Source organism: Carettochelys insculpta, chromosome 3 (genome assembly GCF_033958435.1).
Source record: "Carettochelys insculpta isolate YL-2023 chromosome 3, ASM3395843v1, whole genome shotgun sequence".
In the NCBI taxonomy this organism is placed as follows: Eukaryota; Metazoa; Chordata; order Testudines; family Carettochelyidae; genus Carettochelys; species Carettochelys insculpta.
This window is the reverse complement of record NC_134139.1, coordinates 51,418,724-52,572,156: the sequence shown is the minus strand read 5'-3', so window position 1 is coordinate 52,572,156 and position 1,153,433 is coordinate 51,418,724. Positions and strand designations below refer to the sequence as shown.

The following is a 1,153,433-nucleotide window of genomic DNA, read 5'->3' as shown; positions in this document are numbered from 1 at the left end:
CCAACTGGATCAGAGGTGAATAAACTTCTATTTCTTGCTCTTGCCTTTAGTATAATAGAGTCTGCTGATTATATAAAAAGCTGCTCTACTTTTGGAATTCATGGCCATAATGCAGAAATCTCCCAATCTTTCTGGTGAAAACATTCAAAATATGTATGTAGAAACAGAAATATTGGTTTCATAGTTAGGGGAATTTTTATTGTTCCAGGTAAATATTGCCTGGAGTCAGTGTTTATCTCTTAGGGCAACAAGAAAGGAAATTAAAATAATCTTATGTCTGTAGTACAGGAATTTCTATGTATGCTGAAAAATTAAAGTTGCGTGCATTGCTTTAGATATGGCTTTCTGTATGCGGAAGTGGTCTTTACTAGAGGGGCTCAAAAATATGTAATACATTTTTCAGGGTTTTTTACATTTTTTAGCGATTGACGAAATTTTGCAATTTTGATTTTTTCTAAAAATGTTAACAAGTCTTTTCAATTCTTAAAAAAACTTCAACCAGCTATATAGCTTCTTGAACTCCACCTCTCCCAAAATATGATATAAATTCAAACTTTATAACATTTTGACTAGCTGTTGTGTTTTCCTCGGAACAATTCAGGCAATGTGGTCCCAACAACCATCTAGTCTCAACATTAGGCAGTGTGTATGTGTGTGTCTGTCTGAGCGCACATGCACCGGGGTGGGGGAAGGGACGGCATATGTAATCTATGTAGTGTGTATGTATGTATATATTTCCATCCATGCACATAGATATATTTAACTGAACTGGGCCCATATTCAAGTGTGTATGTGACCCTACACACACATCTATACAATAATACTCACAGGGCTCGTCTACACTACTACCCACCTTCGAAGGAAGGATGGTAATTAGAGTCTTGGGAGTTTACTGACGAAGTGTTGTGCTGCATACGCACCACTTCATTAAGCAAATTCTCCGCCCTGCCCCCCCCCTCCCCCGTGGCAACTTGGACGTTTTAAACTTCGACGTACTGGCACTCATCTTGCCAGGGCAACTTCAAAGTCCCTTTATGCCTCAAAATTTTAAGGAGTTTAAAACTTCGAAGTTGCTGGGCGGGAGTGGGGGGGGGTGTTGGTGATTTGCTTAATGAAGTGCTGCCTATGCACAGCAGCACTTCATTAGTAAACTCCCAACACCCTCATTACCACCCTCCCTTCGAAGGAGGACGGTAATGTAGACAAGCCCACAGGGCTTTTTGTGTTTATGCCACACTTTATAATGTCTTTTAACTAATGATCTCAAAGTGTTTGACATGCGTTTAATATTATAAATATAATCTATCATACACATTTTCTTTTCTCATTTGGAGTTTCACATTTTAACAGGTTTTTATTGCTAATTTGAGCACTTTAACACAATTCTGTAACCACCATAGGGATCTGCAGTACAGCTTAGACCCACGGTGTACAATACGGTCACCACTCGCCACATGTGGCGAACAGGCGCCACGGTGTGGCGAATATGGTTCTTGAGCCTCATGAGGCCCTTGAAGCCTTTTAACACAGCTCCTCCTGACAGCCACACACGGGGGGGCTGTGTCTACACTACAGAATAACTTCGATGTAAGCAACTTCCATGTAGAGCATCTGCACGCAACAGGCACCCTCTGTTACTTCGAAGTAGGCTTCCCCCTACTTTGAGGTTAAGCGTCTACACATAATTAGCCCCTACTTCAAAGTAAGGGGCCAGGAAATGATGCAGGCATGGGTTCACATGGCCAACAAGCCCTTCCAGGCTCGCAGCCAGCCAACCCCTTAAAGGGCCCCCTCCCTTCATCCCCACCCTGCATGTGCTCAAGGCTGCCAAGATGCAGACAGCAGCGGAGCATGTGCTGGGGAGAACAGCTGAGCAACATGCCCCCCCAGCCTCCCGAAGGACAAGGTCCTCTCCACACTGGCCAGCCTGCTGGCCATGCTGGTCACCCTGATCTTCCAGTGTCACGGCTGGGTCACCCACATGGGAACCAGCCTGCAGGCCCTGGCCATAGCACTGCTGCCCATCCTCTGGGCCTCCCCAGTCCAGCGCCGGTGGGCCTTCACCACCACCACCACGCGGTGGGACTGCCTGGTGCTGGAGGACTGAGACAATGAGTGGTGGCTAGGGAACTTCAGAATGACCTGCCAGACATTCCGAGACCTCTGCCACTGGCTTGCCCCAGTCCTCCAGCACTGGGACACACGAATATGGCCAGCACTCCTGCTATGGAAGAGGGTGGCCATCGCACTGTGGAGGCTTGCCACCTGAGACAGTTTCTGGTCCATCAGCCACCTATTCAGCATTGACAGGGCCATCGTCAGAGTGGTGATGGTTGAGGTAAGTCCAGCCCCCACCACGGACCCACCCTTGGGAGAGGACTACTGGGCAAGGGGCAGGGGGTCCCTGGTGGAGAGGGGACAGAGGACAGGGGTCCCTGGTGATGAGGAGGTAGGGGGCCTCCTGGCCAGGTGTTCATGGACATGTCTTCCTTCCCCCCTTGCAGGTCATCCGAGCCATCAACAGGGTGCTCCTGCCACAAGTCGTGACCCTGGGGGACCTGGATGCTGCCTTCACCAGGCTCTCAGACCTGGGCTTCCTCAATTCTTTTAGAGCTTTGGACAGGACGCATGTGGCGATCTGGGCTCCAGACTACAGCGGGGGGCCTACATTAACAGGAAGAGGTACCACTCGGTGGTACTCCAGGCCTTGGTGAACACAAGGGGCCGTTTCCTGGACATGTGAATGGGGTGGCCGAGCAGGGCCCATGGCGCTTTGGGAATAGAGTAGTGATTTCGAAGTTAGCCTCCCTTACTTCAAAGTTAACTGTGAAGTAAGGGAAAGTGTGTGTAGATGCTCTGCATGCTACTTCAAAGTAGCAGCTTACTTCAAGGTAAGTTTGTAGGGTAGATGCAGCCGGGGAGTGCCACCCTCCTTCTCCATGCACGCACCCCACGGCTTGGTGGGAGAAGCATGTGGCTGTCCCAGTGGTGGTCTCAGCAGCAGCACCACCAGAGGCAGCTCTCATGAGTCAGTGGCATTAAATTAGAAGGGGGAGGGCTGGGGGAACCTGGTTCTGGGGAAGGGCATTTATTCAGAGGCAAAGTGGGCGAATATGGAAAAACAACAACCACAAGTGTGGCAATCTTTGAATTCGTATTGGCTTAGACTATGTAACCAGCTTCTCAGCATGGCAGAAAGCTGTGCTAGTGGCCAGTTACACTTGCAGTATGGATGGGCTCAATTAATTTAGCCCCTCAAAGACCCTATCAAATAGTTCAGTATTGTTGTGCCCATGTTACAGGAGGGATAAGAAGGTTATTTTTCCAAGGCCACATTGTTGTGGCAAAGCTAAGACTAAATATAAAGATTTTTACCTTCTAGAATCCCTGCTTCAGTTATTAGAATGTAGTCCCCTGCTATGGGCTTGATCATGTAAGCCCCTGCTAAGGGCTTGATCTGGAGCACAAGACCTATGAGGATAGGCTGAGGGATTTGGGCTTGTTTAGTTTACAGAAGAGAAGACTTAAAGGTGATTTAATAGCAGCCTTCAACTTCCTGAAGGGGAGCTCTAAAAAAGGAGGGTGAGAAACTGTTCTCAGTGGTGTCAGATGGCAGAACAAGGAGTAATGGTCTGAAGTTGAAGAGGCAGAGGTATAGGTTAGATATTAGGAAAAACTACTTCACCAGGCGGGTGGTGAAGCATTGGAATGCGTTGCCTAGAGAGGTGGTGGATTCTCCATCCCTTGAGGATTTTAAGTCCTGATTGGACAATGTCCTGGCTGGGATGACTTAGTCGGGGTTGATCCTGCTTGAAGCAGGGGGCTGGACTAGATGACCTCCTGAGGTCCCTTCCAGCCCTGTGATTCTGTATGTAATGTGCTACTGATCTAGATGTTCATACTGTACTCATTACCCTAGTCTATAGGCTGGTGCTGAGCATCTTCAGTTTCTGGACTTCTACTTAGCACCTTTCAGGAAATGGCCCAATATTCTTAGAAATAAAAGACATGCAATGTTTGCAGAAGTGGGCAAATCTCCCTTGAGAGAAGACAGGAATAAATCCTGGGCACTGCTATTGGTTGGCAAAAGCCACCACTTTTTGTGGTCCATTCAGATCCTACCACAGACAAATAAATAAATAAATAAATGTTTTTAACCAAAAATAAATCCTCATCCATTTTAATTTTTTGAAAGCTGGAGTCCAGCTGGATCCCTGCTTCTGGGTGCTAATTATTAGTGCTTATGCCATAAGATAGCATAATAAAACCTCGCCACAATTGTGTTCAGTTGTGTTTGTTTGCTATTAGCACAATTAATCCATTGTGACCAGGAGACATAGAGCGACAGGGGGTTCCCTTAAACACACACACCATTTAAATCAGGAATAATCTCCTCTACTGAATCACCAATCTTAAGAACTAATAAATGATGTTGAAGGCTCATATGCTGGAGGAGCTCATGACAATGAAGCATTTGACTTCATAACTAGCTTAGGCCACTGCAATAAAGTCTTTCTGATCATGAGATGGATTCAGATGAAAGGGCAGATTCTAGTCATCTTCTGGCTGCAAAAGGCACTCTTTTCTTGGTGTTTTTGAGGTAGGCACAAATTTCTAAACAAAGACTCCACTGAAAGCCCTAAAAAGCAAGCTGGATCAATAGTCATTTCCACAAACTTTATTTTTTACACAACACCTCCTGCCCAGTTCCCTGTGGGATAAACAACTGGACAGAATTATGACATTTTGCAGATGTTGGAAGCTTAAACAGTCCTGGGAGTAGTGATGGGGGGAGAGGGAGAAGGAGGCGCAAAGGGGGCGAAGCCACTAAATGTATTACTTGAAGGAGTTTGTGTGACTAAGTGACAGCAGTACTGAATGGCTTTTTCCAGCCATTTCAAGATGAGATTTGTGCTCTGTAATCTAAATGCTTTTATCTGTTTCTGAAAATAGACAGGAATTTTTTCCACAGGCTGCTCCAATCTGGCCATAGAGATGCAAGGAAGGATTACAGGGGTAAATTCAGGTTTTGTCAGGCGAGCAACTAAACATAGGCAGCTTCTTCACAACCCACTGACAGACAGACACCCACCCTAAAAGGAAAGACACCTCCACTCAAGATACAGGTGAAAGGGGTAAGAACTCTAAGGACTGTTCATGACATCTAACTTCATTTTGGTGTTTTGTTTCTCTTTCAAGATAAGATATTCTACAGGATCACTAACTGGCTGAGAACTAGTACACTCACAGAGATAGCTAATTATGCTTTCTATGTTGTGCTCTTTATGTAATAGGTTTCATTGAAAGGATTTCTAATTCTAGAAGTGTGCTAATATAGATACACTGTGAAGGGTATATTGTGACGTTCCAGCGATAGCAGTCTGATATCCAGAGTATCAGAGAGGTAGCTGAGTTAGTCTGTCTTCAAAAACAACAAGAAGTCCTGTGGCACCTTACAGACTAACAGATATTTTGGAGCATAAGCTTTCATGGGCAAAGACCCCCTTCATCTGGGTCTTTGCCCATGAAAGCTTGTGCTCCAAAATATCTTTTAGTCTATAAGGTGCCACAAGACTTCTGATATCCAAAGTTTATCCCAATCTATTTGGAGTAGAACTGGAACAAGAAAATGGAGTTAGGAGCTGGCTTAGGTTTAAATTAGAAGTTTGGGCTTGGAACCAAGGCATGGGCTGGTATTCTCATTTAGTAGTTCCAATTTCTCATGAGATTTCAGCCCAAAATGTTGGTATTCTCCCAGTATCAGGTTTTCTCAAAAGATTTTGCTATCTTTGGTTCAGTGTAGAAAATAGGCTCCACTCCTGCTTTACACTCAACCTGCCTCATCTTGAATCAGAACTTCCATAGTTGGAGAATCAATCTGGACACCTGAGAAAATTGTCTTTTATAATGCTTACACGGCTACATAGCTTTATGTCTAACAGCCATGCCCTGGAACAGCCCTCCTTACCACATTTCAGTTCTTCCTCTTCAGCTGCACAGTGGAGGACTGCAAAATACATGGGGCTTCACCCAAATCCTGAATATAATAGTGTAATCTAACCATGATTCCATCTGCAAAACAGCTATTTGCACGGCTTCCGAGCATGACCAAGTTGAGGGTTTAATTTCAAGTCACCAAAGAAGACCCACCAGGTCAGCCAGATGCATTCAAACCTTATTGCGCTGAACAATGGAAGAAGACCTATTAAATTTCTGCGGTAAATATGTGCTGTGTGGCATATGGCAGCTATATAAAGAATCAGTGGTCCATGATAATAGAAGGGACATTTTGAATGGTGTGACAACACTTCTGTGGAAATGAATTGTTTGTCTTTAAGTAGGTGGAGCTCTGCTACTAGTTGCTAAGCTTAAGAAAACAGCGCTGGTGAGGCAAGAGTACGTAGAGTGTGGGGGTCAGAAGAATGGTTATAAATGCAGGCTAGCTCTTCCATCTTGTGGAGGACAGATCACGAATGGAGCCTGAAGACCAGGCTAGAGGAATGTGTGTATGCAACGTCCATGAAAGGAATAGGTAGTTGGTGCAAAGCAGGGGTGAGCAACTCCTGACATGGGTGCCAAGAGTGGCATGCAAGCCGATTTTCATTAGCACACAAGACGGGAGCCCAGTCCTGCCCCCTCCAACCCATGCAGCTGGGCACTTGCTCAAAGCCAGGCTGCCTGTGGATTAACAAAAGACCAGCTAATGCTACCAGCCACCACCTAAATGGTAAAGCTCTGCATCTTAATTTATTTATTAATGAAGTTGTTGTAAGTAGGACTATTAGCGATTTTAAAAAGTATCACCAGCACTCAGACTGTACATAGAGATCAAAAGGTCAAATTTCAGCACATTGCCTCAGAAAGGTTGCTGACCCCTGATGTGAAGCCTTCTGCTACCACAAGCAGCCAACACCATTATAGCCTAGAGCAGGAGCAGCCAATGAGGTTTTTGATGATGAAATACTTGTAACTTGAACCTTCCTCCCGGAAAGATTTGGGGGTGGGTTTCTAGGGAATGAAACAGAACTTGAATTCTTCTTCACTGGCTTGCATTTAAGACAAATACAGCTAAATTCATCACTTTGAAATAAAGCCACTTAACCCTCTAATTGATCTCTGTACCTTTAGATGTGTTTGCTTCCAATGCAACAGGGACAAACAGCATCTGTAAGTTTGACACATTACAATCCTATCTATCTTACAGAAAGGAAGGGTCTTTAAAAGAAAAAAACCAAACAGTGACAATTCAGTGGCATTAACTTTGTTGGGCCAGAAGTCCCCATTGAGGACAATTGATTTCAAAGGCTCTCAGACTGTATGCAGTATAAGAAAAAATACTCTTTCTTCCTCTTGCCCTCAAATGCCTTCCTCTGGCTTCATGTTTGCAAGGAACTGCTCTGGCGAAGTCAAGCCTCTCTGTTTCCCTAACTCCTGAATTTCTCCCTCTTGTAGAATTTCCTTTGTGGTATTAGACTTCCACCTTGCATGCCTCCTCCACAACAGCTAAATGAACACTGGGAGGCTCCTGTTCACCCCTTGTCTGGTTGGGATCTCCAAGAGTTCTACTGATAGTCACTGAACTGAATATTTATGCTGATAGTTCGCTGCTGGCTCATAGTTTCTGGAGATAATAACAGCACTATTTGATACTCAGAAAGTGCTGATGATCTCTAAATATAGAAGCAGAGTAATTATTGCTGACATTATTGATTAGAATTCAAAAACAGATATGAAAAATATCCATTTCTCCATTGATTTGTAGCAGTTTTTCCATGGTAATATGAGGAGAAGCCCTCGTTAGAGGATCAGAGCCACACAATACCAGGGTTCACAATACTTACTTGACTTAAACTCCTGTACTCCGAGTGGAGCATAGGTCACCTACAAGTCTCCTCCACTTCACTCTGTCTCAGGACAAATCTTCTAGTTGACTCCAGGAGTACCCCAGTTATTGTCCTTCAGTCTCAGTAGATCTTTGCCACATTGTCCAAGGTCTTCCTCTTCTGAACTTTTCCTTCCATGTGAGAGCTTGATGGACTGCGCTGGATCATGAGGAGTGAAAAAACACAGAAGCTAGAGAAAAGTATGTTCATTGGTCCACTGCACCTTGTGACTTCCAAATGTCAGATGTCTCCCGTGTCAGGGCCTGTATGTGGAGCAAGACAGCAAGAAATCACACCCAGTCAGACTTTATACTGTAGGATTTTGTTGGCTTTCCTAGGAAAACAATGTTGACATTACGCTAGAGCGGCTACAGAAACTCACTATACAAATCCCAGCTGCTGAGGAAGTGCAATAGTCTTGTGCCTCAACATGCAGGCCTGCCACTGCATGAGGAGGGTCAGGGCTTACTAACAACTTACCACACACAAACAGTTGCTGTCCACATGAAACAGACTGAGGCCCTTGAATGCCATCAACCCACATGGGTCACAGTTTCCTCAAGAGTTTCTAAAATACCACATGATAGAGTATGATCATACCCCTTGCTTCTGAGGGTGGGGTACAGATTCACTGTCAAATACGGCAGGACATGCACACCATGTGTGAGAGCAGAGTGTGTGTTGGGGAATAGTATTTCCAACCTGGGATGCAGTCTTAAATCCTGAGAAGTGACCTGTCCTACGGAGTTAGTTTGTCTGATGAACACTGAATTGTTGTTGCCCTGTTTTGTCTTTTAGAGACCCGCCTTCCTGTAAGACAGATGGAATTTGAATGCTACACCTTGTGCATGCTGCTTGCCTGGCTGTGTTGGAAGCCAACACATTTAAAGGTACAGAGATTAATTAGAGGGAAAAGTGGCTTTATTTGGAAGAGATGAATTTCGCTTCTCTTACCATTGTCTAAACTCAGTGGCAGACCCACCAACAGCGGGAGGGGTGAAACCGCTGCTTCAAAGGCGCCCAGAGCTTCTGGCCCTTTTTGCTGCTCTGTGGCAGCCAGAGCCTCAGCCTGCTTTGAATCAGTGCCTAAGTGGCACTCCGCATGCCTCTGAAGGCTGGGGCAGAGGCTGTGCCGCAGCGTGGGTGGTGCTAAGAGCCAACTGTCCTTAGCCCCGCCCCTTCTGCCCTACTGGGGGCACAGAGTCGGCCCTCCCTCCCTTGCCCCAGGGCGCTGTTGGTCACACAGCTCAGTGGCAGAACTTATGTTTTATAAAAAAGTGACCCAGAGCTCTTTCCTGCATAACGTTAGCCATGGGAGAATATGGTCCTGTGATTTATCAATGGGCATAAGACAAGGAAGCCCTACAGCACTGGAGAGCATAGAATTGTAGGACAGGAGGGCATGTTGAGAAGTCTCTTAGTACAGGTCCCTGCACTCACGGCATGATTAAATATTACCTAGAGCATCCCTGCCAGGCATTTGTCTAACCTGCTCTTAAAAATCTCCAGTGATGGAGAGTCCACAACGCCTTCTTCAGGTTCAGTACATAACTACATTGATAGTTAGAAAATTGTTCCTGGTGTCCAGCCTAAATTAACCTTGCTGCAGTTCAAGCCCATTGCATCTTGTCCTATTCTTACAGGTTACGGAGACAATTTTTCTCCCTCCTTCTTGTGACAACTTTTTATGCACTTGAAAACTGTTGTCACATGTCCTCTCAATTTTCTCTTTTCTAGGCTAAACAAACCTCTTCTTTTCCATCTTCCCACTCAGATCTTGTTTTCTAAACCTTTAATCACATTTGTTGCTCTTCTCTGGCTTTTTTCCAATTTGTCCACATCTTTCCTGAAATGGGGCACACAAGTCTGGATGCAATACTTTAGTTGAGGGCTAATCAGCGTGGAGTAGAGCAAAAGAATTATTTCTCATATCTTGTTTTCGACTCTCCTTCATGTGGCTGAGAGCCCAAGTTCCAGCAGAGAGGGTGGCCAGCTCAAATACAGAGCCGATACTTAATGTGAGGAACGTATTTTTCATTCTCCTTTTCTGATTAATATGCTGATTAATTTTATGCTTAACACCCAACAGGTATCAATCACACACAGTACCTATTGAAATCAATGGAATTGTGGGTGTGCATTGTGACAGGGTATTCCATAGGCTTTTTGAAAATATGCTTATGAATATGACATAACTGGACTGTGCTTTATGCAAAATAGTTCATGAGAGGTATCATTGGAAATGTGTCAGAGAGGTAGCCGTGTTAGCCTGTATTTTCAAACACAACAAGAAGTCCTGTGGCACCTTATAGACTAACAGATATTTTGGAGCATAAGCTTTTGTGAGGAAAGATTGCCCACGAAATCTTATGCTCCAAAATATCTGTTAATCTATAATGTGCCACAGGACTTCTTGTTGTATTGGAAAAGTAGTAATCAGCTGAAAATTATTTTCCCATTGGTATGCATGTATTATTTCGTAGCTCAAGTGAAGAATATGGAACTCTGTATATGCAACTGCATATTCACTATTTTGCGTCACTCCCACTGATTACACTTCAGGGCTATACTAGCCCATTAGCAAAGAGACAATGGCACTTACCCTTTCTGCAGAAGTGTGAGTCAGTCTGTGAAATATGGCGACAGGGCCCTTGCTGAGATATGTGACCATGTCATCTGATACTGGAATCCATTTTAAATCCTGTGCTTTTCTGTGAGCAGCTTGGGGGGTGACGGGTGGGGAGGGGTGTCAAACTGAAACAAAGGACTCCCGCCTTAGAGAAAACCTCTTTAAGGTTGGAAACTGAGGTAATCCTGGTCTTCAGTCCTCTCCTGGCAACAGCACCCAAGATGACTGCTGGAAACATCTAAGACTGAACTGGGGAAAGGATCTGACCCTGGCTGGAAGGCTTTCTGGCCTGTAAAAGCTGCTTATTAGAATACCTTTGAGGTTACATCAGGTAACAGTCCCAAGGGGGTACTGGCCTGTCACACTCATCACCTCTGACAGTCAGATTGTTGCTTTAGGTCCATAAATGTACACTATGCAAGTAATTTCCTCACTTCCAGGCCTGAACACATTGACCTTAACTTCTCTGTGACTGAATTTCCCATTTGGTAAGATGGGGACAATATTCACTTCTCCAGCACAAAAACCTGTGGTGAGGCTTAATTAGATAATAGTTATGAAACTGGGAATCTCTGCTTATTCACCTGTCAAGGTGTGTGCACATTTGTAACTAACTACAAATGCTTATTAAACTAAAAGGGAGAGAGTTGTAATGATCAATGTAGACAGCACACTGATTGATAGGTAGTGCTGTATCTTTTTATCAGATTAAGTGGTCTTGTTTTGGCATGATTTTTATTTTTGGTTGGGGCTGGAGGAGAAAAGGTAGTCAATTCTTGCCTACACGTGCTTGCATTGTTACATGCACTGCTCCAATAAAGCCCCCAATTTCTGTAATTGTGCATTATAGTATCTCTGCTGCAATGACCTCTAAAGAGCAAAAATATCTATGCTATCCCGAATGCTGTTTGAAATCCTAAATAACAGTGCTGTCCAGGATCTAAAATGTGGTGTTGTATTTCTCCCACGCCCTGTTAGGAATCCTAGTCCCACACCTACTCCTGCTTCCACAATTGACAAGGTTGAAAACACTCTGACCTTGACCTTCACTCCCACAATGGTGTACTAATGCAGCCTGACAAAGAAGCGGCCAGTTTCTGTCACTGTAGAAAAACCACATGGACTGTGGGCAAAATCAGCTGAGAAAAATGAAGCTTTTAGGCTAGATATAAAGAATGGCAGTAATTGCAGATTTACCTCTGGTTTTGTGACCAGAATGACTTTTTGACACTCTCTGAATACGACAAGGGGAAGAAGGAAAACCTGCACTAATGCCACATTCTACCAGGCTTTGGCCTGTCAATTGCTAACTCAGAGCATGTGTCTTAGAACTGTAATTTGCAAGTCAATTTCTTTATTATGCAGTTTTTTAGCTAAGTAGCATGCTAAGTAGTGAACTGGACTCCAAATTGGCAAAGGCTGACAGCTTGCAAATGAAGCTCCATTTGAATAACTACCATTCACAAAGAATGTAATTTCAGAATACTCTTTGTTATTGGGATCTTTTCTGACCAGAATTCTCGTATAACCGGAAAACTTCATGAATGGCAGCATATGTTTTTTTTTTTCTTTACTAATCAGAGAAAAATATGAACATTATCTTGAGAGCATTCCCAGTTGCAGTGTTTTGTGTATAAAGGTTAGCTTATAGAGTGATCTAGACCATGTTTAACTAGGGACAAGGGAAAACATCATGTGCAGTTCATATAGAGGTCAGAGGAGATCAAAGGAGTCTTTGTACATCTGGGATTGGTCATTGATTCTGTGTGTGTGAAAGTAGAATAAAGTTACATGTACACGTAGCTAGAGTTAAACATTCCACGTGTTTGGTTTCACATATTACAAAAGCTTCTCAGAGCCATTGTTATTATGTTTGCAAAAAACATTTAATTTCTGTGATGTAGCTTATCCATCCTGCAATTATGGCATCCACTAGTACACAAAAACATAAAGGACTAAAGTATAAGTGAGTTTTGTTGAGCATCTGAGCAAATAGTGACTTCAGAAGCTGAGGGGCAGCAACAGTAAAGTACAGAAGTTTACATGTACATGTTCACTGTCTGTATAAGTATATATAATGCCTTAAATAAAGTGTTAAATTCCAGTGTCACACACATATAATGATTGTTGTCTTTATATAGTAAGTGAAAATTTAGTGTTCTGTGGTTTGTTCAAATTCCAAACTACTTATAATGTGTCAAAATTTCTGACAAATACCTCTCTGTTAACCAGCTGGAATCCCCCATTCCCTGACAGTTCCAGGTAACAAAGAGTACACTCTATAAAGAAGCTCCATTCTTGTGATCCCCTCTTTGTAGAACTGCTGTGTGGGTTTTACTATACAAGAGAGGAGAGCATGAGAAAGAAAAGAGGGAAGGAAGAAACAATAATGACAATAGGGAAGAGGAAAAGATTGTTCTTAGAATTCATAGTGCGTAACATTTTCAAGGTGTTATGCAAACAAATACTGATCCTCACAGCAAAAATGTACCAAGGCTACTTAAATGGGTTGTGGTGCATATGCTGAACCAGAAATTACCAAAATTTCTACAGCAATGTTCTAGCTCTTCCATAGGCAACTTTCTGGATCATTAATTATGGTTATGCTACTTTAACAAATGGGAAAACTGAAGCATGAAGGGGTGACTTGCTCAACGTGACTCAGTAGATCACCGACAGGCCCAGGATGAGAATATGGAGGACCTAGCTGTTTCTGCAGGCTATGTCTACACTACAAGATAAATCTGAATTTATTAACATTGATTTTATAACGCCGGTTTTTCTAAATTCAATTTTGAGTAGCCTCACTTCTCACAGGCCCCCAACAAATTCAACACACTGCTTCCACATTGCAATCACCAAACATCAACTGCTGCAGCAGTGCATTGTGGGAACCTATCCCACAGTTCCCTCAGCCCTGCATTCTGAACCAGGAGCAGCAGTGCTGTCAGTTTCCCAGGTCCAGCAGCTTGAGGGACCCAGGAAACTGACAGTGTAGCAGCCCTGGTCAATTTCCCAGCTCCTGCTAGTGTAGTATAGATGCAGCCTCAGTTCATTGTTTCCAGAAAGGATGGATTTCTTGGTTCCATTAGGCTGCATCTACTCTATGAGATAAATTTGAATTTAAGGCAGTTAGCTTGGTATTACCAGGTGACTGTCTTCACTGAAAATACCATTAGCTTGATTTAGGGTGCACTAATATCCAGATTACAAAATCGCAGTTACCTGATGGGTACAGCATCAAGCTTGAATTCAGAAGTTCGATTAAAGGCCAGTGTGGAAGTGCCACATCCTAAAATCGAATTTATTAGCCTTCAGAGGCATCCCCTATCTATCCCACAAAGCTATGCATGCTGCACCTGGCTCCCAGCTCCCCACTATTAGCTGAAGCTGGAAAACTGACCAGGCTGCTACACTCCTGTGGCAGGGGCCAGGCACCCCGCTGCCGGGCAGCTGAAGCCATGAGTGGGGCTAGGCACGTCACGGCCAGGCTGCTCAAGCCAGCATGGGGCCAGGCACCCCACCGCCAGACAGCAAAAGCTGCGCATGGGGCCAGGCACCCCGCCGCCAGATTGTTTGAGCTGGTGTGGGGCTAGGCACCTCACAGCCAGGCAGCTCAAGCCATGCGCAGGCCCAGGCACCCAGCCACTGGGCTGCTTGGGCTGCACAGGGCCAGATGCCCATGGGCAGGCACCCACCCCACATGCACTCTTGTGACCAGGTGCCCCCAGCCAGTGGGCTCCAGCAGCTTTTCCACCATAGCCAGTGAGTGGCAGGGGCTTGGCTTTTTTTTGGAGAGGGTTTTTGGGTGGAGGGGGAGAATTTTTGGGTGGTTTTTTGGTGAGATTGTTTTTGGGAGGTTGTTGTTGGGGTGGGACTGGAGCTGGGGGAAGCCTGCGGGGAGGGGGAATAAGCCCTCACATTTAAGGGATTATGGGGAAGAATGGACACCCTTATTAGTCCATTAAATGGAGGGTTTACTGTAAGAGTAGGAACCAGGAAACTGACCAGGGCTGCTGTGCTGTCAGTTTCCTGGATCCCCCAAGTTGCTGGACCCAGGAAACTGACAGTGCTGCTGCGCATAGCTCAGAATGTGGGGCTGAGGGAACTGTGCGATAGGTTCCCACAATGCACTGCTGCAACAATCAATGTTTGGTGGTTTCAGCGTGGAATTTGTTGGGAGCCTGTGGAAAGCGAGGATACTCAAAATCGAATTTAGAAAAAACAGCATTATAAAATTGATTTTAATAATTTGAATTTATCTTGTAGTGTAGACATAGCCCTAGTTTTCATGTTTCACAGTATTTTTATCCAGCTGTATTAACTTGCATTTTCCCCAAGATGAAGTTTATTTGCTTTGTCTTGGCTTTGCATCAACAAAGCAGAAAAAGCCAAGTTACTGTGATCATCCTGGCATGACTATCTAATGGTCATAGTGACCTTATGTACATGGCCATATCCCTTGATGCAGTTTCAGACTCAATTAGACCAGGTCAGCTCTGACAGCTTAGGATGCTTTAGATAATTTGCTTAAACAAATAAAGCTCCCCCCCGCATTCTTCAACATGTTTTAAAGCAGGATGGAAACTGGTCCAGGATCCCTGAACTGGCCATAGATCTCATTTCAAACATAGTTCACACTCTAAAAGGGCAAAAACATTTTGCACACTTGGAGCTTTCAGGATGCTGAGCTGAAAATACAGCTGTTCCTTCCTCAGCTTTTGCTCTTGGTCAATGTCAAGGTCCTGCATGCAGGAGATGAGGGAGTTCAAGAGGCACTTTAGCCAATAAAGGGTGAAACCCAAAAAGATCTCTTTGGTTTACAGAAGTCACCTAAAGCTTGAAAGCTCTTTTACCCTTTTGGGATCTGCCAACACATAGCTTTGTGTGGCACAAATGAAAACATTCTCCTGGGGCAGTATTTTGCATTCAGCTAAATGACTTTCCCTCCTCCCTTCCAACATCAAAATTCAAGATTTTGCTTTTCACATTTAGATTTTCCCACAAAAAAAAAACCACAACAGGTTTTTTTTGTACCACTTAGATCAACGTTGGGATCGCTTTTTCAGGAGGCTGATTAGCCATGGATGGCCCTATATTCAGGATAAAACATCTAGACTACTACATCTGTGGGGTCACCAGAGTCATGTTGGGACAGCTATATGGTTCTCCCCAAAACCATTTCTGCACATCTCAGATCTTAATTCACCACAGTGCCCATCCACTTACAGAAAATCAGAGGAATACTGGAGTGACACAGCCTGCTGCGAATCAGGCCTGTTATTTTCTAGCTATAGTGCCCTTGTTCATCTGGTCATCTCTTCCTACAAAATGTGTTATCTTTGTTTCTGCAGTGCCAAGAATAGCAGCAGCCTCTGAGCCTTAGACTTTGTCTACACTGGCAATTGAGTATGGGAGCTTTTGTCATTCACAGATGCTCAACCCTACCGCGCACCCTCTCCAAATGACAAAAGCTTTGCCAGCAAGTACTAGTGTAAACAGTGCTTTATGGGCAGGAGTGCTCTCCTGACAACAAAGCAAATGTTGCTTATAGAGGGTGTGCCAAAACCAGTGTTTACAATGCCTGACTTTTAGTGACATAGCTGTTTCCCTACTGCCACGTTGCTAGCAAGCTATGCAGTGTAGACATCTGAAAGTTTGCGTCTTACTGAGAGGAATTTTCACAACAGTTTGGAAAGAGAGGCTGCTGAACTCTCCTTTATATTCAAATTTGACACATTAACACGTGGTTTGAACCGGGATGGGAATTTTCTAGGTCATTATAGGGGCTCTTATGCATATTTGGCTTTAGCTAACTCTTGACTCCCCCTCCTCCTTCTTCCCCTCTACTCTCTGATTTGCTCACCTTGATAATATTTTTCTGATTTGTCAACCTTGATTACTATTTTTGGTTCTCTGTGCCTTAAATATTGAGTCTGGTCTGGTATGGCTATGGTCTGAAGAAATGGGTCTGTCCCACAAAAGCTCATCACCTAATAAATTATTTTGTTAGTCTTTAAAGTGCTGCTGGACTGCTTTTTTTGCTTTAATCACCAGGGTGTCTGCAAAGATGCTTTCTTTTGATGCACAACACCAAAGAGCTTAGATGCATTTTGGAGACAGAAATAAGAAAGAGACTGGGTGGATTGGTGAGTGGGAAAGAATAGGGACAAGCAGAGAACACCAGTTCCCCTTGTCACTAAGTCTATGTCTAGACTGCAGGCTTCTGTCGACAAAACTTCTGTTGATAGGAGTTTTATCGACAGAGCATGTGTCCAGACTGCAGATCTGTCAGCAGAGATCTGCCACTGGAATGTTCTGTCAGCATCCCTGTACACCTCATTCGACAAGGAAGAAGGGATGTCTTGACAGATGGGAGTTTTCTGCCATTTGGCCATGTGTGGACAGGCCAAATGTCAGAAAAGCCTCTCCTGACAGAGCTGTCAGCAAAAGGCAAGCAAATGCATTGCGCAATTTATGTATTGTTAGCTGACGGTTCTCGGCAATCTAGACACAACCTGAGAGTACCTAGGATGGGACCTAGCTTTTGTTATGCACATTAAAGGGAAGAACTAGATCCAGGACATAACTTAGAATTTAATTGAGGGATCCACTTGCTGTTTGGAGCAGAGAGAGTGGGAAGTGGAAATCATCATTGTTTTTAACTCAAACCAGTGTGTCCAAACCAAACCTTTGCAGCTATCTCCCTTGAAAACTTTTTCCACTTCCTCTACCTTCAGCACTCCCTCTGGGATGAGGGGTGGAAACAATCTTTGTAGGTCATGAGAAAGTATCAAACCTCTAAACATGTTGTTATTCCTGTTTCCCAGCTTTGAGAACTCAAAAAAGCAGAGAATTTAATAAAGCAGGTTGCAGACAACTAATCCAGCTTTCCTGGCAGACTTTCAGCAGGTTCAAAGAATTCTCGACAGAGGCTGAAAACTGCTGCATAGACATTTTTCCCAGCTGAGAATATCTTGTTGCACATACTTGCTATGCCTCCACTGCAGGTGCTGCAAATGGTCGTCACCAGCTCATCAGAAAAAATCCTTTATTGCATTTTTGTCCAGACTGATTACTCGGCTGTATTCTGCCTGCATTGCCCTTAGGCAGATTTATAGGCAATTTATAATCTCTCATACATTATATAGACAACTCTTTGAGGCAGGGATCATGTAAACCTCTGTGTTCGTACAGAGCTGAGCACAACTGACTGTGATCCTGATCAGGGCCTTGGTGCTCTGATAGTAAGATGATAATGTGCACATACTCCATACAGGACCTGGCTTAGTGAATATATGAAGTCATAGGCACTATCTTGCCCTCTAAATTCAAGGGAACAGGGGTTTTGTTCTCCATATTACACGAGTGGAAATAGGACACTTCAGACCTTTTCATTTACAGCCTCAAGTCTATGAAATTACAGATGTAAGAGAGACAAAAGACTTATTGAGTCATCCAGCATACGCCCTGCCAATGGAAAATTATTCGCTTCTGTATGCTTGCTAGTAGTTTTCCTACTTCTCAAACATTTAGGGTCATTATGGCTTTATTATTTTCACAATACTTACTAGTTTTGGAACACATTTTAAAAACATAAAATTGCTATAAAAGATGAAATTTTAAACGTTCCACCATTTTTTGCTCACTGTGTAATGCATCAGAGAGAAGCCTGTGAAATACAAATAGGACTGAGCAATTCATTGCACCATGGCCGTGTCTATGTTTGCAGCAGTATGTAGGATACGGTTAGCTATAAGCCATAGCAAAAGGCAAACTGTGTCCACACTGGAGTAGGCAGCTGCATGCAGCAGGGAAAGGCTCTGGTAGTGGGAAAACCACACTGCTAAAATAGCAGTGTAAACAGGGATGGCATGGCTTGGGTGTGAAGAGAGTTATTTATGGTGTTGCCAAGCACCTGGTTTTCAACTGGAATATCTGGTCAAAAGGGGACCTTGGCAGCCCTGGTTGGCACTGCTGACTGGGCCATTAAAAGCCCGGTCAGCAGTGCAGAAGGGGCCTGCAGATAAGGCTGACTCCTTACCTATCCTGGCTCCATATGGCTCCCAGAAACACCCATCAAATTGCTGAAGCCCCCACGCACAGAGGAGCTCCATGTGCCATTCTGTGTGCCACTGCCCTCCAAGCACCAGCTCCGCAGCTCTTATTGGTTGGAAACTGCAACCAATGGGTGCTGTGGGGGCAGCATGTGTGGCCACAAGGGCAGTGCGTGGAACCTTCTTGAATCTAGTGCTGCCAGGACCCTGCACTCTAACCCCTTGCTCTAGCCTGAAGTTCTCTCTTGCACTGAAACGCCCTTGCGGAGCCTGCACCCCATCCACATGAACCCAGTGCCCCAGCCCTGAGCCTCCTCCTGCACCCCAAAACCCCAGTCGGAGCCCTCCCCCTTCCTCACTGCAAACCCTTGCCCCAACCAGCTGAAAGCGAGTGAGGGTTGGGGAAAAGAGGGACCAGCGGGGTGATGAGGTGCGTGGGGCTGGGGCCTTGGAGAAGGGATGGAGCAGGGGCAGGGCCTCAGGAAAGGGGTGTTCAGTTTTGTGCAGTTAGAAAGTTGGAAAATGTCATTGTGTGGGTTAAGTACCCTAAGGTGTGTGACAGTGTAATAATGTGCTCTTTTTCTATAACCATATTGAAAGTCCTTCCTCCCCAGCCAGAATGAACAACAGCAGCCATTAACTCTGCAAAGCGAGGAGTCACATACGTTCCATCTAAATTTCAGTACAACAGCATCACATCAAGCTGTTAGAAGGAGACCTGTCTTAATAGCAACCCCCATCACCAGACAGAGAAACCAACCTCAAGATGGGTAGGGGAAACTTAGCTAACAGCATCTTGTCTGGCATAAAACTACTTCTCAACAGCTGAGGTTGCGAAATCCTCACTCTATGATGATTGCTCTCGCTTGCCTGTTGGTTGCCTATATGTTCGCTGTCTGGTTTGTAATTGTTTCTGTCTGCCATATAATTCATTTTGCGAGGTGTAAATCAACTCAGGTGGTGGGGTGTGATTGGTTAGGTAATTCTGTTACAGTAGGCTATGAATGGTTTGGAAAACTTTACTAAATAATTGGTCAAGGTATGGCTTAACAGGACTCAAAACAGCGAAAAGACAGGAATAAGACACAGAAGAACTCACCTCCAAAACACAGCCTAAGACCAGAGCTGCCATGATTCCCCTGCCTAAGCAGGAGGTGCAACAACCAGCATCCAGAGAGACTGACTTTGCCTGGCCAACATGGGAATTCTGCCTGCCTCGATCAGAGCTGGGGAGCATGACACTGTGTGCTTAGCATGTATCCTGTTTGTTGGGTAATCAATAAATAGAGAATCAGAATATTACCACGTAAGGCCTTTTCAGTGACAAAGATCCTGCAAACCTGCAGGAAGTTACGGCGTGAGCCCTAGGAACTGGGTCAGGGTGGGTGTGTCCCTAAAAGTGGAAGGGATAAAGGAATTTTGCAGGTAACAGGTACAGGTATTTCTGTACTCAGCTTGCCCAAGCAGTCCCTCCCTGCCCAAAATACTGTTAAGACACATGCAAGTTGGACATGCAGTGTCTGTACTGTACATGCTGCCATAAGTGTAGACATAACTTGAAATGGAGAGGGCCAGGAGGAGAGTAGGCAGATGGAAGAAGGGTTTCAACTGAAGTTTGCTGGGCCTGCCCTTGAATTATTTCATGCTTGGCCTTACAGGCCACATTCTGAGCACAGTCTGGGAAACACAAGAATGTCGGAGAAAGGAGAACAGCCTTTCCGAAAGCAATAGCATTCTTTGCTTGGAGGAGAGATGGTCTCTTTCTTCTAGACTTCTATATTTTCTTTAACTTCTTTCCCATTCTGCCATAGGTATTTTAATCTGCAGGGTGGATTCTTCCTTTCAGTTGTTTGCTGGAGATTAGACCACTTAAAAGGACAGGAAATTTAATGGGGAAAAATTATTTGGTCCTTTCTCCCCTACTTCTGAATGATTAAGTTCTCTTGTAAATCAAGCAGATTCCGAGTGCCCTTCGGTACCAAGAGGAATACTCTCTGGAGACAAACCTGACAGTCTCTAGAGTATTTCAGGATAAAGAACTGTCCAAGAGTGAATGAAAACTCCTGGGGCCAGATTTACCATTGCCCTGGAGATGCCTTGTACTCAGGTAGATTGGCTTTATAGCAGACATAATCCTTCCTCCCGCAGTCCCCTGTTTTGGGGAATTGTCCCATATTGAAAGGCTCATACTGTGTATGAATTGCAGGGGCAGCTCTGGGCCATTTCCACAGCAACCTGAGGCACAGAGGTCATTCTGGAATGGGGGCAGAGCAGAAAACAATGTGGGTAAATCAGCGTAGAAGAGCAGGGGTCTCAAAGGCAAACTTGCACTTCACTGATTCTGCACCCTGTCAATGTCCCTTCAGGGGCAGTGGAGCAAGGACACAAGTTCCAGCAGCCCTGAGAGCTGCACTCACCTGTGGCAGGCACTGTACATGCCTCCATTAGCCCCTGAACACAGGAGGCACCATCCATTTCCCTTCTGTCCCTCTGCCACTGCATCGATGCCAGGACTATACCACCAGGGCTTTCCTTTCACCATTCTACAACGAAGCATTTCAGATTTGGCTGATACTGGCCGTGAAAATAAGTGATTATGATGGCCCCGTTGCAGCGGTTATTTTGCTCTGTGAGTACTGGTGCGATTTTCCATGGGAAGAAAAAATCACCTTAGGCCCAGATCCTACAATATGAGCCACTGGCAAAGTAGCCCTGCACCCTTAGGGATCTGCATGAGGACAGGGTTGGCAGCATCAGACCAAATGGCAGGGGCAGGGGCCAGATGATGAACACAGAGCTTGAGGAGAAACCAGAATAACAGTAACAAGTTGTAGACCAGTTGGCGGTGTGCGGCTCCACTTCCACCGGGTCTTTGGGTGGCCACTCTGCCTCACTGCACACCTGGCTCAGTAGCAGACAGGGAGTCAGGCAGGAAACCAATGTTGCAAGTGCCGCCCTGTGGCAAGGGGCCACTTGCCCAATACAGTCAGTGAGCGGGGCCCTAACTCAGGCCGCAGAGTGATAGTTCAGGGGCTTGGGCCTATGCTCAGGCTGAGCAAACAGTCAATATGCCCAAGCCCTAGTTGAGGGTAGGGCAGGGCAGCAAGCAGACAAGTCCCCAAGCTCTGCAGAGAGCTGACAAGTGCAGGCGTGTTACCCAGAGAAACAGGAGAAGGCTACCACCCATGTGCAAGGGTGGCAGGAGGTATGCAGGCTTACCTGCTCCACTGCATCCCAGCCCGGAGTCCTAAGAGTGGCAGCCTGATCTGCCACTGGGTCCGTGGGGATCCTGACTGCAACACGTGGACTCACTCACAGACCAGAGTCAGCTATCCATGGGCCACTTCCTAACCCCGCCTTGGGGCATACCTGGCTCAGTAGCAGCTCCTCTGCATCAGGGTTCATCCATGGTCCTAGGGGTCCTGGCCAGTCTTTGGCTTCCTTCAGGTCTAGTAGTAGCCTCCTGCCTTGGGAAAGGCATCTGGCCCCTCTGGCAGCTAGGCTTCACCTGGTGCTCCTGGGGATGCCTTTTATACTTCCTGTCCTGCCTCCTGATTTCCAGCAGGATGGTGGGGTGGGGCAGGGCTCCACCCTTGAAGGCTCAGGGAAGAGTTCCTTCTCCTCTGGGTGGTGGTCAGCCATGCTGCCTCACTGCACAAAAATACCAGCACATGTGCAATGGGTGAGAATTGTGCTGGATTTTATTATAAAGGTTGAGTTTTTCTAACACCTTCTTGTTGTTTATTTTCCTATGGTGAGAGAGAAGGATGCAAGTTTTACATTGGACAAACAGTAAAAAAATATTTTAAATAATTGGTGGTGCCTACAACATGTGACAAAAGTCAATCCTGATTAATCAAGGTCTTCAAATAAAGGTTACCCAGGGGGTATTGGTACTTTGAGATTGTAGCTAACTCCCTAGTGAGAGTTATATAGAATATTACAAGGACACCTGAAAATCCTTCATTGGAGTCTGCCAAATTATTCAGAAAATATTCAGGGAGTTGAGCCAACCCACGTATCTGCTGGTTTATGAGAATGATGGACCCTGAGGCATGTGCTTTGCTGCTATATACTGCAATAGATTGAGACTGAGTCTCTGCTATCTATATTTATCATTATTCCCCCAGGAAGTGCTTTGGCAGGATTTTGTAATGAAAACCCTGCCCAGAGCTCTCTTTGGCATGCAGTGAGCAGCCTTTAAATAGCACAGTGACATACTGTAATAATTACTCATATTAGCATTTTTCTTTTTATTGTACTCTATGTCATGTTGTTTTCGGCACCTAATTTATTCCACTGCATTTTGCATGTCATGAATTCAAGAAAGAAATGGCTCTATTCAAAAGGCAAAGGTTCAGATCTGAATTCAGAGCCAAACTTTCCCATGATTTAGTGACAGAGAGGTAGCTGTGTTAGTCTGTATTCTATCAAAACAAAAAGCAGTCATGTAGCACTTTAAAGACTGACAAAATAATTTATTGGGTGATGAGCTTTCGTGGGACAGACCCACTTCTGAAGAAGTGGGTCTGTCCCACGAAAGCTCATCACCCAATAAATTATTTTGTCAGTCTTTAAAGTGCTACATGACTGCTTTTTTCCCATGATTTGGGAGATTCTGGATCCAGGTTTTGGTTTCATTCATTATCAAAATACAGGCCAGTGTCAGTGTTAACATTCATTTCCAGATCTGAAATTCACCAACGTTTGGGGACATTTGGATACGACAATTTGTTTTAGACCCATATCTAGGTAAGGGGTATTGATTGATGTGGAAAAGAAATCAGATATTAAAAAGCCCAAACACAGACTAATTGCAGCAAGACTCTGTATGTAATTTGTTTTAAGACTACATGAGAGTTTCCATTCAAAACCCCTGTCATTGTTCAAAGCTTTCTGAAACTTTTTCCAATTGGACTAAAACTTTCTGGTCTCTGACAAAGGTGCCTTTCATATATTATATTTTATTTTAAAAATTAAGGAAAATAGGTCAGCTATTTTTCAGTGACAAGAATCTGGGGGAAACTGCTAAAATTGCTGGGAGTTGAAACCCTAAGTTTGAACTGGAAATAGGTACAACTGAGGAGTGGTATTTTTCCTTACTCTAGGAAACACTGGTTTTGATTTGACTGCAGACTTGCCCTTGAAAACTGCAAACTGGGCAAGTGCTATACACTTTTCCCGTTAACCCACATGCCTAAACAAGGCCACTCTACTCATTGCTGCATATCTATCTATTATAGCTATGTGTAAAGGGCTTGATCCAAAGTCTGCCGAAATCAGAAGAAAGATTCTTATCGACTTCAGTGGACTTTGAAACAAGTCACAAATCCATCTATCCCTTGGATTGCTTCAAAATGACCAGTGTCAGGGTGCAAACATTTCAGGGAAACACAGACATATATTTGTGCTGGTCAGGAACTTGAACAGATATTAGTAACCACTTAACTAAACTACAGCTTCATAGGGTAAAGACAATATTATAATCTTTTATACATATTGTTAGAAAGAGACAGACAGGTTACATAATCATGGCAATTGCTCATTTAGATTCAAATTTTAAGAGTGTTCTTGAAAGAGCAATTAGAGACTAATAATTTGCAATCCTTGATTTTACAGTGTATAGTTTGATTATTACATAACAATGTCTGAAATACAATTTTTGCTTATACTAATACTTCACATGTCCCTAGTGTCATCTCTCTGTGGTACTCAAAGCACTTTCCCATCATTAATTTAGCCTTCAAATGCCCTTGTGAAGTAGGTTGGTATTACTCCAATTTCACCTCTCTTGTAGAGATAAGGAAACTCAGAAGGATAGTTGTCCAACATTGTACGGGAAGACCATAGCAGTGGTTTGAAGCAGAATGCAAAAGTGTGGCTTGAACGCAGGATGTTCCCTTGCTTAATTGACATACTTCTGATCTTTATGCTAGGACATAACTGCACAATAAACAATCAAATCCAAAAGTGAGATGAAAAAAAAGTCTTATTCAGCATGGTATGACTCAATCCCACACAAACTTGGTGCAATCTAACATGGTTAGCTCTCATTCAACTTTTGCTTCAGTGTGTGCTATTCAGTGACCACTGGGTTCATTGTTGGCTCACGAGTCATTCTCACCACTGCAGTCATAGTCAGTGCAAACATGTTCCATATCTGGCCATATCTGCTAAAGAGTAGAGACAAATAATACTGAGGTTACAGTATTTACTGTATATTAAAAGTCACAGGATATTGTTCTGCTCTCTGATTGGATAAATAACTTTATTTACTTTTAAAGAACAGAGACTATCAACTGGTCACTAGTTAGCAAAGTATATTGTATAAGGAATGAATAAGCCATCTGGTGGTTGGTTTTCAATAGTCTTGACACCTTTGTGAAGATTCACAAAGAACAAAGAGTATGATTCCCCATAAATAGCAGCTAACAAAATCTGAGCAGTTTAATTGTAAATCTATTGAAGATTTTTTGTTTCATTTTGTTTCTTGTTTTACATTACACAGCTAGTTGGATCATGTGAATTAGTAAGCAGGCTCAGAAACACTTTAACATGTTATGATTCTATAGAAAAAATTCTGTTCCAAGAAAACGTCTGATGAAGCATGGCAGACCTCCCTTAAGTTGATCCTATTCTTTTGTAGAGCCACAAAACATCAGTCACCATATGCCAACATACATTTTCCAAGCATCATTCTCTGCCGAGCTTTTCATCAAAGCCATCCTCAGAGTACTGCTTTGCCACAGAGCAATGCGCTCCAAGAGCAGTATCTGAATTGGTAATAGGACAGGAATCTACCAAATATACCCTCACTAGCAAACAATGGCTATGTCAACACTGCGTTCCACTTTTGGAATCGCAGCGCAAATGTGAGAGATCAAAAATGCAAACAAAGCACAAATTTACATAGCTCATGCCTCATTTGCATATTCTTCCATGATTGCACTTCCAGAAGAGGATTTTTCAGAAGCCAAAAACAGCCATGTAGATGAGTTCCTTCGACAACAAATACCTTTTTGGAAAGAACCCTTCTTCCTATTTTGTTTCCAGAAGAAGGGTTCTTTTGAAAACAGGGTTTGTTTTCCAAGAAGCCCCATCTACACAGCTGGTTTTACTTCCAGACAAGCTTCTTCCAGAAGCATGATCACATGAGAATATGCAAATTGTGTGTGGATTTTTTTCCCCACCCACTCTCTTTTAAACTAATTCCATGGCTTCCCTGACACTGGGACAAGGGTATTCATGTCTGAAACTGCTGCTCACTAGAACCATGAACACTAATTTCTTATGGGATTTTTTTGCACATGATAATTAAGCATGATTTTCCATTAAGTGCCTGCACTTACTTGGTGCATTAGAACTAACCAGTCTTGATATAAATATCCAAAGGCAATTGAGTGAGGCACGACTTAAATATTGTCACCATTTTGCATGATGACCTGTGGAATACAGTTTGGCATTGTCAGCAAACGTGGTGATATTTTTTTGTTGGGCCAAATCATGAAGTCCTTACGTGGGAGGGTTATATCTTGATTCCAGTGCTTGGCGTTGATCCCACTGAACTAAGAGGCATGCTGTCTGAAGAGGCTCAGTAATGGGAACTATACAGTTGTGCTTTTATCATGGTAACTGTATGCTGAAGTCTCCTGGTTGAAAACTTTCTTTCTTGCCTTTGATTTGCAAGGCTCCTTTGCTTGTCTGCTGATCAGGGTAACCACTTTTGTAAGTGAGTGCTATTCTGTTGAATTCAATGAGACCTGTTTACACTAGAGATGAATGTGGTCCGGTTTTTCTATTTGTAACGGTTGTTATTCAGGATCAAACACATCTGCCAGCTATACTGACTGACTGACTGTACTGAAGAATTTCCAGATCTGAAGAAGTGGGTCTGTCCCACGAAAGTTCATCACCTAATAAAATATTTTGTTAATCTTTAAAGTGCTACATGACTGCTTTTATTGTTTTATGAAGATACAGCCTAACATGGTTACCTCTGAACTGAAGTGGTCACTGGACAAACTGAGGATTGAAATAGGACTCTGTCAGCTATCTAGCAAGGACTTTTCCAAGCATAAGCTCAAGGCAAGTATGTAGTGAGGTGGGATTAGTGGCACAGATCCTAAGTCAGACACCTGCGTTTAAATTAAATACCAATTTAGGAAACCATTTGTTGAACTCATCCTCGTCCTAATCTGACCCAAAAAAAACTCGCATAATTCAGCAGGGCTGGTGCTCCCTGCTGAAAACAAGGGTTGCCAGAGTTCAAGACTCAAGGTATTAGCACAGCTAAATAGGAATTCTGGAGAGATCTGTTTCCCGGAGAGACCCTCAATCCTGACCCATCAATTGTCACAGTTAGGCCTTAAAGTCTGCAGAGCACCTGCCTGCGTGGTGCCTGGCCTTTTCCAGAGTGACTAATTCTCTGTTCTCATAACAGACTTTCAGATCACAGGCATCTAATTCCCATTTCCCCTATCCCAACACTTCATCCCTGGTTAGGACTGGAGTATGGGGCAGCCTTCTCGTGTGTCATGTACAAAGACTGGCTCTTTAAGCAGCTGGTGCATGTTTTTATTTTTTCGTAAGAATGGATAGAAGCATCAAATGACAGCCAGATGGAAGAAATTGGTGTTCGCCATTTGTGCCAACACTGACGTGAGAAAGATGCAATAAATAAATAGATACGTTCCTCCAAGGACTCAGGGAGGTAACTCCCAGTTCTACTCAGGAAAAGCAATGCTAGGGGCTGAGATTCCCTTGGCAGAGATCTAGTGGCAATACCCTGCAGGACCTTTACGAACTGTAGCATCTCCTTTTCTGGTCAGTCCTATTTATGAACTTCGCTTCCTTTGGTTGAGTTAGTGGCACATAAAGTGAATTTCTAGACCTGGACTCCCTCAGCTGCTGCAAAAGTCATTCCAGCTCAGGTACAGCATGTACGTTGGTAGGGAAGGCTGATCAGATCAGGATCATGGAGAGGTGCTAAGCAGATCTATATACATAGCAACCTATTCTGTTTGTGTTTGTTTTATAATCCTTTGTGTTTCTTAGGTTAACTGGGTTTTCTAGCTATGCTACATTTCAAAATACATTGTTTTTCCATCACTGGTTTCAAATTATACTGCTGCTCCTTAGAAGTTCATTTAGTTCCTTTTAAAAGCTCATAAAATGTTACCTGTATACGTTTATTGCCCTTAGCATTTGTCCTAAACTCATTTGGTTCCACTGTATTTACTGTTGCTGAACTTTACTCTTTCACTGTACAACCTTTTAAAAAACAAATAAATAAAAGAACACACTCTCGGTTCACTTGCCTTATTGACCTCTGCCTTATCATGGAAACCAGAAAAATAACCAGAACTTTTTCCTGTCCCTGAAAGTCTGGCCTGGATGGTAGAAATATGGCTCACAAGCAGCAATGGGACAGTCTCAAAAGATTCTGAGAGTGGTTTTTGATGTCAGAGTACATCCAAAAATGGGGACTCCACTGAAATTGGTTCTGAAAAGCAGGACCGGAGTTCCTAAGACTTTGTTTAGATTAGGAAAAGAGGTCTGACACCGTGTTAGTGAAAGGTCAGACATGATATTGCTGCTACAGCAGGCAGAAGTTAACCTGCTCATGATAATATTTGTTACAACCTCAGAAATTGTATTCCACTAAGGGGATTCTTTTCTCTGAATCTAGACAAGACTGGTAAAAACTTTTCAGATTGCTAGCATTTTTGTTCCCTTTTGTGGCTGTAACTTGAAGTGAAGCAACAATCCAGAAGCTCCAAAAATATTTGGATTCATACTTATAAAGATTACTGGGTTTTTTTTTCAAACTGGTGGAAGATGGATTTTAACTTAAGGGTGTACAGCTCTAATGCATCGATTCCCAACCATTGCTGTATCAACCAGTGTTGGCTCTTCAAGTTTTGTGACTCATTACCTTCTGTTTTAATGATGAGTCTTTGTGCTAGAGTGGCTGTGATGAGCTAATGCGATGTGATACCTTGCATTTAATTGGGTGTAACTGAACTGGTCACGGATGCTCTTGTGAGTTTGTAAAAAAACTCACCCTGGGTTAGAGGACAAATGGTTGAATTGGAAAAAGCAAGTTCTGCCTGACATAAAAATAGAATTGGGCTTCAACCAAACAAGCAGATCTGAACATCTCTGAAGGGCTCAGATGTGGGTATGGATTGAAATCTAAACTCAGCCGAGATTCTAATTTTGCAAAATTTATATAGGATCAAAAAAAAAACACCCCAGATTGCAGCCACCCCTAAAACATGGGAAGTCATAAATCCAGACTGAGATCTGATTTTGCTACCAGGTTCTCCCTTCCAGGTCTTTCAAATTCCATCTTCAAAGTGTGATGGCTCTTGAAAGCTTCGAAGCACTAACCTACTGAACATATTTTAAAGCAGAAGGGGGATAAAACACACTTGTGAAACCTTCTTTTTCATTTTCTCCATTGTTTTATGTAGCAGAGCAGACCATGCAGGATATAGGGTGTAGTGTTGTCCTTGAGGTAGTTTCTTATCACGTCTCGTGAGTGACTGTTGCACACATCCCCTGATTCTCTTCAGCAATTGAATTAACCCCTGTGCCTGTGCTAACAGTATCCCCAGAAGATTTTGTGCAACTCCACTATGAACACAGCAGGTCAAGTATCATTTCACAGCAGTGCCAGCACTCGCTCAAGATAGGATAACTTGAGAGATGTAATCTGAGGGCAGATAGCGTGAATTAATTCCGCAGTGAAGATATATCCTATGACCTGTACTTATGATGTCTCCTAGTACTACAGACTGCAAAGCAAGCAAGCAAGCAAGCAAGCACACACCAGTGCTCTACAGTTGCATCACTGTTATTCTTGCCTTGTAAAGCACACTAGGATCCCTTGAGTAGGAAAGATATAAAAAGTCAGAGTTTAGTCTCTGCATTCACTTTCTGTTCCAGTTCTCTTTATTCTCAGCTATTTTCCAGTTGTGAATCATGATTATATCACAGTGGTGGAGCAGTTTCTTTGATGACCACAGATGCTTAGGCTTTGGCTACACTTCTACGTTTAAAGCCTCATCACAGCAGCACTTGAACATTGCAGTGTAGTCCCAGAAGGAGCTCTGAGAGAGAGCTCTCCTATCCAGCACTGTAGGCAAACCACCAGCTTGAGGGGAATAGCTAACAGCGCTGGGAGTATGGCTCACAGCCCTGGGTGCCAGTTCACACTGGTGTGGTACAGCAGTATAACTTGCTGTGCTCAGGGGGGTGTTTTTTCACACCCCTGAGCAAGACGATTACAGGGCAGTAAAGCATCAGCGTAGACAAGCTCTTAGATACACAAGTGCTCTTCTTTTTACTGTCTGAAATCACCTTTGGGTAAGGAAAGCCTTCTTCCTTCTCCTCTCAGTGGAAACTTCTTTGGCAAATTTAGGTTAATGAAGTTCATGTGATAGATCACATTCCTGTTTCCTATGCACTTCCCTGTCTTAAGACTGATGAGAGCCTCTAATAGTTTCTAATGCTGCTGCAACTCAAGCATTCTGCTTGGAGCATATGCATAAAGTTGCCAGTAATTAGGGCTGGGATTCTGTATTTTTCGTCTGAGGGAGAGGCCAGGGCATATGCTTACATGCAGGCAGCTCACTTACATGGCAATATAGAAACAGAACTTAGAATCATAACATCAGAGAAATGTAAGGCTGGAAGGAATCTCAAAAGGTCATGTAGTCCAACCCCCAGGATTAAGTATACCTGTCCTACCCATCCTGCAGAGATGTTTGGCATTCATTCCTCTCGCTTAGAACTCAGGCACAGGAGCAAGAAAAACCTTTAAAATAGTGCTTCACTGGAAGTGATTGGAGGACCATTTCAAACTAAGAATAGTCTTGTATTTGTAGAACACTGCTGCTGGAAGGGCTCAAAGAACTTCACAGACTGTATTCAAACAGTGCCACTAAAACACAGCCCTCTCTGGGTTACAGGGTGGAAAGGAGATTGCAGAAGAGTACGGGCAAGCAATGGGCAATCTAGGCTAGTAAATGGGCTGCAGTCATGGCCTTCCTTCATCTGAGTGGGCTACAAGATTGTCATAATTAAGACAATCTCCCGGGATAGAGTAGTTTTGCTCACTGCACTTTCACACCTTCAGTTTGCAGGGTGTGGAGACTGAACTGTAACAGCATTTTGACTGGCTGCAAAGAGAACACATGGCTATCACAGTCCATGCGTGAAATCAGTTTTCAGCGCACCACATGTGCCATAGCTTTATGTGTGTGTCACTTTAGTAATACCAGTAGGAAAAAATATGCAGACAGAAGCCAGCAGCATCTGTCACCCATGTAGGCAACAGTAAACAAAATGTCTCAAGGGCCGCTCACAGAACTCCAGTGAGCTGCGTGTGGTCTGCAGGCCACAGGTTCTCCACCACTGGTGTGGGCTGTAGCAGGAAGAATGCCTCCTGTTATAAAACATGGGCTTTATAAATCTATAAAGTAAGATTTTTGTTAGCTGGACAGCCACTTATCATGGCTGTGGCCAACTGTCCTGTAGTCCCATAGAGTTTGCTTCCAGCCACCAGTCCTGGCTCTCAGTGTTCTGTGCTGTTATTTAGCTGTAATTTACCCCTAAGTGTCTTTTAAGAGCCCAGTGGAAGCGTCGGAATGCTGCTAGACAATAGTGACCTTTTGTGTCCTGCGAATTTTCCTGCCCGGCACTGATGTGCCAGACCATTGAGTTTCCACCTGTTTTGGTGTAAACTTTGCTGCAGGCAGCATTAGATGAGAAGGGTGATGTGGCTAGAGTAAGTCAAAATGTTTGGAGAAAATTGTCCCCATTTTTCATAGCAATAGTTCAAAATGCAGCATCAAATCATCTGGTGTAATGCCACACATGATTTCTACCTCCACAAGGCCCCTAGTCTAAAAGAGGCAATTTGTATCAAGGAGAATCATAGGACCAGAAGGAATCTCAAGAGGCCGTCAAACCCAGTCACTTGCACTCATGGCAAGATCAAGCACCTTTTGGATCATCCGTGACAGATGTTTGTCTAAAGCGCTCTTTAAAAAAATCTCCAGCGATGGAAACTTCACAATCTTGCTCGGCAATTTATTCTGGTGTTTAACCACCATGACAGTTAGGAAGATTTTCCTAGGGTAATGCTGCTACAGACAAAAAGGCATTTTGAAATAGCACTTAGCTATTTCAAAATATAGCGTCTGCACACATAGAGCCTATTTTGAAATAGTGCCATTGGATGCACTATGGCTTATTTGAATTAAGAGAGGGAATAGCACCTAACAGCACCTATTTCAAAATGGGTACTATTTCTCATGAAATGAGGTTTATCAATTTCAAAATAAGATGGCTGCTTCTCTGGATTTCTCTTATTTCTCCACATCTTTCCTGAAATGCAGCATCTACAGCCAGACACAATACTCCATTTGAGGCCTAATCAGCAGCAAGTAGAGCTGTGTCCTGCTTATAAGTTAACACAGCCCAGAAAGATGTTTGCCTTTTTTGCAAGAGTGTCACACTGTTGATTCATATTTAAACTGTGGTCCACTATGACCCCTAGATCACTCTTCACAGTGCTCCTGCTAGTTGGCGATTTTCCATTTTGTATGTGTGGAATTAGGTATTTCTTTCTAATTGAAGTAATTTTCATTTGTTCTTACTGAATTTCATCCTAATTACCTCAAACCATTTTTCTAGTTTGTCCAGATCATTTTGAACTATAATCCTATCATCCAAAGCACTTGCAACCCCTTCAAGCTTGATATCATCTGCAAAGTTTATGTGTATCCTCGGTGCCATTGTCTAAATAATTGATGAAGAGGTGAACATAACCAGACCCAGAAAGGATTACTGCAGATCCCATTCATTATGCCCTTTCAGCATGTGAACCTTTGATAACTACTCTCCAGGAACTGTTATCCAATCAGTTATGCACTCATCTAATAGTAGCTCCATAGAGGTTGCATTTCCCTAGTCTATTATTGAGAAGGTCGTGTGAAACTGTACCAAATGCCTTACTAAACTCTAGATATGTCACATCTGCCCCTTCCCCCTTATCCACAAGGTTTGTTATCCTGTCAAAGAAAGCTATTAGTTAGGTTTGACAAGATTTGTTCTTTACAAAGCCATGCTGTTACTTAGCACCTTATTATCTTCTAGACATTTGCAAAGGATTTCTTAATTATTTGCTCCATTATCTCTCCCCATACAGAAGGTAAGCTGACCGGTCTGTAGTTCCCTGGGTTGTCCTTATTTCCCATTTTATAGATGGGCACAACATTTGCCATTTTCCAGTCTTCTGGAATCTCTCCTGCTGTTCATGACTTTTCAAAAATAATAGCTAACTAGAGGACCCATTGCAGTTCTGCTTGCTAGTGGAATTTGGGCTGGAAGAAAGTTGTAGACAGAATTTTTTTGTAATACACATCCAAAGTTTATTTATCATCATGATGCAAAGAAACTAATGCTTGGAGAAGTTAGAAAGTAATGTTCACAAAATTTCATGATAGAATACATTCCGAGTGTTATTGACCATGCTCTGAGGCAGTGCAAAGTGGACGTTGTCTGGGTTGCCAACACACGAGGAAGCAATGTAGAATTGTCCATGCCTGAAGACAGGGTCCTGTAGGTAAACACCAACTCTCTGCAGTGTCTGCTCCTGAGCTTTGTTGATGGTCATGGCAAGTGTGAACTGGACTGGGAATTGACGTCTTTGCCACACAAAAGGAAACATATTGTCAGTAGGTTGGAGTGTGATCTGTGGTTTAAGTGCAATATGGTTTGTTCCTGCAATAGTTGCCTCCAGGAGCTGTTCATTCACCACCCAATTCATCAAGAGATGGGTGCCATTCCAAAGATCATCAACTGGTGCCAAGTTCCATAACAGCATGATCATCATCCCTGGTTTGAGACATAGGTTGTTCTAGAACACTGATGAATTTGATAGAATCCTGTGGAACTTTGTTAAATGCTGCAGAATTTTCCAGAATATGGTAGGGAGAATGTGGTAGAACCTTGCCAGGACAGATAGACAGATGGACATAGCAAAAATAATACAGTACAGTCTCATGATTCGCAAACTTAATAGGCGCAAATTCAATTATTCATTATTCATGTCCATTTATTCTTTTACGTAGAGACTGTCCAGTTTGGCCAATGTAAATGTAAACCTCAGCCTGGACTAGTCCACACTAAAGATCTACTTCCTGGACACTACTGTGCAAATAAGTGATGGTCACATAAATACCACCCTATACCAGAAACCCACGGACCACTACGCTTATCTACACGCCTCCAGCTTCCATCCAGGGCACTCTACACGATCCATTGCGTACAGCCAGGCGCTAAGGTACAGCCGCATTTGCTCCAATCCCTCAGACAGAGACAAACATCTACATGACCTTTACCAAGCTCTCCTGAAACTACAATACCCACCTAAGGCAGTGAAGAAACAGATTGACAGAGCCAGACGTGTACCCAGAAGCCACTTGCTACAAGACAGGCTCAACAAGGAAACAAGAGAAAACCACTGGCTAACGCATACAGCCCCCAGCTAAAGCCTCCTCAGTGATCTACAACCCATCCTGGACAACGATCCTTCACTCTCACAGACCTTGGGAGGCAGGCCTGTCCTCGCCTACAGACAGGCTGCCAACCTCAAACAAATTCTCACCAGCAACTATAGACCACACCACAGTAACTCTAAACCTGGAACCAATCCCTGCAACAAACCTTGGTGCCAGCTCTGCTCACATCACTACATATCATCACAGGACCTAACCACACCACCCATAATGTCAGAGGCTCTTTCATTTGCACATCTACCAATATAATATATGCCATCATGTGCCAGCAATGCCCCACTGCAATTTACATTGGCCAAACTGGACAGTCTCTATGTAAAAGAATAAATAGACATAAATCAAACATCAGGAACAGTAACATACAAAAACCCGTAGGAGAACACTTCAATCTCCCTGGACACTCAGCAAAAACAGATTTAAAAAGTAACAGTTGTACAACAAAAGAACTTCAAAAATAAACTCCAAAGAGAAACTTCAGAGCTGCAATTAATTTGCAAATGTGACTCCAGCAGCCAAGGATTGAACAGAGACTGGGAGTGGTTGGCCCATTACAAAAGAAGTTTCTCCGCTCTTGATGTTCACACCTCCACATTAGCTACTGATAATGGGCCACATCCTCCCTGGCTGAACAGACTTGATTTCTCCTCTCTTGATGTTCACAGCTCCACATTAACTGCTGATAATGGGCCACATCCTCAATGACTGAACAGACCTTGTCAGCTCTGGCCCTCCCCTGGACTGAGACTCCCTCTTTAAACCCCCCTCTGAAACCTCCCCACTCATGCCTCTGATGGAGCGGGTCTTTGCCCATGAACACTTATGCTCCAGAATGTCTGTTAGTCGATAAGGTTCCACAGGACTTCTGGTTGTTTTTGAAGATACAGACTAACTCGGCTACCGCTCTGATACAAAAATAATATAGAATCTGAAGAAGAATCTGAATTTTGGGAAAACTGAGATCTAGCTAGTTTGGCAGCTTCCTGGCTGTGAAAGCTGCAGAAGAGAAAGAAGGCAGAGATACCATTGCTGACCGCTGCTGGAAGTGTCAGATGCACATGAACAGCAGCCACATACACATCAACTCAGCACCGAAGGAGGTCATGTGGAACAGATCACTCCTGGTAGGGACAGAAGCAGGGAACGGCGCCATAAGGAACATCAGCCTTCATCCAGGAGGTGTATTTACTACAAGTGAATACAGTAACACTTCCACGCCTCTTCCCACCCCCTCTCTGTGACACTGAACCCAGATCCCCTTCTCCCTCCCTGTGACAACCAACCCCAGCTCTGCTCTCCCACTCACCTCACTACAACACTGATATACCTCCTGTCATTAGCCTTCTCTTTACAACCAGTTTGCACCTTTCCTGCTTTTACACCTCCTCTCCCTCTTTTATTCCCTCCCTATTTCCACTGTGTCTTTCCCACTCAGCCTGCAGTAATACGTGCTCCATTGCATTGAGCTCAGCCGTGCCTTCTCCCTCAGATGCTGTGTATAGATAAACCGTATTGCATTATAGCTTCCTAGGGTCGAGCTGCTGAAGGCCAATTTGAATTCTGCACATGTCTAATGCAGACAGCCTGTTTTGTTTTTTTGCAGTGCTCACTTTATTGGTGATAGAGGCTTTTCATTTCAAGCATTTAACATGTTGTTAAACACACCCTGATATCAAAGGAGATCTATTATAATTCTGGGTCCTGAAAGCTGGCAGGGGAGGGGTGAGGTACTGCTTCACAATTACATCTTATTTTGGCTACTTTTATTTTTCTTTCCCCTTCCACTCCTTTTGTTGTCAGTCCCAAAGGGGGAAATAGGAGAAATGACCAAGAATGAATTCTGAGAAACGGGAAGTCATTTTCCAACACGTGCTGTCATTGTGACACATCAAACTTTAAAATAAACAGGCTAATAGAAGGAAGCATGTACCTTTCCTGAGCCTCTTTCTAAAGCAGAGATGGGCCTAAACCAAAACCCCAGATCTCAGCATGACAAAATGCTTGAAATTCAAACTCAGATCTGGATTTTTCAAATGTCTTCTATCATCCCAGAGAGGCTGAACCAAAACCCCATGTCTAAACTTCGCAATTTTCAAAATCTGGATTCAAATTCAGTTGCTTGGGCCCATGTCTGTTTATAGTAAAGGATAAAGCCCTTCTCATTTGGTTCTCTTTTTTCTTGTTATCACACCATCCCACACTTGCAACCATAGATCAAGATAAAGAATAGCAGCTCATGCAGAAAAATCTCTCCTTTTACCTTAACGTGGTCTATTTAGTTTGAAAATGGGTTAGTGTTTTCAGATTGCTAAACAAGAACAAGATAATAGAATCAGCCACATGTGAACAGAAAGATTCTTTGTCATTCTCTCCTCTTATTTAAAATCACATGGCCCAACCCCTATCTACTTCTTTTCATTTGCATAAACTGCTTTCCTTGATATTAGTAATTGCATAACCTGTCTGTGGGAAATTCAGCAATTGCTTATGTGGAAAAGTAACAATGGAAAAATGTTTTAGGTATTTTTATGGGTTTAGTATTTGGGTGTTGTCAATTTTTGGTTACCCAGCTTAAGCGATCTGGAAGGGACATGGTTTTCAGTGGATCAGTCTCTCGCACTTTCTGAAAATTGTCCCTTTAATATGTTTGAACTTAAACCTCCAAAAATCGAAGAACTCAGAATTACTAATTCCCTTTGAAAATTAGGCTGTTCATTTTACACGGCAAACAGTGTTTGATATGTCTCAGTTTTTTTGTCTCCCATAAGAGTAGATTGGTAAAGAATGATTATTTTTAAAAACCAATATACGGTAATTGTTAGCAAATGTTGACTTTTGAAAGGTGACCTGTAAAGAGGGAAAAATATATTGGCCTTGTACCCGTCCACCCCAGTCCCTTAAAAATTATTTACAACGAAGGTCTACAAGTTTATTTTCTATTTTTTCCCACTTTTAAAAAAACCATCAGACATTCTGATGTTATCTGTGTGCTCTGAAAGATTCTATGCCTTGCGGAATCATGACATGAGAGACCTAACCTAAGAAATTAGGAGGGGAAGTGATTTTAGTCAAGGTTTTAAAACGCTTTGGTCATGTCTACAATACAGAGATCTTTCAAAAGATTCTCTTCCGGAAGATCTCTTCCAGCAGATCTTCTTTTGAAAGAGCACATCCTCACACAAAAAACAGATCAAAGGATCGATCCATTCTTTCAATAGAGAACATCCACATAACCCCCCCTCTTCCAAAAGAACAGACAAGGATGAAAAAAACGTGTCACCATGAGGATTGCTCTACACACACTTTTTTTCAAAAGAAGCTTTCAAAAGGAGGCAGCCTTCCTGACCCAGAAGCAGAAGAGGGCTTCCAGAAGAAGAGCCAAACTCATTCAATGTTAGGACTGAAATAACGTATTTTGTGTGTGGATGTTCCATGCGTTCTTTCAAAAAAGGGCCTGATTTTCCAAAAGAACTTGCTAGAGTACATGTAGCCTTTGAGGTTTTTTTGACTTTGGCAACAACTTTTTACCTGAATGCCCAATGAACATTTGGGAGAAATAATACCTTTGGTAAAGGTTCAACTTACCTGCCCTTCTACTGAAGTGCACCAATTCACAATAAACTTACAACATCTCCACACAGGTAAAAGTTGACCAGCATAATTGTCCTCATATTTCTTAGGCTAAAAACAGGCAGGAAAGGAAAACACAAGAATGTTCAGACATTCTTTATACAGTAAAGTTTCTCTTAACTGGCATTCTATCATCTGGAACTCTCAAATAACCAGCATTTTAAACTCAAGTAAATTTTAGTTATGTCTTCCATAAGTAAAGTATTGTGAAAGTAATTACAAATAAATACAGCAAATACAGTGTAAATTTACAGGGTACAATACTACGATTGGTGGTAAATAAAGTACTCTGCATACATTTTTGTTTATTTCTTAGTATCTAATCTTGTTTTTCTTTAGTGTTATGCGTTGCTAGATATACTTCTCTGTTATCCACAATATTTGAATATCGAGCAACCTCCCTGTCCTGGGGCTCTTGGATATGAAAGAGTTTTCTCTAAATAATAAACACAAAAGGCCACACAAATCCAGCCATTTAAAAAAATCTTTTGCATGTCATTTTTAGTGACAGCACTTAGATTTTGGCTAGTTTTACTGCTTTGGCTGCAAATGCAACACCTTTTTTTTCTTGTTTCCCGAGCTAACTAACTTTTGAAGCCTCTTCCTTTTCAGCAGACAGGTATTAATGATCATGGGTTGGAGAGGAGAAGGGAAATCAAATATGTGGTGCATCACAGCAGCATTCACTTCTGTTCCTGTGCACACTGCTGGGGTTATCATGCACACATTCACTCACTGAACATTGCCATGCTGCTGACATCATATTGCCTCTATTAGTAATGGCTGTTGCCATGGCCACCGGGTGATGAATCACTTTTTGAGTCTGGCTTATGAATCTCTCCCAAAGTTGGGCTCCGACCTGTAATGCTGGCTATTTTTAGTCCCATGATGCATAATGTAGGCACTGATGAGCATTCACAGGTCTCCATTAGTCAGCCATTTCCAGCTGAAAGAAGGTGGCGTTAATTCAGACCACAGCTGAATGAGCACCAGATGGGAGAGTGAAGCTCTCAGTAAGGCCGTAGACAGGAGCGCACAGAGGGTGCCATCTTGCTGCACCTACACTTGAAAGGCTCAAGCTTGGTTCTGCTGAAATCAGTGAGAGTTTTGTCACTGACTTCAAGCAGGTCAGAATTCAGCCTGGTGCAAAGGAAAGAAATCAGCCTCTTCAAAGCATAGCACCAAGTCCTATTAGGGTCAGCCCCACTCTTTGGAGACAGAGAAACTAAGCCCCATGTAGGGGGTTTTAGTTTTTGTTGGAGGGGGTCTCTCTCTGTCTGCTGCGTCCTTACAAAACCAAGGTATTTAAATCACCCAGACACAACTTTTAAGAGTAGGAGTTCTGTCCAAGGGTTCCCCTCTCTGCCTTTCTCTGCACTTAAGAGGTGGCCGCATTTCAACTCCCTAGCATGGTTGGGGAAGTGTTTAGGGTTTTGCTCTTATCCACAAAGTTACATAAACTCAATGACTTTCTCCCTGTACTTCCCCCTTCTCCTGCCCAGCTTCCTGCCAATTATGTCCCAGAGTGCAAGCTGTTTTGGGAGCAGCTGTTCTTTTTCTTATGTGGCATTACATACACATCAGGTCACAGCTTGATATCACAAAGCCAGACATGAACATGAGGTTCTGGGGGTTGGCTGAGGAAGCTCCACTGTGCTGGCTTTGAGCTGGGGGAAGGAGGATAGGATCTCCCTGCTCTCATGGGTCTTTCTCCCCATCCTCTTATAATACTAGTGTCATACCTATTGCGCAAAATTCTGATCCAGGCAGGCAGGCAGATCTTCAGCCAGGGCGAATGACCATAGGTTCTTTTAACAGTAACAGAGAGTTTGTGTCTTAACAAAACAAAAAAGCAGTCCTGTAGCACTTTGAAGACTAACAAAATAATTTATGAGGTGATGAGATTTCATGGGGCAGATCCACTTCTTCAGACTTCATCATGTAAAAAATTATTTTGTTAGTCTTGTAAGTGCTCCATGGCTGCTTTTTTGTTTTGATAGGTTCATTTAAATCAATGGTGCACTGGTCGGTTTACACAAGCTTAAGATCTGGGTCCTGAAATCTAAAACACTCCTGGTTTCGGGGTTTGTATTGCCCACAAGCAACTCACTACAAAATTGTGATACAGACCTAGATTCTGAACACGTCCCAAAGTTCAGGGCTGGCTGGTTTGGAGGCTATAGTTCAGGTTCATTTCCTATTTATTTGTTGACCCTGCGAGATGGGAAATTTTCACTATGGAGGATGGGAGCTGGTTTCTGGTTTCCCCCCCTGAAGCTGCCTCCTCCACCTTCCAGAAGAGTAAGGTGCTGGTTCAGAAAGCACAGAAACCTCAAATGTAATTTAAAAACATCCAGCAGCTTTGTTTCTTGTAAATTTCAGTCTCAGTTTCTGCATCCGGGCACCTAAGCCAGAGTGTGAGCACCTGTCTGTCTCTCTCATTTCAGCACAGAGTATAAAGGCAACACAATATGTTAGTGTGGCCATTTCAGGTGATACTTCAGATCTGGATGATCTGACCTAGCAAGGCTGCATTTACCATTTAGGTAACTACTATAAGTCTACACACACAAAGGTTCCTGAAAGCAATGCTGGCTCTAGGTCACTCGATACAAAAGTGATGGCTCATCCTAGCCCAGAGGAATAGGAGGACTTCAATTTTCTGCTGACTTTTCCCATAAACATACATTCCAGTTTGTGCACTGTATATATTCCTGCCCTCTTCCCTGTCACCACAGGCAAATAATCAGACCAACTCATTTTGGCTTCATGTTCCCAACTGGCAATCTAATGCCTAGGAAAGAGCATAAAGACAAAGGCCATCCAAGCAACTTAATCTCCACAGTGCATCCTGGCCATCATGCAGTATAAATACAGCAACGTGACGTACATCTGTGTGACCCTGAGACAGAGGTGGTATGTCCTGCTTTCCTCCTGCTTCACCTTCGCTGTGGAAAACAAGCTTAGCAAGGAGTCTGGGAAGACAGGGCATAAGGCACCTGTGGTACTAATTATCTGGAGCGAGATCATTTCACAAGTTCTGTGTTTAAAGGCCCACATGGCAGGCTTTCTTGTGATGGATTAGAGACCAGCTGGTGACCACGAGCGTGCTCCATTGAAGCCAAAGGATCTTTACCATTTTATGCCAGCTGCAGATGCAGCCCTAGAAGTGATGATGTCAGAGGCATTTTGTTTTAGTCTGTCTTTTGCCAGTGGCTAAATCAAACCCAGGTGAGGCTTTAAATTAAGACATTCTTGTTTAGACTGAAGGGAGCTTGTGTGTAGGAATAAAGGAACCAGCATGCCTGATTCCACCAGGGATTAATTTCATCTAGGCTACATCTACACGAGAAGCCTCTGTCAACAGAAGTGACTGTTGGAAGGGATTTCCCAGCAAAACTTCTGTCGACAGGTTGCATCTACACATAAAAGCAAATCGAAAGATCAATCCACTCCGTCGACAGACAGCAGCCATACTGCCCTGCCTTCTCTCAACAAAATGGCTGACTGGAAGCTCTGCAAACAAGGCCGCACGGCGGACTGGAAGCTCTATCTGTCGACAGCAGGGCCCTGAAGCATCTACACAGCTGTTTTGTTGACAGAGCACTGTTGAGAGAGGTGTTATACCTGAACGGGGAGAGGGATAATGCTGCCAGAGGATGTGCTGGGTTTTGTTGACAAACTGTCAACAAAGCACATTTTTGCGTAGACGCTCCATGGTTTTTCCTGACGAAAGCCCAGTTTTGCCAGGAAAAGCCTCTCATGCAGATGTAACCCCAGTGTCCCATCTCTAGCAGTGGCAAACCAGCCCTGAATGTTTTAAAAGAGGGTACAAGAAACTATACAACAGACAATTAAGGAATAACTTGCCTGTAGGAGACCTTTCCTCTTTATTTCAACTTTTAGCAGTTAGTTTATGTTCTGAAGGATGTGAATTTATAATCCTCAATGTTTTTGCACTAAATAATGTTGCTGAACCTGTAAACCTTCCTTACACTCCTGCTTAGTAAGCCAAACTCAGGCTGTGTGTTTGTGTGTGTAAATTACATATTGGTGAATTGAGTGTGAATTTCAAGGGAGTACATCAGTCTAGCCTAAAGGCATCTAAGGACGCATTTGTACTTGAAATGTTACAACAGCCTGGGTGCACTGCTTAAGTGTAGACACAACGTACACTGATGAGAGAGGTCTAGTTAATCCATTGCCCCCAGAGGCAATAGATAGGCTGATGGAAGATTTCTTTCATTGACCTATGTCTACATGGGGGATTAGGTCTTTTTAAGTCTGTAGACTTTTCATACCCCTACATTTTACCAACATAATTTTCTAGTGTAGGTAGACCAGGCCTGAGTTTAACAGGCATCTGCACTAGAATAACACACTTTCTTCCAGTCCTCTGAATATGTGTAAATCACGCACCAGTGCAGACACCCCCTAGCTCCTCTTTAGGCATTGCAGTCCCCACAACCAGCTCAGTCCTTGGCCTCTCTGCTGAGGTTATCATGAATGGCTGCAATTAAATGGTCATTCTTGTGTGGCAGCCATTTGTCCAGTAGGAACCACAAAGAGCCTTGAGATGATTTCATATGAATCATGAACCAGCCATCATCAGATGGTTCTGACTCCCAGCCATTACCAGCCGAACCAGATTCCAGTGATCTTTGCTAGAAATTAGATTTTCTGTCTATGAAAGGGGTGGGCAAGATATGGCTCATGGGTCAGATTTGGCTTGCCAAGCCTTTTAATCAGGCCAGCAGCCCACCCCTGTGGCATGGAGCAGCCCCACTCAAAGCAGCTGGCAGCTCCCGGTGGCTCTCTGTACCAGAATTCTCTGATGCACCCATAACCCCTCCCATATGCTGCATCCCGATCCCCTGCCTCAGGTCACAACTCCTTCCTTCTCCCAAACTTCCTCTCTGATCCCACTCACCCTCCAGTACCCCAGACCCCTACCCTGACCTCCCTTCTGCACCCAACCCTCATCCCAGACCCTACACACCCTCCATAGAAAAGTGTGCCCGTTGGCCACATACCAAAATCTTTGTGTGTCCCTCCCATCAAAAGTTATTTGTCCACAGCTGGTCTATGATAATGTCCAGCTTCTATAGAATGCACCTCCTCAGCCAGGACTCTGGTCTAGCAGCACCACTGATGTTCCTGAACTAGCAAGCCCCAGGGCCACAAGCCCGGTTGCAGCAGGGCTGGACTCCAGAAGCAGGGCTAGGGCTGGGGATGGTGTCTGGCAGGAGGGTAGGTGTCTGGCATCAGGGCATTCAGCCATGGGGACAGAGACGGAGCTGGTGTTCAGCAGGAGGGTTGGTGTCTAGCAGCCTGGCAGTAGGCAGGGCAGATCAGTGGTCGGGGAGCTAGCATCTGGCAAGCCTGGACAGGACCAGCAGCCCAGCTGGGCTAGAGGCAGGGTAGCTGGCTGGGCGAAAAGTGGAGCAGGGAGATGCGGTGGGCTGGAAGGCTGCTGGCAGGGGACCTCGCCTGGTCTGTCAAATTCTCTCATTCAAGACTGGTCATGTCCCGAGGGTGCAGGACCAGGGATGTCCAACCTTTACTGCCACGGACTAAGTGTAAATCAGTGGCCCACAAGTCAACACTGCTAGGATATGTTGCACTCCCATGCCTGATGGTCCCCAGCTGAACCAGTGACCTTGAGGTAAAAGGCATAACAGCCAATAGCAATTCCTTGAACCACCTAGGCTACGTCTACACGTGCACCCAACTTCGAAATAGCTTATTTCGATGTTGCGACATCGAAATAGGCTATTTCGATGAATAACGTCTACACGTCCTCCAGGGCTGGCAACGTCGATGTTCAACTTCGACGTTGCTCAGCCCAACATCGAAATAGGCACAGCGAGGGAACGTCTACACGGCAAAGTAGCACACATCGAAATAAGGGAGCCAGGCACAGCTGCAGACAGGGTCACGGGGCGGACTCAACAGCAAGTCGCTCCCTTAAAGGGCCCCTCCCAGACACACTTTCATTAAACAGTGCAAGATACACAGAGCCAACAACTAGTTGCAGACCCTGTATATGCAGCACGGACCCCCAGCTGCAGCAGCAGCAGCCAGAAGCCCTGGGCTAAGGGCTGCTGCCCACGGTGACCACAGAGCCCCGCAAGGGCTGGAGAGAGAGTATCTCTCAACCCCCCAGCTGATGGCCGCCATGGAGGACCCCGCTATTTCGATGTTGCGGGACGCGGATCGTCTACACGTCCCTACTTCGATGTTGAACGTCGAAGTAGGGCGCTATTCCCATCCGCTCATGGGGTTAGCGACTTCGACGTCTCGCCGCCTAACGTCGATTTCAACTTCGAAATAGCGCCCAACACGTGTAGACGTGACGGGCGCTATTTCGAAGTTACTGCCGCTACTTCGAAGTAGCGTGCACGTGTAGACGCAGCCCTACTGTATTCCCCTTCAGCACTCTATGCATGTGTAGGTGTCTACTTGCAGAAATCCAGCTCTGTCTTGCATTTAAAGGCACCGCATCTCAATTCCTGGACACTCACCCTCTCCCCAGCCACTCATTCTGATCTCCAGCTTGGAATATGCACACAGGAAAGGAAGGTCCCAATAGCTGTATTCAGGGGCTGACAAATTTGGAATGGAGTCTTTGCTATTGCTTGTTGGAAATGTTTATCTTCCTGCTTTGTCTCCAAAACTACTCATTCCAGCTGGGTTCTAAATAAAGGATGGCCAGAGTCAATAGGGTGCCCTTCTGTGCTGCTTATTTTTAGGATCCATCTGTGAACCATTGACCAGTTTTTCCATTTTGTCTCCCCAATCCTTTCTTGTAAAGAGATTTTGTTTTGCGTGGTGATGAGGGAGTTGATTGTTTTCCAGAAAGAGATGCTGTACAGCAGTTTATGCTAAAACATGCGTTGCTTAAAAGGTGTCTTAGCAATTAAGTAACAAAATGAGTCTATTTGCCAGAAGTCAGGAGGACTTTTCAGAACTTCAGATGCAGTTGACGGGACCCCTGTGCACTCAGTACCTCTGTCAGTTCTGACTGGAGTTTTAAATTGTGTTGTAGCCACAGCATGCACCTCTGGATTTTAAGTGTCTCATCATGCCGGGACCATAGACGTTTGGATGTGGGGGAAGGAGTCCAGGCTAAAGATATGGGGAATCCAGGCTGTGACTTCTACTACCCAAAGCCTGTGTGGTGAGTGGATGTAGAATCCTATCCAACACCTCGTCCGCTGGCTAAAGTGCAAGCTGGAATGTGCCTTGCCCTGGTTCTCTCTCCCTCTCTGGATCCAATTTTTTTTTTCATTATTTCTTTTTTTTTTTTTTAATGTCAAATGGATTTTTGACAGCTGTGTGTTCTCTTCCAGCGCAGTATTCTCCAGCACATCACACAGAGAAATTCAAGGGCTGTCAGAACCATATGGTAAGTAAATATTGGGTGCAACAAGGGAGCTTTATGCTCACTAAGGCCCACAGACTGCTGATGCAAATCTGTAACCTAAATATAGTGCGCAGCAAAAAGTCCCTTTTCGAGCATGCAGCAAGAGACCTCAGGGGATGTCAGATGCAGTTACAACAGAACCACAGCACAGACACACAGGGACACAATCCAGGGCAAATAGCAAGAGTGCAAATGAGCTTTTGAGCCTAAATCTGTTCTATTCAGGCCTATATCTCCCACCTGCAGCCCTGTGAGATTTGAGCATCTTCATTGAAACCAAAAAGTCTCTAGCAAGAGATGACTGGAATAGAGCTAATAAATACAGCCGGCCTTTCGCATCGTATCCATAGAGAGATCCCAAACAGAAGACACAGCCCAGAGGAGTGAGACAAAGGGTGTTTCAAGCCCCAGTTTCACACCTATTTGTATTTGAGCTAAGCAAGCAGGGATATGCTTACAGTTGCTGCAGTCACACCTCTGAGTGCAGTGCAGACCTACCCTCAGATTCCAGGCTGCTATGTAGGCCAAAACAATCCTTGACATAACTTAGAGCAGCCCCAGGGATGAGTATAGCTTAGAATAGCCTCCCCAGGTCTTCATCTTGCATCCTATTCCCCCGCAAAGCACAGCATGCTATGGCTCCTGCCTCTCTCGCCCCGATAGATCCTGACAAGTGGGGCTTGCAGAGGGGAGGGCAGTGTAAGGTCAGTGATCCTGGCTTCGAGGCATTCTTCTCTGGCCCTTTGCAGCAAAAGTGCAGCCCTTACACACTTAGCAGGGACTAGCAGCCAGAACAGGGACCAAAATTGGCCCCATCACTTTCTTAGACATGAAGAGTAACGGCATAGAAGCTCACAACCTCAGACTCAAAGAATACTTTCAACACAACACTGACCAGCACACCATTACACAGACACCCTCCCAGCAGCACAAGAAGAATAACTCCACGTGGACTCCTCCTGAGGGTAGAAATAACAGTCTGGACCTATATATAGAATGCTTCCGCCAACGCACACAGGCAGAAATTGTGGAGAGACAGCATCGTTTGCCTCACAACCTCAGTCTTGCGGAACGCAATGCCATCCACAGCCTCAGAAACAATCCTGACATTATAATCAAAGAGGCAGATAAAGCAGGAGCTACTGTCATCATGAACAGGTCTGACTACCAGAAGGAGGCTTCCAGACAACTCTCTAATACCAAATTCTACAGGCTACTTTCCTCAGATCCCACCAAAGAATACACCAAGAAACTACACCATCTGCTCAGGACACTCCCTACACATGCACAAGAACAGATTTATACCAACACACCTCTAGAGCCCTGTCCGGGGCTATTCTACCTACTACCCAAGATCTGCAAACCTGGAAATCCTGGACACCCCATCATCTCGGGCATTGGCACTCTCACTGAAGGACTGTCTGGTTATGTGGACTCTGTCCTCAGACCCTATGCCACCAGCACTCCCAGCTATCTCCGAGACACCACTGACTTCCTGAGAAAACTGCAATACATTGATGACCTACCAGAGAACACTATCCTAGCCACCATGGATGTAGAGGCTCTCTATACCAGCATCCCACACAAAGATGGAATAAATGATGTCCAGAACAGTATCCCTGATGATGCTGCAGCACATCTGATGGCTGAGATCTGTAACTTTATCCTCACACACAACTATTTCAGATTTGGCGACGATATATACCTTCAAATCAGCGGCACAGCTATGGGTACCCGCATGGCCCCTCAATATGCCAATATTTTCATGGCTGACCTGGAACAGCACTTCCTTAGCTCTCGTCCACTAACACCCTGTCTCTACTTACGCTACATTGATGACATCTTCATCATCTGGACCCATGGGAAGGAGACTCTGGAGGAATTCCACCGAGACTTCAACAACTTTCACCCCAACATCAACCTCAGCCTGGAACAGTCCACACACGAGATGCACTTCCTGGACACCACGGTGCTAATACACGATGGCCACATCAATACCACGCTGTACCATAAACCCACTGACCCCTACGCCTACCTTCATGCCTACTGCTTCCACCCCAGACACACCACATGATCCATTGTCTACAGCCAAGCACTAAGATATAACCGCATTTGCTCCAACTCCTCCGACAGAGACAAAACACCTACAGAATCTCTACCGAGCATTCTTGAAACTGCAATACCCACCTGAGGAAGTTAAAAAACAGATCAACAGAGCCAGATGTGTGCCACGAAGCCTCTTACTACAGGACAAGCCCAAGACAGAAACCAACAGAACACCACCAGCCATCACCTACAGTCCTCAGCTAAAACCACTACAGCACATCATCAGGGATTTACAACCCATCCTGGACAATGATCCCCCACTTTCACAGGCCTTGGGAGGCAGACCAGTCCTTGCCCACAGACAACCTGCCAACCTGAAGCAAATCCTAACCAGCAACTATACAGCGTACCACAGTCACTCTAACCCAGGGACCCATCCGTGCAACAAACCTTGTTGCCAGCTCTGCCCACATATCTACACCAGCAACACCATTACAGGACCTAACCAGATCAGCCACACCATCATGGGTTCATTCAGCTGCACACCTACCAATATAATTTATGCCATCATGTGCCAGCAATGCCCCTCTGCTATATACATCGGAGAAACTGGACAGTCTCTATGTAAAAGAATAAATGCACACAAATCAGATATCAGAAATGACAATATACAAAAACCCGTAGGAGAGCACTTCAATCTCACGGGCCACACAGTAGCAGACTTAAAAGTAGCTATCCTACAGCAAAGAAATTTCAGGACCAGACTCCAAAGAGAAATTTCTGAGCTACAATTCATCTGCAAATTCGATGCCCTCAGCTCAGGCTTAAACAAAGACTGCGAATGGCTGGCTAAATACAAAAGCAGCTTCCCCTCCCTTGGTATTCACACCTCCAGATCAACTGCTGGTAGTAAGCCTCACCCTTGCTGACTGAGCTAACCTTGTTATCCCCACCCTTGGTCTGGTTTATTTATACCTGGCCCTGCAGATTTCCAAGACTAGCATCTGATGAAGTGAGTCTGTGCTCACGAAAGCTCATGCTCAAAACTTTTCTGTTAGTCTATAAGGTGCCACAGGACCCTTCGTTGCTGGCATAGAAGCTGACCTAGATAAGTTGGCCCTTGGACTAGGGCTATGTGGTCAGGGCGTCCTTCTGCATGTTTGAATCTATGGAGCATGATCCTATGGGAAAGCCTGTCCAGACCACTAGGCTCACAAATTCTCAGCAACAAAATCAGTTCAGGTCCTGAACCTCTTGAGAACCAAATCCCATAAGGGCACGTCTACACTGCAAATAAGCACATGTGGGTGGACTGTGCCAGCTGACATGGGTCTAGGACATCAGGCAAAGGGGCTCTTTATTTGCAGTAAAGACGTTTGGGCTTAGGCACAAGCCAAAGCTCTAGGACCTTGCAAGGTGGTGGAATGGTGCCAGACCCAGGAATCCAGCCTGTGCCCAAAACAGCAACACAGCAAGTAACCGGCCCCTCAGCCCCAGAGCCACGTGCTGGCAGAGAACAGCCATGTGTTTCTCGCTGCAATGTGACATATCCTAAGAGTCTAGAAATGTTAATTGTGCCGCTGGTGCCATCTGACACCATAGCTCCACCTTTGACGTACTTGAAAAGACTAAGGGTGGGACTGACAGGAGTCACAAATGGAAGGAGCAACGAGGGGTCCTGTGGCACCTTATAGACTAACAGAAATGAAGAAGCATAAGCTTTCGTGGGCAAAGACCCACTTCGGCAGATGCAGGAGTTGTCCCCAGTGTACAGTAAGCAGACGTGCATCTGTTTTGTTTCGTGAGAGTAAAGCTCTGTGTACCCAGAATTGTTAACCTTCAGTAGGAATCGGTCAGGCTGCCTAAAGAGCAGAGCTTTGAACTCATGACGCCGACAGCTACGTTAGCGTCTTATACTCTTGTTCATTCTGCAGCTTACCTGAATCATAAATGTTCTCTTCTCTTCACATTTAATTTTTAAAAAAGGTTTACTCCTTTTGTGCCTAGATCAGAAGCTCAGTCATCCTGTCCTGAGTTTTTCATAGGCTTTGTCTCCATTTTAAAGCTTTGCTAGTTTAACTGCCCCACCCGTCTAGTTAAAGCAGCAGAACACATCTAATGCTGATGCAGTTAGGTTAGTTTTCATGGCAGTATAGTTTGAAACCAGCACAATCTATATTAACCACTTATATAGATATATAAGTGTGATTTGTACTAGAGTTCTTAGCTCTGTAGTGATATTAGCAAACCCCTTTTCCCCCAACCAACAGAGCTATGCCAATAAAACTTTGAAATGGAGACCAAGTGTCGTACTTCTGTGCGTGATCATATAACACCTTGTGGCAGCTGCTTGCATTGAGAAGTAACACCCGGGGAGGATTTAGAGTGGGATTGTCAAAAGGACTTGTGCTGCCAAGTCACTGAGACCTATCAGCCTCCATGAGGTATTTGCCATGTTTAAAAGGCAAGGGGTTCTGTTCTTCCTTAAAAAGACAGCTCGACTGCTTCTCTCAGCTCACCTCATCTTCCACTCCCTTCTGTCTGCTTCTGTATTGCCCTTCTTCTTAGGCTTCCTTGCTGCTGGGCTGGGCAGTCCTTTCCCTCTCAGTGATGGCTCGCAGCTCAACTCACCTAAGTGGCAACTACTCATGAATACGAATGTGTTCAGCCTCACACTGAGTCTTGTAGGAAAGTATGATTGGTGTCATTTTATGTAGGGAAAGCTGAGGCACAGAGTGGTTAAAACTCGTCCCCCAGCTTGCACAGGAAGTCAGTAGAAGAGATAGGAGTGGAAACCAGCTCTTGTGGCTGCTCGCCCTTGATCTTACCCCTCTCACAAATCTTGCTTGCCTCCAGGCTGACTTTCTTTCAAGCACTCCTTATTCTCCAGCTTGCGTTCTTCCTGAGTCTATCGCTCACTCTTCAGTACTTTCGATGAATACATGTGCCCACTGAAAGATTCATGCTTTATCATCATTTCCTCTCCCACAGACAGGGACTGCTGGGCTCCGTTTCGCATGTCTCCCCCTCGTTCAACCCTCCTCCCGCAGTTTTCTGGCACATTCATATTTAACATGAATCATTCCCCTTTCAGGCACCCACAGATAGGATTTTTGTGGAAAGATTTCTTCTATTAGCCCACAACAGGCTTCATTACTCATGCCTGTCCCATATTATCTAGCGTGTTTCTCTAAGGAAGTCATTCAGCAGCGCTTCCTCGGATCACATTTGCATGATCTTCAGAATGCAGTGCAGGGTGGGAGGGAAGGGATACAGGGGAAATAATTTGGCCAGAACATAGAGTAGACTTGATGCTCTGATTTCCCAGAGTGTCCGATCCAGGAATTAACATTTTTAAAACAAATGCACAGAGATGGCCATGGATGAGTAAAGTGGGTGGGGAAGGTTGTGAGGGTGTATCTATAGGCAGATAGGTTTAGGAATACATGTATGTGCAAGTAACGAGTGTGGGTGTTCATGCCACATCTCTTTCTGGCCACGGTCCCTATCCCTCCTAGGGTTTCTAACCCCCGGACATATCACCCAATGGAGAGTGTGTGTGCGTGTGCGTGTGCTTGTGCACGCATGCACATACATGCACGCATACATCCCCCTCCCTCAGATCTGTGCCTTTGTGAGCAATACCAGCCCATGTTAGTGCCTATTAGTTAATGGGAAAATATTGCTCCCACATAAGTCCATTTTCACGGGTTCAGAGCTTTCTGAAACGTTCAGCCTTAAGGCTGAAATTTTCCATTTTTGTTCTTTGCCTGGAGGTGAATATGTGGTTTTGAAAAGTTTGTGCAAATTCTCTGCTGCTGTTTCTGAGTAACTAGAAGGTTGGGGAATTACATTTTTCTTGTTACCAAAAATATAAAATTCCACCTTGAAGTATATTTAAAAATATGGTTACAGAAAAAATGAGAAAATGTGAAACCTGGCCTGGAACTAGTCCTCATTAAGGATAAGTGCTTCGCATGACCCTAAGAGGAAAATATTATTAAAAAAATAAAACCAAATTTCATTGGAAAAGTCACTTCAGAGCAGAATTGGGTTAAATTTTCCCAACAGAAACTTTTTGGGAAAAGAAGAAAGGGGAAAATGTAGGTTGAGGGTGGTATCTCCAAACTGTTTCAATTAATTAAAAATGTTCTGAAAAAAACTGAAAATCTTTTCATTTTGGCGTTTTCAAAAAACGTTTCATTTAGAAATGTTCTTTTAATTGCATGCTTTAAAAATTAAAAATGCTGAAAATTTAAACGTAATGTTTTAAAATTCATCAGACATTTTGGAGAAAATTAAAAAAAAAATCATTTTCAGAATGACGAACAAACTAAACAAACCTACTTGTTTGCAGAGGTCTGTTTCTGAGTGTAATTCATATTCATGTGTCCCTTAGTACCTGGACACAGCAATTATAATAGTTGTCTATTTGTTCTCACCTAAGGAGCTCAGCTTTGATTCAGATGATCCAAGCCTGCTGTTTTCATGTGGAAGGTCCCCAGTTCAATTCCTCCAGACAACTATGAGTTTAAGTATACATCGGGGTGGTCAACCCATGGCTCTTTGAGCCATTAAATGCAGCTTCTCCTCAGAGCTGTACACTGGGGCTGTGTCTACACGTGCACGCTACTTCGAAGTAGCGGCACTAACTTCGAAATAGCGCCCGTCGCGGCTACACGCGTCGGGCGCTATTTCGAAGTTAACTTCGACGTTAGGCGGCGAGACGTCGAAGTCGCTAACCTCATGAGGGGATCGGAATAGCGCCCTACTTCGACGTTCAACGTCGAAGTAGGGACCGTGTAGACGATCCGCATCCCGCAACGTCGAAATTGTGGGGTCCTCCATGGCAGCCATCAGCTGGGGGGTTGAGAGACGCTGTCTCTCCAGCCCGTGCGGGGCTCTATGGTCACCGTGTGCAGCAGCCTTTAGCCCAGGGCTTCTGGCTGCTGCTGCTGCAGCGGGGGATTCATGCTGCATGCACAGGGTCTGCAACTCGTTGTCGGCTCTGTGGATCTTGTGCTGTTTAGTGCAAGTGTGTCTGGGAGGGGCCCTTTAAGGGAGCGGCTTGCTGTTGAGTCCGCCCTGTGACCCTGTCTGCAGCTGTGCCTGGCACCCTTATTTTGATGTGTGCTACTGTGGCGTGTAGACGTTCCCTCGCAGCGCCTATTTCGATGTGGTGCTGCGCAACGTCGATGTTGAACATCGACGTTGCCAGCCCTGGAGGACGTGTAGACGTTATTCATCGAAATAGCCTATTTCGATGTCACCACATCGAAATAGGCTACTTCGATGTAGGCTTCACGTGTAGACGTAGCCTGGGAGTGTCATCTGCTACTCTGCACATGTACCCCACTGCTTGGTGGGAGAAGCACATGGCAGCCGCAGCTCTGGGGTGGCAGCAGCGGTGGTGGCAACTCTGGTAAGTCACCAGCATTGAGTTAGAGGGGGAGGCTGGGGGTGCCTGGCTGTAGGGGAGGAGGGGTGTTGGGTTAGAGCGTGAGGCTGGGAGTGCCTGGTTCTAGGGGAGGGCATTGAGCCACATATTACGTTATTATTTATACATAATACGCAGCTCTTTACGCGCCATTCTTGGCTCTTCGGCCCTACCTGGTTGGCCATGCCTGGTGTCCATGAACAAGGTCTGTTGTGTAAGCATGCGCAGTGAGCATCTGCTAAAGTTTCTGTAACTGAACAAAGCCTGCCCTTGGCAACATCATTGAGTATGCTTTCTGCCAGACCTGATTAAGGGGCAGAGAGGCTGCTGGGACAGTTTGCCCGGAGATTTTAAAGGGAGTCTTCCTACAACACAGCCAGATCCTCAAAGGGAAGGGGACGAAGATACTGTTGTGTCAAGAGCAGGCGGAAATTGGGACAGAGAGGAAAATGAGAGCTCCCAGGATTTTAGCCTCTCTACGCATCTTTTTCTGCATTTTGTAGTAGTCTGCAACGTCTTGACTCCCAGTTTGAAGAGCACCACAGGCCTTTCCAGACGCCCATAGAGAACAGGGAGTTGAATGCCAGGAAATTTGATTCATACTCCAAATCCTCCCACAGCTTTGGGAGTACAACTGAGCAGGAAATGGTCCATTCCGCTCTGGACTAAACTAAAACTTTTCAGTAAAAACAACCACCTCCTCCCCCGCAACCCCTACAAAACCCTAGTGAGAGACTCCAGCATAGCTAATAGTCATGAGATTTGGGCACTCAGCTGGGATCCACAAGGCCTAGGTTTTGGTACTGCTCCAGGTCAGGGAGCTGGCTAGAGCAGAATGTCTCTCTGTCATTCCTAGGGTTGAGCTCAGCTCTCTCTGAAACTGGTACATTGACTGTCTCAAGGAATCACCATTGCCCTGTGAAGGACACTTTTGTTGGAAAATTCATGTCCAGCTCAATTCAGGGGTATTCAGCGCTGGGCTTTGGTTTGGGGTGCCCTTTGTAATATGGGGGTATGCGCAAACACAACACCCACATGTTCAGTCCTCACAGAGCCATGCCATCCCTTCCGTTAGCATCTCTCTGAAATGGGTCCTGGTTAGGCTGCGGGTTTTGTGGCTGAGCAGTGCAAATCTCACCCTCGTCTTCTACCCAAAGTGCCCCAGGACCTGAGAGCATTCTGCCTCTTGTGCCGAGCTCTCAGACCTGACTGGAAAAGCAAGAGCCAGAGTCCGCTCCCTCCTCAGTGACATCCCATAAAGTCCTTCTTCCTTCTGCAGCTGCAGCAGCTGAGCCAGGCTTGTAGCATCCCCTCCTCCGGGAAAGCTCACCTTAGGGAATCTCTTTGTTAAGTTTAGATTCACTGGTGCCTCTTTTATATTCCACCCCACCCCAACTCTTTGGCTTCTTGTTAAAGTCATAGTGGGTTATAAATTAATAAGGGTTATAAATAGTGGGTTACAAATTAATAGTGGGTTACAAATTAATAAGGCATGATTATTTGAAAGAAGTTATTTTTAAGGACACGTCACCTACATATTATCTTGTACACACAGCACCTTAGTGGACATCTGGACCTCTACCTGCTATCTTTTGGCGCTTGACATTTACACAGCAGAGCCACAGCCCCAGGGTCCTTTTTATGGTCTCTTTTCTCGGGACATGTTTCATTCATTTCTGACTTTAAAAGGACAACAGGGTTTGCCCATTTTAAATTGCATCTAGTCTTCCCCCACATTCAGTTTAGAAATTCAGCACGTTGATCTGATTTGAACCTTTGGGAGCCCTATTTTCAAAGCTGGGCACACAAACACAACTGCACAATTGTGTGCTTCACGGATAGGTGCAATTACTGAGATTGCATGTCCAAACTGGCTGTTTCCACATGCAAATGGACAACTATGAGGTTGATCTTGTTCACTGTTACACCTGAGAAAATCCAACCCGTTCACTGATGGGACTTTGGCCTCTAGTAATGTTACCAGATTAATACTGGTGAAATTTGAGCTGTTAGACCAGAAGGTGCATTGGCCTTAGTTATGTTACTCTGACTTACAGCTCTTGGTTTGTGCATGTGAACATGTGATTTGCTTTTCTATCCCCTTCAGGAACCTTCCTAAGCAGCCCAACAAATAGCAGTAATGCACAAAGAATAAATAAGCATGGGACATGATTACCCTGTTTTGTGTTGATGTCAGTGATCTTTAGCTCACATCATGCTCTTTTACACTGATGCTAGCTTCAGAGCAATTTATAGTCTACAAGGACGGTGGATTTAATTACGTCTAGAAATCAAGAGTTCATTTTCACACGCCAAGTGATGCTCATACATTTGTAAAAGAAAAAAAAAATCAGACCTGGTGCATGAGGGGGAAAGCCAGTGACAAGAGAGCACCTAATTTGGAGGTGCAGTGGCCACCAGTGTACACACGAACAAATCACTCAACGTAGCAGCAGGATAAAAAGCAGCATGACAGAGGCAAGAGATCATGGACAATCATCTGTGTTCATTATTGCAGTTTGGTGGGTTTCTTACTTGAGCACCTGAAGGCGAAGCAAGGAAAATATTTACACCCTGAAAAGGCCTGTTAGCCCCATAGGGCCAAATTCCACCCTCAGGTGCAGTATCATTCCAGGGTATATATAGTGAAGTCATTCTGTATATAACTGAGCATTACCGAGAGCAGAACTTATTTGTTTCTACTGTGTTTTGTGTGAATTTCCAAAATTATTTAAGAAACAACCTACGATATGGCTGTCATTAGGATGTACAGTTTGCACGTCCAAAAACCGACATTCTCTGGTCTGGCCACATCCCTGGTCTGGCAAGACGAGGGATGCTCCTGGATCAGAGGGCTGGGGCCGGAGGACATCCAAGCTGGCCTCCCGGCAGCCCCACAGGAGGCAGCAAAGCAGGGGCTGGGGTGCTGGCGTTCTCCAGCAGCCCCACAGGAAGCAGAGGTCAGGTCACCAGTGTCCTCTGGCAGCCTGGCAGGGAGCCAGGGTCAGGAAGCCCACTGCCATGGACAAGAGGCGGCAGCCAAGGACCAGGCAGCATTCACCTCCCCTGGTCCAGGAAAATCTTTGTCCAGGACCACTGAGGTCCTGAGGGTGTTGGAACAGGGAGGTGCAACCCATCTCACTAAATTTTCTCCTCAGTGTTTCAACCTCAAAATGCATTGTCTGCAATTACAGGAACAAGAAGAACATTTTCTTCCTGACCCCAGCAGGTGACTGGTTTACACCCTGAAGCGTGGAATTTGGTTACCCTCACCTTAGCAGCGTAATTACAAGAGTGTTTTAACCTCAAAATGCATTGTCTGCAATTACAGGAACAAGAAGAACATTTGTGATTACACTGCTTAGGTGAGGGTAACCAAATTCCATGCTTCAGGGTGTAACCAGTCACCCGCTGGGGTCAGGAGGAAAATTCATCCCAGTTCTTTCTTCTCACGTTCAGCCTGTCCAATATACTGTAATGGGCGAAGTGTACCTGGGAGGCCAACAGATGTGCCAGGCCTTTGGGCAAGAATATGGGGGGGCACCACCTCTGTACTTTCAGAATGGGCAAAGCCTCAGGCCCTGCTGCTCCCCACCCTTAGCACTGCTTGAGCCGTGGCGTCCCATACAGTCCCTGTTCGCCGCATGTGGCAAACGGGGCAGTGGAGTGTGGTGAAATGCAGCTCAGGAGAGCCACACGCATGGGGTGCCCCTCTGTGCATGCGCACGTTGTGAGACAAGCTCATGGAGGCAGTGGCAGAGGTTAGTCCTCTGGCCCCAGAAGGCTACAGCCACAAGGCAGCCAGCACAGTGTGGCTGCAGCCAGGGGCGCCTCGCATGGCTCCAGTGAGTAATCTTGTGTTGGGGGGTGCTCCTGGCTCAGAGGGGGTGCACCTGGTTGGGGGTGCCTAGCTCTGGGGGAGGGTGTCTCCTGGCTGAGAGGGGAAGTGACTGGCTGGTAAGGGGAGTCCTGTGACAATTGGTTAAGTTTCTTTTGGACACCACTGAGTGCACCATCCAGGGCTCTGCTGGCGATTTAAAGGGCCTGGGGCTCCAAGGTGGTGGCAGCTGGAAGCCCTGGGCCCTTTCAAATAGCAGTGCCCCGGGGCAGCTGCCTCTTTGCCCTCTCCCCCATCAGCAGGCCTGGATGCATCAGGGGTTCTTCTGTTTTGTTGCCTCCCTTTGTAATATCTGTCTGCAGTAATATTTCTCCCCTGCCCTCATAGGCGGGCTGACGTAATTGATAATGAGAAAGAGCTTTAAATTCTCACAGCCCCTGTGTCCTAGTCAGGCCCCTAATCTGTGGTCCTCAGGAGGTCTCTCTGTTCCTGCTTCCTCCATTCCCTGCCCTATTCATGATCTCTCTAGTAAGTCTGATTAAATCCAAAGGAGCAAACATGAAATGTATTCAGGCCCCAAACATCTCATAGCCCCAGAAGCTGCCTGGCATTCTGATCAGATAGGGATTATTCCATTTAGAATGTAGGCATTAAAGACCAAATCTTGAAGTCTCTATTCAGGCAAAACCCTTGTGGAGCCGGTTCTCTAACACGCAACCTTAATGGATCTGCTTAAGGTTAACGAGACCAGCTGTCCTGTCTGTGTCAACAAAGCATCCTCATCCTCCTGTTCCAGCCTGATCTCCAAGGCAAAAGGAAGCAACTCTCATCTACTAGCAGGGATTCATAAGACTTGACTAAGCTTCAGCTTAAATATAATCCTTACCCATCACCTAGGAACAGTGCTGGGCTAATTGTGGCTCTTCTATAGTAGCTGCCTGTAAAACAACCTCAGCACTTGTTTAAGGGGCGTGGTGTTTTGCCCAGCATTAAAACCAGGTGAGCTGCTTCTACAGACTCCTAAAAGAGCTTGTACAGTCCCCTCCCTATGCACACAGGGATGCTCCTCAGCAAATAAAAGGGTCAGTTTCCAATATTGGCTGCTATGGGCTGTAAGTCAGTTCTAAGATCCCATTATGAATATATCTTGAGTGGCCATGATTGTGTCTGAGCCTGGGAAGGGCAGAGGAAAGTGGCGTGAAATTCTTTCCAAAGTACAGCCATTTCTGACCCATCACAGCCTTCTCCTGTGAACTCTTGAAAATGCAATTACCATTTAAAAAATGTTCAGTCTGAAGTCTCTGATTCAGCCAGTCTCGCTGTCTATAAAACATTCATTAATAAAACCAGCCTTGTAGGACACTGATTCAATAGAGGCAACTGTCTGCCTCTATCCCAGTTCATCAAAAGTTCATTAGGTTCCTTTTCAAAGAGAGCTCAGCTCAGAATTAACACTGCCCTCCCAGAAGCCAGGAGGACAGCTCATGGCACGGTTTGATGGCCTTGATGTTGCCATTTGCTAAGCTGACAATGCAGTTCAGCCGCCCTCCATGCTCATTCTGCTCTTCTATAGCAGAGATGTAGGCCAGATTCCCTGCTGCTGTAAACTGGCATCACGCTGCTACAGCTGATGGAGCTCCTGCCAGCTCAAGAGCTGGTCCTTTGCCTTATTTCTGTAAGCTAATCCAATGTGTAAAGTTTCCTTTTACATTGCCATAGTGTCCTGGATTGCAGTGAGTACCTTGAGCAGACATTTCAGCTTGGATAGCTGAGCGCACCTGCCCAAATCTGAAATTGGTACTCACTATCCCATACCTAAAATATACCCACAGTGAGTCATGAGTGGGCTCACAGCTTCAGTAGGGGGTTGATATTCTTCTACACACATGGACAGCACTATGTCATCTAGGGCCTTATCCAAAGGGACTCTTTCCATTGACAGGAAGGGGGCTTTGGATGAGGCCTGCCTTAAGCTGCTGCTACATTCCCCCTCAGAAGTTGATACCTTTTATAATACACGCCCCCATGGGAACAAATATGTAGCCAGGCTGGAAATTTGTGACTGCCCCTAGAACTATTTAGGCATCAGCAGTGGCACAACATAGGTTCCATGTGACATGTTGCCAAAGTCTTTTTTCAGGCTACTCCCACCAGCACTGACATCATTCCTTTCCAATCCCGTTCACAAGCATTTCCCTGAGCCCAGGGATTGCTTCACTGAAAGAACTGAAATCAACCACTTCTCAGTAGCCTTATATGCTTATCCAGGGGCCAGCAAGATCCAGCCCACAGGCCAGACCCAGACCTCCAAACTTTCCGTCCATCCCACAGCCCACCCTGCCGGGACCCACAGGTGGGGAGCAGCCAGCCCCATGCTGCTTTAAGCAGATGACTGCACCATGTGGGTGTCAGGTGCTGGACAGTGGACGGGGTGGCTTTGTGCACTGCTTCCACCCCCAGCACAATCTCTCAACTCCTATTGTTCGGTTTCCAGCCAATAGGAGCCAAATCATCCAGTGCATTCTGTGACATGCCTCCTCCTGCCCACATTCTACATCATTCCATGGCCCACAGCTGTATTTCTGCATGTCTAGTACGTTAAAAGCTAGGATCAGCCCTAGGGCCTTTTAAGCAGGGAAACTGCCCAGAGCCCCATGCCACAGGGAACCTTGAGAAGTTAAGTTGCTCTGTCTTCAGCTTTCAGCCTGGGCCCCAGCCAGTCTAACGCTGGTTGTATTCTCTGGCTTATTTTGGCAGACTCCCTGAAACATTTTCATGCCGTGGATTTCTTGCTGAGAAACCGATCTAGAAACTATTTAGTCCTGGTTCAGTGTGAGGGACTGGACTAGATGACCTCTCGAGGCCCATTCCAATTCTACATTTCTATGAGTGACAGTACAGAGTCTTGACTGAAGATTCATAGTGGTAAGTTGTGATATGGATGACCTAAGTTCTGCAGTGCTGCTTCCGTAACATGTAGGGGCAGGAGCTGGGGAAGGAGGGAGGGAGGGAGGGGCAGGACCAGAAGATTTATAATCACTAAAGAGCAACAGTCTTTAGAATCTGGAATTCAACCAAGGGTCCCTGAGCTTCAACTGTCTTATGTTGTCTGCAAATATATAGTTGAAACTCACTAGCAAAATGTGTCCCCAACCGCTCTCGTAGCAGGTTCAAGCAGATGATAATAGCTTTCTCCTACTACCATTTAGTGTTATCTGAAATAATAGGGACTGTGTTGTGTATCTGAAGATCCCTTCTCTGCTGGTAGAATTTATGTTTTTTTCAATATGTAAGCTCTTAGAAAACCTGGGAAAATAAATGATAAAAGGCTACATTAAAAGAACATTAAAGTTGAAAATTCAAAACACCCAGAAGATAGGAAATGCCAGAATAAAAGTTGCCCATGTAGCCTCCCAAAACTGCAACTTGCAGGCCTGTTTCACAAGTCACACCGAAAGGAACTGAATTTATCATATCTATGCATATTATACTCATATATACACTTTCCTAAAAAGTTAAAAAATTAGCCTTGCTGGCTTCTTTACCCACTCACTTCTTGGATCAGAAGTGGAAGCCTATCCTTCACCTTCTACAAATAACACTAAGTCCTGTGGCATCTTAAAAATAGTCCTTAGGAGAGTTTGGTATTTGTGAAGGTACAGACTAACATGGCTACCCCTCTGACACTCTTTACCAGGGCTGTCCTGAGGGATGTCAGATGGTAAACAAAGTATCTTGCGGGCCAGACATAGAAACCCAAAGGGTCGCATAGGGCCCATGGACCGCAGGTTGCCCATCATTGGCTTAGGCTGAAACAATAGGAGGGTGGGTTAAAGTCTGACGAGAAACTCAACAGAGAGTTTTTAATTTTAAATGTTCCATTCACCCGTCTTCTGAGTTCTTAACCTTCCTCCCTTGTAAATTTCTTGCATGCCAGACAAGTCCATACATCATCATCCTACTTGAAATGCCGCATGAGGCCTGACGTTAGGGAGTCCTACTGCTCAGGCCACCTAGTACGAAGACCACAATGTGATTCTTAGAGTAACATTCTCATCTTCCATTTAACACCATTAAGCAAAACTCCTTGTGTTTGTTCACTTAAGTAACCAGAGACCACATTCTGGCAAAGGCACGGGGTATTCTATTACAGCGAGGCTCTGTTTAGACAGTCGGGTAACCAGCCCCCATGAAACAATCCACGCACACAAAACCAGTGCGGCTGTACCAGTGCAGACTGAATTTTCTACGATTGTTAACGTAGCACAATTGGGCTTGATTGGCACTTGGATGAGAGACTGTGTAGGGCCTGTAAGAAGCATCACTAGTGACCCAGCAGACGGCATCTATCCCACTGAACCAACGTGGTAAAGGGGAGGGCCGTCATGCTTCACTGCTGCAGGAGTGGCCTTTGGAAGGGGACACAAAACCAAATGCCGCTCGTCAGATTCTGCCCAGGCCTTTGGGTTTCTGCAGCAACACCGGACCTTCACAGAGCTCTACTGAGTCAGCAGAGAAGCACTTACATGCGGCTGCATTCTGGCGCACAAAGCATACAGTGGAGGACAGAGGGTGGAGAGGACAGAGCTAAGCACCAAATGGTAGGTGTTGTCTTGGTGGCTTGCAGCTCTGAGAAGGGGAACTGAGCACCAAACTGAATGGATTGCTCTTACCTGCAGTACTCATGGAGCACGAGCAGAGGGCATGCAGACAGAAGCTTTTCAAAAACAAAAAGGGCCACATTTTCCCCAGATGGAAGGCAGGGGTGCAGTGAGGGGGTCAACTTTTTGACAGATTATTTTTAGTAGCAGCAGCAACAGCACTTGCCATATGCGATATAGTACAGGCATATGGTAAGAGACGGCCCTGCCTTATAGACCTGGTAATCTAAACAGACAAGACAGAAGAGAGGAGAGTGGAATCATTAGTATCCCCATTTTTCAGGTGGACAACTAAGGCACCGAGCGATTAAGTACCTTGAGGATCTGGGCCGTTAGTGACCTGCCAACGTTCACTCAATAAATGTGTGTGAAAACTGGGAATTCACTCATGAGCACCAGTTTGGTGCCTCCATCACAAGACAATCCATCTGAAGAAGAATTTTGTGTTAAAGTTACTCCTTTTCTAAGAATACTAGGATCCCAGGTAGATATCATCAATAGCCTTTTAAGTAGCTTAGGGCCCAACTCCCATTTCTGACAGTGATGGAGGCATGCAGGAGCCTAGATCTCTATGAAAGTTGTGGGAAAGCCTACACATGGTGTGGCTGTTTATTTGTGTGTATTAATTAACATGTAGTTTTTTTAGAAGCCCCATTGAAGCAAAGGGAATCCTTCTCCACAGCTTAGGTAATACCACCTACAACTGAAAGGTTACTTGGCAATTGCTGTGACACACGGAGAAAAGTGATGAATCATAGAAATGTAGGGCTGGAGGGGACACAGGAAGTATTCATCTTCCTCCCCCTGTACTGTGGTAGGCCCAAGTAAACCTAGATCCTCCCTGACAGGTGTTTGTCCAATTTGTTTTAAACAGCCTCCACTGACAGAGGACTCTGAGAAGCCTGTTCCAGAGCTCAACTGCTAGTGTAGCTAGCAAGTTTTTCCTAATATCTAACCTAAATGGTAGGGTAAGATTTCTAAAGACATTTAGACTCCTACAAATGCAATTAGGTGCCTAGTTTTCACAACTCTTCTAGGCAGCTAACTGCATCTTTAGGCACCTAAATTCCTTTAAATGTCTGCCCCTGAATGACTTAATAGGCACAGCAATGCATTTAAAAAACAATTCATCAAACCGACAAATCAACGGTTGGTTTGGCAGCAGTGGTTTGAGCCGAGACTGAATCCAATTAAGGGTAGTAAGTTGTCAGCACCAGAAATTCTTGTTCTAATTAGTTAGCCGGGCCCTGTGAAAACAGAAGCAGCAGCTGAAATTTACTTCTAAAGGAACAGGCACTCTGTCTTTGATTCAGAGGTTTTGTGACTTGTCCAGCACCATGCTTCAAAATTTCTTGTGTACCCAGACAGGTGATATTATATCCAGTTAACTTTTACTAGTAAAGGATTAGACTGGCTTCAAAAGATCTGACAGCAGTGAAGTAGTGGGGAAAGCATTCACAAATGCCTTTGTTGTTCGTTCATGACCAAGGTCATGCACTCTCTTGCTCTCTTTGCCGTGGACATTCACACACGTGTATTGTGCTTTCACGACCTTTTGGGGAGGAGCTTCAGAGAGAGATCGTCAGCTAGTAAATCAACAAAATGCCAACGGATGAATGATGCTACTTGATTTACATCAGCTGAGTACCTGTCCCTTTGTTCACAGGAGCATGGGTCCCTGCTCACAAAAGGAGACTATTCATGTCTACTTTAGATCATTCAATTAGGGAACAGAAGGCTTCCCATGGGACTTAGCTAGCCAGTCACCACGCTCCCATACTGAATAATGCCTGTGTCCCTTGCTAAGAACACTTATTGAAAAAATCCAATCAGATGAAACCTGTTTGTAAAAATTACAGCAACAAGGAAATTGTGGTCATCTTGTGTACGGTAGCAATACAAAAGAGGGTGGATCCAAGGCCTTTGGGCGGGAGTGGAATGGGAAGGCTTATCCAACCAGCTCTCATTCTGGCAATGCTCTTTCCCTACTCTTACATTTTTCAGTCCAAACATGCAGCTTCTATCTAAACCAGAGGTCTGCAGCCTGCAGCTCTGGAGCCACATGCGGCTCTTTAAGGACTCCTTTATGGTTCCCGATAATATGATTGTAAAGTGTAAACAAAACAAAACAAAAAAAACCAAAAAAACAACTCCTGATTATTTTGGATAAACAGAGAATGTCTAAAAACCCAGCAATGAACAACTCATCTCTAAATAGCAGGCTATATGTGATCTTGACACATTGGATAATGCCCCCTTTAGTATGTACAGTACATTGTGGGATATGATACCGTATCTGTGTTTTGCTCATGTTGCTAATAAAGTCTTGATTTTGAAAAAAAAAAAAAAAGGAAGCTTGTGGCATTCCTACTGTGAAGGGCAACACGCATTTTAAGAAAGAAACCTGAAAACAAATGTGAAGTAAAATTGACATAATTAAAGTAGGTTTGGGACTGAAAGTCAGGAAGGCAGGGGTACAAACACATGCCAGTAAATTGAGTGGATACAGAGTATGTCAAAAAGTTTGTGAACATCCTACAGTAAACATATATTGCATTACAAATTATTGTGTGTGCGCAATACAGGTGCAAATAGGGGTTACAAATACATGGTTTGACGTTATTTATTAAGGACTGTCTTGTACTCACATGCATTGCAGCATTTGAATTATTGAGTTTTTACCAAATTTGAAAAAGAAAGTCTCTTCTTGCTATTTTGGTTGCCAACCCTTGATCTAGACAATCTGCAGTTGTGGTTAAAAAATACCAGCAAGGAACACATGCAGAGGAGAATGAAAATATAAGAAAACAATCTTTAGAAAAGGAGTCTTTTGAACCCCTACAAACAACACTAAATATATTCACACTTTGGGGTGATTATTCATGTTGGTTCTGATTTTGGCACAGTCTTTTAGTCCTTACTGTGGCAAAAATCCTATTGATTTCAAGGGGAGTCTTACCTGTGAAAGGACTGCAGAATCAGGCCCTTTATTGTATACCATCATAATCAATAAATGATGCCTGTCAAATATTGCTCATGCATCTCAATAGCCACCTCCATCACCATCTGAAATTTCTGGTGTATTACAGTCAAGTTATCAACATCTAGTACAAAGCCTCAGGAACCTTTGAGATTTAAAGGGGTGGCTTGGCACAACAGGGAAAGCGGTCTGAAAAAGACACATCTCTATATGAAGGCAACAATGATCAGTTCAGGAAGTCATCACATGAATAATATTCCCTTTATAAGGTAACAAGGTAGTGCTGGATGAATGATAGAAGATTAGGGTTGGAAGACACCTCATGAAGTTTGAAACTTGGAACTCAGTTCAACAAGAAGAAGTGTAGAGTCCTGCACCTGGGGAGGAAGAATCCCAAGCATTGTTGTAGGCTGGGGACTGACTGGCTCAGCAGGAGTATGACGGGAAGGGACCGAGGGGTTATGGTGGATGAAAGGCTGGATATGAGTAAACAATGTACCCTTGTAGCCAAGAAAGCTAACGGCATATTGGGGTGCATTAGGAGGAGCATTTTGAGCAGATCTAGAGGAGTAGTTATTCCCCTCTATTCGGCACTGGCGAGGCCACACCTGGAATATTGTGTCCAGTTTTGGGCCCCCCAGTATAAAAAGGATGTGGATGTACTGGAGCAGGTTCAGAGGAGGGCAACAAAATAATTCAGGAGCTGGAGCACAAGACCTATGAGGATAGGCTGAGGGATTTGGGCTTGTTTAGTTTACAGAAGAGAAGACTTAGAGGTGATTTAATAGCAGCCTTCAACTTCCTGAAGGGGAGCTCTAAAGAGGAGGGTGAGAAACAGTTCTCAGTGGTGTCAGATGGCAGAACAAGGATCAATGGTCTGAAGTTGAAGAGGGAGAGGTGTAGGTTAGATATTAGGAAAAACTACTTCACCAGGAGGGTGGTGAAGCACTGGAATGTGTTGCCTAGAGAAGTGGTGGATTCTCCATCCCTCGAGGTTTTTAAGTCCCGGCTTGACAAGGTCCTGTCTGGGATGACGTAGTGGGGGTTGATCCTGCTTGAAGCAGGGAGCTGGACTAGATGACCTCCTGAGGTCCCTTCCAGCCCTATGATTCTACGATTCTAGGAGTGAACCGTAAAATGCTTATTCCCATCTCTTGAAACTCGACAAGTGTCCTGGAAGTCACACCAGAAAGAGCTTCTCTTGGGGCACTGCTGCCCCTTCCTCCTTCCATTCTACCACAGGGCACCATCTCTCTCACGGTGTGTTAGAACTACCTCAGCCGGCTCCCACACAGCTGGCATTATTTAATGCATTCCCTTGTTGATCCAAGGGTCATGGATGATCTCTGGTGTAGTCTGACACTGTTGTGCCATGGAGAATGGGGAAACTTCCACTACTAAGGCCCCTGCTGTACCTGATTCACCAACAGAGGATTTCAGACCCTGGTGAGTACAGTCTAGTACCTCTCACAAGCGCTACATCCATTTAACACAGACAGCTGATAACCTAACAGAGGCTATGGGCTCAGATCCCAGCAACAAAACAACTTGGAAATTCCACTCCCACTCTCTGGAACAATACTTGTGAGTTTTCCATGGCAAACCTGGTGTAACATATATAAAATTAGGCACATTGAATCCATCAAAAGTGTTCTCTGGTTAAAAAGCAGTCAATCACATCGTATCTTATGGCATTGTGCCTTTGGCATTTCTCTTCTTCAGAGCCAGTAGCCCTGTTTAACATGCAACCTGACCCCTTAGCATTTACAATAATGTTCTCTCCCCACTTCCTTCTAACTAAACAAGTTAGATTTGTCGTTTGTTCAACCTCTAAATCCTCTTGTGCAAAGATCAGAAACATGCAGGTAGCGTATCAAACACAGCAGCCACAACTGGAAAACACAGTCCTATCTTTTTCTCTTCAAGCACCTGATGCATCAATTCAACATCACGTCGGGCAGCTCTTGCGCATGGGTGCTCATGGAAGTTATGTTATCCTTAATCTTCCCTGCTGTGCTATTAAGTGACTCAGCAGTCACTACATAAATTCAGAAAGATGGGAATTTTCTTTTGTTCATTTTCAGATCGATAGCAAATTTAGGGAGCGGAAAATGGTGCCACACTGACAGCCTAGGAGGCAGAAGTCCTCCGACCACTGGCTAGATAGCAGGCCAATGCAAGTTTACTTCATGCTGCCACAGTGTTCTTCTGTAGGGATTCGCTCTGGGGTTGAAAGAGTAATTCAGTCCCTCTGTCCATTTCTGTCTTTGAATTCTCTGCTATCCTTGAATTCTGCCTGACAAAGACATGGACTGGTGCCAACAACTTGGATCCTTGTCGAGAAGAAAGTGGACTTTAAAGATTAACTCATTTCCCTGTCAGTTAAAGACCGTTGGTCCCATTCCAGCCTCATTTGGTTCTGAGCTAGCAACTTCAAGAGATAATTATCCTTAGCCTCCAGGCTGTCCTCTCTAAACTATCCTATCCTAAGCTTTTCTTTGGATCTGTGTAAATTTAACATTATTCCAATTGCAATTTTTTCACACTACAGTAACAAAAGGTGTGATTTCTTATAGTAGTTTTACTACTTTTCAGTTCTATAATCCATTTTCATCAGAGTCTGGAAGCATCTTGGAAACAAACAATTGATGTTGCCGTTGGAAGAAGGTATAAGCTCTATGGTACACAATGAGAAAGTGAGGTACAGAAGATGTCACCCACATGGAAGTAGAACCCAGGAGTCTCAGCTCCCTGTGTCCTTTGTAAGCTCTAGCTATCACTGTATCCTGAGCTGCTTTTTTGAGGCTTGCCTGTTTCATCCATTGTTGCTTTGTTACACATGCCAGGTGATGGGTGTAATCAATAGTAAGCAGGCAGCATGTTAATTACCATTTCCACAATGCAAACGTGAGTGTATTAATAATCGGTACCAATCAGGCTATGGTATTGTGTAACCTTCAATTACTCACACTACTCATCCCACTCCTTTTGGCTAGCGTTTGCTTTACTTTTTATTACCTTGCTGGGCTGTCAGTCCCTGGATCCTTGCAAAGTAAAATGCTCAGTGCAACTCTGAATGAACGAAGCCTACCTCAAAGCCTGGCACCTATTCAAAAGCTATTATATTTCTCCCTCCCCATTGTACCACTCAGCCGAGGAAGCAAGTGCACAACTCAAAAGCACGTGGAAGGAGGTCAGCATCAATGTGTGTATGTGTTGAGTGGCTTCTCAGAAAACACGCTGCATTCACAGCGCCATTTCTGTGGACCCATCTCTATTATAATGATGACAGAAGAGACTAACAGCTGTTAGTCACATTGCATGCAGCCAGACTCAGCAAAGCGGCTAAGTGCATTGCTTATAGCACTTAAGAAGAGCTGGTTGAAAAGTTTCAATAGGAATGATTTTCCAGTGGCGGGGGGGAAGAAAGCCCATCTGCGAAAGCAAAATTTTCTGTGAGCAAATTTCAGTTTTACAAAGAAAGCACAATTGATTTTCAGTTGAGAAATACCAAAATGACAGCTCTTGGCTGCCTGCATCAAAGAGGTGGCTTCATGACCAGGGGAGATCTGTCTAAGTTATGCAACTTCAGCTACATGAATAATGCAGCTGAAGTCGCCATACTTAGCATACACACTTTCTGCAGTGTCTTCGCTGTGGTATGTCAACAGGAGATGCTCTCCCTTGGACTCTCCTTGCACTTTTCATTGAGGTGCAGTATGGCTGTACACATCGGAGTTCACACGGAGAGCGCTCAGCAGTCCGTTTATCAGATCCGACCCCTACTGGATTGATGGTGGCCTGTCAATCCAGGCAGCAGTATGGACATACCCTCGGACAGTAAACAGAGAAAAGTTTGTCTGGAGGGCCATTCAGGCTGAGCACCCCGACTCTGGGGCTCTCAGTACTGTACCTTAGCTCCAAGGTTGGGGAAACAGAGCCCAGACATTCAGCCTTCCTGATCCCCACGCCAGCTTCCAAGCCAAAGAGGCAGAGCACCCTGGAGCTAGAGAGGAAGCTAAGGCCAAGTCTATACTAGACCTTAAAGTCAATTGTAGATATACAATTCCAGCTATGGCAGTAACGTAGCTGGAATCAATTTATCTACAATTGACTCACTGAGGCAGCTCAATGGGATAAACCCTCACAAGGAGTAAGGTAGGTTGACCCCTGGTAGTTGGATTTTGTGCGTCTCCATGAGGCATGTGACAAGAAGCCCTGGAAGACTGATCCTGGCTGGGTTGATATTCCAGGTAGTGAAGACATATTCTAAGTGGCCTGGTGCTTTCCAGGCCTTGCAGCTAGAAAACTGGGAAAAAAATCTGTTTAGGTATTCAGGAAATGGGATTTTATTTGAAAACCATCCCATGAAATATTTCAGGTTTTTGACTTTTCATTGTGGATCAAGACAAAGTTTTCTTCAAAATAGTAAAAATTATCACAGGAAAGGATTTCAGTTTTCCAGCAAGCTTCACATGTAATTCAATTCAATGGAAAATTGTGCTTAAGCATTTACTTAAAGCATGTCCTTAATTGCTTTGCTGTAATGGTGTCTTAGGATCTAGTCCAACACCAGTGAAATTAATCAAAGTCCTGCCTCTGACACCAGTAAGTGCAGGACAAAGCCTTTAAAACAGATTTTTAAAGCTATCTGGGTATTGACAGGCAAGGGTATTTAGGCTCATAAGTGCCTAAATCTCATTAGAAAATGAGACTCAGGCATTGCAATGCTGAAAGCAGCAATGAATTCCTCGATATTTTTTAAAATATAGGCCTTAGCATTTTCTTGAAAAGTGATCTGTTCCCACAGGGGCAGATTTTTTTGTAAGAACCTCAGTAGTTGATAATGAGGGGAAAGAGTTGTGTGTTTCTTTCCATCTGTATATTGGCAACAGCATTGTCAGTGAAACACACCACGCTCCATAAGGTTTTTGCCTGCATCTCCAAAAGATACTAAAAAACACTGTGAACAGCAAGAAGTCTTTTGGCACCTTATAGACGAACAGATATTTTGGAGCATAAGCTTTCGTGGGCAAAGACATGCTTCATCAGATACCTGAGTTCGGGGGTGATTTCAGAGAGGTATTTAAAGAATGGGGTCCCAGAAAAGGGAAGGCCAGAGCTGACAAAGTCTATTCAGCAAGGTGGAAATGGCCCATTATCAATAGTAGGTATCAAAAGAGGAAAAAGCAAGTCAGATCAGACAAGGGGATGTGAGCCATTGTCAGAGTCTAATGGAGAGATCTTAACACCCAGGACAAAGAAGCTGCCTTTGTGAACTGCAAGCCACTCCCAGTCTCTGTTTAATCCTTGGTTAATGGAGTCAAATTTGCAAATAAATTGCGGCTCAAAGATTTCTCTGTCCATTTCATTTCTGAAATTTCTTTGTTTCAGGACTGCCGCCCTTAAATTTGCTAATGAGTATGCAGGGAGATTGACGTGTTCACCCACAGCCTTCTGTACATGACCGTTCCTGATGTCTGATTTATGTCCATTTATTCCTTTACGTAGAGACTGTCCAGTTTAGCAAATGTCAGTTGCAGTGGGGCATTGCTGGCACATGATGGCATATATTATATCAGTAGACGTGTAGGTAAAGGAGCCCCTGATGGTATTGTTGATGTTAGGTCCTGTGATGATGTCACTGGTGTGGATATGTGAGCCAAGCTGGCAGTGGGGTTTGTTGCAGGGGCTGGTTCCAGGCCTAGAGCCACTGGTTTGTGATTTGTAGTGGCTGGTGAGGATTTGTTTAAGGCTGGCAGGCTGTCTGTCGACAATGACAGGCCTGCCTCCCAAGATCTGTGAGAGTGAAAGATCATTGGTTCAGGATGGGTTGCAGATCACTGATGATATGTTGGAGAGGCCTTAGGTAGGGGCTGTATGTGATGGTCAGTGGTGTTCTCTTGTTTTCCTTACAAGGCCTGTCTTGTTGCAAAGAAACAAAGACATTTCAGAAAGCAAATGGAGAGAGAAATCTCTGAGCTGCAATTTATTTGCAAATTTGACTCCATTAACCAAGGATTAAACAGAGACTGGGAGTGGCTCGCAGCTTACAAAGGCAGCTTCTTTGTCCTGGGTGTTAAGATCTCCCCATTAGACTCTGACAAAGGCTCATATCCCCCTGTCTGATCTGACTTGTTTTTTCCCTCTTTTGATACCTACTATTGATAATAGGCCATTTCCACTTTGCTGAATACACCTTGTCAGCTCTGGCCCTCCCTTTTCTGGGACCCCACTCTTTAAATATCCCTCTGAAACCCCCCTCCCCCAACTCATGCATCTGATGAAGCGGGTCTTTGCCCACAAAGCTTATGCTCCAAAATATCTGTTAGTCTATAAGGTGCCACAAGACTTCTTGTTGTTCTCAAAGCTACAGACTAACACGGCTACCTCTCTGATACTTGAAAAAGATTGTGTACCTGACCTTCATCAAATGTTCACCTCATGCAAAATCTTAACAGTGATCTCATAGGAGTTTATGTCAATTATACCAACAAATCAGCGTATCTGGCACATATTCCACACGTACAGGATATTTGGGCTTGTCTACACTACAGTCTCAATTCAGCCTCTGTTAGATCAACTTACAGCCATGGCATTCTCACCGGGAGAGCTTCCACTGACAGAATAGGGGCAGTGGAGGGAGAGGACTGAGAGCCAGGGCCCTCCATTTGGCATAGCTCTCAACCAGAACCCAGCCGTCCCCCCGCCCCAGGGGTTTCTCGCCTGCAGCAGGGACTTCCACACCTGGAGTCCAGTTGACTGCTGTGCTTCTAGTAAGGAGCTGGGACCCTGAGGGGCATCTAGGCTCTCTACAGGTAGTGGGGAGTCCAGGTGGCCACCTGACTTGGAGCAGTGACCAGGAAATAGTGCAGTGGGGGAACCAGGAGCCAGTTTCCTTGTCAGTTTAGGTCAATGTCCATAAAGAACAGTGAGTCTACACTAGGAACTAACTTTGAAGTTAGGCACTACGTCAAAGTAGCCAGCTGAGTGTCTACACGTATTTTCCCTTACTTTGAAGCTAACTTCGAAGTAGGGAGCCCAAATTCCAAGTCCTTACTCCATTCCCAGGAATGGAGTAGTGCCCTGCTTCGAAGTTTAACTTCAAAGTAGGGTGTGTGTAGACGATCTACTTCAAAGTAAGCAACTTTGTAGTTATTTGTGTAGTGTAGACACAGCCACAGCGTCTACAGAGACACTGCATTAACTTAACTACACCAACATAATCTCTATGCCTCTGGAGGAGTTATTGTATCAGTGTAGCAGGGCATTTATGCCCACAGGAGCAAATCTGTAGCATGGGCCCTGACATAGGTAGGTCGACATGACAGCCCTTATGTTAAGCTAACTTTGTAGCATAGATCAAGCTCTATTTTGCCTTAATGTTGCTATGTGACTGTCACACTTTCACATTTTATTTTCTCTGTACCAATGTGTGTGTTTTTTAAATCAAATCATCATGCAAAACTCAAATGGTGCTCACAGTTGGTGTTCTCCATTAAAGTTTCTGCCATCTCAGTGAGATTTCCACAAAAAAACCCTGTGAAAACAGAACTCTGTAATGTACCATAACTACACTACAGCCACAGAACAGAACAGTTCCATGAAGATATTAAAAATCAGATTATGCCTGGGTATTGCCTGGATCTATAAGCAGAACAGGACAAGAATTCTTCCTCTGTCACAACAGTCACACCTCCTTACACAAAGGTCAGGCATAAGACATTTCTTGAATGTCTGCCTTCCATCTGCCAGTCTAGCATCCTTTTGGGTATTTCTTTAGTACATATGCAAGACTATACAGAAAAAGAAAAGTTGGTGAATAGTTATATGGTATTTTAAAAATGCTGTGTCAGTGGCTGTCAGTTTGTTGATTATATACCCGTGATTTCAACAGAATTACTTCTGGTTTACACCTAGGCTATGTCTACACTGGAGCATTTAGTTGACAAAACTGGGGTTTTGTTGACAAAATTCACAGAGCGTCTACACACAAAATGCGTTTTGTTGACAGCTGGTCAACAAAACTCAGCACTTCTGCCAACAGCGTTCTGCCTCTCCAGGATGAGGAGCAACGCCTTTGTTGACAGTTTAAGTCAACAAAAGGGCTGTGTAGATGCTCCAGGAGAGGCCTTCTGTTGACAGAGAGGGCTTCTGGTTCACTGCGCAGCCCTGTTTGCTGAGCTTCCAGTTGGTTGCTCGGTTGAGAGAGCAGCTAGGCAGTTTGGCCTCTCTTTATCAATAGACTGAATTGCCCTTTTGTGTGTGGATGTAATCTGACGACAGAAATTTTGCCAGAAGATATCTTCTGACAGCAACTTCTGTCAACAGATCGCTGTCGTGTTGACCTAGCCCTACTGAGCAAGATCAGAATAAGGCTTATTACTTTGCTTTTTTTTAAAACATTTGTGAGGTTACCTGTAGTTTGTTTTTTCCGAGCTTTTTAACCCCACCGAGTTTGGCCAAAATCCCTCCTGGGGATTGTTTAGTTGAATAATATCTTACCATTACTTTGCTTCGCAAGAGTATATATTCATTTCTGTATGTCAAATTAATGCTTCAAAGTACATGAGGTCACCAGCAGAATAAAGATTCCTACTGTCTAAAGGGTCAGCAAGATTATGATTTATGGGAACAGATCACCAAATCTGGAAGCGTAGGAATTGCCCCGCCGGCTCAGATGAGTGGTCCACCTATTCCGGTATCACATCTCTGACAATGACCAGTTCCAGATGCTTCAGAGGTATGCGACTGAAGGCAAGTCTGGATAACTTGCCCCACAGGGCATTTCCTCCAAATTGCCAGTAATTAAGCTTTGGTGATGCCCCAAAGTTTGTGGATTTATACCCTTTTGGGAGCACTGGCTCTTCTTCTGACTCATAAATACTTAATTGTTTTTCGGAATCTGCATGGCCTCACTCTTGGAAGCAATGCCAGGGGCAAGGTGGGAGGGAGGCCTGGCTCCACATCCCTGGAAAGGGCAGGGCCAAAAGCAGGTGCTTAGGGCAGTCACCCTGGCTCCCCTCCGCATTGTGCTTGGACCAGTGGTACAGCACTCTGCAGCATCTGAAAGGGGCCCAGAGCTCAGGCTGCTGCTGCTACTGCAGCAATGGCTGAAGCTCCAGGCTCCTTTGAAATACCAGGCATGGGGGCAACAAACCCCTTTGTCCCCTCTCCTCATCAGTGGGCCTGCTCATGTGGCAGTGAATTCCACAGTGTTACCATGTGTGGGGTGAAAAGATATTTCCTTTAAATGGTTTGAATTTGACACCTTTCAATTTCCTTGTGAGCCAGCCTGTTCTTGCAAGAGGGAGAACAAATGCACCCAATCTGCTTTCTCTCTATACCACAGTATATTCTGTACAGCTTTATCATGGCCCCTCTTATTTATCACCTCTGTAAAGGTAAACAGCCCCAAGTGTCTATTCATATGAGTTTTACCATATCCCTCATCATTCTTGTCAGACTCCTCTCTTTTTGCTATGTCTTTTTTGAACAGGAATAAATGAAGTACTGACGTCAAGGCCACAGGCAAGGAAAGAGGAATATAGAAAGTGCATCGTTCCCCTCTGGAGACTGTCAGAATGCTTAGTGCAGTCCTGAAAGATGCTTTCCTACTACATTGATAAGTATGGTGTAAGTATCTGAATCACAGATGATTACGACTGGAAGTCGTCTCCTCCAAACCCCTGCTCAGAGCAAAACTAACCCCAGCTAAATTATCCCAGCCAGGGCTTTGTCAAGCCTCTAAGGATGGAGAAAAAGAAATAGCATCTCACAGAAAGAAGAATGGTAAAAAGTAAAGCGAGTAACTTAAAATTAGTCTGGAGAGAGCGGGAATGTAGCCCGGGAAACAACCCTGCATGGGCCCCTGGGGACCACCATGATTCAAGGGGACAGTGTCAGATTAATAGGTTTTAATACAAAATATAGAAACAAAGTTTGCTTAATATGTTACAGGCAACACCTCAGATACTTACAGCTGAAGATCTTTAAAACTTATTAGTCGATTACTTAAAATGCCCAAACCTGAGCCATTCTTTTTAGGTGACAAATCTGAGGCACTGTCAGATTGAGGTTTCAGCAGACGGTTTAGAACAAATTGATAAACTAAACAGAGAGACGTCCTGAGGACCAGATGGCATTCACCCAACTGTTCTGAAGGAACTCAAATGTGAAATTGCAGAACTACTAACCATGATTAGTAAACTGTCCTTTAAACCAGCTTCTATACCAAATGCCTGGAAGATAATTAATGTGACGCCAATTGTTACAAAGGGCCCCAGAGCTGATCCTGGTAATTACAGGGCGGTAAGTCTAACTTCAGTACCTGGCAAACTGGTTGAAAATATAATAAAGAAGGGAGTTGTCAGACACACAGGTGAAGGTAATGTGTTTGAGAAAGAAAGTAAAGGGAAATCAAGCCTCATCAATCTGCTAGAATTCTTTGAGGGGGTCAACAAGCACGTGAACAAGGGAAATCCAGTGGATACAGTGTACTTAGATTTCCAGAAAGCCATTGACATAGTCCTTCACCAAAGGCTCTTAAGTAAAGTAAGCTGCCATGGGATGAGTGAGAAAGTCCTCTCATAGACTGGTAACTGGTTAAAATAGGAAACATAGGGCAGACATAAATGTTCAGTTTTGAGAATGGAAACTAGTGATGTCTCCAAGAGTCAGTAATGGGACCAGTCCTATTCAACATGTTCATATATGATCTGGAGAAAAGGGTAATCAATGAGATGGCAAAACAGGAAGATGATACAAAACTATTCAAGACAGTTAAGTCTACAGCAGACTGCAAAGAGCTTCAAAAGGATCTCACAAAACTGGGTAGCTGGGTAACAAAATGGCAGATGAAATTCAGTGCTGATAAATGCAAAGTAATGTATGTTGGAAAACGTAATCCCAACCCTACATATAAAATTATAGGGTCAAAATTACCAATCAAGAGAGAGATCTCAGGGTCATTGTGGATAGTTCTCTGAAAACATCCAGGCCATGTGTCACAGCAGTCAAAAAAGCAAACAGAATGTTAGCAATCATTAAAAAAGTTGATATATAATAAGACAGAGTATATCTTATTGCTGCTGTATAAATCCATGGTATGCCTGCATCTTGAATACTGCATGCAGATTCTGCCGCATCTCAAAATATATATATATACTGCAATTGGAAAGGATTCACAAAGGGGCAACAAAAATGATTAGGGATATATGGCTATATGAGGAGAGATTAATAAGGCTGGACTTTTCATCTTGGAAAAGGGCATAAGGGAGATATGACAGGAGGTCTATGAAGTCAGGACTGGTGTGGAAAAAGGTAAATAAGAAAAAGTTATTTACTCCTTCCCATAATACAAGAATTAGGGGGCATCACGAAATGAAGTTAAGAGGTGGCAGGATTAGAACAAATACAAGGAAGTATTTCTTCATAGTCAACCTCCCTGTCAGAAGGTGTTGTGAAGGCCAAGACTACAGCAGGGCTCAAAAGAGAATATAGCTCAGTAGCTGTTACTCAGCATGGGCACGGAATGGACAACTGGGAATGGATCTCTTGATGACATCCTGTTCTGTTTGTTCCCTCTGAGGCACCTGACACTGGCAACTGTTGGAAGACAGGATACTGGGCTAGATGGACTTTTGGTCTGACCCAGTGTGGCATCTCTTATGTAAAACGTGCATGGGGGGAGTTGGCTTTGTTTGCTATTTAAGGAGAGAGCCAGCTCTGAATGATTGCTTTGTCCTCCTAATCATTATTTTCCACTGCACCAGTCTTTGTGATATTGGAAGATTTTATCAGCAGCTATTTTGTATTTACTTCCAGTCCCCTGATGAAAATGCTGACCAGTGTCGGGCCTACTGCTGAACACTGCAAAACTCCACTAATACACCAGTTAACGATAATTCTCTTTTTTTTTTTTTTTTGGGGGGGGGGGGGCGAGGAGCTGTCAGTTAAACAGCTCTTAACCCATTGAACATGGGCAGTCCATTGATATGATTAAAAATTAGCAGTATACAATAATGACAGGATTCAAGTTCTTACACACAACTCATAGACACTGGAGGTGGAAAGGGTTTTTTATAAGGACATGTTAATTTTGGGCAAAATAAAAAATTTGTATAAATAAAATTTTCTCAGACTTACTACAACAGAAATGTTTCCATGATGGCCCTTTCAAGTGGCTTTTTAGATAACTAAATAATCCCTTAACAAGTTTTCTCATCCCCAGTGTGCGGACTTTCTGACAAGGTCTGATCCTGCTCCCATTTAAGTCTGTGGCAAGAGTCCCATTCACTTAAGTAGGAGCAGGATCAAGTCTGTAATGTACAAGAGCTGGAATTTTACTATGGAGAAGAGTGGTGGTTTCTGCCTTTTAAATGTCTTCCAATGGAGACAGGACGTTTTTCTAGCAATAAATTATACATTAGTCAAATACATTTCAGATTTACCCAGTGTTGCACAGGTCCTTAACTCCACCAAGGATTTCTTTGTTTTGAAATACAAGAAAAATGTACGTGCTTTAATTAAGAGACTATATTTTTCCACAATCCAGTGTTATTTTTATTAAGTTGATTTTTATTTAGGATTTCTTTTAAAAAGTGATTGTTAAAATTCATCCATATAATTTTAAATGGGTATTACATCCCAGTGTATTTTTTCCTCCATCCCTATAAACTTATATCATTTTCTCTGTTTTAACAAACAAGAGCTATACAGTAGACCCCGACTTACACCAAGGTTGCATTCTTGCACAACCCCATATAAGTCAAATTTCACATAATTCGGGGAGCCAGGGAACTGACCAGCACAACAGCACTGGTCAGTTTCCCAGCTCCTGTCAGTGGCAGGCAGCCAAGTATCTGACTCTGGGCTGCCTGCTACTTACAGGACAGGGGAAATTGACCAGCACTACTGCACTAGTCAGTTTCCTTGCTACCGTCAGGGATGGCAGCCTGATTCTTGCTGCCCCTGCCAGGATCCGGGACACTGGCCAGCACAGCAGTGCTGGTTTCCCCACTCCTCTGAGTGGTGGGAAGCTGGCACCTGCTCTGGGCTGCCCACCATTCATGGGAGCCAGGAAACTGATCAGAGCTGCTGCGCTGGTCAGTTTCCCAGCTCCCCTGAGTGGCAGGCAGCCTGGAGCCACCTGCCAAGTCCTCGCCACTCAGAGTCATATTAACCTGAAATATGCACAACTCGAGTGCATGTGTCTTAGGGTTGTACTGTAGCCAATTTGGTTTTCAATAACATTTTCTTCTAGTTTTCAGACCTTAAGCATTAATTCAGATGTGCCGAAACAGCACTACTCCACATTTCTCTGTTTTATTGCTTTTCTGCAAGGTTTATTGAGAAGCAGTTCTATTTCAGGTTCATCCTATTATTCTGGCTCATCTTGGTTCACTCTCTTTCAACATTCACTACATCATGTTAATTTTGAGGACTGTATTTGTTTTGAGGATTCTGTTTCTTTTCTTTTCTGTTTTGTTTTAATCCCATTCCAGGCTCATCCCATTTTCCTGGCATAACCAAACCCTTGTGTTGTTTTAATTTATGATAACAGGAAGCTGTATAGTGAATTTGGTGGTCCTAGCTCTTTCCATGTAGGAGGAGTTCTTGATTAAACAGACAAACCCTCTAGAATATATAGTAGATAAGTTATTAGGCCCAGTTCAAGAGTGTTTGGGTGAAATGCAATGGCCAAAGATATGCAGGTGATACTGAATGACCTAATTACCCCTTCAGATCTATGAAACCACAGATAATTCTAGTTACATACAAAATTAAAATTACATATTTAAGCTTTTATTATAGGCCAAACCCCTTTTAGAAAGATGAAACAATTCCTTCAGAACTGTAAAACTAAAAACTACTGACCTGACTAAAGGAGATCAGTCTTTGAAAGGAAAGGATCATTTAAAATGTTTGAGAAACTAAGAAATGCCTAAAATATGGGGGAGGGAGCTGTAGGTAGTTTCTTTTCATTAATCTGAACCAGTGTGTATAAAGATGCCTCCCAACCAAAAATCTGGGTCTAAACATGTCTGAACAGTGAGGGTAGAAGTTGCACTCCAGTCTTGAAGATTGAAACTCTCTGACTATTAGACCCCATGGAAGTATCCAACTATAGTGACACTACATAAAACATAATAATCAAACTACAGTGAGCCCTCATACAAGATAGATGGTTTCCTATTCAAAGACTGCCATTGTATGCTCCACAGGTGAAGCAAACAAACCAAGTCAGAGCCTAGGCCTACAAATCAGACCTGAGTGAACTACAGGTTATTAGCATGAGCTATAGATCAAAGGATGTAACCAAAACCAAAAAGACTGAATTCCGGAGACAGGAGGATTGTTTCTGCCAGACTTGTAGTGACCCTTTGGAATAGCAGTGTTATCATATGTGAGAAATAAAGAGTGTGGTTAATTAGTCACCAGGTTCAGTATGTAATTGGTTAGCAATGCTTAGTCCCGTCTTTGGGGAAAAAAATATGGCTAACTAAGCAGAGTGTAGTCCTAAACTGCTTCTGCTGACTGTAGTGACTCATCGGGAATGACATCACTTGTTATAGTACATAAAAAAGCAAGGTTTTCCATGGTTCTTTATCAGAGATTTTCCTTACTTCTCTGGAGTCACGCCATGATGGGGAGACATCTCCCAGGCCTGAACCTGTATTTAGACAGTGCTTATAACTGCATTGTTGCTAGGCTACAAAATAAAAAGGTATAATAAGTGCTTATATTGATATTTTGGATGTAACCAACACCACATGGCATTTTGGAATAATAAAAGAATGCCTGTGTGGAAACTGAGTCATTGTGGTAAATCGTAACTTATTAGAAAAATTATTCCCAACAAACGGTCCATTTAAAGAAGATTTTCTTTACCAAAGAATAAGGAGTTGTCCAGGGTTTACAGCCAGGGATGAAGAGCCCAGGTTTGTACGTTCAGCTGCTGGCCGCCTGGCTGTGCATCCTTAGAAAAGCTCATTTAAACTTTCTGTGCTTCAAATTTATTTATTTGTAACATTGTAACACTACTTGGCTAGGACACAGGATGCTGAAAGATTCAATTAAGGTATTATTCAAGTTCTGTGAGACCCTCGGATTAACACAGTGATTATTTAGGTTTCTGTTTTGTATAATCATCATAGTTAACTTCCACAAACTAGCTGATAAGATCACAATGATGAGTTTAGGCCTGCATGTAAATGAGCTTTGAAGGATGAAATCCCATGCATCATCTTGCCCTTGATTCACTTAGCAAGAGGAATCTAATCACATCACCTTTCATCATGCACGTAACTTCAGTGGCACTGTAAACGTGGGTATTAAGTATTCTGTAGTGTTGCTCTGTGCTGTTAAATAGCTCCTGGGTTGGAACCCAGAGGTAGCCGCAATTCAGAAGCAAATAAAGTGATCTCCCTGTACTGTTTGTTTATTAGTCCAAAAGGTCTTTATAGATTCAAAATACCTATTCTTATTTTAACTTGAGGAAGTGCGACAAAACAGGGTAGAAAATTGACCGCACAATTCCAGCTGCTGTAGAGAACAAAGCACAGCTCCAAACCAGAGGAGACGAACTTTTCCTCCTTTTCAACATACCTTCTGGACATCAAAACTAACTTTGTTTCTTTTTAACAGCTCCTGCCATAGTATTTAATGCAGCTTCCCTCAGAAGAACTACCAGTTCAGAGGTGAAGTTACTACCTCTCAAGAGACGTGCTTCAAAGGTAGTTCTAATTAGTCCCTGTTTAAGAAATCTGGTTAAAGCAAGTGAGTAGGTGTCACTGAAAATTGGAAATAATCTGTACAAACATGTTCTTTTCCTGGGTGATGGCTACACTAATTACACCTTGCTGGGTCATCATTTCATTTTACATAATATCTCTCGCCTGAGAACGCACACTGCTTCACATAAGCATCATCAGTGGAAACACTTTCGCAATTGGAGGTAGCAATGGATTAATTCCTTACTGTTGCCATGGGATGAGATCTAGCCTGTTCCACCTCAGGGCAGAAAAGAAAGTTTCCATTACCCTTTTTGTCAGCATAGGATATTGGCAACAAAGAGCTGAAATCACGTACATTCAAAAAAAAGCCTGGATACTGAACTCAAAACTAGGGCGCATCTCTGAAATACACAACCGGGTCAAAACAAATAAAACAAACTAGCAAAAAAAAATCTTTTCTATTAAACTATTCAGTTCTTTTTTTCTCTTTCAACCAGTGTTGGCCTCATCTTTTTACATCACTGCTTGGAGGCCAGTGCCACAGTCCCTAAGCAATGCAGGTAAAGAAACGACAACGTGAATAATGCTTTCTGCTCGATTCCATGTTATAACCTCTCTGCCTAACTGTGGTTCAGCCCGGTGTCGGTGCAGCAATGGTTTATTAATGTGATAGTCTATATTCAACTTACATTGCATCTAATCAAAGCTTTGCGACCTCTCAGAAAACAAAGGATTCTCTCATGTGAATATGTTATTAGCATATTAAAAGGGATTGATTCCACCCAGGTATAAAAGGTAGTTCCATGGGCTTGTTATTTTTTATGCAAGGTGTTTGTGTGCAGAGCTTGACAGTTAAAATGAACTCATGCCTTTGACTTGATCAAAGCCTTAATTTTAAGGATGAACACAAAGGAGTACAAGTTGGGCAAGTGGAAAGACATTATTTAGTATAAGCTAATGAAAGAGGGAATGAGATGAATGTTTATTTGGATGTAACAGCCAGAAGTGAGGATGTACTCAAAATAGGATTGGTTCGCCTCACCACACACATTTTATTTAAGCATAACTCTTGATTTATGTCCACAAAAGCATAAAAAGCAGCAAGCACAATATTTCTGACAGGAATATGTGATGGCAAATCTGGACAGAGAGATGAAGTTGCCACCCAGGATACGTACTGCACGAGGATTACACCCAGGGTGCGTCTGCACTAGGAACTAACGTCGAAGTTAACTTTGAAGTTTGGCTATACATCAAAGTAGCCAGCAGAGAGTCTACACACATTTTCCCTTACTTCCAAGTTGACTTCGAAGTAGGGAGCCCAACTTCAAAGTCCTTACTCCATTGCCGGTGTGTGTAGACACTTTACTTCAAAGTAAGAAACTTCATAGTTATTTTTGTAGTGTAGACACAGAGCTAGAGACACAAACCTCAGAATCATGTCAGGAAGAAGAGGTTTCTATACTCTGAAGCAGATTTATATTCACACACATATTGTGGCAGGTTTAGAGGTGAAATAAAGCAAGAGGACATAAGTCTGGGGCTAGAGGAGTCTAAGCAGTTGCAACATGCATACATAGTGACCCAGAAGAGTGCCATCAAATTAGAGAACTTCAAATTTGGCCCACCCTCTCAGGAGCTATTCACTTTGCCTTTACTCTGCTGGAGTCAGAATCAGGTGGTTTGGATAAAGATGAAAACCTTTGGGTGGTCATCTAAACTAACTGCATCTAGGCCAACCCATTGCTAACTGCTACATGTCATGTTAATTTAAAACAAATGCCAGCAGACCATAAAGCATTTGTAAACTTTGGCAGCAGTCACTGGGTGTTTGTAAATGCAGCAAAAATGTATATGGCATAAGTGTAAAATTAAAGGGAAAATATCAATGTCAGTTCAAAGATACACAAAGAGGATGCCTTCCCCAATCCAAAAGTCCTAGGATCACAGGCCTATAGCAACCGTTTGGGACATGGTGCCACACAAAGTTTGGATGGTGTCTAGAAGTCTTTTCTTCTGTGACTAATTGGGAAGGTTTTGTCTTCTGTGTGTTAGCCCAGAACTATAGAACATCTCATGAAGCTGAAACAAAACATCTATGTAGAGTAGCTTTGATGAAACCAACCCCTGATGTGTCTTGACCTTGGATCTGCAAGCACAACCAGACTCCAGTCCTTTGGCTGGCAGCCTACAGAGACCCACAACTCCCAGTCACAGTCTGCAACCTTATTGGCAGAATCCCAGAGCAGCTGATTGGTTGGCTGGCCCTACTTAAACAAGTATCAGGACCAGGAATCTGGCTGAATGACTAGGCACCACCCTGTTCTGGACTGCATGTCTTGTTCATCCTGCTCCTTGATTTTCTAGCACCTGTAGGTTTATGATTCTGACCTCCAGTTTGTCCCCGGACTCTGACTTGGCATGACTCTCACTCTGAGTCCCAAGTTGTCTATTTCTTCTGACTGCCTGCTATCCTCACCCAGTAGAGTCCTAAACACCTGTCTTGTGATTGTGGACTCTGGCTCTGACTGTTAGGTTTGGCCACCCACAACTTGGCCATGACACTGAGGAGGGTAACAACTATCTTTTGCATATTCTCAACTCTGCTCTTTACAAAAGATTTTTTTGTTATTATTAGAGTTACATTAGCCCATAGGGGCTTCAGCTGAGATCCTTGTGCCAGCCACTGAATACCAACAGAGCAAAAGGTTACCCATCCTGGAACACTAATAATCTAAATACATAGACAAGGAGAGGGAAAGAGAACAGATACACTGAGAAGTGAAGGAAACTCTGCTGTCCTGATCTTCAGTCCAGTGTATGCGTCTCCCTTCTAGGGAGATTTACTTTGCTAATCGTAACAATTCATTTAGGTTGGCTAGCTTGAAATAAGTTATGCAATTTGCATTGTGCCAGCTACATAACTTATTTTGAGGCTTCTTATTTCAAAGCCGGTACAGGTTACACTGAACCGGAGTTCGAAATAAGTACTTATTTTGAGCTTCCCAGTAACCTGGGTATGACGAGGGTTAATGGGAACAAAACCTCGCACTCGGTGTTTGGACACCCTCACGGTTTCTATTTTGGAATACACCTTTTGGGATACAAATAGTGTAGCCTTAGCTGAAGAGTTTTCATCTCCTCCACAACCTCATTAGCAGCAGGTGCCTTCTTGGCATGACTAGTAGGAACATCATGTTGTAGTTTGATGGAGACTTACATTGTCAAGGATTTTTACCACCAGAAGTGGGGAGCACGCACAGGTTCCTTTCTGCATATTTAGCTATGTGCCAAGTGGTAAGCTTCGTAGCTTACGCACTCAGCTCCCTCTCTGAGTCACTGTGTGACTGAGCAACTGCACACTTCTGTGCCTCAGGTTACTCATTTTAAGGCAGAGATAATAGTCTCCCTGAGATAGCTGAGTCTTTCAAGGAATCAAGGAAGCTTTTTAAAAAGTTGTGGGGGGGGAGGGTGTTTTAGGAATGCCAAGTGCTGTTGTTAAACATGGGGGGTGGAATTAACAAGTATACATTTCTAGAATCTCTAATATTTTCCTTTTCCAGGTCCAAATAGCAATGGTTCCATTTCTGGCTATCTAGAATTCCCCCAGTTCAACCCATGCGGTGTACCTCTTGGTGTACTCTTCTCAAGTGGCAAAAGAATGCTGGAATGTACCACAAAATTTCTGCTTTTCTGATACATGTGTCTAACCTTTTTTTTTTAAAAAAAAAATTCAGGACAGAAATGCACCTGTGGCCTAGAATGCATTCTTGCTAGGGAGACATTCTGGTAGTTCCATCTGGTTATATATAGGATAATAAATGGGGACAGATGCAATGCTGAAGTTATGATAAATCAATTGAGGGAGCTAAATAGTCTAATGACACCCACAGCAGCAAAGTTGGACTGGGTAGAATTCAGCCCAAAGGTGAAACATAAACTAAGGCAGCCTGCAGCACTAGGAAATTTGGGAAACCTAGACACATTTCTTACTGTACCGATGACAGAATTTAAGAAGATCTGTCCTGACGGCAGCTTTAGTACGGTGGCACCTCGACAGGTTTCCTACAGCTATCGTTAAGACACCACTAGCTTTGCCGACAGAGAGAGGCAAAGGGACAACTGCCCCGGGGCCTTGTGAGGGCCAGGGGCTCAGAACCACTAGTGCCTCTACTGCTACAGTGTGGTGGCCAGAGCCCCCAGCCTTTTAAATCACCACTGGAACCCCAGGCAGCCCGGAAGAACAGTCTGAGTATGGCTAGCCCCAAGTCCCACCCGTTCCTGAGTGTGGAACCACCACACCCCAGATTGCTCTGGGGTCAGCATGTCTGTCAACCCATCCGCATTATTGGCCTTGTTTGTTTTCTGGGGGCTACCGAGAGGTGAACAGAGGACAACGCAGTTCAAGGTGTCACCCTTAAGTACAGGGCTTTTGGCTAGTGAGACCACCCTCTAAGCTGTGGCATCAAGAGGTGCCGTGGGACTGAGGGCAAGATGGGAGGGTAACCAGGCTCTCTGACGCTAGAAGGGGCGGGGCTTATAGCAGTCAGTTCCAAATCCCCATGCTCCCTCTGAAACGCCCACAGAGCAAGTGCACAGTGCTCCGTGATGTTTCAAAGGGGCCCAGAGCTTCAGCTACAGGGATGGCCAGAGCCCTTGGCCTCTCTGAAATGCTAGGCCCAGGGCAATTGCCCCCTTTGCACCACCTGGTGGACCAGCCTCTGCATTTACAGCATATGCTATAGTGCATGTGACCCTGTGCACTCACAAGAGACTTGAACCTACAGTCTTCTAGCCCCAAATGGGGGATTTGTCCTATAAGCTATAGACACTGTATGCACAGCAGTCACCGCATTTGCATATTAGTAATAAAAGTGAACACTGGTGTCTTACTTGAAATTCAAGATCAGAGGAGGCCTCACAAAGCCCTCCCCTGAATGATCAAAACGGCAGCTCTGTGTTGCTGTTTGCCTTCCTAGAGCAGCCCTTAAATGCCCTGTTTGAAAGCACTCAGCAAGTGTGCTTGCTCCCTGGTGCAGCTGTGCCCTTGCAGTTGGTCTGAGCTTTCAGTGTCCCAGCAGCTGTTGGGAGTCACGCTGAAGCGTGGGCTGCAAATATGGGGAAGAAAGAAAATCCACATGCAAACAGAACCCTTTCGTAGAACTGAGTCCACACATACTGTCCTGCAAACTCACCTTGTGTAAAAGTCAGTTACAGCTCATATGGCTGGAACTATTACGAGGGGAGAATCAGGCTGTTAATTTAGTGGCAGAGACATAAGTTGCGCTAATATTTAAGCGGCTGCCATGAATTACATCCATGTCTGAAGCTTGTACCAAATCATATTTTCCTACTCTGTGAGCTAGTCACCTGTTGACCAATTGCTCTGAGGCAGTTGTTCATTGTTGTCCCGAGAGAGAAATAACTGAAGCTGACACACCATTTCCCTCCCTCGCTAATATAGGAAAGAGCTCACACTGTGACCGACTCCTGTTAGAGATCACACTAAGACCTGACATTGAATCCATCAGGGTCTGTCCAGATAGACCTTTCAAGTGGTTGGGTGCCCCTGTTACCATGGTATCTGACCTGAGCACCTCATGATCTTTAATGTATGTGAGGCTAGTCCCATTTTAAGGAGAGCGAGCTGAGGGACAGAGGGTGTGAGGTACACAGGTGCCTAAACATCAACTACAGAACCAGTTTTAGGCTCCGGTACAATCCATGAAACCCACACCTAATGCTGTAGATGCCCAAACTCCCTTGGTGACTACGTTTCTGCCTCTGTGCATGCAGGTTTCTGCCACCCTTTAAGCGTCCAGCTGCCTATCTCCCGCCGAAGCCCCAGCAACCATCCACCAACTGGGGGGAATCAGACATTCTTCTGCCTAAACTGCATCCAGGACCTAGTCTACACCTACCTAATTGGGGCCCATCCCCAATCCAGCTGGAGCAGGAGGTGGGTGGCCACCATGTAACAACTCCAGGAGTCGGGGCTTTATAGAACACACCAGTTAAGGCAGGACGCTCTCTATAAAATCATGTGAGTTGGCAGCCCTGCGAAGGCCAGTCCAAGGCCTAGTCACCATGTAAATCCTGCTTAATCTCTGAGGGCTTAGACAGGGCCTAGGCCTTGTGCCACAGGAAAATTTCAGCCTGGGGAATTAAGAGAACCCACTCTCTCTACCAGGCAATGATTCTGACATCATATAACATACTTTTCCCAAGACATTTTCCCTTGTAAAATGGGGTGCTGCTATTAACTGTGAGGACTTATTAGCTCATCTTCACTCAAGACCGTCTAAGTAGAGTGTCCAGTTCAGAGTCAGCAAGACTTCCATGAACAGTTGGGTTCTGCTTGGGAAAACCAAACTCTGGTTTTGCTGGTGCAGCAGGAAAGCGTGTGTAACTATGCATATACTTTCCGGCCTAAACTCTACCTAGCCATTGCATCCTTGCAGCTACTTAACAGCTCTGGAGAATGGGTAGAGACCTGTGTTGGATTTATGCTAGGTCCACTTGCATTAAACCACAGCAAGCAAAGCAGACCCACTACCTCCTCTGACAGGAGAGGCAAATAAAAGAAAAAGCAGGATGCGCACATCCACTCCTGTTCTGACAGCCACATTCCAGCTGTGAAGAAGTGTGCTTTCTGCCAACAAATCAGGAATCTGCAGGTCTCTGATGCCATTCCCACATGCAGACGAGTGTTGCTAATGTATTCACTGTTGACAGAAAAGGCTTGTTGGGTAGTTTATGGCACTTTCTGTACTTTCCTCTCAGAGTTGTAAAACAACCTCTGCTCTAGTTACTAAGAAACTTTTTGGCTAGTATGGCTACATCCAGAAGTATCCAGAAGAACTAAAAAGCTATTGAAAGACACACAGAGATAACCGGTAGCATATTATAGATCTTGCTTTGAGGAAGGAAAATTAAATAGCCAGCTGTATATGTCCCATATTTATTTGTCTGATCCTTTTGTTACCTGAATTCAATGTAATTTTCACTCGGACATGCTCTGGTCTTCAACATGAAAAAGCCACACAAGACTCCATTGCTAATTTATTGCTCGGTTTCTCTGATTTGGCAGCAGTACAAATGTTTAATCAGACTGGATGAGGTGGTGTACAGTAAGCTTAGCCTTTTGCTGTATTTATAGTATCCTGCTGTCAGAAGGGAGGCAATTCATTCACAGGCTGATCTTCACGATGATGGCACAGAGAATGCACTGTTTGGAACGGGCTGCCTTTACTGAAGGTATGTGTCATGTGTGCACTTTCCAGGCACTCTGTTTTATTTCTCAAAGTATTTCAAAGCAGCTGGGGGAATGACACACCATACATGGAAAGACAGACGTGAAAGGGAAAACATCACAACGTTCCAGAGCTGATTAGGGACATTTCTCTGGGACGCCCACATCCCAAGAGGGTCTGGATTCTTAGCCTATCATACAGCTGCAGAGGGTTTGGAACCATTTTTACAGTGGGGGTGCTAAGAGCCCGTGATCCCAACTGTAAACCATAAAGGAAACTACTTCAAGCCACGCCCCCACACCCCTAGTTCCAGTGCCTACGTACAGCAGCTTTGTACTGCTCAGGCCGTGTTGAGCTGGAGCAGAAGGATCCATAAGCAATGCACAGTGTGATTCATGTTACTCGCACACAGCCATGCACTGGGGGCAAGTCAAGGGGGGAAGGAACATGTCTCTGCACTCCAGCAATCCCTATGGAACTATTCCGGCCAATGAAACTTTGGCAGCTCTAAGTTATACCGGGGCCCAAAATGGCCTTTAGTTGATCCCGGGATCAGGAAAGCAGGAGACCTTTTACTGTGCAGGTCTGCTCAGCTGCAGATGGGTTTCAAACCCAAATCACAGGAGCTTTTTTAAAAAAAAATATGTTTAAGGCCTGCCCAAACTGGGACCAGAACAATGCTGGTTTTAAGCTGGGTTGAACCCTGTTGATGCTGGCAAGACTCCTCCCTCCCCTAGGGTGGCATTGTGCTATTAAAACATGGCATTAAACATTGCCCACAGAGGTTATTATAGCCCACTGGGGCTAGCACAGATATGGACAAAATGGCCTGGCTCCACACTGGTTAGGGATATCATACTAATAGCCAGCAAACACACACGAGAATGACTCCACTCTCTTGCTCTGCTTTCCCTCACAAGTAAAAAGCCCCAAACCCCAAATCTCTCAATACCTAGCTGAGGTCAGCACTTTGGCAACTGGCTAAAGCTTACAGCTGGAAAATCTGAGGGGTTACAAGAGGAGGCACAGACTTGAAGGAAACTTGTCTCCTTAATAGCCTCCCCATTATCAAAGGGCATCTGTCTCCGGCTTTAAAAATCAATCTGCAGCCTTGCAGTTCTTTGGGATTCAGTCCTATTGGATGCAAACAAAGCCACGCTGGAGGGAAAAAGCTTGGTAATCACTGCCGTGATTTTAATAGATGTTAACACCAAATGGAGGAACACCTTATGCTTATGCAATACATCGAATTCAAACTGTGGGACTTTTGTAGAACAAGCTTTTATTAATAGCCTGCATATCCCAAGCTTTCCCCACCCCTTGTTCTCACGAGTTATTTTTTCTGCACAGCTTTCCATAATCAGTCAAGTTTGGGAGCAGATTAGGCCAACTGGTGGGATAAATCCCCCACAGATGAAAAAATGAGAAACAACAACAACTCAAGAGCATTTCTATAAAAAGTTTAGAACATGTGCAGTGCATTGTGGGAAGAAATGTGACCAGGCACGTAGATCTTTCCCTTGCTGAGAAAAGCTGAATAATGTGGGGCTTTCTCAAACTTGTGCCAAGTGGTTCCTCGGCAGTTGCCTACAGAGCAGAATGAGATGAACATATTGCTTAAATCACCCTCATTGAAGAGAATGTAACCACCTGAGGGGTAAGGTGCTATTCAGCTGAAGCAAAGTAATCAAGCCAGACCTTTAGTTCATTTGCTATTTACCTGTGAAGTTCTGGATACCGTCAAGGAGACCTATTTGTTGGTGACAGTTGCCCGACTATGATATTGCATAGCAACATCAGCACAGCTACCCCAGCACAAATGCTTGCAATGGTATCCTGGTCCCTCTGAAGTCAATGGCAAGACTCCCAGAGAGCCAGAATTTCACCACGAGTGGGTAAGCCACAATGTGTGCTTGCGCATCACTTATGCCCTGATGCACACAGTTACGCTGGTGTGCAAAAAGCCACAAATGAATGTTGCCTGAGACCATTAGGGCTTGAAAAGGCCCTTCAGCCCATTTACTCCAAAACCAAAACACATGGCTCACACATCAAAGCCAGAGAAGAATGCACATAGCGGGGCAGGGGTAAGGGTTCTCAGACTGAGCAGAGCTCTTTTTCTGCCCAGCAATCCCAGAACTTTCTTCCAGCCCAGCCTTTTTGTGGAGGTTTCTGGTAATTGAGTGCATCTGTGTAGCTTTCTTCCCCTGGAGCCCCTGAGGGAATTATTCCTCAGTCTCCTAGGCCAGGTCTACACTAGGAAGTAAAATCAATTTTAAATACGCAAATCCAGCTCATAAAATTGCATAGCTGGAGTCAACATAGCTAAGATCAATTTTGCCACTGCCTACATAGCGGGAGCTCGACGAGAGAAACTCTCCCATCAACTTCCCTGACTCCTCACTACTGCCAGAAGTACTCAGGTCGACAGCGGCACCATGACAGTTCAATTTAGGGCATCCCCAATAGCCGCACTAAACCAAACCCCAGGAGACCGACTGCCTGCGAGTCCATCTTCCTCTAAGTGTAAACATACCCTTAGTGCCTTCTGTTACCAATACTTACCCTAGGGTTGTGGGGGAGGGAACATGGCTATGATAGCCTCCCTGTGAATCCCATCTCACAGCCCTACAGTCCAAACATTCTCCTTTACCTACCAAACTGATACAGCATTAGTGGGAGCAGAAGAGGATTCTCCCACTCCACTCATGTGCCTTGGTTCGAAGCTGGCAAGAGCTGAGAGGATAGGCCCATTTGTAGGCATGTCTTATCCATGATTCAGATGCTGAGATTTCCAGTAGAGGTTGGCACCAACTATCAACTACCGCAAGCTGGAGCAACTGCATGCTGAAAGGAACTGGACTGAGACCAGGCAATTCACTGTATGTAGGAGGTCATTGCATATTTGCTTGATGACACTGTCTGCTGCTTTTCCAACCCATGTTCTCAGAGGACATATCTACCTTCAGCGTGAAAAGCAATACATCCACCATCACCCCTTCTCTTCAGTACTGTACGGCCATGTGTTCAGAGACCATTTAATGCTCTCTCTTCACAAGCTTCTTCTGGGGAGCCAAGGGCTTTGCATATAAACAGGGTAGCATGAAGAGGCACATTTACTCTTACAGCCCCCGCACTGCACCTTGTGTCTATGTTACTGCTATCATCGGCTCCAGAGTCTTCCCTACATCTCTCGCTGTGTCTTCCCTGACCCAGTCCTCCCAGCCTGCTAATCAAGTTCAAACACCTTCCAGGGTAACCAACAGAGCCAAATGAAAACCCAGCAAAACTAAATAATTCTCCCGACCCCTTGGGCTACTGGCATCTTCTTCAACTTACAAATACTGTCTCTGGGCTCCCTCCCACAGGAGCCTCATCTGCTTCCAGTGGGTCTGGTCCACCTCCTGTTGGCCCAAACTCAGCCCTCTCAACAGGGGGTTTCTCTTCATAGGAGAATCCTACCTCCTCTGCAGTTTCTCCCTGGGCCCTCCTCCTTTCTGGGGTCCACCATATGGCTCCATTCCACCCTTACAGACTGCCTACCCCCAGGACTCTCCCAGACAGCACAGAAAGTCCTTCTGGGCTCTCTCACCTCAGCAGCATTCAGCTCTGTTTAAGTGGCCTTCTGCATCTGAGCCCTATCGCTAACTCCAGTACACCCAAGTGGGATCACTAATTGCCCCTTGATGGCTACATGAGTGCAAGGTTGAGAGGTAACTGCTAAGCCCCAGGCCGACCTAAGCCCAGCTTATTTTAAAGACCCAGTCAGGCTATACTTTCAGTCTGCAGTGTAGAGAGGGATTGGTTTTGAGCATCAGCAATATGATCAATGCTATGCACACAAGATTACAATCTAATTCAAAAGACAGATATGTATGTATGTCAACAGTGTGATGCTGTTGCAAAAAAGAAAAAAAATACCAAAAAACCAAACATGATTCTGGGATGCATTAACAGGAGCATGGTGAGCAAGACATAAGAAGTCATTCTTCTGCTCTACTCTGCGCTGGTTAGGCCTCAGTTGGAGTATTGTGTCCAGTTCCAAGCACCACATATTAAGAAAGATACAGAAAAAAATTGGAGAAGGCCCAGAAAAGAGCAACAAGAATGATTAAAGGTCTAGGGAACATGAGCTATGAGGGAAAAATTGAACTTGTTTAGTTTAGAAAAGAGAAGACAGAGGGGACATAACAGTTTTCAAGTACTTAAAAGGTTGTTACAAGGAGGAGGGAGAAAAATTGTTCTCTTTGGCCTCTGAGAACAGGACAAGCATCAGTGAGTTTAAACTGCGCCAGGGATGTTTAGGTTGGACATTAGGAAAGCAGTCCTAATGGTCAGGGTGGTTAAACACTGGAATAAATTGCCTAGGGGGATTATGGTATCTCCAACACTGGAGATATTTAAGAGCAGGTTAGATGGACACATATCAGGGATAGTCTAGAGACTCTAGACAGTGCTTAGTCCTGCCTTTAGGGCAGTGGGCTAGACTCGATGACCTCTTGAGGTCCCTTCCCGTCTTAGTGTTCAATGATTCTATGTACTGAGTGACTGTGTAAGCTTAAAGAAGTAGAGATATCTGGGAGAGATCACCAATGAAAAACTTTACAGAAGATTTGTCTTTCTTTACTCTTTGGCTTGCTTCCTTGCAATCAGTGCTTAAAAACATGTCCAGTGATGCATGGAAGAGCATGAAATTTTGAGCATATACCCTGAACTTCCTGGAAGGTACAGATCCTGGTGAATTAAGCAACGTATATGCATGCACACAGTGTGAAGATACACTTCAAAAATGCATTCATCTATATTATTTATGCATGAACACGTACATAAACTCTACACATCCAAAGAGAAAAATGCCATCCATGAACATAATTATACACACACATATGTAATGCATATAGTCAAAATTCTTTGTGAGGTATCATGCTATAATAATTTCACATATCTTATTTTTACACCCAAAAACAAAATTAAAGTATATTAAGGTTAGGAAGTCAAGCACTGTAAAAAGTAGGATATGCAAGAATTAAGTTAACCTGCGCATCCTCTCTCTTTCTCCAGTCCTCCTACCTCATTCACTAAAACAATACAACATCCAAGTTTTGCAACTAATGTGGAAAGAGTACTACAGGTTAAACTACTCCCATCTGACACCCTCGGGATCCGATCAGTGCTAGACGAGAGAATTTGCCAGACCATGGGAGGTCATATTGTCTAGAGGATTACCACCGTTTCCACTTCTTACTGGGCTCTTAGAAGACATATGCAGCACTTCATTAGACTAAATCTCCCCCGTGGCAACTTCGAAGTGTCAAACTTCAAAGTGCCAGCTTGCGTGTAGCCACGCGTCAGCGAGGGGGACTTCGAAGTGCCCCTGATACTTTGAAGTCCCTTTACTCCTGGCCAGAGACATGAAAGATGCGTGTGAGTATGTGAAAGAGAGGCTTATGATCATGCACAAAGATGATGTACTGAAGTGATAGATAACCTGAACATTTTCCATTAATTTATTGTCTTTTATGTCTCTAGCTGAATGGGTGTTCCAGCCATGGCCAGGCATGTTGTCCTCCGCATTGCTAAGATAAAAATAAATCTTTCCATAAACACACTGCTGTATTCTCCTGTGGCCAAAGATGACTCCTAATAGAATCACTCATAGGATTTTGGAATACAATAGCTCATTTATCTGATGGTGGAAATTCAGTTCCAGACGGTTGTCTTTTCTCTCTGAGGCATCTAAGTTTCCAGAGGTTAGCTGTTTGAAAGAATTGCTTAATGAATAAATTTTGAAGACAGGGTTCACCACCACAAAGGCATTGTGAAGCTGCTCCTTTCCATGAGTTATTCAGAGACAAGAGAGCTAGGACTGACTTCCTCAGAATTAATCAGCATCTCAATAGAACATTTGTTCCCAGGTACCCTGGTGGGTGTGCCCACACCCACCCACCCACCCACCATTGCATGTTTCATTGACTTGCTGATTAGCATGTATTCCCTCCAAGCTGACATTGCCCCTGTCACCAGAGGACAAAGAAAGAGGTGGAATGAAGAAAGAATAGAATGCGTTCCACGATGGGTCTGAACTTTGAACTCCTTCAGTAACTACTGCGTCTGGTGACCAACTCCATGAATAAACTTGTAGGCATGGCTTTATTGGTGAGTATTCGTTATTTGTAATGTGGTCCTATTCCACCTCACATTGTATTGTGAAAACAAAGGTTGTCAGTTAAGGTGACCATATTTCCCTAGGCCAAATACAGGACACCCTGGAGGAGGGGATGCAGCTCCTCAGCTGTGGCTGCCAAGCAAGTGCAGCTCCGTGCTGCCCCATGCCACAGGGTGCCGGAACAGGAGTGGGAGCTCCCTGGTTGCAGGGGCGGTTGCCCTACAGAAGGTGTGGGGGGGGGGGTCACCAGGTGTCCCACACGGCTGGGTTCTCGGAATGCTGCAGAGATGCTCCCTGGATCCAGTGCAGGCTGCCCTGTGGGGGCTGCCTTCTGGTGGATGGGGGGCACTCCCTAGCAGCAGGGGGAGGCTGTGGCTCCCGGCTGCCCCATGTCTCTGGGCACCAGGAATGGAGCCACCACCCCACAGGGGACCTTCATGGCTGTTCCATGCCTCAGGATGGTGGCAATGGGGCTGCTGCCCTGCAGGAGAGCTCCCCAGCTGTGGGGGCTCCCTAGCTATGGAGGCAGCTGCCCTGCAGGGGTGAAGGGACAGCTACACAGGAAGCTGTCCTGTGGCTGGTATTGGGCTACCTCCCCGCAGTGGTCTCCCCAACTGCTGGGGCAGCTGCCCCACAGAGGGGCTGCCCAGCACTGCTGGCACACCAGGTCCCCCTTAAAATCTCAGAGGGGGGACAAAAACCACTGCCCTACCCCACCTCTATGGCAGGGCCCCTGGCTCCCTCTCCTTTTGCTGCCTGTACTGGCAGTCAGTACATGCTACACATGCTCCAGCCAGCTACTGATTGATTTTACCTGCAGCTGCACTGACCTGGGGAAAGGGCGGCTCAGTGGGGGAGTGAATATGTGGGACAATTAGCGCTTTCGTTAAAAAAAAAAAAAAGTGGGATGCCTGCCTGTAATATAGGTCTCTCCTGGTAAAACAGGATGGATGGTCACCCTATAGGCAGTGGACCAGGTCCAATCAGAGCAAACCTGTGCTACTGCAAGCCAGTGTTACCTTTGGCAAATAAGCTGGTCTTGCCTACCTACCCAGGCTCGTTCTCAACTATGCACAGCTTTGCTGCCAAGAGAGTGAAGATGGCACAGCATTAATCTCGACCTGCTAGTTCTCACAGGGCAAAGGGGAAAAATGGAAACCATTCAACCCCACGTTCCCCATTTCTATACAAAACAAATCCAGCACAGGTTGTGGCAGTGCAAACTGTGATCAGCGGGGGGAGAAGTAGGCCTCAGTCCTACCTATCCAGCTGGGAAAGGATTTGAAGTTCTGCAACCATTCAGCTCCTGGGATTCTTGGCAGGGACTGGTAATAACACTGGTGATGCAGATAAGGCCTTGCTTAGGAACTGGGCTTCATGAGATGGCCAGCAACGCAGGCTGCAGAGGAACAGGGATTGGAGTTTTGTATATTTGGGCACCAGTCCTGGTTGGTGGAGATCCAACCATAATAATCTATAGCACCCTGCCCTTAAGTCATGGATAAATGGGAAGGGCAACATTTGCTCTGCCCCACTTTGTTTGCTTGTGTGTGACCCAGATGGACTGTCCCAGACCTATTCATATTGTTTTGACTGTCAACTCTTTGGAGCTAGGATGCTGGCCTGCAGTTAGCACCATTCACCAACCACAGCAAGTTCTGCATAAACAAAAAATAAACTTGTTTCATGTGAGCAGTGACTGATCTGATTGACAGCCGTGTGCTCCAGAGGAGCCCAGAGAGTTTAAAATGTGGGAGTGTGGTAAGCTGGGCTGCTAAGAAAGTGGATTGCTATTTTTGTCTAAGGTTTAGTGCTGTGTTATATAAAACTAAAAATACAAGACTAAAAAGTTTTAAAAAAATGTTATTTTTCTAAAACCCTATTAAACTGTCATGTTTTTCCTCTGTGTTTCTTTTCCCATCATTGGCAGTTGCCAAGATTTTTATGTACACTAAAGAGAACAAGGCTGCTCCTTTATATCTAGCCGACTCCTTTCTCTCTCTCTCTTTAACCATCGTGAGACCCTGAAGTCCAATGTTTGTGGCATCACTATTAAGTCCATCATGATGAAATGCAACATTGCCAGTCTTAGAGGCAGCTAGGGAGGTGAAAGAATTAACCAGAAATTAGGAGAAATATTAGAGGGGTAGTCATGTTAATCTGGTATCCACAAAAATCAGAAGTCCTATGGCACCTTGTAGACCAGCAAATTTTTTGGAGCATAAACTTTAACGGGCAAAGACCCACTTGATCAGATGCATGTAGTGGAGATTATTCAGGAGTCAGGTCTAAATATACAGGCTTCTGAAAAAAAGGTAGTACCAACCAAGAGGAAGGCCAGAGGAAGTTGTTTGAAGAACATGATCTTTTCTGTGAGTCTTTAACATTGTCTCATAGCAGCAATTACAGACTCCTAACCAAATTCTAGATGACAAATTTATGCCCATCACATCCATGAGTAGATCACCATTTCTTCAAAATAATGTGTTGCATAGATCAGGTGGGGAAGATGTGTTTGAATTTCATACTTTACGGACTGACTGTTCTAGAGTTAAGCCACGCCCCTTTGTTCTGGTTGGCCAGATAAATCACATGGTTTTGTCTCGCTTCCTTCCATCTATAAATATACTAGTACCATAGCTGCCCTAATGGGCCACACCGTGGAAGCGAAACAGGGAAAAGCATGAGCTACAATAGCTTGAGCTAAAGCAGCAACATGTCCTAGTGGCATCTGTACCACCCACTTTCCACTTGGCTACACAAGCACATCCGGTAAGAATACTGAAATGAGTTTCTATTTTCGCTTTCCACCAGCATTTATGGTAGTAAACCCCAGAGGCAGGGCTGCTAGGCATGGCCTTAGTCAATTCCCCTGAGGATTTATCCCAATGCTTGCAAATAAATATTGTCAGTGCTATGTAGGCATCATGGCAGGGGTGAATCTTACTGGCAAGGCTCTACCAACATGAACTAACCAGTCCTCACCACACGATTGTGAGGATGGTAAATATCGTCATGCCCATTGTGAGAGAGTTGCAAGGGGGGTGAAGTGATTTGCACTGGGCCAAAGAGCAAAAAAGGGAAATCCAGGACTGGAACAGAGGGTGGAGGTGTCAGTTTTACAAGCCCTTTCTATGCCCTGTGAAACCAAAGTAATCCCCAACACATGTGGGTCTCAGAACTGGGTCCTGTTTGCCCCAGCAGCCCACCTGCCTCTCCCCAGGGGCCAGAAGAACTTGTGGGGAATCTTTGTCCAAAATTCCAACTGAACCTCTAAGACATAATCCTCTCCATGCTTCCCACCTCCTGCCAGTCTTCACTGCTGGGTCCCGTTCCCCACCATTTTCTGGTGACCTTTTCTGGGAGGAGAGTAGAGGGCCATGCAGTACAGGCTCCTGGCACTTGGACAAGCTCCATAAGAACAGTAGAACGGCCATTACTGGGTCAGACCAAAGGCCCATCTAGCCCAGCATTCAGTCTGCCGACAATGGCCAGTGCCATGTGCCCAGGTGGGGTGGACTGAAGACAATATCAAGCTACTTGTCTCCTGCCGTCCATCTCCAGCCTCGGACAAACAGGAGCCAGGGACACCATTCCTACCCCCTGGCTAATAGCCTTTTATGGACCTAACTTCCGTGAATTTGTTTGTTTATTTATTTTTGAACTCTCTTATAGTCCTGGCCTTCACAGCCACCTCTGGCAAGGAGTTCCACAGGTTGACTGTGCGCTGTGTGAAAAAGAACTTTCTGTTACTAGTTTTAAATCTGCTACCCATTAATTTAATTTGGTGTCCTCTAGTTCTTGTATTATGGGAACAAGTAAATAACTTTTCTTTATTCACCCTCTGCACACCACTCATGATTTTATATACCTCCATCATATTCCCCCTGTCTCCTTTCTTCTAAACTGAGAAGTCCCAGTCTCTTTAACCTCTCCTCCTACGGGACCCGTTCCAAACCCCTAATCATTTTAGCTGCCCCAAAAGCCTGCACAGGAGTGTAAGCTCTTCCTTTCTCTTATGTCTCCATGTGGGTACACAGTCCAAGTCCAAGAGAGGGACAATGCTCCCTGGTTCGAGTGCAACCCAAAGACAAGTGTACCATTTCCTGCCCCACTGCAGACTATGCCTCAACCCTCCAGCAAGGCACTTGGCCTCTCCATGCCACAGTTCTCCATGTAAAACATAAGGGTAACAGTATGTCCTACCTCACCAGTGTATTGGGCAAATAGATGCATTAAACATTGTGAGGTGACCAGAGGGTACGGCAAGATGGCCTCTTCATAAGGTAAAGCTGCAACCCCATGTAGCCTTGTGAGTCTACATGGCTCAAAGAGACTGCCTAAGGACAATGAGCCCTTTGTCTTTTGGGGGCTTGGAAGTTAGCCTCTACGTTTTTTGTGGCTTGCCCAGCGTGAGTGAAAAACTTTACTAAGTGAACTGACTCCTGCAAATTCTGGGGCTCTCTTTGGTCTAGACGTCTATCCACAGGGGCAAGTGTGATGGTTATTCCAGCCTGCACATGCAGCACTTATTCATCAGCTCTATAAATAAAATGGATGTGGCTATTTTTGGAAAAAAATAAACAAACGTGTGTGCGCGTGTGCATGTGTGTAAACATGAGTTATCTTTCACATTTATTTTGGCTTCTCTAGTCTCTGCAATAAATCCCAAAGCTCTTTTATTGCCTAATCATTTCAACCAGTCACTCCCAAGGGCTCTGTAAAGGTCACGTTCTGCCTTCCTTCCTCACCTGTTGCCAGATTTTCAAAGCACCTCAGAAAGTCCTCATTGTAAGGACCCATAAGAGCAGAGTGCATCTGAAAAATCTGGCCCTGGAAATAACCAATTCCTTAGGCCCTGGTAAAAACTGATGCACGTGTTCAATTTCATGCACTGGTGGGAATCCCAGTGAAGTCAGTCAATGGTGCTACATACCATGGGTAATGATAAGGACGTGCATCAAACCTGGGAGTTCTTGGTGCCTTACTGTGTGAAAAGACCCACTGACTATTCTTGGAGTGTGAGATTACTCACTGTGAGTGAAGTTGGCAGGGTTTCCCTAAATGTGGAGGAATAAATTACACCACTAAAAGCCCCTTTATATCTGTATAATTGCCTGGGCCACTTTATGTCTATTTGTATGTAGCTATAGTTAAAGTGGTGTAACTCCCCCTCATCTCCAAGGATGGCAGTGCCTCCTCTGAAGCACCTCCTCCTATCAACCTCAAGGTGAGCTTCCCTGGCCAGCTGGAAAGTAATACCCATTCTGTGTGGCTCTCTGTCACCCTCTTATGGTGGCTGGACTATAGCTCCAAGTCCATGAGCTGGGTACAGCTTTGCCAAAGGGAACTGGGGCCTTTAGTTCAAACACTAGCGGTTCATATAATTCCAAGTTCTGGCCTCACCTTTGAGGAGGAGTAACCAGCCAGAGTTCTCCAAAGAGTTGGGGTGATGAGAAGTGGCACAATCTATTCCCTACAGCAAGCACTGCCCCTGAAACAACAAATCCTAGAAGCCTTTGCACCATTCAGACAGAGCACTCCACTTCAGGAATGTTATTAGACAGTGAGGAGAATCCCTCCCTCGCCCCCCAAAGAGGTGGACTACCTTAGGCAAGGGAAAGGACTTTAGAATGCAATAGCTGCTCCTAGGAAGAGTTCTAAAGAAAGGAAAGTGAAGCATATGTAACTGCAGACGGAGGAAGAAAGCAGATGGTATGTAATCAAGGGGGTGGTCTCAGGAGCAGAGACAAGCAGCTAATGGCAGCAGAACAGCCTTGCAAGACAAGCTGTAGCCCACATCTTACTGTCCAGACTGATAACCGATAGGGAAGTCAGATACCAGGGTTGTTCACATCTCGAGGCGGGTCCATTAGCAACACCCTCTGGAAGCTGATAATGGAGGAATATCAATGCTGAGCTAAAACCTCCTGGTGTATGCTGCTTTATGTACTCCCAAGCCCTCAGAGGTCAATTTATGTAGATCAGGCCCAAAGCCAAAGGAGGTATCTTTGTTCTAATTCATGCAACGCCAAGGCTGGTGTGCTATCTAAAAAGGCATGTTGAAGAGAGAGGTCCCTGGGATTTTTTTGGTGCATGTCAAGCCATTTTCATTAGGAACAGAGAGATACACCAGAAAAGGAGTGTCAGGAGGAGGCAGAGATGAGAGCTGGGTTTACTAAGGAGGCCTCCTGTGCATGCTCGGAAGGAGTTTCCAGTGGAAATCACAGAAAGTGAGAAAACACAGGAAAAAAAAATAATGTAAGTTTGGACTTTGTGCCTGGGGAAGGGTCCTGAGGCTCTGTCCTATGGCGGCCAACCGGGTGGCAGCTCTGGCTTGGGCCCTGCTGCCTTAGAGCGAGCTCCTGCCCCTTGGCTGGTGAGCCCCCAGTTGGGTTGTCTTCCCTCCCTTTTTACCCCTCCAGGCCTGACACTGGCTGCACGTGAACCGGGGTGGGGCTGATTGGGCCAACAGGCCCTGTTTAACCCCTGCCCTTCCTGGCCTTGCTCTCACCCTCTTACAGTGACCAATGGATGAGCATCACCACCTCAATTTCTCCGTGCATAAGCTACATGCGTTCTTTTCAATTGCTGCCTCCTGTCATAATCTGTTCTCATCAGAAAATTAGAGACTCTGAAGGGATCTAGTAAGCTGCAAGTAATCAAAGGGATGGCTGGCTGGTTTTATTGTTACTCTGGTGTCACTGGTGCAGAAGACAAAGTCTAATGCAGTGGGAATATTTTCAAAGTTGATGACAGAACTTTGCAATAATGGCTGTACTGTTACTACCCTGGTAGGTGGCTTGGGTTTCACAGTAATCCTAAGACATCTAGTGCGGTAGGTTAAAACACGAGAAATGATTACTCTCATTTTGTATTTCTTTGTTTTGGTAAGCGATCTTCCAACAAAAGGAATTCTTATCACTGGGGGCCAGAAGTCACTGCTCAATGACCAATAGGCAATGAGTTAGCTGTTTCAGTCCAGCTGGGAATGAACAGATGCTCAAATGACAAGTCCATTGACTTTACCAGTGGCAGACTCAATAGGAAAGCCAGGGACTGAATGCAATTATCTCTCATTATTGTTTGGGAAAAACGCCACTGCTATGCCTGGAGATGAAGTTTTCTACGCAGCCCAGGGCATGTCATCACCTGAATTTACTCCATAATGATCTAAAGGGGTTACTTCTAAGAGACAGGAGCATTCAGCTACTATGCCCATTCTACCTTTGGCATCCTTGAGGATGTGGAATTGAAGATATGCAAGTGGTTGCTGGGATAAGAACATCTTTCCAATAGAAACTGGATTGATATCAGCAGACAATTCCACAAACAGTTTTTACATGGTGCCAACTTTCCCTCTTTTTACACCGCTGGTGGATTCTAACTAGCAATTTAGAGGTGAAAGTGTCTGGCTCCATATCAAACTCCTTAGCTGCTTGGTTCCTTCGAGCTGATCAAGATGAAGAGCAAGATGAAGGACTAAGGTATCCTGTACCTCTATAGTCATGACTCTCTTGATAAAGAGAATATTTCAGAGGTTACGCAACTATGCACATACTCTATAAATATACCTCGGGCAATTCTCCAAAGACATCACTTCAGGGAATGGTTCTGAGCCTGTGTATTTTCTTTGAATGCAGCATTAGTAAATGTTGGAACCAGTGTCTAAGAAGAGTAAAGGACAACAAAGAACACTATACTTCTAATAATTGGCCTGCACTCTACTAGGCCAGGTGCCCCCAGAACTATCAGTGCACTGAGCGGTTGACTGACTGACGGAAGGTTATGGACACAATTCCAAAAGCACCAAGAGTTGTACCTACTCTGAGGTAGCGAAGTGCTTGTGCTGGCATCCCACCCTGTGACTTTCACCATTTCAAGAGTCAAATGATGTTTATACTTTGTTACACAAACAAGACTGCCACTGCCACCAGATCATGGTACCATGGACGATGAAGGCCTGATCTAACAACTTCCACTCTGTAGCTACAGTTTAAAGGGCCAGATATAAATCAATCTTCCGTGCCTTTTTCTTTCATCAGCTAGGTGGAAGTGATATAGAAAGATCGGAGCACTCCCCAGTGTCTCTTCAGATAATTATATTCCCTTTATCCACAAACTCTAAACCAAGAAACCTCACAAAAGGTTCAGGACTTCCAAAGACCAACTGATCCCTTCCCAGATTCTATATTTATTACATGGATTTTAAATCCAGATTCACTTTTGTGTTAAACGGGCAAGCTAAAATATTTGCTCCTTCGTACCTGCACGCAGCAATTCACCCTGTTAATTTCCGCTTGGCAAGGAAAGAATGTACTCTGCTGGATAGACCATGATTCAGAGATTTACAAAGCTTATTTATTAAGTTTTTATTAAGGCGAAATAAAATTGTTGACAGTACATTTTTACCTAAGTATTGAAAGGGAAAGTAACAAATACAAAGGGTAAAGGAATACTGCAGACTTGACACAGTATAGGGTTATAAATAGATTTTATTTAATATTGATGCCACTCCGCTGGATGCTCTTATTTCAGCTAAGAGTGTCAGATTAAATTGCTCTAAAATTGGTTTCTTAACAAGTAAGTCAATAGCGTACCATTTTCTAAAACAGACAGGCCTCTCCTTTCCGAGGCCATGTCTACACACAAAATTTATACCGCTTCAACTGAACTGGAATAGTATAGACATAGATGTTAGAATTGCCCACACTCCAGGAATGTAAGATGAATCTTTAATTAAAAGATTCGGTCACATGATGAAACCATCAAGAATACAGCCAATCAAAATGGGCAGCCCAAATAGTTATAGATGCATGAATGGGCTTATACAGGTACTACTAGTCCCATAGATAAAGGGGATGAAGAGGTGCTAGTATTTAAAGCACCTTTAAACATATAAACTGTGCACATGCTAGAGACTACACCGATACAACTATTTTAAGAAAGTATCACACCAGAAACCAAAACATTTGTGTTGGTACAAAATCTGTGTACGGATTAGCCCTAAAATCTTGTCTTGCCCTTGCCTCCCCCATGGTGATCACTGATTAGCTCAGTTCTTGGTCTGCAGAGATAGTGAGGCAAGTAGAACTGGTCTTAATGGTGATTTCCACACAGGCTTAAAACAAACTACTGAGCATGCTCAGCAGATGCTGCTGCCATGTATCTTCTGAATTTTTCTGGGTCCTTGTAGTTGTGTCCCCTGCTCAGCTCTTTGCTTGTAATTGGGAATACAGAAGGTTCAAGCAAATCCCTTCCTCCAGCCTGCTTTCTATGGCTGTGTCTACACTAGCCCCAAACTTCAAAATGGCCATTCAAATGACCATTTCAAAGTTTACTTATGAAGCACTGAAATACATATTCAGTGCTTCATTAGCATGCGGGTGGCCGCGGCACTTCGAAATTGATGCACCTCGCTGCCGCGTGGCTTATCCCAACGGGGCTCCTTTTAGAAAGGACCCCGGCTACTTTGAAGTCCCCTTATTCCCATCTGCTCATGGGAATAAGGGGACTTCGAAGTAGGCAGGGTCCTTTCGAAAAGGAGCCCCGTCTGGACGAGCAGCGCGGCGGTGAGCCGCGTCAATTTCGAAGCACCGCGGCCGCCCACATGCTAATGAAGTGCTGAATATGTATTTCAGCTCTTCATTAGTAAACTTCAAAATGGCCATTTGAATGGCCATTTCAAAGTTTGAAGCTAGTGTAGACGTAGCCTTTCTGATATAAAAGTCAACATATTGCAACTTAAAAACAAATGGTTTAGGCTTGTCTAAATTATTCCAGAATAGTTATTCCTCATTCACTTGTCCTTCTGATCAACTTCACACATGGATGCTTTTATTTTGGGATAAGAGGGAATTCATCAAGAATACCCATTCCACTTTACCTTAGCACCTTCCCTTAAGCCAGCTTCATTTTTCTCAATGTATTCAAGCCCTTGCATTTGTACGCAGTAGCATCAAACAGAGGTTTTGCCAACCCTCTGCACAGATCCACATAGAATTTAGAACCAGAAAAGACCTACTGGCATGATGTTGCAGCCCAGTTCCCTGACAATGTTGAATTTTCCCTACAGAACCCATTGTGTCCATCCCAAGCCAGAGTAAACCAGCATAGGGGATTCAGCCATTACCATGTTTCAGAGTCTAAGTGACCTTATTGTTAAAAATGTTTTCCAGGTATTCAGCCTCCATTTCCCCAGCTCAGTTTTATCCCATTGTTCCTTGTTATCCCTTCATGAAGGGCTGTGCTCTCTTGCAAAGCTGATATATATTTGCTAAAATAATTCAGAATCAAAGGTGCTATGATTTATACAGTACACCCTCAAGATATGCAGGGGTTGTGTTCCTACAGCCTCCGGTTAACTCAAATTTTCACACAAGTCGGGGAAAGTTGGTTCCCAGCTCCCCTTTGCTTGCGGACCTGGGAAACTGATCAGCCCACCAGAGCTGGTCAGTTTCCTGGCTGCTTCTCCCTGCCTTCCCCCAGCAGCGTGGCTGTCAGACTGGCAGGGGGAAGGGGCAGCAGAGCAGCATCAACTTGTGTTTAACTCGCATTACAGTAAGTTATGTGCAGCTTGAAGCCGTGTATGTCCAGGGTTTACTGAAGAGCACTATTAGTGCACAGAATGGTAACTCACATCCCACTCAAGTGTCCCTCATATCTTCGTATTTGTCTATGCTAGAAATACTCCAGTAGCTGCTGCACTTTAGCTCTGTAGCACAGACGCTTGGTACAGTGATGGCAAGGGTACGTCTGTTGTTATAGTAAACCCACTTCTCTGCTAGCTAGGCTAATGGAATTCTTCAGGGGCCCTGAAGCAATCTACACTGGGGCTTCAGCTACCTTAACTACCTCTCACAGGGATGTGAATTTTTCATACCCAAGAGCACCATACGTAAGTCTACCTATATTTTAAGTGCAGAAGAGGCCCCAGTCCCAAAGTTACCTATGTGCCATACAAATCTGGCATCTTCCCACTTTTATTGTTGAAAATTAATTACCTCAGAAATGCAAAATCATATGATTGAGGATCGCAGAAGAGCCACTTATGCTAAAGGAGTGACTCACACAACATTTTAAATGTGCTGCTTGAATCTGGGACTTTTAGAAAGTTTACAATCCTGAGAAAAACTTCGTTGGGAACAGAAACAAAAAGTAAGGGAGTTCCAGGGTTCCTCACAAACATCATGCAATGGCTTTGAGTACTTCCATATGAAGGTGGTGTCTGTTTTCTAATGAGCTTGTATGCCTAGTGCATGTTACACCATCCCAGAGAAGACAAGGAAGCAGCAGAATAAAGATGTGTAACTGACCAGAAGTCCTGGTCATGCCTCCTGGCTCTGCTGGTGACCTTGAACAAAATAACAACTTGTGATATTGCGAGGCTCCATTAATTAGTGTTTTCCCTCTGCTTTGAGATCTGCAGATAAAAGGTACTGCTGAAATGTTAATATTCTGCAAATAAAAAAAAGGAGTTTTGCTGCAGCTACAGAGGCGGTTTGTTTCCCCCTCTTTGCTTTCTGGCTCTTTTCTGAGCAGGTCTTTACTATGTAACAGAGAAATGCTTAGCTGATGGGCCTGCCCATCCTTCTGACTGCTTGGGGCTATGGTGGACACAGTCAGAATATATCTTTTATCGTAAGAAAATCTTCCTTCCAGGACAGAGGAAGACATCGCCAGGGGCTTTCTATATTCTTAACCTTTTCTATTGCTGGCTCTCCCTTTTCACAAGGCTGCTTGCTAAACCCTGCTCTTTCCCCTCCAGGGATATTGTGAGTCTAATATCTCAGAAGCAGAGTATGGTGGCAGAACAGGCACTCCTTATATAGCTAATCCCTCACTTAGCCCTGGAGAAATGGAGCACTGAGTCTCACCTTTCTCCCTGTCTTATTTTAAGGAAATCTACTGGAAAGGCTGCAGCTACTGGACCTGGGAGATGGTTCACACTCTCATTAGCTGCCACTTGCATATCAGGGTAGGAAGCAAGATGAGGAAGGTAAAAGTCTTTTATTGAACCAGCTTCTGTGCTTCATATTTGGAGTTGTATGCAATGCTCAGGGGGTTACACTCCGTGAGATCTCTGGGGATGATATGTTTTCTTTCTTGCATGTGCTCCACAGAAGTCGGTCCAGTTACAGATATTACCTAACCCACCTTGTCTCTCTAATGTCCTGGGACCAGCATGGTTACAACTATCCTGCTTACAAGGTAGAAAGCAATAAATGAGCTGCTTCTCCCAGGGCCTACTTTGCAGTGATGATATTGCTGAGCCCTCCAGCAATTCAAGAACAGAGCTCTGGTGCTTGTCATGATGATGAGGGGCCAGAGGGAATAACAGCTTTTGTAGGTCACAAAGGAGCACGTGGAACCTCTTGATGGGCTGTGAAGCTAAACTGAACTGGCCCTTTGCTGATGAGTTCTATTGATGCTATTAGCAGAGCAACTACAGACCGACATTGACCCCATTACTGAGGGCAGATGTCAGAGGTCACACTGTTGGCTGCTCCAGTACGTCAGGTCTGGGATCATAAAACACCGGTCTGCACTCCAAAGCGCTTGTCTCTGCTCAGAGTCCTGACCCTGCAAGTCTTTCTGAAGTAGCTCCTCATCATGAAACTGGAGCCTTTGACCATCTGTAGAACTGGGCCCTGCATCCTTTGGTCAAGCTGCTCAATCTGCACCAAAGGATGAATGGATGTAAATCCCACATCAGGCATTAGAATCCACATAAACCTACAGGGGAACACGTTAACTTCCCTGGACATTCACTAAAGAATTGAAAAGTAGCCATCCTTCTACAAAAGGATTTTACCAGATTACCAGGGAGACATCTTAATTGGAATTCATTTCCAAATTTGACACATTTAAATTAGGCCTTAACAGAGATCTCAACTATCTGATGCATTACAAGGGTAATTCTCCCACCTTTGATGGTCTCAGGAATGGGACACATCCTACTGAATTTGCTTCAGAAGGGCAGCTGTGTTAGTCCGGAGCATCACAAAAAGTAAGCTGTCCTGTAGCTAGCACCTTAAAGACTAACAAATTATTCAAAAGCTCATTACCTAATAAATAAATGTGTTATTCTTTAAGGTGCTACAGAACTGCTTGTTGATTTGCTTTATCTGCTGGTCCTGATAGTGACAGGTAATCCCCCCTTTTTAACTTCTTCCTTTGCTCCTCCCCACCACTATATGAACCCTGGATTCTAAGTGTCTGCTCAAGTCATCTGGGGAAGTAGGTCATACCCACAAAAGCTCATGACCTAACACATTTGTTAGTCTTTAAGGTGCTACAAAACTGCTTGTTATTTGCCAACAAGGGCATCAATGTAAGGCTGGGCTTTTTTGTGAGACTGTCACCTGCTTGCTAGAAGCCGGTGTGAAACCCCCTCTATTTCACAGAGGCTGCGTCTACACGTGCACGCTACTTCGAAGTAGCGGCAGTAACTTCGAAATAGTGCCCGTCACGTCTACACGTGTTGGGCGCTATTTCGAAGTTGAAATCGACGTTAGGCGGCGAGACGTCGAAGTCGCTAACCCCATGAGCGGATGGGAATAGCGCCCTACTTCGACGTTCAACATCGAAGTAGGGACGTGTAGACGATCCGCGTCCCGCAACATCGAAATAGCGGGGTCCTCCATGGCGGCCATCAGCTGGGGGGTTGAGAGATACTCTCTCTCCAGCCCTTGCGGGGCTCTGTGGTCACCGTGGGCAGCAGCCCTTAGCCCAGGGCTTCTGGCTGCTGCTGCTGCAGCTGGGGGTCCGTGCTGCATATACAGGGTCTGCAACTAGTTGTTGGCTCTGTGTATCTTGCACTGTTTAATGAAAGTGTGTCTGGGAGGGGCCCTTTAAGGGAGCGGCTTGCTGTTGAGTCCGCCCCGTGACCCTGTCTGCAGCTGTGCCTGGCTCCCTTATTTCGATGTGTGCTACTTTGCCGTGTAGACGTTCCCTCGTTGTGCCTATTTCGATGTTGGGCTAAGCAACGTCGAAGTTGAACATCGACGTTGCCAGCCCTGGAGGACGTGTAGACGTTATTCATCGAAATAGCCTATTTCGATGTCGCAACATCGAAATAAGCTATTTCGAAGTTGGGTGCACGTGTAGACGTAGCCAGAGACTGCAAGATGACTCCCATATGGTAACAAGGGTGTGTCACTGCTGACCTGAGCTGGAAGCATATGAGTGACCTGGAGGTGAAAGATTTTATAGCTCATTGCTCAGTCCCAGTTAGTCTCTAGCTGCCACTCTCCTTGATAAATTACCACATTAGGAAGACTCTGTATCTGTGATCATTTCCTGATGCTTCATTTCCAGACTGGAAACAAAGCATGGAAAACAGAATTCCTGTTTTCTAAACATTTCATTTGCCTTCTCCCTTGCACAGCAGGTTTGCTGGCAGATGCTCACTTCTGGAGGGCACCCTTAGGTTTCTGGGAGGAGCAGCTGTCCTGTTGCAGCCTGGCGCCCAATGGAAGCTGTAACACTTTCTCTAACACAGTGGGGAGGGAGCTGAGAACAGAAGGAAGATAGGTTTATTTTCATTACGCGTCATGGTAACTTCCAGAGGTAAACCTGGAGGAAGTCAGAGATGTAGGCTATGTCTGAACTATAGGGATCTTTCAAAAGAAGATTTTTTCCAGAAGAGATCTTCTGAAAAAGAGAACAAAACTTCTTTTGAGAGAGTGTGTCCACACACAAGAAAGCGGATCAAAAGATCAACCTGCTTTCAGTAAAAAGCACACGCGCACACACACACACCACCTCTTTTGAAAGAACGGGCCGGAACGGGCCACGGATTGAAAAACACTGCACTACGAGGACTGCTCTTTTCAAAAAAAGGGCCCCAGGGCATCTACACACATTCTTTTTTTCAGATAGAATCTCTTGGAAAAAGGCACTCTTCCTGATCCGGGCGCAGAAGATGGCTTCCTGAAGAACAGCCACATTCTTTCCATTTTGAATCGAAAGAGCGCATTTTGTGTGTAGACACCAGGTGTGTTCTTTTGAAACAGGGCCTTCTTTTCCAAAAGAAATTGCTAGTGTAGACCCAGCCGTAGTGTTGCCACCCAACCTGATTCTGGTGGGGTTCATGTTCTACAAGCCGTTGGCAGGGGATGGAGAATGTCATTGTGGCTGTCAACCCACTGTAATAATGCAACAGTTATTCTATCCTGTCTAGGTTCTCATACCTCATTAATCATTGTGCTGTCCAGCGCATGGCAGCACCACAACACTGTCATATGCTGAAACAAGATCGCTTCACCCAGGAGCAGGCGCCCGGCATCTTTTCATGCTGAGCCTGTCTTTGCTGTTCTTCTTTACAAGAGAGCAAAAGAGCTTGAATTGAACAACTACCTTAAGGCAACGGACCCAGGTGTCCACTGCAGACTGCAAGTCTCTAATCTGTCCAAAGCGTTGCCTTCCCACATGGATAAGGACCTTTGATTTCTGCAGTCACACCCACACAAGAAATGTTCTGCCCAGCCAGAAGCTCAGTCTTGAAAAAAGTGGCACTCAGTGCTGCTCCTGTATCTCCATGTAAAGCAAGAATTTCAGGGATGCAGCTTCCATGAAGCTTTGCCGCTGCTCAGATGATGCTAACTGGTTCCATACCAAAGCCAGGTTTTTCAGGAATGAGCTAATATCAAGTGCATAGCAGGGAAAAGAACCTGACATGACCAGAAGTACAATAAAAGTAGTCACAGTCCTTCACTCTGATATAGTGGTTGCCATCAGTTGTTCCCAAAGTGCTTTACAAAAGGAAGGAAAGCATCACAACCCCAACTTCACAGATGGAGAAAACGAGGCACAGAATGGCACCACCACATACTTGAAGGCCACAGAGCAATGGCAGAAACGGAAATAGAATCCAAATCTCCAACTCCCTGTTCAGTGGCCTGTCCTCCAGACCACACAGCCTTCCCCTATGACTCTTCTGAAAATAAGCCTCAATTTCCAGGGACAAACACAAAGCATAGTTTCTCCGTTGACAGAGTGTGCTTGGCGGATCAGCTTGTAGGGTTTGTCTAGGCTAGGAAAGAAGGCTGAGGGTTGTTCTAACGTGTTTAATTAACCTCAGACTATGAGAAGTCCTGAGGCACCTTATAGACTAATGGATATACCGGAGCGTAAGCTTTCATGGGCAAAGACCTGCTCCGTCAGATGCATATGAATGCAGGTCTTTACCCACAAGAGCTCGAATATACCTGTTGGTCTATAAGGTGCCACAGGACTTCCCATTGTTTTTGCAGATACAGACTAACACAGCTACCCCTCCGATGTTAAATACGTTAGCTAAGCCTAACCTTTTCTACCAGTGTCGCGAACCACATCTCACTGCTACTCAGCGGGTCCAAGTCAACACTAGGAGAAGTCAGTTGTATCAAGCTACACAAGGCTGATCGCTGCACACTCTGACCTCATTGCCTAACTGAGGCAAACCCAGAGAGCGGCTGCCTCACATCCTCCCTGGAAGCCAGTCATGCCTGGCAGGTATGTGCACGTAACACTGCAGCCCATCCGTAGAGTGGGGGGCCTTGGTTTCACATCACAGTCTCTGCGGAAACGATGCAGCTACTTGGCTCTCGGTGCCTGAAAGATGAGCTGCCTGCTCTGGGAAGCCACACAGAGAGGAACGCACTGTTCTGACGGCATTATCGCTGTTGTCTTTGCCCTGTCTAGGGGCTGTCAAGCTCCCTCCCTCAGCACCTCTGCGTCAGAACCCAGCAGGCAGCAGCAGCATCGCCTGAGCTGTCTTTCCTTTCACCACCTCATAAGTGCCCTCATCTGCCCTCCTTAGAAACATCTTTCCAACCCCTACGCTCTCCACACGGGAGCAGATTTCAGCAACAGCGAGCTTCAGTTTCGGACGCAGACCCTGCCTACCACTGCGGCTCTCAGTTGAGCATCAGGGACTGGCTCACGATTTATTATGTGATCCATTATTATTGCACGGCACACATCAAGAGACAGTATCTTCTCTAAGCAGCTTACATTCTAATACAGGGGTGAGCAAACATTTTACATTGGGCCCCACTTTTTTCCCTGCAATTAGCAGTGCCCCCAAACTTATCTAATGTAATCCAAACCGACAGAAATTTCTGTTATGCTCATATAGAAAAGAAAAACCCACCTTTCAGCGTAAAAAGAAGTGTGCAGAATGTACAAACTTTATTATCGGTACATTCATGTGAATACACAGACATAAAAACAGGAACATATTTCAACATTTTTAACGAGATGCATAAGCCTGAGACCCAGCAGCCGACCGTGCTGTGCCCCCGCCTTCAGAAATTTCACGCCGTCCCCCCGAAGGGGCCAGCTCCTCACTTTGCACATCCCTGCTCTAATAGATAAGACAGACAAGTATGAGAGACATTCCATGCTATTGTCCCCCTGCAACAGATGGGGAACTCAGGTTCAGAGAAATGAAGTGACCCACAGGAAGTTTGTGGCAGGGCCAGGAATTAAACCCAGCTGTCCAGACTCCTAGATCCACGCCAAACCACAAGCTCACCCTTCCTCTCTGCAGCACTGGTTTTCAGACACTCAGCAATGTCCCTTCACTGCCCCTCTGGCTGATGCAGAATCAACTGTCTGAGGCATTGATGGCCAAAATTCAAACCCTAAAACTTCACCGCTGGATTGAAAGAGAAACAGCAGGTGGTCCTTGAGGAACAAAGCGTTTCTTTAAACACCAACAGGTTCGACACTCAGCAGCTGCAGCGGGAGAAAGTATGAAAAACAGGCGACAAAAGGATTTCCCTGCGTGAGCAAGGGGAAACACAAAGCTTAAATCCAGACTGAAAAGCCGCTTTAAGACAAGGCCCATTCCAATCAGTGCGGCCCTGAGATCTCTGGCACATCTACACGTGCCTCAGAGGCCTACTCCACCGGGACTGAGCAGTAGCTAGGAAAAGCACTGTGCTAACTTGCTGGGGCTTCTAATCTAATGCCCTGTTGACTCCAAGTGTTGCTCTATTACAGTCTTCCCCAGGCAATCTGTCTCCACGGGAATGAAGCGTTCACACGACAATTTCCCACTGTTCAGGTGCAAAAGAAAAGGTGGGTTTAGTTTTGGTTTCTTTTGGGGCGGGGGGTGTCTTCAGGTTAATGTAACACTCATGAAAGTGGGAAGGAAGAGCTACTGCTAGAGCTAGGTACAGTGCAGGCAGGCCCTGTCAGTGTCCATGTTTCCTGTAAGTTGAGTGTTTGGGCAGCCACCCCGGCGAGATTCAGCTGCTGCCAAACTGATTAGCAAAGCATCCACAGCCTCCCATCATGGGCAGCGTGTGTTCGCATTGCTGATGCCCATCCACAGATGCCTTGGTGCACTAATATTTATTCCACCCCGTGTCCCATGATACGTCCATCTGCTTTCATCCCACACAGCCCTGCTGAGACGCCTCGGTCTCTACGCTGCTGTTCTAGGTCTCCTCTCTTCTTCTCTAGCTCTGCCCACACCCCTCCAGCCCACCTCACAAACCTGGCTGCTTTGCCAGCCCTTAGCCCAGCCAGCTCTGTCAAGACCCCTGTCCCACGCTACCCCTTGCTCTCTGGCAATGCTCCTTCATTCCCGCGCTCCCTTGTTGCCTCTTGCAGCTGTGCGTGTATATGGGACGCTCATTTAAAACAGCACCAATAACAAGCACACACTAGGGGAAGTGTTAAGCCAGGCCATTTGGGCTTTAAAGATTCAAGTTGTTCCTTAGCAATCTCCCTTTAGGAAGGGAGTGAGAATGGCATATCTATTCTGAGGTGGTTCCCACCTGCCTTTCAGTGTGCATCAAAGAGGAATTATTATTTTTCTCGTGGCAGCTTTTATCACCGTATTGCATTGTTCTAATCCATTCGGGGAGAGGTGACGAGACAGCAAAGCATCCCAGCCGGCCACATTGCCTCAGGCCCTGTGCCGGAAGGCAAAGTCAAAGTGATGATAGTCACTCACTGTCTCGTCTGTTTCCACCCACTCCCTTCCAACCAGTCATAGAGCCATCGAGCCCTTAGCCAATGCTCCAAGGGCTGTTCCTTACTCCCTGGGCAGGAAGCAGAAGTGGAGCTTTCCACTGGGGGGCTCTTGGAAGCACAGACCACATTCCACGCCATTTACAGAGCTGGTGCAGAAAGCTGAAAGAGATGCTCACCTTCTCTACTCATCCTAAGGACAAACAGGGCAGGGACAGCTCCCATGATCCCCCACCCACAGCAGCCCAACTCACATCACACCAGAGTGCAATGCTTTGCCATAAAAAGGCATCCCTTCTCCAAGGAGCTGAAAGCTATGGCCAGGAAGGAGGCCAAGGAGGTGTGAGGGTAGGTACAAAAGGACAGGCCCATGATAATCAGGGTTTTGTGGCACGCACACCTTTCTGGTTATATATCTGTTTGATGGAGTCCCAAAGGGGACAGAAATTGTGTCAGAGGCCAGGGCTGAGATGCTAAGTGTCTTGGGAAGGGATTTTGTGGTAGATCTGAAGTCTGGGAGCACATACCAGACTGACGAAAGGTAAGGAGTCACTTCTGAGAGAAGGAGTCCTCTCCCCTTTAAACCCATAAAGAGTCACCATAGCTGTGATGAGATGTTTATCCCACACGTTACAAAAGGGTTAATATGGGCCCAAGAGGACAAGTAACCCGCGTGGGTGTACGTGGAGGATGGACCAGACCTAATTAGACATAAAGCCCAGCTAGGGGCAAGTCGGGTTTTGTCTCTAAATAGTTGGGTGAGCCCAGATGAGGGAAGAGAGACCAGAAGAGAAGAGATGGGAAAAGACCTGACAAGATGGCTGAGAACGAGGAAGTAGTGAGAAAGATCAGACAGGGCTCCGTAGGGGTAAACTGGACAGAAACCCTGCATGCTGGTTCTGGGATTGGGCAATTGACTGAACCAGGGAGGAAGAGGATGGGAGCAGCAGTATATCCATGTGCAGGTGACTGCCTGATGTGCCCAGTGGGGCTGAGAAATATTGTTTGTATACATTTTTGCTGGATTTTGATAAAGGACACTGTAGCCACCAAAAGGGCAGGACATTATAGTGTGGCCTGGCCAAAGGAGAAGGCTCTCTCAACAGCTAGAGTAGGCCAAAAGAAGGGGGAAACTGAGGCAAAAACATTACTGCTGTTGATTTGGAGGGGGAATATTGGGGTGGCAACGTTGCCATAGTAACCTAAATAAATGTCACGCCTGGAGTCACCTCATGCTCTCCCCGGATGCAGCTGGTGATGTGTTACAGATCATCTCTAATAAGCATTTAGGAGTGACCAAGGTGCAATAGGTTGAGGGAGGAAAAACTAAAATGGAGGCCTCCATGAAGCAGGTTTGATCCTGTACACTAGGATAGAGAGGAAGGCGAACCCAGTGGGTAAATCCCAGTCTTGAATCTGGGGGTCCTGTATGATCAAAGGCAAGTCATTTAGCCTCTCTGTGCCTCAGTTCTCCACCTGTATCTTGGGGATAATAGCACTTCCCTACCTTCTGTGGTGTATACGGGATATATACATTAAAGACCATGAGCCTCTAAGATACCATGGTAATAGAGGCCACAGAAGTGCCTTCAGTGGATAAGACAGAACAGCATGGCTCTTCTGCAGTCCTGGGTCCAGCTGCTTACTAGCAGGAGAGATTATCTTTCTGGCGAGTTTATTCTGATAATGGATTTTGAAATCCCTTCCAGTTTTTGCTTTAGCTCTTGTCTCCAATGCATGTGCCGTAGTGGCTGCCAGCACCGCTTTCCCCTGGATGAAACCTAAGCCTCTGCCAGACAAAGGGGTGCACACCATTAGGCTCCAAGTCTAGGAAACGAGCCACACGAAAAGGGTGGCTGTATGAGGAGCTAGACGGAGGGGGAAATCTTGACCCCATCAGAGACAATATGAGTTTTGCCATGGACTCAAATGACTTTTGAGGATTAGTAGGTACTTTGGAACTGTGAGGCTTCTATCCTCTGCTGCTCCATTAAATGCTAAGAGCCCTGGCTGTAAGCAGAGCCAGCAGTCACCTTGCTCTTACCACATTAGTTTTACGAAGAAGACAAAAGCCCTGTGCTCTGTCTTGGAAATGCAACTATTGTCCTTTTTTGCATTTTTTAAATCTAATATTAACGTTTTGCTCTTTGTACATAGAACAAATGTATGCAATGCAAACAAACAATAAAACCTTTCTGATGTTCTAACACAACCACATCACACAAGTGCATGAGAGCCAGAAAGGGAAACGAGCCATTTAGTTCCAATGAAAAGCAAAACAAACGGAGTCAGCTGATTATTTTTTGCTCATATTACAAGAGCCCCTCAGTGGGGCTCTTTTGTGCTCGGGGCTGTGTACCCAAAACAAAGACTGCCTTTGCCTACCACAGAGCTTACAAACTGAGGACCAGATTGTAATACCCTTATGTACACTGACTGAACCGTACCTTGCATCACCATGATAATTGTTTAGTATTTCTACCAATGTATTGCTACACTTGATTTTCCAAGTATGAAAGCTGACCTGGCCAAACAAAAAACTATTAGAACTGCTGGCCTTTCAGCATGGTACCAATCCAACCATGTTGTGTTTCCCTATACAAAGAGCAAAACATATTCTTCCAGTCTAAATGTACTTTTGATTAACAAAATAAAGATGTCTCCAGGATGGGGCACACTATGTGCATCTTTACTGCCATATGCTGCAGCCACTCAGAGAAACAAAATGGCTATCCTCTGCTGTATGAATGAGGCAGGTGCTTAGGTATTTAAAAAGGCATTGTCCAAGAAACACCAAGGCTTTATAATTTCACAGCCATAAAACTAAAGCAAGGAGGACAAGAAGCTTTGCAGCTAGGCTTATTCTTCCTCTGGAAATAAGCTTTTCGAAGCTTTGGTTAAAGCAAAGTAAGCTTTAAATAAACAGTGTAACTTTTAGAGCCTTATCCAATTCTAAACCAAACCTAAACTCTCCAAAGTTTACCCATCCTTAGACAAAATTATCTTCAGTCCTTAGATGTCAATAGCCCTAGGAGAGCTGTAGCACTGAGAAATGAGAGAACTGATACAATTACTCCATTCGTGTGATTGAACGCAGGCTAACCGGACGCCATAGAAAATCCACAGGATACAGGCTTGTTGATATGTCAGCCCAACCCTACCAGCCATTGTGAAGATTTATGGTCCTTATAAAACCCTGTGACATTTGGTAAGAGTCAAAGGGGTCTTTATTTATAGAATAGCTGACTCCTGACTGAGTTATGGGACTGTACTCCCATCTAGGGGCCTTGATGGAGCTTGAGTCACTCGCACGCAGGAGGTGGGATTGTCGTTAATAGTATAAAATGCCGGAGAGGGGTTGTTTTGTTTTTCCTGTGTTAAATGGTACAGCCAGATCCACATCTTGGTCAGGCTTGAGTGGTTGGCCATGGTCACACAGCAGGCCAATGATGGAACTGGGATTAGAACACAGGTCCACCACACATCAGCCAAATCAGTGCACCTCTCTGTGCCTCAGAACTCCTCTGTAAAAGCCACTGGAGACCTATGAAGTAAAACATTCCACGAGAGCTTTTTTTGAGGAGTAGCCTCTCTCTGTCCCATCCCTGCTCCTCTCCTACCTTTCGCCTCTCTACTAAACAAGAAGACAGGTCTCAGGGCATCCGTTCCTTGCTGCCTCCACATACCACCCTTACTCACATGAGGAATTTTTATACAAACAGCCTCATTCATCTCAGTAGAATTATTCACGTGAGTAAAGTCCTAACTATTTTACTAGCAGACCTGTTTGTTTGTAACCAGACTGTGGTGGTCTTGTCTGACCCAATGTGACCCAGGAACTTCCTAGTGCCAACTGACAGAAGAGGTTCCCAGGGGCTACAGGAATCTCATGCATCTGGTATGTATATTTGAGTTTACCAAACAATATCATGTGCCATCTCAGACAAAAGCCACTGTGTCACAGGTCATCAGTATCACTGTGAAACGGGTGTGTGTATGTATACACTGAGAATGTTCTTAAAGTCTGTGTCTAGGTACTAGCCTCCAGCATGGGTGAAACATGGGTTTTCTGCCAGCTGAGATGCTTTGCCATTAGGCTGTTTGTGTGTAAACTCTTGTTGCGTTTCCTAGCACCAGTCTGAATGGAATACAAGTGGAGGATTGTCTGAACTACAGAAAGAAACTGGGGAGAGAACTTAATCTTGAGGTGCAATTTAATGGCTTGCTCTGGTATAGTTAGGGGAAAAGAAGACACCCACATTCCTTACTGAGGAAATAAACAGCACATTTGCTTTGTGAAAAAAGTCAGATTCAGGCTTGACTGAAAACACTAGAGAGACCTTTGGGTGAGAAACGTCTGTAGACCCCAAGGTTAACCTGTTAGTTGAGTAGCATCTCTAGGAAATATGTTAAAAGGCTTTTGTAGGTAACCATTGGTTTCCAATAGTCTTACTTCCCTTTACTTGAATCTGTGCTTTCTGGGGCCTGGTAATTCTGGGACTTTTCCATGGATAAGGGGCTGGGCACTGCAGGGAATGCTCCCAGGCCTGGGTAGGGGGAGGTGCCCGCTGCTATCAGTACAGCAAGTGCAGGGGCTTGAAAAATAATGCTTGTGCTGCCAGGGGCAGGTGGTTTCAGGGAGCTGAGCCACAGTAGGATCAGACAAGACTGCTGCATGCTAAGGACAGGTGGTGGCCAAGTACAGCACCAACTTGGACAGAGTCAGGTGCAGTTATTACCAGCATGGTGGAGGTGTGTCCACAATGCAGCCTTTCACAACATTGCCATCTCACTGCATGTGCGCATCTCAGTCTACCGTACTGCTGGGCCATGATTCTACGGGAAATCTCTGGCAAGCACCCTACAGTTTTTCCCCCCCCCCAAGAGGGGTAAGATGCAATATGGATGGAGATTCAGGTAGTATCTTCAGTCTTCTGTAGGCTTGCCAGTTTACTGCTCAGCGTATGTGCCGAATGCGGAAGTCCTCCAGCATTAACTATTTGTATATTAATAGATGCCATAATCGAGGCTGGTTCCCTGTGAACCGGTCACTGTCCACAGACAGTGGTGCTCAGTGCTACTGAGGCACTTAACCCCAACTGAAACAAAGAACCTATGGTGACAAGTATCAGAGAGGTAGCTGAGTTAGTCTGTATCTTCAAAAACAAGAAGTCCGGTGGCACCTTACAGACTAACAGAAATTTTGGAGCATAAGCTTTCATGGGCAAAGACCTGCTTTGAAGGTCTTCTTTTTGTTTATAATGAACCTAAATACTTTTTGAGGATTTGGGCCCTACAGTTCTAGCAGACAAAGAGTGACAAAGGATAACAAATCTGACATCAGCAATGTAGGAACACATATAAACCTGTAGGGAAGCATTTTAACTTCCCTGGACAGCCAGTGGTGGATTTAAAAGTAACCATTCTTCTTTAAAGGAATTTTTATCACCCCATTTACAGAGGGAGACATCTGAATTGGAATTCATTTACAAATTTGACATCATTAATCTAGGCTTGAACAAAGATCTTAAGTGGCTATCCCATTACAAGGGCACAAGATGCGTCTGATGAAGCAGGTCTTTGCCCATGAAAGCTCATGCTCCAAAATATCTGTTAGTCTAAAAGGTGCCACAGGACTTCTTGTTGTTCTTGAAGATACAGACTAACACAGCTACCTCTCTGATACTCATTACAAGGGCAGTTTATCAACCTTTGTTATTCACACTGCTACTTCACCTGCCATGAAAGACACATTCAGCTTAATTTGCTTCAATAACTGGCCCTACTAACGATGGGTAACTTTCTCTCCCCCACTTCGAGTCTGTTATTTCCACCTATCTGAGGAAGTGGGGTTTACCCACAAAAGCTCATGACCTAATAAATGTGTTAGTTTCAGAGGTGCCACAGGACTGCTTATTGTTTTTGAAGCTACAGACTAACATGGTTACCCCTCTAACACTGTGATGTTGTCCAAACAGGGTACCAGCTCTGTTTGCGTTGGTCTGTGTCCTGTACTTACATTTCGCTCTATGGCTAATTGCGTTAGGGCTCAGATGTGAATTAAGTCCATGTGTGATGCTGCAGAGGAGCATGAGCGATGGGTTGGTGGAAGGGAATGCGGAGGGAAGCTGGACCAGGGACAGGAAGAGGAACCAGGTGGGTGGGGTCAAGAGGGAAGAATGGGACACAGGAGCCCGGCTACAAGGTGAGCGGCTGACGTGCTCCAAAGGTAGCAGGCTGGCAGGGTGCCTGCAAAGTGTGGAGTGCTGTATCCTGTCTGAGGAGGCTTCACTTCTCCTGGCCTACTATATCCACCCGCAGTGGCCCCTGTAAGCTGTGCACTTGTGTGGAGGCTCAGGAGAGGCTCAAATGCTGCCCAGCTGATTAGCTGAGCACCCACAGCAAAGCTTTGTGTGTCTATTGGTGGTGCACATTAAGACATGCCTTGGGACACATAAAAATTTATTCCACACATGGATGGACGAGCTGAACAGGCCCACTGCCCACCACCCAGGCCTTTATTGGTCCAAGAGCCCTAGGTGAGAGAGGCAGAGTTCTCCTTAGGGAAGCTTGGGACTTTCCCCTGGTCAACAGGAAGTCTCTAGCAGAACCAGAAAAGGAACCCAGATCTCCCGCATACCAGTCCAGTGTCTTAACCACCTGAGCAAGGTCTTCAGAACCTATGATCTTGTGAACTCCCATTGATTTCAACAAGGATTTTCCTTCTTCGGAATGGAATAGGATGTAAATAAAGGGCTCGCTCCCAATTACCTTGTTACTAAACACTTCGAAGGAAAAGCAACAGCAGCAGAAACAATCAGGCAAGCATAAACCGTCATAATAATAATAATAATAATATTGGATTTATCTCAGAGCCTTTCATCTGATGTTCTCCATGTGTTCTATGAGGATGATTCATTGTCTCCATTCTGCATATGGGGAAACTGAGTCAGAGAAAAAGAAAGCAGCTTGCCTAAGGTCACTCAGTAAGTCAATGGCAGAGCCAGGAATAGCATCTACATGTACTGCCTATTGGTTTCCTGGTCTAATCACTAGATGTGCTACCTCCTCACCCCTGCTGCACAGCTACCTGGAGCAGAAATCAGCTATTTGGTGGAGGGGGAGGGAATCATTTTGCTCGCATCTGGATTTGTCCTCTTGCCTTTGATAGCAGGATACAGCTAACAAGCAGCAAGAAGGAAAGTGGGTGGGGAACCTGGCAGAGAAGGAGAACTGGAAGGACTGGCAGAAGTGAGGAAATTCAAGCAGCCCTGGGCAGGTCTTTGTTGCATTGAAGGCGAGCTGAGTGGGAGCCACCCCTACAAACTTGATATAGTTCTGTGTTGATCTGGAAGCCTTCTTTCGCTGTCTATGACTCAAGGAATACTTCCAACATGACACTGAACAGCGCACTGACCCACAGGTACCCTCCCACCTATGGTACAAGAAAAAGAATTCCTCATGGACTCCCCTGATGGTCAAAATGACAAACCGGACCTATACATAGAATGCTTCCGCTGGTGTGTACAGGCAGAAGTTGTGGAAAAGCAGCATCGCTTACCCCATAACCTCAGCTGTGCAGAACGCAATGCCACCACCAGCCTCAGAAACAACTCTGACATTGTCATCCAAGAGGCTGACAAGGGAGGCACTGTTGTCATCAAGAATAGGACAGACTACCAAAAGGAGGCTGCCAGGCAACTCTCCAGTACCACATTCTATGGGCCTCTGTCCAAGGATCCCACTGAGGAATACACAAAGCAAGTACAGAATCTGCTCAAGACCATCCCTATAAAAACACAGGAACAGATTTACACAGTTACACTCCTTGATCCATAAACCTGGAAATCCTGGACACCCCGTCATCTCAGGCATCGGCACCCTCATCACAGGATTGTCTGGATATGTGGACTCTCTGCTTAGACCCTATGCTATCAGCACCCCCAGCTTTCTCTGAGATACCACCAACTTTCTCAGGAAACTACAATCCATTGGTGACCTTCCTGAAAACACCATCCTGGTCACCATGGATATAGAGGCCCTTTACACCAATATGCCACATGAAGATGGACTTCAAGCTGTTAGGAACATTATTCCTGATGAGACCAAGGCACAAATGGTGGCAGAGCTTTGTGACTTCATACTCAGCCACAACTATTTCAGATTTGGGGACAAATTATACCTTCAAATCAGTGGCATTGCTATGGGCACCCGCATGGCCCCACAGTGTGCCAACATTTTTATGGCTGACCTGGAACAACGCTTTCTCAGTTCTTGTCCCCTAGCGCCCCCCTCTACCTGTGCTACATTGCTGACATCATCATCATCTGGACCCATGGGAAGGAGGCTCTTGAAGAGTTCCACCTTGATTTCATCAGTTTCCACCCCACCATCAACCTTAGCCTGGACCAGTCCACACAAGAGATTCACTTCCTGGACACTACTGTGCAGATAAGCGACGGTCACATAAATACCACCCTATACCGAAAACCCACAGACCGCTATGCTTATCTACACACCTCCAGCTTCCATCCAGGGCATGCTACACAATCCATTGCGTACAGCCAGCCACTAAAGTACAACCGCATTTGCTCTGATCCATCAGACAGAGACAAACATCTACAAGACCTTTGCCAAGCTTTTCTCAAACTACAATACGCACCTAAGGAAGTGAGGAAACAGATTGATAGAGCCAGACATGTACCCAGAAGCCACCTGCTACAAGACAGGCCTTGTAAGGAAAACAAGAGAACACCACTGACCATCACATACAGCCCCCACCTAAGGCCTCCCCAGAGCATCATCAGTGATCTGCAACCCATCCTGAACAATGATCTTTTATTCTCACAGACCTTGGGAGGCAGGCCTCTCCTTGCCTACAGACAGCCTGCCAACCTTAAACAAATCCTCACCAGCCACTACAAATCACAAACCAGTGACTCTAGGCCTGGAACCAGTCCCTGCAACAGTCCTCGCTGCCAACTCTGCTCACATATCTACACCAGTGACATCATCACAGGACCTAACATCAACCATACCATCAACCATACCACGGCTCCTTTACCTGCACATCTACTAATATTATATATGCCATCATGTGCCAGCAATGCCCCACTGCAATTTACATTGGCCAAACTGGACAGTCTCTACATAAAAGAATAAATGGACATAAATCAGACATCAGGAACGGTAACGTACAGAAGTCTGTGGGGGAACACTTCAATCTCCCTGGACACTCAGTGGCAGATTTAAGGGTGACAGTCCTGAAACAAAAAAAATTCAAAAATCAAATGGAGAGAGAAATCTCTGGGCTGCAATTTATTTGCAAATTTGACTCCATTAACCATGGATTAAACAGAGACTGGGACTGGCTTGCAGCTTACAAAGGCAGTTTCTCTGCTCTGGGTGCTAATATCTCCCCATTAGACTCTGACAAAGGCTCACACCCCCCTGTCTGATCTCATTTGTTTTTTCCTCTTTTGATAAGTACTGTTGATACTGGGCCATTTCCACCTTGATGAATAGACCTTGTCAGCTCTGGCCCTCCCTCTTACTGGGACCCCACTCTTTAAATACCTCTCTGAACCCCCGCCCCCACTCATGCATCTGAGAAGCGGGTCTTTGCCCACGAAAGCTTATGCTCCAAAATATCTGTTAGTCTATAAGTTTCCACAAGACTTCTTGTTCTCTGAGTGGGAAAAGTTCCACAAAGATATGCTACATAAGCATTAAGGATTAGAGGGAGAGGTATTTACTAGGGACTAGGGTCCAAAGGGAGGACCTGATGTGGCCAACATGGACCAAGCATGCCCAGATCTTTTTGGCGTAAGTTTGGGGTGGACACATGATATAGGTGAAGTTCCAGCAACCACTGTGCCTATGAGAGTGATCTTATGTGCCACCACCACTACTGTGCCAGAACACAGAATCCAAGCAGGGCATGCGTTGCTCTGGGGGACATGAGCACAGCTATTTAAGACAGCCTGTTACACCCTTTATTTGCTATACAAATCTGAGTGTCACTTCAGCTTCCTGCCTGAATTTTCCCAGCTGGGGTCACTTGACCTTAAATGTTCTCTTCCAATATGTACTAACTTCTTAAGCGGAACCACTTGTTCCAGGTTGTATTCTGCTGGGGTACATTGCCCATGTCTGAAGAAGAACTCACTGTGACTCGAAAGCTCGTCCCTCTCATCAACAGAAGTTGGTGAAATAAAAGACATTACCTCACCTACTAGCATGGCTACCACAAGTAAGCTGCCTCTCTCCCTCCCTAACATTGCAAACACTGATTAACGTCTGCGCAGCACTCAGAACACAATGCACGCAAATGTATTAATACACAGAAATCACAGCGGCTACGTCTACACGAGAGCATCCAGATTAAAAATGCATTCTGTCCACATACTGACGACAGAACTTGGCACTTTTGTCAACAGCCTTGTGCCTCTCCCCTGTGACGCAGAACGCCTTCCTTGACAGACTTTGTCGATAAAAAAAAATGTGGCCACTCCAGAGGGACCTCTGGCGACAAACAGGGCTTCCAGGTGACCAGGCAGTCCTGTCTGCTGTACTTCCAGTTGGCCATTCTGTGGAGAGCACAGCCAGGCAGCCTGGCCACTCTCTGTTGACAAAGTGGATGGGCAGCGCGATCTGCTTTCGTGTGTGGCTGCACTCCGTTGACAGAGGTTTTGTTGGAAGATCTCTTCCAAGAGTAACTTCTGTCGACAGATCGCTGTAGTGTAGACAGAGCCAGCGAGGTACACCGCAGCTGGCCCACAAAGAAGGCCAGATTGTGCTAAGTAGCTGGAAGTTGTGGTGCAAAATCAACGGGTAGGTACAGTCCTTGAGCACAAGGATGTGCAGCCTAATCTCGCTCTGCTGTGTCTATGAGAACTTTGCCGTAGACTTCAGAGGGAACAGGCTCAGGCCTTAAGTGAGGCTAGTGGCCTCAACAGTGTTAGTTCCTCCAAAGGAGCCCGGGAGTTGGCCAGATTCAGGGGAAGCACACGCTGCATTCTGAAGCAGGATCAAGAAGCCTACGCCACATAATCTGCCCTAAGAAGCACTTAGATGAGTTGGCGGCGAACCTGACTAATGTTTACACAACAGTATAGTTCAGCATAATGTGTGCTGCACAGGGGGGTGAATAAAACACTCCTCCCTCCCCCTGTCAAGTGGCATAAGTTATACTGACATAAGCACATGTGGGACAGCTTCTCTCTGTTGCTGGTGGGTGCTGAAGTAGTTAAGCTGGTGGGAGTGCTCTCTATCCTATTGCTTTAGAGCAGCTCAGCTGCTGTTGTAAACTTTCTAATGTAGCCATGCCCAGCCTCTCCAGAGCTCCAGTGGGGTGATTTCTTTTGGCACAGCATTCAACACAGGGCTGTGCCTTAAAGACATAAATATATATGTGCACATCATTCTAGACATGACCTAGTTCAGTGCACAGGTTGGACCTGCACTGGTGGTGACTCAGGGCTGTATAGAGAAGGAGGGTATTGTCTGTAAGGCCTCGGCTTTCTTCGCTGCAGAGGCTGGAAGGTGCGTAGCAAATGAATTCCGGAAGAGAAGGGCTGGTTTCATGCTTAAGGCAGGTGAACGCTGCCCTGGAAAATTGGATTTTATCGCAATCTCTGCCACAGGATTTCTGCGTAAGGCTGAGCATGTCACTAACCAACTTCTTCCCAGGTGACCACTTTATTTTCTGGGTTCCCAGCTTGAAAGCCTGGCGTATGGTTTGCAAAAGTACTGGTGAGACACCCCTGTCAGCCAGAGTGCTTGCCCCTCACTCACATGTGCCTTTGCACGGCGTTGCTGGGTAGAGAGCCAGCCATGAGAAATGGGCAGGAGCGCCCGAGTCGCAAAATTCAGCCCCCATATCAGTTCAGAGGTATCTGGAGCTGATTTTCTCCCTCAGGGCTGCCTCTAATGCATGCACGTACCCAAACAACAGCCAGCTTCCCTGCTGCTCGCTGAGCCAGAACTGAAACCTGGCTGGACAGAAAGCGGAGGCCTTATGTTACCTTTGTCCTGATTCGGTCTGATCAGAGTTTAAATGCAGGTGTCTTGCTGACACTGAATGACAAGTGGAGACATATTTTCCAGTGGAAAGAATCTTGAGAATTTCTGAGTTCTTTTCATTCCTTTTTCCTGCCACCTCTTTTCAACAAGCCCTTTGCTGGGGGTGTGTGGAAGGGGCGGTGCTGAGGCAGAGGAGCCCTTAAGCGTTGTTACAGAATAAGGTTTGCCTTCTGGAGGCATTTCAAGGGCCCTCAGCTCCTTCTCCTCCCCTCTCCCTCCCTTTTATCATCCACTTACTGCCTCTCCTCCTTCCACACTCCCAGGCTAGTCCCTTAGGCTGTTCCCCTGATTTCACCCCCAGTTCTTGATGGCTCAAACATCCCCCCACTCCACAGCCACCAGGTCGTGTGGGCAGACAACAAACGGGACCAGGTTTGCAGCCTGCAGCTCTCCTGTTACTGCAGCATGTGCTGGCACCCAGGAACTGCAGTGGGACAGATGCAGAGTGAGAAAATGAGGGGTTTGCTAGTCAGGAGAGCCTGCAGCCTTTGGTGCCTGAATCTGTCTCCTGCAATAGAAGTGGCTGACTGCTGCAGAGTGCCCTGGACTGTGGCAGCTCATGCACAACAGGAGCAGGCGCTACACCTGTACACTGAAGACTAATTTCATGGTTCAGCCCGCACCCTCCCTTCCTGAGCAGAATAAATTTTCTTATGTGTGCCAAGGCATCTGGGGATGTGCACCACCAATAGAAACACATGCTCCCCACTATGGGTGGCCTTGGGTGCTCTGCTAATCAGCTGGGTGGCACCTGACTCTCTGTTGGGTGGCCACCCACGCACTCAGCTTACAGGGAACACTGCTCCCCGCAGTAAGGTCTGTTTCCTTGGCTCCTGGGCAGGGGAGCTGAGAGAGAGTGATACAGGCAGACTCGAGGATGGGTGAGTAAGAGGGCATCACAAATAGATATAAAATGCTACTTCCTAAGAGAAAATGCACACAGGGGGAAAGAGACCAGCCTGCCTCTTGCTCACATCACAGAACTGCCACCCAAACCACCACAAATCGGCAACTAAACCATAGACGGCTCACCAAGCTCATCAGGGGAATAAGCAGAAGGAGGTACAAGGTGTCAGAGACACATCCCCAGGTTTGTTGCGGGAGAGAATGAACTACCCAAAGGAGGCTGGGTCACTCTCAGAGCCCAAGTACATTTGCAGAGCTGGGGGCTGACGAGCCCAGGAGTGGGAGTGGAGAACTGAGGTGGGTTGACAGAGCTGGCAGAGGGGTTTTTGGAGAAGGACTTGACTAACGGGGGTTGCTGCAGGCTTGAATTGAAATCCATCCATCCATTTTACCAACCTGGGTGGTAAGGACTGCAATGCTGGGGGAGGCGTAGATTAGAAGTGACGTGTGTTGGCAAGGCGCTGGGCGGAAGTGCCTGAGCGAGGCCAGGAACAACTCTGTCCTCATCTTGGGTCTGACACTGAAGCAGCATGTGGCCTCTGGCAAATCACGGCTCTTGGTCTCTTTTTCCACCCATAAAGCTGGGATTATGCTGCCGTAATTTCCAGAGATGTTGTGTGGATCACTTAGAATATTATGGCTTCCAAGCATGCCACACCCAGCAGCTAACTACTATTATTTCTCTCCCCCACCAGCAAACTGAACAGTGTTTGGTTACCAGGTGGTTACTAAGGGCCTAGGTCTCTGGCTGATCCCTCTGCTCTACCTCCTCAGGGCTAGCTGGCAGAGGGGACCAAACACACAAGTTTCTGGAAATACAAAGCACCTCTGAGGGACCTGAAAGGTGGAGCAGGACAATGGAGACTTCAAGCAACAGTCTTAGGAAAGCCTCACTGCTTGTGCTGGGTGAGGAGCTGTCAGCCTCTCTGGGTTGGGAACCCCAGAGCTGCACAGCAGGGCTGGGTTTCCCAGGGAATTCCAAAGGCTTCTATTCTAAACCCAGCATCCAAGAGGTGACCAACCTCATTCTTGGACCATAAATGAGGTCCAAGTTGGAGCACAGGGTGAAAGTTCAGGTCAGGTCTCATATTAGCCCAATGGTTTGTCAATCTCTACCAGAACCCACACACCACTCTACCATTCTCCCAAGGACGTTTGGAAACCCTGAGGCAGGCACATGCACAACACACATGTACACAAAGAAATGCACACACACACACCTGAATATGCATGTAAACACATGTCAAAGTGGAGACCCTGAGGAATCGAACACACTTGCACAAACTAAACATGCCTTCATGCCCTCACCTGGCACCCAGGCCCTGATCCTCCAAGGTAGTAAGGCACTTAACTCCCAGTAGGATGGGATCACCTAAATACCCTTCCAGTCTGAGCCCTACATACTGTGGGGAAGAGCACTTTAGAAACACTTAGGTTCATAAACACACATGAATACACACGAACATGTGCCTGTAAACCCACATGCTCAGATACGCACATCAGTGCTTAATTTGTCCCAGGGCTTACTGCTTCAGTTAAGAATGTAAAAAATGGCTTAGGCACCTCTTTCAGGATACATTAAGCGCTGCTGCACACAGAAAGGCAAGCATACGCCTCTGCCCCCAGTTGCTTTTCTAGGACTTTGCTGGAAAGCAGAAATGTTGATGACTCACCTATAGCCTTCTTGTCTCTGGTCATGCCTGAGTGCCTCTCTCTCTCTCAGAGTGATAATGATGCGGCTCAGGAAAGCAGAGCAAATAAGGAACTTCCTGCCTTGCCATATGATGGAAAATATGAAGGATTGAAAAATAAAAAGCACCACTCCATAGAAAGTCAAGCAGAAGGTGACTGTGCTAAGGGCCCAGGGGATGGGGAAATGGAATGTGAGGGATAGACAGATGCACACACACACACAGAACAAATTCAATAGTCCTTAGTCACAAGGCAGTTACTAACTGGCTGTGTCTTCAGCTCCCATCAGTAATTATCAGCCTCTATCATCATCAGAGCGCCATTCACCCGCTCCCAGACAGTAGAACAACATGACAGCACTGTGAGAGAGGAACCAGCTCCATCCATAGAACCTGCATAACACATGCGTTACACAACCCTGTAAACCTGTATCCTGTTGTCATGGGAACCTTGTCCAACCCCTGCCCCCGGGGCTGATTATTTTAGACACTCAGCTTGATTTGGAGGCTCCCACAGGGAAAGTACCTCTCCGAGGCTCAGGGTATCATATGCGTGGATTAAAGGAAGAGTAACAGTAGCAGCCTGTCCCCATCCAAAACACAGGGAAAGTCAAGCCCAAGCCATACCTTATCCTGTTTTCTCTCTTCCTTTCCTAGGTCATAGAGAGGGGCCAGCCCTGGGAGGTGCTTAGCACTCCCCTACCTGCCTCATGGCCAGTTTTAATGGGGCCAGAATTGGGCCCACAGACTCAGGGGACTTGTTCCATAGGCTGTCCTCCCTCAGCCTAACCACCAATAAACCCTCCATTCGCATACTCATTCATAGTGTTTTCGGCCTCTAATCTTGCCAGGTCAGGAACTCGGGATTTTCCTTCAGGGCAGCAGCTGAACGTGCTTAGCATGATACGCACAGACATCTGCTCCCCGCACCCTGACCTCCTCACACCTCTCCCTCATTATGCACACATGGCAGGCTTCTCTGAGGTCACTGCAGCGTGCAGAAATGACAGGTCAGCTCCAGATCCTGGTACCTTCAGGGCATCCCCGCCATCTTCAATCAGAACAATACATGCGCACACCAGGTCTACACAGCCTGACAGGCACACACCAGAGGTCGCTCTGGACAGCACAATGTTAGGGCCAGGAGAGTGTTCTTGGTACCTGCCTGTGCACGACACTGGGGGCGGGGTGTGGGGGGAAGGAGGTGGTGAGAACACTGCAAGGACGGCTAGGCCTGAATGCCCAGAGCCACCCCACCACAGTACAATAATCACCGTAAGCATTTTGGGCAGAAACCATCTTTTTGTCAGGTGCCTATAGCGTCCAGAACAAGAGGCCGAAAACCTGACTGGGACCGCCTATCTCTGTTGCAATGCAAATTATAAGCAACAACCATTCTGCCCTTCAGGGAAGCCCAGCTGAGTCCCACTGACCAAGGAAGATATACACACCCAGCCTGCCCTTCATTCACACCCGGCCTCGCCTGTTATGGCATTGCCAACCCCAAGCGTCCAAAAATCATGAGAGTCTTTAACAAAAGAACCCTCACGATTTTTAAACCAACCATTTGTGAATTCTTTTTGTTTGCCCTTTTTTCAGGGGCCATGTGTCAAGCTTTTCTCTGCAAATACAGCAGCGAGAAGTGCTTTTATTTTTCAATGAAAACAGAGAGTTTCATGGAGTCCAATGACTTCTAGAGGGAAGGCTTGCAGAAAAAGGAAAAAAACAAAAAGAAAACCACACTACTCCAGATAAGATTATGAGAGCTGGCCACACTGCGCATGCCAATCAGATCCAGCCAGAGGTGGCACTGAACATCTGCAGCCCTGCTGTCCTGTACCTTCAGATCCATTGATTCTCCCAGAGCACCGCCCTCTCTCCTGCAGTCACACAGGCTCAGCAGAAGTCAGCACAACACACAGAAATCATGGCTCAGTGGGGAGAGGAGTTGTGTTTCTCATGCCTTTCTTCGGAAATTTAAAAAAAAGAGAGAGAGAGAGTTTTTCTACAGGATTATGGAGTGAGGCTACTGGCCCAGCTAGTTTTCTGTTCCTCCACTTCTGACCCATGTCTGGCATCAGTTAAGACACACAGCCCCATGGACAGATGGTATTAGTCATGCAAATTATCCCCTCCCCCACCTCACCACTCTCACATGAAAGATCTTTGATGTGAGTTCATCGGTTCAGCATACTTGACATCTGTATCATGATGGCCATGTTATTTTTTTCTCTCTGACATCAAAAAAAGCCACTATTCAAAGAGTCTTTCCTAGGTTCCTGCCCACTTCAGAATGGCCTCACTGACGTCTGGTCAGCACAGCCAACCTATGGCAGTAATGGCACCTGCAAATTCTCTCGCTTTCAAGGCCAACATCTGCTCTCTGTCACTCCAGATTTGCACCAGTGTAACCCCCTGAACGCAAGTCTGGTTCCTCTTGTCAGTAGCAGTACACGTGTGGCAATAAAGGGTCAATCCAGTGTCCTTACACCAAGTTTACAGTGGCATCATAGAGGGCAGAATCCAGTCTGCCAAACAGCTATCATTTTACTAGGAAACTAAACCAAAAAAAAAAAAAATACTATTAGGATGCGTCATTCTCCTTCCCCTGCATGTTTTATGCGGCTGGAGGAATTTTTGCTGGTCTGGTTTCCATGGCTCATCCATTGCCTTGCCCCAGTAGGCAGATTTCAGTGGCTTTTTTCTCCTACAGAGCTTGTAACTTCCTATCCATCAGTGGTGGATGGGCAAATAATAGAGCTATGTGGCTAAAACCTACCTGGAATGTATAAGCTACTTATTCTGGCTATCAGAGCTTTTCATCCAGCTGTGTCAGGTCCTTCAGAGGTTCCCAGTAACTTGGGGGAACAGCTTTACACCAAAGCCTCCTGTCTCGAATAATCAAATACAAGCTCTGTTGAGCCTGCCAGCCCTGTGCACAGATACTACATGCAACATTGGTTACGGGGATAAAGCCCTGTCCCAACATCTACTGGGCTCTGTATAGCACCTGAGTGGAGTCTGTGGGGCAGTCTTTTCAGTGGGTGTTCCAACACGCTGACCAGGAATCCAGAATGGGTGTCTGTAGGATGTCAGGTGCAGCACCTAACACTGAGCCACCAAGTATGTCAGCAGCAAATTGACTCAGGGTGTGTCTTCACGACACAGAAGTGCCTACCGGTGTTCCATTTCATGTATCAAATTTTATTTCACACATCCCTACCATCTGGGGTTGTCAGTGGATCCCTGTACTCCTCGATATAGTGAGGCGTATGGGAGGTTTTCCCCATCGACATCCCTCTGTGAGGACGGCCAGGTAAGTCAACTGTAGATAAGTCGATTCTAGCTACGCAATTGTCATAACTAGAATTGCCTGTCTACAAATCGACTTTAATGTCTAGTGTAGACCTGCCCCCAGTTTGAACGTTCCCCTGCTAATGATATTGTCAGACGTGCAGGGTGGCTGACCTGAGGGAGTAATGAGAAGAAGACAACTAAAAAGTCCCCCTAGCATGCAGCGGAGGAGGCCTTACCTCATCAGGACCTTGAACCACAGACTCTTAGATTAAGGGTCTGATGCTCTACCAACTGAGCTAATCAGGTTTGAGGAAGAAAGTAGGATTGTGCATAGTCATAATCTCAGCAGGCCATGCAGACAGCAAGACTCATTTACAGACTTGGTTCTGGAAGGAATAGGCAACAGACACAGTGTGGTCTTGGGCAAATCACTTCACTGCCCCATACCTCAGTTTCACCAACTGTAAAGCTAGGATAATAATGCTGCTTCTCTAAGGTGCTGGGAGGTTTAAATAATTCATTTAGGAGCATGGAGTGCCTTCTAGGAGGCTCTCAAATCTTTGTTGCTATTAACCTGCTCACTCCCCATTCGCAGCGTTATCGGTTACTCCCTCTGTAGTCTGCAGCCTTCAGATTTTGTTCTCATGCCTCAGAAACAGGAAAATAAAACGACCGGAGCCCGAGCAGCTGTCAGACATTCCAGCAGCTGGGATTGGATAAGGACCCAGTCCTTTGTTTGCTTCCCTAAATCCACTCCAAATAATCTGAATCTTGGGATTGCTGAAAGGGGCTGGAAATCGCACAAGCTTCAAAAGGTATACAGAACTAAGCACTGCCAGGTCGCTCTTGCAGGGGCTGGATTACACAGGAAATCCATGAGAAAGTTAGTGCAAAACAGCTAGGGTGTGACTTCAAAGTGCAATAATTCTTCCATGGTAAAAATGAGGAGTCTGGTTTTTAAGGTGCCACAGGACGTTTTGCTGAAACAGACTAACAAGTTTCCTCCCTCTGAAACTTATTTCACAGTAGTTTCCCCCTGTGGCCCCTCTTCTACTCCAGGGAGGCTATGTGCAGCTGGGAGCATAGCTTGCCTTGTGCTAGCTCTGCTCTAGCTGCCATCAGTAACAACAGCAGTGTAGATGTGTAAGATAGCCATCAGAGTACATACCCAGTGTCCTTAGCTGGCATGAACTTGGGCTGCCGGCCCCTGCCACCCTGCCTGTACAACTACAATTACCTGAGGTAACTAAATTAAAACCAGTGTGGGTTTGCCCACCTGTGTGACAGTAATACCGCCCCTTGCTATACCATCCTTCGCAGTGGAGGCAGAATCTCAGAGTGCCTATGTGTGGACCATGTCCATTCCCCTCAAAAAGCGAAGTAAACTAAAGTGCAGAAGGACAGTTTGAACGCGGACTAAAGCTGGGGTCTCTCCCTGGGCGCTAGTGAGGAGCGGGTATTCAGCAACAGCTATACCAGTTTCTTTCCCCCTCCCTTGCCTTCACGTTGACAAGCCCTTAGTTGCAAGATTTGGGACCAGTACCAGAAGTAACACAGGTATGTTTTGAAAAGGCCATCGTTCTGGAAAAGCTTCTGTTCGACACCAGCTTGGCCACTCAGAAACAGGGCCCCCTGAAACCCAACATTTCTCCAGCCCCCTAGCCCCAGCATCAGGCAGCCGGAACCAGGCAGGCAGGCAGGGTGCTCCTGCCATTGCCTGCTTTGCAGAACAGCCTGGGAGGCTTGGCTCAGGGTAGGTGGAAGCCAGCATCTCTAATCAGGACAGGGAGGGGTGGGTAGAACAAAGGAAGAGCAAAGAGGTCAAACCACAAAAACAAACAAAAAAAAAAAACACCCCACACACCACACTGAGGGGGGTGGGGCGGGAAGGGAATATGCAAAAAGCAGGTACAGTAATTAAGTTAGTCACCCAGCAGTGAATTGCAGCCCCAGTCCTGCTTCATTCTGACTAAGGAATCTTCCCTCCTCCCCCTCCCTCCAGCGCCTGCTGTTTATGATATGGCCTATGACAAAACAACGCCTTAAAGGAATTATGCAATTGAGTTCCTAACCCTTTCTGTGCTGGAGTTTTCCACCCTCTTGTGCCTCGCAGCTGCGCTCCTGCTCCTAGTGACATTATGCTGCCCACACAGCGCTTTTCCTAACCGGGGCCTCAACATCTTTATTGCTTTCCCCTTTATTGTCAGAGCTCTGCCACAGTGCTGCAGAAATAACCCAGCAAGGACAGGAACAGAAAAGGGACCAGTTACGTGGGGGCTAGTGATCAACTGGCTAATTGCCTCCAGCCGCCATCTCCAGACTCTAAGTTCTGCTGGTGAAAGGATTCAGCTCCCTGTATCACTTCACTGATAAGCATCAGGCGCATGCCCTGGTGTTTGAGTGCTTTACCTTGGAAGCAGGGAAGAGGCATGGATGGAGGGGGTGGTGTCATCCATGGCACTATAGGAAATGTGTAAGGGCTCTCATTCTTCCTAGCATGCTTTGGAAATTGGATGCACTGTGCAAATCCTAAATATCACAGGTGCACCCCTGCAGCAAAGTGGCTTGTAAGTTGTCTTCAGTGGAACGACATCGATTTTCACCCATGCAGGATCGGGCCCTATTATTTTATATCATATCAATGTGCCAGAGGCTTTCAAGACAAGGGCATGTCAACTCTGGGAAACTGGCGGAACTTATACACAGGTAGAATTTATGCTGTGCAGCTCCCCTTCTAAGACTGGTCCACACTGGACATCTCACATCAGCATAGCTGTGTTGTAGGGTCAAGCTAACCCTCAGCATAGCTAACGAAACGTTGATGGAAGAATTCTTCCTTTGACCTAGCTTCTACCTCTCCTGGAGGTAAAATTACCTGCAATGAGAAACCCCTCCCGTTGGAGCAGGTAGTGTCAAACACTAAAGTGTGGCAGCTCTGCCATTGTAGCAATATAGGGTGTGTTACACAGCAAAGCTATTCTGGAATAGCTTATTCCAGAGTTATTGTTCCAAAATAAGGTGTCTACCCTACACGGAAGCCCTAGAATAAGCAAACCTTATTCCAAAATAGTGTGTCTATTTCAAAATAGAGCCTTTTGAGGTTCTGTAGCTTATTTTGAAATAGCCCCAATTCCCGGTCTATACAGCCCCTATTTCAAAATAGGCGCTCTTCCTCCTGGAATGAGGTTTATTGATTTCAAACTAAGCCGTCCGCTATTTCCAAGTAGCAGTTGCGTTGTATAGACACTTGCAAAGTTATGTCAGAATTGCGGCCATTATGCTGAAATAACTTTGCTGTGTAGACATACCCTCAGCCTTACCTAGATGCTTGTATGCCAGTAAAAAGGATCCTGTTGCTTGTTTAGATTATTTCCCTTTCAAAAATAGTGCATGCTATGTAACAGAGAGGGAGCCATGCTAGTCTATATACTATCAAAACAAAAAAGCAGTCAAGTAGCACTTTAAAGACAAACACAATAATTTATTAGTTGAGCTTTTGTGGCACAGACCCACTTCTTCAGAACATAGCCATACCAGAACAGACTCAATATTTAAGGCACAGAGAACCAAAAATAGTAATCAAGGTTGACGAATCAGAAAAAAAGTATCAAGGTGGGCAAATCAAAAAGCAGGGGGAGGGAGTCAAGAATTAGATTAAGCCAAGTACGCAAAACAGCCCTTATAGGCTACGTCTACACGTGCACGCTACATCGAAATAAGCTATTTCGATGAATAACGTCTACACGTCCTCCAGGGCTGGCAACGTCGATGTTCAACTTCGACATTGGGCAGCACCACATCGAAATAGGCGCAGCGAGGGAACGTCTACACGCCAAAGTAGCACACATCGAAATAAGGGTGCCAGGAACAGCTGCAGACAGGGTCACAGGGCGGACTCAACAACAAACCGCTCCCTTAAAGGGCCCCTCCCAGACACAGTTGCACTAAACAACACAAGATCCACAGAGCCGACAACTGGTTGCAGACCCTGTGCATGCAGCATGGATCCCCAGCTGCCGCAGCAGCAGCCAGAAGCCCTGGACTAAAGGCTGCTGCACACGGTGACCATAGAGCCCCGCAGGGGCTGGAGAGAGAGCGTCTCTCAACCCATCAGCTGATGGCCGCCATGGCAGACCCCGCTATTTCGACGTTGCGGGACGCGGATCGGCTACACGTGCCCTACTTCGACGTTCAACTTCGAAGTAGGGCGCTATTCCCATCCCCTCATGGGGTTAGCGACTTCGACGTCTCGCCGCCTAACGTCGATTTCAACTTCGAAATAGCACCCAACACGTGTAGCCGTGACGGACGCTATTTCAAAGTTGGCGCCACTACTTCGAAGTAGCGTGCACGTGTAGACGCGGCCATAATGTCCCAGAAAGTTTGCATCCCAGGACGCAAATTTTCTGGGACATTATAGGGGCTCTTTTGCATACTTGGCTTAATCTAATTCTTGACACCTCCCCCCCCTCCAGTCCCTCTGCTCTTTGATTAGCTCACCTTGATCATTTTTTTCTGTTTTGTCAACCTTGGTTACTGTTTTTGGTTCTCTATGCTTTAAATATTGAGTCTGTTCTGGTCTGGCTATGGTCTGAAGAAGTGGGTCTGTCCCACAAAAGCTCACCTAATAAATTATTTTGTTAGTCTTTAAAGTGCTACTTGACTGCTTTTTTGTGTTGATAGTATATGCTATATTTAAATAAGAATATCCATACTGAACAGTGTAGCAATGTCGTTAGAATGGTTTAACTATCTCAGTATAGCTGTGCCATACAGGCAAGCCCTAAGGCCAAGTGTACTCTACGGTGAAAAAACAGTTTAAGACAGTGTTTTCAGCTGGTGTGTGGCGACACACTGCTGTGCCATGAGAACTGTCTACGTGTGCCATGAAATTTTGTCGTTCCCTCTTAACACAAGTCTTTGCAGAGCCCCTGCAGGCAGAAACTGATGATCGCGCACCAGCTGGGGCTCAAGTAACAAAGCTGCCTGAGTCCCATATGGCACAGAGTTGGTCAATTTCTCCCCCACTGTGACTGTATGCAGAGCCACCTTGAGGGGAAATGCCGACCTCATAGGAGCCCATTTGTGCCAGGAGGCAGCTGAAATGCTGCTTCCTAGCCTGAATGGGCTGGCATGGAGCCCACCCCCTGCTATGGCAAGGGGGAAAGGTGGAAGCCTGTTGGAGCTCGGATGTGGTTTAAATGCCAACAGGCTGGCAGGGAGCGGAGCCTGCTCTCTGGAGCTACCTCCTCCCCACCTCTTCAGCGGTTACTTAATTATTCAACATCCTTAGTAAATCCCTAGAGTATTTTGCTCTGATCCTTTGAATTTCAATAATTTAGCACTTCAATTATTTAATAAAAATGATACTTTAAAAATATTGTTGCAAATATGAAATTCAGGCACCTAACAGAATGCTGCGGGTGGAACAGATTTAAGGCTATGAATAGCTGGAAATACTGGAGGTGAGCAGAGTCTGAAAGTGTGTCTGTACCCGCTGCTAAAGATGGTGTATTCTGCGGCGGATCTGAAACATGAATGCATTTGATCTTTGTTTAGCTTGTTGTATGCTCTCCTCTGCGATGCAAACCTCTCTAGCAAGATCATAACCAGAGTAATTGTGATGTTTAGGAGCAATCAGTTCAGCTGAAAGAAGTGGGTGTTCCGTGGAATTGTCTCATAGAAGTGTGCTGTGTTACTGAAAAGGTTGGGAACCACTGAAGTAAGATACGCAACTCCAGCTACATGAATTTCATAGCTGGAGCTGACATATCAGAAACTGATTTTTCCCGCTGTCCCCACAGAGGGAGGCCAACCGGAGAAACTCACTCCTCCTGAAAGCAAGGTGTACCAGAGTCCTAGGGTCAACAGTGGAACCCTAAGGGTTCTATTTAACATGGTCTCATTAGGCATGCTAAATCGAACCCCCGAACATTAACCACCACCATGCAAATGTTCTGATAAGTGTAAATGTACTCTAAGAAATCAAGATCTCTGCCCCGAAGAAGTTATCATCTAAAGTGCAGTCCTGCAAATGCTCCCACCTCAGCTTCAGTCAGACATGTATATGAACAAAGTTACTCACATGTGTTTGCAGGATCAGGCCCTTAATAGGGAAAAAAGGAAGCAGAGGGTCTGAATACTCCAACTAACTTTTCTGTTAAATTTTTGCTTTTTGCTATTGTGCATTGGCTAGTTTGTGCATGTTTCTTTGCAGTGGAGGAACTAGGGTTTATAGATTTAGCTTCAGCTTCCTCAGGAGGCCATCTAGTCCAGCCCTGGCCTAAAGCAGGATCAATCCCAACTACTATCGATTCAAACATTTTAGTAGCTGCTATTCATGCTTAAGGACGGTAAGCCTCACGGTATACTAGCAACAGCACTTTTATTCCAGTGCAATGATTTTTTATTCTATTTTGTTGCTGTGAGAATGTTGCTGAAAAATTACACTCCTCACCAACATTACTATGCTGGCAAAACTTTCTACTGTACTGTAGATCTGGCTTTAGTCCCACCTAGCCCCAGATTTGGAGCACAGGCCTTATACTGGTCCCCTGCACAGAAGCAATTTTCAGCCAGTTAGAACACACACAATCTCCACACACTGACTTGGACCCCACTGTGATAGGCGTAGTACAAATGCTGAACAAAGAGACAATCTGTGTGAGGTGGCTGAGTCAGACAGACTGAGTGACCCCAGGCTCCTCACTGAGCTCTGAGACAGCCCAGCCAGAAAGAGTCACACTCAGCGTTCAGACTGCTCATTTGAAGTTGTTTCAATTTACACAGTACCACCTCAGAACACAACCACCACCACCACATCAGTTCAGCCATTTCAGTAAAGCTGGAGTCAGCTGGCTCCATAATAAAGAATTGTTATGCTACCCAAAGGATCTATGTACATTCATAATAAGTAATATATTGTATAAATATGCAACTCTATATAATTAAGAGTGCTTGGAATGATGACTCAGACATTCCAGTAAGCTCTTCTGTTGTTGTTAACGTGCGAAAAGTAATTTTAGTCAGTTTTTCCGATGACTTTGGACTTTAAAAACAGTAATTATCAAAGTCAGCTTATCAGCTCTTGTCAGTAACCCCTCATCGTGCCAGGCCTTTGCTCTGTTTTGGTCACAGACAAAAACTCGGCAGTCAGTTCTCCAGGTTTGCTTTTGTCTGCATGAATGTGACAGCTGAAACAAATAGGTCCCAATCCTTCATACAAACACAGATGGCCTTTAATAACGTAAGTAGTTTCAGTGAAGCATCTACAGGATCAGATACTTGGGAAACAAGCTAAAAAATAAGAGGCAAAAGAAAATTTCAGAGCATTGTTTATAACTCTCTTTTCAGTTTCTGATATGCTAAGTATCCTTCCCGTTGATTATGGTTCTGCCTTGTTATAGCACTTTGAACATCGTATGAATGCAAAAACTTTACACACCATACAGAAAGTGAATGAAAATGTTGTTTCTTATTTATTTGTACAGGCTGAACCTCTTAGTCCAGCATCCTCAGGACCTGGCCAGTGCTGAACAAAAGAATTTGGACCACAGGAGGTCAATATTGTCTAGTAGCATTACTGACACTTCCACGGCTTAGTGGGATCTTAGAAAACATTTGATTACAGCCAAACAACAGCACAGAACGCTGAGATCCAGGACTGCTGGCTGTAAACAAACTTTATGGGACCACAGAAACTTGGCCACACCCATGAGAAGTGTTCTTCTCACTAACTAAAATCATGCTGGATTACAGATGTTGCTAGACAAGAGTGCCAGGCTAGAGAGGGTTACCAGTATCCCATTTGCACCTAGGGGCCCATGTTATAGAAAAGGGCCCCCTCTACTGTGTACAAACACAGATAATTGACCAGTTCTTTATCTACCTCCAGGTGGTACTGCAAAGCCTATGTTAACTAAGGGCTAAATCCTGCTATCATTAAGATAATGGCTGTACTTCTGTTGTCTTCATTGGTGAAGGATTTTGCTCCAAATGCTTGAAGGGCATCTGGCATCAGGCTCTGTGAGAATGATCCAAGACCTGCTGCAAAGGAAAAGCTCTGAGTGACCTCATGTGGGCCTGACCCAAACCCACTGTCAGTGGAGGGTCTGATTAATAATAAAGAGTGAAATCTATTACTGGTGGAATAATACTAAAAAGAAATATTTACTTAAGACTGCAGCATTTCCATATTAAAGAAGAGAGAATAATCCCTAGTGAATAATTTACTCAGTGAATTTCCTTTCAGGAGATTTTGCCATTCTACCATTTGTTTGAGCAAAACACCCCTGTGGGGAGTGTCAACCAAATAAGTTAGCACCGCTCAAAGCCCCCCGCCCCACCCCCCCATGCACCCATAGGCCTCAATGGAGGTATGCAGGTTGTGTGTGCACATATGCAAGGGATTGCAAGGTTGTGTCCTTCAAATATATTGTATCTGGAAGGAGGGGAATATTTTAATCTTCAAGGATTTAACTGATCTTCACAGCTCCAGATGGGTGAACCTTGCAAAGTTCAAAGTTTCGCTAAACCTTCTCCAGCTCCTGCTTGGGATCAGTGTGTTCACGAATCTTTTCTGTACATTAAACTAGGTTTTCCTCAGGGGTCATTACATTTAAAACGTGTTTTCTGAGCTAAAGGCAGGCCTCTGCTACATGGGCCTGTTCAGGAAAGCATACCTATTCAGGACACCCTTCAAACACAAGGTTTAATCCCACTGAAATTAACACGATCTAGCACTATGCTTTAGGATGTGTGGGGCAGGGGAAGAGAGAAACTACATGTTTTCCTGAATCAGGCCTGTATGAGTGTATATGAGATTCCCTCTCCCCACCAATCTGCAATGGCATGAGAAGATACATGCCATATGTATTTTGTCATCAGATTTTCACTCATCTCCCCTACCCCCCCGCAGGGTCTTTATTTCACACTTGCCAGAGTTTTCTCATTTTTCCCATTCCATTCTCCATTTTTTCCAACCCCACACTGTTTAACTCTGCCTCTTTTTCCACAGTGGAAAATAAATCTGACAGCTTTCGCGTACAAGTTGAGCTTTTAGACCCAAAGCGTGGGAATGTATTCTAGTTTAGGCTAGAGATGGATTTGCCCAGCACTATGCTGACAGCATCGATCCCCATCTGCAAGACAAGGCAAAGGCACCAGCTCAGTGAAGCACAAGTGATCTGATGGATTGAGCTTTAAGTGACTAGTTTAAGACCCAAAAGAGAATCTGTGTCAGAATGTTGACCAGACCTTGTTGGCTCTGGTCCACCATTCTGTCCAGTAAATTGCCCCTCTCTCTGTTAGATAAACCTTTGTGTGTATTTGACCACAGCTCATTAAAATCACTGACTAATAGTTCATTGTGATGGGGCACCCTCCCTCAGCACATTTGATTATCTATGGCTGAGTGGGGGTTAGGTGAATGAGTGTTCACATATAGCTCTTTTCTATAAAGTACTGGACAAAACTATGTTGCACAAGCATCCTTCAAGTGAGTGGTAGCAAAAACGCTTTCGAATGAATTAACGGTTGCCAAAGAGATTGAGCTGAGCAGTCAGTGAGGCCAAGAGACACAGGCAGGTTGAGCCCAAGGGAACCAACTACAGCACAAAAGCTCTCCAGCAATAGCAGCAAGCTTGTGAGGAGATCAGCAGGGAACACTCTTGCTTGAGAAATCGCAAAAGGCCTGGACTAAGTCCACAGAGGGTTCTTCTTAAAGGGGTTTGGAACCAGTCAATGGGGTCACCCCCTGTGATTAAGATGGCCTCTAGTTGTGCTGCTGGTATATCCAAAGGTACCCACCACCTCCTTCAGAAAGCGTCATCCTCTGCGTGGTTAGTTTGGAAGGGGGGCATGGCCTGTACAACTCCCACCAATCTTACCTGCTTTGCATACCAGGTACACAGGTCCAAATTCCCCTCTTCACCGTGTACCCCCTAATTTAGCAGCCAGCCCTAACAAACCCCAGGAATCTCTGTCAAGACTTCCGAATTGTTTGGCAAACTCAAACTTAATTCAGATAAACAAGATGCAGGGCAGGGCAGACTGGTCACAAGATGGGTAAGTATTTAAATTCCTTCATACGCAGACATAGGGATAATAAACCAGGGCTAGGCTGGGGAGACAAGCCTCAGCGTGTCTGATGAGAAGAGCTGCACTATTTGGAACATATAGCTCACAGTGTTCCACCACCCACCCTGCCTTCCCTTTCCACTCAACCACATCTACAGTCTAAATCCTGCTCTAATTCTGTCATTAATTCCCCGCCTCACAGGAGTGTCACAAACAGCGTCGGCTGGAGCATTAATGGATTAAACTGACCAATTAAAAATAAGAGCACGTCCAACTACTTAAGAGGCCGGGAAAGGGGAAAGAGCTGCCTCAGAGTTGGAATGTGAGGGAGGGCATGAGAGCCAGTCCCTCTGCAGAGTGGGGCTAGACACCCTGTTTGAAAGGGGTTCCAAGAAAGCATGTTTTGAACACAGTTCGCATCTACAAGGCACACTGATATAGGACAAATGAGACCCTGTCTGCATGGTAACTACAACACTACCAAGGAACCGGGTGCAACATCATTCAGTTTTACAACATGCTCCCCATGCTGACTGCAAAAAGGATGGAACTGGCCCCCTTGAAGTGGGGATGGGGTCTTGCATACCTGTAGCAGGTCCAGAATTGATATGGGAGTATGATTGTGCTGGCATCACCCAGGAGGGAAAACAGTGGCCAGTCCTGGTCCTGAAAGAACTACGCTAGGCAAACATATTTGGACTCAACTGCAGCCGGCCCAGTTCAAGCCCCAGTGTGGAGGGCACTAAAGAAAGCAAAGTTTTGAAAAATGCCTCTGGTCCAAACACATGTGTTTTTCTTCTTGCATGGAAAATAAAATAAAAGAGCTACAGTCACAAGAGAGCAGGTGATTCCGATACAGTTGTCCCCAGTCCAGCTGCAACACACGTGCAGTTTGAAGCATAAACTGGGTGGCAAGTGTGTTTGATAACCAGATTCCATCCTTCCCACGTGTCTGCACCTCTCTAGCATGGAGACGCCCAGAATGGAACATCTGGGAGGGGCAGAATCTCAGCTGGCATCAGCTGTGCCGCCTCACCTCAGCTGAGGATCTGCCCCTGGGGTTTCTCTTCCTTCAAGCAAGCATGCTGCAGCCCTTGTGTTGGTGCTGGTGCTCGGGAAATTCCCACAATTCCAAGAAGGCATGCTGCATGATCACCTGGCGTCAGGAAAGCACGTGGGTCGTGCCCATCTTTGTGAGAGGGAGAACGACAGAATTGCTCATAAACTGATTCCACAGGAACTACTGAGCTTCATAAACAAGTTGAGTGCAGAGGAAAGGGGGAAGTATTAAAAAGAAAACCAAAGCTGCTGTGACATTTTCATGCTTGGTTTATGACATCCTCTCCCGCTTGTGCTCTTTACTTCCTTGGTTATATTTATCAGATGAAGCTGGTGGTCGCTGCTACGGTAACACTATGTGGTTACAGCTCTGGTAGAGAGCAAATGCTCAGCATGCACTTCCTTTGTGGCTTTCCCCTCCCCATGTCCCTTACACTGCCCCAACTCCAATGTCACAAAAAAGGGTTTGTGTAATGTGCATCTTCTTATGATTTGTTTCTGCCTTCTGAACTTCTTTTTGGGATGAGAGGATCCTTTCTCCATGCTGCGATTTTGTATTCAGAGTCTGCCTTCTACTGAGGAGGCACACAAACTGTGCTCTCTCTCACACACACACGCAAGGACCTGAGTTTTCATCCTCTTTTGTTGCTTTCTTATTGTAAAATAAAGGTAACTCTGACCCAAAGATTATGGCTTCTTTTTGTACTTGGAAAAGCCACATCAGAACAAAAGCTAGCAAAGTACTTATGACAATGAGGTGGAAGAGAATATTTATACTAATGGTATATAGCCTGATTCAGAATGGTAAAAACAATGCCCACCCCTTCCCCTTTGTAGATTTGTTGTTCTGTTTATCGAGTAGATGAAATTTCATGCCAGTTAGAAGTGCTGACTGAGAGAATGAGGTCCGATGTGTATGGAAAACTGGCAAAATCATCCCCGGTAATCAAACAGCCATCAGGCAGTAAAGTCACCTGATTATTACTGCCCTGCCCTGCCGTGAAACTGGTGACCAAAAGGACATGAGGCTTATCACCTTCCTTAAACCCCTCTGGTATGGACCCTCCCAATTTTTCAGCAAACAGCTATTTTACTTCACTCTAGGCGTCTCCACCAAAGTGCAACACTGTAGCAAACAGGAGAAAAATCAAGGGCTCAGCACCTAGACCTCACAGTGCCCCTATTCCAACCACTTCATTTACTCCGAGGGCATTTCACCTAGGATGCACTTGGCCCATTATGGTCTTTCAGTTTCTATCTCAAATAACACCCCCTCCCACACCTAGGTGGTCAGCGTTCTGGTTTTGAGCTTTCTAACCACATCAGACGCTTACAAACAGCTGTTAGTCTTTTCTGAATTGTTTCAAGAATCACCATAATTGACCATGCAGCATTATGCACTGTGCTTGCATCTGAAGCCAAGGTTAATTCACCCCAGCAGCCAGCTCCACCTCCACATAAACTAAAGTAACACTGGAAAGACTAAATAAATTGTCCCAAACAATACTTTGCAGTCTCTGCCTGTGCTGGAGCACTGACATGACATGCACCTGATTTGGGCTGGATGAATCTGATCAGATAAAATGAGAACCAGTCTGGACCTTCACTCACATTTGCACTGACTCAAAGTTAGACCTTCATGAGGAGGGTTCACAACATTAATGCTGCAAGGACTTTTTTTTAGCTTTTCCATGTGCTAAGAATACCACAAACACCATAAATAGGACAATACTTTTGTGTCACTTCCAATACATCTTCCATCCCACGCCCCATGTGCTTTTCCTCCAGCTCCATTAATCTCATTACTTGCCAGCTCCATTCCCAAAGCAAAAGATACAAGAAAGTTTAAAGAAGCAAACAAACCAAACCTCCATATTTTTTGATATTCACTCCTCCTGATGTGCATGCATAAAAGTCACTCCCCACTTCATTGTTCCAGGACAGCTCCCAGCTTCACAGTGAATCTGGACACAGCTGTCTTCATTATGCACTCAAGACAAATTACATTAATATGAATTCTAGATGTGTCAATGTAACCCATACAACTAGGGTATGGTTCATTGACCCATGTACTGACACTGACACTGCTTACAGAGTTAAAGAAGTGTCATCTACAGCATTAGCTCAGAGCCAGCTGGCTTTTAGCTTAAACAGTAGAGACTCACGCACTAAGCTCCAGATGTCCCAGGTTTGAGTCTGCCTGTGGGCAGTTACATTAACTAACAGACTCTAGCCACCATTTGCAAAACTAGCTTGTGCTCAGCCTCCGCCCCGCAGCTGTTCTCTATTCTGCAGGCTGGGCTCAAATTATTTATCCACTCAAGGGAATACTTACAAACTTCTACTTTTGTTATGACAAATTTGCACTTCCTCCATAGTGTCCCTGTCATGCCAGGATCTCAAACTCCCTTACAAGATAGGTATTATCCATAACTTTGTGAAGCCCAGACAGATTAGAAAGACTTGTGTGGAGCTGCAGGCAAGGACAATGAGCACTGAAAGGCCCAGGAATAGCAACACTAGATAAATGTTTTACCAGCAGTGACCTGGAAGTGCACCGGAGAGTCCACAGTACTTCTGAGGGGAACCTTCAATGTCAACTCTTTGAGTACCTTCCTTCCAGCAGAGTGACTGACCCATGTTCACAGCAAGGCTGTGGCCCATCGGGGAGAATAACCCAGATCACCTATTTCCCCATCTATAGCTATTAGCAGGGCATGATGCCACCCAAAGTTCTTCATCTGGGGCTCAAGCACCCATTATTCATGATACACCATCATACTTGATGCATGACTGGCAGCTTCCACTCCAGCAGCTCAATGCCTTTTACAGTTATTCATTCATTTAGCCTAACAACTGCTCTGAGCTTGGCACCGAGCAATGGAAGGTAAGGCTGAGACCCACAAAGCAGTCAGGTTCATCGCTTCCACTGTAGTCACTGAAAGCCAAACTGGTGATGAAGGGGTGGGGAAGTTAGCTCCAGGGCCTCCTGGAAGGGGCAGGACTTGGAGCAGTCAGCCATCAGTGCAACCTGGACCATGCTGCATGGGGCTTTGGCAGCAGTTTAGAGGGCCCCGGCTTTTGGTCACTGCTGCTGCCATGGTAGCAGTGGTGATCGCCTAGAGCACCATGCCCTTTTAAATCACTGAGCCCCAGGGTAGATCCCCACCCTTGAAGCTTCCCCCCCCGCACCTATTGCTAACCCTCACTGGTCATTAGGAGCTTAAATACCTTTTGTGAATCTTGGCCTAAGCTCTAAAGAAGATGGAACCATGCTGTTCTCAGCGATGGCAGAAGACAGAGCAGCAGGTTGCAGTGAGGGAGGTTGGTTATTAGGAAGAACTATTTCATTAGGAGACTGGTGAAGCACTGGAATAGGTTGCCTATGGAGGTGGTGGACCTTCCATCCATAGAGGTTTTTAAGGCCAGGCTTGACAAAGCCCTGGCTGGGGTGATTTATTTGGAATTAGTCCTGCTTTGAGCAGAGGATTGGACTAGATGACCTCCTGAGTTCTTTTCCAGCACTAATCTTCTGTGCTGCTTCTATGGATTGCTGAAGATCACACAGGAACAGCTGTCATCTCCTCCTCCCATAGTCCTGGGGTGGCTCTACATAGCAATTAAACACCAGTGGCTGCCCCACATCAGCAGACTCAGGCTGAGAAGTTTGTCTGTGGGGCTCTAAAATTGCTGTGGACCTGAGCTCCTCCTTTCTTACAGGGTCCCAGAACTCAGCCTCCAACCTGAGCTAAAATTTCTACACAGCCATTTTGCAGTCACATGGCCCAAGTTGGATGAACCAGGTCAGCCCCACGTGTTTCACAGATGTGTAAATCTACCCTGCATGGCTACCATTTTCACTTAAATTAGTTCTCCTTAAGACAGTGCATTTAATTATAAGGCAACACAAGCAAATTGCTATACACCACTGTGTACCTTAGTTAACCAATCCCTTTCTTCGTCCCAGGGTGCCAGTCTTGCCCTTTGCTATGTATTAATTTTGCCTCATCTTTGGCATTAGTGACATGTGCTTCCAGTTGTGGTAAGCAGCACAACCTTCACTGGTTTTCTCCCTTTTTTGTGTCTCCCTGGCCCCGATGCAGTCCAAGTTTATATACAAGCTTTTGAGTAGCACATACCCTGTAGCTGGTTTCAACCAGACAGTCTTGACATAGTTTCAAGAAATCTTGAAGCACAATTTAAACTACACATACACACAGTTTAGCCCAATAAGTTGCAACTAAATGAAAGCTCAGGAGAAATGCATTTTAATACCCCTGCTCCAATCCCTCTAAAGAAATCAAACAAACCCAACCTACCTATGTAAGCTTGAGCCATTGCTCTACCCTCAATCCTTGCCAGGGTAGAAGATAAGAGTTCTGAAGTGTTTCAGGTTTGCACTGAGCAATTGCTTTGCTCTTTCTTTCCCAGCTGATCGAACAGTGGGGAAGTTTAAAAGATGAAACTGGCTCCCTTAACTGAAGTTTAATTTTGCACAAATCTGATCCAAACCATCCCAGCACTACTGCGTATGATATTTTGGAGTAATGTTGTGTCCAAAGGCAAATCTTAACAGACATTCACATAATATTTATCACTAGTGTTCCCTGTGAGCTGAGTGCTCGGGCAGCCACCCAGAAGTCAGGTGTCATGCATCTGATTAGCAAAGTGCCCATGGCCAGCATCATATTTTTCTACTTGTGGTGCACATCTGTACATGCCTTGGTGCACAGAACAAGATTTATTATGCCCATGAATGGCAAAAAAGTTGAGGGAACACTGCTTGTCACCCCTCCTAATTTAGGGATAGGTTTCTGTATTTTACACTTTCAAGCACAAGCAGACCTGCCTTGCTGTGCTCTCATGAAGCTAGGCATATAGTGAGATCGATACCCGTTTCTATAACGTTGTCAACAGAGTGGCCGTGTCTACACTAGCGCCAAACTTTGAAACGGCCATTTTGAAGTTTACTAATGAAGTGCTGAAATGCATATTCAGCGCTTCATTAGCATGCAGGCAGCCGCAGCACTTTGAAATTGACACGCCTTGCAGCTCATCCTGACAGGGCTCCTTTTTGAAAGGACCCTGCCTACTTCGAAGTCCCCTTATTCCCATTGGCTCATGGGAATAAGGGGACTTCAAAGTAGCAGGGGTTCCTTTCAAAAAGGAGCCCTCTCAGGACAAGCTGCGCAGCCACGAGGCGCGTCAATTTCAAAGTGCCGCAGCTGCCCACATGCTAATGAAGTGCTGAATATGTATTCCAGCACTCCATTAGTAAACTTCAAAATGGCCATTTTGAAGTTTGGGGCTAGTGTAGACGTGGCCAGGGTGCGGGAAATTCTCCTAGTTAAAGATAGACTACATCAACATTAGAACTAACATGTTATTTTGGAATAACTTTGCTAGTTTCTCCACCCAAAATTTGAAGTAGCAGGTGCATTACTTTGAAACCAGTAACTGCTATGTCTGGGGGAGTAACACCCAGGTTATGTCTACACTTAAAACACTCTGAAATGGCCAAATCAAAAAATCCTAATGAGGTACTGAAATGAATATTCAGCACTTTATTAGCATGCCACCAGGCACAGCAGTTTGAAATTGCCACAGTTCACTTGCCCACAACTCATTTACATAGGGTGGGGGGGTGGTCTTTTTTGAAGGGACCCTGCCTACATCAAAATGCCCTTTTTCCTATCAGCTGGTAGGCAAGGACGATGACAGCTGATAGGATTAAGGGGATTTCAATGCTGGGAGGGCCCTTTCAAAAAGCACCCCCATGTAGATGAGCTGTGGGCAAGCAAGCTGTGACACTTTCAAAGTGCTGTGGCTGGTGGCATGTTAATGAGGTACTGAATATTTATTTCAGCACCTCATTAGTAGTCTTCAGTCTGGCCATTAGCATGGCCAAATCACAGTTTTGTAAGTGTCGAGACAGCCCGATTTAGAAACAGGTCTTTCTAAATAAGTATTATTAGATACAGAACAGCACTATTTCTAAACAAGCCATAATAGCATCCAATGGCTCTATTTCACAATAGCAGCATGTCCAGAAATGCCATTCAAAATAGCACCCAGCCATTTGAAAAATGCATTGTGTGAACTGTTTTATTTTGAATACCTCTGTAGTGTAGCCACAGACTAGCAGAGCTGCTCATCTTCCTCCATATCCATTGCTGAGGAGGGGGAAGGCTTAGCAGGTAGGCCTCTCCCATTGGCTAGCTGAGGCAAGAAGATGCCTAGCATGCTGGCTTCTAGCCTGGATCATGTTCCCAGGCACAGTCTCTCTCTCTCTCCCCATTTGTTGGATAGGGAGCTTAGGTAGCCAACTCAGTTAAGTCGTCACAGGAACATCACTATGTAACCCAGCTGCCTAATTTGCAATGCCCAAGTCCCTTTGCAGATTCCTTACTCCTTAGTAGTTTGCACAAGTGCAAAGCAATGGGGAAATCAAGCCCTTTGACTTGATCCCTTCAAGTGATTTAGGCCCTAGCTTAGCAAGCCACTTAAGGACATAAATATAATCGTATGCTTAAAATACCTCAGCTTTACTGCGACACTTGCAAGTGCTTTGCATAATAATGAGGCCTCATGTCCGAGGCGTAAGGTTACTTCCAAGAGAGATTTGAGCTCTGAGAAATCTGAAATCCCAACCTCTTTCTGTAGGCAGAATTTTTAAAAGAAGCACCCAAATTGGAAAGCATTTTCAAACTTTATTTACAACTGTCACAGTGACAAAAAGAGTAGTTTGGAAAAAAAAATGCTAGCTTCTCCCTGAGGCTCAAAAAAGAATTACAGAAATAGAATGTACAGACCAACAGGAGTTTTACTGGAGTGCTTTGTTCTTCAAATACATTTGACAATAGAAATATTATACAATACTTTAAAAAAAAAAAATAAGGATGGAGACAGGAATACACCAGTCTTTAGAGCAGACATTTCTCCTCAGTGTTGGAGTTTAAATATTTCTGTCCTTTTGCTAACCATATAGTAACCTCTTAGTTTATATGCCTCAGCACAGTGGCACAGGTTGAAGACCAGTAAGAGCTGACAAAAGGTAAGAGGCTGGCTGATAACCAGGTGTACAAGCTCAGTCCACTGGACATGACTAGAACAGATGTTCAGACAAACAGTTGGATTCATCAGTTGAAAAATGATATCACTAGATCATAAGGGGGTCAGCGATGACAGAGCATTCCCCATACCTAGGGGTGGGAGATCTGGTGCTAAAAAAGGAGGAGGAAGAGACAAGCTGCATTCTACATTGCTTCTAGTCTGAACAATGCAAAAGTCAGTCTCCAATCCCTCAAATCTGACTGAAATAGTAACAGAGCTGATAAATTATTGCCATTATGTTTAGACACAAGCAAGACGAGACAAACAATCCTGCTGTTATGTTAAAGCAATCCCCCCAGCATTTAAACTACTCATGAGGTATTAGATACAAATATATATATACACATACACACACACAAAGTCCAAACAGATTTTTAATTGAACCAGTTATAAGCACAGGGGATGCACTGAGTTCATGGTAATGTCTGGTTAAGGCCTTAACATTTGTCTTTATTCCTTAGTGTCTCCACACTTGTTTTAAGATGGAAACAGCCAGCTCTCCATTCTTAGCCCCATCACCTTCTCAGATGCTTTGAGGATCCCTCGGGCTTTTCCATAAAGTTGCTGGATTGCCACTTTCCAAGAAAGCAGCAAGTCATCCTGCCTTGCAACCTGCTCCCCTTCTAGACAAAGGTCAAATAGGTAGGACAGAGAACTCAGCATTGAGCAAGTTGCATGAAAAAAACCTTAAAAACCAATTTGTCTTATTAAATCTTGCTAATACTTTGTTAAAATCAGAAGTACATCTTTCCAGAACGCTCAAAAGCCACAAAATACTTTTCAAAAGAGGAATCATTTCCCTAACCCTTATTATCCTTCCAAGTCAGCAGTTTGCTTTAGGACTGCCTCTGACTTGTTTTGGCAACATTCTTCTCCGATGGGGTTGCACATGGGAATTTCCAACTTTATTCAATCTTAAGTGGATTATTTGCACAAGCATCTTGGTCTGCCAGCATTGCTAAGTCTCAGAACTCTGGCAAAACAGCGCTGCTCAAAAAAAAAAAAAAAAAAGAAACCCGAATCAAACCACTACCTGCAGAGTCTCCCCTGCCCTTCTACTGAGCCAATTTTCATCAGACTGTTGGCCCAGCACATTTGATACCAGAAACCTTGCAGCCCCAGAGTCATCCAGAAGGCGGGTGCCCCCTTCACCTTTCAAGCTCTGTGCAGTTTTGTCTTACTATGCGTCTCTGTGAGCAGCTGAGTAACATCTTAACCACTTCTACAGCAAGACTTCGACAGTATGTGAAATTTCCTTGTTACCTCATGCTAGCCATCCACAAGATATGAGGACCCTGCAGAACAGATGGAGCAACAGCAGCAGAATACCAGCTCTGAACTGGGCTATTTAGCACTACAAGGTTTAAATGCAGAGACAGCAAAGGAGAGAAACACCTTCTGGGCAAAGACTGGGAACAGGTCAGATAGTTGAAACAAGAAACCCATTACTCCTACACATGCTTGTGTAACTCTAGGAGACACTGCATTGTGGGGGGGGGGGGGGAATGTTGGTGGAAAAGACTGCAAGTCCTTATGCCTCTACTTCACACCATGCGTGTCAGCTGAGCTTCCATTTCTACCATGTTTTCCCTCAACACACACACACACACACACACACACACACACACCAGAAACTTACTAAGAAAGGAAAATCTGAGAGATGAAGACTTTCTCATGCTTTTAGCCAGAGGCAGTTCTTTCCTCAACACTGCTGTTCTCTTTATTCTCACCCTCCCTGAAACTCATTAAACAGCCCTGCTTGCTCGCCCTCCACCAAGGAGCTTCAAATTTCACTGCTGCATCTCAGGCTTTAGAAAAAATTAAAAAAAAAAAAAAAAAATAGAAAAAAAGATAGTGATCTTGAGAACAGCAAACACTTCTCTGCATGACTTCCTTCCTCAGAAGGTCTGGAGAGTCTGTCACATCAAGGGCTTCAGTTCTCGATACAGAGAATACAAAACTCCTGTAATCTTGCAGGTGCAAAATTGAATTTGTCTGCCTTTTAAGAAAAGAGACCTTCAGAACAGGCATGTATCTTCCCTCAAGACAAAATAGTCCCTTTTGTTTCTTCAGGTGCCATTTACTGCTCTTTGTTCTCTTTCTTTGCTTCTTCACAGGTTTCTTCTTCCTCCTCCTCTTCCTCCTCCTCCTGGACAAGGAATTCCTCAGGTGGCCATCTCAGCTCACCACTCTCCACGTCCCCCTCTGTTGGCTCCACCACAATAGAAGGCAAGCGGTCCTTCAGTTTGCAGTAACGGTCAAAGTCGGAGGGATCAGGGAAAATCTGCAAACAAAAAGAAGTTCCTCATTATAAAAAAATAACTTAGTATTTTCAGAGTGGCTAGCAGCTTACAGAGCCTCACGTTTATCAAGATGTTTGGTTCTGAGGGACAGTCACATGTAAATGAAGCTCTGCAAGTTCAAGAGTTCTCAAGTTAGTTTTCCTAAGAAGCTATCTTTGCACTCACTCATGAGGTAAGCTGGGACTGGAAGATCCAGAATGCTTTAACACAAACAACTACCCACTGTTGGAAGGTTTCCCAATCTGACAGCTTGAATAAGCTCAAGACTGAAAGCATAGAGATTTCAAACACTTCTCAACTAAGCCTCCTGAAGAGTCACTGGTTAGCACTAATGCTCATGAGTTTGCAGACAGCTAAAAAGCTTTGTTATGAGAACCTTTGAGAGGTATTTTCCTGCTTTTGGAGAGCCAGAAATATTGTAAAAAACAACTTGCTATTTTAGCTCTTCTGCTTCTTGGACTTTGCATCAAGAGTTTGGGCCTGCTGTCTAAGACAGGTTGCTTGCTTGTTCCAAGTCAAGATGGAGAAAGTGTCTCTGTATGCTTTCAGATATATTGTACATTTGAACCAGAGAACATTTTCAGGATTAGGAAAATCTGTCTGAGTAATGGGCTAGAGTGCAGCAACAGGTGAAGTTGTAATTAAGCTATCCCTCAAAATGGTTACAGCCTTTTTAAGATTAGCCTATAATCAGTGTTCCTTGTAAGCAGAGCGCTCAGGCAGCTGCCCAAGAGAGATTCAGGTGCCACCTACCTGATTAGCAGAGTGCTCACAGTGGGCATCATGTGTTTCTAGTGGTGATGCCCATCCACACATGCCTTGGTGCACAGAACAAAATTTGTTCTTCCCATGGATAAAAAAAAGTTAGGGGGAAACACTGCCTGGAATGTCAGTACTTTCTTTTGCACTGAATGCCCTGGTGACCCTGTTGTAAAGCTGATTTGGGCCTCCTACCTTCTGATCATGCCAGCAGACCACTCACACCCAAGTACTAGTGCCTTTTTGGTAGGCTAATGCTGGATATGGGAGAGCACCTGGGTAGCCTTCAAGGGCAGAACATGCTGTCAGTGCTACCTGTCAAGGTAGAAGCTCAATCCAGGAAAAGCAACTTACTTTGCAGAGGGGTGTTGACTTGTACTTGCATGTCCTGGAGTTCAAGTACTCATGCAGAAGAGAACAAGTTTAGTGACCCTTCAAAGCACGAAAGAGGCAAGAATGTACACTGCATTGCTCACGAGCAGTTATTGTAGGTTACCTCCGGACAGCTTTAATAAAGCCCAGACAATTTGTAAAGGACCAAAAAAAATCTGCCAACTCCAATTATCCCATGGTAAATTAAACCATTGCCAGCTATTATCCCAAATTCTTATCCTATTTACAGAACTAAATATTTACCTGGGCATCATTAATATAAAGTCTTCAAAAATTCTAAGGGCAGTACCACACTATTCTTAGACCAGTCTTGAGCATTAAAAGAACGCTTGCCTTGTTTTGACAGTAGCCCGTATGTTTTTCAAAAGCAGACTACTTTGGAAAGCCTTATTTTTGAGAGACAAGGACAGATTAAAAAGGGACGGGGGGGGGTACAAGCCTTTGCAATTCCAGTTGTGGTGGGAGATGCTCAGGTCAGAAGCCCTAGGTGTTTTCATGCAAGTCTGGGAACAAGCTAACGGGAGCAGCGAAATCAAACTCACTAGTTTTAAATACCGCTTGCTAAGTTTGTGATGGTGTTGCTCCTGCAATGGCAGGGAACTGGACTCAGTGAATCAAGAAGTCCTCTTCTAGCCTTATGCTGGACATCAGCAGCCCCCCAGTAGAGTCTTGAGAAAATTCAGCTTAAGTTCAACCTAAGTAGTAGATATGCTGTAACATGGCAATCGGTCAACTCACCCACTACACAGATTAGCTTCCCCTAAGTGTTCTGAGATTCACTGCCAAGCCTCAATGGCCAAAGGAAAGCTTAGTTCAGCTGTAACTGTGAATACTCCAGGTTTCATCGGATTTAGCGCTACTCCCTTTAAATAATAGGCAGCCTGTTGGAACTAAATCCTGAGCAACTGCCCATTTAGTAACAGTTGTTAGAAAAAAAACAGATGGCCACTACAGAAGGGAGACAGAAGTACGAATTTTGGGAGAAGATTCTGCAGAAAAAAGCCTCCATATGGCTGCTGGAGACTCCCAGTCATGGGTGGGCTTTTTGTTTTCATCCACATTTCAGACTGGGCTAGTGGTAGGGAGGTGTCTAATTCCAGTTCTCCCCCACAGCTCCAAGGCACCTGAGCCAGGTCCTTCAGCTGCACTGCTACAGAGTTAAGACTGTTGGACAGACAAGGCCTATGAATGTGAGGACATCAAGATGGATGCTGCAGTTTGTGCTACGTAGTACTACTCATTCCAGGAACTGACCACGGTGCCTGGGTCTCACAATTTAGTTTCATCAAGCCCAATCCCTGACAGCCTGGCCATTGCTTAAGAGCTGTGGACAGAACTGAACTTTCACTAGTAGTTCCCCAGACTCCAAACACTGAGAACTTGGCCAATATTGTTTAGAGAGGTTCAATGGAAAGAAAACTTTGTATTATAGTAGGTTACATATGTTGAAAATGCTATTAGAATAGCCTGCGCTGTAAGGAAAAAGGAGCAGGGTAATAGTTAAAGCTAATCTTTGGTTACTATCATTTTGGGTGCATTAGGTCGAATGAAACTGTTTTCAAAACACATTGGCTTCTGAGAGAGCCAAGGAGCTAGTCATTTCCTCACAATGGAAATCTCCCCAAAGGTGGTGGTCAGCTTTATTTATTATGAGTACAGTCTTATCTTGAGCAGCTGCATGAGAAGCTGAATCCAAAAAGGTCAAGCTTTTTTGTGCTGCCCGGCCCACAGTCATGCTTTGTAATCAGAGGCAGCATAAGAGAAAGGAGATGTTGCAATTACCCTTTGAGAGGGTGTGGACAGTCAATGGAAAAAAGTATACAAAGCCAGATTTCTTAGCATGACAGATTGCTGCCATTATTTTGGCAACTAGGGAAGCCGAGAGCTTGTCATAATAAGACTGCCTTATACTTTGCATGGGGTAGTTCACCTAAGCTGCTCCTGGAGTCTGACCACTAGCTGCTTCAGAATAAGAGGTGGATTCCCAGTCACCGTAAAGACAAGAATCAGAGACATTTATTCACCCTCCTTAGATGGAGTTCTCTGCATCATCTGAGATTTACAATAGACTGAAACAGCCCAAGGGACGTCATCCTCCACAGCAGGAATTAGCAACAAATGTGAAATCCATACCCGCATAACCCATTGCTTCAGGTTTTACACTGAGTGCTCAAAATCCTGTCCCAAAATGCAGTGTGAATGCAACAGACAGGGGACATCTTAAAGCCTGTAGTTATCTGCTTCTAGACAGTCTTGGAGTTTGCAAGAAGAGCAGCAAGAGACATGAGCTCTTGGCACCTTCCAACAGCCAAGAACAATACAGATGAGGTTTTGATGGGCTAACTTTCTCCCCCACCACCTACATACGGCAGCATGCAATTTCAAGTGTGCCAGCAGAGCAACTGCTGTCACTGGACTGCAGCTTTAGCTATTGGCATCCGCATCAAAGCTTCACACAAAGTGCTACATGATGCATCTTTGCCAGCTGCAGAGGGCAAGTAATAGCACTGGGTCCCTAGCTCAGGTGTGTGGGGGCGGTATTTAGGCCAGATTTGAGAAGGCAGCATTTGATGAGCTCTGAGCTTTGTTTGGAGGTTTTTGGCAACTGCATTCTGTTCCTCAGTGGACAGGTCCAGCTCAGGCACACAAACCTGAGGTCTTGCCTTTCACCTAGAAGGGGCACTGAAAGGCAATACCAGAAATCGGAGCCCCCAACTTAAGGTCATCCATGTATATTTCCACACCAGGTCACCCAAAAGTGACTTCCTTCTAGATTGAGACCTTGGCAATGAGAATGGAAAGGTTGACTGTGACAGAACCCTTTCCCAGCACCCCAGAGTAGAAGAGCTTTGCCATAATTAAACTACCCTTTGTCTGCTAGCATCATGCAGGACAGCAAGCTGAGACATGCTAATAAGGAAACCAGATACCACTGGACAGGGAGATGCAGCGTAGTTAGCCATATGCAATAGGCTAATTACTGTTGGTACGAAACAGGACAAAGGCAGCTTGAGCACCTGGCTTTGGGGGGGGGGATGGGAAACTTGAAGGATCACATTAGCTGCAGAAGACCCATGGCACTAAGACTTGCCTACACCCAGGGCAAGGGTCAGTAGGGCAAGTCTTGGGCAGAAGAGGCAAGGGTAGGGCTAGGTTCCCCCAGGCAGACCTCAGCTCTGCCTGGAATGTGACCCTGGGGGACCTCACCAGCAATTTAAAGGGCCCACAGCCAACACTAGGGCAGCAGCAGCCATAGTCCCAGGCCCTTTTGAATTGCCAGGGCCTGGGGTAGTTCTCTCTCTCCTCCTCGTCAGCAGGCTTGACGAGGACCATATTCCAGTCCAAGTTACAAACAGCAACTTCCATTACCTTGGGAGAGGAAGCTGTGCTAGTCTATACACTATCAAAACAAAAAGCAGTCAAGTAGCACTTTAAAGACTAGCAAAATAGTTTATTAGGTGAGCCTTTGTGGGACAGACCCATTGTCCCACGAACGCTCACCTAATAAACTATTTTGCTAGTCTTTAAAGTGCTACTTGACTGCTTTTTGTTTTGATACCTTGAGAGCTATTCCAGGTTGCCACTAGTTGAGAGACCAGTATCCAGCCCTGGGCCTTTTCTTCCCCAGACTCTTTGAAAATGGTTGTAAATAAAGTGGAAAACGCAACTCTGTCCAGATACAAGAGAAGTTCCCAAATAAAGCTAGTTGCTGCCTCGGACAGAGCGCTACATATCTAATCACCTAGATCACAGTATGGTGAAAGTGCTAGGAGTGGGTTACACCCTGGCATAGGCACTACAGGCTGCATCCATAGCAGAAGAACCAGCCTAATGTAATGCAAAGGTGCTTTAACCTCTTAGGATTCAAAGTTTGCCTGTATGCACACAGCATACAGATACTAACATACTTAGAAGTAGGAGGCAAGCTATTAAAAGCTAAAAGTTCTTGAAGAAGCTTTAAAAAAAAATCAGGTACAGGGTGGCCTACAGAGGTTCACCACTCTCTCATCCAACATGACTTTAGTTAGCTTGATTGTAGGCATGGCCAAGTTTCCTTATGAGCCCATAAAACCTCACTCACAGCCCTCAGTCCTGGTTCTCCAGGGTCTAGGCTGCTATTTAGCTCTAATTTACTCCCAAAATGTTTTAAGAGTGCAGTAAGCAGTGCAAGTGTTGGTAATGCTGCTAGACGACATTGCCCTCCCATGGCCTGCAAACTCTCATTCACCATTGGTCAGGTCCCCAGGGTGCCAGACTAGAGAGGTTCACCTGTACTATTTAATTTCAAACTGAAAGGAGGGTGGTTAAAGAGTGAGTTAGCAGCCTCCCTTCCCACCTCCCTAGAAGCAGATTACAGGATACCCTTCCAGAAGGCAGGAAAAGTCAATATTTGATTACCCTTCTCAAGAAGGGCATGTCAGTGGTAACACATGCTTAGGCACTGGTTCATACCATGCCCACTCAGGAGAGCCAAGACTCATATCCTGACTGATTGAAAAAAGTGTTAAGGAAAACAATTTACAGGTGAGGTGTCCAATCAGGACAAACAGATTTTTCCCTTCTAAAAGTTGCAGAGAGGAAGGTGAGAAATTCTATATGGAAGGCTTGAGACCAGAAGGTCCCTTTATCATCCTGGGTTCCAGTTTAACATGCTCCTTGGTTTACACTAACACATGATCTATAGTTGCAGCTCTCTCCTTTTTATTTCACATAGGAGTGTGAAGCACTCTTATGCTCACAGATTTGTGCTTAGCCTCATCTACGCCCTAGATACCCATCAGCATAGGCCAGTGCAACTTCATGAGCAACAGCATGCACAGCTGATTTGAACAGCAGAAGTGGTTTTGTCCAGCGGAATCACATCAGAGGCTGTTCAGGAGAACTTAACAGCACGTGGATATCAGATCTGACAGGACTGCCTCAGTATAAACATGACTCTCCTGAAAATAGTGTAAGGCATCTGACAAGACAAAAAAGGTGATCATAAAAGATGTGCTAAATTCTCCATTACCCAATAGGTTGGCAACACATGTCTTTGTCCAGGAGTTAAACCTCTCCCTCCTGAATCCTTACACATCTGGTTTCAATCTGATGAAGCAGGTCTTATGCTCCAATATATCTGTTAGGTTATAAGCTGCAACAGGACTTGTTTTATAGGGGTTTAGTTAGGCAGAGATCATGAGCGTTTGCTATAAAAAATAAACTTTGTTCCAACAGAACAAAGTGGCATTGGCTTCCACAGGTAGGTAGTGCTGTGAAAAGCCTAAGAGATCCTCCTCTCACTGAGACTAGGTTTCTGCCATGTGCTTTGCTGTAATGTTCACCTACATCAGATCCCTCAGCAGCCGTATTCTGTGAGCCGAGCACTTGGGCAGCAACCCAGAGAGTAAGGTGCCCCCCAGCTGGCTAACAGAGCCCACAGCACCCAGCATGTGTTTTATTGGTAGTGCACATCCCCCTATGCCTTGGTGCACATAGAATTTATTCCACCCATAGCAGAAGAAATTAGAAGGAACCCTGCTCACCAGTGCTAGTGTAATGTACACACTAAGGGGGTGTGTCTCACTGCCCCAGTGTGGCACCTAGACCACCCACAGAGAAAGAGGGAGTGTCCTCTACAACCTTCACTGAGAGCCAGCTGATTCTCAGCTCACACTGTAGAGCCTTTACACCAAGCTCCAGCAGCCTCAGGGTGGAGCTGCCTGTGGGCAGTTACATTAAGACCCCAATGTGAACATACTATGACATAAGGCAATGCTTCCCCCTGCATAGTATGCTTACTACTAGTGGCATGTGAATGGATTTCAAGGGGTATGTGTTAAAAAAAATCACTAAAAATTGCAGACAAGCAGTGGGAGAGGGGGACACCAATAAGGCTAAGAAAAGGTACATGAATGTTTTGAGTCTGGGAAACACTGGTTTAAGGGACTGAAGGAGCAGGGTTGACCAAACTAAACTGGCTCAGTCACTGCATACCTGCCACATTTAAGAAATAAATCAGTCACTTATACAGGGCAGCAAGTCCACCTGAAAGAAGAACTCTTGGCTCCAAGTCTGGTGTACATTGCTTGCACAGTATAGCAGCCTCAGGCATCTAGATGCTTTCTTTGTGTTCAACCCCAGCTACCATGCCAAGAAATGGAGAGCAATTCAGGTCATGGCACCATTTTGACAGTGTAGCAAAATGATTAATTTAGTCTTGAGCGCATCTTGTTCTCAGCCACCTCATTTGTGTGACTGCAGAAGGCCATTAGAAGGTGAACCAGCAGGGAAGTAGCTAGCCTTTTTCAGATCAGCTTCTCCTGGGGCTGAGGAAAAGAATAAAGGGTCACCATACATTAGCACCAACTAGCTGGAAAAAAAACGCACACGGCACATTTGTCTGCCTAGGAAGTGCAAGATGCCCCATCAGCTGTATCTAAATGAGTATTCGCATTCCCACAGGAATTGTGGAACAGCCATTAAGCTCCAGAAATAGCTCCTCTAGATCTTATGACTACAATCTGTCTTCATTCTGCACCCGCCCTCCCCAAGATGAGTCTTGTCCAGCTCCCCACAGGATTTGCTTGTTTTGAGCGGACTCCTGCTCTGCTTTCACCACCTGCTTCTGTTCTGGCCCTAAAAACCCAGGGGGTGATCTACCTTGCTGGGGGACAGAACAGCCTCTCTTGTTGGTACTGTATTAATAAAACAGTTTCCTTGTAGCACCACGCAAGTGAATTAAGAAAGAAAGATGTAACCAACAGCACTTGAGAGCTTACGTATAGTTCCAGGCAAGTTATCAAGGTCACATGAACAGAATGTTAACAGCAGACATATGCACACAAACATGCCCATTGAGAGTTTGCCAATATGAGTACCAACAACAACATGTACAAACTGGGCATATTGACTTCTGTAAAGAATGCTTGCCTCAACCTTCTGGGATGCTGCTCTTCAGGTAGCCTTCTGAATGCTTAACTTCAGATATTTTCGTTTGACCTATACTGGACTCAGGCAAAACAAGTTCAGTTGTGTAGCTAGACAGCAGTTTTCTATTGCCAGGAGTATAGAAGGAAATCAGTGTTTTAAGCTGAAAGACTAACAGGTGGCAGGGGACAGAGGCAGGAATCTAACTAGTGATTTAAACTTGACTGTAAACCTGATTTTTTTCACCTGTTAACATTTTATCAGCCTTGTATAGCTGGATAACCACTTGTTTTCCACTGATCATGGAAGTATTGCAAAACAGAGCCAACCACCAAAAGTCTGTAGCATATACTAATTTATTTTAGTATGGCTGTTCTGATTTCAGGACATGAAAAAGTCAGTTTCAGAAAGCTCAAACTGTGTCCTTGTAGGATCTGAATCCATCTGGAGACCTCTTTGGAGGACTAAGGATCTGAAGATTGACCTAGAGTTTTAAACCTAATTTCTCTCATCTCAAGCACAATTCAAAGTTAAGAGACTCTTCTGTACCAGGGTTGAGCATGTCCAGATTAAGTGACTGCCTGTTTGCTGTCCAGGATGACACTAAAAGCAACAGATCTCCAATTCTGGTTTTTAGAAGTCCTTGCCTCTTATATTCAAGTACTGTGGTTCTTACAACTGGACTTCAGCTCTGCTACTGGGTAAAAAGTTTTTTTAATCTTAGAACAACGTTTCTCAACCCAGGGTACAAGTAACTTTCAGGGTACACTGGAGGTCTTCCAGAGGTAGATCAACGCATCCAGCTATTTACCCAGTTTAACACCAGGCTACGTAAAAAACAGCAGTAGTCAATACAAGCTAAAAGGTCAATGACTTGTTTCTACTGCTCCATATAACTTACCCTGAAAAGTACAGTCTTTTTATCCCAATTCATTTACTAATATGATAGCAACACATCAGCAAGTTTTCAGTAGCAGTCTGATTTTTTGCAAATGAGATGTAACTGTATGCAAAACAAATCTGACTCCTGAGAGGAGTACAGTAATCTGGAAAGGTTGAATGGCACTTGCTTCAAGACCTCATATTACCTTGGGACCATGTTTCTCAACCAGTTGTATGCTTACTGTTAGCAGTAGGTGAAAGAAGTCTGAGGGTAATTTAAAAAAAAGTGATACTTCATGGAATAAGCTTGAGGAAACAACACTGGTTTAGAACAATGTGGCTTGTGTTTCAGGAGTATTCCTACTCCAGTCTCTTGTACAGGTACTCAGACTAACACAAGTTTCCCATATAGAAAAAAAGTCGGTTAGCAGGAGTGTATGGGTGTGTGAGGAATGCCACACTTACAGAAAGCAGAGTAGTCATGTCTGCTTCCTGTTTGAGTGGGGTGGGGTCTCATTCTTAGAAAATGAAATTACTTTAAACCGCACTAGGCTGTTTAACTTTCTAAACACTCTTCATAGTTAGTAATCCAAACCACAACATGACAAAGTTTCCATCCCAAGGAATCAGTGGGAAGACAACCTAGACCTTCATTCCCCTTTGAAACTTGGTTTACAGGCAATGTAAACACAAGTGTCCTGCATTAGGCATTGATCCAGACAAAGCCCTCTGCTGATTTCACAATTTGCTTCCGGAGACTGCCAGCACATGACTGTCCTACTAAAAAGGCCAGACCCATTTCTTCACTCTATGCAGCTATCCAATGGCTGTCCAGGCTAACATTGGAAGGAAGGTAGCTTTTTCAGTCACTAGATTGTCAGTTGACCAAGCAAGTGCAGACATACCAGTAAGAAGCTTGCAGACATTGGAAGGAGGACCAGACCACTACAGAGAAGCAGGAGCCAGTAACACTTTGCAGATCCAGTGATTTGCAGTGCTCTGTGTTAAATGCACTTTGTAAGTGGTCATGGGACTCCCCCCCTTAATGCCACAGCCACCAAGGTTTCTACCCCAATTTTAGTCTACATCAGGGTGGGCAAGACATGACCTGCATACTACAGCCAGCCACCAAACCACCTGATCCAGCCCACACATCATCTCAGACAGAGCACCCAGCTGCTGCTTTAAGCCATGCCATTTCCTGCTCCATGTAGCTCTATTCCCAACACCAGGATGGAAGGGCAGGCTTGTGTGCTGCTCCTGCCCTCTTGTAAGATCTGTTCCTGTTGACTGGTTCATGCTTACAGGCCAATAGGAGCTAAGACTTTTGCTAGGGGGCAGGGCTCTTGATCACTAAGTTCTTGAAGTGGTAGCCACCCCTTCTGCCCCACCAAAGGTTATTGCCCACCTCTAGTCTACAGGGACCCCTTTTCCTTGGGAAGGTCTTCACTAGGGACCTTGAAGCAACACAGCTGTACCAATGTAGCACTTCTGATGAAGACACTCCAAGTTGGCAGGGGATTGCTCCCCTGTTTTAATGCCAACTCCATAAGAGGTGGTAGCTATGTAGATGGGAGAAGTGCCCCTGCTGACGAAATGTCCATATACAGGTTAGGTCACCATAACTACATAGAAGCTTAGAATCCTAGGGCTGGACAGGACCTCTGAAGGGCCCTGAGTCACTCAGAATGTATCTAGTGTAGACAAATCCACACCTTTTATCACAGTAAGTTTGGAGAGCAGATTTGGTCCTTGTGTCATGAGCATTGCTTGAGAGGCGTTCTGCTCATGTGACAAGGACAAACAGGGCACCTAGGTCTTGCCTAGACTGAGTGGAAAACCCTCCTTTTTCTGGAAAAACCCTTGTGTCCACACTGTAAAGCTTGTTGTTCTGGAAGAATAGGGTATTTACCTCAAAATAGTAACTCCACCAAAAAAAACTCTTGCTAACCCCTTTTCAATTTCAAAATTGATTGAGTATGTATCAGACAGCAGTGTGCTAATTATGACTTAAATTGGCCTCCAGGGAAGCATCCCATCATTGCTCTTATTTTGAAATTGGGCATCCACACTAGACAGCTGAATTTCAAAATACTTCGCAGCACGAACACCTGTCAGAAATAAGTTGTTTCCATGTTAGAATGTCAAGTTATTTCTGAAAAAACCCTGTAGTGTAGGCATAACCCTAGAGCCTGATTCATTTTCCAAAACCTCCAGACTGGCTTACAGAGTTGAAGAGTTGCCTAGAGGAGGGGAGTGATTGGATCACATTTGGTTTCTAGTGGCAACCAATTAGCATCATTATTGAAGTGGCTGGTTGTGCTCCATTATGGAGGCAGTGTTAAAGCACTCTCCTTGTCGAGGTGTGCTGCATCTTAAAACCTCACCCACTCCTGTGCCACAAGCAACCTTTAGGGCCACACAACAGCTGTTTCAGTTTGCTGAACCAGAGCTTTGGCTCATATACACTTTGCTTGTGCAGGAGGTGGGGAGTGGATTAGTCAGTTATGGATATTGATGGCATGACTTGGATGGGGTTGACTAACACGTTGATGCCCTCTTTAGACTATCATATTTAAAGCCCCTTTTTGAGAGCTAGGGTGCACTGTTGTACCTATTTGCATACACATTTGAAACCTGCATGTGCAGTTGCTGTAATAGCATCTGCAAGTGGAAAGTTTTTATATATAACTGTCCTGTTATGCACAGATCAGGCACACATAAGCCAGCCACTTATATGCACAACCTCACCAATCCAAATTATTAAAGTCTCACAGGGTAGTAAAAGGGTGGAACTCTATTTGAGAGGGCTGGGAAGGTATGATTATTCAAGTGTTTATACTTGGCACACGTCAAGTCATGTAGAAAGTAGACTGAGAAGCATTAACAAAGTTATGTCAAGCCAATGTCATCAAGAGAAGACCTACAAGAGCTTGCTACCCCAATAACATTGTTTTGGTGGCCCATGTATCACTGTTACTAGAGCGGACTGACAGTTTTGTTAAATGCAGCAGTTTTGAAGATGCTGCTTCAGCTGAAGCTAAAGGTTTTGCAAGATTACATCAATGAAGCTCTGTTTGGAAAGCAATTGAGAAGTTCTCAGAAGCACAACGTGGTTTTTTTGTAACAAGCTTGGATTTTCCTTTAGTTTAATATGAAAATTATTGTTTGTACAAACCAGCTAACCCCCAAGTAGCTGACTTTAGTATTTTGGCTCTTGTCCCAGTTTGTAAGGAATTGGAAGCCTTGAAACTTAAGGGATAAACCCCAATTCCAAGGGATATCCTCCTAACATTAAAGTGTCAGGAGCTAGCCAGTCTCCTAAGGCTATTCTAAATGGATTGCTGTGCACCATATCTGCTCAGGTTAACTAAACAGGCATCTTAAAAGACTGAAGTGACAACTCCCCACCTGCTTTGGGCAGACTGCTTTGTGCCAAGTTGCAGCTTTGTCAACAGAAGCCACCCAATTAGATTGTCCTAATGGACAATCTAAGTTCTTGATTAGGGAGGTTCTCCCTGGCATAAGACACCCTCCAAAGAATGCCACATGCTCAAGATAATCAAATACCTTTAATATTATCTAAAGTTTCATTCTTAACTGTAGTAAGTTGTTCCTGCCAAGCAAACATTCCAGCTTTTTGGCTTGTTCTCTGGCAAGATTTGAGCTCAGACTACAGAAAGTTACATTAGGCTACAAATTTGCAACTTAGTCATCACTGACTATTACTGAACCAGCCAACAATGCTGTCTGGTCAATGGAGAGCTTACCTGATATGATAGGCCATCCTTGCGGGGGCTTAGCCCGATTTCATCCATAGAGGTAGTATTCATCATCACCTCAGTCATTTCAGCTGATCTCAGATAATCAGGGCTGGAAACAAAGATAATTTTCAGCTCTTATGGAACCTTATATACTACAATCTAAAAACTAGAGTTTTACACTGCTGCAGATAGTGGGCTTTAGCAATTCAGTTATAAACCCTGTTTTTGCTCTCCCTTCATAAGGTCAGCTAAAATTATTTAGCTAGTGAAACAGTACTGTATCATACACCTAAAGATTAGTTCACAGGATCTCTCACTGATCCATTTCACCAAGAGTGATTAGAGTTTTAACTTCACTTGACTGTAGAGTTGGAAGTGAAGGTAGAAGAAAAGAAAAACAGTAAATAAGCACTTGGTGTGGGTGTTAGTTTTTAAGGTCTAACACAAGTTAGATGCTTGACTCCTCCCCACACCCTCAAAAAAGCTACCTCAGGGGTTTACACATCAGCTGAGTAAGAGATATCAGTTCCAGGTCTGCTTTTGCAGCCATAATGAAGTTTCCAGCTCAACAGTTTAAGAAAGTGAAGTGAATTTTCAGAGGTTGTAGTTCCTCTATTTTACATTATGCGACTAGTACTTAAGCCTATTTATAAACCACAATACTTTGAGATGACCTGTGTGCAAATACATTAGTCAAAAAGACTATAGGTCCTGCTGCACCTTGCTCTTAAGTAGTTACTTCAAACTAGTTTACATTACCCTCCCAATGGCAGTCCTGCTTACTGTGCTGGAACCAGCACAACTAAGGCTTTCAAAAGTATCCCAAAGCACCCATAACATATCCAACATGCACAGATGTGGGCTTTGTTTACAGTATCTGAATGGAGACTGTATTATGCACCAGCTCTTTTAAGTTGCAGCATTAGAGTTCATGCATGTTTCAAAAAGTCATACACCACCACCAGTCACAACTTCTGGCATTACTATATAGGTGGCATCTAGCGGAGTGTAACAGCTCTTCCTTTCAAGCTCTCATTGAACAGTGCATAAAGATCTGGTGGGAGATCTCTGCAAGCACACTGCAGTTCAGTATACAGCCTCCCTTATCTAAGCTAGTAGTAGCTTGCATACTTCCTATCCTCTGCAGCAAGGCACAAGGACCGGGAATGAAAAAAGTTGCAGACATTTGTTCCATGAGTGGGAACTCTGTTTACCAATTCTAGGTGGGTTCGAAGGAAACTAGCAGGTCAGCATAGCATTGGTAAGAACCACAGTTTTTGCTAAAGCCCCTATGTGCAGGCACAGTTTTAAATCATCTTGAATGGCACTTTCTGCCACATGTTTCTTTAAAGTCTACATTCACAAAGAATCAAAAGAATGGAAATGAGCAGGACAGAGTGAAGTGTAGCCAGATGCTTTGAATGCTCAGCTCTGATCACTCAAGTTATGACCATGGGAAGAAGTCTGCCTAACTCAGTGTCCTTTTACATTGCCCTGAATTAACACTGAGGCTATTAAGGAAGATGATTTTTAATGTGAAAAAAGGTTGGCGGCACAGCACAAGTGCCAGGGTTACACCTGGAGCAATCCATCCATCACTCAACCCAAGTGGATTATAAAACAGTCCCCATCTGAAAAGATGGGGTTTAGGACCTGGACTTTCCCATCCCCACGGCTACCTGCTCACTGAAGTTCCCAGGCAACCAGCTTCACCATGTAACTCTAGCCCAGACTATTCTGATTTCAGCCCGTTGATGAGCTCCTGCACAAGCTGTCCAAAGGCTGCGCTGGAAAAGGGAATAAGGGAGGCGGGCCCAGGCTGAGCCCTCTTGTACAGAGGCGACAATCGAGAGCTGCTGCTGAGTTCGGGGCTTCCAGTTCGACAGAGGAGGGCGCAGTCCTGCCCGGGGGGGCGGAGGCTGGTTAAGTGGGGCTGGGGAGAGCACCACGCTCGCCTTGTCAGTGTCTCCCGCTGACCACCTCCGCCCAGCCTCAGGCGCTGCGCAGAGTTCCTCGGGCTGAGCTTGGGAGTGCGCGCCCGGGTGCGGGACTGCCAGCACCTAGAGTTACCAACCCCCCCGCAACCCACACACACACTGCCGTCCGCCCCTCCCCAGGCGGGAAGCCGAGCCCGAGGACCTAGCGAGAGGCGGGGTGAAAGGACGGGGCCCAGCAGCAGCGCGATCCGATCTCTTCTGCAGCGCCCCTTCCCCGGGGCAGTCTCAGAACCGGCCCCCCCCCTCCCCCCGCGGTGAGCGAACCTCCTCTCCGGTACAAGGCTAAGCGGCCGCGCCGCCCTGGCTGCAGCTCCCGGGGTCTTCGTGCCAAGGGCGGGGAAAGAGAGCCGGGCGCGTTCCCTCGCCTGCCTCCCCCAGCCCTCGCCGCACGCGTTACTGCAGCCTCCCAGCTCACTTCCTTTGTTCCCGTTCCCCCCACGCCTCCCCTCCGCCCGCTCCCTTCACAACCTTGAAGGTGTCTCCTGCCTGCAAGCCCGCACAGGCGCCCCCCGCAACCCCCAAGTCACCCCGGGCACAGCCGCAGCCTCGGCCGCCCCGCCCGGGAAGCGCGCGAGGGGTACTCACCAGTGAATGGGGAAAAATACAGACATGAAGTCCTACCACAGAGGCTGACAAGCGCCCTGGGCAGCAAAAAGAGGGAGCGCGTAGTAACAGGCTCAGCGGCTCCCCCGAAGAGCTGCACGAAGTAGCCCGATGGTGGGGAGGGGGTGGGGAACAGTCTATGCGGGGAGCGGCTTTTCAGCACCGAAAGGGGACAGCTACGCACACCAGCTACCACTACAGCGCTGAGCCCTAGCCGCCCGGGACGGCGCTTTTATAGGGGAAGGGGCGTGGCCAAGCCCAGCGCGCCCGCCCCCTCCCTTGAATGATGTCACCAAAATCATGAATGGTTTCGTGCTCCCAGCCCGCGGCGAGCCAGCGTGCTGGGAGCCGGGCTGGCGAGCGCCGATTGGCCACAGCTGGGCACGGCCTGCTTGTCGCTGCATGCGGGTGCCCAGCCCAGCGCCCGCCGGGCCGCCGGATCCCTGCCCCGCGCCCCAGCCCCATCTCCGAGCGGGCGGCGGGGTTTGCAAGCGGTAGGGGCTCGGCCCGGCAGTGGAGAAACGGCAGATCCGGCGGGGTGGCAGCGCGGCGTGGCTCTGTGGGGCGCATTTGCTGCGTGCTTGGGTCGTGAGCCGTTTACACGTTCACTCCCTTTTTAAAAACAACCCCATTCATTGCTGCTGAGACCGGGAACGCAGGCCGGCTCCCGCAGCTCTTGTCACAGCCAGCCGCCTGGCTCTCCAGACTCCTCCCTTCAGATTTCTGCCCCTCTCTACCTCGCTGTCTCAAAGTGTACCGCTGAAGAGAAGAGAGCACTATTGCTTTCTATTTTGGGCTGCCTAATCTGGATAGAAGCAAGGTTGAAAATATCCACGGGGAGGTGGGAAGAGGAAGAGCTGCAAGAGCAGACTCTGCTGGGCTGAGTTAGGATTTTTTTTTTCACCCGTGCCGTTCATGCTAGATCTTATTTTTAATGTGTTTTGCTTCTTTGTGGGAGGAGGGAATGGTTTCTGGTGCTGTTTTTCTCCCGCGTGTATGCATCAAAGCTACTCCCTCGCTCTCACACACCAGGGGTCCTGCTAATTTTTTCCATTCACGGGCAGAATACATTTTATTTTGGGCACCAAGGCATGAGCAAATGTGTGCCACCAGTACAGACACATGCTGCTGGCTGTGGGTGCTCTGCTAATCAGCTGGGCAGAACCTGAATCTCTCCAGGGCAGCTGCCCCACTGCTCAGCTATCAGGGAACATTGATGCAAACCCAAAGGCAAAGGTTGGGCCAGACTCTGCTCTCGCTTACTTGGGTATAAATCCACAGATGCTCATGGAGCTACTTTGCCATTACACCTGTGCTGGGGGTACTACGTGCCTGCTAGTTTCCAGTACTAAAATGGCTGTTTAGGTAAACAAAAAAATCTGAGCTAGGGCAGACACTCTGTCCTAAACACATGATCTCACCTTAAGTGAAATTCACTCCTAAAAGAGAGTGCGATCATGTTGTCTAAGCATTACTTCAATCTCCCTTCAACCATAATTGGAGGAATTAGATTGAAGTGGCTTTGCACAAGGGTGAGTTTTATCCCAAGTGCCTTCTGTAAAATTGCACATTGCTGCAGATCTCTGGGGTGCGTGGGGTAACAGAGATGAGAGGAGCGTGGGAGCCCTGATTCTGCTGCTTTCACGTGAAGTCAGAGAGTTACTGACAGTGATCCTGAAAATAAAGTAATTACCTTGAAAGAGCATGGGGTTTCTCCCAGCCCTGACTGATACTGCCTTCCCCTCCCCCCACCTCTCAAAAGACAGAGAAAAGATCTCCAAGTGATGTCTACAATCCTTCTGGGGAGATTCTGTTGTTGGCAGATTACCTACAAGATATTCAGGGTATGCTTAAGTGTCTGCTGCAGGCAAAGATTGATTTGTGAAAGTTTTAGCAGGAGGGGACTGAGCAGGAAGCCACATAATAGTCTCAAAGCTCCAAAATGAGGGAAATAATGCCAAGCCATATTTAGCAAACAATACAACCACAGCAAAATACAGAAGTGGGGGGGGAAGAGAAATATACTGCCTTCCTGGGGAAATGATAGAACCATTAGAACAAGGTAACAGATAGTTTAGGCAAATGGGTAAATTTCCCCAGCTTTCCTGCTAAAATTAATGAATGAAAGTCGTCTCTGGGCAGAGGGTCCCCAAAGGCCTCTGCTCATTCAAATCTAATTTAAACACTGGGATGTGGGCATAAATTAATCCCATGCACAAACAATCCTCAGGAAATACCCGAGTGAAAAGAAATCACAAAGCTGTTCGCATGCGGGTCACATCATCAGATAGATATGCCTGCAAAGCACAACCATCAGACATTGCTCAGGCTGGGCCTTCCGAGACTCCTGACTTATGCAACATGTTTTTTTCCGTTACTATCCCTTCCTACCCTCTATCTCCCTGTCCATCTGTTTCAGGCTCTTTTAGTGTCTTCTGGTAATTGTGGAGCTCGTGTGTGTGGGGGGGGTGTCTTTATTTTACTTGCTTTTACAATACCTAAGGCTAGATTCTCACCCTTGAGTTGGTGCATTAGCTGTTTCCGTAATAAGAGAAAGAAAAGAAAAAGAGAAAGATCCTACGTAGCACTCTAAAATATCACCTATAAAACTGTTTTGCCTGCAACAGGCACCCAGATACTGCACTAGGAACCCAAGCATGGTATACATCCTCAGACACACGTACAGGTTTGTGCCAGCAAAGTGGGTTACTGCCCACATGAATACGAATGATGCTTATAGTAGTTATCTATATTGTTGCTCCTTCAGATGCATGGCAGCAAGAGAAAAGAGGTGTTCACACTAAAGTTGAAGTAGGTACGTGTTAAACTCTAATCTTTGCGTAGGCCTTTATTTATGGGGGTGAAGGTTGACGTACCACGATCGATCTTCCTGAAATCAATTTTGCTATATGTGTGACGATACAGCAAAATCGATCTCCCTGGGCTTAGCCATTGACCCTGGTACTCCTCGCTGTCACGTGGAGTACAGAAAATTGGCACTAGCCTGAAGAGCCCCAGTCTACACCAGGGAACAAAGTCAATCTTGAATAGATCAATTCTAGCTACGCTAATGGCATGGCTAGAATTGTGCATCTGGATTGGGCTTTGAACCCTAGTGGAGACCAGGCCTTTGAAAGCTTGATTTAAAAAACAAACTTGGCCCTGGATTATAACCATTCAGCTTAGGGTTGCCAACACTGAGTAAAGCTACTCTGGGTGATTTTGTTTACTCCAGCATGATGTAATATCTTTTTACTTAAAATATCCAATTCAAATCTATCAGGTTGCTTTCAATAGTCACCAGGTCTATGCTTAAGGAGAAAGTTGACTTAAGATATGCAACCCCAGCTACCTGAATAGCATAGCTGGAGCTGATGCACCATAACCGAATTTCTGCAGCATCCCCCATCGTGGGAAGTCGACCTGAGATACTCTCCCATTGACTTCCCTTGCTCCTCATGACTCTGGGGAGTATAGGGGTCAATGGTACGCCGATGAGCAGTTGATTTAGCACTTCCCTACTGGACCTGCTACATTGACCTGCAGGAGATCTATCTACGGGGTGTTGTTCTCTGGTTAAGTGTAGACGAGAGATTGATGCCAATTCCAAGACAATCCCGGAGGGCTGGCAACCATCACTCAACCCCAAAACCATGCATGTATGGAATGGATAGTGAAATCGCCTGCTTTAATATTATATACTGCAAAGGTGATCTTGTCTCATTAAGAGCCAGCAGTCTCCCCTTTGTGCCAGGTTAAAATAAATCTGTTCAACAGATTTAAGTTAGGGGGTGGGGGGAAGAATCAACCTTGTACAAAAGAGGTAGCCCAATCCTTAACTTGATTAATGGCACTTAAACAGTGCCTAGACCTTGCACCATACGTGCTGGAAGTAGGATTACAGGTTGGGGGCAGGGGGAGGGATGGGATTCTGCAGCACCCCCAGCTTGAAGTGGTTTCCATTATGTACAGGGTTTCCAGTCTGGTTCAGTTGTCCTCAGCATCTCCCAGTCGAGAAATTGTCCAGTGCCCCTGCCTCGTGCTACCTGTTTCCACAGATGTGAATTTCACCCTGAAGTGAATATACTCAGCTGAACTTCCACACCCAGAACAGATGAGCACCTGTGAAGGGCAGAAATAGGAATCAACTGATTTCATAGGCAATAAATAAGACTTGGAGCCTTGTTTGGTTTTGAAATGTTAGAGCCAAAGAGTTGAGCCGGTAAGTAAAATGGCAGCTACTTCTCTTCAGCAGATCTAAACCAATCAAAAGATCTGATTATGCAAGCAGCACTGGAAAGCAATTCCCATCCAAAACAATGGTGCTCAAATTCAGGCCCGAGCTGCAATTGTTGCTAACTAAATAATCCAAAAGACATGCAATTCCATAGCCACTGACTTTGCTCCTCCAGGACCCTGGGAAATGGTAAGGGCCAGATTTTTGAAGACTATTAGGTAAATGGAGATTTAGGTAGATGCCCCAATGAGATTTTCAAAATTAATGAGGTGTGATGTTACCTAGGTGCTTTAGAAAATCCCATTGGGGGCCTGCCTCTTTAGGCATCTAAATACCTTTAAAAATTGGGTCCTAAATGCCCTCATCTTCCCCTTACCTTCAGCAGGAATTGAGGACTCTCTGTATCTGGCCAGATGGGGCCTCTCTCAGTGGCCTCAAATGGAGCATCAGAAATTTCATCCAGCCTCTCTACGGCACACACACATAGAGTCTGCTCTTGTCCATTTGTATGGCACTGTCCATACATAACAAAAGAAAAAAGGGGGGAAGAAAAGAAACAGCATCCCATTTAAACCAGGCACACTGAGCTTTCTGTATCAAAAATACTTTTTCAGTGAGCAGCACTTCAATTCTGTGGCTTCCTCTGAATCCTTCTGGGCCTAGCTCCCAAGGCAGCACCTGATTGGCACCTTTTGTTCTTGATTTCTCAAGTACCAAGTTGTCTGAGGTGTGTTCTGTGATTAATCTGACTGATTGACTCCAGACAGAGGCCAAGAATGGAACACACAATTCAATTCAGCCCTGACTTTTTTCGAAAGCAGTTGCTCTCCTCACTGTCTGGGTTGGTTTTCTTTAACAAAAAAAAAAAAAAGAATAGATGAGGCCTGCTTCACCCCACCGATATGAGGATTTTTTGGGAGCTTTTGGTCCTATGGGAGACACCAGAGGCTGGGTCTAAGAAAGCAATACATACCACTAAAAATATTTGTGTTGCTTGAGGAAAGGATTTCTAAAAGCTCATGTCTGCACATGAAGTTATTCACGAATAGCCACTGCACCTTCAAGTCACACTTTATCTTAATCTGTGTTAATTTCCAATTGTAAACAAATCCCTGCACTGACACCAACAGGCATTTTGTCCGATTATCGAGTAAATGAATGCTGAGTACTGACTTCAGGATTTGGCCCCATATACTTAGTAGGTAGCAAAATCCCGCACAGATTTTAAAAACATATAGGGATGGCTCTACCTGGAATCTCTCAGGAAAATGTTTCTAATTAAATACAGGTTTAACTGCAAAGCAAATTCAGTTATACACATTGTGTGGACACTCATTTTGCATTAAAATTGCCTTCCTTCAGTTTAATTTTAATTCACTTGAATTAAACTAAGCCATATGAAAGCCACCATAATTCTGAATGAAAGTTAAAGTGAATTACACTAATTCCGTAATAACTCCCTGTGTAGACAAGCCCTAACATCATCAGTTAAAAAGGGCTTTTAACCATTCCACTGTTCAGTAATTTCCTCACTTTTTCTTACATCTTTGAATGTGATTCTCCTCTCACTTACACTAGTATAGAACAGGAGTAACTTCTGGGAACCCCAGGCATTTGCAAAGATGCAAAATAGTATTCAGACAGAAAAACCAGGCTCAAAGAATTTTAATTTACATGAAAATGAGAATTAAACACATTCCGCCTCCCATGTTCCCATGATAAACACAGAATATACCGTGATTTGACTTGGTAGACAGGCAGTTCAAGTAAAGTGATCCTGAGATAGAAACATTTTCAGTTCTTTATTCTTTGTCTCCTCGAGCTTCCCAGATCCCTTCATCTCATTGTTGCATTTCGTTAACTCTGTGGGGCTAGATCCCTAGACAGTGTTGGTCAGAGCTGCTCAGATCCTTAGTTGATTTAAAATGATTTTTAATGTCACTCTGTTGACTCCCTGTTGCTGCTTTTATGATTACATTTTATTTTATAAATCTTAGCAATATTTTGTGTTTCAGGAGAATATAAGGCAACAAAACACAAGCGAATAGAAATAGGAATTCCCTGTGATGTTACATATCAGTAACAATTGACCAATAAAAAGAGCACAAGAACCATGTCAGTAAACAAATGGCCAATAGGATTCCTGCCTCGAGGCTTTCTGGATAACTAGTGCTCAAAAATGAGAAGGAAGTGGTCAGAAAGCTTAGTCAGACTTCAAATTTAGGATTAGTTAAAAGAAAACCATACCAAACCTGATAGTAATCCAAAGGTTTGCATGACATCTACTGTTAAAATGTCAATGAAACCAGATTGTTTTGATTTAACAATTCTCTGCAGGTTGAAGCAATATGCTAGCTCATGGCAGCCAGAAAGTGCATTGTCCAGGAAATGACTAGCTATATGATCATAACTACTATCTTACTGGGAACTCCAGCTGCATTCTCTAGGCTGCAAACGCTTTGATGACCGTGTGCTTTACAAGCTCCATTTTAGAGATGGGGTAAACAGAGCCTGAAGGCTCCTTAAGCTGGGAGTAGAACTTGGTCTTCCTATCTCTCAGGCAGAGCTGCAAATACTGCAGGGAAAATTTCTTTCTGAAAAAAACCAAATCCTTCAGTCAAGTTTAGGTTTTGTACAAAGTTATTTGGACATATTTAAATTTGGAGCCAGATTTGACCTGCCAGGATCCTTCTTGACGATGTGCCGACCTACTCCGGGTCCCGTGGGTGCACATGGGGTGTGATACAGCGGGGGGAGTCGGGTGGCCCAGGACCAACCACCCCACCTTTATAGCAGCCTGATATAGTGTAGCAGCAATATGTGATTCAGTGTATTTACTTTAAAACCTAGGTTTCCACAGTATTATGAGCACCAGGAACAATAACACTCCGATTGTGAACACCACAATGCCCTGTGGCTGTTCTAAGTCCCAATAATTCTCTATACAGACCCAGCTAGACCAGCTAGTGGTATTTACCAATAGTGATTTATTCATTTATTCGTAACTACAATTACTTAACACTTGTTATATATATATATATATAGATAGATAGATAGATAGTTATTTATTTGGCATAAGCTAAATACTAGGTTACATATAACTATATATAATTACATGTGACTTACCAATAACATCCAATGCTCCCACATCTCACCAATAACTACGTTACAGCGGCCCTTCAAGTCAGAGATACGGCTTGGTTGGGACCTTTCATGGTGGTGACGTCCGGGTGATCAGGCCGGGGTCTGCTGTCTGGACTGGAAGTTGCTAGCCTCCGCCTTGTGTCCGGGAGCCCACCCCCTTATTCCTGCTAAATCACCTTTTATACTGTTTCTTACTTGGGGGTTCGATACCTGGCCAATTAAAGCATTTGTTACCTAATTTGGGTTTTCTATCCTCCCGGCCTGTCAGAACATGTTACAAGATTTCCTCTGTCCTTGGTCTTTTTCTGAACCTCCCCTGGGACCCTCTGATGTTGTACAACCAAGATGTTCTCTTTGGGGGGCTTCCAGCTACTAGCCCCAGCTGTTCTCTTTGGGGGCTTGCTATCTGCTTGTCAGGATGTTCTCTTTGGGGACTCTCCAACTACTTGTCAACTTTCTGATTTCTTTCTCCTGGCCTGACTTCAGACCTTCCCGCCGTTGTATGATAGCGTTCCAAGATGGAGTGTATGGTCATTCTGCCTTGCGAGTGAGGCCCGGCCACCAGGTGCTCGTGCTCCCACACTTCTAAATAGTTGAATTGAGGCCACAGAAAGAGGCTGCATCAGGGCTAGGGTTATAACTCAAGGGCTGTGTCTACGCTACAGTGATCTTTTGAAAGATGATCTTCTGAAAGATCTTCTTTCAAGAGAGCGTGTCCGCCCACACAGAAGCAGATCGAAAGAGCAACCTCCTCTTTTGAAAGAGAGCGTCCACGCTGCCCCCGTTCATTCAAAAGAACGGGCCAGGGCTCAAAAAATCTGGCACCATGAGGACTGTTCTTTCCATAAAAGGGCTTCTGAGCAGCTACACATGCTTCTTTCTGAAAGCATCTTTCGGAAAAAGGCACTCTTCCTCAGCTGGGAGAGAAAGAAGGTCCTGTGAAAGAAGTGCCACGTTCTTTCTAATTCCTTTTGAAAGAATGCATTTTGCATGTATATGCTCTGCAGAATCTTTTGAAAGAGCATTTGCTAGTCCGACAGATCTTGCTAGTGTAGGCACGGCCAAGAGGAATTCCTATCTCCCACTCTTGTGTTCAGACTAATATCCTTTCCGATTACACCAAGGATCATCTCGCTTCTCTTTTCTTTCTTCTTGGGAGAATATGCCAATTGCAACCAGGCCCTTTGAAAAAGGCCTCTGTCTTGATTACTGCCTCAGCACACCAGATTATTTATGGTTTGTCCTACCTGAGTTTGTCCCAAGGCAAACATTCCCCTTTTTGTAAAGCTCCTCAGCTGCAGAGTGCATATATTTTCTGGGAAAAGGGGTCTCGTGGTGTCATACATTCCATAGAGCCGCTTGGAGTGCATCCTGTTTCACAGTGACTTCCAGATGCTGCTTGCCTTTCATGGGAGCCTGCAGAGTTTTAAAACAAGATCAGTGTTTGGACAGCCTGCCCTAAGTGCCTTGTTATGTGTCAGCTGGAGATCAGCTAGGAAAAGAATCGAAAGCCAGATAGAAAGTTATGTCATGGCTCAGGTGACGAAGAAGGCAAGGTGTGTAATTCTGGCAAACCAGAGTGCCTAGGGGCTCTTCGGTGGCAGCAGTTGTAGTACCTAGAGGGGACAGAAATCAGATCCTCTTTTGTAACCTAGCCCATTTCTTGGTTTTACACTAAAAAGTGAATAATACAAGGCTGGAGGCTGATTCGTTAGCATTTGCACATGTGATTAGTACCGCTGGCTGTACAGACCAATAAAGTATGACAGAGTAAACCCTTGACCTAGCAAAGCACCAAAGCACATGTTGAAGACTAGATGTACAGAATAGATGCTATACATGCCACAGCAATAGCTGCTCTATAAAACCCGAGAGAGCTGACGGATAGGTGTACATGCAGGATCATGGCCCCTCATCTTGAACTCTAAAATAAGCTCCAATATTCCATGTTTTTAATTGATATTTCAGTTATTGAAATTGATTTTCCTTTTGTTCCATAAGGATTGCCAGGCAAGTTTATACATTAGTTTTGCTCCCAGGAGAAGCTCTATCCCCTCCAGCATTTTAAACACAACTCTTTTGATTTGTTCTTTTGCACATACCAGAGCATTAACTGAGGAAGTCAGCAGCATGGATCCCTGCAAGGGTCCGTGTTACTTACCTGCTGCTTTAAAACTCAGCAAAGGGGACATAAGACCAACACACATATTTATTTGCTACACTATAAAATAGCTGCTGTTTAAGGGTTTATTGATTTCTTAGACGCCAGTGTGTAGTGGATTGAAACTTAGGGAGCCCAGTTCCAGGTTGCCAGGAAAACACTGTAGACATTTGCACAAGCATATGGGGAAGGCACAGTGTCAGATCAGAATGGCAGCATTTCACACTCACTTTGCACAAGTGCAAATAATGACACAGTGCAAGAATCAAGCCTGGAGCCCAAGCAATATTACACACTCTTTGATGAGGCCTTTATACACTCATATTTACAGTTAGCTCACTGTATACTGTCTGCCTACATTTGGGTATGTGTGTGTGTATCATCCCTCAATGGGTATGTGTCACCAGGCTTGCTCAAGTATGCATCACATTACTTTGCAATGTGTGCAAGGATGTCTGCGCAAGCCACACTCCTGACATACCAAGACAATGTTGGACTGCATCATTCTCCAGTATGGCTGCAACTTCCAGAAGGTTGAAGCCCCCAAAGAGCTGCAGAAACGTGTGGGTCACATCTAGTGTCTATCTATTCATTTTATTTCAGTAACTATATTATCATAAGTGTGCAAACTGCTCTATACTGGAGCAAACCCCTTGCACAGATCACTACATGCCACTCAGAGGGTAGAAAGGGAAAAAAAATCTCTCTCACTGGGGAGTACCTGACATGGAGGAGTCTCCAGCAGGGTTCAGAGCCTGCATAGCATGCTGCTATGGCACACCTCCTGTGCTGCTGCTAGGGGAAAGAGCATCTGCTGGTAGAGATGCATGAAATCAAACCATGTGGGGTTGGCCATCGACTCCTGTACTCCTCAATATTTCAAGGAGTAAGGGAGGTTGATGGGAGATTTTCTCTGGTCAACCTCCCTCCGTGTAGACAGACAGCTAAGTTGATTGCAGATAAGTCTATTCTAGCAATGCAGTTGCTGTAGCTAGAATTGTGTATCTGCAATCAGCTTAACTCCCAAGTGTAGCCCAAACCTCACAGTTGCACCCAAGCAACCCGCAGCTGCAGTCCTGTGGGTAAACTGCCAAGGGCCAAAGCATCATGGAAGCTAGTGCTGGAGCGGGCCTGAGCAGGGAATTCATCACAGAGCTTCTGAGGTTTGGGCCAGAATGGACCTCTGGGATCTTCTAGTCTGAGCCCCTGCACAGCACAGTCCAGAGAACTGCCCCAGAATAATTTCTAGAGCAGATCCTTTAGAGAAGCATCCTGTTTTGATGGAACCTATCAGTGATGGAGAACCCACCATGACCTTGGTAAATTCTTCTAGTCGGTATAACTGGCTCCCTAAGCCTCCCTCCCAGCCCCTCCTCTGGTACCCCCAACAGACTCAGCAGGCTTCTGGGCAAGGCGGGAGTGGTTGACTCCTTGCCCACAGCAGGGGCAGAGCTAGGGCTCGCTTTGTCCAGACAATCTCAGTGCTGCATAGCACTCCATAAGCAATTTAAAGGGCCTGGAGCTCTGGCTGTTGCCACTACAATTCCAGCAGCTACTAGGAGCTCCAGGTCCTTTTGAATCACCAGGCCACAGAGCACATGCCCCCTGTACACTTCCCTTCTCCTCAGTCCCCTGGCCAGAGGCATAGGTGCCCCAATAAGATCCTGACCAGAGCAGATAACCTGCTGTGTAACAGAGAATGGGCCAAGGAGCAGCATCTCCATTGCATAAAGTTTAAAGGCCCAGTCCTGCTGCCATTGAAATCAATGGAAGTTTTGCCATTGATTTCAGTGGGAGCAGAACTGGTTTTTAATGGTCTGCTCTTGAGGTTTACTCAGCACCCAACCTTCCCAGTAAAGTCAACGGGAGATACAGATCCTCAACTAGGGTATCCAGACAGCTAGTATGAAAAACTGGGAAAAAGGTTGGGGGCTGTATGTAAGACAAAGCCCCTAATATCAAGATTGTCCCAATAAATCAGGACATCCTCAACTCAGTTCAGGCTCAGGCCCTAACCACAAAAGTCCATCCAAGACAGAAGGGCACCCTAAGAACAAACACTGTGTCTGCGTTAAAATTTGCATTCTATTACTGTAAGCAAAATGCCTTTGGGCTGGCAGCTATACATGGATAATGTTTTCATTTAACAGATTGACTCCTTTATTGGATCATTGCATTTCACCTTTTTACTGCACTGGGATTTTATTTATGAGCGAGTTTATTCCTTTAGCAGGAGGTTGATGTGAAAGGGTGTCACAGGGTTTTTCATTTTCCTCTCGTGAGAGAAGTGATTCACTGAAAACAGGCCTGTTAGCCATACGGGCAACATCAGTCTTTAACATTTGCCTGTAGGTCACATAATACTTAGGACTTGGATAGCAACAATAGTATGGGGCGAGCCTGAGAGATCATAAGGAAAGAGCCCAATTTCTGAGCTAGCCAGAGGCCAGTGCTACTCAGGCTGGGCGCTAAATGAGACACAAAATACAAGGTGAGATGACAACCAGCCACAGAGGAAGGCAAACTTGGGGAAAGGTGAAGTGGCTCTGTGGGGGATATTGGCATACCAAGAATTCAGACCGGTGAGTGGTTCTCTATCTCCTGGTCTCTGTAGTTCAGTCGTTATTATTAATTAGGAGGCGAAAGGAAGAGCGAGCGAGCCCTGGAGCTGAGCTGAGAGCAGGGGTTGGGGGATGGTGCAGAAAGAAATGAATCTCAAGGAGGGAGCTGAAGAAGGAGACAGAGATTAGCTCATGGAGGAGACTGGAAGGAAGAGGCTCTGCCAGTCGTAGGGACCAGTGAAAATGAAGTGCCCAGTTGCCAGGAGCAGCAGAAGCCGAAGGAGGCGACGCAGAGGGGGACAAGGCAGAGCGTAGAGCCCAAGAGGGAAGTTTTCATGGGTGGTGGGTGGAGCCCACCTTCAGGGAGGCTAACACCTGGTTCCGCCCCTTCTGCCTGTGTCCCCACCCTCACGGCCAGAACCTCAAAACCTCTGTCCCCCGTCTGCAGTCAAAGCTGCCCCCCACCACATTGGAGCCACGATCCCCTCTTGCCCAGAGGAGCCATGAGCACAGCCCTCTCAGCTGGAGGAGCCCCAGGCCAGCTGAGGCCCTGAGGGTCCCCCATTCTCCATGTGCCCAGAGGTACCTCAAATCCAGGAAACACAGTAGCACATACTGGCTACGTCTACACGTGCAGCCAACATCGAAATAGCTTATTTCGATGTTGCGACATCGAAATAGTCTATTTCGATGAATAACGTCTACACGTCCTCCAGGGCCGGCAACGTCGATGTTCAACTTCGACGTTGCTCAGCCCAACATCGAAATAGGCGCAGCGAGGGAACGTCTACACGTCAAAGTAGCACACATCGAAATAGGGATGCCAGGCACAGCTGCAGACAGGGTCACAGGGCGGACTCAACAGCAAGCCGCTCCCTTAAAGGGCCCCTCCCAGACACACTTGCACTAAACAACACAAGATACACAGAGCTGACAACTGGTTGCAGACCCTGTGCCTGCAGCATAGATCCCCAGCTGCCGCAGAAGCAGCCAGAAGCCCTGGGCTAAGGGCTGCTGCCCACAGTGACCATAGAGCCCTGCAGGGGCTGGAGAGAGAGCATCTCTCAACCCCCCAGCTGATGGCCGCCATGGAGGACCCAGCAATTTCGACGTTGCGGGACGCGGATCGTCTACACGGTCCCTATATCGACGTTGAAAGTCAAAGTAGGGCGCTATTCCCATCCCCTCATGGGGTTAGCGACTTCGACGTCTCGCCGCCTAACGTCGAAGTTAACTTCGAAATAGCACCCGACGCGTGTAGACGCGACGGGCGCTATTTCGAAGTTGGTGCCGCTACTTCGAAGTAGCGTGCACATGTAGACGCAGCTACTGTGTCCTCGGCTGCCTGGGAAGCTGTTTGGGTCATAATAAAGCAAAAGCTTCTCCTGTTAAACTCCGCAAATGGGGGTTGATGTGAACGGGTGGCAGTGGCAGGGGCAGCACCAAATAGGGTTGCCAATTCCTAACCTTTGCAGACAACTGAACACCTAGCCAGGCCTCCTCCCAAGGCCCCACCCACTCCCAACCCCTTCCCTGAGGCCCTGCCCCCTATTTGCTCCACCCCCCAGCACTTGCTGTTTCCTACCCTCACTACCTTTCCCCAGGCTGGGGAGGCCACTGAGGACTCTGGATGCAGGTTCAAGCTCCAGGTGGGGCTGTAAATAAGGGGTTCAGCATGTGTGAGAGGGCTCCAGGCTGGGGTAGGAGGGTGATGTGTGGGGAGGTGAGGCTCTGGCTCAGGGTGAGAGCTCTGGGATGGGGCTGGCAATGAGGGGCTTGGGGTGCAAGAAGAGGCTCCAGGCTGGGGCCAAGGGGTTCAGATTGCTGGAGGGGGCGTGGGCTCTGACGTAGGGCCAGAGGTTTGGGAGGGTTCTGGGGCGTGGCAGGGAGCTGGGGCATGGGGGCTATGGGGTAGAACCGGAAATGAGGCATTTGAGGGATAGGGACTAGGAAGTTCAGATTGTGGAATGGGGCAGGATCTCAGGGGTGGGGGCAGGGATGACAGACTTGAGCCTTGTCTACACGTGCACACTACTTCGAAGTAGTGGCACTAACTTCGAAATAGCGCCCATCACGGCTACACGCGCCGGGCGCTATTTCGAAGTTAACTTCGACGTTAGGCGGCGAGATGTCAAAGTCGCTAACCCCATGAGGGGATAGGAATAGCGCCCTACTTCGACGTTCAACGTCGAAGTAGGGACCGTGTAGTCGTTGCGCGTCCCGCAACTTCGAAATAGCGGGGTCCGCCATGGCGACCATCAGCTGGGGGTTGAGAGATGCTCTCTCTCCAGCCCCTGCGGGGCTCTATGGTCACCGTGGGCAGCAGCCCTTAGCCCAGGGCTTCTGGCTGCTGCTGCGGCAGCTGGGGATCCATGCTGCAGGCACAGGGTCTGCAACCAGTTGTCGGCTCTGTGTATTTTGTGTTGTTTAGTGCAACTGTGTCTGGGAGGGGCCCTTTAAGGGAGCGGCTTGCTGTTGAGTCCGCCCTGTGACCCTGTCTGCAGCTGTGCCTGGCACCCTTATTTCGATGTGTGCTACTTTGGCATGTAGACGTTCCCTCGCAGCGCCTATTTCGATGTGGTGCCACGCAACGTCGATGTTGAACCTCGACGTTGCCAGCCCTGGAGGACGTGTAGACGTTACTCATCGAAATAGTAAGCTATTTCGATGTAGGCTTCACGTGTAGACATAGCCTTGGAGTGCAGAAGGGGACTCCAGGCTGGCACAGGGTATTGGGGTGCAGAAGGGGTATAGGCTCCGGATTTGGGACAGGGGTGACAGATTAGGAGGACTAGAGGGGTATGGACTAGGGCAGGTGATTGGGGTTCAGGAGGGACATGGGCTCTGGGCTGGGGTCAGGGATGATGGATTTGGAGGTCTGGAGGGCTGTGGGGTTCTGGTGGCATTTAACACGTATCCCAGGGAGCAGCTTCCGGGCCCTACAGCTGGAGGGGCCAGCGAGGCTCCATGTGCTGCCCTCATACCTGCAAGTGCTGCCCCTGCAGCTCCCATTGGTCGGGATTCCCCACACTCAGGGTGGAGCCAGCTTGAGGAGCTTCCCAGTTTCTAGCCTCCCCAGTGCCTAGGGGCAGCAGGACCTGGCGTCCGCTTTCAGCAGCACTGCTGAGCTGGAGCAGGAAGGGAGCCTGCCAGCCCCTACGGGTGCATTTGCATTGCAATGAACCGCCCACAGCAGCTGCCTTAGGTTCATGGAACTCAGGCTTTGAGGCGAGAGAACTGCAGTGTAGACATTAGGGCTCAGGCTGGAGACCTGGCTCTAAGGCCACACACCCCTCCCCACCCACCCCATGGGATCTCAGAGCCAGGGCTCCAGTCCAAGCTCAAATGTCTGCACTGCAGTTGTTGTTCAGCCCCACAACCAACCATTGTGAGGCCCAGTCAGCTGACCTGAGCCACCCACAGGGGTTTGATTGCGGAGTAGAGGTAACCTGCGTGGATTATACGAGCACCAAACTGCTCTATAAAGATGTTACCCAATGGTGCCTTCTTGCAAAACCTGCAAGGCTGCAGACCGTGAAGCAGGGCACAGCTCTCCTCGAGCTTGGGCAGAAGTGGAGAACCTGGAGAGCTGCCTGGCATGTTCTTTGTGCTGTGTGCAGAGCTCTTTTTCTGGGTTTCATGTGGAGGGAGTTTTGCTGAGGTCAGAGGAGAAAGTACAGGGCAAAAAAGTGCTGCTCTTGTCAGCACCCTCTCGTGCAAAGTCTGGGGATTTCCCAGCTGGGAGCTGTGATAATTCCCTCCAGTTCTTCTCTGTGGCTGCTGCAGGCCTAGGGCATGCAGGCCCTGTTGTACTGGAGCTGTAGGGACAAGCAGTGTGACAGCTATTATAGCAGGAGGGTTCCCAGGGCCAGGCAGAAAGGGGTTCTTTTCTCTAGGGATGCAGATCACTAGCATCTGTGGACTTGGGATGGAGGCCGGTCAGACATCTCCAGGTGGCTCACTCCAGTAATTTTCCTGTGCAACAAGCCCCACTGACAAGTAGCTATGCAGGAGGAGTGACCTGGCTTCTGGCTACCATTGCAAGTCTCATTGGTTGGTCAGGGGTGTGTGGAAGAACAGTGAGTGAGAAGGGGAAAACTAAGAAAACAGGCTTGTGGTTAGACAATCACAGAGCAAGGCCTAGCTCACTAAACGGGGTTATTTATCATCACGATATGCAGGGTAAAGGAACAGCAACCAAACCAAATGCTAAACAATTCTTCCAGATGGGGGAAATTCACCCTAGGGCTGAGGTTCACTGAAATCCCAATTCAGCTATGTTTTGAGTGGCACAAAGGCCATGCGCTGGATCCCTGCCCAGAGGAACTGTTGCCCCCGTGTGATTAGAGTATGGATCTAGAGCAATCAGTGGACTGCTTTTGTTTACAGAGCTCACTGAAAGGGGGCAAAAAAACAAGTTAGTTAAACAAACTCATTGCTTTGTTATCCTTCTATTTCACAGGTAGACTGTATGGACCTTTAAAAACGAGCTGATCTGTAGCTCATGCTCTGTTCTGTGTTCAGCTCCTGATTAATATATAGTCAGATCATCCTCTGCTTCACGACTGAAGGGAACTGCATATTTGCTTTGTTCATTTCTCTCTTAGGAAGGTCACAACAATCTGCCTGCCGGCGATAAAGGTGCTTGCAGCATACAGGGATTCAAACATAAACAACCTGGGTCGGGGAAGTAACCCATGATTTTGCCCTAAAAATGCGCCTGGGGTGGGTGAGGGTGGGGGGAGCTGCCTCCCATCCCACTTACACTAATTGGACATCAAATTAATGTTGCTGAAGTCAACAGTTTTTCCTTTGTTTGATTAGTGTCAGTGAGGTTAGAATCAGGCCCTTAGATATGTAACTGCTGTTGAGACATTCTGTTTAGTAGACCAATCAGGCTTTTCCCCATACATATAATGGGACCAATTCTCTACTAACAACTCCACTTACTCCAGTGGAATTATGCCAGCATAAATTTTGACCCTTGTATCAGCTCATCTGCTCTCCCCAGACATTGGTGCAGGGTTTCCCAAACTTTGTATAGTTAGAACCTGTTATTTTTTAGTACCTTCTTTTGTGGCCCAAAAATATAAACGCATATAAAAAATGAATGAAAAATTAATACATTTTCACTGCTTATTATTTATTCACAATAATAATAGCACATAATGCTATAAATCTTGATATAAAATACTTAAGTGCCTAACTTATTGTTATGACCTTAATTACGCGGGAAAATACAAAATGTACCAAATTAAGAGGATTGTGTGTGATAATGTGTATATTTTCTAATGACCGTTTCCCCCCTCCCCAAGGACCGGTACTGCGCCGTGGAGGACCACGCTTTGGGAAGCGCTACGTGGATGCACCCTAACCTTTTGCTGCAGTAGCCTTAGATGGCAAGCGCGCGCCCCCTGCTGGGGTAGATATGGATTTGCAAGAACTAGGATACTTGGTTTGCGTATTAGAATCTTTCTGCACAATCCATTCTCCAGGCCTCCTGCCGATTTGTTTGTTTTTTGTTTTTAATCTATAGGACAAACTGGCAGAGGAGGTTGGCCATTTCAGAGCCCTGGATAGTTTGCAAAAAAGCCACGTTTCTTGTTTGAACACATGGGGAAAAGAAGGCCTCGGGGGGTATGGGAAGGTGGTGTTAGCTGTGGTTCAATGTCCATTTTCAGTTCTGCCTGAGAACTGAAGTACATGATTTCAGGCTAAAAGGAAACACCCCTGCACTCTTTGCCTCCTGGAGAGGGTGTCTGGGGAAGGAAGGTGAGGAAATGGGCTGTGAACATAGTGAGGCAGAGCCAGCCTCACCTCTAGGCCCCCGCCCCTTGTTCTGCTCACACTCCCACGGGTAGCTCAGTCCCCCGTCCTTTAGTCATGACCTGTCCCTATGTCCTTGAGCTGAAGAGGGCTGTGGTGAGGGGAGTCCAAGCATTCCCTGTGGGAACTCTTCACCTGCCCCACTCTCTCTGGCAACACCGGTGTTCACTCTAACACAGTCCCACCTCACTCCAACTTCCTTTTAAACTGTTCTGTGGTGCCCTCACGTGAGCTCCTCTGGCCCTAATTGGAGGACACATCCTCTCAGTTACAAGGGCCTTTATCATCTTCCTCACAGCGTCCCGCTACGTTCCCCATCCTACGGATGGGGCATCTTATCCAGAGAGCGCTTCAGGCGTACCCCTCTTGCCCACTGCCTCTCCTCCACCACCTGTTTGTTAGGTACGACTCTGACTGGGTCCATGTCCCAATTACAGAAGTGGGGAGTGAGAGAGAGGAAGGAAGAGAGGACAGGAGCCTGATGTGTGAGGAAACACGACAAGGACCTGCTTCTGACGTCAGAAAGGGCCCTGCCAAGCCTAATACCAGCCTTGCCAGTGAGGTCACGCAAAGCCCTTGTACACTGAGAGACAGCGTTGGTCAGTGGTTAAAGCCCATCCCTGGAAGACAGTGCTTTGCGGCTGTATTCCTTGCCTTTCTCACTGTGACAAATCACTTGTCTCCCTCTCTCGAAAGTGGGTGTGATAATACTCTACGCTCTGGTGTAAAATGAGGCTGAGATCTTCAGCCGGACAGGGCAAAGCTCCCTGTTGTGAGACAGGGAGAACAGCTCATGGCTAAACATTCACTGTCACAGCGTTGCAAACTGCCCAGCAGCAAGCAGGTTCCAACAAGTATGGGTTATGCAACCCTCCCTTCCCTCCAGCCAAGAGGGCAGTGCTTTGGAGATGTGCATGAGTGTGTGTGCTCTAAGCTAGCCTGTGCAGAAACCAGTGGTCCTTTGGGAACCTGAGGGTTAATGAGCAGTTTGAGTAGCACTCTGCTTTGGTGCACAGCTTTTTACTGAGTCTAGCGCTAATTAATAAGTAGGGACCTGACGTGTTTCCAAAGCAGTTGCTCATCTCTGTATGTATGTGAGGGGAACTTCATTAAAGTGACACTGTCCTGATTTGCAGGGATACCAATGGACCTACCTCCTGTCCCTTGGAGGCCATATGGACAGTTTCCTCCCTCGGGGATCAGAGAGGACCTCTGCGCTCATTATGAGGGCTGTTGCTAGCAGGATGCTGGCACGCTTTCCCCTGGTCAGTTTGGGCAGGGGACGTTGTTTGGGGAACCATGTTGTAAAACAGTCTTACATAGGGGGACCTATGCAAAACTGTCTACCTAGCCTGGGTGTGACTAGAGAAGAGAAACATGTGGGATAATAATGCATAGCACTTCATCTTCTCAAACCACTAAGCCATCTAAACTAGTGACTCCCTCACAGGCGTCGGCCAAGTGAAAGTAAGCAAGTTGCACAAGAACACAGAGCATGTCAGTGTTGGAGTTGATTAACTCTGAAAACGGGTCTAAACTACAAGGACAGGGTCAAGCTAAGCGATGTAATTTGAGTTACATTACTAGTGTAGCTCAAATTGATGTAGCTTAGATCTACCTACCCAGGGGCCAACACTACAGGGGGTTGACAGAAACAACTCTCTTGTAGACTCCCCTCACTCATCTCATTCTGCTGGAGTATGAGAGTCGAAAGGAGAGTGATCAGCAGTCAATTTAGTGGGTCTTTACTAGACTCTATGAATTGGCTGCTGGTGGATTGATTGGTGCAGTGTTGATCCACCCCACAGGGCAGACAAGCTCTGAGAGGTCCAGACCACATTGCCTCTTGGGTATCAGTTAAATCCTGTCTGTAATACAAACAGGACAGTACCTAGCAGGGTTGTGTTGCCCATATGGACATGGTCAAATTGCTCCTCTGCCCTGCAACACCAGCCATCTTTAAGCATGGTTGCAGGCTTAGCGCTTTATTAAAACAAGAATGTGTTTTGTTCTTGTCTGTGTGTGCAAGAACAGTGATTGACCCTGGTAAGAAATTTAGACTAAAATGTGCATCTTTAATATGGTTATTACAGAGGCTTTTCTGGCTGCAGAATTAAAAAGGGGCCCTGTTTATAACACAGTTAGGCTGTGAGCATGTTTCACAACCATGTTCAAGCATAGTTCATTTTGTAGTGTAGACAGGGCCCTTAGCTCCTAGCGAGAAATCAGAAGCACATGTTGAAGGAGTGGAAGCTCCTTTGCCAGATCTGGTGTGTCCCCCTTTGACAACCCAAGCAAGAACTCCTGGATAGTAAATTCCAATACATTGTGCAGATAGTTCAGAAGAGAGACAGTAGACATAGTCTCTGGGCAATAGCAAGAGACCTTTCAGATTATCTGCTGCCCCCAGAGGTGGAGATGAGCCTATTATGTCCAGGATATCCCACAAGGGCTGCTTCCATACACGATAACGAACAGGACAATTAACTGATTCTTAGTCATAGGGTTTCCCATATGACAGTATCTGGCCTTGTTAGAGGCAACCTCTCTCCTAAATCCAACCAGCAGTGGCATGAGCTCACTTTACCTTCTTTGTGGGCATGGCTTAGGTAGAGTACAGCTTTCTCTGGGCTGTTTAAAGGTAAAATCCTTCCAGTGATGTAAGGCTCATGACAAGCTATTCAACAAACAAAGTAAGAATCCAGACCTCAAACGCAACAGACATTTCGGGTGTTTTGGAAGTTGCATGTCACTTTGGAACAATGGGCCAAGCTCCTCCCTAGCATAATGATCTTGACTTAAGTGGTTACATGCAGAGATGAATTTGGCTGTGTCTTAGTGACACATCTGGGGAGACTTAGACTAATCCAGGCTTGCAGAAGTGTAATTGTTGCTGGATTTAACACACTTACCTGGCAGCCAGCATTCTGTGTGTTGTCAGCCAGAGTCCAGTCACACAACATGAGCTCATTATCACAGGGGTTTGATTTGGCTGGAGTCAACTCAACAGAATGCACAGAGAGAGAAAGAAAAGAGAGACCTTATTTTATCACACCTTTACCTTTGCAGAGCCCTTTGTGACCAGATTGGACTGTATTCAAAAAGCTGGGGGCGGGGGGGACAGATCCTGCCTGCACTGAAGTCAATGGTAAATTTCCCATTGATTTCAGCAGGAAAAGGGTTTTGCCCAAAGATCTTTCATATCATAGGCTTTGTCTGTGCTGGCAACTCCTCCAAATGACAAAAGCTTTGCCACAGCAAGTAAACAGTGTAAAAGGTGCTTTGCTGGCACTAGTGTAAAAAGTGCTCTGTCACAAATGGTGTTGGCTCGCCTACCAACAAATCGGCTGTTGCTAAGCAGGGGGGGAGGAGTTTTGTCAACAAAAGTGCCAAAACCAGTGTTTACACGGCCTGACTTTTAGCAGCTGGGCAGTGAGGACACAGCCATGTCCCTCAAAGCTGTGTAGTGGAGACATACACACAGCCTTCACCCAAAGGTTGGAACAGAAGAGGTCTTTTCAATGTCTGTAACTGTACTAGTTCAGGAGTAGGTAGAACCAACCCATGACCTGTCAGTGCTGGCAGTACGAGACATTATTGGTGATTAGCTGAGTCACTAGAACATTATTAGGACCATGGGGACCATCTAATTTGTGCTAATAATGATAATTCATGCCCAAAGCCTTGTAGGCTCCAATTAGATTTATTTTACATATGCCAAAAATGATACCCGGACATTGCTACTTGCGCAGGATTACATGGGAAGTTAGGGGCAAAGCTGGGGCTAGACCCCAAAGCAGAGTTCCCGCCCCCCCCCACCCATGCCAGCCACTACAGAATTCTAAAGTGAGCTCTGAAATTGAACTAAATAAGTAGCCCCACAATTTCTTTCAGCAGCAAGATTTGCATCCACTGAGGCTTAAGATAAAGGCACAGAGCTGACTTCAGAGACTGCGTTTCGCTGCAATCACAGTTAAAACAAGGGCATTATGAACTGCACCATAACCTCACACCAACTAATCATTACCAGTAGTAACTTACTCAAAACCACCACATTCCAGGAAGATTTAAGGACTTTACAATATCTGCAAGTCCGTGATTTCCCCCCTACCCGCCACCAGTGTTTAAGTAACTGGAAATAATCCTGTTTAGCTAAAAACACTTGACTTAGATCTGGGCTCTTCAGTGCCTCTCAGGGAACACCAATGCTTGCAAAGTACTAGTGGAAGATTGAGGAGTAATGTGGTTTGGAATGTCCAGTGTTCAAACATTATTGGTTCCAGAAGGGAGAGAATGGTGCTGTTGACAGAAGATGTGTTGAAGCACTAAGGTGACATGGAAAGTAAATATTTGCAAGGGAGAGGAAGGAAGGATTCAGCTTTCAAAGTCAAATTCTCTACATATTATAGGGAAGAAGTGATGGGTAACTAAGAGGAAAACACACAAATATCCAACTTACTTCCTAATTCTTATTCATTTGTTTTATGGCTATTGCAAAACCTCTGGGATCCATTATAAGTGCTGTGTTAATTTAAATAAATAAATTAAATGGACCCAGCATGTCAAAGATGTTAACATGACCCTGTCACTGTGCAACACTGAACAGGGAAACAGGGTTTCCAATCCAAAGCTCTTAGCCTGCTTATTCCCATGGCAACAACCACCATTACATTTCTGATAACCTTTTATTAAAGATACAGAAAAAGAAGGGAAACCAGCTCTAGAGTTTGAAATGGAAAGTGTTAATTAAGGCTTTTATTTAAACAGTATCACTTTCCCTTTAATTGGAGAGATCTTTTTACAAGGAAAAACAGTCATTTAGATGAGTATCAGAGGGTTAGCCAGGTTAGTCTGTATTCACAAAAACAATGAGAAGTCCTGTGGCGCCTGAAAGGCTAACAGATTTATTTGGGTATAAGCTTTCATGGAGAAAACCCGCTTTGTCAGATGCAAGTCTTTTAGAGGGTAAAGATGACAATATGACTCTGCTCTTCAAAGGTATTTAGGCTCTTAACTTCCTTCTTTGGAGAAAAATGTAGTTACAAGCGACAGTTACAAGTCTGAGCTCATGGCCTTGAAAAAAACGAGACAAACATATACTAAAGGGAAGAGAACAGAACAGCAAAGACGTACAATGCAGCTTGTGTCTCTGCATTGACACTCACTTACAGCCTCACTGCTGGAGAAACACAGGGTTTTTCGTATCAGGATTCTGAGACCTGCCAAACCTTCCTCAGTTTCAGGCTGCCTCCTCCTTCTGGTCACAGGCTCTCAGCAGTGTTGTGAGAGAGACAGTGTTGGCAGGTATGAGAAGAGTAGCCATGTTAATCTGTATCTTCGAGAACAACAAGAAGTCCTGTGGCACTTTATAGACTAACAGATATTTTGGAGCATAAGCTTTTGTGGGCAAAGACCTGCTTCTTCAGATGCATGAGTGTGGGGGAGGGGGTCAAGACACCCCCTTTTACTGGGACCCCACTCTTTAAATACCCCACTGCAAACCATTCCCGCCCCCACTCATGCATCTGATGAAGCGGGTCTTTGCCTACAAAAGCTTATGCTCCAATATATTTGTTAGTCTGTAAGGTGCCACTGGACTTCTTGTTGTTCTCGAAGATACAATATTAACAGTGTTGGCAGGCTAACGCAGAGACTTATTTTCTAAAAGGGGGAAAAATGCGAATTTTGAACACCCCCTCCTCCTGTAGTTGGGAAACTACCGCTGAGCCCACTGTTATCCTTACTCTTAAGCATTAACTGCCAAGCCCTGGGGCTCCCAAGGAGTTAAATTTGCTAGCATGAAGGGATTTGTCAGGTGTTGCTATCATTCTTGTTAGAATGACATTATCCACAAGTGGCTATTTTTTTTTCTAATTTACTTTATTCCAGAATTTATTTCCTATGTGTTATAAACGGTAGTGAGACAGCTGCATTTAAAAGGCACGTAGATGAAAAGAGACCCATTTCAAGCCAGATATGTTGCACAGAATAAAACCCTGCTATGACTCCATGAGACAGTCAGTCTGAACAACAGAGGGAGCAGTTGGGCTTCTTACGCCCAGCTTTGCTTTTGGTGTGACGTTGCCATGCTGTCACCGCTGTGAGCTGTTCACCTCAAGAGTCTCACTCTGCTGCACAAAGGCCTCCATTCCCCCTTATTTGAAGACCTCGCTGCCATTGCTCCCCTCTGGACTCTACACCACATGTCCCTGGAGCTAGAAAAGTCTCACACAGGGGAGCTGAGGTTGCTGCAGAAACCACCAGGTAGCAGTGCACGTGGGCTCATTCTCATCGCCCTTGGGTCCATGTCATCACGGGGTGTAACTAACAGACCTCCTTGGAGGCTCCATGTGGACAGCCCAGGGTTTCCTAGATGAAGATGAGCTGTGATGCCCTCCCAAAAATCAGTCACTCCCTGCAACTAACCCGGTCCAGCCTTAGTGTTACTTCCTCTTTTTTAAAGAGTTCCCCTCACCTTTTGGTGCTTGATATATCTGATGCTTTTAACTCCCAGAGTCCTTTGTACAGGCTGCAGTGGTCCTCAAAAGAGTTGCTATAGCAGTTAAAGCCAAAGGATTGTGCACTGCATGTAATACTCAAAGGCATCTGTCACAGAGGACAAGGGGCATGTCTACACTTACGTGAAGATTGATTCTGTGGAGGTTAATCTTCCAGAATTTGATTTAATGCCTCTAGTAGGGACTCACTAAATCAAACGTTGCAGGCACTTTCATTTACTCCACTACTTCTCACAACTGTGAGATGTAAGGGAAGTCGATGGGAGAGTTTCTCCTGTCAACCTCCTACAGTGGGGCTGAAGTGGAAATTTGACTTATGGTACATCAACTCCAACTACCCAGTTCTCATAGATGAAGTTGCGTATCATAAGCTGAATTTCTTTTGTAGTGTAGACCTGGCCTAGGCTGCCTATATTGGCACATGGTACATCCACATCTACTATTGCCAAATTTCTCCAAAGGCTGGAAATGAAACTCTGGGCTATTGAAATTCTTTCCCAGGTGTCTGGCTGAGGGTTCTCGCCCACAGGCCCAGGGTCCAATCACCATATTTGGGGTAGGATAAGAATTTTCCCTGCAGTCAGACTGGCAGAGACGCTGGGAGGTTTTCACATTACTCTGCAGCCGGCAGCACGGGTCACTTGCAGGTTTGAACTAAAGTAAATTGTAGATTCTCTGTAATCTGAAGTCTTTAAACCATGTTCAGAGGACTTCAGTAACTCTAGGTTCGGGGTCTCTCTGAGGAGTGGCTGAGGGAGGTTCTGCGACATATGATATGCAGGGAGTCAAACTAGCTGATCATGACGGTCCCTTTGGCTTTAAGTTTATGAACCTAACAACAGAAACAAGGGAACTCCAGGTGGGCAGAAACTCCAGGGACCAGTTTAAGCACCATGTACTTTGTTGGCAGGTGAGTAACACACTCAGTCAAGTGCCCTAGATGATACGATGTTCTAGACTGCTGCCTGCTTACTGCAACTATGCCAGAGGTCAGCCCTATCAACCCTCTTCCTCATTTTTTGCCTCAAGCAAAATCTAAAATTTGGGGCCTAAGCTACACTGACAATATCCCTTTAAAAGAACCACTGTGGCCAGCTGCTTTCCCCTGACACTTTCCCCTCCCTCCATCCTGCTCAGCACAGCCCAGGTCCCAAAGATGTGGCCAGAAACACAGTGTGCTAACCACAACCACTGCTGGTAGCCCTGATCCTGTTCTTGTCACATTGCTGTAATTGTGGAGTCGCTCCATTGCTTGATCCACTCATTTAACGTCAGTCACTCCAGAACCATTCCACTTACGCCAGTCTCGCTGGGAGCCAAACTTGACCTTTGTGCAACTCGTTGTCTTTAATGACACTAAGTAAGCTTTGTCTAGAGGCCAGGGACCCTGGGAAGAACACCCTCTTTGCCCTGCTGGTTACTGGGAGGAGAGAAGACACTGCGTTGTTTAAACCCTTGCACTCCAGGAGCAGGAGGGTTTCTCTTGACAGCGGTTACTCACATCACAGCAAATAGCTCCCAAGAGAGACTCTTCTCTCTGTTTGATTTAATGCCGAGTGATGTGAGCATGATGAGCAAGTACAGACTGTTAGCCAGGGTAAGTCAATTAGGCACTACGGCTCTCCACACAGAGGGAATCTCTGTGCATGGGTCACCTTTCCTGTGTTCACACTATCCCAGTCCCCACAGAGAACCCTTCATAGTGCTGAGGATCTGTATGCAGTATGAAGGTAGGAGAGGCTGAGGTAGTGGAGGGCTGGGGAGCGGGGAGCCCACACACATAATTCATCCCCCAGCCTTGTGGGAACTTTGCTCTGAACAGGACACAGCTAGGACAACATTCCTGTCTGGACAGGAGGCCCCCCGGTCAGGGTGTGAGGGGGCCTGGAGACAGCACAGAGGAAGAGATTGTAGCAGTGGCCCTTAATTCTGCTGATTGTCAGGGTAGTTGCTGTTCCTGGGGTGAGGGGGAGGGGAGCTGGAACCCTAGGGGATGGAAACCCAGGCTGGAGCACTTTGACTGAAAACACTCTGAGAGAACCCTTGCTGAGAACTCCGCCCAGCTGGTTTTCCTGCAGCAGGGGAGGAGGTCATCCTATTATTGTCACAGAGTCACATTCATTTGATGGTGTCTCTCACACAGTACCTCAGGTCCCATACTGCTCTCATTAGAAGTCAATGGCAATATACCCATTAACCTCACTGGAGGCAGAACTGGGCCTCTTGCCTGAGCATTACTCCTAAGAGAGGAGGAAGGTCTTTCTCCAGGATGGAGCATGGTGGTCTCAGCATCAGAACTGGAATCCCTCTACTCAGTGGAACCCCAGGCTCCAATTGAAGCATGGAGACTCAGGCTGTTCTTGGCCTGAAGTAGGTACAGTGAGTTGAATGACATCATGGGGATTTTTAAGATGGGATATTTAAAAATATCTCTACGCAGCCAGCAAAGGCCCGATTTTCAGAGTTTATACACCTTGAAACATATGCAACCGCAGCCCCACTTCTTTCAAATCCCCACATATAAGCAGGTAATCACAGTACTTACACACAGATTAGGTCTTTGCTTGTTGCTCTCCATGCCAGGAAGATCTCAGTACATTATTTGGAACGGGGCTTCCCCGGTTCACTGTGGTCACAACTTTCTTTCTCTGCACTGTTGTGCAATGTTCTGTGTGTGTCTGATACTCTGCCATGCCCACTGCCCCAAGAGCGGTCTCAGTTCCGTGGTGCTGGGCTAACATCTGTTTAAGTGGATGGAATTCCCACCCTGCTGCTCAGCACAGCAATCACCCTGCAATGTACCCCTTCGCTGTTGTCCATTTAACTGACAATATCATCTCGAGATGTGTTTGGTTGCTGCTCTCTCTGCAGGACCCAACCACTATTCTTAGTTCTCTTCTGTCTCAGATATACTCTAGACCTACAGTATTTATGTTCCTTAATTGGAGTGCATAGGACCCTACCTGGTCTGGTTGCCAGTACCAGTCAGCAAACAACCCTGAATCTTTAAGTTGGGTTCTAGAACAGGACACCAGAGCAAGTCAGCTGACCACCTTACATCTGTATGCCTGTCCCAGCACGCCATCCAGTTTCACAACCTCTACTCACATGACTAGTTCCTTTGGAGGCAAGTGGAACTAATGGGAAGAGGAGCATAAGCAGGGCTGTGGTGCCATATTTGTAATTGGTTTGACATCCGTGGTTGGCCTATGAACATGAATTATTCTTAATGGCATATACTTGAGATTATTTGCTGACAATAATCACAACTATTACGCTGAACAGCAGATGTGAATACTGCTAGAGAGCTGTGTGACAAGACTATTTATTTATTGATCACTGTCTCTCTGACACTCAAATATCTGTGCCTGCTGTTGAATGGTTTTTCCACTAACACTATTTCTGCCCTGCATGGTTTGCATTTTTTTGTTGTTATAAAATTTAATAGCAGGATAAAATAGACAGAAATACTTTTAAAGACCAAAGAAATCAATTTCATTTGTGAACCATGTCCAGAAACCCTGGCTAAAAACGAAGATCTGATTTAAAAAAACAAATAAAAAATAAACAGGAATCCAACTCAAAATTAAATTGATCTTGACTTTAAACAAACAAAAACCTCTTCTTGTTTCAGAAATGCCTTTTTAGTAATTTTCAAGCTCCAACAGCATAGGGTAGGTGCTTCATAACAGGATTATGTTTCTGAGATGAAGTTTTTTAATAATTAATATATATATATATATAAAATATAAATGTGAGATATTAATAAATGAAATTATATGAAGGCTGCTGAAAGCCAATTGTCTTGTGAAAGATCTGGCATAGCTAAGCTAATAAGATGCATAAAGATTAATTTAGATCCCTCTTAGAGGAGGTGATTATAAATTGTTGAAATGTCACACCAGGTTACTAGGTTGTTATTGAAACTTGTGAAATACACTTATAAGAGTCTATAAATATTACTAGTGAATGAAAAATTAGCTGTCTTGGTACATTTTAGTCCTAATCCCTTTACATGTTACAATATAAAAGGCATTGGATGTCTCATGCTGTATTAATCTGCAAAAGCTATAGGCTATGCTGTTTTATGAGCCATGATAGTTACAGTCAAAAGCAAAAAATTAAGGAGTTTATTTTTATTGTAAATATTCTCGGGTTTGTTTCTTCATAGGATTATCTTTGCTGCAGGAATCACTGGGTGAAATTCCATGGCCTATGTTATATGTGAGGTCAGACTAAATCAGTGTATCTTAAACTTTTTGAGACCATGGAACACCAAACAATAATATTTTTAGTGAGGAACACCTCTACAAATTTTCTTCAAAAAAATTGTTGTCAGACCAAAACACAAAAAATCCCCCCAAAACTCCCACCAAATAGCAACATATACAGCAAAACAAAACAAAGTAATTTAATCAGGTATCATAGTTATGAAGAAGTAACATGGTATCTGGTTTTACAAACAGAAAATATATACCATCAGTGTATGATATCAAAAAAGTGTCCAACCAAAGACATAAAAAGCAGAAATAAATCACCACATGCCACACACGGGCATTGGCCGACATCAAGCACCTGAATGACGGCATAGCCACCCTACCAGTGTAGTGCACGCACCACATGTAATTGCTAGTTGCTACGCTGCCGTACAGACAGAAGATTAGAGGAGATGAGAGGCTAGCACAATGTTGTGTAGCCAGACTACTACTGCTCTCTCAAGATGTAGAAATAAAATTATGCTGCAGTATTTTCCATTACTATTATCATCGTAAAATGGTTATTTATTGTAAAACTGAATTGTTTTTTTCCAAACAATCATGGCACACCTGTGCGTTGGTCATGGAACACCAGTGTCCCGCAGAACATAGTTTAAGAAACACCGGACTTGATGATCACAGTGGTTCTTCTGGCCTTGGAATTTATAATTCTTATTGTTGCAATGTGCATGGAGGGATGAGCATTTGTTGCAGGACAGTATAGTTTAGAGGAGAACAGGGAAGTCAGTGTATGTGCACATGACTAGAAATGTTAAGTTATGGCTGGAGCAGTTCTATAAACAGTTGCGTTAAAGAAGAGCCAGTTTAGTTTAATAGGCATGGAATTTTTCATGTTATCATGAAGCACGTGGTCCATGAAATGCTCACACAAAATAGATACTCAGAGAATCTAAAAGTTACCTAAAATACCAATTTTCAAGGCATTTTTTTCAGCCTCCATAACTGTCAAAAATTTTGCAACTGTTCATATTACACTGTTCTTCTGTCCAGAATTATGCATGAACCAGGAAACATTTACTCACAAGCAAGAGTTATTTCCCCTTAATTTCTTTTAGTGTAATGAACAACCACTTGTTGCAGCTCTCAGATGACAGCAGTTTGCAAAGTTTCCTTCTGGAAATGTGAGAACTCTTGATAGGGTCATTTCTGATATTCAGATTTCAATTTTGGGCCTCGTATCAGAGAGGTAGCCATGTTAGTCTGTATCCACAAAAACAACAAGAAGTCCTGTGGCACCTTATAGACTAACAGATATTTCTGAGCATAAGCTTTCATGGGTAAAGACCCGCTTCATCAGATGCATACCTAGCAAGATGAAGCAGGTCTTTGCCCACGAAAGCTTACGCTCCAAAATATCTGTTAGTCTATAAGGAGCCACAGGACTTCTTGTTAATTATGGGACTGTGTGGTTGTGTTTCCTCTTGCCCCATCATCTTTATGCCATTCACATCAGAGAAGTCAAGGGCTGGGTGAACACAGAAACTGTAACTCTCACATCCTTAAAGGTGCTCCGTTGAGGCTCGTGGGCAGAGAAGTATAGGGAGCAGTTGCACTGCTGCAGCCGGTGTTGCACCTTGTTGAGTGTGTAGGGAATTTACTGTAAACATCCCAGTGGTTTCATTCTGTCCCCTTCCTTAGCACCGTGTTCATGTAACATACGGAAGTTCCCGCACTCTGCATGTACCTTTACAGCTGAGAATGGAGTATTCAGTGCAGCACCTGAAATTCAGAAGTCAGTGTTCCGCCACCTCCTCCTCCTCCTCCTTATGATACTTTTCCCATGCGCTATAGATGCGGGCTTTGGCGGAGGAGGAGAAATTATTATTATCCAAGCACAGGTATTTCAGAGATGCTGTAGTTTTAATGAGTTGGATGAGCTCCTGCTCACTGTTGTTAGTGATGTCATTGTTTTCAAGGCTACATAACAGGGAGAAAGAAGAAAACTTTCCAAACTCTCTGATTCTAACTGCTGCCTGAAATCCCTGAAACCATCATGAAAATGAAGAATTACAGGGTGCATTACGGTTTTGTAAACAATGCACCCAGGACTCTTTGTGGCAGGGCTGGGGATTTTACGGCCCATGGGCTGGATTCAGCCTCTGGCTTACTTTGATTTGGCCCATGGCAAGTCTATGCACTGGAGTGCGAGGGCTGGCTGGCCAGACTTTGGGGCTAAGCCCTGAGCTTTGGTTCGTCCAGCTCCCCTGACTTGGACTACCAATGTAGCAGGCCCCATTGTGAGGAGAATCTCCAAGCCTCAGCAGGCTCCCCACCCCCACGAGCAGGAGTGCAAGTGGAACTCCGACACCCCAAGTTGAGTGTGAGTGAGATGACTGGGGTTTGGAGTTTTTTGCTTTTCACTTGGGGACCAGGCCAGTGAGTTTGATGGGGATGTTTGTTTAGTTGCTTCTCACTTGTTTATGGCCCCCATCTGATCTTAGTGTGGGTCAATGTCCCTGACCCAGAAAAGGTTCCCCTCCTCTACTTTATGGCACAAGAAAGTGAAAAAGAGAAGGAATGGAGAGTGCACGTACATTAGCTTCTCAAGATGTCTTTCCTTATCTTTCAGGGCACAGCACAAGACTTTCACTCCACCATCTCCAAGGTCATTAAAGCTCAGATCAAGACATATCAGGGTGTTCTTCTTGGAGAAAAGAGAGATGATGGCAGGGACGCAGCCTTCTGTGAGGGCAGCACTTGATAAACTGAAATAACCATGAAAGAAAAGTTGGACTGATGTGTGTCTTCTACTCGGGTCATGGAGGAGAGAATAGAGAAACGTTCCACTCTACGTTGCCTCCCACAGCCTATCCTGACCAGGCCCGATCCCAAGAACTCTTTTGCCAGCATGTGGGAGGTAGTCCTGGCCAGCAGACAGCTCCCTGGGAACACACTGCATTCTGTGTTGCCCATCCATCTGGTCCTCTATTCCTCAGAGTTCAACCCCAGTCCAGCAAACATTCAGTGTAAACACTACCTAACCCACAGCAGGGACTCTCCCATGGCTGTAGTTAATCCACAGCCCTGCTAGGTGATAGTGAGGTTGATGGAAAAATCCTTCCATTGACCACATACTCTCTACACTTGGGTGTGGTGGGCTTAGCTACACTGCTCAGGAGGGTTGATTTTCAGACCCTGGAGACATATAGTTAAGCTGACAATTTTCTAGTGTAGACCAGCCTACAAATACCTGATGTGATGGAGTGGGGGATACCTGTGTGTATGTGAGTGGCTCACAGAGGGTGTGGGTCTTCTGCTGAGGGTAACCTTGATGACCAGGTAACACCTTTGTACTGCAGACAAAGGAGGAGGTGGAGCCTGAGGGGTTTGAATTGGAACTGGGAGTTGGGAAGCAGTTAGTCTGGGCTGAGGGAGAGAGAGACAAGGGAGGGGGCAAGGCCCCGGTTCTGGGGGCCCCTCGGGGCCTCCTCTCCCCAACATGGATTGGACTGGCTGTCTCTGCCTGCTGTACTGACTCCTCTGTACGATGCTGTGTCCTGTCGGCTAATAAACCTGCTGTTTTCCTGCTGAGTGAGAGACTCTCCTGCCTGCGGACAGGGTGCAGAGCTTGGGGGACCCCAGAACCCCATCACACCTGCCTAACTTGACCATCAACAGCCGTCTCATGTAAATGTTGTTAAAGTTAAGCACATGAGTAAATGTCTGCAAGACCAGTGCCTATGTTAGTAACTGTGCTGTGACACCAGTGGATTCCACCATAAGCATAAGTTTCAGTGCCCTGTTTTCCATATCAATAGTTATACCAGAGCATCTCTTTCCGACTGTACCTCAGTTTTTCTAGGCTGCAGGCTTTACTCTTCAAGCATGCTGCAAGTATTTTGACGCTTTCATCCCCCACGGGATTGCCCTGCAAGTCCAAGGAGATGGCCACGTTGCAGAAGAACAGTGAGCAGATGTTAGCAATGCTCTCTTGGGTTATGTTGTTAGAGCGAAGGCTTTAAAAACAAAGATACCAATAGAAAAAATTAAACAAGGCCTGGACTGAAAGGGCTACAACCAGCCACATAGTCCAGATTCCCAACTGTAGAGAGATGACTGATGTAGCAGATATTTTGTATTTACGTGGACTTGTAGCTTTTAGACCCCCATAACCAACTCCCTGGATTTCTCTTTGGCTACAGATACACTAGAAGCATCTGTAGACAGATGTTTCTGTTGGAAGAGATTTTCTGACAAAACATCTGTCGACAGAGTGCTGCCAAACAACGAAGTGAATCAAAAGAGCGATACACTGTTGACAGAATGGCTGGACTGCCCAGCTGCTCTCTTGACAAAACAGCCAACTGGAAGCACAGCAGACAGGGCTGCCCAATATCCTGGAAGCCCTGTCCGTTGACAGAAGGCCCTCCAGAGCCTCCACACAGCTCTTTTGTTGACAGAATCTGTCAACAAAGGTGCTCTTCCTCATCTAGAAGAGGCACAAGGTTGTCAATTGAAGTGCCAGTGCCAAGTTTTGTCAACAGACTGTCAACAAAATGCATTTTGTGTGTGGGTGTGAGGCAAGTTTTGTTGACAAAACTCTGGTTTTGTCAAGAAAACTTGCTAGGGTAGCCATGGCCCTTGTGAACAATTCAGAGTAATTCCCACTGGCCAGTATTATTGTGTAAGACTTCCCTGAAAGTCAAATAGTGGGGCTAAAACCTTGGCTAGTGTGAAATTCAGCCTTCAGAAGCATCTAGTAGAGGCCACTGTCACAGACAGGATAATGAACCAGAGAACTGGTCTGGTCCTGGCAATTCTGGCTGACTCCTATGTTCCCAACCAGGAAGACACCTTAGATAAGTTTCTGCTGACCTCAGTGACTGAAGCTGATATTGCGCACTGTTCAGATTTTCACATAGTGTTTTCATCCGCTCATCATCAATGGAATTTTCATCCAGGTACAGGGCTAGAGGAGTGAATGTGGAGGTGACCCACATGGTCAGGTTAAGAAAATGCTCTTCAGGGAGACAGGTGAGGACAGCACTAGTGGAAAAAGCAGATGTTAACAATAAAAGCTGTAACACAAAATAAAAATGACACTTTTCCTACTGGTAGCACTTCCCACTTGATTTCTAAGCACTCTGCCTAAGTGCCTACCAGCTGGGGAAACAAAGGCACAAAGCAGGGAAGGCCAAAATATTCAAAAGTGGCCACTTCTTTTGGGTATCAAACTCGGAACACTTAGAGCTGGATTTTCAGAGCAGCTAAGTGTCTGCAGCTCTCATTCACATCAGCTGGAGTTATATACCTGAAAAGCAAACATGATTCTGGGATGCATCAATAGAAGTGCTGTGAGCAAGATGTGAGAAGTAATAATTTCACACTACTCTGTATGGATTAGGCCTCAGATGGAGAAGTATGTCCAATTCTGGGCACTACATTTAAAGAAAGGTGTGGAGAAACCAAGAGGATCCAGACAAGAGCAACTGAAATGATTAAAGAATTAGAAAATATGACCTATGAGGGAAGATTAAAAGAATTGGATTTGTTTACTTTAAAACAGAAAAGCCTTAGAGGAGACATGATTGCAGCTGTCAAGTACCTAATAGGGTGTTACAAGGAGAAGGGAGGAAAATCATTGTCCTTAGCCTCTGATGACAGGAGAAGAAGCAAGGAGCTTAAATTACAGCAAGAGAGGTTTAGGCTGGACATTAGGAAAAATTTCCTGTCAGGGTGGCTGAGCACTAGAATAAATTGCCTACAGTGGTTGTAGAATCTCCATCATTGGAGATATTTAAGATAAATGTCTAACGGGGATGATCTAGAACAGGATGGTGCTTGTTCCTGCCATGAGGGCAAGGGACTTGACTTGATGACCTCTCCAGGTCCCTTCCAGTTCTAGTATACTATGATTCTATGATTCTATGCATTTGACAAAGCGGGTCTTTGCCCATGAAAGCTTATGCTCCAAAATATCTGTTAGTCTACAAGGTGCCACAGGACTTCTTATGATTCTACAGGCATTCAGCTCCTCTGAAAAACAGGCTCATAAGGATCTCAATCTAAGCACCCAAAACCTGAGCATCCAATAATTATAGGACTCTTCTGAATATCTTGGCATAAGTGAAAGTCCACAGTCACACAGAAAGTAGCAGAGTCAGGAAGAGAAACCTCAGAGGAACAGCCAACAAGATGCATTATCCTCCTTCAAGGTTGTGTACAGATTGGCCTTCCCTTGTCTCCTTTCCCTCCACCTTAACCAATTAAACTACTTTTGTTCACCCACCTCAGTCACCTCCATGTCGTTCACCTTCCCTGAGCTCATGCTAGGCCCTTGCCCTTTCTCCACTTTCAAGTCCCTTTTAAAACACACCAGCTACGCTGCTCTTAGCCAGAGGTGGGAAAAGTACTCAAGAGTTACTTGAGTAAACATGCAGCTGCCCTCACGGGGTGGTGGAGGTATGTACATAAGTACATGTCCCGGTGTCCCTCTAGAAAACTGCTTGAGTAAAAGAGTACACACACACACACATCCCATCTTGATTGTACTCAAGTACCCAGAAGTGAAAGCAGCTGCACTTTTACTCAAGTAACTTTTTGGGTACTTTTTTCACCTCTGCTTTTGGCAAATCTTAATTATTTGTATAGAAAATCCATTTTGTTGTCCCCATGGTCTGATCTCTAAGGACTTGTCTGCCCTAAGGCTGTGAGTGATTTGGGACAGGAGCTGTCCCTGCTTGTATGTCCAGAAAGCACCTAGCTCAAGAGCTAGAGAATAATGTATTTTTTGGTTCATTGGCATTTCCAAAAAAACTGAAAAAAAAAAACCAGTTTCAGATAGAGACAAAAATAAAAGTTTTAGAAAACAGAAAAGGCAAAAAAAAATTCAGGTTCAACAATTATTTCTAATTTCATTCAGCCCCAAAGGAAACCTTTTGTTTTGTGTTTGAGCATTCAACATATTTTGAAAAATTGTATTAAAGGGAAATCTGAATTGAAAAAGTTGTTTTAAACCAAAAAAATTACACATTTTGCTTAGAAACTGGAGAAACAAAAGATGTCAAAATGAACTGGTGAAATGTTTGTGTCCCAGATCTGTATTTTATGCCACACAGAAAAAGTTTTGTTCAAACAGTTTTTCCCAGCTCTACCCAGAACAGCGCGGGCACTGCCACAAACATAAAAACAGTAACAAAATCTGACCATGAAAATAACAGTACAAACACTTTTGATTTCTTTTCAGCCATTCTTTTAGTTATGGGATTGAACCGCAAAATTTGGATCTAGATATTCCCAAAGCTTGTGGAACTGAAGATCCTGGGTTTAGGTTTGATTTAACATAGCGATGGGGACAAACCATGAAGTTTGCCACAAGGTCTGAAATTCCTTGAAGTTCATACCTTAGTTTTGATTTGAGTCCTCCTATAGTTTATTTTTTCCCTTTACAACAGCATATCATTTATTATACTGCACTAACAAAAATATTTAAAAGAGCCATGAAAAGGGGAATGGCATATTTACATGCTGTCTTCCTTCTGTTTTTCTCTCATTTTCCTTATTAAAAATGGCCATGGAAACCACTTGTTCTGTGCCTCATTCTCTCTCTTCTCATTCTTCTTTTTCTTTTGGAATCTGGATAAAAAAAATGAAAAAGTTTACACCTTTAGAAAGGAGGTGTTATAAGAGTTACTCCATGACTTCTCAATTTATTCTTCCACAGTGATTTCCATATCAATTAACCACTCTGAGAAAACTTGGTGAAAAGGGCAGTAACGATGCCATAAGTTTATCAACTATTCCTAATAATTACACCGTTACATTGACTTAAGTTACAAATCTAAGCAAGCTCAGTGTCTGAAAATCCCAGGATATGTTTGTTGCCTCTGTGTATACAACTCCCAAAATCTCATTGCCCCTTTCCATCAGACGACATTGCAAACTCATGTCTAAATTGCTCTCCTTTCCCTTGCAAGTCGTTTTTAGCATTATAATATTTCTCTCTCATTGAAGGTCAGTTTTAGGTTACTGCCACCCCGCCCAATGTATTAATTTACATTTATTCAAAAAACCACCTTGACAAGAGACACAGAGCATTTTGTGGCAAAGCCAGAGACAAAGCATCAGTGAAGAGACTGCATTTGTTGAGTCACTGTTAACGCATCTCCAGAAGCTATCCACAATGCTTGTAATGACCACTCTGCTCCCTGTTTTGATCTCTGTGCTCTGAATCCAGCTACACAGGCTTTCAAAACTCCATGAGTGCTGACGTGCCTCAGCATGGAGAGTTCACATGGCCACTGCCCAGTGGAGCATGCTGGCTCCTGACTGCAAACCCACTCATTTCTGGACTACAGGGGAGCGGTAGACTATCTTGGTCTGTGGGAAGAGGAAGCTGTGAGAGCATTCATAGGGAATCACAGAATCATTAATATGGAGGCCTGCTCTCTCCAGCTCTAGGAATACTGTGGACGGCAGGCATGCGTGTGTACGGAGATCTCTGTGCAGAGCCAGAGGGGAGTGGGAAGGGGATGCAAAAGCAAACCCTTTCCAAAGCTCCCTGTAGCCAGCTGCACAGCGGAATGGCTGCCCACAATACACTGCTCTCTGTGTCGATGCAAGAGCTGCTAGTGTAGATGCACTCTGCCGACCCGAGGACGTACAATAGCAGTTTAATTAAAGCAGTGGCTTTATGTTGGCATATCTTGTGCTGACAAAACTGTGCAGCATAGACACGGCCTGAGCAAATGGATACAAATGGAGTATGAGAGACACTCGTCTCCTCTTCCCGCACCTCCTGTTCTTTCTATTTATTCTGTAGCATTTTCCCGTGCCAGTTCCTTTTTTTCCTTTCTTTGGGAATTAAATGAGTTCCAGAGTCTCACAGAGCATGGAGATCTGGAACTTAATGGGGATGGCCATGGCAAAGTTGGCCAAGACAAAGCAGAAATTTATTGCCCTGATTTGACTCTGAAAAAATAGGCAAGGGTGGGTGAGGACAGTAGAGGTTGGGCTGATCAGGGCAGGAGTACGTTGTATTGTGAAAAGAGGGATATGTATGTTGAACCTTGTGAATTGGCACTGCTACCGGTAGTGGGGTGGCTGCCCCACTCCAGCAAGGAAAGGTTTAAAAGCAGGTCAGAGGGAGCCTGTGCAAACTTGGCCAATTAGAGGAAGGGAGAAGTCAACCAATCAGGGCCAGGCTGGATTTTATAAAAAGTTGCAGGGCTGACAGGTGCTCAGGCTTGCCCTGGCCAAGGACAGGCTCTCAGAGAGCTATGGAGGGCCGCACATGGGACAAAGCATTGCTGAGCATATAACAGGGCAGTGAGTGCACTGGCTAACCACTGCCAGACTGCAGGTCTTGAGATAAGATCTGAGTGGGTGCAAGGGTCATGGACAAGTGGCCCAGGGTGTGTCAGCATTAAGAGAGGAGAGAAGGAGAACAGGATATGGGTACCACCAGTGTGTCCTTGGCTTGGAACCCAGAATACTGGGGCCTGGATTCTTCCCCAGCCTTGCACTGCACTTGGCAATGAAGGAGTGTAGCTCCTATGCAGGCTGAGACCTGCCCCTGAGGCAAGAGGCTAGACTTTGGGGCCATAGTTGGCCACAGCAGTAGATGCATGGACTGAGGATTGCAATATCCTTGGAAGCAGGGAGAACAGAGTGGTGGGATGAGAACACATAAATCCTCTATAAAGAAAATCCCTATGACATTGCTTTATTAAAGCTAGACTCACTTCTGGAGGTCCCAGTGACACTTCCCCATACTACATATTATTACAGTAAGAGACAATGAAGAAGAATCAATTAAAACATACCTGTTGCCACTCTTCTCCTCATCCTTTGCCAAATATCCGAAGTGTATTTCATCCCCATCATACCTTCGGAATAAGAGGAATCGTCTCGGCCTATGGTGAGTAGCCAGATGTTGGCAGATGTCCTGGAATGCCTTCAGTCTTGGGTTTTCAATGTTGAAGCTTGGTAGAAAATAAAATTGAATCAAATCTTCTGTAAATACCTTCCAGACCCTCACTAGATGATCCGTCTCTGTCCCAAAATATGAAATTGATATAAACGAATGCATATAATCAGGAAGGACCTGGCTTACCTTCTGTGAAAGGAAGGATATGGCAAGTCACCTGAGAAATGGTGAGTCTGTCTGATAACTTGAAATGATAAATATCCATTTACCCCACTGATTCCAGTCTGCAGGCTGAGTCCAGAAGACTGTTCTTCAGGCCATTTACGAATGCTTCCCCTCCCTTAATCCCATTCACATCAAGGGTGACTATGCCGGGGTGAACTGGAATGATACGGTCACAAATTGCAACAGCAGCATCTTCAGGAAGATTATCTAAAGTTATTCTGTAAACAGAATGAGATCGCCTTACTTAGACATTCTGAAAGAGTTGAAAAATGAGAAATGTTCAGAGGAAACCCAGCATGGTCTCCATCTGGATAGCAAGAAATGGAACAGTTTTACAGCTCAGAGGTGGCCTTGTAAAGAAATAGGAAGGAGAAAAGAATTGGGCTAGTAGTCTTTTCTAAAAAATATATTTGATACAGAGAAGAAGCCCATGTTAGCTGTGTCTACATATGCCCCCCTCCATTCAGAGGCAGCATGTTAATGAGGCACTTTGAAAGATGCTAATGAGGTGCTGACATGAATATGCAGAGCCTCATTAGCATAATGGCAGCCACACGCTACTTGCAAGTGCCACTTTCGGAATGCATGCTGCCCATGTAGACGGGGGTCTTTCGAAAGGACCCCCTGACTTTGAAAGCTCCTTCTTCCTAAAACCAAATAGGCTAGGCTAGGTCCTACTGTCCACTACTGACCTGGATAGTACCCTGCTGCCAGCTTCTCTTTCAACACTCTTTTCATCATATATCAAAAGGAGCACAACTGTCCTGCTCTGGCTGCCTTTTACATAAATATTATATTATTCTACAGTCACTGTTCAAAGCCATACAGTGTATATGAGCCATACTGCAGTGTTTGTCACTACCATGCTCGTTCTAGATTGTCTCACGGAGTGAGCAAGACAAATAGTTCTATTTACGTGCAAGGGTCCCCTTCACAGCTTGCTTCCACTGCAAAGTAGATTCCATCTTCTTCTTCATATGCCACATGCAGTTTGGTCATTGTAAGCCTTTGTAAAAGATGAGCATACACCTCGTGTAGCGTACACAGTGAGATCCCAGAGGCACTCAAACTATAGGGAGAAGAACATATTTAGATGTATTAATATCTGTACAGAAGTCAACAGGAGTAGATGCACTACTAATCAGAAACACCTTTTGGCAGAGGGACAAACGTTACTGTAGAAATGACTGCAATGGACTTCAATGGAGTATTGGTCTATGGTACAATATATAGTAAATGCAGAAAACATCACAATGCAGGAGCACTGCAGAGTATGTAGTTTATTATGTAACAACTGGATCTGGTCTAAGCTGAGAGACTGAGGAGCTGGTGATACCCCATGATGAGACTGGAAGAGTTAGGAGTCCTGATTGGGGTAATGGATTGTGTGGGGAAGGAAATGGAACTTGGGGGTTACCGAGAAGGAGCAGGAGGCCAGGCACGGGAGCTGCAGTGCTTGTTGGGATTTGGGAAGAGAGAAAGGTAAGGCAAAGAAGGAAAGAAGGAGGATTTGGTTGTGTTGGACTAGGATGAAGGATGAGCAGTGAAGACATGAAAGAGAAGAAGAGGCAGATACCTGAATATACTTGGATAAGGGTCTCAGTATGAAGCTCTTTGAAGAGTGACTGAAAGTAATAGGCAGGCTTTAAATGAGTATGTCTGCAGTGCAGCTGGGAGTGCCCCCAGGTCAACAGGCACGTACTCACTCTCCACCAGCTGGCATGCCAAAAGTCACAAGATGGGCATTGGGACATGGGCACTGGCATGGGCTAGTCCTGAAAGGATGGACCAGCGGAGCAGTGGCTGGGATGCCTAGTGCACACCACCACAGCAATGTCGACCTGGCTAATGTTAGCACAGGAGCTCGAGTGGAGCTAGCGTCTTGTCTCAATAGTCCTAGCTCCAAGGTGGACATACCCCAGGAGTCCGAATGCGGTCAGTGCTGCTTAACTGCCAGCCATGAAAAATCACCTTATGCTGTGGGGTTCCTTGCTGGCTCCTGTGTGACACCAAGTAACAAGAAATTTTCATGCCAAATTTTTCCCTAAGTTTCACCTTTTTTATGTTATTGCGCCTGATTCTGACAGCCATGTAACTCCACTAGCTTCTGTGAAGTTTATTCTGGCTCACACTGAGACAAGTGAGATCAGAATTTCATGGACTCGGCTGAAGTTGAGTCATATTGATGGTACTCACTTTATCTGTCTGCATTTCCTTAGCAATGGAAGCAGTTTGCTCATGTGTCTCTCTTTCAGACTGCTCAGTTTCACCCGCCTGAATTCCCTGGCATGCTGCATGCAGTACAGTATCACTTGTTGGTCATCCTGCCCTAAATTGTTCTCCTGGAAGACCAATTCCTTGACCTCCTCCAAAGCACTTATGACAAACTTCTCATCCTGAATTTCAAACAAACAATGCAACAGCTCCAAGAGGAAACGGCTCTGCTTTTCCTGCTCCTGGCAAATAAGGAGCGCCTTCTTAGTCCATTTCAGCAGCTCATCCTTTGAGATGCCCATGTCAGTTTCATAGTATTTTTTCAAGGGCTTTAATGACTTATCATTGTTCAGTCCAAACAGAAAGCGAACGGTTATGATCAAATGGCTTTTCTTCTCCATCAAGGCTTCTTCCAAGAGCTCCAAAGCTGCCTTCTTGTTCCAGAAAGTGAACAAAGCAGCAAAGAGCTCCTGCACAGTCAAATGGACGAAGCTATAGATGGTTTCCACAAAAATGTCGCCCTGCAGTAATTCTGTAAGAAAAGTTGATGGACCTTTGGACACCTCCAAGTTACACTTTCTCAGGGTGCTTTCATCAAACAACACTTTCTGGCCCCTCACACCGTCATACGCCAATGATCCAAGATTATGAAAAAGGTTTTGTGTGGAGGTCTGTGAGCGACCATGGGACTGCAGTAAAGTGACCACAAAATAGGTAAATATTTGGGTGGTTGTGTTCACATTCTGAACTACTTCTTCACTATCCCTCAGCTGAAGGCTCAAGGTTGTACAGACTATCCAGCAGATGAGGGGGATGAAACACATGGTGAACACGACATCATTTTCTTGGATTTGACTGTAGGCAATGGCTGCTTTCTCTTCATCTTTGAAGAACTTCTTGAAAAACTCCTTTCTGTCTTCCTCCAAGAAGCCCATGATCTCCACCCACAGGTCAGCTTTCATTTGGGCCTCCAACATTTCTACAGCCAAGGGCCTGGTTGTGATAAGAAGGCACGCTTCTGAAAGGCTCTTGCTGCTGAGAAGGCTTTCTATCAAAGCGGCTGATGTTGAGTGAAGCGTGTCCAAATCACAGAATAAGCTTTTACTTTTATCACAATCCTCAGGAAACCTGAGTTCATCAAAGCCATCGATGATGAACAAGACTTTGTGTGGGCACGACAAAATTTCCCCTAACTCTGGTTTTGGATGTCCCCAGTTTTGTAAAATCAACTGAGCTAGGCTCAGTTTTCCTGTTATTTGGTTCAGTTCCCTGCAGCTCCAATGAAAAATATAATCAAATCTGTCCTGGTAAAGCCTCCCAGATGACCAGTCATACATAATTTTGCCCACAGTAGCAGTTTTCCCAATCCCTGCGATTCCTTGTAAGATCACTTTTCTGGTTATTGTGCCATCCAACAATGTGTCAAAAAGATTTTCCACATTAACATGGTGGTCCTCAAAGCTGTTTGGCTTCCTCATGATCTCCATATGTCTTTTCCCTCTAGACAGGAGCTCATGCTCTTTATCTTCTACCTGATGCTGTTTTTTCACTATAAAGAGCTTTGTGTAGCGATCTTCCAAAGACACCCATTCTCCAGGCCTGGAATTATAATCCTTCACTCGTCGAAATTTTTCCTTCACAAAAGCCACATAGTTTGCTCGGTGGTCTGAAAAAAAAAAAAAAAAAAAAAACCGAAGAGAACAATTTACCAGTCTTCTAGTCTATGTAAATAACTATCCTTAACTATATCAATATGACAGGAACAGTCCTTTTTAGAGAATCTTTTATAGCAAAGATGGCCTGAGCTGCAAAGTTCAGATCTGGATCATATCTCCTTGCAGTTCAAAGATCTTCACAAAATCCATTTCAGGTTTACACCTAGACAAACTGTACTGTACAGACTGAACCCCTCTCGTCTGGCACTCTCAGGACCTGACCGTTGCCAAACAAGAGAATTTGTCGGACTGTGGGAGGTCAATATTGTCTAGCGCACCACCAACACTTTCACTGCTTACTGGGCTCTTAGGAGACATTTGGGGTAAATTACAGCTAAATAACAGCACAAAACAGTGAGAGCCAGGATTGGTGGCTGTAAACAAACTTTATGGGACCATGAGAAACTTGGCCACATCCATGATAACTGGTCAACCAGCTAACTAAAATCACGCCAGATTATGGATGTTGCCGGACGAAAGAATTCTGGATTAGAGAGGTTCAACCTGTACTAGTACCTGGCATGTTGGGCCCAGGGGAGTTCTCTTAGAAAAGAGCCATTTTGTTTCCACTGAACAACTGCACTCTAGGAGGAAATTTCAGTTTAAGCAGACTTGGGATCTGCATACTTTTAGGCATTTTGACCTTCCATTTTACTTTATTGTAAATGGAGTTGCACTCAATTCAAGTACATTTCAAGCATGTTCCATTGTATTTCGTAGCAATCTTTTCGCCCTTTATCATCAAAACAAAACTAGAATTTTTAGAAGATTGCTACTCAAGTAACTTTTCAAGAATATGAGCTAGTGCACAAACTGCTGGAGCAAAGACTTACCCACATCAGGGGGGCTTACAGCAACACATCTTGTTTTCCACACTGAAAGAAAAGACACATTTCATCCCATCTTGATTCCTGGAGGATGTGCTGTCAGCAGCATATATGACAGGTATCTATGATGTCTATAATGATACAGATATATGGGCCCAGAGCCTCAGCTGTGTTTAACAAATACACAGTGCAATCTAGCAAGGAGTTTGAAGGTGGCCTTAAGGGCCAGTATGACAACTGGGAGCTGTCAGGGTACAAAGAAGCCCCATCCCCTTCTTTCGCTAGCAGCCAGGAGCAGAAGTTGCCTTGGAGCCACTACTGAATTCTCTCTAGGTTCTGGTACCTCCCTCTTCACCACAGAACTTTCTGGTGGTGCACTGAGATTCCTAAAATCTCCTGACTGTGGTTTGTTCCACCTCTCATCCTCCCTCCAGGGGATGGAGGGGGGAGTGTGTGAGGGTGTGGGCAGTACTGGATGTGCAATGGATCATTCTGCTTTGGGGGATTTGTTTATTAAACACAGACACTGCTATGTGTTTCTATTGGAGAAAGCAAGGCTCTGTGCCCCTGGAGGATCGCCCTACACCAGGACAAGCTTGTGTGCTTTAGGGCCTTTTTGCACCAGGATTGTAATGCCAAGGGGCTGGGCTAAAACACAGAATCCAGCTCATGCCTTTCATCTCTATTTATATCTGCAGACAGGGGCTCTATACCCATCCTCATCACCACTCACCTTCAGCTGACTTTCTTCGCAACTTTTCAGCCAGATCCTTATCATTGATTTGATTCAAAACGTTTATCACCACCTCCACAGCATACTCCTCTTGGTAGTAACTCACCAGCAGACCAACCATGTCGGTGGCATCGGCTTTCTCCAGCTGTCCCCTGGGAATGTTTGCATAGCCCTTCTTTAGTTCAATGTCATTAAGTTTCCATTTAAACTTCTTTTGCTGCCCCTCTACCAGCTCCTCCAAGATCGTCAGCAGGATGTCTTGGCACGTTTCTGTCATTGCCCCCAAGGCAAGTCAGTTGCCTTTAAGAAAATAAAGTAATTGAAAACTCCCCAAGGCACAATGTTTGACCTAGCAAGGCTACAGCCATTCTGATGACTCATATTAGAAATCAACAAGCACTAGCACAGATAAACTTGATATTTGAGGCCAGATCTTGAGTTGGCATAAATCTCTGCAGCACTGTGGCAGGACCAGACCCACCTATTATCCTATAGATGACTCATTTTTAGATTCATACATACAGTGAAGAGGGTATTATGGGTCACCTGTGGAACCAGAGGATCAGTTGCCATGAGGATAGGTCTTTAAAGTTAGAACTAGAATGGGAAATTTGAGGATTACTTGAAGGGACTTCTCAATACACAGAGTTGCTTCTTGTAGGAGGGGCCCTTAATGCAGGCTTCTCTGTGTTAAAAATTGGGGGGTAGTAGGTCTGGCAGTCTTTCTGCTGGTCCTATGTAGTGCACATCTCCAGAGGGAAAAAAACAAAACAAAACAAAACCAAACCAAAACCCCAAAGATCCACAGCAGCTAATCTCTGAGCCTGGCTCAACTGGTTTAAGGGATTTGGGATTCACGTAGCAGGGTTGAAAATCAGGTTGAAAATAGCAGTGCAGATGCCTGAAGTCACTGTGGAGCCTGGGCTCCAACACCCGGAAAGGGGCTTGAAGGCCAGGCTCCAACACAAGTATACACAACTTTTTTTTTCTGCACAGAAATACTTTTACTTGCTGCCAAACAATGAACCACCAAGTCAAGTACACCCAGACCTCAGATGGTGCCATCAGAAATGGGAAACCTGAGTGGTTCAGGAATCTCTGTAGTATGCCATTTATGTGAGATACAAAAAAATTGGGAAGCCCAGGAACATTAGAAATGAGCATGATCCAACCAGATCTGCTAGGCCCCAGCCCGCAAAGGAGGTCAAGCCCAAGGGGGACTCTTTCAAAAGGAGAACTAATTTATAGCACCAGGTTGACATGCTATCTGAATCAATTGTCTTATACAGGTTGAACCTCTGTAATTTTTTTAAGTGGGAGATGCACATCTCCTGGGGTTGGAAAGGGACCTCAGGAGGTCATCTAGTCCCCTGCCCTCTTAGCAGCACCAAGCACCCTCCCTAACATCTATTTTCCCCAATGCCTAAATGGCCTCCACAAGGATTGAACTCAACCCTAGGTTTAGTAGGCCAATGCTCAAACCACAGAGCTATCCCTCCCCCCCAGCTAATGTTCTCTAGTCCTGCAACATCTGTAATCCAGCATAATTTTAGCTAGCTGGATGACCACTTATCACGGGTGTGGCCACGTGTCCCATGGTCCATAAAGTTTGCTCCCAGCCACCAGACCTGGCTCTCAGTGTTCTGTGCTGTTATTTAGCTGCACTTTACCCTTAATTGCCTTCTAAGAGCTAATTAAGCTGTGGAAATGCTGGCAATGTGCTAGAAAATATTGACCCTTTTCTGGTAAATTCTCTCATTTGGCACCGGTCAAGTCTTAAGGGTGCTGGATGAGAGAACTTCAACCTTTCCATCCTTATGGGGAGAACAGTGTGATCTAGTGTTACTGCCTGAGTCTGCGAGTCAGGAGACCTGACCTTTAGTCGAGATTCTCCTATTGGCTGACAGGGGGCCCTGGGCCAGTCAGACGAATGCTCTGCACTGACATCTATAAAATGGAGATACTAACCCTCCCCTACCTTTGTAAAGTGCTTTGAGAATTTTGGTTGAGAAGCTCTGTGTATAAGTGCAAGTGTGGGGACTAAAGATACGATTCTGTCACAGAGGTCACAGATTCTGTGACTGTCCAGGACCTCCAGGATACTTTTCAGGGTAGTGCTGGCGCAGCTGTCAGCCCTGGCCCTGCTGCAGCAGTGAGCAGCTGGGATTGGGTCAGGCCCAGGGCGCTGGAGCAGCAGCCAGGCTGGAGCCGCTGGCCAATGGTCAGCCCCAGGGCCACCAAGGCAGAGACCCACCAGGCTGCTGTAGCAGTGGGACAGCCCAGGGTCCTTCGGGTAAGTCAAATTGAGATGAGCCAACTGCTCCTAGCCCTGTGCTAGTGTGTGTATGTGGTCAAGTGAGGCACCCATGGAAAAAAAAGTGGGTGCTCCACAACGATCAAGCAGCCCCCTATCAATGCCCCTCCTCCCCCTGGGCCTCCTGCTGACAGGTGGGCCCCACGGATCAACACCTCCTCCCCGCTTCCAGCCCCTACCACCTGAAGCAGATCAGCTGTTTTGCAGCACCAGGAGTTGCTGGGAGAGAGTGGGGACAAGCCAGGGAAGGGCATGCTTGAGGGTGGGGGTGGAACTGGATGGGAAGAGCCAGGACAGAGATAGGGCTTTGGGGAAAGGACGGATATAGAAGTGGGAGCTGGGCAGAGCCAGAGGGGAGAACCCCTGGCAGATGAAAAACACAGGCTGGTTTGCCCCGGGCCTGGCATCCACTCAGGACGACCCTGCCTCTGGAGTTGTGACCCCAGGGCTGAAGCAGGAGCTGGAGTGGGTGACCCATCCCCTTCACCCACCACCTTTGGGCTGGAGTAGCAATGGGACAAGGGAGAGTTAGGTTGGTGACTAGGAAGAACTTTCTTCCAAGCAGGATAGTTAGCACTGGAGTGCACTTCCAAGGGACAGTGTGGAATCCTCTTCCTTGGAGATTTTTAGGAACATGCTGGACTGCTATCTGTCAGATATGGTCCTGGTTTATTTGATCCTGCCTCAGCCCAGCGGGCTGGACTTGCAGGCCTCTTGAGGTTTCGCTCAGCCCTCCATTTCTATGACTCTGATCAGAGAAGCCTGGTTTCACTTTGGGTTGTATGCCCCAAGATAAATCACCAGTACTTTGGGCTCAGGGTTTATTTTATCTGAACCACCAGTCCTGTGGCCTCAGACCAAGTTCTGATTTTGCCCTGTCTCTGTAAGAAAGAAACGAGGCAGTGCTGAATTCTTACTATCCAGGGGGAGCCTTGATCTTTCTTTTAAAAATATGTTGGGGATTGGAGGAGGAAAAAATCACTGCTGAGCTATACAGAGAGTTTCATATACAATTGACTGGAGAGAACCAGTAAGTGCATCCAAGAAGTGTGTTCTCAGCCCTGGAAACAGTTCCAGATGCAAGTGAAACTTGCCAGCATAGCAACAGTAGGGCTCTATTTCCTCAAAGTGATGACACTGAAGACACATTTGCCTCTCATGCTGCTGGTAATCAGGTGTAACTCCACTGAAGTTAATGAGTTACCTCAGTGTAAAACCCCTAGGGCACAGATAGAAGAGTCAGGTCCAGTGTGTTTCAGACCCTAAGTTTTTGGCAGATAGTTCAGTGGTGGGAAAGGCCAAAAGTGAAATATCTATTAATCTCCAAGGCAAACCCTTACTTTTAGAGTGTTGTTAAGATGAATAAATGTGACCGTTTCCTAAATTTCAAACAACTAGCAGATTTAAAGCAGGTAACAGTAAAAATAATTATTCATTGAAATAGAAGAGGGATCTTAAAGTGGGTGAAAGAGTTAAAAACCTTAAGGAACCCACTTTATTTTCCATCTGTGCCCCTCAGCAGCCAAGCTGTATCTTTGTCCTCGTAGTCTAGAAAAGAATGCTGCGCGTGCAATATTAGAGGGCCGAGAAGCTAGAGCACAGCTATGCACAGGCCTCCGAAGCAGGTCTGAGGGGAGGGATCTATGTCCTCTCCATAGAAGGGGGTGGCTTTTGGGGACTCCATGGTGGCCACCCAAGTCCTCCTACGGACAGGAGGAGGATTACCTGGCACAGGGTGTGGCAGCAGGCAGCTGTAGCAGCAGTGGGGGGGTCACCTCCCCTCACCCTGCCCTCCACTCACCCCACGATGTGAGTGGCAGCCTGCTCTGCTGCATGCTCCCAGCCTGCTGAGCCCTGCTTCTCTGCAAGCAGCTAGGAGCACAGGCCATTTCCTGCTACTGCAAAGGAGTGGGGGGCTCAGAGAGCCGGGAGGATGTAGCAGAGCAGAACAGGCTGCTGCTCACATTGTGTGGTGAGTGCAGGGGTTCAAGGTGAAGCACTTCTCTACTGCTGCAGCCACCTACTGTGGCTGGGCTCTGCCCCATGTAATCTTCAGCCAGGCTGGTCTGGGAAGGGTAAGGGGCAGGGTGGGGGTCAGGGCAGGCTCCAGGCACACCTCCACCCCCACAATGGCCATGGGAAGGACAGGAGGTTGGAGAAGGATATATTGGCCAAAATCCACCTAGAAACAGCATAACAGGATGAGGGTTACAGCACCCTCAAGGCCATACCTCTGAGTTGGAGGCGATTTGGTTACCCAACTCACCCTGCATGGCTCACAATCCCATTTGTTTGAGCTGGGCTCAGGGACCAAAAAAAATCCATGAAATACAACAATCTTCTTCCCTGCCTTCTCTCTGCACTCTGTCCCAAAGATTCTGAGTGAAATAAATTCTTCAGACTTTCGACAGAATTAACCTAATTCATCCCCAAACTGTTTTCAGAATAATTGCTACAGTCACTGTCACCAGATATATTACCTCTTGCTGTTGTGCTGTATATCCTCCACCTAGGAAAGAAGCAGCCCTGTTCTGTTTTACACACCTGCTGCAGCATTTGTCATGAGACCAGAAGAACAGTGACATCCAGCCAGTTTAGAGAAGGCCTAGAAAATGGATATTTACCACATCAGAGATTTAAAAAGAAACCAAAAACAAACAAAAAAAAACATTTACAATCTTTAATGCAGAAGGTAGAGCTGGTCTCAAAGCAAAACCTCAGATCCAAACAATCCCTAAGTGTTTAGAGGCCTAGCTGAATGTAACCACAGGCCGCAGGTCTCTGTAGTAATGAGAGGGCCTGACAATCAGGCTTGGCATAAGGCTGGACTGAATCAAAACCCTGGATCTGAACACCCACATAAGCTGAAGAGGTTTGGATCTGCAGCTGAACTTTGTAGCTCGAACCCATCTTCAATTTTAACCTCCTGTACAAGTTACTGGTGCTGTTAAACACAGAAAGCCCAGCACCTATTCAAGGACACATGTGCTACAGCTTGGGAAAGTCCCTAACTTCACCAAAATATCTGGACTTGTTGTTTTTGCAGACACAGACTAACACTGCTACCCCTCTGATAACTTCAATAAGTGCACCAAAGCTAGAAACTTAATTCTGCTTCTGCATTTCTCACCTTCTCAAGGGAACGAGGAGTCTAGCCAGGCCTAGAAAAGCTCAAACTCTGCTTCTCTAAAGGACCTTCAGGATGTAAGGAGCATTGGAAGAAAAATATGAGCTTTCAGCCTCTCTTCTCTACTTGGTTCTCATCTCCTGTCTGTACCTTTAGAACTTCTTCAGCATTGAGGTGCAGGTGAAATCCTCTCTCGGCCCAAACAAAGCTTTCTCTGTAAGCCTCCGTCCAACATCAGTAAGTTTATTTTAATGTTTTAACCCCACCCCTCGCTCCGAGTCTGTTTTCCTTTTCCTTCCAGTTCAGTTTCACTTTCAAGCCCTGCACCGCCTGCTGGCTGCTTTCTGAACTCTGAAAAGCCTTTTGTCAGCTGCACATCAGACTCTGTTTATTGCAAATGTAGTTTGTGGCTGGTTACAAATGTTAGCAATTTTGAGCCAAGGGGCAGCTTCATACTGGGGATTTTGCTTAGTTTCCTTCCCTGAAGATCCTATAGTTAATAGACTGGGGGCCAGAAGACCTCCTCCTGAAGAGCCCTGGGAGAGAAGGTGCTGTCAGGAGACTGCACACTCTTACCCACAGATTGCAAAAGGTAGGTAGGCATGGTTAGGATAGGTGTAGTCTACCTCTGAGGTACCCTGTGTGACACAGTGAGGGAGAGGGATGAGGTCATGAACAGCTTTTCCCTGAGGGTGTGGTGAAAGCTAGCCCAGCCAGCAAGAAAAAGGATTAGGGGGCCAAAGCACCTGACCTGTGAGGAGAGGGTGAGAGATTTGGGTTTATTTAATTTGCAGAAAAGAAGACTGAGGGGTGATTTGATAGCAGCCTTCAACTTCCTAAAAGGGGGCTCAAAAGGGATGGAGAGAGGCTGTTCTCAATGGTGACTGATGGCATAACAATGGTCTGTAGTTACAGAGGGAGAGGTGTAGGTTAGATATTAGGAAAAACTATTTCACCAGGAAGGTGGTGAAGCACTGGAATGTGTTACCTAGAGAGTTGGTGGAATCTCCATCCCTAGAGGTTTTTAAGTCCCATCTTGACATAGTCATGACTGGGATGATTTAGATGGGATTGATCCTGCTTTAGGCAGGGGGCTGGACTAGATGACATCCTGAGGTTCCTTCCAGCCCTAGAATTCTATATTACATAGTTTCCCTAGCTAACAACCATACTTGTTAGAATTATAAATAATACAGTCCCAAACGACCATGGCACCTGGAACCGAGGAGGGATTTGGAGCGTGTTTATGGACTGCTGTTACAGGGCAGCTGTGCATAAGAGTAGCAGACTGAACAAACATAGTTTGTCTTCATGCTGAGATTTTTATTTATGTTTTTCTTTTTGGTAAATGAGAACAAGACACAATAGCTCCTCTCTCTTCTCACCTTCGCAGGGTGCCATTAGAAAAACACCGGCTTGTGTTTTTCTGTCCAGGAGAACTGACTGACCAGTCAGTGTACCGGTCAAAGCCATCCTCTAGCCCAGTAGTTGGCAACCTGTCAAAGAAGAAGAGACTTTTTTCTTTCCCCTCACTTTTTTTGGGAGGGTGGGGGGTGAAGTGGGGTGGAGGGATTAGTCTTTGACCAAAATACTTTGAGATCTGCACCACATGCAAAACTCTGGGTTGGTGCAGTAGATTGGGGTGCAGGAGGGAGTAAGGGGTATGAGCTCTGGGGGTAAATATGGTGGAGAAGGGCTCCAGGCCAGGGAAAAGATTGGAAAGCAGGTGGGGGTAACAAACCTGGGAGGAAGTTTAGTGCAGGAGGGGGCTCTGGAACAGGGGCGGGATTAGGGTGTTGAAGGGAATGTTAGATGTAGGCTCTGACTGGGAGATGCTTACCACAGGCAGCTCCCAGCTACCATTTCAGGAAGTCTGCCTGTATGCCAGGGCCCCATGCTACTCCCAGTAGTGGTCAGCTGCTGGCACATTTCTGTGCACCTGTTGCTGGGGACAGCAGGTCTCTGTGCCTGCAAGCACCACACACACAGCAGTGAGGCTGCTGCTAGAGAAGTGCATGGAGCAGCTTCCTCCCCAACCTTGCCAGGGATGTGCCAGCAGCCAGCTGCTTCTGGGAGCGGTGTGGGGCCAATGCACGTAGGCAGCCTTCCCAAGCCCCGCAGGACTTGGGTTGTTTTTAGAAATTAAATGTGTCAGAAAACCTCTGCTGACAAGGGAGCAGCCCAAGAGCTACAGTTTGCCACGCGTGACTCGAGTTGCAGTGTGCCCACCCCTGCTCCACCCAATTACACTTACACTCATTCTTCTTCCTCCTCCCCCATCTTGCAACTGCGTCCTGAAACTAAAATGAACGCTCCCTGCATCAATTCTGCAGTTGTTTCGTCCATGCTGCTCTCTCATCTTGGTTTGCTCAGTAGCACTCAACAAGTTCATCTTAGATTAAAGAGCAAGGCCCTTTTTCAACAACAGCTTCTAACCCCTCTCTCAGGTCCCCTTTTCTGCTGGGGAATTCGCCATACTCCTCATGCTAACTTCAGGCCACCTGGCCAGAACCAGCTTCTGAGAGCTTGGCCAGTTTCTTGCTCATATACATTGTTCTGCCATGGCAGTGTCACCAAGGAAAATGAGACAAAGAAGCACACAAGTGGTTACTCACCTTGTACATTAACTAAGGTTCTTTGACATGTCTCTCACACGGATGCACCATGCTAGGTGTGCTTGTGTGACTTGAGCCTTTGATCAGAAATTTCTCATGGCAGTGCCTGTTCAGCCCTGGTATTTGAGAGACTAAAGCAAGGCCTTCTTTAGAATCCCTTTTCTCCAATTCACTGTGAAATGGTGGAGAACTAGGATAAAATTGAGATGAAGCTGTCAGTACTGGGAGAATTTCCTTAATGTTCCCCATACTGAAAATATGTTGGAGACAAGGTGAGCCAGGCACCTGAGATACAGCCAGGTCTCAGGGAGAACAAAGCTTGCAATACCGAGCATGCTGTTGGTACCAAGTCCACACCCTGCACCAAAGTGATAGGGAGTGAGGGAGTGGATAGTACTGAATTTCAACCATCTCAGGGGAAATGGAAGTGTGGTAGGAACCCAAGTGGAGTTCTTCACTTCTGACTGAACAGAAAAGAAAGTGTTCTTGTCTGTTCAGTCCACTAATGGTACCAATCAGGGTTTCCCAAACTTTATACAGTTGGGACCTGGGTTTTTTTCCAGTACCTTTTTTGTGGCCCAAAAATATAAACACATAAAAAATGAAAAATGAATAACTTTTCACTGTTTATTATTTATTCCCAATAATAGTACATAGAGATAATTTGTATATTTTCTAAGGACCGGTATATTCCACCCCCCGCCCAAGGACTGGTACTGGGCCACAGACCACACTTTGGGAAACACTGGTACCGCTGATCCACCAGGTGCAAGACTTTGCAGTCTTCGGCCATGTCTACACTAGCCAAAAACTTTGAAATGGCCATTTCGAAGTTTACTAATGAAGCACTGAAATACATATCAGTGCCTCATTAGCATGCGGGCGGCCACGGCACTTCGAAATTGACGCGGCTTGGTGCCGCGTGGCTCGTGCAGACGGGGCTCCTTTTCGAAAGGACCCCAGCTACTTCGAAGTCCCCTTATTCCCATCTGCTCATAGGAATAAGGAGACTTCGAAGTAGGCGGGGTCCTTTCGAAAAGGAGCCCCGTCTGGACGAGCCGTGAGGGGGTGAGCCGCGTCAATTTCGAACTGCCACGGCTGCCTACATGCTAATGAGGCGCTGAATATGTATTTCAGCACTTCATTAGTAAACTTCAAAATGGCCATTTGCATTTGCATGGGCTAGTGTAGATATGGCCTTTCAGTTTAATTATGCTATCAGTAACTGCCAAGTGAGCAGCCTTGTGGGTACCAGATTAGAGAAAAGGTTTCTGATGTTGCTGGGTGCGGCGGAGGTCGTGTGCGCGCGTGTAGGTATATGTTCTCCCTTGAATGCCTAAGAGAACATCTTTGGAGATTTTATGGGTGGCAGCTTGGATCATCCTCAAGCCTTCAATAAGTGCATCTTGGAGACAGTGGAAGCAGCTGACTTGCCAGACTGGATCAGAAGCTGGGTGCAGCAAACTATCGTGAATAGTCAAAGATTTACCTGCCTGTTTTTTCTGGCTCTAGATGTCTACAGATAGAAGTTACGCTTCTGGGCAATGGCAGACTCCCTAAAGCAGTGGATGTATTGACAATATCCGTTGCTCACCAGGCTTGCCTTCCAGCACTACAGCCATTTCAAACCAGGAAAACAGATCATAACCTCCCAATGAACTGGAACCATCTATAGCTATATGCAACCCCCACACCACCTGTGTGTGGTGTTCTGTCCTAGCTAGAGGCACTGAGAGCACTTAGAGCAATTAATGAGTCTGTTACAGCCTTAAGTAGGGCACACACAGCTTTTAGCTCATGCAGTAGAACCTCATTGCATTGAGGTCCCATGTTCAATCCCACATGCCATTGACCAGGATGTGTCAGTATTTCAAGCCAGGTCTTGTCCAGGATTTCCTCAGCCAGAAGTATGTAATCCACACACCTCCTGGGTGTGGTTTTCTGTTCCACAAATTGGCACAGAGCTAAAGCTAGGGCAGTTTCATTAGTATCTAAGGAAGCAGGTAACTTTTAGCACACAGTTTTACGCATTTGGCTCCAGAGATCCCAAGGTTGATGCCACTACTGATGACTACAGTCTGTCAGTGTTATGTACATACAATTTTTTTCACAAAACTAGAAATCTAAAGACCACCATTACTTACTAATTACTAGCTAATGCTAATAACTACTATACAAAGTAGTAGAATAAAATAGTTGAGGTAAAATTCCACATGATCAAGTGCCAAAGGTCCACCTCAGGCTGAGGCAGCTGAAAAGCAACTCAGGCCAATTTGACCATGCAGACCTATGTAACAGTGGCACAGGGCATGAGACCAAGTAGCACATGGGCACAGAATGAAATCCCCAATCAAAGGCAGAGGTGGATCAAGCATGCCTAGAAGTGGAGCACTCTAGGGATCCCACTTGAGGAAGAAAATAAACTAATCACTTGCCTCACGGTAACTGCTTCTCGTTCAGAGCTGAAGCAGCACACTTTATGTTTGAGAAGCAAAGATCAGCTGCTGAGAGGTTCAGAGCAGGAAACATTCACGTCTTGGTATCCCTGAGCAACAGAAAAGTTGTGGTAAATCACCCAACAGAAGGAAAAAAAAAAAGGAGACCCAGTAGATTAGTGCTCAAATGAGAGAGCCTACACTGGACTAGAAGCCAGTCCAGTACATGAACCATCAGGCTAAGATAGTCTCAAGTTTCCCTGTCAGGAGTGAATGCCTCTGACGTCAACCCTACTACAGAACATTCCAACCATCAGTGCCTGCACATAACAAATATACATGTACTTTCTCAAAAGGACATTCTAAATTCCATTGGCCCAGAAAATTAAGAGCCAACTGATTTTAACTGCATGAATTTCCTCCTGCAAGCAATACAGAGAGAAGCAAAAGCTCAGTTTTAAAGCAGCATTGTAGTCTGATTTAATATTGCAGTTCCACATACAAGAGGAACCCCTCTCATCGAGCACCCTTGGGACCTGACCAGTGCTGGACAAGAGAATTTTCTGGATTACAGGAGGTCAATATTGTCCAGTACATTACCAACCCTTTCATTGCTTACAGGGCTCTTAGAACACACGTTGTACTTGGGGCTGGGAACAAACTTTGGCTACGTCTGCACTAGCCCCAAACTTCGAAATGGCCATGCAAATGGCCATTTCGAAGTTTACTAATGAAGCACTGAAATGCATATTCAGCGCTTCATTAGTGGGCAGACAGCCACGGCACTTCGAAATTGACGCGCCTCGCGGCCACACGGCTCATCCCGATGGGGCTCCTTTTCGAAAGGACCCCGCCTACTTCGAAGTCCCCTTATTCCTATGAGCAGATGGGAATAAGGGGGCTTTGAAGTAGGCAGGGTCCTTTTGAAAAGGAGCTGCGCAGCGGCGAGGCGCGTCAATTTCGAAGTGCCGCGGCCGCCCACACGCTAATGAAGTGCTGAATATGCATTTCAGTGCTTCATTTGTAAACTTCGAAATGGCCATTTGCGTGGCCATTTCGAAGTTTGGGGCTAGTGTGGACACGGCCTTTATGGGACTATAGGAAAGTTGACCACATTCATAAGTGGACATCCAGTTAACTAAAATCATGCCAGATTACGGATGTTTTTGGATGAGAGCTTTCCAGGTTAGAGAGGTTCAACTGTATGCAGGTAGCATAAATTTACTGGGAGTTCTGTCATAGGAGAGAAAGGCTGTTATGTGGGATTATGAATATTGTGTAAAGCACCTGCTCCAATTCTTGCCCTTAAAGAAGTCACATGTATATGAACCTCTTTCCTTTCTATGTTTATTTTCAAAGCCTAGACACAGGAACAAAAACATTGTCTTTCAAGAAATTCTTGAGGAGCGATATACTTCTTAATTATTTTTTGAGCACCCATTGAAAGGTCTGTTGAATTAAAATGCATGCTATAGATCTAGGGATTGAAAATCATGGCTAGTTTCTAACTCTCCCAGACTAGATAGCCAAGTTTGAGAAAGATTAAGCCTTGGGACGTGTCTATGATAGCCAAAAACTTCAAAATGGCCACGCAAATGGCCATTTCACAGTTTACTAACGAAGCACTGAAATACATATTCAGAGCTTCATTAGCATGTGGGCAGCTGCAGCACTTCGAAATTGATGCGGCTCCTTTTCGAAAGGACCCCGCCTACTTCAAAGTCCCCTTATTCCTATGAGCAGATGAGAATAAGGGGACTTTGAAGTAGGCGGGGTCCTTTCGAAAAGGAGCCCTGTCTGGATGAGCCGTATCAATTTCGAAGTGCCGCGGCCGCCCACATGCTAACGAAGCGGTGAATATGTATTTCAGCGCTTCATTAGTAAACTTCAAAATGGCCATTTGCATGGCAATTTCAAAGTTTTTGGCTAGTGTAGACATAGCCTTGTAGTTGTCGTCCCAACCTGAAGAGCTCTCTGTAAGTTTGTCTCTCTCTCACCAACAGAAGTTGGACTAGTAAAAGAACCTCCCCCCCCTCCAACTTTTTCCTCTAAAGATGAGTCTTAGTAATTCTAATTAAGATATATGAAGTCCCCAACTCACCTCAACCTTGGGAGCACTGGATCTGGAGCAGACACTCCTCCCACTCCATCCTAATTATGGCCCCAAGGGCTGTTACACAGGCCACAGATGTATGCTGATTGGGCTGCCAGCGGTTTGTACATTGAGAACCACTGTTCTAAACCGTGAGTAGTCCTCAGCTTTGCTCTTACTGCCACCTGTTCAGACAACATGTGATGATGAACCATCTCGTTATGTTATATTATGGAACCTCTGTTATTTGTTCAACCAAGTGACCCTATCAAGCACTGAATTTGGAAATAATCAATGGTAAAAAGCAGACTGGTGGAACACAATTCAGGACAAAAAACATTTTATTGTTCTATAACACCAAAAAGACACAAAGTACTGCAGAGTACTCCAATGGTGATGAAGAGCTGACTCACTTGAGGCAAAAGTAATACTACTGTTTATGTACCTTGATTCAAAATAGCTCTGGTATGTGAATCTACATCGTGTTCCCTCTAAGTGACATAGTTCTATAGTAAAGATACTTTTAAATAGATGACAGATTTAAGACAGAGTGGCCAAAGCACAACCCAATGGCCAAAGGACCCCTCCGAAATATTACCTCCTATCTTCCCTGTCTGCTATTTCAGCTAGAGAGATAGGGCCTGTGGATGTCTTGTATTGTACAATGCTTGTGAGTGGAGTTAAAAGTATCAGTTGCTGTTTATTGAAAAAATCTTAAATTCACGCAGAAGCTATATCTATGCATATTTATTTCTGATAGGGAACAGTACATAACATTCAGATTAGGAGCAGCCACTGGGCTCTCAGCAAGTTGTCAGCATAGCCCTAAGTCACAATGTTTGGTATCCTTAAGAAAGGGTAATGAAGAACATTTTTGCTAAGAGGTAAGAAAGATTTTGATTTCTTACAATAGTTGACTTCTACAGGAAGGAAGCAGGAATCAAGTCACTTACAACAAGGCAAGCCTGTTCTGATGGTCAGAAAGACAGAAGGTATAACATCACAACAGAAAGATGCAACAAAATTTTGAGACAAGTAAGAGATTCAATACCAGAAGCAGCATTTGAAAACAAGCAGTTTAAAAGTTGCAGACTGTATGCTGTACGCATGAATGCACATGCTAGCATTCTCTTCCTCCGCCTTAGTAGCTGTGTTTTAAACACAAAATCTCAGGTTAAAAAAAGCCATTTGAACAAGAATTAAGAGTTACAGTAGATTTGTCTACTTGATGTTCATAAGAGATGAAAAATTAAAAAACCAAAACATTCACTACTGCATCAGTAGCTACTAAGAAAACCCCATCATTACAAACAGCTTCTGATTTTTACAGCAACACAAGACTAAACAGATAATTATTAGATTACTCCTATACTTATAAAGTTACATTAGTTAAAAGAAAAAAAGCCAAGCAGTTTTGCCCTATTTCAAAAATAGCTTCCAATCAACAGTTATATGGTGAAAGGGACTTTACAAATAAATGAGGACTGTTGACATCTTTGGGTCAAGAATGACAAGAAAGAATGGGCTCCGTACTACCGATCAACCTCAACAAGAATATGGCACAACGGCCAGCACAAGCCATACCAACACTGAACCTTTTGCACTCATCACAATTCAGATCTCTTTTCTTAAGCTAGTATATCTGGTGAAAGGACTGGGTAAAAAGAAGTTTAAAAACTTAGGCCAAAAATTGGAAAGTAAATTAAAACACACCTTTAGGACATAAAATTTTCTGCTGATGTCTCAGAGTTTAGAAATACTAAAACCCAATGATTTCTCTCTAACAAAAGATATAACTGAATAATTTTCCTTTCAGCCCACTATTAGCTGCAGATACAATCTCAGATCTAAGAGATGTTTACACAAAAGAGAAAAAATTACAGCATCTGGACAACATTCTCTACAAACAGCTGTTGAGAGAAAAGTAAAAATAAAAGGAATAAAGAAAGGAAGTTTCCATCTGAAATTCTCTCACAATCTTTCCCAGTCCATAGTTCAATGAATCCAACTCTGATGCTAAGGTGACAGTGTGTAAGTAGATTTGTTGATTTTTTTATTTTTTTTTTTAATTTTTTTGAGTTTCACTGAAGAGAACCACCAAAGAGGCTGAAATCTCTTCAGGAATTATCGGACGGAACATGCTCCTCAAATCCCTCACTCTCTCGGACCAAGGCTCTTTCCAGGATAACACGGCCTTCCTTGTAGCGCTGGCTGTCTTCAGTGGCAAATTCATAGATCCAACCCAGTTTGCTGTTGCAGTTCTTGCAGCTCACATCTCGAACCATGTGGCGACCAGTGAGCATGACCCGATCTTGAACTTCGCTGTATTGCAGATTTACCACCTAATAAAAATACAAAGGGAGAGATGAGAAGGGTTAAGCCTACAGGAGGCAAGAGTCAAAGCCATTTTCTACTTACCAGGAAATCCAAGGCACATCCTTGAAAAGTACAAAATATCTTAGTGAAGGACCTATGCACTGTGCATATTAGGGGCTGAAATGTAACATGGTGCAACTATTAAAGTTCTGCTGCCTGAGTGTGCAGAGCTTTCAAATATCTTCCTCACAATGGTGTTGTGAGCCTATACAATTTGTCAAGCACAGTAAGATCATGCTACAAACCTTGAAAGTGCAAAACGTTATTTGGTTTGCCCAATTAAAGCATAAAAATTACATAAAGCTACTCATTAGGTGATGTCTTAGCAATCTTTTGATGTCATTTCTTCATGCCAAAATATTGTTAGCAAGGGAATTATCATAGGAATGGATCAGTCAGTTTATTCACTGGAATATTAAGAGTTAAAATTTTTTTCCCCAAAAAACATTTAAGATGAGGTTTAAAAGCAATGGGACTTGTGCTCTTAAATCCCTTTGGCATTTGTAAAAATCCCACTTCTTAAGATAAACAGAGTAGGCTGACAATAGCATGCCTTTTGGGGCTGGTACAAAAGCACTCCTTCCCTTCCTTAAACTAAGAATTGAAATAAAACCCAACTTTAACTTGATTACGTCACTGAACATGAGGAACTGGTGTAAATTTGCTGCAAAGTAAACAAGGTATATGACAATTTAAAGGGAGATTCCATTTAAGGAATCTTATATTCAGAGGCTGGGGTTGCAGAGATCAACAATCAAAGCCTTGGCCAAAACTCAGGATTTCTTACAGAGTTTGAATCCAAATGTCTACTACTTTGAGGACTAGTAAGAAGTCCGATTTACTTCTGTCCTTCCATTACTGCATGTGTGTAAGGAAAGAACTGCATACAAGGACTAATGACAGAAGTCAGCAACACTTCAGCAGTGGTCTCAGAAACCATGCACGATTAACTGAAGACACGTCTTGCATGTATCTGGGAGGACAACGCAAACAAGAAAGTTTAAACAGTCAGCATGACGACAGATTCTTAGTCCCTCACACAGACTTGATTTGCAAAAGCAAAGGTTTGCTCTCGGAGGCTAATTTCTTACCAACCTTATTAAAAAGGAAGGCCCTCCCTGTGGCTCCTGTAAAGCGAGTTGATATGAGCTCAGAGCGGTTGGTAAGGATTGTATCACAGTTTGCACAGGAAAACAGGCGAGTTCCACCAATATGGTCCAGGAAAATTCTGCCCATCTTTACTGGTTCTTAAATTTAGACACTCAGCCTGAAAGCAAACAGACATATTACAGCTATAGACCAAATTCACATAAGACTTCCTCAGATGTATGACCCAAACATATCACAAGGCAGTTCAGCTGATGACTATATAAACTCTATATTATCTGTTTTAGAGTGGATCCATCTGTGACTGTTTCTGTGAGTCCACTTGTTCAAGAACTCCTCCTAAACATAAGAGCTAGGACCAAATGATTTAGTGTGCTGCTTTCTCTTATCCTAATTTAAAGCAAGATCAAGGTTTGGATGCACCAGGAAAATGTGAAGTGCCTGGAATGTAAAGGTCTTCCAGAACTTGGAAAGGTAAGGAGAGAGAAGATTCACCACTGCATACAACTTGCTCTGGCAACAGTGATACTGTGGAGTGACTGGTGAGGGCCTCGGGACAGGGTTCTCGATGCTTCTGGCAACTGGAGATGGGATTCTCAACTCCATCAGCAACTGGACAGTGGAAATGACTCCATTCCCCAAGCCCACCCTTCCTCCTAGCCCTTGGTCACAGTTTCAGACAGGGAGGCCCTGCCAGCGCCGGACAAACCCTGGGGCCAGGAATCCTGGTCTGTTCCCAGCCCCACAGCTCAGCCTGGGGAATGCATCCTGCCCCTGTCTTACCCCCAGTCTCAGGGGAAGGGGACCAGGAAGTATGGCATGGCCCAACCTATCCCATCCCAAAGCTCAGGCCAGGACTGGGAAACATCCCATATCTGTTCTGTGTCTCCCTTCCCCACTCCTCTCCAGCAAGCAACACCAGGTAAATCTGCTAGTGATCTATCAAGTGTTGACTTGACAGTTGGTATTCATCCTTCATTCCATAACCCTGATGGAAATAGCAACTAAGTACCTAACCAAAATCAGGAAGCTCTCTCCTAATATTTTTTGCTTTGTCCATCAGAGTATCAAAGTTTTCAGGAATGCATTATGAAGAATTCAGTAAATACATAGCTGGCAGATCACAGCTCTAAAATTTCCAAGTGGCAGGCCTCGTTTAACTGAATCTCTCTCTTTGGCTTAGATCAACATTGTGCAGCTTATACCACCACATATTTGAATTGGGGGGTGTCAGAGCACAGAAGCCAAGAGCAATTTAAGCTCTTATTTTCCTTGCTTGTGTGTGTTCAAGTTGAATCCTTAATTCTTAAATTTTAAACCAAGATTTTTTTAAGTCTCATTTCCTTCAGATTATAGTAAAATAAGAGTTTTTACAAAGATGACCACAGTTACTACACTAACGCTTGCGTTTGTCACAGCTACGCCATCATGCGAGTACAGGTATTTGATACTCCCATTATGGAAAAGCATTGAATTTGATCAGACTTTATAAATGGCCAATTCAATTGAATTGTCTGTACAATTGTTTGAAGTCAGGCAAGACTAAGGCCATGCTGGAAGAGAGAGACAGACATTTGACAGGTTTTGCCACACCTATATCATCCTCCTCCAGCAAAGGAACCACCCCTCCAATCATTAAGACAATTTTTAGTCTTGGGGTCCTTCTGAACTCCTTGATATTTCAGATAACCAAATTGCTGAAAGTGTTGTCTATTTATGACTAACCTGCACACTTGTCTACTAGACTGATTTGGCTCCTTTAAATTCATCTCCTGATTATTTTAATTTATCATACCTATAAAAGGAGCTTTAACAGATTCAGTCAGCTGAACACACAGCAGCTACTCAGCAACAGTAGTGGACAACATGTCAAACTCAGCTCTCTACTTTTGCTACGCATGCTGGTGGGCGAGGTGGGATAGGGAGGGAAAAATCAAATTCAAGGCCTTGATCTGGATATCCCAAGTCCTTCACAAACTGGCTCCAATTATCTGAAGAACTGCTTTCCCTGTATGCAAACATGATTTCACACATCTAGTCAGGAAATAAAAAGGCAAGTGTGATTCGTGAACATGGGAGCACACGCACGCGCACACGCACACACACACACACACACACACACTTTGCTCAACTCTCAACAGCAGGTCTACAATGGTTTAAGTCTCTCAAGCTCATCAGAACTACAAATATCATTAGCTTCAAAATAACATCAACTTTATTGAACTGAATGTGTATCTTATTCATTTAGTATGGAAATGTTATATGGCTGCACCATTTCAGATCTCAAAATAATTGGAAAAATGTTAAACTTGTAAGATACTCCAATAATATGATATTGGAACTTAGAGGTTTTCAATCTAATCACTGAGCAGTACAATGATCTATACTGGGAGAAGAGGGATGGAGTGGAAAAAAAAAAAAAATCACACAAAGGTTTGTGTTTTAATTTAGAGAAATTATCAGTACTTCAACTCTACATAAGGCATATATTTGACTTTAATTTTCTTGTCTGGTACATATACCTTCAATATATTATACCATAATGTAAATAGTGTATCAAAGGGTATTGACCTCATACATAGACCACTATCATGCTGACTAATATTGTACCATTATTTCTCTACAACCCCATAGGTCTGTCTGTATCCATTTGTTGTTTCTCATTTCATACTAGTGGCAGGGACTGTTTTTTAATTCTGTTTGTATGGCACAATGCGGTCCTGTTTCATGACTAGAGTTTCTAGGTACTATGATAATATAAATAAATAATAGCAAGCCAAGATACTTATAATACTGAAGTTACTTTCTCACTGAACTTTTTGGAAGCTCATGATGAATCTGTTTATTGAAAAAATCTCTCCACTGCACACGTATAGCGATTTGTTATTGACACTGTTTTGTTGTATTTTGATCAACAATGTTATGTTTTTAAAACAAATACCCTTTCTTCCTTAAAAATAAACAATCGATAGGAAAGTTAGCATTAAATATGAAAAGTATCATGACTATCTAACCATACATGTTTACTAAGTTAAAAATAATAAAATCACGTGTCTGGTTAGCTAACTAAACTGGAAAGAAAATGTCATGGGTTCTTAAACTGGTTTCATTGAATGAAAGATAATTTAAGTGTCTCAGACACCTCCTCACCTCCCATTCAGTAAAAGATTGGCATTAAGAGTGGTGGAGAAAGTGGTCAGTCCACAAATACTATAGAACCATCTACAGCATTTATATAGAACATTAAATATTAGGGAAGCAATGTATTTTAACTGTATTTTAATACAGTTTAGCATCAGAAGAACTAGCACTATGTGACAGGACTATGCAGCCTACCAGTGCTTCAGACACCACTGTTTCAGAACCTCTTCAATAAATGTGCTTGTAGTGCGAAGAATGAGCCCTGTTTGTTTCAACATTTGCTTACGTCTGTCACATGCAAGTTTCAAAACTGCTTCTGAAAATGGGATCAGTGCATTTATATAGATCTTTAAATTTGTTTCCAGACTCTCAATCCAGATCAGCCAATATTATATGGCAGAGTACTCTGGATAGTACATGTAAGGGCCCAATTCAACTTCCACTGAAGTTATCAAAACCTCCATGGTCTTCAGTATGAGTTGGATGGAGCTCTAAACTCAATTTTACAATAAACGTGTTTTGCTTTTAGGAATCCTATATCCAATATTGCTGCAATTACTGTCCTTTCAAACTGAACAGCCTCTAACCAAGTCAGATCAAAATATGGGAGCATATGATCAATTCCACACCAAACCAACGGGATAACTACTGTGACCGTAAGAACCCTCGTATTCCTACCTTACAAACTACTAGAATAACCTTTGCACAAAATATGCCTTGTAGGGTATCATTTCAATACTAATAGCTCACTGATTATTAATAATCATTTTGTGATGCATGAATAAGGTGTGTATTAAGAGTTAGAGATATTCTAGGAGTATGACTAAAGTGTGGTTAAACCTGGCATGTTTAAAATATGTTTAAATCAAGGAGCTGGTAAACAGGTCTGCCTTAGACAAAGTAAGAGAAACTATTACAGGGAAGGGACTGTCCTTTCACTGGGTGTTTATGCAACACCTTATACAAAGAAGCCTCAATCTGATTACAGAAGGGCCTCACTGTAATCGAAAGTTACAAGAGTCATGATGTGGCCTGCCAACAATTTTAATAGGCATTTCCATAGCAGCAATCTTCTGCTAAAGTTATTCTGCATAGCCCCTCTACATATAATTGCCTGTGGGCTTTTTCTTTTGTTGCCATATGTTAGTAGGGTAGGGCAGAAGATGAGCACAGCAAGACTGAACCAGTAGGGAACAGAAGTACAAGTGGACATCAGAAGTGATCCTGCAGCAACTCACATCTGCAAACCACAGCCTCAGGCCATGATGATAATGGTTCTTATATTTAAAACTCTCTGGTCCCTCCCTATTTAAGCATTTAGTCTATTAAAACCTTGAAATGTCATTCAAATAAAACCCATCCATCTTAGTCAACAATTGGATAAGTCACTTAGTATTACCACAGAGGTAATACTGTGAATCAGCAGGATGGTTACAGATTAATTTTTCTGAGTCACTTTAATATCATGCCCGAAGCTTGTCACATACAACTACATAGTAATGATTCACTATTATACACAATGCCAAAAAATGTTCCCAGATGCTTTAGTTCCTCTAGTAAAGCATATTGGGATGCAATGTAGCAGTCTGTTGCAGAACTTGGCAAGACTACTTCACATACATAACAACATAGTTAAGGTTCAGATGCTATTTCATATAACACCCCACCATCCAGAGGCTTTACAAGGAGACAGCTTGTATATACAACAGTTTCCATTTAAAAAGAATTGATAGCATAAGATATTTCTCTCTCTACTCTGGGTATTTCTAGGCACCATCAGTGAAGCAGCTAAGCAATTCTTGCAACCTGCAAAAAGGAGCCAGAGAAAGTTATTTGTGTTGAAGGCGCCAAGAAACTGAAGATTAGCCATTAACAACAGCAGAAGCAGATGAATAGCACTGTACCAAACAGAAATGTGTTTTAGAAGTGGACTGTTACTGAATCATATATCTCATTTCCATTTTTCTCTTCAAAAGAAGCTTTACAACTAAACCCCTTTTATTTATACAAGCTCAGTTAACATACAGCTCTCCTTACATGTCAAGTCAAGAACCAGTTACCAAGAGGAATCAGAAAAAAACTACCTTCCTTTTCCTCCCCACCTACTGCCTCACACGAGTTTGGTGCAATGTATGTGTGAGGTAGGATGTTTGGTTTAATTCTGAACATCAGATATCGGACAATCAGAGACAGGATACTCAACTTGGATACTGTATGTGGTCTCACCCAGTGAATCTTAAAATATTCATCCACTCCAGGTTTGTTTCTAGAGGATCTGTCTCAAACTGAATCATTTGCTTCACAGGCATTACACACACCAATTACCACAAAAAGAGACTTCCATTCTCACCTAAAATATACTTTTCAAGTAGAAGGCAATGATTTCTTGCGGCTTTGCATTGCCACTTTGTATGGTAACGTGGTTTGTTTGGTAATAAGCAGTCTGGTATTGAACAGAAGTATTTTAACCCAGGTTTTATGTATTAAACTTGTTTGAATTATGTTTCTCAAAAACCTTGTTCACTACATTTAAGTGTATATAACCTCAAAGTTAAAAGATTTAGCAAAATAACTTCTGAGCCTTATTTTGCTGAATCTTTTAACTTCTACAGTTCAGACAAAATGCTGGCTATCATGCACCAATTACTGGGAGAGCTTCTGTGGCCAGTTATGCGAGAGGTCAGATTAGATAACCAAAGGTTCCCTAAAATTTATGACCTGCAATTAGTGTAATCCTTACTAAAAATTTGACTAACATTTTAAAGATCCATACATATCTTCCCCATTGCAAATTGCAGCCTTGTTGCAAAGATGAAGATCTGGAACACTTATTTGGGCTCCGGACTGTATTACTAAACGATAAAAAACTTATACATTTAACAAGTAAATGTGGGCCTAGTTTAACTGCCCTGAAGCTTACTTTCCACCCAGTTCTTTACGTATTCTTTTTATATTTTTAGAGACAGATAAAAATATTACATACATATAAAGAGGTGGCAGCACTTGTCACCTGGCCCCATGTAGCTGCAGTAGTCCTCTCTCTCCCTGGCCTATCCTGCATACCGAATCCCTTATCTTCAGCTCCATACCAGAGGAATTTTTTAAATGATTAAATTATTTTCATTTTATTTTTCAAAAAAACCTGCAGCGCTATTTAATCTGGCCCACAAGGGGCAGGGAGGAAGAAGTTCAGAGGCTGTCCAGCCCCACATCCTGCATGCACAGGTGAGGTGGCTGGAATGGGCAGCCACACCAAGCAAGTCCCTTGAACCTCTTCTCTGGCAGGGGTGGTCAAAACAGTTATTTTTCTAATAGCATTTTTAAGTACATGTTGGCTATCCTCATTGCAGATGTGTTGACAATGCAGGTGGATGCTGAAGGTAAAGTGTTAAAACCCTTTTTAAATTTAAAAGGGCCTTCTGAAAGAAAAAAAATACTGTTTGTAATGAAAAAAAATGGACAAATTACTTTTTTGTGGAGACAAATGCAAGCTATTTTCCTGATTTGTGGTGAAGCAATTAGTCTGTGGGGGGGATCAAACTTAGAAACACACTAATACAAAGCTCATCAAATGTGAACTGTATCAAGGACAGCTGCACACAGACAAAATTAAAGAATTTAAACAATCTGAACAAACTATTTTCACAAAAACATGAAAGGAGATGGACAGTGATATGCAAGCAAGTTATGTAGTGAGTGAAAAAAAAACCCAAAAAAAAAAAAAACACATGGCCTCATTCAAAAGGAGCCTTTGTAAGGAGTGCAGTGTTGCAATGTCAGTTTTACTGGCACCAGAGAAACTTGGTTACTTGAGATTGTGAGCTTGTCTCACAGGACAATGTCACATAGAATTAAGAATATGGCTCAGGATATTGAAATGTCTCTGAAAGATTCTGCAGCAGGTTGAATCCTACTATGGCTGTTGTTGAAAGAACAGACAGAAGTACAGCCCAGCTGGCTATTTTCCTGTATGGAATCATACCAGTTTGGGGTTCGAGATGACTTGCTTTTAGTATCAGTGCATGACATCAGAGGTGAAGGCATTTCTGACATATTGGCAGTGTGTGGGCTTCAGTTATTTGAATAAGTATTACACTCATCCCTCACTATATGAGCACAATTGGTTCCCAAATTTCTGCTCCTAGGTGAAAACTCTTAAGAACGACACTAAATTCCCATTAAAATACATGTAAGTGTCTCCAGTTCATTCCAAGTGCTTCTAACTTGACATAAACCAGTTGAGTTAAGGTACTTTTTGATGTATTTGAATAGTTTGGCACCAGAAATAGGATGTAGTGTATGTCTGTACATAGAGCAGGGATTCCCAACATATGGGTCCCATCAGATTTGTTAAAGGTTGCCAGCTGGGCAGTTCACAGCTGCATGTGGCTGTTAAAGAAACCATTTGCAGTTTCTTAACACTGCTGCCTCAGGCAGATACCTATAAACAGCAATAGCTGCTGGAGAGGGCAGCTCTCTCTATCACTAGGAAGAGCAATTACCTTATGCCTAAGTACTGAAACCTTAACACTTGAGTTAATTGCTGGGGGAGCCACCCAGACTAGCAGCCCTGGTGAAGATGCTGCCAGAGAAGGAGGAGTGTCTAAGACCGGGGCTGTTGAGGGGTGCGGGGGGGGGGTGTAAGGCTGGTCTCCCCCCCCACCAGGACCCTGCTTATATAAGCGGGGGAAGTTCGCTCATTTAATTAATAAAAGGTACATATATATGTTCCTCGTTTAAGCAAGTACTTGTTAGTAAAGTACTCATTAAATGAGGGATGAGTGTACTACCAATGGTGCTCCAGCCATGAATCCCAGAATAGATTAGTTGCTTTAGTCAGACAAGATATGGATTGCCTTGGTCTGGTTCCAAGTAAGTTGACTGCATGTCACTGCATCATTCAAGAGAATTTGTGCGCACAGTCCATGTGATTGAACCACAATGTCAGTAGCATATTAAGCATTAACTTTTTGCAATAGTAAAGCATTAACAGCTACCGGTTTTAAAAAGCTATTGAAAGACCTTGAAGCAAAGCATGGTGATTTAATTTATTATTGCGAAGTGTGACGGCTGAACTGAGGGAATATGCTGATGTGGTTGAATAATTGAGGAATGAAATGAAACTTCTCTCGTGGAGATGAAATCAAAACCTGCAGTTGAGCTGAGCCATCCCAAGTGGCTGTGTGATCTTGCATTTGTGGTTGACATTATGGGTCAGAGCTCAAGGTCAAATCGCAAGGGCCTAATCATCAACTTCTTACTTCCCTGTGCTCAAATGTCAAATCATTCAAAGCCAAATTAAAAAGTTGTGGCAAATGCAACTGGAAAAGGGCAATATGGTGGACTTCTCAACCCTCCAGGGACAAAAACTTGCATCAACAGTAGAGTATGCCAGGGAGCACACACTTACTTCCAAAATTTTAGGACTGATTTCATGACCCAAGAGCAAAAGAACTGGAATTAATCATCTTCCTCCCCCCTGCCACCGTCTCTCCCCCCACAAACACCATTCTATGCAGAAGTACTTGGTGTACCTGAAGACTTGCAACATGAACTTATTGAAATGCAAGGCAACCATTAACTTACGTCTAAATACAACAACCTGCCTGTGCAGAATTCTAGTCTAAGTAGGTGCCAATAAATTTCCAACCTTGAAGGAAGACTCACAGAAAAAAAAATCTCATCTCTAATTGGCACTACATACTGTTGTGACCAGTTCTTTTAGATATTCTCTATTGCAAAGAATCACCTGCATACCAGATAAACAAATGCCAGCTTTGAAAGCCAACTGCAAACAGCAACATACTCAGTTCCAGCAGGCATAAATGAGGCTCATCAAATAAAAACAACTTTAGACATCACACAAAAAGGCGAGTGGTGGGTACGTGTGTGTGCACGCGTATATGTGCTTCTTACTTTGGGGCCGCTTCTCTTTTCCATTTTGGATCCCCCCCCGCCATTTGAGTAATAGAGTAGTACACAAAGTGCAAAATAAGAAGGCATTAAAAAGTTCATTTGTAAGACACTGATAATCTATGACTATCTGCCAATCACTTTTGCAAATATAAAATTTTGTACTTAGAAACCCGCAAATTTGCGGATATCCGAGTAATCTCCATTTGTAGATGTGGACAGACAGATCATTTCTGCAGATACCAATTTTGTATTTGCACAAGAATATGAATTTATCTTGAGAATCTTGGATCAGCTATGTTGCTAAAAAAGTAGGAAAATGCTAGGAAAATTCTGCATTTGGCCATGAGAGTCTTCCCTGAATTCCCCCCCGCCCCAAAAGAGCGCTAAGCTGGCATTAATCTGTCTGTAAAATACACAAACTGAGGGGGTATTTTGCTGTCAACAAAGGTTGCCTGCCCTTCCATACATACTGATTCCGAGTTGTGCAGAGGAATTTGTTTGGAGTACGATAGTCCCTAAAGTTATGCAAGGGTTGTGTTCCCATGCATCCTCTCAGAACTCGAATTTTGCGTCAGTTGGGGGTGGGTGGGGGCTTTTTCCCCTGGCCAAATGCATATTCTGCAGCCAGGGAAGCAGCAGGAGCTCCTTTTGAAAGGTAAGTCCTGGGATGCGGGGGCGGGAAGTTGGGGAGGGTTAAGTCTGGCAGTGGTTGGGGCCTTGGGCGGGGAGGGGGGGGGTTAAGCCTGGGGTGGGTTATGGCTGCAGGGAGGGCAGAGGGTGGAGCTGAGCTGGAACTGTGCTTGGGCGGTGAGCTGGGCTTTGCAGGGGGTTGAAACAGGACGGAAGTGGTGTGCCAGGTTTGCAAGCTGGGGCTGTGGGAGGGTCAGGGGGGTTGAGCCAGTGGGAGCAGGATTTTGAGTTGCACTTAACTCGCATTAATGTGAGTTAAGTGCAACTTGAAATCGTGCATTTTGAGGGTTTACTGTATAGTTGAGTGTGTCTCAAAACAGTACAGCAGAGGCAAAAAGCTGCCTTTATGACTTCCAGGTTAGTATCCAGCATCCCTAAATGGGATCACCCAAGATACAGCTTAAAAAAAAAAAAAAGTTAGACCAATTAACTTTCCATGGAAGAGGTATCTAATTGGTGCTGGAAGCCCCTCTCCAGTGCGCAGAACAAAGCAGCAGAAATGTAGCACTTCAAAGACTAACAAAATGATTTATTCTGTGATGAGCTTTTGTAGAAGAGACCCACTTCATCGGATGCAGTGAACAGGAGAGATTAAGGCTTTCATCCTGCAGAAACTAATTCCTTCATTGAAAATTTTAGAACTCCAGTTACAAAAACTAGATTCCAGTGAAAGAACAGCGCAAAGTTACAATGGACTTGTCAAAGTAATTCAAGTTCTCTGCTCATATTCATAACCCTAGAAGCAGCAATGGAGCTCTTAATAATCATGCTACTTCCATGCCGTTCTTGAGGAAGCTACAGATAGCACCAGAAACATTCAAAGAGAACAGACCAAAATAAAGAGGTTGAGAGACAGCTATAGATTTGTTGTCTCCCAGCTTTTCCTTAATGCAGCTATACAGCCACCAGTTATTCTTTGCTGTCTAATAAATGTGTGCAAGATGTGCAGTCTTTATAGAAAATTCACGAATTTTAACAGAACAAACTAGTTGACCAATATTCAAGTGAATATCATCAATATTCTGAATAGACTGATTCAGAATCAGGAATAGACAAGTGAATTGCAGGTGTGTCAACTCAGGGCAAATAGCTGTCATTCATCAAGCTAGTCATTTACTGGAGACATACCAACTCACTAGTACTATACCTTTACTGATGTTCGCTCTATCCATTTCATCCACACAAACAAATGACAGAAAAAGAATGCAAAAATAAACTTTATTAACTTTTTAAAAAGCATGCTAACCATTCAGCGATTTCTGGACACACAGAGAATCACCTGAAAATCCACCCACTGTTGATGTGTTTTGACAAAAGACACCTGAACATAAAATCTCACTTCACTTTAGAATTGTTCCATCACTCTGGATACCATCTCAGCACCACCTCCCACCACCCCTGAAATTTGAGAGAGAAAACTGAAAGATTGCTAATGAAAGGAAAAGCAGCAAGAACAGACCTTCTGTCTTCATATTACCAAGTAAGTTCTTTTACCTTCTCATGGTCCTCCAGCACTCAATGCCATTCCCTTGAAGGGAACGTGGTGCATACCATCAGTACAGGAGAAACTCACTGAGCCACTCAGAAAGAAGCTCGAAAGATGTACTCACACTGGAACCAAGCCTAGATCATTTCATCGCTGTACCTTAACAGAATACAAGTGAGAATGAAACTAATGGTTAAGCTATAACACAAAACACAACAGAGTACAATGAAAGACAAGAATTATCAAATCAATGAATGAAAATAAAGTCAATTTTTTTTACCTTAGCACTGCCACCCAAAGGTGTCTATGCTCATCAAAATACACTCCAGGCCTCCAGGTACAGGAAGAGCTGATAATCCAACATAACACTTGAGAGTGACAGCTCTATGTAACTTTATTTAATGCTAGTTTTAGCACTGTTACACTAGAGTGAGGTCACTGAGTTATAGCTTCAAGTTCAGTTATCTGTTTGTTCTAGGTCTAGAATGCATAGGACACATACAGAAAACAAGATCCCCTACCTTTTAGCAGTTTTAAAAACTGCCAAAGTTAGTTATCACTGCATATACAATTCCTAAATGTATCTCTGTTATTAAAAATTGTAGACCTATCCTCCTCGATGGCATTAAAAGTGTGATGGCTCACTCATAGATTGATTGTCAATTCAGTGGTTGTCCTACTAGAGCTCTCCCATGAAAAGTGCAATTTACCCTTCTCTGCACATGCTTTTTATAATGTCATTGTTGATCTCTACATTCTGCATACATACAGAAAAGTGTCAATACTCTCATTTAAAAAAAAAAAAAAAAGGTCTTTATCCCCTAGAACCATAAGAGTCCCAGAATTCTATAGGCTGTGGGGGGGGTCTCTATTTTCATTAATAACACTGAAACATGATGCAGATACTGTGATTAAGACACATGATGGAAACAAGATGAGCTTTTACAGAATTTTTATAATTCATGATTAATCTTCCAGCTAGATTTTTACAATATTACCATTTGGTGCCTCTTTTCCCATAATTTGAAGTCATTAGATTATTTCTTGATTTACTTATGTCAGCATTTATTTTAACCTTCAAGGCCTAAAACAGCTAAGCTAAAATCTTGCAGGCCTCAGATTACAGGTTCTTGCTTTTCAGTCTCTCTTACCTCTATTCAGTACGAGTCCCTCTAAACATTGATCAGTCTTAGACTTCTATTATCCTACAATTAACTCGTTTCCAAAATATTTATTGTATGCTAAATAGAAATAACTAATGGGGGTATGATTGAGAGCTATACAATCATGACTGCTATGGAGAAAGTAGATAAGGAAATGTCATTTTTCTCCTTCTCAAAACACAAGAACTAGGGGTCACCAAATGATACTAATACGCAGCAGGTTTAAAATAAGCAAACAGTAGTACAGGTTGAAACACTCAGTCCAGCACTCTCTTGCCTGGAAACATCCACAATCCATTGTGATTTTAGTTAGTCAGATAACCACTTATCATGGGTGTGGCCAAGTTTCCCGTGGTCCCAGAAAGTTTGATTACAGCCGTCAGTCCTGGTTCTCAGTTTTTTGTGCTGTTATTTAGCTTTAATCTACCCCTAAATGTGTTCTAAGAGCTCAGTAAGTAGTGGAAGTTTTGGTAATGCTGCTAGACAATACTGACCTCCCACAGTCCAGCAGATTCTCTTATTCAGCACCAGTCAGGTCCCAAGGGCACTGGCCTAGAGAGGTTCAACCTGTATGTTTTCCCTGCACACAACGCAGTCAACTTATGGGAGTCCTTGCCAGAAAGCACTGTAAAGGCCAAGACTACAACCGGTTCCAAAAACAGAACTAGGTAAGTTCATGGACAATAGGGATGTTAACCACTAACCAGTTAACTGTTACGGGCTGGAGCAGCCACCCCCCTGCACCACTCCCTATGTTGGAGTGCCCTCCACCCATGGCCAGGCCGGAGCAATCCTGGGCCTTGGCACGTCATGGGTGGGGGCACTCCAGCACAACCAGAGAAGCTCCCAACTTCTAAGCCCTTTGCCCCATCCCCCATTTAATGCTTAATCAGTTAAGCTTAGTGTTTAACCAGTTAACTCATTAAACCTGATTTTACATCCTTAATGGACAATAGGTCTACCAATGGGTATAAGCCAGGAGGAGCAAGAATGGTTATGCCTAGCCTGTTCACAAGAAGCTAAGAATGGGTAACAGGGAAAGGATAACCTGAAGATTGCCTCATCTGTTCATTCCTTGTGGAACACCAGGCACTGGTCAGAAGACAGGATACTGGGCTAGATGGACTTTGGTTTAACACAGGATGGCTGTCCTTATGACACATGGATTAGTTATAACATTGTACAATATATAATTAATAAACAAGTCATTGGCTACAGCTAGCAGAGTATTAATTCTGCTCCTCATGAAGCATGCATCCTTTTGCAGGCTAGAATAAACAAGCAGGCAGTGGAACAAAAGTGTAAGCATGTATAATACATGATACCACACTTAGATATTACGCACATGTTCTAGAAAGCTATGCCAGGAATTTTAGAGGCCATGATCCAAATGCCCTTCAGCATCTGCAGAGAGCTCTGTGTCCAGATGCACTTCAGTGTAACCCCTGGAATAGGATAAACAAGATGTATGCTCTGTACTATTGTAATTTGCACTCATTCAGTTGCATTGATGAAAATTTCAATAGTACAATTCCATACTCCAGATAGACCTAACAGGTGATTTCTCCAGTTATTCTGACATAGTAGCACAGGGATTCTTGCGCTTTTGTCTGAGGGTTGGCCTACACTCCCACAGCACGCCGACAAAAATTATGATACTGGCATTATGTGAATGATGTAACTGAAGTTGACATAGCTTACCTCTACTTACCTGAGTATATACAGTGTTTTAAAATAGACCCTTTAAGAAAAAGAAACAAGAATGCCATATATTACTCAAAACTACAGCAGTTCTCTCATGCTAGTTAGGCATTATACATTCTGTGTTTATATACAGATGTTACTTAGGAATTCCTCTTCGCTTCAGTTAAAGCCTTTTCCAGAATTAAAACGCTTGGAATAAGTAATTTTCTGAGAATCCAAGTCCAACAATAGAGATCCAAACCCCAAATCTGTTAGACAAAACTGGTTAATATAACTGCAGTGAAACTCCTAATAATCAAACGTAGAAGTTCATTCTATCACCGAAGAACCTGAAAGCATCAGCTGTCAATTAAGGACATAGGGTTTACTTAAGGCTGATTCAACATCTCACGACAGATGGAATGATGCTTCAGAAAGTCATAACAGAAAAGATACTTTAAACAAACAACAGTTTTTATAAACTGGAGGGGTGAGGGGCAGGAGAAGCAGAAACCAAAGCCCACACATCATCAAGGCCCTTATCTTGGAAATGGCTCCGTGTAGGCAAATTTTACATCCATGAAGAGCGGTACTGACTTCAGTATTGCTCTGTGTAGACAACTGGGTCTAGCCATGCCTGAGCAATATGCAGGAGTGGGGACTTATTTGGATTGTATGAGACCTGATATAGCCACAGGACATTTTACCTAAGTTTGAAAGGTCAGGAAACAGGTTTGCTTGCAAGACAGTACTTTATTTCAATATCATTCGTAACACCCTTCCACTACTTCCTCCATGCCATATGCCAGCTATAGATGGTCACATGGTAGAAGGACAAGAAACACGGGAAGAAAGAAGAGGAGAAAAATCAGCAAATATATATCCATGTTAGCCAATACATGAGGTTACTACTACCAAAGAAAATAACAGTTAATGGTTAAACAGTTAGGAGTTATCAACTGAAGCTACAGAAGTGTTAATATTCATGATACGCCATGCTGGATGCTATAAATATTTTTTCTGTCTGCATGAAGGTTGTTATTGACTGTCTTCTTAACTAAGTTTCCTTAATTGTGGTAGTAACAGAGAGGTAGCCGTTTTAGTCTGTATTCTGACAAATACACCAAAATAAAACCAGCAGTCATGTAGCACTTTAAAGACTAACAAAATGCACTTTGTTAGTCTTTAAAGTGCTACATGACTGCTCGTTTAATTGTGGTATTGATACATAACTCATCTCAAAAAAAGTTAGATGTAATTTATTCTTCAACTTTCTTGCCTTTTAATATTTTCACTTCATTGGTTTTGATAGTGAAAAATCACAACAATTTCTGTACTGTTTTTAGTCAGTACTACTATCAGGGTCCCACCGTAGCTTGCAAAGAATGAGGGTATTGTATAAGTCTTGCCCCCCCATGTATTTTACAGGAGAGAATTTAAACTGCCACTTTGTTTCTGAAAGCTGTATTTGCAAATAAAGTTTAACAATATAAGTCATTAAAAATAATATAATTTCAAGGAAACCTAAACTGTAGATGTAAACTACCTCAGAATTTCAACCAATGATAGATATATATATATAATTTGAAGATTATTCTAAAATAAAGCATGTTACATAAGAAAGGTGCACTTGCCACAATAATTTTCACAAGTTAGTTATGATGTTTCTGTTTTTGTTATTCCTGTTTCACATACTGTTTCATGAATGTGGACTGTCTGAATGAAGTCTTTTAGAGAACCAAACCCTAGAAGTCCAGAAATAAAATAAATAAATGGCACAGTACCTATTCCGCTCTGCTAAATGTTTTTAGTCACTCCGGCTGTTGCTATATTTGGCAGCAAGCTGGGCTCTGGCTAGACTAGAGCAACAGCATCACTACTGCAGCACTAGAATCCTCCTCACAGAGCAGCCACTGCAGATGACTGCAAGAGCATGCGCTACTGCCTACTTCGTTCAAAGCCACAGGACCCAGAATATACAGAGCAGCTTCTATTATTGAAACTGTACACAAAGAAAACCAAAGGGGGCGGGGAAGAAGGGAGAGCTAGAGAGCAGTCCAGCAGCTGATACTGGTCATGTGGGCTGGTGAAAACCAATCAGTTAAGACCCAGCCTATGTCTGGTTTGAGAATGAGGCTCTACCAGAAGCACAGGCAATTTGACAACAAATAAGAGGAAACAGCTGACACGAAACACAGAAGTACCGTGGGCCTGAGGCACAGGTAGCACACATCCAAGGAGAAGGCAGCAGGAACAACCCTCTCAGTAACCACCCCATAGGCAGTGGCTCTCTTCCCCAACCACCTTTCAAACGCTCAGCAGTATTATCCTGTTTGCAGGCTACTGATACCCCGGTATTCCCCATATTTACCTTAGGGAAGGACTGGACAGGAACAGAGGCGGTTGCTGCTGGATGGAAAGGAGATTATTAAACCGAGGGAACCTGTAGCTGAAACTATTTACAATGGCGAGGATGTGTTGATCCAAACAGAGCTCGTTCTGTTCCACTTGTTTAAAACTGAAAGGTGTATTAGAAGAGGAAATGTGTTGCTGCTGAGCTGGAGGAACAAAGGGATAATTGACCCGAGAGAGTTCTCTCCGCACCGCTTCAGTCTGGGGCCAGGGAATGACGAGTCCAAGGGCTGATCCTCCGGGTGCTGTTTCTCTCGCGGGATGGAGGCGGGGGTAGGGGTGATAACTACCGATCGGGTAGTTCCTTTGTATATCGGTGCCTCGGAGGAGAGTGCGTGTGCAAATGTGATCAAGTTAAGCCACAACAGGAAATGAAACTACCCCCGTGGCGCAAGTCAGCTCTCCAAATCGCCCCCGCCAGCCCGGCTCTGTGCGAGATGGCCTGTGCTGTGGGGCAGCGTCCGGGAAGGGCGGGGACGGGGGGGAACTAGCTATTATGGCTGGAGCAGGCGAAGGAGACTCTTGCTGGGGGGGCGGTGCTGAGGTGGAGGGTTGCTGCGGCGCCGGATGGGGGTAGGGGAGGAAGTTGTGCTGCGCTTTGTGGTGCTGGGGTGGTTGTTGGGCCGCGGGGAGGGGACACACAGGCGTCGGGAACAGTCAGGCGGCGGGGCTGAGCGGGGGCACAGGAGGACAACAGCGGCGAGCGGCGGTTGTTGGCGGGGGCGGCCGCGAGGACGGGGGTTGCATTGCCGGTACCGGGGTGGTCTGGGGATGCGGGAAGCTCGGGGTGACGGCGCCGCCGGGATGCGGGAAGGCAGAGGGTTGTCGCTGCGGGGCCCGGGGCCCTGCGGTGCCTGACTGAGAGCGCCGCTGCATGAGGGAAGCGGGGCCCCACACCCAGACTGTCGGACCCGGAGCCCGCAGTGCTCTCAGGGAGTCAGCCGGGCCCCGCTGCCGCCCCTGCTCTCCAGCCTAGTCTCGCTCCCGCGGGGCCGTTACCTGGCAAACGGCGAACAAAGCGAGTCAGCGTCCAGAGTCTCCCCTCAGCTGGGCTCCGCGGCTAGCTCTAGGCTCTCTCGGGCCGTCTGACTCCGCCTCCCGCAAGCCCTGCCCCTGCCCTGTCAGTCACTGCCAGAGACGCGCCCCCGCCGCTCGGACTGAGGCCTAGGGCCCCGCCCCTGGAGCGCAGGCCCCGCCCCTGCCCTGTCAGTCACCGCCAGAGACGCGGCCCCGCCCCTGGAACACAGGCCACGCCCCCTTCAGTCCCTCTCGAGGGGTTCCCAAGGCGGGTGAGGCCGCGTTCCCGAGAGGGCGGTTGGCGACCGTCGCGTGCCGCTGTCGTGGTCCCCGAAACGGGTGGGGGGGCGGAAGACGGAGGCGAGTCCAGCCCGGTGAGGTCACAGGGGCGTCGCTCCTCGCACAAGGTGCACAAAGGCGCGTAAACCACGGGGCAAGTCAGTGGGTCTGAATTGCGTCACCCAGGTGTCACCCTCACCCCTCTGAGCCCAGCACTGCCCGGACACCCCTTGTCACCCACACCCCTCTGACCCTCAGAGCCCGGATACCCCTTGTTACCCTCACCTGTCTGAGCCCAGCACTGCCCGGACACCCCGTGTCACCCACACCCCTCAGAGCCTGGACACCCCTTGTCACCCACACCCCTCTGACCCTCAGAGCCCGGATACCCCTTGTCACCCTCACCTGTCTGAGCCCAGCACTGCCCGGACACCCCGTGTCACCCACACTCCTCTGACCCCCCAGAGCCTGGACACCCCTTGTCACCCACACCCCTCTGACCCTCAGAGCCCGGATACCCCTTGTCACCCTCACCTGTCTGAGCCCAGCACTGCCCGGACACCCCGTGTCACCCACACCCCTCTGACCCCCCAGAGCCTGGACACCCCTTGTCACCCTCACCCCTCTGACCCTCAGAGCCCGGACACCCTTTGTCACCCACATCCCTCTGACCCTCAGAGCCTGGACACCCCTTGTCACCCACACCCCTCTGACCCTCAGAGCCCGGATACCCCTTGTCATCCTCACCTGTCTGAGCCCAGCACTGCCTGGACACCCCGTGTCATCCACACCCCTTGTCACCCGCACCCCTCTGAATCCCAGAGCCCGGACACCCCTTGTCACCCTCATCCCTCTGAATCCCAGAGCCCGGATACCCCTTGTCACCCTCACCCCTCTGAGCCTAGCACTGCCTGGACACCCCTTGTCACCCACACCCCTCTGAGTCCCAGAGCCTGGACACCCCTTGTCACCCACACCCCTCTGAGTCCCAGAGCCTGGACACCCCGTGTCACCCACACCCCTCTGAGCACCAGAGTCCTGACACCCCATGTCACCCACACCCCTCTAAGCCCAGCACTGCTCAAACATCCCTTGTCACCCACACCCTTGTCACCCCTGGAGCGTGGACACCACTTGTCACCCACACCCCTGTGAGCCCAGCACTGCTTAAACACCTTCTTGTCACCCACACCCCTCTTTTACTCCTCAGTGCACTGACACTCCTTGTTATCTACACCCCTCTTACTCCTGGCACCCATACGCCTTTTTACCTCAACACTGCCTGAACAACCCCTTGTCATTCGTATCCCTCTTATCTCCTCAGTGCCAGAACACCCGTTGTCATTCACAACCCTCACACTTCTGGCACCAACACCCGTCTTACCTCTAACACTGCCTGAACATCCCCTTGTCACCCACACCCCTCTTACTCCCAGTGCCTGCACCATTTTACTTCCAACACTCCCTGAATACTCCCCTTGTCACCCATACCACTCTAAACCCCAACAATGCATGAATGCCCCCTTGTTACCCACATCTCTCTTACCTCTAACACTGCCTAGGCAATCCCTTGTCACCCACATCCTTCTTTTATGTGAAACCCTGTCAGTGGGTGAACACCTTCCCATTACCCACATCCCTTTTACTTCCAGCCTCCCATCACTTCCTGACCCCTCCCTGTCACCTTCAGCTCCCTTGCCCTCAACACCACCCAAACACCCCCTTGTCACCCACACCCCTCTTAGCCCCAATGCTGCTGGAACACCCTCTCATCATTCACACCCTTTTGTCCCAATGCTACCGACACACTCCTTGTCACCTACACCTTTCTTACACCAAACAACCCATCACTGCATGAACACCTCCCCATCACCCATACCTCTTTTATCTCTAACCATCTATCACTGCCTGAGCCCCTTTTTCTAACCCACAGCTGTCCTATCCTCAATGCCATTCAAACACCCCTTTGTCATCCACACACTTCTTACACCTGACTTTCCATGTCCATATGAACATTACCCACATCGTTGTTATTCCCAATCACCATCCCCTCTTTGCTGCAGTCCCTCGTTGTTCAATATCAGAGGGGCGGCCATGTTTGTCTGTATCTTCAAAAACAACAAGAAGTCCTGTGGCATGTTATAAACTAACAGAAATTTTGGAGCATAAGCTTTCGTGGGAAAAGACCTGCTTTTTGTGCATCTGACAAAGCAGGTCTTTGCCCACAAAAGCTTATGCTCCGAAATTTCTGTTAGTCTATAATGTGCCACAGGACTTCTTGTTGTCATTGTTCAATATCTCCCATCATGTAAGCATTGATATCTAAAGTCTCTGATCAACCAGGTTTTATCTGGAAACCCTAAACATCCAAAAATAGGGACAGTTTCCTCTTTCTCTAGTGGTATCAGTCAACCTACACACTGATTGCCCAAATATATTGCATGCTTTCCACACCTGATTCTTTCTCTTCAGATACATGTGTGTCTATTATAATACAAAATCTATTTCTGGTGGTTTTAGGGTCAAAGCCATGTTTTTAAAATTGAAACATTTTGACTGTAATCTTTGGAACAAATAGAAATAATTTGTCTTGATTGCAGTTGTGAGGGCAGCATGGTCTGCTGGCAGCACTTAAAGCAGTGGTTCCCAAACTTTTCAGCATCACCCCCCACCCCTTTTGACTTTTGAGAAACCCTCACGTCCCCCACCTCTTCTTTACCCCCTTTTAACCAAAAATTCAATTAGTAATTTAAAATAAACACAAAAACTTGATATAATAATGTTATTTAAAATGAAAAAAGAAACACAAATAGTTTTCCTTGGCCCCTTGTGGATGCCTAGTGCAGCCCTGGCTGGCCAGCTGCCTGTGCCAGCTGCCAGAGCTGTCCGCTTTCCCACTGCCTGCTTGCCTGAGCCCTGTGCTGCCAGAGCCGCCTGACTGAGCCCCACGCTGCCGTGGCCAGCCACCCACCTGCTCATCTACCAGCCACTGGGGCTCCACACTGCTGGGGCCAGCCTCCCGCCTGAGCCCCATGCTGCCAGGGCCAGCCGCACGCCTTCTAGCCTGAGCTGGCTGAGCCCTGAGCTGATGGGCCAGCTGCCCACCCACCAGCTGCCCAAGCCCCGCGTTCTGGCCGGCCAGCCACCCACCAGCCCAAGCGTCCCGAGCCCCACAATGCGGGGACCAGCCACCCAAGCCCCATGAGCCCCACAAGCCAGCCGCCCAAGCCCTGCGAGCCCCCTGCTCTTGCCCCACCCCCCTCCCAAAGCCAGGCACCACAAGCCACCCCCCTCACCCCATCCCCTTCCCCTGAGCCAGGCACCCCTAGCCCCACATCTAACCCCATCTTCCTTCCCTTCCCTTCCCCAACCCACACTCACTCACCTTTGTAGGAGGCAGCTAACTTCATGTGGGTCTTCACTGGCTGCCTGCTTTTTATTGAGGCTGCGCCGGGTGACCCATGTAAAATGGCAGGGGCTGAGAGCCAGAAGCAAAGTCCGGCTTTTTCTTTGGATGGGTGGAATGATCGGGGGGCTGGTTGGCCTCATGCCCCCCTGAAATTTCGTAATGTCCCCCAGGAAGGCACACACCCCAGTTTGGGAAATCATGACTTAAAGAGTCAGACAATACGGGTTCGACTTCCAGCTTTGATTTCCCTTGTTGCTTTCAGGAAGTGACTTAAACTGCAAATACCTATATCTCAGTGCCCTATCTGTAAAGTGAAGATAATATTCTTTCCTACTTCACTGTGGAATGGAGCGTTTGGAGTCTAGATTAATTCATTAATGTTTGTAAAGTACTATGAAATCCTCTAATGGAAAGCAATGTAGAAAGACATATGAAAATATGTTAAAATAACTTTGCATTTGTTTAGCTATGTTGCTTATTCTTGTGAACACAAATCAGCAATGACATAATCAGTACAAGAAAGAAAATATGGTAAATATTGCATTTTAAATAAAGGAATGGAAGTTGGTAACATTGCCAAGTGAAAGGTATATCACTTCATTTGGCATAAACATGGCTCATATCAGTGTTATAAAAACACACATTACTTTTAAACTAAACTAACAAAGAGTTTTTACTAGGGTGAAAGCGTTGATATAAATGTATTGATCTTCCAAACAATTATTGAAACATGAAAGAGTGATAAATACCCTACTGTATATTTGTTTGGGAAGACAGCTTGCAAGGTTAAGTGCAGAGATATGGCTACAGCCAGTGTTTCAATGAGTTGTATGCTATTCAGAAAGGATGTACAATTTAGGTGTGAAATTTCAATTATTTTCAAAGATGAAGTAAGTTTTTTTTTAAAGCAGTAAATTCGGCAGTAGTTCAATTACTAAATTAAAAACAAATTTATTTTAGTTTCCTAAGGAATGTGCATTGTATTGTGAAATGTGTTTCCTGTGTGCTTCTGAACAGGGTATCTCCTATCTGCAAAATGGCTGATGCTCAGAGCTCACCATCCTGCCAGGCACAGGTGAAGAGTGTGCACATAAATTCAATGTCTGTGAAACACAAGGCATCCATATTTATGAAAGCATTGATGACTAGTTTACTCCTGCTGAATAGCAGGAATGAAGCCTAGAAGGACAGCCTATTCCAGGGCTTCTTGCAACAAATATTTTGTGGCCACCAATTCTTGCTTGTCACTGCTCTGGCAAGTTTTCCTAATATATTTAATTAACTTTAGAATAACAAATAAATATTCACATATACATGTCCAAATCATGGTAATTTATTTATGGAGCATTTTTTCAGACTGAATAATAAAACAAATGCACAGTTGTCTCTATTTTTCACTGGAGTGGTTCTCAACTTATGTACCTTAAATTCCATCTGACTTAAAAACTGGTTGCTTAAAAAATCAGATTTTAAAATATAAATGTCACAGCACTCTATTATTGAAAAATTGCTGACTTTCTTATTCTGTCTGAGTTTGTTCTGACTTTGCTACCACTTTTATGTAGCTTTCTGGAAAACTAGGCAAATATCTAGATGTATTGGTGTGCTCACTGGAAAATCTCTGTATATCTCTAGAGGTATGCATACCCCTGTTTGAGAATTACTGCTCTACTGGACCCTGGCAGAATACAAACACAACTAATGGGGTTTGCATGTTCTTGTATTTTTTTCTTGTCTTCCCCCCCCACCCCTTTTTGGTTGTTCTTTTTGTTTTATTTTGGACTTGCAAAACCTGCTGTGAAAAGTGATATTAACAAAGATATAAATAACACTTTTCATCGCAGACTTACTCAGCCTTAGCAATCCCAGGGACAAATTAAGTCCTAGCTGGGGAGGTGGATAGAGAGGCAGTGGGGTTAGGGTGAAGAGTGACTTGAGAAGGGGTAGGTTTTGGGGGTGATGGGGATTTGCAATCAGCTTGTGGGCATAGCCCACCACCACACAGCCAAGGAACAGAGCCTGAAACTCCATGGCTGGAGTCTGCCATGCCAGGGCTGAGGCATGATACTACCACCTCTGAGAAGGCTGCCAGCTCCTCCAACTTTTGTGTCTCCAGAAGGGGGCAGGGCCCAAGCACTCCTGGCAGATCCAGAGGAGGGTCCTCTGCTTTGCTGCCGCCCACCCACATCAGTGTCCAGGAAGCTATGGCTGAAAGAAAAGCTCCTGGTGCCTGCATTTGAGAAATGCTGGCCTATACAGTGTGTCCGTATAGACAAAACTGATGTTTAATTCCTTGTCTACTTTTCTTCTCTCCTGCAAAACAAAACAGCAGATATGTAGCACTTTAAAGGCTAACAAAATGATTTATTCAGTGATGAGCTTTTGTGGGACAGAGATGAAGTGGGTCTGTCCCATGGAAGCTCATCACCTAATAAATCATTTTGTTAGTATTAAAGTGCTACATTTCTGCTGTTTTGTTTTGTGGGAGTAGAGACTAACATGGCTACCTCTCTGTTACCATTCTCCTTCTCTCTCAGTTTGTTGTGGAGGAGAAAATTTAGTGATGTACTGTATTTTTTGCCCCACCATAGCCTCTACTCACAGTTCTGCTGGAGCACTGTAACTTTGTGCTCCTGTCTTTGTGCTGTGCAGGCACTTGTAGATAAATGACAGTGAGATGGGGACACCAGCTTCATTCACCACATAAGGAGAGATTGTAACAATGACAGATCTTTGTAGTAATGTTTGAGATAATACAAACTGATGTCTAACCATGTGGGAAGGGGGCTAAAGAGGGTTTTTTTGCAGGTAGCTGTCTTCAGAATCCTGGGATGCTCTGGGGATGATGTGGCATCTGGTTTAAATTAGGACAGCCTGCAGAGAGCTGCTTTATGGGTTGTTCCAGATTTAGGTAACAGAATTTCTTGCAGTGGTCCATTCTTCAGCATTATCAACTCCCATCCCTGACTCTGCCCATAGTGCAGAGAAGGAAGGAAGTGTAACATAGCAGCCTATAGAGGCTAGAGAAGGGAACACTGTTTTATAAATGTGGAAATAAATTGGATGTCTACCATTACCCTTTGCTGGATAGAATCAGAATATGGTACACAGGGAGGCTGACTGGCATTGAGGAAAGAGACTGATTGCATGCCAGAGCAGGGCTGTCTCAGGGAGGCTCCGAAGCAGTTAGAAGGGGAGCTTCTAAAGCCAGTGACTTACTGGGAAAGGAAGGAAATACAAAAAATGGAATTAGCCTTTTGAAAAAGAATTGTGCAACCCCTAAATTTGAGGGGTGAGTTATAGGTCAGGGAAGACAGACCTTGAAACCACAGTCCTAGCAAGGGGGATTGGGACACCATAATTTGAAGGGTGAGGTATATGCTGGGGAGGCTAAGACAAAACCTGGAGCAAACAGACCGCCAGGAGGAATGGCTGTGAAACGGCTGGAACCTATGGGACGTTCTGCAGGCCTGAGAGGCTGACATGGGCCAAAAAAGACCCAGGAGGAAGAGCTGTGCAACATTTGATGTTAAAAGGGAACCCGAACAATCTGAATAAATTAGACACACCCCTTCTACCACCACCCTCCTCTTGGGGGAGGAACATTCTTTTAAAGATTCTAGGTGTATGTGAATTATTTGGGGACTTGGAGGGGAACTGAGGCATGCAGGGCTATCTCAGGCCATGAGAAAGCATGCTGAGGTTGCACCTGTCTCCAGTGCTTCTGTTTTAATATACTCCCTCAATCATTTTATCTTAACTCAGACTATTATATGATCAGCTCAAGAATTACTAAAGTGTTGAGCTGTGTGAGCACTGGATGGGTGGGTGTCTTTGGAAAATTACATTTTAAAGCAGTTAAAACATAAATCAATTATGTTAAGGCTAGTAGTCAGGAGGATTCACAAAGGAAGTAAGCTAACTCAACAGAGCTAACTTGTCTGAAAATAGCCCTTTTTTACCCATGCAGACAAGACTTTTAGCCTTGTGCTCCCCTCCTGAGCTAAAACATGGTCAGCCAACAGGGCTTCAGATGTGCTTCCTGGCACCTTAATGACTTACAAAATATTTTCATAATGTTAAGTTAATGTAATACAATAGGTGAATTTTCCATGTTCACATAGAAAGCTTGTAGTACAAACCAAGAATAGAACATAAGAGCCTTCACTGCAGTGCTTTAAGCCCCTGGAGTATGCTGTTTTATTTAGAATAATGTTTTTATCACAGTAGTTCTGAGACCTTTCCCTTCCCAGCTCTGCTGTGAATTTGGCCAAACCATTGCAGCATTCATTTTATCTCTGCCAGCTCTAAGGCTTTATCTACACAAAGATTTTGTGCAGGTGCAGGTATAATTATTATTATTTTTTTGTCTATGGGTGTGATTATTTTATTAACAGAAATCACTATGTATACTAGTACAGTTTCTACCATGGACACTTATAAAGGAGACTTACAGTTATTGCTCATTCTTCTTTCTACAAGGGAAGAAATTGTATCAATACAAGCCCTCTAACGCTGTTATAACTTCATCCATACATACAAGCCCTCTTATACTGTTGTAACTGCATCCATACTAAGACTCCTTAGTATGGATGCAGTTTTATATCACTTTAACTATATCGATATAAATAAAGCAGTACAACTTTTTTGTGTAGATAAGCCCTAGGTCTCCAACATTTCCAGGATACTTATCAGGGAAAGATAATTTTAAATCTTGTGAACTACATTCATTGACTTTGCCCTGTGCTCTGTTGCATACTTTTTGTTATGTTTGGCTCAACAAGAGTAGGTATTAAACATAGCTTCTCTGCATGTAACTAGTTAGGTCTGCTGCCCATGTTGTGGCTTCAGCTCTTAGGTATCAGCAGTGGAAAGAAGGAAATTACTCAGGATTCTTCCTTCATTTCATATAAATTTGGTTTAAATAATTGTGACTGTACATTGTGCAATTGTCAGATCAGCTGGTTTTCCAATTGCCTCTTCTTGCATGGTCTTTATCTTCTATTACTAAACATGACTCTGTGGTGAGTATACACCCTGCATATGTTTGTAGATAGAAGAGTAAACAAGCAGTGATGAAAGAACATCAGCATGTTTGAGTCAGACAGCCAGTCATAAGTGCATATGCTTATTCAAATCTTTTGAGTCTGGATAACTTCACACTCATGCTGAAGGGCACTGAGCACATGTATCTCTGTTCACTTGTTGCACCTTATAGACTAACAGAAAAGTTTTGAGCATGAGCTTTCGTGAGCACAGACTCACTTCATCAGATGGGCATCTGATGAAGTGAGTCTGTGCTCACGAAAGCTCATGCTCAAAACTTTTCTGTTAGTCTATAAGGTGCCACAGGACCCTTCATTGCTGTTACAGATCCAGACTAACACGGCTACCCCTCCGATACTTGTTCACTTGTTGGTCTTTGTGCTATTTAGATTATATGAGCAGCGCAAGGAAGTGGAGAAAGCCCTCAAAACCAGCCAGTTTGTGGCACAGGGGCAACAAAAATGCTAATACAGTTGATCCTTTATAAAATTTTCTCCCGTTAGTGTCCCTTTTTAAGAGGCTGTAAGGGTTCCCATTTACCTCTTGTGTTTGGAGAAAATAACAGGTCTAAGCTTCCTTGTTAATTAGCAAACTGGTCTGATACTTCTCTGTAGCTGTGTCTACACGTGCACGCTACTTCGAAGTAGCGGCACTAACTTCGAAATAGCGCCCGTCGCGGCTACACGCGTCGGGCGCTATTTCAAAGTTAACTTCGACGTTAGGCGGCGAGACGTCGAAGTCGCTAACCTCATGAGGGGATCGGAATAGCGCCCTACTTCGACGTTCAACGTTGAAGTAGGGACCGTGTAGACGTCCCGCAACCTCGAAATTGCTGGGTCCTCCATGGCGGCCATCAGCTGTGGGGTTGAGAGATGCTCTCTCTGCAGCCCCTGCGGGGCTCTATGGTCACCGTGGGCAGCAGCCCTTAGCCCAGGGCTTCTGGCTGCTTCTGCAGCAGCTGGGGATCCATGCTGCAGGCACAGGGTCTGCAACCAGTTGTCAGCTCTGTGTATCTTGTGTTGTTTAGTGCAACTGTGTCTGGGAGGGGCCCTTTAAGGGAGCGGCTTGCTGTTGAGTCCGCTCTGTGACCCTGTCTGCAGCTGTGCCTGGCACCCTTATTTCGATGTGTGCTACTTTGGTGTGTAGACGTACCCTCGCAGCGCCTATTTCGATGTGGTGCCGCGCAACGTCGAAGTTGAACATCGACGTTGCCAGCCCTGGAGGACGTGTATACGTTATTCATCAAAATAGCCTATTTCGATGTTGCTACATCGAAATAAGCTATTTCGATGTTGGCTTCACGTGTAGACGTAGTCTTTATGTCCCACAGAATGGATGTGAGCTTTGCATTTGGGGTTTTGTTCCAGATTCTCACAGGATGAAAATGGAAGCTATATTAAGTCCAATGCCTTAATCCTCAAAAAAAAAGCGCCTCTCCTTTCTCTGACAAAAGTCTTAGCTGGTGCTGCACGGTCTTGGAAAGCTGCCTTGGAAATCAGTGTAAACAAAGACAAAGTAAGAGCTGACATGGCAAAGTGCGAGGCTGTGTGATATATTGTTTTAGAGCAGATGGCTAAGTTTTATCCCCAGACTCCTGGGCTCTGTTCCTAGCTGTGCTACTGACTCACTGTATGTTCTTGGGTAAAGCGTTTAATATTACTCTGTCTCATTACTCATCATTTACATTAGGAGAGTGCCTTACAGTTATGTTATAGGGTTTAATTAATTAATACTCAGTACAAATCTTTGATATCTGCAGATGAAAAGCATCTCTGGGAGCAATGCTATATTTATAATTATTTGATGAAAATCAAAGTAGCAACCTATAATTGGTACCGTAAGTAAATGCCTTGTTTCCAGTAACATAAGAGCTAGTTGCATCAATCAGAGATGAGCCAAACTGACCATGAGATGAGCAGAGGACAGATTAGCGTAGCTTGACAGATGGCATCAGGGATGTGGTGGGGGTTACATTTCCTTGGAAAGGAGCTTAGAAACAGAGTTGATATGGGGAGGGTGAAGGAAGGGAGCATTTATTAGGATGAAATTGCATGCTGCAGTGTCTCGTCTGTAAAAGCCATGATATAAAAAGTGCCTCCTGATAATGAGTGTCAGATTAATCAAACACATAGCTATATATATTTGCTACATTGTAGCTACAGGGAGATAAATAGGAATAATTTTAGATATATGACCATCCGTCTAATTCAGTGGCAGTATAATACCATTGCATCTGACGAAGCAGGTCTTTGCCCATGAAAGCTTATGTTCCAAAATATCTGTTAGTCTATAAGGTGACACAGGACTTCTCATTGTTTTAATATAATACCACATGACACTTGAAAGCTCAGAGAACTTTCCAAACATTAATTAATCCTCCTTCAGATGTAAGGAAGTGCAGTTTAGTCAGCAGTCCATTCCAAGACTTCAGAGTCAGGCAAAGACTCAGGAAGATCCTGGGTCAAGTCCTCAGCTGCTGTTAGCATAGTTCTAGTCCCCTGGGTGAGACTAGGCAGCACAGACATGTCAAATTTGGGGATATGTTTATGATACAGGTGTGATTGTAGCACAGGTAGGCCTATCTGGGCTGGCTTTAATCTAGTCAGGGTGGGCTATAATAGTAAAGTTGGTGTGGTGGTGTGGGATTCAGTATGTTCATGTGCATACCCAGGGTATGTGGTAGGCTTGTGTTCTGTTTGCTAGTTTGTGCTGAAGCCAGTGCCATCACATCCACCTTATTATAATTGAGGCTAGCTAAATTAAAATAGCACAGGACCGCTTGGAAATAGTGACCACAATATAATAACTTTTAATATTCCTGTGTTGGGAAGAACACCGCAGCGGTCAAACACTCTGGCATTTAATTTCAAAAAGGGGAATTACACTAAAATGAGGAAGCTAGTTAAACAGAAACTAAAAGGTAGAGTAATTAAACTAAAATCCCTGGAAGCTGCATGGAAACTGTTTAAAGACACCATACTAGAGGCCCAACTTAAATGTATACCCCAAATAAAAAAACACAGTAAGAGACCTAACAAAGAACCACCATGGCTAAACAGCCATGTTAAAAAGGCAGTGAGAGAGAAAAGGGCAGCTTTTAAAAAGTGGAAGTCAAATCCTAGTGAGGAAAATAGAAAGGAACATAAACACTCCCAAATTAAGTGTCATAATGTAGTAAGAAAAGCCAAAAAAGAGTTTGAGGAACAGCTAGCCAAAAATTCAAAAAACGATAGTAAAATGTTTTTTAAATACATTAGAAGCAGGAAGCCTGCTAAAAAAGCAGTGGGGCCCTTGGACGATAAAGATATAAAAGGAGCGATCAAGGAAGACAGTGCCATTGCGGAGCGATTAAATGATTTCTTTGCTTCAGTCTTCACGGCTGAAGATGTTACAGAGGTTCCTAAATCTGAGCCAGCCTTTTTAGGTGACAAATCTGAGGAACTCACTCAGATTGAAGTGACATTAGAGGAGGTTTTGGAATTAATTGATAAGCTGAATAGTAACAAGTCTCCAGGACCAGACGGCATTCACCCAAGGGTTCTGAAAGAACTCAAATGTGAAATTGCGGAGTTAACAACAGTGGTTTGTAACCTATCCTTTAAATCCACTTTGGTACCAAATGACTGGAAGACGGCCAATATAACACCAGTATTTAAAAAAGGCTCTAGAGGAGATCCTGGCAATTATAGACCGATAAGTTTAACATCAGTACCAGGCAAATTAGTAGAAACACTAGTAAAGAGTAAAATTGCAAGGCACATAGAAGAGCACGAATTGTTGGGCAAAAGTCAGCATGGTTTCTGCAGAGGGAAGTCGTGTCTAACTAATCTATTAGAATTCTTTGAAGGGGTTAATAAACATGCGGACAAGGGGCACCCAGTGGACATAATATACCTAGATTTCCAGAAAGCTTTTGACACGGTCCCACACCAAAGGCTTTTATGTAAATTAGGTGGTCATGGGATAGGAGGAAAGGTCCTTTCATGGATCGGGAATTGGTTAAAAGACAGAAAACAAAGGGTGGGAATAAATGGTAAATTTTCACAATGGAGGAGGGTAACTAGTGGTGTTCCCCAGGGGTCAGTCCTGGGACCGATCCTGTTCAACTTGTTCATCAATGATCTAGAAAATGAGGTAAGCAGTGAGGTGGCAAAGTTTGCAGATGACACCAAGTTGTTCAGGACAGTCAAAAGCAAAAGGGATTGTGAAGAACTACAAAAAGATCTCAGCAAACTGAGTGATTGGGCAGCAAAATGGCAAATGAAATTTAATGTGGGTAAGTGTAAGGTAATACATGTTGGAAAAAATAACCCAAATTACACGTACTACATGATGGGGTCAAATTTAGCTACGACAGATCAGGAAAGGGATCTTGGAGTTATAGTGGATAGTTCTCTGAAGACATCCACGCAGTGTGCAGCGGCAGTTAGTAAGGCAAATAGGATGTTAGGAATTATTAAAAAAGGGATCGATAATAAGACAAAAGATATCATACTTCCCCTATATAAAACTATGGTACGCCCACATCTCGAGTACTGCGTGCAGATGTGGTCTCCTCACCTCAAAAAAGATATATTGGCATTAGAAAAGGTTCAGAAAAGGGCGACTAAGATGATTAGGGGCTTGGAAAGGGTCCCATATGGGGAGAGGCTAGAGAGACTGGGACTTTTCAGTTTGGAAAAAAGGCGATTGAGGGGCGATATGATAGAGGTATATAAAATCATGAATGGTGTGGAGAAAGTGAATATAGAAAAATTATTTACCTTTTCCCATAATACAAGAACTAGGGGACACCAAATGAAATTGATGGGTAGTAGGTTCAAAACTAATAAAAGGAAATTTTTCTTCACACAGCGCACAGTCAACCTGTGGAACTCCTTGCCCGAGAAGGCTGTGAAGGCCAGGACTCTATTAGGGTTTAAAAAAGAGCTTGATAAATTTTTGCAGGTTAGGTCCATAAATGGCTATTAGCCAGGGATAAAGTATGGTGCCCTAGCCTTCATAACAAGGGCAGGAGATGGATGGCAGGAGATAAATCACTTGATCATTGTCTTCTGTTCTCCTTCTCTGGGGCACCTGGCATTGGCCACCGTCGGCAGATGGGATGCTGGGCTCGATGGACCTTTGGTCTGACCCAGTATGGCCATTCTTATGTTCTTATGTTCTTATGTAGGTATGCCTACCTGTACTATATTCACACATTCACTTGCCAGGTACCATACCTTAGCAGCTTGTGAGATAGAGGCAGAGAATCTATTACCAGCAGCCTCAGTAGAGAATTCCTTCTATATGTATGTTGTTTACTTCAGTCTCCTTAATACAGTGAAAGTACAGCAAACATTGATAATGAGTGAGAGGAGGCAAGGGGCCGCAGTCCCGCCACAAATGCCATGGGCAGGAGGGTCCAGGTGCCAGAGTCTCTTGGTGGCCTAGGGAACTAGCAGGGAGGAGGGAATCTGGTGCTTGCACCAGGGGCTGGAGCAATGTGGCCAGCAGCTCCACTTCCACATGCCTGCTGCTGGTGCCAGGCCTCCCATTAGTTCCTTGGGCTGCATCACTCCAGTGATGGGGCTTGTGAAGAGAGGCTGGGAGGGGGCTGGAAGAGGTGTGGTAGGTCTTGGGGTGGAGGAGGCATTGTCCTGGCCCTTTCCCTGGTGGCCCGGGGAAGAGTCATGTGGGAGGGTAGTCACGGGGCTAGTCTTTCTTAAGCACTCCCTCCCGACAGCAGGTATTTCACTGGTGGGGAAGGTGAGTGGTTAAATACACACAGAAGCAGATGAAGTGATTTGCTCAGGGAGACAGAGAAGCCAAAATTGGTGCAGATGAAGTAATTGGCAAAAGTTCCATAGATTTGGATTTGGCCCACTGAATCAGTATTAGAACTCAGGTGCTACCTATTCTGATCTCACCTCTTTAAATCTGGATGTCTTAGCTGTAATTGAAAACTCATGTGAACCTAGACACAGTTTATATTTAGGGCTGTGTATAACTTTCAGTTGGAGTAAAAAAATTAGGGGGGGAAATATATATTTTATGTTGACCCAAAGAACTTTTTTTCCAAAATTTTCATTATATTCAAAAACTCAGTTTTTAAATTTCAGAGCAAACTAAACTAGTCAGCCCTGAGGGGGAGTACTGTGTCCAATTCTAGCACTACATTTGAAGGAAAGATACGGACAATTGGACAGAATCCAGGTGAGAGCAACAAAAAATAAGTGGATTAGAAAATCTGACCTGAGGAAAAAAGGTTGAAAGATTTGGATATATATAGTTTATATAATAGTTTATATATAGTTTATCTAATTTTATCATATCATATCATAGTTTATCTAATTTTATCATATAAAACAAAAAGTTTTTCTGATCCGAAAGGATGAGACACACATCCAGGTCAATATATATATTAGATCTTACCCAAAATACACACTTATACCCAATTCTTATTAACTAAATTGAAATTTATTAAAAAAAGAGAGATTATGGGTTAACAGACTGATATACATATAGACATGAGTTCAGTTCTGGAAGTTAAAAAACATAGGGTATGTCTAAACTACAAAGTTAGGTTGATTTTATTTAATTTGACTGAACATCTAATTTAACAAATGCACTTTTGCATGTCCCCTCTGGCTGTAGTTGACAGAGCACATACTGCCAAGAGTTTCATGGACTCAAGGAGTGATGCACTATGGGTAGCTATCCCACAGTCCCTGCAACAGATTGAAATTCTAAGCTTGGGTCCCAATATTTCATTTCATGAAAACGTTGTGGGTGGTACTGGGTGTCTGTCATCACCCTCTCAAATCTGTAGCTGAGAACCAGAGAAGTGGTTCACTCCCCTTGTCCTGTGGTCTACTTGTCTAAGTTCCTTTATTTTCACATGGCATTGCTGTGTGTTCCTGAAGTAGCCCTTCTGCACCATGTCTTGTGCAATTTGGGCATAGCTGTGTGTTTCTTTTGCTGGTTCAAAGCTCAGCCTACACGGACGCCTCCCCCTTCCTCTGAGTGATCAGATGCAGCATGTCTCCTGAAGGATCCCTGCTGAAGTGAGTTTGCACTTTTGGGTATGCATTCTCAGCTGTGCTGCTGAGCCCTCCATGCTGCTCCAACAGGGAATGACCATTCAAACGTTCCCCAAGGGCTTTTCCTGCTCACCTGGCTGAAGAGCATTGAAGTTCAAAGTGCTCATCAGATCATCACCCTGGAAGCACTTGGGTCATCACCTGGAGGACAGTAACTTCAAATTAGAAAACACAATGTTTACACTGCCCTTAATTTCAGGCATGAATGATGGCTCTGGCTTTACTCCACTCACTCAGGTTGAGCACAGAGGTTGATTTTAAAAACCCTTTAGGATGTTCAGCTATGTAAACACACCCTTTACATATTTGACCTAATGTTGAATACATTGACCTAAGCTCATAATGCAGACCAGCCCATAGAGTTGTTGAGCTCTCTAGTTGCACATGGATCTTTACAGATCACTCCTGATTTGTTAAGTCTACATCCCTTAAAGGGTTGCAGGATATCCAGTGGGATTTCATCCTTTATGGATTGCAGCTTCCTCCATCAGCATGCAAGCAGATATGAGATGAAAAAGGATTCAACTGCATACATTTCCAGCAGCCTTTAGGCCTGGGAGAACAATAGACTTTTTGTTGTAACCATCTATCTCCAAAACATGGTGGGAATTAGCATAAGGTAATTTCTCCATTAAACAGTTTACCACATTTTTCATAGAGGTATATAGACAGTAATACTACTACAATCAAGTTACATCATAAATATTAATATTCCATTTTGATCTTGAGTCAAAGCTTTAGTAACACGAAAAGGATTGTTCACATCACAAAATCTGAGCAAACACCTACCACTCTAATGCTGTAAGAAAGCAAGTTTGTATTTGAAAGTTCTATTCTAACCCTAATGTATCTAACCTAACGTCCAAGTAATACATATCTTCCCAACAAATCTTTAAAGGCTGACCCTGGGTCACTCATCCTATGAGATGGTTAGCCCTTTCTGGACATGTGCCATGTTTCAATCAGATGTCTAATATCTCAATCAGATTATGCTACACTAGTCTAAAGAAAAGGCTGAGTAGGGGAGAGGCCTGATAATACAGAGCTGGGGATGCTGTGATGTGCTGGTTGCATGCAGTTTGTCAGGGTTAGCGACTGGTAGGCCACCAGACTGTCTACCTGAGCATCCTAGGTACAGCTGCTTGCAGCTCCCAGCAGCCACAGTTTGTCATTCCAGGCCAATGGGAGCTGTGGGGAGCAGCGTGGGCAGGGCCACCTTTTCCCACAGCTTATATTGGCTGGAAACAGTGAACTGTGGCCACTGGGAGCTGCAGGGCTCCAAGCCTGTGTATCCATCAGGTAAACAAATTGCCTGGCAGTCCGCCAGCAGCTAACCCTGATGAACTCTGTGTCGCTCATTGATTGGAGGTTCCCCACCCCTGCAATAAGAGTTTACAAATTTGTGGAAGATTGGTACAAAGAGCACAATGATCACTATTTCTCTGTGTCCACAGAGGGTAGGACAAGGAGTAATTGGCTTAGTTTGCTGCAGGGCAGTTTCAAATTACATGTTATGAAAAACTTTCTACCTTTTCTAAGGCAATTGTGCAGCTAAACTCGATAGATCAGAAAACGACTTACCTGACTCTCCTCACTGAGGATGGTTGACGGGAGCCTTTCTTCTGTCAACCTTCCTTACTGCTTGATAGCAAGGAGTACAGAGGTCAACTGCTGACCCAAGACAGATAAATTTTGTTCATCTTTATCAGGTGTGCAAACTGGAACTGCAGAAGGTGGAGGATCAGCCCCCCGCCCCCGCAAGAGCCTGGCCCCTCCCCCACAGCCTGTAGCCACTAGAGGGCAAGGGCAGCTCCTGGAGCCTGGCCAGCTCTCAGAGCATACCCCGCCCCACAGGCAGCAGGATGAAGGGGACTGCTGGAGGCTGGGGTAGCCCCAAAAGTGCTGCCCTCACAGACCAGTTGCACAGTGCTCGGGCATCTGGAGGCCAGGGTCAGCCTGCAGAGCACTGTTTTCCAAAAGGTGCAGGTTGGGGGGAGGGGAACTGTTCCAAGAAAGGGCACCGCAGAGCATCTGGAGGCCAGGAAGGCAGAGAGGCTGTCCCCAGAGCGCTGCCTTCCTAGACAGGCTGCAGGCCAGGGGTGGTAGGGTACACAGCTGGGGGGATAGGCCAGCCTGCAGAGCTTTCACCCACACCAAGTAAGGGCAGCCTGGCTTCTCCCATCTCAGGAGGAGCCACTGTCAGGGGAGCACAATCCTGGCTCCCTGGGAGGAGCCAGTGCCAGAGCAGTGCCCCCCTTGCTGCCATGAGTAGCCCCATTAAACATCTCACCTTACCCACCTTCCTGTCCTGAGCTCGCCATTCTGAGTCTTGTCTATCCCATGTGCCTTGACTTTTGCACCTCCACCCTGTGACCTGAGGCTATCCACCTGCCTTCTCCTGGCTTGAGGTCCCCACATCTCCCAACCGTCTGTTATAAGCCACCCTCCTGTCCTGCCTCACCCCTGAACCCTTACTCCAGCCGTACTTTTCCATAATTTTTGAAAAACACATTCATTGCAATAAAGCCTGTACAGTTTTCACTTATTTAAAAATACTTATCTCAGCTAAAGACCAGAGCAACACCGGGTACATCTGCTAGTTAAACCATATTTAAAGTTTCCCTTTTTGTTTTGCATATGGAACCCCCCCCCACCATCTCATAGAACTCTGTAGCATTCTGGGGTGCTACTAAACTGCTGCTAATTTCCAGCTCTGAAGAGGTTGGTTCTCAGTAATGTGTGAGGAGATTTCTCTCTCTTTCTCTCTCTCTCATTTCTAAATTGCTTTGGGAACCGCATAAAATATTTTATGGTCATTCACAGTGCAGTACTGATCCAGTTATTATGGAAAATATTCTGGTAGTAATTTAGAATGATGCTATTAATAGATACCAAGGCCAGCAGGAATCATTATAGTCATCTAATATCACCTCCTATATAATACAAGCCATAGAATTTCCCCAAAGTAATTCCTAGAGCAGAGCTTTTAGAAAGGTATCCAATCTCAATTTTAAAATTGCTAGTGATGGAGAATCCATCATGACCCTTAGTAAACTGTTCCTATGAGTAATTACTCATCATTAAAAATGTAAGACTTATTGCCAGTCTGAATATTTCTATCTTCAGTTTCCAGTCATTGGGTTGTTTTATACCTTTCTCTGATGGATTTAAGAGCCCATTTTTAAATAGCTGTTCCTTTTGTAGGTGTTACAGACTGCAATCAAATCACCAATTAGCTTATTCTTTGAGCGAAATACATTCCACTTCTTGAGTCTAGCCTGTTTTCCTTTTTTTGTTCTTGTGGCTGTTCCCTGGACCTTATCCAATTTATCAACATCCTTGTTTTTCAGAGTTACTGCTTCACAGGATAGAAATCCCTGTCATGTGAGTATAGCCCACATTCTTTGTACATAGATGTAAAACACATTTTGTTTGCTTGCTCCCAATTTACCAAACAGTCCAGCTCACTATGTCTCGGTGATCTGTCCTCTTACCATTCCCCCAATTTTATATGAAAACTTTATCAGTGATTTTTGGTTTATTCCAGATCATTAATAAAAATGCTAAATAGAATAGAGCCAAAAACTAGTCCTTGTGGGCCCCAATGGAAACACACCAGTGTGATTATGATTCCTCATTTACAATTACAAATTAAGATTTATCAGTTAGTTTTAGTTCATCCACTAGTGTGTGCCATGTTAATTGTATACCATTCTAGTCTACTGTAGTGTCCACCTACTCACTCCCTCAGCCTCCAATAGGCTGCTGTGACAGGGTCAGGCCAGCAAGCTACAGAAGAGTAATCAAAGAGAAATATATTAGCCCCAGATTAAATAGGTTCCTGTTCCCAGAGTAAACTAGCAAAAGCTAATCTACTAGCTCTGGAGCACTGTCCCAGCACCACACCTACACCCTCCCAGGCTGCATAATCTTTGACAATCCTTAGTTGGTCTGGTACCTTCTAGAGCTAGGGTGTAGGGATGATCTGTTGTTTGCCCTCCTGTCCTTGGATTGGGAGAAGGTGTTTGTATTTCCTGGGCACTTTGCAGGCCTTCGGCTTTGGACCCTGCTTTGTGGGGTTTCTTCGGGTGCGGTACACTGCCTCAGAGTGTTTGGTCAATTTCAACTGGACCCTGACCGCTTTGGTCAGCTTCAGGAGAGGAGTAGGTCAGGGCTGCCTGCTGTCAGGCCATCTGTACACTCTGGCCATCGAGCTCTTCCTCCATCTCCTTCGCCGAAGGTTGACGGGGTTGGTACTATTTAGAAATTGTTTTGAATTAGGGGATGTTTAAAGTGCTGGATAAAAAGGATGGACAAATTGCTGTATGACACTATCTGGACAACAGGTTAACAATTCTGATAGCAATGGGAGAAAGACAAAAAATGGTGGAGATGTAATGTTTTCTACTGACTGAACAGAGTGGATGTGATCTATGCTAGAAATACTGTCCTTCAGAGGAGTACAATGAAAAGAGAGGCTTGTCTTATTAAATATTGATTGTGATTATTTCATTAACACTTAACATGTCTATCGTGCTTATCCTCCACCAATCTGAAAGCATTTTATAAATAAAGGTAAGTATCTCTTTTATCTATGGGTGAAACTGAGGCAGAAGGCAGCACACACGAACATTTTGAAAAGTCTCATCTAAGTCTGGTGCCTCCAGTTTGTGGGGTGGAAGCTGACACTCTGGCCCCAATTTTCAGAAGTGCTGAGTGCCTATGATTCCTGAGTAAGTCTGCTGCTAACTGAAGGTAGTTAAGACCACTGAAAATCCTGGAGGTGCTGAGTTAAAAGCTTGTCAAAGGTGACCGTACCCAGCAAGGACAGGATTGCTTGGTACATTCTGTAGCCAGATGCAGGGTCAGCTAGCCCTTTAAGGGAATCTTGGGTTTTCAGGCTCACCTGTAACTTGTTTACCTTTCAGCCCAGAGGTCATGTGGAAGAAACCCATGACTAGGAACCAAGTCTACAGGGGAACATAAGGGGGCCTGAGCTCAGTCAAGGGATAGAGCTGCAAAGAATGGGTGACTGTAGGAAAGAAGCCTGAATGGGGGAAGGAGCTTGTCACACTAGCCAGATGGAATGGCCTGAGTGGATCTACGTGCTGTGAAGTCCTGCACTCTTTAGGAAGAAATGAACAATCACCATGCAAAAGTGCATGCTTGGGAACTCTGAACCACTGCATTAAGATGAATTCACTATTGTCTTGTCTGATTATTAATGTCCTCACAGCACTTTTTCCAGCATTATAGTTATGGCTGGGAAGGCATGGGAACACCAGTGTCCAATAGAATGAAAAAGCTTGACAGACTGAACCTCCAATTCCCCAGCCACATTCAAATCCCAGTGGGACCATTGTTCTTAAATAATTTTCAAAATGGAGGCTCCAGAAATCCATGAGAATTCTTGAGCTAGTGATAGAAAATAGTTAACGCACTTGGTTGCTGCGGTCTTTAAACCTCTTTGCAGGAGGCTGTCAGCCCAGAGGATGGCTGGATGACTGTATAAGGCAGCACTAATGTTCCTCAGCCTACGTGATGAGGTAATAGTGGCAATAACCAGCAAAGAACTGATGACTGAATAGATCTGGAAGCATTTTTTCCAAGTACAATCAGCTGAAACCTGACAAACTTCCTCCATCTGAAATAATTTATAACAACACTTTTTTCATCTGAAGATCTTAAAGCACTTTGCCCAGTGAGGTCAGCATCATTATCCTCACTTTCAGGAGGAAATCAGGCAAGTCACAATGCTTCTTTTGCACTTATGAGTCAACCACTGAGCCAGTGGAAGAGTTAGGGTCAGTGGGTTGATGGTTCCCTTTTTGTTTATGGAGATCTCCAGGCTCAAATTTGGCAGATGTGCTAATGGAAATGTGTATGGTGGCTTCAGTTTAACTTCCAGAGTGTTCAGGTCTTTGTTTCACAAAGGATAGGACACAGCCTCATTCAGCAACCAGCACAGTGACTGGCTGTATTCAGGACAGGCCCAGAGCAGGATTAGCAGGGATGTAGAAGTCCAGGTTTGAGTAACAAGATGTGTCTTCCGATTTCAAGCTGGCAGCATTACAAGTTTAAACTGAGATGACCTGGTGCAGAGCTTTCACAGCACGGGTTCACACTAGGGCCCATTGACTTCCCTTATTTCACTTTGGCTCTGTGCACAGAATGTGCGCTTGTGTAGTGATGTGTTCTTACTTCTTAGGTGCTTTCAGAGGATACTTGCCTTCACAGCTGTGTGTGTACGGTGACACAATGAGCTGAATTTCAGTAATGACTTGGGGGCAGGGAGTGAGAGGGTCAGTATAGTGCCAGGATACTTCCCAGTGTGATAGATGATATGGAAGTGGCACTTAATCAATGCAAAAGTGGCACTTGAAGAAACGGTTGGACACTAGGTCATGTCTCTGAGGTGCAGGCTAAGAAGGAGGGTGTAAACGTTTTAAAAAGAAAAATCTAGCACCAGAATTCCTTTGCTTGATATAGTCCGTCAGCTAATCCATTACTATTAATATTACATCAGTGTTAGTCACTTTCCTGGACATCTGTTGTAACACTCTTAATAAATTGCTAGTTATTTAATAGTTATATAGGTATCAACATAATACGATTTGTCCCATTCAGTCAGGGCCCCATTGTGCCTAGGCATTCTATACATGGGCCTTATCCAGACTAGGATATAAACATGTATATAAACATGTGGTGTTAGAGCTAGCTAGGTAACTCTATCTATTTAACACCTTCCATACCTCTTGTCAGAATAAAGCAATTCTACATCAGTATGTACTGAGCTGGTCCATTTTAAATCTAGAGTTGTCTGGAGAGAGTAAATTAGATGAAGCTGGATCGAAAGACTCAAATTCAAAATTAGAAAACCCAGTGTTACAAAATCAAATTTAATAAATTTGAATTTCTCTTAGTGTGTACATAGCCTAAGATCCCCCTCCTCCTTAAATCCTCCTCTGGACGTTGCCATACAGAAGATGAGGAGATCTTTATACCAAAGGATGTACAATCTGAACAAACTGTTATATATTGACAAAGTTATGCTGCATCCCTCATGCTTCCTGTTGTAACATTGATTGTGTATTGCTTCAAGAAAAGAGAATACCCATAAACATCTATAGGCATTTGTTCTATTGGAACACTATAACTGCATTGACAGAGTACCTTGAACACACTTCTGAGTATTGGAGAAAGTTCTAATCCTTCATTAGCATGAGAGCTACTGACTGTAGTGGGTGGAGAAAGTCAATGAGTCAGGCAGTTGCTCTGCGTCTCTCATAACCAGACCCATAATAAATAGGCACAGTACAGATTTGCAAAGGTTACCATGAGCAGTGCCTTCTGGGATTAGTGGGCAAGGACCTGTATGATCTAGGGTAAGGTTTCCCATGCAGGGAGTGGATGTCTTCCCTGAACCACCTTTGATTGCCAGCTTGTGGATGGACACTGGACAGGATAAGGCTGTTCAGTAGCCTGCTTTATTAGCGATTCCTTTCTAGAGGAGAGAGAAGTTGTTGGGTTTTTTTTTCCTCCTTTTAAAACTATAGCTACCTAGTTGCATTGTTAAATTAGTAAGGTACTGTGAAGTACATGCAGTATGAAAGACATGCAAAGGAAAGGTATTTTGTTAACAGCATTGATCATTAGAATCTCTGTTTCAGAGGCATTGTACAAGGCATGATTAGGAAGCTGCTACACCTGCACATTACAGGACAAATACAGCTGCTGCCTATCTGCAGCAGGGCCAGGATGATTTCACTGCATAGGGTGGAGGGATAACGTGGGGATCCTGCCTTTGTGGGGTGTGTGCTCCTGGAAGATCAGAGCCCAGTGCTGAGGGGAACCCCTGGGCACCACTGCATAGCACATCATTGGTGGCAGGGCAGAGCTAGATTTGCTAGGAGATTTGCTACTGCACAGGTCAGTCTCTCCTCCTGAAGCAGCACAGGATGTGCAGGCTTGGCAGAAGCTATTCAAGCTACTCCCCTATCCTTGCCCCTGGTTTCTGAATAATTTATCAGTGCATGGCACTGGAGGAACCTGTGAGTGCTTGTGTTATGCCCTGCATGCACTATTAGGAGTACAGTGTATCAATGAACTAGCCGCCTGTTATTAGCTGTCATTGCACATCACCAAAGAGGGAGAGCATGCTATTACTTAGCACATCTGTGGTGCTTACACATTCAAAGTGCTGTTCAAATTTAGCCCAACCTAACTTGGCAGCAACTTAAAGCAAACACCATCAGGACCGATACCATTTGTACCTGGAAAGGTTCTGCAGAAACCTTTGTCAACAAAGGACGAACAAATCTCACTCAGCTCTGAACATAATGCACAAACTGACTCCTCCGTTGGAGCCATTTCCCAAGGTCAGGGGAAATAGCCATATGTAGGCAAATATGGGAACAGCTAGCACTTGTGCTGGGTGCTAACCAGAGCTATTTCTGTGGACGTAGATCTTCTTGAACATCAGACTGGCATGGCGAAAAACAAGGTGAAGTTATTGGGTGTTCAAGGAGACTGGCACTGTACTTCAGAAGGGATGAGCAATGGAACCTAATTCATTGGAAATCTGACTGGACTCTAGAAGTTGATTTACCAACAGCAGGGATTTAGAGCAAAATAAGGTCAGATCCTACTTGTGCATAAATTAATGTCAAAGCAAATGTCCAGGACTGAATCAAGCTTTGGGAAAGAATGTAATTTAAAATAGCATCACTATGCTCATAAGTAGATGAGCTTGGATTGAATGTTCCCCAGTGAAGTACTTAAAGAATTGAATATGGCTTTAAAATGAGATTCAGTACTTGCCTAATTCCATTTTAATAAGAGTTCTGTGAGGGGGAGCAAATGGATTGCCATTCATCTGTAGGAACCTCAGTTCATATTCTAGTTGACTAACAAGTGAGTTTTGTTTGATCTCATTAAAATCCTTTGCCCCTAAAAGAGCAAGTATGAAGATCTAGATGTGCGCAGGAGTGTCAGGAACAGGTAGAACGTATCCTGGTATGTTGGAACCAACAGATGGCATGGATTTAAAAAAAATGCTTCCAAACCTATCTGAAACCATGTCAAAAAGCAGTGCTAGTGTGTACCATCCAGCACCACATGTGACAATGCAAGTAAAGACTGACTATATATTAAGCTAGAGAGTTCCAGAGTCCTTAACTAGTTCTCATTTATTAAGGGTGCCATTAAAGTCTTTTGTAACATACAAGGCATCGTATTTCTTCCTACGTAACTAACTTTGAGGACAGTGATGCATACATAAGTCACGGAAACTTGCCATACAATCCTCCACAAGCAACCCACATCCACAGATCCCTCTTACTAATAGTTGTCATCAGTCTAATTGCTGATTGATTAGGGTAGATCTCAGGAGGGGGTTGTATGCAGTGACTCATGTATGTATTTATGAGGAAAATTCAGCAAATATGATTTGTTATAGCCTGTATGTCTTGCTAGACCAATTTAGTTACAGGGCTTCTTGAGTTATGGCCTCTTATTCCTATTTTTTCCTTGGACTAGCATAACCCTTTCCATCTTGATTATTACACTTTTGAATAAATTATCCCTAGCCCCTTATTTTTTGGCCCTGGGCTAATCCTACACAACTTTTTTTTTAAAGTACTATCTCTTCCTCAGTTCTTTGACTTAATGTATGATTCTACCTTTGAATGCCAACAATCTTGTGTTCCAAGCTTTCATTAGTTTGGTGTGTGTGGTATGTTCCTTTTTGTTTAAAAACAGAACAAATCCAGATACTGCAGGATATAACTTGGAAATAAGCAATACACTCTGTGTGTGTGTGTGTGTGTGTGTGCGTGCACCTTCGTTGGCACAAAAAACAATGCAAATATATACTTCAGTAAATTAAAAAAACTTCTTACAAAAATGCTCAACAGATTGGTAATGGATTGCTCAGTGAAGGTAGTCTCCTACTAAAGAAGAAGCAGAACTGTACTGTATTTGAGGATAATGTGGGACACTTTTTTTAAGATAGGAAGTTGTGCAATAAGAAAGATGTCTTTGCAGATTTTACTGTAAAATAGCATCCTCGTCCTGTTGACAAGTATCAGAGGGGTAGCCATCATAGTCTGTATCCGCAAAAACCAACAACAAGTCCTGTGACACCTTTATAGACTGACTTTTTTTGGCACGTGAGCTCCTAAAAGCATGAGCTTGCATGGGCAAAGACCCGCTTCATCAGATGCATCTGATGAAGTAGGTCTTTGACATTTTTCTGGAGCATAAGCTTTTGTGGGCAGTCTATAAGGTGTCACAAGACTTCCTGTTTGTTTTCATCATAGCCCTGTGGTTTTGTTCCCTCAGACAAGGTGTGGGAAGTTTTTATGCAGGGTGAACCCTCACTGTGTATATTGGTTCTCAAGTGCTTTGCACTTTGTGTAATCAGTCTGATCTATTAGCATCTCACACTCATTTTTCCTGGGCTAAATGACTGAGTGTTCAGGATGCAGAATAGTACAGAATCATGCAGCAGCATCTGGCTTACAAGAGTGACTTCCACCTTACAACCCCTTGACCATCAGTAATCTCTTGTTGGTGCTTCAGAGTGTTGCTGGCTTACACACTTGAAGGAGATTTGTTTTCTGTTTGCTGGAAAGCAAATCATTCCAGTTTGTTTTAGTCTCTTGTAGTTCTCCTTCCACTGTGGGTTTGGTACTGAGTTCAGGGATTAATAAACCAGGTGCCGTAGAAGGATTCACATTTCCCTGGCTTTTATGTTCTGCAGTAATGGCAGCCACATCTTCCCCATGTGTGTTATGCTTTCTGTATAAACTCACTAGGAGATTTACCCATCATTGCTGAGGTCCTTAACTCTAATTTTTGTTTAGAAAATAAAATGAAAATGTACATATGTCATTTAAATCATTGCTCTGGGGTGTTGCTGGGGGTGAGGGGTTCAGTATGCACACTGCCCTGGGGAGAGAGAGGACTACCCCAGCCCTCTGTCACTGCAGCAGCTTGGAGCCAGGTGAGAAACCTCTCCATGGCCACTACACATGCAGCTTGCACAGCCACGCAAGTGCTGCATGTCCCTCAGCTGGGGCAGGTCCTGTTTCGTCTGCCCCTGGCCCTCCCCAGCGTGAGTGAGGAATGAAGTAAACTGTGCACTTCCCCTTGCTCTCTGAAGGTCAACAGCCAGCAATGTTCCCATACAAATTGGCAGGGTGGGGCGTTGGGGGGGGAAATAGGGGGAGCTTCAGTCCCCCTTCACTTTCCCCAAAGGGCTCCTTGGGGGCAGGAGACGTGGGGCTGGGGCAATCTTGGATGGGGGGCTACATCCCCAATCACCTGCCTAGTGATTCTCTCTCTTCTGTATGGTTTGGTATTAACCCCATGGTACAGGACAGGGCATCCCACGGCTGGGAGCCAGCTAGGGGCACAGCCTCGCTCGCAGCCTCAGCTGTAGGAACCCCAGCTAGGGTGCTCGGGGATCTTGCAGCTCTGAGGTACCCCACAGCATGCAAGTGCAGCTGGAGGGGCCCTATGGTGTTAAAATAACAGGGGAAAAAAGGTGGCAGAATGCTGTTCCAGTGTGTTCTGGCTTTATGAGAAGCAATCCCATTCCATGGTGTCTTGGCAGACTCCTTCATCAGTGTACTTTCAGGAGTACAACAAAGGTGTCAATTGTCACTTTTCCTGTTCTTGATCACAATGGACTGGATAATGAACAGGACAACAGATGGCCATCAACAGGGCATTCAGTGGACACTTTCTTCCAAACAGCTAGAAGACACTTATTTTGCTGACTGTCGCCCTCCTTTCACACTTTCATGAAGCATGGAAGAAATGGTTGCAACACTAAACAAAACTGCCTCAATGACTGGACTGAGCATTAATGAGAGAGACCAAGAGAATGAGGATCAAAAATCCAATAATACCATTACACTGGGAGGCGTGACCTGGAAGATGTGGAGTAGCTCACCTACTTGGGGAGTATTCTGGGCAGACAGAGGAACAGACAAGGATATCGATGCCAGGCTAGGAAAAGCCACAGCTGCAATCTAGACTCTCCATCCCATATGGAGTTCACAAATATCTGCAAAGACACAACTGTGGATCTTCAACACAAATGTAAAGAGTGTGCTCTTGTATGGAGGCGAGACCTGGCATATTAAAAAGTCTTCAAATCACAAGCTATGGACCTTCATAAACAGATGCATGAGGTACAGCCTTAACATGAAATGGTAAGACTTCCTCACAAAGGAGGAGTTTTGAAACAGAGCAGGACAAGAACCACTTAACATTCAAATCAAGACAAAGTAGACCTAGCTAGGCCACACTCTCAGAAAACCATCATCCAGCATAGTCTGTCAAGCTCTGAAACGGAGCCCTTGAGGAAAATGCAAAAGAGGAAGGACTTGGACAATGTTGTCCTTCAATCTCAGTATATCTTCTCCACAACAGGGTTAGTCTGGGGTGAGCTAGAATCTTTCCTCCCAAGACAGTGGAGGAGACTTGTTGATGACCTATGCTCCACCCAGAGTACAAGGGTTTAAGTCAATACCATTCCAAGTACATCCCATTTTCCTGACATGACTAACCCTTTGTTTTAAATTAGTATACAGCTTCCTCTTATAATGAATTTGGTTCTAGCTCTTTTTCACGTGTAGGAGGCATTCTTGAATGTATAGTAGATAAAGTAGTGAGGCAGATAAGATAGAAGCAGGTTGCATAGGACTCTTTTTTTAATATGCTAGATGTATAATGAATTGGAGATTTCCTATCAAAGAAATGCTGTGTACGGATAAACCCCAGCTTTGTAAAAACATCAGGTTTGGTGATATTCATTCTGGACTCCTCTTCCCACCAACCCTGTCTCTTGTTTCTAGGCCTATTGTCTGCACTCCAATGCTGAACCATGAAACTGCAGATATGTAGATATGGAGGAGACAACTTCCAAATCTCATCCTTAAGGATTTTCCAGTCTTTGTACTCCAGAGCCTTCACTTCCCAAGACTAACTGTACAATAGATTTCCTTGCCAAGAGTTACAGATGACCTTTACAAAGGCATTGGAATTAGTTTTGGGCAGGTGAAGTATACAGTTCCTGTTAAGAGATTAACCCCTTCCCTACCAATCCTTTCTCTCTAGCTAGGGAATGAATACTCTATAGCCATCTTCAGTGAGCATTCAGGCTGGGCCAGTTGTGAACCATTAGTTACTTCAAGACCAGGTAGCCTTTAAGAGAGGGAAGTACTGAGTTGTACTGGTAGCTCGGTGAGGACTGAGAGCTTTAGAGAGAGGACTACAGCCATGTGCTGTAAAGCTTCCCTATGAGGTTGTTTAAAGTGATCAGTGCATCAGATCTTTTCTTTGCTGAGATGAACCATGTTCTACCAAAGCCTCAGAGCACAGTTGTATATATTCACCTTATAAAGAAACCGGACAATCCCCTTTAGCACTCCCACCTCCACTTCTTAGAGTACTGGAGCTTGGTCTCCATTGCAGCTCTACATTACAAACTTACATCTTCACAGACCAAGCCCCACCAGCCCAAGTCAGCTGACACTATAGGTGTACAAGGGAATTCAATGCCTGTATCATCTAGCCACAGGCCTGGTCTCAGGGTCCTGGACACCAATTGACCATATCATCCACAGCCCCATCTGCTGGCCCTGGTGGTTGTACCCTGCTTAGCCACCAGTGGGAGTAGGAAGTAAGTGTGTAATGCCAACAGACCCGAGTTGCTGGCCCCAGGGATAGGACCTGTGAGCATAGGGTCTGGCCTTTAGCTCACGTGGTAGCGTGCAGGACTTTAGACCCTATGCTTGCAGGTTCTATTGCTGGGGCTGGCAACCTGGGTCTGTTGGTGTTACAAGTACATAAAACTTCTTTGAGCAAAAAAAGCCTAGGGTGTAGACTAGTCCCTATAGTGATGGGATTTCAGTTTTACCACAAGAGAATGTTGGGCAGTTCCACCTGACAGGCATGATTTCTTGCTAAATGCTATAATTTGGGCTATGGCTGGTCTGAAAAAGTAGCCACCAATAGTCTTGTCTCTCTGAGGAATTAAATATGTGCTCTGTGAAAACCACGCAGTGATAATTGTTTAGAAGGGGAAAGGGAAGAGAAAAAGCCATTTAGGATGGACACGGAGGTCTGGTCTATACAAGTAGTTGGTTTACCTAGATCTGTTGAAATGTGAGAAATCCAAACCCTTGAGCAGATTTGTTCAGCTGATCTAATTCCCTGTGTAGACAGCTGTGTTACTGTAGCATGTAAAGTGTAGATAAGCCCTGCGTGAGAGCGTTCTGCCAACTTTACAAATAGGTTACAATCACAATGCTCCCTTAGGAATGCTGGTTATTAAAGACTCAGTCTTACACATAATTACTTCAGTGTATGAGCCATGCTCTGCCCCTGGCAGGATTTTAATTGTTACCCCTGATAAGAGATTGGATTGTCCCTACTTGGCAGAACAGCCTGAGTTAAGAGGTGGAGTGAGTTGTGAGAGAGAATGCAGTGTTCCATAGGAGTATGCAGAAGCAGTCTTGCTAACAATAGTTTTTTAGCCCTTTCAGCCAGAGACAAAAGATTGAAAATGTGACCAGAGTGCACCAGAAGAGAAATAAAAAACCCAACAACTATTTTTAAAAATCTCAATTTCTTAAAAAGCGTGACTAATGTGTTTTTTTTTTTTGAACCTGTGGGGGGTTGCCAGTACCGCAGATGCCTCAATGGTATGGAGGTTCCTAATCATTCTGTTTCTGTGCTAAGCCCAGAGGTCACGTGCCAGGGCAGTGCTGCCCCTAGCTGAGTTCTCTCACAGTTGGATGGCCACCAAGGAGACTTGGCAGAAGTCTAGCAGCCTCTAGTAGTCATGACTCGCCGTCAGATTCCCATATTGTCTGGTATGTGGGGAGGCCTAAGGGAGTGACTCAGATTGGGTATGGCTGGTCAAAGAGTCTTGGGACACTTTAGCAGATCCCCAGATGGTGGGGTGGGCTAATCTAGTAGGAAGAAAGCATAAGCTGCTGGGCAGTCAATCTTCACTTTTGTGATAAAAGCAGATTCCTGCCCCATTGGACACCCAGGATAACATCAAACTCAATATGCATGGTCTGTTCCACTGTGGATGGGCTGGCATCCAAGAAAAAGCATTTAAAGCTACTGCTCTGCCATTTTGCTACTCTCTCATGTTAGCCTACCCATCCCCACAATAAAGCCTGAGGAAGGGGACCTTCCTATACCCAGAGTTCTCAGGGGGAAAGGCCTTCCCTTTGGAATATTGCTGTTGGAGTGGCTAGAGGGAGGGACAGAGCATGTATACTCCATGCATCCACTTTTCCTGGGGAGGACTTGTCACCTCCTCCCCCAAGGTCCCACCGCCAGGTCAGGCCAACTGGGAAGCCACACAGACCCTCCACCTGCTGCCCCACACAGGGCAGGTGATGGGTGCACTGTGGCCCCCCACAGCTGCCTGCATGGCTTGTGGTATGGCCATACTTCATCATTGAGCTTTCCGGCCCCTCTGGGCCACAGCTGGGTTGGAGAGAGATTCACAGGCGGCCTGTGGGGGAGCCTGCCTGAGGTGGGTGGGGACACACACACTCCAGCAACTTGCTTGGTCCTGATGGGAATGAGGGCAGGTCCTGGGGGAGGTAGCTGCTGCCCCCCTGACACATTAAGAAGTCTTCAGTGCCCTTGAAAATGCATCTTCTTCTGTCCCCCTACTCGCTATTTTGTGTGGTATTGGCAGTTGCTGATTGGGACCCATGCGTAATGTAGGAGGTAGAACACTTATCTTCCTCTGCCTTGTACTCGCAAGCAAATATACGTACCTCTGTGCAGCTTGGACTTAATGGGGGGACACCGGACACACCTTGTCACTAGCTTCTCCAACGGGCTAATTTAGGTGGCAGTCTGACTCCATCTCTCCCCATTCATTGTTGAGGGATCCTAGATGCCTAATGCAGGCTTTGTGACTTAGCAATATTCTTGTGATTTCCTGCCCCACCCCCAGCATCTAAAGGTTAAGTGCTATAATGCTGAGCATCACAACAGCTAAGTCCATTTGGTGAGTCTGGGCCCAATGGGAAATGTACCCAGTCAGGTTAGAGAGCCCCTGCTCAAAATGCCTTCAAAACCGAGGCGTCTGTGGGTTATAGTTAAGAGCTGGGGGTGGAGCTTAGAAGCCTCAAGCACAGTATAACAAAGTGCACTCCCTCCCATCTTGCTCGTGCCATTGCTGCAGAAGACAAGTATGTAATTAATGCCTGCGCTTCTCTTGCTAGCAGGAGAGCAGATGGCTATTGCCTGCACACATTGCATGCAGGGTCTCATGAATAATAAAAAACCTGGTGAATCTTGTTAGCTGGCTACTTGCTGTAAAAGTGCCGTGTCTGCTGACATACAACTCAACACCCTCCATCACCTCTGCTCAGCATGGTGGACTAAAGGTTAAACCATATCTTGTAAGCTAGGGAAGAAAGAGAAGCCTGGCTAAAGATTTAAAGCAGAGAGCAGCACAAATTGGAAGTGAATATAGCCGGGGTGGGGGTGGGGATCTCCAGTCCCAGCAGGTAGTGTTTTTTGTTTTAATGCTATGAACCCTGCCTTTCAGAACAGATAATAAACACTTTTCATGGTTGTATGGGAGTCTGCACAATGCTTTGAGAACCAGCCAGATTAGTTTCTGGCCCCTATTCACACCCATCCGGTGGGTTATTTAGCTCTCCAAAGCTCTACAGGATACCTCCAAAGACTCTGGGCTTTACTGTTGTAGTTCAGAAGTCACCAGTGTGGTGTACTGACAGGTCTCCTGCTCCATCAATGATGATAATCATTCAGCTGCATATTTGGCCCCTTTGCATGTTGTGTTGACTTGCAAAAGTAGGTAACACAGCAGACTCCAATAGAGCCCTCCAAAGACTATCAGATCTGAAAAGGATTGAAAGCACCAGGCCAGGTTTGAGGTAAATGAAGTACAGTAACAGCTTAACTAACATCTGATCTGGGGAAGCTAAGAATTTGCAATCGATGCAACTCAGTCAGTGATGTGGGATCCATCACTAGGTCGGACAAAGAGTTAAGTCAAGGTACCCTGACATTTATAAACTGAAACAATCTGTGATATGGTGCCTGGCATCATTTTACACATTAATGGTGTTTGTTACCTGCTGTTGTACTGTCCTCTTGACATTTGAGAGAAAGCATTACTATTCATCATTGTGCCTTCGCTCCTGATGTTTCACACAAAAATCCCTTTAATCACTTTGTCAGACTGGTTTATCATGTGCTGGGTTGGGGTGTACTTCTACAGTCCTGGTGGAATGTGTTTACATGTTCCGTGCATTTTATCAGTGCTGGACACAGACTTGCAGGCAATATCAGCTTTCAACAGGGTCTGCCTGTTACTCATAGTATATTTCCTGCTTGCTTTGGTGCAGGCCTCAGGCCTAACACCAGTCCCATGCTTCAGATGCTTTGTTTCTTCTGCATATGGGTGTTAAAGGAAGACAGAAGTGGAAAAGGGAAACACTTTGAGGAATTGGCTGATATATTAATCCCACCATCTGGTGAGGATCAGTGAAATAGTCTATCTTATGAATGTAATGAATAGAGCTCTACCAAATTTATGGCCATGAAAAATGCGTCAGAATGTGAAATCTGGTTTCCATGTGAAATCTGTTCTTTTGTGTTCATGTACTACATAGATTTCATGGGGCAGACCAGCATTTCTCAAACAGGGGGTCCATGGCCAAGAGAGAGTTGGGAGGGGGGAATTTCAAGATTATTTCAGGAAGTCCATGGTATTGCTATCTTTACTTCTGCACTACTTTCAGAGCTGTGTGGCTGGAAAGCAGCAGCTATTGGCTGGGCACTCAGCTCTGAAGAGAGCACCCTGTCAGCACCAATGCAGAAATAAAGGTGGCAATATGATAATAACCTTGTTTCTGTGATACTGCCTCCAGATCTGGGCAGCTGGCGAATGGCAACTCCTGACTGAGGACCCTTCTCTGCATGCAGCTGTGCAGAAGGAAGGGTGGCAATAGCATACTATGCCATCCTGATTTCTGTGCTGCTGCTGGTGGCAGCTCTGCCTTAGGAGCCAGCCTCCTGGCCAGCAGCACTTCTCTCTAGGGCTACGTCTACACGTGAACGCTACATCGAAATAGCTTATTTCGATGTAGCGACATCGAAATAAGCTATTTCGATGAATAGTGTCTACATGTCCTCCAGGGCTGGCAACGTCAACGTTGGGCAGCACCACATCGAAATAGGCGCTGCGAGGGAACGTCTACACGCCAGAGTAGCACACATCGAAATAAAGGTGCCAGGAACAGCTGCAGACAGTGTCACAGGGCAGACTCAACAGCAAGCCGCTCCCTTAAAGGGCCCCTCCCAGACACACTTGTGCTAAACAGCACAAGATACACAGAGCCGACAACTAGTTGCAGACCCTGTGCATGCAGCATGGATCCCCAGCTGCAGCAGCAGCAGCCAGAAGCCCTGGGCTAAGGGCTGCTGCACACGGTGACCATAGAGCCCCGCAGGGGCTGGAGAGAGAGCGTCTCTCAACCCCTCAGCTGATGGCCGCCATGGAGGACCCCGCAATTTCGATGTTGCGGGACGCACAACGACTACATGGTCCCTACTTCAACGTTGAACGTCGAAGTAGGGCGCTATTCCTATCCCCTCATGGGGTTAGCGGCTTCGACGTCTCGCCACTTAACGTCGATGTTAACATCGAAATAGCGCCCAACACGTGTAGCCGTGACGGGCGCTATTTCGAAGTTAGTGCCGCTATTTCGAAGTAGCGTGCACTTGTAGACACGGCTTAGGTGCCCAGCTCTGAAAGCAGTGCTGCTGCCAGCAGCTGCCCAGAAATAAGGGTAGAAAAACTGCAAACCCAAAAAAACTTCTTTTTTGGACCAGGATGCCTACAGTTACAACACTGTAACATTTCAGATTTAAATAGCTGAAAAAATGAAAATTATGATTTTAAAAATCCCATGACCATGAAATTGACAAAAATGGGCCACGAATTGGATAGGACTCTAGTTATGGACTCTACATTGCTGTAATATACAAATAAACTGTAGTGAATAATTTCCATTTTCAGCTGGTTGAGACCTGTTCTCATTTTAGAGGCGGACATAGCCGGGCATTATCTAGAGATTATCATCTCCAGTTATACTACTGCAATTCACTCTGAGGCTAAATGTGAACCCCGCGCAGTTGAGGTGCCTTTACCTGGAAGGTACCTGTGTTACTACTGGTATATCTGTTCTAGAAATGTCAAATTTCTTGTAGTGACTAGTCCACATGAAGTGCATTGATAATCTCTATAGCACTCAAGTACTTTCTGCTCACCTAAATGACCCTGCATTGTATGGAGCCAAGAAAGCAGTTGCTCTGAATGGCTATTGACAAAGAGATTGTTTCATGGTACAATGCTGCTGCAACTGTCAATGTGGTTAAGCACAGGAGCTATGAATACATTAAAGCTTAGATCTTGCTGCTCAAATGAAACTACTCAGGATATCTCTGCTGCTTGATGACCGGAAGCAGTTGCCTGATCTGCTATGCTACTTCTGAGTCACTGATCAGTGTGGACTCCTCTTGGGGCCAGGATCCTATTGATACAAGATTCCTCCTGTAATCTGCAAAGGAGGGCTGACCAAATTCTCTAATTATTCTCCTTGCTCTGTTTTACAGTTGGAAATCATCAGAAGGGGGCTTCAGAATGCAACAGGATTTAGCTCAGTCAATACAATAGAGAAACAAAAGTCAGACCCATTTTGGGATCTTAAAAATCCTGGCCTGGATCCAAATGTTATAGCTTGGACCATCCCCCACACCATGTGCAGTAAGGTAAGAGCAGTGAGTGAATGGGCCATTCGTTTACTCTTCTCTGTCGACCACGGTTTTGCAGAGACCTCAGCGTTAGTGTGCCTCACTTTGACAGCCTTGGTTGCTGCTCTGTGCGTGCTGCGCACCATGGCATAACTAACACGCTTGAACCTAGTGCTGCTGTATATTCTTGCTGCATTTATTCACTCTGTTTGCTTTGGCAGCACAGTGGCTTGGCTGGCTATTCATGGAGGCGGTCAGCTTAGCACCACAGCTGGCGCTGAGTAGTTAGTGCCATGGTTCCTTAGAGCCCAGGACTTGACTCAATGCCTTCATGCATCTTGAGGCAACAATGTAGAGAGCCATTGATATTACACGAGTCCAGAGTCCCACAATACAGAAATTTATTAAAAATTAAAGATGTTAGAAGATGATGATTTTTACCAGGGGGGTCCAGGTTGTCTCTCTAGAAAGAAAGAGCCAAGCAAGTATTTTTCGTAACTTCATAAAATGTTCCTGCCTGCACACCACCCCCACCGGTGCACCTCTGCACCTCAGATGCTCCCAGCTAGCCCTGCCATGTGACTCAAGCTTGCAGGGCTCAGGCTAAGAGGCTGTTTAATTGCAGCACTGGCATTTGGGTTCTGACTGGAGCCCAGAATCTGGGATTCTCCTCCTTCACTGGGTCCTAGAACTCAGGCTCCAGGCTGAGCCTGAACATTTAACAGCAATTATATAGTCCCTTGGCCCAAGCCCTGTGAGCCCGTCAGTTGGCATGGCCAACTGCAGGTTTTCACCTGAAGCGTAAGACATACCTTAAGAAATTCTGTAACTCAAAAGGAAGTGATGGGATTGATGCATAAATCACTGGGTGAGAGTCCATGGCTCTCAGGCCATGTTGCTCCAGGGACCATCCTGATGCTCCCTGGAAGTGTCGGGCAGGGGAAGGGGGCGGGGGCGATGAGGTTGGGAGGGATGTAGTGTGGGTCAGGGCACTGGGGCCTTTGTTTCCAGAATCTGGGCCTTCTGGCTCTGGGATCTGGGCCTTTGGGTCTTGTGGCATCTGGGCTTTTCGGACCAGGGAGCAGGACCTTGGGGTTGGGGGCCAGGCTTTGGAGCATTGGGGCTGTGACTTGGCGGCCGGATCAATGACTTGGGACCTTGGGGTGCAGGATCTGGGCCTTGAGGCCTTTGGAGCCAGGCCTTTTGTTCTTGTGATCTGGGCCTTGTGACTCCTTTTGAGACCAGGACTTAGGGAAAGAGGAAACATCTTTCTTCAGAAGAACATATTCATAGAAAATTGATAAAGAGAATACTTCTTAACTTTCAAGTCCATTATTGTTTCTGCCTCTACTGAGGCAGGATTGTTACCTATGGTATATCTTACAGTGCTTTTGCGAGTCAGATTTTACATAACAAATAGTTTAATGTCTCATTTCCCTTTTGAGATTATTCCATGTTCTCAGATCATGCTGGGAGGAAATTTTTCCTTTGTTCCATTTCATCACCTCATTTCCAGCTGTTAATCCAGATGTGCCCTGTCCATGTCTGAGCCTGAAATTTGAACAGCTCAGTTCGACGGTTTCTGGCTATGAAGCTTTCATTTGATTCTAATGACAGTGACCATGGTGAATTTCATATCTGGACCCGCATTTGAATTCAGATATCGCATATGCTCAGTGACATTCCCATCTGGGGTCTTTTGGTTTGAGTCTGTCTCTAATATGAATTTGCCACTGCTGCTTTTTCTGACTCTTTCATGCTAGCACTGAAAACATTAATAAAAGAGACAGGCTTCCACTTTCAATCCTAACACTGCTGCCTGGCAAGGGATTAATCAGACACTGCAGGGACATCACGTTCCATATGCTGGATGGGCACACGCTTCAGAATCTCTTCCAAGAGAAATCATCTGCGGACTTCTGGAAAAAAAATCAAATTCTGCCCTGTTAGCCAACAGCTTATAAACTGCTCAGTAGAAAATTCAGCTTTAAAGCACCCCCGCACCCCAGTGCTTAGCCATTTCATTTGTATATTTGACAAACGGATGCTTTAAATGGGAAGGACTGACCCCTTTAACCTTCCTGGATGTAGTTTCCAGATAACATACCAAATAGATTCATGTTATAAGATCATAATACAGATTAAACCTCTCTAGTCTGACACCCTTGGGACCTGACTGGTGCTGAATGAGAGAAGTTATCAAACCATGGGAGGTCAATATTGTCTAGCTGCATTACCAACATTTTTACTGCTTACTGGGCTCTTAAAAGACAGTTAAGGGTAAATTACAGCTAAATAACAGCACAGAACATTGAGAGTGAGGATTGGGACCCTGGGAGACTTTGCCACTTCCCATGATAAGTGGTTACCTGGCCTATTAAAATCATGCCAGGTCACGGATGTTGCCGGACAAGAAAGCTCTGGACTAGAGAGGTTCAATTTGTGATATAAGAGATGGGTGAGAGAGGAGAATCTAGTAGGGGCCTTGGTCGAATCAGAATTGTTCCACACAAATAATACTGAGGTTATACTAACATCTTCAAACAATTTTTAATTCCTTTTCCCTCTCCACTTTTCTCAAGCCACCGTACTCAGCCTTGTTTCCATTTTTATACAATTCTTTTTTTATTTTGAGATTGTGCAAGATCTCCTGGTTAAGACAAGGTGGTCTTTTTCCATATTTTCTATCTTTCCTACACACCGGCTTGCTTCCTTTGGGGCCCTTAATGTCCCTTTGAAAAACTGCCAACTCTCCTCAGCTGTTTTTCCCCTCAGCTTTGCTTCCCATGGGACCTTACCTGTAATGGCAGGAAACTCCATTTGTAGACTGGGTATCTAAGACAGATATAGATCCTATTATGGTAGCTGCAGTACAAACACAGAAGAACGCTGTTCTTTACCCAAAGAACTGGCGAGCAAGTATAAACCCGGAGATCAGAAGGTGGATACAGATTGACAGGGAGTATTAGGAAAGAACGTAATAAAAATGGTCAGCAAGACTGGCATTGGTCTCAGCACACCAGCAGTCCAACTGATGTTTGCAGGCACGACAGCAGAGGGACCTGAAGAAGGCCAAGGAGATGACTTTGCAGATGTTTGAGATGCTATTTACATTTGTAAGAGACAGAATGAGGGGAAAAAAAGTGAAGGTACTTCTTGATAAAGTTAAATAACAAGCAGTGGAGGCTAGCATCATTTTCAGACCAAAGACAGGAGTTCATGTCCTCTCACAAGAAGCTGGTTGATTTAGTGCTTAACAAAGCTGTGCCTATTATTACTTGGACTATATGGGCAACTCTATTGCCATGGCAAATGATACTTAGTAATGTAGTGCCACATCACAGTCACCATGAGAAGACCTTCACCCATGCTGCTGGCCAAAGCCTGTGAGAATAGCAACCTTCCTTTGAACACACACATCTTCAACTGCCCACCAACACATCTGTCCTTTAGACACCCTTTATGATCATTGTATGGCACCAGCAAACACGACCATAGAATGTGCCTGGTGCAATGAGTAGTCACTGATGACGATCATTTATCACTCTCTTGTCACTTACCCCAACCATCTGTCTGTCAGGTAATAGTCGACCAAGGTACCTGTGGTCGTGTCTAAACCAACATCAAACAGGACAGGAAAGCTGTGACCCATTTCTTAAAATAGTGGTTTTTGAAATGATCCACAATGCAGTGAAGGTCAGCCTCCAACTGTTGCAAATTCTTGAGGGTTCACTTACTTTTTTTTTTTTTTCATATTTGGCGAATGGCTCTCTGTCTAGCTGGGCACATTGCACATTTGCTGATAATATCTTGATAGCACATGAAAAGTTATGCAAAGCCTTAAAAGTGAAAAAGGTAGTTTGTGCCTGATGTAGTGGAGAGCCATTGGGGCTACAAGGAAGGAGATCAAAGTGTTGAGCCAGAAAATTGGAGACCCCATTTGTCTTCCTCAGCATTCTGGTCTTGGCTCTTTCTGCATGGCCCTACCATGCCTGACCTCCCAGAGGTGCTGGAACTAGGGATGCAGGGAGTGCTGTAGCGTCCCCTCACTTGAAGTGGTTTCCATTATATGTCGGGGTTTCAGTTTGGTGGACTGGCTTTCAGTATCTCCTCTGTACACATTGTTCCAGCACCACTGTGAGCTCCCCTCAGATGACATGCCTCCCTCTTCACCTCCTTTAAGGAGAGACTAGGGGGAGGCTTTTCCCGCCAGGCTGATAATGGTCTTTCTCTCATACACACTTTAATAAAGAGATGACAACGAATGAGAAACAAGAGTCGCTCCACTGTTGTCACTCTGCTGTAGCCCGATCCCCATTCTTCATCAGAATGTTGACCATTGGTCTTGCAAGCTGTTCTGCACAAGAGGACTCCCAAACCTGTGCAGAGACTTAGTAAAGCCACAGGGAACTGTGCATGATTGTGCATGGACACAAGGATCTGTCTCTACTTTAATGCTGTAATCTTGAGGCAGTTGACTTTCTTCTTCTTGTTTGTCTTTCCTATGATATTGCTGGCACTCCATCAGTGGATAATAATTAGTAATAAATAGGCCTATAAATGTCTATCTGCAGGCTTATTTAGCAGTTTTGTGTATGCAATTGCCTGTTGGCCAGTTTCTGATTTACAGTTACAATTTAGACACTGACATTTGCAGATTAAGCCCACTGTATCCAAACGATAGGTTAACACAATTTTTTTTCCCTCATTCCTCCAGGCCACATGGTCAGGAACTGCCAATGGCTCAGGTGCTATTAAGTCTTTCAGCTGGATCATTCTATGAATTTCATTAGAATTATGAACAGTGCCCCAGATAGCATTGCCTAAGAAGAAAAACATATTCTAATAAAAGAACTTTAATTCTGCCTGATGACTTTGACTCCTTGCTCAGCTGAGCTGCAGTTTCTTTCAAGAGTACAGCATGCATCTTTACTTAATGTTGCAAATATCTTGTTGACACAAAGTATTTGCATGATTTAGGAGTCACTGGTCTCACATATGGTCTGGTATTCAATAGAAATTCTGTAGCATGACCCTTAGTCATAGAACCTAAAAAAAAAAAAAAAAGGGGAAGATTCTGGAGATTGGTTATGGGCCATCAGCCCAACAGAACTCTGGCAAGACTTTCACTGATATTAGTCAGCGCTTTGCCAGAGTGAGCTGTTCATGTTATCTTGTGAGGTGAGTCAGTAGTCTTGGTTCTAGTGGGACAATTAAAAGGGAATGCAACCAATGAAGTCTTGCCAATATTTGAAGCAGGGGCTCCCACAAAAATTCCACCCCCTCCTGCTCTGTAAAATGTGTGTTCAAAGATTGACTTTCCTGGTGGTGGGTGGTGCTAACATCCAAGCTGGGTCTGTCATGGCTGGAGGTGAGGTTCCCCTGCAAAGCTGGGCTGTGAATGGGTGATGGGGTGGGCTGAGCCCCCTTTAGCCCCATCTACAAAATAACCATGCCCCTCAGATCCTCCTGCCCACAATCTCCTAGGGCAGCCTATCAACTCACACTTCAGAGAAGAGCATTCACCTTGGACGAAGCTAGTGAACTCAGCCAGGGGGAAATTCTGAAGTGTTTGAACACCATTGTTCTGGATTTCAGATGCTGGAATCTCTTTCAACCTCTCCAGCCTCACAGCCTCCCTGCTAGTGAGCTGGTTCATTTGTTTAACCCAGGAAACAGTTAAACAAATTAAGCGTGTTTGCTGGAAATGTTTGAATGGCCTTAACAGCATCACGAGTTTTTTTTTTTTTTTGATACATAGCACAGTGATCAACTTGCATATGAAATTGGAGTTGGGAGCAAGCAGGAGAGGTATTCTTGACAGAAAACCACTTTGTTAAATCTCTGCTGCTTGATGCAGTCTGGTCCATTCCACAATAAACAAAGAAGCTTTGGGGATGCCTTCTATAAGTCCCAGAGCTAAAAGCTGCCTCTAATGAATATAAGTTAGCAATATCCCGATAGCAGGTGACTCATTAGACCAAGATCTGTTAAATTGTGGAATCTAATCCTAAAGAAAATAGTAGAAGCCCTATGGTTTGGGATTTTCAGTAAGGAACAAGCTTTTCATTAGCTAGGACACTGGACCAGAGTCTTTTCCAACTCTGAGTGAGATTGAATCGCTCCAGGCTGCTGGAGGAGTAATTCCCATAAGAAAAACAATGTACTAGTTTTGTAAGGCTATTCAGTTATTTGGTTTAGGAAAACAAAGACTGAAAAGTGAGGTTGGAGCACAGCTGTCTTGCTGACCTTCCTCAACGATTCTAGGAGCCTCTGTTCTTAAACTTTATGGCATAGCCCCACCTTGTGGCTATTGGAGGGAGTGACAGCTTTCCTACATTGTTCTACAAAAAAGCTCCCAACATTTGAATGGAGAGGTAATTTGTGTGTCGGGGGGTGGTGGTGAAGAGAGAGAAAGTTGGTCCATTGGTTTTCTTAGCCACGGATAGTGTGATCCTCAAGACTTGGAGACTGGCCTTCTTTGTGCCTCTTCATCAATTGGTCAGCAGATTTCCTGGCTTTTGTATGTGCGTGTGCGTGTGAGTGTAAAACCTTATACACAGATTTAATGTGCAAATAGTTCAAGGTTATAGATAACCGAAAATGTATCTTCCTCATATGTGAAAGAAAAAGGCAACTTCACTTTAGGAAAGTTTTCTGTTCTTTTTAGATAATCTCTTAGTGTCTTGAAGTCACCAGATGCTGATAAAATACAACCTAGAATATTTAAGGAGGTGACTGAGGAGATGTCATTGGCCATTATCATTTAAAAGTCATGGGAGAGATTCTCGAAGACTGGAAAAAGACCCTGTATGGTGCAGTAGCTCATTCCAGCAGTGGGGAGAGTTACAAGCAATTCATAGGGGGACTGGGCCTGGACCCAGAGTAGTGGGTGAGCCTAGGTCCCCCTTTTTCCCCTTGCACTGACTCTAGCCACTCTGAGTGTGGGCTTTATGGACTGTTGCTTGCTCCTGAGGTGAGGGGCTAGATCTTGTCTGCAGTTGGCCACCATGCCAGAGGCTGAGACTGAGGACTGCTGGTCCTGCCCCTGGAAGGGAGGAAGAGTCCAGAGCAGTGGGCATTGCCAGAGGGCAGTGTCCTGAAGAGGACAAAGTGGTCTTAAGAGTGACACAGGTCTAAAGAAAGTGGAGCAGAGAGAGGTGCACTGAGCAAGACACCAACCTGAGGAGGGCGCCCTTCTGGGGGGTCAGAGCTAATGCGCAGTGTGCCCAGCAGGAAGTGCCATGCTGGTGCATGCGTGATCTGCTACAGGCACATATAGTGCCCATCTATACATAGGGAAGTAAGGGCAACCCAGGGAATAAGATACCAGTCATACCAGGAAAGATAATAGAGCAAATAATTAAGAAATCAGTTTGCGAACATCTAGAAGATAAATGGGTAAGTAACAATAACCATGGATTGTCAAACAAATCACATCAAACTAACTTGATAGTGTCTTTGCACTGGATAGCAAATCTTGTGGATGTGGGCAGGGGGAAGTGGTAGATGCAGTACAGCTAGACTTTACTAAGGCATTTGATATAGTCTTGTATGGCCTTCTAAATACCATACTAGGGAAGTAATCTCAAATGAGGTTATCAGCATTAGTCTGTAGCTTCATAAAAACAAGCACTTCTATAGCATCTTAGAGTCTAACAGTTTCATTTATTAGTTAATGAGCTTTTGTGGGTAAGACCCACTTCATGAAATTTGGAGCAGACTAGGGAAATACAACCAGATGGAGCTGCTATTAGGTGGGTGCATAACTAGTTGGATAACCATTCCCAGAAAGTAGTTATCAATGCTTCAGTAATGCTGGAAGGGCATGAGGAGTGGGATTCTGAAGGGATCAGTTCTGAGACTGGTTCTGTTTGGTATCGTCTTTGATTTAGATTGGAGTCAACAGTGTTTCCAAGGCAGAGAACTGAAATTTGATCTTTTTGACATCTGTGTACAGTCTGAGTGCTGGCAATACTGTTTCAAGTCACTAATAGTCCTACAGGTTGAACCTTTCTAATCTGGCACCGTTGGGACCTGACTGGTGATGGATGAGAGAATTTGCTGGACCCCGGGAAGTCAATATTGTCTAGCAGCATTAGCAATTTTTCTTTGCTTACTGGTCTCTTGGACACTTAAGGGTAAATTTACAGCTAAACAGCAGTAGGAGGAGGTTGGAAGCGGGAAGGCCGAGCGGTGAACAGGGGAGGTTGGGGGTGGGTGGGTAATGGGTGGAAGGGGGACAGTGGTGGGGGTGGGAGGGGTGGCTGCGGGAGTGGGTGGTGATGGAGCGGCGGTTGGGGCCAGGCGGCTGGCCATGGCCTGGGTCAGGGTGTCAAGGTTAGCCACCACCCAGTCCCAGGCCCACTGCTCCATCTTCAGCCACTCCCACAGCACACTGGAAAGGTCCCACAGTGCTGCAGTGTGGGCAGCCTCCCACATGCCTTCCTCCCCAACCAGGTGGAGCTGGCAGACAGCCCAGCGGTGGGCTCGCGCAGGGACAGCATGGGGTCTGGGTAGCTCCCCCTAGCCCTTGGAGGTGGGGCTAGTCCAGCCGCTGGCTACAGGAGCTGTGGAGACAAAAGGAGAGAGCGGGGGGGGATGAGTCCCAAGCACTGAACCTTGTGCCCCCCAGCCCCACTGGGTGCCCTGTGATGCCCATGTCCCAAGGTTCCCTGTGTGGGTGCCAAGGGCACGGGCTGCCCCACGCTGCCCATCCCCAGTCCCTCCACAGCCCCCGGTCTGTGGCACTGTCCCACCCACATGGTGCTGAGCGCTGCAAGTCAGTCCCCCGTCCAGGCTTGGGGAACGCGGCTGCCTAGGGTCCACACTCCCCAGGGTCGCGGGCACATGGGGGGCTGCGGCAACACTGGGCAAGACTGGATGCCCCCTTCATTCCTGGGGTGGCAGGTGGGCAGACCACCTACCTGTGGGTCCCTCCAGGAAGTCGGGTGAGGTATGGACAGATGGGGCCCAGCTGGACGGCCCAGATGGGATGTCAATGACGAGGGCCCTCTCACTTGAGCCCTTGTCATCACTGGTGGTGTCCAGCCTCCGTGGGCGCCTGGTGCCAGGCACGGGTCTGAGACGGTTCTCTCCCTCTGTCCCCGTCTCGGGCTCCTGCTCTGATGCCAGGACTGTCATGTTCAGCAGCACGACCGGGGGTCCCGCCTCTTTGGGCCCAACGAGGCGGTCCATGTCTTTATAGTAGGGGCAAATGATGGGCGCTGTCTCTGACTGCCTGGCTGTGTCCCAGGCCCTGCAGTATCCCTGGCGCAGCTCTTTCACCTTAGACCTCACCTGGTGTGGTGAGGCCCATGGCGAGGCACTGGAACGCCACCACGTTCCTGCGCCGGACCCCTGTCTGGTGCAGGACGTCTTCGTCTGCCCAGAGGGCAAGGAGGTCCCACACCTCAGTGTCAGTCCAGGAGGGGGCCCGGCGCTTGGGGTCTGGTTCCCCTCCTGGGAGGACTCCCTGATTTCTTTGGGGGGCCCCTGGGGTGGGCGGGGGTTGAGGGCGCTGGCCATGGTGCCGAGGAGGGCTCAGGGCTGGCTGGAGCGTCGTGACGGGGAGCAGGCTGTGCAGCAGTGGGGGCTCCCTGCTGCCTTCATGCTTTCAGCTTCCTGCCTGAGGGCTTCTGGGAGCCTGCGTCCTGAAATGCAGCTGGATGCTGGAGCCATAGAGCTCCGCTTGTGCTGGGAGCGGTGCAGCTGCCTGCCAGCTGATCGCAGCCACGGAGGATCTGCTCTTTCGAAAGAGCAGGCTGCGGAGCATCTACACTTGTGCTCTTTCAAAATAATCTTCTGAAGGAGGGCGCTCTTCCCATCCCGGGATGGGAGCACTGACTTCGAAAGACCAGGGCAGGGGAGTTCTTTTGAAGTTAATTTTGGAAAAGCACCATATGTACGTAGACACTCCGCGGGTCCTTTCAAATGAACTTGCTCTTTCGATCTGGATTTCGAATGTACTTGCTAGTTTAGACGCACCTTTGGTGTCTAAGAATTTAGCTGCTGTGGCACAGAGTGCTGCAATACATAAGTTGCTTAGTGAATCCTGGCCACTGTGCCTCTGCTCCCTGTCTGTAAAATGTAGCTCATGGTATTGCCATACCTCAGGATGGTTTTGTGTGGGATAATCAATGAATGTCTGTGAAATGCTAATATGTAACCAGCTTGCCATGTAAGTTCCTAAAAAGAATTTGGCTCAAAATATTGTTGCATTCCATGTTTGTATAGTTAGTACATCCTGTAATAGCACTTATACAGCTGGACTGATGTACCCTAGCAGAACTGTGGGGGAAGAAGACATGGCACAGGGCACCAAATCTATCCTTTTGGAAGAGCACTGAATTGTGGAAAGAAAGTGTGTCTTTGTCCTTTGTGAAGAGGAATCCATGTTTTACAGATGAATAAGATAAACATATGGGCCACTTGCAATAGCTTAACACTCTGAATTTTGTGAAGCAGCAGCATATTAAATATTTCTACCTATTTATGTAATGATTTTCAGGCTGTATTTAACAGGCTTTAATGTAAACGTGGTTGTATTCTAGCACACAGATGGCACATTTTTGGCACAGCTTTTACAGTGTTTTTCCACAAAGCATGGAGATGGGTGAGTCATGTAGATTCAGATTTTACTGATAACAGATGCAATAGCTCTAAGTCTTCTGAGAACAAATGGAGGGTTTTCAGGTGTTGGATAAAACTGCCAATATCAGCGATTTCAAATCTGAGTCCAAAATTCTCAGTGCCTAAATTCATGATAAGAGATGTTGTTTTCAGTGGACCTGAAGACAGACAATCCCAACCGACTCTTGTCAGAGACGAATCAGACCAATACTGAACACTTATGAAAATCCCACTCTAAATCTTCAGCAAAGAGAACCTTGAAAGCATGAAGGAAGGCAACGATCCAGTGCAGAGCTGAACAATAGATGGAGTGACCTATCATTCTGATATTCTGAGAGGATGGAATAGCGGCCGCGGATGAAGAGCAGGGAATGCACCGATACTTTGATTGCTTGCCCATGTCCATTCCACACTTGTGTGCGTGCTCACCACATGCACTAGTGCTGGAAGTTATTTCCCTAGCAGTAAACACAGGGAAGCACCTGGAGAAACCCCTTGTGTGGTGTCTCCATGGCATGATATAAGGAGCACTGTACACTCCCTCCACCCTCAGTTCTGTCTTGCTTCCACTGACTGTATTAGAACTGCTCTGCTTCAGCCTAGGCAGTAGTCTTCTCTCCAGTAGTAGTTGGAGTAGCTGGTCCCCTTTGGGACTTTGGCCCAGACTGGGACCTGTCCCCGTCCTCTGGGTTTAAGCTTTGCAATTCTTGCAAAGGGTCTATGCCAGTCAGCAACCCCTATAGAAGCTGCCTGTGTTAAGCACACATCAGTGACAGGCACAAGATTTTCAAATTCTTCACACCTAATAACCTGAGGTCTTGGTGCATAGTGCCCAGGCACTAGTGTTTGCCAGTCAGCACCACTCCCCCACCCCAGTCCCTCACAAAGAAACCAAGGAGAGCAACAAGCGGCCACTCACCCTCATCCCAGAAAAAAGGAGACAAGGTGGTGGATGAACACAGACCTATGTTGGGTGGCTCCCAGTCTCTGTCAAGCTCGCAGGCCCTGACTCAGGCAGAGCAACCCAGTCCACTCCCACTCCCTCCCTGGACTAGAGCAGAACTGTACATCACATTCAGGTGTCCTGTACACCAGAGGCCCTAGGCCTGCTGGTGACTGATAAAAGTCCATGTTAATGCTAGTAAAGAGGACAGAGGTCATTGGAGCCCCTGTCCCAACTCCTGCATCTCCTAACCTCTGCCGTGAGCCCCTACACACTACACTTACATTTCTGATACGTTCTCTTGTATTGCAGCCACCCCAATCCCTCAGACTTGAGCCCCCCTAAAGGGAGTGCTTATGATATGACAGTACCTGTAAGAAAGTCCAATTACTTTAATCCCTAAAGCCTGCAGTGCCCCCATGCCACTTTAGGGGCAACTAGAGGTGCTCCCCTACTGATACTGCTAGGGAGAAAACTTCCAGCGCCGGTGCACTTGGCGGGTGCACATACACACACCTATTGTGGAATGGACATAAGCAATGCATCTTGTTGAACACCAGTTATGGAAACAGGTAGCTGCCTTTTTTTGTACAGTCTGTTCCCTGAGTGTCCCTTAACTCTCATTTTTAGAAGAGTAGCCACTTTACTGGTCACTACTTCCTGCACACAAGATGGAAAGGTTAAAAATGAAGGAGAACATAGGGAAGGAAGAATTTGGAACCGTTAATGGCAAGACAACAAGCAGGAAGGGTCTGAATGCACAGTCTTCCTCCCCAGTAAAATAACCATTTCTTGTTACACTTTCAAGCCATCCTGCAGACTCAGAGAAGACTGGAGCATGTGCTAATGGAAGAAGGGAGTGCTTTTCAATTTGGCATATTAATGCAGGGCAAGTCCCTTCATTTGTCTGCATTACAGCTGGCATGGAAAAATTATGCCTAATGAATTTCTTCTGTCAGAACTGTATCTGTCCCACTGTGGATTCTCTAATGGCCCATTAAGGAACACAGTCCATACTGATGTTTTGGACTGGTTTCAGCCCCTTGCGGTAAGGTTCAGTAACTCACTGTGCTTGGAATGTTTATTAAATAAAGCTGTGAGACACTGCGAGGGCCATGCTCAAAACAGTAATTGCCAAATGAATTCCATGTTTTGATTTTCTTCTTGGTTTCCATTTTTCTCATTTCAGAAGACCAGGCTAAACCTCTAAATGAAGGCATTTACGCTTAGAAAAGTTTTACTAGCTGCGGGCTCTGTAAACGCTAAGGGCTCCTCAACACTACCAGTGCTGTAGATTTGCCAGTGTAGTGCCATAGTGCTTCCTACAGTGACAGAAGGTTGGGGTTTTTTTTCCCCCCAGTCAGTGTAAGAACTCCATCTCACTGAATGATGGCAGCTACTTCGGCTGAAGCAGTCCACTTAGCTGCCTCTGTACTGGGCATTGGGTTGGCATAGTTACTAGAGTGGACAACAGGCCCATATTATAAGACACAGCTCTTATTTAAGTAGAAAATTGCCTCTCTCACATTAAATCAATATGAGATGCCTTTATCCCATATTTCAATATATTAACAGTATTATGCAAAACCAGTTTTATTAGTACCTCACCTTCCAAGGCAATGAAGTTTGTAAAATTAGACAATGTAGTAACTCAGACCTGGTCCCCAAATCAATGCACCTGTATCTCAGAGGTTCCCAGACTGTTGGATGCAGCCCCTCCAGAGCATCCATAAAGTTATTGAGGGGCACAAAGATCTGATGAGGCCATGCTGACAGGCTGGAATCAAGCATGCACTCTGTCCAGCAGGAGCATTGAACAGGGCTCTCTGCAGGTGGCCTCAGATACCAGATTAGGGTCCTTGCCTGTTTTGCTCCCCAGCTGCTGCTGCCACCAACCAGGAATTAAACTCCTCTGCTGGGGAGGTTGGCAGACACTCTGCAAGGGGGGAATAGAAGCCTACAACCCAGAAGTACTGACCCTGACCCTCTTACCAGCCTGAGTCCCTCCCTGACTGTTACCTTTGAGCACAATTCTAGGGCTTGTGCCCCAGGTACTTGCTGTGCCAGACAGAGCCTGTGCAGGGATGGTAGATGGGGCTGTGCTCAAGTATTGGAGTCAGAAGGGGGCCTGTATCCAGGGGTTCATCTTTCCACTCCCAACCCTGACCCTTTAGTACTGCCTTGTTCATTGCCAGAGCTGGGTCCCTGCAGCCAAGTCTCCCTCACTGCTGCACAGAGAGAGAGGTTTCATCAACTGCCACATGGTTCACACCCCCAGCTCCTTGTGGCATGGGGAATCCCACCTCTAGCCCCTGTAGGTGCAGGGTACTTAGCAGTCTTATGGGAGAGGAGAAAACAGTCTTGTATTTTTGAAATACAAGGTTAGCAACCCTAATGGCTGCAGTGTTTGGGGTGGATTTTTATTGCTAACCCCTTTTCTTTCCTCCCTGTGTTACTTGGGAGTATGCAGCGCTCACTTGTGTGCCTGTGCACCTGATGGGTTTAATAGTCAGGCTCTCCTTTAGTGTCCCAGTGGTGATGTTGGTTGGTTAGTTGGGAATCCCCCTTTTCATCCCTGATTTGTAAAATGGTGGGGCCTTAACCTAGGTGGTCCCTGTGTACACTTTATGGTGTGCCTTTAGAAACCGCCAGGAAACTTATTCCAGTTATAATCTTGGTTCAGCTCCCAAGTAGCAATTACAAATAGTATATATCTACTAGATGAAATTAGAATACACACATTTACTTAAGAACTTAAGGAAACAAGGTTACAGACTAAACATGAATATAATCAAATAATGTGCACAGAAATAAATTAAACATACACCTGGCATGTACACCAGTTATTCCACCCAAGAGTGTACACTCTAGTTACCAAAGTTCCAGTTACTTGCTTGCATTGGCATGTGGCTGTTGTTCTACTGGCTTGCAGACTGCTTGGTGAGGGTTGTGTGTGTAGAACTCAGACGCACTGAGACCTCATGCTAGGGTGATTGAAGTCTCTGCTCTTCAGCCTTGGCCTGAAAAGCACCTGGCCTTTAGCTCATGTGGTAGATTACAGGGCTTTAGCCCCTGTAATCACAGGGTTCAATCTCTGGTGCCAGCAACCTGGGTCTGTCAGTGTTATATGTGTATCAATCCAGGGAAGGTAAGGCAACAAACTGACCACCCCTTCTGATGCAGAGGCTAGCTCAAGGTCACTTTAAACAGACTTAGAAAGTTCCTTCCCTGGAGGGTCTCTTGTTAACAGACTGTAGCTCCCCAAAGCAGTTCCTGTCTGGGAGAAAATTCCACACCTGCCCTGAAATAGACTGTTTGATCAGCCTTAGCTCTCCAAAAATAGGGAGGCCACCATCTTCTGCTCCCAGCCTAGTTGAGCAATCCCCACTTTTTCCTTTCCTTTCTTCCCAAAGTCTCATGGGAGTTGTAGTCTCTAGAGCCAGATTGCAGCACACAGAATCCTCCCAGTAACAGTCAAAGGCTCCTATATACCAAGGGACCTACATTGATATCACCTGAGATGTAACTCAGTCTTAATTGTTGGCATAAATGAGGCTTAAGATCCGACTCAAACTGCATCCTTTGTTTGTTTTACATCGTTCACTAGTGGAAAGAGTTCTGATGAAGCATGTTGTGGAACAGATGCTTTTTTATAGGATGGAAAATGCTATTTTATCCAAACTGAAACTTCTAGGGGAACATGTTACTTCTGACGAAAGTTAGAGAAGAAAAATTTAAAAAGCATGTGGGCAAGGTTGAAATGTTCCTTTTTTACTGTTTTTGGCAACATGATGCTTCATGTTTGCATTTTAAAAAAAAACTTGTCACTTTGAAACTTTTTTATTCTAGATTATAAATTGGTTTAAAAGGTCTTAAACCAGAAAAAAAAATTGAAAACCTAATTTTGCAGCCAGAGGTTAGGGGCTTATTACAGGAATTCTATGACCTGCAATGCAGGGGAGGGATAGCTCTGTGGTTTGAGCATTAGCCTATTAAGCCCAGCATTCTGAGTTTAGCCCTTGAGGGGGATCTCCCATAAATAGGTTCCTGCCCCACAAAAAAACACAATCTGCCAGGGATGGTAATAGGTCCTTTTGTGAGTACAGGGGACTGCAGTCAATGACCTTGGAAGGACCCTTCCAGTTCTATGAAATAAGTATATCTTCATATATTAGATGATCATAGTAGTCATCATGGCTGTCAGTAACAGGCTCCCAGTTTCCTATCTGCCAGGCCACACACTAGACTGAGTGAAAATAACCTACCAACACTCAGATCTTTAGCATTCCTGAAGCTTCTACAGGCTTCTCTCAAACACATTTATTTTTCAGCTGCATTTTGAATTTCTTGCTGTTGCATAAGCTGATTCTGCCACTAATCCCCCTATTGAGTGAGTTTAAATGCCTAGCTGTACATATACACAAAACCATAGATAAGGAGGAACCGGAGATGATCAGCTGCCTGCTAGCAGGCTCCCAGCCTATTAAATATTAAATTTGCAGCTGGTGGTAGCAGCAGCAATTTGTCCTTGTCACTGGCTAAGGAAATATGAGTGCTATGCTCAGGGAATCAATTATTATTCCAGCACAGCTCTTTTGGCCCAGTGCTGGAGATAACAAATTCAATCACTTCCAGATGGATCTTGGACATGCTTAATTTCTATGCTTTTCTGTCATTCTTATTGCTGCCTGTGATGTACGCAGACAATTTTCTGTGACAATTTTGTAATGGAATTTTTTGCTTTCAGGAACCACCTATGGGTCTTAAATAGGACAAGGTTCAAAGTGAAGCATAGAAAACTAGGAATTACTCTTCTGGTTCAGTCTAATGGTTCACAACTCCTCAGCCTTGTATCCTGTCTCTGAAGTGGCCACCATCTAGGCTACATCTACACTTATCAGAAACTTTGAAATGACCATGCTAACAGCCAAATCGGAGAATACTTGTGAGGCGCTACAATGCATATTCAGTGCCTCATTAGCATGCTGCTGGCCGTGGCACTTCGAAACTGCGCTGTTTCGCTCCCACGTGGCTTGTCTACACGGGGGTCCTTTTCAAAAGGACCCCAATGTAGATGAGCTGCACGGGAGTGAAACGCGGCAATTTCAAAGTGCTATGACCAGTGGCATGCTAATGAGGCACTGAATATGCATTTTAGCGCCTCATAAGTGTTCTTTGATTTGGCTGTTAGCACGGCCATTTTCAAGTTTTTGGTAAGCGTAGACACAGCCCTAGTGTTTGAGACAGACGCAGGGTTTCTTAATGGATAATGGTAAAAGCTGGCTGTGTTTTCTAACCCTCAGCAAGTGGTGGTTGCTCAGCAAAGAGTTTTGATTAAGTCTCTAAATTGTGGTAGCACTAATAAGTTTCAGTGAGACAGGGCCCAGTTATGCTAGGAACAGTATACAAAAATAGTTTATTATTGTTACTTTAAATTCTATGGTAATACAAATAACAGCCCTAGTCCTGGATCAGGACCTTTAGGTGTTGTACAAACACAAAATACAAATAGTCTTTGCCCCAAAGAACATGAAATAGAAAAGCATTTAAGTATTTTGAGTCCTACTAAGCTTCTTTCCTTGATAACTTGTAGAACTCACTGCCACATGATAACTATGTGTTGTGAAAAGCATTTCCTTTGTATCAGTATTGAAGACAAAATGAGTTTGCATCCCTCTGGATTCTGCTTTCAGGCTTGGAAGTATCATGCAGAGATAGTAGGGCAAGAGATCTGGACCAGTGGTCACCATGTTTTAACTTTTTAGATGGGGAGGATCCCGCATCAAAGTGGAGCTGCAGCATGGTCCCTTCCCTTCATCGGGGAATGAGCTACCACGTGACTTAGTTTACTGACAAACTATCAAAGTATTTCAGGCTCCTGGAGTGTTGCCACAACTTAAGTCAGGGTTTTAGGGTCCTGGGTTGAGTAGGGAGTTTTGGACATTTTATGCCTCATTTGTAGGAAAAGCATCTCCTAAATAAGTTAGGTAAACTGTGCTTGTGTGGGTGCTCAGGAGAGATTCAAAGGCTGTCCAACTGATTAGGAGAGTTTTTTGGTGCTCCAAAGGAGCCCATACAAATATAAGTCCTGATCTCACAATGGGCTCTACATAGGAAGTCCCTTACACCTCTGCCTAATTCCGCAGCGCTGGGGAGTCGCTGTCTTTAGCTGAAATGCAGAAGGACCTTTTCATCCACCAAACTTGTCTGAAATGCAGCAACCTTGCGGCCGGGGAAGCGGCAGTCAGTGAACAGCACTGATGCCCACAGTTTGGTTCTCCTGGTGGTGCACTTACCCACGCACCAAGGAGTGTGTGAGTGTTTAGTATATTGCAATTGGATGGAAAAGTTTGGAGGGAACATTGGTTGGGTACCAGGACTGTAAGTAAGCAGGCACCTTTGAAGTGGGAGAAGAGTCACGTGATCATCTGGGGACGTCACTGTGCTAATCAGGTCTTAAAAGCATTTGAAAAGTCTGTGATAAAATCAGCCTTTTTTTTTTTTTTTTAAAGATGACTGATTCAAGCCAACATCTTAGTCTCTCCAGATATGGACTGTGAGTTGTCTAGATTGTATCTGATGAATTCATGTTATGAACATGACATGAATTCATTCAGTTTTAATTAGCAATGCCGTCAACTTTCCCTTAGGGGTTATTTTAGATATATATTGGGTGGGTGCCTGTAACATTGGGCCCTCTCATTGCAGCACTAGATAAGATACGTTTAACTCATACTCCTGATAAACAGTTGGGAGAGAAGAGCTCTTTGTGGGAAAAATTCATCTCCACCTTGCTTCTTTTGAAGGCCGCAGACACTACCAGAAGGGGTCAGCCCTTTATGATGTCATTCACCTTGTCTAATTCTCTGACCATCACACAATACAGGAAATTATTTGACAGTGAAAGATAAATGGAGGGAAAAACTCTCTGAGAAAGTGGCAGGGGTTGGGGGCCACCATTACATACCACAGTGCGGAGGAACTGTGGTTAAAGCAGTTGAAACAGGAGGATGATATCTGGGTATACTAAGGAGGAAGGAGAGCTGTGGGGAAGCACCATTTATCCAAGCCTTGCGTAAATAGCTGCTTTGAACAGCTGAGATGGAGTTGTGCCCTGCCCTGAAATTGAATTCTGTGTGACATGAAACAGGCTGCAACAACATCAAAAATCCTACGCAGCTCATATGCAAAAATCCTATGCAACTGGAGGGCAATTTGACTGCTTTTTGTTGAATTCTGAAGCAATGATCCTGATCACTTGTGGTCCTTAAAGGCATTACAACCTTTTAATCAGAGTGTGGGTAATGGCCCCTGTATCCTGGCCAGATTCCAAATGTTGGCAATCACGTTCTTGCTTCTTAAATTCCCCTCTGTGGTTACAAGTGTTTAGAAGATTCTTCTTCACCCACTGTCTTACACTGTTGGTAATCATTGCTGCTCCCTCGGTCCCAAGGTTGCTGCATTTCAGACATGTTTGGGGGATGAAAGGGTCTCTCTGTGTTTCAGTGAAAGACACTGATTCTCCAGCACCACAAAGTTCGAGGGAGATGTAAGGGACTTCCTATGTAGAGCCTATTGTGAGATCAGGACTCATATTTGTGTGGGCTCCTTTAGAGCACTGTATGTACATGCTTAAGATTGTTATTAATTTACAGCAAGAAAGTCAGCATCATGTTAATTTTGGAAATGCCAACATACCTGAATGACATTGAACGCTTGAATCATCAACCATAGAGGAGAACTGTGGTCATGTGGTTTGTATCACTGCCACTGCAGAGCGTCTGGCAACTCTGCTGTACTAATAACACGCAGTCAAACATGGAAACTAGAGCACAGCCTGTCAGAAGACAGAAAAATTGAAGAGTAGTGGTTCCAAGTGACATGGAAATCCACCATAATGGATGACAATTAACTGCAGGTAACAAAATTTAACACTGAGAGCTTCAGCGTTAAGTCCCCTAGTTGTAAACCTTTACTATGGCTGGTGCAATTTATGGACCTCAACATTCAGCCCATAATCTCCCAGGTTCACTATCCTTCAAAAAGTCATGGTTTTATGAACATGCAAGGCTTCTTTACATTGGATAGAGAGAGGCTCAGAAAGTCATACGTACACATTTATAATATGCTATATGCACACACACACACGTGCTGAAACCAGTGGTGCTGCCACTGCCCTGGATGGGATTAGTGTTTACAACCAAATACATGGTTTCTGCCTTCATTACCCCCATTATAACAAATGTTCCAGCATGCCATATACACGGTCAAGAAAGGACAGGAATGGCCTGGCAGTTCTTTCCTTACCTCCAGTACAAACATAGCGATCTGTACTGCATTTTGTGCTAATTAGACCTTAAGGTTTAAGGACTAATCAATGTAAAGAGAGTCTCCTGGACCGATCACTTGACTAGGCCACAGGAAACTTCGTTCAGTTCAGCTATTCTTTGTATTGGGTCGGGGTCATCTTTTCGGCCTGTGCTTTGCCAGCTAAATTTCTCAGCCATCCTCTGCCAAATAATGCAGGACACAACACAGAAGTTTCACATATGCCGGTCAGTTCCTATAATAACAACCAAGGCAACAAGCATTTCCCTGTATTGTGTATTTTTTTACCAAGATAGCAATTTTCTGTGACTTCACCTACTTACACCTGCTATGAAATTGTAGAAAGAGCAGCAGACCTTATATGTTCATTTCTTCTCCTCGTGAAGAAATCCAGATAATGTTGTGTTTATACAGAATAGTGGTAAAGAGATTACAACGTTCTCAGTGCACTCCCATGTTGTCACCTGCAAGATGATGACTATGCTGTTGTCCTTGCACAGTGGTGGTTGTGTTTTCTTTCACTGACATGCACATATTCTGTATGCACCCCAACATTTTGAAGTTCGTATAGGACTTGTTATTAAACCAACCACTGTCATCATTGTCAGACTGCCTCCCATAGTGAGTCTCTGGATCGTGCTTTCTGTGTGACCCTCAGTTTGTGTTTGTCATAGGTTGCACCATGCTGTTGGAGCTCCCTGATGTTGCCCAATGCTTCAGCCAGGCCTGGCGGGGGGGTCAGGGACTAGGTCTGCTTGCCTGGTACCAGCTTGCAAGCCCCCGCACCCTGATCCTGCTGTCTGGTAGGAGCACCTGACAGGCAGGGCAGGGCAGGGCAAGTCCCTGTGTCTGACTGGCTCTCTCATGGGAGCACCCAGTGGGTGGGACAGGGTAAGCCCCACTCCCTCGCCCCAGCAGGCAAAGCAGGGCAAGCCCATAGCACCTACTGGGGGGAGCAGAGCATGTGGGGGGGCACAAGGTCCATATCTTATGCCCCACCCCATTTTTACATGGTCCCCTGACCTGATCATATATCTTTCCCACGCTTAATGCCAGCTGGGTCTGTCCCCATGCTCCTTGCACAACCACCTAGAGTGGAGGCCCACCCTTCCTGGCTATACTGTTCCACCCTCTCCCCCTGTAGCACCCAGGCCATAGTTCTGCCTTCTCAGCCTCACCTCTGGTCCTTAGGGTTCTTCAGCCTCCTCTGGCTTGAGGGGTTTGGCATTGGGGGTCCCTCTCCCACTTCCCAAGCTGGCAGCAGGAGCTCTGGCCGCTTGGGGCTGTTTGAAGGCAGCCACCACGGTCCCCCCAGCAATTTCAAAGTAAAATTAAGCCTGCCTCATGATCTTGCAATAGAATTCTCAGCTGTCTCGAGTTAGGCTTAAATTTACTTAGCAATCACATTTCTCACAGTTAAGTCATGAGAATTGGCATGTCTGCACCGTGAAAGGCAAAACCCATCCAGACAGAATCAATGTACTAGCAGGAGACACTTTACTCCCATTGACCCTGTGAATCAGTATACACATGAGCAACTCCCCTGGCCAAATGCACAGGTTAATCATGCTCCCAACATCTGAGGACAGCTTTCACTTGGCCTCTTCAGTCCCTCTCTGTACCATTGCATTGCTGGATTCAGGAATCCTCATTGCCTGCTGTGTCATTTTGGCCTTTACCCAATAAGAGCAGCATGAAGAAACCACAGAAGCATGGTGTGTCTACTAACCATGCATAGAAATTATATATAACTTGCAAGGCTTGGTTACAGACACACACTATGGCTCTGGCTGGTTTTTAAAACAGACAAAGCAACTTAAAGGCTACGTCTACACGTGCAGCCAACATCGAAATAGCTTATTTCGATGAATAACGTCTACACGTCCTCCAGGGCCGGCAACGTCGATGTTCAACTTCGACGTTGCTCAGCCCAACATCGAAATAGGCGCAGCAAGGGAACGTCTACACGTCAAAGTAGCACACATCGAAATAGGGATGCCAGGCACAGCTGCAGACAGGGTCACAGGGCGGACTCAACAGCCAGCCGCTCCCTTAAAGGGCCCCTCCCAGACACAGTTGCACTAAACAACACAAGATACACAGAGCTGACAACTGGTTGCAGACCCTGTGCCTGCAGCATAGATCCCCAGCTGCCGCAGCAGCAGCCAGAAGCCCTGGGCTAAGGGCTGCTGCCCACAGTGACCATAGAGCCCCGCAGGGGCTGGAGAGAGAGCATCTCTCAACCCCCCAGCTGATGGCCGCCATGGAGGACCCAGCAATTTCGACGTTGCGGGGTGCGGATCGTCTACACGGTCCCTACTTCGACGTTGAACGTCGAAGTAGGGCGCTATTCCTATCTCCTCATGAGGTTAGTGACTTCGACGTCTCACCGCCTAACGTCGAAGTTAACTTCGAAATAGCGCCCGACGCGTGTAGACGCGACGGGCGCTATTTCGAAGTTGGTGCCGCTACTTCGAAGTAGTGTGCACGTGTAGACGCAGCTAAAAGGTAACAGAGAGGGAGGTGTGCTAGTCTATACACTATCAAAACAAAAAGCAGTCAAGTAGCACTTTAAAGACTAGCAAAATGGTTTATTAGGTGAGCTTTCGTGGGACAGACCCACTTCTTCAGACCACAGCCATACCAGAACAGACTCAATATTTAAGGCACAGAGAACCAAAAACAGTAATTAAGGAGGACAAATCATAAAAAAATGATCAAGGTGAGCAAATCAGAGAGTGGAGGGGTGAGGGGGGAAGGTCAAGAATTAGATTAAACCAAGTATGCAGACAAGCCCCTACAGTGACTCAGAAAGTTCCCATCCCAGTTTAAACCACGTGTTAATGTGCCAAATTTGAATATAAAAGCCAGCTCGGCTGTTTCTCTTTGAAGAGCGGTGTGAAAGTTTTTTTTCAGTAACACACATACCTTTAGGTCATTAATAGAATGCCCCATTCCATTAAAATGTTGACTAACTGGTCTGTGGATCTGGAGTGTTTTGATGTCTGTTTTGTTCCCATTAACCCTTTGTCTAAGGGAGTTAGAAGTCTGTCCAACTTAAAAGGGTACTGCCAATTCCTGCACAGTGCAGTATCCACATATCTCTATGCCTCTTGGCTTTAATTGGAAGACCATTCTTCGGAGCTCTCAGAGATGATTGCCCCGTTCTATCTGAAATCTTAGGTGGTCTTTAGGATGCTAGGATAATAAGTGTTTGACTATGCTCTTCATCACACAGGCTACGTCTACACGTGAAGCCAACATCGAAATAGCTTATTTCGATGAACAATGTCTACACGTCCTCCAGGGCTGGCAACGTCGATGTTCAACTTCGACGTTGCGCGGCACCACATCGAAATAGGCGCTGCGAGGGTATGTCTACACGCCAAAGTAGCACACATCGAAATAAGAGTGCCAGGCACAGCTGCAGACAGGGTCACAGGGCGGACTCAACAGCAAGCCGCTCCCTTAAAGGGCCCCTCCCAGACACAGTTGCACTAAACAACACAAGATACACAGAGCCGACAACTGGTTGCAGACCCTGTGCCTGCAGCATGGATCCCCAGCTGCCGCAGCAGCAGCCAGAAGCCCTGGGCTAAGGGCTGCTGCCCACGGTGACCATAGAGCCCCGCAGGGGCTGGAGAGAGAGCATCTCTCAACCCCCCAGCTGATGGCCGCCATGGAGGACCCGGCAATTTCGACGTTGCGGGACGCGGATCGTCTACACGGTCCCTACTTCGACTTTGAATGTCAAAGTAGGGTGCTATTCCGATCCCCTCATGAGGTTAGCGACTTCGATGTCTCACCGCCTAATGTCGAAGTTAACTTCGAAATAGCGCCCGACGCGTGTAGCCGCGACGGGCGCTATTTCGAAGTTAGTGCCACTACTTCGAAGTAGCGTGCATGTGTAGACACAGCTACAGAGATGCATAAAGTTGCTCCTTTCTCTCTGATGCTGTCTGTGAAAATAGATTCACAGAGGTAGCTGTATTAGTCTGTTATCCTCACAAAACAAAACAAAAAAGCAGTCCTGTAGCACCTTTAAAAATATGGATATTATTTCTTAGCTGATGAGCTTTCATGGGACAGACCCACTTCTACAGACAGACACCCAACCTCAGGAAAATTCTCACTAGCAACCATATACCACACCACAGAAATACTAATCCTGGAACTTTTCCTTGCAACAAACCCTGCAGATGACTCTGTACACATACTTACACTGGAGACACCATCACTGGATCTAACCGTGTCAGATACATGATCAGAGGCTCATATTCCTGCACTTCTACTATCACGATATATGCCATCATGTGCCAGGAATGCCCCTCTGCCATCTATATTGGATAAACTGAGCAATCACTTTGCTAAAGAAAGAATGGACACAAATCAGACATTAGGAATCTGAATACAGTAAACCCTTTATGCATGATTTCGAGTTGTGCTTAATTCTCCTTAACGTGAGTTAATAGCAACTCAAAGTCCTGCTCCCCCTGGCCCTGGCTCAACCCCCCGACCCTGGTTCAAAACCCCAAGCGTGGCTCCAGCTGAACCCCCTGACTCCAGCTCACCCTCACACCCTGCGTGGCCCTGGTTCACCCCCACCCCACGCAGCTCCTGCTCACACCCCCTGGCACGACCCTGACTCTGGCTCACCCCCCCTCACTTTGTGGCCCTGGCTCCAGCTCACTGCCTGCCCCCGCTGCAGCCCTAACCCACCCCAGGCTTAATCCCCCTGCCCCCCTCCTATGGCCCCAACCCACCACCAGACTAAAACCTCCCTAACTGCCCCCGCAACCCCAGGATTTACCTTTCAAAAGGAGCTCCAGGTGCTCCTGCTGCTTCCCCAGCTGCAGAGCATGCATTCTGCTGGGGAAAAAGTTGTGCCCCATGACTTATGTGAAGTTTGAGTTACGCAAGGGTGTGTGGGAATACAATCCTCTCCTACTTTGAGGGGCTACTGTATGCATAAACTGGTAAGTGAGCATTTCAGTCTAGCAGGACACAGTATCCAACACTTCCTGGTGTGCATTGTCAAACTAAGAGACTTTAAGACCAGATTAGAAATGGAGACATCTGAATTGAAATTTATTTTTAAGTTTGATACCTATCATCCTGGACTCAATAAAGATGTCGGTTACCTCAGGCATTACAAGGACAATTTCTCCACCTTTGATATTTTCAGTGACTGCAAGCATCCCACTTATCTTAACAGACATTCGTGGAGGCTTTTTTTCTTCTTACTCTTCCTTCTGCCTTATCTAGCTGATTCATCAGTTTTTATTTAATTTTTTCTATCTTTCTTTTAAATTCTTTGTCTTGGTTCTTGGTATACTCCAGATCGGAAGAAGTGGGTCTGTCCCACAAAAGTGCGTCACCTAATAAGTGATATTGTTAGTCTTTAAGGGGCTATGGGTCTGCTTTATTTGTTTTGTGAAAATTGAGTCAGAAATGGCCTGGTGTTCTGCTCAGGCTATGGAATACACAACTCATCCAGTCAAGAAATCAGAACCAACACCATGTGACTCATGACACATCTTGCTTGACCAACCAATCCCAGCTCAAAAGGTAAAAAAGAACTCCCACCCCCACCAACTCCCTTTAATTTTGTGGTTGGTTTTGATTTGCACTCATGCAATAAGCTAACAGCCCCCTCCCCAACCACCACCCACCCACACAATTTGTGTGAAAACCTTGAATGTTTTTGTTTGAGATTTACTTATGTTTTACAAATATTTTATTTTGTAACCACAAAATGGATGTGCTGTTGAATAGTCTACCCAGCTCTAGCTTGCGCTGATTATTGGCTGAGACAGGAGACTGTGGCATGTGGAGTGGTTGCCTAAAGCAGACAACAGCATGACCTGGGGAAACCAAATGAGCATGTTAAGGAAGTGCAGAAGGGGGTCTGATGTATAATCTCTCTGCTACAGATTTGGCCCCATTTCTCCCCAATGATCCTGTCCATTGGGCATCTTGTCCCTCACTTTAATGGCTGAATAGTGTGTCTTCATAAACCATGGAGTTTAGAGATTAATTATTCTGTCTCCTGGTGCTTTATACTGGAAATAATACTGTTTGCACCCAGTGAACACACTTAACATGCTATAATTACCCACCTGTTAGATAAGACTACAAGCTTGGAAGTTTTCCTTTAGCGCCAAACTTCTGATGGCCATTTGAGAGAGGGTTGTTTAGTGGTCAGAACATGGAGCAAGGCCCCAGGAATTTATGGCTCCGTCCCCAGTTCTGCTACTGATTTACTACAGAATATAAACTTGGGTAAATCATAACACATCCGTGTACATGCTGCTATAAAATGGGACTAGCAATACTTGTCTCACTGGGATATTGTAGATGTAAAGAATTAATGTTTGCAAAAGTTATTTCAGACTGTTCGCTGACAGATGCTATAAACTTGTAATGCTTTGACTTTTAATCGGCCAGTTTATTGCACAGGGTAATATGCTAGTAGCCAGAATTTTCAGACTGTTAGGGTGAACTGCTGGACACACAAAATATGTATTGCCCATCGTGCACCTCAGTCTGGATTTAGAACACATGGACATTATTATAACTTTGCATTGTGTATTGGGGCAGCTGTCCCACTTCACCTGGGAGAGATTAAAGCATGCTGGAGAGATCCTGCTCAGAGCCCCAGCCAATCAGGAAAGGGTTTATAGTAAGACAACTGGAAAACAGGTTGTTGTAGGGGGCAGCCTTGATAGACAGGGTGGCTCATCAGAGCAAAGAGAAGTTTGTCCCCTGCTAGCATGGGAGAAGGATTGGCTCATGGTGGAGGGAGCAGCCTCCAGGACAGAGCAGTGCTGAACGGGGTAGCAGAGCAGCCGTAGTTCTGGCTGACCACTGCTAGACTGCAGGCTTCATACAAGAGCTATGGGGAGAGAGGGGAGTGGAGGAGGGCAGCGAGAGGCAGCCCCTTGAGGGTCCCTGGGCTGGGGTCCAGAGTAGTTGGTAGGCCTGCCCCCACTTGCCTCATTGACCACTGGGGAGACTGGTCAAGTAAAGGACTGCAGCTTGGCCCTGGGGGACAGGTCAGATTTGGGTCTGCAGCCTGCCACTGAGGACTGACAGTACCCCTAAAATGGCAGAGAATGGAGTAGTGGGAACTGACTGAGGGGGGTGTCCTGAAGAGGACACCATGAAGACACCATGGTCCAGGAAGCGATGCGGGTCCAGGGACACAGAGTCTAACCCGCACTAGATATCTGTGTGTGCAAATTGCTAATTAGAAGTATTTGCATGCACAGTTGTATAAATCATGAACACAAACTGGGTATGCAATTGCTTACTGAAAATGTGTAAACCTGCCCCTAAATGTTAAATGTATGCACAGTTCAGGAGATGGCTTTGAACCAAAACTCAGAATCTAAATGTCCCTGAACTTTGAAGCCTGGGAGGTTGCAAACTGCACTGTGATCCAGATCCAGACTTTGCAAATGGACCTAATTTTATCCTGGCATCTTCTAAACCCCAGGACTTGTATGCCTTCAGCTTTGGTCTATTCAAAATCCATATGTGGATGCTGTATGTTGAGTCTCTCAATATGAGCACAGTGTAGATTGGTGCCCCTTTGCCAGATTATAGCAGATTACGGGCTCTTGCAGGAGGTCAGGTCCTGTTCGAAGGAGAAATCAGTGGAACAGAGTCAGGTATTTTCTAAGGGCATATCTCTACTTACCGGAAGATCGTCGTGCTGGCAGTCAATCTTTCTGGGGTTCGATTTAGCATGCGCCTAGTGGGGTCACACTAAATCAAATGAGCAGGGTGCCACCCTTGACCAGGGTACCCCTGGCAGTTGTGAGGAGTAAGGGGAATCAGCTGGAGGGCTCCACCAGCCAACCTTCAGCTGTGGGGACAGCAGCAATATTGACTTAAAATACATTGACTCCAGCTATTTAAGTCTCATAGCTGGTTCTGTGTATCTTAAATTGGTTTCCCCCACAGTGTAGACCTGGCTTCAGTATAATTTGTTTGTTTGCCACATGTATGCAGATCTTGTTTCCTCAAATACAGGTGGTAACAAACAGCACACAGTCACACCATCCTGCAGAAACCTCAGGTCAGGTACATCTACCTGCCCCAGAAGCAGCTTTCTTGGGCCTCTGTCTCTTCCCACGCCCCACATCACACGTCTCACAGACATAAACTCCACTGCTCAGCTAGTCCCTGTGTTAGTCAGCAGGGAAACCCCTACTGCAAGGATCCCCCTCAGACTAGCTGGTCTAGACAGAGAAATGATTTAGACATTAATCCTTTGGTTATGCAGCCACTTTGCAATACAGAACAACCACAAAGCTTTAACTGGTAGACAAAGAGAAGTGCTTGAACTATACAATATCCTTTATGATCCTGGATGTGGTTACTAGGTGGTGTCATCAACTCATTCTGTGTGGACTTCCGGCCTGAGAGATTATACAGCAATGACCTCTAAAAGACAAACTGTTGTCAGTGGTTTGGACCTAGTAGACCAGCCATAATAGAATTTGTTAAATAGAAATCACTTTAAAATCATATAGATAGCAATTAATATATAGAAGTTATATACAGGACTCAATATTAGTTATATGCTAATATAGAGTTATTATATAATGCATTTTACATGTATGTGTGGAAGAGAGAGATGAATAAATGCATGTTGTGCTTACTGCAATATACCAGCTGATCTGAGTAAGCATCAAACACAGACAGAAAATCACCTCACCGCTGAAGCTAATTTTAGTCTCTCCTATGTAGCTCTACATATGTAAAATCACTGCTAGTCTGAGAGTGATCCAGTAACCTGTGTCATGCACAGAGCAGGACTCACTGATGAACCATCTATTGCATATCAGGGGTTAACAGAGCCTGTGGGATTGTGCTTACCTAAACAAAACCACTGCAATGAGGGGGAAAAACAATGAATGGGTGGAGATGTTCAGCCTGTCAAAGCCCCCGCTAGAGCAGTCTGGGCTGCAATGACAGGCTGAAGGTTGCAGCAGGCAGCTTCGGGATCTGCATTCAAACTGAGCAAATCTTACATTCTGGAGACAGCTTGCCGGCAGGTCTTGTTTTTTGCTGAGACATGGCCAGTAACCAGGCCAGCCTGCAGGATGAGCAGAGCAGGCACTGTAAGTTTTTATCCTATATGTTCTACCAGGCTGTGAGAGACCACAAACCTGTGTGGATGTTGGAAGATATGAGAACTATGGAGTATTTTTACTGGGAGGAAAATGCCAGCCTGAGAACATACTCACCTTCAGAAGCCCTTCTCTATGCAGTGGTGCATAATCATCTGCCTTATGCTCAGTATTTGCTGTCTCATTTTCCAGAGGATGCTCTCAAGGTGCCTGGAGAGCATTTCTGCTATTGCCCGTCCTCTGCCCCTCACTTGGCCATGGCAGTCACATACGACAGGAGGGACATTTTGGGGCTGATAATCAAGATTGCACACAAGCTACCCAGCCTCAACTCCTACATCAACAGGACCGGCTGCTTTCATCTGGAAGATGGCAAGACCCCGCTGCACCTTGCCTGTGAATTGCTGAGGTCAGAGACTGTCCTCATCCTCCTAGGGAATGGGGCTTCTCCCAGGATCAAGGACAGCAAGGGGCTTACTCCGTTGGATGTCATCTTGGAGCAGATGTGGGACTCCAAAGTTAACGTGGCATCAAAAAAGCTCTGCCTCGATTACCTCTTGCTCTTCATGCCTAACCCACAGTTTAAGATGCGGAAAGTTCTGCAGGATCATCCAGATCACTGGACAGCTTTGCTAGGGGAAGACAAATTCAACAGCCTGGTGGGGAATTCACCTGCTTCCTTATACCTGCAAGCTATGCAAACTATTCTCCAGTCTCTCCCACCTTCCCACTTTCCTAAAAGCATCCAGGAACTACCTATACCTCAGGCACTAAAGCCCCTTCCTTCCTATGGCAAAAAGCTACAGACAAAAAATGTGGTAAATGTTTTTCCTTGACTGTCTTGGGGGGTTGAATTTTCAAAGGCACCTAAGAGAATTAGGTACTGACCTCCCCTAGAATTTCAGTGGGATTTTTGTTCCTATCTTTTGTAGGCTTCCTTTGAAAATTCAATATTTTATGACAAGATTTTGGGTGTTTTTTCTAATCAATTGCAGGCACGGCACTTTTAAAAGCAAAATCCTTCCTTTTTTGTGGTGCATGTGAAGGGTTAAATATAATTGAAGCAATTTTTTAAAAACTTTTGGCTGAAATCAGTGTATCAGAATTCCCAATATATTAACATCATTCTGAGTAAATTATGCTGGTAAGCAAGAATTACTTATCCATTGGGATCTGCAACTACTGTAACTATGGAATTGTGTTCTACCAGCCCTATAAAAAGCACTAACGGGGTGGAGATGTCAGGTTTCCTTTCTACTGTAGCAATGAGGAATCCTCACAGTGCTCTTATTGCAGTGGTACTGAGTCAGTGCTGCAGAATAATACTGCATTTCAACAGAGTCAGAGGCTAGTGTTCTTGCTCAGAGGTTAAAAACAGGCAGCACATTGATGAGAAGGCACACTTCTTCATTTGGGACTATAGGGGTTAAAGGCTATCCCAATGCTGAAGCTTATGTAGAATCATGCAGTGGGGAGGGGAGTCGTCTTTCATTCCCCTCAGTGATGGGAGTGTCAGTATAAATCCACCTTTAATGTGTGACATTATTTCCCCTTGACTTTTAGTTTAAGGGGTGATGAGGACCCCAAGAGTTACAGCTGTGCCTTGATTTTAGAGATTTATGTCAAAGCCACCTGCCTTTGCTAAATGCTTTAAGATGGTATGTGTTGTTTTGCTGCTGTAAATCATCAGTGTGGCAGATTAGGTCATTCCTCCTCAAGCTGCAGTTATAGAGCCCAATCCTGCAGTGGGAGCTGAGGGCAGAAGGTAATGTTCACAGGGTTTAAGCCCATAAGGCAATGCAGACTACCTTGAATTCCCAAAAGAACTGAGGGGACTCCCTCATTAATCAGTCAGTACCTTGTCAGCATGGAATACCACTCCCCATGCCCCAGCCACAATCAAAGCAGCCTCGTGAAATTCTGGCGCAGGTGCAGTAGCAAACCACTCCAATGCCCTTCTCAGGGCTGTCTTTATTTAGCTATTCAATGACGTTATGTTAGACAAAGGGGTCTCATTTTCTGTTTAATCCTTTGCTCTGCTCCCCAGCCTCAGAAAGAGCACCTTCTCAGCTATTTGCAAGGTGTGATAGAAACGGGGAGGTTGGTCTCTCTAAAATATATGCAGTGATAGGCAAAGGGCAGGATTACATTTCCCGGTGCTTGTGAGAAATGATGTGCAAGAGAATGGTGTGCTATACAGTTCACTGAACTGGCCAGCTGTTACATTTATTGATGTTCTCAGTTGGTGTAAATGGGTGAAGCTTTACTGAAATCAATGGGTGCAGCCCCACTGACACCAGCAAGAAAGGTACTGAGAGTACCACTGCTATATTGTTTTGTGTGCCCAGGTGGCCCAATGCTGAATGACTGGATATGTCCAGGTGAGATGCGCCGATGGGCTGCTGATTGTAAAGGGTATGTTTGCTTGGAGAGGTACTAGGTACATCTGGGTAGCATGCTCCACTTCTGCTATGTACCATTCCAGTCCATGGCATCATCTTCTGCACTGCTGAATGTCATGAGTGCCATTTAGCACCTCTCTATCATCACTGGTACATGTAAAAACATGCCAGCACAGGCTTTTAATGAAAGAGCAATGAAAGGGTTAATCAGTTTCCCAGCTGATCCCTTTTTGTTGCACTGTACCCCTAGTGGCATCTCCAAGGACAAACAGTTCCTTTCTGATGTATTCCTTTCTGGGTGGGGTGGCTGGTGGGTGTGGGAATTCTGTGAAACCCCAAAGCCCATTTTTTGCAGAGACACTGCCTCTGCAGTGCGTGCTGGCAGAGCTGAAGGCTGTCGCAGCTCAGAGGCATTTTTCCCATGAAGCAGAGCCAAGGAGAAGGCAGATTAGCATGCTAAGCACTCACCCAGCCAATCCTGCCAGTCTGCAGAGAGTGTGCAGGTTTCTCCAGCTATAAGCCACCATCAACTCCCAGCGTCAGAGGGAGGGAGAAGACAGAGCACGTGTTCCACGCCCAAGTCTGCTGAACTGATGGAACAATAGCACTGCTGCTAAGAGCAGCCACTGGAGTCAGAGGGAGCTGGATTAATCTCATCCACACTGGAGCTGCTGCTGCTGACTTGGATGTCACTGAGGGAGAGGTGGAGGCAGTGGGTGGGAATATTAAGATGCTAATTAAGCTCTGGCAACAGAAATTCCATATTAAGAACAGAGGACGGGAATTCATTAGCTGTGTTCATGCTCTCTGATAGCGTTAGACCTTCAGTGCAGAACAGTTTCAGAAAATGCGCTCCAGCTGGTGTGGGTGGTGGGTTGTTTCTACACAAAGCACAGACTGTAGAGCTTGAGCATGTGAGCAATTTTCCAGTAACACAGAGGGAAATTTGCCCCTCAGCAGAAGACTAGAACTAACACGTGGGGCACAAGCGGGCCTTAGTGATGCACAGGCCCTGTGAACAGGTGTCAGCTTCAGCCACTGCAGGAGTCAGAGCCTAGGTTCCGCATTGCTCCAGTCTACAAAACTCTCTTCATTTTGCCAAGCTGTGGCAGTTCAAGGGCACCGTGATGCTTGTGTGGATGTGGGTGGGTGTCCTCTCCCAGCTGGTGTGCAGCAAGGAGAAACCTCTTAGCAGCAGCAAAAGGAACTCTCCTATAGCTCAAACTATGGTGTTACAGCAGCATAGGACGGTACTGGTTGAAAACTGCTACTATCTGATATGTGTTCATTGCTCTGTGTACAATGAGTTTGGCGTCCTCAGCTCAATTCTCAATGGATGGATATCCACATCAAAGATATCACTACAGTTGCGTCCAATGTGCCCCTCTGTTGGTACTCTTAGCAGAGTGACCGAGGGCCAAATAGGCCATGAAGACAGATCTGTCATTTGACATCTAGAGGAGGTCTTTTTGGGTCAGAGTTTATGGAGACTGGCAGATCAGGGGAAAGAGGCTTGTACTGTTACTACAGAATATGAGGAGGGAAAACCCTGCCCTGGGTGGAGCTTGTTCTTGATGAAAGGGAGAGAATTTTTTCTCCATCTTTGTTCACGTATACTTTGCATTGATGTGTTTATTTGTATGATCTCCTGTGTGTCTTCCTTGTGTGTAAGAACCTTACATGGCCAAATCTACCTCAGCCTCATTACAATTTTCATTGACTAAGGCAAACTGATTTTTTTTCCTATTCACTGTTCTACTTAAGCCTGCTCATGAGCAAAACTAAATTCTAGCTCTGCTAAACAAGCTCTCTAGCCTGTAAGCCCATCATCTTGAATCTTCCCAGAATAAAAAAATCCCTGCACTTGCATGACAAATATTAGCGATTAAGTAATTATATTTTTTTAACAATAAAAGGGTGCTAGGTGTCATATATTAATGTTTACATTTGGTATTAAAAATTGATTGAGCCTAATTTCTGATCTTTATTTTTAAACTTTACAAAAAAGAATAAAAAACAGAAAAGTAAGGTGGGGGGAGGTCTGTACCAGTCATTAGATTATGAGGCTCAGCAGGATTTGATTTTTAACTTTCTTTAGTTTCTATGAATATTCTTGGAAAGGCCCAGCTTGTCTTTGTGTGCATGTGTCTATACCACTGGCCTTTCATGTCCAGACCTGCTCTTGACAGAAGAGTTTCTGAGAAGAATTCATCAATGTTTGTGAGATATTTGGATCCTAGAGAGATCGATGCCTTAAAGCCTATAAATTAAATCAAGAAAACTGTGTCTCATAAACTCAGCTAAGTTACTGCTTGTACTTAAGGAAGTTTTTTTCATCATCTAAAGTGGTAGTGGCCTGTGTTTTTGAAACAGGAGCTCTGCCCGTAAATACAAGTGGCAATGGATTAGAGCAGTAGTTTTCAAACTGTGGGTTGGAACCCCAAAGTAGGTCATGGCGCCACTGTGATGGGGTCACCAGGGCTGGTATTAGACTTGCTGGGGGCCAAAGCCTGAGCCCCACTGCCTGGGGCCCAAGCCCATAGCTTCAGCCCTGGATGATGGGGTGTGGGCTTTGGCCCCCTGTCTGGATTGTAAAGCAATTTATTTTATTATTTGTGTCAGAAGGGGGTTGTGGTGCTATGAAGTTTGAGAAACCCTGGGTTGGAGCACAGTGACAGGTGTAACTGAGCACCCATTGATTTGTTATGTCAGCATCTATTTCTGAATCCCTTCCTCCCCTTTTTATTTACTGAAATAAAATCTTTGAAACTGACAACCTCAGCTTCCATTTCTATTGCTCTGTAGCTGAACAAGCAGGCTTCTGCATCTGTGCTGTCTGAGAACGCCTTCATCTAGGTACCATTGTACAATCACTAAGAACAAAGGGCCAAAACCCCCGAGAACTCTTCATGCTTTTCATCTAGAAAAATATTTTTCATCTCTCTACATGTTCATTAGCATTGATGACCATCTGTTTTTCTATGTCTGTTTTGGGGTTCAGAGTGAAACTAGCAAATGCTGCTGTTTACTGATTAAACTCAATCCAGCCAAACCTGAGTACAAATGAATGTTCATTGTATGACACGAATTTCTTCTAGATTAAAGCCATACTTTGTAATTTAGGTTTTTCTCTTTTTGTTTAATTTTATTCCATATGGTTGTTTGTACGTTACTCTCTGCATGTTAAAGATGAAGTAATTGCTTGTATTGAAACTAAAATATTTATATTCTCTGATATAATTATATCAACAATGATGATTACTTAATCAATTACAGTAATAAACTTGCAGAACAAATCTGATATGTCTTTTATTGTCTGTTGGGTCAGGAACACCTGGCAGTAGCTGTTCCTATTGTTTTCGCTAGTTTTGGTCTTTATCTTATGCTAAGTATTAGTTCCCCTTGAATATGATCTAAGGAGCAAAGTCCTTTCTACATGACCTCAGCATCTGGAGGTGTCATGGGAGGATGATCCTGTCACAGTATTGCCAGCAGCTGAACACACGGCTAAGTACAAAATGAATGCAGAGGGAAGGTAAGTGGCTGACTAAGGGATTGGCAATGCAATGTGAAGTCTTTCACCTTTAGATCACTGGTTTGAGTTTAACTCAGCTTGATTATGACTGTTGTTCCCTCTCGTAGGAATAGAATGGTGCAGACAAGCTGTTTTCCCAATCTGCTGTGTGCATGTAATCCACAAATTTATCCCCTTCCTGGGATCTGGCTTCATTAGGAAAACCATCAACAATAAGGCAACAAAATTCAGCTCACATCTCTCCCATAGGCTTTACTGCTGCTGGGAGTTCCTCCTTCAGGACTGCTCAGCCCCCAGCCATGTCTTCTCTCCCCAAAGTCAGTCCCTCCTTCTGTTTAAGGGATTTAACAAGTATGAGTCAACAAAACCCACTCAACCCTTTCCCAGCAGGACATCCAGTGTTGACTGGAGTGTTTTAGGCAAACTATGCTGGACTTCTACAGGATTGCATCCTGTTGGTTTGTGGTCATCTCAGGTGGCCTTGCAAAACCTTGTGGTCCCTGGTTCAATGAATAGGGGAAGGCAAAATTTAAAGGGGAAATTCAGCTTCTGACTTGCAAATAAAGTTCCTGGTCCTGTTCCCTCTGAAACTGCAAACTGTTTTCAGAATGGAAAGAGTCGAGGACAAGAGTTGTATATCTTCACCAGGAGGTACCTGAAGAGCCCTTGCCCACACAATGGTTATATTTGAGATGTATCTCAGATAAGCATTTCCTCAGATAGCCCTGTGCATAATATGTGAGAAGAACTATTTGTGTAGGGGAGGCTTGGGGGAAAAAAAAAGCTGCTTTACTGGACTCAAGGCTAAGATCAGCTCTCCAGAAATGGCAAGAACCATTGTGGAGGTTCTGAGCAATACTGACCAAGGCTAGACTTGAACTTGTGACCTACAACTGAAAAGCTGTATGCTGCTAACCAGTGCACCTTCTTGATTGCATTAGTTGCATGAATGGTATTTCTACCAGGATAAAGAAATGGATGTCAAGGGGAACAGAAACTAGAGAAGCAGGTGAAATGAAATCATTGTATCACCTTCACTAAGGGCTGTCAAAAGGCAGCCCCAAGGGGAGTGACTTCTGCAGCCAACTGTGATGTAATGGATGTGCCTGCTTCAGTTTCCCCTCAGGCAACCCAAGGACTCTATGCCAGGCTCAGTAGTACCCCTCCTGAGGACTGGGTTATTACAAAAATATTGATCAAATATTCCTAAACATAACCTATATCACATCCAATGCATGCAGTCCTCAATACCCTGCTCTTCCCAGGGTGATCCACTTATCCCCTCCTAGTCTCTCCATTGGGACTTCTTCTTTACCTTGTTTTGGTGACTTCCACCACATCTAGACTCCTCATTCATCCTCTCATTAACCTCCTGGATCCAGCCGTCTGATGTGGAGCACTCAGCAGGTAAGTTCCTCCTTCAGTGGTTGTTAGCTTCAGCCCTCTAGCTTGGCGACAGCCAGTGTTTCCCTATGCTGCTGCTACTCTTCCCGCTGCTATCTGAAGCCCTCTGGTTTGGGGAGGTCAGCCAGCAAACCCTTCTTGTTGCTTTCTGTTCCCTCTGCCTCCCCTGCCCCAGAACCACTTCCTAGCTGTAACAGCTTTCTCCCCTCCCAAGCTACTGCTCTCTGGCTGCCCAGGTCCCAGACTCACCAAGCCTCCTTCCTTCTCTTGCTGATTCTCCTTGGTCCTTTATAGCCTCAGAAGCTGTTTGCTCTCTTAATTGTCCAAACTGGAGTACCAGTTCTGGCACAGGCGCTTTGGAACGGCTTTATTTCAGGGGTCATACACCCTCTGATAGGGACTTCTATAACTTGGTGAATATTACCACACAGGCCAGGGTTGATCTGAGACACTTTCGTCATCGTAGGCAGGTCTGGCAACATTCTTGCACAGTCACCCAGTTCCAGCTTCTGACAAACATAAACTAAGAACATTGTCCCTGCCCCTCCTGACTAATACCCATTGATGGATGTATCCTTTATGAATTTGTTTTGAACCCTGCTATAGCCTAGGCCTTCACAACATCCTCTGGCAGAGAGTTCACATGCTGACCATGCATTATGTGAAGAAACACTTTCTTGCCTTCATTTCAAACCTGCTGTCTATTCATGCCATTTGGTGACCCCTTTGCACTTGTCTATACTGAATTTCATCTTGTCAGTATTCAACCAATTCTACAGTTTCTCAAGATCACTTTTGAATTCTGTTTTCCACCTCTAATGTGCTTGAAGCATCTCTCAGTTTGATGTCATCCACCAGCTTTGTAAGCTCCTCTCCATTATCCAATTTGTTAATGAATGTATTGAACTGTACTGGAACTTGAACAGATCTCAGAAGGATGGTATTTAATAATTTTTTCATTGTAATAGTGAATTGTTGCCAACTACTATTGCAGTACAAGTTTTCAGGACTTGTGCATCTACGTTATAGAATTTAATATAGATTGGAAGTTCCCACCCCTTTTTTTTTTTTAATGAGCTCCCCTCTTCTCCACTGGAGTCACACAACTCCGTTCACTTTTGGCCAACTCCCACCTATCTGGGGCAGAAAGTGACTCATGGAAAGAGTGGGCTGGCTCAGTCCTCAACAGAGCCTAGAGCAGGACAGTGTGAAACAGGACTCGTCACCTTCCCTACCCTGCTACTCACAGGCTCCCACTACCATGAGCTCTGGAGAGTTTAAAATCTGGGGGCCTGCAGCCAGCCTGGTGTCCAGGCCAGAGCTTGGCAGTGGGGAGGGGAGAAGGACAGTACACACACAGACAAGAGGGAAAAGAGTAGGCTGTGGATGGGGCTAGGCGGGCTGCCCTACACTAGTGAGGACTCCTGACACTTTCTCCCCATTACTGCTATGGCCCAGACACCAACCAGCTACAGTCCCTCCATCCCACCTTGTCCTGGTACCCTTGTTGTGCTCCCTCCAGGGGACCACATCCCCCATGAAAAAACAAGATCTAGTTGATATGCCTATCATATGCTTATGAGAATGTTCTGGAGGACTGTTAAAAGCCATAGAAATAAAATCAAGATCTACCCATCTTCCCTGCTGTTCACGAGTCTGCTGACCCTGGCAGAACAGGAGAGTTAGACTATCAAAACAAAAATAGCAGTCCAGTACCACTTTAAAGACTAACAAAATAATTTATTTTATTTTGTTAGTCTTTAAAGTGCTACTGGACTGCTTTTTGGTTTTGACAGTATATAGACTAGCGCAGCTATCTCTCTGTTACTATTCAACATGCAGAGTTAGACTAGTTTGGCAAGCCCCTGCTGGCTACTCCTTATCATCTTATCTCCTTGGTGGTCACAAGTGGATTGTATAATAATAATGTGTTGCAATGTGTGAGTATCAAAGTTAGGCTGATGCGTAAATAATGCCCTGGGACTGCTAATTAATGTCCTGATTCAGCAAAGGATTTAAGGCTATGCTTTGTCTGATGCTTCTGTACAAGCCCATTCATATTCAGCAAAGCGTTTAAGCACATGCTTAAATTCCATTGATATCCATGGAAAGCTGCAAATTTCAATGGCGTTTAAGCATGTACTTAACAGTAAATAAGTTATTAAATACTTTGCAGAAATGAGCTCTCTGATCAGACCAGAAAAGGTTGTGCATCCCTTATGCATTTGCACTGAGTAGAGAACAAGGTCACTACACAAGTAAAATGCAAAATTTCCTCACCAAAACAACCCTGTGCATAGATATCAGAGGGGTAGCCGTGTTAGTCTGTATCTGCAAAAATGACGAGAAGTCCTGTGACACCTTATAGACCAATACATTTTTTTGTGGGGGGAACATAAGCTTTCTTAGGCAAAGCTTATGCATCTGACGAAGTAGGTCTTTTCCTACAAAAGCTTATGCTCCAAAAAAATCTTAGTCTATAAGGTGCCACAGGACTTCTTGTTGCTTCTGTGTGTAGCGTTACAGATTCCTGTTGGTAGAGCACATCCAGAGGTGCAACAAAAAAAGAATTAGAATTTCACATTTGAATTAAAAATGGAAATAATTTTGATGAATTCATGTGGGTTTTTGTAATCTCTGCAAAATCATTCCTGTTACCCACCCAACTCCCCTGCCCCTACCATCTGGGGCAGGAAGCAGCTCCCTTCCCCTCCCTCTTGCACAATGCCAAAAGGATGCTGCTGGCCATTCTGATGTGAACCTCACAGAAATCTGGAGAAGGGCCTTGTAACCTTGTCTTTCTTCTCACCCCCCACCACCAGAACTGTATAGAGAAGATGTGGTACCAGAAGAGACTGGTCTTTCCCAGGCGCCCGGCAAGGCATGGAGGATGGAGAGCACTGAATAGTGAGGGTTGAGTCAAGTTGGTCAGCCAGCCACATCCTCATGTAAGAGAGGTATATGGGAGAGAAGAGTGTATATGTGTCACCTCTCCCCATGTAAACCTTCAAGATGGTAAATACAAAAGGCTCCAGCTGTGCAATATTTCTTTTTAACAGGAGCTCAGTCAGCTCAATGTTAATTTGAATGTTTGTTCTGCATAGTGCTGATTGATTGCCATTAAACTCTCTTGAATACAAGTCATTTTACCAGGTGTCCTGTATTGACCATAGGGCCATATGATCAGCCTAATTCTAGTTAGAATCAGAGGTGGAAATAAAACAGTGTTCCCTGGTGTGCTGCTCTGGTAAGAAGCAGGAGGGGCACTGTTAGCCGGTGGCCAGGTAATGTGCGGTGAGGTACTCCCCTGGGTCCTAAACAACCCAGTTTTCTACTGTTAGAGCACGGATCTGCTAGCACTCTTACCTACGGCCAGGCTGTAGTAACCAAACGGTTAAAGTTCTTTTGTTGTGCTGGCTGTGTTGTAGTGACAAAAGGACTAACAGGGTCAGGCTTGGATCTTAACTAGTTACAAGTTTATTAAGCTACAGTTATAAGCATGTGGTTACAAAAGGCTATTGTCTACTTCTTATATGCTAGCAAAGTACAGGTGTTAACAAGTTACGTTACAATCCAATACAAAGATATCTGTTACCATCTAACACAATGATATCTTGACACAACGACGTCTAGTTACAGAGCTCTAATTCTTTAGCTGTGCACAAAAACGTCGGAGACCTAGCATGGGTATATCTTACCCTCTCTGCGTCTCTCGATACCAGCGTAGCCAAGCCGGATCGGTCACTCAATCCCGCGGAAAGACGAATACAAGGTTGGGCGTCCCCAGTTGTGGACCTCGGGAGGCAATCACCTGACCCGATCAGCAGGTAGTTGGTGGAATGCACTCAAAGTTAGAGTTCTGCTGGACCCATCTTTTATACCCCTTTTTGGGTTACGTATTCGTTTTCTTATCTAAGGTGCCAGATCACACTCGTCTGTCTTTGTGACGCCAGTTAGTTACAAGGGCAATTCTTACTTAATTTGCACTTGTAAGACAGGAGATAAGCAATTTGAGAGTACAGGACATTCTTTTTGTGTGGGTGGAGATTTCCCCTTCTGGGATGGCTGTGTGGTCATCAAATTCATCAGTGCCAGCTGGGGTGATTTCCTGAGGGTCCCCCCCTCTCTCTTGTTGACAGTTTGGCCTGTTAGCCTTTTAGCTGTACTTTCTGTTTCTCAGGGTCACGATAAGCTAGCACATCTGGGCCTCAATGAGGGCATCAAACACTGTGCTGTCAGCAGCCGTTTCCGTGCCCTGTGTGCTTCTCAGTGCGGGGGGGGGCAGTGAGCAAACTGGTTTGTAAGGGGGAGACTTTGTCTGGCTACATTCCACCCCCTGATGCACCACACTACATCCCAGAACGCAAGGTGGTGGTGATGCCAGCACCTCTTGCCCTCCTTGGAGGAAATCTAAAAGTACCCAATGATCCAATCAGTATGTGGGGAGTCGCGGAACTGGCTAGGGTCACTTGTCAGCTCCATGTATCGGATTTGCGTGGAGGAGATAGCCACATCAATTAGTCCTCTAACGATGCACAGTGTTATGCAAAACACAACTACTATGATAAGAACAATCAAAATAGTGGTTACAATAGAATGCAGGAAAGGAGTAAGAGAAAATTCTAATTGTTGAGCTAGCCATTTTAACCATGAGATCTTTCCATTCTTAGTTACAGCATGTAAGATTTTAACTGCATCTTTGATGGCAGATACATCCTGTTTAATCTGTTCTGAGTGTTTACCTAAAAGCAGCAAGATTGGTTAATTACAGCACAAAATCCTCCTTGTTGGGCCAGGACTGCATACTTTGAGACCCACCCATCCCTTGCTGACACTCAGACAGAGAACAATTAGACAGGAAGGCAGATGGGAATTATGGTCTGATCCAGAAAGTTCAAACCGGTTGCCTCTACCCACACCAGCTTGGCTGGGAGGACGGGACAGAAGGGCCCAGCTTAACCTTGGAGCTTCCTCGCACGCGATGGCTTCCACTCCAAGGAATTACAAGCAAGACACTCAGTTCCACGAAAGTTTAAACCGGTTACCTCTACCCACACCAGCTTGGCTAGGAGGACGGGACAGAAGGGCCCAGCCTAACCTTGGAGCTTCCTCGCACGCGATGGCTTCCGCTCCAAGGAATTACAAGCAAGACACTCAGTTCCACCCTCCCAGCACCTGGGATGACAAGGTTGTCAGGGACTCAAATCCCAGCAAGCCTCATCCCGTTACAGGTTACGATGACAAAACCAGAACCAGAACCAGAACTTCCAGATTCCTTATCCAAGTAGGAGTTCACCTTATCACAGCATGAACCCCAGGGGCTGCGGCGAAGGTAGGAGTGGATGTCGCTGTCATCAAAACAGACTGGTACCCACCAGAAGATGTTGCTCTTGTCCCACCAATTATTCAGGTTTAGAGGGACAAACTCAATTCCCAATCTGGTAGAGGAGTTCAGCAGGGTGCACATCCAGCAATCCGTGGCACCAGCGGTGGAGATGATGGACTGGATGGCATTCCTGAGGGGATGCTTAGGTGTGGCAGAGGTCAGCGAAGTAGTCAGGAAGATGACGAGAAGTTGAGGTGCCATGCTGTCATCTGGGTCGAAGGTAGCTACAACACAACTAGGTCTATAGCAATTACTAAAAGTCTATTAGTATTAATATGGCATATAGCAGCACACATGTATTATGTACATTAAAGTTCTTTGGTGTGTACTGATGTTACAGGTGGCCATTGCCTTGCTTCCTCTCAGGGAGGTGTGTATTCCAGGTGGTTCCTTCTTTACTGGAGAGAAAACACAAGGTCAGCCGGTCTTGGATGTGATCCAAGCCTCGGTAATGGTTATTGGTTCCCTTTCAGAGTCTAAAGCAGTCCACACCCCCACCTTTGTATGAGTGCAGTACATGAGTCTGTGTTCCCAGGCTAGGGTGTTTAATTACAACAGTATCTCCAGGATTAGATTTGGAGTCCTTGAGCGGCGCAGCTGAAGTTTGAGGAATTTTTCCCTGTAGGGAAGAATCCTCTGCTGATTGGACTGCCTGTAGGGGTTTGCTGGTTGTTTAGTCGCTGCACCACCTCATCCAGCCTGTTTTCCAAGTGCCATCCGTGGGCTTCAAGTGGCTTTTTAACAGCCCATTCCAGTGCTCGACTATGCCGTTGGACTGGGATCAGTAAGAGCGGTGGTAAGTCCATTGAATTCCATGCTTAGTAGCCCACTCTTGTACTCCTTTGTTTTTAAAGTGTGAGCTGTTGTCAGACTGAATTTCTTGGGGTGCTGGGACAATTGCTGTTAAGCAGTTTAGTCCCATAATTGTGGACAGTCCTGTTGCCAACCGGGCAGGGTATGCAAAACCAATTCCTGAAACAACTTCAATTCCAGTCAAGAGGTACTTACACCTTTGCCTGGTAGTAGGAAGTGGGCCAATGTAATCAACCTGCCAGGCTGCCCATAGTGTTTTTCCATCTCTTAGTCTAGCAAAGCACTGTCCTTCAACTATGTGTTTTCGGGTTTTAGCACAGATAGTACAGGCTTGCAACAGGTCTCTGGCCTGTTGGTGGGTGATAGGCCACCCCCTGATATGTGCTTGCCGTACCAGCTCATCACTCCCTCTGTGCCCCAGAGTCTCTTGTAGCCATAGGTACAAACGTTCCCAATCTACTTGGGTGGCAGAGATCTGGGCTGCTGCATCTGCCAGGTTATTTAGCTGTGCAGCTGGGGTGTTATTCTTTTGATGGGCTGACGCATGTCCTATACTTAGGGGTTGCTGGGTGGCATGGTGGTACTCACTAGGAATTCCCACCTTCCATAGGGATTCCTTAATTAAGGTGGAGTTCTGTGCAGTATCAGCTTTCCGGCATGGACATTCCTCTACCCACCCCGAGAACAAACAAACAATAACCAGCACCTTTTTAAAAGATTTACATTTGGGTAGCTGAATGACGTTCATTTATAACTTCAGGAACAGTCCTAGAGGCAGAGATCTGGTTGCCAGAACTGTCTTTACAGGTTTGCCCACGTCATGGGCTTGGCAGACAGGGCAAGCCAGACAGTAGTTTGGGCCACTTAGGAGAATTTGGAAGCAAACCAATTTGCTTGAACAGCAGTAATCATCCCCCTGCTTCGCTTACATGAGTCAGGCTGTGGTGCATGCAAGCAAGATAAGGGAGAAGGACCTTGGGTGCAACCAGGCGGCCGTCTGGGGAGCGCCAAACGTGTTCAGGGTGCAAAAGGCATTCATCCAGTCTCCAGATAGTTTCTTCTGAATTTAGGGCCTGATCTTGGAATAGTGCAGTATCAATAAGGGTTGCAATAGGAGACTGGGAATCTGCAAAAATGGGAAACAGTGAAGTGGCCCAAGAGAGGAAAGGTCTGCAGCTTTAGCTGCTGTGGCAGCCAAGGCATTTAATAAGGCAGCAATATACAGACCATTTTGTTTTAATGAGCCCATGTATATTTTAACTTACCAACATAGACAATTTGATAATGCTATTAATAAGATAAGCACAAACATAAAATACAAAACCACATTCTTCATTTTAAAAGGAGATTCATGATGTTTAGATTGTTCTTCAGTAATTACCAGGTTTCCTGTGTTTCTGAAAGACAAAAGAATACTTTTCTACCCCCTTTGGGGTGGCAGGTTACATATTGGAATACTCCATTTACAAATATGCTCAGTTCTTTGTAAACTCTGCAGGCTACTCAATCTGAATTTTCTCCAGACCCTTTAGAGTTAAGGACTTACTCACTTACGCTTTCCCTCAAATCACATGCTTATTTTCCAAAATGACATTTTATTGGATATTACCATTTTAAGTATTACTAGAGGGATTTAGATCTTTTATACCTAAACTTACTGTTTTTCCTATATTGGAAGGTGTCCATATCGGAAGGCGTCCCCTCCTTATGGATGCACCAGCAGGACAAACAGACAGACAGACAAACAAACAACATTGAACAAAACTCCATGACATGACACAAATATGTGTTAGCAAAACAATTAATGTAAACAAAACTCCATGACATATACACATACACCACAACATAAATGTTTACATAACTACACTTTGTACCACAAAGAGTTAAGAACTTGAACTAAAGCTTTCAGAGTTGGGCAGTTTCTTCAAGGTCTTATAATCTGGGCTTTTGTCCAAGAAGCTGTTTCTCACAGCCAGATACAACTGCTCCAATATTCCTTTTTCCCTTTTAGTTTACAAGCAGTTCTCTGCTTACAGAACTGCAACCGTAATTCCTCTGATTGTCCCCAGTTCTTTTCCAACATTTCCTCGTCCCACTTAGGGTCACCCCATCCTTCCCGGGTGAATTCCTTCTCTATGTTGGGGAAATCCATGTTGTTTATCATGACTGGTTTCATTTTGTCATTGTGGTACAGCCTGTGTCACAACCCTGCTCGCTGCGCCAATTCTGTTAGCCGGTGGCCAGGTAATGTGCGGTGAGGTACTCCCCTGGGTCCTAAACAACGCAGTTTTTTACTGTTAGAGCACGGATCTGCTAGCACTCTTACCTACGGCCAGGCTGTAGTAACCAAATGGTTAAAGTTCTTTTGTTGTGCCGGCTGTGTTGTAGTGACAAAAGGATAACAGGGTCAGGCTTGGATCTTAACTAGTTACAAGTTTATTAAGCTACAGTTATAAGTGTGTGGTTACAAAAGGCTATTGTCTACTTCTTATATGCTAGCAAAGTACAGGTGTTAACAAGTTACGTTACAATCCAATACAAAGATATCTGTTACCATCTAACACAATGATATCTTGACACAACGACGTCTAGTCACAGAGCTCTAATTCTTTAGCTGTGCACAAAATGATCGGAGACCTAGCATGGGTATATCTTACCCTCTCTGCGTCTCTCGATACCAGCGTAGCCAAGCCGGATCGGTCACTCAATTCCGCGGAAAGACGAATACGAGGTTGGGCGTCCCCAGTTGTGGACCTTGGGAGGCAATCACCTGACCCGATCAGCAGGTAGTTGGTGGAATGCACTCAAAGTTAGAGTTCTGCTGGACCCATCTTTTATACCCCTTTTTGGGTTACGTATTCGTTTTCTTATCTAAGGTGCCAGATCACACTCGTCTGTCTTTGTGACGCCAGTTTGTTACAAGGGCAATTCTTACTTAATTTGCACTTGTAAGACAGGAGATAAGCAATTTGAGAGTACAGGACATTCTTTTTGTGTGGGCGGAGATTTCCCCTTCTGGGATGGCTGTGTGGTCATCAAATTCATCAATGCCAGCTGGGGTGATTTCCTGAGGGTCCCCCCCTCTCTCTTGTTGACAGTTTGGCCTGTTAGCCTTTTAGCTGTACTTTCTGTTTCTCAGGGTCACGATAAGCTAGCACATCTGAGCCTCAATGAGGGCATCAAAGGCTGTGCTGTCAGCAGCCGTTTCCGTGCCCTGTGTGCTTCTCAGTGGAGGCGGGGTCAGCGAGCAAGCTGGCTTGTAAGGGGGAGACTTTGTCTGGCTACAGGCACTCAGCTGCAGGAGACCTCGCATGCTCTGGAGGGCTCTCCTGCTGGTTGCCATGTTAAGCATCAGGCAGGTTAAAAAAGGCAGCTGGAGGCACACTCCACATCAGTCTGGGACTGCCCCAGCCTGTGCCCGCTGCAGGACACCCTTTAGGGAGGAAGGGTTGTGGGCCTGAATCTCCTCCTTCCAAGTGACATTACTTGTTGCTTGCTGTTGCCCTGTCAGGGAGCAAGAGGGCAGCACACAGCGTGAGTCACTCACTCCTCTGTCCCCTCTCTGTACCAGCCAGGAGGGAGAGGAATTCAGGGATGCTGGGTGCTGTCCTCTCTGCCTGACAGAGATGGAAGGGGAAGAGTAAGCAATGAGCAGTGTTGGTGAGAATAAGGGGGACTTCAGCCCTCTGCCCTTCCTAAAGGGTGCCCTCCCCCCACTCTCAACGCACATCTCAACCCCCTGGCTGCAGAGGCCCCTCCTGCTGTGATTCTTGCACCCTCACACCCCAACCCTCTGCCCTGAGCCTTCCCATGCCGATAGCCCTGATTTCTGCACTCTTCCACACACCCTCAAACCTTCAGCCCTGAGCCTCTCCTCACAGCCCCAACCCTGGCAACTGCATCTCACCATATACACTCAGTCACTTGCCCTGACTCCTGCACCGCTACCTCCCCACACCCTGCCCTGAACCACCCACTCTCTCTCATGCCCCAGACCACTGCCTTAAGTCCCCTGCACCCCACTCCACACTTAAATTTCTTACAAGTACTGTCATATTACACACCCCTAACGCCCAGCCCCGAGCCTCTCCTCAGGGGGCAAAACAACAGTTCTCCTAAGAAATTTAAGTTTCGGTCACCCCTGGTTATATTACCACCAGTATAATGGTTATTTCTGTAAATTTCAGGGAGCAAACTATAGTGGTGCAAAGCAGCTTTACCCCGTATAACTGTATCCAAACTCAGTGTTGTATAGCTCAAGCCTTGGAGAGGCAGACCAGCTTGCAACACACCACCACTATAATCGCCAGCTGGCACCCTCAGGTTGAAAGACTGAAGTCTTCTGAATAGCAGCAAAGCAGCCGGCAGTGGACCAAGGGATGAAAACAAAACCGCCCTGTAGCATGCCAGTGAAACCAGATTTGCAAACTGAAATTTCAGGGGAAAACCAACATTGTATTTTCACGCATGGTGAACAACATGCCACCCTATATACTGAGCAGAATAACTTAATCAAGGGAGAGCCGATAACTAGAACTGATCTTAGCTGTTTGTTTGTGGGTTGTTTTCATTGGTAGGCCTTCAAAACTTTTTGCCAACAATTAAATCCTCCCCACTCCACTGCCCAAAAATGAGTCTCATTTTCCAGCCACCACAAGGTTGCTCCTGTACCCTGGATCACACCTCAGTGGGCATTCCTGTGAATGAATAACACCATCTCAGATTTTGGGTAATAACCATGTATCTCTGAAAGTCATGGCAAGTCCCCATCAGTGTTTTGCCCTTGTTTTTGCAAATCCCTGCAGTGTGGCTCCCTGAAGGATGTGCCAACCAGCTGAGCTGATGAAATTCACAGCAGATTGAGGGAACCTATGTCCACCTCCAAATCTGCCAAGTAAATCATAGAAATATGGGTCTGAAAGGACTTCATGAAGTCACCTAGTCTAGACTCTTGTAGTGAGGCAGAACCATGTATACCTACCTCATTCCTAGCAGGGGATTGTCTAGCTTATACTTAAAAAGCTCCAAAGAGGAAGATTCCACAGCCTCCCTTGACAGCTTAACTATCCTTACATTTCGAAAGTTTTTTCTTAATATCTACCCTAAATCACTGTTGCTGTAGATTAAGTACATGGCTACTTTTTCCATCATCAGTGGACAAGGTGAACAATTGGTCATGATTTTCTTTATAATAGCCCTTGAGAGGACTGAAATTTGTTATCAGGTTCCTCCCTTCCTCTTGTGTTCTTTTCTCAACACTAAGTATGCCTAGGTTTTTATTTTAATTTTTTCTAAGCCTTCCCTCATCAGTTGGGTTTTCTGCATCTTGTCCTTTTTTTCGCTTTCCTTTAGACCCATTCCAATTTGTGTCCATCTTTTCTTAAGTGTCATAACAAAAATTGTACTTGTTGTACCTAGTACTCCAGCAGAGGCCTCACTGATGCTGAATAGACAAGTACCCCCCAGATTTCATGTACAACAAACTTGTTAATGCACCTCCATATGACATTAATCTTTTTCAAAACTGCAGCACAGTGTTGGCTGATACTCTGTTTGTGATCCACTATAATCCTCAGATCCTTTTCAGCAGGACTACCACCTAAACACTTAACCTCTGTTTTGTACCTGTACATTTGATTTTTCTAAGTGTAGTATTTTACACTTTATTTAATTTAATCTAGTTGTTTTCAGACCAGTTCTTCAATTTGTCCAAGCTATTTTGAATTCTAGTCCTATTCTACACAGTTCTTTTAACTCTTCTCAGTTTGATTTCATCTATAAATCATTCAAACATAACTGTCACCCTATTTTCCAAGTTATTAGTAAAAATATTGACTAGTTCCAGACTAGGATGGAGGCTGTGAGATATGATAACTACTGAGTACAGTGTTTCAATAAGTTGTGTACCCACCTTATAGTATTTTCATCTAAAGCACATTTCACTAGTTTACTTATGTCATGTGGAATTGTGCCAAAAGCCTTATTAAAATCAAGTTACATAATGTCTACAGCTTCCCTGATACTCACCTGGCCAGTATGGTTTGACATGATTTGTTCTTGACAAATCTCTATTACAAATGGATTTGTAGAGCTATAGCTAGAACAGCATCCCCTAGCCTAGTGGACCTTTGGGAAGCCCAAGCATGGCTGAGGTCTTCCTGGCAGGAAAGAAGCCTATATCATTGATGTCCTCTAAGGCAGGCTGTAGTCCACAAGCTAATTGTCTGTTCAGTCTCATTCTCTTTCTGGGAAGTCTCAGCCCCAAACTATTATATAACCAAAATAAGTAAATAAAATAACTCAATACCAGGTCATCACCCAGTACCATCCCTGCTCTTTCCTTCAGTTTGTTTCAGCAACCAGCCTCTGATCCAAGTATTGCTTGCTTCCTGGTTTCTGCTTGTTCTTCCCTAATAGCTGCTGAGGTGGACAGGCCTGTCTCCATGTATGTGCTAGAGAAGCTCCCTTCAGGCAAAGAGGCAGGACTCCATCTTCCTTCTTGGCCGGTGGGCCCAGAGCTGCTAAGCCTGACTTTCTCCTTTTATCTCTTCTCCAGACTTGGCATTGGCTTCAGGCATAGTAAGTCAGGGCTAGCTTGGCCCAAAGGCCCTATCTGATACCTTCCCTGCAAGTACATTACATCTCAGCTCCATCATAGGCTTGTTTAGAAATGTATTCCTATATCTTTCCACGTGTGGAAATTAGGCATGCTGGTCTATAATTCCCTGGATCCTCTTTATTCCCCTTTTTAGGACAGGTACTATTTTTGCCTTCCTCCACAGTTCTGAGATTGCTTCAGGTAGTTCCTTGTGTATCCTAGGATGCATTTCATCATGGCTGACCACTTTGAATACATCTAATTAACTGAATATTCTTTATCCTGCTCATCCCTATTTTGGTTTGTGAGCCTTCTCGCCATTAATAATTGTGTTAAGTATCTGGTCACAATTTACCTTTATTATGAAGACTGAAGCAAAATAGGTATTAAGCATCTCAGCCTGCTTGAAGTCCTCAGTTATTTGCTCTGATTCCTTACTAAGTAAAGAATCTACACTTTCCTTGGTCTTCCTCTTGCTCCTAATTGTATTTAGAGAACTTCTTACTGTCTTTTATGTCCCTTGGCAAGTATAACTCATTTTGTGCCTTAGCCTTTCTGATTTTGTCCCCACATGCATGTGCTATTCTTCTGCATTCATCTGTAGCATTTCATCCATGTTTTTGCTTTCTGTAGGATTCTTTTTGATTTTCAGTTAATTAAAAAGCTCCTGATAGATCCATATGGGCCTCTGATCATTCTTCCTGCCTTTCTTCAGCATCAGGACTGTTGCTTTTGGTAGTGTCTCCTGAAATCCTTTACTACTAAGATTTTTTTTCCCAATGCGTCCTTACTGACCAGTTCTAATAGTTTGATGAAGTCTGCTTTTTTGAAGTCTGCTGTCATGTCTTTTATTCCCTACAGTCTGTCATTATGTGGTCACTTTCATCCAAATTCCTCTCCATCTTCAAATTCACCACCATTTGTTGCATACCATAACCATGTCCTCACTTTGCCCTCCCTGTCTTCTCCAAGCAAGCACCCTGCCCTCAGTATCAAGGCTGGAACTGGTCAGAAAACAGAATTTCCATTTCCTGACAAATTCCAACATTGCCAAATCAAAATGAATCAGGACCGAAGGTTGACATTTCAAAATGTGCACCAGAATGAAAATGACAAGAAAATTTACATTAAGAATGATAAAAACATTTCAGGATGCATGTTTGAATTTACTAACAATAATATGAAATTGTCAAAAATAATAGGCTCGGATGGAATCCTCTAATTAAAGATTGTGAGACAAAAAATAATGCAAAAGTATACAGAGTGCAGCAAATATATTAGCTTCTTCTTTGCAAAAAGTGAAAGGATGGCAACCAATTCTCCTCTTTGTTGTCTGTATTCATCCCCAGCTAATTTCTCAAACCGTTTATCTTCAATAGGGTGAGACAAAAATTCCTTTTTGGAGAGAAATATTATCCCACAACTAATTACACTATGGCTGTGTATACACTACAAAAAATAACTTTGAAGTTGTTTACTTCGAAGTACAACTTAGAAGTAAGCAACTTCAAAGATGAGTATCTACACACACCCTACTTCGAAGTTAAACTTCAAAGTAGGGCACTACTCCATTTCTGGGAATGGAGTAAGGACTTCGAAGTTGGGCTCCCTACTTTGAAGTAAGGCAAAAATGTGTGTAGACCCTCTGTTGGCTACTTCAATGTAGTGCCTAACTTTGAAGTTAACTTTGAAGTTTTTTCCTAGTGCAGATGCAACCTTTGTGTTCTGTTTTCAATACTTCATTTTTTACCGGATTACTTATGGAATTTCTTTTGTGGTTATCTTAGATTACATGACTGATAAGCTAATGAGATTTCTTACCTGGTTATTAAGAACACCTGTTGCAACAAGCACTAGTGAGCTAAAAACATCTTTCCAGGGGTCATTTTTTCATTCATCAGACAAAACATCTGCAACAAATACCCTTTACCAATAATGGAACATAACTGGGTAAGCATAGTTATCAATCATACAGTCTTGTTTGGTGTAACATACTTCTGCAGACACCTTTCATTAGTTTAGATAGGTCGTTTTCCCTGGGCATCTGGATTCAGTGATGGGCAATAATTAGCTGTGGCCATTATTTAATTAAATTCCTCAGTGTTGATCATATATTGAGTTCAAGTTAAGGACAGATCTTTCAGATACAGAGGACTAAATACATAGTATAAGGAAGATTTTGGTTAGCATATAAAAGAATAATGAAACGTTACTATCCAAAATCATAAAAAGTTAGTATTTACTAATATGTGGCTAGGTAAGTAGGACTGTACTGGACTCCTAGACTCTGTGGATTCAGAACAGAATGGATTTGTAACACACATTCACCAATGGGTTCCATAATCACCAGGAAGATACAAGCAATTCCAATCACCCTAGTCAGTGCTGAGACATGCTGTCAAAAGAAGCAGTGAGGAAGCTTGACCTAAAAATGCCTGGGGATAATACATAGGCCTTAAGGCCCTAAGGAGCTTAATTGGTCATGTTTCATGTGTTCCCCTAAGTTACTTAACGTTTTAGGGAAAAAATAACCAAACTTTTCAATATGACTAGGGCCCTCCCAAATTCACAATCCAGTTTGGTCAATGTCATGGTCAGAGGATTTTTAAAATGGAAAATTACATGATTTCAGCTATTTAAATCTGAAATTTCACAGTGTTGCAACTGTAGGGGTCTTGACCCAAAAAGGAGGGTTGTTTGTGGGGGATGTTTACAAGGTTATTAAAAGGGATTGAAGTACTGCTACCCCTATTTTTGTGCTACTGCTTGTGGTGTCGCCACTGCCTTCAGAGCTGGAGAGTGGCAGCTGCCAGCTAGGAGCCCAGCTCTGAAGGAAATGTCCCAGCTAGCAGCGGTGCAGAAATAAGGGTGGAATGGATGGAATTGCTACCATTAGTTCTGTGTTGCCCTGCAGAAATGGGTCACTGTAAGTCATCAGCTGCCACTAATTGGCAGCCCATCTCTGAAGGCAGCAGCACAGAAGTAAGGGTGGACTGGTATGATATTTTTTGTTTTTGTGCTAACGCTGGCAGAATGATGCCTTCAGAGCTGGGCACGCAGCCAACAGCTGCTGGTTGGTCTCTGGCCACTCAGCTCTTAGGGCAGTGCAGAAGGAAGGGTGGTGAATACCTCCTCCTCACCAACAACCTTGCGACCACACTGTAATTCCCATTTTTTTGTCAGGACCCAGAGTTTGAGACATACTAGTCTCCGCCATGAAATCAGTATAGTGTAGGGTAGGGGTCAGCAGTCAAAAGAGCATGAAGAGCCATTTTTTTGAATTTGGTAAAAAACTTAATAATTCAAGATTTGCAATGCATGTGAATGTGAGATGGTTCTTAAGAAATAACATCAGCCATACTTTCTGTAACCACTATTTTAAGAACAGCCTACACACATATCCCACAATTCACTGCACATATTAAAGAGAGATGTCCAATGTTTTGCATCACATATCATTTGCTATTTATATATGAGTTGTTCATTGTTGGGCTTTTAGGTGTTCACTGAAATATCAAAAATAATCAGGTGGCTTATTTTGTATTTTTTTACTTTGCAATTATAGTGTGAAGAGTCACAAAGAAGTCCTTAAAGAGCTGCATGTTGCAGACCACTGTTGCAAGGTAAAAACAGACGAAAGACCAGTTTTCAGAGTTGGGAGACTTCATGGCCCATGATGCATTTTTTCATGGCCATTAATTTGGTAGCACCCTAAAGATGACAGAAAGAGAACTGCAGATTCAGGAGCTCAGCCTAGAGCATGTAGTGGGACAAACCAAGAAATCAGCATTGTGCAACTGTTGTTTTCTTCAGCACGATGGGAAATATCTATCTAATTTTAAAGATGCTGTGGATTTGATGCAGTTAATGATGACCTATGAAGAAAGGCTGAAAGACTTGGGCTTGTTTAGTTTGTAAAAGAGAAGATTGAGGGGGGACATGATAGCAGTTTTCAGGTATCTAAAAGGGTGTCATAAGGCAGAGGGAGGGAACTTGTTCTTCCTTGCCTCTGAGGATAGAACAAGAGGCAATGGACTTAAATTGCAGCAGGGGAGGTTCAGGTTGGACATTAGGAAAAAGTTCCTAACTGTCAGGGTGATCAAACACTGGAACGAATTGCCAAGGGAGGTGGTAGAATCTCCATCACTGGAGATATTTAAGAAGAGGTTAGATAGATGGCTTTCAGGGATGGTCTAGAAAGTGCTTGGTCCTGCCATGAAGGCAGGGGGCTGGACTCGATGGCCTCTCGAGGTCCTTTCCAGTCCTACTCTTCTAAGATTCTATGATTCTAATTCCAGATAAAAGTATTTTTTCAAGATGCAGTAGAATGGTAGCTCAGACATATTGCCACTGGGTGTCACCCTTTCCTTTCTATAAACATAATAAGGCAAGAAGTCTAGCAACCTGAGCAGTTCCTAAGTGTAGCGTGTTTCCTTCTGTTCTTCACTTTCATTCTGTGAGCCCTTCCTCATGGTGTAGGACTCACAGTGTACTCCAGCAGCTAAGTGCACCACCTGTTTCTTACCAGAGTAGTGCACCAGGGCACACTTTCTTACTTCACCCTCTGATTCTGAATGGAAATAGGCTGACCTTTGCCAATGACTGTGCCCTTATGGCTCACACTGAAAACGATCTTCAGCACATTGTCAACAAGTTTGCTGAAGCCTCGCAACTTTTCAGACTAACTATCAGCCTTGGAAAGACAGAAGTTCTCCATCAACCTGCACCTGGATCAAATGCTCCTGTCCCACATACCTCCGTTGATGGCACTCAGCTTAAAGTAGTGGAGAACTTTAAATACCTGGGTAGTGTCATATGCAGTGATGGATCACTGGATAATGAGATCAACGTGCAAATATCCAAAGCGAGCCAGGCACTTGGCTGTCTGCATGTCAAAGTTCTAAACCAACATAACATCCAGATGTCAACAAAACTGCTTGTGTACAGAGCTGTTGTTCTCTCATCTCTTTTGCACGGATGCAAAACATGGACACAATATAGGCATCACATCAAGCAGCTCGAAGCATTCCACATGCGCTGCCTCCGTAACATCATGAAGATCCGCTGGCAAGACAAAGTGCCCAATCTTGAGGTCCTCGAGAGAGCCCAGATGACAAGCATTGAAATGATGATTATGAAGTCACAACTGCGTTGGACTGGTCATGTCAGCTGCATGGATACCAACAGAATCCCTCTCCAGCTTCTGTATGGTGAACTCTCCCAGGGCATCCGGCGTATTGGTCATCCATGGAAACACTACAAGGATACCATCAAAGCCAATCTGCAGTACAGCAGTATCAAACCTAGGGACCTTGAGGACGCCGCCGGTGACAGAACACAGTGGCGTGCAACAGTCAGAAATACCTGCATTGCCTTTGAGGAAGACCACTGCCGGCATCTACAAGAGGCATGCGAACGATGTCACAGAGCATCAGCAATGCACAACCCACAGATTGCAAACTTCCCATTCACCACCTGCGGCAAAATGTTCACCTCTAGAATTGGCTTATACAGTCACCAGAGGGCACACGAGGGCTGTGTCTACACGTGCCCCAAACTTCGAAATGGCCATGCAAATGGCCATTTCGAAGTTTACTAATGAAGCACTGAAATGCATATTCAGCGCTTCATTAGCAAGCGGGCGGCAGCCGCGCTTCGAAATTGACGCTCCTTGCCGCTGCGCGGCGCGTCTAGATGGGGCTCCTTTTCGAAAGGACGCCGCCTACTTCGAAGTCCCCTTATTCCCTTGAGCTCATGGGAATAAGGGGACTTCGAAGTAGGCAGCATCCTTTCGAAAAGGAGCCCCGTCTGGACGCGCCGCGCGGCGGCAAGGAGCATCAATTTCGAAGCGCGGCTGCCGCCCGCATGCTAATGAAGCGCTGAATATGCATTTCAGCGCTTCATTAGGAAACTTCGAAATGGCCATTTGCATGGCCATTTCGAAGTTTGGGGCACGTGTAGACACAGCCCATGAGACCAATAACAGATGATCTGCACAGATTTGTCATCATTGGATCGATGGACTACCATTATTTCCTTATGCTGAATACAGAACACCTGGTAGAATTACTTGTAGTCAAGTGAGTTCAATGGCAGTCAGTCAGAACTATGCCGTACAAACATTCAAATTAACATTGAATTGATTGAGCCTTTGTTAAAAAGAAATAATGCAAAGTCTTTTCATTTACCTTCTTTTCCTTAGGATGTGCACAGGGAGACACACACACATTCACATATTCCTCTCTCATATGAGGATGGGGTTGACTGACCAGTCTGACCCAACTCTCCCTGCCCAGTGCTCTCCACCCTCCAGGCCTGGCTGGGCCCCCAGGAAAGACCCTCTCTCCTGGTACTTGGTGCCACATCTTCTTGAGACAGTTATGGAGGGGGCACATAGTGTCACAGGCTTCCTTCCCAGATTCCTGTGAGGGTTCACACCAGAACTTGGCCAGCAGCACCCTTTAGGCACTATGCAAGAAGGAAGGGAGGAAAGCTACTTCCTGCCCAGGGGCTGGGTGTGGAGATGGGGGTAGGGTTGACTTGGTCTATGTCTTTGCAGAAATTATGTCTTTCTGCACGCCCCCCCCCACCTATGCTCCACTGTGGCTAGAAGCAGCTTGTCCCTTCCTGCCTGTAGAACCAGCTGGGGCACTCAGCTAACACCTCCCAGCTGCTGCTGGCGTCTGGCATAACCAAACTACCTCCTGTCATCTGGCCACCCGGTGTAGACCACTGTCAGAAAACAGGCTGCTGTGCTAGACAGACCATTGGTCTAACCCTGTGTGGTCATTCTTTCATTCTTAAAGCTAAATGAACTTAAGGCAGTTAGTTGTTAAGGGCTGCTGTGGGAGCTATGACAATGTATATCATGGTATTGTCTTTGATTCTGCAAAACCCAGACACTATGCTACATATATCTGAATGGCAGAGCCATCTCCTGACCTCTTATCTGTTACCTATTTGTGTATATACATTAGAGAGTGCACACACACACTCCTGTTACTGCTGGCACCCAAATCCTAGCCTAAGTTTTCAACAATGTCCCGCTGCCCAGCACCCTGAAAAGTCAGGCCTTGGGCATCTCAGTGTTGGCACCCAAAATCAGTGGACGGTGTTGGCAACTGCAGTCTAAATGACTTGCCCAGGGTTCCACAGGAAATCTGTGGCAAAGCTGTATCACTTGCAGCCTAGTTCAGTGGCTTGTCTACCAGACCATCCCTCCCTTACTGACTCTTCTCTTTCTTCTCTTTTGAAGTGGGCTGGAGGTGAGGAGGGGATGAGCATCTTAGTATTTATCATTCTGCTTCATTGCCAGGAATGCACTTTATTTATGTTGTTGCCCTTCTCCCTTCAGTCAGCCTGGCTGTTTCCCTGGTGTTATCACAGTAATGGTTCTCTTGCATCTCCTGGAATGTATTAAAAACTATTCTCAAAATAGAAAAAGAAAGTGACAACTCGTATTCCAATCTCAGTTCTAGTTATCTTGCAGCTGGACTTGTGAACTATTCCTGAAGTCTGTGGATGTGAGCTGGACAGAAGGGTGATTTGGGTCAGAAAACAAGTAGCCAGCAAATCACTTGATGAACCTAATGGTTCACACCAATACTTGAATTCTCAAACTTCTGTCAATTGCGTTATGATGATTTCCTGTGGCCATCAATATGGCAGAAAACTAAACCAGAAGGATAGAGTAATTCAGTCTGCATGATAAAGGAAAATTTTTCTGCTTGTTATGACAATGGATTGGTGTCATTGACGGTGGCGATGTTACCTGGACATTTGGACTTAGGTTGAAAAAACACAAACTCTCATGCCACTGCCCATTAGACTGCTAAGGCAGAAGGAGAACCCAAAACATATGCATCACAGTGGAGGATGGTCCATGAGTGGCCATCTTAGGCACTGCTGTAACCTGCTGTGTAACTGAGAAACTTGTATGTCCATCTGTCCATCTGTGAGTCCATTTGTTTAAGAACGCCTCCTAAACAGTGAGATCTAGGACCATCAAATTTGGTATGCAGCTTCTTATCATAACTTAAAACAAGGTAAGGGTTTGGTTGTGCCAGGACAATAGGATGTCCCTGGAATTCGATTTTCCCATAAAATGGAAAGGGAGGAATCTGGTTGGAGGAACAGTTATTCTGCAGAATGACCGCAGGGAGGCAGCAAGGGGCCAGAGTTGGGGACTGGGACAGCTATTGGGACATTGGGACAGCAGGGAGGAGGCATTGAGAAAGGGATAGCTATCTGTTATATATTTCAGAGCCAGTTTGTGTGTGTGTCTGTCTGCCAGCTGGCAGACAGGCACCCTCCACTGGCTGTGCCTGCTGCAGTAGTAATGGGCAGGCACTACTCACCTGCGTGCTCCAAGTTGCTGTGGTGAGAGAGGGCTGGGGTTGTCCTCGCTCCCCAGGGCAGCCTGTGTACAGAATTTCTGCTGGCCAGCCCCACTCCCGAACAAGGATTTAAATGAAGACCAACAAAACTTATTTGAGTTATGGACCCAAGCAATGCCAGGTAAATCTGGTAATTTGATAAAGCAACTAATCAATCAAATTCTTTTTAGCTTACACTCAACTCCAGGCAGCTGTCAAGTAAGATATATAATTCCAGTGCCCAGCATAATTTTGAATTTACGATGCTGAATGACTACTTTCAAGACAGACTACTAAATAATAATAGTAACAACAGCACAGGACATGCTTGACATGCTTAAAACTAAGCTCAGACTTAGAGGTTTTTCTGACCACCGCATTGGTGGCCTTCAGGAGAATGTATAATGTGGCTGAAAATCTGCTGAGGGTTCGGATCACTGTTCTCTGTAAGATGACCACTTGGGCAGCCACTCAGAAGATATTGAAATTCCCTCCAGCTGATTAGCAGAGTTCCCACAGCCAACAGCATGTGTCCCTGTTGGTGGTGCACATCCACAGATGCTTTGCTGCACATAACAATTTTTATTCTGCACATGGATGGAAAGAATTATAGGGAACATTGGTTAGGACAGATACATTGTATTTGCATTTATGTCTTAAAGTTATCAGGGGTTCTGGAATGGTTGTTTTGTTTTAAGGCTGGAAAGCTTTTGTGATGAAGAGCTTTTTAAGTGAGCATTTAACACAACTGATTGAGTTTTAAAATAACTCTCTGTAACAAAAGCCAACACACACCAGAAATTTACAACATGCCGGGGCCTCAGTTTCTGGTAATGGATATTGTTCTCCCAAGTTACATTGTTTTACACCACCTGAGGATCTGTCCCTTTCTTTGCCTCAACACTAATCAACACACCTTCGAAGCCAATAATAAAACAAGTGTAAAAATTAACAGCATAAAACCTTACACACAAACATCATATCTCCAGCCCTGGCAAAGTCCCATTTTATTTGTGTGCATAGCATAACTTTTCTTTCCAGCCCTGCAAAAAGCTGTTTTTAAGCACAAATATTTCTTCCTTGGCCATAAAAATTCCATTTGGTGGCATTGTGTCTGAAAACCCTGTGTGCCCTCTCCACATATGCTCTAAGTCACAAACTGTGTAGATGTGGGTCAGTAATTTTGTAGCCTGGCTAAGAGCAAGATGGTGGTTGAGTCAGCCTGCTGGGGAGTAGGAGTTTTGTTATTATGTTTTTTTAAAGAGAAATGAAAATCAAAACAAAGTGACACTTATTTCCAAACAAATGCATTTGCCAAAGGCAGCCCATGCGATCATTGGTCCTTCTGGACCTGGGCTGAATCATGAGGCGCTGCTGTACAGAAAATGAAGACAGCTAAGAGAAAAAATATCCTCACTCATGGCCAACTAATGACTAGAGGCACCAATTGCTTTGTTGTTTTCCAAGCAACAGATCGCCTTAATTAGATGAGTCAGGGATCATTAAGGGTGGAAGATGCAAGCCAAGGAGCCCATTGGTCATCTGATTCAATCTTTTAAACTAATGGGATTAGCCATCTCTGTGGTACAACAGTGCTGTGGTCAGGTGCACTGTGATGTTTTCACCTTCCTTTGGAGCAGTATTAGCCATGGCTACAGACATGCTGGGCGTGCCAGACCAGTGCTCTGATTCAGTCCTGCATACCCTATTTTCCTTTCCAAAATCAAAGTAGCAAGACCGTGCTCATGGCAATGTTCTAAGTCACAATCAATGCGGGGAGTGTCAGGGAAAGAAGGTTGGGAGGGAAGAGTAGGAGATATCATGAAGACAATGTCACCAAGACAGGCTGAGGCGAGAGAAGGTAGGTTGAGTGAGACAAGTAAAGAGCAGCTAGGTAGACTGGCAAGCCATTGTTGTAAGGCCAGTAGCTGGAGCCATGTGAGCAACTGAGATGACCTAAGAAAAGGCTTCAAAAAGGCAAATTCTCCTGATTTTTGTTTCTGTCTGGACCCTGGAATTTCATCAAAATGTAAAAAAAAATTAACCTCAGTCTCCCACGTGTGCCATTTAGAGACCTATATGAAAGCAACATCGTTGCAGTGGAGAGAGCAGAAGCCTGGCTGGAGGGGATCTGGTATGGAGCTGGAGGGAGAAGGGGTACCTGAGGAAGTTGTTCTTTATGGCACTTCCTATAAGATTGGACCAGAAGGGGGCTGGGCAAGAGGCCAGTGGGATCAAGAGTTGGAGGGAGGGGGACAGCTTTTTGAGAATGGAGGAAAGCAGATTACTGATAAAGAAGTGCAAAGTAATAATGAACTTGAATGACAGAAGCATTTTTATGTTCCCATGGACACTAATGAGGTCTGCAGAGGTGGGCACAAGTCATTCTATTTCATGGCCAGGATAACGTTTGCCTCCTGGTTAAGTTATTTAGACATGGTTCTGATGTCTTCAGGAAAGATTAGATTTTGAGCATGCTTTTCCGTGGCTGCATTTCTTTTTCTATTACTGTGAGAAGGGCCCATGGAAACCACACAGAATCACAAAGCCGTCCCTTTTGTGGCATTGCAGAATGCAGGGGCAGTTCATACAGGTGCATTTGAGGGAGATGCCAGTTGCATATGCATCTTGCTCTATTTTTTGCTTGTTTTCTTGGGCTCAAACATGGGGTTTGGGAGCAGGCCTCAGAGGCCGGTGCTTTCCCTGTTATTTTAGTCACAGGAAGGAAACTCTCCTCAGAAGCCTTTTTGCAGTGCTTTGTGACCGGCCATTGCAAAAGCTGTGCGGCAAAGATGTTTCTTGACTGCATGTAAGAGAGAAAGAAGGGGAAGAGCCGATGAAAGCAGGTACATATGACTCTGTGAAACAGATCGCTTCTCACACACCTCCCTTAGTGGCTGTGATGACAACATGCTCCTTTGCTGCTCTGAAAGCTTGCCTAGCACACGCATTATTTCATATTCTCTTACATTCTTCCTCTGGGACACTAAATCTGGACTAATCTGAAATCCGGGGATAATAACTCGATGCACTGCGGAACATTAACCAAGTGTTAAGACAGCAATTTGCTGTATATTAAGAATGCGTCTGTATTTCGTTTCCTCTCTGGATTTGATGATTCACAGATGGAGTGATGTTTCTCCATGCTGGGATAGATTAACTGGAGACAACAGACTCAGATATAATAAACAAGATGGTGCAACAAAAACACCTGATTTATTATTTGTTAAATGGTGTGTAATCATGTCATTAAGAGTGGCATCAACACACACATACACACGCACACCAGGGGCAGAGTTAAGGTTGCATCTGCATCCTTAATTTTGTCATTTCCTGATTTTTAGAGATTAAATATGTAAATTTAGTATCAGACAGATGTCGGGGTTTTGTGGGAGAGTCATGAGATTCTTTACTCACTGCTAGAACACCTCTTCTGACTGTCTGGTGATGCCCTGTCTGGCGGTTTCTCTCTGTTGCTTTCTCCTTTTTGTCCTGGAACTTAAAATGCTTCCCTGCGCTGGTTTGGCCCTCTGGCCAGGTCGCTGTAGTTTCTCCTGCTGGTGCGTGTGAATTCTCAAAGTCTGTTAGGCCCCACTTTGCCAGGCAGTCTTCTCATTAACTGACACTTCCCCAGTTGCTGGAAGGAGACCCAAGGCACAACACCCTCTCCTCCAGGTTTAGACATAACAAATCCTGCATTGTTGATATTATATATATTCAACATAACTTTCCCAACTCTGACCTGTATGAGTCATTTACTCAAAAATTGTCTATGCCACCCTCACATTCTCCCCATTACCTAATGCATCTACTTTGTGCACTAAGCCTTCCCCCTCAGGCATCTCAATACATCTTTTTTTCACTATCTAGAAAGGCAGCTATCATGAAACATTGTGTCACACTTTTTGTGTTTCTGTTTCTCTCTCAGCAATATGATCAATGGTGCATTTTTCTTTCTTGAAACAATTCAGCACTTTGTCTGTAATACCATTGTTTTCTAAATAGACAACCAATCTTTCAGGCATCCTGAATTTTACAGAAAAGATGTAAGAACAATTGGTCTATAGATATCCACTTTTGTGGATCTTTTGCCTGGTTTTTATATTGGAATAAATACTTCATATTCCCATTTATCTGTATCATTCCTTTTCCCCATATAGTGATAAATAATTCCAAGATAACCCTCAAAATGCTTGCAGAGATATTTAAACATGTTACATATATTTTCTCTACCTGGGGGTGCATTATTATTTATATCAATGGGTTTCTCAAATTCCCACATACATAATCATTATTCAATATAGTATATTCATGTTTACTCCAATAATATAATAGATCATGAGTCTCTTGGATGCATCATCTTTTAATCTGGTGGAAATCTTACTTAGGTGTTTCAGCTAAACTTCTACTTTCTCATAATCAGAATTTATAGGTATGTGGTCAGTCTCAATAGGACCAGGGATGTGGCTATTTTTATTCTGAATTCAAATCTTTCTTATTTGCTTTTATATTTCTGATGTCTTTGTAATTGTTGATCTGTCCACAGTACTTTGGCTACTTTTTTCCTTTGTTCCTTTTCCAATTCTTTATACTATTGTCTTACTCCTTTATGTTATTAGGTCTTCACTATTCTTTGTATTTTTGTGTTGTATAGACTATGTTTCTTTAACTTCTATTTTGCACTCCTCATTCCACCATGGCAGTGAGCTTTTATTTTGGAAGTACTTGCATATCACAGGTATGTCTACGGTAACTTGTACTATTAATCATGTTACATTCTGTGTATCATCATCATCACTCTTAAAATATTTGCTAACAAAATGCAAGTACATTTACTTGTAAGTATCTCCCAATTAAAATTCCAAGTGAGTAACTTTCTTTTATCTTCATCTTTACCTGGCTTTTGGAAAGTAATAAACACAGAGAAATGGTCACTTCCCATTCTTTCTTCATTATATATTTCCTAGTTGCATTTGCTTGCAGTATCATCTATTATAATTCCCAGGTCTAAGATGGAAAAATTACCATCTGTTGTATTCAATCTAGCTGAAATGCTACTGTTTAAAACCGCTAGATTGTTTTCATCAATAAACTTTTCAAAGAATGTATCATTTTTATCCATTGTCTTACTTCCTCACAATTTATTATGACTATTTAGGTCACCACATATAATAAATATATGGTCCTTCCATTCTTTGCTATTTCTTGTAGCTCTGAGCTGCCTTCTAATTTCCCACATGGGTTATATATATTATAAATCCTTAAAAATATTGCTCCTCTGCATCTGGATTTCAACAACATTATATTCTATGCATCTTCCTCATTCTCAGATAGTTTAATCTTTTTCCTGATGTAAGTACAATCTCCTCCTCTCTCTAGCTTTTGGTTTTGCCTAACAATGAGCTATCCTGGAAATTTGAAAGCAAGCCTTTCAAACAGCTATGTTTCTTGGATACCTGTGACATCTGGTTTAGTTTTCCTCTTCAAGATATTTTATTTTAGTTCTTATTCTAAGACTGAGATTCCTGTACAATCATATTTCACCGTTAGTTTAATTCTAAATTGCACAAATATAGTCCATTGACAGGTTGGTAATATAAAAATATTTTTCACTACACTGTTATTCATTTTTTTTATTTTCCCCAGTTTGTGAAGTACAATTTATCACTTCATAAATATATCATATATGCAGGAAGCTTTTCTTTTTTCATTACTAGTATGTTGTCACTTATTCCTTCCAGTGTGCTTTATAGAGTAAGACTGGCTGTGACTACACGTGGCCCAAACTTCGAAATGGCCATGCAAATGGCCATTTCGAAGTTTACTAATGAAGCGCTGAAATGCATATTCAGCGCTTCATTAGCATGCGGGCGGCAGCGGCGCTTCGAAATTGACAAGCCTTGCCACCGCGCGGCGTGTCCAGACGGGGCTCCTTTTCGAAAGGGCCCCGCCTACTTCGAAGTCCCCTTATTCTCATGAGCTCATGGGAATTTGCATGGCCATTTCGAAGTTTGGGGCACGTGTAGACACAGCCACTGTGTCTGCAGTTCACTTTTCCTACGCTCAGTGTCTGTTCCCTCTCCATTCGATGCTTTGAGAATCTTCTTACAGCTTCTGCATATAAGTTATTCACCTTATTTCCCTTTACAAATATCTGCTACATGTCCATACGGTTGGCATTTACAGTGCCCCAAGGGAGGGGCAGGAGGGATATGCAGCTTGGTTCTGAGTGTCTGAAACCCTAGTGTTAGTCTCTCAAGCCACGTTTGCCCTAGGGGATATAAGTTTGAATTAAGATACACAACTCCTGCTATGTTAATTGTGTAGCTGGAGTTGACTGATCTTGATTCAAATTGTAGCTCTGTCCCCACAGGGGAAGATTGAAGGGAGAAATGCTCCCTTAGACTTCCCTTACTTCTTTCAACTGCAAGGAATAGCAGAGTCACCAGGAGCATCTTCAATGTTTGATTTAGAGTGACCCTAGTAGAAATGTTCTTCTTCGAGTGGTCCCTGTGGGTGCTCCACAATAGGTGTCGGGCTCGCCCGGCGCCGCAGATTGGAAATCTTCCAGCAGTTTCTCCTGGATCGCGCATGCACTGGCGCGCACCACTCCCCCGCACACCCCCGGCCACGTGCGCAATCCGGTACCCGCCAGTTCCTTCTCAACCGCCATCGGCTGCAGACGGAATCCTCTCAGGCTAAGGCCAGAGTCAGATTAGATAGTTGTTTTCTACGTGTAATTTGTTGTTTTTGGTTACTAAAAAAAAAAAAAAGATAGAAAGCAAAGACAAAGAGAATATCAGCAAAAGAGAAAAAGAGAGGCGCGGAGAAGAGAAGAGCGGACGTGAAGGCCATTTAGGCCGCCTGCTGCCCCGCAGGCCGGTGATCAGTATTTGGGGTGGAAAGGCATGGATTAAGTGGTAAGTACCCTATTAACAGTAAAGGACTCACCGCAATGGCCTCTTCAGGTTTTAAAAAGTGTGAGTCATGCCGCGAAGCTATGCCGACCTCCGATGGGCATAGCGAATGCATCCGCTGCCTGGGGGAATCACACGTTACCCAGAAGTGTTCTCACTGTGCTAAGCTCACAGCCAGGGCCAGGAAGGACAGAGAGATGAGGCTTAAAATGCTCTTGTCTGATAAGGCCCTTCAGCCGGACTTGCCGGAAAAGCCTCACCCAGAAGGGCCCTCTGGGTTGCATAAGAGGAAGGCAGCTTCTCTGACCCCGTCGGTGCAGAAACGGAGGAAACTCTCCCCAGCTCATTCCTTGCCGGCGGGTTCAGCGAGCAGGACGAGCGGTGCACGCAGCCCCCAGCCGCATACTCAGGCAAGCGGCAGCCCGGCAGCGCATGTGGCAGAGGCTGAGCCTCCGGTTACACAACAGCTGGCACGCGTGGCGCCCAGAGCGTCAGCGAGGCAAGCACCGGACCTGGCGGCACCAGCCCCCGCGGCACCAACGGTGCAGGGGCACCAGGCACGGAGCCTGCAGGCACCAGAGGAAGCTACCCGCGCGGCACCACAGCTGATTGTGCCGAGCGCTGCGCCGACAGCGGGGCCGAGATCCCCGGCACAGGAGGGGGCAGTGCCAGCCCCGCAGGGGAGGGGCAAGGTGAAATCAAGAACCCGGCACCGCAGCCCATCTCCGGACAGGGCTGCGCTGCTGTTAGCACCAAGCCCTCCCCCTGTGATACACACGCCGCACCGAAGGCCTGTGTCTCCACCGCCTTATCCAGAACCTCCTTCTCCGTTCCTCCAACCAATGTCACCATGGCTTGGGCCACCTTCACCATTTCTGGGAGTGGATCCCCTAGAGTACTATCACAAGCCAGTTTCCCCTCTATCTGTGTCGTCGCAGAGGTCTCGCTCTCCCAGACATCAGGAGTACACACTCCGTGGGTTGTCCAGGTCTCCACCAGACCCTTGCCCATGCTGCTATGGTCGTCCTCATCATGCTGGACACAGACACTGCAGGCCTACATCCGGGGGCAGGTCCCCCTCCCCCGGCCGCTCAGTACCCCTGTGGACGCTCTCAATTTGGGACGGAAACACAGCTGTCTCAAGGGGAGTTAGTTTTAGAACCCCGAGACTTTCCTTCACAATCCTCCAAGGAGCAAGTGTATCATCGACCACAGGAGCCTGAGGGCTCGAGGGAGGTTTACCCCAGTGGTTCCTCCTCATCCTCCCCAGATGAGGCCATGGCCCCCGGGGATGTCTCCCCCCAGCATGACCTTAAACAATTTCAGGAGCTATTTAAAAGGGTAGCTTTTATGCAAGACATTCAAATGGCAGAGGTGCAGGAGAAACATCACAAACTCCTGAAAAATTTGAGACCCCCAGCTTCATCCAAAATTGCTGTTCCGCTGGACGAAGCCATTATGGAGTCAGCCATTACCATATGGCAGACTCCGGCCTCTATCCCGCCTACGAACAAGAGAGCAGATAAGAAGTACTTCGTCCGGGCAAAGAGCATGGAGTTCCTCTTTAGTCACCCACAACCAAATGCTTTGGTGGTCGAATCATCCCAGCAGAGGTCGAAGGCTTCTCAGTACAAATCGGGGGGATCGGACAAAGATGCTAAGAAGCTAGAGCTGTTTGGCAGGAAGGTATATTCCTCTTCTACCCTGCTATTGAGAATGGCAAATTATGCGGCACACCTAGCAAACCATAATTTTGATAATTACTCCAGACTTACTCCCCTCATGGATTCACTTACAGAAGACAAAAAGCCGGTGTTAAAGGCGATTGTTCAAGAGGGCTACGCAGCATCGCGGACGGGAGCCCAGATTGCCCTGGACGTGGCAGACACGGCGGCACGTTCAACGGCTACAGCAGTGGTCATGAGTAGAGAATCCTGGCTCCAGACGTTTGGTATCCCTAGGGACCTACAGGCAAAGATCGTGGATCTTCCCTTTGATACACAAAGCTGTTTGCAGACTCAACCGACTTGGTCCTCCACTCCAGTAAGGACTCGAGAGCTACACTTAGAACCTTGGGCATTTATACTCCCCCATACAGGAAAAAAAAAATTATCCTCAGCAAAGACGCTACGCTTACCAACCACAGCATGCTCAATATCAACGGGGCTATGACCAAGGGCACCAGGGTGCTGGAGATCATAGCCATGGGTTACACGATCCCCTTCCAGTCGCTCCCACTGACGAAGCCTCCCGCCAGGTCTCACCTCAGGGACGCTGCCCACAAGGCGAGGCTCAAGCAGGAGGTGGACCACCTGCTACTCCCTAACAGAGAAGAAAACAGGAGGCTGGAGGCCCATCTTAGATTTTCGGGGCCTCAACCGTTACTTGCGCAAGCAACGTTTTCAGATGATCACAGTTGCCTCAATACTCACGGCACTGGACAATGGAGACTGGTTTGCAGCCCTCAACTTACAAGATGCTTACTTTCATATAACAATCCACCCGGCACACAGACGCTTCCTCCGCTTCACGGTCGGCAAGGAACACTTCCAGTACAGGGTTCTTCCGTTCGGCCTCTCCTTGGCTCCTAGAGTCTTTACCAAAGGCCTGGCAGTGGTGTCAGCCTACCTGCACAGACAGGGGGTGTTTATTTTTCCATATCTGGACAACTGCCTGCTGAAAGGGGCCTCGAAGGCAGAGGTCTTACGCATGATATGCGTCACAGCGGACATGTTTTCTTCGCTGGGCCTAGTTATCAACCTCGCAAAGTCAAAGAGCAAACCCACAGAAGATATAGAGTTCATAGGGGCACGCATAAACTCTATCACAGCAAGGGTGTACCTACCCGACGCCCGCTTCCGCGCCATCAGTTCGCTGGTGCAAGTCATCACATACAGCCCCACGGTGCCAGTCTTAACGTGCTTACAGCTGCTGGGCCACATGGTGGCAGCGACGTTTGTGGTACAGAATGCCAGGTTACACATGTGAAGCCTGAAGCATTGGCTGGCGAGCGTTTACAAACCGGCATCCCACACTGTCCACAGGGTGGTGTCACCCATGACAGAGGTGCGCAGATCCCTGGCATGGTGGGAAAACCCCAAGAATCTGCTAGTGGGGTGCCCTTTCACCAACCACGAATTTCTATTTTTCTTACTACCAACACCTCCCACATAGGATGGGGAGCGCACATCGGCGACAAGGTGACGCAAGGGCTATGGTCCCCTGCGGAACAGACATTGCACATAAACATACTGGAGCTCAGAGCAGTGTTCAACGCCTGCAAACATTTTTGAGATTACCTACATGGGAAAGTAGTCGGGATCAATACCGCCAATACCTCCACTATGTTTTACATCAGTCAACAAGGAAGAGCTCGATCCCGTGCCCTATGTGCGGAAGCAGTCCGATTGTGGAACTGGTGCATCGCCAACAACATAATGTTGAAAGCCTCGTATTTGCTGGGCGCTCACAACGTGAAAGCAGATCAGCTGAGCAGGCGCTTCGCACTCACGCACGAATGGCAGATCTGCTCCGATCTGCTACGGCGCATTTTTCGTACATGGGGGTTTCCCCAGATCGATCTGTTTGCCACCCAGTACAACAAGAAGTGTCCCCCGTACTGCTCCAGAGCAGGAGTGGAGTGGGGGTCCCTTGGGGATACATTCATGATTTCATGGAGGGACCCCCTACTTTACGCGTTTCCCCCCACAGCGCTTATCCACAAGGTTCTGTAGAAAGCCAGAAGGGAGAGAGCTCGCATGATACTCGTAGTCCCAACTTGGGATCGGCAGCAATGGTTTCCCTTGCTTCTGCGCATGTTGGACCGCCCACCGCTTCCTCTACCGGTGGCGCCGGACTTACCCACGCAGGCTCAGGGGTCCATAGTGCACCCGCACCCTCAGGGTCTGCATCTACAAGCATGGCTAATCCATGGCTCAGCTCCTTAGAGAGCATGTGTACGGAGGGAGTACAACAAGTCCTGGAATGTAGCCGAAGGACCTCCACCACTTACAAGCAGAAATGGACTCGATTTACAGCCTGGTGTTCCGCCAAGCAGTTAGCTCCCCTTGACGTTCCTATACCTGTAATACTAGAATACTTATTGTACCTCAAAAGAGGCGGGCTTTCTCTATCCTTGCTAAAGGTCCACCTCGCTGCTATATCAGCCTTTTGGCATACAGAGGAAGGGCCCACTGTATTCGCCCATCCTATCGTTACAAGGTTCTTGAAGGGGCTGGTAAACCTGTACCCTCCTCAAAAACCACTTCCACCATCGTGGAATTTGGACTTGGTGCTCAGCATGCTATTGGGTCCACCTTTTGAACCATTAGCCACAGTTCCCCTACGTCTCCTTACGATGAAAACAACCTTCCTCCTTGCAATTACGTCAGCCCGCAGGGTGAGTGAGCTCGCAGCAGTGATGCCAATGCCGCCCTGCACAGTATTCTCAAAGGAGGCAGTAACCTTAAGGCTGCACCCAAGCCTTTGTTCCAAAAGTTTCTTCGGAGTTCCATCTTAACGAACCAATAGTTTTACCCTCGTTTCACCCAAAGCCTCACAGCTCCAGCAAGGAGGCACGCCTGCATCTCCTGGATGTGAGGAGGGCGTTGGCCTTCTACATAGACAGAACTAAGTCCTTCCGGAAAATGGACAGGCTTCTAGTCTCTCTTGCTCCCAGGTCAAAGGAGAAGGTCTCTCTTCACAGAGAATCTCAAAGCACATTGTGTCCTGTATAAAAATGTGCTACGAGCTTCGAAAGACTCCTTTGCTGGCCCCGCCCAGGGCTCACTCCACCGGGGCAGTGGTGGCGTCAACAGCCTTCTTCAAGGGCATCACGTTAAAAGACATCTGTAGAGCGGCAACCTGGTCATCCTACGACACCTTCGCCAAGCATTATGCCCTACATCGGGTATTTGAAGAGGATACCCGTCTGTCGACAGCAGTCCTCTCGGGGGCAAGCTGCACATAAACCGATTACCCACCTCCTTACTTGGGTTACTGCTGGGTAGTCACCTATTGTGGAGCACCCACGGGGACCACTCGAAGAAGAAAGAGAAGTTACTCACCTGTAGTAACAATGGTTCTTCGAGATGTGTCCCCGTGGGTGCTCCACCACCCGCCCATCCTCCCTGCTTCGGATCTCTGTCTAGTGTTTTTCAGGAGCATTCGAGGCGGTTGGTCAAGGAACTGGCAGGGACTGGATCGCGCACGTGGCTGGGGGCGCGCGGGGGAGAGGCGCGCGACGGTGCATGCGCGATCCAGGAGAAACTGCTGGAAGATTTCCGATCTGCAGCGCCAGGCGAGCCCGACACCTATTGAGGAGCACCCACGGGGACACATCTCGAAGAACCATCGTTACTACAGGTGAGTAACTTCTCTTTATATCAAATGCCAGAAGACTGACATCCAGAACATTGATCTGCATGTAAATAGAGATGGTTCTTAGGTGGAGTCCCTCCCTTACATGTAATCAGGGCAGCTGTTGTAGGCTTGTTTTCTACTCCTCCTTTACTAATTAGTTGCCACTTACTTCTTCATCTTCTTGTATGCTATGGATCATCACCTCCAATAACACCCTTTTTTATTCCCATCAAATTCTTTGGGAGCTAACACCTTATTTTAAATTTTTAGTTTTTAGGAGTTTATCAACTTGCTTTTTGTTTTTACATTCAATTAAAAGATCTCTTAACTCTTACAATATCCCTTATGCTTTTTCAAAAACATTCAGTCAGCTATTTCCACAGGGTTAATACAATCAAAGATTATTTCTTTGGCTAGGAATATTACACTTATAAGAGTTCCTTCCTCAGCTTTGCTTTCTTGCTGAGCTCATCATCAGCTGAATCTGCTCTTACTCCTTTTCCTTCCTCCACCCCCTTTTTATCCATTTTCCTTCTATGATAGATACTTCTTCAGAAATTTGCTAGAGGAGAAAGTGGGGATGTATGTGAGAGAGAATTCTCCCTCTGCTTCCTGGCTTTATATTAGGCCAGATGACATCTGTTCAGGTGAGCTTCATCCCCAGTCAGAGGCTTCTGCTCCAGTCTAGTCCATTCATGTGAGGCCTATCATGTTAACTGGCTCTTTCTGAGCTTCCTTAACCCTTCCAACGCTGGTGTGGGGGGTGAACTCCCCACCACAGGCAGGCATGTATTTATTTATCTACAGAAGAAAATGTTCCTCTTGTTCCTTACTTAATCTATAGAGCTCTAAGTGTTCAGCAAAAATAGATATGCACTGTTGTCCCATTTTACAGATAGGGAAACTGAGCCAAAGAGGACCTAAATGACCTACCCAGGAAGAAGAGCTGGTAAAATAATTCTGGTTTCCTATTCCTATTCTCTGCCCACAGGCCTCATTGCCTCCCTACTGCCCTCCCTCCCTCCCTACGGCCCACTGCAGTCAATAAGCTTGCATGGGTGGAATCAGGAGGTTAATTTGGCTCATGAATTACAGCAGGGCTGTCCCAATATAGACTACCGACAAATAACCTCCAGAACTCTATGTTCAATAAGGTAGTACAGCAGCCAGATCAGGCTCTGCTGACACTCCTTTTGGTGTTGGAAGCTCCCAGCAGGTGCATTGCCAGCATACCGAGTCTCTGTTCCACTTTCTTCTAGGTCCTAGCACAGGAAAATGTCAGGGCCGGGTGGATCAAGAGAGGGAGTAGGCAGGGCTTGGTTCACTGTGTAATAAGCTTTGCTCCTCGAGATCCGAGCTCCCCAAAATCAGCTCGGCAATAATCTGTTCCTAGCTGGTGCTCAGTCCATTAGGGACTGTTTCAAACAGGCCTTGGTTTGGCTGCTGTAATCTACACAAGGACCAAAGATTCCCAGATGAAACTTGACCAACCAGTTTCCTGACTGCCCACACTCTCTCCTTTGCTTAGTGGGTCTGGGTACAGGAAAGAATCTGGCCCTGCTAATTCATTGCAAGAAAAATGTAACCAACATGCCACATGTATCAGAGAATACAAAGTAATGGCCAAAAGAATGCTTATGCTGTGATGGAGTGTGTAAATCTCACATTGGTAGACATGGGTTAGCAAGAGCCTGAGAGCTCGTTTAGCTCACATGTTGCATCTGGAAAGTTCCCAGTTCACTTCTTTATTAAACCTATATGGGGTGCTTCACAAAGGAAGGAGTCATGTCCTACAACTATAAGGAAATGGGGGAGAGACCTAGCAGAAAAAGAAGGCTAGGGTTCCCTCTCTGTGAAAAAATCCATGGGATGGGCACAAATGACCATTTAGGCATTTTGGTTGGGTGTATTCTTGGAGGTTTCATCACATGACATAATCTTTAATTCCGATCTCGAGCCTGGACAAAATCTATGGGTATTTGAGCAGGGGTAGACAGCAGCCCCCAGCCTAGGTCTCTGAGCCCAGGCAGGAGCCATAGGAGGTGGAAGTCCTGAGTCCAGGCTGGTACTAGGCAGGACACCCCTAGATCTGGCAAGAGCCAGGCGGGTGTGGGAGGAGAGGAAGTGGAAACCCTGGGACTCAGGCATCCTGAGCCCCAACAGGAGCCATGTGCAGATATGTTTGGAAGCCCTGGAACTTGGGAACTCTGAGTCTGTCAAGAAGCTGGAGGGAAAGACAACCTGGGTATCTCAAGCCCAGGCAAGAACTGCATGTGACAGCAGCCTGAAGCCCAGCTGGAGCCCAGCTCTGGGTCTGCTGCAGCACAGAAATGAAGGCGTAACATGCTCACTCCTGCACTGCCTGTGGAGGAGGGTCTGATCTTTCCCCATAGCATCTGGCTATTTTTACAGTTTGCTTTCAAGTTTCACCCAAAACTTGCTTACTAAGAACTTCTGTATAATTGCTCCTCAGGATTTGGATTTCAACATACTATCAGCTCTTCCACTCATCTGTAGACTCTTTTCACCTCAAATATTGTCAACCCATTGAACCAACTTAATTGGATGATCTGTATCATTTGAATGGGCTTTGCCTTTTAGCCTAATAATGATTACAAAGCTAGATCATTACCATTTTATTTTAATTTGATTAACTCTGTCTCTTTGATAATTTGTCTCCAGAGGCTCCTTCTTAATTGAAGCCATACTTGAGCTGTAGATCTAGCAAAGAGTTTTCTTTCCCATCCCTTACATCGTATCTGAGTGCACATCAGATCTCCAAGTAAGTGGTGTGGGCTTGCAGATCCCCAAGAAATAGCTCAGTGTTGCATGAAGTGCTGATGGTGGTCACTAAGAGGTGCTTTTCCCTTTGAGTCAGTACTAATTCAACCACCCCAACACAGTGAGGTGCTGGAGAGCAACAGTTGGATGAGTTGTATGACTGAGGTCTTGTAGGTTTACAACAATGGTGGCTGATGTCTAAAATATGTAATGATCCTCCTTCCTCAGACACATTCATTTCTTATCTCCCATATAAAATTAACCAACCAGCTGAGCAACTGAGGCTCTTCCTGCTCCAGGATATAAATTCTTATCTCCACGATAACTTATGTGCTGTCATTCCCACCACCGATCCAGTTTCTGAAAATAATCAGGAAGTTCTTTCACTCTGCTTTCTATGCCCCTCGCCCTTCCATCTTATTGTCAGGGAATAGCTCCTGATCTCAGACTTCCACTAGAAATATTTTTACACTGCTAATATAGAGTTGTTCTCTAGTTTTTCTACTAATGTCTTCAGTTTGGTACATCAGACTGAGCAACTGCCTGGGACAGATGCTGTAGCCTAGAATGGGAAACATATATAGGGAAATGAATCATGCAATGGTTGTCTCTTGGGGAAATGGCTCAACAATCTAATGTGCCTCCCTGTTTTCATCATCTTTTTTTGAGATTCTGCTGAAATCTTCTCTTTGCTTAAGTGCACTCTTGTGGGAGTTCACTGGATATATAATCCAACTTCCTCCCACTTTGATGTTCAGACCCTTTTAAGAGCTCTTTGTCCATACTCTGTAAATTGTCATTTGGCTGACTTCCTCACTAAGGCTGTGGCCGCACTTGGCCAAAATTTTGAACAGGCCATGCTAATGGCCAAATTGGAGGATACTAATGAGGTGCTGAAATAAATACTCAGCGCCTCATTAACATGCTGCCAGCCACGGCACTTCAAAAGTGCTGCGTTTTGATCGCACGCGGCTTGGCCACATGGGGGTCCTTTTTGAAAGGACCCCGCAGAGTCCCTCCACTGATAGGAATAAGGGGCTTTAGAAGCCTGAGGGGTCCTTTTGAAAAGGACCCCCCCATCGCTGAGCTGCGAGTGATTGAAACGCTGCACTTTCGAAGTGCTGTGGCCAGCAGAATACTAATAAGGCACGGAATATTCATTTCAACCCCTCGTTAGTATCCTCCAATTGGCCCTTTCGAAATTTTGGCCAAGTGTGGCCACAGCCTGCGTGTGCCTTGTATTTTCTCAAGTCAATCTCTCCAGCTCACAATTTCTGTGGACCAGTTGGTCAATTATATTCATCAGACTCAAGCTCTTTGTGAGGAAGTATTCACTGCACTAGGACCCTGATAGGGAAAATGTAGGCTAAGCAGAGGCCCAATTAATGAAACAGGCCACGGCTGAGGTGACTGAGGTGTTTTAAATAATCCTGGACTAAGGGAAGGACCCCATATGAGGAGGAAAGAGATGGGTTAGGTTTATAAAGACAGGCTGTTGCCTGAAGAGGGATGGTCTTTGGGAGAAATAGTTTGGGGTTGTGAGGTGTTGAGCAGTGTGTCCTACAGTAACTCCTTGGAGGAGTGGAAGAGCTGAAATATAGGGTAAGACTCCTGGAAAAAGTAACAAGGTTCAGGATGGTGCAGATCTTGGCTGCTCACCAATGAGTTCCTGAGCTGGAACAAAGTGTAGAAGGTGAGCCAGGGTTCTACTACCAGCCCCTGAGGTATTGGGTAATAAAGAGCAACTGCCTGGCACAGACCCTGTAGCATAGGGTGGGGAATATAGTGGCTGGGCTAGAGAGCCAAGTCACAAAGGAGTACCCAGAGACATTACTACGGTAAGGTGTCTGGTGCGCAGCAGCTGGGTGCCCTGAACCTTGAATGTGCTAATCTACAGAGTACCCAGCAGGAGTCACTCTTACATTCACTTGTGCCCTTCACTCCCAGTCTCACAGCCCTGGTATTATAACTGTTTCTCAAAACTTGCCAAGATGTCTTGAGAGAGAGCTAAATGGAAAACATAAAGATGCAAAACTAACCCTGCATTCCTCAGGTTTGTTCTTTGGCAAAAGATCCTGCTTCATGCCTTGTACTTCCTGGTCTCTACAACAGTAAGCTCTAGAAAGAGGTACCTATGTCCTCCCTTGCCACCTCTTTAGGAATGGTTTTAAAGCTGCTTTTCTTAGAGGGGCAGTTTGACTTTCACAGCTTGCTCTGTTGGGGGAGAACACTATCACTTGAGAATGGCTCTCAGTCAAAGGGGGCCCAATGAACCCATCTGATCATGAGCTGGCTCCTTTTTGTAGCCTCGGGGTGGAATGCATGTGGTCTTCTGCTTCTTGTCATCCAGTTCTCAGATGGCAGGGCACCCATTAGATTTCCACAGGGTGGGTCCTGGAATCTCTTTTGAAGAACTAGGTGAAAGCCACACTGGAGCTATGCAGTTGCTACAGGTGCCCACAACTAAAAAGTATTTTGCTTGACATACCTGGCAAATAGGGCATCAACCAAGTGGTTGGCTCACATCTGCTAAAGCTCAAATTAAAAATGGAGAGACACTAGTAAACTCCATGTATGTACAAATGAGGTGGCCATGGAGAGATCCCAAACAGGGGACCAAGGGATATTAGATGTCCAATGTTTCTCAGGCATGACTGGGAGAATTTAGAAAGAACAGCTTAAGGTGACATCTCTCCACATCATGCTCTCAGCCTGATTCAATGCCCATCAACGTCAAAGGGCATCCTTCAGTTACGCTCAAGCCCTGTATGCAAAATCTCTAGGACAGCGATGCCTATAAGTTAAATTTGCATAACACTTTCTATTTTAAGATCTTTTTAGATTGTTTATAATTTGGCCAAATTATGACTGCTTGGGCTGAAATGGACCAAGCTGGATATGTGCTTCAGGCTGATATGTTTTGGAGTGACCCTGTCTACACTCTGTCTCCAGCAAACTGCAAATGTGCTCTCCTCCAGAGGGGCTGACAGAATTGCTGGGCCCAGGATGAGGGTGGGGTGGCTCTGTGCTCCCGGAAGGGTGGGACTGCTGGTAAAAGTGGCAGGGCTGGGGCAGCAAATTGTCAGTGCCGAAGGTGTTGTGCCCTCCTGGCCCTGCTGCTCTGCCAGGTCTTAGTGCCTCACAGAGCACACTGGTTGGGACTATGGCTACTGCTGCAGTGCAGCTGGGAGCCCTGGACCCTTTTGAATTTCTGGGCCCCAGGGCAGTCGCCTCCTTCTGCCAATCCTCTTCCTCCTCCGCCATCAGGAAACCTGCCTTCCTCACAGTGACTGAGCGTGCGTCGTCCCGACAGAGCTCCTACATCTAGTGCTGCCAGACTGCACAAGAGCTGTCACAGTTCTGACAGGGTAGTGCTTTATTCTGGGCTGACTGCTTCTCCTGTGCCCTCCCAGTCTCTCCCTGCTGGTGGCCAGCAGGTAATGTGTGTGCTCCTCATCTCTGACTGGAATTCGGTGGAGTAGGAGGTGGGGAGCAGTTCGATGATGTCCTGGAGAACTGTATTATCATCCTGCCTCTGCTAGAATCCCTGTGTTGTGCTAGGAAAGTCAGTTTAATCAAAATGTTCAGCTGGCCACTAACTGTTCCTCATTTTCTGGGTGCTCAATGTGACACCCCCAGGTTGCAATGTGTAGGAGTGCAAGCACCCCCAGCTGGAGCTGACATCATCTGGTTCTGGGAAAACGATTGTGAAAATACTAATTCCTGAAAAAATATGGCCGTAGGCACCTCAAACTGGGCACCCAAGCTCCGTGGATATTTTTCATAGTGTTAGCCTGAATCTCTGCCTTAGCTTGCACACCTGTTTATAAAATGGGGTTTGAGGGTAAAATCAAGGTTTCAATCACTTGCCTACTCTAGTGATGGGTGCCATGTAAAAGCCCACAAGGAAATCAATGATTCTGCATTCAGAGCAGGGTTGAGAGGTGTGGTAAACAGTCCTATGGCCACACGCTGAATAAGGATAAAAAGTATTGGGCACATTTGTTGAGCCCCGTCCATCCTGTGACCTGCCTGAAGAAGGAGACTTGTGGAAAACAGAGCTCTATCAATGTAAGTAAATACGATGTGCATGTGGATTATAACAAGGAGCCTGAATTCAGGTTGCAAAGGCAACTTTAATGCTGGTGTTTTCTAATATTTGAGTGCTTTTCTTTGTAGCCTTAATGTTCTCTTAATGTAGCTAGTATGGATGTAGTAGTACATAAAATGCACTGATTTGAAAGCTTTCAATTATTATTGTTAATGGTGAGGTTGCAGAGTTGAGTCTTGAGAGGTTACTTAAACTTTTCAGGGTAGCAGGTCTCATATTAGAGTGATGTGAGGCTGATATTAGCCAGAGATCTAAGTCCTAAAATGTATCCACCTCCCTAATTCAGTTTACAAAGGAGCTAGGCACTGTAGGCAAAATGTGAAAAAGTCAAGTGGATGGAAGAAAGGAGGTTGCAGAATATCAAAAAACCAGGTGAATCATTAGCTTAAACTGCTGGGAAAAAAATTAGGTCTACACAAAACCTCCTTGAAAAGAGGCTAACTCCTTCCTCCTCCCCCCGGCCTCATGTTCTTGTTCTGCTAGGCAGCAGCAGGTTGGGTTTTTTCCTTAAACGCTCTATTTTTTCTCTTTTGTCACAAACAGCAAAGAAACAAACTCAAGCTTGGCATCCCCAAGCTTCACACGCCAGGTGTTTGTCTGAGTTGTCTACCCCTATATCGAGCTCTGCCTGGAAGGAGATGGGGGTAGGTATTGTAAGTGATGTGACTGGGGAGCTGAGTGACTTGAAGCAGCGGAGGAACGAAGTGACTGTGGACAAGGGGTATTAGATAAGGGGAGCCTGCTGTGCAATACCCAGCCATAAGGGGACGAATCAGTGGCAAGCCAAATCGTCTGCAATCAGAGTGACTTTGTTGTAGTGGAGGAACTTAAACCAATAATTATATTAAGATTTATTAAAATGGCAAACCTCATGGTCATTTTTATATTCTACCATAGTTGATGCCTGTGGGACCACGCATCTTGCTTATACATGTTGTTTTTGATCCCAAGCCCTTTGTCACCAGACATGCTCCAAATAATGCCAACAGACTGAATCAGGCCATAACCAATATAGGCAGAAAACAGCGAATGATTTTGCATTGAGAACACTGGATTCTGTGTCTCAGAAGTACAGTGGCAAGCAAGTCAGAAGATGGCAGTGTGAGTCAAGTTTATAGCAGGTGACGTTTAACTTACTCAAATATGTTCTTTCCCCTGGACTGGTGAGCTGCCATTCTCTTCTCCCATACGGCCATTTAACTGCATCTGACCGCAAATTGTGGCACCTGGAAAACCATTAGGAAGAGCCCATCAAATCTGCAAAGCCCTCTAGCAAATACTTCCGGTTCTCCTATCTCTGCTGTTGACTTAAGTACTTTGTAGTTCCATTATAAAGAATGCACCAGCTGTTTTATCTCAAATGCTAACCTACCCCTTATGAGACATTCATGACTGTGTGTCACTGTTGCACGCTGCAATCAGATGATGTAGGTTTTCACCCCCAAAAACAAATGAAGGAAAGTGCATCACTGCAAATGCATTTAAATCTGTGGCACACTGGGATTTTTCAAATACCGTTTTCCATCCACAAGGTATTTGCTGCTTGACTCTCTTGGAAGGAATGCATTCCTTTAGGAAAAAGTGTACACAGGAATAGCTGCTCTGTGGTTGATGACTACTCAGTGCTCATCCCCACTAGGGTTGCTGAATGGTATGAAGATTTCCAGTCAACGTCACTAGCTAAGCTTATGAAAGCCATAAACAGCACCGTGGTCTGTGAGGCAATAGCCTTCAGAACCCTGCATTTCATAAACTGCAAAATGAAAAGGAATTTTCTAGGTAACGGGGACAAAATATTACGAGTGTTAGAGAAGAGCTGGAAAAACAAAGGGAAAAAGCACGAGGCGTGTGGAGCCTCTGCCATCTGATTCACATACCACAGATTCAAACACCTGAGCGATTGTAGACTAAAAAAATCCCACAAATGTGGTCGATATCTCCCATTAACACCTTTCAGCACAACCGTGCCCCATCTCATCTCTCCCCAGCCTCACAATAGCACATGAAGTGTGCCAGCGTATTCACTTCTCTCCGAGGCAGAAAAGTAATGGTGGGAATAGAGTTAAAATGGAGACACACACACAACCCAAGCATGGGGGAAAAAGCAAGCCCCTGGCATGGGAGTAAATTGGGGTGGTCAGTGAGCCATGGGGAATCAATAGCAATTGGATACCTACATATCTTTGAGGAGCTGGGCAGATTGTAGTATTAAAAAGTTTCTTTACACAGAAAATACTGCAGTTATGCTGAATCCTGCATTTTTTTGCATACTCATTATCTACAGACTTCAAGAGACAAAGGCTACGTCTACACTTGCCCTCTTCTTCAAGCGGGGCGTGTTAATCAGCCTGATCGGAGAATACTAATGAAGTGCTGAGCTGAATATGCAGCCCTTCATTTGGCTAATCTTCCCTGCAGCTTCTTAGAAGTGTTGAACTTCAAAGTGCTGGCATGCTGTGTAGCTACAGGCACTTCAAAGTGCCCGTGCTACCTCCAAGTGCCTTTACGCCCCAAAATTGTGGGGCGTAAAGGCACTTAGAAGTGCCCATGGCTACACGGCATGCCGGCACTGATTTCACACTTCGAAGTTGCCACGGGGAAGAATTAGCCTAACAAAGTGCTGCATATTCATCGCAGCACTTCATTAGTATTCTCCGATCAGGCTGATTACCATGCCCCCTTCAAAGAAGAGTGCTAGTGTAGACATAGCCAAAGTGGGTGAGATATTTTTTTACTGCACCCACTATTGCTCAAAAGCTTGTCTCCATAAAGGATATTACCTCACTCACTTTGTCTGGTTTGTATCCTGGGACCAACACAACTACAATGACACTGTGCATAGCCTTCCAGGCAGGACTGCAGGTTCAGAGCCAATCCTAATTGGGGAAAAAAAGCATTGAAACCAAGAATGAGAGTGACTGCTGAGATGTAAAATCTCTTCTTGGCAAACTTGTCTCTGGAGAAAGGTGTTTTCCCAAACTTGTCTCTGGAGAAAGGTGAAAATTGCACTCCCCACTTCCCTCCAATGTTTCCAAATAATTTAACCAGTTCTACTAGCAACAGAAACATTGGGGAAACAAATCACAAAAATCTACAGAACTTTTTTCAGATTTTTTTTCCAGCACAGCATCCCTGAAAGGTAATGTGTTCCATTTAGCCTTGTTCCATAGTACTAGGGTGACCATTCTCCTATGGCCACATACAGGATGGGGTGGTGCTCCCCCGCTTCCCTGAGTCTCAGTGAAGCAGCACAGAAGGATCAGCCACGGTGCTCAACCTCCCCACCTTCCCTGAGCCTTGGGGAGCAGCAGGGGCAAAGCAGCTGGGCGCTGGCCCTGCCCTGAGCCTCAGGCAAGGGGAAAATACCTCACCTGCTGTCTCCCTCTGTTGCGGAGAGCACATACTGATGTACAGTATGTGCCCTCTGGCAGGTGGCTGCACCTGCATAGTAAATACAGGACAATTAGTCCCTTTTATAAAATAAGTCAGGATGCCTTTTTGGTGTCCCAAATCCAGGACTGTCCTGCTGAAAATGGGAGGGATGGTCACCTTGTGTGGCATAGGCTGACCCAGAACCAAACATGGCCCTGCTGACAGACCTAAGCTTTGCTCTGGATACAGTTTGTGGAGATTGTTATGCCACCAGAGCAAGCCCAGTTGATGGTGTCACAGCAGGTGGTGTGTAGCGAAGTTCCCAGAACTGGCTTAGTCCTAGGAATCTGCAAATCTCTGAAGTGGGTTCAAGGAAGTGTAGGGCATGTGCCCCTCCACATGTTGTTTGAAAGAGCAGCATGCTGGAGGGTTTTTATGCAGCCTGGCAATGCAGCTAAAGAACACTCTGGTTTTGAATGAATATAATAAATAACTGAAGGAAGGCTAGATCTTGGCAAGGCTAACATTTTGCACAAAGTCAAACCACTTTATGCTCAGGCACTGATAGGGCATATGGAATGCCTCCAGCCCCTCCAAGTCTGCCTATAAAAGAGTCCAGGTTTGTGACCCACAGAGAAATTCTGTACACAGTCTATCAACTAATGTCAAATACAGAGACAGCTTCTGGGGCTGTAGATTCTTTTTCTGGAATAAGACCAGCAAATCAACTAGCCTAGGATACCACACAGCCTTTCAACTTTCTAATACTGCTGATCCAGCTGCGCTTTGAACCAGCAACCTACAAGTCAAAAGTAGCATAGCTGATAGTCAATCCTCTGAGCCATCCAATCCAGTTTTATAAAAACCTTTCTAAAAAGGCCAGACAAATTTGTTACAGAACTCCATGTTGGCTAGAACTACTAAGAGGTCATGAACTGCTCTGAACATCCTACTCCAAACCTCTCACCTAAACAATGGAGCTAAGATCAGAAAATAATGAAATCCTCTTTTCAATTTTCCTGTTCTTTCAATTGTCACAGCTTCAAGGATGATGGTTTGCAGTAAGTGGAATATTTAAAAAGCCCAGCCAAGCGCTACTTGCTGGCAAAATAGCAATTTGTATGTGCTCAGTGCTCCTGGCTGTCCTGATGCAGTCTTCACATGCTAAATGAATGCCTTTTCTTTCATCATTCAGCATATTAACTTGAGGTCATGCTCCACAGACATTTGAAAGCAGTACCAATCTTCTGTCAGTCACAGCTATGCACAGAAGGGGCATGGAAAGAATTAGCCAGCCTGCATGTATGTCCCCATAAGACGGGAATGATGGCATTGGGGACTAACATGATCTCTGGGCGCTTTTAGCATAATTGAAAGGAAATCTTCCTGTCATCTCAGGCCCAATATTTACAGAGCAATTGGTAAAACCTACTGATAATGCAGATGTGTTCATAACATTGTAAAAAATATTTTTTTTTTTAAAAAGACAGGGACCATTCCTTGCAGTACTTTGAGCCCAAACCTCAATGACATTGAGCCACATCAATGCAAAGGAAAACTGATGGAGCTACTTTGAAGAACAAAGCTGTGTTGAAGGGCAGGAGGTATCAATGGTGATAGGAATCTGATTACTGAAAAATTCTTTCAGCAGCAATAATGGAAGATGTAATAGCAGAAGGGATTTTATATTTGACTAGAAATAAGCAGCCTATGCTAAGAGAATGCTACTGAAGTTGCAAAGTTGAGCCCTTAATAAGTAGGAAAGGCCAGCAGCAGCGTTGCTCCTGCAACCTCAAAATTTCGGCTGTTAGCTCCCCTGGCTATAGTATGTATGCAGTGTGTGATAGCATGCAATCTTGTAATTAGACTGTTTTTACTTAGAGCACCTGACTCATTCAATGCACATGAACGAAAAATGGGAGAAAGTTGATTCTAGCATAAGCCATTGTAATGATCGCCAGATTCCCAAGAGACTCGAAATTGAGCTTCTTAGATCTGCAGCCCAGACCTTAACCACTTAAGCTAAGGGACTAACTTTGTTACGGATGTTATCCTCATTGGGCCAACATATAACACTTTTAACCGGTATCTTGCATATGCTTCCTGTTAGGAGGATTCATTCCCAGCCACTGAGGCCTACTGACAGCATTTATGTCTCTTGTAACACCCCCATGAATGAGTCTTTAGATGTGATTGAAAGCAGGACTTCTAGCACTGTTGCAGAGACCTCTATCACTTGAACTAAAATATGGGCTTGCAGTGAGTGTACTTCTCATGCATTATGCAGTTCCTTGCAGACAAATGATGATAAAACCTTTATACCATACCACTTCCACACCATCTCATCTCTTGTTTATGACACTTATATTTCTGAAACAATATTTTACAAATGCCTGAGAATTTAAAGGAACTTTTTGCTCCTGTTTTTGTGTCCCTCCCTTTCTGATACTGGGCTCTGATAAGGACTGACATGGTGCATTCAGGACTAGAGATAGAAAGCAACTTTTCGACAAACATTTTTTAATTGAAAGGTGCTGAGTTTTTGAATCCAGACCTTTTCCCAGGGCAGGGTGACACATTTCTTGTATTGAAAGAAATGTGAAATGGTTTGAAAATGTTCAGTGGTTTATTTTTTGCAGTGTTTGTTGCTGCTGGGATGGTCCAAGAAATATGCTAATCTTTAAGGCTTTTGTTAATCAAAGGTAAGTGTGGTGGGTTTTTTCCCCTGTAGGCTAGTAAATAGATTATTAGCCCTTAGAGAACTGTTTTTGTGTACAGGAAGATAGAAATATTGAATTATTTTAAAATAACTGTTGTGTGCCAACTATCCAGTGGTCACTAGACAATGATTCAGGCACATTGAGTGTTTGCCAGAAGCTAGGAATGGGTAACAGGGAATGGAGCACCTGATGATTGCCTATTCTTGTCATTCCCACTGGGGCATTTGGCATTAGTTCCTACTGGAAGACAGTATGCTGAGCTAGATGGATCTTTGGTCTGACCTGATATGACTGTTCTTATGTTCTTAAGTTCTGAGCTGGAGTCATTCTCATGGGACCAGTCAGGAGTACAGTCAGATGGTAACTTGACATGCCAGATACATGAAGTTAAGAGGGTCACCATACTGGTTAAAGAGCAGAAGCGTTATTCTGTAATCTTTATGGAAAGGAGTTACATCAGCATCTCACCTGGTGCTTTTTGGCAAGACCTTTGGAGAATCAAGGTTGTATTGTGTTCTACTGTCTTACCGAGTTGACCTGAGCCTGTGTGGGACCCCAGATGAAAAGGGGATTCTAAGTGTGAGGGAGAGGGCTATCTCCCTCTGAGATTCTGCTGCCTCACCATGCTATTCCACATTTATTAGAGAGAAACACAGTGTAAGTGGAACTGGAGGAAGAGGGTCAATACAGGAGGGGCTGAGTGTGGTGTGAAGCAAAATGGGCCAGTGGGCTACTAGGAAAATACAGGCCTGTTAGTACATAAGACACATGCTTAGTGAAGATCTATTTCCAACAATTTGCCTGCTGAATTGATTATTGTAATTGTAGAACTGTATGGCTGGAAGGGATCTTGAGAGGTCATCTAGTCCACTCTCCCTGCACCAAGGCAGAACTAAATGTATGTAGGCCATGTCTGGCAGACCTTTCTCTAAACTATTCATTAAAAATGTCCATTCATGGGGATTCCATCTCCTTTGGAAGCCTGTTCCACAATTTAACTATGTTTGTAGTTAGAAAGTACCCTAATATCTAACATGTATCTCCTTTGCTGTAGGTAAATTTGTGTCCTATCTTCAAGAGATATGGAGAACAGTTGATTACCCATCCTTTTTGTAACAGATCTTGGCCTACTTGAAGACTTGTCAGGACCCCCTCCCCATCTTAATAATCTTTTCTCGATTCTGAGACAGACTAGCCCAGACTGTGAGCCGAGGCTTTGCTGGTCCTTCCCAAACAAGGAGCTGCATCAGATAACTCTTGCCAGGCCTGCCAATGTGAGTAAGTGTGTGTGTGGTGGTGGTGGGGAAGCAGTGGGTGTTAGGTAATGGTGAGGGGGAAGGAAGAGGGTAGTTGTCCCAGGACCCAGTGATTCCAAGGGTTCAGGGCAGTTTTTCCTCTAATTTTTTCCATCCATGGTGGAATAAATTTTATGTGCACCAAGGCATGTGCAGATGTACACCACCAGTGGAAACCCATGCAGCCAGCTATGGGTGACTGTGGTCGCTCTGCTAATTAGGTGGGTGACACCTGAATCTCTCCAGGGCATCTGCCTATGTGCTTGCCTTGCAGGAAATGCTGGGCCCAGGGCTCACAACTGCCACTGCTGCTACTGTGGCAGCAGTGATGGCTGGAGCCCCAGGCCCTTTAAATTGTCACTGGAGCACCACAGCAAGTGCTCCAGATGGCTCTGAGGATGGGGGAAGGGCACCACACTAGACTGGCACTTGAGGCTGCCTGGGGGCTGGGATGTTGCGCTCCAGGCAGCCTGAGGGCTGGCTGCCCCTGGTCTCACCTCTTCTGCTTGAAGCTCCATCCCTTCAGGGAGTGTGGAGCTGCCTCCTGCCCCTTGCCTAGGGGCTGGGGAGCTGTCAGCTCCCCGGCTATTGCATGAATAATTCTGAAAGCTGGCCCTGTTTCCTTATGATCTGTGCTATGAGGACTCTGCCTGCACCTCATCTAAATCCATATAATTGTCTTGGCAGCTATAGAGCAGATGACAAGAGGACCTACTGCTTTAATTTATATACATATAGTATCAATAGTTACCTATTTGTCTTTTTAAGTAGCCTAAAACTTCTCAAAGCATAATAAAAACTGCTCAAACAGCTTTTTGGATGAAAACAGTCATTTATGCAGACAGCTCGCTCTTCAAAAATTTTTGCATTTTGATGCTGGGCATTAAAAGTATGTCAGTGGGAGTGTTTGCTAGTGGTAAACCCATGGCTGGGTCTGCACAGAGTGGTACTGCTGGCAGCTTCGTGCTAATAAGCAGTCTTGCAAATGCAAATGGCCACTCATTAGCATAATCACATGGCTAATTAGCATAGCCGTGCAAGATCTCGCTGCCATCAGAAGCTGCTGGTGGCAGTAACAGGCCGTGTAGATGTGCCTCTGCCAGTAAATATCCCCTATGTTGCCAGGCCTTTATGTCTGAAATAAGGAGCTGGTGACCAAGGGGGCTTTTGTCAGCAAAGGCACGTCTACATGGCCTGTTTACTACCGGCAGCAGCTTCTGCCAGCAGTGAGATCTTCCGCAGCTATGCTAATTATCCATTTCATTATGCTAATGATCAGCCATTTGCAATTGCAAGACTGCTCATTAGCACGAAGCTGCCACCAATACCCCTCCGTGTAGACCCAGCCCATGTGTGCCACTACAACCACTTGCATTGATGGGACTAATTTTGGAAACATGTTGAAATGCTAAAAGTTTGTCACTAGAAAGGATCTATAGACTGTTTTGATGCAAAGCAGATTATAGGAAGATGATAGGGTTGTATGATTAAGAGAACACAGAGGTAGGAATTCTTCTGAAATTTCAGCTGATCTGAATTAATGTTGGTCCATTGAAAGTGATGGAATCACTTTGATTTACACCAGCAGAGGACCCAGTCCTATAAATTCTCCCTACAAAAAAGTATGCAAGAATTGTACTAGACAAGCTTTTAACTTGAATAAGTAGAGATGGGCCAGTAAACAAAGCCTCAGATCTGAATAGGGAGGTGAGGGACGTGCTTGAATGTGTACTTTGATCCAGGTCAGATTTGCATATAACCTTTATTATAATGGGTGAAAACAAAATCTGTCTGAACTTTGAGGTTCTCAGAATCCAGATCCAAGCTTTGCAGCTTAGTCTCACCCATAAATGAAAGTGGTGCTGCTTGTGAGCCAAAAGCACTGTCTCATTCTTAGTGTATAGGGCCCCACTCTCCTTGTATTTCACTGTGACCACACCAGGCTCTAGTGTATGCATAAAATGCCACACTTTGAATGGGTGTCCAAAAATTCTCCTACAAGGTGTGTGGGTAAAGCCATGTATATGAGTGTTTATCTTGCTATTCTGGATGCAAAGGGGCCCCAGCAGACTGCCATCTAAAAGCACAACAGAAGGCTTTTGGGTGTGTCAAAAGCCTATTGACAAGTTGTTTCTGGGTCCCTAGCTCCGCACTAAATTTTACTATTTTACACTGACGCCTTTTTTGCTGTAGACCAACTGCTAAAGTGCAAGGGCCAGATTCCCAGCTAGTCTAAATCCCAGCTTCATCAAATATACTGCTGCTGTCAGCCTCTCTGGTTCTTCTCCAGAACTGTGCTACCAGAATTGCTGTGCTCTATCCCCTTGCAAGACTGGCATTCATATGCATCTGGGTGCTGTAAAGCTACCTAAATTAATGCAAGTTTATTAAGAGCCTCTTTCAAATCCCAGTGAACTCAGTCAACCTTTGGATCAGGCCCTAGGAGCCTTGGGAGAGTCATAGTTAAGATGTTATACAATTCCAGTGCTGTATTATTATTGGGCTGGTGGGCTGCATAACCAACCATCCTGAGAATCTGCAAATAGAGTAAGGACTTGACTGTTATTAGCTATGAGCCTAAGGAAAAGCTATTCCATGGAGCAGACCCTTAGCACTGCAAATCCCATGCAGGTGGGTATTCACCATATATACTTAATGTAGCAAACGAAGATATGTCACCTCTCCACTTGTTTGCAGGGCCTGTGGACCACAAGAGTCATTTTTTCCACCCAGACAATGTGCTGCCAGAATAGTTATTTTTTTTGCAGTAGCTATTTATGTCTGTGCCAGGGAAAAGACACCCGAATTTTCAGACCACTCAAGACTTGTGAAAGCCTTAACAGGCAGCAATAGCTTGAGTCAGCTGCTTTGCTACACAAGCAGCAGTATAACAAATGGGATATATGATTTGATGCATGGGCCATTGTGTCAGTCAATGTCTAATTCAGTGCTTCCATTTCTGATCATGACCTTGCTTCAGAAATGTTTCTGTTGTTGGCAAAAGGACTTTAATTGGCTTAAACTGAATGACGCACAATGAGGTGAAACTTGTTTCTGCGTGCACCCAACAACTGTATTAGTTCATTTTGAATGTATTAATGTAATTACATAATGTGCTGGTCTTAAGGCTGTGCTCAGGAGAAGCAAGTCCAGTGAAGTTAAACTGGTTTCCTTCTGTGATGATTTAGAAGTGTTTATCCTACAGCAAAGCAGAGGCACATTTAGCCTTGTGGGCCTGATTCTGCCTCTGCACCACACTAGTGTAAAACTGTCATAACAGGTTGGTGAGCCAAGTTTCTGCTATTAATGCAACCTCAGAGGGCCAGCACAAGGTATGCACATGTAACACTTAGGACCTGATTGAAGCCATCAAAATAGAACACTTGGAATATTTTGATGGCTTAAGAAGGGCTTAAATAATATATCACATAACCCCTGTGCTGAATCTTTGCCCAGGAGAGATTTTCACTGCTTGCGCTGGTACAATGTGACTCAGTAACAGCCCTGGAGACTGAAGTCTTCTCTTTATTTTTAGAGCAGGTACAACATGAACAGAAGTCTAGGAAAATTCTCCAGAACAATGCTTATCCTGATCCCAGATATGGAAGGATTCCCTCAAGCACAGAGAAGGTAAACTAAGTGGTGATTAGACCACATGGGCAAAATTTTCTATTGAAACTGCTAGTAAATATCAATGGTGATTTTTTGTGTGTGTGTGTGCGCATTTGTGAGATTTGGACATGGATCCATTGGGAATTGGACAGAAACGTACCAGTTCAGTTCACATGACAATCATCTGGTAACATCTATGTGACCCAGACAGAAAATATCTGAAGATTCTCACATATACATAAGGAAACTATTTTTCCAGGGAGCATATTCCTTTAAAACCTATTTATATATTCCCAAAGTTGGTGACTGATTCCTTTGATCCCACATGGATTCTTTAACAACCATTAATTTGACAGTTTGTCCCAACGAAATACCTTCAGCAAGCCTGGCATATTCCACAGTTTTGAGTGTGGCAGACAAAAGTGCCATCTATCAAGTCACTTCTTTGGAAGGTGTCCCAACCACATGCCAAGCAAACAATTCCAGCCCTGCTGAGCAGGTAAGATCTGACAGTATCACAGCACATAGTGGGTACAGCTTTGGCAAGATAACCTAGAAATAAGTGTGATCTGTGCTTCTGGAGAGAACACCACCATACAGGCCAGTCTGTTGGAATGCTTCCAGAAAATGTTTCCATTCTAAACACAGTCTCTAAAAAAGTCTTTCTTCTATACCACATGAGATGTAGTACATCAAACTCATGCTTGGAATGTCTGAGAAGTTTTGCATTACTTTTTACTCATTAAGATATTTATGGAGAGGTAGGATCTGCACTTGAGCCTACCTTTGAGGGTGTAATTGTGTGTTGCTAATGTATTGGTTGGAGCTGGTGATCCAAATGATGGCATATGAAAAGTCAGTATGAAAAAGCCACAAAGTTGCATAGCAAAACTGGAGGAAACATAGAGCCCAGTTTGAAAGCATCAGATGGCAAAAGAAGGTCAACGACACTGAATGAGAGAGCAACTCAAGAATAGGGCTTTAAAAGTGGGCTTATATGGCCCATCCATTGTCTGTTGCTACTAACTTACACATGAAAACAAATGATACAACAAAGAAACAAATTACAGCTGTGGGGCCAGATGGTTTGCTGCTGTAAATGGATACTGATTTCAACAGAGCTGTATCCATTTACATCACTTGAGGATGAGGCCCACAAATCAGGATAGAGAGATATGTAAGAAGACAAAATATATTATAGAATTCTTAACATACACAATCAGACTCTGCTCCTATTTATGCTAGTGAAAATCCAGAATGAGACAACTTATGTCACTTGAAGTATTCCCAGTTTACAATTTGTAAATGAGAGCAGAACTGGGCCCATGACCTTGATGTAAGAATTTATCTATTGACATTTTACTCTGATGTTTTGTGTGTGATATGAATGTGACTCTGGATTCTGCTGCCAGGAAAATTCATGCTAAGCCCAGTAGAGCATTGTTACCAGAATTAATTTATTTCCTGAGATAATTGTAAAGCAATATTGTTTCTTCACAAAAATAAATCAGTTCAGATTTTTGTACTTTGCAGTTGTGTCCTCTGATGCAGTTCAGACATTTGTACCACAATGTCAGGAGTGCTCCTTTGACTTCCATGGAAGCAGACACTTTGATCCTATAATGACATGGGTCTGATGTAGCTATTTATTTATGATCCTCATACCCACAAATTCTGAGTATCTAGATCAAAAGATCAGGCCTAATACTGCATAGCGGTGATAATATGAATAGAAATCTTGCTTTAACTGTCGGAAGAGGAAAATCTGACTATCTGCCTTGTGTGACCATCCATCCAGTTTTGGGCAGGACAGCCCCATATTACAAATGCCAGGAAGGTATCCCGATTTATTTTATCAAAGGGGCTAATTGCCCCACATTTCACCTTTTCCCCAAGCACAGGTGGCTACTGCCAGGTTCTGGCTTCCCACAGCTGGAGGAGCCGGGAGCTGGACCAGTGCGTCTGCTTCCCAGCTGCCCATGGCTGAGGAAGCCAGAAACTGGACTGGTGTGGTAGCGTGGCTGCCGCCCAGCTTCCAACAGCTGGGGGAGCCAGGCTGGCATGGTGGCATGGCTGCCATCCAGCTTCCCACAGCTGGGAGTTGGACCAGCGCAGTTGTGCAGCTGCTGCCTGGCTTTCCACTCTGTCAACAGAGTGTTATGCCTCAAATTTTCGAGGGATAACACTGTCAAGGCAAATGCAGAGTTCCATCGAGACTCTGTCAACAGAATGCTTTAGGTGTGTAGATGCTCCTGAGTTATGTCAACAGACGGCCCCTTCCATCAACAGAATTCTCTAGTGTAGACACAGCCAATGGTAATAACCCCAAATATCATGTAATTCAGCCTCAGCAGTAGTTATTCCTGAATTTACAGTGACCAACAAGTTTGCTACTATTTCACCAAGTATCTCCTATATTAATATATAAACAACCACTTGGACAATGATCTTTAAGACAAAAATAGGAAGTTTAAGTGCAACCACTGTGCTGTGGGCAGTCTGTACACCGTGTTCTCAGTGCTGGAGTCCTGTTTTAGAGAGGAATCAGGGCTAGAGGCTCTGGCTAGCGTGGTGATGTGTGTGGCATAGAATACCTGTGGCTGGGATTTCCAAAGGAGATCAGGAGTTTGATGCCCAATTCCTGTGGGATCTCAATGAGATGTGAGCACTTGCTCCCTTGTGGATCTTTAAAACTCCCAATCTAGATTGACAGAGGTAGGATCCTGCCTGCTATAGCAGGTTTGCAGGGGCCCAGCATACAAAGCTTCTGTAAACACAGTAAAGATCCCACTCAAAGAAACCATCTAGTGTTGTTAAGCTGCTGCAATTGCTCTCAGGCTGCCTTCTTCCCAGTTGTTTGTGTTTGGGGGATATATAAGCAAAGGTGGCACATCTCTGGTGTGATCCCGTGCTTCTGTACAGGTGCCTGGGGGCATTGGCAGCCAGCCACACCTGCAGACATGCCAGGCCCCATGGCAGACTAGACAATGGTCTCCCTACAGCGTGGTACACCTGACATTGGAGCGGTGCTGTGTTCATGCTGTTGGCATGCTCATTCTTACTTTTTCATCCATGTGAGCAATTCATTTTATGTGCAGTGACAGTGAGAGTCTATGCCACACACACTCTAAGAAATTGAGGAACCACTTGATCAAAATCCTTTACAGTGAACAAAAGATGATTAAGAAGGAACTTTCTGAACTAGAAATTCTCATCAATAATCAGGCATCCATGCAAGATCCCACAGACAAGACTTTACCTATACTAGACAAGAAATCTATGAAACACACTTCCACTCCCTACAAAAAAGAAAGGACAATAAACTATCTAATTGCCTCATGCCTCAGGATACTACAACTACAACAACCATAGCTCAATGAACAATATTGTTAACTTTTCCAGCTATAAACTCAGTCCAGCAGAAGAGTCTCTCTTATCCTATGAGTCTTTCTTTCTGCCCCACTTCCTCCACAAACTTAATACAATTCTGAGGTGACCTCAAAGCCTTCTTTCACTGTCTCTGTCAAAAGGAATTCTTCCAACACACCTATGAACAACAGTCTGACTCACTCAACGCCCCCCCACCACCAACACCAAAAAAAAGAAGAACTCTGTGTGGACTCCCCAGAACAGCTGTAGTGAAAGTCTAGATTTCTACATTTAATGCTTCTGCAACCTTGCACAGACTGACACTATATGCAAACACCACCAAATGAGACACAATCTCAACTGTGTTGAACGCTATGCTTTCCAGAGTTTCAAAAATAACCCAGACATTATAATCAAACCAGCTAACAAAGAGGTTGCTGTTGTCATCGTGAATGAGTCAGACTATGAATAGGAGGCAGCCAGACAACTCTCCAACACCGTATTTTACAGACCTCTCTCTTCTGATCCCACTTTGGAATTCCAAAAGAAAGTACACCATCTACTTAAGGAACTACCTGCTTCTGCTCAGGACCTTATTCACTCAGACACACCATCTGAACCCCACCCTGGATTATTCTATTTACTTCCCAAAATCCACAAACCTGGAAACCCCAGATGCCCTATCATTTCAGGTATTGGTACCCTTACTACTGGATTATCCAGCTATGTAGACTCCCTCCTCAAACCCTATACCACCAACACTCCCAGCTATCTCTGAGATACCACTGACTGACTTCCTGAGGAAATTACAAAACATCAGAAAACTTCCTGACAATGCCATCCTTGCCACCAGGGATGTAGAAGCTCTCTACACTAATATTCCATGTGAAGATGGACTACAAGAAATCAGGAATATCATCGCTGACGTTGCCACCTTTAATCTGGTGTCCGACCTCTGTAACTTTATTCTCACCCACAATTATTTCCAATTTGGAGATAATTTATACCTGCAGATTAGTGGCATTGCTATGGGCACTCACATGGTCCCAGAATATGCTAATATATTTATGGCTGACTTGAACAATGATTCCTCAGCTCTCATCCCCTATTACCCCTCCTTTACTTACAATATATCAATGACATTTTTATCATTTGGACTCATGGTAAAGAGACTCTAGAAGAATTCCACTGAGACTTGAACAATCTGCACCCCACTATCAACTTAAGCCTTGACCACTCCATACAAGGGATACATTTCCTGGACACTACAGTACAAATTACTGATGGCCTGATGAATACCACTCTCTGCTGGAAACCCACTGACCACTACACTTACCTACATGCTTCTAGCTTCCATCCTGCACACACGACGATACATCGTTTACAGTCAAGCCCTGAGATACAATTGCATCTGCTCTAATCCTACTGACAGAGACCAAAAACTACAACATTTTTACCAAATATTCATAAACCTCAATTACCCACCAGGAGAAGTAAAAAACAAATTGACAGGGCCAGATGAATACCCAGAAACCAACTACTCCAGATAGGCCCAAAAAAGCCAATAACAGAACACCACTTGTCATTACCTACAGCCCCCAACTCAAACCACTGCAACGCATCATTAAAGACCTACAACCTATCCTAAATCTTGATACCACATTCCTGAAGGCCCTAGGTGACAGGCCTGTTCTTTCCTATTGACAACCTCCAAACCTTATGAGGATTCTCACTAGCAACCACAGGCTATACCACAATAATACTAATCCTGGAACTTTTCCTTGCAGCAAACCCCATTGCCAACTTTGTCCACATATCTGTTCTGGAGAGACCATCACTGGACCTAACCAGGTTAATTACAGAATCATGGGCACATTCTTCTGTTCCTCAGCAAACATCATATATGCTATCATGTGCCAAAACAATGCCCACACACCATGTATATAGGACAGACTGTAAGCACTCTTTGACAAAGAATGAATGGACATAGAACAGACATCAAAAAACTCCATATACACAAACCTGTCACCCAGCACTTTAATGGAGTGAGCCGTTCTGTTAAAGATCTGAAAGTTTGTGTTCTACTGAAAAGAGACTTTAACAACCATCTACAGAGGGAATGCTCAGAACTAACATTCATATTCAAATTCGACACATTAACACATGGTTGGACAGGGACAGCAATTACCTGATCCATTAAAAGGGCTCTTTACATGCTTTGATGTTTTATCTAACTCTTAACTTCCCCACCTCACCCCCACCCCCATCGTCTTTCTGCTCTTCTGATTTGCCAACCTTGACAACATTTTTTCTGATTTGTCAACCTTGCTAACAATTTTTGGACCTCAATGCTTTATATATTGAGTCTATTCTGAGTAAGGCTATGATCTAAAGAAGTGGGTCTGTCCCACGGAAGCTCATCACCTAATAAATTATTTTGTTAGTCTTGAAATTGCTTTTTTGTTTTGATTTTATGTGCACTGAGGCACTACCAGTAGAAACAAAAAACCTAGATACAAATTCCTATAGGGATAAATGCTCTAGCCACATAAGTTAGCCATTTTAGAACTCACCAAGACTTGTTCAGCAGCAAGGTGCAGACCAAGAATAACTGATAGAAGGTTTTCAGAGGGTAATTCTGAATAACAATCTGAGGAAATAATGACTGACTCAGTGACTAACAAATGGAACAGGAAGCAGTTTGCTGAATAAGTTATTCACTGGGATTTACTCAGTCTGCTTTAGTCCATCTTAGAAAGTAAATGTAGTGCTGGTGAAAATTGTCAGTCTGGCAGCTCTAGGGGTTGAAGGCGATGATCTCAGAGCACAAGTGGCATCAGCAGAGCCACTGAAATCTGCCCCATGTACCCCATCCAAAGGGGTTCTCTCTTCTTCTAGAGGCCAGTGCATTCTCCATGTGGTCTGTGGCCTTTCTGCTGACAGACAACCAATCAACAGATGAATAGCAGCTGTGATGGTGGGCTTGGTGATGTGGATGCTTAGGGCCAGGCTGCCACTTCAGTGCCTTTGTGTCACTCTGCCAATGCAAGGGAGGTTGCAGGCTGCCCTAAGTCGGCAGCTGAAGAGTCCCCTGTGACAAAGATGACTCTAAGACAGCCCACCCAGTGCTGGGAGTCATGCCAGACAGGAGCAGAAACATGGCTGGAGTGAGCTGGCACTTTTCCATTGGCCTAATGGCCCCTTATGGGTTGTTACAAGCTTTCATAACTTAGAGCAGCCCTGAAGCCTGGGATGGGAATAGCAAAAAATTGCTCCAGACTGAAAGTCACACACATCTCTTTTGTAGCTCCTCTTCCTTGTCTGCTCCCAGTGGTTTCTCTGCATGTACTCAGCTCCACCCCAATGCCGCTCATTCATTCTGCAACAGTTAGGCTGCGTAAGAGCCATCAACACTGAACTGCACAGATTCAAAATGGTGACCTCTCCTGAAGAGGTTCTGTTTCTCCATGAACTATCCTTAGGATAAGGAGTGTATTTGGTCACGCTGTGATAGTGTTTTGAACTTAATTAAACTCAGTGTCTGTTGACTATAGAATTCTTCATTTCCCAGATGAATCCATTCTGCAGAGTGGTTGTACAGCTGCCATATACTACTCCAGAAGTGGCTGCATTTCAGTAGCAGGTGAAGCATCTGGCTGTGTCTCTGCATTGCAAAGCACTTCAGATGAAGGGTGTTATGCAAGTGTAGGATGAGATTAGTATATTGTTACCCAGTCACAAAGTCATATTGTTTCATGACTTGTTCAACAGGCATCAACATGTCAAAAATACCAGACAAATGTCTTTATTTGACCTGTTTAATGTGATGTTCTAGATAATTTGCATGTTTAACAGGTCTCAGAACATCAGTGTGTGTGTGTACTTGCGAAACAGATATCCTCTGATGCTTTTTCTCCCCTCCCCTTGAATACCATGAGAAATTATTTAAAGAAGTTTTAATGAAATGCATCTGTCACTTATGAAGATAAATAAGTGGAGTATGGCTTTCCATTACTGGAAATGGCAGAATTAAATTAGAAAATTACAATCCTCAGCATCTTTCCTGACTTGTTTTTGCATAATGTGTTAGAAAATATGCCCACATCGGCAGAATGCTGCACTACCAATGGAGCATATCGTAAAACAAGGCTTCGTTTTATAGTAGTTTTGTCACTTTGCATGGGGAAATTTTCTTCCATGGACAGTTTTGAGCCCATTAGTGGCTTCATGGAGGCCCACTTAATAGGGGATTGTGCACTTGTTTGGATGAAATTCAGAGCAAGCCCAAACTCAGATTTTTGGAAACCAGAACTTCACTTACCTCTCCCTACCTCCTTAGCTTCCGCCTTTACCAGAGGTTTTAGTCTCATGGAGGGGATTCTTGGCTAACATTTTTTTTAATCAAGAGCTAATAGGTGTCCCTAAGACTTTATCCATTTTCTTTCAAAAAGTGAGCTGTCAAGTCATGTAAACAGATTGAAAGGCACAAGGTGGTGGTGGAGCCATTGTTGCTGGGATTCGTGGTGCTGGGGGTGCTGCGGACCTCTGGGATGGAAGTGAATTCCATTACACACAGGCTTATAGTTTGGATCGATGGCTCTCAGCCCCTCTCCTGACAAAATGTGTCCCAGCACGCACACACAATTTGTATCTAAAATGAGTCAGTGCAATTTGATGTGTATCCCAAAGAGGAGTGTCTCTGGCACATCCCAGTGTCTTTAGGGTGGCCTTTTGCATAGTGTCGTGATCATCGTGGTCAGCATTGGTTCCAAGCAGAGGGAAAGAGCAAAATTTTGCCCTACAGTTTGCACCAAAGTTGTTACAACTAGGTCAAATATTATCAGAATAGGCGAGAGAGAAAAAAGGCTCTTTGTTGGCCCTGTTTCATAGATGTGGTAATTGAGATGTTAGGGTTTGTCAACAACGTTTGATTTGAGGTGAGCTGGAGGTGGTTAGACCGCTAGCCAGCTGTGGTCTAACCAAACTTGCTGACATGCTTTTGTGATTCATTTCTTCATTTTAATCCTTTTTGAAACAGGATTAGATCAAAGCACATTAACAAACTGGTAACGCCTGTCAGCCTGGTGCACACAACCTAGTGCTAGCTAGTTTACCCGCCTCCACACACACACACACACACACACACCTTGTCACAAACTGTTCATGTGGACAAGTCCTAAGTGACTTTCCCAAGGCCAGGTACAGAATCTATGGCACAGCCAAAAAACTCGTCCTCTTTCTTGAGTTCCCAATCCAGTGTGTCTGCCATCAGTCTAGCTTTGTAAATCTGGATGCTTGGAGAGGGGGATCAGCAAGTGGAAGTTTCACTATAATCTGAGGAATGCAATGAATTCATGGAAGAGCAGAGAGAGACAATCGATCTCTCTTGTTCCTTCATGGGAAAATTTTAATTTGTTTCTTTTAAATTTTTTAATGCAATTGACGATTTCAAATGGGTCTGCTGGCAAGTGCCTGTGATGGGACCTAAGTACCCTGCCATATGCCAGGTAAACAGAGTTAAATTTTGGGGCCTGGTCTACACGCAGAAGGTGTCCCAGCATAACTGTGTTTGTTACAATGTATTGCCCTAAATCTACTCTAATAAGCTGTATTAGCATTAGAACCTTTATTACTGTATGATGTCTGCCATGGTAGGATGTTGCACTACTTTGCATTAGTTTCGAGCAGTAGTTTGAAACAAATATAATTATAACAGTACAAGAATAGTGTGCATCATTGTCGTTCTTGTTTGTATTATCAGAGCCTAGCATCCCATGATGGACCAGGACCTCACCGTGTGAGGCTCTGTACAAACACAGAACAAAAAGACTGCCCAAGAAAGTAACGCAGCTGCTGCAGGGCTCAAGCCATAACCCTGATGTTCACATGCAGTGTTGTTATAGCCATGTTTGTCCCAGAACATTAGAGAGACTAAACCTGTGATGGGGATGAGTGAGTATCTTTTACTGGATTAACATCTGTAACCCTGAGGTTAGGCATCTCAAGGGTTAGCCATTGACCTGTCCAAGTATGGGGCCACCAGTCCTTGGAAAGGAAGAAGCATCACCCTCAGCCTCCCTCCACTCCCCAAAATACTGAATGAGTTGTTAGTCCTATAGGGTGTGTCTACACTTGCATTCCTCTTTTGAAAGAGGTATGCAAATAAGGAGAATCAAAAATGCAAGTGAGGTATAAATTTGCATATTGGCACCTCATTTGCATATTCTAATTTCAAAAGAGCTTGTTTCGAAAGAAGAAAGCCAGTGTAGATGCTGCTCTTTCAAAAGTAAACCCCATCTTCGAAAGAATCCTTCTTCCCACTAAAGAAAGGGAAGACGGATCCTTCTTCCCATTAAACAAAGGGAAGGATTCTTTTGAAGATGGGATTTAGTTTCAAAACAGCAGTATCTACACTGGCTTTCCTCTTTCGAAAGCAGCTCTTTTGAAATAAGAATATGCAAGTGAGATGTCAGATATGCAAATTTGTGCATCATTTACATTTTTGATTCACCTTATTTGCATACATCTTTCAAAAGAGGAATGCAAGTGTCGACGCACCCATAGAGAGGTATTGATAAGTGTGCCACCCACCCTTTTAAATGTGGGCCCCTTTAAGGTGTTGCAAGTTGGGTCTGAGACACTCTTTATCACTACAGGTTAAATCTCTCTAGTCCAGCACTCTCTCATCCAGCAACATGCATTATCCAACATGATTTTAGTTAGCTGGAGAACAACTTATCATGGGTGTGGCCAAGTTTCCCATGGTCCCATAAAGTTTGTTTCCAGCCACCAGCCCTGGCTCTTGGTGTTCTGTGCTGTTATTTAACTGTAATTTACCCCCAAATGTCTTCTAAGTGCCCAGAAAGCAATGGACTTGTTGGTAGTGTTTCTAGACAATATTGACCTCCCGTGGTACAGCAAATTCTCTCTCCCTGAGGGTGCCAGACTACAGAGAGTCAACCTGTAGCCACTTTTGAAAATGCAGGCCATTATGATAACATTACTCACTAGAAAAAGCTTTTTTTTAAAATCCTTTGGTTTATAATCTCCCATTTTATATTTTTGTTTTCCTGCCTTCATGTTGAGAATGCAGCACTCCAACAGCATGTCAGACAACTAATGAGCTATCTTCCCTACTGTCTCAAGCATGAAGGTTGTGAACTCGTTAGTAAGCATCTAAATGTTTATACTTGCTATAAGTAGGATGTGCCATTAATATGCACCACAAAGCAGAGTTATCACTAGAGGAGAATAGGCAGTAACTATTTTAATCTCCAGACAGGCAAAAAAAATACCTGATAGAAATCGTGTTATATTTTATCATAGTATCAAGAAATATTGAAAATATTTGATTACATCACTAACAGAAGTTTGTGCTAACAGATTCAGAGATTCCAAGGCCAGAAGGGATAGTCTAGTCTTATCTCCTGTACAACAGAGGTTACATAGAACTTTCTCAAAATAATTCCTAGATCAAAGAGCTTAGAAAACAATCCCATCTGGATTTTAAAATGGTGAGTGAGGAAGAATCCAGCATGACCGTTGGCAAATTGCTTCAATCATTAGTTACCCTCCGCCTTTAAAATATAGGGCTTATGTCTCTTTGTCTAGCTTCAACCTCCAGCCATTGCATCATGTTACACATTTCTCTGCTAGGCTGAAAAGCCTGTTAAATAGTCCCCATGTGAGTACTTATAGGCTATAGCCAAGCCACCCCTTAATGTTCTCTTTGTTAAGCTAAATAGATTGAGTTCCTTGAATCTATCACTATAAGGCAGGTTTTCTAATCCACTAATAATGCTCAGGGCTCTTCTCTGAACCATCTCCAATTTAATATCCTTCTTGAATTAGGAACATCAGAACTTCACATATTATTCCAGCAGCAGTCACACCAGTGTCAAAGACAGGGATAAAATAAGCTTTCTAGTTCTGCTGAAGATCCCTTTGTTTATGTATCCAAGGAAGATTTTCCCCTCTTGGTGTTATGAGCTAGTAGTACAGAAACAGTATAGGTACAACACTTGTTCATCAAAAGGATCTTTCAGTCAATGTCTGGTCCAAGCTAGGGCCTTGTGAATCACTTGCATCTTTCCTGGGTCAGAGCTGAAGACAGGTGCGAAGTCCAGTATGAGTACAGGATGTTTATGAAGCTGGTATTTAAAAAATGGGAAATTTCCTGAACTTAAAAAAAAATTCCTTCAATTTTTTTCCAAACATTCTAAGTAAAAATTAAAGAAAAGCCAATTGACTCCATCCTAAGTTTGTGAAACTCATGAGATACCTGCAAGGAAAGAGTAAGAACTGAGGGCCACCACCAGGATCCCTTAAGATATTAATGACAGTTAGAATGGCTCTTAGGGCTGTTAGGTAAATGCCGCACTCAGCTGCTTTCCCCATTGGTGCTTACCACAGCTCCTCTTTTCTCTCAAACACCAGACTGCAAGGCCTGCCTTCCTCCCAGCTCCATACACACTGACCTGCAGGGCTCAGTTTTCAAAACCCTGCATGAAATGAACCTTGAATGGTATGGTATGCCCAGCTCTTGGCTCTAGCAGCCACATCATTGAGAAGTGTAGCTTTTCCAGCAGGGACTCAGTAACTTCCCTTTCTGACTGCCTACAGATTTGATCAGGGAGGTGAACATTTGTTAAAGAGGAATAGCATCCAAAATGTAATAGAATACAGTAGGGTCTCAACATTCATGAACCTAAGGTTCGCAAATTCAAGTATTCACGAGTGGCCACCTTCCCAGGGCTCCAGGGCATGCAGCTGCCACTGGGGCAGACAGTGGCAGTGGCTACTGCTTCCCAGGGCAATGCAGCTGCAGCTTTCCTGGGGCTGCAGGCAGGGAGCGCTGGTAGCTGTTGTTTCCCCCAGGGCTCTGGGCAGGGAGCGCCAGCAGATGCGGCTATCCCCGTAGCTGGGAGCCCAGCAGCCACAGCTTCCCCAGGGCTCCAGGCCTGGAATGCCAGCAGCCGCAGCTTCACCGGGGCTCTGAGACCCCATATTTGAAAATCTCAACATTCACAAGGGTTCTCAACGTGGAACACTTGCGAATGTTGAGACCCTACTGTATTTGACACTCTGGATTAGGCCAGTGGCCAGTCTATTCTGGGATCCTGCCTCCAGCAGGGGTCAATAGTCAGTTCTTCAGAAGAAGGTGACTAAGCCCCATAATGGTCCTAGCTAATTATGGAATCCAGTCAGCACATTTATTTCATGGGGCGGACATTCCTTGCTGACATCAGCAGATGATAGCTTAATGCTCTGAAGACTTGAGATTTGATAACCCTTACTTTAGCTGGCACAGCGCTACACGTTATTAGGAGTCATAAAATTATCCAAAAATCCCTTATCAGATTTCAGCATTAGTGTTTAAGTCCATGACCTTCTCTTCGACATATTCCACAGATTGACATCATGATGTGCACTTAATATTTTTCTAAATCTATTGCCCTTTAGTTTCATCAGAAGACTGCCTTCTCTGTCCCACCACACAGTCTAGGATGAGAGCCTTCTCCTCCATGGCTCTTGCCACCTGGATCAGCCTTTCTAGTATCTCTGCTTAGTTATCAGTGGTGGCAATGCTCTGCTTGGTGTGTCTCTCCAGGTAGGTGGATGCAGGCTCCATTCCAGGCACAGAGTTGATCACCTGAACACACACTTCTCCATACTGGGGCTGGAATCTAATTTCACTCTTCATGGTCTATGGAACTCTCAAGTGCTTTGGACCTGAGGGGACTATTTAAAATTAAGAATGCTATAGTGAAAGTGACTGCTCTTCATTTTAGTGTCTTCCATAAGAAAGCACAGTAGATCTGGTGACCCTTGTTCGCACAAGTAATCCCACAGACTTGATAGAGATGCTTGCATGAGTAAGGACTAAAAGAGCCTACCTCTATTTTGTATTCCAACTGTCACACAAATTTCATTTCCAAAATTCTTGGTAGTACCCAGTGGAGCAACTGCAGAATAAATAAGAGCAAAGAAAAAGAGGAAGGGATGGAGGTAAAAGTGGGAGGAGAAGCTTGCAGATGAGTTTTTTGAAATGAGATGAGAACCAGTGAAGCAGAGATACCAGAAAGGCTGCCCAAGGTGGCAGGAGACATAGAGGAGAAGGCTCTCATCCCAGACTGTGTGATGGGACACAGAGAGCAAGCAGTCACTTGATGAAACTAGAGGGCAGTACTGTAGATCTAGGAAAAAATAAAATGAAATACTTGTCTGCATAGCGTGAAGTCAGTCTGTAGACTATGTTGAAGAGAAGGTCATGAAGTTAAGTATCCAGACTGGAATGTGATAACTTTTTTTTTATAATGTTATGACCACCCTTGCTCCTTTCCCTGACACCTCCTGAAACCCTTCCTCTAGGGTCCAGGTTCAGATTTGAGTGTGGGAGATGGGGAAGCAAGTTGTACTTGGCAGCACATGCAAAAGCCTGCAAGGCCACAAGAGTAAATTACTCCTGGATAAGTCTGATTCTCCCTTTTATGCTGTGAATATCCACCCTGAGAGGCATTCTTGGTGCAGTAGAGGCAGTGTGCTGGCTTCACAATTCCCACTGTCAAGATACCACCGCCTAGTTGCTGAGGAAACCGGGCAGTAACACAGAGGCACATATCCATGAGGTGGCCCATGAATCCACCATGATCTGCAAGATTTTCAGGTGATCTGTGGTTACAGGAACTGAAGGCCTGGCCTATTCCATGGTAAAGAGTATTATGGATATGGCAAACTTCCTTCAATATTGCAGACAAACCTTATTGATTTAAGTTGGGCTCATTGTTTTAGAAATACAAAGTTTATGGATTGCTGAGGGATTGTATTTTACATACCTAGGTGGGAAATATGGCCAATTGAGATCTTGGGCAATGTTATGAGCTCCCCAGAACTATTTTAAACAATGTGCCAGACAAATAAAGATAAGTGGCATCCCCAGGAAAAACCTGAGGTGAACTGAAAGTAAACTACTCCCTCTGCCTATGCAGAGACTTGACCTTTTGAAGCTTTGCTTTGGGGTCGGTACAACTGGCTGGCTGGTTACGCGTTCATAGTCTGTGCAGGTCAGGGGCCCAAACTGCATAAAGAAATGATTCTCTGATTAATAAGTAAACTATTACTATGAACCGAAAACCTCCTTGGTGAGGTCTTGTGAGGAGGGTGTCTGCCACACACTAGCCTTGCAAGAGTTAAACACATCCACAGGGAGGCAGCCAATAGGGGGCAGGCTTGAGGAACAGCCAATCAGAGCTGAGCAAACCCAATATAAAAGAAGCTTCAGGGCAAGGGAGGTCACTTCCCTCAAGAGACCCCAGGGATGAGCGGGGCCCCAGTAGCGCAGAGAACCATCAGCACCATGGAGAGTGCAATGCTGGGCAGCTAGGGACTGATAGACCAGGGCCCTGAAGCAAGGCAAGGGGAAGTGCTAGTGACTAACAAGGAAGTGGCCAGGGAAGCAGGAAGGAAGGGAGGGGAAAGCAGAGACGACCATTAGAGTGGTCAGAGTGGTGAGTGGACCTGCCCTCCCTTTCTCCCCACACTTTCCCAGGATGAGAATGGCCAGGTGAGAGAGCACTTTGCCCCTTGAGCAAGAGGCTTGGCTGAAGACTGCAATGGGCCACCGAGGCAAGTGATAGGACAGTGCAGCAGTTTTCAACCCATGTGCCAGGGCACAGTGGTATGCCATGAGAACTATACAAGTGTGCTGTGAAATTTCACCAATTTCCCCTCACCACGGCTTTTTGCAGAGGCACATCGAGGGGAAATGTTGACCCCCACAGGAGACAGTTCACATTGGGAAGCAGCTGAAATGCTGCTTTATTGCACTAAAGGTTTGGCAGGGATTTTCCCCCACCCACTGTAGTAAGGGGAAAGAGAGGGAAGGAGAGAGCCTGTTGAAGCTGGAATGCAGTTGAAATGCTGCATCCCAGCTCCAAGGGGCAGGCAGGAAGGGGAGCCTGCTCGCTGGATCCACCTCCTCCCCCACCCCAAGAGTAATTAAGCTTTTCAATGGTTACTTGATTACTCAATATCCCATTTGATCCTTGTTTAGCTTGTTGTACACACTATTATGTTGCAAACCTCTCAAGTAAGACCGTAACCACAGTAAATGTAAGCAAATGTGACATTTATGAGTAATCAATTCAGCTGAAAAAGTGGGTGTGCCATGGAATTGTTTCACTCATTGAAGTGTGCCGTGTCACTGGAAAGGTTGGGAACCACTGGGATAGTGGGAAGCTATTCCTGTGGAAGAGGGGAGAGACAACAGGGCATAGCACAGTCAGTGGGCAGTGCCCAGAAAGTGGGTGCTATGATCCAGAGAGATGTGGACCCAGAAGTGAGTGATGGTGGAGATGGTGAGACACAACAAAAGGACGTTGCCCCACATGAGGATGGAGTTAATTTCAAGGATGTCCTGGGAGAGGTGCCATGGGCGGGGGTGAAGTCCACCCTGTCTCAGGTCTGAAGACAGTTTACTAGTAGGAACCTTTTTCAGAGTTGGGAGTGATCTCTGGTAAGCTTATTAGCATCTGAATAGGCTCTTTTATTGTTAGCTGTTTTCTCTGTTATGCTTTTATCTTAAGCTTAAACACACTTGCTCAGAAAGAGCAGTGTGCTACCTTATTCCTAGGGCCAGCTACAGTGTTTATAAACTCTGATGAAAAAGAAGAGCAGGCAAGTTTAGGCTGTCAGACATGCTGGGGAACTGCCAGTGTAGTGAGAGAACTGTGCATCCTGGAAAAACTCTGTTCAGGAGGAAGAGACGTTCTCTGTCCAAAAGAGATGGTAGCTAGGGAGCCGGAAGCTGGAGAGTAGAGCTGCGTCTACACGTGCACGCTACTTCGGAGTAGCGGCAGTAACTTCGAAATAGCGCCCGTCACGTCTACACGTGTTGGGCGCTATTTCGAAGTTGAAATCGACGTTAGGCGGCGAGACGTCGAAGTCGCTAACCCCATGAGGGGATGGGAATAGCGCCCTACTTCGACGTTCAACATCGAAGTAGGGACGTGTAGACGATCCGCGTCCCGCAACATCGAAATAGCGGGGTCCTCCATGGCGGCCATCAGCTGGGGGGTTGAGAGATACTCTCTCTCCAGCCCTTGCGGGGCTCTGTGGTCACCGTGGGCAGCAGCCCTTAGCCCAGGGCTTCTGGCTGCTGCTGCTGCAGCTGGGGGTCCGTGCTGCATATACAGGGTCTGCAACTAGTTGTTGGCTCTGTGTATCTTGCACTGTTTAATGAAAGTGTGTCTGGGAGGGGCCCTTTAAGGGAGCGACTTGCTGTTGAGTCCGCCCCGTGACCCTGTCTGCAGCTGTGCCTGGCTCCCTTATTTCGATGTGTGCTACTTTGGCGTGTAGACGTTCCCTCGCTGTGCCTATTTCGATGTTGGGCTGAGCAACGTCGAAGTTGAACATCGACGTTGCCAGCCCTGGAGGACGTGTAGACGTTATTCATCGAAATAGCCTATTTCGAAGTTGGGTGCACGTGTAGACGTAGCCTAGATGTCCTTGCTACACCATAGAGAGGGAATATCGCTGCCATCAGAGGTACAGACCCTGTGGGTGCTCCAGGGCTGAAGCACCCACAAGAAAAGAGGGGATTCTTGATACCACTGGTTGTTTCACTCATCAGCTCCTGCCCTCCGCCACTCCTGCCTGCCCCAATAAGCTGTTCAGTGCTACACAGAGGCACTGTGGAGTGAGGAGGGCAAGCAAGGGTGGGTCACACCCAGGGAGGGGGCAGAATGGGGTGGAGCAAGGTGGAGAAGAGGAGGGATGTGGTGGGGCTTTGGGGGAAGGTATGGAGTTAGGTCAGGTCTTGGGGAAGAGGGGTGCGGGGGGGTGGGGGGGTTGAGCATCCTCTGGGAAATGAAAGAGCCAGCAATTGGCTGCAGCTGGCTTGTACTATGACAAAGTGGAAACCCTGCCCTAGCAGAATTCCAGGGACATTCTCAGAGTGGAAGCTTCCATTTCCTGTATTGATGTGACCCCTCTTTGCTTTGGATACTGAACTCCCAAGGGCACCCAGTAACTCAAATGCAAAAGGATAAGATGGGCAGCAGGGTGATTCTTGCTTTGTTTTAAATGTGCTGGTGGGGGTGTTAACAATTATTTCAGAAAAAAACAATGAAACGAAAAGCCTTGTCTGTCTGAAGTCAAGGAAAACAGAAACTGTGTCACAACAGTCAATCTCCAGGGCCCTTCCTGCCTTCATGGGAGCAGAATTTTCTCAGCATCTCATAGGATTAGGCTTTGAGCAAACAGCATTGATGTTTTGCTGATTAGGTCAGTGATGGGAGAGGAGAAAGGGAGTGAGATGGATGGAAAATGGGGAAGGGAGGTTATTTTTACCAAAGCATTGAAGGCAACAGCATCTTAATTTGTTTTTAAATTGGGGAATATAAGAAGTTTGAGAGCATTTCTGCTGCATATTAAGGGAGATAAGAATCTATTGCTGATGGTGCCTTTTGTTAAGGTCTTTTGTTAAGTTTGTAAAGCAAGCAACAAAGGAAACACTGGAGTGAAGCAGTTCAACTGCAGTTTGAAACAATATTCCCCTTCATTTTTTTCAACTGTCTAAGAGCAAACCAAACAGTTGAATCCTGCTAACTACTGCGGGTGGGAATTAATAAGCCCTCTGAGAAGATCCAGCACTTGTTAATTGAATGAACATCCAGTTCAATCTCCAGCTGCACAGGGTTCTGAGAATACTTTCCTTCACAGTAAATTTAGGCTTCATGTGGACACTAACTTAGCTGCTTCCACACTAGGAACTCAGTAACTGTCCGTATCTTGTGTTGTAACAGAGAGGTACCTGTGTTAGTCTGTACTCTAACCAAACAAACCAGCAGTCGTATAGCACTTTAAAGACTAACAAAATAATTTATTAGGTGATGAGCTTTCATGGGACAGACCCACCTCCAGATCTGAGGAAGTGGGTCTGCCCCATGAAAGCTCATCACCTAATACATTATTTTGTTAGTCTTTAAAGTGCTACATGACTGCTTGTCTTAGCTTGTGTGTTTGGGAAAAGGAGAACAGGCTCGATTTGCAGTTCACTTGTTCACAGACTTTTGCCAGAGACGAGTGGTTTGGTGCTTCCAGCTGCTTTTCACTCCTTATAATCTGGGGTCATGCAGACATCCTCACTGTAAATTGGAGGAGCTTCAGAGTGGTTTTAGGCTATGTCTACACTATGGACCTGACAGCAGCACAAGTCTATGGCTGCAGCTGTGCCTCTGCAAGGTCTTTTCATTGGTGGAAGAGAGCTCTCCTTCCCAACACATCAAACCATCCCCTACAACAGCAGTGGCAGTGTGCCTCTGACTGACAGTACTGTGCATAGTGATTTTTTGGCAGTGAAACTTTGGTCCAGTACTGGATTCTTTCACACCTCTGACCAACAAAAATGTTACTGACAAAGGTGCCAGGATAGGCAGAGCATCAGCCTTTGCTTTCCAGAATTCCTCAGGAGCCTTGGAGATCAACCTAACCATAGCACAGTAGTATCACAGATTGGGATGTGAGTGGTCATTACTACTGCTTGGAGCAGGAGTCATCCCTAATGGTTAGACCAGGAATCCATGGCCAGAAATCAGAGCCTTGAGCTAGAACCAGATTACCTAGGGGGAGGTCAATCTGGGAAAAAGCGGGCACGAGAGATATCCCAGCCGTGGGCAAAAGCTTTGTGCAGCTATTGAACTAATGCTGTGATTGGGCACGAGAGTCCGTCTGCTGACTCTTCCAACCAGTCACCCAACACAGCCAATCAGGCAACCTATTACTGGCCAGCTGCACTGGTTAGGTTGCCTGGAAACAGCCTGTGCTGCAGGTCCTGATTCCTGACAGTGCACTCCAGCCAAATACCTGGGTCACCCCTGCAGAAAGCCCCAGGAGCCAGGCTGGGATCAGCTACACCTCCTCCTGTAGCTGGGCCTCCAGATGGCTAGCTGCTTCTTGCTTTCTTTCACCTCTGGTTTAGAGCACAATCTAGGTTCTTAGTGGTGTGCAGGGGCTGGACAATCAACAAAACTATCCATTTGGAGGCTAATCCTTTACTGATGTTTTGCTTGGCACAGGCTTTACTGATGCTCAGGGATACAGTGCAAGAAGAGGGCTCCAAGGAGATTAACTGTCTTCTAGCCTATTTTGAAATACAGGTCAGCCTTGCCATCCCTTTTTTAATGCCATAAGCATTCCTAGTTCCTCACCATCCTAAAAAGCCCTAATAAACAATCAAAGGAGTTATTTTGTGATATACAGCATCTTTCAGCCCCCATCAGATTACACACCAAAGTGTGTAATTTACAGAAAATAATCCTATTATGCAGGGTTTGCAGGCAGAGCCTTTGATTAGTGGCTGGACTCACATTTTAACCTAGAGATCTCATGGGTACATTGACATTAATGAAAGAAATAACATTACCTGGTTAGGAGATATTTGAATATGTTCCCTCTTGAAAAAGAACCTTTCAAATTCAGAGATTTCTGCACTCTTTGGTCATGCCAAATGCTGCCTAAGAACAAGTTGCAGGTCCTCTTAAAAAGGTGTATGGAGCAGAGGCCCCGTACTTTGGGGGCCCTGAAGCAGCTGCCCTAGCCATCCTATTAATGGGAGGGAGGGAAAATTACCTGGAGGGAGGGTGCATGCAGCAAGGGCAGGTAGCAGCAGCAGAAGCAGGGGGTTGCCTCTCCTTTCATCCCCTTTCCCCCTCTGCCCGCACTCACCACACAGCGTGAGTGGCAGCCTACTTTGCTCCACTATGGCCTTCTGGCCCACTGAGCCCCATTTCTTTCAGCCTCTGTTCCCAGCAGCCTGTGGGAATGCAAGAAAGGGAGAGGGGAAGGGGACGGTCAGCCCCTGCTGCTGCCACCATCCACCACCCATGCCCTGCCAGAGGTAATCCCTGGGCAGTCTGGTTGGGGAGAGGCCAGGGTAAGGGTGGGGCAGAGGTGTCTGTGTACCTGTGCGTAGTGTGCGGGGGAGGTTGGCACTACCCTTCAGGACAGCCCTGGTACTAGATTTCTGCACACACAGGAAAATGAGATTAAAAGGTGGAAATTTTGAAACTGAAACAAAAAAAGCATTTCCCCCCCAACATTAGTTTCACCACCTAGATCTATATTGCTACAGGAAGTCACCTAGGCTAAGAATTTCACAAATTCAAAAACTGGTTTGGGCATATAGATGAAAAAGAAGACTATCTGGAGTCGTTATCAATAATGCTAACATAAATTTTGGAAGGGATTTTTAAACCTCATACTTCAGAGCTTATACCAGGCTCTGTTAGGCTATGCCTACGCAGCAGCCCTATTTTGAAATAAGACTTTCTGGTGTAGCTATTCTTAAACAGCTTTTTGAAATAGAGCTGTTGCACATAAAAATGTATTTCAAAATAGCACTTAGCTGTTTTGAAATATATTGTCTGAACAGATTGGCCGCATCTACACTAGAAAGTACATTCAAAATTGAGGTTGAAAGATGGCCTTCTTTCGAAATTCCCCATGGACCATCTACACACATGGAGATCTTTTGAAATTAACGTTGAAACAATGGGGTCGTTCTGGTGAAGCCGGTCCTCCGTTCCCGCGGTGGGAAGAGCGACCCCCTTTGAAAGACTATTTTGAAAGAAAACAAGTGTAGACACTCCGCGGACAGCTATTTTGAAAGAGGGAGTCCTCCATGGCGCTGATCAACTGGCAGGCAGTGGCACCACTCACAGCACAAGCAGAGCTCTATGGCTTTGGCGTCCAGCCATGTTTAAAGATGCAGGCTCCCACAAACTCCCGGCAGGAAGCTGAGACAGCCTGCTCCCTGCCATGATAACCCAGCCAGCCCATCACCATCCCTGGACCCATGGCTGGCCAGCCAGCCAGCCAGCCAGCCAGCCCCCTGCCTACCCCAGGAGCCCCCAAAGGATACTGGGAAGTCCTTCCAGGCAAGGAGCCAGGCCCCAGAGTGCTGGGCCCCCACCTGGACGGAGACCGAGCTGTGGGATGTCCTCTCCCTTTGGCAGGATGAGGAGATCCTCCACCAGACAGGGTCTGGCACCACAACACTGGGGCATTTGAGCACCTGTCTCAAGGCCTGGTCAGCTGGGGCCGCCTCACCCACACCCAGGATCAGGTCAGGTCCAAAAGTAAAGAACTCCAGCAGGGCTATTGCAAGGCCTGGGATGCAGCCGAGCAGTCGGGAGCAACACTCACCAGCTGCCCCTACTATAAAGAATTAGACTACCTAAAGGGGCCCAAGGAGGTGGGACCCCCAGTCGTTGTCCTAGCCACAGAGCCTGAGACTGAGCCAGAGACTGTAACAAAGGGTGAGGACCACCTGGGACTGGCAGCCAGTACCAGGCGCCCATGGATGGTCGGGTGCCTGGACCCCACTGGCAATGACAAGGGCTCAAGAGAGGTGGGGGGCCTCATGATCGACATTGTGCCTGGGCTGTCCAGCCAGGCGCCATCTGCCTGTGTGTCTCATGTTATTGAAAAATAGGAGCTATTTCTCATGAAATGAGGTTTACTAATTTCAAAATAATGCACCCTCTATTTTGAATTTATTTCTAAATTGTGTGTGTGTAGTGTAGATGACAGCAAAGTTATTTTGAAATACCTTGGCTGTGTAGACATAGCTTTAGAGATCAGGTGGCGGTGTCTACACTTGCATTCCTCTTTTGAAAGAGGAATGCAAATGAGGGAAATTGAAAATGCAAATAAGGCAATAATTTACATATCTTGTGCTTCATTTGCATAATCTCTTCTCAGAAGAGATTCTTTCAAAAGAAAACAACAGTGTAGATGGGGCTCTTTTGAAAATAAACCCCATCTTCTAAAGAACCTGCCTTATTTTGTTTCAGTGACAGGCAATCGTCTCACTCAGCTTGAGTTGGAAAGTGATCACCAGATGGTATTTTGTTATGGTTACATGAATAATGTTTGGGTTCAAGAGCCTTACAAAAAATATGATTGAACTTAATGGGTTGATACCAATATACTTTAATAGAAATTGCTCTCCAAGCCTGTCTTCAGTGTTTTCCGAGTTGAATAGGATAAATCTCCCTATGCTAGATTTAGCTTGTTTTGAAAATTCCATAGAGCGGTAACAAACATCCTTTTAAATTCTGTAGGGCATTTCTGTAAGTGTTTTAATATATTATGGTGAAAAGAGCAAGACAGATAGCTCTGGACACTATAGACTACATACAGACAATGATGCCGCAAACCTTGCCACATCATTCCCTGGATGTTGTGCCTCAACAGCGCATAGGAGAAAACCTGCCATGGCAACGTATGGTTAATAAGTTTACCTAAGGCTTTGAAGACAAAAAGCACAAAGTACAGTAACTAATCCTCTCACCACTCCTGTGAGTCAGTCTGATTGTTTATGTTTTACAAAAGGGAAAACTGAGGCAGAAAGTTTAAATGAATTGTTCAAGAAGAGGGTTGGGATTAGAATGCAAGAATCGTAAACTCTTGCTCCTGTATTCAGATTGCTATATTACTCATCCCTGTAATAATTAAACCATCATTTGATGTTTGGCCACTGCTGACTTGGTCAGGATTCAAACAAATGGCTTGTTCAAAGGCTTTGCATTTCATTACCCACCCCTCAGTTCATCTAGTCCTCTTTGCACTTTAAGGCTTAAGGGCTCAGTGAGGATTCAGATCCTTCCTCCTCTGTCTTCCTAGTTGAAATTCAACACAGGTTGGCAGCCAGTAGCCCAAAAGTTATAACCTAATGACCGCTGTTTCACAGCCACGGTGAATAATATATGTGTGTATAGGTGCATGCACATTGAGGGTAGAGGTGGTTCTGTCCAATTCCCAGTAGACTTGCCTCTTCTAAAACATTCATCATGATATTGGAGAACCAGTCAATTAACCTCTCTCATTTATAACCTTACCCCACTGCCAGATTAGCTGATCCTCTGCCTTCTTGATGTGAGTTCAGGTACCAGAGCCAGAAATGAGGATCATCAACATGCATTTCATCTCCCAGATGACTTGAGGAATGTCAAGAGTGACTGCACTTATTTTAGGTAACATTTCTCACTGCTCTCAAGCTTCCCCATTGTCTTAGCATCAACTGCTATTTGAATGCACTATATAAGCTTTCAATATCTTTCCTAGCTCAGTGTAAGCAAATATTGATCATGACAGAGATAGTAATTGCATTCATGATAATAGATGGTCTGTTGGCTGCACCCATTAAGATTGGTTTAATGACAGAAAAATGGTTGTAATTGCCAATTTGGAGAGACAAGGTTGATGTTGCAGTAGATTGGACCCTATTAATAATAGTAAAGTCAGTGGTTACATTGGCACATTTATATTTGTGTATATGCCTTGCATGGAGCCTGAAAGATGTTGGCGAAAGCTGCATTGCAGACTATGGCCTGGGGTAGAATCTTCTTGCATATCAATAAGATTAAAATGATGAATTGGTGGTTAACATACCAGAGGTATCAGGAGGCTGGGTTCTATATCTAGCTCTGTCACCAGTTTTCTGTGGGGCCATAGATAAATCATTGATAATCAAAAGTGGCTTTTAATTGTGGTGCTTCAGTTTTTAGGTGCCCTCTTTTCAGCTCAGGTCACCTGATTTTTCAGAAATGCCGAGCACTCATTGTAGCTCCCTTCAGTGTTGACCAGGAAAGCAGAAGGATCCAGGGGATATGATTGGCCTGAAAATCCGGAGATGGAGGTATTGCTCCATGGCCGCCCATCCTTCCAGTCACCACATCCAGCAGAAGTAGTGGCCATAGACCCCAAGGGCTTAAGCAATATATATCTGAGCTTAAAAAGGGATCTCAGCCCAGCAAAAATACTGTCTTACTGGAGTTCCATATGACAACATTGACAATGTGCTGCCTAAATAGATGTTTATATTGTGATAATCTGTATGTAATGTCCATAAGAGGTAATGCCCTATGTTGTATAGAACAGGTTTTTAGTGTGGAGACTCAGAATTGCTCAAATAGGGATCAGACATTAAGTTGTTTGGGACTGAAACTGAAAGTTCTTACCCTGGAGAAGAAGCATGTCAGTTCTCTGCCTCCTGTTGCCATGTAGTTCTGAGTGCCTCAGATCTACAGCACAATAATAAAGATAAAGGTCTAAAATGCATGTGGTTTCCTTATGGTGCCATTGGTCCCTTTGTAAAAATGCTGATATGGAGACGTTTGTGAGCAGTTTCATACAAATAAAAAGGAAAACCTTTAAAATGGCTAAGGTTTGATATTAGCTCTGTATTCCTAAGGGAGAGTTGTGTTCACTTCATAAATTATGCATTTCCAATATTATTCACTATTCTGCTATTAAACACTTTGGGGGAGCAGGAAATTATGAGAAAATAAAATTTTAGGCACCAATTTTTTTAGGTAGCCTAACAAAGAAGGAACAAGACTTGGTCTCGTAGTCAAGAAGTGCTCTCTGTGGTAACTTTTAAGCCTCACAACCCTTAGGCTATGTCTACATTAGCCCAAATCTTCATTTGCACGGCCATTTCGAAGATTGCTAATGAGACGCTGAAATACATATTCAGCGCCTCATGAGCATTCTGCTGGCCGCAGCTCTTCGAAATTGCCCATCTCGCTGCAGCGCGTCTCGTCCAGATGGGGCTCCTTTTCGAAAGAACCCTGGGAACTTCGAAATCCCCTTATTCCAATCAGCAGATAGGAGTATGGGGATTTCAAAGTTCCTGGGGTCCTTTTGAAAAGGAGCCCCATCTAGATGAGCCATGCAGCAGCAAGATGGGGCAATTTCGAAGAGCTGCGGCTGGTGGCATGCTAATAAGGTGCTCAATACATATTTCACTGCCTCATTAGTAAGCTGGCCATTTTGAAGATTTGGACTACTGTAGACATGGCTTTAGAGTGTCTACACAGCAAAGTTATTTCAGAATAACAGCCGCTATTCCAAAATAACTTTGTGAAGCTGTGGCCACACTTGGCCAATACTTCGAAATGGCCATGCAAATGGCCATTTCGAAGATTACTAATGAGGCGCTGAATTGAATATTCAGCACCTCATTAGCATTAGGACACTTCCGGCCATGATGCTTCGAAAGCTCTGCTTTCGAAAGCGCGCAGCTCAGTGCAGCTGCACAGGTGTCCTTTTCAAAAGGACCCAGCACCTTTCGAAATCCCCTTAATCCCCTCTGCCAAGAGAAATAAGGCAATTTCGAAAGGGGTGTGTCCTTTCGAAAAGGACCCCTGTGTAGCTGCACCAAGCTGCGCGCTTTCGAAAGTGGCACTTTCGAAGCGCTGCAGCCGGAAGTGTCCTAATGCTAATGAGGTGCTGAATATTCAATACAGCGCCTCATTAGTAATCTTCGAAATGGCCATGCAAATGGCCATTTTGAAGTATTGGCCAAGTGTGGCCACAGCCTGAGTGTCCACACAACCAAGCCTCTGTTTCAAAATAGTGGATGGCTTATTTAGAATTTGGTAAACCTCATATTGGCTCTCTACATATGCCTTCTTCCTATTTGGTTTTCGGAAGAAGGGGCTTCCAAAGTCGGGGGGGGGGTCCTTTTGAAAGGCCCCTGTCTACATGGGCAGTGTGCATTCCAAAAGTGGTGCTTTTGAATCATGCCTGGCCACCATTATACTAATGAGGCTCTGCATGTTCATGTCAGTGCCTCATTAGCATTTTCTGAACTGCCTCCTTAACATACCCCTTCCTAAAACAGGGGGCTAGTGTAGACGTAGCCTTTATGGCTGTGTCTGTACTTGTGTTCCTCTTTCAAAAGAGGCATGCAAATGAAGGAAATCAGAAATGCAAATGAGGTGCAGATTTACATATCTGGCATCTCATTTGCATATTCTTTCAAAAGAAGTAAAGTAGTGTAGACGCAGCTCTTTTGACAGTAAAACCCATCTTCGAAAAAGCTCTTCGTCCCTTTCTTTATGGGAAGAAGGATTCTTTCAAAGATGGGGTTTACTTTTGAAAGAGCCGCATCTACACTGGTTTTCGTCTTTTGAAATAAGAATATGCAAATGAGTTGCTAGATATGTAAATCTGCATCTCATTTGCATTTTCAATTTCCCCTCATTTGCAAGCCTTTTTCAAAAGAGGAATGCAAATGTAGATGTAGCCTTCTGGAATAGCTTATTCTGAATAATGTTGCTGTGTAGACATAACCACAGAAAGGTATTTATGAGGACTTGTGGGTGTACATTTGTGTGTGGGGGACTATATGTGTGTGTGTGTGTATATGCAAATTATAAAATGTGACCATAGAAGTTGGTTGTTTTGTTTCTCATGGGGCAAATATGAAGGAGGTGTGTAATCATGACCTTTTCATGGAGACAACTTATAAAAATCATAACACTTTATTTTAAAATATTTTTCATTTACAGAAACTAAATCTTCACTTCGAAAAATCAGAGAATTTATACTGTTTCTTTAAAACTGTTGTGAGAATCCAGACTGAAGGTGTCTGGAAAAGTTCTCTAATGAAAGAGAGATAAGCAGTAGCTTTAGGCGTAATGCTGTGTTTATTATTTAAATGAAGTTCCTTTTTTAGATTCTGTGACCCTTTTACATAATTCTTTATCATCACATGGTACCGTACTTTTTTAAAAAGTTATTTTATTAATTGAAAGCAACACATAACACTAAATACAATATTTTTCAATAAAACATAACATCCAGTGTCTAGTTTGTTATACTTTGCCTAATTACATACTTACAGAACTTTCCTGTCATCTCTACGAACAGCTTCATACAAAGCAAAAGCCCACACTGTAGTAGTACAGTTGGCTAGTAAAGAGGTATTTCTATTCAGTAGATGAAAGATCTGGAAGTCTAAAGTTCAATTCATACCTCATCAGCATTGGACTAATGTGAGTTAGTTTTGATAAAGTATGTACTTGGGCTGAAAACTCTCCCTGTGCCGGTCTGTTGTCTTCAAACACTGGAAATGATTCAAAAATCTCTCTTCCCCAACATACAAGTTTTGGCTTGCTGTGGATCAAAGCCTCCCTGAAACGTTGGAGGTAAAAGAAATAAGCGATTGCAAGGCTGGTTAAAACTGTCTGGCAGATTCTTCCATGGCATCATTCGCAATCTTTAAGGAACTTTTGCTTAATTTATTTTGTATACGTTTGTATGGATTGTTTTCAGTTCTGTGGGTGTACAGGAAGCAAAGTCTTGAAGATAATCAAAGCATGGTGTGATTCGCATTCTAAGGACTTTGTTAAGGTGTGCATAACTTTTATAACATACCGTACTAGAGCTTTACAGTCTTAAGTCTTTGGTCCTGGAGTGGATTAGTGGATCAGCCTCTATGCTGACTTCAAAGTATTGTCTGTGATGGTCAGGAATATTGCCTGAAACCATCTGTTCTACCACATATGGCAAGTATAGGGGGTCTGTCTGAGGGCACTTCACTTCCAAGTACACCCAGAAATATTCAGAACCCTTTTTTAATGCTTACTCCAGATCACTTCCTTTTGATTTTTTTTTCTCCATTGGTCACCAGCAAAGAGAGGATGTGCTGTGTATTTGGCACAGACACAATTTGGGAGCATGCAACTCTGATTTCCCCAGCTGCTGAGCAATCAAATCTCTAATTGAAGTCAATGGAAGTAGTGGCACACGTTCAGCATCTCTGACAGGCCCTTGGCCAATAAAATTATACACCTAAATAAATGTGGCCTGATTGACAATGGGGTGGTCATTCACAGCTCCCACTGAAGTCAGAGGAAATTTGTTGGTGAGAAATCTCAGAAAAATCAGACCATTAACGTAAGTGTCTAACTTTAGGCATCTAAGCCTGACAGTGTTGATCACAGGTTTCAAGAATCCTTGGCATGCTTTAAACAGGTATATAGCACTATCAGGGTAATGTCTCAGGTTTCTACTACTGATTATCTGACCATGCCAAGGACTTTTATTACACCTTTACTTACAGTCTCAAAATGAGCAGATTCAAGCATGACAATTTTATGTAATTTGGACTTCAGGTAGTTAACAGTCATCAGTGCAATCAAGAGTAAGTAGCTCAAGGACATTCCACATACATCTGTCCACAGCATCTGTTGTTTTATCACATACAAAAGAAAGGCCTCTGCACTCTATTGGCCTGTCGTTATTGTCTGACTTGAAGGGTCTCAACAAGTGCTGGCAAATCCAGGATTGGCATTTGACAAGGTATGGGACAAACCTGACATTCTTTTAGATTGCTTTCTGAATGGTTGGCTGAACTGTCAAGTGAAGAGTCATTGTCACTGCTGCTCTCCATCAAAGTGCTTGGGGGTGAATGCAGGTAAGAGGCTGCAGGCACCTGGTCCTGTGGAGTCATTGAGCTAGAAAGGGGGCAGGCATAGGCAGTCCAACTGAGAAAAACTAAAGGTGCCCCCTAAATTCAGTGGAGCCAGGTTCAATAGTCAACCTGCTGATTCTGTGCATGCCTCCATAGTGTGCCTCCTGGAGACAGGTTGCAGACCCAGTGTGCAACACCTCTGCAAAGGGTTGCCAGGGTGCTGTGACCCCTACAGCGTCAGCCCTGCTTGGGGGAAAAAAAGCTCTCTGACTGGCTGCTTTTGCCTACTGCCCCACCAATAAAAAGCTGCTGCAGGAAGCAGGCACCATTTCTCATCCCCTCAGGAGTCAACACCATCTGAGTAAGAGTGAAAAGACTCCAGTTGGTCAGGGCCCCTCCACTCCCTTCTGCAAGCAAAAGAGTCTTTCCTGTGCTCCTCCCACGTGACTTGCTACAGAACCTACCTAGTCTGCAAAGGGGAAGAGGGCATCTCAAGCCTGGATGGGGGAGAAGAGCTGCAGGCGAAACAGAAGCAAGGCTGGGTGGGCTGAATGTATATGGGGTGTCCTGCCTTTTTCAGCCCCCTTTGAGCATGAATGCCCCAGCCTCTGCAACCCACTCACCAATGGTTTCTAAAGTCCCCTCCCAGCTCCTGCAGTCATATGTGTGTGTGTGTAGAGGCTTGAGGCTCATCCATGCCACAGTAAGTGATCTCTGTGGACAGAAGGTGAGTCCCTGTGACTATATTTTGGGTGGAAAGTAAGGAAAACTCATGGGTCTGTGGTTGTGATCTGGGACCAACACATAGCAGCAGGACAGTCAGATGTGAGTACCGGCTTGAGTAGCTGCTTGTAGAACCTGAACATGATCTGCACTCAACATTCACTAAGAGGAGACTTGAACCTATGGCCCGCATGTGGGCATAGTTTGAGCCTTCTCAGAGCACTTGTTCCTCTCTTAAGCTGCGTCTACACGTGCACGCTACTTCGAAGTAGCGGCACCAACTTTGAAATAGCGCCCGTCGCGTCTACACACGTTGGGCGCTATTTCGAAGTTAACTTCGACGTTAGGCGGCGAGACGTCGAAGTCGCTAACCTCATGAGGAGATAGGAATAGAGCCCTACTTCGACGTTCAACGTCGAAGTAGGGACCGTGTAGACGATCCGCGTCCCACAACGTCGAAATTGCTGGGTCCTCCATGGCGGCCATCAGCTGGGGGATTGAGAGATGCTCTTTCTCCAGCCCCTGCGGGGCTCTATGGTCACTGTGGGCAGCAGCCCTTAGCCCAGGGCTTCTGGCTGCTTCTGCGGCAGCTGGGGATCTATGCTGCAGGCACAGGGTCTGCAACCAGTTGTCAGCTCTGTGTATCTTGTGTTGTTTAGTGCAACTGTGTCTGGGAGGGGCCCTTTAAGGGAGCGGCTGGCTGTTGAGTCCGCCCTGTGACCCTGTCTGCAGCTGTGCCTGGCATCCCTATTTCGATGTGTGCTACTTTGACGTGTAGACGTTCCCTCGCTGCACCTATTTCGATGTTGGGCTGAGCAACGTTGAAGTTGAACATCGACGTTGCTGGCCCTGGAGGACGTGTAGACGTTATTCATCGAAATAGACTATTTCGATGTTGGCTGCACGTGTAGACGTAGCCTTAGAGAGAGAGAAGTTTGAGTATGTAACACAGCTTGTACAGAATTCAGAAATCCTTTTATCAGCTGCTGATGTGCTTCAGTCTGGGAAAAGAAGAACTGACTGACTTGATTTTATTTATCAGAAATCATTGTTCTTGAATATTCACTGTGCTGCTTTAATGTAGGGCAGAAAAATTGTCCAACATCTTGCTTCTCAGGAAAGGCTGCAGTTTTTTAAGCCAGTGTTCACATCAGTAAGAATATGCTGAGACCATATCATTGCTGGTGTAACTTTTGATTTTTCTGGTATAATTGACTGTAGATTACTGAGTGCTCTTTAAGAAACAATATTCCTCCGGTGGATACCTCTGTAGTATCTGTGGAGTTGGAACATTCCTAATTTGATTTACCTAGGGGGCTTGATATTTTGACCATCTCTGAAAATGCCATAAAATGGCCATTTCCTCTCTCATGAACATCTCATTATAGGTCAATAGGGCAGGGCAAGTAAATCATCTATGATCATCTATGCAGAGGCAGGGAAGCTATCATCCTGGTGATGCTTTTCCTTATTGGTGATGTGACCGAAATTACAAGAACAGATTACAGCACAGGCAAGTGCAGTTTCAATGTGCCTGTAGTTGGGCTATAGAATTAGTCATCCACAGCAATTTGTCCCCTAAACTCACTTCATATCCATATCCTCTCTGAGCTGTTTTTGAGCACTTTCTGCCTCCAAATAGATCTGTATGCCAGCTGTGACTTTAAATCCAACCCACTGAATGATGGTCTGGTGAAAGGAGATATAAGGGCAATTCTACACTTAAAATGCCACTGTAGGACTTTAAGGAAGATGCACAAAGCTCACGGGGGAGATCGCTCCCATCAGTATAGATAATTCACCTTTCCAAGAGGTGGAAGTTATGTTGGTGGGAGGAACTCTCCTGTGTACAAAGTACTATCTATATGGGGAGGTAGTTTTATCAAAATATCACTCCAGAAGTAACTATATCAAAAGTCTGTAGTGTCCGTTACAGAAGAAATGAGATAAAATTAAATGTTCCTATCCTATTTTACATCATGCTGAAGATAAAACAAAGGAAGTTTTGAAACAAAACCAGTGGCATTTTTCCATTCTGAATGGGCGAGTCTATCCTACTCAAATTTTTGTCCCAGATCCTGCTTCCAGGCCAGTGTGTCTTGTGTAACAGTCTGAGACATGTTCATGCTTTATTTGTTTTTCCTTAATGAGCAAACTATTGTGCTGATGCACCCTGCTGCTAGGTGATATTAACAATCAATGGTTTACTGCTGACACTTGAAAATCTGGGCATTAAGTGGTAGATTAAAATTGTCAATCAAAGGTGCCTGCTCACATCTCTGACTTGCTCTGTCCTTGGCAAAGATGCCAAACACACAACAAAAGAATGTTTGGGTCATTTGGGAGGAAATGGGATGAGTCAGGATGAAGGTGGAGCAATCTTTCGTACAAAGGATGATCAATCCATTCTCATATTCTTTGAACTAAGTATAAAAAGCAGCGATTAAATGCAACATCAGACAACAGAGCAGCAGCTTGGCTGGAACTGAGCCCCTGGCTTGCAGTCATGCTCTTAATTAGAACACAAATGTTGTCAAATAGTAACATTATCACCTATAATTGGTCCAACAGAAAGAAACAGTAATTGTAACATTAGCAGCCAGATTGCTCTCAGGCAGGATCTTTGTTCAAAATGGAAATACGCTAATTGCCATAATGAGATAGATGAAAGAATGAATGTAGTGAGAGATGCTATTATACTTTATCCCAGTGCATGGAAATCTACTGTAGATCCAAGGAAAAGACAGGTGTTTTGTGCAAAGCAGCAGTGAAAGAAATAAGGCACATTGTTAATTCACTGTCTCTTTTCTCTGTGAGGTAGAATAGCTACATAAAGGACAACAAAGCCAGATTCTGCCTTCTGTTAGATCAATGTACATTCAGAGTACTTCCACTGCAGTCAATGGAGGTGCATCAGTGTAAATTTCACCCCCAAAGTACAAGATCTGGATAACCAATCTTCTCTGACTTGTCTTCAGAAGTCTTGCTCTTCTGAACACTGAGAAGGTAACGAATAAAAAATGAGCTATGTGTGTTATAAATCAAATTTTAGGAGACAGCAAATGCTTTGGTAAGGCCCAAGGATGAGAGTTGCCTGAATAAGAAAATGTACGATTTGGTCCTTCAGTTATTCCTTCTCAGTCCAGCTCATCTGAATAGGCATTTCACCATCAGCAGCCATTAAGAACTGAACGCATGTGGTATTGTACATGCCACTTACAGAGGGTCTGTTTGCTATATGCTCCAAGAGGTTGTATCTTTGCTTCTCTAGCCCCTAGGACAATTCATAAGGCCATATCCCGGAGGCTGTCAAACTTGGGGTTGGGACCCTATCTTCAGGGATGGCTTTGATTGACAGGGGACAAAGCCCGAGCCCAAGGATCAGAGCCATGGGCGGCAGGGCTATGGTTACAAGCCAGGGGCTGAAGCACTTGGCCTACTCTCGTCCCTGCCATGTGGAGTGGTGGGGCTCAAAGGAGCTCAAGCTTGGGTCCCCTCTCGCCTGGAGCTCAGTAGTAATTTTTATTGTCAGAAGAGGATCATGGTGCCATGAAGTTTGAGAACCTCTGTCATATCCCATTGTGCGTACCTGTCCAGTTTGTTGGGTGCTGTTCTCTGCCTAGTTGTGCCCCATGCTCAGTGGTAAAAAAGGTAATTGCTATGCTGCTTTGAAATGTGCACATTCTCTGATTATGTGTATGTGTAGGCAGGGGAATCCATGAAGCATCCACCTTATCCTCCTTCAGATTCCTCCTTAAGCTTTACTTCTCCTGTGATGCCTACAGAAAACTGCCATTCCAAATGGCTAGATTAACACTTACTATGCAAAACCAAGCTCAGTTTGCTTTGTCTCATGGGCTCATCTTTTCACCCACCTTTTGCATCTTATCATGGACTTTGGACTTATGCATGCTACACAGTAGCTACGTTTACACGGGGACGCTACATCGAAATAGCTTATTTCTATGTAGCGAAATCAAAATAAGCTATTTTGATGAATAGCGTCTACACGTCCTCCAGGGCTCGTGCCATCGACGTTCAACATCGACGTTGGGCAGCACTACATTGAAGTAGGCGCTGCAGGGGAGCGTCTACATGCAAAAGCGGCCCACATCGAAATAAGGGTGCCAGGAACAGCTGCAGACAGGGTCACAGGGCGGACTAGCACTTCCGGGGCAACAGCAAACCGCTCCCTTAAAGGGCCCCTCCCAGACACACACAGCCTGCACAGCATGCGGTCTGCAGAGCCACAGGCACGCACATCTCGTCGAAGCAGTATGGACCCCCAGCAGCAGCAGCAGCAGCCAGAGGTCCACACACCCGCCCCTGCAGGAGCAGTGCTTGCCCTGCTCAATGCTGTGCAGTAGGCAGCTGACCACCTTTTATTTGCAGAAGAGGAGCTGCCCCCAGGGGATGAGGAAGCAGCCCCAGACCTTGCTGCCCTCCGCCCCCGCCCCCGCTGCACATGCCGCCGGCTGTGGAGCTACCCCACGAGCACCGACTGGTGGGAGCGGATGGTGCTCGGCGAGTGGGACAATGACCTCTGGCTCCAGAATTTCCGCATAAGCCGGCACACAGACATTCCTGAAGCTCTGCCAGTGGCTCACCCCTGCCTTATGGCACCAGGACAACTCCATGCGACGTGCCCTCACGGTCGAGAAATGGGTCGGCATCGCCATCTGGAAGCTGGCCGCTCCAGACACCTATCGATCCGTAGGGCAGCAGTTTGGCGTGGGCAAGGCCACCGTTGGGGCTGTCCTCATGGAGGTAACAGGACACGGCGGGGGGAGCCCTGGGAGCGGGGAGCCCTGGGGTGGAGGGCCAGACACACCCTGCACACCCCTCACTGGTGCTCTCTCATGTCCTTCCCCTGCAGGTCGTCCGCGCTATCAACGCCCTGCTCCTCCACAGGCTCGTGCGGCTTGGGGACCCGGATGCTGCCATTGCGGGGTTTGCCAGCCTGGGCTTCCCAAATTGCTTTGGGGCTCTGGATGGGACCCATATCCCCATCTGTGCCCGGAGCACAGCGGAGGACGCTTCCTCAACAGGAAGGGGTACCATTCGGTGGTCCTCCAGGCCTTTGTGGACAGCCGGGGCCGCTTCCTGGACATTTATGTTGGCTGGTCTGGCAGCACCCACAATGCCCGGGTATTCAGAAATTCGGGCCTGTGCCGCCGGCTGGAGGTGCGGACCTACATCCCCCAGTGGGAGATCCCTGTGGGGGACACCACCATGACCCTCTGCGTCGTCGCAGACGCAACTTACCCCCTCTGGCCCTGGCTCATGCACCCTTACACAGGCCATCTCACAGCCAGCCAGGAGCGGTTCAACACGTGCTTGAACCCTGCGCGCCAGGTGGTCAAGCGCACTTTCGGCTGCCTCAAAGGGCGCTGGAGGTGTCTCCTCACCCGCCTGGATGCAGGCCTCCCAACATCCCCCAGGTTGTGGGCGCATGCAGCGCACTCCACAACCTGGTGGTGAGCAAGGGAGAGGCATTCTTCCAGGGCTGGGCTGTGGAGGCTGGCAGGGCCAACGTGCAGCCACCCGCTGCCCCCAGTCGCCAGGTGGACCCCGAGGGGCTCAGGGTCCAGGAGGCCCTGCGGGCCCATTTTGATGAGGCTGCAGGGTGAATGCTGGCAGGCCACCCACTGCACCCCCCCATCCTCCACAACACTCCCTGCCCCCACGCCCACACCACAGAGCACCCAAGAACAACCCCCCCCCGACTTTTCTTGCAAATAAATGGACCTGTTTTTTGAAACCAAACAGTGAAATGTCTTGTTAATACTATATATATATATATATCTATATATATCTATATATCTATAGGCTATGTCTACACGTGCAGCCAACATCGAAATAGTCTATTTCGATGAATAACGTCTACACGTCCTCCAGGGCCGGCAACGTCGATGTTCAACTTTGACGTTGCTCAGCCCAACATCGAAATAGGCGCAGCGAGGGAACGTCTACACGTCAAAGTAGCACACATCAAAATAGGGATGCCAGGCACAGCTGCAGACAGGGTCACAGGGCGGACTCAACAGCAAGCCGCTTCCTTAAAGGGCCCCCTCCCAGACACAGTTGCACTAAACAACACAAGATACACAGAGCTGACAACTGGTTGCAGACCCTGTGCCTGCAGCATAGATCCCCAGCTGCCGCAGAAGCAGCCAGAAGCCCTGGGCTAAGGGCTGCTGCCCACGGTGACCATAGAGCCCCGCAGGGGCTGGAGAGAGAGCATCTCTCAACCCCCCAGCTGATGGCCGCCATGGAGGACCCAGCAATTTCGACGTTGCGGGACGCGGATCGTCTACACGGTCCCTACTTCGACGTTGAACGTCGAAGTAGGGTGCTATTCCTATCTCCTCATGAGGTTAGCGACTTCGACGTCTCGCCGCCTAACTTCGAAGTTAACTTCGAAATAGCGCCCGACGCGTGTAGACGCGACGGGCGCTATTTCGAAGTTGGTGCCGCTACTTCGAAGTAGCGTGCACGTGTAGACGCAGCTATATATATATATATATATATAAAAAAAGGGGGGAACTATTTACATGGGGGGCAGGTACCATAACAGATCAGGGGTCCAACACAAACTATATACAAATAATGGGGGATATGTACAAAGGGGGAGGGGGGGGCCATGTCCTCGGCCCTGGACCCCTACTGTCTGGTGCCCAGGGTTGGAGGGCGCGACCCTCGCCTCAGCCGGAGCCCTGGCCGAGGCTGGGTGGGGGCCGGGCAAACCGGCAGATACGGCCGGCGGGTGTCTGCAGGCCCCAGGTCCCCCTCGGCGGCAGGCCCCAGGGTGGCGGACAGCGGTGGGACGGCAGTTGCAGCGGCGGGCGGCGCGGCATGGGGGGCCAGGTGTTCCGCTATGCACTTGAATGTGCGCATGAAGGCCCCCCATGCCTCCTGGCGCCAGGGCAGTGCTCACTCTTGGAGCTCCAGCTGCCGCTCCTCCACCCGCAGGCACCGCTCCAACACCTCCAGCTGACGCCGGAGGGTCGCGAGCAGCTGGGGGTCCGTGGCCATCCTCTGCTGGTGGCTCCACCGTCAGCCTCGTCCTGGGGCTGGCCAGTGCTCCGCCGAGGGGCTGGCCTGCTGGGATGGCCCTGGTGGGCTCTCCGGGACCACTGACACCTCGCCGGCGCTCTCCAGGCCCTCCGATGGTGCAGCTGTGGAACACAGGGGGGAAGAAGAATGGAGACAGCCGCTAGTGTGGGCCCTGGTCCGTGGCCCTTGTCTCGCCACCCCTCTGCTGCTGGTTCCCCATTCCCATCCCCGAGAGACCCTAGGTTCCGCTCCCTCCATCCCCAGGGATGGGGCATGGTGCTGTCCTGCTGGGGGGCAGGGGTTGATGCACTTTTCGTGGGACATGACACTGCTGTCCTTGGGGCCATGGTCATCTGGGCATGTGGAGGGCGCTGGTCATGTCTCTCGTCCCTGCCCCTTAACCTCGGGGGTGTGCACCGGGGGGGTACATACCTGACGGTCCGCTCCCACAGTCGGGGGACACCCACTGGGTGGATGCCCTGCTGGAGCTCTGGGACAGGATGGCGATCCAGAGCCCCACCGTCGTTGGAGAAGTCCCCCTCCTCCTCCTTCAGCATCCCAGGGGTGGGCTCCTGGGGGGGGCCCTGGTGTGCAGGGCTTGCCTCCGGGGTAGACTCCGTCTCTGGGGCCTGCTGGGGCTCGTCGGCCGAGGTGTCAAGAGTGGCCAGGGGGGAGGAGGTGTACCGGGGGCCCAGGATGGACCTGAGCTCCCTGTAAAAGGGGCAAGTGGCGGGGGCGGCCCCAGATCGGCTGGCTGCATCCCGGGCCCATGTGTAACCCTGCCGCAGCTCCTTAACCTTACTTCTGACGTGGTCAGGAGTGCGGACAGGGTGACCCCGGGCAGCCAGGCCCTCAGCCAGCCGAGCAAAAGCATCCACGTTCTGCCTCTTGCTCCCCATTACCTGGAGCACCTCCTCCTCGCCCCAGAGCCCCAGCAGGTCCCGGATCTCGGCCTCCGTCCAGGAGGGGCCCCGCTGCCTCTTCCCTGGCTGGCTGGCTGGTTGGGAGCCCTGGCTTCCCTTGCGGGGGGTGCCCTGGGGGCGCTTGGGGAGCTGGCAAGCAGCCATCGCTGTGGGGGTGGTGGGTTGGGGCTGCTACGGGCGTGCAGGCTGGCCGCGTGGCTGTGCTGCCACCTGCACGCGCTCTCAGCTTCCTGCACAGGAAGGCAGGGGGCAAGAAGCTTTAAGGGGCTGCTGCACTCGGCGACCATAGAGCTCAGGGGCTGGAGAGAGCGTCTCTCAACCCCTCAGCTGATGGCCACCATGGCGGACCCCACTCTTTCGATGTTGTGGGACGCGGATCGCCTACACGTGCCCTACTTCGACGTTCAACGTCGAAGTAGGGCGCTATTCCCATCTCCTGATGGGGATAGCGACTTCGATGTCTCGCTGCCTTATGTCGATTTCAACTTTGAAATAGCGCTCACCACGTGTAGACGTGGCGGGCGGTATTTTGAAGTTGGCGTGGCTACTTCAAAGTAGCCGGCTCGTGTAGATGAGGCTAGTGTGTCAGTACAGGTTGAACCTCTCTAGTTCTGCAGTTTCTGCTCTGGCAACAACCATTGTCTGACATGGTTTTAGTTAGCTGGATATCCAATTATCATGGGTGTGGCGGGGACTATTTTCATATTTTGTTAACTGGGGCCCTGAGGTACAACTGTGGTACAAATATTCACCTGTCTAAACTGAGTTGTGAGCTCCTGGGGAAGGGGGGAAAACCTGTTTCTTCCTTTTTTATGTACAGCACCAAGCACAGTAATAGCACTCAAGGTAAAGCAATTTCTTCCCTAAACCTATGTCTCAATTACTGCTCTTCAAATACCTCCTTCCATTCTCAGGTCTGGTTTATTTCCCCGGAATTTTCTATCACTTTCCAAAGCTGATTGTCATTTTATTACTTCCTGACCATATTATATATTGGCTTTGACTCACTGTTGATGCTTACCTCAGGCAACCTCATTCAACCTTGACTTCTACTTACTGTGAAGGTCACTGAATACTTTGAATAATTTCTGGAGTAAACCACATGATATTTCTTAGCAGATCCAATAGGAATAAAATTCATCAGAATTTTTCTGAAAATACTTAGTGGTTGAGTTGAAAACCTGAACTGCAGCCCTGGGCTTGCACAATTAAAGTAAAAGGGAGCTTTGCTATTGACTTAGCACAGAATCAAAACCTAGATGATCAACAAATATTGCAGAACCAAAGCTTTAAACTCTCCTAGTGGAAACTTTATTTGATGGGATCTCATTTACACACTAAAGGAAACAGACAAAAATAAATTACTTAAAGAGACTTTTTAGAACATTTTCTACTTGTACTGAGTTTCATTTTTCCCAATAACAGACATTTTTGTGGGTGGCAGGTAAAAGGCTTGCTAGAATGTAGAGCTTAGCAGGAGTGTGATGATAGTCCAAATTAATTTGCTGGAACAAGTTTGAGGAAATACAGACATCAAGGTGATTCTACTTGCTAGAGAATAAAGAGATATTTACTGAATGTAAGGACCAGCAATAAGGATTCTTGGCATAAACAAGAGCATATAAACCAGTGTTAACACTTTTTATCTGACATTTTATATTATGGAATAGCTTATGTATTGGCATCTTTTTGAGTGTAATGAATTTTCAGAAAAAATGTATGTTATGGTAAAAGCCTGATAACATAGGGAATGGGCCTCTTTCTGATTGATATCAAAGAGAAATTTTTTTGTAGTTGTCTCTGCCTTGGACCCAGAAGTGGATCATGAGTGGAATGCACATATGCGGAGCAAGAATTGCATGCCTCTTCCTATTCTGTGCAAAACATTTTGCACAAAACATAGCAAACTGTGTAGTTTGGAGTGCACAGGAAAGCACATAGTAGAAACTTGTTGGTTCCTTGACCCAGCTGCGAAGGAACAGGCAGAGTTGGTGTACAATCAGGAAGTTAGCAGTAGAAAGGGGGAAGCAGTTTGCAGGAACTCTCTGTGGCTACGTCTACATGTTTCCCTAAGTCCAAATAATTTATGCAATTTGCACAGTGCAAGTTACATAAATTATTTCGAGTTAACTTATTTTGAACTTGGTGCTGTCCAAATGGCACCGAAGTTCAAAACAAGTGCCTTTTTTGAGGTTTCCATGACTCCTCTCACAATGAGGGGTAGCGGAAACAGAATACAGTGCTCAAAATAGTGCTGCTATTTTTGAGTGTGGTGAGTAGCCGTGGAGTTGCAATTTCAGGATGCACTTATAGTCTAACCATAGCCTGGGAGAAGGAAGGTGTGTTTGGGGATACAGAGGTGAGTAGTCTGTAGTTACTCTGTTAGAAGAGGAAGTCTGGACAAGTAAACCTAAATCGTGGGAAGCCAGAAGCGGGAGGAACTGAAGGGAGTCCAGGGAAGGAGCAAGACGGGTTGGGAGAAAGTCAGCTATGGCTGGTAGACATAAGGTTTCTGGACTGGAACCTGGAGTAATGGGTGCAGCTGGGTTTCCCTCAGCCATAGGGGAAGTGGTACAGAACAGGCAGTGGAGCAGAATACTGTTTGGGACAGTCATCCAGTACCTTTGCAACAATCTAGCTTTGCTGCTTTTGAAGGGAAGGAGTATAGTGACCTGAATGGAGGGACAAGCCATGGGGAAGAAGCATCCTGAGTCACAGAAAGATGCTGTAGGTACACATGAACAAATGACAGAAGGGAGTATCAGACCTGAAAGGAACTCTTTCCCAGAAGAGCCAAAAGGAGGTGAGCGGACCCTATGCAAAGGTATGTGTCTGTACTGTAGCTCTTTGTTGGATGGAATCAGTACTGCTTTGTTCTGTGTCATGGCCTCACTACTGCTGTACTAACACTTAATAAAGATCTTCCTTCAGCTTTAAGAGTCAGGAACATGTTTTTTCCAATAGAAATATCTTAGTTTTATTTTTTGCTAGCAATGTGAAATTACAGTTGTCCACGACAATGTGCACCATAATGCTAACCCTGAAATCTTACATGTCCAAGAATTTGTTGCAATATTTTATTTTATTTCAAAATGCCAATTCATTTATTAGAAGTACTTGATTGTGTGGCATGCATTTTTCTTCCTTCACTTTGTACAGAAACCTTACATTCTCTGACCCAGCAAATACTGTGAATTCACTGGGTTACCCAATTTTTTTAAAGTAGATACTTTAGTAGTTAGGCAGCATTTAACTTTTAACTTGCTGAGGTGTTAGTGAAATAGCTCTGTTGAAAGGTAGACTTTCCAAAGTGCTGGTAAGATAAAATGGGTAGCTGATTGTTTTCTTTCAAAAATAAAAAATATGAACAGATGGGTTCATTGAGAGCAAAACTCTTTTGTGTATCAACATTTTAATTTTGGCATTTTTGCCTAATTATTGCCAGAATATTTGACTTATTGGCTACGTCTACACGTGTATGCTACATCGAAATAGCTTATTTCGATGTAGCGATATCGAAATAAGCTATTTCGATGAATAAAGTCTACACGTCCTCCAGGGCTGGCGCCGTTGACGTTCAACGTCGACGTTGGGCAGCACCACATCGAAGTAGGTGCTGCAGGGGAGAGTCTACACACCAAAGCGGCCTACATTGAAATAAGGGTGCCAGGAACAGCTGCAGACAGGGTCACAGGGCGGACTAGCACTTCCGGGGCAACAGCTAGCCGCTCCCTTAAAGGGCCCCTCCCAGACACACTCAGCCTGCACAGCACGCGGCTTGCAGAGCCATAGGCACTCACACCTCAGCGAAGCAGTTATGGACCCACAGCAGCAGCAGCAGCAGCAGCAGCAGCAGCCAGAGGTCCACCCAGCCGCCCCTGCAGCAGTGCTCGCCCTGCTCAATGCCATGCAGAAGGCAGCTGATCACCTTTTATTCGTGGAAGAGGAGCTGCCCCCAGGGGAGGAGTAAGCAACCCCAGACCCTGCTGCCCCCCGCCCCTCCCCCTGCCGCACACGCCGCCGGTTGTGGAGCTACCCCACGAACACCGACTGGTGGGAGCAGCTGGTGCTCGGCGAGTGGGACGACGACCGCTGGCTCCAGAACTTTGGTATGAGCCGGCAGACATTTCTGGAGCTCTGCCAGTGGCTCACCCCCACACTGAGGCACCAGGACACCACCATGTGGCGTGCCCTCAGCATGGAGAAAAGGGTCGGCATCGCTGTCTGTAAGCTGGCCACTCCAGACAGCTACCGATCCATGGGGCAGCAGTTTGGCATCGGCAAGGCCACCGTCGGGGCTGTCCTCATGGAGGTAAGAGGACCCACGGGGAGGGGGAGGCAGCCCTGGGAGGGGAGGGGAAGGGAGCCTGGGAGGGGAAGGCCAGACACACCCTGCACACCCCTCGTTGGTGCTCTCCCATGTCCTTCCCCTGCAGGTCGTCCACGCCATCAACGCCCTGCTCCTCCACAGGCTCGTGCAGCTTGGGGACCCAGATGCCGCCATTGCGGGGTTTGCCACCCTGGGCTTCCCAGATTGCTTCGGGGCTCTGAATGGGACCCATATCCCCATCTGAGCTCCAGAGCACAGCGGAGGATGCTTCCTGAACAGGAAGGGCTACCGTTCAGTGGTCCTCCAGGCCTTGGTGGACAGCCGGGGCCGCTTCCTGGACATTTATGTTGGCTGGCCTGGCAGCACCCACGACACCCGGATATTCCAGAATTTGGGCCTGTGCCGCCGGCTGGAGGTGGGGACCTACATCCCCCAGTGGGAGATCCCTGTGGGGGACACCACGATGCCCCTCTGCGTCGTCGCAGATGCGGCATACCCCCTCCGGCCCTGGCTCATGCACCCTTACACGGGCCATATCATAGCCAGCCAGGAGCGCTTCAACACACGCCTGAACCACGCGCGCCAGGTTGTTGAGCGCACATTTGGCCGCCTCAAAGGGCGCTGGAGGTGTCTCCTCACCCGCCTTGATGCAGGCCCCACCAACATCCCCCAGATTGTGGGCACGTGCAGCGCCCTCCACAACCTGGTGGAGAGCAAGGGGGAGGCATTCTTTCAGGGCTGGGCTGTGGAGGCTGGCAGGGCTGACGTACAGCCACCCGCTGCCCCCAGTCGCCAGGTGGACCCCGAGGGGATCCGGGTCCGGGAGGCCCTGCGGGCCCATTACGACCAGGCCGCAGAGTGAACGCTGGCAGGCCCCCCACTGCACCCCCCCATCCTCCACAACACTCCCTGCCCCTACGCCCACACCACAGAGCACCCAAGAGCACACCCCCCCACTTTTCTTGCAAATAAAAATAGACCTGTTGTTCGTGAAACTACAAAATGGTGAATTCTTATTATATTATTACTAGATATATAAACATTATATATTATATGATAAACAAACAGTGGAACACAAGGAAGGGGAGAACTATTTACATGGGGGGCAGGTATCATAAAATAGCAGGGGTCTAATACAAACTATATACAACATAAATTAAGGGGATATGTACAAAGGGGGGGGGGCTACGTCCTGGGCCCCACACCCCCTACTGTCCAGCACTGGGGGTTGGCGGGCGCGACACTCGCCTCGGCCTCAGCCCTGGCCGGGGCTGTCTGGGGGACGGGCGAACTGGCAGATACGGCCGGCGGGTGTCAACAGGCCCCAGGTCCCCCTCGGCGGAAGGCCCCTCGGTGGTGGACAGCGGTGGGACGGCGGGTGGAGCAGCGGGTGAAGCAGGCAGGGCGGGCAGAGTGGCGGCTGGTGCGGCATGGGGGGCCAGGTAGTCCGCGATGCACTCAAACGTGCGCATAAAGGCCCCCCATGCCTCCTGGCACCAGGCCAGCGCCCGCTCCTGCAGATGGAGGCGCTGCTCGTCCACCCTCAGGCACTGCTCCGAGACCTCCAGCTGCCACCGGAGGATCACCAACAGCTGGGGGTCCGTCACCGTCCGGTGGTGGTGCTGGGTCCGCCGTTGTCCCCGCCCTGGGGCTGGTCGGTGCTCCGCCGAGGGGCTGGCCTGTAGTGATGGCCCCGGTGGGCTCTCCGGGACCACTGACACCTCGCCGGTGCTCTCCGGTCCCTCCGATGGTGCAGCTGCAGAACACGGGGGGGGCGGGGAAGAAGAGTGGAGACAGCCGTTAACATGGGCCCCAAGCTGTGGCCCTTGTCACCCCACCCCTCTGCTGCTGATTCCCCATCCCCGTCCCCGGGAGATGCTGCTGCTGCTGATGGGTGTCCCAAGCCCTCCCCCCGGGGGACCCTAGAGGTTCCGCTCCCCCCATCCCCAGGGATGGGGCATGGCACTGTCCTGCTGGGGGGGCAGGGGCTGATGCACTCTTCTGAGGGACATGCCACTGCTGTCCTTGGGGCCATGGTCATCTGGGCATGTGGAGGGCCCTGGTCATGTCTGTTGTCCCCACCCCTCAACCCCAGGGGTGTGCACCGGGGGGGTACATACCTGACGGTCTGCTCCCACGGTCGGGGGACACCCTGTGGGCAGATGCCCTGCTGGAGCTCTGGGACGGCAGCGCGATGTGGAGCCCCCCGTCTCTGGAGGAGGATTCCCCCTCCTCCTCCTCCGGCATCCCAGGGGTGGGCTCCTGGGGGGGCCCCTGGGGTGCAGGGCTTGCCTCCGGGACGGACTCCGCCTTTGGGGCCTGCTGGGGCTCGTCGGCCGAGGTGTCAAAGGTGGCTGGCAGGGAGGAGGTGTGCTGGGGGCCCAGGATTTCCCTGAGCTCCCTGTAAAAGGGGCAAGTGACGGGGGCGGCCCAGATCGGCTGGCCGCATCCCGGGCCCGTGCGTAACCCTGCCGCAGCTCCTTGACCTTACTCCTGACATGGTCAGGAGTGCGGGCAGGGTGACCCCGGGCAGCCAGGCCCTCAGCCAGCCGAGCGAACGTATCCACGTTCCGCCTCTTGCTCCCCATTACCTGGAGCACCTCCTCCTCGCCCCAGAGCCCCAGCAGGTCCCGGATCTTGGCCTCCGTCCAGGAGGGGCCCCACTGCCTCTTCCCCAGCTGGCTGCCAGCCTGGGAGCCCTGGCTCCCCTTGGGGGGGGTGCCCTGGGGGCGCTTGGGGGGCTGGCGGGCGGCCATTGCAGTGGGGGGCGTGTCTCTGGGCTGCAGGGAGGCGTGCAGGCAGGCTGTGTGGCTGTGCTGCTGCCTGCACGCTCTCTCAGCTTCCTGCACAGGAAGGCAGGGGGCGGGGAGCTTTAAGGGGCCGCTGCACGCAGCAACCATAGAGCTCAGGGGCTGGAGAGAGCGTCTCTCAACCCCTCAGCTGATGGCCGCCATGGCGGACCCCGCTATTTCGATGTTGTGGGACGCGGATCGGCTACACGTGCCCTACTTCGACGTTCAACGTTGAAGTAGGGCGCTATTCCCATCTCCTCATGAGGATAGCGACTTCGACGTCTCGCCGCCTTACGTCGATGTCATCTTCGAAATAGCGCTCACCACGTGTAGACGTGGCGGGCGCTATTTGGAAGTTGGCGTGGCTACTTCGAAGTAGCCGGCACGTGTAGACGCAGCTATTGTGGGAAATTCCGCCTCTTCTTTCATAGGTGCAGAAGGGCCTAAGAGTGACAGAACTAGTCTTTTTTTTTTTTTTTTTCACTGCTGGGAGGAGGTGGAACTGGCAGGCTGGACTGTGCACCAAGATTGGCAAGAAACTCCCAGTCACACACATCCAGGCCAGCTCCCTGTGAAGCAGGAACCTGCAGTGATAGTAAATAAAGACACTCCAGAACAGTCTTACATTGTTTGAATTGTTTCTGCCAGGAGTTATTTTGGAGAAGTTCTATGGCCTGTGTTATGCAGATCACATTAGATCAGAGTTTCCCAAATTGTGTTCTGCATAATGTGAATAAGTGTCCTGTGAAAAAGGTTCGATGCTACCAATATTTTTCCTTCTAAAATATTAAATAAGAAATTGTGTGTGTCCAAAATAATAAGGTATTTGAATAGTATTTAGATGGTATAAAAGTATAATTGTTATTATGTGACTTGTGTTGAAACAGATGCAAAAACACACTTCCCATTAAAAAAAGATCAAATCTTACTTTTTTATTTTCCATGAGTCTTCTGCAAAAATAACAAATTTATAAAACACAAAATTTAAAAATATATTTCCATATCTAATTTCTTTTGTGTTTCTTTTCCAGAAAAGGTTTTTAAGTTTTGAGGAAGGACAGCCCTTTTTCGAGCAATATTGTCCTTTCTATTTTTGTACAAAAGAATAAAACTAACCAGCCTTCTTTTGGCAGTTATATTGTGGTTTTGTTTGTTTTTGATGTTTTATACTCTATTTTTAATTTTTGTACTCAATTATAGGGTTGTTAACTGTCCCCCATCATAAGGACATTCAGATGATTTTCTCTTGTTATTATTTCTTCTTTGTAAAACAAAATACATCTAAAAATAACTCTTTTAAATCAATTTTTGAGCATTACATTCAGCAATTTTTGGTATGAAACTCTCCACACTTCTCACCCCACTGCAGGCCAGCATGTATATGTTCTGTTAGTATATTCCAAGCCCAAACATGTTCTGTGGCCCAATTAGTTTGGGAAACACTCAGCTAGGTGATCCCAGTCTTCTTGCCTTAGAACTTATGAGCTCTTTGCTTCCATGTAGAAACTGCCCCCTCTGAGGAGTGCTGAGAATTACGGTCTTGATTTGAAATAGGTTGAAATCTCTCTAGAATCATTGAAAATTAGGGTTGGAAGAGGCCTCAGGAAGTCATCTAGTCCAATCCCATGCTCAGAGTAGGACCAGCACCAACTAAATCTAACTTTAAATCTTGGCAATTCTCAGTGAATCCTCAGATTATGAGTACCCCCATTGTGGGGAGCCAGTGGTTGTTGGCACAGCACCTGGCTGTCTGCTGTACTGTTCTTCTGGCCTCTCTAAGTGCTTGCTGGGTACTCTGGCTCGGTGAGCGTTTGTACTCCAGGAGTGCAGCACGCTTCTTTTCAATGACTGGAATCATCTCATCGGAGTTAGCTTCGAACCAGTCGTTCGTGTTTCTAGCTCTTCTTCCAAACACCGACAAGGCCGTGTTGTAAACTGTACCCTCAGATGTTGCCATTTGGATGTCGCATCGGCGCCCCCAGGGCCGCTGCGCAGATTTTCCTGGAGGGTCTCTCTGAACTTTTCAGCTTTCTCCGAGTTTGCCGTCTTTTTGGCGTCAATGCAGGGCCTTCCAGCAGGTTTAGAGCAGTACAGCTTCTTGGGTCTCAGCTTGAGCTTGGAGCAAACTAGCGAGTGATCTGTATCACAGTTAGCACTATGATAGCTGCGTGTCAGAAGGACGTTTTTGAGGTTATTACGCCTAGTGATGACCACATCTAGTTGATGCCAGTGCTTCGAGCGTGGGTGTCTCCACGACACAGTGTGCTGTGGCTTTGTTCGGAAGAATGTGTTTGTGATGCACAGATTGTGGTACGTGCACAGTTCAAGGAGACGCTGTCCATTGTCATTCATTTTTCCCACACCGAAGTGTCCTAAGCAGGAAGGCCATGAGGCCCAATCAGCTCCAACTCTTGCACTGAAGTCACCCAAGATGTACAGTTGTTCACGAGCAGGTATTTGCGCTACTGCAGCACTAAGCACGTCATAGAACTTGTCTTTTACTTCTGGTGTGGCGTACAGGGTTGGAGCATAAGCGCTGATCAGGTGGACAGGACCGGCACAAGTTTGAAGCGTGATCCAAACAAGTTTTTCTCATCTGCCCATGACTAAATCCACCATTTGTAGAAGGGTGTTTCTGACAGCAAAGCCAACACCATGCTGTCTGGGTTCTTCTTGGGCTTTACCCTGCCAGAAAAAGGTGTAGTCCTTTTCCTTGACAGATCCCGAATCTGCGAGTCACGTCTCTTGCAGTGCAGCGATATCAACTCTGAGCTTCTTCAGTTCCTCGAAGACAGTGGTCTTTCGGGTGTCACTGATGGCCTGAGGATCTTCAGTCAAGCCAGTCAGCATGGTTCGCACATTCCAGCAAGCAAGCTTAAAATGTTGAAGTACAGCAGACAGCCAGGCGCTGTGCCAACAACCACTGGCTCCAGCTATGCAGCAGCATCCAGACCTGTGCCGACTTTGGTAATCTCAGAGGAATGTACAAGGGTATGAGGAAGGCATTAGGACCCACCCAGAACAAGATGGCACCTCTGAAATCCAAATCTGGTGAAGTCATTGCTGACAAAGCCAAACAGATGGAGCGCTGGGTTGAGCACTACTCCGAGCTGTACTCACGCAAGAACGTTGTGGTTGATGCAGCCCTCAATGCCGTCGAGCTCCTACCAGTAATGGATGAACTGGATCAAGAACCGACTGTGGATGAACTGAAGAGAGCCATCAACAGCATTGCAGCAGGAAAGGCCCCTGGTCAAGATGGTATACCACCAGAGGTAATCAAATGTGCCATGGACACACTCCTGGAACCCCTACATGAGCTACTGTGCCTGTGCTGGAAAGAGGGTGAGGTTCCACAGGGTATGCGCGATGCTAACATTGTAACGTTGTATAAGAACAAAGGAGACAGAAGCGACTGCAACAACTACTGTGGAATCTCCCTCCTAAGCGTCACTGGTAAACTGTTCGCTTGCATCATCCTTGGCAGACTCCAGAAGATTGCTGAGAGGGTGTACCCCGAATCGCAGTGCGGATTCCGTGCAGAGAGGTCTACCATTGACATGGTCTTCTCTCTAAGGCAGCTGCAGGAGAAGTGCAGGGAGCAGAGGAAGCCACTCTACATAGCCTTCATCGACCTGACCAAGGCCTTTGACTTGGTCAGCAGGGATGGTCTGTTCAAACTGCTCCACACGATAGGCTGTCCTCCACAGTTACTCAAGATGATCCAGTTGTTCCACGAAGACATGAGAGGAACCATCCAATATGACGGCGCATTATCGGATGCTTTCAGAATCAGGAGCGGCATCAAACAAGGATGCGTGCTTGCTCCGACATTGTTTGGATCTTCTTCGCACTCCTCCTGAAGCATGCCTTTGGATCTTCAACAGACAGCATCTTGCTGCACACAAGATCTGATGGGAAACTGTTTAACCTTGCAAGGCTGAAAGCTAAGTCTAAGGTGTGAGAAGTCCTCATTAGAGACATGCTGTTCTCAGACGATGCTGCTGTAGTGTCTCACACAGAAGACCAGCTTCAAAAACTGCTGGATCAGTTCTCCAAAGCGTGCAAGGACTTTGGGCTTACCATCAGCCTAAAGAAGACAAATGTACTCGGTCAGGATCCCCATCAATCAGCATTGACAACTATACGTTAGAGGTTGTCCATGAGTTCGTTTACCTCAGGTCCACCATCACTGAAACCCTGTCGTTGGACACTAAGCTAAACAGGAGGATCGGAAAAGCGGCCACAACTCTGTCTGGACTCAGCAAGAGAGTGTGGAACAACAACAAGCTGTACACTCACACCAAAATGCAAGTCTACAGAGCCTGCATCCTCAGCACCCTCCTTGATGGCAGCGAGACTTGGACGCTGTATGGCCGCCAGGAAAAGAGGCTGAACATCTTCCACTTGCGCTGCCTCAGGCGCATCCTTGGAATATCATGGAAGGATAGAGTGACCAACACAGCCGTCCTCGAGCAAGCTGGAATCCCAACCATGCACACCCTCCTCAGGCAGTGTCGGCTCCGCTGGCTTGGCCATGTCCACAGGATGAATGATGGAAGGATTCCAAAAGACATCCTGTATGGTGAGCTAGCCTCTGGCAAAAGACCTCCTGGACGCCCCCAGTTGCGCTACAAAGAAATCTGCAAGAGAGACCTCAGAGAGGTAGACATCGAGCTGGACAACTGGGAAGAACTAGCAGACTACCGCAGCAGATGGAGGCAGGGGTTACACAAGGGCCTTCAGAAGGGCAAGATGAAGATCAGACAGCTAGCAGAGGAGGAGCGAGCGCACAGAAAGCACAATAAGGACTTGCCAGACACCCACTACATCTGCAAGAGATGCAGCAAGGACTGTCACTCTCGTGTGGGTCTTCATAGTCACAATAGACGCTGTAAATGAAGTCCTCAATTGAAACTTTAAAGGGCACGATCCATAGTCTATGCAGACTGAAGGATGCCTACTACTACTATTGTGGGGAGAAAATGAAGGCTCAATGGCTCAGTGAGAGATCCAGAAGACAAGTTCAAATATAGCCCAGGATGGTGTTGACCAGAAGTTCAGTGGCCTTGTGTGAAATAAGTTGCTGTTGTCAGCCAAGGTCAAAAAGATAATAAATGGCTGCTGTAAACAGCTACTCCATGGTAGCTGTTGTAACAAAGAAGTCAGAGACTGAGTACAGTGCAGGAGGGGTGAAAGTCTCCTAAAAGTGTGGCGAGGGCACTGGTACTTGAACCACAGCCCTGCCCTTCCCCCATGCTGGTCCCTCCCTTGAGGCCCTGCTCCCATGACACCTCTCTCTCACAAGACCCCACTCCCTTCTTTCTCCACTCTCCCTTTGTCCCCCATTACTTGGCCTTAAGGACAAGAAAAAATGCTGGTGCTTTGGACCTCTTACCCCATGCCCCACCTTCTTGTGGTCTGGTTTGGTGTCTGAGCTAGCCTCTGAACTCTCGGTGTCATGCCCATGGAATGAGAAGGGGGCAAGCGCCCACTGTCATATGCTATACCTCTTCTGTGGATAAATACACTGCTGTTTCCAATGAGGGGAAGGGGATACCTTTCACACAACTTTGATTTGCTTGTTGTTGTGGAGATCATTGAATAGTTTAAATATTTATCAGATAGCCTGGCTTGCCCTGTAGACTGGCGAGCTTAGGCTAAGCCAACCTGGTAACATACTGAGCCCCATCTGAGGGGAATCAAGAAATTCCCCATAGAAGGTGGCTGTAGTAAAGAGCGGGGACCAGCAGGCTTAGGTGGTGACAAAGCCTGTCTGGAATGGGAGGCAGATGGAAAGTGGCAAATGGGGGAAAGTAAGAAAGCAGAGAAGTGAATCGGTCTCCTTCCTGACTGGGATTTTTTCAGGCTGCGCAATTCTGAACACACAAACATTGCTTAAGCAAAGTTAACACCATAAAAGAAGGTACACATTTGCTAATAATCCCACCAGCAATTATCCCCAGCTGCAACACGGGGTCTGGTAGGAGACAGTCCTTCAGAGCCTATACAGGATTTTTTTCAGTGGGTTTGAGTTTCGCAGAGCAAGAACCCTTGTGAACTTTTGAGTACGTCCTTTATATGGTTTGGGTCTTTTCATCTCCTCATGTAACAGGCAATCAGTAGACAAAACTCTTTTCCTCAGGTTAACACTTGTAAGGCTTGTAAGCCTTGCATAACATGAAGAAAACAAACCAGCGGTCATATAGCACTTTAGAGACTAACGAAATTATTTATTAGGTGATGAGCTTTCATGGGACAGACAGACCCACTTCTTCATATTATTAGTCTTTAAAGTGCTGCATAACCACTGGTGTGTTTTGTTAGAATACAGACTAACATGGCTATCTCTCTGTTATTAAAACAGGAGGAGGTATATTTGCCCATTCATCATCCCAGAGATTTCCTGGGAAACCCATTTCACTATAAATGTTCATTCTTGACTGGCCCATTGTTTCAAAATAGTCTGTTACAGCTCATATTGCTTCCCATGATTTACATGGGCATGGTCACCTCTTTAGAAATGCTACGAAATATGCCCCTGCCCAATAATGCATTAACATTTCCTTGTTTTAAATACTGAATTAAGTTAATCGTAAGAGTTGATCATAAGGCTTGTGCAGGACATGTCTGGAAATTGCCATATCCTTCACATGAGGTATAAAGGCTATAGAAGTCCCTAGTGGAATCTTTATATGATGGAAATCTGATTCACGCAAGCAGGAAAACAGCCTGTAATAAAATAGTCAAAGAGACTTTTAGAACATTTTCTTCCAGTGCACTGTATTTCATTTTCTCCAATTGCCATTTTTGTAAGAAACTTGCTAGTGCATAGCACTCAGCATGACTAAGATGACAGGCCAAAATAATTTGTTGGAACAGGGTAAATTTGAGGATCTATTTCTCAAGTCTCCTAATGCAGACATTAAGGTGATTCTAGCTGCTACAGTTTGAGAGGATGCTGAACAGTGAAGAACAACCAGACCATGATTTATTCATTCATTCATATATAATTTCTAATAAGGATCCTTGGTTTAAATAAGAGCATAAAGTCAAATTTTATTTCTCGTATTTTGCATTTTATAGTAAAGAATAGTTTTATGTACTTTCATCTTTTTGAATGTACTAAGTTAAAATTTAAAAACAAAACAGAACAAAACCTGTTATGGTAGAAGGTTGATGCTGAAGGGCATGGGATCTTCTAACTGGCATTAAAGGGAACTTTGCTAACCAGCCTAATGGTTGCAGAATCAGGCCTTAAAACACTACGGGCCAACTTCAGAAATGATGGGTTGAGTAAGCATTCTTAAGTCACACGTTGCTTAACTGAGTATAAAGCAATCTAAAATAGTGAAGGTTACAAGCTGCTGGGACTGAAGAACCCACTGAATACAATGGAAGGACTGCCATTGTCTTTGGTGGGCTTTGGTTAAGAGAGATTAAAGGCCTGAGGCTGATAATGGCCCCATATGTTTTTTTGTGTTAAAAATATTATATAATCAAGTGTGATTAGTGTTTCAGCTTGTGTGTAAAAATCCTTATAATAGTTTTATAATATCGTGGCTGTCATTGCAGCCTCTATGTGAGCTACAGTTGCAGCAGTTACTCTGTGATTATGCTTCACGGTACCTGTAACCAACCCTATTTTTTGCCAAAAGAAGAAGCGATAAGGCAAAATAATTACACTGTAACTACTATGTAATACCTGGATAATAAGAACACATATATTAAGTATGAAACACAGGGTAATAAATAATTCATGCAGGCAAATTCCAGTAATACTTGGTTAACGAGAACCAGTCTAACAATTAGAGCTGGTCATAAAAAGATAACATAGCTTCATTGCTTCTCATTGGAAGGAGCACTATAATGAGCTTTTGAACTGCCCCTCAACCATGATCCTAAAATCCCTCAGCAACCACCTATGGGCGATCTTGCAACACTTCCTACCCTGAATGAAGTCCAAGCTGCCATCAAAGCAATGAAGTGCAACAAGGCCACTGGACTAGATGGAATCCCCACCAAAATCTTCAAAGAAGGTGGGTAGGAGCTCCACAAACAGCCCCACCTCCTGATCGTCAAGATCTGGGATAGGTAGTAGATGCTGTGGGAGTTCAGAGACACACTGATAGTCAGTCTCTTCAAGCAGAGAGAGAAGTTGGACTGTGGAAACTATCGTGGCATCTCCCTCCTGGCAACAGCAGGGAAAATCTTAGCTTGAATCCCTGCAAACTGACTCCTGCCACTCTCAGAAGAAATTCTCCCATTCTGAGGAAGAGCGGACGTGATCTTCACCACCCAGCAACTGCAAGAAAAATGTCATGAACAAAACCAAGCATTACACATGGGTTTAACTGACCTAACCAAAGCATTTGACACGATCAATCATAGCGCCCTCTGAAACATCCTCTCAAAGATCAGCTGCCCCAAAAAATCCTTAGCATCTTGAGGCTGCTTCACAACAACATGACTGCCAGAGTATTGAGCAACAACAGATCCCAAAATGTCAAAATGTGAGTCAAACAAGGTTGCATGATTGCCCCCATCACTGTTCTGCATCTTCATCACCATGACTTTCACCTCATTGATGGCAAGCTCCCAGATGATGTGAAGACTGTCTATAGAACTAACAGGAAGCTTTTCAATCTCAGGAGACTGAAGACTAAAAACAAGACTTCCACGACCTCAATCATGGAGTTCTAATATGCGGATCAAAACATGGTTGCTGCTGTTTTTCCTGTAGCCCTTCTGACCACCTTAAGCAACTTTGCCAAAGCCTATGAGAATCTCAGCCTCATACTGAACATCAAAAAGACCAAGGTGCTCCACCAACCCTTTCCGACGGGACAATTCTCTGTGCCCACTATTGAAGTCAATGGAGAATTGCTGGCAAATGTGGAGCATTTCCTGTACCTTGGACATCATCTTTCTGTTAAAGTCAACATTGATGGGGAAATCCAGCATCGTCTGAGCTGTGCAAGCTTTGTTTTAGCCCTCCTGAGCATCTTGAAAAACCATGACATCTATGCCAAGACAAAGCTCATTAACATAATAGCAGCCACAGGTGATTCAAAGCCATCAATGATCTAGAAAATGAGGTAAGCAGTGAGGTGGCAAAGTTTGCAGATGACACCAAGTTGTTCAGGACAGTCAAAAGCAAAAGGGATTGTGAAGAACTACAAAAAGATCTCAGCAAACTGAGTGATTGGGCAGCAAAATGGCAAATGAAATTTAATGTGGGTAAGTGTAAGGTAATGCATGTTGGAAAAAATAACCCAAATTACACGTACTACATGATGGTGTCAAATTTAGCTACGACAGATCAGGAAAGGGATCTTGGAGTTATAGTGGATAGTTCTCTGAAGACATCCACGCAGTGTGCAGCGGCAGTTAGTAAGGCAAATAGGATGTTAGGAATTATTAAAAAAGGGATCGATAATAAGACAAAAGATATCATACTTCCCCTATATAAAACTATGGTACGCCCACATCTCGAGTACTGCGTGCAGATGTGGTCTCCTCACCTCAAAAAAGATATATTGGCATTAGAAAAGGTTCAGAAAAGGGCGACTAAGATGATTAGGGGCTTGGAAAGGGTCCCATATGGGGAGAGGCTAGAGAGACTGGGACTTTTCAGTTTGGAAAAAAGGCGATTGAGGGGCGATATGATAGAGGTATATAAAATCATGAATGGTGTGGAGAAAGTGAATATAGAAAAATTATTTACCTTTTCCCATAATACAAGAACTAGGGGACACCAAATGAAATTGATGGGTAGTAGGTTCAAAACTAATAAAAGGAAATTTTTCTTCACACAGCGCACAGTCAACCTGTGGAACTCCTTGCCCGAGGAGGCTGTGAAGGCCAGGACTCTATTAGGGTTTAAAAAAGAGCTTGATAAATTTTTGCAGGTCAGGTCCATAAATGGCTATTAGCCAGGGATAAAGTATGGTGCCCTAGCCTTCATAACAAGGGCAGGAGATGGATGGCAGGAGATAAATCACTTGTCTTCTGTTCTCCTTCTCTGGGGCACCTGGCATTGGCCACCGTCGGCAGATGGGATGCTGGGCTTGATGGACCTTTGGTCTGACCCAGTATGGCCATTCTTATGTTCTTATGTTCTTATGTAAACGGGGGCCTTTCAAAAGGACCCTTGGACTTTGAAAGCCCCTTCTTCCTAAAACCAAATAACTATTGTGCTAATGAGGCACTGCATATTCATGGCAGCGCCTCATTAGCATCTTCCCATCTTGCTCATTACCATGACCCTTGCGAAAGTGTAGACGTAGCCCATGTCTGTGAAACGCCCTCATTATTTCAAAATATTTTTTGAAATAACAGGCTATTTCTGCATCCCTGTGCGCCTCGCTGCAGGAGGAGTAAGGGATACATTGAAATAGTGCATTATTTTGACATCCGGCATGGTTTAGACAGCGCCAAATGCTGAACTACCCTCAAAATAAGCTACAAAATTTGCATAGCCCAAATTTTGTAGCTTATTTCGAGTTCAGGCTGCCGCGGATGTAGCCCAACTGAGCTTGATGCTGTGAGATACATCTTGTCTAAAAATAGGGTGAAATTCTCGGGATTACTGCTATAAGGGAGTACTTAAACCCACATACAACAACTACTTAGCATCTGAGTAACTTTTTTGACTCTTACTTTAGGCGGTCACCATGTAAAACAAGGCCCATAGCCTCTTCCCAACGGTTAACTCTTCCCAGGTTCTGCAAGTGAATCACAAATAATCCCTCTCTCTAGTTTATATAAAACAATTCACCTCTTACCGAGGCTAATCTTTGTCACAGGACACACCCGGGGTCCCGCTCAGACACACAGCTGTGGCTTCTTTGCAGAACACGTGCTTTGAGGGTGAGGCACCTGACCCTCTCGGCCTGAGCCTTCCTAACGCCACCCGGGCGAGCCCAGAACTCAGCTGTCCCTGGAGCCCAGGCCACGCTCGCGTTCCGGGGCCTCGCTACTCGTTCACCAGGCGCGTCTCGTTGCAGCTCCGCCCCGCAGCCGCCTTCGCTGCGGCCGGGCCTGCTTCACCCTCGGAGGTACGTGCAGGGAGAGGTTCCTGCCGCCCCCCTCCGGAGGCTCGCACGCCGCTCCCCGCACCCAGCAGGGCCCCGCACGGGGGAGGGGAGGCTTGTCGCGCTTTTCTCAATGAAGGCGCCCCCTGGAGTATTTGAATAATATCCCCAGCTGGAAAGGCCATTGGCTGGGGGCGGCGTGACGTCAGCGGGGGCAGGGTGACGCCTGGCGTGTGGCGGGCAGTTGGAGCCCGTAGAAAAGCCTCGCCCCAGCCGAGCTGCGGCGAGTGGTGAGCGGGCCGGGCAGCGGCCAACCGCGCAGATTGGGAGCCGCGGCTGCAGCTTCGCCCAGCTGCGTGCGGCTGCGGCGCCCCTCGCCCAGTCTCTCGCCTGCTCCGCGGACGCACCGCGGCTCCGCAAGCCTGGGGGGCCGGGAGGAGCCGGCCCAGGGACCCGCGAACCTAGCTCCGCCGCCGCCAGCTGTGCCCCTGGACACCAGCCGGAGCTGCCCCGGGGATCTAAGCGCGGGCAGCGGGGAGCCGGGCGTGGGGACCCTTCCTGAGCGCCCTTCTCAGCCACCCTCGGGGGCTCCAGGCGCAGCCGGCTGGGCCAGGAGAGGGGACGGGACCGGGACCGGGGAGCGGGAGTGCACCGCGGGGCTCGCTCCTGCAGCGGGTCGGGCAAAGCGAAGCGCCGCAGCCAGCGGCCGAGGGGAGAGAGAGGCTCGGCCGCCAGCCCTGCCTTGCTGGGAGCCGCTGGGGAAGGTGCGAGCTGCCGCGAGGGGCGGAGAGCCGCGCCGGGAGGGGAGACTTGCCAGCCCGCCCGGCCGCACTTGTGAATGGGCGTCGTGGCGCGGAGCGTGGGAAGACACACGCGTCCCCTCGGGTGCGCGCGGCGGGTCCAGCGAGCGAGCACAGCGGCTCCCCTGCAGCCGGGCCGGGCCCGCCTAGGAGGGGCTGCCCGAAATCCGCGGGGTCCCAGTCCAGCACCTCCTGTCTCCCCCGAGGGCGACGGAGCTCGAGGGATCGCCGGCTCCCTGCCGCTCCTGGAGCCGCTGGCTCCTCTGAGCTCCTGCAAGTGAGGGAGGAGGACCCCCGGGGATCCAGCCGGGAATCCCCTCGCAGCCCCGCGCTTCCCCGCGTTAACATGCCCTCCGCCGGCCTGTCCGCCTGCCTTGCGGCCGCCTTGCTCCTCTGCTTCGCCCCAGCCCTGGGCTCGGAAGAGCGGAGCCCTGTCCCCGGCTCCCGGGCTGGGCAGCGAGACCCGCCCAGCTTCTCCCGGCTGCAGAGGAAGAGCCTGGCGGTAGATTTCATCGTCCCTTCCCTGTTCCGGACCTACCTGCGGGACCTGCTGCTGGGCGGAGGGGAAGCGGGGGGCCGGCTCCGGGCGCGCTGCGCTCTGGTGCTGGAGTGCTCGCCCCTGCTTCGGGCGGCCGACGCCTGGTTCCCCGGGGCCGCGACCCCGCAGCCGCCGGCCCGGCCGCGAGCGCTGTCCAGGGTGCTGAAAGGCGGCTCCGTGCGGAAGGTCCGCAGGGCCAAGCAGCTGGTGCTGGAGGTGGGAGAGGGAAGCCTGCGGGAGCGCTGCGCCTGGAAGCCGGCCCGGGCGGCGGGCGAAGAAGTAGAGCCGGCTGCGGGGGAGCTGGAGTTTAACCTCACCGAGCTGTTCGGCTGGTGGATCCGCTCCGGAGAAGGACGGCTGAGGGTCCGGCTGATGCCCGAGAGGAAGGCGGCCGCCCTGGGCAGGGAGAGCAGCTTGTCCGCCGCGATCAGAGCCTCCCGGCCCCGCCTGCTCTTCCAGCTCTCCGGGACAGGTGAGCAGGGGCTTGGCCTGACCCGCCCCGGACAGGCTCCGTGTTCCCGCAGGGGCGGGGGCTGGGCGGGCGGGGCCTCCTCGCCCCGGGGCTAGGGAAAGTTGGGGAAACCCCCCGGGATCCAAGGCCTTGTTTGCCCCCCCCCCAGCCCGACTCCCCCCTCCTGAGCACGTGGGGGCTCCCTTAAGGGCCCCGGAGTCCGGCACCAGCGCTGCGGGCACCGCCACCCGAGCCCTGCACGGGGACTCCTCAGAGGTTGGGTTTGGCCCGCGCCAGGCTACATCGAACGGCCCGGGTCAAAATCCCCTGGCGGGGAGCGGGGAGAGATCTCCTGGTTCTGCGGACTGCCCGCTGTGACTCGCCCGCCCAGCGGCGGGGCGCCCCGCGGACCCCACGCACGGAAGGGGCGTGTGAGCCAGAGAGCAAGGGACGTTGGGAAGGGGGTTTGTCTCCTCTTCCCCTTATGCCCGCCCGCCCGGCTCCCTTCCCCAGCCGCGGCGGTGCAGGGTTCTTTACAGGGGGCTCCCGCAGCGCTGTCTTCTCTCCTCTGCCCGGAACTAGCAGCTGCTTCAGTCCCATAGGGTCGGTCTAATACCTCGGGTCCGGATTCCCCTGCTCGCCTGTCTCCCCGCAGTCCCAGAGGGACTCGTGGCCAGGAGCATGCCGCCTCCCACTGAGTCAGAAGGGAAAGGAGAGCTTGCTGTGGGTCTGCTCTGGGTTCTGGTGAATAGGGCGTCCCCCTGAGAAGCAGTAGGGGGCAAAGCCAATGCCCTGCCTCATCCCCCCCACCCGACTGATTTTGCTTTGAAATCTCCCCGAATTGAGGCTTTCCCCCTCCTGTCTGGTCTCTGCTAAGCTTCAGTAGAGCAGTGTCAGAGAATGGTCCCAGTGGGAAAGCACCCAGCTGTTAAGTCGGTGGAGTTTGGTCCGTCTACACTCACCCTGAAGGTCGCTGGCTGATAAGCAGTTGTAGGTATGCCAGATGCTTACCAAAAGCCAACTTTTCAGCTGTTGACTTTTGTCCCCATCTTCACGGCAGAGGTCTGTGGGAACGCTCTTTCTGTCAACCTTCCTTAAACCTGCCAGCTTGTGAGGCGTTCTGGGGTCGACCTTGGCCCTGGAATGCACCGTTTCATGCACGCATGAAGCTGCACCCCAGAGGATCAAACCTGAGTGGTCGATCATCCTGTGGTCACTGTAGGTGTAGCCTAAGACCAGGGGACTTGAAGTCAAGCTACTCATCCATAGTGTAGTCCTGCTCTCCTGGGAGCCAGTGACCATATAGTCACTGCCCTAAGTTGTGCAGGGCCCATAAAGGGGAGAAATAGGGGGTTAATCTGTCAATAAAGGTAGCAAAACTCACCATAGTACAACATGTGATTTCCAGATGCTCCTCTATCACCAGCCACAAGGCAGCCAAGCCTTGGTGCCTTGGAATGTCAACACAGTGAGGCATTAATATGCTGAAAAGATACAGCCTGATAGGAAATGTTTAGAACAAATATAAGGCACGAGCATACAGCTGATTCCCCTCCAGTTGGATATGAACTGAAGCTTAATGATCCTCATCCTTTTGAATCCAAGGAGTCTCAGGTGAACTGGCATTGGAAGGGTTAAAGTGGTGGAAAGAACAATGGCTGTGTTAGCACTGATACTTCTCTAAGGCAAGAATTTAAGCTATGTTGTTCCTTTCATCTTCCAGTTCTCTGAAATCAAGCTGTGTAAGGACAGCTCCACTGCCTCTGATAAAAAGGTCTTTGTTCTGGGCTAATAATGGAGATTTCTTCTCCTTATCCACCGTTATTTAAGCTCTAATGCTAGCTTGCTTTCATTGTCTCCTGTGGAAAGAACCTAAGCCGTAATGGACAGCATAGCCAAATACTTTGTGGCAGGGAGAAAGCAGCTGGGTAGCTTACTTAATGGACCACAGAATATATTTAAAGTTTTAAGAGACAAGTCGCTGCTGGGGCTTGAAGCAAAATAATGAAGCAGCCAGCTTTTGGATCATAAATAAAAAAAAATGGGCCAGCCATTGTTAAATTTATTGACACTAACTTTGGGGTCCACTTCAGGTTTCCATTAGTGTAACTGAAATCAGCTTGGGCTTTCAAAGCTGGGTTGTAAGGACTTGTCTAAAAAGGTGTGTTTTTACAGCAAGACGACTAAAATAGGGCTTTGATCAGGCTGTAAATTCCTAATGGAGAGCAAACATAGGTACCTTTTTATAATGATATAGTGAGGTAGGACTCTCTCCCCATCCCACAATGGCTGACCTAATATAGTTACATCATAGTAAAACTCCCTGCTGTCTCCATGAAGATCCCACAATGTTGCAACTATCCCAGGTCTGTTATCTTGCTGTTTCCATTCATTTTTCATCTCCAGTGAAGCCATTGCCAAAGGGATTGCCTTCACTGCAGACTTGAGAAGAAAAGCCATGGTTGAGCCTGACCTAAAGTGCTCCACCTTGGTGCAACATCGTGACTTTCTGTGACATGGTGAGGTAGCCACTATAGCCTGAGCTGGAAGGCAGATCCTGAGATATCTATCTAAGGATATTTACCCTGAGGTAACTGCAGTGAAGAATTGTTGCCACAGGTGGTCTCACCAAGTAAGGTTTGTTGGTCCATCAATCCATTCCCACAGCCCACTTGAACAGAGAGCTTGTTGGTCTGCTCTACTCAGCTCCCTCCTCCCCTCTGTCCAACTTCAGTTTGCAGTTTCTTACAGAGCTCCGTGTTGCTGTGGCAAAGATTGCAGCTGGAACAGGGGATATTGAAGCACAAGTCAATGACACAGGGGCTAAGATCTTAGTGGAAAGTAGGGACACAGTTTCTCAAACCACTTTAGCTCCACAAGTTTGAGCAACCATGGGAGCTGTAGTGTATCGGCTGATTGTCAGTCGGAATAAAGTTATCTTTAGCTTGTGTTAAGTTAACCCATATTAGCAAACTGGTGTTATGATCCTAGGGCTTGTTTATACTAAGTGGAAGATCAACCCAGTCAGGGTGGATCTTCTGGAGTTCAATTTTGCTAATCTGGTGAAGATGTGGCAGCACTGACCTCTCTGCGGACGGCAATCGAACCCTGTACTCCATGCTATCATGTGGAGGAAGGAAGATGGATGTGAGAGTACAGAAGCTAGGTTTTCACTAGGAAAATAAGTAGATTGCAATATGTCAATTCTAGCTACACAAATGCCCTACCTAAACTAGCCTCTCAGAAATTGACTTATTTCCCTAGTATAGACATAGCCTGAGGCTAGGGCTACACTGTAGACCTAGCTCAAAATAAGTTACACAAGTTGCATGTTGCAAATTGCATAACTTATTCTGAAGCATTTTATTTCAAACCTGGTGCTGGCTACACTGCACAGTAGTTCAAAAAAGTGCTTATTTCAAACTTCCTGGTAATCTTCATAGTATGAGGGTTACCAGGAACGGAACATCACACTTGAAATAGCTCTGCTATTTTGAGAGTAGTGTTTGGCCATGTGGTTTCTATTTTGGGATACAAATGTATCCCAAAATAGAAACAATATTGCAGCCTTAGGCCCAGTGAAGAAAGAGCAGCTGTAGTTTTAGCCGGTGTTGGATGGTAAATCCTAATCTGTTTTACAATGCAAGAGGTCATAGACCAAATAAAAGTGTGGGTTTTATTTTATTTTTTGTTTTGTTGTGTACAGGAGATCATTCATGTGCATTAGTGATCTCAGTATAAACCCAAAGCAGGGACAGGGCTCTGTAGGTTTTACTGGGACGTGGTTGGGTAGGGTCCCGCAACAGATGATGATGTAGCTTTGACTATGATTGAAAATTACAGAGCCTTGGCTTTGCTAGTATTTTATAGCCAGATAGCTCACATACTTTCATTATCCTCTTGTAACATGGAGATGCCAGGTATAGTAGGTCATACAGGTATATCAACACTGCAATTCGACACCCAGCTGACTCAGGCTTGTGGGGCTTGGGCTAAAGCCAGTGGTGCTGGAACATAAGGCGGGCAAGAGGCCAAAACCCTCCAAATTTTTGTCCTGGACCTAGCCCTCTGCCCCTTCTCCTGCCCTCTGTAGCTCTACCCCAGGCCAGGCAGGAAGCTGGAGTCCGTCTCAGGTAAGAGCAGTCTAGGGAACCCAAACAATTGTGAGCAGACCTTCCATCTGCCCAGGGTGAAAGGTCCAAGAGCAATTCCCAGCCAATGTCCCCAACCTCCTGGTTCCCTGGCAAGGACAGATGCAGGGTCTGTCACTCTCCACAGCTGTCTGTGGCTTTTCTGCGGCCAAGCTGTGGCTCTTTGGCTCTCCAGGCTCCAGGTCAGGGTAAGAGCCATGCAGACAGCTTTGGGGAGTCACATACGTCTTCCATCTATCTTGGGAGAGGCACTCAGGTGTGGGAGGGTGGGCTGGGGGCTGATCCTGAACCCTCTCAAACCCAGGTCTTTCAGTTTGGCTGGGGTGTCATGGCTGTGTGTGGCGGTGGGGGGGAAGGGAAAGGGCAGGGCCATGGCCATATCGGTGTGGTCTTCATGCCACCACACTTTTCAGAAAGAGTCCATCAGCCCTGGCTAAAGAGCTGTTGAACTGTGGTGCCAGCATTTGGCCTTGGGCTTCAGTCTGAGCTCTGGGAACTTCCCATCTCACAGGGTCCTGTAGCCTAAGCTCAAACATCTACCCTGCAGTTATACAGCCCCCTAGCCAAAACCCTGAAGGCTTGAGTCATCTGGCCTGGGCCAGCCAGTTTAATTGCAGTGTAGACATACCTGTACAGACGTAATTAAATATTTTTGCCAAATGGTTGGAGATTAAATTAGCTTTCAGATGGGGAGGGAGTCGGCAGTGGCTGAACTGTGTTTGTCTTCACTTGTTCTTTAACTGTCCCACTCACTCAAGGATATGTAGTGACTTTAGCTCTGTCCCTTCTTAATGACTCATGCTACCAGAGGTTTTCATATGGTTTTGTGACTGTGTGGTGAGAAGTGTGTGTGTATGTGGGGAGGAGGTTGGAGAGAAAAAAAAATATGGCCCTGTGAAAACCATTGCTGTTCAGGAGACAAACTATAAAGGGGTTACAGGAACTTTCAGCAAATAAGCCTACAAAAAATGTTATGGTTAATTTATGCTCCACTCCCACAGACATGAAATACTCTCGGGTGAAATATCACCCTTAGCAGAAAGCCTACTAATCACCTATGCACCACTAAAGACCTGCTTATACCTTCTGGAGTCATGATAGGGAATGTGGTCTGGATGCTAGAATGGATCTGTGTGGCTGGGAACTTGCTGGCCATGCTATTAAACCTTCCTAGAATCAACTCTAAATCATCTGCTCTGTGGTGCCACAGTGACTGGCCACAAACTATTTATGCAAGTTGTGTGGAGGGAGGATCCCTTCATGTCAATTTTGCTGCACTTGGGGTGGATTCAGCCCACGATTTCAGAGGGGTATGAGCAGTGCATAGGCTTTGGGCAGGCGCTGTTTGAAAGGAGTGACTGTCTGCCTACAGGCAATGGAACAGACACGAAGATGACATTGTGGCAATGTGGAGCAGGGTAGCTTAGAGGCATGGCATGACCAATGACTCTACAGCTACCCAGATAAGCCACTATGCTCTAATTACTAGACCAGACACCCTCTGAGATGTTAACATTGCAGGTAGTTAGCAGGCTTCCAGTAGGTCACCTGAGCTATAAATGTAAAGCCGGTTTCTTGTGGGTGTAGTCAGGTGATTTATTAAGCTATGCTACTTGTAAAATAACTTCCTTTGATTCATAACTACTTACAGATGTTAAGGTGGGAAATGTTCATTTAAAAAGGGGGCACAGTGGGATGAAAATGACTCATGCCTTCCTCAAAAGGCCAAAGTACTTCAATTCATGAAATGGATTTAAAATTCCAATTCTGTTTTTAAATAGCAATGCATAACTTCTCCCTCCCTGGCTGGGGGACACATTTCTCCTGTCCGGTGTCTTCCCATGGAATTGTACTTATATGCCACTTGTGTCATGTCAGAAAGCAACTCTGGTTTCACGCACTCAGGGAGTGGCGTCTCTATTGGAGCTATTGCAACGCTGATGCTTTGCAAGTGTTGGAACAAAGTCTGGACACCTTGGGTGAATCAAGCAGGAGGGTTAGAAGGAAGGAATATGGCCAATAGTTGCCTCGAGCTGGCAAACAGGGTCAATGGGGTCTATTCCTAACCTTGCTACCTACTTTCTCTGATTCTGATTCTCTGATTCATTTAATGCAAGTTAAGAGTAACTCAGAATCTTGCTCCCCTGGCTCAAACCCCTCCCCCAGCTCACGTGGCCCCTTTCAACTTTCTCCCCAGTCCCACTCACCACCAGTGCAGGGCTCCAGCTCAACCCCACCTCTGCGCCTGGCTCTGGTGCACCACTCCTCACTTGTGGCTCCAACTTGACTTCCTCACCTGTGGCTCTGGTTCAACCCCCCAGCCTGGTTCAGTCCCACCAGCACACAGCCCCAGTTCAAAGCTCCTGTAGCCTGGCTCACCACATGAGCACAGCTCCGGCTCGCCACCCCCTCACATGGCTCTAGCTCGACCCCCACCATCATGGTTCAACCCCCACCCCTGGGTTCAAACCCTCACAGCCTGGCTCACCACCCTCACGAGAGGCTCTAGCTGTTGAACGCCTCCCCAGTTCAACAGCCCTGCTCCCCCCTGCATGGCTGTGCCTCAACTCCACCCCCCTCCCACAGCCCCAGTCTACTGTCGGGCTTAGTCCTACCCAACTGCACCCCCAATCCCAGGACTTACCTTTCAGAAGGAGCTCCAGTGCTCCTGTTGCCTCCCTGGCTGCAGAACGTGTGTTCCACAGGGGGAAAAAAGCCGTCCCCGACTTGTGCAAAATTCAGGCTCTGCGAGGGTGGGTGGAAATGGATCCCTCCAATAAATCGAGGCACTACTGTAATGTAGTGTCTGTTAGCGCGAGCAAACTTACATCAGATATCTTGTTTGACAAATGCAGCCTTGTTTAGTGTCTGTAAGATCACTTCAGCAGTGTTTCTCGGTGGATAGTGGGTGTGGCCAAATCACAGCTCGCAAGCCACCTGTGGCTCTTTTTACAGTGAAAATGTGGTTTGCAGAGCCCCTGTCTCCCATCCTCTGCTTAGGAGACAGGGCACGGGGAGCAGTTCAGGCAGGTGGGGGGGGGGGCTTTGAGGTGTTTCTGACAAGTGACTGGTGCCTGTCGCGGGGGGAGCACAATTTAAAGGTTTGGCCCATCCCAACAATTAGTTTTGCCTGTCTGCACTTTGAGACAGTATAGACAGCTGAGAGTTGCAGGGAGGGGTTGGTGCTTTAGCTCCATGGGGAAAGACAGCAGCCAAAGCAGCATCTTCCCTGTGTCTTCCAGCTGTTGTATGCTGCCTTTCCCCATGGTCACAAGCAGCTGTTGTGCGGAGAGAGTACCCAGCAGCACCATGGGACCAGACAGGGCCAGCGAACACTGACAATGGTTTGGAGGGAGCACTTGACCCCTTGCCTTCCCCCACAAGTCATTTCCGTGGGGAGAGGGTCCTAGGGCTTCAACTCAATGGAGAGAGCCTGCCAGAGCTTAAGACTTCAGTTATCCTCTGGTTGAAGCCCTGTATCCAGATGGGTGCCTTCCAAGGTGCTGAAGCTCTGAGATCTCCATCCCCCTCTGCCAGGATGAAACCCTGAGCTCCACTAGAAATGCCCCAGCTCTCAGACTTATCAAAGTTGTCAGCCGAGGCTCAGAGGGTCAGTAAGTTTGGCCACCTCTGCCTTGTAGCTTGTGCTCAAGAACACTAGATTCAATATTTGAGATATTTTTGGTTGGACACTGGTGATATGTATCCGAGAGGTAGGTGAGTTAGTCTGTATCTTCAAAAACAACAGGAAGTCCCGTGGCACCTTATAGACTCACAGATATTTTTAAGAAAACTTCCATGGGTGAAGACCCACTTCATCAGATGTCTGACGAAGTGAGTCTTTGCCCACAAAAGCTTATGCTCCAAAATATCTGTTAGTTTAAGGAGCCACAGGACTTCTTGTTGTTACTGGCGATATGGTATTTTCTGCTCCCTTATCAGAACTCTTTAAAATCAGATTTATAGTCAAATGTACGTATTTGAGTTCAGTTTTGCTGTCTGCAAATTTCATTCTACTAGAGTTTAAACTCATAGCTCCCAAGATCATTCCTGTGAATGAACTCACATACTGAAATATTAATGGCAAGCAAACACAAAAGGTGCGCAAATACAGATAAAGCACACCTTGTTAGTGTAGACATTCACAACATGTACTTACAGTATTTTTTTCTGCTCTTCTTGCTGTGGCTTTATTTCTTCCATCTGTAATGGAAGAAATCTCTCCTTCACCAGCCCCAGTGGGAGACTTGAACACTTTATTCTACAGACACAGAGAGAGTGCTGAAAATCAAAGACAGTTGATAAATCTGTTTTGCACTGCGTGGTTGAATTGTATCCTGACTGAGTCAGGTCACTTAGTTCACAGTGCATCTTGCATGAACATTATCTGAGAAATCACAAGCTGCCTGTGAGACTGTAGGCATGTGAGTTGGCTGTAGAAGGAAAAGGTGAGAAAATAATATTGGTATTTTGCACTCATCCATAGAACTCGCAGAAGGATCAGCATCCTTATCTCCACGTTATCTTTATTCTGGTACAGATAGCAACTGGAGCAAACAGAGGCTAACACCAATATTTTCAAACTGTTGACTAATGTTGGGTGCCTCTGTTATTGCATGCCTCACTTAAGACACCTTGGGCTTAATTTTGTTCCAGAATTTCTGAACTGCAACCACTCCAATTAAAGCAAAGAGGAGTTTTGGATGCTCAGCGCCTCTGAGTTTCAGGTTCTGCTTCATCCAGGCATGTCACTCAACATAAGACACCTGAGCTTAGGTACTTTATTTAAAAAAAAAAAAAAGTCTTCAGTGACCAATGTGAAGGCACAGGCAATTCGATGGTGGAGTTGGGTCTCCTGACGTCCAAATCCCTCTCTACGCTCTGGATCACAGTACAGTTGTTCAGAATCACCTTCAGAGATAAGTGCAGCTGTATAGATAGAAGTGGGTAGCTCAGAAAGGTCCTTTCTGAAATGTGCCACATTTGTCTTGCTTCTCTAATTCAGAGAAAATTGGTTGGAGAAAAATGTCATGGAAGCATAAATGAAGATTTGATAAGTCTGACCTTTCTTCTTTTCCAAACAATAAATGTCGGGAAGCTTAAAATGACAAGTTGGAATGGCTGGAGGTTATTTATGTGTTTAAATATTTAGGCAAGAAACACATTTTTGAGAATAAAGTCTAATTTACATAAAGATTTTGATTTATGACTGTGTCTGCCTTGAAATTTCATGGCTGTCACTAAACGGCACACCAAGGTTCCACAGAAATTGGTTGTGACTGCATAGCCAGAACTTAGATCTTCCTGAAGCTGTAACCTTTGTCAGTGGTGAAAACCCCCTTAAACTGTTAGCAGTATAGGGCTTCTGACACACTAGTACTTCTGATTGCTTCCAGTAATGGGAGGGGTGTACAGAAATTTGTTAACTTTTTTACCCTAGAATCAGAATTTTATTTCTTTAAAGTATTGCACAGAGATGGTGACAAACTTGGGAAAGTCTTTTTCTATTAAAGGTAAAACTGGCCCTTTATTTGCAAGAACAGACTATTGAATAATACTTGCATTTCCATAGCACCTATTTGTCAGAGCCTCTCAGGATGCCTCCTCTGGGGAAAGCTTAGAATCAAATTCTTTGCTAACTTACTCTACAAGCAGCTTTATTAAACTGGGGGTGCAGGCCACCCTGGAGAGTGTGGCCAAGACAGATCATGCAGGAGGTAGTATTGTTTTATGGTAAAGCACTTGGAAGAGATGGGTTTCCTATATGAAGTTGTGCTATCAACTTGCTGCGTGACACCAGGCAAATCTGTAACATCCAGGAGCTGTAGGTATGTGCCGTTGCCCATAAGTATAAATTAGGAATAATTTAATTAGCTTTTGAATTCCTTACAGGAAAGCCACCATCATGTTAGCAAAAAGCCTTATTGTTCAAGAGGCTGTTGCAGAAAGTGTATGAATCTTTGTAATTTTAAACCTGTAGAGTTTTGTAAATCATAAGAAGAAACAAGCAGTCAGATATACAGTCTTCCAATGCTAATCGGAATACATCTTCCCACACCTACCTTTTTTCATAGGAAACTCGAGAAACAGTGTAATCTCAGTATTTTGTGTATCATGCCTGCTCAGGTATAACTGATTCACACTTTCGCTTTTCTGGGGGAAAAAACCAATCCCCTTTTCTGAAATTTTACTCTGGTTTAGGACCAAAATCAAGTGTTCAATCCTGCTCCAGAAGTATTTCAACATGGCTCTCTTCTCACAGTTTCAGGCACCACTGCAATCCTTAAAACTCCCACTGAGCTGCTTCCCCACCCTGTAAGCACACATTTTTGCTCCATGACTAAGTTTTTGCAGTAAAAGTTCCCGAGGCATCTGTATTTCTGCTACCTCAATCTACATGTCTGTCTCCCACCTAACTCCTAGCACAATCCATGAAGCCGAGAAATGTAAACACTGTGCCTAACTCATGGCTAGTCCAGTGAGCATGATCAAAGGCCACCTTGCTCTCCACAAACTGTTGAGGTAGAGTGTGCTGTGATTTTTCTGGACACCTAGCAGTTTGGCTTTCCAACGGCCATTATTCTGTAACATCCCAGAAGCTTTTATGGAGCTACGCCTCATCTGACTTACATTTGTGGGACTTTGGCAAATATTTGGTTTTCAACCCCATGGTTAGAGTGCTCACCTGCAATATGGGAGACAACTAGTTTATGATTTCCTCTGTTTGCTCAGGAGAAGGTCTTGAACAGGGGTCTACCATGACCACAACTCAGTGAGTAGGTCACCTGAATGTCATCTTTTCTGTGGGCCAAGTAATACTTAACTGAATTAAAATTGAGTGACTTCAGTAAAAGAGATTGAAAGAGAGAATGCCATGTCATCTTATTCCATAGTCCACCTGGGAAGTGGCAAATGAAGGCTTCAAACCATCTGAACCACTTCAGGGCAAAACAGCTGGCAACCTGCAGAAAATAGACTTTTTACATGAAGCTTCTGATTACTGCTGGAAACAACATGAGAATAGGTTCCTTCCTGATATTTCCAGTTATACTCCCAGGAAAATCAAACAACTATGAACAAGGCAGAGTGGGCTGAAACTCCATAATGTTCCAAGAGGAAGAGGTGTGTTAAGTCTGTTTCAGACTTGAATTTCCCATGTGGCAACATATTGCAGTCAAGTGACTAGCTATAGCCTCCTCCTGCACACATCTTCTCAGTAACCAGAATCTCTCAAATGTCACACATGCAAATTATGCAACTGGACAAAACTCCTATTCCATTTTCAGTTAGTGGGTGAGGCTTAGAGGAAGTGTGTAACTCTACAGCAGGTGAGCAGGAAGCAGACTATGGGTAGAGAGATCCTAAAAACAGTGAGTAGATGAGGCTTGTCTCCTGCTATGGTGATGTGTCATGTGAGAACCTATGTGGAATATAAGTTGTCATTGCTGTGTTCTTTAATGGAGCCCCCTGCACTTATTACTTTGCTTTAATTGGAGAGAGAGAAATCTATTCTTCATATATTTTGCAAAGTAGAAGGGAAGGTTCCTGCTGAGCTGTACATGCCATGTTTATTGGGAAAAATTGATTTCCCCCACCCACACACGTCTTCACAGTATTTTAGTGCTGTGGTATCTTCAAATTATTTCCATCACTTCTTTTTCCATATCTTAGTTGTAAGCAGTATGAGGCCTATGCCACATTTGAATATGTGGAAGTTCTGACTTCTTTTAAGAACTTAGGCTTGGTCCACACTAGGGACTTAAGTTGATTGCAGATACACAACTCTAGCTATGCCAATTGCATAGCTAGCATCAGCTTACCTGTAATCATGTTAGCTGTCTGTCTGAAACTCTACCATTATTCTCCCTTTCTCCTCGTGATATTGAGGAATACAGAGGCCAACTGCCAATAATTTGATTTTTGCGTGTGTCTACCAAGCACAGGTAAATCTTCCTGGTAGTGTAAATGCAGTCATAGGCTACGTCTACACTAGGGAGCTGATACATGATTTTAGCTATGCTAATTGTATAGCTAAAATTGACATTTCAGCTGTCAACTTCCGGGGCTGTCTCCACGGAGGAAGGTTGACAGGCGTGCTCCTCCCGTTGATCTTCCTTAATCCTCACAGCTCACAAGGAGTTATGGGGTTGACACTGACCCCAGAATATGCTGTTTTTCTGGTCAGTCTTCTGAGGTAATAGAGACATAGCCCTAGAGTAGAATCCATGCACTTGGGTTCTCTCACTTCTACCAACTCTCATTACATAAAGGCATAATTGCATGGATACGGGTTACTGGCTTTTGACAATGCCCTTCCTTTGAGAATCTCAAAGTGCTTTGCAGGTGCTATTTAAGCCTCAGCAGTTCTGGGACGATACTGAGCATTTATACCCATTTTACAGACAGCTCATAAAATGTAGAGGTAGAGAAAACCTTGCTAGATAAGTAAATCAGCCTGCAAGTGCATGATAGTCTTCCTGTAGCGGAAGTGAAACACTCTGGTCTCACCAAACAACCAAAAAGCAAGAATTAAGGCACAGAAAGTCTGTGTAATTTGCCCATGATGATACAGCAAGTCAACAAGAAAATCAGGAATAGAATACAAAAGTCTTGCTCTCTAAATAGCAAACTTTGCCTATCTAGATATTACACTGTCAAAAAAAATCAAGAGGAACTAAAATAATTTTGCTCTGTTGTACGCCTCAAGTTCCATCTTCAGAACCTGCCCTATGACCTTTGTCAGTAGCACTGTATATTAAAGTATGTAGTCATTAGGGAGCATGACGGTATGGTTATTCCTGAGGGAGGTTTCATTATTGATGCTAATTAAACTTGAAGCTAATGAGAAAGGATTACTTTTCAGGGCTTAAGAGGAGACCAGAATAGTTATTATAGGTTAATTATTCTTCTAGAAGACTCAATTTCAGCAACAAATCATTTTATCAACTTTTTTTCTTTCATGCTGAAAGAGATTTGTTTGAAGGGGATTTGAAATGTAATTACTGCACTGACCTCATCTAGCTCTTGATCAGCAATCTCTTTCCATCAGCAAAAGGTTAATACAATGTTTAAGGAAAGAAATTCCATATATCCTCTACATATGGGCAGTTCAAAATAAGTCTCCTGGCAAATATTTCCTGCCAATCTTCTGCCTGATTTCCTTGGTGTACTTTTTAACTTTGAAAAGTGTAGAAGTCCTCAAAGCCCAAAGATGTAATGGTTGCTCTTCAAATTGCTACATCACGAGGAGTCCTGCGGCACCTTAGAGACTAACACGTTTATTAGGGCATAAACTTAATCAGTTAGTTTTTAAGGTGCCTTGTTGTTTTTGCGGATGCAGACTAAAATGGCTGCCCCTCTGTGACGTCTTTCAGCATGGAGGGTCTGATAAGTCCACAGGTAAGATTTCTTGGAGACTTGCACCTCAAGCTGGTCTCAGCTCCTTCTGTTTTACATAGAGACTGAGCTTATCCTTAACATTTGGCTTGGCTCCCTCTGATATTTATCAGCTTGTAGGGAAGACCCACACATGCTGCTGCATATGGGTTTTCACATGAGACATGTTACTCTGACAAACTAAAAGTGGCTTGTTAGGGTGCAGCTCTTTTCCTCCTATCAGGAACCTCACTTCTTTCCCACATTGCCACCCCGACCTCTTAATTGTTCCTCATCCTTCCCTGGTGGACCACATAACAAGAGACCTTCTGTATCATAGCAGGCTTTCATGCCTTGCGCCATAAGCCATGGTGGTGTACCACAGGAGGAGGCGTGGCAGCAATAGCTTGCCTGTGAGAGTAGGGCAAGTCTGAGGAAACCCTCTTAAGGTAACTCTAGGTTCCTGCTCTTCTACAGGCAGAAGAGAGGTGGGGGACCATAGCTGACTTTAAGCATCAGATAGGACAGGTGGCTGGTTTCCTCACAGGAGGAGAGGGCTTTTCGCAGGTTGGGGGGTTTTACTCCTTTCTTTTGTGGAAGATGTGCTGGCTCTCCCTACTCCCTCTAACTGTGCCCCCACTTCAGGAAAACTTCTTTTGGCTTCCTCAGTGTTCCTCGAAGAGACAAGCGGGGCCCTAGGACAGCAGCCATGGAGCCCTGTGGAGAGGTAGGAGTGGGCCTTCATTCTCTGGGGGAGCAGTGACTTAAGTAGCTGTATGGGTTGCGAGAGAACTGAATTAAATAAGCAGGGGAGAATATCAGTTATAACTGAGATGGAGGCAACCGGGACCTCAAATATCTTCTCTTTGGTACCCCATGAAAATGTCTGGTGAGGCCGGGGGGGACCTTTTGTGATTTCTCCAACTTGGGCGGAGCATCTGCTGTTGTCTTGTTAAAATTAGGGATCTGGTGTGGAAGCCAAAAGCTATTGTCTCTGCTGGCAGGTGGTGCTCTGGACTGTAGAGAGCTAATCAGTGGTAGGGAACACTGCAGCAGTTTACACTAGGGGCTAATTATGGTGTCAAATATAATTTAAATTAAAACAAATTAATGATTGACAATAAGTGTTGCATGCCTTAATAGGAACACATCGCCCAGAACCCTGAGCAGGAGCATCCTTCCTACTCTGCTGTCCTCTCGGTAGCAGATCACAAAACTGGCCTTTTTCACATTATGAAGAAAAACACTTAAAACAAGTTTTAGGTTTCAAAAAATAATCCCATTAGCTGTTAATTTTGATGTGAGGAACAAAGTAGGTATCCTACATTCAGCCATTTCTCATACTTTGAAGGCATCATCATCAATAACCATGGGCTCAGCACCCATTGGTGTCTGATGCCTCTCTCACTGTTCCTTTCTGTCTTTTCCTGTTCAGTGCAGAGTGGCTTAGTTTCTGTAGACTAGCTCTGCACCAATCTACTATATAATCTATCCATCCTCTGGGGAGTCTGCTTCTCCTAGTCGAACCGTCCATTATGCTGAATACCAGGGTCTTGATTTTTCATTTGTCGTTCATTCTGCAGATATGCCCAAATAGTTGTAGCTTCTGTTTATAACCTTTTGCAGCAGGTTCCCTTTTGGCTGTACCTTGCTATATAATTCCTCGTTGGTGACCTTCTGCATCCATCCTATTCTCAGAATCTTTCTATAACAACTCCTTTTGAACGCCAATATTCTTCTCTTCAAATCTTTCATTATCACCTATGTCTCACATCCATACACCATGCTGCTGAATACACAGGTTTTCAAGATGCTCAGCTTTGTTCCTAAGCTACCTGTTGTGCTTTTCCAGATCTTTGGCTCACAATGGTCCCAAAACATACCATAGCTCCAGCCGCAAAGACCTCCCCTGCTACCCTAGCCCTCTTTTCCATCCCCATTCACTGCCAACATGTCTGTTTGCTCCTTTCCTTCCCTGCCAGATATTCCGTAATTTTACTGGAGGACTTGTTTTAGACTTCACATGTGTATTCTTAGTCCTTTCAGCCCTTAACAGAGAGGCAGGAGTGTTCATGTCTTGAGAAAATCCAACTCTTCTCCCAGCTGTTTCTCGAGGTGTCTGTTACACAAGTATTAAAGCCAAATAGGCAACGAGTTTTCAACAGTCTGGAAATTTTTTCTTGCCTTTCCTATTAATGAAGTTTAATTTCCAGGTACATCTAAGGTCAAAAGAAAACTCCTTCAGCTGTTTGTACCGTCTCTTGGGAGAAGTTAAGATAACCAAGACCCTGCTCTTATGCAGCAGAAAAGGCAAGCAAAACTTAATCAGATGTTCATTAGAATACACAAAGGAGCAAACAAATGAAGGCCTCAAACTATGAACCCAAATTTTATTTTCTTTTTAAAGGCCACTTTCAAGGATTTATATATATATATATATATATATATATATGTGGCAGAGTTTAATTAGGCCTAGGGCTTACCAGGGCTGAGCCTCAGCACGCCTAGGCTTGGCAGTTCATAACCACAGCATCTCTGAATTTGCTGCATCAGTTTTAAAGTCCAAATATTCTTTGAGCCCTGACGTCTCTTTCATTACCAATTAAGCACAACCTACTGCTAAGTTTGCTGCTGAGCTCGTTATTGACTGCAGTGGTCAATACCATGTTTGGATCCATTGACTAGAGATGATTCTTGCAACACTTGTAAGGTTGTAAACCTCCTTGGAGTTTTCTCCCTGCTTTGGGATGAGAAGGCGTGGCTTGTTTTAGGTGTGAGGCTATGGGACCATTGAACTAGGCAGTGGGATCAGGAGCTGTGTTACCCGCAGGATAAGCACCTGGCTGGTCACCCGGGAGAGATTCAAATGCTGCCTAGCTCATTAGTAGAGTGCCCTCAGCGAACAGAATGTGTTTCCACTGGTGGTGCGCAGCCACACATGCAATAGTCTGTATAACAAAATTTATTCTGCACATGGATGGAAAATGTTACAGGAACACTGATCAGGAGGCAGAGAGAGATGTGGTGGTCTGTGCAATAAAGCAAAAAGAGTTTGTATGAATGTGCCTTCTCCTCTTTCCCATCTATGTGCAGAATACATTTTTATATGCACTGAGAAATATGCAACACCCACAGGAAAAAAAAATAGCTGTGGGTGACATTTTAATCTCTCCTGAGTGGCTGAATGAACACGCAGCTTACAATAACCCTTGGTTATTTGTACTGAAAGAACACATAATCTGAACACAGCAGAAGACACTGCCTGTTGTTAACTATAAACCGCAGCTCGTTCTCTGTCCTTTTCAGGACAGAACCTCACCTTCTATTCCCGTGTGGAAAGTGACCCCTTCTTTGATCTCTGCAGCCAAAACCTGGCATCAACAGTTGCTCCACATAAGCCTCAGGCTTTAGAGCATCCTGGAGGCCAATGTTTTGCCCTCTGGAACAAGCACGCATGCAATATGTAGGTAGATAGTTGTTAATTAATATAAGTCCTGTCTTACAGAGGGGCAGTCTGCTGCCAAACCTACTGAGATTGGAAGGGCTGTACCTGTGAAAAGCCCTGTTCCAGTCTTGAGTGTAAGAGGAAGCAAAGCTTTTCTTTGCTGTTGTTGTCAAGGACCTGCAATTTTTTGCAGGACTTTGTCCTTTATTAGTGCCTAAAGAATACCTAGGGCATCAATTTGAGCAAGCCTCTCCTATTTCCTTTAGAGAAGTGGTTTCATTTGTGAGCGGGGAAGGTGGCATCTTTTGTGGTGTGCATTGTACTACGTTCTTGGAAGCCCCCGAGCATGCGATGAGCATTGTGCAAGGTTGCACTGCGGATGAGCCTCATTAATAGTATGCTGTGAGACAGGTTGCGATACTGTACCTGTTACGTAGCCAGAATTTCAGTTTCTGGCTCCATCAATAGGACGCCTTTCACCAGCACTGAATTCACTTGAAATGTAACATCCTGTGTCTGACACTCTGCCTAATGGTGTTCTCTTTCGGAGGGAAAAAAAAAAGGGCCTCTGAGTTTATAACCGAATCCCCATTCATTCCATTCTGTTGAGTTCAAAGTGAAGTGCGAATGATAACATTTGAAGTGCTAACTTTCCAGGAGTAATTAAGGTTTTAAATCATCTGAGTATTTTTTTGATCAGGCACAAGACATGCCTTTTCCTCCCCTGCCTTGCCAGTCTAAAATCCTTTCTTATTTCCACGCACAAAAGCCACATAATGTTTTAAGACTGGATTCAGTAACACTTTATGGATAATGAGAAAGGATGATAGCAAGTCTTCAAAACAGCATGTGCAGAAGGTTTAATGTATTGAGGTTTATCACCAGCGTAACCTGTTTGGAGTGGCATTTTTTTTATCTTGGCTATAAAACAATATAAAATTAATGGACTTGAAGAAAAAAGGAAGTTAAAGGAACTGGTCTCCTCTAGTTTCCTGTAGCGTATTTAGGTGCTAGTCATTCCATACAGATAAGTTGTGTCTATAGCACGGAGTTCTGGCCCCAGAAGTCCCTATTGACTGATATTTCCTGACACACCCTCTGTCTACAGAACATGTCCACACTGCCCAGCCCTCTGTCGATGGAACAGCCAATCGGAAGCTCTGCAAACAGGGCAGCCTGGTGAACCGGAAGCCCTCTCTGTTGACAGAGGGCTCCCTGGAGCTTCTACACTATTTTTTTGTTGACAGAATCTGTTTGACTGAGGCGCTATGTTTCATACACTCAGGGCAGAACTCTGCCAGGAAAACTGCTGGGTTCTGTCGACAGATTCTCAATGGGCTGCATTTGCAGTGTGGATGCGCCATAGTTTTGTTGACAGAAGGCCTCTTCCGTTGACTGAACTCTGTAGTGTAAAGCCAGCTATAGTGTTTTAGGCATGTGCCAATTTCTCCTGCGAGAGACTGAGGGGTTGTTTCATTTAAGTGGGGTGGAACAAAGCAGTGTGTAAGTGAATATGCTACTAGGACCATTCCTGTCCTGGCAAAGATGATGCACTAAATTACCTAATAGGCCAAGGGGATAGTCCTTGAAGTTAACTTAGTCGTATATGTCCCTTCTGATGATGGGTGGATTCAGAGATTTTCTAGGTTCCATTTAAAGAAAAAATTCCACACTTGAATCTAAAGCTTATCCAAATTACAGTAAATTGCTGAATCTACAAAACTCATCAGGATATGCCGTGTGCACAAACTTTCCTCAGAGCTTTTCAGTATGGCCTGAATCTGGTGCAGCTGGAAATAAAGGAAGCATGTTGATTGTGGGATTTTGTGGACACATGCCAGAATAAAAAGCCTGGCTTCAAGTTCTCTACTCTTTGTTTTTAGCAGTTTGGCATGTTTGGTCTCATCTTGGGACACAGAAGAGCATGTAAATGTGTTTGTGAGAAGCTGGAAAGGTGACTTTCTCTAACTTCAGAAAAAAGCCAGTTCTAATTCTGGGCAAAGCTTCAGGTGGTTTAGTTCTTATGTTATTGAAGCCCTACAGCTTAAAGGTAAATTTTCTAATATCAATTATGGTGGCTGTTGGGAGCAAACTTAGATTCCATACGTGGGCAATAAACAAAGTTCTCCTCTCATCATCATCATCATCATCATCATCATCATCATCAAATCCCCAGATAAAGGATCCAGTCCTAAACCTGACAGTTTATTCAAGTTGAACTCGTTGATGATCACTCAGCTTTAAATTTAGCAGATCTTATAGTCTTTAAATTTAGCACGTTTTTTTCCCTTACTGTGTTGGCCCTGTCTATAGCATTCTGGGTTAGGCCTATCTAAGTGGTAACTGTTGCCTTTTTGGTGTGAACACAGAGTTCTGAAATGCACTGGGAATTGTGTGGTGGCCCTGCTTTGACATCCCTAAATAAGTGAGTAATGGGAGCACCTAAAACTTATTTTCCGTGTGAATGATACTCAGGAATGAGGAATCCCAAATTGTGTGCACTGGAGCTTGGAGAAGAGAGCTGTTCAGCAAGATTAAAGAGAAGGGAGATTCTCATCTAATGAAATACACAACACTAACTAGGAAATAGACAATGAAACACTGAATTAAGGGATTCATAGTAGAATCATCTGTGGGTGACAGTGGATACTGGGAAGTTCTGGAGGGCCTTAAAGTGCTTGGAAGACAAAACCCAGATTCTTGATTACATATTATAACAGAGTGAGTATGGGAAAGGAAACCATTTGGAAGAACTAGAATCAAATAGGAACACAACTGATATCAGACAGTGGAGGGCATGAGAAAGTTAGATGAGAAGAGCAAATAGGAAAGAAAATAGAGATGGATTTTATACTGAAGCTACAGAGGGATTGTAGTGGCTTGCTGTGGCCAGGCCTTTGGCTCAAGTAACAGATTCTCTGTTCAGCATCCATCCCCAATATATAGCCTGCTCAATTCCTGTACTGTAAAGAAGGCAGGAATGTCTGATTTTATATTGGCAATTAAAGGGTGGAATCCTGGTCTCATGGAAGTCAATATTAAAAATGCAGTTGACATCAGGGAAGCCAGGATGTCACTGAAGGCCTTGTCTAGCCAGTTTTATCCTTTGGAAGTCTCCATGAACAACCAGAGAGCTATATGCTAATTACATTGGAGAAATTATACAAGTAAAATTTGATTAAGTAACAATTCTTTTCTCAATTAGCGGGCGACTGCCTTTTGTTAACACTGTCCCTAGCCTCCTTATGTCAGAGGGTGGAAATGGATGACAGGAGGGGGATGGCTTGATGATTACCTGTTCTGTTCACTCCCTCGGGGGCATCTGTCATTGGCCTGTTGGAAGACAGAATACTGGCCTAGATGGACACTGTATGGCCGGTTTTATGTCAGCTTGAAGATTAAAGAAACAGCCAAAAAACAAACCCCGGAATAACTAGTAGATTGATGGGGAATTAAAAAGATAGGTCTTTATATAGCATAACAAAGCAAATAAAAGATACAATCCAATTTTGCTCCTTACAAATAATTTTGAAGATTGTGTGTGCACTTGGGGGTGGGAAGGGGGAAGTGGAGGATTGACTCTGAAAGGTTTCACTGAAGTATGGGCAGAGGTATTGGTGACATCTAAATGGCTCAGGGTTCACCGTCAGGATTCTGATTTTTCTTTTTAATTCTCTACCGGTGGCTCGGGTACTGGTGTTGTGAGAGTGAAGTCTGCAGGCAGGTAAAAGAACCTTGGCTTTAGAGGGGAAAACAGCAAGTAAAAGGCAGCCGAGCAGTAATCAAACGCAGGGGGACTTATCCTGAAGTGCAATGATTTGAATGATGGCTGATAAACATAAAGAGGGACATGAAGTGGAGACTAAACGGAGCAATATCCTCTAAACTGTAAAGAGCTGTGGCACAGCACCTGACAAGAAATTCAGGAGTTATTACTTGAGAAAGTTCCCTGAAGATGTCCGGCAGATAACTCTCACTGGAATCTGGACTGAGCTGAGAAAGTGAAATCAAAGGTGGTGGCATCATTTCCTCTGCAAGGCCCTATTTTACTTCAATATGAAGTGTTGAGTCCTGTGAATAAAGTAGTGGTCGTGGTACCATACGACTGATGGAAGAATCAGCTGAGACCCAGGTCCCAGATTTAACCTGTATTTATGTAAATTAAATTTCTGTTCCTTACTTCATCTTTGAAGTAAACCTGAGAATCAGGATTCCTAAATATTTTGCATTTATATGGAGGAGCACGCTAGATGCCTGGTCCAAAGCCCACTTAAATCAGTGGAAATTTGTCAATTTACATTAACAGGTCTTAGATGATGAAGGATCTACAAAGCCTTTTTATCTTCCAATCACCTGTTAGCATGTGAACAGTGTTTTCTGTCTCATGGTTGCTTGGAAGAATGTCTGAAGTGAATTGATCAGGTTGAGCCCAGTTCTCAGGGAATACATATTTGCATAAAATATTTGTCTCCGCAGAGGGAGGTGGATGCTTCTTGGAGGAGACAAGACAGACAAGTCTATATTTTCTGTCAGACAATAATAGTCTTCTCCTGTGAACTGGTCTTGTCAACACTTCTGCAGCTGTTTTGCCCACCCGTTTTCAGATGCACCAGACAAAAGATTGATGGGAATCCTTTTCTGAGCTCTACCCACAGCCCCCAATGAATGAAGGTTTGGGCACACTGTGTGTAACTTTTGCATGGATAAACTGAATATCAAGGTGTCACATTCAGCACCTTTCACCAGCACTTATTCCACTTTTAATAACAGAGGAAACATGGGTGCTGGGTTTGTTTTGGAACCCATATTGTCCTCATGTTCGTCAAATGTGTACGTGGGATAATGAAAGCTCTGGCTTTTGAATGCTTGTCACTGACTGGTGGGAAAGGCTTGGTCTTTGTCTGGCTTGTAGCAGGCTAGAGGCTTATCTTGGGCTCTTCTGCTAAGCTGGTCTTTTGATGGATCTTAGGTCTCATGGCTGGAATTTGGGTTATATGTGGGAAGAGCTGTACTCGCGTAAATGGTTCCCTAAGGAAACAGGAAGATGATCCTCATGCAGGTAGAGAGAGAAGTGCTGGAGGTGTGGCGTGTGGTGTTGGGAGGAAAGTAGTTATTTAGCAAGGTTGTGGGGTAGGTGATGGGGCTCAAACGGCAATAGTAATAAAAAGGAAATGTAGGGACATTGATATTCACGTACTCCTGCCAACATTCTAGACTCCACTTGAGCTTTATACCTCTGAAGACAAAGGTTCAGCTTCTGTCTTCTGATACAATAAAAAGATGGAGGCTAACTGTATCACTGCAAAGTTCCTTTTGAGCGTGCAGTACGTGCAACCTAGAGGAATCTATTGCATATTGCTGTTCTAAGGAAAGACTCAAACTTACTGGAACTATCTGTTAAGGCTGCAATAGTTTACAGGCAATTTGTTCTGGTGGCTAGAAAAAGGAAAACCTTTTACTGAGATCTTAAACTTCTCTCATTTTCATCCCATTACTCCTCTTGACCCGCTTCAAAGCAGAATTTTCAGCAATATCAATATCTTCCATTCAATGTACATTACAGAATCCTGTGGCTTACTGGCAGTGTGATATTCATATATGACTGTAAGCAGTATTCCTCTTTGCACACTCCTTGAACTTTGCAAGTCCAATCCTCTGAGTAAGCGGAGAGACTGTGGCTTGTCTATGTCTACAGTGCTGAAGCTGCATGGCTATAGTGCTTAGTGAAGTTGCTGCAACTCGTGCTGATAGGAGAATTGCTCCCATAGGTGTAACTATTTGACCTCCCTGAGAAGTGGTAGCTATGCTGATGGTAGAAGCCAACCAATTTACAGGTCTGTCTACATTGGGAGTTAAGTTGGTAGAACTGTGTCACTCTGAGTTGTGGGTTTTTCCACATCCTCGAGTGACAAAGTTATTATCAGCCTAAGTTTGTAGTATATAGCCCAGGACTAAGTCACAGGATCTCTAAGCTATCTGTTTGCTTTCTTTGCAAAGCAACTAAAGTCTAGTTTGCATTTTAATTTGCAAGTGAATGTGGTGCTCCGACTTCAGCCTGCAACCTAAGTCCCGTTCCTGAGCAAGAGAATTGGCAAGCTCACTATAGGATATCTCGAATCCCACATAGCAACTGCCAATATCCTGGAATTATTCCAATCCAGCTCCAAGACAGGATATAGGACAGATGGAACTGGTGGCATTGATGAATGATTTCCTCTTGTTTGTGGACAATAGCCATCCATCCACTGCCTCTCCGTAGCATCAACAAAATTTGGATTTTTGCTATCACAAGTTACAGGGTTTGGGGTGTCGCATCCCACCAAATGTTTCCCTTAAACTGTCCTCAGAGAGTCATGACTGGAATAGAGCTTGCTAGTGATGCTAAGAGCTCACTAGGATTCAGAATGCTTTGAAAATTGCTGCTACATCATCCTTTTCTGAACTGAATTCAGAAAACCAGCATCCTTCCAGTAAATTGACCTGTGACCAGCCCCCTAAGAACACATTTGGCCTGAGTTATAAAAATCCAAAATGTGATACGTTTATCCTCAGTAGCTGGGAATTTAGACTAAAAATAGATCCATTGAGTACAAGGTGACTTTAACAGAGCCATTCAGGTGTAAGATACTCCTCAGTGTGAATAGAAGTGTCAGATTCTTGCCCTAAGCCCATCTACTGTGACAGGAGGCCTATGTGGCTTAACTAAGGGCTGTTTCTGTAAGTCTGTAACTCCTCTTTAAGAGATACTGAAGCAAAAGTTGCCATGTTATAGCTACTTTGACTAGATCTAGATCTACGTGAAGGTGGCTAACTACTAGATGAGCAACTTGATGGCAACACAAGGAAGTGGCTTCTAATTTTAGGAGGAAGAAAGTAAGACTGTTTTCAGCGCTTGAAAAAATTGACCTTGCATACAATAGTACAAAAAAGCCTATTTTCTAACTGACATCCAGAAGAAAATGTGCCCCCAACTAAAAAACAAGAAGAAAAACTCATTTTCTGGTTTGGGTTTGCTGGTTTAAACAGTACTGTCCATATATTTTTCAGCAAATGGAGAGTGGCACCAATATATCTATCTGCCACCATTCCATCTCACTGAATTTAGGTTGCAATGTCATTTTATTTGGCTTAGTATTGTGTGTAACCAGACCCACTGAAGCCAAAATGAGAAGGACATAAACCCCAAATGAGGGACCATTGAAAATGACTAATGCCAGGAGCTCAGTTTTGGAAGGTGATACTGTTTTTGCAGCACTAGCATTTCCATACTCTTGTAAATCCTGCATTTTTGTGTGCAATATTCACACTAACCATCGTACGATCACTTGACATTTGTATGGGATGGAGGTAAAGGTGGGTCTAAACTGTGGTGCTATGGATGAACTGAATGAGTCATTTCATCTGCATAGCTGGGGAATATCTGTGTGGTGTTACCTGATGTTAGGTAACGAGATCTGCCCTACTAACATAGACATTAATCCTACCATTCTACCATGTCTTACCACTTTACACAGTTTATTTTGTTTCCTTTCCCTCATTTTGTGTACATGCTGTGATGCATTCGCTAGTATGAATTAATGCACCTGCTGCCTTCTGTGGGATAGCATCAGCTGCGCGTGATAGGTCCTACCCCCCCGCAAGAGCTTCAACTTTTAGAACAGTTTTGGTGGGGGGCTTTTCTGATCTCTTGAAGAAGACTCTGCTGAGTCCAGTCTGGCTATCATGTGACGTTCCAAATGGCCATCACCTGCCTCATGACAGGTATGAAGTTCTGAGGTATCCATAGAGCCTGACCCATCCCCTCTCAAACTGGAACAAATGCCACATGTGTATTTAAGAAATCACTTCTGCCTACATTTGGGGGATTTAATTTAAAGAGGCCACAACCCAATTTCCAGCTCCACTGAAGACAGTAATGAACATTGCCTTTGCACTTCCAATAAATTCTTTGGGCTGCTCTTCTGGGGCAGACAAAGTTGTGCTCTGTTTCCCTTCATGGTCTACACATTCTTAATATCCTTCTTTTTTTTTATTTGAATAGACCAGCTATTTGGAAATCTCTGTACCTTGGAATGTCATGCTCAGATTTATTGTGCTCCCACACACCCGGCTGCTCGCCATGTGGGTCAGCAGAATAAAGCAATGTTGAGAGCAAGGGACACATTAGGATAGTCTCTGAAGACTTTTGAGAAGATCATTGAGTCCTGAGTCACACATGAGTTCTCTAAATGCTTTAAAGAAGAGCCCAGATGTTCGGGAGCAAAACAAGACTAGCTTAGCACTTGCAGGGCCAGCATGTTAACCCATTAACACTTTGCTGTCGTCCTTTGTCAACAGCCCAGGGAAATTGTTTAATACTTTCATTGCAGTAGCATCTAGAAACCCTAGTTAAGGCTTAGAGCTGCATGGTATTAGGCACTTTACATAACTGAAACCTGAACGTGATGGCACTCCCATGGAATTTACAATACAAGAATAAAATGCTGCAAAGGGGGAATATAAAGTGAGGGATTAGAGAGATGGTTAGGCTGTTCACAGGACATATTGCGGTTGCAGCCTTCTTAGACATCCCTGGAGTAAGCAGTGGCAGCCCAACAATTAACAATATGATGGATCTTTAGAAAAGTTTTTATTAAGAAAGCTGAAAAGTGTAAGGTTTGTAAAAAGAGATCAATGGTGGATCTAACCCAGTGGCTGGTAACCTGTGGCTCATGGGCTGCAGGCAGCCCATTGGGACATCACCTGTGGCCCATGTACCCCCGTCTTCCCTCCTCCTGCTCATGGCTCTCATGCACTGGAGCCCCTGCACGTCCTTCTCCTCCCTCCTAGTGCTTTTGGAGTGCTGCAGATTGTCTGATTTGTGCTCGATCCCCACTCCTCCTCCCTCACAGAGCTGGAATGGTGCGAATCAGCTGTTCGCAGCTGTTCAAGCTCTGGGAGGGAGAGAGGAGGAAGAGCAGGGACGGAGCTCAAATCAGGCGATTTTCAGTGCCCCGAAAGTGCTGGGAGGAAGGAGGAGGAGTATGAAGTGCAGGGCTCCAGTGCCCCAGGGCGTGAGAAGTGTGTTGGGGATGGGGGCAGACAGGTGGTTTGTGGATCACAGGTGGAATCCCCATGGGCTGTAGCCTGCTGCTGCCCACTCACTGTTCCTGGTTGCTCATCACTGATTTAACCCATTCTATTTTCTACTCCAGTGCTTCGCAACCAAGAGCACATGCATGCGTATGAGTGAGCAGAGGATTTTCCCTGGGGTGTATCATCTCCAGCTGTGTGCTTTTGCGGTTGTTCAAGAGAGATTCAAATGCTGCCCAGCTGATTTGCAGAGCACCTGCAACTAGCTTTTTTGTTTCTAATGCGGGTGCACATTTGCATATCCCTGATTTTTCATGTAATTATTCTACACTTGGATGGAAAAGGTTAGAGGGAATGTTGATCAACTCATTTACCAATTAGTCTCATTTCACAGTAGGCTACATTGAAAAGCTAAAGTCAGGAAAAACAAAAATTTCACACACTAGTCCCTCAAGTTACACGAAGGTGGCGTTCCCATGCATCCGCGCATAACTTGAACTTTGCATTAGTTGGGGAGATGGCTTTTTCCCCAGTGGAACACATGTTCTGCAACCGGGGAAGCAGCAGGAGCACCTGGAGCTCCTTTTGAAAGGTAAGTCCTGGGGTTGTGGGAGCAGTTGGGGAGGGTTAAGTCTGGATGTTTGGGGCCATGGGAGGGAGGTCTGGGGGCGGGGGTTGAGCCTGGGGTGGCTTAGGGCTGTGGAAGGGTGTGGGGTGGGGAGTGAGCTGGGGCCATGTGGCCCTGCAGGGCGTGTGTGTTGAACCAGGGCTGTGTAGGGTGGGATTTTGAGTTGTGCTTAACTCGTGTTAATGCGGGTTAAGTACAACTTGAAATCGCGCATTTTGAGGGATTGCTGTGGAGATAGTGCCTTGTTTATACTGCCTTCTATACTATACCCTGAAATGGAAGTACAATATTTATATTCCAGTTGATTAATTTTTTTAATTATATGGCAAAAATCAGGAAGTACATAACTTCTCAGCAAGTGAGCTGTGACACCTCTTTTGTATTTTTATTCTTGTAAGCAAGTAGTTTATAACTGAGATAAAACCTGGGGGTATGCGAGAGAATCGGACTCCTGCAAGGGGTGCAATAGTTCGAAAAGGTTGAAGACCCTGGTTCTGCTGTACTCTTTATAAAGACACTTAGCCAACCTGAGGTTGCATTTCCTGGGTGAATTTTTCAGAAATTCTTCCACCAGCTAAAATCAGTGGTTTTAGCCAGCTTGAACTAGCTGATTAAAAAATATTGTTCCTACTGGGAAGGAGGAGAAAATAATTCTGTCATCTTCTTTGATGCCAGAAAACTTATCCTAAAATAATAGTGAGTTTTGAAAAACATAAACTACAGGGACATAAGAAAAGAGCCCATTGGGGCGTATTGATATTTGAAAAGTAAATCTTTTGTTTCTGCTTCTGTTGGTGGGGAAGGGGAGAAGGGAGGGTGCGTCAGAGAAAGATGAAGCAGACTAGGATGCAGCTTGTCTGAAGTGGTTTTTGGTTAAGATTAGCCTAAAGAAACACACTAAGATGGGTTTTTGAGATTTAGACATTGTCAGATTTAGAGCAGGACCCTTGTTTAGGCTCAGCTTAGTAACATTGGGAACCCTAATGTGAATGGCTCTCCGGCTGTGGCATAGACCTAGCACTCTCAGGTTATGACTGTGCTTTCATCAGTAAAACGTTTGTTGGTCAGCTGTGTGGCTGTGAAGTGCACAGTGCAGACATAGCCTCTGCTACATTAGGGATCTAGGTTGGTACACTGTCTGCCCAGGATGGTGGAAGTACAAAGAGGTTAGTACTTGTCCTTCTGCTCTGCGTTGTGTGCTCCTTTAATGCATCCAAGGGTCTGGGTCATAATGGCCATGTCTACACTAGTCCCAAACTTCGAAATGGCCATGCAAATGGCCATTTCGAAGTTTACTAATGAAGAGCTGAAATACATATTCAGCCCCTCATTAGCATGCGGGCTGCTGCGGCACTTCGAAGTAGGCGGGGTCCTTCCGAAAGGACCCCCATCTGGACGAGCCACGCAGCGGTGAGCCACGTCAATTTCGAAGTCCCCTTATTCCCATCTGCTCATAGGAATAAGGGGACTTCGAAGTAGGTGGCGTCCTTTCGAAAAGGAGCCCCGTCTGGACGAGCCGCGCGGCAGTGAGCCGCGTCAATTTTGAAGTGCCGCGGCCACCCACATGCTAATGAGGCACTGAATATGTATTTCAGCGCTTCTTTAGTAAACTTCGAAATGGCCATTTGCATGGCCATTTTGAAGTTTGGGCCTAGTGTAGACATAGCCAATATGTGTTAGACAGAATTGGCTCCAACTAAGAAGCTAAAAATTTAGCCAAGCCCCGCTCCAAATTTCTGCCGGGAGGGTTTGTATTTGCCTAACCCTGGCTTAAAAAGCAGCTTGTAGGCTGGATCCAGTCCACCAGGTTAGTCCCTGGTGGGCCTGCACCAATTTATCCATCAGTCTGCAACAGGTATCAGGAGATCATAGCTCTCATTGGCCACGGATCATTGGCTGTGGCCATTAGGAATATTGGGAAGTGATGTCCCAGTCCATCCCACTTCTCACTGCTCTGATTGGCTGTGAATGGCAATCCACAGTCAACGAGTGCTGCAATCACCCAAAACTGGAGGAGGTGTAAATAAATATAGTGGTTTGAGCATTGGCCTGCTAAACCCAGGGTTGTTAGTTCAATCCTTGAGGGGGCCATTTAGAGATCTGGGGCAAACAGGTGATGGGGGGAAAAATATGTTGCTTGGTCCTGCCAAGAGGACAGGGGACTGGACTTGATGAACTTCCAAGGTCCCTTCCAGCTCTATGAGATGTGTGTATCTCCATAATATAGTGGCAGCAGCCTGCCCAGGACTAACCCTTGCATGCTGCCATTTTTTTATTCCCACACCCTTTGAGATCTAGAATCGAATTAGGTGCTTAATAGGCATACTTAAAATTTATTTTTAAAACCTGCAGGATTGTATTTTCTGCTTCAGATGTGGCAATAATCTTGTCAATGGCCTTTTACATAAATTTGCAAGTCAGATCTTAAAGAGAGAAATGAACCTCACAAAATATTCACCACTTTATGGTGCTGTCAGGAAAAGATTTTACAGTATTTCTATGCCAAACAACCTGTCTCCTGGTTCTGCTTTGAGATCTAGCCTCATCCTTTTCAGATGACTTCATGGATATGTTTAACTTTTGTATCAATGCCAATCATTGCTAGAATAACATCTCAAATCCTGCTTTCCATTATTTATTAACTCTACTTTAATGAAACTGTCACTGAATTCCAAAGTGTCTATTGACACTGAAATTAATATTGAGCAACTTTCAGAGTCCCTTGATGCACAGAAAGATACCTGGAGAGCAAGGAGTAGTATTTCAAAGTCTTACATCCATCATTTAAGATGAGTAGTGTTTAAAAAAATAGATTCTTCCTCCTGTCATTAGCAGAAGGAAATGACTTTGAATTGTCACTGATACACTTTGAAGTATTAGCGGTGTTATGGGCTAAGGAGCCAGCCATCTGAGTCTTCCATCTGTCTGTGTTACTATGAGTTCTCGAGAGGACTAGGGGAATATGTCTTGAGCATTGAATAAATCTCATTGCTGTGAGTGAACTGATTTTTGGATGGTTTTGTGACCATCTAAACTCTAATTGTCTATGCTCTTGTCTCCAAAACAATTGTTGGAATGCTATGTTTTATCTCAGTATATTGCTTTTCCATAACCTCAGACCCACTTTTAGATCCCATAATGGCATGCTGTAATCGATGCTACAACAAGCGTGGTTCTATATGGCACTTATATGGTTCTAATAACTTATTGGATGATGTAAATTAATTTATTCTAGAGGGGTGTAATATCCAATTCGTCTAAAATTTCACTCTAAGATTTGAGCACAAAATGCGTATAGGGCATCTTGCACACAATCGTCCCAGAGTAGAGGAAATTCAAAAGTAAATTAAATCTTGGCATTCAACCAAAGGAAAGATTTTTTTTTTTCTTCAGGATAACGTACCATGCCCATTACTATGGTGTCTGAACATGCGATAGGGCTGCAATTTCAGCTCTGATGTAAAAACAAAGAGGAAATAAGATTTACAAACCTACATAGTTAAGATTTGCAAATTCCAGAACAGATGAAACACAGTTTCAATTATATTTCACCTTAAAAGAGGGGGAAGCAGAACCGAGACACAGGAGAGCAGGGAGGGAAGTAGTTCCGTTTGTGGTGTCCACACATTCAAAGTACTATGCCCGCCATTTCCAACTGAGTCTAATGGGAGCTCAAAATGCTTTGAAAATCTGCCCCATAAAGTGCAATGTGACCAGTACAATTTTACCACTAATAAGAGATTAATATACAGCCAGTTAAGGTAGAAATAGTGTCTTTTGTTAAAAATAAATCCTCTGGGATAATCTTTGGATCTGACTCTCATTTCACATTTGTACTGGTGTTAATCTGACTGAATTCAATTGGGCTCTTTTCCCCTCTAGATCCTCAGTCTGCTTCTGATCCTAATGTACATTTGAGTTATGCTGCCAGTATCAAAATAATTACTTTTATGGCTACAAGGTGAGAAGTTGGACCCACTGCATCTTAAAAATATATTATCACAATTTTGTGTGCCCATGTTGCGCTTTGGGGCTATGGGAGAATTTCCTTAGCACAAGAGAGATTTTGGGATGCTGCTCGTATAATGAGACTAGTTTTCAGGGCAATGTACACCTCCATAAAAATCAGAGTGGGTGTCATGTGAACTAAAGTCAGTGACACTAATCCAATATGAGCGAGGTTTGAATCAAGCCCAGAGAATTTAGGGCTTGTCTTACACAAAATATCCCACTTCTGTCAAAGTTTGAATTTGGAACCTAATATCAGGACTAACTCTTCTTCCCAGAATGGTGCAGAATTTCAGGTTTATGTCCTGTCGTTGAAGTTCATGCCTGTCTCTGGCAATATCGTGCAAACAGGTGATGGAATAGACCTGCTAAGTCCCCTTGGCGAGCTCACCCACTACTGGCCAATGAAGGATGGCTGCCTATGGATATCAAAGAGCAAATGTTTCAGAGCAGAATGATGTATCCCTGCTTGGCATCACTGAGTAGTGCCAGAAAGCTGTGAATCAGCAGCATAACTGGGACTAACTCAATTTATTTCATATGTAAGAGAAATATTCATGTTACATTCCTGAGGGAGTCCGAGCCAAACCAGAACAAGGTCAGCAGACTGAACACAGTGTGCAGGTAACTAACTGGCACAGCAGACTTCAGTGAGAAGCAGCATTCTGTCAGGCCCTGAGAGGTACCGAGCAGTGCTAAGTCCAGGAGAATAAAAGAAAACCACTGTTGTCTGTTTGGAAGCCAAAGTATGTTATGGGCCTTCGCAGAGGGTAAAATCAGTTTTGATGAGTTATTTCTACACAGAAAATAGGATATGTCTCTGCAAGAGTATGTGCTGAAATCATTCACTGCATCAAGACAGACTATTTCAATGGCTGAGGCAGGACAGGACATTGGTTTATGAATGTTGTTAAGTCAGCAATAGGGGTGGAGAACAAGCAATGCAAATGGCCTCATTGCATTTCTGGACTTTCTGACCCCAGAGTGGTTTAAGGGAGGCTTTAGAATGGCTGTGAGGTGGTTAGTACAGGTTGAACCTCTCTAATCTGGAACCTTGGGGACCTGTCCAGAGCCAAATGAGAGAACTTGCAGTACCATGAGAGGTCAATGTTGTTTAGAAGCATTACCAACACTTCCACTGCTTATTCGGATCTTAGAAGACATTTGGGGCAAATGACAGCTAAATAACAGCACAGAACAATGAGAGCCAGGACCAGTGGCTGGAAACAAACTTCATAGGACCATGGGAAAATTGGCAACAACTGTGATAAGTGGTTGTCCGGCTAACTAAAATTATGCCGGATCATGGATGTTGCCAGGTGAGAGCACTGGATGAGAGAAGTTCCACCTGCATATTGTCCCAACATACATACTTTGCATGATCTCCCTTTGTTTACCTACTTCCCTGTCTAGCAACCTGCCACGGGCTACTTCCTTCACTTTCCGGTGTTTGAATACGTGTATCAAGAGATGAGTTTTCTGCACTTTGGGGGTTGGTCCTGATACAACTGCAGCCTGTATTGCTGTGCTCAATTCCGGCTCTTCCCATCACAGAGGAGTACTAAACTGAAGTCAGCAAGGCTTGCTACTTATGGTTGACTCCTAAAGAGTCCATCAACAAACACCTGAGGCTCACTGCAAGCTCAGGAGACTGCAGAATCTGTGGCTGGGATTGAAGGGTCCAATAAGGTAGGAATGAGAACTGCAGAGCTAAATACAGATGATGCCCGTCATTGAGGACAGTTGTAGGGATTGTGGAGAGAATACGGTGGACATGCATTCCCAAAGGAAGCCAGTTCACAAGCAGTGTGAAAGTACTTGGAGCCAAAAATAGGAAGCCTAATTTTGTGGCTGGTAGTATCTCAGAATTGCCTAAACAAAGCCAGGAACTGTAGCAAGACTGAACCCCACACTAGCTACACACAGACACAGACACAGACACACACACACCTGGATAGCTCCATTGAACTGAATGGTGTTAGACTCTGTAAGAAAGTCTACATTGCACAGCACTTTGTACATGCTGCAAACCTCATTTCAGCATGTGGAACCTGGCTTTTTAGAACATCTTAAAAGGAGGCAAATTCACTGTCTTAGTCAGGATTCTAATATCTATGTACTGGGAGACAGTTTGGCCCTGTGAAGGGGGCACTGGATTGAGAGTCAAGAGACCAGAACATTGGGAAACCTTCCCAGCTCTGTTATATCCTGTATGACCGTAGGTGAATCACTTTCCCCTTTTGCTTTGTTTCTCTGTCAGTAAAATGGTACCAACCTCCTTTATAAAGCTTCTGAGATTGATGGCTGGAAAGCATTCTGAAAGAGCTGTGGATTTCTTAAGCACACTACTAAACCTAGAGCAGGACTCTTTCCAGGCACTGGATGAATCTAAAGGGGGATGTTTTTAGGGCATGACATTATGGATATTAAGATGCATATTTTCATAGAGGAGGGTGAGGGTGCTGGGGGTGGGTTGGAGAATTGAAAACAATCTCTTTAGGTGTATCAGCCTTGAACATGTTTGTGACTGAAAAGGTTTTCTGCATTTATAATGGGTAAGGACAGTGTGGCTGAACTGCTATAGGGCAAACTGAGCCAGATGTTTGGTCACTCTACTGGATGGGTACACTGTAAATCAGCTTGTTAAAAAGTTGGACTTCTGGTCACCCTAATAACAATCTTTTGCCTCCATAAAATTGATCTCTTTTCTCTACCACGTGAAAGAGCTCAAACAGCTTTGTGGATATTGTTTCCATGAAAGAGTCTCTTGTATGGGTGGAGGTTAAACCTTTTCTTCATCAACTCAAGATGTATGAAAATAAACGTGGCATAAACCAAAACAAGCATATAAGCCACAAAGGTTTTTGCATCAGTTTAAGTAAATTGGCTTAGAATCACAGCCAAAGTGTAAATTGATAATACTCTGCATGTAGAGAAGTCTTTATTGACTATGCTATTCAGTGTTGTAGGGAATGAGTGATGCTTCTGGAATACCTTAATGGATTGCTAATTAACTTGTGATTTTTTTTAAATATACAGTAAAACAAAAGATATTATGGGGAGGAGGGAGCATGAAAGTAGATAAATAGCAATTTGGAAAATGGTAAGAGATGAAGGCCCTGCATATTCTTCTGTCTGGTAAGGTTGCCTCCTCTCCTGCTCACAGCTGGACTGATGGGAATATTACAAGTCTGACACTTAAGTGACAGGTACCCAGAGCACTTGCGTTTGGAACATGATGGCATCTTTCAAAACAGTGACAGGTGTATACATAATTAAAAAGGCATAATTGCAGCAGATTTATGCAAGCTCTCCTGTTTTTTTATACATTCCATTTGGCAAAAACTGCGAGTCAAAGACTCACCTGATCAGTGAAAAATATTAGCATTATATTTTAAATCAAAAATAGCTGTAATCTGTCTGAGAATGAGTGGAGCATGACTTAGGATAAAAAGTTGCTGTTCAGGATACAGAATCTGTGCTGTCAATCCAGGACCTTTGTGTGAACTAAAACTCATAGATGAATATATATTGTCATTATTCTTAGTCCCTACATTATCTCTAGATAAAAAGATATGTAAATGAGGGGCTTCTGCAAGGCACTGGGCTGTCGTGCCAATTGATTAGTGTTGGTGGAATTACTCATTGTGAATTTAGCCCCTATTTCTGTCTGTGAATGGAGCTCGTGAACTGACCCTCGTTTGGGCAGTTTCTTTTTATGAAGGGAGAAGAACAAAATTATTATTTCACCCATCATTGCCTTATGTGCTTCCAGGCTATTTTTGTGGACTTGTCTGAACTATTGTATTAGCCAAGTGTTCAGCTGTTTGAAATAGGGGTCACTCTGCAATAAATACTTACAAGTTGGATGGGGTTGTTCAACCAGGCTTGCTCTGAAAGGGTTAAGATGGACTGAGGAGGAGGCTAATTAATCCAACAAGCTGTGGTTGAGGTGGCTAAGCAAACCTCTCTCTGAAGGAGAGGAGGAATGAGCTGGGCTGGACAGGAAGTTGGCACCTGAGGGGTTTTGGAAAAGTCTGTAGCCACTGCCTGGGAGAGGGTCCGAGACTTTGGAGAATCCAGGAACCAGGGGGAGGGAAATTAAGGGACTGGCAAACCTCAGAGACCAGGGAATGCCAGAGGGTGGGAAAGCGCTCAGGAAAAGGCAGTGAGGTGTAAAAGGGAACAGACCTTGACAGCTGGCCAAAGGGTCCCTGAGCCAGAACCCAGAGTAGAGGCATAAGCAGCGGGTGACCCCAGGGCTTGGGGAAGTAAGCACTTCCAGCCTGCCCCACTGCTGTGGCCAGTGGCTTCTTCCCAGGCTTCTCTTTTCTCCCCAACACACAATGGGGCTGCTGGCCCTCAGCCCATAATAGTGTGGCCCCGGAGCTCTGGGAAGCTGTTGAGTGGTATGTCAGCAGCCGCCTGGACTAGATTTCCAGAGAGTCATTGGGCAGCGCGGCTGCATTTCCCAACAGTCTGGGTAGTGACAGATGAGGCAGCTGGGGAAGACATTGGTTTTCCCTGCCTCTGATACCCACCACCCCTGAGTAGAGAGCTGGCCTATGTTTCCCTGCCAGCCACTGAGGCATTGGCATTACATGGTGGTGAATGGGAAGACTGCCAAGGACCACTGGCATCTAGAAGGGAAAATTACTTGCCCTGACCTGGCTGGATGGCTGAGTCACAAAGGGGCAGCAGCAGTTCAAGGAATGACAAGGGACTGCAGGCTGAGGCAGCATGTAACCCTGGGAAAGGAGTGTTGACCTGGTGAGCGATTCCTTTGACCAGAGAGAAGGAAGTTCCAGTTTAGTGGTGAGTGAAGCACCCTGTTGCACATGGTCATTGTCATTTGTTGCTAATAGAGGCTTTAATTCATTTCATTTCAGTCTGTGGCTTATTTGAGAACTGTTTGCATTAGCTATTGGATGCGTGGTTGGTCATCTATGTCACAAAGGCTAAGTCTACACTACTAGATAATATTGATTTTTTTAAGTCGTTTAGCTTGATTTTTCCAAGAGCCTGTCTTCACTGTAAATTCCATTAGCACAGTTTATGGTACACTAAAATCAACATAATATCAATATCGTAGCGTAGTAACCTGAGGGCTGTAGCGTTCAGTTCGAATTTAAAATTCCGAATGAAGCCTATTGAGGAAGCACTGTGTTTTAAATTGAATTCATTAGCCTGCAGAGATGTCCTGTATGTGCCCAACAGTGCCCCACACTTCTCCGCTCTGGCCTCTTCCATCTCCACTGCTGTCAGGTGTGGAGGAATTGGGCAACAGGAAGACGGTTTCAATTCGGCACCTGGAAGCCTGTGGCTGTAGGGTCATGAGAGTCCAGCCACTGCCCCCGCCCCCGCATCACACACCAACTAGGCTGTGGGTGGGGGTCATGCTCATATGATAGGATGAGAAACTCCTTTTCATCCATTTACATTTTGTCCTGCCCTCCACATCCCCACCCTTCCCTCCCTGAGAGGCACCACACATTCTGAAACTTTCCCTTGCCTGCATCATGTGGCAGCTAGTCTATGGGTGGTGGTCATGCTTGGTCAAGAAACTTCTTTTCAGCCTTTTACATTTTGTCCTGACAAGCACATCCTCTCCCTTCCTCCTCCCTGGAGGCACCAGGCAGTCTGGAGCTTTCCCGTGCCCAGCTGCTTCACGTGGCTTGATCCCGAACCAATAAAAGGACATGCTGTGCAAGGTGCCAGGCAGTTTGCGTGTAATGAGGGTCCTGTAGCTGGCTGGGGAAAGTCTCCTTCAGTGGACATGATTTTCAGGGCTTGCTATAGTTAGGGGTCTTTTAGCCACCTAGAGGAAGCGTCCCTCAGCAGTCATGATTTTTGGGGCTGGCTATAATCGGAGGTCTTTTATCCGTCTGGGGGAAGTCTCCCTTTGCGGACACAAGTCACAAGAGTGGCTGTCCCTTCAGAGCAAATTTTTATATGGGGTTTATCCAAAAGCCATTGACGACTATGTAGTTGTTCTACAGTTACCACCGTTCTCCAAGTAAGGCTTGCAGCGACTGACCAAGCCATAACTGATTTTACGATATATTGCATTTTCAGTGTTGTGCTTGTGACTACTACTTGCATGTGCATTTCCAGCTTTTGCAGTGGTTTCAAGGATGACAAATCTTATTCTGTGGGTCTCATTTGGCAGGTCTAAACCTAGATCCAAGCCTGAGCCTGCTGGTAATAGGGCAGTTTGTGGGACCTGCCCTGGAGTGTTGGTGAGCAACCAACGCAGCTGTAACTGATTCAGTGATCCATTGCATTTTCAAAGTCACGCATGTGTCTGCTTAAACATAAATTTCAGTTGCAAATTCTTGCTCTGAGGGTCTTCTTTGCCAGGTCTAAACCTAGATCCAAGCCTGGGCCTGCTGGTAATAGGGGCAGGCAGTGGGTCCTGCCCAGGAATGACGAACAGCACACTGGGCTCAGATGTAGCCCTGCTGGTGTTCCTCCACCTTCACCTGAACTTCCCTTCCTCCATGCTGCAGTGGGGGGTGACCTCATTCTGCCAGGGTGGTGGCCATCCGGCTTAGGCTTGGGTATTACAGGAGCTTCATCTTGGCCCACAGGTTTAGTTGAATAATCATGTGTCAGATTTCCTGAAGTTTTTATGATGCATGTATAGGCTTACAACTACCCAGCAGCAATCAATTTCCTGAGACCAAAGTCATGTGATCCTACTTTGGGAACCCATAATAGGAGCTAAAGTTTTGCTTTTATTGGTGAATCCTTTCCAACAAAAAGTGGGAGCTACATGCTGATTGTTGTGTATCAGTTTACTTTTTGAGGAACTATCCTCTGTGGGGCTGCGTTTACACTGTGGGATAAAGTTGAATTTAAAGCAGTTAGCTCGACACTAAAATGTCTCTGTCTTCACTGTAAATACCATTAGCTTGAATTAGTGAGCCCTAATACTGGTAACAAAATGCCAATATTACTGGATAGGTATAGCTTCAGTTACAAATAAAGGCTACTGTGGAAGCACCATGTCTCCAATTCAAATTTATTAGCCTTCAGAAATGTCCCATATGTATCCCACAAAGCTACGTGGTGACTGTCCAGGTATGCTACTTCCTTCTCTGCTGCTTTCCATCCAGATGTGCAGAAAGAAGCTTGCAGGAAGCCTGCAAAATTTTTGATTGAATTAGGATTTGAATTTGAATTCTGCGGCATCCTGCAAATATAAAAGTCTGGACGCATGGCTGACAGAACCAGGCTGGGGTGGACAAGGCTGATAGCACAGCTGCCCGCCACCACACCAACGTCTGCAGAGGACGTGTGGCACAGGGAACCAAGGCAGGTCTGAGGAGGTCTGAATCTGTTACTGGGTGCTCTGAATTCTGGGGCAGTGCTTTTGCATTCTGGGGTTCCAACATGAAACACCCACAAACAACCAGGGCTAAAGCACTCTAGGATAGGTACCCACAATACACCGCTCACATTGTTGAACTTGCATAGGGCAATGGGGATGTGGGAACTCGACATGGAAAAATGATGATGGGTCGAATTTCATGAAGGTTAGTGGACACTTAAATTCGAATTCATAATAATGAGGTTTAAAACATCAAATGTATTAAAAATTAAATTTATCGCATAGTTTAGATGTAGCCTGAGTACGCAGAAAATTCATTCCCTTTATCTAATGCACTCTTTTTCCTCTGCTCAGTAGCAGTGCTAGAGTTGTGGTATAAACCCTTGTCTATATAGCATTTGACTGAACCCACCATTAAATATTATACAGCCCACTGAACAGCCATCAGAGGTCAATTGCCTATAGGTGGTATTGACCTCTGTTAGCTTCAAGCGTGTGGTCTGTGTTGCATTTCCTGTCCACTTATCCTTTAAAGACAGAGAGGCTCATACAGCGTCACTTTCCAACAAAAGCTTGTCATACTGCTATTATACCACCCGCTGTTCAGCTTCCATGCAGTTTTTGCCCCAGAATGTCTCGGAACAAAGAAAGGTGGAGGGCAAGAAAATAGGAGCAAAATATTATGAAGCACAACATGCAATGATTGAGCCAATGTGCTACATTTTATAGTCAAAGCCCTGAAAAAAGGTAAAATGCCAAGTACTATAAAGCATGACCATTGATTTTTATTTCACTGTCTCCTACCCTGTCTTGCACAGGGGCAATTGCATTCCAAATACAGTATTTACAGTTGGCTGAGCAGCTCATTATGGTATTAGACTTCAGTAATACACTTTTCTCCTCACTTCCTTCATGCTGTAGTGTCCTGAAATACAGGGCTCCTGAAATTTCAAGGAATATTGGACTGAGATAAAATGGAAGTCTTGATTTAAAGACAAGCAATTGTGTGTTTGTATGAAACCCAGAGATGAAAGAGTTACTTTTCATGCACAGCTTACGGAGGAAAGCAGGACAGTGGTCCTTGGACTTAAGTGAAAGAATGCCAGGTGTGCTTGGAGTGCTTTTTGGTGATCTCCAGAGAGAACCACTTCTGAGTGGTGGTTAGAGAGAATCTTATTCTTTGCACATTGATCCATAAAATAAAAGAATTGAGCCATTGGTTTAGTGCAGTATGTCTTGAATACCAAGTATGCGACAGACCAAATTTCAAGTACTAATACAGTACAAGTTGCAAAACTTGGCGGAAGAAAACCAATTTTGTTCATTTAAATGTATTATATGGGACAAGCCTGGTGTAGTGCCTTAATATATATTATAGGAAATTCTGGCAGCATTGTTGCAGTTATACTTTAAGACCCTGGATTTTAGTTTCTTATACTTTGCTCAACTTCGGGCTTGAATTTCCTATGCTAGGTATCTGCTGAGGGTGCCCTCTGGAAAGTTTCAGCTAAAATGATTCAAACTTCCAGGAAAGTATTTAGGAAAAAATTCAGTGTCTTGCCAATATGTACATATATTTTTAATTCTAACTTCCATTTCACAAGCATGCCCACACACAGGTGAATACCACCTTGTAACCAGCAAGCAAACATGGGGAGAGCTGAAGAACAGAATATACTGAGAAATCTGTTGTAATAACTTTGTCTTTTTCAGTACCCAGAGGCTGATTACAGGAAATGACCTTACAGGACTGCTCTGAGAAATACATGAGATTCAGATGGAATTTAATGTTTATATTTCAAAGTATTCAAAACATGATGGATTTTCCACCATACAGTACGCTCAAGCTCCATGCCTGTTTTTAATGGGAAGTGATTCATGATAATGTGCTTCTCTTTTTCCTTTGGAGAGACTAATTCTAGACAAGCTGAATAACCAGTTCTCTGCACTTTTCTTTTTTTAAAAACAAAAGATGAGTACTACAAGGTTCTGATGGAAGGATTAATGAGCACTGTCAATTACAGCTGAGTGTCCCTGTAATAACAAAGAGCTAAGGCCGACACGATGGATGTTGAGTGTGTAAATAAATATTTGGCAGTGTTTGCAGAGCTGTGATTGAGATTTCTGACCAGTGATCATGGATTCTAAATCAAACCATTGATTGGTTTATTGAACAAACTGTTGTTTCCAGAACTATAAAACTGAGCTATAAACAACATGTCAGATTTCTTCTTCAGCCAGTGATTGCTAAATCATTACATGCTAGTGATTTGTATGTGTTTGTGGAGCGCTGTGATACGGACAAAGCCAATAAGTTAGACAGCATCAATTTAATCAATCAGTGGAACATGCCTGGCTTTTAGATGGTTGGAAATAAAGGGAATTGAGAGAACCTCTTAATCAAGGCCATATTTAGTTTACTAAAGTTATTGAGAATCAAATATACAGGTACGTTTGCTTTGGGAAGTGGGTTGGATTTCATTCTGAAACGGCGTTCAGTTCCTATCATGAAGTGCGTTGTGTTAATGGAATGCAGCAGCCATTTATCTGTGCATATAAAAGCCAGCGGTGGATGCTTTTCACTGGTAGAACTGATTAGTGTCTTTCTCTGTGTGTGGATTATGTGTGTATGGGCAGAGTGTCTTTTTTTTTTTTTCCTCTAAAAATCTCAAAAGCCTAGGCCAGTGGTTCCCAATCTTTTCATGAATGCAGATCCCCACTCACCACTCCAAACCATTTTAAAACCTCCATCGGAGCCCATTCTATTTTCTATGATCATTTTGATTTATTTTTCATTTTTTTGCGGACCTCAGGCTGTGAATGATTGGTCTAGGCAATTATATATGTTTCCACTTCTGCTGCTGCTAAGGTTGCAAAATGTTTTTTTCCTCCCAACTGCTTAGTTTGAGAAAGTTGAGCCTCTGGGCAGCGACCTAAGCTGGGAAGTGATTTAAAATAATTTGCAGAAGAATGAGTTGATTGTTTAGAAATATGAAAGGTGTGGCTCTATAACCAAAACATTCAAAAGGTGGTGGCCATGTAAGGGAATTAATTTTGGCCCTGATTCTTGAACATATTTTGAAACTAGTAAACTAACCCGGTTTCCACTGTTCTCACGTGCTTTTTAATAATTAATGACTCCAAAAGCTGCTCAGGCCTCAAAGTATAATTTATTAATTTCCAGATGAATAATTTCTGAACAGGCAACAGAAATACAGCAAGTCTCAAGGGATGAGTGTTGCTATGCATATGGATACTGTGGTATTACAAAATTGCCACTGAAATATATTATGGTGGTATGTATACTTTTGTGCAAATGTTGCAGTTCACAAACTACTTTTTCACTCTCTTTTGCTCCCCTTTTCTTTGTATGTTGAAAAGCTTAAACATGTCCTAAAACAGACTACAGTCTCCTGAGAGAGGGGTAGAGAAACAGCATAACTTAACATTTACAGAGCTTCTGTAAAAAGAAGGCTGACATTTATGTCCTGATTATCTTCTAGCCTGTCTTTAAGTTTCTTGTCTAGCTGATCTACACATCCATGATGGCTCTCTTCTGGATCTGTAGAGGTTTCACTGCTGCACAAAAACCAATAGCATTTCTGACAAGCAGGACATTTTCTGCTGAAACTTCCTCACTTGCCAAAAAAGAGTGGGCCATCCACTGCGGCAGCATTCCATTGTCAATCTAGGCTTTAGCAGTACATCTCTACGCATATGTCTGTCCATTTATTCCTCTCTTTCAGGGCTGAAGGGTAAATGCTGCCAGTCAGAGTGATAAAAAACTGACTTTTTAAAAATTGTACTGTCTGGATAAGGCTGTGTCTAGACTAGCCCCCAGCTTCGAAGGGGGCGTGGTAATTAGGGTGTTGGGAGATTACTAATGAAGTGCTGCAGTTAGGCTAAATCTCCCCTGCGGCAACTTCGAAGTGCCAGCTTGCCTTTAGCCGTGGGTACTTCAATGTGAGTGTGCTACTTCGAAGTCCCTTTACTCCTCAAAATTTTGAGGAGTAAAGGGACTTCGAAGTACCACGAGCACTTCAAAGTACCTGCAGGCGACCCGCGGCTACGCGTGAGCCAGCACTTTGAAGTTTCACACTTCGAAATTGCTGCGGGGAAGATTTAGCCTAATGAAGTGCTGCATAAGCACCACAACACTTCATTATCAGTCTCCCAACACTCTAATTACCACGCTTGCTTTGCAGATGGGGGCTAGTCTCGACACAGCCTTAATGAAGTAAAGGCCGTGCTTTTTTTGTGCCGATATCGGAACCTTAGGATTAGTTGAAGAGTGGGAATGGGGAGCTGGCCGAGTACCGGTTCCTCTTTTACAAAAGAAGCACTGAGTAAAGGTTTTCCACTTAAAACTAAATTTGAAATTATGACAGCCTATTTTTAAGCATGAAGTTACCATCAGATTAGTTTTAAAGGCCACTGAATAAAAAGAAGTCTCTGTGGCTTAACACCGTAACTAGAGTTTGCTGAAATCCTAAATCAGCTTTTCAAATCAGTAGCACCTTCAATTTATTTAATTTGTTCATAGTTAAGAAACCGTCTGAAAGTTGAAAAAACAGGACAGCTTGTTTTTCTTCTCCCAGTATTTGAACAAAAGCTATGTGTGAGAGAATGAGAGGTACTAGTTCCAAAATCATGAAGGACACGGTGACCAGAAACAATCAGATTGTTTCATTAACTGGCAAAACTTTTGCTGTTTGTTTAATTTAGTTTTAAATGCAAAGCATGTTTAGATAAACTGCTCTTATGTATCAGCACATTTTAAGATATTTTATTTAATAAAAATAAATTGTTGGTCCATTTTTAAATGAATTTCAGTTTCCATCCAAATAGAGCTCGACATAAATCACAACACAAATTATCAATACGAGTCTTAATTTAACATTTTCTAACATGATCTAAATATTAAGAATCCCAATAAGTACAAAACATGCATAGATATTGTATTTCCTCTTGGTAAGCAAAAAGAAATGCTAAATATAATATAAAGTATTCTCAATTGTAAATCAACATGTTTTTAATGGTTACCAACCAGTAAGAAATGTTTTCTTTTGGAAAATATGTAAAAAGGCAACACAGAACCTGTTTCAAATCAGTGATTTTAAGGTTGCTTGTTTGTTGTGTTTTTTTTAAATCATGGTTAAAATAACTACTTAAATTGCTTTGATTTAAGTTGTTCACTTTTCTGTCAATCATAAGCCTTAATCCTGGAAAGGGAAGTGCACAGGCAGACCTCTTTGCCTGACTGGAGTCCCGCTGACTTTGCACCTTTTGTAGGGTTGGGGCCACAGGAAGTGACTCCGGATTTTGTGTTTCTTAGTCAGCCACTATAGATCAAGCTGCTGTCTCATTGGGTGATATGTCTAAAATGCTTTTTGTCAAGCACCTGTCCAGGGAACCTTAGAAATGAAACAGGCGTATTGGATCATGCGATACATCCCCCTGCCTGATAGAGGTATTCTTGAGCCACATCCTAAAGGCTGGGTCTACACGTGCCCCTTCCTTTCGAAAGGGGCATGTTAATGAGCGGGTTCGAAAGATGCTAATGAGGTTCTGCAATGAATATGCAGAGCCTCATTAGCATAACGGCGGCCGTGGTGATTCGAAAGTGCGGCTTTTTGAATCGCGTGCCGCCCGAGGAGACGGGACCTTCTGAAAGGACCCCCCAGTTTTCAAAAGCCCTTCTTCCTATCTGGTGATCAGAAGAAGGGCTTTTGAAAACTGGGGGGTGCTTTCGGAAGGTCCCATCTCCTCGGGCGGCACGTGATTCAAAAAGCCGCACTTTCGAATCGCCGGGGCCGCCGTTATGCTAATGAGGCTCTGTATATTCATTGCAGCACCTTATTAGCATCTTTCGAACCCGCTCATTAACGTGCCCCTTTCGAAAGGAAGGGGCATGTGTAGACACAGGGAAAGTGTCTTTGTCTCTGTGGGAGAACATTTGCCTGGGGTATAGGAACTGATTAAAATAATTCAGAGACTTGACCTCTTGGTAAAGTCATTCGGGGCTGAGTTGTCTGTAAAAAGCAGGGCAATGGGAATCATGACCCTCTGCTTCAGAGTGTGACTCTGTGCCTCCTTTAAGAAATAGGTACAGTACAATAACTGTCACACATTAACCACAACACCCTAGTAAATCATCTTCTGGAGAAAGGAGCTAGGCCACAGTAGTAGAAGTGTCCACTACAATATTCATTCAGTATAGTGTGTGATATGCATTATTACTTTTATTTAGAGTTGGTCAGAAAAAGACTTATTACTATGGGAAATTCCACAACAAATGAGAAAACAATCTTGTTCACTAGTCTTTTCCATAGGAAACGTCAAATTGTTGGGGGAGGGAGAGAAAATAAAAGTGGAAATAACTCTAAGACTGTGGCCACACTACCCATCTCTTTCAGAGGGGGCATGTTAATGAGGCAGCTCAGAAGATGCTAATGAGGCACTGACATGAATATGCAGCACCTCATTAGCGTAATGGTGGCCGCGCACAATTTGAAAGTGCCACTTTTGGAATTCACTCTGTCCATGTAGCCAGGGGCCTTTCAAAGGACCCCCTGACTTCGAAAACCCCTTCTTCCTAAAACCAAATGGGAAGAAGGAGCTTTTGAAATAAGGGGGTCCTTTCGAAAGCCCCCTGGCTACATGGGTGGCATTCATTCCAAAAGCGGCACTTTTGAATTGCGCGCGGCTGCCATTATGCTAAGGAGGTGCTGCATATTTATGTCAGCGCCTCATTAGCATCTTCTGAACTGCCTCATTAACATGCCCTCTCCAAAAGGGAGGGGTAGTATGGCCACAGCCTAATGGGAATTACAGTTTATTTAGATGTTTCATGTTCCCATTCTCCTCTGCTGGGTGTCTAGTGACGTTGCATGACTGGTGAAATTGTCTTGCCACTTCCTTAGTTTTTAACACTTTTTTGCCACATAGTTTTATTTTCAGGTAACTGTTCAGTGTGGCATTTAAGGGTGCAGTATAGATCCATCTGTTCATAAACTCCTGTACTTAGCATTTACATATTTATTGTGCCCCAAGCATTATTGAGCTCTTGCTTCAAGATAATGAGCTATATTTTATTAGCTACTATCATAGCTGCTGTAACTGGCTTGAAGTGGTTTCCATCCGATACAGGGTTTGCAGTTTGGTTCAATGGCTCTCAACATCCCCAGTGAAGACGAGAGTAAACTATTCAAATACCTGTTATTACTTCTAGCTGCTTCTCTGCAGGAAAACTAGTACCCACTGTGCACATTTTTCTTCCATACTATGCTAAAGTAACTTATAACTAACGCTATGTCTACATCTTGTATGGACTTGCGAAATTGACCTCTCAGGAGTCATAGTCAATCCCTTTACTCCTTGTGAGGAGTAAGGGAGGTCAACAGGAGGACCTCTCCTTTTGACCTACTTCAGTGAGGATGGCCAGGTAAATTGATTGCAGATATATCGATTCTAGCTATACAATTGCCATAGCTAGAATTGTGTATCTATCTGTGGCTGACTTACTTTGCCTAGTGTAGGCATGAGGAAAGAAATGTTACCCAAGAAAAAAGCTTCTCTTGTTCAGTTTTGGGAGTTTGCACCAGTAGCTTTTTTCCACAGATATCTTTCCAGACCGTTTTTATTTTCAGCATTATTTTCATGGATAAACACACACGAAGAATTCTGGTCATCATGTGAAAATGCATCTGAGGTCTCTACCTAAATTTGTGCATGAAAATGTTTAACTTAGGGTGGATGTGTTCAAAAATGTGGCGGCAAATGTAAATGTGCAATTGCCCAGGCATGTTTTTGTATGTAGATTACCGATTTTAATATTTGAAAATGAGGTTTAAAAGGCATTTCTTTGGGAATATACTATTCTAGACCCACTGAAGCTTGTGAGAAACTCACGCTTTTTTCTGAAAGATTAGGATTCCTTTTTTTCTATTTTAGATGCTGTCTGAATGTCTAAATAGATACCTAATGGAGCAAATACAGACTGGGCTTTTGAAAAATATATGCTAGATTCCTGCTCTGAAGAGTCTAGTATCTAAATTAAAATAACATGGAAGAAATGGAGTTTTAAAACGCATTTTAAGCAGCTTAGGTGGTGGTTTTCCACAAAGTGAGTGTACAGTTTTTCCATAAATCATGGCAAAAGACAATGAGAGAAAGAAATGATCAAGGCACAATGAACGGAAACCATTGCAATTTTTGACAAGGTCAAATGACTGCACATTGGCTAGACCAACTTCTAGTCAATGAACAAATACACTAGGTTATTTGAAGCTAGGTCAGGCTTTGACCAAAGAGCATTCTTTGAACATGACAGAATCTGGTGCCACAGGCAAATTGTGAATCTAAAATTAGAAAGGAGATTTTTTTCTCTATCTTCCCCCAGAACATCAAGAAATAAGATTTCTAATTATTGATTCCTTTGATTTTCGTTTAGGTTTCCACCCTTAAGTATGGCCTTAATTTGATTAAAAATGGTATATTTGTTGCTCAACTTCTGAACTATTTTCAGGAGCACCAAATGATACAAAGAATATAATTCCTTCCCTTGTATACATTCATTATTTCATCTACACTAAACTCATACGGTGTTTGACATTTTTAAGCTTTTTATGCCTCTGTCTGTCCTAATTTTGATCCACACTAGAATTGGAAATGCAAAGATTACAAGGAAGTCATACTTCACTTTTTTAATCTGAGGACCTCAAAATGCTTTATAGAGTCATGAAACCCCATAATATGCCCATGAAATAAGTAGGTTGCATAGATGTGGAATATGGAGCTAAGTAACTTGAACTACAGAACAAGTCAATCAGAGGATTCTGTCATCCTGGCTAAGCCAAAACTCAGACTAATGGGAAACTTGCAAGATGGCTCACACTGCAAGATTTACTTGGCTGATTTACAGGACAAAAAAGTATAGGGTAAGATTCTTTCAGAACAAAAGTGAACTGTGTTCAGTGGAGATCCGCATGTCTCATATTTTGGCTATTGACCTGAAACCTGAAGGTTAAACTATTTTTACATCGTAGACTTTTGCATGGAGCCAACATTTATGCCTGTTTCCTTTTAGAGTGACACATTTTTCATTCACTTACTCTTGTCTCGTCTGATTTGATATATAATAATTAATTTCTAGGAGCTCTTACACTAATTCATCTTAAAGTTCAAGGATGTTATACTGTATCTGCTAATTAATGAAAGGTTACATGTTGGCCACTAATCAAGGATTTCTTGTGAAATCCAGAGAGCAAATATGTAAGCTCTCTATATATAATATATATGTCAGTGACATGCAGTATGATATTAGCGCATTTTAAAAAGATCTTAGTGCTTTCGTTAACAGTCAAAGCCTAACATAATGTGCATACTGTTTATTTGGTCTTCACTATCAATTGGGAGGCAGAGTGCCCTCTGAGACTTGTGGGGAAATGTAGGATTAAAATAATCCAGTGCTCTTGTGCTAATTTTCCTTTGCTGCTAAATCTCCTTTCCTGCTGTGGAATCAGAGAGAATAGCTCTATGCAGAAGGACCTAGAGAATAACCTAACAAGTCAGGAGCCTTTCACTTTATTCAATCTGCTTTACAACACATTGGCTGGGTCTAGATTTGTATTCATCTTTTGAAAGAGGTATGCAAATGAGGGAAATTGAAAATGCAAATGAGGTGCAGATTTATATATCTGGCACCTTATTTGCATATCCTTATTTTGAAATAGCTTCCTTCAAAAGAAGAAAATCAGTGTAGACACTGCTCTTTCGAAAGTAAACCTCTCTTTGAAAGAATCCTTCTTCCCTTTTTGTATGGGGACGAAGCTTTTGTGCGTAAAACCCCACTTTGTCAGGTGGATTTGGAGGGGATTCATCGGACCATAGGTAAACGCACGTGGCATAAGCTAAAATGTGGCTATGGCATTGTAAATGCTGATGATATAATAACACAGAGGTAGCTGTGTTAGTCTGCACTCTAAGAAAACAAAACAGCAGAAAGGTAATACTTTAAAGACTAACAAAATGATTTATTCAGAGACAGACTGACATTTATAAGTAAAAATTGATAGGGCCAGATGAATACTCAGAAACCAGCTACTTAAGATAGGCCCCAGAAGAGCAATAACAGAATACCACTTGTCATCACCTGTAGCCCCCAACTCAAACCCCTGCAACGCATCATTAAAAACCTACAACATATTCTAGATCATGATACTACACTCCAGAAGGCCCTGGGTGACAGACCTGTCCCTTCCTATAGACATCCTCCTAACCTGTGAAAGATTCTCACCAGCAATCATGGGCTACTGCACAGCAATAGTAATCCTGGAAGTTTTCCTTGCTACAAACCCCGCTGCCAATTTTGTTCATAAATTTATTCTGGGGATACCATCACGGGACCTAACCATGTTAGTTACAAGATCAAAGACACATTCTTGTGCACTTGCAGCAACATCATATATGCCATTATGTTCCAACAATGCCCCGTCGTTATGTACATTGGACAGACTGGGCAAAACCTTCACCAAAGAATAAATGGACTCAGAGCAGACATCAAGAAACTCAATACACATGAGCTGATCAGTGAACACTTCAATGGAGTGGGCCATTCTGTTAAAGACCTGAGAATTTGTGTCCTAGAGCAAAAATAATTTTAAAACAGATTAGAGCGAGAAATTGGTGAGTTGGAATTCATATTCAAATTTGACACATTAACACATGGTGTGAACAGAGACATCAATTACTTCACATATTACAAGGACTGCTTCACTTCCTTTGATGCTCTTAATTATCTCAGGCAGGACAATTAACATCCCCCTGCCCCCATTCCCCCTCCTTCAGTCCTATGTATTTGATTTGTCACTTTTTATTGCAATTTTTTTTTTTGGTCCTCCGTACTTATAAATGTCAGTCTGTATTGGAAATTAGATTGATCTGATGAAGTGCGTCTGTCCCACAAAAGCTCATCACCGAATAAATCATTTTTTAGTCTTTAAAGTGCTACATTTCTGCTGTTTTGTCCTGATGCTATAAGGAGATTTCAGTTTACTTGGCATACCCTAAGAGTAAGATTTTCTTACCTTGTCAGTATTATGTTTCAGATTATTCTCCAGGTGCTCCTTAAATCAAAGCACTGAGATACAACACTGAAATATTTAACTAGGAGCTGTATTGATTCAGCCTCCACTGCATAAATGTTCACATAGCGAGAAAATGAGCCAACAGGAAGCAGATGTGATTGGCTAGTGCTGTTTTGACGTTTGGTACTGTTCTTTCAGTGTCCCTTCCCGCTGGCTGCTAGGCTCTGTGATACAGCTTCTGAGAGCAAGCAGTGTTGTGTCCTTTCGAAGGGAGTGCTTGGCATAAAATACGTTTAGATAATTAGGAGCTTTGTGCTGTTTTCAGTATTTTTTCCTCATATAGATATAGAACTTCCTTTTAAAACATTCAAGTTTCATGGTGATGATTTAGCAGTTTTGAGCACCCAGAATTTTGCTTGGCACTTCACAGAAACTAGTAAACACACCATCCCTCCCCTAAAGCACCCACAGTTTAAGGCCTTATCTCCACTTAGAAAGATTTACCAGCAGAATTTTGTCTGTAAGTGGGGGAGGTGTTTTTGTTGTAGTGGGTGGTCAATTTATTTTTTAATTCCTGATATAACTTTGCCAATAGAACGTCTAGTGTAGTTGCAGGTATATCCATATATGGCACTTGATATCAGTATAACTTACTTCTTTTTGCCAAGAGCTTCAGTGAAACATAATTAGAAAAAGCCCCGAACATGATATCAAAAGCCCAATCCAGTGTCACTGAAATCAGTGGATGTTATTTCACTGACTTTAGTGGGAGCAGAAGCACCCCTCAAGTGAGGACAGGGAAGAGGTGAGGAGGGACAATGTTTACAATAAGATCATTTTAGATACTCAGGAGGCACCTGGCAAAGCAAAACAGCAAAGCATGTGCTTAAAATCAACCCATTTGGTAGTTTGGATCTTATGCTTTCTATGTATTTTTCTTGCTTCTTATCAAGCTCTGTTTTGAGAGATGTATGGGAGGTCTAACCAAACCATTTTAGCAGAATCACCCTTCCCTTTCTCTCAAAAAAGAATGAAGACCAAAGTGCATGCATACCTGAACCATTCCTCAGCAAGTCCTTTGGAGGCTTGGCTTTGCCAGAAATCCTAACCTCACCTCCTTAGCTCACCTCTACTTATTTTATAGTAGCCCAAAGTGAAGATTATGTGCACAGAATTTGGCTTGTGGGCAGTTTTTATATATATTTTCTATTTGTGTGTCAAGCTCTGTATGGAATAACACTTGTCTCTACTCCTTCAGAAAGGTCAATATTTCACTTAAATAAGATGAATCCCAAGGGGAATCTCATGTACCATAAGAAAAGTTACATACCAGTAGCCTTTACCTGTTTGCCCAGTCCTAGTTCCCTCTGAGTAGAAGCTGACTGATGTATAGAAAGTCATATGGTGTAAGATATGTTAGTGATGAGGTCAGTTTCCCCACAGGGAGTCTATGCTGAGGGCAAGGATGCAAACTCCATTTCCAGAGACTAGGTCCGCATTGTACTTGTAATTTGAAGCCAGGCTGTGGAAAAACTTCAGCGTGTGGGCACTGAGCTTATAGCAACAGAGCTTTGTGTATCCTTTAGATTGATTTATTTGTAATAGGGGGACTAGTCTGTTGTGATCTCCATTTCCTTATTCCTTGGAATCAAAAAGCTCAAGTCTCTTTAACGTGCAATGGAAAAATTAACCAACCTTTCAAATTGCTTGGTCAGTGCTTCTTAGTTTCTCATATTTTACCCTGCTGTCATTGTGTAATTAGGACATTAAAACAAGCACCTGGTTTGATAGATGCATCTAATTATCTAGGTTTTGCTTTCTAGCAATCTGAATATGCTGTGGTGGTTTTGTGTGTGTTCTGGGAGGTGCTGGGCTCTTCATAGTGACTCAATATTTACTAGCCAAGCTGCATACATACAGCAGTAAGGCGAGAATTTGGGTTTGTCCCCTATTCAATTTTGTGTTCTAGGGCACACATTACTTCACCTTAGAGTACAGAGAAACAGGCTCACCTCACAAAACTAGCTCCCCAAGGTTATGTTCACCATGATGTCACGGAGTGGTCCTCCTGGCTCTTTTGGAAATCATGAGGGATGATTTTGGAAAAACTACAAGAACGAATCCTGCAACATTTGGGATAGAAAATATCTAGAAAGAAGACCACAACACTCCAGTCTCAGAACACAGGCTTCTCCCACTTGAGTCATCTTCTTTTGTAGTCTCAGTAGTAGTAGGGTTTATACGTACTCCATAGCTGAGTCATTAGATAGCAAGATAATCACATAGGAGCAGGTCTGAAGACACCTTGTAGGCTCAGGCATAGTGTGACTTCTCTCTTTGGGGATGAGGACTTCATGTCAGGACAATAGGGCTGTGTATGTGGAGGACATATTCTGTTCTTGCCTGAGTCTTACAGTTTGGAGGGCAATGGCCCTGTCCCCAAAACAATGCCCAAGCCAATAGGGGGCAGCACCTCAGATGCAAGTCAGTACTTTCCAGCTTCACAAAATGAAGAACTGCTAGCAAGTTTAGTTGCCAACTCTTGCAATTTTATTGCAAGTCTTGCATTACTTGGTGAGCTTTATTTTTCTTCGTGTCCCTAGTGCTGGAATCAAGGAATCGTATCAGACTCTTAGCTTTTATTTTAAAACTACTTTTGTGGCTGCATTGGAAAAACTTGAAAATGCGAAATGAGTGCATCAAAGAGCTCAGGAAGCAGGTGTTTTAGAGGAGCCCAATATCTATCATTTAAAAACAATCTCATGATTTTTCGGATCCCTGACTCTTTCATTTTATATATAATCAGTTGTGGTTGGCAGTGCTGGGGAGAGGTCTCAGCAAATGACTTCAGATTCAGTTGTGGATCTGGCATGCATTCAGCAGGGCTGACCACCTCACTAGGCCCTAGGGCAAGGAGGGGGGTGGGGAAGCTGACAGAAGGAGTGAGGCTGGGTAGCCAGCCCTCCGCACCCCTAGTCTGTGGTGCCCCTTGAGCCCCCAACCCTCAGTACTGCCTGGACAGACACCATGTGGTGCCCTAGCAGTGATTTAAAGGGCCTGTGGCTCTGGGCCGTTTTTGTATCTCCAGACCCTGAGGCAATTGACCCCTTCCCTCCACCATTGGCAGGCCTGCATCCATTTGATGTTTTGGGGGTTGGGTCAGGAAACCACATGTATGATTAACACAAACTTATGTTATCACTAAACAAAGGACAGCCCGCACAACTATTCATCTCAGATTAAGGCGCCAAAGTCAAAATATTGAGTCTCTGTTCCTCATAAAGTGAGAAAGAAACCTGCCTCTTCGTGGTTTAATTTCCAAGTATCTTGGTCTGTAACTTGACATAGTTGTGGATGTCAATGTGTCTAATATTCCAGAGAACCCAAGTTTGTTTTTACTGTTGTATCACCTTAATGCTGGATGTTGGTGTTGTCAGGCAACAGTAATGGACGCTACGTTATTACATACTTGAAGAGCCATCTAGAGTCTAAATGATTTCTAATTTTAAATTATCAAGAAACCATGAAATGACGGGGGAGGGGGGGCGGGAATCAGCAAAAGGGCACAATGTCTCTGTTATCTGTCTGCCATGCTGTAGCAACTCTGCGAACAAAATGTCACCACTACAGTCAACATTCTGAGAAACATAAAGGTATGGCACTTGGGGATCAAAATTTCAATAATCACACACTGCACTGTGAAACCTTATGCTTATGTGACATCACCATATGAAAGGATTAAACTTCCCAGGGTGACTCATGGGTTGGTTTTGCTCAGTATAGGGCTGATCCAAAATTTTCCATTGCAACTCTTTGTTTGTCAATGCAAGTTTTCACAGCATTGTCTGCTTTCTGTAGAAAATATCATTGTTTTCCAAAGAAAACCCTAATGCTCCTAAACAAGGTGCCTCATGGATATGGTGACAGTTGTTCCCCTTACTCTCTGTGGGCTGTGCTGCCAGCTTGGCTACATCTCTTAGGAGGTGCACTGCCTTTCTTGATTAAAGGGGTGTGATGCATAATGGGAAATGTAGTCAGATCATGGAGCTCACTTTACAGACCATGGGAACATGACTCATCTGAACTACAAGTCCTACAAGGCACCACAGTAGCATTTTCAAATTTGAAATATTTTGATGAGGGGTGTAAATATATGAATTTCTTCCAAAAACTAAAAAATTGGAGTGGAGGAGGAGGATTTCGAAGTGCCATGGCCGCCCACATGCTAATGAGGCACTGAATATGTATTTCAGTGCTTCATTAGTAAACTTTGAAATGGCCATTTGCATGGCCATTTTGAAGTTTTTGGCTAGTGTAGACACGGCCAAAGAAACCTTTTAATTGGGTATTTGCTTGTGCAGAATTTCTGGATATCTTCAAAAACTGTGGATGTCTGGTAAATTTCATCATCATCCACACAATGGACTGCTTATAGTTCATATTGCATTTGTTCTGTTTTTGTCAGCTGCCCCAGCATCTTAGAGCTTAGCTAGCATAATGCTGACAAACAGCTCTGTTTGTATGAAGGTTGCATATATTCTTTTACATGTATATATTTAAAAGTGAAATAAAAAATACTGCTTTTCAAAGAAAATTGGACAAATTTACCAGTGGAACATGCTTTATTTTCTAGCATCTAAAAAAGCAAAATATTTATATCTTACAGTACTTAAAAGGGTTTGAAAATAAAATATCTTCCAATGCTAAATTTGTCCTATTTGATTTGGAATACACTTATTAATAATTGTCTTGTGTTTTGAAGATCAGTTAAAATTCACACATTCATGCTTCTTACTTTCTTGCTCTAATGCAGATACCATCAGTATCCATAGAATAGCTTCGGGTATCTGTAAGGATATAGATGCTGTTTTAAAAAAATTGTAGCAGAAATCCAAGCCCTGTGTGTTTCTGGGGAAGGTTCTGAGAAAGCCCTTTTGAGAGAAGAAGGGAAGCTGAGTGCTGATAGAGATTACACGGCATTTCTATAATATTGTCTCAGTAGTGAGACCATAGTGTTGTGGGTTGCACTGGAATTTAGCTTTAGAGGATCTACAACTTTAGTTTCTCACCTTTTTATTTTTCCTGGCAAGGAGGGTGTGAACCAAATTTTAGCTACTAATCATTTATGTGGAATGGTCTCCAATGTGCATTTTTTGCTTGTGAGTTGTTGGGGTTTTTTTTAGAGAACTTGAGGAAACCACAATGCCAGATCCTCTCACCCCTTGGTCCCCTGACACAATTATTACTTCTTGCTGCTGCCTGAGCAGTAATTTTGTGACATCACAGATAAGCAGCCCACTCAGTCTATCCCTCAGTTGATTTGCAGGCCTGGGAAAAGTCACTGTCACGCTGGCTGTCATGGCAACAGCTGCCTTTGATAACTGAATTTTTCCCACCAGCTGATAAGTATTATTACAGAGAAGGCTCCCCGGAGGATTTGTAATGAAAGTAAACTGGATTTGGGTATGATCCTGTTGTGCTTCTCTGGATTTGTACTGGGGTAAATCACAAAGCTTCCTTCCAAAAGGTAATTATTTATGACTTTTCTTAAAGTTTATATGAAACTAAGATAAACAATATCTAGGAAAAGGAGCTGGAATCTTGTATTTGATTCTTAGAAGGGGAAGGGGCAGCTCTGACTTTCTGAATATTTACCTTTTTACAAGAAGTGGGACATTATGGCTGATTTCCTGCTCGCTTTTCTGTTATGCTTCTCTGAAAGTTTTTAAAATTGCTTTATTTTAAATGATGGATGTATTTCCCCCATACTCTTGTCAAATACTTTTCAAGTGCTTCTTAATTTTCATAACATTAAAACTCTCTTCCCCTCCAGCTCCTACACTGACCATTCTTTTTCTTTTGAGCTCATGCTGACTTGTTTATGTGATATAAGTGTGTCAGCATGCAATGAATATTCTGCTGTAGTTTACAATGTCATATAAAACATATTTATGTTCATAAACAAAATATATATTTAAGATTGGTTCAGGTTGTTTTCATCAGCAAACTCAACAATAAAAATTACGAAATACAAAGTTAAGGATTAAAAGGTTGCAAAGCCAATAAATTGCACTTTAGGCAGTGAAGATGCAACCTTAATTTGACCCCTTGTGCATATGCATTATGATAGTCATTAATTACAGTTACCCTAGGGACTTGGCATTATCCCTGTTTCTGGCATAGTGTTCATATGTGATTTTAGGTAAGTCAGTTAAACTTTGTGTGGGCAGTCATTTCTATGTGTAATTGAAAAGTTTTATTATAATACATACTCCAAGGGAGTTTAATTAGGGTCACATGGGCCACATTCATTCTACCATTTTCTAACTTTCATGCTTGACTTTACAGCCTTTTAATCCTTAACTTTTTATTCTTAATGGATTAGTTCATTGACAAGAACAACCTTAATTAAGGTTCCAGAGAGTCCTAAGAATCTAAGGCCTAGAAGGGACCATTATGATGATCTAGTCTGATCACCTATATAACACAGGCCATTGAATGTCCCCTGAAATAATTCCTAGAGCAGAGATTTTCAAAATATATCCAATTTTAATTTTAAAATGGTCAGTGATGGAGAATCCATGGTCACTCTTGGCAAATTATTCAAATGGTTAATCACAATGGTTAAAAAAGTGTGCCTTCATTTCCAGTTTGAATTGCTTAATTTCAGCTTCTAGTTTAAACCGTTTAAACAAATTTTTCTTTTATCTGTTTGAACTCTAAAAGCTGTTCATCTGGTGTTAAATAAAAGAAAACATGAGACTTTCTCTACCATTTTCACTTTTTTTTTGTTTGCTGCTGGGAGATGGAGTGCAAGATTAGAAAACATAAGTGTGTGTGTGTGTTTTCTACACTAAAATTAAGTAGTAAATATTGGGGTTTTATATTAATGAGTCAGTGGTAGTACCTGGATATTCTGAATTTGCAGGATTTTATAACGTTTTATTGTGAGTTTACAGGCCTAAATCACATGACTTGCAAAAGCACTTACCCTTTAAAATATGGGACAAAGTGGAGTAAATCCCTTACTGAGGCAATATAAATGTATGGATACTTTAGTTAGAAGTATTACAGCACTTTCCTAGGGTTAACTTCAGAGAGAAGATATGGCCTGCATAATACTATCTTAGTGACGCTGCATCAAATGCTATGAGTTTTTAGGAACCCACGTTCACAGAATGTCATGGGTTGCATCTGTCAACAGTTGACCAAAAGTTTTAGAGTGGATTTGGCTCTAGGTAGGCTCACAAGCATCATGAATTTATTATGGTTCTTCCAATATTTACTCTTAGAATCCCAGGCCCCTGGAGTGGCATGACCATATAAGAATCCTGTCTTTGATTAAAAATAAAAATAGGGTTACTTGCAGAGCAAGGTCTGATGACATAGTCCCTGAGGAATCGGAACCCAGAAGATGCCCAAAACCATCCCAAACTGTATTAGTTTTAAACTGCATGGACTGACTTTTAAATCAGATCAATTTAAATGACTGATTTTATTCATGAAACACATTTGGAAACAGGAAATCATGATTTAAATAATTATATTTAACATTATATTTGCCATTTTTAGTTTTTTCCTAAGAGAAATAAATTGTTGGTAATCATTAAAACATGTTGGTTTGCAATAAAATATAGCCTTTATGCTATATTTTAACTAGTCAGGTGTACAACTATTTTAAGTAGTTTTAACTTACCTTAAATTTATTCAAATTCTTTATTTTTATGTATTTCATTATATTATGAAATGATGACTAATACATTTTCTGCTTAATTGACAACATAATTTTTACTTGTGATTTGTGTCAAGTTCTATTTGGATAGAATTGAATTAAAAATCCAAGAACAGCATTTCATATTTTTTATTTAGTTAAATATCTTTTAAATATGCTAGATACATAAGGGGGGAAATAATTCATCAAAACATGATTTCACATTTAAAACTGATGTATGAAACAAAGGAGTTAGACCTCATCCTCTCACACCTAATTTTTATTCATAGAATCAAAGAGGAAGATGAGTTTTCCTGTTGTTTCAACTCCCAGTTGGTTCCTTAACTTTGAATGAACTCGAGTAAAGAACTGAATAGCTAAACAAACTTATGGAAAATATTTTCTGTTCACTTATAGAAGAAGCTACTGCTGTCAAAAAATGGTTTTGCCCCTTGACTAAAATCTAGTTCCACATCCTTAACCAGTGACTTCCACCAGTTCAGTGGCTGGACTTTCTTTAAAACTTGGTAGCAAACAAGTCCTGCTTAATGTATTTAAATTTCTTTTCCCTTGTTGTATCAGATTACAGTAAGACTGTTTTTTTTTTTAAAATAATTTCAAAGTTAATTTTATTAGATGTATTAAAAGCAAGCTGTGTATGTTTTGGATGGGGAGGTCTTCACAGTGTGTGTGTGAGAGAGAGAGAGAGAGAGAGAGAGAGAGAGATGCACTTCAGTTTTAAAATCTCCATGATGTTTGGGAACCTGACTGATTCTTGTCAATGGTGTAACAAGCCAGTGTGAGGGGATAAATGCCTATTAGCACCCTCTCAGACAGATTCTCTTTACCATACCCCATCTCTGATGGTGTGAAGATTTGCTCTCTGCAAATGTGCACAGGCTGCCCCCTCACTGGTGTATATCCCCTGGGATTTGCATGAGGTCAGAACGATTTGCACTAGTTTATGGGCTAGGTGATCTCCCTGCAGCATGATACCAATAGAAATGTGAATTTCAAGTCTTCATTTACATTCTGTTAATGATCTGGGGACTGTAAAAGGTGCTTTTAGATAGAAGCATTCTCATTTAATCAAACCCCTCCTGGAACTCAAGGTGCCTGGGATTAAAAGGCATTTTTTTCACAGCTGGATTAATAGAGTGAGTTTGTATCTCTTTTTTGTGGCTCTGGGTTTGCTTTCTTACCAGCCTGCTTTATCTTTTAGTACCCTTCAGGCCCAGTGTCAGAGGGGCTTTATAGAATAAAGAGTATCTTCCATGTGCTGCCTGAGAAGAATAATTTTGGACTGTGTATATCTTCAAAAACAACAAGAAGTCCTGTGGCACCTTATAGAATAACAGATATTTTGGATAGTAACAGAGAAGGAGCTGTGTTAGTCTATATACTATCTAAACAAAAAAGCAGTCAAGTTGCACTTTAAAGACTAACAAAAGAATTTATTGGATGAGCTTTTGTGGGACAGACTCGCTTCTTCAGACCAGAACAGACTCAATGTTTAGGGGCATAGAGAACCAAAACAGTAATCAAAGTTGACAAATCAGAAAAAAAAATAGCAAAGTGAGCAAATCAGAGAGCAGAGGGGCGGGGTGGGGGGAGTCAAGAATTAGATTAAGCCAAGTATGCCAAAGAGCCCCTATAATGTCCCAGAAAATTTGCATCCCGGTTCAAACCACATGTTAATGTGTCGAATTTGAATATGAAAGAGAGTTCAGCAGTTTCTCTTTGCAAAGCAGACTGAAAATTCTTCTTCAATAAGATGCAAACTCTTAAATCATTAACAGAATGGTCCACTCCATTCAAATGTAGACTAACTGGTTTGTGGATCAGGAATGTTTTGATGTCTGTTTTGTGCCCATTAACTCTTTGTCTGAGACAGTTTGAAGTCTGTCTAATATACAAAGCATCTGGGCATTGTTGGCTCATGATGGCATATATGATGTTAGTTGAGGAGCATGAGAATGTGCCCGTGATTTTGTGAATAACCTGGTTAGGTCCAGTGATGTTATCGCCAGAATAGATATGTGGACAAAGCTGGCAGCGGGCTTTGTTGCAAGGAAAAGTTCCAGGACTGGTATTCCTGCGGTATAGACTGTGGCTATTGGTTAGAATCCTCATAAGGTTGGGAGGTTGTCTATAGGACAGAACAGGCCTGTCACCTAGGGCCTTCTGGAGTGTGGCATCCTGATTAAGGATAGGTTGTAGGTCTTTAATAATTTGTTGCAATGGTTTGAGTTGGGGGCTGTAAGTGATGACCAGTGGTGTTCTGTGCTTGGCTTTTTTGGGCCTATCTTGGAGTAGTTGGTTTCTGGGTATTCGTCTGGCCCTGTCAATTTGTTTTCTTATTTCTCCTGGTGGGTAATTCAAGTTTATGAATATTTGGTAGAGATCTTGTAGTTTTTGGTCTCTGTCAGTTGGATCAGAGCAAATGCGATTGTACCTAAGGGCTTGACTGTAAACAATGGATCTAGTTATGTGTGCAGGATGGAAACTAGAAGGGTGCAGGTAAGTATAGCATTGAGCAGGTTTCCGGTACAGTGTGGTACCGATCAGGCCATCCTTCATTTGTACTGTAGTGTCCGGGAAATGTATCTCTTGCATGGAGTAATCGAGGCATAAGTTGATGGTGGGGTGCAGATTGTTAAAGTCTCTGTGGAATTCTTCTAGAGTCTCTATACCATGGGTCCAAATCATAAAGATGTCATCGATGTATCTTAAGTAGAGAAGGGGTAATAAGGGACAAGAGCTGAGGAATCGTTGTTCCAGGTCAGCCATAAATATATTAGCATATTGTGGGGCCATGTGGGTGCCATAGCAGTTCCACTAATCTGGAGGTATAAATTGTCTCCAAATGGGAAATAATTGTGGGTGAAAACAAAGTTTTATAGAGGTCAGACACCAGATTGTCTGTGTTGACATCAGGGATGGTATTCCTGATTGCTTGTAATCCGTCTTTGTGTGGAATATTAGTGTACAGAGCCTCTACATCCATAGTGGCAAGGATGGCGTTGTCAGGAACTTTTCCAACGTTTTGCAATTTCCTCAGGAAGTCGGTGGTACAGGTTTGTGGATTTTGGGAAGTAACTAGAATAATCCAGGCTGGGGCTCAGATGGTGTGCCTGATTGAATAAAGTCCTGGGTAGCAGCAGGGAGTTCCTTAAGTAGTAGTTGTAATTTCCTTTTGAATTCCAAAGTGGAATCAGCGGAGAGAGGTCTGTAAAATGTGGTGTTGGAGAGTTTTCTGGCTGCCTCCTGTTCATAGTCTGACTTATTCAGATGCATCTGATGAAGCGGGTCTTTGTCCATGAAAGTTTTTGCTCCAAAATATCTGTTAATCTATAAGGTGCCACAGGACTTCTTGTTAATGTTGAACTGTTAATTTGTGGATGCTGAATAAGGCTGAGTTGAACAGGACTACTCAAATACAGAGAAACAGAAAAGTAAACAACAAGTTCTGAAAACAACATGGCACTTTTAATCATTTCTGGGAAATTAAGTTTGCAATACATCTCGAACCAGGGGAAAAGCAACAAGAGCTGGAAGAATGATTTCTCAGTTTGCAGTGAGGTGGATTGTCGTATTTTTTTGGGTCAAACTCAATCCAAAAATTTCTCCAAAAATGAGAACTTGAGTGAATCGAAACACCTGTCTGGTTGTTCATTCTGGTGTGCCACTGTGAACGGCTATTTGTTGTCACTGGGCAAGGGAAAGAGTGTGATTGATGTGGTAGTCTGGTAATTAGGGAACACTCTTACATGACAAACCCACAATCAGGTGCCTGCTCCACTGATTATTTATACATGTGAAACAGTTTCAACAAAAGAGACCGAGTCCTGCCCCCAAAATATCTTTGAGCCTCCCTGTTAGGATACTCTCCTGTATCATGGGAAACCCAAATCCCTTTGCCACATCAGGCAAAGGGGGAACTCAATCTCTGTATTCTACACACCAGATGCAGAAAGAAGTAGCATAAACATTTTAATATTGCATGAGGTTTGTGTAAGCCTGAGTGATCATGTGAATGCTAAAACTGTAACCTACCAGCACATGTGAGAGCAAGCAACTAAGACTGGCTTATCCAGCAGACAAAACTGGACAATGTGTGTGGTTTCTTAGTGTAACATTTTGTTTCCATTTCACACCCAAACATTAAAAACAAATGCCCTGCTTTCCGTTTTTAATGTCGCCTAATAACTTACCATTCCCAGTTGGATGTAACAATCACTTATTCCATCAATGGGAATGATCTCTGATTCTATGATCTGGTTAAATTTGTAGCGCACCTACCAGAGTTTACAAATAATGCTAAAGAGTCACTTCACCTGTCACTGCTGCTATGGTTCTGATATCAGACAGTAGTCTCAATTAAGGAACATAAAAGAGCCACACATTAGAAACTTCTGAAGAGCAAAGCAAGAAAAATTGAGACTATGAATAAGGTGCAAATTTTCAACTGTGAGGGTAAGTTTTACCCATTTGAATAATTTATTTAGGGACATGGTGGACACTCCGCCACTGGCAAACTTTAAATCAGGATAGGATGTCTTAAGTTGCTGTTGCTCAAACAAAATTTCTTGGGTGAGTTTTTTTTTTTTTTTCCTGTCCTGTCCTGTCCTGTGCAGGACAGATCAGATTAGATGATCCTAACAGTCTTTCCTGGCCTTCAAGAATCTATGAAAGCATTTACCTAATGTGATCAAAAGGTCTGAAATGAGAACTGCGAAATCTTTCAAACTTTATCTTACTTCCTAAAAAGTTTCATATTTGATGACTGAGAGATGACCTAATGGAATCATTCTGCGTTTGTCTCATGCCTGTCCATGATACACCGTACTCCCATCACCATAGCACCTGGGTGCTTCGGTCTTGATCCCTCCCCATGTAACCTCCTGTAGTCTGCTGCAGCTGCAATAGAGACACATTTAGAAATTGTGTAGATGGGCAATCTTGTCTGTCATCGGAAGCTACAGCTTGTTTGGTTAGAGATGGTTTGTGTTGGGAGGAGTTAAGGATTACAAATAACTGGGGAACCTTAGTATGGTTCAGTTAGGTAGGTATTTTCAAATTAGTTTCACCTTCATTCGCAAATGAAGTGGGTCTTCTGTAAACTATTCTTGAGCTGCTTACAGATAATCAAGACCATGGGGGAGAAAATAAGCAATTTCTATATCCCAGCTACTTACATAGTTTCCCATTCCCATGGCATCTAAGTGCATCATAATGTATTTAATTTACATAAGTACTGTGAGGATAAGGAAGTGCTATTATCCTTATGTAAGAGAGAGTTCCATACTCTGTCTTGCTTCAGTTCCCTATCATCTGGGCCTTTCTGATGGGGATACCCGACTCATTCAAGGACAGGACTGCGACCTCCCCCCCAATTCATTTTACATGGGGCACTGAACAGTTTATTCTCTGATGGCATCAGTTTTCAATCATTGCTGTCCTGCATTGGTTTCAAGCTGGTGATTTGCAAGTGAAAAGGCTCCATTGCCCATTAGTAGTTTCCTGGTCTAAGTGACTGATTTGGTTCTTTTTTGTATACAGCTCCTTAGACCCTTCTCACACTGGAGCCAACAGCCACCGGGGGCAAGGAGGGATGGGGGCATGGCTCCCCAACCCCAGAAGAGGTGGGCTCAAGAGCAGAAGGTGGGGGTGCTTAGGGTAGTCAGCCTTGGGGCCTTCCCGTGCTTCCTCAGACCCACATGCAGAGATGCAACACAACACAGCTGCAGCATTTTAGAAGGGCCAAGCCCCTCCTCCCCCATTGTGGTCAGGCCTACGTGTTCATCGCCATAGTATGACAGTTTTCCAGTTTCTAAACCATGCAACAGCATATTTCACATTTGTTCTCTCGTCCTCTCCCCAGTTGCAGAAGTGTATGTGCAGTCAGGTGACTTGTTATAGGTATTGTTTTCACTTCTTTTTAACTCTCCAGGTTGCTGTGTGCCTTAAAGTCCAGGTCAATTAAATGTTTCCTGTTCATAGGGCAGAAGGTGGTAGGGTTTATGAGTGCTCTTAGGTCTTGTGTGAGTTTATTCCATAGGCTCAGGCCAGTCCTCAAGATAGCTCTGTCTCCCACACACACGAGGTTTACCCTTTATAGTAGAGAGTTCCATTGTGCCTGAGGAGCAAAGCTGTCCGCTGCAGTCTTGACCATATTTGTAACCTTTTATTGGAGAAAAATGTTTGTGTGCAGACAGTGATGGGCTAAGCAGCCATGCAGAGATGCCCCTTTGCTCTTGGCATGCTATGAACATTAACTCTGAGCTGACTCTCAAGTGGAATTTCTCTGGATTTACAAGTGTAACTAAGATTTAGAACGTGGCTTATGGTGCATCAAACAATTTCTGTATTTGCTCAGTGAAAATGTTTTTCCACTTAGGTCAAAAGAAGTCTCTTGCCACGTAATGAGAAGAATAAGAAAGGAAATAAGACATTGAATCTTCTAGATTGGTTAGTGTGGGGGGGTGTTTTTTTTTTTTCCTCTCACTTTTTTTGGTCTCCTAGCTAACAGTGGGCTCAGCAGCAGTTACTGCTGCAAAAGTGTCCAAATACCAAAGTCCAGAGTTGTATCACTTTATCAGTAACATCTCTTTCTGTGAATATCTCCTGGGTTGTTGCATTGCAGGCTGGATGGATTTTTTTGCACTGCCCTAAAAGCTATAAAGCACAGTTAAGCCTTTTGCACAGGAGGGAAATGAAGAAAAGTTGCCATTGATAGTACTGTTTTGAGCAGCTCTGTGTTCTTCAGGTGTTAATGATGCAGGTTGTTGAATTTGTTTGAAAGACACACGCCGCATAGGGCACTGTGCTTATTATATCTTAAAGTGCTGAATGACCCCATGCCCTTTGATTTCAATATGAATTGAGATTGTTGAGCATGTCACAAGATTAGGCACACTTGTTGTGATTTGTTTTATGAACAGTATCGTCTCAGCCCGTCACAACCTTGTGTGACAGAATCAGGCCAGAAGACTGCCAGAGAGGAATCCTATTGGGGTCTGGGGAGTGAATGGGTGTAAACCCACTACAGAAGAGTAGTCAGAGGAAAGTATATTAGCCCCAGATTAAATAGGTCCCTGTTCCCATGGTAAACTAATAGAGGCTAATCTAGAGCTAGCAGGAATCAATCAGGGCAATCAAGCCAATTAAAGCACCTGGTGCCAATTAGGTGCTTTCCAGAGGCAAGTGAGTCTGACTAATCAGAACACCTGGGACCACTTAAGAACCAGTTTTGACTGGTTAAAAAAGGCTCCTCTTCTGTGTATTCAAACTGGTGAGGAGAGAAGGTGTGGTGCAGGATTTTGGAGGAGCAAGCACAAGCAGGTACAGTAAAAGCTCAGTTAGCTGGCACCTGGATAACCAGCACATTGGGTTAACCAGCATGCTGTGGGTCTGGTGGAACAAGCCCAGTGGCCCTATTCTACCATCCAGCATCTTTGATTAACTGGCACCCCCTGTTCCCCAGGGGTGCTGGATAATAGAGATTTTACTGTACCAGAAAGAAGAGTGTGTGGGTAAGGAAGGTGCTGAGCAGAGCCATGGAGAAGTGGCCCAGGGAATGATCGTTCTCAGGTGGCTGTTGTTTTCACAAGGTTCCTGAGCTGAAAGCCAGAGAAGAGGGTGTGTCTGGGTTCTGCCCAGCACAGTCTCTCCATTACAACAGGAACAGGACTGGATTTAGTAAAGGGACTGTCCTGCCCTGTACCACTTGGAGGGGCCACAAAGACTAAGGAATTTGGTTTCCCCACTTTCCCCAGGCTGGCCAACCATAAGAGTAGCTCAACAAACAGCAAGCTGGTGCCCTAGAGAAAGTGCCTATGCTTAGATCTGCTGTGAGCTGCTTCGGCAAATAATCCTCCTAAAAGTGTGGGACCCACCGAGAATGAGGAGGAGCTTTGTCACAGTTGCTGCCATCACTGTCACTGGTAGTCATAACTTCTATTGCCCTCGTGGCAGAGACAAGACATTTATAGGCTGTAATGAACACAGAGGGGGCTCTTTAGTGAGGTTCCTAGAGACAAACTCTCATTTTCCCTCAGACCAACAGTGAAGCAGCCTGCTCTGCCTAATGTATTCAGAGTCATAGCTGTGTTTGTCACAGATCCAGGGTATTAGAGGGATGCGGTGCATGAGGTAATACCTTTTTACTAAACCTGGGCCAATAAAAGATACTGCCTGACCATGTGCTCTGCCTAAGGTCATCAGTAGAGCTGTTATCAAAATGGTCTCTCAGAAAACTGCAGTGAAAGCGACAATATATTAATTTTAATCAACAATTGGGTTGAAAATCTTGGGGGTTATTTGATAAAAAGCTTATTGCTTTCTGCCAAAAAAATGTTTTCTTTAGATCCTGGCTTGGACTGAACATGGTAGGAAGGGATTGCTGGCTACCTTACACTTTCCCATTAATCTCACTTTGCACAACATTTCTTTACATGTGTTCTGCGTAATTACAATGCACTTGGGAAATGTGGTTAAAATGGATTCATTATTCTAATTGCATTCCACGAAAAGACAGGTAAATCTGTCCAGCTCTGTTTTGTTCTTCTCCCTAACACCATTGCATTAGTATCTGTCAAATTAGATATATATTTAAATACTGTAAAATGTAACTTAATTACAAGAAGTTATTTTTAAAATGGTAGTGACGATTAAATACCAACATTTACCATAATCGCCACATTTTCTTTCTGTACTATATATAGAGAGGAGAAATCTGCTCTTTCACATACAGGCTGAGTAGTGTAGTCACTTGCAAATGTTATAATGCCAACATCAATACATGGACCTTTTAAACTGGATTCTTGAATATTAAAAAGTATAGCAGCTATTTTGTGAATGTAAATATTCAGAGATGAGCCTGCCTGGTATCTGTGGAAAGTGGTGCTCAACATCCTGAAAATTAGGTCATTGTTTTAGATATCTAAATGCAAACCCAGGGTTCTAAACGTTAGGTGCCCACTTTTGAAGATCTAGTCCCATGCTTTAATTCTGTATTAACAGGGTAACAACTGGTTATGGACATAGCACCTTTCATCCTGCAAGATCATAAATGAAGCACTTTGTAAAATTCACAAACTTTAGAGGCTCTCCTGTTGTTGAAGCTGGTTTGTAGGAGAGGATGTCTGGTGCCAGCTATTTCTCTACAGCCACATACTACAGAGGGAGAGGAAAGGGTGTGTGTATGTTTGTTTTACTAGTAACACTTTTTTCACAAAACTTTGGGCAAGATCAAAAATACAGATTTGGCCCAAATTCATGTATATATTTCGCTGAATAGTTCAGTCAAATAAATTAAGTCCCTGCCAAACCCCTGAAAAATCAGAACAGTTAATGTTCATATTTTTGAAACTGATATTTTTTTTTCTTATTTTTCATTGAGTGGTTAGTTATAGAGGTCAGAAAGGGATTTCTTCCTTCCCAATGTATTTTGAGGAGGGTTGTGAGGGTCCAGATGAATACCCAGAAACCAGCTACTTCAAGATAGGTCCAAGAAGATCAATAACAGAACACCACTTGTCATCACCTATGGCCCCCAAATCAAACCCCCTGCAATACATCATTAAGAACCTACAACCTATTCTATATCACAATGCTACACTCCAGAAGGCCCTGGGTGACAGGCCTGTCCTTTCCTATACACAACCTCCTAACCTGAGAGAGATTCTCACCAGCAATCAAGGGCTACCCCACAGTAATACTAATCCTGAAACTTTTCCTTGCAACCAACCCCTCTGCCAACTTTGTTCACATATTTATTCTGGAGATACCATCACTGGACCCAACTGTGTTAGTTACAAGATCAAAGGCACATTCTCGTGCACTTCCAGCAACATTATATATGCCATTATGTGCCAACAATGACCTGCCACTATGTACATTGGACAGACTGGGCAAAACCTTCATCAAAGAATAAATGGACTCAGAGCAAACATCAAGAAACTCAGTACACATAAGCTGGTCAGGGAACACTTCAACTGAGTAGGCCATTCAAAGACCTGAGAATATGTGTCCTAGAGCATAAAGAATTTAAAAACAGATTAGAGCGAGAAATTGGTGAGTTGGAATTCATATTCAAATCTGACACATTAACGTGGTATGAACAGAGACATCAGTTACCTCACGCATTACAAGGACTTCTTCCTTTCCTTTGGTGCTCATAATTATCTCGGACAGGACAATTAACATACCCTCACCCTCCTCTTTCAATCCTATTTGATTTGTCACTTTTTATTGCGATTTTTTTTTTTTTTTTTTTGTCTTCTGTACTTATAAATGTCAGTCTGTATTGAAAATGAGATTGATCTGATGAAGTGAGTCTGTCCCATGAAAGCTCGCCACCGAATAAATAATTTTGTTAGCCTTTAAAGTGCTACATTTCTGCTGCTTTGTTTTATCCACATTTGAGACAAGCTTCCTCTGATCTGGGAATTTGATGGCAGTCAAATAATATGCTTGCCTGTTCCTTAGGGCTTGTCTGCACAAATGTTCGATTTGTGGTTTTCTGGGATAGGAAATTGCTGTATTGTAACTGTCCATATTGCTCCAACTTTCAGACGTTCGCAGTTTGTGTTCTAAACTCTACTCCCAAAAATCATAGAGCCCTAAAGAACAGCTAGCACCAGTTACCATAGTCCATACAGTTAACAACAGGCTGATGTGATGTAGATTTATATCCCATGCTTCTTCAAACTAAATATGTGTGTAGAAAAGCTTTAAAATCCATTGAACTTTATTGCAGTAAATACTGGGTTTCAGGGACTGTCTTGATTTGCTATAGCCTCTAGTGAGATTTGCAACCTTGTTTGCATCTTTCAAACAAGAGTTATACAGTAAACTCTTGAAATACAGGGCTTCAAGTTGCACATAACTCATTTTAACATGAATTGAGCACAACTTGAAGCTGCTCTGTGGCTGTCTGCAACCGCAGGCAGCTAGGCAAGCTAAGGGCCCCTTGTTCCTGCCTGCAGCTGGGGGAAGGCTGGGAGAAGCAGCCAGTTTCCCAGGTCCCACAATCGACAGGGAGCTGGGAATCAAGCAGCAGCCTGGCTCCCAGCTCCCCTCTGCTTGCAGAGCTGGGAAACTGAACAAGGCAGCAGCTGGTCAGTGTCCCGGGTACCGCATGTGCTGGTCAGTTTTCTGGGTCCTGCAAACAGCAGGGAGATGGGAACCTGGGTGCTCCCTGGTTTCTGGCTCCCTGCCACTCTGGGAGACAGGAGGCTGACCAGCCCTGGTGGGCTGGTCAGTTTCCTGGCTCCTGCAAGCCCAGGGAAGCAGGGAACCATCTCCCCCCGAACTTGCACAAAACATTGTTACGTGGGGGTTACAGGAACGCAACCCCTGTGTAACTTGAGGATTTCTGTATTCAGCTATAGCTTTCCAGGAAGATGCTAACATGGTTTCAAATACCCAGTGCAGCTAAGGCAGCATCCAAATGTTTGAAGCACTAAAGACCTGTTGAAGTCTGTTCATATGCAATTAGCTTATAGTAGTTAGACGTGCTTCTAACAATAGATGAGGTGTTAGCTGCATTCAGATGATGCATTGATGGAATGGGAAGTAATATCACATTTTATCAATGATTGAAAAAGGGTGTTTTACACCCTGCCTAATTAGGAATGGATTATACCAGCAGAAGTGGATGTACTAACGTGCTTTAATGAACAATTAGGGGAAATTTTAAATTCCATGTTTTCTTTGGTTTGCAGCGATTCATTTAATAATTGCATCCCTCAGTGATAGGTACAGAAAAAATTGATATTTACAGGAGGAAAAAAGAATATGGAATGTAAGAAAAGAAGAGGTGATTACAGCTTTAGAAAGAAAAATCATGTCCTCAAAAATATTCATGTTTCTAGCTATCCCTTTATCCGTCAGATAATTTAATCTGGTCCGTGGACACTTTATCCAGTTTATACATTCCCGGCTATTAACTAATCTCTGAGTGACGATATCTGTGGAGCTGCTGCTGAAACGTTTGCTCTTTGAAGGCTTTGGCCACCATGCCAATGTATTTTGATGGGAGTCTGTAATTCTTTCATCATTCCTGTTTCCTTGTGAGGTTATCACCGAAGTTTGAACTCGTGAAGGTGCTCTCATCCCTGAGTACATCTCATGGACTTTTAATACAGGGCCTACTGCCAGTAATCAATCACTGGGGGCAGAGGGGGCGTGGCTGAGTGAAATGGTCCACAGTCAAGGCATGGCTAATTCGTACCAGGAATTAGGGGATTTATGACTGTAGCACAAAGCACAACAAACAAAACCCCATGGCAGCGAGTCTTGCGCTTGGTCTATACTAGGAAAGTAAGTTGATTTCAGATATGCAATTCTAGCTACTGCAATTCTGTAACTAGAATCAGAGTACAGTAATCTTGAAATGCACGATTTCAAGCTGAGCTGAACTGGCATTAATATGAGGTAAGCTCAACTCAAAATACCACTCCTCCACAAGCCCTGGTTCAAATCCACGCGCCCCTTCCCCCCTGCCTCCCGCACTCACGGCCCTGGTTCAACACCCACTGCCATGTGCATGGTCCCAGTTCAACACCCACTCCCACGCACAGCTCTGGCTCAGCCCCCACCCTGCTCAGCCCTGGTTCAAACATCCCCTGGTCCCAGTTCACCCCCGATGCCTGGCTCTGGATCACCATCCCCTGCATCCAGGTCCAGCTCTGGTTCACCTCCATTTGGTGGGGCTCTGGCTCACCCCGTCCGCCCAAGGGCTGCATGGCTCCGGCTCACCATCCCCTGCCTCCTCCCAACAGCCCTAACCCACCCCAGGATTAACTCTCCTGTCCGCCTCCCATGGCCCTTTCAAAAGGAGTTTCAAGTGCTCCTGCTACTTCCCTGGCTGCAGAACTGGCGTTCTGCCAGGGGAAAAAAGCTGCCCCCTGACTTACATGAAATTCGAGTTACGTGAGGGTGTGTGGGAATGCAGCCCTCATATAACTCGAGGGACTACTGTGTCAGAAATCAACTTACATGACTATCCTCACAAAGGAAGGTTGTTGGGATCATTTTTTTTTCCCATTGACTTCCCTTATTTTTCATGAAAGCACAGAGTACAGGGGTCAACTGCCGGCCCCAGACAGATTGATGATTTTTTTTTGTGTGTGTTTGACTGCAACTGGTTGATCTTCCCAGAAGTATAGACCTGCCCTTAGGGACCATGATCTACAGATCTGGGCTCATGCTGGTGTACAAGAGCCATGTAAACAAGAACCAAGCTACGTATTTTCACTTCTAATATATGTTTGGAGATGTGGCGTGTTGTCCTGAGCAACATTAAGAAAATTCAGATGTTTGTCAATAAATGGCTTAGACATATTCTCCAGCTAAAGTGGTACAACAGACTACCAGACAAAACCTTGTGGACCATAACAAACCAGAAGCCAATGCAGGTCCAAATCAGAAAGAGAAAATAGTCATGGGTAGGCCATATCCTGCATAAGGACTGCAAGGAATGTGTCACAAGACAAATGTTAGAATGGAATCCGAAGAGGACACGTCCCAAACAAACACGGCGACAAGGTGCTTGGGCTAAGTAAGAGCAGCTGGTGTAACATGGGATCAAATCAAAACTATATGCAAGCATCACAAGAGATGGAGAGTGACTGTAGAGGCCCTAGGCACCATAGCAGCCCAAAAGATTCATTATCAACAGCCATGGACTCTGCGCTCTTTGGTGTCTGATGCCTCTCTAACTATTTCCTTCCATCTTTCTCTGTCCAGTGCAGAGTGGCTTAGTTTGGTGCAGGGCTAGTCTACAGAATCTACTATATCATCTACCCATTCACTGTGAGGTCTGCCTCTCCTATGCGAACAGTCCATTATGCCGAACACCAAGTCTTTATTTTTTGTTTGTCATTCATTCTGCAAATATGCCCGAATAGCTGTAACTTGCATTGTATAACCTTCTGTGGTAGGTTCTCTTTCAGCTGTACCTTCCTATATAATTCCTCGTTAGTGACTGTCTGCATCCATCCTATTCTCAGGATCTTTCTATAACAACTTTTCTTGCATGCCAATATTTTTCTCTTCCAATCTTTCATTATCACCCATGTCTCACACCCGTACAATGTGCTGCTGAATACACATGTTTTCAAGACTCTCAGCTTTGTTTGCTTTTCCAGATCTTATTAATTATCATCATGTCACTAAAACTATCTGGGTAGGTGTTCCAGCTCAGGCTGGATCTCTGGCTTTGAACAACAAGGAGGCAGATGGCTGAGTTTCAGGTCCTGGACTTCAGAGTTGGAACATCTAAAAAGCTATTTTTAGCAGTCTAGCACCTGCTCCATGAGCCTGTAGAGCTTGACTGTAGGACACGGCCACAGGTTTCGATGATGATGATTATTTTGCTTGCAAGACATACCCAGAGTGTGCTCATGTTTACAATAACACCATAACAAAGTGTCTACCAAGTTTATGTACCTTATCACAGCTCACATGTCTTTATTCAACAGGTTTGCAACAAAGAAAACCATTTGACCCGATAGCTCCATAATTTTATACAGTTTTGTTTTGTCCATATTTACTGGGGCTTTAATTTATTTATGCAAGTCAAGCCTTGATGGATGGAATTCAATTCACTAAAATTCTATTAGCTCAAGCTTTGAATTATAGAGGTGAATTTAAGATTAAGTGACTTGTGAGGTCTGACAGGATAAAAGCTATTAAAACAGACTATTTTAGATTAAATTGCAGCAAAAGGAAAAAAGTAGACTTTTAAATGCTTGGGAAAAGACACTGTATGTGAATCTGACACTGATCCCAATTAACAATGCTGTGGCCCTGTACATTGTATGAAAATATAGCTTTCTTTCTCCTTAAGGCTCCTTCTACTGTTAGAGTGATCTGAAGTGGCTTTTGTGTAAATTAAAATCATTCCATGAGTTAGAATAGTGTGTGTAGGTTTTCATACATGGATTCAAGTTTTTGGTTTTTTTTTTCTTTAATTGAAAATGTCTTCTTTCATAGGACCCATATTTGGCATCTGATTTTTTTGTAGGCATTAAAGGGCCAGTTCATCTTGAATAGCTCTGGAAATGTGTGTTGAAATAACTGCTTATGCTAAATAGTCATTTCCACCTTGGGTTTAGCTGTGACACCGAGTGCATTTCCCAGACCCGAAGAGCAGCTTTGTGTAAGCTCCAAAACCTCTCTCTCTTTCCTTATCAGAAAGTGGTGCAATGAAAGATATTACCTCGCCCAACTTGTTTCTCCTGGGACCAGCATGCCTGCAACAAAAAGACCTGTGATGATCTTCCCCATGTAGAAAAAGCTGCTGAAATACCCAGTGGCATGTCCCCTCTGAAGTGATCCATCGGAAAGGCATGGGTTCAGGAAGGGACAGAGAAGTGTCCAAATAAGACTGCAGTGATGCTTCTACTAATTCTTATGTGTAATTCCTGGGTACTTAAGTGAATGGGCACATCAGAAGCAGATTGACTTTCATTTGGCAGGACAGGCAAGTTTCCTGTCAGGAATATTAGTGTTATGTTCAAAAGACTATTCTGTAATAATAACATCGTGCTCTGCATCAATTCTCAGTCAGTGACTTACCAAATGTATTCAGCAAGGCATGTCAAAACAAGACTTTCCTAACAGCCAGTAGGGTGACCTTGAGCTGCTCTTGGAAAAATCAAGTTTGTTTTTTGTTTTCTGTTTCACACACCATCATTGCCCATGGAAAAGAACTTAAATTGTGAACTTGTCATTTTTATTAGTGTTGCGTGAGGCAAAAGAGCACTTAACTCACTCTTCCATATCTATGCTGAGTTTGAAAGCTTGAAAGTCCCTCTACACTTTTTGTTAAATGTAGTCAGACTGGTAGAATGACCCAGAAGATGTACAGGGGTCTAATAAAGTTCCACAGGTTGCTTCACAGTTGGTTTTGTTTTGTTTTCCTGGCAATGGCTGCTGCAAACAATAGACAAAACTCAGAAGCTGTCAAAAGTCACTGGTATGTTTTGATGCTCATCTGAACTATTTCCATATAGCCAGGATTAAATTTGACTTTAACTGTTTACAGCTCTAAGTTTATTCATGGAATCTAATCTCTTTTGATGTCCTCTAATGTCCTCAAGCAGTTGGAACTGCATAAACTTGTTCTTTCAAAATGACTTGTTGAAGGTATTATGCAAATGTATTTCAAACTGAGCTCTTCACGGAGTGTACACAGATGAAATATTTGAGGGTGGCAATGTACAGTTCTGTTTTGACTGTGAATACAGGTCACATAGTATATTTCCTTCAGAGTGAGTGTAACTTTGAAGTTCAGGTTTCCTGTGTCTAAATATTAGAATTAAATTGGAATTTTACTTTTATTTTCTTTCCCGCTATTCATTACACATTTATTGTTCAAGTGAACATTCCTCCCAGTAAATTTGTGTGTTACAACAGTCACAGAAAGAGAAGTAAATCTGCAGTTGCACATGATTTTTGAAGCATTTTCCCAGCACTAATCAAATGCTCAGTTCTGCCAAATCAGGCTTAAAAAAAATCTCAGGAGGAAAAAGCTTTGTGTGAGGCTTGTTAGTTTCTGCTTCTGTGCAGGCCAGAACTACAGCAATTTTCATAGGGCTATTTCACCACTTTGTTTTGATCAAGCTCCCTTCTGAGGCCAGGATGTATGGAGGCTTAAGAAACTGGGGGGAAAAAAAACAACTAACAATTTCTTATCCTCAATATCTATTTGTTTCATGTTTGAAGGAACGGATGGGCACAATTTTGCATCGGATACTGTGTGCCATTAAAACGTCTGTATTCGCCATTGCAGATAGGGTACCTGCCTGCATAACCTGCAGTATCTTCCTATCTTTAGAAAATGAGATCTTGTTATATTTCAGTCAGTGCTGCTGAGCAGCAAATACTGAGTTTTCACGGGCACCTTCTGAATTTAGTCCATCCTTCATAGCCTCACTTTAAAAATGTGCAGTAGAAAAAAAAAACTGCTTATTTTACAATTTTATGGCCATTAAAAAGCAATTCCACCCTGTAGAAATAGCACCATGGGGCTCTGGATTTATAGTGTCTCACTATTTGTTTTTTTTCCATCTTAAGTAAGCTCACTTTGTAAATATGATGACAGTTCTCCTTCCTTTCCCGTCTACCAGCTCCACATATTTAACCCAGGGCTCCAGCACTCAAACTGGTGTATTTTCCTTTGCATGGATCAGCTCCCATTTTAGAAGCACTGCAGGTCACATTAGGCACTCTGTGGAGTTGCAGAGGTATCACTGTCTTCTGTGTCCTCAGTGACACCTGCACACATGTGCCTAAGGCAAATGGAGGTGCAGTTATGCTGAGGGCATAATTGGAAGAAAAATATTCAACCCTGTGAACCATGAATTAACTGTGTCACTTTAGGTTACAGAGGTACGCATGAGGGCCTAATAGGGCATCAGGACTCCAGTTAATAGTTGTGGTATGCAAGATGGAAAGAGTCCTGAATTAGTTTGTGGAGCTCACAAGTAGGGCTAAATCACCCTGCAGCATTTATCTGCACGTTGAGCAAACAGGACCTGGAAATAAATGATGCACAATGATTATAAACCCCCAGTATGTTACTTTTTCAGAGTTACTTTTTTGGCATAGAAAAATCACACTGTAAATAGTTTTGAAAAATGTTTGAATTTTCAGACAAACAATTTTTTAATTGCTTGAAGAGGAACTATTATCCACCCTTCCCTTCTGGGACACTGACTTCATTCAGGTTGGAGTCTGTTCAGTTTCAGAGTAGTAGGAACATTTCCTTTTGAAAGCCATGTCCTAATATCCAGTCCGGCTGCATCACTGAGTGGCCCCGTAATGATGCTTGTCTGTCTTTTGAATTGATACTTAGCATCTTTGGAGTGGACAGGTAGGAAGATTAAGTTGGATGAGGTGGGGCAGAATGCCTGTGATATGACTGTTGTAGCTACAAGATTTTGAGGCAGGGATGGGATAGTGTTTGTAACTTTGTCCAGTGATACTCAGACCGCAGTAGTTCAGGAGCCAAATTAGCGATCAGCATTATGCTAAAGAGTGACAGTAGTGTGAATTCCTTTCCATTACTGTATAAAAGATGTGACACAAGAAATACTGAAATATTTAGTGATATGTCATAATATCTGACCACATATTTTATCAAGCTCAGTTGATAACAACATACTAAAATCATCCTGATTGTGTGATTATTAAGCAATGTTTTAATATCCATGTGCTTCAAAGAGCCACCAAACATGTATTTAAAAAGCTACTTATGGCTCAGGAGCCTCAGTCTGAGTATCACTGCACCCGATTAATTTGTTCTTGGCTGAGGAAGGGCTCCTCAAAGTGCACACTCTTCAGTGACTGAATCCTTAGTTTCTAATCCTGTGTGTCAGACAGAGGCAATGCTCCTTTGAGCCTGCCTTATTAGCTTGTATTTGTTCTTCTGACAAACTGCAGAAGGTGGTTCATCAAGATCACCTCAGATATCGGAGGGGTAAAGGTGTGAATCTCCACAGAGAGGAGTCTATAATCTAGAATGAGCAACCCTAGGAGATCCTCATATAAATGTTGTTGCCTTTGGGGGGAAAAAAGCTAACTAAGTGTAAGAAAGGAGGTAAATTTAAACTAAATTCAGTATGGGGGTCATGTTGTACAGAAGGTTGGGAAAGACATTTTCTTAACTGTTGTGAAGTATTTCCTAGTCTGAGGTGGTGAAAGTAATCTGTCGCTGACCTCCAGTATAGCATCCTTTCTTGGCCTTATTTGAAGTTGATATTACTATCAATTCTTCAGACATGCTCACTCTTTTGGGTAATGTTTGCTGTCTAGTATGTTAACCTCAGAACCGATGAGACAATCTAGGTTATCTAAAGCATGGCTCTATAGCAAGAAGGCATAGTTAATATCCTCTTTGACAATGCATTTGAATAGTGCTGCATATATTTCACAGATTTTATTTCCATCCTGTAATATTCTAACTGCTTTCTGTGTTTGATATACTACCTCTAGGTACAGTTCTGTAGTACTGGACAAAATGCTGTGTTTTTTTTCTGGTCTTCCTCTTCTAATTCTCCTTCCCCTCAAACTATGATCCACTTTACTTCAACTTCTGCAACAAGCTTATTATGCATCTTGATCTATTTATGTATTTGCCATTACTGCTTATTACTTAACCCAGGCTAATTTCACTTCCCTGGATTACCTCTCATTGTTTGTGCATAGCTCATTTGCAGCACTAATGAGAGACTGTCAAGCCAGAAGTAATATATTTGAAACATTTTCAGTTTCAGTAATTTACTTTATTATTTTAGTAAGTGAAAGCACTCTAAGAAATTTATTTTGATTTTAAAAAAAAAAAGACGGAATGCTATATAAATAGTCACTTGTATTCTCATTTTCTCTGTATACTTTTTGGTATTACCTTCCACGTACAATGAAAATAAACTGATCAGTTTTACTTCGTGATTCTTGTGCACCAAGAGCTTTGACTACACGTCTGAATCTCAAATGCTGCTGAATTTGAATTACTTGCATTTCCTGCCCCTCCCCTGCCCCACTGGAAGAAAGAGCAAATTCTTAAACAGGAGAAACTGCAAGTTTGGGAAACAGTCTGTTACAATACAGACTAGTTCAAGGAAAGGCAACCACGAGTAGTGGATAGGCTGCATGAGTGGTCTTCCTTCTACGGCAGCCTGTGGCCCAAAGGGGTTCCGCCTGTGGCCCTGTGCCCCCGCGACTTACCTGCACTCTCCTATATGCCTCTTGTACTTTGGGGCACCGGAGCCCCCCACACTTACTTGCTCCTCTGCCTCCTTGCTTGCACTTTTGGAGCACACAAATGCTCCATTCCCTCTCCTCCTCTCCCTCCCAGAGTTGCAACATTGCAGACAAGAAGCAATGGGCTTAAATTGCAGCAAGGGAGGTTTAGATTGGACAGTAGTGAAAAGTTCCTACCTGCCAGGTTGGTTAAGTACTGGAGTCAATTGCCTCTGGAGGTTGTGTAATCTCCATCATTGGAGATTTTTAAGAACAGGTTAGATAAACATCCGTTGGGGTGGTCTGGATGGAGCTTGGTCCTGCTATGAGTGCAGGGCACTGGACGAGAAGACCTCTTGAGGTGCTTTCCACTTCATCTATTCTATGAAACATCCTTCTTGGGAGTATACTCCGTAGCTTGACTGTACTCTCAAGGAAGTCTTTTACCATAAGAGTAGCTGTAATGGGTCTTCCAACAGTGCCAGAAGCTTAGGAAGGAATGAACAAAAGAGGGGAATTTACTGTGTAACCCATTCCTTGTGTCCACATGCTTGCTGATACCCTCAAAGAATTGCAATAGATTGCTTAGGCATGATTTCCCTTTACAAAAGCTATATTGGCTCATCCCTAGCATACCTGTTCATTTAGTTATCTGGTAATTCTATTCCTTACTATTGTTTTAACCAGTTTGCCTCATACTGAAGTTGAGTTTTCTGGCCTGTAATTGCCAAGATCACGTGTGGAACCTTTTTAAAGAAATCAGTATTACATTAGCTAGCCTTCAGTCATCTGATACAGAGTCGGATATAAGCAATAGATTTTTGTAGTAGGATAAGGCACTCAAGTCCTGCATCTTTTTCCCATTTCTGTGAGCCTCAGTTTTCCTTTGCGTAAAATGGTAAGGATATTGACCCATCTTTCTAAACAATTGTGATCTCTATTGTTTAGAAGCAGGATCATCTTCCAACTTTTGTGTGGTTCAATAGATAATTTCTAATTTCAGAGATGTAAATCCATCACCAACCATTTATGTCTTTTGGGTTTTTTAATTGTCAGGAAAATTATCAGTGACATGTTAGATTCATTTGAAAGTATATTTTTGGCCTGAGTTTGCAGTGTTGGTATTGAAGTATTTCACTAACTTCAACATAGGTGAAATTTTAAACTTAAGTGCTGGCTGGTTCGGCCAAGCTGTTACTCTGATGACCTAGTACAATTGCTTGAAAATGCTGAGAATCACTTTTGCGGACTATATTCTAAATATGATTGGCCTTTTATGAAAGATTATAGTATTGTGCTTGGGATACGTTGTATTTGCTATATTTTTCATCAAAAATTTTGTCATCTTTTTCCAATCTTTGATACAGAGTTCTCCCTGTATTGTTACATCTGATGAGTTATGCCGGCTGTGATCCAATATCCTGACTTTATTTGCAATTTGAAAACAGCATGATAACTTCCCAATAGCAAATGGACAGAGAAGATGGATATAAAACAATACAATTTGCTGAATAAATCAAGAAGAATATTGGAATACAAAGTAGAAATATGCATTTAGGAAGGTTGGATGGCTTACTTTATTGGTAATAAGATCCAGAGCCTTTTCACTTCTAAGTTGTTAGTACAGTAAGAAACCACGCCAGGCCAATAGTGATTGAAAATCAGTACAGTCTGGTGGCTGTTCAGTAGCCTGTGTAAAAAGAACTGCCACTCATTTTAGTGGCTACTGGACATACCACACCTAAAATATTAGGCATTCAAGCACAATGTGATCAGGCTTAGTAGAAGAACATTTACAAAATGAAACTGCTTTTCTTTAGACCGTCCATCCAGAGATCTCAAAGCACTTTCCAGTATATATGAAAAGTATGTGCCCAGTCCTGAAATTTAAATTCTTATGACAGATCTCAAAGAAATTAATCTTACAGGACCACTGAAAGATTTATGTTCCTATTTTTACAGGTGGGGGCCAAAGAAACAGGAAACGCAAAGAAGTTACAGGCTCAGTCCAACTTCTGCTTAAGTTAATGAGTAGTTTTTCTGCCTGTTTTAATAGAAAAATCAGTTATTAAGGCCATGACCATACTATAACTGATTCAATGGAAAAGCCATCACACTGCAGCTGTAATACTGCTGCAGAAGGTGTTTTTCCATCAGTGTAGTTGTTCCACTGCCCTTAAGAGGCAGTAGTTGGGATGACGGAAGACTTCCTGCATTGACCTAGCCTCACCTGTTCCAGGGGTTGTGGTGCTCGGGCTGCAGAATTGTTCGCAGTCCTGAGTGATCTATCATGGTGAATCTAATCTTTAAGTGTAGATCAGGCATATGATCCTGATCCAAAGCCCATTGAAGTGTATGAAAAGATTCCCATTAACTTCAATGGATTTTGGCAGATCTTGGGTAAGTTTTTCCATGCCTAGTTTGTGTCTTAACCATCCCATAAGCTATCACAACAGCTGGTGCTATGATACTCTACTCAGCAGTCTCACAAAGGAGAGGAAAAAATGTAGCATGCAAAGAGGGAATGGTGAGTTCCATCAGAGGGCAACTGCCGCAACAAAGAGGAATTAGATCACTTGTATTAGAAAGCGCTCAATCCTGTTGTCAGTACAGTACCTGCTCTGTGGATAAATGGTGCATTTAAACCTCTAGATCTGCCAGTTGGTATGTTGTAAGAGTGCTCAAGGCCTGAATTTGCTGGTGTTGATGTCAACAGAGTGCTCATTGAACTTCTCTAGGACTGGGACTGAGTCCTAAACATGCCTAAAGTGTGTGTGTGTAGTTATATCATCATCAGTTTGTAGGGGTTTCATCCTGCAACCATTACTCAAGTGGCGACCTCGGTGAGTCAGCTTATATGAGCAAGGACTACTTGTACGGAACCACAACACTACCCATTCCTATGGAATCTCAACCAATATCACTTCATTATCTCTCACCAAGGCACAGAACATCACTCACTTTTTACAGTGCCTCCCAGTACCACTTTCCGTAGTAGCTGCTTCCTTTCTCTGCCTACAACCTGACTGAAGTGTGAAAAGAGAGAGGTGAATGGCTATGAATAATGAAAATCAGAGTCTGCACCTTAGGTTTCTTCACACACTGTTGAGGCAATACATGTGAAAAGTACGTGTCCACTCCTGAAACTTAAATTCTTATGACAAAAGAAAAATTCTGTATGGGCAAAAAGAAAATGGTTGTAAATGAACCCATTCTTTTCTTATAGGTGAGAGTGAAATCCAAGGGGCAGCACAATGAAGTCATTCTTACCATAATTTTAAGACTGCAATCATGTCATTTGCTTGGCTGATGGGCTCTAAATTGGCTCTTGGTACATTCAGTGAGGTTTTTGCTTAATATTGGCTTGTCTATTCTAGAAATTTTTTTCCACCTTGAATTAAATTAGCTGCTGTAATTGATGAAATTTGCACTGCTTGAGAGGCTGTTCTTAGCTTTGCTTGATCATTTCCTAGTAGATGGTGGTAAATTTTTGTCCCACGATCCTGTAAGGAAAGGGCCTAGGATACAGAGTCATTCATCCTTATGAGAATGCCAGTTTGTCATGAGAACAGATACACATTGTTACTTAGTTGATATAGAATTGCTTGAATACTGTGTTTTTAAATCAGATTTCCCTAGTTGATTGAGTGGATTAAATAAGAGTGGGAATTTTTTTTCAAAAGACCCTGGAGTGATTTGGAAATGTAAGTGCCATTGAAAATCCATTCAACTTCCACTTCAAAATCCATTAGGAACCTCTGGAAATCTCACACTGTGCTACCAACAGGGGGTCAGTTCCGCAAACAGATTGGTAAATACTGATGGTGATGTAGTAAATGCCATGGTTTTATAGGAAGTAGATCTTTTCAGTCAAACTTGATAACATTTTTGCTCACGAGTTTAGACTTCTGAACGGCGTTTGGCCTAGTCCAACAAGCCATTCTGCATGTATATCTACCTAAAATTAACACTTCACAAAATCAGCGTAACTCATATGAAATAAATTGAAAGTTGGGAACTGATAAATGTGTATTCGTCCCTGGGGACTGGTCATCTTTTGGGAGTGTTTCCAGTGGGCTTCCAAGCAGATATTTTTTCAGCCTAATGCTATTTAATATTTCTGTTAATGATTTGGAAGAAAATATAAAACCAGCTTCTGGTTAAAATTTACAGATAACACAACCTTTTGTGGAGTGGGAAATAACAGTTGGAGCTGGTCAATTACACAGATAAACCTGGATTGCTTGGTAGGGAAGATTCCTTTGAACAATCTGCATTTTAATGCTGTCAAATATGAGACCATGCATTTTAGGAACAATGAATGTTGGTCATGTTAAAATAATGGGAGACAGTATCCTGAAATTCAGTGACATTAAAAAGACTTGGGGATCATGGCAGATAATTCAACAGTTCATATTCCAATGGCTAATGCTTCAGCTAAAAGTGTGGATCATGTGATCCTTGGATGCATAAAGATAGGACTATCAAGAAAGAATAAAGGGGGGTGCAATTAACCCCTACATAAAGTATAATGAGGCTGTTACTGGAACAATGTGTGTGGTTTTGGCATCCACAGTTCAAGAAGAATGTAGAAAAGTAGGAAAGCATTCAGAAAACTTCTGAAAGAAAGATAAGATCTCTGAAAAGGAGATCTAGTGACAGAAGTAAGAAGCTCAAAAATTAATCCAGGAGGGGAGTTTAGAAGTAACTTGATCCCATTTCCATGAGACAAAGATTTCTGATAATAGCTGTCTCTCTTAAACCTGCTGGCTACGTTTACACTAGAAGCATCCGTCTGCAGAGGTTCCTGTTGGAAGAGCTGTTTTGACAAAACTTTTGTTGATAGATCGCGTCTACACATAAGAGCGGGTTGATCTTTTGACCTGCTCTGTTGACAAAAGGGCCCCCGAAGCATCCACATGGGTAATGCATTTTGTGTGTAGATGCTCCGAGTCTTGTTGTCAAATCCCCAGTTTTGTCTATAATGCTCTCTAGTGTAGGTGCAGCCAGTGAGAAAAGGCATGATGAGATCCCAGCTTTTGGAAAATGAACCTAGACATATTTAGACTAGAAAAAAGTACACATTTTTAACAGAGTAATTAGATAAATTGCTCCCAAGAGTTAGGGAGATGTGAGATTTTCACACTTACCCCGTAAATCAAGACTGGCTGTCTTTCTAAAATATACACTGTAGCTTAAAGAAGTTTATGGGCTTGATGCTGAAATGACTCAATAATGTTCTCTGTCCTGTGTTTTGAAGGAATTAAACTGGATAGCCATCATGGTACCACTAAGCATTAAAATAAAGATGTCTGATTCCTGGCTTCTGTATGGAATTCCATTGAGTTCAGTGGGATTCTACAAGACAGCTGGGATTCTTGTGCACTCACCTGTAGCTGAATCTTTGTCTTTTTGCTTTCTGACTTGCCGGTGTTTACTTGGTCAGATAATATACATGCAAACAGTCCTGTTTAGGTCCCCATAACCATGAGATGAAAACAAAAATGGTGGTTATTTGTATTCCCCTATGATTTCTGAACCTTTAGTGTGGAATTGGATGATGCAGACTTGCAAGATTTTTTTTTTTATCTACAGTTATGAGCTAGAAACCTTTTTTTTTTAAAGTGAAAGCTGAGAGTTTCATGTAATCACGGGACTCTAGGAGCAGGAAGGGTTAATTAAACAAGAAACTCAAGCTGAAGCAAGAACTGGCAACAGTGAACATGGCGACACTGCAAGTGTAAACTCTTTGAGTAGGACACAACCTTTTCATTGTGTGTATACAGTGTCTAACATAAGTCCCTGACTGTAGGCCTATAGGCCCTGTCACCTGTGTGTGTGTGTGTGTTTTTTTATGTAAGAATGAGATAAGGTTGACAGGTCTCCAATTTTTGATGGGAACGTCCAGTCAAAAGTAGACCCTGGCAGCTCTGGTTAGCACTATTGACTGGGTTGCTGATATCTGGTCCATGGTACAGTGCAGCTAAGGCAGGATCTGTATGTGGCTCCCAGAGACATGTCCCTGCATCTCAGCTCTATGGCTCCCATTGGCTGGGAACCGCACCCAAGTGGAGCTGCAGGGATAGGGTATGGATAGCGCACACTGTGCAGAGTTCTCGGTCCCTCTGTCTAGGAGCCCCAGGAACATGTCACTGCTTCTGGGAGCCATGTGGAGCCAGGCTTAGCTCTGCTATATTGCATATTGGAAGCTGCCTGAGATAAGCGCTGACTAGCTGGAGCCCACACCACATATGCTCTCCCACACGCCAACTCCCTGCCCATGTTGGGGAAGAGTCAGTGATGGAGGGAGCAGGGGGATGGAGTGAGTGGGAGAGAGCAGGGCCTCAGGGGAAGGGTGTTTAAATTTTGTGCAATAAGAAAGTTGGCAACTGTAATAAGGAGAGAAGTTTGGAAGAGAAGTGTGAAGAGGAAAACCTCTTGTCCTGTACCTCAACTGTAACAGTAATTGCTTACTGTTACATTGGTAGACTTCACCATGTCTCATAGGCACAGACAAGCAGTAATTGTGACTCTGGACTTAGGTTTTTTTTCCTTGTATTTATTTTCACGTGCGAGGAGACTGCAAATTGGGAGTCATGCGGACTTGGAAGGTTCAGACAGTAGTCAGACTGATGATCTACTCTGCTGATTGTTGGGTAGTTTGTGGCACTTGAGCCATGTCAGTTGTACACTTACCACTGCATAGTACTATTATTGTGATACTGTGCCCAACATTTTCAAACTTGGGTGCCCAGCCTTTGATACCTAATAAGGCTGGATGCTGCAATGCTTATGGATATGCTTAATTTTACAGCTGTGAGTGCTTCCACTGAACTTAATGAGATTAACAGTAGTTCCAGAGAGCTAATGAAAGCTTATGCCATAATATGCCACTGGATTTACAGTAGTAAGAGTTAAGCATATACCTGTATGTTTGCAGGGCTGGGATCAAAGTGGCCTGATTTGCCAAGACACTGAGTACCCCCAACTCCAACTGATATTAATGAAAGCTATGAGTGCTTTGTAATTCTGGAAAAAATATTGGATACTTAGTACCCACTATCAACCAGCACTTCCTTCCTGCCAGTAGCCTGCTGATCAAGTCCACCCCCAACCTCCCAGCACCTCTTGCCTGCCACAAACAGCAGTTCTGAAGTGTTGGGGAGGTGGAGTAAAAGGGATGGGGTGCACTTGGGAGAGGGGGCAGAACTGGATGGGAAGAGGCAGGGAGGGTTGAGTACTTCCAAGTCAAGAAGGAAGACTTGTGACAATGTCATTTATTTAGGCATCTAAAAATGGACTTTGTTGCCTAATTTTAAGCACCCAGTTGTTAACCTCATGGTCTGTCTTTCCAAGAACAACAAATCACTGCATTCAACCGAATCTAAGAAATGCTTCTTGCTGGCATTGCTCCTGTAGACAATAGGAATCTGGCAGAGTATGGGTTACATATTATTTTCACTTGTTTAAAAATGCAGCAATTACTTTAAATACGTTCTAAGGAGTCCACTTTAATGGCAAATCAATGAATGACTAAAGGCCAATAGAATTTCCTATGCATATTTTATTTATATTAATGCCATATTAAATTATCTGAGTTTTATTGTGATCTATGTTAAAATAACTAACTAAACACGAGAGCTAGTGCTTGAGCATGCACTTAAATCTTTTGAGTAGTCATGAGTTTAACATATGCTAAAGGACTTTTCAGGATGGGATCCAAGAAACTGTAGAAAGTGGTAAAACTGAATCCCTGGAATCTTTTAGAAATGTCCACTGTTTTATTTGGGGGCGATTCCATGGAATGGCTAGCTTTATATTGACAGTCTATGGAAATTCCAGTTTCAAAAATGGAAGTTGCCATTTACTCATAAGATTGTTTCAACTGGAAAATGTAGATTATTGTATAAGAAATAAGTCCATTTCAAGTTTGTATATAACTATTGAGAGAAAAAACATCCCTCTTGTGCGATCTAATATTTTTGCATCTGAATGGGGACTCTTTGTGGCCTTCTGCTCAGTCTAAAGAAAGTAAGCTTGGTTTTTGTTTTGTTTTTGTTTTTTTTTTGTGTGTGTGTTTCCTGATGGTTGAAATTTTTTCACAGAAAAATGTTCCCACCAGAAAAGATGGCTTAATTGAAATCAACATTTCCAAACCTGTAAGATCCAGACCCTACTACAAAGAGAATGTGTCATCCTGATTACATGTTTTGGTTGAAGTTATATTTCATTTGTAACACATCATGCCGTGACTTCTAGTCCATGTTTGCCAGTGAGGCTTGAGGCCAAGATCACCAAAAAGACAGGATGGTACCTCTTGAGCTAAAAGGAGACCTATTTTAGTTATCAGTAAGTTGTTACAGTTGCTAGTACAAGTCACTTGTGAAAACCGTGTGTGATGTAGTGGGGCTGGATGTGTGTGAGTCTGACTGGATGTGTATGTGACAGGCTGAACAGGTCACAATGGCTAAGGATGATGCCCTGATGTCTGTAACCTAAGATGGAAGATGATACCTCTGTCCCTGAACAAACAGCGGGGAGGAGCCAAGCTAGGTCTTGAATCAGAGGCAGCAGTTGGAAGCTGCAGGGAGAGTGGGAAGGCAGCTAACCTTGCTGGGGGGAGGCTAGACCCCAGATGGGGCACCCCTCGGCTTCCTCTTCCCAAGATGGATTGGAATGACTGACTCTGCCTGCTGTACTGACACCTCTGCACTGTGCTGTGCCTCTGTCAACTAATAAACTTCTTGTTCTTCCTGCTGAGTGAGAGTCACTTCTGGCTGCAGACAAGGTGCCATGCTTGGGGACCCCTGAATCCCATTACGCCATGGTCATCTGTATTAAACTGTGCTATTAGCCATACAAAACTGACTCTTATGACTATTTGGCTATGTCTACACTAGCCCATGCAAATGGCCATTTCAGAGTTTATTAATGAAGTGCTGAAATACATATTCAGCGCCTCATTAGAATGCCGGCAGCCACGGCACTTCACAATTGACGTGGCTCGCCGCTGCATGGCTTGTCCAGACAGAGGTCCTATTCTAAAGGATCCTGGCAACTTTGAAGTCCCCTTAGTCCTAACAGCAGATAGCATGGCCACTTCAAAGTTTTGGGCTACTATAGAGGAGGCTTTTATGTTTAAGGACTTGGCAATGAACATGTTGTTGCATGCCTGCGTAGATTAAATACTTGTCAACAACTAACTATGTATTTAACAGCCTTGGCTGGACAGAAAACAGTGAAGTAAAGGGAGGAAATCATTATAAGGCCCCTACATCATTTAGTTCCCCTCACCAAGACCCTGAATCGAAGCCTGCTGAAGTAGATACACTTGTTAACCATGATTTCCATGAAGTTTGGTTAGCCCATATGTCCGTTTAAGTGTTGGATTATTTTTTTCTTTTAATAAAACACTTTATCACAGATCTTGGCTAAATAAGAAAATACAGCTGCTTGGGACAGCTGAACTGAACTTAAATTAAGAGAATTTCCTTGGGTTATTGCTATGTATGTAACATTATAAGGACACTTGCCTGCATGAAGAATCCTAAGTGAAACAGTTCAATGCAGATAGTTGAACACAGACTAATGAAGACTCAATTCTGTATGTCAGGCTCCTTAAAGACAGATGTATTTCTAGCGCAAAAGAGGCTGATCTTTGTTGATCTTCCTTTTGATTTCAGTGTAGCCTCTTGTCGCTAAATGATTTTCAGTCTTTTCTCAGTATTTCAGTTAATGCTATGATTTTCATGAGCAATTGAAGAGCATAGCTCAGGACCCTGAAAAAATCAGACATAATTGTTTTTTTTTTTAAATCTCCTACTTTGTATGTTTCAAAGGTAAAACACGCTCCAGGCTCAGAAGCTTCTGGCTTTCTGAGACAAATGGAAAACTCTGAGCATCTTCGCTGATGAATCCCTGACCTTGGATTGAAATATTCATGTTGGTTGAACTGAAGAACTCTCTGATACATAACTTACTTTCGAGTGAGATTTGCCATCATTAGAATTGTTCTTGTACTACAGGCTGGAGAACAAAGGGCGTGAGTTAGCATGAACATGAAGATTCCTTATTTATCTGTCCACCTTAAAATAGACTTCTTTACGTGAGAGGGGCTAGATTGCAGAGGGGACTGATATTGCTACATAAATTTTTTTTTTATCCTCAAGACAGTGTTCAAATCTAGTTTTCATGAGTGTCATGGCCCTTGTCCCTTCTCTATGGGCCATCAACAACTAGTATGGAATGCTGGATGTTCAGCTCCAAAATATGTCTCTAGCACTTGAAAGAAAGGAATAATTAAATTAGATGATAATGGTACATGGCTTTTATCCTCTACACAGATAGTACTGGTGAAGGGCACAACATATTTATTCAGTCTGTTACAGTAGAAGTGTTCAAAAGTCTTTGACTTTTCCTGTCAATGTAAAATGAATTATCGGTCTCTGCCTAGTTCCTATTACCATGAAATAGACATCCTTGCCCTCTTAAATCTCTGTGTAGAGGCCAAGGACTTGAAGGATTGATCCAGAAGTCAATAAGACTCTTTTCATTGATTTCACTGGGTTTTGGATCAAGGCCTGAATGAACCATGAAGATTGAACTTCCCTCAACATCTCTCAGCTCTTGTAGGAGGCCCCTAAGAAGAGTTGAAGTTTTTTATTTTCTGTTTCTTCGTTTTTGTGTTTTTTTTTTTGCAGAGCAGACAGTGATATTTGCACAGATGCTGATTGTATCAACAATCGGAGTTCAGAAACTAGCCCAATAAAATTATCACTCAGCTGTTAAAAGTTACAGGAAATACATTTCTTCAGTGTTTCACTAAATGATTGGTCATTTTCATTTACAGTTAGGACTGTTTCCCCCAAGTTTATTTGGCCATGGAATCCTTTTCAACTCAAAGAATTTTGTGGAGCTCTGTTCCCAGGCTCTACCCCCTCAACCCCCAAACCCACCCCACATCTCCAGACAACCTGCCCCAGCCCCCAAATTTGCCCCCCATCCCCAAGCGTTACCCCCCCATTCTGCAAACCTACCCCCCATTCTGCAAACCTGCCCTCCATCCCCAGGATTAACTCTCCTCAGCCCCAAAATCTGCCCCAGGAGTTACGTATCTCTGGTGCTGGCTGCGGAGCCAATGCTGGGTGGCCAAGTGTGCCCACTGGAAGGAAGGCTGGTGTGGAGGTGTTCAACTGGTGGGGGTAAGCTGAGCCATGCACATCAAAGGGGTGTGGCCGCTCGGGTAGCGGGGTGAGTGAGGGCTTCTCTGTAACTCCCTTCCCTGCCTCCACTGAGATAATGGAACTAAATTCAGTTGCGTTAATGGCCGGATCCCTCCCATTGCCCTGCTGGATGTTAAACCAATTAAATTTAGTTCTACTGTTTCCGTGGTGGCAGGGCAGGGAGCCACAGAGGAATCAGCTGTTGTAATGGAATTTTCTTGTGGAACCCTTATTTTCACTTTGCAGAACACCAGGGTTCTGTGGAACACCCTTTGGGAAATTTAGAAAATGCCTGATTCAAAAATTAGTGTTTCTACGCCAATATAGAGTCCCAAGTTTACACCAAAACAAGCTAGGGTTTACTTATGGGTGAATTAGAGTTATTCCTTCATATAGTCCCTAAGAATCGGATGAGACTGCATGCAGTGCTATGGTGTTGGGATTTCTAGTAAAGCAAGGTTATCTGAAGTGGTTGTATATCCATGCTGGTGCCCGGATGTTAGAGATCCAAGGTAGATGAGGTAATGTTTTGAATGGATCAACTTCTGCTGGTGAAAGAGACAAGATTCCGAGCTACAGAGAGCTAAAGAAGAATTCTTTCTTGCTTTTTGCTTGTCTTTCGCTAGCAGAAGTTGACCTAATAAAACAAGGGAAATTTTAACTTGTCACCATCCCAAAAAAGTGTGCATTTAAAACAAATATGTAAGCTCATATTCTGTATAGTGTCATGTAAGTCATAGCACTATATAAATGCTCTGAAAGGGCTCCCTGTTAGATCTGATAAACCCCTGCATTTGAGCTTGAACAAAGTTGATGTTTCTTGAAGTCACTAGTAAACGCATCTATAGTTTCATCATCTTTTTTGTTTGTTTTTTTCAGATTTTAGTTTTATGCACCTGCAGGATGAGTAAGCCAGATTCTCTTAAGAGATGCTAAATTATCATAAATCTTATATGGTTTGCTGTTAAATTATTGTGAGTTGTACTACATGGCACTAAAGACTGCACCTGGCAAATGTGTCATATTTTCTGTCGCAAATTTAAATTATATTAAGGTGTTTTCCTCTCCCCTGTTGTTCATTAGTTCTCTGTGGATATCCATAGACTGGAGCTGCTAGTAGCCAAGGGTGGTCAGTTTCCCCCACACTGTCATGAATTTTGAGATTTATTTAGTTTTGCATTCAAATAAAAAGTCATGGCTGTTACACAACCCTCTACAAAACACCCTTAGCTTTTATGGGTGCAGAGAAGCAGCAGGTAGGGATTGGAATTAAGTTTTTATAACCATGAGAGCTGGAAACCTTCCAACCATGACTCAAGTGCAACAGATTCAGGACTGTCTTCCTAAGTCGTACCAACATATAGAATGCAGGGCATTGCTTTTCTTTTATATATAGGTATGATTTAAAAATGACAAGAAAGATCTAAAATCACGTAATTAGGAAATGAAAAACAAGCTTGAGCAAAACACAACATACTAGTTTTACAATTTAATAACTTCACATATCTGATGTTTCCTATTAGAGTTTCATAATAATTTTAAAACCACTAAAATAAACGGATGTGTGTGTGTGTGTAAAGAGAGAGAGAAACTTCATAATATGTGCCTTTGAGGAGTCGCATTTTTGGCAAGTATAAACCTCTTTTTTAATATAACTTTTGTGACATTTTCTCCTATGACAAACCACCAGTCTGAACAGCAATACAGCTGGCATTACTAAGCAAAACTAGGCTACTTACAAATTATGCATATACAATACTTTCACCTGCTACATGCCACTACCATTAAATGCAGCCACCTGTGGAGTAGAATGTTACCACTGGTTAGGCTTTGTCTACATTGCAGGTTGGTTTGACATTAAATAGGGGTATGAATAAGCCATTTCCCTAGAGCGGTGAGAATTAGCCATAAGAGCTGGTATGGACTATGTCATCAGAACAGCCTGTGTTGGAGGAGAGTCAGTATAGATCCTATGGACCTTATGGCAGCAATGCAGCACTGCTTTAGCTGCGGCACTGTGAGGTCTCCTGTGCAGCTTCTGTATGCTGGTGGGACAGAGCTCTCCTGCGGTCATAATTCACCCCTGCCCCCTCCCCAAGTGGCAATAACTACTTTGGAGGGAGATGCTCTCCCACCTACATAGCCACTGTCCACGCCGGCACTGGTCAGTGTCACTTGCAATTGGGCAGGAGGCATTACACTCCTGACTTACAGAAGTTTTGCTAACAAAAATGTTAGTTTAGGCAGACACACTCATGGGAAAGGGAATAACTAAACTGGCAGAAGAGCTGTCCTATCAGTGTAGTGCATTTCTCCAGTGTAGCCATAACCTAACAGTACATGGCCATGATACACAATGGTCGGGGCATAAAGGGACTGGATATGTTTGAAGCCAATGGGGATCCAGCATAGGCAGTACAAAATTTGTGCAGAGTAGAATTTAGGTAGGGGTCCAGGATTAATAGTCTGAATTTTTTCTTGGGGGGGGGGGGGGGCGCAGAAAAAGGTGCTCTGGGATTTCTTTTATGATCATATGTAGTCAGAAGGTTCCTTTTAACATCTTCTCTGAAAGGTGACATTTCCTACGTGACAGTACCCATTTACGCCATGCTGGGATTATAGGTGGGTGGCAATTCAGAGGAAAAATGCCGCTTTGAGAATCTTGACTATTAGTACTGCCTGTGGTACTTAGGTATTCATTGGTTGTATCCCTTCCAACCCCTCCCACTCCTTGTGTGTTGCTTTTTAGATTGTAAAGCATTTAGGGCAGGGGGCCATGTGACCTAGATGTGCGTTTATTGCTTGGCACCATGGAACCCCAGTCCTTGTAGCAGCACCCTTGATAGGTCAATCTCTTAATAGAAATAATACATAATTACAACAAGTTATCTGATTTTTTTCCTCCAAGGTTGTAGGACATCATAGAAACAGTACAACTTCCCTGCAACTCTGTCTGATTAGGACTCTAATAACTTGTGTGCAAGCTCAGCAGTCTTAGCACTCTCATATATACGTTTCCTTCTGGCTCTTATTTTATACAAAATGAATCTCCTTCAGGAGAGTGGCTGCTAATAGCAGAGTTGGGGAAAAGCTGAACTGGTAGACCTGGCAGACTGCTGAGCTTCGGTACTAAGCTAAATCTGGAGAAGGCTGCACTGTTTTTTCATTTCTGTAATAGGATTTCTAAGCTTGCTATGAAATCTGTTGTTGTTGAATGGAGGTAGAAACAATGATGCCCCTCTCCACCGTGTGTGGCTGATCATATATTGGAATAAGGATGCACACAGAATTCCTCAGGGTTGATTTGCGACCCTTTTACAACCAGCTTTCACATGCACTCTAAATTGACTGGGTGATTTTTAGGGGACACTATGCACAAGTGGCAGAAATGTTAGTATTGACATGGAAAGCAGCCAGTGCTTTCATAATTGGCATTAAGAAAAGCAAAGTAAAATCTTTTGGAGAGAGTGTCTGTCTGACGGTGCTTCTCCAGATTTGCATTATGAGCACACAATGTCACAGTCAATTCTGGCCTTCTGTTAGATATGGGAAACCTGATAAATGGAAGACCTGATTTATTTCAGAGTGTAATGATTTCATTGGCTTCATCCTGTTTAATATGTCGGTAGGCAGAAGCTCTTTTCTACAATCTATGAGACTTAAAACCCTTCTTGGCTTTATTGTAGTGAAGTCACATGGTTAAGACTTTTGGTTTTTATGTGTCCCTCTGCTCTGGACTTTCATGTGACCTTGGGCAAACCATGTTATCCATCAGGAAAACTGGGATAATGATACTTACTTGTCTTGCAAGAGCATCATGAGGATCAGCTAATGTAATGTCTCTAAAGTGTTTTGAGCCCCTTGGGTGGGAAGAGCTATGGAATTTCAAAAATATGATCAATAATTAGAGTTAATGGCATAAATCATAATGTCAAAAGATCAGACCAGGGTCATTTATTTAATGTTCTTAACATCTGGTACAACTGACAGGTAGAGAATGGAGCATTGGTGTTACACCATTATCCCAAGCAGGGCCCCCTTCAGTGTCTGCTCCACAGTGCTGCAACTGTTTGGATGCAGCAAGAAAGAGCAGCTGTAACCAATCCTTTCAAGCTTTCTGTTCGCTAGAAAAGGGCAATTCACAGATGGTGGCTTAGTATCCATCAAAACTGCTGGTCCTGCATTGTCTGGGGAGCCTTACTTTGAATTAAGGTCTTGGGCATGAGGTTTTTCAGAGGAATTATGCACATACAGCTCCCATGAACTTTGACTGGTTTGTAGGTATTCAGCAGCTCTGAAAAATGGAGGCAGCCTGCGTGTTCAGGACCATGTGGGTGGAGGTGATGGTGGCCAATGATACAACATCACACTGCCTGTAGTTTCTGTCTAGATGTAATCAACAGGGAACATTCATTTTCGAAGATAACAGCAGAAAGGGATGAGCTCCGTAACACAAAACAAAATGTTTCCACCAAATGGTTTATTTTCAGAGGTGACTAAGAACAGCGAGGGACTAATCCTAACATTGTCTTGTGCAAATATTCCATTCATAAATTTAAGAGGAAAGCAAATGAACCTCCCAGGTTCAAGAGTCTATCTTATACTTCATATTTTCAAAATCCTTTACCCCATTGCCGTACTTTACCTTGATGGACAGTGCACATACACTGCTTTCTCATATGCTCCTTTCTTTTTCATCTGCAAGGCTCCTGCTACAACCACCTTTCCCCATTTACTAAATGTTGTGTAGTATCCTCCTGTTAAAAAACAATGAAACTCTTTAGTGACATTCCCCTCCCATTTTTGCTTGCACATTCTGGACTCTGTGTGGATTTCCCTGCATGCTCTGAGGTGCCCGGTAGACATAAATTATTTGTTTCTATGTTTATATTAGAATGGGGGAGCTGTATGCTTTTTCAGGGGAACTGGAGTAAGGGAGTTTGTCTGGAAGCAACTCAGTCAAATGGATAAAGCACTGCACAGGGAACTTTCCTCCCCCACCAAAAACCCTAGAACCCCTCCCTATGCGCCAGTGGAGCTGAGTTGCCATGGAGACAGATTGGGGTTTTCGTTGGGGGCCAGAGCTGATTATGGAGGCAAGGGACCACCATGTAGATCCCTGGGGACCTGCAAAGTTCAGGGGGTTTGACTCTGCAGCCTCTTCTATGTTGGGTGAGTTTTTGGAGAGCAAACGTTGCCCCTAGCTGGAATCCTGCACAGGTTTTGTCCTATAGATACTGCCCCTCCCCACCCCACCTGTCATCAGAGAGGACATTGTGGGATAATAGGACTGTAGAGTGTTTTTTTTTTTTTTTTTTTTATAGGAGGTGTCAATCCTCCAGGAAAATATTGGCTCTGACTCTTACGCTGAAATCATAAGCCCCCTACTTCCGTTTTCTTGAGGGTACGTTCACTCACCGAGTTCCTCACTAAATTAAAATAGCATGAAATAAAAGATAAGGAGCAACAGCATCTTTCCTTTAAGTCTCCATGCTGTCTTTAATGTGAGCCAGAAGGATAACACTGTGCTGCAATTTATTTTCCTTAAACCAGCGTTTGATCTGTATTGAAGCGGTTAATCCCTCCATTCCACACACACGCACCCCCACCCCCACCTCTTTGGAGCACAGTTTTCAATTTTCTGACAACTCTGAGCAAATTGAAAACCTGGCTGCCAAGGTGAGAGTAGGATGGTGTATCATCAGGGATTTCTTCCAGCCTGGCGAAGCTGATGTAGTAATGGTTTCAGGACTTTGCTGATTAAAAGGCCAACTGGCGTTCTCTAGTATGGCTGCAACATTTGTTTGTAAAACTGGGTACAAACCTCTGCCGTTGCATGCAGACCAGGGACCACACACTGCTGTAATAATATAAAGGGGATTCTTTATTTGGGTTGTGATGCAGTTAAGCTTGATAGTTTTTTCTCTCATTCTGCTTGCGGACTCTGAGTGTGTCTTAACAGCAAAATTCATTTGAGTGCTTCCCTTGTCCACGTACATCCCCTTAAATGAGTGTGGTGGTGATTTTAACTACAGTTGCTGGCACAGCAGGAGGGCCTAGGCTAAAGCTCATTTAGTACAACTTGTCAGCTGCTGACACGACTGCTCTGAAGTGCAGAGACAAGCTTGCTCCCCTGACATGCTGCTAGTCCTCCAGTGCCTTCCCACAGTTGCAATATCACCAGCTTCAGCAGATCAAAGCTCAGGAGTAAGACCTCCCAAACAGAAGATTTAAAAAAAAGATTATATTGTAAGTTTTGGGCTGTCTTGTTTTTTTGCACTCCTCATGCCCATTGCATGTGTGTAGGTGTCTGAGTGACTGGGAAAAGGAGAGGTACAAATAGTGCTCTGCAGATTCCTGTTTACTGGGTAAGGGGTTTGGTCCTACATGTGCCCATCTCTTGCCAAGCAGTTAATTCAGCGTCACAACCTCTAAACCTGTCTTATGCCCCCTTCAGTTCAGTTCACTCCCCCTCCAGCCTCACCTCTGCTCCTTCTGGGGCTCTTTCCTTCTTGCCTAGGAGATGGGAGTGAGGGCTTCAGAGAGTTCCTCACCCTGTTTGAGGCTGGGGAAAGGCAGGTCTGGTGTCTGTTCTCTCTCTCCTTTCCCTCCCAAGTGCTTTAGGAAGGCAATCTGGGGGAAGGGAGTGGAGTCATTTTTTCCGCAGTTCCTTGTGGGAGAGGAAGAGGAGCTGCCTTGGTTGCTGAGGGGAGCGGAAAGAGCTCCTGAAGCAGCATTGGGTGGTTGCACTGCCCTAGAAGGTGGGCAAATAGGGCAGGCCTCTGGTGTCATTGAAAGTCCACATCAGATGTGGAAAAATATCATGAGTTGGTAACACTGAAATTCCCCTCCCTACATGTGCCCACAAAGGAGAGAGAAGTCATCCCCAAATTCACTGGGACAGAATCGGAGAGCAGCTTACTTTAATAAAGCGTTAAGAACTAGGGGCCTGCCACCAGAATTTGTAGACTCTCATGTGTAAGTTTTAGCATCAAGGTGGACAGAACAACTTGGGAAAGATTTGGTAGTGTCATTGCTTTCGCTCAAATGAGGCTAATGCAGACAGTAACTCAAGCTACCCATGCTGAAGTCATACCCTGACACTCTCATCTGTGCTGTGCACAGGGCTTCTCTAAATCCTGACCCAAACTATCCAGTCACAGAAGGGCTGCTTACCATACTTGAGTGAGTAACTTTTAGTGTTGAGCTGAAGATCAGCATACTGTATTGCTCAGCTCTTTATCACCTTCCTTTACACTGTGTTTTCCTCTTTGACAAGGTACATGAGCCATTCCCAACTTCTCTATTCCCACAACTTTCAAAAATAAGTGGTGAAACTCGGCTCTTCACTCCACAGAAGAGCCAGCTAGTAAAGTCAGTGGGCTTAGCTCCTAAAATGAGATTCCAGGAAAGTTTCTATGAAGACTGAATGTCTGTACGCTGAGTGTGAAATCATGGAAATAGCTGCAAGCATGGATGGGGACTTTCCTTGGAGATTGAAGCTGGAAACATGAACAATGGTTTTCTGTCTGTTACCATCCAATTTTTAAGTTCTTCAGCATTTTGGCTCTGCATATTCCACCCAGGCAGTGCACACCTACACTAAGGCATGCATCTGTGTCATGCCAAATGCATTCAACTGTTGTGTTATCATCCATAACTCATCCAATTGCCATTCTCACTGTACAGATAACTTATGTGCAACAGTTTCATTTCATGTATGCGGGAAGCTGCACTGATGATGGGTTGCTTGGCTCAGTTATCACACCTGTGTACCCAACTGCCATCTGCACAAATCGCACAGCTCCCTCCCCAGCACAAACCTCCAGGAAACAAATCAACACAGCCATGCATATGACTGCACAGCCAGCATACACAAAAGCCCCAAGTGTATTTTGCCCTTCACCACAATATACTCCCCGCCCATTTGCCACTACCACAAATCAGTGCACATCTTACAATATTTTCATTCTGTCTGTCTGTCTCACTAAGGAGCCTAGAATATCTGAGTCAGTGTGAAGTGCTGGAAACAGGTTGGAGCCTGGCTGAGAGCTCCCTCTGTTCAGAACATCACCTGGTTCAACATTACTGGGTGCTGTGGCACACAAAGGTTCCATAGCTGTTTGAATGTGACAGCTGATCAGAGGAGTTGGAAGTGGTGTAGTGGGAAGCAGTGGTTGTTCCTATAGCGAGGGGTAATTCTGTGCACAAACCATGGGGGATATGTTAACATAGCAGGATGGCTCAGGACAACACAATGGATGGAAATAAAAGCCCTGATTTCTGGCTCTTGAAACACATGACTTTAAGTATTACACCACTGTGACAGCACAGAACAGGCTTTCAATTACTGATAACTTCATAACCCCATAAAGTCTTTTAATTTGTAAAGGTTTGTAGCCTATACTGGAAATATGCATGAAGTAGGGAGGGTTGGCCTCTGTTTCAGGAGAATAATGATGGATGGAGTTGTTGTATATGAAATCTGACATTAGAAAGCTAATTTGCAAGAATGTTTAAAACGTGAGATTTCAATATTTTTCTTCCCTTCGTGGTGCCCATTTGTTTTTAAATGCATAGAGTTTTTGTTTGTTTTATGCAAGACAAAGTTTGCTTTAAGCAGCCTCTTAACTTGAAGTTAACAAGGTAATTTATTTGTTAATTTAAATTGTTTCAGTGGGTGTCTTAATGTGTGCTTGAAGGTGAGTGCCAAATGCAAATCACTTATTAGTACATGGCTTCTCTTCAAATCCCATTCAGTAGGAATGAGACACGGTTCCTGAGTCATTCCACAGTGCCCTCATGCAATAAACAGAAAAGAAATCCCTGTACCGTGCTGTTAAACTAAACTTGCGGTTGATGAATTAGTTGTTTCAGGAGCAAAGCCGATTGAAGGGAGATAAGAAGATAAAGGACTGTCAAACAGTTGAGCAATGTTAAGGTCAATTGTTGCTGAGGTCAGGTTTATTGAACAATGGGTCTATTTCTGGAGGGTCACATTATGCTAATAATAATTTTTGCTTGGTGGGGAAGAATTCACTTGTAAATGTTAGATTTTAAATTTTTTTAAGCTGAAGATTTTCAGACAATCTGATTAATTTTATTCTAATGAACGTAAAATATGGAGAAAATATGCTTTGGAAAAATAATTTGACCGACTGCCAAAAGCCATTGACTTACTTTTTACCAATTGATTTTGAACTACTGGCATGTATAGAGCGTACAGCTAAGGATTCAAATTTGTCTGGGTTTGAAAAACCAACTGAATGAAGCAAGCAGAAATTTTTCCAGGCAAGTATGATGCATGGGGAAACCGTGTGTGTGTGTGTGTGTGTGTGTGTGTGTGTGTGTGTGAGCGAGTCAGAGAGAGATGGAACACCTTTTAGGAAAGGCAGGGGCCCAAAGAGAGGATAGGATAGGCTCCACCTAAATCAAACTGGAACTAGATTGCTGGCATGTAAAATGAAGATGGTCAGAAGAGTTTTTAAACTAACAGCTGGAGGGAACTTGTCAGGAGCAGCAGAGCACTCAATTTGGAGAGAGAGAGATCTCTTGAGGAGGATTTATTATTGGTGATACTTTTTATACTGGTAAAGCAAGGATAGGAGCTGGTAAAGTACAGGGAGGAACTGAAGAGAAACTGTCAAACAAGAATCCCCATCCATCCTTTTAGCAGGAAGAGCAAAGTAATGAGAATAGCTGTCCTCATAAGGCGCTAGTTAGTGCCTTCAGGGTAGGCTTTGGTGGTGGGCATGCCTACACTGCTTCAGGAGGTGAAAATGCATCTTGTATAGACTAGCCTGAACTTGTGATCTAGAGTGCAGTGTGGACATACTCATTTTGTGCTCGGAAGATCTAATGTTTCCGTCCTGTGTCATCACTGAATTTGGTGCTAGCGGAGCCATTCAGGTAGAGCTCTGGAATCAGCTTGTGTTCCTTGCTTCAGCATTCCTGCTCGTGTCATTGAATTTAACTCCCACTAAAAGCCCTTAATTATTGTGTTTCATCTCTAGGCTCTTAACTACATGTGTGCCAAACACAGTGAGAAGCAAAAATACTTTGATTTAACTTGTCTGTCCATGGTGGCCTCTAACCACCCACATTATGCACACATAATTGACTGTACTGTAGAAAGTGGAAGAAAATAGTCATACTTTTTAATTGTGTACTCCACAGCTGACCTTTTAAATTTCATGATGATTTGACTTTTTTCAGGTCTTGAATCAAGGAGATTATTAGTAAATATACCAATTTCTCAGGCTGCTTAATCCTCTCCACCTCTGTGTGCCTCCCAGAGTCTCTTCCTATTTCTCCCTGCTCCCCTTTGTTTCTTCTTGACTTTGGACCTTTGAAGGCATTAGAGCAATGACATTCAGCCCTCACTGGCTCAGGAGCCAAATTAGCAATCAGCGTTGCTCCAAAGAGACACATTACTGTGAATTTATTCATGTATATTCATTTAATACATATTAATTCTCACAGCACAGTGACTGAACCAGTATTTTATGAGCTAGTATTGGTTAATAACCTAATAAAAGAATCCTGATTGATAATTAAATCACCTGAGGTTTTAATATTATGTTCTGCAAAGAGCCATAGGAGATACATTTAAGAGCTACTTGCAGTTCTTGAGCCTCAGTCTGAGTATCACTGCATTAGAAAGAATTCAGAACCCTGCTGTTTTGGACAGCTACCTCCCAATGCCTCAAATGTTCGGGAGCATTTGTCTGACGTTTAGAAGTGCTGCATCCCCACTGCTCTCTTGGGCTCCAGTGGGAGTTTGCGGAGGGGTGGGGGTGCTGTGCTGTACCTCAAGAACAGCAGGCCATTGATTTTTCTCTCTGGTTCCTTTTGGAGTGTCTATGTGCATGGATGTGTGTGCACGTGGTTGAGTATTTCACAGAAGCCTAATCTACTCGAGGAAGGCAGCTCAGAGAACTGCATTTTTTCTCTCCAGACTTACCTATTTTCAGTTCCTTGTCTTGCCCTCTCTTGCACACATCCCTCCTACATTATTGGTATATTTTGTTGAGGGGCTTGGATGGCTGCTCCACAGATCTGACATGCGCTCCATGGAGTGCCAACAACAGGATATTCCGTGGCCGTGTGCGGGCAGCCATAGACCATGTTAAGGATGCCAAATGTTCTTTTCATGGTGGCTGAGGGTTCTTAGTCAACACAATCCTTTGTCTGCTTGAGCTATAGACAGAACCTCGTGAAAAAAGATTAGGCACTAAAATACTATGAAAAATCAGCAATCGCCTTTCTCATTCTTTAATCGATCAATCATTCTCAATCACCTATAAAGCCTTTCTCATTCTTTAATTTCCACTCCTGTTGCAGATGAAGCTGGAAATACAGTGAAAGCTTTAATATGTTTCAAGACAGGGTCTGTGATCTCTGTGACTGGCACTGAAAAGTACAAGAGATGGGATCCCTTCAATGGATCTTGTTAGGTTAAAAATAATGGGTTTAACGAAGGGGCCTTGTATGATCCTTTTGTACCTGCTGGGTACAAAGGGGCTGTAGGGCAGATGTAAAGCCCCCTTCTAATGAATGTCATCATTGCAAGGGATCCTATTCTGCCTCCTCAAGCACCCCCTGCACCCATGCAGCGGGCGCAGCAGGGATGGAAGGAATATGGCCTGGGCAATGCTACCATCTGGTGAGTCCGTACCTGTGCAATGGTCCATACGATTTATCTACATTGCAACCTTACGTGAGCCTCCCAGCCCAAACAGACAGGCTTGGTCTAGCTCTGCTCCAGCTCTCGCACTGAAAACAGCAGTGTGGGCCTGGCCATCTGGTCTTGAACTCGTGGCCTCATGTGGGTTCAGACTTGTATGTCTCTAGCCTGCGTCACTGCCTGTGCCACTACACCCACAATGTTATCTTTAACATGGTAACTCAAGTGGATCTATCAGGCGTGTCAAACTCAAAGCCTACTGAAGACCACACAACTGAAAACTGCTAGATTTCAGGGCTACCGAAGAAAATGTACTTGTGTTGGAAAGTCGTAATTTATTATAGACTCTATTTTGGGTATATTTTATAACATTTTTTTTTTCAGGTGTTGTTTGAATATAGTACAAGCATTTTAATTTAGAGTTTAATACTTAATATGAATTTTGTTTTATAGGTTTATTAATAGCTCGTAAAGCTTGAGGAAAAGACACATCTAGCAGTGAGGGAAGAAAGAGAAAACTCTGATGATAAATGCAGACCAGGGAGAAAAGCCAAAGCAGCTCGAAGAAAGGAGGGACAGGTGGCTTTGCCGTGAACATGCAAAGCCAGGTGTCAGGACACCTGCATTCTATGGCTAACTCTGCACTGTGCTGTCAGTTTCATCATCTCTAAAAATGAGGATAATGTATTACCCAGGAAAGTCATGAGTTACCAACCCTGAATGAATGGGCGTTGAGTTTTGGCGCTGAAGGGAACAGCAAAAGTTAATTTAAAGAAACAGTATCTGAGGGAAATGGAGCTGTACAGACTTGGAGAATGAAGATTAGGTCTGAGAGAAACTGATCACCCCTAGCACGCTGGTGAAATGCTCCTGATGTTATGTCGCTAGGAGTGTACTTAAGTCAGAACACTTCCATTGTACAGGATTTGCTTTGTCAACCATTATGACCAAGACGAATTATGCTTTGGCTGATTTTATATATTTCCCTCTCGCCTTTGTATGGAGTGGGGTGGGGGGTACACAGTGAAACCCCTCCCCTAATAGAGATTCCCATTTCCCCCACCTGCTTTCAGTGGGCCAGAGAAGACATCACAATCCAACATTTTTCCTGCATCGAGGCAGCAGGGGGAGAGGCCCCTTGAGGCTTGCTCTGTCCCCGGCTCAATGCAGTATCCCCCGGCCACTTGAGGCTTGCACTCTAACCCCTCATCCTCCCACCTATCTAACTCTGCCTCACCCTCCTCTGCCCCTCAGTCTGCCCCCTGTGGCTCCCTGGCTGTAGCTGCAACTGGTAGGTGTCCCTCTCCACCTTGGCCCATGTGGGTTTCAAGCTGGGCTTCTTAGAGTGGTTACACACCCTTCTCAGGCAGGCATGAGCAGCAGAGGGGAGCTGAGCAGTCAGTGCTGCGGGGAAGGAAAAGAAGCCCACCCCTGCCCTCCCCCTAGAAGTGCCCAGGTACTGGCCCCAGGCTGCTCCCAGGAAAAGAATGAAAGACACAAAAAGAAATCAGCACAAGACCTGCTCTTCCCTTTCATGGGGTGGGTTGGGGGCCATGGGTGGGGCTCAGCCTGGAGGGAAAAACACACACACAACTGTTTTTCATTGACTACCCCTGCCCACTGTAAATTCTGCTGCCTGCCTGGGGAAAACCTGCTGGTGGGGAGGGAAGGAAGGGTGGCTGCTCTCCAGGAGCCTTCTTCAAAACCTGCTCTTTTCTGACTGGCCATGGAAAGAAAGACAGACACCTGTGCACCATGGCAGGTGGAGGTGGTGGGGAGAGGGTGAGAGAGACTGGAAATGCCCTTGACCCAAAAGGCAGCAGCCTGAGAGAACTGCCGGGCAGTCCCATTAAACCCCTGAGTTCTTACAGGACGCACCCTTTCACAAGCCCAGAAGGAGAAAGAGAAACTCGTCCCGATCCTCCCCTCCCCCAGTGCTGGCAGCAGGCAGAGCAAGCCCCTGCTTTTCTACTGGCTGGGCTGAATGGGTTTTCTTTTACACAGCTTCTTTCCTGGTGGTTTTTCCTGCTCAAAACTCTCCCCCCCCCCCCCCCCCACACACCCCTTCCTTTCCCTTCTCTCCCTTTTCTATTTGCGGGGCTGAGGGCGGGGAGCAGAGCACATCACAAGTACCAGCAAGGACTTGCTTTCCCCTGTAGAACCAGATGGCTGCCCTCCTCCCCCTTCTACCAACCTCTCTCACGTAGCAGCTCGCTCTCGGGGTTAGCCTTTCCAGTCTCTACAGTCTCTGGGCTGCTTCTCTGGAAAATCATTAGCGATGGTCAAGTCCCCAGAGGGCTCCATAGCATCTCTGACACAAACACACCAGCCAAACAAGGGGCTTGCAGCCTCCAGCAGCAGGGAGAAGGGAACTGGGCTGGTGGCCTCAGGGGCCAGGATAGGTGTTTTTGTCCAACTCCCTGCCTCCTCGGGCCGCCCATGTCTGGCCCATGCATATTAAAACCCCAGGGAGCCTGTTTCTCCACACATGGGCAGCACAGGGTCCTAGGGCTGCCCTGAGATGTTTCATTAGCATCTAATTGGGGCCCTCAAAAAAAAAAAAAAAAAAAAGCCCTAGGGATGCATGCAGCCCCATGACTGGCTGTTTGGCACATTCTCAAATATGTATAAATAACTGATTTGGGAGCCATACTCCCAGCTACAGGGGTAGACTTATCCATAAAGGCCATTGAAACAGGGATTCAAGTAAAGGCAGCTTTTAGGGCTGTCTGAGCCTGCGCTGGGCCCTGAGTCAATTCCCAATATCATGTTACTAGATGAAGTCCAACCTGCTTATCCTCTCTCTCTGCACATGATGGATCCACCTAATTCCTTACCTGAAGAACACATCACAATTTAGATGACTCCATCTGAAGCATGTCTTAATATCTTTCTTACTTTTCACTCTTTATGCTTTTACTTTTTGCACTTTATTTAGCTTGGACTGTGGCACTGCACAGGTTTCACTTTGGTGCTCTCATGCACTAGCATAATGCTGCAGTGTTTGGGTTGCACGCAACGTAAGGTAAACTTTACTCACTGGGCCAGTTGTATTTTGCCAAAGGAGGGGGACAACAATGGGAAATCAGTTGCAGTTACTAATCTATAAATAATGCCTCTTTGGAGGCATTGTTGATGGCTTGGTTTAGTCCTTATCTCTAATTAATCTATCCCTGCTGCCATTAGTAGTAGTGCTGTTTAAAAATGAATTTTACAAAATGCCTTTCATTTCATGATAGTAAACACTTATAAGTGCCCCTGTGAACTTGGGTATTTAAATTTTACAGCTAGATAAATTAAGGCATTGTGGGTCCACACATTATTGGTTACATACACCTGTGCAAAGCTAGTGAAGACAGGGTATAAAATGCTCCCCAGATAGCATTTTACGTCTCATGTATTTAGGTTGCACCAGTTTCAATATTTACAGGAGGTGTGGGCAACAAAGAATTAAGTTAAATGATTGTAAACATCACACAGGTGGGGTCAGAAATGTTGGGCGGCAAAACTGGGAGTAAAGTAGGACCCAGGAGTCCTGCATCCTAGTCAACTTTTAGTTATGCCTTAAGTACAGTCAAGTCACATATCTTGCAATATATAATATTTTCATTTTTCTTGCTTTTTGTATAGAAGGAAATGCTGTTGATAACAGCTGTAACAATTTTTTATTAGTTTGACAAACTTTTTTATTTGCACCTTTGGGAGCAAAGGAACATCTTGTGTAGAAAGACAAACGCATGGAAGGAACAAAGATTTCTTAGTCACAAAGCAGTAAAATATTATGAGCTTCATTTGTAGTGGTGTTATATAAATATATAGGCCTGTTCGTCATGTTATCCAACTCTGTTTATTCAACTACAGATTCCACTGCCTTGTGCAATCAGAGTGAGAGCTTTGCCAAACAAGAGAGTGATCCCAGAAGACTCTCATTGGGAATTGAATCCAAAACCAAGAAGGGTTTACCTTTTAAAGAAGAAAAGATGCAGGGCATACGTTTGTCATTTGGTCAGAGAGGAATTTTTGCTTTATATGCAGCATGCTGTAGTTTGGCCTGGTGATTTTTGTTTTTATTTTCTTCCGACTCCTCTGGAGTATCTGCTAGTGGCCTCTGTTGGGGGAATGGGATATCAAACTTGATGAATCACAAATGCAGTAGTTCAGAATGTTAACTGATTGGCTGAACCAGATTTAAAAAATAAAAGAATATTAACAAAAAAACAATCCGGTGAAACGCAGGAGTATTTTCTGTTCGATACTAAAACAGGACAAGGTTTTCTGTTTTGTGGGCTATGGATTTGAGGGCATAGTTTACTGGAATTTAAAATTAAAGATGGCACCAATATGGCAACAGAAGATGTGATAGTGAAATTGGAGTCCTCAAGTATCTAATTGTGTGGTTGTTTCAGAAACTTTCAAAAATAGGAGGGTGTATATTCATTGCTTTTCAACTTTTATAGGGTCAAATTCTTAGTTATGTTCAGTATCTGTTGGGTGCAGCTGACAAATGGGTTTCAAATATGCTTATAACAGCATCCTCATACTAATGAGCACTTCTGTGTGCAGATGCAAAATTTGTATCTGCATCCAATTCATTATCTGTCCACATGGGCTGCAGATATCGCATGCCTGCGGAAGAGGCTACCTGCAGATTTGCAGGGGGTCTGCTAATGTAAAATTGGTTGTGTACTGTGTGTAGTACATGTTTAGAAAAAAACCTCTGGGCTGCTCTAAACTGCACTGGTTGGCTATAGCTCTACAGGGGTGGGCCACCCACTAAGCATCAATGAAAGTACTGTAATACTCAGGCCATGCCCTCTCCTGCCCTCAACACCAGTGATTGTGACAGAACCATCTTTGTCGGTTATCCACCTGGAGATTCCCTTTCCAACATGCTAGGGATTCCACCAGCTTGGGAGATCTGGCTATTTCTGGTCTCTGTGCACCACTGAAGTGGCACAGAAGGACAGGAACACAGATAAGAATCATCTTCTTAGGTGACATTTTCAAATCATCTAAGTGATTTACGAGCTGAGGTACAAATGTATTTAGGAACCTGAAGATGCAGATAGGTATGTAGCAGAAATTTCAAAAGGACTTAAGCACATAAGCCCCTAATTCACTTAGGCACCAGTAGTGGGGTTTTCTCAAGGGACTTTGTGCATCGTTAGGTCGTCGTCGTCGTCGTCGTCGTCGTCGTCATCATCATCATCATCATCATCATCATCATCATCATCATCAATAACCGTGGGCTCAGCACCCATTGGTGTCTAATTCCTCTCTCACTATTTCCTTCCATCTTTTCCTATCCAGTGCAGAGTGCCTTAGTTTCTGTAGACTAGCTCTGCACCAATCTACTCCATCATCTATCCATTCTCTGTGGGGTCTGACTCTTCTGTTCGAACCATCCATTATGCTGAATAATAGGGTCTTGATTTTTTGTTTGTCGTTCATTCTGCAAATATGTCCAAATAGTTGTAGCTTCCATTTTATAGCCTTCTGCAGCAGATTCTCTTCCTGCTGTATCATCTTATATAATTCCTCATTGATGACCTTCTGCATCCATCCTATTCTCAGAATCTTTCTATAACAACTCCTTTTGAATGCCAATATTCTTCTTTTCGAACTTTTTTCATTATCGCCCATGTCTCACATCCATACAACATGCTGCTGAATACACATTTTCAAGATGCCCAGCTTCGTTCTTAAGCTAATTGTTTTGCTTTTCCAGTTCTTATCGATCACCTTCAAATTCATTCTTGCTTTCGCTAGTCTAGTCGCTATTTCCTTCTTTCAGTCTAGATCACGTTATGTCACTCCCCAGATGTGAACTTTTCTACATTTTCTAGTTCCCTACCATCGACACTGATCTTCCTTCCCATTTCCTTATCTCCAAATACCATTGTCCTTGTTTTATCTATGTTCATAATGAGTCCATACCGCTTCCCTTCTTCGTTTAACACCCACACCGTTTTCGCTAGCTTCTCCTCATCTTCCTCAATGATAACTATATCATCTGCGAACCTCAAGTTAATTCTTTTCCCATGCACCGATATCCCTTCTACCTCTTCCTTGATCTTGTCCATCACTCTCTCCAGATGTGTGATGAAGATACTTGGCGATATTGGATCTCCTTGTCTCATACCTCTACTTGTTTTAAACCAACTTCCCAACTCCCTGCAAGTTCTCACCGTTGCCTCCGCATTATCATTGATATCTTTCAACAACTGTATCAGTCTGCTACCCACTCCGTATGACTCCAACACCGTCCAAGTCACTAGGTGCCTAAATACTTTTGCAAATCTGAACTTTAGGAGCTTGTCCCGTTGGCTTTCAATGTTACTGATTCTAAGAATCTAAATCCCTTTTGAAAATGAGGTATAGGCTCCTGTGCCACTTAAGCACTTTAAAAAATATCCCTTTTTCCTAAACTAAGTTCCAGCTTTGTCAGAATGTAATTTTGGCTTTGTAAGCTCTTTTTATTTTCACAGTCGGTAACACTGAGGCCTTGAAAGAGGCTCAGAAGTGAAGGATAATCAAGCAACTCATTGATCCAAACTTAATCTGCTGCAACAACCTCAGCAAATGCTAAAAGTGGTCCTTTTTCCCCCTTCTTTCTATAATTCAGGTAACAGCCTCAGCCAATATCTCAATAATGCTTGAGGCCTTGATGCTTTCATCGAACACACTTCAAGCTTGCACGGATCAAATGAAACTCATTTGTTGTTGTTGTTGTTTGTTGTTTGAATTTAAGCTCCAGGTGTAGAACTACTTTTGATTTTTGGGACCAACCTAATAAGGCCAAAGTAAGAAAAATAAACAAAAGAAATTCACCTTATTAGGGTTTTCAGGTTGTTTTAGGATTCAGGTTTTGCTGCTGTCAGAAAAGAATATGGATTATTGTATTTCTCCAAGGTAAACTGCTTGCTTAAAAATAACAGTACCTTTGACTTGTAACACCCAAAGATCTCAAAATGTTTTCCCAATGCTGTGAGCGGTCTGATTCAGGCACAGTGCTGAGAAACAAGATATCCTGGATTCTAGAGCTGGCTCTGATACTTACTCCATTGGAACTTGGTCTCATCATTTTAAACTATTGTTCTCACCTCTAAAGTGGAAAAATTGTGGAACTCAAATTACCCATCCAAGCAGAGATTCTCCTAGATATGCTAACATTGCAGATACATACATTCATTCCTGAGATTATCATCATTGCACAATATTACAAGTTATTCACTCCATTAAATGCAAGCTTATCTAGACTGTTCAGATTGGTCATTGTAACTCTATTTAACAGCTGAGACTGGGGTTTTTGCTATTGAGTTTAAAATTTTGGTTTTATTTGTTTAATACCTCACACTTTTCACAATGAGCTGATGGAAATAAGGGGACTTCGAAGTACGCGGGTCCTTTCGAAAAGGAGCCCCATCGGGACGAGCCAGGTGGCGGCGAGGCGCGTCAATTTCGAAGTGCCGTGGCTGCCCGCATGCTAATGAAGAGCTGAATATGCATTTCAGCGCTTCATTAGTAAACTTCGAAATGGTCATTTGTGTGGCCATTTCAAAGTTTTGGGGCTAATGTAGACACGGCCTAAGAGGCATATGAGCTCTACTGCATGACGTAGAATTCCATCTGCCAACAAGTGGCATAATGATCAGTTACAGATAAACTTGTCCTAGCCTGCAGCGTAGAAGAGATGCATCAGTTTTTTTTAGAGATTATTATGCTGGACCGTGAGAAAAGAGCTTGATATGGGACTCCTGCACTGAGTTCAAGGAACTACAGATTGAACATCTCTGATCCAGAACGCTCTTGTCCGGCAACATCCATAATTCAGCATGATTTTAGTTAGCTGGACGACCACTTATGGGTGTGGCCATGTTTCCCATGGTCCCATAACATTTGTTTCCAGCCACCCGTCCTGGCTCAGTGTTCTGTGCTGTTGTTTAGCTGTAATTTACCCCTAAATGTCTTCTAAGAGCCCAGTAAGATGTGGAAGTGTTGGTAATGAGCTAGACAATATTGACTTCTCATGGCCCATCAAATTCTTTTGCCTGGCACAAGAAAGGTCCCGAAGGTACCGGATGAAAGAGGTTCAATCTGCAGGTTACTAAGGAGGATAATCCCCGGTTAGATAGTGGAATTACTACTATGAATTTGTAGATCTGGGCTCCAAGATAAAATATTTAAATACAATTTTAACTTTAAGCGTGCAAGCAATTTTCTGAGGGACCACTAATGGGTTTAATGTTAAGCATGTTCTTAAACACTTTTCTAGGTCAGGGCTTAAGTGACAGCATTCTTATTGGGTAAGCCAATGTTAAAAAAATCATATGAGTGAATGTACTCGGAAAAAGGCTCTGTGGCCAAGCTGATGCTTACTTGGCCTTGTAGCCTTTAGATAGATGTTGGCTGTAAGGAGACCAAAATCCTAGCTCCCACATGTTTCTAAGCACCCTGGTCTTGGTGGTAGATGATCACTGTTTCTAGCTTTAGGTTTCTTAGGTAAGCTATAGGTGCAAACTCCATAGCTAGTACTCCTCCTGTACAGTGGGATGTTAGTCTGTCAGCCTTCCTGAGCCCTCTAGGTTTTTAAAACACATTTCACCAGAGTTCCATATGGCTCTGGGAGCTCTGGGCTCCCAATTATTCCCTTTCAGGGACAATGCATCGGGAGGCAAGGAACATACAGGAATTTAGCAACATGAATTGCTTAATTACAAATGCCTTTGTTCTTAAGCTGCATTGATTTATTAAAGAACTTTGTAAAACACAGCAATTCTGAACATAACTCCCCTGGTCTGAGTTCAACACTCATTTAAGTCCATGGTTTGATCAAGGTACTTTAGTCAGGCAGTCCATGCTATTCTCTGGTGCTCGTTGTCTTGCATGGATTAGACCTATTTTGCAAAATGCAGCCCTTGAAGAGGATGCATTTCTCTACACCACAGGTTAGATTTGCCCCAGTCCCTAAATGGCCTCCTCAAGGATTGAGCTCACAATCCTGTATTTAGCAGGCCAGTGCCCCAACCACTGAGCTATCCCTCCCCACTAACATAATTGGAGATACACATCTCCTAGAATGCCACTCAGAGTTGCCACATCTCACTCCATGCAGGCTTCACCTTTGGAGACCCTTTGCACCATACAGGGTGGGCCAGTAATTAAGTCATTCTGAAGTTAGTGGTGCTCCATCTTTGTGTCATTTTTTTCCTATAGATCTCAAGGAGTGTTCAATACTCCTCCTAGGTAGGGAAGGTTTTCCTGTTGTCTGTACATATACAAGATCAACCTGGTTTTCAGTACAGGATACCAAAATGGACATACACATACAAAATGGAGGACCGGCCTGTCCCACTCAGTCATGTTCACCCCAGGTGTATTTTATTTGATTCCATAGCACTCAGAATAAAGAATGGCACCATGTCTCTATGACTGAGACATTGGACTGGGAGTCAAAAGACTAGATTATTGTTCTTCACAAAGCAGGTCAGAAGCAGGGAGAAGATGAAGTCACTTAATCTCTGTACATCCCTCCCCAGCTTGTATAATAGGGCTGATGACACTTGACTGTCTTTATAACACATTTTTTAAGATGAGAGGATGACTACTTATTATAATCTTTGTCCTTGGTCTGACTGCATGAGTTTTTCATCAATTCCTTGTATGAGTAATTGCCATTTAATTTGCCATTACTTTGGGCACTAAAGTTTTCCTGTAAATAAGGTCAAATCAGAAATTAATGAGCAAATAGTATTGATTGTAGAAAATAAATTACACTTTGCAGTTGTTGGCAGTACAAGGACAGAATGCAGGGTTTGCACCACATGAGTATAGCTTTGAGTCCCAAATAGCTTTGTTTTATATTAAAGCAGTAAAAATCACATTTTTACATGCAAGAACATAATTCCTTCCATATCGTCCTGGAAATGGGCCAGGGTTCGGTCAAAGTTAGCAAATAGCGTGAGTTGATAGAGTAGATCCAAGTTCACTAACTGTGTAACTTTTTGGATTTGGTAGAGTCACTGAGAATGTAACTATAGCCTGGTATATCCTTGTAAGCATTTCACATTTATTGTTGTGCTTGACATTAGGGAAATCCACCACTGTGACTGTCCTTATAATTGTCAATGGATACGGGTAGATAACATCTGGAGATCTTACATTCATTCTATATTGCATCTAGTTTCAATTTAAAGAAAAGAAAAAAAGGAATATTAGATTAAATATGAAGGTGAGTAATTTTAAGGTGCATAGATTTTTTGACATTTTAGTCAGGAAAGTTATAGTGTCAGGGAATAAAAAAAAGTTAACATGGTGGGGTTTTGTTTGTGTATTTTTGTTGTTGAAGTATGTCTTATAATGAGATCTACTCCAAAACCCAGTTCTGGAAAAATCAATATGTGGAATAGGGAAAATGTTTTTTTTTTTCTTTTTTCTGAATCCGTTGGAGAGTGCAAACGTTGGATTATGTCCCAGTAGCATTGGGTTTTATACTAAATCTATAATGCCTGGAGCTGAGCCATTAGTGTGATACTGGCAGAGATACTGTTTATATTACAAAGAGGATTTTTTTTTATTTAGTAAAGTATCTCCTTGATGTTTTGCCAACACATAAAGGTCTATATTCATTAGAAAAATCTCTGGCTTTCTGCCCCAGGGTAGCTATAGACAGCAGTGAATTCACCTTCTGCTCCAAGCTAGTCTAACGTTGCTCGAATGTGGATGCTTTATTTTTGCTGTACAATGGGCATGGCATTTTTGTTTCCCTGGTTTACATGCCAACAAATCCTGATTTTTTTTTTTTTTAACTCCCAAGCTGGATATAGTTTACTAGTGATGTTAAAATGCTGTTCAGCTCTTGAGTGATTATCCAAAAACGGTACTTTCTTTGCCAATACATCTGCTCTGTATGTGGAATCAGACTAACTTCTGCTCATATATTTTATTGCTTTTTTGCTCCAACTGGCATTTCAGTGTATTCAGGTATGTTGGAGCGAGCTGGATGCTTTTCCTTCTTACACAACCTTAATAGAATTTTTACCAAGTTCTAGTCAGTTATGCATCTGTGTGACCTCAAGGCTTCATGGAAAGCATAATTTGGCCTGCAAAACTTTTGTTACTGGGTATGGTGCACAAGATGGAAAGAGCCTAGCTTGACTTTAGGATCCAGGTTGAATTTGCAGGGCTGACAGTTTAAAAAAAATTGATTTTTGAATTATGCACATCTGGAAATAGAGTATAAATAACCCTATCATACCCTGTATTTTTGAGGTCCTTTTCAAAGTGGAACTGCTTTTAAAAGGTTTGGAGAGATCACGAATTTGCCTAAGGAGAAGGTTGCTTGGATTCTGCTCTGAACTGCTAATGTCTGCAACACTGGACTATAATATATGTTATTTCTTTCCTTGTTTTTGGCGTTTTTTCTTTTGTTACTGATCAAAAACCTGAATATGCATCAGTTTGGCACAAAACAAAAAGCAATGTCATAAGGGAGAAGAAAATGGGAATAAATTGAATAGGCTTTTTTCAGGTCTCATCAAAAGTTAAGAATGTTTCCTATTTTATTCCAAGTAGACCTGATCGTCCATTCAGAAAATCTTACGAAAATAGACTTGAAAATTACAGAATGAGTTTTGGTAATGCATTGCAAATGACCTGCCAACAGTAATAGATTTGTGACAAAACCATTTCAGACTGAAATAAGAATGACATCATGCCATATAACAATTGACTCTCAAATACTACAGGAGCCATGCAAGCTGCATGCTACCAGTCTGGATTTTCATTTTATATGCCTGAAAGGTCAAGAGTATTCCAATTCAGAGTTGTGGCTCAGACCCTTCTCTCGTAAACATAGAAGGTTCCAAACTCCAGTTGCTTTTGACAACAAGTTAAATCAGATTGGAGACTATAAAGAAACCAAGACACTAATGGGTTATTTACACTTACAAACTTACAGTGGCCCAGGTGTACTGCTGTAAGTTGATGTCTACAACACAGCAATCTGTCGACTGAAGTTCCTGTCGGAAGATATCTCCTGACAAAACTTCTGTTGACAGATCACAGCCACAAACAAAAGTGGATCGCTCTGTCTTCAGAGAGCAGCCATACTGCCTGGCTGCTCCCTCAACAGATCAGCCAACTGGAAGCACAGCAGCTGGGTGCCTGGTGACCCTGGAAGCCCTGTCTGTCAACAAAGGGGTGCTTGGAGCACCCACACAGCTTTTTTGTCAATATATTCTGTCCAGAAAGGTGTTCTGCCTCATGGGGGAGAGGCAGAAGGCTGTTGACAAAAGTGCCAAGGTTCTCCGAATGTTAACAGAATGCATTGGTATGGTGGACACTCTGAATTTTGTTGACAAAACTCTCTAGTGTAAATGCTTCTTAATAGTCCTTGTAAAACTGCATTATGCCAGTGGGAAAGTGCTCTCCCACTGACATTAAAAGAACTGGCTCAATGAGTGGAAGGAGCTAAGTTGGCAGGAAAGTGTCTTGTACCGATACTGTTACCTGCAGAAAATTCTATTATGCACTTTAGGGCAGAGGTTTTCAAACTTTGATCCGTGGGTTTTAAGAGTAAATCACTGGATGGCCATGAGACAGTTGGTTTAACTGAGCTTCTGCAAGCATGGCTGTTCCCAGCTCCCAATGGCTGCAGGTCACCATTCCCAGCCAATGGGAGCTGAAAGAAACTGTGTGGTCTGGGCTATCCCTTTGTGCAGTTCTGGCTGGGAATGGCAAACCACAGTTAGGGGGATCTGTGAGCTGCCATATCTGCAAACAGTCAAGTAAAGTATCTTGTTGCTGGCCAGCAATGTATTCTTACAAGCTGTGGCACAGAGTCTGAAAATCCCTGCTGTAGGAGCAACCTGCCCTTTAACTGGTTCCTTGGGTTCCATGAAAAATTTCATTCCTCCCTGGGCTCTGAGCAAACACCCTTTCCCCATGGACCCAGGATTCAGTCTTCTGTGGATTTAGGGGGTCTTTTACCAGTGAAAGACCCTTACACAGTAATATCCTCCCTTATCTTTATTTAACAATCACCAAAACAGAATGTGTGTGCTGCACAGACAGTGCTCACCATTCCAAATAAAACAGATAAACTTTTCTTGATGATCAGTCAGAATCAGTTCCCTTGGGGTGGGAGTTTTGGGTGTGTGTGTGTGTGTGTGCGCCAGTTTCTGTTCATTATCGTTGACGGAGTGGTGAGATCTGGCCGCTCTGATCTTGGTGGTGTTCCCTGGAGCTGAGTCTCAAAGAACCTCATTTTGGACACCAGTTTATATAGTGAAACTCAGGTCCTTGCATATTGTAACACAATTTTCTAACCAATCACTTAATGGATTTACACCTATCAATTACTTGTGCATCAGACAGAAACAATCAAGCTGTGTCTACACTAGTGTTCCTCTTTCAAAAGGGGAATGCAAATGACGGAAATTGAAAATGCAGATGAGGCACTGCTTTACATATCATGCACTTAATTTGCATAATCTCTTTTCAGAAGAGATTCTTTCAAAAGAAGAAAAGCACTGTAGATGGGGCTCTTTTGAAAATAAACCCCATCTTCCAAAGAACCCTTCTTTCAATTTTGATTCATGGAAGAAGGGTTCTTTCAAAGATAAGGTTTATTTTCAAAAGAGCCCCATCTACACTGCTTGCTTGCTTGCTTGCTTGCTTGCTTTCACAAGAATCTCTTCCACAAAGATATCATGCAAATGAAGTCAAAATATGTAAATCACCTTATTTGCATTTTCAGTTCCCCTCATTTGCATTCCTCCTTCGAAAGAGGAATGCAAGTGTAGACAAAGCTTCAAAGAAGCAGACTGAGATCATACAGCCAAACAATGAGGGCCATAATGACCGAGCAATAAGGAAACAAAGATTTCACAACCGTAACTATTGCTAAGCGATTTCTTTCCAGACAGAATGCTGTAATTAAGGTTTTCTTCAGCCATCTTAAGATCTGTTTCTCTATTTGGTGACATTGGTTGCCATTAGGGTGGGGCCATCTTAATAGCCTGATATTACATTATTTTAATGTAATTTAGATGCCATGAGAAGGTGGTACTTCCTGCTTTGCAGCTAACTGAGGAGGAGGGCTTTCTCAGGGGTTAGAATGTTGACCTCATAAACCCAGGGTTGGGAGTTCAACCCTTACAGGGGCCTTCTAAGGGTCGGGGGAAGGTTAGATTTGAAGTAATAATAATCTGTCGGGGTGATGATGGGTCTTGCTGTGAGTGCAGGGGACTGGACTCTAACTTTCACAGTCTGCTCTAGCTGTAGTAGATACATGTATATGTCTCCCTCTTTGCTATTGGCAGCTGCTGCCCTATTTTATTCTGGCAGCTAACAGGGCCAGGTTATGAAATGGATTTAGGGGCTACAGCCACAGCCTGAGAGCCCAGGGCTCTGGGATGCAGCCACTAAAGCCCTTACGTGCTACAGCTCTGCCTGGTGGGAGGAGAGAGGGAAGCAGTTCTGCATGTTGCCAGTCCCCTACCCCCTTGGGCTGGAGCTACATGCATCACAAAATCTACTGCAGGTTGGACTTCCCTGGTCTGGCACCCTTGAGGACCTGAGCAGTCCCACACTAGGGAACTGCTGGATGGGGGAGTTCCCTCCAGCCACCCAGCCCACTGTCAGCTGTACTTCCTATTCCAGCTGGCCACCCTGCCACCGGGCCCCAGCTTCAGACTGGCTATGGGGCTGACACTGTCCCAGTGCAGGCTCAGCTGGCTGCCAGGCTGCCACAGCTCCAGATTGGCCACTGGGTTTGCACAGTTGCAGCCCCACTTCTGGGTGGTCCTGTCTCCCAGCCCTGCCTTGTTTGCTGGGCTCTGGGCTGCCAGTCCTCCTCTGTCCTGAGCCCCAGTCACCAGGGCTTCACCAGAGAGTCCCAGTTTTTGGAGGTGCAATCTGTAGCATGGCCCCCCAGAAGGCAGGCAAACACCTTAGGCTTTTTAGGCTTTACAATATGGCTACAGAAAAAAGATTTTGCTGCTGTAAGTGTTCCTGTCAGTCAGGGTCACTTTTTTCACCTCTCTGAGTGACAGAAATTTTGCAAGCATAAGTGTCAGTGTAGACATGGTCTGAGAAGCAAGGCCAGTTGCATTTCAGAGTAATAGAGAGTAGAATCCTTGGAGGGTAAATTGCTGACCTTCTTTAATAAACAGCCTTGACTCTAATGGTTGGAAAGCAAAAGAACTGCTGAAATCTTAAATCTCAAAGCACAGAAGCTTGAATTTGTGATCCATGCAGTCTGCACTAGAAGATGTTGTGAATTCCTGACAGCTGGATTTCTGATCAACCTATGTATAAACAGGTGTGCTACTGAGATAGTAAGAAAGAGAATACCGAGTCAACTTCTGTCTTTGTTAGCGACTTAATGACATTGGAGATTTGGAGAGCATACACTATTTCTCTTGATAATGATATTGTGGGTGTTTGAAACATGGAGACATACATATCTCATAGAACTGGAATGGACGTTGAGAGTCCAGTCCCCTGCACTTACAGCTGGACCTACCATCATCCCTGACAGATTTTTTTTTTTTTTTAAATCTAACCTGCCCCAGACCCTTGAAAGGGTATTGTGGGAGACAATAGGGAGATTCTTATCATCAAGGACAGAGTGTGCTTTTTTTTTTTTCTTTCATGTGCTTCCAGTTGTGCTTGCTCAGCATTATAGAACTTCAGATTAGTATTTCTCATCTTTGATGTTCACCCTTCTCAAAATCAGTCGTTTCCCTGACACGTTCTAAAGTAAATTTAGTTCTTGTGAAGGGTACGTGGTTGATTAAACTTTAAAGAATGAAATCCTTTCTTCCTTCCTGAAGGACCTCATCTCAAGGGGAAAGAGAGTAGGCCGTTCTCCATGGCTCATTCAATCATTGGCCCCTGTCTCTCTCTCTCTCTCTCTCTCTGACTAATGACATATCTGCCTGTTGTGAAAGTGGTGTATGTGACTAGCAATTTCAGTGGGCCGTAACCCAACACTATTAAATGGCAGTCTGTTCTGGCCCTTCCCTTGTGAAGCTACATTAAATAAGAGACCTGGAGGTGAAAAGCCCCAGCACCTGTTACATTCCCTTGAGCCATAAGATCTCCCTATAGCTGTGTGATTTAAAACCTTTCCCAAATTTACTCAGTTTTCTCTTTCTAAGCCATGATGCATCAGTGTGACTATTATATGCTTCAATTTTTATCAAAGGCTTTTGTAAGACACATTGGCTGAAAAACATATTTTCTTTTCTTGCTCTTTCCTGGATCTCATTTTTATCAATGTCGTTATAAATGTCCAAGTTACTTGTTTGCAGTGAAGTACTTTTGTTGAGTGGGAGTCTGGGGGTGGAGCTGTTTCTAGGAATGGCAATACTTTATATTGGTGCTTTTAAGTGCAGGTGGGGATTTTTGTGCAAAACCAACACCTGGAAAATGTGTCTGGGAGCGAATAGGATTTTCTCCATCACCGGTGTAGATTAGGGTGGGAAAGGATCCTATAATACTGTTTTGTAGGAGTGGGAGGGGGCATTACCGTGCTGTAAGTCAGTATAGAAGATTTGAATTAATGGGTTTCTTAAAATAAATTCTTATTCAAATAAACAATTGGAAGAACAGAGGGTAATTCAGATGCTCTAAAGCTGTAGTCCATGACGTTCCACTGAATACTTACTGTTGAATTGTGACAAGCTAATGATTATATGGATTTTGGTAAATTTATACATGGAATTATAAGATGGAGTAACTTGCAGTGGCAGGATACTGGCTTTATGGACCCAATAGGTCCCTTCTAGCCCGGTGTTGCTATGTTGATGGTACCAGTTCCTCTTTATTTCTGCTTATGATGCTGCATAAAAAGAAGCTTAAAAATGCACTGAATGCTTTCTTAATATTAGGTTTATATGTATGCAAATGCTGCAGGAGGAAGGGAGAGGCAAGGAGACATTTGAATTGAGATCTAAAAATATGCCGAGGTAAAATGAGTCCCGGAAATGAAGATGGACTGCAAGGAATTGTATGATTACTTTGCAAAGGAAAATAGGGATAAATGATAAAATAATAGTGTTCCCTGATTGCCTTTTATTCAGAATTATCAAGGGATTCTAGAGGAATGGGAGCTAGTAGTACCCACTATGGATTAGGTAAAGACTTTCCAGTATAAATCCCTGTTTTTATTAGTACTACTAGAAACTAAATATTTTAAAATTATGGTAGTGTTAGATATATTATGGATGGTTCTTGTCATCCTCTAAAATAATCAAAGCTATAATTTCCACTTCAATTTTTTCATGTGCAGTCTGTAGCTAATAGTGTAGTCTTTGTCTGAATTTTTAGGTGAATTCTCTGGCTGTTTTTGCTTGCCTCTTGATGCTCACTTTTGCTAATAACTTTGGGGGATCAAGATTATTAGTAGGGATGTGATCCAAAACAACTAATGCTAAGTGACTGTTTGGGAAATGCTAGTTGTGAATATTGACACTGGAAATCCAGTCCCAAGAGTTGTGGCTTAGGTAATTGTAGAACATGGAAATCCTATTAGAGATGGTCAAAAGTGTTCTGATGGTATCTTTAATCAAGATGGACGTTTTCTACAGGAATGTGCCAATTGTAACAAAATTTAACTTTGGAAAATGACACATGCAGATCTTTACACTAATGCAATGTTTACAGCATTATGAAATTCATTTTGTATTACATATTAAAATATATACAAGTTTTAAAAGTCAAAATCCCAATGAAATGTTTTAATATTTTTTTAAACAATGTTTCAGTTGGCTCATGAAGTTTTTGTTGAAAATCTTGTTTTGCAGGAAATTTTAATATCTGTTTTCTTTTTGATTCCCAACTGTAAGGGAGTGAGAGGAAGGCTGGACAAGGGAGGGGTTAAACAGGGCCTGTTTGCCTAATTAGCCCCACCCCAGTTCACCTGCAGACAGTGTCAGGCTTGGAGGCAGTATAAAAGATGAGAAGCTAGCCCAGTTCAGGGCTGACCAAACAAGGGGCAGTAGCTGGCTGTGGCACATGCAGGCCCTTAGTCAGAGCTGCTACCAAGTCATTGGAGGAAGGAGCCTCCGAACCCTTCCCGAGGCAGAGAGTGGGAAGAGCTCCAGAGAACACCCCCACTGGGGAGGGAAAGCTAGACTGAGGGTCACACCCCAAACTAAGACCACAGCACTTAGGGATGGGCTGCAGACCTACACCCCAGGACCCTAGGCGCCGCAAAGGGCCTGGCCAATAGGCAGCCCTGCCATCAGGGGAAACCACTTACACCAACAGAAGCAAATTTAGAAACCACAGAATTTCCCACAAAATGGAACTTCTGGTTCCTACACAGCTGTCCAAATAGCATGCATTTCAAAGAGTAGGAGGTGGTCAATAATAGATGCACAGCTGCAGTCAGATCTATAGTAGAAGAGACATAGATGTTTGCTACATTAAAATAAAGGAGTTTTTTGTTGATTTGTGTAATCTACTTCCCCGAGTGGTGGTAGCTAGGTCAACTTCCATTGATGTCGATGTGTTGGATTAGCTTAACTAGAGCAATCAAGGATGTGACTTTTAATACCCTCCTGAGTAATATAGTGAGTTCAACCTAAACTTTAAGTGTAAACAAGGGACAAAATGTAAAGTCCCTCCACTCCAAGGTTATACTTATGTAAAATGTGTTCAGTAATTTCAAAGAATTAGGTACTGGGCTTTTTTTTCATATTGCTGAAAACAGTGCAGGAAAGATCAGAATAGATAGCTTAGTGTAGTGAGATCTTAGAATATTCTACAAACAAACGTTTATATCTTTTCATCTTAGGCTCTCAATGTACAGTAAATATCATCCCCATTTTACCAATAGGGAAAATGGGAAATGGAGTGATGGTATAACTTGTCCAAGATCCCACTGGAGAAAAGTAGGAGAGCTGAGGATAGAACTTAAGTATCCTAAGTCCTGGTCATTTGCCCTACCAATTGAACTATAAACAAGTTAGCAATTATTTTATTAATAGACATGTCTCTGGTGCTCATGATTATAGTCTGTGAACTCACAGTGACTTTTACTCATAACTTGAATTAATGAATTAATCTTAGGCTATGTTTACATTGCCCCAGAAGATTGACCCTCTGAGGACTGAACTTCCAGGGTTAAATTTTGCCTGTTGGGTAGGGACACATGAAATTGACCTCTCAGGTGTCGCAGTCACCCCTGTACTCCTCATAAGATGTGAGGAGTAAGAGAGATGGATGGAAAAAAATTTTCCATCAACCTTCTTCAGTGAGGATGGGCAGGTAAGTCGATTGCAGATACATTGATTCTAGCTACGCAGCTGCCATAGCTAGAATTGCATATCTGCAGATGACTTTCTTTCCATAGTGTAGACATAGCCTTGAAAGGAAAAAAACAAAAAACTTTACTTTGCCGGACATGCATGTAAATAAAAATCTCCAAGAGGCAGAAATAGGGTACCACAAAAGAAAACAATTAGCTAACTCACTCTTGACAGCTGACCATGATTCCGCTCTAATCATTTTCTTAAGGGTCTTTATTTGCAAGCACCTTATGGCTAGAGAGTTTGCTAGATGGGAAAAGCAAGGGAGGAAGTCTCCTAAAGAGGTGTCATCTGTCATGACAAGTTGCTGGTCCTGATGAGACTTGTGCTGAGACCGCGTTATGATGACTGATGAGGCCGTCTGGAGCAGTTAACTGAGCCATTTGTAATCATTTCTCTTTCAGAACTTTAGGTAATCACTTTGGGAAATTCTTTTTGAACAGCGCAGGGTCTGAGGGGAAAAGGGAGCTAAGTTACTTCACTTATGCAGGAAAGGATTTAGGCCGTCATAAACTCAGGAAAAAGAAACGGCTCAGAATAAAATGTCATTGCCATTCTGAATATTCCTTCAAGGCCATTTATTTTTTTGACTAGTGAAGGCAGTTTCCGTCTTCTGTCTCTATTGTGGAGTAACAGGATTTTCTTCTCTGTAAGGCACATTAAAGCCACCTGACAGGTATGGATGGATGACCAGAGAAGGAAATTGGAGGAACAGGGGCGGGGCAAGAATACTTGCATCTATTCTCAGCTGTCTTACTGACTTGCCATGGGAACTTGGGCAAACCTCCCATCTTTTTATGGCGTAGTTCCCCTATCCTATGTAAAATGTATTTAATACTATAATAATTCCTCCTCACAAACTGTCACCCAGCTCTACCCCGCTTTACTTATATGCCCTTGTTGCATAAGTTCTCCACCACCTCTCTCTTCCTACCAATGCTGTTACAATTGTGACTCAACTATAAAAAGTTCGTCCAAGTCAGAGGCAGTCGCTGAAGCATACACCCTTTGCCCCATGTCTAGAACGTATACATTGTGACCACCACCCTCTCACATCTTTTTTGTGGTATGTCATCTTGGATTATGAGGGACTGTCTTCTTGGGCGGTTGTGGACAACTTCCAGCACATTATGGGCTCTACAGATGATGATGATGATGATTGGCAACACAGGAGTTCACCATTGACACTGTGTTGCACGCTGTAATCACTCAGATCATTTAATCAGACGTGGGGAGATCTTCTCTCCTGCTTCAAAACACAGCCCCCTGCTGCTTGAACTAAAGCACAACCTCCATCAGCTAGCAGCAACATAGCAGCAGATCACAGAAGTGAGCAATTCTGATTCCATGCAGTAGAGGGCAGCGGTATCTTTACATTATACTGCTGGCTTTGCAGAAGTATTGAGGATTAGTTAGAGCTTGAAATCTTGTGACAAAAGTTGTTGAACAGAGCAGAACTATATCATGTTATGAAAAGGTGTATCTCCAATATATCTGACAATACCTCACTGTCTTCTTTTTCAACTGAAAAACAACATGACAATGTACTGTAATTTTTCCTTCTACAACTTCCCTTTGTAGTCAGTTTGGAGGTGCCTGTCTGAGTAAAGATAAGAACTTTTCATATTTTGCTCCAGTGTTTTATGGCCTTCATTTCAGTACACTGGCAAAACTTTTTTCTCCTGAAAAGCTTCCACATATTTAAATACCCCACAGATGTAGTTAGAGATTATATCCTTTACCTTAAGAAAAAATAAAATATTGCAGTACAGATACACAATATAAGTATATTGGCATCCATCCTGGTAAATGGGATATGAATGAATTTTTATTGTTACTGCCAAGACAGCTGGATTTTAGATTGAAATAGTCTTCTCATCCTTTTGCTGTTTCTAGAAATAATGCAACTTGCCTACCTATAACAAATGGCTTGTGTTCTCTCTGCTGCAGAAACATCTTGTGAGTTCATTATCTTTTTGCAATGGTACTTCTCAACAGAAAAGTCTAATACTTCAAATAAATTATATTAAATACACAAAAGGCAAGAAATTCATAACTGTGGTTTCTTCCAGCAATCATAATTTGTTTCTGTTGTGCGTATGTAGTGCTTCATATAATTCTATAGAGCATTACCATTACTGCCTTCACACAACACAATAGGTATATTTTAAAAATGCATTCCAATTTTGGGTAGATGACAAGGTTCAGAGATATTCCCTGTACTACAAATGTGCACCATTTCTAGAGCCAGAATGCCTTCTAAAGTATATGGATTGTGACTTCACTATTCTGTATATAGTATCTCTTGGAGACATTTCAAGTTTTGTAGCTTTTGTGTATTTGACATCTTCACCTTAATGCAGCTTTTTGTATGTTATTTCACTACTCTGTGTGTGTGCGTGTGTGTGTTTGTTTAGGTTTAGGGTTTATTTTAGAAAATGAAGAATTTCAAATGTGTGCTTAAAAAGAAACTGAAGTCATCTGTATGGGTAGGACTAAAAAATACCATATTAAGATTTTGCAGGTCAGATGTTCTCCCTATGTAATCTGTAGCTTGCGCATGTGTTTTAAGCAGTTTCTGCTGTCTGTCTCCATGATGGTGGTAGTAATAATAAAGAATAATAAAGGATGGCGTATAGAATTAGGAGGTTTTAAAAAAATACTATGCACCTAGCCACCTTTAGCAACCATGATTAGTAGAGCACAGTGGTAAATAAATACCTGATGCCTCATGCATTGCTGTTCTGATTATTATCCTGTGCTCTGCACACAAGACGGATTGCGTGCATTGTGGAAAAGTATGTTTCTCGCATAAAGTAGGTGAAGAAAAGAGTGGAGGAAAGAATGCTCTTACACTGAAGAGAGAAAAATGCATAGCAGTAACATGAAACCTGCTGAAAATGAGTTCAGGAAGGAAAATAATGAAGGAAAGTAATCTTTCTGTCTGTATTTGCCTAGGTACTGAATGAATCATCTGGGATGAAGACTCTTCCCATAGGCTATATTTACACTATTATTCCTTTTTTTGAAAGAAGCATGCAAATGAGGGAAATCAAAAATGCAAATGAGGCACAGATTTACCTATCTGGCACCTCATTTGCATATTCTTCTTTAGAAAGAGCTTCTTTCAAAAGAAGAAAAGCTGTGTAGACGTGGCTCTTTTGGAAGTAATCCCCATCTTCGAAAGAACCCTTCTTCCTCTATATATTTTTTTTTTTTTTTTTTTTTTTTTTTTTTTTTTGAGGAAGAAGGGTTCTTTCGAAGATGGGGATTACTTCCAAAAGAACCACGTCTACACAGCTTTTCTTCTTTAGAAAGAAGCTCTTTCTAAAGAAGAATATGCAAATGAGGTGCCAGATAGGTAAATCTGTGCCTCATTTGCATTTTTGATTTCCCTCATTTGCATGCCTCTTTCAAAAGAGGAATGCTAGTGTAGACGTAGCCATACATTCATTCTGACCAAATCTGTACCTTCTGCAGTTTCTCTGAAGTTCTGTATTAGAACTAAGTAAGAAAAAAAATTACAAAACACGTATAGGAAAATGACATCTTTTCTTTTTCCCCTCACTGTAATATTGCACTAAGCCTAAATTAAAAGAAACTTTTAAAAGGTCAGGTTTGGTTCAAATGAAGGTAGATGTACGAGGGGTGAAAGATGGGGGTGGGATAAGTGTATTTGGGGGGGAGAGAAAGTCCATCCATATCAGTTACGGTGGATATAGGATAATATGGGATTTTAGAAACTGTTTTTGTGATTCAACCCTTCCCTGCTGAGACCAAAGAAGTGATGAAATGTCATGGGAAAGGCAATATTTGCTTTCCTATGTTTCTATCTTGATCAGCAACAAGAAATACTAAAAAAGTCCCATAAGAATTTGCTTGCAACAGATGCTGAACTCTTCTTGGTTCCCAGAAAGATTCAGATCAGCATCTGCTTTTGTGGGTTCTGAACCTTTGCAACTTTGAAATTCTCTGAGATTTCTCAGCTTCTCAGAAAATGTCCATCAAAACCATTTTTGACCAAAAAAACAATGTGAGGAAGTAATTTTTCTATAATTTTTACTGAAAATATTTGATTTTTTTTGTTTTAAATAGCTGCGTTCTCATATCGGTCACTTTCAGGTGATCTGCTTTAAGTTCTTTGTTTTGAGGAAAATTCAAAATTGAGGAAGAGGAGCAGTAGGGATTGGTATGCTAGCAAAAAGGAGTTGCATTACCTTTGGAAAGAAATCACTTGAACACTCTGCCCTCTTGCACCCCACCCCTCGGCCCTGGTCCAAGTATATAAATATGTGTGCAACTATGCATTTTTATTTGCTCCGTCAGAAACTGCATAGAAATTCTATTAACCCATCTGTTCATTTCAGTGTACAAACACCTCATGTGCTTAGACTCAGCAGTGGTGGTAGTCTGTAGCTTCACAAATAGCAAACAGTCCTGTAGCACCTTTAAAAACAAACAAATCTCTTTACTATGTAAAGAGATTCTGAGGGTAAGTAGGTCTAACCCATGAAAGGTCATTATCTAATAAATAAATCTGTTAGCCTTTAACATGCTACAGGACTGCTTGTTACTCATGTGCATAGACACTGGTGGTAACTGTGCTCACAAGTGTGGCCTGTTTGTCTTTTCACTAGATATACCAGGTTAAGCCAATTTTTAGGAAAAGACAAAACAAGGGTAAAAGACTTTTTTGAGAGGGATTCCAGAAAGGAATAAGCTTTAATCTTGGAAGTAGCTATGCTTGCTTCAATGATGCAGACACTGTGAGGTTTGAAGTCAGCTAACATGACGACTTACTAAGCCTCTGTCAGGATGCCTATTTTGTTTCCTTGCAAGTCCAGCCTAGTAAAATGGGTAGGATTTTTTTTTAATTTGATCTTCCTAGAGGTTATGTGCCTGCGTCTCCATGCAGTAAATATCCACATCCATGAGTAACTTTATGCGTGTAGGTAGTCAAGTGAGTAGACATGAGTAAATGAAAGATTGGGGCCCTAGACTGTGTGACTGAGGCTACGTCTACACATGCACGCTACATCGAAATAGCTTATTTTGATGTAGCGACATCGAAATAGTCTATTTCGATGAATAACGTCTACGCGTCCTCCAGGGCTGGCAATGTCGACGTTCAGCTTCGACGTTGGGCAGCACCACATCGAAATAGGCGCTGCGAGGGAACGTCTACACGCCAAAGTAGCACACATCGAAATAAGGGTGCCAGGAACAGCTGCAGACAGGGTCACAGGGCGGACTCAAAAGCAAGCCGCTCCCTTAAAGGGCCCCTCCCAGACACAGTTGCACTAAACAACACAAGATCCACAGAGCCGACAACTGGTTGCAGACCCTATACATGCAGCACGGATCCCCAGCTGCAGCAGCAGCAGCCAGAAGCCCTGGGCTAAGGGCTGCTGCACACAGTGGCCATAGAGCCCCACAGGGACTGGAGAGAGAGCATCTCTCAACCCCTCAGCTGATGGCCGCCATGGCGGACCCCGCTATTTCGATGTTGCGGGACGCGGATCGTCTACACGTGCCCTACTTCGACGTTCAACTTCGAAGTAGGGCGCTATTCCCATCCCCTCATGGTGTTAGCGACTTCGTCTCGCCGCCTAACGTCGATTTCAACTTCGAAATGGCGCCCAACACGTGTAGCCGTGATGGGCGCTATTTTGAAGTTGGCGCCTCTACTTTGAAGTAGCCGGCACGTGTAGACGCAGCCAGAGAGAACAGTTCACTTGGCTAACATGGGAAGTGTTTTGAGATTGCCAATGAAAAGCTTTATAAATGCCAAATCCAAGAGCATCTTACCCAGTGCCCGCTCTGAAATCAACTGGAACAGGCCCGTTGACTGGAGGTGGTGTGTCAGGGAGACACTTATATTGTAGCAGCCATGCCTGGAGCTCTGGGCTCCTTTTGAAGTGCCATGGCAGTGCTGCTTCAGCTGCGAGCCGTTGTGAGGGAGTGTGGGGGGCGCCCAGTGCTGTGGTCCAGGTGAGACTGAGAACTGACTGCTCTTGGCCCCTCCCCTTCCAGGGGCATGGAGCCGGGTCCCCCTCCCACCTTGCCTCAAAGCCCGTGGTGGCTGTTGGCACTACTGAGTTAGAAGAACTCCCATTGGTATCAGTGGGTTGTACATTAAGCTGTTAATGGATGACAGTGTAGATGGGGATAAAATATTAGTCTGCATTGAGAAGCTTATACATGTCCAACGGGATATGGGGTCTTGGCAAGAGATTTGTTTAATTCTCCATTATATTAATGTACTTAAGCCTGCCTTGAGTGTCCTTGATGACCTATGGGGGTCTCTTCCAGTCCTACACTTCTGTGATTCTATCATTATCCCACCTTGTGGGTGACAGCAGTTGTTAGGGAGTATGCACAATGATTTATTTGCAAGGTACAGTACAGAACTTCCTTTCCATCAGACTACCTGGAGTCCTCTCTCCCTATGCTGGCAGAATGGTTCCAGAACCCTCAAAGCTGCCAGACTATTTTATTCTGTGCATTTTTCCCCAACAGATATAGTATAGTAAATTTCATGCCCAGAATACGTAACTGATCCCAAGAAAATCAAGTATACAAGTCAAACCAAAATTTCTCTGTGCTAATTGTAACCCAAACACTGTTGTTTCATTCAGCTACTTGAGACCTGAGGGTGAAGCTGATTGCAAACAAAAGTAAATGAACAGTATAAGTAATGAAGCTTTAAATTTTTTTCCAGTACTTTCCTTCAACAATATTAGCAACAGAGTAAAGAAAGTATAGTTGTATGGTTAAAACACTGAACTGGCATTCAGAAAATTTGGTTTTATTCCCAACTCAGCTGCAGATTTCCTGTGTGATCGGTTAATCTCCAGTCTGTTTCCCCATCTGCAAAACTGATACATTAACACTATCTTTATTCTTAGTGATTCGTTTTGTGCTCAGTTTAGATAACGATGGGTAACACAGTAACAGATTAAGTGTAATAAAGTCTCCTTTTAAAAAAAAGGGGTTGGTGACATTAGTACAGTATTTATTTATTTATTTTTTAATCATGTAAAACAATGAATGTGCTTAAGTTCCTTCGGCATGGCATGGTGTAAGAATCCCAAGATGCTGGGCAGTTCCTGTAAGAAACCAAAACCACAGGTGCTCATGGAAAACTTAATGTTTCTTTGACCTCTGTATCAGACTACAAATTTATGGGTGAAAAAACCTGGCTCCATTGAAGTCGGGTAAAGCTCCCTTTGAATGCAATGAAGCCAAGATTTCCCCTTATGTGTTTTAAAGGTTGGGCTTGCATCATTTTCAGTTAATAAGGCAATTCCCTTTTTCTTTTTTTAAACCAATCACCACTTTGCCCATGTAGAGTAACAGCCCAACATCAGAACTACTTTTGCATATCATCTAAAAACTAGTGCAAAGGGTTTAGGGGTGAGCAAAATTTTTACATCAGGCCCAAATTTTCACCCCTGCAATTAACCAGGACCACGCCCCAACTTGTATGATGTAATCCAGCCTGATGGAAATTTTAGTTATGGTCATATGAAAAACCAAAACCCATTTGTCACATGTAAGAAAATAAGTAGAATATAAAAACGTTATTAATGGTATATAAATGTGAATACACATTCATAGAAAGAGTAACATATTTCAACATTTTTAATGAGATGGAGGAGCCAGAGACTCAGCAGCCAATCCTACTCATATCCCACTTATGAAATTTCACTCCTCCCTGAGGGGGCCAACCCCGCACTTCGCACACCCCTGGGTTACTTCTTCCTAATTTAGAAACTTTAAGCTTGGCTTTCATGGGATTTCTCCCCACAAGAGTTGTCAAAAATCAACAAATATGCATATTGAGCAGGTACAAAGTAGTCAACAGGGGTGCAAGTTTCCAACATTGCCCTGTCAGTGTATTTCAATATCCAACCGGAGGATAAATTTCAGTTAGCAGAGGTCTTCAGTCTTCATCATTCAGTGCTTGGCCTTTCTCCTGAGATCATCAAAAAAGGTGTTAGATATGAACCTTTCTCCAGCAGCAAATGCATAGAGGTGATCATTTTATTTAAAAAGACCAGCTGACAAATGTGAAATGGGAACTATTTTCAGCAACTGCTACCCTAGTGGATATGACTCACTGTTGTAAGTATCTATATTCCATGACCACTTCCCAGACGTGTTATGAAAAAAATTCACAGTTAGCAAAAACCAATGAACATCATTGGAGCTATGTCGATTTGGACCAACTCAGAATATGGTATTATATTCTAAGTCATTCTTAGAGAGAGCTGGGTAGGATGCATGTCCACTAGTTTATTTTTGGTAGCACCTAACAATGCACAAGTTGTTTTCCACTTGGAAGAAGACAGACTCCATTCCAAATAATTCTTAAGCTAGAGGCTATCAAGCAGAGCTGTTTGAGAACAAAATAATCCTCCAAAACTCAAAGAAACAAAACGAATTTCTGAAATTTTAGATGGAGATATTCTTTGTGGACATGGGAGGCAGAAATTGGAAAAAAAAAAAAAATCAGACAATTCTCAAAACATTTTGATTTGGAAACATTGCCACAATTCTTCTTGAGAATTGTAATTCAGCTGCCTTGTGCTCACATTCTCTTCTGTAGCCCAAGCTTCTTGATTGGACTCCACCCACCCACAATGCACTATGGCCTCCGTTGGAAATGCATCAGGAGACCCTGGGCCATACCAGATAATGAGGATCTGAGACGACAAAAGCTACAAAGCCCATGAGGGAGGGTGACCGTCTGTCCCATTTTTACCAGGACAGTCCCTTTATTTAAGCTGACTTTTATTTTTAAAGAAAATGGGCAAATTGTCCAATATTGTGCAGGGCACCTGTTCCCCAGCACCCAGTATCTTGGGGTGGCAGCTTTCCCCGTTAGGGAAGTTTCTCCTCAGGTAGCTGCCTTGTTTCCCACTCCCACTGCCAGGAGGCTGCAGAGCCCCTATTCTTGGCATCCCCTACCCAAAGGATGTGGAGCCCCCATCCCCTGCTCCCCCTATTGGGAGGCTGTGGAGCCCCCATTCCTGGTGCCTCACTCTGGGGCAGCAGCCTCCCATTCCCAGAGGCCAGTGTCCCATATTTGCCATAGAGCGATGTGGTCATCGTACCAGGAGGTGTCATGGCAGTATTTGCAAAATAAAATATTTCAGTTTTGGGGTGTTTTGGTTTTTCAATGAAAAACAAATGCTTGTATGAAAAGTGGCACTTTTTGTCAAAACCTTGTGTTATCAAAATCTAAATTTTCTGTTAAAATTTCTTTTCGATACAAAAGTTTTTCATCAGCCCTCCTGAGAAGTGAAAAAAACAACAACAAAAAATCAACATTTAAGGGATGAGAGGTATGATATCTTTGTAGTGTTACAAGCAGTTAATTTAACAATCTATCCTTAATAAGATGTATCAACTATTCCCAGGTTTCTCATCAGTTTATGGTTGTCAGTCAATATTGTCTCATTGCGTGTGCTTCATTCAGTATGTTCTAGTGAACTCCCAAAATCTGCAGGCATCTGCTGCCACCCACTAAATGCTCCTTGCACATTCCTTCTTTTCAACACCAATCAAGCACATATTATTTGACATGCAACGTGCTGTTTGTTTGTGCATGTCACTCTTGTAGAGTGTGACACAAAATCATTATAACATAATCCATTATTAAACATGTTTTCCAATTGAAAAAGATGAACTGACAGGCTGTCACTGTACATTTTTTTTCCACTTTAAAGAGGCTTGTGAAATTAAGGAATAAATCTTTCCTAACTGGTGTTACACCCATCCGTGGGTGGAAGTAGTGCTGGCCAACTGTTCAGAGCAAATCATTTATCTTAAGGGTTGTGTACTTTTTCTTGTTTGGTGATTTAACTACAAACAAATCGTGAGTTTAATTATTTTGTTTGCCATGCAGAATGGTTTGACGGATGACTTGTATGAATATATTTCAATCTACAGGTTGTTCTTGCTCTTCTCATTTTGACTATATATTACTGTTCATAGTGTCAAAACAAAAAGCAGTCAAGTAGCACTTTAAAGACTCGCAAAATAGTTTATTAGGTGAGCTTTCGTGGGACAGACCCACTTCTTCAGACCATAGCCAGACCAGAACAGACTCAATATTTAAGGCACAGAGAACCAAAAACGGTAAGCAAGGAGGACAAATCACAAAAAGATAATCAAGGTGAGCAAATCAGAGCGTGGAGGGGTGGGGGGGAGGGTCAAGAATTAGATCGAGTCACTATAGGGGCTCGTCTGCATACTTGGCTCAATCTAATTCTTGACCTTCCCTCCCACCCCTCCACTCTCTGATTTGCTCACCTTGATTATCTTTTTGTGATTTGTCCTCCTTGCTTACCGTTTTTGGTTCTCTGTGCCTTAAATATTGAGTCTGTTCTGATCTGGCTATGGTCTGAAGAAGTGGGTCTGTCCCACGAAAGCTCACCTAATAAACTATTTTGCTAGTCTTTAAAGTGCTACTTGACTGCTTTTTGTTTTGATAGTGTATAGACTTGCACGGCTTCCTCTCTGTTACTGTTTACAGCGTGTGATTCGTCACCTTGATCTCATGATATTCTCAACTTTTATGGATGACTGAAAAGTTTATCAAGAGAGGGAGGAAAATTAGATTTCAAGGTGACAATGTGATAATTAGGAAGAACTATGTAGATAAAAATAAATCTCTTTGCAAGTGTACAATTGTAAGACTTTCACTTTCTGCAAACGTTATTGTGATAAATCACGTGGAAAACAGAATTGTGTAGACAACCAAAGTCATCTTCTCTTTTCATGCTAATGTGAATAATTTTGTTGTATTCCCAAAGGGCGTATTTTGGGAAACTAAGGGAATTAGTTAAAGAAGTAATCTTGGACAGGAAAACTCAAGAATTTAAATGTGGACAAAGCTTGGAATTTCTTGCAATCATCAATATAAAAACTGTCTGAAATTTACATCCCAAGAGAAGAGAAAAACATGGGGAAACCCAGACCCAACTGTATGAATAACCCTGACCTCAGAAGGATTATTAGGAATAAGCACAGAACCTGTGGTGACTGGAAAAAGGCTTCATGAGCAAAGAAAGCTATTCCTTGAAAACTAGAAAATGTGAGGATAAAGTGAGAATTTGCAAAATCAAGTGGAATTAGCTCTTCCCAAGGAAATTAAAATTATAGGCTTTTCAGTTTAAATTAATACAGAGTGAATAAGGAAGGATGAGCATGGGCTGCTATGTAGGATAAATGGCAAGGAGATTAAAAATAATCTAGTTAAAGCTCATATCCCAAATTTAATACTTTTAGTTTTCTAAGGATGATAGTATGGAACATGGGCACAAAGTCAGAAAGACTGAGGCCGTGTCCACACTAGCACAAAACTTCGTAATGGCCATGCAAAATGGCCATTTTGAAGATTACTAATGAGGTGCTGAATGCATATTCAGCGCCTCATTAGCATGCCACCAGCTGCAGCTCTTCAAAATTTCTGCATTTTGCTCCCTCATGGCTTGTCTAGATGGGGGTCCTTTTGAAAAGGATCCCACCAACTTTGAAATTCCCTTATTCCTATCAGCTGATTTCGAAGTTGGTGGAGTCCTCTCAAAAAGGACCCCCGTGGGAATGAAACACGGCAATTTCGAAGAGCTGCGGCTGGCGGCATGCTAATCAGGCACTGAATACGCATTTCAGCTCCTCATTAGTAATCTTTGAAATGTCCATTTGCATGACTATTTTGAAGATTTTTCTTAGTGTAGATGTAGTCTGATTGAACAGAGTGTATAAAAACAGAAATCGCCACATCTAAAATGGTGGGCACGGGGAAAGAGTTTAATGCACTCAAACTGGGGGAAAGGGAATAATTTCCTTCCCAGAATATTGAAATAACTGCCTCATGAGATTGCTAATCTGGCAGTAATGATTTCTAATCTATTTGTTAAGGAGTAGTTCCATATAACTGGAGAAAAGCTAATGTTGGGGGCCTTGGTGGGGCTGATCAAGCAATGATTAGGGACCAGCTGCTCTGACTTTAGTAGTATGCAAGGCTTTAGAATGTATTGTGAAAGAAAGGAGGATTAAATTCATGGAAGTAAATGGTAAAAGGGAATTAATGTGACCTGGGTTTACTGAAAGTAGATCATGTCAGATTATCTTGATTACCATTTTTGAGAAAATTGATTTGAAATCAGCAAAACACATTAAATTTCATGTACTTAGACTTCCATAAAACATTTGAAGTGGGAAATAATTAGTTAAATTAGAGAAGTGGGGACTAGTACAAGAATTGTAAGGTAGGAAGGGAACTGGCTAAATGGGAGAAAGCAATGGGTTGTAGGGGAAAATGAAAAGGTGGTTGTGACTGTAGTCTCTCTAAGTATCAATCTTAACATCAAACTTATTGAATATATTTATTAAGCGCCTTGGCAAGAATAAGTAGAACTGTGCTAATGAAATTTGCTGATGGTACAAAATGGGGAGGTACCATCAGTACGGAGGAAGATGGAAGTATTATATAGAAAGTCTGGATGACCCGAAGACTGGAGTGAGAAACTGAATGTAACTTTGTGGTACGAAGTGCAATGTGCATGCATTCGGTGTGATCATTTGTTCTACAGATTGGGGAATCATTAGTTGTAAATGACACAGGACACGGGGTCAATCACAGGGTAACCGAGCCACCAGTGTGACTGCGAAAAAGGCAGATGTGATCTCAGGAGATACTTGGTGAGGTATTTCCAGGAAAGACAGAGAAGTACTAATGCCATTGTAGAAGGTCACTTCCAGTCTGGCCAGGGCAGAAAAATTCCTTTACAACCATTGTAAAAGACACTGGTGGAACCACATTTGGAATATGGTGTACAGCGCTGAGACTTCTACTAAGAGTGTGTGTAAAAGAGTGCACTGATCAAAAATTAGCACAGATGTTTTCATAAACATTCAAGAGTTTTGTGTCTTTAAACATTAAAGAAACATTACACTTTTCTGGCTTTGATAACTCACCCCCTCCCCTTTGTTACAATGCATTTACTTGTTTTATACCACCATCTCCTTTCTAAAATGGGGGGCAGTAGGGAGGAAGGGAGAGAACAAGTATGTTTGTTAGAGGGGGAAGAAAAACAAAAATGAAATATGAAGTTTTAATTTTTTTATTGAAGTAGAAAATTAGAAACCATATGTTAAAAGCCATTTTCATTTAAAAAAAAAAATAGGGTAATTTTGATCAGCAATCTCCCATCCTGTATGTGTGTGTGTTCCACATATAGTGTATGTATCATTGCATATGGCTGTATATGATCATGTCTCGACTTCAATACCCGTGAACTGCAACCCTTTTTAATCCAGACATCATTTGCTGAATGAAATTCAAGTTTCCTCAAAATCATAGAACACTAGAACTGGAAGGGACCTGCAGAGGTCCTCAAGTACAGTCCCCTGACCTCACAGAAGGACCAAGCACTGTTTAGAGTCTCTAGACCATCCCTGATCGGTGTCCGTCTAACCTGCTCTTAAATATCTCCAGTGACGGAGATTCCATAACCTCTTTATGCAATTTATTCCAATATTTAACAACCCTTACAGTTAAGAAGATTTTTCTAGTGTCCAACCTAAACTTCCCCTGCTGCAATTTAAATGCGTTGCTTTTTGTCCTATCCTCCAAGGTCAACAAGAACAATTTTACTCCCTCCTCCTTGTAACACTCTTTTAGATACTTGAAAACCACTATCATGTCCCCTCTAGTCTTCCCTTTTCTAAACTAAACAAGCCCAATTCTTTGAGTTTTCCCTCATAGCTCATGTTCTATAGACTTTTAATCATTCTTGTGGCTCTTCTCTGGACCTTCTCCAGTTTCTCCACATCTTTCTTGAAATGTGGTGCCCAGAACTGGACACAGTTCTCCACTGGAGACCTAATAAGCGCAGAGTAGAGCAGAAGAATGACTTCTCATGTCTTGCTCACAACACTCCTGTTAATGCATCCCAGAATCATGTTTGCTTTCTTTGCTACAGTGTCATACTGACTCATATTTAGCTTATGGTCCTTCAAGTGTCCAAAGTTAGAATTTGGTCCTGAAAGATCATTTAGGTAAAAACGTTAGATGGCCAAAATGCAAATGAAGTATCTGAATGTTTAAATCTCTGTACTGACATGTGCCTCCTCTCCATAGTTTATTATATCCTACTAAATTTCTGGTTATTAAAAATGGAGCTGTCAGCTTCTGGTTGCTAATTCATTTATTTAATTAGAAGGTTAGTCTTGCTGGACAAAAGTGATAAAGCACCATGGGACAAGGAACCAGAAAGAATAGTTCACATACTCTGTAAGAATTAGAGGAAGAGTCCTGGATGCATTTTGGCTCAGATTCTGCTCCCTTAGGAAGCAAAAATATTTTGTTCTGTAAAATGACAGGAACATAATTTATCTTTGGAACATTCTCAAGAGACTCGTAAAAGTGTGAGGAATTTATTTGATTTGTAGGTCCTATTGTAATTATCTTTCAGAACATGAAATATCTTGGTAGTGCAATAAAGTGGAAGAGCAAAGGCCTTTCTTTCTCCTGACCCATGATTCTTACGTGAAATAAAATAATTAATTCCTCATTGAGGAGCATGACCTCTTGTCTATACACAGTCCTTATGACCATCATCTTTGAAAATGACTTAATTGGGAAGGATTCATAACTTCTGATAGTGCCGAGGCAAGAAGATTCTATGGCAAATAATTCAAATAAAGACCTTGTGATCAAATTACAGGATTATAAAGAGAACAGGGAAGTAAAACCATAATTAGAGTAAGATCAGTTAACTGAATCTCAAGGCTGCATGTACATTACGATTTTTTGGAAAATCTCAGCCTGTACTACCTTTGTAACTCTCCTCAACGTTAGCAATAGTAGAAGAGCTAGTGTAGGCAGGGCTGAGTTACATTTACTACAAAGTGTCATCTAGCCCTGCCCAGCTACAGCTTTAATTCTGACTCTAAAATATGGAGAGAAGAAACTCCATTGAACACTTTTTGTACTAAAAGCACATTAGAAAGATTTATTTCACGCTAAGTGAGGTTGGAGTTAGTGTGACATGAATCTGAAGAAGGGGATATATGCAACGATGGGTTATAAGTGACAGGGAGGTTGTTGTGAATGTGGGAGTCTGGGAAAGTGGGCAGGGCAATTTTGGATTCCTCAGGTATGGTATGGCAAGTGAGGTAGGTCAGGATGATAACAGTGATTTAACTCTGCCTTTTTTTTTTTAACTGAATCTGCTGGTAGCAAATGCATTTGAGTGATCTTCATGTTAAAAGGATTGTGTGGGGGGAGGGGATAGAGAGAGAGAGAGAGAGAGAGAGAGAGAGAGAGAGAAATGGAGGCCAGCTACAAATTTCGGATCTACATAGGAGCATTCTGAGAGTTTAAAGACATTAACAGACAGTGTTCTGTTTGTCTACATATTTCATATATATGAAAATTATGTTTATTCAGGGCTTTTAGATATTGAGGTCTCAAGAGTCTGTCCTTAAGAAGCAGACTGTTTGGAATTGGAATGTCGAATCTTTTCACATTCTGTAGAGTCGATGTATGCTTATCCCTTTATGCAACAGGAGTATTGCCACTGGTCACCCATCCCAGATTAAGTGACACATGCTTTATTATACTTATATTTTGGCTGTTTGTATAGTGGAATCAGCAACTTCAAGAACTTCATTTGATCAGTTTATTACTTTTTCTTTTAAACCCAGCAATACTAGTCCAATGACAGTAAAATTGTTGAATAGTCAGACTTCACAACAGATAGACTTGTGATGAAATCCCTAAAATCTGAGATTACCACCATGATCAAGTCAATGAAGGGCATAAATCAAACTACTGTGTACTGGTATGACCTATTTCCACTACATTCATACTGTAGACCTAACCCGAGACACACTCTCCACCCAGCTAAGTCATTGCAGAGTTGACTATTATGCTGAGAATATTACTCCTTTATTTGCAATTTAAGGTGGGTTACTAGACTTCATGGTACATAGACATTGCCAGAGTGGATCAGACCTATGTTGCTAAATTTTGTCCAATAATATACTATCTAGTTATGTTATCCTAAACTGGCAAAGGGTCAAATACATAGTTAAGGTATCAAGGAAACTAAACTTCATTTACAATTCTGGAATGAGTGATACAATACTGTATTAGAGCCAATTTATAGCCTGAATGTAATTGTGTTGCAATCACTAGGGTTAAATTTACCAAGGAAGATTAGTACTTGATTCTCCTCTTGCATATGCTCCCATTTTGTACCAGTGTCAGTGAGATCAAGTCACTGCAATTTTCAGAAAACTTATGAATTTGACTAGGAAACTGAATTCCTAGAATTGACACATCTCCATGTACCAGGAACTCTAGTATACCTGTCACATTATAATTCAGGCACTATTTCTCATAGCCCATTCTTGTTTGTTGTGACCAGACTATATTACTGAAGGCTCATTTCAAACATTTTAATTTATGCAACAGAAACTTGGCAGAGCATCAGTTTGCCTGCCTTTATGTGCTGTATTTCAGGTGCCAAAATAAAAACATACCAGTTTAAAGCACACTCAGGTCAAAGCAAAGCTTGGAAACACAGAGAGCGTTGGTGTTGACAATTCTGTTGAATAACGATACTAATTTTTCATTTATGGAACAGTTTATTCTCATTCTCCTTGTGCACATTCATGGGTAAGGGACACTCAGCTGTTAAATCCTACTGTGAACCTGCCAGGGATTGAAACATAACTGTATCTAATTGAATTTTCAGTTTCAATTGGCTATGTCCTGTCATAAACAGCGGATTAGTGCTGTAGTTTTACTATTAAACTGTTTCTGTGCTGTACCCAAAAAGTAGCTGCATTTCAGTATCTATTACATTAAGGCTACATCTATACTAGAAGCACCTATCTACAGAAGTTCCTGTTGGAAGAGATGTTCCGACAAAATTTCTGTTGACAGATCGCGTCTGCATATAAAAATGGATTGATCTTTTGATCTGCTCTGTTGACAGAAGGGCCCCTGGGAGCATCTACACAGTTTTTTTTGTTGACAGCTTCTGTCCGCAAAACACATTTTCCATGTAGATGCTCTGTGAATTTTGTTGACAAAACCCAATTTTGTCTACAAAACTCCTAGTGTAGACGTAGCCATAGTCTATAAAACACTTTAGGATCCTTCAGCCCATCATTTATATTTATTTGCATTTATTCTTTTCTTTTATTTAAAGGTGTGAACACTTTGGCATCTCCCACAAATATTCCTTCTCTCCCTGATTTTTCTGTATGGAATTTAACTTGGATCATGAAAGACTCTTCCCCTTTCTTCCCACACAGAGGACACCATGGTAAGTAGGCTTATTCTTTATTCCAACGTGACTTTATGTAAATACTCTATCAATTTATTAGTAGTTCAAAACATTTAAGGTAAGATTGTTCATGTTAAAATAGTCATGGTCCCCCTGCAATCAGGGAGGCTCTGAATGGACTGCATGGATTTCGTACATCACCTTCACTGGCATAGGATGAGGGTGGGACAGATTTGGGGTTCTGGTTTAGACTGTTCGCTGATATGATCTATTTGTATAAAACTACACTCATACTGTAGAATGATTATGCTGGTCAGAATAGGACTGAATAAAGATATCCATACCCAGCATGCAATGCAGTGACATCCACCACCAGTTTCTCATGAGAAAAGATAAGGTGGAAAGAGGCTAATAAGATTTACTCACCCTAAGTATGTAATTATCTGCTTGAAGGAAAAGTTTGACCTACCTATAAGAGAGAGTCCCATATATCTTCAAATTTATGTTGCAGCCTTTTATGCTGTGCAATATATATTATTTGTGCTGACGTACAACAGCTTGGAGCATACATTTCATCTGCTTGACTGGTGAGAGAGCACCAATTTCATTTTAGAAGCAACACTGGCAAGTTTTTCCCACTTGCTTTCTCAGAGACTTCAAAGAAAATTTCTCATTTAGCCTTTATTATTTCATCCCAACCTCTTTACATTTCTCAGAAATTTCATGTCAAGAGAAGTGTTTGTTCTAAAAACCTAAAATTATGTGGATTGGGTCCATCTGATGGAATTACACACACACACACACGTACTACATCTAAGTTTAAAATTACAATCTATGGCTTGTGCCTGATTTATATAATCTGAGGTTGAAGATCTGCCAATGTCCAATTTATCATTCTGCAATGATTGGTAGGAAATTGATTTATTGGTTAGACAAAGATTATCTCTGCACAGTTGTCCAGAATTGGTGGAGAACAATATGTCTGTATAATGCTTTATACAGTAGACCCCCAAAATAACACGTAGGTTGCGTTCCCAGACAACCATGTAAGTCACATTTTGCATAAGTCAGGATGGGCTGCACCTGGCTCCCTAATCCTGTGAGTGTCAGGGAGCCCAGAGCCAGGCACAGCAGCGCTGGGCAGTTTTCCAGCTCCTGCAAATGGCGGGGAGCCAGAAATTGGCTGCCGCTGCTACACCCAGCTCCCAGCCACTCACGGGAGTCAGAAAACTGACTGGTGCGGCAGCACTGGTCAGTTTTTCAGCTCCTGCAAGCAAGGGGGAGCCAGGCACTGTTGCTGGGAGCTGAGAGTGCAAGGGCTGGGCTGCCGCCTGGTTCCCAGCTCCCCGACACTTGCTGGTTGATTTTGACACTCATTAGTCCAAGAAATGTGCAAGTCAAAATCATGTAAGTTGGGGGTCTACTGTATTTTCAAAGCTGTTAAAAACTTCAACTACTTTCCTGATGGATGTCAAAGATCTGAAAATGGATCAAGGGTATCATATCACTTTCAGGATGTGCAGAAGAGTCAGGGGAGTATTGAAAAGGGCTGTTTGCTCTTTTTTTAATTTTTTTAAATCATCATTGCACTTTAGGAGGTTCTGGGATTTCCAGAGTTGATCTGGCTTGTGGGTCTGCAGTGGACCCCAAGGTACCATATAGCAACCCGGAATACCTACAGAAGTGTGTGCTTCGGTCATATTCCCGTATCGATACCCTATGTCTCAGGAACTGGGTGTTGAATCTTTCCCTGTGAAGCAGAACTACTATACTAGCTCCCAGGGAACAAAACAAGAGAAATTCAAGTGTAAAGGGTCTGAAAGCAGTTTAGTCAGGATCCTCTTTATTGATCATCTTACTTTCCCAGGCTGGAGACATTGGCATATTTCCTCCCCGGCTAGAGGGAGAGGGAGCCTTTGGTGTTCTGAAGTATGACATCCCCCTCTCTATTTATGTCAAGAGCCCTGAGTCTCAAAGGAAATAATTGTCTGAGATAGAAACAGAAACCAGCTCTTCATAGTCCTAATTCCTTTGCTCTCTGAAATGGCAGATGGTCACTTAGGCCAGAGATGAGGTGTTCTCAGCTAGATCTCCATTTTGACAAAGAGCCAATCCGTCCATCTCGCCAATCGCAAAAGTGTGTTTTGATTTTCTTTTTTGTTTGTTTTTTGGTTTTGTTTTTTTGGAGTTTCTTTTAGGGAAAAAAAAAAGTTTGAGTACTACAAGGTCCCTTTTGTTTTCAGTTTCATGATCTACTTTGGAAGTTACTCTGCCTCCTCAGTATGCTATTGTTCTTCAGTGGCTCCCTTTGGTTAGCTGTCCCCTGGGTTTGCACTATAACACCTAGTGGTTTATACCTAGTGCATTTAAAGGGACAACAGCTTTGCAGTTCTGTGATTTCAAACCACTTTGCAAATCATTTTCTCTCCTCGCTGCTATGAAATGAGTAAGCATCTCCTCCTTTAGGGGAGAAAACTGAGGGACTGAGCACTCAATCTGTTTCATACACCCTGCATCGCTCTGCATCGCTGAGATACTACAATCTTTTCTTGGTTACCCTGGGATGCGGGGTATGACATCTAAAGGAATTTTTCAGACCATAGAATGGGGGAGGGGAAGGGTGCTTACTTGACATCCCACTCCCTGAGGCACATGTGTTCTGCACTAGCCTCACTCTCTCTGCTGCTCCTAGGCACCACTCCTGGCCACTATGGGAATAGTTGGGGGAAAAGCCTCCAGAGCAGGGTGTTTTGCTGTTTGGCTGACAAAACCCTCTAGTGTAGACATAGCCCTGGACAGGAAGACAGTCTTGCTCTTCTTGTCCTTTTGTTTTCCTTTGCCTGCAGACAATATTCCCATGACAGTGTGCAATTTATGCAATCACTGGTACAACTATGAAATATTATACAGAAAGACAACAGATTGCTTTTTCTCTTCTTCTGGTATAGATTTTCCCTGAAGACCGCCCTCTTTTCTTTTTCTGCAGTGCGTCCCCTATTAAGGCTTGTCAAAACACGATTGTTCTTATCTTGCTACTGTGTTGTCAACTGGAGTATGAGTTTCCCAACAATCCTCTTTAGAGTTTGTTCTTTAGACATTTGTACAGTACTTGCCTTAGAAATTCACTTTCATCGAGATGTTTGTCATGCATACATGGGAGATTTGGTGGACAAATATTTTCAGCTCTGAGCATATGCACCATTGCTGGACCAATCTAATCTGTCACTTTCTTATGTCTGGAGGAATGGAAATGAGATGTGTGCTGCCTGTTTTATTCACCCATGAGATGTCTTGAGAGACTGTGCTTATAATTGATTGATGAAGGACTCCTGGTACGTTTTCTTTGTAGCCTGATTTTAAATGAACAAAGTAACTGCCACAGATTTTGGTAACTGAGTTGCCAATGCACATAAAAGATTAAGGAAGACGTAAAGAGAATACTGTCAGTGTAGAGATCCTCATAAGAAACAGACGAGTGGCTGTATTGTTTAAATTAATCCACTACTGCCAAATAACATCTAAGTCCCCACTTCTTAAATTAAAGACTTTTGGCACAGTTGAGTTCTCTATCTTTACTTCTCAGAAAGCAGAGGCAGCATCTTCTAGTGGTTACTGCAAGGCTCAACATGAGGAATGTTGAATTTTATTGCTAGCAATTTACATTCTTTGTAGGACAGATGGATCTTTTTAATCTAATATCATATGGCATTTTAGATCTAGTACTTAACATGTTAAGTGTGTTTGCTAATCATTAAGTTAGGGAATAAGTGTTTCTCCCAGTTTTAAAAATGGGTGAAGGGAGACAGAGAGTGAATGATGTTACGGAGTAGCTGGCCATTTATAGAGAGCTGGGCCCAGCCTCAACTGTGACTGGCTATGTCTACACGAGCCCCAAACTTCGAAATGGCCATGCAAATGGCCATTTCGAAGTTTACTAATGAAGTGCTGAAATGCATATTCAGCGCTTCATTAGCATGCGGGCGGCCGTGGCACTTCGAAATTGACGCGCCTCGCCGCCGCGCGGCTCATCCCGACAGGGCTCCTTTTCGAAAGGACCCCGCCTACTTCGAAGTCCCCTTATTCCCATGAGCAAATGGGAATAAGGGGACTTCGAAGTAGGCGGGGTCCTTTCGAAAAGGAGCCTTGCGGCGGCGAGGCGCGTCAATTTCAAAGTGCCGCGGCCGCCCGCATGCTAATGGAGCGCTGAATATGCATTTCAGCGCTTCATTAGTAAACTTCGAAATGGCCATTTGCGTGGCCATTTCGAAGTTTGGGGCTAGTGTAGACACGGCCACTGAGGCTATATTATGGTGACACAGCTGTGGTACTGCAGGTTAGGAAAGAGAAGGGAGTAAAGAAGCTCATCTTGTCACCAGGGCCAGATTAAGAAAGGGGCTTTATGGGGCTGCAGCCGCTAAAGCCCCTGTATGCTGCTGACTCTACTTGGCTGTGGAGGTAGATGGGAGTAGGAAGTGGCTCTGTGTACTGCATCTCCTCATCCTTCCAGAGCCATGTTACTCCAACTAGCACCATAGTGGGAAGCTCTGTCTTGGCACCGCCCTTGCTTGCAGACTCTGCCCTCCCCCAGACCTTTTGTTGGTGGACAGTCATAGCTGCAGAAGGCAGAGCCTGAAAATGAGTGTGGGCCACAAGGGGCCACCTGTTTCCTTCCTGCACCAAACAGGAGCTACCTCAGGTAAGTGCCTCCACCGTAACCACTTTCCCCAGAATCCTCCTGCATCCTAACTCCCTCCCAGACCTCATATCCCATCCCCTAACCTGGGGACCCCTCCCACACAGACCCCCATTCCAACCGCCTGCACTAAGTCCCCTCCCATGCTCCAAAACCCTTCACCACAGCCAGAACTCCATACTCTAACCCCAAGGCCCACCCCAGAATCTGCACCCCCTCCTGCACTGCACCCACCCTCTTGCTTCCATCCACAGACCCCTCCTGCACACGGATCCCCTAATTTTGGCCTTCCTCTTATAGTCTAGCAGGCCCCACAAAATCTGGGAGCCCCAGCACCCCTCCTCCCTAAAGAATTTAATCCTGCCACGCTTGACTTTTCTGTCTGAGTATCCTTCATTTATGGAGTGGTCTTTTCAAGACACATCCTTAGTTTCTACCCTGGAGTTAGACACCCACAGGCCATCCCATTCCAACTCACTCAGGGTCATGGGGCTGGAGCTAGAAGACTAATTGCTGTGTAGATGCTTAGGCTCACGCTGAAGTCCAAGTTCTGAGATCTTCCCCATCACAGGTTTCTGGAGTCCAGGCTCCAGGTTTAGTGGAAGTTGGTCTAATGGAAGAGAATTAAATACCACTCAGCTGATGAGCAGAGCTCCCACAATTAGCTTTTTGTTCCTGCTGGTGGTGCCCATTCACACATTCCTCCAGTCTATGTAAAAATTATTCTGCATACAAATGGAAAAAAATAGCTGGAACATTGCTTGGGGTATTTGACTTTACACATTTTCCATACTAGACTTCCTCAGAATGTGAAGAGGGGACTTTGACTGGAGGAGATTAACCATCACATGGGTTGTCTTAATTTCCATGGGTCTGTTCTACAACCAATGCTGCCTTTTCCTGTGTGGAGTTAATTCTGAGTACATCTGGAGCTCCTTAAGCTCTCAAATGGAAAGCAATGAAGAACAAAGTCTACTATTTTCCCAGAAAAATGGACTATAACCATGCAAGTTCCTTCATCCTAATGCATTACCCAGCCTACTGCCACCCACCACTATCTTAACATGACAGCTGCCTGCACTGTGTGAACATGAATGAAGAATCGTTGGATGATGATTCTTCTTGTAGATAGGATTAGAATGGAATTCAAGGCTAACCTTATCAAGAGTTCCCAAAACTCCTAGAACTGACAGTCCCATGTCATCTGTGCCTAGAGAAACTGGGAAAGCTTTAGGAACGAGCTTTTTTCTCTGAGATTAGTAACTGAAAACTCAGGCATTCATCTTCCTATCATGAATTAAAAGCATATATGCCTTTCTATATTGCGTATAAATAGATTTGTGGGTGTTAATGGATGTCTCGAATCTCTCCCAGCAAAGCATTTTTCTACTATACAATTTAAATTATTCTCTTCCCCAATGAATAAATATCATTACAGTATTTATTATAAAACAAACCTACTGTCTGATGTCTGATCCTTCACCTCTTCGTCTTTTGCTTCACCTCCTAGAGCCACACTTTTGGGTATTGGACATGGATTAGTCATATTTTTGCAAGCACAGGCAACATCCTTGGTTTAGGTGTCTATATCTGAAATACGAGCTATGGGACAGCTGTTGAAATACCCAGTTGGCATGTTTGTGCATAAGGTGATATGGCTGAGTGTGGATGGAATTCACGCTTATTGATTATCTTAATCAGAGAAGGCATAAACCTACCATTGATAATACCATTCCAAAACCCAAGGGGGCTAAGATCCTGAAAGTCACAAAGAAAAGAGATGGGAAAAGACCTTTCTTGGCAGGAGCTGGAACATGTAATTTTTTTATATGTATAAATAAAATTCCTTGCTCTTTCAAAAGAGTCAACTCTGTGTTCCCTTGCACCACTGCCCCATAGTATATGTGTGTGTGTGTGTGTGTAGTGGATAGTGAAGGAAGGGAAGCTGAACTAGTTAAAGCATCTCCCTTCCATTGCTAACCTGTGTGTGTAATTATGTATGTCAGTTGGCAGCAGGAGTAGGAGATGCCAAAGCTGGCTCTTTGGAAAGAACAATGAATTAGATGTCTTTAAAAAAAAAAAAGATGTTTTCTATTGAGAGACAATTCATATGCATTGCTTATACACATTGGCTGGGCAAATAACCACATATGACAAAGAATAGACTTGGAAAAGACAAAAATACAACTGAGTGGAAACCTGTGTTTGAACCAGTGTGTTGTACTGAAGGATGTTTTCCAGTAGATCTCATTATTAAGATGTTCTTTTGGAGATCAGGATTATATTTTTACAGTGCTTTTAATAATGGAAAACTTTTACCAGCATAGCTAAAATGGATGTAGTTACCATTTATATTAGAAAATTTACACCAACACAGATAACATAGCTATGGCAAATCTCTAATTATTTTTATTATTTATATCTCTTCATCACACCTAGTTAAGAGGTGCTCCAGATGCTATTATATTATAGCATACAACATGTTGTTTGTGGGTCTGTCCCATGAAAGCTCACCTAATAAACTATTTTGCTAGTCTTTAAATTGCTACTTGACTGCTTTTTGTTTTGATAGTGTGTAGACGAGCGCGGCTTACTCTGTTACTATTCAACATGTTGATTGTGCCAGAAGTTTTAATAGTTGGCAATATACCACAAGTTATGCACCTGTTCTGTTTTAAATCAACTATATTGTTTAACCTATGTCTAGGTGAAAAGCTTAATGCTTACTTCAGAAAGGCAGCCATCATATTGAGTCAGTTGACGAAGCACCTGTCAATAACAGGAAACTGACACTAGACATGAAAAATATGAGTTTACTTCATGTGTCCTGAGCATACTGCTGTACAGCAGGTATGAGAGAGAGCTAAAAACCTTCTACAGCAGCTGTTTTCTTCTAATTTTAAATATCGAGTGATTAACCAATGCTCCTGATACCTTAGTATCTGACAAAGCAGAACTGCCAGTCTCATTACTCTTCTTAAACTACAGATGTCATCATTGGTTTAGTTATTTGTACTGAATGGATGATAGACACATTCTAAGGACCTATTGCAAGGAACTTATGTGGCTGCTTTAAAGCCACGAGGCCATTGTAAGCTCAGGTTCAATCAGGTTGCAACTTCCTTTGTCTGTCTTCTAGCACATTTAGTATGCTGGCGTTTTCTTATATAGCCAGAAAATTGTGATACGCTCTGTTGGCTACAGCCAAATTCTTAATAAGGTTTTTTTACTTTTATTTGTTTGTAAGCCGTCAAGGTTAATTTATGTTCCATTTAAAAGTATGATGATGTCACAGATTATAAACTGTCTGGGCATTTAAGAAACTGGGAGATATAATGAGCCTTCAACTTCTACAATATATTTTAAAAGTTGGCTTTGTGATTTACTGGACTTAGTGTCTCCTTTAGAGCCTTCATAATTCGTAGTGTCCATGTACCTACTGCATAAATACATACATATGGGTATTAATCTCTGAAAATGTCGTTGGGGGGGAAAAAAACTTGCTCACTAATGTACAACTGCCACCTAGTCTTCTTTGGGAAGTGGCTGGGGGAGGAGGTGGAAGGCAGGGGGAGGGCTGGAAAAATATGTCTGCAAATTCTGCTAAATTTAAAGACTTTTCCTGCAGAGTGTGATTTTTATTTGAAATGGGAAATGATGGCTTGTGTGATAGAATAAACTACAAAAGCAATCCTTTTTTTCTACATTGCTAAACATGCAAAGAACTTTGTTCAGGATTTGAACATAAGGCAACTATATCAGAAAAAAAGGTGAAAGACCAGTTGTGGGTGCATTAAAAATTGACCAATAATTTGTATTTGTGGGAATAAGCAATTTGTGGAAGGCATAAGTTTCAGATGTTACAAAGAATACTATGCTTTGCATATGTGGTGTCACACTGCAGCAGTTACCAAAGAAATTTCCTTACAACTCAAGAGCAGTTTGTAAGTGAGCTTACACAGAGTATATAGGAAAAGCATTTACTCTGCACTGTGGACTGATCATTAACATTGTTTCAGAGGAGGAATGGTCCTGTGATTAGGTTGTTGGCCTGGGACTTGGAAGTCTTTGGTTTCAATTTCCTCAGGTCCCTTGGTTTCAATTTCAATACCATTGGCTTCCTGTGGAACCTTTAGCAAATCACTTAACCCTTGTGTGCCTCATTTCCTAACCTGCAAAATTTCCCTAGGACACGAGGGGGTTTTGAAAATAAATTTATTAAAATTTGTGCAGTGTTTGGATTCTGTTGTGATAATGCATGTACAAGTCTGGGAAATAGATATGAGTGGTTGATCAAGTCGCCACTTTTTAAAGGTGTATGACTCAAATACAGCATCTTGCTGTGGAAAATGATCTATATTACATGTTGTCCTGGGTTGCATTCAGCCAAGGAGGTATATGTTCTCCACCTCCCTGCACACCAAGGGGATTCAACACAAGAGAAGACAGATGTCATAGTCATCACCAGCCCTTCCTCTGGGTTCTCATTGCAGCCAGGCAGCTTTAATTGCCATGGGGAGGCAAAGGGAAGCACACCGCTGAGACGAGATTTGTTAATGTTTTTAATTTGCTGAGTTGCCTTACTGGGATGCTTGGATATTCTGGATATAGATCAAGACTTCACTGTTTTAGGTGCTGCACAAACACAGAACAAAGGCAGTTTTTGTCCTGAAGTGCTTGCAGTCTAAGGATAAAACCAAAGACAGCAGGTGATTAGACAGGTGTGGAGCATAAACAATGAGACAAAACAGGACAACTAGCAGCTTAGTTGCTGTCAAGTCTCTGTCAGCATCTCAGTCGGGGAGGGTTTTAATGAGGACAATGAGGAGGCTTTGCAGATGTTTCCAGGAGAGTGGCTGCTGAGCCTGAGGGGTGGCACTGGTGAGAACACAAAGGTGCTTGTTTGAAAATTGTAACAAATGAGAGATGAGGGATGGTATCACTAGCACAGTGGAGGCAAGTGATTAATGTCTTGACAGTGTGAAACAGAAGACTGATAGTGGGGCATGAACCAGCTAGTTTAATGGCTGGACTTTCCATTCATCCCTTCTGACCTGGGCCACCCATGGGGGACAGTTCTGACACTTTAACTATGGAATGCCAAAGTTTTTCATTTTCTGATGAGTTTCAGTCATGGGTCAGTTCTTCATAGTTTGGCCAACAACCGTACATACTTATGGGGGAGATTGATTATATAAATGTTGGGAAGCAGGGAATAGAAAAGGCAGATGTTATACAAGACATAAAAAATGTGTAAGAGTGGCATGATTGTAATAGTGTCGTCCACGTCCTCCTATGGTTTCCTATGCTTATACCTTGTCTCAAATTAGGCACTGAGCCTTGGAACATTTAGACAGGAGGTTCCCCTTCACACATTTGAGAAGCCCCATTAACATTCAATGGGCTATTCACAACTACAGTTAATATTTTTGCTTGTGCCTTTCATAAGTGGCGCCTTAGACTGTAAACTCTAAAGAGCAGGAAGCTTGGAATGTTTTCTTTATACAGCATTTAGCACAATGGGGCCCTGATTCTGCTTGGGGCTTTGGGAGATACCCAAATACAAATAATAAATATTAATAGTGTCCCAAATCAATAGTATTTCAGTGACCTGAAGAACTCTGGTGGTGGGTGGCATGCAAATGTGGATCATGAGAAACAGCTTAGATTGATGCAAAAAGCAAAAGGGTTCAGAACCAGCTCACCGAAAATTTCACATGCTTTTAAATCACTCCACTTTCATTAGTGTCTCTGGTATAGACGGGAATATTAAATTAAAGTTGTATGGCTCTTCTGAGGTCGTCTTGTGTCTTGGTGCAAAGCTGAAGAGACATTGGCACTTTTTAGATTTTTAGTAATCCCTGAAGAATGGAAAAAAGTCAGGAAATTTAAGAAAGATTGATAAGTGTTGTAAAAACTAGGTAGCATACATGTGCTACAGTGTCACTTCATAGTAGAACCACATCTGCCCTGCTGTAGCATCAAGTTACCAACCCTCTCAGTTTTCCAGGAGTCTGCCAGAATCAGGCTTAATCTTCTGGAGGCTACTGCAGCCAAAGCAGAATATTTTAAACTGCTAGAAGTCCAGTGGCACAGCAGGGCTAAGGCTGGCTCCCTGCACTGCTCCAAGAAATGGCCGGCATGTCCCTGTGCCCCTGAAAGGAAGCAGAGAGGCTAAGTACACTGCCTCTGGCATATGCTTTGATTCTGCAGCTCCCATTGTCTGGGCATTGTGGCCAGTGGGAGCTGTGCCTGTCGGGGAGGGCAGCATATGGAATCACGTGTCCCTCCCACCACGTATCTCTGGAGCCCTGCCTTAATCCCCATGTTCCACTGACTACAAACTGCATGAGGTAAGCACCACGGGGCCAGGGCCCACACTCAACCTCCTGCCCCAGCCCTGAGTCCCTGCCTGCACCCAAACTCGCTTCCAGAACTCTCAGCCTCTTCTGCACCCTAACTCCTGCCCCCAGCTTTAGCCTGGAGCCCCATCCAGGTCCTGTGCTCCAGCCCCCTTGCCCCATCACGGTGAATGTGAGTGAGGATGTGGGGGGAGAGCAAAAGAAGGAGGGAAGTGGAAGGGGCAAGAAAGGATCAGGGCCAGGGTGGAGCAAAGGTATTTTATTTTGTGAGAGTAGACGGTGAAGGTATTGTTGAAATGCTATTCTCTAGCTCTGGAGGTAGAGGTGTATGCATTTGGAATAAGAAGATCTGAGTTCTATCTCTGCTGCTGCTGCTGTGCATGGCCATGGATTTGTACATTTATACACTCCGTGTACATTTGTACTCTCCAGGGTGTGACAAAATTGACAAAATAGATGATTCAAAAAAGTAAAATGTTAACCCCCCTACCAAGCACTAGACTTCATTGATTCTAGTCTGTCATTAAAAAGGTGAATTATCTGAAAGTATATGGAAAAGGCAACAATATTACATGTAGGATTAAAAGACGTTACAACAGCAGGAGAATTGTCTGAACTGCATAAGTATGTGGAGACTGGGAAGAAAAGTGATACTTAATAGAGCATATACTTGAAATTTAAAGAAGTCTTAGTGAGACTAGTGTCCATTTAAGTGATTTTTTTTTTTAATTTCACAGTAGTGATATGAGAGGTTACTAAAGAAAATCTCCAGGGAACAACGTTTGCTTGTAAAAAGGCCTTAAGAGTAGTCTTTTCAAAATATTCAAGGGCCAGCTTTTAAAGGTATTTAGGCACCTAAAGAGGCAGATAGTTGCCCTGGGGGACTTTTCAAGGGGGGATTAAGTGCCTAGATGCTTAGAAGATCCCATTAGGTGCCTGCTTCCATCTTTAGGCACATACACATCTTTAGAAATTTGGCCCTGTGTTATTCAGAAGCACAAAGCTCACCCTAAATTTGTGGACTCTTAACTGTATACTTATGCTGGGGAAGTCAACATACCAGGGCTTTCAAAAAAAAAAAAAAAAAAAAAAGGGAGAAATCAGTGGATGTAATACTTGGAGATGTATTCCACATATGTTACTATAGGTTGTTGTGTGCTACTTTACTAATAATGTGAGGGTGAACTACTGTATTCAGAGAAGGGACTCTTATTTGCACTAACAGTTCTAAGTGGCTTTAGAAACATCTGTTCTGGTAAAAGGTGTGGGTAGAGAGCCTTGGTGGCTGAAATCTCACAGTCCACAGGTCTGTCAGCAGCAGATCAAGCTTCCGTGGCTGCACCAAGGTGCCTGAACCTTGAAGCACCACTTCTGTGAGTGTAAGGCCACTTCAGCCACCCACAAGTCATTTGACCACAAGTCTCCCTGTTGAGACTGATGTACAATATAGCACACGGTTCGTGTGTTGCAAACCCCTGTCTTCTAAAGCTGGTCTGAGACCCACAATTCATAGGCCACTGAACAACCTTCAGGCTGTAATGTGTTTCTGTTGACATAGGTGGAATTGGAATTGCTATACTATGTTAGAAAAGCTCTATATCTCATTTTTCTCAATCTCTCAGCTATCCAGGCAACATTCTCTAGATAAAGTTAGTCAATATTTCTTTTACTTTTTTTTTTTTGTTTGTTTTGGTCAAAGTCCATATTTCTTGGTGAAGGTACAATTAAGGTCTACATGCTAGAGAAAATGCATAAACAAACAGTGATGATGATGATGATGTAAATAAAATATTTTGGGATCTGTTCAAAAGTGTCTGCTGGTCTGGATATGGCCTGCACTCTGTCTGTTGACTACTCCTATTCTAGCTAATTTTTCTTTCATGCTTGAAAATCTTTGGTGGTCCTCTTTCCCTTGAAGTGATTTGGTGGCCTCTCACCTTTTCCTCTTGATGACAAGACAGCTTAATAGTTTGGTCCATTCTGAACTCCTTTCCCGGCTGTCATCTGATCTGATCTGACCTTTCCCTTGTCCTTTTTCACTTGGAGAGGGAGATAAGGGAAGGAGAAACATGGATTAAAAATAAATCCTAACTGATTTAAGCAATATTACTGATTAGAAGGAGTGAGTTGAATTTTTATTAAACTTATTTGTACTCTCTGTTTTCCTGTAACAGTATTTGACTGCAATTTTGAATTACCTTGTGAGCTGGAATATTCTCCTCCACTGAGGGACAAAGAAAACCACAATAGGACATGGCACAGAGTGAGTGCAGAGGAACTAAATCTTTTGGATGGACCAGAGAGAGATCACTCAGAAAATCCTCCAAAAGGTAGGATGAACAAACGTATCTAGTCATCTCAGCATAAGAGTGGTGTGCTTGTAGATGCCACTTCCTATAAAATTTGTAGTGCTGTTCTGTTTCTTTCTCTGTGGAAAGCAACATGTCAGTGGAAGCGAATTGCAAAATAAGAATTCATTGAAATCAGATTTGGGATTGTAAAAATCTGAACCAGACTGGACACTGGAAATTGCAGTTGGGATTGATTGATTAACACTCCACACATGTATTGTACCTTTGAGGTTACTGGTGGGGGTGGGAGAGAGACGATGAATTCTTCACATCATCTTGGGTTTACTGAGGTGCACAGAGTATGTGACATGCTCAAAGCTATTTTGTGAGTCAGTGGAAGTGCAGAGAATAAAATCCACGTGTTCTGGTTTAGTGTCTGTCTCTAACCACTAGGCACAACTCTCTGTCTAGCAAGCTAGTGCAGACAATTTTCTTGTGTCCTGGATTTGAAATTTTTTTCCATCAAAGCTAGTTAGAGAAAGTAAATACTAAACATTTGATATTATCAATAAAGTGATGTATGTTCATATAAAGAGGTTTAGAAGTAGGAAATATAAGAAATTCTCTTCACACTCTGTAAAATCAAAGATTGTTTCTTTGCTCTTCTTGAATATTTTTTTAATTCTGCTTTTAATCAAGCCTGAAAACAGCAGCATTTTTTTATTTATATATAATGAAAGGATAAGGATCAGCAAGATACACCTTTGCTTTCTAATCCTCAAAGAACAGAAGAAAATCCCAATCCTCTTCTACCTGTTGTTGATAGAAACTGCCTCTGCTGAAAATCAGAGTGTCTTTTACATGTCAGGAACCGCAAATGTAAAGGAAAGCAGGGACAAATCCAAACAAATGTTGGGGAAAGTTTCTTCTGCAACCTCCTGCTGTATTAGTTTCAAAAAGATAACTTTTATTTCTTCTGTCTTCACTATGTCTATCCATGGGCTTTCCCATGTGCTTCCCCAAAAGAATTCTTTATGCATCAGCCTTTAGTATCAGCTCCTTCAACTTTACTTTTTCTGAGTTATCCCATTGATTTAAGAGATATATCATGGATGGGTAGAAAGATTGGGCTGATGAAAATATTGTGAGGATCAAGGCTCCGTTGTGCTAGGGACTGTACAAACCTACGGGATGACTAAGCTGATGTTCATTGCATGTTCTCTTAAATTGGATTGTAATAAACAGGAAGGAAGTGGTGAGAAGGAGTAATAGCAATAATGAGAGCAGTTGACGGAGGTTAGGTAACTCTACTGCACAAAATAAAGTCTCTGCTTCAAAGAGGTATCCATAGAAGACCAGGATTTGTTGCGTAAATCAGCAATGGAATGCTTTAAATGAAGGAGTTAAATATTTAACTTGTCTTTTTCTTTCACTTCTTATGGAAATGCTGTCAGAATGGGACTTTAAGAAGGATTAGAATGAGACGGGTGACTGCTTTGAGAGGCAGTTCCATACAAAAAGGGGCAGAGAGGCAGGGGAATGCATGGAGAAATAAATAGGAGGTGTGGTGAGGCTGGAAGAGTGGTAGGGTAGAGAGAGAATGAAGGAATTCCATAGAATAAGTCCATGATATGGTGACAACTTTGAAGGTGTGGCAAGAGAGTATGTCGTCTTGGCAATTAAAATCTCATGGCTGGCCTGTGCCATCTGACTTGGACTAAGTGTCTGTTTAATTGCAGTGTAAACATTCAGGCTTGGACTGCAGACTGGGCCGTAGGAACATGTGAGGAGGGAGGATCCCAGAGCTCTGGCTGTAGTCAAACAATATTACCATACTTGAGCCACCTCTTAGCGCAAGCCTCAGGAACCCAAGCCAACTGGCACAGGCCAAACACAGGTTTCTAATTGCAGTGTAGGTGTACCCATAGAAGTCTCTGGGAAGTTTTTCTTGGATAAAACCCTGACCCCATTGTCGTCAACTTCAAGGGAATAAATTCTTTATATCCGTGAATGTGTTCTGGTTCCTGCTTCTGTGATCATTGATCTTTGAAGGATTTGGTTCATGCTGGTGTAAATGTTTCTCTTGGATTGAGGTGTAAAAGTCCACGCCATGCTAGAGGGGGAATGGTGTCATTGTGGCTGACTTGGGGAGGGGACTATAGTCAGAGCCTGTGCAGTTGATGGAGTCATACTTGGATTTTTTCAGGGCTTTTAAACAAATAGGCACAACAGCTACATCTATATGAGAAGTCTCTGTCGACAGATGTGTCTGTCAGAGGGATTTTCTGGCAAAATTTTTGTCAACAGATTGCTCTTTCGACCTGCTTTTATGAGTAGGCACAATCTGGTGTGTCGACAGAGCAGCTGGACTGCCCAGACCTCTCTTGACAGAACAGCTGACTGGAAGCTCTGCAAACAGGGCTGCCTAATGGACTGGAAGCCTTGTCTGTCAACAAAAGGGCTCTGGACCATCTAAATGGCTAGTTTGTCACCAGGAAACCGTTGAGGAAGATGTTATACTTGAACACAGGCAGGGTGTAACGCTGCTGACGAACCTGCTGGGTTTTGTCAACAAAGCACATTTTTGGGTGTAGATGCTCTGCGGGTTTTTCTGACAAAGCACAGTTTTGCCAGGAAAACTGTCTCGTGTAGATGTAGCCATTGAGGGTAGCTGACAGTTCATTTTGTGATGACTCAAATCTTTGCAGAATCTCCTCAGAAGCCTTGCAATTCCCAAATGAGTAACGTCTTCTGCACATGAAGATGGATTTGACAATTTTGCACTGGCAGTTTTCTATTTTACATCACTTTAATTACAGCTGCTTGCCATAGAGACACTTTATGTGGTCTGCTTCAATCTGAAATAACTAGGCACAGTAATTCCAACCCCCACTGTTTTGTTTCCTGCACAGTGTACTACTTCCAATTATCTGAGTCCCATTTCATCTGCCTTCAAGAGCTGTAACGAGCAGAAGTAAACAAGCAGGTACTATAACCAGATTTTGAGTCATTTTAACTCCTCCTTGTCACTTGACTATGTCATATCAAGTGAATTTCCTATTAATCAAGACAAATACCCCAAGCCTGCATCCATTATCCTTTATCCTCCCTTTATGGGTAAAGATTTGTAGAAAATTAGTGATATGTTTAACTCTGAGAAGCAGTATTCCCAACTGTGACTTAGGTACGGTGTCTGACTTCAGGCAAACATCTCACACACCTAGTATCATCTCCATTTGAAAAATAGAGATAATATAATTTATATGCATGTTTAAAACTCTTTGAGATTAATTTTGTCTTATTAGTACATTATTAAAATCTTTTTAATGGTATACTCTTGCTTACGGAAAGCTAGTGGTTATGGTAAATGAGTGTATGTATTAAAGAATATCAGTGATGTTTTGCTTTGTATTTACAGTTACAGTAAACTCTTTCATATTCAGCATTCTATCATCCTAACTCTCAAATAACTGGCATTTTGACCATAAGTAAATTTTAGTTATGTTTTCCATAAGTACAGTATAGTGAAAGTAAATACAAATAAATACAGCAAATAGAGTATAAGTTTACATTGTACAATATGACTGTTGTTGGTAAATAAAGTACATACGTATATTTTTGTTCCTTAATATCTATTCTTGTTTTGGTTTAGTGTTTTACATTGCAAAGTATACCTCTCATTCAAACATTCTGGATAATAATCCAACAACCTCCTGGTCCCAGAGCTGCTGGATATGAAAGAGTTTACTCTATAAAGTAAGCTTTTCACTAAAAGTCACCCACTACGGTTTGTGGATCAAGCAACCATATCCAAGATAGCCCAGTAGTGAATCTAAAAACTTAGGCCCTGCAACTGCAAAGATGCACGTGTATGCTTAATTTCACCCAAGGGAATAGCTCCATTAATGTGAATGGGCTGTTCATGTTGTTTAAAGCTTATGTGCAAGTCTTTTGCAGATTCAGAGCCTTATTGTATTTAAATTTCACTAGAAGCCTGAGTCAAGGTCCACTGAAGGCAATGGGAAGGATTTTCATTCACTTTTTTGGGTTCAGGATCAGTCCCATATGCATGTTAGTGATTAGGCAACCCATTGTGGGTTATGTGTTTTATTTGCTTATTGAAGAATTAAAAAAAAAAAATGCGGTAAGAGATTCAGAGAGAGATCACAGAAAGTGTTTATTTTTCACAAATGATTATTTTTAATAATTTGATACTTCATAATATACTCTACTAGCAAATATACAGCATATATATGTTGTACCAAAATATTAGTAATAGATCTTGCTGCAGTGCTGTCCCTGCTATTAAATCGCTGCTTAAAAGGTAGATGAGACAACTAGATTTTTGGTTAAAATGGATGGATCTGCTGATCAGTGAAGTTCTTCTGTACCTGTTTCTTACTCCATCAAAAATCCTGATGTGGACAAACCAGGATCTCTGAATCTGAACTGTAGATCCAGATCCAAGTTTTATATGCATGCAGGTGACATTTAGACACAGTCCTGAGGTGTGTGTTTGCGGGGGAGGTGCTTAATATGGAGTGGGGCTTGGAACTGCATCATCACATCAAGAACTCCAGGAAGCACTGTGACTTGGGGATGTACAGTGCCTCCCAGAAAGGCACAATATGCCTGTCTGCCCTTGGTTGCACCCCATAAGAAGATGCTGCACGTGCTCTCAAAGATCCAGAAGGGATCAGGTCCTTTTCTTTTCCATTACCTTTTGAAGGGAGGAAGGGCATGTATCCTGGGATGCTCGTGTGGAGTTCAACTGTGTGCTGAGTTCAAAGACTGTGCTCATGATTGAACTATGAGTCAGGTGTACAAGGAGACAGCAAAAATTCCTTGCACACCTGGCTGACACCTCCCCTGAGCCTTCCCTCCTGCTGATGTACCTCTGGATTAAGAAGCAACATTTTTAGATACAGAACAGACAGAATGCAAATTGTATCCAAATTTTTACTTCCGCAAATCTCAAGGTTTTCAGATTCAGATCTGTAGGTGGTTTAAGCCACAAATTCAGAGATCTGCTTTGGAGCTGAATAGATTTGGGCGGACAACCCCATTTAGAAAACTAAGTTTCATATAAAAATTATACCATATTGTAAAACTCAGCAATACCTGAAAAAGTTCCTGCATGGAAATATGATTACATTTCTATCAGAGAAAGGCAAATGAGGATAATATCCTAACTTGTGACTAATAGCATGAAACTACCTCAAAGTAAACACACACTCACTCACTCACACTCAAACACGCATTTTTTGTTAGATGAATAATCTTCCATGTCTGCAAAAATCGTGAGCAAAGGATATAGAACACGAATGAGACCCAGGCAGTGAGAATGTTAGCAATCTAAAATAATGAATTACTGGAGTATAAATGCCTACTGCCTTTATTTTATTGTCCCTAAGACAGAGAAGAATGATACACATACTGTAAGATAATAAAGTGATAATCTGGAACAAAATATATATTAACCAAATGACATGGTATAAATCAAAGCATGAGCTTTGAAGAAATTAGTTTTTTTCCCCGTGTTCTCAAGATTTTTAAGTTGTAAAACATTTTTCCAGTGTAAATGCAATCAGAAATAACACATATATCAATAAATAATACAGTATGAATATCTAAGAAACCAGGTGGAGTTGAGCCAGACAGACAAATGAAGATGAGGTATTTGTTGGTGAAATAGAAGGGATTTTACAATTTAATTTATACCATTTATACTTCTTGCATTTTAATAATCAGATGCATATATATTTGTTTTTCCATCACACTTCAAGTTTCCAGTTCTAATGCACTAGCACATGACTACAAGGACCCTTAGCACAGGGAGTACTTATAAATCCAAACAAAAGAAAAAAATTATAGGCTTTCAAACAAACAAAAACAACTTCATGGCAACATTTCTATCAGTCCTACATACAGTAAAACTTCGTTTATACAAAGCCTAATTTCAGGCACTAAGTCAACCTGAGGTCAGCCTTGTTTAGTTGGACTTAATCCTGATGGTCAGACAGTTTATAAAAAGATTTATGAACGTTTTTGTGAATAAATGACATTTGGTCTGTGGGGTTAGTGTTTAGTTATGAATATCAGGATGGCATCAGGTATTCATGAAATTGCATGCAGATCCTCATATTTTTAACATATTTGAGCCCAAATGGTTATCCAGCCAGGAGTGAATGTCTCGCTATTAAATATTCTCTTGTTTAAACCATTTAGTCAGCCAGGGAGCAAAAATATCATCATACATGACAAAAAATGAATGAAAGAGGCAACCTGTTTGAAAACAACCCATAGTTTTGTAAATTATTCATCCATGGTATTGCAAAGAAAAGATAGTCACAGGGTTGATGCACAAGCTCTTCATAAACAGAGGAGGTGAGACTTTTATAATGGATATTGCATGTAGTGGGTAGCTCCACCACCATTACATCAGATCACACTTTGTTTTGAGACTGAATATGACAGCATAGACGTATCAAATGCTACCATGCAGCTCATAGCAACATAAGTGATTTTTAACTGCTAAAATGCCTCTGATATTTTTTAAAGACAAACTCCTGATGCCAAAGCCCCAATGTGCCATGCAGTAAAGTTGCTGCTTTTCATAATGGTCAGATTCCACCTCATGCTGCTCCTCTTCTCTGACAAAATGCACCTATCTCTTAGTCGATAAGGTGCCACACGACTTCTTGTTGTTCTTGAAGATACAGGCTAACACAGCTACCTCTCTGATACTGTTATTCTTGGCATTCTACAGCCTGTTCTTCTAAGTGGTGATACACTTGTGTTTTGTTATTGCAATATTATTTCACTTTAATGAGCCTGATCTAAAGAGGCTAAATTATTATTCTCATTGTAGGGCTGTGTATTTATTTTTAATGATGGAGTATTATATAGTTATGCTGAATATGAATGGGTGTGTGGGTTTGTTGCTTTGGAAATCCTATTTGCTTGTTCGTTTATTCCTTAATTTACTCAAAACTTACCTGGAATTCATCTGAAGTGAAACATCTACTGCTACCCAAACTGAAAGAGAAAAATTACAGGATATATTAATTTCTGATGTACAGTGAAATTAATGACTCTGCTCATTACTTGTGACTACACAGTAATTTACAAAGTAGCTACAGAAATTACTCTGCAATTCTGAATTGTGTAAAGAGTACTTGACCACTGCTGGACTTGGCACTGTTGTGGGCAATCTCAGAAGAGGATGAGGGTTGAATGGACATGAAAAATTAACTCTTCTTCCGCCCTCCCTCCCTCTTATGGACTCTCATGGCCAACTTTGAGAGAGATACTGGAGGGACAGCATAGCACAAGCTTGCCTTACTGCAGTCTGTATTTTATTTTTTTCTAAGTAGTGATTAGGCGCTTGATCTCACACCACTAAGTGAATAGTAACAAAGAGGAAGCCGTGCTAGTCTATACACTATCAAAACAAAAAGCAGTCAAGTAGCACTTTAAAGATTAGCAAAATGGTTTACTTTATTATTATTATTTATTATAATGGTTTATTATTAAACCATTTTGCTAGTCTTTAAAGTGCTACTTGACTGCTTTTTGTTTTCACTAAGTGAATGTGATTTTAGCCATTAGCTTCTGTTGTGTAGAGTCAGTGCCCCTAATTCTGCAGAGCTTTCCTTTCTACTAGCACTGTGTTTACTAGCACTGTGTTTGTACACATGCACGCTTTTTTTTTAAACTTTTATGGTGTGTTACTTAGAGAGAATGTCCACACACCACATAAGGCCACAGAACACTGAGTAAATAACTTAGATCACTTAATTATTAACAATTGTTTTACTACTAATCCAAGTACATATTTTAAATTATTTTGCTGTGCTGGCACCAACTGTTACAAATCACATGTCAACAAATATGTAATATTTAACAAAATTTAAATACATACTTTATTTAACATACACATACTTAGATATGACAAATTTGACATAGAACTTGCAGCTCCAATGCCTTAATTATAAAATCATGAAGGATTTAACACCCAGAACTACTGTGGTCCTGGAATATTTCTGCCTCAGGTTGCTTCGTTGGCAGTCTTAGCATATAGATAATATCAAAAGGATTTTTCTCCAGCCCTATTTTGACAGTCTGTTGAAAGCCTTGGTAAATTGGCAAGGGCAATTATATTCAAATCTATTAATTATTGCTTTGAAGGTCAAATGAAAACAGACTCTCTCTTTTGTTGTGTTATAGCAAGTGCATTTAAGCGTTCACACAGGCATAGGCACAAGGAAAAAGCAAAATCCCCAAACTCCAAAGATAAGATGCATATATAAGCAGGCCAGACTGCCTTCTTGGGTGGACTTTGATCGGGATGTAAACATGAATCTACACTAGGGAAAAGGTAGTAATTAGGTGAGTTTATGTTAACTAACCTCAATTTAATCTCTCTCTCTTTCTACCACCTGGAAATAGGATGCACCAGATGCACTCTTTCTACCACCAGAAATAGGATGCATTTCACACATTCTGGATGTTTCTACATATCGCATTGTACCAGATGCTCTTTGGGCAAATTATTGCTCTTTCCATTAATGTATCTATTAAGCAAAAGCCAGCACTGATACTTCATAATATATCTTTTCAATTAGAGTTTACGTATTTCAGTGCTTCTGGGAAGCAGTGCATCACCAAAATATTACCCAAGACAAAACAGAAATTCCTTTTGAGGTTACATCTTCCTTGGGAAATTGTTAATGTGGTTATAGCTGATATCACCAGTTTTGTATATCTCTAATTTAAGCAAAGGGCAGGGGGATGGGAGACCACCAAAGTAATTATTTGGTTCTAGTTTTTATCCTTAAAATATATATTCATTTTATACTGTAGAGGAATTGTGTGTATTTTAATCCTGCTAAAGTGACTACTGAAGGCTTCAGTATAAAGCCAAGATGCTGAGGTTAGTGTCAGAGATCTATATTCTGTTTTTTAGATGCCTTTTTATTTTCCGTCTGTTAGCCGATGGCCAAGGATATTTGGTGAGGTGCCAGCTATGCCCGTTTTATACCATCCGTGACTTTAACCGCTAGGATGCACTGTCCCTTCGCAGCGGGCAGCCCGGGCTAGGCTGACGGATGCCCCAAGGTCCTAACCACCCATGACTTTAACTGCTAGAGCTCAGAGCTCCTTCGCAGTGGGCAGTCAACACTGACTGACAGGTGCCCCAATGGCAGCACTAAGAGCCTTTCCACACCCGTGACTTTAACTGCTAGAGCTCAGAGCTCCTTCGCAGTGGGCAGTCAGGATTGACTGACAGGCGCCCCAAGAGTTTGCCCCGTGGAGGCAGCACAACTCAACGCTAGGCTCTTAGTACTCTCACCTAATGGCCAGGCTTTATAGCCAAAATGGCTGAGGTTCTTTAATTGTGTTGGCTGCTTTACAGTAAACCAGAGAAACAAGTCAGGCTTATGCACAAATGGTTACCAAAATTTATTAAACTAGATTCTAATCATGTGGTTACAAAATTGGTAGTGCCTACTTATTTAAATGTATAGATGTTAAACACACAAACAAGTTACAAAGCTGAAGCCACAATCCCAAAGAAAGAAAACAAAGTACAGAGCTCTATTTCAAAATATGTGTACACTAAAGATAGGAGATCAGGTGTGGGTGCTTCTTACCCTCCTTGCATCTCTCGATTCCAGCGGTGCCAAGCCAGGATCGGTCACTCAGTTCCGCGGAAAGACGAATAAGGGACAAGGCTTAGGGACCCTTTTAGCTGCAGAAGCCTTGGGAGGCTGTCACTTATCTGACCAGCAGATAGATAGTGAAAAGCACTCAAAAATCATGGTGCTGTAGGTCCCATACTTATACCTCTGTACTCCTTTATTCTCTTTCTCCTTTCTTATGCCAAATTGGGGCTGGTCTGTCTGGGCGACGCCAGCTCTCGCAAGAGTAGTTTACACTTGCAAGGGAGAGGAACAATAAGTTTCGACTACTGGACATTCTTTTATTAGGGTAAATATTTTCCCACCTAGGATGTGGGTGTGTGTGCATCACGTTATTTAGTAGGGGCTAAGAGCCATGTCTGTCACAGCTTCTCTGTCTGCTGTGAGCCTAATCGTTGTATATGTTCCCAGAGGCACATTGTAGCAGCACACCTGTGCTTTCTCACAGCTTCAAAGGCTGTGCTGGAATTTATGTTAAGTGCCCTGTTGTTTTGGCTCCCTTGTGTTCCCAGCAATGCTGGTCTGAGAGGGGGCTGGCTGTCTGGCTACACCGTCATATCTTGAGTTGCATGCACTGCATCACTCTGAGCCACTTCCAGGGGCTCTCAAGAATAATTACATTGTAAGATATGATTTATTAACTATTCCTAAAGTTCGGTCTCATCTTGTTATATAAAATTCTAGCTGACTGGAGAATATATAGGCATTAGGCCAAAGCCTATTTATTTTATTTGTGAGAGTAATCCCATCCTTTGAATTGATTTGTTACTAATGGACCAAATTCATCTAGAATGTTAAGTCCACTGAAGTCAAACAATGAATCTGGCCACTTGGAAGTAGGATTTGATCCATCAGATGAATCTTTCTTCTTTTAATTATTTCTTTTGAGAGTATCTGTGATAGAATAAGATCCACTGACTAATTTTTTCCCAACAGCAGCTGTACCAGTGAGTCCAGTATATTCCAAGGTTTCCATTTTCCTTTTGGTACATCCAGAGTGGATTAAGGGTGGTGTTTGGGTTGAGATGTAGGGAGAGGATCTTGGTGGTATGCAGTGTTGTCCTTCCAAGTCATGGCACAACTGTTGCAAAGTCCTGTTATTGATCATGGGTATTTAAAGGCTTATGCCATCCTTGGACTGGGTCAAGTTGCACTTTTTTTAGCATATTGTGCTTGGCACCCAGCTCTTCATAAAGAATCAAAAACTTGTTTGGCCTCTACGTTCCATTGTCACCAGCCCTATTCCTTACTCCAACAGCTGCTCTAACTAGAGATCCTCCATTCTCTTCTCTCTCCCTTACCCTTACCTTTTGGACAGGATCAATGAGAGGTGAGTCAGGAACCATCAGGAAAACAATTGTACACCTCTCAAAATAAAACCTCAACTCCACCTTTCCCTATAACATGGGGAGTTGATCAGTTCTTTCTGTTCTAGCTCTCTGCCCATCACCACCTATTTGTAGGACTTCTCTGGAGTCTCTGATATGCTGAGGTGCACCACACTTAGCTCTGGAATGCCAACCACTGCCAAGAAGGGTTGTTAATTACAGTGGATCCTTGAGTTACATGGGGGTTGCGTTCCTCGCAACCGTCGTGTAACTCAAATTTCGTGAAAGTTGGGGGAGACAAGAACCTGGTGGCAGTCTGGTTCCCAGCTCCCCTGGGTTTGCAGGAGCCAGGAAACTGACCAACCCACCAGGGCTGGCCAGTTTCCTGGCTCCCAGAGTGGCAGCGAGTGGGAACCAGGCTGCCACCTGGTTCCCATCTCCCGACTGCTTGTGGGACCCAGGAAATTGACCAACATGTGGTGGGGTGGTCAGTTTCCCAACTCCTGCAAGCCCAGGGGAGACAGGAACCAGGTACCACTCTGGGAGCCAGGCACCACTTCTTCCTGGCTTTTCCCAGTGGCAGCAGCTGTCTACCCACCTGGCTTCTCCCAGCTGGGGGAGCCTGGTGGGCAGGCAGCCTCAGAGTGGTTTTGAGTTGCACTTAACTTGCACTAATGCAAGTTGTGCAAGTTAAGCACAACTTGAAGTTGCACATTTCGAGGGTTTACTGTAGTCCTATCCAATCCGGCCCATACAGGCTCAAACAACCAGAATACCAGGACCTCATTTGTCTGCTGCTCAGTGCAAAATCTGTTGCTATTAAGATCTTTCTGATTGTTCTATTGCAAGTGAGTTCTGTTCTGACAGAAAGGTAGGTCAAAATGGACATCGTAGAGTTGGAGTTGACACATCTTGTCTTCAAGTCTCCTCTCTGAACCACAGACCCAGAGAATAAATCTCTAGGCTATGCTGTCATTCCATCTGACTGAAATAAAGAAAGTACCCAAAACAAAATCCTTTGAATTAACCAGAATGGGTTTGTATCACTTTAATCCAGAAACAGTCATTTGTTCTGGTTTGCAAAGATTCAGGCTTCAAAGGAAGGGTGAATAAGCCCAGTCCTCAGGAACTCAAACTGTACTCAAAATGACATTTCTCTTGGTTACCTTTTTGTTCTCGTTTCATATTTTTGTTATTTCCACTTCTTGTTGGAAGCAAAATTTTCCAACATCCTGCATAAGGCTGTTTCAAAACTCCTCATCTGTGACAGTCTTGCCATTTGTTGTGAAGGGTGAACCTCAGGTATCTGTTTTTGAATGTCTGTAGCTTGTGATTTGAAGACTTTTTAGTACACCAGGTCTCTCATCCATACAAGAGCACACTCTTCACATTTTTGATGAAGATCTACAGTGTTGTCTTTGCAGATATTATTTGTAAACTCCATATAAGATGGAGAGTCTTGAATGCAGCTGTTGCTTTCCCTATCCTGGCACTGATGTCCTTCTCTGTTCCTCCATCTCTGCCAATAATACTCCCCACGTAGGTGAACTTGCTCCATATCTTCCAGGTCATCCCCTCCTTTTTGACTCAGTCTTGAGCAAGAGAGCTAGCCCAACTTTTGAAGATACAGATGTATCCAAATAGACCCTCTGAAACCTTTAGTATTTGCCATTGGTTGTGACGAACAAGAGTCAGACAAGCAGCTAGAAATAACTTCCTTTTTATGTTGCTTGTGGCAGAGGCCAACTTGTTTCCTTGTAATTCCAGCCTGCAAATGAAAACATCAGGAAGACGAAGAAATGGGTTTTGCTATATACCACAGAGTCTAGTCTCTTGAAATGTGCAGCCTTGCAAAGTGCGTTCACACTATAATAGAGGTCAGTTTGCAAACCCTTTTCACCTGTGTGTCTCGGTAATATCAAGTATCAGAGGGGTAGCCATGTTAGTCTGGACCTGTAACAGCAACGAAGGGTCCTGTGGCACCTTATAGACTAACAGAAAAGTTTTGAGCATGAGCTTTCGTGAGCAAAGACTCACTTCATCAGATGCTGGTCATGGAAATCTGCAGGGCCAGGTATAAAAAAGCCAGAGCAAGGGTGGGGATAACAAGGTTAGCTCAGTCAGCGAGGGTGAGGCTTACTACCAGCAGTTGATCTGGAGGTGTAAACACCAAGGAAGGGGAAGCTGCTTTTGTATTTAGCCAGCCATTTAGTCTTTGTTTAATCCTGAGCTGAGGGTTTTGAATTTGCAGATGAAAAGTAGCTCAGCAATTTCTCTTTGGAGTCTGGTCTTAAAATTTTTTTGCTGTAGGATAGCTACTTTTAAGTCTGCTACTGTGTGGCCCAGGAGATTGAAGTGCTCTCCTAAAGGGTTTTTGTATATTGCCATTTCTGATATCTGATTTGTGTGTGTTTATTCTTTTATGTAGAGACTGTCCAGTTTGTCCGATGTATATAGCAGAGGGGCATTGCTGGCACATGATGGCATAAATTATGTTGGCAGATGTGCAGCTGAATGAACCCATGATGGTGTGGCTGATCTGGTTAGGTCCTGTAATGGTGTTGCTGGTGTAGATATGTGGGCAGAGCTGGCAACAAGGTTTGTTGCATGGATGGGTCCCTGAGTTAGTGACTGTGGTGCCACCATGTGCCAGCAATGCCCCTCTGCTATATACATCGGACAAACTGGACAGTCTCTACGTAAAAGAATAAACGCACACAAATCAGATATTAGAAATGGCAATATACAAAAACCCGTAGGAGAGCACTTCAGTCTCCTGGGCCACACAGTAGCAGACTTAAAAGTAGCTATCCTATGGCAAAAAAATTTTAAGACCAGACTCCAAAGAGAAATTTCTGAGCTACAATTCATCTGCAACTTTGAAACCCTCAGCTCAGGCTTAAACAAAGACTGTGAATGGTTGGCTAAATACAAAAGCAGCTTCCCCTCCCTTGGTGTTCACACCTCCAGATCAACTGCTGGTAGTAAGCCTCACCCTTGCTGACTGAGCTAACCTTGTTATCCCCACCCTTGCTCTGGTTTATTTATACCAGGCCCTGCAGATTTCCATGACCAGCATCTGATGAAGTGAGTCTGTGCTCACGAAAGCTCATGCTCAGTAATATCATTTACCAAAGAGTGGAGCCCAAGCTGATCTTGAATTCTGATCTGGATTTTAAACAGCCCAGAGTTCAAGTATATTCTAAGTTCAACAAGAAGTTTTGTGGCACCTTATAGACTAACGGATATTCTGGAGCATAAGCTTTCGTGGGCAAAGACACGCTTAATCAGATGCGTGAGTGGGAGGGGGATGGCTTCAGAGGGGTATTTAAAGAATGGGGTCCCAGAAAAAGGGAGGGCCAGAGCTGACAAGGCTATTCAGCAAGGTGGAAATGGCCCACTATCAATAGTAAGTATCAAGAGAGAGAAAAAACAAGTCAGATCAGACGGGGGGATATGAGCCATTGTCAGAGTCTAATGGGGAGATCTTAACACCCAGGACAGAGAAGCTGCCTTTGTAAGCTGTGAGCCACTGCCAGTCTCTATTTAATGCTTGGTTAATGGAGTCATATATGCAAATAAATTGCAGCTCAGAGATTTCTCTTTCCATTTGATTTTTGAAATTTCTTGGTTTCAGGAGTGCCACCCTTAAATCTGCTACTGAGTGTCCAGGGAGATTGAAGTGTTCCCCCACAGGCTTCTGTACATTACCGTTCCTGAAGTCTGATTTATGTCCATTTATTCTTTTACATAGAGACTGTCCAGTTTGGCCAAAGTAAATTGCAGTGGGGCATTGCTGGCACATAATGGCGCATATTCCAAGTTGAGATTTTGGTTCAGTTCATTATGAAGATCATTGCCCCCCACCCCCCGCTTTTTTTAAAGGGGATTCAGATCCAATTCCAAATATATAGGCTGCTCAAAGTTTAACTGTTCACAGAACTATGAATTTTATTTTCTGACTTCTCTGAGAGATGTCAGCTTTTGATACTACTGACGATGGATAGATCAGACTTTGCCTGGTCAAGTTCATGTGTGACTGTAAGGTCATTTAATCAGAGATGGAAGTTGCTCTGGCATACACCATTTGGAATTTTCAATACTGAACTCTGTACACTTGGGAACATCAGACCAGGTTGTCAGATTCCGGTATCTAACTACAAAATAAAACAGAACCACTTTAACCCTAAAAACACTGTTTTTTTTCACATAGGGGCTATGTCTACACGTGCACGCTACATTGAAATAGCTTATTTCGATTAATAACGTCTACACGTCCTCCAGGGCTGGCAATGTCGACGTTGAACGTCGACGTTGGGCAGCACCACATCAAAATAGGTGCAGCGAGGGAACGTCTACACGCCAAAGTAGCACACATCGAAATAAGGGTGCCAGGAACAGCTGCAGACAGGGTCACAGGGCGGACTAGCGCTTCCGGGGCAACAGCTAGCTGCTCCCTTAAAGGGCCCCTCCCAGACACACGCAGCCTGCAGAGCCATAGGCATGCACACCTTGAGCGACACAGGCATGGACCCCCAGCAGCAGCAGCAGCAGCCAGAGGTCCACCCAGCCGCCCCTGTAGGAGCAGTGCTCGCCCTGCTCCATGCCATGCAGGAGGCAGCTGAGCACATCCTTGCCACAGAGGAGGAGCTGCCCACAGGCGAGGAGGATGCAACCCCCAACCCTGCAGCACCCCGCCCTCCCCCCGCCTCATACGCCGCCGGCTGTGGAGCTACCCCACCAGCACCGACTGGTGGGAGCGGCTGGTGCTCAGAGAGTGGGATGATGACCGCTGGCTCCAGAACTTTTGCATGAGCCGGCAGACATTTCTGGAGCTATGCCAGTGGCTCACCCCCGCACTGAGGCACCAGGAGACCTTCATGCGGCGTGCCCTCACTGTGGAGAAATGGGTCGGCATCGCTGTCTGGAAGCTGGCCACTCCAGACAGCTACCGATCCATGGGCCAGCAGTTTGGCGTGGGCAAGGCCACCGTCGGGGCGGTCCTCATGGAGGTAAGAGGACCCACGGGGGGAGGGGGAGGCAGCCCTGGCAGGGGAGGGCCACACACACCCTGCACACACCTCATTGGTGCTCTCCCATGTGCTTCCCCTGCAGGTCATCCGTGCCATCAACACCCTGCTCCTCCACAGGCTCGTGAGGCTCCAGGACCCAGATGCCGCCATCGCGGGCTTTGCCACCCTGGGCTTCCCCAATTGCTTCGGGGCTCTGGATGGGACCCATATCCCCATCCGCCCCCCGGAGCACAGTGGAGGACGCTACTTAAACAGGAAGGGCTACCACTCAGTGGCCCTCCAGGCCTTGGTGGACAGCCGGGGCCGTTTCCTGGACATTTATGTGGGCTGGCCTGGCAGCACCCACGACGCCCGGGTATTCCAGAACTCGGTCCTGTGCTGCCGGCTGGAGGCGGGGACCTACATCCCCCAGCGGGAGATCTCTGTGGGGGACACCACCATGCCTCTCTGCGTCATCACAGATGCAGCATACCCCCTCCGGCCCTGGCTCATGCACCCTTACATGGGCCATCCGTCAGCCAGCCAGGAGCGCTTCAACCTGCGCCTGAACCACGCGCGCCAGGTGGTAGAGCGCACATTTGGGCACCTCAAAGGGTGCTGGAGGTGTCTCCTCACCCGCCTTGATGCGGGCCTCACCAACATCCCCCAGATTGTGGGCACGTGCAGCGCCCTATACAACCTCGTGGAGAGCAAGGGGGAGGCCTTCTTTCAGGGCTGGGCTGTGGAGGCTAGCAGGGCCAACGTGCAGCCACCCGCTGCCCCCAGTCGCCAAGTGGACCCCGAAGGGACCTGGGTCCAGGAGGCCCTGCGGGCACAGTTTGACGAGGCCGCGGGGTGAATGCTGGCAGGCCCCCACTGCACTTCCCCATCCTCCACAACACTCCCTGCCCCTACGCCCGCACCACAGAGCACCCTAGAGCACACCCCCCTACTTTTCTTGTAAATAAAAGCAGACATTTGTTCGTCAAATCAAATATCTGTAGAACTCATTATTATTATTATTATCAAAACTAACTATTTGCAGGCAAAATCAAACTTTTATATTTATTATAAATAAGGATAAGATGAAAGGGGAAGTCAAAGAAGGGGAGAACTATGTACATGGCGGGGCAAGGATCAGCATAGCAACAGGGGTCTAATATAAAAACTATTTACAAAATAACATTAAACTGGGGGGAATATATACAAGGGGGGGGCACGTCCTGGGCCCCACACCCCCTAATGTCCAGCGCTGGGGGTGGGCGGCTGCGACCCACGCCTCAGTCTCAGCCCTGGCTGGGGGCCAGGTGGACTGGTAGATATGGCTGGCAGGTGTCAGCTGGCCCCAGGTCCCCCTCGGCGGAAGGGCCCTCGGCGGCAGTGCGATGGCGGACGGCGCAGTGGGTGGAGCAGGCAGGGCGGGTGCAGCAGCGGCCGGCGCGGCATGGGGGGCCAGGTAGTCGGCGATATGGTCGAAGGTCCGCATGAAGGCCCCCCATGCCTCCTGGTGCCAGGCCAGTGCCCGCTCCTACAGCTGGAGGTGGTGCTCCTCCACCCACAGCTGCTGCTCGGCAACCTCCAGCTGCTGATGGTGGATGGCCAGCAGCTGGGGGTCTGTTGCTGTTGGGTGGTGGTGCTGGGTCTGCCGTCTTCCCCGCCGTGGGGCTGGTCGGTCCTCCACCGAGGGTCTGGCCTGGAGTGATGGCCCTGGTGGGCTGTCCGGGACCACTGACACCTCGCCGGTGCTCTCCAGGCCCTCCTATGGCGCAGCTGCAGAACACGGTGGGAAGAAGAGTGGAGACAGCCATTAGTGTGGGCCCCGAGCCATGGCCCTTGTCCCCCCATCCCTCTGCTGCTGGTTCCCCATCCCCGTCCCCGGGAGATGCTGCTGCTGCTGCTGCTGCTGATGGGTGTCCCCCCCCCCCTCCCCCCGGGGGACCCTAGAGGTTCCGCTTCCCCCAGCCCCGGGGATGGGGCATGGCACTGTCATGCTGGGGGGGCAGGGGCTGATGCACTCTTCTGAGGGACATGCCACTGCTGTCCTTGGGGCCATGGTCATCTGGGCATGTGGAGGGCCCTGGTCATATCTATTACCCCCGCCCCTCAACCCCAGGGGTGTGCACCGGGGTGTACATACCTGATGGTCCACTCCCACGGTCGGGGGACACCTGATGGGCAGACGCCCAGCTGGAGCTCCGTGATGGGATGGCGATCCGCAGGCCAGCGTCGCTGGAGGAGGACTCCCCTTCCTCCTCCGCCGGTGCCCCGGGGTGTGGGCCTTGCCTCCAGGGCGGACTCCGCCTCCGGGGCCTGCTGGGGCTCGTCAGCCGAGGTATCAAGTGTGGCTGGAGGCGAGGAGGTGTGCCGGGGGCCCAGGATGTCCCTGAGCTCCCTGTAAAAGGGGCAAGTGACGGGGCCGGCCCCAGATCGGCCGGCCACATCCCGGGCCCGGGCGTAACCCTGCTGCAGCTCCTTCACTTTACTCCAGACATGATCCGGAGTGCGGGCAGGGTGACCCCAGGCAGCCAGGCCCTCAGCCAGCCGAGCAAATGCATCCGCGTTCCACCTCTTGCTCCCCATTACCTGGAGCACCTCCTCCTCACTCCAGAGCCCCAGCAGGTCCCGAAGCTCAGCCTCCATCCAGGAGGGGCCCTGCTGCCGCTTCCCCGCTTGGCTGCTGGGGTGTGAGCCCTGGCTCCCCTTGGGGGGGGGTCCCCTGGGGGCACTTGGGGAGCTGGGGGGCGGCCATTGCGGCGGGTGGGGGTGTCTGGGCGTGGAGGAGCGTGCAGGCTAGCCGCGTGGCAATGCTGCTGCCTGCACGCGCGCTCAGCTTCCTGCACAGGAAAGCAGGGGACGGGGAGCTTTAAGGGGCCACTGCACGCGGCCACCATCGAGCTCAGGGGCTGGGCAGAGCATCTCTCAACCCCTCAGCTGATGGCCGCCATGGAGGACCCTGCTATTTCGATGTTGCGGGACGCGCAATGACTACACGTTCCCTACTTCGACGTTGAACATCGAAGTAGGGTGCTTTTCCCATCCCCTCATGGGGTTAGCAACTTCGACGTCTCGCCGCCTAACGTCTGTTAACTTCGAAATAGCACCCAACACGTGTAGCCGTGACGGGCGCTATTTCGAAGTTGGCGCCGCTACTTCAAAGTAGCCGGCATGTGTAGACGCGGCCAGACAGACCCATGCATCCCCATAAACTAAGCTCTCAGATTCCAAAGAGGTAATAATTTAGGTAATTTCCTTCCTCTTCAGTTGATTCTGTGACAAAATAACAATTAAAGGAGCGAGTCTTGGAACAAATACTAAGAGGTGCCATATGTCTTTATTTAGAAACCATAGATTTTATTACATTTATTGGCTTTCTCCATTGATTTGTGTGGTAAAAGTAGTATCAATTAAACAAAAGCAGATCCCTTTAAATACTGCTACTACCAGTGTGTGATAAATGAAGCTCTTTATCAAGGGCAGCATCTGAATAAATGGGAATAGATTCCAAAATGCCTGGCTCCCTGTCGTCTGCTTGAACCACATCCTACTCATTAATATGTACAGTACTTTAAAGTGCAGAATCAAGGTGAGACCAAAGAATAAGCCAGAGCGTTACTGTGTCTCACAAAGCCCAAAAACGCATCTTACATCTAGCATGCCTCCCTCAGCCAGAGTGTAATAGTACAAATCTGGTTAACAGTTGTTTTTTGTGCACAAAAAAAAAAAATCAAGTAATTTCTACATCAAGTTGAGATGAATCTGACTCAATGTGGAATTTGAATCTAAACTTCCTCAGAACTCAGAATTGCTCGAATCCAGCCTCCCTCCCACCAACAAACAAACAAACAAACAGAATCTTCATTTTCCTTTACTTTCCAAAAAAGTGCGGTCCCCTCTGGAACACTGAACTCTAAGAAGCTCTGTCCTCTCTCTCCTTTGAGACCCACCATTTTGAGCATGCTGGGTGGTGTAAGCAAACTGAGCCGTGTCTACACGTGCACGCTACTTCGAAGTAGCAGCACTAACTTTGAAATAGCGCCCGTCACGGCTACACGTGTTGGGCGCTATTTCAACGTTAACATCGACGTTAGGCGGCGGGACGTCAAAGTCGCTAACCCCATGAGGGGATGGGAATAGCGCCCTACTTCGAAGTTGAACGTCGAAGTAGGGCACGTGTAGACGATCCGCGTCCTGCAACATCGAAATAGCGGGGTCCGCCATGGTGGCCATCAGCTGAGGGGTTGAGAGACGCTCTCTCTCCAGCCCCTGCGGGGCTCTATAGTCACCGTGTGCAGCAGCCCTTAGCCCAGGACCTCTGGCTGCTGCTTCTGCAGCTGGGGTCCATGCTGCATGCGCAGGGTCTGCAACCAGTTGTCGGCTCTGTGGATCTTGTGGTGTTTAGTGCAACTGTGTCTGGGAGGGGCCCTTTAAGGGAGCGGCTTGCTGTTGAGTCCGCCCTATGACCCTGTCTGCAGCTGTGCCTGGCACCCTTATTTCGATGTGTGCTACTTTGGTGTGTAGACGTTCCCTCGCAGCGCCTATTTCGATGTGGTGCTGCGCAACGTCGATGTTGAACGTCGACGTTGCCAGCCCTGGAGGACGTGTAGATGTTATTCATCGAAATAGCCTATTTCGATGTCGCTACATCGAAATAAGCTACTTTGATGTAGGCTCCACGTGTAGACGTAGCCCTGGTGGGCAGGAAGCCATTCTGCTAATCACACTGAAGTAATCTGCTTGAAGCAGGGGGCTGGACCAGATGACCTCCTGAGGTCCCTTCTAGACCTATGATTCTATCATACTCCCTCCAAAATGAGCCTGTTAGCTTAGTTCACTATTTACAACCTTTTTTTGTGGGGGGTGGGTAGCAGCTGCTTCAAGTCATCTGAATAAAGTGGATTAGATTATACCTTTCAGGCTGGTCATATGGTGGGATACTGTAAAGGGTCACAGCCCCACAGGAAGCTTCACTGTACCTGTCTTTCTGGGTTAGTAACACTAGTGGTCTTTGCTTCATCTTTCTATAGCAATGGTGGCAACCTGCGATCTACTGGTGTTCTTTGTGGGGTCTGTGAGACATTTTTGTTTACTGTTGCTCATGTGTAGGGTTGCCAGATTTTTTTCCCCTTACCAGTATTAAGTGAAATGAACATAAAGCTAGGGCACGTGCAGTGAGGTGCATGCTGATTTGTGCACACAATTGACTCAGAGTTATATGCTTCTGCTACATCCGATCAAAGTGCTGCTATGGTGCAGCCGTCATGCCCCACAAATTCTAGATCCACAAGGACAGTTAGCAAAACTACCCAATCCTGGGAGATTATCTTGGTTACAACAATCTTGAGGCCCCTGAGCTGGAGGGCTACTCATGCAGCCCACTTGCAAAGTTGCCCATTACTATTCTGCTGGATGTGACCGACGCTTCTCCTTCCACAGAGCAGAGCCAGTTCAGCTGCCTGGTGCAAAGGCAAAGGAGTTTTTGTGATATCTTGGTCTGGCTTCTCTACAGTGTGGGGAGATTAACTCCACTGTGTGTGCAAGCATGAATCAGCCATTTGCATGGTGGGGCACAGAAAACACTGGACTATATCTGATGCCTGCAAAGAGACTCACTGAATGTTAGCCTCTTATATCTTCTCTGATTCCCTTGTTCAACAACAGTGGGTTAGGCTGTATGTGGGGAAAAGGCTACAGTTGTCTGCCACCTCTCATTTAGATGTGCTCACTCCTATCACAGTAAACCATTGGCTGATCTAAATCCCAGCCTCCTATTTGAAGCATTATGGAGATTCAGAGTGTGTCCGAGTAAACAGAAGGCAGGCAGAACAGAGCACCTCTTATTGACTATGTAAAGCAAAATGCTTGACTATAACAAGCACTTTGATATTAAAAATACCTGAGACAAAAAGGACCAATTGAAGTCAGTTTTATTTAAGGAATAGGAGCACAGCATGAAAAGGAGATACCTGTCAGGAAAACCATCTCTCAATATTCACCTTATATAATTGTGAGTGCACATTTGGGAAGTGGACCTTCTGTGCGTGTGTATCCTGTAGTTATTTACAAGCTAAGCTTTCTCTGTCATCCTAGACTCAACCTGCCAGTTGGTAATAGGTTCAAATCTTGTTTTTGTGTACCTTTCTTATCTTTTGTTTTCCATACCACATTACAGGTGCCAGGGAGCTTTGCAGGTACCTCTTCACAAAACCAGGACATGCATTAATGTGCTTAGTTTCTGATATGTTTTTGTTTTGGCCCGTGCCGAGGAACATAACACAATTCACAGTTATATTTCTTGTGTTAACTAGTTAACCTTCTTATATGATATGTACAGTATTAATGTTGTGCATGTAATAAAGAGTGTGGTATAACAGATATATCCTGTATATTGGCTAACACTGCAACAAGCACTCATCATTGAAGAAGAGCTGCAAAGGAAGGTGGGGACAACAGGTATATGTCCTGTTTGCTTCTTTACATTGTGTGAAGGTGGCCTGAAAGGCTGCTTGCTCTTATGTGCCTCCTATGTTCATGACATGCAAATGAGGAAGTTGGACAAATGTAAAATTGTCTTGAAGGCTGCACTGTGACGAAAGTTTTTCCTCAGAATTCAGAACAACACACAGTACCCAAAACAAAGAGAGAGAGAGAGAGAGAGAGAGAGAGAGAGCGAGAGAGCAGTCTGTTCCGTAAATCAAAGACACAGTTCACCTTACCTTATTCTGAGCTGCCTGCCTACAAATCATGCTTTTCTCTGCAGAGCTCCCTGCCTGCAAGGATGGTTAGGAAAGCCCCCGAAGAATTTAAGGTGATCAAAATTTTAATATAGGTTTTAATACACCACAATTATATTAGATACTCAGGCTTGGTCTAAACATTTTTGACTAGGAGAGGATTCTGTGAGTCACTGGAGATCTTGCAGGCATATGAAATCCTAAATACCAAGCAGGTAATTGAAAACAAAATTACCAGGAGTAATCAAAAAGGAAAGTATTGTGTACAGACTGCCTAAAATTCTGGTTAGCATTGGTTTGCTTGTTTGTAAATAACTATTCAACTCAAAGCCAGACAAGGGGTTGGGAGGAAATTTTTTCCACTTAAAAGAAAACAATATCAGTTTTCCTTCCCATGACAGCTGAAAGAGCTCCTACTCTGCAGGTCTGAGCCTTCAGAGAAACCTCAACAAAACAGGGGAGTTGAGAAATTTCTTCATGAAGTTTTAAAAACAAATAAAAAGACCAGCAGAAACATGGATACTTTGTTTTTAGATCACACAAATTCAAAAAAGGGCCAAAGCCCATTTGTTTTTCCATTATGTCTTCAGATAGGCCACATTTAAGCATATCTTTAAACCTTAAGTATGCAAGAAGGCCCACTGAATGCCGTGGCTACGGCTACCCTAGAGGCATCTGTCAACAGATGTTTGTTGGAAGAGATTTGCTGACAAAACATCTGTCGACAGAGTGTCACCATACACTAAGGAGGACTGAAAGAGCAATCCGCTCTTTTAGCAGAGTGGCTGGACTGCCCAGTCATTCTGTCAACAAAACAGCCAACCAGAAGCGCAGCAGACAGGGCTCCCCGGTGTCCTGGAAGCCCTGTCTGTCGACTGAAGGCCCCTCTCCCCCAGAGCATCTACACAGCTTTGTCGTCAACAGAAGCAGTCAACAAAGGTCCTCTTTCTCATCTGGGAGAGGCAGAAGGTTGTCGACGGACGTGCTGAGGCTTATCAACAGACTGTTGACAAAGTACATTTTGTGTGTGGATGTGGGGTGTCTTGTCGACAAAACTCACTCATGTCACCATAGCCAGTGGGACTATCATTTGCCTATCATTTAAGAATGTGTTTAAGAATTTTGGAGCTGAGAGCTCAGCAGCTTGAATGGTCAAGCCCTAAAGCACATTTCATCTGTTAGATTGTGTCTTTCTAGTTGCAGACAACTGCTCTTTGAATCTTTTCTTTCTGTGGACACTGTTCCTGGAGGTTAGTGATTTCTTCCCAGACATCACACAGGATGGAGTTTGCTTGAAAAGAGACAAAAGACCCTGTATAGATTTTTTTTTTTTCCCCCTTTTCACTGACTTAAAGGCTAGTGCTGAGAGATGTGAGCAGTTTGTCATCTTTCTCTCACCAGATGTCACTTTAACTGGTTATTTTTACCACCAGTTTTTAAAAAATAAAGTAAAATTGAACAATGCCCTTTTTTGCCGATTGACAGCAGCTTAATGAGGGGTTGTGACTTTGTAATCAATTTTCATTATCATTGTGTTGCTAATAGTGCCAAAAATAACTCCAGATTTGCAATTGGGTGATTTGATTAGTGAAACCGTTTAAGAATAATAGATGTTTTATTGCCTGAAGATATTTTTATTAACACTTTATTTTAAAAGGAACAAAATGAAGACAGAGGGGCTTCCCAGCATTGCCAGGGCACCAGGTTCCCCCTTAAAATCTTAAGAGGGGAGGGAAAAAGCGCACTACCCTACCCCCCACCATACCCTGCTTATCCTCTGTAGCAGGGCTCATGTCTCCCTCTCCTGTTGCTGCCTGTACTGGCAGTCAGTACGTGCAACATGTGCTGTCCAGACAGCTACTGACTGATCTTACCTGAAGCTGCACTGTCTTTGGGAAAGGGCAGCTCAGCAGGGAGAGTGAATATATGGGACAATTAGGTGCTTTATTAAAAAAAGGCAGGGCGCCTGCCTAAAATACAGGACTGTCCTGGTACAAATGGGACAGATGGTCACCTGGCTAAACATTGGACTAGATTGCCTAGGGAGGTTATGGAATCTCCATCACTGGAGATATTTAAGGGCAGACTAGATAGACACCTGTCAGGGATGGTCTAGACCATGGGCGTCCAACCTTTTGGCTTGCCTGGGCCGCATCGAGTGAAGAGGAATTGTCTTGGCCCGCATATAAAATATATAATACAGTTAATGTATATAAATCACATAATAATGTTAAAAGTTTACGATCTTGTGGGGCTGCATTACTAGCTGTCCAGGGCTGCATGTGGCCCGTGAGCCGCGGGTTGGCCACGCCTAGTCTAGACAGTGCTTGGTCCTGCTGTGAGGTCAGGGAACTGGACTCGGTGACTTCTCAAGCTCCCTTCCGGTTCTAGTGCTCTATGATTCTATGATCATTCATGGACATATTAACTATTACTAAGTTAGTACATCTTATGGTTAGAGCTAGAGACTGAAGGTTTCCTACCTCTGCCACTGATTCAGGGCAATTGTGGACATGTCAGCCTTTCAGTGTGTGTTTACCCCTGAGGAAATCTGTGGTAATGCTTAGCAAGCTTAGTGCCTGTGTACACTTAAAAGGCTGCAGTGGTGCAGCTGCAGTATTTCAGTGACAACACTCCCTGTGCTGACTGGAGGGCTTCTCTCCTCTGAGTGCAGGCACTCTACCTGCCGAGCAGGTTTTCGTGGGAGAAGCTGTCCTGGTGACACAGTGCTGTTTACATGATGCATAAGGTTGGTGTAACTGTTGCTCAGGGGTGTGCATATTTCGCACCATTGAGCAGCATAGTTTATACTGGCATAAGTTGATAACATAGACCAAGCCTCAGTCAGATATTGTGAGACTAAAAGGCTTGGCTTACATGTTTGCCTTGTCTCAATAATTCAACTTAAAAAATGAAAAGATGGGTTTAACTGCTAGCACTGCAAGCTTAACCTGGAATCTGAAAGCCAAATCAAGTTCCTTCTGGTTTTTGCATCATCAACAACAAATGAAGACTGTGTGACTGGAACTTCCACAGTCATCAATCCTTTTGCTAATTGTAACTTAACAATTCTACTGGTGATGCATGAGTAAAATAGAATCTAGTTATCTTCAGAAAGCTAGGAGTTGACAACTTTTTAATTAGCAAAGCAAAAGGGCTTCAGTGGATGCACACATGGTTGCAGTCAGTTGGCAAAAAGAGATCATTTTTACATTACTTTTACAGCAGAGCCTTGCTTGAATGTTTACAAAGTGCTTTGAGTTCCTAATGTATGCTAGTGGGAAGGAGGTAGGTTTAGAGGATAAAATAAAGAACGAACAAGTTAAAAATTACTTTAAAAAGTTAGATGTGTGCAAGTTACCAGGGCCTGATGAAATGGATCCTTGAATACTTAAGGAGCTGATAGAGGAGGTTTCTGAGCCTTCAGCTATCATCTTTCAAAAGTCCTGGAAGTTGGGAGAGATTCCAGAAGACTGGAAAAGAGCAATTATAGTGCCCATCTGTAAAAAGGGAAATAACAACCCAGGAAACTATAGACCAGGAAAGGTAATGGAGCAAATAATTAAAGAATTCATCTGCAAACATCTGGAAGAAAATAAGGCAATAGGTAACAGCCAGCATGCCTTTGTAAAAGAACAAATCATGCCAGACCAATATGATAGCTTTTTTTGACAGGTTAACAAGCCTTGTGGATAAGGGAATAGGTGTGCATGTGGTATACCAAGATTTTAGTAAGGCATTTGACATGGTCTTGCCTGATCTTCTTACCAATAAACTAAGCAAATACAACTTAGATGGGGCCACTATAAGGTGGGTGCATAACTGGCCAGATAACTATTCTCAGAGTAGTTATTCATGGTTGCAGTCATGCTAGAAGGGCATAACAAGTGGGGTTCCGCAGGGGGTCTGTTTTGGGACCGGTTCTCTTCAATATCTTCATAAACGATTTAGATACTGGCATAGAGAGTATGCTTATTAAGTTTGCAGATGATACCAAGCTGGGAGGGGTTGCAACTGCTTTGAAGGATAGGGTCATAATTCAAAACGATCTGGACAAACTGGAGAAATGGTCTGAGGTAAACAGGATGAAGTTTAATAAGGACAAATGCAAGTACTCTACTTAGGAAGGAACAATCATCTTCATACATATAGAATGTGAAATGACCATCTAGGAAGGAGTACTGTGGAAAGGGATTTAGGGGTCATAGTGGACCACAAGCTAAATATGAGTCAAGAGTGTGATGCTGTTGCAGAAAAAAGCAAACATGATTCTGGGAAGCATTAAGAGGAGTGTAGTGAGCAAGACATGAAAAGTCATTCTTCTGCTCCACTCTGTGCTGATTAGGCCTCAGTTGGAGTACTGTGTCCAGTTCTGGGCACCACATTCCAAGGAAGATGTGGAGAAAGTGGAGAAGGTCCAGAGAAGAGCAACAAGAATGACTGAAGGTCTAGAGAACATGAGCTATCAGGGCAGACAAAGAATTGGCTTCTTTAGTTTAGAAAAGCGAAGACTTAGAGGGAGCATGATAACAGTTTTCAAGTACCTTAAAGAGGGTTACAAGGAGAAGGGAGAAAAATTGTTCTCTTTGGCCTCTGAGGATCGGACAAGGAGCAATGGTCTTAAACTGCAGCAAAGGAGGTTTAGGTTGGACGTTAGGAAAAACTTTCTGACTGTCAGGGTGATTAAACACTGAAATAAATTACCTAGGGAGGTTGTGGAATCTCCATCACTGGAGATTTTTAAGAACAGGTTAGATAGATATCTATCAGGGATGGTCTAGAAAGTGCTTGGTCCTGCTGAGAGGGCAGGAGACTGGCCTCAGATGATCTCTCGAGGTCCCTTCCAGTTCTAGTGTTCTGTGATTCTATGATTCTAAAATGGAAGGTGCTATAAGTGAATAGTAGGAATATCCATCTGCAAATGATACTGGATCATTCTGTTCCTTGCCTGAAACTGAGTAGCGAGGATAGGTTTACATTAATGTCATCAAATACATTTTTAACAATGTTAAAACCATGTCTTTATGAAACTAAATGAGATTTCCCCAAACATACCTACCTTGTCACATGCAGTATGTACTGTGCAGACCACCTCGCTATTTTTAAAGTAACTACCAATCAGCACAAGGATTTTAGGAGTCTCTGCATTCTCCATAATTACACCCAATTTTCCAATTGAATTATCTCATGATTTAATTCCTTTGCCTGCATCTGGAGAGCATCAGCAACATGCAGCTGTGTTGGGGCTTTGAGAGCTAATTGTTGCTAAATGCATTAGAGTAGCCCTGTTGCAATGATTTCAGAAAGTAATTAAAACCCAGCTCACTTCTGGACTAAACTTTTGCTTCTCATTTCCATGTCTCTTGAATCTTGTTGTGAATGAGCCTGGGGGCTAGTTGTATTTGGCACCTGCTGTTGAAGACAAATTTCATCATAGTAAATACATTTACAGTAATAGAGCTGAAAGAAAGTTAGGCATGCTTAAATACAAAGATTAGCACAGACATGTCAGGGTCTGTTAAGCCTGATGTTTGTGGCTTGGAGGCTGATGAAAAATAGGGTTAGTTGTGTTATAATTATGATTGCAAGCTACAAGCTTGTTTGTAGCTATATGAGCAATGGAAATGATACAGATGCTGCTGTTTTGTCAGACAAAATGCAAAATAGGTATGGGCATTAGGCATGATTATTTAAATGAAAGGTCTTGTGTTCCAAGCAAATCCTAGGTTCATGTGAATGTGGCGTGGATGGGGGTTGCCAAGCATTGCCTGTGAACAGTTTTGTTTTGTTTTTTCCTCTTTGCAATAGAAGATGGAAGGGGTAAGAACATAGGGTTACCTGGGGGGTTTGCATTAGTAGGGCCCTCCTGGCAGAGGGGGAAACTGAAGAAACCAAAGCTACAAATTTCCTCGTATCAGCAAGCAGCTGAGGTCTGTGGCTGCCAGAAAGTTCACACTGGTAGTGGGCAGGGGCAGGCTAGGAGGTTAGAAGTCTGGCATAGATGACAGAATACGGCTTATACACAATTTTGAATTCAGCTCAGCATCTTCATGTGTTACCGAAGAGCTGTTCTCCAAAGTTAATATACTATTAATGTGTGCGAGGGACTTTTTTCTCTGATTTTTTGATCCTGTTTAGAGATGATTTAGTACCAAAATTCTGGAGCTGAATCCTCTAGAGCTTTTAGGAGATCTGAATTGGAAGTACTTGGTACTATCTAAAGTTTTTTGGTCTCAGCAGAAATTGATTAGCCTGTCATAAGGGTATGGGTTTACATCATCAAAGCTATGTACGTGAGCTGCTGGGGAGAGAAATTTTAGGTTTCCTTTTCTTTTTAAATGGCTGATTAGATTCTAATGAGAACAGTATAGTCTGTGCAGAGACCACAGTTCTCCTTTTTTCCATGAAGGCAGAGGATCATGACCAGAGATGCCAACGTGCTATCCATGATATTCTAAAATGCATTCCCTGGCAGCCCTTTCTCTGTAACGATAGCTGATCAGCTTTGTTTGCATTCTGAGAGGCACTTTTAGACTGTGATATAGAGGAAGGAGTAAGAAACAAGTCTCACAAAGCATGGATTTGATTGCCAGTGATTCGCTGTGTAACCTTTGTTCTTGTAACCTAACCTCTCTGACCTTCAATTACTCCATCTGTAGACTGGGGACAATACAGTAAACCACTGATTTAACGGACCCCACTATAATGGACTTCAGACATAACGGACGCTATCTGCCAGTCCTCCCGTCTCCCCAGATAAATGCCGAAGGTTCACCAGAGCTGCCACGGGGGCTGGAGGAGCTGCCAAAGCAGCTGGGGTCGCCAGAGGGGCTGGGGGCCAGGTTATGGTGGGGCACAGGAGCTCTGCTCCCCCACTCCCGTGTGCATGGAACATGTCGGCGCCCAGCAGCTTCTGCCTGCAATGGCTCTGAGCAGCAGCCATGTTGTCCAAGGCTGCTGCCTGCTGGCAGGCTGGGGGCAGTCATGCGCTACCTTTGCACCAGTGACTCAGAGCTGGGAGCTAGAGGAGCTCCAGTGCTGAGAGGTGCAGGAGGTGGAAGGAGCCAGGCCACCATTCAGCTCCTCTCCTGGTAATTGGGAGAGGGAGATGGAGCTGTGAGGGGAAGACTGGGGCAGGAGGCGGAAAGGAAGAGGGGAGGGTCGGAGGACAGGAGCGAGTGATGGGCTGGGAAGGTCAGTGTATCATCCTACAGTCCCACCCTTCGGATATAACATACTTTTGGCATTAACAGATGCCCTTTTGCCCCATTAGTCTGTTAAATCAAGGGTTTACTGTCATATCGTCCTTTTGTAAAATGCTTTGAGGCGTCTTTAGATGTGAAGTGTTAATCCTTATTTCATGGCTTTCCATGAAATGTTTCTTCACGTCAAGCAATTTCTGCATCTCTACCAAGGAGAGTACAAGCAAATGTTACAGTTTTGTTTCTTTCAAAACTGCCCCACATAACATTGGTGCATAGTGGCAGGGCCTCTATTTTGAACACAGCTATACTTTTTACTTACACAAGATCCCCTGTCAACAAGCTCCACAGGTGGTCTGTGCCTGGTGTGATAAACCACTTCCTTGGGGTTTTTAAAGCTGATATCCATTAATTTCTTTGAGTGATCCGTAGTTCTTGTGTTGCGCAAAGGAGTAAATAACACTTCTTTGCTCACTTTCTCGACACTATTCATGATTTTATAGACCTCTCTCATCTTCTCTTTTTTTCTAAGCTGAATAGCCCCTGTTTTGTAAATCTCTCCTCATATAGAAGCTGTTTTTTATATGCCCCTCATAATTTTTGTTGGCCTTTTCTGCATCTTAATTACAATACATATATATATATTGAGCTGAGGTGATGAGAACAGCACGTAGTATGCAATATGTGAGTATACGATGGATTTATACTGAGAATACAATATTTCTGGCGTATTATCTATCCCTTTCCTAATGTAATTTTTTTTTTAACTTTTAGACTGCTGCTTCACATTGTTATATAAATCTCCTTAGTGTTTTGGTTTTTTTATTTAAAAAAAGAGAGGAGCCGGTACTCAGCCGGTTGCCTGCTTCCCTGCCCCACAGCCAATCCCGCAGCTGGGGCTGCCAACATGCCAGTACTCAGTACCAGCAAGTACCAGCACAGAAATCTCCTCAGAATTTCTAGTGTATCCATCATTGTCGCATGTAAACTGATGAGCTGGAAGGCACCTACTCAAGCAGGCTCATTCCTTGCTTTTTTAACATGGAGTGCTTTCATCTGGATAACTTTTGATTATTATTTTAAATTTGAGTTCTCCTCAAGCCTGGGGTACTACTCTCAACTTAACATTGATTCCCAAGTGGACCTTGATAGGCCAAAGCTTCAGCTTTCTCTAAATCTGTGCAGCTCCATTGACTTTAGTGGGGCACTGCTGATTGACACCAGTTGAGGATCTGGTTTTCTGTGGGGCTGACAAGCTACTGGGGTCTTTTCACTTTTCAAAATCTTTTTACCCAGTTGGCTTCTTTTTAAATGAATTTTCGTGCCTTGGAGCCTGTGCAGTTATCCAAAATATATTTTTACAAAATAAAATGAAGGGGGCTATGGTTTATGTTCAATAATCTAACAGCAGAACACAGTGGCAGCAAGCCACTTGTAATATTTGTTTAAATATGTTGCGATGAGGGGAATACAGGCACTCAGTGGCCTAGCTGGTTCCCACTGATCCTCCCACCACTCTTGTGTTGTCAGCAATGAGGTTTACTTTTGCACAATTAAGGGTGTGTGATCTTAATTACCTGGGCAATTGCATGAAGTGAGGAATTCCCTGTCCATGCTGCCACAGTTGTCTGAACTACAGACTCTCATGATTAAGACTGTCCCTTGATGGCTAAGTTAGTAACTAATAAAATGGTTTTATTACATTGTACAGCAAATGGAAGGGCAAACAGACTTGGGTTCTATGTTTATTTCTGTTAGGAGAGTACTTTCTAACCATGATCTTGTTTGATAAGGGTGACCCTATATCCCCATGCTAAATATGGGACACCTGGTAAAATTACTCATATTCAAGCATGTTCGGTGGCAATCAGTTGTACAGAGGTTCAAATTAACATCAAGTTGACTAAGTCCCTGTTAAAAATAAATATGGTGTAGCTGGATTGTTTTTATTTACCTCCTTATGTTTAAGGCTTTGGTGTTCGTGTGGGGAATCATGACACAGGCGCACACATTCTCCTATGCCTCTCTCACATCTGGGCATGTGCGTGTTGCTTACCAACCCCAAAGCTGTTGCGCAGCACTTTGTCCTGCATGCCTGGCTGGGCCCCTGAGACAGACCCACCTTGCATGGTACCAGCCACTGCATCTCCCCAAGCAACATTTTCTGTGGGGGTGCGGGGGGGAGGAGCATGCAGGCTCACCTACCCAACTGCCCAGACTTCTGTCAGAGTTCACACCAAAATATAGCTGGCAGCAGTTTTTGGTACTGTGTGTGAGGGAAGAGATGGGAGCTGCTGGGTGAGGGAAATGATGACTTGCCCTGTGTCTTTGCAGAGCTCATCTCTTCTCCTGCCTCCCCTACACCCATGGGGCTGGAAGCAGCTAGTCCCTTCCTTCCCAAGCAGAGTCAAAATATAGCTAACACCTCCAGACTGCTGCTGGTACCCTGCACCATGGGCAGAAAGGTGTTAAGCCGTAAGGATAGGTTGTACGCCAGGGCCCAAGGAAGCTGGCTCCAGGGGCTTCAGCAAACCTGGCCAGAGAGGTGGCTAATCAAGGGGCAACACAATCCAGTTCTTCCTGGTGCAGGACCCAGTGGGGTGGGTGTGTGCGTGTAAAGGGGGCTAAGACCTTGCCTGGGTGACTGCTATGCAGCTTTACAGGCTGGAAATTGCTTCCCCCACTCCCAGAGCTTAGCTGAGGGACAGAGGTGCTTCCACATGCCAGTTATGTGTGGGGCTTTGGCACATGCAGGGCTTAGATTTTCCTGGCCAGCTCCCCAGACCAGAGCCCCTTGGGTTCTCCTGAGGTGCTGGCCGAGCCACAGGAAGTGGGAAGGAAGGAATCTGCCAACCAGGCTGCTGGTGAGCTCAGTGCTCTGGCCAGGGGCTGATTCTCTGCACAATGCTGGGAGCAGGACACACTCTGTAGTGGGACTGGAGGAGAACATGGAAGAGCAGTGGCAGACAGAAGACAGTAAGGGGGGGAAGCATGTAAAGGGCTAGGGGGAGGGCAGCAAAAGTGACATGTAACTGGTTGCATGTGGTGTCTGCTTACACTCAGCAACTGCAGCAGCTTGCAGCCCATGCCAGCAGGAAACGGGATGGGGAGGCAGGACCCTGCTGGCCAGGAGATGGCATGCAGCGGGGACTGAATGTGTGGACCACCAGGGGGAGTTGCCATTCGCACGTGCTGCACCTTCATCTTGACACCAGCCTTGCTCACCCATCCACATCATTGGCCACTGGACTCTGCTGGTGGGCAGGCAGCTGGTGATCAGAGATCTGGCCAGTAGCAGGACCCACCAGTACTGATGCAGGGGAGACAGAAAATACAGGGAACATTCCAGGGACAGATGTAGTCGGGACACCTACAGGAGGGCTTAAATATGGGATTGTCCCTTTAAAAATGAGATGTCTGATCACCCTGTCTTGGGTGGTTAACAGTCTGAGAGGAAAGCTGACTTTTTCTACTTTTTTTTTCTAAAAGCATGTCTACATATGTCATTTAAAGTGGAAAAAGTCCATTTTTACGCAAAAAACCCATGCAAGCCTTTATACTTGCTAATGACTTTGTAATGAAATTCAGAAGTTTCTTTGCAAAAAGAATCACCTCCTTGAGAAATAAATAGCTCTTACTGGTGATGCTTTTGCAGTGATGTGCAAGTGAAGACACATTCTTGGCATATACTGAGCTTTTAGCTTCCTTGGGTTACCTCACAGTGCATAGCTGACCACTCTAGCCAGCACCTCTGCTGCTTTAATGCCAGGTAAACAGATGTCCACTCCTCCCCTATAACACCCTGGAAATTTAGAAACTTCCCTTCTTTTTTTATTTGGCAAGTGCTCATTTGTCTGGCCAGGGGATAGTGTCTGTGGCATGGAGCAAAGAGTCCCCATTTACAACAATGCTGAGCTACTGGAGTTGACCAGTGTTTGGGGAGAAGGGACTGTGCAGGAGACCCAGGATGCCCTCTGATCACCCACCCCTTCCTATGAGAGCTACACTGTAGGATAGTTGCCTTTAAGGGACTGCTCACAACATTGATGGAAGTGCTGCAGATGTGAGTATTCTCGACTGCTTGCAAACCTAAGTGAGAGCACAAAGCAGCACTTTTCTTTTACTAGTTCTTTATCACTGGTGAAGCTGACAGTGCAAAAACTCTACAAGTGTCGATATAGCCCTAAGTACAACAAAATTTTCTTATATTTGTGTGGCAGCTATTTCCTGGGCTTTCCTTTCCAGTGCAAAACTGAAGTTATAACAGAACAAAGCTCTCCCACAACGAATTCTCAAACCTAGCCACTGGGCTATATAGTATTCTGAGGGCCATATTCAACCCACAAGCCATCTTCCCCCGGTCTGTATTTTATGTAGGTTAAGTGTGCTGAGTTGGCTTCCCAGATTTGATCCCATAGGGGAAATGGGCAGGACAAGGCCTACTCTAAGAATCTCTCTGGGGCTTAGCTCTTCAGCATCAGAGTGTTGGCTGCTTTGCACATGTCTACTGAGGAGAAACTTAGATGAAATGGGGATTTTTACTAGCAGAAACTCATGTGTTTATGGGGTTAGGCAGCAGCTGAGCTATTGGTTTTGTAAATGCCAGTAGTGTCTAACTCTCTCTGGGAGTCTAGACTTAGCCCCTTTCACATAAAATCAATGGCAATAGCAAAGTTCTCAGTGGTGGCAATGGTTATATGCTCAGACGTTCTGCTGCATGTTAATTAGACGCAAATGATTATTATTCCCTCATTACTGCCTCTAAAGGTCTGGTGTTTTGTACATATCTGACCGTGACACATTTCCTAACTTTCCGTCCTTGAGGTTTTGAATTGGGCTGAAAATCTTTCAGACAAGGTGGTTGAAAATATCTGAGCTGGAATTCATATGCAAATTTGACACCCTTAACCATGGACTAAACAGACTCCTAGAGCAGTTCTCATGTTACAATAGGTAACTTCCCATGTGGGTTCTCCCACCTTCTCATCTGTTAGAGAGGAGCCACATTCACTCTTGTTTTATTAGTGCTGATGTCACACTCCCATCTCCGTATCCCTTCCTTTTCTGGTTTCTCTTCAGCATCTGAGGAAGTGTTCTATCTCACAAAAGCTTATGCCCTAACACCTTAATAAGTTTTAGTGTTGAAAATGCCACCAAACTCCTTGCATTTTTATTAGAATCAGAGGGGTAACCATGTTAGTCTGTATCCACAAAACCAACAAGAAGTCCTGTGGTACCTTATAGACTAACATATTTTTTGGAGCATAAGCTTTCATGGGCAAAGACCCGCTTCGTGACAAAGCGTCTTTGCCCATGAAAGCTTATGCTCCAAAATATCTGTTAGTCTGCAAGGTGTCATAGGACTTCTCATTGCTCTTTTATTAGAGCAACTTCTGTGGCTAGAAGGCACAAGGTTGTGAGTTACACTGAGCTCTTCAGGTCAGGGAAAGGAAGCAGACTGAGCTAAATATAAGTTGGGACAAACTGTTAAGCAAAAAGGAGTAAGGAGCATTGGAGGTGACCAGACACCTGACAAGAAGCAAGCACTTGTTATGCATGAAGGGTTTGAAGCTAGCAATTAAGGGTAGCAGGCAATGTGGTGTGTTACAAATTGTTGTAACAAGCCATGAAGTCAGTGTCCCTGCTAGATTCTAACAGATGTAAGAGTTGCTTGTGTGAGGCTTTGTCTAAGCTGGTAATTGGGTGACAAAGCTTTTTTGTTCACAGGTGTTTCATCCTCTTGCCCAACCATCCCCAATGACAAAATATTTGCCATCGGCAAGTACTGGTGTAAACAATGCTGCTTGTGAGGGGCGAAAGATTTTTGTCAGCAAAAATGCAGGCAAGCAGCGTTTACATAGCCACATTGCTAAAAGCTTTGTAGTGTAGACAAAGTTATATTCCTAGGTTTGCCTTTTGAATGGCTGTGTCTACACTACAAAATAAGTTCAAAGTTGCTGACTTTGAAGTTGAATGTCTGCACGTGCCCTACTTCAAAGTTAAACTTCAAAGTAGGGCACTACTCCATTCCCGGGAATGGAGTAACGACTTCAAAGTTGGGCTTCCTTACTTCAAAGTTAACTTCAAAGTAAGGAAAATGTGTGTAGATGCTCCCCAGGCTACTTTGAAGTAGCCCCTTACTTCGAAGTTAACTTTGAAGTGGGACCCTAGTGTAGACACACCAAGGTGTGGTGGTTTCCTTTGAGTAAAACCACTGAAAGATCCAATGTGAGTGATTTGTTTTTTGAAAAGTGTCTTTCATTGTTTTTCTTTGTGGCTTCAATCAGGAGCGTAATGGTTGTCTGATTTTGCCCACACAGTTGTTTGTGACATTTTCTCCACTGTACGAGGTATAGAACATCTTGTGACAAGCATATGGAGGACCCATGAATCTTGAAAGGGGTATTGTTGAGAATATCAATAATTTCAAAGGTAGTCACTTGCAGACAGGTTGCAAATACCATGAGGATCTTTTCTTTTGGTATGGTATGTCAATGCTTACTACTTTACCCTGAAGGTGAGAGTGGAACTTTATGAGAATACTAAGAAATGCATTAATAAAACTCTCTCAAACTTTAGTTGTAAGTCAGGCTTTCATTTAACACATGGGTAGGTTTCAGAGAATGTTATATGTCCTTTCTTGTGCATTGGTGTTACAATGCTACAAGTGTCTGTAGGCTGACGATGTGCTGACCTACTCTGGGTCCCGTGGGTGCGCGTGGGGTGTGATACAGTGGGGGGAGTCAGGTGGCCTGGGACCGACCACCCCACCTTTATAGCAGCCTTATATAGTGTGGCAGCAATATGTGATTCAGCGTATCTACTTTAAAACCTAGGTTTCCACAGTATTATGAGTACCAGGAACAATAACACTCCGATTGTGAACACCACAATGCCCTGTGGCTGTTCTAAGTCCCAATAATTCTCTATACAGCCCCAGCTAGACCATCTAGTGGTATTTAGCGACAGTGATTGATTCATTTATTCGTAACTACAATTACTTAACACTTGTTATATATATATGGTTAGTTATTTGGCATAGGCTAAACACTAGGTTACATATAGCTGTATATAATTACATGTGACTTACCAATAATATCCAGTGCTCCCACATCTCACCAACAACTACGTTACAGCGGCCCTTCAAGTCAGAGATACGGCTTGGTTGGGACCTTTCGTAGTGGTGACGTCCGGGTGATCAGGCTGGGGTCTGCTGTCTGGACTGGAAGTTGCTAGCCTCCACCTTGTGTCCGGGAGCCCACCCCCTTATTCCTGCTAAATCACCTTTTATACTGTTTCTTACTTGAGGGTTCGACACCTGGCCAGTTAAAGCGTTTGTTACCTAATTTGGGCTTTCTATCCTCCTGGCCTGTCAGAACATGTTACAAGATTTCCTCTGTCCTTGGTCTTTTTCTGAACCTCCCCTGGGACCCTCTGATGTTGTACAACCAAGATGTTCTCTTTGGGGGGCTTCCAGCTACTAGCCCCAGCTGTTCTCTTTGGGGGCTTGCTATCTGCTTGTCAGGATGTTCACTTTGGGGACTCTCCAACTACTTGTCAACTTTCTGATTTCTTTCTCCTGGCCTGATTTCAGACCTTCCCGCCGTTGTATGATAGCGTTCCAAGATGGAGTGTATGGTCATTCTGCCTTGCGAGTGAGGCCCGGCCACCAGGTGCTCGTGCTGCCACATAGGTGCTCATAATCGTGTGCTGTGCTGTGGACTTTGAGCAGTATTCTAAGTACATGTGTGTTGCATTTGTAGCCACGGTTTGTAAAAGGGCTAGCATTCACCAGGAAATCACTTAGGTGTGAAACCAGAGATTTTCACTACTATTGATTAATTTGATGTGCATTAGTTTTAAGTTCATCATATTTGCCAATGAATATAACTCTTCACTCAGCCCCAGATTGAAAACAGCACTCTGAGTTCACCTTTCTAATTTTGTTTGTCAGTCAGTTGTTATAGGATGGCAGGGAATTTTTATATTAAATTAAACTAATGGTCTAGCTATCCCAATATACAGACAAGGTGGGTTAAGTACTTTTTTTTAATTGGGTCAAATTCTGTTGATGAAAGAGTCAAGCTTTCAAACTGCACAGCTCTTCTTCAGGTCTTGGAAAGGTCATTATATCATAGCTAAATGCGATATGATGCAAAAGATTGTTTAGCATAACCGGTGAATGCATTCTAAAGCAGAACACATTTTTCAGAGGGTGGGTGGCCACCTCCATATTTTTTCCTAAAATACTGGGGGGCTGGAACCTGAAGTCATGTATGCAGACCCTGAAGCTGCCAGGAAGGGGACGAGGCCTGGAAATGGAGCCTGAAGCTGTGTGTCTGGGGCCTGCTGCTGCACAGCAAGAGCCCAGAGCGAGAGCCTGACGCCCCATTCTGTGGGCCTGCCGCTTTGTTTCCCTGGGGCTGAAGCCCCAAACCTGAGCCCTACCATCCCTGGGAAGGTGGAGAGCTCACTGAATGCCTTCTCCTCTAATATTGTGCCCCAGGTGTGGCAAGAGGGTGGTACATCTAGGAACAGCAGGGTGGGGCTGCTACTTTGTTACTCCCCACCACTCCCAACCACAGCCCAGGAGGCTGGCCTTGAGAAAAGCCCCTGGTGGCCACATCTGAAAAACACTGTTCAAGGGACCATTCAGTGTGAAATGTTTCATGAACGCCCCCACCATCATGGGACATTAGAGGGGTAGAGGTTAGCGTGTTGCAGATTGTTGCAATAAATCATAGATCCAATTTTGTTCTTTAAAACCACAATGCTTAGGGTCCAGCAAAATTATGAGTTCAAGACCTCAGGCTTGTCTCTTGAAAGTGTAAAGATTTCCTTTGAGCTCAAGGTCAGACATGGAGTGATCATCTTAGCTACGTCTACACGTGTATGCTACATCGAAATAGCTTATTTCGATGAATAGCGTCTACATGTCCTCCAGGGCTGGTGCTGTCGACAGTCAACGTCGACGTTGGGCAGCACCACATCGAAGTAGGCGCTGCAGGGGAGTGTCTACACGCCAAAGTGGCCCCCATCGAAATAAGGGTGCCAGGAACAGCTGCAGACAGGGTCACAGGGCGGACTAGCACTTCCAGGGCAACAGCTAGCCGCTCCCTTAAAGAGCCCCTCCCAGACACACTCAGCCTGCACAGCACACGGTCTGCAGAGCCACAGGCACGCACACCCCGTCGAGGCAGTATGGACCCCCAGCAGCAGCAGCAGCCAGAGGTCCACCCACCCGCCCCTGCAGGAGCAGTGCTTGCCCTGCTCAATGCTATGCAGGAGGCAGCTGACCACCTTTTATTCACGGAAGAGGAGCTGCCCCCACGGGAGGAGGAAGCAGCCCCAGACCTTGCTGCCCTCCGACCCCCCCCACCACCGCACATGCCACCAGCTGTGGAGCTACCGCACGAGCACCGACTGGTGGGAGCAGCTGGTGCTCGGCGAGTGGGACAACGAGCGCTGGCTCCAGAACTTTTCATGAGCCGACAGACATTCCTGGAGCTCTGCCTGTGGCTCACCCTCGCACTGAGGCACCAGGACGCCTCCATGCGGCGTGCCCTCACGGTCGAGAAATGGGTTGGCATCTCTGTCTGGAAGCTGTACACTCCAGACAGCTACGGATCCATGGGGCAGCAGTTTGGCATGGGTGAGGCCACCGTCAGGGCTGTCCTCATGGAGGTAAGAGGACCCAGGGAGGGGAGCCTGGGGTGGAGGGCAGCACTGTGGTGGAGGGCCAGACACACCCTGCACACCCCTCACTGGTGCTCTCCCATGTCCTTCCCCTGCAGGTCGTCCGTGCCATCAATGCCCTGCTCCTCCACAGGCTCGTGTCGCTTGGGGACCCGGATGCTGCCATCACGGGGTTTGCCAGCCTGGGCTTCCCAAATTGCTTTGGGGCTCTGGATGGGACCCATATCCCCATCCGTGCCCCAGAGCACAGCGGAGGATGCTTCCTCAACAGGAAGGGCTACCATTTGGTGGTCCTCCAGGCCTTGGTGGACAGCCGGGGCCACTTCCTGGACATTTATGTTAGGTGGCCTGGCAGCACCTACGACGCCTGGGTGTTCAGGAATTCGGGCCTGTGCCGCCGGCTGGAGGCGGGGACCTACATACCCCAGCGGGAGATCCCTGTGGGGGACACTACCATGCCCCTCTGCGTTGTCACAGATGTGGCATACCCCTTCCGGCCCTGGCTCATGCACCCTTACACGGGCCATCTCTCAGCCAGCCGGGAGCGCTTCAACATGTGCTTGAACCATGTGCGCCAGGTGGTTGACCGCACTTCTGGCCGCCTCAAAGGGTGCTGGAGGTGTCTCCTCACCCGATTGGATGCAGGCCCCACCAACATCCCCCAGGTTGTGGGCACGTGCAGCACACTCCACAACCTGGTGGAGAGCAAGGGGGAGGCATTCTTCCAGGGCTGGGCTGTGGAGGCTGGCAGGGCTGACGTGCAGCCACCCGCTGCCCCCAGTCACCTGGTGGACCCCGAGGAGATCTGGGTCCGGGAGGCCCTGCGGGCCCATTTTGACCAGGCCGTGGGGTGAACGCTGGCAGGCCCCCCACTGCACCCCCCCATCCTCCACAACACTCCCTGCCCCCACGCCCACACCACAGAGCACCCAAGAGCGCGCACACCACCACTTTTCTTGCAAATAAAAATGGACCTGTTGTTTTTGAAACCATAAAAGAACAGGGGTCTAACACAAACTATATACACAAAAATATTATGGGGGATATGTACAAAGGGGGAGGGGGAGGGGGAGGGGGAGGGGGAGGGGGAGGGGGGGGCCATGTCCTGGGCCCCACACCCCTCTACTGTCCGGTGCCCGGGGTTGGAGGGCACGGCCCTGGCCGAGGCTGGGTGGGGGCCAGGCGAACTGGCAGGTATGGCTGGTGGGTGTCAGCAGGCCCCAGGTCCCCCTCGGCGGAAGGCCCCAGGGTGGTGGACGGTGGTTGGAGCGGTGGGCAGAGCGGCGGGAGGCGCGGCATGGGGGGCCAGGTATTCTGCTATGTGCTCGAATGTGCACGTGAAGGCCCCCCATGCCTCCTGGCGCCAGGCCATCGCTCGCTCCTGGAGCTCCAGCTGCCGCTGCTCCACCCGCAGGCACCACTCCGACTCCTCCAGCTGACGCCAGAGGGTCGCGAGCAGCTGGGGGTCCATGGCCATCCTCGGGTGGTGGCTCCGCCGTCAGCCCGTCCTGGGTCTGGTCAGTGCTCTGCCGAGGGGCTGGCCTGCAGCGATGGCCCCGTTGGGCTCTCCGGGACCACAGAGACCTCGTCGGCACTCTCCGGGCCCTCCGATGGCGCAGCTGCAGAACACAGGGGGAAGAAGAGTGGAGACAGCCGTTAGTGTGGGCCCCAAGCCATGGCCCTTGTCCTCCCCCACCCCTCTGCTGCTGGTTCCCCATCCCTGTCCCCGGGAGATGCTGCTGCCGATGCTGGGTGTCCCACCCCTTCCCCTGGGGGACCCTAGGTTCCGCTCCCCCCATCCCCAGGGATGGGGCATGTTGCTGTCCTGCTGGGGGGCAGGGGCTGATGCACTCTTCTGAGGGACATGCCACTGCTGTCCTTGGGGCAATGGTCATCTGGGCATGTGGAGGGCCCTGGTCATGTCTGTTGTCCCTGCCCCTTAACCCCCGGGGGTGTGCACCGGGCGGGTACATACCTGACGGTCCGCTCCCACGGTCAGGGGATACCCGTTGGGCGGACGCCCTGCTGGAGCTCCGGGATGGCATGGTGATGGGGAGCACCCCGTCAGTGGAGGAGGATTTCCCCCTCCTCCTCCTCCTCCGGCATCCCATGGGGGGACTCCTGGGGGGGCCCCTGGGGTGCGGGGCTTGCCTCCGGGGCAGACTCCGTCTCCAGGGCCTGCTGGGGCTCGTTGGCTGAGGTGTCAAGAGTGGCCGGCGGGGAGGAGGTGTACTGGGGGCCCAAGATGGGCCTGAGCTCCCTGTAAAAGTGTCAAGTGGCGGGGGCGGCCCCAGATCAGCTGGCCGCATCCCGGGCCCAGGCATAACCCTGCTGCAGCTCCTTAACCTTACTCCTGACATAGTCAGGAGTGCGGGCGGAGTGACCCTGGGCAGCCAGGCCCTCAGCCAGCCGAGCGAACGTATCCACGTTCCACCTCTTGCTCCCCATTACCTGGAGCACCTCCTCCTCGCCCCAGAGCCCCACCAGGTCCCGGATCTCGGCCTCCATCCAGGAGGGGCCCCGCTGCCTTTTCCCAGGCTGGCTGGCTGCCTGGGAGCCCTGGCTCCCCTTGGGGGGGTGCCCTGGGGGCGCTTCAGGGGTTGACGGGTGGCCATCGCAGCGGGGGTGGTGGCTTGGGGCTGCAGGGAGGCGTGCAGGCTGGCTGCATGTCAGTGCTGCCGCCTGCACACGCTCTCAGCTTCCTGCAGAGGAACGCAGGGGGCAGGGAGCGTTAAGGGGCTGCTGCACGCGGCGACCATAGAGCTCAGGGGCTGGAGAGAACGTCTCTCAACCCCTCAGCTGATGGCCGCCATGGCGGACCCCACTCTTTCGATGTTGCGGGACGCGGATCAGCTACATGTGCCCTACTTCGACGTTCAACATCAAAGTAGGGCGCTATTCCCATCTCCTGATGGGGATAGCGACTTCGACTTCTCGCCGCCTTACGTCCATTTCAACTTTGAAACAGCGTCGCCACGTGAAGACGTGGCAGGCGCTATTTCGAAGTTGGAGTGGCTACTTTGAAGTAGCCGGCACCTGTAGACGCGGCTCTTGTGAACTGTGTTCATCCACAGCTGATATGGTATCTTCCTTTTTTTTTTTTTCTGTGTGACTAGTCTGTCACTGACAGTGGCCAATATCAGCTTCAAAGAAAAAGTGCAAGAAATTGTGTAGTAGCCTGTAAAAGGGTAAATATTTGTTAATATAAAGTAGAGTAGCATTGGTTTAAGTATTATTTCCAATGTTAATGCTGTCTTTTTAGCTCTTGGGCCAGATTTTTAGTGATTTGAAGGTGCCCTTGAGAACCCCATTGTCCAGTTATCTATATATGTAAGTGCCTAAATATTATAAAATGTCTGGTCCCTGGTCAATGACAGAAGTCTGTGCTAAAACTTGGCCTTGAGCTTGTTTTTAAACCTACCAGACTTCAGTATAGAACACTCTGCTAACATTCTTAAAAGATTAAAGCTCAAATTTTTCTCAAAGCTGAATGGAGTGTTACAACAATTGCAGTATGTACTGTACTTCTCTTCTGAGGCAAGATTAACTGAGATGATGTAACTCAGTGTTACTCAGGTACAGAGAGAGGTGTTTTGTAGCATAAATTATGTATCTATTTATGAAAGTTTGATGTATGGGAAGGGCTGAAATTCACTTTACAGTTGAAATAATGCACTGCTCCTGTTTGATGTTATTTACCTGTGTTCCCAGCAGCCGGGGTAATACACCTCTTTAACTATGACGTTCTCCAGAAACCTTATAGCTTGTCTACTCCTACAGCTCTGCAGCTGCCACATGTCTGGTGAAGATGCTCTATGCCGACGGGAGAGAACTCTCCCATCGACCTTACAGAACCACCTCTGCAAGCCACCGTAGCAATGTTGGCTGAAGAACTTCTACCCCTGACAAAGCATCATTCACAACACATACATAAGTAGGGTTTATTTTCAAAAGAGCCCCGTCTACACTGCTTTTTTTTTCTTTTGCAAGAATCTGTCCCAAAAGATTATGCAAATGAAGCACGAGTATGTAAGTCAGTGCCTCATTTGCATTTCCAATTTCCCACATTTGCATTCCTCTTTCGAAGGAGGAGTGCATGTGTAGACTCAGCTCCCATGTTTAAAGGAAACAAGTAACTGAATTACTAGGGAAGGAGTGTCAGAGGGATAGCTGTGTTAGCCTGTGTCCACAAAAATAATGAGTAGTCCTGTGGCACCTTTATAGACTAACAAAAAATCTGTTAGTCTGTAAGGTGCCACAGGATTTCTTGTTTTTGGAGAAGGAGTGAAATCACATCTGATATTTTTGTTTTTAGTAACTGTAGACTGCTAAAGCAAAACCATTTGTTTTCCTGACACAGATGCTGTAGTTGGCAATATATAAAGTTGATAAGAAACCAAAGTCATTGCTGATTGAACTTTATTTTGGCAGTGGGGGAACCATGCCAGTAAACAGCAGCCCAGTTCCCGGAAAGCTCATTTTCTGTGGTGCAGAGGTTTCTTTGTCTTTATTTCAACATGCAAACAGAACTGTGCAGAAAAAAAAATAAGTTTGGGAGGAGAAATAATGGGGCTCAGTTCCAAGCCCTGATAGAGGAGCAGATATTTCTCGGAGGTCTCTGCATCCAGGGGCTAGAGAAGTGAGTGGGCCGGGGTGGAGGTTGAGGGATGTGCATCACCTCACATGCTATCCCAATGGATTCAGGCTGCCAGGGAGCTGGGAAAGGGAGACTTGTGACAAGAGAAAGCACAGAGGCACTAAATTTTCATGTGGCACCCAGAGGTGAGAGTAACTTAATTTTTTTTTACAGGCACTGTCCTGTTGCAACCTGGGTCCCTGTCAGCTCTTTAAATAGCTCTCCATTGGCTTTTGCTACAACTCAACCAGCTCTTGCCAGCCAGAGCTGCACACCAGGATGCTCTTTCACTTCTGGTGGCTTCCCTCAGATACCTGTGGATTTGCCACTTTTTAGGGGCATTATTTGGCTACCAGCAGCAAGCCCTTTCCCCAGTAGGATGAAATGAGGGGGACTTAGTACATCATACAGCAGGCTGATGTAGGTCACATGTAGGTATGGGGCACGTTTTATAAATACGTGCACACATTACAAACAGAATATAAAATAATTTTAATTTGATGAAATTTTTTTAATAATTGAAACATGACAGGGCTTGGGAACCCATGTACAGTGCCATTTTACTAGGGTAAAAGAACTAAAAGATGAAACACATTATAAATGGAAAAGTGAAATTGATTAGTCTACATTCACTGACTCCGGGGAAAGAGATGCAAAGATTAAATGGCATAAATGATGAAAAGTTGTCTAGTTATCTATCAACTAATAAAATACTGGGTGAAAAATCTGCGCCTGGGTAAATATTAACATGCAGTTTTGGTCTTGTCAGCATCATTTAAAAAAAAGTTTGATTCCTCCTTGTTTGGCATTTTTATCCCTTACTGAATATAGCAAGGTAGAGATTCTAAATGGCTTTATATATAATCAATATAGAGTGTCAGCAATGTCTAATAAATTCTTCAGTGGAGTCACAAAAACAGTACTGTCAGCAAGTCTGAGTTATTTTTGGAACAAGTGAAATATATTGAAGTAGCACTGTGTACATGTGGCCAGCTTTATTCTTTAAACAGAATCTTCTTTTATTTATTTTCCTTATGAAAAAGTCCTCTAGTGTTTTAATAAAGGATGATAATTTGTCTTCTCTGTGGCATTGTATGCAATTCCACAGCAGGGATGTCATTCTCTGCTAATCCCACAGGACTAGGTGGCAAGATAGCAATTTTCCTTGAGCAAAGGGTAGGGCAACAGTTGCACTGTCACACGAGCAGAGCAAGACCTCGCTCACTGGTCTAGACTTGAGAAGATTTCTGCAAAACTTTTGAGTTTTGACCAACTGGCATTTTGCCACGGAAAATGGTTTTATCAGTCAGCTCTAGTACTAACCCAGAAAACCTATGCTTTGAAATCACATTCCTGGACTGTTGCGAGCTAGACAAAAGTAACCAAAAAGATCCTCCAAACCAATCACTGCTGTAGAGCAAGAGGGCTGCCCGTGTCTCTATTGAGCCAGCCCTCATCTATCAGCAGCACCCTGGGGCTGTGTGTACACTAGAGAGTTTTGTCAACAAAACTCACGGAGCGTCCACACGCAAAATGCATTTTGTCGAGTTTGTTGACAAAACTCAGCACTTCCTCCGACAGTGTTCTGCCTCTCAACAATGAGGAATAACACCTTTTTCCACTGTTTCTGTCAATAAAAAAGCCATATCGATGCTCTGGGGGGCGCTCTGTCGACAGACACAGCTTCTGGTTCACCAGGCAGCTCTGTTTGCTGAGCATCCAGTTGGCTGTTCTGTTGAGGGAAGGCTGGGCAGTCTGGGCACTCTCTGTGGACAGAGTGGATTGCTCTTTCAATTCACTTTTATGTGCGGATGTAATCGGTCTACGGAAGTTTTGCCTGAAGATCTCTTCCGACAGAAACTTCTTTCAACAGATCGCTGTAGTGTAGATGTAGCCTTAGATTAATATTTTAATGGGCAGCCATCTGTGTAAGAGAGAGTCACATTTTGCATCTCATCTGCAAAGTACAATCTTTCATTCTCCCTCACCAATACTATGGAAGATGGAAGGATGTTTCCTTCCCCTGTGAACTGTGCCCTTATTTATTCTTTTATTATAATTTTCCCCTAAGAACAATAAGTTCAAAAACTTAAATGCTCATAAAGTAGGTATAAAGAAACTCTCAATTATTTGTAACACATGCACAATGCAATTTTATGTTTACAATAGTAGAATTATTTGTTTGCTGTAAGCAAGGCAGGGTAGTTCCCAAACCAACAAACATGATTGTAAAGATATTGCACTACTTTAAAATTTGATCAACCATATTCAACAGTTCTCTTTATTTAGCACCCTATTTATGATCCAACTATTGTACACAGAAAGCAATATGGCAGAGGAGGGCTAGTCAGAAATGTCTAAATTCTAATCCTGGCTCTGCTCGGGGTGCCACAGACTGAAATTTGGCAATATGGTAATTTCAATTTATCTCTGCCTCAGTTTCCTCATAGATTATTATTCCATTTTAACTATCAGGAGTCAGCAACCTTTCTGGGACAGAGTGCTCGAATTTGACCTTTTGACCTCTACGTATGGCTTGAGTGCCTGTGATATATTTTAAAGCCAGTAATAGTCCTACTTATAACAGCTTCATTAATAAATAAATTAAGATACAAAGCTTTACTGTTTAGATGGTGGTTGGTAGCATTAGCTGGTGCTTTGTTAATCCACAGGCGGCCTGGCTTTGAGCAAGCTCCCGGCTGCATGGGGGAGTAGGGGGGTGGGGCTGAGCTCCCACCTCACGTGCCAATGAAAATCGGCTCAAGTGCCATTCTTGGCACCTGTGCTGGGGATTGTTGATCCCTGCTCTATATGGCTACAACTACACTGTGGTTTCCATTTTGGGATATATTTGTATCCCTAAATAGAAATCTTGAGGACAAACACAACTCTCGAAATAACAAGGTTATTTTGAGCACAGCATTTAGTTCCCGCTGTCCCTTGTCATGAGGGGGATAGCAGGAAGTTCAAAACAGAAACTTATTTTGTTGGACAGCACTGAGTTAAAAACAAGTTCTCAAAATAACTTACGCAATTTGCATTGCGCAAATTATTTTAGGTTACAGCAACAGTGGAGTCCTAGCCTGTGAATGCTCCCTGTCATTTTTCCATCCATGTGCAGAACAAATCTTATTCACACTGAGACGTGTAAATGTACACCATCAGTAGAAAAACATGCTGCTTCTCTGGGTGCTCTTCTTCTCAGATGGGTGACATGTGATGTCATCTCCTTGGTGACTGTCCAAGTGTTTGGTTTAGCTTCACAGCATACGTAGGCCGCGTCTACATGTGCACGCTACTTCGAAGTAGCGGCGCCAACTTCGAAATAGCGCCCGTCACGGCTACACGTGTTGGGTGCTATTTCGAAGTTGAAATCGACGTTAGGTGGCAAGATGTTGAAGTCGCTAACCCCATGAGGGGATGGGAATAGTGCCCTACTTCGAAGTTGAACGTCGAAGTAGGGCACGTGTAGACGATCCGCGTCCTGCAACATCGAAATAGCGGGGTCCTCCATGGCGGCCATCAGCTGAGGGGTTGAGAGACGCTCTCTCTCCAGCCCCTGCGGGGCTCTATGGTCACCGTGTGTAGCAGCCCTTAGCCCAGGGCTTCTGGCTGCTGCTGCTGCAGCTGGGGATCCATGCTGCATGCACAGGGTCTGCAACCAGTTGTCGGCTCTGTGGATCTTGTGTTGTTTAGTGCAACTGTGTTTGGGAGGGGCCCTTTAAGGGAGCGGCTTGCTGTTGAGTCCGCCTTGTGAGCCTGTCTGCAGCTGTTCCTGGCACCCTTATTTCGATGTGTGCTACTTTGGTGTGTAGACGTTCCCTCGCAGCGCCTATTTCGATGTGGTGCTGCCCAACGTCGAAGTTGAACGTCGACGTTGCCAGCCCTGGAGGACGTGTAGACGTTATTCATCGAAATAGACTATTTCGATGTCGCTACATCGAAATAAGCTATTTCGATGTAGCCTGCATGTGTAGATGTAGACGTAGAGTGTAAAGTAAATGCTTGTAAAGAACAATGAGGTTCTCAAACAGAAAGTATTTGTATGTCAGCACACAGCAGTAGGATTTGTGCACCCTTAATTTAGCCCCTTTTACATATAATCTGTGTCTACATGGCCACTCCCCTTCAGAAGAGACATGCAAATATGGCTGATCAGAAATGCAAATGAGGTGCAGATTTAAATATTTTGTGCTACATTTGCATATTCCGGCTTGATCTGGCTTCCAGAAGCATCATTTCTGGAAGTCAAAGCAGCTGTGTGGATGGGGTTCCTTTGAGAGGAAACCCCATTTTCAGAAGCACCCTTCTTCCTATTTTGTTTCAGGAAGAAGGGTGCTTTCAAAAATGGGGTTTCCTTTCAAAGGAACCCCATCCACATGGGTGCTTTGATTTCTGGAAATGGCTCTTCCAGAAGCCAGATCATGTGGGAATATGCAAATGAGACAGAATATGTTTAAATCTGTGCCTCATTTGCATTTCTGATTGGCCACATTTGCATTCCCCTTCCGAAAGTGAGAGCCTGTGTAGACACAGCTATACGGAATGATACAGTCTTAAATTATATAATCCCATGCTATTTTTCCCACCATTTTTTCCTCTTCAGGTTAGATCATTGCTGTCTTCTTCACCTTCAAAAATATCTTGTAATTGCTGCTCACGCAGAATTTGCTGGAGTATTCATAAAATGTGGGTTCACCCAGAGCGCACATTGCACTAATGCTCTGGTTGCCAGTTGATTCCATGTGAACTTTCTGAGATCATTGACCTGTAAACCCTTAAAGGATTCAGTTTCTGATTATTGAAGAGCTGGTCTCTTCTCCCCATGAAACTGCAGCAGCCGTGACATGAAGGCACTGCGCTAACAACCCTGGCTTTGAAAGGAAGGGGGTATTTTGGCAGGGTGTTCTGAGAACAGTGTCCTTCACTTTGACACTCTCTGCATTTCTCAGTTCACTGACCACATAGGCATATTGTACCAGCTTCCTGTTCTCCAGAGGCCGGGAGCTTGATGCATATTCATCTAGGCTGGATGTTCTAGAGGAGATGTTCTATAGCTGAGTAGAGAAATTATAGTATGTTTTTGACATATTATAACTATTTCATTTTGTTGGCTTGGTTTATGGCAGGGAACACCTGTGAGTGAGATCATTCTAAGTATCTTGATATGTTTGGCTTAATGTATAAGGTTTTAGAGCTGAAAGATTGGTAGGCACAATAAATCTCAATAAACACCTTTTATGTATAGCAGCAGGAGGGTGGTTTGTGCAGTGACTAAATGCAATGAATCCATGAACTCCCTCAGATACAGGAGTAGATCTTGCCTATGCCTTACTCATCAAAATTCCCACTGGGTTCAGTGGGTGTTTTGCTGAGTAAGAAATCCAGGATAAGATCCAACATGCAAGTTTCAGACACGTAGCCATATCAGTCTATATCTTCGAGAACATCAAGAAGTCCTCTGGCACCTTGTAGACTAACAGATAGTTTGGAGCATAAGCTTTTGTGGGCAAAGACCCGCTTCATCAGATGCGTGAGTCGGGTCTCTGCCCATGAAAGAATATGCAAGTTGACTTTTTTGCAGGGAGGCAGTAATATAAGGGCAAGTCAGTATCAAACTATGCACCAATGGCTGTTCATTAGGGTCAGAAAAGAATTCTTTCCCCATGGTCAATATTCTGTTGCTGAGTTATATGTGATGTTGGTGTCTTGCCTTCCTGTGAAATATATTGTGGCTACTATCTAAGCTGAGACTCCAGAAGTGCTGGGCCTGTGATCAAATTGTGAATTGTAACTTCACATTCCTGTGTTAACCACTTTTGGTTGGTTCCCCTCCACCCCCAACTTTTAACACATTTTTGTTCTTTTGGATTCCAGAGAGCACCACAAGTGCAAGTCCTGAAGTGCATAGAGCATTTCTGAGTATTTCTGACCCAGTATTGTAGATTATGAAAAGTGAGATGGTTTATAGAAGTATCACACCTTTTGAATGCATGTCTCAAATGTTCTGATCTTCAGTGTAAAATGGATCATGGAAGTTCATACGGTTATCTTTTCATTGAGCCCAATAACTTGTTTTTGATTAAAGCATGTTTTCAAAAAGGGCCTCACTCTTTGGTCTCTTTCCAATGGTATGTCATTGGTGGTGTCTAAAACAGCTAAACCATCGCCATGATTGCTGTTTGCAATTTTTTAGCCAGCAACTTGAGTGAGGTCAAGTAATTGATTGGGCAAGAAGAATTAAATTCCACTTCTGTCCCCAGAAAATGTCCAAGATCAGTGTTGAGACACATTGACATAACAAACTTAGCTGGCAATGGTGCTGCCCAGTGCCAACACTAGATCCTATCTGTCCATCCAAAACCTTACACCAGCGCTAATCTTTATTTTTAATGGGGAAATGGAGTATTTTCTATTACTTGAAAAGCCCTCTCTATGAAATGAACAATGACTGAGATCCAAAATTGCTTGAGCATTTTCAAGAAAGATGGGACTAAAATGTATGACAATTACAGTGCTTACAAATGCTTTGCACGTAAACTTGTTATATTTCATCCAAGGCTCAAAGCATGAAGTAAAAGGTATGGAAAGTTCCTAAAGCCTACCCATCAGTTATTCTGGAAAAAAATGAGGTACATAAATGAAAGAAAACCAGCTCAATTCTCAGAGAGTATTTGTCAACGGTTCATGGTCATGCTAGAACCATGTTGTCCAATAGGCTTGCCATTCCTCAAATGTGTGCTGTGGTGATTTTGAAATTTCTTTTGGACATGACCATGCTAGAAGGGCATAACAAGTGAGGTGGTACAGGAGTCAGTTTCAGGATGAGTTTTGTTCAATATTTTCATCAATGATTTAAATAATGGCATGGAGAGTACACTTGTAAAATTTTCAGATGACACTAAGTTGGGTGGGGTTGCAAGTGATTTGGTCCATAGGATTATAATGAATGATCTGGACAAACAGGAGAAATGGTCTGAGGTAAATAGGATGAAATTCACAAAGGACAAATGCAAAGTACTGTACTCTAGAAAGAAATAGTCAGTTACACACATACAAAATGGGAAATGACTGTCTAAGAAGGAGTACTGCAAAATGGGATCTAGAGATTCCAGTAGACCACAAGCTAAATGCAAAAAAAAAAAAAAAAGGCAAATATTATTCTGGGATGTATTAACAGGAATGTTGTAAGCAAGTCACAAAAAGTAATTTTTTCCATTCTAGTTTGTCCTAATTAGGTCCCAACTGAAGTACTATGTCCAGTTCTGAGGGCCATGTTTCAGGAATGATGTGCACAAATTGGAGAAGGTACAGAGAAGAGCAACAAAAATGTGTAAAGGTCTAGGAAACATGAGCTCTGAGGGAATATTGAAAGAAATGGGTTTGTTTAGTCTAGAAAATAGAAGGCTGAGAGGGAACATGATACCTAAAACGTTGTTACAAAGAGGTGGGAGAAGCAATGGGCTTAAATTGCAGCAAGGGAGGTTTAGACTGAACATTAGAAAAAACTTCCCAAACTCAGGCTGGTTAAGCACTGGAATAAATTGCCTGGGGAGGTTGTGGAATCTCCATCATTGGAGATATTTAAGAGCAGTTTAGACAAACACCTGTCAGGGATGGTCTAGATGGTGCTTAGTCCTGCTGTGAGTTCTGTGGAACTGGATTTGATGACTTCTTGAGTTCCTTCTAGCTCTGATTCTGTGATCATAGAGTTCACTTTTAGCACATCACCAAGTTTCAGAATTATCGGTGCTTCGTGTTTCAAGAAGCAGATAGATAGTTAGCTGCATTCCTGTGTCTCTTTATGAGAGATTTGCAGCACTTCATTATCGGAGAGGCTGGTGTCTGCCACCTTGTGTAATCTTGAAAGGGCAACAGAAAAAGTCATTTGACCCACAGATCTCTTGATACAGAGGACATAAGGGATTTTCAAGGTTTAAGGAGAATCCCTTGGTTCTGGGGCAGGGGAGTGTTACATCAGTGCTAATTCAATCAGGGATGATGTGGCCCACTTCCAATGGTGATAAGAAAAAGAATGTGAGGACACTTAAAGGGGAAAATGACTTAGCCATTAGCCCTCTCTATTCAGACACATTCTGATGGTGTCCAATTGTTGTAGTAATCCCAGCTCAGCAGTTTCAGGTTTCAGTCTATTTTTGAAGTGTTATTTTGCTTAAGAATGGCAACTTTTAAGTCTGTAACCATATGTCCAGGGAGGTTAAAGTGCTGCCTTACTCTTTTTTTGCATGTTGTTTTTCCTGATGTCTGATTAGTTCCCATTTGTTCTTTTTCATAGGGATAGTCTGGTTTGTTCTATGTACACAGCACAGAGGCATTGCGAGCTGTGATGACTGATTGTATTGGAAGTGGGGGGGCAGTGGGTGAAGTCGATGCTGCACTCCAATCCCCTACTCCACATTACCACCCAAACCTTTTACACTTCCCACCCCTGCTCCAGGTCACAAGTTCCACTCAGGTGCTGCACACCCCCACCCTTTTATGTCTTTCACCCAGGTCAGAATCCCCTCTTGTACCCAGACACCCTTCCAGACCCTGTACCCCAATCTCCTGCTGTAGAGCGCAATCCCTTTCACCCAAACTTCCTCTCAGATCCCCTCACCTCTTCTGCACCCCAGTCCCCTAAACTCAGATCTCTTTTGCACCCAACCTCTGTCGCAGACCCCACACACGCTCAATAGATAAGTGCAGCACTTGACTACTTTTCAAAATCTTGGTGTACCCCCCATCAAAAATTCTTGCCCACCACTGCACTAGCAGAAAGCTCCCTTCTGTAGGGGAAATCCTTTGGCCGTTTCTGTCCCATTTCCATCAACTGGACATGACTTAAATGTCACAAAGTGGATATAGAGGACTGAGGAAACTAATCCTTAATGTTTTAGTTAGAGATGTGTATAATCTTAGATTTCTGTTCAGTTTGTGCAGAAAATAGAATTAACCCTATTTTAATGAAGTTAATATTGATGTGCCCCAAATTGTACCCCTGTTGACTAACTACCTCACCCTCCTGTTAATAAAATCCATGTGCTGTTAGCGCTGTGATCTTAATATTGCCCGCAGTTACTAAGCTGTGATTTGTGTGATCATTTTACTTTCCTTTAGTGTAAGAAAATTAGTGCAGTATCTCAGGCTAGATCTACACTAGAGGGTTTTGTTGGTAAAACGGACGTTTTGCTAACAAAACCCAGGCAGTGTCCAGAATCCCAAGGCATTCTGTTGACAGTAAGTTGTCAGAATGCAGCACTTTTGTCAACAGCTGTATCCCACTCCTCACGAGGAATAGCACCTCTGTTGGCAGATCTCTGGAAGTTCCAGGGGGCCGTCTGGCAGGACACCACCTAGCCCTGTCTGCTGTGCTCCCAGTTGGCCATTTTGCTGATAGAGCTGCGGCGCAGTCCAGCTGCTCTCTGTCTACCGGGGCAGGTCGCTCTTGTAACCTGCTTGTCAGTTTGGTTGCGATTTGTCGACAGAAGTTTTGTCAGAAGGTGTCTTCCAACAAAAGCTTCTGTCAACAAATCCCTGTAATCTAGACAGCCTCAGATACCAGTGTGCAGTTCCTGTTTGTAGCAGTAACACAGTCATGGCATGTTTCAGAATGCACTGACTGTCCTGTCAGCATCAAGTAAGTCAGAAGAATTTGGCAAGTGGCTTTCATTGTCAATTTGTGCAGGAGGTTATGAGTGAGTTTAATTAAAATAGATTTTCTAATTATGCTACAATAAATTTTATGATGGCTTGCGTTGTATCCCCTTACGTAAGGAATTTACTGAGTGCTAGCTGAATTTGTCGTTAGTGGCTATTTTTATTGTATTGCTCCTGTGTATTGTTTGGTCAGATACCAAGAAAGGAGATTCTTCACTTTGTTGATTTAGAATTGAAGATGTTAAAGTACATTTTGTAATAAATATACACAGAATAACAGTTACATTAAGTTTACACTGGTCTGTCTCTGTTACATGGAATGCAATTACTGTGGATTTACACCTGTTTAGCTGTATTTGGCCTTCAAGATTTATGTAACCAGAAAGATACCAAAGCAATTTTAAAATCTGTGTTTTGTATAATGTACCTTAGATCATGCATTAATAAAACACCTATATTGCAAAATACTAGTATTAAAAATCCTGGTAATCTACTTACTTGTCTAGAGGTTTTATGCTCCATATTTAATAGTTGTCTGGTTTAAGACAGGTGCTATTTCTATATTTAGTACCATAACATTCTACCTTTTTGTCTTCCTCTGGCTGCAGCCAGAACCCTAGTATGCATTAGACAGTTCAGTATTTCATGTGGTGAAGTGAAAGGAACACTCCCTGGGCACTTTCAGAGTTTTAATTAAACATGTAGATTGCTGCAGAGCAGTATATATTAAAACTTTTATTAAAAACAGGGATAAGATACGACGTTAATCAGCAAGAGAGATCTTGGCCTTGCTTTCCCTAATGGATGGTATTAGTCATTAGATCATTAGAACCAGTTCAGAGCCCTCTCTCATGCTGTCATTTTGTTAACGCCACTCTTATGAGTCACCTTCCCTTTTAGGCAGTAATAAATTTTGTCCCCACTCTCTGAAGACACACACTTATTTGATTTGTTGTGTAACTTTCAAGGAAAGGCCATGTTACCTGGTTGAGGAGATTGAGAAAGACACAACTGAAATGAAATAGCTAGTCATTGAATTAGCTTTGTCTGTTCATATTCTGTTTTGATTTATATTCTTTCAAGTGCTTCTGGAGCACAAAAGATGTGCTGGGCTTTGGGAATGAACATTTAATCTTGTATCCCCTCCTTCACTCCCCCTCCCCACACCTCCTGCATATCTAATGTTAACTACTTAAGTGAAGTCAGATTTATATGATCAGCCAATGCTTTCATGTGATACCTCTATCATTCCCCAACTAGGATTTCTAAAAAAAAAACAAAGCCGGCTTAGAGAACTCACTCCTCTTGCTCTCTCCCCATTCAGAAAGCAGTAGGAGTGCTTGAGAATGGTTTGACAAAATTATCAGAGAAGTATGCTGTATTCCTAGCAGCATTTGCAAGAGACAAGATAAATAAAGGTATCTGGAACCTTTCAACTCCAGGTCACAGGTTCAGATCCAGTGCTCATTACCAGTGCCTTTTTTGTGCTGGTATTTGCTGGTATACCGATACATCAGCAGTTCCAGCTGTGGGATCCCCAGCTGGGTGGCAGGGGGACTCCAGTAGCCTCAGGGCTGGGAGCTGGTGAGTGAGTGGCAGGGGAGAGGCTGTGGGGATCTGGCTAAGTACCAGCTCCTTTTTTTTTTTTTTTTTTTTTTTTTAAAAACAAAAAACCACTAGTCATTACCATTTGTAGAATGTTTGTTTGATAGCCACCATGGAATTAGTTGGAGGGCTCAGCCTAGTGGACAGGTGTCCATTGGAAACATCCTAAATTGGTATGAATTGGTTGCCATATTGGCATGCTGAGTGGAGAAGCCAAGGGTTGAATGGGCTTTATACTTTGAGCTACCCTGTCATCTCTCTAGCAAGACTCAATTTGTAATGACTTCCAGAGCAGTGAGAGGAAAGGCTTTGTTAAGCTACCTGTGCTGTGTATGTGTTTTGAAGAACAGGAATGAATTTCAGGGCTGGCAATCTCATCATCATCATCATCATCATCATCAACAACAACAATAACCATGGGCTCAACACCTGTTAGTTTCTGATGCCTTTCTCACTATTCCCTTCCATCTTTCCCTGTCAAGTTCAGTGTGGCTTAGTTTCTATAGACTAGCTCCATACCAGTATACTATATCATCTACCCATTCTCTGTGAGGTCTGCCTCTCCTATTCGAACTGTCCATTATGCCGAATAACAGGGTCTTGATTTTTTGTTCGCTGTTCATTCTGCAGATATGCCCAAAGAGATGTAACTTGTGGTGTTTAACCTTCTGCAGTAGGTTCTCTTTTGGCTGTATCTTCCCATATAATTCCTCACTGGTGACCTTTTGGATCCATCCTATTCTTGGGATCTTTCTATAACAACTCTTCTCGAATGCCAATATTCTTCTCTTTGAATCTTTCGTTATCACCCATGTCTTGCATACGTACAACATGCTTCTGAAGACACAGGTTTTCAAGAAGCTCAGCTTTGTTTCTAAGCTAATTGCTTAGCTTTTCCAGATCTTATGCATCACCTTCAACCTCACTCTTGCTTTCGCTATTCTAGTTGCCATTTCCTTCTTACAGTCTAGATCATGCATTATGTTGCTCCCCAGATATGTGAACTTCTCTACAATTTCTAGTTCAACCCCATCTACACTGATCTGCCTTATCTCTAAATATCATGGGCTTTGTTTTATCAATGTTCATAATCAGTCCATACCTCTTTCCTTCCTTTTTTAGCACCTGCACCATTTTTCCTAGCTTCTCCTCATCTTCCTCAGTGATAACGCTATCATCTGCAAACCTCGAGGAGTTGTTATTCTTTTCCCATGCACAGATATCCCTTCTACCTCTTCCTTGATCTTGTCCATCACGCTCTGTCTCGATGCATGATGAGGATACCCAGTGATACTGGCAATCTGGCATCTTTCATGTATGCCACACTTACTTCAGAACACTCCCTAGAGGCTGAGTATAAGGGGCTGCCCTTCAAAATTCTCAGTCCTTTTCAGAAAATTTTAAAACTACTGGGAGAGTTGAGTCTTCCTTCCTCTCTTCTGCTCACAGCTACTGTTGTTTAATGAAATTAAATCATTTACTACTTATGCCGTGTTGTTAACTAAGGACACAGTAAAGATGGGATTTAAAAGGAACCGTTACTATCTTAGTTCAGATTGAGTGTAAGGGTGTCTGGGCAAAGGCAAAGAAAAAGAGAGCCACACCTAATAAATTGAAGTCCTCATGTACAGGCAAAGTGCTCTGCCTTGAACATGGGCTGTCTCATCAGGGTGTTGCTGCAAAATGTACCATCAGAGTTCTGACTGCTCACTTACTTATTTCTATCAACGAAAATTGTTGAGCAAAATTTCTCCTATTGTTGCAACCTCCTGCTGTTCATCTGCAACTCCTATATAGCATTGTTCAGCAGAAAACAGTGTTGACTTCCTTTGTTTGCTATTGGCACACAAATGCCTCCTTCTAAGAGTTAATGCTCTCTCCAGTTGTGTTACAGTTATGCAGCAAAGTTCTATAACAGGAGTCAGCAACCCCTGACATGGGTGCCAAGAGTGGCTCCTCCCCGATGCAGCTGGGAGCTTGCTCAAAGCTATACCACCTGTGGATTAACAAAAGACCAGTTAATGCTGTCAACCACCACCTAACGGTAAAGCTCGGCATCTTGGTTTGTTTTTTAATACAGCTGTTATAAATAGGGCAGTTAGTGACTTTTAAAGTATCACCAGTACTCAGACTATCAAAACAAAAACCAGTCAAGTAGCACTTTAAAGACAAGCAAAATAGTTTATTAGGTTGACAGCTTTTTGTTTTGATAGTGTATAGACTAGCACGGCTCCCTCTCTGTTACAGTACTCAGACTGTGTATAGAGGTCAAAAGATCAGATTTTGGTCCCTGTTCTAAAATAACTGCCCAAACAGTGAATTCAGAATACTGATTTCTCTAAGCCATAATCTATCCAAACAATTGAGGAGTAATCTGTATGTTCATACAAAGCACTATTCAAATAATTTCCTACCCTGACTATGCTTGTAAAGCCTTCCATTTGCAAATAATTCATGGCTAAATGTTGCACATTGTTTATTCAGTTCCAGTGATGTGTACCTGAGAGCTATGTTTAAAAAAAAGAGAGAGAGAGAGAGATGGAGCAGGTCACTGCCAGAACCAGAAATATGTATTCATATTTGTATTTGAGTAGTATCTAGGTGGCACAGTCAGGGTCTGAGGACCCATAATATTGAGTACTCTACAAGCACATTGAGCCAGTCTGTTAATGTCACGCAGAGATACTAATGGAAGGACATAGTCCAAACCATCTCAACTCCAGTATTAGATCCCAGGAGAGAACAGTTTTGAATTTACTTTGAAATGAGTGAGTTTTTAACAGGCCTCCATGGGGGAACAGAGAGGTCAGTTGCAGCAGAGTAATTTCTGGAAATGAGGGGGTGCATATATTAGAGACTTACCGACTTCACGGGACTTTGGAGCAGGCCCTGAACCTAATTTTAAACATTAGGACATGTTTCTTCTATCACAAATATTTTAAATGATCCTCCTTGTGTCCTGTAGTGATGACTGCTGTAAAGAAAGGAATCCAGCACAAGGCCCCAGAGCACAGAAATTTAAACTTTTCCAACATGCTGTATATCTTAGGATGGGGAGAAATTTCTTTAACATTTTTATTACCCCTGTGTGTGAGCTATCATGAAAAGTGCTTTATAGCTGAGTTTAAGGGTTGGCTTTCTGGAGTGATTTTTTTTACTTCTTTTTCATCTCTGCACACTTTTCCCTTGAATCTCTGTTTGTTAAGTGCTCCTTTATATTCCTGTTTTTACATCCCTTGTGCATTAGTGTTTCATGATTCTGAGGTGTTACTGAAGGAACTTTCATTTCCCAACTTGTCTGACTCTAATAATCTGTTTATTATCAAGTTGTTTTTTGTCTCAAATGTAATGTCTGTACGTTTTGTTCATGAGGACTGGGAGTTCACTTGTAACTCTAACCCTGTGCTGGAATTGATTGCTTCAATTTAATGAGACTTCTCTCTGGAAATGTAATTGCCAGCTTTAGCTATATTTTACCGGGCATGGTTTTTTTTTTGTTTTTTTTTTAAACCAAGCATGTTTTTTTTTTTAAATTGCTGAAGGGGTTTACAATAATTTATATATAATTTCAACACACGGTGGTGTGATGACAGGGGGTGAGTCCATTTCTGTAGAAGGAACTAATTTTACCTGAAATTAGAGTTATTTTTAGGAACCATCATTTCCAAATTGCTTCCTCTTGGTTTTGCTTCCACCATCCTCCAACATTCCTTTTTAAGAAAAAAATTGAAAATGCCTGCAAAAATATGTAAACTAACAAAATTGCATTGAGAGGATAATTTTTGTTTCAAAATAGAGCTGTTTTAGCATGTGAAGAGAATAGTTGTGATGTCACAACAAAATGTGGGGAAATGCCCAGATTTTGAGCATTTTTGGTGTGGTTGTAAGCACTGTATGTCTCCATCTCTGCTGTCATCTTCTGCAGAAAAACTGTTCCCTCTTTCTTGTTGTTTCACTATGTAAGTTATTTGCAGACATCTGGCAACCACACCCTCAACTACTGTAATCAATGAAGCTTTACAGATTTACTCCAGGTGAACATTTGCTCCCCAAATTTCAAGAGTCCCACACAAACTAAGGAGAGTTTCTTCCTCTTCATTTTAGAGGCCAGGTCTATGCTACAGAAGACAGTTGACATAAGGTACGAAACTTGAGCTATAAGAAAAGCATAACTGGAGTTGACATACCTTAGGTCAAAATTCTCCCCTATCCCCACTAGGAGAGGTTGATGGGAGAAACTCTCTCATCGACTTCACTTACTCCTCATGACTGCCATGAGTACCAGCATCTGTGGGGGCACCCTCTGCATTTTATTTAGTGGGTCCATACTAGACCCACTTAATCAAACCCCAAAAGATTGACCTCTGATGCGTTGACCCAGTGCTAAGTGTAGACAAGCCTAGAGCAGTGGGGTCAACAGCCATTGTGGGCCCTGGGGTAATGTGGGAGGAGGGGCCCAGTTCTGCACCAGGGAAGAGGTGGGACCAAGGGCAGTGAGCCCTTGCATTACTCGGACTGTGGTGCGCTCTCTTCCTCCCACCCCAGAGCCACATAGAACTGCATAGGAGCACTACCACAGTACTTCAAAGGGACCTGGGGCTCTGGCCATGGATGCTGTTGAAGTAGCAGCAGCAGCTGGAGCACCCGGCCCTTAAGCAACTGCCCCCTTTGCCCCACCTGTTGGCCCAGAATAAAAGCTCTTTGTGGGACCTAGTGACTAGGAATATATATTTACATAGGAATGACCATGCAGGGTCAAACCAAGGGTCCATCTAGCCTAGTATCTTGTCTTCCAACAGTGAGTATTGTCAGATAATCAATGAGTGATCCATGTCTAGTTCTCCTATTCCCAGCTTCGAGCAAACAGAAGCTAGGGACACTTCAGAAGTGAAGTACAATGTACAATCTTTGCCCTAAGTCAGGGATTCCCAACCGATAGGTGGTGACCCAAACTTGGGTCGCAATTAAATTTGGTAAGGATCACTGGCTGGGTGGCTCTGAGCCTCATGTGGCTCTTAAAGGAGCCATTTGCTGTTCACTCCTCCAGCTCCCAGTCCCTGCCCTGTGTTGGAAACTCAATGTGATTGGTTTAACAGCCATCAGAAGGGATCTGGCCATTAAACCAATTAAACAGAGTTCTGTTTCAGCACAGCATGGCAGGGACCTGCCCATGCTGCAAGTGGGGAAGGCAATAGGAAGGCTGGGGAGAGCTGTGCAGAGGAGAAAGTGGCAGCGTCCCACTGAAGGGGTAGCGAGGGGCAGCAGTGGCAGTGTGTGGAACTCATATGAGGTAGGTGGGGGGCAGGGGGCACTGAGAGTGGTTTAAGCCTGGGGGCGGAGAGGGGAGCCGGAGAGTCTGAGAGCCAGTCAGAGCTGGCTGGGATCCCATGGGTGGAGCTGCCTATCCTGCATAAGTTTTCCAGAAATATTACAACCTTAACTGAGAAGGGTTCAGGGGAGAAACACTCCCGCACCCTGTTTTGAATTGTTTGGGTCACAAAGTCATCCTGGGTTGTCAAAGTGGGGTCCCTGTTTTGAAAAGCTTGGGAACCGCTGCTAAGCAGTTTTCTCAATTACATCATTACTAGCATCTTTAGTTCTCCATGATGGGGATCCAACTTTCACAGGAATCAAAGGATGCTGTCTCTGGTCCTAAGGGACAGCTAATTAGAATGCCTTTTTGCTCTCCTTTATATTTTCCAAAATCTGTTATGTTTGCTCAGGAGCCAGGAAGTCTTCCAGGGCTTCAGAAATTGTTGCCTCGTCTGCTCAATGAATTGTTTCCTCCAGGGCTTGCTAACTTGAGTGATTTGTATGATTTGTATGTAAATATACTTTTATTGTCCTCTGAACTTGAAGCTTGACCCGAAAAGGTAAATGCATATTCTTTTGTCTAAGGTGGGCTTCTTTACCGACTGTCTCTGAAATCTATTTAAGACCATGTTTGCAGCATACATACATATGTAAATCTTTACACATCAACTGTATCTACATCATGCAGTAATAATAACTAATGTGTCACCAGTTTTTATAAGGTACCTCAGCTGCTGTTTGGCTAAGTACACTGACAACAGTATAGCTGTGCCCTTTGCTATTAGTGTCACTGAAGGACAGAATGCAGCAATGAAACGAGAGGATAGGCTAGCTGGAGAAATTAGTAACAAGAGGGAGATTGGATGCATGAAGGAATTTGAGGCAGTTAGATGAAATGAGGAAATAACAGCATCATTAGGTAAGTAGCAGTAGTGAAGCCAGGTAAGATGGAGGGTAGAAAAAAATCTGATGGAGGTAGAGGAATTGTAAAAAGGCAGATGAGTGAAGCGGCGTAGTGCAGAGTTAGTAAGAGAAGATGTCAAGTAATAGATAGAGTAGAGGGTGAAATCCATGTAGGAATGACATCCACTATAAGAATTCACAAAGCCATATCTGCACGGTTCATCCATTACCCCTGCTACTTCTCACTGGAGTACATGTGCCTTTGTAACTGATTACACTGATGAACATGGACTAAGTAGGTTGGTCCTTGGCTTATTTATTTAATGTATAAATGTAATTAATCTCATTTATTTGGTAAACAGAATTCAGAAGGATAATGAAATTTTTACTGCTGGCAGTACAGTGCCCTAGAGGCACGCTGCTGTTTACCTGTTAATAATTTCAGTTTTGCTCCATAAAGATTCATTTCAGCTTAGTTATTTGTTTAAGCTTCTTTAAACAATTAGGCTAAACAAAGCACAAAGAGGGGTTTGCTGTCTGGGAAACTCAGCAACAGAGAAAGTTAATGTTCTGTCATTAGGTTCAGATTCTATTTAACATTTATTGGGTTTCATTCTCCTCCTTACTGCGTAGGTACTTACATTGCACTTGACCACCATAATGCCTGAGCTTCTTCTGAAGCTAAACAACACAAAGTGGCAAGTATCTGTTGTGTGGCTTGTATGGTAATGCTGTTGATAGTGGGGAAGGGCACAGGTATGTAAGTGTAATGTATGCTGTTGTCTGGGGGGGCACATTACAAGAGATGGGCTTTGCATTTGGAGTGTAAATGAGTGAGATGTGATGTCATTCTTAGCTCGTGAGAGTTCCAGTTCATCATGGCCCAGCCTCCAAGAAGGCTCTGTCTCTCCCACAAAGAGTTTTCTCTATGTCGTAGAAGAGTGGCTCTCAGACTGTGGAGTGGGACCTCCAAAGAAGGTCCTGATCTATTCCATTTTAATGGTTTTGTGAGGGCTTGTGTTAGACTTGCTGGAACCAAGGGCCAAAGCCAAAGAAGCAGAATGACTTCAGTCCTCAATGGTAGTGGGGAGCAGTTCCCCCTGCTCCCCCACACTACCCCAGGGTGAAGTCCTTGGGCTTTGCCCCTGCCCCCAGGGTGGTAGAGATTGAGTGGGCTCACGCTTTCTTCCCCAACCTCCTGTCCCTTAGGGTCATGTAGTAATTTTGTTGTTAGAAGCGGGTTTTGGTGCAATCAAATTTGGGAATGCCTGCAGGAGACTAGTCCGTTCTGCCAGAAGCAAGGAGTTATTAAGGTTCTGGAATGGGGGGCGAGGGAGTTACATTCCTCTCTTTCCAGTAAATTCTCTAGTTCAGCTGAAGACAAAATTCTTCACTTTATATCCTAAACTATTGTGTAATGTTAAGTGCGCACTATTAAACAGTACTGCTTTCCACTTGAAAGATGGTTGCTCTTTACTTCTAAGTCACTTGCCTGCATCATAGAACTCTTGAGGAATTGATGGTTTGAGAGAGTTCTTGGCTGTATGGTGCTAGGGAAATGCAAAATGTTAATTGTTATGTATTACCCAATTTTCTCGGGTTTATGCTGTCATTGGTCCAAATGACGTGTTCTTGCTTGGTCGTGCGCGACCAAATCCAGTCCATTAGATAAATTTCACAGTCTTAGGATTTTTAATATCTTAAATTTCACAGTTTCAGATACTTAAATCTGAAAGTCCATGGTGCTTCCTGCCAGCAGCCCTGGAGCTTTTTGCAGCTGGGAAAGATTCCCAGAGGTGGGTCTGACCAGTCCCAGGAGCAGCTCATAGAGAGAAAAATGAAATACCCTCTGTCTTTAGGCCAGCCAGGACTAGCGGCTGAAGCCCAGTACAAGGTAGGGGCCTCTAGCTACAGTGCCCCCCAGCCTTGCCCCAACTCGATTCTGGGCCCAGAATTTGGGGATTGTGGGCTGGTTGTGTATGTTCCCCATGTCACCTACCCGAAGGCCATCCCTGCCTCCCCCTGCAAAAATGACTATTCCACTTCCATATCATGCTACCATTTCCTCTGTATTACTGCTGCACTGCCTTTGGGGCTGGACACCCATCGCTCTCCACTTTCTGGCTGCCCAGAAGTATGGGTGACAATCCCGCAGTTCCCCCGGCTTTAATAAACACATTTCACTGAAGACCTGATTTCATGGTTCATGATGTATTTTTCGGTGCTCTGAACAGATCCAACTGCTGAATCCTCAAATGTTTTAAACCTCGAGAATCTGAACAGAGCCTGTTCACTGTTCCTTTGGGGCCTAGAAACCTAGTCTCAGGGTGCAAATTCTCTGTCTAGCAGCTCCTCCTGAAAGCTGCAACCACACAGCCCTTGTTCAGACCTGAGAGCTAGTAGAGTTTCCTTAGACTTCCTCACACCCCGCATAGCATAAACTCACTCTGTCCTCGCCACGAGCTACAAGGTTTTTCTGGGTCCACAGTTTACTTCTTCCAGGGCACATGAAGAGCGCAATGCATAACACAGAGAAAGAGAGATGTTCCACAGGATTCTAAACCCACTGGTCTTTACTGAATCACATGATATATATTTTATATTTAATTTTATTTATATAAAATATAAACCTTACATGCACATTGCTGCCTATAGCATCTTTTGAACTGGTTCAGAATAATCTGCACTGTGTAATTTGTGTTCTGTTACATGGAAGTGTCTATCCCTTAGCATCTCAGACTTTGGCTGATCACACCTTTCCCCGCTTGTTACCCAAAAACATCCTGTGTATCCTTGTCTTTTGCCTGTAATTTTTCTTAAAAGCTAGCAAGGCTGTCAACAGAATTTTGGAGCCCATGGGCAAGGTGGTGGGGGGGCTGGCTGGCTATGGGCCCCTGGAGTGGGTAGGTCTGGTAGCTAGTTTACCCCAGACAGCCCTTCAGTACTCCTCAGCCTGAGTTAAAGGACCGTGGGCTCAAGCTACTGTTGCCACCATAATAATACCAGCTGGGTGTATGGGCCTTTTTAAATCACTGGACCCTGGGTTCCTCTCCCATCAGCTGCCCTGAAGGGCAGCATCAGCACACTGATGTCTTCATTTTGTTAATACTTTCCTCTTTTCAGTGCCCTCCTAGTCCTGCTGAGGGAGGTTGGAAAGAAGAGTTTTCCCCCAGGCTGCTGCTGCTGTTTGTTCTCTCCAGGTAGAAGCTGCTAAGGGGTTCATAGACCTTAACAATGGGCTGGTGTTGCTGATCTGGGGGAGAGATCCTTAGTCTTGTTAGCAATGGTGAATACATGCAGCAGCATTGGCTTTCTGTGAAACAGCAATTTCATAATAGCTTCACAGTTAGGGTGACCAACCCCCTTGTATTGGGCCAGACAGTCCCATATTTGGGACTCCAAAAAGACAACCCGACTTATTTTTTAAAAGGGATGAATTGTCCTATATTTAGGCCTTCAGGGGCTAGGGGTGGGGGTGGGAGCATCCATGGACGCCGCATCCCCGGGACGCTGGGCCCGGAGCTCCTGTGGCTGCTGCTTCCCTGGGGGTTCCGGCCCAGAGCGCCTGCAGGTGCTGCTTTCCCAGGGCACCAGGTGAGGAGCTCCCGTGGCCGCCACTTCCCACAGGTGCTGGGCCAGGAGCTCCCATGGCTGCCCCTTCCCTGGGGCTGGGTGTGTGTGTGGGAGCACTGGCTCCCCAAGGCTTGGAGCAGCCAGGAGGAGCCGCCCTTCCCCCTTAAAGCTCCCTGTCCCTTATTTGGGGCAGGGAGATATGGTCGCGCTATTCACAATGCTAACCAGAATTCCTAAACTGTACAGATTCCCCAGATCATCACACATCCTTGCATTAATAATGGCTGTTGTTCAAAATCATAGACTCGAGTTTAGTTTAGTCTAAATTGGAAAACATTTTGTTTGCGTTGGCCAGAATACCCAAGTACTGGCAATGACTTCATCTGCGTTTTCCCCTCCCATATAATTTAATTTACACATTACAAAGTCCTTGCACCTACACAAACAGCCATATGTTATTCCTCTTTCTTATTATCCCCAATTTGAGTTTTGTCTGGTACTTGTTTTTTGTATTGTTTCCTGCAGTGATTAAAGTAAGAGTTATAATCTCAGTTAAAATCAAACTTCGAGGGAAGTTTATTGGATTTTAGGTGACTTCTTTGTGTGTAATTTCCCAACACCCAAAGTAGACACTCAAAATTTCTGGGACTTCAATCTTTTTAATTTCTCAGTGCTAGCCAGATACCAGTGCATGCCTGATCGCTAGGTTTCTGTATTTTTTTCTTTAAGGGATGCATCTGCGCTTCATTAGCTGCAGTGTAATTTTATGGAAGGCCATTTTTTCAGATGTTTAGATAATTAGCTTGTTATTGAGGTAGCACAAAGTAATGGCCTGTCAACATGAGTGTACCAAGCACAGTAAGATAATAAGATCTGACCAACAAGAGAGTAGCTTGCCTTGAAAACCTGAGGGTTTTTTAGAATTTTTTAATATAAGCCATCTCTGTATGCTTGATAGTCTGGTAAAGTCATGCCTTTGCCTAAGGCCTAAAATGCAGTGCTTGTGTAAAATCCAGAGATTAGAAGAGACCTAAGTGAAGATGCACATGACTGAGAAATTTCAATCCTGAGAAAACTGGCTAGTTTTCACAACGTTACCTGGGAAATATTTTATTTAAGGGTTTGTGAGTTAGGCCACAAGAGGTGCTATTCTGGAAGTGGGAGGGTCAGGTGCCTTGTCAAGAAGGCCTTGCGGGGGAAGGGATAGCTCAGTGGTTTGAGCATTAGCCTGCTAATTCCAGAGTTATGATCTCAGTCCTTGAGGAGGCTGTTTAGGGGTTTGAAGCTAATAGCTTAAAAAAATAAAAGAAAATCCATCAGGGATGGTGGCTGGTCCTGCCAAAAGGGCCAGGGACTGGATCCAATGACCTCCCAAGGTCCCTTCCAGCTCTATGAAAGGCATATCGCTACACTTACTTTATTTGTCTGTGTGCTGCTGAAATCTCTCCACTTTCCCAGACCCACGCTCTCCATCTGAACTTCCTTCAGCTTGTCTTTTGCTTCTGAGAGAGAGGGAGCAGTTGTGAGTTAGACAGGGAAGGAGTCACGTGGGTAGTTCTTTTGCTAACAGGAAAGAAGGGAAGGGATCCATTTTCAGGCTGGAGGGAGAGTGATGTATTCATTGTAGTGAGTGAGAACAGGGGAATGATGGGTACTGAAAGTGTCTTTATTTTCTCATTTGCGTGAGGGATTTCCATGTAGAAGCCTGGGTAAATGACCTTTTAAGGAAGAGAGGTCAAATGGTTATGGCAATCTTCCATTTAAATTTTAATGGTACTTTGTGATTGTTCTGTGCCTGACAACATTTGAGACGTGTCCACTGGGACCTGGCTATACAAGGACATTTCCTGCTGATTGTGATAATGAAGCAGCAGTATCAAGCTGAAAGTCAATACCCTGGGGTTTTGCAGCCTGACTATAATGGAAAGATGGGTATGATCTGAAGCCACAGGAGAGAAAGAGGCAGATTAAATGAAGAGTACCTGAATTACAAGTATCAAAATCTACCCACTTGATATCTTTAAAATGATATGAGAAATAAATTGAGGTTGTCATCCAGTTGCCAGCATGACAAAAAACTCACTACCATAATTGACATCCTTAACAGAAATATCAAGAAGCTGGTAAGGAGTGAATTGTCATTATAGTTTGTGTAGGACATAACTAAGCAGGTGAGCCATTGCTAGAGCTATTCCACATTTTCTGCCATAGAAAATATGAACTCTTGAACAGAAAGTCTAAATGCAAATGTTGTGGCCAAAACACACAATATTTTTATTCCCAAATGCACTGTGGTGTTTCATGGGATGTGTAACTCAGGTGCTTCTTGCTTCCATTCTCCCCTGTAGGTGGGCTCCCTAGTCAAATTACAGCTACAGCTACACCACCATGGAAGGTCAACCCTCACAGGGTCGATCTTCTGGGATTGGATTTTGCGCATGTGCAAAATGATGCTTTTAGGGGTCAAAGTCCATGCCTGTGCTCCTTGCAAGAGGTGAGGAATAAGGAAGGTCAAAGGCAGACTGTGTAGACAGAAATGGAAGTCGTCCACAGCTAACTTGATTTTAGCTATGGAATTAGCATACCTAAATTGAGTATCTACAGTTGATTTATGTTTAGTGTGACATAGCCCTCATCTCTTCTCAATTCCATGGCCTCCTCTCTTGGCGAGGAAAGGTGTTACATCATGGGAATTGCACTATCCTCACTCCCAATGTTTTGTTTTTGGTGTTCAGTTTCTTTAAAAAAAATTTAATGTCCTATAGCAAGCAGACACATTTCAGAAAAAAAATAAACATCTCATCTATGTTTTTAATGGAAAGTTTTGACAGTTTTTGACCAGCCCCACCCATTTTACTATTATACTGCCGGTTGTCATCTTCTCTCATTAACACCATTTCACAGTGGTGCTTTAGTTTCAGAAGCCACAGAGAGGGAGACACTGGGGGTCAGAATTGGAGTATATGTGTTACACGGAAAGATATTTTAACTGTGGTTAATAGAAAGAAAAAGTCTGAGCACCATAGGCTGAATGCAAACCTCAGTGCAGTGACCAGATCCTACTTTTACTGAAGACAATTGGAAGTTTGCCATTGGCACCTCAGCAGGTGTTGGAGTGTGCCCTTGAATGCTGAGAAATGCTTACCTTGGGCAAAGAATCAGAGACAGAATCTATCTGCAGCTTCTCTTATGTAGGAAGGCAGCAGAGAAAATAAATGATCAAAAGAAGACGTCTGTTATGGACTTCGTATTTTAGTTATAAACAATGATGCAGAGAACTGTTAGGTTTTAATTTATTAGATTTTCATTAACTTGATACGTTTTTGACAGAATAGAATATAGACTGTTTAAATGAATTTTGCTTGATGATAACTCTGAAGGAATTTACCACACTTTCACTTCCTGTCATCTTTGTGGTTCATTTTACATTTCACCTTTTCCCTGCCCCAATTTTACAAACTTTGTGTTCCACAACAACTTAGTCAAACTGGGGTTCCACTGCATTTTTCACTTTGTGTGTGTGTGTGGATGAGCACACAAATACTTGTCCCTGCACAATGTATGGTAGTGTAACACGAGAGTTTTACTTTTTGTTGAACTACTCAATCTTGACAAATTTCTCAGAGCTTTACATTTCTACAGTTCCAACCCCACCCATTAACTGGGTAGTTATTACTTACCCATATTTGCCTTCACTGGTGAGATATAATTTTGCATTATAAAGCAAACAAAATATTTAGTCCCTCTTGGTTCTGCTGGTGAATCCCTCTTCACCTCCCCCATGTTCTCACTCTTGTCTGAGCCCAGACATTTTCACCAGTCACTCAGATCCTTCCTGAAATTAATTTCTCACCCCCCACCCTCCACCTCAGAAAGGACCTCCCAGATCAGCTTGTTTTCCTATGGGTTTCCTGGTGTACTTTGCATTGGGTATCTACATTATAAGCACTTCAGGACAAGGTTCTCATCTTCTGTCTGTCTTTGGCTTTTTCTTTCATGCAACCCCATTACATATCAAACCCTCTGTGCTTTGTACAATGCCAAGCAGGCAATTGATGCTTATAAAGAATAGTCTTTGTGGTCTGCCAGTGCTTCTATTTGAAAAGAGAGCTGTGCCATCATCAGATTTCCATCCAACTGTATGTGGTTGGCTTACATTGTTTCCTTGGAGAACAAGGAACACAGTTTTCTTGGCCGGTCACATGTATAGTGGTGATAAACAATTACCACATTCTGGCTGTTTGTTGTTCCAAACTAACAGAATTCATTCACTCATTTCAGCTTTCCATGGCTTGTGTGATTCAGTTACTAAGGACCAGGAAATTCTGTTTTTGTGATTAAAATGCACTCCTATGGGGAAAAAATAACATATATAGGATGCACTTCTGAAAACTGGCATTTTCTGGTCCAGTAACATCCCTCATCTGGCAGGACGAGAGTTGCGCCTGGACCAGAGGTCTAGGGCAGGAGGGCAGCCAAGCTGGCCTCCTGGCAGCTCTGAAGGGGGCAGCGGGGCCAGCGGCAGTGTCCCCTGGCAGCCCTATGGGGTGCCAGGGCCAGGGTGCCGGCATCCCACAGCAGCTCCTTGGGGGACAGGATGCAGCATCCCCTGGCAGCCCTGCATGGAGCAGGGGCTGGGGATCTAGCGGCCCAGCACAGAGCTGGGGCTGGAGTTGCTGTGCTGGCTCCCCCCAGCAATCCAGCATGGATATGGGGTGAGGGAGCCAATGTCCCCTGGAAGCCCCACATGGAGCTGGGGTGGGGAGCCCACTGCAACAGGCCATCGATCTGGCAAATCTGCTCTAGTCTGGCAAAATCCCTTGTTTGGAACCACGGAGGTCCCGAGAGTGCCAGATCAGGGAAATGCAACCTGCACAATACTGCCTTAGTTTCTGGAACAGGAGGAAAAAGTTTGGTGGTTTTATTCCATTGGTGTGTGCATGGACATCCAAACTGACGTTGCATCAAACCTGATCAGGAGTTCACACCCCTAGGAGTGATATTCTCATTCTGTCTCTATAATACAGTCAGTCATCGGCTGGGTCTACACTTAACAGAAATGTCGACAGCTGCTACGCAATTTTAGGTATGCCAATTGCATACCAAAAATCAATTTTGCAGCCATTGATATTCATCCCTGTCCTCAGAGCAGAATGCCGATGGGAGCACTCCTCCTGTTGGCATTCCTTTATCCTTGCAGCTTGCAAGGAGTTCCAGGGTCGACACTGACCCTGGAACATGCCGTTTTGTGAAGGTGCAAATCAGCACCCTGGAAGATCAAACCTAAGCATTTGATCTTCCACAGCCAGTGTAGACCCAGCCTTAGTCTTTCTACTGACACTGCCAACGAGGCTTCCCATTAGTGAAGAGAACTCTGCAAACTTTATTCATTTTAAACAATATTCCCATGCCCCCTCAGAGTATTTGGTTAAAAGCTCTTGCTGCTCTAAATACAGTCTCGTGTGCATGCTTATTAAAATGACTGTAGATATATAAAACAACAAATAAAAACCTACTTCTAAGTGTTTATTTTGCCAGCAGACTGGGAAATCCCACTGTTGTAACTATAGGATATAAAGAGTTGGTCCCTTTGCATCAGGGCCAGCATCTTTGGCTTGTTATTCAGGAGTGCTTGGATTTTTGCCTCAGTCATTTTTTCAGAGGGGGTCAGTAGAATCTCAGTCAGATTTCTCCATCCTCTATGGCACCTATAAAACTCCTGGTCTCACTTCCCGTTCCAAGCATGATTCTGAAGACACAGAAACCATCTAATAGAAACTATCATATGCCTTTTATGTTCTGTCAGTGCTTGATTGTCTTCATCTGCCATGATCCCTTCTCTGTTGCTCATTTAGCTGATTCTGTTGTAAGAATGCCAGGCACCAAGGTTAACTATGTTGTTCTATTTGTGAGAATTGTATCCATTCTAGCTGTTCAGTGCCTAATGCTGGTATAAGAGGAAGGATGTTTCCCTTCAAGGCAAGCATTCTATGAAAAACTGCCAGAGCTGTGGAACTGGAATGAAGTCTATCAACTATCCAAAACAAGAGATGCAGCAATATTTAGATCCCAGCTGTATGGGTTGAGCAAATGTGTTGGTCTGGAAGTTCCTTCTGATTTTTGGAGGTGGAAGAGGTTTCAAGGTATTCCTTATTTTTAAGAACTCGTGAGGGGGTGAAATGTAAAAATAATTCTGCAGTGTAACTACCAAACTGGAAAAATGTACATCGCCCCTGCCCTGCTTTCAGTGACCCCCCTAAAGACCAAGAGTCAGCATGGCAAATACTTGCTTGTATGTTTCATGCAGGATATACTTATTACAAGGAAGGAAAGAGACCCTGAGCTTTGCTGCTAATAATCCACCATTTATCTAGAACTCCTTTTGCCCATTATGGATTCTATATTGGTCAAATTGGTTGTTCCTGTTTTGTTGTATTACTAATAACACATAAATAACCATGGCAGGCACTTGAGAGGTAAGTGCGCCTATTTCTGCACCGTAAACTACACGAATAGTAATTCAGCAGCTGCAGTTAATTAGCAAGGTCTGTCCTCATGGTTTTAAAAAAGGACTCATAGAGAATTTGCAAAATATAACAGTTGCCATAAAAATGTTGCCCACTGTGGTATGGCTAACCTCATTCCTGGGCTCCAGGCCTCTGTACAGTCCACTAGCCCTATGGCCAGGACGCCATTGCTCTTCTTGAGATGCGGGGGAGGGGATGGTGGGCTGGGGGGAACTTGGGCCCCACCCACTCATTCCAGGTTCCAGCGCAGGGAGCCTGTGCGACTACTGGTGGGGAAGGGCTCCCTGCGCCACGGACACCACAGCTCTTTTCCTTGGGCCTCTTCCCCAGATGATCCACCCCGTACCTCTGCCAGGTAGTGGCAGCAGCAGCAGCACGTTCCCCCTGCTGAATGGGCTCTCCCTATGTGATCAGTCCATTTAGGCCTCGCGCTGAATCTCAGGGCCATCTGGATAGGGGGCTTAGCCCCTGAAGGGCTGCTGAGTACTCCTTCCCTCCTCTGCTGTTTCTAGAAAACTTCCCTTGCTTCCCTCCACTCACCTCCTATGCTCTCCTCAATCACCCTCCTCTCCCACTGGGCAAAGGGTTTTTTTAAAGGCAGTCTTAAGTGGGAGCAGCTGGCCCCAATTGACCCAGGGCAGCTTCCTACCTGGCTGCTTCTGCCTGTTTGCCAGCCCTGCTTTTCCCTCCTGTACTCACCTGCTCACCCCCTCTTCCCGCCCCCTGGCCTTACCCTATCACACCACTCAGATTTAAAAAAAAACAGGCATGATATATGGGCATGGATACAGACTGGTTCATAGATCCCAAAGCCAGAAAACGCAATTGTGATCATCTAGTCGGACCTCCTCTATAACGCAGACCGTAAACTTCCCCAAAATAATTCACATTTATGAACATCTTTCTTGGCTTTTCATGAAACTTAGGTTCCAGGAGACCTTCTTTCTGGAGAATCACTGTCAGTAACTCAATAAGAAACTATACTGTACGTTACTGTGTAGAATAGAGTCTCTAGTGGGGCAGCTGTGATAAATCCCATGGGATTAGATATTGCATTAAATAGGAAAACGCAATATTTACTCTTCATTGCTGCATTACAGTTTACATCACTGCTGCCACCATTAACTTAGTCCTATGACAATTTATTTTTCCACCATCAAAGAGAGACTGTCGGATTGATTTAGCTCTAGAAATGAGACTTTGTATAAGCCAGATTTTACTGAATGTAAGATGGATAGAAATGTTGCCATGGATTTTTTGTTGTCCTCTCTGTGCCCCAGGTTTTTGTAGTTGTGCATCAGAACAGGAAAGTGAAATGGGCTGGGAAGACTAAGGAAATGCATCTACTGAATGAAATGCAAAAAGTAAACAAACAGCACAAATGGTGTAGAAATAACTTAGATTGTAGAATCCCGTCTATTTTCACAATTTATCATATACGTCATAAGTAATTTTTAAAAAATAAAGACATTAGGTGACATTTACAAAAAGCTCCTAAGTGATTTAGGAACTGAATACCCATTGTTGCCCTGAGAGATGTACGCTCCTTAGGCACTACAACTCAGTAGGATTTAGCTTCCTAAGTAATTTTGCTTTTGAAAATGTTACCCTGTATTTCTTTAAATTTATAAGAGATCACTCATTAGGTATGTGTTCCCCATGCATAGGAATAGGAGTCTGCAACTTTAATACTGGTAAAAGGTGCTAAGTCTGGCAGTGAAGTTCTGTGTGTATCTGAAGAACAAGGTCAGCACAGCAGAAGTAGTGCAAGGTTCACTTCTGCTGCCTTGCCAATGCATCTCGCTCCTGTATCAGAAGCAGGCTGGGACCACTAACTGAAAGTAACTGTCAGATAGAAACAACTTTCTAACTCTACCAAGTATTAGTCCGTATTTAAACCAGTAGCAAAAGGATTCATTTCCTATGTTTATGCCACTCTGCCATCCAGGCCCTTTGTGTCAGTCTTATTATCTGCTAGTTAATATTACCAAATTAAAGTGTAGAAATAGCATTTGTTATGAATCTGTTGGTGGAGATGGCAGGGGGGCAGTCAGAGGTCCATCCCACCCATGAACAGACTTCACTGAAGGGAATAAGCCAATCAGGTCCACCTGGGGATAGTCAACTGACTACACAGATGGAAGACAGTTAAAGAGCCCAATAAAAGGATTACAAAGTTAGCTGAAAAAAGCTCTTGAAGAAAAGAGAAAGTTTAGAGAGGAGAGTTTTTAGGGAGCTGCCTGCACAAAGTAAAAGACCTGAGCAAGACCCTGAACAAGCAATGGAGGGTTTGCAAAACTCTCCAGGCAAGCGGGGAACCCTGAGACCTTAGAGCTGAAGGTGCTGCTGCTGAAACTTAAGACTTTTAGTTCTGGGACTTTTTTCTCTGGGCTCTGAGGTAAGGATCTTTAAACCCTGTACAAGTGCTCCATTCAGAAAGTTTTATTAAAAGAAGAGATTCCCCTGCCACATAGTGTTCTGAGCTTTCTGACTGGGATACCAAGTGACATCACTGTTACCTGCTTGGGGAAGATGAACTGAGCAAAGCCATGGTAGACCCACACTTCAATGTAAGAGGGTGCTTGGGAGGGAACCTTTGAAGAAGTCAGCAGTTCTTGTTATCTTAAATCATTTGAGGCAAAATTTAGAATATCCATGAGCTAAAGATAAGTTAGCACAATGAAGAGCCTTAACATGTGATTGTATCACCTTAGGTAATTTCGGTAAGAATGAAAAATGTCTAAGTATAATTAGAAGAGTCATTATCTTTAAAACATGCAATGTCCACAGGTTTCCACTTTTGACTTTCAGTAGTCTTTTGTGCTTTGGATTGGGGACATTTCTTGCGTGTCATTTTTCATATTCGTTTTATGGATTTAAAGAAAAAAGGGGAGGAAAAAAGTTTTGACTGACTACAATCAATTCTGCTTAATTGAATTCTAGGGAATGTTGTCCCTGCATTCACGGCTGCATGACCCTAGGTTCATTAATAAAAAAAGAAAAAAATCACTTTGTGAGAGTGGAATTGATTTAAAGAGCATCCTAAAGGTAGGATTATAGCAGATGTAAATGAATGGCCTTTCCCGTTTGGTGGGCAAATCTCCCCAAGGCTGAATTTTCATGTTTCAGAGTCAGACATACCATCTTTAATCTAGAACGTTTATCAAAGGTCTGAGCTTCTGCAGTCTTTACTCATGCAAAACCTACATTGAACCCCATGGGGTCTGCTGTGCCAAGAGTGCAGAATATGGTTTCTTGTGTTGGAAACAGCAGTGGCATTGATATTTTAGTGAGGTTATTAGTTTGTTTTATGAAAACTCAAAAGTGTGCTAAGAATTTTACAGTGTAACTAAAGAAGAAATGGTCCCTTCCCCAAATATCTTACCCTTATTTGGGTTATGTCATGACTAAATTAAACAGTAACAAACAGTGACAACATAGATTGAGGGTTGCAAGTCTGATGGGCTGGAAGTAGGGCTTTACATTACAGGCTAACATTTTGATTTGTGGAACTGATTCCTTTTCCTTTAAAATTCAGTACCGATATGGCCAGTATTGTCTCAGTCTGTCCCTGTACTCCCTCAGCTGTCTGTATCACCCATCATCATCTACTTAGGTTGCGAGCTCTTTGCAACATGGACTCCTCTTGTTCTGTTTGTACAGTGCCTATCACAAGGAGGTCTTGGCTATGCTGGTTTCCACTTCCCATAGCTCCCATTGGCCGGAAATGGCAGATCCCAGCCACTAGGATTGGGTGAAGAAGGAGGACTCTGACTATGGACAATTAACATAAACAAAATGACTTGTGGTCCGTCAGAGGATTACCCCCAAGGGTCCACATGCCAAAGACTGCTGACGTCCAATTTAGTCTGATTAATTAAATAGACAACCAGAACCATGTGAAACCGAAGTGAGTTTTGCCCATGAAAGCTAATTCGCCCTAATACATTTGTTAGTCTCTAAGGTGCCACAGGATGTCTTGTTGGTTTTTGAAATTACAGACTAACGTGGATGCTCCGCTGAAACTTAAGTGATGTACATTTACGTTGCTTGACTGCGTAATCTCAGCATTGGGAGCCAGGTTTGGATACTAATCCTGGTTGTGCCACTGTTTTACTGCGTGACTTTGGACGGTCCAAACTGCACCTTTGTGTGTCAGTGTTCCCCTTTGTAAAATGGATTTGGAGTGCTCTGAGGATTAATCAGTAAATGACTGATGGATGTTTAGACCACACAAAATGGTGGCGCCTCAGTGAGGTAGGCACCTAAGCTTTCTGAAAGTCTGTTATTAGGCTCCTCTGACGCTTGGAGGGTTTTGAAAATTTTGCTTAATCAGTTGTTCTTCCTGCGGCTGCCACCCTCTTTCTCCACACTCCTCCCTTCAGCAATGCACCATGATCATTTTGTTCTTTTTGTTGTTTTGATCTAATTTCGTTCCTTACAAGTATATGTTGATGACTTAAGTGGAACTGAAAAGCTTTCCCCTGTGCACCTGCCCAGTGTGTCATGCTTAGTTGAAACAGGTTCTCGGAGAAATTAAGTTGAAAATCCTAAGAGAACTTGCTGTCATGTGAGATTTGGTATGTCCAAATTCTGCTAGACTAGAGGCTAGAAAACATTCAAAGGGCAAGGTCTTTCATTTCCAGCATTGGCAAGGGCCACTGCAATAATCTGTTTCCCTGCAGTTATTCATAAATTTAAAGCCAGGGTGTTCTATTATGATAATCTAATCCAGAGCTCAGCAGCCTTTGGACTGAGACACTCTGTCCCTGTGAACAATGGGCCAGTCCTCTCCCTCCCTGAAACACTAGGCCTGGAGAAGAGTGTGATGCACCCCCTGGAACTGTCCGCATCAGGCCTTGCAAGGGCGAGTAGGGGATGCTGCAATGGCTGCATTCTGGGGCTAGAAGAGAATAGTCAAGTGTGTGCAATGAGGGACAGAATGTCCTCACTGTACACATGTGGGGGAACCGGTATTTCTAACAGAGAGAGAAACAGGCACACTCTCCGGAGATTGATGTTGGAGTTCACAAATAAATTAAGAAAAAGCCAAAACAAGAGACTTAATTTTAGGACAAGCTGATGACTTTTGAGGCAGTCTGACTCATGGTTTTTGAACTGCCGGTGTTGACGATACTGCAGCCCAGTATACGGCGCTGATTGTTACTCCTCTCCTCCTTTGTGTCCCACTCGCTCTCCACAGGAATAACTCACTTTATCGTCGTCACCTAACAAGGAACAGACAGTGATGTTCTTCACAGGCTGGCCTGTTGGAATGCCAGGTTTGTTTCAGCAGAGTCTGTTCAGAAATTGTGCACAGGTTTGTTGTTAGCCTCTGTAGATTTGTAGCTCTTAATCACCTGAGCGTGCTGAAATAACCATACCCAAAGGAGAAGTGATAACTACAGACTTCCTTTTTTATTTTGTCACCAACATGCATACAGGGACATTGACGCTTTTAGAAAGAGTATGTGCTGCCTCTTTGGCAGTGTTCACAGAATAAGCATCCTGTTGAGCTTTCTCTGTTGCCTCTTCTTTCCAATGCAAGATGAGGCAACCTCCTCCTCTCATCTGTTCTTTGAAAGGTGGACCTCAGAGTGACTTGCTATTTGCCTTTGTCAGTAACAAAGGAGAAAACACATGATGGCTGATCTGCTGTGCAAGACTGAATTATTTAATTCTTTTTGTCAGTCACTGGGAAGGTTTAATTTTGATGCTGAATTTTAAGTTTTTAATTAAATACTTTTTCAGTTGAGTGATTCCGAGCTGGAAGCAAACTCACTGCTGAATTATTTAGGAATTGGGCCACAACAGCATCTGGCTGTATCTCCCATTACTGAAAGCAGTGTCTGGAAATTTAAACTGTTTCCCTTTTTCTGTTTTTCTCTGCTATGGAAATCTTCATTACAAAGTCAGTTTTTCAGACGGTCAGCTACTTGCAACACAGGGGGACTTTCTATTATATATGTACAGCACCTAACATGCTGAGATGCCATCTGATGTACGTAGAGTCAAATTGTAGTACAAACTGTAACTAGTAAGGATGGAAAACCAGATTTTATACTGTTCATAAACAGTTCATACATTATTTATTAATTGTACATCAACACAGGAAAGCTGAGAATGGGGCTATGTGTGTGTCTTGAGTTCTGATGCTTTTCACTGATGTTTACATGCTTGAGGCTACCTTTCAGGCCATAGGTGGGAGCCTTAACAGGGATTCGAGTGTATATATGGAGTATTATTTTTCCTCTCATAGTCTCAACCTGACATTCCTTAAGCTCTGCTTAACTTTGCAGAGGTTATAGCAAATAGGTTGTCAAAGGCATGGAGGGGTTTACATGAGTAGTTACCTTTATGCGTCTTGGATGTTGCTGAATCCCCATCAATCAGCATTGACAACTATACGTTAGAGGTCATCCACGAGTTCGTTTACCTTGGGTCCGCCATCACTGACACCCTGTCGTTGGACACTGAGCTAAATAGGAGGATTGGAAAAGCGGCCACAACTCCGTCCAGACTCAGCAAGAGAGTGTGGAATAACAACAAACTGTACACTCACACCAAAATGCAAGTCTAGAGAGCCTGCATCCTCAGCACCCTCCTTTATGGCAGCGAGACTTGGACCCTGTATGCCCGCCAGGAAAAGAGGCTGAACGTCTTCCACTTCCACCTCCTCAGGCGCATCCTTGGAATATCATGGAAGGACAGAGTGACCAACACTGCCGTCCTTGAGCAAGCTGGAATCCCAACCATGCACACCCTCCTCAGGCAGCGTTGGCTCCGCTGCCTTGGCCACGTCCTGTATGGTGAGCTAGCCTCTGGCAAAAGACCTCCCGGATGCCCCCAGTTGCACTACAAAGATGTCTGCAAGAGAGACCTCAGAGAGGTACACATCGAGCCGGACAACTGGGAAGAACTAGCAGACGACCGCAGCAGATGCAGGCAGGGGTTACACAAGGGCCTTCAGAAGGCGAGATGAGGATCAGACAGCTAGCAGAGGAGAAGCGAGCGCGCAGAAAGCACACTAAGGACTTGCCAGACACCCACCACATCTGCAAGAGATGCAGCAAGGACTGTCACTCTCGTGTGGGTCTTCATAGTCACAGTAGATGCTGTAAATGAAGTCCTCAATTGAAACTATAAAGGGCGCGATCCATAATCTATGCAGACTGAAGGATGCCTACTACTACTACTACCTTATACACAAAAGGAGTATAACCTGGGAAAGCTTCCCTGAAAGGTGAATGGGAAAAGCCCTCCTGGATTTTATTTTTGCTTTGATTTGTTGCTGCATCTTTATCTTAAGATAATTAGAAATGACTAACTGGAAGTCTGGTGAGAGATGTAGTTCAAACAAGGAACTAAAATCTGTGGCTTTGATAGTTCATTTCCACTATTGGTCACAGGTTCATTTGAAATCTGACAACACCTTACTGAACCTCTGTGCCTCACAATACCTATATACAGTCCTTTTTTTGTTCCAATACTTGCCAGTACTGAATAGTGGCACCTTGGCGGCCCCAGCCATTGGATTGGCTGGAGGAAGGTGGCAGGGAGCCAACTGAGTACTGGTACCTCTCTCCCCCACCACACACACACAAAAGAGGCACTGGCTGTATGTAAATGGGTCTAATACTACACCTGGTATGAATCTGTGATGGTTGGTTGATTAGCATTTACTAATTGCTCTGATTATAATTTGAAACACGTTACATGCCTGCAAAGTATTATGGATGACATCATGGCCTCATTGACTTCATTAGTTTAGGAATTCACCATGATTCCAAAAGAATAGGAATAGCTCTGCTCAGTGGTTTATAATAATTCATAGCAAGCTTTCGTCATATGTTCTAGGCCAGGAGTCAGCAACCTTACTGAGACGGAGTGCCAAAATTAAACCTTTAGACCTCTATGTATGGTTGGAGTGCCAGTGATACTTTTTAAAGTTTCTAATAGTCTTACTTACAACAGTTTCATTAATAAATGAAGTAAAAGGAAGAGCTTTACTGTTTAGGTGGTGATTGGTAATATTAGTGGGTCTTTCATTAATCCACAGCTGGCATGGCTTAGAGCAAAAGCCCAGATGCAAGAGGTGGAGTGGTGGGGCTGAGCTCCTGCCTTTGTGCTGATGAAAATCAACTTGTGAACCACTCTTGGCGTGCCTGCTGGGGGTTGCTGACCCCTGTTCTAGGCCCTAATTCAGCAAAACATGTGGACAAATGAATATATTTTGGTTTCGGTGCTGTCCTATTAATATTGATGGAGATATTCACATACTTAGCCATATTTCAGTGGCTTCCTTTAATGACTGTACTATCTGTTAGCATCTCAGACAATCTGGAATTAGAGATCCGCACTAGTACCTTTCTTCAATGCTGCAGCAACAAAGATTACCTTTTTTGTCTCTGCTTCTTCCATGTCTCTTGCCTGCTTCCATCTCCCTGCTTTTCAAAGCTTTTCGGTTTATAGAGCTCCATTTGTTAGCCTGACATTTTTCTGTACAGCCCCAATAGACATTGACTGTTAATAGTTTTTAAAGCGCTAATTTAATCTGGTGCAGTATTGAACAAGTATGAGAGAGGTGATAAAATCTTTTTTTGTAGTAAGATGGAATTTATGTTCAGAATAAAAATCTATCAGTTTTTGAAGGATTATAAAACTGCTGCTCTATAAGAATGATCAGATTAACTTAATCTGTCTTTGTTTTGAGTGTTGCTTTACCAGGTAAATTAAACTAACAAAATTATGGCTTTTGGTAATTAGAGAGAAAATCTCTCTGAGTTGCTATTTGGGAACTTGAATTCAACTTAAGTCTAGGGAGACCCACTCGATGTATATGTAATTTGGCTTTGGTGAATTGTTTGGTTCTGCAGATATCTTGATCCACTGACTTTGTTATAAATCCTCACGCTTGCCATTAATTTTTATTTTCATTTTTCCTTTAACCACTAAACAGGACCGTGAGCTCACCACCATATGGTAATGGACTCAGACTTTAAGGCCACAAGGAACCACTGTGATCATGTAGTCTGACCTCTTGCACATTGCTGGCTGCAGAACCCCATCCACGTACTCATGTAATAGATTCATAACCCCTGGGCTGTGTTAGTGAATTGCTCAAATCTTGAAGACATAAACAGAGAAGTGGCAGTTTACTCTAGTTCATTGTGCATCTAACAAAGTGGGTCTTTGACCATGAAAATTTATGCTTCAATAAATCTGTTAGGCTATAAGGTACCACCAAACTTCTCATTGTTTCTCTGGGTCAGTGGCCCATAACACAAAAAAGGTTTGCCACCCCTGCCTTATGTTAATACTTCCCATAATAACCTCCTTTTTTCCACTGTAAGTTTGTCTGTAATGGTGGAAACCTTCCAAGCTTTAAGTCTGCCCTTTGGAAAAAAGTTGTTTTTCTGAGTAAAATTGCACTATAAATGAGGTGAGATTAATGTCTCTAGTGCAAATAAAGTCGTCTGCAACCTTGGCTTCCTCGATGCAGCCTCTCTGAATGGCAAAGATAAAGCAATGTGAAATTGCTGAAGGTTAGCATGGGGTTGAGATAAATTTGGTTATATAATGAATGATGCACCTTCAAAAAAATAACAGACAATTGAGACTGAGTTCAGAATACATTTCAGCTATAACACAGAAATTTAGTTTGGAAGAGGTATTTCACATAAGGATCAGAAAAGGCAAATTCTGGTTTGCAACACTCACAGAGTGAGTTTGCTCTGCTCTTTTAAACTTATGCACATTCATGCATTAAAAATGAATTTACCTCTCTGGCTACATCTACACTACAGAGTTGTTTTGAAAAAGCTATTTTGAAATAACATAGCTACACACAACATGCATTTTGAAGTAGCACCCAGCTATTTTGAAATAGCATTTTGGACATGCTGCCTATTTCAAAATAGTGCCATTGGATGCCATTATGGCTTATTTTGAAATAGTGTTATTCCTATTTTCTTAATAGCACCTATGTCAAAATAGGTGTTGTTCTTCCTGCAGGGAGGCTTACTGATTTTGAAATAATGCACCTGCTATTTTGAATTTATTACAAAATAGTGTGTGTATAGTGTAGATACTCACAAAGTCATAACTGCTGTTGTTTTGAAATAACTCTGAAGTGTAGATGTAGCCTTAAAGATTCCTGGTGTCTAGTACATGCCTATGTCTGTGTGAACACTCTCTTTATCTGTCCCATATTTACAGCTTTACTAGAAAAATCTCACACTGCATGCATCTCTATACCAGTGTGACTCAATCTTGCACTGGAGAGATACGTTTTGAGAAATAAATTCACACTCCATGTGCAATCACTCATTGGCATCTTTAACAGAAAAGTGGAATTTCTGTCCAGTAGCTTAGGTTTGTTCTACCAGCTCAGTTCACACAAACAAACAAACAGCTGCCAGATGGTAATGATTTGGTCAGTGTCTTCCAATGCATTCTTGTCTAATCAGTGTAAGTCTTTTCATTTCTAAGCTCCTGGGGACACACACTGTGGTTTCTACAATATTTATGTCCTGCACTGCACTGAACGCACTGACAGTGATGATTCTTAACAAATAAATATTACACCTTCAATCCTAAATAATCCTGTCTGAGTTTGTACTAGTGAAGATGACAGTATGTCATTAATCATGGCTTCAGCCGTCTCTGTCTCCCTTCTCACAGCTTGAATTCTAAAATGCTGGAAACAAGCCTTCTAACCATTAGACAGTAATTCTTCATGCAAGATTTATTTATCTATTGAATATTGCAATGATTAGGCTGTAGTAAATGCACTTTAATGTAAATTGCAATGTTGTTAAATATCTTTTTCTTTCAAGGTGTGGAATGACAGCCAATGAATACAGACACTCTAAAAGAAAATAATCAACAAACACGGAGAAGCCCATTATATGTTAACTGCAAATGTTAGGTGGAGAAATGGTGCAAATACAGGTTGAACCTCTGACATCTTGGACTCTCTGGTCTGGCAACATCCATGGTCTGGCAGATCATGGAAGCTGCTGGACCAGAGAAACCTCACAGAGAGGAGATTGAGCCAGGTCAGAGTCTGGCAGCAGGGAGCCCTAGCTTGGCCAGGCAACCACAGCTACAGGGGTACTAGCAGCAGTTGGGGAGCTGCCAGTGGTAAACTGGGGAGGAGAAGCCAGCGAGGCCCTGCAGTAACTGGTGCTGGGAGCTAATGAGACCGGGGAGCCATGGGCTGGAAGCTGAGTGTGGAGTCGGGCCAGGGAGCAGGAGACTGTGGAGTGGAAGACCAAGGAAGCTAGCCAGATACCAGCAAAGTCGAGGAGCAGCAGGGAGAGGGGAGGCCGCAGCAGACAGGATGAGCAATCACAGCTGGGCTGGAGATCAGGGGCCAGAACAGGAAGCTGGCTGCCAGGGCCAGGAAGCTGGCAGTCCTGTGGCCAGGTCTAGCCAGGAATGGGGGGCAAGAGACCTGCATTCCAGTGGCTGGTGCCAGGAATTGGAAACCAGCATCCCAGACCTGGGAGTCGCAGGTGATGTCAGGGAAGTGGCCAGGGCTGACTGCCGGGAGGGGAGCCACAAGGGCGTTGACATCTCCTAGTCGGCGTCTACACGTGCACGCGACTTCGAAGTAGCGGCGCCGACTTCGAAGTAGCGCCCGTCATGGCTACACATGTTGGGCGCTATTTCAAAGTTGAAATTGACGTTAGGCGGCGAGACATCGAAGTCGCTAACTCCATGAGGGGATGGGAATAGCGCCCTACTTCGAAGTTGAACGTTGAAGTAGGGCACATGTAGATGATCCCTGTCCCGCAACATCGAAATAGCGGGGTCTGCCATGGCAGCCATCAGCTGAGGGGTTGAGAGATGCTCTCTCTCCAGCCCCTGCGGGGCTCTATGGTCACCGTGTGCAGCAGCCCTTAGCCCAGGGCTTCTGGCTGCTGCTGCTGCAGCTGGGGATCCATGCTGCATGCACAGGGTCTGCAACCAGTTGTCGGCTCTGTGGATCTTGTGTTGTTTAGTGCAACTGTGTCTGGGAGGGGCCCTTTAAGGGAGCAGCTTGCTTTTGAGTCCGCCCTGTGACCCTGTCTGCAGCTGTTCCTGGCACCCTTATTTCGATGTGTACTACTTTGGCGTGTAGACGTTCCCTCGCACCGCCTATTTCGATGTGGTGCTGCCCAACGTCGAAGTTGAACATCGACATTCCCAGCCCTGGAGGACGTGTAGACATTATTCATCGAAATAGACTATTTCGATGTCGCTACATCGAAATAAGCTATTTCAGTGTAGCGTGCACGTGTAGACGTAGCCCTACTGAGTCAAAATCCCTGGTCTAGGACTGCTCAGGTCCAGACCAGGGAGGTGAAACCTGTACAAATCAGAAACCTAAACAGTAAGCCTATGGGGAAATCCAAATTATCAGTCTTGGAGAGAAGGGCAGGCTGGCAGAAGAGGGAAAGTTTGGGAACTGACATTACAGTGCAGATCCTTCCTTATTTAAAGCTAAATGAACCTGGCTGAGTAATGTTGTTAGCATATAATCACTCTAACTCAAAACTTGCAGTGTTTCAGAGGTGGGTGTGCAATTACAGGATATAGAGTCTGCAAAGTACTTTGACTCTGTCTGGTTGAGAGGCACAATTACATTGGAAGGTATTGCAGTGAAAGTGTGTGCGCTAGAGCCCTTTACTGGATAAAATTAGAATGACTCAACCAAATGTCATAATCCTTAAACTGTAACAACCAGAGGAGATTTACTGTTAGCACAAGTGGTTGTAACTTATTTTTTGGAGTAGGAGACTTTGTCCCTGCTGCCCCCATATAGTTCTGAGTCATTTTGATGACTGAGCAGCACGGTGCAGATCTGAGTGGTTCTGGATTTGGCATGCTGTCTGTTTTATACTTGTTTAGGTGATTACATCTATGGCATGAGAACTAATGTCCACGCTAGTTTAAGTGGCTTCTGCAGTGTCTCTCTAGTGAGTAGACTGTATCCTATAATGAAGCATTAGTGTTTTAATCAGCTTCACCAGCTGCAAACTCTTCACCTCACCCCTGAGCATTAAATTTGGGTTACTGCAACATACCAGTGCTTTATTAATTTTTAAAAATTCTCTAAGTAGTAGAACATGATACTGACAACTTGTTCTATGAAGGGACCTTTCATCTCAGTTTATATTCCCTAGGTGTCCAACTAGCAGTAGATGTTTGTTTGAAGCTGCAGTGCTCGCTCTTAGTTATTCACCCTGCAAGATCCCCAAGAGCCTCATTAGAGCTGTAAGCTGCTAAAGGAAAATAGCAGTTCAAGAAAATTACTGGAGAAGCCTTATGACCCTAAAGACCTACACAGTGATCTGAGATACAGCTTGCCACATAGACTTTCTCTTGCTGGAGGAATATTGAAAACTGATAAACAGATTAGGACCCAGTTTTGCCTGGGAATCCACCAGGTGGAAAACAGTATATTTTCTTCTCATTGCCAATGAAAAGGAATATATCACTGCTTTGTAATGGCTACTTTTAAAAGTTACAGTTCATAACTTAAATATTTTTAGACACATTCCTGTTGAATTTACCTGGAGTTGTACAGGTCTGAAATTTTGGTCTCATAATCTGTATAAATCTGTCTGCGAAGATGATCTGCATAATATTAATCATATAGTCCAAAGGCTATTATACACTGCATACTAAGGGCTGTGAAATTTCCTTCCCTGGTGGTGTAATTAAGTCAACCTAAGCCCTGGTGTAGCCTCAGCTAGGTTTATGGAAGAATTCTCCAGTTGACTTAGTGCCTCTCAGGGAACTGGGATGAAAGATCCTCGTCTTTCACTGCAGTAAGTGCGTACCCAATTGTACTACTTTTGCATTTCTAGTGTAAACATACCCCAAGTAAGGGGCAGACTTAATTGGTTATTTCTTCTGAGGCATCAGGTATTAATCACTGCAGGAAGTGGGAACTGATAGAACAATGGCTTTCTTTTGAAATGGAGAAATCTTATGTACAATCTGTTCTCGGGGATCTTTAAAAAGCCATAGTGGGACACATGTTCTGCTTCCAGATCAGCTGTGTTTCCAACGAATTCATCATGTGTCTCTTTCTGGAAATTCCAAAAGCACCACAGCCAAGCAGAATTCTGAGAATACCTCTCTGAAGGGCTGTCTATACTAGGAGACTAGGTCAAATTTCTTAAGGTCAATTTTTTTTTTTTCTAACGCACCTGATTTTGTAAAGTTGTGGGCACATGTCCACACTGGCACATGAAGTTGATGGAGTGAGTCCCCATTAGGGCTGACAGCTTCAAATGTGTCAGCAATGCACTGTGCATACCTATCCCACAGTTCCTGCTGTTCCCTTGCATTGTGGGTTAAGCTCATCAGGTCTTGACAGGACAAAAAAAAACCCAAACCTGTCCCCCATCCCCAGGTTTAACCCCTTCATCCCCAATCTGCCCCTCCATCTCCAGGATTTACCACCCTCAACCAACAAGCTCCACATGCCGCTGCTGCTCCCTCCCTCACCTCCTTCTCCGCGTGGTTGTGCAGCTCCGGTGGGGCAGACTTGGCCACCCCTCCCCACCAGCTCTCCTGCAGGCTGACCTCCCCCACATGGAGCCCTGCCAGCTTCCTCTTCCAGGAAGCCCTGCCCTGCCAGCTCTCCCCACCCCCACCCTCCACTACTGCAGCAACTGCTCCGCTGCCAGAGCTGCATGTGGCTCCAGAGCAGCAGGTTGCCGACCCCTGTCTTGGGAGGTATCTACTGACTGTTTGGGAACAGTGGTTGTCTCTCTCTCTTCCCCTCCCCCACCCCCCCACTGCCTCAGAATCTCGTGGAGCTGCTCAAAGAAGCAGCATGTTTGTGGTGATGATCCAGAATGGCCATTTGCTTCTTTTGTCATCTGGTAGGCCTGCCTGAGTGCCTTTATTTAAATGAAGCACTGCTGGGCATCCCTGGTGTATCCTTTTTCTACTGTGCCCTGTGAGATCTTGGCATAGATATCTGTGTTTCTTTTGCTGCTTCTTAGTTCTACCAATACAGGTTCATCTCCCCCCACAGCAAGAAGGTCCTGGATCTCCTGCACGCTCCATGCTGGAGCACATCTGGAACCCTGGGAATTCATGGCCAGGTGTGCTGCCTGCTCTGCTCACCATTCTGGCTGAATAAGAAATGAAATTCAAACTTTCCTGGGATGTTTTCTGCACGCCTGGAGAGCAGCAGAGCTGAAAGTGGTGGCCAAAGTGGTCACAGTCAAGCTCTGTGAGACACCTCCAGGAGGCCAAGAAAGTCTAATTTCACAGTGTTCCATCTGCACTACCCTAAAGTTGGGCACTCAGGGTCGAATTTGGTGTCACGCCTTGTGAAAAGCAGGAGCACCAGAGTGGACTCTGAAGATCAGTGATGTTGACTGGCTTGCTTAGAAAATTGACCTAAGTCAGCTAAGTTCATCCTCGCATCCTAGTATAGACCAGGCCTAAGAGTTCATGGAGTATAATCGCAGAAGGAACAACACTAGGGCAAGTGCAGCAGACAGTGGAGTTTCCCTTGAGGAAATTGCTTTCAGAAATCAAGGTATGATTGCATCCTCTGAAAATGGTACAGCCACAAAACCACATTAAGAAGTTTTCCCTAATGTGGTTCTGTATTGGTCACAAGAACACTACTGTAGGGTGGATGGAAAGGTCCCCCAACATAACCCTCTAGCCCTCACTTTGAAACAGAGTGACAGATGGGGTTGTTCAGTGAAGCTGCCACATAGCTCTGTGTGGGGACTGCTCCCTCAGTAGGGCTCTGTAATCTTGATGGCAACAGAACTGCACATTTCAGTTCATAGATAGAATTGAGCATGAGCAAAAAAATAGGCTAGTGTTTTTTGGAGAGCAAACCCTGTAACGATAACCCAAACTAAGGAGAGTAGTGGCAGCCTAGCATCTACCTCAGAGCAACCAGTAGTATCTTTTCCTGTATTTGAGTCTCATTGGCATTCAAAGTCTGCTTGCTTGGTAGCACTTTTCCCATCCCTGCTGCAAGTAAGCAATGAAGAAATCAAAACTGCTTTCTGATATGTTATAGCTTTAAAGTTCTACTCCCCTTCACAAAGCAATAACACGAGTAAATGATCCCCCAAAACTGGAAATTATCAGCAATTATTGCAGGGTTTAGTGTCTTTTCTGCCACCAGTAGAAATCTTTGCTCTTTCCTGCCACTGTGACTCCAATGTTCTTGTGGGGGTGGCACAATAAAACTCTGCAATCTAATGCTGTAATTCTTGTTTTCAGCTATAGAGAGAGATGGGAAAACACGGGGGATTCAGTTACCATCTCTGCTTATGATCAGCCAGATAAGATCCCTTAAACTTTAGGAACTGTATTTGGTCCAGGTAATAAGTAGACTCTTATATGTGCACCTTCATATTGGATACTAAAGGAACTAATATTGTATCACTCTCTCTCAGCTTGCTAACCATGGTATCTGATGCCGGTGGGTGGGGGGGGACGGGTATTTTTTACCCTTTACTGCTTCATGTTGTTTTTAGGACAAATATTTGCTAGCTAAAATTGATGTCAGGCTAACATGTCTCTGGAGACTGTGTTGTTTAGTTATCAAGGCAGTGAACTGGCAATCAGGACACCTGGGTTCTAGTCCCAACTCTTCCACTGATGTACTTTGTGACTTTAGTCAAGTTGTTCAGTCAGGAATTTTCAGAAGTGCTCACTGATATTAGGTGCCTCACATGAGAAGTGCAGTTCCCTGTGTTATGGGTGGTTAGCATTTTGAAAATCATGCCTTTGTCACACACTGGGTATGTGAGAGAGCAAAGCGCTGAACGTTAGTGAAAATAATTTAAAATGTAGACCTGACCTTCTTTGTGCCTCAGATGGGAATACAGACTGTCAAGAGTTGTGACCATTAATGCCTACTTTGGAAAGCTTTCTGGTGTCTGTGCTGTAAAGCCTTATGAGAGTGCAAAGCAAGGGAGACACAGAAGGGGTGTGTATGTGGGAGATCATATTCCGGCTTCCCTGGATTTGTTGCTTGGAGTACACTGAGTATGTTCACATGGATTGAGTATGTTCAGTGGCATGTGTTGAAGCTGTTGGCTTTGCTCTGCCTAGGGTTGCAAACACTCTTGGTTTCACCAGGAGTTATCCAGAATTTGGCTCTGTTTCCCTGGGGCTACTGAAATCAAACCAGGAAATTTTAGGCCGCTAAAATTCTGGTGCAGCAGAGCTAAAAGAGGCTCCCTGCCTGCTCCAGCTCTGTAACATTCCTGGAAGTGGCCAGCACATCCTTGTGGCCGTGGGGGACAGCGGATCTCTGTGCACTGCCCCCACCCCAAGCACTGACCCCTTAGCTTCTGTTGGCAAGGAACTGTAACCAAGGGGAAGTGTGAGGGAGGCACCTGCAGGCAGAGATAGCATGTGGTACCCTATACCTCTCTCCCTGGGGCCCCAGGACATTCTAGATGTTCCCAGGAGTTGTGTGAGGCCAGGGCAGGTGAGGAACCTGCCTTAATCATGCTGTGCAGTTGACTGGGAGCTGTCTGAGGTAAGCGCCACCTAGCCAGAGGCCACATCCTTCACCCTCTTTTGCACTTCAACCTCCTGCCCAAGCCTCGTGAAAGTGAGTGAGGGTGTAGGAGAGCAAGCGACAGGGTGGGGGGAATATGGAGTTATGGGCAGGGTCTCCAAGCAGGGGTCAGGCAAAGGTGTTTGGGTTTGTGTGATTAGACACTTGGCATCTGGAGCTCTGCCCTGCTGCTGTCAGGAGTTAGGGGTCATTTCTAGTTCAAAGTGGTATTGCCGTGTTATTTCACAGGATAATCAGTGCATGTGGTAAATCAGAATATCCTGTACCAGAGACTGGCTCACTTCTGCCTGACAAGTACTTGTTTGTTCGATGGAATATTTGATAAATTGGTTTCTGCCAAGAGGGTAACTTCAGTTACTCAAGGTGAGCTTTAATCTGTAGAGAGTTCATTAGCTCTGTCCCCCTGGATAAATTGGAGATGCTATTGGAATAGGATTAAACAAGGGTAGTTGATGTACCAGATAATAATGAAACCTTTCATGTGGATTAAGTGCATATAAAATTAATATGTCAGAATGAATGGCTGAAGCAATAAAACGGTATCAAGCATTTATCCTGACACTAATAGCTCCCATTCTGCTTTCTATTTGTACAGGAGTAGTAATCACTGCAAACTTTGTTTAGGGTGTGAATACAAATGGGGCTGCGAATAGAGCTCCAATATAACCCAATTTATCAAATTGGGATCCTATTCGAGGGCGATTAGAGCCATGAACTTTGGATCTAAATCACACGAGACATTTGAAGGGGAGATGTCTACAAGTGATTCTCTCTGTTAGAAACACTCTCAAATGTTTGATAAATTATAATCTAGGACTGCAAATGTAGTATTTTCCCTACACAATATTGCTGTGACATAAGCCACTCTACGTAAGTTTTCAAACATCAAGCAATGAGTCAGTCATTGCATAAATTCACTACTGATTCTCAGAGGAAGCGTTTTGTAAAATACTGTTGACGATCTTGGAGCATGAAAGGTGTTGTTCGTTTTGTAAACGTTGCTTCTCCAGAAAAGTCCTGAAAGAATAAATGGATAAATTCTTTACAAATCCAAATTTAAAGGCAATCTTAAAGATACAGCATGGCCACACCAGGAGACCTGCCATGAAAACTGAACCTGCCACCTTGCTATATTTAGGGTTTGGGTTTTTTTTTGTTAAACTCTTGTTCCCCCTTCCATCCTAGGTTCATTCCTGTTCCTCAATACATCAGAAAGCAAGATCCCTATCATCTTGAGCCCCTGGCTGAGGAGCAGTAGTGAGCAATGCACTGTGCAGTTGTCTGTGTACAGGCACTTCCAGCAAAGTGGGGACTATATTGCCCGGCTCCTGCCTGCTGACGAAAGTAGCAGTGAAATCCTGTTGGCTCCAAGTCAAGAGAAACATGGGTAAGTTACTTTTCTAAACAAGAATATTACGTATAGTGGTTTTGATACTTCATTATCAAAAGTGTTCAAGGCCTGTGCGCTTAAGTGATACATGTCACACCATGCCCCAAAGTGGATTTTGAAAACATCCATGCACTTTGATTTACTCCTGTTTCAAAAAGGACTAAAGCACCTTCAGCAGCATCCGCAGAGCCAGCTGGTCCATGGAAGCCTACTTCAGGGTAGCTTCATGCCCTAGCTTGTGGCAAACTGAATTTCCTGTGGACAAGCCCTACGTTTTCTTCAGTACAAAGTCTCCATGATTGTTCCAATTAAATGGGTATTTATTGTAACATTCAGTTATTACACATTTTGTTACGACAGCAGGCTGAAATGTACCTAATGTTGTCATGACTTATACATGATTTTGCCATGACACAGTCATATCCATGCATATTTTCTCATCAGATGGCTCAACCACCACTAGAGGGGCACAAAGTACCACACTCAGTGGTTGCAGCCCACAGGAAGACCTAATTGCGTATGAGGTGTATTTCATTCTTCCGCCCCAGTTCTAGATAATAGTAGGCCAATGAAGTGACACACAGATTCTCACTAAAGGTCAAAACTGCCTAAATTATCCCATACCTGTTCCTTCCTTTCCCCATTCTCTCTACTACTGGGCTAATAGTTTTCAGAGGGCCTTCCATACCCTGTTTTTACCTTTGACCCCTTGATAGTATTCAAGTGCATGTAGTTAATACACATTAATTGTCTCTCTTGAGTTAAAAATAAGAAGTCTTGTGTCACCAGGGATTTTGGCTTTTGATCTTTCTGAGCTACAACTGGCTGAATTATTTCCTCCTGGTGTAATTAAGATTGAGTGTCAGTGATGCCTCAATTTGTCAGACTTTCTATGTATATTTGCAGGTTGTGGTTATCAGCAAAACAGCAGGACCATAGCTGAACAAATGTATTTTGAATAGTTCAATGTGCTGGAGTATGTTTAATTTAGAATTTAATCTGAATATAGGTGAAGCTAACATCTCCTCTGCTCTAGTTACTGATTTTACATCTGTGCCTCCGGAGTATGCATTAAGAGGCATAATTTGTACCAAGCTTCTTAAACTATCTTTGTTTAATGTACTAGATTAGAGAGGGTGATTATAATATCAAGTCATGCTGGTTTATGCCAGTAATAAGATGTGGTGTTTGCGTGATTATTGTGTAAAACAAACTCAGTGTTTTCCAGTAACAAAAGGAGAATGTGCAATAAAAAAATCTGATAGGCGACAACCTGACTCAGAGGAGTGGGCTGAATGGTTGTATTTCTCCTATTATTCATGGTCTATAAAACTGACGAGAAGAGCTAGTGTGTGGGTCCATCTAGATCATGCTTAGTTCCAGCAATATTATCCAACTTTTAAATTACTCTTGATGTCTGGAGAATCATAATTATGGGAGCTGCAGCAGCTGTCGTCTTTGCTGGCTGTCTGAAAATGCTTTTATTCTGTGTTGTGGTTAATAAACATGCTTTGTGCACAAGTACAGCCTTTGTTGGCAATGAAACCACTGGTTCCCATTGTAGGATATACTATTATGATAAGGTGCTTTCTTGTACTGCACATAGGCTCTTTAACTTTCAGTTTTCTCCATTAAACTGATAATGTTGAGAATAGTTAAATTTGGGGTTGGGGGGAAACACATCTAAACAGTTGGAAGAAATTTAGCATGTGTGTGCATCACTGCCATCTACATGAGACCATCAGAGCTGCTCAGCTAGATGCCCTAGTTTCTATACTGCTAACAGCTAACATAGAATCCTCTTAAAGCAATGGGGGGGCAGTATCTTTTAGAACAGGAGAATATGAGTAGTATCTTGGCTGTTGCTGCAATTACTGAGTTGACAAGTTATGCATACTAGGTGGCTACCAATTTCTTAAAATATATTAGCATACATACCTGTATGTGAAGGAATAGTGCTGGCCCTATAGCAATTTTCCACTCAGACCTCTGGACATGAGCTAGAGACAGCCCTGCATGAGCTTGTAGATGCTTCCCAAGGCACCTACATCTGATGCTCCGTCCACTTGATTTTTTCTGAGTATCAGGAAGTGCAAATTCTTCAAGAGATGTCCCGGGAGCTCCACTCTTGGTCTTGGTGCCGCCTTGGAACCTTTGATTGGAGAGTTTCATAGCAGTCCCTGTGAAGACCGTGAATTCATGATGTCTGCCTCATGCTCTGTTGTGAGTTGAGGTGTCAGGTGCATGGCCTGAAACTCTCATTTCCTTCTCAAATGTCCCTGCTCTGAGAACCAAACCAAACCAAAATATATTAGCTAGTTTACCTTAAGTTTAGTTAGTTAGATACTTTATAGGTATTTACAGTTTAGAGTTGAATTAGATAGTTGTTCATTTAAAAAAAAAAAAAATTTGTCAGCCATTTCACTGTGCTGGGCTCGCCAGGCTTCAAACGCTGTTCTTCATGTAGAGACACTATGCCTGTATCACGGACATAGTGAATGTGTCCGCTGCCTAGGGGAGTCACATGTACCCCAAATAAGTCCTCACTGCAGCAAGCTCAAAGTTAGGGCTTGATGGGACAGGGACCGGAGGCTCAAGCTAACGCTTATGGAAAAATCCCTGAGGCCAGCTTCAGGTCCTGGCTACTAAACCATGTCAGCACCTTCACCCTCATGGTCCCCATAAACTAAGCCCTCTTCAAAAAAAGAGGAGTTCATCGGTGCCTCATGATGAACAGACTGCAAAAAAAATTGGTCTCCTGCTAGAGCCACTTCACCTATGCCTAAAACACCTCATCTCAGCACCTGTGATGCCCCTGGCACCTCCAGCACCAATCCTAAGACTGCTATATCCTGCACCTATCACCTTGGAACCAAGGCTACAGGATCTAAGGTGCCAGCCTCTACTCTGGCACTACCTAAGAAAGCAGCACCGACCTCTATCCTGGCACTCACCACCAGCCCTGAACCATGACACCTGTTCCACCTAGTGTGCTCACCCAACATGGGACACCAATCACATTGGCACTGACATCATTGGCATTGCATCCATTTCTACTCCATATGTACTTCACAGTCTCATCCACGCCAGTGTCCTTTGTCTGGCACCGAGGTCTTCCCTCGGAAACTTCTGCACTATATGCCGTATCTCTGACACCATCACAGTTCTCCATCAATGAGGAGGATGGGATTTAGTCTACATTCTCTCCACACCATCTCTCCCCAGCAGACATTGCTTGCCACCATCAAGATCCACACCACATACTCCCTTTCCCCATGATATGCCCCCAAGGTTTGGGCAACCATGGATGCCACCTCCCAGGCCCTACCTGGCACAGTGCCCCTACTGGAGCCCAGGGGGACAGGGAGGAGGGTACTACAAGTGGTGGTCTAGCAGACATGCCAGCCTTCGTAGGCCTCCGTCACAGATCCCTCTCCTTGAGGGTAGCAGCTCTACCATATACCAGGAAGAGAACAGCCAAGAGCCTTTCACAGATGTCACAGAGGAAATAGGCATGGATGTATTGCCTCTGACCAGCTCCTAATCCTCCCCAGATGAGGCAATAATGCACCCATCCCCAACAGACATTTTCGCACTTTCAGGACTTCTTTAAAAGGGCTGCTGCAGAACTCAAAATAGTTCTCAAGGAGGTGTCAGAATTACAACATGAGCTGATGGACATCCTACAAACTTCTTCTTCCTCTAAGATATCAATCTATGTTTAAATCTCTGTTTAAATAATGGAATAAGTGACCTGCATGACCTCCATCAATCCCGCTATCATGGATGCAGCAAAAGCAGTATGTCAGGTGCCTGCCTCTATTTCTACCTGTAGGAGAGCTGACCATAAATATTATGTCCCTTCCAGGCATCGGAATTTTTATTTACACATCCAGTGCTGAATTCCTTGGTTATCAAAGCTGCACAACCACACGGGAGAAAGCAGCACTTCAGATCTAACTCTTTCTGTGGGGTAGCAAAAGATTAGACCTAGTCAAGTGCAAAGTTTGCGTCTCTCCTACCCTTCAGTTTAGGGTTTCCAATTACTATGCCTTGCTCACAAAAGATGACCACTGGAATTAAATCAAATTCCTCAACTTTGTCTATGATGTCTTGGAGGCCAAAACACCTCCATTTTGGTCATTAGTTTCAGAAGGCCAAACCATTGTCCACACAGCCCTGCTTGCAGAAAGAAGTTTATGCGACCAATACAGCAGTGCAATCTTTGGCTCCAGTGGTAGCTGCTCTTTGCTCCCTTGGAATAAACATCCTGGTGAGTAGGAGGCAACAATACCAGTGCCAACTTGTATCAACACCCTAGGCACACTCTCCTTTACTCGGCACAAACCATACAAACAGCCTCAACAGCAAAGAGAATTACAAAAACCAAAATGTCAGCACCAGAAACTCCTTTTTCCGGTATCTGGAGACTTCAGCTCACAGCCTGACTTCTCCATGGCTCTCGCATGTAGCGATTCAGTGCTCGGGACAGGTGCAACATGTTCTCCTGAACAGCAGAAAATCCTCCGCTTCCTCCATCTAAATGCATAAATGGAGGTGATTCACCACTTGGTGCACCTTGAAACAAACAGATGCAGAAAAAGCCCCACTGCCACTTTTTCCAGACTACTTTCTCCAACTCAAGCAGTCGGGTCTCTATAAGTTCTCCAAGAGGACATCTCACCACAATCACAGCATTTCACCATAAGATCAACAACCTCTCCCTTTTCACTCATCCCACCACAGAGTGATGTCTCAAGGTTCTAAAAATTCTTTATCCCAGTGTGAGACCTCCAGTGATGCTGTGGGACCTAAACCTTGTTCTCTGATCCCGCAGAGAGAAATGCTTTGAGTCACTCCCATCCTGCTCCTTATTACATCTCTCCATGAAGATGGCATTCCTTATTGCCATCACTTCTGCCAGTCGCGTGGGAGAGTTAGGGGCATTATGGCCGATCTCACACACACATACCTCATTCTTTAAAGACAAGGTTATCCTCCAGACTCATCCCAGGTTCTTGCCAAGAGTACCCTTGTTTTTCAGTACTAATGAGCCTTCACCTCCCAATTTTCTTAACCAGCTCTCACTAATTCCTTTTGAAAGAGCTGTCTGAGCTCCACCTACTTCTGAGGGGAGGGGGCTGAAGTGGCAGTCAGCGGTCTGCTTAAATTATGGAATAAGTGACCTGCATGACTAAACGCTATAATTATTCAGCACTATAGTATGTCAGCACTTGATTTTTGCCTCTGCTTATTATAAGGGTAGAAAGGAACCTCCCAGCACCAGTTGGAGAAGCTTTCCAGTCAGTAGTGTCTCCATATTTTTTCATCCACAGGTAAACTGTACACCCAATAATAGTAATTAGGTGCCTAGCTACCTGATTGCATTCCCAGATTACCTGAAAATCATGCCCGAAAACATGTTCTATTGAAATTTAATGCACTTGAAGTACAGTCTGATGGATTAATTACAGGTCAGATTTTTCTCTTCCCTCAAGCAGCTCATAGTTTCGGCTACTATTTTTATTTTTTTTAACCCCACATAGCCTGAATCACATACATTAATGTCGGATAAGGTCTTCACAGTTCATATACATTTACAGGAGGAAGAAGAAAGTACTGTCAGACAGATCTCTTTGATTAAGGCTCGAGCCAACCAAGCAAAGCTGCTTGTTGGCAGCTTGTGGAGCTGCATTAAATAGTAGCCATAGAAGCATTTAAACCATGAAATGTTTAACACTAAACATCCAATGTGCAGTTTGTGATCAAGCTTCTAGCCTTTGAAATTGTTATGCACAGTGGTCCCATTAAGTTTGATGGGTTTTCTGTGCAAATAAAGATTTCTCGGGAGGGTAAACAGTACTCTGTTCACCTGGTTTCCCTGCATCTAGAGAGGATTATGTACTTCCATGAATGATGCAGTCCTACAAACTGCTGGATCCCACAACAAGAGTCACAATATTACACTGCTTATGTCGCATGAAACTTTTGCCTGTTGCATTTTTTGTTTATCTGTTTTATTTGGCTGAAGTTGTCACTCTCTTTTCATAGGAAAGAATTAAATAAGTTTAAGCAGATTTGTATAGTAATGCATTTTAACGTTAGGAGGAGGATGGAAGAGCCCACCCATTGGGGGAGAGGTTCAAGAATGATAGATACTATGAACAGTCCCTGGATAATGGAGTCTCTGAGACTGGGTGTGGGCTGTGAGAATATGGAAGCACCTTCACTGTTTCTGCAGAATCCCTATGCGGTGTAATAGTAAATAACTTCACTATAGGTTTCTAATACCCCATGGAAATCAATGGAGATTACATCTCTGCTATGTAACTTTATAAGATATAGGTGGTTTTCAGTCATATGGTAGAAGGCTCCTTCTCTATTAAATTCTGCGGGTTTATGAAGTAACATTAGTAGGGCAGTATTGGCTGAATTCCATGGGAGTGGTACATTACTGTACGCTGTTGGAATTGGATTCGCTGTGCAATAAGAGAGCTGGTTGATTTGACTTTGTGGATTCATTTTTGACATCAGTCTATTCTCTCGTATTGTACTGCTCTCTTCTCTCAGCTGGTAAAGAAGCAACTTCAAAACGTAAGGGAAAGAGAATCTCTGTGCAGAAATTATTGATCCTTCATAATACATCAATTATTCTATCTTGCTGCTACAATTCCTCCCCAGGATAGCTTCTGATTGTTCCAGATGCCATTAGCCATGTTGTTCCTTTTCTGCTTGCGTCATGCTATTGGTAATCCTTTCTCAGCATTAATTTTTTTAAGAGGAATTTCATTTCTTCAATATTATAGGTGGGGAGATGGCATTTGTGTTTTCAAAACATATTAGCTTATTTGGCAAAGCAGCATATTCTAGCAAGTTGAGACTCTACTGCGAGTGAGGAACTTCTGGGTTCTAATTCTGGCTTTCTTTGCTGACTCATTCAACTCATTTCACCTCTCTTTATCTGTGTTACCCTGATGAGGGGCACATAAAATTAATAAAATAGATTAAGCAGACACGCATAAATCCACATAATCTTCACCATGGCTGCCTCCCATCTCTCACTTGACTTCATTTAACCATCTTCTTCCCCTCCCCACTTCTCATTCTGCCTGAAAAAGCAGATGGGTCTTGATTTCTCCAGATAATCTAAATCTGAGCTATGGTGACACTGGGCAAGAAGTGAGCTCCTCAGACCAGGGATAATTCTTCACCCAGAGCACCATGTTGCTGTCTCACATTATACAGAATCAAAAAAGATTGTCTGTGGTAAAATTAATGGACTGGAGTCAGGGTTTCAGTTTCTCATTTTTGCCACAGACATTGTGTATAACATTGAAGAAATTGCCTATCCTCTGTGTGCCACAGTTTCCATCTGCAAATTGGGAGCTAATGATTTGCCATTCATTCATCTCATGTCTGTTTTGACTGTAAGCTCTTCAGAGTGTGAGGATTGCCTTCTACCAATCATATATGCAGCATAAAATTTAATGACCTTGCTACACATATGCATCACAATGTTTAGAGCCTCAGTTAGGCTACATCTACACTACCAGAGAAATTCAATTTTATTAAATTTGATTTTATTACTCTGGGTTTTATAAATTTTATTTTGAGTATCCTCACTTTCCACAAAGTCGAGTTAGTGCTGCTGCACTAGAGTGGCCAAACATTGACTGTTGCAGCAGTGCATTGTGGGAACCTATCCCACAATTCCCTCAGCCCCACATTCTACACCCACTGTTTGTGCTGCACCCCCATCACTGGCAGTGCCCACCCTGTTGCCTGGTTCCCAGGTCCCAGCAGCTTCAGGGATACAGGAAACTGACCAGTGTTGCCGTGCGTGACTTGTTGGAGCTGGGAGCCAGGTGCAGCAGGGAGCCAGGTGCTGCGCTGGTCAGTTTCCTAGCTCCAGTGAGTGACGGACAGCTTAAAGCCAGGTATAGCAGCACTGTGAGTTTCCCAGCTCCCCTCCATTTGCCAAATGCAGCAGTGCCAGTCAGCCTCTGGAGGCTAATGAGGCGATTCACAGACATGGCACTTCCACGCTAGCCTTCATTTGAACTGTTAAACTCGAATCTGATCCTGCACCCACCTGATTCTGACGACGATATTGTATCGATATTAGTGCTCCCTAAATCAAGGAAATGATGTTTATGGTGAAGACAGTCGCTTGGTACAATCGAGCTAACCTGCCTTAAATTCAAATTTATCTTGTAGTTTAGACATAACCTTAGTCTTGGGAATCATCTAAGATTCTCATGTAAAACAAGAAAAAGTCTTTTCTTTAAACAAACTATTTGATGTCTAAGCATAAATATATGAACAGAGGCTGCAGGAAGCACTGTTAGTTGCATATGTAATCTTACTCAGGACATGCAAAGGAACATCTCTATTTCTAAGGTTATTACAAAATATAATACTGCTTCCTTTCTGACGTGTATAACTTTACTTGAGTTGTGCATTCTTGAAGCCCTTCAACTTAAAAGAATTGCCCCCTTTCCAGCTCGTTTATTATTGGTGGTATTATGAACCCATTTGGTATCTCCCTTTCTCTCCTTCCAGAAAGAGTTCAAATGACTTCACAGACACATTAAAACTGAGTCTACACTAGGAAGTTTTTTTTGGAAAAAAAATGGGCCTTTTCTTAAAGAACCCATTGAGCATCCACACACAAAATTTTCTCTTTCAATCTGAATTGAAAAAAGAGATTCTTTTAGGAAAAAAGTGTGGAGATGTCCTTGGGACCCTTTTTTTTGAAAGAGCAGTCCAAATGGCACCAGATTTTTCAATCCCTGGTTTGTTCTTCCTAAAGAACAGAGCCTGTGTGGACACTCTCTATTGAAAGAAAAGGCCTTTTCTTTTGTGCTCTTTCAAAATTAAGTTTTTTTTCGGAAGAGATCTTCCAAAAGAACTTTTGAAAGATTGTTGTTGAAGGCTTGTCTATGCTATTATGTTGTGTTTATTAGTCCACACAGACTGTGCATTAGAAATGATACTCCTGAAGTTTACATTACAGATAAGCACTGAGCCTTACAGAAGCCTTTGAAGAAGAAAGATAGCATTTTCTCCATTTTGCCAATAAGTAAGCTGAACCACAGAGAAGTTAATATCAAACTTTTCATTCTCAAGTGCCTAGTTTAGCACCAAATCGATGTATTTGGCCCCAATATAAGTGGCCTGACTTTCAGAGACCTCAATCAAATCTGTTCTGAATTCTGATTTTTTTAAAGCTCAGCTGATTTTTGGTAAACCGAGTGATTCACATTGTTCAGATAAGAATCCAGTTGAGGGGGGAGGGGTGTAATTTAGTCTGTGCAGCCTTTGAAGATCACCCGCTATTAGTTTGCAATTTAAAACAGGATGGTTGAACTCCACTCAGTTGCAGACAGAAAACGGAGTCCTGAAACCTTCCCTGTTTGTCTCCTCTCATATGAACTATTCAGAGATTCAGTCAGTCATTCAGAAATGAAGTGCAAAGGAATATCATGAGACTTTGCTCTCTTTCCAAGAGAGACAGTCCTTGGCATTGTTGGGAAATCCACCCTCTTTGTAACATTCTTTGATCGTCATTTAACAACATGTTTATCAAAATCTCTGCCATAGTAAAGGGAAATACGTGAATTTATGTCTGACGCACCTGGAAGACTTACCTGCTTGCTTATTTTCAAAGGCTAAGACAATGGTCATGAAATAATTAAATTCCAATGAAACACAAGCACTAGATTATGTAGATTAAGTTGTCACTTGAGTGTTGGAATGTGATTGATACCTATCTTTTTAAAATGTTTTAGTGAATTTACTTCTAGTGAAGTAAAGTGCTGCATTGCCCTTACTTCCCAGAGAATCCCTGTTTATTTACAGAACTGGTACTGCCTGTGACTTCTCATAAGGTACTGCAACTTGCACTTGGTCAATAAGCTTTAACTAGAGCTAAGCATATACTTCAAAGTGTTCTATGATAATTTGCTTGCATATAAAGGAATTTCCACTAGTGACTCTAAGAGACTATTTGCATAGGTATAGAATTTATTGCTACACTATCCTGTCCAATGAGACAATTGAAACTGTATCTGTATCGTGTGATTTATTTGTCCATTCAAAACCAAACAAAATCACTTCAGTGATGTATCAATGACTGTCAGTCATTATTTGGTTAGATCCAAACCTGTGGCCTGGAAGTGAAAGATTCCATAGCACTTTACTAAATCCTGAGCCGTTCAGTCTTCTATCTTCAACAAATTAAAACTGAAAAGTGACTACTAGACACTCTCTCCAATTGTCCAGAACCAAAATCCATCTATTAAAGAGACTTGTATCCCTTCTGTGACTTACACATCTGAATACCTAATACTCATTCTTTAATTTATTTCTGTAGCCATGCTTTGAGGTAGAGAAGTATTCTCCTCATTTGTGAGGGGAACCAAATCAGAGAGCAACTAAGGGATTCATCCAAGGCAAAGGGTATGGCTACACAGCCAAAAAAAAGTGCTCTTAATTCAAGTTAGTTAACTTGTGTTAGCTAACACAGCTTAAAAGAACCTGTGGTGCCCTGTCTTCATTGCTAGCAGCTCACGCCAAGCTGCAGGATCCCTTCTATGTTTGAACTGATGATGCTAACCCAATATAAAACCTGAGTTGCTGCATCTCCACTAGTATTTTAATCCAAGTTTAGTTAATTTTAATTATGAAAAGTATTTTTATTTTTCACGATAGGTTTGCCCAAAGACCTTGGAAAAGAGAAAATTTGAACAGGAGTCTCTGAATCCTAAAACAGTACAGGAGCCACTAAGAGACAAGACCATCTTTGTCTCTCTCTGGCTAGGGCCTCATTAGAAGATATGTGTCTCTTGTCTCGTCCAAACAACTCCATCTGTAAAAAGCAATAAGCAAAGTCTTTTAAAGAAATCTATCTCCACACATCTAGCGTCCAATGCCATAACTGCTCTTGTTTTCTCTAAAGAATCAGTTTTCACAGAAATTACTTCCCAAGCCTTTGAAGAGTAGACCATACTGGAATCTATGAAACATTGTACTCTATATTCGCTATTGCTCAGTTCACTCCAATTTTAAATGATACCAGGTATGGAGCTTCACTGGATGGCAAAAACAAAAATAAGTTGGTTTTTTTTTTTTTCCATAACATCCTGTGACAGACTTTTTTTTGTACTTTTAGGTCTGATTTTGTAAGCAAGTAGCTTTTAAGTGAGATGACGCTTGCGGGGTATACAACCCAAATCAGACTCCTGAAAGTCTGAAAGCCACTGTGTTATAGCATATTCTAATGCAGGGTCAACAACTCCTGGCACGGGTGCCAAGAGTGACATGCGAGCTGATTTTTTCATTGGCATGCAAGGTGGGAGCTCAGCCTTGCCTCTCACCCCCATGCCTCTGGGAGCTTGCTCAAAGCCATGCCGCCTGTGGATTAACAAAAGACCAACTAGTGCTACCAACCACCACCTAAACAGTAAAGCTCTGCATCGTAATTTATTAATGAAGCTGTTATAAGTAGGACACTTTACAAAGTGTCACCAGCACGTGGACCATATATAGAAGTCAAAATGTCAAATTTTGGCACTCTGCCTCAGAAAGGTTGCTGACTCTGCTGTGCTAGGTAATGGAAGCTACTCATTCCTGAACATAAGAACGGCCATACTGGGTCAGACCAAAGGTCCATCTAGCCCAGTATTCTGTCTGCCAACAGTAGCCAATGCCAGGTGCCCCAGAGGAGGTGAGTCGAAGACAATGATCAAGCAATTTGTCTCCTGCCATCCATCTCCCGCTTTCGACAAAAGGCTGGGCACCATACCTTACCCCTTGCTAATAGCCATCTATGAACCTACCCTCCAAACATTTATCGAGCTCTTTTTAAAACTCTGTTAGTCCTGGCCTTCACAGCATCCTCTGGCAATTCCTGGCTATGGCTGGTGTTCCTTGAGAGAGCTCACAATACAGTTCGGTATTTTGAACACCAATGGAGAATTTATTACTAAAATTGGTCCGATAATTACCAGTCTGGGTGTGGGCCAGACGTTGGTTTACTAGCATCTGAAGCAAAGATTTCCCACCAGGCAGTGCTCCCTGTTTTCTGTATCCCTGAACTCAGCACAGTTAGTGCTTTTCTCCGTATTATATGCTAAAGGAAGTGTCTATCTGTCCGATCTACAGTGCAGATGAGTCTATGGGTGGTTCTTTAATCCAGTCATCCTTTCTGGTAGCATTTAGGTGTGTCAAACCAGTAAAACCCACAGGGGTAGTCTTTTGTTCAGGTTGGGGTGGTGGAGTGTCTTCCATTAGTGTTATGCCCTGGTTCCCCAAAAAACACAGTTGGTAGGTAACAGAAGGTCCAAGCATTTAAAGCTAAAGCTGAGTACTCAGATTGTGCATCTAAACCTCCTATGCAAGGATTGTTTTAGTGATGTGATTTTATAGGATTCAGACACAAACTAATGAAATACTTTAAAACAAATTTTAAGCTACGATCTTGTAGACACAGTAACGCACAACTGGTTTCGTCAGTAAATTCAGGGTTGGCACGTGCCTGCTTAAAGGCTATAATTAATACTTCATGGCTTTCACTGGTTCAATGCTATGCTAATAGGGCTGGCAAGCTGAAAGGTTTTTCACTGTTAACTTGGATGAAGAGGCACCTGTCTGCAAGCGTAACTGCCCACAGACAGACTGGAAACTGGGATGTCTGGAGCTTAGTGCAGGTGCCTCTACAGCTTGAGCTAAAGGCCAGGTGGCTGTCAGCCTAAGCTGTAGGGGACACTTATTCTTTGTCTGTGGTCTAGGTACTTCTACATGGGACAGTGAACCACATATACATGTGGGGTTACACAAGCTCCAAGAGCCCTATTGTAGGAGCCTTCGGAAACAGTCAGAATAGAGATGGGGGGAGGTTGAGGGCTAAAACCCAGGGAAGACATTGCCTCACTTTGCCTCTTATGCCTGCCACTTGTGGAGGGCAGTAGTGATTCCTGAGCATATACTTTTCAAATAGGCTTTGAGATCTTCTTGGATGAAAGCACCAAATACACTTGAGGGTCAGAATTCACTAATTTCTCTCTTTAATGAAAAATAAAGCAGGGAATCTCTAAGTCCTGACCTGGAATAGGAACAACTTAAATGCTTGGATCCAGCATTTTGATTTATCCTAGTATGAAGGCAACCTGGAGCTCCATTTCAGATTCTGTCACTGGCTTGTTTTATGATGGGCAAGTTATTAACTGTTGTGCCTCAGTTTGCACGCCAATAGGTGACCATATTTCCCTTGGCCAATACGGGACACCTGTGGGAAAGGGAGTGGCTCCCCAAGTGTGACTGCCAAGCAAGTGCAGCTCCCTGGCTGCCCCATGCCTTGGGGCACCGGAATGGGGCCGCTGCCCCCGGGCGAGCTTGCTAGTTGCAAGGGCAGTTGCCCCAGGAGGAGCGGATTTGCCAGATGACCCATGCCACTGGGAATGGGGCTGCAGCCTTGTGGGTGAGGCTCCTGACTTCTCCCCATGCCATGGGGAACCAGGAGAGGGGCTGCACGCTTGCTGGCAACACTCCTGACTTCTTCTCCCCATGCTGCAGGGAGCTGGGAGAGGGGCTGCAAAAACCCACCAGTGAGGCTCCTGAGGTCACGGGAAGCCGGGAGCAAGATGGCAGTCCCACCAGTGAGGTTCCTGGCTTTTCCACAAGTGGCAGGGAGCCGGAACGTGGCTACAGCCCTGCCTTGGTGGCATGGGGGGTCTCCCTGACTGGTGGGGCAGCTGCCCAGAGCACCAGCCTCCATTAAAATATTTAAAAGGACTGTGGAGACACACGCTACATCCTCACCCCCAACATACCCTGCCTGACTAACGTATGGCATAGCCCCTGCTGGCTCCTTGTCCTGCTGCTGGTGCTTGTACGCATGGACGTGGATTACATGCTCTCCAGCCAGCAGCTGCAGCTCCAGTGACCTGCGGGAAGGTCAGCTCAGCAAGGGACATGAATACAGGACAATTAGCCCTTTTGTTAAAATAAGTCGGGACGCCTTCCTGGCACCTGAAATACAGAACTGTCCCGGCCAAAACAGGATGTATGGTCACCTTACATATCAATTATAATATTGAACATGTTTGTTAATATTTTTTCAAAAGGCTGTTTTGTATTTCTTTACAATGAAGAATCAGAAAACTGTGTGAAGCTACTGAAGAAAGTTTCTTTTTTGCTAATAAAATCCCAGAAACCTTTATTGAGCTATACACATTAGCTTTTTTATTATTATTTTTGGTTGAGTTTCTGAGCCCTGCACCATTTAGAGGAGCCTCTTCTGCTCAGTAAATTACATTGTGCTTATTCCAAAAATGGATTTGTATGGGAAAAGCACAAGAGCATTTATGACACGCTATCTAAACAGGAAAAGCATACTTGATCATGAAGCCCATTTCCTTAGTGTTCAGAAGTATATGCCTCCATACTAGATGTTCGCAGGGATCCCATTGGATATCTAAGGGTGATTTGTTTATGGGTATCTAATTCTCCGAATCCTGAATATAGTTGCCATTATTTACAAGAGGCTGTCAATGTTCTTGTGACTTTTCTCAGCAGAGAGCCCTTGATTTTTAGAAAGTTTTTTGTCCTCCTTCAGTAATAGGTTGACTAAACCTGTTTCCCCATCTGAAAGAGCATCAAAAAATGTTTAGCTGATTGAGAATAATTGGATCTCTTTCTGCTCGTCCTTGAACTTGTGTACCATTCCTGCTAATGCGTTGCGACCATAAAGAGACTAAACTAAACTTCTTGAGACTAGACAAAACAATTATTAACAACATTTGAACCAGTTACATCCTATGCTGCTGTCCTTGTTGAGTTCTGCATCAGTGAGACTACAAGATACAGGCCCTAAAACTTGACTTAGATTATAGTAAGTTTCTCCATCATTGCTGCATCTAGTAAGGAACACCTTAGGGAAGTATAACATGCTGTTGCAGATTGGTCTATTTTAAATGACACAAAACGCAGTAGGGCTTGTGTCACAGGTCCCAATGATCAGTTTTAGCTTGTCTCTTTGGTAGAATAAAATTATACTGAAAGGAAGAAACTATTTTAAGAACCTTTGATGTTTTTAATGACTAGACCTGAATAATCCAATTTTCTTCCTTTTCAACGAAGAAAAAAAATGGAAAAAAATCCGAAACTTTTGTGCACGATGATTGTAGGATGAGGTTATAAGATAATTTTAGTGCTACGCATTCCGAGTGAATTGCATGAGCCATTACTATTTTAAGGGATTGATTATCATAAAGACATCTAGCAGGCCCATACACAAGAATTTCTAGAGGGCAAGGGTGCTTTTATTAAATATGGACCACCCCTTCCACAGTGGGCCCTGCCCTTCTCCCCCATCATCAGCTCTCCAAACTGGCCCTGCCCACCCACTCCCCTTCTAGCCCCCTGTTTGGCCTCCCACCCCACACTCAGCCCAAGGACCTCTCTTCCCATTCAGACTGGGAACCCGCCCCCTTCCCAGGACCCAACACTGATCCCCAACCCAAGCACAATCTCCTCCTTGGCCTGAATCTCCCTTCCACAGCAGCAGTGGCAGGAGACTGCCTTCCTTCCTTCCCAGCACACGCCACACAGCACACCACCATGGCCTCCCAGCCTGCTGAGCTGGGAGGCCTCCAGCCAATCAGCGGGGTCCATGGGCTGGGAGGCAACAGCAGAGCATCATGTGGTGAGTGCAGGGGCAAGGAAAGCCACGAGAAGGTGACCCCCTGTGGTAGCTGCTGCTGCTGCCACCTGCCCATCTCCTGCCCTGGTAATCCCCAGTCAGGCTGGTCGGGGTTGGTATGTAACAGGAAAGTGGCCTGTGTGTGTGTGAATGAGAATACGAATACGAATACGAATACGAATGCACTCCCTCCTCCCCTACACCCAATACATATGGGCCTGTCTAGCTAAATGTACAACTGTTCCAGGAAATACATAACATTCATGTGAGATGATCCATATGGACATAAGCTCAATGAGGCATGACTGTTGGGAACAGAAGGACAGTCCTCTGACATCTACATTGTCCTCTCTCAGTGACTTCTGTTAGGATTTGAAAGGGGTCAGTGGATAGATAATAGGCTTCACTAATGTCATCCGCTGTTAGGAGTTCAGATCCATTCAAAGGCAATGTTGATGAAGAGTTATCATATGATGTCCAGTGACAAGCAAGATGGTCAGAGCCTCAGTTCTTAACAGACAAGTATCTACCTCAAACTGGTATTAACTGGCCTGTTTGTTGGCCTTCTCAGACAGGCTGTCAGAGTAAATGGACCATGGAGTCTGAACGCCCTTTTCATTTCTACATGCAGTCTCTCTGGGTCAGACTTAAGCGGTGCGGCTGGGCAGCAGGAGAGAAAGTTAGTACCATCACTGCTATACCTGCTTGTGGATGAAGAGTAGATTTCAGCTTCCAGGACTGAACCTGCATCACCACTAAATACTGAAGATGAAATCCGGGCCCCCTTGAATCATTCTGATGGGAGGATTTCAGCCTCTCTCTCTTTAAAATGATTTGCTTGGTGGGGCATCTTCCTTTCTGCTTCCTTTGCTCCCACAGTGTTGGTCCATCAGAGAAGTCGAAATAGCTCATCTTTTCTTGCTGCGGCATTTGCAAGTTGGGAGAGGGAAATTGTCAGAGTGGAGAGTTGTTCAAGGGGGACAGGTATGACTTTTTCAGTTGATTGACTTGGTGGAGGGTTATCTTGAATTGTACAGCTCCTTTTAGGGGACGTTTCTGAGTCATGTCGGTTAGTGCCAAGGGCATATAATCAGATAAGCATTGTAGCATTTTTATATATCAGGGCACTGTCTATGAGAGTTACGTATTTTTATTATTTTGTTAAACAAAATTGGTGTAATTTTTCTCTGCAGCAGCAATAGATTTTTATACTGGATAGTTACCATTTTTGAAATGTCGCATAATAAATAGCCAGGTATGAAAAGGTTGACTGAACAAAGGTGAGTCTATTAAAAGTAACATGTATAGACTATGAATAAGAAAGGAAAGCCCTATGAGGACCAGCACCAGAAATGGCACGGAAACCTCTCCTAGTCATTGTCACAGATATTTTCAGACAGGAGAGGAACGACGAAACTTAGAGGCTCTGTAGAGGAGTGTTCTCTAATGAGCACAAGACTCATCTGTGTCGTCCCTGGAAGCACGACCCCTTCTCTCACAACCCTCTCAAACTGGCTCTACCTCTGTCTTGTTTCTTCCCTATGCCTGACTCCTTATCCAGCCTGATTCCCCCTACCCGCGCAGACTCAGCCGTCATTCTTTAAAAATCTTATCCCAGTGCTAGTCTCCTTGCCCAGCAAGTCCTAATATCACCGCTCCAGACTCCCTTTTCCAGTCCCAGTCTTTTCCCCAACTCCCAGCCTCCTTCCCCATCCATCCTGACCCCACCTTCCCGCCCAATTCTTTCCTAATCTGCTTGCACAGCCACACCTCCTGCCACACCTTCCATCTGCTTCTGTCCCCACCCTGTCCCCAGTCCCAGTCTCCTTTTCCAGATCCTTATCCAATCTCTGACCTTCCCTCCTCTGCTCATTTCTTGTCCCTTTTTTGCTGAACCAGTCTCCCTCCTTTCCATCGCACACCAACTCCTCTTCAGACCTGTCGCTTTTCCCATCCTCTTATTCTCTTTTTCCCATTAGTTCTCAGGCCCAATCTCCTGGCCCAGTCAGTTGTCATTGCTTGTGCTAATCAGACTGTTGCCTCCTCAGCACTTGAATGAAGCAGCTATTTCCTTTGTGCTGACTGGGCACCAGTAGAGGGGTGGCTGGGAGCACAGAGATTGAGACCCCCTGCTCTTCATTCTGGGGCATGTCCTGGAGTAGCCATCACAGGGAACGTCTGGCTTTACCGCTATAGCCTGGGGCTTGGGCATGCTTAGCAGTTTTGGGATGATGATGTATGATCTGGTTACACACTGGAGCTGTGAGGGCATGGGCATGTTAGCTGGGTATAGAGTGCCTTCAGCTTGATAAGCACTAAGAGCCAGTGCTTAATTTGTAATGAAAAAGGTGCTGGGATTCAAGCAATTTAGATGTGGATCTCAAGGAACTTTTTACTTCACTGGTTCCAAAACCCAGAGGTGCCAGGATTATGAAACACAAAGCCTAGAAGTGCCACAGCTATGAATTGCCAGGCCTAGCAAAAATTAAATAGTGCTAGGAGCTGAGAGGGGGATGGAGCATGCTCAGTGAGGGTAGACTCTTTGGAGAATGTAGCTGCTAAAAACTGAGGTGTATCTATTGAGCGTGTGCAAACTGCAATTTGGTCATTTCGCAAAGGATTGTAGTTGAACCAAATTTGACAGGATTTTCATGGGGACAGAAAGAGGCATTTCCCTGATGCAAAGGCCGCACCTCTGCTAAACTTCAAGTCCTGATTCCAAAGCATGGGGAAACTTTTCAAAGAAAAGGTTGCCAACGTTTATTTTACGTGGTTAAATCAGTGCATGTTTCCCTATCTTCACTCTCAGAAACCGTTGAAGCATGTAGGCTGACATTTTCCACAAAAATCAGCCTGAGGCAGACAACCAGCATGGAAAATGTCAGGCCAAATGGTTAAAGTTTGTCGATGTTCTAAGCAACTGAAAGCAGGGTCTCCTTATGGGACGTAACAGGCCTATAATATGCAGCAGCGCAGGTTTCATCTTGGTCATTTCCCTGAGGTGCTCAATTCCCGCTCCACCCTTAAGACATCTGCTCTGCCTCAGCACATCCTGTATACCACTGAATAGCTGTTCATGGCAGACAGGAGGCACTGGGAGGGGGAGCGAGGAGCTGATCAGCTGGGCACCCACTATTTTGTGTCTCATAAGTGCTACAGCCTCAAAGCACCATGGACTTGGCACCTCTGGGCAGAAGCAGCTTTCATCAAGTGATCTTAGTCTTTTGAAAGCATTATTACCCTTGTAAAGTTGTCAGCTCTTATTACAGAAGGGAAAATATAAAGACAATCAGAGATCAAATGACTTGCCAGAGATCACCATGAATCAGTAGCAGAGTCAACAATGGAATCTGTTAATCCTATTCCTTGTCCTAGTCAGTAGACAACAGTCCCTTCCTTACAGGTTTTGCAAAATGTTCTTTGAAGGACTTACCCCACCCCACTCCAGATATCAGCCTTTAATTGAATTGGAAAATACCTATGTTCTCAAATTAATCTCCCACTGGCCGTGTCTACACTAGCCCCAAACTTCGAAATGGCCACGCAAATGGCCATTTCGAAGTTTACTAATGAAGCGCTGAAATGCATATTCAGCGCTTCATTAGCATGCGGGCGGCCGCAGCACTTTGAAATTGACGCGCCTCGCCACCGCGCGGCTCGTCCCGATGGGGCTCCTTTTCGAAAGGACCCCGCCTACTTTGAAGCCCCCTTATTCCCATGAGCAGATAGGAATAAGGGGACTTCGAAGTAGGCGGGGTCCTTTCAAAAAGGAGCCCTGTCGGGACGAGCTGTGCGGTGGCGAGGCGCGTCAATTTCGAAGTGCTGCGGCCGCCCGCATGCTAATGAAGCGCTGAATATGCATTTCTGCGCTTCATTAGTAAACTTCAAAATGGCCATTTGCATGGCCATTTTGAAGTTTGGAGCTAGTGTAGACGTAGCTGCCCACACCCATTGCATGAGCCTTTTCATGCCTCCATTTTTAATTGTTTTAAAACAGCAAGCGTCTGTGAGCAGGGAAATTAGAAGTTACAAAACCCTGCTGCCATTTTTTATTTATTTTTTCCTCAGCAGTCAATTTAATTTTAAAAAATAAAACTGGGAATATCTGATTAGTTTGCTTGCTACAAGCTTAGATTCTGAATATCAAATATATACATCTCCTCCTGTACTTAGCCAGTGTGTTTTCATCTGCAGGTCAGAGTGAAACAAATTCTTTCCTTGTTTTGGAAGCTCTTTTCCTAGGGATTCAATTGCAAGCTATGACTGAACTGCAAGTTGGGAAGGTTGAAAACATCAATGTATTGTGAACTACGCTACAGCAATATTGTATCACTGTTTGAAAAGAAGGGAGGAATTCCAAATCTAGTTGAAAAGTTCGATCAGTTTCAGCATTGGGATTAGTGTTCCATAAGAGCTACAAAGTGCAGTTATCAGAGGGGTAGCTGAGTTAGTCTGTATCTTCAAAAAACCACAAGAAGTCCTGTGGCACCTTATAGACTAAGAGATATTTTGGAGCATAAGTGAAGTGGGTCTCTGCCCCATGAAAGTGCAGGTAGTGTATTTTTTCCACCCCCACCCTTGTTTCCCTTGGCTTGTGCAGCGTGGCTCAGTGCAGGAGAGGGGCAGACACCAGAGAAAGGGATGGTAAAAAATCCTGTAAATGTTTGAAGGAAGGCTATGATGAACTTTTCCTCAATGAGCATAAGTGTTCCTTTCCCCATCCAGTCCTAACCAAACCCCGCCGCTCCCACTCCAGTTCTGTGCAGTTCCCATTTGTAAGGGAATGGTAAGATAGGAGATTAGGGGGATGGGGTAGGGGCAGTGCTTTTTGTAACAAACAAACGAAAAAAGAGGAGTTGGTACTCAGCTGGCTCCCCAGCCCTTCCCTGGCCAATCCTGAGGGTTTGGCTGCTTTGGTGCCAGTACTCAGTACCAGCACAAAAAAAAGTACTGGGTAGGATCAATTAAACTCATTTTTTAAGGGGAAAAAAGACATCTCTTATTAACTTTAGATGAACTTCAGTGTGCAAGTAGAATTCACTTTTTACTGATACATTGCACCATATAAAAGGAGGGAGGATGTGACCTTCCCACATGACTCCTCTCCCTACCCTATCCCAAGTCTAGGGCCATGTGTTCTCGCTCTCCCTTCCCATGATCTGTCCCACATTACTTCAGGGAGGCCCTCTGTCCTCTTACATTGGAGAGTTCTGAGCCACAAGCCACCCATTGGCCCAATGCTGGCAGCTCCCCTGGCACAACTGTCCCACCCCCAGCCCTTCCATTCAGCTCTGTCTCCTGAGTACTCTCTGGGATCTGCGCAGCAGTCCCACCAGAAGATAGGGCCAGAGCAGTGGACCCACACCAGATGAGCTGTCGCAGTCGGGCTGCACAGCTGCCGTATGTTCTGCTCTTCCTCTGTCTTTCTGGTATGGAGTACCAGCTATAAATATCTTACAAGTACGGTGTACTAGATTGGATCACTCTGCTTACTCTGCTAGGTAAACTACAAGTTTTCCACAACTATCCCCTTTCCATACAGGATTTTCATAAGCCTGCTCCCTTTCTTATCCACTCATTGTGGCACTGGACCAGTGCTGCCTGACTGCTGGCAAGGAAATGCAGACTCCAGGGCACAATAATTGTTCATTAATCTATTTTTAAGACACCACTTCAGCCAAGTGCATTGTAATAGTTCATTGAAATCAATAAAATCAATGGCTACAGTTACACTGACCCTAGTTGCTGGCAGCAGTATGCAAATAGGCATCACAAAATGCAAATGACCAGTCATTTACATAGTCTCTCGCCGGCAGAAGCTGCTGCCAGTAGGAAAAAAGCAGTGTAAATGTGGTTCTGCTGGTGAAACCCCATCTTTGTCGGCAGGCTCTTATGCCTGATCTTTAACCAGGCATAAGAGGCTGCTGACAAAGGCGGGGTTTCGCCAGAAGAGCCATGTTTACGCTGTTTTTTTCTGTGAGCAGCAGGCTCTGCTGGTGAGAGAATATCCAAATAAGCAGCCTTTTGCATTTTTGAGATGTTAGTTTGCATACTGCTGCCAGCAGTTCGGGTCAGTGTAACCACAGCTATTGATTTTGAAAGAGAGAGAGAGAGAGAGCTGTGTCTAACTTTGAGACTATTTCAGCCTGGAGTAGAACACAGCTTGGGCTTAAAATCTAGAATGTAGCCCCAGAAAAGGGGGGATATTGACAGGAAGGATGGAGGTCTGTTGTAACTTACCAGTCTAGGGCTCTGGTTCCTGCTAAGGCTCAGGCTCCTCCTTGGATTTATGTTGGGTATAGGTGCAAAAGCACATGCTCTGGGTCTTCAGGGACATAATCAATGGTCCTTGCTGCCTCTTCACCCTCATTGACATTCTACTGACAACCAGGCTCCCCAGGGTTAGGGTGGTCATCGTGAGCTACTTGGAGCTCTGACCCGGAGCCCATGAGGGCATCTGATTCAGCTTGCTGTAGAAAGGGCATGTATGGTGAGTCCTCCTGGGGGAACTGCTTGAGTCTTTTGCTCTCCAGGAGCCGTAGGTGCTTTGTGTTCCTGGCAGTGGGCCAGAGTCTGCTCACGGCCCACCTGCTCAGCTCCAGTGAAGCTTCCTGCTGCGGACATATGTTTCTGCTGCTCCAGATGTAATTGTGAGGCGTGGGACACTCCAACCAGTACTCTGGTGCGATTGGAGGGTCAGGAAGCTGCTCCCCAAGCAGTATCCATATTTACTTGTATTGTTCAAGAGTGTGCAGTGGAAAGCTGCTGTTCTAATGTGGTAACTGGAATCTTTATAGTTTGGGTAAGAGTTAGAAAGGAAAGCGTATTATGGGATAGTAGGGGCAGGAAATGAGAAGGACTGAAACTATGGAGTTGGTACATGCTCCTTTTTCTGCATCTGCTCTGCACTCTAACATGAGTACGGGGGTGTGGTCCAGCCTGAGGCATGACATGCCCACCACAGTCCTAAGGCATGCTGGCTTACTAGCTCTCTTCTCACCTCCACGCGCACACACATTCTGCAGTTTAGGTGTGGACAATACAGGGTTATGACGCAGCCTTAGGCATGTACAGTTACTAGTGCAGACATTCCTTTACCCAATATGTCATATAAGCATTAGCAATAGTCTATATTCATCTACTGTACTTAGAGGTAGAATATGTTAGAACAAAGTCATCCCTAGGGGAGAGCTAATTGGGGTGACTGAACCAGACCCTGCATTTTGGGTGACCCAGTGGCCCAGAGTGATTGTCTGGCATAGCTAGATCCGGAAGTGACAGATTGGTCCCGGAAGTGATATCTGTATGGGAAGGCTTTGCCATTCCTGAGGGGTTATGTACCAGAGAAAGCTGCAAATGATTAAATCAGTGAATATTTTGTCACAGAAACAACACATTGTCTGCAAGAACATATTATTGCCTGCTGTTCAACAGTCAGCAAGCAAGTTTAACTTAAAAGCAGTAAATTAGCAGCTGACTGGAACGCAAAGATAATGCAATGAGCATCAATTTCAACCTTAATAACTCAAAACAGTTCTTTGAACTCACTGCCTGGGAAGATTGTTTCTCTGGGAGGGGAGGGTTAGCAGGGTGGATTTGCAAAGGAACAATGTGATGGGAGGCTGTTTAGTCTTGCTCTTTAAGTCCTTTAAAATACCCTTGTATGGCAGCACTGCCATTTCAATGTCCCTTTTAACTTTCAGGCTTTGCTCCCTTGTGGGACTGTAATCAAACATTTTGCCAGTGAGCTGTTTGCTGCACCTGAAGAGATCGGCCAGTGTTTTTACATTTAAATTGGACTTTTCTGTTTCATCTTTCCTTTTGTCTTTATCCTTGCTAATATCTGTCATGAGTGCTGCTTCTAGGTCCTCATCAGTCAATTCCTCTGTTTTGTCCATATCCTCAGAATGCTCCCCTCCCCTTCCACATCAAGGGCCATTCTGACAATCCCTGTAATCTCTACATGGACAGGAGAGACATCAGACATATCACTGACAGCTTCCTTCAGCAACCGTCTCCATCAAGCATTGATGGTTGATGATTTTATTTCGTCAATTGACTCCTTGATGCTAGTGATGTAGTGAACAATGTTGTAGTCCTTCCACCACTGAAATCAAATGTTTCTTCAGCTTCCAGGGGATTAAGAATCTGAGCAAAAGTATGCCTGGTGTAACAGGCTTTAAAAGTAGCAGTCACACCCTGGTTGAGGGGCTGGATGAGGGAAGTCATGTTAGGTGGTGTAACATGGCCAATTCACAGCCGTGGCATCCCCTGCTGGTTTGCTGAAGGAATCACTTCATTTTGTCTCCAGTTGAATGCCTACCTGTGGTGGGTGTGTCGTCTCCTGCCCATTCTTTCCATGCACTTGACTCTCTGGACCCACGTAGCCTGACTTGCAGCTTCCTCTTTGGGACATTGCCCCCTTCTGCTAGGATTCGGGAGTCCTGGTTCAATCCACGGCACCCACCACTGTGGCCCACTGCAGCCTAAGTCTGGCCCCTCACTTCAGGGGAGACTGCAGTCCATTTGGGCCACTTTGAGTGGCTAGGTGCAGTATAAGGGGGAATGAGAGGGACTCAGGCCTGCCCACCACTCCGAGTCCCAGCCCAGGGACCCTCTGTTGGCAGCCTTGTTCTGCCCTCCTTGTCTCTCCCCTTCACTGCCTTGTTCCCTGGGCCATTTGCCATGTGAATTCCTTGCACCTTCTGGACCTCTATTTTGGGTCTGGCAGGCATCAGGCCTGAGCCTCTCCTTAGCCTGCCCAGCACCGCTCTACTGAGCTTCTTGTTCTAGCTGGCTGGGTCTACATGAGCCCCTTCTTTTCAGAAGAGGCATGTTAATGAGTGGGTTCAAAAGATGCAAATGAGGCACTACCATGAATATGCAGCAACTCATCAGCATAATGGCGGCGATTCGGAAGTGCAGCTTTCAAATCGCGCGCCACCCGTGGAGACGGGGACCTTCCAAAAGGACCCCCCAGTTTGGGCTTTCAAAAACTGGGGGAGTCCTTTTGGAAGGTCCCTGCCTCCATGAGTGGTGCACGATTCACAAGCCGCACTTTCAAATTGCCACAGCTGCCATTATGCTAATGAACCGCTGCATATACATGGCAGCGCCTCATTAACTTCTTTCAAACCTGCTCATTAACATGCCCCTTCAAAAAGGAAGGGGCTTGTGTAGACACAGGGTCTGGCAACTAGTCCTGCCCCTTCCCTGGCTAGGACCTAAGTGACCCAGCTCTGCTAGAGCAACTCCTGATATACTAGGCTGCTCCAGAGAGCTTCCATGTGATTGGCTCCCCCCTTCACGCATTGGCTGGGGGAGCTGTGCATGTTCCCTCCAGTCTGCTTTAACCCTTTCTTTGAAGTAGTGGGCACTCACCCCACTACAGGTGGCAGGAAAAGCACTTCCACTTCAGGACAGACAAATTGCAGAGTACTGGGGGTGGGTGTGTGACCTAAGGCATTTTTCCAAGATGAGTAGCACTTTGTAGGGAAGCCCTTTAGACCATAGATATTTTTCTACCTCACAGACAAAACAGTTGTGGAGCCAGTCCAAAAAAATATCAGCCGTGATCCATGCCCTTTAGTTTGACCTCCAAAAACCTGGCAAACTGTTCTTATTCTTTCCCTTTTAATACCCTGGGGCTCAATGTGCAAATCAGCAACTTCGGGTTCACCATGCAGTCTGCAGAAGCATTCGCACAGAGGAGGGTCAGCCTGTGTCCTTTCCTCTCTGGAAAGGTGTGTCCCTGTGTGTATTTTTCTCCAGAGCAAGCCAGTTTCATTGGCACTGAAAACAAGTTGGGGCACTCAACCCTTTCACTCAATGATTTTAAGAAGCAGTGAGGGGTAATCCCGTGCTGTGTTCTGGTCTGGTGATGCTGCTTCCCCTGTCAACTTCACATTATGCAAATGATGCCTCTTTTTAAATCTGTGGAACAACCCCCTGCTTGTGACAAAAGATGCTGCATTGCCTTGATTTCCCCACCCCCGTCACCTGATGCTTGTGCGAAATGTTACCACAAGCTCAAAGCCTTTTCTTGAATCACAGCGTGACTTAAAGGTGCTCGTCTCTGTGCCATGACTCCAAGCTAAACGCTGAATGCCTTTTCCATGGGATCATGACTCTCACATGACCCCTTCACACAAGTTGGATCACTTGCAGCAGCACTGTCCCTTATGTTTCACACTTAAAAAAAATGCACAGTAGATACATTAATACCCTACAATCTTGGCTGTTGAGGCCACAGTGTGACCACTTGCCAGATTATCGACTTTCTGGATGACTTGGTGGGCAGCTTATTTTGGACCCATTAGTAAATACTCAGTTTTCCCCCACAAAGACTAACTTTGCAGAATCTTATACCACTTGAGACTTTCCTTCTCTGCTATAATGTTTCACTATATTGAAGTTTATTATGATGTGCAAGCTGCAAAATAATATCAATACCAGGCAAATGAGCCATCACCATCCTACAGCAGATATACCCCAATCATTCAAAGCAGAGTATTCCCTGAAAGGGTGGGATGGCAGGGCAGAAGTGACTAATACAGGAAGGCCTCACCATTGTGGGTCACAGTTTAATTTGGCCTCAGTTTGCTGCACTGTGGTTTGTTGCGTCCTGCTGTGCTTTGCTGTGCTGTCCTGCACAGTCCCAAGCACAAGATTCAGTGTGCTCATGCTTTCTCAGAGCTCCCCCACAACCATACATTAAAGCCACTAAAGGAACACTCATCCTTGTATGGCACCAAAAAGAAAAGCGAGTGGTGCAGACAGTGGTCTGCAGGCTAAGAAGGGGAAAAGGTAATGACATTAAGCCAGAAAGTTGATAAGCTGGCATGTGGTCACACTGTGTCCTCAATAGCCAAGATGTTGAAATTTCCTACATTTCTGAATGTAGTTTGTTTCCAGGACTTCAGCACTTGCCTTCACACAGAAATGACTTATTTTGAATGGCTTTGATCCATAGTCTTTTATAATAATAATTTACCCTGTGGTTCTGTTTGAGTAGGGGCCTCTGATTCATAATGCAGTGTTTTAAAAGCTGCATTCATTTTAATGAAACAATATTGTACAGGCCTGGCCTGCCCCACTAATAACCCTTGTAGGTTAATGTCATTCTTTACTGTGGTATTTCTCAATAACTCATAATACTGAATTTTGTGATAGCAGGTCCATTGTTGCCACCCACAAGCATGAGCTCACTGCTGGGAGATTTCCTTATTTTGCAGTGTTCTTGGTGCGACTAAGACTTGTATTTCAATATCAATTTTGATTGCTAGAGTTTCACACACATTAAGTTCTCAATGGCACATTATCACTGATGATAATTATTATATTCATAAATTCCAAGGACAAAAGTGGCCATTGTGGTCATCTAGTCTGACTTCCTGTTTAACAAGTCATAAATCTTCCCTGAAATATTTTCTAGATTATATCTTTTTAGAAAATATCCAATCTTGATTTAAATTTTCTCAGTCACAGAGAAACCATCATGGCTCTTGTTTAGTTGTTCCAAGGGTTAATTACTCTTACCTTATTTCTAAGACTGTCAGAAAGTTAATTTGTGTGTTTAACTCAAAATTTAATCACAATTTAAAAAGCAGTAGTGATTAATTGCAGTTTCAATTGCCCTATTAAACAATTGAATACCATATGAAATGTATTAAATATTTGTAAATGTTTTTCTACATTTGCAAATATTATTATTGTCAAAGTTGATCCTCCCATGTTGGCTAGTGCTACACTCACCCCTAGTGCTGGCAGCTTGATGCAAATGAGCAGTCTCAAAAATGCAAAATGCCCGCTCATTTGCATAGCTGAATGGCTCATTTGCATATTCATGGTAGAAAACAAGCAGTGAAGATGTAGTTCTGCCTGCAAAAACCCCCTCTGTTGCCAGCCCCTTATCCCTGGAGAAAATCAAGGACAGAGGAATCAAACAATAGCCTTTAAAAAAAGGTGATTTATTAACAAAACAAAAGACTTACATAATAAAGCACACTTGGTTGGTAGGTGTTAGACAGCAACTAAATAAATAAAAAAAAAAAGATAGGTTAAAGCATAGTGAATTACTTCCCTGGGATTCAGTTTAAAAGTTAGTATATGAGGGCGGGGGTTGTACATCAGCCAGCCTAAGAGGTCCCGCTACATTGTGAAAGTGCAGCTTATAAATGCAGACTTTTTTTTTTAGTGGTTATAGAACTGCACTCAAAAACAAAACAGTGTAAAACTTTATTGCCTTGACATCCATTCAGTCCTACCTCTTGTTCTTTCAATCTGTATGACAAAAGTTTATGTTAATGAGAGAGAATGCTTATTTATAATGTCACCTGAAAGTGAAAACAGGCATTTACGTGGCACTTTTGTAGCTGGCATTGCAAAGTAGTAACATGCCAAATGTCCTAAATGCATTCATGTGCCCTTTTACCCTTTGGCTACCATTCCAAAGCAGAAAATGTTTCATCGTTTTACTTTTTAAATATGATCTTGGTACATAATTCTACACTCCTAAGAACAACTTTTGTGACAGAGATTGCACTACAGTACTTGTATTTTTCAGTTCACCTTCTACAATTTCTTTTCTTTTTTACAATGTAAATATTTGTGACCAAAAATAAAGTGAGCAGCGTACATTTTGTATTCAATGTTATAATTGAAATCAATATGTAGGAAAGATAGTAAATATGGGCAAAGACCTCCTTGGCTTAACAAGGAGATCCTGCATGATCTCAAACTAAAAAAGGAATCCTATAAAAAATGGAAACTGGGACAAATTACAAAGAATGAACACAGGCAAATAACACAGGAATGCAGGAGTAAAATTAGAAGGGCTAAGGCACAAAATGAGCTCCAACTAGCTACAGGCATAAAGGGTAACAAGAAGGCCTTTTACAAATATATTAGAAACAAGAGGAAGACCAAGGACAGGGTAGGGCCATTGGTCAGTGAGGAGGGAGAAACAGTAATGGGGAACTTGGAAATGGCAGAGATGCTTAATGACTTCTTTGTTTCGGTCTTCACAGAGAAATCTGAAGAAATGCCTGACATAGTGAATGCTGGTGGAAAAGGGGTAGAGTTAATTTTTGAAATAAAAAAAGAACAAGTTAAAAACCATTTGGAAAAATTAGATGTCTGCAAGTCACCAGGGCCTGATGAAATGCATCCTAGAATCCTCAAGGAACTGATAGAAGAGGTAGCTGAGCCATTAGCTCCCATTTTTGGAAAGTCAAGGGAGACAGGAGAGATTCCAGAAGACTGGAAGAGGACAAATATAGTGCCCATCTACAAAAAGGGGAATAAGAACAACCCAGGAAATTACAGGCCAGTCAGCTTAACTTCTGTGCCAGGAAAGATAATGGATCAGGTAGTTAAGGAAGTCATCTGCAAGCACTTGGAAGGTAGTAAAGTGATAGGGAACAGCCAGCATGGTTTTGTAAAAAAACAAATCATGTCAAACCAACCTGATAGCTTTTTTTGACACGATAACGAGACTCCTAGATAAGGGAGAAGCAGTGGATGTGGTATACCTAGACTTTACTAAAGCATTTGATACTGTCTCGCATAATATTCTTATCGACAAACTAGGCAAGTCCAACTTAAATCGCGCTGCAATAAGGTGGGTGCATAACTGGCTGGCTAATCGCACCCAGAGAGGAGTAGTTAATGGTGCTCAATCCAGCTGGAAAAACATAACAAGTGGGGTTCCTCAGGGGTCTGTTCTGGGACCAGTTCTGTTCAATATCTTCATTAATGATTTGGATATTGGCATAGAAAGTACGCTTATTAAGTTTGCAGATGATACCAAGCTGGGAGGGGTTGCAACTACCTTGGAGGATAGGGTCATAATTCAGAATGATCTAGATAAATTAGAGAAATGGTCTGAAGTAAACAGGATGAAGTTTAATAAAGATAAATGTAAGGTGCTGCACTTAGGAAGGAATTATCTGTTTCACACATACAGAATGGGAAAAGACTGTCTAGGAAGGAGTACAGCAGAAAGGGATCTAGGGGTTCTAGTAGATCACAAGTTAAATATGAGTCAACAGTGTGATGCAAAAAAAGCAAACATGATTCTGGGATGCATTAGCAGGTGTGTTGTGAACAAGACACGAGAAATCATTCTACCGCTCTACTCTGCGCTGGTTAGACCTCAGCTGGAATATTGTGTCCAGTTCTGGGCACCCCAATTCAAGAAAGATGTGGAGAAATTAGAGAAGGTCCAGAGAAGAGGTCCAGAGAAGAATTGGGCTTGTTTAGCTTGGAAAAAAGAAGATTGAGGGGGGACATGATAGCAGTTTTCAGATATCTTAAAGGGTGTCATAAGGAGGAGGGAGAAAACTTGTTCTTCTTTGCCTCTGAGGAGAGAACAAGAGGCAATGGACTTAAACTGCAGCAAGGGAAGTTTAGGTTGGACATTAGGAAAAAGTTCCTAACTGTCAGGGTGGTCAAGTACTGGAATAAGTTGCCAAGGGAGGTTGTGGAATCTCCCTCGCTGGAGATATTTAAGAACAGATTAGATAGATGTCTATCAGGGATGGTGTAGGTAGTGGTCGGTCCTGCTGTCGGGGCAGGGGACTGGACTCGATGGCCTCTTGAGGCCCCTTCCTGTCCTAGTGTTCTGTGATTCTATGATTCTATATTTGATAATGTACAAAATATCCAAATTATTTAAACAGTATTCTGTTTTTTAAAAGCACAATCAATTGAGTGATTAAATATTTGTAATACAGTAAGCCTCTGACTTACACATTGGTTGCGTGCCTGAGCAACCATATGTAAGTCAAAATTTGTGTAAGTTGGGATGAGTACCCCATCCTGGCTATGTCTGGCCACCTGCTCCCATAAGCAGCAGGGAGCCCAGTGCCAGGCACAGCAGCGCTGGTCAGTTTCCCAACTCCTGCAAGCAGAGGGAAGCTGGGAGCTGCCTCCTGGTTCCTGGCTCTCTACCACTCTCTGGAGCCAGGAAACTGACCTGTGTGGTGGGGAGGTGGACGGGGCAGGCCAGCGTGTCGACCTTGCTTCCCCCAGGCTCTCCCCAGTTGGGGAAAGCCAGGGCCTGGAGCTGACAGGCAGAGCACTGCACCACCTGGCCAACTCCACTTGCTGATTTCGACTCGCGTTAATCCAAGTAACGCGTAAGTCGAAATCATGTCAATCGGGGTTTTGCTGTAATTTGACAGCCATACTTATTTTCTGTCTCAATTTGTCTAACTTCATCTTCTAGACATTGGCTCTTCTTAAAGCTTACTCTACTACATTAAAGAGCACATTATTAAATATTCTCCAAGTGGGCATTTGAATAATATATTCAAGTCACCTTTTAAACTTCTGTGCAAAGAAAATTGAGCTCCTTGAGTCTATTGCTGTAATGTAAGATATGTTTTTATCTAATCACTATTGTTGCTCTTCCCTTGAATCCCCTTCAGTTTATATGCTAATTCTTGAATTGTGGGTACCTGAACTAGACACAGAAGTCCAGCGGTAGTTGCACCAATGCCAAATAAAGAGGTAAAATAGTCTTTCTACTCCTACTCAACATTCTTCTGTCTCTGCATCCCATGATCCCATTACTCCTTTGACCCCAGCATCACAGGTGGGATGCTCACGTTCAGCTGATTATCCACCACAATTCCTAATTTTTTAAGTCTTTTCCAAAAATAGGGTCCCCCATCACGTAAGAGAGACTTGCAATCTTTATTCAGCCAAAAGAAGATTCCCTTGCTCATCCCAGCCCCTACCGCAGCACAGGTGCTGTAGGAGATGCCTGTAAGGCTGCTCGGAGAAAACTCCTTTGCAAAGTCTGGCATAGCAGGTGTGTTGGGCCAAGAAGAGGGGGCAGGGACATGGTACGCAGCACTGAAGATGTTTTGGGCAGTGCTGCAGCCCATGTATCAAGTCCAGGAGGTTGATGAATCTTAAACAGGATCCCAAGACTCTCTGTTATTCCTTGGGCCCCTCTCGTTCCCATAGTAGCCTTGGATCAAGAGAGCGTGGAAGTGTCTTAAAGCCACTTAAGCCACTTCCTTTCCTGGGCTGAGAGTTCTGTGCAGCTTTTCTTGGAATCTCAGCATAGACTCTTACCTCTGGATTCATCTCAGGCACAGCGGTAGTCTTTCATTAGACTATAGGAAAGTGGACAGAAGAATGTAGAAAGGCACCAAGTATTTTAAAAATTTACAAAAGTTTCAGGCTGATTATATGGGGGAAGATTGTAGATTGGGACAATAGTGGTCTAGTGGACAAAGCACAAGGTGGGCGAAGAGGAGCCTGACTGTACCACCACTTGCTAGGTGACCTTAAAGTCAGTTCACTTCTCTGAACCTTTGTATTGGGAAAACAATGGTTTATTTTAAAAAATAAAGCATTACATAAATACAAGAGGCTATGTTGCTTATTAGGCTTTGTTCTGTTAAGTTACAGTAATGTAAATCAGCAACAACTCCAATAAGTCTGTGGAGTTACATCAGTGTAGAAAGGATGTAAGCTCAGCATCTGGTCCAGTACCTCAGAGCTTGGGTTCGCAATTTTTAATGTTCCCTTGTCAGTTTTGAAGTGCTGACGTGGGCATAACTCCCACTAATGGCAAAGGCAGTTTTGCTCAAGTAAAAGGCATCAGGAATTTGATCTTTCTTTCGTGTTTGCCCCCCCACCAGCCTTTGTCACATTCTCTTCTCTTGAGTTTACTACTCTTGCTTTCCCTTAAACAGGAAGTTTGATGCTGTAGCTGAGAGGCCCTGTACCTCCTCTCTACTGAATAATAGTGAAAAAATGGCTTTGCTAATCCATGTTCCTTTTTGGAAAAGCCATCGATGGTACAGAGGGTCCATCCGTCTGCTAGAGACTGCAGTTCTAAAATAATCTTTAACAGAATGGGAGAAGCATAAACTCAATATGTTTTTAATCACAGAATAAGCGGAGTGGAGGGGAAAGTCTTAGACTCATTAATCAAAATGAAAAATGGGAACAGCTTCCCAATCACCTACTATTTGCTGCAAAGTAATCTGTCTTAATATTACTGCACTTTATTTATTTATTTTATTTGTTTGTTTAAAGTCCTTGTCATTGACCTGTGAGGCTCAATGGCAGTATACATTGGGGGCCAAAGATACGTGCTATTGCGTTTCTTTAATGAATAGTTGAATAAAAATTTTTTTTATTTTTGCTTAAAAATAGGGCTCGCAGAGGAAGAACATTAACATTTAAAATTACAAATCATTATTACGTGTTTAGCTATTATTACATATTTATGTAATAATCTGAATAGTCGTAGTAGTAGGCATCCTTCAGTCTGCATAGACTATGGATCGCGCCCTTTATCGTTTCAATTGGACACTGAGCTAAATAGGAGGATTGGAAACGCGGCCGCAACTCTGTCCAGACTCGGCAAGAGAGTGTGGAATAACAACAAGCTGTACGCTCACACCAAAATGCAAGTCTACAGAGCCTGCATCCTCAGCACCCTCCTTTATGGCAGCGAGACTTGGGCCCTGTATGCCTGCCAGGAAAAGAGGCTGAACGTCTTCCACTTGCACTGCCTCAGGTGCATCCTTGGAATATCATGGAAGGACAGAGTGACCAACACCACCGTCCTCGAGCAAGCTGGAATCCCAACCATGCACACCCTCCTCAGGCAGCGTCGGCTCCGCTGGTTTGGCCACGTCCACAGGATGAATGATGGAAGGATTCCAAAAGACATCCTGTATGGTGAGCTAGCCTCTGGCAAAAGACCTCCCGGATGCCCCCAGTTGCCCTACAAAGATGTCTGCAAGAGAGACCTCAGAGAGGTAGACATCGAGCTGGACAACTGGGGAGAACTAGCGGACAACTGCAGCAGATGGAGGCAGGGATTACACAAGAGCCTTCAGAAGGGCAAGATGAGGATCAGACAGCTAGCAGAGGAGCAGCAAGTGCACAGAAAGCACACTAAGGACTTGCCAGACACCCACCACATCTGCAAGAGATGCAGCAAGGACTGTCACTCTCATGTGGGTCTTCATAGTCACAGTAGACACTGTAAATGAAGTCCTTAATATTCTGAATAATTGGATACATAATGGGCAGAAATGATGTATTTAGTATTTTGTCTATAACACTTAAAATTTTTGTGTGTCTGGAAATACCAGCTGTGTCATATAAATTTAAATTCATACTTTTACAGATGGAGGAGTCTATTGTCCTTGGGATACATAGGCGATTTACATGTAGAATAAATATTAACTCTCCCAGCAGTCAAAAGTGTACGTCTTTCAACTTTTCCCTTCTGTGCAGGGATGGAAGAGTATAGTCCTCTGTCTGAAATTCAATAGCTGGTTTGCTGGGAATCTCTGTTATAGGTTCTACTTGGCTGTATTTGATTTATAGTCCTGATGGTACAGAAATGTGAGACTATCAAATACAAACATCATTTTGTGTGTGTGTGCAGTATGTACAGTATGCCTCACCAGTATTACTAATAACATCTTAGAACACTGAAAGTTTAACACTTTTCTTTCTTCATTGGTCTTCTTTTTATTTTTACATCTCAGCTTGGACTTGACTCATGACTAGTTAGTTTCACTTCTTCTCTATATTCTAGTCACTTTCACTTTTTTTTTCTAGTACAGTAAACCCTTGATTTAATGGATTAACGGGGGGAATGGGTGTCCGTTAATGCCGCAAGTCCATTATAGCTGAATGGTAATACTGTAGGATGATGCACTGACTTTCCCAGCCCATCACTCACTCCTCTCCTCTGCCCATCCTTCCCTTCCTCCCTCTTCCCTATTCTTCCCCTCCCACCTTCATCTCCCTCTCCCAATTACCAGGAGAGGAGCTGAATGCCGACCTGGCTCCTTCTAGCTCTCAGCGCTACGGCTCCTCCAAACCCCAGCTCTGATCCGCCTGTGGGAAGGCAAAGCATGGCTGCCCCCAGCCTGCCAGCAGGCAGCAGCCGCCAACGCCATGGCTGCTGCTCCGCGCCATTGCAGGCAGCGTCAGCTGGGCGCTGACATGCTCCACGCACATGGGGCTGGGGGAGGAGAGCTTCTGCACTCAGCGCTGCCCCCCTCACCCTTCCCCCACTCCTCTGGCCTTGGTGGCCCCAGCCACTGCATTAACTCTTGCGCCCTGGTGGTCCCAGCTGCTCTGGGAACCCCTTCAGCCCCAGCAGCAGCTCTGGTGAGTTTCCAGCATTTTGGGGGGGGGGGCGGCGCTCGTAGACAGCATCCATTATTTCTGAAGTCCATTATATCAGGGTCCATTAAATCGAGGGTTTACTGTACTAGCTTTGTCCAGTGCTGGGGCATTTATGCTCACAACAGTGCAAGAGAATATTTATATTAAAATTTTGATGTCATGGAAACTTTTCTAAATTTATTGTGATATATGATATTCATTGCACTCCCACACACCCACTGTGCCCCTTTTGTTTGTGTTAAGTTTTAGATCCAAATTCAGATTCTCCCCCTCTGCCCCCCCAAAACAAAGTTTTGAAATATCCCCCAAAGCTTGTTTAAGAGAATTGAGTGAAAATTATTACCTGACACATGTAGTATTGATTGAGCCCAAAGTATTTAGAAATCTAGTGCAGTCATCAAATTGTTTTGGAAAAATAAATCTGGAGGTGTTTTCCAATGCTTTCCAATGTAAGATTTAGCAGAGCAGTTAATGCATTCATCTGGAATGTTAGAGATCCAGGTTCAGTCTCTCCCTCCTCCTGATGCTGAAAATGAATTTGAACCTGGGTCTCTCACTTGGCAGAGTGCCCTAACCATTGGCCTGTGGAATATTCTGTGCGTGTCTTAATATCTTTTCAGTAAAATGTACCACTTAATAGAAATCAAATAGTCATTGGAGCAGAGAATTGAATATAGGACTGGTATCAGGGTGAAGCTGACACCAGACTTGCCCAAACAAGTAATTTAAAATAGCTACCTATTGTGAATGTCTACATGTCTAGGCTTAAACACAGTAAGAAAAAGAGAGAGAGTTTGATTCGTATGCTGAGTGAAACTGGAGTTGGTCTCCTTATGGAATTCTGCAAACACTGAGGAATTAAACCTTAAAATTAACTCATGAATTAGTGAATTTGGGCAAACCATTAAAAGAGGAGTAGGAATTAGTACTTTCAGCAGGAGTCATCGACTATTAGTCATATGTACCTTATTGTACAAACTTTAAAATGGATTAATATATCTGTAAATACTTGTATTGATTCATTGAATAAAGTTTCTAAAGCAATTGCTTGCAGCATATTTGATACTAAACTTGTTATGCATTTAGCTCAGGGAATAGAAAAAAATACTGTGTATTGGAGATTGGCCATATGTATTAAAAAGCACATTGGTCTGTACTACACTAGTGAAAAAGGAAACGTAATATTGATAAAGAATAATTGCAGTTTGCAAGGGTAGAGGATTCTGGCTCATGGCCCACATGCAAATTAATAATGGCACTGTGCCAGTCTTGATTGCCAATCCCAGATGGATTGGGAATCTAGAGAACTGCCATATGATAAGTGTGGGTATTATTGAGAATGGACCATATAAACGGTACTAGATAAAGGTGTTATGCTTCTGGGGAGCAAGGAGGTATCACAGCTTAGAGCCTAAATTTAGAGGAACCCATGCAATGCAAACTCTGGGATCTTGGAGGTCCCTGTGTGCGGACCAACCTGGTTGGCATTGCAGGAGCCCTCCCTCTGCATCAGTGTACTCAGATAGTTAAAATGAAAGGCAAAGAAACCATGGCCCTGGCAGACTTAGCCAGTGCAGTCACACTGACTCCAGGCTAAGCACACATGCATATCCTGTGTGCATGGGTACATCAATTATTACACTGCCATCCAGACAGAGGTCCAAGAGAAGATCAGAAGTTTAACTGCAGGGCTAGTCCCTTGACTCCCCTGTCTGGTTGTCAGAGGGCAGGACTTCCCTGGTTTCAGGGACCTGCTCTCCTTGGACAAAGCAAAGGAAGAAAGCCCCCTCCCAGGACCTGTTCTCAAGAATTGGGTTGCCGAAATTCAGGGAAACTCTACCTTGTTAACCTGTTGGAAACTCTCCCAAATGGTGATAAACAAGTGAGACAGTACATCAGCTAGCTACCACCTGCTTTTATAAATCTCTGATGGGTTCATGTCACTGCCAGGTGTCTTTCTAGATTTCATTTACTTGGCAGCGTTTCGTACCTCATCACGAGTTGTGGTATAACCATAACCAGCTGTGGATCTTCAGTTCATAGTCTTCAAGAATGCTGCTGTGAAAAGCTGATGTTTGATTTAATACATTGTGAAAATCTTCAACACAGTGGTCAAGGATTTTAGCACCATCCAATGAGAGTGCTGCCATCAGCAGAGCATGCTACTGTACAGCCAGCAATGCACAGCCCATAGACTGAAGTTGGGCTGCTTTACATTTCCACCAGTCCTCTTTCGTTTGCCATAATTTGACTCAGAGGAGCATTTTGACTAAGGTGCATCATGAGATGTAATCCAACCAAGGTATCTGTCCCACTGGAGAGACCTGGAGCTTGAAGAATCTGATTTGCAGCTCTCCTGAGACTCTTCAGCTTTAAGATGCAATTTAACACCAGACTCTAATCATAATGTTTGGATATGGGTCAACAAAGAAATGATTTTAACTTCTCAAGAACAATTTTTTTCAGAACTGTTTATTCATTAAATCTTTCAAACATTTGAACTTTTGTTCTGATTCAGGATAATTAATGTCCAAATACTGAATTTTCCCATGGGACTACAAGCCTCAAAATTGACTTTTTCAAATGTGCCCCAGTATTTGCTTTAAAATAGCTGTATCTTTGTATATTCTTGCCACTTGTTTTTCAGAAAATCCCAAAAAGTCAAAGACAATGCAAACAGAGGACAAAGCAAATAAGTGGTTCTAGATAGGACTTAACTTCACAACACCCACGTTAATAACTTCAGTCAGAAATGTTTATGAAGCAGTTAGAGGTGCTGAAAACAGTGGTGCAATGGACATAAAATAAGTGCTTTATAAGTGACTAATATATATATAGAAATGAATGGTGTATTCTGACTTTCCTCCTGCATTAGGGCATCAGTTGCTTTTTAAGGAACCATTTCAAAGTTTGTTTAACTTGGTGGGAGTCTTTTCATTGATTTGAGTAACTTTTGGAATCAGGCTCTAGAAGAATACTCATCTTTTTTTATATTTCATTTTCCTAATGTGCTGTGAAATATGTGGAATGAGAGACTATGTGATACCAGTATTGTAATATCCGTCAGTCCTGATGCACACAGCATGTGGCAGATGGAGGTTTGAGAGGAGAAGAATATAGAAATATTTCACTTAAATAGGAATCATTCCCTCCCCATCCATATTTTTAAAGAGAAACATGAGATACTGCCCATCTTTCCCCAGGTCAGTGCAGTTTCTGTCAGGTTTTTCTAAATGAAAACCCAGTACATTTTGTTATGTACATTTGCAAAAGCTCTGGTAAAATCACTAAATCATGAACTTAATAAGGTAAAATTGTAGATGTTAATTTCAGAGGCCTGGCTGTTACAGAGAAGTTGTCTTGGGGAGCTATAACAGTGAGAGAAGTTTGTGTGTGTTTGAAGTGTAAAATCAGAGCTGCAGAAAAATTTTAATAGTGGCAGAGCATTTAAGCCATACCTTAGTGCTTAGCACTTCAGCAAGACCTTTCAGCTTTAAACATTAGGCAATTCTTTGATGGCTATAGTTACACTGACCAGAACTGCTGGCAGCAGCATGCAAATAGGAGGTTTCAACAATGTGAATGGCTGCTCATGTGCATATTCATTCCCCAGCAGAGGTTGTTGCCAGCAGAGGAAAAGCAGTGTAGATGTGGTTTTGCCAGCAACACCCGACCATTGTCAGCAACCTCTTATTTTTTCAGGTGTAAGAGGCTGATCACAAAGCTGGGGGGGGGGTATTTCCAGCAGAACTACGTTTACGCTGCTTTTTTTCTGCCAGCTGCAGCCTCTGCTGGGGAATGAATATGCAAATGAGCAGCTATTTGCATCTTCAAAACCTCCCATTTGCATAGTTTTGCTGGCAGTTCAGGTCAGCATAACCATAGCCTATGAGTTTACAATGACATAAATTGTAGTTTGTTCTGTGGAACTTGGCTAGACCCAGAGGTGTGAAGGCTTTTTATTTTCCGCAACAGTACATTTATTTCTTTACACCAGATATCCTTATTTTTGATTTAGATGTGGTGAACACACAGACCAGATGTTCAGCTTCCCATCAGCTGCTTTGAACACTAAGACCAAACTCGGTAGTGATTTTTTGTGTGATAGTTGTTGTTTGAGCTGATAAGATGGGGGGAGAGGGGTATAATGTGGATGCTCCAACACTTTATTTTAAGAGAGAAACCAAAATTCTGATATTCATAATTTGTAAAGCCAGAACAGTATGCTGTGATAACTAGGCTGACAATTTCAGCACATAGGTTATTAGAACTTCCTGAACTGTAGTGAATCTTGCAGAAAAACATCCGAACCTGATTTTAAGGTTGCCAGTAATGAAGAATCCACCACAGTCCAAGGTAAATTGTTCCGATGGTTAATTGCCTTAACTATTTAAATTAATTCCTATTTGAATTTGTCTGATTTCAGCTTCCTGACACTGAGATGATTTCAGAAATTTACTTCCCACATAGTTACTTGCAGACAGTAATCAAGTTGTTACTTAATCTCTCTTTCTTAAACTAATTAGACTGATTTTCTGGAGAAGGACTATAAGGCATACTTTCTAATACTTCAATCATTTTTATGGCTCCTCCCTGAACCTTCTTCAGTTTAACTATATTCTTGAATGGCAGCCATCGGAACTCTATTCCAGCAATGGTGACAACAATGCCAAATACAAAGGTATCATAATATTTCTACCCCTACTCAGTATTTCTCTTTTTAGAGAGACAAGGTTGGTGAGGTAATATCTTTTTACTGGACCTACTTCTGTTGGTAAAAGACAAGCTTTCGAGGTTATACAGTGCTCTTCTTCAGATCTGGAAGAAGAGTTTTATGTAAGCTCTAGAATTTGTCTCGTGCATCAACAGGAGTTTGTCCAATACAAGATACTACCTCACCCATCTTTTTCCACATCCTAGAACAAGCATGGCTACAACTGTGCTGCATATTTGCCCTGTTTATGCATGCAATGATCATATTATCCCTTTTGGCCACACTATTGCACTTGCGAGTTCATGTTTAGCTAATCATCCACTATGACCCTCATGACTTTTTCAGGGTCTCTGCTTCCCAGGATAGAGTCTTACATCCTGTAAGTATTGTCTAAATTTTTTGTTCCCAGATATATATACAATTGAATTCAGCCATATTTAAAACCCATTGTTTACATTGAGCTTATTGAGCACTCCAAATCACTCTTAACCAGTGATCTCTTGTCTGCATTATTTCCCACACCTCAGTGTTTGTTTCATCTGCAAATGTTCTACATGGTGATTTTGTTTTCTTCCTGCTCATTGATAAAAATGTTCAGTATCCAAGTACTGAGCCCAGTGGGATCCCTCTAGATTAGGAGCACATGCACTCCACAATGATTCCCTATTTATAGTTACATTTGTGTAACCTCTCAACTATGCAGTTTTTAATCACTGCCTTGTTAAGCCTGCATAACTTTTAATTTGTAATTATTGCCTTGCAATACCAAGTCAAATGCCTTATAGAAGTTTAAGTACATTGCATCAATATTATTACTTTTTATCAACCAAACTTGTAATCTCATTTAATTAAAACAAATTATCAAGTTTGCTTCACAGGATCTGTTTGCCATAAACCAATATTGGTTAGCATTATTTATCTTTATTTCCTTTAAATCTTTATTAATGGGGTGGCTTATATGGTGGGGCGACTGTTATTCTATCTGTGATCAACATCAGTCTGACAGGCCTAAAATTACCCTAGTTATGGAATGATTAATGAGGCTAAAAGTTTTACCGTAGTTATCTACTCAACTGTAAAAAGCATATGCAAGTTCATAAAGAGTCACCATAGCCTATGTTTTGCCTGTTTGGGAATTAACTATGGAAAGTGAATCAAGCTTTTTTAAATAAAGAATGTAATAAAGTTAGAGATTTGAGAGACTGAATTATTCCAAACAAGGAAGACTTACTCATATGAATCAAGGACTGTGATGAGGCTGGACTAAATAAACAAGATTATGTGTGTTCAAGAACCAAAATTAGTGTGTCAGACTGAACATGATTGTTGGATAAAATATTGAGGTGATGAACGATGCTACCCGCTTTTTCCCCTTTTGGGGGTTCTTGAAAAAACATTTTGAAAAATCTTGGTAGCTTATCTCTCATCTCATTTCCCAATTAATTTTGCATAATCAGACAATTTCACTGTCAAAATAGTAGAACCCTGATTATCTGACCCAAGTGGGACCAAAGGATGGTGGGATGATGGAAATGCTGGATAATACAGAATACAAATAGGGAAAACTGGTACAAATATCTATTTCAGTTTATTATTAATTCCAGTGAAAACACAATACAATCATTCTTTGAAATTCTTATATTTGTCATGTTGGATAATCGAAGGCTGGATCTTCGGGGTTCTCCTGTAAATATTTTCTTTTGTTCTTCTGCTGGATCAATACATTTTCAATGTTAGAACAGCAAATGACTGCTCTTGGGTGTAGAACCCACCTCAAATTTTCTCACCCTTTTTAATTTTGGACAGTGAAAGAATTTATAATGCCTTTAATGTTTTTGGCTCTTGAGATCCATACAACAGTCTTAATATTTATCCCTTTAAAATATTGGCACAACATTAATTTTCTTCCAGCCTTATAAAACTTTATCAGTGTCTCAAGAATTGTTTGAAAGTCAGCATTAACACTCCAGAAAGCTCTTTATCCAGATTGGTGGCAAATTATACAGACCTGATTTTAAAATATGTAACTTTATTAGTTGCTGTTTAACATCCCCCTGAGTTCCTGTTGGAAAGGAAAGTGTTTAAGAATCATCCTGATGCTATAACTACATCATGATACCCCTACCCCAAATACAGGAGGTTCTGCTAAATAACCTTTCCAGCATGACTGTTGATTATGCTACCATTTCCCTCTAGCAATAGACTAATACCATTGTTAGGATTTGGTTAGGTTCCTAATGAACTTGTAAGAAACCCTCCTCCTCACTATCATTAACTCTGCAGGCTATAGGTTTCTGTCATGCCCTTTTGTTTCCCTTGTCAATTATCTACAGTGCCTATCTTTGCCAGCACTACTGCAGTCTCCTCCACTTGTGCCTGTAGCCAGACAGACTGCCTGACCATGGATGTTTCTACCCAGATCCTGGTGTGGTTCTGCAAGGACTGTGGCTTGCCGTTTCCACTTACTGATACCCAGGCTGAGGGAAATACTCAGTGTGAAAGGTGCCTGCTGGTGGAATCTCTCAGGCAGCAGGTGGGGGAGCTACAGGAAGAGGTGGCCAGGTTGAGGAGTATCTGAGTCCATGAGCAGTTCCTGGATAGTATTCAGGTGGAGACCGTGGAGGTAACTGTCCCAGTGCACAGGATGGCTGATAAACCACTGGAGGAGGTAGACCAGGGTGGACACTGGCAACTGGTTACTTCTCGCAGCAGGCAGTGTCCCACCCCTGCTCAGAACCCTCCCACCGTGGTACTGGAAAACCATTATGCTGTACTCGATACATGAGACCAAGAATTACCCCGTACAGAAGAGGAGAAGCCTCGTACCCCCAAGGCTGGGAAGTCTATTGCCACCCCTGCAAGAAGGCAACGTAGAGTAGTGGTGGTTGGAGACTCTCTTCTGAGGGGGACGGAGGTGCCCATCTGTTGCCCTGACATTTCATCTCGGGAGGTGTGCTGCCTGCCGGGGGCCCGTATCCGAGATGTTATGCAGGCATTGTCGAGGATTATCCAGCCCTCTGACTACTATCCCATGCTTCTCATCCATGTGGGCACTAATGATACTGCAAGGTGTGACACTGAGCAGGTCAAGAGTGATTTCAGGGCTCTGGGGGCACGGGTCAGGGAGTTTGGGGCGCAGGTGGTATTCTCTTCAATCCTGCCTATCAGAGGTAGGGGCCCAGGCAGAGACAGGTGTATCCTGGAGGCGAATGCTTGGTTGCATAGATGGTGTTGCCAGGAAGGCTTTGGTTTCTTTGACCATGGGATCCTTTTCCGGGAAGGACTGCTAGGCAGAGATGGCGTTCACCTTTCGAGGAGGGGGAAGACCATATTCGGACATAGGCTGACTAACCTAGTGAGGAGGGCTTTAAACTAGGTTCGACGGGGGCAGGGCAGCAAAGCCTGAAGGTAAGTGGAGAGCATGGATACCTGGGAGATAAACTTGAAATGGGAGGGAGTATGGGCTACACTGGGAGAGTAAAAAGAGGGCCAGGGCAAAACTGGGAGGCAAGACTAAATCAATGTCTGAGATGCCTATATACAAATGCAAGAAGTATGGAAAATAAACAAGAAGAATTGGAAGTACTAATAAATGAATACAATTATGATATCGTTGGCATCACAGAAACTTGGTGGGATAATATTCATGATTGGAATGTTGGTATTGGAGGGTACAGCCTGCTTAGGAAGGACAGACAGGGAAAGAAGGGAGGAGGTGTTGCCTTGTATATTAAAAATGTACACACTTGGACAGAGGTGGAGATGGACATAGGAGATGGACGGGTTGAAAGTATCTGGGTTAGACTCAGAGGAGTAAAAAAACAAGGATGAGGTCCTACTAGGAGTCTACTACAGGCCCCCTAATCAGCTGGAAGAGGTGGATGAGGCTTTCTTTAGACAGCTAACAAAATCATCCAGGGCCCAGAATTTGGTGGTGATGGGGGACTTCAACTATCCAGGTATATGTTGGGAAACTAATACAGCAGGGGACAGACTGTCCAATAGATTCTTGGATTGCATTGCAGACAACCTTTTATTCCAAAAGGTTGAAAAAGCTACCGGGGGGAAGCTGTTCTAGATTTAATTTTAACAAATAGGGAGGAAATTATTGAGAATTTGAAAGTGGAAGGATGCTTGGGTGAAAGTGATCATGAAATCATACAGTTCACAATTCTAAGGAAGGGTAGAAGGGAAAACAGTACAACAGAGATAATGGATTTCAGGAAGGCAGATTTTGGTAAACTCAGACAGCTAGTAGGTAAGGTCCCATGGGAAGCTAAACTGAGGGGAAAACCGGCTGAGGAGAGTTGGCAGTTTTTCAAAGGGACATTATTAAGGGCCCAAAAGCAACTATCCCACTGCATAGGAAAGATAGAAAACATGGCAAAAGACTGCCTTGGTTTAACCAGGAGATCTTGCACGATCTCAAAATAAAAAAGGAATTGTAGAAGAAATGGAAACTAGGACAAATTACAAAGGATGAATATAGGCAAACAACACGAGCATGCAGGGGCAAGATTAGAAAGGCTAAGGCACAAAATGAGCTCAAACTAGTTACAAGCATAAAGGGAAACAAGGAGGCTTTTTACAAATACATTGGTAACAAGAGGAAGACCAAGGAGAGGGTAGGGCCATTGGTCAGTGAGGAGGGAGAAACAGTACCAGGGAATTTGGAAATGGCAGAGATGTTTAATGATTTCTTTGTTTCGGTCTTCACTGAGAAATCTGAAGGAATGCCTGACATAGAGAATGCTAGTGAAAAAGGGGTAGGTTTAGAAGTTGAAATAAGAAAAGGACAAATTAAAATTTACTTAGAAAAATAAGATGTTTGCAAATCACCAGGGCCTGATGAAATGCATCCTAGAATCCTCAAAGAGCTGATAGAAGAGGTATCTGAGCCTTTAGCAATCATTTTTGGAAAATTGTGGGAGACGGGAGAGATTCCAGAAGACTGGAAAAGGGCAAATATAGTACCCATTTATAAAGAGGGGAACAAGAATAACCCGGGAAACTACAGGCCAGTCAGCTTAACTTCTGTGCCAGGAAAGATACTGGAGCAGGTAATTAAAGAAATCATCTGCAAGCATTTGGAAGGTGGTAAGGTGATAGGGAACAGCCAGCATGGTTTTGTTAAAAATAGATCATGTCAAACCAATCTATTAGCTTTCTTTGATAGAATAATGAGCCTTGTGGATAACGGAGAAGCGGTGGATGTGGTATACCTAGACTTCAGTAAAGCATTTGACACGGTCTCACATAGTATACTTACCAATAAACTACGCAAATACAACTTAGATGGGGCTACTATAAGGTGGGTGAACAACTGGCTGGATAACCGTACCCAGAGAGTAGTTATTAATGATTTTCAATCCTGCTGGAAAAGTATAACTAGTGGGGTTCCGCAGGGGTCTGTTTTAGGACTGGTTCTGTTCAATATCTTCATTAACGATTTAGATATTGACATAGAAAGTACACTTATTAAGTTTGCAGATGATACCAAGCTGGGAGGGGTTGCAACTGCTTATTGGAGGATAGGGTCATAATTCAAAAGGATCTGGATAAACTGGAGAAATGGGCTGAGGTAAACAGGATGAAGTTTAATAAGGACAAATGCAAAGTGCTCCACTTAGGAAGAAACAATCAATGTCACACATACAGAATGGGAAAGGACTGCCTAGGAATGACTAAAGCAGAAAGGGATCTAGGGGTTATAGTGGACCACAAGCTAAACATGAGTCAACAGTGTGATGCTGTTGCAAAAAAAGCAAACATGATTCTAGGATGCATTAACAGGTGTGTTGTGAACAAGACACGAGAAGTCATTCTCCCACTCTACTCTGCACTGGTTAGGCCTCAGCTGGAGTATTGTGTCCAGTTCTGGGCACCGCAGGTCAGGAAGGATGTGGAGAAATTGGAGAGGGTCCAGAGGAGAGCAACAAGAATGATCAAAGGTCTAGAGAACGTGACCTATGAAGAAAGGTTGAAAGACTGGGGCTTGTTTAGTTTGGAAAAGCGAAGTTTGAGGGGGGACATGATAGCACTTTTCAGGTATCTAAAAGGGTGTCATAAGGCAGAGGGAGGGAACTTGTTCTTCCTTGCCTCTGAGGACAGAACAAGAGGCAATGGACTTAAATTGCAGCAGAGGAGGTTCAGGTTGGACATTAGGAAAAAGTTCCTAACTGTCAGGGTGATCAAACACTGGAACGAATTGCCAAGGGAGGTGGTAGAATCTCCATCACTGGAGATACTTAAGAAGAGGTTAGATAGATGGCTTTCAGGGATGGTCTCGAAAGTGCTTGGTCTGCCATGAGGGCAGGGGGCTGGACTCAATGGCCTCTCGAGGTCCCTTCCAGTCCTACTCTTCTATGATTCTATGATCTTCGGATTTAACATTACTGTCAACTTCCCCTTTCTTACATTAGTTATATGTTGTTCTAATGATACTTCATTGGCTTTCACATCCCCGTTAAACCAGGTTGTTTTTTGTTTTTTTTAATTAGTGCAGTCTTTTTCTTTAGTGTTTTGTGACATCTAATGTTTTAAATTCCCAATCATTAACATTTTTCTATTTTAATTTCTTCATCTGAACTGATTGAACTGATAAGTGTTTTGAGCTTTGCGAACAGGCTCTTCTTAAACCACCAAGTAGGTTAGATTTGATTTTATTTGCACATATCAGCTGTGATCAGGTCATATTGCTTATGCCTTAGCTATCACTGGTTTTTAGTTCCTGACTAATTTCTCTTGATCAAGAAGTGGTCCAGTGTAGAATTTCCCCATGTTGGATGCAATTCTGAGAATGTCTCAGCTTCCAGCATATATCGCTCCCATTGAATTCCTTTTGATCACTTAACCTTCCCTTCTGCACACCTGTTATATGATAGGTAGGTGCAGGCCTGCCAATAGGGAGAGCAAAGGAGGCAGTTGCCCACGGTCTTGACATTTTAAAGCGGCTCAGATGTCTGCCTGCTGATGCTACTCCTTTGGCAGCAGTGGCAGCTGAAGCTCTGGGTCCCTTCGAAGTGCCACTGCAGCACTGCTCCCCACAGCATGCAGCTGTAAGGGAGTGGGTGGTGGGGAGGGCAACACCGTGGTCCAGGTGGCACTGATGACTGACTGCCCTTGCACCTGCTCTTTCTGTCATTGGCTCTGCCCCTTCTGGAGCACAGATCCGGGCCCCTTCCCACCTTGCCCTGGGGCCTGCAGCAGCTGTCAGCCCCACTGGGTGGATGCCTAAGGCACTAATCATCCTATTCCTAGTCTGATTTGTGGTCTGTAGCTGGCACCGACGAAGAACCTATTTTGTACTTTATCTGTTAGGACACTGATCTTTTGGCATATTCAAGTATTTTCTTCCAGGTTGCCAGTGACTTGGAAACAAGTAATGCCATTCTTGTCACTGAGTGCCACTCTCTCACTTCCCCTTGGTACACTCAAATCCTTCCTAGTTATGTTAAAACAAGTGATTAGAATTCCAGTCATGTCAATCATCCCACCAAGCTTCAGTAATATTAACTCGATAGAGTTTATGCTTATGAATGAGTAATTCCAATTCCTCTTTTTTGTTACCCAGGCTCCTAGCATCAGTATATAGGCAACTGAAGAATTATGTTCCTTCATGTGTGCTACTTGTTTCATTTTGTTCCTTCTCTATCACCCTTGGCTGTAAGTTGAAGCATTCACCTGTGCCTCAAAAGCTTAGTTAGCATAGTCAAGCAGCATTTCAGTTGAGCAGGCCATAACATTCCTGAGTTGAAAGTCTGCACCCTAATGCAAAGAGACTTTAGCAGCACATTACAAAGGGAGACACCTGAATTGGAGTTCATTCTCAAGTTCGATACGTTACACTTCAGTCTCAACAAAGATATCAATTACCTTGTGCATTATAAGGACAGTTTCCCCATCTTTGACGATTTTAGCGATCTCAGGCAGCCCACTTAACTTAACAGACACTTGCAAGTAATTTTCTTTCTCCTCTCTGCCCTCACACTCCTTCTCTCCTACATAGCTGATTTGTCAGTTTTTATTTGTTTTTCTATCTTTGTTAAATTCTCTTCATCTCAGTTTTCATTTATCAGAATTTTCCAGATCTGAGGAAGTGGGTCTGTCCCACAAAAACTCATCAGCTAATAAATTATTTTGTTAGTCTTTAAAGTGCTACAGGACTGTCTTTGTGAAGATACAGACTAATGCAGCTACCTCTCTGTGACTTTAGTGTACCTCAATTAGTGCTAGTTTTGTTATTGTTAACTCCTTTAATTTCCTTATCTCTGTTTTTATTTAAAAACAAACAAAAATAAATCATATTTGTTTCTGGACTAGGAACAGATTTTTTGTTGAACTGTTACTCCTGGTTGTCTCCTCAGACAAAAGTCTGCTCTCAGGGGCATTCCTCATTCTCATGACACCACCTAAGTTCTAGTCCTTTGGTTTCAATCAGAGCCATATTATACATCACTTTTGTAAAGAGGCAGCTGAGTGCACAAGAACTTCTGCTTATAGTACTGCAGGATAGGAATGTGTTGCTTTATTTACCTACCTAGCAAATAGATTGTTTGTGTGTGCATATGTACACACAAACATATACACATGTACATATGCATATGTACAAATGCCCTCCAAACTAAACAGGAAGGGAGGGGTGAAACGTAACTCCAACCCATAATACCCTGAGTATCCCAGCTAATCCTTTGATGACTGTTTCTCTACATCCATACACGTTTTAGCATAATATAGTTTTGTTGGGGATATTTTACTTTATATTGATGATGTACCCAGATCAAGATTTTTAGAGCCAAACTCCCCTGAACTTTGGGGAAGTTCCATCCAGATCTGAATCCAAATTTTGTAATTTGCCTCATTACGCTTAATAAATCCCTGTCCATAAGCATGGTCTTACTGAAGTCAAGAAATTCAGAATTTAGGTGCTCAAGGCACCTTGAAGAGGATAGGTATAATGATATATAACCATCATGTTTGGGGGCATATACTGATACCTCACAGATGTCAGAAAAGACTTTTCTTTAATTCACTTACAGTCATGCAGAAATTGACTAATGCATTATAGGATTTTAGGTTTGTTTTCCCTCATTTTGAAACATTGGATGTTGGCCAATGCTAGAGGCAAAATCCTTGAGGAAATGGGTGAATGGTCAGGAAATATCTATGTCTCTTGGAAAATCAAGATCAACAACTGATGTATCAAAAAGAGGTGCCCGTAGAAAAAGTGTCTGATCAGTAGACAGGGTAAAGTCACTTCATATTCTAAAATAAAAATAGTGGGTTTAATGTCAATTTCATGTAATAATTCAATATTCCTATGTGTCCTTATACTCCTATAGCTGTGCAATGGAGAAGGATGTCCTAGTTTTATTAAGGACATTTTCCCCCTTTTATTATACACTTTGGATTAATCATTAAATATAGGTGTTTAGTCTCATTATACTTTAGACTGATTATACAGATTATACTTTCAGGAGATTTTAATTGACTGCAATTTGCAAATATTAATACTAGTGTTTTATGTAAATGATCTTAGACTATGAAATTCACCTTTAAGGTAATTAAATTAAATATGATTAGTTCAAAGCACTTATGTGTCATGAATATTCTCTCTCAAATTTAGTTTTTCACTCAATAAATTAAGAAAATGAGTGCTCTCACCTCCCATCTCCTCAGCTCCCTTTCTTACTGTCCCAGAATCATAGGTCTGTCTCCATGGATTGACAGAAGTCATTGTGGCACTAGAAAGCTCTAGTCATGGCCTCTACACTGGTAGCTTAGGGAGAGTGTGGCATAGAAGCTGCTATACCCACTCTTGGCTGCTCTGCCTAAACCCTATAGGCTAACTCTCTTTGCCACCAGAGAATCCCCTGCACTGAGTGGTTAATCACACACTTTAAATCCTGACACAAATGTGCTATAGGAGAAACAAAGATCCACTTCTTTACCTCCAGAGTGGCTAAGGCAGAAAAGTATAAAAGCCCTGTTGTGAGTGATCAGCTTCAACAGGAGACCTGTGCCATTAGGGCTGTGGCCACACTAGCCCCCCCTTTTGGAGGGGCTATGGCAATGTGGCACTTCAGGATATGCTAAGGAGGTGCTGCCATGAATATGCAGTGCCTCATTAACATAATGACAGCCAGGTGCTCTTCGAAACTGCTGGTTTTGAAACACACGCCGCCCATGTAGGCAGGGGGCCTTTCAAAACGGATCCCTGATTTCAGAAGCCCCTTACTCCCAAAACCAAATGGGAAGAAGGGGCTTTTGAAATCAGGGGGTCATTTCGAAAGGCCCCCTGGCTACATAGGCAGTGTGCATTCTGAAACCAGCAGTTTCAAAGTGAGTGTGGCCAGTATTATGCTAAAGAGGCTCTACATATTCATGGTTGCACCTCATTAGCATATCCTGAAGTGCCACATTACCATAGCCTCTCGGAAAGAAGGGACTATACTGTGGCCATATCTTTGCAGTGTATTTTTTCTCTCCTACTTCATTTATTGAGCTCCATCCATAAACCACTGGTGATCTCTGAAGGTAAAGATGGGCATTCTTCTCCTCATCAACAGTGGAAGACCAAGGATCATTACACAATCCTATCAAACCCTCAGAAGAATGGCCTCTTGTAGAAACAATACTTTTCCTCAATGTCCTCTAGAATCCTGGTATTTTTCACACATCACAATTCAGCACAGCATACTAAGCTTTGGTTCTCTTGGAGTAGGTAGTAATAATAAAATCCTCTGAAAAGCCCAGACTCTGAGGGAAGAAGTTCATATGATAAACATGTCTCCCAGCCTGGTTACCTATGAAAGCTAGATTAAAATGAGCCATGTAAAGAAGCTGACATACCAGCAGATATGGCTGAGTGGCTCCTAGGCCACGTCTACACTAGCACACTTCGTCAAAGTAGCCTATTTCGACGTAAGGACATCGAAATAGACTACTTCAGCGCGTATCGTCCACACATCCTCCATGGCTGGTGTTGTCGACGTTCAATGTCAAAGTAGCAACACAGAATATTGAAAGGAGCCGCCCCGGAAGGCAATGCAGAGCATCTACACGCACAAGTGCTCCCCGTCGAAATAAGGGGCCAGCAAAGCCCCAAGCCACTCCCTTAAAGGGCCCCTCTCAGACACACTTGGCCTGCACAACACGAGGTCCACAGAGCTGACAACTAGTTCCAGATGCTGTGCATGCAGGATGGACCCCCAGCTGCAGCAGCAGCCAGAAGCCCTGGGCTAAGGGCTGCTGCACGCGGTGACCATAGAGCCCCACAGGGGCTAGACAGATCGTCTCTCAACCCCTCAGCTGATGGCTGCCATGGAGGACCCCACTATTTCGAAGTAGCAGGACGTGGATCGTCTACACACGCCCTACTTTGACATTGAACGTCGAAGTAGGGTGCTGTTCCCATCTTCTGATGGGAATAGTGATTTCGATGTCTCGCCTCCTAATGTCGATTTCAGCATTGAAATAGCACACGGCGCATGTAGACGCGACGCATGCTATTTCGACGTTGTGCCGACTACTTCGAAATAGCTGGTTAGTGTAGACGAACCCCTAACGTCATAGTGTTCTCATTGAACAAGATGCCAGCCTGATCAGCCATGTCTTCAGGAAATATCAGACCTGATTTAGTAATGCTTCTATTCTTCTTTGTTCTTCTTGGGTTAGAAAGCTTTGGGGCTGTTACAAGTTATCTGTGTTCTGGAGGTATAGGTCAGTTGATTCTGCCCCCAACCCATACCCCCCAGTACTGAGAACTGCCTAACAGATCATTTCAAAGTGTTAGTGGTGTGTGAGAAATGCTTCAGCCAGTCACCCAGGTCATCATTAATCCCCCATAAATTTGTGTTAAAACAGAAAGTGAACTTGATGAAAAGAAGAAGTTCTCTGAACACTGGTAATTATTGCTCACTATGTACAATTGCACTGAAGGTTAATTGTCAGGTAGCTTCTCTTGTCAAAGTGATTGGAAATGTCTTCGTCCTTTAAAGTAGTTATAAATAGGAAATTGACTCTCTTTAAAAAAAAGGGCTACTTGATACAGCTTGTATCTGCATCCATTCCGGTGCCAAATTCTATGCTGACTAACCATCTAGCCTTTAATAATAATTAAATTGTAGGATGTGGGGTCTCTCGTTATGTATTAGGTCTGCGTGTTCTTTTAGTTTTAAAAAAGCATTTTTAGCACAATGGCCAATCCTAGGCATTCAATAAGCACAAGTCAGACTCTCTCAAAATCATGACATCGGCTTAAAAATATTGACAATTTTCAAAACAACAAATCATGAGTGGTTCTTCAGGTAGTGTGTGTCTGAGTGCTTCACTTCAGAAAGATATAAAATCAACATGGGGCATGTGAAATGAATTCAAAGCTGGCAAACTTGTAAGTCTCAAAGTAGAACTGTAACCAGGAAGTTGTCATTGACTAGGTATATTTCTAATAGTCTTGCAGCGGTCAAGTCTTGGCTTTATGCTATTTCACATTTTTATCGGAGACCTAGAAGAATATGTGAAAGCATCACTGATAGTTTGCAGATGACACACAAACTGGAGGAGGGGTAAATAACGAAGAGGACAGGTCGGTGATAGAAAGCAATATAGAATGATACATAAGCTGAGTGTATCCTACAACCTGTGTTTAACGTGACCAAATGTAAACATCCACATTTCAAAGTAAAGAAGGTAGGTCATACTGATATGACAGGGCACTCTATTCAGGAAACTAATGAGTCTTAAAAAGCTTTGGCAGATGGCAGTGGATAATCAGCTGAACATCAGCTCCCAGTGCAGCGCTGCCAAAATGGTTAATGCAATTCATGGGCATGTAAATGGCAATCTCAGGTAGGAATAAAGAGGTTATTTAATTTCTTTTTTTTTTTTTGACACCGATGTGATGGTTGCTAGAATACTGTGTCCAGCTCTGATAACCTGAGTTCAAGAAACATATTAAGAAATGGGAAAGAGTTCAGAGAAGAGCCATGAAAACAATTAAAGGAGCAGAAGAAATGTATTGTAGTGATAGACTCAAGCTCAATCGATTTAGCTTAAGAAAGAAAAGGTTAATGGGTTACTAGATTCACAGTCTGAACTAGGGAAACATATTTAGTAATGGACTCTTCAGGGTAGCAAAGAAAGACGTAACACAAGCCAATATTTGGAAATTAACAGTAGACAAACTCAGACTGGTCAAAGGGCATACATTTTTAATGACAAGAGTAATTTACCATTTGGAAGCTCGCCAAAGGTCATGGTGGATTCTCCATCACTGGCAATTATTAAATCAAGATTGCATGTTTTTCTAAAAGGTATGGTCTGGAATTACTTTGGGTAAATTCCATATTTCATACAGGAGATGAAACTAGATGATCACAATGATCCCTTCTAGACTTGATCTGTGAATGGTCAGAATTGTTTCTCACAGAATGACATAGGGAGAGGTTGTGTCTAAGTTTTAGTAAAGCAAATCCTGTCACTATCTAATATATTCCTTTAATTGAAACTTGGCTCCTCTTCACATTATATAACCCTGTCCCATCTTGTTCACCATCCCAGAATGAGGATGATCAAGATAGGGTAAGTCTGCCTTTATGGTTTTTTGTTCATCTTCAGGTAACCAGGCTGGAGGTTCTTCAATGTTGTCTGCACCAGTCGACAGTGTATGTTCACCTCATACCACACCCACTCATGCAAACCACCAAGAACAAAGTTTTACTATGTAAGAAAAACCAGAATAAGAGGACAGTCCAGCAGCCTCCTATCTGCTTGCTTCATGCTCCCAGCTTCAGTGCTAAAACTTCTTTGTGGTCTGGGAAAGCAAAGGGTATTTCTTGGCAAATACAGCCATTTGTAGCCCATAACTTCTGGCTCCCACAACTGCTGCTGAAGTACCATAGTACTTGGGCTACTTAGTACCTTGGGCTACAATTAAATGGAAATAAAATTAAGCTCATTATTGTATTATTTGGATTTCAATTGCAGCACTTACATTTTAATTAAATGGCCAAGCCTGTTATTCCCCACTTTATATTGTTTTTAATATCTGATGTATAATTGTGGTGAGTCAGCTGCTTCCGGTGTTAAAGTAAATTATCCAGGGTAGATAATGTCTGCATTTGAGACAAGGTCTATGAAAGACATTTATTCTGAATGAAGCATTAGAGATCTTTGCTCATTGATTTTAATATGGTTTTTGGGTAGTTCATCAGTGACATGTCTGCATTTTCATTCTGCAAGATAAACTTATCTCTGCAGTAGCTCTCTGTCAAACAGCATGAACTGCTTCAAGCTCTAAGACTTTGTTTTAGGATGCCACTGCAAATGTGCTGACTTTGCTTACAAATGCGAAAGGTGTGCAATTTGAGAGTACTAGCAAGTGTCATGTATGGTACAGTGTACACCAGTAGGTAATAGATAATCAGCCATGTCCACGTTAAGTTTTCTGTCCCTTTCGTCAGGGCTTTGTTTATTGTCTTCACAAATGCAAAATAAATGTGTTCAAAAAGTAGCAACACCACTCTAGTTAGAGGTTCACACTGGGGTCTTTTGGCTGCTATGGGGTACAGCTCTCTCTGACCATGAGCATGGGTTTCACAGGGTTAGCCTGCATGCAGCCTCCTGCACTGGTTACCAGCCCTTCTTTTGTGTTTCCCCACTTTGTATTGTCCAGTTGAGCATGGGCCAACCACGGAGTGTGGGTCAGCTGATTCCCACAATCTGCCTGCTGGACTTCTCTCTAGGAGCAGTTGTCTACCTCCTTCCCAAACCTCAGACAATTAAAGGGGCAGCCCTTCCTGTCAAATGCAAGTTTATCTTTTTCTAAGTAACCACAGAAGTGCTCCTAAAACTTTTTTGTAGCTTTTCATCCATGGATGATGGATCACAAGGCAGTTTAACCCCATTTTACAGAGGGAAACTGTGAAGTGCCTTGCTTGAGGTCACACAACAGGCAATTGGCAGAGATGAGGGATGAACCCATATCTCCTGACACTACATCTGCTGCCCTTTCCACTGTGCTTTGCTAGATCACTTAGTAGTGAGTTTTTCTTTTTGACTGAAAATGTCACAGCTGTTTGCTTATGCAGAGGTAATTTGTTGAACGCAGAGACGGACTCAAAGCAAAACCCTGGGATTCAAACATACCTGTGCTTTCTTTGAGCATGTTTGATGAAGATAGATTTTCTCTCTTTAATGGGTGAAAGCAGCAAACGGGATATAAATGTGCCCAAACTTTTAACCTGCCCCCAGATCTGATTTTTGTGTTTGAGCCCATCTTCAATTCAAGTTGATCTGAAAGTGAAGTAGAGTACACAAGTGTGTTACCTGACTGAGGGGTGGGATGGAGACACATTCTATCTGTTGTAGCTATCAGCAATTTTTTTTAGCCTCCCTAGAGTCAGATGGTAATCCTAATGCCTTTGAGAACCTCCTGCTCACTCCTTGTAAGTATCATTTTCAGATATAATTGGTACCAAAACCAGTGCAACTGTCTACTCCTCTGGGATCTGAGGTGTCCCAAAATTATGCATTATGGGCTGGTTGAGCATTAATACACATTGAGACTCATCTGATACACTCTTCCCCCATGACCATGTCAACTTTCTGTCTGCGTGTGACCCTTCACTGAGGCTGTGATTACTTCTTTCACCTCTGTGACAGGTTCTGTGAACTCTGCTGACTCCATATACACATCACTCCAGAGGTGAACTAGACACAGTACCTAATTGTCTCTGCATTTTCAGAAACTACTTTGCTGTGGTCTCCATTTTGAAGCAGTGTCTCAGATAGGCATCTCAAACAGGCTTGTTCATTGTACATGTGATGTGCTAAGGCAAGGTGAGCAGGAGATTACACCTATCTGCTCACATACATGACAGAATAGGGACCAAATCTTATTGCATTCTCAAGGTGAGACTCAAAGGCGGGTGCAAAAAATTTCTCTATTCTTTGCCATTTGGACAAGATGTTTAGAAATGAATTTTAGCACATTCTTGTCATTATTTTATATGCAGTATGGCTTGACCTTTGTAGCTCATTCAATGTAGCCATGTTATCAATAATTCATTCACCTGCCAGCTTTTCTTAAAGGTAAGCTGTGAGCCAAATGAAGAAAGAGCTGGGAATCAAAATAGAAGTTCATCTTCCCATGAAAGCGATTGGCAGTTTAGCGGAGGAGAAGCAAAGGGCTAGAAATTATGACTCCTGTGGTCTGATCCCCCTTTTGCAATTGATTTGTGGTGTGGTCTTGAGAAACTGATTGTACCTCAGATGTGTCTCTCTAAGAAATGGATATAATTCCCATCTCAAAAGAGTGGTATTGTGAGAATTCATTGAGATTATGGGTTAAATTTTCAAAATTTTGCATATAGCAAATTCATTAATAATTAATCATCAGGTTTATTAGCCTCAAAAATATGAATTAGGTCTTCATCAATTTTGGGGTTCAATCCTGTTATATGATATGTGCCCTTTGCTGCTACTGAAGTGACCTGGAGTTCATAATGCTCATTTCAGCATGTCTGTGAAGATTTTTCAGTTCCTACAGAGCAGTATCTAGACTCCACTTCAGTAAGTAAAAAGAATTAAGATAAGCTTGACCTCCCTGGCTCACTGTTTCTTGTAGTTTCACCTGTCCCAAAAGGAGAAATACACACAATAATGTGACTATCATAAGGTGGTCCCAAGCAAATGTAATTGTAAATCACGTAATACAAATGGCAAGTGATTTCTGTTTTATAAGGTCTTGATCCAACTTCCATTGAAGTCAATGGAATTTCTCATGTGTTCGGTTTTAAGTAAATATCTAATTCTTGCAAGAATAGGACCTTAAATTTGAGTTTCCACCCTTAAAAATCCATGCATAATGCTTGTTCTTGGAAATTCCATTTGTGGCCACAAAGCGCACAAACTCTTTCAGGCACAATATCAAAATTTGTGAAAGGAAATTTGTTTCTTTTTTTTATTTTGATGATCTTCCACCACTATGATATGACATAGAAAGCCTCAGTGTCTGAAAAGCTAGAAAGACTGAAGGCAGAGAAATGTATTATATGTGTATGATTGTATAGTATAAAGTACATTAAAATTCCAAAAAGCATTTATGGGTAACGGAGGAAATCAGTGTTCCACGTCCTGTATTCTTCCTTTATGCTTTTCAATTTAGTGAAGATAGGAAGGGGATTTCTAGAGCAACAATTCCCAAAGCATCAGGCAGAGGGCATATATAGTTAGTTTTAAAATCATTAACAAATTAAAGCATTTTAAGCTTGAATCTTCGTGTCCCACATGAACAGCTGTTCTACAACAATGGTAGTAAAGGAGATGGTCTGATATGAGCAAGAGAGAGTGAAACTTAGTAACTGGAGAAGTAAAATGGGATGATTTAGCTAATTTATTTTCCCTTTGATAAATGTATTGAGTGCCGTTATGACCCATGATTGGGAGATATCAGTGAACAGTTTCCAGTACAATAAGAATAGACTTGAAAATTAACTCCAAACTTTAACCAAAATGTGGAGGTTTGATAATGTTTGGTTCAAACATTTTTAGAATTTATTTTTTGCACTTTTGGATGCGTAGGTTTCTCTGTGACATGAAATAGAGATTGTCAGACTGTGATTGGGATATTTCAGGTCCTTTAGGTATTTCAATACCTCATCTCATCAAATTCTATCAGAGTTTTGCAGATTCAAGTGATTCAGATGGTTTGGATATTTCTTGGAAGTCCCAGTTCTGAAAAATCTAGGCCATAATGTGGCTTTAAGCCATTCTCAATAGTAAGAGGCAGCCCAGAGGTTAAGCTGCCCTATGCAAAGCTCCTGTAATAACCGAATGATGCTTGTTTCAGAGGACGTTGTTTCCTGGAGCACTATGGAGTAGAAGGGAATATGGATAAGAGGGATTTTTGCTGCACCCTTTGCAAAAAGAACTACTGATAAGTGAGAGAGAGTAGTTTGCCCCATCCTTGCCTCTTCCAGCTTACTAGGGGGGCATAAGTGCTACTGGTGGAGCTAGCCTGGACACAGCCTTTTGCTCCAGGAGAAGAACTAGAACTGTGAGTAGGTTTTGAGGGAGAAAAAATGCTTCCTCACTTTTTGCAGGTTTTGACTTTAAGAATGTCACGAAAACAGTGTAATGGGAACTAAGTACTGGTAATAATAATTAATAGACGAGTCCTAGAGCTCTCTGGCCATGCTAACTAGTGAGATTGTGCTTGTGTTTCTGGGATAATTGTGAAGTTGTAGAACAAAAGACTACAGGAATTCAACTGAACAAAAATTTCCCTTTTCGGTTTTTGACCTTGCATCTCTCTGCACACACCTATATATGTATTGCATTAGTTCCTGAGCCACTTGAAGCCAGGTCTGAGAGTGCTACATTCACATAATAAGATAGGCGCTGACCCAGAGAGTTCACAATATAAACTAACAAGTTTGGCAAAGGGTGGGAGAAAAAGGAGGTCAAGGAACTGAGATGTACAGAGCTGAAGTGACTTTCCTAAGCTCATATAGGAAGTATGCACCAGAGCTGGGAACGGAGCCTTAGTCTCCTCAGGCGCACTTTGTGCCTTAAACACAAGGACATCTGTCTTGGAAAAAAAATGAATAAACTTGTTTTTTTCTTAGGTGGAGGTAAGAAGGAAGGTCCTCTCTTGGATCTGTATTGGCTAAAAGATAGGAAACAAAGGCTACGAATAAATGGTCAGCTTTCACAATTTAAAACTGTAAACAGAGAGGTCTCTCATGGATCTGTATGGGTCCTTGTGCTTTTCACTATATTTGTTAATGATCTGGAAATGGAGAATGAACAGTGAGTTGTAAAAACTGCAGACAATACAAAATTGTTCAAGACAGCTAAGTCCAAAGATGACTGTGAGGAATTACAAAGGGATTTCACAAAACTGGATATCTGGATGACAAAAGAGCAGATGACGTTCTATGTTGATAACTGCAGACTAATGCTCATTGGAAAACTTAATTCCATCTTTACGTACAAAATGATAGGGTTTCCATGAGCTGTTACCACTTAAGAAAGATTTTGAATCATATAGCTCAGTGGGAGCTCTGGGGCTGGAGTGCCCACAAGCCAAAGAAATGGTCAATGCTGAGCACCCACCAGCACCTACCTATCAGGTCTGCCCCTTGGTGGGCCTTGTGAATTATCACCTCTCCATCTCTTCTGTCCTCTCACTTCTTGCTGGCCATAATCAGCTGTTTTGTGCCATGAAGAGGCTGGTGGGGTTGAAGGGAAGAGCAAGGACATGACGCATTTGGGGGAGAGGGACCATACATGGGCAAGAAGAGGCAGGGCGGGGGAGGAGCTTGGGGCAGCTTTAGGGACTGGGCATCCTCAGAGCCTCTGGAAAATCAGCATCAGTGCCTGGAGTCCTCTTGGATTGTCTGAAAACGTCCATTCAATGTGCAGTATCAGTGAAAACAAAAGCAAAAAATCCTTAAGAGTGTTCAGGACCATTAGCAAAGGGATAGGTAGCAAAATAGAAAAAAAAATCATGATGTTACTGTACACATCCAGGGTATGCCCACACCTTGAATACTGAGTGCAGTTCTGGTCACCCCACCCTGAAACAGATATTAGAACTGGAAAAGGTGCAGGGAAGGGCAACAAAAATTATTAGAAGTCCTGTGGCACCTTTTAGATTTCTTGTTGTTTTTGAAGATACAGAGTAACTCAGCTACCTCTCTGATACATAAAAATTATTAGGGGTATTGACTGTTTCTATATGAGACTGGGTGCGAGTGGATGGTATGAAGGCCAAAAGTATAACTAGGTTCAGAAGAGAATTAGATAAATTCATGGAGAGTAGATCCATCAATGGCTATTATCTAAGATGGTTATGGATGCACCAGTTCCAGGGGTACCTAAACGCCAATTGCCAGAAGCTGTGAGTGGATGACAGAGCATAGATCACTGGAAATGTCATTGTTCTGTTCATTCCCTCTGAAGCATTGACAATGGCCACTGTGAAAGACCAAGTACTTGGCTAAGTGGCTCGCTGGTCTAGCATTTTTGTGTTATCTGTTCTTACATGGTATTAAATTGACAATGAAGGTTTGTACACACACACATCTGGAAAAGAGCGTTAAAATGTAAAAAGTCTTGTGACTTACATTATTTTCTCATTTTCAATTTTGGAGGAAAATAATTTGATTTTCACAATTAATCTTCTAACTTGGAGGTCAATTAATATCAAGAGCAGAGCATATTTCCATATTGCCATCCACTAATGGCTAGTCTTGCTTTTTGTTTTCTTGATGAATAAACTTGGGTCAAAAGCAGAGCACCATTCCCTCTACTCCAAGAAAAAAAAAGTCCCAGCAAAATACAAATGTGAATGATTTTTGCTTATCAAGTTAATTTTGAGCCTTGTTTAGACTTTGATGTGGTAGGCATACAAAGGAAAAAAAGTATGGCTGTGGCTACACGATCCCTCCCTTTCAGAAGGGGCATGTTAATGGGGGATTTTGGAATATGTTAATGAGGCACTGACATGAATATGCCACTCTCGGAACACACACCATCCATGTAGACAGAGGCCTTTCGAAAGGAAGAAGGGGCTTTGGAAGTCAGGGGGTCCTTTTGAAAAGCCCCGTCTACATGGATGGCATGAGTTCCAAAAGTGGCACTTTCAAATTACAAGTGACCATCCTTATGCTAATGAGGCACTGCATATTCATGTCAGCATCTAATTAGCGTCTTCCAAACTATCTCATTAGCATGCCCCTTCCAAAAAGGAGGGGTAGTGTGGCCACAGCCTATGTGATGCTTTCTGTTCCATGGGCCAGATTCTGTTCAGTTATACTGGTGTAAATCCAGAGACACTCCATTCAACTAAATGGAGTCCCTTTGGGTTTACACCAGAGTAACTGAGATCTGAATCTGTCTCACTCTGTCTTGTGCTTAATATCCCTTGGTGCATGTGATGGCTATTAAATTCTTGACATGGTTGGTTACCACCCTGATGGAAAGAGACAAATGTTTGACTTGGGAATACAGCTAATAAGTTGATCTGCCTTTTCCAGCAACTGAAAACACTGTAGTTTTTCAGTAATCTCATGAAATTAAATGTCAGTTCTTTACCTGTCCCACACCACATCTTACCTTCCACACACAAACCTTGCAGTCTTTTCAATTCCTTTTGTCAGCAGTTCTCCACCCACTAAATCTTATTGCTATTTTTAGATGTTGTATGTCCATGAAGCTTAAGTTGCTTTGCTTGCACTGAAGTTGAACGAGCGTAATCGAGGAGACGTGCCTTTTAACTCTTGGAAAATTAGGGCTGATTTGGGACCCTCACTCTGAAGAGACTTCCAGAACATGAAGTTGCTAGCATGCAAGTGGCACAATATTATGGCACAGCATCAAAATGTCAAATTGTTCTGGGACATACTGATGTAACTTGTCCCTGCCTCTCACCAATTGAAAAATACAAAAAAGCTGGAAATATGTTTTCTATGTTGCTTCCATAACCTATCTAAAGGGGTGTATGTGGGTGTGTCTACACTTGCATTCCTCTTTCGAAAGACGTATGCAAATGAAGTAAATCAAAAATAAAATAAAGGGAAGAAGGACTCCCATTAAATAAAGGGAAGAAGGATTCTTTTGAAGATGGGTTTACTTTTGAAAGACCAGTGTCTAGACTGGCTTTCTTCATTCAAAAGAAGCTCTTTTGAAATTAGAATACGCAAATGAGGTGCCAAATATGCAAATATATGCCTCATTTACAATTTCGGTTTGCCTCATTTGCATAATTCTTTCGAAAGAGGAATGCAAGTGTAGACACGCCCTGGCCGTTTCTACGCAGGCCACTTGCTTCGAAAGTGGCATGCTAATACACGGAGTGAAAGATGCTAATGAGGTGCAGGTGCAAATTCCCCATGCCTCATTAACATAACATCACGTGATTTGGAGGAGTCCGGAAGATCATTCTTCTGGACTCCAAAACGCCATGTAGAAGTGCGGTCCCTGGGGGGCGCTTCTGGAAGGAAGTCCTTCTTCCGGAGGCCCCTTCTTCCCAAAAAGGCCACACTTCTCCACAGCATTTTGGAGTCCAGAAGAATGATCTTCCAGACTCCTCCAAATCACGAGATGTTATGTTAATGAGGCATGGGGAATTTGCATCCACACCTCATTAGCATCTTTTCCTCCATGTGTTAGCGTGCCACTTCCAAAGGAAGTGGCCTGTGCAGAAATGGCCCCTGTGTGTATCTCAGCTGTGCAGAATTTATTCAACTATTGGGCAATAAAAAGGAAGTACTCCCAGCTGTCACCAACATAATACTTTTTGTCTCTGGAAGATTGTTATGGCTTTCACCAAAGATAAAGTTAGAGTAGTATGGTACCTACATTCCATGTTTGTGGAACACTTATTTAAATTCCCAGATGGATAATTTGATGTTCAATACTCAGTGGTTCCCAACATTTTCAGTTACACTGCACACTTCAATGAGAAAAAACAATTCCACAGCATACCCACTCTTTTCAGCTGAATCAATTGCTCATAAACCTCACATTTAATCACATTTACTATGGTTCTGGTCTTACTAGAGAGGCTTGCAATATAGTAGTGCATACAACAAGCTAAACAAGGATAAAATGCATTCAGATTTCAAATCCAACAGACAATACACTGTCTTAGACAGCAAGCATGGACACTTTTTCAAAATCTGCTCAAGACCATGCAAGGGATGTTGAGTAACCACTGAAAACAGGCTCCCCTCCCCACCAGCCCATTGGAGCCAGGATGAGGCATTTAAACTGCTTCCTAGCTGTAACCGGCTCCCACCCTCTCTCCTTCTCCCTTGCCACTGCAGGGGGTGGGGTTGGGGGGCTTTCCGCCAGCTTGTTCAGGCTGGGAAGCGGCATTTTAGCTGCCTTCAGGCATGAATGGGGGTCCTGCAGGGTTAGCATTTCCCCTCTGTGGTTCTGCAAAAAGCCATTGTGGGGATGTGTTGGGGAGGGGGAATTGATGAACCCTGCAGCATCTAGGACTCAGGCAACCTTGCTACTTCAGCCTCAACTGGCACATGGTCATCAGTCCTCATACACATATACAGTGGCTCTGCAAAGAGGCACAATGAGGAGAAATTGACAAAATTTTATAGCACATTTGGACAGTCCTTGAGGCACCCTGCAATACATAATTTATAAAGGACTGAGGAGGGCTGTTGACTGTGGAAACATCATTACATTCATGGATAGCAATGAGAAAAAATATCAGCATTCCAAAGGTTAATATTAGTTCTACATTTTTTATGCTTCAGATTATGAACCAAACTCTTGAAGGAGTTTCCATGAGATTGTACAAGAACCAGAGTAACTGAATACCCAGCTTCCTCCAACCACCCCAAACACCTACTTGGCTATGTAAGCAAGCCGCAACCTGTCTAGTCCTCTTGTATAATTAGGTATAGGCTTAATCCTGTCAGGAGCAGGGCAGACGTAGCTCTTATTGACAGCAGCTCTACTCAGGAATTTACTGAGACACTTAGGCTGTGTCAACACTAGCTCCCTACTTTGAAGGGAGCATGGAAAGTAGGGTGTCAGAAGATTATTAATGAAGTGCTGCAGTGCATAACCTTAACCCTCAAATTTTGAAGAGTAAAGGGACTTTGAAGTTGATCAAGCACTTCAAAGTACCAGCAGCTTAGCTTAGCCACGGCTACACGCGAGCTGCCACTTCGAAATTTAACACTTTGAAGTTGCCACGTGGGAGAATTAGCTTAATGAAGTCCTGCATATGCGCCACAGTGCTTCATTAATAATCTCCTGACATTCTACTTACCATGCTCCCTTCGAAGTAGGGAGCTAGTGTAGACACACCCTTAGTACCATATACAATTAAATAGCTCAATGAGCACAGACTTAACTGCATCAGAAATGTTATGTTCAGTAACAAAAGTAAGGAATTCTTCAAAATGTTTTGTCTAGAACTCTGGGTCTTTTGCTCTTGCTGTCTCTGCTTCTGATTTCTGGTGGTGGTACTTTTTTTTAAGAGGGTGACAAACTTGTTTTACCCAGAACTAATGGAGTCAGACCTTTATTTTTTTTACTGGAGCTGGTAAGAAAAATTATAATTTCAAGATTGCGCTGAAATTTTAATTCAATCAGAATAAAGGAATAAATTTCTCATTAACATTTTCATAGAAATTGATCCATATTTCTAGTTTTCATTATCCAATATGTCTTTATTTAATTTAGCATCGTCTGTATCTGAAAATACAGGGTAGTTTGCCTATTTTTAAGAAAAAACTGGGACACCTGTAGGAGGGCTTAAATATGGGACTGTCCTTTAAAACAGGGCATCTGGTTACCCCAGCTATTCCAGATGGCAAGAACTGTACGGGAGATGGCTCTTGTACTGCTATTGGCAGAGAGATAGAGAACTGCCAGGTTCTAGATTGATAGGAGAGTAAGAGAAGGAGTTAGGATTAAACAAAGCCTGTGAGGTGGGCAGTGGCATGTGTATATGGGACCCGAAGAACAAGGAGGAGGATTTGAAGGAGCGCCTGACCGGAGATCCTGCAGAGTTTCATCACAATGAGAGTATGGGTGGGTCTGTTTCCTTCTATTAAATTTGAGAATGACTCACTTTTGTCTGAATTTCAGGAGATTGTCAGACCATATTCCAAGGATTATGGGAAATCCTTACAGTTTTTAAAAGCCAGCAAGTGCTTGTGAGATTTTAGTTGCTTGGTAGCTGTGCGTGACTTTTATAAAGCACAACTTAGCTGGGCGGTGGAGGTCAAGGAAGTAATCTTTGTACACAAAGTCAGTAAGGATTTGGAATGATAGGTGAAATATAAATATGTCAACCTTACTGTTTCCCTTAAGATCTGCTGCCCTATTTAAAATACGTAGTTCTTTGGTATCCGCTAGAAGTTTTCTTTCTAACCAGCTTATATTAGAATAAAGAACAAAGAGCCATTAGGTTGAGTTTTGCACTCTGTAGCATGACTTAACTATTCACAGAATAGGCTGATGTAATAACTGCAGTAGTATATCAAAGGCCAGGAGAAATGAATGAGTGCTTTATGAAATGCTAAAGTAATGGGGCACTCCAGGATGCTCACCAAAATCAAGAAATATCCCAAAAAAGGGAACGTTGATTACTACCTGAGCTTTTAATATAAACTGATAATGTCAGTCTTGAACGTTAAATTGATGTGCCTTATTTCTGGCACTGCTACTGGCCATGTATGTGGATTTTGACCTTTTATTCCATAGTGTCACAGGAAGCAAGGGTTTCCTCTTGGGCTGCTGGATAAGCAATGTTCCTTTTTCCATTTCTATATCATTATGGGCAAAATCCTACAGTTCCTATTCAGGCAAAACTCCCATGTAAAGCCTGTGAAATGCTACTGAGAGAAACTGGCATTCTCTTTGAGTAAGGAATACAAGATCTGGATCTCATATCTTCACAAAATGTAAGCAGGTCATTTACTTCTCATCTGAGGTAAGAGATACACAATTAACGTACTTAAATCATAAGAACAGAGGCAGTCAGTTAAGCAATATTATATATATTATGAACTACATGGTGTAATTTTGACTTCAGCCTGGGATGTACAGTACTTTCAAGCAAAAGTGTACAGCAATCAGGCCCAATTCTGCTATTGTTTACATGAGCTTGTGTCTGAAACAAAGCTACTGACTTCATTTTATTTACTTTGGATTTACTCCAGCATAACCAAAAGCAGAATTTACCACAGTGTGGGGAGTGTTATAGTACAATTAAGATCTGTTCTGCATACAAATTTAGTACTGGTATAATGTTTGTGAATGTGTTATGATTTTTTTATTGAAGCACTTGTAAATATATTGTTCCCCTTCCTCATTATAGCAGTCTAACTGGAGTCATGTTAAGGGCTTTACTGACATAATTAAATTGGCATAAGATCTGGGTGCAGACACACCTTTGTTGTCTACTGCGAATTCTGTTTAAAATTTTAAGTCACCTCCTATAGCTTTCTGTATAGAGGAGAACAATCTGGGCAGTAATTTGAACAGTGACTGAAAAGAAAGGGGTCTCCTTACTCCTATACCAGTCCCCGGAGTCTTGCCAACAGAAACTTTTGGAAGTGACCAATTAACAAGTAAACTTACTAGTTACTTTAGTATCAGAGGCTACATCTGCACTTGAAGCATCTGTCGACAGAAGTGACTATCGACAGAGAAATCTCTATGGAACCTCTATCAACAGATCGCGTCTACAGAGAACTTGCTCTGTCGGCAGAGAACTGACAGACTGCACTGCTCTCAGGTGCCAGAAAGCGGAATGGCAGCTCTGCAAAAAGGGCTGCCCAGCAACTGGATGCCCTGTCTGTCGACAGATGTGTCTACATTGTACTTTTGTCGACAGTACTCTGTCTAGAGATTATGCCTCAAATTTTTGAGGGACAATACTGTCAAGGAAAATGCAGACTTCTGTCAAGAATGTGTCAACAGAATGCTTTAAGTGTGTAGACACTCCCTGAGTTATGTCGACAGAAGGCCTCTTCTGTCGAGAGAACTTTGTAGTGTAGGCCCACCCTGGAAGTCATCTTACCACTGAAGTCAACACTGATGCAGAAATCCAGCATCATCTGAGCCATGCAAGCTTGTATACCATCCAGTGGTTGTTCCAGTGCTACTGTAAGCATGTGAAACCTGGGTAACATACAAGCATCAGTTGAAGGCACTTGAACAATATAATCAACGTTGCCTCAGGAGAATCCTAAATATCTCTTGGGAGGATAGGCACACAAACACTAGTGTCCTGGAAGAGTCGAGCATGACCAGCATTGAAGCCATTATCATTCATCTACTACGTTGTGCATCAACTACATGGTTCAGCTGTCTGATCAGCACCTCTCAGAACAGATTCTGTTTTTCAAAGTGGAGGAAGGTCAGAGAAGTATTGGGGGCCAGTGGAAGCAATATAGGAACATGCTGAAAGCACACATGAAAAAATGCAGCACCAGTATCGACACTGGGGATAACCTTGCCCAAGACCCATCCCTAGCGGAGAATGGTAATCTGGGTGGGGGTGGTGCAATTTGAGAGGACCCACTGCAGTGCAGATAAGGAAAGGTGGAGAAGAAGAAAAGAGCATCAAAATCTTACTTGCACCCCTCCAGCAGCTACCAACACCTGCTCCTTCCGCGATAAGATCTGCAGCTCCAGAATTGGGCTGATCGTCCATCAACTGACTCACAAATGGGAGGGGGACATGAAGACATCCTGCCCATTACTGAGTGACCACCAAGAAGGAGGCTACTATAGACTTACACTTTCTTATCTCATGTTAGTTGCTTCCCTTGCTACACTCCTCTTGTCTGGCTCTTTTGTTGTGACAGTTTTACCAGCTTACTCAGATGGCCAAATTCAACGATAATGAGTAATGTGTATCTATCTGTACATGCAAGTTACACATCAGTAAGAATCAAAGGGAGTCTGAATAGGCGTATTGTAAAAACTGAGAGAGCCAGAGGACAGTGTACATTACTCTGATTTAATTTCTATAGATTTTCTTAAAACCCCTTATATTCACTTCTAAACTTACTTCCTCTTCCCCTCCTCAAAGAACACTTTGGTGAAAGGAAATCTAAACAACTAAATATCCATTCAAGAGGAACACATTTATACCTTCCAACAGTCTATATAACCCTCTGGCAATCAGCACTTTTTTTTTTTTTTGACTAGATGCAGTTGTGCTGTCATTGGGAGTTGAAAAGTTCAGAAAGTGAGTGAAATAGGATTCCATTCTCTGTACATATAGAAGCACATAAAGTGGGATGGATCTTCTTGCTCTTGCATTATTATATATAGAGAAAGTTTGAATTCCATTCAGCTAATGCTTTAGGCATGTTAGATTACAACAACATTTTAACAAGTGAATTTGCCCTGCATAGCTTTTAGTAAGAAAACAAGGGGGAAAAAAAGAAGAAATCAATATTAACTTGAGGAAATGCTGAAATGGGTGTCACTGGAGGTATAAAATCCCTGAAGTAAATCAAAGCCATTTCAATTTTTCCTTTGCAGTTATCATCCATATTGTTTTCTCACTCTAACTCAATAAAGTGGTCTGTGATACTTCACAGGAAAGAAGTTAGAGAAGAATACTACTCTAAATACTACTGCACAATAAAACAGAGAGCAGAGTCTGTGCTGTCCTGCTTGTGTGGCACAGCATAGAAGGTGCTAACTAGGACTGTTTTCTGGGAAAGGCTTTCAACCATTTTTACGTTACCCAGATTTTGGATTACTATAGGACTAAAACCAAGGGTAATGCAAGTTAGGGCTGTCTTGTGTAAATAATTTTTCATTAGTAATATGTTGTGACACTTTTGTATATTTTAATATTTGATTTAGTCAGCAAGTACTTAAGGTGAAACTAGAGATAATGAAAGGAGTGCAGTGGTCTGGAATGGTTGTGAACCACTGCTGTAAAAACATAATTTTCTTATTTTCTTATTTACTTTTTTTTTTCTTTTTTTGGCTAAAGGACCATCCAATATCACAACAGTCACCTGAACTGGAGTTTCCTCACCCTTTACATGAGTCAGAATGGGGCCATAAAACTTGTATGTAGAGCTTTCTCCCCAGTGCTATTTGTCAGGAGTTTTAAAATAAATGAGGTTGGCTGAAACCAAACAAAAGTATGTCCTCCCTTCTCGGCTCAGGGCTTGAAAAGCTACCCTTCTGGTCTCCTGTGATGTCATAACCTACTAAACAGTGAATCTTGTATCAAAAGCTGGGACCTAATATTACTGAAATAAAAAACAAACAGGGAGAACAATAGAAACCATTATTGAAAACAGTCTGTGGCCTCTTTATGCCTAACAAAAAGGCAGGAAAGTTCATAAGCTTTTCTTTTTACTTGTGCTCTTGACCTTTTAAGCTACCACTGAAGGGCCTGACAAATTCAGTGTCTCAATGGTTTTTTAATAACAGAGGAGCTGGGATTGCATTCATTGCTTTGGGGTATGTTAGGCTTTGACTTAAACAAGAAGCCTGCCACTAACTTGAATTTAGTGTTAATCCACTCAGAAATACTCAGCTCCTAAACCATTGGCAATGGGAGAGGAGCGGGGAATGTTGAGAGAGGGAGAAATGGGGCAAGGAAAGACATAACATAGCAGCAGCTCCACCAATTTGTTTCCAGTTTCCTAAGTGCAAGGCCAGGCCCATATGCAGAGATTTCCAGGGTGTGTACGTGTGTTCTGTTTTTTTGGTTTGTTTTTGTAATCATGGACCAGCTCCCCACACTCATCGGCCCTGCCCTTCTCCAGCCACCCTAAGCTCTCCAGCTGGCCCTGCCCACCCTCCGTCACCACTGGTTGGTTCCTCCCCACCCTCTGAAGAGCTCCTCTGGGCCTCATGAGCCCGCTACCTCCAATCAGACTTGAATTAGACCCATCTCTAAGATGTCCTTGATCTCCTTCTCTCTAGCTGCTTTGGCTAAAAGAGCCATTCGGTAGGGTTGAGCTCTGACTGGGTGAGCATCACCTATGTTAATGGAGAGGAGCGCCCAGTGGGTCTGGCCCAGAAAGGCTGAGATCATTGGAGCAAACCTGGTGCACAGCTCCCCAATCTGCTGTGGCTGCTCATGGTCAAGGACCATGGAGAAGGTTACCTCTTCTACCCTGCTCTTGCCTTTCCTGTCATAGTAGGCCCTTTCAAGCCATTCAGCATCTTCCTTCTGCTGGGCAGTAAATTTAAGAACCTTGAATTCTCAGGAATTGAAGGGCTTTATAGAATTAACATGATCTACCTTGGCTTAAAGTCAGGGTTTGGGAAGGCTATGATGTAATTAATGTCACCTAGGTTGTCTTGGGCTGTGAATGGTCCATCCCAGGATTCTTCCATCTTATTGGCCTGGAGCATTTTCAAGACGGTGACTTGCTCACTTAACTTGAAGAGCCACCCTCTGGCATTTTTATCATATCAGGTCTTCTGCTCTTGCTGAGTATTCTGAAAGTTCTTCTGAGCAGCAGTTAAAGAGTGTCTAATGTTGTTTTGTAGGTAGCATACAAAATCCAAAATGTTAGTCCCTGGAAGAAGGGTGTCCCCTTCCCATAGCTGCTTTACTTTTTGCAAGGGGCCCCTAGCCTTACGGCCATACACAAGTTCGAAAGGTGAGAATCCCAAATAGCTCTGTAAGAAAAGAGTAAATACTGTAACACCAGGTCTCAAACACTGGAGTGTTCATTCATAAATTTACATATCGTGGCTTGCAAAGTTCCATTACATCTTTCCACTAGATGGTGGTAGTGGGTGGCAACTACATGTTTCCCTTGAGCTTCCCAAAGATGTTTCATAGTCTAGGCTAGAAAATTAGTCCCTGAATCTGTGAGATCTCTGAAGGTCAACCTGTCCTGGCAAAAATATCTGTTAGTGCCTTACACATACTCATGACTGTAGTGTCCCTAGAGCTACTGCTTCAGTCCATCAGGTAGCAAAATCCACAAGAATCAGTATGAGCCATTTCCCTGTAGAGGTCTTTTTAGGGAAAGGAACCATAATATCGACAACTACATGGTGAAATGGAACATCTGTTATGGGGAATGGCTGGAGAGGTGCCTTAACGTGGTCTTGGAGCTTCCCCACTGACTGGCATATCGTTGGCACAAGGTGGGCTGCTGGAGAACAGGATGGTGGGAGGTGGAGAGGGCCCTTCCCTGCGAGATGGGTTCTTGAATTATCCCCTGTTATGGGATGCCTCCTCTGGTTGTCCCTTCTGATGCCCCCATAAACTGCTGGTAACTTTCAAAACAAAAAAAGCAGTAAAGTAGCACTTTAAAGACTAACAAAATAATTCATTAGGTGAGCTATGGTGCCATTTCTCCCACCAGGTCAATATTGAGTCTGTTCTGGTATGGCTATGATCTGAAGAAGTGGTTGTGTCCCATGAAAGTTCACCTGATAAATTATTTTGTTAGTCTTTAAAGTGCTACTTTACTGCTTTTTTTGTTTTGATAGTATATAGACTGGCATGGCTCCCTCTCTGTTGCTGGTAACTTTGTTTCGATCCTGTATTTTTACCCATTTGATGCCAATCTCCCCAGCCTCTATTAGTCATTTGGGATTCTTATATAGGAAGTACCTTTTGGGTCTCTGTAGGAACACCCTCCAAGAACTGTTCCATTTTCACCAGGAAAAATGGCTCTTCCCAAGTAGCAGCCTCTGCTCCTCTTACCCATATTCCCCCATTTGTGTCAATATTGTGGGCATGTTGGGCAAATGACAGGTGTGCTTTCTACCTTAGGGCTCTGAAACAGTGATGACCCTCATCAGGGTGACTCCCCCATCCCACTGTTGACCTCCGGTTTAAAGAGGTAATAATCATTCATGCTTTCCATAGGCATTTTAGCTGCCACTCTAATTAAGGGCCCTGAAAGTTGGGATCTTATATTGATCATGTGGGGATATTTCATCCTTGACAGGCCCTTTCAGAATTTATGAAGTCCTTTATATGATCTCCCACATGGTACATGGGGAAATTTGTAGGGTATTGCACAGCAATTCTACCAGGGTTGTTAGGTGGTGTACCTGGAGTGCCCTGTCTTTTAGCTTTCTCCAGCTAACTTTGGCCTCTGGTTCAGTATGTCTTGCCTCTGCTTCTGCTTGGCTCACCTCTACTTCCTCTTGGGTACATTTCATCTCTACTTATGCATGCCTCATCTGGAGGAAGAACTCCATTTCCTTCTTAGTTAGTGCTCTGCCAGCCTTAAAGACATCCTCTCACCCTGAGGACAGTGGTTATTGGGAGGGGCCTGGCCACCATGCTTTGCTTCTTTCCCTACAAGGTTACTTCCCCCTGGCCTCACAGGAACACTCCCCTGTTCCTCCTCCTTGTTGTACAAGTCTTCCCTGGAAGTGGACATCTTGCCCTGATATAGGGCTATCTTTGCCTTGGTGTGCTGCTTTGAGAAGATTGCTTGATTGCTCCAGAGCTGCTCGCCCTACTGCAATTTCATGCACCAGGATGCTTTCCTGCCCTATTCTAATCTAGTTATCCAGGTGCCCTGAAAGCTAGAAAAGATTAAACTGTTTGGTTTGGATTCTCAGGCTTTGCAGTTGAACTGTCTGTGTGCCTTTTGCCCCTCAGGCAACAACAGATAAAAACCCAAAAGTTCGAACAGCAAAAGAGGAAAAAAAAAGTGCCGTTTCTAAAATCCTGAAGGCTGTGTTCAAAATGATTCCATTTGTCCCACCAGGTCAAGGCTGTTCCCCACTCTAACATTCTTAGTGCAGAAGGTAGGGATCCACAGAGATCTTAAAATTACCTAGCCTCCATAGGCTTCTGCTTAATAGCTTTCCAAGGTCACAGATTCCCTGAGCCCAAGAGGTAGCTGCCACCACTTAAGTGAGAAAATCCCTTTTTAGAACCCTGGAAGACATATTCGGAGTGTCTCCCTGCATGGTAACCCCAAGCTTTTAACTTTCCCTTAGGAGAAACAATGAAAACAAAGAGGAATAAATGAAGCTGCTATCTCATAACTGACTTTTCAGTTTTAGGCATGAATACACACGCTCTCCTCTAGGATACAGGAATCAAATCATTGCCTTAAAAATGTAATTTATTGACAAAATAAAAAGATATACATGATAAAGTATACTCCATTGCTCTGTAACACCTAGCAATCAAAAAAACAAAGTAGGCTAAAGCACAGAAAATTACTTCCCTGGGATTCAGTTTAAAAGTTACAGCGTACAAGGGGTACAGCAGCCAGCCTGAGAAATTCCACACCAAACCCAAACTAAAAAAATAATCTGATTGTATCTGACTAAACACTTGCTTTCTACTTATATACCTGTATGCCTAGATTTCCTTGAGGCCTGGCTATTTACTGAATTCCAGAAGCCTGTTCAGGCTTAAACCATCTCTGTGTCTCTCTCCTCCATCTGTACTGCAAGAAGCTATTTCAATTTGAAAATTCCTCTCTCTCTGCCCATTGGCTCACCTGGCTGCTTGACAGCAGAGAACACTCTCTCTCTGGGTTTAACCTTTTACAGGCATTCATTCATGACTGAGGTCATGAATTGGAATGTATTAGTCCTATAGTTACATTGAGGAGGATAAACAGGATCATGAAAATTGCGAAGGAGAAGGGACTTGTTCCATCTGCTTTAATAAATCACTCCATATTGAAGGCATTTCTGTGCAAATTAGGATCAAGATGTCTCATGCTGACCAACCAAAATGGAGGTTCCTACATTTCAGTTCTGAAAATATTGACCTTTGATGTATTAGCATAGGAATTTTCATTTTGTATTTGATGTTCTTTGAATTTTCAGTCATCTGACATGAATCCCTTTTTTTACCTCATGCTATCAAGCACAACTTAAGGTGCACCCCTCTGCGATTTTCAAGTCAGCTAAGGAAGGAGAATTGTAAATTAATGTATTGCACAGTGTGCTAATCATGCCTTTCCTATGAATTATTTTTTCAGCCAAAATTGACATGTTAAATCCATGTTAAATCATGCTTTTCCTATGAATTATTTTTTCAGCCAAAATTGACATGTTAAATCCACAGGCTTTTGAAATCCACAGACTTTTGAAACAAGCAGCTTCTTTCCAGGGTGTTCTCTTTGTTATATATTTGACTCCTGTTTTATATTTTCCCTACCCTTTTACAGTAAAATGCAAAATGCAATTCATTATCTTCTGGCTTCGCACATTTTAGCAGCACAGGAAAAGAAAATAAACAAAATCATAACTGCTTCCCCAAATCTAAAAATCCAGTAATAACCCATTTAATGTTTTCTATATTAAGATCCTGTGTGTGTGTGTGTGTGTGTGTGTGTGTGTTAGGAAGGCTATTGTTTAAAAATGAAGATTTTTCTTTGAAATATTTCAACATATATTTTCATTTTAAAAAATTAAAACAGGAAAAATATATGATAAAGACACATTTTCTTCCTTAAGGAATGCAAAAATATTTATTTATTCTGTTTATATAAAGAAAAAATATAAATTCTACACAGGATTCAAAATTTTAAATTACACAGAAAAAAAATCCCTTTGCAACTTGTCTACTTTGGGGAAATCCACCCTGTTAGAAAGCCAATTAAGTAACATGTTTTAGATTACATAGCCTTTGTCTACAGCTAGCGCTTTTTGGCAGGGAGAAAATGACCATCATAGTATGGTTTGCACTTCTCTAATCCAGGATGCTTTGGTCTGGCAGCATCCACTGTCTGCCAGTACCAGGTATGTTCCTGAACCAGGAGGCCTGCCAACGAGGACCACTGGGGGAGGTTTACCCAGCCCAGGTGTTTGAAAGGGGCCCAGAGCTCCAGCTGTGCATGGCTGTGAGGGACTGGAGGGGCTCAGTGCCATGGTCCAGGCCACTTCTGGGGTATAGAGTTGGGCCCCCACCAGCTGTCAACTCCGGTGTGGACCAGAGAGCCCCAGTGGCGGGAGGATCAGTGGCCAGAAGCCCTGCCAGACCTGCAGCAGGTCTGGCATGGAGAAGGGGAGTTTGAGAGCAGTAGCTGGAAGCTGGCAGGGGACCACAGCAGCCAGGGGAGAGCCCAGAGGCCAGAAGCAGTGGGCCGGCCTGGATCTGATCTTCCCTGGTCCAGCAAGCTCCCTCCTAAGGAAACCGGTTCGCTTCAGACTTTACACCCCTTTAGTGCGCAGTGCAGGCCTTTATAGATAAGACCTTACATGGTGCATAGGCCTTGTGCTGGCTTTCTGAACAGGGGTGAACACCACTTTCATGCTAGGAGCGTTGCTAAGTGGGCTGTCGCTATGTTCTGGTGTGGCATCTTCCATGTTTCTGTTTTATGAAGCTTAATCACACTAACATACAGCCACTTAATTTATCCTGGGGAATAAGTTAACAAAAGATTTGCTAATTAGTACTGATTAGCATCCTATAGCTCGCAAGAGGACAGAATTTTAGTATTTGAAGCACTCGCTCAACATGTGCCTTCCTTAATGCAAATTAAATTATGAAAATTTTAATGGGATGTATTTGCTTTGGTTCTCACGTGACAGCTCAATATACCAGGCTAGCCCTAATGAGGGAGTCTATCCTGGTGATTTATGTGATTAAAAGAATGGTTGTACACCAGCTCCAACAAGGGATTGGACATATGCTGCTCAGTTAGAACTTATTTGGCTTATGTAGAAGTGATTTGTGCTGGTGCTATGCTGCATACCTTAAAGTTACTGATTTCTAACCTAACTTTTGACTAATATTAATCTAAAGATGGAGTAACATGGGAATGCTTACAGTACTGTTGCTCATGCTATTTGTTCTGTAGATGATTAGAGGGTCTCAGACTGTCAGTCTGATACCAAACCAACTAAAATATTAGTTGACATGGGCCTGGACTACTGAATGAGAAGTCTAGAACCAAACTGTTCAGAACTTCAGTGGGGTTTGAATGGGAATTTAGTAGCATTAAGTGTATTGGTGTAAGAGGCTGAAGAAGAGCACTGAATTCTGAGAAAATTCCAGTTTCAGTAGAAGTTCTGTAACTTGGCCCCATCTTTAATTAAAAGTTAGACTACGTCTACGCTAGTTTATTTTGCTGATAGTGTTGTCAGTGATAAAAAAGCACAAAAAAAAAAGTGCTGATGTGTTCACATTTTTTCCCACAGAACTTGCATTGCCAATAAGAGGACAGCACATTATGGTAACTACCCCACACTGCACTACTGTGAGATACAAAGCAAATAATCATTGTGGCACAGGTGGATGTGTGTGTGACTGCCAGCAGAAGCAATCAGTCCTAAAACCGGCAGAGGGAGATCTGACCTCAACCCCCACCTTCCTCCTCTACTATGCACAGTGTGTTCTGTCTGTCTGCCTCATTCCACCATGATCTGTTTTTTGTCCTGGAGCAGTGACAGCACTGGTCATCAGAAGGGAGCTTAAGGGCATAGGGGTGCATACCTATACACAAAACTGCTGAGTTTCAAAGAGCAGCCACTCCTGCACTGCACTATGGGAAAGCTCTGGAGGGCAACTAGATCAGTAAAAGAAATCAAGACTCTTCAGTGGTCTACTAGTGCAAAAAGACACTGCTGCATTTCAAAACAAAATGTAGATTTACAGTGAAGATATTAGCATGGTTTTTTGCACAACAGCAAGTGTAGAATAGCCTTAGGAAAAATGGAAAAATAGACCAACAAGCTTAATGGATTTAAAGATTAAAAGAGGGAGAATTGCTGTGAAAATTGTGTCAAGAAATGTCAGGTTAATGCTGATAAGTGCTTTTGAGAGTTACTGGGTTGAGAGCAGATTTTGACTCTCAGCTCTCCCATTCATCTGCAATGTGCCTTTTGGTAAGATACTCCCCCTCCCAAAATCTGTCTCCTAACCTTTCTCCATCCTGTCTATCTGATAATAAATTCTGGGGTGACAAGGAGTATCTTTTGCTATAATTTCTATCATGTCGACCACAATAGAGCCCCCAGCTTGATCGGGGCAGTGAGGTGCTTCCATACCATGAATCATGAATAATAATTATTACATTGTTTTACCTATTCCATTCTATTACAACTTTGAAGTCCACATAAAATATCTTTGAGGTTTATGTATGTTTGGTACCTTCAACCTTTGAGTGCATTGTATGTGACTGGACTCATTCAGTGCATTTCCTTTATGTTCTAAGTAGTAGTTTGATAAATGTTCATTTTATACTATATTTTCAGTCATCTTTTCTGTCGCTGTTTTGCAAACTTCAAAGATCTAAACCTGTTTTTACTTCCTGACTGATTTAGAACCAGGTCAATAAGACAGGTCATGAACATTCATTCCTGAAATATTTATGAATGCATCTGTTCTGCTTTCAAGGCCTGCACACTTATGCAGCAGGAGAGAAATGAAATACATTTAAAAACAAAGTCAAAATTATGAGCATTATATGACTTCATTCAATTAAATCATTAAGTAAAAATATCAATATTAATTTAATTTTCAGTGAAGAAATATGAGATCCCTGATCGACACGTATTTCCCTTGATGACAAGCTAAGAATTGTAATTCCCCCTGCTCCCCCCTCCACTCTTCACTAGGCTTGATTGCAGTTACCATCTACATTTTTCTCTATTCTAATTATTAAATGTGGAATTGCATTTGTTTCCATGATACATAAAATTTGATTTTTTTAACAGCCTTCACCTAATGAAACAATCATATTTCCTCTTCTTAAATGGTCTGAGTAACTGTGGCAAAATTTGAGTACCTCCAAGAGTAGGGAGCATGCAAAAATGTATACATGCCTTACAAATGAGATTAAAAACAAGATCCCCAATTCTGCAATAGACTCCATGGGAGTAAACAGAGGTACCCATATGAAACCCTATTGAATTTAATGAGTTTCTGTGCAAAGAAGCAGGTTTGCTCAGAGACCTTATTGAAAGGTCAGGGTCAAAGTGTAAGGCTGATACCAGGGATTACTTCTGCAGTCCCGAAAACATTCCAAACCAGATAGTTATAGTATTTCTCTCTAACTGAATTTAACCTTTGCCCTATAGTACTTTTTGCTTCCTATTCATAGATTCCAAAGGGATCATTGTGATTATCTAATTCCATTTCCTGTACATCATAGGCCAGAGAACTTCTCCCAAATAATTCCTAGATCAGAGCTTTTAAGAAAAAAAATCCAATCATGATTTAAAAATTGCCAGTGGAGAATCCAGTATGACTCTTCGTAAATTGGTCCAGTGGTTAATTACCCTGTCTATAAATTCAGGCCTTATTTTCCATCTGAATTTGCCTAGCTTCAACTTGCAGCCATTTGATCAAGTCATTGTTTTCTCTGATTTATTGAAGAGCCCGTTTATCAAATATTTGGTCACCCTGTATGTACGTATACCCTGTAGTCAAGACACCCCTTAACCTGCTATTTCTTAAGCTAAATAAATTGAGTGCCTTAAATCTGTCATGTGTTTTTTCTAATCCTTTAATCTGTCTCCTGGCTGTTCTCTGAAGCTTCAGTTTATGAGCATCATTCTTAAATTGTGGACACTAGAACCAAATTCAGTACTTCTAAGTACAGTGAATTCTGTTTTAACTGCAATTCAATCATTCTGAATTCTCAAATAATTGGCATTTTAACCATGAAACACATCACATTTCATGACTTCATCTACCAGCATCAAAACAGAGTTTAACTGGCAGTGAATATAGCAATTTCTCAGACATAGTTTGTCAGTCTGCCCACCAGGCTCTATCCCATTGCCATAGGTTTCTTTCTCTTTTGTAAATCTGCCATGTGTACCCTGGTTCCAGTATTGTTTACATTGTTTGATTCATCACATTGCATCCTTCCATCCATTGAATATGGCAAGTTCCAGAGCTCAAGAGGAAGAGGAAAGAAGTCATGTTGACAATACAACAGAAAAGAGATATCTTCCTTATTTTATTGCAATTTTTTCCTTTATCTAGATGATTGCAAGTGTACAGCACAGGATTGTCAACCATTTATGATATCAAGAAATAGAAAGGTGATTTAATGAAGTTTTACACAAACTCAGAGTCCATTAAAGCTGTTAACCAGTGTCGAGCTTTGCGTAAACCTAAGCTTGAGCAACTTGACACTGTAATATAATTAGTGGTTTGTAACAAAACATTCAAAAGGTGCTCCTATATCTGGTCCTGGGACAATAGAAAAAGCGACATTTTTTTAATAAAAAATGGAGCTTACTGAATCCTGTGTTTTCTCTGAAGGCTGGCTTACATGCTTCAAAACTCAACAGGGATCAGAAAGCTTGACCTATCTGGAGAACAAAAGTCAGCGGATCATGATGGTACTGATGAACACTGCAGAACATTTGGAAAAACTGTTCAAGAATGATTTATCCCTGAAGCAAAGTTACAATGCCAGTGAGACACGCTTATTTTGGCAATGTTTGCCTCGCTTTACTCTTGCTGGTGCTACTGAATTACTTGCTTCAGGATTTAAGGCAAATAAGGAAAGAATTACTGTACTAACGTGCGAATGCTGCTGGTACTCGTTGTGTGAAATTGTCAGTGATTGGGAAGTACTGAAACCCATGAGCATTTAAACATGTTTGCCATTTACCTGGTGAGTATAAAACTCAGAGTAATGCCTGGATGGACTGAGAAATTGTTCTTTATTGGTTTCATCATGTGTTCACAACTTCAGTTAAGGAACACTCTTGGAAAATTAGGAAACCAGAAGACGGCAAATGTATTCTGCTACTGGGTAGCTGTTTTGCGCACCCGCATGAGTTTTAACTGAGGTCCAGTAATATTTTTGCAATTTACCTACCAGCAAACGTAACCTCATTAATCCAACCTGTGGATCAAGGTGTGATCCAGAACATGAAGTGTCACTACCAACAAGATTTTCTGCACAGACTTATCAATTGTGAAGGTACAACCACTGCTTTCCAGTCAAGTTATACCATCTGGGATGCAATATTTAATATTGTGTGTTCATGGAATCTGGTGAAGAGCCAAACATTATGGAGAGCCTGGTGAAACTTGTGGCCATCTGTGCTCTCTGCCAATCCACGAGCTGATGAAGAGGATTTCAAAAGCTTTAACTGGCGCAAAAAGGATACTATTCTGGAAATGGTTTCAGTGTTTAAAAATCTTTCCACATGTGAGGTAAAAGAAGATGACATTGAAGCATGACTAGATGGAGACAAAGAGGTTGAAGTTACATGTGTGTTAACAGACGATGAAATCATTCAGTGGGTTCTAAACCCAGAAAAAACAAGAGAGTCTGAGAATGAATCCTCTGATGGAAAATATGCTGCAGAGGGTAAAATTTCTTGGGCTACAGCTGCCCAATCATTTGACAATTAACTGAAGTTTGCTGAATGCCAACCAGGCTACTCTGCGCGGGAAGTGATGCAACTTCACATACTACACTCTGCATTTCTTAGAACGCGCCAGGAATGAGTAGACAAACGGATATTTCAGCTATATTCAAGAGAGCATTAAAGGCTTGCAATGATGTGCCAAAAGATATGCCGAAGCAAAGTGATATGGAAGTGGATGATCCAGCTGAAGTGGAAGTGTTGAGTGTAACAAGCAATGAGAAGTTAAGTTCATACAGTGAAATACAGTATATTTTACAGTAGTTAAGTTAAAGCAAATTTTAGTTGTTTCATAAAAGTGCAATACATGTATAGTGAAAATGAAAATATAGTATACAGTATTGTGTAAGTTAAAGATCAAATAAATTTCAGTTAGATTTTCTGTAAGTACAGTGTAGTCAAATTAAATACAAATAAATACAGCAAATACCATATACGTTTACAGTCTACAATACGATTTATTGGTAAATGAGGTACTTGGCATACATTTTTGTTTGTTTCTTAATATCTAATCATTTTTCTTTAGTGTTATGCATTAGTAGGCATATCTCTCTCTTATCCAGAACGGTGTTTCTCAACCTTCTTTTTATAAAGTACCCCTTTTAAAAAAAATTGTCACCTATTGTGGAACATGGCTCTAAAATAATCTGAGGCTTGAAACAAGTGCTATTCAAACTTTACAGGTTACTGTACCCTTTTCAGGAGTCAGGTTTGTTTTGCATACCACTAAGTTACATCTCATTTACAAACCACTTACAAAAACATGCAAAATATCACAGAGGACTACTACTGAAAATGTACTGACTTTCTACCATCTTATTATCAGCATAAGGCACATGAAGCAGTAGAAAGATGTCATTGTCTGAATGAACTTTTAGATCCGTGGTATCCAATACAATTGCCGTTTGCCACATGGGGGCTGGGTCTACACGAGCCCCTTCCTTTTGGAAGGGGCATGTTAATGAGCAGGTTTGAAAGATGCTAATGAGGCACTGCTATGAATATGCAGCACCTCATTAGCATAATGGTGGCCACGGCGATTGGAAAGTGCGGCTTTCAAATCACGCGCTGCTTGTGGAGATGGGGACCTTCCTAAAGGACCCCCCAGTTTTCAAAAGCCCCTTCTTCCTATCTGAGCCATTCATGTGGAGCACCCTCCTCCTACTCCATGCATGCACTTCACAGCTTGGTGGAACATGCGCGTGGTGGCATGGGGGTGGCTCCTCCTGTGGATCCTGTAGTCCTGGCAGCTGCAGCCTGGAGCAGCTCACCCAGCTCCGTCTGAGGTATGGTTTGCATAGTTCTGGCCATGGCGCGTGCAGTTCCTGCCATGGTGCGGCTCACGGAGCCGGGTGGCTCCAGCAGTGGAGGCACAGCTTACATGGTCCTGGCTGCTGCACGTGTGACTCCAGTGGCAGCATCACTGGCAGTTTGCATGGGGAGTGGGGATTGGCTCTGGGGGAGGGAAAGGTAATTTATTTTGAGTGGGGGTGGGGCTGTGGTGATCCTTAAATTTCTGTTGGACACTGCTGTTTTAGATTGCAGTGACTTTACTGGGGTCTTTTTGTTTTTGTTTTTTTAAATGCAGCCTCTTGTAAAACTAGGCAAATATCTAGATGAGTTCATGTACCCCCTGGAAGATTTTGGTGTACACACAAGGATACTCATACCCCTGGTTGAGAAACACTGACCCAGAATATCTGAGCATCTGGCAACCTCCCAGTCTCGGGGCTGCTGGATAGAAAACAGTATATTGCATCAGTGGCAAATATAGAGGCGAATATAGAGCCTCTCTCTTCCTACTTGATTCCTACTTGTGCATCCAAGGTTTTGATTAGATCATTTGCCACAGGTTTAGTTGGTTATCTGCCACAATTCCCAAATCCTTTTCAGAGTCACTGCTTCCCAGGACAGAGTCCCCCATCCAGTAAGCATGACCTGCCTTTTTCATTCTCAGAGACATGCATTTACACTGAGCCATATCAAAATGTAAATTTTTGTTTGTACCCAGTTTTGTGGAGCAATTCAGATTACTCTGTATTCATATCCTGTCTTCATTATTTACCACTCCTCTAATTTTTGTACTGTCTGAAGACTTTGTCAGGGAGGATTTTTTATATTTTCTTTTGGGTTCCTTGTAAAAAATAGTGAAATTAAATTGAAACCATACATAGGTTTTCCTATATTTACTCCTTTGTGATTTAGGAAAAGGAGAAAAGAAGAAAACAAAAGAAATGAATTATCTACGTGCTTTACCATAACTTGACCCTGCTGAAATGCATTCTCCAGTGTTGGGGAAATTGTGTTTCATTTCAAGTTGGAACAAACCAAATATTTAAGATTTCTTGGGCATTAGAAATTTCATAAAACTTTATTTTCAGAAACACCTATCCATGTTTCCAAAACAAAATATGGTCCCTTGCTGCTCTGAATGGTGGGCATCAGTGAAATTAATAAGGATCATGTCTATAATTCAACCACCAACATCACAAGGCAAGCCTTACGGTGGACCCCACAAGGAAAAAGGAAAAGAGGGTGCCCAACAAACGCCTGACAGAAAGCCCTGAAGGCAGACACTAGAAAGATGGGATTCCCCTGGTCAAAACTGGAAAAGATTGTCCAAGCAGGGAATGCTGGTGAATGATCATCAAAGGCCTATGCTCCAAGACATAGGAGTTGAAGAGGCTTGCTACTACTACATGTCCATTTCAGTCAGCACTGCCAGGGCCCCTGACTATGGGCAAGCACCATCCCCAGACAGTTTCAGGCTTCTAGTTCCATGTCAGGGAGCTTGGAGTCCTCGCCCCCAGAAGAGTTCACATGTACTGCTTGGTCCCTGAAAAATCAGACCCTGAAACCTTGATCTCTCCAACAGCCCACCAGGTGAATTGCCAAGAAACTAGGCAGGTTCCTGTAACAGTTTTGGCCCGCAGTGTGTTCCCCCTCTGGACGGCGTGGACATCCACATCTTGCCCCGGTCTGGCTATGGCCGGCCTTGGGGCTGATAGCCATCTCTCTGGAGTCTTGCCCCCTTTGGCAGGGCTGCTGGCCAGCAGCGTACACACCCAGGCCCTAGCTCAGGACGGGGCTGCAACCACAGTTCACCAGAGGGTCCTGGCCCTTCATTCAGGGTGGGGCATCAGGCAAATAGTCAGTGAGCCCAGCCGTGGTTCAGGGCAGGGCAGCAGGCAAACAGTGAGCCCGGCCCTGGTTCAGGGTGGGATGGCAGGCAAACAGTTAGTGAGTCTGGACCTGGTTCAGGGTGGGCAGTAGGATTTTTAGAAGTAGAAAATATATTGAGAAATCACCCTGACCTCTGTGTTTCTCTTTCAAATTCTTTTTAAATCAGCAAGGATCCCTAGCTATCATTCTCAAACTGCAAGGTCCCTATTACATTCTGTTTCATATATACATATTTAACATCCAGTGTCATTTCATAAATGAATATCATTTACTCCTATAATTGACTTGAAATTGGCAACTGAGCCAAATATGCCTTAATTAAAAACTCCTGCTTTCTGATTCATCTTACTAATCACATCTTACTAGTTCCAGTCTCCCCCAAACAGATATCTAAAATCCCTTGGCTTTCAGAAAGTTTAATACTTTTGTATTTCTTGTAATATGTTTTTATTTTTGTGTGGGTCATCTTTATCCCTTCTTATTTTTATTTCCTGTGCTCTTGTGGCCCTTTGTATGCCAATAATATCTTAATTAATCATTTTTAAATTCATGTTTACCCTTTTGGTTAGTTAAGTGTAACAATCTTTTTTTTTTTTTTTACCTTTATGTACGGAATACATTTTATAATTGCAAAGCTAATATCTGCTTACTGCTCCCTTTTATTCTGGCTCATATAATCTTGTTTCATGGAACTAATTATATTTTGAAGCATCCTTTATCTAGTACACTCAAGGAAGCATCCTTGATAGAGTTCAACTCTAGTTCAAAGAGGCCATTTGAAGTTTATATTTTTGTTATATTGGTTTAGTTGCTAATTTCTACAGGTTAAATCTCACTAGGCCGGCACTGCTGGGACCTGACCAGTGCTGAACGACAGAATTTGCGAGAGTATGGGAGGCCAATATTGCCTAGCAGCATTACCAACGTTTCCACTGCTTACTGGGCTCTTAGAAGACCTTTATGGGTAAATCACTGCTGAACAACAGCACAGGACACAGAGCCAAAAGTGGTGCCTATATATATGGGACCATGGGAAACTTGGCCCACCAATGATAAGTGGACATCTAGCTATCTAAAATCATGCTGGATTACAGAAGTTGATGGACTACAGACATTCATCCTGTATTGGCATGTAGAATCCCAATGTGCTCTATGCTACTTTCTGTGTGAGACACTACAGCAGCATCGTCTGCGAACAGCATGTCTCTGATGAAGACTTCTCGCACCTTAGACTTAGCTTTCAGCCTTGCAAGGTTAAACAGTTTCCCATCAGATCTTGTGTGCAGCAAGATGCCCTCTGTTGAAGATCCAAAGGCGTGCTTCAGGAGGAGTGCAAAGAAGATCCTGAACAATGTCGGAGCAAGCACGCATCCTTGTTCGACGCTGCTCCTGATTCTGAAAGCATCCGATAATGCGCCGTCATATTGGATGGTTCCTCTCATGTCTTCGTGGAATGACTGGATCATCTTGAGTAACCATGGAGGACAGCCTATCTTGTGGAGCAGTTTGAACAGACCATCCCTGCTGACCAAGTCAAAGGCCTTTGTCAGGCCGATGAAGGCTATGTAGAGTGGCTTTCTCTGCTCCCAGCACTTCTACTGCAGCTGCCTTAGAGAGAAGACCATGTCAACGGTTGACCTCTCTGCGCAGAATCCGCACTGCAATTCGGGATACACCCTCTCAGCAATCTTCTGGAGTCTGCCAAGGATGATGCGAGTGAACAGTTTACCAGTGACGCTTAGGAGGGAGATTCCACAGTAGTTGTTGCAGTCGCTTCTGTCTCCTTTGTTCTTATACGACGTTACAATGTTAACGTCACGCATATCCCGTGGAACCTCGCCCTGTTTCCAGTACAGGCACAGTAGCTCATGTAGGGGTTCCAGGAGTGTGTCCGCGGCACATTTGATTACCTCTGGTGGTATACCATCCTGACCAGGGGCCTTTCCTGCTGCAATGCTGTTGATGGCTCTCTTCAGTTCATCCACAGTCGGTTCTTGATCCAGTTCGTCCATTACCAGTAGGAGCTCGACGGCATCAAGGGCTGCGTCAACCACAACGTTCTCGCGTGAGTACAGCTCGGAGTAGTGCTCAACCCAGCGCTCCATCTGTTTGGCTTTGTCAGCAATGACTTCACCAGATTTGGATTTCAGAGGTGCCATCTTGTTCTGGGTGGGTCCTAATGCCTTCTTCATACCCTTGTACATTCCTCTGAGATTACCAAAGTCAGCACAGGTCTGGATGCTGCTGCATAGCTGGAGCCAGTGGTTGTTGGCACAGCGCCTGGCTGTCTGCTGTACTGTTCTTCTGGCCTCTCTAAGTGCTTGCTGGGTACTCTGACTTGGTGAGCGTTTGTACTCCAGGAGTGCAGCGCGCTTCTTTTCAATGACTGGAATCATCTCATCGGAGTTAGCTTCGAACCAGTCGTTCGTGTTTCTAGCTCTTCTTCCAAACACCGATAAGGCCGTGTTGTAAACTGTATCCCTCAGATGTTGCCCTTTGGATGTTGCATCGGCGCCCCCAGGGCCACTGTGCAGATTTTCCTGGAGGGTCTCTCTGAACTTTTCAGCTTTCTCCGAGTTTGCCGTCTTTCTGGCGTCAATGCGGGGCCTTCCAGCAGGTTTAGAGTGGTACAGCTTCTTGGGTCTCAGCTTGAGCTTGGAGCAAACTAGTGAGTGATCTGTATCACAGTCAGCACTATGATAGCTGCATGTCAGAAGGACGTTTTTGAGGTTATTACGCCTAGTGATGACCACATCTAGTTGATGCCAGTGCTTCGAGCGTGGGTGTCTCCACGACACTCTGTGCTGTGGCTTCGTTCGGAAGAATGTGTTTGTGATGCACAGATTGTGGTACGTGCACAGTTCAAGGAGACGCTGTCCATTGTCATTCATTTTTCCCACACCGAAGTGTCCTAAGCAGGAAGGCCATGAAGCCCAATCAGCTCCAACTCTTGCATTGAAGTCACCCAAGATGTACAGTTGTTCATGAGCAGGTATTTGCACTACAGCAGCACTAAGCATGTCATAGAACTTGTCTTTTACTTCTGGTGTGGCGTACAGGGTTGGAGCATAAGCGCTGATCAGGTGGACAGGACAGGCACAAGTTTGAAGCGTGATCCAAAGAAGTCTTTCTGATCCGCCCATGACTAAATCTACCATTTGTAGAAGGGTGTTTCTGACAGCAAAGCCAACACCATGCTCTCTGGGTTCTTCTTGGGCTTTACCCTGCCAGAAAAAGGTATAGTCCTTTTCCTTTAGAGATCCCGAATCTGTGAGTTGTGTCTCTTGCAGTGCAGCGATATCAACTCTGAGCCTCTTCAGTTCCTCGTTGATGACAGCAGTCTTTCGGGTGTCACTGATGGCCTGAAGATCTTCAGTTAAGCCAGTCAGCATGGTCCGCACATTCCAGCAAGCAAGCTTAAATTGTTGATGTTTCTCATTTCTTGTTGATTTTCTTATTGGTTTGCCTGGTGCCCAAATTTCAGTCACTTGATGCTGCTGTAGTGTCTCACACAGAAAACCAGCTTCAAAAACTGCTGGATCAGTTCTCCAAAGTGTGCAAGGACTTTGGGCTTACCATCAGCCTAAAGAAGACAAAAGTACTCAGTCAGGATGTTGCTGAATCCCCATCAATCAGCATTGACAACTATACGTTAGAGGTCGTCCAAGAGTTCGTTTACCTTGGGTCCACCATCACTGACACCCTGTCGTTGGACACTGAGCTAAATAGGAGGATCGGAAAAGCGGCCACAACTCTGTCCAGACTCAGCAAGAGAGTGTGGAATAACAACAAGCTGTACCCTCACACCAAAGTGCAAGTCTACAGAGCCTGCATCCTCAGCACCCTCCTTTATGGCAGCGAGACTTGGACCCTGTATGCCCGCCAGAAAAAGAGGCTGAATGTCTTCCACTTGTGCTGCCTCAGGAGCATCCTTGGAATATCATGGAAGGACAGAGTGACCAACACCGCCGTCCTTGAGCAAGCTGGAATCACAGCCACGCACACCCTCCTCAGGCAGCGTCGGCTCTGCTGGCGTGGCTATGTTCGCAGGATGAACGGTGGAAGGATTCCAAAAGACATCCTGTATGGTGAGCTAGCCTCTGGCAAAAGACCTCCCAGACGCCCCCAGTTGTGCTACAAAGATGTCTGCAAGAGAGACCTCAGAGAGGTAGACATCGAGCTGGACAACTGGGAAGAACTAGCAGATGACCGCAGCAGATGGAGGCAGGGGTTACACAAGGGCCTTCAGAAGGGCGAGATGAAGATCAAACAGCTAGCAGAGGAGAAGCGAGCACACAGAAAGCACAATAAGGACTTGCCAGACACCCACTACATCTGCAAGAGATGCAGCAAGGACTGTCACTCTCGTGTGGGTCTTCATAGTCACAATAGACTCTGTAAATGAAGTCCTCAATTGAAACTTTAAAGGGCGCAATCCATAGTCTATGCAGACTGAAGGATGCCTACTACTATATGCTGCTTTACAAAAACATAGGGTATGTCTACAATGCAAAATGTATGTTTTATTTAGCTCAGGCTAGCTAGCCAAGGTTACAATGTCAATGGAGACATGACAATTCTGCCATGAGTTTAGGTGAGCAGCTTGAATTAATTCTTATGTGGGAGCCAAGGGTGAACTCAAGCTGCTAAACTGATTAAGGGCAGGTCTACTCTATTGCTTTGTGTCAGTAAAGCTTAGGTTGCTCGGTGGGGGTGGGGGCGGGCAGTGGAGAAGCCACCCCTGTGGTGGTTGTACACATTGCCTTGACCTAAGGGGTGTTATGGACTGCCCTAGATCAACAGGAGATGTTCTCCTGCTGACATAGCTACTGCCTCTGATGAAGGTGAAGTTCTTATGCTGATGGAGGAACTCTCTCCCATCAGCATAGAGCATCTTCAAAAGACATGGCATGACAGCACAGATCTATCAGTTCAGCTGTACCAATATAGTGCTTCTTGTGTAAACTCATCTTCAGAGGTGACAAGTGTCAGAGAGGTAGCCATGTTAGTCTGTATCTTCGAGAACAACAAGAAGTCCTGTGGTGCCTTATAGACTAACAGATATTTTGGAGCATAAGCTTTCGTGGGCAAAGCTTTCTCAGTTCTTGTCCCCTAGCGCCCCTCCTCTACTTGCGCTACATTGATGACATCTTCATCATCTGGACCCATGGGAAGGAGGCTCTTGAAGAGTTCCACTGTGATTTCAACAGTTTCCACGCCACCATCAACCTTAGCCCGGACCAGCCCACACAAAAGATTCACTTCCTGGACACTACTGTGCAGATAAGCAATGGTTACATAAATACCACCCTATACCGAAAACCCATGGACAGCTATGCTTATCTACACACCTTCAGCTTCCACCCGGGGCATACTACACAGTCCATTGTATACTGCCAGGCCCTAAGGTACAACCGTATTTGCTCTGATCCATCAGACAGAGACGAACATCTGCAAGACCTTTACCAAGCTTTCCTCAAACTACAATACCCACCTAAGGAAGTGAGGAAACAGATTGACAGAGCCAGACGTGTACCCAGAAGCCACCTGCTACAAGAAAGGCCTTGCAAGGAAAACAAGAGAACACCACTGACCATCACATACAGCTCCCACCTAAGGCCTCTCTAACACATCATCAGTGATCTGTAACCCATCCTGAGCAATGATCTTTCACTCTCACAGACCTTGGGAGGCAGGCCTGTCCTCGCCTACAGACAGCCTGCCGACCTTAAACAAATCCTCACCAGCCACCATAGATCACAAGACAGTAACTCAAAGCCTGGAACCAATCCCTGCAACAAACCCCACTGCCAACTCTTCTCACATATCCACACCAGTGACATCATCACAGGACCTAACATCAACCATACCATCAGGGGCTCCTTTACCTGCACATCTACTAATATAATATATGTCATCATGTGCCAGCAATGCCCCACTGCAATTTACATTGGCCAAACTGGACAGTCTCTACATAAAAGAATAAATGGACATAAATCAGACATCAGGAACGGTCATGTACAGAAGCCTGTGGGAGAGCACTTCGATCTCCCTGGACACTCAGTAGCAGATTTAAGGGTGGCAGTCCGGAAACAAAGAAATTTCAAAAAAATCAAATGGAGAGAGAAATCTCTGAGCTGCAATTTATTTGCAAATTTGACTCCATTAACCAAGGATTAAACAGAGACTGGGAGTGGCTCTCACCTTACAAAATAGCTTCCTACCGACCAGAAGCAGCTGTGCTGTCCAAGCTGGTCTCTTGGTCACCAGATCATCAATGGCTGGGATCCTGAGTTCTGTGCTGATCCCTGTAACAGTACATTCCCTTCCCCCTCACCTTGTTAAAGCACTAACCCTCAGGGAACCCAAGTTCGACCACTTATGTGTGCAAACCCTTCAAAACTTCCCACAAATGCCCATTTCATCTCAGGGGGTATTAAGCAACTGTATTGTAACCCACCTTCCCTGTTATGGATATTCAGTGCACAGCTGCCAGACTGGTCCATCTGTGGGTCCTGTACCAGTACAGTAAAAGCTTAGTTATGCGGCACCCAGATAACTGGCACGCTGTGTTAATCAGCAGGCCGCAGCCACTGGAGTGGTGGCTGCAGGGCTGAATGACTGGCCAGGGCCAACTGACTGGCTGAGGCCAGTTGACTGGCACAGCTGATTATCTGGCACCCCCAGAATCTCAGGGGTGCCAAGTAATAGAGATTTTTCTATATGTCTGAAATCTGTAGCATTGCTGCGCAATGACGTTTGGAGTGTGAGAAAAATCACCTTTCAGCCAATCTGTGCTCCTGTTGTACTCTAGGACATTCATTTCATCTGAATTTCCCTCCCCCATTTTTTCTTCCCTTGAAAGGAAAACCTGTTTCTAATGTGTGTGCATGTGTGCTGTGCATAAAAATATGTGTGTATATATGTGTATAAAGTTATTTTCCCTGGAAGGTTAAAGACTACTAGTAATGTTGAATTAGAATCTTTATTTCACTTCGGAGAGTAATAGCTAATGGTGCCTCTGAATATCTTTCCCTCAGTGACTGGCCAATAGATGCTCCAGTGGCTGATTGGTGGCATTTTAGAGAGAGCTTTCGAGTGTTCATGGCCCTAAGATCTGTCAGCAGCTATAGTTGTCAACTGAGCCAAATGATTTTAGGCTGTAGTATGTAGCACACAATGAATACAGTTGATGTGCACTATCGGCTTGCTTTATCATTTCCTTAACAGGCTTAACTGGAAGAATTTGCAAAGGCCCTGGAAAAGCATTTTTGGTTGCCTGTTGCTTTCATATGTTATCCCCACAGAAACCAACCTCATCTAAATGAGATGGTTGCTTTTCCATGCTCTCTGTAACTGAAGAGTGGAGAATGGAATCTCTACAGAGAATATGCAGTAGGAGAAAGGATCGTAGGTCACAGGAGTAAGAAAGCCCCATCAAAAATCTATTTTGTGTGTGGATTAAGTTGGAAGAATTGGTTCAGATATGAGAAGGATCCACCCAAGCCTGGAATCTGAGCCTTTTTTGGAAATTTAAAGAATGATTAATACTTGTTTAATAATGTGTCCTGGTCATACAGCTCTATGCTTCCTGGTTACAGGTGTAACTGAAAGGGCCAAAACAACACAGGATTTCTTGCCAGAAGCAACACTTCATTCTCGTTACTTTTCAAGTACAGTTATTCAAGTTTTAGAGCTTCCACTGCACACCCAAACCTTTAGTTGCTGCTTTATTTTAATGTATCAGTACCATTGGTAAAATATGGTAGAACTGAAGTCTTCTACTTTTTAGAGGCAAGAAAGTGGTTTAGTCAATCTGATCCAATCAGGCCTCTGCAGAGAATGCTTATGAGATTGTCCATATAGCTTCACCCTGATTTCAGGGAAAAATATTTAGTGGGGAGAATCTGAACCTGACTTCTTCCTGTGTTGTCAGATGTTACGTAGGGCATCCACAAGCCCTTTCTTTCCCCTGCCAGTCTAGTTGGTGACTCTGTCCACATTTTGTATGTTAAGTCCCATACGTTTTTGCTATTTGAATAATGTTAATTTCTTTCGGGTGGCCTCTTTTGCATATTTTTTCCAGCTATCCAAGGTCATTTCTTTTTTGAATAATTTTAGAGATAGTGGGTAGCCAGATTAGCTCCTGAATCTCAGCAAGTATAATACATTTGTTCTGTTTAATATTTCATATTTTTCTAAGGCATTTGCTTTTCAGAGCATTGAAATATTTGTCTGTGGAGGCAAGAGAATAGTTAAATCTTCACAGCAATTTAAAAGAGAGGAAAAATGAATGCTAGGGCCAATAATGTGGAGATCTGGCAGGTTCTGATTATCACTGTGTCCATCAGAGAACCACCACATGTTAAAAACTTTTGTTCTGTATCAGCTCTTTGCAGGATTAAAACAAGTGACCTAGAGGTCAGACATCTTCCTTCCCTGTAGCTCTCTGGACCCTCAACTACAAGGTGCATTTCCCAAGTCAAGGAAAGCTTTTGCAGTTCTGCCCATTCCTAGGCATGCATTGTATTTCAGGACAAGCTCTCCTGCTTGCTTATTCCACTTTTGCCAGAAATCTTTGTACTGAATCCACAGTGTCACTGATGATGAATGATTAAAAGTCCTGTTTGTTTAGTATTTGCTTCCTTATAGGTTTTTATGTTGAATTTGTGGCTTGCACCTTGAAATTTGTGGTGGCTTTCTCTTTCTGTTGTAAAATAAGATGTTCCCATGAAGGTCACGAGTGAGTGTAAGGCTGCTCATAAAGAGTGGCGAAGCAGAAGAAGAACAGCTGCAGTCTCTTCTGACTGGTAATTCATTCATCTTAATTATTCAACCACATAGAAGGGTCACTGTGTCTTTTCCTAAATGGCTTCATTCATGCTGATTGACTTCTTGGGTTGTCTACTACCCTTCACAAAATCTGAAACATCACAGGAGTTTTTCCTGCTTTGGGTTCACTGCTGCAATGCCAGACCCCTCTGCTCAAGAGTGGTGATGGGGGGTGGGGGGGAAATCTAGAGATGATTGAACAAGAGACCCAACCCAGGCTGAACCTCCGGCCACTTCAGAAGTCTAAAAACTTTTTGTTTCATTTTGCTTTCCCAGATCTTTGCAATTCATTGTTTCATCTGGCAATGGATGAATGAAAATACAGGTAGAGAGGGGAGGCATGGGTTACTTCTGATCCAACCTGAACTACCAACTACTAGAACATTGCTATGTCTTTTGCTGATCCATGAACACCCTGTAGGACTCACAAGTGCATGTACTCTCATGCTCTGACTCACTTCCTCTGCTCTTCTGACCCTTTGGCTCTTTTATGCACTCTCTGGCCTTCCTGCTTGCATTTGTATTCACCTATGCAAGAGCTTTCTGGCTCTTTTGCTCTTGCGTGCTCTCTGGTTCTGGTTCATGGTCTTTGACTCACTTGTCATTACACACACTTTCTGCCTCATATGTACCTGATTTTCTAATTGTCTGCATTCCCAATCATAGAGACCCAGACAAATTTCAGATAATCAGCATCCAAACACTTGAACACTTAACCAAAGATTTCAAACATTTTGAATCTTATCTTTCTTTGGTGGCCATTAAAAATCTGTAGAACTCTAGCCTAAATCATTAGCAATTACAAGATAAAACAAGCACATAGCAAACTGAGTCTGAAGGGTCTGACTCTGGGGAGAGTCCCAAGGCTGCACTACATTCATTACAAACTTTGGCACGTTTAACAGCAAAAGTTGTTCCTCCAGTTTGAGATTACTTTGAGAAAGAGGAGCAAGGACTGAATCATTAGATTGAACTTTTACAAGTAATCCCTAGTCCTTTGCATTTTTCAGAGGGCTGCACAAAATAGGATGGATCATGGAGAAGGGGGAGAAGAATATTTTAATACATTATGCTAATATTCTGCATTTTTATTACTGTCAGCCTCCCAGGGTAATGGGGTTTGATTTTGTTTGGAGTTGTGAGTACATAGCTCAGGAAAAAAGATTCGAGATATGGGACCTTCAAAACCATTGATCCAGGAATATCCATAATTCAACATGGGGCATGAAAGAAGGACATGGTGGAGGCAAAGTGCTTTAACCAAAGGAGTCACCTCTAATAATATTGTACTTTTCATTTACAAAGTGCTGTGTAGTCATTAAGTAATTAAGCTATTGATCTAACATCTATTCAGCAGGATAACTGGGAGCTGTTCCTCATGGCTCCACTTCAGGGAATCAGGCAGGCCTTTGAAGGATGAAATTTTCATCACTTCTGTGGAGTCAGAGTAAGTGGGATTTGCAGGGAGGTACGATGCAGGGGCATTTGTGAAAATAGGACCTGTCTCTCCTGTTCCAGAGGTTTGACACCTCTCCAGTTGCCCCAAAGATACAAGGCTCACCATATATTTGGCTACTGTCTGTTACCTTACTATCTCATCTGATGAAATATCACCTCAGACAGCTGGGTCCTAGAAATGATCCTCAAAGAGTACTCCATCCATTTTATTTCTACCTGCACATCCCCCTTCTTCCCTGTCGCTCTTCTAGGACCCCAACGATGAGATCCTGTTACAACCAGGTGGAATAGAGGGCATACCACTTCAGAACTTGGGAAGCTGAAGCTGACCTGTCTAATCGCTGTAGCTACGTCTACACGTGAAGCCTACATCGAAGTAGCTTATTTTGATGTAGTGACATTGAAATAGGCTATTTCGATGAATAACGTCTACACGTCCTCCAGGGCTGGCAACGTCGATGTTGCGCAGCACCACATCGAAATAGGCGCTGCGAGGGAACATCTACACGCCAAAGTAGCACACATTGAAATAAGGGTACCAGGAACAGCTGCAGACAGGGTCACAGCGCGGACTCAAAAGCAAGCCACTCCCTTAAAGGGCCCCTCCCAGACACAGTTGCACTAAACAGCACAAGATCCACAGAGCCGACAACTGGTTGCAGACCCTGTGCATGCAGCATGGATCCCCAGCTGCAGCAGCAGCAGCCAGAAGCCCTGGGCTAAGGGCTGCTGCACACGGTGACCATAGAGCCCCACAGGGGCTGGAGAGAGAGCGTCTCTCAACCCCTCAGCTGATGGCCGCCATGGCGGACCCCGCTATTTCGACGCGGATCGGCTACAAGTGCCCTACCTTGCCGTTCAACTTTGAAGTAGGGCGCTATTCCCATCCCCTCATGGGGTTAGCGGCTTCGACGTCTCACCGCCTAACGTCGATGTTAACATCGAAATAGCGCCCAACACGTGTAGTCGTGACAGGCGCTATTTCGAAGTTGGCGCCGCTACTTCAAAGTAGCGTGCACGTGTAGACATGGCTTGTGTGGCATATTTTCTGTCTTAGTTTATCCAGAAGCCCTCAATGGAATAATTTCCTCATATCTTAGTGCAGCCAGACCCATTATTGTCTGTGTAATCTTTCCTGTTAAGGAGCTGAGATGTCTAACTACCGTGATTTCCAAGGCAAATTCTTGAATTAACATGGTCTACGTTGATAAACATGAAACATGTTTATACGTTACAGAAGTTCATGATTTCTCTGGATGTGATGATGCAGCTATTAACACAGGACATTACCTGCTGGGGATATCTGGATCACATCTGCTAACCCCTTCAAGTTGCCAATTCATTTGACTAAGCAGAGCAAGATCGTTTTTTAAGTTATATTTGCAGGATGTCAGAATCAAAATGCAGTATTGGAGTGAGTCTTTTCATTTGCAACCCACAGAAAAAGGGATTGTTCCTCTTTGCAAAACAGAAATAAAAATCTGGAAGATTGAAAATAGGAAACAACCAACTGAAGCACTTGCTATCTTTTGGCTTTGAATGTGTGAAGGTCTTGCTCTTTTGATTATTATCAGTAAAGATAGCTCTGTTCCCCACAGTCCTATGCACTTTCATCAGTACTGACAGTAGCCTGTGCTCTCATTGCCATAATTGAAGCAGCTGTTTTAGTTCCTCAGTCCTTTATTCATTTGTTTCAAAATATTGATGGATCTGTTGTGTACTCTCAGCTTTTCCAAAAAATATTATTCTCAGACACATCCAACTTGCTATGGAATATACCTAACCCAGGGAACATGGCTCTGGTTTTCAACATATTATTCTACTCTTCTTTTAAAACAAAACTGCAGTTCTTACACCAGAAAGTTTCTCCCAAAGTGCTTAAAAAGGAATTATCTTCCCCTGCAAAACCTGAAAGCCTCATTTTCCATTGCTTTGCCTCATCTGTAGTCATTTACACCAGCGAAAAGGGGATGTAAAATGGTGTTCAGTTAGAAGAATTGTGTTTTAAATTCACTTTGCACCAATGTAAATACTTGCACGAGGCTTAGGGCTGTATGCAGGTGAAGAAGAGTAGCTGAGGAAGTGAAATCTACCCAACATGGGGTCAGGTTGTATGGCTGATGTACACTTGCCCATTCCTACAACTTATGGTTGGGACCAGTGTTCGCTGTAAACTGAATGCTTGGGTGGCCACCCAGGAAAGGTTTGAGCTCTGCCCAGCTGATTGGGAGAGCACCTACAGGCACTCACAGCCAGCAGTACATTTTTCTACTGGTGGTACACATTGGCACATGCCTCAGTGCATGTAACAATTATTTTCTGTCCATGGGTTGAAAAAACTAGAGGTTACGTTGGTTGGGAGCAGGGGCTGTAACCACTCATTTCAGTTTGCATGAGGGCTGTGGGCCACATGTATATTGACCTGTGGCCCTTTCTCTGGAGTACTCTCTGCTGACATGAAGACTCTTTCAAGTATGCACAGCAAAGGTACAGACACTCTGCTGCATGTTTTCACCATGGAATAATAGCTTTCTTTAACCCTGACCCGAGGCTACACAATGAGTCAAACAATCTGACTTAGAAATTGACATCTTGTTTATATGAGAGAACAATTGGAATACCTCTCAGTGATTGAAACTCCTCTTTCATCCAGCTTTTAAGCCGCCCCTTCCATTGATTTGTCCAGGAGGCTACAATCCATCTTGGGTACCTTGATAACTGGCAGAAGTAAATGATGAGCTGAGTGAGTGCTAATGTGGATGCATCTGACTGATATAACTGGGGCAGTCAAGTCTCCCTCAGCTGGTACACATCAGTTTTAGATTTCCTCAGTCGGCCAGCTGTTGTCACTACACTCATAAGCCTTACCACTAAACTCACCCTGGCCATTATTCCCTCTGTCAGCTGTGGATTGATGGATGCAAATTGTTTGACCATCATGGTGATAGCTACATGCATTTTAACCAATGTAAGGCAGCCCAGCCACTGACGTGACGCAAAATCCTAATCCAATTAAATGTGCCTGCACTTGGCAGTGATTCTGTGAATGCAAAACTGCTGAAACACAATCTAGTCCTCCGATGTGAATATGGCCTTAAAGGGTCTATTTTTTTTCTTGGGCCTTTCCTCAAACCATGACACCCTTCAGATTGCAGCTCGGGCTCTGAAGCCAAGGAGGGGGCTGAAACTTCAAAGTGCTTTCTAGAAAGCTAGTGATATTTCTCAGCACAGAATAACCATGCAAAATGTATTTGTCTTGGTGCAGAAGTTGTTGAACTTTCTGTCATCTAGGAATTGCTAACAAGCTAAAAATGCATGAAACCTTTGCGTTCGGCGGAGGCAAAGGCTACTGTGAGCCATAGGTGAATTTTTATTCAGCAGGATTGATTGTTCTTCCTGGAAGACAGAACCACAGCGCTTTGTGGTTATGTTTGTTAAGGAAAAGTAGAGGTCAGCGGGAGACTTAGAGTCAATAAATCTTGATGCAAAAAGTCAAAATCCCGCTATGTACTGAGCATGCAATGTGTGGGAAACAAGGTAGGGGAGCTGTAGAGATTAGGATGTGTTTCAGTTAAGAGCAGAGCATCCAGGGTAAAGTTGCTTTATGCTGGAAGGGAGCAACAAGGTAGAGAATCTGACCTGCAAGGAAGTATTTCTAGGAAATACAGGTTGAACCTCTCCAATCTGGCACACTTGGGACCTGTCCGGTGCCAAATGAAAGAATTTGCCAGACTATAGGAAATCAATATTGTCTAGCATCATTACCAACACTTCCACTGCTTACTTGGTGATTAGAAGACATTTGGGGTAAATTAGAGCTAAATAACATCACAGAACACTAAGAACTAGTCCTGGTGGCTGGAAACAAACTTTATGGAACCGTGTGTATGGTTGAGTTTCCCGTTAGTGGTTATCCAGCGAACTAAAATCATGCTGGATTATGGATGTTGCCAGATTAGAGAAGTTCAAGCTATAGTAAACAACAACATTTAGTGATAAATGCCAGGGAATGCGCAGTCATAAAGGTTACTCTGTCTTTTTATCACCCTTAATTAAGCCAGTAGCATTTGTTGCATGATGCTATGAGGCTCTGCATACCAGGACCTCAATGCATTTTACAAACATAAGGGTGAAGTTCATCCCTGTGCAGACCAGCTGTTGTACTGAAGCATTCAAAATAAAGGTTAAGTGCACATTAAATATCGCCTTTTTATTTCCACTGGTCCTCTGCACAGGGGGTGAATTTTATCCTATCAATGTATAACCCTTAGGGTATGTCTACACAGTATTTGGGGGAGAGCCTCTCAGTCCAGATCAACAGACTTGGGCTAGCTGGGCTCATGCTAGCACTCTAAAAAGAGCTGTTTGGATGTGGCTTTGAAATTGTTCCTACGTCTCAGTCAAGCTAAGGTGTGTGGGAGCTGCAACTTCAAAGTGCTCTCTATAGAGCTGTTTTAGAGCAGTAGTAGGAGCCCTGCTTCCTCAACTCAGTTGACCCAGATTGAGGGGCTCACTTCAAACGCTTATGGTACCCATATGTGGTAAGTAGCTAATACCTATGCCCATTTTGCAGATGGGGAAGCCAAGGTATAGACAGGAGATGTGATTTGTGCAAAGTTGTGTAGGCAGACATTAGCAGAGTCCCCTCCTTCCATCTCTCCCAGCACCCTGAGTGAGAGGCAGAGGATGGGTGTCTCCATCCTCCTGCTTGCTGGCTGATGTTGCTGAACTGGCATAGGGTTTGTTGCACTTTGCTGCTGGCATAGGCTAGCCTGCCAACCCTCCCAGATGGGAACAACAGAAAGCATAGGAGGAACCAAGATTCAGAAGTATCTCTCTAATCACAGTGCCTTCTAGGGCTGATCTCAGGATAGTTCAACTTATGTACCATATCTTGCTTCACGGCTCTGCCTTAAGGCACAAACTATCACAATGGCTGTGTCTACACTAGCCCCAAACTTCGAAATGGCCATTTGCGTGGCCATTTCGAAGTTTGGGGCTAGTGTAGACACAGCCAATGAGTGTTTTCAGTCATGTGTTCTAATTACTGAGGTAATGAAAATGGTTTCTTATGACTGAAAAAGAACTAGATGTAATACTGAGGGGGAAGTAGGGTTGACAGAATGACTGCTTTTAGGGCATATGTGACGGGAAATGCTTTGGTTTAGCATTAAACACTATGGATAATCATAACATTTTTAGGTTTTAAAATCACTGTTCAAGCAACCCACAATTTCATCTACAATATTAATCTGAGGAAGTCTACCTCTTAGTTCAGATATCTTATTATCTGGCTTTCTCAATTGTCAGTCTGTTTTCAGGGCATAGTACTAGTTAGAGGTTATATTGTTTGCTCTAAAAAACAGCGTGCAGAGCTAGTATCAAGATCGAAAAATATGAGACCAACATAAAACCCCAGCTCCTTATGCCCTCAGGTTATGTCTATACGACCAAGTTCTGTCAGGAAATCTAGTGATGACATGAAGAAATCAACAACAGCAAAGTTGCCAATGCATGTTTGCAACTGTCTCTTCTGTCAACAAACTGTGTTCACGTTGGGAGCTCCCCCATTCACAATGGGAGTAATGCACTGTGGGTATGTATCCCACAGTGCCTGGCAACCATCTGTCGCTAGATGTTGTGGGACTGTGGAACAGAGGGGCTACGTCTACACTAGGGGAAAACTTTGAATGCCAAATTGGAGAATACTAATGAGGTGCTGAAATGAATATTTAGCGCCTCATTAGCATGCTGCCGGCCATAGCACTTTGAAAGTGCCGCTTTTCGCTCGAGCACGGCTCATCTACATGGGGTTCCTTTTCGAAAGGACCCTGCAAACATCGAAATCCACTTATTCCTATCAGCTGATTTCAACATTTCCAGGGTCCTTTTGAAAAGGCCCCCCCATGTAGATGACCCGCGCGTGAGTGAAATGAGGCACTTTTGATGTGCTGCTGCCAACAGCGTGCTAATGAGGCGCTGAATATTCATTTCAGCACTTCCTTCCTATTCTCTGATTTGGCCATTAGCATGGCCATTTCGGAATTTTAGCTAAGCGTAGACATGGCCAGGATGGGGCATCTCAAGACTCTGCAAAACATCCCATTAGCCACCACTTTGCTCGAGGGCTTTCAATATCCTTTCACACCTTTTTTTCCAACTGGCCTGCTTTGCTGAGCATTCTGGCATCTGCAGTGAGAAAGAAAGGATCTCCCATTTATCGCCCATGCTATGTTAACTGTCCTGAGGACCTCTTGCATAGCAACGAAGATCATCTTGAAGTTAGTGGCAGAGGAGGAAGACTTGGAGTAGCTTAACAGTGTGCACAGTAGGAATAGCGGAAACCTGTCATTGCATTTGGCAGTCACAGAGCAGCTGAAATATGCTGAGTGCTCCTTTTGGCTTAAGGAAACCAGCATTAAATGTTATAATCACATCATCATGCAGGTGTGGGATGAAGACCGGTGGCTACAAAACTTTAGAATATGTAAAGCAACCTTACTGGAGCTGTGTGCTGAGCTGGCTGCAACCTGCTGTGCAAGGACACCAGAATTAGAGCTGCCTTCTTGGCTGAGAACTGTGTGGCAGTTGCTCTGTGGAAGCTGGTAATTCCCAATTGCTACTATCAGTTTCACATCAGTTTGGCCTGGGGAAGTCTACTGTTGATGCTGTATGTTGCAAGTGCACAAGGCAATAAATAACATTGTACTACAAAGGACCACGACTCTATGAAATGTGCATGGTCTACACTAGACCTTAGAGTTGACTGCAGATACACAATTCTAGCTGCATCAATTGCGTATCTAGAATCAATGTAGCTGCAGTCGACTGTAAGGTCTGCTCTCACTGAGGGAGGTTGACAGGAGCATTTCTTCTGTTGATCTCGCTTATTCCTCACCAGAGCAGAAGTACAGGGGGTCTACTGCAGACTCCAGACAGATCAATTTCAAACCTCAAACACCGGGAGGTTGACCTGTTCACCTGGTAAGCAGAGAAATACCCATCATGGCTGGCTTTATGGACATGGAATTCTCAATGGGAGGCAGGGTCAATAGCTAGTACACACATTCTAATTGTTATCAGAGCAGTAGCCATGTCAGTCTATATCCACAAAAACAATGAGACGTCCTGTGGCACCTTAAAGACTAACAGATTTATTGGAGCATAAACTTTTGTGGGCAAAGACCCATTTTGTCAGATGCATCTTTGCCCACAAAAGCTTATGCACAAAAAAATCTGTTGGTCTATAAGGTGCTATAGAACTTCTCATTGTTTGTTTTTACATTCTGATTTTAGCACCCCATGCTGGTCAAATACACATGTGGGAAACTGAAGGCAAGAAGGAAGTATGTCTATGGCAGGCTAGACATCACTGAGAACAGTATTCCCGTGATTATCGTGGCTTGCTTCACTTTGCATTATTTGTGTGAATCTAATGGGGAATTGTTTGATCGGGGTAGAGCACTGAGGCAGAGAGCTTGGCTGCAGAGTTTGAGCACTCAGATGCTATTGCTCTCAGAGGATCTCAAAGTGTTGCTGTGAACATCCAGGGGGTTTGAGGGTGCACTGAAATGTGGTAAGCACCCCCAACAGCTGGTAAGGGGGGTGCTAATAAAGGGTTGCAACTCGCAGAGGTCTGTAAATGCAGGGGCCATAATCAGAGTTGGAAGTGGTAGTGGAGTGCATAGGAAAATGAGGGCTCATGGAGACTGAAAAGGAATGTTAGGGTGTAGAGGGGCAGTTGCCGGACACAGAATTTTGAATCTGAGGAGGGGGACCTGTTTTGGCTCACTGTGCTGCCTGACTGGATACCTGCTGCTCTCCATCTGCCAGTCCATCACCCTGATCGTGCATTCTGTGGAGGAACGCCTGGTTGTACTTGCAGCTGCACAGCTCCCTTTCCAAGCATTTTTCCTATCATCTGCACTCACTCACTGATTCTTTTAACACTTCACAAACCAAACGCTCCCCATTTCTTTTAGGGCACTTCCTTATCTGTTACAACTCTTCAGGCCAAACCAAAGCAAGCAATCCTGTAGTACCTTAAGGACTAGCAATTTTAATAGGAAATGAGCTTTTGTGGGTAAGACCCACTGCTTCCCATAAAAGCTGATTACCTAATAAAAAACACAGTCTTTAATTTGCTAAAGGCCCGCTTTCTTTGGTTTGCAAAGACACAGACTAACACGGCTACCCCTGTGAAACTTCTCTGTGGTCTGTGGAGGGGCCATCAAGGTCTCTGATGTTCAGCACAATGCACAAAAAGGATTCTATTAACACTGCATCCTACATTGTAACATATCACTTACAAACTTCCTTTCCAACATTTCTGCTCTCTTTCTCACTGACCCTTGCAAGGAATGTATTTTATCAAGCATCATAATCCTAGTGAAAGAGAGGGTGAGGGCGAAGGGGAGGCCTGGCAGGTTTGCATAAAAACAAAAGAAATTCCAGCTGGGGCTAGAAAATTCCTGTTGCAGGAACATAGTTCTAAACATGGATTCTTCTCTACAGGTGGGTATCAACCTGTTAGGCATCTCTCTGCTCAGGGTAAGCAAGGATAATAAGGTGCAACTTCTCCAGGCTTATGGCTTTCACCCTGCTCCATAGGCAGCCCATTTATGTTCTGCTTTGTTTTCTGCACAAGTAATTGATGAATGGTATGGGCTAGTCTCCTGCATGGGGGAAGGGGACAAAGCCGAACTACCATGGAATCAGAAGCAGAAAATTTACAAGTATCTCTCAAAAAGTTTCAGTAGCCTCTCTCTGAAGGATTCCATTGAGATCATGGCAAGTGTCAATATCCTGCTCAGCCATATCAGTTAGCTACACAGGGGTATGTGCAGCTCACAGAAACACAGCCCGCCCTCCCGCCTTTCCATTCCATGAGTGATGCATTCCCCAAGCTACAGCCTCTTTGGTTGTGTTTCATCCCCTGACTCCTCATCCCTGGAAAGCAGTTGCTCAGACTGGCTGTGCCCATCAGCAGTGGAGAACAGTTCCTGGCTGCTAAATGTACTTGGTGACTCTGGGGACAGCTGCTGGTTGTCCTCAACCTCTTCATCTATTTCATCCTCCAGATTAGATCCTCTGTGTTCTGCCTCTGTGCCTTCGAAAGAATCCATGCTTGGTGATGGCAGTGGGGTCACCACCAGGGATAGTGTCAAGCTTCTTATAGAAATGGCGGGTCTTCAGTGAAGCAGCGGGGCAGTGGTTCGCTTCATGGGCCTTGTGATATGCCTCTGTGAGTTCTTTAATCTTTGTTTTGGACCGTGGCATGTCGTGCTCATACCCCTTTCCAGACAAGGATCAAGAAATGTGCCCGTACCTGTGTCATTTCCTATGAGTCACTCTCAGCTGGGACTGAACAGACTTCTTTGCCCATGCACTGATTAGATCTAACAGTGCCGTGGCAGTCCAAGCGGTGGAGCTTTTGCTGCTACGGGCTGGCATGGGCCCCTGGGAAGATGCCATGAGACAACTTCATGCTGAACAAGCCCACAGGGAAGGCCAGGTGCTCAGTTTGCCTAGGGCACCATGATTTGTAAGGTCAGACCTGTGTGTATCTTGCGCATTGCATCAAATGCCTCAGTAACCATGCAGATGTAACCAGACACTCACTGTCTTCTCCAATGAGTTCACACAGGAAAGCCAACCAGCAGGAAATGGGATTTATATTTCGTGGGGTTTGCACAGGGCTAACGTGGGTAGCAGGTCCCCTGGCTGCAGAGCTGTGGAGTTCAAAGGGCTGACCAAAGGAGTAGATTCGGAATTGTGTGCCACTTTCAGGAGGCCAGAATCAGTGACAAAATGCCTGGAGAGGTCTACACTGCAGGTATGTTGACATTACAGCACAGGGAAAGAAAAAAGTCCCTTGTGGATGTGTAAGTTTTGTGTTGATGAAAATGATGGTTGTTCCTGACAAGTCACATTGCCATGTGAACGCTCATGCGGTTTTGTTGACAAAAGGCACTTTTTCTTGACGCAACTTGCCAGTGTGGCCAAAACCTCAGACGTAAGAGAAAGCAAGATCTCAGATTTGTGGCTTAGAATAAGTCACTGTGCCATTTTATACAATCTCCTCACTCCTCTCATCTCCTCTTTAGTCAAGAATTTTTATTGACTTCTTTTGTAAGATGAGTAATATAGTACAACCAAAAGTAATCTATAACAGCACAGATATCATGGTTTCTACATCAATGCAAAGATGCACAGCTTTCCAAGCCATCACCCCGGCTTTATCCAAAATTCTGCTAAAGACTAATTCCTGCCCCAAATCTTGCAAAAGCTAAATACATTTAAAAGAGAGAGCTGTTCACTAGTAAATTATATCCAGCCTCCTCACCCACTACCCAACCAGCTGTGTGGCCTCTCTTGTTGGTGCTTATCCTCAGTTTGCAGCATATCCACATTCTAAATCACGATGGACTTTGTCTAGCTTACTTCTCCTGTGTACCTCATGGCAAATTTCTGAGCATGATGCAAATAATTGGTATCAGGTGCTTCTTCAGTTCAGAAGAGCCGATGTGTTGCAACTGTACATTGGAAGATAACTGAAGTAAGGGGTCTGGAAGTGATGGTAACAACTCGTTGAAGAGTTCTGTATAGATCTGGGCAGGGTTTCAGTGAGTCCTTTGCAGATGAACAACCCCTCTATCCTTTGCTTATTCTCTGGGCCAATACATTCTCCTCTTAATCACTTTTCCTGATCATTTATAGTGTTCTGAAATCTACATTTCTCTGCACACTAATGTCTCCAAACGGACATAAAAGTAGGTACGTGCAGTATGTATTCTCTGAAGTAAAACCTTCACTCTCATTCATTCAGCTTTCCCACATTAAAATATTTTATTATCGTATTTGGCCCATAAACTCTAAGATGACGTGACATTTCAACTCCCCTTTTGCCCCAGACTGAAGCTTCATTTCTGCACTCAGTAATGACAATTTCCTTTTAATTGGCCACCCAGATACTGCAAGAGTTCAATTATTTCTCAATAGTCCTGACATTGGCCTTCACTTCTGGCTGCTGACTCATGTTACGCCATTCTGAAGTCTTTTGGCTGATGTCTGTCGTGAAAGAGACAGTTTTCAAGCTCATATGCAGAAATTTTGTGGTGGGGGTGTGTGGTTTATATTGTATAGATGACCCACCCCTAACACACACCCATGTGCCCTGCCCTTCTTCCCCTTCCGCCACCCCCAGCTCTCCAGCTAGCCCTGTCCCCCTGCTCCCTGTCCCCACACCCCCCCAGCATCCCTGCTGCTGGCAGCACATCTGTGTGTACCACACCCATAGCACTCCCCACCTACCCTGCATGCTGGGCACCCAGAGTTCTACTAGCTGATTCCAACCCCATGCATGTATCAGGGCTTTCATGACAGCATGCAGGTCAGGGAACAGTGTTCCCTTTAAGATTTTCCCATCCTTGGGCACTTGAATTTTCTTTTGGGTGGGTTAAAATTTCTTATGTGCAACACCAATACTGAGGCAATGTATGAATAGTAACAGAGAGATAGCTGTGTTAGTCTATATACTATCAAAACAAAAAAGCAGTCCAGTAGAACTTTAAAGACTAACAAAATAATTTATTAGGTGGTCAGCTTTCGTGGGACAGACCCACTTCTTCAGACCATAGCCATATCAGAACAGACTCAATATTTAAGTCACAGAGAACTAAAAATAGTTATCAAGGTTGACAAATCAGAAAAATTGTAATCAAGGTCAGCAAATCAGAAGAGAAGAGGGGCAGGGTAGGAGGGGGGGGTAAGTCGAGTCAGATAAAACAAAGCATGTAAAAGAGTCCATATAATGACTCGGGTAACTGGCATCCCAGTTCAAACCATGTGTTAATGTGTCGAATTTGGATATAAAAGAGAGCTCTCGGCACTCCTTCTTTGCAGGTGATCCTTAAAGTTCCATTTCAGGAAAACACAGACTTTCAGTACAAACAAAAAAAACCCAACAGATTATAAATATATGTTTTAAACAGCCGATAGGTATAGAAGAAAATGTATTACAATAAGGGATAGTTAACAAGGAGCACTGCTTACAATGTTTATTTAATATGAAATCAAATAAAAAGAAAATGAACACTACTCTTGGAGTACCTGTATTATCACCCTTTCTAACAACTCAAGCCAGTGAATGCACCAAAATGCATATTATCTGCACAGAGCCCAGCTTTAGGATGTTAAACAAATCTATGAGTAAAAAAAGAAAAAATTGAGGTGGAGTGTGGGAGGCTCAGGGCAGTGGGCTGGGGGTGAAGGATTCAGAGTTGGGGTATATGAGCTGCTCAGGGTGTGGGATTGGAAAGTGTAGGGGTGCAGAAGTTAGGGTAGGGTGCTGAGAATATCAGGGATGTAGGAGTTAGAGTTATAGTGTGTAAAGGGCCCATAGCAAGTCATAAGGGTTCGTGAGGGCAGCAGGCCAGGGCATTGGTGTGCGTGGAGGAGGGGGGTACAGGAGGTAGGACAGGGGGATGAGAGTCGGGGGTGAGGGTACAGTGTATGTGGAGAAGGTGAGAGGGAGAGGACCCAGGTTATCTTAACTCACCCCTGTTTTTAGATTAGGTTGGTCTTTTGAAGAATTTATTTTAAAAACCTATCTGAAGAGCCAAACATTTAAAGCTAAACCTGAATACCCATATTGTGCACTTAAATATCTATGGAGAGAGAGTTGTGGTTTTGTTTTTTTTTAAGAGCTGTGATTTTAATAGCATCGGCTACAAAGTAATGAAATATTTAAAGCAAATTTTAAACTAAGGTCCTTTAGACATGATACATCCCTGATTTTGTCAGTAAATTCATGGTTGGCACACACCTGTTGAATGCTTTTAAATACCACTTTAATGTTTTTCTTCACGAGTTTTATATTATGCTAATAGGTCTGACACACTGGAAGAGTTTGACAAACAAAAGTAGACAAAGCAACTTTCAGGGGAAGAATTGTGGGAGCCTTTAGGAACCCTTAGAATAAGGATAGGAAGAAGGAAAAAGGTGCTATGAACCAGAGGAGGCATTACCTCCCATTATCTCTTATACCTGCCACCTGTGCTGGCGGGGGCTGGTTCAATGCTCCCGGTGTTTTTTTTTGTTTTTTTTTAACCTCAGCAGTAATAAGATTCTCTTAGATTCTTGGCTAGAATGTGATCTCTCTGAAGAGTAGGACACTTTCTGTAATACAACCTGTAATATCTATCCAAACTGACTGCTAACTGGGGGGTATGGAGGGGTTATATGGCAGCCTAGCCTCCTTTCCTTGTTCTTTCTAAGCAGATAGAGAAGGCTGTTTCTTCTTTTACTGTACATAACTTTGATTCTAAATTATTCTTTGAAGGGGAACATAAGAATTTTTAGATTGGATCAGGCCAGTAGTCCATCTAGCCAATGGTCTTGCTAGTGGCTAATGTACACTGAGTCAGAGAAAAGTGCAACTCCTGCCAAAAATGTTCCTAGAAAACTTGTGTGATGCTGTTCATTTGTTTGAGGAGATGGAATTTTTTTCTGAACCCACAAAGGCAATTAAATTATGCCCTGAAGCATGAAACTGAATTACCCTAACCCAAGGCGGCATGGTCAAGTGGATTAAGTATAGGATTAGAATTTGTGAATTCCTGAGTACTAATCCCATCTTTTCCATCAGTCTTCCTATGCCTCAGTTTCCCCACATGTAGCATGAGGATATTTGCTTACGTCTGTAAGGCAATTGTCAAGTCTCATTGTTTGATATCTGTATAGTGCTCTGAAGAAATGAGATGTCATATAAATGCTAAGTTGTGTCTACAGAAGTCTTGACTTAGATACCACCAGCAATTTGTTGCAGTCTGTTTACAGAATTCAATTTAATCTATCACAGTATTGACTTCTGATAAAGCAAATATAACCAGGCTTAGGTGCTAAGCAGGGAAGAGTGCAAGAGGAAGCGGAGATGAAGAGCCAACACGCATTACAGAAGTTGAAAAACCTTTTCTCATAAACAAAGGAGGATGCAATCACACCTGTCCAATAAAATACATTTGCTAGACATGTTTCTGCTTTGCTTAGCACAGCACAATGTTGAATTTGTATAAGAAGGAATGCTTAGAGACAAAGACCTTGAAGTGTTCCTCAAGGGCGCTTTTTTAGGCATACCTGCTTTTTAATACCATTTTAATGTTAGTGAATTATTTTCTTGAAAATCCGGGTGCTCCTCATCTGAACAACAACTATCATCTTCACCCTTTTCACTCTATTCTCAATTGAACTCGTGATCTTCTGCAGAAGCCCATTAAAACATTCATATTTACCTCAACAGGAATAAAACTCTGAGGCTCTGTTTCTTCAGTTATTCCTGTGATTTAAACTCTGCAGTACTGAGACCATATTCTGTAAATTCTCCAGAGCAAAGAGATTGTTTTGTAGAGTTCCAGGTGCAATGTAGACAATTTAATAAAATTAATTAGTGTAATTTCTCTGACGGGGATTCTTCATCAGCCTCTGAAGAAAATAGTAAAAAAGTCCTATGGAATTTAATTGAGAGGGATTATTGTCTGATAGGTGCACTTTGTTTTGTGTCATATAAAATCTACTCTGTGTGTGTGTGTGTGTGTGTGTGAGAGAGAGAGAGAGAGAGAGAGGCTGTTGCCAGGCTGCTAAACTTCTTTTCCTTGTGTGTAGATGACCGGAGACAAAAGCTTAATGTGACAGTCTCAGAGGGGTGGTTCAGATTGCTTCTTCCCCAGCACAAGCAAGGAAATATTAGTTTGTAACTCTCAGAAACAATCTCATTTTATGCCCATTTTATAGGACCAAGGAAGTTATGCATTACTTCTGGTTTACAATCCAGGCCTAAAGATTTATACAATAATTGCTGTAGGGTCCTGTTACTATTCTGTAAAATCCTAGCAGTTTATTCCCTATTAAAATATTATAGGAGTTCTCCTTGAAGGAACAAAAGCAAGGATATTGCTACAGCCATTTCTTCAATTCAGTGGCAGAATCTTAAAAGAGGTGTCCTGGAAGCTTCCTACAACCCCTTCCAGCATATCCGTTAGTGAAAAGTCCCGTAGAGTAGAATACTGCTAACGATATATTCCTGTAGAAATTAATTATCTGAAGCAATGCCTGTTAAAGTCTTCAATCACCCTGATATCTGCTAGGAGAGCAATAGAGCAGTCTGGGGAATTTTTTGGAAAGTGTTGGGGACAACTTGCTGTGAGAGTTTCGGGAACCAACTAGGGGTCATGCACCTCTTGACCTACTGCTCACAAACACGGAAGCATTGGTAGGGGAAGTAGAAATGGCAGCCTTGGCAGCAGTGGCCCTGGAATGGTCAAGTTCAGGAGTCTGACAAAAGAAAAGCAGCAGAATAGTGGCAGGCCCGTGGAGTTGCCCCTAACTGCTGGTTGACTTACTGGGCTTTTTCATAGGTTTGCCAGAGTTCTTTCACCTTCACCCAGCACTGCATAGACTCCTGGGAGTAATCTCAGGCTGCCATCTCACATGCCATCTGATCACAGATGGCTGCATTTCTCTTGGCCACCCGAAGTCTCTTCACCACCAATTGGTCTTCCCAAAAGGCAATGAAATCCAGAATTTCCTGCTGGGTCCAAGCTAGGGCTCTCTTGTGAGTCTGAGAAGTGCTAGTCAGATCACTACAGACTGCAGTACAGGGCTACCGATAATTGCTACCGATGCAGTGTGACTCAATGGGCAAAGGGAGTGTTTCATAATGGATGCCCTTTTTATTTGCAGGGGTTGGCTGCTAAATTCCAGTTCAGATTTTCATTCAAATTCAATCCAGACTTCACGGGCTTACTTAGACCTTCTTCCTGCAGACCTGGCAGCAGTGCACAACGAAGTGGCCATACTTGGAGGGTCACCACGGAGCTTTGTGGGTTACATTCAGGACACTTCTGGAAACTAACAAATTCAAATTAAGAACATAAGAACGGCCATACTGGGTCAGACCAAAGGTCCATCTAGCCCAGTATCCCATCTGCCGACAGTAGCCAATGCCAGGTGCCCCAGAGGAAGTGAACCGAAGACAATGATCAAGCGATTTGTCTCCTGCCATCCATCTCCCGCCTTTGACAAAAGGCTAGGCACCATACCTTACCCCTTGCTAATAGTCATCTATGGACCTAACCTCCATATATTTATCGAGCTCTTTTTTAAACTCTTTTAGAGTCCTCGCCTTCACAGCGTCCTCTGGCAAGGAGTTCCACAGGTTGACTGTGCGCTGTGTGAAGAAAAACTTTCCTTTATTAGTTTTGAACCTGCTACCCAATAATTTCATTTGGTGTCCTCTAGTTCTTATATTAGGGGAACAAGTAAATAACTTTTCTGTATTCGCTTTCTCCACACCATTCATGATTTTATATACCTCTATCATATCGCCCCTCAGTCTTCCCTTTTCTAGACTCAAAAGTCCCAGTCTCTCTAGCCTCTCCTCATATGGGACCCGTTCCAAACCCTGAATCATTTTAGTTGCCCTTTTCTGAACCTTTTCTAACACCAATATATCTTTTTTGAGGTGAGGAGACCACATCTGCATGCAGTACTCAAGATGTAGGCATACCATAGTTTTATATAGGGGAAGTAAGATATTCTGCGTCTTATTTTCTATCCCTTTTTTAATTATTCCTAACATCCTATTTGCTTTACTGACTGCCGCTGCACACTGTGTGGATGTTTTCAGAGAACTATCCACTATAATTCCAAGATCCCTTTCCTGATCTGCTGTAGCTAAATTTGCCCCCATCATATTGTATGTATAATTGGGGTTATTTTTCCCAAAGTGCATTACCTTACACTTACCCACATTAAATTTCATTTGCCATTTTGCTGCCCAGTCACTCAGTTTGCTGAGATCTTTTTGAAGTTCTTCACAGTCTGCTTTGATTTTGACTATCCTGAACAGTTTGGTGTCATCTGCAAACTTTGCCACCTTACTACTCACCCCTTTCTCATGTAACTTCCACACTAGACTTGATACGAGATTTTAAATTCGAGATAGACACTATATCTGACCCATAATATCAATATTCTGGGATCAGGATTATGTGTCAATAAATCGAGTTAATCGTATTACATGTGAAGACAGCCATGGTTTAATATTGAGCTGAAGCCTTGAAATTTGAATTTCTCTCTTAGTGTAGATGCAGCCCTAGTGACAGATGATGTAGAAAAAGCTGAAGTACTCAAGGCTTTTCTTTCCTCTGTCTTCACAGACAAGGTCAGCTCCCAGGCTGCTGCAGTGGACAGCACAGTATGGGGGGAAGGTGAGCCGCAGTCCATAATGATGGAACAAGTTAAATACCATTTAAAAATGCTGAACATGCACAAGTCCACGGGGTTGATTCAAATGCATCTGAGGATGAAGAGCAGCTGTTTTCAGTGGTGGCAGATGACAGAGTGGGGAGCAATGTTGTCAAATTGCAGTGGGCAGTTTAGGTTGGGTGTTAGGGAATACTATTACGTAAGAAGGGTGGAGAAGCACTGGAATGGATTCCCTAGGGAGGTGATGCAATCTCCATCCTCAGAGGTTTTTAAGGGCAGATTTAGTTGGGATTGGTCCTGCTTTGAGCAGTGGGCTGGACTAGAGGACCTCCTGAAGAGTCTTCCAATCCTAATCTTCTATGATTCTACGATTCAGTCAATATCAGTGGAAATCGTTCCATTCTCTTCTGTTGGCTTTAGATCAGAGCCTAAGAAGAGCTCTATAGATATCACAAATTGTAGAACAGTATTTAAAAGACAGCAGGATTCTTGCTATAAATAGTGTCTTATAGGATCAACTCTCTACAAAATGTTATCACCTGCTATTAAATCTTTTATTAAATTGGCCTCAGTATCCATTATAACTTTTTAATGTAAAAAGTTGATGGAATAGGGACTATTGAAAAAAAAAAGTTTACAATGAAACAGTGAAATAAATGCCCATTCTCCTCTTCTCCATCTCCAAGTGAAAGAGTTTGTTGCACATTTTCTGATTTGCACAGGGGGAGGCCTTCTTTGTTATTGCTGTGTCCATAGGCAATAATATGTTATTAACTGCCTCTTTAGAAAATAGCTTCCTTTCCAAAAACAAGAACCAGTGCCCAGGTTCTTGTGTCTTAAGTACTTTTAAGATGAATGCATTGAAATAAACTTAATAAAATAACTCCAGGACAGTGAGATGTAACATAAGCATACAGTTTGAGGTATTGGGAGGAACAAAAGTCTACAGAATTTTCTGTGGTTCATTCATATTATTTTCTCTTTCCTGAAATTGTGACAGGAATCACCTGTAAATATTTTTTTCATTTTCTTTCTGCGGCAGCCCAGAATAGATGTAATTTGTTCACACCTCATGCAGTATCTGTTGATAGTCACAGCTTGACTTAAGTCTTGAGGATTATTGACTGCTATAAACCACTTGTAATCATGGAACCATGTGTGGGCAGAGCATAGTTCATCTTCTTCCCAAATTCCTCTAATACAAGAAGAGAAGAAAAATATCTTTAGGGATCCAGATGAAAATTTTGTCTTATTAATTCTGTCCTTAACACAGGATCATTTTTAAGGAGCAAGTTTAAATGTTTTCACAGTACTTTCATGAATTTGCTGTGTGTGTATTTCAGTCTGAAGTACTGAAACCACAGCTGTTGTTGCTGTTTCATTTTATATCTCTTTGAAGTGTGCAGAACACTTAGAGAGAGAGAGAGAGAGGGCAAGAGAGAAAAGTAGATGAAATCCTGTCCTGAAAATCACAAGTTCTATTAATAGTCATGGTGTAATAGGCTGAAAAATGGGAGCTGGAGATTGCAGGGAGAAAGGAAGTGGGTTTCCAAAATAAGATTCCACTGTTACTCAGTTTAGGTGTGGAGGTTTTTTTTTTTTAAATAGTATTTGTTTATTCTGTGATCAAGGCAGAGGAGGTGAGCTATAAGCAGGGACCTGAAGCCTTTCAGTCCTGAAGGAATTCTGCAATTTGGAATTCTTACAGGGAATTCTAGGCCCTGTAAGTGCTTTCCTTTATAGGAATTCTATCCCGTATAATGAGAAAATTGTAACTTGACAGACCCAGACTGAGAGGGCATTCTGGGTGAAAGTCACCTAATTCAAATGTCCAGTATGAGGACCATGCAACATTTAAGCTCCTTTTTTGAAAGCATACATAGTGACATAGGTTGTGTGCTGGCTTTCTGCGCAAGAATTTCACCTCTCATGCATAGAAGTCTTGGGAAGAGTCACAGAAGTGATTGAAGTGTCAGAGTAGTTGATATGTGAGAGAGAGAATTAAATCATTGATAGAGCTAAGTATTTTATTACACCTCAATGCTGAGTGACAGATACCCCAACAAAATAATGTGTGCACATAAATCTGTGGCAGAAATTATCCAAATAAGAACAAGGAGCAATGGTCTGAAGTTACAGAGGGAGAGGTGTAGGTTAGATAGTAGGAAAAACTAGTTCATGAGAAAAGTAGTGAAGCACTGGAATGTTTTACCTAGAATGGTGGTGGAATCTCCATCCCTAGAGGTTTTTAAGTTCTGGCTTGACAAATTCCTGGGTGGGATAATTTAGTTAGGATTGATCCTGCTTCAGGCAGGGGGCTGGACTAGATGACCTCCTAAGGTCCCTTGGAGCCCTAGGATTCTATGGTCTATGATTCAAATCTTCTAACTATGCAGTCCCTCTGGCAAATGGAGGGCATACATTTTTAAGCTTGCAGTTCCAATCCTGGCTCTAGCTGATAATTCATTTCAGAACTTCTGCTTCCTAGAAAGTATTATAAATGGTAATACTCGTGATGTCCAAAAGAGAGAGCAAAATGTCATTTAATGCACTGGTTGGTTGATCGGTACTAGTCAGAAATGTACCCCACCCCCAAATTAAATACTTTGTGAAGAACTGTAGGATATCAAATATATTGCTGCCTACAGATGCAGGGCCTCTAAATTATAAACATCTCCTAAAAATCAAGTTCCTACAAAAACAATACCTTCTTGTGCCCACTGAAATGGTTGCTGCGTATAAGCAAAACTAAAAAAAAAAAAAAAAAAAAAAAAAAAAAAGATGGATTGTAACAGTGAAGTTTTGGGGGATTGTGGGAAGCCTTAGGATAGTTTGTGGAGTGATCATACAGACTTAATTCTGTGGTTGGTATTGGGTAACCAGTGCCATTACAGTACCAGCAGAGAACTCTGATGCGAATCCAGTCCAGCCCTTCTACAAGCAGAAGCTGGGAATGGGTGACAAGGGACAGATTACTTAATGATTACCTGTTCTATTCATTCATTCTGGGGCACCTGGCATTGACCACCATCAAAAGACAGGATGCTGGGCTAGATGGAGCTTTGGTCTGACTCACTATGGCTGTGCTTAGCACTTGCACCTCTAAAACCATGAAATGGCCCCAGGGGCCAGAGTTTGAGTCTGTGTGTGAACTCTTACAGAGTTTGAAGATATTTTGATCAAAGGTTTAACTCCACTCCAAATCTTGGACAACATCAAAAAACTGTGACCTGTGTTCCCTGTAAGTTGTGTGCTTGTATAGCCACTCAGAAGAGGGTCAAAAGCTGCCTGCTGATTAGCAGCCTGCCCACATCTAGGTTTTGTTTTTAATGGTGATGCTCATTTGCATATGCCTCAGTGCACATGGATAGACAAGAGTAGAAGGAACGTTGATTGCAACACAGTTTTCATGTTGACCTATTGTTTTCTATTCTAATTTAAATAAGAGAGCCATTGAGCAATGCTCCCTCTAATCTCTTCCATCCACATGTGGGATATATTTTTATGTGCACCAAGGCATATGCAAATGAGCACCACCAATAGAAACAAAATCCGAGTTGTGGGCACTCTGCTAATCAGCTGGGTGGTATTTGAATCTCTCCTGGGTGGCAGCACGAACAAACAACTTACAGGGAATGCTGCTGTTGGGTCAAATTCATCCCTGGTGTAAATCTAGTGACTTTACTGGAATTAGGCCTGCTGTTTCTCTGGAGAGAGAGACATTATTGCTCAGTGCCAGTCTTGCTTGGTCATCTCTGAACATCAGTGTCTAGCATCCACGCCTAGACAAGGTTTTGAGATCCTTCCCTGCAGCAGAAGGAAAGGGAGAAGGAGCCACTGGCCTCTGTATGGTACTATTCTTCAGATAACTAGACATTAAATTGTGGCTTCTTCTACTGTTTGATGGGGTGGGGAAAGCAGACAGTAAAAATCTCACAGGGTGAAGAATAGGGGGATAGTCCTTGTTTCCTCACTAGAGAAAGCAGGGTTTAATACTTATTGCTGATGTGTGCCCAGTCGTTGAGGCCTTAGTCGGTGCAACCATTGCCTTGCCAGTATTTAATTTATTGTTTTGTAAAGCACTTTGGGGGATACTCTGAGAACAAAATGTGTTATGTGAATCGGAATTTTGTTTTATTATATTGTGTTTGTAGGAGTAGAGAAGGTTACATGTCCAACTCCACAAGGGATATTTCTCCTTCTCGTGCCTAATAGTTTAAGCTCCTTACTGCTACCTTGTGACAGAGATTTCTAAAATGTCATAAAAATGTAGGCTGCTGCAATGGGGAAATGGAAATATAAATCTTTAGCATACTAATAGATATAAATTACTGTATAGCATATCCTGCTATAAGTCGGGGGTTGGGATGGGCTGTATTTGTTCTGGGTGGTGTTCCTGTTCTTGTTTTGTGTATGTTTTAAAAAGATCTTAAAGTGAATGTAGTTCTGTAAAAACATACCAGTTTGATAGATCTGGAACCTGAAGTCAGGTTTGTATTTGTTGAACCAAGGGAAGTAGTTTGATTCACCAATGTTTCCTTATAATGATTCACTTCTAGGCATGAGGACAGCTTCTCTCCACAAGGCCATTCTTTCCTTGTTTGATGTGTCAGATAAATCTGCCAGTTACTGTCCACAGCCATAGAATTTTTTGTGCGTGATGTGCCCACCACTCTACTAGGAAGTGGACTGAGAGTGATCCTTTTTTTTTTTTTTTTACTGATTACTTGAATCTCAAAAAATCCATTTTTAAGAAGATGCACCACAAAATCTGAAGGAAGGTTATAATGAATCTGGCCTTGAGTGAGCCTACCCTTCCCCATTTTATATTCCAGTGACATAAAATATCTACTTGGCAACAGCTCTGAAAGTTAATAAAGTTTCATTGGTAAACTATGAGAAGCCTGAGAATTTCAAACTGAAGATATTGCATCCGTAACTCAGAAAAGCAATTCCTAAAATTCTTGACACATTTATCCAGAGGGTTAGTGGTAGCACAAAAATGGAAGTCATTGTTGAAGGCTACTGTGTACTTGGAATTAAAATCCATCAGTCTTTTGAAATGGTGAGGAATATTTTTCATGACATACAGATGTTCCTGCATTTTTCAGAGTAAACCATGTTCACCTTGCTTGTAGAGAAGTTAGTTATCTTTTAGAGATTAAAGGGATGGCAATAACATGGCTTTAGTCTCCATGTTTTTTAAAGGATGGGTGGGAAAAGAAAGATGATGTAAAGAAATGCATAGGCATAAAAATGTTTCAATTATTTGACTGGATTTTCTTTAATTTTAAGGAACATATGATTTATTTTGCAGGGAGTAGTAGAAGGAAGGTTAAGATGCACATAGCTTTTTATTGTGTTAAAAGCTGCCTTTGATTCTCTTTATTGTCAAATAAATCTGCCAGTTCCTTTATCATCTTCTTGTAGACTGAATTCTTGAAGTGAGAGCTGTGAGTTCTTCCAAGGCGGTCATCACCCAGACACAGAATAGGCTGTTATGTATGGCACCCAAAAATTTGGGGGACCACTGGGTCTGACTGTCTACCCATACACCTCTTTCTATCCCTGTTCTCTGCCTCTACTTCCTTCAGAGAGAATTTAGTTTACTTAAAAGTGTAAAAGCCTGCCCACTGCAGAGGTCAGAGGAGATGGGGTGGAGTGCTACCAGCACTAGAGCCCCCAGTGGCACAACTGTGCCCTGAAATGTAGGGCCCACCAAGGCAAACTGGATACCTCAGAGGCTTATACAACAGAGCTACAGAGTTTCTCACCTGTATTAATTGTTTGGATAGGGTCAAATGGGTGGTGACCAAAAGTTACCTTAATCCATTAAATGAATTGGTGGGTCCAGTCTAACTCCTAGCATATGAATATTCCTGTCACAAAACATCCTTTTGCAGATGGCACTCATTGGCAGCCCGTACCAGTGACCAAGGGTGGAATGAGCCACAGAGGGAGAATTGTACAATCATGCCCATTTGTTCCCAAATATAAATCTGCATTCCCTGTAGGTCAGGATTATGGTATGTCTTTGGGAACAGGGAGTACTCACATCGTTTGGCTTGTGCAGGGGTCTGCAACCTCTGGCTCTGGAGCCGCATGTGGCTCTTCAAAGACTGCTTTGTGGCTCCTGACACTATAATTACAAAGTTAAAAAGAAATAATATCCTGGTTATTTTTGATAAATAGTGAACGTCCTGCAGTAAACATATATCACATTACAAATCATTGTGTGTGTGCTGCTCTTGAAACAGGGGTCACAAAAAGTATAGACTGACGTTATTTATCAAGGACTGACTCTCACTCACATGCACTGCGGCTCTTGAATTACTGATTTTTTTTTTTTACTAAATTTAAAAAAAATGGATCTTCTTGCTATTTTGGTTGCCGACCCCTGGGCTTGTGCATAGATGCCTGTCCTGTGAACACAGAGTGTCAGGGCCAACTTTAGGCATGGTGGGCTAAGATACTGAAAATTACTTGTTAAGTGTGTGCCAGGGTCTCTAAGTAGGTGTGACTTTGATGCTGAGTGGCCAGAAAAATGGGGTGCAGCATCAAAACCAAAAAGCAGGAGGGTGTAAGGTGAACAAGTAAGGAGTTGGTCGTCTTTATGTTCTTGCAATGTGTCAGTGAACAAAGTATACCAGGATAGACTCAGCCTCCAGTGTTCCCAGTTACACTTCACTTCTGAATTTGTCGTTTAGCTTCCAGGGCCATAGTCCAGTTAAAAAGAAAAAAAGCACAAATAGTCAAGACAGTCAAATGGGTTATTTTAAAAGTCATGTGCATTAGGAGTTCTTACCAGCCACACAGAAATGAAATGCATTACATCAAACAGATATAAAGTCTGGGAAATACGGCTATTTTGCAATCCCCTGGGAATGACTTATTGCTTGAATCTGAATAACAGATGGTGGTGGTGGAAGGAAGGAGTGGTGTTAGAGAAGGTATATATGTGTGTTGAAGATTTCACAGTTCACATTGCAAAGGAAATTGGGTTCCTTTCAAACAGCCTCAAGACATCTGTGAGAGATCTCAGAGCACAGAGGTGTGGCAGATGAGAGAGACAGAGAGAGGCCATCATTAGCTGATGTCATCCAATTTTTTTTGTTTTTTGAAGCCCCAGGAAGCAAAGGCCACTGGTGGGGCATTGTAGAGGGAACAGTATGATGCACCATGGGTAGAACTGCTATGCTTGGGTATCTGCTCCTTGTAAACTAGCCTTTCTTACCAGTCTCTTCTTGTGTTCTTTCCTTTTGCTTTATGATGAGCCCAGATGGGTGCTGCTTCAGAAGACAATCGGACACCTCAAGAAACCTTTTCGGATCTCATTAGAATACGTTGCTAAGGGGAATAGGAGCATAGCTGCTATGGATTCCTTTGCAATGAAGAACTGCAGTGCAGGTAATGTAAAGTATTCCATTCTTTCTAGCTCATTCTACCTTGCTGCCTTTTTAGGCTGGACAGTGGCTTTTGTCAATTATAGAAGAAAGCTCTGGTGTAGCTAACTAAGAGACTCCTACGTTTTCAATGCAGTACATGACATTTTAGTTTTCTGGGAAGTTAAATGGTCGTACTTCCATTTAATACAAACTTTATCATTAATTCAAACACTTCACTTCAGTATTTCATCCCAGAGATGGCTACATTTCAACTGAGCTATATGTATGCAGTTTGTGAATCATGTTAGAATCCCCAGGCATTATATGTAAATGGAGAATATTATTAGTGGCAGTACTTAACCTATTAGTTTCTGTGGATTACTTTATTCAAATAAAAGTCTAGAAAATAGACATTAGGAAAATTGATGAATGTTGATTTAAATATCTCCTATTTCACATTCTGCAGGACAGAGAAATCTTCTGAAGACAGATTATTGTTTATATTGCTGTGAGCAAAAGCACAATTATGATTAGAGTCTTGTTGTGTTATCACTGTGCAAACACAGTAAATTGCTATCAGTCCCAGGCAGAGAGTATCTGTGGTGCTGAACATTCAAGGCAAATCAAGATGGCATGTTCCTGCTGTGCTGCTGAATGTGTAGCATTGTACATGAAACCCTAATGAAGATAAGGGACAACTCCAGCACAGCTGGTTCAAGTAGAGCACCATGATCCTCAGTGTTACGGTTAAAAAGAATGTATTTGTAGACACCAAAGGAAAAGGAGGGGGCTGATGCACCTTCAGACACACAGATGCCTCAATAATTTATTTCAGCAAGAAGAGCTACCCAATGATTTCATGACATGAAGGTAAATTGTGGTCCTGTAGTTAGCATAGCCGATGCTAACGAGGGGAAGACACTAGCCAAGAAAGAACAGGGTAAAGAATATTAAGATATGGTAGAGTTATTGAAGTCGGAAGGGCTTGACGAAATTGGCCTGAGGGTACTTCAGAAACTATCTGAAGCAATCTGGGTCATCTTTTGGGAAGTCACTGAGAATGGATGAGGTCCCGAAGGAGAGGGCAAACACAGTACCTATATTTAAAAAAAGGAAAGAACGGTAAGGAGAGGCACTAGCAAGCAGCTGTCTAATGTCAGTCCTTGGAACAAATTATTAAACAGTCAGTTTGTAAGCATCTAGAGGATAACAGGGTTGTGACTGATAGCCAACATGGATTTGTCAAGCCATGCCAAACCAACCTAATTCTTTCCTTTGACAGTTTTACTAGCCTAGTGTCTAGGGGATAGCTTAAACTGAGGTGAGGAACCTTTTGCCTGTTGGGGCTATTGACCCACATAAAAATCACCGGGGGGGCAACATGTAAGCCAAAAAAAAAAAAGTTAACTGCTTTTCACTCTACCCCCACTGTCTGCAAAAAAAAAAAGAAAAAGAAAAAGAAACCTCACTCATCTCACCTGTACTCAGGGCCAGATTATCTCTTCTGAGAGCATGGGGCTATTAGATTTTATGGGAACCCTTATGCTTCAGGGAGAGGCCAAAACTGAGGTGTTTTATGTGTAGGAGGGGGCTGTGGGTTGAGACACGAAGGGGTGTGTGGGAGGTGATGTGGGTCCCTCTATTGGTGCGGGCTGGGGCTGGGTCTGAAGATGAAATGTTTGGGCTGCTGGAGAGGGCTCCAGTCTGGAGCTGAGGGGTTTGGATTGTGGGAGGGGGCTTAGAGCAAGAGGGTGACGTAGTGACCTGGGCAGGAGTTAGGGTGCTGGAGAGGGTTCAGGGTTGTTGTATGGGGTCTAGGAGAAAGTTAGGGAGTTAGGGTGCAGGAGGAGGTCGGGGGGATCAGGTGGCTTAGAGTGGGATTCCCAGACAGTGAGAGCTGCAGGGGCAGAGGCTGCATGTAAGGGCAGCTTGGGGATGGAGCTTCCCTCAGCTGTTGCAGCACTGCAGCTCCAGCCCAGTGGGGCATGGGGGTGCCAGGGCAAATGATATCAGCGTGCAGAGCTATTTCCCTGGGCCAAGCAGGACCAGCTAACACACTGGGGCTTTAGTGCCCACAGCCCAGGGCCCTGGGCTATAGGAACCTTACTAAAAGATCCTGGACTTGTGTTGGCCTGAAGAACTTTTTTGCGGGGCCTGTCTTAGCCCAGGGCCCTGGGCTGCAGCCGCTAAAGCCCTTGTGCGTGATCCAGCCCAGCCTGTAGTGGGAAGGGGCTTGGGGTGCAGTCGCTCATGCTCCAAACCCACAAGGGGGCACTGATGCTGGGGGTCTTCTAATTTGCAGCATGGAGAACTACAACAGGCTGGATCAAATTAAGCAGCGAGCTGTATTCATCCTGCAGGCTGGAGGTTCTGCACCCCTGCTTTACACACTGTCCCTCAGGACTTCCCAAAAGTGAACTAGAGAAATATGATCTAGATTAAATTACTACAAGATTGATGTAAAACTGGTTGAAACACTGTTTTGAGAGCTGTTATCAGTAGTTCAATGTCAAGCAAAGAGTGTTTATCTAGTGGAGTCTTGCAGGGGTCAGTTCTGGGTCTCATACTATTCAATATCTCTGTTAATGACTTCAGAAGTGTGCAGAATGTGCATCTAAAAGTTGTGGATGATGCTGGAAGGGGTTGAAAGCACCACGGAGGAGTAGTAGTAGTACCAGGCATCCTTCAGTCTGCATAAACTATGGATCACGCCCTTTAAAGTTTCAATTGAAGACTTAATTTACAGCGTCTGTTGTGACTATGAAGACCCACACGAGAGAGACAGTCCTTGCTGCATCTCTTGCAGATGTAGTGGGTGTCTGGCAAGTCCTTATTGTGCTGTCTGTGCGCTCGCTTCTCCTCTGCTAGCTGTCTGATCTTCATCTCGCCCTGCTGAAGGCCCTTGTGTAACCCCTGCCTCCATCTGCTGCGGTCGTCTGCTAGTTCTTCCCAGTTGTCCAGCTCGAAGTCTACCTCTCTGAGGTCTCTCTTGCAGACATCTTTGTAGCACAACTGGGGGCGTCCGGGAGGTCTTTTGCCAGAGGCTAGCTCACCATACAGGATGTCTTTTGGAATCCTTCCATCATTCATCCTGTAGACGTAGCCAAGCCAGCAGAGCCGTCGCTGCCTGAGGAGGGTGTGCATGGCTGGGATTCCAGCTTGCTCGAAGAAGGCTGTGTTGGTCACTCTGTCCTTCCATGATATTCCAAGGATGCGCCTGAGGCAGCGCAAGTGGAAGACGTTCAGCCTCTTTTCCTGACGGGCATACAGTTACCATGGAGGCATTGATTAGAATTCAAAATGACCTTGATAAAGTGGAGAATTGGCCTGAAGTAAACAAGATGAAATTCAATAGAGACAAGTACAAAGTATTACACGTATGAAGGAAAAATCCAATGCAGAACTACAAAGTTAGAGGAATTACTGGCTATATAGTAGTACTGCTGAGAAGCATATGGGGATTATAGTGCATCACAAATTGAGTGTAATTAAATGATGTGATGCCACTGCAAAAAATGCTAGTATCAGACTGCGCCAGTGTGACATCCTCAGCATACAAGCCAGTCTTGTGAATTGTAGTGTCCCTCAATTCTCCAAAACAGGGTGTGTCTGACACTGCTTTGCTGGTGAAAAGCAGCCTCTGCAGGCATTGCTCTCACACAACCATCAGCATATAAAAGCACACTCAAAGTTAATCCCAGCCTTGCACCCCAGAAGTGTGCTGCTTGTTGTGTGGGGTCTAGGAGAGAGTTAGAGACTTAGGATGCAGGTGGAGGTAAGGGCTGGGGTAGGGGATGCCCTTGGAGAGTGTGGCCTCATGAATCTGAAAATGAGCGAGCATCAGCCATTTGTAAATGGAGCAGGGATTCTACAAACACTTCAGTTGAAATATGCTGGTGTAGATATAAAGAAGAAAACAAGGAGTGGCTGGGGTTTCTGTTCACCCTTTTCATGTCCTGAAACATTTTACTAGAAAAGTCCTTGCTGGGTTATGAGGTTAGGATGTTCCATAGTGTATGTAAACTGAAGACTATCCTTCAAGTGAATTGTCAATTTCTGGATTACATCTTCTCTGCTAGTGAATGGCTTGTTAAGCAGACAGGGGTCTCTTAGCTAGCGGGGTATTAGCCTTCCATTTATCATCTCTGAAGAGCTAGACTGGGGTTGTTGCCCAGAATCACACGCTCCTGTAACAAACATACAGCAAAATCTAATATCTCCATATGCAATGTTGATACATTTTTATCAGGCAAAGGATGCTCAGTAGATGATGACTTTCCAGTTGATATTTCAGAAGGTGGTTTTTTATACAAGGTTTATCCTAATTTTGTAAAAGTGGTGATCCAGAGTAGTGGAGAATGTCATCGGTATATTAACACAAGTGATGTATGCAAGACATGGAAGGCAATTGTCCCCCTGTACTGAGTGCTGGCTGAGGTGTCAGCTGTAATACTGTGTCCAGTTCTGGATACCATACTTTGGGAAATGTGGGTAAAATGAAGAGAGCCTACAGGAAAACAAAAATCATGGGTTTATAAAACCTCTCCTATGAGGATGGGCATATTGAATCTTGAGAAAAGAAGTCTGTGGAGGGTACCTAATAAGTCTTTGTATATAGTAAGAATTGTTACACACAGGATAGTGATCAACTGTTGTTCACCTCCACCAACAGCAGGACAGGAAATAATGGGCTTAGTTGACAGCAAGGCAAATTCAGGTTTTGTCTAGACTACACAGCATTTAGTGTCCTGCTGTGTCACTGAAGGTCAGGAAGTGTAAACCCTGTAAGGTAGGCACTTTTGCCAACAAAAATTTTCTGTCACCCACAAATGGTGTTTTGTTTTGTTGTCAAGCCAGCACTCCTTCAGACAAAGCTCTGTTTACATTAGCCCAGGGGTTGGTAACCAAAATAGTGAGAAGAGCCATTTTTTTTTCATTCAGTAAATAACTCAACAATTAAAGAGATGCAATGCAAGTGAATATGAGACGGTCCTTGATAAATAATGTCAAACTGTACTTTTTGGAACCCCTATTTTAAGAACAGTGCACACACAATGATTTACAATGTGATACGTGTTTACTGCAAGATGTTCACTGTTTATCAAAAATAATCAGGAGAGTTTTTTTGTTTGTTTTTGGTTTTGTTTTTGAAAATTTGCAATTATAGTGTCAGGAGCCACAAAATAAGTCCTTAAAGAGCTGCTTGTGGCTCCAGAGCTGGAGGTTGCAGACCCCTGCACTAGCACATGCTGTGTCAAAGCCTCTGTCATCCAGGAGGATGGAGGGAAGGGTGGTCAAGCACCTGTGATCCACAAAAGCTTTGTGTCTCAGTTTCCAGTGCAGAAAAAGCCTCAGATTCCATATTAGGGGAAACTTTATAACCCTCAGTACAGCTGAGCAGTGGAGTAGGTTTCCAAGGGAGACTGTGGACTTTCCATCATTGGAAGGTTTTAAGAACAGTTACACAAGTGCCTGTCTGGCATAGTTAAGCTTTACTTAGTTTTGTCTCAGTGCAGGGTGCTGGTTTTGATGTCTGCTCAATGTCCCTTCTAGCTCTATGTCCATGATTCTTTCAATGGAAAGGCAATGCCCACCGCTTCCGTGGGTTTTGGAATCAGGCCCCTGAAACTGGTAGCATTCTCCATTATATTGAATAATAAAGATTGTCAATCCTGTATTAAGTGTAAAGTATGCAGAGCAAAACCAGCAGTCCCCATAACATTTACTGTTTAAAACAGTGGGTGCCTCCAAAGCATGCATGCATGAACAAATAAAAATGCCTTACCAATTACAAATTGCAGAAGAGTAGTAACTGATATTAACTGTTCTAAAAGATCTTGTCCAGTCTTTGAGTAGTGTGATTGGTATAGCAATATTTTGTAATTAATGGAAATTTGTAGTGATAAAAATAGTTAATTTCCTGAGTGCCGTATTGACATATTAATGGTATTGAATGATTTTCTACTAATATTTTATTGCATTTAAGTAATTAATTTGGTAAAATTAAAACATTAATGAATTTAAAGTACATAATTGTCACCAAATGAAAAGACATAGTTTTTTAAATATCAGGAAAACTGAAAATTACTTATCTATTGTTTTCTGTACATAGAAGGAAATAAATTGCTTATAAAATACGCACAATGTGTATTGCTATTCGGCATCTGATAAAATAACTCCTCAGATACATGGCATAGCTGAGAGAAGGAGAAAAGTAGCTTTCAGGTTTTCATGCTTAGAAATCAACTTGGATAAACATATTAATATATTTTTTTGTTGCTGTGATGGAGGAGGAAAATGTTTCAATTAATGTCTCAAGCCATTCAGTAGTTGCTTATGCAATTGCAATTTATGTGCAGGAAATGTATTTATTGTGTTCAGGGTTACAAAGTAGCCCCAGGGGGAGCTTCAGGATAGATTAAATACAAGTTTTTAAAAATTAAGCAGAAAGTTGTTATATATCTTTAAAAAAAATCTAGTGTAGAAAACCTCAAGATGAGAGAAAGGAGAACAAGCATTTGGTTCCAGGGAATGACATTTCTGTGGGGAAAAAAAGATGGCAAAATAAAGAACTTTGAGAATAATTTTGAAACTCGTATGAAAAACTACAATCAGCTAGCAGAGGAACTTTCCAGACTTCCCCTGATAACTAGTCTGACAGCTGAGTTTCTAAATGGATGTTGCTGGTTGTCTAGCGCAGAGGTGAGTAACAATAATCTGATCATAATTGAATCCAATCAGCACTGAGTACACATCTGATTGATTGTCAGTGTATATTTCATGAATATTCAGCCAAATAAAAATGGAGTTTGTTTAACCTGCAGTTATCCTATTTGTGTTTCTTTCTACAAATTTTCTAGCAATTGAATTTGTTGGCAGTGATGTTTGTGGAGTCAGTGAATTGAAACAAATGACAGCAAGCATTTAGTCAAAAGTTAATTCTAACTCATAAAAGCGAGTATGCCTACTGGAGAAATTTGCTTGTAAGAGTTGTCCTTATTCAGTAAGAGAACTGAAGCAATGCACTGTGACAAATGTGTCTGATCAGAACTTAACACTGTGTGAACTGCAAATATTAAAGCTTCACAACAAAATACTAGCAGCAAATTTAGAGGGTCAATTATTCATAGACAGTGTCTCAAGATTTGTTTTCTACTAACAACTTCACTTAAGAATAGTGTGACTTGCTTGCAGCAAATTCAAGGGAAGTGGCTAAATTAATCAAATAATCTGCTGTGAATGATTTGAACAATTCTGATTATGTGGCAGAGAAGGTCCTGTTTCCAGGGGCAGCAAACTCGCCCTTTTGGTCTGGTCTGATGCTTCAAAGCTCAAAGACTCTTCTGACAGTCCAATGAGTGCAGACCATGCAGTGAACATGCTGTATAGACCATTGTGTGAAGAAAGGAGGAATTCTGTATCTGGGAACAGCATCTGTCTATGTATTATTACAGATCCAAAATCAAATTCTGCCTTCATATTTACAGCCAGGCACCTTCACTGAAACCAGAAGGGTTGCACAGGTATGAAGATGGGAAGAATTTGGCCTGGCGCAATGTCATCCAGTTGCTCTGAATTTTGAAGAAATGAGCATTTGGCATCACTTTTTTATAAAAAGGTGTATTCAGAGCAAAGAAGAAACTGGGCGCTCACTTTTACTACTGAGACACAGTCAAATTAAAGTCTTGACCCAAAGCTTAGTTAATTCAGTGGGCATCTTTCTGTGGACTTTAGTGGACGTTAGACTGAGTTGTAAATCTCTTATATTTAAAGTAGAAATTTGGCAGGTTGGCTGTGTTTTCCTTGAAGAGGCCTGAGCTATTCTTTCAGTTCTATTGAGCTGGTTTTCTTGTAGATCTAATTTTCCTAAGTGTTTGGAAAGTCTTTGACGTTTGCCTTCTGAAGCTTTGGCAGTCAGTTTCTCTGCTCACCTTCACTCCCAAGTATAGCAGTTCTGATTACTCTGCTTCTTGTGCCAATAATAATCTCTAGCACACTAGCATTTTTGCTCCGTTAGGGACATCATGCTCTGGACCATGGTTTCCCAAACTAGGGGCACATCCCCCCGGGGATGTATGAAGGAATTTGGGGGGGGTGAGGTGACCCAGACCCCCGCCCCAGTCATTCCTCCCACCCCACGAAAGAGCTGGCCTTTGCTTCCGGCACTCAGCCCCGGTCATTTTGTGTGGGTGACCCAGTGCAGCCACTATAAAAAGCAGGCAGCTGGCAAAGACCCACATGGAGCTATCTGCTTCCTTCAAAGGTGAGTGTGGGTTGGGGTAGGAGGGGTGGAGGAGGAGGAGGATGGGGATGGGGTTAGATGGGGGGCTAGGGGTGCCTGGCTCAGGGGAGAGGAATGGGGTAAGAGTGGGGAGCTCATAGTGCCTGGCTTTAGGGGAGTGTAGGGGCTCGGGCAGGCTGCTCATGGTTTGCAGGGCTCAGGCTGGCAGGTGGGCGGCTGGTCCCAGCAGCATGGGACTCAGGCAGCTGACCCCAGCAGCACGGGGCTCAGGCTGGTGGGTGAGTGGCAGGCCCTGGCAGTGTGAGCTGGCAGGCCTGGGCAGCGCAGGCTGGAAGCGCAAGGCTTAGGCTGGTGGCTCAGGCAGCTGGCCTGTGGCTCGGGCAGGTGGGCAGGTAGCTCTGGCAGCTAGGGCTTAGGCAGGTGGGCAGCGGCGTGGGAAGTTCGGACAGCTGGCCCAGGGCTCAGACAGCTGGCCAGGTAAGGCTGCAACAGGCACCCACAGGGGGCCAAGAAAAACTATTTGTGTTTATTTTTAATTTTAACATTTTATATCATGTTTTTGTGTTTATTTTAAATTACAAATTTAGGTTTTTGTTAAAAGCGGGGGTGGATGATGGTAAAGAAGAGGTGGAGGGGCCGTGAGGGTTTCTCAGAAATCAAAAGCAGGGTGCGATGCAGAAAAGTTTGGGAACTACTGCTCTGGACAGTGCTACTTGATAGTGGTGGGAATGCAGTAGTCATTTGGAATGATGCTGCAACTCTTGAACAGTTTCCACTGTGGTTGCTGTCTGATTAGGCTAAATAAAGTAAAGCCACACCACTGGTGAGCCTTTCCTTTTTTATTTTGTTTCCATATTGTTAAATTTTAATGACCAGATCAATAAAAAAGAACTTAAAATAAGTTCAGTCTTGGAACAACACTTTTGTGGCCTGTTAGAGAAGACCACAATAGCTCAATTAGTGGTCCATCATTTCATCTATAAAAACCATTGTCAAGATTCTGCAGCTTTATAAATCAGCTAGTGGGCATCATTCCTAACCAGTGATGGTTATATTATATAATTGACTATTGACCAGAATAAATAAAACTTTGTGTGTGCATTAGAGAGAGGGAGTTTTATCAATGTATATGTAAAAGACATCTCTTTTCCAGATATCTATCACTATAGCATGCAAGGAATTGTATGTTGTTATAATCCTCCTATACCAAATGCTCTCTTTATCCACAGCATGTATGAGGAAAACTGGGAGTATCAGGGTTATTCTGGGGGCAGAAGCCCGGTATGATAGAGCATATTTGCACTTGGATTTGATGGCTTGGAACCAGGGAAATACATTTGGATCCCTGGCGTCTCCCCTCTTGAAAATCTGACCATTCACAGTCTAAGATTCAATGACCTAAGGATGTAGCACCTGATTCTCAGTCAGGTTTGACTGTGTATTTGATGACAGTTGCTTTGTGCTCAGTATTTATTAGCATGTTGAACAGTCAGGTCTTATGCTACTTTTTGATAGTATATATGATTTTATCTTAACATTCCGCCCATACGCACTTAAGTAAAGCTTATCCTATCAGAGGAGCCCAAGCCATTGATTCACGGACAAGAAATTAACTCTCTAATTTGCTTTCCCCGCATGGAACTTATTTTTATTGCTATTAATTACTGCCACTTAGCTCCTGTGATGTTTTAAATACTCAGATTTATTGACATGGTCATAGGATTCTCCATTCTTTCTTGTGGAATGGGGAGTCATAGAGATACCTCACTGATGAATCCTTTATTTTAAGCCAATATTTTCAGTGTGGAGCAACAAGATTTATGTGGTCTGCTCCACTGCACAAGCAGATGACTGAACAGTTCATTTTTTAAAATTCTTTTTAACGACTAAGTTTTCAGAAAAGGGTGCAATTTTTAAGCAGAGAATGGAACAAGGAGCCTGGTTTTGTACTTTGCAAAACCAAAATCAGGGATAGATTTCAGAGTTTCCTTTAAATTTCTGAGGTGCTCAAGCAGCTGGATAAAAGGTTTCGTTCAAGCAAGTCTCAGATTTTGAAATGATATGACCTGGTTCTGCATTTGTTTCAAGCAGATGAATCCTCTTTCTTATAGCCCATCATTGGCTTCATTTGAGCTAAACGTGTGCAGTGAGGTACATGTTCATGTTTCAGCTGGAGAATGGTAAAGTTACTGAGGAAGAGAGTGGGGAACTGTGACACAAGAGAAGGTGGAGCCAAGAATCCAGGTCAGTGTAGAAGTGGGATGGTGGTCAAATAAACTGTTGATGACAACATGGAAAGGGGAAAGGAGAGAACTGAGTCAAATAAGTGGATAGGTGAGATTGCAAAGCAGAAAGGATATAATAAAACAGTGGCATAGCGAGAGATGATGGGAAGTAAAGGTCAATCTTGGGGCAATGAGCAATAGTTTTGGAAGGGAATTAAATAGTTGATTGTAGACAAGTTAAGATGTGTGTATCCCACACAGTCTCCAAAAGTGTTTGAATGTGAGAGGCCGATTGTGATATCTGGCTGCGTCTGGAAAGTGAATCAGGCTTAACTAATGAAGTCCTGTTGGGCTGAGGCTGGATTGTTAGGATAAAGGAAGGAAATCTGGAGCAGAAAAAGGCTGATGCTAGATTGTAAGGAGTTCTGCAATCACTCTGGGACTAACGAGAAGAGAAAACGTGGAGGCAAGTAAGCACTGTGACCTAGCTTGCGTGGAAAAGGTGGGCAAATGACCAAAGGAGGCATAGTAGAGTTACTGTGGTGAAGTAATATCCAGGAAGAGCCCTGGGAAGCTCTTAGTGAAAGAAGAAAGTAAAGGAAACTACAGGGGAGGAATAGTCAAGCCCAAGGAAGGCAGAAGATGGATTTGTCTGTACTTCCAGTCTGGGATTTGGTTGGGGAAGCTCTGGAGGGGAGCCTTTGATAGTCCTGTCTCTGAAAGAAGGATGAACCTAGAGAGGTTGTAAAGAACAGGAACTGAGGCCAGGATAGGAAGATGCAGAGAAGCAGCATCTAGTCTGAAATAATAGAACAGACCTAGGCTACTGTTCCCAGTGTAGAGGGAGGGCCTAGGTTCCCCAGCTGCTACTAACTAGTTATTTGGAGGCTAGAGACAAGGACCAGGAATATGAAGGGTCCTGAAAAAATAGAGCACTCGAGTCCAGTATCAGGACTGAAGACTTGAAATAAGATCTGTTTGTTGTTTATTCATTTGTTGGACTCCATTGCAATAGAATTTTAGTTTAGGTTGGTTGGTTAGTTCTTATGTTGTCACTTGCACAACTTAGAGGTCAACAAATACCCAGTCCTGAGCAAAATACATTACCTTATTGTGTACCATGCTTGTGAGGGATACCAGCCATCATGTTTTAAATCTTCAAGGGGTCTTTTTTATCATGCTTTCTCTGGGTCCAATTGGAAGATGATTCTAAGTTGACAGTTATTCAGAGTAGATGGCAGTACATCTTAAAAAGCACTGGGAGTGAGACCTGCCGAGTTAGAAAGCAGAACTCTCTTTTCAAGTTCAATATGTCTCATTGGAAGATTTTGATCATTCAGAAAGGCTGCATCTGAATATCATCCAACTTCTTTTCAGCCTTGACAGTGAGGGGCCACATCTCAGTCCCCTAGGTTAGAATATGGGTTACTGAAGCATTCTATGTCCTCTGCTTTGTTTCTCTACTTATCAGTATGTTTGGTTTGTTGTGAAAGACATTCTTGCCAAGTTTCACCGTTACTGATGACACTTTTGAAGTGTGGTTTTCAAATTCTTTCTTGATGCCATGCATCATATTGCCAATAGAGGGTAGGTTAGAGGAAACCCAAACAATCCAGTCAAGGCTGTTGCTCAGTAAGATGTGAGAGGCAACAGCATGTTTGAAATCACTGACTGAAAGAATTTTGTTTTGACCCAAATTTTCAGGCCCATTTTTGCCACTGAGCTTTCCAGAGCTTTAAGTGCCACAATTAGCTCATCCATTGATTTGATAACTAGAGGTATGCCATTAGCAAAGCTGGTACCAATGAGATTCTTACTGTCAAAGCATATGCCTAAAGTACATAGAAATCTTGTCAGATCAAGTACGTACTCTGATTCTATTGAAGAAATCTGGGCTGGCAACATATACTTGCTGATTGCCTGACTTAATTCAGAAGATGTTTTTTCTCCATTTTTAGGAGAGTACAGTTCGAGGAGTAGTCATGTAATAGATGGAAAATTTCGCAGAGCTTTCCACAGAGGCCTATTATTTCGAGATCAGCCACAGCAATCCCCAGATAACAAAGTCAAATATGGCTTTAATGTTCACAAATGTAATGTGACTAGGGTGCTTGAAATCTCATTACCTGATCAGAACTGGAGTAGGCTTCACAGAGTGAATAAGCTTTCTGTCATTGAGGTAACCCAAGTATTTATGTAAGGAGCCAATGTCATTCCTAGTAGACACTTCCTCAAGTGCAATGTCTTTGGTTTCCGTAAAAGACGTGCTGCTAGTATATGTTCCTTTTTACAAGCAGTTTATGGCTTGTGATCTGAATTACCTTTCTGATGAGTCATACAATATTATTCAATGATGGCTCAGATATTACAAGAGACTGGGGATATTGGGGCTCTCTTTGGGCCAGAATTCATTAGCTGATTGCCCTAGAAGGAGAGTACTTAAACTGTGACCTCAGACCTTTCCTTCCAGCCAGGAAGAAAACCAAAGTGTCACTGTAAGGTTTAGAGAGACTCTCTGAACCACTAGGGGGTGCTCCAGGGGCAAGTCGCCCTTGACAGGCAGCAATCATTTTTTTAAAGTGCAATTAAACAAGACAACTTACTGGGACTAATCAGTGAAGGAAATGGTGACTAAGCAGCTGATTGATTAATTAGCAATTGGTCATGGATTTTCTGACTTCTTTTTAAAACACCTATTTTACAAAACCTAATTTCATATGCAAATGAAGTGGTATCAATAAAATTTTCTCAGGTCCAAGTGGAATTTTGTGTGGCAAAGAGAGAGAGACAGAGAGACTCTAGAATAGCCAATAAATGAGTGGCTAGGTTTGTCCCCTTGCATGGATAAGAGTAAGATTTACGTCCCTTATCTGCATAATTTGGAAAACATATTTGAACCTTCAAAAACTTTTGTGAAATGGAATTGTTGTTTTCCATCCAGCCATATTAACTAGGCAGAGGAATGCAAGTACATAACAATGGAAAGTTAATTAGCCAAAATGATTACATGTGCATGGCATAGTCAATTAGTTTGTAAAATGATCAGGGGCTCAGAAAAATGAGGCATCTGGATGAAAGTCAGTCCCTAATGCCAGGAATGATTCACTTAAATCCAAGGTGAATCAGTAAGGAAAGTTACTAAACCAAGTTGGCAGGTGGTGAAGAAACATGAAAGGGGTATGTGTCAGAAGAGATACTTATTAGGCACAATTCAGGTGTCAGGGGATGATGCAGAAATAGAGGAATGTCAGTAGCTGAGATTTTAAAAAACTGCCATAGTGTCCATATGACTTTTTCTCCTTGAATTTGAGAATGGGGCTGTCCCTTACAAACAGGCACTGAAAATGGATCAGAATAACTCAGTATACGAAACAACACTTGACAAACGTGCATATCCCAATGTTCAAGCAATCCAGTGATCAAAATATTAGCTCCTTAATAATTTATGGATAAATAGAAATGTGATGATATCTGACAGAAATTTCTTCTTATTTGGTTCTTAAACTTTAGCATATTACCTGAGCTGGCTGGTGAGGATAGGAGGAAAGGAAATGGTGAGGAGCTGGGCTTAGTATGTAAGTTTCAATTTGGTTTTGCAAACTCTTAGCTCTTCTTTAGCTCAAGTTTGTTTACCATAAACCTTAAGTTAGTGCTTCTGTACCGTCCGATCAAGCTAAGCAAAATTCTAGTTACTCAATTTTATTACCCATTATAAACAAAAAAAGTACTTATTTTAAATTCACTGAATGACATTTAATGTAGGACTAGAAGTATGGAAGCTGTGTAAATGTACATAAAAGATTTTAGGTTATTGTATACATTCAAAATATATAGGAAACTATGAAAGAACTTGTCCACCTTTTACTTATACAACACTCACAGTCAGAGCTCTAAAAACCACATCCATGAAGTCATCTGCTGCAAATCCTGTTGTTTAGACCACTGTTTTGTGGTGGTTGATGACATGTATTGTTCAGAAGATCTCCAGGGATGTGCAACTGGGTGTAGAGCAAACTGCAATAGCAACTCTACAGATCCAAGTAGATGCAGAAGATGTGATCCTTCTGGGCCACCACAACACCAACAAGGGCTGCTGTCCTTCCTCCAGGAAGGATGAGACTCAACTGCCTGAGGAAGCCCAAGAGCCAGTACAAAGTACCACAGACTAGCATAATACCACCAGGTTCCTGAACTGCTCTTTTAACTCTGTTGCTTTGAATACTAACCCAAGCTGTATTTTTTTGCCTAAATACACTTTTTAATTTTTGTTCCTCCTCCCAGCCACTTTGCCATATGTGTTATTAATCTTTCTCCATCACTTTCTTCATCAATCACAGCCCAGGCTCCATTTGTGGAAGAGTTCTTCCTTCCTTGGGAGGGCTACCTATTGTACACATTCCCTTCTATCCCTGTCATTCACGCACTGCTCCTCAAGTTTGGAGGGATGAGGCCCTGGTGACATTGATACAGCCTGCTTGACCCTGTTGACACTCGCACACACATCTCCTTGAGATGTCCCAGGAAGCCCCAAACATCTTGGCATTTTTCCCCGACTTCTTAACTCAATATTATGACCATTTCCAGCACCCAAACCATGAGTCCGTGCATCTTCCAGCATGGAAGCATCATGGCTGAACCCAGCACAACGTGCATGTTTGCATTGGTAGGACAAGTCGTCTTTTGCAGCTGGAAGTCTTCCATTAGAGCTATTTATCCAGCCAAGTGGAAAAGGTTTTTGATCTGGTCTACGCTACGCCACTGATGTTCAACGCTTGTGTCTATACCACTTATACTAGACTATCTCCTTCACCTTAAGCAGCAGTGATGGGCCATGTAATCAGTAAAAATACACTTGGCTGCAATCCACATGAAAAGGTGGTCAGTCTTTTCCAACACGGTGTTCAGCCCTATCCTGAAAGGGCTTGATGCCTTATATCCTGACGCCTGACCTCAATCTTGTCCTCTCTGTACTCAGGGTATCTACTTTTGAACCTCTGGTGTCATGTTCTTTGGTGTACCTATCATACAAGGTAGTGTTTCTGGTAGTAATAGCTTCAGCCAAGATGTCTGAGTTCCACCAGGGTGCAGACTTTGTTGGCAGCATTCCTGGAACACGTTCTGATGCAGAAAATATGCAGAGCTGTGACATGGTCCTCCATGCATACTTTCGCCTTGCATTATGCAATTACCCAGCAGGCCAGAGATGATGCAGCCTTTGGTAGAGCAATGCACCAATCAGAGGACATTTGTGCTCTAACCCCACTCCAAAACTTAAGCAGAAGACAAGAACTGTAGGGATGCAGTGGATTTCTGAAAGCACCTAAATGATTAAGAAGCTTTTAAAAATCCCATCATTACTGAATAGCAATATGATACATGCTTCTCTCTGAAGGTGAGAAGGCATAAGAGTACATGCTGTGCTTTCTTCAAGTAATGTGATAGAGCATCTCCATAAATGAAGTTCACCGTGTTTTTATGTTTTCAGACTTTGAAAGTCCTAACTAGTGTTGCATATGGATCCAAAAGTCATGCCTGGTTGGAAAGATCTTTAATTTGCCCCTCAGATTTTACTATATGGAAGAGATCTTAAGAATCCTTTTTCAAATTGTAGTGCAAATACCCAAGGTTTTGCATAAGCAGGAGATCTTGAGTAATTGCATGAGTCAGCTAAAGGAAGGGTCCAATATATTGGGTATTTCTAATGTAAGTGGACTGTGCACAGGAACACAATTGGTGGTGTATCATCATTTTGAAAACAAGAATAAAAAGATGAGAGCCTTGGTGGACTATGTTAGATAATGCTTCCCACTTAAGAAGATATAAGATGCTGCTTTTGCATAGTGAACCCAGGTTTACACAACTGAAGTTGGCAGTGGGTGATCAAATCAGTTATCTTGTAAAAGTTGTAATTAAGAGTCATGTTTTTGGAGGATGGAAGTGTGTTAGAATACATACAAAATAAACACTGTTCACAGTATGGTTGCATTTGAGACGTGATGGCTGATAACTTTGGCTTTGTGGTATTTCTGAGTGGGTCTGAGCTGCCTTTGTTTGTTTGGAGTAAACCTGTTCACAGAGGTCACAGCAATGAGTGCATGTGCACTCAGGTACAAATTGTATACTGAAATTTTCAGATGTGATTTACATGTGCAAGCAATAATTCCACAAGCATAGAGGTTGTAACCTACAGTAAACAGAGGATGAAATATGAAAGTTCAGTAGTTCTGTAGTATTAACACTGTTAGTTATATTAAGAACATAAGAATGGCCATACTGGGTCAGACCAAAGGTCCATCCAGCCCAGTAGCCTGTCTGTGGACAGTGGCCCGTGCCAGGTGCCCCAGAGGGGGTGGATTGAAGACAATGATCAAGCGATTTGTCTCCTGCCATCCATCTCCAGCCTCTGACAATCAGAGGCCAGGGACACCATTCCTACCCTGGGCTAATAGCCTTTTATGGACCTAACCTCCATGAATGTATCGAGCTCTTTCTCAAATTCCGTTATAGTCCTAGCCTTCACTGTCCCCTCTGGCAAGGAGTTCCACAGATTAACTATGTGCTGAGTGAAGAAGAACTTTTTTTTATTAGTTTTAAACCTGCTACCCATTAATTTCATTTGGTGTCCTCTAGTTCTTGTATTATGGGCACGAGTAAATAACTTCTCCTTATTCACCCTCTCCACACCCGTCATAATTTTAGATACCTCTATCGTGTCCCCCTTCAGTCTCCTCTTTTCTAAACTGAAAAGTCCCAGTCTCTTTAAACTCTCCTCATATGGGCCCCGTTCCAAACTCCTAATCATTTTAGTTGCCCTTGTCTGAACCTTTTCCAGTGCCAGGAAATCTTTTTTTAGGTGAGGAGACCACATCTGTACACAGTGTTCAAGATGTGGGTATACCATAGATTTATATAGGGGCAGTAAGATACTTCTAGTCTTATTTTCTATCCCTTTTTTAATAATACCTAACATCCTATTTGCTTTTTTGATGCCTCTGCACAATGTGTATCCACGATAACTATCCACGATAACTCCAAGATCTCTTTCCTGATTAGTTATAGCTAAATTAGCCCCCAGCATATTGTGAGTATAGATGGGGTTATTTTTTCCAGTGTGCATTACCTTACACTTACCCACACTAAATTTCATTTGCCATTTTGTTGCCCAATCTCTAAGTTTGATGAGATCCTTCTGAAGTTCTTCACAGTCTGCCTTTGTCTTGACTATTTTGAAGAGTTTAGTGTCATCATCTGCAAACTTTGCAACCTCACTGCTCACCCCCTTCTCCAGATCATTTCTGAATAAATTGAACAGGATTGGTCCTAGGACTGACCCTTGAGGGACACCACTAGTTACCCCTCTCCATTTGGAAAATTTACCATTTATGCCTGCCCTCTGTTTCCTTTCTTTTAACCAGTTCTCGATCCATGGAAGGAGCTTCCCTCTTATCCCATGACAACTTAATTTACATAAGAGCCTTTGATGAGGTACCTTGTCAAAGGCTTTCTGGAAATCTAATTATACTATATCCACTGGATCTCCCCTGTCTGTATGTTTGTTAACCCCTTCAGAGAATGCGAACAGATTAGTAAGACATGATTTCCCTCTGCAGAAACCATGTTGACTTTTGCTCATCAAATTATGTTCTTCTATGTGCCTGACAATTTTATTCTTTACTATTGTTTCAACTAATTTGCCCAGAACTGATGTTAAATTTACCAGTCTGTAATTGCCAGGGTCACCTCTAGACCCTTTTTAAATATTGGTGTCACATTAGCTATCTTCCAGTCATTAGGTACGGAAGCTAATCCAAAGGACAGGTTACAAACTTGTGTTAATAGTTCTGCAATTTCCCATCTGAGTTCTTTCAGAACCCTTGGATGAATGCCATCCAGTCCTGGTGATTTGTTAACATTAAGTTTATCTATTTGTTCCAAAACCTCCTCTAATGACACTTCAATCAAGGACAGTTCCCCAGTTTCATTTCCCACAAAAAACGGTGCAGGTTTGAGAATCTCCCCAACATCCTCAGCCGTGAAGACTGAAGCAAAGAAATCATTTAGTCTCTCCACAATGGCTTTATCATCCTTGATTGCTCCTTTTGTATTTGTATCATCTAGGGGACCCACTGGTTTTTTAGCAGGCTTCCTGCTTCTAATGTATTTAAAAAACATTTTGTTATTACTTTTTGAGCTTTTGGCTAGCTATTCCTCACAATCTTTTTTGGCTTTCCTTATTACAGTTTTACACTTGATTTGGTCGTGTTTGTTTCTTTCTATTTACCTCACTAGGATATGCCTTCCACCTTTTGAAAGATGCCTTTTTATCCCTCACTGCTTGTTTTACATGGGTGTTAACCCATGGTGGCTCTTTTTTCGGTCTCTTAGTATGTTTTTTAATTTGGGGTGTGTACATTTAAGTTGGGCCTCTATTATAGTGTCTATGCAGCTTGCAGGGTTTTTGTTCTAGTCACTCTGGCTTTTAATTTTTGTTTCACTAACCTCCTCATTTTTGCATAATTCCCCCTTTTGAAATTAAATGCTGGAGTGTTGGACTGCTGAGGTGTTCTTCCCACCACAAGAATATTAAATGTTATTACATTATGATCATTATTCCCAAGCGATCCTGTAATAGTGACCTCATGGACCAGATCCTGCGCTCCACTCAGTACTAAATTGAGAATTGCCCCTCCCCTTGTGGGTTCCCATACCAGCTGCTCCAAGAAGCAGTCATTAACGGCATTGAGAAATCTTATTTTTTGTATCTCATCTGTATGTGACATGTACCCAGTCAATATGGAGATAATTGAAATCCCCCGTTACTATTGAGTGTTTTATTTTGGTGGCCTCTCTAATCTCCCTTAGCATTTCAACATCACTGTCACTGTCCTGATCAGGCGGTTGATAATATATTCTTAGTAGAGCTTTGAATTACTATCCATAGTGATTCTAGGGAACATTTTGATTCATTTACAATTCTTATTTCATTTAATTCTACATTATCTTTCACATACAGTGCCACTCCGCCACTCGCACGTCCCATTCTGTCCTTCTGATATATTTTGTATCCTGGTATGATTGTGTCCCATACATCGTCTTCATTCCACCAGGTTTCCGTGATACCTATTATGTCAATATTGATTGATACAGAGTCACTGGCAAGCCTTGAAAGTGCTTTATTGTATAAGTTTGTGTGTTATCTATATATATATATATATATATATACTAGCATTAATGAAATATGAAGTCCTGTGACAGCTTATAGACTAATAGATTTATTGAAGCATAAGATTTCATGGGCAAAGACACACTTCGTCAGATGCATGGAGTGAAAATTCCAGAGGCAGGTATAAATATATAGGCACATGAAAAGAAGCAGTTACTATGCAAGAGGAAGGCCAGAATTAACGAGGTTGGTTCAGTCAGGGAGGATGTGGCCCATTCCCAGCACCTGATGTGGAAGTGTGAACACCAAGAGCAGAGAAACTGCCCTTGTAGTAGGCCAGACATTCCCATTCTTTGTTCAATCCTTTAATGATAGTGTGAAACTTGCAAATGAATTGTAGTCCTGCAGGTTTTTCTTTGCAGTCTGTTTTTGGAGTTTTTTGGTTTCAGGATGGCTACTTTTAAATCTCTTACTGAGTGTCTAGGGAGATTGAAGTGTTCTCCTACATTCATATGTTACCGTTCCTGGTTATCTGATTTGTATCCATCTATTCTTTACCTAGAGAATGTCTAGTTTGGCCAAGGTATCTGATAGAGGGGCATTGCTGGCACACAATGGCATATATTACATTGTTAGACATGCGGGTGAATGAGCCCCTGATGGTGTGGCTGGGTCCTGTGATAGTGTTGCTGCTGTAGATATGTGGGCAGAATTTGTTGCAGGGATTGGTTCCTGAGTTATTGTTACTGTAGTGTGGCATATAGTCACTGGTGAGAATTCGATTCAGGTTGGTGGGCTGTCTGTAGACGAGGACTGGTCTGCCTCCCAATGGCTGTAAGAGATGGGATCATTGTCCAGAATGGGTTGGAGATCACTGATAATGTGCTGGAGAGGTTTTAGCTGGGAGCTGTAGGTGATGGTCAGTGGTGTTCTGTTATTTTCCTTGTTGTGTCTGACTTGTAGCAGGTGGCTTCTGGGTACACGTCTGGCTCTATCAGTTTGTTTCCTCACTTCCTTAGGTGAGTATTGTAGTTTTAAGAATGCTTGGTAAAGGTCTTGTAGGTGTTTGTCTGAGAGATTGGAGCAAATGTTGGTGTACCTTAGTGCTTGGCTGTAAACAATGGATCATGTGGTGTGCCCTGGATGGAAGCCGGAGGCATGTAGGTAAGCATAGCGGTCAGTAGGTTTGTAGTATTGTTTATATGGCCGTCACTATTTTCACTGTAGTGTCCAGGGAATAGATCTGTTGTGTGGACTGGTCCAGGCAGAGGTTGATGGTGAGGTGGAAACTGTTGAAATCACAGTAGAATTCTTCAGGAGCCTCCTTACCATGCGTCAATGTAGTGCAAGTAGAGGAGGGGCATTAGGGGATGAAAGCTGAGGAAGGTCCCAGGATGGAAGGGCCATAAAATGTTGGCACACTGTTGGCATAACTTTCTAACTGTGCAGAATCAAAAATCCCTGCCCCGTTCCTTCCCCTAAGGCCATCTCCCTGCTCTGTCCATCTCCCCAGTCTCTCTCTTGTTTTCACTCTCCCCATCCTTACTCACTTTCTGTGGGCTGGAGCAGGGGGTTATTGTGTGGGATGTAGAAGAAGACTCCAGCAGGGAATGTGGGCTCTGTTGTGGGGCTGATGGTGAGGTGTTTGGGATATGGGAGGGGACTCCAGGCTCTGGAAGAGAATTGGGTGTGGGAGAGGTTGCAGATCCTGGCAGCACTTACCATGGCCCCCAGAAAGTGGCTACCAGATCCCTGAAGCTCTACATGCTATAGTTGTGCCCACAGGTACCATTCCCGTTTGTCATAGTTCCCAGACAATGTGAGTTGCAGAGTTGGCACTAAGGGTGGGGACAGCATCTGGTGCCTCCCCGGACCTCCCCAGTGCCTGCAGGCTGAAGGACCTACAGGTTTCTGGGAACCACACAGAGAAAGAACAGATAGGGAGCGTACCTTATTCCTGGGCTCCCACTGCCCCACGAACTGGACTTTTAATAGTCCAGTCAGCACTACCAACTGGAACCACCAGGGTACCTTTTTCAGTGGACATTTTGGTCAAAACCAGACACCTGGCAACCCTACATCACAGAGATCTTGTGTTCCTTTGAGTATCTGCCATGACCACCAAATCTTTTTCAAAGTCATGGCTTTCCAGAATAGATCCCCCCACTTCCCCCCTATCAGTATGATCTATATTCTTTGTTCATAGATGTATATATTTACATTTAGGCATAATAACAGGTATACTGTTTGCTTGCACCCAGTTTACCCATTGGTTCAGACTGCTCTGAATCAGTGACCTGTCCTCTTCGTTATTTACCATTCCCCAATTTTTATCACTTGCAAACTGTTTCAGCAATGATTTTGTTTTCTTCTAGGTCATTTGCAAAAATGTTAATAGTGTAGAATCAGGAAGGGATCCCCACTGGAAACGCACCTGCTTCATGATGTTTCCGTGTTTACACTTCTATTTTTGAGTCCTATCACTTAGCCAGTTTATAACTCATTCTCGGGGAGTGGCATCAGATTGATGGGCCTATAATTACTTCCCCCTTTCCCCAGTTTCAAAATTAGCACATTAACTTTCTTCCAATCTTCTGGGACTTCTTCAGTGCTTCAAGACTTATTGAAAATCAGTCCTGTGAGTTTCTCAGTCAGCTCTTTTTAAAGTCTGGGAGTTATCTGGACCTACAGATTTAAAAATATCTGACTTCAGTATCTGATGTTTATCATCCTCCTCAGATACTAGTGGAATAGAAAGAGTATTATTATCACAAATAAATACATTTTGTTCTTCCTCATGTACATAATAGAAACTTCTGTTGAAAACGTCTGTCTTTTCTGAATTATTGATAAGCATATCATTGTCATCTAGTAAAGAATCAATACCATAGTCAGGATTCTTTTTGTCCGTAATATGTTTGAAAGCCTCCTTCTTATTTTAACTCTTCCATAGATGTCTGCTTATGTCCCTTGGCTTCCCTTATCAATTTTCTGCAGCTCCTAACTTATGATTTACATTCATTACTATTAACTTCTTTCTTCCATTTGTTATAGATGCCTTCATTGGCCTACTTACACTAGACAGATTTTTTAAACTGGCATAACTGCCTTCCTTAGTTGTAGGATTGTGGCTTTTGGGGCATCTAGTAAATTGAAATTATTCCCAGTTATTAATCACATTTTTCTGGTTAATTCTTCCACCCAGAAGATTTGTCTCACAAGTTTTTCGGTTTTCTGAAACTGACCCTGCTGAAGTTCTAAGTATATATATTACTTGTCTGGAATGTATTCTGTTTAGCTTTTATTAAAGTGATCAAGTCATGATTACTTGCACCTAAGCTATTGTTAACTTTTAGCTTTGTGATCAGTTCTTCCTCACCTGTAAGTACTTGGTCTAATACGGAATTCTCCTGTATTGGCTACAATACATCCTGTCATACATTAGGTTTAGAATTTCCAGGCATGTTTTCATACTGACACTCTCAAATGACTCCTGATTCTGGGGGAACAGTCTGTAAAGGGGAATGTGTGCATATGTGTATGCAGGCATGCTTGGGTCATGGACAATGTTCCCTTTAATTTATATCATCCATGTGCAAAACAAATTTTGCTACGTGGACCAGGCATGTGTAGATGTGCACCACCAATAGGAAAATATGCTGTTGCTGTGGGCACTCTGCTAATCAGCTGGGCGTCACTTAAATCTCTCCTAGGAGTCTGCCCAAGCACTCAATTTACAGGGAACACTGGTCACAGATAGTCAGGAGATGGGTGCCAGTTTATCCTGGATTTTCACATCGATTTCCCTCAGTTTTGTGAAGCGAAATGAGGCAGATATGGAACCTGAGTCTTTTCTCAGCAGTAGAAATGAGTGTCCACTTAACGGGAATAGGTAGCAAGTAGGAGCTGAGGGATTTGTCTGACGTAATGGGAAAGACTAGACTATCAATTTTGAGTCTTGAGTTAATATTAAACCTGGGCTAAGCGATAGCATGTTTAAGTGTAGCTGCCTCGAGGATTCATTTCTAAGGCTAATCATGCATCATTTGAAAATTGCACTCTTTCAATTTTGCTCACCCAAGCACTTAAGTTGGTCGTATCTTCCTTCATAGCTAAGTGGGTTTCATTGCTGCAGGTGATCATGTGGCGTGCTTGTGGTAGTTAATCAATGAAACCAGCACAATCTCTTCTTCAGCTGACCCAGTGAGGCAACTGAGCTATCTTTCTCCATCTTCACTTCATGCAGAGGCTTCCTCATTTTGTTCAGCTCAGCTACAAATTCTGCTGACACAATGAGTTGGTATTTGCTTGTTTGCACTTGAGGCAAGATTATACAGTGTCCTCAGTGGGGGAGAAAGAGGCAGCAAATTTTACCCTGCTGGACACCAATGTATTTAACTTACAGCAAGGCTAACGCAGTCCGTAAGGCTTAGTGTCATTACAAGTGCTGGCCTGGATTAGGCTACTAAGGAATAAACTCCAAACTGAAAAGGAAGATGTCTGTCTTATTCACACTGGCTATGTCTACACTAGAGAGCTTTGTTGACCAAACTCTGAGTGTCCACACTAAAATGCATTCTGTTGACGTACTGTCAACAGAACTTGGCACTTTTGTCAACAGACTTCTGCCTCTCCCACATGAGGCAGAACCACTTTCTCCACAGAATCTGTTAAAAAAATAAAGTAATGTGGATGCTCCAGGGGGGCCTCTTGTTGACAGATAAATCCTCCATGGCACTGGCCCACTGGCCGAGGGGGAACCCTGTACATCACAATCACAGCTCTATGCTACCTGCCTCCAGCCACTCTCAAAGGTGCAGGGAGCCCCAGAAACCCCATGGGAGGACCTCCTGAGGCTCTGGACCATCACCAACATCTGGCAGGATCAGTTGGCCTAGCCACCCTGCCTACCACTCCTGCACCCCCAGCCACCACCCCTTCCCCCTGCTCCCAGGAGTGTTGGAGCTGGCATGGTGGCTAATGGCCAAGGCTGCCCCCACCTCCCTAACCCATCTGTTCCCCTGCCCCCTGTGCCCTACAGATCCCCTCTTTTTCCCCCTGCTGAGCCCAAGCCTGCCACAGCCCAACCCCATCCATACCTTCCTGTGCTCAAGAATTTAAGAGAGAGAAAAAAAATGAATGAAAACTGATGAACCAGCTACATAGGACAGATTCCCGTCATATCAGTTCACTTTTATCAGAATTTCCAGATCTGAGGAAGTGGGTCTGTCCCATGGAAGCTCACTACCTAATGAATTATTGTGTCAGTCTTTAATGTGCTACAGAACTGCTTGTTCTGTTCTGTGAAGAGGCAGACCAACACGGCTACATCTCTGTGATCTTGTAAAAAGCCATCCCTCAACAAAACAGCCAGGAGGAGGACAATGTGTTGAATAATTCTGGCATGGAATTTCCAATCGTGCTCCTGGTTGGTTGAAGTCTGCTCCATGGGCAGTGAGTAAAGCTGACCCTTGAGAAATTACCATCCTGCTCTACCTCTTCTGGTTGAGGCAGTGCCCGTGCTAGCTTCTCTCAGGCCCCCATTCCTTGCCGTAGCCCCAGTCGCTGATCCCCCCCCAGGCTGCTATGCCGTGGCTCCAGCCCCTTCCCTCACCAAGCGGCCAGGTGGCTATGCCACAGCTGCAGTCCCAACTCTCTCATGGCAGCCAGGCTGTCACACCCCACCCCCAGTCTATGGGCAGACAGAGAACATAGGCAGTTTTGGGAAGATGGTGCTTTCCCTCGCCTACATAACCAACCACTCATGGCCCCACTGCACATGAACTGCTACAGACACAGGCCAGGAGAAGTCCCAGTTCAAGGGGTCTCAGAGGCTGCAGCTACATGGCTCCCGATTAGCTTCACACTCTTTACAAACCACTGGGGGTGTTCCAGGATGTGTCCTGGCAAGAGGGCAGCTTTCCTGTCTCTGCCATGACCATTCCTCTTCCTGAGCTCATGGCTTCAGATTGATTTGGACTTTGCCTCCTGATGCAGACACTGATTCAAACTCTGGCCCTGGCTTGGAACCTCACTACAAACTGCTCCACTGCTCTTTGCCTCAGGTTGGACCCTGCTCTGACCTTTGATCCTGGCTGCCCTGGTCATGATCCTAACAGGTGACTTGCCCGAGGCCACTGGGGGATCAGGTCTTGAACATAGCTCACATTCCCGCTTGAGAGCCCTAAAAGCACTAAGCTCCTAAAAAGCTTTGGTTTCTAGTACTATATCCCCTTATGGTAGCCTTTATCGGTCTTTTTGAAAAAATCTGAATAAATTGAATTACACTTGGATATCCATTTTCTTGCTCCTTTTCAAATAGTGTTGAGAAGAGCCATATCACTTTCTAAATTACTCCATTACCAGGAGGTATGGTTCACTCACTCCCATTATCTTGCTTATTTTTATACCCCTGTGAATGACCCTGTCATTTTTGTTTAAGTGGAAACTGTAACTTCATCCCTTACCACAGCCCTTAACAATATCGTCTCTAAGTGATGTTAAGACCCATATTATTATATACAACCTTTGCTGAAGACTTTAATTCATACCCCTTTTGTGTGGCTATTTGGTTACATTCAGGAGTTAGTTATTTCAAATCCAGTTGTTTAAGATCATTGAGTTCTGGCCTAAATTTCAAATGGCAGGACGTTTTAGTCATAATGTGCCATTAAGAATCAGGCGGGGAAATTATATTACACTACTTTGTGGCAGTTGATATATCATCTTTATTAGTAATAGTTAAAGCAGGATGTTGTTTATCTAAATATGAAATTGCTAAAAGTGTCTTATTTTTAGGCTCAGTCGCACTTTAATATTTTTAAATACTTCTCTTCAGAGAAGTATTTCTACTTTTTTATTTTGCTAATTTGCTTCATACAAATGGGCTCTTTTCTTATCTATAGCTTCAATTAGAGAAGGGCTTCAGTTAATGAAGTTCTGATTCACAACCATAATTTCCCCAAATCTTAATGGCATTTGGATTAGATTATTTCAGTTCTGCCCATTTTAGATGAAGACTCAAGACACACAGTTCGGATCCAGATTGGATTCTGCCTGTGATATTCCAAAAGTCTGAGGAAATAAGGGTGTTTCAGATCTTATCTGTGTACATCTCAGGAAATTACTAAGGGGGAGACTTGGAGCCACTGCTTTGCTAGTTACTCTGGAGAAGGAATTAATATGGAATCAGGTAGGCAGAAGTGATAGTTTGAGAGAGAGCGCAAACGCTAGCAGCTGCTATGCTCTAACAATACCATGGCTTTGATCCTGCAGTCTTTAGATAACACTTTCACTTCAGCTGGAGTTTTGCTTCTGTGAAGATTACAGCATATTTCCCCATGTAAATACGTAATAGAACAATCTATTGTAACCGGGGGATTAAGGGTATTTGGAAGGAGTTACTAATTTAGGTTAGACTGGCCAATCTGACTTAAAGATTAAAGGCCCATACCTACACCCCAATTACTTTAAACACCAGGAAGCTAGAAATGCTCCAGGACTAGAGGTAGTCCTGGGACTCCCCATGATTACACAAGTAAATTTAACAAGACTTTTCTTTATTTTTCTTTCACAGGAGGTTGATTAAAAACAAATAGTTGAATTAATATACAAGTACAAACTGAGTGAGATTAAGTAGTGGAAAGAGAGACAGTATAGACTGGCAGGTGATCTGCATTTTCACTATTTTAGCACAACATACTGCTTATGGTCTGCATTACAGTTATTACAGTTTATATCTCAGTAAAGTACAATACTTACTCCTTCCCTCCAAGGATTCTAGGGGTCAAGCAAGGACAGCAAGGGGAGATCATATGATAGAAAGAGGAAGCTGAGTTTAAAAAAGAGAGAAGAAATTAAAGTAAGCCAATAACCCTTTAAGAAGCCTTTAATGAACCTCCTTTTCCCACTTGCCATAGGGTGTTATTGTCCCCTTTACGTCACCTGAGCCCAACCTTTCCAATATCAAATTAGGCATTGGCACGCTAGGAATTTATGGGGTACACAGATGTGATTGGCAACATTTATTTGAGAAGTCATCTTTTATATGCACGAGGTGTGATGTCATGGCCTCGTGTAAATTCTGACAGAAGAACAAGAGTACTCAGAATACCACGTTGGTGACCCTTGCCTTACTTTGCCCCAGTAAAAGGATCAGTGTGACCCATGGCCTTGATGTTATTGATCTTTGATGCATGTCCTCCATGACAGCCATCCCTTTTTAAGCTGGGGTACGTGCTCAAAAGAGTATGACTTAACAGATAGATCTAGGGCCTGTACTGATACGAGTCATCTTTACATAGGGGAAATCAGAAAAAACCCTTGCAGCAGGCAACAAGCTAATTGCTACAGCTATTTCAAAGTTAAGGTTTCAGTTACAATCCAGTTCAAATTTGCAATGCTAACTAAAGTGAATTGCATCCTTGTAATCAGACTAAAGTCTTGAGCTTCCCAGGATTTTAACCAGTTTACGGAATCCCACTACATCCCATTAAGAATACAACTTTTAACAGTGTTGCAACCAGGTCATGGGACATGCACACCGTAATTGGTTTCCCTGACCTGGTTATAGATGTCACATAGTTGGAGCCAACAATTAAAGGCTTAAAGCTCATTTACAGATAGACCTGATTGTAATTAATTTATAACTAGAAAATTGGAATCAATTTAAATAAACCAAGACCCATCCCAGATTTTGGACTCACATTCAAGCCCAAGAAAAATTTTATGGGCTTTTTTCAACAACAACAAAATTCTATTAATTTGTTTAAAATTAATTTGTTTCATCAGGAAGCAGAAGTTCTGAGCTACTGTAAGAGAGGCAAGGAAAGGCCAGAAATCTCCAAGGAAGCCTTCACATCGCAGGGTATCTGGTCAAGTTTGAAGAGCATTCAGACATTAGAACAAAATATCTGAAGCTTTTTTGAGGTTTACTTGCCACTAAGTTGTACCCTGCAAATGCTAAATTTTACTGAGAAATATGTTTATAATGTTGAGGAAAAGGACTGTCTCCCTCTGACTGCTTCTTATTTAGAGCCTGATCCAGTGGTCACTGGAGTCCATGGAAGACTTGAGTGAGTTTTAGTCCCTTATTTTACAAACCATGGTGACCTCTCTGTTTCACATTCACAAACTAGGTCTTTGGTTTCGCCCATAAACACTTTTATTGGTTTCATCAAACCTAGAACTCAGAAAAGAATGTCAAAGAGTTTGAACACCTATGAATTGAAATGCAAATCTCTAAGAACCAAAACTACTGAGACAATATGGTACGATGCCAAAAGATAATCATGCCAGAAGCCTGCATTAGTGAAGGATGATTTCATTCCTGCCTTTTTGTCATTTAGTATCTGCTAGGTGCCCTAGTCCTCAGCACCCTATTCCTTCACTACCTGCTGTTGGCCACTGATTTTGGGAAGCAGAGACATTGTAACCAGCTACAGGAGATGAGAGTCTCAGCACGTTGAGCTAGCAAGTGGAAGATGATTTTGACAAGTTATGATTTGTTATACTACCACCTAGTGTGTGCTTTAGGCCATTGCTGATATTGTGTGCTGCATCTTTACAGGTGGTGGTTATCAGAAGCATGCACATCTCAGTAGTTTTGGTTCTTAGAGATTTGTATTTCAGTTCATGTGTATTCAAACCCTTTGAGGTTCTTTTCTGAATTCTGGGTTTCAGTTAAAGCAATAAGAGTGTTTATGGATGAAACCACAAATTTACACCTGGCTTGGAGTAGCAAAACTGAGAGATTCTATGTGAAACCATAATAAATCAGGCCAGGTTCTCTTGAAAGATAAATTAATGTTGTCAGCTCCTTGGATGAAGCCTGACAGAATGGTGATATGACCACTGCGTAACCTTTGCATAGTTTCAGCTTTGGTATGGAAGTTTTGTACAACTCTGATATTTGTAACAGGTACAGCTACATATGTTGCTGGGAATGAGTGTGAAAATACATGAGGTCTTCAACTGCACTGCGGGAGACATCTACAAGATAGCAAAATATTGGGGAAATATCTCCCGCTTGAGTCTCCTAATGTTTGCATTGGTGATTTATAAAAGCTTATACCCCATGTCTACAGTGTTTCTTCTTTCTTTTGTAAGCTGACATGTATGTACTGTTTATCAAAGTTGTCATAAAAAGGAACATTTTTGTTGTGTGAACATTCTAGAGGAAATCTCTGTTTTCGAGACACAATCCCAAAGTAAATATCTAGATTCAAACAAACCCCATCTTGGAGAAGCTTCTATCCAGATTTGATCTTGGTGGCTCACATTGTTATAGTCTTCTGATATAAAAACCAGTTTTCACTGGAAATTTGAATACAACTCAGCAATTATTATATTCTAATGCTCTCCAGTGACAGTGTAGGAGTAATTGTGATCACATATCAAGGGCCTCTGTTCATTATTTCGTATTGATGTTTGCTTCTTGTTTTGATGCTCTCAAATCATTACCTTTTTGATGAGCAATGAAGTGTGACACAAGTATACATTGCTGATGGAAGTTAGTGATTTATATTATCACACATGGAATTTGTAACACTGATGTATTGCATTAATCAGTGAGCACCAAATCAGTTTACAATTGCATGTAAATCAAGTTAGTCTGTCACAATAAATGTCAATGTAATTTTTAAGGTAAACTTGACATTAACTGAGAAAGCAACAATTCAGAACTTATACACCGCTATACACAAAGTAATCAGTGTTTTGCTCTGCCATGAAAGACTGGGGTGTCATCGGTTGAACTATTGGTTTGTGAATATTTACGTATCTGAGATATTTGTGTAATTTGGAGAATAACATTGTTACACTGGTGCCTGACACTTGTATACATATTGCTTTTTTGGTGAAGTGTTTGAGTCAGAATGGGCATGGAAATATTGAGAGGAAGGTTCCTTCTCACAAGCAAGAGATGCAACACAACAAGACCTGGAGATTTAACCAAAGTAACGCTGTGTTAGCAAGTGGCAAGGATTCAGGTGACAATATCATACTGGAGACTGATTATTTACATTTGTAGTCTTTACAAGGTTGCCCTTCATCTGAGAGCATCTTTCTGTTACCAACAAAAAGGAATCCTCACAACCTCCGTAAGCTGGTGATATCCCTATTGTACAAGACATGAGGACACAGAGAGAGGAAAACTGATTTGCTTAAGGTCCCAGAGCAAGTAGATGACTGGACTTAGGACTCCTGACTCTCAGACTTATACCTCTTGGTGACAATTCAAGAACCAGACTTAGTATGAGCTCGGAGGTACTGTGTATGGTGCTTAATTTGATGAAGTGTCGAAGAGAGTTGATGGAGAGTCACTGCATTTAACTCTTTCACCATCTCCCTTCTTCTCGTGTTTAATGCTTTGGCTTTACCAAAGAATGAAAATGGATGGTTTCAGGGACTGGCAGTGGGATGCTCAGCCCTTCACCTCTTCATTGCCGGTATGCATCTCACTGATTGTAAAAGGGGTGGTGACTGGTAGCCGCCATGACTTATCTGTAGGCTATTGTGAGGCCTTCATGAACTTAGTTGGTACCTACAAGTCCAGTTTCTAAGGGTGGTTCACAGAAATAGCTGCCACATCTGGCCCTAAAACTGGACTGAATGGGCATGGGGGTTGCATCTGTGCTTCTGCGTTATTGAAAAGCAGAGCTGAGGAGTTCAGTGCAAAGAAAGCTTGCACTGCTGCTACTTGCACTGTAACTGCCTTGTAGACAGGTCTTTTGTCAGCAGGGCTGTAAATGGAGTGGCTTTGTACAGGTCCGTCGGAAGCTTGTCTCTTTAGTGAATTCAGTGACTGTTAAAAGAACTCTCTGGCATTGATCTTAGTGAGCTTCGTGGTGTATTGATGCTTTGGGGACAGTGGCTCACTGATTTTATCCCTACTAGATGCTGAGTGGAGGCACTTCTATCCTCTTTGGGACACCTGAGTGGCTGTCTGTTTAAAATTATATTTCTCACTAAAAAGGAGCAATAATTACAGTGGGAGGGTTTAGTTCAAATACAGCTGAGGGCTTTTAATACATCTCCACTTTCATCTGAATCCTGCTGCTGCTCATAAAGTAATCTGCCTAAGTGGAATGGTGAAACCAGAGTCATTTTTTGGTTAAGTACAAATTTCAAGGCAGTTAATTTTGTTGCCAATATTTTACTGAACTTTCTGAATATAAAAATCTCTATTATGAATTATAGATAAAATTCCAAGGCTTTGAGATATTGTAGGTGTGTGAATACTTACCTTCAGCTCTTCATTATATCTGGTGAACTGCATTCCCATTGTATTAAATTTATACCACAGGAGGCTAGAAGTCAGGTATTGGAGCTATTATCTTTGTAAAATATATAACCGGTATCTTACGCTGTTGGACTCAGCATAAGTAAACTGTGCTGGTGGGGACATGGGAATCATGGAATCATAGAACACTAGGACTGGAAGGGACCTCAAGAGGCCATCGAGTCCAGCCCCCTGCCCCAATGGCAGGACCAAGTACTATCTAAACCATCCCTGATAGATGTCTGTCTAACCTGTTCTTAAATATCTCCAGCGATGGAGATTCCACAACCTCCCTTGGCAATTTATTCCACTGTTTGACCGCCCTGACAGTTAGGAACTTTTTCCTAATGTCCAACCTAAACCTCTCTTGCTGCAGTTTAAGCCCTTTGCCTCTTGTTCTATCCTCAGAGGCCACGAAGAACAAGTTTTCTCTTTCCTCCTTATGACTCCCTTTCAGATATCTGAAAACTGCTATCATGTCTCCCCTCAATCTTCTCTTTTCCAAACTAAACAAGCCCAATTCTTTCAACCTTTTTTCATAGGTCACATTTTCTAGACCTTTAATCATTCTTGTCGCTCTTTTCTGGACCCTCTCTAGTTTCTCCACATCTTTTTTGAAGTGTGGTGCCCAGAACTGGACACAATACTCCAGCTGAGGCCTAACCAGCTCAGAGTAGAGCAGAAGAATGACTTCTCGTGTCTTGTTCACAACACACCTGTTAATGCATCCCAGAATCATGTTTGCTTTTTTTGCAACAGCATCACACTGTTGACTCGTATTTAGCTTGTGGTCCACTATAATCCCTAGATCCCTTTCTGCTGTAGTCATTCCTAGACAGTCTCACCCCATTCTGTATGTGTGAAACTTAAGAAGGAATGAGCATATGGCAAGTACAATATTATTTATCAGTCAGATTTTAAACCAGGAAAGATCTGTGCTCCCCCGAGGTGGCTGATAGTGCAAGATTTCTACTTTTCAGTGCTGAAATCTCATGCAAACAGTCCTTGAGAATTTTTTGTGCCAGTGAAACCTAGCCCTGATTTGGTCTTGGACTAAATAAATACATCAAAAAAACCCTCTGAAATCACATCTGGTCAATTTCCTGCCCAAGATACTTGTTCTTTACGGTTTATTCTTCCCTGATTTTGCCCAATATTGTCTTCAGTATTCCAAGCAATGAAGTTTCTGCCACTCGCTTTGGGAACCTGAGTCAGGGACTGCTTCTTGAAACTCAGTCCAAGAGCCTGTCTTTACTGTAAATTCCATTAGCTCAATTTATGGTGCACTAAAATCAACATAATATCGATATCATAATATTGGAGTAATCTGGTGGGTGTATCATTCAGTTTGAATTTAAAATTCCGAATGAAGGGTAGTGAGGAAGCGCCATGTCTTTAAATCGAATTCATTAGCCTCCAGACATGTCCCATATGTGCCCCACAATGACCCACAGTTCTCCACTCTGGCCTCTTCCATCTCCACTGCTCTCAGGTGCGGAGAAATTAGACTCCCCAAGCCATAACTGTTTCAGTGATTCATTGCGGTTTCAGTGTAGCACCCCGTCTACATAAACAAATTCTTGTTCTAAGGATCTTCTTTTCCAGGAGGTCTACATCCACATGCAGGTCCAAACCCAGATCCAACCCTGGGCACACTGTTAATAGGGGCAGGTGGTGGGTCTCCCTAGATGGACACAATTTTTGGAAGATAGCTGTAGTCTGGGATCTTTTGGCCACCTGCGGAAAGTCTCCCTCAGCCGACACAATTTTCAGGGCTGACTATAGTTGTGGTCTTTTTACAAAGGCCATTGAAGGCAATGCAATAGCCATACAATTACCACAGTTCTCGAAGTAAGACCTGCAGCGAGGAATATTCTTGTTCTGAGGTCTTCTTTGGCAGGTCTAAACCTAGATCCAAGCCTGGACATTCTGGTAATAGGGTCAAGTGGTGGGTCTCTCTGGGCGGTCACAATTTTCAGGGCTGGTTGTAGTTGGGGGTCTTTTAGCCATCTGGGGGAAGTCTCCATTGGCAGCCACGATTTTTGGGGGCTGGCAGCTGCCTGGGGAAAGTCTTCAGTGGCTGACATAGTTAGGGGTCAGCGGCAGTGGAGCATCAGGCGCCCAGAGGCAGGGGCTGGGACCAAACTTGCCTTGCAATGGATCATCGTTAAAGGATTTAGACTGGACTCATTCCAGTGTGGCAGCTGTTTCTCAGCTCCCTCTCCATAACTAACCCCTGGTTCCCCATTACCCAAAGGCACAGAAAGTGCCATCAAAAGTTGATTGGGAGGACATTCAGTGTAAAGCCCATGGGTACTTAGATGTACATTTCTAGATTATGGATTGGATGCAAGGGTTTTGCAGTGGTTGCAAGGATGAAAATTCTTATTCTGAGGGTCAGACCCCACCCCTGGGAAAGGGACATTTATTTAACACAGCAGGAGAACGAGGGAAACTAAATGTGGGAAGATGTCATCAGACACCCGCAGCTACTTGCAGGGCATTTTTTTCCCCATGCTGCATTGGTGAAAATAGCCAGAATGCTATGGGTCTCAGGGAGCTGTGTGATAGGTTCCCACAATACACTGCTGCAGCAGTTGATTTAAGGTATTTGTGTGTGGCAGCAATAAGTTGAGTTTGTGGGGAGCATGCGGGAACATGAGGATGCGCAAAATTGAATTGATAAAACCCAGTATTTAATAGATCAAGTTTAATAAATTCGACTTTAGCTCATAGTGTAGATGCAGGCTAAATGTTCTCTCTTAGCGTGTTCCTACTTCTCCTAGACACTATTGGTGACATGTACTTTATAAATATCATAGATAGATAGACCGCCATCCTACTTAGATATTTCAAATATTCGGAGGCTTCATCTCATGTCACTTAATGCCATCTACACCTAGTTAAGACTTTTATTCTTTTCTCCAGCCTCAGCATAAAACTACCATTTTGCAAGCCTGATTGCCCCTTCATTGGCAAATATTTTGGCCATTGCTACACATGCCCCTTCCTCTGGAAAGGGCATGGTAATGAGCAGCCTGGAAGATGCTAATGAGGCATGGATGTAAATTTCCTGCACCTCATTAGCATATGGCCACATGATTCAGAGTTCAGAAGAAGCTCTTCCAGACTCCAGAATACATGTGTAGATGCATGGCTCATGAGGATCTTCCAGAAGGAAACCCTCCTTCCTGAAGCCCCATCTTCCTCAAAATTTTGTAGACTCAGGCTAAATGTCCTGTCTTAGCTTCTGCCTAGTTCTCCTAGGCTGTCTCTCCATGTATCATGTCTTCCAGAAGTGGCACACTGATGAGCTATATGGAAGATGCTAATGAAGTGTGGATGCAAATTTTCCATGCCTCATTAGCATATCATCACATGCTGGGAGAAACATGCACGTGCAGTAACCCTCCTTCCAGAAGCCCCCTTCCCCCAAACCCTCCTTCTGGAAGATCCCCATGGGCTCCGTGTCCGCATGTGTACTTCGGAGTCCAGAAGAGCTTCTTCCAGATTCTGAACCACGTGCCAATACGATAAAGAGGTGCGGAAAATTTGCATCCATGCCTCATTAGCATATTCTGGATAGCTCATTAGCATGCCACTTCTGGAAGAAGCAGCATGTGGAGACACAACCCTAGACACTATTGGTGATAGGTACTTTATAAATATCATCGGTAGAGAGACCACTGTCCAAAATTTTGAGTAAGAAAGGGCTTCAGGAAGGAAGGTTTCCTTCTGGAAGGTCTCCATGGGCTGCACATCTGCCCCTGTATTTTGGAGTCCAGAAGAGCTTTTTCCAGACTCTGATTCATGGGACCATATGCTAAAGTGGCATGGGAAATTTACATCCATGCCTCATTAATATCTTCCAGGCTGCTCGTTACCATGCCCCTTTGGGCATGTGTAGAAATGACCTTTGTGTTTTTCTGTAAAGATTCCAGATCTGTGTGTTCAAGGTTTACTGCAGAGCATGCATGCAGGAAAGGACCCTTCTCCTTGGTTTCTGTTTGGTGTATAGATTCACCAGCCCTCAGAGGTTTTGCCACTGGAAGGCAAAGGAAGCCTTAGCTGAGGAGCTTGGCACAGAAGAATGAAGAATGGCTCCCATAAGGGGTTGGATTTAGATTTCAGAGGCACTGGCAGTGCTTGGTTCATTCTACCAGAAGTGTAACCAGTGAACAATAGCATGTAGCCATAGCATTGATATTCTCCTGTGCAGAGAAGCAGGGATATGTGCTACACAGTAATGTCCATTTTCATTAATGGATCTGAAAGCATCCTGTGACAACAGACAGGTATTCTTCAAGCAGCAAACCTATCATATGTGATTAAAGACATTCCTAATCCCTATTAACAAATGGGCACATGGGATTTCACATCACTCATGCCTGAGTCTCTTTTAACAGCTGTCACTCCATTTTAGAGAGAGGTGGAAATTGGGTCCAGGAAGGTGTTTTATTAAATTTGCTAGATACGGACAGAGAGGAAGGAAGCTTCCTTTCCATGGTTTTACCTAGCACAGTGCTTCTTGCTGATACCATTCCAGAGCCAGTCCCTTACAAGATGTGTATATACACCACTCCTCTCTGTTGCATGGAATTGCATATGCTTTAGCATCTGTCATTACATTGCTCCCCAGTGGCAGATCTGATCTGCACAAAGGGCACACCTTGACACAGTACTGCTGAAAGCTGATGGAAAGGTGGTGCTTTTAATTATGCTAGAAGAAGATTGCATTTTATGAGCAAAGGATGCTGACTTGTATCTATGAAGGTATTTGTATTCAATTTAGCTAGCTGTGGAGGTGTTTGTAAGCTTTGCTACATCTACATCATGTCTTAAAATACAACTCAGTCCCAATATGGGAAACCATGAAAAACATATGATTGAGGAAGATGGCTGAGGAACCATTATGACAAGATTCAGAATAAGATCAAAAAATATTAATAGAAGGAACAATGCAGGACTGTTTGAGAAAAGCAATCAACCCTGACTTTTGTGATATATGGATGTATTATAATTCCTGGACAGCTGTGATTCAGTGGATAGGTCTTTGGAATCAGAGTCAAGAGACCTGGCAACTTTTTTGAAATGTTGTGTAAGGCAAGTTATTTAACCAGTTTGTGCCTCAGTTTCCCTATCTGTAAAATTAGAATATCTACTTTATACAATGCTCTGAGACCTTGGATGACCCTTCTGCTTAGCACTTGTATCGATTGCAGTGTTGCTGCTGTTTGAATTGAAATGCCCAGTTAACCAGGGTGAGACCCACAAAACTCAACTTCATTAATGATCTGAGCAGGACTTGAGCAAGATATCTTGGAACCCAACGTAGCTGCAGTTAGACCTGTTCATTCAGATCCTTTCTGGTTCCAGCTGTAGATTGTTCTGTGTTATTCTTTTCTAAAATGTTTCCTTCATGCCTCCTTTCTTTGGGTTCTGTTTTATTTTATGTGCAATTCCTTATTTTTGGTTGACATTGAGAGAGAACCAGTGTTCAAGCTTGTTGCTACTTTCTATAAATAAAGATCTTAGTTGACCACTTCATGCTTCCCTAAGTATCAGCCCCAGGCTGCAAGGAGCATTTATCTTCCAGTGAATTATTAACCACTCCAATTAGGCCTACTCACATGCTAAATTAACAGCTGTGTGAAATGGATTGGCAATCTGGAGAGGTCTGAAAGAATGGCAGGGATGTTAGTGAAAGTTGGATCAATCTTTTGGTGTTTCTATTTTGGAAAAATACAGGGCAAAAATTATGCTTTGCCAACTTTTTTAGGAGTTACTTTGTGGTTATATAACATGGAGTTGTATGATATGTTTTGGTTAGCACCGAGTGGCCTGGTGGCATTCAAGTTTTTAATGTTAGCTAATTAGCTTTCAGTGGTCCAACAGAGAAGAGAGAGTCAGATTGCAGTCTCCCTTTGAAACCAGAAACAACCTATAGAAAGGTGAGCTGAGCATTTGAATCTGATCACCAAAGTTCACAATTCCAGGTGGCTCAACATCTCCAGTTTGTTCTTTTCCATGATTACCATTATTTTCCTGTCAATCCATAATTCCATACTTTGTTTTATGAGGTTCTTTCACTTTCTCCAGCACTGGTCTGTGCTGTAGGTAGGACATTGTGGTAGCTGAGTGACTGGGTTGATTCAGTAAAGAAATTCCTGAGTTGCTGTCACTAATTTTGACGTTTACCCATCTCGTCAGTACACGTGAATGGACAGATTAACAACCTGGCTCCTCTTGCTATGCACACACCATAAGTCAGCAGGAGTGTAGGTGCAAACATTTATCACTCCACAGCTGTAAACAGTGCCAGTGCCAAAGAGTATGTTGTTATTCACAGATGCTAGAGGAACACATTTCTTCCCTTGTTCCAGTGGCGGCTGTTTGATGCTGATTACTATTAGTTCTCCAATGTGTTGTCTGAATTATTCAATGATTAGTAAGAATATGACAGAAGACAATGATGTATATTATGAGGATCCCTAAGAAAAATAATAAACCACTTAATTTTTGTGCTAGATTAATAGGGAAGTACGTTCTGAGATGGTTTATTGTATTCAATTGTTTGTTTTTGCAAGAAAAAAATTAAGATAAATTTCGCTCACTAAAACGTTTCCGAATTGAAAAAGGGCAAAGTGTAAAATAGGATCACCAGTATGTGCCAGTTCCTTATTTAATTACAATTTGAAGAAATCTATATTTTATTGCATCCAGAAAAACTTCATCTAAAAACTTTAATGATGCTCTAAATGTAATATTTTCATTCTTCACAAACGTTAATGAATGGATCTTCCCAACACGTCTACAAATTGAGATGATATTGCTTTCCCCATTTTATGCTGAACAGGGACATGTGGATTAAAGCCAAATTACTAAATTTTATATGCCCAGTTTTAGAAATGAAAGTCCTTATTTTCAAGAGCATTTTTGTAGCACTTCGTAGGTGCATCTACACTAGAAAGTTCTTTTGAAAGATTTTTCAAAAGAAGGAGGCTCTTTCAAAAGAGCCCATGGAGCATCTACACACCAAAAGCGTTATTTTGAAAGAATGTGGAGCTGCTTTCAAAATCGCTCTTCCTTTCAAAAGCTTCTTTCAAAAGAAAATATGTGTAGACACTCTGCAGGGCCCTTCTTGTGAAAGAACAGTCTTCATTTTTGATCCCTGGCCCATTCCTTCAAAAGAGGGGGGGGCTGTGTGGACACTTTCTTTTGAAAGAGCAGATCATTCTTTTGAGCTGTATTTTTTGTGTGTGGATGCACTCTTCTGAAAGTTCTTTCAGAAGAGATCTTCCAGAAGAGCTTTCTTCGTAAGAGCTCTGTAGTGTAGACCTAGACCATATCTATCCAGGGCCCAGCTGCAATCCATCTCAGCAGTAGCTCTAAGTATTCAACCATTCTGCAAATCAGCCCCAAGGTCTTCATTTGGAAACCCACCACCCAGAAAATGAAGAACACACAATTAGCAATTACCTAGGAAGAGTATTTGCCTACAGGAACTCTTTGACAGAGGCAGGTGATAGAATCCAATTTTTCATGGTGTCAGTCAGTTGTCTTCACCATGAAATTGCCATTTCTCTTCCTGCAGTGCCATGCAATTCTTTAACAACACACCTTCCAACTCTGTAACAAAACATGTAGGAGTCCTACAGCAACAATTGCTTTGACTCCCCAGCCTTGCTCTACCTGAAGAGTAGTTCCAGCCTGTTCACTGAGACAATAGAGGTCCAGTTGAAAATAAGTGTAATTTAAAACTGTGTCAGAACACATGCTCAAAGGAACCAAATCAGCCTTAGTTCTGTGATCTCCTAACTTCTGAGTGCTTGACTTTGCAACTTTAATACTCTTTTAATCTGGTTTTGGGTGGGATTTTTTGTTCACTGGTGGGATGAGGGGGTGAAGAGTAATTTCGTATTCTTTTTAAAAATGTACATGTTCATTCTTTGATCCCTCTTTGATAATTTTCTCTTTCCTTTTCTTTTCCTTGAAACATTGCCAGATCACTCTTCTCTCTTTGTTTGTCCTGAGTTATCTCTTGCATTTTGCCCTGAATGTGGTTTGAATAGTTCTCCTGATCTCTTCAGCTAGGGCATCCCAGTTTTTGGAGAGCGCCATTGCAAAAGTGCTATCTCCAGCCATCGGAACTACTGACTCTCTGCATTTTAAAGATTAGAATTGGAGACCCAGAATGATAAACTGACAGACCATGGTCACACAAGGTTTTTCTACACTGTGGTTGAGAGACCATTCCCTGTGCAGTACAAATACACACGCTAGCTCTGCTTGAGCAAGTGTACTTAAAAATAGCTGTGTTGACTGCAGCAGCACGTGTGACTGGCTACCAGAGTACAATTCTGCCCCATCCCCTAGGTGTCTGATCAAATAGCAAGTCTGAGCAGTTGTCAGCACGACTGCACTGCTATTTTTAGGGTTTAGCATGAGTAGAGCTTATGCACATTATATGTCTATCTATCCTGGGAATCATACCATCCAGCTGCTTTGTAGACAGCCCTACAGTGATACGGTGGCAGAACTGGATAAGAGAAAAGTAGAATCTTGACACCCCATTCACTTTAATCAGTGGACCGTGTATCAGCAATGGGCAACCTATGCTAGCAAATGGGATACGTGAGTGGCCCACCTTCATCTCAATGACCTGAAAGATTGTCATAACCAAGATGGTCTCCCGGGATAGGTTAGTTTTGCTAACTGCATTTGTGTACCTAGATTTTGTGGGGTGTGCTTATTGAACCATAGCAGCCCTTTGACTGGATGCAGAGGAAGCACTTGGCTCTCACGGTTGGTTATGGGCAATCAGCATGCTCCTCACTTTACGTGTCCTTCCTTTATGTGTGTGTCACTTCAGTAAACAGGTAGCAAAGATACTATATGTACACAAACTAGTGGAATCTGGCAACCCTGTGTGTGAAATGGTAAACACGGTGTCTTGTGGGCCATGCATAGAACCCCACTGGGCCTTCATGGTGGCCCATGGGACCACAGGTTGCCCTCCACCACATTACACTCTCTCACCATGTTTAATGCTGGCATTACTTCCAAACATGCTCTGTTTTTTAAACATCTCTGATTCGGAGGCCTCTGAACTGCCCAAGCAAGAAGCAAATGAAATTGCAAAGCCAGTGATGAATTCTCCTAAGATGCAAGGAGCATCAAGGAGGACTTCACTTTTAATTACCAGATTATGGGCTTCAAAATCCAGAAATCTGTTAAAGTGGCATTCTTACCAAGGAGAAGTAAATTAGAGTGCAGAGCTAGCCCATTAAAATATTTTTGAAAACACGTTAATTAAATATCATACAAATCTCTCTCTTATATTCAGGAAGAGTGTGAAGAAAGCTAATCAAGGAAAAAGTTTCGGTAATAGGTATTTCCAGAAGCCAGTTACATGCAAGTAAAATTAAAAACTTTTACCCAATGGACATTAATGCAAAATGAAATTGGCTTATGTAGGATTCTGCTCCTATCGCCTGAGATGGAAGCTCTAACAAGTGCTGTGCCCATTTTTGCTCCCACTGAAGCCACTGGTTATGTTCCTGCTGCCTTACATGGATAGGAAGGAGCTCCTGCTAAGGAGTGGTGTAGCAAGCATTTGCTCATCCATGGAAGTTAAACAGCATGTGCTTCACTTTGGGTTCTTGAACACTTTCCTTGTGGTTGCGGAAGATGGAGGGGTCTGCTTTTCAGAAGGGCTAAATATCTGCAAATCCCACTGGCTGACAGTTACTCCTCTGTGCACTCATTCAGACGCTTGTGCATTTAATCCCTTCTCTACTGTGGATGGGATGTGCTGGTCTAAAATGAGACTGGCAGGAGTAAGAATTCTTGGTTCAGGAGTTTTGTGTGTTTTACATCCACGTGTATGTGACTCTGCTGTCCCAGGATTGTTTGGCAGCAGTAGCAGCATGGTGGATCTGTAAATTCTAAGGCATCTTCCTAAATGTCTGGATACATTTCTGCATCACCCTTTTTTATTCCCATGACTGAGCTGGAAAGGGGGACTGACCAGTGATTTGCAAGCTTCTGTTCCATGATCATCCAGGGTCAGACAGAAAGGGGCCACACCTCTGGCCACATTATCAGAGGAAGAGATTCATCAGTAAATTGCCCTTTAGTGTAGAGGAATTAGTGGAAATCCTCACTGGCTCAGCTGCAGAGAGATTAAGTCAAATTTGCATGATCTGGCAGGAGTTCTAATCGTGCCATTCATGTCTAGAGCTTGGCACTAGGTTCCAATATTTACCAAGTTAGGGAGTGATTAGATATAGGATCTGTGCGGTTCAGAGTCCATGCAGGGCCTCCAAGTCACTGTTTATTTCTCCTTTCCTTGAAATGTGCCATTTTTAATGTTGCTGTTTAAATAATAATTTACTGAGCCAGCCCTGCTACAACTTAATAACTAGTGTAATTTATGGAGACCAGCAGCAACGCAAATACTGCTGTAAATATAAGTGATGTCTCCCACAAATTTTACTTCGATGCCTATTTGATGTCATTCATTTTTCTTTCCCCATCACCTCTTGTATGTTAGTCAGGGTCTGTGCAAGACTAGGCAGTCCTTGTCTCCCAGGCTTTCCTGGAAAGAAGTGATTGGGACTGGAAAATGAAAAGCCAAATTCATGTCTTTTTTTAAATATCAGATAGACATGTTAATTAAAAATTAGTTACCCCATCTTAATATAAAGAAAACCCAGCTTTTAAAGAAATACACAAAAAGACCATTTCAGGTATATTTGGGAGCGAGGATTTTCCATACATATTTGTCTAGCTATTTTTCTAACCTCCTCCTTAGTCCAATCATCCCTTGTGTGTATAGACATTGAATATGTAAACAGGACAAGACAATAATTCATACTGTGACACTGAAATGAGCCTAGTAACTCTCCCCACACTATGCTCTGGCAATGATATTTAGAATCATAGACTCCTAGGGCTGGAAGGGACCACAGAAGGCCCTCTAGTTCAGACCCTGCCTAAAGCAGGATCAACCCCAACTAAATCATCCCGGCCAGGACCATGTTAAGCTTGGACTTAAAAATCTCTAGGGATGGAGATTCCACCACCTCTCTTGGTAACACATTCCGGTGCTTCACCACCCTCTTGATGAAATATGTTTGTGTTATCTAATCTATGTTACAATCCTATGTATGTGCACATAATGGAAATCTGATCTAATTTCAAATCTCAGGTCAACAGAGGTAAAGGAGCTGATCATGTTCTTGCTGCTGTAAGTGTTTCATTTTATGCATTAGTTAGATGGCAACGTAGTGCTTCATAACACCATCCTAGGGTGCTGAATCGCTGAAGCCACTTCCTGCAACACCCTGGTTTTTCCCAAAAGATCATATTGACCAAGCCCAACGCTAACTCTATATGTCTATGCTAGAAGGTTTTGTCGACAAGGAAACCCGGGCAGCGTCCAGATTCCCAATGCATTCTGTCAGTAGTAAAGCAACAGAATTCAGCGCTTTTGTCAAGAGCCTTATCCCACTCCCCATGAGGCATAACATCTTTGTTGACAAAATATATGAAAACAGAAAGCTGGTCTGGACATTCTGGGGGGCCTTCTGACACTGGGCAGCCCTGTCTGCTTTGCTTGCAGTTGGCCATTTTGTTGCGAGAGCAGCTGGGCAGTTCAGCCACTCTGTGTTGACAGTGCCGATCACTCTTACAATCTGCTTGGCAATCTGGCCATGATCTGTTGAGAGAAGCTTTGTCAGAAGATATCTTTCACCCAATCGCTGTAATCTAGACATAGTTTTAGCCTGTGAAATTTGATTGGGTTTGATACAGACTTGGGAAGGGCTCAAGTCGAAGTTGTGCCTGGAGGAACTTGCAAATTTTACGTTCTGCAGGGGATAGCAGATTGTAAAAAGTAAGGTGCACTGTTGAGATTTATAGTCCTCACACAGCCTAAGTCTACACTAGAGCATTCTGTTGACAAAACTGGGGTTTTGTTGACAAAACTCGCGAAGTGTCTACACTTAAAAAGCGTTTTGTCGACAAAACCTGTCTCTTTCCCCAACAGCGTTTTGCCTCTCCACCGCAAGACATAACGATTTTCTTGACAGATTCCTGTTGACAAAACAGCAGTGTAAATGCTCTGGGGGGACTTTTGTCGACAGAGAGGTCCTCCATGGTGCCAGCCCGCTGGACCCGGGAGGCGCCCTCTCCACAGCAATCAAGGCTCTATGACCTGTGCCTTCAGCTGCCCTTAAGGTACGGGGAGCCCAGGAAGCCCCATTGCAGCAAGCAGTGGGTGTGCACTCACCACAGGCTTCATGCTGTCTGCAGGCATGCCTCACCAGCCACACCCCAAGCTGGTACCATGGCACAGGCAGTCACAGACCCCCCTGGACCTTCATATGACCCTCTCAAGGGATCGCAGTACCAACCCTGGGGCCAAAAAAAGTGGGTGTCTCCTGGTCTGGCCCTGAAGTCAAGGACCTCCTGGCCAAGGTAAAGGAGCTCTGCTCCTTACTCTATGTGCAGGACCAGGATGCGTGGCATAGGTTGGGGGCAGGGACGGCCACCTGCCCCTATTATCAGGAACTCAGTCAGCTCCTGGGCGGTGAAGACGGCGTGCCCAGCGCTGCAGCCCTGAACATGAGGGAGAAGACCCCCTGCCCCACAAGCCAGAGGCTGGGCAGGAGGGAACCCACCAGACCCCTGGGGGAGCCAGACTCATACCCGGAGTCAAGTCAGGGGACCCTGCTAATGGCCCTGGACTCCGGCCCTTTAAGCAGGGTGATATCCAGAACATCACCAGACCTGTCTGGGGAACCATCTGGTGAGTTCCCCATGGAACACACCCCAGGATGGGGGTGGGTGGGTGCAGACAGGGCCTGCCACAAGCCTGTTCAGGCCAACTCAGGCAGAACCACACACTGCAGGCCCAGCACATTCAACCATGTGAACAGCAGTGTGCCCCACCCGGAGCTGATAGGCACCCACTGGGCACGGGTGCCGGCCCACTTCCTCTCCCATGGGCGTGGTGCGAGAATCCCAGGGCTGCCAAGGGGTGTGTGGGGAGGGCAGATGCCCCTGCCATGGCTGATGCAGGCAAGCCACAGGGATGACAGCCCAACCTCAGACACAACACTGAGGGGTGTGCCCCCAGCAGGCGGGCACACACATGGGTGACAGGCAGCAACCCCCAGTCCACGTGTGTGTGGGGGGGAGGGCTGGTTTGCCATGAAGGGACTTCTCAGTGCTTGGAAACCCTGTGGGCTGCTAGACCACTGGATGGTGGGAGCGGGGAGGTGGGGCAGAGCCATCAGCCTGGTCCTTTTAGGCAGGGCCCACCATGCAGGGCACATGTGCCTGTGTATCCAGGACACCCCCATGCCATGTCTCAGAGTGGGGGCTGCTGGTTGTGGTGGGTGAGGAAAGGGCCTTGGGGGCTGTGTTGCAGGAAGGACTCACCGTCTCCCCCTTTTACCTTACAGGTGCCTTGTTGAAGGGCCAGGCCAGCCAGCCCTGTCACAGGACCAGGGCCAGACAGCCCCAGAGCACCACCTGAGAGGTCTCCCACACCACTGAGACGGGGGCAGCCCCACATCCACAGGGCCCGACACAGGGTGGACAATGATGCCCTGCATGCATACACGGCTTCCTTGTGGTGACAGAATGTGTCGCTGGATTGGCGGGTGCAGGGCAAGGAGGCAGGGTGGGTGTTTGGGCAGGAGAGGGAAGCTTGGGAGCAGGAGTAACAGACGTGGTCCTGGGCTGAACTGATGGCCCAGCTGGCCACTATTGCCGGTGCCAGGCTGGCCCAGTCAGCCTACCTGCCCACAGCCACCAGCCCTGCTGTACCCGCCACACCTGTCCCTGCCCCTGTCTGCCATCCACCCTTCGCTGATGCTCCCCCAGGTGGTCCTCAGTCTGGCGGGGTGTATTATGGCTTCAGTCACCCCCCCACACACACCAGCTTCCTCTGCTTAGCCTGAGCCTGCAAACCCCACCCCCAACCGTGTACCTCCCCATCTTCCCAGCCCCATCCCAGCCCTGATGAGGACCCCGAAACTGTGATGGGAGGGGATCATGTCTGACACCTCTTGGGGTTCTGCTCCCCTGTGGGGTCTTGTCCCTCCCCCTCTCTGAACTGACAACCCCAAACTTCCCACACACTGTACAGTAGACCTCCTACTTACATGGAGGCTGTGTTCTTGCACAACCCTGCCTAAGTCAAATTTCATGTTACTCAGGGGAGACAGGAAACAGACCAGCACAGCCACACTGGTCAGTTTCCTGGCTTTCCTGAGTGGTGGGCAGCCCAGAGCCAGGCACCAACTTCTCACCACCTTGAGTCCCGTTAAACTGAGATATGCGCAACTTGAGTGCACGTATCTCAGGGTTCTACTGTATATAGTTACCAGTTCATGCACATTATAAATAGTTTTTATACCAATGCTTACTCACCCCTACTTTTTTTCCTATGTTAAAGTAAATCATGTTATTGGTTTACCACCCCTATGTCTCTCATTATTGGGAGGGTTAGGGAGGTGTGGCTGGGTGGGGGAGTTGTGGTGGGGATGAGGTGGGGGTGTGGGCCTGAGGACCTTGCAGGGGGTACCCGGGGGAGGCTCATTTGGGGCCACAGGAGAAGCTCTCCTCAAGGACCTCCCAGATCAACACCCCATCCCTGTGGCTTGGCATACAGGGGTTGCACCTGGCTGTTCATAACTGGGTCTGACATCAGCTATCCACCCTGGAAGGAAGGCCACCTCCTTGCTCTCCCCAATGTTGTGGAGGGTACAGTACACCCTCAACACCTGGGGGGATTCTACTACACCATCTCCAGACAGGTGGGGAGACACCTGCACCATGCCTCCAAACGACTGAAGGAACACTCAACCTGGTTGCACACCTGGCTCAGGCTGCTTTTGAAGAGGTCTTGGGTGGGGTCCACATGGCTGATGTATCACTGCATGAGCCAGGGAAGGAGAGGATAGACTGCAAGCCAGGGGTAGAGGTCCAGGAACATTTCCTTCAATGTTCAGAGGTTCTGGAGCCACCGCTGGTCATCCCACTCACCCATGATGAGACAGTCAGCACTGGTGGTGTATCGCCACACCCATCTGATGATTTAGGGAGTTGGTGGGGTCCCCTAGGGTGATGGAATCGGGTGCCCTGATGGCAGAGTGGGGGGCAGGCCACCAGAATACATGGGTGACAGCAGCAGTGATTATGGGGAGCAGCACTTGCAACTCTGCCTGGGACCAGGCACGGCTGGGAGCTGGTCTGGATCCATGGCTAGCTGCACAGCATGGGAACTCCCTCGTGCCACACGTGCTCCCTGCAGGGGTTATTCTGTCCATCCTGGGGGCTGCAAAGCCTCTGGTGTGCAAGGTACAGGTGTTTTGGAAAGGGCCTTTAAGGGTGCACCTTGCCAGGAATCCCAGAAGGTCTTGCCGGCCATGCAACCCCATCTATGGGCTTCCAGGGCCCATTCTGTCGAGAGAGCAGCTGGGGCTGTGTGGCTGCTCTCTGTTGATGAAGTGGATTGCTTTTTTGATCCACTTTTGCGTGGGGCTACAATCTGTCAACAGACATTTTGTCGGAAGGTATCTTCCCACAGTAACTTCTGTCAACAAATCTCACTAGTGTAGACATAGCTTGAGAGACCAACAGGTTTGTGCAGTTCTACTCACTTGTCTTGTTTTTTAATGCACACTTCTAGTCTGCAGGAAAGTCTTGACCCTGAGAGACATGCAGTGTAATGTGTAGCTTGCACCCTGCAAGCCGGAATTGCCGTGAGGCAGCCAAAAACTATGAGCTGTCAATAACGTTCATTATCCTGTGTGGGAGCTGGGACCCTTTATTAAAAAGGTTTGGCTTGTTTGTTTGTTTTTCCCTTGCTGAATTTACTTGCTCCATAAAATGAGCTTGACAAGAAATAGGGGTTGTTTTTATACGTGCTTCATTAATTTTTAGTTTTGGCAGGCAATATAAATAAAAGTATCAAGCACACATCTAATTGGATCACCAGTGAGTCTCAACTCCCAGTAGTATCTAGGAACATGATGTAGCTTCGTTGTTTAGCAAGCATTGAGGAGTCAGGCAAACAATGGCTCATTCTGCCAAGGGGCTTTGAGCTCAGTCTCTGATTTTTACTTTTATTATAATAAAAGTATGTAGGAGTTGTAATACAAAATTGGCAACGATGGTCTGCTTTGGATATGGCATCCTTGAAAGGCAGGTCCGTGATGTGGGGTACAACAGGGCAGAGTTGGACTCTGCAAACAGGAAGCAGATACACAGAGAGTATGTGCATTCTTCTCTGAATCTATTCACTCACATAGATTGATACATTTTTAAGACCGGAAGGGACCATTGTGATCATGCAATTTGACCTCCTTCATAATGCAGTTCATAGTACTTCCTGAATTGATTATTGTATCAGGTCCAGTAGCTATTGTTGAAATAAAGTGTATCGTCTAGAAAAATAACGTCTCTTGATTCAAGTCAGAATCAAAGAGCAAGGTGCCCAGAGGATTTAGAGTAAGCCAAGTTAGGCTTATTGTGCTGCTTAACTTAGGGTCACTCAGCTATCAGAGATCCAAGGGGCCTTTAGCAAAAGACTGTGCTCAGATATGACATAAGTACATACTTTGCTTAATAGCCTTTTCATAAGGGCACTGTATTTTGAGTGTGCTGCTTTTGGATGAGACTTATAACCAAGGTAGTGTTCACTTGTCGTCCATTAAAAAACTCACTGCCTGTTTGCAGCAGTGGAGCTATTGACCGCCTGTGTGCTCGCCAGATATTCACTTTGGTAAATAAATTTTCTACCAACCTCAGTTCCCCTTGCAAGTTTCAGAAGTTATTCAGCCTGACAAGTTGTATAGTACTGGTTTGATATAAAACAGCTGCTTCATTACAATCCACAATAATAATACTTTGCTCCTACATAGTTAATTGCATAGTAATGAAGGGCTGGAAGGGACCTCAACATGTCATCAAGTCCAGACCTCTGCATTGAAGCAGGGCTGAGTAATCTCAACTGCTAAAATATGCCGGAAAGGTATTAGCTATTTTTACAGCTGCAATGCATTTTGATGAAGCTTCTCTTCCAGTCCAACCTGCAGGTCTATTTCAGCACTACCACCACCTAGCCTTTGTAGATTTGCGTTTGATATTTCTTTCCCAAGTGAAATAATTCACGCTTGTTTTGATTGACTTTCACCTTCTAGATTTCTGACCACTTCTCAAATTTGTCAAAGTTGTTGTGAATTCTGATCCTGTCCTCAACAGTACCTGCAACCCTCTACCCCAGTTTGGTGACATCTCGAATGTTATATGTATGCTTTCTATCCTGTTATCCAAGCCATTAATGAAAATATTGAATAACATCATACCCAGGACTGTACCGTTCAAAACCCCACCCTGTTTAAAATAAGACAATATGGTCTTTCAACTACTTGTGAATGACTCTTATTGTAATTCTATCTAGACCAAGTTTCCAAAGATGATCAGTGCAGTGATTCCAGGGGGTGCACCAGCCAAATGCACATGACCCTCCCCTCCAGCCCCTGTTGTGCCCATGCCCCAGCCTTTCTTCACCGCTGCTCCACTCTCCAGCCTCTTCCCATGGAAGCTCCTCGCTGTTTCCAGTGGGTGTGGAGGTAGTCCCCACCCCTGGAGTGGCATGGCCTAGGAGTAGTGCTTTTGGGCAACACCGCTTCAGGGGAGAGGCAGGACTACTCCAGTACTCATCAGTAGTGGTGCAGCACTCACAGTGGGTGGGTAGGGGGTGACACGGAGGGTGCATGTGGCCCCTTGGCTATATCTACATTAGCCAAAAACTTCAAAATGGCCATAAAAAATGGCCATTTCGAAGTTTACTAATAAAGCGCTGAAATACATATTCAGCGCCTCATAAGCATGCGGGTGGCCACAGCACTTCGAAATTGACGTGGCTCATCCAGACGGGGCTCCTTTTCGAAAGGACCCCGCCTACTTTGAAGTCCCGTTATTCCTATGAGCAGATGGGAATAAGAAGACTTTGAAGTAGCCGGGGTCCTTTCGAAAAGGAGCCCCGTCTGGACGAGCCGCGCAGCGGCGAGCTGCGTCAATTTCAAAGTGCCACAGCCGCCCGCATGCTAATGAGGCGCTGAATACATATTTCAGCACTTCATTAGTAAACTTCAAAATGGCCATTTGCATGGCAATTTGAAAGTTTTTGGCTAGGGTAGACACGGCCCTTGTGTTCCTCATGCGTCACCTGTGTGTGGTTCCCTAGGTGGTTCATGAGAGTGTCATGTGGTAGTGTATCAAAAGCTTTACTAAAATCAAGATATCAACTCTATTACTAGGCCAGTAAGGAAATTAGATTTGTTCTTGACAAATTTCAGCTGGTTATTCCTCATAACCCTATTATCCCTTTCATGCTTACAAATACATTGGTTAAAAATTTATTCCAGTATTTTTCCACATATCAAAGCTAGGCTGACTGGTCTACAATTCCCCAGGCCTTCTTTTAAAAAACAGGTGGTATGTCTGTCATTTCCCAGTCCTCACCACACTCCGTGAGTTCTCACAGATAATTACTAGCAGTTCTGGAGTCATTTCAGCTAGTTCCTTGAGTGCCCAAGCCTGTATGTCATCAGGTAGCACAGACTTGGCTTATCTAAATGTTCTTTAGCCCATTCTTCCCTATTTTGGCTTATGTTTGTTCCCACTTGTTAATAATCGTGTTGAGTTTCTGGTCACCATTGTTCTTTTTTTACTGAGGACTGAAGCACAGTAAGCAATAGCCACATCAGAGTTCTTGATTTGTCATCACGTATTAGTACTCCTTCTCCGCTAAGTAGAAGTCCCATTTTTTCTCTTCCTCCTAACCTAATGTTTTAACAAATGTCATCTTATTGCCTGTTATGTTCCTTGATAACTGTAACTCATTTTGTGCTGTAGTCTTTCTCATTTCATCTCTAAATCTCAAAACACTTTACAAAAGAGGTCAGTATTTCTTCATTTTACAGATGGTAAAACTGAAGCACAGAGATGGGAATGACTTGATTGAAGCAAATTGGTGACAGAGCCAGGAATAGAAGCCTAGTCTTCTGACTCACCATCTGGTGCCCATCCCCTCCTCTGGGCTGGCCATGCAATGTTCCTTCTTTGCAGCCAGGAGTGAACTGAAACCCATAGACAGTAGGCCAAGTTCTGCTCTGACTGAGCTGTGTATATCAGGAGTATCTTTGTGGAAGTTAATAGAGTTTAACTGGTGGTGAAGCTCTGGATTTACTAGTAATATTTAGAAAGTACTGTCTAGCATAAATGAGAGCAAAATTTGACCCATAGCTTGTTCTCCACTCATTGGTCCCTTCTGCTTGCAAACTATAAGTAACTAATAAGGGTATGTGGAAACCATCTTGTATCAGAAGCCATTTCACATCCCTTACTTCTGTACGTACACAAGAGCCTGTACTTTCCGTGACCTGTTTGGGAACGGCAGGGAGGATGAGCTCTGTGAAATGCGTTAATGGGCTGTTTGGAATTCAGGCTCCAGCTCCCCGGTACCTGTTTCTCTTTGCTGATAATGGTTTCTCTTTGAGAAGTGATTTACGATTCTCTAACTAATTGCCTCTGACACTGGGCTTGTTTGTGTAAGGGTATAAAATAGTAGAGTTAGCTGCATCAAGCAGCCTTGCTGGACCTGGTTGTACTAGTGTCCAGTTTGGCTCATCTGTTGCCTTATTGAATTCAATAAAGCTGAATGTTAGCCACCTAAACACAGAGAAGTCTTCTGTTTCAACAGGTACTTAAAGCAGGCTAAGAGATTCATGAATGTTTCTTTAGAATAATTTCACAAATTTGCCAACTAGGATGGTACATAAGGGAACTAAAATAAATAGTCACATTACTTACATATGATATCTAAAGTCTTAAACAAAGAAAGTACATTGATATACAACCTGCAGTCCTAGTATTATTGAGAGTTCTACCGTGTGGTGGCCAAGTTGCCCTCTACATCAAAACATTCAGGCTGCACCTACACCAGCAAGTTCTTTTGAAGGATTTTTGGGAAGAATGGGGCTCTTTTGAAAGGTCCTGCAGAGCCTCTACACACCAAAGCTGTTGAAGTAAACTGAAAAGATGCAGTGCTCCTTTCAAAATAGCTCTTCCTTTCCCGTTTGAGGAAGACCGCCCCCTTATGAAACAGTCTTTCAAAAGAAAAAGCGTGTAGACACTCCACAGGCCCTTTTTTTCAAAAGAGCAGTCCTCACGGAGCCTGATTTTTCAATCCCTAGCTCATTTTTGTGAAAGAGCTGAGGCTGTGTGGAGGCTCTCTTTCAAAAGAACGGATCACTCTTCTCATCTGATTTTTGTGTGCAGACTCACTCTTTGGAAAGAAGTTCTTTCAGAAGAGACCTTCAGGAAGGGCTTCTTTCAAAAGATCTTTGTAGTGTAGATGTAGCTACTTTGTCTGGATATTTGAAGAGGAATTGTTATTAAACTATAAAACTTTTGCAGCTCAGCACTAACTAAAAGCCATTATTGTCTAAAGACTGCTTAGTTCATATGAAATGAACTGATGATTTTCACATCCCATTTGTCTCTCTCTGAATTTGGGGTGAAGGGAGAGAGAGAGGCAACTTGTTGTTCATTGACCTGCTCAGTCCTTATCTTCTAACTCCAAGAGATATGTCTCCACATCATTGGCTAGGCTTGCTGCCAAGAGAGTGTAGAAGAAGCTTGCAGCGTTTGAGACTCTTTGTTGTTCCTGAGCTACAGAGTAAACACCTCAATCTTCAGGGCTGTCAGGCTAGCAGGAGAATTGCACATAATTAAAACTCATTTTGTGTATTGTTTGACATATCACATTCTTCAGAAGTATGGTAACACAGACTGTAGGCATTCAGTTTCAGACCCTTTTCTAAAATATCAGCTCCTACCTGCTACATAAAAACACTGAAAATGATTTAAGAACTATGCCTCTCTGGATTTTAACGTGGATTCTTAGTCGTTAAGAAAAATAAGAAATTGCTCAACCATGATAAACACTATAGGACCAAAACTGAGAAGGTAGAAAATGGTAGATCTGCTAATCCTGTATCACAGTGATATATACTACTGGGACTGGTCCTGTATTTTCAGGGGAGTGGAGTGGATAATTTATTAGGTGTTCAACGTCTCCAATCTACACAATTCTATGACTGTGTGCTTGGGATCCCAGTGGACGCTGAAGCTAGGTATGTGGGAAGGAGGGTAGGGCAGCAGTTTGAACTGACTTATTTTCCTTCTCTCTAGGATCTTCTCCTGCCTCCAAAATGGCTCTAGAGGGTTCCTTCAACTGCTGGAATGGAACAGTAATCAAACTGGGACAGGCCTGTGATTTCATCAAGGACTGCGCAGAGGGAGAAGATGAGGGAGATGTGTGCAGTGAGTAAATACTGATCCCCATTTACATCTATATGCCTCCCTACTAGAATATGGGAGCCAGATGTTGCTTCCCAAATCACCGGAGCTTCGACTTGAACACATGAAGGCTAATAGGTAAAGAAATACCAGCCTTCTAGAACAAATTTGGATGTCTACCTAGAACTGACTATCCACATCCAAAGACCTTCACTGCACCCTGAGCTCACAGTGTAGGCATAGACTAAGATGACACAGAGATGATCAATGAGTTGAGTTCATCTTAAATCTCTATATTGATGAATATTTCGCTGATATTTGTGTTATTTACCTTACTGTCACAGACACATCTATCTAATCGGCTCTGTTATGCATGTTTTGTTTGTTTTTGTATTGTTACAATCAGAAGGGAAGTCCTGGTTTGTGTCAGTCAGGGCTTGAGATATGATATGAGATATGATATTGACCAACATAGCTGTGCAGGCAGAATCCCCTCATGTGTGTCGATGGTGAGGGCTAGCTGTGGGTGTGGGTCAGTGGGGCCCATGAGCGAAGCTCTCACAGAGGGCCTCCCTGATACGGACCCCTTCCCTGAGGGCCTGGTGACTGGGGGCCATGGCTGGCTGCTCATACCCGGGGCCGGACTTGGCCACCCACCCTGCACAAAGGCATCCCCCTTGCCTTTCATGATGCTGTGGGATGTTCTGCAACCCGACCTCCAGGTGTGAGAAGAGGCACCACAACTGCCTCTTCAAGCACCCAAAGGCTTGCTCCACCATGGCGTGGGCCTGGTTCAGCTGGGTGTTGTACAGCTCCTGGGTGCAGTCGCGGTGGCCCATATAGGGTTACATTAGCCATGGCTGCAGGGGGTAGGTGGAGTCTGCCACCGGGCAGAGTGGCATTGTGATGTCCCCACCCGGGAGCTCCCACTCGGGGATGAAGGTCCTGGCCTCCATGCGCCGGCGGTTCAGGAAGCCAAGTGCAGTGAATCCCATGATGGTTCTGCCCCTATCCCCCATGTGGGCAACCCTGTGGAGAGGCATCGCAGTGATGGCCTGGACGAGCTGCACGTGATGGCTCTCGTGAGAGTGTGGTAGAGAGGTCCTGCCCCAGGCCCCCTGCCCCCCCCAGCTGACGGTCCCCCTTGCCCTGGAGACCCCACCTGTCGTGGGTTGTGCCCACGTATATCTTACCTCTACATGGACAGCCTCAGTGGTGGCCTTGTCCACCCCAGCCTGGTACCTGATGGAACAATAGCTGTCCAGGATGGCCGGCTTCCATATGGAGGAAGAGGACAGGCCTTATGGATGTGTCTTGGTGTCTGAGTGCGGGGATGGACCAGTCATGTGGCAGTTCTGCAGCCATCTGGCATCATCCCACTCCGTTAAGACCCTGTGGTCCCCTCAGTCCGAGCTGCTGGGGTGGCTCCAGAGGCGCTGGGGCACCCATGGCTGGTGCCGGTGGGATCCAGGTGGGGGAACTCCATGGCCTGGGGGTGGGGGCAGCTCATCCACCTGAGGAACTGGAGAGTCAGCCACAATGACTGTGCACAGCATGGCTAGCACAGTGTCCAGGATGGCAGTTTCCAATGCCAGGAGCAGCTGCTGGGGCTCCATTGGGCTGCATGCTAGTCCTCTGGTTCCTGCACAGGCTCTGCCTGGCCTATGGCAGCTCAGCAGGTCTCCGTGTGTGCAGGGTGAGGGTGTTGGGGAGGGGACCTTTAAGGAAGCGTCTGTTTGCAGCCCCCGGAAGGGCTTGTTCATCATGCAACCCCGTCCACATGGTGTCCTGCGCCATGCTTTTGAAAGAGTGCCTGGAGATGTGTGGACACTCCCTTTTGAAAGAATGGAGCACTCTTTTAAAAGAGCAGATCAAGGGTCCGATCCACTTCGTTATCATTCGATTTTTAACCTTTCGAAAAAAGCGTTATGTGGACACCGCTTATGTGTGTTACATCCTTACTCGTTGGAGCATTATAGTGTGGGAAGTAGAGCTGGAGCAACTGTTACTAGGATCCAAGGACCACCCTTTTGCTATAGGACAGACCAGTGAGGAACAAACTTACTGCTTCTCTGACAGGGAGGTTGCTCTTCTGGCTTGTGTATTAGGCACAGCATGTGTACACACATTGGCTGAGCAGATCATAGTTAGCCAACTTAGAATTTAGCCAAGATGTCTGAGTTCTCATTTCCAGCTCTTGGGATGGCAATCATAGACAAGGTTGGATCGGACCACAAGCAGAAGGATACAGGTATTGCATTCCCTCTGAAAGGCAGGCAGCATCCCCAGGAACACTTTGACCCTTCCCTCTAGGATGTGAGAAGAGTTCCATCTATGGAGACGTGTCCTTCAATTCCTAAGTTTCCATTGGTGTGATAGGTTTTCTGAAAGGCTTGGCACCCTTGTGGTTAGCGTAACAGGCTTCAAGCTCTTTGCCTTCTCTGAAAGAGAAGGTGCCTTTCCCTGAACCAGAGCTAGGAATCTTTTGGCTTTTCACCTATAGCTAAGGCTTGGTCCCAAAAGGATTGTGGTGGGGGAATGAAGTCTTCCCTCTCCACCAGGTCCCACTCAGGGCCATCGGGGAACCAACACTGGAAGGGTTCTCCATGCAAGTCTGACTGCTGCTTTGGGCTACTTCCTACTTTTAAGAGCCTTCAGTTTGGGGCATGGCCCCTCTAGTCCAGTCAATTACTTAGAGTCAAAAGAAGCAAGGACCTGCTAGTTCTCGAGTGCGGGGGGTATGTGGGGTCAGTGGTTGGAGAAGGTACTGCCTGCTAATGTTCTTTCGTCTTCTCCATCCAACAAAACAATGCACAACATACTAAATCTCTTTCTGCATTATGGTTGTCATTTATTGGTGACGACTTAAACATTTTCATCAGCTTTTTTCAACCAGGGCAAAATGTGTCAAAGTTGTAGGATGTTTTGTTGTTTGTTGTTTTTGTTTCATTTTCCCTAGGTATTGCTCATACACACAAGAGCTGCTGGGAAGGATTGAGCCACATTGGTAACTATGAGGAGATCTTTTGCTACCATCATTAACTCAGATCAATGTCTTTATAAAGTTCAAGGTCAAAGTTTTTTCTACCATTTCTTTTGTTTTTTTTCTTTCAGTTTTGTTCTTTTCCTGGCTCAAAATGATCCCTCAAGTCTGCTCTCTGTTAACACCTTTTTTCATATTAATGGCTGACGAAAATGTTGTGGTGGTTCTGCTGCCTACAGCCAATTAGTCTTTGTGGAGTAAGTAGAACCAGGGCCCCTGGAGAAAAGAAATGCTCCTCTCTGAGTTTTAATCAGACAGTCTTGCAGGAAAAAGACACCGCTTCAAAGAAGCATGAATGAAATCAGATTCCGAACCATGGTGATTTGATGTGTACAGATCTAACAGATTACAAGCATGATGTTACCAAAGGAAAGTCCCTTACTAAATATGGGCATCACACTTGTTTTCTCTCCCAATCATCCTGTGATCTTGTTAGGATCACTTTAGCCAGGGGGGTTCTACAAAACTGTAGGGGAACCTGGGTGCATCTCATCCACTGTTTTGTTTTGGTTGTCTCTATTTTGATAGTAATGAAGTGTGAAAATCTGTGCTTGTGGCCTTCACGGGATCATGGTGGGAGAGTGAAAGAAGTAAAGGAACAGATTATGATTTCATCCCCAGTCTCCACTAGCAAATTCATAGACCAGGATTAAAAATTGCTGTATAGGTAATGTGGCTGCTGTGATACAAGGCCAAGATGAAAGGCTGAACTTTCTACAAGCATAAATTGGCATAGGTTTATTTTACAAAAGCCAAGCATTTATCTATCTCCTGTAGTTTAGATCTATACTTATCCAGTGCAGGAGATGTTGAGGTTTTGATTCAAGAGCATCCCTCATATCAGAGTGGTGTATATGCATGATTCCACAGATAAGAGTATAGAAAATTGAAGACTAACAACATTCTGGTAGAAGAACTAACCCTAAAAATCTGTGGATTATGGTGCATTGACTGTAGTTATATGTCTGAAAATACAGGAGGGAGGAACAATTCCCAAGGGTAATATCATCCCGGCGACTGATGGAAACGCTCTCTCTGTTCACCATTCACAAAGCAGCCCTAATATCTGAAGAGGGAGTCACTCTGGAATTTGAAAAGTACCTGTACTAGGAGAAGCCGGAGAGAAGTTGTAGACAAGGAAAGATATTCTTTTAAATTCACATTCCTGTGTTATCCAATAAGAGTATGGAAAGTTTGTTGTGGAGCTCAAGTCCCATTTCAAGAGCTCTGGTGACTCAAACACCAGTCAGTGTGCGGGTGGAGGAGTGTGCATTTATGACTCTGGGGAGCTGAGTGTTCCTGGGGTCTAGATTAGAAATCTGCATTTCAAGTTTCACACAGAGAGTTACCTAGTGACTACAAAGTATAGGAAATTCTACTGAGCCCTGTTTACTATCCAGATTAAAATCTGTGAGGAAAATCAGCCAATTCATCTGAGCATTGGTGATGCATCTGACTCAACAGAAGTTACTCAGAGAAGAACTGGTGCATGGCAAGTTGCCATACTGTTTCCTCTAGACAAGTGTTTTAGATTTTCCGGTCTTACATAAACCTTTGCTATGTTAGAAACCTTTCTCCCCATCTTTACACTTAAAGGAGGACATCTGACAGAATTCTGATCTCCACTAGTTACAATTTCAAAAAAGCCAGTTGGCATGATGAGAAAATCTTCTTTTTTGTTAATGTGGTGCAACAGGCTAGTCCCTTTTTGCATTTCAAATCTGCTGGAACTTGGAAGACCAAGTGTGGCAATGTAAAAGAAAGCATCTGTAGTGTTAAAGGTCTATCAGGAAATTTAAATATTACCACATTTAGATGCTCCTTTAACCCAGGATCTGAAACTTCCTTCCATATCTTCCATGTCCAGTAAAGATTCATAGGTTTTTTTAGGGCCAGAATGGGCAGTAACGATCATCTACTCTGTTCGTGTGCATTGCATGTGCCATATGATTTCACCCATAATTTGCATCAAACCCTTGTTATAGACTGAATACCTTTTCCGAAGACATCTGATTTTGAGTCAAAGATTTAAGTGATACAGCACCTACCACATCCTTCTTTTTAGTTTTTTCCAAAGGTTAATTATTGTCACTGGTAAGGATGCAATATGTTCCTTAGAGTCAGAAAACCCTGAACTTTTACCTGCTCCTCAAACCAAACCTAAACTGTTCTGAAAGCTTGAAAATATTAGGTGACTGCCCAAGCTCTCATCACTACATTCTTCTTAGATGCAGAGGTCTCAAAATGCCCTCTGCTCACTCTCATAATCTGTGGAACTTGCCCATCTCTCCTCTTTTTCACAATAGGAAATGTATGCTGGTCCCATGGGGTTTGCTTGCTCTGAGGTGTAAGCCCAGGGCTATCTGGACTCAAGTCAGCTGACTCATATTATGGAATCTTAGGTTTGAGCATCTACACTATTTCTTAGCCCTATGTTAAGGCTTTTTCTTCCATCTGGGGCTCTGGTGTCCACTGCACTGACCAGTCAGACCAACCATATCCCAGAATCCCCAATTCCCCCCAAGATGTGGCAGCTCTAGAAGCTGATGACCATAGTGAACTCTGACAAAACTATACAGGCTCCATGTATGTCATAGGAAGTCTGACTGACCCCCCAATGCAGCCTGTTAAACAGTCATTTTGCTCTGCATGCTCCCACCTACAAGAGCCAGCAGCACAGAGTATTTTTGAAGAACTCCTTTCCCTTGCAATTTCACTCTTGTGTCAGGAAACTGGCTGAGCATCCATGGTGGCTGGAGGACACTTTGGTGGTTTCTACCCCAAAGGTACCTTACGGATATCATGATGGAGCAGGAGGAGGAAGTAGAGTAGGAGTACGCTGGCATGGCAGACTCAGTACAGCTGTTTGAGCCACTGATGCCCCTTACATAGACACGTGTATCTGGTGCCAGACTACAAGCATAAACTGGTGAAATCACATGGTCATGCAGGCCTGGTATGACCAGTAACGGCTTCAGAACTTCTGCTTGAAGAAAACTACATTTCTGGAGCTTTGTGGGCAGTTTGCCCCAAACCCCAGCATAAAGACATGCTCATGAGGGTGCTCTTGCCAATCGAGAAGCAAATTGCTATAAGTGTCTGGGACCTGGCTGTCCTGGATAGTTAAAGGTCCATTGCCAAACAGTTTGGGATTGGAAAGTTGAGTGTAGCGAAATTGGTGTGTGTGTGGGGGGGGGCAGTCAAATGTGTGGTTCGTCCCAAGATGGTGGGTGTTAAAGATATTCCTGAGTTAACAGCTGACTTTAAGAGAATGGGGTTTCTTAACTGCACTGCAACCACTGATGGCACTTGTACCCAAAGCTTGCTCTCTTCAAGGAGCACCTGAGTACATAAATCATAAAGGGCACTAATCTGTTGTTATGCTGGCACTGGTAGACCTGTGCAGGCACTAGTAGACAACAGAGGCAAATTTATGAATGTCAGCATGAGCTTGAAAGTTGACAACACCATTCTACATTCTTGGACAGGCTGGGATATTATGCTTGCCAAATCTCATTGATCAACTGAGTTATGGGCCCCATTGTTATTCTGGGGGACCACACATTCCCCCTTTGTCTTGGGTCTTGCAAAGAACATTTTACTCCACCATTAGCAGTTGTAGAATGGCATTGGAAAGTGCTTTTGGCAGAATAAAAATGTCATTGGAATGTCTACAGACCTGTTTTGGATGCCAGTGTCTTCAATGCTGTCTGTATCACTGGGGTTTGTTGTGTTCTCCACAAACATTATAAAGCAGCTATGAGACAGTTTTCCCCTGAAGGCTCCTATGGCAACAGTGGGTCATGCTGAATTGATGCATTAAGCCAGCATGCGTTATTACTGCGGTGGGAACTGGTTCCACAGGGGCAACAGAAGTCAGAGGTGCTTTGTGTTCTCACATTATGGGCTTGCATAGCCCAGTGAAAGAGAGGGAATAGTACCTCTATGAGAGTGCTTATGGGATAAGTGGAGCTAATTACATTTGGGGGAAGCATACTGCTTGAGAAGTCTGTGAGCATGATTTCCATGCAAGATGGTTATGACATGATGAGTAATGATTTGGGGGAGCAGCAAGGGTTTGTATATGGAATTTGTTGAAATGTAAATTGCTCTACCTGGGTAAATAGAGGAATAATGTATGCTAACTGCTGTAGAATTGCTCTTGCTCATGTTTTAGCTTCATTATCTCAACTCATGATTGTCTCATGTTATGAGTGATAGCAGTAAAATGCCTTGATGACCTAAAAGCCTTTATTTGTAAACAGATATTAAAACAGTATGGCAGCCACTCAGTGCTTGACAGACCAGCCTCTTTTACAACACCCAAAAAGTAGTATCAAAAGAATATTTTTTAAAAAAATGCTGGGAGTGATGTAAACCCAACCCAATCTCCTTACTGCTACATGCCCCCAGACCTCACCATCTCTTTTCCCCATTTTTCATGCACTTGGTGGTGGGAGATGGGTTTAGAGATTCAAGAAAGAATGCTGCATGAGGTTTAGTTGCCCTGCCCAGCTACTTACGAGGCCTGAATGTGTTGGCAACCTGGACATGGAGTTGTTCAAGCTACTTCATTCCTGAAGGTGCACTGCCCAGGGATCAGGCCCTGCTACTGGGGAAGCAGTAGGAGCCAGTGCTCTTGCAGTCATGATGGATATGAGTTGCAGAATCAGTTTTCTCTGTTGAGCTCTGGCCTCCTCCCTTAGCCACTCTTCCTGTTACAGAAACTGCTGTGCAGGCACCTGCTCCCTCACTGAAATCCTGTCCTCCACCTAGGCAGCTAGCCTTCAGTCTTTCCTCCTGCTTCTCAGCATGCCAGCATTGCAGTCTTACGTCCCTTCGCTTCTGGCACAGGGCTGCTTGTGAACCCTCACAAGAACACTGACCATAACTTCATCACAGAAACGCTTCCTTTTGGGATGGTCCATGAACATACATTGGGCTAAGGATCAAGTTCTTGGTGAACAAAAGGCAGCAGTAGTTAAGAGGCCTGAAACAGGGTAAGAAACAAAGGTTATCATCTAACATAGTTCTCTGAAGGAGCAGTGAGTTAATTCCTGTGGAATCTCAAAGACGTAAAATGCTGCATTTCAAAACTGAATCAACATAAATTGTGGTGAGATGCTTCAGTCCACATCTTCTCACTGGACACATCGACTTAACTGCCATTGCAGAAGTGCAGGGACAATGCTCTGTTTAAAATTACTACCTTTTTTCTATTTTATAAAAATTGCACAACTTCTTGGAATGCAAGGGGGCAGAATTGTGCCCTGACTGCAAAAGGCTTTTTTTTCCTGTCATGTCCGGCCTTTCACATTTTCGAGGACATAAATTGTTCATGTGGTACCCTTTTGAAGGGGCAAAGGGAGATGTTTTTCCACGTTGCTGGTGGGGAAATCTGTGGTGTATATATAGCAGAAGCATTCACACATAAAGGCTATGCCCAACTTCGAAGGGGGCATGGTAATCAGGGTAGGTGGGAAATTACTAATGAAGTGCTGTGATGCATATGCAGCACTTCATTAGGCAAATTCTCCCCCGTGGCAACTTCAAAGTGTCAAACTTAGAAGTTGCGGCATGCGTACAGCCGCAGGCACTTCAAAGTGCATGAGCTACTTCAAAGTGCCTCTACTCCCCAAAATTTTGAGGCGTAAAGGCACTTTGAAGTGCCCGCAGCTACACGGCATGCCGGCAATTCAAAGTTTGACGCTCTGAAGTTGCGGCGGGGGAGAATTTGCCTAATGAAGGGCTGCATATGCATCACAGCACTTCATTAGTAATTTCCCACCACCCTCATTACCATGCCCCCTTCCAGGCTGGGGGCAAATGTAGACATAGCCATAGTGACTGTGGATGAAATAGGATAGTCAGCTATTGAAGAGGGTCTGGAAAATATGCCCTTCCGTATAGTGTGACTGATTATCTGGAGTGCCTACTTCAGAAAAGGTTTGCCTCTGTCAGCTCCAGGATTGTTTCAGAATTCATGTGGGAATTAGTAGGATGCTTTGTGTGCTTCCACACGGCTTAGCCTATAATTGCTGTAGGCAAACACTCAGGACTCTATAGCTTTCCTCCTCTTCATACCCAGCTTGGGACAAAAACTGACACTCCATTCATACTTGGGAGAAGTGGTTGTGTGACCCATAGACTGCATGGTCTGCTTCTAGCTGAAATGAACTAGATTTGGAAATAGAACACTGTTTCCCAATCACACAACACCATGTTCACTGCTTCCAGGCAACTCCACAGACCATGGGCTGATTACAGAGCTGCCAATTTCAAGCTTTTACTACTGAAAGGAAAACATGAAAGACCTTTACTAAAACCTGTGACTCTACAGTGAAAACACTCCATAAAGATGTTTCTTAAGGTTTGAAGTTCCCAAGTGCCTTTCTGAGCTCTGCATGGTGGAAGGGAGGTGGGAGAAAAGGGCTCTGAGGTAGTGTGGTATAATCCACCTTTAGTGGATACATACATGCTGGTAACTGAGGTATCTCATAACTTTTGCAGTGCTTTTTAGAGCAGAAATCTTTCCTGTTGGTGTAACAACAAAAAATATTGGAGAAAGAAATTTATTAGGCTCTGTCTGCTGGGATTGTTGCAGATTCACCAGCAAAGTGTTCTTCGGGAGGGGGGGGAAAGGAGGGCACAATACAGCTCTTCCAAGTAGAATTTGTTCTTGATCATGATCCATGCTTTCCTCTGGCACTGGTTTCATAAACAGAGTCACTTCATGTTTCTCATTTGGACTGTCTGCTGGCTCTGTTTGGTCCCCATGTCAGCCTGTCACCATCCTGACTGAGCAGGTCACCACAAACCAGGGTTGGCTGCAGTTCCTTGCACTTGGTCAAATGCCTCATAAAATGAGTATGACATTGAGAGTTGCCCAAGATGCTGTTGTTGTCTCTGGTTGTGTGATACGCACAGGCCTGGCCTTAAGGCAAGGGGATCAAAGTGGTTGCCTTGGTCCCCACACCTTCAGAGGCCACCGCAGTCAGAGGAACCCACTGTAACTGCCCCACATTCCAGGCTGTCCTGGCCGAGATGGACAGAACCCTGGTGGCCTCACGCCATGCCAGCTGGGCTGCCCAACCTCGCGCCAGCCCCTGCTCGCTTTCTGGGATAGACTTAGGAAGGAAGGGAAGAGGATCAGCCAAGGCTGGTGTGGTTGGGGCCAGCACGATGTAAGAAGGGGATTTGAAGTGGATAGTAGCCGGGCCCACACCTGGCTGTTTGGGGAGACTTAACCTTCCCTGGCCTCCGGAAGAATCCCATCCTTGCCAAGGGGGATGACTTCTGTTCTCAGTTATTGATTGGAGATGGTTAGGACATTGAGAACTGAGGAAGTCATGGAATTGTGGGATACTTCTGGTGGATTCCCAGGACATGAGTCAAGGCGGGTGCATCTAAATAGCAAAGCAATAGGGCTTGAACGCTAGGTATTGGCTTTATTCATGGTTGGATTCTGCCAGGCTAAGAAGTTCAAACCATGCACTGCGTATGTGAATATTGTCTTTTCAATCCAGATTTTTTTTCCTCTGTGCAGTGCACAGAGCCCTCACTAGTCTGTATAACACTTATGAGAGTCTGCTATGTGTAAATCCAAAGAATAGGGGTGGCTTCACACTGAAAGCATTCCTTGGAATGGCAGTACATGAGTGCCATTGCTTTTCTATATGTATGAGGCATTAGACAATAGTACAGAATGCAAACCATCCAAAGTGCAGGATGTTCAGCAATTCATAATGACACATTAGGAGGAGGAGGAAGAAAGAGATGCACTGTGATAGCAAAAGCTTTTATTATACAACTCTATTTCTATTGTACATCGCACAGAGCTGAGATATACCTTTTTCTGGCCTCCAGGCAGGGTTTGTTGCCTAGATGTCTCTCCCATTCCTCGGGCCTGTTTACAGCATACCGGACAGGAAATGCATTCAATCGGACAACATGCTGAGCTATTTCAATAGGAATTCAGGGCACACCTGGTTCCATCATTTCATTCAGGTCCCAGCCTCTGGCTGACATGATGAAAGAATCTTGTTCTGTAGATGGATAAAACACAGTGAAATGTCTGTCATTGTAACAGCCTTGGGAAGGCTGCACAAATTTTAAGATTTAAGAGGCAAAATTTTACATGTGTTTTTAAATTAAATACTGGTTTTGCTTATGCTGGATTGGATGGCTGTGGGGTAAGGAAAATTTCCCTCATGAAAGTCATGGACATGTGATGACTGTTGGTGGCCTACACAGAATGAGTTGGTGGCTCTTGGTCCAGATCCTACCTAGAAGACTGGATATTCATACCACAGAAACAGTCAGCATAACACTGACTAATCGCCTTCCTGTAGACGGATCAAGAACTGAATAGTCCATGGAATCTAAACTATTTTAGATCAGTGTTAGGGCACTCTGGGAGCGCAGAGCAGCTCAAGCAGTAATCTTATTAGGAGCTGAGTCTTCTGTGATCTTTGTGGAGTTGATGGGCTTTTACAGGGCCCACCACTTTGAATGATAGACCTCTTGTACAGTCGCTGAGAACATAATTCTTATATAGACAAAACTTTGGGGTTGGAGTGGGGAAACCATCTCTTAAACTACTTCTGGAAATGAAGATGGGTAGGAGGAAGTGTTTTATGAAAGCTTCTGGAACTCAGGTACTGCAGTGATGAAGGCCATGTATACTTTACACATGAGAAAATAGGTAGTCTTGGTTTTAGGGCTATCTGATACCCCGCATTCATTTTTGTTTGTTTAAATTGCCCATCTCAGCTCCCCAGTCACTAGCAGGATTATGTGAGCTATACTGAAATCAGATTTTTAAACAGCTCAGTGGAGAATCCTTCCTTCCTTCACGCTCTTGCCAAGGCACATGTTCAGGATCCTGTATTTCTCCCACAAGAGTTAATGGCATCACTCGTGACCTTTACCAAATCTTTTCCCTGTGACTCCTTGCTCTGCATTTGGTGTCTGTTTGTGCTTTCCTAGCTCAATCATCTAGAGTGGTAAAATGAGTATTATCCCTAAATTATCTCTACACACACACATCACAAGTTGTAGTTTCAGACCTAATGGTCCTAGCCAAAGCAGTAAAGGAACAACCCAAGACAGAGGTCCCAGATCTTAAAGCTTTGCAATGATAATGGATTATGAAATTAACCAGTTGACTACACAATGGTGCTTTAAGATTGATCTATCTGGCCTATCCAAGGACTGGGTCAAAGTAATACAATTGAGATGCAGTAGCTTGAATTACAGCAACTTGTCAGCAGGTAATTCAGCTATTTCAGTCATTCAGTGCTGCTAATCAAACCACTCTGTGGAACCGCAGTGTTGCTTTGAAGTGTGGTTAATACTCACTCTCAATCCAGTTAAAAGTAGTTATTACTGTGCCTTACTCACCTGTGTGTGTATATAGTCTAATATTTTATATATCCTATAATTAGACACTCAGGGCTGCCCAGTGCCCAACTGACTTGGACCTATCAAGCACAGCCTAAGGGCCTGTCAATCCCCACTAGAAGTGCTTGTACCAATTGTATTGTCAATGAGTAGGTTGACCACATTGCCCTATGGCAAATGTGCTACTCTGGCCTTTAGGGATGACGGGGTGGGTGTTCCAGGTCAGGGCTCCTCAGCAATGGGAGCAGCTGCCCCACAGTGAAGCACTGGGGATGGGGGCACCACAACCTCCTTATGAAATGGAGTGGAGGATGGGGGTGCCACAACCTTCCAGCAGGGGGGTGCCAAGGAATGAAGAAGTTGCCCAGTGGAAGAGTTCACCAGTGGGGTGCCAGGAAATGTGGCAGGCACCCAGCGGAGGATCTCCCTGGCAGTGGAGGCTGCTGCCTCAAGACACCAGGTGCGAGGAAACAGTAGCCCCACAAAATATGGGACAATTTGCCCATTTTCTTAAAAAATCAGAGTGCCTGTGAGACAGCTTAAATAAGGCACTGTCCTAGGAAAAACAGGACCCTATCAATGAGGGGCATTGGGGTCAGCTCCTGAAAGCCAGGAACAGTTGATATAAGCAAGGCAGTGTCTACATCTAACCCTGCATCGACCTGACCACAATGACCTTAACTCTATACCATTCATAGAGATGGAGTTATTAAATCAGTGTACTGGGACAGATAGATCAGCAGGAGTGAAATTTACCTCTAGACGTGTCCATAGTTATGTTGATATAAGCTGCCTGGCTTCAACCCAACTGTAATATAGACCTGCCAATAATTAAAACAGTTGCACTTAAATTAAAACAGTAGAACCCTGTTTAAAAACTCAAGCCAGTAACAAAATGAAAGAGTGAGCTTCAGAACTGCACATAGGGTTTTAAATAAAAGGTTCACATTTCATCCCTACGTGCATTCCAGCGGCAAGGGAGGTGTTGCTATCCCTTGTTCACAGATGTGGGAAGCAAGGTGCAAAGAAGTGCAATGACTTACTTGAGGTCAGAGCAGAATAACAGGTAGACTCCACTGACCTCAGTAAAGGTGGGGAGAGTAGGAGTGCTTCACTGATGAGGATTTTCCCTGCTGAGGTGGAGTGGTGGGGCACAGAAGTTAGGGAAACCATATCTTGAATTCTAACCTTGCGTTAATTAAACCTTGGAAGACACGGAGACCAAGAAAATCGGAATCCCCCCAATGCCGCACATGCAGCAATTTGCCCTTCTTGGTTAGCCAAGAGTCCACACCTGAAATTTAGATTCATTCCCACCCCCCTCACGTTGTCACCCGTGGCTTGTTGGGCAGCAGCAAATGGCCACATGAAGACGGGAAGAGTTTGCCTGCTCCAAAGTAACCCTAGGAGAATGATCATGACTTTCCTTCTGCTTGTGCCCAGGAATACACTGATCAGCTCACGTGTCTTTTTTGGACTCTCCCTGTTGCAGAAAATCTCCCCCCTGGCTTTTACTGTTCGTTTGAAGAAGGGGATTGCGGCTGGACACAGGGCTCTACCACTTCTCTTACTCCTGCATGGCAGATTGGAAACCCAGAGTACAGCCACTTCTCTTCGCTAGAAGGTATGAGGGAGTACCAGCAATACCCACAGAGGCAGGGAGGGAATGGCAGATAAAAGTGTGGTGGCGGGGGAGGGGGGTAGGCTTTTTCAGAGTAAAACACATAGAAACAAGGTAAGTGCAACTCGTTTTTATATTCAGCTTTCTGTGAAACAAAACCTGTCTTTCCACCTTAAACACTCTGAGCATGAGACCATTGTCACTGTCATTGTGATGTCTGTCTTATCACTAGAGATTGGTGGTATAATTCAGCTAAATCTTCACTACTATTTATTGTCACTCGCTCCTGCTTCCACCCTGTCAAGCCAACCAGGTCCTTCACCTTTCCAGAATTACTTATTTAATTGCTCTTAATCCTGTCTCTGCTTCCTTTACTCACATCCTTTGTTTTCCTTTTCATCCCTTTATAGCTTTCTTTGCCCCCATCATCTCTCACTCCCCACGCATTACCCTCCACTCCTTCCCCCAATCCCAGTTTTGCTTATACAAACCCACAGTATTCAGTGGTTTATATTCTGGGCATTGAACTATCACCAGGTTGAAATGTGGCATACACCCTGCCTCCACGAACATTTTCCCTAATACAATAGTATAAATCAGAGGAGACATTTATTGCTTAGATGCAGAGCTGTTAAAGGACAACTGTTATAATCTACAGCAGCATCTGCCATGCACACTATCCAAAAACGCTGTGCAAAGTTAAATAAATACACCTACAGAGTGAAATGTTAAGGATCAGATCTTCCTGTGGTGTAGAGTCATTGACTGCAGGGGAGCTGTGTTAGTTCATAATCTGGCCTCAGTACTGCAGAGAACAAAGAAGTTAGGAGGTATGAGTAAGTGAGGTAGCTGAGAGCCAGAGATGGCACCATGTGGAGCTGACAGTACAGGATTGCTGCTTGAGGCATTCTGTATTCTGTAGTGGGGAATCCAACCCAAGCCAAATAACCAGCTTTCTTTGTAAGGGAAGAATACAGGAGCTGGGGACAGTAGGGTGAGGACAGAACTGGAATTGTCTCCACACCACACAGTGCAACCTAATCTCCCCTCTTTCCCAGGTACTCCAGCCCCAAATCAGGGAGAGCAAAGCTACGGGAAAGTTGGCAGCCACTGGATCACCAGTATTTGGGGCCCACTGATCATTCCCACACCTCTAGTCTTCCCTAGCTGTGTGCAGAGAGAGAAAAGAATTTCCCTTTACATTTTCCTCTTCTCCCTCTGCAAGAATGTTTCCAATTCCTCCTGTCGTCTTCATTATGAGCGACCTTTAGTCTAACAGAACAGACAAGGCTCTATTAATCTGGTATTTTTCACCATCACAAAGATTCACTTACAACTAAATTTTAACAGGTGCATTTTGTTGAGGATCCAGCAAAGAAAATGAATCCCATATTGTGCATAAGTAGCAAAGTAGTGTGTGAGAAGATCACCAGGTCCCCTAAGTAAGTTTCCCAATAGGGCCCTAGAGTACATGCAGCTGTCTTGACTGCATCCCAACTAAATTGAAAAATACTTTTGTCATACATTAGCCCCCCTCTAACAGCATCCAATTAGCACAATGGAACCAGACCGGCTAAGGTTCTTAGAGGAATGGTCTAAGGCAGTGGGTCTCATGTACCCTGAGGGGTACATGAGAGAAGTCTGGGGGCTACATGGCTCTAGAGCTGCAAGTGGCTCTTAGAGCAATGAAATGTGGCTCCTGCTTGGAGCCTCATGCCGGGAGTGCTTACTGCCACTCTGTGCATGTGTCACAGAGGTTGAAGGGAGAAGCACATGGCGGGGGTGGAGGTGGCTCCAGTGAGTCCCAGGCATTGTGTTAGAGCAAGGGCGGGATCGGGGGTGCCTGGCTGTGGGAGATGAAAAGGACATTGAGCCACATATATATTTATTTTTGTATATCTCTCTGTATATAGATTATATATATAAATAAATTTACATATAATATGTCTGAAAATTGGGGGTACTGGGGGTACATATAATTTTAAGGGGTATTTTATTAAAAAAAAAAAAAAGTTAGTTGAAAAACACTGGTCTAAGGAGCCTTTTACAAGCCTTGCATTCAGGAGTTGCAAGTGGCAACAGCAAGTCTGCTCATTGTTTGTTTTTCACGTAGGCTATGCACTTTTGCTGAACACCAGTGAGGTCCCAGTGGCAGAAACAACCATCGTGACCAGTGCTGTGTTTCCAGCTCCGATCAGGAATTCTCCATGTGAGGCAAGTGCTAAAGTCTTTTTGCTCTCCCACAATGCTGTCCAAACTTGGTTTTCAAATGCCAGTACTGGCTGGTAATCCAGATCTCCCATATGATGGCTCGTATTGGCCGACAAATATGCAAGTGCCCATTTTGGGCCTCTAAGGGCAGTGTTGAGTGCCCAGGCATGAGATCCGGTTGCTCATTTTAACCACCCACAAAACGGACACAAAATGAAGCTTGACTGGTTTACAGCCTAGTACGATGCATTCAGGCTGATGGTCATTTGTAACACTGATGCTACGTTTACACTGGGATGGTACATCGAAATAGCTTATTTTGATGTAGCGAAATCAAAATAAGCTATTTCGACAAGTAGCATCTACACATCCTCCAGGGCTGGTGCCGTCGATGTTCAACGTCGACGTAGGGCAGCACTACATCGAAGTAGGCACTGCAGGGGAGCGTCTACACACAAAAGTGGCCCAAATCGAAATAAGGGTGCAGGAAAAGCTGCAGACAGGGTCACAGGGAGGACTAGTACTTCTGGGGCAACAGCAAGCCGCTCCCTTAAAGGGCCCCTCCCAGACGCACTCAGCCTGCACAGCACGCGGTCTGCAGAGCCACAGGCATGCACACCCTGTGTAAGCACCATGGACCCCCAGCAGCAGCAGTAGCAGCAGCAGCAGCAGCCAGAGGCCCACACACCCGCCCCTGGAGCAGTGGCCGCCCTGCTCAGTGCCATGGAGGAGGCAGCTCAGCATCTTTTATTTGAGGAAGATGAGCTGTCCTTGGGGGATGAAGAAGCAGCCCCAGACCTTGCTGCCCTCCCAGCCTCCCCCCGCCGGACACGCCGCCGGCTATGGAGGTACCCTACGAGGACGGACTGGTGGGAGCGGCTGGTGCTCGGCAAGTGGGACAACAACCGCTGGCTCCGGAATTTCCAGATGAGCCGGCAGACATTCCTGGAGCTCTGCCAGTGGCTCACCCCTGCCTTACGGCACCAGAACACCCCCATGAGACGTGCCCTCACCGTTGAGAAATGGGTCGGCATCGCTGTCTGGAAGCTGGCCACTCCAGACAGCTGCCGATCCGTAGGGCAGCAGCTCGGCGTGGGCAAGGCCACCATCGGGGCTGTCATCATGGAGGTAAGAGGACCCAGGGGGAGGGGGGAACCTGGGGAGGAGAGGGAGCTCGGGGAAGATGGGGAGCCCGGGGAAGGGAGCCCTGGGGGAAGGGAGAGCCCAGGGAGAGGGCCAGACACACCCTGTACACCCCTCACGGGTGCTCTCTCATGTCCTTCCACTGCAGGTTGTCCGCGCAATCAATGCCCTGCTCCTCCACAGGCTCGTGCACCTTGGGGACCTGGATGCCACCATCACGGGGTTTGCCAGCCTGGGCTTCCCTAATTGCTTTGGGGCTCTAGATGGGACCCATATCCCTATCCGTGCCCCAGAGCACAGCAGAGGACGCTTCCTGAATAGGAAGGGCTACCATTCCGTGGTCCTCCAGGCCTTGGTGGACAGCCGGAGCCACCTCTTGGGCATTTATGTTGGTTGGCCTGGCAGCACCCACGACGCCCGGGTGTTCAGAAATTGGGGCCTGTGCTGCCGGCTGGAGGCGTGGACCTACATCCCCCAGCGGGAGATCCCGTTGGGGGACACCACCATGCCCCTCTGCCTCGTTGCAGACGCAGCATACCCCCTCAGGCCCTGGCTCATGCGCCCCTACACGGGCCATGTCAGTGCCACCCAGGAGCGGTTCAACACGTGCTTGAGCCATGCGCACCAGGTGATTGAGCGAACTTTCAGCCACCTCAAAGGGCGCTGGAGGTGTCTCCTCACCCGCCTGGATGCAGGGCTCGCCAGTATCCCCCAGGTTGTGGGCGCATGCAGCACACTCTACAACCTGGTGGAGAGCAAGGGAGAGGCCTTCTTCCAGGGCTGGGCTGTGGACGCTGGCAGGGCCGACGCCCAGCACCCGCTGACCCCAGTCGCCAGGTCGACCCTGAGGGGATCTGGGTCCAGGAGGCCCTGCGGGCCCATTTTGAGCAGGCTGCGGGGTGAACGCTGGCAGGGCCAGCTGCTGGTGAGCCACCCACCACCCCCCCACATCCTCCACAGCACTAGCTGCCCCCACGCCCACTCCACTGAGCACCAGAGAGCACACCCCACACACACACACACTTTTGTAAATAAACCAACACCTTTTTTTTTTTTTAAACAAAACAATGAACTCAACATTAAAGAAGGGGGGAACTGTGTACATGGGAGGGCAGCTACTAAAGGGGAGTGGAACAAATAAACTATTTACAAAGGTGGAGAGAATATGTACAAAGGAGGGGGAGCGACGTCCTTGGCCCTTCACCCCTATTGTCCAGTGCCTGCCGTTGGGGGGCGCGATCCACGTCTGGGCCGGAGGCCCCGTCGAGGCTGGATGGGGGCTGGGAGAACCGGCAGATATGGCCGGGCCAGGTCCTGAGGCCCGCGGTCCCCCTCGGCGGCAGGCTCCAGGACAGTTGCTGGTGGAGGGCAGCTTGGAGGGACGGCAGGCAGAGCGCCGGGGGGGGGCCAAGTGCTCCGCGAGCCGCTCAAAGGTCCACATGAAGGCTCCCCAGGCCTCCTGGTGCCAGGCCAGTGCTCGCTCCTGCAGGTGGAGCCGCCACTCCTCCACCTGCAGGCGGCGCTCAGACACCTCCAGCTGATGCCGGAAGGTGGCGAGGAGCTGGGGGTCAGCGGACGCCCGGGATGGCTCTGGCACTGTCAGGCTCGTCCTTGGGCCGGTCTGGGGTCCGCTGCTGGGCTGGCCTGCTGTGATGGCCCCGGTGGGCTGTCCGGCACAACACACACAGTGCCTGTGCTCTCAGGGCCCTCAGATGTTGCAGCTGCGGAACAGAGGGGGAAAGAGCGGAGACAGCCGTTAGTCTGGGCCGTGACCTGTGGCCCATGTCCCCCCACCTCTCTGCTGCTGGTTCCCCATCCCCGTCCCCCAGAGATGCTGACGATGATGATGGGTGTGCTATGCCCCCCCGGGGGGACCTCTAGGTTCTGTTCCCCCCATCCCCAGGGATGGGGCATGGTGCTGTCCTGCTGGGGGGCAGGGGCTGATAGACTCTGCTGAGGGACATGCCACTGCTGTCCTCGGGGCCATGGTCATCTGGGTGTGTGGAGGGCACTGGTCATGTCCCTTGTCCCCTCCCCTTAACCCCGGGGGTGTGCACTGGGGTACATACCTGACGCTCCACTCCCACAGTCGGGGGACACCCAGCGGGCAGACGCCCTGCTGGAGCTGTGGGAGGGGAGGTCTATGAGCAGCCCCCCGTCACTGGAGGCCTCCTCCTCCTCCTCCTCCTGCTGTGCTGCCCCAGGGGTGGGCTCCTGTGGGGGCCTCTGGGGTGCAGGGCTGGCTTCCAGGCCGGACTCCATCTCCGGGGCCTGCTGGGGATCATCGGCCAAGGTGTCAAGAGTGGCCGGGGGAGGAGGTGTACTGGGGGCCCAGGATTTCCCTGAGCTCCCTGTAAAAGGGGCAAGCGGTGGGGGCAGCCCCAGATCGGCTGGCCGTGTCCCCGGCCCAGGCGTAACCCTGCCGCAGTTCCTTCACCTTACTCCTGACGTGGTCAGGAGTGCAGACAGGGTGACCCCGGGCAGCCAGGCCCTCGGCCAGCCAAGCGAACGCATCTGCATTCCGCCGCTTGCTCCCCGTTACCTGGAGCACCTCCTCCTCTCCCCAGAGCCCCAGCAGGTCCTGGATCTCGGTCTCAGACCAGGAGGGGCCCCACTGCCTCTTCCCTCACTGGCTGGGAACCCTGGGTCCCCTTGGGGGGGGAGTGCCCTGTGGGCGCTTGGGGGGCTGGCTGGATGCCATGGGAGCTGGGTTGTGGGTTGGGGCTCGTGAGAGCATGCAGGATGGGCATGTGTGTGTGCTGCTGCCTGCACGCGCTCTCAGCTTCCTGCACAGGAAATAAGGGGGCGGGGAGCTTTAAGGGGCTGCTGCACGCGGCGACCATAGAGCTCAGGGGCTGGACAGAGCGTCCCTCAACCCCTCAGCTGATGGCCGCCATGGAGGACCCTGCTATTTTGATGTTGTGGGACGCGGATCATCTACACGTGCCCTACTTCGATGTTCGACGTCGAAGTAGGGCGCTGTTCCCATCTCCTGATGAGGATAGCGACTTCGACGTCTTGCTCCCTTACGTCGATTTCAACTTCGAAATGGCGCTCGGCACGTATAGACATGGTGGGTGCTATTTTGAAGTTGGCCCAGCTACTTCGAAATAGCCGGCTAGTGTAGATGCGGCTCGACAGTCCCAGGTTCCCAGCACCAGGGAATGAACCAGCAATCATAGGGGCTAAAGCCCTGTGCTCTACTGCATGAGCTAGAGGCCAGCTGGCTCTCAGCCAAGGCCCTAGAGCAGAGACTTTGCTCACCCTAGTAGGAGGTCTCAGTGCTCTGGGGACTACATGCCTTCCCTGGGCTGAAGAAGCACATCCCAAGCTTCTGAGACCTTCCAGCAGTTCATCCCCAAAGAGCCCTCAACTGTAATGCCAACAGACTCAGCCTCCCAGATGAGCCCCCAGCTGTAATGCTGACAGACCTGGGTGGCCAGCACCAGGGACTGAATGTGTGATCACAGGGGCTAAAGCCCTGTGCTCTACATCATGAGCTAAAGGCCAGCTGCCTCTCAGCTGAGGCTGTAGAGCAGAGACTTCACTCACCCTAGTATGAGGTCTCAGTGCCTCTGGGTACTACACCTTGATCTACTGGTGCTTTGTTAATGCAGAGATGAAGGGCTATATTGTGGCTTTTGCGGGGCTGGAGAGGTGCACTGTGCCAACAGCACTGTGTAAAGACATTGTGTCTTTAGAGATCAGAGGCAGCTGCAGTGATACATGTGCATTAGGAGTATATTTAAGATTGGCTCCTAACCATTCTTAAGGTGCTGCATGCACTTTCCTAATCACCATCCAGTATTGAGGCCACCAGGGCTTTATTTATCATGTTCTCCCCAGTCCTGCCACTCCTTGCTTTGGCCTGGTTCTTGCAAGTGCTGATGTTAACAGAAGATGAGTTTGATCAGCACCTCAGAGCTGAGCCCTCTCTCAGGCATAAGTAGCAATGACTTTGGCTGGAGATTTTCCGGAGCCCAAAATGAGTGGATTTGGTTGCCCAGAAGTAACTGGCAATGCTGAGTGAATCATGGGTTATATCAAGTTGTGGTTTAGACCATGACATGTCCAAGAGATGCATGTACATTAGAGATAACATATGACCAATGGAATGCACCCATATAGTGAAGGATAGTAGGAGTGATATTTAGTTGTTGTAATACTGGGGGACATGATAGAGGTATGTAAAATTATGAGTAGTGTGGAGAAAGTGAACAAGGATAAATTATTTACTTGTTCTCATAATATCACTCCTGTACCCTCCTTCGTCCCCAGACCCCAAACCTGCTTTCTGGCAGCCCCCTCCCACACTGAAGCCCTCATTTTTGGCCCCATCACAGAGCCTAGAGAGCCCACAAAATCTACTTGCCTTGGCCCCCCTCTGCTCTGAGGCTAGTGTACGAGAGGAGTGTTTCTTTTGTTTGTTTTTCATTTGGGGGCCATGTCAGTGAAATTTTGGGGGGGGTTGCTTCTCACTTGTATGGCCCCTGACTGATTTGGTCAGTGTCCCCTGACCCAAAAAGGTTCTCCACCCCTGCTATACAGGAAGGAAGACCATGATGCACTGTGACTCCCCAAGGAAGGGGTTTTCTTTGAATGAATGGTTTATTTGGTTCACTTCCTGAAGACTTCCTCTCTTCCTTCATACAGAGAAATGCACACCCCTTTGTTCCATGCATGCGCTCACACTCTTCCTTTTGTAGGAAATTCCTTCTGCCTGTTCTTCCCCCATTCCAAAGGCTGTGCAGGATCTGAATATTTAAAGACCTCATTTTGTCAGGAACCCAGTGAGCGTGAATATTTTGCATAAGCTGCCTGCTGCTGGAAGCTGGGCAGATAATTTCCAATATGTATAATTCTTTTTCCTGAGCCTATGATAGTGCAAATAATTAAGCTTGCTGCTGAGGGGGAGCTAGCATCTATTTCATCGGCTCACATGACGTCCCACCCCCGATTCCTCCCATTAGCACTTACAAAGCATCCAGATGCATGCGGAATTTCAGCTGTTGGTAATGAAGAAGGATGGAGTTTGGTGAGGGGTTTTGTTTCTTGGCTTTTTAAATAGTGTAAAAGCCTCTGTTCTCAACACACCCCTGGGGGCTTCACATTCTATTTTAATTGAGTAATCTGTCTGTGATAAGAATAATTTAGTGCCAGTTCTCAGCCTAACGTAAAGAGAGAAAAGGGACTTTCCCTCCTATTTATCCTGCCAATAGGATGCAAATGACCTTTCTCATAATAGAGTTATAGTCAGGAAGTGGCTGTGAAAATAACATAAAGGCTGTGTCTACACTAGCACCCCCCTTTCAAAAGGGGGATGCTAATGAGACATTTTGGGATATGCTAATGAGGTGCTGCAATGAAAGGACCCCATGTAGACGAGCTGTGCATGATCGAAAGTGGCACTTTCGAAGTGCTGTGGCTGCCATTATGCTAATGGGGCACTGCATATCCATTACAGTGCCTCATTAGCATATCCCAAAGTGTCTCATTAGCATCCCCTTTTGAAAGGAGAGTGCTAGTTTAGACACAGCCAAGGTTTTTTTGTATTTATTCCCTCTCCTTCACTCTCCAATGAGGCAGGCTCAAGTTCAGACATTAGAGATAAATGTTCTACCGGTGTCATTAAAAAAGGGAAGAAGGATTCTCTTGAAGATGGGGGTTTGCTTTGGAAAAACCAATGGCTACACTGGTTTTTTCATTCAAAAGAAACTATTTTGAAATAAGAATATGCAAATGATATGTAAATCTGCACCTTACTTGCATTTTCAATTTCCCTCATTTGCATGCCTCTTTCAAAAGAGGAATGCAAGTGTAGCCACAGCCTATGCTCAGTCCTGCTTGTTCCTACAGGCACTGCAGCTCACACTCTTGCTCAATCTCCCATAATCAATGTACCTCAAATTCCCAGAGTCCTGGTTGTTCTCTCTCCACTGTGCTGACTCTGTAGGACCATACAGTACAAAAAACTTGTTCCAGTCCCACAGGGAGACCTGATTTGCTGTCACAGGAAGCTGAAGAAGTAGAGCCACTAGCCTAGCTGTTTGTTTGATTTTGAGTCAAACCTTTTCAAGTAGCAAAGTTGTGCAGGAGAATAGTGGGAATGGATTGCTGAAATAGGCTTCATGCTTATGGTCTTGCCTGTAAAGTAGTGAGAACTCTTTTCTGGGGCTGTTTTGGCACTTCCCCAAGCTGGAACACAAAACTAAGTAATTTTATGACCCAGTTAACCAAACTTGTTTTAGAAAGTCTGAACTTGCCTCTTCCACCCACCTGTGGTCTGTCCAGAGAAGACCTGTGACATGTTGATGAAAAAGTTTGTTGGAAATTTTGAGAATACAAAAAAATGCTCCGTCCTCCATGGCCATCAAGCCAACTCTTTTCATCAGCACTAAATTCATTTTCAATAAGTTTATTTCCCCTGTAAATAAATAAGGGGTGGTACTGTGACCAGAGCAATTGTATTAAGCACCGGTAGTGCATTTCTCTCTTGCACTTGGATCTTTAAATAAGCTAGGACACATGGTAATAACATAGACTCTGAAGATATGAATGTGAAAAATGCTATATTGAAATGCCTCCTGCACTTCTGGCTTTCCTTTAATGTGTTTAATGTTGCAAGACATCGCCCAAGTCCTTCCTGATTTTGATGGGTTATTTAGACACCTGGAAGTGGTGAATAAACTCTTTATTTTCCTTCTTTTGTGGCTTCCATCCCTGCCAAACATTGTAGGCAGGGGAAAAAACCTATCAACAAGTGTCAAAGTCATGATGCTTTTTTCAATATGTCAATTTCTAACCTGCAGTGGGGCTGAGGTTAGAGGGGGTGGCATCCAACAGGATTAAAATCCTGCAGTTCCAAGGGGAGACGTGGGTGGCTTCCTTTCTCTCCTCCTCTGAACTACTATTCTTGCTGGCTATCTTTATATATCCCTCTTTTCTCCTGTTCATCAACTGTCTTCCTTGCCTCCATAACTGGTGGAGCCAGACTGTTGATGGTGAAGGCCATAGCAGGTTAGACTGAAAAAAGGGACTGCAACGCTCCGTATTGCCATTATTTTTAAAAAAAGCTTGATGCTGTGAGCATGTGACATTGTCACCCATGGTCCTCCAGAAGTTTGTTTGGGAAGTAGTTCATACCAGAATCTCACAGATAAATGCAGACCCAGACTTCATAAGGACTCAGGCAACTCTCAGTATGTTTGTTTCTTCTCCATTTCAGAAGCTAATAAATTGCACGTCAGTATTTCCTGGATAGCCTAGAGGTTAACCATCTGGTTTTGCAAAACCTGCAGTTACTATTTCTTTAAGTCTTTCTACATAATCACCCAGGACCCTTCAGTATCAACCCTTTAGTGCAATTGCTCAGGTGGAATGAGTGTTACCCTAACCGTTTTGAAGGTCCCCTTGTCTCTGAAACTTGTAGAATATCTGATGACATTCTCCTGCCTGGTGGCCTATTGTCTGCAATGCAACGTAGTCATTACTGCTACCTAAGTTTTACCTCAATATACAAAACTTTAACTACAGACTTGTTCTTTTAATCCTTTCAACGCTTTCCATTTACTGAGTCAGTGAGGTTGCGTGTGAGCAGCTAATCCACATATAAAGCAGGGTTCCAAAACCCAGATTGCAAGACACTGATGAGCCAATGTTGACCAGAGATGGTTAATTAATTCCTTAATGGTGTCTCTGGCTTCAGGCTATTATGCTGCCAATCCAGGGCACAGGGAGCCATTCGATGACTAATGCAGGGATATAGCCACCAGGCACACAGATTCGGATTTTTCAAAATGTGCCACTATTCTATTGTCAGTACTCATCACACGTGTAGAGCCCCATCTGCCATCACTGATGCCTGACTCCATAAAATGATTGCCAGCCTCATTCAGAACTCTTAGCTAGAGCATCCAGCTGATTGTCTGCTCCATTTCGCTTCAGCAGGTGTGAAAGTACCTGGAGTATCCTGCTGTGAAGCTTAGAAACCATAAAAATCATAGCCAACGTTTCCCATTTGAGCGCCATGCCAGTCAATTCATTCAGAGTCAGTCCACTGCAGTCCATATGATGCACTTCCCTAATGAGTTTCTCTCACATCTGATTCCAGCTACTCCTTTCCTTCAAACACCTGGCATGTGCATCCATTCCAGTTCACTGACTGTTTCAGCTTTCAGCTTTGCTATAGCCAAGTGCTCTTCCATCACCACAGATTCTTCAGACTCTTGTTGCCTGTCTGAGTTTCTAGAGACTGCAGATGCTAGAAGGCTCCTGCAGTTGTGTATTGGGCCACTCAAGAACTTGCCTACCAGCCACAAACTGTTGTAGTCAGAATGTCTCCATGTCTCTCAAGGTATTCTTCAGAGGAACTGCTTAGAAAGATGCATTGTTTTCCCCATAATATATTAAACTCATTAACTCGCAGTCGAGGTTGGAAAATCCAGTTTCAAATTCACCTCTTTTTGTTTAACATTCAAAAAATACCGACATGGAAGTTTTACTTCTATAAGTGAAGAAGGAAGTGGTTTCTGTCACCGCTGAACTACAATCCAGTGGGAAACTACCATTACAATTTGGTAGTATAAAAATCTGATGTTTATAATCACCTGAAGGAATGCCAGATACTTCACAGCAGCGGGATCATTTTATCTGACATTAAGATACAATGAAATAGATGATTGTATTTCATTGGAATGGCAGGCACCAGGCCTCCTACAACAACACACCAGCATAAAGCCTCTCTCTTCAGCAGCACCGATGAAACATCCAGCAACACTACAGCCATCACACCAGGTGAAACATCCTATCATGCTCTACAGAGCTAACGTTGTCTGGGCAGGTGACAAACTGGAATCCACTGCATGCAAAAAGATGTTTGATTTTATCCTACCTTGTCTTCTCCCCTCACCTGTGCTCATCATACTCATTCCTTCATCCTGACTCATCTTTTTAACCAGGAACTTGGCAACAGTAGATATATTGATTCTCTGATTTCCAACACTAAAGAAGATCACAGTGTAGGTGTGAAACCTTGTCTATCACACCAATAGAAGTTGGTCCGATAATAGATTTTTACCTCACGCACCTTCTCTCTTTAATAGTCAGGGATCAACTTGACTATAACAATGCTGCATTGCTTTTAGTTCTGTAGTATTTTCAAAAAAGGTTGTTTGGGGGTGAATGAAAATGACATTTTTTCAAAATTTCATAGAATAGAAATGCGAAGAAAATCTGAGATGAAACATTTTATGGATGATCAACATTTGGTTTCATTTAGAAAAAATATTTTCAATATTATTGAAACATTTTTACATTTTTTGTTTCATCAAAACTGATCAACAAATATGACGTAAAGCTATTAATAGCTTTGGCCAACCCACATTGCATTTTTTGGGTAAATAAACAATTCTTTCAAAATATTTTTTCCAGCTCTAATTTAATCCACCTATCATGTGTTGTCATAAATCTAGGGTGTAAAATCTCTGGAGGACAGAGCTGCTGCTCTTGCTACTTTGTCCAACACATTGCATGAGTTCCTGATCTTGACTCTGCCTCTTGGCATTACAGTAAGACAAACTATGAATAATAATTAATTGTGGTCCCTCGCCTAGTGATGTGTGTTGCCACTGGCAGTTGCCTATACCCATGGCCCAGATCACTTTCTTACTTTACCCCACTGGAATCATCACAGAATAGGGGATAGCCACAACATCCCATGAGATGGATGTGCAGGGTCTTAACTGATCATTGTCATGAGATTAGGTAGGAATTTTCTCTGAGGCCAGATAGCAGTGACCTTGTATGTGGGGTGAGGGCGTCGTCATACTCTGCAACACAAGTGGAGGTTTGTTGCCAGGATTATCTGGGTATATTTCCCATTCATTTCCCTGCTATTTTCTGGGGCCTTGGGCACTGGTGCTCCTCAGTCCTTCCTATTCTTTACATGCTGAAGATAACAGTAAGCTTCCTGGGCTATACTACTTCAGTCTAATTTTGGTTGCTGGTTTAGAGTGCAGCTCTTGGTGGTGGCCTGCAATATAGAGGTCAGGCTGGATGAGCTGGTGGTCTGTTCTGACCTTGAACTCTAACTCAGAAGAGAGAGTATTTATTTGACCTTCTACCTCTCTCCTTCCCTTCAGTAATAGCAGCATACTAGCAGCCAGGAGCCCATTGGTAGCCTCCTCCTTCTATTGCTGCTGCATCCATAATTTTATGTTATGGATTTGACTGAACTGAGTACAGGAATGGCCCCAAGGCCTTTCCTACACCTGGGATCAGACTGAGTTGTCACGCCATGGAAAGCCATGCTGGTATTTCTCTGGTGATGTATAGGGCACCATATGCATTTAAATAAACAAACTAAATAAAGGCCAGATTCTCCTTTTACCCAATTAATATAAATCAGGAGCATCTCCAGTAAAATCTCTGATTTGGCATCATTGTACAATTGGCATAAAACAGACCCTTGGGGTTTTGGTCCTTACAGTTGCAATCAGAAGTCTTGTAACTGTGGAGACAAGTGACCTGAAATGGTTTCTGTAAAACAAGCAGGCTGCCCCCATTCATCTAAATGGGGGGATTGTTGGGGTACCTGGGTAAAATTTAAGGACCAATATGCAGGAAGCCAGGCAAGGTGATCTTTGTGGATGGTCGGCAGTGACACACCTGACACTCTGGGACTCTGGCTAGAGATTCAGTTCAGCATCATCAGCATGACCACTTCATCCTCCCCATTCCCAAATCTGATTGCTGCCTAGACTTCATGCCTAGACTCGATGCCTCAGGCAAAGAAACTGCCACAGGATAGCTCCTCCTTAGCTAATTGTACGCTATTACTGGGAGGGGTAGAAAATCTACTGACTAGTTTTCCCTAAAGCACAACTGCTAGACTTTCTGATACAGTAATTTAGCTAAATATGTAATGGAAAAATGTATATTATCAAGGCAACCAACAGTATTACCATATAAAAATATAAGTGCAATTAACTAACCTCTCTAAGTGACGTGCTGGATTTAAAGCATTGCAAAATTACAAAGGTGTGATTTTTTTTTTTAATTAGAGTTGAATCAGGGCCCAGTGCTGTGAACACTTTCATGTGTCACGAAATCCATCATGCCTCAGTAAACTCATACCTTGGACAACCTCACATTTGCTGGTTATAAATCCAGCCCCTGCATGTAGTATTTTTTTCTTATTACACTCTTTATAAGCAGAGAGTTGGTGGGGTGTGTGTGTGTGTGTGTGTGTGTGTGTGTTAAGTCAAAGAAAATTAGCAGTGTTCAAGTTAGAGATTTTGAGACCAGACCAAATTGCAAAGGTTTATATTTCATTCCTGACAATGAGAGAAAATGGGTCCTGAAATGAGAAAATGCCAGGAAGTAATTTTATATACAGACATAAAAAGCCACTAAGGGACTCTTTTACATTAGATCTAACCAAAATGCTTGAGACTGTGCTCCATACAGTACTTTAATTAATAAAAAGTCAAATATCACTGGAACATAATTGGAAAGTTTATAAAAACCTGAGGATAGGGAGGGAAAAGCTAATTTTTGAAAGGAATGTCTAGGGGACAAGCATGTAATTGCTAGCAATACCCCCTCTGATTGCAGTTGTTCTGCACTGGTTTCCGCTCCTGCCTGAGTATCAGAGTTCATCACTGAAAAAGCTGTCAATTTTAATCTGTAGCTATTAAACAATGTCTAAAGGGAGAGTGAGTCTTGGAATTATGGATCACACAACCGTTAAAGTTGTTCTTTTGTGATAAAGGATATGCACACTGAACATAGAAGTTATATGAAAGCAGTTCATGTTTTAAATGCATCTGTTCTGGTTTAAAAAAAGAACAAAAATTTAAAGCCAGCCACTGCAGCAATGGTAAATATGAGGTACTGGAGGTTTCCACATGCATAGACTCATAAACTAAGTTCAAAAGGGGCTATCGTAATTACAAGCGTAAGAGTAAACTATCACACTATGTAGAAAAGAAATGAAGTAAGACAGGAGACTATCTGGCTTAATCAGGAGATCTTCAATGTTCTGAAACTTGAAAAAGTCCTACAAAAAGTGAAAATTAGGTCAAATTACAAAGAAAGACTATAAATAAAATAACACATCTCTGTAGGGACAGAATTAGAAAGGTCAAGGCACAAACCAGTATTAAACTAGGTAAAGATATGAAAGGCTTCAAATTGCAGAGACTCCACCTTTACTCTAATTTAAACCTGCACGTGATCCATGGCAAATTTGCAGAGGAAGGGGAAAACTCTCAGGGTGTCTGCTAATCTGACCCAGAGGAATATTCCTTCCTGACACCAAACATGGTGATAAGTTAGATTCTGAGCATGTGATCAAGACCCAAAGCCAGAAACCTGGGAAAGAATTCTCTGTAGTGTCTTGTCGCCCTCCCTAGAAAAACCCATTACAATCAACATACTCCACTGACTACAGCGAGAGTCTATGCCACACGCTCTCTCTAAGAAACTGAGGAACCACTTGATCAAAATCCTTTATAATAAACCAAAGGTGATTAAAAATGAACTCTTTGAACTTGAAACTCTACCTCTGTGCTTTAGATATTGAGTCTGTTCTGGTATGGCTGTGATCTGAAGAAGTGGGTCTGTCCCACGAAAACTCATCACCTAATAAAGTATTTTGTTAGTCTTTAAACTTCTACATGACTGCTGTTTTGCTCTGATAGAATACAGACTAACATGGCTACCTCTCTGTCACTATCCAGCCATTGATGTGGTGAAATCCTGGGCCTGTTAAAGTTAATGGAAATTTTGCAGTTGACTTTGGTGGGGCCAGGCTTTTGCTCCTAACCTCCAGCTGAACCGCTAATTTTGACCATAGTTAATAAGCCAATGCTAAAACATGGAACAAAGAGCCAAACAAGGGGAAATATCATAAATAACCATGTAAGGAGACAAACGTGCGTGAGAGTTACTGAACTCTGACTCTTTCATTGAATACGAAACACGTGAATACTTACCTAAGTGTAAGGTTACTGAACCAAATACCCATGTATTCTGTCATATATACATAGGTGGATATAAAGGGCCTGGCTTTCATCTATATTATTACCATTTATACCTCATATTGTAAAGGGTTGTTAAAATGGACATAAATTACAATTTAACCCACTTTTAGACTTCTTTGCACTGCCAGAATGGCTTAACAGACAGCAAAGGGTATGTCTATACTTACTGTGGGTTTGACGCACTGCGATTGATCTGCCAGAGTTCGATTTTGCTGCATCAGTGAAGAAGTGACAAAATACATCTCTCTGGGCTTGACTGTCAACCCTGTTACTCCATGCTATTGCTTGGAGAAAGGGGTATCGGCATGAGCCCGAAGAGCCTTGATCTGCACCAAGAAACAGTCAATCCTGATACATAGCTAGAACTGTGTATCTGGGATCAACTTTGTTCCCTGGTGTAGACCAGGCCTTAGTGTAAATGAGAATCAGGCCCACAAATTTTCCATTAACTTCTTGTGTCTTTACCAGCATATTGCAACAAATACCTCTGTTCACCAATAGTGCTCCAAGTATTTGGAGGCTACCCTGTACCCTGAGAGGAAAAGAAGAGCACCAGGAAAGAATGGCTGAGGATTTGGAGGCAGGGAAAGAAAGAAGTGAAAGAGAAGAATTGAGGATTTAGTTTACTCATGGATAATTAATGTCTGACTTGCCTCTTTGTATGTTCTCTTCCTTTTAGCTCCGAATGTCATGGCTCGTCCAGGGCTTCTTGTTTGGAAATATTTCCTTGGTCCTTGTTGAGAACAAAACGGGGAAGGAGCAGAGCAGGACATTCTGGCATTTCGCTAACAGTGAAGGTTTGGGAGTTTGGCAGCGGATGGTTTTACCTCTTCCTGAGATGACAGACAGGTGAGAGTCTCTCCTCTTTCTCCTTGTCCTTTGCTTCCCTCCCAGTGAGAAGACACTTTGAGCACTCTTAGAGCATTCAGCTCTCCACAGGAGGGAGGTGCTTTGCCTACCCATGGGAAGTTGTCATGTGTAGGGAGTACGCATCAGTGAGAGCTTGGAGCAGAGCACACTCAGCATGAGCTCAGAAGCTGCCCTCTCACCAATAGAAGTCGGTCCACTGAAAGCTACTCTCTACAATATCCTGTGACTGACACAGCTGCAACACTGAATACAGAGTGCTAGGTGGCAGGCCTCCTGTGTTCCACTCCTGGCTATGCCAATGAATCAGTGTGTGGCCCTGAGCAAGTCACTTAATCTGAGCCTTGATTCCTCTGACTGGATGTCATATTTCATATCCATTGCTATTTGCAAAACAGGTTTAGACTGACAGGTGTGATGCTATAGACATTACATTAAAGCTGGACCTGAGCTGTATAATGTAGTTCTCGTTCCAGATTGCCAATAATCAAATTTCAGGACACGTTTGGATCTAAGAATTTAATTCAGTCCCATGTGGAGGGGCGAGCCACAAAACCAGAACCTGAATGTGACTGAGAATTCTACCCTCCTGTACCAAACAATAGCAGCCCACATGTAATAAGGCAACGTCTCATTCCTACCAGCCATGTTAGTTCTATTCAACTTTCACTTCATGGTCTTCTCCCTGAACAACTTTTATACCCTAAAATGCCCACCTGACAGCCAGTGGTTAATTGCAGAGTGTTGTGTGAGTAGGACATGAGCAGTTGTGCTTAGTAGCTAAGAGCCAAGCATCAGAGCCAGAGTTCAGGAGTGTGAGTCAAGGATCAGAGCTAGATTACCTGGACTGAGGCAAGAAAAAAGCGGAACTGCATCTTAGGTGGTATTTTCAAACTCTTTGATCAGCCAGTGACTTGCTACTGGTCTTAAGAGCAGGTCTACTTATCTTCTCAGTCTATTGGACAATCAGGTGGCTCAGCTGGGGCCCATTTATACTTGTTGGACGGTCTAAGGTTTAAGTTAGCAGGTAAGCAGGATAGCTGCAGGCTGTTACGTCTGACATAGAATACTGTTTTATCAGTAAACTGCAGATCTCCTTAAAAGGGATGCTGTGTGATTTGTTCACTTTAATTTCAAATGCATTACAACATGTGCTGTTTCTAGAGGAGCCATCTATGCGGTCACCTTTCATTGCTCTGACCTGTAGGCACAGTATGTATCTCTTTTCTGTGTGGTAGGGCTCCAAGACTTTGCTCTTTCTATAGTTCTCTGACCTGGACAGAACAGGTTTCATGACAGGATTAGGTTGCCTCTTGAGAGGGAATGAAAAAAAACATGATGCAATTGTGTCTTTTTATCTAGCTGTGTTTTGGCAATGTGTGTAAGGTGACAGTACAAAAGTGCTTAACCATTACTTTATCATATGGAATTAGCAAAGATTTTTTAATATCAACATTAGCTCTATTGTTCAGTCACCCCCGAGGCACACCTGGTTGCTTTTTCTCCCTTTTGCTGTGATTTTCTTTAAAGAAAGCTGTATTTTCCCACTTATTATTCCTGTGAATTATTATTTACTTAAGCGTCGCCATGGAAATGCCTCCCACTTGAGCTAATGTCTACCTCTACGTTTCCTGTTATGTCTGTGTAAATTTTAAATTTTGTGTCACAGCAGAATGAAATAGGTAGATACGTTAATTTTGGGAACAAGGTCCGGTAGTGTGAAGGTAGGTCCTTGCAAAATGCTGAGCTTTTCTTGTGAGGTGCTGAGCACACTCAAATCCCAATGCTTAGATGGAAAAAATGTTGATTCCACTGAAGAGATGGAAGGAAAGCGATTTAAAGTGGAACATCAAAGGTTCTGAGGAGGCTTCAGAGTTTTGATGCATTTTGGAAAGTCTTAGGCCTTGTATACACCCAGAAGCCATACCATGTTAATTAAAAACAGTTTTCAAAATGGATTGAGTTATATCAGTGCAAGTGTTCTTTGGGAAGAATGCAGGGTTTTGGGTTAGGCCTGGGGATCTGCTCCTAGGAAGTCTGAACTGCCTAGAAACTTTGTTTAGGAACTGCACAGCTGAAGATACAGATGTACTGCTGAAGGAGCCTGCAGCATATGTTGTTTTAATGGTGACTAAAAAAGGTTTTAGCGTAACTGATGTATTTAAGTAACCAGAAGAAGTACCTGATGAAGGAAACACCCTACTCATGCTGAAACCTAGCCTGCCTGCATCTCTGACAAAGTCAAGACTTTGACCTGAAGATGCAATTTCCAGCTCAAAAAGATAACTCTGTGCCAGTTCAGATCCAACTAGTGAGCAGAAATAGAGGCTAGCTGCAGCAGATGCAGGAGGGGCTCTCCTCCCAAGTTCAGAGATAGCATCTTAGGTAGGATAGTGCACAGGGTAGTTAACCCTCCTGTTGCTTGTGCTTCCGTGGCTACTCTTCTGGCTTTTAAGCATGCTGGCTTGAGGAGGAGTCACATCAGCATCTTGGGAATTACACCCCCACCCAGGAGTATAAACATCCCTTCAGTCTCTGTAAGTAGTTCTTCTACCTGAGGATGAGAGAATTGGTATTGAACACCTGGAAATGTGGGACACTGCAGTATAGGACTTATCCCCAAAAGGGGCAAATTCATCCATGACTGTATTTACTTATGGTGATAGACTAAGACTCTGCTATATGTTATGGAGGTTTGCACAGGGGTTACTTATTGGCTTAAGAGTAATTCACAAAACATATGTATCTGGGGCAAGGCAGGCTACGATGTATACCCGTTAACTAAGTACTTGTTACTGCTGTAACCCACCTCTGCACTGGCAGATAAATTATGTGCTTTTGTTCTTATCCTGTGCAATTGGGCTTTGTTTGGTTGTAAATATTCGCTCGATAAAACTCCCTACCAAAGGGGCAGTGCATTTAAACAGCAGTCTAGAGCTTAACTCTTTAATAGCATAGACCAGGCCAGTATGTCTCTTCTATAGGAGGCATGAGCCAATATGCTGTGTGTGGAAATCTGCATGGAAAGTTCTACTGATAACTAAACAATACCAACCTAAAATTGCTCAGAGGCATGAATTCTCACCAGGGACTATGTGTTTACTCAAATATTGCTTAGTCAAAAAAACTCCAGTTCAGGCTTATGGTGTTTCCAAGAAACATTAGAAAATGTCCAAGAAAGTAGGTTGCCTTTGTCTTTTGGTTCCAGTCTCAAACTGCCTAGAAAAAAAAATACTTTGGCATAAAACCATAATTCTGACACGTCAGTGATTTGGTGGACACAGGAAGAGTGGACTTCCAAGAGCAGTCACTGAACTGGGACTCAGGAGATTTGGTGTACATTCCCAAACTGCCACAGCTTGCGAGACCCTGGACAAAACATTTAATCTCCTCAGTAAAGTAGAAATAAAGCACTTTCTTTCTCCTGCCTTCTGTCTGTCTTCTAAGGAATCATCCAGTTGAGGCCTTCACAGCTGAGGTCCTATCTATTCCTTGTGGACGTTAAAAATGCTGGAGCTCTATTCACAGGAGGTTGGCTTTATGTTCTTGACCAAAGTTTGCCCTCCCCAGTCATGCTGCAAAGGTATGCAGCAGACAAATGTTAGGCCCATCAAGGTGAAACAGCACAGTAAATACTGAACTAGGATATCCCACATGCAAGGTAAGTATACCCTAACCATGGGGGCTAACGATTATAAGCATCTCCGCGGGAAAAAATGGGTCTTTCCCATGAAAGCTCATTACCTAATTAATACATTTGTTAGTATTTGAGGTGCTACAGGACTGCTAATTGTAAATGTGATGGTCTTCCTGTCCCCAGCTGTCATGTGTGGAGATAGGTGACCTCTTAGAACTCCTACCAGATTAAGTGCCACATGTGACTTAGGCTCTGGTCTGCCTATCTTCCTATAGTTAACATGCCCCTCTTAAGCAGGAGATGAGCATGCAGATGCTCAGAGGTAGAAATGTAGGCACTTAGGGAATTTTTATTGCAAAAACTAAGTGCTATGTGAGTTTAGGCACCCTACAGGCTTAGACAACAGCCACACAGGAGGTTTGTGGTTCACACTAGCAGGCCCACTAACAGGCAGGGGAGGGGAGTGAGAGAGAGAAAGGGGGTAGTTCCCCCAGTCTCAGCACTTCAAAGGGGCCTGGAGCTCCGGCTGCCACCAATGCCAAAGTAGCAGCAGCAGCAGGTGGTGCTCTGGACCCTTTTGAATTGTTGCAGAAGTGCAGCTCTAGCTTCATGCAGCTGGAAGGGATTGGAGGGGGACCCTAGGCCGCAATCATTTCACCATTGGCCCCAATATCTTGGTGGATCTAGACAATGAAAAGAGACTTGAAAATTCAACATTTGTTGTTTTTGAGTTTCATGTCACTTTCACGTCTGGCTCTTGGATTTTAGCACAATCTAAAACACTTGGGTTGCAAGTAGAGCTAGGAAATGTTGGTCTATTTAAACCATTTCCATTGACAATAGGAAAGATAAAGAACCGGGAATAGATCCTGGTTTGGGTTGCTGCTTTTTTTCTTTGAATCCTTTCATCAGGTTTGTTGTTTGGGCTTGTAAAACCTAAGGGTGGGGTTAGATTTTAAGAGTTTGTGACCCTTTGGGAAGGAGGCATTCATTTTGGATGCCCCAGCGCCAAAGCTGTGGTGTTACGAATAATAAAAGTAGCACTGTCCTTGTTACAGGCAGAAGCACCCCATGTCCCAAGTCAGTCTATTACCTTTTATTCAGTTGGGTTATTCACCATTCCAGTGCAGCTAGCCCAGACCACACTGAAGCATATAATCTAACTGGTGCTTTGTCTCTTACCTCCCTAGAATAGATCTATGCCACAGTGTTCTAACCCCACATTTTGCTCAGAAGGCTAAGAATTGATAGGAGCTGGGGAAAAGAGGAATAACTTTTCCATTAAAGGCCTAATGGAGCATGAGACCATCAAGGGCTGAACATATCACCATTCTTATTACCTTAAGGCAAATAAAATGGATGTTTTTCCCCATTGGATAGAGTTAAAGGTAATTCGTCAAGATTAGACATGGGCCAAGCTACAGAATTGTCATCCAGAATTAACCATCTAATATTTAATGTCAGGATCCAGGCTTTCAGTTCCATTTATCACAAAGCAGTAAAAGCCATAGGCATGGCTGGTACATTTAACCTTGGGTGTTGGATTGGACTATCTCTTCCAGAAACCAATCAGTGAGCAGCAGCTTTGGAAGGGATGCCTTTTAAGTCAGGGCAGAGAAGATTCCTAAAAGTGGGGAGACCATGATAGCACAGACCATGGTCTTAGATTACTGTACTGCCCCCTCTCCCTGAAGCTCTGCTCCCATTCTGCCTCTTTACTTCAAGACCCCACCCTCCATCCACTCCTCTCTGCCTGCTCCAATGTTGCTTTCCCTTACTGCTGGTGTAAAGCAGGAGGGCATACCCCCTCATTCCTATGCCCCTGTTTCCAGCAGGTAAGGAGACAAGTTGTGGAATGTGGAGAACCAGGGTTGCCAACTCTTGTGATTTTTATGATCAGTTTCAAATATTTGGTGTTTTATCTCAAGCCTCATCTTCTGGAAACAAGTGATCACACCGGAATCTCCATTTTCTTCCTTTTCTCCTTAACTTTGTAGGCGTCAGAGTTGCAGAGAGAACTAGAGTGCATCCTGCAGGCTCACGTGCTAGGTGGTGAATAAAAAAAATCCAAAATGTGTGTGTGTGGTGGTGTGATGGGAAGTTAATCTCATGATTTTTAAGTCCACCCTGTTATTTGAGAGAGGGGTCTGACTCATGATTTTTGAGTGTGTAGGCTTGGCAATATTGGGATTATCTCAACATTCCTGTTGGCTGTCCCAACTATTTTGTGATGTTTCACTTTTGTTGTCCAGTTTTTCCTGAGTCTGGTAGGTATCCTCTCAATTTCATTCAACCTCTTCAAGAGGGTTTAGAAAGTGACCAGAGGAGAGGGGAGCTGTAACTAGGCAAGGAAAGCCCATAATATCCTTTTGTGGCAAAGTCATGTCATGCTGTCTAACTGGGTCGTTCAGTTTCTCATGCCAATCACAGGCTTTGTCTGCACTAAAAGGTTATAGGGTCATGTAGGTACATCATTTAGATGCAAAAAATCCACCCACTCCAAGCAATGTAGTTAAGTTGATCTAATGGTGTAGACAACACTTGGTCAACAGAAGAATCCCCTCAGGGAGGGGGATTGCCTAAGCTAATGAGAGAATCCCTTCTGACTGCATAGGTTGTGTGTACACTGAAGAGCAACAGCAGTGTAGTTAGAGCACTAAAGTGTTTCAAGTGCAGAGAAGTCCACATCCATTGTTTCATACAACCTCTTAGGTGCCTAACACATTCAGCGTCAAACGTAGATGGTGAGGAAGAGCGCTGTACAGTAAAAGAACTATTTACGCACATAGGCATTCATCATATTCAGCTAGCAACCCTTCATACAAGCCTCACCTGAGAATGAGATCCTTCATCCTCTTGCCCTCCCTAATAGCCAAGACCTTTGTGGAACTCAGGCAACTGGGAGACCTCTATCCTGTTCCTGCCAGGTCTCAGCAAGTAGCTAATATTAAAAGGAAGTTTCATTGGAAAGCTGCTTTGTTTCCACCAGTTAAGACTGAAAACCTCCCTTTGTGCCATTTGAGAATTTTGAACATTGTGGGTCCTCTGAGGTGCTCCTCACATTGCCTTGAGTTTCGCTTCACACCTGGGACTAACCTGGGTTTGTTTTTTTCTGATGAAGGTGGCCTCCAAGAACAACAGTCCCACCAGTAAAGACAGTTTGCCCTCAGAAACCTACATCTCTGAGCTGCTGAAGCTACTTCCATCTGTGTGTAGAAACAGACTTACTTCATACAGTCTCAGAAGAACAGGCAGACTAAATGCATGATATTGGGATGGCCACAGAGACACCGAACCCAGACCCATGCTGAGCTGAGTACAGGCATGCTCAGACCATGACGTTCTATCACCCTGGCCTGACTTGGCTCTCATTTAATCCTTTCAGTCAGTATCTTGCTAACCATTCTAGCTTCAGCTTCCATGAAGTGATCCCTTCCTCTAAGTATTAAAGTGAATGCTGCACAGGACCCATGTATTTAAACTAGCCCTGTCACCCAGGGAACAGCCTTCTTTGAGTAGTATCCCAATGGATACTCCACTTCAATTCAGGTTACTTCTGATGTGCCATTTATTTCCTCGTGCCCTGGGCCAAGGCTATATCAGAAGAATTTCTTCTCAGCTGACTTTGCCTGAGATGGAGTTTAGTGTGTCTGCTTTGTAAGTGGCCTGGCTGTTGCTGAGCTTGTTGTTCTGTTAGTGTAATTTAGCTTAGCTAGTTGTTAGTGGTAGTGACTAAGTACTTATGGGTTTTAAAAAAATGTTTATTTCCTCCAGAGAAGTCCTACTGTGAGGGTCATGCTCAGTTCACTAGTATGTAAATGTTGACTGTCAGAGAGACTATTCCAGTCACATCCAACATCTCTAACTTCTCTTTACCTCTCAAAATCAGGGCTTGGAAGACCTAGGAAGCTGAGCTGCACTTGCTCCTGATGAAACACTCCCTTCACTCTGCTATGGAGTCAAGTCAGGAGACCCATCCTGTACATCAATTGTCAGGGGTCTCTAGTGGTCCTTCAACATTGGTGCAACATTTGCCCAGGAAGGAGAAATCCTCAATGAACTCCTCTAAATAGTCTATGAAGGGGAGACTCAAATTTCTCCTCCCCGGCCCCAGGAGGAAACATCTGAAAAGGAAAGCACTGGAGCAAAAAAATGCCTTCCCTCAAATTGACATCTTACCCTCTTTGCTGGATAGTGACAGAGAGGGAGCCATGCTAGTCTATACACTATCAAAACAAAAACTAGTCAAGTAGCACTTTAAAGACTCACAAAATAGGTTATTAGGTGAGCTTTCGTGGGACAGACCCACTTCTTCAGACCATAGCCAGACCAGAACAGACTCAATATTTAAGGCACAGAGAACCAAAAACAGTAAGCAAGGAGGACAAATCTTTGCTGGATGAAGCAGTAATGCCTGCTCCATCATTTCTGGTTGATTATTTCTGACAACTCCAAGATTACATTGAACAGGTGGCAGACTCCCACTAGATATCTCTTGAGGAAGTCAGAGAATTTCAGTGCAAGCTGTCAGATACTCTTCACTCTGGGACACCATCCAGAGTTGACCTCCCTATCAGTGAGGCTCAGCTGGAACGTGCAAAAATCATTTGATAAATCCCAACTCCAATCATATAGCTGTGTCTATACTTGCTCCTATCTTCGAAGGGGGCATGGCAATCAGGGTGATGGGAGATTACTAATGAAGTGATGCGGTGAATACGCAGCACTTCATTAAGCTAATTTTTCCCTGTGGCAACTTCTAAGTGCCAGCATGCGTGTGGCCTCAGGTACTTCGCAGTGCCTGTGCTACCTTGAAGTCCCTTTATGCATGCAGCACTTTGAAGTTTGATGCTTCAAAGTTGCCACAGGGGAAAATTAACCTAATGAAGTGCTGCATATTCACCGCAGCACTTCATTAGTAAGCTCCCATCACCCTGATTACCAGGCCCCCTTCAAAGCTGGGGGCAAGTGTAGACACAGCCACTGTGTCCCCACCAAGAACTCTGAGTTTCTATTTTATCATTCTACACCTAGCCCTTTAGTGGCTGACACAGTGAATGAACAGGGCAAACAACATTGGCATGTCTGTCCTTTATGACAAAAACCAGAAGTTCCTGGGCCTTCTGGTAGGAAAGAAATCTTATTCTGCAGCAAGACTACACTTCTGCATGGCCGATTATCAGTTGCTGATGGCAGGGCAGCTGACAGACTTTGTTGGGCCCTACCCAAAGTGAGGGCAGGTGGCTCTGGGATCCCAGAAGAGGTGAGTCCTTGGGCAGCAGGGTCGGGGCTGAGGCTAGCTTCCTTCAGCAAACCTTTCAGCACCACCTGGGGCTCCATCAGCAATTTAAAGGGACCAGCGCTCCATCTGCTGCCGTTGCTCTTTTAAATCACTGGGCCTCTGGGGAGGTGTCTCTTTGTCCTTCCTCATTGGTACCCCTGGCTGACAGTAAAATACGACATCTGGTATTGCATAACATTTTGATAGTTTATTCAATAGATTCCTCTGGACCAACAAGAACAATTTCAGACCACTATTGCTGAGGGACAGTTACTGACCAAGGCATCTCTTCAGGCAGCTCTCGCTGCTGCTGCTACTACAGCATGTTTCATGTGATGTGCAGGATATCCTGGTTTCCTCCAGAAAAGTCCAAACTGTACTAGACGACCTCCTTTCTAATGGATTGAAGTTGCTTGTAGAGATCACAGACAAGTTGTAATACTCCCTTAAAAAGTCCAGGATCACATTAAGCTGGTTAGGCAACTTTGCTCTTGAAAACAAAAAAAAAGAGTTTTTCAGTAGATGGCAAATGGCTTAAAGATCCTGCCAGATGCAGTTCTCTGTGCTTCAGAGAACAATGAGGTCTTCCAGAAAGAGCCAGAAGTTCCAGAGAAAGAACCCCACCTGATGCACCTTCACTGCAAGCGTTATCATTGAAGCACCAGTTTCGATGGGACGGTCAGGGGTTACAACGCCACCCTCCTTATTAGCCTGTCAGCTTCAGCATTTTGCCCACCTCTTTCCATTTGCAGACTAACTCTCCAATTTCCAACAAGCATGGGGTCAAATCGCTTCAGATAAATGGGTGATCCAAGTAATGTTATCCAGCTATATCATCCATTGTACTTCCCTCCCTCTTCATTCCTTTTCGTAATCCCTCACCAGGGACTACTCTCATGAGTTCTTTCTAAGACCAGAAGTAAACTCCCATCATTTAGGAGTGATATAACCAGTCCCTGATCAACATAGGAGAAGGGTGCTTCTGTTATGAAGTATTGCGTCGTATCAGAGAAAAGTGGATGGTGGAGATTGATCTTAGCTCTAGCTTACTCAACAAATTTGCAAGGCCTCAAAATTTAAGGATGATGACTGTGGCAGCTATAATTCCTTTTCTAAATTCAATGGATTGGTTTTTGATTTTTCAGATGTGTTCTCCCATACAATGACATACCAGTTTCGCTAAAGGTGTGTTGTCACAAGCCAGGATCATTTTTTGCATCAAGTGATCTTTATCGGCCTCTCCTGAGCTCTGAGAGTCCATTGGTGGTGGCTGACTACCTGCATTATCAGCTAATCGTAATCCTATACCTTGATGATTTGGCCACTCAAGGGTTTGTCATACCTGAGGTGGTGTGCACTTTCTCTGTTCTTGGACTTGGTTGTTCAATGCAAGATGAAAAAGTCTATGCTGACTGCTATTCAGATGATACAGTGTATAAGGCATCACTGGATTTCTTGACATCTAGGACCAGCCTTCCCATGGACAGATTCCTGACTTTGTCAGAACTATTCAAGGGAGCCACTACACATCAGCTGGAAATTGTTTTCAACTTTTTGGTCATGTGACAGCTTGCACCTTTGTAACAGAGCAGGTGAGGGTAATGACTGTGCTCTTTTCAGGGACGGCTCAGATCAGTTTACGCAAACAGAAAATCTAGACAAAACGTCACTGGTTTTGTTCAGTGTGGGATTGGCAGTGCAATGCTTTCCTCTGTAATGGACACAACTCTCAAATGTTCCGCTTCTGAGACCTCTCTTCCTGATTTACCCAAAGTGGCGCACCAAACGGATGTTGCTTGAAAAATAGAGTGGTTACACAAGCTGTGCAGTAACTGTAGTTCTTCTAGATACGTGTCCTGTGCTCCACTGCTTGCCCTCCTTTCTCCCTGCTTCAAAGTTTCCTTCTGAGACTCAGTGATGGAGAAACAACTGAGGGCAAGTTGTCCATGCAGCCTGATAGAACCTTAATGCAGAGCATGAGGACATCAGCGTGTGGGCCCTGGGGAAACTGATAGTGAAAATCTCTGCACGGAGGCACACTGGGTTGCATGTGCACTGAATTAACCAAAGCAGAGCACTGAGAAGGGCTACACCTTAAAGAACTACAGTTAGAAAGATGTTCCATACCCTTTGCTCTTCTTTTTCCAATGCACACTGTATATTTTGTGGTGGGAAGGATGATCTCTAATATCCACCTACTACTGCTCTGTTTGGTAATGTTCTTCACTCATCCAAAAGGCCTACTTTGGATGCTCAGTCAGTGATAGGTACATTAACCATGCCTCTGATAGCATAGTTGCATGTATGTTTGTCCTCTACAGCACCCTCCCCTTTAATAACAACTTTGCATCCCAACTGACTTTTGATTCTTGGCTCATAAGTAACCTTCTGAATGAAAGTTCTGTCTTTTCACTTTGACCATACAGCTTCTATTTCTGCACATAATTTAATTCTAACCAGAGGACTCTCTTCTCTCATTGTTGAAGTATTTCTCTCTGTGGTAAATACTACCAGTGTGACATTTGTGCTATCGAAGCTAGTAAGACAACCAGGGTCGCTGCTCAGAAAACTTGCAATTCCATTGGTACTTCCATCTTGTACAGAAAAAATAATATGCTAGTCGGAGACAGACTTTGGCCTTTAGAGAAATACCATTCTTAAGTACAAAATATTATTGGTGCATATTGGCTCATTGTGTCTCTATATGCGTGTTTGTACATGTAGTGGGTCTTGTGGTTTTTTCCCCTCACTTGTACTTCACTGTAATGGACTTTTGATTGTAATGATTATGAACCATTCCAGCCTATAGCATGAAGAGGACTGCCTGAGACTGGCTGTTGGTTACCTGCCCTGTAAGTTGACATTGAAAGCTGTGTCGGGATTCAGAGTTATGAAACGCAAGGAACAGTGGGGACTTAAATACAAATACTTGCTCTCTAAGCTTTTCATTCCAGAAGAAATGTTCTCTGCTTCTCTGCTTCTCCCCAAATAGGAGTAGAACTATGGTGTACAAAAATAACAAACCTGTGGAATAAAATCTTATTTTTGGTGATAGAAGCAAGGAGAATGAGAACTATGCTGTACAGGGAAGCTTGCCAGCATAGCAATACCGGTATAAAGTATGGCTTTATTCCAGTATGTGTTGATAAATTTCCCTGTAAAAACAAGGTCTAAATGAGTTCAAGAGCATCCTTAAACTACTCAGTCATCAGTTAGGATTGGAGGAAGTAAGAAGGTAGGATTATGGTCAAAGACTGATGGGCCTAAAGTGAAACCCCTGATTTAATTATCCTGAGTTGGGGAGGAATGGGAATCTAGATCTAACCTCATAGACAGGCTCCTGTTTCTGTATTAGGCTCAGCCACACTCCCAGATCCAAACTCTCCTAGTGTTTGGGGAGATTATGATCTGAATCCATACTTTCTGGCTCAGGTCAAAGAAACAACCAAAGAAAATAAATTCAGTTTGGCCTTGAATCGCTTTTCTCAGACCTAAACTCTCAAGTATTTGAGCGGTCACCATCATCTCTTGTGAAAGTGATTTAAATTTAAAAAAGCTTCACCCCACTGTCAGCTCAGCAGACGTTGCCCAAAAGGAAGATTTGAATTAGTTTTCCTTGTCTACCTGGTAAAACACTTCCTGTCTGCTTCAGAAAATTGCATGGAATATCATCAACTATTCCTGGAAATCAGCTAAGATTAATTTATTTTTGGCCAGCACACCATTACCTGCCATGCACCAGAAAAGCCATATTAAACATGGCCTTATGATTGAACAACAAAAGCAGCTACAAGAACATCAGCCCTTGAATGAAACCAGGAAGTTCCTCTGGTTCTCGCGCTAAGATTTTCTAGCACTCCAGCCATTAAGACCATTTTTGACCTGTAATGGAATTCAGCATGCAAACATAAGTGTCTGACCAGCATTTGCAATTCATGTGCACATGCTGCTGAAGCTGATTTAATAAACAACAAACTCACAGCACAATTGTCAGCATGGATTTTTGTTGTTAGGCTTTATTTTTTTCAGATACCATCTGTAATCTCTCTCCAAAGCATGTTAGTTGTTTGTCAGCAGTCACTGCCCTTAGTTCTTAATCCCAATGCCTATTAAAGTCAATGGGAGTCTTACTACTGAGTTCAATGGGCATTAGATATGGCTCAGAGTGCTAGATTAGTGACAATGTTCCTGTACTATGTTTTTGGACAAAAAAATGAAAGAGGAGTCATCCATATTTTTCCTCACTAATATGACATCTCCATCTTCAGCTTTGATTAAATTTCTCTTAATTAGCCCATTAAACTGAAACCACTGAAGCTGATGATCGAAATGTTGGTTGACTAATGAACGTGTTTCAATGGAATTTGAGAGACATCATATTTCTAAATGGATAGTGACATTAAATCAGGAAAAGGAAAAAGATGAACTATTTGTTGCAGACATACTAGTCTCGGAGGATAAAGGTTGCTGAGAAGTACCATTTGTTTTAGAAAAGAAATAAATGAAATTAGCATAAATCCACAGTAATCATGGTGGATCTGAAGATGTTTGACATTTGAATGTTTTTCTTTTTTTCATTTGGGACTTTGATGGATACTTAAAACTCCTTGAATCAGGATCTGGGGATCATCTGTTGCGTTGTCCAGTTCCCTTTCTACAGGATTTACCACCTTCTGTAGCAGTTGCTGTTGCCCTTTGGGCTCAATCTCTTGTACTGTCCTGCAGACCTTTTTGCTGTTCTGTGAGCAAGCAAGGCCTAGCTCTCTATGTTGTGAGACTGTTGGAAACTTTTCAGCATCTTCCACAGTTCCTCTTCCAGTTTCTCAGCCACTCAGCTGGTCCAGCCTGCAAAACCCTCAAGCCAGCTACAGATCCTATGACAAGCTCCTGAATATGACAGTCTGGGGTCCCATTCTTATTCCTTGTCAGGCTACAAAATGCTCTTAGATTACCTTCTGGTCAAATACCCCATGGTTCAGTTCACTGTGTTCACCTCCACAACCTGCACAAACTCATGCTACTCTGTACTGACATTATCCTACAATACTTTGCTCAATTGGCCAGGGAAAGTGGCAAGGGAGGAATGAAGGTATCTTCCACCTGAGAAATCTATCTTGCTTTTCCTTCCAAAAGCATTCCAGTCCCTGTCTTCCCCACAAGCACTTCCCTTCCTTTACCTCTTTTACTTCTTGGGTAATGGGCCAATTACCTTTTGTGCTCCCCTCAGTCCCTCCCAATCCAGCAGTTAAGAGCAGCTCTTCCTAATCAGGGCTACTCTCAGGCAACTTCTTCAGAGTACTGTATCAATTAGTTTCCCAGCTACCTGTCACAGACAGCCTCTAAATTGAGAATTTCAGTCTTGTTCATTTCTCAGATGTAGTTAAGAACCTTAAGAATTCTGGACCTATAACAGGCAGATAAAAGATGGTCAGTGTTTCTGTCACTGACCAGTAGGAACAAGACTAAGAACTAATTGTCTATACAGGGATTTTGGGAAACACAATGGGACAAATTCTGTCATTTGTTGTATCTGTGCAGCCTAAGTGGTAGCACAGAAGCTTAGCGTTCACTTCAGTGAAGTGTAACAAATGTCAGAATGTGACCTATTCCATTTACCAGGCTTCTGATGTAGCTGACTTAGGTAATAATAGTCTCTCACTGTAATCAGACCAATTCTGTTGTGCAGGAAAGACTAATGAGGCCAGGCTGTAACAGTGACCTATGAAGAAAGGCTGAAAGAATTGGGCTTGTTTAGTTTGGAAAAGAGAAGATTGAGGGGGGACATGGTAGCAGTTTTCAGGTATCTAAAAGGGTGTCATGAGGCAGAGGGAGGGAACTTGTTCTTCCTTGCCTCTGAGGATAGAACAAGAGGCAATGGACTTGAATTGCAGCAGGGGAAGTTCAGGTTGGACATTAGGAAAAAGTTCCTAACTGTCAGGGTGATCAAACACTGGAACGCATTGCCAAGGGAGGTGGTAGAATCTCCGTCACTGGAGATATTTAAGAAGAGGTTAGACAGATGGCTTTCAGGGATGGTCTCAAAAGTGCTTGGTCCTGCCATGACGGCAGGGGGCTGGACTCGATGGCCTCTCGAGGTCCCTTTCAGTCCTACTCTTCTATGATTCTAGGGGCAGTAAACAGCAGATTTCAATGGATTAAGAATTTGGTTTCAGCCCAGCCAATCTCCCAAAACTCCAGGAACAGTAAGGATCAGATTTCAAGGATGCCTAAAGACGAGATAGGCTCCTAATGGGACTGTCAGTTTCCCTCTTTAGACTCAGAAATACCTTTGAAACCTGTTGGAAAGTGCCTATCTAAATATTCTTGAGTCTGCAAATTTGGGTTTCTCTCACCTCTGTGAAATGAATTGCTGGGCCTCAGTTCAGCTTGTAATGGGCAGATGTCCACTTCACAGAAGTCACCTAACTAGCATTTATTTGACACCCAAAGCATGAAGGCGTGTGGTAGGCAAGAGTTGTACTACCATTTCTTAAGAGCTGTCTTATCTGACCAGCACTGAGTTTATGCCAAAATATTTTAAACATTTGTGAAAACTCCATACCACACATACTGCAGACCATATTAATACACACATCTCCTGATAGAACTACTCATTGGCTGTGTCTAAACTAGCTCCCAACTTCAATGGGGGCATGCAAATTAGAGTGTTGGGAGATGACTAATGAAGTGCTGCACTATATATGCAGCACTTCATTAGGCTAAATCTTTCCTGCGGCAACTTCAAAGTGTGAAACTTCGAAGTCCTGGCTTGCATGTGGCCATGGGTCAGGCACAAGTACTTCAAAGTACCCATGCTACTGCGCCGTCCCTTTGCTCCTCAAACGTAACAAGCAAAGAAACACAAGCAGAGGAGGTGAACATCGCCTCATCACAAAACAAAATTTTGAGGAGTAAAGGGACTTAGCAGTAGCTCAGGCACTTCAAAGTACCTGTGCCTGACCCACGGATACACACAAGCCGGCACTTCAAAATTTCACACTTCAAAGTTGCTGCAGGGGAGATTTAGCCTAATGAAGTGCTGCATATGCAGCGCAGCACTTCATTAGTAATCTCCTGACACCCTAATTACCATCCTTCCTTTGAAGTTGGGGGCTAGTCTAGACACAGCCATTGTGTAGGCAGCTTACCTATTTCCAAAGGCAAAAGCATCTTAGGTACCAAATACTTTGGGGTTCAGACTGAGGGTCACAGTCATCTCCCATTGCTCATTGAGCATTTTGTTGAAATTTTGACCACTTCCTTGGTTTTCTTATGTTCTGGGGTCAGAAGGGGTTTCTCTTGCTTTATGTTTTTCCTGCAACTTTTGTGCTCAATTCAGCTGAGTTTTGGTTGTCAGGATCTTGTAAACATCTGTACTGGAAAGGTGCTGAGAATGGTCATAGGAAGCTTCAACGTTTTCTGTCTGTCACACAGTGATTCCAAGTTTTCAACAAGGAACATTTGTCTGGTGCACAGAATCTGGAAGTCATTTTGGTTATTTGCAAGTCTCTTCAGAGCTTCTTCTTTAAAACCAGCAATCTCAGGTTGAGTTATGAGATATATTAGCACAATCCATGTATTATTTACATAACAAGCAGAGAAACACAAGCACATGCACTGATGTGGCACAACAGGGATAGGTAATTAGCCGTTGTCTCTGCATATGTAAACGAAAGCCTTCAACTTGCCTGAATGCTTGAATGTGGCCCCCAATCCTTTGATGCAGGATTCCACATCTTTAATTTCTTTTGTAGAACTAGCTGCTGAGTGCTAATGTTAATCAGATGAGCAGGATAGTTAATATGCGGCAGCTCCAGTTTCTGATTGAATTCAATCTCCCTTGCATACTCAGCCCTGTCAGAAGCAGAATCCCTTTTGGTTATGGATGCTTTTCTCCCAAGTTAACTGATACATCTCAAACCTATCAGTTAGTGCATTGATGAAATAGGTGTCAGCAGAGGAGGTGAATGTCGCCTCATCACAAAACAATTCACCACAAATCAAAAAACAAAAAGCCAAGAATCAGAGGTGCAAAGCATTAAGAGGCTTGACAAAAATCTAATTAAACATCATAGTTCCATCTGTTTGTTCCATCACTTTAGATACTAAAACATTGTTGTCTTTCAGGTATTCTACTGAGTGTCATTATTTGCATTACAAAGGTTTTTTGTCGCTGGACAATATTGTCCCGCTAGGTCAGCAAGAGAACCCTCTGCTGCTATTGCCAGTGGTTGTCCAGCAAAACAAAGAATATGCACAAATTCATTGACGCAGTTGGGCTGTGTCCTCTTTTTCCTTGCAGCCCTGGTGAAAGCCCCTGGTACTGACTCTTCATTCCAAAGCTCACTTTCTTCTTGAAGCTTCCCGCGTTGCTTGCATTCAGCACGCTCCTTTATTCTGTCAGCATGAGCACCGACCTCCGTGCTGCCGCGCTTGCAGTGAAATACACCCTCTTCCTTCCTGTCTTTACTTTCCTCGTAAATGTCTAATCACTGATTTTCTTGCTGGTATTCTGGCACAGATTTGCATTTTCCCCTTACTTACCATTTTTATCTGTAATCCCCAAGGAGCTAAGCTAGCTTCCTGGGACTCTGCCTCCTGGCAGTTCAGGGAGGGGCTCACTATCTCAAGTGGGAAGGAGGCAGCAAGGGCAGACTCAGAGTCTGCAAAGCACCCAAGAGGGACAGAGGAAAGACTCCTGTTGGTCTGGGGAAGGCTCACAGACATGCCTGCTTGTGGGAGGAGGAGGCAGAGTCAAATTATTGGCAAGGGAAAGCCTGGGAAGAAGATCTAATCTGAACAATAGTGGGTGAGATATCTCCCCTGGGAGACCTGAAAGGACGGAGAAGTCATATTGGGGGAAGTCTGGAGGCAGCCACAGGAAGCGCAGAGCTAGCTGTGTGGGGGTGATGGAAGAACCCAGGCCAGTCCATCCAAATCTGTAAAGCGATTTGGCACTGTAGGAGGTAACTGGGTGGATAGGGGATGTTATGCACCAAGAAGCATTGATTGTTTAAATTCAGCACCTTGCTAAATGGATTCAATGCAATAGGCAGGTAGCATCTCCTTGTGAGCCAGTTATGGCACAATGTTAACATTGGTTGATCTTCTGACCTCCTCCATGTGTGTGTTCTTTGGTTTTCACTGTGGAACTTCTTCACTCCTAGAGCTGCAAGACAAAACAATCATGCAAAGCACTAGTGTTTAACCAAAAAAAGTACCCAAAAATACTGACTGCCTTGATAAATAAGTATAAATCAGAAAAACCAAACTCCCTTTAATAAAGAAACTGGTAATTTATCAGTGAAAATTGGTAAAAACTGCAAATATGGAACCCTATGTACATCCTGCCCCAACACTCTAGTAGTGGATGTGGTGAATGAGGGGAGCTGGTCGGGCTGGGCTGTGGCTATCTCTGAAACAATGGTGGTGAAAAGCCTGGCTGGTTTGTTTTGGTTTCATTCGTCAGCAAATTTGCAGCTTCGCATTACCACTTACCATGCTCTGTTGTCAGGGTAGGACTTCTGTAGCTGGGTGGCAGTATCGCAGTTTGTGAGCAAGCTACTAGCAGGTTCCAGAGAACAATTTGAAGTCGCTGCTCATGGAGACCTGCCTCATCTGTGAAACAGCTCTGCAGGCTTCTTTGGATGCAGCAGATTCTGCAGCCAGGACAACGCCAATGGCGGTGCCTATGATCCATTCTTCCTGATGGAAGTCCTCAGGGACTTTCCAAAGGACACATAGTGAGTCAGTGACCATGCCTGTCTGTGATACACCGCAGGTCTCTGCCTTAAATGATTTATGTGTTGTGCCAAGTACTGAGTGAAAGGAATGTGAGCCACTTGGGATGCCTGGTGTCACTGTGTTCATTAGTACATCAGTCACTAGAATACTTTGATTATTGTAGTCAAAGCATATTGTGGGGCTATTGGCGTTGAAGCAAACAGAAAGCTATGGAAGGGAGAGTAGATAGAGGCCTGTGTACAGTAAAAATACACGGCTTCATGTTGTGTGTAACACGCTTTAAAGTGAGTTAAGCACAACCTGAAGCTGCTCTGGAGCTGTCAGGGCAGCTAGGAAGGCTAAGATCCCCTTCTCCCTGCCTTCCCTCAACCATGCCACTGTCAGCTTGACAGTGGTGCCACTGAGGGAAGGCAGGGAGAAGGCTTTTAGCAGCCAGGAAACTGACCAGCCCTGGTGAGCTGTTCAGTTTCCTGGGTCCCTCAAGCTGCTCAGTTTCCCGGGTCCCAAAAGCAGCATGGAGATGGGAACCAGGTTGCACCCTGGTTCCTGGCTCCCAGCCACTCTGGGAGCCAGGAAAATGACCAGCCCTGGTGGGCTGGTCAGTTTCTCAGCTCTTGCAAACCCAGGGGAACCAGGAACCAGACGGCAGCCTAGTTCCCTACCCCTGCCCCACAACCCCAGCACCCCTTGATTTGCATGAAAATCTGAGTTACTTGGAAGTTTCAGGAACTCAACTTTGGCATAACTCAAGTGTTTACTGTATGTGTGCACTTCACTGTGCTGTGCAAGTCATTGCCTAGACTGACCCCATGCCTGTATTAGGGCTTCAGGCAGATTGACTTAAAACCCTGGAGCTTATGGCAGTGCTAGGTTGTTGCAGCACATAAATGGGGAGAAGAAACAATGTGCTCAGTAAGGAGTTACGTAGATTGAGCTGGTACTTCATCATCGATAAGGTAGTTCAGTTCAGAACACAGTTGTTTTGTTATCTGATTGTGTTTTCTCTATTTTTCAAGAGCTTTTCTCCTTCAGAAAATATGCAATTCTCTGTGTCAATCAGTCTCTTTTAAACAGCCACTGCTTCTGTCTTAAATAACATTTTAAAAGTCATTCTGTTTTGGACACATTCTCTGTAGAGCTCACATGGTCCCTTCTGTGCTGAGGGAAGAAACTTCGATGTCCCAGTATTACAGCTTTCCATTTGTAAAAACAAGGAGTAAAGGAATAAATAGACTCTGCTGATCAGAGTATTTGAATGGAGATAATGGGACAGATGTTTATACTCAGATTCACTCCCTTTATGACAGGTGGCACAAGGAGGCCACCAGCAACTTTGCTGTTTGTGTCTTTCCTTTGCTCCTATCTCTGGGGTCCCTAGCACAGGAAGGACAACAGTGATGGAGAATTGGAAGTAAGTGGAGTGGGCTTCACCACAGCTGGCAAATAATCTGTTTGAGTATGTCTACACTGCAATTAAAAACCCACAGCTCCCCATGCCAGGTGACTCACGCTCACGAGGATCAGGCTCAGGGGCTGTTTAACTGCAGAGTTCAGATCTGAGCCCAGGCTGAAACCCAGGGCTCCAGTACTCTGCAAGGTGGGAGGTCCCAAAGTTCAGGCTGCAGCCAAAACCTGAACATCTACTCAGCAATTACACAGTCTCTTTGTCTGAGCCCCATGGCCATCCACGAGGGTCTAATTGCAGCGTACATGTACACTTGGAAACTATAAACAAGTGAAACGAGATAGACCATCCTATGGCTATGTCTACACAGCAGCATGAAGTCAATTTTCACGTGTTTAGCTTGATTTTGCAGCATGGGTGTCCACTGCAAACACCATTTGGTCAATTTTATGGGACGCTAAGGTCAGCTTTCTCACCCCGCCCTTCTGATGTGGTGTAACAGAAAGATTGAATTTAGAAGGTCAAATTAATGCTATTGTGTAGACAGCCTTACTTTATTTTATTGGCCTCCAGAGGTGTCCCACAGGTATCCCACAATGCCCCACTGAGGTCCATTCTGGCTGCTTTCACCTCCGCTGCTATCCAGGACCACAGGATGTAGGTAATGGGAAGCCCGGGAATTTGAATTCATTTTCTTTCTGACCAGCATGGATAGTGCACCTCAGTATCCAGCGCACCAGGCCATCATGAGTTCTCAGGGTTTTAGTTCTGATCTGAGTCCTCAAGGTCACAAAAGAGCACCATCATGGAGCCCTCAGGAGATCCAGGATCTCTTTTTTGTGTGGGATGATAAATCTGTGCTGAGCAGACTACAAACCAGCAAAAGAAAGGCAGACATTTATGGGAAGATTTCCCAGGGCAAGAAGGAGAAAGGGTACACCAGGGACGCTCAGCAATGCCGGGTCAAAATCAAGGAGCTCAAGCAAGTGAAACAGAAGGTGAGAGAAGCCAACAGGCAATCTGGGACCTCTCCCAGAACATGCCACTATTACATGCAGCTCAACGCCATTCTTGAGAAAGACCCAATCATGGTAGCCAAGGATTGCATGGATTCCTCAGGAAACCATCTTCAGATCTCTGGTGAGAGCCAAAAGGATGAGGAGGAGGTGAAGTCTGATGAACAGAAGAATGCCGCCATTCAGCAGACACCCCCCAGAAAGCTGATCCTGACAGCCAGGACCTCTTCCTTACCCTGGAGCCAGTCCCCTCATTGACATCTGATGCTCCAGAGTCCAGCAATGCTGTAGAGGGCTCTTCTGGTGAGTATATTTTTAAACTGCTACAAGTGGGTTGTGGCTGGGTTGGGGTGTAGGTTTACTTCTGTTGAGCATGTTTTTTAAACTGCTACAAGCAGGTTGAGGGTTAGATGTGGTGGATCTATGCCCCTTAGAATAGCTTGATAATATTTCTGGGGATGGAGCGCTTATCCTTTTTGGAGATCGCCATGAAGATCTCAGCTAGGTACTCTTTCATTTTTCACATAAGTGTTTTGGGGGAGGCCTGATTTATGCTGACTTCCACAATAGCACACCTTGCCACGCCAGGCAGCCAGTAAATAATCTGTCATCATGGCACCACAAAGCATTTGGGCAAATTTTCCAGCCCTGTGCTCACACAGTAAGAGCATATTTTCTTGTTCAGTCTCTGTTATTCTTAGGAGCCTGATGTCTCGTTTTGCAACCTAGAAGAAGGATGGGAAGTTTCATTAACATTTGTCCTCTTAACATTATTGCACTGGTCCCTGGCCATTTAAATTTCCCAGAATCGCCCTGTCCCACCACCGTGTGGCTAGTGGGCTCTCCATCTCCCTTCTCTGCACAGGTGGTGGACTCTCCTGCTCACCATGCTGCTGGAGGGCTCCCTGGCTCCCCCACTTCCTTGCAACTGCATGGCTGTGAAGGGTACATGAGGAGCCACAGAGAGAGCTTTTTTTTCCGCACTTCACATTTTACAGGGTGGACCCTCCCTCCACAGCCCACCATGCGGCTGGTGGGCTTGACCCCTCCCCCCACCACATGGCTGTGAGGACCCTGCTCCCAGACACTGGCATGTAAAACATGGCCTTTCCCTGCTTTAAATGGCTTTTTCCCAGCACAGGACTTAGGAGGAGCTGCTGAAAACATTTTTTTCTGTGCTTTACACTTTACAGGGCTGACCTCCCACCTCCCCCTGAGCCTGCCACACAGCTGGCGGGTTCAATTCCTCCCCATGCCATGTGGGTGCTGAGCTGTGCAGACCCTGGTTCCAGACATGTCCAGCACAGGCTTTCTCTGCCTGAAATGCACAGGATTAAGGAGGAGCCACCAAGATAGGTTTTTACAGGGTTGACCCTCCCACACAAGCCCACCATAAGCTGCCAATAAAGGTGGTTTTTTTTGAGCTTTATGTTTTATATTTTACAAGCTTTGTTTCCACGACCACCATCGCATGGCTGCCATGCTTAAGCTGTCAGAATCTTACCATGTCTTCAGTGAAACTAATAGCTTCTGATCTGCAGAGGTTGTTTCACTGTCATGCTTAAGAAGCCACAAGTGGCCTTGGAAAACTGGTTGCAGTGATTGTCAGATAGAGACTCATTAATTGTATGGGTCAGTGCATTGTGTCACATTTAAAAATTGTATCTGAATTTTGACCTTAATTGTCTTCATCAGGCAGCGTGAGTTGGGGAGACAAGGTTGCCTCAGGAAAAGATCCAAACAGGACCTCATCCTGCAGCGGCTTGAAAAGGCACAGAGGGAGTGAGCCCAAGCTGCAGCTGACAGAAAGTGGACACATCAGTGGCAGCAAAGCATGCTCCAGTGCAGGACCAAGGGCTTGGCAGAGTTCCTGACCCCTGCCAAGGAGCAAAGTGATATCTTGTGGTCCGTGCTGGAACTGCAGAGGGACACTCACCACACCTCTCCTCAACATTGCTCGAACCCTCCTTATCAGTGTAGGGGGGAGGGCAAGGACAGTCTTGTGGTGAACCCCCAGGACTTCTCCACACTGCAGAAGGTTCACATTCCAGCACACGGTGATGCCAGGATTCCCTTCTTTTTCCTACCCCTTAACCATCACCCTTCCTCTGCCCAAATAAAAAGAATATTTTTGTCAAAACCACTGTGGTGTTTATTGGTTCACATGGGGAGCGGGTGCAGTTGGTGGTGCTTTCAAGCACACATTATTGTGGAGGGTGAGGGGTAGCATCACAATAGTTAAATGCAGCAGATTCATGTAGCTGTCTGCTCATTCATAAAGCTATTTTTCAAAGTCTCCCTGATTGCCATTCCTTCTGCATGTGCATTGCTGAATGCCCTTTTGCCCCACTGTGCATAAGCACTGCCCAAGGCATCTGCCTCTGCAACCTAAGCTGGCATGAAAGTTTCTCCCTTTGATTCAAAAATGTTATGGAGAAAACAGCCTATTGCAGCCGCAGGTTGTGGGAGTGGGGGATGTTGGCTTCACAAAAGTCCAAACAGGTCAAAAATCACCTGAATCAGGCTTAAATGGCCAAAGGCACATTCCACCAACATTCTGCAGTTGCTCAGCCTGTAGTTGAAGCTCTCCTTGCTGCGGTCCAGGGTGGCTATGTATGGCTTCATGAGCCAAGGAAGCAGAGGGTAAGCAAAGGTCATTCAGTATCACTTTGGGCATCTCCACATCACCAATCTTGATTTTATGGTCTGGGAAGAAAGTCCCATCCCATCCTGAATTTCTAAAGGTCTGCGCATCCATGCACCTTTCCTGACCATCCCACATAGAAGTTGGTGAAACAACTTCTCTGATCCACCAATGCCTGCAACACCATGGAGCCGTACCCCTGGTGGCTTATGTACCATAAGACCAGGTGGGCCAGGGACATGATGGTGATGTGTGTTCTATCTATTGCTCCACAGCATTTAGGAAACCCCATGGCAGCAAAGCCATCCACTATGTCCTGCATAGTTCCCAGAGTAACGGTCTTCTGCATCAGACAGGCGCAGGTTGCCTTGGCCACCTGGATCACCATTACTCTCACTGTAGATCTGCCCACCCAAAACTGATTTCCCACTGACTGGTGGCTGACGGGTGTTGCAAACTTCCACAGAGCAATTGCCACTTGCTTGTGAACTGTCAAAACATGTCTCATTCTGGTATTGCTGCTCTTCAGGGCAGGGGACAGCAAATCACAAAGTTCCATTAAAGTGGTCGTGTGCATTCAGAAGTTCTGCAGCCACTGCTGGTTGTCCCAAACCTCCAAAACAATACAGTGTGTGCTGGGTTCACGTCTCCCAGAACTGGCACTTCATTGCAAGCAATGCATCCAGGGCAACTAGCAGCTCTGTATTCCTGGTCTCCAATTCGATATTATCAATCCAAATCATCCACATCCATATCATCCTCCTTAGAATCATAGAATTCTAGGGCTGGAAGGGACCTCAGCAGGATCAACCCCATCTAAATCATCCCAGCCGAAACTATGTCAAGCCACAACTTAAAAACCTCTAAGGATGGAGATTCCACCACCTCTCTTGGTAATGCATTCCAGTCCTTCACCACCCTCCTGGTGAAATAGTTTTTCCAAATATCCAACCTATATCTCTCCCGCTGTGACTTCAGACCATTGCTTCTTGTTCTGTCATCTGTCACCACTGCGAACAGTCTCTCTCCATCATCTTTAGAGCCCCCTTTCAGAAAGTTGAAAACTATCAAATCACCCCTCAGTCTTGTCTTCTGCAAACTAAATAAGCCCAAATCCCTCAGCTTTTACTCGTAGGTCATGCGCTCCAGACCCCTAATAACTTTTGTTGCCCTCCACTGAAATCTCTCCAATGCGAACACATCCTTTATACACTGGGGGGCCCATAACTGGACACACTACTCCAGATGAGGCCTCACCAAAGGTGAGTAAAAGAGAATAATAACTTCTCTAGATCTGCTGGAAATGCTTCTCTTAATGCACCCCAATATGCCATTAGCCTTCTTGGCTACAAGGGCACACTGTTGACTTGTATCCAGCCTCTCATTCACTGTAATCCCCAGGTCTTTTTCCGCTGCACTGCTACCTACCCAGTTAGTCCTCAGCCTGTAACAGTGCTTGGGATTCTTCCATCCCAAGTGCAGGACTCTGCACTTGTCCTTGTGGAATCTCATCAAATTTCTTTTGAGCCAATCCTCCAATTTGTCTAGGTGACTCTGGACCCTATCCCTACCCTCCAATATATCAAACTGATCCCCTACCTTAGAGTCACCTGAAATTTTGCTGAGGGTGCAATCCATAACCCCATCCAGCTCGTTAATAAAGATGTTGAACATTACTGGCCCTAGAATTTATCCTTGGTGCACTCTACTTGAAACCGACTGCCAACCAGACACTGAGCCATTGACCACTACCTGTTAGGTCAATCTGTCAGTCCAGTTTTCTATCCATCATACAGTCCATGTATCCAGTCCATACTTCCTTAACTTAAGGGCAAGAATATTGTGGGAGGCTGTATCAAAAGCTTTGCTAAAGCCAAGGTAGATCACATGCATTGACTTCCCCATGTCCACAGAGCTAGTTACCTCATCATAGAACCTATTTGCCCCAGGGCCCTAAGTGGACCCCTCAAGGACTGAGCTCACAGGGCTGAGTTTAGCAGGCTGCTGCTCAAACCACTGAGCTATCCCTCCCACTGTCTTTATGTAATAAAATATTGCATTATGCTTCAGCAAGTTGCCTTAACACACTGTTCAATGGCTCTAAATTGTTCAGGATCCATGTGAGCCAGGGGCAGGCTTTGGGAAAATGGCACATAATTACGTGCTTGGAAAAAAAAGATGACTGGGGGGATATGATAGAGGTATATAAAATCATGATTGGCGTGGAGAAAGTGAATAAGGAAAGGTTATTTACTCCTTCTCACAACACAAGAACTAGGGGTCACCAAATGAAATTAATAGGCAGCAGGTTTAAAACAAACAATAGGAAATATTTTTTCACACAATGCACAGTTAACCTGTGGAACTTCTTGCCAGAGGAAGTTGTGATGGCCGACTATAGTAGAGTTTAAAAAAGAACTAGATAAAATCATGGAAGATAAGTCCATCAATGTCTATTAGCCAGAATGGGCATGGAGGGTGTTCCTAGCCTCTGTTTGCCAGAGGCTGGAAATGGGCAACAGGGAATTTATCACTTGATCATTACCTGTTCTGTTCATTCCCTCTGGGGAACCTGGCATTGGACACTGTTGGAAGACAGGACACTGGGCTTGATGGACCTATGGTCTGACCCAGTATGGCTGTTCTTAATTGTTTTCCAACAGCTGGAGGGTGGGGACATTGCACTGCATTTTTTCCAACAACACACTGGCACAAAAGTGCAGAATGCAATGGAGCTGCAGGCACTGTGGGATAGGTATCCACAATGCATTGCTGATGCAGTCGAACCTAGGTAAGGCAACGGAGACACACTATGTTGACCCCCTGGACATTTGCAGACACTCAGCTTCAACTTCACAAAATCCAGTGGGAAAAAGTTGACTTCAGTAAATTCGACTTTATCTTGTAGTTTAGAAGTAGCCTATGACTCTTCTAATCTAGGCTGGTACAGAGAATCAGGAAGCAGCAGAAAATTTAGCTGTCAAGCTTTCCTGTTTTTAAAATTTCACATTCTTTAGATATTTGGTTATCCCCTGAAAGTATCATTTCTGTGGATTTGATACAACACTTGAGACCAACATCTTGTCCCAGCATCACATTTGGTTACTGTGAGAAATTATTCTTATGTCCTAAGGATAGCATTATGGATCCAGGAGACAAATAGGAAGCAGGAACAGATGAAATTACAAAGCTAAGATTCTAAGAGTCAGTTTAAGCCCATGAGGCTCCATACGATTACGTCAACTATTGTAAAGCTGGAAATATTTATTGTAAAATAATCTATATTAATTGACTTGAAAAATCATTGAAAATTAATTTGAACTGACATTTCTTCCTAAGTCACCTCTGAAGGCCAAATGGGAGCATGGACATGATTTAGTGCAAATATATGCTCAGTTTCTTTTGCACTAAAATAAACAATTCTACAGTTTCCATAGTCCAGAAGGTACAATTTTTCTGTCGTTTGTCTTGCAAGCTCTGAGGCAGAGATTCTGAATTTCCTTTTATGATGATTCCATGGAAACTGCACAGTCCATTGTAGAGGGAGTTAAAATTTTCAACAGCACCTTAGTGTTGTAGGCTTGTAAAGAATAGATTCACAAAGAGATTTAGGTGCTTACCTGATTCTTTAGGTGCCTAAATCCAAAATTTCTCCCCTTATGGCCTATAGCCCTCTGATTGAAGCACTCACCCAGGTTTGGGAGTGACTTTTTTCAATAATTAGGTAAGTTTCTGAAAAATGCATTTCTCAGTGAATCAAAACTGGCTGTGAATTTGGGTCACATATGACAAATAACCGTGGAGGAAAAAAAACTTCAAAACAGATCGTGAAGAAAATGCTGTTTTGAATCAACATTTAAAAATTTGGTTTGATCTGAACTAGATATTTTGGGTTTTTGTTTTGTCAAACTGAAAAATTCTGTTTTGTCTTAAAACTATTTTTTTCAGTTCCTCTGCCAAGTGCAAAATGAATTATTCACACAGCTGTGGCCATCACATGGGACACCCAGGTTCAAATCCCCTCTCTGTTTCAGGTAGAACAGGTGCTTGCACCCAGCTTTCCTACTTATTTTGTAATCAGTAGACTATGGGTTTTTCTGAAGTGGATGTTTTGGTCTTTCTTGTTGAAGCTGTCTCACTCCATGACATATTTAAATATTGACTGGGACAGACAGCAAACAGATGTGACTGTATGAGTCCACTGGTTAGGGCACTCACCTCTGACCTGGGAGACTTGGGTTTAAGTCCCTATCCCACATCTGGCAGAGAAGCATTTTTAACCGTTGCCTCCTTTGCTTCTTTGAAAGAAAGGTCTGGCTGGGCTTAGGTACCTATCACCAGGAAAGGGTCTGAAGCTGTGAATCCCAAATGGAGGAAAGTGCCTTCCTCTAGCCTAATATTCCACATCTACCTTTGTAAGGTGGGAGTTCTTCCCCATTCCTCTTCTCAGTGTTCTCTGTTGAGCAGCCTGGATATTTCCCAGCTCAGCCTGCTGGTTTTTGTGAATCTCCCCCCCGGCCACCTAACTCTCCACATGTATTGAATAGGCAGCCTGGGCACCTAACTCAGGGCTGTGAATCCCACTAGCAGGCAGAGTCTCTAAACATTAGGCAGTTCAGTGCTGAGCCTAAGTCATCACACTAGATCCGACAAAAAGGGAACCAATAATCTGAAGTTGTTCTGGTGCTTTTGAAAATTTTACCCTGAAAATCAACAGAACTTGTTTCTGTCCTTTGTCCTGCCCCAGACTTGCTGTCTAAGCTTGGACAAGACAACTAGTTGCCTTGTACTTCAGTTTCCCTCTAACAAAAGTATAAGCATACTCCCTTGTGTATATGTCTAGGTAGTTCTGTGGTTCCCATCAGCAGAATACCCAATTTAACTTTGCAAATCATAGTTTAGTACTTTCTCCATTACTCTAACATTGCGTGATCAAACAATATAGGAGAAGATGTCTCTTTTCTAAACCATCTCAACTTAACTAAATCCCTTTTCTTTCCCCCCATTTGTATAGGTTTTGGCTTCAGATCATCACTTCATGGAAAGAAGAATCTGATGCTGTTGTTGCGTTTGACAATGTCTCCCTTAGCCTGGACTGTTATCTAACAAGTAAGAGTGCCTCTCATTAGCCTTTTATTTGTGACCAGCTGAAGGGGTATGGCTGTCTTCTAAATCTTTCCATAAATATCAGGGTAAGTCGCTGACATTGTACCTGTGTGCAAATGAAGGAGACTTTCACTCTGTGCTTTATCATTTGGCTTTAGTTTTGACTTTGTATTTGAATGGATAATGAGACACATGGTGGAGGAGTGTAAACTACTAATCCAGATGGTGGCATCACAGTATGGCTTAGTAGCCAGTTTGCAGTTGCAAAATATTCTTGCTGAGCTGATTTATCTGTGACAATAACTGACTAAATGAACAGAAACTGGATCCTGGCTGGGAAAAGAGGTACAGTAGACATTGTGAGTGACACTAATTTCATAAGGTGATCTGGTGAAGTGTTCTTGTTCAAACAGGGTCATTTCATTTGACTTTCAAAGATAAGTCTCAGTCACAACCCAGAGTCTTTAACTATGCTTCAAGCTTCAAAAGAAGTTTGGCTCTAGACCCAATTTTGATGGTTGGTACAATATTTATAGCTTGCCCAGGCTAAACATCAGGTTATAAAATCAACCCAAAGTCTTCCGAAGTTTAGATATGGATTCAGCCTGTAGGGCTGGCCCATCTCTAGTCTGACATGTGGCTAATGATTTAGTTTGGAAGTGTGTTAAATGATCTCTGTGTCTTCCTGCATCCAAGAACAGAAACTGATGTAAAGATCAGATGGCCAAATTTTAAATAGAAAATAAATAGGGTTACATGTCTGCCATTCCTCTGTGAGTGCTGTCCCTCTGGGTGCTTCACTCTAGGTGGTGATGTGTCCTGGCACCATTGTTCAGAGATCTTTGGTAGCACTGCCTGGTCAGGATGCATGTGCACAGTGGGTATCTCATGCTGCTTGTGAGTCTGCTTAGCACATGCCCATCCTGACTCCCTCAGCTCCTTCTCAACTGTGCTCAGCCAAAGATGGAACTCGGGGCAGTTTTTCACCTTCTCCTTTAGCTAGAGGTTAAAAAAGAAAATTGTAGAAGAGTTAGAAAAAAAGTGCACCTCCTGCAGGGAGTCTACACCGTCATCCAACAGACACTTCCTCTGTGTCAAATATCTGGGTGAGATGCATATCCCATGTAAATGCATACACTGCCAAAACCTCAAAGCTAGGCCTTGTCGCAGTTGAAACCTCCACCTGAAAATGATTTTAATGGAGAGATCTCTTCAACCAGGTGCACAAACAAGCAAGCCTAAACTCTCACCCAAATGCTCTCCCTGGTGGGCTGCCAGATGCTTTATTTATCTGTGCATTCAAGGGTATGGCTGCAAACAGCTCATGTTGGCTCTGGTTTGCCTTTCTGGGAAGCTCCCTTAGCTTCCAGTGGCTGGGAATGCTGATCCTCAGACAATGGGAGCTTTCCCTTTCACATTGTTTTGCCATGTGGCTGACAGACTCTTGACCCAGGCAGAGTGGCCACCAGCTGTTACTTGCCTCCATTTGCTAAGACACATACTACTGTATCTGAGTGCAGTCATTTACCAGGCTGGGGGCGTTTTGTGTGTTCTAGTCAATGGAGAGAAGACGTCTCAAGATGCAGTCCCGGACTTGAGCAATCTGTTCACCAAAAGAGACAACCAGAAAAGGATCAGATTGGAACAAAAGATTCTGGAGAGCCTCCAACTCAACACTGCTCCTGTCTCTGGTCCTGCAGGTAGGGAATTTGTCTGGCTGAGTATCATTACAGGGCACCTAGCTTTCACAGTAGAGCAGATTTCAGTCAAACACAATGGAATCAGTATAATTTTTTTAAAGAAAATCTATAAAGCCTTTTATAAGCCCCTGGCAAAATCACACTAATCAGAGGAAGTCAAGCAATATTAGGTTGTTACTTAAACTAATTTGGTTTGTGATCTGAAAAAAAAAACACAACAGCTTGAGCGAGGGAAGATATTTCTCAAAACAGAGTAATGGTCACTTTGAAACTCTAAGTTTGTTTGGCTTCTGGATCATGTGGAAAAAAAAAAGCCACATTCAAAGAAAAGTATAAAGGAAAGTCCACATCACTAGTCCAATCCATTCTTATCTTGTCACACACCTGCCTTGGTAATGAATCTTTGTATCACCTAGTGCCACGTCCCCTCTTTTTGGTGCTAGTTTCATTTCCTGATTAAAATAATCTGGTGAGATATTGTAAGGACATAATCTTTGGATACTTTTAAGATACAGTAGTTCTCATGATAGATTAGTCCTGTTCTTAAAGTAGTTGATATGTGGGTTTCAAATTCTTCTCATTAACTTGGCTATGATGCATGGGGGAGAAACATGTACAATAAATGCGAAACATATCTCGGTCATGAGACATTGTAAATAGAATTTCACAAGTAACCTTAAATCTGGCATTTTTAACTTTAGACAGGTGGCTTTTACAACCTTAACCATATTCTTTTTCAGTAATTTGCTAGTTTTTTTTTTTAAAAGCAAACCAAAAAAACAAAACTAATTCCTTTCTGTGGTATCATGTTGACATGCAGTTGGGCCACCAGCAGGACTTCAACTTCTAAATCCAGCACACTGACCTCTTGCATTTGAGTGAACATAGTAACTAATTGTGAGAGTAGGTTGTCATCTTCTTTGTAGAACACAGTCATGGGTGGGTGAGATGCACTTTGCTACTGGGTTTCTCAGATATGTGCTGATAGCAGAGGTGTGGTGAATCTTGATTCTCTGGCTCCATTTTAGATTCTGTAAGGCAGTGTACTCTTCTGGTAATTCTTCTCGCCTTGCCCACTCCAACATCCTGTCTTTTTTCTTTGTCCCGACCCTCTGTCCCAGTCACATTTTCATTACATACCCAAGTGCAGACTTCACTCGTGCTTCTTACCCCAGACTCCATTGCCTAGCAAGTCCTAGTCTCCCAGCTCACTGAAGTCCCATTTCTCCTTCCTACTCCTATTCTCTCCCACTCCCAGATCCAGTCCTAGTTTCCTTGTCCCTCCCAACTCCCCATCCCATCTCCAGCTGTCCTCCCCACCTCCTTCCCAGCTTCATATCCCAGACTCTTTGCTCAGTTCTCCATCCATACTCCAGCTCCTTGTGAGATCTATCTCCCCTCACCCAGACAGATTCCTTGTGCCAGTCTCCTTATGCAGCCAATCCTTGTCTTCCACTTTCTTCACAACCTCTTGCCCAATCTCACTGTTCCCACACACTAAACAAACTTGTTTCTATTTCCCCTTATTTCCATCACTGCATTCCAGCCCCTGCTCCACTACTCACAGCTGCCAGTCCTGGTCTCCTTTCTCAGCTGTGGCAGAGACAGAAACTATAACCCTTATAACCACAGTTTCCTCTTTTTTCTCCAGTGTTCTTCTCTGCAGACTCCTCGTCCCCATCATTAGCTTTGGTCCCCTTTGCATTCATGTCAGACACATCTGTATTTGTCTTCCTGAGCACTAGTGGATGGGTCATTGAGCACAGTGGAGAGAAGCTCTCAGGAATTCGTTTGCTTCAGTTTCTATGGTCTATTGTACAGGCAGCTGATTTTCCTCACTGAGGATCAGAGTTACAGTAAACTCTTTCATATCCAGCAGCCCCAGGACCAGCAGGTTGCTGGTATTCAAATATTCTGGATAATAGAGGGGTACACTTAGAAATGCATAACACTAAAAAAAACAAGCTTACATATTAAGAAACAAAAATATACACAGAGTACTTTATTTACCAACAACAGTATTATTGTGCACTGTAAACTTATACTGTATTTGCTCTGTTTATTTGTCCTTACTTTCATTATACTGTACTAATGGAAAACATAGTTAAAATTTACTTATGGTTAAAATGCCACTGATTTGAGAGTCCTGGATGATAGAATGCCAGATATGAAAGAGTTTACCATATTAAGTTATTTGTCTGCCAACTTAAAATAGCATCCTTCCTACTGCCAGATACTCCTCCCCCAGAAGGTTGGTGAAACCCAGGGTGCTAGATGGTACATGGCTCATAAACTCTGTTAACAAGCCCTTGAATTTATTCATGCCTCCTTTTTTCCAGTAGGCAGCTGAACATTTACCACAACATAATATCAACAGAAGAAATATTCTGCTATTCTCTGTGGCAACCATTTTACAGCAGCAAAATGCAAGAACAGAGGTTGATATCTAAGAAATTGGACTAGGACTTGAAATCTCAGTTCAGTTTCTGAGACTACCACAGACATCCAGTGTGAACTTGGGCATGTTTCTAAGTGTAACACTTGGGCCATGTCTACACTAGCCAAAAGCTTCGAAGTTTCAAAGTTTACTAATGAAGCGCTGAAATACATATTCAACACCTCATTAGCACACGGGCAGCCAGGGCACTTCGAAATTGACGCGGCTCACTGCCGCGTGGCTCTTCCAGACTGAGCTCCTTTTCAAAAGGACCATGGCTACTTCGAAGTCCCCTTATTCCCATCTGCTCATCAGAATAAGGGGACTTCAAAGTAGCCGAGGTCCTTTCGAAAAGGAGCCCCATCTGGACGAGCCACACGGCGGCAAGCCACGTCAATTTCAAAGTGCCGCAGCCGCCCGCATGCTAATGAGGCGGTGAGTATGTATTTCAGCGCTTCATTAGTAAACTTCAAAATGGCCATTTGCATGGCCATTTCGAAGTTTTTGGCTAGTGTAGACATAGCATTGCAGCAGCTCCTAAGCAATTTAGGAACCTGAATTACATTTTCTAAGGGGCCTAGGAAATGTAGGTTTTATGGTACTCAATGGTGCTTAGCAGTCCAACATGAGCTTCTGAAAAGCTGACTTAGATTCCGAATTCATATTGGCACTTTTGAAAATTCTAACTTTAATCTCTCTTTGCCTAGCTTCCCCATATATAAATGGCAATAATTGTACTGTTCTAAATCACAGAGATGCTGGGAGAACAACTCGCTAATGTTTGTGAGGGGTCCAGATATTATGGTGAGAAGAACCATAGAAGAAGAATAGAAGAATCAACGGAATTGATTGTCCATGGGAGTATCAGTGCTGCATTTTATTCCCCTGTACCTACCATTCTGTCTGGCACTGGTTCAGCCACCATGGGGCCACTCTCTTAACCAGTCTCCCATATGGGAAAGTCAGGCATGTCTCCAAAGAGCTGCTTCAGAAAGAATCAGTTCCTGTTGTTTCTTTAGTAGCTGTGGGTGAATCTCAGAAGCTTGGGAGCTTGGGTTCAGTTTAGATAAGTGCCCAGAATTTGGAGCCAAACTTAATCTAAGCCTCTTGAATCGGCAAGATAGTGCTGGGAATCTCATGACAAGAGGCTTCCATATAAAAATGCTATAACTTCCAGTTTCTTTTAGGTCTTGAAATACTGTGAGAATAGAACACTGATTCTTCAGCTTTCTCTTCCACCTGATATCTTGCAACTGAAACAAGTACCTGAAATCTCAAAGTAAAGGGAGGAAGAGATGGGGAACCCTTCAACCTCATAAAAGGTTTCTTTTGAGTCTTGGCTTGCAGTTTTAAGTCACTTAGGTTTTCCAAGGCAGTTTGCTTGTTCCTACTCTTTACCCACATTGCTGTTCCTGGTCCTTTTAAAAATGGCTTCTTGCACGTGAATAGCTTCTGCGAGCAGAGAAGTGGCAATCTTCACCTCTTTGTGTCTATGGGAACAGCTATCCCAGTGCTGGAGTTCAAACACGGGGCGGCCAAATAGTAGTAACATCATCTTATTCTGTGAGAGTTCCACCACGAGAGAACAGCAATAATTTCTTAAAGGACATGGACAGAAATCCTTTCTACAGAGATTCCTAGAGATGCACTAAGTCAGTGCATCTCCCAGATGCCGCAGCACCAACCACTTTGAGCTTCTTGTGTTACTGAGCCTGTGCTCTGGGTGAACTTTCCAGTGTTCTGTGACCCATTGTACGACAGAAGAAGCAGGTCCTTGATCTCTGCATTTCACCCAGCTTTTGTCTTTTTGTTTCCTGCATCCCAATAATGCATTTAAGAAACCTCAGGTTGAGCTTGTCAGGGCTGTTAGTTTGACAACTACAGTTTACTGTTGTGCGAGTGAACCAGCAGCATCAGCGCTACCATGGCGTCCCTGAGTGCATTGATCAATATGAACCCAGCCAGAAGCAATTACAGCTAATGTGATCTCTGGTTTGTGTGATGGATCACAGTTTGTAATATTTCCTTCTTAACAAATCAGATTAAAACAAAGAACTTTGTTTCTGTATATAGAGAGACAATGAAACTTCAGCCTCGACTCCCTGAACTGATGTCGCCCAAACAGCAGGGAGTTCAGCCTAAAGGACTGTCTGCATTTAGCACCAGCTCGACATGCTGGAGATCAATCTTCCACCGTTAGAATGCTGAGGGAGTCCCCCTTCGACCCCAGTACTACTCACACTCCCGAAGAGTAAGGAAGGTTGATGGGGGAGGTTTTCTCCTGTCAACCTCCCACTTTGGAGCAGGGCAGAAATTTGACCTAAGGTATGTAGTATCCAGCTATGCTAATCTCATAGCTGAAGTTACATATCATAGGTCGAGTTTCTTCTCCAGTGTAGACCTGCCCTAAGAGGTGCTGCTGTTCAGTTCTTAGAATATAAACCCAGAGTAACTCCATTGACTCCACTGAGACTATTCTTGATTAACACCTGGGTAACTCGGAGCAGCCTATAGCCCACGCTCTGATTCTTTTCTTGTCTATGGAAATCTGTTCCAGCAGAAGTAGTGATTATCCATCACCAACAGCCATCCCTATCCGTTCTCAGACCAGTGCACAGCCAAAGATCTTCCTAACCCAGCTCCTGATCATCATGGCTGGAACCTCTGCATGCCTTGAACTCTGTGCATCAACATGGGTGTGACTGTAGCACCACAGAATCACTATAATTAATATTGAATCCCTCAAAGATTGTCTATGACCCCAAATCAATAGCATGTGAACACACTAATAAGTTCTCCAGCATCTGGTCCACATAGAGGATGAGAACCAATATTGCTACCACATAATGGATTTACTCCTCTTCCTCAAGTGTTGAAGGGTTCTGATTTGGAGCTGAAAGTCCCAGAAATCTGTGATAGTCAAAGACCCTGGGGAAGGCAGGCTTATGACACCAAGTTCATAGGGAACTTGTCAGAGTTGTTTCCCCATCTTCCTCAGATACTTCTAGGGTCACTATTAGATGAGTGCTGACTGTGTTGTCAGAGCTCTGTATCATGGAAGACATGATCCCTATTACAAAGAACACACAATATAAACAGGCAAACAGTGCAATCCATACACAAAGCACCAGATAAGTGGAAGCTTGGTTAAGTATACAGCAGCGTAGATCCTTAAATTAATTCAGTGGTTGCTATTTGTGTGGCAGATTCTTACTGAGAGACTTTGTGGAAGAATGTTTTTTGGGAAGGAATTTCCAGAAGGAGAGTGTGGCACCAAGAGCAAATATATCTAAATGAGAAGATTGCACTGGTTTAACTAAAGATATCATTTGAAACCAATTTTATTCAACCTGTGTCTGTGTGGACACTTATTTTTGTTTAAATTAGATTTATTCTGGATTATTTTAAAATCAATTAGGCACCAATTTAACCAAAACTGAAATAAATGTCAGCCAACTAAAAGCCAGTTGAAATTAAACAAATGCAACCTTTTTTGGTGTAGACAAGGCCAGATTATGGGAAGAGGAAGAGATGCAAAGTTGGAAGTGCCAGACAGTTGCAAAGGGTCAGCAATAGTTATTCAAACAGTACATACGCCCACAAATAAGAGTAAACAGAGATGGGTTTCAAGGTAGTCAAAAAGAGACAGAAGGAAGTGGGCTTGATGGTCGTGCTGATAGTGACCAGGTTTTAATCACTAAATTTCTGGTGTTCCTGGATGGGCTAAAAGTATTATACGTATAGCCTGTTTTCCAAAACTTCGACCTCTCTTTTGTTCCCCGTCGCAGCTCAGAAGTGACACAGCACACAAATGACAAATCACTGAGCAACAAAAAGAGTTCATTTTTTTTTTCCAAATCACACTGGTTGTGTGTCTGTCAGCTGCTGCATGACCCAATTTTTTCATCTGATTATTGTCAGTGAGTTGTTTTGCGATTTAAGATGGATCGTCTTTTTCCTCAGCTTCAGTCTTTCCCATGACAGCTGATGTTTATAGGGATTTTGAAGTTTGCATCAGAGAAAGTTCTGCGTAGGATATTGCATGGCTGTTTCTCGGAATAACTCTGAGTCACGTTAGTTAATAAGATGAAGGTGCTAAAAGGAGTAACAGAGCAAGTATTAAGCAGAAGAAAATTACATTTGTTGGCTCTTCACATGCAATTATACCAACTGAACCATTGACGTAATTCAATAAAGTTGTCTGCAGAATTGCATTTCCATATTAAGCAGGAGTAAACTCAGTGAGCAAACAGTTCCACCCTTAAAGGTAGTTTCCAAAGTAGTAACTGAAAGTGTTTTGAGAGCTGCGGGAAAGGGCGTCTCACCCTCTGTAGACTCAAATCTTTTACACAGTCTAGTTGTTCACATTTGCTCTCTCACAAGGGTTAACCTAAGGAGGAATAATGGTGGCACTGCACAGAGACTCCACCCACAATGTCAATTCAGCAGCCTGCCTCTGCTGAAATTATCAAAACGTATGCAGTCAAATTGGAACCAGTACTTTCCAGAGCTAAACAACCAACTGAGATGAATAGGGCAGTTCACACTTCTTAGACCTATGACCAGGGCCCTACCAAATTCACAGTCCATTTTGCTCAATTTCACAGTCAGAGAATTTTAAATATAATAAATCCTATTTAAATTGGAAATTTCTTGAAATTGTAGGGATCGTGACCAAAGAGTTGTTATGGGATAGGGTTGCAGGGTTATGGCCTGGGAGACAATTGTGCATCAACTCTTACTTCCAAGCTGCTTCACAATAACCTTGTGAACCCACTGCAATTCCCTTTTGGGTCAGACCCCTCAATTTGAGAAACACGGGTCTTCCCTTTGAAATCTGTACAGTATAAGCTAAAAGTACAAAAAAAAGAGAGATTTCACAGGGGGAGAACAGATTTCACAGTTCCTGACACATTTTTCATGGCCATGAATTTGGTAGGGCCTCAACTATGACTTAAAGCTGTCCACTCTCTTATAAACAACTGCTTCAATTGTACCAAAATTATCTGGCTATCAGAGAAATTTTTGAATCACCACGCTGACTTGATCCCTGTTTTACCTTCTGTTCTATTCTGTTATCCTTTGTGGCTTCTTATTAGATATGAATAAGTTCGTTCTAATAAAATAACAAACATCTCTCATTTAAAACCTTCACTCCAAAACGTCATCCATCTCCTTATAAAGATGTTTATTTTTGTTTTTCGTGTGTATTTTTTTAAATAGAAAACTTGGATAATTCCCTCCATACATACAAGTATGTATTAATTTCTGATTCCAGAAAATACCATGAGACAAGCTCAGAGGGGTCACACTGTTAGTCTGTATCTTCACAAAACAAAGCAAGCAGGTCCTGTAGCACCTTAAAAACTAACAATTTTATTTATTAGGAAATGAACTTTCACGGAAAGACCCACTTCAGATTCTGGAGCAGGACTGAGAACCAGGGCAGCCACAGCTGGGCCAATGGCAGGAGGGCTGATGGCAGTGATGGAGCTGTGGCCCAGCACAATGGCCAGGCTGGGAAACTGGCAGTCGGTGGCTGTGAAGCTGGGTCTGGGAAGTGGGTAGCCTGCATCTGGAAAGCCAGCAGCTGGGGCCAGGAAGTGAGAGGCCCAGGAAGTGGTGGGGAAGTAGGTAACTTGGGGCCGAGAAGCCACAGTGGCCAGGGGACCGGGAAGTGATGTGAGCGGTGGCCAGGAGTGGGAGGCAGGAAGCCAGCAGGAAGCATTGACTTTCCCAGGTCTGGCAAAATCCTGGTCCAGGACCACTCAGGTCCTGAGGGTGCCGGACCAGGAAAGTCAAACTTGTGTTTATCCTTAACTTAAGCTGGTTTGAGCCAACAGATGTCAACTAATGCATTTATGGCTGGTGAATGGCTAAGATGCTTATTGCCATTTTTGTTACAGTTGTTTGGCATATTTCTGAGCAATAAAGTTGCTTTCTACTCCAGCAGAGCAAATTGGGTTCATTTTCTATTCCTCTGAACCCATTCTTCGATGAAGTTACTCTCTAGAATGCCTTCATCTGTGCCACCTGAGGCTGTGATTATGCCTAACCCAAAAATGTATTGTGATCATTAACCACCCCTTTAGGGGATTTTTTGTCAATGTCAGGAATGTTGGCCCTCCACGGCTGGGCTGAGATTGAGGATTGGGAAAGCAAGAACAGCTTTTCTTCTCATGAACAGTATCTGGAATTCTAAACAGAGCCAAACTCAAACTAAGATCAGGTTATTCAACTTCAATGTCAAATCAGTCCTACTATATGGAGCAGAAACTTGGAGAACAACAAAGATGACTGTCAAAAAATTCCGACATTTATCTATAACTGCCTCTGTAATATCCCCCGGATCCAGTGGTCATACACCATCAACAGCCATGACCTGTGGCAACTGACTCACCAACTTCTTGTTTAAGAAAAATCAGGAAGAGAAGATGGTGATGGATTGGACATACCCTCTGAAAACCAACCACCACCATCACAAGGCAAATTTAGATGGAACCCACAAGGAAAAAGGAAGAGAGGGTGCTTAAGAAACACCTGGTGCAGAGACCTGAAAGCAGAAACTAAAAAATGATGGGATACACCTGGTCACAACTGGAAAAGATTGTCCAGGACAGTGGATGCTGCAGAATGGTTGTCAATGGCCTATGCTCTAAGATGTAAGTGTAGGAGAGGCTTACTACTACCACTACCTACATAGTAGAGCTATGTGTGGGACCCATGATTTTTATCCTATAGAAGATTTTGCATTACCCACTCACTCCCTTGCCACCACAAGAAGAAGGTATAAGCAAGTCAGATATGTGATGCTTTTCCATGGGAAAGACATTTTTTAAAAAATTTATTTCTGAAGAAACAAACAGGAATTTTTCAAACCTTTCCAGTCCTAACTCCCCAGGACTTACTAAGTGGGCTGTTGAGTAGCCTGGAAACCCTGGGAGCTTAGCTCCATAGTAGCTAGTAGCCCACCAGGTCCATTCCTGAGGTGAAAGGAACCCAACAGGAAACTTATCAGGCTCTGCCAGGTTTCTGTTAACTTTCACATCTTACAAGATGTGGGAAGTCTGTCAGACCAGCATTTTCTGTGGAAAAACTGTTAAATTGGAAAATTTTCTACCAGATTGAGTACTTGGACATTTCCTGTCCAACTTCAGTTTGTTTTAATATTCTTCTTCACTTCTTGTACTAAACTGTTTCCATATATTTGCTGTGCGCCTTTCATCAGTTTCTGTGTTTCATTCCTGGAATGTTTGCATTTCATTCATACATGTTTGATTATAGAGCATACTATATATATTCTAGGCCTAGAGTGCTTTTTATCCACAGAGACCTCTAAGCAGGGTACCTATATATATATATATATATATATATATATATATATATATATATATATATATAAAAATTTGGTACCCTGTTTAGAGGTCTTTGTGGATAAAAAACACTTTAGGCCTGGAATATATCATCATTGTTAGGGATGCTGATGGCTTAAACATTAACAGAAACATAAGTGAGCACTTGAGAATTATTAGAGACAGAAAATGGGATTGTAAATGCTATATTTGCCAGGTAAAATCAAACATACTGAAACAAATTTATCTAGGGGCAGATATTGAGATTTTTTTCCCACTTGTGAGTGTATGTTTTGTGCAAATGCATGCACACACAAGGCCAAATTTAAGGGCAAGCCACCAGGCAACTGCTTGTCATGCCAAGCTTGAGGGATATTAGGTGTGAGGTTCTGTTTTTGTTACAAAGAGGTGGGAAAAATTATTCTCTTAACATCTGATAAGAGAACAAGAAGCAATGGGATTAAATTGCAGTAAATGAGCCTTAGGCTGGACATTTGGAAAAAAGTTCCTGTCAAGGTGGTTAAGCACTGGAATAAATTGCCTAAGGAACTTGTGGAATCTCCATCACTAGAGATATTTAAAACCAGGTTAGATAAACATCTGTCAGGGGTGATCAAGAGGGTGTTTGGCCCATCCATGAGTGAAGAGGACTGGACTCGATGACCTCTCAAGGTCCCTTCCAGTTCTACTAGTCTCTGATTCTAATGTCAAAAGGGAATGTAAAATGCTTGAAGTAACACGTTTCAGGCATTCCATATGCAGATTAATTTTTCAGGTAATTTCCTAGAATGTTCTGGACCTTTGTAGAATCTGGTGGAAGCTTCCAGACTGTGAGAGTTACGTTTCCCTTGAACCTCCTAGGATGTTGTTGGCCTTGGTCTTCCAAGTATATACGGGCTGGGCATCACCAGGCAGTCAGTGATATCCCAGCTGGGATATTCCAGACTTTATTTTATTGTGTAGTGTGAAGGTGTGCATGTGTTTTAAGACTTGAAGAATGCAAGTAGTGACTAATAAAGAACATATTTAATGAGATTCCAGAGATTTCTACCATAAAACAATAATATAAAAATACTGTTACTCTATTTACTGTGTTTAGCACATAATGACTTTCTAAAGCTACAGAACATAGACTTTTGCTCTCCCTAATACTATCTGTTCCCTCATAGAAATTAAATATGCCACCAAAGAAGCTTTCAGAGCTCAGGATAGGAAGCAAAAATCTCAGTTGCAATCTAGTTAACAGAAAGGAGCAAATTTGATTGGAAAACATCTGAAACAGAACAACATAGACCACGCTTTAGGGAGTAGTAATTATCCCATCACAGAAGAAACTGAGGAGAGAAGCCTAAATAATGAAAGCCGCATTATAAAGGAATTAGCAGATTTACTTGATAATAAGGAAGGGATATGTGAAGGGAGTGATGGAGAATCATCTGATTCTCCTGGCAACATAAAGGAGAGTGCTAGTAAAGAAGAACATGGCTCACATGAAAAGGAGAGTAATGGCAAAGCAAAACCTGGCTTACATGAAAAGGAGAGAGTTGATAAAGAAGAAACAGCTGACACGATGGCAAACAGCTGCGAGAAAAATGGTACACCACAAATTAATGCATCAAATCTTGCTTTAAGGCCAGCAATCTTAAACTCTGCCATTATTAATCATACAATTTCAAACAGGCCAGACAAAATTGAGGCTGTGATTTTTCCAGTAAATGAGCAGTAGTGACCTTTCTCAAAGTCATAGTGCAAAGAAGTGCTCAAAAACGATGACAGGTATCAGAAGGGTAGCCGTGTTAATCTGTATCTGCAAAAACAAGTCCTGTGGCACCTTATAGACCAACAGATTTATTGGAGCATAAGCTTTCATGGGCAAAGACCCTCTTCATCAGATGCATGGAGTGAAAATTCCAACGGCAGGTATAAATGTACAGGCACATGAAAAGAAGAGAATACCAATCAAGAGGAAAGCTGGAGTTAATGAGGTCAATTCACTTGGGGGGATGCAGCCCACTTCCAGCAGCTGATGTGGCAGTGTGAACACCAAGAGATGAGAAACAGCTTTTGTATCTGGCCAGCCATTCCCAGTCTTTGTTCATTCCTAAATTGATGATGTCAGATTTGCAAATGAACTTTAGCTCTGTAGTTTCTCCTGGCAGTCTGTTTTTGAAGTTTTTTTGTTGCAGGGTGTCTACTTTTAAATCTGAGTGTCCAAGGAGATTGAAGTGTTCTCCTACGGGTGTTTGTATATTACCATTCCTGATATCTGAATTGTGTCCATTTATGCTTTTACCGAGAGACTGTCAAGTTTGGCCAATGTATATTGCAGTGTGGCTTTGCAGGCACACGATGGCATATATTTCATTAGTAGATATGCAGCTGAATGAGCCCCTGATGGTATGGCTGGTGTGGTTGGGTCCTGTGACAGTGTCGCTGGTGTAGCTACATGGGCAGAGTAGGCATGGAGATTTGTTGCAGGGGTTGGTTCCTGAGTTAGAGTTGGTGTGGTGTGGTGTATGTATGCTGGTGAGAATTTGATTCAGGTTGGCAGGCTGTCTGTAGGCGAGGACAGGCCTGCCTCCCAAGTTCTGTGAGAGTGAAGTATTGTTGTCCAGGATGGGTTCTAGATCACTGATGATGCGCTGAAGAGGTTTTAGGTGGGGCCTGTAGGTGATGGTCAGTGGTCTGTTACTTTCCTTGTTGGGCCTGTCGTGTAGCAGGTGGCTTCTGCGTACATGTCACAGTGACAAGATGCCACTTACAATAAGATTTGTTGACAGTGAGACTGACTGAATCCAAATAAAGAAACAATTTCTCTGTTTCCTGGCTGTGGATGGCTTGACCAGAAAAGGCCTAACAGAACTCTTTATGAATGTTATGAATGAGAATAAAATGAAGCTTCAGGACTGCCGTAGCCAAGGCTACAACAACAGTGCAAATAAAAAGGAAGAAATAATGGCTTCCAAGCAAGGATTTTTGCACTAAATCCAAGAGATTTCTTCATTCTGTGTGGCTACCATTCCCTCAACCTGATTGTGTCAGATGCAGTGCTGTCATCTTTACAGTCAGTATGTCTGTTGAGGATACTTCAAAGGGTATATGTTCTGTCTTCAGCATCAACTCTCGGGGGAAGAGCCTCTTTGACAGTGTTACAAATCTGACTGTGAAGCCCCTAGAAAAGAGTCTCTGAGAGAGCCACACAGCATAAGACCAGTGAGTACCGAGTGACTGAGGTTTATGACACCCTGGCTACGTCTACATGAGCCCCAAACTTCGAAATGGCCATGCAAATGGCCATTTTGAAGTTTACTAATGAAGCGCTGAAATGCATATTCAGCGCTTCATTAGCATGCGGGCGGCCGCGGCACTTCGAAATTGACGCAGCTTACGGCCGCGCGGCTCATCCAGACGGGGCTCCTTTTCGAAAGGACCCTGCCTACTTTGAAGTCCCCTTATTCCCATCAGCTCATTTGCGTGGCCATTTCGAAGTTTGGGGCTCGTGTAGACACGGCCCCTGATGGAACTGTGGCACTGGATTGAAGCTGAGACTAGAATCCAGCGTGAGGTGAAAGCCTGAGAAAGCAGATCACTGACTTCAGTTCATGAGATCAAAAGCAAGAAAAGCAACCTTTTGAACTAAAGGACTATGTTTAACACTGAGACCTATTCTGACCCTATTTAATCCCCGTGCACTGCTTGCTTTCTTAATGTTAGTATGCTTCTGTTTTTTTTAAAATTAAAAGTGTTTGTATAAGCTTAGAGGGAACACTTTTTATTTGCTCACCTCTGGCATGAATAAATGCAGATTTACAAATCCTAGCATGAAAATTTATTATCTTAAATGACAAGGCTATATCATGCATGCAGATTGTATATCAAAGTTATGAAATGAGCTAGAATTGCAGTAAAAATATGGTACTTAATAGTTTAACACATGGAAGCAAGGTGCTGAAGACAGTTCTTGCCTGGAACACCATTTGGTCTAGGGCCAGCCCTGCACAAACATATACATCCACTTGGGATTGCTAGCCCCAGTGCGTGCATAGATCATAGATTTTAATCCCTCCACTTGCAGATGACAGAAGCTTCATGCACAAGGCCTATTTGGAGAAATGGTTCTTGAGCTGTAAGAATTCTGTTGCTTGCATATGCTAGGATTAGAAGAAGAGTTTAACTGTGTATGTCAGCTTTAACGCACCAAAAGTTTGTATGCGCACCAAGCTGGTGAGAAGCTCTGGCCCCATGGTAAAATGAGATCCAGAATCTTTTTAGCCTCTGTCGCCAAATGTAACTGTTTAGATCAAGGGCTCCTAAACTTTTTGCTCATACAGCCTCTTTGTAATAAAAATGTCCTCACAAGATTCCTATAGGGTTGCCAACTTCCTAATTATACAAAACCAAACATCCTTGCTGCACCACCTGCCCCCTCTCTTCTGTGAGGTCCCCCTCAACACACACTCTCCATCTATCCACATGCTTTCACCTGGCTGGAGCAGGGGTTTGGGCTGTGTGAGGGGGTGAGGGCTCTGGCTGAGGATGCGATCCCTAGGATGGAGCTAGGGATGAGGGGAGGGATGCAGGTATGAGCTTTGGGATGGTGCTGAGGGGTTCAGAGTATGGGAGGGAGATCAAGGCTGGGGCAGAGGGTGGGTTGCTGCAGGAAGGGGTGAGGACTTCGGCTGTGAATGCAAGCTCTGGGGTGGGGCTGGTATGATGGGTTTGGGTGCAGGAGGACATTTGTGGAGCTGGGGGTTAGGATATAGGAGGGATTCAGAGTGTGCCTATGGGGTGCTTACCTCAACAGCTATCAAAAGCAGCCAGTATGTCTAGCTCCTAGGTGAAGGGGTCAGGGGATGCTTCCCAGGCCTACAGATGCTATCCCCCACAATCGACATTGGCCATGATCCCTGGGCAATGAGATCTTCAGAGCCATGTGGAGCCAGGGCAGGCAGGGAGTATGCCTTAGCCATGCTAATCTGCTGACCAGAATTTTAATAGCCTGGCCAGTGGTGCTGACCACAGTCACCAGGACCCCCTTTCAACTGGGCATTCCAGTCAAAAACTGGACACCTGAAAGCCTTTGATTCCAGATAGGCTGTAGGATGACGCTTTGTAAACCAAAATTCTGTCCTCCAGACTTCATTACCTTGCATGCACCATACATGTGGGGTCAGCCTACGCTTAGAAAAATGACAACCCCCACACACTAGAAATCGCCATGATGCCATCTGCTGAGCACATGACCCCATTTGCAGGCACGATCCACATTTCAGGAACCACTGGTATACATAATTGAAACTCATCTATGGGGTAAGAGCCCCAGGTTTGATATTTTTCTCTGTGTATGATGACGAAAGTTCATAGGGCAAAAATCATTTCTCACTATGCTTGAAATGTTTATTGTTGGGTCACTAATTGGCATCTTTACTGCCATTCTGATGATAAGGTGGAGCACTGCAAAAGGGTGGTGTCAGAACTGTATTCTCATTCCTGCTTCTTCCAGCCCAGAGTTCAGGCACTTACCTCTGAGGCAGGGTGGCTCGTGAAGTTCAAAGTGATGGTTGCTATCAGTGACTGTTAGCAGTGATGGCAGTGGTTAGACACCACTTAAATTCCACTGTAAGACTTCAGAATAGGGCCTAGTGAGATCTGATGGTTAGATTTACTGGTTATCTGCCACTTAGCCACATAAATGCTGCAAAATCTTCCTGGTGAATGTTTATTTGTATTTTAATTGCATTCGTTTTGGTTATACTTGCATTACTTTGGTGATTGTCCAACTGCGAGATGGGTCAGATGTATTTTCCTCGCCAAAACAGCCAATTTTAAGAAAATATTGGAGAGTTTTCACAGAATGAGAGAATTTTTAATTTGTAATCATGATTTATCATGTAATGGAAACCTGATTCAAAGAGTCAGCGTTCATCCAATCAAAGAACAAAGCTAAACATACCACGTGGCCTTTGCATGCAATCAAAATGTTCATTTTAATGCAAGCAGACAAGCTACAGGCCAAGAATTATTCCAAGAAACTACTTAGTAAATAACTTTTAATAATAAATAGGTCTTGAGAAATGATAATCCAGTCACAGACAGGGAAAGAGATTAATGATTGTATAAATTATTCATTATAATTTATTACCTTGGCTGTGATTCTCAGTGCAATTTTTGTTTCATTTTTTTTCTGAAATTGAAAGCTTCAGTTTATTAACACAATTAGCGGTCTGAGGCAAGATGTTTGAATCAGATCAATAGGGTACAACAGAAAGTCTTACAAATATAGGCTTGACTTGTCCAAAGTGATTAGTGATTTTACGTCTCTGATATTGGGTGTTTTGATTTTCAGGGTATTGGTGCTCAGCACTGGACATCTGGCCTATTTAAAATATCCAATTTGGGACCCAAAATCTTTAGTCGCTTTGGAACATTTAGACCAGAATATATTACTTTTCAGCAGCCGCAAACTGGATAATTATGGTGTGCTGAAGGTACTACCCCATCATGCACTGCAGAACAAGGAAGAGTTATACTGCATGTTACCTGACCATGTCATGGTTGCGTGCAAGTGGGAAATGCTATGTTGCTGTCCCAGTTGTTTAAAGGGTTGTGTTTCAGTGTTGCTGTTTCAACTGTGGAGAGCAAAGCTGTGCTGAAAATTGATTTGCTTTAAGCTGCCGTGACATGCAGCAATCCATGGAAACAGGTTAATGTAAGTTTTTAATGGCTTGTGTAGAGTGTAGTTGTTGTTTCTGGTACCTGGGGAAATCAATAACATACAGTGAGGAAATAGCCTCTTTTACGGGAAAAGGCCACTTCTGAGGTTGTTTGGACATTAAGAGAACCTTGGATCTTTGTTTTGTTATTTAACACTTCAGGCTCGTGGTATGTTTTTAATAAAGGTTTTAGACCAATGTGGGTTTCATGGGGAAAAAAACTGAGTTTAGTCTAGATCCATTTTTTTAGTTTAGATCTATTTGTCCTAATTCTTCTTAAAACCAGTGTTGCTCTCCCTCCCAGCCATCCTCAGCTACAGTTTGTTACTTGCTTAATCCAGCAATAAAGTTTGCAACATAAGGGACTGAACTTCAGTATCAAACACAAAGGAGAATCTGAACTAGGGGAAAGAAACGTTTCATAAGTCAGTACAGGAGTGATAAATAGTTGGCTGTGGATCTTGGGAGAAATCCTGGCCCCTTTGGAGTTTATGCAAAACCCCTAGTGCCTTCAAAGGAGCCGGGGTACCACTCATTGGCTACGTCTAGACTCGGACACTACATCAAAGTAGCCTATTTCAAAGCAGCAACATTGAAATTGGCTACTTCAACGCGTATTGTCCACACATCCTCTGGGGCTGCTGCCATCGGCGTTCAACGTTGAAGTAGTGATGGGGAACATCAAAAGGAGCCACACCAGAACGAAATGAGGAGCGTCCACACACACAAGCGCTCCCTGTCGAAATAAGGGACCAGGAAAGCCCACGGACGGGGTCACAGGCTGTACTAGCCCTTCTGGGACAACAGCAAGCCGCTCCTTTAAAGTGCCCCTCCCAGACACACCCGGCCTGCACAGCACGAGGCCTGCAGAGCGCTAGCCACACTCTCACAGACCGATGCACAGCAGCTATGGACCCCCAGCAGCAGCAGCAGCAGCAGCAACAGCACCTGGAAGCCTTGCAGGCAGTCACCCAGGGAGCAAGCGCCATGCTAGGTGCTGCACGAGATGCCACCCAGCAGCTCCTGGCGGGGGGACCTCCCAGGGTGCAGAGGGGGACGCTCCTGACCACCAGCTCCCCTGTTCCTGCCCTGCCAGGTGCTCTGCCAACTCTGGAGCTACCCCACCAGTTCCGAGTGGCGGGAGCAGCTGACCATGGGGAGTGGGACAATGATGAGTGGCTGCGGAACTTCCGCATGCGCCAGCAGACCTTCCTGGAGCTCTGCCAGTGGCTCACCCCCACGCTGAGGCACCAGGACACCTGGATGCGGCACACCCACCCCATCGAGAAGAGGGTCACAATAGCTGTCTGGAAGCCGGCCACACCAGACAGCACCGCTCCATGGGAAACCAGTTCGGAGTGGGAAAGGCCACAGTTGGGGCTGTCGTCATGGAGGTAAGGAGGCCCGGGCACGCACCCAATGGGGTGCGGGCGGGCCAGGGAGGGGGCCGGATGTGGGGCTGGGGAGGGAGAGGTGCCGGAGAGGGAGGGGCTGGGTGGGGGGGTGTCTGGGGAGGTGCCCAGGAGGGGAGTCTGGGGGGAAGGGGCTGGGGCACCCTGCACACCCTCATGCGTGCTTGTGTTCCCTCCCCACAGGTGGTCCATGCACTTAATGCCATGCTGCTCTAGAGGGTCGTCTGAGTCGGCAACCTGGACGCAGTCATCGCCAGATTTGCTACCATGGGGTTTCCGAACTGCTTTGGGGCCCTGGACGGGACCTACATCCCCATTTGCGCCCCAGACCACAGCGGGGGAAGATGAATCAACCGGAGGGGCTACCACTCTGTGGTCCTGCAGGCCTCCGTGGACAGCTGGGGCCACTTCCAGGATGTCTATGTGGGCTGGCCCAGCTGTACACATGACGCCTGCATCTTCCAGAACTCAGGCCTGTGCCACCGGCTGGAGGCAGGGACCTACATCCCCCAGTGGGAGGTCCCTTTGGGGGACACCACCGTGCCCCTTTACCTCGTGGCAGACACGGCCTACCCCCTCCAGCCCTGGTGCATGCGCCCATACACTGGCCCCCTCACTGCCAGCCAGGAGCGGTTCAGTGCCCAATTGAATCACGCCCACCAGGTGGTGGAGGGGACTTTCGGCCACCTGAAGTGCCGCTGGCGATGCCTCCTTGCTGGCCTGGATGTCAGACTCCAGAACATCCCGCAGGTTGTGGGCATATGCTGCACGCTCCACAACATTGTTGACAGCAGGGAGGAGGCCTTCGTCCAGGGCTGGGCATTCGATGCCGGTACGGGCTTCCCCCAGCCAGCTGCCGCACCCAGTCACCAAGCCCACCACAAGGGGGTACGGGTCTGCGAGGCCCTGTGGGCCCATTTTGATCAGGAAGACCTCTGAGTACCTCCTTGGCCTTCCCCGGAGGGCCCCCTGCACACCACCCACACTGCTCGCACACCGCCCCCACCGCCCACACACCATCCCCCCAACAAGCACATGTCTCAGGTTCTTTGAAAATAAACTGTGGCTATTGAAAACCGGTAAACTGTCTTATCTTCACAACAAAAACTGGAACCAATATACAAAGGAGGACAACTATATACAAATGGGAGACCAGTGGATGGCTTGGCCATCGGCCTATCAATCTGAGGTGGGTGTAGAGGGGCGTGAGCCCCAGCAGGTATGGGTGGCACCTCCCCCCTTGTCTGCAGTCCCTGGCACGGCTGGCTGGGGGCCAGGAGGACTGGCAGGTATGGCTGGGATGCCTCCACCAGCCGATCTTCACCCCCAGTGGGCTCCGGTCCTCGGGGGCTGGCAGGCAGCATGGCAGGTGGAGCAGCAGGTGGGGCAGCAGGGGTCGAGGCAGGTGGCATGGCAGGGGGGTGGCAGGTGGCGAGGCAGATGGGGCGGCAGGGGAGGCAACGGGTGGAGCAATGGGGAGACAGTCGGGGGGCAACAGGGTGCAGGAGCCAGGCGACAGCCTCCCGGATCGACCTGGATATGTCCTGGAATACACCCATGAACTCCTGCCATGCCACCCAGATGCCAGGTGGACTCCTCATGTTCAAACCGCAGCCTCTCCTCAGTCACTTCCACCTGCTGCCGGAGAGCTGCCAGGAGCTGGGAGTCCATGGGGCCCATCCCTGGGTCCACTGGTGGCATGCCTGTCCCACTGGCCTTGGAGGTGTCCCCAGGTGCTGGTGGTGGCTGACCTCCAGTGGGCTCTTGGGGACCACAGAGGGTACCTGGCTGCCTGGGGCCTCAGATGGTGCAGTTGCAGAGAGGGAGAGAGGAAGCGGAGGCTGTTCCTACTGTGCCCTGGCCTGTGGTCCATTCCCCTGTCCCCCCTTGGGTGCTGGGTCTCCATCCCCATTGGTGGGTGTGGTGTCCCTGTTGGGTGTCCCCATTGCATGGTCCCCCAGCCCCCGGGGTTAGGGAACAGTGCTATCCATGGGTGTGGGTGCTGACAGGTGTTGATGGCCATACCACTATCCTGGGACCATTCTGTGGCTGGACAGTTGCGGGTCGAGGTCCGCTGGGGGTGTGTGGGGCTCCCAGTCATATCTGGTGCCCCCACCCCATGGCCCAGGGGTGTGTGCCCTGTGGGGTACATACCTGACTGTCCACTGCTGCAGTTGGGGGAACCCCGCTGGGCGGACACCGGGCTGGTGCTCTGCGAGGGGAGGTCTATGAGGAGCACCCCCTCTTTGCTGCTGGACCCCTCCTCTGCTGTCCCTAGGGGTGGCTCCCTGGATGGGCCCCAGGGTGCAGGGCTGGCCTCCGGGCTGGACTCCAGCTCCTAGGCCTGCTGGGGCTCGTTGGCTGAAGTGTCCAATGTGGCCTGGGGGGAGGAGGTGTCCCGGGGCCCAGGATGGCCCTGAGCTCCCTGTAATAGGGGCAAACAGTGGGGGTGGCCCCAGACCAGCTTGTCAAGTCCCAGGCTCAGGCATAGCTCTGCCGCAACTCCTTCACCTTGCTCCGGACATGATCCGGAGTGCAGGCAGGGTGACCCCGGGTGGCCAGGCCCTCAGCCAAATGCTTCTGCATTCCACCACTTACTCCCCACCACGTGGAGCACCTCCTCCTCACCCCAGAGCCCCATCAGGTCTCAGAGCTCGGCCTCCGACCAGGAGGGGCCCTGAAGCTTTTTGTCGCCCCGTTTGGCTGCTGGGGGTGCCTGGGTCCCCTTGGGGGGGAGCCCTGGGGGTGCTCTGGGGGCTGGCTGGATGCTATGGCCCTGGTTGGAGGGATCAGGGTCTGTGAAGGGCGTGCAGGGCTGCCACGTGTCTGTGCTGCTGCCTGCACACTCTCAGCTTCCTGCCACAGGAAATCCGGGTCTGTGGTGCTTTAAGGGCTGCTGTGTGTGGTGATCATAGAGGCCCGCAGGGGCTGGACAGCACATCTCAACCCCTCAGCTGATAGCCACCATGGACGTTCCCGCCGTTTCGAAGTAGAGGGACACGGATTGTCTACACACACCCTACTTCGACGCTGAACATCAAAGTAGGGCGCTAGTCCCATCTTCGGATAGGAATAGCGATTTCGGCGTCTTGCCGCCTAACATTGATTTCAACGTCGAAATAGTACGCAGCATATGTAGACGCTATTGTGCCAGCTACTTCAAAGTAGCTGGCTAGTGTGGACGTACCCGTTGTGTTTTATATGCAACTCCTCTTCACACGTGTAGTTTCTTCACAAAGAGAAAAGATTTATAAAAGTTAGAATTGGAAAAAGCCCTTTTAATGTCCCAAGCAGCCTATCCTCCTAAACCAGTGCAGGATTGGTGTCTCCACTGCATCTCCTTGAGCTTTATCCACACTCACCCAAACTATGGGAGAGAGGAAGAACATCCACTCGGTTCAGAGAAGCAGGCAGATACATGGCTTCTTATCTGAATTACAAACTTTTGAGGCTCTGGCTATTAAAAATTAATCATGTTTGCATAACACACTTCTTCTGATGTAGCATTCCCCGTTGCACCAGCTTTTGGGAGACAGATGTAACATTTAGGAAGCTCATGTGAGAAAAAGCACATCACTTTTAGTTAACTGCACAAACATTCAGTTCCACTGGAGTCTGCTGAGGGCTCTGGAAACCTCTAGCCCATACAGAACACGGCCATTAGCATAGTCACTCCCATAACATCACATCACCACCACTCTGGGGCTTGTCTACTCTGTTCGTGAGTAATTCCATGCGTAGGCAAATTTTCACCAGAGGCATCTTATTATTCCAAACTGAGATGCTCATCTATGTATTTTATTGACTATATACGCTATGTAGCTGGCTTAGCCGCTAGGATATTACAATATTAAGTCATTATGATCGCTAGCGGAAGAAACCTTAGCTTTTTTCTTTTTTTTTGAGCAAATGAACATAACACATTTCCAGTGTAAGACTGGGTAGTTGAAGGATCAGATCCACAGAATCATTGTTTGAAAATTCTGATAAAGATTCTTTTACGAGACCATTAGTCCCTGAGATCATATTTTCTGATGCTTTCCCCCCAAGGTTGGGAGGTTGGTTGGTTTATTTATTTGGGTTTTCCCCCGTTATCTGTGTAATCTTCCAACCTATCTGTGCTAAGTCTTTTATGCTGATGTATTTTAAAGCAAAGTCCCAAACAGACTTCAGGATGTCTCTACTACATCTCCCTTTCCAGGGTCAAAACTGCTTGAGATGGGGGGGAGGGGGGAGCATGAGAGTGGGGAAGTTGGGAGAGGGTTGGAAATAAAAGATGTTCATATTGTCAGCATCACATACAATGGAAAGTTTTCTCAAAGAGGGTGACTATGCTATGCTTCCTAAAGATGGTCAGATTGAATTAAGAAAGTCATCAAGAAAATGAGATAATTTATTCTTAAGGCCCTAAATCCAAAGTCCACTGAAGTCCACAGAAAACTTCTGTTGACTTAAATGGGTTTGAAACAAGGCATAAGCCTAGAAAGAATAGCCAGGTGGTTAAAGTACTGGAGCTCAAAAGACCTGTATTCACTTCCAGATTTTGTCACAGGCTTCCTGTGTGAGCATGGGGAAATCATTTAATCAATCCTAACCTCAGTTTTCCATCTGTAAAATGGGGTCAATATCTGTCTATCTTGTAGGGTCAGTGTGAGGATAAGTTCCACTGATTGTGAGGTGTTCCTGAAAAAACATCATATTTGTATATAGCTCTTCTGCACTATATATATCTTGATCCCTCCTATGTCAAATCCCAAACAACTATAATTCTTTCTCATTTATCTCATAGCCTTAAAACTGTTAGTTAGTTTAGCCTCGCCACAATATTTTTTTACTACTATCCTCATTTTACAAGGGTGAAGATGGGGAATTTATGCCTGCACTGGCATTTTCTTCACTCATCCCTCCCCCATCAGGGAAATTCCACTACTAAGAGCAAGAGTAGACTGGCTGACATAAACCCCCCAGTGGTGCTCTGGCCATCCTGTCGAGACCAGCTCTGGCTTAGATGTCAAAATGGCTAAAATGCCAGTACTGTGTCTGTGCTAACACTTCCTCCGTTGCTCCCACAAGTGCAGCTGCGAATGTTGTAGTGAACTGATGGCAATGTTGAAGAGTTGTTCCATTGCAGACACAGCAAGAAGAGTGAATTGGCTTGCCCAAGGTCACAGTGACAGATATTCAGAAAATATGTTTTCGATCTTTCATTTTTAATTACGCTAGGATCTTACTAATGGGATGTACTGGATTTCATGAATTAGCATATAATCAAAGACAACCAGTGGTGCCCAAGAGAAATTCAAGGATCACCACACTTATGGTTTTTGTTCTTCCATAGTCACCACAGGCCCCCCCTCCCCTCAAAATAAATGCCCTCCCCCTCCCACAGAGGCAGGTGCCCCCAGCCCTCCCATTCTAACTCAATGCCCTCTGCCAGAGCCAAGCACCCCACCCCCACTGTGCTCAAGTTGCCGATGACTCATCAGAACTGCTACGGCTGCTGGAGCAATGCCGGGGCCAGAGCTGTGCAAGACAAGCTGTGCCGAGGCCATAACCACACAAGCCGCACAGAGGCTGCAGGAGCTGCAGCAGGGCAAGAGGCACAGGAGGAGCTGCCGCTGATGCCAGGTGCATATCCCACCAAGTGGTGACGCATGTGTACGGAGCGGGCAGCAGGCGCTCTACACGTGGCGCTCTGGGGAGCCACATTTCTCCACACCGCGGTGTCCAGGTCACCACATGTGACAAGTAGCAACTGTACTGGACACCAGAGCAATAGAGAAACCAAAGGCACATGCATCATATGCAGTTTGCTACTTAATTTTGATTATATATAATCAGAAAAACATAAAACAGGAAGGAACCTCAAGAGGTCATCAAGTGCAGTTCCCTGCATTCGTGGCAGGACCAAACACAACCTAGACCACTCCTGACAGGTGTTTGTCTAACCTGCCCTTAAAAATACCCAACAATGGAGATTCCACAACCTCCCTGGGTAATTTGTTCCATTGGTTAATCATCCTGACAGGAAGTTTTTCCTAATGTTCAATGCAATCCTCACTTGCTGCACTTTAAGCCCATTGCTTCTTGTCCAATCATCAATGCTTGAGGAGAAACATTTTTCTCCCTCCTCCTTGTAACACCCTTTTATGTAGTTAAAAAATCTTACTCTTCTCTTTTCCAGACTAAACAGTCCCCGTTCCTTCAATCTTCCCTCGTAGGTCATGTTTTGTAAACCTTCAGTTATTTTTTTGTCTCTTCTAGACTTTTCCCAATTTGTCCACATCTTTCCTTCAATGTGGCACTCAGAACTGGACACATTATCCTACTAAGGTCTAATCAGCGTGGTGCAGAGTGGAAGAATTAATTTTCATGTCCTGCTTAGAGCACCCCAGCTAATGCATCCCAAAATGATGTTTGCTTTTTTCGCAGCAGTGTTCTACAGTTGATTTGTGTTTAGCTTATGTCCACGATGATGCCCAGATCCCTTTCTGCAGCCCTCCTCCTTCAGCAGTCATTTCCCATTTTGTATGTATGCTATTAATTGTTCCTTCCTAAAGGAAGTATGCTCATCCCTCACTATACAAACACAATCGGTTCCATCTTTCTGCTCGTAGGTGAAAACTCGTAAGAGGGACGCTAAAGTCTCATTAAAATGCAGGTAAAAGTCGCTGATTGGTGAAGGAGTGGCAGCATGTGGCACTGCTTTTGAAAGGCCAGAGAACTTTGGGTGCGGGGTCAGTTTAAAGGCTGGGGGCAGTTTGGGGTCATGAGTGGGCGGGAGGGTTGAAAGCTGGTGGGGGGTAGGGACCGTGGGGGCGGTTAAGGCTGCTGCAGGTTGGCTGTGTGGGTGGCGGGCGGGGGGCAGGCTGTGGTGGGTTAGGTCTGTGGGACCAGCATGGGGGGGGTGTCAAGGAGCCATGGGCCGTTCGACAGGGGTGGGTCAGGCTGCCGTGGGCTGGGGCCGCGAGGCTGGCAGTGAGGTTAAGGTCGCCGGAGCTGGCAGGGGTCAGGCTGCCATGGGTTGGGGCTGCAGGGTGCCGGGGGGGGCGGGCATCAGAGTGCAGCAGGTTGGAGCCACGGGAAGTAGGGTAAAGCTTGTAATAGTGGGGGGAGTTCACTCGTCGAGTGACCAAAGGTGTGTATATGTGCCCCTTGTTTCAGTGAGTACTCGTAAGTAAAGTACTCGTTTAACGAGGGATGACTGTACTTTGCATTTGTCCTATTGAATTTCATCCTGTTTACCTCAGACCACTTCTACAGTTTGTGTAGATCATTTTGAATTGATTATAATCAAGCTTATACGCAAGGGACTGTGGGCCCCATGCACCCCTCTTTGAGCTGCTGCCCCCACCCATTCCCCGCTCCTCTTGCCTGCCCCCTCCAGGTCACTTGCAGTCTGACTGCCGATTTTACAGTGCTGGGGAGGCTGCAAGGAGTGGCCTCCTGTGGCCAACATCAGGTGGCATTTCACTGGCCCTCAGAGCCAGCTGAGCCCTGCTTCTCCACAGGTGACATGCTGATAGCTTTCCCTCTTCGTTGAGTAAATGGGCCTACTCTGTCCTTCGGCTTTCTCTTGCTGCTAATATCTTTTAAAGTGTTTTCTTGATTCCTTTTATGTCTCTCTAGCTAGTTTGAGCTAATGCTTTAGAGCAGCGATGAGCAGCCTAGGCAAGTGAGTGGTCTGTTTAAATAGCCCTCCTACATCTCAGTGGGCTTCAAGTTTGTCGTAACCAAGATGATCTCCCAAGACAGAGTAGTTTTGCTAACTGCGCTTGCATACCTAGCATTTGCAGTGAGTGCTGATGGAGACAGAGGAGCAGTTTGATTAGAAGCAGAGGAAATGTGCGGCTCTTGCAGTCAATGGTGTGTGCAATCAGCACACATCCCACTTTTTGTGTTCTTGGCAATCCTGCATACAGGCAACATTTTAAAAAAAGTATTTCAGGAAAACCATAAAACCCTAGCGGGGGGTATGCAGCGTGAGGGCTGCAGCTCACTCCCTACCGCATCAGCACATATTGCATATATAATCTGTCAGGCTAATGAGATCTTAATAACATGAGGTGTCACAAGAAGACTGGCTCTGGTGATGAATCTTTAAATGGGGAGGGATTGCAGTTTCATCTGTGTGAATTATGAAATGCGCAGATGAGCAAGATTCTACTGTACAAATCTATGTGAACAGGGGCCAAAACCCAAGCTGTTGAAAATGATTATTGTGGATCTTTGCTGAGGATCTGACAAGTAATGGATACAGCTGAATTCTGGTTATGTAAAGCTCAGTTCTCTCAAACTGTTATCTGAAACTAAATCATGATTAAAACAAAAAAGCAGTAAAGTAGCACTTTAAAGACTAACAAAATAATTTATTAGGTGATGAGCTTTCGTGGGACAGACCCACTTCTTCAGACCATAGCCATACCAGAACAGACTCAATATTTAAGGCACAGAGAACCAAAAATAGTAATCAAGGTTGACAAATCAGAAAAGAAATTATCAAGGTGAGCAAATCAGAAAGTAGAGGGGCGGGGGGGCAAGTCAAGAATTAGATTAAGCCAAGTATGCAAAAGAGCCCCTATAGTGACCCAGAAAATTCACATCCCGGTTGAAACCACGGGGTTAATGTGTCAAATTTGAATATAAAAGAGAGTTCAGCAGCCTCTCTTTCCAAACTAGTGTGAAAATTTCTCTTCAGTAAGACGCAAACTCTTAAGTCATTAACGGAATGTTGGCTGACCAGTTTGTGGATCAGGAGTGTTTTTATGTCTGTTTTGTGCCCATTAACTCTTTGTCTAGGAGAGTTTGAAGTCTGTCCAGAGAGGGTGCTAAACTCTCTTTTATATTCAAATTCAACACGTAAACCCGTGGTTTGAAACGGGATGTGAATTTTCTGGGTCATTACAGGGGCTCTTGCATACTTGGCTTAATCTAATTCTTGACACGCTCCCCTCCCCACCACCCCTCTACTCTCTGACCTGCTCACCTTGATCATTTTTTTTCTGATTTGTCAACCTTGATTACTATTTTTGGTTCTCTGTGCCTTAAATATTGAGTCTGTTCTGTTATAGCTACTGTCTGAAGAAGTAGGTCTGTCCCACGAAAGCTCATCACCTAATAAATTATTTTGTGAGTCTTTAAAGTGCGACTAGACTGCTTTTCTGTTTTAATAGTATATAGACTAGCACGGCTCCCTCTCTGTTGCTAAATCATGATTGTTTATATTACTTACAGCGGAAATTCTCAAATTTTTTCTGTTATCCAGAATTTTTCCACTCTTCTCAGTCAGGCCCCAGTATCAGAGGTGGTGCTTTATATTCTTATTTAGTAAACTGTAAAGTACCAGCAGGGTAAATTGCGCTGGTATGTTTATTCATGGTCCAGTGGACAGAGCATTTGACTTGGATCCTTTTATCGGCGTGCAGTATGATCTTGAGCAAGTCACTTGGCCTCCCTGTGCTTCAGGAAAAGAGAGAGAATGTTCCTGATTGTGAGGGGAAAATAATCCCTATGAAAGTGCTAAGTATTGTTATGACAGTGCTGGATTATGTGGAGCCTTATGAATGACTATTTACCCTTTCTCCAGAGTCTGGATATTCTCTTGGTCCTAGTGCAAGGAGGAGTAAAAAAGGGGAAGAATAGTAAGACTGTCACACATTCAGAGTGTATTTTGCATCTGTTCTTATTTTAGATCAGTGGTTGTTCACTACGTGTGGTGCCAGTGGACCGCAAGGACCCACTCAGACCCAGTGTAACGATGCCTACAGGAACTCCAATCTCAGCGTTGTTGTGGGGGCTGAAGGAATTTTCCAGGGTGTGCAGGTCTGGAGAGTGCCAGCAACCAATACCTACAGGTGAGAATCTCCCTCTGATTTTCATGACACGTCATTGACAAGACTGAAATTTTCTCCCATCTCCAGATATGTCCTTAGTACCTCAGATGACCATTCTCAGAATATTAGTACTTGGCCAAATGTGGATGGACTTTCATGGGGACTGCAAAAGGCACATCCCTGACAAATTTCAAGTTTGTGATTCAAGGAAGGGAGACACACAGGACAGCGTCAAAAAAGCGGTTGGTGTTAAGAACTAATGTTGGCAAACTTGTCCGTTTTCTCTCCTGGGTTCTGAGAAATAGCCTCTCTGTTTTGCTGAACCTTAAAAGTCAGCCTGGGGTAAAAATCAAGGTTGGGGAATTTCAGCCCAAATGATCAGTGTGGCAAAGTTATAAGCAACTGACATCAAGGATTTGTATGGGAAGCAATGAGCAGCCTTAGCTATAAGCATCACTATCAGGTCTAGATATAATTTAATAGGATCATCAAGATGTTCGCATGCCAAAATTGAATAAACTGCCCACAGCACAAACCACGTGCATTTTTTAATCTCTGAAGTGTTTTTTCTACCTCTAAGCCCTTTAAAAACAATAATAATGAAGAAGAAAAAGAGATTCTAAGATTGGTGGCCCAAACGGTTGCACATATATGTGCTCTAATCACATATGCAGACTTCGCTATTGCCAACTAAATGACATTCATTGCATACTGATTTCTGCAGTGCTTGCTGAATTCATGGAACTGCTTTATAAATCCAGTGAGTAGACTGAACCTATAAACTCTGGATTAGGCATGACATCTCACCCACTTGAGAGCAGTAATGTATGTGCAGGGGTCAGCAGCCCATAACTAACCTCCATCAAACCCAAATTGCTGCTCAACAACCCAAGAACATACGCCAATCCCACTAATTTCAGTGGGCAGCACAGGATGTGCAATGGGAAGTACAAATGTTGAAACGATTAGACTCACTGGCTGGTCAAATTTGGCCCAGAACTTTCTGGTTTTGTTAGATGTAATTTTTTTATGAAATATGCAACTCAGGGCGCCATACTTTTTTAAAGAGAGAAATCTGTCGGAAACACTTTTTTAACAAAAAAATATTTCCCCAGCAGTGTATTCAATGGCAAGTTTGTGCTAGTACAATAGGTCCCCAAAAGTGACCCTGGTGAGGATCAAATGTAAAACTGACTTACCTAGTTTCCTTCTTAGTGCTGAGAGAAATGCAAACTGGTAAATAAACAGTATACATACTGAAAAGTCAGATTCTTTTCATTTTTTATAATACATTACATAGCTTATAACATAGAGACAGTTTTTTAAAAACTTAGATGACTTACTACCCGACATGATGCTTTTAATAACCAGATACTCTTCTCTTTCTTCTGTGAATTTTTATTTTTATTTTTATTTTCTACCCTGAACTAATTGTCCTGGTTAGTGTGCATGATCTTTCCAGGCTTATGCAACAGGCAGTTCTAATATTAAAGTGATAAAACGAGCAGTCTAAATTTAATAGAGGCCTGCTTAATTGGCTGTGTGCTTGTCAACACAGAGATCATCAGACATGGTTCCAAATATTTTAATCAGGCTACTACTGGGGGAAAAAAAAAGTTGTTTCTGGATAAAAGAGCACAGTCAAAATTGAACCCACTGTAACTAAATAACAACATGGGCCATACCATGCTATCAATTTTTTTAAAGACCTCAACATTTAAATCAATTATTCTGCAGTGGATTTTTAAGCAGAACTCCCCTATGAAACAATGGTACGGTTCTGCTTAACGCTTATTGACACATTCAGATCTTTTAGTCTTTTCGAGCTTTTTTGTTTTTATTGAAAGGGAATTACAGTACTGGCCATGCATCTTCATCGTCAGTATCAGGACACCAACAAAATCAAAGAAAACAGCCTTGTGAAATTGACTAGCCTGGGCACAAAATCTATTTGCACACCTATTACCATGAGGATTGATGATAATGAAAAAAAATTAATGATGCTTTATTCACCCATCAAAAAAATGACTTGCCTAGGGTGCATGGGTGAGTAAAATTTTTCAAGGCTGGCACACAGTGAATATGCATATAAAATATAACCCAAAGAGGTGAGGCAATAAATTAAACACAAAAGACTGACATTTCTTTAATACCACAGCCCAAGGAAGAGCCAGCATCCTTGCAGCAATTACAGGCTGATTTTGCCACATAGTACAGATTGCAAGAAGAGCTGAAATTACAGCTGTTCAGTGGGGGTACCCGTTTACTTCTATGTGTGTGAAACACCTGGCAAACTTTTAGGTTCCGTGTAAATAATTAACGGCTAACTGGCTAACTTTTTAGTTCCTGATGTACAGATGGAGTGAGGTGTTGTTCTGCACCCCTTAAAGAGGTAGCACAGATAATCACAGCCACTTGGAATTCGGGGGAGTGGAGCTATAAATGGTTCAAACTGGACTGCTGCAGGCCCTCAGGATAGCAAACAGCTCTGAAGGCGTGTCCGATTACAACAGCTTCCCAGAGTTGGTCAGAAACTCCCTAGCCTTGCATGCAGCATCCCTTGCCCTGATCTATCCCTCCCGTTTCTAGTCCCCAGTGTGCCCCCTGTGCAAGGATGGTCTGTAGGAGCTGGTTTTGTAGCTGTCTGAACAGGTCCTTTTCTGGATATGGGTCTTTTACAGACACTTCCTGTCACTCCAGCCCTTTCATTCAGTCTGACCAAGTAAGGATGACGCCTCACTACTGATATTGATCTATCTAATAGATATTAACAAGTGTGTGACTAACTGCTAGGCACTTATGACACAAGTTAAAATGTAGGTTCATGGCATTTTGTTCTCAGGACACCCAGACGTAAACCACCGTGTTATCTCTCAGCCTCAGCAAGAGAGAGCTGTGCTGGAAATTAAACTCTGAGACATCTACCTTTCATATCAGTCTGTCTCCTTCATCAACCAATTCCTCAAGACTCTGCCAGTCTAAACCTTGCCTTGCAGGTCATAGTCACTGAGCCCCAGTTCCTGCGGTCGCCAGAGACATTTTGCATTCCCCTGTCCTCCTCACTGGACACATAGGCTACGTCTACACGTGAAGCCTACATCGAAGTAGCCTATTTCGATGAATAACGTCTACACGTCCTCCAGGGCTGGCAACATTGATGTTCAACATCAACATTGCGCAGCACCACATCGAAATAGGCGCTGCGAGGAAACGTCTACATGCCAAAGTAGCACACATCGAAATAAGGGTGCCAGGCACAGCTGCAGACAGGGTCACAGGGCAGACTCAACAGCAAGCCGCTCCCTTAAAGGGCCCCTCCCAGACACAGTTGCACTAAACAACACAAGATCCACAGAGCCGACAACTGGTTGCAGACCCTGTGCATGCAGCATGGATCCCCAAATGCAGCAGCAGCAGCCAGAAGCCCTGGGCTAAGGGCTGCTGCACACAGTGACCATAGAGCCCCTCAGGGGCTGGAGAGAGAGCGTCTCTCAACCCCTCAGCTGATGGCCACCATGGTGGACCCCACAATGTTGAAGTTGCGGGACGCGCAACGACTACACGGTCCCTACTTCGACGATGAACGTCGAAGTAGGGTGCTATTCCCATCCCCTCATGGGGTTAGCGGCTTCGACGTCTCGCTGCCTAACGTCGATGTTAACATCAAAATAGCGCCCAACACGCGTAGCCATGACGGGCGCTATTTCGAAGTTAGTGCCGCTACTTGGAAGTAGCGTGCACGTGTAGACACGGCTATACAGAAATTGTTTCTCTGGAGGCAGTGAACTTAAAGGATACACCAGTCTGTTACATTATCTGAAAATTCCCTTGACTTCAATAGCGCAGCACTGAAATAATTTACCCATAAAACAAGAATAAGTTTATTAACAAAGACCTGAGATATGAGTGATATTAAGGGAGAGAAAAAGAGAGAGGTGTGATTACAAACAAAGCACACTTTCTAATGACTAAAACTTAATTTTAGCAGGTTATGATCTTTTCCTAAGCCCAAATTCCTAGCATCTCTAGCCCTCAGGGGAGAGGAGGGTGTCCAACCTTTTATGATCGGAGGCCACACACAAAATAGCCACAAACAGCCTTCCCCCAGGCTTAACCCCCCCGCCCACCTGCAGCCCTAAACCGCCCCCAGCCTAAGATCCCCACAGCCCCAAACCTCCTCCCACTCCCAGCCTTAAACCCCCCGGCTGCCTCACACCACCCCCGAGTCTTAAACTCCCCACAGCCCCCAAACTGTCCCCTGCCCACCCCAGGCTTAACCCCTTTTGCAGCCCCAAACCGCTCTGCCGCCAGCCCTGCACCCCAGCTGGAGCTCTGCCCCTGGGGCCAGTGGCAGCTCCATGCCCCAGCCACCAGGGCTCTGTGGCAGCCACAGCAATCAGCCCTGTGGACTGGATAAAGAGGCTCCACAGGCTGCCTGTTGGACACCCCTGGGCTAGAGGATGCCATTTTCACAAACTCAGAGTTTTGATCGGTAAGTCCCCTATATGACAGGTAACTAGAATGCCTTTTTGATCTCCTTATATTACCCAAAGCCCATTGTCTCTGCCTCAAAAGCCAGGAAGGTGTCCTGGGGACCAGACTTTACCCCAGTGTGCTTAATAAGTAGTCTCCCCACCCCCACGCGCACATTGGCTTGATGGTCTGCTTACCTTGGAAAATAAACTTTTGTTTCCCTCTGCCTGGAATCAAGCCAGCTAGATAAGTCTTGGGCAGGCGATTCTATGCATTGCCTCCCAAACATATTTTAAGGGCAAGTCTTCAGCGCAGTGGAAGATCAACCCTGCTGCTGTTGATCTTCTGGAGTTCTATTTAGCGCACCTAGGAGGGATGTGCTAAATTTAATTTATAGGGCAGTCAACGGGAGTGCATGCTCCTGTCGAGCTCTGTTAGTGGAAATGGCTCAGAAGCCTGAATTAAGATACGTCACTTCTAGTACGTAATTAACATAACTAGACTTGTGTGCCTTATTCAACCTTCCACTCTAGTGTAACCTGCCCTAAGACTATGTAGCCAGCACAGAGATCCCTCTTTGTGCACTAGCTGTAGATACACCACAGAATGATTTTGAGGATTAAGATGTCACCAATTGACACATGATACGTTCAAGGACACCCCACAACAGTGTGCTGGAAGTGGTGAGTATGGCAGGTCTGGTGCGAGTTACAGTACAGTGGGCTGTCTGTCCTTCAGCACTGAGGCATTTCCTGGTCACAGCTTACCAAAATAAAAGCTGTAGCAAAAGGAGAGGTCAGCCCCCCAGAAAACTCCCCTCCAGCATGAACCCAGCAAAACCCACTTGCACCAAAGAACTGAAAAACAGTTAAGCCTTGTCATCTGCCCTGAAGGTGAACAGATCTGGGCTCTTTCAGTTCACAGCTCTCGTAGGCAGCCCATGTGAGCAAGGAGAGCTGGATTTGCCCCTAGCTGGATTTTGTATGGAAAAAACCAGCAGCATCAGGCAAAACAAGACAATATCTGTTTCCTTCTGGAGTTTACTATAAAGTTTTCCATCCTTCACATCTATGGCCAGGATCAAAGATCGGAAAAGTGAATGAGGGAAAAACTAAGATTCACTCCCACCTGCCATACACATTCATCCATATTTAGAACCACGCCCTAAAAGTTCCTTTCAGTTACTTCCTCTGCGTTCCCCATTCTGTAATTTTCATTGGCATCTGGTGCATCCAAGTCCCGTATGGGACTGGAATCCTATGGAAGAGGCTATTCTTTCTTGTGCAGTGGTGTCAGCCTTGACATCCTGATCCTTTTCCCTCCTCCCAAACAATCCCCATTACTTTCTCCATGCTGCTGCCTATGTGTGGAATGGACTCTCTTTCCCCAGTTCTCTGAGACGCTGTCCTGACGTCTCATGCAAATCCCCCGTGATGAGGTGAACTAGGCCCTGATGCCCTACAGGAAGCCAGGGGCGTTGCCACATGCCACCCCAGTGACAGGAGCAGGAGACCCTCCCAGCAGGATAGAGTGGCTGTCTCTGTGGCAGCCAATCAGGGCCCAGCAGGTCAGTATAAAAGAAGCTGCTGAGCTACAGCCTAACAGTTCCTCATGGAAACTCGAACCAGTCAAGTATATGTACTGACTGAGAGACCAGCAACACAATGGACATCTCCGAGTACAAGATGAACCTAGACCTGGGGAAGACCCTGTGACAAGACTGGCCACAAGCCTAATATAGGAACTGACATCACTCTGAACAAGGCTAGTCAGATCCCACCCTCAGAGCCTTGAAGACAACCAAACAAGACCTTGTGCAGTACCCTTGGCTGCAGAGGGGCACCCACAAGTGGGTGGACCACATTACACCCTCTAAAACTAACGTCTTCATCAATGTCCACAACTCCTTGATATAATAAAAGCTAAAAGGAAGAAAGGCTGGAAGGAAATCAAAATTATTCTCCCCTCTGGATTTCCTGGGCTGCTCTGTCTTAGAGGCCTCAGTTCTGCAAGCCAACAAGTTAGCATGCTTCTGACATGTGTCAATGCTCTCTATTGGCCAAGGATCCACACTATGAAGACGAAACATTCTGTTTGTTTCAGTAGCAGTTGGCATCTTTTGAGGAATGAGGAGCAGCCATGGAGATGCATCTGCTGCTCACATTTGCCTGAAGCCTGTGAATGAGCCACTAGTGGCGTTTCTTGTTCTTCCTGACTTTATGGCTTGTATGCGAAATCTGTTCAGATGTAGCAAAATATGGCTCCTAATTGCAGCCGATTAGCCCAGCAGTGTGCCTTGTTGGATGGTGCACCTCATTAGGCATTGCAATGTCCTTCTGCAAATCAGCTCAGTAAACTCCTGGCCTGTGTAGCATCTGTTCCAGGGACCCTAAGCAGTGTCCCTCATTTTCTCTCCTGGCTCCCGTACAGCCTTATTAAGGAATGATTGGTTTGGTTGCAAAAAGTGTTATCAATATAATTGTCACATTCCAAGCACCTCATCTGCTTTCTGAGGTATTTGGCGCTCCACAGTTGCTTCAGCATCATGCTTGCTCTGTGCTGACTGCTTTGGAGCAGAATCCCAAAGCCTCATTTTTTTCACACTAATCCAGGAGTGGGGGAGGTTTTTGGTTTTTTTTTGGCATCGGGGCCATTGACCAACCGAAAAATCAGCCAGGGACTACACAAAGCAAGAAGCAAAAAAAGTCTCACCCCTCATTGATGTGGTCCCCAACTGAGACACCTCACTCCCCTTGTGCTCCAGCCCTATGCAGGAAAGAGGACCCCAGTTCAGGGCTTCCCTCAGGCCAGATTAATTCTTCTGGGAGCCTGGTGTCAGTAGATTTTTTGGGCCCCTAGGCTCTGGGGGAGGGCCAAAATGAGAGGTTGATTATGTGAGAGAGGATGCCAGGGAGCAGGGTGGGGGTGGAGGGTCTGGCTGGGAGGGAGGGGTAGCTCAGTGATTTGAGCATTGGCCTGCTAAGCGCAGCATTGTGAGTTTAATCCCTGAGCAGGCCACTTTGGGATTGGAGCAAATAAGTGCCAGGGATGGTGCTTGGCCCTGCTAAGAGGGCAGGGGACTGGACTAGATGACCTCCTGAGGTCCCTTCCAGCTCTGAGAGATGTGTATCTCCATTTTTTTATATATATAATCATTATATAAAGGGTGCAGGAGCAGGCTGGGGGTGGATCTGGGTGGGAAAGAGGGTGCAGAAATGGCCTTGGGGTTCAAGGTCTAGGCAGGAGGTAAGGAGCAGGAGTGGGTTGGGGGTCTGGGTAGGAGGGGGTGCAAGAGTTGGCTGGAGTGGAAGTGGGCTGCAGGGTGGGGGTGGAATTGCAGGGTCTGGTCAGGCAGAGAGTATGTGAGGGGAGGGGGATGACACTTATTTACACAGATCTCTGGGCACATCACTCAGAGCCCCCTGCCACTCCCAGGGACCCTCTTCTCCCTGCCCCATCGGCTGCTTATCACTCACTTCAATTCTGGCCAATGGAGCAGTGGAGGAAAAGCTTCCAGACCAGCATATCCGTGCACTGCTATTCCCTCAGCCGGCGTGCGGGAGGAGCAGCAGTATGGAGATGCTTCCTGCCGCACCAGGCAGAGCCTATGAGCTAGATCGAGACCAGGCTAGCTTGGACCTGGCCCATGAGGCTTGGGGCTCCCTGTCCCCACCACCACACACCCAGCACTGAGCTGGCTCTGGTGCTTCAGCCACATGGGCTCCCTGCTGTGCAGAGACAGAGCCCTGAGCCTCATGGGCCAGATCCAGGCAAGCTGCAGGTTGGATCCAGCCCACGGGCTGTATGTTCCCCACTCCTGCATGTGAAGCTCAGCCAAACTGTTATTGGCCACTGTGGGAAGACAGGATACTGAGTCAGCTGGACCATTGGTCTGACCCCATATGGCCATTCTGATGTTCATATGTAGAGCCCAGCTATATCTGCCCCCAGTGTAGCCCACGAGACCCCACTCCCCTCCCACAGCTGAGATAGAGCCTGGGAGTCCTCATTGTGTTTGTGTCTCTTTGCCGCTGCAGAGTTAGTGACAAATCTTAGTCATTCTCCCTTAAGTGACTTGCACAGGATGTCAGAATATGTTAGTACTGGAGCCGAGTGGGTTTAATATTTATTTTATTTTCTTTCTTTTGTATAGGAATTGGATTAGATTAGGAGACACTACTCCTGTCAGCCACATACACCCACCCAGAGGGAAGAGGGGAGCATATGGGCGCGCGCACACACACACGCACGCACGCGCACACACACACACACACACACACACACACACACACACACACACACACCCTCCACAGGGAAGTGGGGAGCCAGCCACACACACAGAGCAGAGTGTAGGGGGAGCCCAGTTCCCCCACACATTCATACACTAGGGAAGTGGGGGGCTCCAGTGATCTGAAGAAGTGGGTCTTACCCACAAACGCTCATGAGCTAATACATGTGTTAGTCTTTAAGGTGCTACAGGACTGCTTGTTGTTTGCTGCTGGCAGATAATTGCTGTTATCTGCCAAAAAACTAGAGTCTTCAAGTGCCCTACTAGCTCCTGGAAAGAGGCAACATGAGAGGAGAAAAGGCTGACAGGGTTGATTCTCCCCTCTTCTCCCATCATGGTTTGCTGCTTGGCTTGTACTGAGCGTGCTCAGCATAGGCTATGCCTGGGGGGACACAGGTGGCCACATACACCCCCACCATGGCCCCGCTCCATCTCACAGTCAGCACTGAGCTGCACCACTTCCAATGAGTGCCCTGAGGGGGTACATGTTTCATATGAAATGTAAACGTCAGAGGACTTGGCCTGCCTTGTTTGCAAAAGTGTGCTTGAACTTGCTCTTACCAGTCTAGGCTCTCCCTATTTACCTTCAGGCCCTTCACACAGGTTTGCAGCTGTTTGTGCAAGAACCTTCTCCCTTGCAGCTCCTGCCATTTGCTGCAGTTTCCTTACCTGCTTCCTCCGGACTCCTCCTGCTGAATCTTGTATTTATAGCTCCTCATCATGCTCTCTGTCCCTATGTTCAGCTTTAAAGATAGCAAGGAGTACAGAGCCCTGAGACGGGGAGTCCCTCTACACAACAAAGTTCAGGCCCTTGTTCAACATCAGTTCTCCTCACTCTTGAGTAGAAGTGAGAATCGCTTACACTTGCTCTACTCTGGCTATACCACTTCTTTGGATAAGAGGGCATAATCTTCAGAGTTCACTATCCTGGAATCAAGGCAGGCCTCACAAGAAACATTAAAGACAGCGTGAAGGCCAACATCGCTCATGCTGGTTTAAAACCAGATCAGCTAGAGCAGCGTGTAAAAGACCGAAGAGGCTGGCGTGCTTTTGTACTACACGCGTATGACAACTTTGAAGAGCAGCGACGCGTGCGCCTCATTGATGCTCATGGAAGGAGGAAAGCAACAGCAGCAGCTGCACCAGCAGAGCCAGGACAATTCCCTTGCCCCCACTGCGAGCGCCCGTGACGTTCAAAGCTTGGACTCCTCAGCCACATGCAGTCCCACAACCGATGAGCCTGTGCAAGCTCAAGACGTCATTGCCGGACACAACGGACTACCTACATTCACTATCCTGCTTTTCCACAGGGGTGGGGCGGGGGGGGGTTTGGATATTGATTTACTTAAACCGTAAGCACTTTGAGGCAAACTCCAGCTTTTTCTTATGCGTTCATATAGTGCCTACCGCAGTGGTGCCCCAATGGGCTAGAGAAGTACTGATAAGTGGTAATGATTGGCTGATGCTCTTTGCTATTATGATCATAGTCTGCTATTGACAAGGAAAAAGCTCAACTCTCTTTCATCTGTGGGTCCCGTGCTTCTGTACAGAAGCCACTTGTCATGTATTTTTCATATACGGTATGAGGCAGCATGGCTGGTAGCAGGTCAGGCTCCTGTATAGCATATGTATCAGAGAGGTAGCTGTCTTAGTCTGGAGCTTCGAGAACAACAAGCAGTCTTGTGGCACCTTGTAGACTAACAGGTATTTTGGAGCATAAGCTTTAGTGGACAAAGACCCGCTTCTTCAGATGCATGAGTGGGGTGGTGGTTTCAGAGGGGTATTTAAAGAGTGGGGTCCCAGTAAGAGGGAGGGCCAGAGCTGACAGGGTCTAGTCAGCAAGGTGGAAATGGCCCAGTATCAACAGTACTTATCAAAAGAGGAAAAATCAAGTCAGATCAGACAGGGGGATGTGAGCCTTTGTCAGAGTCTAATGGGGAGGTAGTAACACCCAGAGCAGAGAAACTGCCTTTGTAAGCTACGAGACTGGGGGTGGCTCGCAGCTTACAAAGGCAGCTTCTCTGCTCTGGGTGTTAATATCTCCCCGTTAGACTCTGACAAAGGCTCACATCCCCCTGTCTGATCTGACTTGATTTTTCCTCTTTTGATAAGCACTGTTGATACTGGGCCATTTCCACCTTGCTGACTAGACCCTGTCAGCTCTGGCCCTCCCTTTTACTGGGACCCCACTCTTCAAATACCTCTGAAGCCACCACCCCACACTCCATGCATCTGATGAAGCAGGTCTTTGCCCACGAAAGCTTATGCTCCAAAATATCTGTTTGTCTATAAGGTGCCACAAGACTTCTTGTTGTTCTGTATAGCAGATGTGTTCACAATAACATGCTCTAAAAGTCTGCCACATATGTCTGAAGTTAGCTTAAATACGGTATTAAACTGATGCAAACAAACTGACACATTTATGAAGAGAACATTTATGAACCAGTTTTCGGATACAGATTTGAACAGTAGTGGTGTTCCACGCAGTAGTGGCTTAACATTACAATACAGTGTGGCATTCCATTGCATCTCCACTTTTACGTTCTACATTCCTACCACTTACACTGTCTTTGATGCTCGAAACAGATCAGTCTGTTAAGAGTCCCTAAATCACACTGCTTTTCCAGTTACTTGACCCAAATGTGGAACAACCTGATCTGCTGTCCACTAATTGCAATGACGGACTGTGGTTGGTTTGGAATGCTTGAGTCATACCATCCATAGCGTTTGCTCTGTTCGTCGTTCTTTCTGAAGAACAAACTGTAGGTGTTGATGGTTCCTGCTGAGCTATTCACTGTTAGTCTCAGTCAGAAATGACTTGGGTGCTGAATTCTTTTCTTTCTGACTGCTGGAGTCAGGAGTGACGCATGGGGGGCAGGGCAAAAGAGACACATTTCTTGCCCCCCTTCGCCCATGCCATGGGCAGGGGAGGCAAGGACCCAGAGCCTCTGGGCAGCCCGGGAGACTAGCAAGGGGCCTGGCTCCTGCAACAGGGCTCAGACACCCCTGCCCTAGCCTGCTCTGCACTGTGTCAATTGGGGGTGGGGGTAGGATTTCCCCCCGCACTCACTGGCAGGAAGTGGAGTGGCGTGGCTGGGAGCCAGGGGACTGAAACAGGCTGGGGTCATGTTGCTCTGCTTCTCCCTGCTGTTGCCAGTGAGTTGGTGGCGAAGGAGGGGTAATCCCCTGCTAGTCCCACAGGCCACATCACTTGGAGGAAGAGGGGTAGAGATGAAGCCAGGGTGGGTAAGAGGAGGAGTGTGGATGGTGCAAGGTGGGGAAGAGGCAGAGCCTGGGACAGAAGGGGGGTTGTCCTGGCCCTCCTCTGGGATAGGAGTGGTGTTGGGAGGAGTCACATGGTGGGCCGTCATGTGACCACCCCTCCACCACATCCCTCCTCATCAGTCATCTCTGGCTGGAGTTGTCCTTCCTTTTACTAAATCCAGTTGACATGGGCATGGTCACCAGGTTCTAAACCCAGCAGTTCTCTGAGTGTCTATCACCTGCTGTAAAGGCGTTCATTAGAGGGATAGCTAGCCCCGTTAGACTGTATCTGCAAAAACAAGGAGTCCACATGTTGCACCTGCTGAAATGGGTCTTTGCTCTTGAAGTTTATGTCCAAATAAATCTTAAAGTGCCAAAGATGCTTGTTGTTGTAAGTGTCATTTTAAAATCAGTAGTCCTTGCCAGAATACTCAGCTTCATTCACCCAGTTATCACAAGAGGGAGAACCCAGAAGCAATGGCTTTTGATTGTCTGTAATGTGAGTCGATGCTCTGACTGCTTTGCTGTGGCAAACAACTGCAAAATTTCCATAAATGTGCGTATTTCTCACGTCTTATGCTTTTGGCTGGATATGTATCATATGTTGCTGTGAATTTTTCCACTTCTTGTATAGTTAGCTGCCAGGCTTCAATGTTTGATTGGAATTGGTCATTTCTCTGTGGGAATTCTCTCTCTTAATTTCAGGCACCTTATGGTAAAGAATTGGTATACTCAGGCTACATCTGTTAACTGCTTCTGAGCTCATTGCTTGTTTTCCAGGTTTGACAAGTTGCTCTTGGTTTTCCTGTCTCAGCATTTCAGACTATTTTTCTATCTATATAGTTTATCGCTGTAGCTGCTGTGAAAGGTTTTATCTGTTGACCCAATTACCAGCCTGTCTGTGGTATTTTCGTGGTTTGCAGTTCCAAAATTACAGTTTTCAGCCAGTGCATGTAGGGTTCTTATCAAGCATTCAATGGCTTTCCTCTGGTCCTTGAATTCCCTGCTGAAAAAATGCTCTTTTGTAAACCTCATGTCTCTGGGGCTATAAAGTAAGTGACAAAGATAGCCAGAACTTTGCTGAGTTGTCTTTGTGACTATTTGCAGAAAAGTCAAAGGATTTAAAGATATGCTTTGCTTGCTTTCCCATAGCATAAATTAAAGACTATAATTGAAGTCTTTGGTTTCCTTATTGAGTTTGGTGCCAGTTCAAAATCTTGAAGTCTGTCCATTGTGAAAGTTTCTCAAAGGTCATGTTCTCTGGGACTTTGAAGAGTGGTCCACTGATGAGTTACTAAAACTTTTGGTGCTTTGTTCCTGTTCACAGCTTTTGTTGCTGCTTTCCTTCTTTTTCTGTTCTCCTTTGGCACTAGTTTACATCTGACACCATGTCATGCACACCTTATACATGGTAGGTTGCAGGGCTCCTACTGGCACATCAAGCTGCTTCACCAGCTATGGACTGACCATGGTCCCAGAAAAATGCATGCCAGATGTGTTCACTACATAAGCTCCTTCAGTGTACTGACAAGTAGGTCTGACATTAGTTTAAATAAAGTGTGTTACACACATGAACACCTCCTGGCTGTACAGTATAAAACTGTTTAGCATCCCATTGCACTGCTTTCACCCATTTGGAGCAATTTGATATCAGGCTTTTGCCTTTTCTTTTCACTGCAGCATCTCAGGCTATGGAGCAGCCGGTGGGAAAGGCGGGAAGAATACTATGGTGAGATCCCATGGTGTGTCCGTACTGGGGATTTTTGACCTCCAGAAGGATGATACCTTATACATCTTGGTAGGCCAGCAAGGAGAAGATGCCTGCCCTAGTGTAAGTTATTGTCATTTGTCTCATGTTGACCTTTTTCCAGCACTGGCATCTTTACATCTTACAACTGTCGGAATTTAGGAATTTGGGTTTGAGTTGTTCAGAGTATAGATGGAAGAGTTCTCATAGGGACTTAAGATTAAGGGTATGTCTGTACTGCAGTTACACGGCAGCAGCTGTCCCATGTCAGGATCATGGGGCTCAGGCTTTGAGGCCCAAGACTTGGGACTTTGCAAAGGGAGAAGGTTTCAGAGCCCAGGGTCCAGCCCAAATATCTACAATACAGTTACACAACCTTGAGCCAAACTGCATGTCAGCTGACCTTGGCTCCCTGCAGGTGTTTAATTGTTGTGTAGACATACCCATGAGGAGCTGATGTTTCAGTCCTGACATGGGACAGCGGGGTCCTCAGTAGATCTGCATGCCTCTCAGGGGATCTTTGGTTTTAAGTACCAAATCCCTTTCTCATTCTGCAGAAGGGAGGGACAGCCTCACCCAGTCTGAGGGACACTCTGCAAGTTTGGCTTCATTAGGTTTTTTCCCTTTCCCTCCAACCTCAGCTCCATCTGTGATATGAGCTCCTCAAATGCTACACCGATCACCACACAAAGCCCATTTGCTCCGGCTTTGCACATGGCAGAGGCTGAATGCATTGCTACTGAATAAATCCAACTTCCACTGTTACTAAGAAGCACTACAAATTGCGTACAAGACTGTCACCTTCCATTACTACTTCTGAGAGCTGCAGTAGCAAAGATACTTATGAGAATTCTTTTCTTTTGGTGAAAGCCCTAATGGAGGAAAATTAAGCGTTGTCCTGTGAAATCTCACCGCAGCTTTTGATCTGGGCATTTAGTCTTCATCGGGTTATTGGTGGTGGTGCTTATCAAATGACTGAGGTTCACAAAACTGAAGTATTACTGCCCACTACAGACTTTGACCAGGGAAGGGAAGGAGGGTGCAGGCAGGAAAGTGAAAGGGTCTGGAGGCCTGAAAACCAAATATTGTGGACAATGCTTAAACTCGAATAGCATCCCCACCACCACGCACAGAGACAGTCATTTACACACACAATTAAAGTCAGAACCCTTTAGAATTAAGTCTGTCCTAACTGAGACTTTCATTTAGCATGTATAATCAGGCCATTTCTGTGGAATGTACTATGTGAAGTCATTAAATTACAGGCCACTGTAATCTTAGTGAGAATTTATTGAGTGCTAATGTAATTCTTTCATCGAAGCAAAGAGATTGCAATGACTTATGGGAAGGACTTTTACTTGATTGGATTGTAATAAGTTATATCTTTACAATGAAGAGTTGGGGTTTTTTTAATCCGATTGGAACTGGTATTTCTGGGTCATTGTCCTCTGTCATTTTATTCGTCCTCTCCTTCCAGATGCTGAATCAAATTCTTGCCTGAGGTGGATTTTTAATTGTGACAATAGTACTTGGCAGGCAAGTTTTCAATCCACTTGATAGTAAACAAAACACTTCAGGTCTAAATTGGAATGATGACTGCATCAAGTTCTTCTCTCACAACAAAATGCTTGTGTGTGAGAATGGGAAGATACAGAGGGAGGATTATATTTAAACAAATATTGTCTGTAAATATTTCCTTTCAGGCTCATTAACGTCGTGAGGAGCCTGGTATAATTAACAAGACAGAGATTGAGAGACAGGTACTCGACTCCCAGAAAGGAGAATAGCTAATGACCAATGTAAAACTCCAGCATTAAATCATGCCTATTGGACACACACACAAGTGCTCTGATAGATTTCAGTAGGACTACAGGGGTGAATCAAATGAGCATAATTAGTCACCAAACTATTGTTTGTTTTTTCTCTGAGGTGACTAAAATGTAGTTGTGGTTGGTAATTCTGGCTTCCTGTTGGTCAGTTTGAAATGAGTTGGTACATACTCAGCTGATTGCCCTGTGATTGATTGTCAGCCACAAAAGCTGTCATGGCATTTGGAACTGATTGGTAGTCAGGCTTTATCTTTAGGGGGTCCTTCCAAGTCAAGACTGAAGCATGTTGGCAGTGTTAGGGCATTGACCTGGAAGTCAGGAGAGCTGAGCTCTCTTCCTGGCTGCCACTGACTTGCTGGGTCACTTGGAGCACGTTAGGTCTTTGTCAGGTGCCTCTGTTTCCCCATTTGTGCAACAGAGATAGCAACAATGTTTACCTTCTTGTGTAAAGCCCGTGGAAATCTGAGTGAAAAATGCTGTGTGAAAACCAAGTTATTATGGTTACAGGCAGGCAGATTGGGAGAGGTTTGCATTGGCTACATCTGCACCATGAGCTAAAGGTCTGATTCCACTCTTTGTGTGCACGTACTCCTGCTAGCTCTCCTTGAGCGAGCCTGAGTAGAAATTGTGCAGTTGAAGTGTAGCCGAGCTGTGGAAGTGTAGCTGAGCTGTGCTGAGTACATACCCTTCCCCCCAGTTTCTGGCAGGTAAGTGCAGTTCAACCGTGCCTCTGCTGCCACTATCCATGCTAGCACTGCTGTCCTGCTATTTATACTTAACACTAGCATGAGCATGTGCTGGTGGTGCTGCCACACCTTCTAGCTTGCAGTGGTTTCTATTGTGTACAGGATTTATAGTTTGGTTCAGTGACTCTCAGCTCCCCTCCCCCACTATACACATTGTTCCAGCGCCCCTGAACATGTGTACACAACCAGAGGAACCATACCCTGGGCACGTAGAGCAGATCTACCTTCAGACTGTGCCATACTTCTTTTGTGGATAAATATAGGACATCAGTTTCTAAGGATGTCTGTTTGACACTTAGGCCATGTCTACACTTAGAGAAATCTTCGAAATAGTAGCCAGGCTAATGGCCATTTCGAAGAATACTAATGAGGCGCTGAAATGCATATTCAGCACCTCATTAGCATGCCACCGGCCGCGGCACTTTGAAATTGCTGCCTTTTGCTCAGACGTGGCTCATCTACATCAGGGTTCTTTCCACAAGGACCCTGCCAACTTCGAAATCCCCTTATTCCTATCAGCAGTAGCCTTACAGAGGTAGCCGTGTTAGTCTGTGTCTTCAAAAACAACCAGAAGTCCTGTGGTACCTTATAGACTAACTGATATTTTGGAGCATAAGCTTTCGTGGGTAAAGACGAAGTGGGTCTTTATTCACGAAAGCTTATGCTCCAAAATATCTGTTAGTCTATAAGGTGCCACAGGACTATTTGACACTTGATCAGCACTGAATTCACTTTAAAACATTTCAATTAAAGGGGAAAAAAACCTCGAGTTCCTTTGGTCAGTGGCAGAGCAAAAGGTGGCACTCTTGTAGGAGAGTGCAAGCCTGTATCTGCTCCCATTGGAGCCCACAGTTTGGTGGAAGTACCCTGGGACCATTGGAAGAATATGAGGCCTTGGGAGTAACTGAACTTACTTTGCCTATAGTGAGTTGGTGAAGTGGAGGCTCCTGGCAGAAACCCAGACTTGCTGTTCTCTCTCTGCAGACTAACCACATTATACAGAAAGTATGCATTGGAGAGAATAAAGTGATTGAAGAGGAGATTCGAGTGAATAGAAGTGTCCATGAATGGGCAGGAGGAGGTGGTGGAGGGGGAGGAGCAACGTATATATTTAAGGTACAGAAGCAAAGCCATTATATCCTATTACATAAAAATACTGTTCATTACCTAGCTCTTTAGCATGAAAGCCATCCTTTGTTTATTAACATATCCTGGAACACCAAGAAATCTCCGGGCCTGATTCCCACTTATACTAAGGACACTTTAAACAGCTCTGACAGTGTAAATGAGCCTTAAAGTGAGTTTAAATATAACTTATATTTGCAATTTATGGCTGTGGATGCAGAGGACCTGAGCCTCAGATTGAGTTGAATGGCCTTGTTCAGACCTCTTAGAGCTTTTGGCTAAGGCTGTCTGCTGACTCAGACAGGGTCACTGCATTCATTTACATTCTGTTCATGTTTTTGAGATTTATCTTCTAGCACACAGACTAAAAATATAATTTTTAATGTGGCGTGAGATTCTGGAGCACAGTTCTGGAAGGGGAGAATTCCACAGCAGTTTCTGATGCTGTTCAACTGTAGAATACGCCAGGCCTTGTAGCCTTTGATTTCTGCTGTGTTGCAGCATATGAACAGCTGGGGATCAACATTTACGCTTTGCTGTAGGTGTAGCCTTTCAGCTAAAGCCACTTGCTCTCCACTGCAGGTCATTTAAGTGTTTATCAAAAGTTGGCTAATCAGTTGGCATTCATTCCAAATCCCAATTCTGGATGTTCTCAGTGCATTTCGGCTCAATTGACTTGCAAGATAGCATACTATCTGTGCACACTCACACAGCTCCCAAAGTGGTAATCCCTTGCAAAGTGGAGCTGCTCTACTGCAGTACGCAGAGACACGTACCTTAGCACTTTTGTAATTGGTACACTATATCGTACAGGATAACATTGCGTGCTTTGCAAGAGCATGAGCACTGGCTTGCACATACATACAGCCATCGAAGCTGCTGTTCTCCACTGAACATGGTATGATTAGTAGCATCCTTTGGATGCAGGTACATGAAAAATGCAACAGTAATTTGTACGGCTCAGAAGTCCTACGGGCTTGCTGAGTGCAACACGAAATGACTAGCGCGTGGGATGAACTTGTATTTGCATGCTTGATACACCATAAACCCAGCTGCATTTCTCAATTCACCCTGTTAAGATGGAGAATGGAGAGCCAGTCCCCTTGATAATTGCAGCAGGAGGTGGTGGCAGGGCCTACAGAGCCAAAACAGACACTTTTCATCCAGAAAGGCTGGAGAATGATTCATCTGTTCCAGGTCTAAATGGAAATTCAGGAGCTGCAGGTAAGGAACATGCACTCTGTTCAGAAAATCCTCATGTGTGTTGGTAGCCCTGTCAAGACCCATGTTATTAGAGAGACAAGGTGGGTGAGATAATATTGTTTATTGGACCAGCTTCTGTTGGTAAGAGATACAAGCTTCCAAGAACTTTTTCCCAGACCTGGACAGGAGCTCTTTGTTAACTCAAAAGCTTATATCTCTCACCAACAGATGTCAGTCCGTTTGAAGAGACCACCTCATCATCTTGTCTCAGCAAATGTTTGAGGGACAGACCATAAAATGGGGAAAAGTGAGACTCTGCAAGGAAGAAATTCCTGTAGACATGGAAGTCATGTAGCATTTCTACAGCTTAGCTGCTAATACAGTCTCCCAGGCTAGTGCAGGGCTGAATGAGCCACTGAAGTGAGGATCAACCTTTCACATCAGTGTGAGTGCATTCTCTCGGTCTGTGAGAAGCTTGTATTACCTGGATCTCTGCTTACAGAACCATAGAAAACAGAGATGGACAGGGCCTATCATCCAGTCCATGTCTCTGCCGAGGGAAGACCATTTCCTGTAGAACATTGTCCAGTTTTGTTCTCGGGTCATACTGATCTATGGTTAGTTCTTTCTGAAGCATGAAAGGCACTTTAATGTATGTATATTTGCTTGTCTTGTTTCTTGAGACTGAAAAGCCTCTTCCATTGCTCTGTAAAGTCCAGCACTTTGGACCTTGAATCTTCAATCAGCATGAATCCCACAACAAAATAAACAAAATCATATAATTAACAAAGTTTAATGTTTACAGGTGTGGCAATTTGTACAATTTCAAACTAACTCACACCAAGCCTTGTCTGATGGCAAATTGAGGCCCTGAAAAGGGTTTCTTAATGTTTCAAACTGGGTACGAGGGGCTCTATAGAGAGTAGAGGGCTGAATGTCAAGACTCCTAATTCTCTTCTTGACATCCATTCACTTTATGGCTTTGGGCAAGTGACTTAATCTCTCTAGGCCTCAGTTTCATCATCTATAAAATGGGAATAATACTTTTCTACTTCCAGGGTGCTTGTGACCTTTAACTAATTACTGTTTATGTGCATTGAGCTCCTCAAATGAAAAGGGCCAGTAGTGCTACTAAGAATCACTGTAGTGTTTTAGGCTATTGAAGAGTGTAAGCACAAATTCTTTGACATCAGAAAATTAGCACTCTCAGGTACTGTCTACACTACCGAGTTTTGTTGACAAATCGGGGGTTTTGTTGACAAAACTCATGGAGTGTCCACACTACAAATGTGTTCTGTTGAGAAACAGTCAATAGAATGTAGCAGTTTTCCCAGGAGAGGTAAGTCGCTCCCATGTGAAGCATAATGGCTCTGTCAACAGATTCTGTTGACAAAAAAATAATGTAGAGGCACCGGGGGGCCCTATGTTGACAGGCTGCCATGTTTGCAGAGTTTCCGGTTGACTGTTCTGTCGATAGAGGGCTGGGCATTGACAGGAAGAGCCTCTATTAGGTGTGGAAGTGTCCTATCGACAGAGGTTCTGTCGGGAAATATGTCCCAATAGTAATTTCTGTCAACAAAACTCTGTAGTGTAAACCCAGCCCCAGGTTAGTGGAAATAGAAGTCAGAATTTGGTTTCAAGAAGAATGCTTTGTGTTTGGTGTTCCATTAATTTAAAAGATAATTAAATGTTGATTTGAAAAATCTATTTCAGATTGCAAGCTGGTGACAGAGTAATAGAAAGTTGGTTCCTCCTCACCCACTCCACTTCCCATAGCCATGAGTTCAGATTACTACATATAACTTGTCAGGCTTGGGGAAGCCATTCTCTCCCATCACTGTACAAACTCAAGTTATTTAGGGTTTGTGTGGGAAACTAAAGCAGAGGTGGCCAACCGGATGGGGACTAAGAGTCACAGATTGAGTGCAAAAAGCGTTGTGGATAGGGTGCAAAGATATCCCTTCTACCTCTCCCTTGATCTTGTCCATACATGGGTATTATATAGATGGAAGTATCATACAGCAGATATTGGCACTAAGATTGATGGTGGAGAAAGCTTGACAAAAGAACAAGAACATCTACAATTGCTTCATTGATTTTCAGAAAGCACTAGACAGTATAGATCAGAAAGTGACTTGGGAGTTGTGTGGAGTGGAGAGCAGACTCATGTGGTTGTTGAAGGATATCAAGGACAATGCAGAGGCAGTGGTGAGAATGTGTGGAGAACTGGGAAGCTGGTTTTGAATGAGTAGAGATACAAGACAAGGAGATCCGGTATCGCCAAGTATCTTCATCACACACCTAGAAAGCGTGATTGACAAGATCAAGGAAGATGTAGAAAGGATATCTGTGCACGGGATGAGAATCAACAACTTGAGGTTCATGAGTGATATAGGTATCATTGAGAAAGATAAAGAGAAGCTAGCAAGAATGATGCAGGTGCCAAGCAAGGAAGGGAAGCAATAATGACTGTTTATGAATATTGATAAAACAAAAACAATGATATTTGGAGATAAGGCAATCGGAAGGAAAATCGCTGTTGACGAGATCAAACTAGAGAATGTACAGAAGTTCACATATTTAGGGAGCAACATGATGTATGATCTAGACTGTAGGAAGGAAATAGAAACTAGAACTGCGAAAGCAAGAGCAAGTTTGAAGGGGATAGATAAGATCTGGAAAAGCAAAGCAATTAGCTTAGAAACAAAGCTGAGCATCTTGAAAATTTGTGTGTTCAGCAGCATGTTGTACAGGTGTGAGACATGGGTGATAACGAAAGATTCAAGGAGGATATTGGCATTTGAGAGGAGGAGTTATAGAAAGATCCTGAGAATAGGATGGATGCAGAAGGTCACCAATGAGGAATTATATAAGAAGATACAGCAGGAAGAGAACGTACTGCAGAAGGTTATAAAATGGAAGCTACAACTATTTGGACATATTTGCAGAATGAACAACGAATGAAAAATCAAAACCCTGGTATTCAACATAATGGACGGTTTGAACAGGAGAGGCAGACCCCCCAGAGAATGGGTAGATGGTGTGGTAGGTTGGTGCGCAGCTAGTCTGCAGAAACTAAGCCACTCCACACTGGACAGGGAAAGAAGGAAGGAAATAGTGAGGGAGGCATTGGACACCAATGAGTGCCAATGATGATATATATATATATGCCCTCCCACTCCCCCACAGCCAGTGACCCCAGCCACCCCCACCCACTCTAACTCAATGCCAGTGACTTAGCAGAGCCACTGCCACCACCACACACTTCTCCCACCAAGCACTGGGCACATGTACAGAGCAGCAGACAGCACTCCGGGCTCGTGATTCAAAAGAGGAGCCACATTTAATGACTCAAAGAGCCACATGCAGCTCAAGAGCTGTGAGTTGGCCACCCCTGAACTAAAGAGTTGTGGTGGTGAAGGATTAATCCAGCTTCCATATTTTCACTGTGCTGCCCTCTGTGGCCCCTCAGAACTTCATAACGACAGCAAGGAAATGCTGAAATCCTCCTGTGCCAAAAAGCTCTAGCAACTATTGTCAAGCTAACAGGGACTCTCTGTCAGCTGTCGCCAATAAGGGCTTATCTACACTGCCGCTTTACTGCTCTGGAACTTTCTCGCTCGAGGGTATGAAGAAACGCACACCCACATTGCATGCAGTGAATTACAGTGCGCTACAGTGCCAGTGTAAGCAAGGTCCCAGCACTGTTAGCTACTCCCCTCATGGAGGTAGTTTTCCTACAGCACTGGGAGGGTTCCTTCCCAGAGCCAGTGCCAGGTCCACACTGCCGCTTGAATGCACTGCTGTGGCAGTTTTTAACTTAGAAGTGTTAACCGAGCCCAAGAGACCAAAGATCCATACTTGAGAATATCTGATTTCATTCTGTAGAGGGTAATAGAACACAAGCACAGGGGCTGATTCATTGCATTTAGAGCTAGCTGAAATGTTGCAGTCCAAGTTGGTTGTAATTTTAACGAATTTATTTGTGGAATCATGTCTAGATGGCTGAAAAGAGACACAGAGCATTTGTGGCCACAGGTGAGAGACAGCCAATTAGTGGCAGACTGGCAATAGGAGCCAGCACTCTTCCCATTCTCTGATCACTACATGGTGTTCTCCCTTGCAGCTGAGATGTTTGGAATGAGCATTTGTTCTGATGCTATAGATATATTGGCAGTAACAGAAACTTACTTGAGCTGCTTTCTCTTTTCTTAACTGCAGGTGGTGGAGGTGGCTGGAATGATAACACTTCCTTCCTGTGGTCAGGAAAGTCCTTGCTGGAAGGTGCTACTGGAGGAAAATCCTGCCCCCAGGCCATGAAGAAGTGGGGGTGGGAGACAAGAGGGGGTTTCGGAGGGGGTGGAGGGGGGTGCTCCTCAGGTGGAGGAGGCGGAGGATATATAGGTAAAGTGGCTTCATGTTCAAGGTGTCCCTTCCCCTCCTTTAGTGCTAACAGTCAGCAAAACACTGATGAGAAATTCTCCTATAGCTAGCATATATGACTGTTATATAATAGAATATCTATGTGTTGCCTTTTTAGCTCTGGATGAACATATGTTGTTTAGCTTTTAAGCAAATAGCCAGATATCAGTGCTTCAGCTGGCATCCTGGCTTTGCTTTTTGGAAAACCGTCCTCAAGATCCCACTGTGTTTCTTGACTCATGACAATATATTGAGCCTTTCGTTTCTTGGCCATGATGCTGAAGAAGCAGGAGCTCTAGGCTTTGCAATCCTGCTGTCAGTACCAGCATCTGGGGGCTTTTGCCATGGAGTCTGATGGCAGGTGTTCACATTTAGGGCATGTCTACATTGCAGAGTTAACCTGGGTTATAGTCTTCACCCCACTTACAATCCATGTGTGGGGAGGGGGAATTTTTTTAATCCTGGCCTGGAGGTGCTTTAAGCCTAGGGTAACTGGCCCAGAGTAGGGGTGGTGAGAGCCATGAGCCTCTTTAACTCAGATTGAAACCCACCTACTGTTCAGCGAGGACATCGGCTAAATCACCTGTATCCTCCAGTGCCCTTCCAGCTGTTCTCTGTGAAGAGAACTTGAAAAACCGTGAGATATTCCACCAGATATGTTCAAGCAAATGTGGAAATAGCCAGGTATGGCTTTGCTGCGGAGGTGGTCTCGCCCAAACAGAGTTGACCCAGATGCTCAAACCCTTGTGCCAATTACTGGGTTAATAGTGCAGTGTGGACATAGCCTTAAAGAAGATCCAGCATGAGCAGTGGCAAAGCAAACTTTCTTAACATGGCCCTAATACCACATGCCTCATCGCTAGAGGTGATTCCTCTAGCAGCAAGGCAGGTATTTTAGTCTCCATGGTCCAGTCCTTGGCTCTTGTGCTAAGACTGCCTACCAGAGAGATCAATTAATGGTATTATGGGGGCTTTTGTCAACAAGGAACTGAATGGAGGCTACTAATTCATTTCCAATGGTCTGCAGGTCAGCCGTCAGATGGCAATGACTCTGCATTACTATGGATATGGGCCAGACGGAAAGTAATCACCACAGGGTGAACAGCTCCACAACCCATAACCAGCCCTTGTGGCCACCCATCTCTTCAGATGTGGTGGACTTTTTCCCCGTGGTTACCCACTACTGTGGCTTGAAATCAGGGCAATGGTAGATTCCAAACACTTCAAGGCAGTAATTAACCTTAATGCCTAACTTGACCACATGCATTGTGATGATGATGTGAGTAACATTTTTTTTCCAGCAGAATGTCTCATGTAAGATAATACTGTGTGCAGTGTGCTATTTTCTGTCTTGCCAAAAGTGATGAAACTGGAAAAGAAACCCTCTCTTTTTGGGGGGGCAAAAAGGGCATCTGTGCATGTTAACAGATCAAAATATTGAGCTACCGCTCCACGTCCGAGATCTCTGCTTGTCCAAGGCCCACTTGGACATTTCCCATGCGAGATCCATCAGTCCCCCATTGCTGGTGGACCACCCTGGCCAAAGGGTGTAGAGGAGAGAAAGCAACTCAGATGACTGTTACTCCCAGTGCATAGCCTGGGAGTACATAGCCTGACCAGCAGCTGTGCTGTTTAACCCTTACACACTGGCGTTGTCCAGTCCACTACCCAAATGAATGCATTGGATGATCTGTTTATATGTTTTTACAGCATCCAAATGATTAAAGGTGATGTTTGTGCTTAGCAGACAATAGTCAGCCAGGGACTGAGCTGAAAGATTAATTTGCTTCATTACAAGCTACACGTGTTGTTAAGCTGAACTCCCAGAAGCAAAAAGTGAGTAGTCCATACCACTGTCCACTAAACACTCCCACCATCTATTAAACATCCCGGTTGGATATTTAGAATGATTAATTACCTTTTCTCATTTGGATGCTGCATATTGTGAATTTGCTTGCATGCTGCAATCTTTAATTGTGTTTTAGATGTAATGAACCCTCCCAGTATGTTAAGGTACCTTCTGATTTGACATAGGTGGCAATGCTGCAGCAGACAATGACCCAGAGATGGATGGTGAGGATGGTGTGTCCTTTATTAGTCCACTGGGTACTTTATACACCCCTGCACTAAAAGGTATTGATATTGGGCAGGAGTTGGTTCTTGTGAGTTTCCTTCATGTGTGGAGTAAGTTGTTTCTGTCAAAGCTTTGGGATTCTTAGACAGAAGATACAGGTTTGCGTGGTGGTGAACACCAAGGAAAGAGACAAATTGTTTAGTGTAATCCAATGAGGAGTAAGGAGATGAAAATGAGAAAAGAAAAAAAGATGGAAGCTATTGGGGAAATACTTCCTAACTGATGAGGTATCTTAGTCTGTGGAGAGGTCTTCGCATGAAAAGTGACAGCAGCTTCATTTCGTATGTCATTTCAAATTGGACTGGAAATGAATCCAAGAAATACTGCGGGGAACCAACTCTCATAATGTTGGTAATAAAGCAGGCAGTGTGAGAAGGTAGGCAGAGAGATGAACAAGGAATTGTTTGGGTGTTCCAGTGCTGCCTTGCCTGCAGAAAGTGGGGACCTGTAGAGGTACTGTGAGGATAGGTGTGTTGTCTGTATTTTAAAAAAAAAACTGTTGTTAATCAAAGAAGCTGGAGTACGTCTGGTTTACAACAACCCACTATGACAGTCCAGTCCTGGATGGAGCATGGGCTAGGTGATTTAGCAGGCCTCTCTCTCCAAGCCTGTCAGCCTGTGATATATATGTTGCTCTAGCAGATGATGAGGCACTTCCCCAAGTCCCTACAAGTGAAGCAGGCTACCTTGATAGCTTTCCCTGCTGTACTTACCTCAAGAACTGAGGACTTCTACTTGATTTCCCCAGCAGGGGCTGCTCTGCATAGCTCAGCCCCAGCACAGACTCGGAAACACCTGAGAACTGCCCTAACTTAGATCAGAGGGGTAGCTGTGTTAGTCTGTATCTGTAAAAACAATGAGAAGTCCTGTGGCACCTTATAGAGTAATAGAGTATTGGAGCGTAAGCTTTTGTGGGCAAAGATCCACGTGCATCTGACGAAGTGGGTCCTTGCCCACAAAAGCTTATGCTCCAATAAATCTGTTACTCTATAAGGTGACTCAGGACTTCTTGTTGTTCTAACTTAGGTTGCCTCCCACCACTCCCATAGCCCCAGCGGGGCTTGCTGTAGCATGGAGGGCACAGGACGGCTCCAGCAGCACTTCACCCGGCTGCAGAATGCCCTTTGCCCCACAATGCTCCTTGTGCTCTCAAGAGACAATGCAAAGCAGGTCGGATGCCTTTCCACGCTGTGGAATTCACTGAAGGGTTGCAGCTGTGTGGCCACGTGGCACCAGCATAGCTGGTTCAGTATGGCTACTGTGCAGGTGTCCCAGACAGCTTAGCAGAAGGATTTTTTGGAGAATGAAAACTAAGAGCTGAGATGCCTTCAATCTCCTCTCCCCGGTGCAGTGAGGTGCAGGGATGCCGTCAGCAGAGAAGGTCGAATGGCAGTCAGGAAAGGTTTTCTCCGACAGTGTCCTGATGTGGGACACTTGGCCACAGTCCACGTCTGCATTTACCATCACATAGTGCAGCAGTTCTCCTGTCCCTGTCTGGGGAAACTCCAGGGTTATCTCTGCAGTAACAAACTTGGCCAATTTCATCTCTTCCCTAGTGACAGAGGGGCACGGAGAGGTGGCTATTAAGCTGCATCTCAACTGCAGCCACTGTGAGCTTGATGAGTGCCGTGTCGATCTCGAGACTCAAAAAGTCATTTGCTTCTGTGAGCCGGGGACAGACCTAGCTGATGATGGCGTCTCTTGTGTAGGTAAGAAGGCGTAGCAAGGAAGGAGCTCCTTTGGGATGCAAAGTAATATCTGTGGGTGACTGCATAGTGAAAGCTTCCTTAACGACCCAGGGTACAGGGCAGCACAGAAGCCTTTAGTCTTTCTTTATAGTTCACCCTGATTAATGATCCCCTTCGTTGCCGGCATTTGCAGTGGAAATACAGTGTGCTTCAGTGGCAAGGAAGCTGACATAAGGGGCAGCACTGCTGATGTGTTTTGCACTAAGAATCTGGACAGCACTTGAAGCAGTTAAGTTATATTTTGCACTGAAGGGGCAAGGTGTGTGATTTGTGGGTCTGGGGGCTCCTTAACGGGGAAGCCTTTGGTTACATTGACACTGTATCTGGCACAGATCAGAAAGAGAACCCTGATCTGAAATTAACTCTCACTCCCTCATCCCTAAAAGAGGAGGAATTTTCCCAGATTTGAGATACAGGTGTGGGGAGCAAATGGCACTTTCCCCAAAGTGTGTTTCATCCTACGTGTTAATTTTAGGGTGCTGCCCTTGGCTGTGGAGGAAGACAAGTCTTTGCAGGGAACTCAAGCCCCCAGGGTCCCCTCTCATGGGTTATGCATGGGACTGCCCTAGGGAGCAGCTTGAGTAACAGGCTCAAAAAACAGCTCTGCTCTCTGAAACTTTCAACAAGCGGAGACCCAGAGGCAGCCTGGAGGATGCTCTTTGACCTACCCACCTGTTCCATGGGCTGAAGCTACTGCAGCTCTACTCCAACCTCGTCAGGTGCCACATACCCTCACCCCTGATTGGCCCCAGTGCTCCGTCTAGAAGTTGCAATTGGCAAAGGTGGCCAGAATGTCAGCTGCTCAAGGAGCAAAGACCCCCTTGTTCGACCATGCATTGGAGGCCTCTCTCTTGTGATTCAGAGTCTCAGCTTTTCCTAGGCACTGTGAGGTCTCTGCCCTTGCAGCAGCGAAGGAGGCTGGCTGATTTTGTACTTCCTACATTTTATCCTTCAAAAAACAGAAGAACTTCCAGCAGCCTAAGTAGCCCCTTGGCCTCCGGTAAATTTGTTTCCTCCTTCTTGAAATCTGAAATGGCAACACTGAATTTTCCAGTCAAACTCAACCTCCTAAGTTTTGGCCTCCCAAGAGCCAGAGATGAAGTGCGATAGGCCTGAGGCAGAGGGAGCAACAAACATCACGGGGCAGAGGCCAGTAAGGGAAGGCAAGGATGAGAATTCCGGTCTGTGCTTTATTTGAGGGCTGAATACAAAGCATAGGCAAGCACAGTGGCGTATATTTGCCCTGCTTATTCTCTGAGCTCCTGTACTAGCCTTTTCCCACACATGCATATGTTGAAGAGGTTCTAAGTCTAGCAGGTAGAGCTGGGGACTCGAAGACCGTGTTCTCGGTTCTATTCCCAGCTCTGCCACTGACTAGGGAAGATTAACCGCTTTACATTGCACAGTCTCCCCATCAGTAAAATGGGGCTATTCAGATGTATTTCTCTGGGCATGGGGATGGACACAGGTTGCCTTGTGATCCGTGGTAGGAAAGTGCTCCATAAGTAGTATTAAATTGCAGACAATGCAGGGGGGCTGTTACAAGCCAGCTCACTCTGCTATGTGTACTAGAGTTTTACCCACCTGTAGCCATCGATTCTTTGTGCTGAAGAATGGATGCATTTAGCACAGGGGTGGGCAAACTACAGACCACATCCAGCCGATCAGCCATTTTAATCTGGCCCTCGAGCACTTGCTAGGGAGCAGGGTCAGGGGATTGCCCTGCTGCAGTCAGCGCCTGGAAGTAGCATGTCTCCCCTCTGCCTCCTGGGAATCACAGCCAATAGGAGCTACAGGGGTGGTGCCTACAGATGGGAAAGCATGCCAAACCCCCTGGCCACACCTCCACATAGGAGCTGGAAGGGGGACGTGCCTGTTCCTGGGAGCTGCTTCGGGTGAGCATCGCCCAGAGCCTGCACTCCTCACCTCCCCATGTGTCCCAGTACTCGCTCAGACTCCTTGGTCATCTCCCACCCTCAGTCCTATTCCAGAACACGCTCCTGTACCCTGAACTCCTCCTCCACAGCCCCATCGTGTAGCCTGCAACCCCAGCTGGGGCCCTCATCCTGCCCTCCATGCTCCAAACTCCTGCCCTAGCCCCAATCCCCCTCCTCCCCTCCGAATCTCTCAGTCCAAGCCCAAAGCACTGTCCTGCATCCCAGACCCTTCGTCCTCTGCCCTACCCCAGAGCCCACATCTCCAGTTGGAGCCTTCACCTCCTCCCTCACTCCAAGCCCAGTCTTGTGAGCATTCATGGCTCTCCGTACAATTTCCATAAGCTGAGGCGGCCCTCAAAAAGTTCACCCACTCCAGACTGAGCAGATGATATATTGCAGTTGTCCTCGTTCTGGTTTTGCTGTGACTTGGCATTGATGGCGATACTCAGGCCCCAGATAATTTAATATTCTCTTTTTCACCCAGTTTTATATGGCCTTGTGTTCAAAGCCAGTGAGTGTGCGTGTTACTTTCCCGAGAGGAAAACATCTATTTTTATGGTTCAAATTTAACTGAGGAAACTGAAACAATGAGCCACTGGTAGCCATAGATCTGGGAGCTGATTGCAGCAGAGGTTCTCCTCTGTTTCCTACAGTGTCAGAGTGACAGACAGAGCTAGTGGAAGGAGGGACAGAAAATATTTTTAAATAACTGTAGGGATATCATTTAAAGCAAGTAACCCCCTTCCTTGTTCATCTCTTTCAGCTGACCCTGTGGCTCATCTTCCCCTTTCCTTGGTCTTGTCTGTAGTGACTTCGGCACTGGTTGCTGCCCTCATTCTGGCTTTTTCCGGGATCATGATAGGTGAGTGTCTCATAAAGCAAAACACGCACAGAGCAGCAAAAGTTGTGGCATATTGTGCTTCTCATCTAAGGTGTTTCTAGTGGAGCCAAGAACATAGGCATTAGGACACAAACTTTAAGCTGTTTTGTGTGTTTGTTTGTTTGTTTGTTAAAGAAAACTCATCTTTTTTGAAGGCTCAGATTGAGGATGCTCCTGTTTGGGGTGCAGGAGCATGCTGCAACATCCTGCTTGTGGGTTCCTTCAGAAATAGTCAGAACAGGGATGGAGAGGGTGAGCGCTAAGACCCGGAGGAGGCATTGCTTCTTGTTGTGTCTTATACCTGCTTTCCATGCTGGTAAGCTAGGCACTTATTCAAAGTCCTGTGTCCAAACACCCTGGAAGTTTGGAAAAGCTGGATTTGGATCCATACTGGGAAGCCCAGACAATCTCTAATAAAACAGATTTGTTATCTCCAAGTTCACTGTTAGTGGATTTCATCCTGTTCAAATTGAGAAATGCTGGAAGTCTCAAGAATGAGTTAGTTCTTAGACTAATTTCTAAATTGAACAAAGTTAGATAAATTCAGCTGAGCATTAGGAAAGCATCCAGACTTCTGCAGGTAGGCGTTCAATGTGCAGCAGTTTGCCAAGGCCTCTGTTAGTTTTGTTCACTAGAATTTGAGTACTGTACCAGTTCCACTGCATGTATGTTCTGTGCTGGTTGCCTTCATGTTCATCGGATGGTCTGCATCCTGATTCACTGTGCTCCATTTCTAGTGTATCGCCGGAAACACCAGGAGCTGCAAGCCATGCAGCTGGAATTACAAAGCCCTGAGTATAAACTGAGCAGACTGCGTACCTCCACTATTATGACAGACTACAATCCCAACTACTGCTTTGCAGGAAAAACCACCTCCATCAGTGATCTCAAAGAGGTGCCTCGGAAGAATATCTCCCTGATAAGGTAAGCTCATCTATTTGCCTTCCCTGCACCTCACTGTACACACTGTGAGTGCACACACACACACACACACACACCATTTTTCTCACACTTTCTCATTTTTCTACATATCCACACAGCTGGCCTACTTTGGGGCACACAAGGGTCTAAGGCAGTTAGGGTGGTAGTCCATGCTTTCCACATGATGAATGTGGTGACTAGAGACTAGCCTTAGCCTGTCATAGGCACATTATTCATCTTCTGCCTTGTAGAAGGAATTGAAGAGCTATCACCACGAAGCCCAGTAATTCAGACCCCAGAGAGCTTTCTTCCGGGCTCTCAAAGACTTTGTGGAATTCCCCTTGTGTTTAGACTGAGTTATTGGAGGATGGGGACCATGAGGGTTAGAGGAGGTTCGTTAGAAGTCTGTGGCTGGATTCCTGGCAATAAGAGTAACATCAGCAACTGGAACAACAGGAGTGAGCAATGAGAAGCCTCCTCCATGTCAGAGTCAAGGAAGCTTGCACTACCCCCTTTGTGGATGAAGAGAAAATTCCAGGACTGTCAGTCCGGCAGCTTCCATCTCCTCTACGTTCACGGTGGTGTTGTCACGCTGCGTGTCTGAACCCTGAATGACATGTGACGTAACTGTTATTGCACTTAGTTCTTTAAGATTCATGACGTGAAAACCAGAATAAGCAGCAACTCAAAGCTTGTATAATGAGCACAATGAAGAAAATGTGCATTAATGAGGCATAACATTTTTGTTTCCTTTTTTCTCTTTCTTGTTTCATAATTAACCCTTATTCATAATATGTTCATAACATCTGCCATCCCCATTTTTAGCACTTAACTAATGTTGTTAATCTCTGGATCTGAGCACTCTACAGAGCATGTGTTAACAGATGGGGAAAACTGAGGCACAGGCATAGGTGAGTCTGTGGCAGAAACCAGATCAGAATTCAGGTTTCTTGACATCCATTGCACCTTCACAGCTTCTCATTTGATGCTTTCTTTAAGTAAGATATGTAATTGTATAAGGAGTTGTTAGCAAATTTAGAGTGTGGTTATTAAATAAAAAGTTTATCCATGATAGGACATCTTTTTAGCACATTTCTTCATTACACAGAATAAGCCACACACCTACTGGGTGTGGTCGACCATCCCAGGTAGTGTCACCTAGACCACATAGATAGAGTTTCTTCTACAGCCTTAACTGAGAGCCAGCTGGCTTTCAGCTTGAGTGGTAGAGGCTCTTGATTTAAGCTCCAGAGGTTCCCAGGTTCAGGTCCCTCTGTAAGCAGATACAACAGCAAGTAAACTAAAATTAGAAACTGCTCTTGTTGCAACAGAAGAGGACAACGCAGTGTGTTACATACTACTGTGCCAACGTGCTAACTTCAGTAGATTGGCTTCCTAACTTGTTGTCCGTGGCTCTATCTGGTTTTCAAACTTGCCAGTGATGGAAATGACCCTTGCTCTGATGGTTAATTACTGTCACTATTAAAGATTTACATCTTATTTCTCCTGTGAATTTGTCTAACTTCAACATCCAGCAACTGAATCATGTTTACCTTTCTCTGCGAGACTGAAGAACCCATTATTAAATAATTGTTCCCCATGTAGATACTTATAGACTATAATCAAGTCAGTCTATCACTATAAGGCAAATTTTCTAATCCTTTAATTAGTCTCATGGCTCTTCTCTGAATCCTCTCCAATTTATCACCATCGTTTGTCAAGTGTGGGCATCAGGACTGGGCACACTATTTCAGCAGCCATTGCAGCTGTGCCCAACGCAGAGGTGAAATAACTTCTATACCCCTACTTGAGATAACTCCATTCGTGCATCCCAAAATGGTATTAGTTCTTTTTGGTCATAGTCTTATCTTGGGAGCTTTCATGGGCTGATTATCCCCTTTAACTCCCAGATCTTTTCCAGAGTCACTGTTTGTCCAAATAGAATTCCCTATCTTGTAAGTAAGGCCTATGTTCTGTGTTCATAGGTGTGCTCAGTTATGTACTCTATGAATACTTAATGACAGTGTCCCATTTACAGCTATATTTTGAGACTTATCAGCCAGTCTTTTACCTCTTGTGACAGGGTCAGGCCAAAGGGCTAGCTTAGAAGGGGAGAGAGGCAATATTAAACAAGCAGAGACAGTCTGGCTAATTAACAGAGGGATACTTCAGGACAGTGGGGTACAGCTGACCTATGGAAGCCGCCGAGAAGAGGCTGCTATAAATCAGTTAGGGCCAGCTCACCTCACTTGAAGCTGCCCCGGGACTTTTTAAAAAGCCTTCCCTGCTGGGTGAAAAGGGAGAGAGCAGAAGAGGAAGTTGAAGTGAGATGAGGAGGTGACAACAGACTGAGAGAGAGTTAGACAGCTGAGGAGAAGAACGCCAACTTTGTCAGATTCAGCAGGGGAAGTGAAGAGTTCCCACAGGGAGTGTTTGGTCTCCTATCCCCCCAAGTGACCACCAAGGTCAGCCAGAGGCTGGGGAGGATGGCCTGCCCAGCCCAGGCAGAGCAGGGGGCACCTACCACTGCCCCCTTCAGCCAGGAGAAATAAATCCAAACCACAGTTAGAGCATGTGGGGCCCAGACCACAGTACCCAGATTGCCTGTGATACTGTGAGAAGAAGAAGGGGCTGGGGCCCAGGAGTGAGGCTGATCTTCCCACACACTTTAATGTATCCTGTGTTAATTTTAGATCATTCTAGTTTTTAATTGAAATGTTGTTTGGTACTGAGTCAAACACTTTATGGAAGTCTAATTATATCATGTCAGAATTATTACCTTTCTCAGCTAAACTTGTAATCTCATAAAAAAGATACCAAGTTAGTTGGATAGAATCTATTTTCCATAAACCAGTGTTTATTTGCATTAATTACATTGTCATTTAATTTTTCAATTCTTTATTAATTGAGTGCCATGTCAGCTGCTCCTTTTTCTTGCCCAGGATTGATGTCAGGGTGAGAGACTTGTAATTACCCAGGTCATCCTCTTTGCCCTTTTAAAAAAGTGGCCCAACTTGAGCTTTCTTACAATCTTCTGAAACTTCTCCAGTGCTCCAAGAGTTATTGAAAATCAACATTAATGGTCCAGCAAGGTCCTCAGCCAGCCCTTTTAAAACTGTGAGGTGCAAGTTATCCCAATCTGCTGACTTTAAAACATCCAACTCTAGTAGCTTCTGTTCATTGACCTTCTTGACACTACTGGAATGAAAAAGATATTATCGCAAAATGATGAGACTACATCATCTGTTTTTTTTCTCCAAATATAGAACAGAAATATGTATTGAACACTGCTACCTTTTCTGCATTATTGATAATTCTATCATTCCCATACAGTAATGGACCAATACTGTGGTAATTTCTTGTTATTTCTAATATATTTTTAAAATCCTTATTGTCCTTAACTCTGCTGGCCATAGATTTCTCATTGTGTACTTTGACTTCCCTTATCAATTTCCTATGCTTCCTAACTTCTCATGCACATTCAGTACTATGAGCTTCCACCTTCTTCCATTTGTAATTATATTTTATAGCTGCTTTCACTTCCTTATTAAACCAAGTCAATTTTTTTTAAATTAGCACATCTTGCTTTCTCAAATTTGTCTGTTTGGGTAACTAGTAAGGTGGTCTTTGTTATTTGTTTTTCTGATTAAATTCTCCCTCCCAATTGATTTGGTTCATCATTCTTTTCAGCTTTGTGAAATTGCTGTTAGAGAGCAAGAGCGAGAGGGAGTGTACTAGATTTGACTTTATTCAACTTGTACATTTATAAATGTGATCAAGTGGTCATCACTTGTACCTAACCTACAATTAACGCTTAGTGTTATCATCATCCTCGTTATCTGTTAAGATAAGGTCTGATAAAGAATTCCCTCATATTTCTCCAGCATATGCCACTTACTTTGAAGGCCCCATGATCATGCAACTTTTTCCCTACATATTGTAGATAGGTGTGATTTGGTGATTTGTATCAGTGATTACTAGTTCCCCATCTTGTGCTTTATCTGTTATGACATTGATCCAATAGCATTTGAGATCATTTCCTTCTGAGTTATCAATGACTTGGAAATGGGTGATGCCATTTTTGACATATATATTAAGGGTCCACAAGCTGTTATTTCTGAGGGCTCCCTCCCCTGGCAATTAAATATGTTGTGCGTGAAAGACAGACAAAAGATTGGAATGCAAGCCATGTTCCTGCAAATGGCTGTGTAGAGTAGTACCAGTAGCATGGCCAGGACTGACATTTCAGCCCTTCATGTTTTACTCAGGTCGTGGATGCTACACCCATATTCTGTTTCTTGTGATGAGAATATTACCATGGGCATGTTCTGCATTTAAACTTCGTTATATTTTCTGGTTTATCCAGGGGTTTGGGCCATGGAGCCTTTGGTGAAGTATATGAAGGCCAGGTGGTGGGGATTCCCAGTGACCCCAGTCCCTTGCAGGTGGCCGTGAAGGTAAGTGACAATATGTGAATAATCACAGGAAAAATACTTTGTGCACCTTTTGATCCAGAGGCCTCAAAGCGTTATAAAATCCTTGATGAATTCAGCCTCACAACACCTCTGGAAGATGGTGTGTATTGTCCTTGTTTTACAGAGGGGGATACTGAGACATAGACCAGGGGTGGTGATTTCCCTACGGTCACCTGGACAGAGCAATAGTATCTACTAGTATCTGTTTTACGCAACATTTTTGTTTTCATAGATTTCAAAGCCCTTTGCACAGGGAAGTAAGTACCACTGCCCCCATTGTGCATGATCATCCACAGCAGGGAATAGAAGCCAGCTTTAGTCTACCTAGTCCAGTGCCCTATCCTTGCCATGAGCCGTGCTGCATTGTTCACAGTCCCCTGCCACAACCACTAGCCCTACTCCCCACCCCTCACCTCTTCTGGTGCTGTGGGCACATCATGTCCCCCAGCAAGATGTTGAGAATCTTTCAGCAATTAATCCAGCTGACTCTATCTTAGCCAAATAAGAAATGGCATTATGGAGATCTTTATTTCCAAGCTGTCAGCTTGCTTGCATCTGTTACCATCGGACCATATTCTGTGTGAGGTGTGACAGTCCTGTAAGTAAAGCTAACACATAGCTCATACCGATGAGCTCCAGCAATGGGGAGTGATAGAGCCCAGTGCACCGAGTCAGTAATCATTCAGCTGTTACAGTTTATTAAAAGCCACTAATGACTCATGGTGACCTACATCCTCTTGGTTTGGGGAGGCTGCTAATTTCCTAGGAAGCCCTCTGCTTGTTTTATAGTAACAGAGAGGGAGCCGTGCTAGTCTATATACTACCAAAGCAAAAAAGCAGTCAAGTAGCACTTTAAAGACGAGCAAAATAGTTTATTAGGTGAGCTTTCGTGGGACAGACCCACTTCTTCAGACCAGAGTCTGTTCTGGTCTGGCTATGGTCTGAAGAAGTGGGTCTGGCCCACGAAAGCTCACCTAATAAACTATTTTGTTAGTCTTTAAAGTGCTACTTGACCGCTTTTTTGTTCTGCTTGTTTCGTTTTTGCTTTTGTTTTTTTTGTGCAGCATAACCCTCTACAACATGTGACTGATGCACAGCAGCGCAGGTCTGTGGAGGGTGCATGCTCCGTTATAGTTCAGCTCAAAGAAAGGGCCACTTGCACCTTTTCTTTCTTCCTGTCTGTCCTTGTGGGCTCATTTACATCCTGGGAGGAACCCTGGCTAGCCCAACTGCATCCCCCTCTCCCCACCTTCTGAATTATCCTGATCGTCAAGTCCCTGCTTCAGAGCCATCAACATCTCATCATGAAAGGGCTGGGCAAGCCTGCCCTTCAATCCCAGTCAATGCCACTGTGCTCGCAGCTAGAGGGATCGCTACTGGACGGTAACATTCCTGTCCGTCAGGTTGATACACCTATTAGTGTGTGAGGGTGTCAGACAATATAAAAAACCCTCTTACTGCTCTCTTACAAACTCGTCCACTGATCGGTGATGTCTATCTGCAGCGTGAGTATCTGCGGGTGACACAGACTGTAACAATGTTGTGGGTGGTGTTGGACACACAAAATGCCAGACTGGCTGGTCAGTAAAGATCCTAAAATATCCTTGATGTCAAGCAACAAGTGCACGCCATGGTCAGACCTGACTTACTCTTTGTGTCGAAAAAGGCCAGATATGTGGCCACCTGGAGCATGCTCCAGTGCAAACTCTGCCCCATGCAAAATGTGTGTTTGACCATAAAGCAGAAGAACTATGCACTCGTGATGAAAAATGTGGCTCCAAAGATTTCTGTGAAGCAGCCAAAGCTGTATCCAGACCTACCCAATCTGCATGTTGCTGATGGTGAACTTCTCATCACAAGTCACATTGCCACCTTCCAACTATGGGATGAGTGTTTTAGTGAACTACTTAACCATTTGTCTACTGTTTATGATGAATCACTGGATAATATCCACAAATTGCCCACATTGAATGAATTTCACAATCACCCCCTACGAGCCAAGACATTGAAGGTTGTTCAAACTATGAAAAATAACAAAGCTCCTAATCCAGTGCTGTTCCAGACAGGCCTGCCAGTGGCTGGGGGGTGGGGGGCCAGCAAATGGGTCAGTTGCCCCCGGGTCCAGAATTTTAAAGGGGCCCTGAGCTCTGGCTGCTACTGCTGCTACTTTGAAGTGTGGTGGCAGCGCTGCTCTGGCTGTGTGTGGCTGTGAAGGAGTTGGCCGGGGGGGCAGTGCTACAGTCCAGGTGACTCTGAGGATTGAATGTCTTAACCCTCGTCCCTTCCACCCTTGGCCCTGTCCCTTCCAGGACACACAACTGGGCCACCCTCCCACCTTACCCCAGAGCCCATGGTGGCTGTCAGTCCCACTGATTTCAGCTGAAGCTCTTAAACATTGACAGGCTTTTTCAAATTATGATCCACATGTGGCTTGGTCTCTTAGTAACTGCAATATGTTAGTATTGCCACTGTCTACGAACATGAAGCAAAACAAGTGGCTGAGGGTAACGCCGACAGTATCTCTTTGCTGTCTGTGGCCAGCAAGATTCTTGCATGGATCCTGTTGAACTAACTCCTGTCCCAGTCGTTAATCATACTCTATCCCAGTCTGTGCTTCGAGGAGCACAGTTGACATGATTTTCCTCGTTCAACAATTACAGAAGAAATGTCACAGACTCTCACCTTTGTTCATTGTGTTTCTTGCTCTGTCCATGGCATCAGGATGATCAACTGTACTACCCTCTGGAACTTGCTCGCTAAATGTTGATGTCCAAGTAAATGTATCCACTTCATCCTGGAGCTCCATGAGGCCATGGCTGAAGGAGTTGGGGTTGATGCTTATTGTAACAGATTCATTTCCAATCACAATTAGGTAAAGCAAGGATGTGGCCTCATTCCTTGGTTTAGTCTTTTCTGCAATGTCAGACCAAGCCCTCTGTGGGTCTTCAGATGACATGTTAATAGGCTTTTGCTCTGATGAGTTCTTCAGTCTTTCCTGTCTGTGTGCAAAAATCAAGGTTTCTGCATTGGACCAGGACCTGCCATATGCCAATGACTGGTTCTTGATGACACACTGAAGTGACACTATGAGATCTTACAAACCACTTGCTGTGGTGACTCGTAACTTTGGCTTCACTGACAGCAAAAAAAAAAAAAAAAAAAAAAAGATCATGTGCTAGCCAGTTCCTCAACAACCTGACCAAGACCCATCAATAATTTTGGAAGGTGCTACGCTCCAAGCCATCAGTTTACTTATCTTGGCAGCATGTAGGACACCAAAGTGACAATTGACAACAACGTGTATACACAGATTAAGAAAGCCATCACTGCGTATGATTAATTCCATCACCAAATCTGGAAACAGCATGTAATCTGACTACAGGTATAAAATGATGTCTATAATGCTGTTGTCCTTAAAACTTTGTTTTATTCAGTGCAAAACGTGGACCTTTTATCAATGGTGCACAAAAATCTTGACAGTTTTTGTTTATAACACCTTATGATTGCTGGGCATCAGCTGGCAGGACTTGATTTGCAACGTGGAATTCCTGGCAAAAACCAGTTTGATTGCTATTGAGCTCATTTGATCTGCATCCACTTGAGAGGGACTGGCCATGTAATTCATATTCCTGAGACTCATTTATCATAACTAAGTTTTCTATTGCCTATTCGGCTCCAGCTGTTGTAAGCATGGAGGGCAAATGAAAAGCTTCAAAGACTCCCACAAACAAAATCTGCCCCAAAATGGAAATTTCTGACTCTGCCTTTGAGCAGCTTGGCAATCGTTTACATTGTGTGGTGCCACAGCCGTTAAGAATGGATGTCCAGGATTTTGAGAAGAATCACGTTAAGCAGCCAAAAGCAAAGTGCCAGACAGGTGGGGAGCATGCAGCTCCATCAGCACAACTAGGCAGAAGGTTCTGTGGTCAGTGAGGTTAATTATGTTATTCCCAGATTGGTCTGTGTCATCATATGAACACCCATTAGTACAAACCACGATTATTGATGTCTCCCCTGAAATCAAGGTGAGTAACATCAGACACAGATTTCCAGAAGAGCAGTAGCTGAGTATGATCGACAAGAAAGAATATGTGTAGGCCTCATATTGCACTCAGCATGATAGAATCCTCTGTATGTACAACACTGTCCAACTAACTGTTTGCATTATGGGAGGTGTCCTCTTCATTTGAATTATTTGGCAATAGGCCAGTGACTGATGGACCAATATTCTAATCTGATGGCAAATCCCATGTTTCCACCAACAGGGGTTCGTAACTCGGTCTGAAATGGCATGTTAGTTAGCTTTGATGAGAGTCTCTTGTGTAAAGAACAAGATCACTGCAGACTGTGTTTGCTCTGGGATTTTATAGTCATGACACTAAAATCTTTCCCACCCTTCTTGTCCGGTCTTTTCCAGACATTGCCAGAGGTTTGTTCAGAGCAAGATGAGCTGGATTTCCTAATGGAAGCTCTTATTATCAGGTGTGTTACTAAAAGGTAACCAAGGGCTTTTGTAGGCTGTGCATGGCAGAGCACAGGTCCTATAAGATAAAAAGTCCTCTGTCATGAGGTATGTTAATACAGTCAAACTGCATTTTTTGCCCAAAGATATCAAAGTGCTTGGCAATGACAGGTGGACCCTATCCTCTTTTAAAAAAAAAAATTCAGATGGAGAAACTGAAGCACAGAAAGAGTGATGCCAATATTCTTAAAAGGGTCCCCTGAGTTTAGGTGCTTTAAGTTCTGAATGCCCAACTTGGAACACCAGGCCTAGTTTTCAAACATAACCTCTCCCATTGACTTAGAGCTCAGCATACAAGCTGATCTGGCCTGTTTGTTTTAGGCTGGCCATTCAGAGTTACTGGGCAATTTTGGAAATGTTGGCATTACATAATCTGCCCACCCAAAATCACACAGGGTCAGTGGCAGAGTCCCGGATGCCAAGCAGCCAATCTTGCATTCCACAAAGGTCTGGAGATGCAAATACCCCCTGCATAACAGACCCCCATGTTTCTGTACTGCTGCTGGAGCAACCTTACGTCCCAGTCCCAGACATGGGGAAGTCAGAGGGAATCTAGAAGACGTGAGTAAGGAGAGTGCATGACCAGAGCACAATGAATTGTGCTGTGACTGTTCTCTGCTTTCCAGGGGCCCAAAGGCTGTTCCAGCCCCAGAATAGAGGGAGTGCAAAAGGGACAGAAAATCATTCTTCCCATCACCTCTATTCCTGGTCTAAACACAGAGACAGACTAACAGAGAATTGAGGCTGGTGTCTCCAAACCAGTAGTGGTGCTAATTAGGTCTAGCAATGGTGATGCCTTTGACTTGATAGCATCACACACTATGCATGCCTTTTGTCAAGCACTCCTTCAGAGGTGGTGTTTCCCCTGGAAAAGTACCTTCTCTGTGGTAAGGCAAATTGACTCTCCACAGTAAGGGCCTTTTGGTTCAAAGCCGCTGTTCAATTTAGCCTCACTCTCTCTGCAGCAAGTTCAACCACCAGAACATAGTGCGCTGCATTGGAGTCAGCTTGCAAGCCCTGCCACGCTTCATCCTGCTGGAGCTTATGGCTGGAGGGGACTTGAAATCCTTCCTGAGGGAGACACGGCCTCGACCGGTAAGAGAAGTTGAGAGGAATTATCTTCCCCCACTACCTTTGCAGCTTGTACCTTATTCTCCCTGCCAGTTCTTCCTTATTTTACCACACTGGTGTTCTTCCTGTATCTTCTCCCTAAGAGTTTTTGAAGTTGTCATGAATGAGGCAGGGAAGGGATTAATCGCTTCCTGAGGTAACTTGAGCCCAGGAGAGCCAATAGGAGTGGAGTGACTTTTTTGAACTGAGAACAATTGCTGTTTAAGGGGATTTTGTCTGCTGGGGAGGCAGAGAGAGGACAGAGGGGGAAGGATGTCTCCCAAGTAACTGAAATGAATCCCATAAATATCCTGGCTGTCTCAAAATCAGCCAGAGAGATGTAAGTGAAAGGAAAATGTATCATGTAAATAATGTGATCAGGTTATGGTTATTTTGAATTTGGTTGGACTGGCTATCTCTGATTTCTTGTTGTCTTGGTTTATTGTTTTACTGCACCTTTTTTTTTTTTTTTGGTTTGCTTTGACTTGATGTTTTCCCCGTGTAACTGTTAAGCTGAATCCCAAAGAAATATTTTCAGTGTGTACCTGCATGGTTTATTTTCTCTTGTTTTGTGAATAAATTACTGTTTCTACGCAATTGATCTGATACCTGTGTCCTGACAAGGGGCTGTGAATGTGTATGCCTTGGTCTAGAAGGCCAGCTACTAAATGACAGTTCTTTGTTGTATACCCTCTCCAGAGGGAGGGTTAAGAGCTTGGGAGTATCCCCACGTGAAGATATTCCCACTTGTGTCTTCCTGGGGTAAGGGTATTTTTATTTTACCTGTGTGGTGGCAGCATATCCTCCGGGGACCAGAGGATATGTGACCCTGAGAAGTTTTAAAGTAAAGCCTGTGGATGGGCAATGTGTTTTAAGTTTTGTGGTCCCCCACTTTCTGCACTCGGAGTGCCTGACACAAGTATTACAAATACCTAAAGTAAAGCAAGCTCATGCAACTGACCTACTAATTTGGAGTGTCCTTTAATAATTTTATCCTAATAACATGCTGCTGCCACATAATTAGAACCTGTTTATTTTCTGAAAATCTGGATGCTTTAGAGCAGTAGTTCCCCATCTGTATTCCAGGGACATGTGTAATCCATGGAGCACTTGCTGGTCACATGGTGCTAGATCCTTCTCCTTATTCCAGCTGCTTCTACCTGTCTTCAGGCTCTTTGAAGATTAAGAGGGAGGAACCAGTCTAGGGTTATATCTACCTTAGGGAAAGTAAGGCGATTCCAGATACACAATTCTAGCTATGGTAGTTACTTAGAATTGACTTACCTGGCTGTCCTCACTGAAGAAGGTCAAGAGGAGAGTTTTTCCCTTGCTCCTTGCGTTACATGAGGAGTACAGGGGTTGACTGCTGACCCCGACAGGTCAGTGAGGCCCACTGCTCTATAAAAGGAGGAGAAAGTAGAAGGCACCCTCAGGAACCTGAGTCTCTTAGCCAACACCAGCCAACATGTAGGGAAGAGGGGGATATAAAGCAGACAGATAATTTATCCATGAGATCACTGGAGATAGGTCAGTTGATGGAACAGCTTGTCCAAGGGAAGAGGGGGAGGAGGAAGAATAGATCAGATGGCAATAGGAAAAGAAAAGCAGAAAGTATGATTTGCACTTTAACAAAAAATACATAACATTTATCAGGCCAAATCCACTGAAATAACATAAATCCTTCCCCAGTGGTGCCTTGTCATATCTGCAATAAGCACAAGGCTGCAATGTGGCAGCAAATGGAGGATGAAGAGTCCACTAGATAATCTCGCTAATAATTCCACACCACCCTTCTGTTATAGAGCATTGGTTAAGGGAGCAGAGCCTTTTGTTACTAGACCAAATACCAACTGACAGGGACTGAAAGTGGCTATTATTGTTGCTATTTATTTGAATTGCAGTAGCACCTAAGACCCCCAGTCATGGACCAGGGCCCCATTGTGCTACAGCCTGTACAAACACAGGACAAAAGGTTGGTCCCTGCCCCAGCAAGCTCCCAGGAAATTTAGAGTTCAGTGGCTGATGTGGGAAAAGTTGATGGTTTCACTTGTGAGCTTTCCTCAGTGTTTGCCCCCTTTTAAAATATGGATTGGCTTTTTCATTTCTGTGGCTACTGTTTCTAAAATCCCTGCACCCGTACAATCTAGAGGGCTTTATCAGACCATTGGTAGCGTTAGCAAAAAGGAACAAAAAATATTTTGGTTGAAAGAGTTTAAATACGTCCCAGAGTTATCAGCCTGTTTCTGGAAAAGGAAGATGTTAAACGCTTTGGAAAAGGAGAAATTTAGGCCTGCTCTCACTCCAAGGGAAGATACTGGTGAGCTGAAGCATATTTATTTGCTCTGGTGTAAATCAGGAGTTGCTCCATTTAAGTCTCTGGAGTTGCATGAGCACAAACTGATGTAAGCAAGAGGAGATGCATCCCTTGAACTGGTGAGTTCAGGAACCTGCCATGCTATTTGGAATGTCCTATATTCTTAGATTCTTTCCCAGTAAAACCAGAACCACTAGAAAACACAGTACAACAATAAGTAAGAAGTTCGGAAATGGGCAGTGACTGAAGTTTGCTGATGCTAAGCAAAATACATTAGCATCCCGCCAAACCACTGGATCAGAAATGGTCTAGATGTCAGGGAAGTTTAGCACCAGAGCCAAACTTGTCAGATTGTCCGAGGGTACGTCTTCACTACAGGGAAGATCTATTCTGCCATGATTGATCTTCCAGATTTCGATTTAGCACCTAGTGGGGATGCACTAAATCGAATCTGTAGGGCACTCCCCTCAACTGTGACACTCCTGTTAGGAATAAGGTAAGTCGACAGGAGTGCAGGCTCCTGTCAACCTCTCTTAGTGGAGAGGGCATGGAAGCTCAAATTAAGGTGCGTTGACTTTAGCTATGTAATTAACGTAGCTGGAATTGTGGACCTTAATTCAGCCTTCCGTTGTAGTGTAGTCCTGCCCTTTATCTTTCTTTGGGCCCAGAGCAAAACTGGGGATTCTGTAAAATCATAGGTCTTGAGAAGAAAGGAGCTGATTGTAATAAATGCAAAATGGATAAGTTATTGAGGCTGCTGAACACAGACTCAGTAGTTCTCCCATGTGCTCTAGCTTCTAAAATGATTAAAAAGAGCTTATGCTCCTTGATTTATACAGGGTCTCCCTATGCCATGGCTTGCATTGAGCACTTAAGAAAGTCTTTGCTGGCCAAACACCCAGCACTGTGCGGGAGGGCAGGGTTTGAAATACACATCTGGATAGTACCTAGGCTAGAAGAGAGTTCAGTTCTATGCAACACCTTGTGTTGTGTCCTGTCAGAAATCACAATGAAGATGCACCTGACTAAAGGTGAACTCACACTGGACTCAAAAATGATATGAACGCAGGCATAGTTCAGAGCTCAGACCGGCTATCTTGGACTTTGCAGCTTGGGCTCCACTCTTAATGTGGTGCAGCAGATGGTATCTTCCCACTGAGTTGGTACAGAGCCACACCCCTAATGCCAGGGCAAGCTGTGCTGCTGGAGGTGCTGACTGTCAGATGACAATGAGGAATGATGTGTGGTCAGGCCCACCATCACTTCACAGTGTGGTGCTTGGTTTAGCTCATTAAACGAGAGAGAGACGATAAGACAGCAGTGACCCGGTGGAGAAGTACCAAGAACGTTTATCATGAACTGTCGGCATTGTGAACTCTTGCTTGCTGTAAAACGAGCCACACTCTTTTGATGATAAAAGGCCCTTTGTCTTCGTAGAATGAAATCACTGACACTGCCTGCTCTGAGGGTTTTGTCTTTTCTTTGCCCTTCTGCTGTTTGTAAAGGCCACCCAATGTGTCAGTGCTTTCATCTCCCTATGTCAGCTGCTGCTCTGCTGAGCCTCGCTAACGGCTAGTGGTGAATACCGAGTTGAGAGAGATGCGCACACAAATGAGGAGATATAGAAAACTTCAGTATGCTTGTGCTGTATGCAACAATTATTCGTTCCTCTACCCCTCTCCTTCCTTCCCAGTCTCTTCCTTGACCTTACTTCTGTGCTTCCTGGTCTCCACGAGGTGGGTCAGGAATAACAACATCCCATCGTCACCCGTGGGGCCACATTTTCTGAATGGCAAGGAGTATGACCAGCCCTGTGTACAACTGCCTTGTGGCTATACAGCGTATATCTACTCAACCCAGTTCACAGCAACCCTACACTGAAGTTCACAGCAGACAATCTGAGGATATGCCTACACTTAAAGTCTGCAGCATTTGAATGTAGACGCTCACTGTAGTGCCTGGAGGGCTTCTGCCACAGCTGTAGCTAAGCCACCACCTCAAGAGGCAGTAGCGAGGTCAACAGAAGACCTTTTCCATAGACCCAGTGCTAGCTACCTCAGAGGTTGGGTCAGGATGACAATGTCGCTCAGGTGTGTGTTCAGTGTAGACCAGCCCTCAGAGGGCAGGCTGTAGCATTCTGACTTTTCCTTTTCTCTCACAAATTTCTAACCTCTCAGACTCAGTCATGCCCAGCCAGAAAATAGTGTTTTAAAAAACATTGATGGCCCTTATTGAGAAGAGAAAGTTTGACTTCCTAAGAGATATTAATTATAAAGAGAAATGAGCTTAGGCAGATACAGCGGTAATCCTTTACTGCTGCCTACTGAGGAAGTACCCTTTCTGTCTCTCCCTTCCTGCCCTTTCTCCTCACTCTTTCGCTCCATTCCTCACCTCTTTTTCCTAATCTCCCTGTCCTTTTGTTGTTATCATTTACAATTCATCTGTCGCCATTGCATCAAGGTGCCACATACAATAAAAGAAACATTTAAAAATACATATTCCACTGGACTCTAAAAAGGAAATGTAACATCATTGCCCAAATCCTCAGATGGTGAAGAGTAGCCTATAACAAACAAGAAAAATGATCACATTGACTTCTGTGGAGATTTATCAGTTTGTCATATTTGAGGATTATCAAGCCCAAGCCAGAAAGTTCAGCTCCAGGCTCTCCTGCATTTCAGGGATTTATGAACCAGGGCTTTTGTTCTCTCCAACCTCTTATGAGGAGCATGTAATTAAGGACTGCCCTTCCCTCCTCAGCAGGGAGGCTAGTTCTGTAGATTTGGGAGGTACTTAGCTACTCAAATCCCAGGAACTGAAGCCTTGATATACTGAGGACATTACAAAATTCTCCATTCTGTGGAGCTCATGGGCCTGTTTGAGCCTTTTCCCACCTGGAAAAGCCAGCAGAGGATGGCTTTGGAAGATAAGCAGTAATTTCTTCAGCTTTGTATCCCACAGCCTGATGTGCAGAGTCGTGATGTTACTGAGCAATAGTCAAAATTTGTTTTAGGGTCACTTTCACCTTTAAAGAGGTTGGATGTAAGGGGAGAGGGAACACAAAGGTCTCCCTTTGGTGCTAGAACATAAGAACATAAGAATGGCCGTACTGGGTCAGACCAAAGGTCCATCCAGCCCAGTATCCCGTCTGCCGACAGTGGCCAATGCCAGGTGCCCCAGAGAAGGAGAACAGAAGACAATGATCAAGTGATTTATCTCCTGCCATCCATCTCCTGCCCTTGTACTGAAGGCTAGGGCACCATACTTTACCCCTGGCTAATAGCCATTTATGGACCTAACCTGCAAAAATTTATCGAGCTCTTTTTTAAACCCTAATAGAGTCCTGGCATTCACAGCCTCCTCCGGCAAGGAGTTCCACAGGTTGACTGTGCACTGTGTGAAGAAAAATTTCCTTTTATTAGTTTTGAACCTACTACCCATCAATTTCATTTGGTGTCCCCTAGTTCTTGTATTATGGGAAAAGGTAAATAATTTTTCTATATTCACTTTCTCCACACCATTCATGATTTTATATATCTCTATCATATCGCCCCTCAATCGCCTCTTTTCCAGACTGAAAAGTCCCAGTCTCTCTAGCCTCTCCCCATATGGGACCCGTTCCAAACCCCAAATCATCTTAGTCGCCCTTTTCTGAACCTTTTCTAATGCCAATATATCTTTTTTGAGGTGAGGTGACCACATCTGCACACAGTACTCAAGATGTGGGCGTAACATAGTTTTATATAGGGGAAGTATGATATCTTTTGTCTTATTATCTATCCCTTTTTTAATAATTCCTAACATCCTATTTGCTTTATTAACTGCCACTGCACACTGCGTGGATGTCTTCAGAGAACCATCCACTATAACTCCAAGATCACTTTCCTGATCTGTTGTAGCTAAATTTGACCCCATCATGTTGTACGTGTAATTTGGGTTATTTTTTCCAATGTGCATTACCTTACACTTACCCACATTAAATTTCATTTGCCATTTTGCTGCCCAATCACTCAGTTTGCTGAGATCTTTTTGTAGTTCTTCACAATCCCTTTTGCTTTTGACTGTCCTGAACAACTTGGTGTCATCTGCAAACTTTGCCACCTCACTGCTTACCTCATTTTCTAGATCATTGATGAACAAGTTGAACAGGATCGGTCCCAGGACTGACCCCTGGGGAACACCACTAGTTACCCCCCTCCATTGTGAAAATTTACCATTTATTCCCACCCTTTGTTTTCTGTCTTTTAACCAATTCCCGATCCATGAAAGGATCTTTCCTCCTATCCCATGACCGCCTAATTTACATAAAAGCCTTTGGTGTGGGACCGTGTCAAAGGCTTTCTGGAAATCTAGGTATATTATGTCCACTGGGTGCCCCTTGTCCGCATGTTTATTAACCCCTTCAAAGAATTCTAATAGATTAGTTAGACACGACTTCCCTCTGCAGAAACCATGCTGACTTTTGCCCAACAATTCGTGCTCTTCTACGTGCCTTGCAATTTTATTCTTTACTAGTGTTTCTACTAATTTGCCTGGTACTGATGTTAGACTTATCGGTCTATAATTGCCAGGGTCTCCTCTGGAGCCTTTTTTAAATATTGGCGTTATATTGGCCGTCTTCCAGTCATTGGGTACCGAAGCGGATTTAAAGGATAGGTTACAAACCACTGTTGATAACTCCGCAATTTCACATTTGAGTTCTTTCAGAACCCTTGGGTGAATACCGTCTGGTCCTGGAGACTTGTTACTATTCAGCTTATCAATTAACTCCAAAACCTCCTCTAATGTCACTTCAATCTGGGAGAGTTCCTCAGATTTGTCACCTAAAAAGGCTGGCTCAGATTTAGGAACCTCTGTAACATCCTCAGCCGTGAAGACTGAAGCAAAGAAATCATTTAATCGCTCCGCAATGGCACTGTCTTCCTTGATCGCTCCTTTTATATCTTTATCATCCAAGGGCCCCACTGCTTTTTTAGTGGGCTTCCTGCTTCTAATGTATTTAAAAAAACATTTTACTATCATTTTTTGAATTTTTGGCTAGCTGTTCCTCAAAATCTATTTTGGCTTTTCTTACTACATTATGACACTTAATTTGGGAGTGTTTATGTTCCTTTCTATTTTCCTCACTAGGATTTGACTTCCACTTTTTAAAAGTTGCCCTTTTCTCTCTCACTGCCTTTTTAACATGGCTGTTAAGCCATGGTGGTTCTTTGTTAGGTCTCTTACTGTGTTTTTTTATTTGGGGTATACATTTAAGTTGGGCCTCTAGTATGGTGTCTTTAAACAGTTTCCATGCAGCTTCCAGGGATTTTAATTTAGTTACTCTACCTTTTAGTTTCTGTTTAACTAGCTTCCTCATTTTAGTGTAATTCCCCTTTTTGAAATTAAATGCCCGAGTGTTTGACCGCTGCGGTGTTCTTCCCAACACAGGAATATTAAAAGTTATTATATTGTGGTCACTATTTCCAAGCGGTCCAGTAACAGTTACCTCGTGGACCAGATCCTGCGTTCCAATCAGGACTAGATCGAGAATTGACTCTCCCCTTGTGGGTTCCTGTACTAGCTGCTCCAAGAAGCAGTCATTTAAGGCATCAAGAAATTTAATCTCTGAATCCCGTCCTGAGGTGACATGTACCCAATCAATATGGGGATAATTGAAATCTCCTATTATTACTGTGTTTTTTATTGTGATAGCCTCTTTAATCTCCCTTAACATTTCAGCATCACTATCACTATCACTGTCCTGGTTAGGTGGTCGGTAATATATTCCTAATGCCATATTCATATTAGAGGAATGAATTGTTATCCATAATGATTCTATAGAACATTTTGATTCCTTTAGGATTTTTGTTTCATTTGATTCTATATTATCCTTCACATATAGTACCACTCCGCCACCCGCACGACCTGTTCTGTCTTTCCGATATAATTTATATCCCGGTATGATAGCGTCCCACTGATTGTCCTCATTCCACCATGTTTCTGTGATGTCTATTATGTCAACTTCCTCCTTTGATATGAGGTACTCCAGTTCACCCATCTTATTAGACAGACTCCGAGCATTTGTATAAAAGCACTTTAAAAAACTACCACTATTTATATGTCCGCCTTTCACAGACGCCTTGGATTTTTTTATATGCTACCAGTGCAACCCTTGCCTACTGCAGTTTCTGACTGACTTCTTCCTCTCCTCTAAGGAGCAAAAGCTGTAAGGAGCTGGAAAGCGGCTTTTCTGTGTGTCAAGGTGACCCCTGCACAAAAAGGGGCTGAAAATTCTCTTTCAGACCAGTTACTCAGATAAATTGCCATTGCCTAATAAGTCACATCTGCTTTACAATTTCAATTTAGCCAGAATAAAAAGTATAAGGGAATTAAATCAAGAAAGAAAAGGTGTCACAATCAACTTGTGGCTTCATCCTTCTGTATCCCTGGTTTGTTAGCCCAGTTCAGCCCAGGGGACAGTCTCTGCACCCGAAAGCATTGAACTTCTTATTCACGGTATATCCATTGAGTTGTCCATTAGAAAGGCTTAAAGCAGCCTCTGCTCAGACGCCCTAAAAGAAAAGATGGTAGGACATCAGCACCCTTTTTGTTTATTTTTGGCTAGATGGTCAGTGCTGGGCAGCGGCACCAACAGCTGCTGTGGGCCTGGCTTCCTGCCCCCAGAAGGAGCGGGGCCAAGCACAGATAGGGCAGGATATAGGGAAGTCAGCCCTGGGCCCACCCCATACTCCCTCGGGGTGGCAGCACAGCACTCTGTGGAGTTTCAAAGGGACTCCTTCCTCCCTTCCGCTCACCCACCCCCATCAGTGGGCCTGATGCTGGTGACTCACTCAGTAACCAGCAAAATAAGACTAAATGAGATTCTCCCTCAAAAAGTAAAGCTTCAGGGTACAACACTATGCCCAAACAAATAAAAACCCAGCCTTTTTCTTCTGAGTCTGAGTGCTTTAGTAACCTCCGTTTGTGTTAAACCGTGTGTGTGGTAAAACAGGGGCAGGATATTGTGTCTACTCTGTCCTTTCTGCTTACTTGTGTGGGATGCTATTCAGCTGAGCCTCTGCTCAGATAGCATACAATGCAGGATACTTTGCAGTTCTTTGGTGCTGCCTTCACAGCATTAGGTACCTTCAGGCTGTGTTTACCTCAGCCCTTTCAGGCAATGCTAAGACCTCAGTTGAAGCAACCAGTGCTTGCTGTTTCCAGTTCAGTTGTGCATGCTGGAAACTACAAGGGAGCTGGGAGCCGGTTCCACGCCCAGCCAGCTGGTTAGGCTAAAGTGCATTATGGCTCAGAACTGGCGCAGGGCAAGGAGCAGCATACCAGGTCCAGGAACCTTTCATCAAGAAGGGAGGGAGGAAGGAATTTAGAGAGCTAGGTACTGATGACTCACATTGGTGTGAGTGTCTGTGGGTGGGTTAGACAGTGTTAAAAGAAGCTGCCCTTTAATAGGTGTCAAAAAGATGCCCTTAAAGGCAGTTCTTCCACTCCAAAGTACAGCGTGTACTTTTGTATGCAGGCACCCTCCCCTTCCTGTCACGGGACATCAGATGCCCTACGCTGATGTGCTCCTAGGTGAAGATTAATAACTAAAGGGGCAATGGATAAAAATCCACAGCTGTGGGAGGGCTGTAATTGTGCAGATGGGACTCAGCCACTGTATAGCAGCCATAGACAAGGGTGGACTAATTATTTAAGGTGTCCTAAGAGAGTATGAATATTGAGATGAAGCTGAACAAAGATAAATTCAGGTTAAATATCACCAAAATAAGTATAAGACTGAGACCAGGGACTGGTCTTCAAAAAGGTAGTATAAGCACAGCCAAAGCTAGACTGCATCAAGCAGTAGAGAATACACTGTAAGGAATAATCCTGCGGGACTGAATTAGATGGTGAATTAGTAAGACATCAGATCTAGTGATTACAATTCTATTACTGACATTTGTGTGTATGATTGGATACCAGCACCTCCCTGAAGGGGCAAAGGGACAGGGACAGTTGTCCCAGGAGCCAATGATTGAAAGGGACCTGGTGTTCCCAGCCACCATTACTGTGGCAACAGGTGTGCTGGACCCCCAGGCCCTTTCAATAAGCGATGTCCAATAGGAATTTAAAGAGTGCCACAGTTGGTTGTCATCTTTCCATATTGGCCATGTTATATTATGCAAAACTTTATTAAATACTATAAGAATATTGGTGGGTATTGCATACTAAATAATACAAACGACAATTCAAATGCTCCATTTATTAATATTAGAAATCAGTGTGACACTTGGCAATTGTTATCTTTTACTAAGTAATATTTCTTATGTCACTCCCATCCCCTGTCAAAATAAATGCTCTCTCCCTCCCACACAGCCAGGCACCCCCAGACTCCTGTTCTAACTCAATGCCGGCGATTTGCTGCCACTGCTGGAGCCACCACTGGGGCCGCTGCTAGGGCTGCCGCCACTGCTGCCATGTGCTTCGCCCACCAAGTGCAGAGCGGGCAGATGGCATGCCTGTGTGTGGCTCCCACGAGGAGCCACATTTAAAGGCTTCAAGAGCCACCCTTGTATTTACCAGAATTCAGTGTCCTGTTTGCCACATGTGGTGAACATATTGGACACTGTGGCTTTAAATTGTTGCTGGAGCCCTGGGCTGTGCAGTCCAGATGATGCTGGTGGTGAGGGAGGCACCAGTCCAGGTGGCACTGAAGATTGGCTGCCCCATGCCTCCCCTTCTGCTCAAGGCCCCAACCCGCCCAGGAGTGCGGAGCTGTCCCCTCCCCCCCAACTTTGCCCAGAAGCCCAACGCGTCTGTCAGCTCACCTGCCTTCTTGTCAAAACCCATAGCTGAACCATTTGTGCTAGTTACAAAATGTGCATGAAAGTAGTTTACATCACCTTGTTTAGTTGATCCATGTCCTGTGTGTGTGTGTGTGTGTGTGTGTGTGTAACATAAAGTGGCAAATATGAGTGACTCATAGCTCCAGAGATGAACCATACTGCTTTTAACCCCACTTCGTACCTTGTCTTTTGGTAGAGCCAGCCCTCTTCCCTTTGCATGCTGGACTTGCTACATGTGGCTCGCGACATTGCATGTGGCTGTCAGTATTTGGAAGAAAACCACTTCATTCACAGGTGAGTACAATTTTTTGCTTCTAAGGACTCTTTGCCCTTTGTGTGGGTAGACATAGATTGCACTGTACCGTTGTATGTTGCTTAGCTTGTATGAATAATTCTGGGTGACTAGGTTTGTGCGTCACTGCACTTTAGGGATTGGATGTTTTCAGACGAGCCCAAAATCTGGCAGTAGTAATTATTCAAGTGACTCACCTTCATTGCAAATGAGGAAAGCCTGTATTTATGGTACCAAAGAATTTGCATTCTGTGCTCAGTACCACAACAGGCTCACAGTTTGTTTATGCATTTCACCAGCGGGGTTGGAAGTAGACTTCCAGCAGTGAATTTATTGTACTGTTCATTAGGTACCAATAGCTGTGTTAGCATCACTGCCTGGTTCATGTGTATGTATTGAGAACTACATTAAAAATTAATTCACAGTATTCTACATAGCAAGTTCCAACAGAATAAACAAACAAATAGGGATACACAGAATATTGATCAAAATAATGTACATCTCCTCCACATTCTTCTCACGGCCCCAGCTAGCAACTTTTGAATGCCTTCAACAGTTCTAGTTGTAAGTACATTTCAGGAGAGTTTTGTAGCATCCAGCATAGGTAAGAATAGCTACATTTGTAGTCCTTCTCTCCATAAAGTCAGAGGTGCTAATGATACACTCGGTATTCTTTCTTTAGCTGTCTTCTACCTTTCCCCGCTATAGTGAACAGTCCCTGAGTCACATGAAGTGGTGTTGCATGGGTTTGCAGGGGATCTGCAAACTTGTTCCTGTCACTTTTTACTGTCATTCATTTCTCTGAGGCCATTTCACCATGCTTATGCTCCTGGTTTTCATGCTGGTAGGAAGAGAACCACGCCATATGGATCTATGCCCAGATTCTGAGTGTTAGTTCAGCCTGCGAAAGATGGGTGAAAGAGTTCAAGGCAAGGGCATGGATTCAGGGTTTGGTTCAGGTGTCTGTCTACACTCTGCAATGCAGATTTGAACATTTTCCTTGTACAAGTTGAACCTCTCTAATCCAGTACACTCGAATCTGGTAAAAATCCATAATCTGGCATGATTTTAGTTGACCTATCATGGGTGAAGCCAAGTTTCCTGTGGTCCCATAAAGTTTGTTTACAACCACCAGTCCTGGCTCTCAGTGTTCTGTGCTGTCATTTCACTCTAATTTACCCCTAAATGTCTTTTAAGAGCCAAGTAAGCAGTGGTAGTGTTAGTAATGTGCTCAACAATATTGACCGCCTGTGGTCAAGCAAATTCTCTCATCCAGCACCAGTCAGGGTCTGAGTTTACCAAATGAGAGTTCAGCCTGTAGCACTGACCATTCTGCCTGCTTCTGACATAGATGTGACACCATGTGACAAAGCTGTAATAAGCTTGGGGCAGTTGTCACGATTGGGACAGTGTGTGGTGTTGAAGGAGGCAGGTTGTCCAGCTCTGATTTTTACTGCCAGCTTTCTTGAGTCTCCACAATTCTTGTGAGGAGAGGGCTGTTGGCAAGAGGCCTCTGCCATACTGAGTTATCCATGTGTGACAGTAAAAGGCACTGAATGATTACCAAGAGCAAGTGGAATATATAAAGTCAAAAGGTTTCTCCTGACATGACAGGACATGGCTTGTGATCCTCAGATAGTGACTTCATTGGAATTTGAGGGGTTTCGCCACTCAGGAAAGCAGGCCGCCTTCACACTTGTCATTTCCTTTGGCTTTCACAGAACCACTGTAAGGTTACATTACATTTTCTTTTCTCTCCCCCTCTTCTTCTGCTGATTTCCTTCAGGGACATTGCTGCCAGGAACTGTCTCCTTACTTGTCAAGGGCCTGGGAGAGTAGCTAAAATTGGAGACTTTGGAATGGCCCGGGACATATACAGGTAATAGCAATGAGTGGGGAACAGGCGGGGCTGAGGGCAGCCAGCCCTCAGGGCCACCTGGTGTGTATCATGCCTCCACCCCCGGCACCCCTCAGAGTTGCCCAGAGTGCACTGCCTAGTGCTCTGGCAACAATTTAAAGGGTCTGAGGCTCCAACCACTATGACAGCTGCAGTAGTGGCAGCTGGGAGCCCCAGGCCCTTCAGAATCACTAGGCCGTGAGGCAGTTGCCCCTTCTGGCCAACCCCCTCCCCCCCCCCCGGCAGCAGGCCTGGTTTAAATCAGTGAAATGACAGAGAATCGATTTACTTTAGTTTAACCCTGCAAATGCCCCCCAGCCCCATGCTGTAGAGGAAGGCAAAAATCTCCCAGGGTCTCTGCCCATCTGACTTGGCCGACTTGTTTTCTGGTGATGGGGCTGGTTTGTTTGTGAGAGGTTTTTATTGTTTTTGAGGGGGGCCTACCCAGCTGTGGGTATCAGTGCTGTGAAATGTCATTCCCGCTACAGTGGCAAATGCTCTTCCAAAGCGCAAGGTTTTGCTCTGTGAGTCTTACTCATGTGAGTAAGTCCATTCATTTCAGTGGGACGATCCACTGGGTTACTACTCATGGATTGTGGGATCGGGCACAAAGTCACAGAAAGTGCAGAGGGCTCTCTACATTAAATGCCTGTTGCACAGTTGCTATGCATAGAAAAAGATGTCAGTATAATCTCTGCCATGCCAGTATAATCTCTGCCATGCTGCTTTTTCTATAAGAAACAGTCCCATTTAAGCTCTGCACTAAATGAGCCAGCCTCCAGGCTGGTAACTGTAATCCTTTAATTAGAAAAGTATTATATGAGTGCCACTTTCTTTCTAAATCCTGGGCCGACTCTTTGCTTTGTTTTAACTCTGCAGGGCCAGCTATTACCGAAAGGGGGGGTGCGCTATGCTTCCTGTCAAGTGGATGCCACCTGAGGCCTTTATGGAAGGAATATTTACATCAAAAACTGATACATGGTGGGCTTCTCTTTTTTTCTTGAGCTGACTCACTGTCAACTGTTCACTGGAAAAGGACCACGTCCCCCGTCCCAAAGAGAAGAGAGAGAGGTTTGAAGAGAAGAGACTTAGTGGAGGGGATGAGGGAGCGCATAGCTAGATCACTGCAGTGTGAAGGCTCTCTCCTGGGAGCAATGCATCTGGCTTAGATGCTGTGTTTGTCATGAAGTGTCACTGTGCACCACTGAAAGGAGTCAAGTCTTTTGGTAGGAGCAAACCATGTTTCAGTGGCAGGGTCAGACACAGCCAGTACCCCAGCAACAAGTGGAAACACCCTAAAATGCCACCTCCTCTTGGCACAACGCTGCACATTAAGACCACTGTCCCTGCGTTCTGGGGAGAAATTGGGCTGGCCTATAAATTGCTAAGTCAGCAAAGGGGTGTGGAAACCTCCCAAAGTTCATGCTCTTGAGCAGTCACAAGCACAGTGCTGGCAGGCTCTAGTTTCAGGCAAAAGAAGGCAGTGGTGACAGAGCAGGGGCATTGGTGACTGGGAAAGAAACATTCAGGCAAAACTGAGTCAGGAAGCGAGGTGTGCAGAAGAGTGTTTGGGGAGAAGAGGAGGAGACTGAAACGCTCGTTCCTATTGTTCACCGGCTGCCTTCCCAGTGTGGAGTGAGAGTATAGATCCTGTTTCACTGCTGCTGGAGCCAGTGAAATCCTCGCAAGGACACAGTGGCCTTGTTTGCTGTCAATCAGCACCGAAGTGGCAGTGATTGGCTTGTTTTATTCTGTTTCTAACCATACTGCAGAGTGTGACCCTAAAAATGTTGGCATTTTTCAAGCTGCCGGTCGAAGAAATGCTGGGGGAGATTGTATTTTTCAGTCTTCAGCATGTTCTGTGCCCAGCCTCAGAGACCAAAGCTTATTTGGTGATCTTCTAATTTTCATTCCCTGGAAAACGGAGCTAGGACTCTGCAGCAATGGGGCACTTGTATCATCGGTACAAGGGCAAAGTGAATTGTTTAGTCAGAAACACAAGATGTGACATAAAGGATCAAACCATAGTCCTGCCTCCAGCACTGGCTAATACCCAATGCCTCAAAAGGAGGCAAGATTTTTCCACAATAATACATCGCTAGTAGCCAATTATAACATGTAGTTATTATTTCCTGACCACATGTGTATTTATGCTCTGACGCATGACATTTAATTACCCACATCACAGTCTTGGCTTGGTTAACAACTGTTGTCTATAAAGTCATCCAACCCTCCTTCTGTATCAGTCACTTTAACTTAGTGCTGTTCTGCAGGTTGACTGACTGTCAGGTGCACAAATTAAATGCTGACTTTAATGACTGTAAGTGCATAGCCCCTATATTGTGATGCTATTTTGTACCTGTGTCCTTGACCTTCTTTCTGTCTGTTCTGTGTCCAGGTCCTTTGGTGTGTTGCTGTGGGAGATATTCTCTCTTGGATACATGCCTTATCCTAGCAAAAGTAACCAGGAGGTTCTGGAGTTTGTAACAAATGGCGGAAGGATGGATCCACCCAAAAACTGCCCTGGCCCTGTGTATGAGACTAAATGATTTTGTGCAATAAACACTTTGTTCTGGCCAGAAGATTATTAGCTGTAGTGCCATATATTTAATGGCCTTCCGTAAGGAACTCAAGTTCCAAAGAGTTTGATCCTACTGGAAATGTTATCTGTTAGCCCTTTTAGGATTGGGCCTTCTCAGAAATCCTGGTCAATAGCTCTGTCTTTCAGATTAGGTGAAAAGTGCAAGCTCTGACTACTTGTGACCAATAAAGATCCCTGGGGTAGCTCACAGGTAGCAAAATCTTGGCTCACTTGTGCTTTAGCTTGCCTCTGTTACATTCCCTGTGTGGTTCCAGTGGGGGCTAGCTCATTTTTCTGAAAGATTGCTGGATTCCACAGCGTGGCTGGTGAGGGAAGGGATCCTGCCACATGGACAGTCTGATTTTTCCAATATGCAGCAGGGGCTCAGTGCCTTTGAGAATCAGTTCAGTTCTATGAACCCTTAGGAATAAAAGATAGGACTCAATTCCCACTAGTTTGATTGCACTGCAGCATGGCTTCCCATAGGCTCTCAAGACGATATTTCCCTGACAAGCCACTAGGGGCAGTGTATGACAGCATCAGCTCACATCTTGTCTTCCTGTGAATGGCTACCTAAGGCTGTGTGGGAAAGGAACATTGTGGTTTGGGAGGAATATTTCCAAAGGATGTGTGGTAGAGGAGGCTCCTGCCAAGTGAGCTGCATGGGAATTCCCAACCCCCTTTTATCAATGATACCTGTGTGTGTTTGGAGCAGTTTCCCTCTCCACAGAGGTTTTTTTTTTTAGCTCCAATATCAGACACAGTGTGTGGAGGATGTGCGAGATTAATTGAATCACAACAAATACTTTGTTAGCTTGTCCCCCTAAGTAGCAAAGGCCTGATCCCGCGGCCCCCCCACCCCGCCCCCGAAACCGGCAGTCTCTCTTTCATGACCTTTTCCTAAAAGCAGCATTTAAGCTTATATTTGCACATTAATGGAGAGTGGTTTAGGCCCCTATGCATGACACACCCCCCCCATAGGATGGCCCTTTTTAACTGCTCATGGGAGGCGAGAATGGACATTTGGCAGGTTGGTGGGCACTGGTAGTCGCTGGAAGTTCATTCACACACACACACACACGCAAAGCTGCCTTTTACTTTCCTGCTTGTCATGCTATTTTTTCCTCCTGTTGTTGTAGGTATCGTATAATGACCCAGTGCTGGCAGCACCAGCCTGAAGACAGGCCAAACTTTGCCATAATACTGGAGAGGATTGAATACTGCACCCAGGTATTCCGCCTTTGCTCTTTCAGCATCAGACCACCAGTGGGCAGTACTGCCGTGAGCGCCGAACCCAGACGTTGTGAGACTGCAATCAGTGCCATGTGCTAAACTGAGGTGACGGGCTTGGCCTGCGCCTCAGAAACCGCTTGCTGGCCTGAGATGGTCACCCTCACAGCCCACACAGACACCCCGCCGGAGGAGGAGCTGTGCGCCCACCCCACCCCCCCGCCCCAGCATTTTTATTCCTTTCTTCCCTAGCTGTGCTGCAAGGCAATTGCCAGAGAACAGCCACGTACCCCCTTCAGTCATTGACCAGCACTGAGTGGTGATGGCGCTAAACCAGGGTGCCAGTTCAAATGCATCTGTTGAACTGTGGCGCGGTTTGGATCTGAACCAAAATTCCTTGACAAGAGGCAAGATGGAGCTGAATTGATTTCCTGTATCCTATGAAAAACTTTGAGGATGTCTGAATTTACATTTAGCTTGCGGTTCTTGTCTTGGACCCATCATGTTTTAGGGCCTGCAGTTAGGCCAGTTTGGGAAGACAGTTGTGAACTGCAGACCTATAGGAACTCTTAAATTCAGGCAGAGAAGGGATTGTATGAGGTCTTAGTCTTGAACCTGATTTCCCTAACAACTGAAGCAGCAAGGAAACATTTTTGTCTGCGAGCTTTGGCACAGACCTGCTGAAGGCCAGATAGTACGTCATCTACCCACTCTGAACTTCAGCGTCCCCCTGTGTAGAACAGGGCTAGTATTGCTCCAGCCACTGGGGTGTCTGTGAAGTCTGTGATTTTAGCTCCTCGGATGGAGCTGTTAACTCTAATTTTTTTTTTGGTTGCCTTTTAATAGCAAGCAGTCCACCAGCTTCCCGCACATTTGTAGCTTTCAGGGTAACATTTTCAAAAATGCCTGAATTAGTTAGGAGCCAGACGGCACTGAGAATTGGCTAAGATGTGTTTCAAAATGTTCCTCTGCATTCCTCGAGTCTCCAGCTCCCCCTGCAACATTTTCACAGGTGTAGCTGCACAAGAGATTGTTCTGACCTCTGTGTTGCACTCTGGATCATGCCAACCTTCTTGCAGTTTCAGTTGCATGCAGGAATGTTTCAGTAAATTAAATTAGTGGGCAGTGTTTCACAATGCTGTTAGAGTCCTTTTAATACCTTTGGCCACCTCTGTGACAAAAGATGCTGAATGGACATAGGGCAGTTGTTATAAACAAAAGGCTATTGGCAAACTGGCAATAATGCTTGAATACCAGCAACAGAGTTTGACAGAATCTCATTGTTCTCCCTGTAGGATCCTGATGTCATAACCACTGCTTTGCCTGTGGAATATGGCCCATGCACTGAGGAGGAGGAGAAGGTTCCGATGCGCCCGGAAGACCCCAAAGCAATCCATCCGCTGATGATTTCTCCACAGACAAAGGGAGAGGGTGACAAACAGGCCCTGCCTTCTCCACCCCCTCTGCCCTCAGCCGTCACAGCTGGAAAACCTTTGGCGAAAGTGGCAGCCACTCAGCCTCCAGTCCCAGTTAATGTGCGACCAGCCCTGGAAGGAGGACACATCAACATGGCCTATGCACAATCCACCCCAGCTTCTGAGCTTCATAAAGGCAGAGGGTCTAGAAATAAGCCCACCAATCTCTGGAATCCAACATATGGCTCCTGGTTTGCAGAGAAGCCAGATGACAAGAACAGTTCGCTGCTGGAGAAGGAGGTGTCTGAGAAGGAGAAGTTGAGGCAGGAAGGAAACTGTACTGTGGGGTCCAGTGTTGTAACTAATAGGTTGCCGGGCTCCTCTCTGCTCTTAGAACCATCTTCACTAACAGCCAGTGTGAAGGAAGTGCCTCTCTTTAGGCTCCGCCACTTCCCCTGTGGGAACGTCAACTATGGATACCAACAACAGGGCTTACCCCTCGACGTCTCTGCTCCACCCTGTGCTAGCAATTATGAGGATTCTGTCCTTAGAAACAAGAGCCACGTAGCCCATCAGGGGCCTTGAGAGCCCTCTGCACTCTTGACTCTCTTTCCTTGTGGCTCTTGAGCTTGGAGAAGATGTCCGTGTCATCCAAGAGAGACCAGACAGTGCTAACTTTCATTATGTGCCAACTAGCTCTAAGTGCCACCCTTTGAAGCTGTGTTTTCCGATAACCCAAGAAGCTTCAACTCATCAGAGTCTCTACTACTACAAAAAGGGGGATAAACTGCAAGGCCCAGCTTTTGGTTGCATAAACTTATGTGCATGGTCATAGTTGTGTCGTGCCCTTACCTGTGTGCTTCTCCTCAATTGTGTATACATACTCCTCTTAAATGTAAAGGCAGGATTCACTGCCTGAGTGCTTCATATGTGCAATTTCCTTACTAAGCTGCTCGTTGCTGTGGAATGGAACATCTGAAATCCTCTATGTACGGCAGAGGTTGGAAATGGCTTGGGAACGTACCATTTATTCAAAAGAAAAGGGATGAAACATCTTTGACCAAATACACCATGAGACATTCTCAAGTTGTATTACAGCTACAGCATAGACTTCCTGAGCTCTTGAATATTATGGTGTCATTGGCAAGACAATGGGACAATGCCAGTCATACTTACGGTTTGAGTATGAGGTGAAGATAACTAACTGTAAAGGAAGAGAATGAAATGATAAAGAATGGCTTATATTTTTTGCAGAACCAAAGCTAAGGATGCTGCTGGTCCTTTAAAATTCTTTCTGGTGTTACAGAGAGGAACCATTGAGTTCTACTAGAACTACTTCTTGTTTACTGGCATTCAGGTAGAATTTTAAAGGGCAACACCTGCGGTTGACAGAAGTTAAAAAGACCTCTGCAATGAGAAGTCACCAGTAGATAGAAATAAAAAGGCCGTGTGCCATGCCCTTAACTAACAGTACCAACACAAAGGCAACTGACTTGTCTTTATATCCCATCTGAATTCTATGTAGTGTCTGCATTTTACAGATTCATTACCCTTGATCCTTGAACAGAATTCTTGTGTGCGCTGCCCTGTTGCATTCTGTACACCTTTTGCATGAAATGTGATGTTATGCTATATACATAAGAATTGAGTTCATTTGTAAAGATGTACATTAACAATTTATAATATACTCTGGTGGGGTTGTTGAAACAGCAGTGCTAATACATGGTGCCTATTTCCATTAAAGGACTATAGACGAGCTGGGGCTGGATCCAAGAACTTTAACTTTGAGGGAGTGGTTCAGCCTCCAATTTTGGATCCAAACTTGGCAGTAAATCCTCCAATGAATGAAACGAGAATTCTGTATTGAAACCCCCTACCCTTTCAGGATGTCAGAAGAGGGTTTAAAATCTAAGGACCGTAGCCTGAGACCCCAGTCTTCAAAGTATGGGTGTAGTGAAGATCTCATTCCTGCTCTGCTTCTCCCTACCCTTCTGATAAATAATGCTGAAATTTTAGTAGAGTGTTGAAATTGTGCATCATGAGCCTTATGCTAGAAGACTTGAGCTGTGGAATGTATCAATTCTGTGGGTGCTTTCAACTTCACTCATCTGCTACTGGTATGTTGCATGTCATAGCTGTGTAGATTTCATGGCTGTACAAGGACCTTCTGTTGCAAATACAGCAGTCTCTTCCACTTGAACAAAGAGGATATTTGTGAGTTAGTGTATTGGCAGCAGCTAATCCTATTTGGGGACCAGGCGCCAGAGGAGTGACTTGCTTGCAGACACTGGAACAGGGCTGACATTTCATCCAGCTTAGCACTGTTACATTCACACTACTCTTGATACTACAAGACGTGAAGAACTCTTCAAGTGTCTCAAGACAGATAATGCGTTTCATGAGAGAGCAATGCCCAAGCTTTACTTTATACCATCAAGTTTGGTTGCATGGACATATTATCCCTGTGGAACAGACATTTTCTTTTGACCTTTCAGCTTTTCCTTTTTCAAAAAGCATCCAGATCAACTCTTTTGTTTTTTTTCAAGCAGCTGCAAAGGGAAGCTGTATGGTCTTTCCCCTTGTTCTCACTCTATTCATCACTCTTTACAGCGGTCAGCATGAATAACTAAAGGCAGAACCCAGCCTCTGTAGTTGTGTGTTTTTAAAGGCACATAGATGATTTTTTTACTGAACTGTCAGTTTCAAGCTTATTGAGCTACAGACCTGGGACTTCTGGATCCTGCAACGACTGTTATTGATAGATTACCAATTACTTCTGTTGTTAAAAGTAGCATTTTTTAAAGATGCTCTAGAGCATCACCAAAGGAAGATGAGCAGATGCCTGGATTTCATTTTCTTTTTCCCATTCCTGGGGCGAGCCAGGCAACGTACTGATTTTATTTTATTTTTTTTATTTTGCACGCTGGGGGGGCGGGGGTATGCATCTATAATTTTATTGGAGGGAGTCACTTTATGTGTGTTGCCCAATGAGAGCAAAAGCCATTTACTACCCTTTACAGATGTCCCACATGAACAGCTTGTTTTTTTTCCATCAGTGGAAAACTGGGACTTGTAATGCAAATTTCCTGACAATATTCTACCATATTTGAAGAAACTCTAGCATAGCATGAGATTTTTTTTGTCAGACAGGCACAAACCTCTGCTACTTCTAACAAACTCTTCCTCATGGTAGTCTCTGAGCACAGTGCTTTGGACGAGGAGACAGCAGCGTTCCTATGCGCAATGGGCTTTAAGATGAGGAGGTTGAGGGGGGGGTCTGTTTAAGACTGAATGGTGTTTAGTGAGATTTTTGGCCCAAAAGCTCAATCAACATTTTTTCATGAACTTTCCATCATCTTGCGTAATCTGTTTCAGGCACATCCAAAATATGACAAATGAGCTCCCTTTGTGGTTTTTGGATCCACTGAGACATGCAACCAGAGGTAGGTCTGATTTCAGCTTCAAACCCACTCCTGCACTACCTCTCTTACGCTCCAAAGGAATTCAGTACATGAAGTTGTGGCTTATAGCCAATACAGTTTGTTTCCCTCCCTCCCCCAGCTGGCTTAGTGAAAATACTGGGCACTGTACCATTTCTGTGCCACGCAGTATAAGGGCATTTACCAACTCATCAGTGAGAGCCTACTTCTTGGGGGACATTCAGTATTCTGAATTAGGCAATGCCTCTCATCAGGCAGACCTGCATGCATGCATTTAAGCCTGTTACTTAACTCTAAAAAAACCTCGATATAGGCCCACTGACAATGTGTTTGCAGGAGCAGGGCCTTAGTTTGCATAGGTAAAAGCCTCTTACGAACCACACTAATGGGGGTAATAAAAGGAAACTTTCCAACTGCTAGTGCCTGTTTGCTCTGTGGCTAAAATAGCTTCTGACACCCACTGTTGGACATGGCCTGTTGAATTTTAAATGAGAACAGTCTTGTCTAAAGAGGCTGGAAGATGCTCTAGTACTAACTACTTCACTTGGATTAATCACTGCCCCGTTCAGTGAAATGACCTGCAGAAATCAGTTCTGACAAGGAACTAAAGCTCCAATGTAGCAAAACAAGTCCTTCCTGGTGCCTCACCAAGTAGGCAGGAAGGTAACAGAACAACAGCTTGGATGTGTTGTCTTTATCTCCACCTAAAACTACAAGGAAGTAGGGATGGCGGGGAGGAAGTTTATGTAGAGATGGAAATTCAGGCTTCCTTCAAGTAGGCTCAGTTCTAAATGGCTTATCATAGCAGCTCAAGGGACTGGCACACTTTGCCATGTCCCCTGAGTCACAAGACACTATTTTAAGGTTACTACAAACTTTCACCCAGAAACAGTATGTTACAAGTTAATGTGTTTGAGTAGCAGTGTTATACTTGAAAGGTTCATGTAGCTAGTATTCCCCCTTTAATATGCACTTTGGACATTGGTAAGTGGTTTTACTATTAAACCAGCCCCTTGTAAATGTCTTCACTTGGATAGGTAATAGAGTTGCTTTTGTCATCATGCCTCCATTTTACTGTAGCATAAAGGTGGCTACACCCTTTAACACAAATACAGGGGACTTAGCCAGTTTAGAAGACAGTGGTTGGTTACAGAATTTCAGTGTGTATAAAGCAGCCTAATGATATTCCTGCTCTGTCCCTGTTCCCCCTCCACTCTTCTCTTACCACAACCCATTTTCTCTACCTAGGCACCTCCAGTGAGTTGCAGGTTCAGAAAGCTCTAAGATGAACTGCAACAGGGAAAAGATGTGGCTATGGCAGGGTGAGAGCAGGAGATGGGTCAAAAAGTATAAGGCAATGGGCTCCCTCTGGGTTTAGGTTGCTACACTTCCTGCTGCAGCTGTGGAGTGCAGCTGAGACCTCAGTAGCAAGTTGACCAGCAGCCCCCCACTGGCATAGTTAACTGTCTCAGTAAAGAAGTGATGTGCTCAGCCTGTAAGGTGGTGCAATCTAACAGCAGCAGCACCCGTTTGTCTGGCAAAGGTGGTGCATTGTCTCATTTCTACAATGCAAAACAAGCTTGTATGCTCAGGAGAGTTTAAGCCCCGCCCTAGAACTGACAGCATCTTGGATGAAAAGAGCCGTGTAACAGCACCACTCGCTGCCTATCACAACAGAAAGTCTCTGCCTCTAGCTTCTCGTCTGTAACAATGCTTCATTGGACTGTCTGTCACAAGTAGAGCAACTTATGCAACACTCTGTATACAGGAAGGGCCTATGCACTTCAGGGATATTAAGAGACATGGTATATGGTCATTGAGTATTTTGTATTGATCAGTGTATTTGTATTGTAAACAAGTGTAGTGAACCTAAAGGCATGAAGATAAATAAACAACCCAAAGATGGAGTCAGTTCATCATTATTAATCGCTGCCCTAATCATCTCAGCTTTCTTTGCAGATCATCAGACCTGGCTTCTAGGCTGAGGATGAACTGTTTAGAGAAATAACTTGCTCTTACTTTAAGCAAAGTGGATGGTGTTTCTTTTTTAGTGGTAACAGGACAAGTTGTGGAAAGCTGCTATTAACCAAACCATTAAAGACAAGACAGGTTCAATGACTCACTTAAGGTCACAGAGGAAGACCATCTCAGAGTCATGATTTCTACTTGTGTACTACAGTAGAGTTTATAGCTGAAATGTTCCTATTGCTTTAGAAAAGGTTAAACACTATACCTTCGGTGTTCACACTGGGAAACAGGCATATCTTGCACCCTGGCTTGCTCTGAAAATTACAGAACCAGATTTGTTCTCAATCTCCCTCTCATCACGAGACTTGACACTGCACGGAGATTAACTATCCTGCTACTGACCATATTTGGCCCCAGGAAAGGGGGACCTATAATAGCGGAAACTTCGCAGGGGTGAACTACAGCACTTGAGTCACAAAGCATATCATCAATAGCAATGAAAAGAATAGGCAGATGACTTACCTGCCCATGTCACTTAATCAAGGCAGGTCTAGAATTAAAGGCCTAGGCCACTGGTGAGCCCAAACAATTATTATAGACATTGCATTACCCAAAACAGGTTGGGGGAAAAGAGAAAAACAAGTGATGTATGTGTTGTTTCCCAGCCTGCAAGTTCTATCCCACAGCAATATAATAAACTGCATGAAGCCATCAAATCTGCAAAGAGCTGCCACTTCTCTCCTAGTTTCATAAGCTGTGAAAAAAGCACAATAATTTTGTAACACTCCCCTGCCTCCACTCCTCAGCAAATTATCTTTAAGTAACAGACATTTTGTTAAATCAAAGATCAGTGAATACTGTGTTACAGAAAAAAGAGGCTGTCTAGGTACAAAACATGACAATCAGATGTTGGACATAGCAAGATTCAGTTCATCTGAACAGCTCTATCTTCAAATACAAACCTAGAATTTAAACAGTTTAGAATAGGTGTATATTAAAAATTACAATATTTATATTCAGTTGAAAACTTCCACAGACCAAAATGCTCTAGGCAGCTTTTGTTTTTAAATAGTCCAGGAAAAATAGCTATAGTCATATTTAAAATACTATATACTTTGTTTAAGCTACATAAAATCAATCTAAAAAGAAAATGATACAAATGTAATTTAAAGTGTTGTTGCATTTACCTTGAGATGTGCAAACTCAAAGAGTATCATTTTACTGTTTGAGCTATTCTAAAAATTTGTATACTTCCACAAAAAAGATGTTAACATGCTGAAACATGACAGGCATTTTAGCTGTTCAAGGTGCACATGAAACAAACTAATAAAACAGTTACATTTTTAAAGGCCGAGAAATCAAATTGCATCCAAATCAGAGTGTTAAGATGCTATATCTAAAAAGGCAACTAAGGTACTGACAAATAATTTAAGAATTCTACAAATGGCAAATGTAGCAAAGAAGAAATTGTGCTCTGAAGGACAGGCGCTTGCATTTTATATATTTCCTCAAAGTAAAAACTGAATAATGTTGCTTTATACAAACTGCATAGTACCTCCTGCAGACAGTACATAATAAGGATTTAGATATTTGTGATGGAAGTACTATGCAGGGTGTTGCCATGGTTCTGTATGCATTAAAACATTTTGGATGCTGGTAGCCTGCAGCAACAGCAAACAGAGGGAGAGTTCCCCAAAGAAGAGCAATGAAAGTGCATTGTACTTTGAAAAGTGCATCTTGCTTGCTGCTTGCTTTTTACAAATCCACAGAGAGAAAAGTGCAAACCAGAAACAGCATATATGTGCTTTTTTACAGTCTTTTGTGTGTTTCACTCACACTGTTCACTGGCCTAGCACTGTAGCAGCAAATTCCTCCAATTACCTTTTTAATAGCCCCATGGGATTTTTTGGGATACCCGCCCCCAAAATGACAAATACTTAATTGTTTCACAACTGATTCACAAAAACCACAGTAATTTCTCCTGCTAATTACTACATAGGGAAATGGATGAAGTATCTAGTAATCGGACTGACAGAGAAGATGGAGGAGGGAAGATCTTTCCGAAACCAACTTCTGTTGACAAGAGAAACTACACAGAGCTCTTCTTCAGGCTTGGGAAAAACAAGAGTTCTGTGTATTCAAAAGCTTCTCTCTCACCAAACAGAAGTTGGTCCAATTAATGATCTATTCTGACACTGACACAGGGACCCATACCATCTAGACTAATACGACTCATTTAAAAAGCTCTTCATAGTTATGAAAAGACAAAATGATGCATCAGCTCATTGGTACATGGAGGAAAACTATCCAGACAGTTGGAATCACAAAACAATTTAAAAGAATGTCTCACACTTGCCTTCTCCGAGTGGGACACTATTCAAATAATGCCATATCAAACAGAATGTTTTAAACTCCCAGGAAGGGACTGTGTGGAGACAGGGGTATAGGATTTCCACTCCTTCATGTAACTCTTAGAGCCTGAAAAGATGCATTACCAAAACCAAAAGGCAAGTCACCATTCTGTGCAGATGATACTGGGGTTATTGTATGTTTAATGCTTATCATTCCACTAGTATTTGAGGCGCAGGTTGTAAGCATTTTGGTTCAACAAATATCATCCACAAGTTTTGCTCCATTAATCCCACGATAGGTTACTCTACTAGGCCGAACTAAGACTCCATGGTTTGTCTTACAGGTGAAGTAGCGCTTGTCACCCACAGATCCATCATTCTTTCCCTTGGCACTTCTGAGTTCAAGTCCAAGCCATATCCCTGGTGCAAAGTCAGTAGGGCCAATGTATCTAATTGTGCCCATCTCATTAGAGCTCGTTAGGAGAACCTGAGACCCCTCATGTAGTTTCACAGGTCCCTCGGTGTTAGTTGTAGTGGTATTGCTCCAACTACGCCGCAGCATTGAGGTTTTAGATCTAGTTAGAGAAAGAAAATAAGCTTCTTTCATGACCACAGAACAGAATTTTTTTTTCCTATGATTATCTTATACACTGACACATTGTTTTGGGAAAGTCATTACTTTTTAACAGAGTGATTCAGATTTCAGACCAGTAATGGAATATGTATGCAGTTAATTTACAAATAGAAATAAAATACTGAAAATCAGTTTCCCTTTCACTTACCCGATTTTAAGAATGTTAGATCACTAACAGAGAGCAGCACAAACTGCTGTACGTATGAACAAGTTAGCCAAATCAAGTTGTGACATACCAAAAGCCAACCAGCATTAATGGGTCAGAACTGAAACAGAACATGTTGGAGATAGAAAGCACTGAACTTAACATATTTAATACTGAATTGTGTAAAACACCAGGAATACTTGGAATAATGACTAAACTACTGGAAGAGAATATGAACTCTCTTCCTGAGGTACCCTACCTGAAGGGAATTCTTCTCAAACACACGTTCAAATACTCTTCTTTTTTTGGGTAGTAAAGTATCATAGTATATGGCAACAGGAACCAAAAGGCTTAGAGTGCAAGAAATGAAGAGTGAACACACTGAGAAATTTGGTTAGCCAAAAATGCATTTAAAGCGTACAAGGCAATGGTGTTCTGCAGTGAAGAATCAGGACTTACGGGCTGAAACTCCCTGAAAGCTTTCAAAATAAGCTGTGATCAAAACATACACAATAGCAGCCTAGTCTGCTCTTATACCACTATAAGATAAATAGATTTCATTTGGATGCTAGGCAGACTCAAATAATAAAACCAATTGAAAATGCATAACCCAGGTGTCAATCTAATTCATACAGCCAAAAAAAAAGATTCCATGTTGAAAAAATTAACATGGCACATTTGAAGCAATCTGAAGTAACAAGTCAAGCAAAAATGTGAAAGGGAGTCAGGGACAAGGGACAGAAATGCAATTTTCTTTGTATATTTCTTTTAAATTATAGTCTGGAGTTTGAAGAGTTCACACTTTCATGCCCCCTTCTGTTTTGCTGGTACAAGATTTAAAGACAAGCACAACCACAAGCAGTTCATTTCTTACAGTCATTATGTCTCAGCCAGAACTCAGTGGGAGTTTTGTCTGAGTGAAGACAGCAAGAACAAGTCCTGTGGAATTTACATTAATGCACATGTGAAATCAAAAGGAACCCATTTCATTTTGTGCAATTGCTGTCAACGTGTCAAGAGGAGGAAATTCTGGGCTTTCTTCCAGTGATGCTGAACTACAGCTGCCAAGTTTTACACAGTTAAACACTCACTTGACAAAGGAGTTTCTCCTATTTATCTCCTTATGTGAAGATGCAGAAGTTGTACTTAAACTTCGTCGAAAACCTAAAGGGGAAAGTGAATAAATAAAGGTGACTAAGCCATTTGATTAAAAATAAAACTTGCACATCCATCTGCTTTGTTTACATCTCATTCATTAAGTACCCTCATTGCCATTCCTTCTAACTACAGCTGCTCAGGAAATGGTAAGATTTTTGTTGTGAAAGCTTCCAGAAGAACCAATAAACCAAAAAGCGGTCATGTAGCACTTTATGTGATGAGCTTTCGTGGGGCAGACTCACTTTCTCAGGCCTGGAGATAGCTTCATCTACACTACATACGCCTTTCGAAAGGGGAATGCAAATGAGTGAGATTGAAAATGCAAATAAGGTACAGATTTACATATTGTGCCTCCTTTGCATATTCTCTCACAATCTCGCTTTTCCAAACAGGATGTTGTTTTTGTTTTGAAAGAACCCTTCCTATTTTGTTTCAGGATGACGGCTTCTTTCAAGAACAGTTTTTGAAGGAACCCCCTCTACGTGGCTGTTTTTGTTTTGAAAACAGTCTTTCAAAAGCAAGATCATGAGAGAACATGTAAATGAGGCCTGAGATATGTAAATCCATGCCTTATTTACAATTCCAATCTTGCTCATTTGCATTCCCCGGTCAAAAGGGGAATGTAGTGTAGACACAGCCAAAGTTACAGGTGGGACAGAATGATTTAAAAAAAAAAACAGCAAGGTTATTGAAACAGTTGCATTGATATGCTTCCTGTTATGTAACACTGGCAGTGAAAGACTATTACTCTTCCAACAAGCTGGTTTCAGAACCAAGAGATAGTGCGCTATCTCCAGATCTGAAGTGGGTCTGCCCCATGAACGCCCATCACCCAATACGTTATTTTGTTAGTCTTTAAAGTGCAACACAACTGCCTTTTTTTGTTTCAATGAACATTCAACAATTTTGGGGGCGGGGGGAGGGCAAGGGTTAATTTAAAAAAAAAAAAAAATCTAAATTTTGAAACAATTTACACAAATGGGACAATTTTTCATAAATAATTCACTAGCTTTGTCTGTGCATCCTCCTTACTTTGACCTCCTCAGCAATCCCTTCTGTGTCTGACCATGCTGCCCTCTGCTTTGTTTGTGTATTAGATGGTAACTTTTTTTTAGCAAGAACCCTAAATATCATCAATTTAAAAAAAAAAAAAAATGAGTACTATGGGAGCAATGGAGAGCAGGGCCCACTCATGCCAAGCACTGCGCAAATAAGTATTAAGGCACAGTTCTTGCCCCAAAGAGCATACAGAATGTACAACCACCACAGAAAGAGGTAAAGTTCACAAGGACACACAGCTGGTCTGGGACCACAGCAGAAAAATAACGCATGAGTCCAAACCCAGTATTATATCCATTGGGAAAAATTGCTTTGTGTTTCCACATAATACAACTAAGTGCACAAAGAGTACCTGGAGCTTTACAAAACATCTTTTTATAATAGATATTCCCTAAGTAGTTTATTTTAAGGCAACAGTAAACAAAGAGAGGAGAATCCTTTTATTGCAGTAAGTTCATTCTGCAACTAGGGTGGTGTGATTTTTGCATAAACAGGGACCAAATGAGCTCAAGGAAGTAAAATAATTTGTATTTACTGGATTGATGGGTTACATTCTGATAGATGGCAGCACGTTTCAGAGGGGCAGCTGTGTTAGTCTGATGCCTCATGCAGTTATTTCTGCAACTGAAGGAACTGATATCACCTCAGTCCCCTAACTCCAATTAGGCTTGCAGACAGTGACTATGGGCTGCTTTGTAAAGGAGAAAGAAGTCAAGTAGTAAATACACATTGAGGCAGCTGGATTGCTCCAAGAGTCTGTTTTGCTTTGGCCAATCAAAGAACCTGGTGGCATCCCCAGGAAGCTACAATTTAGGACAGCAGAAGGGGGTCAACAGGCTACCCAAACAAAACCAGACCCATGTGTCAGATTCTTACCTGGGAAAGATTGATTCATTTTACCTGATGAAATTTCTGTGAGGGACTCTAAGGAACCTGTTAACCTAAAGTGAGATAATGGTTAAGTCTCTCAAATTAGAATGGCTTAATTTCAACTTTAACATATTACTGGACAATTTTGCTAAATATTAGTTGCAAGATTTTTCAAAAGCCTTAATGTGTTAGATTGACGCCCTCCCCACAAAGTTTCATCCCAAATAGACTGAGCTTTTCGTTGCACACAAGTCAGTAAATGTACACTTATGAGTCCCACAGAGGCCTTACCTCTGCCTTCTGTACACTACTATAGAAAGTCTTTTGTCGGACAGCCAGACACAAATGTTGCATGTGAGCAAAAAAAGGTGCCGTATGTTCAAGACCAAGATGACACAGAGGAAACATCTTAAGTATTGCTGGAGGTGCAATATGAAAGTTACCCTGAGAGCACATGCTGCAACAGAAAATGCTACAGACACCTGAAAGCCACAGCTACAACACTGATTCCTCTGCGTATGGACCAAGCAGTAGGAAGGGCAAAGTTGTGCATCCTCTTGTACGTATGCTGTGTTGCATACTAAAAGACTGGAGGAGGAGAGGTAAAGTGAGGAAGAGAAGAAGGGGTATAGCTGAGCTGTGACAACTGGGCAGGCATTGTGCTCATTCCTTGGACAAAAGCAACATGGCTAGAGAGCACGGGTTTTGTCTGGGATTACAAGCTCAGTAGTAAGGGCTTTGACCCAACTGTGCGTGTGTTCTGGTGCCTATTTTCAGTCTGAGCAGCAGCAGAGATCTGTCTCCACCAGGAAGCTATGTAGCATCCACTGGCAGAATCCTTGTACTTGAACTTTGCCCATAGTATTCGGATTTGGCCCTAAAAATGAGGTTTCAAAAGCACTACTGAATTAGTTATGTCCCAAATTTAATCACCTAGCGACAGTGGGATAGAATGAATTTAAGAAACTGCAAGGTTGGTGAAACAGTCACATTGGTACGCTTCCCATTGTATAGCACTGGTGCTGAGACAGACTACTACTCTTCCAGAAAGCTGGTTTCAGAACCACAAGGATGTACCACCTCCACTGCAGCAGAAACTACTGTTTTTCCCCTTTGATTCATTCAGAACTCAGTTTCCTATGGGAGAGGAATTGAAGTTTTTTTTGTGACAAAGACATAAAACAGTATCATTACTCACTTTTGCACTCTGGTTGGTGGGGCAAATACACCATATTTGGGTGGACAACTGAAATACTGGATCCCTCCAACCGAGCCATCATTCTTGCCATGAGGTTTGTTCAGTTCAATGCCACACCAAAAGCCTACAATTGGGATTTGGAGTTTCAAAATTATTTTTACTTGGGGATAACTTGTACATATGACTAATGTATACATAATCTGTGTATTTAGCCAAACCCAAGATGAGTTTTGCCTTACACAAATGCAATCTCATTAAGTTAAATCAAAATGCACACCACCAAAATAGTGGAAAAATTGAGATAAATGCTCTATTCAGAACAGCCCTAGAAATAATGCTGAGTACTTGAAATTTTTCAACCTGCTTTAAGAAAAATGGTTAATTTTAGCTACAAACAGAAAAAAGTTTTACATGTTATTGAAGTGAATTTAAATCTACTGAAAACAGCAGATTGACAGAGCTGGAAGCCAAGGTTCTTGGTTTATACAAAAACAGAGGATAGGTACTGCCTCATCTCAAACGACCGATACTAAGATTCAAATATCCCTCAATACTTAATCAGCTGTTTTCTCTGTCTAAAATGAGAAGTAATTACCACCAATCACATGGTAGATTTTGGGATGCAAATACAAAAGCGTATAACGAACTGGGACTTTCCAACAATTCATTTCACACAGGTCTACTGAACAGCTATCAGATGGTAGTAAGTTTGATCACCAACAATCTGTGGTAAGTGTCAACTAATTAAGTAAAGGTGAGATGCTCTGTGTCCTATCAGCAAGTCTTATGCTTGTCCAGCACCAAATCAAAGAAAAAAGACTCAACATTAAATTCAAATAATTTGGTGCTGAGGCTACATGTTTAAGGGTGATATTAGTTAATCAGCTGAAAAAATAAAAATAGAAAATTAGAAGAGCTTAGTATGTCAAAGGTTCCCTCTTTCCTACCCACCAAAAGCAGGTGAGAAAATTATTTGAAAAAGACCTGCATTACCAAAAATAAACTGAGGGGCTATGTCTACACAAGAGGCTTTTCCCAGCAAAACTGGGCTTTTGTCAGGAAAAAACTGCAGAGTGCCTACATGCAAAATGCTTTTTGTTGACAGTGTGTCGACAAAACCCTGCACATCTGCCTGTAGCATTATACCTCTCCCCATTCAAGTATAACACCTCTTAACAGTGTTCTGTCAACAAAACAGCTGCGTAGATGCTCTAGGGCCCTTTTGTCGACAGACAGGACATCTGGTTCACCGGGCAGCCCTGTTTGCAGAGCTTCCAGTCAGCCATTCTGTCAAGAGAGGGCCAGGAAGTCTGGCTACTCTCTGTCAACAGAACAGATTGCTCTTTCTATTTTTGTGTGTAGACACAATCTGTCAATAGACGTTTTTCTGGGACGTCCCTGCCAAGACTGACTTCTGTAGACAGAGGCTTCTTGTGTGTACGTAGCAAGGGTGAAAAGTGATTTTTTTTTCAGTTGCTCAGCTGAGTTCTGTATCTTTGACTACTTTTTGCCATTCAAAAACGTGGCTGCTTCAGAGGTGAAGAGTTGCAATGGTGATGTTTGTTTTAAAAAACATACATGACGACCACTCAGCTAGTCAGGAAATCCATTCACCCAAGTACAGGAACATGATCATTTGAGGTTAAGACAACTATATTGGCTTTTTACTGGTTTCCATTGAATCTATATTAGAGTCTATGAAGTTAGAGAATAATGACATCTTAAATGGGGATTCCAGAACATAAACACCTCTCAAGATGAATGTGGCTTTATCCTACTATTGCATTCTGAGATTTTATCTTAAGCAATTTTTTTAAAAAAGCTATCGATATCAAATCTCAGACACGTGAGCTTCCATTTAAACGAGTGGGGGCATAAATATACCAGCCACCCTAAATGCAGACATCCGATAACTGAACTTTTTTTGCACCAACCTTATGGTTATGTTCCAGGCAGAAGTTCAGATTACAAAAGAGCCCAAAATGACAGGACAGCATAAGAGTAATTTGGCTGGAAAGGATCCAATTTCAAAATGCTTTCTATAATTTCCAGCATGTGAGTTCTCCAGATACCTGTAACCCCTCATCAGGATAAAAAACACAAAAAATGGTCCTGACAATGAACTTGAATTCAAGCTTAAATCTCAAAAAGCTCAGTAGATCACCACCACACATCTAAAAGTGAAGAGCACTAAACATTCTAGCAGAGCTTCAGTAATGCAAGGTATCAGTGAGGTCAGCTGCACATAAAAGCTGAAAGGGAGGGTGCAGGCAGACTTAAGAAAATAATGTCACAAAATAATGTAACAATACCAAAGACTGCAATGTCAGGTGGCATTTTTACTTTAAATTAACATCTCCTTTGCTTTAGGCAGCTCCACTCAAAGTTGGATTTCCATTTTAAATGTTAAGATCCAAAACATCCACATTGTTCACAGGACATTACTCCAATTCTATGATATACTTTATGATGATAAAATACCTGGAGCAAACTTTGTTGTGCCATAGAATCTAACTACGCCAGTTCTCTGCCCTACCACGAGCACTTTGTCTCCAACCTGAATTTCTCCTTCATCAAAAGGGTTTCTTCTTGTAGATGGAGAAGCATTATTCTGTCCTGTTTACAAAGGGGAAAACTGAAATTAGCACAGCAACAATTTTGAAATGTAAGGAGTACACCATAATGTCTGAGTAGCAAGTCAGCCGACTGACTGGTCAAGTAGTCATCTATGCTCTTAATGTAAGGCCCAATACTACACACTGCTTAGATAAAACATTCCTTTGCTTTGGTGGATAATCTAAATTTAAATGATTGATTTCAGATTACTCAGCCATTAGAAGTTGCAGTAATAGTCTGAAGTACAGCACCTTCTTCCTCAAATTTTCTAATAGTAAAAATGTTACATAAATGTACAAAACTTAAGTATCAGGACTAACTCTCTCAGATGTACCTCCTTTACGTTATCACCACAAGTAGTAACAAAATAAAAACCAAATACATTTCTATGAATATTTGACCAAACAGTAAACTGACACGCTACCCCTACTACCAGCCTGTGAAGGCACTCTTTAATAGTACAACAGATACAAAGGCAGCACTGATTTTAGATGAGGCAGAAGCTACTTAGGCACTGTCTTTTTACTGCTGCTATTTGAGTTCCATTTCTTGGGGTGATTCTCTTTGCTCTCTAAAGAGACTGTGGAAGAGGGAGAACTGCTGGATCCAAGGAAGGCTGACAGAGGGGAATGGAAATAATTATGTAGAGGTGATATGCAGGAAAGGACAGGTCAAGTAAAGCAAACAAGTATGTATGATACAGAAGAACCACCTCATTAATTTACAAGGTAATCAAGAGAGACACCAATTAAAAGGCAAAGTTGATACATTAGAGCACGTATTTTAGCTATTCATTTTCATACCAGTAGCTTATTTTTAAAGATTTATAATACTTAATGATATACTGGTAAATATTCTACTTATTAAAGAAATGACAAATGACTTATATGAGCCTTTGTCACCTCACTCAGTATCCAGTTGCTTGAACAGTTGATGAGAAGTAGGGAAAGTGACAGTGACAGTTCTGTCAGTGAATTATGGGGTGTGGATTAGTGCCTAATATATGTATTATACAGTGCATTCATTTTAATATCCTTACTATAACATAAGAAAGGAAGAGAAATCACTCATCTACATTTGTGAACATAGTTAAAACTAGATATAAATCTTACTTTTTCTTTTTCTCTCTTTTTTTAAGCTCTCACCTCTTTTTTCCCCTTTGTACCCAAAGTAACATCAAGTATGTCTACACCTCAAGCTGGAGATGCATTCCTAGCTCATGGAGGCATACTTGTGCTAGCTCTGAACATACCTGAGACAGCCAGCTGCTCTGGACACTAAGGCTACACACTATTTTTAGTCTTGTTCGTTTAACGTTTAATCAGCGTTCATGTGGGTATGTCTCCTCAAGCTGGAAAGTGTCCCACCAATTCAAAATATATATAGATCAACTAAATGTGAAGCATGATACTCTTTCTCCTCATAACACAAGAACTAGGGGTTACCAAATGACATTAACAGGCAGCAGGATTAAAACAAATGAAGAGATGTATTTCTTCAAACACACCACACTCAACCTGTGGAACTCTTTGCCAGAGAGCATTGTGAAGGCCAAGACTATAACACAGTTCAAAGAAGAACTATATACATTCTTGCAGGATAAATCTATCAATGGCTATTAGCCAAGATGGGCATGGATCATGTGTCCCTAGCCACTGTTTACCAGAAGCTGAGAATAAGTGACAGTGAATGGAGCACTTGATTTCCTGTTCTGTTTATTCCCTCTGGGGCACCTGGCATTGACCACTGTCAGAAGACAAGATAATGGGCTAGGAGGACCTTTGGTTTGATCCAATACGGCCATTCTTACATTAAGATTTTACCCTCTGTACCTCACTTTTTCTATCTATGAAGTTAAAAATAATGCTACTTATCCGACTCACAGGGAAGGTCTGAGGCTCTACTCATTCAGTGTTTGAGATCGCTACATGTTTGGAAGTAGGACAGTATTCCTATCACTAAATTATCTATCTGGGGAGAGAGACAGGATAGTCAAAAACATGGAGGTGCAATTGTTGGGAGCTAGAACACTGATTAAAGAATGGGGTATCTATGGAAAGAGCACAAAAATGCAAAGGATCCAAAGCTAAGATATTGGTGGCCTCATCATGAACTAAAAATATAGTATCTAAAGCTTTCTATCAGTAGTGGTTCTGAGTCTGAAAAAGCACAACACCCCAAGCTCAATACTTTAAAAGGTGGATGCCTCCAATCCATATTTAGTCACCCAATCAGAGAGCTGAATTTTCAAAAGTGCTAAGAAGCAAGCACCTCCCACTATAGTCAGAAGCAGTTGAGTTTTCAGCACTTTTGAAAATTAGGACAGTTAGTTAGGTGCCTCATTGGGGCATAATGCCTCAAGTTAGGCTTCAACATCTTGAAACCCTGTCTCCAATTACAGCTTGAGCCTCTTTAGTCCAGCTCCCTAGGGGTCCAACCGCTGCTGAACCATGGAGGTCTATAATGTCTAGCACATTACCAACACTTCCAGTGCTTACTGGGCTTTTCAAGCACATTTAGGGGTAAATTAGAGCTAAACAACAGCACAGAATATAGAGAGCCACGACTGGGGGCTGTAAACAAACTTTATAGGCCCACAGAAAACTCGGCCACACCCACGGTAAGCGGACATCCAGCTAGCTAAAAATCATGCTGGACCATGGATGTTGCCAGACTACAGTGTGCCACGCCAAAGAGGTTCAACTGGTAGTATTTATGAACTGATTTTTGACCTCACATAAAGGGTACGTTTCTGATTTGTTTTAAATAATTTCACGTACTGACCAAAAACTTATAAGGCAAACCATAAACATAATAGGTGTTCAACTTGAGGAATCTTAAGGAGACTGGATTCATACAAAATGCTGAGATTCCAACCCTCAGACTCAGACCCCTTTGCATATGAAGCATCGAAAGTCATTAGTCAATTATACAGCTGCAGATTGTTAGAGACTGGATTCTAATTTTAAAAGGGAAAATATTTTTGAAGATTTAAAATGTTATTAATGATTACATTACAGGAGACAAATCTAAAACTGCTCTAACACCATTGTAATTTGTTACTCCACGTTCAAACATACAGCCAATAAGACAGTCAAAATTCTGAAACTAATTGAACATAGCTCCCATCAGACCACATGCAGCCAGCAGCAGGAACAAAGATAAAGCTCAGTCAAAACCTACAGAGAAGCTGTTCTACAGACTTTAAGATAGAACCAAAGGATTAGAGGGCTTGGGCTCCAGGGTCATACATATACCTGACATACAATTCTGCCCTTGCAGCAGGCCATGTGACTCAGACTAAGACATGCAGGGATCATAAGAATTCAGCCTGACCTCCTGCCAGGCCAGCAACCCGCAGCGGGGAGGAGAGCAGGTGTGAGAGACCGTCCAAAGCAGGAGCTGTCCCAGGGCCTGGCAATTTAAAAGGGCCTGGGACTCCCAGCCACCAGTGCTGTGGAAACCAAGGCCCTTTAAAATTACTGCTAAAACCCTAAATGGCATGTGCCAGTAGGCACTGACAGGCTGGTTGGAGGACTCGTTTGTCCTGCCTAGAAATGTAAAATCCCATTTAATCAATCAGTTGAATGAGTTAGTTTAACTGGTTAACCAATTAAATGGGGGAGGAGGGCGCCCCGCTGCAGATGGAGACTGGAGCACCCCTGCCTGCAGCGCTCTCAGGCTGGGCTCACCACAGATGAGGGCTTCTCCAGCCACAATGCACTGCCTCCCCAGCCCCCATCCTACCCCCGGCAGGCTCCAGCACCCCACCTGTTAACTGTAACTGGTAAGCCTTATCTGTTTAGGCTGAGGCTTACCAGTTAACATCCCTAATTCTGCCCTTCCACTCAGGGCACTGCCCCTGCCAGTGGCTCAGAGTTGCACCCCCACTCCCCTTGCCCAGGACCCAGCAAAGGCTGTCAGAATCCCTGCCTCCTGCACATCATAGGCCACAGCCTCACTCGTCCGCTCCAGACACCCGTAACTCCTGGCTGAGGTAATTAAGGCCTCAAATCTTGATTTTAAAATGACATTCTAGAGACTTCACCATGTACTCTAGTTCAAACAAGCATATGACCCAGACCCCATGCTGCAGAAATAGGCAAAAAACGAACAATAAACCCAGGGTCTCTGACAACCTGACTAGGGAGCCAATACCATTACAACTCCAAATAAGGCAATTAAACCCTGAGCACATGGACAAGACCTTCCGGCCAAGCAGAGAACTCCCTCTGGTAACTGAGAGCCCTCCCAATCCAGTGTGGGATTTCCAGCAACTGGGGACATTTGCTACTAGCCATTGTGATAGGCACACATTGTTGTAGGCAAACTTACCAAGCTGAGCCTCAAAAAGTTACACTTTTTGCCCCCAGCATACCCTTGACAGATTGTTCCAGAATTTCACTCCTCTGTTGGTTAGAAACCTTTGTTTAATTTTACGCATAAACTTGTTAATTACAAGATTATATCCATTTGTCCATAGTATCAGCCTTACTAGAGTTTATAGCCCTTGTGTATTTATACAGAGAAGAATATCTTCCCTCTTCAGCCTTTGTTTTAGGAGGCCTAATCAGTCAACCTCCCTACCTCTTCTCTTAAGGTAGAGTCTCCAGTCTTCTGGCCATCCTAGTAGTCTTTTCTACACCTGTTCCAGTTGGAATTAACCCCTTCTTGAACACGGGGGATCAAAATTTCACACACACTATTCTAGATGAGGTCTCACCAGTGCCTTCTATAATGATAGCAACACTTTGCTACCTCCACTGGAAATAATTCACTTGATTCATCCTAGGGTTGCGCTGGCCTTTTTCACATTGGTCCCATTCACATTAATCCTGCCTCTAGTACAGGCTGCTTTGAACCAGAATGCACATATATATTAGCAGTGTGTTTGTAGCATATCTGAGTGCCTGTGAAGTAGGACGGAGGAAGGAAGTGACATACGATACTTCCTTTGCCCTAACCAGCATTGACCCGCAAAGAATCGACAATGGGAATACAGTTACCTTCTTTACCAGGCGTAGTTTTCGTTCCTTCTTCAGTAGCCAAAAAGGTAGATTCAGAGCCATTATCTTTTTTTAATGTAGCTAAGCCTAGGATTTTAAGAAACACACACACAAGATAAAAAAAATCCTGGAAATTAACAATTTTACAAAAAAACCAAATATAAAAAACAGATATAGCGCTGGGTTTGTAAATCACTAAACAAACTCTGATACTCCAGTCCATCATTTCAATACAACTGTTCTACATATATACTACAGACACGAGTAAGTTCTACAGAAGAGTAGGGTATCTAGTATTTCAGACAGGGTACTGGAAAAAGTAGGACTTGTGTCCTAATTCTGACTGATACTAATTTCCTGAATGACTACAAGGAAGCCCCAACTTCTCTGTGCTCTCTTCCTCTTCACCCCACTGTGCAATAGAGCCAATGGCTGCTTAACACACAAGTTTAAGGATGTTTATTTAGTACTCATCAACTGCACTGGATACATCAAATATGAGTACTATAAAATCACAGTATTTTAAGATAAAACTTCTAGGCTGTGGCCACACTTGGCCAAAATTTCAATTCAGCGCCTCAGTAGTATTCTTCGATTTTGAACATTCAGCATCTCACTAGCATTCACATGCTGCCAGCTGCAGCACTTTGAAACTGCCGCTTTCGAACGCACTCCGCTTGACGCAGCTAGATGAGGGTCCTTTTCAAAAGGATCCTGCACATTTCAAAATCCCACTGAAGTCAGCTGAGAGGAATAAGGGGATTTCAAAATATGTGGGGTCCTTTTGATAAGGACCCCCATGTAGCTGCGCCAAGAGGCGTGTGTTCGAAAGCGGCACTTTCAAAGCACCCTGGCTGCAGCATGCGAATGCTAATGAGGTGCTGAATATTCAATTCAGCACCTCATTCGTATCTTTGATTTGGCCATTAGCGTGGCCATTTTGAAGTTTTGGCCAAGTGTGGCCACAGCCCCAGTTATAAAACTTACCAAACCTGTTAAAAATACTGACACGTAAAATACTCCAAAGCAAATCAAGCTATATGATAAATAAATTGCTTGCCAAATGTTTATACTGAAGCAATCTGAGTTAGTCAAGGGAACGGAAAAAAAAAAGTCTAAAATCACAAACATCTGATTTCTTAAATCCACTCAAAACTGAATTTTCGCTTTTACTACTGTTATAAAATCCACCAACAACTATGTCTATCTTTTCATGTATGCATGTACTTCTACAAATCTGAGTTTCAACCCCCAGAAACATTTGATTTCAAGCTTACGAAAACTGAAATATGCTAATATTAATCTAATTAAAGAGCCTATTACATTGCAATGCTGCACATATAAACTAATATTTTTGCTTAAGTGCACGCTTCAGAAATATGACATAGCTTATCCATAAGTAGTTGTCTTACATGACTAGGCAAAGAGCTCCTATCTTATCAGAAAATGATCATCAATGGGCAGCCCCATATCTTACCTTCCAGCAATCAATTTTACGTAACGATGTAGGGGATTGTAAAAGGCATAGCACTGGCACGTCAGAGTACTATGACATACTGTATTAATATTATTAGCTTTTACTACTACTGAGCCGCAGGGCCTGATTCTGAGTAATCAACACCAACAGCTTAAAGTTATTTCAGTGGGACTGAAAGATGCCTAAGAAAGCTGTGGAATCCCCCTCACTGGAGATATTTAAGAGGTTCGATAAACATCTGCCAGGGATGATCGGAATGGCACTCAGTCCTGCAATGGAGGACTTAAGTCCATGACCTCTCGAAGTCCCTTCCCAGTTCTCGTATTCTATGCTCAACACCTCTCAGTACCAATAACTTAAAAGGTTAGTGAACTTCAGTTAATAAAGGTGGCATAAACAACACATTTCATGCTGTTTTTAAAATCAAAATGCAGGATTACACCCTCGTTTTTGGGGATAGTTATATATTCAAACAAATACTAGCTTTAGAAAAGAAAAGCTTTACCGGTATTCACTTTTGAAGTTACGTGCGTTACATTGATTTTCTTGGACTTGATCAAAGATGAAGATCGTGTGGAAGGACTTCTGGCAAAATTTTTCTTGTGATCTGAAGCCTTACTTATTTTAGAAAGAGGTGCAAAGATACCTGGAGAACACAAAAGGGAAAAAAAAAAGATGCCTCTCTCTATGTGCAGTATGTAAACTGGGAGAAGCAGTAATGCCACAAAAAAAAAAATCTAGCTGTTCTCAGTTACTCTGTTTATCTGGAGGGCAGGTCTACACTAGACCTGAAAGTCAACTTCAGATATGCAATTCTAGCTATGGAAATCAATTTGACTGTCTTCACTACAGAAGGTCAACGGAAGCGTTTCTCCCATCGAACTCCCTTAAGCCTCACAACAGCAAGGAGTACAAGGGTCGACTGCTGACCCCAGAGATCAATGCTGCATGTCTTTATGAGGCATGTAAAATTGAACTCCAGAAGATCAACCCTGACAGGTCAATCTTCGCAGAAATATAGACAAGCCCTAAGTACTCATCAACAAAGCAACCCAGTTCCTCAATCATTAATGGATAGTTACACTCGTATCTAGTGAGGCAGGGAAGTACTATCAGGGCCATCCTTAGGCACATGAAGTTGTGTAAGGCACCACATTGACATACCCAAAATTTAATGGTGAGCTACTTCATATGCGTAGGGACGGGATATTAAGCAGCTGTGAGCAGCGCTGACTCCACCATGCCCATTCCCCAGCTGCCACTGCATCCCACAGGCTCAATGCCAAGGCTCCAGTGACCCCTAGCTTCTGGCTATCCCCAACCCCACAGGCTCAGTGCCAGCTCCAGCAGCCCTCAGCCCCATCTCCCAGCCACTTGCCCACGGGCTGTACACAGCCTTTGCTCACTAGGCAGTGGCAAGTAACATGAGCTCAGACCAGAGGACTGTTGAGGAGCACGAGCAGCTGTACAGCCGGAGGCTGGACAGAAGTGATACTTATCCCTTCACAGCTGTCCTCTGCTCCTCCTGCCTGGTGCCCTGAGGCTGAGGTGAGCTTTCCTTCCTGTCCTGCTCCAGTGTTGTCAACTCTCCCAGGCTGAACACTTCTGCATCAAGTGGCATATGGCCCCTTTGGCCCAGGAGATTTGACAACCCTCTGCCCCACCCCCCCCCCCGCCCCAACAGCAGCTTCCCCTGTGGGTGGGAGGAGGCGGCTAGTGCTGGGCTGGGTAGGGCACCAGCACTGGTAGGGACAGTCTGGAGTGCTCTTCCTTTTTCACAAATAGGCAAAGTCATTTGCTCTATACTGTGCTTCAGAGCTCTGCCTCACATCACAAAGGATCCTTGTGGCTGAGGTGGAAACTGAGGTAGGCCGTTCTTCAGCACAAGAGTCTCTATCATCTCAAAAAGGTGGAAATGAAAACGTCCAGCAAATTTACAATACAGACACTTCAATTTGAAAAACAAAGGAAAGAGACTACATCACATTCTTTTAAAAGGGTCATGCTAGGGAGAAATTTTAAGAAAGCCCTGTCTGTATGAATGCTCAAATGAATCTCCTTCAAAAAGGAAGGCCAGAAAAGTGGAGACAGAAAATGTCAAACAGAAAAGAAACAGGTGCAATATGGTTGTGCAAAAAGCAAATAACCAGTGAAGATTGTTATTGCAAAAAAACTCCAAAGATACTAAATTACAAATTTCACAGAGATAGTCAGAACTGGCTCCTTCTACAACATTTAAAACTGACAAAGTTAGGAGTACTTAAAGGAATTTACAAAGTAGAAAAATCTGAAACAATTTGTATTTAACCACCCAGAGATACCAATATTTTAATTTAAAAAAACCTGAAGGTTTCAGAGTATCTGTAAAACATCTAAAAATAAAGCTATACCACATTTTGGTGCACACTTGAAGTACTGGACTTTTCCAACACTTCCGTCATTCTTCCCTTCTGGATCATCCAGCTCTACGCCAGCCCACTGCCCGCTAGCAAATTCTGTTGTGCCACAAAATCTTAAAGTGCCAACCTAAAATAAAATAATTAAACACAGAATTACTTTGAACAAAAAGTAAATACTATGTCCATTATATACTAGGTAAGGTAAGTCAGCTCCAGATCCTTCGTCATCACACAGATTGCCATTTTCACATTCCTCTGCCTTCTTTGAGGGCAAGATCATTTTCTTTCAAAAATGACAGCCAGTCAGTGTTCTAGGATGTACGAGAAAGAACTAATTCCCCTGAGATTGAATAAAAGTTGTGAAAATTACCAATAAGTATAAACAACATGCACCATTGGACAATTACACAAATTCAGCCAAGTATTTCAACTCCTGTTTAACTAAGCAGGCTTTATTCACTGACCCAAAGGGTAATGCATCTGCTTAAAGTTAGGCACATGCTTACTTAAATAGCCTGAAGAATACAAGACTACACCAGACTGAGGTGGGTGGGGCAAGTTATAAAATAAAAAACACATTCATACTATCCCTAAAATGGTAAGGTAAGCTGCAAAGGAATTTTATTTTCAAAGATTCCATGATCTTCACTCCATCTTGCTGATACAAAAATTAAGTCTGGAAAGTTGTTTTGTTTTTCCAGTGAAAATGGTCATCTTATGTTTTCAGTCCTGTGGGTTGCAAATTTAGCACTGTTATTTCAATGGAACATAAGGAGAGAAGAAGTGAGCGTTAACATTAGAAATCCAGCAAAGAGAAGCCCCATGCCCCCTCTTTTTAAATTTATTTAAACAGAATCATTCAGATCAGCCTTTTTAATAAATCACAAAGGAGAACCTCCTCCTCCCCTCCCCACCCACTTTACCTGATGCCTTTAAATTCAATTCTTATAGGATTACTTAATCCAGAGATCCCCAAACTGTGGGACATGCCCTTCTTGGGGGCATGGAAGAAAAACTGGGAGGGGGCACAATTTTGGCCCAAGATACCTCTCAAGGGGTAGCAGAGAATAAGCACCACCCAGCACAACCCCAGTTGCTGCCTCACCACCAGCCCAGTCCCCTTATTCTTGTCCATGGCTCCCATTCCAGGCCCCAGGTCTAAGAGGGATAAAGGGAAAGCAGAAGTTTGGGGACCACCGACAATCTAGACCCACAAAATCTGGCCTTTGACAACCTTATCAGAGGTTCAGTCCTCTAGAACAATGGTTCCCAACCTCTTCAGAGTGTGGAGCCCCAAACACCCCCTCCCAAACAATTCATGGACCCCCCCCAAAGTCAATTCTAGCTGCTACATACACTTCATTCAATGAAAAAGAAAACTACAACAGATTTTCAGACAGCAATTAACATTACAGGAAGATATTTCAGTTTCAAATAATAATTGATTGCAACTTTGCCATTTATTTCAAACTTATTTCTATGATCATATTTATCTTTTTTTCCCCCCCCACTGAATCCCTGCAATACCCTCTTGGAGCCACAGGGGTCCACAGACCCCAGACGGTGAACCACTGCTTTAAAAGCATTTTTTCCCAGATTAATGGGCATCAAGTCCAGAAAACTTCATCCCACAGAGAGAGAGAGAGTGAGAGTGTGTGTGTGAAAGCCTTACAATTTCAGATGTTTAGTGCTGTACTGCAATGTCAAAATAAAACCTAGCATTCTATGGAATTGAAATAAGTACAAGTTTCTTTGTTTTGAAGCTTATACTGACTTTCAGCTGAAGTATTTTTACAGCTGTTACTTTTGTCTTCGGTCTCATTGTGTAATGATTTCTGGTTAAAAAATTTTGTATGTTAATTATCTTGTCAGAACAGGCAGTTTCTTGTTTATACTTCAGTTAACATGCCTTTTGTATAGCTAATGATTGGGTCACCTTTCCTGACCCAGCTTCAGCAACACATTAAATGCAAATCCAAAATGAAAACCGCTTCACACTCTGCAAAGGCAAGTTTTTGAAGCATAAGAGAACAAAATTCTCTCTCTAAAGTTATGATATTAACAATTAGAAAAATCAAATATGTAGGTACTGTTACCACAGGTGCATGAATACCCAAATGCTGAATTCTGCTCTTGTACATATTTGTTTCTGAGAAGTTTGCATATGTGCTTATGGAATCCTATTAAAAAAACCTAGAGTTTTTCAAGTAACTGCTAAGCCCTTGCTATATACAGGAAAAGAAAAAGGTATGTGACTACATATATACTAACAGTTTTCCAATCAAACTCATCTAGTTAACTGTTGTATGACAGCTTTCAAAATGATTAGATAAATGACTGCTGTTGAAATTTTGAAGTACTCGCTACTCCTTAGATCATGGTTTCCCAAACTGGGGGGGGGGGTCTGAAGAAATTCCAGGGGGGCATGAGCTGACCCATTCACCCCCTTCATTCCCCCTTCTCCAAGAAAGGGCTGGCCTTTGCTTCCAGCTCTCAGTCCCTGCTATTTTATGTGGGTGACCCAGCACAACTGCCATAAAAAGGAGGCTGCAAGCAAAGACCCACATAGAGCTAGTTTCCTCCTGCAAAGGAGCGTGGGTTGTGGGGAGAGGGAGGAGGATGGAGTTAGATGGGTACTGGGGGAGCCTGGCTCAGGGGAGGGGAGAGAGATGGGGTAAGAGCAAGGGGCTGGTAGTGCATGGCCTTGTGGGAGGGGAGGGACTCGAGTGAGTGGCTTGTGGGCCTCGGGCAGCTAGCCCCAGCAATGCAGGGCTCAGGCGGCTGACCTGCTGTTTGGGTGGGCAGCTGGCCCCAGCAGCTGGCAGGCGAGTGGGCAGGTGGCCCCAGCAGCTGGTGTGGGCAGCTCTGGTAGCTGTCACAGGGCTCAGGCAGCTGGCCAGCCAGGGCTGCACCAGGCATCTGCAAGGTGGGGGCTGTGCCATTAGCATGGCCAGTCCATAGTCAGCCTCTGGGCTGGGATGGGGCCAGCAGCTGGTCTCTTCAGGGTCCAGGCTGTGCCTGCAGCTCTGGGGACATGCCAGCAACCCACATGGGGTGGAGCTGGTGCCCATAGGGCTCACGCCATGTCCAGCTTGGGGTTGCAACCAGCCATCACATCCTGTGGCTGGGCTGGTGTCTTCCCAGCAGGGAAGAAGGTCCAGCAGGAGATACAGGGACCCAGGGCTTGGGGCGGGGCGGGGAAGCAGGGAAACACTAAGGCTTTAGTGGTTGGTGCACAGCTCTGGGCAGGGCAGCACAGCACCATTGAGTCTGCTATCCGCTATTTTCCAGACAACTTTTCTGGCAACCCCATTCATAAATTACTAAGCCCTCTATTCAATGTTGATGTCGATACATTGCCAGAAATACTGCAAGAACAAATACTTGAAATAAAATATGATTCAAGTGCAAAAGAATTTTGAAACCTCAGTCTTGGAGAAATTTTGGATAAAATTTTTCCCAGTGTACTTGTAGGTTGGGGAAGAAGTGCCATGTATTTTTCTTCCATGTTTGTAAATATACCCCTGTGAAAAAAGCTTTTCAAGTTTATTCACATTAAAAACGAACAAAGAAATCAACTGAATTTCAAAAACAATTTGTTTTGCACATGTTCATCTTTCAAACCTGGGATTTCCCACTTGCAAACAAAATACAGCATCATCTTTCACATTAAATTCATTTTGTGTTTGCTGTTTTGATGCTAAATTAACATTTTTATTAAATTTTTGGGTCAACAAAAACTATGTGCTTATTTTTAATTTTAAATAACATTTATATCAAGATTTTGTGTTTATTTAAATTATGAATTGAAGTTTTGGTTAAGGGGGGGGTGGATGATGGTAAAGAAGAGGTGGTGGGAGCCTGAAGGTGTCTCAAAAATCATAAGGGGGGGTGTGATGCTGAAAAGTTTGGGAACCACTGCCTTAGACCACAGTGCCACCTCTTTGACATACCAGTGTTTCATCAAAGGAGATGTTAAGTGCATTGCATCAATGAAACTAAATGCTAAGCAGAATTAAAAGGATCTTTTACCTGTTTCTGGAATTGAAAGAAGATAAACCTACAATATATACACACCCTATCATGTCGGGTATTGGGACCCTTACCACCGGACTATCCAGTTATGTGGACTCCCTCCTCAAACCCTACACCACCAACACTCCCAGCTATCTCCACGATACCTCTGACTTCCTGAGGAAATTACAAAACATCGGAAGAGTTCCTGACAATGCCATCCTCGTCACAATGGATGTAGAGGCTCTGTACACTAATATTCCACACGAAAACTGATCACAAGCAATCAGGAATACCATCCCTGATGTCACCACAGCCAATCTGGTGTCTGACCTCTATAAAACTTTGTTCTTACCAACAATTATTTCCCATTTGGGGACAATTTATACCTCCAGATTAGTGGAGCTGCTATGGGCACCCGCATGGCCCAACCTGAATTACCCACCAGAAGAAATTAAAAAAACAAAATCAACAGGGCCAGATGAATCCCCAGCTACGCCAAGATAGGCCCGAAAAAGCCAAGAACAGAACACTACTGGTCCCACCTACAGCCCCCATCTCAAACCACTGCAATAAATTATTAAAGACCTACAACCTATCCTTAATCAGGATGCCACACTCCAGAAGGCCCTAGGTGATAGGCGTGTTCTCTCCTACAGACAACCTCCCAACCTTATGAGAATTCTCACCAACAGCCGCCACAGTCCTGGAACTTTTCCTTGCAACAAAGCCCGCTGACAGCTTTGTCCACATATCTTTTCTGGAGATACCATCACTGGACTAACCAGGTTATTCACATAATCACAGGCACATTCTCATGTTCCTCAGCTAACATCATATGTGCCATCATGTGCCAACAATGCCCAGATGCTTTGTATATTGGACTGACTTCAAACTCTCTTCGACAAAGTTAATGGGCACAAAACAGGTATAAAAACACTCCTGATCCACAAACCTGTTAGCGGACATTTTAACGGAGTGGCCATTCTGTTAATGACTTAAGAGTTTGCATGTTACTGAAGAGGGATTTTCACAACACTCTTCAAAGGGAGGCTGCTGAACTCTTTTATATTCAAATTCGACACATTAACACGTGGTTTGAACCGAGATTGGAATTTTCTGGGTCACTGTAGGGGCTCGTTTGCCTACTTGGGTTTATCTAATTCTTGGCTTCACTCCCCCCCGGCCCCTCTACTCTCTGATATGCTCATCTTGATCATTCTTTTCTGATTTGTCCACCTTGATTACTGTTTTTGGTTCTCGGTGTCTTAAATATTCGAGTCTGTTCTGGTATGGCTACGGTTGAAGAAGTGGGTCTGTCCCACGAAAGCTCATCACCTAATAAATTATTTTGTTAGGTCTTTAAAGTGCTACCTGACTGCTTTTTTGTTTCTACAAAATATATACTTATGTCACAAGATTCTGCAAATGGCATTTGAGAGCCCTGGAAGTATTTGGGACCCACATTCTAATACACCCTATGAAGACTAAGACTCACTCATTTATTATGGTAGATTAAGGAATCATTTGCAGGTACAAAATACAGATTTTGCCTGTCAAAACTAATTTCTCACACCAGTGAAAGTTTTACTATGAACACAAACTTGAGGGGATTTTCCTTTCCACCAATGGAAATACCTCTGCTCCCCTCCATATTTCATACCTTCCAGTAGTTATTTTACACTTACAGGTAAGAAATAAGTTTCAAACAAACTACAAATGCCCTGTTCACAGTGATTACCTTGTACGGTGTAACATTTACTCACTTACCTTTTGCCCTGCGATGATAACACGATCTCCCAGTTTCAGGCCAAGTGACATAAGCATAGCCTTGCCAGTGACATGATCATAGTTTGGAAGCATGACCTTTGAGATATCACATGACAGAGGCACTGCATCCAACAGCATCTGCTTGATTTCTTTTGCACTTGCTGCAGCATCTGCCATCTCCAATGGCATATCTACTGGATCAGGAACCACGTCTGCTGGAATCTGTCCTTTGTCATTCTAGGTAAGGAAGGCACGACAACAAAGGGCAGAGTTAATGAGAAGACTTAACATAAAGACAAGCAAATCCTGGATGTGCAGGATGTATATACGTTTATAAGATTTAAGATCCTTTGGCTACAACAACTGTTTTTAAACATGGTTGCTCAGATTTACACATCTAAACCCATCATAAGCAAGGCCCTACCAAATTCATGGTCCATTTTGGTCAATTTTATGGTCATACGATTTTAAGGCTCATGAACTGCATAATTTTAGCTATTTAAATCTGAAATTTCACAGCATTGTAATTGTAGAGGTCATGACCCAAAAAGGAGTTGGGGGTGGGGGTTACAGGGTTATTGTAAGGGCTGCAATATTGGTACCCTTACTTCTGCACTGCTGACGGCAGTGGTACTATCTTCAGAGCTGGGCAGCTGGAGGGCAGTGGCTGCTGGCTGGAAGCACAGTTCTGAAGACAAGCCACCACCAGCACAGATGCCAGGTATGGGATAATGGCATTGCCACCCTTATTGCTGCATTGCCTGCAGAGGTGGGATCCACAGTTAGCAGGCACCATTCTCTAGCCACCCAGCTTTGAAGGCAGCAACACAGAAAAAGGGAATTATATGGTACTGACACTCTTACCTCTGCACTGCTGGTGATGGGTGCTGCTTACAGAGCTGGGTGCCTGGCTAACAGCCACCGCCCTCCAGCTGCTCAATTCGGAAAACAGCACAGAAGTAAAAGTGGCAATTTCAACAATCCCCCTAAAATGACCTTGTGACCCTTGTGCAATTCCCTTTTGGGTCAGAGACCCAATTTGAGAAATACCAGTCTCTCATGCAATCTGTGCAGAACTGGATAAACGCACACAGAAGACCAGTGTTAAATGGTCCGTGATGCATTTTTCATTGGCCATGAATTTGGTAATACCCCAATCATAAGTGAACCTTACTGTCAAAGGTGCTGAGCATCTACAGTTTCTATTCACTTTAAAAGCACTTACTGATGCTCAATATTTCTGGGAAAAAAAAAAAAAATTTGTACCCAAACAGGGATTTAAAAGACTAAGTCTAAGCCCTAGGTTTGAAAATTCTGACCAGTAATGCCAACAAAAATAATTTTGAAGTATTCCGAGGAGCAAAACACTTTCCTTAGTGTAAGATTAAACAGTTATAAATGGATTCTTCAGTGAGGTTTACACCACTTGTAAAACAGAATTATACTGTATGTATATGTAGCGTAGTTTGGCAGATTTACTGCCATTGTGTCCCCATGGGTCTTTGGCTCCATTGATGACAACTAGAAGGCTGCTTGCATGCGTGTTCAACTATACGGGCCCAATAATTGAAGCAGACTCCATCAGGTTCCCCAAAGACCACAGACCAAATAAAGATCAAAAGGCACCTGGCCTGGGTTCATTGCCAAGCCAGGTACAAACACTTGTCCAGTATACTTTGCTGATCTACTGCGCGTATGTACCTGTGCCAATGGACTGACACAGTCAGTGGGAATTCCACTGCCCCCCTAGGTCAGACAGACAGAGTATCCCCAAGACACCACATAAGATACACAGGTACAAACAAAGCACCCTCACTGCTGACGTACCAGTTACCACCCATCACCCTGTACCTTGTGGTTTGGTTAAATCATCTCTTATCCGTCATGCTGTCATTTTAGACCCTTTCCTGAACCTGGGTATCTGAAAGGAATAGGTACTGAGGTCTTTTTTAATGAGTTGGTGGTACCTTGTGCTTTCAACTTACAAAAATTATTGTTCTGCACCTGGACTGATCACCAATTAGTGTTTTGCACTCAGCCCTGTCTGAGCCAAGTTCTGTTAGCAAAGGCCTCCCCCTTGCTCACAGGTTAGCTTTGCTTTCAGCCATGTTTTGTTCATTGTTGCTGGGCCATAGGCCTCATACCAGCCCTGTGCTATATGGTCTTAGGCCTTCATCTTATTGCATGTGGGACTTACACGCTGAAAGAAAAATAAAGCAGTTGCATAAACAAAGTACTTGAAAAAAAAAAAAAAGTTATAAAAAAGGATTCCTCAAGATTTATTCAAAGAAAAAAAACTCTTCAATGATAATTCATCCATCCTGGGTCCCTGAAAAGATCTCCCGATATCAGACCTAAAAAATGATAACCCTGTTTCAGTACCTGAAGCCTTGTGGCACAATCCAGGCAGGCACACACTGCCCACATGGGGCTTTGCTGAAGTTATGGGGGGCTTCACACCTCTCTTTGCAGGAACAGCACTAGGAAACATTCAACCAGAGTCTGCGTAACTACCAACCAGTTCGCCCTCTAATTTTTTTTCCATCTGTGGGCAGAATAAGTTTTGTTATGTGCACCAAGACATGTGCACCAATAGTAGAAACATGTGCTGCCCACTGTAGGTGGTTGTCTGCATTCTGCTCATCAGCTGGGTGGCACCTGAATCTCTCCTGTGCAGCCGCCTAAGCACTCAGCTTACAGAGAACACTGCTACCAACCTACAATAAAAATCCCAGCCCCAAGTCAATGAGAGCCTTCCCATGTGCCAACACTTGCATAGCCCCTCTATTCATTCTAGCAAAAGGCCAAGACTGCAAATGTTGTCTAGCAACAAACTCTATGTAACCTTTGAATCACTCAGACATCGCATTAATACAAAATACTTTTTTTCCTTCTTTTTCCAAAAATATAATCATTTGCATAAACCATATACATTTTCCTTTTATTTTCCAAACAGCAGAAAAGAAAAAAAAAAAAAAAAAAAGCTTGCTTCACTTAACTATCCAAGCAATACTGGGTCAACTAGCTAGTATTGCATATAGATGTATCAGACAGGCATTTGACTGAGCCAAACTACCATATTTTATAGAGTGCATATTATGAAGAAATGAAAAAAAAAAAAACCAGACTCCAACGATGTTCGGAAAGTTTCCATATCATCATGGGCACACAAACTAAGGATTCTCCAATACAATGTGTGTTTACTTGTTAAAAAGTTACATACAGTCTCTGGGACTAGTTGACCAAGAGCAATAATAAAAGGAGGCAGACCACTGAAAAGCTATCATCTTGCAGACTTTCCATCTTCCTCAACTTACCAAATCTGATGTGATTAGCCAAGGCACAGTCACTGCTACAATTTTTGACCAGGTTTTTAACTAGATTTTGACACGCTTGACTCTAAACATGGATTGTATCTGCTCACACCACCAGACGCCTAGTACATGGTCAGTAACTAGGACAGCTAGCAATGCTTCATTCTCAGTGGCCTAAATTGCCACAGTTGTAGACCAGTTCACTCCTGCCTTTCAGTTAGGAGATAGGCCACCCCACAGTACACTGCCTCCTGGGAACTTTATTTCAAGGCAATATGAAAAAGCTACCTAGACTTTCCTAGAGTGCTGGAATAACAAAGACTGTTAGACAACCTTGTAGCTGCAGACACAAACAAGATTGCTATGGCTGTACAGTAAGATCTCAGAGTACATGACCCCACTCTTATGCATCTGACCCTAATTCCTATTGTAAACCCTGTACCGCAATTTCCAGTTCTGTTTAACTTGCTCCCCCTGCTCTGGCTCAACCCCCCTCAGCTCCGCATGGCCCCAGAGCTGCTCCCCCCTGAGCTGCACTCACCACCTGCATGCAGCTCCAGCTTATCCAGCACACCCATGCCTGGCTCTGGCTTACGTTCTCTCTCACATGGCTCCAGCTCACCCCTCCACCCCCTGGGCTGGTTTAAACCACCTGCAAGCAGTTCTGGTTCAAGCCCCCTGCCACCGCGCACAGCTCTGGTGCAACCCCCCCGCCAGCTCACAAGCCACCCACCCACCCTGCCAGCTCACCACCCACTCATGGCTCTGGTTCTGGCTCAACTCCCTGCCCCCCCACCGCAGCCCAGCTCACCACCTGCGCACAGCTCCAGCTCAACTCCACCCCTCACCCCCCTGCAGCCCTAACCCACTCCAGGCTTAGCCCCCAGCCCCAGCCCACCACCAGGCTTAACCCTCCCCAACTGCGCCCCCCCCTGCCCCCCCACCCCCCCGCACAGCCCAGGACTTACCTTTCTGCTGCTTCCCCGGCTGCAGAAGGTGTGCTCTGCCGGGGATAAAAGCCGGACCCCCACTTATGCAAAATTTGGGTTTACGCGAGGGTTCGTGGAACAGAACCCTCCCGTACTCTGAGACCGTACTGTTTATGAAAGCAGCTGCCCCACAGTCAATTTAGCTATGCTTATTGTAAACAAGATCAGATTATTATTTAGCATTTATATAGTGACAGCATCAAAAGAATACCAGGTTGAGACCCACTGTAAAAAACACGATAAATGACAGTTCCTGCCCCAAAGTACAAATGAGAACATCATGAACTGGCTTCAAATACATAATTGTACTTTAGTATTGACAGGGCTTAGAAGACCTCTTATGCATGAAAAACTCTTTATGCCCTAAGTCTAGTTCCTAATGGAGGATGCAATCTAAGTACACAACTGGCTGGGCATGAAGACTGACATGCTGCAATTCGTAAAATGAGCAAATCAAATATTCACAGAAGCATTTACAAATCAGACTGCTTAAAGGTTTAAAACTGGCTCTCTCAACATGGTAGCAACAGTGAAAACGGCAAGGACATTATGAACCTCTAATCCTGAGCACTCTTGTGCAGCAACACCCATAATTCAGCATGATTTTAGTCAGCCAGATGACCATTTGTCAGTGTGGCCAAGTTTCCCATGGTCCTATAAAGTTTATTTACAGCCCCCCAGTCATGGCGCTCAGTGTTCTGTGCTGTTATCTACCTGTAATTTACCCCTAAATGTCTTCTATGAGCCCGATAAGCAGTGCAAATGTTGGTAATGTGCTAGAAAATATTGACCTCCCATGGTTTGGCAAAAACGCTCGTTCAGCACTGGTCAGGTCTTGAGGGTGCCAGACAAGAGGGTTTCAACCCATACAAGGAATATGTAAGCGTGTGGACATTGTGATGGAAGCTTGTATGAAATCATTTTAAAAATAGTACAGTAGCTCTTTCATTTCTCTCTTTATTAATGTGCTCTACGCATGCCCATAATTTTCATATACTTATTTTTAGTAGAAGTGTAGGAGGAAAAACAGGCAATAGCTTGTGGAAGATCATTACCTATGACAGGTGTGGCCACAATCTCTCCTTTTCCAGAGATTGCTAGTTGAGGAGATACCCAGGAAACTGTTTTAAAGCCATACAAGTGAATGTGGAAAGGCTAGCTGAGCACTATATCTTAACCTACACGTTGATAATTATACCCAAAATCCACACTATTAGTCTCAGAATGCCAAATCTTCTCTTAAGAACATCCACAGGAGAAATCACCCTCATTTCCTTCAGAGCAAAGTCAGAGACAATCTGCAATATGGGAGGTTCAGCTGCCAAAAGTTGCATTCAGATGTGTCAGAGAGAGACTGTGTCTAGGCTTACATGACTAGGGCAAGCCTAACACTGGTTAATACGCAGCATTTGCAATGATCTTAGGTTGCGTTCCTATGTTTCTGAACAGAGGCAAAGCCCTCTGATAATGGCTACTTTGGGGGATAAAGAGCCATTAACCAATACAAATGGGAAAATTTGAGGAATGCAGTTTTTAGACAGAACCAAATCTTGACTGATATCTAAGTTTGGATACATAACACATCCACAGCCACCCAAAAAGGAAAATCTTCCAAAATTCACTACCAGTCAACATAATACATTTCATCTGACCAAAGCCACAAACTTTTTGCTTTTCTGGGCATGTGGCTATTTTTCTTAAATTACAAGAGAGACAAGGTAGGTTTGCCGGTGACCAAGACAAACTTGATCTCACGCAGAGCTCTTCTTTATGTTTCAAACGTATTTGGTGGGTATGTCTATGCTGGAATTAAAAACTCACAGCAGGCTCAAGTCAGTGGATTCAGGCTAAGTGGCTATTCAGTTATGGTATAGTTCGGGGTTTCCCAAACTATGGGTCTGGATGCAAACATTGGTCATGATTACATTTCAAAAGGGTCACGGGCTGGGCTGGGCAGCTCCACAGGTGGCTATTAAGAAGCCATTCACACTCCTGAAGTGGTTCTCAACTTCTTAATTGGAGAAACAGCCATCAGGCAGTTAAGCCAGCCAATTACACTGAGAACTATTTCAGCAGCAGGGCAGAGAACTGCACACCTAAGGAGCAGCCCCCAGCTCAGGTAAGGTGAGGGCCTGAGTCTGAAGGAGGAGGGCAAAGCTGATCAACTCCCTGGCTGCCAGCCTCTGCAGGAAACACCAGCAAAGTTCCCCCACCGCCAGCTGGGGCTCTGTGCTCCATCCAGCTTCCAGCTGCAGGGCTCTGTGCCTCCCCTAACTCCCTCCAGCCTGTGAGTGACTCCTAGCACCTGACTGACTCCCCGAGCCCCCTGTAGACCCCTCCAGCCTCTAAGTGCGACTCCCCTAGCCCCCTGCAGCCCGAGTGACTCCGAGCCCGAGAGTGACTCTCCTAGCCCCTTCTAGACCCTTCCAGCCTCCGAGTGTGACTCCCCTAGTTCTCTGCAAGCCCTGAGTGACTCCTGGCCCCCGAGTGTGACTCCCCTCACCCCCTGTAGCCCTTGAGTGACTCCCTGAGCCCCCCCCCGGTCCCCTGAAGCCCCTGAGTGTGACTCCCCCATGCTTCCTCTAGGCCCCTCCAGTCCTTGTGACTCCCTTAGCCCCCCTAGCCCAAGTGCAACTCCCCTAGCCCCTGAGTGTGGGTTTTAAGCCAGAGGGAGCAGTTTGGGGATGAGCGTCTTTCCACCACCATAACTCTGACTAACTATAGTAAATGTAGTGTTATTATTTTATTAGTATTTCCCCTTTTCTATGAAGTAACTATTATGAATATATAAACATGAGGGGGCACAGTTTTATATTCTTGTCTCAGGTGCAAAATTAGCCAGTTACGGTTCCACTCCCCTCGCCACCCTAATTTTTGAATTGCCTTGGGTCACCAAGTCTTCCTGAATTGTCAAAATGGGTCCCCATCTGGAAAAGGTTGGGAACTGCTGGTATAGTTCTTGTCTATACTACCATGGGCCATCATCCTAAATTATGCAACTTCAGATACATGAATAACATAGCTGAAATCAACAAATTCTTGCTTACTGTGGTATCTTCTCAGTGATATGTCTACAACTGACATTCTCCTGTCAACTCAGCCTACTCTTCTCATTTTGGTGCAGTACTGAGTCAACAGGAGAGGATTAGGCAGTCTGTGGATTGCTCAATGCCCATTGATCCAGCCCACGGTGAAGACATGCCTTCAGACTCTCAGTTACCAGGGGCAAGCAAGCAAATTTTCCCCTAAAGTAGCCATGACATGTGAAATCGATCTCTCTGGGCTCCACAGTTGACCCCCCTGTGCTCCTGCTCTCCTGAGGAGAAATGCTCCTGTCAACCACCCTCAGTGAGGACAGACCTTGCAGTCGACTGCAGATACATCAACTCTAGCTACATAATTGCCCTAGCTAGAATCCCTTATCTGCAGTTGATTAAGATCTAGGGCAGACCAAGCCATTGTTAAGCAATCCTTTGAAAACGAGTGGACAATACGGGTTAGCTTGGTTATGCAAAAAGGGTTTGATGCTGGCCACTGAAAGTTAGCAGGATGGTTGTTGTAATGATTCACAAAACCAGTGTCCTTGGCTTTAGCCTCTAGCAATGTAAGAGCAGAAGTACAGGGGCTTTATCGTAGACCCCAGAGAGATTGATTTTGCACATCTTTACCAGACGTGCAAAACTGAACTCCAGGAGATCCACCCGACAAGCATAGACATACCAATGTTATCCCTTGCGCCACTTAACTATCCATGTCCCAACTTATATTTGGCATAGAAATGTCATTTTTTTTCCTCCACAAATCTAAATTCCAGGTAGTTTGAGAGCTTGAGCCTTTCACCAACAAATGTTGGTCCAATACAAGATATCTTACCCTACCTTGTCTCCCTCATCCTGAGACCAACCTAACTGAAGCAATATTAAACTCAAAGTAATTAATCTGAATCCTTTTGATTCATCTAAAATCTGACACCTTACCCTAAAGGCAGGATTCGCTCCATGTTCCAGTAAACACTTCACAGCTGCAGTACACAAGTTAAATGCAGCAATATGCAAAGCTGTTCCAAAATCAAAGTCACTGCAAGTGGCATCAACATCTGCAATTAAACATTACATGAGAGAGAATGGATAAGGTGTTACTTGAAATATTTTCACCCTACAGATTTTAAGTTGTATTCAGAAGTTTTATAAACAAACATTATCTGTAACCAAAGGCAATTTTATGTAGCACCCCTCCTTAGTAATACACATAAGCTTTATGAACTCCCATCTTCTACCTTAGTTAACCTGTCATTTCATAACACCAACTGCTACTATCTAAATACATAGCATATAAGACTGAGTATTCTGGGTAAACAACAAGAAATTTGCATGTTTATATTTTTACTCATTGTTTAAGCCACCTAGAAACTTTCAAGAAAGTGTTTTCCAGCCAAGTGCGCTCTTGTCTACCGTCCTCCTCAACTTCCTCTATTTACTGCATAGAAACCAAATGATTGTAATGATAGTAAAGAGTTGTGGATTGACAGTTAACAAAATGAAATGTTATAATCCACTCAAGAACAGGCACAGTATAATTTAAATTCCCCCACATTATCCCAATGTGCCTCAATCTCCTTTTGGAGCAATTACTTTTAGTTGATAGAAAACAGTTCTGTTTCAATATTCAGTCAATCTTTGGTGGCTAGCAAAATAGTTGCCAGTTCAGGATAGGGACACATTGATCAGAATTCCAACTCATTTCACCTACAGTACAAGCAGCCTTCATATGGCTTTCAGATGTTACCAATCTAGTTCAAATTTGAACCAGCGGTCATGAAAACCAACAAAACTTTTCACATGTGAGCTAACTTCAGAAAGGCTGTCTACCTTGCACACCAAAAACACGTAACAGTGAGACTGATAAAGTGCTGCATTCTAGCTGTCCTACATAGATCCTGCTGGAATACTTTAAAAGGTTTCTGCCCTGTATTAGCATAGCCCTAACTGAAATCGAACTACAACAATGTGAATTAGTTCCCTTTATATATAAGCTTGAAATTACTATTATCATTACAATCCATGATAATCCATCAATAAGATCAGACCAGACATTTCCTCATCTGTAGACAGCCTGATTTTCAGGGAGTGCAGAATACAGATACTACCAACTAAAGTCAGTGAGATCTCTAGGTGTTTGACACCTCTGAAAATCCAGTGGTTTTTATTTTATTTTTAAATGCAAACCTTCAACTATATCAGACTACCATCATGTCCTCAAAATGCAAGTCACACACTGAGGTTATCAGCATACCCCTTTATTGCATTTTACAGGGACTTCGTAAATTTGCACAACATACATGAAAACAAAAGTATATAGACAAAACACTGCAACAGTAAATCAAGTGCCTGTGGTGACTGGCTGCTCTTCAGAAGTGCCTTTCTAAATACATGTCATAGTCATTACACCTTTTGCTTGAAAGGTTACGTGAATCTTGTGAATTTTTTCCCCCCACAACAGGTGAATTATGGACCCCCTCCCTTCCAAGGTGTAACAGGGTCTCTCTACACAGCTCACTGAAATCAAAATATAATGTTTTGTTTGTACATGCATATTTGTTTATCCGCAAGATCAGAAATGAAATAGCAACTGCATTGTTAGGGAAGCATCTGCTGTGTTCCCCAAATGTTAAAGAGTATATTTTACACTAATCCAAACCTCCAGACTCATTAAGTGAACAACAGACTGTGTCTGGCAGGATGTTCTATACACTTCTTAGGGCAACAATCATGTTTTTCTTAGGTTGTGGCTGTCGGAAGCGTGGGAGAAGATGAGATGCATGTCATTTGCCCCGGTATGTTTTCTTTGATATCTAAAGAAAATCCTGCCTTTTCTTGGGGCAGCTGTACAGGAGAAGTAAACAAGTACAAGGCCAGGTGCTTGGCACAAGAGCCATTCTGCTGCAGCAGGTTGAGAAGATGGAAGTGGAGGATGGCTGGTGCAAAAAGATGTTGACTGCATTTCTAAACAGAAGCTACAGTGGTTTGTCTTTTGCTGCTGGCTAGTTTGTTGCCCCTACACTCTCATTAAATATGACCTATTAGAATGGAGAATTTTGGCTAGTGTTTGAGCAGCAACAGTGACAGGTATTTAGAGAGAACAGTTTCCCACAACAACAGGGGTCAAGATTTTGCCTTTTAATTGTACCCCTAAATATGTGCATCTGCCTATCCTCTAGTGGTTTTTGAGAGATGGTAAAGTCATCACTAACACCTATGCTTATGGATTAATATTCTGACAATGGCCTATACAAATCTGGTAAACAAACCCTGGTCTCTAAACAACATTTTAGACAAGCAATGTGACATCAAGTTGTCAACATTTATAAAAATGCATTTTTCAGTGTTTAAAGTTGAAGCCTTTTAATGACAGCTACTTAAGAGAAGCATCTGACAACACTACAGGATAATGCAACCAGATGGATATTTAGTACAATGCACCAAACTGTTTACTGGTATAGATATTCATGCATATCAGCATTACAGCAATATTGGCAGAGTTCCTTCCTCTTCCTCCTCCTGCCAGAATCCATATCACGTGTGTCCCTGGACAGGGGACACCTCAAGTACAGAGGTTCAACTATATACTCCAGAACTGATCTACCCCATAACCTGCTTCTTCCTTGCTGAATCTGCCTCTTGATCATAAGGGCAACTCAGAGAGCCCGAGACTTTGCAAATAGAAAAACTGTGCCCTTGTTTCTCTGCATCAGCTCTTTGATTGCATCAGCAAATGTTTAGAAGGGAGTGAACTGAAGCTGTATGACTCCTTTTTTTCCTTCTTTATTCCCTAATTTTCCATTCACTATTTATGACATCTGGTCCCATCATACACTTTTTTAAAACAACCCAACCTATGCACTACAGCATGAAAGAAAATGGGAATTTAAAATTATGTGCAAAAACAGCTTTCATCTTTTCAGCTTTCATACAACCCAATTTCCTAGATGCATCTGTGGGGTTAACTAAAGGCAGAATGGTATATGATCTAAGAAAACTGGTACCTCATAATACCTACCTTTTGGCTTTGCGTTTTTCAAAATAACGCTAATAAGTTCTGGTACATCAAAGTAGGCAGCATAATGTAAAGCATTCATATTTGTCCAGCGACTACGCAAACTGATATCTGCACCCAGATCAATAAGGTGAGAGGCGAATTTGGCAGCAGTCTCAACATCACCTGCAAAGGAGTTATTTTTTAATGTTTTAAAGTTTGAGAGATTTAAGAGTTTAATCATGTGGTATAACATACCAGCCTAGGTATAACATATAATGCCTTAGAAAACCTTAGTATTCCAAATTATGGGTACATATAGTAAAACTTATACAAGAAAATTTACTACAAAGATGACTTTCTTGGGGAATAAGCCAGGAAGGAATCATAGATATTGGGGTCAGACCAGGGAGCTGATGGAAGGAGGCTCCACAATGCCTAATTCACAGACCTGTCAGCAAAGTTAAAGCTCCATCAGCCACACCACCCCCTTCGTTTAAGCAAAGAGGAAAACTGGGTTCAGCGTAAAAAGGTACTTTGATATAAGCTAATAGGAGTCATCAGGATAGAAATGGCTAAATGCACTCTTACTTCCTATAAAAGTGCAAGAAATGCAACCTTTTGTCTCACAAAGAGCCTGAATATTTCAATATTACCAAACAAGACCCCTCTCAGTTATGCTTTATTTCTGTATCATCCCTTCTAATAGCCATTAAGGCAATAGACAGATAATGTGTTGCAGTAGTTAAGGTTAAGCACTAGCAAATTTACTATTAGAAACAATTTTGAAATGGAAGAGAGATAACCTACGGGATTTATCTAGGCAAACAGCTCTATTCGATTTCTCTTTACTCACCAATACCATGAGCACCTGACTTGCAGGTGTAATGTAAGAGTGTCATGTCAGTCAGTCCATCTCTGTCATTCACACTGCAGCCTCTCTTGATGATCTGCAGAAAACCAACACAATGTAGAATATGCCTGGTGTAATCATAGAACAAACTCTGCTTTCAGACAGACATGCATTTGGTAAAGTGGAGATTCACAGTCTGCTAAAGTGCATTACCCACGTAAAGTACAGTAGAACCCCAGAGTTACAAATTGACCAGTCAAGCACATCTCTCATTTGGAGCCATAAAGTACAAAGTCAAGCAGTAGCAACAAAAAACAAAAATAAATTAAAGCAAAGACTAAACCACACCGATACTAACACTGGAACCTTTCCTTGCAACAAACCCCCTTGGCGGCTCTGTCCACATGTCTAAACTAGAGACACCATCACTGCACCTAACCACATCAGACACACCAGGGGCTCATACACCTGCACATCCACTCATGTGATATATGCCATCAAGTGCCAGCAACGCCCCTCTGCCTTGTACACTGAGCTAACTGGACAGTCCCTATGCCAAAGGATGAATGGGCACAAAACAGGAATCTGAATACACAAACTTGTAGGTGAGCATTTTAATCCTGCAGGGCATACGATAATGGACCTTAGGGTGACTGTATTACAAGACTAACACCTGATTACAAAGGGAGACATCGGAACTGGTATTCTTTTTCAGGTTTGATACATTTAACTTGGGACTCGACAAGGATCTCAATTATCTTCTGTATTACAAGGACAATTTCCCCACCTTTGATATTCACAGAATGGCATGTATCCCATTTAATTTACTCTTCCCAGAGGTCCTTTTAATAAGTGACTGTTTCTTTTTCACCTTTTTTTTCTATTTTTCACTTTCCTTCTTCCCCTCACCACCCACACATACTCCTTGCTTTATATTTCCCTGATTTCTCAGTTGGGCTCAATAAAGCTGATGAAGTGGGCCTTACCAACAAAAACTCATTACCTAATAAACAAACTTGTTAGTTTGTAAGATGCTACAGGATTGCTTGCTTTGTCTTGTGAAGATACAGACTAACATGGCTACCCCTGAGACTAGCACAATACTGTGTTAAACTACTAAAGAAATAGACAGTTTAAAAAAAAAAGACAACACGGTAAGAGAAATTTCCTTTGCTTATTTTATTTAAATTAAGATGATTACAAGCAGAAAGTTTCTTCTATATATTTAACTTTCAAAGCTGTATTAAGTCACTTGCAAGCTTCTGATAGAACCATCATAACATTTTGTTCAGTCACCAATAACTCCATTCCTGTGAGCTATGTCTACACTACAGTGCTCCTTCAAAAGATGATCTCCCGGAATACTGTCTTTCGAAAGAGTTGTATAAAAGGCAGACAGATCAAGATTTCAAGTCGCTCTTTTGAAAGAGCGCTCCACCCTTTTGAAAGGGAGCGTCCACACATGCACAGCTGCTCTTTCGAAAGAGTGGAGCAAGAAACACTGTCCAGGGAGTCACATGGCTGCCAAGCCCTTCTGGGCCCCTCAGCCAGCCATTCCCTTAAAGGGCCCCTCCCAAATACCATCGCCCTGCAATCACTCAGGCCCACAGAGCTGTCACAAGCTCCACAGAGCCCCCGCACAGATGCAACAGCGCCTGAAAGTCAGTCCCAATTGAACCCCCAGCAGCAGCTCTTTGTCGTCGAGCTGGCCACCCTCCATGCCGTGATCAGCCACCTCACCACAGTGCTCACTGCTGCGCTCCAATTCCTCCTGTGGGCAATTCCACCCCCACGCCAGGGCCCTGGAGCAAATCGCCCAGGGATGGTGCTAATGCACACAACAAGCACCCTTGTGCCTCTGGAGCCACCTCAGCAGCTGAGACTGGTGAGAGTGGCTGATGCTGGGGGACTGGGCTGACACTTGATGGCTACAGAATTGCTGAATGAGCAAGCAGACATTCCAAGAGCTCTGTCACTGGCTCGCCCCCGCCTTGAGGCACCGGGCCACCTGCATGAGGCCCACCCTAACCCCTTGAAAGACGAGTGGCAATTGCCATCTAGAAGCTGGCCACCCCAGACAGTTACCTATCTGTGGGGCACAAGTTTGGTATGAGCAAGGCCATTGTCGGGGCTGTCATAATGAAGGTAAGCCATGCTCGGGTCACTTACCCAGTATGGGGAGGGGCGAGGTGGAGCCCAGGCAAAGGGGACCCTTGGCAGCGGGGGGGAGATGCAGAGGAAAAGAGGGGACATATGAGGGTGTGATGGGGCATGCCTGGGACAACACTGCATGCCTGCCCCCTCCCCCATGCAGGTCACGCACACCATCAGTGCAATGCTGTTGCACAGGGTCATCTGCATGGGGGATGGGGATGCAGCCATCGTGTTCCTGAACCGCTCTGGTGCTTTGGATGGGACGTACATCCCCATCCGTACCCCTGAACAGAGTGCAGGAACACACATCAATAAAAAAAGGCTACTGCTCAGTAGAGCTCCAGGCGCTAGTGGACAGCAAGGGCTGCTTCATGGACATTTATGTAGGCTGGGCGGGACAGACACATGATGCTTGTGTGTTCCATAGTTTCAGGCTCCGCCACTGCATGGAGGCCACGACATATGTCCACCGTTGGGAGATCCGGGTCGGGGATGCGACCATGCCCTTCTGCATGTTGCTGGACACTGCCTACTCCCTGCTGCCCCGGCTGACGCACCCCTAGACCAGCCACCCAGGAGGCATTTAACACTCACCTCAAGCAGGCCTGAAATGTGGTGGAGCGAGCCTTTGAGTGTCTGAAGGGCTTGTGGCAGTGCCTCCTCATGGGCCTGGAGGTGGGCTACAAAACACCCCCCAGTTGGTGGGTGCCTGTTGCGTCCTCCATAACATTGTGGAGGAAAGGGGTGAGGATTTCCCCTGGGGTTGGGCAGCAGAGTATGGCCCCAGCCCCAAATAGCCGGTCCCTGCCCCAAGCACAATGGGATGGGGTGTGCATTTGGGAGGGCCCTTTGGGAGAGATTTTCATGTGAGCAACAGTGACCACCACCTGCAGTCACCACACACACACCCCTCACCATCCCCCTACCGCAACTCCACCACCCACACAACTGCACGGGACACAGGGATGGTGCAAAAAATAGAGGTTTATAGATTAATAAAAACTGTCATTTACAGCCATAAAAAGTAACTGTAGTGAAGAACAGGGGCAAACTATGTACAAGGGTGGTGGAGGGAGTATGAAAAGCGGGGTGGACCTCAATCATGATTAGAGAAGCGGGGACCTAAACTTGGAGTGGTGGACTTAACTGATAGCGGGAGACATCAATGGGGACAGGGGGAGGTTGGGACCTTAAAGCAGAATGGGAGAGGGGGAAGCTATTATGGGAAGAGAAAGGGGAGGATAGGGGTGGTACTACTCCAGGGCAGGGGTGGATAGCCACGAGCCCAATCAGCCCTAGGCTCAACTCCCACTTCTGGTCCAGGGTCCCTGGCAAGGTTGTCAAGGGGTGGGCAGCACAGGGAGGTAGGGCCATGGTTTTGGGGGCGGGGGGCGGTGTCCAGCGGGAGCAGGCTCAGCAGTGTGGGCAGAGGAGGGGGCATGCTTGGGAGCGAGTGCAGCGCGGGGAGTGAGCAGACATGTCAGAAGCCCTGAATGCGCCCTCAGAACTCCTCTAACATCTCTCAGGTGGCCCACCAGGACAGCCCATGCCTCCCTCTGCCATGCAGAGTGTCTATGGTCCATTTAGAGGCACTGCTCTGCAACCTCCACCAGGCAACAGGTTCCTTTGTTCATATTCGCCTGCCATCATGCCCTCCTCCTCTGGTACCCTCGTGCTGCTGCTAGGGGTGATGAATGGTGCCCCTCCTCCTCCTGGCTCCCTTACAGCACTAAGCGGTCAGGGCTCTTCCATACTCCCTGTGACACAGCTGTAATGACGTTCAGGAAGACACAGTCAGTCCCTTGTGATGGCACGAGGCCTGTGTCCCCCCAACCCCCTGCAGGCACCAGCCTTACTCCAACAGCAGGCAGCCTTGGCGTATCACACATGCCACAGGGGTTCCCAGCCATGTGGGCTATTACCAGTTTGCAGCCAAGCCCCATCCACGCCTCACCAGGTGTGTGGATTGCAGCGCTGTCCCCGGGGCTGGTGCTGGAGGTCACCGGCAGCCATTGCAGCATAATGGGAGCCACAGCCACCTGCGCCAAGTCCAGCCTGGGTACATGAGTGGCCTGCTGGGGACCGTGGTGCCCCCGCCCCACAAGTTGGGATGTGCGCCCTGCCATATACTTACCCGAGGATCCCTCCACAAGGTCTGTGGATGCCTGGCTGGCCATCACTCGGCTCGACAACTGGGACAGAATGTCAATTACAAGGTCCCCCTCATCACCGGAGACCTTGGTGGCCAGTTCCACCTCCATGGGGCAGTTTGCCAGTCCAGGCTCCTCCTCAGCCATGGGGCACAGCTCCTCTGCTGCGGTGTCCAGGAGAGATGGTTGGGGGAAGCTGTCCCTGCGCTCCAGGAGGCAGTGGAGCGCCCTGGAGTAGGTTCAGGTCATGAGACCTGCCCCAACGGGGCGGCGAAGTCCCTGGCCTGGGCATAACCCTGCTGCACTTCCTTCACCTTGCTGGGGACCTGGTTGGGGGGGTGGGGGCAGGGTGGTCCTGGGTTGCCAGCCCTTTTGACAGATGTGCAAAGACAGACGCATTCCGCCTCTTGTCCCTCATTGCCTCCTTTAGCACCTCCTTTTCCTCGCAGAGCCTGAGCAGGTCCTTCGGCTTGGGCTCAGCCCAGGAAGGTGCCCTTTTTGGGGGGATTGGATGAGGTCCTGTGAGCCCTGTGATGGCTTGGTGAGGGGGGCCCTGGGGCTGCTGCAGAGGCTGGCTGCTGGTCTCTCCGGGTGGGGGGGGGGGGGGGGGAAGGGAAGCGCACACGTGCAGGGGGCCCATGAGGCATGCTGCAGGAGGAGTTCATGCTTCAGGGGATGCAAGCATGCTCTCGGCTTCCTACAAAGGGCTTTCTGGGACCATGCGGCTTTAAACATGGCCGGACACACACACCATAGATCCTGACTGCCTATGGGCAGGGCACTTCTGCAATCCTCCATGGCCCACACCATGGAGGACTCCGCTTTCGACAGAATGGACCATGGAACACCTACACATCTCTTTCAAAAGAAGGTGCTTTTCCTAAAACAGGATTGGAGAAGCGCTTTCGAAAGATGTGCCACGTTCCTCCAATTTTCTTTCAAAAGAGCAGATTTTGTGTGTAGATGGTCCACGTGCTCTTTTGAAAGAGGGCCAGGTATTTTGAATTTATATTAGCCGCAAATGCAAGTGTAGATGTAACAGTGAATTTCTACTGCAGCTATACATAGCTGGGCAAACTAGTTACAAATGACTAAACATTATTAACCTTCAGTGCTTACAGATTTAAAATCACTTTCCCATTATTAGCGCTAGCTTGGCTTTAATTTGTTGAAAAGTTAACTGTTCCTGTTCAGATTTAATGTAGTCCATGAAAACAAGGATTTGCTTAAATATTTTCTCTTCCTCACCCATACTAATCATTTGGTACCCTGGAAAAACCTGTAGTTAAGATATTGTAAAAGAATGTGTGTTCGACAATCTGGAAAAGCCTATGCAACCTGATGAAGTAAGGAAAAAGGGTTCAGATTCTGACGGTCTTAGATGATTTTGCAAGTTGCACCCTTAAATTCTGACTTAGTTTGTCAGAAAGGTAAAGTTACTGTAAACTTCTCCATTTGTTCCTTCAACCTACACTTGCTGCTTACTCACAAATTTCTTGAATAGCTATCTGTTGATCTTCCTTCTCTTGCACAAATGGTGCCTCTACTGTGATTGGTGCCTGCAGCACTGTTACACTAGTCTGTAGCTACATGTTACACACCAAAAAAAAGTTTTCTTCTTGAACATATTATTTCAGCTGTTGAATAAGATCAGTTCTAACAGTGATCAACACATTATGATTTTTCTTGAACATTAAAACTATTCAGGAATTCTTCTTCATTCCTCACCTCATTCCCAATGATGTCAATGTTCTGCTGGACCTGTGGAACCCATTGCCGTAAGATGGCGAACAATTCAGAAACTGATGTTTTAGGGTTGAAAAGAATTTCTTGGCATGCTGCATCATTAGGGTCGAAGAAGGAGAACTCTGTTTGAGAAAAGATTGGCAGTATTACATCCACATTTGCATATTAAAATGCTTCAAAAAATGCATCTATTTTTCAAAACTTTGAGGGAAGTAGTAGACAGGAGATGCACCGATCATTAATTCAGCATCACAAGCAAATTCGGCTTCTTTCCTTAACTTTTTACCTGATTTCTTCCCATTGAGGTATTTTCTACACTTTGTGTAAACCATGAACCAGCCAAGATGTGTTGGTGCTCTGGGTCGGACTTCTAAGTTTAGATGAAAACATGCACGCATTTGCAATAAGTCAGCTAACATTTTGCCATGTTTCAAGCTGGCCACGGACAGCTGAATCTAGACTATATTTGAGCACAGAAAAGCCCTTAGCACAGTCAACTACAGTGATGGAATTTGTTTGCTTACTCAGCTTTATGAGCCCTCTTCCTTTCATCCTCCTCCAAAAAGAAGGGGGGAGGGGGGAAAAAAAATCACATAGAATCCATGCACGCTGATACTTGAGATCCACAAGAAAAGAAATAAAAACTAAGTAGGATAATAAGGGCCAGGTATTCACTGCCTGATGTTCAGAGGTGTTATGCACTCAATTTCCAATTAAATAGATGGGAGCTGCAAGTTCCCACATCTTTGAAAAATACGGCATGAACTTCAGAGAAAGTTTTCTGCTTGGTAAAGCTTGAAACTCGCTTATTATACAGTCCAAAATGCAAGCATCAGACATACAGCCTTCCAGATTAAAAACTGATGTATGGTAGTACATGTCCCCAACTCACCCAAGCTGGCATGCAGTGTGTTCGGGAAAATTTTTAAATCCTGAAAACAAAAAATGTTGACAGCTATGATTCTGACATCACACTCCCATCTTTTATGGAAATATGTTTCTGAACTCAAATATGCCTAACACAAATATGCTTTATGCAAAATGTGGCATGCAAAATATCAGTAGAGCACCTAACTGTGTATATTCTATTTGTGCACATGTATCATTCCTGTATTTGAAGTTAGGAATGTGAAGTCTTAACCTATTTATAGATCTGGATGTGCTAATGAAGGCCATTAGTAGTATTAAAGGAACTTAATGGCCCAGAACTCAGGACAATGATCTGTGACTCATCATGCTTTTTCCTGTAAACCTGGACTACAGTTAGTCCTGTAAAGACATACAGCCAGATTACCGGATTCTGAAATCCATTTTGGATGCAGTACTTTTCCGAGGGAACGTGAAAGGAATGAAACTGAACACAAAGAATCCCCACTTTGGGCAAAAACTATTTATAGGCAGGGAACCAAACAATAAGGAGCAACTGCCAGACACTAAGACATCCCCTGCTTACCACCCAGATGACTGAAGAGGGGGAAGAACCATAAACAGGCTAGAAGACTACCTAACTTGTGAAGTAAAAATTATTAGAGCTCCAGCTAGGGTAAGAAATTGAAGGCAACAAGAGTATTCAGCTTAAATTACATGTTTTGTTTTATTTATCTTAGCAACTTACTTGAATCTGTGTGTTACTTGCAGTCACTTAAATCCTATTTCATTTCCTTGGGGGAGAACTGAGACAGCAAGCCATGCATCTTTCTCATTCATTGATAAAGGGGGCAAACGATTTATGGACTTGGCCTGTACAAATTTTTCATGGAAAGACAGACTAGTTTATCTGGGTTTCTAGTCTGACTTAGAGTGTGCATCTGGGTGTTGCATCAAGTCCCTGTGACAGAGCCTTCCCAGAGCTGAGTTGCTCTACTGTGGGTTGCAATACCAACTCTGTGACTTTGCTGGGGAAGACCAGATATTCTGGCTTGGCAGGACAGGGTGGTTGTGGGCCCCTGCGGGCTGGTAGCCAGGCTCAGAGGTAGGATCAGACCATCGGATAATAGTCTCCAGGTGATCTCTGTGACCCAACCCTTCACAATGATTATTTGCAGGAGGAATGGAAGCCAGATCTGTCTGCCAATAACTGGGAACCACAGAATTTTCACCACCCAAAGACTACTATGGCACTATCTTCTGAAATGATTTTAAATAAATGCACAAAATTTCAACTCATTTTGTATCAGTTACAGATAGAGGGTTCACTGGACAGATATATTACTTTGAGTAAATACAGGTCTCAGATTTCTGCACAGTGCTGAGAGAGAGACACTGGAGAAGGTAAAATGGTGCTACAGGTTGAATCTTTCTAATTTGGAACTCCCTCATATCCAGTAAACTCTGTAATCCAGCATGATTTTAATTAGCTAGATAACCAGTTATCATAGGTGTGGCCAAGTTTCCCATGGTCCCATTAAGTTGGTTTATAGCCACCTGCCCCAGCTCAGTGTTGCGTTATTTATCTGTAGTTTAATTCTAAATGTCTTCTAAGAGCCCAGTAAGCAGGGCAAGTGCTGGTAACGTGCTAGAAAATATTGACCTCCTATGGTCCAGCAAATCCTCTCATTTGGCACGGGTCTCGTACCAAAGGTGCCAGACAAGAGGGTTCAACCTGCACATATGTTCTCTGAATGCATCACTTTTCCCCACAAAATGAAAATCACCAAGATTTCAGTTAGGTCAAGAGATAAGCTTTAGAATATTGATGTGTGCCTGCCTCATTTGCCTTCTTTCATCACCTGTCCCCTTGACTCCAAAGTACAAAAGCAGAGTAGGGCTTCAAACCTGTTTATCCCACAGGAATTCTATTTCAAAACCAATTTTTTTCAGAAATCTCAACATTCAGCAGTACTCAAGCTTTGCTTCTTTACGCAACCCACACTGCACCAATAAATCAGATAGCTTTGGGAATAAATGGAATGTACCCATTTCATTTATCCTCTTTCTAGGTCCAAGAAAATCTCATGAAGAAAGTTATATCAGCAAATTACAAGCAGACAGCAGTCTCGCTGTGATTATCTCCCAGACAGCTCCTCCAATTCTCTAAAGTGCTAGGAAGCTGTTTGTTTATTGAAAGGCTACTTTTTATTATATAACCAGCATAACCGTATAAAACAACGCTACGATATTCTAAACAATAAAGGGGAGAGAAACTAACAAAAAGCAAGTAACAGATCATCAACTAAGATACCCATATCAGTAAACACTAAAAGGTTTTATAAACCTGGAAGATAAATAGAGCAACCACCACCACCGCACAGTTAGAAAGGATCTGATAGAAGGCTAAGACAGCACATCCAATATGCCTGTTTCTCACCCAGTACCTGCTCTCTAAAGGCACACAAGAGTACACAAGCCGAGCAGCAATAACTACCACGTTAGTATGGCTGTGGCTGAACAACTGACATCTTTGAACACATCATGCACGCTGCATAATCTGATGGATAAAGTCAGCAGGGCTGGGTTTTACTACCACTACAATAATGCCCAGAGTGATTTTTGATAAGTATCTTCCTGTGCCTCAGTTCCCCTAAATATCTAAAGTGAAAATACAATATGCCACACTCCCAATGCAGTTGAGGAATAAATATTTATTAAATGCTTTGAGAGCAACTGACAAAAGTAACGACTATTACTGACAGTTCTGCCCATTGACCCTGATTCTCTACTCCACTAAAGCTTTAAACTAGGTTAAAAGCAGTGTTTCATAGTTATGCTGGAATAAAGTTAGTAAAATGAAGTGTAGATGCAAACCTGAACCTGTGTATTCACATTTGCTGATTATAGTGATACAAATAAAAATGTATTACTTTTTATTTGTAGTCATACAGCTCTGGAAGAGCAAGAGAACTTATCTAAAATGGAGAAATATTAGGGTTAAAAAACTAATGTACAAACCACAAAGGGTATAATGAGCCTTCCAGATCCCAGATTGAATTTACAGTAATGGTAGTTAAAAAGAAGTTACAGTAAATTCTTGTTTAACTGGTGTTTGAGTAACTAGCACTCTCAAACAACAGCTGAGTAGCTCTGGTCAGGGAACACAGGGCGGGAACACGGAGAGCGCGGAGGAGCCTGACAGCTGCACTGACACACAGCAGGCTCCTCTGCTTTCTTCGTCCCTTCCCTCCCCGCCACTGACCCCATCAGAGCAGCTGCTTCTGGTGTGGGCTCCGCAGCTCCCCGCTCTTCAAGGGAAAGCTAGTGGCCAGGGCTCCCACTCCAGAGACGGGCACAGCTCCCACTTGTGGAGCTAACCCGCCTTGCACTCTTCCTGGAGCCAGACACAGCTCCCCCCACGGTGCCACCACCACCTCCCAACTGCAGAGCTCCGCCTTAGAGGGCTTTTCAGAGCCCTGGGGGTGGGAGATGGCAGCTGTAAACCTTCCTCCACCTCCCAAGGCCCATGCTCATGCCCCAGCCCATGGCCACCCTAAAACTGAGCACATGAGCAGTGCTCTGCCCCTCGGGGGAGTGGGGCGGGAGCATCCCACTCAGCACTGTGCATGAGTACAGCCAGCAAGCTCCTCTGCACTTCTACCCAGCGCGAGTACTGAACTCTCTATTACATAGAATATTTGATTATGCGACAACCTCCTGGTCCTGTGGATGCCAGATATCAAAGAGTTTACTGTATCTTTTAACTGGTAAACCAAGCAACTCAGATATGCAAAGTTAAGAGAACAATCATGAACACAATGACAATTCAATTTTTTTTAGAGTCACTTCAGCATGGAACTGAACTTTACATTAAAAAAACATTGAATACCAAGTCATATATGAGAATCAATAAATATGAGAGAAATCCCCCACATAATTTGACATGAGGAATTGCCTAGAACCCCAAGCATGGATGGAGCCTTACTGTGCTAAGCAACAAAGATGACAGTTCTAGACCCAGAGTGCTCACAATATAAGTTTCAGACAGACTTCAACAGATGGACAAAACACAAAGCTGGGCTGGGAAGTCAGATGAGGTTACCTGTAAAACAGTTTAGTAGAACAACAGAAGTCTCAACTCACCTCTTGCCTAACCAGTGCCAGATGGTGGTGACTTGTGTCCCCTCCCTGTTCTGCCTGTCTCTACATCACAATAAGATTAAGGAAAGTCAACACCCTAACCCACATACTCAGATATGGAGACTTTTTCCCAACACACAGGTGAAGAATGGCAGAAACCAGGGAGAGTGCCTGAGGGAGAAGTGGACAAACAGGCTATCTAGGCTAGCATAATTGACACAAGCCATTAGCTCAATGAGTTGGTAGATCAAAAGGGCTGGACTAAAACCACACTCCCATGTCAACATACAGCATGTTCAATCATTAAAACCTTAAATCTCAGACCCTCACACCAAGAACAGAGGTTAGCTTCAACAACATTAACTCTCCAGAACACAGAATAATACAGTGTTCTGCACATGGAAATAAAATGAAGATGCTATATGTAATCAATGCATGGGGAGACCAGAACTGAGAGACAGCTTTTTATATCTCTCAACTGCCCCTCATATCTGGAGGATAGAGATTCTTAACTATTTCCAATTAACCACTAAATCAAACAGGGTGATATTTATTTAACGGGTTTCAGTGTATAAATATAAAAGACAACTAACACTCTCTCAAAAAGCCAAATACCACTATTTTGATGGGACTGATACTGATCCCCTCAGTAACAAACATTTCCACAAAAGATTTCTTCCCTAAAGTCCCACTGTGTTTTGGAAAACTGAGAATTTAAGAGAACTCAGTCACTAGAATTCTGGTCATCTCTTATACTGATGTTAAGAAATTCTCAGGCGCTGCACCTGCATGAGAGTCAACCTAATAATTTTTGTGGATTTTACAGCACTTTTTGAAAAATTAAGACCATTTTCAATTCCTTGTTGATGTGCGAGGAACCTCACAAAACCAGAGGAAGGTCACAGTGCTTGAATGTACAGAAGAAATAGCAAAACTGACTGCAAACAGAGTACTTTCAAATGCACAAACTAGAGAATTTTTCCATTAATTTCAGTTGCAGAAATTTCAAGTGTTACTCACAAACTGTAAATACATTTTCAGACAGAAGCAATTTTAAATGCCTCTCTTTTAATCTGATGTTCCTCTCATGATCTCAGAGTAGTTTCACAAACTCTTGTCTTCTGTAAAGATACATACCGCAGTCTGAAGGCATTGGTGCTGCTGCAACTGAAAAGCTAACTGATGTTTCAGAGCCTGGGAATAAAAACTGGTATCTTTCAATCAATGAATCTCCTTCTTTGGAAGATTCTGGGAGATCCTCTATGGTCATCTTCTAGAAAGCCACCTTAAACAAAGAGGAAAAAACTACTCAAAATACTGTAGGCTACATTCCATTACAATACAGAACTATAAACAGTGATTTACACTGAAGATCGTTTTCCTTTTGGAAATATGCAAAAGACAGTTATTACAGTTTTGCAATTATAAACTGTACTTTGTAGAAACAAAGCTTGGGAAGGCTGTTTGGAGCATCCAAATTGTAATCCTGTCATTGACTTCCTCTATTGCTTTAAGAACATAATTTAAAAATCCTTGTCTCCACTTCTGCATCTGAGAAATGTTCCACGGGATACAGACATAGTTCACAGGCATGCTGAGAGATAAGATGTCTGTAATGCCCTTAAGAAAATGTGAAGTGCTAAGCATTACTCATCTTCAGCTTCACCTCCCTTTCTGGCTCCCACAAACAAGAAACCAGTCAGTCAATCTACCCACTCACTTTCCCAAAGATGGAAAGGGTTCTTACCACTTTAATATTCCCATCAAAGTCCCCATCTCCTGAACTGATTCATTCCAGAGCCTTCCCTAAATTTCCTTGTGCCCCGCCCTGCTCTGCCTGCCTACGTATTCGTTCCCTTCCCAACCCGCCTGCCCTAAACGTAATATAGTATACTTACTGGGGTGCTGTAACCTTCAGTACTGCGAGCAAACTAGGTCCCAGAACAACCTAGTAAAAATAATTAAAATTAAATGGCTATACGGAAATATTTAAAAGCATGATAAATTGCATTTTCCATTAGTCAAGCTGCATTCTAGTCCAATCTCAAACTGAACAGGATCAAATGAGACTTGGTCATTAAGTGTACAGGAGAATGCCCAACCTTAGCAAGTACCCCAGAAAGGGGCACCATTTCTTTAGCTGGAAGAGAATCAAGACAAACCCCATCGTACCAGGGTATCTGTGCAACTTTTATAGGCAAAATTGAAAACCTAGGTCCTCAGCATGCGCACTTAGTTACCATGATATTTTTTACAAAAACAGAGGTGCCATAACCAGGACTCCTTCTAATTTGTAGCTTCTATGGGCAGAACAAATGTTATATGCATCAGTGTATGGGTGGATGTGCACCACCAACAGAAACACATGCTGCTGGCTGTGGGCAGCTGTGAGCACTCTGCTAATCAGCTGGGTGTCACCTCACTCTCTCCTAGGTGACCACCCAAGCACTCAGCTTACAGAGGACGCTGGCCCTAACACAGGGGTTACTACTTTCGGCTTCCCTAAACTCCTCAAGCAAATGCAATGGATTCTAATCAGGTTTACATCCTGAAAAGTTACATATCTGACTAAAATACCAAACTTTCAAAGAAATTTCTCCAAGAACAAAACCCATCATAGATGCATCCCATCCCTATCGATCACAACACCTATTTCTGGATATTGAGTAAAACCATCTAGTTAATAACCCAGAAGTTACTGTAAACTTCCTTTCATAGAAAGGGTGACATAACCATCAGCTATACAATTCTATCACACGTGCCAATCCAAAGGACACTAACACCGGAACAGTTCAGTGCGAGGTTTAGATAGGGTGCTGAATAATTTGCTTAATAGGGTATGACCCATTGGGGGAAAAAGTTAGTACAGTAGGACCCTGAGATATGCACACTCATGTTGCACAAAAATCTCAGATTAACGCAACTGCAAGTAGCAGGGAGCTCGCATCTGGATCTGGGCTCCAGGCCACTCAGTGGAACCAGGAAACCGACCAGTGCAGCAGTTCCTGTCAGGTGGGTGGCCTGACTCTCAACTGCACCACTGACAGGAGCAGGTTTGACTATCCTCATCTCCCCACAAACTCCCCACAAAGTTGACTTATTGCTGCCACACTCAGCCACCAAACCAACTGCTGCAGGAGTGCATTATGGGAACCTATTTCACAGTTCCCTGAGCCCTGTAGCATTTTGGGTATTTTTGTTGGTGCGTTATGAGAAAATATGCGCTGCAAGTGGTTGTGGGGATATGATGTCATCTTCTCTCATTGCATTGCTTTCATTCCCCTCCCGTGAAAAGCAAATGGCCATTTTTCCAAAAGGAAAGAAGGAAGAGTAAAGAATCACAATGCGTATGTGCTCTGGGATCACCCATACCACGCCATATCAACTGGTCCCTCAGCTACCTTTCCCTCTTGAAATCACAATATGGTATGACTTGTCTTAAGGCAGCCACTTGATAAGGAATTTGCCAAAAGAAACAAAGATTGGAAAGAAAGCATCAACAAAGATTGCCACATTAACTCAAATCTCTTGCTTTTAACACTGAATTATCAAATATTTTACAAAAAGTAGCAAATGGCCAATTTTTCAGAGGGAAATAAGTATAAGTGGAGAATCACAGGTGAAGAAAAACTGAACAGGCTGGCTTCAGAAGGTGTAGTACACCAAGCAGGGGGCCTGCCATACTGATCTGTGATCACCCAGAAGTCTGGGTCATCTGAACCGGCCCTCCAGCCACTTCTTCCCACTCCCTTTGAATCAAGAAACATCATCTCTGAATATATTACAGGAGCAGAGCACACATTTAAGAAAAAGAAGGCATCACCCATCTGTCTCTTCTCAACTGGCCCTCAATCCATTGTCCCTCCCCACTTGAGTCCAGAACCATCAACCCTACAAACATTACAGGAACAATGGAAAGCTTGAAGAAAGAGACTGATAGTAAAGGTGAGGAAAAAAATTGTGATGCAGGGGTATTGGCTTTCCACTTCATTACACAGACGTGTCCAACACAGGTGAATGGAGCTTACCAATTTCTACATGCATGAATGACTCTGTGCCCTGGGATCACCCAGGTGTGTGTTCTCTCAACTGGCCCTCCAGCCACTCTTCCCCCCTCACTGAATCCAGAAACATCTCTGAAAATATTACAAGAACAATGCAAAACTTGAAGAGAAGGATAGTAAAGGTTAGGGGGAAAAAGGACATTTTATGATGCAGGATTTTTGGCTTCACGCTATACTGCACTGACAAGTCCAACAAAGGGATGGGGTGGAGCTCGCCAAATTTCCGCACGCATGGTTGGATATCTGGTATGGGGTTGCTGGTTGAAGGGCCAGTTGAAATGGTCCCTTCAGTGTTGCTTGGTGTGGACGGCAGCCCCAACTGATTGTGAAGGGCCAGCCTTCCTCGTTCCACTAGGGGGTGTTGTGGGGCATGAGGTTGTTGGTTGAAGGGCCAGTTGAAATGATCCCTTCGGTGTTGCTAAGGTGTGGGGGGCAAGCCCCCAAAAGTCTTTCCCACGTTTGGAGTCCTCACCACGTGCAAGCCAGGACATGGTGCTGCCTAGCAGCACGGTCCACACTGAACAGCGGGCACATCCTTTTACTGGGTTGGGGCCACAGGATGTGGTTGGGTACAAGAAAGACCCTGACAGCCTGGCACCTGTGGGGGAGGGAGGGCCAGCCCCTGAACAAACATAAACCACAGAAAATAAGATTCTTGGCCTCTCATACAAGCACAACCCCCACAGCCTAGATGCCATGCGGTACAATGGGGGAGGGGCTGGTGGCAGCGCTGGGGGGAAAAAAAAAATCCAAGTGCTCAGCTTACAGAGGGAGAGATGTAACCATGAACTGTGTTGTGGTGATTTTTAACGAGTAGATGTGCTCGTGGCACTGAAAGCAAAGAAAAGTTTCTCAGCCTGTCTTACAAGCATAATCCCACAGACTAGCAGCTACGGGCTTCCTGGTGCCAAATTCAACGTTGCAGGCTTCCTGTTACCCAATTCGTACACACCTGGAGAGTAGTGGAGATGGATGCGGCCACAGTGGAAAACTGTGGGGGCACTGTGGGATACATACAGGACACAGAATCATAGACACCTCTAGAGGTTAATGAAGTCTATCAAACATGCTGTTTCCATACTAGCCTTAATTTGAACTTGACACTACGCTGAGTCGCTTCTCTTGGTGCTAAAATATTAACCTTAGTGCTCCCTAAAATTGACCTAATGGTATTTACACTGAAGACAATGACATGCTAGAAACAAAAACAATCAAAAATTGAGCTCTCTCACGTAGTGTAGACACGACCTAAGTGGAGTACAATGCATTTGTCCTTACTGAATTTCATGCTACTTGCTTCAAAAAATTTGTTCAGTTTGTCCAGATCATTTTGATTTAATTCTATCATCCAAAGCACTTTCAACTCCTCCCAGTTTGGTATTGTCTGCACGCTTTATAAGTGAATTCTATGCCATTGTCTGAATCATTGATGCAGATATCGAACAGAATCAGATGCAGAACAGAGGTCTGTGGAACCCCACAAGAATTCATAACACATTCATCACTTTTGTTTGTGTGCCTTTAGTCCAATTTGTACTGTTAACCCTAGTTGTAAAGCGCTTTCAACTCAGAAGTTCAGATATCCAATTGGCCTAACAGAGCAAGAATTAGTTATGCTCCAGAGCTCATCTGTTAAGATTCATCTATTTACCTGGGCTTTTACCTAGAGAATGAACGGGGAAGGAACAAGTGGAGGTCACTTCTGACAATTTATCTGGAGTTATGTATACTACACATGCATCAAGCTAGGTCAGGCTCTTTTTGATAACTTACTTGAGTGGCCTAACCACCAGAATGCTCTTAGAACAATGCACCTTCTAAAAAACTAAACTGAAAGTGTTGAAAATGGATTGACTATATTGATCACAGAGCAAGTAAAAACCTTCTCTCCTTCAGCACCAAGCACAGCTCAAAGGGAACTATGTTCTCAGATTAGATCTGAAGTAGAAACACTACTGAAAATATCATTTATTAGCCTACAATTGCAAATAAGTTAGAACACATTTTGAAAGTGAGACTCCTTTATAACCATTAAAAACATGATAGAAAGAAAATTTTATATCTACAGCATTATGGCATATAACGCCTGGAGTGGAAGATGCTAGGAGGCGGCAAAATTTGTTTGTCTGATGAAGTAAAGGTGAAGAAATCTAGATGAAATAAGGAAACAACTGTTGTCACAGTTTCAACTGTGGTTGAAAAAAATTTTTAAAATCACAATGGGAATTGTCATTGCATATGACAGGAAGAATTCAGGAGTCATAAGGTGGGTTTAGAAGTGCAATGAATGTTGAAAAAAACAAGAATGGATTTCGTAATCTTTGGAGATTAAAAATATTTAAAGCGTCTTTGCCAATTAGAGGAGTACCAGGAAGAAGATGTTGTCTTTACACTGAAGAGAGATTTTTTGGTGAACAAGTGTTTCCATACTTGACAATCTATAATCCTAAAGGTTCAAAAGTATCTTTTAGATGACAGCCTCTAGAAAGGTAGATAAGTGAAAGTATTTTTAAGGGGGAAGTTGACCATGAAATGCATTAGAACAATGCTAAATATTTTTGAGACAAAACCTATCATAGGTGCTTTTATTCATAATGACAAGCACATACCATGAATCACCCCTTTGCCTGATATCGGAGGGGTAGCCGTGTTAGTCTGGATCTGTAACGGCAACGAAGGGTCCTGTGGCACCTTATAGACTAACAGAAAAGTTTTGAGCATGGGCTTTCATGAGCACAGACTCACCTCATCAGATGCTGGTCTTGGAAATCTGCAGGGCCAGGTATAAATAAGCCAGAGCAAGGGTGGGGATAACAAAGTTAGCTCAGTCAGCAAGGGTGAGGCTTACTACCAGCAGTTGATCTGGAGGTGTGAACACCAAGGGAGGCGAAGCTGTTTTGCCTTTGCCTGCGAACTCTTTCAATGAGAGCAGGCAAGATATCCAAGCACTTCAGACAGCAAGTTTCTTTCTTACAGTGACGAAAGCAATAATGTGAAAAACCAACACCTTGGACATGAACTAGTTTCCAGGCCAAGAAGTTGGGCTTTCTTTTAAAAAACACAACAATGTAGTAGTACTATATGTACCATCTGACTTTTCTAACTTACCTATATGTGCAGACAATTTCTTGGCCTGTGTATTATATAACTTTTTAACATTAGCTTTAATAAAGCTTTCCTTTTTGGTAGCTGAAAATGTCATAAAAAATTGTTATTTTTTGTGCCTACTAACCTCCAAAATGTTGCTTTAAACTGCCAGATAATTCCTATTAAAAATCAGACAGGATTCAGGTGTGCAAAGAAAATGCATCTGAGTAATATTTAAATGCTACGACACACAGGTCCAGAATTAAATGCAATAGATAAAATATTTGCTGCATACAATACTCTTAAGTAACAGCCAACATTTTCAAAGTACCAGAGATCAGACACATGATGTTTCAAGATCCAGTTGCATAACAGACTAAAATAGAAGAACTGCGTAAGTATCTTATGTTACACTACTACATGCACTATAAAATATAAACACAAAGTTGAAATCCACGCAGCCTGAAAGGGTTTATAAAGCAGCAAGGAAAAATGCACTCTCAAATTAAGCACTCTCTTTAATCTAAAATCCTGTCCGATATTTTAAACCTACTACTTTACATACAACATACCATCTTCCCTGAAGCTCCCCCAATTCCTTCACTTTGGCAATCTGTAACATCTGTAAACTGGGGGAAGTAACACAAAAAGCTCAAAATGCATAAACTCGTGTAAAGAGAACACACTGTAATATATTTAGCCAAAAATGCAAGCCACATTATAAAAAGTAGTATTGTTCCCCCTACATTCAAAGATATTGGCCATTTAGAGCTACAGCAGAGATATACTGCAGTGAGGAAAGGCGAGCTAATTATAGAAGAAAAGTTGCTTGCTTTGTCTCCTAGAAATAAGTCACTAATTTTATTAAATACTATTTCTTGGGTGGTATCTAAAGTGAGCTGAAATATAGACTAATGAGACCCTGATCACTGATTGCACTTTCTGCTTCACTCATCTCCCCTAATCTCTCCCACACACATGCATGTCCTTTCATGAACAGCAACTCTACAATCATACTAGAGTTGGTTCTGCTGTTTTTAAATCAGTATAACCACTTGCATTCAAAGGGAAAGGAGCCCACAGGTAGACAGCTGTGCTAACAGTACAAGACACGCTGCATAAACCCTCATCAGAGTAAGCCCTGTCTTAAAGATACTTAGTGAAATTTAATACATTAAAAATGTGTACTTGGTTCTTATAGATGAAGAACAGATATTTTGATTTTGTTTCATGACAGTTCAAAAAAAAAGTTTTGTTTGGGTCACAGCAAATCTGATGGGGGGGGTGAGGGGGTGGAATTAACCAGTATGAACTTCTTCAGGAACTCACATTTAAATATGGGTGTCTCACATCCCAGGCATGTGCCCTAACCACTGGGCTAAAAGTCAAAATACTAGAAGGGTCAGCAGCTGCACCACCACCATCACCTCCTCCTCCGACTGCCAAACCCCGCCTGTGCAAAATTCAAGGTCAGTTTCAAACTGCCCAAAGCTTCATCTTTCCTTCAATAAACTATCTGAAGAAGTCACCCAGCTCTACCCTCAAGGCCAATAAAGTTCCTGAAACCGACCTACACGGCGACTGAGGCATCCAGGGCAGCCCAATCTCCTCCTAAGGCTGGGAGAACAAATAGAGGACTATGGGATCCTTGGGGTGCTTATTTCTTATTTAAAGAGGAAAAAGAAATGACTGACAAGGAGTAAATACAGCAGCCACACAGCAGGTGGGCGGCTCAGCCCAGCAGCAGCAGGCGGAGGAGGAAAGCCCACGGCAACGTGGGTGAAACCCGCTTGACCCCCGGCCACCCCGACAGAGACCGGGGGGTTCAGGGGGGCCCGTCGCGCGCGCGCGTGTACACACACCCACACACGCTTCTGCGCCGCATCTGGCGGCAAGAAGTACTGGGACCAGAACCCAGGACCTACCTCGGCCTCAAGGACCCCCCGCCGTGGCAGCACCTGCCCGGCTGGGCACAGAACTGCCGTCAGTAGAGGCGGGAAAGTCACCTCAGCACCAGCAGGAGCGGCCCTCCCGCAGATGTGACCCGCCCCCACGCAGCATTCCCGCGCTACGCGAGTGGACCACGCACCAGCCAGCGCCTCCCGCCGCACCCCCGCTTCCACTCGCACACAGAGGGCCCGCCGCGGGGAGAGGGGAACGCACCGGGCCGCTCCGCCGCCTCCAGCCCGCGCAGGCTGCAGCGCTCCCCTGCCCCGCTCGCCTCCTCCCCGCCCCCGACTGACGCCGGCGCAGCTGGCTCCTCCCCCCGCCCTGCGCGAGCGCTACGAGCCCGGCCCCGCAGCGCCACACCGCTGCGCCCCGCCCCCGAACGAGTCTCCCAGCTCTGCTTCGCCCCGCCCTCTATGCCCCCCTTGTGCCAGGCCGCTCCGCCCACGAACGTATCTTAGCTCCGCCTCCCCCCGCGCCAGACAGCTCCTCCCTCCCACCCCGAACAAGCCCTAGCCCCGCCCCCTATGCCCCCCTCAGCTCCAGGCCGTTCCGCCCCCTTCCCTCAGCAAGCGATCCCGAGCCCTGCCCATTAACTTGGACCCTCTGGTTCCATCGTGGACGAGGGACTCTGGGTGGCTGGGCCGGGATGCCCCAGACAGGGATGGGGCTGGGGGAACTGGGCAGGGTAGTTCTGAGGGAGATGGAGCCAACAGCCCCTGAGAAGGAGGCGGGTAGCTGGATGTCTTCTGGGGATAGGGCTGTGAATGAGGGTGAGGGCATAGCTACGTGGCCGAGGAGGGTAGAGCTGTGTGTGCAGGAGTGATGATGTAGCTGGGTGTCCCCTGGGGGTGGGGCTATGTAGGGGGTAGTGGACATGGCTGGGTGCCCCTGGGGACATAGAACTGTGAATAAGGATGAGGGAGGAGATGGGTACCCCTAGGATGGGGCTGTATATGGTTGGGTGTGGTGCCCCCCACTTTGTGGGGGGGAGGGATAGTGGGATATTCTGAGACGAGAGGATCAGCTGGCATTACTGAACTCCAGCAGTGGGGATTTGTGCTGTCCGTAGCCTGCAGGACCATTGCCATAGTGCAGCACACTCACTCTGGGAAGGCTCTGCATTTGCTCTGGTTTTTGAAATGCCCATCATGTCTATATGTTTTCCACTTGTTTCCTCCTCCTAACTGAATGACAAGATCCTGCTTCAAAACACACACAAAGTTCATGTTAGGACCAAGTTTCCACTGGACACATTTATAAAGTTTGAACCAAATGCTGGGCATTAGGCAAGCTTTTTTCAGTCCCAGGCTGATTTTAAAATCATCACCCGACATGAGATTATGGGCAACTGGCAGAAGTGAGAAGAATATAAATGTGCTAGAGTGGCTTGTGTAGTGTGATACACAAAGCTTTGTACTTTGTGGGCATGAGAAGCCTGGTGATTCATATAGCTAAGGAATTCAACTAAGAATGTTTAGATGCAGCCTTGCACTATAAGATTTTACATTTTAGAAAGCATTGTCATTGTGAGATAAACTATCCACTATGCTAAACCAAAGTCACACAGAGCTTATGATCTTTGCATATCTGTGGAGAAAGGCAGAGGCTAACTCAGAGAAGGTTGGTGGCACTGGATGAAAGGAAAGATATTAAAAAGGAAGAGGTGTGTATTGCCACCTGCGGTCCAATACCCAAACATTTGGATGTTTCCTCAGTAGCAAAATACACCCTGGGCCAGTTTTTCAAGTGTGCAGCACATACAACTAAGATTGGATTTTTTTAAAAAGTACCCAGCATCTCCCATTATGCTGAGCTCTTTTGAAAACCTAGCTAGCTGTAAGCAGCCAAAAAGCAGAAGGAAGATTGTTAATTCCTAAGGTCAACACCAGTGTAGTTGTGTTGATATAAATAAGGATGAGTTAGGCTGCATCTACACTGTGAGCTAAAATCAATTTTCTTAAAATCGATTTATTAATGCTGGGTTTTATCAATTCGATTTTCAGCATCCTCACATGCTCCCCACAAAATCAACTTATTGCTGCCACACGCAAATACCTTAAATCAACTGCTGCAGCAGTGTATTGTGGGAACCTATCCCACAGTTCCCTGAACCCCATAGCATTCTGTCTATTTTCACTGGTGCAGCATGGGGGAAAATGCCTTGAAAGTAGATGTGGGTATCTGACGATATCTTCCCACATTTCATCCCGCTCTCTCCCCTGCCATGTTAAACTAACGTCCCTTTTTCCAGACGGGGTCTGGCTTGCCTTTATAAGAGATGTGCTTTTTATAATTAAGGGGAGAGGAGGGCTAATAAAGCACTTAGGAATGGTTGGCAAAAGATTTTGGGCTTCCCAACCAACAGGTTTTTTGAAAGCAGGATGCAAAAGCACTGGATCTTTGCAGGCTTGGATCTGTGTTTAGACCTTCTGGCAAAGAAGACCCTTAGACGAAGAACATGGTTAAGTAGACACAGATGCTACACTTGAACTGTAATGAATCACTGAAACAGTTATGGCTCAGCGTGGCTAAAAGACCCCAGACTATAGCCAGGTTTGGAACTGGCAAAGAAGACCCTGAGAACAAGAATATTCCTCCCTGCAGGCCTTACTTTGAGAACTGTGGTAATTGTATAGCTACTGCATTGCCTTCATGGAGACAGTTACAGCTACAGGTAGCTAAAAGACCCCCAGCTAAAGCCATCACGAGAAAATTGTGACAGCCCAGGGAGACCCACCACCTGCCCCTATTAACAGTGTGCCTATGCTTGGATCTAGGTTTGGACCTGCATGTGGATGTAGACCTCCTGGAAAAGAAGATCCTTAGAAGAAGAATATGTTTAAGTAAATATGGGTGCTACACTGAAACTGCAATGAATCCTTGAAACAGTTATGGCTCAGGGTGACCCACTATGGCCAGCCCTGAAAATCACGACCGCTGAGAGAGACTTTCCCCGGGCAGCTAAAAGATCCCTGGCTACAGCCAGCCCCTTGGCCTTTGCCTAAAATCTATCCAAAAAGTTGCTCTCAGAGGACAGCCATGCTAGTAACAAAGCATTCTTTTCTATTGCCAAAAACCTGCAACCACTGAAGGAGACTTCCCCTAGGTATGTAAAAATACCCAGACTACAGCCAGCACCTGAAAGTCATGACCGCTGAGGGACACTTCCCCCTGGCGGCTAAAAGACCACCAGCTACAGCCAGCCCCTTGACCTTTGGCTAAAGCCCATTCAAAAAGTTCCTCTCAGAGGACAGACACGCTAGTAACAAAGTATTTTATTCTCTTGCCCAAAAATCATGACTGACCAGGGAGGCTATCCCTGGCCAGCTACAGGACCCTCACCGCACAGAAGCTGCCTAGCACCTTTTGCAGCATGTCCTTTTATTGGTTTGGGGTCAAGCCATGTGAAACAGCTGGGCTTGGGAAAGTTCCAGACCACGTGGTACCTCTGGGGGGAGGGCAGGTAGGGGATTTGGGGGTGAGGACAAAATGTAAGCAGTTGAAAAGAAGTTTTGCATCCAAGCATGAGCCTCACCCACAGACTAGCTGCCACGTGATGCATGCAGGGGAAAGTTCCAGAATACGTGGTGCCCCGTGCAGAGGGAAGGGAGGGGATGTGGGGTGGCAGGACAACATGTAAACGGTTGAAAAGAAGTTTCTCGTCCCATCAGTCAAGCACGACCCCCCCACCCACAGCCTAACTGCCACATGGTGTGGGGGGCAGTGACTGGTACCAGTCAGTGCAGGAAAAAAAGGCAGCTAACAGAGGTATACACAGAACCACAGACCCCACAGCCACACTACTAGTACACAAAAAGAAAAAAGATTCTTCAGCCTCTCATGACCCTACAGCTGTCGGCTTCCAGGTGCCAAACTGAAATGGTCTTTCTGTTGCCTAATTTCTCCACACCTGATAGTCGTGGAAATGGACGATGCCAGAGAGGAGAATTGTGGGGCACATATGGGACACGTCTGGAGGCTAACCAATTCAATTTAAAGACATGGTGTTTCCACACTACCCTTCATTCGGAATTTTAAATTCCAACTGAATGCTACAGCCATCAGGTTACTCTGATATATTATCGATATTATGTAGATTTTAGCGCGCCATAAATTGAGCTAATGGAATTTACAGAGAAGACAGGCTCTTCGAAAAATTGAGCTAAATTTCTTAAAATTGATATTATCTCATAGTGTTGACCCAGGAAATGGGCTACAGCTTCTGGTTGTGATATAGCTTTCCTATTTTATCTTAGTTAAGAAACATTTTGTGCCTCAGTTTCCTCATCTGTAAAGAAAAACATATTATCTTTCATCCTACTTTCCTCTCAAGTGCAGGACTCTTAATATTGGTAAAAGTCCCTTGATGTACATGCATGGAAGTCAGTACAGATGTACAGTAAATTTGGGGGTGGAAGGGGACACTGGCACCACAAACTGCTTTAGTTCCTTGTGAACTAAATCTTGCTTCTTGAAGTAACAATGCCAAAACTGTTCTTGAAACCTGACTCCCTTTTATATTAACAAGCAACATTTAGTGCAACAAAAATTGCTGCAACTGCCTTGTCAAAATGTCCCTGTGGGCCGTGATGATTCAGATAATTATAGGTTAGAGACATAGCTAGAGGGGGAAAAAGCAGTTACAAAACAGTTGATTTTCTTGTTATGCATAATCTACATTAAGTCTCTGTGTATTACTAAGTGAAAAAAACCACCATACTTGATAGAAAAAGCAGTAAAGTAGCACTTTAAACACTAACAAAATAAGTTATTAGGGGAGCTTTTGTGGAACAGACCCACTTCTTCAGACCGTAGCCATACCAGAACAGACTCACTATTTAAGGCACAGAAAACCAAAAACAGTAATCAAGGTTGACAAATCAGAAAAAAAATTATCAAGGTGAGCAAATCAGAGAGTAGAGGGGCCAGGGGTGGTGGGGAAGAAGTCAAGAATTAGATTAAGCCAAGTATGCAAAAGAGTCCCTATAATGATCCAGAAAATTTGCATCCCAGTTCAAACCACATGTTAATGTGTCAAATTTGAATATAAAAGAGAGCTCAGCAGCCTCTCTTTCAAGACTGTTGTGAAAATTCCTCTTCAGTAAGACGCAGACTTTTAAGTCATTAACAGAATGGCCCACTCCATTAAAATGTTGGCTGACTGGTTTGTGGATCAGGAGTGTTTTTATGTCTGTTCTGTGCCCATTAACTCTTTATCTAAGAGAGTTTGAAGTCTGTCCGATATACACAGCATCTGGGCATTGTTGGCACATGATGGCATATATGATGTTAGTTGAGGAACATGAAAATCTGCCCATGATTCTGTGAAAAACCTGGTTAGGTCCAATGATGGTATCTCCAGAAGGGATATGTGGACAAAGGTGGCAGCGGGCTTTGTTGCAAGGAAAAGTTCTCGGACTGGTGTTCCTGCGGTACAGACTGTGGCTGTTGGTGAGAATCCTCATAAGGTTGGGAGGTTGTCTGTAGGAGACAACAGGCCTGTCACCTAGGGCCTTCTGGAGTGTGGTATTCTGATTAAGGATAGGTTGTAGGTCTTTAATAATGTGTTGCAGTGGTTTGAGTTGGGGGCTGTAGGTAATGACCAGCGGTGTTCTGTTCTTGGCTTTTTGGGCCTATCTTGGAGAGGCATTTTCACAACAGTCTTGCAAGAGACATTGCTGAACTCTCTTTTATATTCAAATTTAACACATTAAAATGTGGTTTGAACTGGGATGCAAATTTTCTGGGTCATTATAGGGACTCTTTTGCATACTTGGCTTAATCTAATTCTTGACTCCCCCCACCGCCCCCTACTCTCCGATTTGCTCACCTTGATAATTTTGATTAGTAACAGAGAGAAAGCCATGCTAGTCTATATACTATGACCCACAAAATTTGCATCCCAGTTCAAACCATGTGTTAATGTGTCAAATTTGAATATAAAAGAGAGTTCAGCTGCCTCTCTTTCCAAAGTAATGTGAAAATTCCTCTTCAGTAAGATGCAAACAATGCTCAGATGCTTTGTATATTGTATATTGGACAGACTTCAGACTCTCTTAGTATGGCTATGGTCTGAAGAAGTGGGTCTGTCCCATGCAAGCTCACCTAATAAATTATTTTGTTAGTCTTTAAAGTGCTACTTTACTGCTTTTTTGTCTTGATATTTTCTTTTCTGATTTGTCAATCTTGATTACTATTTTTGGTTCTTTGTGCCTTAAATATTGAGTCTGTTCTGGTATGGCTATGGTCTGAAGAAGTGGGTCTGTCCCATGAAAGTTCAGTCTTTAAAGTGCTACTGGACTGCTTTTTTGTTTTGATAGTATATAGACTAGCATGGCTTTCTCTCTGTTACCATACTTGATGTGAGAGTGGGTAAATGGAACTGCTTTCTTCCTCTTCAGTCCAAAAATCAACCCTGGATTACAAGAGGTCATAAGCTGAATTAGTTTGCTAATGTCTTAAAACAATCTATAATGAACATTTGTTCACATTACAAAACTTCTGCGTGGTTGGCATTCTTTTTAATATGCTACTACTAAATGACAACTGTTACCAACCAGATCTCAAGTGCACTAACCAAGACTACACAGCATGAGAACATGCTGTACCCAGTGTATTCAACCTGCATCTTTCAACTGTATTAACATTTGCAAAATATGCCCATGTATTTTTTAAAAGAAAGGTACCTACAGGTAACTCTTCATATCACTGTGTGTTTGGAAGTCACATCTGTAAATATGCTGTCCTGCATATGACTTGAGATACTCTTTCATATATTGTGTTTGCATGAAGCTGCACTAGAATGTTGTTGGCCTGTTCCAGTATGCAGACAGATTATATCTCTTGTTTACACTAAACATGGATTGGTTGGAAGCTATCCAAAATTGCTTAGAGGGCATTTCAATCAGCTAAATCAATTGCACCTCCCTGTGTTCACCCAGTACTTGGCACCAAGACGTTCACTGTATACGGCAGTGATCTGGTGCTAAGAAGTAAAGCCAATAGAAAATTACAACCCACCAAATAACTACAAATAGACAGTTTGAAGGTGTGGACAAGTGGACTACTGATAACAGTGTTCTATATTTAAAGACCTAAAGAAAAAGAAGTGTCTAGGGGCAAGCAGAGAGTAAAGAAACAGGAGAAACAAAGGGAGATGAGCTACTGCACTTAGATCATACTTGATAATGGAGGATCTCTAGCACTTTGCAAAAAATTAATTAAGCCTCAACATCCTGGGGAAATACACAAATATTATTATAACTGTTTTTAAATGAGTAAAAAGAAGCACAGAGAAGTAAAGTGACTTGTCCAAGATTGCTCAGGAATTACTGCTGGAGATGACAGTAGAATGTAGAAATCCTGACTCCACATCATTTTGTCAATCAGCTGGAAGACAGAAAGTAGGAGAATAAGAGTGCTTACCCAACACTGTAAGCCTGCTCAGAATCTATACCTCAGGTCATCTCTAAATTATATTTGCAACAGGAAACCTACTTTCTTAGCTCTCGATCCTATACCATTCAAGTCAATGGATCCACATTTAACATCACAATTCACCAAGGGATGATCAAGTACAATGCGCCACGTATCACCATAGCATCACTACATGAGCCAGGCAGTAGGAGGCAAGACTTTAAATATTATTTAAAATATCATTTAGCTATTTGTACCTTTTCAGGATTTCTTTTCCAGTCACAGCTTTTCATCAAGATGTGTAGTCAGATAAAACGTCTTTCAATCTCATCCCTCCTGCTTAGCTCACTTATGATGTTATGGACTGATGTTTGGCGCATCATAATTGCTTACCACTTGGTGAACTGTGATGTTGTAAACAATGAATTGCAGCTTTATTGATCAACATCAGAGAGGAGAAAGAATAGGCTGCGGATATAAAAGACAGGTTCAGTTTACCACATGCACTTTGTTAATTCAGTTATTACTTCATGTCACCCACTGCAGAACCTGGCATTTCCACCCTTGCTCCCTATCTGGTATTCTAACTTCTTGCTTCCATGACTGCTATCATCTAAAGCTGCATCTACACTACATTCCCCTTTTGAAAAGAGAAAGTAAATGAACGCAATCAGAAATGCAAATAAGGTGCAGATTTACATATCTCACGCCTCACTTGCATATTCTCACATGATCTCGCTTCTGAAGGAGACTGTTTTAAAACCAAAACACCCATGTAGATGGGGTTCCTTCAGAAACAAACCCCGTTTTTTGAAAGAACCCTTCTTCCATAGGCAGTAGTATAGCTTCCATAGGAAGAAGAGTTCTCTCAAAACGGGCTTTGTTTTCGAAGGAACTCTGTCTACACAGTTCTTTTGGTTTCAAAAGCAGTCCCTTTCAGAAGCGAAATCGTGCGAGAATATACAACTGATGTGTGAGATATGTAAATCTGCACCTTCTTTGTATTTTGTATTTCTGATCTCACTCATTTGCATTTGCCTTTCAAAAGGGGAATGTAGCGTAGCCACAGCTACCCTATAGAAGCTACAAGACTTCTATGGAAGAAGGGTTCTTTCAAACATGGGGTTTGTTTTTGAAGGAACACCATCTACACGGCTGTTTTTGTTTCGAAAGCAGTCTCTTTCAGAAGCAAGATTGCATGAGAATATGCAAACGAGGTGCAAGATATGTAAATCTGCACCTTATTTGTACTTCCGATCTCACTCATTTGCATTCCCCTTTCAAAAGAGGAATGTAGTGTAGATGCAGCCTAAGTGAAAGAAAAACATTTACCAAAACATACCTTTCTCTGGGATGAAATGTTGTAATTTTAACCAATCACAGCCACTCTCCATAGAAACATAGGATAGGGAGTGAAGAATAACACTGAACTCATCTGAAACTTCAGGGGTACTTAGGGAAGCAACAGGTTCACGCTGGAATTTGGTGAAGGTAAGAGGGTAAAGAGACATATGAAGTTAGTACCTTACTTCTACACCACATTCAGAAGATGGCACCATCACCAGAACAGTGTTCCCCGACTTCATGCTAGAATGATGGTTTGGTACTTTCTCAGAAGAATGCAACCTGTTGAAACACAAATATCTCTTCCTACAGAAGGTAGAGTTTTCCTTGGAAGTCTTTCACTTACATTCTGATTCTCAAACCCCCTTAGGTTTTTGAGAAATGATGCAAACACAGCCAAAGGTGATATAGATGTGCCCTGTTATTATTTTAGTTTGCAAGAACATGGTAGTCAATCTACAAAGCTCATCCCTTCTTGCTGTTCCATGCATTCATACATAAATCTAAAACCTCCATTTCTGCCACCATTAGCATTTACTATGGGAAGAAGCAGAAAGCGTAGATTAGCTATGACAGACAGCAGGTTTTAGTGGTGACTTAACAACCAGAAACTCTGAGAAAGAGAACGGAATGAATAACCCAAAAGTAATAAGTAATAAAGATTCGTGTAAGTCATTTTCAGTCTGGATGTTAAACTCCCCCTCTAAAGAACACGATACCTTTGCTGTGCTGTGCCCCAGCTTGCAATTCTACCTGTTAGGCAATAAAATGCAAACCCTGACTCAGAATGGGTTTATTGTCCTACAGGTCCACTTGCCTAGAATAGGATTTATGGGTGCTCGCTACCTCTATAATTAGGCCCCACGTTTACATTGCTACAAAAGTTGAGATGCAAAAGAGAATGACCCCACATTTCTATAGATTCACCAAATAAACCTGGAGAGTGCATACAGGTCAAACCTTTCTAATCTGGCATACACAAGTCTAGCAACATCTGTAGTCTGGCATGATTTTAGTTAGTTAGATGTCTACTTATCATGGGTGTTGCCAACTTTCTTGTGGTCCCATAAAGTTTGTTTACAGACACCAGTCCTGTCTCTCAGTGTCCTGTGCTGTTATTTAGCATTCATTTACTCCTAAATACCTTCTAAGAGCCCAAGAAGCAATGGAAGTCTTGATAATGCTGCTAGACAATATTGGCCTCCTTTGGTTTGGTGAATTCTCTAGTTCCGCTCTGCTCAGGTTCAGAGGGTGTTGGACTAGAGAGGTTCAACCTGTATTAGTTTTGTTAAGCTATTCCTTTTATAAAGGTGTTTTTGGCATAGCCTTTTAAGTTTTCACAAGCAAATCACATAAGATCCAGCATATCTGACTGTCTTTTCTTTGCAATTAATTCCCGAGAAAGGTGATTAAAAATCTTATTCATAAGATACATGAAGATATCTTAAAAGCATTGTCATCCCCTTCTTTTAACTTTTTAAAGTTGGGTTCTACTCTGAAAAGCAGGTCTGTTAAAATACTATTATTGTGAGCTTTTATATTTTTTCCTCTCAATGACACTTCTTTACACAGCCTCAGCTTAGAAGCCAAAAAAGAGTAGAGGTGGGCTTCAGGCTGCCAGTCAGGAAAGTTCATCCTGGGATTTGAGAATGACAGAAAAGTTATTTCTTTCTCATGCTCCATCACCAGGAATAAAGATGCTCTACAGACAAGCAATCTTCAGTTAAACATGCACAACTTTGTTTTCTTAATGTAATGCCATCAGTGGAACTATTCTATTGCTTTAACTGGGTTTATGCTGGTGGAACGATTGGAACTTAATAAACAATGCTGTTGATGATGCACAAGAAAGAACAGGATCTATTTCCATCACCCAGAGCTGTGCTGGCTCTATGGGACTCGTAGAAATAAAAAACAATGAAAATTTGTTGTCACCAAAGTCGCAGAATATGAGTGAACTGCTCTGTTGCGTAAGGAGAGGCTTTACACAGACACATTTCAGAGTAAAATCACATTTAAGCTTCTCGTCTTCATCTTTAAGGTGTTACATAATCTTTCTTCCATTCACGCCCTCCGCTCTTTAAACACATGCTGATATATGCAAGTGTCACAGCATCCTCCAAACTGTGCACCATCAGCAGAGCGTAAACGGAATCTCCATCACTGCAACGTTGGCTGGCAGAAGGCCAAAGGCTGTTGGCTCCAGAAGCCCATTCTCTGTATGGGGATATATTCTGGGAGTGGGAGGACATGGGGGCAGCCTGGTTCAATTCACAGCCTCCACTCCGTCACTGGTAGGCAGCTGGCGTTCTTGATGCAGTGGTCCGCCAATGAAGAATGGGCAACTGCACCCATATGATTGGTTTGGAGAGAGGTTATGGGGGAGAAGCCTGGCTGGCTTCTTTACTGCCCCACTACTGGAGAAGCTGTTGGTTCCTGGGTGTTAGCTTACCTGCAGAGTGTGCTCCTGTGATGGTAGTCATGGTGACACCGTAAGCCCAGCCTTAGATTAGCATATCCACATTCCGATAGTATTTTGGCATGCTTCTAAAATTATCATGAGGAAACTAAGCAACTGGAAGGAAATAGCAAGTTTATATCGTGTCCAAACCTGAATGGAATTTCACCAGATTAAGAAAACCTTCTTTTCTGGCCCCAGGGCTTTCTCCTCGCCAAATTTCAAATGCCTGGTGCTAACAATGGTGCTTTTCAAAGAAAGGGTACAAGCAGATTTTGTAGCTGAAAGCATTAGGCACCTGAATATAGACATCGCGGTCACAGCTCAGGCAATGGCACCTGTATCCCACTCAGTGGTCCAGAAAAAACAAGCACGCTAGCCTCCCAGCTCCTCAGCAGTCACTTCTCAGGAGGAAACCTGTTTCTCTCTCCATCCTGACCATAGTGTTTCAAGGCTGCCTGGAGAGCAGGACATGAGTAGAGGATGGTCTAACCTCAGCTTCTCTGGCAGATGAAGAGCATTGATCATCCTCCTTACTGTGGTGGCCTTTTGCTCCCCACACACTGAGTCAAGGTGAACAGAATTTTCTCTCCCACCTGGCTTAAGATCCTCCACATTTTCTCAGACTATCAGATAATCGGAGACTGTGCCAAGGAGTCCTTCCTGGGTGTAGTGACCTTTGTCACCTCCAAAGCAGCTCTGGTACCCTTTACTTTCCCACCTTGGTGTGTGTGTGTGATACATTTTGGCAGTGCACCACACCTGCCTCAGTGACACTACTTTTGGCAAGAGACGTTTTCCTCACCATGCTCTGCAACGTTTTTGGTTCTCTGGAAACAGTCGACAGAGAACTTACATCCCTGGTTGGTGCTTCAGGACTCAGGAGAATTTCCCTTCAAGCCAGTAGCTCTTGGCACTTCCCCAAGAAGGCGGTGCTCTGATCCCCTCATGTACGTGTCTGCATACAGTGGTATGGCAACTTGATTCCTGTTGGATACTGGTAGTACGATCCACCCCAGCCTCCCACTGCCTCCTCCCCAACAGCTAACCCATTTGCATTTTTGCTGACGTAATCCCTTGCCAGTCTGGAGCTGAGGCGGGCTGATTCATCCACACTGCTTTTAAAGCCTTAATAGCAAAGAATAGGGAATATGTAACTGTACACCTACAGCCAGCACTTCTGTCGCTGTACTGAAAACACTGCTAGAGGCAGAGCAAAGGCTTTTACATAAGGAACTATAGCCCTGATTTCACACACCGAGCATTTAATGGAGTGATTGTGACAGGGGACTTAATCATAGTCTTAGCAGTACCAGTAACCCTCTGTCCAATAAATATTTCCCCATTGACTACCACTTTGTGCTCCCGCTGGTCATCCGAGGGATCGGCACCCAGGAGATGCAGCATGGCATGTGCGGACTGGTTTGACGTGTGAATGTCTCAGCAGGAACATTCTGTGTCCTGGCTAACCTGGCTGGGTGGCTCCCTCCTTCCAGAGGTTGAGTCACACTGTTAACTCAAAGGTTGGGTGCAGCTTGCCTTTCCAGCACTGCACTGGGCTTCAAGGCCTGGATAAGGCAGCAGTCTCAAGCAGTCCCCTGCTCTGAACTTCTTGGAGTTATTTCACCTCCCTTTGGCCAAAGATTTCTACATGGGCCCTATCCTCAGGTCCTGCCGTAAGGCAAGGCAAGCAAGCCAGTTGCCTTGGGACTCACACCTTTGGGGCTCCATGCTCCAGTTGATAGTAGTGTCCACCACCTACCAGCCAGGCCCCACTGCCAGTGTACTGCCTTGGGCTCCACTCACTGGCCAGGCCATGTTGGGCTGGCTTTGCCTACCCCTGTCCTCCAGTTTCATTTTAATCCCTTTTTAGTTGTCTATCAAACCCCAGCTAACTATTCACATATCAGTCTGCCAGTTACCCAGCTAACATTAAATCCCTGGGATCTTTGTCTGTTGAGGTCAGGGTGAAAGTTTATACAGTTGCTCTAGTCTAAACACATTGATTCTTAGGCATCATTGACCATGGTCACCCCACCAGACCCCTGTTTTCTTAGCTAACGCCTAATTTGAAGTGCCCTTATTTGTCTAACCTCCCTAACCCCTTCCCCTATCCCATTTAGGGACCGTCTTAGCCTTTTGCAACAAAGCTTGTTTGCACAGCTCAGACTCTTTAAAGTCTTCTCTGTCCATGAGGATGAGAACAAGGTGAACCTTCTTCAGCTGGAACTATATTGGATCCCAGTGGAAGTGGGACAGAGGGATTGGACAGAACTTGGCTGCTACATCTGCCAGCTTCTTCCACTTCCCTCCAAGGAGTTGGTTGCAAAAGTCCCCGCTTCCCTTTGCTGGGCCCTTTGCCAGTGACCTGAAGGATCCTGGTCAGATTGGACCATGCTGACTCTGCTTCTCCTGAGAATACAGCAAATCAGCTAGTGGTGTCTTCAGCCTCTCCTCGGGGCTGAACTGCCTTACTCTGCATAGAAAGCTGACTGTCCTTTTTCTGCAGTTCGTGTTTCATTTTCCCTGTCTCTCTTTTCTCTCATCCTTTCCCAGAAACATTACTGAGAATTCTCTTGCTTCCCCTTCCACTGTACTTGTGGTCACTGCTGTTGGCACTCATAGTCACCACCACATGTCCCACATATGCTGCCACCATGTATGTCACAGGCCTGGGCAGCTGTGTCTATATTCCTGTTCTGTCGTCCAGGTGGGCACTCACATTAGCCTCCGAACTCCCCAGATGTCACCTCTGTTCATCACAGACACAGGTCACTCTCCCCGTGCACTGGGGCTTTTCTAGGCTGCAGAATACCCTGCCCTCCCTCTGTTACTCCCAGCAATCCAGATAGCATAGCAGGCCAGGGCCTGCACTTTGCTTTCTCCTCAGGTTATAAACAGATTAGTTGCACACAATTATAATTTACTACACAGAATTTTCTAAGCAAGTACGTTTACTCTGAAAGGGAAAGCACTACAGAGAATAAAAGCAATAAAACAGCCTATGCACATAACCAGTTTACCAAAGATCACCCCCAAATCTAGCAAGGGCTCTGGTAGGAGTCAGTCCTTCATAATCCCACAAAATGGCCTGAAGAATTGTCACATCACTCACAAGTGGTGAAGCCAAGGACAAGTTACCCAGTTCAGGGTATCTGAGAAAAGTGCCAACAAAATGCTTATGCTACACTACACCATGATGAACTCTTAATATACCACATTTGTTATAGAAAAACTATGTTTGGATTTTTTCCAGAGTTTTACACATTTTTATTGTAACAAATTTTTGTATTCTGCCACAGGTAAAACTAAATGCCATAGTTACCATGAGATCCACTGTAAAAGAAGCCATAAAATCTTCTAACCTTGCATGAAATAGTCATCCCCTCCACACACACCTTCTGCTACCTGGATCCAGCAGTGGGGAATGAATCATATAAAACTCATTCATTCAAGTATGACATCATCATCTGCACCAGGCAACTTGAAGAGTTCTCTTGGAAATCAGATAGATTAGATATCTGCATCCAAATTGTTAGCAATCACACTGCTAGAGGGAGATGATTGACTCTGTTGGCATAAAGCAGCCTAATGCTACACAGTAATTAGATTGGGTGGCAAGCACCTTTTCCATTCCTTATTATATTGGGAGATGGCTGCCTTCTGTAAGAAAGCTGTGTTTGGAAGGTAAAACAAAAAATCGTCTTAATCTAGTTAGCTTAGTCTTAATAACATAACGAGAGATTTTGCTTGTGGAGAATTTTCTTTGTAAACTATCTTTCACAAAGCACCCTTGAGGAAAAAAAAAGCTTTAAAAATTAAACAATCTGCTGTTTTATTACAATGTTCTATTTCCTTTTTTTTAAATTTGCTTTAAGAAATGGGTTGTCAGTTTTTTCCTGGTGGTACTGGTAATGGCAGATTGTTAGCTTGAGGAGTTTTTCATTTTATTTATTTTGATAATTGTGTCAACAAAAGAGATGGGAACAGTTCTGTATTCGCCTGAGAGATGGTTGTATCATTGATTCTCCACTGGACTGCAGAATTGGGCTCCGTGTTTTTAGCCTGATACTAAAATTTGGTCCTGTTTGGTTTTACAGGTTTGTTTGCTTTCTTAAAGCCTGTGCTCCTGAAGTAATGTGATTGTGAGAGTCTCAACCTTCACTATTTTAAAAAATGAAATTTTTAGCCATCATGGTTGCAAAGGAAAGATTGAAAACTGGATCTTTAAAGGCTTTGACAGTGGACGGTAAACTAAAAGATCCCCACATTTCTTAATTTTTCAAGACCTTATATTTTTAAGACAACGTTCTGATTGTTTGGGCCTGACTCACAATTTCTGAGCACTTGAAGTTGTCACTGTTACTAGCTTGTGCTGTAGTCATTGTGAATAGTGAGCATCATGTCATGCATGCACAATTCAGTAAGAACACATCAATTATACTTTTGAATCAATATTATTATTTTAATTTTGCCTGTGTATGTGCACTTAATGGCAATGCTATCTTTGGCCATATATGTCAAATTAATTTAAAATATATCATTGTGCAGTGCAGTATTTTAGGTTGGGGGACTAGCTGAAATAGCAAAAAAGGTTCCTGGAAAGATCATTGGAGAACACAACTGTTTATTTTGGAGGTCATGGTAGGACAGGCTGAATGGCTTTGGGTTTGCAGGTGAAAGAATGCGGAAAATTTCTGGATGAGATGATCTAATGGGCATCTTGACTCAAACTTCTGATTGTCTTGTACCTTCTAGCTTTTCTACATTCTGTCAAGATCATCCTTCACCCTTGCAAAGACCTGTGCATTGTCATTTTTCCCCTGTTAAAATATGTTTCTTCTAGACATTATCTGAAACTCTCTCTTCCTTTGGTTTTCACAGCTACAGTTGTAAAGGGGCTTGGGGAGGCAAGGAGGCGAAGAAGGAAAAAAGCTCTCTCTTTCAGTACTTCAAAACCAATTTGCCCTCCCAATGCAGTATTTCAGAAAAGTCTTCCGTTACAAACACAGCGTGTGCTGATGCCTGATTAACCTAATGAGCTTAAAATCTTATTTATACATGACATCTGTCAAGACAGAAACAAGGTACACAAGTGTTCTTAATCCACTAACTCTAAGTCCAGCCAAGCTTTCACATGGTTTGTTTGCAGCAGAAGAACTTTTTAAAGGAAACAAAATACAAAAGGACAGTGTGTAGCTGTTTTAAGACAGGAGCCTGGGAAGCCAAAAGCAAAAAAAAACCAGTGATTGCAATTAACAAGGTTATCTGCAAAACAAGGAGAATTCTTGATGAAATCTTTGGAGAAAAATGACATATGCCAATACAGGATGAAACAGTAAGTTTTCTTGTCTTCTATTCTTTACCTCTGGATAATTTTACCAGAAAATAAATCCAGGCAGAGACACAGGATGGGCTGCACACCTTCTCACAGTGAGATTGCTAACCATGTTGCAAATAACGGAACTAATCCTTTGAATAAGCCTAAAGGTATCCTGCCTGTCAGTTCTGAAGATGAAGAATTTTCAATTCCATTGTTGGTCAAAGGCTCCTCTTGTTATGCTATTGACAAGTTCTCCCAGAGAGGGGTTCTGGAGAAAGATCACCGGCTGGAGAAGGAAGAGAAAACATCAGAGATGATCAAAAATGTTAACTTCCTTTTGTCATCAGAGGAATTGTCTTATTTGGAGAGTCAGGAGGAAGAGAAGAAAATTGAGAGGGCAGACACAGAGGCTGAACTAGCCATGTCTGGACTGATTGAGTCTCAAAAGCATATAGCAGAGGACATACAGATCAAAAAACAAAGCTCCTGCGAATCAGAAGTAACAGCTTTGACTTGGGACAATGAAAGTAATGGAAAGCAAACACCAAAGAAAGGGAAGAGGCAAAAAAGCCACAAACCATCAAAACAGAGTCGTTACTGCAAACCCAAAGAAAAATCCACCCCATCACCTATATGCAAGACTGAGAAAAAGGTGGATTTCCCAGATCTGCTTGTTAAGGCTCATCAAAATGCTTATGCCTACTTAAATCCCAACCTCTCGAAATATGAAGCTATCCTATGTATGGCCAATCAGGCAACCCAAACTCAGCTGCTTTTACAACAGATGGTGAGCTTTCTCCTGTTCCGCTTTGATGAAATCAACCAGCTCTTGGAAGAGATTGCCAATGATGGGGAAAAGCTCCTCAAAGAGGTGGGAGGAAATCTGACTTGGCCAGCTGGAAAAGGGGATCCAAAAGAACAGCCAGATCTGTTGCAGCAGTTATTGCAGTACACAGTCAACAAAATGCAGCTGCTAAATGGAACAGTGGCTTCTCTTACCTCCAGTGCCCTGCAAGAGACATGGAGTTACTTACAGTCTGCAGCCAACCGCATGGAAGAAAAGCTGAAAGCAAAACAAGGCTGTGATGAACACCTGCTAAGGGCAATAAAACTGCTTGAAGCCTCTGCAGCAGTCTCCTCTCAGGCTCATGGTGATGACAGGACCCTGTATTCAGAAGACAGTGGCATTGGTGCAGACAATGAATCTATCAAGGAGTTCAATTCCCTTGATAAAGCTGGAAGGCAAACAAGCTGCGATTCTTGTGCCCATGATCATCCTTTGCAAAAACACACCAGCATACCAGAAGAACATCTGTATAATGGCTCATTGTCTGTTACCACTAGGTCCCATGACTGTGCACTTGAACGGCATTTTAAGGACATATTTTATCCACCTGTGCACAGCAAAGGAAAAGCTTCTTCCCCGGGGCCAAAAGCAGCAGATGTTTCCACCAGGCTCCAAGGTTCAAGCATGAGCAAAAGTCCTTCTTTTAATTCTCTCCAGTCTGATGGCACCCAGGAAGGAGAAGATTTCAAAGATTGTGAGTCTATAGATTTGCCTTCTGCCAACGGAGAGAGTGCCCCAGAGGAGGATGACAATGACAACATAAGCCTATCAGAAATGGGGAAGGATGCCCTGCCTAGAAGGGCAATGTCTTCACCTGCCATAACCAATGAAACAAAGAGGTCATCTACCAAAAGGATAGAAAATCCAGAGAATGAAGAGATGATCTTGAAGATGAAAGATGCAATCAGTGAAAAAATCAAGTTTGTCCCAACGAAATGTGGACAAAAGGAGTGGACAGAAGATGAAGGTGGAAAAGCAGGAACAGCAAGACCCAGTACGGCAAGTGAGAGCCAGAAAACCTTAGTCAAACAAAGAAGGTCCAGGTCCGAGGAGTCCCTCAGAAGCCGTGCAGAAGACCCAACCCTTTTAGAACTTCAAAGGACCCAAAAAGATCTCAACAAAAGATTGGAAATATTTTATATGCTTAACAGGAACAGAGAAACAGGTAGCAAACAGGAGATCCTGAAATCAAGAGCTGCAGCTTGCTTGCAGGACACTGAACATGTTACCTCCAGATCATCTGCCAACAAACTGAAGGCATCCCTCTCTAAAAACTTCAGCATATTGCCTAATCAGGATAAGTTAACTTTACATAAGTCTGAGCAAATCTCTGCCAGTCAGCCAGATGAGAGGAAGCCTTTAAAAGCCACCGCATCCATGCAGGCTTTATCGTACAGCAAAGAAAATGAGCCTCCTGCAACGGAGAAATTAAATGGTGGTGGTTGTACCCCTCGGAAATCTGTCAAGAAACTTATTGAAACTTTTAGTCCTTCCAATGGTCTTGTAAAACCTACAAATCTGAGAACTTTAGGACCAATAAAATGCATCAGGAAGTTTGGACTTCCAGTGATTCCTCCTGCCATTCCCCTTCAGAAAGCACTGGCACCTTTAACTCCCAGGCATCGTGTTTCACCAACAGGAGATACAAACCTTACAAACACAAACACATCGGAGGGTAACTCTCCAGCTGCCTTTCCACATGCTACAGAACAAAGCAAAAGTGATACAAATGAGGAAACTGATGAAGATTTGGAGAACCTGCCACCACCACCTCCTGAAATGTTAATGGACAATTCCTTTTACTTATCTGACTCTGGAGAAAGTACAATAATGGAAGGAAACTCTTCAGAGGTTGCCAAAAAGCCTGCCAAAACAGAGTTCCATGCTACAAAGAGAATGCATATTTCTCCAAAGATAAAAGCCTCTCTACAGTCCATTGACTTGTTACCACGTAAAAATATCAACAGCCCCAACATGACTGCCGGCAAAGGACTAAGAACCACTCGGGTGGACTCCAAATTTAGAAAATATTCATTGGAGCTGAATCCTACCAACATGTTCATCCACAGCCAAGAGGGTAAATTAGCTTCCCAACGGGATCATGAAATGAAAGAGGCTGCAGATTTGTACAGGCAATCTCGTAAAATAATACCTCTTCAAAATCCCTGTGGAGTTGCAAAACGGAACAGGAACCTTCCAGAGAGTAACGAGTCTTGCACAAATTTAGCTTCAGAGCAAAGCCAAAAGCAAATGTCTCCTGATTCACTCGGGAGAAATGAGAAAAGCCCAACTTTTGTCAAAAGAGTCTCTCCAGCAAGAACACCCCCTTCTTCTCCACCCACTGAGAAAAGACTCTCAAGTCCACCTGCATATCCCAGACAAAGCCTGCAGGCTTTTAATTATGTGCAACCAAGTTTTCCTCCTACACACAGGCAACCTAGTCCCCCAGCTAACCCTAGATCATCAAGCCCTCCAATGCAAAACAAGTTGCCTTCTCCACCAAGTCAACGAAAAATGCCTAGCCCTCCAGTGGGGCGCAAACAAAGCCCACCAGCTCATGGCAAGTTGTCAAGCCCCCCTGCTCAGCGCAGAGAGGCAAGTCCACCTTCATTCTGCACCACGCCCTCTCCACCAGCTTCTCCGTCTCGGTTACACAAAGTCTTACAAAACAGTTTGGATTCTAGTGATGAGCAGCAGTCTCCCCCCTCAAAGATTGCCAGCAATGCACGTTCGATATTTTGCCCAGCAAACTCTTCTTTATTTGAAGCCAAGCCTCCATCACCGCCTAGCAACTGTGCTACAGAGGTGGTAGCAGGCCAGCCTGAAATTTCATCTTTGGCCCAGAAAAACAATGTGCTGCTGAGGCAGGGTGGGGATCCACAGAGGAGGATGGCTATGAGCGCTGCCAATCCTCAACCTTTCATAAAGAGAAGTTTCTCTGACCGCAGACCCACGGTTTACCTTCGACTTCCAGGGCCTGTTTCAGCTGGTAGTGAACCTCTACTTAACCAAGCAAGGTAAGAAACATTCTACTTTAAGTCAAGCACTTTGGTTGTATTCTATGCTGCAGCAAGGGGGCAAAGTTTCAGTTTTTGATGGGAGATTAGTACAGTCTAAAGGTACCTTTTGAGAACTGTCCTATGTGTGTGTAGCATAGCAGTGCAAGTATCCACTGTCCCCACTGATATTGCTTTAACCAAGATCTAAATAGTTCATCTGTCAGGGTGGAGAAGATAGGTCACTCTTCATAGCTTGTTCCAGCCTTGTTCTGTTTGGGGAGACTGCCAAGCAGGGTAATAATTAACATCAGTAATTAATGCAGAACTCTCTCCATTTGGAAATACATTGTAAATCACGAGGTTCAATTCACAAAAAGGGAGGAAATAACCCTTAGATGGTACCAGCTTTCAATTCCTAATGACAGATTTAAATTAGCAATCTAGAGTTCAAAGGCTGTCCAACCAATTCCCCTCAACAGATTCGGGCTGTCAGCAGGTAGGACTGAACCTGTGACCTCTTGAGCTTAGTGCATGAGCCACAAGCCACATTCCTCTTAGCTAAAGCTATAAAACAAGCTCATTAATTTTTGTCTCTAAAGTGATTTCAGTGCCAGTGGATGGGAAAGAGCACCACACTCAGGAGCTGTGGGAGTTACATAAGCACAGGAGATTTGCAGACAGGGACTTTTTATATTGCAAAGCTCCCTGTATGAAATTATTACTTAAAGCCTTGAGTTACTTATGTAGATCTAAATTTTGAAAACTGGTCACTGCTTATGGGTGACTTGGTTGATGGGTACACAGTTTGAGCCTGATTTTTCAAAGGCACAAAGCACCTGTGGCTGCCGTGGACTTAGTGCTCTGATTGCTCAACTCTACCACACCAAAAAAAAAAAAATCAGGCTTTAAAGGTCACATAAGGGACACTCAGTGATTGAGTCACCAATAATCAGTGGCTACTTTTGAAAAATTTGGCCGTTAACGTCCTTACTTTTAAATGTACTTGATCACGAAGGAGGTATACCTCTATGTGAAATCACCAGAGGCATTCACTACACGTAGTTTGCGATCGTTAAACGGCATGCAAGTGCAAAACTTTTTTTTTGTTTTTTCCCATCTTAGTACCTTTAAGCTTATTAAGCTTTAAGACACACAAGAGAATTAAGAACCTCTCACGCAAGTAATGTCTTACTCTTGCAAGCGGTCCTGCTGAAGTCAGCTGGACTGCTCTTGTGAATAAACATTTGTAAGACCAGCTTTGGATTTTGTGTGTGTACACTACTGTGTCATCAGCACAGGAATGAGATGGGCAACTAAATCCAGATATATCCCAGGAAAACAGAGTAGGCCCCAACTTCTCTTCTGTACTGTGAGTGATAATATATCCCAGGTTATCATTACCACAATAAAATGATGACAAAACCTTCACCAAATGCTAATGGTTTTGCACCCTGCACTCTGTTTTATTATACATTATACTCTGTGACATTTAAGCAAATTTTATCTCCAAAGGGATAATTTTCTATGTACAGTATGAAATCAGTATTATCTATTCCAATATCTGTTAACTGAAATAAATGTTTTCAAAAAAGGCTGTATGTCAATCCTCATGAGCAGATGGTTCTGGCCATTTTCCAGGTGAATTTTTCAAACAGCCTTTTATAAATTGTTAGTTAATTTCTGATTCAGCAATGTGTATTATCTATGTGTTGCAGTTTGGCAAAGCACAAATTGTCATATGAAAAGATGCTAACATAAACCATAAAAATCATCCTTTTCATGAAATATTTTCTATTTGGTGACTTTTCAAGATATCTATCAAATTCTTTAGTCATCTGGGGGCATGAACTATGTACTGAGCCAAATTCAGCTCTCCCTTTGCACTGATGTATATCCAGAATAATTCCACTGAGTAACTGCTGATATATACCTGGGTGAGATTTGGCCCATTATTTAGAGCATGGACTGATTTAAGTTGTAATGCCAAATTGCTTTGATTTTATAGCTTTAAAATATATTGCCCAGCCCCAGCTTTATAGATAGTGTTTTGAATTTCATAATATACATATCAGAGCCCTAATAGCATGTATGGTGATAGACAGATGCCAGACATGTTAAGATCTTAATCTTCCCGATGAGTGTTACACAAACTCTTTGAGTACCCAGTGTCACTGCCTAGAGAATTCTGATGACCAGATGTCTTGATTTTATAGGGACAGTCCTGACACTAAGGCTTTTTCTTAAATAGGTGCCTATTACCTCTCACTCCTTGTCCCAAATTTTCACACGTGGCATCTGGTCATCCTTTCTGGCTGTAAGTCTAGGATACTGAAATACACTGGGTTCCACTGGTCAAGAAACTGATCCAGCTCAAGTGTTCTACCAGGGTTTTAGGGTTAAATCACTCAACCATTAAACATTTCAATAGATATATAACAGTTTCACATTCCAAAGCCTTTAGGCAGCTACATGTTGCCACTTTCTCTAGTGCAACAATGCGTCACAATGCGTTCATCCTCCCCACTGTTCCCTTAAATTTTTCCATACATGGGTAGAATAAATTTTGTTATGTGCACCAAGGCATCTGGGGATGTGCACCACCAATAGAAACCCATGCTCCCCAGTGCGGATAGCTCTGGGTACTCTGCTAATCAGCTGGATGGCACCTGAACCACTCCTGGATGGCCTCCCAAGCAGTCAGCGTACAGGGAAAAATGGTCCTGTCTCTCCTCCAGAACAACGTGGTATTTTCTCCTGAGAATTACATTGTCCCAATACCCAGACAGACAGTAAAGTGCTGGACCAGCAACAGGTGTAATGTGTGAAATCTTGAGACCCTACAGTGACAGAAACGGGGATCCTTCCCCTGTCGGAAAGGAGAAAGCCTCAGGTTTCCAATAGGAGAGCACCTCAAGTCCTGGAGAGCCCGTAAGACATTAAAATCCCAACAGGATTATGCTGGGAAAAGATATATTAGATGATTAGAAGGTTCTGTCCCTAATTATCTGGAGAACTAAGGAAGAGAGATGGAGGAGGAGCCACAAGGTTTCTCCCCTATGAAGCATTCCGCACAAAAGCGTTGCTGAGTAAAGCTATGTCTACCCTACAGCGATTTTTTCAAAGACCTTCTGAAAGAGCTTATTTTTGAAATTTGAAAGTGCTGCGTGCGAATTGCGAGCCGCCTGTGTGTGGGGGGGCGCCTTTCTAAAGGCTCCCTCAGTCTTCAAAAGCCCCTTCATCCTATTTGGTGTTAGGACAAAGCGATTTTTGAAGACTGGGGGGTCCTTTCGAAAGGTCCCCCATCTACACAGGCGGCACACAATTCAAAAGTGGCACTTTCGAATCGCCGCAGCCACCGTTATGCTAATGAGGTGCTGCATATTCATGGAAGCTCCTCATTAGCATCTTTCGACCTCACTCATTACCATGCCCCTTTCTAAAGGAAGGGGCTAGTATCGCCACAACTTAAATGATTTAGCCCATTTCTGAGATTTCCTTGTCATCTTTGGGGATTTTCCCTTCCATTTCCTCACTCTGGTAATTGTGCTTTTGCTGCAAAATGGACTACTATAGTTAGGCTGCCAGGCTTAGCACTCTGCAAAAGCAAATACTAAAAACCACATGGGACCCTATGGTTGATCCTGTGTGATGACCTAGTAATTCATCCCAGCAGCAGAACCAGGGAGAGAGGTAACATTCCTTCCATTCTGGCAGTAAGTAAAGACAAGGTTCAATACAGGGAAATGGACTTACCCACTTCTCATTTGCAGAATATGGACTCTAGTGTGGATTAGTTTACCTGCTTCTTTTTTTACCAATATCCCCTGGCATTCTTACCACAAGTAGCTTTGGGCCCTGTAATCTGTAGGCCACTTGCATGTGAAATTCTGCTAGCCTTCCTGTTTCCCCAGTGTTGCACGAGAAAGGTTGAATACCCTCTCTCCAAGCCTATAAACAGCAAATTTAAAGCTGCTGAGTATCAAGATAAAGGGTTTTAAACATGTCACTAGCTCCAATTTGAGCTACTGCTAGAGCTCAGCACAGCTACTGTTACTTTATCAGTACCGAGAGCTGTGGGTTTAGGTTTTGGAATCCAAACCATGACAAACAGATGCTATTTGGACAGGCCGTGGGTGGCGCACAGAGCTACTTTGTTCTTTTCTGAGCCTGGCCTTTGGGTAGCAATCAGCACAGACGGGCACATTTTCCAGACATACCTCACATGATGCTCAGCTTGGGCAAATCCTGTTAATCCCTAGCAGGGTTTGTCTGCGTGTGTGTGTAGTAAAAAATAGTATTTCAGTCATACTATTGCTCTCAAATTAAAGCCCTCCCCGATGGGTACAGCTAAAATGGAAAGAAGCTTAAAATAAAAGCTGTTCAGATTTCATTCCATTCACAGAAAAGAAGAGGAATTGATTCAGTGACAGGACCAAAAATAAAACTTTGGGTATGAATCCATCCAGACTTTGGGGAACTTTGGGTCTGGATGAGAACGTCATACAAAGTCCTCTATTTATGTACTTGGCTAAATCTATTCATCCCAGTACCAGCCTAGCCAGGCCCACTGAGAGGCGTGCGGGAGGGCGAAGGGGGCAATTGCCTCAGGGCCTGGTAATACAAAAGGGCCCTACACTCCCATCCTCCGTTACTGCAGCAGCAGCAATGGCCAAAGCCCCGGGCCCAATAAATCACTGTTGGAGCACGAATGTGGGCAGCACTGACGGAAGGGGCACCAGAGTCCTGCAGTGCTGAGGGCTGTCTGCTCCTGCCCAGACCCTTCCACCCAGGAATGCAGAGTAGGGGCCCTTCCCCGACCTTGCCCAGGGGCCTAGCAAGGTTGTCAGTTTCACTGAACCCGGCACTAGTTCCACCGCAACAGAGAGGCAGGACAATCCAGTAGTTAGAACATTAGCCTCTGACGCAGGAGTCCTGGGTTTAAGTACTGGCTCCACTGCAGATCTTGTATGTGATCTTGGGCACGTAACTTAGCCTCCCTGTATAAAATCAAGATAGTAACTCCAGTTATATTGGGATTAAACACCATTAAAGATGACAAGGCACTTAGTAACCACCATGATGGGGAGGAGGAAAATCTTATAAGTACCTAGGACAAGACAGGTGTAAACTTCTCTGTCAGGGATCTGAATCCCAGCTTTGTAGTTTAGGTCCTTCACTGTACATGAATCTATTTGCCCAACTGTAAATTCAAGCACATCACAATGGCTTTCATGCAATTGCATATTTTAATATTTGGCTCCCAGCAGAGTTTCAGGGAGCGGAGACGACGGCACACTTTGCATCAGGAAATGGGGACCACAAAAAAAAAAACCCTATTGTACTAAACAGCTGAATAGGAGGAAGGCTTTGCAGAATGCAGAATGCCTTGCTGCATTTCATTTTAATGGGTTAACACGCTTTCTTCAGCATTTGTACAAATTCACTGGCTTCTTAACTCAATCCTCTTTTCTATCTGCAGCATAGAGGAGAGCCCCAGAAAGGAGTGGGATTCCTGGGACAGCACGTGCTTCTCTGAGTTCAAGGGCTCCAGCAGGTCTGCTTCTCACCCAGAACTCTATGTTGTGGGCCAAGGGCTCCACAGGGAGTGATGATACAATCTGCTTAGAAGATGGACAGCATGGACCAAGGCAGAGGACCGGCATGTGATTAAACTTCATTAATCCCAGGTTCCAAAGTACTGTTTCAGAACCTATCAGAGGGAACGAGTACACTATTATGCACCTACAAACCCACATTGGCCCCAATTTCCTGCCCCTTGGTTCTCTCTTTCATGGTGCTTTACAGTTTCCTAAAACCTTTTTTAGTACCAGAAACAATACAATATTGGAAAGATACAGGCCAGATCAGTACTATTCCATAAACGCAGGACCCTGCTCCAAATCTTATGTTGCACTGTTTAATTAAAATGGTCACAAAGGCACAGAAGTTCACGCTGGGTAACATAACATTTATTTGGATGGGTTCAAAGCTTCTGTTTAAATCCAGCCCACAATCCTGCATTTTCCTGCTGGGGTGAAATCCTGACACCATTGGAATCAGTGGAAAAACTGCTATTGAGTTCAGTGAGGCCAGGATTTCTCCCACTGTGTTCTACTGACATGCGAGGGGAAAAGTCGAGTTAATAATACATAAAAATAGCAAGAGATACATTCCTCTTGCGGAGAGGCTTTGATCTTACGGCATACCTTTATCTACTGTGTATCTCATCACTTCTAGTTCCCAGAACACAAACCTTAATCCTTATTAGAGAAACATACTACCTAAGCAGCCATTTTATAAATACTAGCACTCCTACACAACTGCACATTTTACAGTTCTATTCTCCCTCAGGAAATCTGTTCACTTTTAGATCTATGAATTAAGACAGGATTTATCCCAGTTCCACTGACAATCCTGGAAGGATCCCTGTTGACTTAAATGGCAGTTGAATTGGGCCCTAACAGCATGTCTACACTACAGAGTTATTCTAGAATATCTTATTCCAAAGTTTTTATTCCAAAATAAACTATTCTGGAATAACATGTTCACACTGCAGAGAAGCCCCAAAATAAGCAAAACTTGTTCTGAAATAGTGTGTCCACGCACAATAGAGCCTATTATGGATTACAGCCCCAGAAGCACATAAAAGATAGGCACTTACAACCTGTGTTCTATGTCTACAGAGCAGCATTATTTCAGTCAGCTATTCTGGAATAGTTTATTTCAAAATAGTCCGTATTGCCTGTCTATACAGCCCCTATTCTGAAATATCTATTTCGGAATAGGAGCAATTCTTCTTAGAATGACGTTTACAGAATTCAAAATAGCAGTTTTGTTGTGTAGACACTCGCAAAGTTATTTCAGAACAGCAGTCCTTAGTCTGAAATAACTTTGCTGTGTAGACACACCCTAATTGTTGTGCAAATAGAGGATATTGGTAGACAGCTCCAACTCCTAAGTAAGAAAATCCTCTCTCTTAGATCAAGTGAAATGCAACCCATTTGGGGTGTAAGGCTTTAGTCCAAAATCCTTCACAACATGTATATTTTTAGACAATTGGGTATTTTCAGACCACTGGACCTCTGGGTTTTGACACAAAAGCTCATTGTAACAAATTCTTAATCTAAACTATTGATCATTAGTTAACAATAGGTTATAAGAGCAACCACCAAGATATAGGATCCATACTTATTCTTCTGTGATCACAGAATTAGAATCCCCTTTATAGCCCGTGTGCAGCTTTTTAACTAATACTGGACATATTTCCAAATGTGATTTGGAAAATAAAATCCATGCCGGGGGACGGACGGACGGACTGACTATAAAGTCCTACCCTTTATTTCTAGATTTTTCTCTAGGTCTCATCACTGTAGTATCTGAGCACTTTATAGATGCATATGACTTTTTATACTGACACTCTGGATTTACAGGTGAAGCACAGAGGCACAATGAGATGAACTGACTTGTAGGAGAGCATATAGGAAGTTTGTGGCAAAGCTGAGAACAGGACCTGACCTCTTGAGTCCTAATCCAGTGCCTTAACCATAAGCCAGCCTTCCTCAGTCTTTTTTCTAATACATTGAGACAGTGCCATTCTACATCACTGACAAGTAGAAAGACCTCTATCATAGCATTGATTCCATTCCATTAGCAGTAAGGAAATTCATTTCCTCTCTCACTAGAGACTCTATGTTAAATTTCCTGGAATTGATGTTATATAAATGGCAAGTTTTTCAAAAAATGTTCATTTGCACCATTGTCCTGCCCTGTCCCAAGACTATTACCTCATCAAGGAGGAGAAAGCTTGCTGGTTGATATGTCCTCAGCAAAAATATTTCTGTTGGCAGACAGCGTCCAGGAATCCAGTGCTCTGGAAGAGGACTTTGCTAGTCCACTGGCCACGGGCAATGCTTGTCCTATTAGAAGTAGCATAGAGTATGTGATACCTACCTAGATAGGGTCAAATATTAAGGCCTCTTGTCTTGAAAACAACGTAACCTTGAGGATGTGATGTGTGAGATGACACCAGAGTGTTTTATAAGATTGTACGTCAGCTTTTTTACTGCTATGACGTAACCCAGAGTTGATGGCCGCATCTGCACTTGCCTCCCTCACCTCTTCCGGAAGGAGCATGGTGAGGAGCGGAGTGAAAGATGCAAAAGAGGTGCAGATGAAAATCTCTTGCACCTTATTTGCATAGTCCTGTGAGATCTTGCCTTCGGAAGATCCCCTTCCAGAAGCCAAAGCTGCCATGTAGACGGGGTTCCTTCTGAAGGAAACCCCCTTCTGGAAGACCCTTCTTCTGAAAACATTTGCAGACAAGTGTAGATGTGGCCAATACATATATAGGTGTGAATATACTCTCTCTCACTCTCTGTACATATGTGTATACTAACAGTGTGTATATTTATTGAAAATGATTTTTGCTGATTTCTTACCCAGAATATTAAACACTATTCTGTGGTACAAATAAAGGACATATTTTCAAGTGCAGTGAGTTATTTTAGTTTGTGTCTAAGATGAAAAGACCACTTGTACACATTATTTTACATTTAACCTTCATAAAAATATGTTCCCCTCGGCTAAAAGATTCAAAGTGGAGATGACTGTTCTGATCTATTTGTCCCTTTTTCTCCCAATTTAAACTTAACTTGGTACTAGCTGACGGCATTGTATTACTTTCAACTGAGATTCTATGAGAAGTTACTGCAAACGCAACCACATTGCGGAGGCAGCAACCAAAGGGTTAACATCAGACTGCGTTTTGTGCAGCATTCTCATTGCAGAAGAAACTGGCCTAGGTCTAGACACATGCCAAGCCCTGATGTACATTCTGTGAAGCTAAATGCAAGAACAACAAGCTCAAGTTTCACCTGTTTTTCTAACCACATTTCACTTGTCTTGCAAGAAGGTTCAAACAGTATCAGCTTTCCAGCCTGGAGCTGCTGATTGCAGAGCCAAGAGGTAAGCGCACTGGGCACCATTTCATCTGCTGACCTTTATCAGACCGAGAGCTGGTCCAGTGCCAACTCCTAGTAACACTGCTTAAATCCTAACCAGAGTGAAATGACAAGGCCCTTGGCATCTAGGGACAAGACCCTAAAACCACCATAGATGGGGCTGATTGCTTTGTTTGCCTTTAAAATCCACTCCAGATCTTAGAAGCAAATTTGTGAATGTGCTCAAGTTAGCAATGCTTTATGCAGTAAAATAGCTATACCAAGTCATTCTATTTCTAGAGCTCCTCCCATCCAAGAGGCCAAACAATTTCATAATCATTAAGTCAGGGGTGCACAAAGTGGGGGTGGGCCCCTTTCAATGGGGCATGAAATTTCACAAGAGGGTTCACCACATTCACCTGCTGGGTCTCAGTCTCATCCATCTCATTAACAAAACAAAAAGCAGTCAAGTAGCACTTTAAAGACTTTAAAGTGCTACTTGACTGCTTTTTGTTTTGATAGTGTATAGACTAGCACGGCTTACTCTCTGTTACCATCTCATTAACAACGTTGAAATATGTTACTGTTTTTATGTATGATTATTCACATTTATATACTGATTAATAAAGTTTTTACATTGTACACACTTATTTTCTTGCACATGCTGAAAGGGTTTTTTTTTTATATGAACATAACGGAAATTTCCATCGGTAGGTTTACATTAGAGAGGCTGGAGAGGCCCTGCTAAGGGCAGGGATGAAATGTGGTGCCCAACGTAAAAAGTTTGCTCACCCTGAATTAAGTCATCCCTGCAAGCCAGTTATTCTGAGCAGTTGTTACCCCCACATTATAGAGGGGAAGAAGCTGGCTCAGAGAGCAGTTAAAGCTGCAGATCCACAAAGGTACTTAGGGGCCAGATTTAGGCACTTATCTCAGAGCAGGGGGACTGGACTCTGCTCTCAACCAAGCTGGTGGGTGAGGGGTTGCTCTAGCCACTGGACTACAGACTATGTCTTTTTCTCTTCCTCCCCCACATCATTGATGCTGCCAGTGACTGCTCCGATGTGGATAAAATACCTAAGTAATCTTTTGGCAAGAAAGAGAAGTTTACAGTGTAGCCCTCACAGCACCCACATAGGAAACCCAGAATCCAGCTTCCCTGCTCCAGTCCCTCTCTCATTATTTGTCCCCAGTGGATCTGCTTCAAGAGGCAAGACTAAGGCTATGTCTACACAGCAGTGTTATTCCTGAAATAGCTTATTCCAAAATAGCGCAGCTACACACAAAATGCATTTCGAAATGACACTCGGCAATTACAGAAAGTGTCACATGCACAGGTTTGTGATTTCAGCAAGGCAATAGGAACAGAGACCTAAAAACAACAGACCTAGCAACGGTTCCACACGAGAATAAAACCTGTCTCCTGCCCTCTTCTCACATTTGCCTATTCTCTGTTTCTCCATACAGGCTCACCACTGTTAGTTCGAGAACTTTCTCTCAGCCTCTGCCACCTGGAACAGCCTGCCGATCTCTCTCCACTGTATCGCCTCCCTTCATTTCAAAGTCTCTTCTCCCACCTTCCAGCCTCTTCATTTTTTTCTCCCTTCGCTAACACTGAACCCTCTGACTGCATTACTTAATGCTGTCAACCCTTTCGGGAGACAGTGGAATAAAAGATATAATACCAAATATATTTTTTTTATTTGACTGCTTTGTCAACACTGGATCAATATGCTAAAATATAGACAACACTGCCTGCTGATGCGATGCTTTCTACATGTTTTCTACGAGGCCTGAGTTGCTTTTTAATCAGTTGTATAATTAAGAGCTTTGGACACTGTAGACATTGTCATCTGTTCTTCCCCTTTTTCCCTGAATTACTGCTATTGGATTGAAGCCCAGCTGAAGCCAAGGGCAGTTAAATAATACCCATGGCCTTCCCCAAAGCAGACATTACAATGCAATGAAACAGACTTTCCTGCCTTTCCTCCAGTAGCACAAAGATCCTACAGATAACAGAGCTGAGACTTATTGTACAGCCTGCAACTAAAAAGCTTTTAGATCTGAAATAAAGTTAATCTTCCTGGACAGTTTCCATCTTGCAGCCTCACTTCCTCTGAAGCATAACATCATTTTCATACCCGGCATATTCCCTACTAGGAATCAAATCCTGCAATGGCAGAGGGCTGGATACATTGACCAGATAGGTTTCCCATCTCTGCTGCCAGAGAGTCTGTTGAAAGTTTCTTTCTTTCTGTGTATGCCTGGAAATATAGTCAGTATCAGAATGGGGAATCTGGACAAGAGGTGAATGCAGCTCTCCTATTTTGAATACAGGTTTGACCTCCCTGGTCTGGCACCCTCGGGACCTGAGTGGCCCCAGACAAGGAATTTTGCCAGGCCAGGGGAAGTCAATGCTTCCCTGCTGGCTTGCCACCCCCACTCCTGTGTTCTCCTCCCTGCTGGAGCCCACAACTTCCCAGCCCCATGTCCTGCTTCATGCCCCAGCCATCAGCTTCCCCAGCCACAGCCCTCTGGCTCTGGCTGCCAGCTGTCCCGGCCACAGGCCTACAGTTTCCTGGCCCCTGATGCTCTAGCCATGGCTCTCTGGCCACAGGCCACAGGCTTCCTCAGCCCAGCTGCTGGCTGCCCCAGCCCCAGGCTGCCAGCTACCCCAGCTGTGGCTCTCTAGCCCCTGGTCACCTGCTTCCCCAGCCCCAGCTCTCCAGCCCCTGGCCACAGCTCCCTGGCCTGGCCACGGGCTTCCTGGCCACTGCTCCTGGGCTGCCCTGCCACTGGCCCAGCTTGCCCTCCCTCCAGCCACCCAGGCTCTCTGGTCCCACAACATCCATGTACCTGACAGACCACAGATGTTGCCAGACAAGAGCGTCCCAGATTTCAGAAGTATAACCTGTATAAACTTTTAGCAATATTTTGGCTCTAACAAAGCACCTTGCATTATCTGAAGACATCAAAGTACATTTTAAATATTCTGTATACACACAAAACCTCACAAAAACTACGAGATGCAGGGAATTATTTTCCCCGTTTTACAAAGGGGTTACACAAAGCATAGAACAGTTATGCAATATGCCTATTTATGCTCCGTAAGTCAGAGCATAAGCTGCAAATACAATTGATGAGTCCTATAATTCACTTCTTTACCCTGGTCATTAAATCACTTTCCTGGATAACAATCCACAAAGCAAATAAATTGCCTCCTGCTCTTGAGGCTCTAGTAGGGGCAAACTAAAATAATCCTGAAGAGAATATGGCAAAGAAAAAAATGAATAATACAGTCTCCTTGCTAAAAAAAGTTCACTATTTATCCTGGAAATTTCTCTCCCTCTCTCATGACATCTGGTAAGTGATCTGCTCCTGGAACAGTTTCCTCTACTTTAATGGAATCTGAGTTTTCTGGAGCGTCTTCTGGAGTACAGTGACTTAGAGATACATATTTTGTATGCCTAATAAAAACACCACACCAGACGTTTTGGCTGGCCTGAACAGCTGTGCTCCCACATAAATACCCATTAAAAGCATGGCTGTGTGTTTCTGGGGAACAATGTGATTTCCATGGTACTAAAATCATCTCTCAGGACCATCTGACAGTTTAAGTAAATTGCAGTATTGGGGGTGGTAGGTCTAATGGTAAAGACTTCTTGGTTTGTGTCCTAACCTAAAGTCCTAATCAAAATAGATTTTTGGTCCCCATCCTCATTGTTTGGTCTCCTACCCAGCAGCAGTCTCACTTCACAGAAACCATTCAGCAAATGGGAGTAATCGGCAGGTTACCACCCAGGCAGAGCGTCTGAAAAAGGAGCTCACAGCACTTCTCACTTCTAGGGAAGGATAGAAAGTCTGTGCTGTAGATTTTTGGCAAGAGAGCGTGGAAAAGTTGAAACTGCATCTGCCTGAACTGTACTGGCTCTGCTGACAAACAGAGGATTTCAGTTTCCAACCCCACCACATTCTCTTGACCTTCACAAGGTCAAAGTAGTTGGACTGGGCATTGACATGCAAGAAGATAGGAAAATCTCAGGCGGGGTGGAAGCCAGGAAGTGCATCTAGGCAGTTGCCGTAATTCCCAGTCTCCTTGACTGAATAGTTGTGCCCCCCTGCACATTTCATCCCTCCAGTATGCAGTGAAACCTGTCTAGAGTGACCTCTCAAAGGGGCCAGCACAAATCACTTCTCTGCAAAAGGCACCTCTTTAACTAAATGTTCGAGAACACAGTGTGGGAAACCTTCAGGGTCCTTTTGTGGTCTCTGTTTGAATCCCTTTCTGCATAGCAGAGCTGACTCTTAAGCAGCCTTCGCTGTTCTTAGGATGACACGTAGCACAGGGCTGGATTATGATAGGGGCTTTACGAGCTACATCCCAGGTGCCCTTAGCCCAGGGCTGCAGCCTCTAACGCCTCTGTGTGCTGCAGCTCTGTCTGTTGGCGGGTGGAGCGCCTGGGAAGGGAGCACATCTGCATGCTGCCATTTCCCCTCCTGCCCAGGGCTGCAGATGCTCACTGGCAGGCTCAACCCCTTGTGCTCCCATTGGCCGGGAATCACAGCCAATTGGAATGGCAGGAGATGTTACCTGCAAGTGCAGGGCCACATGGAGCCATGTGTTTCATCCTGGGAGCTCTGCCAGGGAATCAACCAATCCCCTGCACCCCCACCCTGATCCTCTACCCTCTCTTTCTCCGATTTCGTACCTCAATGCATGCACTCTGCCTCCTACCCAGACCACTCACCCCCAGCCTGTTCCTCCATCCTACCCCTGCCTAGACCCTGCATCACCAACCCCATCCCATTCCTGCACGGCCCTGCACTGCCACCCCACTCTCCAGCAGCCCCTTCACACACATTGAACCATCGTGCCTAGGGGCCCCACAAAATCTACTCTCCCTGGGCACCCAGAAACGTTAATTCAGCACTGGGATGATGGTAACACCCTTACAGCATGTGACTATAGCTCCGTGGCTTACTGTTGAAGAACAGTTAACACAAGTACACCCATCCCTTGTTTAACGAGTACTTTACTTACGAGTATTCGCTAAACGAGGGACACACACACTTTCCTTTGTTCACTATGCCAGTGAACTTCCCCTCCTTACCTGAGCCAGCCGTGGGGTCTCTGGCCAGGGGGCGGGGAGATCTGCAGCCCCAGCCCAGCCTGCTCCAAACACTCCCCCTGCCCCCCCCCGCACCCCGGTCTGAACACTCGCCCAGCCTGCAGCTCCCCGCAAACCCCCTGGCCCGTCCCGCTCCCAACACCCATCCCGGCTCGGTCCCCAAGCCCCCCCGCACTCCCCAGGTACCACTGCTGCAGCCTGGAGGAACAAGACGCCACCTCCTCCACCTGAGCTGCCACCAGGTTTTAACCCTTCCTCCCGCTCATGGCCCCAAACTGCCCCCAGCCTTTAACCCTCTGCAACTCCCACCCCCCAACAACCCTAGGGTCACTTACCTTTTTAAAGGCAGTGCTACATGCTGCCACTCCTTCCCTGAATTTGGAGCACTAGGAACCAATCAGAGACTTTTACATGTATTTTAATGGTAATTTAGTGTCCCTCTGATGAGTTTTCACTACGAGCAGAAAGTTGGGAACCAGTTGTGCTCATATAAGCTGTGTCTACACGTGCACGCTACTTCGAAGTAGTGGCACTAACTTCGAAATAGCGCCCGTCGCGGCTACACCCGTCGGGCGCTATTTCGAAGTTAACTTCGACGTTAGGCGGCGAGACGTCGAAGTCGCTAACCTCATGAGGGGATCGGAATAGCGCCCTACTTCGACGTTGAACGTCGAAGTAGGGACCGTGTAGACGATCCACGTCCCGCAACATTGAAATTGCCGGGTCCTCCATGGCAGCCATCAGCTGGGGGGTTGAGAGATGGTCTCTCTCCAGCCCCTGCGGGGCTCTATGGTCACCGTGTGCAGCAGCCCTTAGCCCAGGGCTTCTGGCTGCTGCTGCGGCAGCTGGGGATCCATGCTGCAGGCACAGGGTCTGCAACCAGTTGTCGGCTCTGTGTATCTTGTGTTGTTTAGTGCAACTGTGTCTGGAAGGGGCCCTTTAAGGGAGCGGCTTGCTGTTGAGTCTGCCCTGTGACCCTGTCTGCAGCTGTGCCTGGCACCCTTATTTCGATGTGTGCTACTTTGGCGTGTAGACGTACCCTCGCAGCGCCTATTTTGATGTGGTGCCGCGCAACGTCGAAGTTGAACATCGACATTGCCAGCCCTGGAGGACGTGTAGACGTTACTCATCGAAATAGCCTATTTCGATGTTACTACATCGAAATAAGCTATTTCGATGTTGGCTTCAAGTGTAGACGTAGCCACAGGGAGGGTTGAGTGCAGGTCCAAGAGATAACAGCCCTGAAGACTAGTAAAAGCCCACCAGACCCATTTCCTCCAAAGCTCTCTTTTTCTCCCTCATCCTGAGAAAATGGGACCCTGCTCTAGAGCACCCAGAAGTTCAGTTTTGGTGTCTCTAAAGTCCCCCTACATCTCTATTTTCACAAACGCTGCTGATCATGCTGTTGTCAGCAGAGAGGTCAATGCACCATGGATGCCTTTCACATTCCTCTTTGAAAACTAAAGTCATCTTCCCAGCTGAAATAAAAAAGCATTGACATCAACAAACTTACGCTCATTTATACCAGCTGAGAATCTAGTCATTAAATGCCCTGTTTTGTTTTTCTCTGATGCATTAAATAAAGGCCTGACAGGGCTTTTTCCCACTTAATTTTTTAAGGGTAGGTCTGGTCTACCCCTTCTTTTCCGGAAAGACTCACAGGGCTGTTGTGAGCATAAATTCATGGCATGGTGAGCTTGACCATATCCACACCTGTGCAGGTTAGGATGGGGGATTCCATTCTTCCTGGTCATCTACAAACCATCCCTGCCTAGGCTGCGTGCAGCCATCAGGACTAGGCCCATAGGAGATCGGGGATTCAACAGTGTGCCAGAGCTCCATTGAAAAGAACCCAATTTATAAAGATCGCACACACACTTTTCTGGCTCCCACATTGAGACGTTGTTGTTCACATTGGATTATGGCTAGTTTTTACAAGCGCTAGGTATAATAATAGCAACAAATTAAACTGTGGGGTCAAAAGGCCCAGCACAAAGTAATAGGAAACCAAATACATTTTTTTTAGAATAAGGAACTAGACCAGAGGTCCCCAGACGGTTGGCACATACTCCAAGCCGGGCGTGGATGAACACTCCAAGTGTGGGGGCGGAGGGCAGATCAGCCCCTCACAAGGGAGTGAGGAAGTAACACCACTTTGCTCCAGTCCCCACTCCCTGCCACAGCCTTGGCTCCCAGCCTGGCCCCATCACCCATGTGGTTCCACACTGGCTGTGTGCCTGGCTACAGCTCCATTGCCACCCCCACCCCCATTCTCAGCCCAATGCCACAGCGCTATCCCCAGCCCAGGGCTGAGTCTGGGGACAGGAGCAGGAGCGGAGCTGCACCCAGCCATGGGCCTATCTGTGGCTCCATCTCTGCACCTGCCTCCCACCTTGGACCCTGGCTGGGGCTCCATTCCCACCTCATGCTCCACTCTGGGCCCTAGACTTGGCCTTCTTCCCCCCTACCCCAGGAGCTGCAGCTCCACTCCCAGGTGCATGGAGGGGTGTGGACAGGAGCAAAGTGGGCATGACCCTGAAAATTTTGGGGTTGACAGAACTAGAGCTACTGTTACAAAGTTTGTCATCATTCTGTGCCAAGTACAAGTACAAAAGAGATGGTTTAACCCCTGCAAGGATCTGTTACAATGCAGAGCAGTAGCTTACCTCAACATACCACTTCGCTCTGAACTGAACAGTCCCTCAGGCAGGGGCTACATAGAACTGAGCTATCCACCACCTGCAGTTAACTCTTTAAACTGGGCAGTAGCTACAACAAATATCTCGATTGTTGTTCAAGACGACTAGGTATGTGTGCTGCATATAGACGATGTAGTCTTTCACCCTTAACGTATGTTTAATGGTTATTATTGTGTATGCCTACTGCAGAGATACTCCTAAAGTACACAATTCAAACAGGAGTAGGCACACCCAAGCACACCCAAAGTTATCAAATTCAGATCTGAATATTGTTTGGGTGCTTCTCTCAACACAATTTCAGTATCTAGATTGATCGTTATGCAGCTTTACCCAGTGCAGGAGCCTTCATGTGCCCTTTTCTTAAAACAAATACATAAATAATGCAGTCACAGTGTTAAATAATAGTAAGAGAGAGAGAGACATAAATTCATAGGTTCTAAGGCAAGAAAGGACCAAGGTGATCATCTAGGTTGACCTCCTTTGTCGTTCAGGCTATAGATTGTCTCCAAAATAATTCCTAGAGTTTATAAATATAGCATATGCAAAACAAGAGTGAGAGAGAGTTTAAGATGAAGCATCCATGAGACGAAGAAATGGTAAGTGACATTCACTAACCTCACTGGAGTTACATCTGGGATGAATTTTGCAAATTATTTACTGATGAAAGACCAATTTGAACTAAAACATCCTCAACTAAAGCAATGGAACAAGGTTCAACAAGTCAGGTATATAAGTATAAATAGACTGGCCAAGAAAGAGTTTGAAAAGCAACTACTGAAAGACACAAAAACTAACAGCAATTTTTAAAGTACATTGGAAACGAGAAGCCTGCCAAACAATCAGCAGGGCCAATGGAAGATTGAGATGTTGAAAAAGCACTTAAGGATGACAAGGCTGTTGCACAGAAGCTAAATGAATTCTTGGTATATGCCTTCACTGTAGAGCATGTGTGGAAGATTTCCATACCTGAGCTGCTCTTTTTAGCCGTGTCTACACGTGCACGCTACTTCGAAGTAGCGGCACTAACTTTGAAATAGCGCCCGTCACGGCTACACGTGTTGGGCGCTATTTTGATGTTAACATCAACGTTAGGCAGCGAGACGTCGAAGCCGCTAACCCCATGAGGGGATGGGAATAGCGCCCTACTTCGAAGTTGAACGTCGAAGTAGGGCACATGTAGACGATCCGCGTCCCGCAACATCGAAATAGTGGGGTCCGCCATGGCGGCCATCAGCTGAGGGGTTGAGAGACGCTCTCTCTCCAGCCCCTGCAGGGCTCTATGGTCACCGTGTGCAGCAGCCCTTAGCACAGGGCTTCTGGCTGCTGCTGCAGCAGCTGGGGATCCATGCTGCATGCACAGGGTCTGCAACCAGGTGTCGGCTCTGTGGATCTTGTGTTGTTTAGTGCAACTGTGTCTGGGAGGGGCCCTTTAAGGGAGCGGCTTGCTGTTAAGTCCACCCTGTGACCCTGTCTGCAGCTGTTCCTGGCACCCTTATTTCGATGTGTGCTACTTTGGCATGCAGACGTTCCCTCGCAGCGCCTATTTCTATGTGGTGCTGCACAACATCGATGTTGAACGTCGACGTTGCCAGCCCTGGAAGACGTGTAGACGTTATTCATCAAAATAGCCTATTTCGATGTCGCTACATCGAAATAAGCTACTTTGATGTAGGCTTCACATGTAGACGTAGCTTTTAGGTGACAAATCTTGAAGAGCTGTCCCAGATGTGTGGTGTCTATAGAAGAGGATTTGGAATAAACTGATCAATTAAATGCTAATAAGTCACCAGGACCAGACGGTATTCACCCAACAGTTCGGAAAGAACTCGGATATGAAAATGCACTACTACTAACTGCAGCATACAACCTATTGCTTAAATCAGCCTCTGTACCAGATGACTGGCAGATACCTAATGTAATGTAGATTTTTAAAAAAGCTCTGGAGACAATCTTGTCAATTATAGGCCAGTAAATCAATTTAGTACAAGGCAAATTGGTTGAAACTACCCTAAAGAACAGAAGTATCCAACACAACACATAGATGAACGTGATATGTTGGAGAAGAGTCAGCATAATTTATGTAAAGGGAAATCATGCCTCACCAATCTATTAGAATTATTTGAGGCTGTAAACAAATGTGGACAAGCATGATCTAGTAACTATAGTACTCCTGGACATTTAGTAAGCCTTTGACAAGTTCCCTCACTAAAGGCTCTTAAGCAAAAGTGAATAGTCATGGATTTATAGGGAAAGACTTTCATGGATCAGTAACTGCTTAAAAGACACAAAACAAAAGTCAGAATAAAGGGTCAGTTTTCTCTGTGGAGAGAGGTAAATGATGGGGTCCCTCAAAGACCTATACTGGTACCAGTGCTGTTCAATATATTCATAAATGATCTATAAAAATGGGTAAACAGTATGGTGGCAAAGCTTTCACAAGACACGAAATTATTCAAGATAACTAAGTCCAAAACCAACTGTGAAGAGTTACAAAGGGAACTCACTAAGCTGTACAGACAGACAGAATGATGGCATCTAAAGAAGCAGTTACCACTCAAGAAAGATGTTGGAGTAATTGTGGATAGATTTTTGAAAATGTCTGCTCAGTGGGCATCAGCAGTTAAAAATACAGAAAGCGTAGGAACCATTAGGAAAGGGGTCAGTAGTAAAACAGAAAAGATCCTAATGCCACTATATAAATCTATCCCCAGAACTTTAATACTGCATGAAGTTCTGGTCACATATAGGGCTAAATAGAGATAAAATAATCTTTCTACCCTGACTTTAAATTCCCCAGCTTCCCAGGATCATACCATCCACAATGTCACACTGGGATCACACCTCAAGGATTCATTTTTATGAAGCTGCAGATGCCTGATTATCTTCTTCCTTAGCAGAGAGACGTTTCCAGCTTAGCTGTAGCTAGGGTAAACTGTGAGACGATAAGGGAGTTGTTATTGCTAAGCTGCAATTAATTGTATGTCAGTATTTAGAACACCAAGAGCCCCACAAACTGCCTGGTATGAGCTTTCTGAAGGGGATGGCAGGTAATAGCAAAAGTAGATGGCCTGCAGAGACACAGCCACTTCAAATGCTGGCAAAACCCAGGGAAGTGTTTTTCTTCACTGCAAATGAAAGGTACAGGCTCACTGAGGCAGGGGAACTGAAGTCTTCTATTTGTTCACTGAAAAGTTGTTACCACGAGTCATTTCAAGTTCCTCCCATAAACCTCTTCCCTATTTTGAGGCTCAAGCCCTGCGCCTTGAGTGCTACATTTGAGAATGAGGCAAGGGAATTCATGTTCCAAACCCCATTCAGTTACTGGCTTCTGAGCATAGGCTCCCAACAGGGGGTACAGTTCAATTATGTGGCAAAGATTTCCAAGATTCCAGGCAGCTCTCACATAATCTGTCACCATTTTCCTACCTGTGCTTAAATCAACTGACTTCAGAGGCTTTACTGCGGCATCAGACTTCAATGCCACTTGGCAGGAATTTGGTAGAGCCAGTAGCACCTTCATTTCCAGAGTGGTTATACAACAAGGATGAAAATAGCTGACTCAGTGCAGTTTCTCCCCCAAGTGGAAAGACGAGTTTCCAACAGCTGGTTTTCAGTCAGATCCTGTAAATTGTATGCAAGTCAGCCAGACACTGAACTCCTTGACTCATCATTTCTCACGTACCCCATTCCTCAAATACTACACCTACAGCCACTTGCAACCAGTCTCTTTCAGATGGATCCCAAACTCATTTGCTCCTGCTCTCACACCATTTCAGAGAAGCAGCACAGGGGGTTGTTGACAGGCTGCAACTTTAGCTTCAGCAACAGAATTGGAAGGAAAACCCACTTCCCTGGTCCCACCTGTCTCAGCTGCTCTCCCTGTGCTCTAGATGTCATTTGGATTGACTAAAACATCAAAATGTTCTAAGGCTCCCAGTCTACAATCTGCTTATTTCTCACCTATCATATTTCTCCTTTCAGCACTTTCAACATTTTTCCACCTTTTCCCCATGGTATTTGCTCTTCTCTCTGCCCCGCCATCCTTTCCAGCCTGAAATGCATTTTTCTCATTTCTCTCCTGTCTCCCCCATCAGTTCTTCACTTTGCTTTCCATTTGCCCTCCCTCAGCTCTCTGAAGGTTCCTTTGGCTCCGGCAGATCCTACTCTTGAAATCTCACATGCACTGAGCAGTCTGCAGTAGCATGTGCAAATCAGGTAACTGGTCTCACAAGCAGGTAGATGGATATGATCACCACTTCCTTCATTGCAGAGCACAAGCAAGGCTGTAACTGTACACACAAACTTGACATGTGACGGCACACCCTAAGCTGTCTGGAAATCAGGCCATGAATAGCTTCTGTTTGGTGAAGAGAAAGTGGCGATTTCCAGGGGAAATGTGGAGGTCTGCAGTAGATTAGCAGTTTTCCACTATATGGTATATCCCTAGATCCCAAAGTTCAATTCGTTCACTTTTGTCTTTCAAATCACTATAACAGAGTAAAACAGCTCCCCAAAACAAGAGAACAAACAAAATTGAGTCTTCTCACCCCCCTGGCCTCTGATCATTAGTCTGCCCTTCTCTGTGCTTGGCCCCCAACCCAAAGGGCAGAGTACTAGAATTTTTCTCACCCTAGTATTTTAGAGTCATTTTGCTCTCCTATCCTGACAGCAGCTCTTAGCTGCAGCTAGCTGAATGACATGTATATTTTTATCCATGGCCACTGACAATACACCTGTTCATAGCTGTGCTAGCAGAGTGGTGAAAATGGGGCCTTCACTATGCAGCTGTCCTCCAGGAGCCACAGTGGATTAGCGTCAGTGATATATCTCAGTGTAATAGGTTGGGATACCCTCAAAGTTGGCCCTCCAGGCTATGGAGAATTCTGTAAAACGTTGTAGTGATTCAGCAAAAAATAAATAAAGCCATATTTCTTGCCACATTTGTCGTCTCCTCAAAGATTCACACTCTAATAAGAAAGGCAGGGAGATTTAACCAATTAGCCTCTGGCCACTGAATGAGCTGACCCTGTTTTTGTTACCAGTTTGGCCACCAACTCAATGTTTGGCCTCTAGCAAGTCACCTCACCTCTTTGTCCTGCAGACTCGCTCACCCTTGCTCCTGATTATTTAGATTGTGAAGCCAAAGACTGTCACACATTCATGTTGTACCTAGTACGATAGGCTTCTGATGTTAACTGAGCCTCTAAGTGCTACTGTCATAAAATTACAATAAAGAAATTAACAAAACAGTAAGGAAACATTTGATTTGGGTTGGTGCCAGTCCTGAGTGGGGGATCCCAAAAGCATTTTGTCTCTTCTGTTTCAGTTGCATTCCACATGTTCTGATCAAGAGGTGGGAGAAGAAGGGCTGCCAGGTAGGCAGGGAGCACCCTTGTCCCACCTTCCCCATGGCACCGAGTCCTCTTGGCAGCAGGGGCTAAACGGGGTCCTTCTGTGTTCCCATCACACGGTGAACTCAACTGTGCTTCAACAGTGCAGCCAACACAAGCAACGGCCAACCAGACAGAACCAACGTACCGGCAGGAAGCACTTTATTCCCATCAGCCTTATGAAACAACATACACAAACAATATTTCAGGCCAGTAGCAAGTTAAAGCCGGTTATATAAGTTACCTTTTGACACTATGAGCCCTATCACTGAACAAATAAAACAGACTCGGGGCGGGGGGTTCTTTTGCTATACAAAAAGCCTCTTTTTGTCTAAATACAAAACCTTCCTGCTGTATCCCCCAGGGTTGTAAAGAGACTGAAGAAGCAGCTAAACCAAAGAACATTTATTCAGCAGTGCAAATGCAGACCACACTGAGCAGCATTTAAAGGGCTCTGGAGGGAGGTGTGCCTAAATGGAGGCAGACCAGGAGAGAGAAATGTGAGACTGATGGAGGGAGAAATGGGGGAATTCAGAATATGCCACCCCTAAAAAAACCCTCAAAACAAACTCTGGATAGTGAGGAAGCTCCAGCTTGTTGCAGGAGTAAATGTAATGCAGGCTTTGCTTATTTTTCTCAGGTCATTCTTTAACTGTATCGCTCCCCACAGAGGCCTCTGTGCAGCCTTTTGGCACGTGGTGTTTTCTGCAGTGCCTTGCTCCTTCTCTAATGAACAAATACACACCACAGCTAAACTGTATCATTTCTACCTGGGTTTCAGAACACAATTCCAAGGTCCCAGGAGCTATGCAGCACCATGGAAGCTGCTAAGCTCCTGGTTGCTGTAGAAGACTTGTGAAGGTGGCAAATTAATGCACTTTGCTGTAGAAGACTTGTGAAGGTGGCAAATTAGTGACTTAGCTGGGGTGGATCCTGCTTGAAGAAGGGGGCTGGAGTCGATGACCTCCTAAAGTCCCTTCCAGTCCTATGATTCTATGATTAAGTTGCAGGGCACTCTGTAATGGTTCAGAACTGGCGCCCTGGGGTCAGAGGGTACACCAGAATGTTCCAGGAGATTCTGAGTTCCTGGTGCTGTAGAACATGACATTGCCTAGGCAGTTCTAAGTTAATCTAGAACACTTTCAGAAGTTTCAACTCATTTTGCCTGTTCTTTACTGTAATAAAAGCACTTGGTGGTGGTGGGTGGATGGAGGGGAGCTCATAGGAAGATAATACAGAATGTAATAAGTTAGATTACTGTATAGCATCAATAAATACATAAATTTAAAATTCTCAGACATGTCTTTCTTTGGCTGGGTCCTTCTATGCACCTTTTTGGCTTTCAACTTAATGGACAAGGCCCCTTTTCAAGGGCTTTCTATTTTTTCAGCTCTCCTGGGACCCACTCTGCTTGTGTTCGGGTTCTCATATACAGAATACTCTTTGTTATCCGGATCTTTACTAATGGGAATTCTCAGTTGACTGGAAAATGTCATGAATGGCAGTATACTTTTTTTTTTCAACCTTTACTAACCAAAAAAGAATTTGAAAATTATCCAAAACGTATTTCCAGTTACAGTGTTTGATGTGTAAAGGTTAGCTTATGGGGTGATATAGGGCACGTTTAGCAGCAGCAGTGAATGTCATGTATAGTTCTTACAGGGATCAGAGTAAGGAGATCAAAGGAATCTTTGTACGGCTGGGATTGGCCATTGATTCTGTGTGCATGAAAGCAGAATAAAGGTACATGTACATGTTCAAATTGCAAACTACATGTACTGTGTGAAAATTTCTGACCGTGTGGATGGCCCGTTTCCAGCAGTGACAGGGGCTGGTAGGCCCCTCCCTCCCCCTGAGCCTGGGGCTTGTCCAGCCTCCCATGAGGCTGGCAGCAGGTGGGGCCCGTGCCCAGGGGCCATGTGCTGGGTCCAGATGGGACATGCTGCCCTGCACATGGTTGCTCATATAGGGACCTCAGCATGAGCTCCCACCTGAGCCAGCCTGTCGAGCCTTGCAGCACACCCCATCTGCCCCACCTCCCCCGTGCCGTAGGTTGTGTGACATGCAGGTTACTTACTGGAGGGTCTCTCAAAGAGGTCTGGAGATGCTCTGGATGTGGCCCTGCTGGAGGGGCCCAAGTCCAGGGTGACCACCAATGTGCTCTTGCTGGGCTTAGACCCTGTGTCTGGCTGTGGACGGGTCCCTGGCTGCTGCTCCTCTTCCTCCAATCCAGCAGCAGTGGGGGGACCTCCTCGGCTGTGTCCACAGCAGCAGTCAGCTGTGGGGCATCCTCCTCACCCCTCAGGAGCTGGTGGAGTTCCTTGAAATAGGGGCAGGTTGTGGGTCCTGCCTCTGACCTCCAGTGACTGTCTGGGGCCTGGGTGTACCTCTGCTGGAGCTCTTTTACCTTTGTCTGCCCCTGCTACATGGTGCAGTCAGGATGGCCCCTGTCCACAAGGCTGGTGGCTAACCGGGCGTATGCTGGGGTGTTGCACCTCTTTGCAAAGGGATCCAATGGAATGTCCTCCTCAGCCCAGACACTGAGGACGTCCTTGATCTCTGGCCCAATCCACAAAGGGACCTGGTGTTTTGTGCCCCAGAGAGGCTCCCGGAACCCCTCCTGCAGCTCCCAGGAGGGCCCCAGCAGGTCATAGGGCAGCTGGCTTGGGGCCATCAGTGTGGAATCGGGAGTGGCTGTGAGGGTGTGTTACACAGCAGCTTGTAGCTCTGCTGTTTGCATGCACTCAGCTTCCTGCCACAGGGTTTCTGGGGCTCTCTGCATCTTTAAGGCTGGCCAGAGGCAGGGAGCATAGAGTTGCGATTGCCGTGGACAAGGCGTCTTCCAGGGGCAGCTGGCCAGTGCAAGGAGGGCTTACTTGTCGACAGAGGGCCGCCCTCCCACCCCACCCCCCCGTCCTCCGGAGTGTCCACACTGCCTTGCTGTCAACAGATTTTGTCAGGGAAGGTGTTCTGCCTCATAGGGGACAGGCAGAAATCTGTTGACTACAGTGCCGCAGTCTGTCGATTCACTGGTGACAGAAGACTTTCGTAGTGTGGACGCTCCACGAATTTTGTCGACACGATGCTGGTTTTGTCAGCAAAACTCTCTCATGTAGACGTAGCTATTGTGGCTTGGGTGGCAGCTTGGACTCTCAAGCCTCGGGAGACAGCCTGCGATGCAAAGCCCTCACTGCTATTTCTAGCATACTAGCTTGAACCCCACTAGTGCAAATCTCCCAGCTCCAATGTAGAGTACACTTTATATCTTGGTGGCTGCATATTGCTCTCTTCCTCAATTTATTTTTTCAGCCTGGAGTATTTGCCCCTCACTCTCCGTTTCGGGGGCCCATCCCTTCTGTCACTGGCACTGTGTTTAAGGTCCCACCTCGCCTTCCCTGAATATGTCTGTGAATAAATATATTCTTTTACTTTTTACACAATTTCAAACCATATTTATAAATAATTTATTATTTTAAAAGATCTATGTAACATCTGTCAAGAAATAAAACATTATAAAAATATATGCAATTTGTCTAATTCTACTTCAAAATATAATATATATATGGATCTATAAATTTATTCCTTCCTCCAAAAACATAGAATAAAATAATTTCCTATATAATGTCCAACACTTAATTTATCCACCCTATCAAGTGCGACATTGTAAACTGTCCTGAGGGCCACTGGGCCTCCTTCACTGGTGTTCCTTGTCTAAAAGTTCCTGGAGGGATTTTTTCACATGTTGTGGTTGGCTGGAAGCATGATCCTCTAGCCTTTGTCCCATCACTTTGTCCAGACTTTTAGCAAGCTTGCAGACCACAGTCCCGACATTACCACTCCTCCCACGTAAGACACCATTTCCACTCATGCTGTTCAGGAAATACCAGAGAAGAGGCAAGGCGTAACGTTCCACAGTCTGGGGTTTCCGAGGGTAGACAGAAGCTACAAGCGCTGTGGGACAGAATATAAAACGTCTTAACTATCAAGATTGGGTGCCCATCCTTATTTTTAGTTCCTCAAAACTGTTTCTGACGGCTGTCTGGAATCTGAATACAAATAATACAATTCTCTATATGCAAACTGAAATGATTGTCACTAAATAAAACTATTGACCTCCAATTACCTTAATTTCTCCAAATCAGAGGCCTCACGCTAAACATGACAGCCCTAAAGAACGAATTAATATAATTCTGTTAAACTGTTGGACTGGTGAACCTGTGATAACACTTTACAGAAGTGTCAAATCTTTGTTTCTAGCAATAAACTATCTAAATAGCTATACTAAATTTCAGAATTGTAGCTTAAAAGGGGACTTGTTTAGCTGAACTCTAATGACTAGGGCTCTACCAAATTCACAGCCACAAAAAAATGCATCATGGACCATAAAATCTGGCCTCTCCTTGTGACAGCTGGTCTTTTGTGTGCTTTTATCCTATCTTATACTGACTTCATGGGGGGAGACCAGCATGTCTCAAACTGGGACCCTGACCTAACAGGGAATTGCAGGAGGGTCACAAGGTTAATTTAAAAACAACAAGAAGTCCTGTGGCACCTTATAAATTAATAGGCATTTTGGAGCATAATTTTTCATGGGCTAAGACCCACTTCATCAGATGCGTGAGTGGGGGCATTTCAGAGGAGGATTTAAAGAGGGAGTCTCAGTCAAGGGGAGGGCCAGAGCTGACAAGGTCTGTTCAGTCAGGGTGGATATGGGCCATTATTGGCAGTTAATGTGGTGTTGTGAACATCAAGAGAGGAGAAAATAAGTCAGTTCATCAGGGAGGATGTGGTCCATTGTCAGATGCTAATGTGGAGGTGTGAATATCAAGAGCGGATAAACTGATTTTGTAATGGTCCAACCACTCCCAGTCTCTGTTCAATGCACTGTCTCAGGATCCCACTGAGGAGTACACAAAGAAACTACAACATCTGCTCAAGACCCTCCCTATAAAAACACAGGAACAAATCTATACAGACACACCCCTAGAACCCCAAACAGGTTTATTCTACCTACTACACAAGATCCATAAACCTGGGAATCCCAGACACCCCATCATCTCAGGCATTGTCACTCTCACTACAGGATTGTCTGGATACGTGGATTCTCTACTCAGACCCTATGCTACCAGTGCTCCCAGCTTTCTTCAGGATACCACCAACTTCCTTAGGAAACTACAACTCATTGGTGACCTTCCTGAAAACACCATCCTGGCCACCATGGATGTAGAGGCCCTTTACACCAATTCCCCACATGAAGATGGACTTCAAGCTGTTAGGAACATTATCCCTGATGAGACTGAGGCACAAATGGTGGCAGAGCTTTCTGATTTTGTCCTCAGCCACAAATATTTCAGATGTGAGGACAATTTATACCTTCAAATCAATGGCACTGCTATGGGCACCCGCATGGCCCCACAGTATGCCAACATTTTTATGGCTGACCTGGAATAATGCTTCCTCAGTTCTCGTCCCCTAGTGTCCCTCCTCTACTTGAACTACATTGATGACATCTTCATCATCTGGACCCATGGGAAAGAGGCTCTTGAAGAGTTTCACCGTGATTTCAACAGCTTCCACCCCACCATCAACCTCAGTCTGGACTAGTCCACACAGAAGATCTACTTCCTGGACACTACTGTGCAAATAAGTGATGGTCATATAAATACTACCCTATACCGAAAACCCACGGACCTCTATGCTTATCTATATGCCTCCAGCTTCCATCCAGGGCACGCTACACAATCCATTGCGTACAGCCAGCCACTAAAGTACAACCTCATTTGCTCTAATCCCTCAGACAGAGACAAACATCTACAAGACCTTTACCAACCTTTCCTCAAACTACAATACCCACCTAAGGAAGTGAAGAAACAGATTGACAGAGCCAGATGTGTACCCAGAAGCCACCTGCTACAAGACAGGCCCAACGAAGAAAACAAGAGAACACCACTGGCCATCACATACAGCCCCCAGCTAAAGGCTCTCCAGTGCATCATAAGTGGTCTACAACCCATCCTGGACAACAATCCTTCACTCTCACAGACCTTGGGAGGCAGGCCTGTTCTCACCTACAAACAACCTGCCAACCTCAAACAAATCCTCACCAGCAACTATAGACCACAACACGGTAACTCTAAACCTGGAATCAATCCCTGCAACAAACCTTGCTGCCAACTCTGCTCACATATCTACACCAGCAATATCATCACAGGACCTAACATCAATGACAACATCAGGGGCTCTTTCACCTGCACATCATTAATATAATATATGCCATCATGTGCCAGCAGTGCCCCACTGCAATTTACATTGGCCAAACTCGACAGTCTCTACGTAAAAGAATAAATAGACATAAATCAGACAGAAGGAACGGTAACATACAAAAACCTGTAGGAGAACATTTCAATCTCCCTGGACACTCAGTAACAGATTTAAAAGTAGCAGTTCTACAATAAAAAAATTTCAAAAATAAAATGCAAAGAGAAATTTCAGAGCTGCAATTCAATTGGAAATTTGACTCCATCAGCCAAGGATTGAACAGAGATTGGGAGTGGCTGGCACATTACAAAAGCAGTTTCTCCGCTCTTGATGTTCACACCTCCACATTAACTGCCGATAATGGGCCACATCTACCCTGACTGAACAGATCTTGTCAGCTCTGGCCCTCCCGTTTACTGAGACCCCCTCTATAAATCCTCCTCTGAAATGCCCCCACTCATGCATCTGATGAAGCGGGTCTTTGCCCACGGAACCTTACACTCCAAAATATCTCTTAGGCTATAAGGTGTCACAGGACTTCTTGTTGTTTTTGAAGATACGGACTAACTCGGCTACCACTCTGAAGGTTATTTTGGGGGAGCAGGGGGTTGCAGTTTTGGCACCTTTACTTCTGTGCTGTCTTCAGAGCTAGGGAGCTGGAGAACAGTGGCTGTGAGCCAGGTACCCATCTCTGAAGGTAGCACCCTGACAGCAGCAGAGCAGAAGGAAGGGTGATGATACCATATTATGCCATCCTATTCTGGTGATGGCGGTGGCTTTGCCTTCAGAGCTGGGATCCCAGCCAGCAGTCTCCAGCTCTGAAGGCAGCCTTACTGCCATCAGCCAGGCAGAAGAGTAGCAGTACTTCAGCCTCCTTTTCAATATCCTGGCTACTCCCCCCACCAACTCTATTTTGGGATGGGAGCCTTACAATTGCAATGCTGTGAAATTTCAGATTTAAATAGCTAAAATAATGCATGGGTTAAATTCAAAAAATCAGTCTTAATTAATACTTAAAACAACCATAATAAATCAGCAGAGGGCTACAGTCTCTCATTAAAAAGAGAGACAAATTGAGCACAGATGCTATTAACTATAGTGGTCACCACAGAGTTTAGAACAGAGAGCTGCCTGTTCCCAATGAAGTCCAGAGGGAATATCTGTACTTCTAATATGGCCCCAATTTATATTTAAATGCTTTTTTGCAAAAAGAGATTAAATCGCTGTAGAATGAAATTCTGTGTGCAGAGATTTATGTTATGCAAATTATTTTTAAAGGCCCTGTTAGGTTTGCCTTGGTTATAGATGCCCTTAAGAGAGAATCAGAATGAAGGAACAAACCTTATTAAACCTTGGATTAAAAGAAGCTGCAATAATTAGAAGAAGAGTCAGGCCTAATTCAAGCAAGGCTGTAATTAGGCTCCTTTCAAGGGTATGTTGAGAAGATCAGTTTTGCCACTTTTTGGCTTCCACTGGACATAATCTGTGATTAGAGGTCAAGAAACAGCAGCGTTTTTAGTTTGTAGGATTCAGTGATGTGGAAATAAGCGATAGTTACACGTTGAAACAATGGCCATGAAATGTCATGCTTCTGGGTAGAAGCAGATAGCCTGCGGAGTCAGGACGGAATTGCCTGCTCACATCCCCAGGCTACATATACACTAGCCCTTTCTTTTCGAAAGGGATGTGGTAATGAGCAAGGTCAGAAGATGCTAATGAGTGCTGCTATGAATATATATGCCTCATACATATATAATATAATATGCCTCATTAGCTTAATGACGGCCGTGGCAATTAGAAAGTGCTGCTTTCAAATCGTACGCTGCCTGTGTAGACGAGGGCCTTTTGAAAGGACCTCCCAGGCTTTGAAAGCCCCTTATTCCGAAAACCAAACAGGAGTAAGGGGCTTTCGAAGTCTGGGGGGGTCCTTTTGAAAGGCTCCCATCTACATGGGTGGCAAGCGATTCGAAAGCGGCACTTTCGAATCACTGCAGCTGCCACTATGCTCATGAGGTGCTGCATATTCATGGCAGCACTTATTAGCATATTCTGACCTCGCTCATTACCATGCCCCTTTTGAAAGGAAGGAGCTACCGTAGACGCAGCTCCAGGGAGCTACAGCCTTGTAAATTTTATTCACCTGCACAGTCTTCATTCATGCTGGAATGAAGTCCCAGATTTAGTGGGATCCAGCCCAAAATGTTTGCCACAAGAGAACTCCTCCCCAGAGCTCTCTGTCAAAGAGGCAAAACAGAGACCCAGAATAGCAAAATACCAATGACCACAAAATATTCCATAGCTGAATGCGGGTGTCTATAGGGGTTTCTGTAGGCTGGCAGGGACTAAGGAATATGAATCTCTGGGCCTAGCCCTGATCTCATACTGCCACCCTTTTAGAAGCATTCAAGACAGCCAGAATTGTGTTAGTTTCTCTTTCTTCCAAGACAATCCTGAGACCTCAGACTCTGAAAGGCCAGTTCTCCACTGTCATACCCCTTGCACAGTCATTTACACTTGTGCAAAGTGCAAGTAAATAAATGGCCAGATCAGGGAGGAGTTCTTCATACGTGTGACTGCACAAGGTGCACAGGACACTAAGAAACAGGCTCAGTGCCTCCTGCTGTTCCACAACCTATAGCTGTGTTAATGAATAGGAACTTACTCACATCTGTCATTTCCCAAGAGTCTTTCTCCACTTTAATTAAATGAACCATGAAAACTTCCATTCTAGAGAGCTGCTTGTTACCTGACAAGTGTTCCGTGATGTCCTGAACAGCTTGCCCACTGATGAAACGCACTCTCTGGGCAAATGCTTGCAGGAGCAGTGCGTTATCTGAAAGGGAAAGACACGCATTCATGATCATTGATTCTGAGACTGTAAACAGCAACATCATCAAAAATTTGCACTTGGTAAAATACAGCAAATTTCAGAAAATATCAGGGTAGGGAGTTACATTTCATCTTCTCTTGGATTTAATATGGAATGAGTTCATAGAATCAGAGGGAAGGAAGAGACCTCAGGAGGTCACTGAGTCCAACACCTTGCTCAAAGCAGCACTGAGCCCAACTAGCTGAATTTGTTCAAATTCAGAACAAATGTTCTTTTCCCCACATCAGCACGTGTGAAATTTGTCAGTGTGCAAAAAGCTAATACACGTCTTACAACCTACAGCCAAACAGTCCTCACAGCTAACAGGGGGATATAAGTGGCGCATATGCCTAATGTATTTCTGCAGACCAGTGAGTTTTACACTCAGTGAACATCTGTGCAAATTTAAAATCATTTTCTCTTTCATTTACCTGCCAAACCCCGAGCACAAGAGTCTGTGTTGTCTCTGCAAGAACAAATTATCTGATCACCACCATCATCTGCGACTGCCAGGTGCTGATGATATCAAGAGCACTTGCAAAACAGGACCCCACAGCTCAGATCTTGGCAAGGAAGTAAATGAAGAACAGATTTCCCAGTCTTTGGTTGTCAAATATATTTTTAGTGCTTCATGGACAGCTTGTGATTCATTTGGGATCCTGGTTCTTGCTTTAAAACTACTGCACTGTTGTTTGTTGGCTCTGACAAGTTTGGCAGAGTTGTCTTTGGATGGCAGTATTTGGCCAGATCCCTCCATGGAACATCTAGATGCCATACAAAGTGAGGGTGATGGGTCACTAGGTAACATGCTTCTTTCTGCAACAGCACTGAGAGAAAGCCCCAACACAGTTTTAAGGGGCACAGGATTCTTCTAGGTGCCATCTTTTGTAGGAGGCATAAAACAAAGGTCATTAATGTAAGCTAACATTGTACTTTTTGCAAGCAGACAGTAGGGATACCTGGCACTGGTGGTCTGGCTAAATTTCAGCACTGGCAATTACACTCTGTCAATCAAAAATTCCATAGAGGCACTTCTAGCCCTCATCTGTTGTGTGGTATTGACATGGGTGGTTACACAGTTGCTGTGTTTCACTCAGGGATGATTACAAAGACCTCCCTGTAAAAGCTTAGGGAATAAGATCAGTCAAGGGGGATCTAAAAAGTCATAGGTATACACAGGACCTGCCACACCCATTCGGACCAGTGGTCCATCTACAATGAGAAATAGGCTTTCACGTCCCATGGCCCTTCTAGGGGAATTAGACACCTGTCATTTGTACTTTTGCAATTCCCCTTCCTAGTCCAGTGCCCTGTAACCATATTAAGCCCAAATCAATTTAGCCACTCTTAAATCAATGGAAGTGTTCACACTGAGGAGTTCCTTCAGTTTGATGCCATCTGTTCAGATTCTGATTTTGTTAAATTGGGGCAATTTTGGTGTGTAGACAGGCCCTGGGTTCTGCATCTGTAAAACAGAGATAACAATATTTCCTTTCTCTTACACGTTGTCTTTCTTGTCTATTTAAACTGTGAACTTTCTGACAGGGCCTGTCTATAGCTATGTTTGCACAGCACCTAAAACAACCAGACCCTAGGGTTCATTTGGAGCATTTCTAAGCACTACCAGAATGCATATAATAATGAAAAAAAATGTCTCCTTGGGTTAGAGTCACAAGGATGTACAAAAAGAATAAAAAGCACAAATACAGAATAAAGTGGGGGTCAAATTAAAAAACCTAAGCATTTAAAAAACTCCCCTAGAATAACAAGGTTTAAAGAAGTGTTTTAGAAGAGGGAAGAGATGGATGTCAAGGAAGATCTAGTTCCATATTTTAAGTCCTGTCACCATAAAGGCCTGATCAGTCCTGTGTCTATAGTACTGGGTCCTTTGAAAGGTAATGGATTGTGTCCTGTTCATTGCTAATGTTCAGAAAAAGATACAGGGCCATTTATGACCTTCAGACAAAATCTGGGGACTCTCCAAGCTAGATGGCAAAGTGAAGATCGATAAATGATGGTGGGGATTATTCAGAGCTAATTCAGTTTGTTTCCAGGTGCATTTTTGGGCTCAAGAGAAATAATTTTACAGTAGGCTAGTGAACAATTTTGTAATCACTTTGCACTGATGCCTGACTGGTGGTAGATTTGGAAATACTGTCTAAAATTTTTATTTTGGTGCCTGTGAACAACCAGAGTGTCCCAGCTACATCGAGGATCCAAGATACAGAGGTTACCAGTGTGATTGTGCCGTGCAGACAACTTACCCCCTCTAGGTTAGAAAAGTTCTAGGCACTTGCCGCACATGATTTTTTTTAAACTGAGAAGGTGACCATATTTAAAGACAGGGGAACTGATTCACTGTATGGGTATTGCCAGTAAAATCCCAGTCAAAATGCCTGATCTTCGAATTTTGGGTTATATCTAAGTCTTGATATGAATTTTGCAAATAGCTCAGATCTTTGTGAAGGGCAGAACCAAAACTCTGGCTCTAAAATACTCAGAACTTTGATGCTTGAACCCATCTCTAATTGAAACCTACATGAACATAGACAACTCAGCTTTGCACAGCCCAAATCCTACCACTTTCCGTGTTTACAGGTTGTGACAGGGATCCCCAAACCTATGTTCCCTCTAATCTTTTCCTCCACACATGGAATAAATTTTACATGCACCAAGACACGGGTGAATGTGCATTAACCCCTAGAAACAAACAAACAAACAAAAATCTAGCTGCAGGTGTGCTGCTAAGCAGCCAGGCATAACCTGAATCACTCCTGAGTGGCTGTACAAGTGCATAGCTTACAGGGAACACTGCCTCAAACTATGGCCTTTGACTCCAGATCACATCCAGCCTGCTGGACAATTATGTCTGGCCCCTGAGATGCTGCCTGGTGCGGCTACTCCCCAGTCCCTTTCCTTCTGTCACCCCTCCCATGCAGCCTCAGCTCTCTACGCCACCAGCCCCAATGCTGCTGAGAGCAAGGTCAGGAGGTGGGAAGCAGGGGAGCGGATAGGGGTGGGGAGGTCCTGGGGGACCCTGCTTAGGGGGCAGGGAATATGGGAGATTAGACAGGGGCAGCAGGGTTTGGGAGATGGCAGGAGGCAGGGAACAGTGGGTTTGGATGAGGGGGTTGGAAAAGAGGTGGGAGGTCCCAGGGGAAAGTCAAGGGGGCTGGAAAGGGGGCAGGGCCCTACCTGATGATCAATACAATTTCTGAACCCCACTGTGGCTCTCAGGTGAAAAAAGTTTGCCCACCCCTGGGTTATGGTGTTGCATATAAGACGCAGCCCAGAATGGGGAGGAGAGAAGAAGACATTCCAAGAGACAATATCCTTGAACCTGACAGAAGACCAACAAGGATCATGGCTTCTGGATCCTGCAATACCAGGGTGAGGCATACGCTCACCTCTGTTCTGCTGGCTTGTGTGGAGAGGGAGTCTAGAGTCCACCACCTGCTGGGGAGAGGCCAGAACACAGTGGTGCTGGCCTCACACAATTCTCTCTGCTTTACACTCAGACACAATCTTGTCCTTATGGTCCAAAAACAATTTCCTTGCACAAAGGAACAGCAACAAACAAGTAGTGAGCAAACCCTATTAGCTATATAAAAGCTCTGGATCACTGGTGCAAAGAAAGTTAATAATTCCATTCTACAGCCTGCCTCTCAAACACTCTAAATATTTCAGGCATATTCACCCAGCGCAGTATTTCTATAGCTGACATAAATCTGTATGGCAAGGGAATTTACAACAGGCCTTGGTTATGTAGTTATTGGCAATAGTAATCTCGCTCTATACAGAACAACATTTGGAACAAGCCATCATTTAGGTCTGGATTTATATTTGTTTGTTCTAGAAAGGAACTTAGCAAAGCATAAATTTCTTTTAAAAAAAGAAGAGTAAGGGTTGAAGATATTTATGAACTGAAGAGAGAAGAAGGAACCAAACAAGGCTCATAATTTCAAGTTCCTGAAGAGGCAGTGCAGCAGAAAACTCTGTTGAGTCAAAACAAAAAAGCAGTCAAGTTTCACTTTAAAGACTAACAAAATTATTTATTAGTGATGAGCTTTCGTGGACAGACCCACTTCTTCAGATCATAGCCACACCAATCTGAAGAAGTGGGTCTGTTCCACGAAAGCTCATCACCTAATAAATTATTTTGTTAGTCTTTAAAGTGCTACTTGACTGCTTTTTTGTTTTGATAGAATACAGACTAACACGGCTACCTCTCTGTCTCTGTTGGGTCAAGGTCCCCCTGACATCAACATCAAACCAACTTGCCTGGAAAGCCAAAATAGGCCAGAAACCACCTCCAAATCCAGACAACACTTTGTTGCTAGGCTCTAGGGATGTTCGGTACCAGGTTTTACTGATCAGCCCCATCTTTTATAATAGACCAAAGTAAGAGTCCAGATTTAACGAATTCTAACGTGTTGGAGAAATGTGGGTGCAGATTCAAGCTTTTCCACTCTGCTTCCTTTCTTCTAGAAGCTGATGACTAAATATCTTTGAGGAGCTGGGCCTAAGGGTCTAATTATCAGAGCGGCTCAGCGCCCATAACTCCAGTTGAAGTCAATGAAAGGTATGGGGAACTGGCACCTATGAACACCATGTAGTGAGTGACTGCAAACCTAGCATTTTTGTAGAACTCCAGTATTTTGTGTGGCACTCATAGCTCACTCAAGCCACAGTCCACCATGGGATAAAGATGAGTCCTCTGTGGGATATAATACTGTGCCTCTGCATAAGAGAAACAGTTTTATTTTAGTGTATAAAACTTTTAGAGACCCTCACAAAGGGCATACCTCACTTCAGATTCAAACTCATCTCTCCTCACACACCTGCTCTGATCTCACATTCAATTTATTTTAAAGTAAGAATGTAGTGATGGGATGAGAGAAAATATTAGGTTAGAGGGGGAAAATGTAATCCCACTTCTTTTTAAAACAATCGATCCATATTACTATTTTACTTTTTGTTCCTTCTTCATTCTGGGTTGTTGTCCAACAACTGGAACCATGCTGGAGAGAGAGCTATTGTGAGTGGAACACGGCACGAGATGGATGTTTGTGTTGGTCAAAGATGTACATACTGGCTGTGCTCCTGAGATCAGCTGTGAGAGGGAGAGTGCAAGAGAACAAGCCACAGTGTGTGGCTCGAAACCTCAGCACTCAGAGGTGACTATGCAGAACGGTAATGACACCAATGCGCATGTCTGTGGGGTGAGGGCTTTCTTCATGGAGCAGGATCTCACAAGGCTTTCCAAGCTGTGGCGCATGTTGTGGCATGAAGAGTGCTGTAAGGGGCAGTGGGGAGATTAATCCAGCCCAGCAGGAGCATCTGGAGGAAATGAGAGTGAGGCAGGAGATATCGCTGAGAATAATTGGGCAACTGTGGGAGAGTGCAAAGTGCTCTCTACACCCTCTGCAATGGGCCAGCTTAACTAACTGGTGGGAAGGGGTTTGTGTCATGGCCTCACTTCCTGCCCATCCCATTTGGGGTTTCTAGCACCCATGACTGTACTAGAGACCTGGTCTTTGCACGTTGGGGTGGGGGGTTGGGGCGGCTTGTGAATGGTCCCTGTGCCAGGGTACAGAATAGAGGCTGAAGGCACTCCCCACACACACACAGACACACACACACATATACAGGACAGGTACAATCTGTGCCAGGCATCCAGCACTTAGTCTCTGCTTACTGCACTGGCTTGCTGCACAATACAGCAACATGTCAAACTCGAGATCTCAGTCCTAGTCTTTAAAGCACTGAATGGTTTGCACCTAGAACTCCTAATGGAGCATATGAAATTCCAGGAGGAGTATTCCACTTCAGGACTCCCATCCTCAGGTACGGATAAACTGTCCCCCACCAGGCTAAAGCAACGCAGTGCAGCAGACAAAAATTTTGCAAGAGTTGTTCCAAGACTGTGGAACAAAACCCTGCAGAAATGAAGAATCGCCACAAACCACACCATCTTCCATGCCAATCACAAGGCATACTTCTCTGATCTTGCCTTGGGTTACGCAGATATAGCACAGCAGAGATGTAATACATTAAATGAAATGAAAATAAAAATGTGCACACAAATTCTCACTGGGCAAAAGGAAAAACCCAGACATGTTAGTCACATCACTTAAGGCACTTGTGGAAAGAGCTTAGATGTGATGGTTGAGAGTGTGGTATAAGAACACAAGGAGAAGAGAGGAATCACTGAAATACAGCCAGACACATGTTTTTGGTAAAAACTTGGATCCATCCATGGGGACATTTAGAAGAACTCAATCAGGGCATTCAAGCTGCTAAGTAAAAGGCCATCCCTACACCCACCAAGCATTCCCTCAAACCAGAGTGGAGTTCATCAGCTGAGTGAGGTACTTATAGGTCTACTTTGAAATTTTTACCTGAGCCCCAGAGGTGGTTTATTGATTCCAAAATGGAGCAACAGCAATTGGGCAGGTATCACACAATGGCATACCCCTGGTAGGAATAGGAAAAAGTAACTATTACCTAGATCAGTGATCATAGCCTCCAGGGCCCTCGCTGCTGAAGTATAAATCCCAGAATTCTTAGAGTTCAAGTTATCGGTGACACCCGTCACCATGGGGATCAGGACTGGGTGTAAGCCATCTTTGAGCATTGGAATCATGGAGGTAACTGACTCAAGTGCATACTGTTTCACTTTTTTGTTGGAGTCCTGAAGCCTTGGGTTAAAATCATCAAAAATCTGTTCAAAAATAAGAAAGCAATAATCAGGATGTACTATGCTGTTGGTGCTGGCAAGGTATATAGAAACAGAGGCTTTCAACAAACACAAAACCTGGGCCAGAGCCTGCTAACATTTCATACCACGTCAGGACTTAATGCTGTGAGAAGTCTCACTGACTTTCATGGGCTGCTCACAATTGTATTATGCCCAGTACTGTTTGCAGAATGAGGTTCTAGTTTCTTCAATAACATCTCATTTTCCAATATATTGGAGACTTACTATCCCTTCCAAATAAAGTGGATAAATCTTTTTACTCAAGGGAGCCAGCCAGTCTCTAAATTACCCACATTTACCTCCCCTGGAGTCAAGTCAATGCTTGGGTAGAAGAATGACAATTGGTAATTAATAACAGAGTTTAGGAAGACAGCTAAGGCAAACTGGGAGTATATTTGCCTTCGCCAAACTAGGGTTCGTTTTGATCCAAGTCTCTTTTTATTCATCCCTCCCAAAATCCAGGGTCAATGGAGTGCAGGCCTCTGAGGAGTGGTTCTGGGTCCAATCAGACTCCCTAATAGGCAGGTATCTCAGGTGTAATGCATCAAACCAGTCCTCATTAGAGCAGATTCTGTCTGTCCCACTGCCACCACATTTTCAGGCAGTGATCCCTGGGACAGAGAAGAGCAGCAGCTCTCTGCTGGGGTGAGGAGAGCCTTCTCTTGCAGCTCTGATTCCTTTGCCCCTTCCCTGCAAGAAGCAGAGAGAGGGGCCCAGTATGGGAGCCCAGTCACTGACAGGCTTTTTCTGGTAAGAGAGAGGTGAGGAGGAAGGCATCAGGCTGAGCCACTACATTATCAACAGAAGAGGAAGGGGGAGCAGGAGCTAGGATGTTCCACGCCTTTCTAGTATGAAAAATGTAGCAGCCCACCCTACTCCTCTCCCAGAAAACAGCCAGCAGCTCTGGGTAGCTGGGCTCCCCCTCACTGCTCTTTGCAGGGGACCAGGAGGGAGAGAGCAGTGGCAGCTGCAAAGACCTCTTGGGGTGAGGGTGGCAGCCACAGAACTTTGTGGACAGGTGGGGCCAGGCTGGAGGCAGGGGCTGAATTAATTGCATTGAGCAAGGGTGCGTCAGCCTGTTCTGAATTAACTGTACAGAGGGTGATGGTAGTTGGAACTGACTGTAGTGGAGGCAACCTGGGCAAGGTACACGAGGATCAACCGAAAAGGCTCCTGAGACCTGGATGATGTTTGCGGAGATGAACTGGGGGTTGTTCTTGCAGTGCTCCACCAGCAGCGCCACTCCCTCCATTCGCGTCTGAAACTCCTTGGCCATCAGGAGCTTGTTCAGCTCCTGGAGCTGCTCCATCACTTCCACGCTGCGTACAGAGAAGCGACGAGCCACTGCCTTTGCTGGTGCTAGGTTTTCTGGTCTGGACCTCATGTTGGGAAAGAAAAGCTCAGTGTCATCTTTGTATAACAACCTTTTCATTTGACAATGATGAACACTGTCTCAGGGTGCTTCCCTCTCACTTGTTCACAGCCTGAACCTGCTCTAAATAACACAGCCTCAGAGTTTATTGTTCTTACAGGAAGCAGTGTCCAGTTAACGTTATCTCCAGTTTATAATTAGGAAACTGAAACACAGAAGGGTCAAGTTTGATCTACCCAGTGCCACCCAAGAAATCAGCAGCAAAGCTGGAAATAGAAGCCAGCAATGCCAACTCCCAGTTTTATGCTCAGACCAAGGAGCTCTTGGGGCTTGATCCAAAGTTCCCTGAATTAATGGAAAGAATCTCATGGATTTCCACTGACTGCAGACAAGGCCTTTATAAGTGGGGCTCATCATTTTCGGCACATGCCTGGGAAAAATTCTAAAAACAAAGGGGAGGCTTATGCTCTCGTTCTTCTTGCTACCATTGAAAACAAGGGAACAGATCCATTGTGCTAGCAAAAGACTATGGTGGCTCCACTGCCTGTCCTGGGAGTAAAAAAGACCCTTTCTTGAACTCTGATCCCCAGCCCTGCAGGTGTGATATTGACATGGGACTAGCAGCAGCCCCCTGGTTCGGTAATGTTCTCTTTGGATCTGATCCTTATAAATAGCTACCAAAAATTCAGACTTGCCCAGAGACCGTGTATTGATCAATAAGGCTGAAAAGTCTATAATGCATATCGTGACAGATAAAGAAATGGTAACAAAGAAATGTTCACTACCCTTCATCAGAAGGCTGACTGTTATTGGAGGTGATCAAGCTGCTAGACTCCTTGCAGCTCTTGGCAGAAGGCGGTTCAGATACATCGTCTTCCACCCCCTATATATATATATATATATTAAAAATGCATCAATAAAAAGCAAGAGAAGATGGCTTACGATTGCTTATGACAGTGTAAAACCAGTTTTTCAGATGGGGGCAAAAAGAATTTTATCGCCCAAATGGGAGAAGAGACAGACGCAGACGGAAATCTGCTACGGGCTTTGCTATGGGCATTCTAATCAATCTGAAAGACATTCAGACGCTTCAAGGATGAGCAGCAGTATGAAACCCTCTGCCAGTATGCTAGACCTAGTCACATGCTGGTGCCTGCTGCAGAGCAGGTAATTCAGGGAGCAGCTGGATCCCCTTAGTAGTTCTAAAGGGATCCATGGCCTACAGAACACTGGAAGAATTCCACCAAATGGATTCTTCCAGCTCTTTAGGAAACCCTTGTTCTTCTTTAAAAGAGAAATAGATATGAAGTCCATGCTCATCAGAATGATTTCATATTGACAGTAGGGATTCCTGGAGCGCTTTCTGGTTTTACAGCCCATGAAAGGTGAGGCAGTAGTCCCTGACTGGAGTAGGTATGTGCTCCACTTAAAATAGTGACATCTCTCATTTTAGGAAATCTCCCAGGGACATCTCCTTCCCAATCTATTAAACAAAATGTCTGACGCTTTCAAGAGAACTAGTCCGACCTGCTCTCTTTCTCTTTCTGGATGTGAGGGTGACCATTTTCTTCTATTTTCCTTTCTTAATCCAGTCCATAATTCTACTTAGCTGATAAAATGGGTCAGGGTATGCATGAACCAGAAGAGCCAGCGAGAACATGAACAGAGGTTGTGTGTGTGGTCATGTGTGGGTGTTCTCAATACATACAAACTGAAGACATATCTCCTACAAACTACTTACATTCTGCTTTATTATTGCCATAACTTCCCGCAAGTTATGTGATGGGATAGACTGTTTCAAATACCCATCGAATTTTGGATGGAGCATCAGCACAGTCAGCATCTTCCGGCCGTAAAACCTACCATGGGGAGGGGGAGAATTAATGAAAGGCCATTTTACCCCAAAATATCACCATTTCATTCATCCATCCAGGAGGCAGAGAGGGAATTCAGAAAAAGAAACTGAAATTATACATGATCTATGTTCAGTACAAGGCAGTGCCACTTTCTTAGGACTTTTCATCCCCTCAGATGACATGTAAATAAAGACCAAGATTTACCTCAAGCTGGCATCATTATCCAGTGCAGCGTACTGCATACAATAGGCCATGAAGCAACATAGCAATGGGGAGATGTCATCTCACTCTATAAGGTCTACTAAATAATTAAAAAGTCTGATTTTCCTTTAATGGGGATGTGTTATGGCCACAAACATCAACGGTGATTACAATTTACTAACTTAAAAAGGCTTTCATTTTTCAAGAGCCTAACCTCCTTTAACAAATTATTGCAGAGGAGGGGTTTTTTTTTCATCTACCTCTGAAGAGTAGCTATTTCTGTGGTGGAACACGGCAGCTGTTCGATAGTACATAGTAATAGTTGAGGGTAGAAAGTGATAAATATCACAGCTAATTGAAACTGCAAGGGGAATTCAGGGAGGCAGAATGTGTTGATTCAATACCACTGGAATTTGACCTGGAGAATGGGAGCTAACATGCCTACTCTTACTAGTAATGTAGTAATGTACCTAGAGTGTACATTATATTCAGTTTTTTGTTTGCATCTCTCTGTTGTATAATTGTCATGTCAATTCAATTTCAGCACCATTTCCAGTACAGCACTATCTCCAGATCTGAAGAAGTGGGTCTGCCCAACAAAAGCTCATCATCTGATAAATTATTTTGTTAGTCTTTAAAGTCCTGCTTTTTTGTTTTGTACTCTTACCAGCACTGTTCTGGGATCTTTCAGTGACCGTAAGTGGCCAGAGATTCAGTTTTACATAACACCCAAAATAGAGCCACTATGGCTGTGTCTACACGTGCACGCTACTTCGAAGTAGCGGCGCTAACTTCGAAATAGCACCCGTCGCAGCTACACGCGTCGGGCGCTATTTCGAAGTTAACTTCGACGTTAGGCGGCGAGACGTCGAAGTCGCTAACCTCATGAGGGGATCGGAATAGCGCCCTACTTCGACGTTCAACGTCGAAGTAGGGACCGTGTAGACAATCCGCGTCCCGCAACGTCGAAATTGTGGGGTCCTCCATGGCAGCCATCAGCTGGGGGGTTGAGAGATGCTGTCTCTCCAGCCCGTGCGGGGCTCTATGGTCACCGTGGGCAGCAGCCTTTAGCCCAGGGCTTCTGGCTGCTGCTGCTGCAGCGGGGAATTCATGCTGCATGCACAGGGTCTGCAACTCATTGTCGGCTCTGTGTATCTTGTGCTGTTTAGTGCAAGTGTGTCTGGGAGGGGCCCTTTAAGGGAGCGGCTGGCTGTTGAGCCCGCCCTGTGACCCTGTCTGCAGCTGTGCCTGGCACCCTTATTTCGATGTGTGCTACTGTGGCGTGTAGACGTTCCCTCGCAGCGCCTATTTCGATGTGGTGCTGCGCAACGTCGATGTTGAACATTGACGCTGCCAGCCCTGGAGGACGTGTAGACGTTATTCATCGAAATAGCCTATTTCGATGTCGCCACATCGAAATAGGCTACTTCGATGTAGGCTTCACGTGTAGATGTAGCCTATGTGTATAGAGGGGAAACTGATCGGTGGACTAGGCTTAGCACATTCCTTTTGATAAAGGCTACTTCATACAATGTAGATGCTTGAATGGATCTTTATTGCTCAATAACCCTAAGAGGTGGATCCTGCCATATACACACTGGAAAGCATGCTTTCTGAATGCTTATTCCACATGCTAAATGTATGTTTTACATTAGTTTACATTGTCGTGGGTTGTTACTTGCCAGCTACAAATTGCAAAAGGTTTCTCTGTGGGGAGCTGAAAGGACATCATTACCTAGTGCCTTGATTGCAGTCCTGAGCAAGCTTCACCACAGTTTGGATCAGTGGCTCTGTGTTGTCTCTAGTGCCTGACAGAAGCTTCTCAGCACCAATCTGTTCCATGACGGTCAGTAAGTGTTCAGCAGCACATTTTCGAACAACACCGTTGCGATGTCTGGAGACAAGACATCAAACCATCATATGTCTATATGGCCCTTCATCTCCAAAACCACAGGCTTCTACTACATGAGCAAGAGAGAGCTCCTTAACTGGTGGTACTAAAAGGTCTCTTATCCTCTCTGTGGACATCTCTATTAGAGGATATTAGTGGACATCTCTATCTGTGGACCCTGCTATTAGTGATAGCAGCATCCATTCATGCACACTGAACCCTATGGTACAGAGGAACCACCTGCAAAGATGAATCTCCATGACCTGACCCATTTGGTCCATGGGATTCCTGTTGAGATTATTTACCCAGACAGGGAGAGGAGGGGCAATTATGCCCTTTCTAACACAGATATTGGTGCACCAACATTTGGACTTAATTCACCAATTTGTTCCACATCCAGCAGCCTATTGAATGGTCAGAAACCTAAAATCACAGTAAGGAACAGTATGATATATTCACCAACCCAACTTCTGCCTGAATATGCCTAAAGCTTTTGGCATTTTAATGTTTTCAGGGCTGCAGAAGGCATACAGACACACATCTCACCAACAGATTTCATCAGACCTTCATTTACTGGAACAAATAGCACCTGCTTGAAGGCACCAAATATGGTACCAACACTGTGAAGTGGTGCCAGCTTTGCGGTTCCTATAAAAGTCTACTTCTCAAGACCCAGCAAATCTGTCCCACTGAACTGAAGCTGGCACTTTGGAGATGCTCAGCTGTGCATTTTGAACTGTGCAAGCAAAGTTTTTAAAGGCAATGATGGGAAACTCTCAGGTAGGGTGACCATCCATCCTGTATTTGGCCAGATGGTCCTGTATTTGGGATACCAAAAAGGTGTCCCTACTTATTTTTTATATGGGACTAATTGTCCCATATTTGGGCCTTCCCCCGCTGACCTTTTCCGCCAGCAGCTGCTGGCCAGAGAGCATGTAGGTCACTTCCCCGAACCTGAGGGAATTAGGGGGAGCATGGGCGGCTGCCACTTCCCCAGGGCTCTGTGGCAGGGCTGGCGGCTGCTGCCTCCTTTCTGGCTCCCTGGGACTTGATGGAGCTGGGAGGTGCCACCCCTCCCCCAACATATCTCTTTGTCCCATATTTCAGATGGGGATATATGGTCACCCTACTCTCAGGAATTGTGTGGTAGATTCTCCTTTGAGTGCATTCGAACCAGACACATGACTGATGCCTGCTCCTCTTGTTAATAATACCCTGATGGTGTGTGGTTTGTCCCAATGGCCCTCTGATTACCCTAATATGGTTATAAAGCAGGAGACTTGGTTTTGGCTACCTTTGGCTACCGGGATTGCTGTGGTGCCCTCAGCACAATGCTCTGCACTGATCTATCAGGTCCCCATCACCACAGCAGCTGGGCAATTTTGATGGACTGTGCTAGAAGGTAGGTCATCCTGGTGTGGCATCCTAATGATCATAGGAGGCGTAAATAGATAGTGGCAGTGAAATACCCCAGAGCAGAGTGAATGCCTCCTTCTCCACCACTCTCTTGTTCCCCCAAAAGCAATTAGTCAGGAGGCAGTGCTCAGACAAGGGAAGAGTTACGTACTTTATTCCATGGGCCATGAGGGCAGACATTGCTCGCGTGGGAGTCACACTCTGCACCATGATGCCCAGGGATTGGTCAGCTGCTCTCTGAATGAACTCGCTGGAATCCCCTGTCTTGTGGAGAAGGACCCGAGCAATCTCCTCAACCTCCGGGTCCATGTGCTTCTTCATGATCCTGAAGAGATGGCCAAGGGTGCTGATAGCAAAGCGAGACACCTTTGAACGGAGGTTGCTAACCTGGAGGAGGAAGAGTTACGAGTATGACGCAGCAGTCAGCTTAGAAAATCTCCCTTCATGTATCTAGAGCAGTGATGGGCAACCCTGACTAGTGGGTGGGCCGCATGTGTGGCCCTCCTTCACCTGAGGGGGCCACAGGCTGTTCTGAGCCTGTGGACCACTGGAGTTCTACTTGCGGTCCCATGGACCCCCAGCTCTGGGAGAGGAAGGGGACAGAGCGAGGATGGAGTACGAATCAGTCAATTCCGGGCTCTGAAAGTGCTGGGAGAAAGGGGAAGGAGCAAAGAAGTGTGGGGGGCTCTGGTACCCTGGTGTGTGTTATGGGAACAAGTAAATAACTTTTCCTTACTTTCTTCACACCAATGACCTTTAGGCTCTGTAGCCCTTGAGTCCCTAATTATTCAAGCTTGTTAGATCTTTGTATTGCAGATAGAAGATGGAAATCAGAGTTTATGGAAGTGAGCCAACTCCCACTGTTTGTTGCAGATGGAAGAAAATTTAGTGTGCTTGGCAAACTGTACCTAGAAATACCACAACCAGCTGTGCAAGCTACAAACAAGTCCTAAACTGGAACTTGTGGATGGTTTTAACTCATTGAGAAGTCTAACACAAGCACAATAAAATCTCTGAATGGATCAAATAAAAAGTAAAGCTGTTAAGAGCAGTCATGGATGCTGACTGGGTGGCTCGTGGTGGACTGAACATAAATTTGGGAGCTAAAACTCCAGAGCTGAAGCCTGACTCTGACAATGATGCAGTCTGGTTTTGGCAAATCAGCTTTCTGTGCCTCGGTTTCCCCATTTGTATAATGCATAACGGTAATTCCTAACTCTAAAAGGATAGAGAGAGAGAGAGAGAGAGAATATTTTTGGCTGTAGGGATGAATAAAAGTTGCATATATAGGTGGAGATAGCAGACAGAAGCCTAAGATGTATATATAAAAAAGCTGCAGAGACAGGGTGAATATATAGATACAGATAAACACACACATATGCATTGTATGCATTTTGTGGACATACATTTATTACAAATTTCTGACCTCTCTGGTAACTGCCAAGGAAATATCATGAAGTCGACAAAGGAGAACTTCTGAATGGGAGGTAGCCAGGCATCTGATGCTGAAAAGTCCTTTCTCCTTCAGTAGCCTGAGAGGCAATTGCAAAACAGATAGACATAGAAAAGACTAATCATTGGTCTCACTTGGTACTGTGCTAAACACAGTTTCACATACCTGCAATCTGGACAGACCCTGCAACACACACCCTTGGGATGCTAAAAAGTGTTGGATTTTTGAGGAATTCCCAATTTTTTTAACACGTAATTTTAAAAAAATGCTTTTAGTAGCCTGTGCATGCATTCCCTAGTGACCTAAGCTGCAGAAAGGTATATGATTGATTTACTAGTTCCACACGATAGACTCAGTCCTTGAGAAAACTAGAGATTTTCATGGCAGACTATGGATTTTCCATCTCCATTTAGACTCAGGAGACGTAACTTGTATTTTTCTTTTATAACCCCTATTGATGTTGCCAGTTTGTTTCAGGACTCAGCTCATTGAATTAACAGTGCCACCTGCTGGTCAGTGACAAGAAGCACAGCCTCCTGTGACAGCCATAGCAGAACTGGGGGAACATGGATTTAAGTTGATACAGAAAGCCTTCGGTTTTTTCTGTGTGTGGATGAGGGGAGAGAGTTGTTCAAAAAAAGAGCAAGAACGCTAAAGATGGATGGGGGAGAAGAGGAGCAGATGAGAGAAGAAGGTTTAAAGTAAATGGGTTTAAAATAAGTCAAAATAACTGTGTTTATACAAACATATGCAACGTATCAGATTTTGACCTCGGTTACCCTGTTGTTAATCTGGAATAATTCCACCAAACTGAATGAATTCACTCTAGATTTACACTCCTGTAACTGATATCAGAATCTGGCTCCACAGCTTCTGAATCCAAGCATGTTCACTTCCCTCTTTGTGCCTGATTTCAGTACGGTGCACTCATCAGTTACGTATCGTTGTGTGTGTGTCCTAGTTAGGCAATAAGAAGGGTTCTTATCCGGAGGTTCCTATCTTCTAAAGAAATTACTCCTCTCACCCCCCAGCCTCCACTACCAAAATTCCTGCTTTAGAAAGACTACAGGCAGAGCAAGTCCCCTCTCAGCAGGCATTGCTACTCTAGAATTTACCACAGTCACAAGCAATCAAACTCTTTGGTTGGACCCCACTCACAGATCTATAACTTGCAGAGTTAGGGGAGGATGTAGTTTTTGAAACAATCACCCCTTACAGTTGCAAGTAGAAGATTTCCACTCCTCTCTCCTATGTATCCAGCAGTGAGACCAGAGCAGGGGTCCTTAACCTTCACTTCAGCCTGCACCCCTTTGGTTCTCAAAATATGTTCTCGCGCCCCTTATCAAAAATGGAGATGGGGGGCCCTGTACACTTTTAAATGCATATTAAATGTATGCAAAATAGTTTTATGTTATTACTCACCACAAATAATAGTACAGTAGGCATATAAAAATATGCAAGTACTACCCAGAGATGTTGAGGACTTTTGCTGCAGAACTAAACTGTAACAGACGTGCTAACAGCCGCTAACTAACTTCAAACAAAGCCGCAGCGCTGCCACATCATCACCTGTGCCTGCATTGAGAAATACCCCGCAACGTGGCAGTACACTCTATGTTGTTGCGAGATAATTTCACTACAGTTAGCTTAAGAACGTGAAAATAAATGTTTGTATATTACAGTAATCGTTAAAAAATTTATAATGTTAATAAATCCATAGGTGTGATGAAACAAAATAGTTGTACTTACGTGCCATGCTTAATTTGTGTTTTCGATAACCTACCTTCTAAAAACACCTGGCATGTCTCACACCCCCAGAAAGGGCATCACGCACCCCCAGGGGGTGCATGGACCCCAGGATAAGAACCCTGGACCAGAGGAAAAAGCAACTCATAACGACTTAATCTCATCCCCTCCCCACAGCAGTCTGAGGCCCTGTAGGGCCAGTCTTACTTTTGCCTTTATGAATGCTGGAGTGGCCTCCATCTCCTCTGGCTGGAAGTCAAGGCAGAGACGTGACAGATAGGGGGCACTGACTTCTAGCAGTAGTATCTTCTGATTTATCCTATAATTTTATCTCTTCGCTGTAACTACTATATTTAGCTACCCAAAGGGCCAGAGGAAAAGATTAATGAATGAAGCTCGCCTCCTGTTAGCCACAGCAGCACTACAGCCTGGGCGGGGACCCAGGCTGGAGAGCTCTCCCTGGCTCTACTGGAAAGCAACTGCATTATGAAGATTGGCTTCACTTACTTCCTCCAACCCCAGAGCCTGAAAAAGAGACTGACCATTGCTCTAGAGGAGGCAACCACTCGCACACTTGTATGCTGAGGGAAAGGAAGATGCTGAGGGTGGACTGTTTCCCTACCAGTCATCGCTATTGAGCCACCTGAGAGTATGAACCAGCACTTGATCCGGGCGAGAGAAAGGTGTAAATTCCAAGGCAATGCCACTTTCAGGTTCCTTCGCACCTTCCAGAGAATTCAGAGGGTTTGCTGGCAGCGAGTTAGCTGTAGGGACAAATCAAACACCGCAGATACTGGTCATGATTCATGGTTAAGGTTGAAATCAAGGGGTTGTGAGAGGTTACTTTTACCTTGGTCTCGTCTAACTTTCCAGCCAAGGTAACTTTTGGTCTGAATTTTCCTACCATTCAAATGGCTGTCTGTTTTTTTTTAAATGGTTTTAGGATCAGAACTGTTTTAACAACAAGGAGACCTCAAAATAGCTGAGCCAGATCCTAAACTGATATAAATCAACATTGCTTCATCACTTTCAGTGGAGGATCTGTCCCATGGTTTTTGTTTAGCCCCTCACACAATAGGATCCTGGTCTTCACTGGAGCTCTTAGGTGGTACAATAATACAAATAAATTAATAATAATGCTATCTTCATGGTTTCTCAACCACTTATCACTCGACACTAACTTGGTATGGAAGGGCTGAAAATTCACACTGTGTTAAAACATACATATCTTTTGGGAACGTGATTATTTAGGGTTTTCATTGATGTCTGAGTCTTGTTTATATTTCTGTTCCTTAGGAGCAATCCACTCACTGTAGATCAGGGACAGGGAGGTAGAATACATTTTGCCTTGTCAAATATATTTGTTTATAGATTGTGCAAAATCTAAGCTTTCTTTCATAGGAAAAATTAATTTCTAACCTCTGTGGGTTCAAAGAAAACCTTCCAAACATGAACAGAATGTAAAGAGATGTAGTGTTAGCAAATGGGGTTGATGATGAATATACTAGTTTCCTGAAAATGTACATGATAAATGTATTTTGTCACAGAGCCCATTTGTCATCTGAAGTCCTAGAAGTCAAAAATTTTCACATCTTTAGGCCAACATTTTCTTTTCTAAATTATAGATGAGAAAACGTTAGACTTCTAAAAGTGCAAATTTTGTGTTGAGCCTAGACAGAATGTAGGTTCTGGACAGAATATTTATATATGATAAATAAGATCTCATAGTTTTTATGTGGTCTATAGGATATACAGAATACATAGGTTACAAAATTCAAAAGGAGAGGTTTTCAAAAGCATTCACGGCTAGTTTAATTCTGCACCCACTGAAGTCCATGAAAAAAAACCCAACCCCCATTAACTTTAATGCCAACCACTTTTTTAAATCCCTTCCTACTTAGAAAGTTGTTCCATAAAAGATTTCTTTCCATGTATCAATCTGGTCTATCCCTCCTCAATCTGCAATAGAATCAGAAGGTCCAATGTTTGTAAGCTAAACAAAGGAGAAACATACTGTCAACCAAAGAAAGAACAGACTCAGTAGGTGCCACATTGTCTGTTATGTATGAATTGCAGCAAGAAAAAAAACATACAATTTAAACAGCATCGTACAACATCCCACATACATCACCTGTTATATTTAAGCTACAGGTCATAAATACTGTGCACTCTGTGGTGCGTGAGGCATGATGTCAAAGGCACAACCACCCATAGGCTGCAACAGTTGCTACAGCTGAGTGGCTGGATTATCATTGGTTGAAAAGCCACGCAATGATTGATCTCTGAGCAGGTGCATGTGACAATGAGCAACCAATCAAATCACGTATGCAAATGAGAGCATTCTGATTGACTGCTGTTGAGCTCAGTGACTTCACAAGAAGTACACAACAATTTCTCCGAATTCATTAAGTTCATCTCTCTTTTATGATGTAATCTTACAACCAAAACCAATGTCACACTTTAAAAACTAAAAATAGGTAAAGGGCATAGCCTGAGGTCCCTATTAAATCTGTATTCAGGCAAAAATCCCATTGGTTACAACGTAGTGCCCATTCCAGTTTCACTCAGACTGCAGCAACCACGCTGGGGTTAGTATGGATTTATACCAGTGAAACTTAGAGAATAATTCAACCTATGGATCACTCCTACCCATGGGCTGATAGGAACTCCTATCCATTAGCCTTGTCCTTTAAGGTGTATTCAGCTCCCTCCTCCAGGGGAGCAGAACACCTGAGACTGTGATGGCAGCCTTGTGATCCCACTGACAGAGCAAGTCTCACCTGATGAGTGCCGCAGGAAGCTGCTGTCATGATTGATGATGGGGATGCTTGGCAGAGATGACCTGTTGAGCCGTTTCTTTAAGGCAATGCCGACTTTGGCTCTGCAAGGGTTGCTCGTGCCAGATGTAATGGAGATGATCCCATTGGCGTTAAGTGGGCCAAAGCCTGTGGATACTGAAAGAACGGTTGGGGTTTAAATATTTTTCCAAACTCCAGAGCAAAGCACTGGGTGGCTCCAGGGATGGGTAGTGGGGAAGGGGCATTGGAGGAGGGGTGTTCCTTATTTTAAAGTGCTACAGTGCAGTCCATAATTGCCCCTAAGCCAAAAATAACATGACTGAAAACTACACTACTAGGGCCAATGATAGTCAAATAGAACAATCCCTTCTATAAGGTGGGAGGGGAGTTAAGTTTTCTACTTCCTCTCCTCTGCTAGTTTGTGAGGGGTGAATAGAGGATTTATGCCACAGGGGCTGTTAGTCCAGCACTTCTCACCAGCATTAAATTCACTTCACCCAAGTAAAAGTAACCTTATATAATGCCCTTGTGCTAAGTGCTGACTTGCAGCTTTCTCTGCTGCTGCACTCCGTAAAGTCTGTGCTGCAGTACAATCAGACCCCATCAAATGCAATTACACCAGAGTCAGTAAGCCATGCTCGAGTACAAGTTTCTTAAAGAAAAATATGAACTACTTTTGTAACAGCTTCAGTGCTCCTCTAAAACAGAAGCTTCTGAGGAGTTTGGTGGGGGGAGGTGCCTTTTCTTACAGCAAGAGCAGCACCTTCACATTTTAATTAGAAACATTTCTTTTAAAACTCCTCCAGATCATAACATGATTAAAAGCATTTGGTTTGGACACAATTAGTTTGCCCTCATCGTTGACAGACTGTGCTATAATTTGAGAGACCTGGGTCTGAGCTGTAGGGCAGCATTGTCCAGTGGACAGACCTTGGAGCTGGGAGGCAAGACAAGAACCCCACATCCTGTTCCTGGATCTGCCATTGACTCAAGCACATTGTGCCTCATTTTCTCCATCTGCAAAATAGGAATAATAATATTCCCCCTTTCTTTGTAAAGTGCTCCAAGGTCTTGGATGAAATGCACTATGGAAGTTCTCAGTAGTACCGGTGTCATTTTTATTAGAAAGGAAGACTAGACCAGTGGCTATGATGTTAGTCTGGGTCTTGGATGATTAGGGTTCAAATCTTGGCACTCCACAAGCTTCATGTGTGATTGTGGGCAAGCCATTTAGTTTCTCTGTGCCTCAGTCTCCCATATTTAAAATGAGCTAATAATGCCTTATAGGAGCGTTGTGACAATAAGGGTGCATCTACACTTGGAACTAACTTCCAAGTTAAGCACTACATCAAAGTAGCCAGCAGAGAGTCTACATACATTTTTTTTTTCCTTTACTTCGAGGTTAACTTCGACGTAGGGAGCCCAACTTCAAAGTCCTTACTCCATTCCTGGGAATGGATTAGTGCCCTACTTTAATGTTTAACTTTGAAGTAGGGTGTGTGTAGAGGCTTAACGTTGAAGTTGCTTACTTTGAAGTTATTTTTGTAGTGCAGACACAGCCTAAACGTGGTAAAGGACATCAAGTGCTCAAATACCCCAATGATGGGGGCATTTAAGTATCTGAGATCTTCATGTCTTGCTGCCTGAGCCAGCATAGGCTGGGAGCAGTATGTCAGGAACATGGTCAGCCACACCTTGGTAAAGAAGCATTCTCCAATATTTTTAGAGTGATGTCCCCAACAGACTGAGCAGCACCCTGACAGGCTCTGACTGGACTTCATCCGGCCTCCTCAGCAGCAGAAAATTTTGCAATGACGCATAGAAAGAGGGGTAATCGGATGGGATTTTGCCAGATAATCCCTGTGGAAATAATTGTTACGTCTCTAAAGGGATCTTCTTGCCTTGCAATTCTGGTTAGAAAAATGAAATCCAGTGAACCTAATTCATAAAGCCTGACACGCCAATGCCCCACACACTATTCATTTACACCTGGGCACAGCAGGCTTAAGGTGCTACCAGGAGGAGTGAGCAGAATGTGGCACTCACTTTACACAGCTGTCAGTGACTAAACAAGGTGTCAGGCAGTGGTACCAGGCCCACAGCCATTCGCAGCCACTTGCCTTCCTGAGCGATGACTCCTGGGTTGATGCTCTGCAGTTGTTCGTGGAGCTGCAGACATCTTTCCTTCTCTCTCTCTATTTCCTTCTCCCTCTCTCTGCGCAAAAGCTCCATCTCTTTCATTTGCTTCTGGCGCATTTTCTCCTGGGCTGACCTGGATATTGGGACATGCATCTGGACACAGCACAAGCACACCAAGGTACACAAATAAGACAGAAAGCAGGAAACACTGTGGTACAATATCACAGACACAGATATGATTCAACATACACCCCAATAGTTTCAGAAGCATTGTCTCTCCCCTCATACAACAAACAAAAGATACTTAGCCAGATTCACAGGGGTGTAATTTTCACGCCTTTAACTTACTGTGAGTGGATGGAAAGCAAGTGGGTGGGACTGTTAGGGTGTCACAGGCAGCCAACAAGAGGACAACAGGAAAAGCAAGCACCTCTGTTTTAGTTTATGCCCCCACTGGTCATCAAAGGGCTGTTGGGCCCAGTATCACTTGTGACAGATGAGATCATCTACCTCCCAGTTCAAACTGATCAGGTAGAGGTCAGATGATTATAAAAGCCAGAAGGTAGTACGGTCAGTGCAGAGAGCTCTGGAGAGCAGGGAGATTTTGTCAGGAAACCCCTGAGGGGCGAGCTGCAGGAAGTAGATTGGGTCCTGTTGCAGGCCTGGGAACAGAGTGACCCTCAGACGAGGTGGATGGTAGAGTGGAAACCTACAGACTCACAGACTGGATAAGCCTCTGCTTTAGGTAGGAAGGGACAATGTTTGTTATTGAGAGTAAATAAAGCTGAAACCCAGAGAAAAGGACTTGACCCAGACTCTGAGGATGGTGCCACTCCTCCCTGGGTGAGGTAGACTGCAGCGTTCCCTGTCAGATGAGTGCTTTGGCGGCTGCCCAGCTGGCTGGCCCAGTGCCAACAGCATGTGTTCCTATTGGCGGTGCACATCGGCAGTGGCCTTGAGGCACATAACAACGTTTGTTCTGCCCATGGAAAAAATTAGAGGGAACATTGGTAGACAGACCATTATCCTCAACTCCCTTTCAGTTGTGCCCCATGTTACTATCTTTGCTACCATCATCTCAGCATGTTTCCACACTCACCAGCGGGTAACTTGCACCACCTCTGAATGGGACATTAGGGCTACGTCTACACGTGCACCCAACTTCGAAATAGCTTATTTCGATGTTGCGACATTGAAATAGGCTATTTCGATGAATAACGTCTACACGTCCTCCAGGGCTGGCAACGTCGATGTTCAACTTCGACGTTGCTCAGCCCAACATCGAAATAGGCGCAGCGAGGGAACATCTACACGCCAAAGTAGCACACATCGAAATAAGGGAGCCAGGCACAGCTGCAGACAGGGTCACGGGGCGGACTCAACAGCAAGTCGCTCCCTTAAAGGGCCCCTCCCAGACACACTTTCATTAAACAGTGCAAGATACACAGAGCCAACAACTAGTTGCAGACCCTGTATATGCAGCACGGACCCCCAGCTGCAGCAGCAGCAGCCAGAAGCCCTGGGCTAAGGGCTGCTGTCCACGGTGACCACAGAGCCCCGCAAGGGCTGGAGAGAGAGTATCTCTCAACCCCCCAGCTGATGGCCGCCATGGAGGACCCCGCTATTTCGATGTTGCGGGACGCGGATCGTCTACACGTCCCTACTTCGATGTTGAACGTCGAAGTAGGGCGCTATTCCCATCCCCTCATGGGGTTAGCGACTTCGACATCTCGCCGCCTAACGTCGATTTCAACTTCGAAATAGCGCCCAACACGTGTAGACGTGACGGGCGCTATTTCGAAGTTACTGCCGCTACTTCGAAGTAGCATGCACGTGTAGACGCAGCTTAGGAAAAACTTCCTAACCGTCAGGGTGGGTAAGCACTGGAGTGAATTGCCTCGGGAGGTTGTGGAATCTCCTTCGTTGGAGATACACAAGAGCAGGTTAGATAAACATCAGCCAGGGATGATCTAGATGGTGCTTGGTCCTGCCATGAGCGCAGGGGGCTGGACTCGATGACCTCTGAAGACTCCTTCCAGTTCTAGTATTCTATGATTTTCCTCAGAAACAAAGAACTCATCCTAATTAACTTTATCACCATTTCCCGGGCGATTTCTGCTTCTCCTTTCTTCAGAGAAAACACCTAGCAAATGAACGACTCTTTAACCCAATCACGCTGGGAAAGAGGCCTGTGACAGAGCAAGTTTATTATTTCATTGTTGATTTTTTGTATTGTATAAGTGCCTAGGATCCCATTGCACAAGGTGCTGTACAATCACTGAACAAAAATGCCATGTCTGCTCCAAAGACCCATACATACCCTTCCTTTGCTCTCCTTCCAATCATCACCCTTTCGGTGAGGGCATGATAGGGGTCCTGGCTCCTTGGCCTGACTGAGGGAGAGGGTTGTTAATGGCTGTGAATATTCGGCAGGCTTCAGGCTAGCAGTCAAGCCATTTCTGGGAGCAGTCAAAGTGGGTTCCAGTGTTCTGAATTCTGATGAGCCAAAGACACAGACCATGTGTTAGTGCCCCAAGCAGTACAGCGGCCTCAACAAGGTGATCGGATTCTGACTTTCTGCACCTGCTGTAGACACGACTTTTCTTGAAATACAGAATGACAGAATGAGGTTAAAGGCTCATTTTGCAGCATCCGGAGAGCAGGTGTGATTGCTGCAGAAGGGCAAAAATAAAGATTTGTCCCTGTGGAAAAGGAAACATTTTCCTATATCTTCCCTGCTATTCAGACCTAAGTAAAGCACCCTACTTCCCTGAGTTGGCGGGTTGTATTCTTGTGACACTTCCACCTTCTGACAGTCTTGTATTTAGGTAAAATCAATGATTTCTCTGCTCTATTGGAAAATTAAAAGCTTTTAAAGAAAAGCTTTGAGTTCTTCAAATATGAACAACAAAATGAGTCACAGTTGCTGCAATGAATTTCCCTCAAGTGGATTCATTATCAAAACTAGCAGCTCAGGCCCTAAAATTAGCACCTCTGTAGACATGCACTCTAGGGATTGGGTGTGAAAGTTTCCTTTAACTGGTATAGCATAAAGCATCTAATCCTAAATTATTCTCCAATAGAGCTGCTAAACCTTATAGAATCAATAATTCCCTGCACTGCTTTAGAAGTCACACAATCATACCACAAACAATATAAAGTCTTCTCAACTAAAGAGACAGATTAATTTTAAAGGGATGTTCTTCTCTGAAATGTGTCTGTGTAGCATCATCTTTGTCACTCTGCAAACCTACTCCCTGGTTAAATTTTCAGTCATAACTGCATATCAGCAACAAACATAAGTGTTTATTACTTTTTTTTTTTTACTTTTTTCATTCCTACAAAGCTAACACAGCTCTTGGAGAGTGAAGCTGCACCCTATTCTTTTTCAAACACCATCAACAAAATTATTTACAATACTAGGTTCTAGTGGTTATATCTATGCAAATCCACTGAAGACAGTACAGTAGCAAAGGTGTTACTCAGGGCATATCCTAAAAAAATTGGTGTTGCACAGGTGTAATTGAGACCCTAATTTAACTCACAGACTCTTTCTTTCCAGTGATGATGCATAACAAACAAAGGACTCAGCTTGATTCTCAGATCCCAGGTTGAGTTTGCAGGGCTGATAGTTGGAGAATAAAACATTTGTAATAGTAAGCTGTTCTTACTTGATCTGGAGTGACTGAGAAGTGATTTAATAAATATCTTTACTAAAATAACCAAAAAATGCAACTTTTATAGAGGCCTTTTTTGGAACAGAACAGTACTTTGAGGGTTTGAAAAGTTCATTTCCAATAAACACTCTACTGTGTGTATCCATAACTGAACCTCTTGTTCCAGTAAAACTGGAGCTGGAAAGAGCACAAGAAGAACTCTCTCTCTCTCATGGGGCTTTGGAAATACCAATGCAAAACAAACAAAGCACACCAGAGTAGTTTAGAGCTGAAAAAAATGGTTGAATTTGAAATTCAAAGTGAAAGTTCACGAGGGTAGGAGGGGCAAACGAGGAGTGCATTTCTTATTTTGTGTGACATGGTTCACCTGTCTCTAGCCTTCAGTGGCACTAACAGCCAGAGCTTAATCTGTAAGGAAAGAGATATCGCAAAAAACTAGGTGCCAGGCTCAAGTAAATGTTTACTTTCATAACTGATGCAAGGTAACTGGTGCCAGAACCAGGGTTATGTACTGCCAGACTTAGAGGTGCTGGTGCTCAAGGCTGGCAAGCTCTGGCACAAATTTAGCACTGCTGACAGCCATATGGAGAGGCAAGTTCACATCTAGTGAAGAGTATGAGATGAAGAAGCTGAGGAAATGCTATTATACATATGAGCTGTTGGAGTGAACTTCTTAAATGCTGCCATCAAACACGTGAAGTCTGGATCCATTCACAACTGGCGGGACCACCTCACTTCTTCCTGAATGTCTGGACTCCAGGTGAGTTATCTAAAGTAACTCCTTCTAATAATGAGGAATCGTGGCATGTTTTCCAGTAAGATATTTATAATTTCACCCCTGTGGAGGAGGGTGTCCCCATGTTCATTTCATGACAAAATAAATGCAGGCCAAGTACGTACCTACAGAATGAAGGATTTCCTCCTCAGCATTGTCTGTCCTTGACCTTAAAACAATTAGCAAGAGAAGAATTTATGAGGAAATAGAGAGGAACGAGAGCACTTTAATGGAGGAGGGTTTCCTTATCAGAACCACTGTCACGATCAGAAAATGTAACCCACAAGCCTCAGATTCCACTGGCCACTGCTTTATATACTACTAGGTCCATCAGCCAGTAAAGCAACACAAGGGACAAATCCTGCTCTGACTAAAAGCAGTGGGTCAGATCTTTCAGTTCCAGCCTTGTGTCCTCCAGTGCAGCTCAGAAGGGAGAGACGCAATAGGAGCTTTCAGACATCTTCCTACTGCATGGTCCTGAGTCCACTCGGGGCTGGACCTATAGCCAGAAGCCAAACTAATAATGTACCTATACCTACAATGTATATTAACTTTATAATCTTCCTGTAATGCCTTGCTGTCTTTCCCCACAAGATCTTAAAGCATTTCATAGAAATATTAATGAATTAAGCTTCACAACCTCCTAAGAAGTTGGTAAGTATCTGAGCTCTCATTTTGTGATGGGAAGGCCAAGGCACACAAGGATTAAGACCTACATATACAGAAGTGTCCTCTTCTTCAGGTCTAGTGAGTCATGGCAGAATCAGGACTTCTAGCTCCTACTCCTAAACCATAACCATAAGAACATACTCCTGATTGTGGATCACACAATCTATAGTATGTACATAACTTAACAGAAATATCTTGAAGCGCTGACTGTGACAGATAAACTACTTAGATGAAACTGTAAGGATGAGGCTACAATGGAACTGAGAAGATGCCAGGAAGAAGTTTACCTTATCCCATGAAACTCCTGTACAGTCAGAGCAGCCTGGCCCAGTTGCTGGGAGCTTGAAACAGGCATTGGAGCACTGCCAGAGCCTCTAGCAGGTGGTTTCACTGGTTTGGTGACAGGTGGAATCAAGGCAGCACCTAATGACTTCCTCCTCTTCTCATAATTGTAATGCAAGTACGGGCAGGAAGTCTGAAATTGGAAAAGAATAGGGCCCACAGGGTTCGAGTTCAAACTACAACAAGTAACCTTCACCCTAGTCTTACAAGCACTTCAGTCCACCTCTGTGATTATGAAGAGGCAAGTGAAATCTAGAAGGGAAAGCTGGTAACAGGTTAGCCCAGGCTGGAATTCTTTCTATTAGACTACAGAACATAAGACCTCCGAAGAAACGGAACAGAGGGAGTGTGTCTGAAAGGCTAACAACCAGCTTTCTACTCTAACTTCACAAGAAAGTGCCCCTTCTTCCATGCACTGCCCTCCTCTCTTACTGACACACACCGCTGAAGTCCTGTGGAGAAGGAGAAGCTGTCTAAGGGAAGCAGAATTGGTGACACCATTCTGCTCCTTAGATGTGAGAAGGGAAATGAAGAGATAGCAGTAAGAAAGAGGCTTGGGTCAGTGTCCCACGCTCTGGCTCTCATCATAATTTCTGACCATCAGCTGTCTTTCTTCTGCCCTGCCATCTCTCCTTTGCCAATGTAGCTTCTGGGAAGCTGTTGCTCTTTCAGACTTTCTGATTGTTCTGGGGTGGGTTTGAGTTGCAATTCCCCTGGTTGCACCTAAACCACCTACCAGACACTGCTGAATTCCGGACATTCTGTCGAAATCTACATCTCTAAAGTCCATTTTTTCCTATTACTGCCCTTTTTGGAAACCCTCACCACACCCTCAGCCCTGACAATAACATGATCACTGGATCAGAGGTGCAGCAACTTGTCAGTTATCACCCCAGAAGAGCTGCCTACCTTGCTGACAGAGTGTACGATGTGTACAGAAGTCATCTTCTACTCTTTCCATACTAGATAAACATTTCTATTGAAATGGATCCCCTTCTGGGTCACAGATAGTGTGACTGGGAGAGCGGAGAGGCAGGTATTGATCTTTTCTTAGCTCTCCCATTCTCTATTTTTTTACTGTCAAGGGGCTAAATGAATTCCTGGTGAAAATCCAGTGAAGCCAGTAAGAATGGATCTGGCACAACAGCTGAAATCCAATGCATTGGCCTTTTGATTGGCTTCCTTTGTTTGCAAAAACATTTTCTAATCACCTTTAGCCGTGTCTACACGTGCATGCTACTTCAAAGTAGCGGCACTAACTTCGAAATGGCGCCCGTCACAGCTACACGTGTTGGGCGCTATTTCGATGTTAACATCGACGTTAGGCGGCAAGACGTCGAAGACGCTAACCCCATGAGGGGATAGGAATAGCGCCCTACTTCGACTTTCAACGTCGAAGTAGGGACCGTGTAGTCATTGCGCGTCCCGCAACTTCGAAATTGCAGGGTCCGCCATGGCGGCCATCAGCTGAGGGGTTGAGAGACGCTTTCTCTCCAGCCCCTGCGGGGCTCTATGGTCACTGTGTGCAGCAGCTCTTAGCCCAGGGCTTCTGGCTGCTGCTGCCACAGCTGGGGATCCATGCTGCATGCACAGGGTCTGCAACCAGTTGTCAGCTCTGTGGATCTTGTGTTGTTTAGTGCAACTGTGTCTGGGAGGGGCCCTTTAAGGGAGCGACTTGCTGTTGAGTCCGCCCTGTGACCCTGTCTGCAGCTGTGCCTGGCACCCTTATTTTGATGTGTGCTACTTTGGCGTGTAGACGTTCCCTCGCAGTGCCTATTTCGATGTGGTGCTGCCCAACGTCGATGTTGAACATCGACGTTGCCAGCCCTGGAGGACGTGTAGACGTTATTCATCGAAATAGCCTATTTCGATGTCGCCACATCGAAATAGGCTACTTCGATGTAGGCTTCACGTGTAGACGCAGCCCTTCTGTGCAGTGAGGTCTAACAACAGTAAGGGAAAGGATCAGGGTTATCCTTTCTGTGATACAGTTGGGCCACAAATGCCCACGCTTCCTAACTATATCAGAACATTCAAGGCCTTATTACATGCATGCGGTGGCTTTGACTGGTTTCTGGCAGCTTCTCTTCAAACACAGAATATGGGTGAGCACTGTTTATATAGAAACTAGCCAATTCCTATACCCTACAGACACTACAGTGCCTCCTTGATGCCATATTTACAAAGCAACTTTTCATAGTACAACCACACTTGGAGTAGAAGCCCCATCTTCACCCCATTGGAGGAATCTCTTAGAGCTCTACCATGTACTAAATAAACTGCAAAGGTTTGGTTTGGTTATTATTATTATTATATTAGATGTCTTATTATATTAGGTTTGGCTCATTTTTATTATTCTACGCCCATTTACCTCTTGGGAAGGTGGCATCTGCTCAGGGTCGGTCTCACCATGGCCACAGATGATCATGCCATTCTGCATGGTCGTCTTCTCCCTCTTATCTGGTCTGCCGGCCTTTGGTAAGGTAGAGGCGCTCTGAATGGGAGGCATGGGCTTGGAATTTAGCAGCAGCCTTTGAGTGGCCGATCTGGAAACAGATGGTTTCGGGGCAACCCCCTTGTGGTCACTGGAGTCAAGCAAGCCTGCAAATTAGAAACACATAGCACTAGGGTTGCCACCTTTTAGAGCCAAGACAATGGAGATCTGACTGCAAATCAAGAGACTCTCCTCTAAATTTGGAGTTTGCTGAATGGTGAGAACTGTGCGTTCCTGGATGTGTATTAACATAAAGAGGCTGCAGTTGAGTGGGCCAGTCACATCCATCCATAGAAATACCCCGTGGGCAGCATGGGTTTCTATACTTCTATTTACTATTTGAAAAATGATCAAGAGAGACATCTGGATTCACATGGATTAAGAAAAGAGAACTTTTAAATCCTTGTGAAGCAACAGAAAGATTACAGCAGGTAAACAAAAGAAAACATTAAGGAAGCATAGACAAGATGAAAATATAAAAGTAGTAGCCCCAGAGATTTAAAGCCCCGTTACGTCAATCAGTAACATAAACAAGGATGAGCGCCGGTCATTTTTTCTCCATAACAAAGGAGGAGCTCCTCTCTTTTTTTCCTTCCAGAATGTTCTGATGCTGGCATCCGCATCCAGATCCTAAGCTAAGCCATATATATTCTCCTCCCCGCCCCCAACACTGGATGAGTGTAGCCTGGCCATTGAACGCAGTATATGTCACTGCCACACATTTGGAAGGGTTCCATTTCCACAGAGATAACAGACAAGCACCCAGCTTTACCTCTATGTGAAGCAAAGGAGCCCTCAGAGATTCTCCTCTTCTTCAGCTTGTCCTTGATCTGAGCAGTTTCCATGGCTGCACTGCTCACCTTGGGATTCTCTTCCCAGGTGGACCTGTCCAAGCCCTCCAGAGAGGAAATGTCCTTCAGTGGATCCTCACCTCCATCCGACAAGCATGAGTGACTATTCATCTGGCCTTTCAGTGCAGACTGAAGAGAAGCTGCAGGCCAATTTAAAGACAGGAATCAAGTGAGTCAACCTCAGTCATCAAGAATCCATCAGTCAATTTAAGTCAGTTGTTTTATTCAGTTTTAGAGCTCAAGTTCATTCTATTTTATTTTCATTTTGGATCAAAATAATATGACCTTAGTGTTTGTGAAAAGTGTTGCATTGACTGGCCAGGAGAGTGAAGCTGAGGGTGCCACCTCTAGTAATGCGAATTCTTTGGCTTCTCTGATGGGACTGCCCTAAAGAGCCTCGATGGCACTGGACCAAACTGGCCATTAGAAATAGACCTGTGCAGCATACACCAGCAAACAGTCTTCAGAGGGCCACAAGCTGTTTTCAGCTGAGTTCTGTTAGCAAGAGGACAAAGCCTGGCTACAAATTAGTGATCTTCAGGTCTACTAAATGGCAGAAATTCCACAGGAGGGTGGAGGTGATCAGTAGATTATCAACAGCATTCTCTGACTTGAAACTAGTTCCTAGAATCATCACTGACAGCAAATGAAAAACAAAAGGGTAGGTGGGTGCAGACACCAGGCTCAGAGACTGCCTCTCATTCTGGGCAGCCAGGCTTGTGGCCTCGTGTTTTTATATGACCTAGGCCACAGGTCATAATCATTCTGTCCCTGTTCTCACCTTCATTTGCTGTTGTCCATCTGGTTCCATTCAGTTGCAAGTCTGACTCGATGCTTACCCCTCGTAGCAATCTGTGTCCGAGTTTGGCTTTGGAGACACTCCCACGATATACCGCAACAGGGGTCTGACACTTTAAATTAAGAACAGTACAATGACCCAAGCGTGTGCTGTTTGAAAAGAGGAGAAAAAGAACAGATGTCCTCTTTCACACATGACACATCAGATAGCATGAGCTAAACCCTGCGCTCTTGGCTCAGGCAGAAATGTCTTTGGTTGCAGATATTCATCCCTTGGGTATCTGACTGCCTTGCAAAATTATACATCCTTGTCAGTGATCTGCCCTGTATTCTCCTTCCACTCTTGGCTAAGGTTGGCTGAACCTCAAGGAGGTCAAGCTTTTGCAAACCTCAAACAAGTTTCACAAAAACTAGAAGTTTCACAAAACTAGATCAAAAATTCTTCTTTCCCTTTAATTCAAATCCAAGCTTTTTTCCACCAAGAAAAACTTAATTTTTTAAAAAGTAAGAGGACAACACTAGTTAATAACTGCTGTGTTTCTATCTAGACAGGGGCCTGTGTTCCAAATTAGAAGTCCCTAAAGTTCAAAATTTGAGCTCAAAATTTGTAACCACATCCACATATATATCTGCAAAAATAAGCTGTGGATATACACATCCACAGGCACAGATGTGAATACCAGAGGATATAAAGCAGATATCTGCAAATTTGCAGACTTCTAGCTACAAAATTTGTAACCACATCCATGTCTGTATCTGCAAAAATGAGCCATGGATATCCATATCCACATCCACAGATAACTCATGGATATAAAGCAGCTATCAGCAGATTTGCATGGCTCTACACGTGTGTGTACCCTATCTACCAAGTGCAGATTTATTTCATTATTCAAATGTCTTCTTTGCCCCCTGCTCCATTTCCACTCTATATTTCCATTGGATTTAGTTTTCTTTTCTCAGCACAGAGATTCCTAAAGACAACACAAACCCGTAATGTTTGAGTTAAGCTTTCTCATCCACAATGACATTTCTCAGGCAGGTTCAAAACCAGGAAAGGCGGTTTTTTATTACCCTCATGCAGTCCCACATCACCTACAGCTGTAAACCAAAGACAGACCCCCAACCTCTTGCTGAGTGCCAAATGGCAGGCACACTGGTCAGCACAGCCACTATCCCTGAGTATCTGGCTCACTGTACGGTGTCTTGAACACTACCTTCCATGCACACACTGCCAGTCCCGGAACATGGCGGCATTCCTCAGCATACACACAAGCCTCGGTGATTAATTTCTGCTCAGGGCAATGAGTGAGTGGGTGGGACTGCAGCTAGCCCAGCTGGGGAGCTACAGAAGGCAAAGAGCACTAGCATCTAATCCGGTCCTTTACCTGCTGAGCAATCATCATCTGATGCCATGTGTATGAGCAGAAGGTCTCTTGTCAGGTGAGAAGCTACTTGCTGTTTTGTTTGTCACTAGATTTCCTGCTCCGGACACCTTCTCCTTGTCATATCCAGAGACCTACATGGAAAAAGAGCAGCACTGACAGGGGGACAAATGGTCTTCCCCTCACACTTCCCTGTCTGTTGGGGTTCTTGCCTGGAACATATTAGAAAACCGATGAAGTCAAGGGAGAGGTTAAAAAGCGCTACAACAGTGCCTCAGTGCCAAATTCAAACTGCGCAGTCGCCACCTGTTGCAACCCTGTCAATTTTATTTAGCTTTGCTCCAGTCTGTTTCCTTACTGTTTTGTACATTATCATTTCAGTCATGCAGACAGTACTCTCCGGTTTGTAACAGAGACGTTAGCTCACAGAACTTTTGCTACCTCTTCTTTAACATTTTGGCCAACACTTTGTCACATGACATGAAGATACATTGGCCTAAATTTTATCCCATTTGAAGCTGCTGACAAGGTTGCCTTTGACGTCAGTGGAAGCAGAGTTAAGTCACTGCTGAATGCAAATTTCACTCTTAGATGCTAAAAAAAGCACATACAAAAATCTTCCTTTACAGGAAGCTGACTGCAGTAAGAACCCAGGGAAATGGATTCATTAAAAAGACTAAGGGCACATAAATATCGGAGGGGTGGCTGTGTTAGTCTGTATCCACAAAAACAGCAAGAAATCCTGTGGCACCTTACAGACTAACAGATATTTTGGACCACACGCTTTCGTGGGCAAAGACCTGCATCATCAGATGCAACATGTTAAACAACTCTGGCCTAACTGCCAGGTCTTTTCCTATTTCAGTTGAATCCAAATGGGTGGTGTTTGCAGCTTACTGATAAGATTAAAAATTGCAGGCTATTTTGGACCAATGTGTGAAATGCCAAGGAAAGAGACCAATCTTTTCTAGTGGTGCAAGGGGCATAAACTCAGGATTGTGAGGGAATGGAAGATAAGAAAAAGTAGAATGAGTATGAGAGAAATGTTCCAACGGTTAAGTTGTGCTAGACTGTAATTATCTCCCAAAGGAAATGGAAGATGCCCCATAGCTTTGGGCTTTTAAAATGGGACTGGAAAATAAGCTGCAAAGGATTGTGGTCCTGTGGTTGGGACAAGGCAGTCAGAACACCTGGTTCATATACCAACCTCTGCCACTGCCTTGCTGTGTAACCTTAGACCAGTCACTTAGTCTCTCCGGCTGTGTCTACACTTGCATTCCTCTTTCAAAAGAGGTATGCAAATGAGGTAAATTGAAAATGCAAATGAGGTACAACTTTGCGTATCTGACACCTCATTTGCATATTCTTATTCTGAAATAGCGTCTTTCGAAAGAAGAAAACCAGTGTAGACACTGCTCTTTCAAAAGTAAACCCCCTCTTTGAAAGAACCCTTCCCATAGAAAAAGGGAAGAAGGATTCTTTCGAAGATGGGGTTTTTCGAAACAGCAGTGTCTACACTGGTTTTTTTTCTTTCAAAAGAAGCTATTTTGAAATAAGAATATGCAATTGAGGTGTCAGATATGCAAATGTGTACCTCATTTGCATTTTCAATTTACCTCATTTGCATACCTATTTTAAAAGAGAAATGCAAGTGTAGACACAGCCTCTGTGCCCCACTTTACCAGCACACAGGACCGTCTCAGTGTGTGTAAGTGGAGTGGTAACTTTATGCAGGGAATGTACAGCTACACACATCCACCCTTCCCCTTCAGAATGAAGGTGGGGGTCAAGTAATAGCCACAGAAGTGAGGGTAACCGAGGGTGGTAGCTGAAGAGAGGATCCATGGCCACTAGAGAGGGCTGGGGGAGTAGGATTCTGCTGTCATCTGACCAGCGTGAAAAAACCTCCCACGCACCAAATCCATTGCTCATTTCAGGGACCAGGATGTGGGCCTATGGTATTACAAAACCAGTCCCAGCAGGATGAAGGAAATGAACACAGAAAGCACCCTGACAGCTTTCTCTGTCTCACACAACAGTCACAACCAGCAACAGCACTGGGCCACCAGGAAGTGAAAACAATAATGATTAATTTACACTTCTTTCTAATTATGTGTTGGGTCAATCTAAAAGAAAGTCGTCTTGAAATTTATGTTTTCTTGGGATGATTAGCAGCCAGGAAATGAAAATGGAGATGTTTTTAGTTACAGTTATTATTTTTACTTAAGTCTCGCTCAGCTCCTCAGACATTTCTGTGATGGCTTTTCACGGTTGCAAGCCTACAGAATCCACTTTTAACCTTCTTATAAAGAGCTCTATGAACTATAATTTACTTGATTTGGGTCCCAGATGTTAATGGCCATTGGATAAGGCTAGCACAGAGGAGCTGATGAAAACTCAGTGAACCTCGTCTTGAACAGAATAATGCAGCTGTTGCAACGCTGCTCATTGTAATGTGTTCAGTCACAGCTTTGGCTGACAACAAATCAACTTGGGCAGACAATTCAAAGGATCTCAGGTCTAGTTGCAGCCGTTAACTCAAGACCATTTACAGCTACCAGCCAGCCACTCATTTAACAGTATGGGGGCAAACATCAAGAGACAACAAGCTTACCCTGGATTTAAGCAGGGTTAAACAAAAACCATTCCTTATCTGTATAGTAGTGTTGAACCAGCACAGCGGCTTCAGTGGCTGGCCATCCACTGCTGGACTCAAGGCTAATTCCCCTCGTAGACAAGCAGGAAGGAAGGAAACGGAGACAGATCTTTGAGCTTCTAGTTTCACCATTTTTTCAGTTTTCTAATTATCCATAAGCTGCTTGTGTTTTTACTCAAACTCATCCACCCTTCAAGTTTTATCTGCAGAATCATTTCTGCTCAGGGACCTCCCCACTGTTTGTAAGCAGATCATTGTAAGCTGTCAATTGCTGTGCAGCTTTGATTAGATGCACAAACTACATGGCATGTCCCTGACTGGGTGAGCAGTACCCATACGATAACGTTCCTCGAAGGAGAACTTGAGATAACACATTTGAAATTTGCTTTCCACAGATACAAAATTCCCTCTTTGCAGGAGTACTTCTGCTAGCAAGCTTGTTTGCTAAAAAATCCATAAACACAAGCATAGCAAGGGGCACAAGCAAAGAAAATGTGATTAAATACAGACTTTTTGCAGTTCTGGCGCCACAAGCTCAGGAGGGATCCTGAGGAGTTCTCTCAGCCCCAACAATTTAAAAGTGCAGTATTCATATCAAAAGACACTATATGAAAGACTCCTTGCAAGGGCTGCACTCGGGGTGAAAGAAATTTAAAATGTCTTACAGGTGCTGTCCTACAGCAACCTGGGTTCCTGCCAGCTCTCTAAATTGGTCCCGGCTGGCTTTTGCCATAGCTCAGCCAGCTCTTGCAGGAGCTTAACACCAGGGTGCACCTGCTTACTTTCATCTCTGGCTGCTCTCTGTTCAGCAGAACTGGTTTCCTCAGCCCTGAAACAAGAGTGATTGCAAGCAGTTCATTCAGGACAGCAAATGAAGAGTTACGAGCAAACTGGTTTGAAAGCCAAACCTTGTCAGCTCCTTCAGTGGTAACGAAACATCATTTAGAAGAGTACTAAGCGCCAGCCCTAATGAGCTGTGATGTTAAACACCAGAGCTATTTGAGTTTTGTACACAATGTATTCATAACACATACCGCAACTGTCTCCACTAAGTTCTGTGGCCAAGTACATTCATTTTTCAAGAGCCGCTGACAGATTGTTCTGCAACTTTTTGTGACTGCAAGAAACAAAGAGGCACCAGAGAGAAGCACACAGATTACATTTTACGTTTACTTTCTTTTGGGCCTGATCCAAGCCCCATTGAGAGCAATGCAAAGCCTCTCAGAGACAACAGTGGGCTTTGGATCAGGCTCCTAAATTATAGCTTCTTTTACCTCATGAGTTCTTCGCAGGAGGGGCAGAGCCCTGATCCTGACTGGGGCCACTGGCTGCTATTCTCCTATAAACGCTAAATAATAATATCAGATAACAGTGCCACCCCAAAGGAAGGCGATCTAGAATATCTGCATAGATAGAAAAGGAGCATGTGAAATCTTGGTGAGGTGGATCGTTTACAGGCCAACCAGGGACAAGGTTACGTTTGGTTTGAAAGGACTCGCGCCATGCTTGAGTGCAGAGAACTCCATGGGCGTGTACTCAAGCGTAAGGGAACAGATTGCAGCATGCAAGAAAGGGCAGGGTCAGCATCACACACTGCGCTGGTAGGTGTTCGGTGCAGGTCAGCCCGATTCCCCCTGCCTGACGACCCCTTGGGCTAAGTTGTGCAGCCTGCTCAGCCCCACCCCCCCGCCCCCGGCGGCAAAGCGGGAAAGGACTGTCCGTAACTCCCTAGGTGGGGATTCCCTTCGTGTGGAAGAGTAGTACAAGGCTCTTGGGCCCCGCCCTTCAGCTACCACTCATGCAAAACCCTCAGGGATTGGAAGAGAAATGTATCTTTTTGCCAGAACCCATTTTGTCATAGTGCCAATAACAAGTACTTTAACATATGTACTTTTGCGGTATTTTTTCCTGGCGGGAAGAATCATGCACACTGGCCTGCACCTCCTTCCTGAAAGCTGAGCCATTTCTGTACGCTGGGCCAGATCCTGATTTCAGTCACACTTATAGAATCAGGGGGGTGAAAGACTGCCAGGCACCTCAATAGCCCACCTAGTCCAGTCTCCCAAAGTGAGGCAGGCCTAAGTGCAATTCTAGACCATCCTGTGTTAGGTGTTTGTCTCACCTGTTCTTAAACACCTCCAGTGATGGAGATCAAAACTGTCCTGTACATAGGATGGACCAGAGCAGCCAGTGCAGGCCCCACACTTTGGGGCGGGGTGGAGGGTCAGGCTTCAGTGGAACATAGGGTCCAGGAAGCCAAGGCGACTGGCACCAGCAACAGGGCACAACCTGGCCCCAGATCACTCTGTCTCAGTGGCTCCCAGCATGGCTTGGGAGAAGGGGCGGAACCCTGAGAGAGATAGGGCAGGGGCTTGGTGGAAGGGGAAGTAATGAGAGTGGGGAGGGAGCAGAGCAGGGGTGGGTAAAGGACGAGCAGGCCTGGGAGGAAGGAAAGGTTGTCCCAGGCCCCACATCTCCTTAGGACAGTCCTGGCAGAAATTCCACAACATCCCAAGGCAATTTATTCCAGTGCTTAACCACCCTTATGGTTAGAAAGGTTTTCCTAACATCTACCCTAAATCTTCTTTACTGCAATTTAAGCCCATTGCTTTTTTCGTGTCCTCAGTAGCCAAGGAGAACAATTTATCCTCCTCCTCTTTATGTACTTGAAGGCTGTTACTGTCTCCCCTCTCACTCCTCTGTTCTCCAGTCTAAACAACCCCAGTTTTTCAATCTTGTCCCAGTTCATGTTTTCTACACCTTTGATCACTTCTGTTGCTTTCCCTCTAGACTTTCTCCAGCTGATCTACACCTTCCTGAAGTGCAGTGATATTATTAGTGGTGAGTAGAATGGAATAATTTCTCCTCGTGTTTTGCTCATAACTGTCCTACTAATACATTCCAGAATGATGTTTGTTTCTTTTTTCAACACCAGCAGAACAAAAGTAAAGCATATTTAATTTGTGAGCCACTAACCCCCTCTCCCACCCACCAATCCTTTTCTTGCAGTGCTCCTTCCTAGGAAGTCAGGTCCCATTTTGACATTATGCAATTGCTTATTCCTAAGTGAAGTATTTTGAATTTGTCCTCAATGAATTACATCCTATTTAATTCAAACCATTTCTCCAGTTTGTTAAGATCATTTTTAATTTTAATTCTACCCGCCATAGCACTTGCAACCCCTCCCAGCATGGTATCATCTGCAAACTTTATAAGCGCACTCTCGATGCTATTACCAAAGTCATTTATGAAGATATTGACTAAAACCAGACAAAGGATAGATCTCTGTGGCATCCCAGTCAATATGCCTTTCCAGCTCAAATGTACACCACTTATCTACCTCTATTATAAACCTATAATATCTACTTTCCGAGTATGGTTTACCAGCCAGTTACACACCCACCTTATGGAGAGTTCATCTAGCTTACCTGTCTCTAGATTGTTTATAAGGTCGCATGAAATAATATCAAAAGCCTTATTAAAGTCAAAACATATAATACGTACTGTTTCCAGCAGCACCGCTATCCAGAAGGCTTGTTACCCTCTCAGAGAAGGATTGTTAGGTTGGATTGACATGATTTGGTCCTGACAAATCCATGTTTACTTACTACTGATTATCTGCTAGATGCTTACAAACTGATCGTTTATTTGCTTCATTATATTTCTGGGCACTGAAGTTAAGCTGACTGGCCTGTAATTCCCTGGGTTGTCCTTATTCTCCTTTTCACAGAGAGGTAGCTGCTACATTTGCCCTTTTCCAGCCCTCAGGTATCGCTCCCCTCATCCATGAGTTCTCAGAGATAATCACTAATAATGGCTCAGAGATCTCTTCCGTCAGTCCCTGAAGTATTCTAGGATGTATTTCCTCAGGCTCTGTTGACTTATATAAATCCAAGAGAACTCCAAATAACTTCCCAAGGCTCTCACCACCCTCCTAGTCAATAACCAGCTGGGGGGAAATCCCCATGAGCTGCAAAGATTTCATTCCATTAGAAAGCAATGAATGAGAGTTTAGTTTCATAACAGAGATTCCTCATTACAAACACTGTGTTAAGAGGGGCGCAGCATGGGGCCTGATTCTCCTCATTCTTACACCACTGTAAATCAGCAGCCAATGTAGTTACATTCACTGGTATAAGTAAGAGGTCTATCAGTCCTCATGTTACACTAATTTGGAAGATGCGATAGCCCATGATTTCTTCATTCCCAACACTCTGCTTAGTGATGCACAAATCACAAAATTAAAACAGTCCCTGTCCTTAGGAAGTCACAGTCTAAGGGTCCAATCTCATGGCTAGATGTATTAATTGGCCTCAGAAAAGAGATACAAAAGCAATAAAGGTAAAGGCCCAGATTCTCCAGAGCAGCCAAACTGTGCTCCATACAAGTTGCGAGGTTGAGGGGCGTGGAGCGGGGCACAAAGATAGTTTTTCTTCACCTTAGTGACCAGCTGGCCCCTGATATTTAGCAACACAACTCGGTTACCAGCAGCTCATGTGATGATAGAAAACAAGGTCCCCAGAAATTCCAGGAGAAAGTTAAACACTTAATGCAGTTAGGGATCAAGCTCACGCTTAAAACGCTGGACTTTCCAACTACTCAACCCAACAGACTTTGCAGGACATTCAAACTATTGTCATTTGAAAGCAGACAGCATCAAAACTAACACATGATAAGGTAGGAGAGGCGGTATTCTCTAGTGCTAAGAGCACAGAACTGGGAGACAGCAGAAACGGCTTCTAATTCCTGTTCCGCCATTGGACACACTGTGGCCTTCTAGCTTCAGAGATCTTATGGCCAGAAGGACCCATTAGGATCTTCTAGTCTGGCCTCCTGTGTAATACTTACCATAGACTTTGGGTAAGCCGTATCGTTCCTGTGACTCATTTCCCCATACAGTGTGGACAATGGCAATGGTACTCACCCTCCTTTGCAAACTGCTTTGAGATCCTTGGATGAAAGATTCTGGGTAAGCAATATTGCCATCATCCCAGCAACGCTGCCTACCTGAGAGCTGCAGTTTGCAGGAAAGGGACATCAAAGAAGGAAAGGGAAGAAGCACAAAGCAAAGATTTCTCTCTGGAGAGGGACGGAGGGAGAGAGTAACTAGCAAACATCTCTAATAATGAGCAGAGGGAACCCTGCATTTTATTCTTCTGAGAGGCTGTGTGGCTTTTCATTGGCTATCTCTGCCAGGCTGACAATTCTGGATTCCAAGTGGAAAAGAAGCTGCTTTTGAGTGAGTCTTTTCCCTCTTCTACTCGCTGAAGCTTTCCCAGCTCCAATTTCCTCCCACCCTTATTTCCTTAATAACAGACCCATTTGTAAGCAAAGGTTAGAGGTGAGCTGGGCTAGTTGCTACATGGAGCTTGTGCCTCTGTGTGGGCACTTCTATACTAGAGAGCCTGCATGCTTCCCTCAGCCATTTATTCAGAAGAAAACCAAAATGCTTCCTCTTTCGTGCCCCACCCCTCTCCAGCGTCTCACTGGGGATGAAGGTTACTCTTACTGAAACACACACAGCAAGTTATACTATTGGCCAGGTTGAATTTTAATACTGTTTACCATGGAAGGGCCAGAAAAACACTGAGCCCTGATCTTGATCCAAATGCCTCTGAACTTCAGCCAGGGCCTGACTGAAGGAGAATTTGGCTTGAGCCTGGCTCAGTTCTATTGGAGCATATCTCTGTCAAATGCCGTAAATGCAGCTGAAGCTTCATGGGCCCACTGACAGACAAAGCAAATTGGATCAGAAGCTGAGGTGCAGGCTCTCATATTTGCCTACACACAGTTATGATCTAACACCACCAAAAACTTTAAGAGTCCTGACTTGGCAGTGTGTGAATGGAAGAGGGCATTCTCTTGCCTCTGATGCATTCTCTTGCCTCTGATGGACTTTCCCTACCATTTCCTAGACTCCACCTGCTAGAAGCCACCTCTATGCCAGGCTACCCAATTCTCACTCAGCAGGCTGCGTGACACACCCTGGCTTATCAGACAGTAGTTCCCACCCTTCCTTGTCCTCATCTCACTCTTCTGTACAAAGCAATCCAAACTCCAACCTTCAACCACTCTATCTCAGGACTCTCTCTCTCCTAAAAAGTGACCTAGCTTCACCTACTGTCAGCTAAACCCTAGAGATTTGCCCACCAGAAATTTCCCTGACATGTATTTTTCCTGTTATATTAATAAACTATTGGGAAAAATCACCAACTAAACTTCCACATGAAAAATGCCTCTTTCATCTCTGAGCACTTGTTGCTCTGTGCCCGAGGAAAAGAACCTGTGCAACACAACCTCTCTCCAGTCACAATGCAATAGCTCATCAGCAAGGTCTCTCCCATCTGCCACAAGAGTGTCACCTCAGAAGAGTCAGCAAAGCAAGAGTCAGGGCAGTTCACTGACCTCCTCCACAAACAGCGTTGCCTCTTCACTTTGGACGCCTAGTTTCCATGTTGTTAAATTTGTAGTCCCAGCAGGAGGCACAAAGCCCAGCTGCAGGCTGCCTCTCACAACAAATCCCAGCTCCCACCCACCCTCCCACTCCAGACCCTAGAATTTTGAAAGTTGTGGGTAAGGATGGCAGCTCTGTCACCCAGCCCTCTTCTGTGTGAGGATAACAGGCTCGCACTTACAGATTACACACCCAGCAGGCAAACAGTGTAACATACCATGAACAAACAGGGCTGCATAGCAACCGCTTCTCTCAAGTAGTCTTGGGTGGGAGGTACAAGGTGAAGGCTTTACTGGCACAGCCAGCCAGCTGGAGTTGAGAGTACCTGAGTGACCTTGACAGCAGCCAAACTCTGGCACCGGGACACACTCTGAATAGTGACGTGCTCTGAGTCCTGCCTGCCAGTGATTGATTCCCAAAAGTACAAACACAAGGCTGCATTATACCCAGTCAAGCAGTGCAGTCTTCAGAGTTCATGAATGAGAAGGCTGGCATTAGAACCTCCATTACTAGGGAATAATATTTACCCGTCACTTCCCGCAGGTTTTCAATTCTTTGAAACAAGCCTGGTGAGCTTGGTTCTCCTCTCTCTATGTAAATTGCTCCAGCAAATGGGGTCCCACCAGGTTAAAAACTAGTGGGAGAGTAGAATTAACTAACCCCTGCAGATTGCATTCCCTTTGTTTTTCTGTCTGGACTGTTACTGACACTTCTGCAAAATGCTGCAAAATCAGTCCTCCATTTACCAAGGGGTGGCACTTTATACCCATTTGCAAGTGTGTCAGCAGCTGCACAAGGTGTAAAGCACAATCAGAATTGGGGTCTTTAGTCATTTTGTACAGTGCCAGGCACGTCTGTGCTGCCAAGTGCAAATGCTAAAGGATAATGATTTTTTTCATTCACACACAATGCACCAGTGTTTAACTTTGGAATGTTTTTACAATAGCTTCTCTGCTCAGCTTTTTACAGACATTTATGTGTAGCTGAATTTAGTGTAGTTGAAAAGTGCCTGACTGGCCTGCCCCTGGACACTGAAAGCCTCTATCCACAGATCACATCTAAACATACGCAGCAGCAGTACAAGCCTCTCCTATTGTGCCTGGGATCCAGAGGGACCATAACAAGAGTCACAGGGGAATTCTGACTCCATAGCTCATTCAATCCCTGGCCTCTCTGCTCAGACTGACTGCCAGCAAGGGAGTGAATGGTGGTGGTGTTCTCTGTAATGCCCAATAATTCACACCACAAGGAGAATAGAGGAAACGAACACAGTTAATTTATCCCTTGGCCTACCGATCCATCTTCATTCATGTAGATTGGGAGAGCCCAGCCACTACAATACTTACTTACTATGATTTGGAGGGACATCCTACAACTCATTCAATAAAAGTCATGAAACAGGCACAGCTGATAGTTTCCTCTCACTGCTGAACCTGCGTGAACCAGTGATCTAGGGAGAAAAAGTTCCATCACAGATCAGCCTAAACTATCTTAGACCCTCAGTTTCTCCATTGTTTATTTAAAAAAAAATCTTAGATATTGTAGAATATGAGACAATTAGCTGACCCCAACAGACTAGCCTCAAAATGCCTTTTATTAGGTTAATGTCACCCAGGTAAGCCCCCTACAAGATTCATCTTATTTGAAATAAAACAGAAAGGAAGGATTGTGCTGTACTTAAGACACTACATTAAGACACATTAAGTTCAGTTTCCAGTTTTGCTACAGACTTGCTGTGTGAACTTGAGCAAATCATAAGAACGGCCATATTGGGTCAGATCAAAGGTCCATCCAGCCCAGTAGCCTGCCTGCTGACTGGCCAGTGCCAGGTGCCCTGGAGGGAGTGAACCGAACAGGTAATGATCTTTTTCCTGCCATCCCTCTCCAGCTTCTGACAAACAGAGGCCAGGGACACCATTCCTCACCCATCCTGGCTAATAGCCATCCATGGACCTAACCTCCATGAAGTTATCTAGCTCTTTTTAAAACCTTGTTATAGTCCTAGACTTCAGAGCCTCTTTTGGCAAGGAGTTCCACTGTGCACTGTGTGAAGAAGAATTTCCTTTTATTTGTTTTAAACCTGCTGCCCATTAATTTCATTTGGTGTCCTCTACTTCTTACATTATGGGAACAAGTAAATATTTTTTTCTTCTTCACTTTCTCCACACCACTCATCATTTTATATACTTCTGTCATATCCTCTCCTTAGTCCCCTCATTTCTAAAATTAAGAGTCCTAGCCTATTTAATCTCTCTTCATATGGGACCCATTTCAAACCCCTAATCATTTTAGTTGCCCTTTTCTGAACCTTTTCTAGTACCAATATATCTTTTTTGAGATGAGGTGACCACATCTGTCTGCAGTGTTCAAGATGTAGGCGTACCATGGTTTTATATTAGGGCGATAAGATATTCTCCTTCTTATTCTCTATCCTGTTTTTAATGATTCCTAACATCCTGTTTGCTTTTTTGACTGCCGCTGCTCACTGCCTGGATGTTTTCAGAGAAGTATCCATGATGACTTCAAGATCTCTTTCCTGATTAGTTGTAGCTAAATTAGCCCCAACATATTGTATGTATAGTTGGTGTTATTTTTTCTAATGTGCATTACTTTACATTTATCCACGTTAAATTTCATTTGCCATTTTGTGGACCAATCATTCAGTTTTGTGAGATCTTTTTGAAGTTCTTCACAGCCTACTTTGGTCTTAACTATCCTGAGCAGTTTAGTGTCAACTGCAAACTTGGCCACCTCACAGTTTACCCTTTTCTCCAGATAATTTATGAATAAGTTGAATAGGATTGGTGCTAGGAATGACCCTTGGGGAACACCACTAGTTACCCTTCTCCATTCTCAAAATTTACCATTTATTCCTACCCTCTGTCTCCTGCCTTTTAACCAGTTCTCAATCCATGAAAGGATCTTCCCTCTTATCCCAGGAAAACTTAATTTACATAAGAGCCTTTGGTGAGGAACCTTATCAAAGGCTTTCTGGAAATCTAAGTACACTAAACCTACTGAATCCCCCCTGTCCACATGTTTGTTAACCCCCTCAAAGAACTCTAATAGATTAGTAGGACATGATTTCCCCTTACAGAAACCATGTTGACTTTTGCCCAGCAGATTATGTTCTTCTGTGTGTCTGACAATTTTATTCATTACTACGGTTTCAACTAATTTGCCCAGTACTGACATTAGACTTACAGGTCTGTAATTCCCAGGATCTCCTCCAGAGTCCTTTTTAAATATTGGCATTACATTAACTGTCTTCCAGTCGTTGGGTACAGAAGCTGATTTAAAGGATAGGTTACAAACCATAGTTTATCATTCCGCATTTTCACATTTGAGTTCTTTCAGAACTCTTGGGTGAATGCCATCTGGTCCCAGTGGCTTGTTACCATTAAGTTTGCCAATTTGTTCCAAAACCTCCTCTAAGGACACCTCAGTCTTGGACAATTCCTCATATTTGTCAACTACAAAGGATGGCTCAGGTTTGGGAATCTCCCTAGCATCCTCAGCCATGGAGACTGAAGCAAAGAACTCATTTAGTTTCTCCTCAATGTCTTGACCATCTTTGAGTGTTCCTTTTGTACCTCAATTGTCTCAGGGCCCACTAGTTGTTTAGAAGGCTGCCTTTAATCTTACAGGGTGTCTCAATCCCACACCTATAAAATGGGCCTAACAATACTTCCTCTGTCCCACCCTTTGGCAGTCTTTTCTATTTAGAGTACAAACTCTTCAGGGTAAGGCCTGTCTCTTCCTATAAATTGGTGCAGCACCTAGCATCACGGGGCTCTGACGGTGGTTAGGGGTGATTCCAAAATACTAACAGCAGCAGATCTTCATTCCAAGCACCAGTGCCTCTCACTGGTAAACTCCCTCGAAGCAAAGGAACTATCACGGTGAATTAAAGCAATTCTCAAGCATTCTGGGGGAGTCCCCCATATATCAAGTCCAAGGAGGAGTTTGGCCTACGCTCATCTGTGAATCTTTGCAGGATCCAGGTTGGTTAGAGCTTAGCATATCATGAGGTTTCTGGGGGTGGGTGGTTGGGGCTTTTTTGTGGCAGTACGTACTAGTACTGCATACAGGCACCTCATAGCCAGGGTTCCCACAGCTGGGGCTGCTGGCAGGGCTCAGTGCTCCAGCCAGCTCCCAGTCGCAGGGCTGCCAGAGCCCCTGCTGGCCCCACAGCAGCATGGGGCCAGAAGCCAGAGCCCCCGCTGGACCTGCAGAAGTGCGGGGGCCAGCAGGCTGCCATGGGGCTGGGACCCGAAGTCCCTACCAGCCTGCAGCAGTGCAGGGGCTAGGAGGCTGCTGTGGAGCTGGGAGGCAGAGCCCTCGCGCCCTGTGTCAGAGTGGGGCTGAGAGCCAGAGCCCCAGCTTGTCCTGCAGCAGTAGGAGCTGCAGCCTGCCCACCCCCTGCCCATCCCCATCCCCAGGAACAGAGGGGGAGGCGAGGAGCCATACCTGCACCTTTTTTTTTTTTTTATTTTAAGACAAAAAAAGAAACACTTTATCATTTCAACCAGTGTGCCAGGCACAAATGTAAGGCTTGTTCTTCTTTCCCCAGCTCCCTCCTAAAGTCTTTGTCACATGTGGTACAACATCTGCTACCCTCCAGTCCTCTAGAACAGGGGTGAGCAAACTTTTACATTGGGCCCTATTTTTCATCCCTGAAATTAGCAGGGCCCTGCAACCCACCTAATGTAATCTAAACTGATAGAAATTTTGGTATGTTCATATGAAATAATAAATGCTTTCAGCGCGTGTAAGAAAATAAGGATGTAGAATGTAAAAGCTTTATTACCGGTATATAAATGTGAATACATGTACATAAAAACAGGAACGTATTTTGACATTTTTAATGAGAGGCATGAACCTAAGACTCAGTGGCCAATCGTGCTGCACCACCTTGCAAAATTTCATGGCCACCCACTTTGCTTGCCCCTGCTCCAGAACAGAGGCTTTTTCGAATGACATACCATGTATTTTTGCATGCACCTTCAGTATTATTGGATGCACCACCTGGTCTGGTGATTTATTGCTATATAAATTACTAATTTGCTCCAGAACCTAATTTTCTGACACCACAATATCTGATAATACCTGAGCTTCATTAGCAAGCAGGAACAGGTCCAGAGTAAGATCTCCCCAACATTTTAACCAAAGATTGATTGTTTAACTTCTCAGCAGTGTCCTTTTGAGCCTTACTGTATCTTGAATCTCTGGTGATGCAGAAGACCCACTGATTCTTTCACGGACTTCCTGCTTCTGATAGACTTTCTTAAAGAGCCTCTTGTTATACCTTTAGCTATTTGTTCTTTGAACTCCACTGCAGCCCTTCTAATTTCCTTCTTACACACTGCCTACTGCAATTTATGCTCCTGTGTATTGGTTTCACCAGGGTCAGATTTCAAAATTATGAAGGATTTGCATTTGATTCAAATAGCCTCTCAAGCCGTGCCATTTAGCCATATTGATTTACTCCTTGTCTTACTGGCTCCCCTGTTGCTCACAGACACTAATGCCTTCTGAGTCTCCAATATTGCTTTTAAAGTAGAACCCATACCACTTCGGAGGATTTTACTTTCTTTTCTTTTAACACTGAAGCCTTTTTGATGAATCTCATATTTTTAAATCTCCCTTTTTAAAGTTTTCTGTCACTTTTAGGGACCCACTTTACCCCTTGGATGGTGAACCTAATTATATTGCAGTCACTGTTACTTAGTGGCTGAGCTACTGACACTTCCTGAATTAGCTCTTGTGCATTACTTAAGAGTAAGGGGTTGTCTACACTAAGGTTTTAAACCAGATCAAATCACGTTAATCCACTTTAAAAACAGTTGTGTACACACCATGCAGCCCATCACTGTGCAGTAATTCTAGGGTCATCTTGCAAAGTGGACTAACTTTGCTTTGAATTGAAATAGTTTGATCTGTTGTTCATGTGCACACAATTGCTGCATGACACTTTTGCAAGCTTCTAACAGCTATCCCACAATGCTTTGCAGGTTGACCATTACCAACCTGTCCATTCACTTGTGTTCCTTCCCTATCCTGGAGTCAGGTTTCCAGAATGACCTTTCCCCCACCTTTAAAAGTCAGTGCAGAGCCAGATTTTTTCCCCTTTGCTTCTAGATCCCAGTGCATCACTACTCCAATTATACAACCAGGATAGCACTCCCGACATCCCATAACCTGCCTCACAGCTGCTTGGAGCTGTGCACAGACCCTGAGTATCACTGCCATCTTGGGCTACAGTTCATGAAAAAGCTCTCGTGGCCATCCTTGGGAATAAGGCCATATTGTGGACATTACAAAATTGGTGTCCAGTCATGACTGGAACATAAACAGGGGCCAGATAAAGAGAAAACAGCTCAGGAGAAAGCTCATTGAAATGAGGGATAAAAGGAAACAATCTGGTAGGGGACATGTGACTTCTCCACGTTTCAATGAACTGGACAGGATGCTGCACAACAACGGTACAACCCATTTTGCACTACTCAGAGCCTGCTGCCTGCACTCCCCACCTCTGAGAACAGCTGGCTCGACCAGTCAAGGGATGAGCAGGAACACGCCAGAGAGGAGCTGCCCCTAAAAGCCCAGGACCTTTTTGCGACTGAAGCTCTGACAACAGCCAATTGGAAAGCCAGCCCCAGTGCTACCTGGCTATAGCAGAGCCTGATTCTGCCCTGCATCTGTGCCCAAGTCCCCGCCAGAAACCCAGGCCAGGACCAAAGCATTAGATCCTCATCCTTAATATGTCAGTACCTATCTTTACCAATTATTTTTTTTTACAGCTGGTGGAGGTGAGCTAGAAGCCCACAGCTCCTCCTCACCTGACCTTATGCTTCCAAAATGGCGCCTGCCAGCCTGGCATAGTCACAGCCTATGCCTGACCCACTTCCATAGCAGATTCAAATGATGAAAGCATTTGTTTGTGAAAAGTGCAGCAATTTATTGAGACAGGAAAAGAAACTTGGTTAGTTTTCATAGTTGACCTGAGGTATCAGTGCATACTGCACACCCTGTCAAGGCACAGACGTGCATTGTAGCTGTCAATCATCGCAGGACCTTACCGGTTCTTTTTTCTGCACTTTCTCCATGTCTTCAGGGGAGATACAGCAGAACTTAAGAGCAAATAGTTCCATTTTGTTTTGTATCTTAGAGGGAACAGCCATGGGCTCATGTCCTCTAGCATAGCTTGAGGGCCTGTTCCACTCTTGCAGTGCTCTGGGGTGACAACTTCTCAGCATATCTTGCTGGTCTGACTTTGTCTTTTTTGCCCTTTGTTTTGTCTTTTTTTTTCTTTTGTCTTTCTTTGTCTTGTTTGAATAAGGCTATTCTTTGCCTTCTAGGCACCAACCTCAGGGCAATGACCACCCTAGAGGGATGTAGAGGAGTTAATACTCAGTTTGTCCCCAAAGCCACCCCCTCTTTACAATGCTACAGTAGCACTTCCAGCATTAGCAAAAAAAAAAAAAAAAAAAAAAAAAACACCAAAAAACCCCACAATATCTGCAAAAACTGATCTGGAATATAGTTCTAATCACCTCTCTGCACCTGTAACAGCATGACAGCAGTTACAGTGAACTGAAATCCAAATGCGCCCAGAACCCTCCATAACTGCAAACCACTTACCAGCTCTGAGGCTGTCCCATGAATCGGAAAAGGAGTTACAGGGAGGTAAAGTCCAATGCACACATTAAAGAAAACTCTGATGACTTTTCTGTGATATGAACAATATGCAATTTTTGTTCACTACTGCCTCAGACAGAGCTCCTGCAATAACAAGATCTCCGAGCACAGTGCCTCTGTGAACAGATGGCAAGCTGGCCAACAGAGGAGAGAAAAAGATGGACTTGGGATCAAATGTTTGCAGAACTCTTGGCTGAGTCCCTGAGGAAATTCAAGCTACTGATAGTTGGAGGTTGGACATAAGAACTGGAGAGAGAAAGATCTCCCAGGAGATCATGGCAGTGGCAAAAGTCAGCGACACAACACCTAGGGAAAGCATGGCTGGCGTCAAGGACAGCATCACCATGGCAAAAAGAATAAGTAAAAAGAGATGCAGAGTCAACTTAAGGATGCTGTCCTGAGCCAGAATGCCCTCCTTACAGGCCAGCTGGCCCTGCAGTCATGGAGTTTAGGATGCAGACATGTCCTTCAGCCTCTTGACAATGCTCGCCACTGGGACCAGCAGCAACTCCTAACCTCCATCTCTCCACAACAGGGCTTCCAGCAGCTCTGGTTTACCTCTTCAGTTCAGCCTCTGGGCACCAACACCACTTCACCTTGGAGACCAGATCTTCAGAGCCCTGCATTGTCCCTGAGAATTTTGAGCCAAGGCGCTCAAGTCCAGAACCCATGTGAACAAGAAGGGCCAGTTGCACTTTGAAATTTATTAAGGTACTTAAAAGTCTCTGATCAATTGTCTACTTAAGCAGATTGGTTAGATGGAAGTGTTTCCAAATACAGCCTTACTTTTCCATCAGTTTCATTAAAGCTTTCTTATTGTTATTCTTCCATAGTAAAATCTTTATGGGTCATCACAGCATTTAACACAAAGAATCCTTTACACAAAGCAGAAATCATGCATAGGTGTTTACAAAATCTTGTAAGTAATGTTAAACTTCAATCACCCACACACCAGACCTCAGATCTCACAATGTCTTCAGCACAATAATCCACCCCTCCCCGCAAACTAGCCTGTTTAGGCATGAGACTTAAACAGTAGGCAGCCCAGACAGGATGCCCCTGGGTGTTTGTATTCTCTGTGGAACACCTGATAGGATGACTGAACCTTTGAGCAAGTCTCCACACCTCAGCCTCCCACCCATCAATAAGGCGTGTCTCCTTGCTCTCACAAATATTATGCAAAACACAACAGGCTCTTATAATGGTCGGAACTTTTTCCCCTGCTAATCTATCCACCTAGCTCTACCACTTGGGCAGCCTCCATCGACCTCTGCCCAATCTGATGGAAAGGAAAAAAAAAGCCTGAACTTTCCTCGGCTGTTTAAGGAGATCAGCTACATTTACATTCCCTCATCCAGATTCCAGTGACGAATGAACTGCATTTCCCTCTTTGGATGGAAATGTGGACAAGAGCTCCACTTTGAACTCCCTCCTCAGGTAGCCCTGCAGCTGCATTCTCACAAGCAGGAGGGGCAGATGTTAGAAAATGGGTCTGCACTGGGAGGCCCTTTGTGGGTGGATCTTTTCCAGATGTGAAGCAAGACGACCACTTTCTCCACACCAGACACCTGCTCAGCTATTGCTCGGTTCCTTCATAGTTTACATCATCCCACACACAAGCCCAAAAGGCACCTTTGGCAGCAGACTCATTCACTGCCTCTGACAGGCACCTTTTGTGCACAAGAATCTCTGCTGAATTGGGAGCCCCTGGGCTTTCCCCATAGCAACTTCTGCCAGGCAGTGGACAGGTGCCTGGGTGATCAACATGCCTCTGCAACTGGTCCATGAGGAACACGAGCATACACAACATGCACACTAATTAGAGCCCAGTGGACACATCTGGAGCAGGCTGGTTTATACAGACCCCTGATTGCATAGCCAAGAGTAACAGGATATGATGAATTCAATCACCACAGGTGTGAATGTGCTTTGCAGACATACAAGAAAGAGCTCACAATCTCTAACACATACGAGTTGAGGTTCAAAGCAGCTTCTGGTGCTAAAGAAGACTAAAAGTGAGACAAACATTGATCGAAATAACAATAGAAGGGAAATCGATTAGAGAGGCTATCTGTTATTTTTAAAATATTTCCACTGTCATCACCCTAGTGATCACGTCTAGACAATGGGAGGGAATTTAGCAGTGATCGGAGAGAGTGAGCAGCAGTTTTAACTTCTGTATCTCCCCTCATGCAACGGAGTAACAAGGGTGAGGCAAGCAGAGCATTCACTCCTGGCACAACACAATCAGGGGGGCTGCTCTGGTATTTTGCAAAGCACCTCCCCTTCCTCTGGATTGTCTGTGCTGGGCCCTGCTTGGCCTGGGCAGGCAGCTTTTGAGAGCTAAAGGGTTAATACCCTTTTTCAGGGGTTGTGGGGGGGGAGGGGTGCTGCTCTGCACATGTAGGGCCGGGCTTCCCGATCCCATGCTGCCGCCACCGCCATGCACATCAGGAGCTGGTGCTGAGCTATGGATGCTCCCTATAGGTCTGTGCAGGCAATGCTGGCAGGGAGAGACCTTCTCCTGTGCCCCACTGTGCCCATCCAGGGGCTGGAGCCATTGTGGGGCAGAAAGCTGTCCAGAGTCTGAGAGAGCCAGAGAACCAGGGATACAGCAGGAGGTAGTGGCGGGGGGCAGGGATGCAGGGAGTGGGAGGGGGCCATGGGGCACTGGGGAGAGCTGGTGGAACTTACAGGAATTGGGTGCAAGGTGGAGAATTCTGGGATTTGGGGGGACAGAGCTGGGATGGGGGGGGGAATTTTGAATGGTGGGATAAAGAGAAGCAAAGAGGGATGTGGGGGCAGGGCTGTGAGAGGCTGGGAGGAGAATATGGGAACAGGCACAGCCTGGCTGGACAGGTGAGAACCAGAGGCCAGGGGAAGGGAAGGTGATGCTGGGAGAGACACTGGCAACTCCCCAGCCCATGAGGTAGGAAGCGGGGTGGGAGTGATGCAGAAGAGGGAAGGAGCAGGGAACAGGGATGCAGGGGGTCCAAGGGGGCCATGGGGCTTTGGGGAGTTGCAGGGAAGCTGGTGGAACTCACAGGAATCAGGGGCCCCATAAATAATAATAATGGCTAGAGACATTTTTTAATTTGCAGGAGAGGAGCCAGGGGCCAGTGGGGAGGAGTGCCCCCTCACCATCTCCAGCAGCTTCAGGGTTTGGGGAGCAATTTCTCCCCGCTGCTGTGCTGAGCCTCCTGAGTGGGGCTTAATAGCCCCTGCACAGGGCTTAATGGGAAGCTGCATGGCCATGTGGCCACAAAGATTAGGGGGAAGTTAGTTGCTTGTTTGTGCTCTCTTTGATGATACTCAGGTAGAGCCTACAGTACAGCGAGTCATGTCTGATGGGTGCCAGGCTTGTCTCACAGACATGCGGTAGCACAAACAGAAGTGTTTGAGGCGTAGATTCCTGGGTGAGGTTCTATGGCCAACACCATGCAGGAGATCAGACTATGATAACAATGGACCATTCTGGCCTTATAATGTATGACTGGAGGAATGCATCAATGAATGAATGAATGGAGGAAGCAACATTGCAAAGGAAAGACTAGCTTGTAGTTTTGTGAAGCAACTACCTGCCCGGAAGGAAACAGACTGAACTCTCAGCATATTTCACACAGTGCCATTGGGTGAGAATGGCTCCAGGAAGAGAAAAGTAACAGTTCTGCTAGGCAGGATAATCCCTGGTGAGGCTGGGCACAGGGAACCAGGAGAACCTAAGGACCATAAGAACCCACGGTTGTCAAGGGTGACCACTCGGCCATCATCACAATAGTCCCTTCTGACTTCACTCTATGGACACCCTGACGCCTACATCAACAGTCCAAAAACCAGCACTTAGGTAACGCTGCTTATGGGTGACCTGTAGCTCTCAGAGGCACAGAAGACTAGTTGCTTTAGACCTGTGCTATCATTGGCAAAAGGTACAGAGAAGAAAAATGATTTGGATAGAGTCACATAGCAGAGCCAGGAACAGGACCAAAACTCTTGATTCTTAATGCAGAACATTAGCCACCAAAGTCTGTCTTTCAAAAGCCAACAATCCAGCATACACCTTGCAATGGTACCAAGCTTCAGAATTAAAGGCTGCCCTTCCATGAATACCATGATGTCCAATATAGTTCAAATCTGGACTTTTGGTTTGGGGCCTAACTCTATTAAAAACAAACTGAGTGGAACATCTCCACAATGAGACATGGGTCTAGTTGTAATAAGGCCATCTTCAAAATAACAGAGAGACCTGAGAAACTCTCTCTTTGTTTTCGTAAATGTCTCTTAGGGCAAGAGGTTTCTCAACTGCTGCACAATAAGTGCTTCAGACACTCCCCAAAGTGAATTTTTCTGGCTACTTAGCAGGCTGACGACAGGTAAATCTGCTTTGTGAGCAAAGGTCTTGTGTGTTTGTGGGAGAGGAAATGGTAATATAGTCATACCTTAACGAGTAAACATGTACATGCCCCTTCCTCCCAGTATGCATTTTCCTACAATAAGGCTAAGAAAGGAAGGGACAAGGTTATAATACTAGTATAATCCAAAATTGTGGAATTTCTTGTACACTGGAAATTCTGGGACCTGACTGGTGAACAGCGTAAAAGACTGACTTGGCCATATAAAGCAAGAGTGCTGGGCCCTTGTGCCACTGGGGGCTGAAAATAAGAAGGAGGCTTGCCCCTAATTTTTCTCATAAAGTGATGCCATTTTTCTCTCTGCCAAAATAAGGGTCAATCCTGAGAACTGCTGAGCTGCAGCCCTGGGCATTCTGCAAGATCAGGCTCTAAAAACACACAAGACTATTTTCCTGTGCATCTCTATTTCATGCAGCAAATGAGCCAGGATTGTTGCTAGTCTGAGTTCCTGAAGTTAATCAGCTTTGACTGACCTTGTTAGGCAGCCATGGAACTTGCTTTAAAATGCTGCTTTGGGCTGTAACAGGCCTGTCAGGCCATCCTTGGGACACCATAGTGGAAAAGAGAAGGGAAGTTAAATAGAAACACAGTTCTGAGCTGTGTATGTGTTTCAAATGGCAACCATGTGAGCACCCCTCATCTCACAACCGCACACC

The 1,153,433-nt window shown here is 44.3% G+C and overlaps 8 protein-coding genes and 1 long non-coding RNA gene across 28 annotated transcripts; 4 read left to right on the top strand and 5 right to left on the bottom strand.

Annotated features, from left to right (window-relative positions):
* Positions 1-73,679: 73,679 nt before the first annotated feature.
* Positions 73,680-93,294, top strand: LOC142010280 (uncharacterized). Of its 2 annotated transcripts, none has more exons than XR_012644756.1 (4): positions 73,680-73,810; positions 80,409-80,471; positions 87,071-87,168; positions 92,694-93,294. It is a non-coding gene; the product is annotated as an uncharacterized LOC142010280 (long non-coding RNA). The 2 variants fall into 2 exon arrangements; XR_012644755.1 differs by lacking the exon at positions 73,680-73,810 and adding an exon at positions 79,713-79,911.
* A 54,809-nt stretch (positions 93,295-148,103) lies between these two features.
* LBH (LBH regulator of Wnt signaling pathway) lies at positions 148,104-166,314 on the bottom strand. The gene is made up of 3 exons (XM_074988580.1): positions 166,119-166,314; positions 163,543-163,645; positions 148,104-150,810 (listed from the first exon to the last, which is right to left on the bottom strand). The coding sequence occupies exons 1-3, from the start codon at positions 166,142-166,144 to the stop codon at positions 150,607-150,609; spliced, it is 333 nt and encodes a 110-aa protein (XP_074844681.1). The 5' UTR covers positions 166,145-166,314; the 3' UTR covers positions 148,104-150,606.
* Positions 166,315-196,183: 29,869 nt separating this feature from the next.
* On the bottom strand, positions 196,184-221,109 carry LOC142011040 (NACHT, LRR and PYD domains-containing protein 3-like). Of its 7 annotated transcripts, none has more exons than XM_074989843.1 (15): positions 220,934-221,109; positions 218,499-218,688; positions 217,269-217,379; positions 215,237-215,361; positions 210,443-210,742; positions 209,716-209,757; positions 207,150-208,833; positions 205,870-206,022; positions 204,998-205,171; positions 204,625-204,783; positions 202,325-202,435; positions 199,676-199,846; positions 198,649-198,816; positions 197,395-197,565; positions 196,184-196,777 (listed from the first exon to the last, which is right to left on the bottom strand). In XM_074989843.1, the coding sequence occupies exons 5-15, from the start codon at positions 210,717-210,719 to the stop codon at positions 196,594-196,596; spliced, it is 3,294 nt and encodes a 1,097-aa protein (XP_074845944.1). In that variant the 5' UTR covers positions 210,720-210,742; positions 215,237-215,361; positions 217,269-217,379; positions 218,499-218,688; positions 220,934-221,109; the 3' UTR covers positions 196,184-196,593. The 7 variants fall into 7 exon arrangements, with proteins under 7 accessions (XP_074845944.1, XP_074845949.1, XP_074845946.1 ...); XM_074989848.1 differs by having other exon boundaries at positions 215,301-215,361; XM_074989845.1 differs by lacking the exon at positions 217,269-217,379.
* Positions 221,110-223,348: 2,239 nt separating this feature from the next.
* YPEL5 (yippee like 5) lies at positions 223,349-244,111 on the bottom strand. Of its 10 annotated transcripts, none has more exons than XM_074989831.1 (6): positions 243,999-244,082; positions 242,959-242,993; positions 240,250-240,349; positions 237,750-237,900; positions 226,497-226,668; positions 223,349-225,367 (listed from the first exon to the last, which is right to left on the bottom strand). In XM_074989831.1, exons 5-6 carry the CDS (start codon positions 226,635-226,637, stop codon positions 225,143-225,145), a joined length of 366 nt encoding a protein of 121 aa, XP_074845932.1. In that variant the 5' UTR covers positions 226,638-226,668; positions 237,750-237,900; positions 240,250-240,349; positions 242,959-242,993; positions 243,999-244,082; the 3' UTR covers positions 223,349-225,142. The 10 variants fall into 10 exon arrangements, with proteins under 10 accessions (XP_074845932.1, XP_074845933.1, XP_074845934.1 ...); XM_074989832.1 differs by having other exon boundaries at positions 242,959-242,996; positions 243,999-244,043; XM_074989833.1 differs by lacking the exon at positions 243,999-244,082 and adding an exon at positions 240,616-240,645.
* Positions 244,112-308,656: 64,545 nt separating this feature from the next.
* LOC142010278 (ankyrin repeat domain-containing protein 9-like) lies at positions 308,657-309,736 on the top strand. The gene has a single exon (XM_074988579.1). It carries the CDS (start codon positions 308,657-308,659, stop codon positions 309,545-309,547), a length of 891 nt encoding a protein of 296 aa, XP_074844680.1. The 3' UTR covers positions 309,548-309,736.
* Positions 309,737-424,035: 114,299 nt separating this feature from the next.
* Positions 424,036-986,692, top strand: ALK (ALK receptor tyrosine kinase). Of its 2 annotated transcripts, XM_074989826.1 has the most exons (29): positions 424,036-424,699; positions 560,711-560,827; positions 574,018-574,173; positions 664,782-664,983; positions 782,419-782,546; positions 835,714-835,845; positions 849,759-849,890; positions 852,001-852,101; positions 866,964-867,133; positions 895,893-895,987; positions 897,541-897,684; positions 925,290-925,452; positions 939,137-939,287; positions 942,763-942,894; positions 943,983-944,127; positions 948,328-948,390; positions 950,563-950,661; positions 952,219-952,371; positions 955,111-955,209; positions 955,965-956,151; positions 960,515-960,605; positions 965,041-965,105; positions 966,111-966,240; positions 977,594-977,691; positions 979,476-979,568; positions 980,466-980,567; positions 981,985-982,119; positions 983,307-983,397; positions 984,693-985,581. In XM_074989826.1, the coding sequence occupies exons 1-29, from the start codon at positions 424,036-424,038 to the stop codon at positions 985,395-985,397; spliced, it is 4,743 nt and encodes a 1,580-aa protein (XP_074845927.1). In that variant the 3' UTR covers positions 985,398-985,581. The 2 variants fall into 2 exon arrangements, with proteins under 2 accessions (XP_074845927.1, XP_074845928.1); XM_074989827.1 differs by lacking the exons at positions 424,036-424,699; positions 560,711-560,827; positions 574,018-574,173; ... (11 more) ...; positions 943,983-944,127; positions 948,328-948,390 and adding an exon at positions 950,310-950,364 and having other exon boundaries at positions 984,693-986,692.
* Positions 986,693-990,612: 3,920 nt separating this feature from the next.
* CLIP4 (CAP-Gly domain containing linker protein family member 4) lies at positions 990,613-1,047,537 on the bottom strand. 3 transcript variants are annotated; one of them, XM_074989830.1, is made up of 16 exons: positions 1,047,480-1,047,537; positions 1,040,064-1,040,113; positions 1,039,303-1,039,450; positions 1,033,138-1,033,277; positions 1,027,109-1,027,202; positions 1,026,277-1,026,438; positions 1,023,198-1,023,316; positions 1,014,918-1,015,154; positions 1,009,125-1,009,260; positions 1,007,240-1,007,380; positions 1,005,258-1,005,344; positions 1,000,117-1,000,251; positions 997,636-997,759; positions 996,444-996,508; positions 994,442-994,514; positions 990,613-993,146 (listed from the first exon to the last, which is right to left on the bottom strand). In XM_074989830.1, the coding sequence occupies exons 3-16, from the start codon at positions 1,039,433-1,039,435 to the stop codon at positions 992,825-992,827; spliced, it is 1,968 nt and encodes a 655-aa protein (XP_074845931.1). In that variant the 5' UTR covers positions 1,039,436-1,039,450; positions 1,040,064-1,040,113; positions 1,047,480-1,047,537; the 3' UTR covers positions 990,613-992,824. The 3 variants fall into 3 exon arrangements, with proteins under 3 accessions (XP_074845931.1, XP_074845929.1, XP_074845930.1); XM_074989828.1 differs by having other exon boundaries at positions 1,047,406-1,047,527; XM_074989829.1 differs by lacking the exon at positions 1,047,480-1,047,537 and adding an exon at positions 1,047,242-1,047,387.
* A 16,358-nt stretch (positions 1,047,538-1,063,895) lies between these two features.
* On the top strand, positions 1,063,896-1,073,262 carry PCARE (photoreceptor cilium actin regulator). The gene is made up of 2 exons (XM_074988578.1): positions 1,063,896-1,067,671; positions 1,073,133-1,073,262. The coding sequence occupies exons 1-2, from the start codon at positions 1,063,896-1,063,898 to the stop codon at positions 1,073,260-1,073,262; spliced, it is 3,906 nt and encodes a 1,301-aa protein (XP_074844679.1).
* A 20,085-nt stretch (positions 1,073,263-1,093,347) lies between these two features.
* On the bottom strand, positions 1,093,348-1,147,776 carry TOGARAM2 (TOG array regulator of axonemal microtubules 2). The gene is made up of 21 exons (XM_074988406.1): positions 1,147,750-1,147,776; positions 1,139,062-1,139,227; positions 1,134,996-1,135,132; positions 1,130,159-1,130,288; positions 1,129,299-1,129,517; positions 1,128,404-1,128,633; positions 1,125,978-1,126,165; positions 1,125,147-1,125,190; positions 1,122,890-1,123,065; positions 1,120,551-1,120,722; positions 1,118,413-1,118,586; positions 1,116,255-1,116,396; positions 1,113,860-1,113,965; positions 1,112,585-1,112,820; positions 1,110,862-1,111,020; positions 1,108,811-1,108,928; positions 1,107,855-1,107,952; positions 1,106,878-1,107,076; positions 1,105,445-1,105,661; positions 1,098,815-1,098,901; positions 1,093,348-1,093,761 (listed from the first exon to the last, which is right to left on the bottom strand). The coding sequence occupies exons 1-21, from the start codon at positions 1,147,774-1,147,776 to the stop codon at positions 1,093,505-1,093,507; spliced, it is 3,282 nt and encodes a 1,093-aa protein (XP_074844507.1). The 3' UTR covers positions 1,093,348-1,093,504.
* Positions 1,147,777-1,153,433: the final 5,657 nt, after the last annotated feature.

Excerpts from the sequence above, each read along its gene's own strand:
- ALK (XM_074989826.1), top strand. The coding sequence starts at position 424,036 with ATGCCCTCCGCCGGCCTGTCCGCCTGCCTTGCGGCCGCCTTGCTCCTC. Across the intron at positions 835,846-849,758 it reads AGATGAGGGAGATGTGTGCA|AAAATCTCCCCCCTGGCTTT; the intron begins GTGAGTAAATAC and ends TCCCTGTTGCAG. Across the intron at positions 939,288-942,762 it reads GAGAAGATGCCTGCCCTAGT|ACTAACCACATTATACAGAA; the intron begins GTAAGTTATTGT and ends CTCTCTCTGCAG.
- LOC142011040 (XM_074989843.1), bottom strand. The coding sequence starts at position 210,719 with ATGACAGAAACGTGCCAAGACATCCTGCTGACGATCTTGGAGGAGCTG. Across the intron at positions 204,784-204,997 it reads TGCAGACTGGAATCAGTGGG|CTTCAACATTGAAAACCCAA; the intron begins GTAAATGGATAT and ends TTTTCTACCAAG. Across the intron at positions 197,566-198,648 it reads TGCAGCCTAGAAAAACTGAG|TTTATCAAGTGCTGCCCTCA; the intron begins GTACAGTCGGAA and ends TGGTTATTTCAG.
- YPEL5 (XM_074989835.1), bottom strand. The coding sequence starts at position 226,637 with ATGGGCAGAATTTTCCTGGACCATATTGGTGGAACTCGCCTGTTTTCC. Across the intron at positions 225,368-226,496 it reads GGGCCTTCCTTTTTAATAAG|GTGGTAAATCTGCAATACAG; the intron begins GTTGGTAAGAAA and ends TATTTTTATTAG.
- LBH (XM_074988580.1), bottom strand. The coding sequence starts at position 166,144 with ATGTCTGTATTTTTCCCCATTCACTG. Across the intron at positions 163,646-166,118 it reads GTATTTTTCCCCATTCACTG|CCCTGATTATCTGAGATCAG; the intron begins GTGAGTACCCCT and ends CTTTGTTTCCAG. Across the intron at positions 150,811-163,542 it reads AGGATGGCCTATCATATCAG|ATTTTCCCTGATCCCTCCGA; the intron begins GTAAGCTCTCCA and ends TTTTGTTTGCAG.
- TOGARAM2 (XM_074988406.1), bottom strand. The coding sequence starts at position 1,147,776 with ATGGAGAAAGTGCAGAAAAAAGAACCG. Across the intron at positions 1,139,228-1,147,749 it reads AAGTGCAGAAAAAAGAACCG|CTCTCAGGTAGGCAGCGTTG; the intron begins GTAAGGTCCTGC and ends TGCAAACTGCAG. Across the intron at positions 1,135,133-1,139,061 it reads CGGCTTACCCAAAGTCTATG|GAGCTGACAAGGTTTGGCTT; the intron begins GTAAGTATTACA and ends TTACCACTGAAG.
- CLIP4 (XM_074989830.1), bottom strand. The coding sequence starts at position 1,039,435 with ATGACCATAGAGGATCTCCCAGAATCTTCCAAAGAAGGAGATTCATTG. Across the intron at positions 1,026,439-1,027,108 it reads GTCAGGTGCTCATGGTATTG|GTGATGTTGAGACTGCTGCC; the intron begins GTGAGTAAAGAG and ends ACTCCTTTGCAG. Across the intron at positions 1,007,381-1,009,124 it reads CAAGTGTGCACCAAAATGTG|GTATCTTTGCACCTCTTTCT; the intron begins GTATAGCTTTAT and ends TGTGTTCTCCAG.
- PCARE (XM_074988578.1), top strand. The coding sequence starts at position 1,063,896 with ATGGGCTGCACACCTTCTCACAGTGAGATTGCTAACCATGTTGCAAAT. Across the intron at positions 1,067,672-1,073,132 it reads CCTCTACTTAACCAAGCAAG|CATAGAGGAGAGCCCCAGAA; the intron begins GTAAGAAACATT and ends TTCTATCTGCAG.
- LOC142010278 (XM_074988579.1), top strand. The coding sequence starts at position 308,657 with ATGGCCAGTAACCAGGCCAGCCTGCAGGATGAGCAGAGCAGGCACTGT.